Source organism: Triturus cristatus, chromosome 7 (assembly GCF_964204655.1).
Source record: "Triturus cristatus chromosome 7, aTriCri1.1, whole genome shotgun sequence".
NCBI classification, from domain to species: domain Eukaryota; kingdom Metazoa; phylum Chordata; class Amphibia; order Caudata; family Salamandridae; genus Triturus; species Triturus cristatus.
This window is the reverse complement of record NC_140590.1, coordinates 1,283,894,521-1,285,047,953: the sequence shown is the minus strand read 5'-3', so window position 1 is coordinate 1,285,047,953 and position 1,153,433 is coordinate 1,283,894,521. Positions and strand designations below refer to the sequence as shown.

Genomic DNA, 1,153,433 nt, shown 5'->3' with positions numbered 1-1,153,433 from the left:
ATTTTTCATCAGTACAAATGTGCCAAATTGTGCGTTTCAACGTACTGTTTGGTTACATTGCTTTCATGCCATATGCCTGACAACGGGCTTTTGGAATCAAATTCGCCTGGGTAGATTAAATTTCGATTGCAAGCATGACGCTGGTGCAGCATTTGGAAGGCCAAAATAGTGAGTGGTAGTATTTATTTTGAGCATGATCTAGCCATGCCTCAAAGCGGTCTCCATATATAATTGCTCCATACATCAGAGTTGGCATTAGCTTACTAATATTGACCTTACAGAACGCGGACAAGTTGGAGCACTTCTTTTTTTGAAGCAGCTTGCAGAAAGTCAGTATCAATGCTGAACTGGCTTTTTCTGAGAGGATAGATAAACAGAATAGCTGTGTCGTTCTTTGAAGCAAACACCTAGGTATATGATGGTTTGTACTCTCCCAAGCTTCCTATTAGACAAATGCAATGCCCCTTTGCTATTGACTTTCCTGCTTGATACTAAAATCTTACTTTTGGAGCTGTTGATTGGAATGTAATTTAACTTGCTGTTATTCTCCAGGACAGTTAGAGACCATTGGAGGCCTCTCTGGGTATGGTTAAAGATGATGGCGTATTGAAGAAGTTAGAGTTTTAGGCTTGTCATTCTTGGTGGAAACACTATTGCTTTTGCTAATTGGTCATTAATGTCAGCCAAGTACAGGTTAAAGAGTAAGGGAGCGAGGATACAACCTTGCTTCACCACCCTTGATGTTACAATCTTGTCCGTCACATCCCAGTGGATGCTATTCATATCCACACCCACATTTGTGAGTAGATACTGATGATAGAATTTAGCAATGGAGCCGGCAGTACCCAATTTTGCAGCTTAGTCCACAGTAGACCTCTTCTCATGCAATCAATACAGTGGAAAAGTCTACGAATGCTGTGTGTACAGAGGCAAAGCGCCTTTTCACATTGCTGCTTCTGACAAGGCAGCCACTGTTATCAGATTGTCCTCGGTGCCACATACTTTTCAGAAACTCATCTCAGAACATGAAATTAGATCTTTGGCCATAGTCCGTTGCTCCACCTCTTTAAAAATTACTTTTGAGCATGCTTCGACATTCATGTCCAGCAAGGCTATAAGCCAGTGATTTACCGGTTGATCGCTAGTGCCCTTCTTTTGTATGGGTATCGGAATGGAGCCAAAATGGGCCAAGTCTTACATTGTGTAGTGTGTGTGAGAGCTCCTTGAAACTAACTTTGGTGTTCCTGGTATGTTAATGGCATGTCTACGTAGTCATAAGGTCTATATGCAGCTGGAACTGCTGCCTCAGTGTATGTATGAAATCTTTGTTTTTTAGCATCAATTTGGTTTTAGCATTATAAGCTATGTGTGCTTCAGTCACGCAGGTAACATCTCCCCTGCCGTTGATGAGCTCATTTGCAGTTAAGTGAGCAGTTACCTCCTGTCTACAATTAACAGGAACTACTAGTGCTATATTTAATGAATGGAATTTAAAGAAATGTAACACTACAGTGGGGTGATCCTTTATAAAGGTCCAAGCTTGAAAAACTTACAGACATAAATAGGTGCTTCCTATTAAGCTGTGGAAGATAAGTCCTTTTCACCATGGCTCTATAAACTTTGTGCTTTCGTCCTTGATATCTGCTTGACACAGAGCTCACAACTTGTAAGTGAATATTAAAATCCCCACACATAATCAAGGAGGTGGGCCAAGACGCAAGCTCCAGTTCCAAATCCTCTAATAACTCTGGCTCATCCTGATTTGAGCCGTAAACCGTGCCTATCGGTATACCCAATTCTACTTCTACCAATTCCCATCTTCCCCTGGCATCAACCAGTCTTCGTTTAGCTGACCCTATTTTTTGGGGGGGCTAAGATGGCCACCGCTCTAATGTTGGAGCTTTGAGAAGAGCAGGCCAATAAAGAGTACCCCTTTTCCATGATTAATCCCCTTTTATCCCATGGTATATGCATCTCTTGGAGACAGACAACATCCTTAGCGATAGATTTGATCATCTCCATAACCCTAGACCGCTTGTTCATATCCACTAGGCCCCCAACGTTTGCAGAGCAGATGTTGATCTTACCCATTTGGTCTTAATGAGTCAGCCTTTCTAATTTTAGCTCCCAGCCTTTTACCCAGCCCTGGAGGAGACAATTCATTCAGTTTTCTGTTGTTACCCTTCTTAGTTTACAATCTTGCTTTGATACCTTCCTGGTTTCCTCTCTGAGTTTTTTGTCCCACTTTTTCCCGCTTCTCCCCCACCCAAAGAAATTCCTTGAACTCCCACCCCCTTACCTCCCTTCTTCCCTGCCGACCCTGGCCCCTCCCTTTCACCCTCCATGCCCCCCCGCTCTCCCCCTCTCTTCTGGAAGAATCCAGACCGCACATCAATCTGTTGGAAGATGAGAAGCGAATAGCCGACACCGTGAACTATCATGTATACTATGTTTCTATAGTAAGGTGAGAGAAAAAGAAAAAAGATACAAATAAATAATTAGATGGCAGAGAGCACTCCCCCATGCGACTGAGGATAAAGCTACCCAGATACCGAGATCCCATCCTGAACCTTCCTGATTTCCCTTAGTTAAATTTTAGCCTAAGCCATTAGGATGCTCTTACTTCAGCCCTGTCAAAAACTCATTGGCTTTCAACTCTGATGTAAAAAACCTTGTTACACCATGCCAGACCACTTTTAGGGAAGCCGGATTGTTCAGAAATGCATTGGCACCCTTATCCTGGAAGGGTTTTATCAACTGCCGAAGTCGCCATCTTTTCTCAACAGTGGCATGGCAGAAGGGTGGAAGCAAGATGGTGGTCACCTGAGGCTGTAGTAGCGAACCTGCCACCTAAGCACTGTTAAGATGGACCTGGAATGACGGGGAGAAAAAAGGATTAAAGGCCTATACATACTGGTGGTAGCTCAATGTGCCTGGATGCCGTGATCTTCAGTGCCATCGACGACTCCCGATCAGGATCTGGAAGTTGCCAGCGGGCCGCGCTGTTACGGGAGTGCTGTGCAGTGCTGTATCAGCTGACAAAGCTGGTTCTTTCCTCTACAGTCTGTCGGTGCTGCCGACTGAGAGCGACCCCACTGATGGGGCCCAAGACTGTCAGCGCCACAAAGGGGAATCCTGCTGTGCCCCCGACCACGGACCCAGCAGGCGGCAAAGGCAGACAAGGTTTGAAACTAATGCCTCTCTCAGTGAGGCAAGCACTGGAGAATGAGCCAACAGCAGAGAAAGGAAGAGGCGGGGTTTCCTCAGGACGACGCCTCCCTGGGACTACAATGTTGGAGCGGATGTGTGGAAAACAAGCTGTGGCTGCTGCAGCAGAGGCAGAGGTAACAGGTCTCTCCCAAGGATTGGCACGAGGGAGTGGACCAGTGGCTGCTGAAGATACCGGTCTGCACACAAGTATGGTGGAAGAGCTACACTCGGGGACCCAGAGTGTAAGTACTTTAAAAGAGGGAGATGTATTGAACCCAACTATTGCTAAAACATCGCACATATGTCAATAGGTCGCATCTCTAAATCAGGATAAGATGAAGGAGGGAGCATAGCAGGCAGGGGGATGAGAGCTAAGGTGACATACAATGGGCAAAAAAAAAACAGTATCTAAAGCGGCTCAGCAAGTGGATGTCTTGTCCCAATTTCAAGATCAAGGCACCCTACATGCACATGCTAATCTTGAGGCTGAGATAGACCCTAGAAACTGTTTTTACTCTCTCTCTGATGGCCCAGAGTGGTCGGCTGATGGCTCAGGATCATCTATTGCCTCAAGCGAAATTGACAGTGACACAGATGCGGCTGGGGGCTCCCTCTTTATGACTGTACAGCGGACTGGGGGGAAAGCAAATGAGGGCCGCTAGTTTGAAATGGGATTATGATCCAAAATTATTTTTGGCAATATTTCTATGCCTGCCCCACCCAGAATCTGATTTGAAATAAAAAAATATTCCAACCGGACATATTTCTGATGAGGGCATGAAAAATAGGTGTACCCAGGGTCTAAAGAACACTTACAGTCCCATACGTCTATTAATCCATGACTTTTCATAAGTGATGATATGGCTCTATAAACTTTGGGCTTCCGTCCTTGATATCTGCTTGACACAGAGCTCACAACCCCTAAGTGAATATTAAAATCCCCACACATAATCAAGGAGGTGGGCCAAGACGCAAGCTCCAGTTCCAAATCCTCTAATAACTCTGGCTCATCCTGATTTGAGCCGTAAACCGTGCCTATCGGTATACCCAATTCTACTTCTACCAATTCCCATCTTCCCCTGGGATCAACCAATCTTCGTTTAGCTGACCCTATTTTTTGGGGGGGCTAAGATGGCCACCACTCTAATGTTGGAGCTTTGAGAAGAGCAGGCCAATAAAGAGTACCCCTTTTCCATGATTAATCCCCTTTTATCCCATGGTATATGCATCTCTTAGAGACAGACAACATCCGTAGCGATAGATTTGATCATCTCCATAACCCTAGACCGCTTGTTCATATCCAATGGCCCCCAACGTTTGCAGAGCAGATGTTGATCTTACCCATTTGGTCTTAATGAGTCAGAATTCCTAATTTTAGCTCCCAGCCTTTTGCCCAGCCCTGGAGGAGACAATTCATTCAATTTTCTGTCGTTACCCTTCTTAGTTTACAATCTTGCTTTGATACCTTCCTGGTTTCCTCTCTGAGTTTTTTGTCCCACTTTTTCCTGCTTCTCCCCCACCCAAAGAAATTCCTTGAGCTCCAACCCCCTTACCTCCCTTCTTCCCTGCCCACCCTGGCCCCTCCCTTTCACCCTCCATGCCCCCGCCCTCCCCCTCTCTTCGAGAAGAATCCAGACCGCACATCAATCTGTTGGAAGATGAGAAGCGAATAGCCGACACCGTGAACTATCATGTATACTATGTTTCTATAGTAAGGTGAGAGAAAAAGAAAAAAAGAAAAAAGATACAAATAAATAATTAGATGGCAGAGAGCACTCCCCCATGCGACTGAGGATAAAGCTACCCAGATACCGAGATCCCATCCTGAACCTTCCTGATTTCCCTTAGTTTAATTTTAGCCTAAACCATTAGGATGCTCTTACTTCAGCCCTGTCAAAAACTCATTGGCTTTCAACTCTGACGTAAAAAACCTTGTTACACCATGCCAGACCACTTTTAGGGAAGCCGGATTGTTCAGAAATGCATTGGCACCCTTATCCCGGAAGGGTTTTATCAACTGCCGAAGTCGCCATCTTCTCTCAACAGTGGCGTGGCAGAAGGGTGGAAGCAAGATGGTGGTCGCTTGAGGCTGTAGTAGCGAACCTGCCACCTAAGCACTGTTAAAATGGACCTGGAATGACGGGGAGAAAAAAGGATTAAAGGCCTATACATACTGGTGGTAGCTCAATGTGCCTGGATGCCGTGATCTTCAGTGCCATCGTGTCATACCTGTGCTCAAGAGAGTATCGAGGCGGTGTCTGAACTTCCGCATTTCCCCGTATAAAGCACGTCGCGTGAGAACGACGGATGCTTCGCGTTCTAGTGTTTGGGTTTGCACGTCACTTCCGGGGCTTCCCTTTCCGCTTCCAGGACTTGCGAGCCGGTGAAGAAGCATCGCGGCTATTCCGGACCTCCTATCTCGTGTTGTAGAGGAAGAGCCATTCTACCTGAAGCCTCTGGAAAACTCCGTGGGTTCGGTCCTACGAGGGACCTTCTCTTCATTAAGGCGGTAACGCGCTTGCGTGTAGTAGAAAGGGTTGGTCCCTCTATCCGGAGCTTCCCTCTGACGACCGCTCTGGAAACTCTTCAGCATCCCTTCGAGTTCCTATTATCTCAGGCTCCTGTGGGGAAGGGAGAACAGGGGCTTTTTGCCAGGGCGTTGTGACATCTGCCTCTTCTTATCTCCGCTACACACAAAACTGCATCTCCAGTTCTGCTAGTTTATGTTTTCTCTCTGTTGTATTATGTTAGACGTTTCTATATGATAAGGAACGCATATGCCTTAGTGAATAGCCACTAATAGGCATTTCTTAGGGCTGTGATGACAACAACCTACGCGTGGGAGCACGAGTGAATATAACTGGGTTGTGCTCTTAACAACTAAAGGGGACGGGCTGTCACATAGCAGTCCAGAGTGCCTCTTGTTTCAAGAGGGTAAGAAGAGTAGCTACAGACCCTATACATTGCTTACACCACATGGTATGTTTATATGTAACGTTCTTGTTTTCTTTATGCTTAGGATCATCACCCTGATCATTTTTGTTGGGATCTTTTTTATTTGGACAACAGAGGAAGAGGGGAGAAGTACAGGTAGAAAATAGGATATTTGTCTACTCATTGTTATTGTGCCTATTAGGCTGGCTGTCTGCTAACGTAGCCTTTTGATTGCAGGACTTCATTGGATCTCGGTGAGGCTCTGGAGGTACTGGAGGTGCGCTGGACCTGCCTTGTTTTCTCACTCCCTTGTCTCCCCTCTTCCCCTTATTCACTTGTTCTGCTTTGACCTTGTTGGGTGGACTTGTGGCGAGGGGAAGTTGGGATTAGTCGTCTGTTTCCTGCTTCCTGCCCCCGCAGAGACCTCAGGTGAGCCTGACACATCGACGACTCCCGATCAGGATCTGGAAGTTGCCAGCGGGCCGCGCTGTTACGGGAGTGCTGTGCAGTGCTGTATCAGCTGACAAAGCTGGTTCTTTCCTCTACAGTCTGTCGGTGCTGCCGACTGAGAGCGACCCCACTGATGGGGCCCAAGACTGTCAGCGCCACAAAGGGGAATCCTGCTGTGCCCCCGACCACGGACCCAGCAGGCGGCAAAGGCAGACAAGGTTTGAAACTAATGCCTCTCTCAGTGAGGCAAGCGCTGGAGAATGAGCCAACAGCAGAGAAAGGAAGAGGCGGGCTTTCCTCAGGACGACGCCTCCCTGGGACTACAATGTTGGAGCTGATGTGTGGAAAACAAGCTGTGGCTGCTGCAGCAGAGGCAGAGGTAACAGGTCTCTCCCAAGGATTGGCACGAGGGAGTGGACTAGTGGCTGCTGAAGATACCGGTCTGCATACAAGTATGGTGGAAGAGCTACAATCGGGGACCCAGAGTGTAAGTACTTTAAAAGAGGGAGACGTATCGAACCCAACTATTGCTAAAACATCGCACATATGTCAATAGGTCGCATCTCTAAATCAGGATAAGATGAAGGAGGGAGCATAGCAGGCAGGGGGATGAGAGCTAAGGCGACATACAATGGGCAAAAAAAAACCAGTATCTAAAGCGGCTCAGCAAGTGGATGTCTTGTCCCAATTTCAAGATCAAGGCACCCTACTTGCACATGCTAATCTTGAGGCTGAGATAGACCCTAGAAACTGTTTTTACTCTCTCTCTGATGGCCCAGAGTGGTCGGCTGATGGCTCAGGATCATCTATTGCCTCAAGCGAAATTGACAGTGACACAGATGCGGCTGGGGGCTCCGTCTTTATGAGTTTACAGCGGACTGGGGGGAAAGCAAATGAGGGCCGCTAGTTTGAAATGGGACTATTCCTTAACCAACTCTATAAATACCGTCCAAACTACAACACCTAAGGACGCCCTTGGCTCTCATCCCCCGACACTAGTAAACATACTCCAAACGATCATGCAACACCGGGAAGAGATCCGGGCAGATGCTCGCAAAGCCCATAACGCAGCAAGGAACGTACAGGGTGCAGTAAGAAAACTGATCAAACCTGCAATACTATAGGGGAGCACCTGACAGAACTCGAAACCAGAATCAGCAATGTTGAGACGGAGGTGGCCGACAAACTTACACACACTAGGGAACAAGAGAAGCAGATCACGGATATCCAATGGTAGCTAGAGGACAGTGAGAATCCCCAGCGGCATAATAACCGGACGGTCCTGGGAATCACATGAGGGAAGGAGAGGACAAACATCAGAAGCTATATGCTAGATTTCTTCCGGCAAGCATGCCCGGAACTCCCAGACTGGAGCTGGCAGCAAGAGGTCCAGCACATCCACAGGACACCTTTTACTCTGAGACATCCTGTCAGGGAAGAGGCCGTCCCAGTACTTTTTGGTAATTTTCTTTTAAGGCAGGGGTTATTTGAAAAAGCTAGACCTGAGGCTAGGAGAAATGTAGGGGATGTCTCATTTTTTGTCAGAAAGAGCTAGAAGGAATATGTGAGGAGAAACAACATGGAGAATGAGGGACTGGGGATTTGATTGTAACCCCCCAAGAACAGCAAGTTAAAAGAAATGTGAAACACCAACCATTGAAACACCACCCATTGACAGGAGATGCCAGGGGTAAAGATAAAGGGGATGTATGCACTCTTGACAAATTAAGGGCATGTACGCATCAGGAAGGAAATTCTAAAAAGGCGTTCTGTGAATTGCTTTCAAACAAACTGCAAAAAACTTTCAGCTTGAAAATTTCCTTTAAACAGCTTAGGAAGAGTGGATTCTGATAACAGGTATTCTGGGAATTTGTTTTTGTCTGAAATCCCTGCCAACCATACCCTTGCATGAGTCAGCTGGGTGGAAACATAAAACGGACTGAAACAGCAAATATATTATTGACCGGAGAACATTTTTCCACTTGGATCACAACTCTGGCCACTGCGACTGCATAAGCTATTTCTCTGGACAGCCTGAAAAGCAATCTCTGCCTACACAAACACTGGCAAAGCCAATCAGTCTGGCATTGGCCGCCATCCTTCTGGCAATACTTTATTTGTGTTGCCAAGGTTCTTATATTGTTTGGAAAGCTTGGTATTCGTAAATCTAAAAAAGAAAAAAAAACGGATTAAAGGCAAACATTTTTTGTCAAAAAAGCACACATTGCCATATTGCTTCCTTGCTCTGAAGGGAATTATTTTGTGTGTGGATGTGCTCTTTGTTAAAGGGAAGCATACCGTAACTCACAGTGAAATGAAGGAATAAATGAAAGAAAGCAGGATAGAAAGTTGGGAAAAAAGATAGAATGAAAGAACAACGGAAGGAAGGAAAAAAGAAAGAAAGATGTTAGGATAAAAAAGAAAAAAGTAGAATGAAAGAAAGGAAGGAAAGAATGAAAGGAAGAAATAAAGGAAAAGAAAAGGTAATGAAAGAAATAAAGAAAGGAGGAAAGAAGGATAGCAATAAGGAAAGAATGAAATAAAAATTGAAAAAGGAGAGAAAAGAAAAGAAGAAAAGAAAGATGCAAAGAAAGCTGGGACTGAAGGAAATAAATCAGAAAAGAAGGAAAGGAGGAAAGCATAGAGAGATAGAAAAAAGAAAGAAAAGAAAGAAGGAAAAAGAAAGGAACGGAAAGAAGGAAAAAGAAAGAAAAAGAAGGAAAGAAAGAAAGAAAAAAGGAAAGAAAGAAAGTAAGAAGGAAGAAAAGTAACAAACTAAAACAAAGAAGAAAAAAAAGAAAGGAAAGGAAGGAAAAAAGAAAAGAATAAAAGAAGGCAATATGAAAAAAAGAAGGATTGAAAGTAAGAAAAGAATAATAGAAAAGAAAGAAATATAGAAAGAAGGAAAAAAAGAAGAAAGACAGCAAGAAAAAGAAGGAAAGCTAGAAAGCAAGGAAAAGGAAAGAAAAGAAAGAGAGAAAGCAAAAGGAAAGAAAGCAATAATAAAAGAAAGAAAAAAGCAGGAAAGGAAGCAAAGCAAAAGGGAAATTAAGAAAAGAAAGAGAGAAAGCAAGAAGGAAGGAAATTAGAAGGACAGAAAAAAGAGAAAAGCTGAAAGAAAGAAAAAAGAAAGGAGGAAAGAAAGCAAAGAAAGAAGGAAGGGAGGAAAAAATAACAAAAAAAGAAGAATTTAAAGGAAGAAGGATAGAAGAAAAGAAAGGAATGGGAGCAAGCGAAAGAAGGAAAGAAAGGAAAGGAAAGAAAAAAAAATGGAAATAAGATAAAAATAAGAAAGCGAAAAAGCAAGTAAGGCAGCAGGGGAAGGAAAGAAAGCAAGAAAGATGGAAAGAAAGAAAAAGGAAGAAAGAAAGAAAGAAAAAGAATGAAGAAATGAAAAGAAAGAAGGGTAAAAGGAAAAAAGAAAGAAGGAAAAAAGAAACATCATCATCATAATAATCTTTATTCAGCAGTGATCACAACCATAAAAGATAAAAACAAAGTATAAAACACAACAACATTACAATTAAAATTCATTTGCAATTTGTGAAAAATCCTAGCAGCCCTCAGTCGCATCTGGAATTTCTGGATCTGAGAGCTGCTCTCAAGAAATTCATTACTACAAGATGTGTGTAGTCATTAGGCAGAAGCTGCAAATACATTAGAGCGACAGGGGCTTGCCTAAATCTTGTATCTTTTACAAGGGGCTTAAGAAACAGTCTCCTTGAGTGGGTAAAATATTTGCATAAGGAGTCGGACAAAACATAGGGTATCCTGTGGAGACCTATTGTCGCAGCCACAGGGCCCTCTCTCCTCTGCATGTTAGACAAAGCAAGCCGGAGATGCCAAAAGGTGATGAAGCTGATTACATCTACATCGAGTAATTAAAAATCTGTCAGAGACACTTGTTAAAATAGAGAGGGATTTCGAAAAATCCTGAACTGCTTTTAAAAGAGTGTGCCCTCTCAACTCTGGTATACTGAGCTCATTAACTTCGCAGAGTGCCCTGGCATATTTTTTTTTAAAAACTCTTTTACTAATATCAGATACCGGGACTTCACTGTGTCATATTTAAGAAAAATATCTGCTCTTCCTAAGGCTGGAAGGTACTGTTTAATGTACCGTAACCAGGGAATTTTGGGTGCATGGTCAAGTGAAAGACCATCTAAGATGACCAAACGATTAAAGTCGGCCTTTTCACTCGACCAAATATTCACCCAACACAACAAAAGCTTTACTGTCACCAGTTCAGTTATATACTTAACTCTATTCTACATGTACGGAAAAGGATGGGGTACCCTGCTGGAACTTTCAGGATTCATCACAGATACTTGTTTTGTTCGGTCTGTAGTTTGTTAGCCGCCGTGTACTCCCAGACCTCGCTTCCCAACAAGACCTTGGAAATACAGAAGGGCTGGTAAAGCTTTAAAATCAACCCCCAAGAGACCAGGTGCCTAATCTATAAACATAGTTAGCAATAGCTCCCATTGATTTATTAATTTCTCCTAACTTCCCCTCCAACAAATATTTCCAATTTAATTTTGCTTCAAATACAATTCCCAAATAAGAAAAGGCAAGGACCTTAGCTAAAGTGTGGGCTCCTGCCTTGAAAGCCTTAGATCGGGTCACCGGAGTGCCTACTTCTATAACATTTTATGAAGTTGGCCGACAGGTCCAACTCATTCATTAAGGAAACAAATCCATCAATCAAGGCCTGTAGGCCCATCAGTGTGCATGTCATCAGTACTGCGTCATCCGCATATAATAAAGCTTGTACTGCTTTCCTTCCCACTCTAGGGCTGTCAGTCTCTAGTGCTATCAGGGCAGATTCTAGGTCATTGAGATATGCCATAAAGACCAAAAAAAGAAGCTAAAATACACCCTTGGCGAACCCCCTGGTACAATTTAAATGATCTGTAGGACCCGCTCCTTGAGAGTATCTGACTGCAGCTGTGTTATGGGCATGGAGGGTCATTAATAAATTTACAATAGCCTGCTCAACCCCCAGGGAGCCAAGTAAGGTCCACAATGTCTTACCGTTCACCCGGTCAAATGCTTAGGTGAGGTCCATAAAGCCCAAAAAAAGGCTCCAGTTTGGACAACCGTATATTTGGAAATTAAAAGATAAAGGTTTAAGTGCTGTTCTGTAGTTGATTTTCCTGAGCGGAATCCGTATTGCACCCCGAGATAATTTGATTTTTGTCAGCCCAAGCAGATAGCCTATTTAATAAAACCCGACCCAAGACCTTGACTGTAGAATCAATGACGGTATGGGGCATTAACAGTTGGGATTATCCCTGTCCCCCTTCTTGAAAATCAGGATGCTAGTCACGGTAGACCATGAAGGTGGCATCCCATTCCTTACTGCTGCATTTAACACCTTAGTCAAGACCGGATCCATACATCTATGTTGTCCCAAGGAATACCATGGGGACCTGGGACCTTATTCCTGAACAACCGCTCAATGCCCAGCCTTACTTCATCCAAATAAAGGTAACAGGAGTATCCATTGGGCAGAGTTCTATCTCAATGGATCCCTCACTTTTTCTGAAGGTATAAACTCCTTCATAGTGGGTGATCTATTGTTTCGTTGTAATGTGATGACATAACGCAGGTCTTAATGGCTCTGAAAAACAGGGTCTATTTATGACTTGCCAAAAGAGAGTACAGTCCCACTGCTCACTCACTTGGGTTGACTCCTCCCATGCTTGTATTTGTAGCAAATGCCTCAGTTCCTTAAGGGCCCCCTTATATAATTACTGCAGCAGTTTGCCACCCAAATTCTATCTCATGGGATCGGTTTCAGGTTCTCCTACAAGAGACAGAGGGCCCTAGAACACTCGGCGTAGAACCATTTCGGATGTTCTGAAAGAGGGTCAACTGCCAGAGCTGTTAACAAGCTAGCAATTGACTGGTTGATCGAGTTAAATGAACAAATAGTCTCTTCACCAGAGGCTAAGGGATCAAAGCAAGTTAAAATCCCTTGTTGTCGTATTTAAAAAAGAGAGTGGTTAAAAGCCTTAGTATCTAGCTGCCATCAGCATAGGCGCCTCACCTGGTCAATTAAAGATAGTGTGCCCACAGTTGTACTAGGGTACACCGTCTGACTACCCACCCCTTCAAGCACTAGGGTCAAGGCGTTGTTGTCACTAAATGGGATTTGTAAAATGTTAAAAGAAAATGGGGACCAACTCAAGGAAGCCGGGACAAAAATGTAGTGAATAATCGTTGTGCATCCCCTGCCTTTAAACCATAAGTGTGTAAAAGACCATTCAATTCAAGACCTTCAGAGGAGTGCTCCATATGCAATCCCTCTGCAATTGTGCATGTTTGTAGACTATGTGAGTGTTGTAATGAATCTAAACATGAGTGACAGTTAAAATCTCCTGTCACAATAAGATTCTCCTGAGAGAGACCTCCCCGTAATGAATCAAAGGCACCGCTTAGAGCGGATAGGCTTGAGGACCCTTGCTTCCTCCTTTTTGCATAGTAAAAATTAATTAGTGTCAATCGCAATGAACTTCCCACTACTAGTTTGAGGCCCTGGAGTACTTTAGAGTCCCACTTCAATGATTTCACTGACCCGCAATGCTCAAGGGCTACAAAAATGATTAGGCCCCCGCTCACTCTGCCTGCTCTGGAGCCCACTGCCAGGAGAAAAAAGGTCTTAAAGCCCTTGAAAAAAAAATATTCTTAACTTCCAAGGTTTCCTAAAGGCAAATAATGTTAAAAGATCTAATGAACAAAATCCACCTATCATCTGCCAGTTTTGCCACTAGGCCAGCCACATTCCGAGAAACGGAGCTTAAACTTTTCCCAGTGCACCGATTATGGCTTAAGTAAGGGATTGTAGAAGCTGCCAGATTGTCTGTGGCCGCATTAATGGATAACCTACTAAAGTAATGTTCTGCATTTGCATGGGGCAAAGCCTCTTCCAGTGAGGGAGGGTCTAGGGGGGGCCTATCACTGTACCTCTAATGACTTTCCCTGACAGTCAATCTAAATCATTAAGATCCGCCAAAGGGGCATAGGGATTAGAGATTGCCTGCACATTCTTCCCACCAAGGGCTAGAAGGTGAACACTATTTACAGTGTCATGAGAAGGTTTATAAAAGAAGCCCAATGGTAATGGTTTAATACCAGATTGGTGGAAAAAGGACAAAGATGAATGTCTCAAGTTGTTTCGTGACATCTCTGGATACCTAGGCGTAATGATCATGTAGTCTCCCTCAAAAGCTTGCCTAAACGGCCCTTTCCAGGAAACCCTCATGGCCATCAGAATGTGCCTGTGACCTGCCATGTTATAACTGGTGTGTCTGCCTAGCCAGTTATCCAGTGAGAAGCTTTATTCATTAATTGGTCCATGGTTTCCTGGTTTGGAGAGCCAAGCCCTGGTACCCCTACCAAAACCAGGGTATTAGGGCAACAAGCTGGGTGGAGATTAATTACTGGTAGACTGGGACTATTGATAGAGGCCAAAGATTCCTTTGCTACTTCAGGGATTTGTGATGAGGGACGCTTGCTGGCAATCCCTAGGTGCTTGCGGCATGCTTGAGAATTGGTAGGCCAGGAGGGGGAATTCAGGCAATCAGACTATCATAGGTTTATAAGTATGTAGCTGTCCTCTGTTTGGGTAATCTGGGAGGGGCATCTCAATGCTTGTAGCATGAAACAGTGGTGTTGGAGAAGGGGAAAATGTATTAATAGTGGACAGAACTCTTTCAGCTCAATCGAGTATGTCTTTGGAGTCTGACATCAGTTTTGTACATTTGTCCCAAAATGGGGTCATTAATCCAGTTAATGTAGCAATGATTTGTCATGTTAAGAGGTCCCAGAACTCCTCAGTGTCCACCATTTTACTTCTTGTGTGTTCCCCCCACCCCTTTCTGAGTGTTTTTCATTTTGTCCAGCTTTTTGGCCTTGGGTTGGGAGAACGTCCAGATCCACACCTACCAAACAGGCTGGGGTTACCCTACTGTTGTTGGGGCCAGACAGGGAGATTTTGGGACTAGGGCCATCTAGGTCTATCAGTGCAGCCCATGTGTCAAGCTCCTGTGGGTTTGGAACAGCCAGGTGTAGGACATCCCGAGGAGATAATAGAGGTGAACTTCCGGGTCCTACAGAGAGTCTCCTCTCTGCCCGGTTAATTTCTTTTGAAATAGCCCTGACTGATTTCTCTAGAAAAGAGTCAATAGTTATAGGCTTTAAGCCAGTAGCAGTTGTAACGGGTGCAGTTTTCCTCTTCCCCATTTTGCCCAGAATACATAAAACCCTAAAAAGACAGGAGCACGAAACCAAAACGAAGGCACTTTGCAGCGCTATATAATCAGTTACTCACTGCGTAAGCTTCTTTTGAGTCCTTGGAGCTGGGAGAGCGTCCGGTACCAATACACCCCCTGCAGATTTGAAGGACTGATGAGTTGCCGAGGCAGCAAACTATAGAAACCAAGAGAGTGAGCCCAGCCAAGCCTCTTCTAGCCACTGAAGGGCACAGACTGGTGCACTCTTAGCCGGGTCTTCGCCCGGTCATGCGCCCAGTCGCGTTCCACACAGTGTGAGCCACAAACCATCTAAATACACGTCTCAAGGCGCGGAAGTGCTGGCATTTGGCATAGGCAGCCGCAGGTTACGCTGGGACTTGTGGCTGATTTAGTTCTGGCCCCTCCTCACAGTAAGCTGGCGTCCCACGCAGCAGTAGCCCCATGCAATCTAAATACATGCATCCAGGCATGGAAGTGCTGATGTTTGGCAGCCGCAGGTTTCGCTAGGACTTGAGGCAGATTTAGTCCTGCCCCCTCCTCACAGTAAGCAGGCGTCCCGAGCAGCGGGAGCCCCAGGTGAGCTAAATATGCACCTCTAGGTGCAAAAGTGCTGGCGTTTGGCATCAGCAGCCTAAGGTTTCGCTGGGGCTTTTAGTGGATGTAGTCCTATCCCCTCCTCACAGTGAGCGGGCGTCCCATGCAGCGGTAGCCCCAGGCAATCTAAATACGCTCCTCCCGGTGTGGAAGGGCTGGCGTTTGGTTTAGCAGACGCAGGTTTCACTGGGGCTTGTGGCGGATGTAGTCCTGCCCCCTCCTCACAGTAAGTAGGCGTCCCGCGCAGCAGGAGCCCCAGCCGATCTAAATATCCCCCTACGAAAGACGTCGAGAAAAAAGGTAGGAAACAAAGATCAAGGTAGGCAGAGGTGTCAGGCAGGGGTGAGTCCTGGCTCCCTTGCTTTTCGTTATATACATCAACAACCTACATAAAACATTAACTGAGTTAACCAGCGATGTTCCTAGAGTTAATGGCAACATACTTCCTACACTATTATACACCGACAATGCGGTTTTAAGGGGCCGCACTGCTAACCTCGTACGCATCTTAATACGCGGTTTTGTTGATTTTATGGCCACCCTAGATTTATGCACCAATTTAAAAAAATCTTTTATAATGACCCATGGACCAAGGAAGTGCCTTCCAAACTCCATCTCTGTAGGCAACCAGAGCTTACAATGCACTAGCACTTTCCCCTATTTGGGGCTCGTTTTTGCTGCTAACAGTTCCTGGACTGACCACATTGCCTTCTGTTCATTAAAGCCACTAACTCGGTCCTCATCCTCCCACAACCAAGGATGACAGGAGCCGTTTCAGCCATTTAAATTGTTTTTAAACTTCAGTGCATTCCGACAGCCACTTATGGCGTGGAAGTTTGGGGAATCGCTGGAGGCGGGAGTATCCAGCGCTAAGAAAACAGGTTTTGTTGGAAACTTCTGGGAGCCCCTGTCACTACATCAAAATATGTCTGCCATAGCGAATTGAATTTTCATTATATTGAAGAATATATACGGGCACACCTTGCCTTATTCTGAAAAAATCAAGCGGCAACCCTCACACAGGAGATCATAGGAGAATGCCTCAAATGTGAAAAGGGAATTGACATTCCCTGGCTAGCAGAGGTGCGCCTAAGCAGGGTTAATTATGAGCATATTTTTATTAATTCAAAAGAGGCACACAACGTCAGCAAAAGAGATGTACGCACTGCACTTTACATGCATTATAGTAAGGCAAGACTAGATAAGGAGGCAAAGAACCCAACCGTAGCTGCTTTTCTGCCGATTAAGAACACCTCTCACCAGCAGGCTAGTTACCTTACAAATCCCATTGGCCGGTGGGAGATTTTTCACCTAAGAGCTGGCACTGTGAAATTTTTACTCTGTTTCCCCCTTGGGTTCCACAGCAATCTTGATCTCCTGCCATGCCCGTGAGATGGCCAGAGTGAGCAATCTACATTACACTTTTTATTTTTTTGCAAGTTTAATTACAAATATGCTGAATGGCTTTTAATACCCTATTTTTAAAATAACTTACCTACCCACCTCAAATCGGCATATAGAGCCATTCTCATTTTGGAAGATGACAACCTGGCCTTTCGAGTAGGTGCTTTTTAGGTCGAGGACCGTCCGGTCTGCCGAAGGCAGAACCGGAAGTCGGAGATTTAGGTGCCGATTAGGATCCTGGAAAAAATGTCCCCAACCGAATTGAATCTGGACTTTTTTCCGTACAAATGGTAAAAGCGCCGTACAAACTGCCAAGTACGATTCGTATGGGAAAAAGTCCATACAAATCGCATTGGGAAAATTCCCCCACACGTCCTCGGGTCGGGAAAAGTCTCCAACACGTCCCCGGACATTTTTACGTACAAATGGGAAAACTGAAGTCCAAATGCGCAAGTACGATCCGTCCCATCCGTCCGATTGTACAACTGTATGGAAAAAAGACCGTCCGGAGCGAACTCCCATAGCAACCATGGAGATGTCCAAACAAGTGCCCGGTACGCGCCGTACCCCCCCCGCCCCCGTATGTTTGCGCCGTACCCCCAGCCCCCCCGCAGATGGGCACGCCGTACCCCCCAGCCCCCCGTATGTACGGAGCGTACCCCCACGTACCCCCCAGCCCCTGTATGTACGGAGCATACCCCTGTACCCCCCAGCCCCCCGTATGTATGGAGCGTACCCCCACCCCCGTATGTACGGTGCGGACCCCCAGCGGGTGGGGGTACGCTCCGTACATACGGGGGGCTGGGGGGTACGGGGGTACGCTCTGTACATACGGGGGGCTGGGGGGTACGGGGGTACGCTCCATACATACGGGGGGCTGGGGGGTACGCTCCGTACATACAGGGGGCTGGGGGTACGGGGGTACGCTCCGTACATACGGGGGTGGGGGGTACGCTCCGTACATACGGGGGGCTGGGGGGTACGGGGGTACGCTCCGTACATACGGGGGTGGGGGTACGCTCCGTACATACGGGGGGCTGGGGGGTACGGGGGTACGCCCCGTACATACGGGGGGCTCGGGGGTACGCTCCGTACATACGGGGGGCTGGGGGGTACGGGGGTACGCTCCGTACATACGGGGGGCTGGGGGGTACGCTCCGTACATACGGGGGGCTGGGGGGTACGGCGCGCCCATCCGCGGGGGGGCTGGGGGTACGGCGCGAACATACGGGGGGCGGGGGGGTACGGCGCGTACCGGGCCCCCTAATCAGCTCACATCGCTGCGTACTTAGCTTTTCCGGCACTTTTTAGGTGCCGTAAAAATTTTCACATCCGGACTGCAGTCGGTGCGAATCGTAATTGCTGGTACGTAAAAACATGCCTAACTCCGTCCGGACGTCACGTCCGCGGTGTCCCGGATCACATTTGTATGTATTTTTCTGTCGGTTGGTCTTTTTTCCGATTCGTACGGAAATGGTGTTTCCATACGAATCGTAATTGCATGTTTGTAAAGTTTTACAACCCGGTACGAGTCGGACGGAGAAAAAGCTCCGACCCACGGTTTGTACCGGGTTTTTCCAGGATCGTAATCGGCCCCTTAATGTTTCCTAGAGTGGCTATTTAGCCCGCCTCTCTTTTTGCTTCTCCTCCATTGGCTGGCTTCCTAAACGGAGGCCAGCCATTGGAGGAGAGAGCCGTCCCTCCAAATAGGCTCCGTCTTTTTCAGATTCGGGGGCGTGTTCCGTGCTCTTCTTTCCACTTTTTAGCCACGCCCCCAAATCTGAAACCACCGCTGCGTTTCTCCGAGGCATTTCTGCTTCGCCTCGGAGAAAGGCAGTGGTGTGCTTGTTTGTACCTGTCTTGTAGTAAGTACATCTTTTGTCGCAGTGTTGTTTTCTTGTTTTTTTTTTTAGTCCGGCAACTGGTTACAACTGGCATAAACAAAACGAGCACAACAAACGTGTGTAGTTTAAAGTAGGCACCTCGGTGAAACAGCAGAAAAAGATGTCGTGTTTATGGATAAATACAGAAGAGTCCCCGTGTGACCAGGAACCGGGTAAAGTGGTAAATACGGTCGTCAGTTATCTTTACATTGAGTAACAGTAACGCCGATTATTTACAGCGCTTAGAAGTGACGAGCGCTGTTATCACGTTGTTGCTGTTAGTAGCTCTCTCCGTTACAGGCAGGAGGCACACTCCCAGTAACCACGGCCCCTCCAGGTGGAACCGGATGTGCATTCAGTGGCTGGACTCTGGTTCGGGAAACTCACAGCTGTGTGCAAAGGACAGGACGAGGGAACTACACTGCGGGTTGCCCTCTCCAGGGCCATGCATGTCTTTGCCGGGCCTAGTATTATTAATTAAACACCCCCAGAGCTAGGGGGCGAAGCTTTGTCTGTGGCTTCAAATATCGATCTGCAAAGGGGTCAAGACAGAGAGAGAATGCTGATCTGCACAGGATCACACGATGCAGGTAGGGAATTTAACACGTGTGACTGGAGAGTGGGCCGCCTGTTTCTACTGGTGACACTTGGGCGACTCGGCCACAATTTCTTCTCACGGATTTTAACACAAGAATCTCTAACACGTCCCAGATACACCTTCTTGCTGTTACAGCCTGTTAGAACCGTGCACACTTTTCGTATTATGTGTATATTTACACATGCCTACGTTCCATATATATTTCTCAGAGTACACAAGTGGCTACAGAGAGGTCAAAAAGAAAAGCCCTTAGCCACACGGCCCTTGACATAAAACAAATTAACACCTAATTCTGACAATTCCCAACGCGTTTATTGGCATAAACATACTGACCCTCTGCCACTTCCAGAATGCAATGTATTCCCTGTGCAGTTATTCCCCTTTTAAGTGTGATAAACGATTTCACCTTGCCATGCCTTTATTTTTTTCTGGTTTGGTTTCCACAATGTGTAGGACGGCCCCTTCTGGTATTCCTCCAGCCTCGGGGCGCTGTATATCACCGTGCCTGTGTAAGGGTGTGTGTTTATGTCTTGGGAGCACCGTTGGTTCCACGACAGTTACCGCTGTAAAGAGGGCCCCGTGGGGTGTTTCTGCTCCGAATTCAGTGCGGATTTGTGACATCGATGTCCCACAATCTCCAGCAGCAGCGGGTCTCGTTCTCGCCCCACAATCCCGCACTCTGGGTTTCTTAAAGTGCCCCCGGAAACACCCCCTCTCCCCGGCCGGTAGGGCTGAGAGTTTACAGAAAACAACAAAAGCCAGCCATTCTGTTTGGAAAACCGAGCTACGTGCGGAAAACTGTTAAATAAACCTCATTAAAGATTCTAGCCTCATTATTCCAGAGTCTCTCCCATATGCTGTTTAATGGGATGGGACGTAGCTTCTAGTAGTGCAGCAGGTTAAGTGGCACCCGGGCTCTGGACTGTCGAGGGATGCAAAGCATCAACATTATTCTTACACTTTGCGACCACAATGGGGGGGGGGGGGGGGCAGTTCCCGTGCTTTGGCCCTCCCCATTTGAAGACTTCCGCCTTTAGTGGTGAATAATGTTCCTTCGGAGGGCCCTCCGTGGCCCACCATACACTGACCGTGTCTTCAGACGCTCTGAGACCCTTTGCGTCCGCACCCCAAATTTTAAGTGCCGCCCGACATTTCCGCTGATAAACTTGTAGAGGATCACAGTGGCACACTGTCAGCACTCTCTGAAAAATATCACGAATGCGCAGACGTTATAGTAAATTTTGACTCCTATTTGGTGCGAATTTAGGAGATTTTAGTGTTCCGATGGTGCAAAGTACACATTGGGTGCCCAGCCCATCCCTCCTGCCCCTCCCCCCCCAACCCCCCTGAGCGCTCACAGTTCTCTGTTTTCATTCAATTAGAGCATATTGTTACTGGGCTGGCACCGTCCGAGGCAATAAAAACCGAGGCGGAGAGCGCTGCTGGGAGTGATTTTAAAGTACAGACAGGAACCACATCCTGCCCGAAATTTGTCAACTCGAAATCATCCATTTTAAGGGAATACGTTATTCTTTATGGTAAAAGCAGGGCCAGTCCTAAAATATGTGGGGCCCCGGGCAGAATAGGAACATGTGAGGCTCCTAAGCAGATACGACGCGGGATCGGATCGGGCCGGCTGAGAAAGTTATTTTTTTTTTCCTTTAAATTAAAATTACCCCTCGCCCCCACAGTTAACAGCTAACAACCATGGACAAAACGCACCCGCGGCCGACTCATGTCGGCCGCGACTGGGTTTTGTCAATGGTTGTTAGCAGTTTAAGCAAAATTAATAACTACAATAAATGATTTTTCTTTCACCTTGTTGTTTTGACCAATAAGTAGTTCCTTCACACACACTTGCATAGAATCACAACTGCAATGCAAGACCATTGCTCTTTCTGCTCTGCAGAGAGGCCATATTCTGAATGGTCATGTAATCTGAACACCTTTTTGACCCACAGACAGGCACACATCTCACTACATCACAACGCCACTCTGCTTACATCTCACTACCTCACAACATCCCTCTCCCTCACTACATCACTGTTTCACTACCTCACTCTCTCTCACTACATACCTCTCTCTACCTCACTACTCCACTCTATCTCACTACCTCACTATCTCACAACTTCTCTCTCTCAAAACATCACTACCTCACTCTCTAGCTCACAACCTCACAACTTCACTCTCTCACACACTACCTCAATCACTCTCTATCTCACTACCTCACTCTTTCTATCTCACTAACTCACTTTCACTCTCTCTTTCACTCCCTCTCTCTCTCTCTCTCGCTACATCACAACATCACTCTATGCTTATATATCACTACCTCACAACATCCCTCTCCCTCACTACCTCACTCTTTCACTACCTCACTCTCTCTATCTCACTACCTCACTCTCTATCTACCTCACTCTCTATCTCACTACCTCACTCTCTATCTACCTCACTCTCTCTCACTACCTCACTCTCTATTTCAATACCTCACTCTCTCTATCTCACTACCTCACTCTCTCTCTGCTAATGCAATAGGTATCACATATGCAAAAAAAAAAGCTAATGCCAATAGAAATGACAATGCTATTTATTTAGGGATACAATAATGATAAAAAAATAATGAGCAATACCAATAGCTCTACCTATAGTATTGCCGAGACCATTGCATTGTAAATGCTTGTTCTCTCTGCCCTCACGTACTTTTCCCTCTGTATTTTTCTCTCTGCCCTCACATACTCTTCCCTGTATGTTTTCCTCTTTGCCCTCAAGTGCACTCTTCCCTCTGATCACATGCATACACAACTATGCACACATACAAACACACACGCATTTACACACACATATGAACATATACAAACACACACAGACATGCATAAACATATGCATATACATGCACACCAACACACCAACCCCACATACACATATAAACAAGCACGCACACCAACATACTCAAACACATATACATACACACAAACATGCATACACAGACATAGGTATACACACAAACATATGTGTACACATCCATGAAGACAAATGAACACAATGACACACCCATACTTGCACACCAACACACACATACATACACAAACATATACACATACAAACACGCACACATGCATACACACACAGATATATACATATAGACACACACACTATGCACACACACGCATCTCCCGTACTGTCGCAGGGGAAGAGTCGGTGTCAGCTGTCTCCTAGAGGGAGATCTCGCATGAGACAGTAAGACTCAGAGACATGTGGCGGTGGGGAGAGACAGACATGCCTCCCTTTAATTGTGTTGTTGCAAGATGGTGACTATCTTCTGCCACTGGTGCATTCAGATAAGCGGCAGCAAGTTCGTCGGACACATGCACTGGTTTCAATTTCGAGAAAGTGGGGTGAACGTTTCACAGATCGGGAGTGTGTGTCAACACGTGTTTCTCCTTCACGGCAAGGCCAATCAGTACGTTTTGTTTAAACGTGTGGTCATGAATCCTTTAATTGCATAAGTGAGCGGGTATGGATGTAAACAAAAATGTAACACTAATACCACATTTTCTGTCACTCTTGTGAACAGGTTTGCTGTGAATGTATGAATGAGAATGGCGTTTTAGAATACGTTGCATGGAAAATGGTCAACATGGTGTATACGTGTTTTTTGGTGTTTTTTAATTTTTTTTAAATTTTTTTTTTTATTGCATGGTTAACATCATGATATACCGGATTCGGATGCTTCATTGCAGATCAGTTGTTTGGCCCGTGGTTATTTACGAGTTTGGAAAATACTTTTGGATTGTTTCGATTCTTTTTGTCTCTGTCCTATCTCTTGGCTGCGTCCTTACTCTCTCCCATCTTCTCTCTCCACCTCTTTTCTACATGTTCTCTCGTAATGTTTTCATTTTCCCCAACTCTCCTCTTTACTCTCTCTAATTCTTTTCTTGCTCCTTTTCTGTCTCTGTCCCTTCTCTCCTCTTTCTCTCCCCACCTGTCCCTTCTCTAACCCCACTCCTCTTCCTCTGCCCGCCCCCCCATCCCTCTCTCTCGCAGTACTGCAGCATAGGCAACACCAGGTCTCTGATGCCTTCTCAGTGTTGGCTCTGGGGGTGGAGGAGGTAAGTCAGCCCCCCAAGTGAATCCCATTATCAACAGATAGTGAACCTCTATTTACCAACAAGTACGGAGCGGTCCCGGGTGACGGCTGATGCGAACAGTGATCTGCTCTAGACCCCGGCAGGGCCTGTGGGGTGGGGGCGTTACCTTACACTAGGAGAGGAAGTAAAAGTGATATCCCCCCCCCACTCCACCACTGTCTCTCCTCACCCTCCACCTCTCTCTCTCCTCCACTTCTGATTCCCTTCCAACTCGGTCTCTCCTTACCCTCCACCTCGGTCTCTCCTTACCCTCCACCTCGGTCTCTCCTTACCCTCCACCTCAGTCTCTCCTCACCCTCCACCTCGGTCTCTCCTCACCCTCCACCTCGGTCTCTCCTCACTCTCCACCTCGGTCTCTCCTCACCCTCCACCTCAGTCTCTCCTCACCCTCCACCTCCGTCTCTCCTCACCCTCCACCTTGGTCTCTCCTCACACTCCACCTCCGTCTCTCCTCACCCTCCACCTCCGTCTCTCCTCACCCTCCAACTCTGTTTCTCCTCACCCTCCACCTCACCCTCCACGTGTCTCTCCTCACCCTCCACCTCACCCTCCTCACCCTCCACGTGTCTCTCCTCACCCTCCACGTCTCTCCTCACCCTCCACGTGTCTCTCCTCACCCTCCACACGTGTCTCTCCTCACCCTCCACACGTCTCCCCTCACCCTCCACACGTCTCACCCTCCACACGTCTCTCCTCACCCTCCACGTGTCTCTCCTCACCCTCCACGTGTCTCTCCTCACCCTCCACATGTCTCTCCTCACCCTCCACGTCTCTCCTCACCCTCCACGTGTCTCTCCTCACCCTCCACGTGTCTCTCCTCACCCTCCACGTGTCTCTCCTCACCCTCCACACGTCTCTCCTCACCCTCCACACGTGTCTCTCCTCACCCTCCACACGTCTCTCCTCACCCTCCACGTCTCTCCTCACTCTCCACACGTGTCTCTCCTCACCCTTCACACGTGTCTCTCCTCACCCTCCACACGTGTCTCCTCACCCTCCGCCTCACCCTCCACATGTGTCTCCTCCTCACCCTCCACATGTGTCTCCTCCTCACCCCCCACAGGTGTCTCCTCCTCACACTCCACATGTGTCTCTCCTCACCCTCCACACGTGTCTCTCCTCACCCTCCACACGTGTCTCTCCTCACCCTCCACACGTGTCTCTCCTCACCCTACACGTGTCTCTCCTCACCCTCCACGTGTCTCTCCTCACCCTCCACGTGTCTCTCCTCACCCTCCACGTGGCTCTCCTCACCCTCCACGTGTCTCTCCTCACACTCCACGTGTCTCTGCTGCACGCCTCACACTGCTGCACGCCACACACTGCTGCACGCCTCACACTGCTGCATGCCTCACACTGCTGCACGCCTCACACTGCTGCACGCCTCACACTGCTGCACGCCACACACTGCTGCACGCCTCACACTGCTGCACGCCTCACACTGCTGCACGCCTCACACTGCTGCACGCCACACACTGCTGCACGCCACACACTGCTGCACGCCGCACACTGCTGCATGCCACACACTGCTGCACGCCACACACTGCTACACGAAACATTGCTGCACGCCACACACTGCTGCACGGCACACACTGATGCAACCGGCACACTGCTGCACGCCACACACTGCTGCACACTGCTGCATTACTCACTGCTGCATGCTGCACAACACTGCTGCACGCAGCACACTGCTGCACGCTGCACACTGCTGCACGCCGATGCACGCCACAGTGCTGCATGCCTCACACTGCTACACGAAACACTGCTGCACGCCGCACACTGCTGCACGCCGCACACTGCTGCACGCCGCTGCATGTCACAGTGCTGCATGCCTCACACTGCTACACGAAACACTGCTGCACGCCGCACACTGCTGCACGCCGCACACTGCTGCACGCCGCACACTGCTGCATGCCGCACACTGCTACATGCCTCACACTGCTGCACGCCGCACACTGCTGCACGCCGCACACTGCTGCATGCCGCACACTGCTGCACTCCACACACTGCTTTTATGAGAGTTTATGCTACTGACATTGTAAATGACAATGCCTTTTATTTGTTTTAAAACCAAAACATAAATAAAAGGCATTGTAATTTTACAATGCCAATAGCTCAAACTCTTATAAATGCGAGACCTATTGCATTGCAAATGCTTGTTTTTTAAACTGCTGTGCGGGCTTGTAATACTATGTGCACTTTATGATTACTGTTTTAACTCACCTGATTTTATATATTTTATTATGATGCAATTGTTTTTATATGCTCAAATACAATTTGTGCTTTTATGGATATGTATCTATCCGATTAAAGAACTGAATAAAATAAATGGAAAGAAAGCTGGAAAGAAGGCAGGAACGAAAGCAGGAGAGAATGAAAGAAAGCTGGAAAAAGGTAGAAAATAAAGAGGGAAAGAAAATAAGAAGGAAAGGAAGAAAGAAAGGAATAAAAGAAAGATGGAAAGGAAGAAAGGAAAGAGAAAGCAAGAAGGAAGAAAAGAAGGAAAGAAAGCAAGTTAGCGGGATAAAAAGAAAGAAAGGAGAACAGGAGAGAATAAAGAAGCAAAGAAAGGTTAGAAAAAAATGCAAGAAATAAATACAGAAAAAAAGAAAGCAAAAAATGAAGGAAAAAAGTGAGAAGGAAGGAAAAAGCAGAAAAGAAGTAATAAAGGCAGGTAAGGTGCAAGAAACAAAGAGGAAAAGAGGCAAAGAAAGCGAGAAAGAAAGACAAAGAAAAAAGAAAGGATAGAATAGTAGACAGCAGGAAAGCAAGAAAGGAAGGAAGGAAGGAAGGATGGATGCAAGGAAAAGTGTTTTGAGCATTACAAATTAAACATGATAAATGGCATTTTTCTTCCTGGATAAAGTTTATTGAAGGACCAATGGTGAGTTTAGTCCAGAAACGTTTCCTGAAGAATTGTCTGCTTATATATTCCCATGTACTGCTTGTATAGTAAAAAGAGAATAACTTAATAACAAACCGTTTCAAATGAGCTAAATCTGTTATGCTGTGACATACCTGCAGTTAGATAAACAAAGGACAACAACATGAGGCAGGTTTTGATAAACAGTGGAATGTGGCTTGTGCTTACATCTAGTATAAAGTGTCTTGCTTCCACCTCAAGCTCTAAAGACAAAGGCAACACTAAAGTAAATATAAAGTAAAAACAGAAACGCTGGCGCTGAAGAGAACCCCCTTGTATACAGATGTGCTCTTTGTGAGAGAACAAAATGCAGTCACTCAAAGTGAAATTAACCAGTGGCTGAAGTAGATTGACCTATTGCCCCAGCTTTTATACTGAAGTGGGATTCAGCAAAATGTGAATGACAACAACCAGTGGATATGGGGTAGCCTGCGCATGGGAAGCATCAGTATAACTGCAAGCTCTAGAGCGTGTGCTACAGACCTCTAGACAGATTCCATGATGCTTTTTATTTCACAACGTTCATTTAAGGTCTTGGGATGGTCTCTGCCAGGAGGACATTGTAATACAGCTTTGTACTAATTCTTCTCCTCACCACTCAAACTTTGTTATATTTTTACTTCTATTTAGTAAAAGATTCCAAAATCTTCCTTCTTCCCCCTCAACTATATTCTTAACCTGGGTACCAAGGGCCAGATGTAGGGAAATGTGAAATACCGATTTCTTAATAGCGAATTTTACCGATTCGGTATTAAGAAATCGGTATTTCCTATGTAGGTAAAGATTCGGTAAAAAATACCGAATCCTTAATATTCCTTATTCCTTATTACCGAATCGGTAATTGAGATTCGGTAATAAGGAATACCTACCCATTCATTTCTATGGGCTTGGAGTGGCCCATAGGAATGAATGTGAAGACATTCACTATTAGCGATTTGGTATTACCGAATCGTTAATAGCAGGAGGTATTTCAAGGGTGCCAGGGTGTCCAAAGGACACCCTGTTGCACCCCTGAAATGTGCATGTGTGCACATGTGGCGCACATACATGCCCGAAGGGCATGGATGTGTGCCACATGGCACTTTAAAAAAAGCAAAAAAGTGCTTTTTGTAAGGAAATCGCTACTTACCACCAACTTGAAGTTGGTGGTAAATAGCGATTCCTTAAGGCTGAGGTTCACTGTTTTCAGTGCTTCCTACATTGCATTTAAGGAATCGGTATTACCGATTCCTTGAATGCAAGAGCAATAAGAAATCTATTTACCGATTCATTACCTACATCGCACATGGCTAAATACCGGTCGGTAATGCTGAAATTTACCGAATTCCGCTGTTACCGACTGGTATTTAGCCACCTACATCTGGCCCGAAGTAAGTAAGTAAGTACATTAATTGACTGTTAGGTTTTTTTAAATCTTTACAGTAAAACCAACTAAAATCTGCGCTCAGTCTCCTTGCCTCCCCCCACCCTCGAGCTCTGCGTCTGCTTGGTTGCTTGGTCACATACTTCAAGCTGTTGACCTTTTTGTTAATTTCATGTTACACAAGCATTTCAATCAAACCTCGTTAAAAAAAAGACTGTACGTCTCTTCATTGCCATTTGAGGAGGTGATTGCCAATTCCTTGCAGTCCATTAAACAGTCTGTGAAATTCTTAGAGCGTGTGATTGGGCACTGTAAGGTGGTGCATTTATGAACTCCTAGTGAATTTCTGGGTGCTCTGCTCTGGTTCGCGTTTTTCGTCTGGCACTGAGATATTAGGCTTTTGATGTGCTAGTGCCTCGTGCCGAGCAGTTGTAATGCTAGCAAAGCTGACTCTTATGATGACTCTGCGGGTGCAGAAAAGGAGGTGTACACTTTACGCCACTCGATGCCAGGTTGCCGCTCGTGGTGGAGGCTTTTCCTTGCCGGAATCCATGTATTTTCCCACAGGAAGGCTACGTGAGGGCTTGGCTCTTCTTTTGTTTCAGTTTATTACCTGTCCTTGACTCGAGAAGCTGTGACAGGGCCTCTAGTGCCTGTCTGATTGAGTTTGTGAACTTCACCACTCTTGCAAAGATGTAGGTTTTTGTTTCCAAGAAACTCCAGTCGAAGCCTCCTTGCAGGACCTTGTGCCATGGGCCCTAAAAATGGGGCAAAGCAACCTTTGTTGTTTGATGGCCAATTTAGGGCAGCAGCATAATAGATGAATCCAGATTTCCCTTTGATAGTTGCATAGCCGACAAGAGACTGCTCCGTCTTCTCACGCCCATGTTGAGTTAAAGTTTAAGATTTTCAGGGCAATGAGCCTCATGAAATATCATTATCTTTGTTTTGCTCTGATTAACTATCAGGCAGATTTCCTTGTTGTACTTTCCCAGTTCCTTTAAAGCTCTTTGGAGGCCCACCCTGGTGTGGTCCCTTACTACTGTAGTATCAGCGTACTGTAGGATTGCAAGTCTCGCCTTTCCCAGTCTCGAGACGTGTGGGAGAAGGCCTCTATCTAGAGGGAAAGATATGCGCTAATAAGAACAGCGTATTCATTAGTGAGGTGAATTCCAGCCTCGGGGAAATGAAACCTAACTGAGGCCTCTTCTCAGAAATGACGAAGGATAAGATTCGATTATAACCCAAAATGACGTCGGAATAGAAAATGGCGCCGCGAATGTTAACATGCATAGAATACTCCATAAGCATGAATTTTCTATTCTAACATACCCTCCTTTTAGCATGAGCTAAATATTGTTTATTAATAGCAAAAATATATAATTCAACAAATCATGGGTGAACCTCTTAGGAGCACTCTGTTTTCAACATCGGGAAGGGAGACTCTAAGGAGGGAAGAAGTCTCAAAGATTCCCTCATCTACTAGCATGAGGTCATCTAATTCTTTCCGGATCATAATTGTTGCATTAGTATCATGAATCGATAATTGCCTCTTAGGGGTGAGAAGGGTGGTACAATAAGAGCAACAGAAGGGAAGGCATTGAACAAGGACACAGCAAGATACCAAAATTACAATGAAATAAATCACCTTTTCGAGGATCCAACCCTAGCTGCCAAAAGGTAACCAACTCCAATTCCCGCTTTCAAATTCCTTTAACATTTTGTAAGATATCTCAAATATGCTGGGTGATATTCCTTTCCATTTTAGTGATCTCAACTATGCACTGGTCTCCCACTACCGTGCACACACCACCACTTTTCGCTAGGATGAAATCAACAGCATATCTAGTCTGCTTGGAATATATCTGCATACTTTCCAATTGGGTGGTGATGTAACGCAAAGCTGATACTGTAGAGTTACACATTATCTGCAGCTTACATCCAAAGTATTCTCTAGCTCTCTCACTCCTGGCCATAGCAGTGCCACCAAATGCAATTATGTAAGAAAGAATGTATCCAAAAGTAATACCATTGCTGTAATTTTTGACTTCCAGATCTGTCACCCCCTCACAGAATTCCCTGGTCAATGACCTTTTAACCTATCTTACTTTAGGCTTCGCATGCTTACAAGACACACCCAAGGGCAACACCATCCCGAGGGCCACATCATGTGTACCACTATGAACATTCAAGTAAGTTCCATTAGACAGAAAGAAAAACCCAGGGTACGCATAAATTGGCCTGTCATAATCTACAGTAGAATACTTGGAATTCCACCCAAAGGTACTGGTGTCTTTTGGATTTACCAATGAATATGTACCCTTCCTCATAACTATCCCTGAACAATTGACATACAAGATGAGGTCAGTAAAATTGACTATTGGACAACATGCAGGGTAATAACCAGCTTCTCGGGTGAATGTCAACTCCTTATACTGGTAACCCACCAAAGTGACATTCTGTTTTTCCATATAGAAGTTGTTGCAATAAGTATGGTAGCCACACCCTGGATAACTCATGCCTCGGGGCTTTCTATGATACAAGCAAGGACCGGGATAGCCAAAGCCAATTACTCCTTGTACTTCTATGAAATTATGGATTCCGGGTATAGGTATAGTTGACAATTGACAATGGATATGCTGTCCATAAACTATGACAGATTCAGTAGGATACCAAGCAGTACCCTCTCCAAAAAATGTAACTAAAAATATATTACTCAGGCTGTCCTTTTCTTTCGAAATTGAGGAATAACCTTCTCCTTAGTAGACCAAAAATACACGTGTATAAACAAGGGGAATCACTGGCTGCTCTTCCTCAGCAACCATTCTGCCAAAGGGATGCATAAAAAATGATGAAATGGGGGTGAAATTTAAGCAAGAGAAATATACAAGCTCCCAGTGCCCGTCAGAGTCTCACTGGTACAGGCTCCTATTGTCAATCAAAACGTTGGCGCTCTTGAGCACCGGCCATGGAGCTTGCTCTGTCTTAAGCTCATGTTCCCACGTCGACCAGGATAATACATCCCTAAGGGGATACGTTTGATCTATCCTGTCCAATTATTCAAATAGTGCACACATCTCTCATCACCCTGACCTAACTCCCTTGGAACTATAGCAAAGTACACCCTAACTTTCACAGTCCATCCCTAACTAATCTTACTTCTCCTTTGGTGCACTTTCTCCCAGCAGAGGGCACAAAAAGAGGCTCCTGGATGTATTCCTGGAGGAACTGCTGCATTCAGCACTTCAGCATTTTCCTCATCCATTCGCTTCCAGGTCAGCCTGGCTTGACTGAAGGGGACAAACCAAGGCACTGTCTCACACTCGGAGTCCCCTATTCCATCCTTCACCCACTGGTCATAGGGCAAAGGTAGGGGTATTCTGCGACAATGCGTCACATGAATACAAATCTTACGGCCAGTGACCTTGACTGCTGTGCGCGTAGCTAGGAGGACTTGCTCAGGTTCCCTCCAAAGCGGCTCCAAACCCTTCTTCCGCTGAAAGTTTCTCACCAAGACAAAGTTCCCAGGCTTGATGTCGTGTCCGGGCCCCTCTGGTGTAGCTGGCAGGGCTTCCCGGACCTGTTGATGAATAGAACGTAAACCTTCAGAGAACTGGGCAAGAAAGTCAATTAACAATGGATACTCGATATCAGAGAACTGCTGAGGCTGGGGAAACCCCAGACATTTGCCGGGCGTCCAAACACGACCTCATACGGTGACAACCCTGTCCTAGAATGTGCTGGCATTCTCTTTGAAAAAAGAGCTAACGGTAAGGCATCTGGCCACTGTAACCTTTTGGTCTCCTGAATTTTTGCCAATTTGAGAGGTACCATTGTACTTCGCAACCAAACCTGCTGACTGTGGATGATTGGCGGCATGAAACCTGTGCTTAATGCATAGAACATCACATATCAATTGAATCACTTTTGCATTAAAATGACTTCCGTTATCACTCCAGACCAAACGGGGCAAGCTGGAAAGAGGAAAGAACTCCTTCAGGAGTACCTTTGCAGTCATAATGGCTGTATTGTCTTTGGTGGGACAAGCCTCAACCCATTTACTAAATGCACAAACAACCACCAAAACATACTTCAAATTATTGCATCTTTTTAACTCTTTATAATCCATTTGAAGGACCTCAAAAGGGAAAGTGAGTGGTGTAAACAAAATTACCAGGTGTGGGGGTACCCTTTCCAGTATTTTGCATCATTCACACCATACAGTACTTCACTAAATGTGCAGCTGTTTTCAAAATATTATCATTCTGCCATACAGGGTCTAACAGCTTGCAAATACCTTTAGCGCTAATATGGGCTGGGTCATGGGCCATCGTAACCACATGAAGAACATTTGCATCTGGCAACATCCATCTCTGCTTTCCTGACTTATCAAACCAACATCCCACATCGTTCAATTGTGCTGTACTTTCCTGCCACACTGCTAACTCTTCTATTGTGGCTTCACTATGTATCTCTTTCACATTCTCAAGTGTATCCTCAAACATGGTAACTTCAGGCACCCACCTAGCCAGGCCTGCTACAAACATTCATTTTAGTCCAAGCCGTTTCCTTATCTGTCTGATCTGCAAAAGCATTTCCCCTACCTACATCTTCAGTGATTTTTTGGTGGGTGCTACGTTTCACTATGGCCAATTTCTTAGGCAGTGTCAAAGCAGACAAAAGCCTCAATATAAGGTGCCCATGCTGGATTTTGGTGCCATGCCAAGTAAGAAACCCTCTCTCAGCCCGAGTCGCCCAAAATTATGCGCAACCCCGAAGGCATACTAGTTGTTAGTATAAATATCGCAAGCTCGTATAAGGGCAACAAGCTCAGCAGCTTGAGCCGACTGATAAGGAACTTGTGATGTCTTCACTAATATACGCAGTGTGGTAATAGCATAAGCAGCAGTTGTAGTCCCATCTGGTAATTTGAAACAAGAGCCATCAACATATATTTCCCCTTGTGGGTCAGTTAAGGGAACATCAGTCAAGTCTACCTGTCTTTTCATCTCTTCTTCCGTCCAGAAGATGCAGTCATGTTTTTTGACTTCATCACTCTCAGAAGGGAGGGGCAGTAACATGGCCAGATTCAGAGTGGCACATCTTTTGATCGTGATTTGTTTAACAAACAATGTTAATGCATAGCCAGTCAGACGTGCACTGGTGAGGTGCTGTGTCATTGTCTTATTCAGAAGTGTATCCACAGCATGGGGTACCATGACTGTGAGATCTGTATCCAGTACAAGTCCAGCCGATCGTCTGATCGAAGTGGCCACACCCGCAACTGCTCTCAGACAACTCGGAAGGGCTCTTGTGACTGGATCAAGAACAGCAGAGAAATAAGCACATGGCCGTTGCTTATCTCTACATTTTTGTGTTAGAACAGAAAGCACGCAACCAGCCATCTCATGGGCATACAACACAGACAGGTTGTTATAGTTTGGGGTGCCGGGTACTGGAGCTAAACAAAGTACAGTTTTAAATTGCTCAAAAGACTGCTAGCATTCAGACGTCCAAGGCAATGGCTCATGCACTTCTTTCATTGTTAGTGCAAGCAAAGGTTTGATTAGTAAAGAATAATTAGGTATCCACTGCTGACAGTAGGAAGAGATACCTATAAAGGCGTGCACATCTTTCTGAGTCTGTGGAACAGGCATGTTAAGAATGGTGCTAATGCGCTCAAGGGTCAACCTCCTACCCGCCTTCAACAGTAGGTGACCTAAATAGGTGACCTCCTGTTGACAATACTTAAATTTAGAAAGAGAAACCTTATGTCAATGATGAGCCAAATGCAGCAATAATTTAACTGTACTATCTCTACAACCTTGCTCTGTATCAGAACCGATAAGTAAATCATCAACATACTACACCAATACATTACCTGTCGGTAGCAAAAGGGAATCCAATTGACTCTTTAAAGCCTGACTGTAAATACTTGGACTCTCAGTATAGCCCTAAGGAGCTCGACAAAACCTAAAGCTTCTGCCAGCCAGAATAAACCCAAACATGTACCTGCTATCCGGATGTATGGGAATACTAAAAAATGCATTCTTCAAATCAATGACAGAAAAGAATTTATCAGTGGAAGGAATCATTGTCAAAAGTGCAGTAGTGTCTGAGACCACTGGACACTGAGGAACCACTATTTTGTTAACTTCGCCCAAATCAATTACAAAACGATAAACATCTTCATGATCATCAGGGGAACCTGAGGGTGTTTGTTTAAGAATGGGATGAATGGGGCTATTACAAATATTGGCAGGTCTCCTCAACCACACCCTTCTTGATCAATTCCTGAATAATTTGTAATAAGACTCGCTCTCTTGCCTGTGGTATTTTATACTGAGGAAAGCGAGGCAAAATAGCATTATCCTTAACCTTTATTGAAACTGGCGGTATATGGAGCAGTCCCACATCAGTATCACCTGTCACCCACAAAGTAGGTGGCACAGCAGCAAATTCAGCATGGAGGGGTACATCTTTGGACAAACACTGTTTAACACCTACTACATCTGGGCCCATTGTCATATGGACACCAGCCAGGGAACAATAAATCGTAGCATGCAATTTCTTCTCACCACAATTAGATGTCAGCAAAAATGGCAAATCCACAGTGAAGGGATCAATAGTTAATGTAAGGAGTCTTGAAATGGGGCTTACAACCGGTACAGAAAAACCTACCAAAACATTACTATGGCCAGACAGAGCTGCCCCCAGGGACCATATTTTGAAAAACAGAACTTTTTGTCGCACCTGTGTCTACCAAACATTCCTTAGTTGAACTGTGCAGTTTCGCTGTTACATAAGGACCACGCTGGTCTACAGGTGTCTGAAATGGTCCCCCACTCTGTCCCTGGCTGTCCTAGCTGTAAGAGATTCCTGTCACTTCCCCCAAATCATAATCATCATGATAGTACTGTCCCTACCAAAGGTTGTCAAAGTAATTATTATCAGAACAACCCTATGAGGCTGCGGCGTTCTGAATCCTATCAGCTCCACGACCCGGTCCACGAGAACCTCGTCCTCCTGGGACCGCTACCTTCTGAAATAGCACAGGACATTCGCTACGCCAGTGACCCTCCTCCTTACAATATACACACTGATTCGGCCCCAGAGGTGTCGTATTCAGCTGCCTACTAGTACATGAAAGCTGTTGGGCAGGACCACCACGTCCTCTGCCATTCCCTCTAAAAGCCTTTTGCAACAACACCTTTGTTTTTAAATCATTATGCTTTTTCTCTGTCCATTCTTTCTCCTCATTGGTAGGCCTGGGCTAAAAATCCGTTCCGCTCGCTGAAATTGCGATAATTTGGACATTTTCGCAATCCGTGGAGAGCGCGAAAATGTCAAAATTTCTGCAATCCGCATTTTACCGGAAATTTTTTGCTTGCTCGCGCTGTAAAATAATACATTCTTGCATGCGCGCGATCTCCTTACCTGAATCCCCGCGTTCGCCGACAAGTTTTCCCGATCCGGTCGCGTTCTCCACGAGATGTTGGATTGTTGGTAGCCATTTGCGCTGTCTCGCAGTAACATCATTCGTCGAGCGATCATGTCTTTCTTTTCGCGATCATGCACCGCGAGACAAGTGAAAACAAGATGGCCGCGCCCATGAGCAACCGCATGGGTAAGTTGGCGAGCCGCGACCACGCAGAACATACCGCAAACGGGCGGGAAAAAAACTTCCGCATCTTCGCGATATTTCCGTGTGTTTGCGGAGATTTTTAAAATTTTCGCGATAATTTGTGAAAGTGAATTTCGCAAATTCCGCCCACCCCTATTCATTGTCCCGATGTTCATAATATTAAGCCATATTCAAAATAACAGAAGGAGAAGAGGTGGACCGGGTACTTTCAGAAGCCTGCAAGCGAGTCACAATTTCAGGAAGTAAATTAGAGTTGAACCTGTTGACAAACAACCAAACACCTCCCTCAGTAGACAAATCCAGCCCAGTGTAATCCAAAAATGTATCCTCTAAACGAGTGAAAAAACACTCTTATCTTTCTTTTGTCAACAAGCCGACAATTTATCCCAATCCACTTTTCTCGGTGGAATAAGAGAATGCATATATGTAATAATGCGACCTGGCAGCGCTAAAAATTTCCGCTTGGGGCTTATCACCTGGCTTTCTCACCTGGTCCCATACTTTAAAATTGATCCCAAGTACCACCCAACTCCGCAACATGATCTTGAGTATGAACCTGCCTCCAGATATCAACTGGAACAAGAAGACCAAAAAACAATTCAATATCAGCAAGAGTCATTACCGTCAAGGAAGCAGCTTCAGTCAATTCTTTATAATAAGCAGCAGGATGTTTTCTAGGATCAGGCAAATGAGTCTTAAGAGACAAAACCTCACTTCCTTGCCATGGAGTATAAACCCATTGTTCTTGAAAACTGGCCGCTACAGCCGCTCGAGTAACATTACCACGCTGGTCCGTTAACTCCTGTATCGCTGGGTGATATATGGGATGACCCTTTTGGACACTGTAGTAGGACTCTTATCATGCAACCTGCCCCTAAAAGCAACCAATGTAGTTATGTTACTAAAAACTTGACCTGGGTCCATACCATTAGTATACACATGATCTTTAATTTCAAATAACATTTTCGGCGCAGCATTCCTAAAGTGTTGCTTCTAAAGACCAATTAACGTGGAGGACATATGTTCAAGAGCATGCTGCTGTAAAAAAGGCTCATAATCTTTCATCACATCCCAAACATCCTCCACACTATAAATAGGATTAGGACCCCACTGCCCAGCCTGATTAGCTACTACCTTTGCCTCCTCATCCCCCACCACAGACTGTATAAGAGGGCCTAAACTCTCCTTAAATTTTATGAAATTTCTATTCTCAAATCCATGAACTGGCGTCTTAGTGACTATAGATATCGGGGGATGAAGAACCATAGAGGGAGAAGTAACAGAAGTGACAGGCACAATCGTCGTTGGCAGTTGCGTCGCAGGAGAAAGAGCTGGAGACTGAGATGCTGAGACAATAGGTGTGGCAGGAGTACTAACAGTCACAGTTGCCACAGACGGCAAAGAAACAGAAGAAGGAGGAGGAGAAGGAGCCTTAGCCATAGCCATTAAAACAACAGCAGTAGATACAGAGACCGTGAGAACATCTGTAACAGGGGGCTGTAATATAATAATAATAATAATAATAATCATCAGCATTTGTAAAGCGTGAACAATCACCCGTAAGGGTCTCTAGGTGCTGGGGGCCGTCGGGAAGATTAAGCAAGCTATTGCCCAGAGTCACATGGTGCTGGGCTAATCTGCCGCCGGCGATCGAACCGTGATCCCCAGATTCCAGAGTCAGTCACCCTGGCCGCGGCGCCACACCTCTTCCTGTGATGGCACAGGAACAGTAGGCTATATTCTTTACAGAGCATATGGAGCGGGTATCTAACAATCTAACAATTCTTCCACAAAAGTATCAGTTTCCTCCTGAGCCAAATACGATTTATCAATATGCAATCAAAACCTCCTATCTTCGCATTCGACTCCCTTTTCCTGTTTTTCTCTGTCACCTGCTACAGCTTTCTGAGTCAATGTCTGCATTTTCCCTTTCTGGGCCTCTTTCTCGGGCTTCAATTGTCACTGCCTAGCTGTTTTCTGCCACGTTCTAGGAGAATCAAAGATAGGCTGTCTGCTTCACCTTTAAAATAACTCACCCTTTAAATACCCAATCTTTTGTTCATCAAAAGTGCCCATCAATGGCCACTGCAATTCGGTGTTGTCCCTCATATATTTGTGCCATAGTGTACTAACCATAATAGGGCCAAACCCATGCTTCACATACATATCAAAATTTGGAGTGCCTGCCTTCAGGAGGCGCAGGCTGAGCTTCTTCCAATCGAGCAGCTGCAGAACAACAACAACAGTACAAAGAAAACGGGGGCGGAGCTTGGCTCGCATCAAGTATGGCTGCCTGAGCCCGGCGCTCCGACTCGCAGCGCAATAATCCGTCTATTATCCTGCCCTTTGCTGCCTGAAACCGGAGCTACTGCAGAGATTTGGGCGTCGGAACGGGGGCGCTACCTTGAGCTGGGGTCCCAGGCACGGGAGGTGCCGCAGCGGCGGAGAAACTGCAGACGAAAAGTCATGTTACGCTGGGCCTCGGATCCCCGACTGTCGCGTTGGCTGCAGCCGACCCTGCATCAGCCTACGTGCGGCCTGTTGCGATGGGCGGAGCCGACCTGCCGTGCCGACCTCGTGACTCCGGCATGGGACGCTGACTCCAGACGAGCGAGGAGAGTTGCGAGAGGGGGTAGTCCTTCTCCTACGGCGATGGCAGCATGAAAGAAATGTTGAAGATAGCTCCCTCGGTGATTATCCTGATCGGCGTCCGGTGGGGCTGAAGACAGCGGCGCTGACGCGGGGGCCGCAGCGGTGAGCGAGGCGGGCGCTGCTAAGAGGAGTGCGCGCCTGAAACGGCGCGGGGCGACCCTGGGGCACATACACTGCGTCCAGTTTGGACAGATGCAGCGAGAGTCTGGGCAGCTGGCGGAACGCCGCCAGTGAGAGCACGGCAGTGGGGACTGGCAGGACAGGCGGCAGGAGTGTGTTGAAAACTGCTGAATGGCTGCGCCGCGGCATTTGGCTGGGATACAGCGGCACTGACGGACCGGAGCGGTCGAGGCTGGCTGGATGCGGAGGTAGAGCCACTGCAGGGGTCTACACGGCGGGCGATTGGATGTCTCAGGGGCCGCAGTGATCGGCATTGGCCCCTGCAGTTGGAGAGAGCCTGAGTCGACGTGCACGCGCCAGCAGGCGCAGACCTGCAGTGCTGCCGCTGAGCTAGCCCTGCAGTTAGATACTTGGTGCGGCGGTAGAGGAGCTACGGAGGGCGCGATGCCTAAGCTCGAGGCTGCTCGTGGTGGCCTGAGACCGCTGAGCAGTGTGCTGCGAGGTGCGCATACCATCCCTGGTGCACTAGGGGGCGCCACTAGACCTAGGCTGCACTGCAAGACGCGACACAGCTCAAAGGCGTCAATCATCATGGGCAAGACAGATAGGTCCCAGCCGAAAGTGACATTTGAGCAAAAACGCGCCAAGGCTCAGACGCCGGCGGCGGAAGATGCGGGCGGAGCCGCGGCCCCGCTGGCGAAGGAACAGGATTTGCGTGGACTGCTGCTTTCCATGGAGAGGGGTTTGCAGCCTGGCATTACTTCCCTGGGCGCCAAGATTGACGCGCTTTCCTACAGAATGGATCGCATGGGGGAACAGCTCGACAAGCACGCGGAGAGACTTGACCAGTCGGAACAGCGCCTGGTTGAGGTCGAAGAGGCACAGTCCTCGCTTGCCTCGGATCACAAGCAACTAGGGCGGCTCATGCAGGTGCTGCAGGATAAGACCGAAGACTTGGAGGCGCGTACGCGTCGCTGTAATCTGCGCATCACAGGCCTTCCGGAGTCGACCGCAACGGAGCGGATGGAGTGCTTTGTTGTGACGCTGCTGATTGCACTGCTTGGCCGGGAGGTGTTCTCTGAAGTATTTGTGGTGGAGAGAGCGCATAGGTCGCTTGGGCCGAGGCCCCCTCCGGGCGCACCGCCGAGGCCAATTATAGCGAAACTATTGAATTACCGCGACAGAGATGCGGCCCTGCGACTGGCGAGAGCGAAAAAGACACTTGTGTACGAAGGGTCGACCATCTCACTCTATCCTGACTTCACTGCCAAAGTGCAGGAGGCGAGACGACAGTTTGTCCCTGCTTTGCGAACTGGGAATGGATTACGCGATGTTGTATCCGGCCAAGCTCCGAGTTAACCAGCAGGGCAAGTCGCACATTTTCACGCACCCAAAGGCACTGCACAGAGCGTTGAAGGACTGGCATAGGGAAAGCCGGGGCAGTCCGGAGAAGCGACAGCGGAGTGAGGAGGCGGAGAGCACGCTGGAGCTGCAGGATTGACGTGGAAGGGCTGGCAAGCATAGTATTTAACTGTTCAGCTCTGCGGCAGAACTGTATAGTGAGCCCAATGGGAAGTTATTAGGGGTGCTGGGACTGTTTAGCGGAGACGGGAGGATAGATTGATGTAATGCTGTGGCATGATATGCGCAATAGTCTCTTGGTTCCAGTTTGTTATGTAGCTAAGTGTCTTAGGCGCGCTGGCGGCTCCTGCCGTGGGCGATCTGCGTACCTTGCTGGCTGTTCGAAAGGGGGGAGTGACAGCAGTATGCGCAGAAGGGAGCTGCAGACAACGCCGAAAGGAGAGTAGCGATTGGAGTCGGTTGGGGTGGCAGGGCCGAGATAGGTATGCTGCGGGAGGAAGCCGGGCGGGCGGTTATAGCAATAGCTGATTCAGATTACGGACTGAGCGATCTCCGCCTGCGAGTGCAGTCCACCCTTTGCCTGGGGTTCAGTTGTTTCGAGTCGGGAGAGGGGTGGGATGGGTGAGCTCTTGATGGGGCGCGGCAAGGCCAAGTTGGGGGGGGTCTGCTGTGGGAGGTGGGGGGGATGGGGTTGTGTTTTGTTGTTTTTTTGATTAGGGGGTCGAACTGTCCATACGCTTTGCATGGGTCTCATCCACGTAATCGTCACATGCGACTCACATTTGTAGACTGTTATTGCCATGGCTGGGACAGACATGGCTAGTAGCACTATAAGGAACAGGGCGCACGCCTCCCTGAGAGCGATGACCTGGAATGTTAGGGGTCTCAATGACCACCGGAAGCTGCGCAAGGTGTTGCACTACCTCACTCGGCATAATGTAGACATTGCTTTCCTTCAGGAGACGCATCTCCTCGGCTGTAGTCCAATGCTGCGTGTGAGAGGGCTGATGGGTAATTCGCATGTGGCCGGCTTCACTACCCACGCCAGAGGGGTGATAACCTGGTTTAGCCCTAAGCTGGGTGGCAAGGCGCAACTGCTTTATGCGGATGGTGGGGGCCGGTTTGTACTGTCGCGTTATCAGGGGAAGGGACTGGATTTATTACTGGTTAATGTGTATGGACCTAACTATGATTTCCCTGAGTTTTATTCGGAACTTGCAAAAAGAGTCAAGGACCTCGGTTCAGCCTCCATGCTGTGGGGGGGGGGGATCTGAACATGGTGATGAATCCCGGTCTTAATAGATCAGGTGGCCCGACCCGACTGCAGACTGCTGCTGCTAAGACAATCAGGAGGGAGATGCTCTGTATGGCCCTTTCAGACGTGTGGAGGGTACTCAACCCTGCAGAGGGGGGATTCACGCACTATTCTTCTTATCATAACCTACATACCCGTATTGATTACTGGCTGGCGTCTTCGCGACTCATGGCGCAAGTCCGCGCGTGCCAGGTGCTGCCACGCACCTTATCGGATCACTCTCCCCTACTGCTTACGCTGGCTACACCTAGTACGATTATGCCTCCTTTTGGGTGGCGGTTCCCCCAATATTCCCTCCTCGATCCCTTGTTTAAAGAAGAGCTGGCAGAGGAGATCACTACGTTCTTTGAAACCAATTTAGGCTTCGTGGACAGTTTCCAAACGGTGTGGGAAACATTTAAAGTTTATATCAGGGGGGTGGCAATCGCTAAGCATTCCGGGGTGCTGTGTTCTATTCGGCAGAGGTAGCATTGCTGGAGGGCAGGTTACAGGATGTAGAGACTGCACAGCAGGCGGAGGCATCGGATGACAATGCAGAACAGCTGAAAGCGCTGCTTGCAGAATACCATGAAGCGGCCGACACGGAAGTACTGTATCTAGGGAAGTATGCCACTGCCAGAGTATATGGGGAAGGTGAGAGGCCTAGCACAGTGCTTGCCAATATATTAAAACCACGCAGGTGCAGGGTGACGGTCACTAAAGTCCGATCGGACAATGGGGTGCTACTGACTGAAGAGGCGGATATCGCCGCACGCTTTCAGGCGTACTACGCTAACTTGTATGCATCCAAACAGGCCAATATGAACGAAAACATACAGGACTATTTGGATCATATCCAGCTACCCTTCCTCTCAAATGAGCACAGGGAGTTTTTGGCCCTACCTATTGAGAGGGACGAAATCCTTGAGGCACTGGCCGGCATGAAGGCAACTAGTGCCCCTGGTGCGGACGGCCTCACTGTAGCTTTCTACCGCTCCTTTATTGATCTATTGCTCTCGCATCTTTCTACGCTGTTTGGCGATCTATGCGTCACCGGCCACATGCCCCCCTCCATGAGGGAGGCGATTCTGGTAGCCATCCCTAAGCCAGGCAAAGATCTGGAGGAGTACAGCTCGTATCGGCCGCTATCTTTGCTGAACGTTGACACTAAGCTGTTTGCGAAAGTGTTAGCCACGCGACTCGCGCTACTCACTGCGGAGTTGGTTGCTCCGGAGCAGGCAGGGTTTGTGCCGGGCAGAAACCTCACGTATAACCTTAGGACGGTGTTTGGGGTACTGCAGCATGTTCGACAAGACTCGAAGGCTCTTGCAGTCTTCCTTGATATGGAGAAAGCCTTCGACTCGGTGGAGTGACCCTTTATGCGACAGGTCCTGACCAAAATGGGATTGGGCCCGGTCTTTTTGCAAATGATTGGGGTGCTGTATAAGGGCCCTACCGCTAGGATCAAACTGGGAGATCAGGTTACGGAAGCTATACTGATTTCCAGGGGGACGCGTCAGGGCTGCGCCCTTTCCCCCATACTATATGCCCTGGTGGCTGAACCGCTGGCGCGGGCCCTGCGTGAGTATCACAGCCTGAGAGGCGTTAGCTTTCCATCGTATCGTATAGTAGTATCCACCTATGCAGATGACACTTTGCTCTATGTCAGGGAGCCGGAGAGTAACTTAGCGCCGGTGTTGCGGGAGGTTGTGCAGTTCGGGGCGCTGTCCGGGTTAAAGGTCAACTGGGACAAGTCCATTGCGTTCCCGCTGACGTCGTGCACCGCCCCGTTTGAAATGGAGTACCCTCTGCAGTGGTCGGACGATTCGGTCAGATACTTTGGGATACAGCTGCACAGGGATTCTGATGTAGTTTTCACTGAGAACTATGGGAGGGCCATTAATAAACTGGAGGAAGACGTGGAGACATGGATTGACCTCCCCATGTCACTTATGGGTCGGATATTCAGCGCTAAAATGGTAGTGTTGCCTAGATTTTTATTTTTGTTCTCCAATATCCCAATAGTTCTGCCACGTACCTTCTTTGCCAGGTTGAATAGGTCACTGTTACGGCTGGCTTGGGTGGGGAAGCAAGCCCGAGTGCGCTGGAGCGTCCTGACGCTGCCATACCACATGGGGGGGCCTAGGGGCGCCTGATATGGAACTATAATACAGGATCGCACAGGGAGCACAGGCGCATGCCTGGGTACACGGCAATGATACGATCCCACACCTAAAACTTGAGAGGTTGTTTGCAGCGCCACTTCCTTTGCCTGCGGTCATGTTCGAGCCGGCCAATCGCAGAACTGGTTTCTTAGATTCATTAAATGCTATTCGGCATGCTTGGCACTGGCTGCTTGGGCAGACCGCGGGAGCGTTGTTATACTCTCCGGCCATGCCCCTGGAATGGGCGGTTTGGCTGTCCCCTTGCAGGGATGATTGCGTTGTGCGGTCCCTGCGGAGATTAGGCATACACCTGATGGGTGATTTGTTTAAGGATGGTGTCGCCAAAACGTGGTACGACGTGGCGTCAACATCGGAGACTAATACTCCGTTACAACGATTTCAATTTCATAGGATCAGAGGCGCATGGCGACAACACCTAGGCGAGGATATGGTCGAACCCCCTGAGGTTCTGGAATTAACGTATTTACTTAAGCACAATAGCCCTCGCAGGATGATATCCAAGTTATATTGCATAGCTATGTCGCAGAGATCCCAGAAATATACTAAAGCGCGTTTGGCCTGGCAAAGGGACCTGGACGCAATGATAGACGATGCCACGTGGTCACATTGCTGTGCCGGTATACGTCGCATATCGCTGCATGCCAAGCATAGACTTATACATTTCTAATTCATAAATAGAGCATACTACACGCCAGAACGGCTGCATAGATATGGCTTGCGCGAGGGGTCGACATGTGAGAGGTGTGCACACCCAGTGGCAGACTTCATGCACTTGGCGTGGTTCTGCCCCGGCGTGCTCAAATTTTGGGAAGCAACATTTCATCAGATCGGAGAGATAGCTGATCTGGAATTAACTCCGGATCCTGCGGTGGCACTGCTGGGGCACTCGAGGGGGCTCCCAAAGGCGGTGTGTAGACTAGTAGACATGGGCATGCTGATCGCCAAGCGCAGGGTAGCTATTTGCTGGATGCGGGGCCCCTTGCCTACGCTAGCGCAGTGGAAACGAGACGTGCTCTACTACTGTACGCAGACGGAGACGTATAGCGAATTGCTGCCCCCGAGAAGCAGACCAAAGAACTTTTGGGGATTGTATGCTGACTACCTCAAGAGGGGTGGCGCGGGGGAGAAGTCGGAGGCTGGGGATGCAGAAGCATTGACCTTGGGTGCGGTGGGTGCCGGTGCGAACTGAGTCGAGTCCTATTGAAGCCGATGGAGCTCCGACCATTGAGGTGGGAGAGGGGGGCGTGAGTTCCAATGTACGCTTCAAGAACTAGTGGACACAAACGGCCATCTGGCACAATTCAACTGTGAGCGTATAGGTTAGACATGGTAGTCTTGTTAGGGAGCGTGACAGGTACAGGCATTGCATTTGTGGGGGAGGCCTTGGGAGCAGCTGATGGTACTTTTCGACATGAGTGGGTGGGGGGGGGGTTTGAGGTTACGTTTTTTGTGCTGATTTACGTAGGAAACTTTGATGACCCTATATGGGACCAGACTATGAGGAATGGCGAGATGGGCTACACCTCTTGATAGAGTTGCCAACTTACTGCATAAGAAGACAGTGATGCCCAGCCCCCGGAATGTGGGATAAGCTGCGTTGTGTAGTGTGTATCAGAAATTAAACAGCCGGCCTCCGGGTTGTAGGCGAGTGACGGTGTATGCCTGCGTTACTGATCATCAAAAAATAAATAAATATAAAAAAAACAGTACAAAGAAAACAGTTTGCTAGTTCCAGGCATTTTCAAAAGAAAACAAGTTCGCTATTTTATGCCTGGCGAAGCAATTGCAAAAGCTTTTATCCCAAAGACGCTTTTCAGACCGTATCAAATGCAAACCAAAATGGTACAATGTCCACAAAGAACCAAAACAAACTTACCTGATATATGCAGGTCAAGCAAACTAATTCTCCACTGCAGACTCTTCAGACCAAACGGTCAGATCCAAGGGGTTCGCTGATTAGGACTCCAGTCGGGATGACCACTGGGCGAGGCACCTTCCGGCAGGACGGAAGAGGCAACTGCAAGCAATCAATGCTCCTCATACAGGGATCCCTGGACCATCAGTCCGACTCGACGATGGCCTTGACCTCTCCCCCGTACGCAGAAGGGGATCGGTCACTCACCCAAAGGAGTCCCTGTTTGGGCGCCAACTGAAGGAAGTGGCCTGTTTAGGGTCACCCGGGTCCCTCACGACCACCTCTCAGCCTTCCATACCAAATGAAGAGTCAGTCCAACAATAGAGAATACAAATCAATATCTATTTATTCAGGTGCACTCACAGTGGAGCCCAGTCTGCCCAGTCGCTTAGGAGTGCTGCAGAGGTACTGACATCAGCAAGCATAGATATACATTATGTAGATATCATAATCAATAAAGGCACGCCCACAATGGAATTTTCCAAGCAGATACAGCAAAACAGTGAAATACAAAAAATTAAGTTTCAATTCTAAGGCCGGGCACACACTTTCTACTATCCAAGGTCGTTCTGCCTGTGCCCGCTACTAGATGAGTGGGAGAAGACCTCTCTAGAGGGAAAGGTATGCGCTAATAAGAACAGTGTATTCATTAGTGAGGTGAATTCAGGCCTCATGGTAATGAAACCTAACTGAGGCCTCGTCTAAGAAATGACGAAGGATCAGTTTCGATTATAACCCAAAATGACTCCGGAATACAAAATGGCGCTGCGAATGCTAACATACATAGAATAATGCGTAAGTATGAATTTTCTATTCTAACATCTGCAGTGTAAACATTGAATAATGCTTAGCCCCGGGCTTCTTGGTTTCCTCTCCTTGTGGAGATGTAGACAGAGTTGGAGTGGTTGTTGCCCGTGACTCCCTCTCCCTTGGTGTTCCCTATGTTGCAGCAGGATGTTCTGTCGAGGATGCGCTTGGCTGCCTGGAGGTTGAACGCTTAGGTCTGCTGCATAAGGGGGTTCTGGCTGGTTTAACCTAGACTCTGCAGGCGCCTAGTTGATCCTCTATCAGCAAGTCATACTTACGGCACTGACGTTCTTTCAGTAGGTGGTGTCGGGATAAGGGTTTGGACCCTACGTCTTCTACCTTGTTTGATGTAATGCTGTTTCTGCAGGACGGAGTTCCTGTGGGATTGAAGGTTGCCTGCCTTAGTCTTCAGTGGGCTGTGATTAAGGCTTTTCGAGCTCTTGTAACAATCTGTCAGATCCAGATGGTTTGGTGGGGTGTCTTTTCAAGGGGTTGCGTAATGTTCTTCCTTCTTCTTGGAAGCACTTCCCTTTGTGGGATCTATCTTTGGTTTTGGAGGCCTTGATGTCTCCACTTAAGCCCATGGTTTCTGTGCATTTGCGTTTGTTGTCCTTTAAATCTTTCTTTTTGGTGGCTATTTCCACTGCTCTGCGTTTGAGCGAGCTGGACGCTTTGTCTTTTAAGCATCCTTTTTGTAGGGTTTTTGATGACAGGATCATTTTGAGGCCTGTCCTTTCTTTTTGTCCTAAGGTTGATTCCCAGTTCCATTGGGACCAGGAGTTGATTCTGCCCTTATGTTTTGAGTCTCCTTCTTCCGAGTTTGAGGTGGGGCTGCATTCTCTGGTTATCAAGAGGGCTCTCCTGATTCATTTGGAGTGGGTTACTTCAATTCGGATTTCCGATTCCCTGTTTGTGAATTTTTGATCAGTTAATAGGGGGTTGCGTCCTTCCACTTCATCCTTGAGTCGGTGGGTTCGGACTCGGATTTCTCTGGCCTACAAGACTGAGGTCAGGTTTCCCCCTTGGGGCTTCAGGGTCGTTCCACTAGGTCGATGGCGACCTCTTGTGCTGAGGTCAAGGGGGCTTCCATTTCTGAGACCTGTCAGGCAGCCACCTGAGCTTCCCCTTTGACTTTTGCCTCTCATTCCCAGATTGTGCAGGACGTTGACCAGTCTGAGGTTTTTAGTTCCAGGGTTTTGTCCGCTATAGTGGCTGAATAGCGGCTCTTCATTTTTGTCTGTGTTTTTCTAATAAACATGTTTTTGTGCATTTCCAATTTGGTTGTCCTGTTTGGCTTTGTACATCTCATGTGTGTAATGAAGGGAAGCGAGGAGGGGATGAGGAGGTAATGCTTCAATTACTTACCGGTAATTGTATTTCTCTGAGTTCTCTTCCCTTGATTCTATTCATTACATCCCTCCCTCCCTGGTAGTCCAGGCCAACCTTTATTGGTGTGGTTTCGGATTATGTGGTATTACAGGAGGATGGATGGGAGGGGGATTTTTATCAAGTGATTAAGAAATCATGTGGTATGGGTGTCTGCTGAGGCATTCCTGCCTCATGAGTGTAATGAATAGAAGCGAGGGAAGAGGCCTCAGAGTAATGCAATTACCAGTAAGTCATTGAAGCATTCTCCAATATGTCAGAAAAGTAGCTCAGTGGGAGGATGCAACTGCCACTGAAATCTGCGCTAATAGTGTCATATGCTAATCTAGAGCTTTGCAGTTATTCCTATAAATGAATCATACAGTACACTGCAGAGTCAGAACTTCCTTGACAAGTGTAGAAGAGCACAAACATACATGAAGGACATTCTTATGATATATGCTTGTGCAAACCAGTCGATCAGCACACGCGTAACTGTCAAAGCTCCAGCAAAGCAGCCAGTGGCTGTCGTAGCCAAGGTTGCCGTAAAAAAGGGCACATGTTGCAGATACTCCTGAAGAAGGTGAATCTCTCACAAACCTCGATGAACAGCAGGTAGATTCCCTTCTGGGGCCGTTTTTCCTGAATGGCTTGCAGGACGTTCATGATACCTGGATTTTCTCAAATATTTCCCAAACTTTCTCTCTGTGTTAAAGTTTAAAAGCTGTTTCTCTCGGGAGTCTATAATAAGCATGATCTGCGTCCCTGGATTAAGCCCAGCTGTTTTTATGGTTCTTCGCAGTGCCATCTTTTGGGCAGTGCAAGCAGTGCCACTGCACCGGGTGCCAAGGTCAGGTGGGCACCATTTGTGCTCCGAAATCAGCGCCAGTCGCATTTCCGAAAAGCCTGCACTGTTGAACACTGTTGGGAGATTAGGGGGGAGTAGGGGGGCAAGCCGACACCAGACCATTTTATTGTGTGTGAAAAAGGCCGCTTTATTGAAACAGGTGCATATCAAAATAAACTCCTTGGCCACTGCCTTACAAAACTAATACCTCGCTATACAATAACCTCCTGACCCCTTGAGTCTTCCCCCCACCCCTACGATCCCACATCATTTCCCTCCTCCCCCAAAATACAACATAACATTCCATAACCAACATATAACCCAATCCTACACCATGTAGCCTTTCCTAACTCCCAAACTCCCCTGACCGTAACCCCTACCTGCCTTCTGTGCAACTGTAACTATCCAACCTTTAATCTAAACTTATCCAACCTGGATACCCTTTACCTGTCCCTGTACCCAAATTACCAAACCTATAACAACAAACTCTAGCCAATCCCGGCCAACTGTCAAACCACCCCGCTTGCACCTGTTCCAAGCGACAATACAACAACCTCCCTTATGTACCTGTTCCAACAAATGCTGCCGCCAACTCCTGGAGAACCTCCAGACCCCAGAACCCACCTTACCCCGAAACCGCTAACCATGGGGAGGGAGGGCGGGAACAATTTTAAACTGCGCACACCCAGCCACCAGGTCACCAAGTCTAAAATGGTGACTGGGCGGGCGCGCAAAATCCCTATATACCCCTTGGGCTTATTTGGCTGTATTTGGGCTACATTTGGGCTATCCCCAAATGTAGCCCAATTTCTACAAAATGGCCGTTCGGCCACTCCCCCCCCCTCCCCCCTCCCAATCTGCCCGGGAGGCAGACCTCGCGGTGCTCGGCTGCCCCCCAGGCTCCCATTGGGAGCTTAGGGGGGAGTAGGGGGGCAAGCCGACACCAGACCATTTTATTGTGTGTGAAAAAGGCCGCTTTATTGAAACAGGTGCATATCACAATAAACTCCTTGGCCACTGCCTTACAAAACTAATACCTCGCTATACAATAACCTCCTGACCCCTTGAGTCTTCCCCCCACCCCTACGATCCCACATCCTTTCCCTCCTCCCCCAAAATACAACATAACATTCCATAACCAACATATAACCCAATCCTACACCATGTAGCCTTTCCTAACTCCCAAACTCCCCTGACCGTAACCCCTACCTGCCTTCTGTGCAACTGTAACTATCCAACCTTTAATCTAAACTTATCCAACCTGGATACCCTTTACCTGTCCCTGTACCCAAATTACCAAACCTATAACAACAAACTCTAGCCAATCCCGGCCAACTGTCGAACCACCCCGCCACCCAGGAAAAGGGGGGAAGTGTCGGCGATTACGCCTCTTCGTCCCCTTTTTCCTGCCCCCCAACCCCCCGCCCGCCGCGAACCCGCGTAACTTAACGCCTGGCCACTCCCAACAATCGTGCCAACACCTCCCTCAATTCCAAAAGGTAAAGGTCCATCCCCATCCGGGACAACTGAATCCCATCGTCTCTGAACATTTCCCGTGCGTCATAGCGAATGTCCCGATGTCCCACGCGTCCAATCCCCACATGCCTGCAGAACCTCACCATCTCCGTATTAAGCTTTCGCCTTGCCTTGTCCACCGCCCCTGGGTTAATCGCCCCCCTCCAACTCCTCCGGGGGACAAACTCCGTCCACACAATGGAACAACCCGCCCAACGCTCCTTAATCAGCACCAAATCCTTCTTCATCGCCCACATCAGCGCCAGACCCGTCTCCCTGACCATGTCGTTCTCCCCCAAGTGGAGCACCAACACATCTGGGCATCGACCTGCTCTCATAATACCGTTCAACACCGATACCAATTCTCTCCATTGCATACCACCTCTGCCCCGCCATCCAACTGAAAACAATGCATTATTAAAACCCAACTGCTCCCCAAAATAGCTCTCTTGCGCCTGAATTTGCGCCCTCCTCACGAACGAGTGCCCCACGATCCAAATTGACATTTCTCTGGCGAGGGGTCCCATCACTGAACCTGAAAAGAAAACAAGAATGAGAAACCAGCCAAATCCGCCCTAAAAGCCCACTCTTTTTTTTTTATTTATTTTTTTATAACAAACCGCCCCCTGTTGCGCTGCGCACATACCGCCGGTAGCAATTCGACGACCACCTCCCCAACTTCATGATGTCCCCACTGTCCCAACCCCTCGCATGCGCCTCCGACGCTGCCCCAATGCGGAAGGAATGCGTACCAAATCCCCTCTCCTCAATCCCCAATCTCCGGAGCGCTTTCCTCAGCACCGCCAGCAGTTGTGAAGCTTTAACGCCCCGCCCCTGCTGATGGGAAAAAACCAGTTCCCCCAACCCTTCCGAACACGCTTTCCACCGGTGCCCCCAACGAAACGGACAAACCGTCGGAGAGCACCCTTCCTTCAGAGCCACCCACTTCCCCCTACCTTTTTGATCAGTTTTTGCCTTTCGAAGCCAAACACTCACTACCTGCTCGCCAAAGAAGACCTCATCCCAGGTTAAACCCTGCTCCCCCTTTGATCCCAACAATTCTGACACCCGAAAGGCCCCAAAAAACATCCAAGACATGAGTGTGGAGAATAGCGCTGCCTACCCAACATTCCAGCACACCTCAGGCAGGACCCCCAGCACCCTATCTAACAACTCCCAAGATAGTGGCCTCCTCACTCGGGCCCATCTCCCGCATTCCCTTGCCCAGCCTTTCAAAATCCGGGTCCCCAACTCCCCCGCGGAAGGCGCATATCCCCACAACAACTTCCCGACGAACGCGACCCCCGCCAACTTGCCCCCTATCGTCACCTTCGTCAGCCCTGTCTCCACCAGATCCAATATGAACTGCACGACATCCTCCCGCCTCTCCGCCTCGGCAGCTCGCCACCTTGCCCCAGACCGGATAAATTCATCCCACGCCGCCCGGTATGCCAGCCTCGTAGATTGCGCCAAAGAACCTAGAACCAATTGTAACATCCTGTATTGCCTACTTCCCATAGTTGGTGCGGCATCCTGGTCGGGTTCACGTCCGCGTCCTTGGCGAGCCCACGGAATCTCCCCCACTGTGAACGAGACAAGGCATCCGCAATGTCATTGTCCACCCCAGGTACATGCACCACGCGAAACGCAACATCATGTCGCAAGCACCCCAGCACAAAGACTCTCAACAGCTTGAGCACCTGCGCGTCCCGCGCCGACTGCCTGTTCACCACCTGCACCACTGCCATGTTGTCGATCCTGAAAGTAACCTTCTTGTGGGCCAATAATACCCCCCACAGTGTGACCGCCACCTCTAAGGGGAAGAATTCCAAAAACGCAATGCTCCTGCCTCCCTCCAACCATTCCACCGGCCAGGGCTCTGCACACCACCTCCCCTGCCAGTACAGTCCAAACCCCTTGCTTCCCGCCGCGTCCGAGAAAATCTGCACGTCCCACACCATGTCCACCTCTCTCATCAGAGGCACTCCGTTAAACTGGTGCAAGAAAAATTGCCACATCCTTAAATCCTCCCTTACTCCGGCCGACAGTCGCACATGGTGATGTGGTGGTCTCTGTCCCTTCAACGCTCTCCCCAGTCGCCTACAGAACGTCCGTCCTACTCTGACCACTCTACAAGCAAAATTGAGGTGCCCCAGCAACACCTGGATGTCTCTAACCGTCACCTTATGGCGTGCCAACACCCCGGTCAGCATTTCCAACATGTTTAGCTTTTTATCCGCCGGGAGGCGCGCCTCCAACAGGACGGAGTCCAGTTCAATACCTGGGAAAGCCAGTACCGTACTGGGCCCCTGCGTTTTCTCCGGGGCCAGCGGCACGCCTATGTCCCCCATGATCTCATGGAAACTGTCCAGAGCATTCTGGCAGTCCGCGGAGTCTGAGGCGCCGACAAAAAGAAAGTCATCCAAGTAATGTGTCACTCCTTGGTGGCCCGTCCGTTCCGTAAACAGCCATTGTAGGAACGTGCTGAAGCGTTCAAAAAGTGCGCAAGACATGGAGCAGCCCATCGGCAATGCTTTGTCCACATACCAGTGACCGCCGAATTGTATGCCCAGCAGATCCCAGTCATCTGGATGAACTGGCAGCAACCGGAAAGCTGACTTTATGTCGCACTTTGCCATCCGCGCTGCTGCGCCCGCGGTCACCACCAGTGACATAGCCATGTCAACAGATGAGTAAGACACGGTGGCCGCACCCTCCGCGATGAAGTCATTGACCGACCCACCTTCTGGCCATGACAAGTGTTGGATAAGGCGAAACTGACCCGCTTCCTTTTTGGGCACCACTCCAATGGGTGACACAATCAACTCTGGCAACGGCCACCCCGTAAAGGGGCCCGCCATACGGCCCTCCTGTACCTCCTTGTCCAATTTCGCCTGCACTACCTGCGGGTGCTCCCGTGCCGATCTCAAATTGTCCGCCCATCTCCGGACCCTCGGACCCTCGTACCCCAATCTGAACCCCTCCCGAAACCCCACTCGCAGCTGCTCCGCCGCCTCCCTGTCCGGATAACCCCCGAGAGCCCCTTCCAATCTCTCCACCTTAACCGGCGTATGAGCCCTTTGGCCCAGGCCCCTTAGCCCCCCGCCCCCTCCCCCTTGCTGCGCCTGCTGCTGTGTCCCAGCCTTAGGGGCTCCGTACTGCCACTGCTGACTGCCTTGCGCTGGCCCTTGAGCCCCTCCGTACTGCCACTGCTGACCGCTGTGCGTTTGTTCCTGGGCGCCCCAACACTTGACCAGCGCATGCCGCTTGCCGCACCCTGAGCATTCGTGCCGGAACTTACAGTACTCCCTGGTGCAGAGCCCCTTGTAATAATCCCAGCAGGCCCCCTTCTCCCCTGTTGTCCCCTTGCGGGCTCCCCCCACCCCCCCTCGGATGGGACCCCCTCGAAAGGGCTGTTATACGAGCGGTAGCCCGCTGGCCATAAAAATAGTCTTCCCTGACCCAGCTAGCCCCATGGTATGCTGCCACAAGTCCGTATCCAACTCACCCCACTTTGCCTCCTCATCCCATGCCATGCGCGCCCGGAATTCCTCATCATACTGAGCCCAGGCATATCCACCCCCGGTAATCTGCGCCTTTCGGATTACATCCATGTATTTAAACATGGCCACTGACCTCTCCGGGAACTTTTCACAGTACACGCTGGCATATATGAGAAACGCCGCTGTCCAGTTCTCTATCGTTAAGGGCACTTTAGGCCTTTTGGCCAGCTCGAACTCTTCCTCCTTAGAGCCCTCCTTTGCCCTGACCTCCCTATGCAATAACTTAAGCATCTCCACGTATTCCCCCTTCCAAATTCTTTCCTTCGTTGCCAACATCAGGTGCGCCCCCAATGGCTTGGTCACCCCCATATATGGCAACCTTTTAATCTTCAACTCCTTACTCTCCAACTTATTGTCCACCACCTTTGTCCCTCTTGACCCTTTGTCGTCTGTCACCCCTGTCCGGGTCGCCCCCGTGTCCTGGCCTGTGCCCTCCGTGCCCACCGCCACATCTACTACGTAAGTGCCTTTGCGCAGTCTACCCCCGTCCCCCCCTCCTCCCCCCCCCACTCCTCTTGACACCATCCTTGCGCGCCCGAGCAAATGTTCATTACCTGGCGCCAAGTCCTCCGTCCGCCGCTCTTCCCGGCGTCCAGTCCTGGGGGCCGAGATGCTTTCCCACCGTGATGTCCGACCCGTGGGCCGCGCCTGGTGTCGTGACACCTGTAAGAAACTATCCACAACATTACTCGGCCCCCCGTCCCTACCGTCCCCCACCTCACGCAACTCCCCTTCCTCCATACTCTCCTCATCGTAATCTAATTCCTCCTGTCCTGCACCCCCAGCGCTCCCCGCTGGACATGCCACCTGCTGCTAAGGAAAACAAACAACATTCTTGGCGGTGCTCCTCCGTCGCTGCCCCCCGGGGCGCTGTGACCCCGTGGGTGTTGGGGCTGGCGAGCCCGTCTCGGGCCTACTTGTGCCAGCCGCGCCGGGATCCCTCGCCGGTACTGGGTACGCCGCCCCAGGCTCCACCCTCCCTTCTCCTTGGCGTCGCCAGGCCGCTCCCAGCCTTGCCAAGTCCGGCACCCCGCGATGTTCTCGCTGGCGCTCCACTACCTGTAAAGAAAAGGCATGGTCTGGTGTGCTGGGCCTACCTGCTATCTTCCTGCCATCCCATCCCCGCTTACCTACCCCCAACCTCCCCGCGACCCATGCCTGCCCCACCGCGCTCAAATCCACCACATCCCCTTCCCCCCCCTCTCCGTCGTCCCCGTCACTCCAGTCCCAATCCCCGCTCCCCCCCACTCCTCGTCCGCTCGCCCCCAGTCCCGCCGCGCCCCCCTCCGCCCCCCCCTTCTCCGTACTCTCCGTCCCCCCCGCCCGGACGCCCCCGTCGCCAACCCCCGGCTCCCCCCCTAACCCCTCCGCCCAGGACTCAAATATGTCCAGGCCGTCCCAGTCCCTCTCACTTCCCTCCGATTCAAACAGCACGGGGGATTCCCCCCCTGCTGCTCCCCCCCCCGTAGCCGCCGTCCAGCCCTTCCCGCCACCGCCCGGTCTCGCCCCGCTCCCGTCCCGTGCGTCCTGCCCCCGACCGCCTGCGCTACGCCCCCCCGCACCCCTCACCCACTCGTCCCCGGGCGCTTCCCGCCCCTGTGCCATCCCCCGCCCGCTGCGCACCTCGCCCCTCCCCTTCGCGCATCCCCCAACTGCCGCCTGCCCCGTCCTCGCCTCTCCTGTCAGGCTGCGCTCCAAACCGCCTACCCCCGCTCCTCTCAGTCCTGGCCCCCCGATCCCGCCTCACTCAGCAATCGGATGGCCTCCAGTACACGAAAATCACCAGCCGCCATGCTCACCGTAAGGAATCTACTCGAGGCCTACCGCTACTACTACGAAACAATTTTAAACTGCGCACACCCAGCCACCAGGTCACCAAGTCTAAAATGGTGACTGGGCGGGCGCGCAAAATCCCTATATACCCCTTGGGCTTATTTGGCTGTATTTGGGCTACATTTGGGCTATCCCCAAATGTATCCCAATTTCTACAAAATGGCCGTTCGGCCACTCCCCCCCCCCCCCTCCCCCCTCCCAATCTGCCCGGGAGGCAGACCTCGCGGTGCTCGGCTGCCCCCCAGGCTCCCATTGTCCCTCTTTCTTTTCCACAATGTTAATCTTCGTAGAAATAGAAGAGAGATAACAGTGTTAAACAAATCACGAGGCGTGCTTATGTCTGCCCATACGCAGTGTTGCCACCACCTGTGGATGCGAACTAGCTTGTTTGGGTCCCAGGGCTGTCAGTCTGGTAGTGTGCGAAAGTGCAGTGCTACCAATGACGGCCCTGCAAACATTATTGTCCCGAGCCCGCCCGTGGCAGTGAAAGTCGCGCTGAGTTGGGTGCTGTGGAGTTCGAGAGCGGAGGAGTCAGGAGTGTCAAGGTAAGGGCTGGTTCGCCTATCCTGCTGCTCACTTCTGTTGCGCATGAGATCCCTAGGTGCCCAGCAGGTTTTGTAAGGTAAGATTTGTGGTCAAAGTGTCCACTTCTCCTGCTTTGCCGCTGTCAGGTGTCCCCCCTTCCTCCTCTTACTTCTTTCCCTTTCTTTCTGTCTCTCTCTTGCTACTCCTCACTTGCTGAAAACCATTACTTCAATAAACATCTTTTACACTCCGTTTCCACTACTTTCCTTCATTTGTTTCCCTGTGAAATGGATCCAAGAAAGAAAGAAATACTTTTGCTGAGTGTTTTGCAGACTGATTACTCTTGCGATGCCGGGTGAAACACCCTCATGTGTGCCTAACCACTGTCACGTCACAGGCTCTGCGTTTTAGACACCTTGCACATGAACATTAAAAGTTTGCAAGGACTCTGCCCGACCCACTCGCAGCAATATCACTGCATTGGTGGAGTCCTGGCCCGGGCATTGGAGAATGAACGTTTTTTTAACTTTGTGCTAATCGTGAGGCTCCCCGGTTGTATCCTGATACATTTGTTCTGCGTTTCCTATTACTCGACAGGCACAGCTTTGATTTGTGTTCTTGCCACCCACTGCCATTCGTCACCTACTTCATATCCAAGAGGCGCGATCTATGCTGTTAAAAGCGTGGGTTAAAACATTAACTCAAATCCTTTGTTTCTCATGGTATGCTTTTTGACCAGTCAGTATTTGAGTACCTTACTCTGCTACGGCATCCAAACATATCATAAGACACTGAACATATGGCTAAAACAAGGCAAACCTAATGGGTTTGCTAATGCTTGTTAGTAGTATCAGTTAAATAAAAATTTCATTGTGAAGAATCATAATTGAAAATGTTTCGATTCTGAAAATATGAGATTTAATAAAATATTACTAAGTCTGTGGAATGGTTAGTGGACACTTCAACCACTAATCTTACCTTAATAAACGTGCTGGCATGACCATTCCTCTTCTCCTCGTTGGCCAATGTCAGCTGCACCCCTTCTTCCTCTTACTTTTTTCTCTCTCTTTCTGTCTCTCTCTCGCTGCTCCTCACTTGCTGAAAACCGTGACTTCAATAAACGTGTCTTACCCTCTGTTTTCTCTACTTTCCTTCATTTGTACCCCTGTGAAATCGATCCAGAAAAGAAAGAAACACTTTTGCTGGAAATGTCTCTTTATGACATTTTCCTGTTCAAAAGTGCAGCCTTGGGACGAAGACAAAAAATGGTTCAAAACACGAAAAATAAATAAATAACTAAAAAAAGCTTGACAGAGAAGCTGCAAAGTGGGCAGATTGGTTTTACTCACTCCCCCAAACACATTAGCACCAATTTACAAAGTTTGCCAGTGAAGCGCTACTTTCATTTGCTCGTCTTTCTTTGAACAGTATTGTTTTCCAAGGGTGGGGAAGTGCACCATTCCTGGAGGTACCTCAAATCCTGCTCGATGACTAGAGTGGCAAAAGTTTAATGTGATCCTTATCAGCTGTTTTCCTTATTTTAGTTTATGAAATGTGTACCGCGGCTCTGTGCTCAGCCAGCGATGTGATCTTTCTAAACCATACTGGTCATGTTTTGTAAGGATATAGGCAATGGACATTGATCATTGATTTCTGAATAATGAGTGTAAAAGTGTTAAGGTAATCATGCTGTTCTGCTTATGTTTCACATGCTTAATCTTGCATTCCCTATGAGGGTTTGCTTTTTCCAAGATGCCCCCCCCCCCTTTTTTTAGGCAGCTTATTACACTTGTCTAGTGATTTGAATTGAGTCGCATCCACGTGTTTATAGCGGAGCACAATTGGGTTGTAGCTGAAGCCAATGCGAGTTTCTCTTAGTGGGACAGTATAGTGATCAGTGGGGGACAGGATGTGGTACTATGGCCAGAGCTGCCGAATTTGGAACTGGGGAACTAGGTTCAGCCTTCATGAGCACTCCACCAGACCACTCTCCTGAGGGAGCACATTCCCATGCTAGACCTTAGAAGGCCCCGCTAGACCTTAGAAGTTGTGATGTCTTAGCACCTTGAAGGCCTGTCCACCACAACCCATACTGAAGTTCACCTCCAGTCTAGCGGGCAGGCATACGAAACAGCACACCCTAGAGCAGAGTTCTTCAAACTGTGGGGCGGGCCCCTCTGGGGGGCGCGACACCATCCTAGGGGGGGTGCACACTCCACTCTAATTTACCTTTGTTCCCTGTCAGGTCTTCTTAGATAACTCCGGTATGGTTGGAGGGAGGAGAGAAGTGCCCATGCGTTTATTATGTTCACCGTCCCAGGAGGGGGTTAATTCATTCAGCTGCAGTGAGGAGGCAGGAAGTCTCCTCTGCTAAAACCGAAGGTAAACGAACAGATAGCCTTCACATTCGATGTTATAATAGAGGAGACTCCTAGACTCTCACTGCAGCTGAAATGCCTGTCTGTTTGTTTGCTTTCAGTTTAAGCAGTGGAGACATCCTGCCTCTCACTGCAGCTGAAGCATTTCAGCTCTATGAATTAACCCCCTCCTGGGAGGGTTAGCGCTTCCCAGAAAGGAGACAAAGTTACTTTTAAAACTACACAGGCAGGCGCACAAAATGCCAGCCAGCAATGTGTTCTTTTAAACAGACTGCAAATTGCTTGTCTATAAATAAAGAAGCATGTTCCCTTTTATCAGCCATAGATTATTCAGGCAGCCCTAGAACACAAGTAAAAGTTATTTTTATTTATATTTGCTGTTCAAAGTATGCATGGACAAGTACTGACAAAACAGCTTTGGGTGACTGCTTAATTTTGTACCACCTGGGATATCAAAATAATGAGCTGGCAACCCTAATCATAAGACTGGGAGTTTGTTGCACGATCACCACATTATTTATTTCCTTCACCCTGATCCCTGGTTACTGCCATATTAGCAATAGTTTAACACATTTGAAACCCTACGCTGCCGTTAATAACATTCTGAGTTACTTCAAGTGTCTGGGAATGCACCTTGCATTCAGACAACTCGCTTCTCATTATCGCCCTTCACTTTCACGCTCACCCTGCACTCACACTGATCCCCATGCACTCACACCATTTACCCACTTACCCTGCACTCACAGTGATCACTCTGCACTCACAATGCACTTGCACTGTTCACCCTATACCGCACCCTGCAGTCACAGGAGCACACTACTCAACCTGCGCTCAAGTGACACTTCACTCACCGGTCCCCCTCACTGCTCAATCTGCAATCTCACTCAAATAAGCCCACCACTAGTCATACATTTATTTGTCCCACTCTGCACTTATATCTGCAACCAAATTCATATGGTCACCTCGCTCACCCTGCAGTCACTCCTCTTACCCTACTCGCAAACTGTTGCATGGCTCACCGTGCACTCACATGAGCACTCCTGCCACCCACACAGCACAGAGGGTTAATGTGCCTGCTCCATAGAATGTGTACCATGCAGATCACAGAACTGAGTGTGAGTAAACAATGAGTAGCGCTATAACAAAATAAAGAGAGATGAGGTGCATCGTTGTTGAGTGGTGAGGGAATTCATGGAGAAGGAGAAAATGTGGGAGGGTGCACCAAAAAAGACTGTTGCACTGTGTGCAACAAGTGCTTGGGCCAGCCCTGGCTGGGAGTGTTAGCCCCAACCCGAAGTTCGGGTCTAGTTGCGCCCCTGTACACGAGTATGGGCATGTCGTCCTAAATTACAAAAGGACTCATTTACATGCACTGCAATCCAGCCTTCCAGGGGTCCCCTTGAGAGAGACAGCTCTGTTTTTGTCCTGATGGCCTGGAATAATTCCTAAACAGATTCTTGTAAATACTGTTTTGTTTCATTTCTTTTTCATCATCATCATATTATCTTTATTTCGACATACATATGTCATAAAAGAATTAAATACAATCTAACAGTAATCATTAACAAATTCACAATGTGATAGACATTAAATAACATAATTGACCACAATAGTAAAATCATCATCATTACCTGTAAGAGATACTACTCCATCATTGTTATCATATACAATGAAAATAATATCATTAGGATATTAAACTTCTTCTAATGTTCCACATTGCAGCTAAGAATTTACTGACAACAAAAACAGTCAATGGAGATAAATCTGATTTTAGAATACGATATGCATCCAGATGTTTCCTGAACCCCCATTTTCTGCATATGGGAACAATCCACTTTTTCCTGGGCCTCATATAAGAGGGACAGAAAAACATTACATGGATATCGTTCTCCAATTTTTCTGAACAAGCAGGACAATTTAAGGTAGTTGGTGGGTGCCATCTACTCGTAAGAGCTCTGATTGGTAGGGAATTGTATCTCCATTGAAGGAACAGTTTCCTGAGACCGATAGGGTTAATGTCATCTAACACTGTCTCCAACTTGTAGTAATCTTTCATCAATAAAAATGAGCTTGTCATTGAGCCCGCTTTACCACTTGATAGGTGAACAGACAGATTACATTCATAATAGATGCTGGCCAAGTTCTTACGAGAAATATTCATACAAGCCTCTTCTGGTTTGGACCATAATGAAGGACAACCCAATCTCTGAAACTCATTCTTTATGTAATTTATCCAAGGGCGTTTCTGAATAATTGGATATTTTAATAATTCCGCAAATTCTTGCCGATAGACGGTGAGTTCTGGGGTTACCCATAAGCGCCTCCAAAAAGATAGGGGTTTTAAGCATAGTTCCTCCTTAATCGATCTAATTCCCAAGTCAAGCCTGAGAGGCAAAAGGGGGGAACTGGTAGGAAGCGACAGTAAATTCCTAAGGAACTTGTTTTCCGGTGCAACAATTGCAGGAGCACAGTCGTGTCCCCACAACTCGCCGCCATAGGTTACTGCCCCACGAGCCTGGATTTTATAAATCTCAAGTGGGGGACCAATAGGTTTTATCTGGAATTGATTCCAGAGTTTAATAATTCCCCCAGCCTTTTGAGATAACTTTAAATGAGATTTAATCTGATGTTGAGTCCAGGCCAAATTTTCATTTAGGGTCAATCCCAGATACTCAAACATCTGGACTCTTTCCAGGGTTACACCATCTATAGTCGGATTTGGGCGAGAGGTCTTGGGAGGATTAAAAACCATAAACTTTGTTTTGGCTGTATTTATTTCCAGCCCCCGTTCATGACAGAATGAGACAAAACCATCCAAGACTCGCTGTATGCCCATAGGTGACGTAGCAAGTAGGAGGGTATCATCAGCAAACATGATTGCTGAGATCCCTGTGCCAGCGAGTCTTGGTGCTTCTCTGTTGGTAACCTTATTCAAATGGGAGATGACCCCATTTACATAGAGACAAAACAGGGTTGGCGCCAGGACACAACCCTGTCTGACACCCCTTTGAACAGGGAAACTAGATGATAAATTTCCATCTCTTCCACATCTGACCCTTGCAAAGTTATTAGTATGAAGTCGTATTATAATATCCAAGAGTTGTGGTGGGATGCCTAGGTCCCGTAGTACAATCCAGAGCTTCATACGTGGGACCAAGTCAAAGGCCGCACGAAGATCTACAAAGACGGTAAATAGGGAACCACCCTCAACCTTAACCGCCTTCCAAAAAAGCATCATTAATCTGAAGATTTGGTCAGTAGTTGAGACACATTTTCTAAAACCCGCCTGATAGTGGCTGAGAATCTCAAATTCCTCGACCCAATCCAGGAGACGATCTAAAATCAACCTCGCAAACAGCTTCTGGCCGACATCTATTAAGCTGATGGGCCTATAATTTACCGGGAGCAGAGGCGACCCCTTCTTAAAGATAGGGACTACCTCTGCTCCAAGCCAAGTAAAGGGGATCGACATACCCTCAGCAATTGCGTTGAACATTGCTAAAAGATACGGCGCCCATACCCTGGGCTGGTGTTTATAGAGGTCTCCAGGGACCCTATCCAGCCCTGGAGCTTTGCCAGCAGGAAGCCTAGATATAACGGTCAGAACCTCATCCAAGGTAAAGGTAATCACTGGAGTATCGGCAACATCAGTCGTCAACAATCGTGCCGATAAAACCTCCCCACAGGAACGGTCCCCCCTATAAAGCATGCTAAAGTGATCTTCCCATACTTCTGGAGCAATATTCGGGTTAATTGCTGGATCGGGTTCAACTGAACCAGTAGTCACGATTTGCCAAAACCTCCTTGAGTCCCTATTAGCTAAGGCAGTTGTAAGAGCAGCCCAGTTCTCATTACCCCATTCAAGCTTGGCGTGGTGGATTCGATATCGATAAGCACGTCTCTTAAGTTGGATGACTTCCTTTTTTGAGTTTTCTTTTAGAGCCTCCAACAATTCACTCTTCGCTAATCTGCATGCCTGGTTGTACCAGGAGTGCTTTCTTCGAACAATTATTCTACTGGGAACTACGGGATTTAAAATATCTATTAGGGTAAGAAATAGTGCCTTGTTACCCAGTTTTCGGAAGAAATCAGACTGGGGTTGTTCCTCCATGAGAGCCACCATATCTTCCAGAGCTAAACTAACCCTAGCATATATTTTTGCCAAGTCATCTCGGTTACTCTCCAATTTTTCCCATCTTACCCTACGTCTATTGTTAGAGAGAGTAAGACTGCTAGTTTTGTTAGGTTGAAATAGGGCTTCACCCTTGCGCAAGGCTAGTAGTAGAAAGTCCAAGATTAGGGGGTTGTGATCGCTCTCTCCTCTGGGGAGCACCCTAAAGTCCTGGACTCGACTCCACTCCTTGCATTGAACAAAAATGTAATCAAGACGAGCCTCCCTACCAAATTTATTAAAGGTGGGCTTGGAGGGATTATCAGATTTTGTTCGTCCATTACATGCTCTGATCGAATGAGCCAGTGCTAGAGAAGTAACTTGGACAGCCAAAGGTGCCCAAACTCGTACTGTGGGGCCTGAGACAGATGGAATTTTCCATAGATCATCCTCGTCCTGGTTTATGGCGTCCAACAAGCCTTCGAGTGGTTCAAAGTGAGAGTTAAAATCTCCACCCACCACTATCAGAGTATCATCCGGAATATTAGTCAGTACCGTAGATAACTCTTCAATGGTCCTTGATTCTGCAGAAAAACTGACCGGTCTTGAATAAACATTAATCCGGGCCATTCGAAGGCCGGAACGCCAGTCCAAGAATACACACTGGACGTCCTCAGACCCTGTATTTAGAACCGTAGGACTACAACCCAGATGGGTAGCGACCCAAATTGTTAAACCCCCAGATGGTCGGCCCCTTCCTCCCCACCTAGCTGGAACTGAGAATGAAGCAAACCCCAAACGATGGTGCTCTTCCCTGGCCCATGTTTCCTGGAAACAGCATATGTCTTGGAGGTCTATAAATGAGCCCCAATCTGGGCAATTAAGCTTGTTAGAGAGACCAGCTATATTCCAGGAAAGGATTTTTAATAGAGGTGGGCAACTATGAATAGCAGGGGACTTTTCAGGGGGAACTTCAATAGTTGGGTTCGGGGTTAGTCTATAATCCCTCGTATCAAGAGGTGAGGCCACCGGGTGCAATTTTATACCATCAAGGTCAACTCTCCCACTCCCGTTCTCCAACTGAAGTCAATAGACCTCCTCAAGGCAACTAAACCTGTTATAACCAGAAAGGTCATCCCAAGTAGGGACATTTTACCTAGTATGCCTATGCCTTCTAATTTGGGAAGTGGATCCCACCCTTGTCCATTCTTCGATATTCCCTGAGTGGGCACCTGTATTTTGTGGTGGATAAAAGAACGATAGCGGGAGAGGTTGGATAGCTGAGGCTCCTATATTCCCCACCCAATTAAAAATATATGACACAATCTGTGGATTTCTGAAATTCACCAGGACACAGTCACCCTTGATTTTCTTCGGGGTATTTCCCAGCCAGGTAATCCTCCTAACCATCAGGACATCAGCTCTCATGGTCGGAGGGAGTGGTCTATGAATGTTCAGCCAACTGGTCACTTTGTTTTTAAGTGAATCATGGGTTTCTAGATCCGGTTTAGCAATCTCAGGAACACCACTCAGGGCTATTACATAGGGGGCTGCCTCCGGGGGGAGGTTCACAACATTTTTCAAAGTTAGTCTACCTAAATCTTGGTTGGTGATGCCATAATTCTCATTAGAGACTTTCCCTGGTTCATTTAAATTTAATTTGGGTAAAGAAATAGAGGACCTTGCAGTAGATATTAATTGTTTATGTGGGAGTGGCGGCATGACAACAGTTGTGGATGGTTCATTTGAGGAGGATAGGGGTACATCTATTGGGATGGTTTGGGTAGCTATTGTAGGTTTTGACAGCCCTAAAGAATTGGTAGCAATAGGGAAGAAAGTTTCAGCCATGTTCGCTCGTGGGACGCTATGTATACCATTGTCCCTTGGGCAGTTATCAGTAACCCCTAAAGCCTTTGCAACTTCTTTCAATCTGACCTCAATAGTAGCTAGTCTAGAGATTAGAGGGTCTAAAAGGGGTTTCAGGGCATTTGTGAGAGCATTAATTATACAGTCCTCAACTACACCACTTCCCGTTCCCAATAAAGGAGAGGGAGGCTGCAATTGGTAAAGGGTTTGCACAGGAGTTGGGGTAGGTATTACAATTGAATTTTCAATCACTCTTGTATCCACTGAGGATGGAATTAACAATGAGGCGTCAGAAGTACAATCTATTCTAAGCTTTTTCCCCCCCTTAAGCTTCCTTGCACATTTCCTTTTAGATACAGCTCCCTCCCGAGTCCCTCGTGCAGATACTAAATTGAATTCACTCTCCACGATTGGAACAACTTCAGGCAAAGGGACAATTGCACTCTCGAGAATCGGTTGAAGTGAGTCTCGTCGTGATGTTGTACTAGTTCTAAGTTCCTGCAAAACTGATTCGATCGTCTGGTCAATGCTGTCCATTAGGGCAGTATGTGAATCATCCATACCAACCGGGGATCTAACAGTTGCAAGCAAACCGAGGGAAGATCTTCTAGTACTTTCAATACCCTCAGAAAGACGTCTTTCTAGAATATTTAGCTCATTATTCATTACTGAGTTAGCCCTCATAAGAAAACTATCCAGAGTACCTGACACCAGTGGGGTTTGGGGCACAGTTTTCTTCCGCATACTTTTGGTTGACATTGGCACGTACTAATAACGGAGTGTCGACGGCAGCCAAGAGGGGGGGCCCAGTCCGGTCTTAACCGTGCTTGAACGGGCTTAAACGGGCCCGCCCTTTGCCCGGGCTTCGCCCCGGTCTGCGCCCCGCACACATCCCGCTCATGCAAGACTAAGTGTAGGTAAAATAGGCAGAGGGAGGAGTCGGGAAGAGGAACCAGGTGCAGCAGGTGAGTGGTACGCAAGGCGCCCAGGTCCTCACAGTCCCGAATGTGAAATGTTCAAATTAAAATCACCGTTTCCTCTGAGAGCAGCGTGTCGTCGTCCGCAGCCGCCGATCCAGTCCTCAATTAAAAGCCCAGCTGGTGAAGAACAATGCCAAAGCCTGCGAGCGGCGCCCGCGAAGCGGGGGCCGCGAGGCGTGAAGTAGATGACAGGGGAGGAGTCGGGAAGAGGAACCAGGTGCAGCAGGTGAGTGGTACGCAAGGCGCCCTGGTCCTCGCAGTCCCGGATGTGAAATGTTCAAATTAAAATCACCGTTTCCTCTGAGAGCAGCGTGTCGTCGTCCGCAGCCGCCGATCCGGTCCTCAATTAAAAGCCCAGCCGGTGAAGAACAATGCCAAAGCCTGCGAGCGGCGGCCGCGAAGCGGGGGCCGCGAGGCGTGAAGTAGATGACAGGGGAGGAGTCGGGAAGAGGAACCAGGTGCAGCAGGTGAGTGGTACGCAAGGCGCCCTGGTCCTCGCATTCCCGAATGTGAAATGTTCAAATTAAAATCACTGTTTCCTCTGAGAGCAGCGTGCCGTCGTCCGCAGCCGACGATCCGGTCCTCAATTAAAAGCCCAGCCGGTGAATGCCGCGAGGCGTGAAGTAGATGACAGGGGAGGAGTCGGGAAGAGGAACCAGGTGCAGCAGGTGAGTGGTACGCAAGGCGCCCTGGTCCTCGCAGTCTCGAATGTGAAATGTTCAAATTAAAATCACCGTTTCCTCTGAGAGCAGCGTGTCGTCGTCCGCAGCCGCCGATCCGGTCCTCAATTAAAAGCCCAGCCGGTGAAGAACAATGCCAAAGCCTGCGAGCGGCACCCGTGAAGCGTGAAGTAGATGAAGTAGATGAAAGCCAAAGCCTGCGAGCGGCACCTTCTTTTTAATGTGATTGATGTAAGGAGTCTATTACTATGTGCAGAGAAATGTGTTTGTTTCAAGCAACAACTATAAAAAACTTTATTTTAGATCCAAGAGGGGTCCTCACATATGAGAAATTGGAGGATATCACAGATATTATCCGCTGTAAAATTAGTGGGCTTCTGCTTTGTTACAACAGTGAAAACACATCACTATCTATGAATATTAGATGTAAACGCTTTTAGAATTTCAACCAAAGTGCCTGTGCACCGGTAGTAGCCTGGCTAAAGAGGGTATGGCAGAGCTGAAAGTAAATCATTTAGACTCAAAGCTGTACTGAACAGGGGCCCCCAAAATAGTTTTGGCCCAGGGCACCTAAACTCCTTAACATGTCCCTGCCACCACATAGTCTGTCAGACAACATTTGCTCTGAAGTAAAATAGACACCATCATTCATTTATTATTAGTTCTATTTTTTTTTAAACATAAGCCAGATGTGTCCTTAACCCCAACTGCTTCAGGCAAGCAACTTATCGTACTACTAAGGAATTCTCAATTAGGTGCTCGTTCAACGCCCTCTCTGTGGACTTTCAACTTTGTCTTCGGGTCCATAACAGGTTGGTGGGCAATTATCCCATTATAATGCTACCTAAAACGGCTGTTAATGATTTCTAGAGAAGATTTGTTTCTCGTGTACCAGCTCTGAGCTAGGGAGTGCTTGAAAAATCTGACAACACTGTCTCCCTTACAGTCCCTGTTTTGGCTGAAAATGTCTGCAGAATATTCAGCTTTGAGAGAAACTGCTATCAAAACTCTCTTGCCTTTCAGCTCGTCCTATTTATATGAGTTTGGGTTCTCAGCACTTGCTGTATTAAAGACTAGGGGGCAGATTTACAAGTGCCCTGCACCACCAGTACGTCACTTTTCGTGACGTACTGGTGGCGCAGGGGGTGCATCCATATTTACAAGGACGGGAAAAGCCACCCTGCGTGGCTTTTCCTGTTCTTGTAAATACGGCCCCTTCAAACGCAGCACTTTGTGTTGAAGAGTTGTTCCATGAGTATTGCTGTGGGTGTTCCCACGCAACACCCATGGAACAAGACACATCTCCAGATTTATGAGGAATCGTAAATCTGGAAATGCGTCTGAATGCTACGCCACCCTAGAGGTGGCTTAGCGAGGTGCAATGAGGAGAAATGTTTTCATTTCTCCTCGTTTTTCCCTCTTTCAATGCGTGCTGCATTCTACAGCTTGCATTGAAAGAGGGAAATGCCTGTAGTGATTGTTTATGTGCAGGAAGGTTCCCCTTCCTGCACAAAAACAATCTCCCCACGACGCAGGCATTCTTGCACCATGGTGCAAGGATGCCTACGCCAGCGCATGGCTGCAGTTTGTGCGCCAGCACACGGGGAAGCACAGAGATGAGTCATATTCTTGTAAATATGTCGTATCCCTGTGCTTCGGAAGTGCCGCAGCGTGGCGCAGCCAAAGGGCTTGCGGTGCCATGCTGCGGCACTTCCTTGTAAATCTGCCCCTGGATGTAGAGTACTACCTGAGGATGGCAGTAGCAAAAATCCATCCACAGATTGACCGTCTGTGGCAAAAAACAGGCACACCCGTCACATTTATGTTGGTGGTGTTATCAATCAATGTCATGTGTAAAACAAAGCATCCTAGTAAAAACCATTTGCGCACATTTTATCTAGGAAAATGGTTGTTTGAGCTATGTAATAATCTGTCATGTCAGCACACCCACTCACAAACCTGCACTTTACTAAACACTCTTATTATGTTTATTATGTTGAACATTATTTGCTGGATATGGCCCAGGATATGCGTGCGGCGGTCAATTATGTAGTGTACCAGATTCCAGAAATTTCTGTCAGGTGTTGGGGGGGCCCAACAGCTAACAAAATTGAGCGGAGGGGGCTCAACCTACAAAAGTTTGAAGACCTCTGCCCTAGAGCAACAGTGACTCTCTCACTGAGGTCACAGGACCCTTGAGGCCAGTCTGGCTCACCCATTGGTACCTCCATTGGCCTTGTTTCAGCAGGAGTAGTGAAACTCACCAAGGATCGGCAATGCAGTATTTGCACACACACCATACTTAGGGGTATATTTACAAGTGAATGGCAAAGTTAGAAAATGTTAATAATTACATAAACATGATATGTATATTTTTTAAGCTATAAAAAAAAAGTTATATTTGACTGATGGTGTTGTAATATCTGTTCCCCATCTAGTCCGTATTTCATTTATGAATTTTGAGAATACATTTTATATACTCTAAAATGAATCCTGTATATATTCAATATTTTCATTTCATTTCATTTGTACTTTATTGTTTGATTAATTAAAATCTTACAATATATAAACAATAATTCCTATTATAAAATCCGGTTATAAAAAAGTAAGACAAAGATAATAAAAATATGATCATCGTAATACTCTTTCATATTAAAAAAATATGTAGGACTTAAAGTTCCTTATATTATTTGCATATTATATTAATCCTACATTACATTCTATTTGTTTTTGGTAGTCTAACTTAGTTCTCAATCGCATTAAAAACTTTACAAAAGCTGAGGTTAATATTATATTACCAGTATGAAGACATCTTGTCTGCAACTCCTTATTCCTCGAACATTAAAATGTCTCCTAAGGATAGATATTCTTTCAAATTTCAGTTTCGGACATACACAAAGGAGGTGCATAATGTTCTCATCTCCGAGTTTACATAAGCTGCAGGCTGTTGGTTCCTCTGTTCTCAGCCATGGCATTAGGTGACATGAACCTGGAAATACTCCAAAACGGGCTTTTAAAAATATTTGTTTATGCTTCACGGACCAAGGTATTTCAATATACGGTTGAATTTTCACATTGGTATAACCATTCATTAAAGGCCATGCATGTTTTCGTTTTGAAAAGGTCTCTTTGTCCAGAAGAAGTGATAAATGTTTTGTTGTATTATTGATGGCTTTTTAAAATGAATTTATGGTTATTGTCATTTTCCAGATCGAGTTCGCTGAGTATTCATCTAGTGAAGCGTGTAAATAATTCCACGACTGGGCTTTCCAGTTTGTATTTATTTCCTGCCACAGTAGTTTAGACATTTGATTTACAGTATCCGTTTTTATCCTTTTCCACACTTTTAAAAATTGGCCTTTTCGCACTAGTAGCTGATTAGTTAACCCAAACTCCATTCGTATCTGTGCAGGCAATGCATTATGTGGCAATAAAAAGAGGGATTTAAAGATTTTTGTTACAACATTAATAATTGTAACTGAATCTTTTCCACACAATGCTTCGCTTCCATATGTTAAGGTTGGAAAAAGTTTTGCTGATATTACTTTTAGAACTGGTCGATAGCTCGGCCCGCCATTGGATTTCTGTAAGGTTCTAAAAGCCGATAACAATATATTTGCTTTCCATTGCATATCGATCTTATGTGGCTGAAATGTTCCTTGGTCATCAAATAATACTCCCAAGTATCTATATGTTCTCACTTGTTCTAGTTGTGAATTATCCAGAATCCATTTATACTTATGTTTTGCCTTTGAATTTTTGTTAACCGCCATGATTTTTGTCTTTGTTTCGTTGATAACCATTCCGTTTTCTTTAGAGTATCTTGATATCTTGTTTATCAGGCGTTGCAGGCCGACCTTTGTTTGGCTAAGTAAGATAACATCATCCACATATAGCAGGTTTGATATCAGAGTATTAGTTAATTTGCGTGGACAGGCGTTCACCTTGCCCAATGCTTGCGTTAGATCTGCTAAAAACAAATAAAAAAGTAGTGGGCCCAGTACACACCCTTGCTTCAAGCCTGACGTGGCTGGAATTTCTTTAGTTACAGATGATCCGTCTCCCATCCAGACTTTGATCCAAGAGTCGGAGTAGAGAAGTTGAATTGATGTTAAAAGGGAGATAGGTATACTTTGTTCTATCAGTTTTTACCACAAGAGATTTCTGTGAACACAGTCGAAAGCAGACTCAAAATCCACAAAACACAAATAGAGTGGCTGTATCTTTGTAATATATTTATCCATTAACACAGATAGCACAAGAATGTTTGTTCTAGTGCCAAAGCCTTGTATAAATCCTGTTTGATTAGGGGGGGATTATCTGTTTTTCCTTTACCCATTCTTTTCCATTCTGTTAAATTTGATAGTAATACGCCTACAAATAGTTTGGCATCAGTTTCCTGAAGCATAATAAGTCGATAGTTTTCCGACTGGGACCAATCTCCTTTTTTATAAATTGGAGCTATCAATGAGCCCTTCCAGGTTTCTGGTATCGTCGATGACCTAATAATTTCCTTAAATACTTTCGGCAAGTATTCTGACCATAAACTGAGATCTTCCTTAAAAAGTGCAAACGGTACACCGTTTGGGCCGGGTGCGCCATTTTTTTGTTTTCAAATTAATTTACATAATTGCTTGCTTGTTATGTTAATTTCTTGATTCAAGTCATTCCTTGATGTATCAACCATGTTGACACTAACATTCAGCTGGTTTGTTTCCCCACCAGAATGTAGGTATGTTGACAGGAATCTGATCTAATCTTTCTCACTTAAAGAAGATGTTGCAGCTGTTTTATTTGGTCGCGCTAAACCGTTGATCAATTTCCAGCATTCCGTAGAGTTCGAATGATTGCCTCAAAAGAGCACTTTGGTCCAGACGTCATGTTAATCTTAATTCCTTTCATCCCACAATAATTTCTGTAGGTTGCGGTTAACACTTTTTAAGTTAGAACACAAATCCAAATCTTTAGGGTGCTTTTTTATCTGTCTCCTAAGATGGTTCTTTTCATAATGTTCGTTGTTAATGATAATCAAATGTTACTCCTTCTTCCTAGTTGTATCTTTTGTTTTTTCTTACAGTAAGGTTTTAACTTATAGGTTTTGACAAGTTTTTGTATGGAATCCACCCATTGTTCAATCGCAGATAAAGTTTTATCTTCAAAACACGCTCTTACCAAGTTATGGGTCAATTTGTTAGTATCTTCTTTAGTGTGTTCTTTCAAGATTAGTTTCCTGTAATTTACTATGCCCGTCTGACCAGGTAAGGTTTCATATGCAGTATGCTTATTGAAATATACATTTGTAAAAAGTATTTGCTGACTATGGTCACTCTCAGACACTTTTCCAATGGAGAAAGAAGTCACATTGCTAAAGATATTCAAAGATACTATTGTGTAATCAATTCTTAATTTGTGATTTTGTGATTGAAATGTCCATGCTGGTGGTGAGTCTTGGGGTAGCCTCCCATTTAAAATTCTTAATCCCATCGCTTCTATAGCTTTAACGAAGGTTACACCTAGTTGGCTTTGGATGGAATTGACTAAAATGGGTTTTGTTTGATGTGGGATTACCCAAAGATAGTCCTGTTGTTGGATTATATCATCTCTCAAATAGGGCACAAGCAAGTTTAAGTTAAAATCCCCTGAGATAATATATTCTGTGAATGGATTTTCCATAATTTGCTTTGTTAGTAAGGTAATGAGGGTAGTGTACATATTAGTTCCTGCTCCTGCTGTAGGATGTATGTATACATTTATTATCAACAAGATTTTTAATTGACTATTTTCCTTATACCGTAACTTTACTATTAGTAAGTTTTGATTATTCATAAAAACTTGTTCATGGTCCACTCTCAATTCTATGGCGATAAATGTGGCTAAGACCCCACTGGGGCGTCCGCATTTGTTCTGTTTAATTGCTAGCTCAAAATATCCTTTATATCCCTCGAGCATTATGGGGTTAATGGACCAAGTTTCCTGTAAGAGAATAGCCTGATAGTAGTTAGTCATTGAGTTTAGGTGAGCATTGTTTATTTTTTACGTAGTCCATTAATATTCCAAGAACATAATTTTAATGTTTCTCTATCTTTGTTTATTTTGGCTGTTGACTTTCTTGTTTTATTCTCTCATTGCGTATTTGTGCCATGAAGAGCCAAACTAACCCATTTTTCATTTAATCTAGTTGTTTTTTCTATTTCAATTGGATTAATTGTCAAATCAAGTGATATATCTGTTTTTCCTATAGGATTCTTTAATACTGAAAAAACCCGATGACTTGTTTTATTTTGTTGGTGGTGATTCGGGGATACAGATATAGCAAATGGTTTTGGGTACGCTGTTGACTTCGGCCAACTGATTTTTATTCCCCAACTGAGAAAGATTTCTTTTGTATTAATTATTAGTTCAGTTACAAGAATAGAATCCAAAGTTATCAGTGTCATTTCTTGGCTGCTGGCTGGATTTGAAAGAAATTCAATAGATTCAATATTTTCACTTGAAACTTTTTCTAATAATTGAACAGATTTAAAGTGGTGGAGGATATTTACGCTATTTAATATATCATGGCTGCCTCTAGAGCAATAGTCAGGTGTAAAGATCAGTTGTGGTCTACCAAACATTGCTGTTTTTTTGCTTCCCAAGCATATAGCAGGTACAAGATCATAATTTACAGGCTGCTGAAACTCCTTAATATGTACCATTATGTCTTCTTGGGTCTTATTTGTTTGCCTTTGGAGATATTGGGGACTTTGTTATAAACTTTGATTTGCGTTTTGGTATGGCTGGATTGGTCTTTGAATTGAGGAGGTTAATTGACCTTCCATACCCTCATTCTTTGGTATCTTAGGGCCCGATTATGATGGCGGGTGGATCGCCACTGTCGGCTCGGCGGTGAGGACCGCCGGCGGCGATCCGCCTGCCATCAACCTAAATATTCCCACAGACAAATTAGGATGGCAGTGGGAATGGGAATGGTACTGCGGCGGACAGAATGACCGTCCGCCATGGTCCCGCAAGGCGGTCCTTTTCCGCCCGGGGCAATGACAGCACCTATTGCGTGTGGTCCCTTTTGCCAATGTGATGGCGGGCGGACTTTGTAATCGTAATCGACCCCTTAGCTTTTCCAAATATAGGCAGGGACTTTACTATTTCCATCTTTTCCCATACATTTTGCTTTACATTTAGTTGAGGCTGTATTGTTCTTTGGATTGTTGGTGAAATATGTCTTTCTTCCTCATAATTCCATCCCTCTTGACCTTTACATTTGTCATTAGTGCAGCTTTTTTTATCTGTTGAAGTCTTCTCAGTTACTCCATGAATTCCAGACAACCCCCTATCTATCCCATCTGTCTCTAACTCATTAGAATTTCCTCCACTAGTGGATGTTGAACTGTGTACACCATTTTGCCTTTGTGTATCATTTCTTTGTTCTTTAGGCAAAATACTTCATACTATTTCCATTGGTAATAGAGGTCTGATCCCCATGTACTTCTTTATCTTGTTTTCCATAATATCTTCATTTTGTTTTATGTCATCATCCCTCAATACATTAGGCTGTCTTACTTGCCCTTGTACTGAAATTGCTAAACTATGTTTGGCCTTATTCCGTGCTTTACGCAGTTTTTTCTTATGTTTCTTTGACAAACAGAACATTGAGGATACCTCTTCCTTGACCTCGCCATCACTTGTGGTTTCTTCTATAATAAGATTTACTGAATTTTTTACATCGTTTGTTATTCTTCCATCTTGTTGTTGGTTCTGGTCTACTGTCGTTATTCTGTTATCCGAGGTAGCCGTTACCGAACTACATTTGGCCCTATTTATTGCTTTAGACGATTTGTTTCTTAATTTTCTTTGTCAAAGTAAATATTGGAGATTCAATTTCATTAGCCTCCTGCTCTTTGGTGGTTTCTTCTATACAAAAGTCAACCAATTTGTTTGCATCATTAGTCATCCTTCTTTCTTGTCTTTAGTGATGGCCTACTAACGTTGTTAAACTATCCATTTTAGCCGTTTCCCTTATAGCAGTTCGTTGGTCAGCATCGCATTGTTGCTTTGCCTCATTATTTGGGCCAGTGTTGTTAATTTTTCTATTCTCCCCTTGTTTCTTGTGTCTTCCATTTCGCAAACTTAATTTTACATCTTCCAGTATTGTGGTCATTGCATCTGGTATTGTGATTAATTTACTTATTATTGGGGCACATGTACAATCAATGTATGTCGCAGAAGCTTGTGTTTGTGCTCTTTTAATTAGGCTATTCAGCTTGGCCAATTTCTGATCTATGCCAGCTACCACATTTGCCATTACATTGAGTAAATCAATTTGAATCTCCATTTTATTTGATTGAAATGTCAGAGCTTCTAATGTCAGTGTGGATGTACGATAGAAAATGTCCCAAATTGACTCTAGATCCTGATTGCATGTAGTTTGTTGGCAATTATAATAAAATTGGGTTAAATTATCTGTATCACCTTGGGGGTTTGCTTGGTTTCCCTCAACTTTTTTTGTATTACAATAGGATTTTTTGTTGTTAAAAGTAGTCCTGTCGCTTGGAGAACTACAGAGCTTTATATCATCATTTTTTTCCTAATTCTCCTTTATTTCCTCTATAGCCATCCGGTTTGTCCGTATTATGATAATAGAGTATACTATTTTCCATATCTGGTCTTTTTTATGGAACAATACCCCCAACTATACCCCCAATGGCATTACTATTAGTTGTGCTGGGTAGTGTTACAGCAATTATTGATTTGTGAGTCACCTGTTTAGCCAAAGGCAGAAGTCAGTTGGACTCAGTCCCAATTTCACTGCTGATCTTCTTAATTACTAATTTTACCTCCAAGGGTGGCGGGACCCTGGCAGTCAACATTTCCTGAAATTTTTCCGGTGCATCCGTATTGCTCTGTTCCCTTTGCATTGTATGTACTATGCTAAGCATTTCGAGATCTGTGACATGTCCCTCTGTTATCTTTGAATTTTCTGTTTCTAAAGGATGCATACACTTGTTCAACCTTTGTGTATCTAGAACTTGACCGGCAACGTGTATATTGTTATTTGGTTTGATCGGCGGTTTGAAGGTTGGCTGCTTCTGTAACTATTTGCATTGTCATGATAGACTCAAGTGGATCCTTCATAAAATCAAATTTGCGTGGAATTTTTATGGACTTTTCGAACAATCGTGTAACAGGTGAAATTAAAGATTGATTCCCTCCCGCAGCATTTGTTTTTATTTTTTTCGGTGCTTTTGACGCCTGGACTTTCCTTGTTCTTCTTGTGGGAGGACCAGAGGCTCTTTCTTTACCTGAGCGCATATTGCCTCTACAGCCACTACTGCCTCGACTGGGCTCCACTGTTTTTCAACGATTAAACGATAGGATATAGGACCGCAGCAACAGTAATCCTGCACCTGGCCGAAGAAAGCAAGTAATTAGTTATGGGCCTATATTAAAACTACTCGATCCACTGGGGCAAAGAGACTCAATAGTTTTCAGTAGCTGTTGTTTTTGAGAACGGGGCATGGGGGAGCAAGGGCAGCACTGGTACCAGCTGCAAGAGCAGGGGTGCTGCAAACAGCACCCGATAAAGCTGGGCTGTCTCCGCGACACCTGAGGCCAGTACTCGGATCAACTGAATCAAATTCTACGCCTGCTCAACCTGCAAGCCCGCTTCCTTGCTTCCTTCCTCTTTTCTTTTTTCTTCCAGTTCCCAGCCCCCCCTTCACAACCACTGTAACCTTTCCTTACTTCAAAAACACAGAGTACGGGGGAATACTTCTAATGCCACTCACCGTTGGCCTCAAGACCCAAGCCACAAACACAAGCCACAAAGACAAGCCAGCCACTAACCACCGACCACGAGCTCCCTACAAATGCGGCCGGCACAGCCCGACTCAGCGCCGCTCTTCACTGCCTATTCACCGCCTCTCTCTGCCACTCTCTGCCTCACTCAATCCCCACGGCCACTTTTGAATGGCAAACTTACGGGGGAGCAAGAGACGTGTGCGGAACCAGACCAGTCCTCAACTCGGCAGCTCGAGCGGCAGCGTTCAGCGACGTTTCGCAGCTCCTCACTCCTCTCACACAGGAGGCTGATTGCAAGAGCTGGGCTATATGATTTTTGAGAATACATTTTATATACTCTAAAATGTATCCTGTATATATTTAATATGTGATTGAGAAAACATTCAACTCAACACAAAAAATCCTTGGTGGGGGGGCGCCAACAAAGATTGTCGCACAGGGCATCACAACCTCTAAATCTGACCATGGTACTTCGTCTCTGTAATTAAGAATGGCTAAGAGTCTGACCGGAAATTCCATGCCACGCTACAATTTAACAGTGTTCGTCCCACAGAGGGGTTGATACGTTAAATCTACATTCCTGCAGTACAGGTTCTGTTTGGACTGCATGTTAACCTTTCAGAATAAGTGTTATTTGTGAACATTATGTTCTTTATTTTCAGTCAGCAAAGAAAACATTTTTGTGTCTGCCGTTAGCTAAGACGTGATTTTTTTAAAATTGCATGCATAACATGCTTACATGCTGAAGCTTTTTTCCAGCCCTCTTCATCCATTGGTCTGTTGTTGTGTCTTCACATATTTTTCTGCCCACCACAGCAAACATAATGGGGCCGTGGGTCAGCTTACTTCAGCCACTGGCTCTTTTCACAGTGAGTGACAACCACTGGGAGCACATCTGCACACAAATTAGTTTCCTTAACTGCCAGGATCTACTATGATACAAGAAATATTTTTGCTCTTAGCCACTGTTTTTTTTTTAATGTTGTCGGAGGACCCTCAGATCTCCCAGCAATAAAGCTTTACAAAAAACATGGCCAAACAAAATAAATATTGGTAAAGCTAAACTTCTTGCAGCCAATGGCAGACCTATTGGTTTTGCCAGTGCTTGTTTTCCCAGTGACATTGGTTCTCAATGTGTTCATATAATTTATTTAAAAAGCCAAGAACTGAAGCATTTCCTGCTGCCTTGGGACTGAGAGTTCAGGGCAGGAGAGAGAAGGGGGAGAGATGCTGTCACCGATCGTGCTTGCCAGATTGGGTGGAGGAGTGCTGACATTGCAAAGAATTAGAGAAAGTTGGACTACATTAAAAAAACAAGCATTGGCATAGCCAATAGGTCTCGCCTTTGGGACCTTATAAGTGTTTAGCCATGCAACAATACTTATAAGGTCCCAAAAGCGATACCTATTGGCTATGCCAAGCTGCCATGCGGCCGCAAAAGTGAAAGTGATCGCGTTCACGATCACGATCAAACATCAAAGCAGCCGTGCTGCCGCGAAAGTTAAAGTAATCGCGGTAAAGCGCGGGGCGCGTGCCCGCGCACATGCACTGTAGCTCTAGGCTGGCCTGGTAGCACTTTTTGGAGCCCTCTCAATAAGTCTCGCCAGACCAGCGCATGTGCTGGGTCAGGCGAGACCTAACAACAGTGACAGTATTCTAATCTACACCTCAGCCAAGTGGTGTAGCAAGGGCATCATTGGCTCTAATGAAGGCTAGGGGACTAGGCACCGCGTCCCTCGGTTTGGTAGTGACTAGCAGCTATGAACTGGGTTCAGCAGGCCATCACATCCTGGGTCTGCTGTAACTGTTTTGTCGGTCATTCACTTGCAGGTAACTGTTTGTACAATATAATGTACACACCTTATATGAAAATAAAAGCAAGTTAAACTAATCTGTGGAAAATGCTTTACACTAGTAGGAAAACTCAGTTAGTTAATGCAATCCCTTTAGATGGCTGTGTGTGTATCTGAAGGGTCACTGATTTCAATCCCGATTGGTGCATTGAGCAATAGTGACGTGCGTTTATAGTGCTATGAGGTCCCAGCCTGTGACAGAAAGTCCTACGTTTATGTAAGTAATTAGTGTAAAATATGTATTACACACAGTATAAGATAGGTGGCTGCAATTTTAAAATAGCATTACACACAGTATGATGGGCTCCACCCATATAACATAGGCTGCCACAAAATGTGTAAAAAGATTCAGGCGCATATTAACTAAACTTTCATGCAACGCAGGTAGCAAGCAAAGTTGCTGCACTGAGTTGTGCGAAAGGGAAAGGGCAGAGCTCCATATATATAAAGATATGGAGCATTTCTGCTCTCTCCTTGCGCTGGCGCACTCAGGCAGCCTAGACCCTTGCACCATGGTGAAAGGGTGCCTGTGTTGCAAACAGAATTGTTTTTGTGCAGGAAGGAATACCGTCCTGCACATATGAAGGAATATGGAGGCGATGGGGGCAGAGAGGCAAACGGCCAAAAGAGAGCAATTGGAGGCGCGGTGTGAGGACAAAAGCACACGTACAAAACAGTAATGCGGAAATCATGGGTACACAGAAGCACACAGAGCTTATCAGCAACACAAGCACAGGTAGAAAAGCATCCAAGGGAGACTACTGTACAATAAATGCTCTCTCAGAGAGCGTTTCACTGGAAATTAAACAAGAACCAGAAGTATGGCAGCATTAAGTGCCAGCCTCAGGAGTATCACAGCCCTAGTCTATGGCGTGGGCCAGTCTCAGAAGCAGGCCGGTTTCAGTTGCCTACCTCGGGAGCAGAGAAGCTTTGCGAGCAGAAAAAAGTACAATAGCTCCAGTGTAATTGAAATTCAAATGTTATTGTATAAGAAATAATGGCATATCAGTAAAACTAAATATTTTCTGGGGTTTTACAAACGTACAAAAGCTAACAGAGTAAGCTCCAGATTCTGTGACTTAGGCTTAATCACTGCGAAACGATTGATAACCAAGAGATGGAAGCACAAAGACCCTCCGGAAATACCCCACTGGCTAAAATCCCTAGAAAACTGGGCACAGGCAGAGAGCACTATTCTTCACAGGGAAGAAATGGCTGGGCTACGTAAGTTTCCCATCGCACAGGCTTGGGATGAAATTCTGCAGGCCATTACTAACACTACTGCGGCATCACGTGTGCCCCCCATGCAGCAAGTGGCAGATAATACTTGATGTGCTGGCTGGGTGGAGCAAACGGACTGTATATGCCAGATACCTTGGCCATGGCTGTTAGTTTGGGTAATGCCCCACATCCCATTACGACTCCACATAGACATAACCTCAGACACGGGACACCCTGATATCCACGCAACCGCACACTAACCGGGAAAAGTAACTCGAGTCCGCTAGGCACACACGACCCTAGACATGGCTTCACTCGAAGGGCCCATTATATACCAGATATATGTTCCTTTATGTACTTGATATCTCCTATCTTCTTTTTTTCTTTTTTTGCATTTAAGTTATATTTATTAGTTGTGGTTGAAATGTTAAAAAAAACAAAGATGTCTTGCGATAAGTGATGTTGCTTATTTCCTATCACCTATGCTTTATCATCTATTGTTTTCCGAAATTGCATTGCAAATAGGCCATACGCCGCAATAACAATAGGCATGTGTGCAGCTGATTAATTACTATTGGGATAAGTTACATGTGATGGACATGTCCTGCCCCCCAATCAGAGGTGACAGTAAAAGTGGGTTCCACGTACCCACACAAAACTGCCAATACACGTCAACTTCTGTGACACAGATGTAAAGTACGATATGGTTACTAAGTGGAAACAACTAGACCTATGTACGTAATGACACAGCGATATTGATTTTGTAAGAACATGCAATATGTAACCCTGTTTGATGAGCTTGTCTCCAGAATACGATAAAAAATGCAATAAAGATATTTAAAAAATAAAAAAAATCAGTAAAACTAAATATTAAAATTAATAAAACACAGCTCACAGTCCTAACCTATCACTTGTAGGAGCAGCCTGTTTGAACAAGAATGGAGTTCATGTCAGACAAATGCACAGTTTGACTAATGGGGCATCTTTCAGAACCCCTGTGCATGGGAAGCATGGAAGTGCTGATGGCACCTGTAAAGTGAGCAGGCATCACCCTTGTGCAGTGAAGGCAGTGCCTGGCTGAACAATTGTGCCCGAATGAGAGATCTGGGCAGAGCTGGAAGGAGCAGGCCTGACTCCTAGGACCCGGAAATGGGAGCGGCAGCCCAGTGCAGAGGAGAGTAAGCCGGGCCAGACCACAGACATACAGGGCGGTTCTTGCAGGGCTAGAAGCAAGCGTGCAGTCTTTCCAAACAGTGTAAGCAACAGCCCTGTGCAGTAAGGGAAGAACTCGACTGAAGCACAATGATAAGCAGAGATGGAAGGGGGAGCAGTCCTGGCTGCCACGACCCAGACTGTGTGGGCAGCAGCCTTGTGCATAGGCAGTGGAGTAACACACAACGATGGACCCTCATGCCAAAATGCAAAGAGTACCCCTAGCCTCTTATATCTCCTGATAATAATTGGAATTGGGCTAAATGGGGCCCCTAAAAGGCCAGGGGACCTCTTACTGCAGCAGCTGCATGGACCTGTGTTATCTCCCAGTGCAGAGCAGCTAAAGCTGGGCTTGAGCACTGGTCTGCAGAGGGGTTCTCTGCTGGGCTACAAGCAACAGTATCTGTCAGCCAGTGTCCATGCAGTGTAGGCAACAGCCCTGTGCATTAAGGGAGGAGCTTGGCCGAAGCACTGTGACCTGCAAGGCGGTGCATACAGAACTAGAAGGGGAAATTCTATCTGACAAAAGGGGCTGTAGGGTCAGTAGAGGTGCTGTGCAGTGGTGGTAGAGCCAGACTGAAGCACTGTCCTACAAGAAGGTTCTCTATTGGGCTAGAAGCAGCAGTGCCTGTCTGCCAGGGCCAGTGCTGTGTAAGTGGCAGCTTTGTGCATTAAAGGTAGAGCTCGAGTGAACCAATGTGGCCTGCAGGAAAGCACATGAAGAGATAGAAGAAGGGGCAGGGCTACCTATCAAGGGCTCTCTAGTGTCAGCGTGGATGTAGAGCCAGGCTGAGGCACTGCTATACAGGATGGTTCTGTGTTGTTCTAAAAGGGGCAGTGCTTAATAACGTGTCCCATAATGAGCGAGACGTGGTCGAACGAACTGATGTGATTGAAACACAGATCAATAGAGTTTGTTTCCCTGCCCTGAGTGGTCTTCTGTCCCACAATCCTCTACTGCAGGACATGCTGGGTTACTATCCCAGAGAAAAAATACAGGAGCCAGAATTAAATCACCTTTTGTACTTTTTCCCCCTCCCCAACACCCCTCATTACCCCCAACGCCAACTACCCTTAAGGCAGGAGCGCGGCTGTACTCAATGCCTGAAATAAGTGAACACAGCGTCAGGGTGCACACCTGTGCCTCGTCTCTTGCACAGCACCTGCGTGTGTTAAGGGCGGAGGGAGATTCATTTCATCAGTCGATATGAAGCGGGGTTTTCCAGGTTCGAAACTGGTGGTTCGGTGCAGAAAGAAGGACACCAGCCAGCTGGCACATGTCAGAAAGTGCGTCCTCACAGTGAATAGAAACATAATTAACAGATACCACATGAATAGGGAGACGCGACCATTGAACACAGAAGTGTGAGAAGCAAGGCTCTGACATGGAGAGGGGCTGCCAGGGAATAGTCATCTGAAGAGGGGTGTGCAATAAATTCCCATCCGATTTTCTGGGAAGGCCTTATCTGAGAGCTCGCTCCTTGTACATTATGTTTGGGGGCTTTACAGAAAGCGTAAAGAGTAGGAAGCAGAATGGAAATAATCAGGATAACGGACGCCGACTCCATGCTGTTACTTAAAGCAGGGCATTGAGTTGCAGAGAGCTGTCATTTAAATAATGTTTGTGTTGTGATACACAATATATGTGCTGCTTGGCCTGGTTCAACTAACATCCGCCCTGACCGTTTTTGTGGAACAGTATAGCCTTCATCATCCGGCCCAATTCGGTTTGAGAGCCTCCTTCAGTACGGAATCGGCATTGGTTGAAATCTCAGAGGCCATACGTGAAACGTTAGATGCTTGGTGCAGGGCGGTTCCGGTCCTTTTGGGCTTGTCAGCCGCTTTTGACACTGTGCCTCACGCCGTGCTCCTGGCTCGCCTTCAGGAGCTCTGCTAGGAAGTGGCTGAATTCCTTCCTGGAGGGTAGAACTCAGCAAGTCTGGATCCCCCACCCCTTTGCATCAAATACCCAGAAGCTACTGACCAGGGTTCCCCAGGGGTTAATCCTGAGCCCCCTGTTGTTCAACGTCTACATGTCACCCCTCATCTGGATGGCAGAAGATTAGGGTGCTAAAGTCATCACGTATGCTGATGACACTCAGTTTCTTTTCACCTGGAAAAAACATGAGTCGTCCCCTTTCAATGTTAAAACTTGTCTTAAAGCAGTGTTTGATTGGCTCACCGCTGCCCAGCTTAAATGCAATGAGGATAAAATCAAGATTTTATTCTTCAGTAATTTTCCCCTCCGTACTGGCACGTTTTCTGGCATGATGAGTCTCCCAGGCCTTCGCCACGGGGTCTTCTGGTCAAGAACCTGGAGATTTGGTTAGACGAAAAGTTAAGTTTCAGTACTCAGATTAAGAAACTAACAGAAATGTGCTTTGGTATACTGAAATCACTAAAAAAAACTCTGCTTCTACTCCCCTTATCGGCAAAAGAAACAGTCACTAGAGCGCTCATCACCTCTTGTATTGATTATGCGAATGTGCTGTATGCCGGTTTGCCCAGCTACTTACTAGATAACTTGCAGGCTGTCCAAAACGCCGCAGCTAGAATTCTCCTCAACCTCCCCAAGCGAATCAGAGTTAGGCAACACCTTCGTATCCTACACTGGCTACCCGTGAAAGCACTGGTTAAATTCAAGTCCCTGGTAATGACACATACTGCTCTCTATGGGTTTGGTCAGGTGTACCTTAGGATGCGCTTTCAGTTCTATGCCCCCACCAAGCAACCTACTAGATAAATTGCAGGTTGTCCAAAACGCCGCCCCTAGAATTCTCCTCAACCTCCCCAAGCGAATCAGCATTAGGCAGCACCTTCCTAACCTACACTGGCTACCTGTGAAAGCACTGGTTATATTCAAGTCCCTGGTAATGGCACATACTGCTCTCTATGGGCTTGGTCTTGTGTACCTTAGGAAGCGCTTTCAGTTCTATGCCCCCACCAGGCAACTGCGCTCGTCCAATACGCTGTGGGTGTGCACTCCCAGATTCTGCCTTAAAAGGACAGGTGTCAGCTCACTGGCCTACACGGCAGCGGCGGCCTGGAACAGACTTCGGTTTGACTTACGCAGCCTGCAGGACCCCAACATTTTTTGAAAGAGACCTAAAACTTTTCTCTTCAATTAGCGTTCTCTCCTTTCTTGCTGGCTCCTTTCTCCTCTGCTTTTTCCTCTTTTGGGCTCGGGACGGGACACTCTTTTGAGTAGCTGTGTGCGTTACAAGCCTCTATAACACATTCTGGGGGTCCTATTTGCTTGTGCTTTACCTGGATTTCCTAAGAACCCCTAAAATATTAAGCATGGTGCCCGTGTTGTTGGTAAAGATGAAAGTTTACCACTCACCCGGGGTAAGGACGGCAATGAGGAGCAAGCTGACATGCTGATAAACAAAACAAGCATTTACAATGCAACGGTCTCGGCATTGTTAAAGTTAGAGCTATTGGCATTGCTCATGACATTATTCTATAGCTATCATTTCAGGGCCCGTAGGATGCCAGCATCTCCGCACCCCGCTGGCTCGAAGAGCTTGAAAAAACATAAAAGCGACATAATACAGATTGGAGACACAAACAAACACACACAAACACCGCCCCCCCACCAAACACTCCCTCCTCCCTGGGTGCGAGCACAGTCACACAACACCTTCCGGTTAATCAGATGTGTCTGTACCTGGCATCATCCTGGATGTTAAGTATTCGATGCACTAAGTTGTATGTTTTATGCAAGTATGAGTCAAAAATGCACTGTGAAGACGTGCCAGGTTCTGGATAATCGTGCCTCTGCAAGGTGGTAGCTTTGGGAGGAAGTCAGTCACGTGCAACGTTCGAGGGAGTGTGTAGGTTTCGATACAGCTTGCTGCCCCCTGAAAGAAGGAACGATTGAGGCGCAGCCAGTCCTATGTCCGGCTGGAAATCCGGACATTGTCCACCATTGGAGCGCTGGAGATTCTGTGACAGGCTGCTGGCTGGTAGGGCTGGGGTAGAGTCCGTCACATGGCATGCTCACCAGGCTGTGGTGGTAACTCCTGCGCTCTCTACAGGTAAGCCATGTATAGTGCGCTGTCTGTCACCACGGTAAATGCAAGGGCCTACGTCTGTGCATGGAGACCTACGTATATAGGTCTGTATATGCAAGCGGAGGAAGGGTGGGGGAGGGCAGATTCCGGAGTACGCGGCTAATAGAGCAGCAGATGGCCCTCACTGTCAGCCTCCCATCCCCCGGCCACACAGAAGGCAGAGAGGCGGCCATCCTGCTTTTAAAATGGGGGTTAGTGGCGACCTCAAGGGAGTGTCGGTGGTCATCTGCAATGCGATTGACCCCTCTGCTTCGAAGGGCAACCCCGTGGAGGAGGGGTACACGCGCCCATACCACAATGACTTATTCGAGAGACTTAATTGGTTCCTATAGCATCACATGCTGCCTTCCTGCATCTTCATAGTGCTTTGATGCAGCACAGTACATACACAGAGGAGGCATCCTGCGTGTACGCGAGGGAAGATGAATACACAAGGGGTCATTCGGGACAAAGCAGAATTGAATATACCAATAGCCCATGCCAATATATACAACAGGAAGAGCATTCAAGTGTCTCATGAGGGATGTTCCAGGGACATGTATAAGAACATGGAAATCATTGTATTTAACAAAACTCTTTTACATTTCTTCTTCTAAGATAAAAGCGGAAAGAAGGAATTGTGCATGAAATGTGTAATCATGTGCTGCTAGAAAGCAGTGCAAACGTCCCATTCTTTTTATGGCGCCTAGGAGCGACACCGAGCCAGGTTCTAGGCGCTGTCAATCTTGGCAGATACGGGAAGTGACTATAGAACCACGGGAGATCACGTGTTGACCATCGTGCAGGGCAGATAGAAGTAGAGAGGGAAATTCCAACATGGCCTTATCGTGGGTATAGGAGGCACGCACACTACATAATGCATACATATAGCATGACAAAGCAGCAGAATTCAATAACCCTTTCTGCGCCGCAGCTGCACCTGTAACGATCAGTACAAGTGATACCCTGTTCCCAAACACCCATCCCCCGCCTTCGATATACGAGACATGTCTAAAGGGGCGGGATGCTGGTACATGCCACTTGTATACATGCACGCGCACACACACACGACATCTTACGGGATATAAAACATGACATCTTCTCTCAGGGTCTCAACCTTGCACACACGAAGGTGGACGGGGAGTCGGGGAGTCTATGGGCAGTAAATGTGTCTCAGTTAAGATAAGACACCTAATATTCTGGTACAACCAGATGATAAGTATTCCCCCCCCCCCAATAGAATGATCTGTATATGACTTTGCTTAAACACACACCATTTGCTAGCGATGCAGCAGTTCTGCGCACGGGGGACGGCGTAGGGAAAGGGGCGGGGCCGGGCGTCCCCGTTCAGCCCCCCTTTAACGCCACCACAGTCAGATGTTACACACACAAGGTTGGTTTCTGGGTTGGTAGTAGGGTCTCTCCGGTACCACGAGCCACTCAACCTGCGACCCCAATGCCTCCATTTGGCAAACAATAGGGTGGCAGACGACAGGGGCGATCAACGTGTCCCAATTGTGTCAGACAAAGGCAGCTGCGTTTATCTCTCCGAAAGGGGTGCACCTCTCAGTTGTAACCCACGCTCTGGCCTCATGACTCCATTTTCAGACGCTATGATGGTGGAAGGGAGGGAGGGCGGGCGGGCGGGGGTCTCTTTGATAGCAAGGAGAGCCGATGCGTGGATTTTTTTTCTCTTTCTGACATTGCAGATCCATAAATAACTGTCACCCCACCCCCAGCAGATCAGGGCCTTTTAACCGAGGTCGAGGGGAGGGGAGAGGAGGTGCTCATGAACACATTGATGCGGACCCTCGAGTCTTCCCTCGAGTCTCCCTCAGGGCACCTATTCGATTGCTCCATTGGAACTATCCGAAATTAAACGTACCAATCACAGGCTACCGAATTGCATGTTCCTTTAGCAATTGACAAGCATCCATGTGTGACCAGATGTTTTACTCCCTCACATGGCCTACCTTTTGTGGAGGGGCTTGCAGAAGTGGATACAGAGCAGGAAGGAGTCTATTAGCAGAGCCCGCAGCGGGGGAGTCCCTGTGATGTCCGAGCAAGAGAAAGTGACACGGAGTCTGTTTACAAGCTGAGGGCACCGGAAGACACCACTGCCTTTCTCCGAGGCAGAGCAGAAATGCCTCGGAGAAACGCAGCGTCCTTTTCGGATTCGGGGGCGTGTTTTGCTGTTATCTCCTCTTGCCATTGGCTGGAGGAGATAATTAGACTTTCTGCAAAAAACACGCCCCCCGATCCGAAAAGGACGGGGCCTGATCGGAGTGACGGGACCTCTTCTCCAATGGCTGGCCAGCATTCAAGAGGCCAGCCAATGGAGAACAGGGGAGAAGAGGGGCGGGTTCAAGCCCCTCTTCTCCAAGTCATTAAATCTCCGACTTCCGGTTCTGCCTTCGGCAGACCGGCGATCCTCGACCTAAAAAACGGAAGGGGCGCAGCTGCCTGAAAGCACTCAAGTGAGCCCCTGCATGTGCCCCGGGGGCACTAGGTCTTGTTCGCTTCCTCCGAAGTGGGCAAAATGACATAAAAGCATTGGCAAAGTCAGCAACTCAAGCAGGGGCCTGCTAAAATATTAAGGATGGCGCCCTTGTTGTTGGTAATGCTAAATGTTTAGTGCGTGCCCAGGAGCAGGACGGCAATAAGGAGCCCGCTGACAAACACAAAACTGAAGAAGCAGGCGCTTCCCTGCTCGCTCCCGCGGCAATACTCAATGGGTGTCAACTTGCCAGAAAAGATGGGACATGCACCCACCAGTAGCCATTTGCAGGCTATGATTTTTAAATGACAGACGCAAAATCCAGTCCAAAGCATGGGAGGAGTCTGACACCACAAAGTACAGACAACAGATCACATAACAGTGCGAGCGCTGTAGGCTTGACCTAATAAAAACAGTGCAGGCTTGCCTTTAAAATCTATTTACAGGTGCAGCAGGTGTGTGACGTGCGTAATGACCTTTCAGCCTCCCTTGTGAAAGATTTATATTCACTTCCCTGTAACTCTCCCATGAACTTTGTATATTCTTAATGATGTAACATCAATATCCTTAACGGAAGCACCATTCCTTTGCCAGCCATTGAGTAAAGAAAACAGATTTCATTTTGCTTACCAGTCTTCCAACGACAAACCTTCTTTATTGACTACTTGTCCATATTATGGATGTGGCCTAGGAATACAACAGGCTTCTGCAGTCCTCAGACATATCCATACTATAGAAGGGCCATAAATGCTTGTGTGGCTCCTTCTGTAAGGAGTAACACTTTGCCCCTGCTTGATCTTAGAGGGGCATTTCCTCATTTGTATGTGATATTGCCTGATGGAAATGAGCGCTAACCTTTCCCCTGCACCATGTTGCTAATGCCGCTGCAGGGGCAAACTGACTCTCAGGAGGTGCATTGAGTATGTGCTACAATCACTGCCCCAGAAGAGACTTATGTGAAGAAGCAAGAGGTCACCAAGGGCCGCAGAGAGATCCTCCAACAAGCAGGACCCACCTGTGAAAAATGTCCTGCGCCTCGACAAAATCAGCCAGTCGACTCGCTGGATCGATATGGGAGCCACAATTTGAAATGTCAACTGCATATGCAGTATTGCCCCTCGTGCAGGGAGTTAGCATGGGACCTGGGCATAGCACTTTTTTTTTCACGTAAGTTATATTGGTCTGTGCAATGTGCACACTGGGGCAGTGTGGCAGGTTGGTAATGCTCATCTTATTTAATGAAGCAACCTTTGATTGCTACAGAGCAAGTGAAGTATACTGAAAAACATCACCTTTGACCCACACCCAAACAGCCATCACTTCTTTGGTACCATTTTCCAAAAGCCAAAGCCTTGCTCGCAGTTTTCCCTACAGTCATGGGTCAGCGGTTTGCTTTTTCTTTTCACCATAAGCAACTGGAGAGAGATATCTGAAAAAAAGACCAAAAATACTCACAAAACTGACTTTTTTCAACCTATCCAGACATTTGCATGGACTTTTTTTTCACAATCCACGCCTTCAGAGGATAACCTTTGGATTGTGAATCTTGCTTTATGGCTTGATATGTTTTTTGAAAGAAGTCGTATTAACACACGCTTCTAGAGCACAGCCGATTGAAGTGCTCTAGGTAAACAAGGGACATGATATCTCCAGGAGATATCACACAGTCATGATGCAGCAAGCAGGCACAATGCAACAAAGTGCAATGTACCGTGGGACGCGTTTTAGCGCAAGGATTACAGACGCATACCTACATAGTAAAAAAATAAATAAAAAAAAAGACATCCTCGGGGATGGACTTTGACAGCTCTCTCCTCATCCAGGGTCAAGTTTGAACCATATGATGAACCGTTTTTTGCTCCAACTCAAGCCTATCGCCTTCCAGCTGCTTCCTGTCAGAGCTGCCAAGTGCCATGCACGGCAGGTCATCCTGACATATTTCCGTGCTTCGCCCCGCATCACAGCACTGAACAATAAATGCCACGCCACATAGAGGTCCTCGGGTTGCTGGGGGCGATTTCAGTGTGGTGGTTCAAAAATAAATAAAACTGTTGCACTGGCCCCGAGTGCTCAATTTAAAGGCCAGGGATGAGGTGAGGTGTTTTTGGAAACATCTTCAAGTTTTCAACACCGAAGATCAAATACTCGTGCTTGGAACAGTTTAGTAGCCCTGTCATTCGGGAGATGTGCTACAGGGTTCCATAAAGCAAAGCATGGAGAAAGCGGCCCTTTTCCAATCGGGTCAGGCATGAGGCGAGACAGGTGGATTTGTCCCAGTGATGGAGTGCGACTGAGAAAGTGGGGAAGGAACCTCTGCAGCTTTTCATTCCCACTCGTGCTCGGAGCCAAGGTGGCAAGCGGTGGCGTCCTAGTGTGAACACTAGGGTGACCAGAATTGTAAAGCCAAAAACCGGGACATTTCTTGAAAATAGAAGAAGGACTACAGTTTTACTTCAAGCCAGCGTACAGAATGACAGCGCTCCTCAGCACGGAATTACAGAACAGGTAGTTAGACCATAAATAAAATGCAATGTTTAAACCCAGAACCTTCCCTGTTAATTAACTTTCTTTCTAGAAACAACTGCTCACTATCCCTGCTTTGTACAACATAAAAAAACACCTCCCGCCGTTTTCAGCTGACCCTCTCCTAAAACCGGGACATGAGCTAAATTTCCTGAAATCTGTCCGGACAGCTGGTGAAAAACCCGGACCGTCCGGGCAAATCCGGGACGCCTGGTCTCCCTAGTGAACACGGACAACGGGAGGCGGGTGGGAACAAAGGAAATGCGGACAACGGGAGGGGGCGGGAGCATAGCAAGCGAATTATAAAGTTTAAACGCAAAGACGCACACACTAAAAACAAATGTTAAACGAAATAAAGGGTGCTTTAAGTCACAGGATGATTAATGTTAGTGCCTTAAAAGAGACAACACGTGATCCATGTAAAAAGCATACCATAGCCATACAAGTGATTCAAATGCACTCACACATCGCTTTGGTGAAACGGAGTAAATTCCCAAATTGTGCGGAAAGGTCGTGCAACGGGAGGGGGCGGGAACACAGGGAATGCAGACAACAGGAGGGGGACAGGAGCAAAGTAAGGCTCAACAGGAAAAAAAATAAGCATTTGCAATGCAATAGGTCTCGCAGTTACACGAGTTAAAGCTATTGGCATTGTAAATTGTTATTTGCAATGTCAATAGCTCAAACTCGCGTAAATGCGAGACCTAATGCATTGCAAATGCTTGTTTTATGGCTGAGAGTGAAAAGGCTAGAAGTACAGTGAGCACAAATAGATTTATTTATTGAAGAAAAAGACACGCACACTTTAAAGCTTTTCAACAAGCAGGAAGGGGGTGGCAAATGGTGTGCACTTTCACGGCGGCTTTGATGTTCTCAGTGGCCGCGGCTCACTGAGGACATCAAAGCGGCCGTGAGTGAAAGTGATCACGCAGTGCTTTTCAGGCTGCCAAATGGTGCGCGCGCCCAGCGCACATGCACTGTATTTGGAGGGCTGAAAAGCACTCGTTTGCACTTCCAGATCCCCCTTTAACAAAAGCTCTCGCGAGAGCAGCGCTAAAGCGCTGTCTCAGGCGAGACCTAAAAAGCACTCATCGGCTGCACTGCACGCAGGGATTGCGTGTGCGCCACTGCTCGTTCCTGAGGCAATACTCCAGGGGAAGTCAACTTTAAAAAAAAAAGGCGGGACATGCACCACCATTAGCCAATTGGAGGCTAGGATTTTTAAATGATGCATTAAAAGGCCAATCCAAGGCACGGGAGGAGTCAGACTCCACAAAACAGATACAACAGATCACTTAACAGGGCAAGCGCTGTAGGCTCGACCTAAAAAGGGATCATCTGATTTTACTCGAATCAGGGTTGAGATGAAATCCAAGTTGCCGCCCCTTCATGAGGTAATGATTGTCATAGGATCACTGAAAATACCCTAATGTGGAATAGAACATGCCTGTGGATTGGGATTGCCACATAGTCATCGTTATTCAACTTCATTCTGTCAGTGAAGATGTGGGTTGATGTCTTGGTTCATTCATGGTATGCTTATCCTCAGCAAGTTATTCCCTGGTGCGTTGAGTAATATAGCGCATTGAGAGCCACTAGACTTCCTTTGGTTGCATAACATGACTTTTGAAAGGAAAGAAAACAGGCAGACATGTGTTCAAAATTTTGTGAGCATTTATTTCAATTGTTGCCTCGTACAAAAATTCTAAAAAGAAATGAATGTCTCTATATTTACCGAAATAAATAGCACTAAATTGTACTGAGCATTTTCTCATGTAATGTAAAACTTACACACAACATTTGTGCTGCACACATGTGCAACCCATTCTATCCCATGTTGTGTTTTTAATCAAACAAAAAAATCAGACTTATGTTACTCACTTGTGACCAAAGAATCCTTTCAACATCTCTAGTTAACTCTTATTTCAGGAAGTGGCATATAAATAAAGCCTTGGCTATTGCAGTAGACTTGCTGGCAAGCTCGGTCCATATGAACAGTGTACTTGATTTTAAACTATCTGATTGTTGAGGGATAAATATTGGACTGTGTATCGGTGGTCTCGGTTATAAATAAATTGTGTGGCACTCTGCTACAAACTTTGGCCAACCAATGTTGCGGCAATAGATAACAAGCACTGGGCCTTCTTTTCAGTTTGGCGGATGGGATACCCCACTTGCCGGCTGTAATACACTTGTAATACAGTGGTCTGGATATCTGCCACATTTGTGATGGAGTATTTGATCCGTCAAAATCTAAACAAGGCTCAAAGACTTTTATGAAGAAGGGTGACGCTTTTACCAATCAGGGGAAAGAGTCTGCATGCTCGCCAGGCCTTGATAAGTTAGCTTCCTTATGGATATTCTGGCTGCAGTATTTAGGGATTTGAAATCTTGGATAGGTATTGCTAATATGACCTAAATAACTAAGGGTTGGATCAATAAAATCTCTATTAAAGCTGAGGTATACAGTGAGGAAACTGAGGAACACGCGCTGGTTATTGATAATAAAAGCTGGGAAGATGTGATTGTAACTTGACAGCACGCTCTCCATCGGTTTTCACAGAAATAGGAAACATCTCTCAAAACTCAGTTTCCCAACAGAGGAAGAGAATCTTAGAGGCATAATTGGCCAAGTAAAGCAACACCAATCCCCCTTTTCAACTTGTTTTGTGTTTATTAATTGTACTCCAACTCCTCACCTACGAAGGCATGTGAGGAACCGAAGGCTGGAGCAGATTTACGAAGGGTAAACCAAGCTCTGTATATGCCCCAAAACAAGCATTAAGGAAGAGTGCTCTTTAAATAGATCTTAGGAGGTATTAAAACTGAACAAAAGTTCAGGTGGGTAAACTAAAAGGTCGTACTTCAAGGGTTTGAGCAGTGGTTTGAAGAAGAAACTGAAGGGCTGCCTGCTCAGAATGTTGGAATTGAAGTTAAGAATAATTAGCCTCAGGGAAAAAGGCAAAAATTGGGCCTAATTAACCATGATAATATTTGCGACAAGAGCCCTTGTGATTAGCAATAGACATCCCAATTTCCAGGAGACTCCTATTAGAAAACAAGCATTGGTAATTCATTGGTTTCACCTATGTAATGAATAAAGAGCTGTTATCATCTATCATCGTCCGGAAGAAGGAAAGAGCTCCCTGACAGATAGCACGGGAGTGGAGAGGATGTGGTGCAGCGGTAACTGCTGCTGACTTGAGAGCTGGGGATCCCAGTTCAAATTTCTTCAGCCCCGTGCAACATCCTGTGATTCTATGCCAACACTCTTCGGGTGATGATTTTTTATATAAATGTGCTGCAATAGTAAAAGACACAACTTTAGGAAAATATAGATAAAGCAGATGTTAGCAGTATTTCAGTGGTGGGAAACTGGTAAGAGAAGCAGACGAGTAACAAGCATTGATAAATGCAGGAAGATATGCTGCAGCCAACAGAAATGGAGGAAAGGTAAGTGGCAGGCACATGAACCAATGAGAAGCAAGGAAAGAGAGAAGGCGGGATGTAAGTTCCTTTTAAGTTTATGTTAAAAACAATAGATTTCTCAAGCACAGCGCAAACGCTGTGCAGACAATCTAAACAGAAGTGTGAGGAAATCAAATATGTAGTTCCCAGCTGAGTCTTAAAGCTCAGACACAGCACAAGTTCAAGATTTAGCTCACAAAGTGCCATGTAGGTTCCTTAGGCAAGCAGAGATGTCCTGAGTGAAGGCTTCCATTAATCCTCTTTTGGGGAGATTCTGTAATGAACCTATACACACTGCTGTTACACATTTATTGAGAAAGCAAAAGACACACAATTGATGGACGGGATGCAGAACAAATCAAATCATTCACTCGCAGTCAAGAGATCTGGGTTGAATCCATCATTCTTTTGCTCACCATGTCACCCCAGTTTAGACCTGGCTATATGCAAATCAGTCTTGACCCAGTGCGTCATGGCAACAGTCCAGCCCGAACAGGTCCCTTGCTCACTTTGCCACTGGATTCAAGATAGCCTGGCTGATTAGGGTTATGAACCCGAAACCGGTCCCAGGATGCCTGTTTCCGGTCCAGGGAAGACATGGCTTGGCAGTTCGGGCTGGACTGTTCCCATGAGGCACAGGGTCAGACTGATTTGCATATGGCCATGTCTGAACTGGGGTGGTTGAGTGAGCTAAAGAATGATGATGGATTACACCCAGATCAGTTGACTGGGGGTTAGTGTTTGATTTGCTCAAACGCTCCGTCCATCATCCCCTTTGGTATCGCTTTGTTCGCCCTAAATTAGCAGGGTATGCCCAGACGTGGGTCCCTTGCTCTCTTTGCCACTGGATTCAAGATAGCCTGGCTGATGAGGGTTATGAACCCGAAACCAGTCCCAGGATGCTTGTTTCCGGTCCAGGGAAGACATGGCTTGGCAGTTCGGGCTGGAACGTTCCCATGAGGCACAGGGTCAGACTGATTTGCATATGGCCATGTCTGAACTGGGGTGGTGGAGTGAGCTAAAGAATGATGATGGATTAAACCCAGATCAATTGACTGGGGGTGAGTGTTTGATTTGCTCAAACGCTCCGTCCATCATCCCCTTTGGTTTCGCTTTGTTCGCCCTAAGTTGGCAGGGTATGCCCAGACGTGGGTCCCTTGCTCACTTTGCCACTGGATTCAAGATTGCCTGGCTGATGAGGGTTATGAACCCGAAACCGGTCCCAGGATGCTTGTTTCCGGTCCAGGGAAAACATGGCTTGGCAGTTCGGGCTGGACTGTTCCCATGAGGCACAGGGTCAGACTGATTTGCATATGGCCATGTCTGAACTGGGGTGGTGGAGCGAGCTGAAGAATGATGATGGATTAAACCCAGATCAGTTGACTGGGGGTGAGTGTTTGATTTGCTCATACGCTCCGTCCATCATCCCCTTTGGTATCGCTTTGTTCGCCCTAAGTTGGCAGGGTATGCCCAGACGTGGGTCCCTTGCTCACTTTGACACTGGATTCAAGATAGCCTGGCTGATGAGGGTTATGAACCCAAAACCGGTCCCAGGATGCTTGTTTCCGGTCCAGGGAAGACATGGCATGGCAGTTCGGGCTGGACTGTTCCCATGAGGCACAGGGTCAGATTGGTTTGCATATGGCCATGTCTGAACTGGGGTGGTGGAGTGAGCTAAAGAATGATGATGGATTAAACTCAGATCAGTTGACTGGGGGTGAGTGTTTGATTTTCTCAAACGCTCTGTCCATCATCCCCTTTGGTATCGCGTTGTTCGCCCTAAGTTGGCAGGGTATGCCCAGACGTGGGTCCCTTGCTCAATTTGCCAGTGGAGTCAAGATAGCCTGGTTGATGAGGGTTATGAACCCCAAACCGGTCCCAGGATGCTTGTTTCCGGTCCAGGGAGGACATGGCTTGGCAGTTCGGGCTGGACTGTTCCCATGAGGCACAGGGTCAGACTGATTTGCATATGGCCATGTCTGAACTGGGGTGGTGGAGTGAGCTAAAGAATGATGATGGATTAAACCCAGGTCAGTTGACTGGGGGTGAGTGTTTGATTTGCTCAAACGCTCCGTCCATCATCCCCTTTGGTATCGCATTACACATTTGTTGGGCACATATTTCTCTGCTGTTTAACTTGTGCACCGCAGTTATGGGCAAGTAACTATTAAATGAACAATTGTTTCCTAAAATGGCCTAGCACAAAGTAAGAATTTTTCAGTATGCAAACAACAATCATGTTGGACTGAACCAGACACCATCAGCAGTATTAGAAAACTCTAATACCTAAGGTTTTTGCTTGGTGGGAAAGTGACCTTAGGCAACATATCTCTATGATGAAGAATGATGCAACCAAACTAGCATCTTCCCTACTTGAATTTACCATGTCCAGTTATCGCGGCCATACTGCAGTTAAAAGTCAATGCTTGCAATTGTAAACTTATAGCTTGGAATCGCTAGCTGACTTGGTGAACAAAGAACTTGACTTAGTATAGTGTAATTTGTTCCGCTCTGTGTTCCAATTACCTCAGACCACGGCGCAAAGCCAACGTTTTCTCGAATTCGGCAGACTTCGCCAAACCCCGGGCACAAATGCACAGTTTGTGTATTTTTGGTATTGCCTGCGTGCTGCAGAACCTGATGTGTTGAAAAAGTAAAACGGAAGGAAAAAAGGCTTCAGGTAAAGTGAGGCCATGTGCCATTTACTTGGAGACCACCCAAGACCAGCTTGAAGTAAGATCCTTTTGGTATGAGAGATCTTCAGGTTCACTGATAGAATATCGATGCCCAAAATATCCCCATACACCAATATTGAGTCCTAAATATCGATGTAAAAAATATCGAAATCCTATATTTATAATGGTGTGTATAAAAATATCGATGTAAAAAATATGGATGTACAAAATATTGATTTTTTTATAGATATCAAAATAGTGTTAAATAAATGAAATAACATTAATAAAAAAAATGGATTTAATATACATTTTACAAGAAATAAATGTAATTAAAAAAATGTAAACATACATATATAAAATGTAATATACATTATGGTGCCGATTCCGATCCGTGAAAAATATTCCCCGTACGAATCGTATCCGGATTTATTTACGTACGAATCGTACAAGTCCCGTACAAACTGGCAAGTACGATTCGTATGTTAAAAAATCCATATGAATCGCATTGGGAAAATTCCCCGACACGTCCTCGGGTCGGAAAAAGTGTCCGACACGTCCCAGGACAGTTTTACGTACGAATCGGGAAACTGAAGTCCGAGCGCGCAAGTACGATCCGTCCCGTCCGTCCGAATGCACAACCGTATGGAAAAAACACCGTACGGAGCGAACTCCCATAGCAACCATGGAGACGTCCAAACATGTGCCCGCATACATGCCGAACACCCCCCCAGCCCACCCCCCCAAGTACGCGCCGTACCCCCAGCCCCCCATGTACGTGCTGTACCCCCACCTCACCCCCGTAGGGATGGAGCGTACCCCCACCCTGTAGGTACAGAGCGTACCCCCACCCCGTGTAGGTACGGTGTGTACCCCCACCCCCTGTATGTAAGGTGTGTACCCCCACCCCCCGTATGTACGGTGCGTACCCCTCATATGTACGAAGCGTACCCCCACCCCCATATGTATGGTGCGTACCCCTCATATGTATGGAGCGTACCCCCACCCCCCGTAGGTATGGTGCGTACCCCCACCCCATAGGTACAGAGCATACCCCCACCCCCACCCCCTGTATGTACGGTGCGTACCCCCAGCGCACCGTACATACGGGGGGTGGAGGTACGCTCCGTACATACAAGGGGTACGCACCGTACATATGGGGGGTGGGGGTACGCTCTGTACATACGAGGGGTACGCACCATACATACGGGGTTGGGGGTACGCTCCGTACATACAAGGGGTATGCACCGTATATACGTGGGGCGGGGGTACGGTGCGGACGTGTAGGGATGGGGGTACGGTCCGTACCGGGCCCCCTTTTCGCCGTGCATCGTGGCGTACTTAGCTTTTCCGGCACTTTTTGGGTCCCGTAAAAATATTGCAGTACGAAGTGCTGTGGGTACGAATCGTACTTGCTGGTCCGTAAAACGCAGCGAATGTCGCGTACGCGGTGTCCCGGATCGTAATTGTGGGTATATTTTAGCCGGTCGGTGTTTTTTACGAATCGTACGGAAATGGTGTTTCTGTACGAATCGTACTTGTGGGTTTGTAAGGTGGTTTTCCCGGGTACGAGTCGGACGGAGAAAACGCTCCGTCCGACGATTCGTACCCGGTTTTACCAGGATCGGAATCGGCCCCTATATATATATTCTTTTTTAAAACAAACTATTAATTTTAATTTATTGTTACATTTTATAAATATATACAAATAAACATATATATATATATATATATATATATATATATATATATAATATATATATATGTACATACACCTATAACAGAAAATACAATAAAATAATAACACTACATTATAAATTAAAACATTAAAATATTTAATAGCTTTAAACTTAAATTTTGCACTCCATTGAGTGCAACAGCAGAGAAAGTGTTGGATAGTGGAGGTGTAAAAATTACTATTCCCACTCCACTGAGTGCAACATTAGAGAAAGTGTTGGATAGCAGAGGGGAAAAATTACTATTCCCACTCTAGTGAGTGCAACAGTAGGTAAAATGTTGGATAGCGAAGGGGTAAAAAATGCAATTCCCACTCCAGTGAGTGCAACAGTAGGGAAAGTATTGGATAGCGGAGGAGTAAAAATTACTATTTCCACTCCAGTGAGTGCAACAGTAGGGTAAGTGTTGGATAGCGGAGGGGTAAAATGTACTATTCCCACTCCAGTGAGTGCAACAGTAGGGAAAATGTTGGATAGCAAAGGGGTAAAAAAAAAATACTATTCCTCTACAGTGAGTGCAAAAGTAGAGAAAATGTTGGATAGCGGAGGGGTAAAATTGCTATTCCCACTCCAGTGAGTGCAACAGTAGGAAAAGTATTGGATAGCGAAGGGGTAAAAAACTATATTCCCACTCCCGTGAATGCAACAGTAGGGAAAGTGTTGGATAGCGGAGGGATAATAATTACTATTCCCACTCCTGTGAGTGCAACAGTAGAGAAAGTGTTGGATAGCGGAGGGCTAAACTTAATATTCCCACTCCAGTGAGTGCAACAGTATGAAAAATGTTGGATAGCGGAGGGGTAAAAATTACTATTTCCACCCCAGTGAGTGCAACAGTAGTGAAAGTGTTGGATAGCGGAGAGGTAAAACTTACTATTCCCACTCCAGTGAGTGCAACAGTAGGTAAAGTGTTGAATAGAGGAGGGGTAATAATGACTATTCTTACTCGTGAGTGCATTAGTAGGGAAAGTGTTGGATAGCGGAGAGGTAAAAATTACTATTCCCACTCCCGTGAGTGCAACAGTAGGGAAAGTGTTGGATAGCGGTGCGGTAAAAATGACTATTTCCACTCCAGTGAGTGCAACAGTAGATAAAATGTTGAATAGCGGAGGGGTAAAAATAACTAATTCCACTCCAGTGAGTGCAACAGTAGTGAAAGTGTTGGTGCCCAGAGGGGTAAATATTACTATTCCCACTCCAGTGACTGCAACAGTAGGGAAAGTGTTGGATAGCAGAGGGGTTAAAAATAAAATTCCAATTGGAGTCAGTTAAAAAATTAGAAACAAAATATTAACTACAACAAAAAAGATTTAAAAACAAAAAAAGAAAACATACGAAAATATTAATATTCCCACTCCAGTGAGTGCAACAGTATGGAAAATGTCGGATAGCGGAGGGGTAAAAATTACTATTTCCACCCCAGTGAGTGCAACAGTAGGGAAAGTGTTGGATAGCGGAGAGTTAAAACTAACTATTCCCACTCCAGTGAGTGCAACAGTAGGTAAAGTGTTGGATAGAAGAGGGGTAATAATGACTATTCTTACTCGTGAGTGCATTAGTAGGGAAAGTGTTGGATAGCGGAGAGGTAAAAATTACTATTCCCACTCCAGTGAGTGCAACAGTAGGGAAAGTGTTGGATAGCAGTGCGGTAAAAATTACTATTTCCACTCCAGTGAGTACAACAGTAGGTAAAATGTTGAATAGCGGAGGAGTAAAAATAACTAATCCCACTCCAGTGAGTGCAACAGTAGTGAAAGTGTTGGTGCGCAGAGGGGTAAATATTACTATTCCCACTCCAGTGAGTGCAACAGTAGGGAAAGTGTTGGATAGCAGAAGGGGTTAAAAATAAAATTCCCTGGGGGGCGCTAGAGGGCGCGCAAGCAGAATGGCCGCACCTGTGTGAGGCTCCTGCAGCCTGGATCAATAATCCTTCAATTATCCTGTTTCTGGACCGCCTGCCCGTCAGCGACCGTGGAGCGATATTCCTGCTGGTCTTCTGCAGCCTCGGTCCAAATCTGATGCCCATAGAGCCTACCGCTGCGAAGATAGACGCGGCTTGATTGGGACCGCGACCCGAGCGGAGGCTGACTGCAGTGAGTGGCTGGACGTCTGGCCTACGCAAGACCGCGGCGCGCCACGAGGAAGGTGGGCCCTGAAGCGCGCATCGTTGAGGCGAGCATCCCTGCTTCCGAGGAGCTGATCGTCGGCGGTGTGTGGGGAGCGCCGCGACGCTAGAGAACTGTGATTGCCCCCCCCCCTCCCGGGGGCTGTGAGCGCTTGCCTGAGGCCGGTCCGGAGGGGTCCTGAGCTCCCGGTGAGTGCTGCGGTCGAAGGGGGGGGGGTTCCGTCTGCGGTCCGGGGCAGCGCCTGACTCAGCCGGGGGTGTGCTGCCTGGCTTCCCCCCCCCCCCCCCCTGCCAGCCGGATCGTGAGGGAGGGGAGGCAACAGAGGATCCTTCACTTCCCCCCCCCCGTTCTGCCGTATGTTGGGCACGCGTGGAGCTCAGTGGGGGCTAAGCATGGACCTGATCCTGCGGCGCAGATGAGTATGTCCTGTGGCGCGCTGGGAGCACTGTTTGACCTGTGTGTGCCCGATCGGCAGCTGCTTGTGGGGCCCTGAGCTCTTCTTGGACTTCCATTGTCCCTTCGGAGAAACTGCGGAAGCCGCCTTGCCCTACCTCTGTTCCCTGCTGCTGCTGCTAGGTGTGAATGGCCATTGATCTGCAGGCCTAAGGCGGAGTGACCTGGCGACGTCCCGCGCGTGGGGTGCCCTCCTACCCGCCCGTTTGCCTGCTGGGCACTCACCCCCTCGAGTGGCCCCTACATACCCTGAGATGTAGCGCCGAGTAAGGCGTTCTGCGGCCGTGACCGCTTTCCTGCTCTTACTGGCCGTTGGTGGCAGCCAATCCCCAAGACGGCTGACTGGTGTGTTTTGCTCCCTACCTGCCCTCGTCATAGTGGACTCTCTGGGCCTTCCGATGTGCGACGGACGTCTGAGATTGGGATGTGATTGAGTGTGGGCCTGGTCCGACCTGTGAGATCCGTGATTTCACCCTCTCCTTACGTGGTTGTGCCCCTCTCCGGAGGACCCATAATGGGGAAGCAGGACAGCAAGCAGCCGAAGCTCTCGTTCGAGGCCTCAGGGGCCATGAAGGGATCGTGAGGTGCACTGGATTCGGGGAGCTCTACCGGCCCCCCGGCGGCTGGTGCGGACCTGAGCTCGCCGCCGCCGGACATACAGCAGATGATGCAGGAGATGAGACAAGGCTTCGCTACTATAGTCGATAAGGTGGATCGCATCTCCTCGCGCATGGATGCTTTTGCGCAGAAGTTGGACGTTCATGAAGAACGCATTACCGAGGCTGAAAGGCGGATATCAGATAATGATGGCACCACTGCTTCACATACCTCCCAACTGTCGAGAATGGATAATGTGCTGAGAGTTATCGCAGCTAAGAATGAGGAGTTGGAAGCTCGCAGCCGACGTAATAATATCCGCGTGGTGGGGGTGCCGGAGTCCACCAACACTGGACGCATGGAAGAATATGTGGAGAGGATCCTCCTTGCCTCTGTCGGTCCGGAAGCGCTCTCCAAGCAATTCATTGTTGAGAGGGCGCACCGATCGCTTGGGCCCCGACCCAAACCAGGGGCTCCGCCTAGGCCCATCATTGCGAGGCTTTTAAATTATAGAGACCGGGACGCTGCACTGAGGGCCGCACGACAGAATCAGCAACTCTCCTATGATGGCGTCAACTTCATCATTTACCCGGATTTTACACCAGTCGTCCAGGAGCAGCGGCGTAAATTCATCGATGTGAAGAAGAAGCTTCGGGCCCTCCAAATTGACTATGCGCTGCTGTATCCTGCAAAGCTTAGAGTCACTTATCAGGCGAAGCAACATTTCTTTACGAGCCCGCAACAAGTAGACGATTTTTTGAAAACCCTGAGGAGTGCTCGTGCTGGGCGGCGAGACGCGGGGGATGCGGAGCAGGAGGACGAACAGTGACCGCTCCCCGGCTGTCTCCCGGAGATCGATGTGGTGCCCGGAGGAGGGCTGTCGGGCTCTCGTCTGGAGTTCCTTTCATACATGCCTGCCTGGGAGTTGGTATTGAGGCTGCACAACATAGCCCTGGTTGAATGATGGCTGGCGGTTGGAACTGCAATCCAGGCACCACCCTCCCCTGTTCCTCTGACTGTACTGGGGAGCTCAGCGCAGAGGGTGGCTATGCGTGTCCCCTGGATGTCCCCCGAAGGGTGTACCCCTAGGGACGACCTGACTTTGGTGCTCCTGTTGAGCTGGTTAGTGGTAATTTGGGGAGGAGGGCGGGATGTACTTTCTGGCAAGTTGGGGGTGCTTCAGTGGGTGGGGGAGGGGGTAAAAGGGTATGCACCTGCTCTGATATTTCACGGTTCCATTCAATGTTATGAGGTCTCTTTATTTTTATGCTATTTGCTAGGTAATTTCACCTCACTAGTTAGGACTGCAATGGCAAATGTTATAAGATTCCCGATGGGGCTGTGGGATGGGAGGGGTGGGAGCATTGTTTTTTACGTTTATGTTGTTATGTTGCTGTGTGCAGCTGATGTCCTAGGGTTGCTATTAACAGAACGGACACAGTATTATTATAATGGACTGTATAATGGTCTGTTTGTGCGGCATGAGGTACACCAGATTGCTGGCAGCGGGGTGGGGAGGGTGCAGTTGATATGCGTCCCTTTGGTGGGTCCCATGGCTGGGGGCCCTGTGCGCCATGCTCCTTCTTCTCAACATCCGCGGTATGGAAGACACTGACCTGAACATATTGACTTGGAACGTTAGAGGCCTGGGGGATCCAAGGAAACGCAGACAGATCCTCTCTTACTTAGACCGCCATGCTGTACACATAGGTGCCGATCACGATCCGGTAAAAAATATCCCTGTGCGACTCGTATCCGGTCTTTTTACCGTACGAATCGTACAAGTGCCGTACGAACTGGCAATCACGATTCGCATGGTAAAAAGTCCATACGAACCGCATTGGGAATCATTCCCCACACGTCCTCGGGTCGGAAAATGTGTCCGACACGTCCCCGTACGAATTACCGTACAAACGTGAAAGGTGAAGTCCGACCGAGGAATCACGATCCATCCCGTGCGTCCGAGGTTACAACCGGATGGAAAAATCACCGTCCGCACCGAACTCCCATAGCAACCATGGAGACGTGCCCGCATACGCGCCAACCCCCCCCCAGCCCCCGTAGGTACGCGCTGACCCCCCCCCAGCCCCCGTAGGTATGCGCCGACCCCCCCCAGCCCCCGTAGGTACGCGCCGACCCCCCCCAGCCCCCGTAGGTACGCGCCGACCCCCCCCCAGCCCCCGTAGGTACGCGCCGACCCCCCCAGCCCCCGTAGGTACGCGCCGACCCCCCCCCAGCCCCCGTAGGTACGCGCCGAACCCCCCTGTATGTACACCCGTGTACGTGTCGAACCCCCCCATGTACGTTCGAGTCGTACCCCCACCCGTGTATGTACGGTGCGTACCCCCGTGTACGTTCGAGTCGAACCCCCCTGTGTACGTTCGAGTCGTACCCCCACCCGTGTATGTATGGTGCGTACCCCCGTGTACGTTCGAGTCGAACCCCCCCGTGTACGTTCGAGTCGTACCCCCACCCGTGTATGTACGGTGCGTACCCCCCGTGTACGTTCGAGTCGAACCCCCCCGTGTACGTTCGAGTCGTACCCCCACCCGTGTATGTACGGTGCGTACCCCCAGCGCTACGCGCTGGGGGTACGCACCGTACATACACGGGTGGGGGTACGACTCGAACGTACACAGGGGGGTTCGACTCGAACGTACACGGGGGGTTCGACTCGAACGTACACGGGGGGGGTTCGACACGTACACGGGTGTACATACAGGGGGGTTCGGCGCGTACCTACGGGGGCTGGGGGGGGGGTCGGCGCGTACCTACGGGGGCTGGGGGGGGTCGGCGCGTACCTACGGGGGCTGGGGGGGTACGGTGCGTACCTACGGGGGCTGGGGGGGGTACGGTGCGTACCGGGCCACCTACTCTGGTCGATTCGCGCCGTACTTCGCTTTTGCGGCACTTTTTGGGTGCCGTGAAAATATTGCTGTCCGGACTGCTGTCGGTTCGAATCGTAATTCCTGGGTCGTGAAACGCTGCCTGAAAGCGTCCCGACGTCACGTCGCAGCATTCCCGGATCACATTCGTATGTATTTTTTCGTCGGTCGGTGTTTTTTTACGATTCGTACGGAAATGGTGTTTCCGTGCAAATCGTAATTCCATGTTTGTAATGTTTTACGACCGGGTACGAGTCGGACGGGGAAAACGCTCCGACCGACGGTTCGTACCCGGTTTTTACCGGATCGTAATCGGCACCATAGCGTTTTTACAGGAGACGCACTTCAGCGCTCAGACTACTCCGACCTTTGCCTGTAGATGGGCTAAGTACACTGCGTTCTCCTCCTACTCTTCATACTCTAGAGGGGTCGCAATATTGGTGAAAAAGGGGACCCCCTTCGTCATGGCTGGCTGTAAGTGTGACACCCAGGGCAGGTACTGTCTGATGTGGGGCAGGCTTGGACACTTGGCTGTTACCTTGGCTTGCTGTTATGGCCCCAACATAGATGACCCGCACTTCTTCACAGATCTTGGAGCATCCATAATAGGTGCAGGCCCACAACACCTCATGTGGGGGGGAGACTTTAATACCACTCTCGTCCCGCAGATGGACAGGTCTCACCCGGCTCCCCATCACTTCACCAAATCCCGCAGTGTGCTTCTGGAGATAATCGAGGAGCACCATTTGATTGACACGTGGAGGCACCTCCACGCCACTGTACGAGAGGGGACGCACGTTACGGCGCAGGCGAAATCATGGGCACGGCTTGACTATGTATTCTTGGCCCCTCGTTTTCTCGCAGCGCTCACTCGGGCGAGCCACCTTCCCCGTACCTTCTCGGACCACTCGCCGGTTAGGGTTTCCCTGCGGGCACCAGACCTTGGCCCTCCGCGGTCGGCCTGGCGTCTGCAGCCAATGATGCTGTTGGACGAAGTGTTTCAGGAAGAGTTGCGTGACGAGTGTCTGGACTTTTTCCGGTGCAACAAAGACTCGGTGAAGGATGTCGCGACTATTTGGGATGCGTTCAAAGTGACGCTGCGGGGCATGTGCATTGCTAAGGGGTCGGGCGTACTGAAAAATATATTGGCGCGACTGCGCCTCTTGGAAGCTGACTTGAGGACCCTCGAGACGTCGCTGTCTGACAAGCCCGACGATGCCACGCTCGCGAGCATTCGCGAAAAAATTACGGAGTACACTGACGAAGCCGCTAGGGAGACGAAATTTAGAGGCAAACACTGGATCGCTCGCCGCTATGGTGAGGGCAAGAGGCCGGGGAAGGCCCTGGCTGCGACAGTGCGACTGATGCGGCCTTCTAACACCACAGTGGAGCTTTTGGGTGAGGATGGCGCACTGTACAGGGACACCGCGCAGATCCTTAATACGTTCGTTGCGCATTATCACAAGCTTTATACGTCAGCTAGGGCCGGCGCACTACACTTGCAGGACTATCTTGAGGATGTCTCGCTGGGCTGGCTTAGCGCTGCGCAAAGAGAGTTTCTGAGCACCCCTTTCGAGCTGGACGAGGTGCGGGAATCTATTATGCACATGCGGTCTGGAAAGGCCGCTGGGTTGGATGGTATACCCATCGAATTTTATAAGACCTACATCGACTTCATGGCGCCTGTCTTGAGGGAGGTGTATGAGGATGCTCTGGAGGTGGGTCGGCTGCCCCCTTCGATGCGCATGGCCCTCATCACGTCCCTACTTAAACCCGGTAAGGCGGCTGACAACTGTGATTCTTACCGTCCTCTCTCTTTGCTTAATTGCGACGCGAAAATTCTTGCTAAGCTCATAGCAACTCGCATTAATCTTCTACTCCCTAACTTGGTCTTACCCGATCAGGCTGGGTTTGTACCTGGGCGGGCGACGTCTCACAATCTGCGCACGTTTTTCTCTATCCTTAATTCGGTGCACGACGACCTACCCATGGCTGCGGTCTTCCTTGATGCTACAAAGGCCTTTGATTCCCTGGAATGGGATTATGTGTTCCAGGTGCTTGAGCGTATGGGGTTCCCCGGCATATTTATCTCATGGATCAAGCTACTTTATATAGACCCTAAAGCCACAGTATGGGTGAATGGCCGGCTGTCTGCTCCGTTTCCTATATCCAGGGGCACCAGACAAGGTTGCCCCTTATCGCCACTGCTGTTTGCTCTCGCCATGGAGCCCCTGGCTGCAAAGCTGCGACAACACCATGGGGATAAAGCATTACGATGTTTTCAGAGGCAGATTTTAGTATCTATGTACGCGGATGATATCACTCTCTATATACGGGATCCGGCTGCAAATCTCAATCCTATCCTTAGAGAATTCATTCGTTTTGGTAGGATTTCTGGGGTCCAGATCAACTGGAGCAAGTCACGGTTGCTCCCCTTAACGTCCTCCACTGTGCGGTTCGGGCTGGATTACCCCCTCGCCTGGTGTGAAGGTGACTTTAAATACCTGGGCATACACGTTGAAAAAAATGGAGAGGAGCTCATGCGGGCTAATTATGGCACGGCAATTACTCGTATTGCGGATCACGTGGCGCGTTGGATTACCCTTCCTCTCTCCATGGCGGGCAGGTCATCATTGATTAAAATGGTGATTCTACCACAGTTGCTATACCTTTTCCTGAATATTCCCTTTCACCCTGGCGCCTTCTTTTTTCGTCAATTGCGTACAGAGCTTATTAGACTTGTTTGGGGCGGTAAAGCGCCCCGGTTGCGATGGGAGATTCTAATCAGGCCGTATAGTCAGGGCGGATTTGGCATTCCGGACTTTGAACTGTACTATTATGCAGCTCAAGCTCACTATGCTTTTTTTTGGATACGGCAGCCTAGATACATGCCCCAACTTGCCGCCGAACACTGGCTGGCACACCCGGTCCCTATAGAGGGAGCCCTGTACATCCCGGAGACAGTTAAAGACAGGACGCCCTCGGCGGTGCTCGTCACGGTGTCCGCATGGATTGACCGATATGTTGGGACTGGACATGCTGTATGCGCCGCTCTTGCCCTTGGCTTATCACCCTAGCATGCCTTTGCTGCAAGAAATAGGTTTTCAGAAGCTATTACGATCCATCCACGTCTCGACGTGGGGTGATTTGTACCATAATGGCACATTCCGCTCCATGGACCACTTGTATGCAGGTACACGGCCCTCTCCCCTTGACGTCTTTCTGTACCTCCGGCTTCGACAGGGGATGCGGGCACTTACGCCTGCCTTCCCACAAGAGCCCCCACCCATGGAACCGTTGCAACGCATCCTTCGAGACGAAGTCCCGGCCAAGCTCGTTTCTAAAATATACCGATCAGTGCACTCCTCAGTGGCTTCACCGTCGTTGGCTGCTCGTGCCCAATGGGATCAGGAGCTGCCAGCCCCGCTAACGGATAAACAATGGGAATTCTGCTTGCTGCAGACGGAACGCATTTCCGCCAGCAGTAGATTTCGGATAATACATTATAAGTATGTCCACAGATTGTATTATACCCCTGCGCGATTGTACCGCTTTCAGCTTAGGGATAACGACCGATGCGATAGATGCCGCGCTCTGGGGGCTGGTTTTCTGCACTTAGCGTGGGAATGTGAGATGGTACGCCGCTTCTGGAGTCAAGTATGCGAGGCACTCTCTAAAATGATCAATTCTGCGGTTGAGCCTTCCCCTCTCCTTGCTCTGCTGGGATATGTGGAGCCCATACGTGCAGTGCACCGCAAATTTATCGCGCTGGCCTTTCTGCTTGCTAAAAGGCAGGTTGCTTGTCGATGGGGCAGGGGGAGGGCCCCGAAGTTCAAGGACTGGATGCGTGACCTCGCCTATTGTCAGGAACAGATTAACACATATTCTGAGCTTTTGCCGCCAACCTCCCGTCCCACGGATGTCTGGGCTCCATTATGGTGCTACCTTACAGCTACAGTCTCTGCGGAGGGTGCTGGGGCGCCAGGGTGACATATGTTGTGGATCCCCCCCCCCCCCGCATGTCCCATAGGAGAGACTGGCCTCTGACTTGTGGTTGGTTGGTGGGCCCCCCCCCCCAAATGTATAGGAAAAACACCGGTGCGGGCAGGCAGACGGGTGGCGGGCGTAGGTTGCCCTCTAACTGTAATGTCAACACAGATGTCTTGATGGCTGTACACCTGCGTGTTGCTCTGCATTGATTTGTTTTTTGATGTCTACACTGACAATATCTGCCTGCCCCTGTTTTTGTTTGCTCCTCCACCCCTTGCAGCACTATGTACGATATTGTTGTGTCCTCATTGTCGCACCTCTTGATTTGTGATGGCTGTATGCACAAACTTCGAAAATAAAGTTTAAAAAAAAAAAAAAAAAAAATCCCATTGGAATATTAACTACAACAAAAAAGATTTAAAAACAAAAAAGAAAACATATATGAAAATATTAAAAATTTACAAAAAATATAAGCATATTATAATATTAAAAAGATCTAACAAATTACCTGGGAAGATTTTTTCTTCAATTTAAAAATAATTTACAAACAATTATTTAAAAAAAAAAATATTTATAATCAAAAACGTTAATTATTACGTAAATGTAATCTTTTTTATTTCCTACCCTATAACACCACACAATTTACTACACACATCTAAATTAAAAAAAATGTACCTCCATAATTAACATAATCTATTATCAATTATAGAAATAATATTAATTAAAAAACAAATAAAAATTAATTAACTTACCAAACCTTACCCCTATAAAACCAAAACCCACACAGAAAATAAAAATAAAAATAAACAATTATCATAAATATTTATGAATTGATGAATTAATATTAATGATCAACTAATTATTGAATAATAAAAAACAAATTACTTTCCACCCTCTACCCCAATAAACACCACAACCCACACCTAAAAATCATTACACAATTCCCATAACAAATTTTACATTAATCGGTTAATATCAATTAAAAACAACTTCTTAATTCATTTAAAAGAATTTACTTCCCACCCTTTACCACTATAAACCCCAAAACTCACATCTTAAATTAATTACACAAATGCCATATTTAAATTTAAATTAGTTAATTAGCCTTAATTAACAAATAATTATTAAATAATTATAAATAAATTACTTCCCACCCTATTCCCCTATAAACACCATCACCCGCTCCTAAAAACAAATAACATAATTACCAAATAATTAATACTAATTAACAAGCAATTAATAAATAATTATTAATAAATTAATTCCCACAATTAACACTATAAAATATAAATTAAAAGTTAAGAAATAAAAAATATTAATAAATGTATTATAATTAAATCACTTCCCACCCTTTTCCCCTATACACCCACAACCCACTCCTAAAAAAATAACATAATTACTAATTAATTAATTAAAAATAATTAACAACCAATTAATAATTAATTAATAATACATGTATTTTCTCAAATAACCCTATACAATATAAATTAAATAAATATTAATAAATACAAATATTAATAAATGTATTATAATTAAAATAAAATGTATAACGACTACAAATGTAACACAGCAAAAAACGAAAGCAATACTTATACAAAAAAATTGTTCACATACTTTTAAAATACATACTAAAATACATAACACTGATTAAAACATCGATATTTTAAACAACTATGGTGCCGATTCCGTTCCGTTAAAAATATTCCCCGTACGAATCGTATCCGGATTTTTTTACGTATGAATGTACAAGTCCCGTACAAACTGGCAAGTACGATTCGTATGTTAAAAAATCCTTACGAATCGCATTGGGAAAATTCCCCGACACGTCCTTGGATCGGAAAAAGTGTCCGACATGTCCCCGGACAGTTTTACGTACGAATCGGGAAACTGAAGTCCGAGCGCGCAAGTACGATCCGTCCCGTCCGTCCGAATGCACAACCGTATGGAAAAAACACCATACGGAGCGAATTCCCATAGCAACCATGGAGACGTCCAAACATGTGCCCGCATACGCGCCGAACACCGCCCCAGCCCACCCCCCTAGTACGCGCCGTACCCCCAGCCCCCCCATGTACGTGCCATACCCCCATCCCACCCCACCCCATAGGTACGGAGCGTACCCCCACCCCGTGTAGGTATGGAGCGTACCCCCACCCCCCGTATGTACGGTGCGTACCCCCAGCACATAGCACTGGGGGTATGCACCGTACCTACGGGGGGTGGGGGTACGCACCGTACCTTTGGGGGGTGGGGGTACGCACCTTACCTATGGGGGTGGGGGTATGCACCGTACCTACGGGGGGTGGGGGTACGCACCGTACCTACAGGGGGTGGGGGTACGCACCGTACATACGGGGGTGGGGGTACGCACCATACCTACGGGGGGTGGGGGTATGCACCGTACCTACGGGGGGTGGGGGTACGCACCATACATACGGGGGTGGGGGTACAGTGCGGCTGTGTAGGGATGGGGGTACGGTGCGTACCAGGCCCCCTTTTCGCCGTGCATCGTGGGGTACTTAGCTTTTCCTGCACTTTTTGGGTCCTGTAAAAATATTGCTGTGCGAAGTGCTGTGGGTACGAATCGTACTTGCTGGTCAGTAAAACGCTGCCTGACTCCGTGCGAATGTCGCGTACGCGGTGTCCCGGATCGGAATTGTGGGTATATTTTAGCCGGTCGGTGTTTTTTACGATTCGTACGGAAATGGTGTTTCTGTACGAATCGTACTTGCGGGTTTGTAAGGTGGTTTTCCCGGGTACGAGTCGGACGGAGAAAACGCTCCGTCCGACAATTCGTACCCGGTTTTTCCAGGATCGGAATCGGCCCCTATATTGTTGCAAATTATATTAATGACCGATATTTTAAAAAACTATATTTCTTACCTCCAAGTCGATATTCTTGACCAAAATATTCTTGCTGTCGATATTTCTGCATCACGATCTTTCCAACTCGATATTTATTTATGTCGACATTTCAAACTTGATATTCTGTCTGTGCACCAGATCTTAATTGAGTACGGTGAAGGGGATTCTGAAAGACAACCTAACTTACTTGAATGTCTGTTCGGTTCAAGAAGACATAGATCATATGGAATAATACAATGAATAGAGTTCCATTTTACGAGATAGGTGATAAAATAAATTATTTATACTCACCCTTGATTTCCAAAATATATCAGAAACTTTCCAAGATTTAATTTCTTCAGACCACCTTGGCCGACATCAAGTCTTGGGACACGGTAGTTAATGGGAAATAATACCCCCACGCTTTGTGGCTGTATAAATTAACCACTAGCCCAAATTTATTGTACTTGCCTTTCCGGTTGTAGGAAAAATAAGTAAGGACATTTTGGCTAGGTAAAAAACTTGAATTTGCAAAGAAATGATTGTGTTTTTTTGGTGGGGTAGAAGACTTACAGTTAACAAACGCATTTTTTAAGGTTTTGGTGATGGTAGCCAATGAATTGATCACAAATACTTAACTATTTTTAGGTGCATGTGAATTTTGGGCTCCAAATGACTGTTTCTGTTTTCTCTTCTTTTGAACAGGAAGGACATTTACCATTCCCTCACTTTTTTGGTATATCATATATATGTTTTACTGTTTTTAGCGATCTTGTAATATATTTATAATAATTATTCAATATTGTTGACATATAGTTTATGTATGCGACTCTTGTTCTTTGGTGTATCCTTACCGCACCAGCATTTCCAGGGCTTTGGGTCCGCGTTCGCTGCTTGTCTCCCTCCTGCCGCGGCCATTCCAACGCAGCCGCTGTTTGGAGGGGGACTACATCCCCTAGCGGCGGAAGAGGAAGCCGCTTCCTGCAGTCTCGCGCCTGGAGGCGCATAAATACCAGCTGGGCAACCGGCAGAGCGGGCGACTCTTCTTCTTTGGTGTCTCCTTATATCACCAGCATTTCCAGGGCTTTGGGTCCGCGTTCGCTGCTTGTCTCCCTCCTGCCGCCGCCATTCCAACGCGGCCGCTGTTTGGAGGGGGACTACATCCCCCAGCATCCCTAGCGGCGGAAGAGGAAGCCGCTTCCTGCAGTCTCGCGCCTGGAGGCGCATAAATACCAGCTGGGCAACCGGCAGAGCGGGCGACTCTTGTTCTTTGGTGTCTCCTTACCTCACCAGCATTTCCAGGGCTTTGGGTCCGCGTTCGCTGCTTGTCTCCCTCCTGCCGCCGCCATTCCAACGCGGCCGCTGTTTGGAGGGGGACTACATCCCCCAGCATCCCTAGCGGCGGAAGAGGAAGCCGCTTCCTGCAGTCTCACGCCTGGAGGCGCATAAATAACAGCTGGGCTACCGCCTCGCGGGACCACGCGCGGGCAGCGCGCGGGCGAAGCCCGGGCCAAGGGCAGGCCCGTTTAAGCCCGTTAAAGACCGGGTAAGACTGGACTGGGCCACCCCTCTTATATTTTCTTAAAGATCTACTGCCCTCCCACTTGCTATATTCCTTTCAACTGCTGAACTGTAATCTGCTAACTGTTTGGATTTGCTTTCTGGCTGTCCACATTGTTGTATCCTTGACATGATGACTAGGGGTAGTAGGAGCAAAACTGCACATGGGGCAGTGCACGCATCTGGCCCAATCGACCAATATATTACTAGGGCAAACGAAGCGATTAATCAAGGTATTTCACTCTTGGAGCGTAGGGTTTCCCAGGATTTGGCTTTAGCAAGGCGATCTTCTATAGGCCCTTTGGCACTAGCCAAGACACCCACAATCCCAAGGGATATTAGGCCCCTAATTGAAGTTCAAGCTGAAACTCATGGTGTGCCAAATATGGTTGATCTTTCGGCATCTCTGGCTTTCTCGGACATGCAATCAAGTGAGGCACTTGAGAGGACGCCTGAACTTTCTACGAGCCCAAGGCAGGAGGTCCCCATTATCGATAACTCAAGGGGGAAGAGGGAGTGTGCCATCCCGAAACGGAAGAAGCCTAGGGAAGGGTAAAAATGTAAACGCAAACCCAATAAAAAACCCACCACTAGTCGGACGCAAAGCAAAAGTGCATTTATACAGAGTGGCTCAGCCAACACAGCTACGGATATATCGACCCCCTCCTCGAATCCAATCGATCCCAGTGAGCTTGTTAGTTTGGGTGAGGGATGCAAAGTCTGTGAGGCTAATAACCTACTTCTATGTAGATTAGGAGAACTTTAAAGTTTATATGCAACCCATAGAACTATCTCTTTCTAATATTGAAAAACAGATAGCCTCTATGAATGCATCTCCTAAGGCACAGATGGGTGCTGGGTTGGCTAAACCTGGGAAGCCGAAAGCAACTATTACAACTTTAAGGACGGAGCGGATAGTGTCGAAAGCACCCTCCAATGAACCGAATACAAAATCTAAGCCACTGCCAGCTGCATTGAAGAAGGTTGTAGAGCCATCTAAATCCCCAGTCCCTGCTGAAATCACGAAAAATATACCACCTAAACCATCAGGGCCAGCGTATAATAACGACAAAAATAGGGGTGAGAGTGGGCACCACATACATTTACCAGTAGAAGCAGACCCATATGTTGTGATTATGACCGGTGTTCCCGAGTTAAGGCCAAACACAGAGGAACCAACGTGGTCCTTAAAAAATAAGGTACAGCATTGTCTGACTACCAATAGACCGCTCCCACCTTTTTGCGGTAGTAGGATCCTTATGGTGCGTAGGGTGCCCTGGTTAGGAAGCGAGAAGAAAACGACTCGGGGGGGACTGTGTCATAGTTAATTTTGACGACCCGCGTACGTCTGATTATATTTGCCGTCATGGTTTGTGGGCCAAGTATGATGGAATAGAGATGAGAAGGCTCTCCTTCTTCTATCCCCCTACAAATTGTTGCGCTGTTACCCCTGATGGGAGCAGGCTGCACATAAGTAACTGGAATAAAAGAAGGGAGTGGGATGATTGGCTAGGCTACGAGGGTAGAGATACAGCTTCTTCTGTAGGTTGGAGAGGCATACCACTTGCCAATAGATTCAGCTGCCTAGAAGCAGTGGATTGACCATTATCGTGCACAGGATATGGCCCTGAGGGTACTGAACACACCAGTTCCAAACCACCTCAATCTTCAGATAGCTCTATGTCTGAAAAAAGCATAGGCACTAACCATATTACTCCAACCCTGAAGACAATCGATCAAGAAATCTTGCAGGCCCCAGCCCCATGCACATGCCCCACTCCTGTATCAGGGCTTAGTATTGTATGCCTATGTCCTCCACTGATTTTACGTCCCCCGTTGCATCCATGCTCTCTATTGAGTGCCCAAGTTCCCAAAGAAATGATGCTCATGATTTTTTGGGCACTTTAAAGATCTTAAGCTGGAACCTAGCAGGCATCCATAGGAAATTATGTTTACCAGAGTGGAATGCCTTAGTGGAGGCACATATGATCTGTTTATTCCAGGAGACCTGGAGTACAGAACCACTTTATCGGGTGGGATATGTCACCCACTTTGTCCCTGCAGTACTTCCCAGAAATGGGAAGGGTCGACCCTCAGGAGGCCTACTCATTTGGGTAAGCATTGCCTTGAATTGCCGCATAGAAGCAAAACAAATTAACTGCCCTGATAGATTAGGAATCTCCTTGAGAGGTCCCCAAAGGGGACCTACCCTCGACTTGTTGAATGTATATGCCAGAGGTACTAAACATGGCTCTATGTCCCCGACAGTGTCTATTCTTGAAGCGGAATTTAGAGAAAACTCAGCTGGAGCTCAAGTCTTGGTTGCGGGAGACTTTAATTGTACCTATGAGCCTCTCACATCAGATGATATTCTTGAACCGGGTGAGGATGATGCTAGATGGGGTATCCCAATCCTAACCATTCCCCCGATTAAAAAATGGTCTCAAACTGCGATCCAGCTGAATGCCCTAACGTTGGAGTTCGGTCTAAGAGCTACTAACGGCCGTACAAGTTCAGACCCCACGGGCGCGGCCACATTCAATAGAGCTCACCATACCTCGAGGATTGATTATATCATGCGAGATTTTTTCCTTCGGGGCTTGGTTCAGGATATGGTAGTCCTGCCTACCGTTGAAAGCGACCACAATTCGCTCTCCTTGTCCCTCAAGAATCCTTGGCCCAAGTAAATGATTAAAACATCCCCTAAGCTAGCTCATAAAATCTCTGTCTCCTCCTGCGGAAGACGATTGAAGTGGAATTTGGTTTCAGGGGACGAAACCAAACTTAACACTATCAATGCATTGCTTATTGCCTCACAAATGGAGTTGGATAACATTGACCCGGCCCCTCCAATTCCTGGAAGGGTCACATCCATTTTTGAGGGAACCCTTAGGACTATTGGGAATGTATTTTTGAAAAAGGAGCGTGTGGGCAAGAATATGGCAATCCGTAACCATAGGGGTAAGCATAATTGGTATACATCTGCTTGTAGGCACGCAAAAACGCTTTTGATTAGGGCCATCAAAAGTAAATCCCAAGTAGTGATACAGGGAGCTAGGAAAAATTATAAGGTAACAAGAGTATTGGTGTACCTTAAAAGAGGCAAGCTCTGGGAAAGATTCAAGGCGCTTCTGGGACACAATTAGAGCCAAAAGTAGACCTGATAGCGACCTTATAACATGTAATATTACCAGTCAAGCGTGGGTCAAACACTTCTCTCAATTGTATACTCGCCAAACTGGTGATATTGCTATAGCTACTTCTAATGATGAACAGGCCTGGGAGGTGGCCCTAGTAAATCCCGACCTTCCAATAAAGAGAGTAGACCATGCAACTGGCACCTTATGTACTATCACGTCCCTTAAAGATTGGGAGGCAGATTTGGCAGATCCCCAAAAGGCAGCCGGCCCAGATGGCATCCCTGGGGATCTGCTACACTCAGATATTCCGAAATGGGGTACATTTATCCATTGCCTGCTTAATGCCATCAATAGGGGTGCACCTATTCCCGCATCTTGGAAAGGGGCGGAGGTTGTCCCTATTTTTAAAAAGGGGGCTAGGGATGACCCGTCCAACTATAGACCTATAAGCCTGCTGGACATAACCCAAAAGGTGGTCGGGAAGGTGTTGTTGGTCAGATTACTACAATGGATCGGTGAAAACCACATCCTTTCCGAATACCAGGCAGGCTTCAGAGTAGGGACTGGCACAATTGAACAAGCATTTAGATTGTTGCTAGTGTACTGGAAGGTGGTGGTCCTGGGCAAGGGCAGTCTCTATCTCGCATTTATCGATTTAAAGACTGCCTTTGACCTAGTACCAAGGGAGACTCTTTGGAGAGTTCTCGCTGATATGGGGGTACCCCACTACATACTATTGCTAATTGTAAGGATGCATGAAAACACCTTTGCCCAGATTAGATGGGGCAGGGACGGAGAGAAAACTAGCAGAATCCCGGTAGAGAGAGGGGTTCGCCAGGAATGTGTTCTAGCTCCCACCCTCTTTTCTTTATACGTCAACGGTGTGGTTGAGCATCTGCTGAAAGATCCTTCAGACGAACCATCCCTGGCGGGGGAACATATCCCTACCCTCCTCTTCGCGGATGATACACTCTTACTCTCCAAATCCCCAATGGGTCTCCAAAAATTACTAAACAACTTCCAGCTTTTTTGCGTAGAACGGGGCCTGGTAATCAACACTGACAAAAAGAAATATCTTGTGATGAACCCCCCTAAAAAACCTGTGCGCCCTCCGAGGTTGAATGCCGTACCTTTGGGGAGGGTGGATGTGTTCGATTACCTAGGGATCCGCTTATCGCATAATATGCAGTGGGCTCCTCATCTATGCAAGATGCTGCTAACCCACAAGAGGGGCTCTTTTGAAGGAGCAGCGCTCCTGTGCAATCAGACCTATAGACCCTGTTATCGAAATCTATGCAGCAAGGGGAGTAAGCTCCGCTCTTTATGGGGCTGAGCTGTAGGGCTCATGCAATACTAGTTAGCTGTCAAGTTCTGTAGGGCCATAATGTCACTTCCCCAAGGTACCCCTACGACTCCATTAATGCTTGATTTAGGTTGTCGTCCACTTGGTGATCTGGCGAAATTTCGCCCCCTACTGTTATGGGCACGGTTGTGGCGAGTCCCGGAGCTAGCTAAATATGCTAAAGGCCTCTCCGAAGTTATGTCACTTCCCGGGTGGCATAGGATAAAATGGTTGAGAGATATGAAAGCCCTCCTGTGCAATCTGGGGCTAAGTACAGCATGGGAAAATAGGTCTTCCCCTCCGAAAGCAACACTTAAGTCTTTATACTGGAACTGGATTGCGACCCAACGGAACACTAACTGCACATTGGGCAGACTCACGGAGGACTTTCTGAAATTCAAGGACTTGCCGATCCGGGAATTATATCTTGATATCATAGAGAGACATTTTGATAGGACCCTCTATTTTAAATTTAGGTCCGGGACTCTTCCACTTCATGCTTTTACATCTCGGTGAAAACCCCCAGCCCAGACTATAGAATTTTGCCCTTTTTGCATAGCTAGACAAGAGTCTGTGGCGCATTTTTTATTTGAATGCCAGGAGTATGTATACCCAAGAAGAAGATGGCTTAAGCAATTGTGTCGCTCGTTAGGAACCAGGCATCACACTGAGGCACTACGCATTTTAATGTCAGACTCTCGCCCTTTGTATGCTTGTGCCCTTTCAAAATTTTTATCATGGGCATGGTCCATTAGAAGCAAAAGGCTTAAAGAAATTGTTTAATCTGTTCTTAATACCTATTTATGATGTGCTTCTTTCTTTTATTTTAAAAATTGGTTTTTAAGGTTAAATGAAATCAAATTCTTTTTAACTGTGAAGCTTTTATGATATGTTTTTATCGAAATAAAGCCTTTTACTTGACTTGACTTGATTAATGACCGATATTTTCAAAAACTATATTTCTTACCTCCAAGTCGATATTCTTGACCAAAATATTCTTGCTGTCGATATTTCTGCATCACGATCTTTCCAACTCGATATTTATTTATGTCGACATTTCAAACTTGATATTCTGTCTGTGCACCAGATCTTAATTGACTACGGTGAAGGGGATTCTGAAAGACAACCTAACTTACTTGAATGTCTGTTCGGTTCATGAAGACATAGATCATATGGAATAATACAATGAATAGAGTTCCATTTTACGAGATAGGTGATAAAATAAATTATTTATACTCACCCTTGATTTCCAAAATATATCAGAAACTTTCCAAGATTTAATTTCTTCAGACCACCTTGGCCGACATCAAGTCTTGGGACACGGTAGTTAATGGGAAATAATACCCCCACGCTTTGTGGCTGTATAAATTAACCACTAGTCCAAATTTATTGTACTTGCCTTTCCGGTTGTAGGAAAAATAAGTAAGGACATTTTGGCTAGGTAAAAAACTTGAATTTGCACAGAAATGATTGTGTTTTTTTGGTGGGGTAGTAGACTTACAGTTAACAAACGCATTTTTTAAGGTTTTGGTGATGGTAGCCAATGAATTGATCACAAATACTTAACTATTTTTAGGTGCATGTGAATTTTGGGCTCCAAATGACTGTTTCTGTTTTCTCTTCTTTTGAACAGAAAGGACATTTACCATTCCCTCACTTTTTTGGTATATCATATATATGTTTTACTGTTTTTAGCGATCTTGTAATATATTTATAATAATTATTCAATATTGTTGACATATAGTTTATGGATATAGGACTACCTTACTGTATTATATACCTTAATGTATAAATCTATTTACACACACCCAAGATTCATATATTGCACATCCATTTAATTGTCTGCAGCAGTTCTATTGTGCGAGTACGTCCTTAATATAAGGCTTAATGCTTCCATCAAACGTTACAGCTTCGAGTCCAAACTCTGGTCGTGCATCCGAGTATCCTTGTCATGGTTTGTTAGTCAAAACCTATATAAAAAAAAAAGAAAATGGATGTATTGCTCTAGGTATACACTTTCGCAACTCAAAAGTGGCTGAAATAAATGTCTGTGTTTGTACCGCTTGTAAATACATTACGATTGCTGATACATGAGCAAAGTGGTCAGGCCCCAAGCATCTTATACAACTTTATGGGCCTCATCACGACTGGCCTAGGGTTCCCAACCGGGTTTTCACTAGACACCATTTTACCAGCCCTTATTCTTTACGCTAATATTGAATGATACTTTGAGTGCCTCAACAGCCAAGCCTCGACCCCGACTGTATCTGCAGCAAGAGAGACACATTAAGGGACAGATTTACTATTTTTTCACGTAGTGCTCTGGAGCAGCCGCAAATGCTGCGCTGCGCTACATGAAAAGGAGAGAGGAGGAGAGCGCCCTATTTACTCAAATAAGGCACTCTCCTCCCCACTGACTAGCGCCGGCGTGAAATCTTCTGCTGTCAAGGCCGAGACACCTTTGAGCAGGCCCGGACTGGCCATAGCGGGCACCGGGCAATCCCCCGGTGCGCCGCACGGGTGGGGGCCGGTTTTGGGCCCCTGGGGGCCGTTTTTGTTACAGGGCCGTTTTTGCAGCATAGCTGTAAAATCGGCCCTGTAACAAAATCGGCCGAAAACCGGCCCTGGCAAAGAGCTCGGCGGCACCCCCAAGCCCCGGGGGGCTGGCCGAGCACTTTGCCAGGGCCGGTTTTGGTTCCCAGTCCGGCCCTGCCTTTGAGCCATGGTGCAAGGGTGTCTCCGTGAGTCTAGCATAGGTTTTGTACAGGAGGGGTACCCTTCCTGTACAAAATACCATGCCTGGACACGATGCAAAGCTTTTCCCACTTGTATGCGTGCTGCACAGTGCAGCACGGATGCAAAGTCAGAAAAGTAAGGAGAAATTAAAGCATTTCTACTTCCTTGCGCCTACTTTAAAAAGGCACAGTTTTCTCATGCTAAGCCCAATCTACTTTATTTAGTAAATTGGGTTTAGCACGAGAAACTATGGATGGTTGCATGGGAACGCCCATGCTCCACCCCCATGGCACTAGGTAATTTAAAGCAGTACCTTGTGCTGCTTTGCATTACTCTTCCATCATTTTGGATTTTTCGCCAATTTGCTTGACTTTTGTGATGCAAACAGCGCAATATCTTCGTAAATCTCCCCATGAATGTTCCTTTCAGTCGGTACTAATCTTCACCCCCACCCCCTCACCTCCACTGCTTTACCAAACCCTCTTTCCTCTCCCCCACCACACGCAGTAGGCCCCACTCCCCTTAAATAGGATCGTTAAACCCCACACCATTGGAATTCCCTGAAGTTTTGCGCCTGGCAAACGTAGGTCTGCACAGTTATTGAACATTCTGCGGGGGAGATTTACAAACATGCTGTATTGGGTTAGCACCACAAACGTGACGCTAACCAGCCCAAAATGTTTTTTTTTGCTATTTACTTTTCAGCTCAAAACTTGTTTTGCGCTGGAGAGCACCCTCAAACTAATGAAAACTAATGAAAAGCATTTGCCGAGGGGGCATTGACCATGAGTGGACATGGGCGTTCCCATGCAACCACACATGACCTTTGACGCAAAACCATATTTTCCATGAATTGTAGACATGGTTTTGCGCCAAAAATGCCTTCATTTCCCCGTGCTTTTTCGACTTGCAGCATGCATACAAAGTGGGAAAAGCTTGCCATTGTGTCTAGGCATAAATTTTTGTACAAGAAGGGTACCTTTCCTGTACAAAACCTATGCTAGACTCATGCACACACCCTAGAGCTATGGCGCTAAAGTGTGTGCATGGTACACGGCTGCTGAAATCAGCACTGTTGCAAGGGAAATGGGAGGAGAGACTCATATCTCTGAAGATATGGCTCCCTCCCTGTCTCGCAATGCAGCGCAGTCTCTAGGGGGGGTTGCGTTGCGTGACTTTTTTGTAAATCTCCCCCTGTGTGTCTAGCTCATAATAATCTAAGAGGTGTCGCAATCAACAGGTCGTGCTACAGGGATTCCTCTTACCTGAAATTCTTATTCACTTGGAGTTTATTGATACTAATCGGCCATTTTGCATGCCCAATTTTACCTACTGTTAAACCGCAAAATTATTTTAGTTGCAGCTATTTCTTTTTTTCCACACTATAGTGACATCACCATGCCTGCCCGGATGTTTTCATCGCACGGATTTCCGGTTTCTTCGAGTAATTTGAGATGTTTACTTATCACAGTGTGTTCCGTTTTGATATTTCTTGTGTGGTAAATTTTGTTCCGTCTTTCCTTTTTTTTGTTTCTTGGTTTCTTTGCAGGAACCACCTGGGTCAGTGAAATAGTGGATTTGATTCTTAATGAAGGGGACATAGAGAAAACCAAACGAGAACCCATCTATATCCGGGTGCCATTTCTGGAGTTTGCAGCCCCAGGACTTCCTACAGGTACTTCCAAGAACCCCTTTCCATAACTACCTGAAAGTTCCTGGTTCTGCCAGTTGATCTTTAGAAATGTTTCTGACCGTAGTTTCAGTCCTCTTTATGTGCTTCTGAGGGAATTACAAAGCGTCCACACAAATCAAATCAAATATATCTTTATTCGGTTATAATGAACAATAACCATAAAAGCACAATAAATCCAAGTTAAAACAATAATTTCCTGAGCAGCACAATACATATTTACATATCACATTATCATAGATTTCGGCATCTAAAAACATTTTTAAGAAACACAGTAACAGATGCGATAACAAATTCATTTTCTAGAAATTGCAATGCTAAAAAAGCTGGTCGGCAGCATTTCAGACCAAAGTTCTTTAAAACAGGTACAATCAATCTCTTTCTTAATCCATCATAATATTTACAGAAAAACATGATATGGATAGTTGATTGCGGTGAGACATCATCGCACGGGCACTTACACAAATCTCTAGACCAGTCGTTCACCACTGGAAAACTTAGGGATCTTAATAAAATATTCAGTCTAAAACGAGTCAACAAAAAACGGTCAAAGTGTTGATCTATTAGAAATAAATATGGCTGAATAGTTGGAGTCAGCAGAGTTAAATAGTGGGCTTGTGCCGTGGGTTTTCTCATCTCAGTAATTGCTCTAATTTTGCCCAGCAGGCCCATACAACTGGCTTTAAGATCTTTCCTAGATATACTACTCATCAAAGAAGGCTCTGTGTAATATTCTGGGTGTCCTATTTTTGTAAGGAACATTTTCACATACTCCAACCATCTAATAAGTTTGACACCATCAGACTTCAGAGCATCTGCCAATATATAGCGATTAAAACCAGTTTCGTCTGACGACCAAATTTTGTGCCAAAGAAGGACAGGTTGAATCGTAATAATGTCTTCTAAATATGGAACGCCTAGTTCCAGGTGGCAAATATAATTTGAGCTACTTTGTGGTAGGGCCAAGAGAAACTTAAGAAACATATTTTCCGCGATCTGCAGAGCGTTTATGTCTGTGTAGCCCCATATGCCCACTCCATAAGTAGCTATAGACACACATTTGGCCTTATAAATATGTAAGAGTTCTACCGAGAGGCGCTTTCCTAATTTACGGCTGAAGTTTGATAGGGCCATTAATGCCTTAACAAACAACAGGCGTCTGATTTTGACATCCTCTGACCATGATCCTGTCCTATCGAATAAAATCCCTAAGTATGAAAATATTTTAGTACTCTCTATTGGTCTACCATCAATGTATAGGGTTTTAACCCTCTTATTTGTCCCAACCTCACAGTTCATAGTATATGTTTTAGAGCAGTTTATTGTAAGTCCCAAATTGGACATAAAACTGGAAAATAAATTAACAACCCTTTGAAGTCCAAGTGGTGCACGGGCCATTAAAACTGCATCATCTGCATACAGGAGAGCAGGGATGTGTCGCTTATCCGCCTTCTGTAGATCCCTGCACTCTTTAACTAAAATAGATTCTAAGTTATTTATGTATAATGTGAAGAGAAATGGGGCAAGGACACAGCCTTGCCGCACTCCTCTCCCAATTCTAAAGTGACTCGTGCATTCTCCGCCTCTCCCATATCTGACCTTAGCCCCGGAATAAAGCTCCCTTAAAAATTTGATTATTAAAAAATCCACGCCTAGTCCTTCTAAAATCGACCACAGCTTATCATGGATGACGCAGTCGAAGGCTGACGTTAAGTCCACAAAAGTCATAAATAGTCTGCCCTTTTTTGCCCTTGTATACTTGTCCATTAAAATATGCACGTTTAAGCCCTGTTCAACTGTACCCAGACCCTTGTGAAACCCATATTGTAGGTCACTAATAACATCTTGTTCTTCAGCCCAGGCCTGCATTCTATCCAGTAAAACCCGCCCAATGATCTTGGCTGTAGAGTCCAACAACAAAATCGGACAATAGCAAGCCGGATTCATCCTGTCTCCCTCTTTAAAAATTGGTACGATCGTGGATTCGTACCATGTTGGTAAAAAGCCGCTTTTATTACATGCATTAAAAACCTGGGTTAAAAGCGGACCCCATAATGCTACATTTGATTTGAAAAGGTCCACAGGAATACCATCTGGCCCTGGGGCCTTGCCACCCAGGCTAGAGTTAATTGCTGCTGTAATCTCGTTCAGTGTAAAATCCATTCTTATTTCTTGTACTATACCTTCTGTATTCAATACGCTACCTTGGACCTCTAAAGTCGGATTTTTATACAAATTTGAATAATGTTTTATCCATTCTGGTTCTGAGATGGCAACCTCCATAACAGCCATCTCTTTATTAACTAAAAAAGGGGCATTCACCGCTTTCCAGAAGGCAGAAAAATCATGACTTTCAGCAGCATCATGTAAGGCCCGCCATGTGTTCTGTTTTAAGATTGACTTTCTAGCTTTAAGTACAGTTTTATAATTTCGTCTTGCCTCCCTGATATGGTCAATATTTTTTACTGTGGCATGTATACAATTTTTAAGATTGGAATATGCCTTTGTACATTCAGCATCGAACCATCCTTGATTATTAGTAGCTCTCCTGTTAACTTCAACAAAAAGTGATTTCTTAATATAGTTTGAGATAGCCACAAAGTTTTCCCTAATCTCTTGGCTGGGTGTGTTTTCGTCCAAGCATGACAAGAGCATGTTTCTACAATTAAAAACAATTTTTGAAATAAGTTCATTAGTGTCTGCGGTAGCCCATTTAAGTGCAAAACCGTTTTGCCTAACCATGGCAATATTATCAACATTATCAATGGATGTTATTCTAGCATTAGTGCTCTGTTTAAGCACTGTCACATCTACGCTTAAAGGGAAATGATCACTTAGGGCTATCTCGTGTGTCTTAAAAATTTTAATACAAGAAAAATATCTACATGAAGACAAAATAAAATCTATAGTGGAAAATGTACCACGAGCATTAAAGGTAGGGCTAAAAGGAACCATGGGTAAGCACAGACTATTAGCAAATCCTAAATCAAACGTAAACATTATATCGTTCAAAGAATCACTATATAATGTATGCTGGAAGTGAACAAAACTCTCCGAATTTTCATACGTTAGGCCACAAACATCTTTATCAATATGTTTACAAATGGGGGAATTAAAATCCCCACCCCAAATCACAAATACCTCCTTATTTAAACGAGTAATTAAGGTATGTAAAGAACAGCTCAATGATTTCAATGTTTCTTTAATCAGAGCGGGTGTCAAATTGTTATAAAAGTTCAATATTGCCAAACAGAGAGTTCTATCCACATGTAAAATGACTATGTGATAGTAAGGTTCGGTGGCTATAAATTCGATTTTCCCTTCAATGAGGTAATTTGAGACGTACGTGCACAACCCCCCCCCCCCCCTTAGCTCTGCCAGATGTTGTTGCAATAGCTGGGGTATGGAATGTTTTGTAGCCACTTATATGTAAAGGGTCTATCGCCCAGGTTTCTTGTACTTTAACAATATTAAAATTATTAACAAAATCGATCCACAAAGTGTTAAAATCCTTAGATTTTAACCCGGCGACATTCCAGAACAGGAGTTGGCACTTGTCCTCTGGTTCTTTTCCATTTTCATTAACCCCCACATTACCAACATAAGATTGAGTGAAGCAGGTATGTTATGGTGGAGGGGAAATTAATACTGACGTTCTAATACCCAGCGTTTCACGCTCTAACCCAGTACTTTCCTTTTCATTGAGGGCGGGCTGAGCAACTAATATATTAGTAGATGCCGAAACTAGATGTCCCGTGCTGAGCTCAAAGCCCAAAGCGTCCACACATTTTCTGAGTAATTCTACACACATTTTTACAGAGTTTTTCACATGCTTCTAACTATTGCAAAGGTGTTGTAATATATTTTACACCATGTTCCTTAAAGAAAGCATTTATTTAGTATTCTTCACACTATTTCTATTGAAAGCGTCACATATTTTGTGAAGAATTTTGCACTCAGCAGTTCGCACTTTAAAAAAATTATTATGAACAAGTTATTCAGTTTAAAAAAAATGTCATTATACTTATAAAGTGCTTTCGCTACTGCATTGTAGAATTAGACATGGAAATGGTGCTGGCTTGAGCTAGGCCCGCCCATGTCAGACTTCCGGCTTCTGACATCCACTGAAGATACGTGATGCCAGCAACTTTGTCACCTTGCTCCTTTTGCAATCTAGATGTCCTGCTATGTCTCCGCTGGGCCGGTGGACATGGTAGGCTTGGCCTCATGCACAAGTTACTGGTAATGGCTAGGTCCCTTGGACCTGGTGGCTCCTCTGTGCTCGGTGGGATCAGCAGCATCAGACATCATTAGCATCAGTGTGATTCAAAAAAGGAAGAGTCGCTCTCTGGATGGAAAGGAACAAACAACGGTGGCAGCAAAGGTGCCCTCAATCAGGCTTCCCAATATATAAAAAGACATTCTTCCCACTGCAGCACTATGATGTGCAGCCTCAGGTGAAACAAAGCCCTGCAAGTTTGCTTTGACATTAACTTTGTCTCCCTTCCCCATTACTCTTGCTGACCTGTCGACACAATGATTATACTGTTAACCATGACCGTCCTCCTGATAGTCATGTTTTACCACACTACTCTCCATAACTTCAAATGTCCATCTAAATAGTATTTATCGTGATCAAAAATGTATTTCAACATTGGAGTATAATGTTATAGGGTTACTTTGTGGACCACCACAAGTGCGAGGAGGGGGTAGGGACATGTTTTCAGTAAGCCATGTGGAAAAAGGAGTGAGGAAGTTTGGCTCTGATGGGCTCGAAGGTAACAGGGCTCCAATTTGGTGGGGTTATCACAGGCTTTCCCATTTAGTCCTTCCAATCCTGGACCATGTGGGCTCACTGGGTCTACTTGGCTTCATTTGCTCCACACCAAGGTCTTTCCTTAATGGGCCACATAAAATCAACTTCCCTGGGTGATGGATGTTAGACAAGATAGCATATTCCTCACCGATGGCAGGACTCCTCATCTGGTCAACCAAAAGTGACCAGGATAATACATAGAAAAAAGAAGACAGAAAAAGTAGACCTCTCAGGCCCTCCTGTATCATCATCAGCACATTATCAGAGCTTCGAAAAAGTAACTTTAGAGAAAAATAATGTTTACGTTTTTTTTGTGAGAAATGGAAGAAACATTCTCTAATGGTAAAAAGTTTAAGTTGAAGGCCCACTTGCCAATATGTTGAGTCCATCGTTAGGATGCCATCCTAGACTCTGACTTGTGCCGCATTTTTTGTGGGCTCTTCTATCTCTGCATGGGATCACTGACAAAAAATCGAAGGTCTAAAAATTGACCTACAATAATATCGGAGCAGAAATATCGATGTCAAGAATATCGACATCCTATCTACAACATGGTAAGTACAAAAATATCGAAATTAAAATATCGATGTCAAAAATATCGTAATTAACTAATATCGTTTTTTCTTTAGTTTTAAAAATTATGTAAAATAAACCAAATAACACTTATAATTAAAATAAACATAATTAAATATAGTTTATAATGTTTAAAATTAATAATTAATATATATAATTTAATAAAACATTAATTAAACATATACATATAATATATATACTTACTTAATAATTATTTTAGTAACTTAGAAATTATTTTTTTTTTTATAAATTACCAATACATCTATACACATAAAACAATAACATGAATACAAATTAAATAATTACATATAACAAATTAATTAATTAATTACTAATAATATATTACATTAGCTAAAATAATACAAAACATATTAAATATCAGACAGAATAAAACTACTACTCCAACTCCAAGAAAAACAACAGTAAGGAAAATGTTGGATAGCTTAGGGCTAAAAATTACTATTTCCACTCCAGGGAGTGTAACAGTAGGGAAAGTGTTGGATAGCGTAGGGGTAAAAATGACTATTCCAATTTCAGAGAGTGCAACAGTAGGGATAGTGTTGGATAGCGTAGGGGTAAAAATTACTATTCCAACTCCAAAGAGTGCAACAGTAGGGAAAGTGTTGGATAGCATAGGGGTAAAAATTACTATTCCAACTCCAGAGAGTGCAACAGTAGGGAAAGTGTTGGATAGCGTAAGGGTAAAAATTACTATTCCCACTCCAGAGAGTGCAACAGTAGGGAAAGTGTTGGATAGCGTAGGGGAAAAAAATTACTATTCCAACTCCAGAGAATGCAACAGTAGGGAAAGCGCTGGATAGCGTAGGGATAAAAATTACTATTCCCACTCCAGAGAGTGCAACAGTAGGGAAAGTGCTAGATAGCGTAGGGGTAAAAATTACTATTCCCACTCCAGTGAGTGCAACAGTAGGGAAAGCGTTGGATAGCGTAGGGGTAAAAATTGCTATTCAAACTCCAGAGAGTGCAACAGTAGGGAAAGCGCTGGATAGCGTAGGGGTACAAATTACTATTACCACTCCAGAGAGTGCAACAGTAGGGAAAGCGCTGGATAGCGTAGGGGTAAAAATTACTATTCCCAGTCCAGTAAGTGAAACAGTAGGGAAAGCGCTGGATAGCGTAGGGATAAAATTTACTATTCCCACTCCAGAGAGTGCAACAGTAGGGAAAGCGCTGGATAGCGTAGGGGTAAAAATTACTATTCCCACTCCAGTGAGTGCAACAGTTGGGAAAGCGCTGGATAGCGAAGGGGTTAAATGAACAATATAATGAATTAAATAATGTGTTATTAAATAATAGCATATTAATAATTAATTTACTAAATAATTTTTAATCAATACCAATAAATTAAAATAAATATTTAACTAAATAACATTAAATTACATCCCACACTATTCCCCCTTTAACACACATCACACTACACATACAAAAAACACAATTAATTTAACTATCAATTAATCAATTAATAACAATTATTAATACTTTCTTTATAATTAATATAGTTATAAATTAACTAGTTAATACATATTAACTACCAAATAACAGTTATTCACCAATTAATTATTAATTAACAATACATTAATTAGCAATAACAACAAATAATAATTATTAATACATTAATTATATATAATATATTTAACTAAGTAATAACAATTAATTACCAATTAATAATCAATTAACAATTACTTAATAATAAATACCAATAAAAAAACAAGATCATTAATTAATTTAATTTAATTACATCCCACCCTATTCCCCTATAAACCCACAACCCACCTCACATAAAAAAATCACATAATTAATTTAATAATCAATTAATAAAAATAAATCACCAATTAATTAGTAATTAGCAATAAATTAATTTACAATGACAATAAATAAAAATCAATAATAAATTAATTATAACAAATATAATTAACTAATTAATAAACATAATTTACAATTAACAATTAATTAACAATTAATTAATGATAAATACCAATTAAAGAAAACATATTAATTATAATTAAATTACTTCCCACCCTATTCCCCTGTAAACCCACAACCCGCTCTGATACTAAAACGCTAAATTTACTTTAACAAAATTACTAATTTCTAAACATTTATTTTTAAATTTATTAAAATACATTACAAAAATGTTTAACATACATATAACATACATATTAAAATACATAACACTAAAAAAAATCGATATTATTGACAACGATATTTTTGCTTGCGATATTACTTACTTCGATATTACTTACTTCGATATTAAAAAAAACGATATTACTTACCTTGGGGTCGATATTCTGGTCAACGATATTCTTGACTTCGATATTCTGTCCCTACGATATTAAAAACTCGATATTAATGTAGGTCGATATTTAAAACTCGATATTTTGTCTAACCACCCTCTGCATGCTGTACTGACATATGGATGCCTGTCCCTCAGGGCAATTCTTCCATGGCCTCGCCCTCCTCCTACTTCAGCTGCATGATCAGCTTCAAATGACTGCGAGCCTTGCCCTTCCCCAAATATAATCTATCACCTTACTATGAATTCCAAGCACATGCCTATGTTGCATCCACTCCAATCTATTTTTAATCCTATAACTCATTGAGCCCATGTTCCTATTGGAAATGACATGGCAGTCACATGACTGTTTCTTTAGTCTGTCTGCAGTTGATTCCCAGCTATATATTGAGTCCATGCCTCCTTGGGAATTCATAACATTCCTACTGAGCTTGTGCGCTGTCCACATCCCATCTATTGAGTCCTCGCTAGAAGATATATGTCTTCTAATTGAGCCTCAATGTTATTCATGACCTATCACCAATCGATCCCATGCTTCCACTGGGGGACCGTATGCCCTTTTTCTTGAACCCTGGTGCTATTTATTTTATGAAAATAATTGAGCCCATGTACCATTTGTCATCGCCACACCCTGCTTGCCACGGAATCACCCTTGTCTAGCCCAGGTGAAGATTCCTTCTTGTCCTCAAGAACTTGACAAAGTCAGGATAAAAAAAAAACGATATTACTTACCTTGGGGTCGATATTCTGGTCAACGATATTCTTGACTTCGATATTCTGTCCCTACGATATTAAAAACTCGATATTAATGTAGGTCGATATTTAAAACTCGATATTTTGTCTAACCACCCTCTGCATGCTGTACTGACATATGGATGCCTGTCCCTCAGGGCAATTCTTCCATGGCCTCGCCCTCCTCCTACTTCAGCTGCATGATCAGCTTCAAATGACTGCGAGCCTTGCCCTTCCCCAAATATAATCTATCACCTTACTATGAATTCCAAGCACATGCCTATGTTGCATCCACTCCAATCTATTTTTAATCCTATAACTCATTGAGCCCATGTTCCTATTGGAAATGACATGGCAGTCACATGACTGTTTCTTTAGTCTGTCTGCAGTTGATTCCCAGCTATATATTGAGTCCATGCCTCCTTGGGAATTCATAACATTCCTACTGAGCTTGTGCGCTGTCCACATCCCATCTATTGAGTCCTCGCTAGAAGATATATGTCTTCTAATTGAGCCTCAATGTTATTCATGACCTATCACCAATCGATCCCATGCTTCCACTGGGGGACCGTATGCCCTTTTTCTTGAACCCTGGTGCTATTTATTTTATGAAAATAATTGAGCCCATGTACCATTTGTCATCGCCACACCCTGCTTGCCACGGAATCACCCTTGTCTAGCCCAGGTGAAGATTCCTTCTTGTCCTCAAGAACTTGACAAAGTCAGGATAAAAGACAAATGAGTAGAGGTTTTTGCCTGGCGGTCTAGTTGATGGCAGACTTGCCAAAGATGGCATATTGGAAAACCATACCTATAGTCCACCATGCCTACGCATCATAAGCTGGCTTGATGTGGGGAAAAAGAATCTTAATTCATTACATAGATAGTATTTCTTTTTTGATTCATATGTGATGTACTCACAGTTGCCCTACTTTGATTGTCTTGCATCATTGTATTGCAATATTAACTTTACTCCCCAATGTTGTACATGTATCAGAAAGATTTATGAAAACCTCAAAGTCTGTATTCAGCACTGTGAATAAATAAAAACGTATGTGCTTAGGAAGTTGATGATAAGGATTCATGTAGATAGGATTTGGCACCATTCTGCTTAATGTAGCAGGTCCCACTGGGGATACATTCACTTTATGCCTGCATTTTTATAGGATATCTCTATCAAAAAAAGCGTCACTAAAAAGAGAAGAACAATAATATTTCTAATTCCTGATGAAGTCCCTGTTAGGGACGAAATGCGTTGGCTGGGCTGCTATTCAATTTTGGAAAGAATAAGTTTGTTTTGAAATATCATGCCTTGGCTCCTGCATTATTTTGAAATCCATGAGAAGAATCTCGGTGTGTGAATGATCACTACATCAAGCCAAATTTGCATTATTACTCACTTGGCTTCCCAAGAAATTTTTGTGCATTGACTGGAACTGAATGAAGAAGTTGCATGGCTATAATAATAATTTGGACTGACATTGTATTGAGTTGATTAAAATGTAGATTAAATTATTTTTTGGACTTCCTGAGCACTCCCTTCTTACGTATATTTGTTCATTACATAGATAGCATTTCTTTTTTGATTCATATGGGATATGCTCACAGTTGCCCTACTTTGATCGTCTTGCATCATTGTATTGCGGTATTAACTTTACTCCCCAATGTTCAGAAAGATATATGAAAACCACAAAGACTGTATTCAGCACTGTGAATAAATAAAAACGCATGTGCTTAGGAAGTTGTGAAGGATCATACTTAATAATAATATATTTGCAGTGCTGGAGACACCCAATCACTTTACAGAGACCGGAAATCAAAAAACCTGTGGGGCATATGTACAAGCACTGGTGATAACTATTGCTAACGCCAATTAGTGGCAGTATTTTTATGGCTGATATCTATTGCCACGTTAGTGGTGAATTAACAAGCCATCACTACATGGTGATAGTATCAGGGATCGCGGTGAAAACTGCCGCTAACATTAGCACGATGGTGATATGAATTCCGGCGTTAGCGAGCGAAAACTAACGATAGGCCCATTAGCGGCAAAAAAACTCATGTTAGTCAGCCCATCGTGAGTTTTTTTGGCGTCTAATGCAAAAAATAGCCTATCAGTCAACATTCAATAGAAAATAGGCATAAAAACCAATAAAATGCAGAATGGAGCAGCCAGGGACAAATGCAGCACACATCAACAAACTCTGCAAGCTACCCAACATCCAGGATGACCAGGATGAGAGCCAGGATGCCTCGCTGGACCTGCGTCTGGAGCCTGGATGCCTCGCTCGACCTGGGTCTGGAGCCTGCATGCCTCGCTGGACCTGCGTCTGGAGCCTGGATGCCTCGCTGGACCAGCGTCTGGAGCCTGGAGTGGGATGTGGAGGAGCTGTGGAGTCGATGAGCCATGGCGGTAGACATTGAGGCGCGACGATCTCCCGTACCTGGTGGTGAAATCTGGCAGGTCACATGGAGACACGTTGCTGACCTGTGTGAGAAGACCGCCTTGTGCACCTTGGAGCTGTTAATATTAGAGGCGCTCCTGCGCCCCAACGTAGGAGGTCTGCATCGCATACTATGATCCACTGCTACACTGGGGTACACGGAGGAGATTACCAATGGTGGATGCCGCCTCTCTGCATCACAGGCCAGATGATGTTGGGCTGGCCAGAAGCTGTGGAGGGTGAGGCCCCTTGAGCTGCACCGAACCTGTGTGGCGGGAGCGCTGCAACTTCACGCCTAAGGGGGCCCTGCTGCATCAACTGCAACTGCAGGTTCACCAGCGGACTTGGCGGCGACTGCTGTACCCACGCTTGTGAAATCCCACCTGGCTGAGTCTCCTGCTGGGTGAGCCACAGATTTGGAGAGAGTTTACCGGATTATGCCTCTTTGTCAATGTCCAGGGAAGGAGAAGGTGAGACATGTAGCGGAGGAGGCACGGGGGTCGAGTCGCCCAGGCCTAGCACCAGTAGATGACACATCCCCAGTGCCGTCTATGGCGGAAGAGCGTCTCCCCAATGCTTCCAAGCAGTACAAGAAGAGGAACAATCATCACATGATGATAACTTCCTCATGTTATCGTGCCATTCTTCCTTCACAGGCGGGAGGGTGGGTAGGGCTGCGTCACTCATGGAGCAGGGCAGGGGCGGAGTGGCATGCCCACTCAAGTGCGTAGTGACTGTTTGATCGGCCCACTCAGGCTGCACAAAGTTGTCATGCGCACTGTCCTGATCGCAATGCAGGCTGCATTACAGCCTGCATGGAGAACATGCCCACACCTCCAGCCTCTGGCTGAATGCCTCGCCCCGGCGCCAATTACCAATCCGAACGCTGCATTGCAGCGTTGTGATTGGCTTAGGGGAGGGAGCCTGGATGCCTACTTCCTGTTCCTGGAAGCAGACTCAGGGGAGCAGGAGCAACGAAGACATGGCACCCAGCCTCAATGTAAGATTTCTCTCATTTAAATATTTACAACACCCGCTCACACACAGACCCCGGTCCACGCCCCATCCTTTGTTCTTTCTGGTGTTTCCCACCTCTCAGATGTCCAGTCCCCCCTGCAGCACTTCTCAATGGCGGCCGCTGTGTGGCCATGCGCAGCATGCGTACCACTGGTGTGCCAAAGTTATATATGGAGTTACGACTCATACCATTATATCGCATTCCATTACAATGCATACTAATACTAGGCATATTGCAACAGTAGGGAAGGTGTTGGATTGCGGAGATGTATTCCCACTTCAGTGGGAGCAACCCTAAAACTGACCCTTGCACCCCAAAGCAAGCCCTGAACCCTAAAATGTATCTTTGAGCCCACCAAAAAACACCCCAAATTTCATATTTGACACAAATGCACACCCCAAAATTCAAAGTTTACATCATAATACACCCCACATTTCATCTCCGACACCAGAAACCTATACTAAAAATAAAAAATACCCTACTACTGACCTCAAAATGCGTTGTAATGGAATGCGATGTAAAGTCACCTGCATTGTTGGATTTGCGTTCTAAAGGCAGTACGATGCAATGCCTGTGTCGTAATGGACGTCTCCCATGCCAGAGGCAAGTCATAGGCAAGCCCGTCTGCATCCGTCTGCCCCTTGGGTGGGTCAGGAATATCGAAGCCAGGATATAGATAGGTCACAATTCCGTAACCAGAATATCTAGGGACTAAACATCAAAAGGGAGAATGTATATATTTTTTATACCAATACTCCACATCTACATACCTTTTTGATTTTATTGAGCAGAAACAGTAGAGTAATTCATTACATCATAAGCAATAACAATCGAATATTAATATTATTTTGATACTACAAAAATAAGCTTCACAATAAAATGATAAAAGAATTCCATAGACATCAGGGATCAGTTATAGCTCTGGAGTTATCTCGGGTCTTCCTTAAAAAAAGAATAAAGTGCAGTGTGGCTACAGTACATTTGGTGGTGTTTTAAAACCTTACAAAAAAACAAGATGGCATTTATCAGCTGTACCCCTCCCTACCCTTGATAATAGTACAGTATAGAAAAATCCTTAAAAAGTGCAAATTTCATATCTTTTATAGATACAGCCATCTGAGATCATTAAAGTGATTCTCTTTATTACCTAAATCATCCATGATCAACAATTTTTCAATAGTCAAACACAAACTCCATTATAGCAGCTCTAAATAAATCCTTGTCGAGTTGTTCCCTATGTCTCCAAACCTCACAAATCTTTTAATTGTGCCTACCTATTTTGCATATGCATCTTCAAATTTCCTTGTACGAAGCATTTTCCTATGTCATTCTAAATATGCGGGCACTCGACTTGTCCTAGAATTCTGCAGAATCAAGGAGCGCGCCACTAAAGAGGTACTTGAAATAAAAGCTTCCTTGCCTTTTAAATTTTGAGGGATTTGCCTCTGTGTTGACAGGCCAAAAAGTGCCACTGCAACCTCTGGGTCGACTTTGCTCTGTAAGCCTTCACTAAGAGCGCCAAATATTTTTTCTCAAAATTGCGCCAGTGATGGACAGGTGAAGAAAGTATGGATCCAATCTCCTCCACCTAATTGCTGGCATTGAAAACATCTATCTTCCAATTCTGTGTAGATCCTGTGGAGGGCTTTAGGAGTGCAATATGTCATGCATTGTGACAAAAAGACATATGCTTAAAATGTGCTGCCCTTAAGGCTTTACTGTCAAGTTGCGCGATCATCTGCCACTCGACCTCTGATAAAAAGCATGGCGTTGTCGCAGTAATATTTGCCTAAAAATTCTTTATTAGGTGGTTTTCCCCTTGACTCTGCAGAAATCGATACCAATTACCCACCCCACTCGGCCTTACTTTAAAGAGAGCAGTCACTATTGATTAGGGGCTGGCGTGGGATAGAAGACAATATCTTTTCACTAGGTAGATAATTTGTATGAATGCCCCAAAAAATAGCTTACTACGATCCCCGGACCTAGCTAGAATTTCCTGCCTGGTGATGCATCTCCCTCTCAGTAAATAATGGCCCAGCCAGTTGAAGCCATTTGAATTGCAAAACCTCAAATGACTAGACTGGATAAGTAAAACTTTGCAGTCTTTTAACTGTTCAGTTCAGTTATTCTTTATTTCGATGGTTAAAAATCATCATAAAAATTCATATTATAAAAAGCAAAACAACACACATGATTTTACATTAAATTAGCATAAAAACAACCATCAACCAAACTGATACAATTCATGTAAGGTGCAATGTTACATACATAATTACTTAATCTCTCGTGTTCCTTAATCTTACTGCTACTTTTAAACAACTTATTACTGAGCATAAGGTGTGCATGTCACTTGCTCTTTGAAGGAACAACAGAGCTGATTTAGCATGACGGAATTTTCCATCTTTTAAAATGTCAACCAAAAACATGCGCCTAGGGAAACGGTAAAATGGACACAATAGTACAAAATGAAGGGTGTCCTGCGGAGACTTATTGTCGCAGCCGCAGGCACCCTTCTGCTCAATAGTTACAGTAAAACCGGATGGATAAGATAAAATATTAGGTAACAAATTAAGCCTAAAACGACACATTAAAAACCTATCCTGCTGATTATACATCAAAAATAAGTAGGGTTCCATACCCTCTACATCTTTAACTAAACAATGTGCTACTACTGACCGTTTTAGTGTTAATGCTTTGGTTGCTCTAACCGTTTCCAATTTTTCCAGCAGCAATTTTTTAATTTGTAGTTTGCTGTTCCTGGAGATTAGAGCCGGAGTGCTAAAGAGGATATGCTGATCTATAGCCTCTAAAGTTGTTTTGACATATTTCAGCCAAGGGATTTGCATCCCTTTATCCCTTTGTATGCAGTCAGTGTAAATTTCTCTACTTAGTTCCGCCTCAGGATTGGCCCAGATACTGAGCCAAGCCAAAACCGGCCTAATCTTCACCTGATCTGTAATATATGGGATCCCGAGTTCTGAATGTGCAATTTCTGCTGGAATTGACTGTGGGATCTTTAGGATTCTACGGAGAAATTTATCTTCCTCTTGCTGTAAATGTTTAGGATCCTTAAAGTCCCATACCTCGGCTCCATATAATGCCTTGGCGGTACTTATTGAGCTGTATAAGCTCATTATTTGTTCTGGGGACCAGCGTCCCAACCTTTGGGCAAAATTTATAATTGCACCACATGAGGAAACCAGTTTGGTACAGTGTTCCTCAATCAATGCATCAAACTGAATTTTACCATCAAACAGAACGCCTAAATAGGGAAAGGTGCTTACAGTGCCCATTGTGTGAGTCCCGATTTTAAACACAGATTTCTTAGTGGGTTTTTTGCCTGCAATCAACGTAAAGGATTTGCTCAGATACACTGACAAATCTAAATTTTCCATAAATTCTACAAATCCATTGATTAGTGATTGGAGGCTTCTCGGGGTCCGTGCAAGCAGGACCGCGTCATCCGCGTACAAGAGTACCGGTATTTGACGCTTCCCTACTTTGGGACAATCTACAGCCTGAGCAATGAGGTTTGTCTCCAAATCGTTAATGTATAGTGAGAACAAAAAGGGAGCAAGGATGCACCCCTGCCTTACTCCACTAGTACATGGGAAAGAGTCAGTTTGCCCCCCCTCCATGCTAAAGCGGACCCTAGCTGTGGTGTTCCAATGCAACTCTCTCAAGATGTTTATAAGGCCCGGGTCTATACCCAGGGTATTCATCCTTTCCCACAGTTTATTTCTGTTCACATTGTCAAAGGCCGCCGCCAGGTCCATAAAACCCATATCGATGGTGCCATTGCTTGCTTTCGTATACTTGGCAACCAATAGATATAGATTTAGACATTGGTCACTGGTCGATTTTCCCGCTCTAAAACCATACTGTGTGTCGGCTAATGTATGGTGCTCTTCAGTCCAAGTCATAAGTCGATTCAGAACCACCAGCTCAAGTATTTTGGCTGAAACATCGATCAGCGATATTGGTCTGTAACATTGGGGGTTGTCCCTATTTCCTTTCTTAAAAATGGGCACAATCAGAGCGGTAGACCACGATCTCGGAAGTCCTGTTTTAATAGCCGCATTTAGCACCCACGTTAAAATTGGCGCCCATAGGTCAATATTACTTCGGTACAAATCTGGGGGAGTGCCATCGGGCCCTGGAGCTTTATTTGGTGTCAACCCTTTTATTGCCTGTGAGATCTCAGTAAGTGTGAAATCTAATACCAGACTCCTTGTGCCATCCCAGCCCCCTTCTTGCTTTGTGTCTTTAGAATGATTATAGAGACTCTCAAAATGGGTCACCCATTGCTGCGGGAGGATGTTTGTGCTAAGGACCGGAGCACTACTATCATGAAAACAGGGCCTATTAATAATCCTCCAAAATTCTGTAAAATCTCTGTTTTCTCCTGCCTCTCTTAAATCGGCCCAGACTTCTGCTTGTAAAGTGGCCTTCCTTTCTTTAATCTTAATTTTGTAGATTTGTCTATGCTTTGCCACTTCCAACTTATCCCTTGGCTTAGCCTTGAGGCTTGATTTTAAATTTCTTAATGCTCGAGAGCAATTGGTATCAAACCATCTCGGCTGTGTCCCTAATTTTCTAGGACCTTTTGCTTCTAATTATTTTTCGGCTAATTTGGTTAGTTCCCTGAAAGCAGCAACTAGGTCAACTCCCTCTATCTTAAAATCTAAACAGTCCTCAACACACTTCTTCCCCTTTACAAGCAGTGTAGTATAAAATTCGGGGGCATTGATTTTCGCCCACCTTAAGCGCCTTCCCTGGTCTGTTGGCCGTAAGATGCTATCCACTTGCTTATTCATTTCGGAATGGCCGTTATAGGGTAATTCTATAATCAGGGGATTGTGATCACTAAAGGTACTCCATTTGGTGCAAACCTCTATGATCCATTGTTTTGCAAAGGGGGATATCAATATATAGTCTATAATAGACGAACATCCTCTTTCTTTAAAAGTTGGTACAAGAGTACCCTCTGGCCCTGGAATTACCAGATCAATGGTGTGTACTAATGTATGAGTACCTATTAATTTAGTTAGTGATGTGCCCTCAGTGCTATGCTCAAAATGTGGCCCCTTCGTAACTGGGCAAAGATCCCAGTCTGCAGTTACCGGTATCAGATTTGAACAAAGGTGACAGTTTAAATCACCCATTAATAGCACAAATGGGTCTCCCCCCCCCTTTCCTTAGATCAGTTTCCTGGTTCAGTCTGGCATCTAGTTCCTCTAAAACGGCATTTCTGCCGTTTATGGTACCTGAGTTATAAATGTTAAATAACTGTACCCTCAGCCCTTGTCCTTGGAATGTTACTGCTTGCAGATTGTATGAGGTCCAAGATGGCAATGTCCATCTCCCCTTAAGGTTAATATCAACATACAGTATTAGGCTTCATTTGCCCTTCCTGCCCTACTCTCCTGGGCTGGGACAAAGAAGCATTTATAGCCCTCCAGATGGTAGAGATTGGGCTCGACCGCCCAGGTATCCTGTAAGGCTAGTATATGAGAGCCCCTCAGTTGGTTCCTCCAGTCTGCATTTTCAAATTTTCCAGCTAGGCCTGCTATATTCCAAGATGTTATTTTCACCCTTCCCCCCAGCACCCCTGTTACACTTAAACCCTGGGCATTAAGCTTATCTACGTCCCTCCTCTCTGGCTGGAGACCTTGTGTCTCCCCGTCCTGCTTTAGCGGGGTGTCTTTCGGGCCATTCAGTATATGCCTTCCCTCAGATGGTAATTCAGTGCTATCTATAGGCATCCTTCTGTCCTTCACCTCAAGTTGTATCTCTAATTTAGGTAGTCAGTTATTTTCATCCAGAAATTGAAGGGGACTGAATCTGTTTGTCCACTGCAGGCCACCCTGATTTATTGACGGTGGACCACTATATTCAAGATTTCTTACCCTGTGTCCATCTACTCCTCCTTCCTTTCTTCCCTGAATGTAAGTTAAGGGATGGGTAACACCATTTCTAGGATAGAAATAGCCTAGTGGCATAGATCGTATAGTACTGGTTATATTTTTATTGTAATTACCCAGTATATATTCCACTAGGTTCGGATTCCTGAAGTTTGCAATAATACAATCCCCTTCAATATCTTTCCCTTTACTTCCCAACCAAGGCACTCTCCTCACATGTATAATTTCTCCAGTTTCCTGCCCTTGTAATGGCCTATGTATATTTAGCCAGTTGATAATCTTATTTTTTAATTCCGTATATGGCTCCTTCTGCCCTGTCCTAAGTTCAGGTACCCCGGCAAACACCACAACATAGGGGCTTGCTTGAGGGGGTAAATTTACTCTTGGAGGGGAAAGGTGAGTTTTATCCTTGCGCTCATATCCTTTCTGCTGATTATCGTTCTGGCTATGAGTGGCACCATGCCCTATCTGAGTCTGAATCGAGTTAGGCTGCACCTGGTTTTTTTGGTAGTCATAATTCCCACTTTTTTTGGTACTTCTATCCTCCAAATGCGCTAAAACTTTAGGTGGTGCATGGACTTGTGCAATGGTACATGGTCCATTACTTATACAGTTGTTGTTCGCAGGAATTGGCCTTAACGAGGGAGTCACTGATGGTGTTGAGTTTCCAGCCAGTAGGGTTGGGATTTATAGGTTCCTTCATCCTAGCCTGTTTTTGTAATTCATTAGCAATTTTATCTAGTTTGCTAATTAATGGTTTTATTTGTGAAGTAATGAAGGTCTCAAAATGTTTTTGGAGGTCAACAATTACAGGGTGAAGCCACCCTGGAGGAATTAACAGACTGTGTGCTTCTTTTTCCAAAAGCTCATCCTCTATTAAGTGTATCTTCCCACCCCCAATAGTTGGTTTCAGTTTCCTGGCATATGTGTTCTTTCCACCCCGTTTGTACAGTCTATTTTTTGTTCTGTTTGGTCTTCTTTCTGCCCTACCAAGGGGAGACCCAGTATCTATTGCCTGTTGACCACAAGGCACAGCTTCAAGTGAGCCATCAGGACTGCCATCTTGTAAACTTTCACAGAGATTTATGTCTGGGATTTGTGGAGGTCTAGTTTGTGTTTGTATGTGGGAAGTGTTTGTAGGTGTCATTGATAAGCGTCTCTGGGTACGCTCAATCTCACCATTACCCGCCCCAATAACCTTCCTTAACATTAAATCTATTGCCGTTGGTGGTGCTGTGTGTCCTACTGGAGTATTAGTGTCAGGCCCTGTTTGTGTGGGAATAAGCGGGGTACATACTTTCCTCTTAGTAGAGCGTGTTTTAGGTTTAGTGGCCATAGTACAGTTTGTATCAGTATTCCCTTATCTCCTAGTTTACTCACAACAATATGGCTAGATAATATTTAGCAGCCCAACATTGTAGGACACATAAATTATATCATTTACACTCCCCTACATGAGCAGCCAGTTGTCCGACTTATATGGTTAGTGTGCTATGTCCACCAATCCCAATTGGCAAGTAGAATGTTTGTAGTTTACACACACATATACCACAGTACCTAGTTTTCCAGCCAAGGGGGATGGCCCAGCCCAGCCTACTCCGGCCACCGAGGGCCACAGAGGACCCGCCCTTTGCCCGGGCTTAGCCCGGCGCTGCCCGCGCGCTATCCCGCGACGCGGGAGGAACGCTGTAATTTAAGGCGCCTCCAGGCGCGTAGGCTGCGTCTCTTAGTTCCGCCCACAAGCGCTGGGGAGCCTGGGAGGTGAAGTCCCTCCGCACTGCGGCCGCGGTGTTCTGGTGGTGCGGCGGCGGGAGGGAAGGAAAGTTACAAGACCCAAGGCGATCACGGGACAAATCTGGTGGGTTGGTGCAAAGTTCCAGCGATTAAGCAGGCGCTGGCTATGTCCCCCGCTCCACCGGAGGAACGCTGTAATTTAAGGCGCCTCCAGGCGTGTAAGCTGCGTCTCTTAGTTCCGCCCACAAGCGCTGGGGAGCCTGGGAGGTGAAGTCCCTCCGCACTGCGGCGGCAGTGTTCTGGCGGTGCGGCGGCGGGAGGGAAGGAAAGTTACAAGACCCAAGGCGATCATGGGACAAATCTGGTGGGTTGGTGCAAAGTTCCAGCGATTAAGCAGGCGCTGGCTATGTCTTTTAACTGAAAATATTCATAACCAGCCGCCAAGGCGTTAATGAAATAAAATGACTGTAGTCTTGTACGAAGATCTTGCAATGTCTTATACCTAGTTTATGGGGAGTTTGGCTATCTTTGTGAAGACCGGGAGCTGTGATCTCACCTCCATTACCATTCTGTCAGTAAAAAAATGATCTAAAGATCCCTTAGAATCAGATATGCAGACCAAAAAGTCTTAAATAGAGGCTTTGAAATATATACAGTGGTGGCTTGCCAAGGGAGTGCTGTGGGGCGGGGCAGGGGAAGGGCAGGGTAGGGGGGTAGTGGAATCCGACATATGATGGACAGGAGTAAGGTAAGCAATTAAATAAATAAAGTTATTTATCTTGTGCGCGCTGAATTGCTGAGTTGACGATGCAGCGCACGCAAGGCACATAGATTTATTTATTTAATTACTTACCTTACTCCTGTCCGTCTTATGTCGGACTCCACTACCCCCCCACCCTGCTACTCTCCTGACCCCCGCACAGCAACACTCCCTTGGCGAGCCCCCACTGAATATATACGTAATTGGGGAAATGCCAATCCCCCCTGATTTATTCCCAATTGTAGTACTGGATATTTTAGTCTGGGTACCTTTTTATTCCAGACAATCTGTGGAAAGAGTACATAAAGCTCTTTAAAATATGGCATATTGATTTTTATCTGGACATTAATAAATAGACAAATTAATAAAGGCAAGATTGAAATTGTAATAAGAGTGACCCGATCGATAAGAGTAAGAGGGAGAATTGACCATCTCTCCAGTAAATCTCTACATTTTCTAAACAAATATAGGCCTAGGTAGTTACATGACTTTTTACCTACATTTGTCCTACCTTACTCTACATAACAGCTCTGGTGCTGACCTTTTACCTAGTTAGGTGCAAAATAAATGTTGTGTGGTTTTCATAAAAAACTAGCCTCATTTATTATGCATGTGGATTCTCAGTATCACAGCAGGATGACCATCTTCTGCATAATAACTCTGTTCAAGAGTCACCACTATCGTCATCCTTGGCCGACATACCCACAGTACCGTGACACATCTAGGTAGAACCCCTGAGGGTACCTTTCGGGTGTATAAGTCCCACATCTGTGCTGGGCAAACCAGAGGAGAAGCTTCCATGCTGACACAAGATGCTGAAGTCCATGTCTGCAGACACTCCAGCACGCAGTAGTCTGACATCTCTTACGGGGTGTCCAACTCAAGACCAAGATGGGGTCCTTCGTTCTCTCCCATCAGGTAATAGGATTGGCTCTTTCCTAGGGGGATTCTTGCCTATACACCTACATATATGCTAGGTACACTTAGGTACATACAGTTAAGGTTTGCCTCATAGGACTACTCATGATTAATGCCATGTATCTCTATATGCCTGCATATAATAATTGTTTTAGCACCATGGTAGAATTCTACCTTTTATTTACTCCTGTTGGTGCTTATAATTGTATATATCTGTTTCTGTTTAATGGTTGTTGCAGCACACGTATTCTATACTAGAATGACGCTGGTTCAATAAATGCTTATTGAAAACGCCCCCACAGTTTATTCTGTATATCTCTCTGTACTGTTTCCGCGATCAACAGGGTTGTCATGTTCGATAGTTGCCAGAAACTATTCACTCCTTGGTAAGGTTCTGGGACTTATAGTGGCACTGTGAATTAGCTGGTCTAACAGATTAACATAACCTTTGGGGGGGTCTGGAATCAGTCTGGACATCAATCCCTTAGTTTATGTTGCCTAAACATGCTGATCCTATATAGATGTGAAGGAACTACACAACAAGACAGTGACAACCAGGTACGAAGAATCGCTAAAGTCAGCGACAGCTAGTCATAATGCATATAGTCGAGAGCAGTGAAGACCACGTGCAAGAAGCAAAACCATTACTCACCGTGAAGATGGAAGATGGCGTCCACTGACATCAGCTCGGGCGCAACAACCCGAGCACCAGTGAGCAGGCTAATGCTTGCAGAGGTGACACTGGGCTAAGAGACGCTGAAGATAAAACACTGACTGAACAGCATATACTATCGCAGTCAGTAGAAAACAGCACAAAATGCAATTCCGCTGTGTTCAAGCTACCACCTCATTCGATACCGCCAAAAGCCAGAATATTGGCTCCAGATGAACTGCCTGGATTGAACCGTTCGATGACTTCGATGACTTCATAGATGCTCTTGAAGAAGTAGATGACAAAATGATCATCAAATACTTAAAGAACCTTGCAGGTGATGGTGTGAAAGAAGGTATAAAGAAAATATCACAAGCTGGTGAACTATCGTACTGTCAAATCACGGAAACTATGGAAGCCAATTTCAGTCCAAAACCGAATGTCAACTATGAAAGGTACACTTTCAACCAAGCAAGAGAACAACCTAGTGAAATGATGAATGAGTTTGTTGAAAGGTTTGATACACTTATAAGTCAGTCAATATATCTTTATTTCGGCATAAGCCATAAAAGAGACATCAATATACAAAATCCATTTTACAATTCATTAAATATAAGGCGAGAGTTTGGAGAGTTAAAAAAAAACAAGTTTAAAATATTTACAAGTTTTAAGAATAAGATAAGAAATTATTTCTCTTTCAAAAGATTTGCCCTGATGCACCACATGCGATATAAAAATCTGGATACTGCATAGACAATAGGAAGATCAGTGTTTGTTTTTAGCAGTCTATAAACTTCCATACAACATAAAGAGCCCAAGTTCCTACATACATTTATGAGCTTACTCCGTCGGATTTTACAATAGCCTTCACAAAAAAACAGAACATGTAAATCAGTTTCTTCATTAGCTAAACATGCGGGGCAACCCTTATCTGTACCGTTGGACCATTTATTCGTCACAGCATGGAGCGGGAGACATCCATGGCGGAACTGCAGAAAAAGTTTCCTGGCGAGAGTGGGTTGAATCACATCAAGGACTGGTTCCAGGGCATATATACATTTAAACTCTAGAAATGTGAAAGACATGGGCCCAGATCTGGTACCTGTATTCAGATCATTCATGTGTACCTCCCAGTACCTTTCAATCAGTCTTTTACGTGTGACATTAAAACAAGTGACACTTGGATTATCCCATAAATCGCCAAGCCCCATGAGAATTAGATATATTTTAATATATGCAAGTCACGGGTATCTCCCACTCCCGGGGGTGCTAAGGATCTCAATCAGCTCATTTTTAAATGACACTAGTTCCGGGGTTGTCCAAATCCTTCTCCAATAAAGGAGAGGCCTACAACCAGCCTCTTTAGTGATAGGTCTTACGCCAAGATCTAGGCGCAAGGGAGTCAAAGGAGTGCTTTGTGGTAGCCCAACTAACTGCCTGAGAAACTTGTTCGCGGTGATTGTACTAGAGTTAGTTGTAGAATGTTCCCAAATCTCGGCACCATATAGGGTAGCACTTCTTATCTGGGTTTTATAAATTGCTATCACGGGACTTAATGGTTTGTAATGTGTGTTCTTAAAAAAATTTGCTAGACCCCCTGAAGTTTTGATTAATTTAAGATTAGCCTTGGTTAATTGGGTGGCCCAGAGCATTTTTTTCATTTAAGTTCACCCCCAGATACTCAAATTCCTGAACTCTCTCTAAGGGAACTCCTTTCAGGTGAGGACCGGGATGGGTGGATTTTCGTGGATTAAAGACCATATATTTAGTCTTTTGTACATTGATCTCCAAACCCCGATACTTGCAAAAGCTTAAAAACCAGTCCAAAATCCTCTGGAGCCCCATAGGGGATTTAGAGAGAAGGAGTGTGTCGTCTGCAAACATCAGCGCCGGTACAAGACCCTGCGCCAACCTAGGTGCATCAATGTCCTCACATTGGCACAGGGCGTGCACCAGACCGTTGATGTATATGCAGAAAAGTGTGGGAGCTAAGACACACCCCTGTCTCACTCCCCTATTTACTGGGATAGAGTTAGTAAGATCCCCATTTTTCCCATATCTCACTCTTGCATAGTTCCCTTCATGGAGGCGTTTTATTGTCTCAAGGAGGTAGGGGGGGAGCCCCAGCTCCCGCAGCACCCTCCAGAGTGCTTTTCTAGGTACCATGTCAAAGGCACTTCTCAAATCAACAAAGACCAGATAGAGACTCCCCCTTTCTAACTCCACCGTTTTCCAGTAGAGGAGCTGGAGCCTAAATACCTGATCTAGTGTTGACATTTTCGATCTAAACCCAGCCTGGAGATGGGACAGAATTTCATTTTCCTCTAGCCAGGTCTGGACTCGATCTAGGATAATTCTGGAGAAGACCTTTTGCGAGACGTCAAGCAAACTAATTGGCCAATAATTACATGGGAGAAGTGGGGAGCCTTTTTTGAAGATAGGGATAACCTCTTCCCCTAGCCAAGATTCAGGTATATCCATCCCAAGTAAAATATTGTTAAAAATCACACATAAAAATGGACCCCAAATTTTAGGCTCTCTCTTAAAGAGTTCGCCCGGGACATAATCTAGACCTGGCGCTTTTCCTGGAATAATTCTATCAATAGAGGTTTCTACCTCTTTGATAGAAAACAGGGGAGGATCTAGTTCTAGACTGTGGGGACTATTAGGTATTGGACTTATATAAACTTCACTATCAGGCTCCAAAGAATAAAGGGCCCGGTAGTGAAGGACCCAGCTTTCAGCCGCAATGTTGGGTTCCAGGGGAGTCCGCCCTTCACTAGATCCAGTAGCAACCAAGTTCCAAAAGCCCTTAACATCCTTACATTCAAGGTCACTTTACATTTTGTCCCACTGTGCTATACCCCATGTTGTCTTGGCAGCAATAATGCTCTTTTTGTATTGGGCCCTAGTTAATTTAATATTAGTTTGGGACCTATCTTTAATCGCTGCGATGAGGGCTGTTTGGCTTCGGCACAGCTTTTATCAAACCAAGTCACCACTTTTTTATAACCCCTATTAGAGATAGGATTTGCTTTACTAAATACCTGCCTCAGTTTACGAAAAATATTATCATTCACAGCTCCAACTTTGGAAAATTGGTCAGGGCTGATACTAGCATCCAGGTGGTCATACAATTGCTCAAAATCAGGAATTATACTCTCATAAAGTGTGACCATATTTTTATCGCACCTATCCATCTGTGACCACTTAACCTTCCTCTTATTGTTGGAGAGAAATAAATCCTTCCTGATTGAATATTCTGGCTCAGTGTGGTCACTATGTATAGGACATGTTAAAGATACTGTAAGGGCATTGTGGTCACTATTATGCCTAGGAAGTATAGTAAAATCAGCAATCATAGACCAGCCCTTGCATTCAATCAGGACATAGTCCAAGATTGACTCATGACCATTTCTGTTGTAGGTGCATTTATCAGGGGTATCAGAATTAAAACGCCCATTACAGGCCCGAAGTGAGTATTTAAGGGTCAAAGCTTTTATTTGTAGGGCCAAAGCTGACCATGCCCGAGCCGGGGGGCTATTAGTCTCAGGAATTGCCCAGATATCATCTTCTTCCCGTGCATAGGAGTCATCAAGGTCTTTGATTGGTTCAAAGTGGCAATTTAAATCGCCACCAATTAAGATCAACCCCTCTTTAAATAAACCTTATATTACTGTATCAAGCTGATCTAGGGTAGGGGACTCCCTTCCATTCTTTACTGGCCTCGAATATACATTAATTAAATTAATTTTGAAATCTTTATTGAATGTCAAGTTTAGGCTAAGAATATCTGGTCCTGTCTGTGCCTCAGTTGTGATTTCGCACCCCAGGTGGCTCCCGATCCATGCTGTAAGACCTCCAGAGGGCCTGCCCTTTCCATTAGAGGTAGCTGGGATAAAAAAGGAAGCGAAACCTGGGCGCACATAGTCCTCGACTGTCCAGGTTTCCTGAAACATACATATATCATATAAGTCTATACATTTTCCCCATTCGGGGCAGTTCCATTTACTTTTTAGGCCAGCAATATTACACAACACTATTTTAAGATTAGGTTTGAATCTGGCCAACGGTGTAGGAGTAGCCATATTCCCTGAATGTATGATCTCCGTATTAGCCATGTCAAGAATAGGTGCCATCATATTTGTGGATAATGACTCTATTTTATCAGGAGATTGAGGTGGGGATGGTATTGCCCTCCAACCTAAGGGAGGTACAGTACAAAAGCTAATTGGACATAATCCTTCCGATGACTGTGGACCAGCCTTCAGCAGTATATCATCTTCAAGATTTTCTACTATACCTTCATCTAGTTTTCCCCCTAGTCAATCAACCTCATCAAGTAACCGGAATCTATTTTGTAATGGAATGTTAAACTGATGTTGTTGTGGGCGCATGAGGTTCTGCCTTCGAGGGGGGTACACTGTTTGCCAGTCCTGAAACCCAATGCCTCGATCTACCCTCTTCGGTCTAGTAGCCCCATCAACTTAAAAGTAAGTAAGTGGAAGGCACTTAATACAGGTGCCTCTAGGATGAAAATTACAGTGAATGTAATGTATTATATGTGGTTTCCTAAAATTTACTATGATACACTCTCCTTCAATATCTTTGGACCTATTTCCTAACCAGTCAACTCTGCGTGTCAACAAAATATCATTGGGATTTATTTTTAACCCTCTGCTAGAGAAGAGATGGAGACATTTAATTCGATATGAGTCTCTATCAATCCCGAGGTCGGAGAAGGAGCCCCGGAGAGGATAGCTACATACGGAACTGAGGCCGGTGGTAGATCCAGGATCGGCAAATTACGGGACTTAAGCACTTCTTCTGTCGGCGGCTTGGACGACAGGCTTTCAGCTATACCTGTACCCTCACTAACAGAACAGCCCCTGATACCTACTTTATCTACTGGTGGGCCTCTTAGATTATTCTTACCTACAGAGGTGCTAGTACAATTTCCCCTTGCCTCATCTGTACTTCCGTCCCTTCTCGAGGATGGCCTGGGCCCAGCAGAGACCTCTTTAACTGTTACTGTATCTCTGGGCATTGGAACAACTTCCTTCTCTTTTCTGTGTCCTTGTGAGATTGTTAACTTATCTAGACGTGCATGGATGTGGGCAAACTCCTCTTTTAACAAGTTTTTTAATTGTAACTGAAGGGACTTCAATAAGATAGGGAACCAAGGGGGTTCTATATAATCAATTTTTTCGTGGACCTCACTAACATTTTGGGGTACTAAATCACCCTCAGTGTCCAATAAAGAATCTCCCTCGATTTTTTTTCTCTTTGCCCCTAGTTTAGAGATCCTTGTATTGGGCCTAGATGAGGTGCACTTTTTGGCGCCTCTAGCCGGGCCCTTCTTCCCCAAGAATATTTTCGGAACAGTGCCAACCTCCTTGGTTGTTGAAGTACATAATAGTGACACCGTTGGAGTGGCCGGGGTGTCACTAAACAAGGTTACAGAACTGGGATCAGCACAAAACTCTTGTAAGTCTGGGGTTAGGGATAATCTACGCTCTGTCCGCTCAATTTCTGTTGCTACCACCCCTATTGCTCTTTGTAGCATTTTATCGATAGATGTTTGGGGTAGAAGTGGAGGTAGATCTGCTGGTGGAGGATAACACTGGGCTTTAGTAGTAAGCTTCTTCATAATTAATATTAAAACTGAGGTTACTTTTCAACAAGAACTAGAATTGACTGACTTTTAGAATAGTAAAACCTTAACTAGGTTATGAAATACAAAAAAGATTAGTAGTTAAAAAAGGGACAAAACGTCTTGCAAATGTCAGCAGCAAAGCACTTCCATTGGGGACCTCCTTCAGTGCGAGAGAACAAAATCAAAGAGGGGGGCCCAGCCCAGCCTCCTCCGGGCAATAACGTCCCGCACTGCGGGAAGTGCCTGGTGCCTTTGAGGGTGATGGCCGCACTCAGATGACACAGTGTGCAGGCGCCGGTTCCTAGGACTTCTGGGATATGTAGTCCCCGGTCTGTGAACTCCGGCCGTTCCCCTCACGGCACTCGTAGGTAGCAGCGAGACCCACTGACCCCCAAGTAAGGCACGGCAGGTAGGTGGAGTAACTGCACGTCCCGCGCTGCGGGAGGTGCCTGATTCCTTTGAGGGTGATGGGCGCACTCAGATGACACAGTGTGAAAGCGCCGGTTCGTAGGGCTTTTGGAATGTGTAGTCCCTGGTCTGTGAGCTCCGGCCGTTCCCCTCACGGTGCTCGTAGGTAGCAGCAGGACCCACTGACCCCCAAGTAAGGCAAGCTCAGCCGTTCCCCTCACGGCAAGTAAGTGGAGTAACTGCGCATCCCTCTGTACCATAGGGGGGGCTAGAGAGAGGGGGCTTGAATGCGTAGAAATGCTTTGCCTTTTGCCGCCTAACCACCAGCGGAAGCCTTAGAGCTCGCCCCTTCCGCGCCTTTACTCTCCAGAATGCCGAATACTGCTTGCTGACAGTCCCACCTAGGCCAGTGTGTCTGTCTGGAAGCTGTTCACTGCATCTCCAAGCTTGTGCAGTATCTTTTCGGAGTGACAGGGACTGCCTATCCAGACTCCTGCACACTATTTCTACGGGTCCAACTCACTGCGTTTGAAGGAAGGATACACTTATAAAGCACTGCATGTTCAGTGAATTCAGTGATGCAGAAGCCATGCATCGATGGCTGCCTCTCCGACTCATTGCAACGAAGCATGCTGTGAAAAACACTCAGTTTAGAGAAAGTGATCATGGCTGAAAGAGCGGAAGAATGTACTGATCGCTGGCTGCTGATATGGAAGCTTTAACAATCCAAAACGAATTAACATTGGTTATGAAAAGTAAGCAGAAACACAAGACAGAGGCCAACTGACTGTTGTCTCTGAAGAAAAAGAAATTGTATTTCTGTTGTGGATTCTTCTTTTCACATGAAGGTAAATGTACCGCCATTGGACAGACATCCAAATGCTACGGAAAAAAAAACAGTCTGTCACAGAGAGGTGAGAAGATGGAAGCCAGAAAATTCCAGAAGTACTGTAGCTACTCTCACAAGGCCAAAATGCTAAATCAACTAAGGCAAGTGGAAACAAATCGAAGTCGATCATTATCAAATTCCTCTTCCAAAGGTTTGTTAATGTCGTCTTCAATCACCACATGAAGCAACAAAGTTCATTTTGACATCGTTCTACAATCATGGTCAAGGTGAATGGCTGCCCTACAACCTTTATTATAGACAGTGGAGCGTCGATAAACATCATACCATTAACAAACAAAAAAATGCTAATATTGATATTTTTTGTTTGTTAATGGTATGTTGGTCTGGCTTTACTGATTAGGGGCCAAACCCTTTCTTGTTTTAACAGATAAACATCATACCGGCAGAAAAGTACAAATAACTATGCCAGATACCATGTCTCACACCGTCGAGAACAAAGGTGTACACCTGAGCAGCTTGGACACCTTTGCAGAGTGAAGGATCCTTTGTAGAGACCATGCGGTTCAAAAAAATTAAAGTGCAAGCATCAATTCATACGCTCCAAGGTACGTCATCGAATGTATACTTATTACGTTTTAATACTGCTGCATACATGGGACTGATCTCTATTAACTAAATCTTGAATGCCCAATCTGAACAAGTGAGTCGATTAGTGACATTGTATCTTGGACTTGGAAACATAAGACAATAAAGGTGCAGCATCACATTGATGAAGCCATTCGACCTGTTGCATAGCGACACTGTCAAATCGCTTTTCACTTACAGGAAGCCTTTGAGAAAGAACTACAAACACTGTTAAGGCATGACATCATCAAGCACTCTACTGTCTGACGCCTTGGATTTCTCCCATTGTGATGGTGCCAAAGAAGGACAGTGGGGATTCAGTGCGCATTTGAGTTGATTTGCGACAGGCCAACAAGCAATCAAAGGAGAAAGACATCCAGGTCCACATATTGCGTACATGATCACACAGCTGCAAGCCAAAGTTTTTGCCTACCTTCATTTTCACGAATGCTAACATCAACTTGAATTGGAAGAAAACTGAAGGTACATTGCTACTTTTCCAACTCATGCTGGTTTGTTCACAAATAAAAGACTCTGTTTTGGTGTGTCCTCAGCTGCAGCAATCTTTCAAGGTGTCATTAGTCAAATATTTCAGCCTGTTACACATGCTTTTAACTACATTGATGATATGCAAGTGTTTGGGACCACCCGAAAGGAACATAATAAAGCTCTCACACAACACAAGAATGCAATCAGCTTTCTGATGCAGTTCTCACTCTAAATTCAGAGATGTGAGAGTTTCACAAAAACAGACGTGAATTCTTGGGGCATCTTTTCTCTGAAAAGGGAATAATTTCTATCCCCGCAAAGAAACAAGCATTGTTGTCTACTTGCCCTCCAGAAGATGTAACCATGTTGCGATCCATCTTAGGCATGGCCAGCTACTGTTCAAGATACATTCATGATTTTGCCACTTTGAGGGCCCTTCTAAGAGAGCTAACAAAGTGAGAGGTTCTGTGTGAATGGATATCTGAATATGACTGAAGTTTCAAGAACATAAAGCACAGAATTGAAAATGCAACTGAAATGGCTTACTTTTATCCAAAATTGCATACAGACATTGTGGTAGATGCAAGCCCAGTGGGGTTGAGCGCGATCCTTGCTCAACACAATGTATAGCTCAATGCTCAGAGACAGATTGTGGCCTATGCTAGCCGGAGTCTATCTCAGACCGAACATGCTTGATCTCAACCTGAAAAGAAAGCTTAGCTGTAGTATGGGCATGTGAACATTTCCATGTGTTTCTGTATGGAAAGCATTTCACCCTTGTCTCGGATCATCAGGTGTTTCCCACAATTTTTCTGAAATCCAAAAGCCAAGATGCTTCCTCACATCGGGAGGTGGGGGTTGCGTCTGCAGGAGTGTGATTACACTATCTTTCACAAACCGTGGAAGGATCGAAACCTCACAGACTACTTTTCAGGAGTGCTGCTACAGCATCATAGTACAATGTTCAAAGCGGCTGATGCCTGCATCAATTTCATAGTCAAGTAAAATGTGTCTGCATCTCTTTCTATTGAACAGATTCTGACAGCTACTACTACTGACAAAGGCCTGTTTAAGCTTAAAGAAATCATTGAAACACAGTTGTGAAGGAAACATACTCGACCTCTTACAGATGATGTTGAATACCAGAAATTCAAGAATGTTTGGGAAGAACTTTCAGTTACACATTATGGTGTCATGCTAAGAGGGGCAAGAATAGTTATCCATGAAAGCCTGTGGAAACAAGTTATTGAACCGGCACATGAAGAACATTGCGGCAACTAAAAGAGCCCTCAGTGATCTAATGTGGTTCCTGCGCCTTGATGAACGAGTTGAAAGGGAGCTGAAAGCTTGTGTTCTGTGCAAATGTCTGTCTCTCACATCGACTCAGCACCTGCTGAACAGGTTTATCCTTCTTAAGCAAGTGAGGGAGTGGATTGCTGTTGACTTCTTTTGACTCCTCCATAATAGACATCTTCTCATGGTTTGTCTCGATTAGTACTTACATTTTCCTCGAGTGGAATACTTATCAACAACCACACATGACAGAGTCATTCAGAGGCTTGATTTTCATAACATGGGTTGTTCCTTGCATTTTCATATCTGACAACGGTCCACCCTTCAATAGCAGAGCGTTCAAAGTCTTTCGTAATCGTGTGAACATCAAACATCAGAAAAGTACACCCCTCTGGCCACAGTCAAATGGCATTGTTAGAATAATTTATGAGCACTTTGAAAAGGGTGGTTCAGCGTGCAGCACTGGAACGAATCAACCTCAAATCAGCTTTACGCCCAGCCTTTCGTACCTACCGTTCCACTTCTCATTCCACAACAGGAGAAAGCCCTGCCACCTTGCTGGTTGGGAGAGCTCATGGAACGAAGATACCACAATGGTCTACCAGTCGGTCAATAGACCCAGATGAAATTCATCTCACTGACACCTCTCGCAAATGCAGGCTTACGCCAATAAGCGCAGATGCACTTGAGACACGGTGTTCAAGAAATTAGAGGAAGATAATGTCGCGCAAAAGAAATGCAAGACTGATGCTCCATTTGATACTGAGCCGCTAAGAGTTGTGGCGAGCAAAGGACATATGGTAACTGCCCAATGAACTGGAAAGTCTGTAACGAGAAACTCCTCATACTTTAACCATTTACCTTGATGTTCGTCAGGTTGAGACCTCATGAGTAAGGCATGTCCACCTGAGTGCCCAAGTCAAGCATCCGACTCTTCTCCAGATGCCAGATGAAGCGTCCCTCCTCTATCTCATACAACTAGAGCTTGATTACTGGTGCGAGCACCTTAAAAACTCATGGAAGAGTTATAATGTATAAATGTGTAAGTGTTTTTTCATAAATGTTTTGTACTGATGAGATCAATCGTATGGTTTTTAATTATGTGAAATTGAGATGTTATGTCTGAATATATGCAATTTATTACACAAAGTGTGTTTTTACAAGTATTGTACATACTAAATGAAAATATTTTAATAAAAGTTCTGCACTGCATGATTTAGTGGTAGTTTATGTTTATCAGAGTGAGGATCTTGTGTGCGATTCAATCTCTCTCCTTTGGATTGGGGAAAAGGAAAAGGGGTTCATTCATGTGTACTGTGCTAGATATGAATTCTATCATTTGAAGGATGTTTCTTTGATTGAGTGTATCAAGGGATAATTTGTTTTCAGTAATAAAGTTTGTGAGTCAGTGTGTTCAGTTAACAGTTGCATGCTGAAGAATAAAGGTGTGCAAACCAAAGCTCAGTGTGTGGTGCGGTCTGTTACATGCTCCCGGGCTGGGGAGAACAATACACTTAAGACTTTGGAACTGGTTAACAAGGTTCGAGACATGACATCAGCTCAATATCCTGTGATTTTTGGCCTAAGCAATTCATTTTCCCATGCCTATAAACCAGTGAATGTGAACTAATGTAATTGGTGCGCATGTAAAGTGCTCCAAGTATCCTCAAAATAAAAAAAATTGTTGAAAAATGCTCTGAGGTAAAAACAGAGCCTTAACCCTTTCGCCGCGGTGGGAATTCCGCCGCGGCGCTGGGGGGTGCGGGGGGGCAGCGCGGTGGCGCTGTGCTCATGACGGAGCCGCTCCGTCATGAGCCACGGTTGAGCTGTGCTCATGACGGAACGGTTCCGTCATGACTCCGCCCATTTGCATTGTCCCCCCGCACAGGCGGGGAAACAGCGCCGCGTAGGCGGAGCGGCCGCCAACGGCCGTGACATGACGGAACCGTTCCGTCATGAGCACACGGCAACCGTGGCTCATGACGGAGCGGCTCCGTCATGAGCGGGGAAGGGGTTAATGTAAGAAATAACAAATAGATACCCATTTACTGACTAATTTGCACAAAATAAAGGCAGAAAACATGGATATCTCACCGCTTCCAAGCTTAATTTGTGTGACCTTAGGCAAATACTTTATTTTACCAAAACACTTTTTTTCGCCATTATCGCATAGCAAAGCACTTTCAAATATGTAACTTGAGAATACCAGTTGAACAAAAACCTATTGTGTTTGATTTTTTAAAACTATGTTGCTCTGCAATAATCTGGGCCAGGTATAGACTTTACATGAAGATTGCCTTGTCTCTTAGTTCACTAATGGTTCATGTTTAAATACTATCACTTGTAATAAGTACTTCTCAGCTCAGTGTTATAATGTGACCTATTAATGTCAAAGCTTCCACATGTTAAAGAAATATATGTTTTTGAATTTTGAAGAGACTCTATAATATTTTATGTTATGGTTGTATAATTTACATAGCAAGCATGTTCAGGGCTCGGCTCATACAAGCGTTCTAAGATCCGAGCCAGACCCTTGGCTCGGCTGTGGCTCAGTTCTTCCTGTTAATTTGTTTGCGCGCCCATCTCCAGAGGCAGGGTAAGTGACTTGTACTCTTTCAAAAATGCTGTTCAGTACCGCCCTTATGGACAATAACAAGGGTCAGGGCCAGCTTTTGGCATGAGCGAGCTAGCCTAAGCAGAGGGAGCCAATCTTCAGAAGGAATTAAGGAGTTTTTTGCATTAGGGCCACACTGAAGGCAGAGCCCCTGGCATGGGCTCCAGCGATTCATATTAAAGTGCTTTCACTATTTGTTTTAACATGCTGCAGGCACTGTTTTTAACACCCCATCAGCCTACTTTTTTGGCCTCCCATGTTCGTCTCACCCCCTGCTGCCATACACTATTAACACCCCCAAACAAATTGGCACCAGCGTGAGGAGCTAATATGTGACTGATTCACTTGAGTTGAGGGAGGTCCAAAGATGTATGTGTTCAGAGGCCAGTCACAACTCTGGTGTAATAAGCCAGGGACTGACTTCTGCCTCATTTTATTCACTAACAGCAGCAGGGGCGCCATATTTCTTTCCGACCATGGTGCTGCTGCTGTTCTGAAGAATGACAACTCTACCAAGGTTAATGATTGTGTAATGGGATTACTTCTTCTATATTGATTTTTGGGGATGCCAAACTGGTTGCTTGGCTTGCTGTTGGGGTTCTTGTGAGGTTTTTTTTTTTTTTAGAGCAGACACACAAGAAACTAGGTTGAGAAGAAATTGCCACGCTGCTTTTACTTGCAAATGATGAAATGTTTGGAACGGAGAACTCCTAGAAATCGACATGACCTCAAATGACTGAAGGGCGGAGGCTTAGGAGCTTTACTAGAAAGTCTCTGTGTATGGGTATATAGACGGATTTTCTACCAAAGTTTTCATATTGTTCTATATATACGTGACACGTGATGATTTCTGAGGCAGTAAACCACCCTTGTGCGTTTTGCTCTGAGTTGAATCAGATCTGCACAGTACACACTATGATCTCACTTTACAGTCTATAATTCTTAACCCAGTGATACATGTTTCTAATATGTATATCCTGCAGAACCGGTTTAGGTTGATTCTTTTTTTTTTTTTTTTTTTTTTAAATTTTTTATTGAACAATAAATCAGTTACAAGCATGGGCCTACAACCACCAGGGCCGGCCGCTAGATTCAGAAAGGATCGTACATTAGTTAAGGCAGTAGGCGACTCCTGGGGCCCAGCCCCGTAAATTGCTCCGGATAGTTCGAAGGAGGCAGGAGACATAAATTTAACATAAATAACAACTAAAAAACAAAAGGCGAGGCATAAGGGCAAAAAACGTGGGTCAGGCTACATCCGGGGGACTCTACTTCGGACCTTCAATTAGCTATCAAGAGGAAGGAGTACTGAAAGATCGGGGGGGGGGGTAACGTGAGAGGAACATCTATATTCGATTATTACAACAAGTTGCAAGGAACTATCAAGGGTCAGGGGGACAGGGCAATATCGGTGTCCACAAGGGGGGGAGCACAGATACCCCCACGATATGCGTTCCATTGCCCCCAAATTCTACCCCATGCCCCGGGTTTACCACGGGCCACATACACAGTCTTCTCCCTGAACATACACCAGTCCATGTTCTCCTTCCATACTGACACGGTGGGAGGCCGCTGGGAGCCCCAAAGCTGCGCTATATCCCTCTTGGCAATCATGTTCCCCAGGGCCGCCCACCGAGTCTGAGCCGCGTTATAATCATTGGGCTCCCACACATTCAGGACACAGCGGCGCACCTCCGGCAGCAGCGCAACTCCGGTGACTTGTCCCATGACCCCATGAACCCGACGCCAGTATTCCGCCACCTCGCGGCACTCCCAAAGGATATGGAGAATAGGTTGATTCTTATTCCAAATGTCGCTGCCATCCTGCTCTCCAGACATAGCTTTGTATAATGATGCCCCTCACATCAGGATAGTCTCCGGCCTGGAGCACACACACCAGAAGCATAAAGTAGTGTGAGTATTCTGCAATTTCCTGACATCAACCAATCTGATAACGTGATCAGGAAAGACAACGTCTAGGCCTCATCCAAAGGGTCCCCTTCACCTTGCGGATCTGAATCTGCGGTTGTACCCTTCACCCCTCCCATCTGACAAAGGGCAGTGCTTCACGAAGTCTAATCAGCAGATCCTCACTAACAAAGTCTTCATTTAATATTTAAAGGGAGCCCTCTCACTTCATTGTCTGGATTTCCACCCACAGGAATGCATGCAATACACTTCCACGGTCTGGGGAAGCTGTCCTAGCCATCCATTTTGTGCCATGTAATTGTAAACCAGGGAATTCCTAATTCATCCCACTATGCTTTATAATGAATACTGTGAGCCAAACGTGAGACTTAATATCAAAAAGGCTTCCACTCCAGCATTTGCAGTATCTCCTTTCAATGTTTACGTCCTGCCATTACTTTAGGCTTTCAACCCTGACCCGATTAGCTGTCTATGCTGAAGCGGTGGCAGGTGGTAACCGAGCACTTGATAGTCGATTGCCTTACTCTAGTGCCTATCAAAGTACCTAACGTAGCACTATCTTTACATGCAAATAATGTTGTTTCTTTCTACATTTTGGCATTATCATATTGCATGCTATCTCAACAACATCCTCTATGTACCTAAAATCTGACATTAAAAACTGATCTTTACTAAACACTTCTGATGGTCACCTCTCCATTTCCCTTTTAAATGGCTAGCCCCTTCCTCTCCATTCTCTGCATGCCTCTTCCTTTAAGAATAACCTACACTCTCTGCAGGGTCAGCCCCAAACTTTTTGCCTTAACCCTTCCTGTTTTCTGAACCCGTTTAGTACCCTGTGCACTTTACCACTACTAACCAGTGAATTTGGCCTACACCCAATTCACACATTTAATTTACTTGTAAGTCTCTAATAAAGTGGTGGTTCTACAGGTACCCAGGGCCTGTACATTAAGTAATACTAGTTGGCCTGCAGCACTGAGTGTGACACCCACTTAAGTAGGCTTTTTAAACATGTCTCAGGCATACCATTGCAGCCTGTGTGTGCAGCCCTAAACTGACAGTTCAACCTGACAAAATACATCTTTTGGCAGGCCTAAACCTTTCTTTTTAATAAATATATCACCCCTATGATAGAGCCTAAACATCACACAGGGCAGGGTGGGTTGTATTTAATAAAGCTGAACATATACTTTAAAGTTTTACATATCCTGGTAGTGAAAAACTCCTACATTTGTTTTTCACTACCACAAGGCCTACCTCTCAGATAGTATACAATTGCATTTAATAAGTGACATGTTTTGTGTGGCAGCAGGTAAGAATGTCATGTTTGGTCTCTGGGGAACTGTAATTTATAACCCTATTTGATTGTAAAATCTGATTTTAAGTCATAATTCTGAAAATGCCACTTTATAAAAGTTTACATTTTCTTGCCCTAACCATTTGGTGCCTGCAGCCGGTTCCTAGGTCACATGACTAGGTGTAGTTGGCAGTTGGCATATGTGTAATTACAGAAACCTCTTTAGAGGGAAATCCCAAGAGCATCTCCCACTTCAAAGTGGGCACCAAGTATTAAAAGAGTACCCTCAGTCCTACTCTTCAATGCATCTTTGGGCCTCTGAAACACTCAGAAGGACTGCTGTGCTGCTCTGTACGAAGGATTGCTACTCTGCTGCCTGAGCGAGAAGGACTGGACTTGCATCTTGAATGCAGTGCTACCAGTCACTCAAGAGGCTAGTTGGGTGGCTCCCTGATCAGAGCCTCAGTGACAGAAAAGGCACCAACCATTGTGAACCCAGCACCTGGACTCTTGTGAATCTTGCCCACCAAGTCATGCAACCCCAAACCTGAACCCATGGAAGTGGGCCTGAAGGTGCTACTCCAGCCCAGTTGTGGTCCCAGCAGCACCGATATAGCGACATACATCGTCCCACAGCTCATCGGAACTTCAGCTGCACAACGCATCCCGATGCAGGACATCGCATCGCAGCCCCGCAGCTCCTTGGAACCACCACTGCTTGCTGCATTACAACTCAGGACCTCACATTTCAGCCCTGTAGCCCATCAGAAACACCGATTTGTGATGCATCCTCTATGCAGGATCTCTCAATGCTCTGCACCCTGGAGTTAAAGTACTTTGTTCAGCGGGCCTAACTTAGTCCCTGTGCCCAGCCCACACTCCATTGTGTTTGCCTGAACTTGTGACTTTGTCGCGGTCTGGCACAACCAGATAACCCCAGTTGGCAGTTTGTGCTTCTATGCACTTTTTCATTAGAACCTTTAAAATTGCATATCTCCAGTTCTATTGATTGGGTTATTTTCATCCCAAATAATTTATAAAAATGTTACCGTATTTTTCTAAATTGGTGTGGTTTTGTCTTGGGTGGTGTTTCAACTTTATTACTCTTTGAAGCGCAGCATAAATGCTGTACACATTGCCTCTAAATTAATCCTGACTGCTTAGTGCCAAGCTAGCAGAGGGTTAAGCACAGGTTAATATAGGATTTGCTTGCGTCTCATCCTGAAAAGAATTGTGGTTGCTGCTTGAGAAGGGATTTACTCCTCACAACCAGTAACCCAATTTCCTACATCTTTTCTAAATCACAGACAAGTTTATCTTAATCTCACCTAAAGCTTTTATGAAAATGCCCACAACTCGCTACAACGATCACAACCTCTCCTTTTTTTGCAATGTAATACCCCTACAACTTAACACTACCTAATATCCTCTAGCTCAGTGATCCTCAAAGTACGGCCATGGGAGGTGGGTGGACAAACAGATACCAGCATTATTGGGATGCTGTTGTGGGAGAGGGTGGGATTGGGATTGTTTTTTCATGCTTTCGTAAGTTATGAATTGAAATTAATACATTTGTTGATACACGCACAGAGCATCTTTGACAGGACCGAGGTTTATATAGTTTTGTAGCACTCGTCTGACACTTCCCCTATTCCTCAAGACACTGACACTTTGAAAATACGATTATTGACGTGGAATGTCAGGGGGCTGGGAGATCCTCGTAAACACCGGCAGATACTGGCATACTCAGATAGGCACCATATACACATTGCTATGCTTCAGGATATACACTTTGACCTGACACGCCCCCCCATGTTTGCTAGAAAATGGGCCATGCACAGGGTGTTCTCTTATTCCTTATACTCTAGAGGCACAGCAATCTTGATAAAAAAAATTCTCCATTCATCATAGAGGGCATGACCTATGATACAAAAGGGAGATGCTGCATGTTGTGGGGTAGGCTGGACTCGCATTCTGTTACATTGGTGTGCTACTATGGACCAAATGTAGGTGATCCAGAATTCTATACTACATATTGGGGTAAAATTCTTGAAGTAGGCTCCACACATGTAATTGGGGGAGGAGATTTTAACACTGTAATAAACCCCATTACAGATCCTTTTAAGCTTCTCCTACACCACTACACTAAAACGCATGGTATATTGTCCGATCTGCTTGCTGATAATGGTCTCTTAGACGCCTGGAGATATGATCACCCAGAGGGCAGAGATTGAACACATTGCACTATTATGCACTCCACTTGGGCCAGGCTTGACTTCTGGGTGGTCACTCGGGGTATTGGGCCATGGATAGTTAAAGCTGAACACTTGGCCAGGACATATTCCGATCGCGCCCCGGTGTGCTTGACATTGTGCCCTCCGACACAATGTCTGGCTCCCAGGAGCTGGAGACTCATTCCGGAGACATTGCTAGACACGGTCTTTAAGTCCGAACAGGGACAAGAAATTACTGACTTCTTCCAAAGAAATATTGGCTGGGTCACACATGTGGGTATAATATGGGAGGCCTTCAAGGTCACGATACATGGTTTTTCTATGGCCAAGAGTTTTGGAGTGTTGCGAGACATTCGACAATACTTGCGCCACTTGGAGGGAGAGCTTCAAACATTGGAAAGAGACATGGAGAATGACATAAATGACACGCTCCAGAATGGGAGCGACCGGGTAAAGCCCTGGCGGAAGGGATCCGTAGACCCCATTTCTCCAAATATATTGCGGAATTGAAAGATGATGCTGGCGCGAGACATAAAGATAGCAGGGACATACTAGATGCTTTCACTGCATATTATACACATTTATATGGACCTTTCTGGCTATCTACAAGATGAAGCTATTGGTTGGCTCGGAGATTCGCAAAGAGAATTCCTTGCAGTGCTGTTTGAAGCGGAGGAGATACACACTGCTATCATGCAAATTAAATCTGGTAAGGCCCCAGGCTTGGATGGCCTCCCAATAGACTTTTACTAAACCTATATAGATCAATTGATTCCTATACTGAAAGAAGTCTATAAAGAAGCCCATGAAACAGGCACCCTCCTGAACTTCATAAGGGAAGCCCTCATTACCTCTCTCTTAAAACCAAACAAGCTTGCAGACTTATATAATTAATGCCACTGTCCTTAATTAATAATGACACAAAAATACTCGCCAAAATGCTTGCTAATAGGTTGAACCTCCTGATGGAGAAACTAGTCTTGCCTGATCAGACAGGCTTCATTCCAGGGAGTGCGACATCTCATAATCTCCGCACATTATTCTCTATACTACATAATGTGGATTCCAACTTGGCTCTTGCGACTGTCTTTTTAGACTCCGCAAAAGCCTTTGATTCAGTCGAATGGGACTATTTATTCAACATATTGCAGTGTATGGGTATTCCCAAGGGATTCTTGGCATGGATAAGCTTACTATACAACTCACCAGTAGCCAAAGTCCTGATTAATGGCTTGGTCTCTCCATCATTTCCCGTTACCTGAGAAACGAGGCAGGGATGCCCACTTTCCCTGCTACTCTTTGCTCTTGCAATTGAGCCCCTTGCGGCCAAAGTCAGACAGCATCATCATGATAAAGTCCTGCGGCGCCAAATGTGCCCAATACTCATCTCCCTTTACGCAGATGATATCACCCTGTATATTAGAGACCCTCAGCAGAATTTAAACCCCATGGTGCGCAAGTTTGTCCGGTTTGGGGAACTGTCAGGGATACATATAAACTGGACGAAGTCCCAGATATTTCCTCTCAAGTCATCTACGACACAATTTGACCCCGACTTCACAATAGGATGGTTTGCTACGGAGGTGAAATATCTGGGGATATATGTCGCCTCGGATAGGGAAGAATTAATGCTCTTAAATTACGGCAGAACCCTCGAACACATTACCAGTTGTGTCACGAGATGGATTGCTCTTCCTCTATCTATGGCGGGGCGCGCCTCTCTAATAAAGTTGGTTATTCTCCCCAAGCTAGTGTATCTATCCATTAGCATCCCATTTGACCCCAGTAGACATTTCTTTAAGGCTCTACGCATTAAGATGATTAGGCTATTATGGGGAGGCAAACAAGCCAGATTGAAGTGGGAGGTGCTCACTAGGCCCTATTCTCACAAAGGGTTTGATATTCTAGATCTGGAATTGTACTATATCTGTGCGCAAGCACATTACGCCTAATACTGGTTTCACCCACCTAAGTACATGCCGCAAGTGGCGGTGGAACAATGGCTGGCAGATCCCATACCTTTGGAGGGAGTCATGTTGAGCACGCCCCAACCCTGAGAGGCTGACCCTACAGCAGTCGCATGCACTGTGAAAACGTGGCAGCATATAGCCGCGTGCCTGCAGGTGCCTATGATATACTCACCTAAACTTCCCCTGGCGTATCACCCTAAGATACCGGTATTACAAGATGGGTTTTTTAAACCTACCAAAGCCAAATTCGGCATACACAACTGGGGAGATTTATATCTGAACGAGAAATTCCGCACATTGCAGCAGATATTCGTTTTATCCACACCTTCTGCCATGGATATTTTTTTATATGTCAGACTGTGGCAAGGTATTAAAAAAAACACACGGTCATATCCACATGAACCACAAACATTGGCTCCCCTTCATACGCTGCTACTAATGGAGACAGCTTCACATGTGGTGTCCACATTATACCATAACATATACTCCAACCAAATCCCGGTACAATATGATGCACAAGAGAAATGGGAAATAGAATTGGGGTAGACAGTTGCGGAGAAACAATGGCTCACTGCTGCAAACAGACAGAGCTGGTGTTGTTGCTTACGCATTATACATTATAAATTCTTTCACCGCATATATTATACACCCGTTGAGATGTATAGGCACAGACTGCGAGATAACGGCCGCTCTGACAGGTGTGGGATGGAACAGGCAGGATTTCTACACCTCGCTTGGACTTGCCCCAGCATCACAGAATATCGGAAACAAGGGTTTGAAGCATTACAACAGATGACATCACCCCTAGTTCAGATTTCAACATTAACCGCTCTTCTGAGCTACACAGAGACTATAGAGGTGGCATACCGGAGATTCATTTCCTTGGGGCTGCTACTGGCCAAGCGAAGAATAGCATGTAGATGGAGATGGGGTAGAGCTCCTAAATTCAAGGATTGGGTTAAAGATATGCTATTCTGGCAGGATCAAACGACTACCTATGCAGAGCTACTACCGTTGGCCTCTAGACCCAGGGACATATGGGACCCCCTCAAAACATATCTCCTTGCACATCCAATTGATGCCACTAATGATACGTAGATATGCTATTGTATGTTATTTAACCATAATCTGCGCACCAGTGCAACTCTGGGAACATGATGGGAGTTTATGTGGTCATGACTGTCATGCTCCTCTTCCATGTTTTTTCTATTCCAGTACTCCAGGCTTCCATTGTATATCCCTTGTGCATTACTGATCTCCTGCAAGATGCTACTACGGACATTGTCAAATATATCTTTGCATGTCTGTCATTGTTAACATCTACAATGTATAGATACGCAAATGTCTGTGCAATTCATATATCGTGAATGTTTTATGTTATAAAACTAATAAATAAAATTAAAATAAATTAAAAAACTTCACTAACAATATTCAACACCCACTGCTGCGGTTTACCAGGCACTACTTTATATCATCACAAGAATATATTTAATATTGCTGATGAGACACGCGGCCAAGCATTACTGATTCTTCAGCACGCCGACAGAACCTTGGAGTCCTTGGTGCTCCTGGATCTTGGATGCCCATTAACAGGCCCGCCTTTAGCACTGGTGGCGCCCTGTGCGACAATGTTTGTTGGCGCCCCCCAATGACCACATCTACCACGGATTCCCTCTCTATCACCATTTAACAGTGCCCCTGAAGTCCTTGTAACCACTCTCTCTCAGACTGATTTAGTTTAATAGAACCACTCATACCCGTTTAGGGTGTCAGGGCACTTTAAATCACACACACATTGGCACAGAGAAATTCATAGGTGTGTAAATCAGTGTATGGGAAATGTTACATAAGACAGAGGACTACAAGGTGTAGGAGGAGTCATATGTCATCCATACTGGTAGGCAGTATACTTTAAGATTCCTTGGTCTGGAAAAGCACACATTCTGAATTTAAAACGTAACAGCATTGTTAGGGATTCTCTTTAATAAAAATTGATTTCTTTTACCCAAATGAACCCTTTTTTCCACTTTAGGATAATGAAAGACTTGGGAAAAAGACATATAGCTCTAATTCATATCTTATAGTTTGCATGGAGCTCTTTGATGACAGTTAATAGCTCACTATGCTATAGTAAGATTTTAACTTATAAACTGCAAGTAACAAAGGATACCTGGGAAACAAGCAGTAACCCGCTGACCTGTTTACATTATATGTACTTTGTGATCTGCATGGTACATATTCTTCGTAATAGGCATACTACACCACTGGATGAGATAAAACTTCCACTAGACAAACCTACGACCTCTCTCTCCAGCAGGAACATTAATCACTGGAGTGATCTCGACGTTTTTATTGATGCCCGAAAATTGCTGGAAGCATGGAACGCGGCAGCAGGTGCGTTTAAAAGGAAAATATACTTGCAAACAGGCGCCCACCCCAAGTCAGCGCCCGGTGCGGTGGCACCGATCGCACCGCCCTAGAGCCGGCCCTGCCCATTAAGTGGTGATCTACTTACAAACTAAGCAATTTTCCCTACAGTGGAAACACAGATTTGGCTTCATAATAATACCCAAAGCGGTTTTAATGTTTTAATCCACTCAGTAAGGTCGTGATCGATATGAGAGGAGAGTGCGCAATCTCTTTTTCCTTGAAAGGCTGTCACTATCGTGTTTATAGTCCTGATGAAGACCCCATGGTAATGTTGTCTAACCACACTGGATTTCTGGGGATCGATATGTCGACGTGATATGAACAGGCGTTCTACGCCCAAATAGACATGTACATGATAGAATGAAAATCATATGTGCATTTGCACGCCCAAGCAAAATTCTGTATATGTGTCAATTGTTTCTAATGTTTTCATTATCTACTGTATTCGTACCTTTGTTATTTATGAGGCACACATGTATGTCACAAACATTGATCACAGTCTGTATTTAGTCTTGTCCTTCAATACTGGTGACTGTTTCATCACATACAATATATGATTTTTCATATATCTTTCACTCTTTTTTTCATGTAAACATTGTGGTTGTCATTTGTCATGTTTAGTGCTCTTTATGGTTAGTAGTGTGCTTCTGTGTATCATTGATTGACAGTCCCAAATCTTTGTGGACAGATTTATTTGTGGAAAGCAATCTTTACGTTCATGGCAGAACCTCTGTCCCTATACTGCTGTAAGTCCCCAGGTTCTGCATGATACTGGAACACACTATTGTTTTGATGATATATTTGAGATACAGCACCTCACACGATCGCAACAAAGGCGACACACTCCCAACCACACACCTTACACAGTGGAGCATGCTACCCATGTAGGCAGGTGCTACAGCGCTCTACATAGGGGCAGAAAGTGCTATATAAATGTTGCGAGAATTGAATTGCCCATTTGTAAAGCACAAAAGCTTCTTCAACAAGGAAGCATCTCAGCACTAGCCAGCAGGGAAAAATTTAGGAATGCTACATGTCTGCAAAAAGAAAGGCTTTTAGTCTTTTTAAGAATAACTGTTAGCTACTTCCATAACTTGGCCACAAGTCCTGAAAAGGAACAGTCACCCATCCTAGCTTTGTTGAATCTAGGAACATGAAGAAGGCACAGATTAAGAACTGTCAGGCAGCCGCTTTTTGAACCAATTGCAACTGTTTAATCACCAGGCGTTTTTTGGTGTTGTGGCAGGGTGAGGTCCAGGTTCATGACGCGGAGGCTGATTTTGTTGTTGGGGAGCTGCCGATGCTTCTAAATGAAAAAATACAAAACAAATAGCTTTGAAGCGTACTTTTTAAAACATTTGTTTTGCATTGTTTATTAAGGAAAGACCGGTGGCCAGCCCGGCCCTGTGTTTAATGAAGTAAGCGTGAGCACCTAGATAAAGAGAGTTTGCATAGTCTAGTCTGTAAGTACCTACAGCTAGAACAATCGGCTTCCATTGGATTGGTAATATATTCAGGAACTTTTTGAAAGATATTTTTAAATATTTCAGAATGCCAAAACAGGTCCAATTCTCAACACTCACTTGCGCTTTAAAAGAGAGTTCTTGATCAAACATTACACCCAAATTTCTTACGGCTTTAGCTGGCACAGGTGATACCTCGAAATCTGTCAGCCACCATTGTCAAGGTGGTCAGATTTACTAAAATTAAACTTTAGACAGTTCTTTTGTATCCAATTAGCCACCTCGGAAAGGTAGGCTTGGAAACTGCATCAATTTGTTCAAAAGTGAGCATAAGTTGTGTGCCAATCGTGTAAGACGGTAAATTAAAACCCTTGTGCTCTACTATTTTGGGCAGTGGTGCTAAATATATATCAAATAACATAGCGCTGAGGGTGAATCTTCAGGAATCCCGTAGATTGAAGAAAAAGGAGGAAGATAGACGACCCAAACTCTATTAATTAGGTAAGAGTTTAGCCATTTCTTGGCTTTCCCTACTATTCTGACTGACTCCGGACAGGCATGGAAAATGTCATGGGAAACGGTGTCGAAAGCTGCAGAGAGATCTAAATGAATCACAATGACTTTCTTTCCTTGATCCAAGTTTGTTTTAATGAACTGTGAGACCTCAAGAAGGGCTGTCTCTGTACTGTATCCAGGACAGAAGCCCAACTGAGTATGGTGCAAACATCATTTTTTCTGATTAATTCAGAAAGCTGTTTATCAATTTTTCCAGCACTTTACAGCATTTTACATAATGCTGATAGCAAGGAAATCATTCTAAAATTGCTCAGAGTAGCAGGATCAGCATTAGGTTTCTCCGAAAGAGGTATGTTCCGAGCTCTTTCCCAGCCAGGGTGAAAAATGCCTGTAATCAAGTAATTGATTATTGGGTTAACAGTAGAGGTCATGAGTTTTAACACGTGGGAAGGACTGGGGTCAAAAGGAGACTTAGAAATTGAATCGCTGTGTCAGAAGAGAAATAGATTTAAACTTGGACAAAACAATGCTATTTCCAGTTACTATAATTGGGATCTAAAATGACATCCTTCATCTGTTTATCGAAAGAAATTTAGATGTCAGCCACCGTTTTGTAAAAATAGTCGACGATACTGTCACCTAAGGACTGGGAGCAGGAACATTTCTGTTGACTGGCTTCAAGAGATAGAAATGATTAAACACACACAAAGGTGTTTTTGGCCTTATTATTTATTTTTCTTGATTTTATTATGAGAATTCTATAAATGTATTTATGTTATATAAATGTATCAAGACAATACAGTAAAAGTGAAAAACACTTTAGACCCTGTGGAATATCCTGGCTTTAGCAGTGGAGGTTTGTGGATTATAAAAGTAGAGGTGCCCAAAAGCAATGGGTCGATGCCCTGACGCTCCCTAGGGGCAACCACTACTGAGATTTGGCAGACAGACTCTCGCTCCTGTGTTTAGTTTTAAGATTGCAAGCATATGCCTACTGTGTTTAAAGGGTAGCATGTATTCTTTTTTTCAACCTGTATTTTTAATTTATCTTACATATGTTGTCGAGTTTGCATGCATTTTATTGCAATTGTGTCACAGGGTGATTGAAAGAATCAGTCAGTGGATTAATGAATGGGTGCATAAGTGCAAAGATGAGTGACAGAGTGTGTGTATGATGATTAATGGCTGCCTACACCCATCAGTGACACAAATGGCACTTTCATCATAAGCCAGACATATTGGCATTGCCAATGCTTTTTTTATATATATATATAGCTGCAGTTGATGCCTTACATTCATGTTGAGGATCTAAAATTTCAGTAGTTGTCTTCCCTAGAATTGCTGGGGGTTGGGTGAGGGACCAAATATGCCTGTCTGGTACCAGATTGTTCTTGGAAGTGCTAATGTCTGACTAATAGTGCTGCCTCTGGTAAAACCCAATCTTTTAAAGGAAAACTTAGTGGCACATGACATAATTTCCAGTGACTGGGTAAAATAGGCACTTGTTTCGATCACTGCCTGGTCATTTCTTTTGTAGCATAGGTAAAAATGATGTCTCTGTTCCGTCACCTCGCGACCCCTTCTTCTGGTCAGACTGTCATCCCTTCAATATTTTGCTACTAACGCACCATTATAAGCGGGTGACCTGTACCGCTTTTAATGGGAACCAAGAGGGCCTATGATTGTCAGATTCCTTTGAGCTGACTAGTCCTGCAGTCTGCGCACCTAGCCGGGTCTGTTGTTTCCACACTTTGGGGATTCTATTTTATCTTGTTGTGTTGTGTTTTAAGGTGGCTGCAGAGCTTCCCATTCTTCACTTAAAGACAGGAGAGAATTAAAGTTTTGCGCATGTTCAGGAGGGAGCTCATGTAAGCATTGCAAAATAGGGGCTTGACAGATGTGCCTTCAGGAGCTCTTGTTTCCAATTTGAATGGTAAAGTTTACAAATGACGGAGGGTAGATTTTTTGGAACTCCCTATTTGCATCTAGGCATGCAACATTACCATTCAAAGTAACATAGGATTGCTACAACAAGACTCAGGGCTGTTCTTCATACAGTGATAATACTCAATCAGCCTTTATGCACATCCAAAGATGTATGTAGACATTCAGGATTTTTGACAAGAACCTTAATGAATGCACAAAAGGAACCAATTCCACAGACTATTCTGATTACTCAAACAGCACTCAACAACCAGTCTACATCTATAGCCCGCAATGGTCTTGGGAGGTACGGATTGAGCCAAGTGTTGAGACATTGATATTCTATCACATTGTAACACCCCATCTGAAGTTATTCATTTTCCATTTGAGACCACAACACATCATATTGTCAGTGTGGTTGAAAGCGATAACCATTTACATATATATTTGTGTCTGTGTAGACTAATTTCTTGTAAGTGCTCAACCTAATTGCTCGTAGCCGCTCAATTATGAAGAAGATCATCCTGTATGAACAAGCTAAAATGTATGTAACCCCTCATCCCAGCACAGAAGATAAAGAAAGTATATGATCATGGAGAGGACTACATGAATGGTGAGGAATATCTGGGAAGAGTTTGACTTTGAAGGGAGAATGCACAAAAAGCCTGATTTACTGATTAGTGAATAGGTTATTCTGTCACAAAAGTGGTGGATGTATGGTCTACTTTATTACAAGTACAACAAGTTACAATGTACTTGTAATAAGACAATATAAAGTAACCCGTCTGCCAAATTAGAAAAAAGGCCCCAAGTCATGCTTTAAGCCCGTAAGCATGGAGGCATTCAAATTTGGGCGGGGGGGGGGGGGGTGTGATTAAGGTCAGCTTTGGGGGCTTTCAATTGACTCCGCACAAATTGCCTGTGTTCTGTGATCCGCAGATTGCAATGAAGGTTTGTAGTTGCATAGGTTTTTTTTCCTAATATTTTATTGGCATTTGTAAAGTAGTAATGAAAAGTACAAAGAGTCATGGATAAGCAACTGTGGTTAATGTTAGTTGCAAACATCTTTGGTGTTCCACCTCATGACAGACAACTGTGACTGACTAATTCAACTATCCCAGTCCAACATAAGGCCATCAACACGCTCTCCTCAATCCTCCAACCCTGCCCATTTACCCCAAACCCCTAGGCAAGACCACTGGGTTCCAACTGAATTCCTCTTTAATGACCGCACTCCCACCATATTTCCTTTGTTTGTGCAGGCAACTTCTTGCTTGATACATGGGATGTTCTAAACTCATGCAGCTGACCATCCCCATCCTCCAGCTCTCCAAGAAAGGCCCCTCTACACATGTACAATTGCATAGTTTTGAAGTGAATTAAAACTGCAGGCATGTAGCACCAGTGTGAAAGTATGCTTTATTGTTATTTACATTTTGCAAGGTAATCAGATCAAATGTGAAAAAACTTGTTTATGTTTATAAAAGCTCTGGATGTTAAGGGTTTTAAAGGGGTTGTCGGGTGTAGGTGTGGGTTAAGGAAGAGGGTCGTAACTTGGGCAGAAAAGTTGTTTTATCGTTCAGTGGTAGGTAAGCGTACAGGGTAGTGGTTGTAAGGATTTTAAAGGGGTTTTAGGGTTCACCGGTAGGCAGTGGTAAATGGTGGCAAGGTTTTTTATGCTTTAGTGGGCAGGTAAAGGTAAAAAAAGGTAGAGATGTTTGAAAGTTGCCCTTTCTGCAGGGCCAACCCTATTTCTTCTGCTTTTTTGCTGAACCTTATCATCGCTGGCTATCGAACTATGTGTACTTTACACCTGGTAACCAGGGGTAAGGTTCTTGTACTCTTCCTTTCAACATGGTAAATTGGTATACACTTGATTGTTTTATTTAACTTACCTATAAGTCTCTATATATAAAAAATGTGGAACCAGCTGCTGTAAAGTAAAGGTCAACAGTGGGCTGTAGTACTCCTTGTGCCAATCACTACAGTGACAGAGTAAAGCATGTCTCCAGGCCTGCCACTCTAGCATGGCTATACAGATTTAAACTGCCAAGTCCACCGGTCAAAATAAAACCTTTGTCAGGTCTAAATCTTCCTTTTGAATATTAATAGGTCATCCTTAAGGTAGGCCATAATGCCCATAGGGTAGGGTGCATGGTATTTAAAAGTAGAACATGTGTAAGTTTAAAATTGTACATGTCTTTACAGTGAAAAAGCATAAAAGCTATTTTAACTGTAACAAGGCTGGCCGCTTCAACAGGGCAATGCTGGATTATATTATAACACATTCTAATACTAATTTCGGATATGAAACCGCTAGAGAAATATTTCAAGGATGCTTTCCAATAATTAAACAAAATCCAATACAGTGGTAAAGTTGAATTTTGTCTAACAATCACAGAAAAGGTACTTAGAAAAATTACCCATTGCCTGCCTAAATCCTCTGGAGGCCTTTCTGTAAATATTCAACTGTAACCTGGCAGCTTGATGGCTCCCCTGAGGTGAGGTGTGAATTACATCCAGGACAGGGACAGTGAGCCTTAGATGTTGGGTGGTGTTGTCCTCCCCTTGACAGTACCTGCAACTTGTCCTGCTGCAAAAACTTTCTGAAATCCGGCACTATGAAACGCCTGACGTCTATTGTGGCCGTCACAAAATGCCAGGAATCCTAGTTATGAATGGAATTGTTTCTTGAGGCAGCTGGAAAAAGGCAGCGTTGCCCTGTTCAATTCGGCTATGGTCATTTTCTATTTAATTGATTCCATGGTATGGAGTCATTTAGTCCAGTCACGTGGGTCTTCAATTGGTAAACCCACCATTGTTCTCATTCTAGGAGTCTTTTGGTAAGGTTCCCACTACCCTTTACCTTCTCAATGACTTTCCATCTTATGTCATTGTCAGTGTGTTTCTTCTCCAGGTGGTGATCTGTAAGTTTGGTGGCCATAATTGCTCTTCTAACAATGCTCCTGTGCTCACTTCTGCGCACCTTGATCTTCCTTCCAGTCATGCCAATATAGATCAGCTGGCATGGACATTTGATCAGGTATATCACATTGTCGCTATTACAATTAGTATGCAACCGTTGTTCCCATATGTGATGCATACCTAGATCGATCTCTTTGGTGTGCTCGGTAAGGGGGCATGCCAAGCAGGACCCACACGGATAGTGACCCGTGAGAGGTGGGTTATTCCAGAGTGTGAGCTGATTATTGGTTTTGGATCTCAGTAAGTTGGTATGTATTAGTGTATTCCTTAGGCTTTTATTTCTCCTGAATGAGAACATAGGCTTTTCGAAAGCTAATTTGTTGGATGTCAGCACGAACCACTTTTTATAGATTTTTTTTTTTATCATTTGACGAGGAATTATATGTTGTAACACATATAAGTGTATCCTTTTCTTCTTTATGTTGGGATTCCAGCAATGCCTCTCGTAGTGTGTTTCGTGATCTTTTCTTGGCTTTTTCAATAATTTGTTTTGGCTAGGCCCTTGGTTGTAATTTTTTTGGACAGTATTTCTGCTTCATCTTTATAGTCTTTTAAATCAGCGCAATTCCTGCGTATCTGGAGAAACTGACCGATTGGAAAGTTCTCTCTAAGGGCGCGAGGATGCGTGCTGTCAAAGTGTAATAGACTGTTCCTGTCCGTTGGTTTAGTATAAAGCGAGCTAACCAGTCTGCCACCTTCAGCAATGAGTTTCACATCCAGGAACGAGACCTACTCACTGTTGGAACTCATAGTGAACCGTAGGTGCGGATTCAGCTGATTCATCCACCCAAGAAAGTTATTCAGATTGGTTTGATCACCAACTTTGCTCCAATCTCCAGTCGCATTTGAAGGTCCGAAGTTCAGGGGTGAACCAGCGGGCATTTTGCTGGTTCTTCTGGCCAGTCTCATGGGGGAGATGTTGTTGGCACTGTTGGATATCAATTCGGAGAAGTTTTGGATGGCTAGCTCCAGGTTACTGGTGTCATAGGGTCTGGTGGTGTTGAGTGCGGTAGTCCATTGGGTCTCGGTGATTTTGTTCTATCTGTGGCTGGCAGTAGTTGGTGGGTCATGGTAGGCCTGCGATGGTAAATTGGATGATGCTGTGGTCTGTACAGGTGGGTTCAGTGGCGTCTCTGAATTTGATTCTGTCACTGGCTGTAAAGATTGGGTTGAGGGTGTGCCTTGCACAATTTGTGGGGCTGGTTACCAGTTACGTGAGTCCAATGTTGTTCATGCTTTCAAGAAGGTTAGCGGAGTTGGTGTTGTTGGGGTCGTCAAGGTGGAAGTTGAGGTTGCCGAGGAAGATGTACTGCTCGGAATTGATTGACGGGGGGCTACAGAGCTATAGGGACACAAAACAACTTCAAAGTGCACTTTGATCCTGCCTTAAGCCAGTCCAGACCCGCAAAGTGGTGTCCACGAGTCCTTAATCCTTGGAAGAGGTGCTAAAGTTGCTCAACTAGCCAAAATCCTAAACTTGGGACACTGAGATGGTAGAGGAGACTGGGACCTACCTGCTCACTGATCCACCCAAGGTGCATCACCAGTTGCCCAGACTTCGCACTCCTGCTACGTTTTTTTCTGCAGCATGTTCATCGGCCTCCCAATCCCTTTGAGACTCCCTGGCGGACCGCTTACACAACAAAATAGCAGACCTCTACAGCAACTTCGACCTGCATCCAACTGACCTCAGCCTTCTCCTGACATGCACAGACAAGCTGATCGTGTACAGAGAGCAAGTAGTATCAGAAACACATACAATTTATGTGTTGTACATAGAGGAAGGTGGTGTGGAGAGTCAAATTGAAGCTAGTTCACCGAAAACCAAAATGTGACAAGGAGGGATGGTAACTTGTAATTAGAAAGTATTAGCAGAGTCTTTCCACTATTATACATAATCACATATTTGTAAACATTACACAATATTTAGGCTATATATACATGTGCACTCATACATACAAGTAAGCTTGCATGCAAATACACTGTACTTTGTCCTCTCTCAACGATGATGTTTGACAAGGTCAACCAGACTTCCAATATTCCAGTATTGCCAGCTGTACACATACACACACGTACACATGCATATTTGCACACACAAAACACACATCTTCTACAAGTATAGATAGGTAGAGACAGGACTCATTTTCATGATAAACAGGTAGGGACAAGCAGAATGTAAGAGAAGGGACGGACATAGATTTCCGAAGGTAGGATACCATTAATATCAATATTATACCCTTGTTATAATTGTGATAAACTGTATTTCACTTATAGTTATATCGTCACATTTTTTAGCTGTCATAATTTAATTAAATGATCCTTATTGTATTAAATTTAGAAGGAAGGAAAGCTCAGTTATCGATACCATTGTTAAAACATTTGACTTACACATAGAAAGCTAAAACAAATGCATGAACTTGTTACTGAGATTGCAAAGTGTGACATGCAGGGCGCAGAGACTCAACAGAAACCACACTATGATCACACACTTTGCTAGTTTACACTGTATCTCTTTTTCTCCAGGAACAGAGCTCTTGGCTAAAGCCCCATCCCCTAGGTTCATGAAGACCCATTTGCCTGTCCAGCTGCTGCCCAAAACCTTCTGGGAGAACAACTGCAAGGTACTTGGACTTCATGTGAGAAAGAGGAAAGAAGAAGAGGATAATGTCAGGATGTAAATTCCAGGGCTGAGCTGAATTTAGGGCCTGGTAAATGTGGGAGGTGAAACAAGGATATGGAGCCTGATCCTCTAAGACTGGGTGGAATCAGGACAGAATAATTCAGTTTGGGTCAAGGGAGTGGGTCAGGAATACAGAGCCAGTTACCAGTAGGACTGATCAGTGCTTAATTTATTAAAGAATGAGTTCTGCAATCAGAGTTTAGCTCAGTAGCCCAAGGTTGGCGCAATCATATAGTGTGAGTGCCTAATAGTAAGACTGTGTAGACTTGATTTAACTTCACGCCTCTTACGTGCACCACCAGTTATGTGTTAACCTTTATCACACTCTTTCAGGTTAGTCCGTGTTTTTCCAACTTTCTCTGCCTCCTTCTTTCTCCCTTTTGGTTTTTCTTTCTCTTGCTCTGGGGGAAAGTTTGATGAAGACATATAAGAGCCGGTCCCAAAAATGTGGGCACCTCCTGCAACTAATGGATCAAATTAATCACTGGACTGGATAGGGTCAAGTAACTGGCCCTAGCCTGGTGTCTCCATGACTTGATTGGCTCAGGATTGGCACACAAGTACAGATCTCAGCTTTGAAATAGGTTTACTGAGCCATTTACTTGTAGGAATTTATAGAAACAGGAGCATAGATCCTCTTATTCTAAGTCTGAATAGGCTTAAGTGATTGGCACAGAGGAAAAAAACATGTCAACTCTAGGACTACAGTGTATTATGAAATAGTAGAGTAATTCTTTGCTGTGTGGCTATTTCACTTTGAGTCTTTCACTTATGTGTTGGCATCTTCTAGATTAAGTCTAAACTTTGTGATTTGTGAGTGTTCAACCCTTCCCTAGGAAGTATTTAACAAATAACGGGCATTAAACACGGCGTTATCAGGTATTTAATGAATGATCTCAGATACACATTTTGTTTCCACTTCCTCCAGATCATCTATGTTGCCCGAAATGCCAAGGACGTGGCGGTCTCCTATTACTTCTTCTATCAGATGGCAAAGGTGCATCCAGATCCAGGCACATGGGTCGAGTTCTTAGAGAAATACATGACTGGAGAAGGTAAATCTGGAGCTTCTAGAGCTGAGTGGCAGCGCATTCCATCCCCAGTCATAAGTGCCACCTCATGACTATAACATTATGCAAATCATGATCAGTGTATCAGGACAAAAATGCCTTCAAGTGGCTCCTAAATCTCAATACTCTGGGACCTATCATAGACATGTCTCCTTAGGACTGAGTTGACAAGTGAAGTTTGACTAAGATTTTATGCAGTGTGATCCCAAGCATTTCTGAGAGAATGTATTTATTCTTCCATGTGACGCTGTGACCAGCTTTCCCCTTCTTTAGACATTACTGAAAGAACTGTGGGGCATATTTACTAGTAAAGTGGCAAAGCATGTTGTTAAGCCTAGAAGGCTAACAACACGCTCCGTCACTTTAGAAACACAGTGCTGCACCACATTTGCAAGCAATTTCCCACTGCACTGGTGCAAAATTTAGCTGCTAAGCGCCAACGCAGACACCCTTGCATGATTGTGCAAGGGTGTCCTGTTGCAGGGGAAGATTGTTTATGTGCAGGAAGGTGTCCCTTCCTGCGCCTAAACAATCTTTAAATGGTGTTTTGTAACTTCTATGTGTGCAGCTCAATGTAGCACACATAGAAATCACAAAACATAATTTCTTTTAAAGGATTTTTTATGTGCAGGAAGGGACACCTTCCTGCACATAAACAATCATTGGCATTTTGCTGTTTCCATGTGTGCTGCACAGCACAGCATACATGGAAATATCAAAAACCTGGAGAAATTAAATAGGTCTCCTCATTTAGCCAAGGTAAGACGAGGTTTTCCCTTGTTCACACGATGGAAGTAAGTTTCATAGTCACCCATATATACAACACGCAAACTCGCCACATAGTACATTGTAATAGACAGAGGACTTGCTCCACAGAGCTCCATACGGGACCATGAAAGGTAGTGGCCATATTGGAATTGCTTGTAATACATTCAATGACAGCATATACCTTTGTATCTCTCAAATAAAGAGTGTTATTAATCATCCGTGTAAAGAAAAAATCATAAATGAATATACACGCAATTGTGGCATTGATAATCTAAAAAGATTATAAACAACTTATAAAGAACATAATCCGCGTTAATACAGTGCGAACAGAAGATATCGTATCACATTAGGATGTAACCAGAAATTTGTGTGTATCACAAAATGTGATGCTATTTGCTGGCATCTCAATTGCTTGTCTTCACTCGGCCCCTCTACCTGGTTACCCTGTTATTCTATCGATGCGGTGGTCACATGATATGTGAAAAGAAACAAGTTTAAATAAAGTTACTTGAAAATATGCCCGCCTGTACCTTCGCTGAGACATGTATAATGTCTGTACTGCTAAAATATACACAGTGAGATGTGCATTCAGGTATCAACCCATGTGGTGTAATCAGTACAAAGAGACAGTATGTAATATAAACCCCTATGTGATACATGAGGGAGGAAAATAACATCAGCAGCAACATGGCCCCTGTATAGGAAGGGCATACACTAGCATCACATTTGATAAGATACAATACCAACTCGCCTGGTGCGTAGTGTAATTGTCCTGTGACTTGTACATCGGTTTCGCATCAGAGCCGCCCTTCATGTTAGTCTTGGACCATGTAAAAGTATATAGATATATATTACCTCCGTACCGGGCATGTGCCCAATATATTCAACATTTCTAAAGTAAGTGCACTTTATGTTTTCTTGCATGTTGCCACAGTACAATAGTTCTTCTATCCCGAGCAAGTGCCCATAATGTAAGAGGTTAAAAAAGCAAGTACAGTGATATATACAAAAGAGGGTCCCTTCCTTTCCTCCTGTAGTGAGAAAGGGAGAGAGAGAGAAGAAAGAAAAAATTAAATCAATGAGAATTAAAAACAACTTACATTTGTACAGTTTGTAACGCACTAAATTTGCATATTACATTACCATGCTCCCTAAAGAAGCTCTGGAGGAAGACAATTGAACTGAAAATAATGGTTAAGTTTCATACAAGTGTATTCTCAGTTCTTCGTCAAGGTTCAAACCCCCGCAGGGATTTAGTCTGGAGATCAATAATGTATCTAGATTCACGTTGCCTCTGTTACCTCCCCTCGGGGATCTCAGAATATGTTCCATGACATAGTAGCTGAGTAAGGCATTGTTGGAAAAATGGTATTGTTGGAAATGGCGAGCCACAGGATATTGTTAAACGTTTAAAAAGACTTGAGAAGCTCAAACGGACAGAACTTTCTAAATGGTGGGAGGAAAAATCTTTGAATAGATATTTGGAGGTTAAAAGGATCCCTCGTGGTCTCAGAATACTAGTAGCCCCCACATATGAGGACCCTAATCCAAATATGCTTAGGGAATGGGCTGACAACAATCAGGAGTCATCAAGCAGGATGTTAGTAATCCTAATTAAATATACAGAAGTAGACCGGATCAAGATAATGGAAAAGATTGAAAAAATTATGGACATGCTCAGTAAGGAAGTTGATCAAGGACCAATCACGCAATACTTGAATGAAATGAAGGAACGCCTAAGTAAATTAGGAACTACAATTAAAGATAGGAAAGCCCAGAAGTTCCTACGAGATAAAATCGATTATGACAGAGGGCAAATTTACACCTTTGCCAAGAAATTTGACAACATGAGAAGACAAAGGATGAATGCAGGTGGTCCAAGTATACAAACTCAACAATCGGATTTGAGCAGTGCACAAAGTTCTGAGCTTGATACTGATTTAGAAAAAGGATCATCTAATGTCAGAATGGCATCAGTTCCATCAGTAATTGATGAGTTCGATTTTTTAAGGGAGGAGAGACGCTTCAATCTCAGGCCAAGACCCCCAGTAGATTTCAAACCACCAAGAGGAAGAGGCAGAGGAGGAAGAGGCGCAAAGGTGTCAAGTTATGTATCAGCAAGTGAGAAATCGAAATCCAAAAACAACAAATGAATGTCGAAAATGATACAACAATTATTAACCTCACTACCACTAATCTCACGGATGATGAAAACAGAATCCTGAAACTGGGTCTCTCGTTCTGTCCAAGAATGGACATGGACTATACAGCCACAAGAGTAGATCTGTTTAAATTTGCTAGGTCACTAAAATTGAAGAATTTCTTTGCAATAGCCCCCATCAAATCAGCCAATTCTGTCAGCAACCAAGAAGATCGTAATGATGGGGACTTGGTGGTGAGTGACATCAGCCTAATGGTTGAGATGCGAGAACTGCAAATTGAAGAAATCTTAACCAGTAATGAGATGGCCGTGCAAGATCTGCCCAATACATCAAGCAAGGCAATTCAGTTGGCCCAGGAAGAGCATCTTGAAATTGGGGGCAGTGAGATAACACATTTCAAACTGCCTTCGAAATTTATGCCAGTGACATCAAAAGAGTATTAAGCATTAGTTGAGAAACTTGCTAATAATAGGGATTGCATTGTCCGCAACGCAGACAAAGGTGGGAATGTGGTGCTATGGGGAAAAGATAAATATCTTATTGAGGCCAATAAGCAATTGGGCAATAGAGGCAACTAAGCTAAAACCCAGAATGCTATTATGTATAAAAGTTTTGATGTTTATACCACCCAGCTACTGGAATGGCAAAGACAGGGTTTGATCAGTAAGGATGAGTTGGCTTATCTGAAAATATCCAATACCACCACACCGGTGTTCTATCAAATCCCAAAAGTACATAAATACATAACGAATCCCCCAGGCCGGCCTATCTTTTCGGCCATTAACAGTGCCTTTGAACATACATCCAAATTTATTGATTCTTTTTCAAACCCACTAGTTACCAAGCTTCCTTCTTTCATCCAAGACACCTGAGATTTTTTACGTAAGATATATGATATACCATGGGAACCTGACTTTCTTCTAATGACAATAGAAACGATGGGCACCTGCTTCGCCCCCAGTTATGCTAATTTGCATATGGGTGGTGGGAGGAGCAGGTGGTCCAGTCGCTGTTCCAACAAGAATGGCAAGGCAATGTGATTCAGTGGAGTTGTTATATTGATGAATTATTTGTTATATGGAAGGGAGATGTTATCAGTGCCCAAGAGTTTGTAAGTAATTTACAAATCAATCAATTGAACTTGAAATGTACTAGTGTCATCAGTAGTGTAGAAGTAAACTTTTTAGATCTGACAGTTTACATCCACCAAGGGAGATTACACACTAAATTATTCCGTAACCCACTGATGGGAATACGTTGCTACATGCAACGAGCTTCCACCCGGCTAATTTGGTGAGAAGCATCCCCTATGGAGAGTGCCTTCGAGCCATGAGAAACTGCAGTACCAAGGAAGATCTAGAGGTAGAAATCAAGTGTCTAAGAAGTAGATTTGCTGCAAGAGAGTATTCAGAAGATAGCATCGCTGCAGCTATATTTAGAGCAACTAAGCAGTCAAGAGAGGAAATACTCTTTAATCCTAGTACAAAGCAGGTCACAAATAGAGTAGGGAACTCCCAGTGCAGAATGATTACCATGTTCAATAACCAACACAATGATTTACGTCTCATTCTGCAGAAACATTGGCACATTATTCGCAATGACCCAATCTTAAAACAATGTGTTCAAAGGAGGCCTCTCATTACTTTTAGAAGGGCACATTCGTTAAAACAAGCATTGGTAAGCAATATGTTACCAGTTGACAAAGTACCCAAGACCAATAAAACATGGTTAGAAAAGGGAGCACACATCCTTTTTAGGTGCACATTGTGCCGAGTAGGAACCAGGATGATGATGTTGATAATGAAGTTGAGTATTTTCCTTTAATGCTGTGCTTCACATTGTTCAAGGTGCCATAAGAGGTGGTACATTTCTGCTCCTATGAGCTCATATGTTTTAGCTCCCACCCAGGGTCTCTATCCTACTAGTGTAGAGCTAAAATCAAACACTCAGATCACCCAAGGGTGATGTGGTTACCTTTTTCTGTGATTTCACATCAGAAGGGAGCCATGGAGAGGAGTGTTACAAAGATAATAACTACAGCAGTCTAACTCATCTGAATGACTGCCAATGCATGGCAGCTATGAAAACACGTTCATTTAAGTTACTCATAGCTTTAATGTTCATTAACTTCTTGACTCCTTGTGAAGGTCTCCCTTTGTCCCAGATTTGACCCATTCCTGTTGCAGGAAGTAGCCTATCCATACATGTGGGGTAGTGTTTTTATTGGAGGAATACTTTGTAGTAGGAACTATATGGATCCATACAGATTCCAGAATATTCTGTCACAGAAATACAACGAAAATGTGTAATTTTAGGCAAAATTTGAGGTTTGCAGGACATTTTGGGTAACGTTGTGGGATCCACATAAGGCATACCACCATGGACAACCTGGGTATCTAGGGCCTCATTTATGCGTTTTTGCCGTAGGGCAGCACCAAAGGGCTTTCTGCTGCACTGCCCTATGGCAAAAGAAAAGGGTAGGAATATGACATATCTATCAGATACGCCGCATTCCTGTCCTTTTCGCCGGCCCACAATTGGTTTCAGTGCGCCAACGTAGGCACCTTTGCACCATGGTGCAGCGGTGCCTGCGTCACAGGAATGATTATTGTTTTGCAGGAAGGGAAACCTTCCTGAAGGGAAACCTTCCTGCACAAAAACAATCTCAAGAGGATTTTTTCTCTTTCTATGTGTGCTGCATTCTAAAGCACACGTAGAAAGAGGAAAGACGAGGAGAAATAAAGATATTTTTCCCGATTGTGTCTCCCTTATGCCTCCATTGGGGGGTGTAAGTTTTTGGCTCTGCCTCAGAGTTACAATTTATCGTAAATCTGGGGCAGTATCAAAAAGCCATGAATGTTGCTGGGAATGGCCCAGCAACACCCATTGCACGCTCCTTTAATGCAGAAAACTGCTTTAAAGGGAACAATATGTATGAGGCAGCATTAATTAAAAAAAAGTGTCTTAATACTGCGTCGTAAATATGGCGCAGTCTCCTGCACCATGGAACGTCACAAAACGTGACGTTCCGGCAGTGCAAGGCGCCTAGTTTTCAAAATGTCTGGGTTGGGTAGGTTTCCCTGGGTAGAAGATGAACCCAGGCCCAAATACCACAGCTACCCCTATTGCTGATTTCTCCAAGTAGCCAGGAAGGACGGGTTTATTAAATGTACAAAATGCAAAGCCTGTACCTTCGGCAAGAATACCAGTAGTTACCTGCCAGGGTTCACAAAGAAAGAACAAAATAAAAGGACAATTTCTTGCAAAACAGAGTTTGCTGTCTATGTGCTCCAGTGCCCGTGTGGCCTGAGGTACGTAGGCAGCACAATTCTTCAAGTGCATAAGCGGGTGTTGCAACATTTGCGGGCTATAAAAAATGTGGACCAATCATATTCAGTTGCCCGCCATTTAAATCAATGTCATAACAAGGATGTGTGTGGATTAACTTACTTTGCTATAGACACTGTACCAGTCAATATCAGAGGGGGTGATCGGCAGAAATCCCTATGAAGACTGGAATCGAGTTACATTATCAGACTCAATACTAAAACCCCAATGGGGCTGAATATGGAAGAGAACCTTTATACATACTTATGAATTATCCTTGTGATTCTGTATTTTTAACTATTTTGTATGTGTGGTTTTTATTCACTTGCACATTAGAATTTGAGGTGGAGAAGGCAACTCGGAATGTTGCAATATCTTGTATAATATTGCATATCTATATGAGTGAGTATGCCCACTAGGGCTGAACAGGTAGATAAATCAATGAGGTTTGCGCACAGGTGCTGTCAATGTAATGTACAGTTTGCAATGACATCTATAGAAGAAATGATTAATCGGGACAAACTATAAAAAGGCCCACTAGGGCATTATAGGTCGTCAATGTAGACATGATTTGAAAGCATTTAAAAATGAATGACCGGCTTAAATTCAGTAAACGATATGAATACAGTGGTTAACCTCACTAGACACACTGGCTGTGATAATAAGGCGGTGCTAATTAGGCAATTCTAAATTTAGTTAAATGTGTTCATAATGTCGCCGATGGTCATTTATAGCACATGCACAATTATTCAATAATGGTTTTATGACTTTCAACCTCTTTGGATTTAGCGATATTAGATTGGTGCAATGTAACGATCAGAGAACTATGAGTATGTCTTTACTTTCTATGGTTGTAGTTTAACACGTGACACGGAATACATGCACAGCTTAAAATGGTGGAAAAAACGTTATTGAAGTTGTTAGTGAGCAAGCCTGCTGGGCAGGCGAAACGCATCTGACTCTTTTCAGCTGACATATATACATATACATATATCTATACATATATATATATTCTGTTTGTAATTAGTTTTTTAAAGGTTTTTTTATGTAGTAGTTCTTTTTTTAAATTAATATATGTTTTAAAGTTTTAAAGTTAATATATGTTATGTTATTTGTTATGTTATTTATATTTTTATAGCGCACAGCTGCCCCAGCAAAGGGGCGTCCTGGCGCTATGACAGACACTACAACATAACACACAATAAAAGAAAAAGAAATTAAACAGACATGGGAAACAGGAAAGTTTTGATCGCCTGCCTGAAGGCGAGTAGGTCTTCAAGAGCTCGGATGTGTACCGGGAGCGAGTTCCATAAACCTGCCGCGAGCACCCTAAAGGAGCGGCCACCCATTCTGCTCAATTTAAAGCGTGGACAGACAGCCAGGTGAAGCCCCTCCGATCTCAAGGATCTCAAAGGAGTGTAGGGCGTGAGTAGGTTGGCAAGTGCCGGCGGCGAAGAAGATTTCAAAATTTTAAAGGTCAGGCACAGCGCTTTGAACTGGATTCGCTGTCTGACCGGGAGCCAATGTAAGGCCGAGATGGTACCAGACACTGAGCAATGTCTAGGGAGGCCCACAATGGCCCGTGCCGCGGCATTTTGTACCATTTGGAGCCTAGAGGCCTCTGCTTGATTCACCCCTAACAGCAGTGAACTGCCGTAGTCCAGCCGAGATAGTATAGAGGCCTGGACCACAAGCTGTCTGGTAGGGGGATCAAAATACTTTAAAACCGGCCTTATTCCCCGCAGAATGCCATAGCACGTAGCAGCCACCTTCTTAGTGTGGTCCCTGAAGGTGAGCGCAGAGTCCAACCAGATGCCTAAATTTCTCACTCCAGAAGCTGGAATGGGAGTGACACCCAACTCTGATGGCCACCACTGGTTACCCCATAGCTCAGCGTGCTTCCCTAATACCAACACCTCTGTTTTGGTGGCATTTAACTGAAGGCAGTTGGTGCGAAGCCAGCTTGCTACTGCCATCAGACCCGCTCGGAATCTGGGGGCCTCCACCTCAGGGTCTCCACTGAGTGTCACCGCTAGCTGTGTGTCGTCCGCATATGAGGCCATCGTAAGACCCCACTGTTTGACGACACCAGCCAACGGTTTCACATAGAGGTTGAACATTGTAGGGCTCAACGAGGATCCCTGTGGTACCCCCAGCTCCAGGGGATAAGTGGCGGATTGGCCAGGTGGTATAGCCACTGTAAAGGATCTATCCGATAAAAAAGACCGAAACCACTGGAGGGCGAGATCAGTCACTCCCGCCTCCTGTAAGCGTTGGATCAGTATATGGTGGGACACAGTATCGAAGGCAGCGCTTAGATCTAATAGTAAAAGCGCTGCCGTACGGCCTGAGTCCAGTACCTGGCGAAGATGTTCCGTGATGTAGAGTAATGCCGTCTCGGTACTGTGTCCCGACCGGAAGCCGTTCTGACTGGGATCCAATATCTGGTTGCGAGCCAGATGCTCAGACAGAACAGAGTTGACGTGGGCTTCTGTTACTTTGGCAATCCAAGGCAACAGGGATATGGGTCGATAATTTTCTGGCAACCGGGGGTCAGAGTTGGCTTTTTTTAATATAGGAGTGACCACTGCCTGTTTCCATGCCGTGGGTACCGTTCCGTTGGACAATGACATATTGATAAGATTCAATAAGGGGTCACGGCACAGTGGGGAAAGTGTGTTGATAAAGGCTGGCTTTAACGGGTCCGAGGGAGAACCTGACTTGACCCTGAGGCTAAGCCTGTCAAAGGTCTCAGTAGTCAGTTCAGGTATCATAGCAAGGGTCTCATATCCCATCGTATCGGGGGCAGTAACCTCTCGGTTCTGGTGGAGTGTGTCAAAACCTTGGTAGATTTTTTCCACTTTCTCCACAAAAAAGGAGGCCAGCTTGTCACAGTGGGAATCTGTGCAAATCACCTCTGAGGTGGATCTGTTTTTCATAAGATCCTTTAGTACCTTGAAGATCAGTTTTGATGGGTTAGGGCTGGTAGCAAATTCTTGAGCGTAAAATGCGGCTCGTGTTCTGCAAATAGCTCTATGGTAGAGCTTCAGCTCAGTAAAGTACCGAGTTTTCAGAGCAGGGTCATAGGATCTTCTCCATTCCCTCTCTGTTTTTCGGCAAGCTTTTTTCAGTTCTGCGAGTGACTCATTATACCAAGGACTAGGTGTTTTTGTCCGGCCCTTCGACCACCGTAGAGGTATAAGAGAGTCCAAGGCATCGGTAATCCAATCGCAGAACTGTTGGTAACCTTGTTCCACATTAATAAAGGTGCTCAGAGGTTTCTGTTCCAGTATGCTATAAAACTCTTCAAGCCTAAGCTTGTGCCAAAGCCTTTTTCGGATAGGTCTGTCCACAGCTATAAAAGGCTTATCGTGGACCGGACAAAAGGCTTCTACCAGCAGATGATCAGTCCACCCCATCAGCCTCGGATCTGACAGCCTCACCCCATCAAGTGTGGAAAAGAAGGGGTCCAAAATATGGCCCCCTGAGTGGGTTGGAAGGGTGACGAGCTGGGTGAGTTGAAGAGCTTCAAGGTTCGCCAGCAGAGTGCTCACAGTAGTGGATGACCCATTATCAAAATGGATGTTAAGGATCCCCACGATGTTGAAATTGGCACAACCAAGTGCTATAGGACTGACCATATCGGCCAGTGCGGACCTGAAGACAGAATCATTGCCGGGAGGACGGTAAATGAGCATACCACTGAAAGTGAATTGATGGGAAAAAGCGACTTTAAAAATAGCACTTTCACATGCAGGTAGTCCCGACGGTTTCCATTCAGCTGGAAAACAGGATTTGACTGCCATAGCAATACCACCTCCTCTTGTGGTCCTATTGGTAGTGAAGACGGTATAATTCTGAGGGAATGCAAGATTCAATATGGCAGAATCCGAATCCAGAAGCCAGGTTTCTGTCATTAGAAAGACATCGGGGTCCTCTTTCTCAAGCAGGTCATAAATGGACAGGTGATGTTTTACCAGCGATCTAATATTTAAACACCAAATACGAAGATCTCGAGATGCAATACACGTTCGCGTGACAGGAATAGCATCTTCCAAGGAACGGATTTTAGTAGGGCTCTTAAGTGACCAGCCTTTGCAGGCACAGCTGTAAGGGCCAACTAAAGGGTCCACAGGCTTACAGACACATCCTCCGGACCTTTGCCCTATGTACAGCAGCTCGGACCGTGTGTAAGACAACATACCTGCCAGAAGCGGCGAAGCGACACCGCGACGAAAACCAGAGCCTGCCCCGCCTCGCGCTACCTCGACGCGGACGAGCGCAGACGGGCAGGACTCTGGCTAAGCGACGGCGTCCTCACCTGCGCGTCCCGCTGCGCGGGGGAGGGGAGCTTTAAGTAGGCTCACCAATCCCAGCGCGAGCGCGAGGACGCTCCAAGATGGCGCCCGAAGCTACATTAACATCCCTACCCAAAATGGCGCCCACAGTGAACCACCCCCGAGATCCAGGCCCGCCAAAACGGCAGTGAGGGAGCCAATTATATGCGGAATGAGGGAGGGGGCAAGACCCTGCTAAAAACAGGGGAGAAGTGCAGCAAAGTAAAATAAAACAAAATCACTAAATCAGGAGTATTAAAAACGAAACGCCAGCAGCAGCGCCAGCAACAGCGAGTGTGCAATAGCATAAGCGTCTGTCAAGGCCGCCTCGAAACTGAGTCCGCCTTAAGTAGGCTCACCAATCCCAGCGCGAGCGCGAGGACGCTCCAAGATGGCGCCCGAAGCTACATTAACATCCCTACCCAAAATGGCGCCCACAGTGAACCACCCCCGAGATCCAGGCCCGCCAAAACGGCAGTGAGGGAGCCAATTATATGCGGAATGAGGGAGGGGGCAAGACCCTGCTAAAAACAGGGGAGAAGTGCAGCAAAGTAAAATAAAACAAAATCACAAAATCAGGAGTATTAAAAACGAAACGCCAGCAGCAGCGCCAGCAACAGCGAGTGTGCAATAGCATAAGCGTCTGTCAAGGCCGCCTCGAAACTGAGTCCGCCTTAAGTAGGCTCACCAATCCCAGCGCGAGCGCGAGGACGCTCCAAGATGGCGCCCGAAGCTACATTAACATCCCTACCCAAAATGGCGCCCACAGTGAACCACCCCCGAGATCCAGGCCCGCCAAAACGGCAGTGAGGGAGCCAATTATATGCGGAATGAGGGAGGGGGCAAGACCCTGCTAAAAACAGGGGAGAAGTGCAGCAAAGTAAAATAAAACAAAATCACAAAATCAGGAGTATTAAAAACGAAACGCCAGCAGCAGCGCCAGCAACAGCGAGTGTGCAATAGCATAAGCGTCTGTCAAGGCCGCCTCAAAACTGAGTCCGCCTTAAGTAGGCTCACCAATCCCAGCGCGAGCGCGAGGACGCTCCAAGATGGCGCCCGAAGCTACATTAACATCCCTACCCAAAATGGCGCCCACAGTGAACCACCCCCGAGATCCAGGCCCGCCAAAACGGCAGTGAGGGAGCCAATTATATGCGGAATGAGGGAGGGGGCAAGACCCTGCTAAAAACAGGGGAGAAGTGCAGCAAAGTAAAATAAAACAAAATCACAAAATCAGGAGTATTAAAAACGAAACGCCAGCAGCAGCGCCAGCAACAGCGAGTGTGCAATAGCATATAATAGCAAATATTCAATATATGTATTGAGTTATTTGACAACTAGCTAACATTCAATATATGTATCCAGTTTTTTGACAATATCGTGGTCCTCTATATTTTTGTTATCAATAGTTTTAACTCAGACAACCCAGAAATATAGTTAGTATATCTCTAAATTAGGTGAGCTGTGACCCTCACCAGATGTCCTTTAAGATTCTAGAAGTGGCCAAGACTGATGGCAGTACACTCATGCTGTGGAAGACCCAGAGATCTGGCCCGGGCACTCTTCTGCTATCTGGCTTACCCTACAATTTATGAGTGAGAAACATGGGAAATTCTGTTTCTTCTGTGCATTGTATTATAGAGCTCTATAAGAAGTGCCTGTCTTGTGGCTCATACTAAATCCTCCTACTCTTTTTTCAACCATAACCTCATTTGCCAGCATACCCAATCGACAATATTTTAGAAATCCCCTCCCCCCCTTTGTTTTCAGAACATAATGTCATGGAGCCCACATTACACCCATCCTGGACTTTTGAAATTCTCAAGCGAGACAGCGTGCACTACTGCCTAAACTTCAAAATCCCCTTATATGTTGAGCTTCCAAATTAAATATAAAGAGGATGACCACCTTTGATTTCATAAATCTCCAAAAGGAGCAAAAGATACTATATTGGGAAGGTAAGCATCAACCCCCACCGCAGGATGGGCAAAAAGCACCATGCTGAGAAAAGGGAGCACAAATCCTTTTTCGGTGCACATTGTGCCGAGTAGGAACCAGGATGATGATGTTGATAATGAAGTTGAGTATTTTCCTTTAATGCTGTGCTTCACATTGTTCAAGGTGCCATAAGAGGTGGTACATTTCTGCTCCTATGAGCTCATATGTTTTAGCTCCCACCCAGGGTCTCTATCCTACTAGTGTAGAGCTAAAATCAAACACTCAGATCACCCAAGGGTGATGTGGTTACCTTTTTCTGTGATTTCACATCAGAAGGGAGCCATGGAGAGGAGTGTTACAAAGATAATAACTACAGCAGTCTAACTCATCTGAATGACTGCCAATGCATGGCAGCTATGAAAACACGTTCATTTAAGTTACTCATAGCTTTAATGTTCATTAACTTCTTCACTCCTTGTGAAGGTCTCCCTTTGTCCCAGATTTGACCCATTCCTGTTGCAGGAAGTAGCCTATCCATGCATGTGGGGTAGTGTTTTTATTGGAGGAATACTTTGTAGTAGGAACTATATGGATCCATACAGATTCCAGAATATTCTGTCACAGAAATACAACGAAAATGTGTAATTTTAGGCAAAATTTGAGGTTTGCAGGACATTTTGGGTAACGTTGTGGGATCCACATAAGGCATACCAACATGGACAACCTGGGTATCTAGGTCCTCATTTATGCGTTTTTGCCGTAGGGCAGCACCAAAGGGCTTTCTGCAGCACTGCCCTATGGCAAAAGAAAAGGGTAGTAATATGACATATCTATCAGATACGCCGCATTCCTGTCCTTTTCGCCGGCCCACAATTGGCTTCAGTGCGCCAACGTAGGCACCTTTGCACCATGGTGCAGCGGTGCCTGCGTCACAGGAATGATTATTGTTTTGCAGGAAGGGAAACCTTCCTGAAGGGAAACCTTCCTGCACAAAAACAATCTCAAGAGGCTTTTTTCTCTTTCTATGTGTGCTGCATTCTAAAGCACACGTAGAAAGAGGAAAGACGAGGAGAAATAAAGATGTTTTTCCCGATTGTGTCTCCCTTATGCCTCCATTGGGGGGTGTAAGTTTTTGGCTCTGCCTCAGAGTTACAATTTATCGTACATCTGGGGCAGTATCAAAAAGCCATGAATGTTGCTGGGAATAGCCCAGCAACACCCATTGCACGCTCCTTTAATGCAGAAAACTGCTTTAAAGGGAACAATATTTATGAGGCAGCATTAATTCCAAAAAAGTGTCTTAATGCTGCGTCATAAATATGGCGCAGTCTCCTGCACCATGGAACGTCACAAAACGTGACGTTCCGGCAGCGCAAGGGGCCTAGTTTTCAAAATTTCTGGGTTGGGTAGGTTTCCCTGGGTAGAAGATGAACCCAGGCCCAAATACCACAGCTACCCCTATTGCTGATTTCTCCAAGTTGTGTTTTGGGGCCTTATGTGTCTGAGGTGCTAGACTGACCCACACAAGTGGGGAAGCATTTTTATCAGGTGACCTGTGTGAACGCTTGGTGGTAGGATTTTTGTGGATGCTTGCAGATTCCTCAAATTTAGGCCACATAAATATGAGCACAATAAGTGATTTTAAGAAAGTCTCCAGTCTGTCTTGTAGGGGATACAAATACTGGAATGCCTCCTATTAGGTTTGGCCCTATGCATGGTAGAATTTTCCTGGTGTCTACTGGGCTGTCTTGTGGGTAACTCTCCCCCATCCATTCCGTGGGTGAACAGAAATATTGAAAATACTATGGCACAAGGGGGAGCTCAGGCTCTTGTCTGAGAAATTGCTCTCTCTGTGTCTAGTGGAAGCTCCAAACAATCACATCCCACTGTGACTGACTGGAGTTTTGCAGGGTAAGGGATGTAAAGTTGGAAAGCTGAGTTTCTCAGATTTCTAGCGATACCTCCCTTTTTGCACAAATCCCTGAGAGGGCAGAAGACAAGGCTGTTTCCAGCCTTTTCTGTGTTCCCAGGAAAATCAGGAAGCTGTTTCCTGGGTGATGGTCCTGCAACTGATATCATCGATACACTGATGCAGCCATGTCAGTTGCAGGACCGTCACACACCATGAAAAACATTTCCTAGACATTGTGCGGGTAATGTTTTGAAGTTTTGCATACGGTTTACATTTTCAGAATAAATTTATCCTGCTTTAATTATATCAGTTGCTAGGAGGTGATGAGTGTGTAAAAGACCATGTTATATTGGTGTGTAAAAGACCATGTTATATTGGTGTGTAAAAGGCTTGCTCGTGCTGTTCATGATCCAGCTTAATTGGTCCTCGACTCCTGTGTTAGTTATTATATGGAGTACCCTTAAGACAATAAGGTGTAAGCTCCCTTCTGACACTTACAGAATCCATTTCAGGCTTTTGAGCCTAAACTGCATACTTTCCTCTCGCCCTCCTCTTTACTTCTGAGGACAGGGACTTGATTCCAAGTCAGACAGATACATATGCACATTCACCAGGGCCCGTATTACTGAAAGGGCACTTTTTCTGTTTGCGCCACGGTGCACCTATAAGCAGGTGCGTCAGATCCAAACAGGGAAAGTGCACCATATTATGTAGGTAGCACGAATTTGTGCTGCCCCCAGGACGGCACATTAAAGAGAAATGCGGAGCACCTGTTTAAAATGTGATCCGTGTTTCTCTGTGTAGGTGGCAACCACTTGGACGTTCAAAAGGATTAGAGATTCCCTTGCAGGTGGATGCAGTGAGGGACTGCACCCGCCTGCATGGGGGAAATCTGGGGGGTCCATGGGACACCCTTCCATCTCTTGAGGTGGATGCCCTCAGGGGTTTCACTGGCAGTGTGCCACCCTTTTGTGAAGCACTTTCAGTAGGCCTCCTAAAGGAATTTTTGCCTCTGCACCCAAGTCTATAATACAGTGTGGGTGCAGAGGCAAAGTGATTTCCTCATTTGCATCGGGCATCCCCCGCTTGCAAATGAGGGAACCCTTCCCTCGAAATTGCTCGTGCTACATGTGCACCAGCGCTATCAGTCTTACAGAAGGGGCTGCAAAAGCATCTGCGACCTCTTCTGTAATACCAAAGTACCCTGGGGGCATGCGGAGCATGCGCAAACACCCGTTGTGCCCCTGGGGCACTTTCTGTAATACAGCCCATGGTGGCTTGCATTTTCATTCCTAGATGATACAGCTTTTAGATTGTGGAAAAACTAGCGGTTATAGTCAAAATATTATGTTGCATGTTATTTATCAAAAATATTGTTTGTTTGCCAAAGTAATAGTTTAGCCTTTCTTGTTCGTTTTGAGGAGAGGCAAAAAATAAAAGTCCTAGCCCCCTCTGTGTTGATTAACCACATACATGGACTTACATGGAAGTCCCAATTAAATAAGTCAATCACAATCCTAATGCAGAACTCTATTCCTGTACTGAAGAAACAGCAGTCTACCTCATCAAAGGCCATCACTCCCGCATTAGAAGTTTATAAAGCCAGAGCTCAGTCAGCTACACTCTATGGATCTGAGCTATGGGGGGGAGAAAATCTTCAGCCTCTCATCATTGGGGAAAATAAAATCATGTGAATGCTTACACGTATGCACAAAAATACCCCGATGATCCCTCTTACATAAGATATTGGGATAAAAAAAATAGGATTTCTTGCTGTACGGAGGCTTTTGGCCTATTGGATCAGAATTTGGACAACAGAGGAATTAGAGATTTACAGGCAGACCTTGAGGGAGCTACTGCATTTGGATACATTTGTCACTCTTCACTGGTTGGCCCACATCCGCAAATGGCTCTCCGATCTAGGTGTGAGCCGATACTGGGCAACCCCGAGCTTGCTGATCCCTGATTCAAAGAGAGAGATCAAATCTATATACTGGGAATTCATAACCCTCAAAGTCACTTTAAATCCTGAGTTGGGGAGACTGACTACTCAATTCTCGTCTTTTAAACTGACTCCGAGCTTTGAGCCCTTTCTAGATGAGATTGAACCACAACTGGCAAAGTCCCTCTATATGAAATTCAGGTATGAGACACTACAAGTTAATTCTTTTAGAGCTAAATAAGCAAAAGTTCAACTGAGGGCTAGTGATCCTAAATGCTCACTGTGTACATTAGGTGCTAATGAGGATACTGCGCATGTTTTATTCTTTTGCGTAGCATATGCTAGATCCAGACATAAGTGGATCAAGCCCCTGTGCAGATGTTTGAACATCAGGGGCTACTTAGAGTCCCTTAGAATTAAAAAAACTGACAGTGCCCAACTTATTGTATTTGGCATTAGTAAATTTCTGTTAGCTGACAGTCATTTAAGATATATAGGCATGGGCTTAAATTTTAAAAAGTTCAAAAAATGGATTTTTAGAATTTTGTATGCATTTTTAATTTATTAAAGGTTTTACTCGGAATCGTCTGAGAATCTCAGCAGCAGTGGAGCCCAAATTGGTCCGCTCGTGCAAATTAAATTGTTATCCTTACTGTATCGAGAAGAATTTTAATCAAATTAAGCGCAATAGGAGTCAAGACTAAAAGGATACATTTTAAACAGTATATAAGTCTTGCTACTTAGACCCTTGTGAATATAATACGTTTTTATGTTTATATTCAGATGAATGTAAATTATAATATGTACAAAGATCTGTTTGATAAGCTTTGATGATTCTTTGAATCAAATAAAGATTTTGATGATGATGATTAACCACATAGTTACAATTGTAATTTATTTTGAGCACCTCGTTTCAGAAATCTTTCGCTGCTTTGCAGCACTAAGGTCATAAAAAACTCTAAGTCGTTCCTAGAGTCCTTTTCTATTTTACAGTTTTACATGCATGAAATAATGGTGCCACAGCGTGTCTACTTCTTTGTATTACATGCATGCATTACATTGCAAGACAGGCAAGCAGGCATTGTCAATACTTGTTAATCTAACACCTAGTTCCACAGTCTCTCTCAGTTATAAGTGCTGTGAATAGCAGGTGGTACTAAAGGATTTCATGAAGGTACATGCAAAGGACGGGGTATGATGGCCCCCTCACCACCACCTTACAAGTTCTGAATTAAACGCTATTGGTGCCCTTTTTTTCAGGTTTCCCCTAAGTATACATAGTTTAGCACATATTTATTCATTTGCCTCTCTTTCTCCCAATCACTCCCTATATCTTTTTCCATAGAGCCTCCTCACCTGCTGATCTAGTCTCTAATTCTTTATTCAAACACCAGCAGGTGATTATCCCTCCTCCATTAGTATACTAATGTCTCCCTATGTTATGCTAATCTCTTTAATTCTATGATCATTGTTATGACTGCTACATCTAAAATGTGTTTCTCTCACATCCACTCACTTACTACATGTTTCTGAGCGGACTCCAGATTACATAAGTTGGTGGTATGTACAAATGGTGCAACTTTGCTATTCCCTTGATATGTAAAACACTCTGATGTCCTCTGAGACTGAATTCAATGCGGTATAGAAACTATAAAGTAATCAAACATTGATAAAGTCAATTAGTCTGACCTCGGCAAGCTGGTGTGATTTTTCATTTAAAAAAAGTTTTATTGCAAGCATACAGCACGAAGAAATAAATTAAAATTTCCACCTAAATTCGATGGAAAAACACTTGCAAAAATTTAATTTAAGTGTTAAAAAAGAAGCAGTTGTAATTAAAAATGAGTTTATCCCTACTTAGTATGAATGCACATTTCTGGAAAATATGATTCTTATTGGCAAGAACAAAATTTACTGTTATGTTTGAATTACTGTAACCTAAAGACATAGTTTAAACATGCAAGAATAACCAAAACAATTTAAAGAAAAAGTAAGGCATGGAAAGAAAAAAAGCATTAGGAAAGTAAAGTCCTGGTCTAACAGGGCTGTCACTGAAGTGCATTTGTTTGGACGGATGTTCACATGGGTTCAAGCAACATGCAGTCATTCACAGTGCAAATAAACTAAGGCTGGAAGAGGGCTGGCCCACTGCCCATGCTGTATGCTTTGGTGGGTGGAAGCAAAATGTGACTGATAGTATAACATATCAATGAAAGGAGAGGGCTTACTCATAGCCCTTCTATCTCTGCAGGCCAGACCTAAAGTGTAAATGAAAACATATATCACCCATTTACAAGAAAACACTAAAGAGAAATAGATAGGAGGGGGAGGGATTGAATTGTTTTTAAATGCCAGCGTGGGAGACATTTTAGATTATGGGGGCACATTTACAAAGATATGATGCAGCGCGGAGCAATGCAGCAAGACAACTTCCTGGACTGCGTCAAATGGAGAGGGCAGGACTGCTCCATATCTACTAAGATATGGCGCATTCCTCCTCTCCCTCTGCGCATGCGCACGGAGTGCAGCCTATGGCCAAGGCAAGCATCCTTGCACTACGGTGCAAGGGTGCCTGTGTTATAAGCAGCAGTAGCAGCTAGTGGTGTGAGTGCTGCGTGGCGGTGAAGCGGGGCTGGGGAGGAGCTGGGTGGGGGGTAGTAAACTACGGAATACGGCACAACAGAGGTAAGTAAACAAATAAATAAATAAAACATATTTAATTGCGCGCGCTGCATTTCCAAATGCGATGCAGCGCGCACAACGAAATTCGTTTTATTTCTTCACAGCTTCTCAGCGAAGGTTGCAACATGTAAAATATTCTGCAAGTGTTGGTTTTTTAACAAGGAATCGCTTTTAGTGTGAGAATTGTTTCACAAGAAATAGTATTTGTGGTAAGATTCTCATGCAGGCTATGTTTCACAAACTTTACGAATATTTTCAACTTTTACACTCCACACTTTTAACCTTGGGCTAAACTTTGTTGATGAAATGTAAATTTTGCCTACCCCTACTCCATATTCCTCTGGCCAACATGGGGAAGGAAGATTGTTGAAATATAAGAGAATTAACTAGCACACTAGAGAAAAGAGCTTGTTTCTTATTCAGTTCGTTGCCCTCGGCCAGGCTCTTTTAACTGATAAGAAAACAGGTTCAGCCTATTTCTCTGGGTTTAGAATATCAGTGTTGGTTGGGGAAACAGACCCTCACAAATTTCTTTCATAAAATTGTAATGGTTGTTAATGGCAGAGTATCTTTAGCGGGCATGGAAAATGTTGTATGTATGTGTGTATTGTCATGACTATTCTTGTCTCAGTCAGCTATGGCTCTTGGTATGACCACGTGAGGGGCTGGTGGGAGAAGAGAAAGGACAAACACATTCTTTACCTGTTCTTCGAAGATATAAAAGAGGTGAGAGCCGAAAAGCCCCCAACACCATATGAGAATATCCTCCTTCAAAAACAGCCCCATTGTGTCTAACAGTGTACTACCCTCCCCCCCCCTTTCCTAACCCCAGTATTCACCAAGCTGACATCTTTACCCATCTACCACGATTCTTTGCAGGACCCAAAGCGTGAAATCCGGAAGATCCTGCAATTCCTTGAGAAGAACTTGGAAGATGAGGTTTTAGACAAGATTGTCCACCACACCTCATTCAAGGAGATGAAGCAGAACTTTGCTGCCAACTATAGCACCATCCCAAGCAATATCATGGACCATAAAGTGTCCCCATTCATGAGGAAGGGTGAGTTCCTAGAGTCAAGGTGGCCTCACAAAAGAAAGAGCAGGCCTCCCTGGTTCCCCTCTTTGCATTTATTAATTCATGCCCCCACTCTTGGCAGCTATTCATGCTTCATCAAAATGTAATAAGTTGGTTGTAGGTAGGAGAGGGTCAGAGAGGCAGGGGTAACTTTGATAAATCTGAGGAAACATGACCTCAGATCACCTCCAAACCTATATCCTATTGTTGTGCACTACTTACTCTGTTAACTGAGACTTCCCAAATCTGTCCTTTGCATTGGAATTTCTCAGTGCTTACACTGTCTATCAGTGTTCTCTAATGGCTATTAAGGCCCCCTTCATGAGCCGGTCAGGGACCATGTTCCGGGGGAGCTCACTGCAGGCCATTCGGAGAAGAGGTGAGATTCCTTGGCCCAAAACTACCTGACCCGGTAATCCCAGGGTTAGAGACACTGGTACAGAGTCTTGTGCAGTGCTGCAGGGGCTGCATGACCTGCTGTGCCCTGCTCCCTCCAGACCATTTGCTGCACTACAGGGGGACTCTGCTCTCCTACCCTACACTAAAATAGTAAATATAGCCACCATTACACCTCCTCCGTAAAAGGTGGTAAATAGGCCAAGACAAAATGTAAAGTATGCTGGCGTAATTCTTTGTAATTACGCTTTACGCTTGTCACAGGAAATTCCCGAAATTATGCCACGTTGCAAAATTATGACCTGTTCACACTAGCATTTTAATGTGAGCGTACAGTAATAACGCGAATGGCTTTGCTCGCGCCACTTGTGTTTTTCATGCTATTTTTGTATTGTGAAAGGAATCCTCCTGTCACAAATTGACAAGCGGTCTCATTTGGCTGTAAAACATGCTAAAAATTTACTCTAAAATATAGCACCAAATGTTGGCTTTGCATTATAGTAATTATATATAATTTTACCTAATTTTCCTAAGTATTGCTTAATTATGCGAAAGCAAAGTATTGACATTTTTCACACTCCTGGTGGTAAATAGATGCAAAAATGACCAGTTATTTCACCCAGAAGGGGTGAAAACATGTGGAACTGGTTTGGGTATTCAATGTCAGCATGCTATTCACTACTCCAGGGAAAATAACTTGTAGTCCCTGGATTTAGGTGTGGGTTTGCCATCTATAATCATATGTTCTACCACCTCCGCATCCCTGATCTAAATCCGGAGAACTCGTAATGAGGGCATAGGTGGTAAGTGAGTGCTATTTGTAGCACATAAACCAACAAACAGCATGTTTGTGAAATAAAGTCATAAAAATGAACTCATCCAATATTTATTTGGTCTCCACAAACATACCCCCTCCATAGCTTCACTCATCAGACTGCTGTAGAGGAGGATATTTAGTCAACCTCCACCTATACTTCACCATGCCACCTCCTTTATCTGTCAAAAATGAACATCATCTTATCCTCTTGAAACTTCCAATGTGTAATTCTAAATATTCTCTCCATTTGCGCAGGTATTGCTGGTGACTGGAAGAACCACTTCACTGTAGCCCAGAATGAAAGGTTTGATGAAGACTATGAAAGAAACATGGCAGGCAGCTCATTGCAATTCAGGACAGAGCTGTGAAATTACAAAACATTTACTCTCTAGTTTTTTTTTCATAAATAAATGTGCTTCCCCCTTATAGAACTTATTCAATTCTAGAAAACCATTGGTCTTCACAAAGCCTCTTCCACAGAAAGGAACTCCACTAACACCCTTTTCCCGAGATGCAACAACCACTTCTGGACCACTGGCTAGGCTGGAATGAGTCCAGGCCAGCACTAGTAACCTGTGATCCATGTGCAGTTGGGGGTCGGCGTCATTTATTGAGGGGGTCAAACTTGAAAATGTTGAAACATTCTATAAATGTATTTTGAATTTGAAACTGGGAGTTAAATATGAAGTTGGTATCCTTAGCTTGATTCATGGGAGCAGCACACAATGATAGGAAACAGATTAAGTATTAATGATTGGTGGCCTCAGTTGAAGCACTGATATGCATGACAAAAAGAAAGCATGCATTAGGAGGAAAATAAAACAAAGTGATATGCTAGAGTCTAGTGGTTTGCTTCATCTTTTACAAATAAAACCAAATGTTGAAAAACTTTAACTTTCCCATTAAAATAAAAACAAATTATTTTGGATGTTTGTGAACTAAATAAAATAATTCATCCTTTATATAATTTGATGACCACTTGTTTCTATATTTTTGTGTATGATTAGAAGGGTCAAATAATAAACGTGACTTAGGCTGGAGTCCCCAGCTTCCAGTGGTGATTAAGTGGGGGGTCCTCAGAAGTAAAAAGGTAAAGAACCACTTAGTTTAGACCACCTTCTAGCTCACACTTCAGTCCCAGCGTACCCTAGTCTCTTCCTTTTTGTGAAAAGCCCCATCCACCCCACCCTCTTCTCCATGCCCTATCACTAGTGGGGAGAAAATTGCATTTTGTTCTTGGGAAATTCGTAAAAAAAACTGCCAAATCCACAGGAGGCCAATGACTACCAGGGCAATAATGTTTTTCTCTTGCTCTTTTCGAATGTGTGTCTGTCCTGTATGTCCCCACTCCTTCAGTGTGACCACTCTGATTTTCTACCCCATCTTGAGGATCTCACCTTCATTAAAGGCTCAGTGTGGACTTTGTTGGCATCTGCTCATCATGAGTGGGTTAGCATGGCTGTCTCTGACCATGCTTCACAAAAGGTAATTGGAATGTTCTTACTACTGAATGCCCCTAATTCTCCAATGAGTGAATCAGTAAGGAATCCTTGCAAATCTAGCTAATTAGTTCTCAAAATTGCATTTGGGAAGCTTGCCACATGCATGGAGAGCAAATCTCACCCAGTCCCTTCAGTGAAGACACCTTACTGAAGTTTTTAGCTGTGATCCTAGAAGGAAAGGCTCCTCTGGAATAGAACTACAATAACCAGAGAGCAGAGGATAGACCTCTCATTTAGAAATGTCAATGTAGCCAGAAACAATAAGCAACAAATGGATGGGGACTTAAATTGAATCCAGAATCTCAAGACATTTATAGTGAGTTACTCTAACCTGTTTTGATCATCGTTATTGCTCCTCTTTTCCCTGCTTCTCATTTTTTTCCCTGAGGCTGCTGGCAGAGATCTGGCTGTTGAGATCTTGTAGGGTTCTAAACCAGGTGTAGGGACCCTCGTCTCTTGTTCTTATTTTCTGGAGAAGAATACAGGGGCCCTCGAGAGCGCATTTATTTCCAAGTTTAACTTAAGAGTTTAATTTGTCAATTGATTTATTGGTAGTTTTTACAATGAACTCTCATCACCTCTGGCTTTCACACCATTTTTTAGGTCTCGCTTAGGCAGCGCATGCATTGCCACTTCGAGACATTCTGTATCTACTCCTTAGGCTTAGAGCATGCCCATCACTTTTTATTCATTCCGTTGTGTGCCCTATGAAAATCCTTGCTTTTCTCTGGTGAATCAGTTATTTTTGTCCCTCCTTTTTGTGTGTTGCTCCCTCCCATGGAGCCTGGCCGTTTTACATGTAGCGTTTCCCGATTGTCCCTTTATGTTCGTTTCTGCGCACTATTTTCTTCTTTTGCCTCGGCTCATGTTTTAAGATTGTTGTGTTTTTTGACTTTCTGAACAAAACATGCTCAGCCGACGGCATTTATAGAGTTGCAAATATGCAGCTAATGTACACGGGGATCTGGGGGCCATTAGTAGATTGTTCTCATGGCCTGCAGATCGCTTTGTACATTAGCTGCATGGTTGATGCAATCCTGTCTAGGCTGAGAGGAGCTCTGGCATTTACCGTGGCGCCATGTTGGAAGAAGAGATCACCATGTATGTTAGTAGTCCTAGTAGTCCCTTGGCTCTCCATCTCCACACCGGACCAAGGTAACATTTGAAATACTTCCAAGACTATTGGCTAGTTTGACCAAACATTACTTGTGTTAATCTGGTGCTACTGAAGAAGAGATGTATAATCATTTCATTCCTGTTTTAATACTGACTTGATCTCCACGAAAAAGACTGAATCAACGTCTGCTGTTGTGATATTAAAAATTGTAGAGAGGTTTAACATTTCAGGGTCAGATGTACGACCCGTTTTTGCATGCGCAAACTGGTTTGTGAACGCGTTTGCCCATGCAAAAACCTATTGTGCCATGTATATAGCCTATTTAGCAAGTCACAATTTTTTTGTGACTTGCTAAATAGGTTTTGCGACTCGCCATTTTGAAGGGGTGTTCCCTTCCAATTAGCGAGTTTCAAAACCATGTACAAATGTTTTGCGACCGCAGTTACCACCTACTTCAAGTAGGTGGGAATGCATAACCCCTTCCCCTTTGCAAATGCATGCAAAATTATTTTTTAAGGGTAGGCAGTGTTCCCAGGGACCACTGCCTGCCCTTAAAAAAGGAAACAAAAACATTAAAAAAAATTTTTAAAATGCATCCCGTTTTCTTTTAAGGAAAACAGGCTGCATAAAAAAAACTGCATTATTTAAAAGCAGTCCCAGACATGGTGGTCTGCTGAGCCCAGCAGGCCACCATCCCTGGGAGGGCTGGCATTTCCAATGGGCTCGCAAATTGCAAGAGGCTCATTAATATTAATGAGCCTCGCAATGTGCGGCCCCATTGGGAATCACAAACCGTGTTAAACACACTGTTGTACATTTCAGTTAGCGCCTCGCAATTTGCGACTCACAATGTGTGTCGCAAATTGCAAGGCGCTAAATGAAATGGTCGTACATCTGGTCCTTTATTGCTAAAAATTCGAAGGATTCTCTGTCTAAGTTTTTTTGACAACCAAAAGTCGTGCTGTTTCTATCGTGATTACAGGGCATTTAAGTGAGTGCCAGATCCTGTTTATGGTTCTGCTGGTTAGTGAATGCCCTACTGGCCACTCTCCGCCAGATAGGGCACCCCACTCAATAATTACCTACGGGCATAAAAACTAGAAACTAAAGTACTAGAGCTGCATGTAAAGTTTTGAAATTTACATTTGGTTTTCATGTATTGTTGACGCTAAATACGGAATTGCTCTCTCTCGCCGGTATGGCTTCCCCCCCACACCCTCCGTGATGCACTCATCCTTGTGTAAATCTCCCCAGTGTGTTTTTTTTGCCCACGTGCTTCTCTACCCAAATCCACATTGCTCTCTCTCGCCCATGTGCCACTCTTTTTTTCATGTAGCTCTGTGTCGTCCCTTTCTCCCCATACTTCCACGTTGTTTCCACTCAGTTGCGCAATTCCCTTTGCTGCCCCAAACCTCGTCCTTCGTCAAGGTTCTGCCACCCCCGCCTTCCATGTTACTTCTGCCCCCATGGCCTTCCCTGTTGCTTTTTTAGGTCTCGCCTGCGAATGCAGCGCAAAGCGCTGCTTTCGGCGAGATCTATTGTTGCTGACTTGCCTCGGAAGTGGGACAGGAGATGTGCACGCGCAGGCTTTTGGCGGATTTGAGTTGGTGTACGCGCTTGCAGCCACGCGGCGTGCACATCTCCTGTCCCCCTTCCCTCGCAAGCCAGCTAGCAGTTTCACTTTCGTCCTCACCAGCCTCGTAATTTTTTAGGTCTCGCTCTCGCTGTGAACGCGCTTGCGCGTTGAGTGCCTGCTGAGTTAATTATAGGTCCGCAGCGTGGGGCGCCTGTCGGCATGCTGTGATAATGACCTTTGGTTTTTTAAAGCACGAAGGCTGTGTTTGCACTTTTTTTTTTTTTTTAAATAGGCGGACACGTGCAGAGAGACCACGACTGATAGAAGAACTTCCGGCAGCAAGGGGGACCAATAGTTAATTTCCCGTGATTTCGAAGATACCAAGTTTTGCCAAAGCGCAATAACAATGCTTCAAAATAAACTATTTTATGCACATCGCGTTACAGTTTTCAACCCGATAACTAAACAGTTGACAGGCTTATCTACCACCGCTTATCGCTGCTTAAAATCATCCCCCAGGGGCACAAAGAAAACAATATCCTGCGGAATACTGGGGGGGAGGCAGGGCTGACCCTGCTCCCTGAGGGCACAGTCCACAATGCCGCAGATCACAGGCAGTTATGGGGGAGGGACAAATGGTTGTAAGAAGGCTGAGGGACAATATGGCACGAAAAACGTTTGAGTTCCTACCCATACCAGGCGCACCCAACCCTCCCTCCCCAAGATGCCGCGGTACTCACAGGGATCTCTGCCATGGCCAGCATCAACTCTTCTTCCTCCATAGCTGCTCCCACGGGTGCAGGCGCTCACACGCCCCGGCAGCAGGGATTCCGTGGGCGGGGCTGGAGGCGGGGAGGAGCGGCCACGCGCCGGGACTCACGCGATTCTTGTGATGTGGCGGTTGGGGTCCAAGCGGCTAGAACGGTAGACAACGCGCACCCTCCCTACAATCCGCCACTTGCTGGGATGGGGGCGGAACCGCTGTACACTCACCCCCGGCCCGAGCGGTTGAAATCCCTGCCCGCAGTGCCGGATCCGCGGGAAAGCAGAGGGGGTCTACTGCATCACAGCCAAACCAACTGCACAGTTTGCTGACACAGGGAGGAGGTAGCCCAACTAATGCCCGCGTAGAGCAACAGCATCGACGGGCTGGTAGACGGTTGGTGACCGGGGCTAGTTTCAAAGTAGCTCCTGATGTGCACCTTTTAAGATTATTTTAATGGCAGGTCTATTGTCGAAGTGTGCCCAGGGTTTTACGTGGGGTGCGTCCTTCCGCTTCTCAGACCTAGCAGTAATTAACAAGCATTTGCCATGCAATAGGTCTCGCATTGACGCGAGTTTGGGCTATTGACATTGTAAATAACAATGCCTTTTCTTTTCGTTTTCTTTTTCAAAACAAAAATAAAAGGCACTGTTATTTAAAATGCCAATAGCTCAAACTCGTTTTTAGATGTCATTGAAGAGCTTTCTGCCAGGTAAGCCTGCATTGTGTTTTTGGGGAGATAGTAATATGCAGACGTGTTTTAGCGATTGGACGAATTTTAAGTCTGGTTAAAATGAAATAGCACACGTTTCATAACTTAGTATTACTTTGCACAGTTGCTGTAAAGAGTTGGTTTCCCAGGCTTTTTGCACGTTTAAATTGTTTAGCACTCGGTGAAGCTTGACAGAGTGGGCGGAAACTCGTTTTCGATCTGCTTTTCTCAAGCTGGGGACATAACAATAATTTAGTGAGCCACGTTTTGCAATCTTGCATTCATGCCAAAAGCCGATAACACATGATTCTTGCAAAAATTGCTGTTTGGTCAAGCAGAATTCCAGACGTAGCTTTGCCTGAGATGTGGAGGTTGGACAAGAAACAATCATTTGCAATGCAATACGTCTCGCATTTACGCACGTTTATGCTATTGGCATTGTAAATGACACCGCCTTTTATTTATGTTTTAAAAACCAAAACATAAATAAAATGCATTGTCATTTACAATGTCAATAGCTCAAACTTGCGTAAATGCGAGACCTATTGCATTGCAAATGCTTGTCCTACTTGTACCCACCGTGTATGGTTTCTGCCTGTAACACAAGCGCTTGGGTTCCAATTGCTATGTTCCTGTTTATTTTTGTTTGGTTTCTGCCCATAACACTAGTGCTCTTTTCAGACACTCCGTTCCAGTTTATCGTCACCTTTGCTGTGACAGATGGCGCTCCGAGCTCCGTTCCTGTCTTTGAGCACTTCAACCATGCGCTAGTGTTTACTCTGTTTACTTTCTGTTGAGGAGGGCTTTACACACTTGGCAAAATGAAATGTTTTTTATGCGCTCCCACATGCACAAAAGTTTTTTTGTCTTTTTTAGGTCTCGCCTAGAGTTGCGAGGCATGCTGTATTAGGGCATTTTTTAGAAGTGGTGTGGAAGCCCCGCCCATATGTTTCATTGGCTGGCGTCATCGTCCATGATAAACGCTGGCTTCTGATTGATAGTGAGGCTTCTTAGTCCCTCCTTGTTACCGCCCTGTCTCCCTTTGTGACCCCCCATCAGAACTGGATCTTTTACTTGCGGCGTTATACTGTCACCTTAATTTACTCAGTAAGCACTATGTTGGTGCTTTGGCAATGGGGACAGCTTGTTTTATAAAGCGCAAACGGCTGCCGCGCAACTTTATTATCGCGCGCACCGCCAAAATGCTTTTCTTTTAAAATGTATATGTTTTTATAAAGTGCAGTACTCCAAGCTTTGTATTCAGGGGCGGTCGCACACTTATCTCCCACTTCGGCGTAGATGTTCACAGACTGAAACGCAGTAGCACCTCACATGCGTGCAAGGCAGGGAATTCAAATGCTACATATTGTAGCTTACATCTGTAAGCATGTACTGGAACTGCTCACGGAGTGATTTTCCTTGCGTGTCACAATAAACCAGCATCCAGACTTAAAGCAAACAGACGAACGTGAATGAAATCGGTGCTTTTTTCTACACTTGCGGACTTGGAGCCTGATTGACTGGAGTCAGCCCTCGGCTTTTTTAACTTGCACTCTGACATCTGCTTAAGGGGTGTGTGTGTGTGTGTGTGTGTGTGTGTGAGTGTGTTCGTTCACCGGGGGGTGGTTCAATTAGACGTGTTTTTGTGTCCTGAACTCAACCGCCTCCCATGGCTTCAGGATTACACTTTATACATCCAGACAATCCTCCACTCAAAGTTGATCCTGCTCCAAAGCTCAGGCTCCCCTCCGCTCAAAGTTGATCCTGCTCCAAAGCTCAGGCAGCCCTCCTCCCTTTATTTATTTATTTATTTATTTAATGCGTTTTTATATAGCGCGGACTTTACCCGAAGGTGTCAGAGCGCTTCACAATAGCAGCAGTAATGATACATACGGAGCAAAAATACAAGTGAGCATGTTACAAAATCAAATGGTACGTTACATGAGGCAATAGTGACAATTGTGCAAGTATCAAGGGCAAATAAAATACAAGAGGTAGTAAACGATACGTTACAAACGGAAAAAGTGCAGTGTGCAGGTTACAAGAGCATACAAAGTACACGTAGAGGTAAAAAGAAAAAAAATTGCAATAAATGGCCGACACTCAGAACACTAAAACAAAAGTTACGTTACATGAGGCAGTGGTGGCCGTAGTGCATGTATCAAAAGCAAACAAAATACAAGAGGTAGCATACGATACGTTACAAAAGGAGAAAGTGACATGTGTGCAAGTTACAAAAGCGATCAAAATACAAGTAAAAGTATAATACTGCAATATATGGCAGACACTCAAAACACAAAACACACTGAGAAGGCACTTCTATAGGCATGGAGAACAGAATTTCCTATAATGGAAGGACTTCCTTCAGAAAATATAGGGCGTGAATTAAATTTGGAAGTGTCTTTGAAGGAGGAGAGATTTGAGGTCAGTTTTGAAGGCCTGGGAAGAGGTGGTGGTCCGGAGCTGAGGCGGAAGTGAGTTCCAAATTCTCACCGCGTTGCCTGAAAAGGATTGGGCCATCGATCTTTCCTTCTTGAAAGTGGGAGGTTCAAGCAATACATTTTCTGCATTCCGTGATGGTCTGGAGCCACCAGAGAGTTTCAATTTATCCGCCAGGTAGCGAGGGGAGGATGAGTGCAAGGCTTTGTGGGTGATACAGGCAGTCTTGTAGATAGATCTTGCCTCTATGGGAAGCCAACGGAGGGTGGATAAAATGGGTGTGATGTGGTCGCTTCTTTTGGCCCCATATATGAAACGAGCTGCTGAATGGAGAACAGACTTCAGGGGGGACAGGTGGGATTCGGGCAGGCCAGTAAGAAGAGAATTGCAGTAGTCCAATCTGGAGACAACCAGCGATTGGACCAGGGTTTTAAGGTCGTGCTCCGGGAAGAAGCGACGAATCCCCCAAAGAAGGCGCAGTTGGTATCGAGCAGACTTTGCAATGGAATCGATGTGGGAGAGTAGATTGAGTTTTTTGTCGAGTATGACGCCAAGGGATTTTGCGCTCTCGACAATGATGGGTTTATTGTTCAGTAGATTAATCTGATCCATCCATGATTGCACTGGGGGAGGAGAGAGTGAGGAGGAGAGGAGGAGGAATTCAGTTTTGGAGGGATTCAGGACCAGTTGATGAGTTAACATCCAGTTTTGAATGGAGTCGAGAGTAGAGCTTAGGAGGGAGAGATCGTGAGTGGAGGCCACCTTGAGGTAGATTTGAGTGTCGTCCGCATATAGATGAAAGTGGATCCCGGATTTACTCAGGAGATTTCCCAACGGTTCTAAATAGAGATTGAACAGTGTGGGTGCAAGTATAGAGCCTTGAGGGACACCTTAACCGACCGCTAAAGGAGATGAAAGACTGTTCGCTATTTTGATCATTTGGGATCTATCAGAGAGGAAGGAGGCAAACCATTTGAGCACAGTGCCCTCCATGCCCATTCTCTGTTGCAGAGTGTTAAGGAGAGTATTGTGATTGACAGTGTCAAAGGCTGCAGAAAGGTCAAGAAGAATTAGAAGACAAGACTCCCCTGAATCGAGTATCCGCAGTGCGTCATCAATCACTAGCAGCAGGGCTGTTTCAGTGCTGCAGTTTTGAATGAAGCCGGACTGGAAGTTGTCCAGAAGATCATTGTCCTTGATATGGCGAGAGAGTTGTTTCGCTACACATTTTTCTGTGATTTTCGCAAGAAAGGGTAGGTTAGTGATGGGACGGTAGTTGTTAGGGTCGTTCGCATCAGCGGTGGGTTTTTTAAGCAGAGGGGTGACCTGCCCAGTTTTGAAGGAAACAGGAAGGGAGCCTTGACTGAGGGAGAGGTTGACCGGAGTGGTCCAATAGGAGAGAGAATGGGTATAGAAGTCAATGGCAATGGCACTAGGGATGGGGTCAAGAGAATGGTTAGAGGGCTTTGTATCGAGGATGCATTTAAGGAGGGCATCATCAGAGAGGGGGTCAAAGTTTTGCCAAATGGTTAAGGATTTGCGCTCCTCTGTAGGGGTAGGATGAATGACCTGATCTACAAGTGATTTCATCTTTTCATCAAAGAATATAGCGAATTCCGCAGCTTTCTTTGTGGAATCCTTCAATTTGGAGGTTGGGGGAGAGCTGTTTGGGTTCTTGATGAGGTCGAATAGTTTTTTGGGTCTATTTTTGGCTGAGTCAAGGAGGGATTTGAAGTGCGACGCTTTTCCAAGGAAGATGTGCTTGTGGTACTTGGATCTTGCTGAACGAAGCGTGGCCAGATTTTCGGTGGAGGGCGCTTGTCTCCATTGTTTCTCAAGGACTCTTAGGTACTTCCTTTCTTCATAGAGGGATTTGTTGAACCAAGGTGCTGAGGGAGCGGGCCTTTTCTTTTTGCTTTGGAGAGGAGCAACATTATTGATTTCGACTGCAAGGACTGTGAGGCATTGGGAGGTGAGTTTGTTAACATCTAGGTCCGGGTCTAGCCTTGGAAGTGATAGCAAAGCAGAATCACAGAGGGTACTGAGGTCAATGTTTTTAGTGTCACGGAACCAGGAAGTAGCCCTCTTAGGCTGGCCGAGAGTTATAGAGTGTGATAGCTGAAGAGAGAATGGGATGATGAGGTGGTCAGACCAGTCTACATGAATAGTGGTAGCGATGGTCAGCAAGCCTGCTTTAGAAATGACAAGGTCCAGGGTTGAGCCCTTAGAGTGTGTTGTTTCAGTGCAGTGTTGGATAAGATCATTTGTGGAGAGGAAGGTGGCCAGTAAGCTCGCATAGGTGTCTTGAGGCGAGCCCCAGTGGACATTGAAGTCACCCACGAAGATCTGATTGTCACTTTGCGAGTATTGGTCACTGATGCAGTCCGTGAGTTCCTCCATAAACGAAGGGCTGCTTCCAGGCGGGTGGTAGATAACATGGAATCTGAGAGGAGAGCGGTGGTGCAATTGAAGCTCAAGAGATAGGCATTCAAAAGTGTGGAAGGAGCTGTTAGGAAGAGCCTTAAGTTGAAGGGAGTTTCTAAAGATGACTGCAACACCTCCCCCAACTTTGTCAATTCTGTCATTTCTAAGTATAGAATAGCCTGTGGGTACAAGGAGATCAAACATAGAGTGAGAGGTATCGTTGAACCAGGTCTCTGTGAGGAAGAGCATGTCAATATTGTGCAAGTTGATGGTATCGGATATTTCAAGTCTGTGTTTTATTGCAGATCTGCAGTTGTGGAGCATACAGCGCAGCTCTGTCGCGACTGTTTTGGTGACGGGGGCACTTGGGCTATGAGGGGTGATGGGGATATTGCACCTGTATGAGGGTGCTCTGGAGGGTTTAGGTGGACGAGTGGTTCTGACAGAGGAGATGGTCGGAATGGTGTAGATAGCAGGGTTACTGGTAAGTGAAAGTGGAAGAAGGGTGGCATTCGAGTGCTTCTGAGAATTTGCAGATGACAGGCTATGCTTAGCTATTATGGGGTGTGGGGGCGAGGTGCATCTCGTGGGAGGGCGAGTGTTTTCCAAAGGAATTGAGGTGTATGGAAAAGTTGAGATCTTGGAGATTAAAGCTAAAATGGTAGCTTCAAGTTGGGAGATGGAGGTGATTAGAGAGCCTAGCTTATTTTCCAGTGAGAGTAAGGCAGAGCACGGCATGTTGGGTGACTCGATGGAGACTGGAGGAGGTGCACTTGGCGGTTGAAGGCAGGGAGAGGTGGGGGAGCGGGAGGGGAGTAGGGGTATAGGGTTCAGAGGTGGGGAAGGGTGTTGGATGAGAGCAGGAGTTGGTGCACCAGGGGTGGAAGGGGAGTTGTCTTTGTTGGCGTTGCGAGACGGATAGGAATTAAGGACAAAATTAGGGGGCGATAGAAGAGGAGCGGGGCGGTGGGGCGGAGAGAGAGGGGAGGGGTGTGGGGAGTCATAGGGATGAAGGAGGTTTGGGAGGAAGAGAGGGAAGGGAGTTGGAGAGGTCCTGGCAGCTAGGTGAGGTGGTGGCTGTGAGGATGCGGCTATCTGGCAGAGTGGGGAGGGTTGGGAGATAGGGAAGTTGAAGAAAGGAAGTGGATCAGCTCGGCCCGAGAGAGGGAAAGGATTACCGGGGGGGGAATGGGGGTAGCACAGCGTTGCTGGAGGAGTGTGGGGAAGGGGAGAAAATGAATGTATTTGTGGGGACATTGGGGTACATAGTGAGGGGAGGGGGAGGAAAAGAGAGGAGGAGGGAATAAGGGGAACGTAAGGAAAGTTAACTAGGGGAGAAGGCTGGAGGAGAGGTGGAATAAGGAAGGGGGTGGCAGAAAGGGATAGGGGGGAGGAGATGAGAATGGAGTGCCGGGATGGTGCAGAATGGACGAGGAGCGTGTTAGCTAGAGGTAAGGCTGAAGTGAAGGGGGGGTGGGGGCATACTGTGAGGGGGGAAGAGTGGGAGGGGAGGGCAGAGGGGCGACCTGTGTCTCCCAAGGGTGCAGCCTATTAGAGAGTGGGGGAGTCAGGGGAGGAGATAGGGAGTAATTGGTGGAGCTAGATGAAGAGTCAAGGGATAACCCGGTCGCAGGGGGGGATAAGGGAAGGGAAGAGGTGGTCAAAGAGAGAGAGACAGGTGTCTTTGGCTTGGATCATGACCGTACCGTTGTTATAGAGTGAAATAGTGAGGGAGCCATTGAAACACGCAGAGGGGGAAATTTTTAGCTGTTTCCCATGAGGGATAGAGGAGGAGGATGTGACGTTAAGGGAATTGTAAAAACTGGTGGACCAAGAGGGGATATCGTACGTGAAAAAAATGAGGTCGTTTTTGAGCCTCCCATAACGACCATTGTAAAACTGATCAACAAAAAGGGAATCAGGGAAACATTCAATGGTGTTATGCTTAAAACGTTTTGCTGCAGCTTTAGTCAGGTTAGAAGGGTAAATGATTTTGTAGCAGTTAATTCCAGACTTAATTCGAGTGGTGGACATGTTGGGAAATTGTGGAGGAGGAGGGTGGTGGGGATATGAGAAGGGTGTTAAGGGATCTGAGCTATTGTGGAGTCAGGAAGGTGAGGCGATTAGGAACAGGTTGTTACATCAGAACAGGACTGATTACTTCAACTTCAGAACCCTACTGCCGCCTTAACATCCAAATGGGCGTAGCTTGGTCAGTAAAATTGGGAAACATGTGAGCCTGAGATTTCCTAACACTTACCATGACATACCCAAATAAGGTCTACTTTCCTATCTTTAACTTGGGAGCTTGCATGACAACACCATTCAGCAAATTCGTTTTGCGCCAGAAACCTGACATATCCAAAGCACAAAATGAATTTTTAACATGACAGATCAATGCTGCCTATTATCTGCTGCGATCGCTACAAAAGTAAATAAATAAATGATAAATATGGCAGGCGCACAACTTTTATTTTCTATTTAGTGACTTTTGTGGCACTGGTGGCACGCCGCCCTTTAGCTTTAAACATCTAAAGCCAAAGTGTGGCATGCCGTTATTGCTCCAAAAGTCAATAAATAGAAAAACAATGGCGGGCGGAAGGTGCATTGTTTTCCGTTTTATAGCAATGACGGTACGCATCACTTTACTTTACACATATTAAGCTAAAGCGCGGCGTGCTATAATTGCTACAATAGTAAATAAATAGAAACAAAAAAGTCGGCCGCAAATGTCTTTCTATCAGGCGCGGTGCGTCCATTGGGGCGTAGCCCCCCCGCCCACAGCTCCCTCGGCGTCTCTGAACTTAAGTAAACTGAATCAGTTTACTTAAGTTCAAAGACGCCGAGGGAGAACTGACAATCATGTCAGTCAGCATGACGTCAGACCGCCCACCCCCTTCAGAGTCTGAAGGGGGTGGGCGGTCCGGCGTCATGTTGACTGACATGATTGTCAGACCAGGGGGCAGGCAGCAGCACAAGTGCACATGAGTGGTGAAGGTCGGCGAATTTTTCAGCCGTGCCCAGTCATGCGCACGAGTGTAAGCTCTGGCTGGCGCATGCCCATTAGGAGAGCGAGGGTTGAGCAAAGGCTCAAACCTTGGTCTCCTAATGGGCAGGCGGGCGAGTAGTAACCATGCCCAAGCCAAACCTGGCGGTGCTGGCAGCGCCAGGATTGGCTGAGAGGGGTTGCCAGTCCACTCCAGTGCCGTTCGTTAAGGCGCCAAGGGGAGCAGAGGTGGCGCGGAGCGGCTGTGAGGTAAGTTTTGTTTTTTAATTATTTCCCCCCCCCCCCGCGAGCCACGGCTGCCGGGCATCATTGCGACAAGACTAGCACAAGTAACCAAGAGGGTGCGTGTAATTGAGAGGTACGGCGCACTGTGCCAAGGAGAGGAGTGAGTAGATGAAAAACGATGTTCTTCTTTCGCCATCCTTGGCACTGTGACAGCGGGTATCTCTGTAGGTGTACTTAAATTAAGAGTGTTGAACAGGTTACGTTGCCGAGCTGCCGGGGCGGCGGCTAGTGCGATGGTGTGATGGGGTGCCATTGGGCTTTGAAGAGCTGGAGAGCAGTGGGCTGCCAGCAGCTGTCTTTCGGCTCAGTGAGAGTGAAATGGCGGGGGCTAGCGTGCCAGTGATAAAATTTGCCAGTCAGTAAGGTTGCCAGGGATTTCATTAGCATGAATCTGCGTGGGACTCTCTTCGTTTCTCCTGCCTCTCTCTTGCCTTCCCTGTCCCTCCCTCTCATCTATTCTGTCCTACCTCTCCTGCCCGTCTTGTGCTCTCGCTCCAATCCTTCCCCACCCGGCTGTCCTCCCCTGCGCCCTCTCTTTGGCCCCTCTAACTTCCCCGTAGTGTTTTATCAGCTTCTTCGAGCCACGTTCTATTGCTACGTTCTCGTGCCAAGCTTCTCTGACACTACCTCTCACCCAGGTGATACTGCTCTTTTTCTCCATAGCAACCCCACCACACACCAGACCCTGTGTTTTGTTGTGTGAAGATTGCCCCTGCAGCAGGGGCATCTGTGACAATTAATGCCCCCTCGCAGAATTTACAGAAGCCAAACGCAGGGCAATGTCTGGAGTTGAGGCTAAAAGAACTTCAGTATATGCCACACAGTTTTGGGGGGGTCTTGTTCTGCTTACAAGAGGTTAAACCAGATCTAGTGCTACTAACTGGGGTTATCACCTGGCTCCATATTGTCAGAGCCCCGTGTTTTAAGGCTTGAGTGTTAATCTGACAGCCTAGTGCATTCTGGGAGACGGTGTTTCGGCACTGTAGTATAGCTGCATTGAATGAACACACCTGATGGCAATCATCTGGAACTGAACAGGGACACTCAGGCACAGGGGGCATCCTGGCCACAGGGAGAGAACAGGCGACCCTGGTGCTCGCTGCTAATCATGCCTCTGCAGGGCTCGCATCTGTAGGGATGATGATCGTGCCTTTCTGTAGGGTTTGTGTCTCTGTAGGGCTCTTGCTTCTTTCTCCATTGTGGGTGCCTTTGAAATGTTGAAAAGTCTACATTTGGCCTTGGCTGGCTCATCTATTGGAGAATTGGAGGAGAAGGAGGGGGAGGCTGGGGGAGACGGGAGGCTTGGAAGAGGAGGAGGGAGACAGACTGAGGGAGAGCAGAGGCTTGAGGGTGGAGAGGGGAGAGACTGAGAGAGAGAGCGGAGCTATGGAGGTGGAAGAGAGAGAGAGAGGTTGAGACTTGAAGATGGAGGAGAGAGAGACTGGAGGGAGAGTGGAGGCTTGGAGGTGAGGAGAGAGCGGCTGGGGGAGAGCAGAGTCTGAGGAGGATGAGAGACGAGCTGTGGAGGAGTGGAAACTCACAAGTGGATTGTTGACCTTCTTGCTTTCTCACGTTTGCTTGAAAGTACACCATTTGCCCACTCTAAAAAAAAGAGTTTTCTCAGGGTCGCTCCATCGCTTCAGGGCACTCTTCCCGAGCTTTTACGCCTCACCACTTTCAAATGTAACCAGCCACCACTGCTTTCTATTTAGTAACTTTTATAGCAATGGCAAAACACCACGCTTTAGCGTTTAACATCTAAAGCTAAGGCGCGGTGTGCCGCGATTGCTACAAGAGTCAATAAATTTAAAAACAAAGCCAGGCAGTCACCACATTTCAGTCCCATTTACAAAGCCAATAGCTCTCCATTTAACGAATGCGAGACCAATTGCATTGCAAATGCTTGTTTAAATCGAACGTTCAAATATACCGTCAGATGGTCTGACACTGAGTGCGTTTTATATGTGGGTTTCTATTTCTGTTTATTTATACGAGCACCAATTCTAGCATCCCCGGTCTGCACTTCTGACTTGTGTTTCATTTTGAGGGTGCTACTTACAGGAATGTTTTACCCAGCAAGTTTATAAGGTGCATTGTAAATTCTGAGAAGCACTGTTGGAATTCAGTGGTGTGTGTGCGACATCGGGGATGTGGTGAGCAGCCCCTCGCTGGGACAAAAGGCAGCATGGGCTCACTCCCATTGGTTAATCGGCAAATGGGACTACCTTCACACCACCTTTTAGGTCTCGCCTGACCCACCGCATGCGCTGGTCTGGCGAGGCTTATTCAGAGGGCTCCAAAAAGTGCTACCAGGCCAGCCTGGAGCTACAGTGCATGTGCGAGGGCGAGCGCGCCGCGCTTTACCGCGATTACTTTCACTTTAGCGGCTGCACGGCCGCTTTGATGTTTGATTGCGATCACTTTTACTTTCGCGGCCGCAGGGCCGCTTTCCATAGCCAATAGGTCTCGCTTTTGCGACCTTATAAGTATTTAGTTATGCAACTGTTGCATGGCTAAACAATTATAAGGTCCCAAAGGCGAGACCTATTGGCTATGCCAATGCTTGTTTCGTTTGGTGAAAGGGCATCCCTACTTTCTTCTAACAAGCCAGCATCCACTTGAAAGCATACTAATATCATTCAGGTGCATTGCTCCTATGTTTTCCCTTGCATCATTAGTGTGCTTACTGCTGTTACTCTGATTCTCTTTCACATCTTAGTACTGATGTCCCCCCCTCTGGGTCAACCTTCATCCTTGATCCAATAAACACTTTGATACAATGTGGAAGACAAGAAGGTGAGTCTGACATTTATGGTCATGCATATATAGGATAATGAGTGGGTATATGAGATGGCATCATTTTGTTGCGCCATTTCTGGAAAAGTATGTGAAATTATGTTAGGGAAGTCCTGCCCATTACGATCCTGTAAAAACCGGGTACGAACCGTCGGACGGAGCATATTCTCCGTCCGACGCGTACCCGGTCGTAACAATATACAAACATGGAATTACGATTCGCACGGAAACTCAATTTCCGTACGAATCGTACAAAACCCCGACCGACGAAAATAAACATACAAATGCGATCCGGGAAAGCGCCGACGTGACGTCGGGACGCACGCAGCCTGCCATTCACGAACCAGGAATTACGATTCGCACCGACGTCATCCCGCACGGACAATAACTGCCGGGAAATCAGTACGACGCGAACAAGGAGTACCTGTACGTGACGGACAGACATGGACCCGAACCTACGTGTCATCCCGGCCCTCATAGCAGTCGACCTCCTCTACAGGTTACGACGCAGACGCCGCAGAAGGTCAGAACAACAAAGGGAGGGGGGAAAGGGGGGGGGCAGGACCAGGGGCAGGCCACAAAACCCCCACCCAAGTCACACAGCACACATGCCCTGGACATACCTGACCCCCAGGCCCTGGTCACTACGAGGGGGTGGGGGCGTGTCCAGCAAAGCCAGCGTCCGCCACAACGGAAGTGCCTGACGACGCGAACCGGCAACACAACAATACAGGTAAGTCCCGTACCCACGCCTTAAGAGCGTGGGTACGAGTCGTACCACGCCCACACCTACGTCACCCCAACAATGGCGGGACGGCTGTACCCACGTGGCAAAGGCCTGGGTACAGCCCGCACAAGCATTCCACAGAGTGGGTACGGATATGTACGGACCGTACCCCCACCCGCGTATGCATGGAGCGTACCCACCACCCCAACCGTGTATGTACGACCCGTACCCTCACCCGCGTACGTATGGAGCGTACCCCCATCCCAACAGTGTAAGTACGACCCGTACCCTCACCAGGGTATGCATGGAGCGTACCCCAACCCCAACCGTATATGTACGTACCGTACCCCCACCCCAACCCGTGTATGTACGACCTGTACCCCCACCTCGTATGCATGGAGCGTACCCCAACCCCAACAGTGTAAGTACGACCCGTACCCCACCCGCGTACGTATGGAGCGTACTCCCACCCCAACAGTGTAAGTACGACCCGTACCCCACCCGCGGACGTATGGAGTGTACTCCCACCCCAACAGTGTAAGTACGACCCGTACCCCCACCCGCGTATGCATGGAGCGTACCCCCACCCCAACCGTGTATGTACGACACGTACCCCCACCTCGTATGCATGGAGCGTACCCCAACCCCAACAGTGTAAGTACGACCCGTACCCCACCCGCGTACGTATGGAGCGTACTCCCACCCCAACAGTGTAAGTACGACCCGTACCCTCACCCACGGACATATGGAGCGTACACCCACCCCAACAGTGTAAGTACGACCTGTACCCTCACCCGCGGACGTATGGAGCAAACCCCCACCCCAACCGTGTATGTACGACACGTACCCTCACCCGCGTACGTATACGTCCCACCCCAACAGTGTAAGTACGACCCGTACCCTCACCCGTGGACGTATGGAGCGTACCCCCACCCCAACCGTGTATGTACGACACGTACCCTCACCCGCGTACGTATACGTCCCACCCCAACAGTGTAAGTACGACCCGTACCCCCATGGAGCGAACCCACACACGTGTATGTTCTAAGCGTACATATTGTTAAATAGGAGGGGTGTGTGTAGAGTCGTCCCAGCAGTGCCCAGACACAGGAGGGGTGTGTGCAGAGTCCTCCCAGCAGTGCCCAGACACAGGAGGGGTGGGTGCCTAACACTCACAGCAGTGCCCAGACATAAGAGGGGTGTGTGCAGAGTCCTCCCAGCAGTGCCCAGACACAGGAGGGGTGGGTGCCTAACACTCACAGCAGTGCCCAGACACAGGAGGGGTGGGTGCAGAGTCCTCCCAGCAGTGCCCAGACACAGGAGGGGTGGGTGCCTAACACTCACAGCAGTGCCCAGACACAGAAGGGGTGGGTGCCTAACACTCACAGCAGTGCCCAGACATAAGAGGGGTGTGTGCAGAGTCCTCCCAGCAGTGCCCAGATGCAGGAGTGGTAGGTGCAGAGTCCTCCCAGCAGTGCCCAGAGACAGGAGGGGTGGGTGCAGAGTCCTCCCAGCAGTGCCCAGACACAGGAGGGGTGGGTGCCTAACACTCCCAACAGTGCCCAGAGACAGGAGGGGTGTGTGCAGAGTCCTCCCAGCAGTGCCCAGACACAGGAGGGGTGTGTGCCTATCACTCCCAGCAGTGCCCAGACAGAGGAGGGGTGGGTGCAGAGTCCTCCCAGCAGTGCCCAGACACAGGAGGGGTGGGTGCAGAGTCCTCCCAGCAGTGCCCAGACACAGGAGGGGTGGGTGCAGAGTCCTCCCAGCAGTGCCCAGACACAGGAGGGGTGTGTGCCTATCACTCCCAGCAGTGCCCAGACAGAGGAGGGGTGGGTGCAGATTCCTCCCAGCAGTGCCCAGACACAGGAGGGGTGGGTGCAGAGTCCTCCCAGCAGTGCCCAGACACAGGAGGGGTGTGTGCAGAGTCCTCCCAGCAGTGCCCAGACACAGGAGGGGTGGGTGTAGAGTCCTCCCAGCAGTGCCCAGACACAGGAGGGGTGTGTGCAGAGTCCTCCCAGCAGTGCCCAGACACAGGAGGGGTGGGTGCCTAACACTCACAGCAGTGCCCAGACATAAGAGGGGTGTGTGCAGAGTCCTCCCAGCAGTGCCCAGACACAGGAGGGGTGGGTGCCTAACACTCACAGCAGTGCCCAGACACAGGAGGGGTGGGTGCAGAGTCCTCCCAGCAGTGCCCAGACACAGGAGGGGTGGGTGCCTAACACTCACAGCAGTGCCCAGACACAGGAGGGGTGGGTGCCTAACACTCACAGCAGTGCCCAGACATAAGAGGGGTGTGTGCAGAGTCCTCCCAGCAGTGCCCAGATGCAGGAGTGGTAGGTGCAGAGTCCTCCCAGCAGTGCCCAGAGACAGGAGGGGTGGGTGCAGAGTCCTCCCAGCAGTGCCCAGACACAGGAGGGGTGGGTGCCTAACACTCCCAACAGTGCCCAGAGACAGGAGGGGTGTGTGCAGAGTCCTCCCAGCAGTGCCCAGACACAGGAGGGGTGTGTGCCTATCACTCCCAGCAGTGCCCAGACAGAGGAGGGGTGGGTGCAGAGTCCTCCCAGCAGTGCCCAGACACAGGAGGGGTGGGTGCAGAGTCCTCCCAGCAGTGCCCAGACACAGGAGGGGTGGGTGCAGAGTCCTCCCAGCAGTGCCCAGACACAGGAGGGGTGTGTGCCTATCACTCCCAGCAGTGCCCAGACAGAGGAGGGGTGGGTGCAGATTCCTCCCAGCAGTGCCCAGACACAGGAGGGGTGGGTGCAGAGTCCTCCCAGCAGTGCCCAGACACAGGAGGGGTGTGTGCAGAGTCCTCCCAGCAGTGCCCAGACACAGGAGGGGTGGGTGCAGAGTCCTCCCAGCAGTGCCCAGACACAGGAGGGGTGTGTGCAGAGTCCTCCCAGCAGTGCCCAGACACAGGAGGGGTGTGTGCCTAACACTCCCAGCAGTGCCCAGACACAGGAGGGGTGGGTGCAGAGTCCTCCCAGCAGTGCCCAGTCACAAGAGGGGTGTGTGCATAGTCCTCCCAGCAGTGCCCAGACACAGGAGGGGTGGGTGCAGAGTCCTCCCAGCAGTGCCCAGACACAGGAGGGGTGTGTGCAGAGTCCTCCCAGAAGTGCCCAGACACAGGAGGGGTGTGTGCAGAGTCCTCCCAGCAGTGCCCAGACACAGGAGGGGTGGGTGCAGAGTCCTCCCAGCAGTGCCCAGACACAGGAGGGGTGTGTGCAGAGTCCTCCCAGCAGTGCCCAGACACAGGAGGGGTGTGTGCCTAACACTCCCAGCAGTGCCCAGACACAGGAGGGGTGGGTGCAGATTCCTCCCAGCAGTGCCCAGACACAGGAGGGGTGGGTGCAGAGTCCTCCCAGCAGTGCCCAGACACAGGAGGGGTGTGTGCCTAACACTCCCAGCAGTGCCCAGACACAGGAGGGGTGGGTGCAGATTCCTCCCAGCAGTGCCCAGACACAGGAGGGGTGGGTGCAGAGTCCTCCCAGCAGTGCCCAGACACAGGAGGGGTGGGTGCAGAGTCCTCCCAGCAGTGCCCAGACACAGGAGGGATGTGTGCAGAGTCCTCCCAGCAGTGCCCAGACACAGGAGGGGTGTGTGCCTAACACTCCCAGCAGTGCCCAGACACAGGAGGGGTGGGTGCAGAGTCCTCCCAGCAGTGCCCAGTCACAAGAGGGGTGTGTGCAGAGTCCTCCCAGCAGTGCCCAGACACAGGAGGGGTGGGTGCCTAACACTCCCAGCAGTGTCCAGAGACAGGAGGGGTGTGTGCAGAGTCCTCCCAGCAGTGCCCAGAGACAGGAGGGGTGGGTGCAGAGGCCCCCAGCAGTGCCCATGGAAAGAAAAAGGGTGGAGTACCCACAGATCCAATGGCCACAATTGTCAGTCAGGTGCACAAAGACCCTGCAGTACATGTACCACATGTGTGCGAGGCTGGGAGTTTACGCATGCATAGCGCAGAAATGAAAACATGTCCACATGAAGTCATGTCAATAGTCCACATACACAAGTACAATGACTACCAAGGGTGCCACGAATGATGCAGGTGGAGACATTGCTCAGCATGCATGTGCAAAGTAGAAGGAGTCCGTCACACACCCAGCCAATGTACACACAGCTCAGCGCTAAATATTGGGAACACCCTGCAGGGAAGATGTCAGGGTACACAGAGGAAGGAATACACCTTTGGACAATTTCACCATGCAGCAACTGCTTACATGAACAGAGAAACCTAGCTAACACCGTGTGAGAAGTTGGCCTGGTATATGATGTTCACTAGTTAAAGTGACCACCTTGTACCATGCCAAGCAACCCTTATGGTGTGGTTGTAAGTCAACCTTTTCGGACTAGCTGCCCTAGTGGTAGCGTAGGCTAAGCAGTCTTTGAGGCTAAACTCGTGAAACGTGTTAAGCAGGCTGTTTTACCAAATGTAACCCCCTTTTATACCAATGAAAGGACACCACACAGATATATATTGAAAATATATATGTATTTATTTCTCAAAGTATCCCCTAGACTCTTTATGAGCACAGGAGCACAAATCGTTAAACAAGAATACGTTAGAATACACAGAAGTTGCACTTTATATGGATAGGCCCTGGTGGCCACTCAAACCATATACTAAAATAGTGGTATAAGTACCACAAACAGAAAAGGGAAAAGGCCTAGGGCCTCTAGAATCGCTGGGCCTACAAGGAGCTAACTTCAGTTAGTGACCAGGAGGTCCACGGGTTGCGTGTGCAGAGCAAATAGTCACACTTGAGCTCCCATAGGTTTTCAATGGGTGCGTAAAAGTTACAAAGTTACTGCAAAAAGGATCTTCCGGATGGACTATGAACTCAAGATTGGAAACACAGACACTAGAGATGATACTCTACACTTGGGCACCGGAGTGCCAGCTTTACCTCACCCACAGGAAGCGGGTGCATAGGTCTCGAAGTGCGTCGGGTTTCTTCTATCTGTTCAATGGAGCCTGAAGTTAAAGATGCTGCAGGCGGTCGGTCCGGAAGGGATGCGGTGGATCCAAGAGTGGATCGGAGTTGTAGAAGACCTGTAAGCAGAGGGGACAGTGTTCACAGTCACTAGCCAGTGACCAGCGTGGCACCAGGTGGGTACCAGGCGATGTTGGGTGCAAACAGGAGAAAGGTGTAGCTTGTCTCTGCAGCCACGTGGTCCGTGAAGGTCAACGACGTCCAGGAGTCGGTTCACGAGCTGTCCCACGCAGGCTCTCGCTGTCGGCGGTGTCGGCGACTTGATCGAAGCAAACAAGCCTTGGCAAAAGCAATTGTTGTGGAAAACGAAATAAGCTGATGGTTCTGTCCAGCAAGGTCAGAGGGACTGCTCCTTTGGAGGGGAGCAAGGGCCAGTCTGGAGCAACCAGACCAGCGGTGTAGTTCTTGAAGTTCGTCGCCAAGATGGCCACTAGCCAGCGGGCCAGCAACCGGTTAGGCGCGTCGGGTGGCAAAATGCAGAAGGGCCCCACGCAGATCGTGGAGATGCTGGAGGGCTCACCTTTGGTGCAGATGCTGCTCGGGGGTTGGGCTTCTCAGATCCCAAAGCACAACTTGGAGGGAGCCTCGGTTGTTGCGCTTGCAGCTTGTCGTGGTCTTTTCAAGATGGCTGGCTCCACGTGTCTCGGTGCCTCCACGGGTTCCTTCTTTTTAGGGACTGTGGATCGGGCGGTGAGAGGTCTGGAGGTCCAGGTCTTGTCAGTCTCTGGGCTCGGGCTCCGGCGGGAGGCGGCGGCAAAGCAGACGTTGATTCGCTGGATGGTGCTTGCGTTAGCAAGGTGGTCACTCCCTGACCACAGGGGAGATTTCCTTCAGTCCTCTGTGCGGCAGAGCGCCGAAGTTCCCGTCTTCTTCTTGTAGTTAAGTTGATTCCAGGATGTCTGAAGTCTTAGGACACAGCTCCTACCTTTAAGCGGATTCTAGGGGCCGGACTACCTGCTAGGTCCCTCCCTAAGGGTGGGACCAGGAAGGGGGGTGGTTACACCCCCAATCCTTTGTCCAGCTCGCCCCAGGCCCGGGGCTGGTGTGCCCCAGGACCGGATTGAACTGGCATATGCACCGAGGCTCCTTGTGAGCCTCAGGCATGTCTGGTTTCTTTCAAGCCCTACCTGACCAATACACAAAATCCTGTCTGGGGTGGTGCACGCACCTCCCCTGGCAGGAAACCCTTTGTCCACACCTCCCAAGCTGGAAGGACTCCCAGCAGCAGGAGGGCAGACTTGTGTCTGTGGTGGCAGCATCCATTTTGTGGAGCTGAGGCTATGTCTGATTTTACCCGGGTTTCAGGTACTGTACATGTCGTGTCCCTCTAGAAGGGTGGAATGCTAACCCCGTCACCAGAATTGGCGAGGGGTTAGTATTCCAATTCGTATGACACCTTACTCGACATGTTTTGATAAAGCCAAACCAAAGATAGCATTTAACCGCGAGGTTCATAATGCACTTAAGAGTATATGGTATGACGATATCTGGAAACAGTAGAAGGAAGTGGTTCCGACCACTGCAGACAGGCTCAGCTCATGCCAGAGCACCATCTCACATGGAACCAAGCACTCTGCCTTCAGGATTGTTAAGGCCTGCCATAGGAGTGACTTATAGGTTAACATGTGTCCCATTTAAGGTTAGGTATAGGTATACTACACCTAAGTAAGAGGTGGTTACACCAACTTACCCCAGCTGAGTGATCAGCCAGTTGTGTCAAATTTGTTAGACCAGGCCAGGGGTGGCACAATACATGCTTCAGCCCCTGGTAGGCCTTAGATACACCAATGCCCTGGGTACCTAGTGTACACTGGTACAGGGGCTCAGAGGGTGATCTAATTCCAATGGGTTGTGCACCTAGGGTGCATGGAGTCCATTTTAGAGTGAGAGCAGACAGGCTGAGACCCTGAATGGCAGGATCTCAGGCCTACTAAGTCGAAAAACCAGCTAGACACTAGGCAAAAAATTGGGGGTAACCATAGTCAGATATCCACCTTCCTACACAACCCCCCCCCAAACGAAGGGAGATAAGGCTGACCTTGACCAGGTAAGCCTATATTGCCCAAGTGGCCATATAAGGAAGAACCAGCACTGGCATGGTTACCCCCTGTCTCATGGTCCACTAAGCAATCCCTCACCCTAAGGGTATCAGAGGGTCTCCACCATAGGGAATCTCTACCTTTGGTGTGTCTTGGCAAAGTAAAAGGCTGGTGTTGAGATGGAGTACTGAAGTGAGTGTCCTCAAAGTGAGGCCTCAGCTTCCTCCAATCATCCTCCACCATGGATGCCTTTCTTTCCTTAACTGAGTTGCACTGTGCTCTCAGGGTCAGCCTCTGGCTACCTAAAGCTGGAGGCTGGGTCCCTTTTGTGGGCTTACTGGAGGGACAGGTCAGGTTTGGGGCCCTAAGGTCCCATGTTTGCCTGTGCCCAACAGAATCCCTCTGGGGGAGGTCCCTAACTACCTGAAAAGGAGATCCCTCAGGAATGTTTTTACCCATCACCTGGCTAGGGCTACTAGCCAGGCAATCCTCATTCTTTTGATGGGGGGGTTCTTGGGGACAGGGGCCCTCTTGGGGTCCACTGGCCTCCCTGACCTCTGCAGCCCTGGGCTGACTGAGGCAGGGTAGAGAGAGGCAGGCTACCTGCACCAGACTGGGTCCCACCTTGGAAGGGGCCACTGACATCAGAGGCTCTGCCAGGCCAGGCCTGGCTACCTCTGGGGCAGTTCCTTCACAAGGGGTGAGGTCAGATCCCTGAGGAGGCTGACCTTTTCCTAATGTCTGGGGAGAGGGAGACTTTTCTTCCTCCCCACTACTCTCTGTTTGTGTGGAGTGATCCATCGTTTCAGGCTTCACTACACCTATGTCAGTCTGAGTATAGGCTGAGACAATTTCAGCCTTGCCAACCTTTTCAGGGGGGCACTCAGTTTGTGTTTGAGCTGTGACTGTCACAGCTCTGCCAGTCTCTACAGGGAAGTCTGTCTGTGCCTGGGCTGTGGCTACCACTGCCCTTCCAACCTTTCCAGGGAGGAAATCTATTTGGACAGGGGTTGTGAATGGCACATCCCCACTACCCTTTTGTGAAAGGCCTACCATTTTAGAATGGGTGTCTTGTTCAACTCCAGCCCAGGCTGAGAGTTCTAAGTCATTCCCCAGTAAGCAGTCTACAGGCAAGGTTGGGGACACTGCCACCCTTTTAGGGCCAGTGACACCTCCCCAGCTGAGACATACCTCTGCCATGGGATGACTGTTCTGTTTGCCATCAATGTTAGTTACCTGGTAGGAGAAACCAGGCAAAAGCTGCTCAGAGGGAACTAGCCAATGGGCCACCGTAGTGATGCTAGCTCCAGTGTCTCTGTAGGCCTCAGCTTTTGTACCATTGATGTAGGGCTCCTGTCTGTACCTACCCAAAGTGTTGGGACAGGCAGTGAAGTTGGCAAACCCCATGCCACCATCACAGACAAGAGTAGTTGCTGTAGGGGAATTGGCTAAGCCAGGGTCCCCCTGTGTTCCCCAAGTAAACCCACCCAGATTTCTGGGGGCACTCCCACCACCTGGGGGATTACTGCTGACAGTAATAGGTGGTGTGACAGGAGTAATTGTAGGAACAGTTTTGGTTTTAGCCTTTGGGCAACTGCTGTCAGTTTTCCAATGCCCAGGAATTTTACATTCATGGCAGTAAGGCTTTTTAGCTGTGGTAGAGGAGGGAGCTTGGGACCCACCACCCTGTGTGGAGTTTTGGGGCCCTGAGGAAGATTTCTCTTTTGCTTTATCCCCACCCTTCTCTTGAGGCTTGGTGGCATCTTTCTTTTGGTCACCACCCTTGTTTTTAGGCCTGATCCTGGTCCTGACCCATTTATCTTCCCTCTTTCCCAATTCTTGGGGAGAGGTCAAATCTGAGTCTACCAGGTGTTGATGGAGAAGCTGGTTTTGACAATTACTTAAAATCTGCTCTCTCATCATCAAATTGTACAATCCTGTATAATCAGACACCTTACTTCCCAGCAACCAACCCTCCAAAGCCTTAGTGGCACATTCCACATATTCAGACCAGTCCTGAGTCTGTGTCTTCTGGGTATCTCTGAACATTAACCTGTACTGTTCAGTGGTTAAGCCTAACCCATCAACTAGGACACTCTTCAGGGCTCTGTAATTTCTGACATCCTCCTCCCTAACAGTGAGGAGTCTATCTCTGCCTCTTCCTTCAAAGGAGAGCCATAAGATTGCTGCCCACTGGTCTTCAGGAACCTGCTGTACTTTGCAGGCTCTCTCAAGAGCAGTCATCCACTTGTGGATATCATCCCCACTTTTGTAGGGGGGCACGACCTTGGACAGGTTCCTATTATCAAAGACCCTATCTTTGTCCCTAGGGACATTGCTGCCACCAGTGGGTATAGACCCACTCTCTCTAGGTTGCCTAGCCTTACTCAGTTTCTCTTCCATCAGAGCTACTTCTAGCTCCTGTTTCCTGATCCTCAGCTGGGCTTCTTGCATTCTGGCCTCATGCTCCCTCCTCTGAGGGGTGGTCATCCTTCTCCTGGAGTGACCTTGAGAGCCTCTAGAGGTATGAGAAGCATTAGATTCACCTGAGTGATTCCTTTGCCTCCCAAACCCCTGGTTAAGTCCACTGGGGAGATCCAATGGGGTGATCCCATTGTCAGTCCCCAATAGCCTTAGGTTAGCTGGGCCACGTATAACACTTGGCACTGGGCTAGTTCTCCCTTCATCCTCACTACCTCCTGTATCCCCCTCACTTTCCTCCTCTGTAGTATGATTCTCATCTAAGGGATGACTATTGGAAAGGGGTATTTCAGTAGCATCTTCAGAAGGGGGGCCTCCTGTTCCTGTCCATAAGGGGCCTAACTGGGAGGCTTTCCTGAGAGCTCTCTGATCTTCATCAGCCTGTAAAAGCTCTCTGAGTTCAGCAGAAGTAGGATTCTTGGGCTGTTTAAGGCCCCTGCTATTTGCCAACTGCCTGAGCTCATTTTGATTAAGGGTAGCAAAGATGGATGGTGCCCTCTGGGGGTGACTCTCAACAGAGATGGGTACAGTGGACCCCTCTGCCCCAGCCATTGCTCTTAAGTGTGGGTGGATGTGTTGCAATCTACCTACACTTGGGTTTACCTACTAAACCTATCTAGTAGTTGTAGTCAGGGTGTGCTACTCCCTTTGCTCTACAACAACTAAGTTCAGTAGAACTTAAGTATATCTAATCTTGTTTTATATGTACCTACAGGTACCTATGTGATCTTTCAATTGGTAACCAAGAGATTACAATGGTAAAACACAGCAAGCTCAAATCCAACCGCTGCTCACCAATGTGAGAAGTTGGCCTGGTATATGATGTTCACTAGTTAAAGTGACCACCTTGTACCATGCCAAGCAACCCTTATGGTGTGGTTGTAAGTCAACCTTTTCGGACTAGCTGCCCTAGTGGTAGCGTAGGCTAAGCAGTCTTTGAGGCTAAACTCGTGAAACGTGTTAAGCAGGCTGTTTTACCAAATGTAACCCCCTTTTATATCAATGAAAGGACACCACACAGATATATATTGAAAATATATATGTATTTATTTCTCAAAGCATCCCCTAGACTCTTTATGAGCACAGGAGCACAAATCGTTAAACAAGAATACGTTAGAATACACAGAAGTTGCACTTTATATGGATAGGCCCTGGTGGCCACTCAAACCATATACTAAAATAGTGGTATAAGTACCACGAACAGAAAAGGGAAAAGGCCTAGGGCCTCTAGAATCGCTGGGCCTACAAGGAGCTAACTTCAGTTAGTGACCAGGAGGTCCACGGGTTGCGTGTGCAGAGCAAATAGTCACACGCGAGCTCCCATAGGTTTTCAATGGGTGCGTAAAAGTTACAAAGTTACTGCAAAAAGGATCTTCCGGATGGACTATGAACTCAATATTGGAAACACAGACACTAGAGATGATACTCTACACTTGGGCACCCGAGTGCCAGCTTTACCTCACCCACAGGAAGCGGGTGCATAGGTCTCGAAGTGCGTCGGGTTTATTCTATCTGTTCAATGGTGCCTGAAGTTAAAGATGCTGCAGGCGGTCGGTCCGGAAGGGATGCGGTGGATCCAAGAGTGGATCGGAGTTGTAGAAGACCTGTAAGCAGAGGGGACAGTGTTCACAGTCACTAGCCAGTGACCAGCCTGGCACCAGGTGGGTACCAGGCAATGTCGGGTGCAAACAGGAGAAAGGTGTAGCTTGTCTCTGCAGCCACGTGGTCCCTGAAGGTCGACGACGTCCAGGAGTCAGTTCACGAGCTGTCCCATGCAGGCTGTTGCTGTCGGCGGTGTCGGCGACTTGATCAAAGCAAACAAGCCTTGGCAAAAGCAATTGTTGTGGAAAACGAAATAAGCGGATGGTTCTGACCAGCAAGGTCAGAGGGACTGCTTCTTTGGAGGGGAGCAAGGGCCAGTCTGGAGCAACCAGACCAGTGGTGTAGTTCTTGAAGTTCGTCGCCAAGATGGCCACTAGCCAGCGGGCCAGCAACCGGTTAGGCGCGTCGAGTGGCAAAATGCAGAAGGGCCCCACGCAGATCGTAGAGATGCTGGAGGGCTCACCTTTGGTGCAGATGCTGCTCGGGGGTTGGGCTTCTTAGATCCCAAAGCACAACTTGGAGGGAGCCTCGGTTGTTGCGCTTGCAGCTTGTCGTGGTCTTTTCAAGATGGCTGGCTCCACGTGTCTCGGTGCCTCCACGGGTTCCTTCTTTTCAGGGACTGTGGATCGGGCGGTGAGAGGTCTGGAGGTCCAGGTCTTGTCAGTCTCTGGGCTCGGGCTCCGGCGGGAGTAGGCGGCAAAGCAGACGTTGATTCGCTGGATGGTGCTTGCGTTAGCAAGGTGGTCACTCCCTGACCACAGGGGAGATTTCCTTCAGTCCTCTGTGCGGCAGAGCGTCGAAGTTCCCGTCTTCTTCTTGTAGTTAAGTTGATTCCAGGATGTCTGAAGTCTTAGGACACAGCTCCTACCTTTAAGCGGATTCTAGGGGCCGGACTACCTGCTAGGTCCCTCCCTAAGGGTGGGACCAGGAAGGGGGGTGGTTACACCCCCAATCCTTTGTCCAGCTCGCCCCAGGCCCGGGGCTGGTGTGCCCCAGGACCGGATTGAACTGGCATATGCACCGAGGCTCCTTGTGAGCCTCAGGCATGTCTGGTTTCTTTCAAGCCCTCAAAACAAGGGAGCCTAGGGGGTTAAAGGGTAGGTGGCCCCCCTCTCAAAGTCATGAAATACAACAAGACCTACCCCGTACACAAATTTATTTAAAAATTCTTAAGTAGTGCGCAGGTACTCAATGTCTGTAGTGCCTGCCTCGCTCTCACTCAATGGTGTTCTTACCACATATATATAAAAAGAGTTGTTGACCGCTATAACCGGGTGCAGTCACTTGGCGGTGGCAACAACAACGTGATACTTAGTGTTAAAAAGTTTCCCCATCCTGTAGTGCTGTAAAAACCTGCTAGTGATCAGATCAAAACCAAGGAAGGTTAAAGAGGTAAAGAAGGTGTGATAGGACGTCAGCGCCTCACGGAAGCAGCCCCAACGAGGTATATGTAGACAGGTACTCGCCTACTACCTCCTGTTGTCATCATCGGTCGCTGCCGCCCAAACAGAAGCAGTAAAGGTGGAAAGGAAATTTATAATGTGCGTCACTCAAACCCTCGTGATAGTCCTAATGACTAGTGTCTACAGGGCAACCTATGTATTGAAATGGTGTATACTAATCTACAAAGAGCAGGAAGTGTCGACCCAAATTTGGTGAGTTGAGCCTGATCAGGACTCAAATCACTCGAAAATAAAACCGAGCAGCACTACACTGGCTATACGGTACTTTATTCTCAGCTGTGTCGCTGCTCATTTAAAAACCGACATGTTTCGTTGCCTTATTTACTTTACCGGCAACTTCATCAGGGCTGGGGTCGACTGGTCTCTCTGCAACGCTGGTGTAAACCAGCAATAACTTTTGGTCAGCACCTGGGGGAAACATAATTAAAAACACATATACTCAGTATCTCACCCACCCGGTCACAACTGGTCTTACCGAGCAAATGCTCATCATCCATATCAATGGGTTCACGCTTAACAGGGATATTTACCCTCAAGATGCTGTTTGGCAGCATACCTGCACCTTCATTGTGTAAGTGTCTGAGGTATTTTGCACCAACCCTTTGGCTGTTTCATTCAGAGCTGCGGAACTTCGTTTCTGAAAAGTGCACACGTAAAACATACATATATCACACACAGTAGGCTTTAAAAGTTGGTATAAGAACTGTTGAGACACCTCAATTTAAGTGTCATGTCTCAGCTCTTTAGCTGTATCCAAGTGTTGGCCGAGCCCTACCGTAATGTCTCAATTAAGAGTTCTGAATTCACCATTGAATGCTTTGGTGCTATAATTGGTTTCCTAAGCGGTTACACATAGATACCAACTAGCGCTGTCTAGCATATTCAACATGGTTGCCTGCTATTTGAAAGTCCATGTTAACTTGCTACTACGCGGATGAGTCAGCGTGTGCTTGTTAAGCCTTACCGAACACCCTGCCGTCCCCCCTCCTCGTGGAGAATGCGTCCTGCCCTCGTTATCTAACGTGAAGAAGAGAGCACCCCCTGCTTGGCCCGGAGTCCCGGGTCTTACCTCATCAGTCTGAGCGTCGGTACTGGACTCACCCTCGATCACTGGGAGGTGGCCCGCTTCCTATTTAAATGTGTAATTCGCACGGTGGCCGCGCATGCGCATTCAGTTGTTAAGGGTGCCGCGCATGCGCAAAGAGTTCTTGAAGGGGTGGGCTGCCATCTTAGATAAACCGCTACTATCAACTGCACTGTGGTAGTTATCTACCTGATTATTTGGAATGTTAGTGTCAGCTCCTGACTCAAAGGAAGGGAGGTGGCCCGCTTCCTATTTAAATGTGTAATTCGCGCGGTGGCCGCGCATGCGCATTCAGTTGTTAAGGGTGCCGCGCATGCGCAAAGAGTTCTTGAAGGGGTGGGCTGCCATCTTAGATAAACCGCTACTATCAAATGCACTGTGGTAGTTATCTACCTGATTATTTGGAATGTTAGTGTCAGCTCCTGACTCAAAGGAAGGGAAAGAAAAGGCAAAGTATGATGTGACAACCTCCTCCCTGCTTAAATAATGTGCAATGCGAGCAGTAGGTGTATTTATGCGTCTAGCCCGGTGTGTTCATATCTACTCTTCAAAGGGCTATTTATAAGGGCGGTAATGGTTGTGGTGGAATCCTACATCTCAACCACGCCCCCGTCAGAGGGTGTGGGAGTGTATGCCTGACTCCGCTTGGTTCTGTGGTGGTAGTACTAGGTCGATGACCGCACATAGGAATGTGTAACCATGACGTAATGTTGTTTTTATATTTATGGTGGTAGACAGATGTTATAATACCACCTTACTCCATTCAATGAGGTCATTGAGTCCCTGTTGGTCTACCTTCTCCTGGTAAATCCAGCGGGCCTCTTTTGTCAAAAGCCTTGCTTCCATATTGTAGGAATCGCCCATAACACGTTCAAGGACTACCCATTTGACATCTCTGGGGTTATGTCCAATTGTCAAGAAGTGTTGTACCAACTTGGTGGTCAATTTGCCTGCCCTGATGGTGCTGAGGTGTTCCTGTATTCTAATTTTCACCTTGCGGGTGGTAAGACCAATATAGTGCATGCCACAAGGGCACGTTAGCCTGTAGATGACGTTCTGAGTGTTGCAGTTGCTGAATGAATTCAGATGCCAGATCTTCCCATTACTCAAAGAGACATTCTTAGTAACGGTGGTGAGCTCACACACTGAGCATCCCCCACATTGGTAATGCCCTGGTGGAATGCTAGTGTCCGTGGACTTGGTCTGGGGTCGTGAGTGCACTAAACGGTCACGCAGATTAGTGGACCGCTTAAACGCAAATCGCGGGTGTGGCATCGTCATAGTTGGAGTATTAAGTAAAGGCCAATGTTTTCTGATGACTTGTCTGATTTTGGTAGACAAGGGGCCAAAGGTAGTGACAACCGGGATACAATCGCTCTTCGTTTTAGGTGTTCTTTCTAATAGAGCAGCTCTCGGGGTGTTCATGGCTCGTTTACGTGCTTGTTTGATGATCTTGGTGGGATATGATCTCTCCTCCAGCTTGTTGGATAGGACTTGGGCTTGTGTGATGAATTCCTCTGTAGACGAACAGTTCCTGCGGTATCGCAAGAACTGTCCCACAGGTAAGTTGTCTCTCAGTGCTCTGGGGTGATACGACCTGTAATGCAACAGGGAATTCTTGTCGGTTGGTTTTTGATGAACATTGGTGACAAGCTTGCAATTTTCTGCCCTGATGTCTAAGTCCAAGTATGTGGCTGTGACGTCACTGATGGACCAGGTGAATTTCAGACAATCATCCAAGTTGTTCAACCACACGAGGAACTCTTCCAAGTCAGTCCTCGATCCCGTCCATATGCATAGAACGTCATCTATGTATCGCTTCCAGAGGACAATATTCCTCTGGAAGGGGTTGTCATGGTGTAGGACGTATCCAGCTTCAAATTGCCCCACATAGATGCACGCTAAACTGGGAGCAAATGTAGCTCCCATGGAAGTCCCGGACACTTGCAGATATAGCTGGTTTTTATAGGCAAAGAAGTTCCTTGTGAGGGCCAGTTCGACACACTGGAGCACGAATGATTGTGGGACATCATAGAACCATTCACACTATTCCAGGGCCCGTGCTGCTGCCACCAGCGTGGCTGCCTGGGGAATACTCGTGTATAATGATTCGATGTCAATTGTCACCAGAAATTGATGCTGTGGGTCATACTCGATGTCTTGGAGGATCCTCAATACGTCGGTAGTGTCCTGGACGTAGGAGGGCTGCGTAATCACACACTCCCTGAGGAAAAAGTCGGCAAATTGGGACAATGGTTCCAGTGTAGATTGAATGCCCGAGACTATCGGCCGCCCGGGAGGGGGCCTTTGTGCTTTATGAATCTTCGGGACAATGTAGAAAGCCGGGACCCGTGGTTTATCGTTGATAAGGAAATCAGCCTCCTTGGCCGTCAGCCATTTCTTTTCTTTGGCCTCTGCGACCATAGTGTGGATAGTCGCCTGGAGGATCTTGGTGGGGTCCCTCATCAACGGTTGATAATTTTGGCGAGCACCCAAAAGCCTGGACACCTCGGCTTCGTAATCAACTGTGTTGAGCACAACCACTGCCCCGCCCTTATCTGCAGGTTTGATGGTAATAGTGTCGTTCTGCTGCAGAGATTGTATAGCTAGCCAGTCAGCATGAGTCATATTGCTGCGGTTGTAGCTGTGTTGCTGTTCCTCGAGGACAGTGATGTCCTGTATCACTTTTTGTTCGAAAACCAAAACCTCAGGGCCAATAGAATGCATGGGGGGACAGAATCGGGAGGGGCGTCTGAGATTAGTAGAGAAGACCGATGGGGCTTCTGCTTCCTTTCCCTCAAAAATTTTTTTTGTGAGTTTTATTTTCCTCATTAAGCCATGCAATTCACTCCTCAATTTGAAGCTGTCATGCTTTGGTGTCGGAACATATCCCAAGCCCTTGTTTAGAACCCTCTGTTCATCAATTGTTAATACATGTGATGATAGATTGACCACAATGTTGTTTTCCTTCTTTGTTATTAGAGCGGTGTTCTGCCCCTGCTGCGTGTGATCCTGGGTGAGGAATTCTGCCACTGTACGTTGTTGTTGTGGCGTCCTCTGCCTCTGCCTCTGCCCCTGTGGCTGGTCCCTCTCTGGTCCGGGGGGCGCTGTTCTAAAAAATTCCTCAGTAGGACCCCTAGATCTTCATTGGACCTATCCGTGGTGTTGAACCTTACTCTTTGATTGGTGCCTGGGATGGAGCCTGAGGTGGAGGGTTGCTCAGTGAGGTCGTCATCCTCACTGCTCGTGTTATCAAACGTCCAGTTATTGAACGTGCGTCTACCTTGGCGTCTGCCACCCCTAGTCCCTCATGTGTAAGATGGTAATTCTTGAGGTTGCTGGTAATGGCTGTCCTCGACATACGGGAATGCCCATTCGTGGCTGAACCTTTCAAGGTTCCTTTTGAGTCCCTTGATCTTTTGGTTCACCATATAGATCTGATATTCCGCCACATCATTCTGGATGATTGTAAATTGCTCCTTCAGATCTTTTATGGTGGTATCAGCTTTAAGAGCTGTTTCCAGATCTAGAATTTCCTTGAGGAGATCCTCACTCAGCCTTTTGGCAGTATTTATAATTAATACCAACCAGTCGCGGGTACACTTGTTAGCTATATAGCTCCAATCTACTCGAAACCGCTTGTCCTCCAGGAAAATCCTGGGCTCTATGCGGACTAGTAGACTGGCTGGTGCTGCCCCTGCTCTGAGGTATTCAGTCATGAGGGCGCCATGTAGGGCTATCCTGATTTGTCGTTTTTTAATGTTGGACAGTTTTTCCCATTCTTCCCTAGCTGAACCTACGCCACTCAAGGGTGCATTAGGGAGGAGTGATGGACCTGACAAGATAGAGGCAATGTGGTCGTCTGTGAAGGCCAAACAAAAGCGGTCCATGGTGTAAACCGGAACTATCTACGGGGGGGTAGTGCGGAAAAAGGCGGACCGTACCTCAGCTATACTGTGCTGGACAAAGGACCTGACCGGAGACGTGAGATACCAAGTGAGTGTTCCCACAAGCTGTGGGAAGTGATCTGGTATGTGTGCCTAGAATGTGAACTTAAAAATTGCTCTCACGGCTAAGCTGCCGTTCTCATATCTCTCAAAACAAGGGAGCCTAGGGGGTTAAAGGGTAGGTGGCCCCCCTCTCAAAGTCATGAAATACAACAAGACCTACCCCGTACACAAATTTATTTAAAAATTCTTAAGTAGTGCGCAGGTACTCAATGTCTGTAGTGCCTGCCTCGCTCTCACTCAATGGTGTTCTTACCACATATATATATAAAAAGAGTTGTTGACCGCTATAACCGGGTGCAGTCACTTGGCGGTGGCAACAACAACGTGATACTTAGTGTTAAAAAGTTTCCCCATCCTGTAGTGCTGTAAAAACCTGCTAGTGATCAGATCAAAACCAAGGAAGGTTAAAGAGGTAAAGAAGGTGTGATAGGACGTCAGCGCCTCACGGAAGCAGCCCCAACGAGGTATATGTAGACAGGTACTCGCCCAGGAGGTAGTAGGCGAGTACCTGTCTACATATACCTCGTTGGGGCTGCTTCCGTGAGGCGCTGACGTCCTATCACACCTTCTTTACCTCTTTAACCTTCCTTGGTTTTGATCTGATCACTAGCAGGTTTTTACAGCACTACAGGATGGGGAAACTTTTTAACACTAAGTATCACGTTGTTTTTGCCACCGCCAAGTGACTGCACCCGGTTATAGCGGTCAACAACTCTTTTTATATATATGTGGTAAGAACACCATTGAGTGAGAGCGAGGCAGGCACTACAGACATTGAGTACCTGCGCACTACTTAAGAATTTTTAAATAAATTTGTGTACGGGGTAGGTCTTGTTGTATTTCATGACTTTGAGAGGGGGGCCACCTACCCTTTAACCCCCTAGGCTCCCTTGTTTTGAGAGATATGAGAACGGCAGCTTAGCCGTGAGAGCAATTTTTAAGTTCACATTCTAGGCACACATACCAGATCACTTCCCACAGCTTGTGGGAACACTCACTTGGTATCTCACGTCTCCGGTCAGGTCCTTTGTCCAGCACAGTATAGCTGAGGTACTGTCCGCCTTTTTCCGCACTACCCCCCGTAGATAGTTCCGGTTTACACCATGGACCGCTTTTGTTTGGCCTTCACAGACGACCACATTGCCTCTATCTTGTCAGGTCCATCACTCCTCCCTAATGCACCCTTGAGTGGCGTAGGTTCAGCTAGGGAAGAATGGGAAAAACTGTCCAACATTAAAAAACGACAAATCAGGATAGCCCTACATGGCGCCCTCATGACTGAATACCTCAGAGCAGGGGCAGCACCAGCCAGTCTACTAGTCCGCATAGAGCCCAGGATTTTCCTGGAGGACAAGCGGTTTCGAGTAGATTGGAGCTATATAGCTAACAAGTGTACCCGCGACTGGTTGGTATTAATTATAAATACTGCCAAAAGGCTGAGTGAGGATCTCCTCAAGGAAATTCTAGATCTGGAAACAGCTCTTAAAGCTGATACCACCATAAAAGATCTGAAGGAGCAATTTACAATCATCCAGAATGATGTGGCGGAATATCAGATCTATATGGTGAACCAAAAGATCAAGGGACTCAAAAGGAACCTTGAAAGGTTCAGCCACGAATGGGCATTCCCGTATGTCGAGGACAGCCATTACCAGCAACCTCAAGAATTACCATCTTACACACGAGGGACTAGGGGTGGCAGACGCCAAGGTAGACGCACGTTCAATAACTGGACGTTTGATAACACGAGCAGTGAGGATGACGACCTCACTGAGCAACCCTCCACCTCAGGCTCCATCCCAGGCACCAATCAAAGAGTAAGGTTCAACACCACGGATAGGTCCAATGAAGATCTAGGGGTCCTACTGAGGAATTTTTTAGAACAGCGCCCCCCGGACCAGAGAGGGACCAGCCACAGGGGCAGAGGCAGAGGCAGAGGACGCCACAACAACAACGTACAGTGGCAGAATTCCTCACCCAGGATCACACGCAGCAGGGGCAGAACACCGCTCTAATAACAAAGAAGGAAAACAACATTGTGGTCAATCTATCATCACATGTATTAACAATTGATGAACAGAGGGTTCTAAACAAGGGCTTGGGATATGTTCCGACACCAAAGCATGACAGCTTCAAATTGAGGAGTGAATTGCATGGCTTAATGAGGAAAATAAAACTCACAAAATTTTTTGAGGGAAAGGAAGCAGAAGCCCCATCGGTCTTCTCTACTAATCTCAGACGCCCCTCCCGATTCTGTCCCCCCATGCATTCTATTGGCCCTGAGGTTTTGGTTTTCGAACAAAAAGTGATACAGGACATCACTGTCCTCGAGGAACAGCAACACAGCTACAACCGCAGCAATATGACTCATGCTGACTGGCTAGCTGTACAATCTCTGCAGCAGAACGACACTATTACCATCAAACCTGCAGATAAGGGCGGGGCAGTGGTTGTGCTCAACACAGTTGATTACGAAGCCGAGGTGTCCAGGCTTTTGGGTGCTCGCCAAAATTATCAACCGTTGATGAGGGACCCCACCAAGATCCTCCAGGCGACTATCCACACTATGGTCGCAGAGGCCAAAGAAAAGAAATGGCTGACGGCCAAGGAGGCTGATTTCCTTATCAACGATAAACCACGGGTCCCGGCTTTCTACATTGTCCCGAAGATTCATAAAGCACAAAGGCCCCCTCCCGGGCGGCCGATAGTCTCGGGCATTCAATCTACACTGGAACCATTGTCCCAATTTGCCGACTTTTTCCTCAGGGAGTGTGTGATTACGCAGCCCTCCTACGTCCAGGACACTACCGACGTATTGAGGATCCTCCAAGACATCGAGTATGACCCACAGCATCAATTTCTGGTGACAATTGACATCGAATCATTATACACGAGTATTCCCCAGGCAGCCACGCTGGTGGCAGCAGCACGGGCCCTGGAATCGTGTGAATGGTTCTATGATGTCCCACAATCATTCGTGCTCCAGTGTGTCGAACTGGCCCTCACAAGGAACTTCTTTGCCTATAAAAACCAGCTATATCTGCAAGTGTCCGGGACTTCCATGGGAGCTACATTTGCTCCCAGTTTAGCGTGCATCTATGTGGGGCAATTTGAAGCTGGATACGTCCTACACCATGACAACCCCTTCCAGAGGAATATTGTCCTCTGGAAGCGATACATAGATGACGTTCTATGCATATGGACGGGATCGAGGACTGACTTGGAAGAGTTCCTCGTGTGGTTGAACAACTTGGATGATTGTCTGAAATTCACCTGGTCCATCAGTGACGTCACAGCCACATACTTGGACTTAGACATCAGGGCAGAAAATTGCAAGATTGTCACCAATGTTCATCAAAAACCAACCGACAAGAATTCCCTGTTGCATTACAGGTCGTATCACCCCAGAGCACTGAGAGACAACTTACCTGTGGGACAGTTCTTGCGATACCGCAGGAACTGTTCGTCTACAGAGGAATTCATCACACAAGCCCAAGTCCTATCCAACAAGCTGGAGGAGAGATCATATCCCACCAAGATCATCAAACAAGCACGTAAACGAGCCATGAACACCCCGAGAGCTGCTCTATTAGAAAGAACACCTAAAACGAAGAGCGATTGTATCCCGGTTGTCACTACCTTTGGCCCCTTGTCTACCAAAATCAGACAAGTCATCAGAAAACATTGGCCTTTACTTAATACTCCAACTATGACGATGCCACACCCGCGATTTGCGTTTAAGCGGTCCACTAATCTGCGTGACCGTTTAGTGCACTCACGACCCCAGACCAAGTCCACGGACACTAGCATTCCACCAGGGCATTACCAATGTGGGGGATGCTCAGTGTGTGAGCTCACCACCGTTACTAAGAATGTCTCTTTGAGTAATGGGAAGATCTGGCATCTGAATTCATTCAGCAACTGCAACACTCAGAACGTCATCTACAGGCTAACGTGCCCTTGTGGCATGCACTATATTGGTCTTACCACCCGCAAGGTGAAAATTAGAATACAGGAACACCTCAGCACCATCAGGGCAGGCAAATTGACCACCAAGTTGGTACAACACTTCTTGACAATTGGACATAACCCCAGAGATGTCAAATGGGTAGTCCTTGAACGTGTTATGGGCGATTCCTACAATATGGAAGCAAGGCTTTTGACAAAAGAGGCCCGCTGGATTTACCAGGAGAAGGTAGACCAACAGGGACTCAATGACCTCATTGAATGGAGTAAGGTGGTATTATAACATCTGTCTACCACCATAAATATAAAAACAACATTACGTCATGGTTACACATTCCTATGTGCGGTCATCGACCTAGTACTACCACCACAGAACCAAGCGGAGTCAGGCATACACTCCCAAACCCTCTGACGGGGGCGTGGTTGAGATGTAGGATTCCACCACAACCATTACCGCCCTTATAAATAGCCCTTTGAAGAGTAGATATGAACACACCGGGCTAGACGCATAAATACACCTACTGCTCGCATTGCACATTATTTAAGCAGGGAGGAGGTTGTCACATCATACTTTGCCTTTTCTTTCCCTTCCTTTGAGTCAGGAGCTGACACTAACATTCCAAATAATCAGGTAGATAACTACCACAGTGCATTTGATAGTAGCGGTTTATCTAAGATGGCAGCCCACCCCTTCAAGAACTCTTTGCGCATGCGCGGCACCCTTAACAACTGAATGCGCATGCGCGGCCACCGCACGAATTACACATTTAAATAGGAAGCGGGCCACCTCCCTTCCTTTGAGTCAGGAGCTGACACTAACATTCCAAATAATCAGGTAGATAACTACCACAGTGCAGTTGATAGTAGCGGTTTATCTAAGATGGCAGCCCACCCCTTCAAGAACTCTTTGCGCATGCGCGGCACCCTTAACAACTGAATGCGCATGCGCGGCCACCGCGCGAATTACACATTTAAATAGGAAGCGGGCCACCTCCCAGTGATCGAGGGTGAGTCCAGTACCGACGCTCAGACTGATGAGGTAAGACCCGGGACTCCGGGCCAAGCAGGGGGTGCTCTCTTCTTCACGTTAGATAACGAGGGCAGGACGCATTCTCCACGAGGAGGGGGGACGGCAGGGTGTTCGGTAAGGCTTAACAAGCACACGCTGACTCAGCCGCGTAGTAGCAAGTTAACATGGACTTTCAAATAGCAGGCAACCATGTTGAATATGCTAGACAGCGCTAGTTGGTATCTATGTGTAACCGCTTAGGAAACCAATTATAGCACCAAAGCATTCAATGGTGAATTCAGAACTCTTAATTGAGACATTACGGTAGGGCTCGGCCAACACTTGGATACAGCTAAAGAGCTGAGACATGACACTTAAATTGAGGTGTCTCAACAGTTCTTATACCAACTTTTAAAGCCTACTGTGTGTGATATATGTATGTTTTACGTGTGCACTTTTCAGAAACGAAGTTCCGCAGCTCTGAATGAAACAGCCAAAGGGTTGGTGCAAAATACCTCAGACACTTACACAATGAAGGTGCAGGTATGCTGCCAAACAGCATCTTGAGGGTAAATATCCCTGTTAAGCGTGAACCCATTGATATGGATGATGAGCATTTGCTCGGTAAGACCAGTTGTGACCGGGTGGGTGAGATACTGAGTATATGTGTTTTTAATTATGTTTCCCCCAGGTGCTGACCAAAAGTTATTGCTGGTTTACACCAGCGTTGCAGAGAGACCAGTCGACCCCAGCCCTGATGAAGTTGCCGGTAAAGTATATAAGGCAACGAAACATGTCGGTTTTTAAATGAGAAGCGACACAGCTGAGAATAAAGTACCGTATAGCCAGTGTAGTGCTGCTCGGTTTTATTTTCGAGTGATTTGAGTCCTGATCAGGCTCAACTCACCAAATTTGGGTCGACACTTCCTGCTCTTTGTAGATTAGTATACACCATTTCAATACATAGGTTGCCCTGTAGACACTAGTCATTAGGACTATCACGAGGGTTTGAGTGACGCACATTATAAATTTCCTTTCCACCTTTACTGCTTCTGTTTGGGCGGCAGCGACCGATGATGACAACAGGAGGTAGTAGGCGAGTACCTGTCTACATATACCTCGTTGGGGCTGCTTCCGTGAGGCGCTGACGTCCTATCACACCTTCTTTACCTCTTTAACCTTCCTTGGTTTTGATCTGATCACTAGCAGGTTTTTACAGCACTACAGGATGGGGAAACTTTTTAACACTAAGTATCACGTTGTTGTTGCCACCGCCAAGTGACTGCACCCGGTTATAGCGGTCAACAACTCTTTTTATATATATGTGGTAATAACACCATTGAGTGAGAGCGAGGCAGGCACTACAGACATTGAGTACCTGCGCACTACTTAAGAATTTTTAAATAAATTTGTGTACGGGGTAGGTCTTGTTCTTTCAAGCCCTACCTGACCAATACACAAAATCCTGTCTGGGGTGGTGCACGCACCTCCCCTGGCAGGAAACCCTTTGTCCACACCTCCCAAGCTGGAAGGACTCCCAGCAGCAGGAGGGCAGACTTGTGTTTGTGGTGGCAGCATCCATTTTGTGGAGCTGAGGCTATGTCTGATTTTACCCGGGTTTCAGGTACTGTACATGTCGTGTCCCTCTAGAAGGGTGGAATGCTAACCCGGTCGCCAGAATTGGCGAGGGGTTAGTATTCCAATTCGTATGACACCTTACTCGACATGTTTTGATAAAGCCAAACCAAAGATAGCATTTAACCGCGAGGTTCATAATGCACTTAAGAGTATATGGTATGACGATATCTGGAAACAGTAGAAGGAAGTGGTTCCGACCACTGCAGACAGGCTCAGCTCATGCCAGAGCACCATCTCACATGGAACCAAGCACTCTGCCTTCAGGATTGTTAAGGCCTGCCATAGGAGTGACTTATAGGTTAACATGTGTCCCATTTAAGGTTAGGTATAGGTATACTACACCTAAGTAAGAGGTGGTTACACCAACTTACCCCAGCTGAGTGATCAGCCAGTTGTGTCAAATTTGTTAGACCAGGCCATGGGTGGCACAATACATGCTTCAGCCCCTGGTAGGCCTTAGATACACCAATGCCCTGGGTACCTAGTGTACACTGGTACAGGGGCTCACAGGGTGATCTAATTCCAATGGGTTGTGCACCTAGGGTGCATGGAGTCCATTTTAGAGTGAGAGCAGACAGGCTGAGACCCTGAATGGCAGGATCTCAGGCCTACTAAGTCGAAAAACCAGCTTGACACTAGGCAAAAAATTGGGGGTAACCATAGTCAGATATCCACCTTCCTACACACCGTGTGATGGCACACAGATCCCAGGGTCCCCCCTATGACCAGCACACTACTACATTTCCCACACACCCAACACATGAACACCACCCAAAACCATGTAACAGCCCCACCAACAGCAATACCAGCAAAGCAATAGTGTTCCAAGTGGAAAAAAATGAATTGCTTTATTCAGCATGAACCAAAAAATCTAGTTTGTAGGAAGTTCAATATTTACAAAGCCCATAGGGCAGTCCAGAAGTCACAGCTGGATGGGGGACACAGTGGGATGCGTGTCCCCTAGCTTGCCTGCACAGTTAGATTCCGTCGTCTTCCACAGGGGTGAGGGCATCATGTGGGGGGGAAGAACCAGGCACCGCAGGGACAGGAGGGCGAAGGGTAGGCATCGTGGGTGCAGGGATGGAGGACTCCACCACAGGGGGTGGGGCAGGGCCAAAGGCGGAGGCCAGGATCTCGCTGCACACCTTAGCATGGTCCTCCAGGGAATCCCCTGCACCCGAAGGAACCACAGGCCCCAAGGAGGGGGGGGGGGGTCAGAGGGATGGGTCGCAGCGCCACTGGGGGAGGGTGTAGACAGGGGGGGGACTCAACCACCCTGACCGGGGACTCCCGTGACCGCTTGCGGGGTGGTGTCACTGTGGGGCTCAGGGACAGAGCGGCCATGAAGGAGTCTTTGTGTGATATGTGGCCAGGAGAGCTGAGGGGAGGGGATTTGGAGGGAGTGGATTTGGTGGAGTGCGGACTCCCACTCTGGCTGCGTGTCTTACGTTTGCCCCCCGACCCAGTGGGTGTGCCTACTTCACCCTGTGTGTGCGTGCCAGGAGGTGTGCGGGTGACCTTCCCTGCTGGTGTGGTGCCTGTGTCCGTCGTGGTGGGTGCATGCTGACGTCTGGGTGTATGTGGGACAGGCATGGGAGTGGGAGGTGTGGATGGGGCAGGGGTAGGGGGTTGGACGTAGCGCTGCAGGAGACCCACTGCTGCAGTCAGTGTCGAGTCTATCGACCTCAGCAAGCTGCGTTGGTCAGTCTGCGATGAGTGAATGCCCTCCAAGTATACCTCCATGTTGTTGAGGACCTGGCTGTGGCCATGGAGGACATTAAGGATCGCAGCCTGACCAATCTGCAACTGCCGCTGGATGTCCACAGATTCGGCATTGGCGGCAGCAGTGGAGACAGGGGCAGGGGGTGCGGTGCCTGGCAGGAAGGAGACATGTGGTGACCGGGCACGCTGGGAAGGGACACGAGCAAGTGGGAGGCGGCTGATGGCAATGGAGGGGGCGGGGTGCGATGTTGTGCCGCTGTGAGCTGGTGGTGCAGCCTCCGCCCACTCGGAGAGATCATCCTCGGACCCGTCGGCTTCATATTCGGTGGTGCCAGTGGACAGGTCCTCGGCCTCACTCTCCTCCGCCTCTGTACCACTCAATGTGCCAGCCACGATGTCAACGCTGGTGCTCATGTCTCCCTCCGTGTCCCCCGACGATGCTGTGGGCAAGGTGAAGAGACAGCAATTAATCACACACCTGTATACGTATGTCACATGAGTCCAATCTACATAGGTTACAGTGCACAGCCTGAAAAGAAAGATCAGTAACATCTACAAAACAAGGTACAAATGTAGGGCATGCAACACACAGTTGGTTGACCCACCATGCCAATGAAAATCCATGGAGAGCATGACACAATAGCAAATGACATGAAATGGAGTTTGACATAGGAGCCAGGCCCTGGGGACAATCCAGCACTGCATCTGCACCACACAGCGTTGCCGACAATAGGGATGAGGAGGGACCAAATCCATGAGCTTGAGGCACATGCTGCATAGGTAATACTGAAAACATACCCACCATGACTGGCTCACTGCACCTTGAGTGTATGTCCAGCCAAACATCACACACTGGCCAGAACTAGCAAGGAGATTTCAGGTTTTGACATGTAGGCTTGCCCCGCACCAACCACCCCATACATGAGACAATTTGTTGAGACACAGGTGGCACTTACATCTCTTAGTCTGGGTGAAATACACAGGGGCTGCATAAATGCAAGATTGGACGCCAAATAGCCGAGGTGCGCCTGTCCAAATAATCATATACAAATGGCCAGCATCAGATGATTGTAACAAGACACACAGGCACTGGCCACTGTGACTATGAACAAGGAAAATCAGGTCAGGCTGTACAGTGGACACTTGTACTACATTTCACGTCAAGATACATGGTGCCAGGGGACAATGGCACAGAGCACAACCTATGCTGTAGACACTGAGAGTGTCCACGTTTTGTGATGACACACATGACATCTAGGAAAATATGCCCCAGGGGACAGTAGTGGCCACACAGCTCCATGGTCCTGAATGGGAATGACTGCAACACACGCCACCATCCCTGCACCATGCGTATCGCACACTCATGCACATCATGTCACAGGCCACAACATAGGACATGCGCACTGTAAGGCATGACACTTGTGAGACTAACTCCCATGTCTGTACTCTGCATCAGTGCCAACTGACATGGAACCCACATGTACTTAACTGGACAGGGCACAGGCAAGGTCCCAAAACCTGTTACACACCACCCCCACACATGATGCTACAGGCATAGTTCACGTGGAGAAAGCGCAAGCCTAGATAACCTTGTGAAGGAGTGACTACACACAGACCAGGGAACACATTGCAAGGAGGGGAAGGGAGGCAGGAGAGCACAGCTATACAGTGGGTAACTGGATCTGCACAGCACCTTTAAACCCTGGCAGTGTATCCATGCAACTGTGCACTTACAAATGCTGGTGAAACACAACAAGCACACATGTACCTACCCCCTTCCTGCTGCTGCATCTCCTGTAAGCGCATCTCCAAGTCTGGAAAGACCACTGGCAGCACACGCTTGTGGATGTGGCTCAGTCGGCGGCGCCCGCGGTTCTTATGGCTCTCAGGTGAGTCCCCCAGCAGGACCCGTGCGATCCTCCGCGTCCAGCACCGGATATCCTGCCAGCGTTTCCTCACCTGGGACAGGCGCCGCTTCCGACCATCCGCATTTCTCACGGCGCTGACGGCGGTCAGCCATATCTGCTCCATGGCAGAGGCGCCTACCTGTGAGGATGAACAAGTGACACTACATCAATACACCTGGCACATGTCACAGAGACACATATTAGAACACATTTGCTGTTTACAACAAGCCATAGTATGCATCCAACGCATTGCACCTTTGTCATAGGGACATGATCCTCTGGGGAAGGGCAAAAGCAGTACGTGCCATTGAAAGGACACAGGTGGAATGAGGGCAACTACACAATCAATGATCCAGGCTCACACTGTGCATCACAAGCTACACCAGGATAATGTGCAGCACCTCTAAGCAGTCACATGCCACAGGCCACTGACGCTACCGCAGCAGAGTACACAGACACACACAGGCATGGGACATTCACCTGCCATTGCCAAATGCAGCGACCAACCTCACTCTGCACATGTGCCACTAGACGGGGGGGCTCACAGGTGTGGGGCTGGCTCTGCACGTCAGACACACAGCACTGCTCCCTGCTCACATCACATGGGCAGGGTATATCCATCCCTCATGCAGCCCGGGTGCCACAATCCACATATGCACCCACCCACATGACAGGGGACTTACACACACTCCGATGTCCAGGGTACGAACACATCATGTGGACACTCTCAGCACAGGTACACAGAACTAACACACATCTGTGGGTACAGTCACCTGTCACACTGGGCTGACCACATAATCACATGAGGACTGTAGAGGCTACATTCCCAGGAGGACAAGACAGGCAGAATGTGGCATGCACCATGCAGTGATTGTCGCAGTAAACACAATGCAAGTGAGGACGGCAGACATGCACCACAGCATGCTCTGGCTGGGAGACATCAGGCATTCCCCCGCCTGGGACCCCCCCTACAGTACATAGCATGTGTGAGACACCTGGACACAATGCCAGAAGTCACAGTCACAAAAAAGGGACACAGTCTGTGCTAGTAGACTCTGCACTCACCTGATACCCTGATCGCCCATACAGCATGGGGTACTGTGGGAGGATCACATCCAGCAAAGCCATGTTCTCCTCCAGGGTGAAGGGCTGTGACCTCTCCACAGACCTTGACATGGTTCCAGGGAATCAGTAGCAGCAGCTGGGTCGTGGAATCCAGAGATGTGCAGGCAAGTGCTCCCTCATGGGACCTGGCTGCCTTATATCTGCCTTGCTGGCCTGTTTCATGCACAGGAGTACAGAGTGATTGGTCACTCACATTTGCATCCTATGTTTCCTCCAATCCCTTCAAACCTAGCACAGTCAGTGGGTTCTTATTGTGTTTTTTTCTTCAGCATGATGTCAACCTCACAAACACATTGCAACAAAGTAGATTCATTCCAACTGACTTCTGCTGTGCACCTTCCAGAACAAATTCAAACTTTAAACTTGGTCTCCATGACAACCAGCATGCATGTAGGCCTTAATACTTGTCCCTCATGTGTCCCCTATGTAATTTTGAGCTTCACACACAGGTACGGTGCGTTCCGGGGCCCTAGGGCACACCAAATGCATAGCAACGGCCCGTACAGGCGTGTGTACAGGCCGTACCACTACGAGTACGCATACGCAAGGACACCCATAGTGATAGTGAGCGTACAGGCGTGTGTACGGGCCGTACCACCATGAGTACGCATACGCGAGAACACCCATAGTGGTACGGACCGTACATGCGTGCGTACGTTCACTATCACTATGGGTGTCCTCGCGTATGCGTACTCGTAGTGGTACGGCCCGTACACACGCCTGTACGCTCACTATCACTATGGGTGTCCTCGCGTATGCGTACTCGTAGTGGTACGGCCCGTACACACGCCTGTACACTCACTATCACTACGAGTACGCATACGCGAGAACACCCATAGTGATAGTGAACGTACAGGCGTGTGTACGGGCCGTACCACTACGAGTACGCATACGCGAGGACATCCATAGTGATAGTGAACGTACAGGCATGTGTACGGGCCGTACCACTACGAGTACGCATACGCGAGGACACCCATAGTGATAGTGAACGTACAGTCGTGTGTACGGGCCGTACCACTACGAGTACGCATACGCGAGGACACCCATAGTGCTAGTGAACGTACGCACGCTTGTACGGTCCGTACCACTATGGGTGTTCTCGCGTATGCGTACTCATGGTGGTACGGCCCGTACACACGCCTGTACGCTCACTATCACTATGGGTACACATAAGGCAGCACTCCCATAGTGATAGTGAACGTACGCACGCGTGTACGGTCCTTATCACTATGGGTGTGCTCGCGTATGCATACCCATAGTGATACGGACCGTACATGCGCGCATGCGCTCACTATCACTATGGGTACGCATACGGCAGCACTCCCATAGTGATAGGGAACCTACACAGGCCCTCAGAGCGAATGTACGGTGCCTTTCACACATCACAGTGGTGACAGGCAGCACACAGGAAGGAATAGAGCTGACATACTTGTCCATGGATGGACATCAAGGCATTGTCTGGGCAGTACTACATGTGTGGGGCACAGGTGTGAAAGGCTGTGATGTGGCAACTCACTCCTGAGTCGAGAAGGCACCAGATGTATGATGAGATGTGTACAGATGTTATGTGTGATGGTGCAATGTGTGCTAGGCATGCCCTTGACTCCTTTGACATGTGTGTATGTCGTACTGCACACTTGGGATGAGCGTCACTGGCATGGCACGGACACCAACACACAGAAGTGTCCCCTGAGGCCAGGTACAGGGGTTACCACACCAGACATGTGACTACCCATGGTGCACGATGTGACTATGTCATGTATGTGTGGGGTGTTCCCATTAGCTTGATGTTGGTGCTCCCTCAAAAGCTGCAGCTGTTGCAGCAACCAACATGTGTCTGTGTGTAGATGGACATGGCGCACTGTTACGCACACCAGGCCACATGTGGTATCGGATGTGAGGTGCGTATGTATGCATGGGACATGGAGTAGCGTAACAAGGACATGTCTGCATCCTCTCTATGAATGTGTGGTGAGTCATTACATGTACACCTTATTGGCAAGGTGTGTGGGCTGTCCTAGTGTAATGTCATGTGACCTGTGGCTCTAGTGTTCCGCTACCAGTCTCTGAAATCGACATCCTACTTCTGCTGATGTGTGGATGTATGTCACTCCTGTCTTGCGTCTGGCTGTTCACTTACACTGGGACACAGCTAATCCCATGCCATGGCATGTGGAGGTTCACAATCTCCGTGTGTAGCTGGGTCTTGGTAGGAGTGTCACCTGGCAGCCATACGTATCCAGGGCATGTGGCACATACCTGACTCCGTATGTAGCATATGTGTATAGACAGATTAACATGTGCTCAGTACAAATAAATTGTTGTTGTGGTGCACTCACTCTTCCTTGTCACTTCCAAATTACTGCAGAGCGCCGCCTCTTCCCCGACCAGTTCCGGACTTGGCTGCCATGCGGGAGAATGACTGTATCCAGTGCTACCGCTTCCCCCAATGGTTGATTCTGGAGTTGACGGCGAGACTGGCACCACACCTGCAACCGCTGCACAGGTATCCTACGGCACTGACACCCAAGCTGAAGGTAATGGCAGCCCTACATTTTCTAGCCACGGGTACCTTTCAAAATACCATAGCTCATGTTGGTGGCATGTCCCAGAGCATGTTCTGCCGTGTGCTGCATGATTTCTTAGAGGCCATGTTGATTCACCTGGATGACTTCATCCATTTCCTAACCCCTGAAATGTTGACTGGGGTCAAGCGTGGATTCTATGCCCTGGGAGGGATGCCCCATGTCATTGGGTCCATAGATGGGACACAAGTGGCTTTGGTACCACCACAGGCACAGGAGGTAGCGTACAGGAATCGCAAGCACTACCACTCTATCAATGCCTTCGTGGTGTGTCTGTCCAACATGGTGATTTCACATGTCTGTGCTCGTTTTCCAGGATCAGCACACGATGCCCACATGATGACACAGCTGCACAACGAACGAGCATGTGTTGTTGGTGGGTACACTCTGTCTGTCCTGTATTTTGCGTAGACTTCCAGCACGACCGCTTCTCCTATCCTACTTATGTCCATGTGCTTTCCATGTAGGGGACGCTGGCTATCCCAACATGCCATGGCTGATCACACCTCTCCGCAACCCCATCACGCCGGCCCAGCTCCGCTACAACACCGCCCATGGCCGGACAAGGCGAGTGATAGAGAGGACGTTTGGCCTCCTGAAGAGCCGATTCCGATGCCTCCACAAGACCGGCGGCGCCCTCCCATATGCCCCGGCGAAGGTCTGCAAAATCTTCATGGTCTGCTGCATGCTGCACAACATGGCAGTTGAGAAAGCTGTGCCACTCATCCTGGATCAAGATGACCAGGACCATCCACCCATGGAGGACGAAGGGCTTGGCAATGGGGCTAGTGATGTGGAGGATGTGGAGCCGCAAGAGGACATCCGGACTCGGCTCATACGCGACTTCTTTGCTTAGTGGTGAGTACCAGTGTCTGAGTGTGCACGCATTGGTCCCCGTGTGGCATGTGTTGCGATGTGTGTCTCCATCCGCATGTATGGCACGTGAGTCAGAGGTGTGTGTGGATGTGTCACTGGAGTGATGGTGCCAGTGATGAGTGTATTTCCCCAGTCATAATTGTGACCTAGCATGTTGTCATCCATACATGTGTCGAGTACATGCACATGCAAGTGGCTGTGCTTTTTGTGGCTGACTTCTTGTGTGTCTCTCTTCCCCAGGTACTTGCGCATGTCGTCTGCTGCTTGCATTGTTGTGGCACTGCTATTCCTCATGGACACGTCATCGTGTGCTGACTCAGTGTTACACGCACGGACAAGTTTGGAAGTCTCCTTAGGGTAAGGGATGCATCAGGGGTGTATTGGGTGTGGCAGTAGTTCACGATGTATGCACACTGCCCCTGTTGATGTTTGTTTCCTCTGCAGACATGTTGCATCACCATGGGACACATGACATGCAGATGGGTACACCTGAATAGATGGTCAGACTTGTTGACAGTCATCAGTGATGGGATTGTGGAATGTGATGATGGCATCAATGTGTGTAACACTGCCCTCGGACACATACGGTTTGCATTGGCTTGACATGGTGAGGGACTTCCACATCAGCGGATCAATGGTGTATGGCAGGCTCTCCGTGAGTAGCAGGGGGTGTTTAGCTGTTAGCCGACACTTGTGTGCCAGTTCCATGGATATCACGCATTTGTGGTGCAGAAGGGGGGTGCCAGTGTTGGACCCACATGTTACTTCACATGACCCGTTCATGTGTACTCCGACTTGCCTCTGCAATCCCAAATACATGACTAATAAAGGTGTCCCTATGCCTCCAAGGTGCCTCTTCTCCGTCAATGCTGGTGTGTTGCCACAGTGCATCCGGCATGTCTGGCATGGTTTTCCGTGATAGTGGCTATGTGTCTATGTGTAGAGTAGCAAGATGCAAGCTGTTTGTGTGGGATTAGACCGTGTATTGTGCATGATGTCCATGACTGTGTGGGTATTGTGACATGTGCCATCCCAATGCATCCAACGTTGGCCAGGCCACCATTCTCTGCATCCACCTGACTCAAGCTTGCAGGACATGGTTCTGCCACCTGTCTACACATACCTGGGTGCCCCCCAGGACACTCGACATGATCCCTGACCTCTGCGCATGACTGTTGCTGTACTCAATATGTCTGTCGGCACGGTTGTGCGGCCACCCCCTCAGCTGGTTGGGCCCATCACGGGTGTGTATGGTGGTCCATGTCTGTCTTGCCTAATACACTGTGACCCATGTGTCCTGTGCCAGACTCAGGCCCCAGGGTGTGGATGGTTGAAGTCAAATGAGAACTCAGGCATGTTTAGACTTTACAAGACACATGTAAGGTAATAATGCAACCAGCAGGCATCTTCTCTTCATGGTGTGACTTTTTATTTTAGTGGGGGGGGGGCGGTTTGACATGAGGGGCTTTCCGGGTGTGTGGAATCCAAAGTTCACTAGGGGAGTTGGTGTCCTTGCCATTAGAAATCCTCAGAGTCCATGCCACAGTCTTTGTCAACATTGGTCAGACAGTGACCAGCAAGGCCATGTGGCAGAGAATGTCTTTTGATGCTGTGCTGCTGTTGCTCCAGTGGGCCAGGTGCCAGGCCAGGTGTCCTGGGAGATGGTGCTGTAGCGCCGACCCTCACGGTCTTTTCCGTGGATGACCCGCCCTCCTGCGGGGACCCTCAGAAGCAGGCCGTGACGATGTTTGGGATGCTCCATCGGATGTTTCCTCCTCCTCCTCCTGATCCCTCCCTGTGGGTGGTGATGTTCTACGCCTTCTGGCACAGGGAGGGTTGCCCATGTTGTCGGCCATCCGACGGAGTGTACTGTGAATTCCCGTGAACACCGTCACGAGCTCAGCCTGTCTGTCCTCCATCCTCCGTTGGTGTTGCAGTAGACAGGCATGTTGCTCCGCATGTTGCTGGGCCTGCTGGGTCTTGATCCCCTCGAGGATGGACACAACCTGGGCCATGCCCGTGGTGTCCTGCCGGTATGTGTCCAGGATGTTTCGGACATGGGAGTATACCGGATCCCCAGCCAACTGGTCAGGCTGGCGCCTCCGCCGTCCTCCACTCCCACCACCCCTGCCCACTTGCACCTGGCCTGCCCTTGTGGGCACATCGGGTCTCCGGGACCCCTGAGGGGTGGCATTGGCGTTGTCGCCTGCCTCCTCCTGGGTGCCCGGGACACCGTGTCCCTCCTGGCCAGCCTGGCTGCTTTGTGGTGGCGGGGCAGGGATCCTGGGTGTCTCCTGGGATGTGGCAGGAGTGGGGGTGGTGGTTGGCCCCGTTGTACCTGACGCAGGTGCTGCAGGTCGTTGGACACCAGAGGGGCCAGGTTGGTCGGGTTCGTCCACAGAGTGGTGAGAGTCGTCGCTGCCGGTGGCTCCTTCATCCCGCCGAGCCGGGTCCTGTGAGTCTTCCCCCCCAGTGTTGGGGGGTGATCCACGACGTTGACCTGTGTGTGAGAGAGACAATGTTAATTTTGTTCCATGCAACATCCATGTTTCATTTGTTTCAAAGTTGGAACATTTCCTCTGGGAATTTGGTTATGTCTTGCAGTCCACTCACAGTGCACTTGTGCATGGGTATGTCCCTTGGGCAGAGCTTTGGCGACTTTACCTATGTGTGGCACAGTCTTACTTGCTGCGTCAAGTGTGACTGCAGTCAGCAGTGGAGTGGGCAGGTGTGGCGAGCCGTGCATTGGCGCCTTCCGTGTAGCACTGTACGTGGGCACATGAAGTTGTTCCACACACTTAGATAATGCAGGTAGCTGTCGTTGTGCTCGTGCACAGGTTGTGACATGGCCCTGTGTTTTGCCATGGAGGAGAGGGGGGGGGGCTGGCACTGGCCACCCTTGTCTACATGCACGCAGTCCACCTGCTGACGAGCAGACATTCCCACACACCACAAGGCTGATTTGCTCTCCCTGTGTCTCGCTCCCTCTCTGTCCCCCTCTCCCTCCCTCTGTGTGTCAGCCTCCTCCCTCTGTGCGTCTCCCTGTGTCTCCCTCCCTCTCTGTCCCCCTCTCCCTCCCTCTGTGTGTCAGCCTCCTCCCTCTGTCCGTCTCCCTGTGTCTCCCTCCCTCTCTGTCCCCCTCTCCCTCCCTCTGTGTGTCAGCCTCCTCCCTCTGTCCGTCTCCCTGTGTCTCCCTCCCTCTCTGTCCCCCTCTCCCTCCCTCTGTGTGTCAGCCTCCTCCCTCTGTCCGTCTCCCTGTGTCTCGCTCCCTCTCTGTCCCCCTCTCCCTCCCTCTGTGTGTCAGCCTCCTCCCTCTGTCCGTCTCCCTGTGTCTCCCTCCCTCTCTGTCCCCCTCTCCCTCCCTCTGTGTGTCGGCCTCCTCCCTCTGTCCGTCTTCCTGTGTCTCCCTCCCTCTCTGTCCCCCTCTCCCTCCCTCTGTGTGTCACCCTCTGTCACCTCAGCCCAGCTTACTGTGCACACACTGTTAGCAGATCTTTGAATGGCCCTTGGATTGTTGATGTGAGTTTGTTTCTGATCTCCAGGCACCCATTGGGTGTAGTGTCTGTGTCTGCACTGCTGCTGTGGTGGTGTGTGCTGCCACTCTTTCACAGTGTTGGCTGTTCATTAGCTGCTGTCATGTGCAAGAACGTGCCGTCACCCCCATGTGTTGATGGAAGGCGTCCGCCATTTGCTGGCAAGTCATTCCTGTGTTGGGACACACTGTTTGTCTGGCTGTGACCTAGGCCATATGGGCAGGGGGCATTGTTGTCTGCTTCTGAGTTGCACTATGTGATTTTTTGGGCCCACCCTCCCGCCATCCGGCTTACCGTGTCATGTGTTGGTGTCTTCTGTGGCCTGTGACTTGACATTGTCCAGCTGGGTGCATGGGGCATGGTGGCGCCAGTGGCATGTGCGTGTTCATGGAGTGTGGTTGAGTCATGCGATAGCTTGGGGTGGTTGCGTGCCTGTTTGTGAGTTTGGTTGTGGATGACGTTCCCCCCATGTGAGGTGAGTTGTTTGTGTACTCACCCGGGTCTCGGAGTCCTCCTAATCCGACCACTGCCTCCACCGGCAGTATGGCCATCACCCTCTCCTCCCAGGGATGGTAGTGTACGGGTCTGCGGGACGGCCCTCCTCCAGTGACGTTGGCCTGGTTGTGTTCATCCGTCATCTTGGCTCGGACCCTCCTCCGCAGATCGTACCACCTGGCTTGGCATTCCTGCTTGTTCCTTCTGGTGTTCGCAACAGCATTCACAGCATCGACGATGGTCTGCCACATGGCTGTTTTTGCTGAAATGCTGGTCTGTCTGACCAATGTTCCAAAGAGGTGTGGCTCAACTCTGAGGATTTCATCGACAAGGACCTCCAACTCTCGGCTAGTGAACTTTGGATTCTTGTTAGTGGGCATGGTGAGGGGTGTGGGTGTGGATGGTGGGGGGGGGTGGATGGTTGTGGGTGTGTGGGTGTGTGGGTGTGGTTGTGCAGGTGTGTGTGTGAATGTGATGTGGGGGTGTTTGTGAAGGTGTGTGTGTGAAGGTGTGCAAGTGTAAGGTGTGGTAAAGCTTCTAGTATGGTGCTGTAGGTTGTGCCATTCGAATGGTGTATTCTTGTGTCGTTTTGGTTTGTCCTGGTTGTGTACGTGCGTTTTTTGCGTGTGTACGGTGTGTACATGGGCCATTTTGTTGTACAGTGCTGTCCTTGTGTGTGGCTTGGTACGACTCGTACATGCGGTTGTGATGTTGGGGCCTGGGGTGCGCTCCGTACTTAGAATGTTGTGGTGGGGGTACGCTCCATGCATACGTGGGTGGGGGTACGACTCTAACGTGCACGGGTGTAGATACACGGGGGTACGACACGAACGTAGAGGGGGGTAGGACACGTACACGGGTGTACATACACGGGGGTACGACACGTACACGGGTGTACATACACGGGGGGTACCACACGTACAGGGGTGTACATACACGGGGTACGACACGTACACGGGTGTACATACACGGGGGGTACGACACGTACACGGGTGTACATACACGGGGGTAGGACACGTACACGGGTGTACATACAGGGGGGGGTACGACACGTACACGGGTGTACATACACAGGGGGGTACGACACGTACAGGGGTGTACATACACGGGGGGTACGACACTTACATGGGTGTACATACACGGGGGTACGACACGTACACGGGTGTACATACACGGGGGTAGGACACGTACACATACAGGGGGGGTAGGACACTTACACAGGTGTACATACACGGGAGTAGGACACGTACACGGGTGTACATACAGGGGGGTGGTACGACACGTACACGGGTGTACATACACAGGGTACGACACGCACACGGGTGTACATACACGGGGGTACGACACATACACGGGTGTACATACACGGGGGTAGGACACGTACACATACAGGGGGGGTACGACACGTACACGGGTGTACATACACGGGGGTAGGACACGTACACGGGTGTACATACAGGGGGGGTACGACACGTACACGGGTGTACATACACGGGGGGGTACGACACGTACACGGGTGTACATACACAGGGGGTACGACACGTACACGGGTGTACATACACGGGGGTGGTACGACACGTACACGGGTGTACATACACGGGGGTACGACACATACAGGGGTGTACATACACGGGGGTACGACACAAACACGGGTGTACATACACGGGGGTAGGACACGTACACGGGTGTACATACACGGGGCTAGGACACGTACACGGGTGTACATACACGGGGGGGTACGACACGTACACGGGTGTACATACACGGGGGTACGACACGTACACGGGTGTACATACACGGGGGGTAGGACACGTACACATACAGGGGGGTACGACACGTACATGGGTGTACATACATGGGGGTAGGACACGTACACGGGTGTACATACAGGGGGGGGTACGACACGTACACGGGTGTACATACACGGGGGGGTACAACACATACACGGGTGTACATACACGGGGGGTACGACACGTACACGGGTGTACATACACGGGGGGTACGACGCGTACACGGGTGTACATACACGGGGGGTACGACACGTACACGGGTGTACATACAGGGGGGGTACGACACGTACACGGGTGTACATACAGGGGGGGTACGACACGTACACGGGTGTACATACACGGGGGGTACGACATGTACACGGGTGTACATACACGGGGGGTACGACACATACACGGGTGTACATACACGGGGGTACGACACGTACAGGGGTGTACATACACAGGGGGTACGACACGTACACGGGTGTACATACACGGGGGTACGACACGTACATGGGTGTACATACACGGGGGTACGACACGTACACGGCTGTCCATACCCAGGGGGACGACAGGAACGTACACGGGTGTAAATACGGGGGGGGTATGACACGAACGTACACGGGGGGTACGACACGTACACGGGTGTACATACATGGGTGGGGGTGTACATACACGGGGGGTATGACTCGAACGTACGGGGGCTGGGGGGAGTGTTGGGCGCGTATGCGGGCACATGTCTCCATGGTTGCTATGGGAGTTCGGTGCGGACGGTGTTTTTTCCATACGGTTGTAACATCGGACGCACGGGATGGATCGTGATTCCGCGGTCGGACTTCACTTTTCACATTTGTACGGTAAATCGTCCGAGGACGTGTTGGACACATTTTCCGACCCGAGGACGTGTGGGGAATTATTCCGAATGCGAATCCTATGGTCTTTTTCCCATGCGAATCGTAATTGGCAGTTTGTACGGCACTTGTACGATTTGTACGGTAAAAAGACCGGATACGAGTCGTACGGGGAAATTTTTTACAGGATCGTGATCGGCACCTAGTGTAAAAAGTTACGGGCAGGACTTTGGTTCGAGAAGAAAAGCTCTATCCACCGTGGCCAAAAATGTAGCCTCCTAGAACCATCTGTTTCCTAAAGCAGAAGGATGACCCAGTCTGTGGGGACCAAGGTGTTTACTGTATGAACAACACTTCCAAACAAGCATTTGCAATGCAAATTGATCTCACATTTGTGAGAGTTAGAGGTATTGGTGATGTACATGACAATATCAAAATGGAAACATGCAGAGTTAACCCCCAGTGACATTTCTGTTCATGAATTGTAAAGGGGCCTTGAACAATGTGGGATGCTTCTTTGGTTGCAAATGGCCTTAGGACTCTGCACATCTCTGCTTCTAAATGCACTTTGCAATGGGAATCCCACAAACCACAGCGGATGTGCAGTACCTGCTAAGCTCCCTCCAGGCATTGGCAAAGCCAATAGGTCTCTGTAATGTGAACTCTATTAGCTTTGTCTATGTTAATGTGTTTCAGCATTGCGTGGCCAGATGTTAAGTGTTCCCCAGGCAGATGCAGCACACAAGCGCCTGCAGCTGATGCACTGTTACTCCTTAATTAAGTTGTTACCACCCAATGAGGCACTTCCCCTGTGAGTGGAGGTGGGGGAGACATGGAGGTGGACAATGGGTGGCGCTGCAAGGACGAAAAAGTGCAGTACTGCTATAGAAAAGAGAGTCCTGGTGCAAACTGACATAAAGAAGAAATTATGCAGGAAGAGAACTGCCATAGCGAAGAGTTGAAGGAATAGCAGTTAGGTACTTGTTAGACAGATGTTCTTTTTCTTGTCTAGGCAATCAAAGTATTATAGATATTCGTGTTTCCTTCCATCTGAGATTACCATCAAGTGATCACAAAATCTAAGCATGGCTTGGAAAAGCAGTGTAAGGATTTTATGTATGGTGTTAGTCAAGACCTCTACAGCATGGGGCAATGTATTTGCCCACTTCAGTTGCAGCCAAGGCCTTTTTGATGTTACTAAACTTTTATGTATAATTTCCTTAGTAATATAGGGCTTTCAGACAGACTTCTTCACCCATTGGTCTGTCATTCACACGTTTATCCATTCTCTACAGCATACAGCAATGGGTCACACTTGAGCCATTGGCTAACTTCATAATGAGTAGGAACATTCTGTCCTTTCATATGGAGCATGCTGACAAAAGCTAGTTCCCTTCAGTACCATGGACTAGACAATGTGTGCTTTTTGAGACCCAAAAATATTTTAGCTTTCAGCTATTTTTTTGCATTAGAGTTTTGAAAAAATATGAAGAAAAGCAGCACTGACAAATCAAAAGGCTAGTGGCTATTGCCAGAAATTCTACTTTTGCCAATGGTTGTTTGATTAGCCTTGAGCTATTTCTTCAGTAAACTTGACAAACATGAGTGCCCTGTTGAGGATTCATCTTTTTACCCTGCTATACATCATCAGAGCTATGAAATGGGCAATGCACACGATGTTGAAAGTCAAAAGCAGTCGTTTATGGTACATTACGGAAAGTGTGGCATTTGACACATGAAGGTAATTTTGAATTCAGGGTGCTTGAGGTTGAGGATCATGTTGTGCTTTTATAATAACAAAAAGAAATGAGAAACCAATATATGGGGGTAAGCTTGATATGTCTTCTGAGAAGATCAAAGGGAATGTTTGCAAACACCAAGGTAAGAGGTGGCTGCATTTCAACAGCAGGCTTTAGCCACAGCAATTAGCCTTTAACACTCTCATGAAGCTGGGTCTCAGGTGAAGGACCGTAATGAGACCGGTGTGCTGTAAAGGAGACAGACATTGCCACCACCAACATACAGCCATTTCCTTCCAATGAAAACCAGACAACTGTACTTGCTTTAGAGAAATGTCAGCATTCTCTGGCCGTATTTATTACACTTCATAAACACAACGTTAAACAGAAATTCACCAGTTGTCTTAATATTGCATAACATTTTGATATACATATACAGCAACAAGGAATACAGTATTTTCACACTCCATTAGGAGTCATGCTTGACCACCTCACGGCTCCGCGGGGCATCGTTTACAAGGCGCACCTTCCATTCTCCAAAGGTGAGGGAGCCAGGGTCAACTCCACATTTGACCCCTAAAAGAACCATCCATGCCAGAGCAACCCAATGAAGGGACACCCCCTGGCAACCAATCGGGGCGATGGGGCTCGGCAACCAGGCCATTCCTTGGTCCCCTGGCGCAGCTATCATCCCGCCCCCACTCCCCCGGGGCATATCACAGGTACCCTCCAGGGCCAGGGACAATTGCGGTAGCAGATGCCTCCTGCCCTTCATCAATGACCGTGTCACCCCAGCCCCGGGAAATTAAGAATCAGCCATATCTTGAATCCGCCTGCGCTCGTATTTGTGATGCCCACCGTTGACAACCCGTTTTGTGGTCAAAACATGACTCCTTAACTGCCACAGGAATAGTTGGTTTCCCGACCAACTTTGACTCCCCCTATTGGTGTGTGAAATGCTGTATAGCGAAGGCAACCAGGTTTTCAATAAAAAGTTTACCATGGACCGATAAATGGACCCCGCCCTTATGAAAACACGCCTCCCCCTAAGGCAACCATGTGAAGTTGTCTTTAGCTGTGCAGTATTCAACAATCGTTTCAGTCTACTGTTCAAACGTCTGACTGATTCGTTCAGACCCTTCACGGACCAACCGAATTTCCAAACTCTCCTTGGAATCATATGGGACCATGCTATGATAGCATCTGGGAACCTCCTAGCCAACCATGCAATCTCGACCAGCAGGGTCTCAGACAGGGTCCTTCTCCCCCCAGTAGCCAACTCGTTGCCGCCGATGTGAAGGATGATGAGTGCCGGAGGCGGAAGCCCCCGGGTTGAAAGCTCTTCAATAAGTCCGCGGAGACCCTCTAGATGAAGACCGCCCTTACCAACCCAATGAAATTGAAGCCAAGCATCAGCTGCCTGTTTGCACAACCGACTCCGGCCGAACGCTAAACTTGTACAACGCACGAAGGAATGACCAACGATCTACACACTGGCGGAAGCCATGTGCCCTACTGGAATATTAGACAGGAAAAAGATTGACGTCACTGAAATGGACCAATGATAACCCCCGTGTCTTATAACATATTTAGCCGCACATAGCGCTTATAGCAATCGGATTTCCACCTGCCAATCTTCTTCACCACTTCTGTGCTAAGTCCTGCTCCCACAGCAGATGTTGCTGCCCCTATTCTGAAGGAACGCGTGTTGAATGTACCCTGAATGCCCGCTGCCCGGACGGCTTTGTGCATAATATGGGCAAACTGGTATTTTGTCAAACGAACACCCGAAGCGTGTACCAATAAGGAAGCGGACGCCACTTTAGTACGCTTCTGCAAATATGCATATGTTGCCATAACTCGACACCCCAAAAAACTGACGGATCCCCTAAAAATCACCTGATCCCCTCTTCCACTTTGGTCCATGTCTGAGTGTGGAATGGTGACCACCAGGGCGTCCCCCAACCAAGAAATACTACTGCCTAAGTGGATGCTCTGTTTGGACCTCGCCACAATTTCTGAAACCCTGAAGGCCCCATATAAAGCTAGAGCAAAGGCTGCTGTAAACAAGGTTACCTCGTACCCAGTCTCACATAAACTGTCCAAGACCCCCAAAATCCTCTCCAGTTTGTCAACATCTATAGGGCACCTCTTGTCTGGGATGCACCCCTCCAACCTTTCCCATCCCCTCAATGCTTGCCTAACCAAGAAGGATTGCGAATGATCCATGTCTCCCCCTAATTTGGCAAAGAAAGCGACCACTGCTAAATGGCGCCTAGCAGAGGACACGGAGCCCGCCTGAACTCTCAGGTGTTCTACAAAACCCAACCAATTACCCAAACAAAAAAGGGGAGTCTGTGGACTGGGCACGCTGTAAGCCATATAACGACACATAGCCCTCCTGTAAGCTCCCAGAGTTTTAGACGCTAGACTGGCTGCAATAAGCTCAGGTATAGTCGAGTTCCAAGGCTCCAGAGATGTGCTGGGAAGTGTGTGGGTTCCGCCTCTGCCTGTGGATAGTAGCACCGGAATTCCTGCAGCTTAAGACAAGACAATGCATCAGCAGCATTATTTAAAACTCCGGGTACATGCCTTGCTTTAAACAAAATGTTATTCCTTAAACAGTTGAAGACTTGTTCCTTTAACAACGTGAGCACTTTCTTGCACTTTGCATGCTGACAATTAATACTTTCCACCACAGCCATGTTATCGGACCAAAATGTAACTGATTGATTACGAAATTGGTCAGTCCAGATATGCAACGCTACTAAAATTGGGAAAAGCTCTAAAAAGGTGATGCATTTTACCAAGCCAGACTCAAACCAAGCCTGTGTCCAGGCCTGTGCACACCATCTCCTGCCCAAAAGAGACCCAAAACCAATGCTGCCTGCTGAATCTGTGAACAAACCAAAATCATGACTGGATCGCAGAGGAGCAGGCCAAACCCTGGAACCATTGAAATCTGAGAGGAATGACAACCAGAACCTCAAGTCCTGCTTTTGGTCTGCTGACAGGCGAGTCCTATGGTGTTTTTCTCCCAGGCCTGACATAGCCTGGGCTATAGAACGTGAGAAAGGACGGCCCATCTGTATTATACGTAAGTAGTAGTAGTAATTTTATTGTATAAGTTAATTAAAACCTTTACAAAATCGTTCAATGGTGAAAGATCATCAAAATAAAAAATGCAGTTACATCATTTATAGAGTGCAACAATAAAAAGAGCTGTGGTCCATTTATTTTGACTACACAGCATCTTCCGTTCAGTGGGCGTATGCCGTGCTCCGATGGAGTAACAGTTTGTCCGATATGCTTTGAGCAGTCCTTAATTTCCTCTTATGACAGTCTCGTAAGGACCCTGTAGCAAATGTTTGCGAGTAAAAGGTGTCTTTGGGTTACGTATGTTTTAAAATAAACTATTTTATAAAAGGATATTGACCTCATATAGCAGCCTTGTTGTTAGATTTTATAATAAGGATGCTGCAGATCCACAAAGTGTCAAATGCCCAATATTTAACAAGAGGTAATTATGATATATATTAAAGGGAAGGCTTTTGCATCGTGTGTATCCTGACAAAGAGTGCCAGTTCTGGGAAGTGGTGAGCCTGCGTTCAAAAGCTGGTTATTGTGCACCGGATCTCGGCATTTTTTCCTCTACCATCCCCATGAATTGTATGAAATGGCACGCCAGCTGTACATCTCCTCCTCCAAGGCAAGCCTTCACTGCTTGTCTGCAGGATCTTATCCACCTGGTGTTGAAGATTGTTTTCAGAAGAAGTCAACGTGCAGGTTCCAGTTCTCGACAGGCGCAAAATAGATGCATGATGCTCTCTTCTGCTTTCCCGCAAAGACAGCACTTAGTTATTTCTGAAGATCGCTTCCATGGTGGAAGGTGTGCCAGGACAGGAAGGATACCCATTCAGGACCGAAGATATTTTTCTTTTGTTTTCCTGTTGAAGCCAGCGCCTAAATAATTTTGCGGGAAGGGTCTTGTGTAGCTCTGTAGCACGCACCATCCGTGGGCCCTTCCCCTGAGCGATTCTTTGTCCTTTACTACTGACAGCCTTTTCACTGTCTTATTTACCAATGAATTAAAGTTGTTCTCCTCTCCCAAAGTTGCCCAGAGCTCCTTCAGGCCTAGGCGGTTTAAGATGCTGTCAGGTAGTCCCTTGCTATGCAGGCCTTGCTTGTGTTTATCGCTTTCCATAGGTGGAAATTCAAAGAGCTTTGTTCGGACCTACTGATCCTATGCCAACATTTAAAGTAGGCGCCATTTCGAGATAGTTTTTGAGATTGTAGACCAAACTCCAGCCTGATTTGGGTGGGAGAGACGTAATTTGGGAGGCTGAAGATTATTCTTAATGATCTCGACAGGGTACAGTCCAGAGTGTCCCATCTCTTCCCCTGAGGCACTCACTCCGGTAGGTGATAGCTGGGATAAGCTTTGCTTGTAAAACCTGTAGTAGTGGGTTGAAGCTTGGTCCGGCGGTTTTAAGTTTAAGAGATTTTAAAGTTACCGCTATTCAGTTGCCTCTCCGTTTTATGGCTTCTTTTTGTAGTTTAATGGTCCCTTGTCATCAATTATCACCCCTAGATACTTGTATTAGGCCACAAATTCCATGGGTGCACCTGCCAGGTACCAGTGAAACCCGGATGTGTTCTTTTTCGGGTTGAAACGCATGACCTTCGACTTCTGTAAATTGATAGTTATACCATTAGATGCTACGTGACTGATAGTTGTGTTAAGCAGGTGCTGAAGCTCAATTGGAGTTTGGCTGATAAACACAACATCATCAGCATACAGTAGGTTAGAAAGTGACAGCCCCCCTAACCTGGGCGCGTGTGAGGTGCTGATGTTTAATTCCGAAGACAGCTCTGCAATAAATAGGTTAAAAAGCATAGGGGCCAGCACGCACCCCTGTTTCAATCCCCTCATTGTTGGTATTTTCCTTGACCAGAATTCGCTGGTTCCTATCTTTACTTGAACCCATGTGTTGGTGTGTGGTAGAATTATCTGCTTTAATAGCGGTATTATACGTAAGGCAACAATTGAGCTGACCCACAAGTACTTGTAGTTGATGTAAGGTGACCTACCATGCCCTCAGACAAGATTCAAGTGATGCTCTGAAAGCCTGAACCTTCTCTGCTGGCATCTATATCCCCCCTTGAGAGAATCGATCTCAATACCCAAGAAAGTCAATGTCGATGCTGGCCCAGCAGTTTTCTCCTGAGCCAGGGGCACTCCGAACTCAGACATCAAACCCTCAAATGTCGCCAGGGACTTGGCACAGTGGTCGGAATAAGCCGGTCCCAAGAACAGGAAGTCATCCAAATAGTGAATGACATGTGTGGACCCAGATACTTGGGTGAAGGTCCATTCAAGGAATGTGCTGAATTGTTCGAAATAGGCACACGACACCGAGCAACCCATGGGCATGCACCTGTCATAGTAGAACTTTCCTTGGAACTGAAAACCCAACAAATGTTAATCATCTGGGTGGACTGGCAGCAGACGAAATGCAGACTCTATATCTGCCTTAGCTAACAGTGCCCCTGGAACTAGCTGCCTTAAGAGCTCAAGGGCACCGTCAAGAGAAGCACACTTGACCGAAGTCAAGGCAGGGTTTATGGCATCATTAACAGAAGCCCCTTTAGGAGCTGAAAGATTTTGAATTAATATAAATTCCCCTGGGTCTTTTTGGGAACCAAGCCGAGAGGGGAGCAAATAAAATCCGCATATGGGGGCTGATCAAATGACCCAGCCACCCTTCCCAACTTTAACTCCTTGTCAATTTTCCTTTTTGCCACCTCCAGTCCTTGTATTAATGACTGCTGATTCTTGCAAACCCTAGGACCCTGAAGACCTATCGCAGGAATCCTAAAACCAAATCGAAAACCAGAATACAATTGATAATGTTGATACTTATTTAACCAAGAATTCATAACCAATAGGGAAACCGGGGAGGGATTGTTAAAAACCGGGGAGATACCTCGTTCATTTCTGTCCACCTTTTACTTTGAACTTCTTAAAACATTTAAACTCTGGGTGCCCTCTTGTCTCACAAAAGGGGCAATTGTGTTTAAATTTGCTAGAACCTTGCGGTCTAGAGCATGCTTTCTTATTATATGCCCTACATGCCCCTTTTCGCTCTCCCCCTTCTGACGCCTGACGAAAAAGCAACAGGCCCCCGCCCTCTGGTTTCTTCAACATCATACACTGCAACCATACATTCACATCTGTTTGAGCCCAAAACATCCCCGGTTTAGATGCCTTCTTCAACCTGAATGCCTTATCATATTCTTTCCAGGAGGACCCCCCCAAATTCCTCGTAAGCACCCACTATTTTGTTCATGTAGTAAGCCATCAGAGGGCCCCACACCAGGTATTTCTCTAAGAGGACTGATTGATAAATAGTAAAACCCCTAATCCAATTCATAAGTGTTTCCTCAACTTTTGGTTTCTTCAATTTATGGGAACAGTCTTTGGAGTCTTTGTTATCCTCCTCAGGGGGCTTTACCACAGTAAGTTAAAAAACATCCACGTATGCACCTTTCTTAATTCTAGCCCTCACGTCCTCCGATAAGTGAAAACCCAATTTATCCCTAGGTGAAAGAACCTGATCATGGGCACCACTGGCAGTATTTAACCCCTCACCTTTTGTCCCAGACGCAGATCCTCCAGTTGTGGCTGGCGCAGCGTGCGGTGGTACCATAGGGGGGACCAATCCAGTGTCAGAGGGTGTGCCTCCCCTGGACCCACTAGCCGGGTAGAAGTGCAGGAGATGCTCTCAGTGCCCAATCCCCTCCCAGGTGGAATGTGTGGGCCCCTCGTCCAGTAAAGTGACACTGGCACAATAACATGGCCACACCAATGAAAGGGATGACATTTTTCTTCAGCTGAACTACCACCCACACCCAGGGTCTCATCATTATACTTGCTTTGCAGTCCTGCAAAGTACAGTGTAGGACAGGCTACTACAATTAGGGCAGAGCAGAATATGGGTGCTTTGTACAAGTATTAAATGAGGTGCACCAGAGTCTTTTTCAAGCCAGTACAAAGTTCAAGTCTACTGATCCTAAACAAATTTCACATGTGGCAATACATTGTGTTTTATAGTGCCAAAAGTACCTTGCATGCTGGAATTTTGATCCCATATATATGAACCTTAAAACAAAATTACCGGTCCAAATGCAGGGGTGTGGGTACAAAGGGGAGTGTATTGTAAGGAGTTAAATGCTTACAGAGTACATTAAAAGAGTACAGAAAGGAGGAGGAAACTGTAGAAAAAGAAAACTCGGCCTAGGAAGAATAGAACCTGGAAGTTTTTAGCTGGAGAAAGGTATGTAGTTTATTTATTTATTTTTCCAGTTGTGTATAGCTCAAACATGACCAGAAAGTATTGGAGCACTTTACGTTAGCACCATTACATAAATTCACATTCATGTTTTTTAAAGCAAGGGGAAGGTATTTGCCTCAGAGAGCAGGAGCAGAGACGAGGGACCAGTGGGGTAAGGTAAGTGTTTCTTTTTTAACGTTTCCCCCCACCCTCCCTCGCAATCCCCCCCGCGCCCGCATCTGCCCCGCCACCCGAAAATTATGCTGGCCACCACTGCTGGAAAATGGCGCCATGCATTACGTGCGGGAACACAAATCGCAATAATCAAAACGTTTTTTGTTGCAGTTTTATATAGCGCGAAATCGACCCGAAGGTATTGGAGCGCTTTTCATGAGCACCAGTTACATTACACAGGGACACATTAATTTTTTTGTCAGGCACAGGGAGGAGAAGGGATTTTCTCAGAATCACAGGATGCTGAGCCGACGCCGAGACATGGACCTGGTTCCCCAGCTCCATAGTTGCCATCTCGGGCCGTTAGGCCACATCCTTTTCTCTAAGGTAACGGTTGCCAACAGCAGGCACAGTGAGTATCAGCAACAAATGAAAACAAGACATTTTGTAGGGAAGAGTTTTTAACAAATGCTAAAAACTAGTGTGCTAGGTATTGGGATTAAGTCTGATAAAAGGAAAAAAATACTATTTTCAATCTCACCACTCTAACACACATCTTCTGTCTCAGGAGTAGACACACCAATAAACAATAAAAAGATGAAACCTTCAACACCCAGCTGCTCCACACAATGAGCGATGATAGCAGAGAACCACAGGAGCACCCAGAACTGATGCACAACGTGGTACATACACAAACTATACCGCCATTATAGAAACATAGTACCCATTGGTGGAAATAAATAGGAAGTTCCTGACTTCAACATGGCCGGTCATTAATTGCACACGGAGTACAGCAAACAATGAAATCAAACAGCGAAGCGGAAAGTTGCATTGCGTCTGGTTTCAATTTAAATAAAATAACCATCCACAAGCAAAGTAACACCATAAATTGATATAAGTTAAGGAAAACCCATTAAATAAAATAGTTTTATGTGCTAGAAACAGCCTCTCCAACATCAATATTAGGGAATTAAAAGATCCAACATCATTTCTTTCCAAAACGTACATATGAATAAATGTGTATAACAATTCAAAAGATGTTCTTGTGCTGCATTTATTCAATATAGTGCATTAAAATGCACATTTGGGGACACTCTTACAGTAAAAGGAAACATTTTGGCCTCAGTCCTAAACCAACAGGAGGGGAGACTTCGAACTCCTCAGCAAGCAGCCAAGCACAGTATCAGATACTGTTAATGCACAGGTCCTGGAGTTGAGGGCGAGGAGGGGAAAGAACACAAGCAGCATGCATATTGAAGTATTATATGAAGCGTTAGCGGGTTGTTTCAGTTCCATTAAACCACTGTAATGTTTTTAAGTGGCGGATTAACATTTTAAATGATTTAAAGCTGCCGTAGCTAAAAGGTAGGTGGCGGTCAGAAATCATCCTCTTCTCTGTTGACAATTTCCAATGGGGACACAGCTTAACCTCTCCACGCCCTCCATACCAAGACTGCTATTTTTATCCCAAGCTAAGAATTTCTCTTGCCCAGGAGCTTTACTGGGAGGGCACATTTGCAAATTGTGTCTTACTAAAAATTGCAACACATAAGTAAACACATCTGCTGGGGCCGTGTGTTCTCTTTGTTATCTCTAAGGAGCCAGGCAAGGGCCGCAGCAATTCTCCCAAGCTGCCCCCTCTACGTCTCTGACTTGGGTGGCGAAGCCTGGGGAGGATGGTGGTGGCTCTTCATGGCTCAGTGCTGGGGGGCCAGGGGCAGGTATGGAACGGGAAAGGGGTTGGGCTTCCTTCGGCTGCAATCCTTCTCTTCTCTCTAGGCTGATCTGGGGGGAGGGGACGGTAGGGATGGATGGCTGCTGCTGGCTGCGGAGCTCGTATTAATGTGGGGAAAGGGCGACAGGAAGGATAAGACAAAGAGAGGGGGGGGGGAGGTTTCAAGGGGCCAGTTAAAAAGAAGCAATGCCAGTTATATCCTTGTGGGGCCCAGAGCTGCAGTCATTGTGTTTCAGTGCATGCCTTCGTGCCTGTTTCTCGTTTTTCACAGGAAATATTTGTCTAAATTGTGAGATGAATTTTTGATGTTGTTTTTAAATGCAGGCTCGTGGGGTACTGCTATTACAAAATCACCCCATGAGGTCACCCAGCAGCAGAGCAACCTCGTCACAACGGATCCAAGTGGATCGGATAACAGCAGCTGGTCTTTTCTGGCTATGGCTGACGCAATAAGGAAATTGAAGGAGGCGGGGTTAAATCCACAATAATTAATTGCTCTACATTCCAGGCCGAGCCTGGGAGCTGCCTTCAGGATGAGTACAAAAGAATGTCAGTTACATGGGAGGAACTAAGAGCGAAGAATGCTGCAATGAAATGTAAGCTGTTATGGGCCTGAGCACCCACAGTGTAACACAAGCTGGAAAAAATAATAAAATAGTCCCTCTCACGAACAGATAAACACAGCAAAGCGTAATGATATTGTACTTAGTCCCTACTCTTTAAGGAAAAAGGAGGGACAAAGAGGCAGGGCTGACGACTAGCAAGCAAGGACTTTTAAAGAAGATTGAAACAAACAAATGAGAAGCAGGGGGTGGCTTTAAGCCTTAAGAGGTGTATACTAAAATACACACGAGGTTGTACACGTACACTCAACCTAAAATAGCACTGAACTGAAAGGGAAGCAGGTCACAAAGATACTAAACCCTCATTGGGCTCTGTTTCCCTTAAATTGCATTCCGGTACATGTAGTTAGCTATTTAAATAATTAGAAACTCAAAACTACAAATAGCCGAACATGAGCTACTACCAACACTGGACACTGAGCGCCTATCTGGAAAATTAGAAGTCAAAAGAAAGGTGAGCAAGAGAAATCCAAGGGAAGGAAAATAAGTTAGTGAAGTAAACAGCATTTAACATTTAGGATTTGCCAAAACAACTTGGAGTTCAGTAGATGGGGCGGTCAGAGGAAACTAAGGTTTCAGTTAAAGTTCCAAATCTCCCACACTTAGGCATCAGTCTTCCCTGCTGCTAGTGTTCAGGGGAACGGTAGACTCTGGAAGAAGGCAGTGTTGCAGGACTCCCTTAATCAAATCCCAGAAAGGTGTAGGTGGTGACACCAATAAGTGGGGTACTTTTAGCCAGGACAAGCCTCTCCAGAAGCAGGACGTGGGCTGGGTGGGACACAAGCTCAGCAGACCAGGATACGGGGTTATGTTATGTTATGTTGCTGGGTATTTGTAGAACGCACGGCTACTCTTGAGAGTGTCCCCGCGCTAGCAGAACAACTTGACAGAACAGTGCCGGAATTTATCTCAGACAGCGTAAAATGCCTCACGGAGATGCCAGTTTTAAGGGGAAACAAAATGGCCAGCTGTGCCCACAGAAATGAAAAGTAGAAACATTGCAGGCAGTCTGAGATCATTCACCACTGACCCCTGGTAACAACTAACAGCGCCTGGAATACAACTCTACTGCAGGGGGGGAACAACCTTTACAACGCAACTTTTACAACGCACTACACTTACAACGCATTTTTTACAACGCAAAATCCACTACAACGCATTCCATTACAACGCATGACACTACAACGCATTTTTAAAAACTACCTTTACAACGCATTCCATTACATCGCATACTACCTTTACAACGCATACCATTACAACGCATAATATTACACAACACTATCCAACACTTACCCTACTGTTGCACCCCCTGGAGTTAGAATAGTAATGTTTACCCCTATACTATCCAACACTTACCCTACTGTTGCACCCCCTGGAGTTAGAATAGTAATTTTTACCCCTATACTATCCAACACTTACCCTACTGTTGCACCCTCTGGAGTTAGAATAGTAATTTTTACCCCTATACTATCCAACACTTACCCTACTGTTGCACCCCCTGGAGTTAGAATAGTAATTTTTACCCCTATACTATCCAACACTTACCCTACTGTTGCACCCCCTGGAGTTAGAATAGTAATTTTTACCCCTATACTATCCAACACTTACCCTACTGTTGCACCCCCTGGAGTTAGAATAGTAATTTTTACCCCTATACTATCCAACACTTACCCTACTGTTGCACCCCCTGGAGTTAGAATAGTAATTTTTACCCCAATACTATCCAACACTTACCCTACTGTTGCACCCCCTGGAGTTAGAATAGTAATTTTTACCCCTATACTATCCAACACTTACCCTACTGTTGCACCCCCTGGAGTTAGAATAGTAATTTTTAACCCTATACTATCCAACACTTTCCCTACTGTTGCACCCCCTGGAGTTAGAATAGTAATTTTTACCCCTATACTATCCAACACTTACCCTACTGTTGCACCCCCTGGAGTTAGAATAGTAATTTTTACCCCTATGCTATCCAACAATTACCCTACTGTTGCACCCCCTGGAGTTAGAATAGTAATTTTTAACCCTATACTATCCAACACTTTCCCTACTGTTTCACCCCCTGGAGTTAGAATAGTAATTTTTACCCCTATACTATCCAACACTTTCCCTACTGTTGCACCCCCTGGAGTTAGAATAGTAATTTTTACCCCTATGCTATCCAACAATTACCCTACTGTTGCACCCCCTGGAGTTAGAATAGTAATTTTTAACCCTATACTATCTAATACTTACCTTAAATGCAATTTAATATTATGCGTTGTAATGGTATGCGTTGTAAAGGTAGTATGCGATGTAATGGAATGCGTTGTAAAGGTAGTTTTTAAAAATGCGTTGTAGTGTCATGCGGTGTAATGGAATGCGTTGTAGTGGATTTTGCGTTGTAAAAAATGCGTTGTAAGTGTATGAGTTGTAAAAGTGTGCGTTGTAACGACGTACATCCCCTCCCACCACTCTACATGCAGATAGGTCTATTCAGCCCTGTGCTGAGTCACCCTGTCTCCTGGAGCCCCCCAGCCCCTGTCACTCACAAAACCAGACATACAATACACAACCTAGCAGAGGCAGGCTGGGATGGTTAGGCAAAAAAATACCTACTTTCTAAAAGTGGTATTTTCAAACCCAGAATGTCAAAACCAACTCCACTAAAAGATGTATTTTATCATTCTGAGTTCAGGCATACCAAACTCGAATTTCTACCATGTTCCCAGGGTTAGTTAGGATTATAAGATGTTATAATCAAACTTCCGCAAGATGATAAAGTACTCACAAAGTTCCTTTTCTCCTTTCCTTGGCAATAAGTAACCACTACAGGCCAACCCCAAACAGTAACCAGCGCAGGGGCAGTCTCCTCCTTCAGCTTCCTTGGTTTCTCTCCTTGGCAAAGGTTTGTCTTGATTCCCAGAAGTGATCTAAAGTTCTGGGGTCTGGGCCCCTCTTTTTATACACACAATTTCTTTGTTGTCTGAAGGCAGAGAGTGTCTGTACCCAACCCAAAACAGTTCCGTCCTCCCTGGTGCAGCTTCCTAGCAGGAGATGGAGACAGCATTGTTGAAAGCAGAACTGGCCCAGGTAGCTGAAAAGAAATCTCCTCCACTACTCTCTATTCAATGTAGGCTCAGGCAAGTGAAAGGAAATCTCCTCTCCCTACTCTCTATTCAACCCAGGTCCTATTCAGCCAAGCCCTGACTCATCAGACTGCAGGAGCTAAAGCCCTCTCCAGCCCCTTGTCACTCACAAACCAGACATGTAATACACAAACGTAGCAGAGGCATACTGGATGGTTAGGCAAGAAAATACCTACTTTCTAAAAGTGGTATTTTCAAACACAGAATGTAACAATCACCCACAGTAAAATATGTATTTTAACATTCTGCGCTCATGCATACTAAACTTGTTTTCTACCTTGTTACCTGGGTCAGTTAGGATTATAAGATGTTATAATCAAACTTCCCATTCTGGCCTATGGAGACAGGTAGCCTTGCAATAGTGAAAAACGAAAAAGGCTGTAATTCACTATCAGGTCATGCCACACACATCAGGGCATGACCTACCTTTTACATACAATGCACCCTGCCCTAGGAGTGTCTGATATGTAGAAAAGGGAAGGTTTAGGGACTGGCAAGTGGGTGCACTTGCCAAGTCGACATGGCAGTACTAGACTGCACACAGGCTCTGCAATGGCAGGCCTGAGACACACTGAGACAAGCTACTTCTGTGGGTGGCACAACCAGTGCTGCAGGCCCACCAGCAGCATTTAATTTACAGGCCCTGGGAACCCATGGTGCACTGTACTAGGGTCTGACAAGTAAATCAAATAAGCCAATCATGGAGTCACTAATTCATTACATCAATTTAACATAGGGAGCACTTGCACTGTGGCACTGAATAGCAGTGGCACAGTGCCCAAAGAATTTAACCAGCAAACACATATCAAAAACAGAGGTGGCAATCAGTGAAAAAATGGAAGGGAGACTCACGCCAATGGTACCAGGTCTAACAGGTGGCAACACGCTTCTCCGGCGATGCTACACACTTCCTTGGTGATGCGACGGCAAACAGCTGCGGGTGCGGCACGATTCTTCGGCGATGCGACGGCAACAGCTGCGGCGGCGACATGCTTCTTCCTCGTTGCATCGTGCTTCCAGCTCCGAGCAACACACAGTCTCTAGAGGTCCTAAAACAACAGCATGCACCTCTCTGCAGGTAGAATTCCCTGCAAGGAAATTCAGGGGAGCTGCTGGCAAAGATTTTCTGTCCCTGAGACTTCAGAACAGGAGGCAAGCTCAGCTTCAAGCCCTTGAAAATCTTCCGCAAGATGATAAAGTACTCACAAAGTTCCTTTTCTCCTTTCCTTGGCAATAAGTAACCACTACAGGCCAACCCCAAACAGTAACCAGCGCAGGGGCAGTCTCCTCCTTCAGCTTCCTTGGTTTCTCTCCTTGGCAAAGGTTTGTCTTGATTCCCAGAAGTGATCTAAAGTTCTGGGGTCTGGGCCCCTCTTTTTATACACACAATTTCTTTGTTGTCTGAAGGCAGAGAGTGTCTGTACCCAACCCAAAACAGTTCCGTCCTCCCTGGTGCAGCCTCCTAGCAGGAGATGGAGACAGCATTGTTGAAAGCAGAACTGGCCCAGGTAGCTGAAAAGAAATCTCCTCCACTACTCTCTATTCAATGTATGCTCAGGCAAGTGAAAGGAAATCTCCTCTCCCTACTCTCTATTCAACCCAGGTCCTATTCAGCCAAGCCCTGACTCATCAGACTGCAGGAGCTAAAGCCCTCTCCAGCCCCTTGTCACTCACAAACCAGACATGTAATACACAAAAGTAGCAGAGGCATACTGGATGGTTAGGCAAGAAAATACCTACTTTCTAAAAGTGGTATTTTCAAACACAGAATGTAACAATCACCCACAGTAAAATATGTATTTTAACATTCTGCGCTCATGCATACTAAACTTGTTTTCTACCTTGTTACCTGGGTCAGTTAGGATTATAAGTTGTTATAATCAAACTTCCCATTCTGGCCTATGGGAACAGGTAGCCTTGTAATTGTGAAAAACGAAATTGGCTGTAATTCACTATCAGGACATGCCACACACACCAGGGCATGTCCTACCTTTCACCTACAATGCACCCCGCCCATAGGTGTACCTTGGTCCTACCTTAGGGGTGACTAACATGTAGAAAAGGGAAGATTTAGGGACTGGCAAGTGGGTGCACTTGCCAAGTCAACATGGCAGTCCCAGACTGCACACAGGCTCTGCAATGGCAGGCCTGAGACACACTGAGACAAGCTACTTCTGTGGGTGGCACAACCAGTGCTGCAGGCCCACCAGCAGCATTTAATTTACAGGCCCTGGGAACCCATGGTGCACTGTACTAGGGTCTGACAAGTAAATCAAATAAGCCAATCATGGAGTCACTAATTCATTACATCAATTTAACATAGGGAGCACTTGCACTGTGGCACTGAATAGCAGTGGCACAGTGCCCAAAGAATTTAACCAGCAAACACATATCAAAAACAGAGGTGGCAATCAGTGAAAAAATGGAAGGGAGACTCACGCCAATGGTACCAGGTCTAACAGGTGGCAACACGCTTCTCCGGCGATGCTACACACTTCCTTGGTGATGCGACGGCAAACAGCTGCGGGTGCGGCACGATTCTTCGGCGATGCGACGGCAACAGCTGCGGCGGCGACATGCTTCTTCCTCGTTGCATCGTGCTTCCAGCTCCGAGCAACACACAGTCTCTAGAGGTCCTAAAACAACAGCATGCACCTCTCTGCAGGTAGAATTCCCTGCAAGGAAATTCAGGGGAGCTGCTGGCAAAGATTTTCTGTCCCTGAGACTTCAGAACAGGAGGCAAGCTCAGCTTCAAGCCCTTGAAAATCTTCCGCAAGATGATAAAGTACTCACAAAGTTCCTTTTCTCCTTTCCTTGGCAATAAGTAACCACTACAGGCCAACCCCAAACAGTAACCAGCGCAGGGGCAGTCTCCTCCTTCAGCTTCCTTGGTTTCTCTCCTTGGCAAAGGTTTGTCTTGATTCCCAGAAGTGATCTAAAGTTCTGGGGTCTGGGCCCCTCTTTTTATACACACAATTTCTTTGTTGTCTGAAGGCAGAGAGTGTCTGTACCCAACCCAAAACAGTTCCGTCCTCCCTGGTGCAGCCTCCTAGCAGGAGATGGAGACAGCATTGTTGAAAGCAGAACTGGCCCAGGTAGCTGAAAAGAAATCTCCTCCACTACTCTCTATTCAATGTATGCTCAGGCAAGTGAAAGGAAATCTCCTCTCCCTACTCTCTATTCAACCCAGGTCCTATTCAGCCAAGCCCTGACTCATCAGACTGCAGGAGCTAAAGCCCTCTCCAGCCCCTTGTCACTCACAAACCAGACATGTAATACACAAAAGTAGCAGAGGCATACTGGATGGTTAGGCAAGAAAATACCTACTTTCTAAAAGTGGTATTTTCAAACACAGAATGTAACAATCACCCACAGTAAAATATGTATTTTAACATTCTGCGCTCATGCATACTAAACTTGTTTTCTACCTTGTTACCTGGGTCAGTTAGGATTATAAGTTGTTATAATCAAACTTCCCATTCTGGCCTATGGGAACAGGTAGCCTTGTAATTGTGAAAAACGAAATTGGCTGTAATTCACTATCAGGACATGCCACACACACCAGGGCATGTCCTACCTTTCACCTACAATGCACCCCGCCCATAGGTGTACCTTGGTCCTACCTTAGGGGTGACTAACATGTAGAAAAGGGAAGATTTAGGGACTGGCAAGTGGGTGCACTTGCCAAGTCAACATGGCAGTCCCAGACTGCACACAGGCTCTGCAATGGCAGGCCTGAGACACACTGAGACAAGCTACTTCTGTGGGTGGCACAACCAGTGCTGCAGGCCCACCAGCAGCATTTAATTTACAGGCCCTGGGAACCCATGGTGCACTGTACTAGGGTCTGACAAGTAAATCAAATAAGCCAATCATGGAGTCACTAATTCATTACATCAATTTAACATAGGGAGCACTTGCACTGTGGCACTGAATAGCAGTGGCACAGTGCCCAAAGAATTTAACCAGCAAACACATATCAAAAACAGAGGTGGCAATCAGTGAAAAAATGGAAGGGAGACTCACGCCAATGGTACCAGGTCTAACAGGTGGCAACACGCTTCTCCGGCGATGCTACACACTTCCTTGGTGATGCGACGGCAAACAGCTGCGGGTGCGGCACGATTCTTCGGCGATGCGACGGCAACAGCTGCGGCGGCGACATGCTTCTTCCTCGTTGCATCGTGCTTCCAGCTCCGAGCAACACACAGTCTCTAGAGGTCCTAAAACAACAGCATGCACCTCTCTGCAGGTAGAATTCCCTGCAAGGAAATTCAGGGGAGCTGCTGGCAAAGATTTTCTGTCCCTGAGACTTCAGAACAGGAGGCAAGCTCAGCTTCAAGCCCTTGAAAATCTTCCGCAAGATGATAAAGTACTCACAAAGTTCCTTTTCTCCTTTCCTTGGCAATAAGTAACCACTACAGGCCAACCCCAAACAGTAACCAGCGCAGGGGCAGTCTCCTCCTTCAGCTTCCTTGGTTTCTCTCCTTGGCAAAGGTTTGTCTTGATTCCCAGAAGTGATCTAAAGTTCTGGGGTCTGGGCCCCTCTTTTTATACACACAATTTCTTTGTTGTCTGAAGGCAGAGAGTGTCTGTACCCAACCCAAAACAGTTCCGTCCTCCCTGGTGCAGCCTCCTAGCAGGAGATGGAGACAGCATTGTTGAAAGCAGAACTGGCCCAGGTAGCTGAAAAGAAATCTCCTCCACTACTCTCTATTCAATGTATGCTCAGGCAAGTGAAAGGAAATCTCCTCTCCCTACTCTCTATTCAACCCAGGTCCTATTCAGCCAAGCCCTGACTCATCAGACTGCAGGAGCTAAAGCCCTCTCCAGCCCCTTGTCACTCACAAACCAGACATGTAATACACAAAAGTAGCAGAGGCATACTGGATGGTTAGGCAAGAAAATACCTACTTTCTAAAAGTGGTATTTTCAAACACAGAATGTAACAATCACCCACAGTAAAATATGTATTTTAACATTCTGCGCTCATGCATACTAAACTTGTTTTCTACCTTGTTACCTGGGTCAGTTAGGATTATAAGTTGTTATAATCAAACTTCCCATTCTGGCCTATGGGAACAGGTAGCCTTGTAATTGTGAAAAACGAAATTGGCTGTAATTCACTATCAGGACATGCCACACACACCAGGGCATGTCCTACCTTTCACCTACAATGCACCCCGCCCATAGGTGTACCTTGGTCCTACCTTAGGGGTGACTAACATGTAGAAAAGGGAAGATTTAGGGACTGGCAAGTGGGTGCACTTGCCAAGTCAACATGGCAGTCCCAGACTGCACACAGGCTCTGCAATGGCAGGCCTGAGCCATATTTTACAAGCTGCTTCTGTGGGTGGCACAATCAGTGCTGCAAGCCCACCAGCAGCATTTGATTTACAGGCCCTGGGCCCTCATGGTGCACTGTACTAGGGTCTGACAAGTAAATCAAATAAGCCAATCATGGAGTCACTAATATATTTCAGTAATTTACAACCGGAAGCACTTGCACTTTGACACTGAACATCAGTGGCAAAGTGCCCAAAGCATCTAGACCAGCAAAACTTAGCAAAAACATAGGAGGCAACAGCGAAATATGGAAGGGAGACGCACACCAATGGTACCCGGTCTAACAGGCGGCAACACGCTTCTCTGGCAGTGCGACACGCTTCCTCGGCGATGCGACGGCAAACAGTTGCGGCGGCGGCGCGCTTCTTCGGCAATGCGACGGCAACAGCTGTGGTGGCGACACGCTTCTTCCTCGCTGCATCGCGCTTCCAGCTCCGAGCAACACACAGTCTCTAGAGGTCCTAAAACAACAGCAGGCACCTCTATGCAGGTAGAATTCCATGCAAGGAAATTCAGGGGAGCTGCTGGCGAAGTCTTTCTGTCCCTGAGACTTCAGAACAGGAGGCAAGCTCAGCTTCAAGCCCTTGAAGATCTTCCTCAAGATGATAAAGTACTCACAAAGTTCCTTTTCTCCTTTCTTTGGCAATAAGTAACCACTACAGGCCAACCCCAAACAGTAACCAGCGCAGGGGCAGTCTTCTCCTTCAGCTTCCTTGGTTTCTCTCCTTCATAAAGGTTCGTCTTGATTCCCAGAAGTGCTCTAAAGTTCTGGGGTCTGGGCCCCTCTTTTTATACACACAATTTCTTTGTTGTCTGAAGGCGGAGAGTGTCTGTACCCATCTCAAACCAGTTCTGTCCTCCCTGGTGCAGCTTCCTAGCAGGAGATGGAGACAGCATTGTTGAAAGCAGACCTGGCCCAGATAGCTGAAAAGACATCTCCTCCACTACTCTCTATTCAATGTAGGCTCGGGCAAGTGAAAGGAAATCTCCTCCCCCTACTCTCTATTCAACCCAGGTCCTATTCAGCCAAGCCCTGACTCATCAAACTGCTGAAGCTAAAGCCCTCTCAAGCCCCTTGTCACTCACAAACCAGACATGTAATACACAAACCTAGCAGAGACATACTGGATGGTTAGGCAAGAAAATACCTACCTTCTAAAAGTGGTATTTTCAAACACAGAATGTACCAATCACCTACAGTACAATATGTATTTTAACATTCTGCGCTCATGCATACTAAACTTGTTTTCTACCTTGTTACCTGGGTCAGTTAGGATTATAAGATGTTATAATCAAACTTCCCATTCTGGCCTATGGGAACAGGTAGCCTTGTAATTGTGAAAAATGAAATTGGCTGTAATTCACTATCAGGAAATGCCACACACACCAGGGCATGTCCTACCTTTCACGTACAATGCACCCCGCCCATAGGTGTACCTTGGTCCTACCTTAGGGGTGACTAACATGTAGAAAAGGGAAGGTTTAGGGACTGGCAAGTGGGTGCACTTGCCAAGTCAACATGGCAGTCCCAGACTGCACACAGGCTCTGCAATGGCAGGCCTGAGCCATATTTTACAAGCTGCTTCTGTGGGTGGCACAATCAGTGCTGCAAGCCCACCAGCGGCATTTGATTTACAGGCCCTGGGCCCTCATGGTGCACTGTACTAGGGTCTGAAAAGTAAATCAAATAAGCCGATCATGGAGTCACTAATTCATTACAGCAATTTACAACCGGAGGCACTTGCAATTTGACACTGAACAGCAGTGGCAAAGTGCCCAAAGCATCTAGACCAGCAAAACATATCAAAAACATAGGAGGCAACAGCGAAAAAATGAAAGGGAGACCCACGCCAATGGTGCCAGGTCTAAGAGGTGGAATAAGAGTGTGCATGTACGTAATAATATGACCAGGCAAAGCCAGTATCTCAGCGTTTATCACCTGGCTTCCTTTCCTGATCCCATCCTTTAATTACATCCCATGTACCGCCCAATTCTGCAACATGATCTTGAGTATGGACCCGTCTCCAAATATTGACTGGAACAAGAAGACCAAAAAATATTTCAATATCGGCAAGATTCATTACAGTAGAAGAGGCAGCCTCTGTAAGCGCATTATAATAAGCTGTAGGATTTTTCCTAGGGTGTGACAAAGTAGCCTTAAGGGCTAAGACCCCACTTCTTTTCCACGGAGTATAAACCCGCTGCTCCTTTAAGCGAGCAGGTACAGCCGGTCTAATGACCGCACCGTGTTGATCCGTCAACTCAGGTATTTCTGGATGATATATTGGATGAACTTCACACATGGGGAACTGGGTAATTTTTGTGGGACTAATCATACAATTGAACTCTGTAAGAAACTATAGCAGCGATATTCATAAGCACCTGACCGGAGGCTAAATCAGCTACATAGACACGGTCCTTAACATCAAATGACTCTTGTGGGGCCTCCGTTTCAATGTGGGTGCGCCAAAGACCAATCAACGTAGTGGACATATATTGGAGAACGTGCTGCTGTAGAAAAGGCTCAAACTTGTGCATAGCTTGCCAAATGTCCTCAGTGCCATAAACCAGATTATTAGACCACTTCATAGCCTGTCTTGCTAATACATCCTTCTCATCCTCACCTACTCCAGCGTGCACCAACGGACCCACTCGCTCCCTAAATTTCACCCAATCCCTGTTCTCAAACCCTCATACTGGCGTTGCAGCATCCAAAACTGTCAGAGGATGAATAACTATAGGAGGAGAAGAGACAGGAGTAGTAGGTACAGCTGTGGTGAGTGTTTGCCTTCGAGGGAAATGAACAGAGGACATAGGAGTTGAAACAGTAGATGTACTATTGGTCACAGTCATCAAAGATGGCAAGGACAAAAAAGGAGGGGGCGGCGTAGCCCAAGCTGTTGAAGTAACAGCTGTAGATATGGGAACAACTGAAGCAGATGAAACAGGCTGCTGTGACTGTAAAGGAACAGTGGGATATATCCTCTGCGGGGCATAAGGAGGCGGAGGTCGAGTATCTAACAGCTCCTCTGCAAAAGTATCGTTTTCCTCTTTGGCAAAATAAGACTTGTCAATATGTAGCCGAAATCTCCTATCTTCACATTCAATTCCTCACTCCCGTTTTTTTCTATCATATGCTACAGCTTTTTGTGTCAATGTTTGCCTTTTCCCTTTCCGTGCGTCATCCTCCATCTTTAACCTCCTCTGTCTGGCCTCCTTCTGCCATGTCCTGAGGGAGTCTACTTCGTTTCTTAACTAACTGTTCCTGTAAAAACCTAATCCTTTGTTCATCAAAGGTGCCCGTCAAAGGCCACTGCAACTCAGCAGTGTCCCTTGTATATTTGTGACATAATGTACTAAACATAATAGGGCCAAGACCATGTTTCACGTACATATCAAAATTAGAGCTGCCTTCAAGGGGCGCAGGCTGAGCTTCTTCCAACCGGGCATCTGCAGAACAACGACAACAACACAAATACCAAAATCTTGCCTAAGCCAGGCATTTCGAAAGAAAAACAAAATCATTAGTTTACCTGGCAAAGAATTTGCAAATATATTTTATCGAGACATTCCTTACACCGTCCCAAACTCAAACCCAAAGGGTACCATATCAATAAAGAACCAAAAACAAACTCACCTGTTATAAGTAGTACAAACAAACCGGTTCTCCACTGCTGACTCATCAGACCAAATGGTCAGATCCAAGGGTTCCGCCATTCAGGACTCCAGTCGGGATGACCACTGGGTGAGGCACCGTCCGGCAGGACAGAACGAGCAGATGCGAGTAACAGACACTCTTCTTGCAGCGATCCCTGAGCCGTCAGTCCGACCCAACGATGTCCTCGGCCTCCCCTCTGTCTGCGGAAAGGGGATGGATCATTCACCCGAAGCAGTCCCTGTTCGTGCACCAACTGAAGGAAGTAACCCGTTTAGGGCCACCCAAGTCACTAATGACCACCTCTCAGCCTTCCGTACTAAATGAAGAGTCGATCAGACAGTAGCGAATACAAACCAATAACTGTTTTATTTATATACACTAAGAGTGGTGCCCCATCAGCCCAGTCGCTAGGAGTGCTTCGGAGGGAACTGAAATCGACAAGCATAAAGATACATTATGTATGTTTTGTAACCTGGCGAAATTACGCCCACAATGGAATTTTCCAAGCAGGTGCAGTTAAACAGCGAAATACAGAAAAAACAGTTTCAGAGCTCATATCTTACACAAAGTAACATAGTCCAAGGTTGTTCCATCCAGACAAGGGGGAGAGGGCCTCTATCTAGTGAGAAAGCTATAAGCTGACATGAACAGTGTGCTCATTACTGGAACAAAATGAAGTGAAGAAACACAACTTAAAAGGAGCATTTCTCGGAATTGAACTAGATCAGTTTCGAACAGCCTGAATGGCACCCAAATAGAAAATGGTGCAGCGAATGCTAACATACATAGAGCACTGCGTAAGCATAAACAATTTCTATTCTAGCACTGCCCCAGCAAATACATGGTGTTTATATACCCAAAAGGTACCCTCATGGATTCTACCTTGCTGTGTCATATCGGTCGAGGATGCCGAAAGGGATGACCCATTGACATACTTATTATGCAGAAGATGGTTGTGATTCTGTGAATCATCATGCATAATAAATTAGGCTAGTTTTCAGAGGAAACAAAACGATATTTATGAAGTACCTAACTAGGTAAAAGGTCAGCACAAACCTATTATGTAGTTCAATGGTACGGTAAATGTAGGCAAAAGGCTAGGTGACTACCCAAGCCTATATTGGGGTACATTACAGAGCATAACAATGTGTTCCTAGCTGCTCATGCCTTCCTTCCCATTTGCTGGTGCTGAGGAAACAGTCTGAGAAGTATATTACCGGCACTCCCATAACTAGGCTAGTCAACCATGCCCATCATGCTGAGCTGTGAAGCTGGGGCAGTAGCTGTTTTATCAGAGAAGAGGATCTTTTCTGAAATAGATGGCAGAAGAGAGTACTCCTCCTTTTTACTGATAAACTGTGCTTTCTCAGCTTTGGGAGCAGGAAGGGTTTAATAAATGCCTGGGCATAATTTAAATTAGCGGTCCTTTACCACGCCTACAAGTATGGTATAAAATTTGCCATGCCAACGTCAATGATGATGTTTTCTACTTAAAAGATGTCAACAAAAAACATAATTTACTTCATATGACTCAGTGTTCAGAATTCCAGTCTACCCTGTAGGCCCAGTGAGGGCACATTTGAAGTTTGCATCCCACTCAGGGCTTCAGCAAGCCAGATAAATTATTTCGAATGGCCCCCTCTGTCACTCAGCCTTCACATATGACAAGAATGGGTAGTGCTCTGGCAGGCCCAAGGTGAGGACCCCAGGCACCTGCTTTCTGTGCGCCATGTCACAGAATGCCTGGGATTGGGACCCACTGGCCGGGGGAGACCTCCATGCTTGCATGGTGTAGGAAGTTCTGTCTGGACCCCTAGTCAGAGCCCCAATGGGTCTGGTAGCGGAAGTAATCAGCCCTTGGCTCTGTTCCAAGGCCTGCCGCTTCACTTGGAGCACAGGCAGAGAACAACAGGCCAGGGAGGCATCCTCTGCTTGCTTAGGATAAGAACCAGAGAAGCTTCAAGCCCTGGGCTGCTTTCTCTAGCTTGCTGTACCACAAAGTGCGCGGGACAGGACCCCGCAGGGCCGATGAGGTCTCCTCTGCTTGTTGAGGTTCAAATGCTCCTACCTGGCCTTGGGTAAGAGCCCCAGCAGGCAGTGGGATTAAAGACCCTGGCCCTGGGCTCCGTTTCCTGACCCACCTTGTTTCAAAGTGCTGCTGATGGGGACCATCAGGGCTGGGGTGGCCTCCTCTAGTTGTCCATGTCCAGAAGCTCTGACTGGGACCCGAGACGGAGCTCCAGTGGGTCCAGGGGTGGAAGCCACAAGGCCTTGGCTATCTTCTTCAGCCTACTGTGTCAAAAAGTGCCCAGAATGGCATCCCACAGGCCAGGATAGGTCTTTCCTGCTTGTTTGGTTTCTGGACCTCTAACGGGGCCCTGGGGCAGAGCCCTAGTGCTTCTGGAGTTGAAGGCCCTGGCTCTGGGCTCCGTTCCCTGGCATGCTGTGTCTGAAAGTGCTATGGATAGGGACTTGCGGGCCCTCGGGTGGTCTCTCACTACTTGTCCAATTTCAGAAGCTCTGACCAGGCTGTGGGAAGAGCCCTAGGTGGGCCCGGGGTGGAAGCCCCAGGTCGTGGGCCCGGGGTGGAAGCCCCAGGTCGTGGGCTCCCTTCTCCAGAGTGCTGTGTCACAAAGTGCCAGAGACAGGGTTCCCACAGGCCTGAGGAGGTCACCCCTTCTTTTCTGGGTTCAGAATTAGAAGCTCTGGCTGGTCCTCAGTACAAAGCACCAGCGGGTAGCAGGGCAAAAGCATCAGCTCCCTTTCCGGGCCCACTACGTCGCAAAGTGTCTGGGACAATAGTTCCACAGGCCTGGGGAGGTCTCCCTTGCTTGTCTGGGTTCGCAAGCTATGACTGGGCCTCAGGTCAAAGCCCTGACAGGCCTTTGGATAGAAGCCCCAGGCCCTGGGCTACCTTCTCTGGCCTACCATGTGACCCAGTGCCTTAAGCAGGGGCCCGCAGGCCTGGGAAAGTCTCCACTGCTTCTCTGGCTTCAGAAACAATGCCCAGACCTTGGGTCACGACCCCAGTGGTCCCTGGGGGGGAATATCCCAACCCTGGGCTCCTTTCCCTGGCCTGCTGTCTCTCAAAGTTCATCGGATGAAGAACCTGCAAGCCCAGGGAGGCATCTCTTGCTTGCCTGAGATAAGAAGCTCGACCTGGCCATGTGTCAGAGCTACAGTGGGCCATGGGTTGAAGTCCCCTCTCTGTGCTCCATTCCCTAGACTGCTGTGTCTCAATGTGCCCTGGATGGGGACTCGCAGGACTGGGAAGGCCTCCCCTGTTTGCCTGTGTTAGAAGCTCTGACTGGGCTCCAGGCCCGAGCTCCACTGGGGCCTGGGGCAGCAGAAGCCCCCAGCACTAGGCCCCATTCCCTGGCCCAACATAAATATATGCATTCTATTGTAAGTAAGCATATATTTGCTTTTTCCACTAGTTTTGTTTTATTTTTACAATGAAAGCATACTAGTATCTGCATGCCTTGTAACTGTAAAACATTTGTTGATCCTGGTAGTTTGGCACACTGCTCTCTTTCAGGGTAATAGCATCACTCAGTCGCAGTCGTGCTGGAAGGCAGTAAAAGTAGGATTGAGTCTCATAATGGTTGTGGCTTTTTGAACCTTATGTGTGTTTGATGCAGCAGAGAGATTACCTGTTTATTACTCACGTATATTTGATGCAGGAGAGAGATTATTAGTTTACTGCATAAGTGCACTGATGACATGCTTCAACCTCAATAACAATCACAAGGAGACATCGATTCTTAAATTTGGGCTGGAGGTCATGACATTTTAGTAAAAAACTCATTGCTTTTGATAGCAGAGGGTAACAAATGGAACCTAATATTCTGGCATCTAACAATTGTACATGAGGGATATGTTGGGTGGGCATAGAACATTTATAAACAAGCACTGACAAACCCAATAGGTCCCTCGCCAGGTTTTTGGCTTTGTCAGTGCTTGTTTTGTCTTGTCCAGATTTTAGCAAAATGTTATTGTTGGGGAAGCTGCTGGGTCCTTATAATTCTAAAAGACACAGAACATGTGGTAAAAGAGAAAGTATTTTTTGGCTTAAAAAAACAAACATTTCAGTAGTAGTTCCTGGCACTAAAGAAAACTACTTTGTGTGTAGATGTGCTGATTGGAAAAAGGCAGATTACTGTCACTCACAGTAAAGTTAGTCAATGGCAGAATGCTCTAGTGGACACAATAAAAGAGCAATGGATGAAAGGTGCTTGCTAAAAACACCTGTACACAAGTATATTTTACATATAATTTTTGTAAGATCAAAATGTCAGGCTAATACCAGACCTAACATGCATTGCAAAGCCAATAGGTCTCACCTTTTTCACCTATTGTCTTTGCCAACAATTCCAGCCATGCTGTACAGCAACCCTGATGCTGTGGTGCAGCATGGCCTTTAAAGGGATGCTGTGCAGCATGGCTTAAAAAAATAAATACATGGCTGGCCATGTCATTTTAGAGGCATGCACACCAAGTATATAGCATGCATGCACCTACAAATGATGCAAACAATTTTTTTTTCTGTTTGGAAATCCAAGTTCGACTGGTAACCAAAAAACACAAGTTAGCACTGGAGGGGGAAGCAACGGGGGGGGGGGGGCAATACTGAAGGGTAGTAAGCATTGAATGGGGTAGCAACAGGTGAGGTGCATGACACAACACAAGTGAGGTGCATGAAACAACACCGCGGGCACAAGGAAGGCACAGGGAGGTTGAGGCAACTGGATAGAGAAACATAGGTGGATCAAAGAAATGAGACACAATGCTGAGGTGGAGGAGTATATTAATTTTACTTACTTTATACTCAGTTGTTAAATACTATTTGTTTTTTAATTGAAAATAAGTTTTCATTGTGCAATACATTTTTTTACAGTTTAATTTTAGCTGTGGTTTGTGGGGGTTATAGGGGTAAAGTGTGGGAAGTTTATTAATTTTTATGAGTTTTAACTTGTTTTTTAATTAATAATGTTTCTTAAATTGGTAATTAATTATGTTATTTATGTAAGTACATTTTATATTTAGATGTGGGTTGTGAATTGTGTAGTGTTATAGCGCAGGAAATAAAAAAACTAATTTATGTAATAATTAATGTTTTTGTTTCTAATTCATTTATAATTAAACATCTTTATTTGTATGACAATTATTTTTTATTGTATTTAATATAATATTTATAGGTATTTGTCATATGCATTTAACACTATAACATCTTTTTTAAATTTGTAATATTGAAAATATTTGTATCTTAATTTTTAACATATTTATATATTTTTTATGTATTTACTTTTTAAAATATTTTTGTTGTTAATATTTGATTTGTTTTTCATTTTGAACTGACTAGAGTGAGAACATTAATTATTACCTCTCTGCAATCCAACAATGACTGGAGTGGGAATAGTACATTTTATCTCGCCACTATCCAACACTTTCCCTACTGTTACACTCACTGGAGTGGGAATAGTAATTTTTACCCCTCCACTATCCAACACTTTCCCTATTGTTGCACTCACTGAAGTGGGAATAGTAATGTTTACCCCTCCACTATCCAACACATTCCCTACTGTTTCAATGACTGCAGTGGTAAATTTAAATTTAAAGATTTTTAAATAGTTTAATGTTTTAATTCATAATATCATTTCTTTAATAGATTTTATGTAGTTGGTGTATATAGAGCTGCTTTCCACCTCAACTTGAGAACTACCCAGAGTTCTCTGCTTCTTCTTTTGCATAATTTATGCATCACTCTATGCGTGAAAGGGTATTCTTTTGACTTATACTGGGTGCTCCCTTGTGTCTGGACAAAGGTATACCTCTCTGAAGAGCTCTAATGAGAGCGAAACACATGTCAGGGGTTGCTTTTATTGATTTCAGGTTGGCTTGGATGGTATTTTACCAATCCAAAGCTGTAATACTGTACCTAGAGTGGTAATAGGCTTTGGCCATTTTAACAGCTCGGCATGGATAGCACTGTGCTAATCCTATGCTTAAAGACTTTGCTGTGGAAAGGGTAAAAGACGTTGTCCCTTTCTATCTCATCGTGAATGGCACTGTGCTAATCCTACGCTTAAAGACTTTGATAGAAAAGCAGACATTTGAGGTGAGAAGATCTAGAGTGTCGCTGGTGTTGAGAGTGCTCTATACTGGAGCTGCTTTCCACCTGAACTTGAGACCTACACAGAGTTCTCTGCTTCTTTTTTGTGTGTGTATATAAAACTGGGGGGCTTAAAAAGGAACACGTGCTGTTTGCAGCGTTTCTGCCCAGACTGCAAAATACCTGTGATCAAGAGGCTTGTGGCCTTGAAACGCGTAAGGGAAAATAAATGATGTCTGAATACCATCTGCCGGTTTTGGTGTAATTATTCCACAGTCGAGTGCACCTTCAAGCAAAAGGTAAACTTCATGGATACATGTTAAATCCGGCTGCCTTGTCGAGAAGGTTGCACCTTTTAAATGAAAACCGGAGGCTTGGAATTGTTCTTTTAGCCTAATTACGGGACTTTGGAAGCTTGTAATTTAACCGAACGTTGGTTTTATTTGGAGGCCCACTGGAGGGCAGTGTCAAATACTATCAAGCATGGCTGTGCAGACCCCACTGAAGGGGAAGAATTGTGCTGTTTTAACTACGTGTCCCAGAAAGCATGAAGACCGGACTTTTTGGAAAACGCCCACTGGGGGTTTAAAAAGAAATACGTGTTGTTTGAAGCATTTCTGCCCAGACTGCAAAATACCTGTGATCAAGAGGCTTGTGGTCTTGAAACGCGTAAGGGAAAATAAATGATGTCTGAATACCATCTGCCGGTTTTGGTGTACTTATTCCACAGTCGAGTGCACCTTCAAGCAAAAGGCAAATTTCATGGAGACATATATATATATATATATATATTCACTGAAAAAACCATAGGTTTCAGGGGTGTTATAGTTAGCTGGACATTTCCCTTGTACAAAACTCTAGAAATTCCCCTGTTATAGTTAGTTCAGCTAACTATAACTCGCGCCCCCGCAATGCACTGCTGATGACGTCACATATTACATCACTCATGACATGGTCAGTGACATCACTAATGACATCACTCATGACATCTCAAATGACATCACTGATGACATCACTGATGACATCATCCATTGAGTATGTGTTTCTGAACAGTTTTAATATGTTTAATATATATAGGGAAAGGCCTGTTGAAGAATAAGTGGGTGTACAAGTGTGTGAATGGATGATTTTCTGGGTGCGTAACTGACTCTATAAGTGAGTCATTAAATGTATCTTACTGCAGACTAGTGACTAAACTGTGTGAATGTCTGTATGTGTCTGTGTGTTGGTGTATAAGAGGCTGCATGGTTTTGTGAATAGCTATATGAGTGTCTATATGGGTTATTCATTGGTTGTCTGAGTATCTGTATGGGTGCCTGAGTGTTTGTGTGGGTAGGGTGTGTGTGACTCTGTGACTAGATGTGGGAGTGGGTGATTCACTGGGTGCATGGTTTTAAAAGTGCATCTGTGATGGACTGTATGGTTGGGTGAGTGTATGTATGGGTGTGTTAGTGATTGAATGTATATATCAGTTATACATGTGTCACTAACTACATATGTGAAACGCAGTGTATATATGTATAAGAGTATATAACTATCTATATGTGAGAGTGTGTGATTTTGGGAGTGGCTGTATGCGCCATAGTGCAAGGATATCTGTGTCATGTGCTGTTTGTTTTTTCTGCAGGAAGACACAGAATTTGTTAGTATTTTTATGAGTAAGTGAACTTGAGTGTGTTTAACTGTATAGGTGAGTAAATTGGACTGTGATTAATTATTTGCATGACTGACTAGATGTGTCAGTACCTCAATGGATGATTGGCGGTGTGTGAGTGTCTATATAGGTGTATAAATGCACAGAGTGACTGTAAGTATGAGTGACTGTAGAGGTGAGTGAGTGGACATGTATGTAGACCTAAAAGTCAATGAGTGGGTGAGTAGTTATTGGTATTGGAGTTTCTATGGTTGTCAAAATGGCCGTCTGAAATTTTGAGTCGGTGTATCAAAGGTTATATTAGGGTGTGAGAAGATGCACTAATTTATCACATGAATGACATCATCAGTGATGTCATCAGTGATGTCATTTGAGATGTCATCAGTGATGTCACTAACCATGTCATGAGTGATGTAATATGTGACGTCATCAGCAGTGCATTGCGGGGGCGCGAAATATAGTTAGCTGAACTAACTAGAATTTCTAGGGTTTTGTACGAGGGAAATGTCCAGCTAACTATAACACCCCTGAAACCTATGTTTTTTTCAGTGAATTTCTAAGGTTTTTTAAATGCCAATTCCTAACTATAACGTGCATGAAACCTATGGTTTTTTCAGTGAATTTCAAAGGTTTTTTAAATGCTAATTCCTATCTATAACTTATCTCTGAAGATATCATGTTTAATGATTTTGATTGGATTTCTATATTTTTCAAATTCAGTGTGTCATTTCATTAATTACATTTTTTTTAAAATACTTTTTTATCACCATTTTTAAATGTATTTTTTCAATTAATTCTTTTAAAAATTAAAAAATATTATTTGAATTTAATGGGTTTTTCAAACATATTTTTTCATATTTTTCAAAATATTTTTTTAACTATATGTGCGAAACTTTATTTTATATATTTTTTTTCCATGGTTTTGGATCCGCGCACCCTAAGCGCACCGTTCTCGATCCCTACGCGATAGCATCCGCGCATGGGATGCGTCGGGTACGTGGTTAGTGAGCGATTTCAATGCGACCGGTACGCGACTCCCAGCCTATACGCGACACGTTCGATGTATGTAACACAACGTTTACACGCTTCCGCGATGCGTCATCTGCGTCTATGACGCGGTGGGTGCGCGGATCCCGCAAAGTATTTAACATTTAAAAAAACATATTTATGTATTTCATGTGAATATTAATTGAAGGCAAACTCTAAACTAGTCTTAAAAGTAATATATTTTGACATCTAATCCTATATGTCTTTTTAATTCAATTTCGCGAATGCGCGCTGGGTGCGTGCTGCGTACGCGCAGGGTGCGCGGATCCCATGTGACCTGCAAAAAAAGAGATTTGATTGGTTCATTACACTTCCTGTTCTAACTACTGAAAGACCCCACCCATTTCAATCATTCTTCTTTGAGCTTCTTTGGAGAACCACCTATTTGGAGAGAAGAAGATTTTTTAGACTAAGTTTACACTTAGCTCTAACTTTTTTCAACCAAAAATGGCTTCAGGGCAGCAGGCATCACCTGCATCACCTCATACTTCTGAGGATGAATTTTTGCCGGAGTTACCACGTAAAGAACGTTTCTCTTGAGTGGTGTGGACATTTTTTACTTTTCCCGAGGGGCAGAATAAAACCAATGCCACCTTGGTCACATGCAAGATTTGCAAAGGAGTCCTATCGAGAGGGGATCCTAACTAGAAATACTCTTGCGGCACGGCAAGTATGATGAAGGACATGAGGACCCTTCATCCAAACAATCTTGCAAAAGAAGAGTGCCGACGGATGAGAAACACTCCTGCTCCTGCGCCATCCACCTCATCGCAGCCGAGCACATCAAGAGTGCATCCATCAGACCAAACCTTGGACATCCGTCCTCAATTTCAATTTTTAAAAGTGCAGTGCACTAAGTGCAATAAGACTTTGTGCTATGGCGAGCAGTCGATCGATCTGATCTGCCGCCGCCAAGAAAGTCATATTTGCTAGGTTTTTTTTGTTATTTTTTATTGTTCCCTGAAGTTCATTCTTTGGTTTCTCCTGTGTTTTTTTGTTGTTTTTTTCCAGAAAACCCAAAAAAAAATATAAAAGAAGAAAGAAGAAAAAAAAAAGTTCTTGTAAGAACTAACTTTCCTGGTTTAAAAAAGAGCTAAATTTCTTTGTTAGTGTGTGAAAGTTTAGATGAATATATGTGTAGTACGTAATTGACTGAATGAATGCATTAGTAGCGTATGGTGAATGTATAAGTGCAGAACTATAAGGAAGTGCTGCAGCATCACACAGTAACCTCTTTACCTGCAGTGTGCTGTAGTACTTCCGAAGCACAGGGATGCAACATATGTACATAAATATGTTGCAAATCTATGCTTCTGTCTGCACGGCTGCTTAAACTGCAGCCATGTGGTGACACAGGCACCATTGCACCATAGTGCAAGGATATCTGTGTCATGTGCTGTTTGTTTTTCTACAGGAAGACACACCTTCCTGCACAAAAACAATGAGAAAATGCATTTTTCTCCTTCAATGTATGCTGAACATTTCAGCATGCATTGAAGATATAAAAAGGTGAAATATTATGAACCCCCTCAAATCTGTTTTTGTGCAGGTCACATGATATCTGATTATGATCAGATATCAAAACTACTTAAACAGAGTGTTGTTAGAAACGTGTTTCAACTTTGTAGCTTCTTGCAGGCCTCTTCATTCTGCATATTGAGACTTAGTTAAACTTACCTTCACAGTAATAGGAATAAAAAATGGTATTCATTTTTTGCTGTTTTTCATTGCAGAAATGGAACTGGTCCGATAATTTTTGTCCACAGATTGAGAATAAATCTGTTTCTGCTTTTCTCCGAGACTACAGAATGGGGTCCATTTACAATAACAATCTGCGCTTTCATATGCAAGAGATGTATAGGAGAGATAGAGTACACTTTAGTGATGAAGGAAACAGAGTCTTCCTCAACAACTTTAGAATCTCTGTATAGGTACTTACTTATAAGTACCAAAAACTCTCAATGAACACAACGGCTCTTTTTAGAGCCACTCAAGAACAAAACACTTAAGCTTAATCTTTATCTCCCAACAATTTCATTTTTTTCCCCTTGGATCCGCGAACCACCGTGAGAGGATCCGTGCATCCAACGCGATAGGATGCGCGCACCGTGCGCGCATTTCGACTTTTTTTTTTTTTAAAAAGGGGGGCCCAAGGGGGTCCTTCTGGGACCCCCTAAGCACCTCTAGAATGTCAGAGTATTTCCACTCTGCCCCCTTTATATGTTTTACACACTTATTCCCCTTGCTTCTTCAGCCTCGCTTCTACCGAGGCAAAAAATGGCCGCCAACAGTTCCTGGTTTCGAATGTAGAGAGACACTCGACAGCCAATTAGCATTCAGCGCGACATCGGGAGGGTGCGCGCTCGGTTCGAGGAGGGTGCGTGTACGGTGCGTGTACGGTCTGCGGATCCTCCGCGGCCATAGATATCACTAACTTTTTTACCCTAATTTTCTCAGGAACTTCTGAACAGATTCACACCATATATGCAAAAGGCACGAGTCCGAACTGAGGTCTACCGCTTTGCCAAATTTGTTGTCATCCCGTTCAGCGGTTCGGGCTGTAGCTGCGACAACAGATCCAATGGGAAATTGCATGGGGAAAACGTGTTTTGGGACCCCCCTTTGTCTCGGCCCCCGCTTGACGGATCACCGCAAAACTATCAGGGTAGGAGCGGAGCGGAGCTGGCCAAAAGTTTGGAAATTTCGCGAGGATTCATCAACCGGCGACAACGTTATTCCAAATAGAATACTGCGGATTTCCTATGGAAAATAGGTCCTAACTATAACTATCTACTGGCGACCGCCAGTACATAATATATATATATATATGTATATATATATATATATATATGTATATATATATATATATATATATATTACCTACTGGCGGTCGCCAGTAGGTAGTTATAGTTAGGACCCTGTTTCCATAGGAAAACCGCAACATTCTATTTGGAATAACTTTGGCGCCGGTCGACGAATCCTCGTGAAATTTTCAAAATATGTGGGGCGCTACGCTCCGCTCCTACCCTGAAAGTCTCGGGGGGATTCGTCAAGCGGGGGCTGAGATAAAAGGGGGGTCCCAAAACGCGTTTTTCCCATGCATTTTTCCATAGGACCTTTAGACACAGCTACAGCCCGAACGGCTGAACAGAGTTACTTGAAATTTGGCAGAGAGGTAGTCCTCAGGTCAAGGAAGTGCCTTTTGTAGGTCTGGTGTAAATCTGTTCAGTAGTTTCTGAGAAAATAGCCTTTAAATCAATATATATATCTGAGCCAGCTTACGGTGCGCTTACGGTGCGCCTACCGTACGCGTACGGTGACGTGCGCGAGCGCGATTCTGATTGGCTGTTAGATCTTAGTAAACATTCGAATCGGTCGAAACCAGGAAGCGGCGGCCGCCATTTTGTGTGTTTCACTCAGAAAAAAAAGGGTGATAAGTTGAAAAGGGGGCAAGGAAGAGAGTTACAGACCCCCTAACATTTGAAAGGGGGTCAAAGAAGGACAGAAAAGTACAAAAAAAACATTTATTAATTTTAAAAAAAATCGCGGGGTACGCCTACGGTAAGCTTACCGTACGCGTACGGTAGAAAAAAAAAATAAAAAATGAAATGAAATGCAGATTTAAGTGTTTAGATATTAGGGGGCTCTAAAAAGAGCCGTTGTGTTTATTAAGTGATTTTTTAGTGGTACCTACAAGTAAGTACCGATGCAGAGTCTAAGGTTCAAGAGGAAGACTCTGTTCCCTTCATCAGTGAAGTGTGCACCATCTCCTCTATAAATGTCTTGCATGTCGTAACGCAAGTTGTTGTGGTAAATGGAACCCATACCATAGTCACGGAGGAAAGCAGAAACAGATTTGTTGACGTGCTTTCTTGCTTTGTCAATCTGTGGACAAAAATGATTGGACCAGTTCCATTTTTGCCTTTGGCATATGTTAGAAAACACAAAGGCAGTTTTAGGGAAAAGTGAAAACAGTTGTGCAAAGGTCTCCTTCATAAGCATTTCCAGACCTACCCCAGTCAAAGTGCCTAGGTCATTGCCACCACAGTGCACTATTATGAGGTCAGGGTGTTGGATTTGCATGAAGGATTTCACCAATGGCATTAATTGGTGCCACTTTAACCCTCTCTGACCAATCCATTTAATGTCTACATTTGGCAAAGCAAGGTCTCTCACCATACCTGTTTTCTCTGCAAACTTTTCACTCCAGAAAACATAGCTGTGCCCTACAATCCACACTGTGAACATCTTCAAAGGAGATCTGGATGCACTCAGGAGGTGTATTTCAGTAGAATGGGAAAATGAAATGAAAGACAGTTTGGAAATGGAGGCATACATATTTTTTTAAAATAAAATGAACTCATTGGCTGTTTCATACCATTCTACACTAAAAACTAGGCTGTGTGTGTCAATTTATAGAAGCATGTTTTGTATTGGTACAGAAAAATGTGTTACCAAAGAACATTAGTATGGATTTGCTGTTAGGTTAGAAAAGTCAAGCACTCTTGCTCATTGAAAATGAAACATTGTGTGGTGAACTTCTGACCTGACTGTAGACAGCAGTGTTCCATGAGCTGTTGCTATGGTAGCAGGCAGAAGTCAAGTTGGGGGAAGGGTACTAGGCTGAAGTCAAGTTGGGGGAAGGGTACAGTTGGAAAAGTGTTGGTTTTAATCCAATAGAAATGTGTGATTACATTTGAAAAAAAGGGGGAAGCACTGAGATTTGAACCTAACATGTATATGTGTGGAAAAAGAGAGGGACACTTTGCCATTATCTGGTTCTGCTGAGAGGAGAGAGGTGTACAGGACAGAGATCCTGGCTCTGATAATCTGCTGTTTGAGTGCCACATTTCTTTCACAACTAACTAATTTTAAAGGTGAGTTAAGAGTTTGAGAGGGGATGTATATGGTAAATTAAGAAATGAATAATAGCATTGGAATTCCTTTTGTTGAAGTTGTGTTTATCATTTTGTGTTTTGGGAGAAATTTAAATGTGAGGAACATGTAAAATAATATGGACTATGTTTTCACCATAAATTAAGGTGTACTGGTATAAATAAGGAATACTTTTAGGGTTTGAGGTTCCAGTCAGTAATGCAAATACATGCAGCATTACTAAGGCTGGTTGCCCTTGCTGGAGTGTAGTCAGTCACCCAGGTTACACATGTTGCTGGTCTCAGAAAGCTGTTTGGTATTGCTCTGGTGATTTTACATTTGCATTAGATGGAAAGGGGGAGCTATTTTTTTATGCAGAAGCAGACTCTTAGCACACAGCCAGCTGCTTATCCTGTGGAATCATGCACAGTATTCACAACCGAGTGGGGTTTGAGGTTGCAGTCAGTAATGCAAATACATTCAGCATCACTAAGGCTGGTTGCCCTTGCTGGAGTGTAGTCAGTCACCCAGGTTACAGATGTTGCTGGTCTCAAAAAGCTGTTTGGACATGTGCTTTTTTAAGAATCAGAAAAGTGGATTCAAAATGTGTCAGACTGTAAAAGTACTTATCACTTGCGAAAAAAAAGAGTAGTAAGTGTGCTTTCAAATTGGCAAAGAAATTTCGTATTCTGACTAATATGAAAACATGACTCTGTGTGCAAAGAGGAATTACAGGCAGAGATTTATTGTGTATTGCTTTGGTAATTTTACAGTTGCATTAGTAGGAAAGGGGGAGCTATTTTTTTGTGCAGAAGCAGAGTCTTAGCACACAGCCAGCTGCTTATCCTGTGGAATCATGCACAGTATTCACAACCGAGTGGGGTTTGAGGTTGCAGTCAGTAATGCAAATACATTCAGCATCACTAAGGCTGGTTGCCCTTGCTGGAGTGTAGTCAATCACCCAGGTTACACATGTTGGTGGTCTCAAAAAGCTGTTTGGACATGTGCTTTTTTGAGAATCTGAAAAGTGGATTCAAAATGTGTCAGACTTTAAAAGTACTTATCACTTGCCAAAAAAAAGAGTAGTAAGTGTGCTTTCAAATTGGCAAAGAAATTTCTTTTTCTGACATATGAAAACATGACTCTGTGTGCAAAGAGGAATTACAGGCAGAGATTTATTGTGTATTGCTCTGGTAATTTTACAGTTGCATAAGTAGGAAATGGGGAACTATATTTTTCTGCAGAAGCAGACTCTTAGCACACAGCCAGCTGCTTATCCTGTGGAATCATGCACAGTATTCACAACCGAGTGGGGTTTGAGGTTGCAGTCAGTAATGCAAATACATTCAGTATCACTAAGGCTGGTTGCCCTTGCTGGAGTGTAGTCAGTCACCCAGGTTACACATGTTGGTGGTCTCAAAAAGCTGTTTGGACAGGTGCTTTTTTAAGAATCTGAAAAGTGGATTCAAAATGTGTCAGACTTTAAAAGTACTTATCAATTGGCCAAAAAAAAGAGTAGTAAGTGTGCTTTCAAATTGGCAAAGAAATTTCGTTTTCTGACTAATATGAAAACATGACTCTGTGTGCAAAGAGGAATTACAGGCAGAGATTTATTGCGTATTGCTCTGGTAATTTTACAGTTGCATTAGTAGGAAAGGGGGAACTATTTTTTTTATGCAGAGGCAGACTCTTAGCACACAGCCAGCTGCTTATCCTGTGGAATCATGGACAGTATTCACAACCGAGTGGGGTTTGAGGTTGCAGTCAGTAATGCAAATACATTCAGCATCACTAAGGCTGGTTGCCCTTGCTGGAGTGTAGTCAGTCACCCAGGTTACACATGTTGGTGGTCTCAAAAAGCTGTTTGGACATGTGCTTTTTTAAGAATCTGAAAAGTGGATTCAAAATGTGTCAGACTTTAAAAGTACTTATCACTTGCCAAAAAAAAGAGTAGTAAGTGTGCTTTCAAACTGGCAAAGAAATTTCGTTTTCTGACTAATATGAAAACATGACTGTGTGCAAAGAGGAATTACAAACAGAGATTTATTGCGTAGTGCTCTGGTAATTTTACAGTTGCATTAGTAGGAAAGGGGGAACTATTTTTTTGTGCAGAAGCAGACTCTTAGCACACAGCCAGCTGCTTACCCTGTGGAATCATGCACAGTATTCACAACCGAGTGGGGTTTGAGGTTGCAGTCAGTAATGCAAATACATTCAGCATCACTAAGGCTGGTTGCCCTTGCTGGAGTGTAGTCAGTCACCCAGGTTACACATGTTGGTGGTCTCAAAAAGCTGTTTGGACATGTGCTTTTTTAAGAATCTGAAACGTGGATTCAAAATGTGTCAGACTTTAAAAGTACTTATCACTTGCCAAAAAAAAGAGTAGTAAGTGTGCTTTCAAATTGGCAAAGAAATTTCGTTTTCTGACTAATATGAAAACATGACTCTGTGTGCAAAGAGGAATTAAAGACAGAGATTTATTGCGTATTGCTCTGGTAATTTTACAGTTGCATTAGTAGGAAAGGGGGAACTATTTTTTTATGCAGAAGCAGACTCTTAGCACACAGCCAGCTGCTTATCCTGTGGAATCATGCACAGTATTCACAACTGAGTGGGGTTTGAGGTTGCAGTCAGTAATGCAAATACATTCAGCATCACTAAGGCTGGTTGCCCTTGCTGGAGTGTAGTCAGTCACCCAGGTTATAGATGTTTCTGGTCTGAAAAAGCAGTTTGGACATGTGCTTTTTTGAGAATCTGAAAAGTGGATTAGAAATGTGTCAGATTGTAAAAGTACTTATCACTTGCCAAAAAAGCAGTAGAAAGTGTGCTTTCCAATTGGCAAAGAAATTTCGTTTTCTGCCTAATTTCAAAGCATGACTCTGTGTGCACACAGGAATTGTTTTTAGATATTTAATTTGTGGAGGTGTTATTTTGATTTTCACTTGTAGGAAAGGGGTACTTAGTATTTTAAGATTTGAAAAGATCATAAAAAATGTTGTAATATATTTAAATAAAATAAAGAATTTTTTTTTAAGTTTTTTTCAGGTATTGCTGAAGAGCAGTGAACAAAATTTAAGATGCCTACAAAATCCAGACTAAGGAAAAACCACAAAAAAAAACTATATTTGAAGACAACTGGAGGACCTAAATTAGTTGGAGATGCTCATGTTGGGAAAAAGAGAAAGTCTTCTGGTAAGCAGACAAAAGATTTTTTAAAGAACATCTTCAAAAAAAGGAAAAATTTACAAAATGTCTGTACTGGAAAGAATGTTTTAAATAGAAAATAACAGGAAAAAATTGAGCATTTAGTTAATGCAAATATACCTTCAGAAACAATAAAGATTAACTTGAACAGAAAAACAGCGTTTAAAGAGATACGTAGAAAAATGTTTCAGAGAAGAGTTATGTCCAATTTGATAAAGGATGTGAAGAAATATAAGCAAAAGGCTAAATTTTATAAGAGAAAAAAAGAAATTGAAGCCATTGCAGCTAAGGCATTAGAATTAAAAAGGAAACTATTCATTTTAATTTTGAATAGGATGCGTACATTAGATAAAATGGTCAATGTACTGAAATCACAAAGCAAAAGGAAAAGAGTAGTGAAAAGAACAAACTTTTGTAAAGTGTTTTTAGGAGAATGGATGCATAGTTCAAGTAGTGAACCTTTTTTTAATGAAGAGAGTTATTTTCAAAGTAATAGTTTGCTGCATGCAGTTGACACCAGAGGTCGTGCTTACGAAGTGAAAAATGGTTGCATAATGGAGAAGGAGAAAATGGTTCCAAGAGATGAGGTACAAGTGATGGCGGATGAGGCTATGGGGAGACGTCCTAAAGCCCCAGTGTACACTTGGAATTGTAGTAGTATTTGCACTGTGCGTCAGGAATCTATTGATAAATTTCGTGAGTTTCTAAGAGAATATAGTAAAAAAAGTGTAAAACAGAAGATTAAGGTGCTTCAAAGTCTAGATCCATGCAGAGTGAGAGAGAATACTGGTTTGCAGGGTCATTCTCTGGCTTGTCTATCTAGAAAAGTGTGTATTAGTGTTTTCCATCATTTTAGAATGCTGGCTGTTCATCATACTGAAATGAGAAAGTTTGTGAGACGGTTGTATTTTGCTAAAAGTCCAGCAATAAAGTTAAATGAATTGAATAGGGCTCTGTTCCGAGGAACGGTATCAGATGTAGAGAAGGTTATTGATGAAATTCAGTTTTGTTACGTTGGTCCTGAACAAGACAGTGCAGAAAAGGACACAGTAAATGAGGAAGAAGTGGAAGAGAATGTAGAACCCTCTGTAAGTAAGACATTTAATGATCACATAACAAAATTTGCAATAATCTCTAATGAAAGACCAAATATTACTTGTATTTGTTGCCGCAGAACTCATTATAGAAAACAAACTAGGAATGTTGATCTCTACAGAAAAAGTGAAAATGAAGATAATTATAAGTGGAAGGATTTTGCCACATATATATTTCTTGAAAATTGTTTTGAATTGGGTGAAGATCAGCGTATTTGTAAATACTGTTACAACAAGTTAGAGGAAAATAGAATGCCGACCAGAGCTGTACATAATAATTTAGAATTGGATGTTATTCCTGCCGAACTTTCTGAATTAAATACATATGAGTCTATACTTATTCAATGTGTTCATCCGTTCCAGACCATAGTACGTATGGAGCCCAAAACTGGTAAATTACCTCCTTCAGATTTACTGAGAGGTTTAAAAGGTAGAGTGGTGTATTTGCCCTTGGATTTGAAAAAAAATATGGAAACTATTGATGCAGATACTTTGGAAACTGAACCATTAGTTATTCTGGTTAATGGTGTACCTACAAAGAATAAGAAGATTTGGCAGGAGCTGGTAGATGTACGGAAAGTACAAAGAGCAAATTTGTATTTGAAAAGGAATAACAAATGGTATGAATCAATTTATATAGAAGAAGAAGAAGAAGATTTACAAGAAGACACAGAAACACCAACTGGACAAATTGAAAAAGTGGACAAGTCAAAGGAAGAAGAAATTTATGAACATTTTAGCATACATCCTCTTCATTCAAAAGAAGTTATGGGAGACAATATTGATCTGTTTCAGATGAGGAAAGCAAAAGGAACTCCTGTGAGTGTATGGGAGGAGAGCTTGGAAGCTCGATGTTTTCCCCAGCTGGTTCCTACAGGAAAAGGAGGACGATACGATGAACGTCCAGAACAGATTCCAGCTTCTGAGTATCGGACTACAAGACTATATGCAGAAGATCCAAGATTTCGACAAAGTATTCCTTATTTATTCCATCTTTTATTTGAAAGTGACTTGTCTGCATTATCATATGCAGTAAATCACATTTTAAAAAGTGGAGTACATTTACAAAATGTGTCTGCTAAGGATTTTATGGAGAAAGTGCAGCACCGAGATGATCATTTGGAAACACAACTCATCAATCTGATGGCTTGTCAGCGTGGGACAAATGAATATTGGTACCGACGCCATGGTGAATTAAAATGCATGTTAAGAAATTTAGGAACACGAACATGGTTCCTTACCCTAAGCTGTGCTGAGTACGCTTGGGATGATTTACTGGATTTTCTACGAGAGGCAAATTCAAACATTAAAAACATCGAATACAAGACAGCTGGAGAACTGTGCTCATTGGATCCGGTTAATGTTTGCAGATATTTCAATCATAGATTTGAGGCTATGATGTCCTTCATCTGCAATAAAAAAAATCCACCTCTTGGAGAAGTAGAGGATTTCTTTTGGAGAAAAGAGTACCAGGCAAGAGGTGCTCCTCATATTCATATGCTGTTGTGGATCAAGGATGCCCCAAAGTTTGGAACAGATACTGATGAAGCAGTGTTATCTTTCATTGAAGAATATGCAACATGTGCTATACCAAAAATCACAGAAGAGAAAAAGCTAAAGGAGCAAGTTTTACGTTTCCAAAGTCATCGGTGTGGAAAATACTGTCGACGGAAATACAAGAGCAAAGATAAATACTACACTAAATGTCGATTTGGATTTCCTAGACCTGTTCTTTCAAATGGAAGAGTAAACAGTTTTATGTCATCTGTGAGACATACTATCACAAGAAAATCACCTAAGAATACCTACAACCTTAAAAGAAAAGAAGAATCAAAAAATATAAATGACTACAACCCAGTCATTTTATCCATGTGGAATGCTAACATGGATATACAGTATGTAGCTGACAATGCCATTGCTGTTGCTCGATATGTAACGTCTTACATTACTAAATCTGAAAAAACTGAATTGAAAGAAATGTGGGAAGAGATTTCTCACGAGAAGACTGTCAGTAGGAAGCTGTACAGTTTCAGTTTAAAGATGTTATCGCATCGAGAAATTGGATCCTACGAATGTTCAGATAGGTTATCTTCTGCAAGTCTCTACTCGAAATCAAGAAGAATAATTTGGGCAAGTTTAGGCCTTGCAGCAATGAGAAATCGGGTACTGAAATCTGTTGGAGAAATTGAATATTTGGCCGAGAATGACCCAGAAAGTACAGATATTTTGAAAACAAACATGTTGGACACATATTATCCCAAGAGAAGTCATCATCTGGAGAACATGTGTCTCTATGAAGTGCTGCAGAACTACATTTATTCACGGAAAGCTGCAGAAGACATCAACAATGGAAAATATAAAGTCATTGGTGAGGAAGGATGTTTGGTGAAGCAAACAAAAGGAAGTTTGATAAATCACATGAAGCTGAGTTGCGACACTACTGACAAAAAAGAATTTTACTACTTGGCTCTTTTACAGCTATTTAAACCATGGCGTACAGAGGATGAACTACTGGGAGAATTTCAAAGCTATGAAGATTCATTTAATGCTTGCAAAGACAGCATACAATGCAGTACATTCACAACTTATGTGCAAATGTTAAATGAAGAAATTGAATAGGAAACTACAATTGCAGCTGAAGTAGCTAGAGACAGTTCTCAAGACAGCCAAAGTTCAGGAACACTCAGTCCCCTAGGACAACCAATCGTTGAAAATGAAGCTGCAATAGCCATGAATGAAGTGGAAACGGCTATGAATCAAGCTCAAGAAGAATTTAAAAACTTACCAAATTTGGAAAGACAACTGAATGAAGAGCAGCAACAAATTTATGAAGAAATCAGAAACAAAATTGATCACGGATTACTACATGAAAAAAAAGAGTGCTCATGCACATCATTTCATCCAATCAGGATGTATGTAAGCGGACAAGCTGGAACTGGAAAAAGTTTCCTAATAAAAGTCATCAGAAGCTACCTACAGCAAAAAACGGATTCTACTTTGTCTTGTGTGGTTACTGCTCCAACTGGGTTAGCAGCATATAACATAAAAGGAATCATCTTACATCGTTTGCTAATGTTACCAGTGGCGCATGAGAACAAAATACAATACCACAAGCTAACTGGAGAAGCATGCTTGGAAGTTTCAAGAGTATTGAAGAAGATGCAAGTTCTCATTATTGATGAGGTGAGCATGGTATCAAACTTAATGCTTGCCTTTGTGCATTGAAGAATGCAGCAAACTCTAAGGACAGACTATGACGTGTTATTTGGTGGCAAACATGTCATAGTTTTTGGGGATCTTCTACAGCTTACTCCAGTTAAAGGACAACCAGTGTTTAATACTGTGACACATGAAGATACAAAGAAGTCATTGGGAAGCATCGGTAATGCAAATATTTGGTCCTTCTTTGAGTACAAGGAACTTACTACTAATATGAGACAAGCAAACGATGAAGAATATGGAAGTATTCTGAAAGATATCAGAATTGGACTACTCACTGAAGCTGGCACAAACGCATTACAGAGTCGGTTGCTACATAATTTATTTCCAAAGGAAGAAATAGTTGCAGAGAAGATATACAAGAACATTGCAGAAAAGAAAAGTGTCATCTGCTTAATGCCAACTCTACGTGAATGCTCAATATTCAATGAGGAGCTTTTGAAATTGGAAAAGGAAGATATCAGGAAATTGGAAGCAGTGGACAAAATTCAGGATGGAAGAATTACTATCACATTAACAGGCAAACTGAAAAATAAATTGGATTCACTAGAGAAGAACATTTCCAAAACTGCTGGATTAGAAAAAAATCTATATGTTTGCATGAACTGTAGAGTATTTTTAAGGAGAAATTTGGATGTTGAAAAAGGTTTAGTTAATGGAGCTATGGGAAGAGTTGTGGGTTTTATTAATTATCAGAAAAAAGATGGAATTGAATGTTTAAAAATAAAATTTGATCGGATAGAAGAAGTTATAGACATTTGTCATTGTACAGTTCGTTTTATGCTTGTGGAAGACTTATATGTACAAAGGAAACAGTTTCCGTTTTCTCTAGCATATGCTGTAACTATTCACAAGTCTCAAGGATTGACTGTAGATTGTACATTTGTAAACATTGGTTCAACTGTGTTCAAAGAAGGTATGGCTTATGTAGCTTTGTCACGAGTGAAAACATTATCTGGTTTATTCATGATAGACTTTGATGATTCAAAAGTTAGTGCTGATGCAAATTGTGTAAAGGAGTACAATAGATTAAGAAGAACCTATGCTCCTCATTTAGGTCAGTATCCTGTGTTAGAGAAACGTGTAGTTTCTCGTAAAAGGAGAAAGGAGAATATCTGTAATGAGGATGTAGAGATGTAGAGAGGAGGAAAAAAAAGAGGAGTGATGTAATTGCAAGCAAAAAGAAAAAGGAAAATGAAGAAGAGGTTGTAGGATGTCATTTTGAAAATAGCTCTGGTGTCAACTGCTACGCTAATGTAGTGCTGAATGTTGCATTTTATCTGGAAAGTTTGCAAGAGCAGATAATAGTAAATCAGAGAAAAACATTCTGTTGAGTTGAGTCTCCTTTTTCAAAAGCTGAGTAATGATAAAACTCAAATAGAAAGTGCTACTGAAATTAGAAAACTTTTAGATGTATGTTCAGGATGTACACAGTTTTCTCAAAATGTACAGCAAGACGCACAGGAATTCTTGTTGTATTTTCTTCAGGTACTGGAAGAAGAAGATGTACACATTGAAAATTTGTTTGGTCTGTCTTATAAATGGGAACATAGTTGTGAAAACTGTTTCAATACATGTGGCTCTAATGTTGATTCTGAAAGGTTTATTTATTTAACATTGCCAGAGAGTAAAACAGTCACTTTTGCTAAATTAGTTAAAGATGCTAATCATAGCATGCAATGCGGTGAGTGTAAATCTGACATGTTTTCAACGTTAATTTTAAAGGAATACGGACAGTATGTAATTTTAATGATGCAACGATGTAGAGCTGATGGTTCAAAATTGGATACTTTAATAAAGAAGTTTACAGGACAGCAATTATCAATTTCAGGAAAAACTTTTGTAACAGTTGCAATAATGTTCCATGAAGGACCTACTGTTACTTCTGGACATTACACAGTTTATCTTAAATGTGAAAAAGGCTGGACACTGTGTAATGATTCAAAATTGATTTTCAAGCAACGTTTGCCTTTTGATTTAGCAAATTCCTATCTAATCTTTCTGAAACCTAAATTTTAGAGAGACTTGGCAAGATCTGTACAAAACAATTTTACCATTTTTTTGGATTACCATTGGAATTTTCAAATTTAAAGATTTTTAAAATTATCATTTGGCCTAAAGGAAAGGTAACCAATTGTATTGTGGACTTATATAATTCTTAATTAATGTTTCAGAAAACAACATTTTACAGAGAATCGGTAACATCTGTACAATTTAAATTTTTGTATTTTATTGGATTACCGTTGGAAATTTAATCAAAAAAGATTTTTAAAATTACCATTTGGCCTAAAGGAAAGGTATCCAATTGTATTGTGGACTTAATTAAATCCTAATTAATCTTTCGGAAACCAAAATTTTAGAGAGAATCGGTAACATCTGTACAATTTAAATTTTGAAATTTTATTGGATTATCGTTGGAAATTTAATCAAAAAATAATTTCAAAAATTAACATTTGGCCTAAAAGAAAGGAAACTAGATGTATTGTGGATTTATTTGAGATATATTATTTTTGAGATTATGCTTCTGTAAGAAAATTGTCAGACGGTATTTTTTAGAAATAGTTTTTGTTATTAGATGATATTTTTAATGAATAATATTTTGCATTTCGATAATGTTATGTTTAACTGAGAAGAGATTCTGGGCTTTTTTTAAACAATCTTTGAGATTGTCATTTTTTTTTGCCCGCTGTTAAGTGATGAATGCAATTGCTTTCACGATTTATAGTGAAATGCAATATATTCTGAAAACAGCAAAAAAAAGGCAAAAAATTGTTTTGGGAAAATATGTAAATATGTGTACTGTATTATAAAATGTTTTATTAAATATTAATACTTTTTTAGTTTTTTTCAGATTGAGAAAGAAAATTTTCGAAAACTTGAACCATTTTTATAGCAATTAAAATTAAATTTTAATTAATAAATAATTTTTTGAGTGGGTATGGTAAGTCAGAAATTTCATGGTCCCTTTTTTCCACTTCTCCACAATCACATTTTCAGTTTTTCATTGTAATCTCTCAAGGACCTTGTAATGTGATAGTTGATTTATAGTGTTTTTAAAAAAAATAAAAAAAATTACGCGTACCGTACGCGTACGGTAAAAAAAAAAAATCAAAAAAAAGTTTAAAAAAATATATATAAAAAAAGTTGAAAGGTAAGGTTGGCTCTTAAAAGAGCCGTTGTGTTCGTACAGGGACAGAGGAAAGAAAGAATGGGAATATTAGTCGGTAGGACAAATGTGCTGGTCTATTTTATTGTTAACTAGGGCAACACTGGTCTCCCTATGAACAATTAGACCATAACAAGTGGCGCACCGCATTGTAACCCTCGCAAACCGATGGTTAGTTTCCTGAGGACCAGAAAAAGGAGATGCTCCCCCCACAGATGAAGGGCTCAGCTGACCTGCCGAAGATGGACTCGGCCCTGCAGATGATGGACCAGGCTGAGCTGCTGTGGATGTGCTTGGTTGACTTACTGAAGGGTTTCCTCCAGTATGTCGAGCATATGTCCTACCGTATACATCATGAAGGTGTCTCAACATAGTGTGATTCCCGAAGGAATACTTCTTGTTAGGATTCCCTCTTGAAAGTACACGGTCACAAAGCTTACAAGTCACTAAAGGTGCATTTACCTTTTTCTTGCCCTCTGGAAAAGAAAAATACTCCCATATGAAAGAGCTCTTTTGTTTCCTCCTTCTCTGCCTCAAGGTAGTGCTGCTAGCCTCACTCTCTGAAGAGGTCTGCTGTTCTGCCATCGTATCACAAAGACAACTCAGCTCCTTCTCCTAAGGGATCACAAGCAGAAATGAGGGGAATGGGTGTGGTGTAGGAGAGTTCTAGAACTGAAAGTAGTAAAAACCAATCAAAAGTGTTGTTTCTTGATCACATGACTCAACGTGCGCGTACGTTACGCTTACGGTGCGCTTACGGAGCGCTTACGGTAAAAGTACGCATGCGCGTAAAAAAGACATGCGCACGCGCGCATTCGCAAAACAGGCACGCCCCTTCACTTCCGCGTAACATGCGCGTGCAGCGTACGCGTTACCCGCCGCGTGCACGTGACGCACGTCTACGCAAATTGCGTAACTGTACGCAAACAGCGTAGAAATCTAACGTACTAAAAGCAAGACGTGCGCGTACGGTAAGCGCACGTTAAAAAAATACTAAAAAAAAAAAAGAAAAGGGAAAAAAAGATTCACTATGTTATACTACTAAATCTTACCTGTTTAGTTTAAAAAAAAGGTAAAATTAAAAATATATTGTAGAATTTTTAAAATTTAACCATAGTCTTTAAAGAGGATATAAATTTAAAATAAAAATATGTAAAAAACATTGCAAAAAAAAAAAAAAGGAAAATATAAGAATTAGCATTTAAAAAACCTTGCAAATTCACTTAAAAAACCATGGGTTTCACACACGTTATAGTTAGGAATTAGCATTTAAAAAACCTTAGAAATTCAATGAAAAAACCAAAGGTTTCACACATGTTATAGTTAGCTGGACATTTCACTCGTAAAAAACCAATGAAATTCCCCCGTTATAGTTAGTTCAGCTAACTATAACTCGCGCGCCCGCAATGCACTGCTGATGACGTCACATATTACATCACTCATGACATGGTCAGTGACATCACTCATGACATCACTGATGACATCTCAAATGACATCACTGATGACATCACTGATGACATCATCCTTGTGATAGAGTGGCAGACCTCCTCTCTCCCTAATATAACCTTTGATACACACATTCAAAAATAGAGACTAAAATTTTCAAAACAATGGACATACCAATACCAGTTACAACAACCTCTTCAGTAATTCTAATATCCACATACACATCCACTCATTCACCAACAGTCCTATACAGTCACTCATACATGTACTCACTCATCATATGTACTCCTATTCATCCTGTTACACAATGCCACTCATCCATTGAGTTACTCACACACCTAGTCACTCATGCTAATAAAGAATCAAACATACATTTACTTGCATATACAGTTATACACACACCACCACACTTACTTCTACGGAAACTTACACATACTTAGTCTTTTAAACAATCACTTATAGAAACACATACTTATTCATACAGGAACTCTTTCAATCTCTCACTCTCACATATACTCGCTTATATACACCAATAGTCACATATACTAGTTTAAAACATATGTAGTTACTCAAAAAGACACTATTGAGACAGTCATTCACTCACTAACACACCCATACACTCACTCATCCACCCATAGAGTCCTGCACACATGCTGTCTTCAACACATACAAAGAGTGAGTCACTCATTCATGCACCTATGCACTACGTAATACCCCCACCGAACCATGCAGACACTCAGACTGATACTCATAAAACCAACTAATAACCTATATAGACACCCATGTAGCTACTCACCAACCCATGCAGCCACTTATACACAAAGTGAGAGACTGATACAGATATTTACATATTAAAACATTACTCACTAAGCTATGTATTCACTATGATACACTTAATCAGTCAGTTACACAATCAATTTTTCAAAAACAAATCATCCATTTAGACACTTATATACCCATTTATTCTTCCATCGACCTTGAGATATACATATATAAAACATACTTAATTGTCAGAAAAACACACATTCACTGGATGATGTCATCAGTGATGTCATCAGTGATGTCATTTGAGATGTCATCAGTGATGTCATGAGTGATGTCACTGACCATGTCATGAGTGATGTAATATGTGACGTCATCAGCAGTGCATTGCGGGCGCGCGAGTTATAGTTAGCTGAACTAACTATAACGGGGGAATTTCATTGGTTTTTTACGAGTGAAATGTCCAGCTAACTATAACATGTGTGAAACCTTTGTTTTTTTCATTGAATTTCTAAGGTTTTTTAAATGCTAATTCCTAACTATAACGTGTGTGAAACCCATGGTTTTTTCAGTGAATATATATATATATATATATATATATATATATATATATTCACTGAAAAAACCATAGGTTTCACACATGTTATAGTTAGCGGAAATTTTACTGATAAAAAACCAATGAAATTGCCCCGTTATAGTTAGTGCTGGCAACTATAACTCACGCGACCGCAATCCTCTGCTGATGCTAATACTGTATTTAGACACTTATTTGCCCATGTCTTCTTCCATACATTTTTAGCTATACATATATTACAAATATTTTTTTTTATAAAGACACATATGTCATCAGCAGAAGATTGCGGTCGCGTGAGTTATAGTTGCCAGCACTAACTATAACGGGGCAATTTCATTGGTTTTTTATCAGTAAAATTTCCGCTAACTATAACATGTGTGAAACCTATGGTTTTTTCAGTGAATTTGCAAGGTTTTTTAAATGCTAATTCCTAACTATAACGTGTGTGAAACCTATGGTTTTTTCAGTGAATTTGTACGGTTTTTTAAATGCTAAGTTACTTTACGCCATTCGAGGCGTGCGCGCCCACTTAACGCAGTGCGTTCCGTGCACGGTTTTTATCAACTTTAATAAGCCCTGTACATTTGGTGGCCTTCGGCCACCAAAAGCACAGGGGGTGGGGTCAATGTGGATAGTGGTTTTTTTATTTCGATTTTATAATTTCATGTTGCCAAAATATAGTTTTTTTACTGATGTAATAAGCCATGTACATTTGGTGGCCTGCGGCCACCAAAAGCACAGGGGGTGGGGTAAGTGTGGATAGTGTTTTTTTTATTTCTATTTTTTACCGTACGCTTACGGTAAGCGTACGGTAAGCGTACTCGGCGAAATTGCCGAAAAAAAAATAAAACCGTTTTTGCTCTTGGGGGATGTTTGGGGACTCCCTCAACATGACTATGTGGGAGGGAGTTGTCAAAACAGCCCCGTAACATGTTTTTGGGCATCATGTTTGATAAATAACACTCAGTGCGAGAGACAAAATGGCGGACGCCGCTTCCTGGTTTCGGCCGATTCGAATGTTTACTAAGATCTAAGAGCCAATCAGAATCGCGCTCGCGCACGCCACCGTACGCGTACGGTAAGCGTACCGTAAGCGTACCGTAAGCGGGCTCAGATATATATATTGATTTAAAGGCTATTTTCTCAGAATCTACTGAACAGATTTACACCAAACCTACAAAAGGCACTTCCTTGACATAGGGACTACCTCTCTGCCAAATTTCTAGTAATTCTGTTCAGCCGTTCGGGCTGTAGCTCTGTCTAAAGGTCCTATGGAAAAATGCATGGGAAAAACGCGTTTTGGGACCCCCCTTTTATCTCAGCCCCCGCTTGACGAATCCCCCCGAGACTTTCAGGGTAGGAGCGGAGCGTAGCGCCCCACCTATTTTGAGAAATTCGCGAGGATTCATCGACCGGCGCCAAAGTTATTCAAAATAGAATGTTGCGGATTTCCTATGGAAAAGGGGTCCTAACTATAACTACCTACTGGCGACCGCCAGTAGGTAATATATATATATATATATATATATATATATATATATATATATATATATATATATATATATATATATATATATATATATATTACCTACTGGCGGTCGCCAGTAGGTAGTTTTAGTTAGGACCCTGTTTCCATAGGAAATCCGCAACATTCTATTTGGAATAACTTTGGCGCCGGTCGACGAATCCTCGCGAAATTTTCAAAATAGGTGGGGCGCTACGCTCCGCTCCTACCCTGAAAGTCTCGGGGGGATTCGTCAAGCAGGGGCCGAGAAAAAAGGGGGGTCCCAAAACGCGTTTTTCCCATGCATTTTTCCATAGGACCTTTAGACACAGCTACAGCCCGAACGGCTGAACAGAATTACTTGAAATTTGGCAGAGAGGTAGCCATAAGGTCAAGGAAGTGCCTTTTGCAGGTCTGGTGTAAATCTGTTCAGTATTTCCTGAGAAAATAGCATTTAAAAGCATATATATATGTGGGCGGAGCCTAACCACACATCTCATCCTGAGATCTGATTGGCTGTCAGCACTTCATCCAAGAAGTGTTGGCAGCCATCTTGGGACCAATATACATGATAGCACCTCATTAAAAAGCATTGCAGTTAATAGAAGGTTTTAAGACTTTAGTTACATTATAAATCCTTTGTTGATGGTACCATACTCATTTTAGGAATTGTGGTATGTTCTAAGGTGATTTCACCATGTGAAAAAGCCTTCTGCTGGGATATCATGATTGAGAGAAAAATATTTTCTCATGCTTTTACCACAGAGGTTTGGAAGGTGATCTATAGGCTAAACTGAGAGCTTATTTTCTGTAAATTCACATTATCTTTCTCAGTCATGTGAGAATGAAGTCTGACATTCTCAGTAAAACATGTACATCCAACAAGGGCAGAGACTGTCAGTTGATTCCTTTGTGTTCTACTGCAGCTTCCCAGAGTGTTCCAAAGAACTACTAGAGCGCTAACAGTCCTACTTATGATAAACGTATGGCACACCTGAAGCCATCTTGCTTGGATTAAAGTGGTAACTCTTAAAACATTTAATTTAAAAAGGAACAAAATGAGGGGGTTCATTTTTCCATAAAAAGTATGATTAGTGCTGCAGAAAGAAAAATTAGGGCACATTTTGAGTGACTTCTCAAATCCTCTTCTATTTCATTAAAAAATTCTGACATGCAGACTGAAACATGCACTTTCAATACCAGCAGCAGTTTTCCCTGGTGAGCAGTAGCTTTACTACAGTGATCTAATGAGCAAAAAGAGTGCTAACATTCTGAATTTATGGCAAATGTGTGACACATCTGAATGCCTTCTTGATGGAATCAAAGTAAAAAACTGAAAGTATTTCCTACTGAGGAGACTGCAGTAAATGAGGAAATTAGGAAACTTCATAACAAATAAGTCTCCCAAGATGGCCACCAGAGACAAAAGAGCCCAAATGTAGCCCAAATATCACCCAGATGTAGCCCAAGTATAGCCCAATGACAGAATGTCCCAGAAGGTTCTTAAAAACAACTAGAGCGCTTACTGTCTTCATTATGACAAAAGTATGGCACACCTGAAGCCATCTTGATTGGAATAAACTGGTAACACTTAAAACATTTAATTTAAAAAGGAACACAATGAGGAGGTTCATTTTGCCATGGAAATTATGATTAATGCTGAAGAAAGAAAATGAGGGCACATTTTGAGTGACTTCTCAAATCCTCTTCTATTTCATTAAAAAATTCTGACATGCAGACTGAAACATGCACTTTTAATACCAGGAGCAGACTTCCATGGTGCAGTAGTTTTACTACAGTGATCTAATGAGCAACTAGAGTGCTAACATTCAGAATTTATGGCAAATGTGTGACATATCTGAATACCTTCATGATGGAATCAAAGTAAAAAACTGAAAGCATTTCCTACTGAGGAGACTGCAGTACATGAGGAAATTAGGAAACTTCATAACAAATAAATCTCCCAAGATGGCCACCGGAGACAAAAGAGCCCAAATGTAGCCCAAAATCACCCAGATGTAGCCCAAATATAGCCCAATGACAGAAGTGTGCAAAACACTTATTATTTTGTGTTTTTGCAGTGTTATATAGTGCAGACTTGTCAGGTATTGGAGTGCTTTACATGAGCATTGGTTACATCACACAAGAACAAATTCATTTTGGTTGTAGACATGGGGAGACTAAGTGATTTGACCAGAATCACAGAATGTCGAGCTGAAGCAGAAACTTCAACCTGGTTCCCCAGTTGCAAAGTCTGCAGTTCTGGAAGTAACACCACATCCTCTCCCCTAAGTGCAACATTTAATCAAGTGGTCAACTGGATAAAAAAACATAAAGATAACAAATAATTTAAAAGTGCTTTGTCGCTATTTGAAAACTCAGAAAATAGGTCCTTATTTTAGTCTTTTAGAGCACTAACCATAATTTTGATGCCAATAAGACCCTCTCATATATGTAATTTCTAAAGGAAATGCTCTAGGTATTACAGTTTTGATTACATCAAGATGATGTCAGGCGTTCCACACTTTTGTAATAAATATAGAATGTTAGCAATCTAGTTGTTCATTAGGATACTGTTGAGAGGCAGAGGCCAGGGGCACGGACTCTGAAAATTGAAGGCAGGTAGGAGGGTGCAAAGGCAACAATTTAACCACACTGAGCAGGCAGGAAGGGCCGTGGAAGCACAACAGACTATGGAGGGCAGTGGAAAGGGGGGCAGGGGCAACAAACCAACAATACAGGACTTGCAAGAGAGGCTGTTGGAGGGAAGATCTATTACGGGTCAAGGAAGCTAGGGGCGGTCCCCAGATCCCCGGGAGCCACCACAGAACTGAGCAGGAGAGTGAGTCAGGGACAAAAGGGGCACCTTAATTTGAGCCGGGGTGCCTAGGAACGCTTGCTCCAAAAATGAAGAAAACAGACATATGAGACATGGAATTGGAGGCAGAATACAATGGCAGTTTAATGAGAAGATGCAACTTCAAAGAAACCGCAGAATAGAGACATAAAGTACAAAATACAGAATCCAGATAATCATACAGCTGTCATAATATTCTCTGTATCTCAATTAATGTACTGACAGAGAGAGAGAGAAAACACATCTATAAATGCATCATGAGAAACAAGTTACACCAAGGAAAATGTTACCTAGGAACACTCACGTTTACTCTTAGAGCAAGCATTCCTGCAATTACAATACAAAATCTTTTAAATGCAAAAGTAAAGAGAACAATGGTTAAACATAACATGACATTTCATATAGGTAAAATAGAATAAGATACTTCAAGCAAAGCAGAGCAAGACATTTTAAGCAAAGGAAGACAAGAGCTCCCAGCTCTTGGGGAAAACCTGCACTGCCTGTTAACCTACATACAGACGGCGAGGTAGTCCGTCGATATCTGTGGGTGCTCCCTTTTTATATCATTTTGTGGGCTCCTTTGCACGCTACATCTACCTACGTATGCTACCCAAAAGCTTCGTCTGCAGATTTTACCAGACATTTCGTCATTTACCCACTTAATGCTGACAATGGACTGGGTGAAAAGGTCAGTCTCTCAGGCCAATCGCTTATCGTAAATTCCATAGAGCAAGCAGAAAATAATGGGTATTGTACGGGAATTCAATATATTCATGTATAAAATCTCCTCAGTTCTCCTAACTTGACGCTCTGCGGTTGCCACTTCCTTAAAAGCGGGAAACCTGCCCAGGAAGCAAGTACCAGTCCAGGATGCAGCCTACTGTATGTCGACAGCTTCAGGGGGATGTTGAACTTTGATACCGAGCACGGAGCACTCGGGTAGGGTGGGGCTACTAGTTTGGATCAGAAGGCCTCGCAGACCTGCCTTCAGACTGCTATACACTAAAATTGCAGAGCTATGGTCAATTTAACAAAGAGGCCTACATATTGAACAGAAGGGCCTACACAGGGGTTTTATGCTGGCTGAGTGGTAAGGATGTCTCAGGATAATTATATAGCAACACAGGACCCGCTGGTCAATTTAATACGGCCTACAAATGCAGCTGGCAGGGCAAGGACAAGGGTCTCATACTTCAGGTGTGGACAGAACGGGCCAGGGGCCCCCTGTGATACAAAATCTACCCTCCTTCAAGGCTGTGGCAATGTAATAGACCATTGTGGGCAGAAGGAAGAGGCAATGGTAGTACAACCATACATGCCAACAGACCCGATTCAGCCAGGAAACGTCCAATGTTTTTAAGCTCAAATGGGCTTTATTTGATCTGTCTCCTGTCTACAATATCCTCTTTTTCAATGTAACTCAAAGGGGAAAATCAATACCCCAGTTTTTTTTCAAAATCTCCCTCTTACCAAGTTCAAAATGTTCGCAAGTATGGTACATTGGATCATGGAAGGAAATGGGATAGGGACATGGACTTGGATAACAGAGGACAGGAGGGACATGGAGAGGTGCACCAAACTGACCCTGCAGGGCAGGCATCAGGGTTTGCAGCAGCACAATACACCACACAGGGCATGCAGGACGGGAGTGCAGCACAACAATCCATAGAAAGCAAGAGGGAGGGGACAGGACCATGCACATGGACAACAGAGAACAGAGGGGCAAGAGGCAATGGTAGCTAGCTGACCATAATGGACAGACAGGAGAGAAAGCTGCAGCATAACAGACCATAAAGGGCAGGAGGGATGGATCAGGGGCATTACAATGGAACAGACAAGCCAGGAGGGAGGGAGTAGGGCTGGGGGCAAGGGGGCAGGGCAGGAGCAGCAAGATAGCCATGGAGGTCAGGCAGGATGGGCACTAGAAGCAAGACACACCATGAAGAGCAACAGTGAGACTGTGATGGCATACACACAGACCATGGAGGGAAGGTGGGAGGGGGTCAGGGGCAGCTAACTGACCACACAGGGAAGGTGGGAGGGGCCATGGCAGCACAGAAGACCATGCATGGCAAGTGGGAGGGTTAGTGGCAGCACAATGGCTATGATGGGCAAGAAGGAGGGTGGAGGGGCATGCACAAAGGACGATGGAGGATAGAAGGGAGGGTCAGGACCTGTGCACAGACAAGAAAGTTCAGGGGAAGGGACCTCACAACAGACCACACGGGGCAGGCAGGAGGAGCAGTTGCAGCACAACAGACCAGGGAGGGCAGAAGGGTGTGGCAGTACAATGGACCATGTAGGACAGGAGGAAGAGGATAGGGGCATGGCATGTGGACAGGCAGGGTGGAGGTGACAGGGACAGGTTACAGTCATCTGACAATGCTAGGCAGGTGGGAGGGGAGTGGCAGCTCAACAGAACACTCAGAGTAGATAGGAGTGGCAGGTCCATGGGACATGGTGGGCAAAAAGGATGGAGCAGGGGCATGCACAAAGACATCGGAGGGCAGGGGGAAGGAGAATAGGGGCAGCAAGCTAAGCACAGAGTTTAAGCAGGAGGTCAATGATGGGGCATAGAATTGGGCAATGGAGGGCAGGAGGAGTGGACTGGTACATCATACTAAATTGAGGGCAGTGGCAGCACATCAGACCATGCATGGCAGGAGGGAGGAGGCTAGTCCATGGATTCACACAACAGAGGATAGGGAGGAAGGGGATGGGGCAGCAAGCTAACTGTTCAGAGAAGGCGGGTATTAGGAACTTTATTGTTTTTAAAACATTGTGTCTGTGCGAACTACTTAAAATATGAACAAGTATGCAGCATAATCTCACTTTTATTCAGGAAGAAGAGGACGTTTGTGACTGTGACTCCGGGCTCACTTGGCAGAAACACCCCGTGACCCTCCACCCCCTATCGCAAAATGTAATGCCCGTGAAAAGGGTAGGTGAACACAGTGTTATATAGAACATAGTCCTGAGAGCACGATTGAAAATGAAAACTAGATATAGTGTATGGTATAAACTATGCACCAAAAAGTGTGATATAAGATGAACCGGGCGTGAAATATAATATGCAATACATTGTGCGCAATGACAGATTCATTGGAGAGTGCGAGATAGCACAGGCACTAGCGCGTGCTATGCGATATGCGCCTTGGAGTGTAATATGCACAGGGCAGTGTTGTGTAACCTAACTAGTCTCTAAAGTTGTAATATAAAATATGTGCTGGGGAGTGTAACGTTGCATATGCACTGTGACAAAGATATGGATCCCAGATTGTAATATGTATGGCATAGCACTGTGCGTTATAACATAGGCATCGAGAAAGGCACGTTAGATGGGGCAATATAACCCGTGCGAAGACAAGTGTGGCATGACATATTCACGGGGTGGTGTTACAGTGCACATGGGCTAGAGAGTGTCATAGCATATGCACTAGCTAGTGGAATACAACACAGAGGTGTGTGGCACTCGGCAGGCAATGGTGGGTGTAACACAGCATTGGGCTCTGTCAGGAGCACGCTGTGACTCTCAAGTGATGTTCGTCCCCTTTCCAGAGAGTAAAATAAAAAGTATTACACATCCGGCAGTGGATGTGTGTTTTATTAACCGTGAGGGGGGTTTCTTGCATAGTTTTGGTCGAATTTTTGTCGAATCCCCTTTGAATGGCTTGGTGTGCATGTGTATTAAATGTGCCCGTCAATAGCTACCCATGTTTGTATAAATAAACGACAAGGGTGTCTACCAGGATTAGGCACGGTAGGGCATCAGACATGTCAGAGCTTCACTAGTGGTGTAAATACATTCCACGTGGATTCATTGCATGCATAGTTGCCTTTTAATGAATATCACGCAAATCGTCATGGTGATAGGTACGTACGGTTTGTCCAGCATGTCCTAGGTGTGTCTATAAATATATATTTTTTAAAAATAATAAAAAACAGTGGCCGGCCCTGGGGATTGGGGTCAAAAAAATATAATTAGGAGACTGGCCCTGGGGGATGGGGTCATCAGGGCCAATAAATTAGAATAAGAAGGGGAACCAAACAGCCCCCCTTCTTAAAAAACTAAAATAAATAAAAGACTGGCATCGTGCCGGAGGCCATGCCCCCTCCGTGCAGCACTCTGCAAACGCGCCCCCAACAGGCTGCTCCAGTATGCGCCAGGGAGCTGCGCTGCAGCCAGGTGTTCTGAGGCCAAGCCCCTTTTTACACCTCTCTGCAACGCAGCTCTGTGGCGCTTACTGGAGGTACCTAGTGGTCTAGTTTGACCCTAGGGACCCTTAGGATTCAGGGGGACTTAATCTCTCAACTTAGAACAGCCACAGGGCGCGTTTACACAGTGGTGAAGGGAGGGGACGGGGCCTGAGGTGACGTGTGCAAACACGCACTATGGCACGTTTTAAATTGGGGATATAATTTCCCTTCAATACTGAGGGCCCCTGGGGGCTAACTAGCCCACCAAGTGCTTCCAGTAAGCGCCACTGAGCTGCATTGCAGAGAGGTGGTCCAGGCCGTGCCACTTTTTACACCTCTCTGCAACGCAGCTCTGTGGCACTTACTGGAGGTACCTAGTGGGCTAGTTGGACCCTAGGGACCCTCAGGATTCAAATGAACTTAATCTCCCAACTAAAAATGGACACAGGGCGTGTTTACACAGTGGTGAAGGGAGGGGACGGGGCCTGAGTTAACGTGTGCAAAAACGCCCTGTGGCCTGTTTTAAGAGGTAGTTTTAATCCCCATGCCCTATTATACACTAGGGGCTTACAGAGGAGGTCATGCTAATCACAGGGGGACCCCAACGCATAATGTTCCCTAGTGTATGTAGGTGTTTTCACTGTATTCTAAGTGTCTTTTAACATAGCACTGGCTCTAGGACTGGTTAGTCAGACTCAGTTACCACCAGTATCCGTCTGAAAAAGTTGAGGGTACAGGATGATTTTGCAACAAGGCTTCTTTCTGCTCTTCTTTTTGTTCTTTCTGCACGTTATCCTTCTTCCTGCACTTATCTTCTTTTTTGAGGACTTCTGTTGCTTCTTTCTGCACTTCTTTTTTTTCTTTCTGTGCATTTTTTCTTCTTTCTTCACATGTCCTATCTCTGTAGGCATAGTTAGAAATTAGCATTTAAAAAACCTTTGAAATTCACAGAAAAAACCATAGGTTTCAGGCACGTTATAGTTAGGAATTAGCATTTAAAAAACCTCAGAAATTCACTGAAAAAACCATAGGTTTCAGGGGTGTTATAGTTAGCTGGACTTTTCACTTGTACAAAACCATTGAAATTCCCCCGTTATAGTTAGTTCAGCTAACTATAACTCGCGCGCCCGCAATGCACTGCTGATGACGTCACATATTACATCACTCATGACATGGTCAGTGACATCACTCATGACATCACTGATGACATCTCAAATGACATCACTGATGACATCACTGATGACATCATCCTTGTGATAGACTGGCAGACCTCCTCTCACCCTAATATAACCTTTGATACACACATTCAAAAATAGAGACTAAAATTTTCAAAACAATGGACATACCAATACCAGTTACAACAACCTCTTCAGTAATTCTAAGATCCACATACACATCCACTCATTCACCAACAGTCCTATACAGTCACTCATACATGTACTCACGCATCATATGTACTCATACACCTATACATCCTGTTACACAATGCCACTCATCCATAGAGTTACTCACACACATAGTCACTCATGCTAATAAAGAATCAAACATACATTTACTTGCATATACAGTTATACACACACCACCATACTTACTTCTACGGAAACTTACACATACTTAGTCTTTTAAACAATCACTTATAGAAACACATACTTATTCATACAGGAACTCTTTCAATCTCTCACTCTCACATATACTCACATATATACACCAATAGTCACATATACTAGTTTAAAACATATGTAGTTACTCATAAAGACACTATTGAGACAGTCATTCACTCACTAACACACCCATACACACACTCATCCACCCATACAGTCCTGCACACATGCTGTGTTCAACACATACAAACAGTGAGTCACTCATTCATGCACCTATGCACTACGTAATACCCCCCACCGAACCATGCAGACACTCAGACTGATACTCAAAAAACCAACTAATAACCTATATAGACACCCATGTAGCTACTCACCAACCCATGCAGCCACTTATACACAAAGTGAGAGACTGATACAGATATTTACATATTTAAACATTACTCACTAAGCCATGTATTCACTATGATACACTTAATCAGTCAGTTACACAATCAATTTTTCAAAAACAAATCATCCATTTAGACACTTATATACCCATTTATTCTTCCATCGACCTTGAGATATACATATATAAAACATATTTAATTTTCAGAAAAACACACATTCACTGGATGATGTCATCAGTGATGTCATCAGTGATGTCATTTGAGATGTCATCAGTGATGTCATGAGTGATGTCACTGACCATGTCATGAGTGATGTAATATGTGACGTCATCAGCAGTGCATTGCGGGCGCGCGAGTTATAGTTAGCTGAACTAACTATAACGGGGGAATTTCAATGGTTTTGTACAAGTGAAAAGTCCAGCTAACTATAACACCCCTGAAACCTATGGTTTTTTCAGTGAATTTCTGAGGTTTTTTAAATGCTAATTCCTAACTATAACGTGCCTGAAACCTATGGGTTTTTCTGTGAATATATATATATATATATCAGGATACGGTTGCTCTGCAAGCAAGGGCGCACTCGGGACTCAAAATTCTGCAAGGACATCAGCGCGCACCTCCACATATCAGCCTGACGCGTTTCGGAGATGATTCCTTTCTCAAAGGCTTCCATCAATAACTCGCTATGCTGCTGACGCCATCATTTCAATATTCATCCTCCAATGAGCTTTCACCATGTATTCCAGTGCATACTGGGAAATGAAGTTTTCAGCAGCCAACATTAAACCAAATGGTAATTGATGTAATTTATTAAAAAGTTCAAATGAACCCCCAGTTGGGAAGAGGTGTCCGTTAGTGTCCCAAATCCATGCTTGAATCCCCACTTTGCGGTAAATACCGTGTCGTGGCCCCTTATTCGCATCCCAAGGGTCGTGCGCCCTTCACGCCCGAAGCCGGCATGTAAACATCAGGATACGGTTGCTCTGCAAGCAAGGGCGCACTCGGGACTCAAAATTCTGCAAGGACATCAGCGCGCACCTCCACATATCAGCCTGACGCGTTTCGGAGATGATTCCTTTCTCAAAGGCTTCCATCAATAACTCGCTATGCTGCTGACGCCATCATTTCAATATTCATCCTCCAATGAGCTTTCACCATGTATTCCAGTGCATACTGGGAAATGAAGTTTTCAGCAGCCAACATTAAACCAAATGGTAATTGATGTAATTTATTAAAAAGTTCAAATGAACCCCCAGTTGGGGAGAAGTGTCCGTTAGTGTCCCAAATCCAAGCTTGAATCCCCACTTTGCGGTAAATACCGTGTCGTGGCCCCTTATTCGCATCCCAAGGGTGGTGCGCCCTTCACGCCCGAAGCCGGCGTGTAAACATCAGGATACGGTTGCTCTGCAAGCAAGGGCTCACTCGGGACTCAAAATTCTGCAAGGACATCAGCGCGCACCTCCGAAACGCGTCAGGCTGATATGTGGAGGTGCGCGCTGATGTCCTCGCAGAATTTTGCATTACTTGAAGGGCACTTTCCAACACAAAACAAATTTTGCTCTGGAAAGTAAATTGGCCAAAAACATTTTGTGCTGGTTAGCGTCACTTTTGTAACGCTAACCCAGCGCAAAATGTTTTAAAATCTACTCCTAAGAGACCAAATAAGTGTGAATGAAGCAGCCCGGTAGCAAACAGCAAAAGTTAGGCCCTCCAAGAAAAATACAAAAACATAAAATAAAATAATGTGAAGAATGCAATTAGGAGGGGCGAGGAGCAATGAGAGACTTTGAGGGGGAATGGAAGTAAAGAAAGTGAAAAAGCTAAATAAAATTGAACTTGGAAGGGTAATGGGGAGCAACAGACGAGGGAGGACCAGAGGGAACAATAAGGAGGATGCTGGGGAGTGAGTAGCAGTTTGAAGGGGATACAGCACGCAATGTGGGGAGCAACCAATCATCTGCACGCCTATGGATTTCTGAAAGTAAAGAAAAAAAAAATCTGAATGTAAGGAGTTGAGGGATCGAAGTTAGCTACTTAAAAAGTTGGTAAAGAATGTATGATCCGGGGGCGTAACACAGACCCCTGAATCCACAGTGCCACATGCCTTCATTTAGTGTTTCCTCTTCACTTTCTGCAGGGAGGCCCCATCATTTTACATTACGGTACTGGTATGTTATAGGTTAAAGTAAACACAAGAAGTGGAATAAAAAATAACCAATCAGAAGCAAGCAAAAGAGATTGACAAGAAATGGGCTGACTCAAAACCCACTGTCAGTTTTAGTACTGTCCACAACAGGTCTTCAACATAAAGGCTGTTGGTATGTTAAACATACACATACCAACACAGGGGAAAAAATATCTCTTTTCAACCTCCAAAACATGCTACACCATTAACAGATAATCAATAGCGTGTAGTATTTTCTCTTTATTAGGGAGAAGGCACATTAAAAAAAACTCCTCTGGCATTCCTGATCATTGGGAGGGATTTAAAAAAAATCTGCACTGCTGTTCGCCATTGAGCGACTGGCGGAAGAGTTCCGGATTGACGCTCAGACAAGTGGATTTTGAATGGTCACAAAGGGCTTCAGACAGGCTGGCCCTGTGAGCTGAGAATGTTCTATTTTTTTATGACAGACCGTGCATCCTCTGGCCCACGTATTATCCAGATCAAGAAGCTTTTCAGAAGGATGTCAGGCTTAAAACTCAACTACGCCTAATCAACTTTCTACCAGATCAACATAATGCTTGGGGAACTGCACCTGGCCACAGATAAGCAAATAGTTCAGGAGGCGCTTCCGGGTACTTAGGGGTCTACATCACCCCAAAAACTAATATGGCTTGGGAGCGAAATATCAGGCCTCTGATGGATAGAACATCCGCGGATATCTGATACTGTGCACGTCTACCCCTGTCCATCTTAGGGAGGTCTGCCATCTTCAAAATGGTAAACCTACAGCGCTTCTTAAATCAGCTACAAAATTTCCTCTTCGAGGCACTGCACTCCTTTTTCGTTAAGGTCATCTCCGAACTGGGCAGGTTTCTGGTCCCTAGAACCAGGGACCAGAATCCGATTGGGAAGGCGGGCAGTCGGGCATTGGCCGATGGGCCGGCGCCTTAGGGTCACCTGTGGGCTGTTTTTTTGTTAGCTCCATCAACCGGCCCACAGAGCCTTACTGTCTCTTCCCGGCCTCTTGCAGCAACATTGCTCGGTCAGTATTCTGGCTACTGCAGACTTTAGCTTGGCCCCCGTGGGGTCGGGGCAGATGCTCAGGAGCAGTGTCTCACTTCCCTGCTGTTAAACTGAGGAGCCTTGCATGGAGCAGGTTATGCCACAGTTGGGCGATTATCACCTCAGCTCCCCTGGAGCAGCAGCAGCTCTGTGCTTTACTATACCCCTCCCCTGCCAGGCCATCACTCTGGCTGGGGAGGTGGAAGAGTAAGTGAAGGGGCCACGCCTGGGGCCTGTTGTTGGCACCTAGCACCTGAGTCTTTCAGGCCTTGGTAGAGAGGGGGGTATGTTTGCATAGGCCTCGCTGTGAGGCATCTTTCACAGAGAGAACATTTGAGAAGATGTAACGTTAGGGTCAGAGCTGCTGGATTTGGAAGTAGGTTTGAGTCCCAGCCTCAGCTCAACATCCTGTGATTCTGGCCAAATGACAATATTCTTCTGTTTGTTCATGTTTTAAGAGTCTGCAAAGGCTGGAACAATAATAAAAGAGTATTTGTTATACAATAATAAAGATTTCCCTATTCCTACTTGCCATGGCTTTTCTGCCTTTTTTTTTAGTTTTTAACTATCTGTCATGGATCATTAAAGCAGCTTTAGACCACATTTTAAACTCCATTCACCTTATGTGTATTGTTTAAAGTACATATTGATCAGAGGAGATAATTCCAGCATTAGTCGATTTGCTTAATTTTCCTATGACTGACTAGACATTAAAATACCAGAAATGCTGGTTAAAAAATGGGCAGGTGGCAAACATAGCCACCTTGGGAGCTGTGGCCTTTGGGTCATGTTATTTCACCTCACTCGCCCAGCCTAAAGGTAGTGCATCTAGCTTTCACCAGTGTTTCTGGCTCTATGTGCTTTAAAATATGTAATTTATAAAACATTTCTCTAAAAATGAGCCCAATGAGATTAGCCAAATGCTTTTTTATAAATGAGTGAAATCCGGGAATGTGGTCCACTTTTTTAAGGGGTGCCCGGGCCGAATTGTGATCCCAATCTGACCCTACTAGGGACCCCGAAGGATAGATCTTTCAAAGTTCTGTCAGTCCACCTTCGATGGCGGCATAGTCACTGTGGATACAGAATCATATTAAAGAGCATCCCACCTGCTCATCATAAATGCATTTTAACGCCAGCATGCGTATCACCGCATTAAAATTCAATGGTCACGCATATGTAGCTCTCTGATACCCTTAATGGAGCATGAGGTGCTCAAAAACAGCCTTGTGTGCTTCACTGCCGCTCTGTTTGCGAAGGGATTTAGGGCCTGAAGAGCTGTTGGCTTGGTATCATGGCACATAGTCATACATTGTTTGTTTGCTGTGCACAAAAACAGATTGTGCTCCTTCTTTCAGCCCTCTCCGAGACCCAGGTGTGTCTGCTGGATCTTCCGGCATGGCTGCTAATTGTGTGTGTTGAGCTACGACCTGCTGCACCCTTGACAGCAGGGAGCCTGGGAACAGCAGGATGGGACAGGTTACTGCCAGCCTGCCCTGTATATATTGTCCTTGGCAGCCACCAGATGACTCACCAGGAGCAGACGGAGGTGAGAGTGCATCTGCGAGAATGCTGTCCTAATTTAGAAAGTTGGTTCTAATTGCGTGCTAGATGGTAATCGTTATGTTTTCACTGGCTATTGATTTCACTACTAGCTGCACACTTTCAAACTTTGTGACTGGTTAGTGCTGTATTGATATAAAGTTGCTGTATTCAGTGTGGCTCTGTAAAGTGACTTTCCTTTTTTTGCAAAGCAATCTCAATTTTTAAGAAGGCCATAATTGCCCCAGCGTAATTGCTATTACGTGTAAGTGATGGAGCGGGTAGTACAAAATGTTGTATACCCCCCCCCCATTCTGCATGTTTATATTAATCTGAATAATCAAATAATAGTAATTTTATTAATTTGTTTGCAGTGAAAGACTTATCAACTATATTAACAAAAGAATTACACGTGGGAACTGCACTTTGCATGGATAAACCAATTGTAAACTAACATATGTACGCATACTAATAGTAGAAAAATTAGAATATTGCATGATATATGTTGCTTTTGTGATGTAATTGTGAGTTGTGCTTCATTGAGTGAGTATAAACACTTTGAATGTTGCTATTCTGCTAGATAATTACTTACACATAAGGGAATTAGTGAGGGTTTAACATTTTATTAGCCATTTCATGTTTTAATTACTTTTTTGTGTTTGTTTTGCTTAACCCCTTCAGTGCCACGTCCTTTCCCCGCCCTGTGCCGGGCGTTACATTAGCGGGCGGGGTTCATGACGAGATAGTCGCGTCATTGGCACAGCGCAACCGTGCTCCATGACGAGACTATCTCGCCATGGGCACTGAAGAGGTTAAGTTGACCATTTCGGCCTAATCCAAAATGGCTGAACGAAACGCTTAACGTGACTGCTCCTGACAACACGAGGTTCTGGGTGAAGTGCGCATGCGTCACCGCCAGCAACAATGGCCTAGTCCTGACCCCAGGAGATGATGTTCTAGTCAAGGACACTTTGGGAGCTTCGCCAACGACAATACAAAGAACTGTCTTAAAGCCGGAACCAGCAAGTGCGATGACTTCATTTTGCGGACTATGTGAGAACTTTACCGGACGACCCCAAGTCCTCCAATCAGAACTTTCCAAAACCCCAATCTTGATACATTCTGACATTAATTTCATTATAAAAGTAGGTAGGAAAGTGAACTTAAAAAAATCTTCTTCTTTGACGAACTCGATTTCCTGACATTATGCTGACGGAGAGGACGGTGACACTGCTGGACAGCTGTTATGCTGAATCTTTGAGAGACTGAATTGCGGCCTGACTTTGATGAATTTAAAGGTTTTTCCCCGACTTGACTGACTTAGAGGATGACTCTTAGCCAGATTAGGTAAATATAATGTTCTATGGATTGGATGATGATTTCTAACAATTTGCAATTTTCTTAGATAAATGATATTTGATTAATTGATAAATGTGTTTTGTCAATTATTTGAAAAGAAACTAGGATAAAGAGTAGAGTACTGATAGCTGAATGGTTCCACTAAACTACAAAACAACTAAATGATTCATCTCCTAATGAGGGGAATATCACAAGGTTGGAGTTAATAGTATTAAATGTATTTAGGGATTTAGGTAAAGATATTCCTTTCATGTCTGCGTTTGGAAACCTATTCCTCTAGGGAAGCAGATCAATGAAGTATGAGTGTTGGTGTTATGGGCCCCACCAATTAATGTAATTGAGTGAATTTGCTATTGTGGTATTTGGTCTGTGACGAAGGGGGAATTTGATGTTCCACGCTGCAACAGTTTTTCTGGTAGTAGAGTTATGGTTTTTATTGTTTTGGTTTGGTGAATATAGCTTGTAAATTGCTTATTGATTATTGGTTATTGATATTGGTTTATGTACTAACAATCTATGCGAGTCGCGTTGAGTTCTATGTCGTTTGCACGGCTTCTGGGATGTAGGAAGTCAGAAGTTTGTAACGGTTCCGTAGTAGAGCAGAGGTAAGCGCTGTTCTCGGGAAAGACGGAATTGTGGCTGCCCTGTAAGTACACAGGGAGAAACGTGTAACGATTGAAGTTGCACGACGCATTGTCTGGGTTCGATTCGGTGAAATCGCCGTGTGTTGCCATTAGAGACATTTTCTGTGTGAGAAAAGTGTGTATGATAGCGACGGTCACCTGTGAAATTTTGGTCTTAGGTACCAGGAGTCCAAATGGCATTCCGATAACGCTTATCACTGGAAAGGTAACAGGTGTTCTCTGAGCTTGCTAGAAGGACAAAGTAGAGGGAAGCGCTGCTTTGTTAACGTATGTTATAATTCTGTAGTAGGACAGACTGTTCGCTGTTCTCGGGAAAGACAGAATTCTGTGTGAATGCACTTCATTTTTCTCATGTGATAGTGCGTGAATGTAAAGGCATTCTGGTTAATTGTGAAACTCTAGTTTTATTTCTCAGGAGCATTGGGTCTCCAACTATGTGTCTTAATTCTGGAGAAACGGTTAGCTAATGCTTGTTAGAAGGGTAAGGTAGAGGGATGTGCTACTTTATCAACAGAAGTAACGATTCCGTAGTAGGGCAGAGGTAAGTGCTGTTCTCGGGAAAGACGGAATTCTCGTGAGAAAGGTCTATTGCTATTCCTTGGTTAGCAAAGCGGACAATGGTGGTGTTTTTATGTTGTTACTAACAAAATTGTAAATTTTGAAACAAAATTTACCGAGTGGATTTTGTGAAGGAGGGGTAGACAGGAGCAGAAGCTGCGGCAGCGGCTGCTGACATCAGAACGACCGCGCTGGGATTGGAAAGTCGGTCAGAAATGTAAAACGCTCCGGATTGGTGTGTTGGTGTGCGCCGCGCTATGAGTCGAGAAGTACAGAGTGATGTAGACGCTCTGTATTGGTGCGTAAGTGTGAGTTGCGCTGGGATTGGAGAATTGCAAAAGTGACATAGACGCTCCGTATTGGTGCGTTAGTGTGAGTCGCGCTGCGATTGGACAGAATAGCGGTACAGTTGTAAGAAGAAACTAGTGATACATGGAAGACAAGGAAAATGTATTACGATCCACCAGAAAAGGAGAAAAAGTCTTGGTTTGGTAGAATTAAAAAGTGGTTTAAGAAGGACAAACCGATTGTAACTAGGGAAGGACAGTTACTTCCTCCACCAAAAACCCCTGCATCCTTTATGGTTGCGAAATATGGGTATCACACCTGTATTTGGTTAGATAATTGGGTCAAGTATACCGAAAAGGACGGAGTGTTGGTTTTTCCAGAACATGGCTCATTTAATTTGGCAGTTTTGAGAAATTAGAGAGAAAAAATGATGAATTTAGAACCAAGACCCAGACAACACAATTTGAAGCATTGACGGAGTGGGAAGACGAGATGCATGACCGAGAAAGACAGAGAAATGGTAGAGGATATAGATATCTGTTTGGCAGATCATACGGACATGAGACGCATGATGATCGAATGAGAAGGTGGCGGAATGCAAGTATGACTGAGGGTTTGTTTCCCGTAAGAACTGCAGGAGAGAATGAAGGCAGAAAGTGTGTAGAAAAAAGGCATTATGTGGAATCGAGAGGATATGGAGTGAGTGAATTAGAGGATGATGTTCTTGATGACATGTTCTATAAGAATCCACCCCCATATCGACCAGAACCAGAAATATTAACCCCAAGTGCCCCAATGAAAGAAACTGTACGAATCATAAAATCGGAACCAGAGTTACAAGATTTGGGAAAAAACAATTCCATTAGAGAGGTAGAGAAAAAGTCCGGAGGTAAAACAAATGATGAAAATTCAGCCGAACTAGCAAAAACGACCCTAGAATTGACAGAGAAAATGAGAGAATTGACTAAAAATCTGGAAGCAGTAACAGTTCCGGTAACGATAGGTCAAGTAATGCCTATTTTTGATAAACAAAAAGTTAGCGAACATTGTTTGACGGTCCCTTATAAAAGTAATAAACCGGTTGAACAACCAAGAATAAGTCAGAATGAGAATCCATGGAGACAGACTATGAGCATGATTGAACCGAATTTTTCAAATAACCCTTTTGTAGGCCAAAACTGTGCAGATAGGCGTATGACTATAGTGGAGTCAATATCAGAAACACAAAAAGATTTTGGACAAGGAAATGTAGAGAAGCCAGTAGGACCATCTACAGAGGAATTGAGTGAATGGTTGAGAAGCTTGCAGAAGAAAGACAAAGAATCTCACTCAATAGATGTGGCTAAGCTACGAATGGTACTGGAAGAATTAATGGTAGGAACTATCCCTACTAAAAAATTAAAAACTTACCAAGACGAGGAGCTGTTATTTCTGTGTAAAAGCGTACCATGGAGAGCAAAAAGTCTCCATGAAAGGTTAGAAGTAGCAAATGAAATCGGTACTGATATAGAAAAGGTAAAAGCACTACAGAAACCCTATTGAGTAGATTTTACTGAAAAAGACATTGAAAACATGAATACCACAGGAGAAATAGGTCAGATTAAAGAGATAATTATTTTATGGAGGAAATGGGGAGATGTGGACAAATGGAAATGTAGATGGTATCTAAAACGAGATGAAGTTTCAGACAAAACCTTTTCGGCTTTCCCTGTTAGAGAAAAAGAGAAGGTTGTGACAGAATGCCCTATGAGAGGGATTCCAGGAGGAGGATATGTACATGTCCCATGGACTAGACAGGATAATATGTCATTTACGAATGACTTCCCTCGACTACGTGAAAACCCGTCGAGTGGTACAGACAGGTGGACAGATTTGTTAAATTATCCAAAGTATTGTGGATTAATATAAATAGCCTGTTTGACATAATAGTACCAGCAGATTTATGGACAGAGTGCAAAATCATGATAGATTGGCCGACACAGGAATATCCAAGAGATCCAAATACAGGGGCTCCAGACGCTGAGTTCATGAAGAAATATGAATAGGTTATTGCATTTTTGAAAAACAAAGTACCTCCTAAAGAAACAGACTGGGTAAAAATTGACAGAATAGATCAGGAAAGCAAAGAGTCAGTACATGCCTATTATGAGAGGTTAATTTTAGCCTTTAAACAATTCAGTGGAGATGAAAATCTAAGTGAAAAGGATTTGAGTCATTTTGTATACAGATTTGTATTTGGTCTTCGTCCAGAAATTAGTGAAATGATAAAACAGCATACCGTAGAGTGGCAAAATAAGAAAATAGATGAAGTATTGAGACATGCTAAATATTTCAGTGATGAAATTGAAGCAAAACAGCAAAAATTGAAAGAAAAGGCTATGTTGGCACAAGTAAAGGTAGCAGAGAGACAGGAAGCTCAATTAGCAGAACAAGCAGGGTCAAGACAAAAATGTAATCCTGGGAAAGGCAAAGGGAATATTGAGGAAGCTAAAAATAATTAATAAATTTCCGTGTCATAATTGCGGTAGGATAGGGCATTGGAAATCCGAGTGTAAATCTCCTCCAGGTACTAACGATGAAAATGCATCATTGAATCCACAGGTGCAGAATGAGGTGAGTGGTCAACAGCAACGACAACAGCAGGTTGTAACACAACAGAATCAGGTGCCAAAACCACCTTTTCCACAGAACAAAAATTGCCAGAAGTATAGTAAAGAGAACGGATTCTACAATGAAGAACAGGTAAATAAGCCGCCACACGCTAGCGCTGCTTCGCAGTATTGGCTGCAACGCGATGAAAGCGATTCAGAAGGGGGTTATTGACGGTGCTGAAGGGAGGAAGAAGAGTGCGTGCTTGGCGCAACTCTAGAAGTAGACCAGACAGGCCCATTTGTAGATCGAAAAGTTAATAATGAAAATATTACTTTCCTAGTTGATACTGGTGCTACTCGATCAACTGTTAGATCAGCTGATGTCAAGAATCTTCCTCTTTCGGATGAAACGATCCAAGTAGTTGGTGTATCCAACAGACAGATTAAAACTTACCTTACAGAACCAGTGAAAGTTAGTATAGGGAAATTCTCTGAAATGCACCGGTTTGTCGTGTGCGACACCAGTCCTGTGAACTTGTTAGGTAGAGATTTATTGTGCAAGATGAACTGCACTATATTTTGTACTCCCGATGGAATAGCCTTTGAAACACCAGATGATGATGTGCTGTATAAATGACAATGGCAAACAGGGAGAAAGAGGTTACTGGAACCTATGCTGTATTTAACCCTGACGAATTGCCAAAAGAATTAAAACAACCTGTAAAGGCAGAAGTTTGGGATTTCACTGGAGAAGATGTAGGATTGATGAGAAATGTAGACCCAGTAAAAATAACTGTAAAAGAAGGAGTAAGTTACCCAAATGTCCCACAATATAAATTGACACCTGAAGTAATCGAAGGAGTTACTCCTGTGATTGAGAAAATGATAAAACAAGGAATTTTGAGAGAAATAATGAGTAGCCCATGTAATTCACCAATAATGGGACTGAAAAAGCCTAGTGGGAAGTTCAGGATAGTGCAAGATCTGAGAAACATAAACAAAATTGTTGTACCATGTTGTCCCATTGTACCAAATCCATCTGTGATTTTATATCAGATCCCTCATGACGCAGAATGGTATACAGTGATTGATCTATGCCATGCTTTCTTTTTCATCCCTTTGCATCATGACAGTCAGCAAATCTTTGCATTTCGGTGAGCGTATTTTGGCATGGTGCCGAATTCCACAAGGGTATTCAGAAAGCCCCTCAATATTTAATCAGCTATTGAAGAAGTCTTTGGAAAGTCTAGAAATGCCTGAAAATTCTGTATTGATTCAATACATCGATGACTTGCTTGTGGCATCGAAAACCCGTGCAGCTTGTGAGGTAGACACGGTAGCATTGCTGAATCATTTAGCAGATGGAGGACTAAAAGTGTCACCATCAAAATTACAATTTTGTAAGAAAGAAGTACAATATTTAGGACATAGCATTGAAAAAGGACAGAGAAGAATAATCATAGACAGAATCAGGATCATAAAGAGAATGAGTCCACCAATGACCCAAAGAGAAGTGAGAATGTTTCTGGGAATGGTTGGATATTGTCGTCAGTGGATTAGCAATTTCTCATTGATTGCAAAACCTTTGGTACGATTAACAAGAAGTGATGTGAGAGATTCAAAAGATTGAGAGAAGGATTGTGTGAAGCACCTGCATTAGGAACGCCTGATTATGAGGAGTTTGAGTTGTATTGCAGTGAGAGAAATGGATGTGCACTCTCTGTTCTAGTACAGAAGCATGGAAAACTGAGGAAACCAATTGCATATTTTTCATCCATGTTGGACCCAGTAGCTGTAGCCCTTCCTGGGTGTTTGAAAGCAGTAGCTATTACATGTCAAAGTTTGAGGGAATTGTGATGGGATATCCTGTGAAAGTGTTTGTACCTCATGATGTGGCGATCCTTTTAACAAGGAGTCGTACTCAGTATATGACGCACAGTCGGCTGACTAAGTATGAAAAGATCATATTGGGTGCAACGAATGTGAGTCTTGTGAGATGTGTGAATGTGAATCCTTCAACACTGTTGCCAGATGTAGAGAATGTGGAAGTAAGAGATGAAGCAGATCATTACTGTTTGGATGTACTTGATTTCTGTACAAAACCACGACCTGACATAAAAGATGAACCCTTACCGGAAAGTGATTTTTTCATGTTCGTTGACGGATCTTGTTTGAGGACCGATGATGGAGTGCTGAGTGCAGCATATGCGGTATGTACAGTTGCAGCAGTGATGGAAGCATCCTATTTGAAAGGGGTAAGGTCAGCCCAAGTAGCTGAACTTGTGGCCTTGACAAGAGCATGCAAGATTGGGAAAAGTGTGAGAGTGACTGTGATAACTGATAGCCAGTATGGCTATGGGGTAGTCCATGACTTCGGTCAAATATGGCTGCATAGAGGTTTCCTAACCTCGAGTGGAACTCCCATTAAGAATGCTGAAGTGGTTGGAAAGTTGCTTGAGGCGATACAGCTGCCTAGGCAATTGGCTATTGTAAAATGTGCTGCCCATAGCCGCAGTGGTGATTACTTTGCCACTGGTAACAAATTTGCAAATGACATGGCGCAATACTGTGCACGAAATCAGAATTCGATCAATCGGGCAAAGGGAAAAGGAGTTGATTTCTTGTTTCCCAATGTTTACTAACACTGTGGGAACATGGGAAGAAGTAAGGCAGTTGCAGGAAGAAGCAGGAGAGGAAGAAATAAAACAGTGGGTAAAAGCAGGATGTGCACTAAGAGTGAAGGATCATGTGTGGGTCTATCGAGATGGAAGACAAGTTATGCCTGATAGCATGATGTCTGCCATGGAACAGATGTATCATGGACAGGGACATATAGGGAGAGACGCTATGATTAGGTCCTTTAAACAGACTTGGTATAATGCAAAATTCAGACTTGTAGCAGAAAGTCTTTGTCAGAGATGTCTAATTTGTCAGCAATACAATCCAGGAAGAAAAACAGTAGTGAGTCTAGGAACAATAGGTCGAGAAGGAGGGCCTTTTACCAGAATGCAAGTGGATTTAATTGAAATGCCTCCCTGTAACAGGTTGAGGTATGTTTTGGTTATGGTAGGTTTATTTTCCAGGTGGGTAGAGGCATTCCCAACAAGAAGAAATGATGGGATGACAGTGGCAAAATTACTTTTGAGTGAATTTATCCCTAGATTTGGGTTCCCAGTGACAATTGAATCAGACCGAGGAGGACATTTTCATAATGAGATCATAAAACTGATTTGTGAAGCATTGAATGTACGACAAAAACTACATTGTGTCTATCGACCAGAGGCTTCTGGTGTAGTAGAACAAATGAATGGTACTATCAAAAACAGAATAGGGAAAATGTGTTTAGCCACAGGTATGAAATGGCCTGATGTCTTGCCTCTAGTACTCATGACTATTAGATCAATTCCAGACAGAACTACATTTTTGAGTCCTCATGAAATCATCATGGGATGAGCCATGCGTCATGTTTTTATACCAGTCAACAAGCTGATGACTATTACTTATGACATGGTGTTGGAATACTGTAAAAGCCTGGCTGATGCAGTTCATTCTGTGTTTCATCAGAATGGAGCGGATGCCACCAGCCTTGAAAAGAAGCCAGCCGATGATCTAAGCCCAGGGGACTGGGTAAGGATAAAAGTCCACAGAAGAAGAAACTGTTTGGTTCCCAGGTGGGGAAAACCAAGACAAGTCATCTTGACCACAACGACAGCTGTGAAGTGTGCTGGATTGAAGAACTGGATCCATGCAAGCCATACGTTGAGAATTCCAAATCTAGTCGACAGCAAAGAAAAGGAGTATTTTGACGAATCAGAATCCAGTACTGAGTCGGATGACGGAGAGCCAAAAGACAAAGAAAACCCTGAAAGGGGGGAAACAGAGCTGAGTTTAACTTTGGTCCCCAGAAATAATTCCCTGAGGAGAAGGTTACAGATTTCTGATACCAGTTCAGACTCAGAGACAGAACAAAGAGCACACTCTTCCTGGAAAGAACAAGGGAAGAACAAAGAAAAGGACAGTGGAGAGACAATAAAAGAGATTCATGAAAAAGAAGTGCCAGATGAAAGATTGAAAGAAATTCCTCCTGAAATAACACACTTAGATGAACAGGTGCCAGACACAGAGAGAAAGGGAAAGATTATTGCAGAAGACCCCCGAGGAGGTGTAGGGAACTCCAACATCCAGTTAGAAGCAGGGACAAGTAGTCATCAGGAAGATTGCGTGCCGGAGATTCGAGGAGGGACAGAAGTAGGGAAAACAAAAGAAGTGGTGGAAAAAGAATCTGTTGAGAGTAAAAAGCAAGTTGAAACAGAGTCAGAGGAAAGCGAAGATGAAGTACCAGAAGGCCGAGTTCTGAGAAAGAGCTTGGAGGACTGAAAAGAACGATAAAGGGAGAAAACTGAAAAGAGCGGCAAAAGATGACGTTTGGACGAATAAAATAAAAAGATTGAGATATCGACTGACACGAGTAAATTCGCCAAGGGCTGAACATGTGAATGAAGTGACGAGTCAGGAGAAATTGAAAGAAGAAGAAACAATTGTGGTTAAAGCAAGCAAAAGAACAAGGAAACCTAACCAGAAGTATAAATCACCGAAATGGACATATGTGGCCCTGCCTGAAGTAAAAGAAGAAGCGGATAGCCAAGGAAATCCAGAGGTGGTTGTACCGGAAGTGGTTGAGGAAGATGAAGAATCGGAAATCCTGAGAGTTATCTTGTCCGATATTGGAGAAGAAGCGGATGTTCAGGACATTCTGTATACTGAAAACTAAGGAAACGTGAAAGGTGATGAAATGCCAAACTGAATGAGACAAGAAAACTACTGATGGAAAGACAATAAAATACTGAAAAAGACAAAAACTGTTAGAACCACGTAGGTGCTTAGAGCCTTGGGTTAGAAAACTAGTTGTGAAGAAGAAGAGGCTAAGTCAAAAGACACAGTCCATTTTAGCAAAGATGGCAAACATAGATAGTAGCAAAGGTAGATGTACATTCTTTAAAAGATGGTGTAAAATGTGTTGTTGTACAGGATTATTAATGCTTCTTTGGAGTATACTTGCTCTACTAATATCATTTAAAGTTACTATAGATACCTTAGTAGGACATAGTGATAACATAACTAATATAGGGAAGATTCAAAGGGTTGTTCTGACTAGAATAGATAAAAATTATTTGCATAAAGACAGGTCTATAACAGATTTTTCTAATAATGTGTTTTCAAAACTGTTGTATGAATATGTAAAAACAATGGACGTAAGGGATTGCTATGTATGTATGCAGTTACCTGCATCTGCATCTGAAGGAGTGACTTATCATCACCTTCCAGTAACATATGGAATAACATGTAGTGTAATAGCTAGTTTATTTTATCAAACAGGTAAATTAGAATATTATTTTTCAGATGTAGATACTATATTTTCCCAAGTACCGGCAATTAACAAACTAAACAAGGTAAAACCTGCAAAGGTATTAGGTGAATTTTTCTTAGAGACTAAAGAACTAACATTAGAATACATATTTAGAAATAACTTGACTTGTAGTTTAAAGAAAGAGGAGAAGACATGTTTAGATATGGTTGAATAAAGGAGATTAAAAATGCAAAGAAAGGCTTCAGAAGGGAAAGTGGAGAAAACAGTTTGGGATGTAGAAATGGAGAAACCCTTGAAAGGGGAAACGAGTCCAACTATGGCTTTAGATTGGCCTCAGAAAGGGAAATTGTGTATAAGAAGGAATCAAACAGTGTATGATAATAATTTTGTAGGGAATAGTGAGTGCCATGATACATACCGAATCATGGGAGGATGGGGATTTAAAGGTGGAAGAGATCCAGTCTATCCAGGACTGTATTTTATTTGTGGGAACAGGGCATATTATCGTTTGCCAGACCATTGGTATGGTACATGTTATGTTGGCCTGGTTTTTCCAAAGATTTTTCATATGGATAGAGGAGAAGATGGTGTACATAGTTTAGGTAGTTATTTAGCATGTAGTAAGAGAGAATCTTGGACAGAAATTGTGGGTGACATTTTGGAGCATTGATACCAGCAGTGGGAATATCTCTGAATGCAAACAAAATTAGAAGACTTTCAACAGTAGTGGATCGCTTGTCAACAAGCACCGCTGGATGATTTTTATTAGTAAATACTGAAATGGTTGCCATGCGTGCTATGGTAATGCAAAATCGACTTGCCCTTGATATATTATTGGCTAAAGAGGGTGGAGTCTGTGGAATGCTGAAAGTTCAACATTGTTGTACTTACATTCCTGACGAAAGTAGAGATTTGAAAATTTATATTAAGAATATTACAGAATTGCATGACGAAATTGCACCACTGGAGGTTGAAGGTGTTTGGGAAAAGATTGGAAAGAAAATATCAGCTATTAAAGATTTTGTAGTCAAACTAGGTAGTACATTTTTAGGTAAGATACTATTTCCATTAACGTGTGATTTTCTTAGTATTAATAATTAGACTAGGATGTATTTGTCGTAGAAAAGATAAAAATCAGAAAAGGTTAAAAAGAGAAACTGTAAGGAGAAGAGATAAGAAACAAGAAAGAGAATTTGAAGAAATAGAATTAGAAGAAAGCAAGGAGAGTATGTATAAAAATGCAAAAAGAGAAGAGACAGGGGAAACTGAAGTATGAATGAAACAAGAAATCACTTTGAAATTCCGTATAAGGGGATACCAAAATTTCGTTGGTGTGGTGATATAATCACACAAGGGGGGATTGATGGAGCGGGTAGTACAATATTTTGGAACCCCCCCCCCCCATTCTGCATGTTTATATTAATCTGAATAATCAACTAATAGTAATTTTATTAATTTGTTTGCAGTGAAAGACTTATCAACTATATTAACAAAAGAATTACACGTGGTAATTGCACTTTGCAGGGCTAAACTAATTGTAAACTAACATATGTACGCATATAGTAGAAAAATTAGAATATTGCATGATATATGTTGCTTTTGTGATGTAATTGTGAGTTGTGCTTCATTGAGTGAGTATAAACGCTTTGAATGTTGCTATTCTGCTAGATAATTACTTACACATAAGGGAATTAGTGAGGGTTTAACATTTTATTAGCCATTTCATGTTTTAATAAAGTTTTTGTGTTTGTTTTGCTTACGTTGACCATTTCGGCCTAATCCAAAATGGCTGAACGAAACACTTAACGTGACTGCTCCTGACAACACGAGGTTCTGGGTGAAGTGTGCATGCGTCGCCGCCAGCAACAATGGCCTAGTCCTGACCCCAGGAGATGATGTTCTAGTCAAGGACACTCTGGGAGCTTCGCCAACGACAATACAAAGAACTGTCTTAAGACCGGAACCAGCAAGTGCGATGACTTCATTTTGCGGACTATGTGAGAACTTTACCGGACGACCCCAAGTCCTCCAATCAGAACTTTCCAAAACCCCAATCTTGATACATTCTGATATTAATTTCATTCTAAAAGTAGGCAGGAAAGTGAACTAAGAAAACTCTTCTTCTTTGACGAACTCGATTTCCTGACGTTATGCTGACGGAGAGGACGGTGACACTGCTGGACAGCTGTTATCCTGAATCTTTGAGAGACTGAATTGTGGCCTGACTTTGATGAATTTAAAGGTTTTTCCCCGACTTGACTGACTTAGAGGACGACTCTTAGCCAGATTAGGTAAATATAATGTTCTATGGATTGGATGATGATTTCTAACAATTTGCAATTTTCTTAGATAAATGATATTTGATTAATTGATAAATGTGTTGTGTCAATTATTTGAAAAGAAACTAGGATAAAGAGTAGAGTACAGATAGCTGAATGATGGGATGACAGTGGCAAAATTACTTTTGAGTGAATTTATCCCTAGATTTGGGTTCCCAGTGAGAATTGAATCAGACCGAGGAGGACATTTTCATAATGAGATCATAAAACTGATTTGTGAAGCATTGAATGTACGACAAAAACTACATTGTGTCTATCGACCAGGGGCTTCTGGTGTAGTAGAACAAATGAATGGTACTATCAAAAACAGAATAGGGAAAATGTGTTTAGCCACAGGTATGAAATGGCCTGATGTCTTGCCTCTAGTACTCATGACTATTAGATCAATTCCAGACAGAACTACATGGTTGAGTCCTCATGAAATCATCATGGGATGAGCCATGCGTCATGTTTTTATACCAGTCAACAAGCTGATGACTATTACTTATGACATGGTGTTGGAATACTGTAAAAGCCTGGCTGATGCAGTTCATTCTGTGTTTCATCAGAATGGAGCGGATGCCACCAGCCTTGAAAAGAAGCCAGCCGATGATCTAAGCCCAGGGGACTGGGTAAGGATAAAAGTCCACAGAAGAAGAAACTGTTTGGTTCCCAGGTGGGGAAAACCAAGACAAGTCATCTTGACCACAACGACAGCTGTGAAGTGTGCTGGATTGAAGAACTGGATCCATGCAAGCCATACGTTGAGAATTCCAAATCTAGTCGACAGCAAAGAAAAGGAGTATTTTGACGAATCAGAATCCAGTACTGAGTCGGATGACGGAGAGCCAAAAGACAAAGATAACCCTGAAAGGGGGGAAACAGAGCTGAGTTTAACTTTGGTCCCCAGAAATAATTCCCTGAGGAGAAGGTTACAGATTTCTGATACCAGTTCAGACTCAGAGACAGAACAAAGAGCACACTCTTCCTGGAAAGAACAAGGGAAGAACAAAGAAAAGGACAGTGGAGAGACAATAAAAGAGATTCATGAAAAAGAAGTGCCAGATGAAAGATTGAAAGAAATTCCTCCTGAAATAACACACTTAGATGAACAGGTGCCAGACACAGAGAGAAAGGGAAAGATTATTGCGGAAGACCCCCGAGGAGGTGTAGGGAACTCCAACATCCAGTTAGAAGCAGGGACAAGTAGTCATCAGGAAGATTGCGTGCCGGAGATTCGAGGAGGGACAGAAGTAGGGAAAACAAAAGAAGTGGTGGAAAAAGAATCTGTTGAAAGTAAAAAGCAAGTTGAAACAGGGTCAGAGGAAAGCGAAGATGAAGTACCAGAAGGCCGAGTTCTGAGAAAGAGCTTGGAGGACTGAAAAGAACGATAAAGGGAGAAAACTGAAAAGAGCGGCAAAAGATGACGTTTGGACGAATAAAATAAAAAGATTGAGATATCGACTGACACGAGTAAATTCGCCAAGGGCTGAACATGTGAATGAAGTGACGAGTCAGGAGAAATTGAAAGAAGAAGAAACAATTGTGGTTAAAGCAAGCAAAAGAACAAGGAAACCTAACCAGAAGTATAAATCACCGAAATGGACATATGTGGCCCTGCCTGAAGTAAAAGAAGAAGCGGATAGCCAAGGAAATCCAGAGGTGGTTGTACCGGAAGTGGTTGAGGAAGATGAAGAATCGGAAATCCTGAGAGTTATCTTGTCCGGTATTGGAGAAGAAGCGGATGTTCAGGACATTCTGTATACTGAAAACTAAGGAAACGTGAAAGATGATGAAATGCCAAACTGAATGAGACAAGAAAACTACTGATGGAAAGACAATAAAATACTGAAAAAGACAAAAACTGTTAGAACCACGTAGGTGCTTAGAGCCTTGGGTTAGAAAACTAGTTGTGAAGAAAAAGAGGCTAAGTCAAAAGACACAGTCCATTTTAGCAAAGATGGCAAACATAGATAGTAGCAAAGGTAGATGTACATTCTTTAAAAGATGGTGTAAAATGTGTTGTTGTACAGGATTATTAATGCTTCTTTGGAGTATACTTGCTCTACTAATATCATTTAAAGTTACTATAGATACCTTAGTAGGACATAGTGATAACATAACTAATATAGGGAAGATTCAAAGGGTTGTTCTGACTAGAATAGATAACAATTATTTGCATAAAGACAGGTCTATAACAGATTTTTCTAATAATGTGTTTTCAAAACTGTTGTATGAATATGTAAAAACAATGGACGTAAGGGATTCCTATGTATGTATGCAGTTACCTGCATCTGTATCTGAAGGAGTGACTTATCATCACCTTCCAGTAACATATGGAATAACATGTAGTGTAATAGCTAGTTTATTTTATCAAACAGGTAAATTAGAATATTATTTTTCAGATGTAGATACTATATTTTCCCAAGTACCGGCAATTAACAAACTAAACAAGGTAAAACCTGCAAAGGTATTAGGTGAATTTTTCTTAGAGACTAAAGAACTAACATTAGAATACATATTTAGAAATAACTTGACTTGTAGTTTAAAGAAAGAGGAGAAGACATGTTTAGATATGGTTGAATAAAGGAGATTAAAAATGCAAAGAAAGGCTTCAGAAGGGAAAGTGGAGAAAACAGTTTGGGATGTAGAAATGGAGAAACCCTTGAAAGGGGAAACGAGTCCAACTATGGCTTTAGATTGGCCTCAGAAAGGGAAATTGTGTATAAGAAGGAATCAAACAGTGTATGATAATAATTTTGTAGGGAATAGTGAGTGCCATGATACATACCGAATCATGGGAGGATGGGGATTTAAAGGTGGAAGAGATCCAGTCTATCCAGGACTGTATTTTATTTGTGGGAACAGGGCATATTATCGTTTGCCAGACCATTGGTATGGTACATGTTATGTTGGCCTGGTTTTTCCAAAGATTTTTCATATGGATAGAGGAGAAGATGGTGTACATAGTTTAGGTAGTTATTTAGCATGTAGTAAGAGAGAATCTTGGACAGAAATTGTGGGTGACATTTTGGAGCATTGATACCAGCAGTGGGAATATCTCTGAATGCAAACAAAATTAGAAGACTTTCAACAGTAGCGGATCGCTTGTCAACAAGCATCGCTGGATGATTTTTATTAGTAAATACTGAAATGGTTGCCATGCGTGCTATGGTAATGCAAAATCGACTTGCCCTTGATATATTATTGGCAAAAGAGGGTGGAGTCTGTGGAATGCTGAAAGTTCAACATTGTTGTACTTACATTCCTGACGAAAGTAGAGATTTGAAAATTTATATTAAGAATATTACAGAATTGCATGACGAAATTGCACCACTGGAGGTTGAAGGTGTTTGGGAAAAGATTGGAAAGAAAATATCAGCTATTAAAGATTTTGTAGTCAAACTAGGTAGTACATTTTTAGGTAAGATACTATTTCCATTAACGTGTGATTTTCTTAGTATTAATAATTAGACTAGGATGTATTTGTCGTAGAAAAGATAAAAATCAGAAAAGGTTAAAAAGACAAACTGTAAGGAGAAGAGATAAGAAACAAGAAAGAGAATTTGAAGAAATAGAATTAGAAGAAAGCAAGGAGAGTATGTATAAAAATGCAAAAAGAGAAGAGACAGGGGAAACTGAAGTATGAATGAAACAAGAAATCACTTTGAAATTCCGTATAAGGGGATACCAAAATTTCGTTGGTGTGGTGATATAATCACACAAGGGGGGATTGATGGAGCGGGTAGTACAATATTTTGGAAACCCCCCCCCCCCCATTCTGCATGTTTATATTAATCTGAATATTCAACTAATAGTAATTTTATTAATTTGTTTGCAGTGAAAGACTTATCAACTATATTAACAAAAGAATTACACGTGGTAATTGCACTTTGCAGGGCTAAACTAATTGTAAACTAACATATGTACGCATATAGTAGAAAAATTAGAATATTGCATGATATATGTTGCTTTTGTGATGTAATTGTGAGTTGTGCTTCATTGAGTGAGTATAAACGCTTTGAATGTTGCTATTCTGCTAGATAATTACTTACACATAAGGGAATTAGTGAGGGTTTAACATTTTATTAGCCATTTCATGTTTTAATTAAGTTTTTGTGTTTGTTTTGCTTACGTTGACCATTTCGGCCTAATCCAAAATGGCTGAACGAAACGCTTAACGTGACTGCTCCTGACAACACGAGGTTCTGGGTGAAGTGTGCATGCGTCGCCGCCAGCAACAATGGCCTAGTCCTGACCCCAGGAGATGATGTTCTAGTCAAGGACACTCTGGGAGCTTCGCCAACGATAATACAAAGAACTGTCTTAAGACCGGAACCAGCAAGTTCGATGACTTCATTTTGCGGACTATGTGAGAACTTTACCGGACGACCCCAAGTCCTCCAATCAGAACTTTCCAAAACCCCAATCTTGATACATTCTGATATTAATTTCATTCTAAAAGTAGGCAGGAAAGTGAACTAAGAAAACTCTTCTTCTTTGACGAACTCGATTTCCTGACGTTATGCTGACGGAGAGGACGGTGACACTGCTGGACAGCTGTTATCCTGAATCTTTGAGAGACTGAATTGTGGCCTGACTTTGATGAATTTAAAGGTTTTTCCCCGACTTGACTGACTTAGAGGACGACTCTTAGCCAGATTAGGTAAATATAATGTTCTATGGATTGGATGATGATTTCTAATAATTTGCAATTTTCTTAGATAAATGATATTTGATTAATTGATAAATGTGTTGTGTCAATTATTTGAAAAGAAACTAGGATAAAGAGTAGAGTACAGATAGCTGAATGGTTCCACTAAACTACAAAACAAGTAAATGATTCATCTCCTAATGAGGGGAATATCACAAGGTTGGAGTTAATAGTATTAAATGCATTTAGGGATTTAGGTAAAGATATTCCTTTCATGTCAGCGTTTGGAAGCCTATTCCTCTAGGGAAGCAGATCAATGAAATATGAGTGTTGGTGTTATGGGCCCCACCAATGAATGCAATTGAGTGAATTATCTATTGTGGTATTTGGTCTGTGACGAAGGGGGAATTTGATGTTCCACGCTGCAACATAAGAACATTGGCAAATACAGGAAACCAAAAATGCTGTGTTATTTTTAAAATAGGAAAAGCTTGATTTCCTTTCAAAAACAGCTTTGGGTAAGTGTTAGTGAAAGTGCAACTGCAGCCAGTTAACTTTACTGGTCAGAGCAGTTCCAACTATAGAGCGCGGGGCAAGGCAGCACTATTAATGCATGCAGGGGTCGACTTTCAAGGGGGGTCAAACACGATCGGCGGTATACAGCTGCACCTGGTGCTGAGCTGGCGGGCGCTACTGTGGAAAGCACTCTCTGCAGGGTTCCGTTGCTGCCCACCAGTTTTCAGGCAACAATAAAAATGTCCAGGGAAGCATGAGATAACTGTTGTGATTATTGTTCCTACTGGAGAGAGATCCCGCGTTTTAGTGGCAGTTTTGACTCACGATAAACTAGCACAGAGAGGTTCATTAAGTGCTTGCTGCAGAATGTTTACCATGCAGATATAACTGTATTTTATGTGGATAGTGCAGAGGGTTACTGCTTTTGTCACAGAGATCCTTTTTAGGTCGAGCTTAGCGCAGCGCGCATAGGAGAAGGCCTCTTGGAATCACTTCAGACTTTCTGCAAACTCGTGTGTGTGGTGTTCGATTTTCTACACATGCTATTGGCCTTTGCCTATGGCTTTCAAAAATGAAAGCTTGCAATTGGCCAAAGGCGGGTGCATGTCCCACCTTTTCTGAAAATGTTTACTCCCACAGCGTTTAGCTGTTGGGAGCGAGCAGCGGCGCGCAGCGTGCCATCTGTTGTGGATCATGTTTAATTTCAAGACCTTGCAGATTTCCTTACAAGGCGCGCCCCTCCACCCCGGCCAAGGGACAGACCCCACCGCCACAAGAGTGCGCGCTTCTTTTCCAGCACTCACATTCATGATAATAAGATACTAACAAGGCGCGTCCCCTCCACCCCAGCCAAGGGACAGACCCCACCGCCACAAGAGTGCGAGCTTCTTTTTCCAGCACTCGCATTTCATCTATGTCAGCACTCTCTTCCTGCACTGTTATCTTTGTATTAGTATGTTATGTTCAAGATATTTGCTGTACTCTGTAGTTGACCTCTATAGTCGACTCTCTTTCGGTACCATCTTAGAAATTGACCGCACCTTTTAACATTAGCGTTTTTTCATCACCGTGATGTGTGCCAGCTGTGGTGCGTGCTACCTTTGACATTTCTGCATAGTGCACAGCTGTGGTGGAAGTTTCCTTTCCCCACATTGCTTTTGGTGCTCGCTTGATCCAGGGGCGGTATGGAGGCCCTTGCTGGGTGCTTAATTTGAGCCGGTGTCTGCCAGTGCGCACACGGGCACTTAATTATTAGCACTTGCTTTTTGTGCGTGCTTGCTGACACCGGCTGCTAAATAATGCCTCTGCGCAGCTGTGGTGCGTGCTACCTTTCACATCTCTGCACAGTGCATAGCTGTGGTGCGTGCTTCCTTCCACCATTGCACAGTAAACAGCTCATATATTGACCGCACCTTTTAACATTCTCGTTTTTTCAGCGCCGTGGTGCGCACTTCCTTTCACACCTCTACGCAGCTGTGGTGCATGCTACCTTTGACATCTTTGCACAGTACACAGCAGTGGTGCGTACTTCCTTTCTTACCCCATTGCACAGTACACAGCTTCAAAATTGACCACACCTTTTAACATTCGTGTTTTTTCAACACCGTGGTGCGTGCTTCCTTTCACATCTTTGCGCAGCTGTGGTGCGTGCTACCTTTGACATCTCTGCACAATGCACAGCTGTAGGTGCATGTTTCCGTTCCCCTATTGAACAGTACATAGCTGTAGCGAGTGTTTCTTTTCACCCCACTTGCACAGTAGCGGCGCATGCTTCCTTTCACAACACTGCACAGTGCAAATATGTGGTGTGTGCTTCCTTTCACCCCACTGCACGTGCCCCCTCCATCACACCCACGTGGATCTCTCGTTTTCCGTTTAATAAACAAATTTCACACACAGATTCCCAGGTTTCCGATGTTAGCATTTGTGAACTCAATGGACCTTGCAGCTTTTCTTACAACGCGCGTCCCCTCCACCCCGGCCGAGGGACAGACCCCACTGGCATAAGCTGGATTATAAAGCGCCCTGACAGACACATCAAGGCGCTGGACCTTGCAGCTTTCCTTACAAGGCGTGTCCTCTCCGCCCCGGCCGAGGGACAAACTCCTCCGCCACAAGCTGCTGCGATAGTATGATAATATTATTAATTTGTATTATTCCTTGCAACTTTGGCATTGACATTATTGCCCTTTATTACAGCATTTGTTCGTTTTTAAATCATCAGCAGCAACATTTGTGCCCCTGTGCTGCCCAGACAGGAAGCACACCAGTACCACCACTGTAACAGGAGGCAGACCCACCATCCCTCCCAGACTTCCAACAGACGGCTCTACAGTAAACGGACTGTGTATTGTTTCTTATCGCTGCAATTTATCTCCCTTCACTGGCTCCTCACTCGCCCCTTCACTCTTCCCCTCTCTCCCTCCCACTGACAGAAATAGTTATAACACTTTGTTTATTATAACTTATACATTTTGAACATGCTGCACAACATTCACAATGCTCTATCTAAACACTTGTAACGCCCCAAAGGCCAGACCTATTGGCTATGCCAATGCTTGTTTATACTTACATTTAATTCGTTGCAATAACCTGATAAAACAGTAGCTTATAAACTGTCAAAGAGCTCAGCTGCATGTAAACTGCATGGCATAGATTTGAATGTTACGTGTTTCCCCAGTTTTTCGTTATCCTAATATTTCTAAAAGAGGTATGTTTGGAAGAAATGCATTGCTATTGGCGATGCAATCCCAACCACTGTGGTTGGTATTAAATCCTGCATTTGTGCTTCTCCAAACACTCTTTATATATGACCTACTAGTGTAAATTACGTGATTCCTACACCTTGTAATCCTCTTTGCGTTACCATTTCCTAAACTGATTTACACATGTATTATTTATAGTCTCTGCATAATGTATGTGTGAAGGAAAGTGCTCTGACACCCTACACTGGTATGAGCAGCGCTATAAAACAAATTAAATGGATGTGTGGGAGGGGCTGTAGAGAAAGGAATTGCATTGGTGAAACGTGATAGTGAGGGAATCTCTGGACAAGGTCTTCATTGTAGCACTAGGCCGCACCAGTGCTAATGCCGGCGCTGAGAGAGTTAATCAGAGATGTGTGTCATTGTGCTGTTTAAGATTGATAGCATGCTAATGTGGTAGTAGAGATGTGTGTCATTGTGCTGTTTAAGATTGATAGCATGCTAATGTGGTAGTAGAGATGTGTGTCATTGTGCTGTTTGAGATTGATAGCATACTAATGTGGTAGTAGAGATGTGTGTCATTGTGCTGTTTGAGATTGGTAGCATACTAATGTGGTAGTAGAGATGTGTGTCATTGTGCTGTTTGAGATTGGTAGCATACTAATGTGGTAGTAGAGATGTGTGTCATTGTGCGGTTTGAGATTGGTAGCATACTAATGTGGTAGTAGAGATGTGTGTCATTGTGCTGTTTGAGATTGGTAGCATACTAATGTGGTAGTAGAGATGTGTGTCATTGTGCTGTTTGAGATTGATAGCATACTAATGTGGTAGTAGAGATGTGTGTCATTGTGCTGTTTGAGATTGGTAGCATACTAATGTGGTAGTAGAGATGTGTGTAATTGTGCTGTTTGAGATTGATAGCATACTAATGTGGTAGTACTGTATAGATAGAGGACAGGAGTTGGATTTCTAACTTCTAAGTTGAGATAAAAGGTGTTCATGTAGCCAAGCTACAATGGCCTGGCAATTTTACACTGTCTGCTCATAGAAACCAATGACTGGTATACATTGGCCATGGTACTGCAAGTATCTCAGCTGTAGTAGTCAAAGGAGGTGTAAAACCAGGTGTGATGATGTGAGGAGGATGTGCAATGGACTTCACTGCTTAGCTTTGATCACGAGAAAGTGTCCCTTTAAGGGTCACACATTTGGTCATTGAATGCCACTCATAAGTACACTGAAATCATGGAAAAGTTACACATACATAATCTCAAACCTCGGCAACTAAGGGGCCCCTGCCTTGAGAGCTCTTGACTCGGTCCGGAGCATGGGGGGCCCCTCCATCTAGTTTGCAAGGGGGCCCCTCAAGTTTTGTTATGTCACTGGGACGCTGAGGGGGTTTCAATAACACACCAAGGGCCTCATGTAGGTAGCTAAATACCGGTCGGTAACGGCCGAAATTCGGTAAATATGTCGTTACCGACCGGTATTTAGACAAGTGAGATGTAGGAGGCCAAAAACCAGTTTTCGGTAAATATGAAGCGGTAAATACCGATTCATAATTACCGAATTCTAAAATACCGATTCATATTTACCGAATACATATTTACCGATTCGGTAAATATGAAGTGGTAAATATGAATCGGTAAATATGAAGTGGTAAATATGAAGTGGTAAAACTGAAAATGACATGTAGGAAAAATCGGTAATTAAGAAATCCATGAAATTCGGTAATTAAGAGTCGGTAATTAACACTGATTGAAAGCAGGTGGTAATCATCAACAGACCATATAAGCAATCCCAAAATGCAACAGCGTGGACAACATGGCCGCTCTGTATGTCATTGCAAGGCGCCTACGTCTACAGGCAGCAGGTCTGAGGATATGGAGACGGGAGGAACGCATCTACAGACAGCGCATCACACTCTTCCAACTGACTGATGCAGAGATACATGAAAGGTACAGGCTACACCCCAAACCATCATGGACCTGATAAGGGACCTGCACCCACTCCTGGACCAGCCAACAAGAAGGGCGCATGCCATACCACCACATGTGCAGGTGCTCTGCAGCCTACATCTACTGGCATCTGGCAGTTACCAGGGGGTGATAGCTGCGGTGGGCGGTGTATCCCAGAGTTGCCTGTCCCGTTTCTTCAGGAAGTTCCTGGATGCCATGATGCAGAGAATGCACCACTACATCAGCTTCCCAAACACACAGGCTGAACTGCAGAAAACTAAAACTGACTTTTATCACATGGCACAGTTCCCCCATGTCATTGGCTGTATTGATGGCACACACATCCCAATCTGCCCACCAGCTGACACTGAGCACATCTACAGGAACAGAAAGTCCACCCACTCCATCAATGTGCAGGTGATCTGTGATGCAGGGAACATCATCACTGATATTGTAGCGAAGTTTCCTGGGAGCACCCACGACTCTTACATCTTCCAGAACAGTGGGATCTACACACGACTGATTGCCGGAGAATTTGGAGAGGGATACCTGCTAGGTAAGTAACAGTGACGCCCCATGAAACCTGCAAATCATAGTGTATAGAGGCATGTGACTGATGGTTCCCTTTTACTCACCTAGGCGACAGTGCATATGCCTGCCGGTCATTCATCCTCACTCCCTACCTACACCCATCAACCCAGAGTGAGAGACGATATAACGTGGCACATAAATCTACACGCAATGTGGTGGAGCGCACGTTTGGACTACTGAAAAGCAGGTTCCGCTGCCTCCACAAGAGCGGAGGCGCACGCCAGTACACACCGATCAACTGCTGCAAGATCATTGCCACTTGTAAAATGCTGCACAACCTTGCCACGAAGAGAGGTACAGAGGTGGAAGTAACAGATTTTGAGGACAACGAGGAAGAGTCAGGCCAGCCAGAGGGCAACGCAGCTGGAGTGCCAACTGCAATAGATGGGAGAGAGAGACGGGCAGAGATCACATGCAACTATTTCTGAGTAAGTAAGGGGACACAGCCAGTTGTGGTATGTCATGACGTAGTTTTAATGCGGCACTACGCCATGAAAACAAGATCAAGCCAATCTGGCAACATAGCATATTTACAAGGAGTAAGTCCAGGGTTACGTCACCCATTGGGAATTGGCTACGCAGGGCTGCATCAATGTTTGCGCATACGCGCTGCAGTGTGGGATGGCACGGATTGAGCATCCTCACTACAGCCAACCCCAAGCCGCCTGCTGCTCCTGCGTGCTTCTGGGACGGGGGGTGTGATGCTGCTCCTGCTGCTGGAGTCGATGCTCTCCGCAGCATCCCCTGCAGCAGTTGTCGCCGCCTGACTTGTTAATAGCACCTCTAGTGCACTTGTGACCTGCACCATCCCCCGAGACACGTCGCTGCAGCAGTGTGTCAGGCCCTCCTGCATCGACACAGAGCGCCGGCAGAGTAGAGAAGTGGCAGTTGCCAGACGGTTGAATGCCCTGGTGTTAGTGTCCCTCCTCTGCCGTTCCCGGCGCCGTGCATCTATGTCAGCATCTAATTTGCTGCACAACTGCTGGATTGACTGGGACATGTCCCGAATGCCCGCTGCCATTGCGCTGATGTTATTGTCCATGTTGACAAATGTAGATTTCATGCACCGCATATGCCTCTGGACTGACATGACTGCCTTTGTTTGCAGGCGCTGTTGTTTTAACATTTGGCCCTCGAGCCCCGAGAAGACACCATGGCTGTCAATGTTTGCTGGTGGACTCTGGACACGCGACCTGCGGCGCCCTCTTGCACCCGTCTGTTCTGCCTGTGAGGTGTAGGGCACAGTGGCATGGCTCCCATCCTGGGGCATAGTTATTTGCTCAGGGCCCCTGCTGTCGTCAGACGAGGTGTCTAAGGCTCGCAGCCTGGCGGCAGCATGCCTCCTCATTCTCACACATGCAGGCGGTGATGTGGCCGGTGACTCAAACATGAGTGGCGATGCTGGCTCTGGGTGAGGTGATGCTGGCTCCGGTTGAGGTGAGGCTGGCTCTGGTTGAGGTGAGGCTGGCTCTGGTTGAGGCGAGGCTGCCTGTGTTAGTGGTGCGGCTGCCTGTGGCACTGCTCCCTGGGCTGAACTTGTGCTGGCCAGAGCTGATCTGTGTGGCCGGTGTGCCCTCTCTCCTGCAGCATGTCCTGTCCTGCGCGATGTCACATCTGTGGACAGAAATGCAACATTGGCTCAGTGTACCTGAAGGGCTGCATTGCAAGCATCACAATAAAATTATGTTACACTCTAAATTTGTCCTCTGCCTCCTTGTGGCTAATGTGTGTAACATGCCTTGTTGTCCTGTGCTATTTACTTCATGGTTGGGGTTTCCCTGACTACATCTCCCAGAATGCATTGCCTGTCTGCACTAACACATGGACTGGAGTGGGATACTCATTTCACAATGGGGGATGTGGGATAGGGGTAGGGGGGGCTACATTGCTGTGCATTCGTCTTACCTTGTTGGGTGGCGGCTCTGGCAGAGCTGTCAGCATCCCCAAGGCCCACGACGCTCTCATTCTCGATTGTGGCCCCCACCAGCTCCTCCAGTTCGGTGAGGGCAGGTGCCCTGTTGGTTTCACCTCCAGTCTGGCTGGCCTCATTCTGGATTTCCCCCATCTTCCTCTTGGTTACAATCCTCAGGTCATACCAGCGCTTTTTGAGGACCTCTATGTCCCTGTGGGTCACTCCCACAGCATTGACCTGCGCCTGGATGGCCAGCCAAATATTGCGCTTTTCAGCCTCAGGCACTTGCAGGGACTGCCTCCCAAACAGCTTCTGGTGCTGCTTCACCACCTCCTCCACCAGCACCTGGAGTTCCTTGGGGCTGAATTTCATCTTCCTCCTCCTTTCCCCTCCATCTCTCACTGTCCTCTGCGTCGACATGATGTTATTTTTGCTGCACAAACAGGCACTGGCTCCCTGCCTCTCCTCTGCACTCCAAGCCTCTCCAGAGTCTGTTAATTGTGTGCACCTGCCTGGGTGTGGCCACTTCCTGGTTGGGTGGGGTGTGGTTGCACAGAATTGGCTGTTTCATCAAGTCATGTGATTTTTTTACCCGATTCGGTAAATACCGATTCGGTATTTACCGATTCGGTAAATACCACCTTGGTATTTACCGATTCGGTAAATTCCGATTCTTGATTACCGAATGTTACCGATTCGGTAATTATTACCGAATTTTTACCTACATATAACTTACCGATTCTTAAATACCGATTCGGTACGGTTCGGTATTTAAGAATCGGTAATTTTTATTTACCTACATGAGGCCCCAAGTATACAGAGGATGTGTAGGCCCTATACTCCCCCAGCCGCTCGGCTCATATTGAGGATCTGGTAAGAAACACTGAAGAAACTGTGGTGGGAAGGGCGGCTGATGGGGAAAACGCCTCTTTGGGAGGGGCACACATTCGGATGGGTGGCAGCACTGGAGTGATTTCGACAATGAAACCACTTTGGGATTGCCACTCTGGGCGACATAATGCAGGGGATGACACTGAAAACATATTAGGAACTACAGGGAGAATATCATTTACATCATTACCAGTTCTTTCATTATCCTTTGTTGAGCCACGCCCTCTTGCCCTACATAGCAAAGCTGGAAACTCTCCCTGAGTTTAAACCCCTAAAAGCCAAACTCTTCTCAGGTAAGCAGGTTGACCACAAAATGATAAGATTTATCGCACACTGATAAATATTTCTAAAGTCCCTCTAGAGAAGTTACGTGAACCATTGGAACATGATTTGGGTTCCCTGGAGGAGAATGAATGGAGGAAAGCTATGGGGCACCGAGGGAGACAGCTATTATAGCCAAGCTCCGTTTAATCCAGTGGAAATATGTCCACATAGTATATTGGTTACGGAGGATGGGAAAAATGTCCAACCTATCCTGCCTCTGTTGCACCATGACAGAGTGAAACCTGCTACTTACGGTATGGGAATGGCCCAAGATCCAGTCGTACCTGGAGGTGGTATTGGGGGGCCTTGGTTCAGTCCCTGAGACCGGAACCTAAACTGGTTCATCTACACCTAACAGAACAGCTAGACTCCAATAGGCACCAAAGGGCACTACTGTGGTTAGGATTGGTGGTAGCAAAACGAGGCATTGCCCAACACTGGACAGACAAGGGACCCCATTGTTGGAGTAGTGGTTTAGGGAGATAGACCACTGCATGGCCCTGGAAAGGCCGATCTATGAGGTATGGGGCTGCCCGACAAAGTTAGTCAAGATGGTGGTAGGATAGGGGCAGTACCGCGGTGTGGAGATTGAGCCAAATCAGACTGCAGAGACTCAGCATAGAGAGGGAAATCCACTCCTACAGGTCAAGACCGTGTGAGAGATCAGGGGGAGGAGAGCCATGTCTGATTTATGACATATTTGTGATATGTGTATGGGTTGCATTGCAGGGTGTGGGGAGGGAAGGCATGAGTACGGGGAAGGAGCATTTGTGGAACAGTTGTTTGTATCTATTGGTGGATATGACATGCATTTAAAACTTCAATAAAATATAATATTAAAAAAAAGTCTGCAGTGCATGGGGAGTTCCCTGCTGCGTTCCCTGCTGCATGATGCAAAGGGAATATATATCTCGATTCACTCACGTTTGCTCCTCTTCTACTTTCCTGATGGCCAGGGAAACATTCATAGAAACTCAATCCTTCTCCCCAGCTCCCCCGCCCAGTAACGCAATAGAGAGTATTTCAACCTTCACCCTGGCCCAAGAGCATGGGGGGAGCCAACAAATCCTCCTTGGCCTGACCAACGGATCAGGGTGAAAATACACTCCCTGTTTTTGCAGCTAGGCTACGAACGATTCAGTGCCCCCGAAATATGAAACATGCTAATGGTCACGGCCTCGTCCATGGGCTGCGATGGCTTTTTGCCACCGCTTCCCAAACTTTCCCACTATGCCTACAGCAGTGGCTTGGGAGAACTGTACTACTGAAAATCAAGGCTGAGAATATCAAGATACAAGAATATTATTGACAAAATATCGAAAGGTAAGTGCATGTAGAGGGAGTATAAAATTACCACTCCTAACTCCACATCTACTTACCTGGTAGATATACATGGTGAAGGTACACATATGTGGCGTTAGGCATAGAAACATTATACTTATCTTTCAGGAATGTGGATTGGCTACTTTGCCCTCGATATTGGTTTACTTCGATAGTCTACCTTGGATATTCAGGGGGCACACTGCCAGATAGGACATGCCACCCTCATCTTCTTGTGTCTTATCATAGGACCAGGCAGCCCCCCCCCCCCCCACCCCATTCCCCTGTCCTTCGCCAAGGGCCAGGCAGGCACAGCCTTGTCAGGGCGCACACCGCCAGATAGGACCTGCCACCCTTATCTTCCTGTGTCTTATCATAGGATGAGGCAGCACCCCCCCCCCCCGCCCCATTCCCCTGTCCGTGCCCAAGGGCCAGGCAGGCACAGACTTGTCAGGGCGCACACCGCCAGATAGGACATGCCACCCTTATCTTCTTGTGTCTTATCATAGGATGAGGCAGCACCCCCCCCCCCGCCCCATTCCCCTGTGTGCCCAAGGGCCAGGTCACAGCCTTGTCAGGGCGCACACCGCCAGATAGGACATGCCACCCTTATCTTCTTGTGTCTTACCATAGGACGAGGCAGCACCCCCCATACCCCCCCGCCCCATTCCCCTGTCCGTGCCCAAGGGCCAGGCAGGCACAGCCTTGTCAGGGCGCACACCGCAAGATAGGACATGCCACCCTTATCCTCTTGTGTCTTATCATGGGACGATACAGAACCCCCCCCCCCGCCCCATTCCCCTGTCCGTGCCCAAGGGCCAGGCAGGCACAGCCTTGTCAGGGCGCACACCGCCAGATAGGACATGCCACCCTTATCTTCTTGTGTCGTACTATAGGACGAGGCAGCACCCCCCCGCCCCCATTCCCCTGTCCGTGCCCAAGGGCCAGGCAGGCAGGCACAGCCTTGTCAGGGCGCACACCGCCAGATAGGACATGCCACCCTTATCTTCTTGTGTCTTATCATAGGACGAGGCAGCACCCCCCCCCCCCCGCCCCATTCCCCTGTCCGTGCCCAAGGGCCAGGCAGGCACAGACATGTCAGGGCGCACACCGCCAGATAGGACATGCCACCCTTATCTTCTTGTGTCTTATCATAGGACGAGGCAGCACCCCCCCCCCCGCCCTATTCCCCTGTCCGTGCCCAAGGGCCAGGCAGGCACAGCCTTGTCAGGGCGCACACCGCCAGATAGGACATGCCACCCTTATCTTCTTGTGTCTTATCATAGGACGAGGCAGCACCCCCCCGCCCCATTCCCCTGTCCGTGCCCAAGGGCCAGGCAGGCACAGACTTGTCAGGGCGCACATCGCCAGATAGGACATGCCACCCTTATCTTCTTGTGTCTTATCATAGGACGAGGCAGCACCCCCCCCCCGCCCCATTCCCCTGTCCGTGCCCAAGGGCCAGGCAGGCACAGACATGTCAGGGCGCACACCGCCAGATAGGACATGCCACCCTTATCTTCTTGTGTCTTATCATAGGACGAGGCAGCACCCCCCCCCCCGCCCCATTCCCCTGTCCGTGCCCAAGGGCCAGGCAGGCACAGCCTTGTCAGGGCGCACACCGCCAGATAGGACATGCCACCCTTATCTTCTTGTGTCTTATCATAGGACGAGGCAGCACACCCCCCCACCATTCCCCTGTCCGTGCCCAAGGGCCAGGCAGGCACAGACTTGTCAGGGCGCACACCGCAAGATAGGACATGCCACCCCTATCTTCTTGTGTCTTATCATAGGACGAGGCAGCACCCCCGCCCTCTGCCCCCCCCCCCATTCCCCTGTCCGTGCCCAAGGGCCAGGCAGGCACAGACTTGTCAGGGCGCACACCGCCAGATAGGACATGCCACCCTTATCTTCTTGTGTCTTATCATAGGACGAGGCAGCCCCCCCTCCCCGCCCCATTCCCCTGTCCGTGCCCAAGGGCCAGGCAGGCACAGCCTCGTCCCTCTTTATCCTCCTCCCCGTGGGCAGGCACAAGAGCCAGGAAGCACCTCTCACACATATACCTGGCCTTTGATAGAGGCCGGGAGCAAACATCATAAACCTTGCTTGACCTCCCCTCCCTTGCTGGCTCATAACAAGCGTAAGGACAGCGAATTCCTGCTAAAGATGTACTATTCCAAAGTGTAAACAGGACACTGGGTCAGCAGTTCCAGTCCTCCATATGCGCGGGGAGGAGAAGGGGCAGCACAGCTGCCTGCAGCCCTGGCGACTCATTAACTGTAGTAAAAGGGACAGAGGTGGGCGGCTGCTACCGGTCCCAGTGATCCATCCATCCCCGCACGTGCAGGCATGAGAGAACAAGCATTTACAATGCAACGGTCTCGGCATTGTTAAAGTTAGAGCTATTGGCATTGCTCATGACAATGCCGTTTCTTTAAATGTTTTAAAAACAAAAACATAAACAAAAATAATGTCATGAGCAATGCCAATAGCTCTAACTTTACCAGTTAGAAAGTATAAGTGCTTGATCCGATACAGTACATCAATGCAGTGTAATGCAATGTAGCCAACGGAGCGAAAGATCTGGTCGAGTTTCCTTTGCAGTTAATGTGTATTCAGTGGGTACAGATCGACTAGCCCGCGCCCTAAGCACACACGCAAGGATGTGGCAGCCTTCCATTTCTTGCTGATTCAAGGCGAGTATGTACACTACACCGCTTTCAAATGTCACTGTTCGACTTCACCCAGTGTGGACTTCGAAAATCCCAAATGAGCAGGGGGCATTGGTCCCGCACCCCCGCTCGCGGAATCCATCACTGTAAAACTGCAGGCATGTGGACATCGACTCCCTCCCCCCCCTCCCCCCCCGCTAGCATCGTGGCTTATCGAGTGAAAGCATAAATGCGTTAAAAAGTAACCAAATGACATAAAACCACTCACCCCTGAAAGAACACACTATTAAAACTGTCCTGCAATGAGCGTAAACACGTTCACTCTCAAATGTTTAGGGATCGCTTAAAAACAAATACAACTAACAACTTTGCAAATGAAACTTCATAAATGAAAAAGAAACAGAAAGCCGCAGTTACCAGCACATTTCAAATCGTCACGACTACCTGGTTTACAGAGATTCTCCGTTGGCCCAAAATTTAGTTAAAAAATGAAACTGCCATGAAGATCGGAGTCCTGGTATGGAAGTGGTGTTGCAGATCGCCAGAATTGCCACCAAGCTTCTGAATGACATTCTGGTACAAATTATAGGAACAGGAAAGGGGAACATGGCGGCCGCTAACTAGTAACGGTCGCGAGCTCTCCCGCCTGGATGGTGGACGTGCACAGTTAGGAGCAACAGTTTTGTGCTTACCGCAGAGGATTTCCTGGAGCGAAAGAGCAAGGAGTTTGAGGGACCGTGAATTTCTTTGTTTACGGCAGTTCTTCGGTGGTTTCGGCGGCTTTGTGCTTCCCTTCCCGTGTTGGTCCCAATGTTTCGTGGTGGTGGTGGAGAGCCGCTGCAAGGACGCTGGGAGGTGTGTGGGCCAACAGCAGTGGCGCGGCTCAGGAGGAGTCGCCGCGCTGCAGCATGGTCTGGATTCCCGTCCAGGAGCTTTGACGTGTCGGGGATATTCAACGGCATTCCAGATATAAAAGCAAAATTTCTCGAGAATACCCCCAAGAAATACACCAATGAAAACCCAGAGCGGGATTTCACCTCAAAGGAGCAGGAGCTGGGAGATGTAAGCAGGGAAACAACGCCGATGACCCCGGTAAGGAGATAGGGGCAGGCTTCACCGGACGTGGGTGTTTTTGGAAAGGGGTGGAATTCTCTGAAAAATAATCACCTTCTGAAAGGATCACTGCTCGGCGGTTTTACAACTATGCACGCCCACGTACACGGTTCACTGGAGTTTGGGACAACCACACCGAGGGCTCCTGCACCGTGTGACGTTCCCGCCAGGATCTATATGAGGTACATTTCTCAAGCACTACTAAGCCGAGGGCACCGGAAGACACCACCGCCTTTCTCCGAGGCAGAGCAGAAATGCCTCGGAGAAAGGCAGCGTCCTTTTCGGATTCGGGGGCGTGTTTTGCTGTTGTCTCCTCCTTGAGACTTCTTGCAAAAAACACGCCCCCCGATCCGAAAAGGACGGGGCCTAATCTGAATGACTTACCTCTTCTCCAATGGCTGGCCAGCATTCAAGAGGCCAGCCAATGGAGAACAGGGGAGAAGAGGGGCGGGTTCAAGCCCCTCTTCTCCAAGTAATTAAATCTCGGAGCGAGACTGCACAAGCGCAGCCTTCGCAGCCGAGACCTAAAAAGAGAAACCAAGCAGACGAATTGTGCCCAGGACAACTCTGCGAGAAGTTAAATGAACAAAAAAAATGTCTGTAGGGGAGGGTATGGGCATTCCCCTGTGGACTCCTCTTGGTAGCATTCCAAGGGAAAGCCCCTCGCAGAGTCTAACGTAAAAAAAAATAGAGAGAATGTTTTTTTCTCCAAATCCTCGCAGTAGTCACGGTGACCGTGACGGCTCAAGGCGGTATGTGGTGGGTTTGGAGCACAGTGACTGGCAGTATGGCATGATCAAAGCCAAACCCCTCACTTTGTGGCAATTCCAAGGACCGAGAGCCATGTGCTATGGGATCACCGTCATCAGCACGAGCAAGGCCACGCTTGACGTTCATTGGCTACGGCAGAGGAACCCAAAGGCTGTTTTCTGTGGCTTGGAGGAGAGGACGACAGTGCATGACAGGACCCCACACCCTGCACAGCCCTTTTTGCTCCAGGCTGGGTTATGTGAAATTATCAATGTGGTCTATGTTCAAGTCATGTCACGTGTGACTCCAACGCCTTTCTGCTGCATCACAAGTACCCACATTTTGTGGGTTCCCTAACAGAAAATGTAGCCATTTTTAACAATAACGAATTCATATATCACTTAAATATTGCTTGAACTTCACTGAATACAACTTTATGATTTAATTAAGTTTGCCAAGTGAAGCACTGGTATTGTGCCTAGAGCACAAACATTAACAAGCATTAGCAAAACAAATACATTTGACTTTAATGTGCTACTGCATGCAAACTGAATTTGTTCGTATTTGTGTTTCAATGTGTTACCACATTACAGCCCGAGCTTCTCGAATGCTTGTGTTGTTTTAAGTAGCTGATTATGTGCTTTTAATGCATGAATATTTGAAAGTAAGCATAAATATGTACACATATGTGACTCGAAAAAGGTTCCTGACTGCCGTACAGAAAAAAGCCTACTGCAGTTGAAAAACGGTGCCATGAAAACAAGCATTGGCATAGCCAATAGTTCTCACCTTTGGGACCTTATAAGTATTAAGTTATGCAGTACAATATCCTTGGTGCAACAACATCAACTGTTGCATGGCTAAACCCTTATTAGGTCACAAAGGCAAGACCTATTGGCTATGCGAATGCCTGTTTTACAAGTGATTGACGCAGAGGGCGCCAGGGCGGGACTGACCAAGATCACACGGACCGTCAACTGCGCACAAATAAGTTTGAAATGAGATATGGAGGCAGCCATCGAGAGTGACCAAAACCCTGGGACTGCCGCACATGTAGATCGCCTCTCTTCGAGAGATACAGTCATCACATTAGAAATGTGTTAATATCGCAGGCTATCAAAAAACTGCACTTTAGCACCAGCGAGAATCTGCTAACTTCATACCAATAACGGCGGGAAAAGCATTGAAAGCGCATTTTCCGCAATTAATCCATATTTTAAAGTAAACCTATCGTCGTAATACATTGTGTTCCAAATGTGGTTACTGGTTCGCAAATCTGTCACAGATTCTGTCAATGTTTTCTAATGACAGGGCTGGGAGAGTAGGTGATGTGCCCAAGATCACAAACCGGGTCTGATTAGGTGTTTGATGCGGAGAACAGCAAATGCCATTGGTGACAACTTTCGCTTTGCCAGGCCGGAGACACAAACCCACCAACAGTGGTGCCAATTCAGAGAATACAATGTTGCAATGTGAGAAACAAGGCCAGGGTCCTTCTAGGAGTGAGGTGCGCTGTGGCGGCTCTCGTTAACCAGCTACGGATGGCCCTTGCTGCTAGTCTTACATGAGAATGAACCACTCAAGGGTGGAATGATAGTGGGGTGAAGTGGGGTGAAATGAGGGGCAGTGACTACCTCAGGAACCCACTCAGTGTTAATGTATAAAAGACGAGCGCAACCCGGGCTCACAGATTCCTGATCAAGAACCAAGACCATGCATAGTGCCAATATCAGCAACACTCACCATCCCCCATACAGCAATCTCCTAGAGAAATAACCAGACAAGACACCTTCTTTGTGGAAAAAACTGCTGCAGTTGTTTTAGCATTACAAGTATGCCAAGATTGGTGGGTTATCTTACGGGTGATCCCAAGGCAGGCAGCCTCTCGCCTTCTGCCACCTGATGAGCCAAATTACACCGTGGCTGTGCCCAACGGTGTTTGCCATATTTTTGGGGAGGGAAGACCCCTCCCACCGGTGGACCAACAGCCCACCCCTTTGCTCACGCCCCATAAGGAGACGGAGCCTGCCAGGCAACCCCCGGCTGCTCAGGTCCAGAACCGCCCGTAGGACTAACGGGGTGCTGTCGCTCCTCCAGGGTCCAACGCAAGGATCTCCCTGTGGATATTTGACTTTTGCACCCTTGTTGTGCTCCTGCAGAGGGTACCCAAATGTACCTTACAGGCTCTGGGTTGCCCTGTAACTCCACCTGCAACACAAAAGAATACATTAGACAAACCCCCCCCGCCCCCACACCCTGCCTGAACGCCGGGTATGTGGTGGGGAGTGAAACGGCGTCGGGGTAGTGGGCAAAGAGGGCACCCAGTGGACGGGGAGAGGTATATGTACCTCAACCACTGCCCCCTCTACCCGGAAGTGACGCGGCACACCGGACCCCTGAGGGTCCCAAACACTGAGTTGTTCTGAACTGAAATGAAGGATAGTGCCAGCTTCGGGAACCCATTGATCGTTGGCATTTAAATCAAGACTGGAGTGCATCACGAGCGCACAGGTACCTAGTGAAGAACCAGGATCACACATCTGTAACATCAAGGTAGCATAAGGTCAGCATCTGTAACAGAGTCACACGGAGGTGAAATGATGGCCAGCGAGGGACAGTGACCGACACTAACCACCCCTCAACGCACTGAGTTTGGCACAAGGAGTGCGACACAGATTCACAGATACCTGGTCAAGAACCAAGATCACACAGAGTGTCCACATCTGAAACAGAATCACACCGAGATGAAATGAGGGATAATAACACCCTTAAGAGCGCACTGAGTGTTTGTGTATAAAATACAAGTGACCTAAGACAGAGGGGCTGAGAGATGCCTAGTCAAGATCCAAGATCTCACAGCGTCTCCAAATACGAAACAGAATCATATTGAGATTGAAACACGGGCTCACGGATACTTAGTCAAGAGCCAAGATCACACCGAGTGACAACATCTGAAACAGAGTCACACTGATGTGAAATGAGGGACAGTGACCAACACTGACCACCCGGGGACGCACTGGGTGTTGGCTCACAGAGTGCAACACGGGCTCACAGATACATGGTCAAGAACCAAGATCACGCAGAGTGTCAGGATCAGAAACAGAGTCACACTGATGTGACATGAGAGACAGTGAGTGGCTTATGAAATCAGAGTTTCTCATGAGAAACAAAGATAAAGAAAAGCACCGGGGCAGACAGGTGCCTAGACAAGAACGAAGATCACACGGACTCTTAGCATCTAAAATAGAATTACATGAGATGAAATGAGGGACGCACTGAGTGTTTCGAGTAAGAAAGTAAAGTGAAGGAAAACACCGGGGCTGAAATATATCTATTGATGAACAAGATCACACAGAGTGTCGTCGTCTATAAGTGCTGCATGGAAGATCTTTGAAGGAAGGAGACCACCTGCCAAGTCAACAAAGGAAAAGCAATTAAGAAAGTTACTGTAGGCACCCGCCAAAGACCACGTGCAGGCGCAGCCGAGTCGGAAGTGCAACCGGCGGAGAGGTGACTGAATTTAAAACTTAAAGAGCCAGACAGCCCTGAAGAAGTCGAGGGGTAACCCCCTTATGACGAAACACGTGTTGGCTGGGCGTTTTTGGATTAAAGACAAAGAAAGTACAAAAAAAGACTTTACTCCTATTCCTTTTGTGTGCACCTAATGTGCGCGTAACCTGCATTGAATATTAGAGCGTGTGCAAGGGATAAGAATCCATGAGAGTCAGAGTTGTTTCTCTGCATAAAGTCGATGTAGCCTGCAAGGTGTGAGACCACAAGCAGTGTTTTTCTCATGTTAAACTGGATTTCGTTAAACTGTCATTTGCACTATAGTAATAAATATGCGAATGTGTGTTTATTAGTAAATTTGCTCTAAAAAAAACGCTTATTGGGCCGCATTTTGTTCCATTGCCATGGCGCTATGTGTGTAATATTTCTTCTTCATGTCGCATAGTCATAGGAAAGTAATCTGTGATCTTTACAGGAGTAACAATGCAAAAATGCTTCTATACGAGTTGAGTTTAATGTTTCCTTGTGTTCGCTATCAGTCTGGCTTGTGTATGTAGTACGCTTTTCTTGGGACAGGATGTCTCACTGGAAGAGAGTTCCCACATGTTAGAACTGGGGGTCTCTAGTTGGCAGAGGTAGGTACCTTTGACCAAATAGGGACCCTTGCTTCTAAGTCAGGAAAAGGGGATTACAGAACTGGATAAACCCTGCTCACCCACTTGGTAGCTTGGCAGGAGCAGACAGGCTTATCTCAGAGGCAGAGTGTTAAGCATTTGTGAACACATGCAGTAATACAGTGAAAACACTACAGATGGACACTACACAGGTTTTATAAAAATAAGCATTCTTTATATAGACTTAACACGATTGATATTTTTAAAGGACAATATCGACCTCTGGTGTCCTCTTGTGACCCTGGTTTTTAAGTCCTTTCGGGAAGTTGGCTTCCCAGTGTCATGGTCGGAATCACACATCGTACCAATATTTAAAAAGGGAGATCGAAACTGCCCTGCACATTACAGACCCATCTCCTTGCTGGATTCTTTGGTTAAGGTGATGGGCCGTATTGTGTTGGACAGACTACAGGAGTGGGCAGACTGTAATCATATTTTGACCGTCTTCCAATACAGCTTCCGCAAAGGTGTTGGGACCACAGAGCAGGCCATTAACCTGAACCTGATAGTGAGCAAGTATACACAAATAAAAGGGGGCAATTTGTTTTTTGCGTTTGTGGACTTGTCCTCCGCATTCGATTGTGTGGTCCATGATAAACTTTGGTCTATCATGACCTCCATGGGTGTTGACTTTGCCATTGTCAATTTTCTTAGATATCTGTATTCAACTTGTTCTGTCCAAATTCGATATGGTATGAACGGCGAATGCACTAGCCCAGTTGACATCACAAAGGGTATCCGCCAGGGGTGTGTGCCCGTGCCTTTTTTATTTAATTTGTATATTAATGGCCTGGGTGTTACCCTTGTGGACTCCTATAAGGACCTGCCCCAAATTGGCAATAGGCCAGTACCAGTATTATTGTACGCAGATGATGCGGTGCTTATGGCCCGCACCCCTAATGCTCTTCAATATCTCTTAGATAAATTTGTTAATTTTATGGAGAATCTGGGTCTTTTAATTAATATAGGCAAAACGCATGTAATGAAAGCCGGCCGTAAGTCAGCTAAGGGACGCAACATTTCAATAAGAATTGAGACTTTACCTCAAACACTAACTTTTTCATATTTAGGAATAATGTTTGATAGCAATGTTAACTGGAAAAGCGCAGTTAAATCAAGAAGAATGCAGTTTCTCAGATCAATTGCGGGCCTGAGTAATTTTTCCAGGAAACTGGGAAATAAACTCCCTAGGGACATGCTGAGCATTTATAACGCGAAATGTCGGTCAATAGCTATGTATGGTTCTGAATTGTGGGGACATGTAGACGTTGATTCATTACTGATACCAAAAACAGTGGTCCTTGACCAATAATCGATATATCTGAGCCATATGCTTCGCTTAGTTAAATAATTTTCTAATCCTGAGCTTGAAAACAGAAAAACTCTTTGAGAACAAAGCTCGCAATACTCAATATATAATTCAATCTAACAAAGGACAACATCCAAAACACTGTGAAATAATATACATACGTTTATTTTTTTGCCAATTCGCAATATTGATAGGACAGTACGAGGTTGCTCCAAGGAGAACGTGCATCAAAAGAAGGTGATTAAAGAGTGAGTGAGTGAGACAAGAAATGGGAGGTACATAGTAGTAAGAACATTCAATCAAATTTAGGCAATGAGGATCGGTTGTAATTCACCGTCCATGATGCGATCGAAATTGATTAATCTGTGACACCAAGCCCTCCATCCATTGGAAGTCGGGATTCCTTCCTGTGATATAAGTCCTTTGAATCTGATTAGATGTTTGAGTAAGACCACCTTCCAGTCAGGTTGCCCCCTCTTTGGTCCTGATGAAGACCCGCAAGGCCAAGGCTTAAAAATCCCTAAGGCCATCAAGACGGGTCGAAACGTCGACGCCCAATTTTTACTACCTGGGACACATATTCAGTTTTTCGTGCAAGACCATTAATGGGGTCATTTTATGAAATATACTAACATAATTCTGTATTTGATGAAAGTGACCAGGTTTCTTGGATTTTGGACGGTGAATTACAACCGATCCTCATTGCCTAAATTTGATTGAATGTTGAACAAACAAAAGGTTCGCAGGGATGGAGATGCGACAGTTCCTTGCTTCGGGGGAGGGGATGCGTCGCGCCTCAATGCTTGCGCAGAGTAGGGAATGCGTCTTGGTCCTTACCCGAGAGGAGGTGATGCGTTGATTCTCGTACTGCGTTCCAGTTACGATGCGACCAGATGGCGCCTCGATGTGATGCGACAATCCGATGCAATGCGATGCGATAAGATGGCACCCTTGATGCGACGCTGTGAAGACGATGCGTGCACGCCGGCGGCCGTGCGGTGAACTCTGTAAGTTTGGAGCCGCGACAGGCCCTGTGACATGCTTCTCCGGTGATGCGATGGCAACCTCTGCGGCGGTGGCACGCTTCTCCGGTGATGCGTCGGGTAACAGCTTTGACGAAGGCACGCTTCTCTGGTGATGCGGTGGAGACCTCTGCGGCGGCGACACGTTTCTCTAGCAATGCGACGGCAACAGCTGCGACTGGGACACGCTTCTTCTTCGTTGAGTCGCACTTCCAACTCCCAGCGACACGCAGGCTTCTGCAGACAGATTTCCCAGCAAGGAAATTCAGAGGGTCGCTGGTGGTGAAGTCTTTTGTCCCTGAGACTTCAGCAGGAGTCAAGCACAAGTTCAAGCCCTTGGAGTAATATTCTGCAGGATGATGAAAGTTCTTTGAAAGTTCCTTTCCCTCTCCTTGACACTGAAGGCCAACCCAGCAACACAGCACAACGGCAGGGGGGCAGTCCAACTCCTACAGCTTCCTTGGTGGTTCTCCTTGGCAGAGGTTTGTCTTGTTGTTCTAGAAGTGATCTCAAGTCTTGGTGTCTGGGTACCCATATTTATACTACTAAATCCTTTGTCCTCTGAAGGCAGAGGAGCCTGTACCTAGTCCAAACCAGTTCTGTGCAGTCCTGGAGCACTTTGTTTACAGGACTCCTTCTTTCCTTTGGCAGGGTGGGGCAGGGACATCAGACGCACCACAGGAGGTGGAGCTAGCATTGTGGAAGGCAGGCACAGCCCTATTCAGACCCAGGTGCAACTCCTCCCACCACTCTACATACAGATAGGTCTATTCAGCCCTGTGCTGACTCACCCTGTCTCCTGGAATCCCCCAGCCCCTGTCACTCACAAAACAAGACACACAATACACATGCTAGCAGAGGCAGGCTGGATGGATAGGTAAGAAAAAACCTACTTTCTAAAAGTGGTATTTTCAAACACAGAATGTTAAACCCAACTTCACTAAAAGATGCATTTTATCATTCTGAGTTCAGGCATACTAAACTCGAATTTCTACCATGTTCCCTGGGTCAGTCAGAATTATAAGGTGTTATAATCAAACTGCCTATTCTGGCTTATGGGGACTGGTAGCCTTGCACTAGTGAAAAACAAAAATGGCTGTAATTCACTATTAAGACATGCCACACACACCAGGGCATGTCCTACCTTATACTTACAATGCACCCTGCCCATGGGCTTACCTTAGGGGTGTCTGATATGAAGTAAAGGGAAGGTTTAGGGACTGGTAAGTGGGTGCACTTACAAGCTGCTTCTGCGGGTGGCACAACCAGTGCTGCAAGCCAACCAGCAGCATTTGATTTACAAGCCCTGGGCACACTTGGTGCACTATACTAGGGTCTGACAAGTAAATCAAATAACTCAATCATGGAGTCACTAATCAATACATCAATTTAACATAGGGAGCTCTTGCACTGTGGCACTGAATAGCAGTGGCACAGTGCCCAAAGCATCTAAACCAGCAAAACATATAAAAAACAGAGGAGGCAATCAGAAAAAATGGAAGGGAGACTCAAGCCAATGGTTCCAGGTCTAACCCCGCAATCGTAACATGATATGACCACCATCTTTCATGACAAAATGTTTGACTCATCTAAGGCTGTGGTCCTCATGGTTAGCTGCTTTTTTTATTGCCTTGATGTTTGCGTCCATGGCTGATTTATTTTCAAGAAAGACGCCGGAGGACTTGGCATTTGTGCCAGTTTTTGGACTGAAGTCCTTGTTTTGCAAGTTTTCAAGACATTTAGCTGTTTTGCTTTTTTTGGAGTTTGAGGAGATGGCCAGATTTAGAGGGGCTTGGTTTCGTGTTTTCTGTGTCACCATGTGTTGTTTTGTGTCTGGCTATGTTTTGAAGTGCACAGCTAATTTAGCATCTTTGAATCTTATGTAGAGCTGTTATCATCTGCATGTTGGTGACACTTCATGTTGGGAGTGCTTTAGATAGCCCAGTTTCTCTTGGAAAAGGTTAAATAGTGCAGGCATCAGTAGAGATCTTCTTGGTACATCTAAGGGCCTAGGTAGAGGAGGGGAGAAGTTGTTGATCTTCACTATTTTTGAAGAGGCGCAGGTGTGTGTTTTTGAATCACTGGAGCACTGATGCTGATCGTTTAATGTGTCATGGTCAACAATGTCTACTGCCACAGAAGGCACAAGAAGGGGAGCACCTCCATCAGCAGTGACATTTAGGTCATCATCTACTGCCTTGACCATGGCCCTAAAGCCTGAGAGGTTGTTGGCTATTAGGAAGTGTTAGTTTATGTGAGCAGTGAGTTGCTTAGCCGCATCGCTCTTCAAGAGTTTATCAATAAATGGAATGATAAAGATGGAGCAGTAGTTTCCATTTTGTTGGGATCAGCTTTAATATTTTTCATGATGGGGGTGATTACACCTTTCTTTAGTGGGCTTTATGCAATGAATTGTGATATATGATTTTAGGGTATGGGGCCAGTGGTTGACTAGAAGTTTTGGCTCCTTCAGTTAGGTGGGAAGGCAGAAGTTCTGCCGCATAGCTCGATGGCTTAGTGTGGATGGCACGGCATCCTACAATGGCGACATCACTAGCGATGAGAAAGGATCAGCTATTTTTCTGAATGTTGTGGATACCGCCCCTGGTAAGAGCACAATTTTGATTCTCACGTACTACATCTTACTAGAATTGAGCCTTATACACACTCTTCCAACCAAGGCATCCCCTCTGAGTACAGTGCAACATGTCTTAAAGCGCTTCAGAGTCTGGTCAAGGGTAAGAAGCACTAGATAAACACAATTACAGTATGTGAGGACCTGTGGGGAACGCTGTAGATGAGACATTAGTTTCTACATGCTGTTTGATCTCAAGGATCTTTTGATACTATGTCCAAGCAGCAATGAGAAGTGAGGGCACTATTGCTGAGTTTGGATGTTGTCACAATCTTAAGTAGCTTGAAACTTTTTGCCTATTACTGTGTGTTTTTAATCTTTATTTCTATATAGAATTTAGCTTTTGTTTTAAAGATGTCTGCTGTGTATATTTTTTTCTGATGGATTTGAGGAGGCATTTCATGGTTGGAGAGAGATTTTCTCTAATGCATTCCACAGAGATAGGATTTTCTTTCCGGTCTAGGGTTGGCAGAGTACCATGTAGACATGCCAAAGCTTTGCTTTTTATTTTTTTTACGTTTCTAATGAACCTTCAACATACATTAATAAATCTGCATTATGTGAATTAAAACCAACACTGGATTAATTGATACATATACATCAAATAAATGCGCTGCTCTGCTAGCTACGGTATCAATTTACACACCCAGCTTTTATATTGCAGAATTTCTGGAAGGTAGTTGGAGAAATTAACAATTTGCCAATTTGTCACCAGGCACCCGTAATCATTCTAAACTCCAGATCAACAACTCAAGAAGCACAGTTAAAAGATTTACTATTTGTTGGAAACAAACCTACAACAACAAAAAAGCCATAGTGTGCCGGAAAACGAAAGGCCTTCTCTAAAATATGGTGAGACACCCTTGTGTTACACGCCGCCCAAGAATTAGCATGTCCCCTCAGTTCTTGTCACGTTCTGGGGTACTCAGTTTTAATCTCAGTTCAGGAGGCTGGGAGTGTTTGGGGCCCTCAGTTTAGCTACGGTTCTGGCTGGCTGTTGGTGTATGGAGGCCTCAGTTGTGAGCATACGGTACTGACCCTGTCAGCGCCATGGGTTGCCAAACAGAATCTGTATCACTGTTGGGATTACCCACCCGCCCTTTCACCCACTCATCTCTTCACTTCCACTTCAGCGGGGTCTCAGAGATCCAGCAACATAGAAAAGGAACTTGAAATGGAGAGAATCTTCGGCTCCTCTGCCCCGGAAGAACGTGGCTCATTGCCCTGGATGGACGAGGCACTGACTTGCATGAGGGGTCGGGGACACTCTACCAGTCTTGCACTGGCAGGTACTGAGCCGTACATGGACAAGTGTAAAAGTCACAAACAGGTTATTCTAACGTTTTGCATTATGGCCTCGGTCACTAAGCCTCAGTCAAGGATCACGTTTTCTCTGTGATTCTGCATTAGATTACGCAACAAGGACACCTACATTTAGAAAAAAAAGAAAACTGTGAAATATGGCGTACAAACTGTCCATCTCATTTTGTGTTCTTCTTACTCTGACTCTGAATATTATAGAAAATGCGCAGGTTTCTTAAGTGTGAAAGCTTTATTGAGATAGTTGTTCCCCAACAATTATTTACTTTGCATGGAAGATCTTTGAAGGAAGGAGACCACCTGCCAAGTCAACAAAGGAAAAGTATTTAAGAAAGTTACTGTAGGCACCCGGCAAAGACAACGTGCAGGCGCAGAGCCGCCTATTGGAAACAAGACCGCGTGTGGTGCGCGCGCACTGCAAGGAATGTAAGGTATGCAGCTGGTACCAGGCCGCGCTGCTGCTCGCTCCCGATGCCCCTGGGAGTCAATGTTTAGAGAGAAGGTGTGACATGCACCCGCCTTTGGCCAATTGCGGGCTTTCAATTTTTGAAAGCCACACGCAAAGGCCAATGAAATGTGTGGTAGGAGGCTGACCCGGAGAAGTCTCTTGGAAGCTGGAGTGATTCCAAGAGGCCATCTCCTAGGGTAGCGCATGCACGCTGAGCTAGGCGAGACCTAAAAGATTGCTCTCTGTACACAGTGCATGACTTCAGCTACGGAATATGTGTGATGATTCAGTGGAATTTTAAGATGTACAGAAAATGCACCAAACAGCCAATAGCAATACTGTATCTTGGCGGAGCTAAATCCTACTCTATGCATATATTTTATGAAAAAACTGTTTATGAGGGGTTTCAGTAAGTAATACATCTGACTCAGGAGAAGAAAAAAAAAGAACCAGATTAACAATGTTCCATAGTCTCATGCACAAATGTAAGCTCCACTAGAAATCAAAGGCAGAGCTTAAGTCGCAACATGGCTGCTTGAACGTACCATAGGATTGTCAGTGTGATCCGGTACAATTAAATTATTGTAAACAAATAAACAAGGGTAAAGAAATCAGGAACACTGAAGTAAATAAGACAGATTTATATTGTCGTGTACCTCACGACTCGGGTAACTAGAGTGTGTCAAAGCAGGAAGGACCGATTCATTCAAACCACCATCTATGGGCATATGATGTAAACAGGAGTCACTATAATAGATGAGGTTGTTCTTGTCATTTTGAGTCCCTCGGTGCTCAGTGGGGGTCAGGGCCGGACTGGCCGTAGCGGGCACCGGGCAATCCCCCGGTACGCCGCACGGGTGGGGGCCGGTTTTGGGCCCCTGGGGGCCGTTTTTGTTACAGGGCCGCTTTTTTGCAAAATCGTCCCTGTAACAAAATTGGCCGAAAACCGGCCCTGGCAAAAAGCTCGGCGGTACCCCCCTCCCCCCCCCCTCCCCCGGGGGACCGGCCGAGCACTTTGTCAGGGCAGGTTGTGGTTCCCAGTCCGGCCCTGGTGGAGGTTCTCACAAAACGCACAATACGAAATGGGCTGGAAAGGGCCTAGAAATAAATGTTCAGACTGGGTACCCATGATTTTGGGTTCAGGGCTTACTACGTGACTGACTGCTCATCCCCACCCTCATTTATTTATATCTTTCCATTACATCATACAGGACTATACGAAAACACCAGTGGCGGAGTAAACACAAGAAACTTCGCAGAGCAGCACTAGGCTCGACATAAAAATGAATTTGATCTTGTGCAATTTTACCGGATGCTCATGGTAATTGCTCCGATGCCTTTATGCCGAGTTTACCCTATATCAAACTACAAAAAATAATACTAACAATTTGGGAATGTGGGACTCCTTTTTTGGGAGTACTCTTGGCCTTGTGCCACCCCTCCCCGCTGCCACTGTCTAGCTCTGTGGGTCTGCTGCCTCCTTCGCAGCCCCTAAGTTGCCAGTTTAAGCCGCTCTCCTGAGGTCAGGTGACCGCTTGTTGGTTCTCTTGCCCCATACTAGTTAAGTGCATCTGTGCACTGCTCAGAAGATAACTGCAATTCTAATTGGTTCTTTATTTTGGTATTCATTCTGGTCTTTTGTATTTCAGCATTTCTCATGGACACTTCTCTCCCCATAATTGCACCATTTTCCTGCAGTTTCTTCCTGCTCCCACCATTTCTCTGCTTGCTGCCCTCCCACCTCTATGCAAGCCCATCCCACCTTCCACAACAACTTATGGAGGCCACTGTGCAGCTGCAGAGAGGAGCCCTTGACCCCTGGACTTGTGTCTATCTCCTCTGCCGCTGTCCAGCTGGTTGGGTCTGCTGCCTCACTCGTAGTCCCAAAGCTGCTCTCTTGGTGTCAGTAGACCACTTGTTCTCTTTCCCCATACTGTCTAAGTGCATCTGTGCACTGCTCATAAAATAACTGAAATTCTAAATGTAGTTGTTTTTGGCATTCACTTTGATCTTTTGTATTTCAGAATTTCTCTTGTGCACTTCTCTCACAGTAATTGTGCCATTTTCCCACTGTTTTTCCTGCTCCCGCCATTTCCCTGCTTGCCACCCTCCCAACTCCCTGTCAGCCCCTCCCTCCTCCCAGAACTACTTATGGAGTGATGAACCCTTGACATCTAGTCTTGCGCTGCCCACCCCCCACCCGCTGCCCTGTCCACCTTGTTGGGTGTACTGCCTCACTCGCAGTCCAAAAGCTTCCAGTTCTAGCTGCTCTCATGAGGTCAGGTGATCACTTGTTGGTTCTCTTTCCACATATTGTTTAAGTGCATCTGTGCACTGCTCAGACAATAACTGTAATACTAATTGTAGTTGTTGTGGGAATTTATTTTGGTGTTCACTTTGGCATTTTGTATTTTTAAAATGTTCTTGGGTACTTGCTCTTCCAGTAAATGTGCCATTTTCCTGACATTTTTCTTGCTCCTGCCGTTTCCATGCTCACCGCCCTCCCTGCCAGCCCCTCCACCTCCCAGTCCTACATTTATAGGCCACTGTGTGGCCGCGCTGCTGATGCCGCAAAGGGAAGCCTGTCTGCACCTGTCCATGCTAGACCGTGCCCAACGCCATGAGCCCTGGCCCTCTGCATTCCCACAGGTATTCCGCCGCTGACCTTCGTGCCCTGGACCCCGGACGCAACAACAATTGTACCTCGCATCACCTCATTCCACAGCGGGCCACTTTATCTACTTCCACTGCCAATTTACCTCCACCCAAGCACCAACCACTTTCACAGCAACTAACAACACGCCAGCCGGTGAGGCGCAGACCCCCCCAGAACAACTCAGCTACCTCCTGATTAAACCCAGATCACTCTGAAACACACCACCAAACTCAGGGATACCATCTCCACCCTCGACCCCGATGTGACATTCATTACAGAGACCTGGCTCACCCCTGCTTTGACCCCAGACATCGCCATGGCAACAACCACCACCTACAAGATGAAACACCCCGACTGCACCAACAGACATGGAGGCGGCATCGCCATCATACATAAGGAATCAATTACCTGCACCATTTCTGATGAAGACACCATGCCAATAATGGAACACATGAATTTCCAGCTTCGCACCGATAAAACCACTATTAGAGGAACCCTTGCGTTAGGACCATGAACCAGCCTCAGCGACGTCATCACGGAATTCCTCACCCTAATAGCCATCAAATCCAAACACTGTGTGTTATTGGGAGACCTCAACTTCCACCTGGACGACCCCACTGACACCAACTCCATTGACCTCCTAAAAACATTGGACAACATCGGACTCAAGCAGCTAGTCACCGACCCCACGCACAAAGCAAGACACAGGCTGGACCCCATCTTCACATCCAGCAACAGAATCAGATACAGCCACACCTCGGAACTCACGTGGTTGGACCACTCCATCATACACTTCACCATCGTCGGACCAGCCCGAACCACTCCAAACGCCATAGTGCCCCCTTCCCCAGCTGATCCAAGGTCACTCAGTAACAATGGACTGACACCCTCAGCACCTCATATCCCAAAGACACCACCAACTAGGATCAAACAGTACAGAACTTCAATGACTAGATCACCAGCGCCGCCTACCACTTCGCTCCAACCAAACCAGCCAAAATGCACAGACCCTCCAAACAACCCAGATTGTACACTCCAGAGCTCAGCATGTCAAAACACAGGTGCAATCAATTAGAAAGTAGATGGTGCACCAGTAGGAACCACACCAACCGAGCCAATTTCAAATCAGCCATCAACGACTTCCACCGCCAGATCAAAGCCAACAAAAAGGAAGCTCTGACCCAATGGATCAAGACCAGTGCCAACCAAGCCAATGAACTCTTCACCATTGTCAGACTTCACCTGCCAGTCAGCCAGCGGAAACTCTATACCCTCCTCACAGGAACTCTGTGACGCACTCGTTGACCACTTCCACAAGATAACTGTCATCTACAAAAACTTCGATCCCCAACCCTCCAGCCGCCTTAGTATTCCATCGACCACCACCACCGACCACCCCCTCATTGCATGGAAACAACTCAGCATACCAAACACAATCACTCTTATGAACTCCATCCACTTGGGAGCACACACCGACCCCTGCCCCCACTGACTTTTCAACTTCGGAAGAGACAAGATCAGCTGCCAACTCACCTCTATCCTCAACGCCTAGATAATCACCACCACTTTTTCTGATGTCTGAAAACAAGCCGAGGTCATACTCCTCATCATGGAACCCTCAGCAGGCTTCAGCGAACTCCAAAGCTACAGTCCCATCTCACTGCTCCCTTTCCACATCAAAGTCCTGGAGAAGGCCATCAACCTCAAACCCACCGAACACCTGGAGAGAAACAAAACAGGACCCTTCCCAATCAGGTTTCAGAACCAACCACAGCACAGAGATAGCTCTGATTACCTCAACAGACGACATCCACACCCTCCTTGACAGAGGAGAATCAGCCGCCCTGATCCTCCTTGACCTCTCCACAGCCTTCAACACGTCTCCCACCACACACTCATTGACCAGTTAGGCAAGATTGGTAGACAGACCATGCACTCACATGGGTGGCATCCTTTCTCACAGAATGCACCCAGAGAGTCCGCCACCCTCCCGTCACATTGCAAACCAAGAACATGGCGCCCACCTTGAACAGGACAGTTCTATGGCAGTTATTGTACTCTGCCTCTACCACAGTTTTGCAGGCACTAATTTAAATCAGAGGTGCTCCCGCACTAAAGAATCAGGTGCAGAGATGGGTTCCACTCAGAGTGTTATTGGGAAGCAGTCATCTTGTCCTCAGTTCATGCTCCGCACTCCTCTATGTATATTTTAAAGATTCTGAAGCAATAGGTCTTGCAGACAGCTGTGCTGTCAAACCAGACCTGAAAAGTTAAGGAAATTTACCAACACTCAGCAGGAAATTCAATTTTTTACTAGTTAGTAATATATAATAAATAGCTAATTTGCATTCTATTGACTAGAATGCCCCCAAATGTGCAAAGCATTATAGTACAATCACTTTAAAAATGCCTAACCATGCACAGAAGGATTATGTAGGGGGGTCAAAGTTACAAAGAGGGTCCCAATATTAAGGTTCTGAGAGTACAGAATGGAAAACCCAATAGGGAATTGTCTGTGCAAAAATGTCAAACATGCATTTGCAATGCAATAGGTCTTGCATTTAAGAGAGTTTGAGCTATTGACATTGTAAATGACAATGCCTTTTATTTATGTGTAATTGTATAATCATACATAATTTACAGCCTTGAAGAAGTCGCTGTTTGATGTAATATGTGTCGGCTGTTATTCAATAATGAATGTATAGAAAATTACAGAACCTGGTGTTTTTCTGCAATAAACCACAAAATTGAAAGCTTCTAGGCAGCCTTACTATATGAACTGGTCATACTTTTTGGTCTTCCACTTTTGTGCGTGGATATCTCTCTTTGATGTAATTGTACACAAAGGATCTGTGGATGCTATCTGAGATGGTACCCTGGGTAGAAGGGTTTTGGGTGTCGTTATAGCACCAACCTAGAATTATTTGAAGAATTCATAAGATACTACATGCACAAATATTTGTACAAAGAGGTGCAATTGCGTACCACTACTACTTTACTTTCCACATGAAGATACATTTCATGCCATTGGGAAGATATGTAAAGGCTGTCGTAAAGAGAATCATTTTGTAACACTTTGCAAAGCGAGGGAAAAAGTGAGTGTGTCACGTCATGAAGGCAAAATAGCTGCCAGTGCATCAAGTCATGAGGACAAAATGCCTGCCAGAAAGTTGCAGAAGCATTCCAGTCACGCCTACCGAAGTAAACGGCAACATCAGTTGAGGCAAGTAGAAACTGAAACAGGCTGATTGTCATCTAATTATTTGCTGAAAGGATTTTCAACGTCACTGTTGAGCGACAGTGAAGAAGATGGGTGAGTGATATTGATGCTGACTAATGAAAGATGTGAGCATGTAGGTATTATTTCTTGCAAAAAAGAAAACAAGTCAGAATAGAATTGACAAGTGAAATCACGTCTCAGCCACCGCACCTCCTCACCAGCTTCGGGGACTCCAACCCCCCAAGGGCACAAACGCCAGGAGGCGCCAACGTTTGAGACCGCGCCCGGAGGTGCATAAAGAGAGCTCAGGGCTCCTGCAGCACGGGACGTACGCGGGCATGCCTGGGCCAAGGGTGGGCCTGTCTGCACCCATCAGACCCCGGAAGAGGCTGGGCTGGGCCACCCCTCTGAGGCTTGCTCCTGGAGAACTCTGGACTTGATTAACCATACCATCGCGGGACCCAAGGTTAGTGACACAACACTTTGATTTTACTTATTGCCGTTGAGACCACGCAGCTGTTCTAATTTCCACATGGTCTGTCCAAACTATGTTTTACTCTTGACGGGACTATTTCCTCTCCGCTTGTACTGGGTAGCCACATATATCAGGAGCTAACCACAGGGTAGAACGTGGCCAAAAGTTACGAAAGAGATTTGAATTGCACTAATGCGTTATCCTTAAAGATGGGGAAGCGAACCTGCGCTGGTAAAAAGCAAATGCCACCCCTGCAACCTCTAACAACTTTCCAACAAACCTCGATTGATAGGATGCTCCAGAGGGCTATAGGTGTAGTGGCCACTGAAATTGAATTGACTGTAAGGCGTTTATCGCTATCCCCGGATCTAGCCTTACCCTTCACCAGACATGACGCATCAAGTCCACCTTGTATTAAACACAAAGAGAGTAAGGGATATTTGTCGGGATACAACTCCCAGTCCCCTAGGGTTATATAACAAAAAACAGAAGAGGGAGTATCCCCAGGACCCAGCGTCCTAGTGAAAAATAGAAATGGAGTGTGATACAGAAAAGAAAGAATTCTTTCTTTTGTAAAGAAACCCCTCACTCACCAACCTGGTTTGTGACATGGTTCATCATCGGGGTCCACCCAAGTGACCGAGTGCCACTTAGGTGTGCTTCGACGCCTGTAACTACAGCGGAGCTGGTTTTATTTGTGTGGGGTGAAAAAGTGAGTGTATTAAAAAAGTCTTTGTTTTATTCCTTAGAATTTTATTAGGAGTTACAAGACATAGTTAAAACCAAGTGAAATACTTAGGTTGGCTCAATGTACCACGAAGTATCAGTGTTTTCTTGAAGATATGGTCAACATGTTTCACCTTAAAAATGGCAATGCAAGGTTTTCTTCAGGACCAGGTGTGTGAACCGGGAGGTATGCGCACGCTAAGGTGCACCCTTCCCTGATTCAGCAAATCGCCAGACCGTCTACTTACGGTTCAGCACCCTTACAGCCTTCTGTGTAAGTCATAACCAACTATCTGAAAAAGATAGAACAGAATATATATAGCACAATTATATACATTACTTATTTGTGAGTGTGATGTTCCAATTCATCATGTATATACTCTCCATAGTTGAGTAGTGAAAGATCTTGACTTCTGGCACATTATGCATGTCATATTTTAGTCACATATTATTCATGCACACATGCAGTGATGCGTTTCGTAAACAAGAGTCTTATAAATACTCTTTGCCACTTGTACAGACCCATTAGCATTCACAATTGTAAGTGGGTGTCATGCGCCTCCGTGTATCTTAGGAGCGTTTTGTGAAAATGACTTAAAGCAGTCTCTTGGTCATGCATCAAAAATACCACGTAATTTAGCTTTTTAGTGGTTGTGCACTTAGAGCGACAAACGGGGGTGGGGAGAACCAAGGTTTTGTCTGAAATAATTAACCTAAAAACTCACAGGAAACTAAATGAAGTTTCGCCCAATGGAAACCGTGGGGGGGGGGGCAGTTATAGATGTAATCTGTTGAGTAGAACGTAAAAAGAATAACTAAAAGCATCCACTCACAAATGGCGTTTCTTACGGATCGACAAGGGAAGGCACTGCCTTCCTGGTGAAGGGGATATGGAGGTGCCCACCCGCAATGGTTGTGTACTCACGTCATATAACTCAGAAGCCCACCGGAATACCTGCAGTGGGGCCTCACGGAGTCCCGAGGATACCAGCGTCATGTTCTCAAGAGCTTATATGCCGGTTACTCGCAATCGGTCTTCCGCCCACCTGATTGCGATCATCTCACATGACCACGTATGCATGTGACTGGGGGGCGTAGTGTATTGTGGACCACCTGGACTAAGGGATAGAGTGAAAAGTATTGTGATTGCTGTACTCTATAAGGGATCGAGGGTAAACCTGTGATCTCTCGATTATTCAAAGCGAGTAACTTTATTATTACAAATATGAGCAAAAGTGTATCTTGATCCGATATTTTTGCATAAAAACTATATGGGTAGCAGTTTTTCAGTATAGTTCATAGGGATCGAGAGTTACTGTGTATTCTTCTCGAGTGTTGGAGATAGTCCAATGTTTTAGTAAAATGCATGTAACCGAGAGTGAATATATATTCTCTTGAATATTGGAAAATGCGATGGCTTATATGGACCGAATGTCTGCTAGTCCAATGTTTCAGTATATAGACTACTTCGGTTATGATGTAGCTATTGTAGTCTATTATAATGTTGTAAGTATTACAAGTAGGCATGCATGGTGTACTCAGAGGGACATGTTGTTATGACCCTAGCGGGTTCCCTCCCATTACTAATGTCACTGTGCCAGATTGGAAACGAGATATCTAGCCTATAGGGTGACGGTTTTGTGGTGGAAATCAGGATAAAGACGTCTATGGGATGCAGGATAGATATGCTACGTGTCAGTGTTGATCACCTTTGTTTGACAGTGTTCCAGGGTATATTATCATTCAGGCCAATAATATTGGTTGCTAGTCTGTAGACCCAACGTAGTTCTTTTTCAAATAACCGTTGTGTAGTTTTTTGTCCTGGTTTCACTACTTCTATCACTGTCCATTTCATGTCATTGGTAGTGTGGTTGTTTGTGATGAAGTGTTCAGTCAGTTTGGTAGTGACTTTCCTACACCTAATAGTGCTACGGTGTTCGCAGATCCTTTGTTTCACCTTCCTTCCTGTCATGCCCACATACCATAGACCGCATGGGCAGGTTATTAGGTATACCACATTACTGCTGTTGCAGCTAGTGTGAGACCCTACACAACGGTTATTTGAAAAAGAACAACGTTGGGTCTACAGACTAGCAACCAATATTATTGGCCTGAACGATAATATACCCTGGAACACTTTCAAACAAAGGTGATCAACACTGACACACAGCATATCTATCCTGAGTCCCATAGACGTCTTTATCCTGATTTCCACCACAAAACCGTCTCCCTATAGGCTAGATATCACGTTTCAAATCTGGCACAGTGACATTAGTTATGAGAGGCAACCCGCTATGGTCATAACAACATGTCCTTCTGAGAACACCATGCATGCCTACTTGTAATACTTACGACATTATAATAAACTACAATAGCTAAATCATAAACGAAGAAGTCTATATACTGAAACATTGGACTAGCATACATTCGGTCCATATAAGCCGTCGCATTTTCCAATACTCGAGAGAATATATATTCACTCTCGGTTACATGCATTTTACTAAAACATTGGACTATCTCCAACACTCGAGAAGAATACACAGTTACTCTCGATCCCTATGAATTATACTGAAAAAAACTGCTACCCATATAGTTTTTATGCAAAAATATCAGATCAAGATACACTTTTTCTCGTATTTGTAATAATAAAGTTACTCGTTTTGAATAATCGAGAGATCACAGGTTTACCCTCGATCCCTTATAGAGTACAGCAATCACAATACTTTTCACTTTATCCCTTAGTCCGGGTGGTCCACAATACACCATGGCCCCCAGTCACACGTATACGTGGTCAAGTGAGATGAGCGCGATCAGGTGGGCGGAAGACCGATTGCGAGTAACCGGCATATAAGCTCTTGAGAACATGACGCTGGTATCCTCGGGACTCCGTGAGGCCCCACTGCAGGTATCCCGGCGGGCTTCTGAGTTATATGACATGAGTACACAACCATTGCAGATGGGCACCGCCATATCCCCTTCACCAAAAAGGCAGTGCCTTCCCTTGTCGATCCGTAAGAAACGCCATTTGTGAGTGGATGCTTTTAACGTTATTCTTTTTACGTTTTACTCAACAGATTGCATCTATAACTGGCCCCCCCACGGTTTCCATGGGGCAAAACTTTATTTAGTTTCCCGTGAATTTTTAGGTTATTTATTTCGGACAAACCTTGGTTCTCCCCACCCCCTACCCCCGTTTGTCGCTCTAAGTGCACAACCACTAAAAAGCTAAATGACGTGGTATTTGTGATGCATGACCAAGAGACTGCTTTAAGTCATTTTCACAAAACGCTCCTAAGATGCACGGAGGCGCATCACATCCACTTACAATTGTGAACGCTAGTGGGTCTGTACAAGTGGCAAAGAGTATTTATAAGACTCTTGTTTACGAAACGCATCACTGCATGTTTGCATGAATAATATGTGACTAAAATATGACATGCATAATGTGCCAGAAGTCGAGATCTTCCACTGCTCAACTATGGAGAGTATATACATGATGAATTGGAACATTACACTCACAAATAAGTAATGCATATAATTGTGCAATATATATTCTGATCTATCATTTTCAGATAGTTGGTTATGACTTACACAGAAGGCTGTAAGGGTGCTGAACAGTAAGTAGACAGTCTGGCGATTTGCTGAATCAGGGAAGGATGCGCCTTAGCGTGCGCATACCTCCCGGTTCATACACCTGGTCCTGAAGAAAACCTTGCATTGCCATTTATAAGGTTGAAACATGTCGACCATATCTTCACGAAAACACTGATACTTCTTGGTACATTGAGCCAACCTAAGTATCTCACTTGGTTTTAACTATGTCTTGTAACTCCTAATAACATTTTAGGAAGTAAAACAAAGTCATCTTTAATACACTCAATTTTTCACCCCACACAAATAAAACCAGCTCCGCTGTAGTTACAGGCGTCAAAGCACACCTAAGTGGCACTCGGTCATTTGGGTGGACCCCGATGATGAAGCATGTCACCAACCAGGTTGGTGAGTGAAGGTTTTCTTTACAAAAGAAAGAATTCTTTCTTTTCTGTATCATTCTCAATTTCTATTTTTCACTAGGACGCTGGGTCCTGGGGATACTCCCTCTTCTGTTTTTTGTTGCATCAAGTCCACCACCAGCTTTGGCCTCAGATTCTTCAATGCTGCAGCCAAGGACTCGTGCAATGATATGCGAAACATCCAGCGCTGATCAGCATCTGGAGGGTGCTCAACATGGCCCCGCTAGAAAAGGGAAACCAAAATCAGCTGCAAGCCTGGGGACTAAATGCAAGAAGCGTGTTGCAAAGCCTTCAGTGAATGGTGAATCTGGTGACTTCATAAACAGCCACCTTGGGTGTCCAACTTGGTGGTGGATTTAGAGGGCCAAGTAAGGGTCATTGTTAAGGATGAACTTAACACCCTGATGGAGCAAGTGGATAAGCTTGCCACCTTGGTTGAGTCCTGGGTGAGCAAGACAGAGGCAATACAAAGGGGGGTTGAGTCCGTAAATCAACTGGTATTGCAGGCTGCTCCTCCCAATAGTAGGCTGGAAGCTGGAAATAAACGCAAGACCCTTACAGCAAGGCCACCAGCATGTGATTACTTGCCTCATCAGGGTACTAATCATAGGTCTGGCGAGGGGTCTGTTTCATGAACAGAAGTTAATGAAGAAAGGCTACCTTTGCCATGCATTCATTTTTCTCCGGCCTCAACACCATATCTTATTATTTTAACTGGAGTACCAGAGTTTAATAAAGGTCTTAGGGAATCACATTCTAAACTGAAAAATAAGGGTATATTCTGGCTGGGCAAGCAGTGGCAATTTTCTTACAATGATGCAGGCGAAATCCGTATGACACGCAGAATGGGATGGGTGGGCTGGAGACCAAAATATGTCTCTGGGGACTGTGCTGTGAATAATTTCAGAAACCCAGTTTTTGTACAAGCTCTTCTTGATCTGAATTACCAAAGGCAGGATGGGGGCAGAAGGGCTTTTCCACTGGGTTATTTTTTCCCCCAGGGCTTAATCCACACAACAGAAGTCGGGGTGGCCATGAGGTATGGGTGTCGAACTAGAATAAGCAAAACACCATTTTAGGCCAGGACAAACCCAGTCCATTATCTTTTAACCTATCACTATCAAACAAATTTGAGTCTCTAGATTTCGTAGATTGACTTGACCCTGTAGGGCCCCCAAACGAGAGATCCGACCACCAGATGGAACTTCTGGGGAGCACAATCCAACAGGGGGAGTTTTTTACAGTGGTGTTGGCATCCAAGGCAGGAAGGGGAACCGGAGAAGGTGTGTGCTGTTGGAGAGGGAGGAGTTAAAAGTGGCAGATGGCATGGGGCTCCTATTAACCAATTTTCGCCTGATTCATCCCCAGAGTGTATACAGGCATTCCATTCACAACCGTGGGTGACTTCAAAATACCCATCCCCCATATCTGACCACTCTGATGCTAGCAATGGCTTAAGGCCAATGAGGGTGGAGATGACCATCCCACTCCTACAAGATAATGGCACATCAATGTCTGGTGACCAGTCACATATCCCAGACAACTGTGCAGGCCCTTCTAGGCTGCAGGTACTTTCATGGAACATTGCAGGTCTCACCACCAAATTGGACAACCCAGAGTGGGGGGGGGGGGGGGGGGCATTCATAGAACAACATGAGATCTGTATGTTTCAGGAAACCTGGGCTCGGGTGGACATGCATAGATTAGGCTATGAGGCATTTAGCATAGCGGCCATCCCTGGGGGTAGGGGAAGGCCCTCAGGGGGACTTCGTACCTGGGTCGACGTGCATTAGGGCTTTGTAGTGAAACAGATAGAGACATCCTCATGTGACATTCTTTGTATCTTTCTGATCTTTCCCACAAAGATCAGTATTGCCCTGATAAATGTCTATTCCTGGCCGGGTGGCCACAGCCAAGAGGCAACAACTCTTGATCAACTAACCGCCTTTCTGCTCACCATTCCTGACAACTTTTGGGTGATTCTAGGTGGTGATTTCAACTGCCAGTTTGAGCCACTGAATGGCCTGATTGCAGGTAACCTCAGCGATGAGGATCTACATTGGGCTATTCCAGAGACAAATATTTCACCAACTCGGGCATGGACTCCACTTGTGAAGCAGAGGAATACCCTCACATTGAATCACTCATTTGGAGCGTGTAATGGCCGCACAACATCTGACACACCGGAGAATTACACTTTTAATAGACCGGTACATGCCTCTATTATCGACTACATTTTGGTAGAACAAATTCTTGGCATAGGGTGTTAGATTTCAAGATCGTGTCCGGTTATGATAGTGACCATTATGCTCCTTATCATAGAGGTGATTTCGCCCTGTGCTAAGAGTGTATCTGAAACACAAGCACCACTCGACCCCAGACTAACACTGACCAATGGCAGGAGGAGAGTTCGATGGGGGGAATTCTGCCAATCTCAAGATAATCTGGCCTCTCTATACCAAACGTTCATCTCATTTCTTATAGCCGCAAACCAATTCACTTTAACCGGTGGCATTCCTACTTCTCTTTCTAAAATCTTTGATAATCACCAAAATCTAGTATTTACTATGGCTAATATTTTTATCCCAACAAAAGAATAAGGGTGAATAGAAGGTCACAACATCATTGGTATAGTGATAGCCACCGTATGGCCAAGTCAGATCTCATCGCTGCTATAAAACATAAGAATAGGGTGTTAATAAGAGAAAAAAGGGCAGCACACAAAAGCACCATCGAAAAGGCGAAAAGAAGATCGGAATGTCATAAATGGGACACCCTGAGAAGCGCCTTAAGTACTCATGATATCAGGTCCTTTTGGAATGTGGTAAAGTCAGGTTCCTCAGAAGGAAAACCGGCCATAGAACCCAATATAGGGGCATATGTTTGGAAGACTCACTTTGAATCCTTATATCCAAGGACAGAGGACGAGAATGAGCCAGCTGTTAATGAGCTTTCCCCCCGAGCCAATTTGTCTTTATGTCCCTATGATCTCCCTTAAGGACAAAACTAATGCACTGAGCAGGGTAGCACCATCCAAGGCTCCAGGGTTAGATAAGATCCCCGGGGACCTCTTCTGTAGTGAACCTACCATTTGGGCCCCTACCTGTGGTCTTTGTTTAATGCTATCCTGCAGGGAATGTCAATCCCTACCTCCTGGGCGGGGACAGAAATTATACCAATCTAAAAAAGAGATCTCCACTCCTCCCTGTTAACTATCGACCTATCAGCCTCATTGACGTAAGCCAAAAAATATTTACCCTCGTACTGTTAGGGTAGCTGCAGAGCTGGATGGAGGAGCACAATGTTCCTCGTCCCCTCCAAGCCGGGTTTAGACCGAAGATGTCTACAATAGACCACATTTTTAGGTTACAATTACTACATTGGAAATCAGTGTGCATAGAGGGTGGCAGTCTCTATTTAATATTTGTGGACCTAAAATCTGCATTCGAACTGGTACAGAGGGACAAGTTGTGGGCAATTTTACTGGATATGGGGGTTCTAGCATACCTTTGCCACCAGCTGAAATGATTACATGAGGGCAATTTAGCCCAAATTAGGTATGGCAAAAACGGCAAACTCACTGCCCCCATACCAGTAGAAAGAGGCGTACGCCAAGGCTGCGTCCTGGCCCGACCCTTTTTTGACTCTTTATTAATGGTTTAGTTGAGTTGTTGATTGCAGGGAAGGATATTGATGCCCCTAAGCTGGCGAACCATAAAATACCAGCCATTATGTTTGCCGACGACACCCTTCTACTCTCAAAGTCACCCATGGGAATTCAGAGGGCCCTAGACATTTTTTATGCTTTTTGTAAAAATACGGGGCTGGAGATCAACCTACAGAAAACCAAATACATGGTATTTAATGCAAGTAAAAGCACCCGGCCAAATCCCAGCTTAGATGGGAAACCCCTGGAGAGGGTGTCCGTTTTTTAATATCTTGGTATTGCGCTCACCTTAAAAATGGACTGGGGTGCACAAACTAAGAAAGCAAGTCTAAAGCTGCACCAGATAACGGGGGGACTGATAAAGGTATATAGGAGCTGTACCCGCAAATTTGTTGGGTGGGCAGTGGAAATTTATAAAGCCCAAGCCAGGGGTGCCGCCCTGTATGGAGCTGAAATCTGGGGGTCACTGTATGGCTCTAAATGGAGAATTGAGAACTTTTTTGCCAGGTAATTAGTGGGTCTTACCCCAAGCTCCCCACTTACACCGCTTCGCATGGACCTTGGGATTAGACCAATTGCAGATGAAGCTGCTCTTAGACCTCTTCTATTTGGCTGCAAACAGGGAAAAGCTGAGTGATGTATTGAGCTTACAGGGTGCAGGTAAACTACCATGGCTGGCTTTTATTAAGAACATTTTTGTGACCATGGGTAGGGGCAACTTGTGGAACAATGCAGAAGAAGGACCTGATAGAGAGCGATAGGGAGTACAAACTTGTCCAGATACAGGGGAGATCTATGCCTGATTCACTGACTATGGGGTTTTTAGAAGTAAAAGATTGGTACAGACTAGAGCCTGCCCTGTATGATATCCAGCCGGTCCTTGCCAAGAAGTTATATTTGCAGTTCAGGCATGGGGTGCTCCCGTTGCATGCTTTTACAAATAAGTGGACAGGTACATCCAAATAGGGTAGTCCGGCCTGTAGCAATGCGGCGGGGATGAAATATCATGTAATATTCTTCTGTCAAGGATGTAAGAAGGCGAGAAATCAATGGCTTTTAGAGGTATGTAGAAATATGGGAACCAGCCACTGCGCTGAGGTTTTTAGGATATTAAAATATGACACTCACATGCCCATTGTGTATTCAATATCACGTTTTTTATTCTCTATGTGGTGTACACGTAGAGCAATCCTAAAGATGAGCCTATAGGTTTTGCCAGTCTATTACTACATATTTTACAAACCGGATCTCAGTCTTCTATTAACGTGAATGAAAGTATTTTATGATTTTTAAATGACTATTTTTGATCATAATGTGCTGCATACATAGTTTTTATATTTTTCTATGTGTTTACCCTTTTGAACGCTACTGGGTGAGGGCTGCTATGTTAGCATCATGAACCCCGGTTTTTGAAAACTGTAAAGGCTTTTATGCTATGTATTTCACACGCACTTTATTGAATCATATATCTATAGGTTATTTATAGGTTAATTTCTGGACCCCTGAGGCTGGCTTGCGGGGCCTCCGAGTGTTTCATGTATTACTACAGTAATGCACATTCACATTTTGTGTAATTCTGTGCTCCACATAGAGCAATTATTCTATTTAACTGAATGAAATGTATTATATTTGTATCCGTGCTTTTATGCCATATAGGCCGAAATAAAGATTTTTTATGATGATGATTAAATCACGACATTCATTTGGACTTTGTCCCAAAATATAATTGAATATTAATGGCTGCTATATACAATTTATCAGAGACAGTGGTGCGTCGATAAATATCATGCCAGACGAAAAGTACCATGAACTGTCTCCATTGCTCTTTCTCACCCCATCAAAAAACAAAGTATACGCAGAGGGCAGCCTCAACATCATTGTAAAGTCAAGGTTCATTTACAGTGACTATGAAACATAAAAAGACGGATGTACAAACCCCAATCCGTGTTCTTCAGAGCACTTTGTCGAGTGCATGTTCGCTCAGCTTCAGCATTGCTGCTGACATGGGACTAATTTCTGTGGTTTACAATATCAATGCTCATCAAGCCATAGTAAATCAGTTTCCTTCATTGTTTCATGGATTAGGAACATTTAAGACAATGAAAATGCAGCTCAACATTCATGCCGAAATGCATTTCATTTACTATAGGATTGTTGAGAAAAAAAACATGATATCATTGAGCGCACTACCGGTGCAGTGCTATAGGGGCCACCGATAGTGGTGGTACCCGAAAAGAACAGTGGAGGATCTGTGCGAATCTGTGTTGACATGCATCAAGCAAACAAGGCATTCAAAAGAAAACGACACCCGGGTCCGCACATTGCTAATATGATTAACCAGTTGAATGCGCCAAAGTCTTTCGAGCCTTGATCTGAATAAAGAATATCATCAGTTCGAACTGGAAAAAAATTCAGGTACACTACGACCTTTTCAGCTCATGTTGGTTTGTTCAGATACAAAAGATTGAGTTTCGGAGTCTCTTCAGCTGCCAAACGATCTCAAGATATAATCAGTCGCATTATACAGCCTGTCAGGCATTGTTTCAATTAACAATTAAGAAAGTCCACCCTTCCACCGAGTTACAGTTCTAATTTGGGTTTTGCCCTATCACCTCTAGCCCATAAATGTATACACAGTGGTAACTCTATCATTATTCAATAAACCATGGAGAAATTACAAACAAAATCAGAATAATATCCAAGGGGCAAATAAATAATGAAGACATACAGAAATTATTGGCCCTAAAGAAAAAAATTCAAAGAATGTAATTGCATTGTCACTTCATGTGAGAGTACTTTAGAGCAGGAGTGATCCAACAAAGTCTGAGAGTGAGAAATATTACAGGACTATTTGTCCCAGTTAGAAAACTCCTGGAGCGCTGGTCTATGATTGCTAACCGTTGCTTCAGGGATTTAGGATGCTAATTGTTAAAACAGCAAAAGAATTAGTCCAATCACTGCTCAGTGAAATGCAAGAATTAGAAGATAAGATCAAAAGCACACATGCCTTAGTGGAAGCAAAGAAGAACATAGAAGAAGTAGAAAAAGAGATGGCGTCCTATACAGACTAGTAAAAAAATGGAAAAACAATAAACTTAAAACAGATAAACGCTATGCGACAAAAGAAAAACATATCCTTACCTGGCAGAAAATTACTATAACCAGGGTGAGTATCAAGAAGGTGATCAATAAAAATCTATGCAACCTAATTGGAAAATAATCACATTTTCGAATACTTCAGATTCAGAAAATGAGGGAAACTCTAATCAATATGGTCAGAGAGGTAATAGAATGGCATTCAGAGGACAAACCACTGGCCAACCTGTTTTAGCCAGACGCACCAACCGGAGAGGTCAATGGCGACCACAATATCAACCTCGATATCGGTGCAATTACCAACAGGATCCCAACCAAATTTTTGGTCATAAGGAATGCCCAATACTGGAGAGATTAACAGAGATACCTCTTTTCAATCTCTCCTCAGCCTCTATTAAATCCTCTACTCATTGCCTCCTTGCCAAAGTTCGGTCTTATGTTCCACACATAAAAGTTAACACTTTTGAATCGTTGACTGATCTTATGGCCTTCTTCAGAAAGACCAGATTACGGGCCTTCTTCAGCTGCACTGAAGTTCCTACTCAGTTATTGTCAACAAATCTGGTCTAGCCCCACCATCTACTTTTACCCCAATTCTACGCAAAAATTGCTTTTCCGAATGTAGCAAACCCAATTTTGCGATTTGGTAACCTGTTACCGAATCACAAAATGGGTTTATGATTCAGTATTAGGAAGGGGCATGTTTAGGGCGTCCCTTCCTAATACCGAATCGCATCAGTATGTATGAATGCTTTGTGACCGCAATTGCAGTCACAAAACATTCGCATTTTACCACCTACTTCAGTAGGTGGTAACCCATTTGCAAATGGGAAGGGGTCCCCAAGGGACTCCATCCCCCTTGTGAATGCTTGTAAAACCATTTCTAAGAGCATGCAGTGGTCCCATAGACCACTGCCTGCTTTTAAAACATGAAAAGAAAACTTTGAATTTTTCTTTTTGTAAAGCATCTTGTTTTCCTTTAAAGAAAACGGGCTGCTTTACAAAAAAAAAAGATTCCTGTATTTAAAAGCAGTCACGGACATGTTGGTCTGCTGATCTCAGCAGGTCACCATCCCTGTGATTTTTGCAATTCCTAGGGGCCGCAAATTGTGACCTACCTCATTAATATTCATGAGGTATGACATTTCTGTCCCCTAGGAATCACAAAAGGTGTACTATGCACCTTCATTAATTAATTTATTTATTTAAGTATTTAGATAGCGCACTTCTACCCGAGGGCATCTAGGCGCTTGAAGAATCAGCACACAGTGTACACTAAATGTCATATTTCCAGTCTTACGCGGGGTTACAGAGTAAAGAGCCATGTCTTTAGACCCTTCCTAAAGTATAGCAAATCAGAGGCATCCCTCAAATAGAATGGTAGCTTATTCCACCATCTTGTAGTAATGCTGAAGAAACTTTTACCCCCCCATCTCTGAAGACGGAACGTGGGCTCGGCAATTAACTTCAGTGAAGTCGACCGAAGTGTTCGTCCTGGGAAATGCCATTTAAAGCGCTTTATCAGGTAGCTGGGACCTGAATTTTGTAATGCTTTAAAGGCAATGCATAAGGCTTTAAACCTTATGCGCTTCTCCATAGGTAGCCAGTGCAGAGTGTTGAGGGCATGTTTAGCTGATGTATATTTGGCTAATCCAAAGAGCAGTCTTGCGGCAGAGTTCTGAAGTACCTGTAGCTTAGCTACAACCGACCAGAAGCCCATTGCAGTAATCGAGTTTTGATAACACCAGGGCTGACACCAAAGTTTTCTGTAGGTTTGTTGGATTAAAAGGGAGCACTTTCCTTAGGATTTTGAAGGTGTAATAAATAGAAGTAGTGAGCATTTTACATTGCATTTTGCGATTTTCTTAATTGTGAATCCTTGTGATTCTCAATTAGGTCATCGCAAAATGCTATCTACATACATCTGGCTCTTTATTCCTAAAGCTCCATACAATCTAGACCAACATGAATTGGCAGCTCTGATGGAACTAAAACAGAACAAGTCCATCACTATAAAAAACTGTGACAAAGGAGGTGGATCATTGTTATGGACACTACCACCTAAGTGTCCAAGATGAAAGAACTATTACAAGACGAGCTTATTATATCCCAGTCACCTAGGATCCTACCGTTGAGTCAAGACCAACATTGAATGCCTCCCTTCTGCTACGGCCGCATGTCTCCAGGATTTCTTCCTATGTGGATGGCACCAGAGAGATTATAAACATTGGAGAAGGTCTGAAATACAATGCAGAGAGTGATACTTTAGTCACGTTAGATATTGAGGCATTGTACAGTAACATCCCGCAGCAGGGAGCGATGAAGGCAGTACATTGGTTCATAGAGGAATTTCAAGTTCATTGTTTGACCCCTTTCATCATTGACTGTCTCAAACTTGTACTCAAAGAGAATACCTTTGAGTTCAATGGCCAGTCATTCAAACAAATAAAAGGTGTCACCATGGGGGCATCTTCTGCCCCAACCATAGGCAACATCTTTATAGAAATATTTGAAGACACCTTTATCTATAATGAAATTGCTCAGTCTTTTTAATCAGTGACCATATGGAGTAGATATATTGTCGAAATTTTCTTTATATGGACAGGCCATCCTGATAGCCTCCTTGAGTTTATATCGTGGATAAATCTATGCAATGAAAATTTGCTTTTCACATCGAGCACTTGCTCAGAACAGGTTGAATTTTAGGACATCACCATAAAACATCAAGATGGAAAGTTAATGGTAGACCTATCTTCAAAATCTACAGCAAGAAACACCCTCTTCCATTTTAACAGCTTTCATCCTCAGTCACAGATATGTAGTGTACCCTCTGGTCAATTTCTCAGGCTATGTCGTAACTGCAACAACATTCAAGGCTGTGATCGTCAAGCTCTAGATCTGAGGGAGAAATTTATTTCTAGAGTCTACACCAGACAACTCGGGCGTGACTCATACAAAAGAGCATGTTACTATGACTGTGAACACTTGATACACACGCAACAACCTAAAGGTGTTCCCAAGCTGGTTTTTGTATCAAAACATTCAGTACTCAAAGATCAAATATGTCAAATTATTTCTGCTAACTGGCTAATTCTTAACCCAGAGAGAGAAAAAGATCAACTGATACCAAGACCCATGTTTGTCCATCAGAGGAATAAGAACTTAAAAGATCACATAGTTCTGTCAAGAATGACATCACCAAATGGCTTTATCCAAAAAACTATCGATGGTAGCAAGCCCATAACTGGTAATTTCAAATGCACGACATGCAAAGCATGCAATACCGCCTTGGAAACTGCAACACTCAATTTTAATGGGTATGAGTGTGATTTAAAAACCTTCACCAATTGCAAAACTAAAAACGTGATATGTTCACTCATCTGCCCATGCCAAATGGGCTATGTTGGTGAAACTTCATGGTCATTCTGCACTAGAATTACTGAACACAGGTCAGCTACACATACTAGAAAATTAGCAGCACTTTTGGTTAAACACTATCTAGATCTTGACCACACATTGGAAGACGTAAGATGGATCATTTTAGAGAAGGTGGAAACTAGACCAAGTATCAATAGCGATGAGATTCGCAAACGTAGAGAGGTTTTTTGGATTTTCTCCCTGAATACTTTCAGGCAAGGCTTGAAGAATGATATCCCCTGGGACCAGGCAATATGTTATAATACTTGATGCAAGCCCAATCCCTGCTACTTAAGGTTATAATTCAATACATATCATGATACCTTACACGTACAGGGCTCAGGGATAGATTAACATTCACTGCTCCATTCTCTCCCCACATTGTCTTCTGCATAGTGAGCCTTCTTATAACCTTGCTCTAGGTCTGGCTTTAAGAATGAGCCACAAGACCCCATCTCCTTGAGGATATTGAAGGAAGAATATCTTATTTACGATCCTTTCCATCAGAAGAGATAACACATACAGATATATGTTTGATACACCTGCTAATGTCATTTTGCTAGCAAGTGACATTATAGTATCTTTTCATAGCCACTCAATTGTAAGTGACTATATTTTGACTCGATAACCTGTTGAACCATACACTTTTTCAAAATATTGGTTCCTCTTACCACTGACAGTGTATTTCATAATACATTAATTAGCCCTAGATTATGTTGTACTATACCATTCGCGATGATCCATGTACATCACACTTTCTAATTAAAGATCAATTTTTGATTTTTAGGTATCAGTAGAATTGTGACAATTGTTTGATTTGTTCATTTTATATGTATTTTTCATCATGTATAATGTATTCATATTGCTCAGATACCACTTCAAGGTGTCGCCTGTTACGCCATTATCGTACGCTCACACTTTAGCTTGTGACATCATCAGGCTATTCAAATATACGCGGAGTATTTCCGGGACTTATTCTCAGACCACTTCCACGCCTATTAGCGGGGTTCCTGTTCATCAACAGGCTTGTGCCTGTAATTCGTGCCAGTATACGACTTTCACGGTCTGGCGTTTATCTGCGTCAAGCCAAGCCAAATATCCTAAAAAGTATAGACCGCTGGAAGGTAAGGTTTATTCATCGTTTGAATGCGTGTAAAGCCTTGTCAATCAATACTGGTTACTTACAGTATGTTTCACATTTTTCTGTATACATATAGTGTGTTCTTACCTTGGATCCCTTGGGACTTTTACAGATCTAACCATGATGAAAATCTCTATATATTTTTGCGGCGTACCATAAGCAGGTGAGCACAACTTCTAAGATACTAATAATTATTGTTCAGTTACCTATATCCTAGCTTTCTAAACTTATCAAGGTTCTTCCATTCATCTTGTAGAACCTATGTGCAGTAAAGAATACATATGACCTCAGAGGCAGTGTGATCCTAATTACCAAATGAATAATAAGCATATTTTCATAGGGTAAGCATTCTGCCATATGTAATGACTTGCCCATTCTTGTTCAATTACGTTCTGCATCGTTTTTATATTCACAATGCCCTTTTTAAATTTAGGGTGCATTGACTACTATAATACGGATTATCTTCATTCTGAGACTTGCAAGTTTTAAAATCTGGAAGGTAAGTATTAGGATATTATAAGTCTGTCCTCATGATCACCTTTTACAAGTCTAGGTGAGGGACCAAGCACTGGGATCTGCATGATGATTCCTCTCACATAAATATGAATAATATCGAGAAATAATGAGAATGTGTCTGCACCGTTGCCATAGTATTAACATTCTGGCATGGTTCGATCATTAGGTTCATTGCACATCACCACCTGCATGTAACATTTTACATCATGGTACATAGGAGTCTTGGGCTTTGGTTGGCGGTTTCTTTCCTACACACAAACCGATTTCTAATCATTTACCTGTCTTTTGTAGAAATGTCAACAGTTGCTGAGGCACATACTAGTATATAATATTGTTTCTATAGTACACAGATACTAGATTGGACTGTTTATTTTGTGGCTACCTGATGAAGGCGGTTTGCTGAAACGCGCGTAGAATAATGAGCAATATATTAGTCAGGCCACTACTATGTAATCATTATTTCAATCATCAGCCTGCTGTATAATATATTTATAATGATTGTTCTAACTAGTGTGAAATACAGATGTGTAATTTTATGATTGTGTAAGGTTGGGAGAGTATGATTGGTAAATAAACTGTTTTAAAAAAAATCAAATACAATGATTATATATCTGTATAAAAAGATTGTATTATACATATATCTCTAGCTTCATTTTTATTATAATTATAAATAAGAATATATTTTTCTATTTGATGTACTTTTTGTATTTTTTTTCTGTCTGCCCTAGTATGTGCCTCAAGTTTTGTGACATTAATCATTAGTTGCCGGAGTCTTTCTTATTTGTTAATTATTTCCTCCCTGCCTTAGGCAAATATTTTTGTAGCAGAGGACCCTTTTTCTTTACATTAACGCATCCTTTCAAATTATATGCTAGTATTTGGGGCCACACAAAAGGATCATGATAGAACCCTCACACAATTGTGCTATCAACGTGCTGATGCAGGTCCTATGTTGAATATTGAAAAATTTGAATTTCACAAAACAAAACTAAATTTTTTTGGGCACATTTTCTTTGAAGGGGGAATGACTCCAGATCTAGTCAAAGTTCAGGCTTTGTCATCTACCTCCCCATCACAAGATGCAACCATGCTGCATTCTTTTCTTGGTATGGCGAGTTACTGTTCCAGGTACATTCGTGATTTTGTCACTGTGAGTGCCCCATTGAGAGAGTTAATGAAACTGAATGTTTCATTTCAATGGTCACAGGAGTGTGATCAAAGTTTCAAGATGATTAAGCATGCTATTGAAAAGGATGTATGTCGTTACAACGCACACTTTTACAACGCATGCACTTACAACGCATTTTTTACAACGCAACATCCACTACAACGCATTCCATTACATCGCATGACACTACAACGCATTTTTAAAAACTACCTTTACAACGCATTCCATTACATCGCATACTACCTTTACAACGCATACCATTACAACGCATAATATTAAATTGCATTTAAGGTAAGTATTAGATAGTATAGGGTTAAAAATTAGTATTCTAACTCCAGGGGGTGCAACAGTAGGGTAATTGTTGGATAGTATAGGGGTAAAAATTACTATTCTAACTCCAGGGGGTGCAACAGTAGGGAAAGTGTTGGATAGTATAGGGGTAAAAATTACTATTCTAACTCCAGGGGGTGCAACAGTAGGGAAAGTGTTGGATAGTATAGGGGTAAAAATTACTATTCTAACTCCAGGGGGTGCAACAGTAGGGTAAGTGTTGGATAGTATAGGGGTAAAAATTACTATTCTAACTCCAGGCGGTGCAACAGTAGGGTAAGTGTTGGATAGTATAGGGGTAAAAATTACTATTCTAACTCCAGAGGGTGCAACAGTAGAGTAAGTGTTGGATAGTATAGGGGTAAAAATTACTATTCTAACTCCAGGGGGTGCAACAGTAGGGTAAGTGTTGGATAGTATAGGGGTAAAAATTACTAGTCTAACTCCAGGGGGTGCAACAGTAGGGAAAGTGTTGGATAGTATAGGGGTAAAAATTACTATTCTAACTCCGAGGGTGCAACAGTAGGGTAAGTGTTGGATAGTATAGGGGTAAAAATTACTATTCTAACTCCAGGGGGTGCAACAGTAGGGTAAGTGTTGGATAGTATAGGGGTAAAAATTACTATTCTAACTCCAGGGGGTGCAACAGTAGGGTAAGTGTTGGATAGTATAGGGGTAAAAATTACTATTCTAACTCCAGGGGGTGCAACAGTAGGGTAAGTGTTGGATAGTATAGGGGTAAAAATTACTATTCTAACTCCAGGGGGTGCAACAGTAGGGTAAGTGTTGGATAGTATAGGGGTAAAAATTACTATTCTAACTCCAGGGGGTGCAACAGTAGGGTAAGTGTTGGATAGTGTAGTGTAATATTATGCGTTGTAATGGTATGCGTTGTAAAGATAGTATGCGATGTAATGGAATGCGTTGTAAAGGTAGTTTTTAAAAATGCGTTGTAGTGTCATGCGATGTAATGGAATGCGTTGTAGTGGATTTTGCGTTGTAAAAAATGCGTTGTAAGTGTAGTGCGTTGTAAAAGTTGCGTTGTAAAGGTTGTTCCCCTATTGAAAATACTACTGAGATGGCTTACTTTGATTATGAAATTGTATACAGAGATTGTTGTGGATGTCAGTCCAGTGGGCTTAAGCGTGATTCATGCCCAGCATAGTGGACATGAAAATGAACAAAGGTGTATAATAGATTAACCTAGCCTAAGTTTGTCATATACTGCATGAGCTTCCTCGCAACCTGAAAAAGAAAGCCTAGCAGTTGTCTGGGCTTGCAAACACTTTCATGTGTTTCTTTTTGGGAAAAATGTTATGCCCCGTACTGATCACCAAGCATTGCTTACTCTATCTTTGGCAATCCACAAGCCAAGATGCCCCCTCGCATTGAGATGTGGGGGCTGAGATTGCAAGAGTATGACTACACCATTGTCACCGTCCGGGAAAAGATCAAAACCATGCCAACTACTTATCTCAAGTGCCCATGCAGTGCCAGGGAACCCTTTCCAAATTGGCAGAGGCCTATATTAACTTTATTGTGAGATCTAGCCCTCCTGCAGGTGTGTCCCTGGGGCAAATAAGTGATGCTGCCAATGCAGATAGGAATATACTCATCCTCAAAGACATTATTATGCATCAATCCTGGAGAACACATGCTCTACCTCTTGATAACAATGAATATCAGAAATTCAAGAATATGCATGATGAACTCTCCGTCATACAAGAAGGGATTATCTTGCGAGGGTGGAGAATGGTCATTTCTGAAAGTCAGCGACAGCAAGTCATTTAAGTGGCACATGAGGGACATTGTGGAATTGTCGCCACAAAACAAGCTTGTCATTTGTGTAACTGTTTATCTCCCAAAATAACCCTGCATCCTTTGAACATGTCGGAACTTCCAAAACACATCTGGGAGAAAATTGTAATTTACTTCTTTGGCCCCCTTAAAAATGGCCATTACCTTATGGTAATTGTCGATAAGTACTCCTGTTTCATCTGGTGGAAGATCACTTGTCAATCACTCAGGATCGAGAAATTGAAAAACTAGAAGGCATATTTGAAATCTGGGGTGTTCCGTCCAATCTAGAATCTGACAATGGCCCACCAGTCAATGGTCGAGATTTCAAATACTTTCTTAATCCTTTGAATATCAAGCATCAGAAAAGCACACCCTCATGGCCACAGGCTAATGGCACTGATAAACATTTTATGAGCCCTCTTAGAAGGTTGTCCTGTGCCTTGTGCTAGAGGGACTCAAGCTCAAATCTGTTCTTCATTCTACTCTTAATGCCTACAGATATATCCCCTATTCTGCAACCACCGAAAGCTTGGCCACCCTGATGTTCAGGAGAGCCATGTGTACCAAGCTGTCCCAGTAGATCACTGAAACAACAATTGAGCCTCAGAAAATTCTACTCACTGATTCATCTCACAAGTCCAGAATGAGGACTTATGCAGACAAGCATTGATGTGCTTGGGACCTTGCATTTCAGAACGGAGGCTGTATCCTTGTCAAGCAGAGGTAGAAACGCAAATCTGATGCTCCATTCGAGCCCGATCCATTGCAAGTTGTGACTAGTCTGGGACAAATGGTGACTGCTCACTATACTGGAAAGTCCATTGCGAGGGATTCCTCACATTTCAAGCACGTGCCTCAGAGACTGTCTGCCCCAGTCACCCGGAGTGAGACTTTGTCATCAGAGGACCAGGAGAGCCCCTGAACTGCATCAGTGTCTTGATAACCAGTGCCTGCTGTGGTTGTTTCTCCTGTGTTTCCTCAGCCTCACACTACATGATATGGAAGAGTGGTTTGATCACTTCAATGACTCATTGAGGAACTATGATGTATATATATGGTTTTTTTTGGTGAACTTTTTATTTAACAAAGGGGGAGATGTAGATTTTTGTTTATTGTAAAGTGCAGGACCCCTAAGGTCCCTATTGGACTCCCTAGTCTAGTGACATAAGAGATTGGGTGTGGTTAGTAAAATTCATGGTGCAGTACGTGTCAGTTAACGGTTACACTCTAAAGAATAAAGACAAGTGATACCGAGCTCTATTTGTGGTGAAATTCATTTACAAATCCCCTGGCTGGGGAGGACGCTATGGTGACGTAACCCTGACACAAAATTTGAGAAAATCAGGGCCTAAGTTGGCAAGCATTAGCACCAGTAAAAAAGTATACTAGCAGCACATCAGAAGACCTGCTGTTACATAATGCATTTGTGTGCAGGACTTGGTAACACTATAGTGGTTTAATGTCCCCAAAGTGCAGTTACGCCCCTGAAGAAAAAAGTCAATAGGTCTGACTGTGATGAAATGCCACACCATATGCCCAGTGCCATCTGGTCATGGCCAAAGGTCATGAACAGGGCATTCAAGATCACAGGTAGGTGGCATAGGATGTGCCCAATGGCTCCACAGTGAGCCCAGTCTCTATGCAGTGTTCCTCCAAATTCGCCACACGAGAATGACTCTAATTGTTTTTTTTTTTTTTAAATTGTTTTCATTTAATATAAATATGCACAGCAGACATTGTTGAGCATACAAAGCATCATAGGGAAATCATACATGGCTCATCATCACAGCAATCAATGTGAACATGCTATAATACAGTTTGAGGGAGGGAGAGGGGAAAGGATGCATATCAGAATAGAGTGGGGTGAGGTTGGGGGTGACGAATATCTATGAATTGTAGGGATATGCGGAACTGTCCATTGATTGACACTTATGGGGATAATCAGTCCGTGTGAGTCGATTCCAGAGAGGGGAGATAGTCACGGAGAGGTTGGCGGACATCTTTAGGCCTAGATGAAGGGGCCTATAAGAGTGCGTAATCCTCACTGACTATCACAATGGGACATGGATTTGAGCCAGGCGGATTCTGTAGGATGGTGCCTGCTACCCCAATGAACGGCAGGTTCCGGTTCAGGAAGTAATAAGGCTACAGATACGAATCTGCGTATGGCTTTAGGAATGTCATATGTATAGCTGAGAAGCACCATAGTGTGGGTCAGGCAGTATTGAGTAGTCGGCCATTGTGGAAAGAAGTGAGAACATGGAGGCCCATTAGTGAATAGGCGTTTAGGGGCTTGACACTTGGGGCACTGAGTCAAGAAGGGGGGGTCAAATTTGCGATGTCTGTAGGGGAGACATATGCTCCGTGCAGAAACTTGAAATGGATGAGCTTATGTATGTGGTTGTTGGATACAAGCTCAGTTTGAGAGCAGCAATACTCCCAGACATTATCAGAGATCTAATATTCCAAGTTTGCACTCCAGGCCATCCTAAACCGTGTAGTGGAGTCTGGTTTTAGGGCCAGGCAAGCACAATACAGTCTGGAACTAAATGGTCACCATCACCATCAGTAATTATGAGTGAAAGCGGTGTGAACTCACCTGGGACCAGAGGGTACGTGGTTATAGAAGAGCGCATGGTATTATGAAGTTTACATAGTATGAAGTGATCCGTGTGTGTAGAGCCCTAGAAGTGAGTATCAGTAGCATGGGAAAGGGCATGGCCATCTGGGAACACATCCCCTAAAGTGGGGAGGCCATGACGGGCCAGGGTTTGATGGACTAGTTTTTCATTTGTGGGGTCGAGCCATGGATTGTCCACCAAAGGGATATCGGTGAAATAAAGAACACTCTCTCCCATAGCACATAGGAGCCATCGCCAGGACCAGCAAGTGGTGGAAAGGATCTGAATGTCTGTGAGGTCCATGGGAATGCCCTTTGGCAAGAATGATGAGAGTGGTACATGTCCAGCCAGGTTCTTCTCAGGCCTGAGGTATGAAATGCAGACATCAGGGTGATACCAGCGGTAAGCGTACTGGCACTATGTGGCAAGATAATAAAGAAAGAAGTGTGGAACTCCAAAACAGTTACGCTTGCAGGGAAGGGTCATGGTGTCCCATTTAATGCAGGGCCTTTTCCCAGCCCATATTAGCCGAACCCAAGTATTTAGTGGAATCTGTGACACACGACAGGAGATACTCAATGTCTATGGGATGTGTATTCGCTGTCAATGGGAATAGCTCAGATTTGGCCCAGTTTATTTGAAGGCCTGACAGGATTCCAAAGACAATAATTTCCAGAATTAATGGTGGGAGGTTGTGCTGCAAAAGTGGGTAGAATCTCCCCCGGGATTCTTTACCATATTGGTTAGGAAGTGACCAAGAGATTCCCCCACCCCACTCACAGGCTCGCACTGGCCATAAATGTGGCATCCAAGTACCCTCCTCAGAACACTGCTGGACTGTAGGAAGATTCAGAAGAGGACTGCCCTGCTGTTTGAAGAGGTGGGAAACTGGACCAGCTTCCCTTGTACCAAGGACCCCAGAAATGACTCCAATGGTCATAAGCCTTACCTCCTATTTGAGCTACAGGAACACAGCATGCTTCAAGAGACCTTTCCCTGCATTCCCAGCTGACCAATTTCAATCTGCACTGGACCCTACTCTGCTGGAGGGAGTCCTAACCCTTAAGTGCTGTCCTAAAGGTCCTGAACCCTTGGCTGGTTTCAGAGTGTACTCCTCCCGCCTAATACTAACACCTAGGAATTAGAAGTTTTTGGCCACCTTTTTACCTGCAGGACTGTTGAGAGACCTGGTCCAACATGCCACGTTTATCCAACAAAGATGCATTGCCTCTGAGCGAGTTTTCAATAGTCCTCAATATGTCAATAAGTTCCTCTTAGCTGCAGCAAATCTAGTTCAGCAGGATCGCTGTTGACGTTGAACCCTTTTCGTCTACTGCCTGCAGCCTTGCTTGCTGAAGGAATTTGATTTCCAGAAAAGTTTCTAAGCCCGAATGAAGAAAGATTCACCAGTGCCAATGACGAAGGAGATCCATTCAAAGGACAGGCCTTCCTGGGTACGAAATATCTAATATTTGCTGCTCTGAGCATTTCCCGCCAAAACCAACAGCTTCAAAGAGACTCCATCTTCCAGCAATCCATCGTCGACACCCCCTCCACGGCTACAGCCTGGTTCCTGTAAAGTCTTTTGACTTCCATAAAAGTTTCTAAGTGTTTAAGTAACTTTGTGGACTGTGGCCAATCTGCTCCTAGTGATTCGATTGAAAATCTTTATTCGGCATATAAAAATACCATAAAAGATACAATTCATATATAATAAAAACATAACATTTACAGTATACAGCTTTTAGGAAAATTCTTACAAAGTACCATTTCATCGTAGCCATCATATTTTCTTACTTTAAAAAATTTCAGAAAACAGGAGCCCTACCTAAATTTTAAACCAATAAACATGTATCACCCAGTAAATTCAGGTTTAGGAGCAACGGAATAATTCATAAACGACACAATAAAATTTAAAATACTATAAAATACTTGTTACAAAATAACAAGGTGTGAGAGGCAAGATAGTAATTTATTAAGGTCAGCCATCCCTTGAAACCCTTAATCGAAGAGCAGATCTTAAAAAGTTTTTAATACTAAATAGAGTGAATGGATCTGGTGCCAATTTTAAAAATGCCAGAGCAACACGTGCCTGCCTAAATCTGGCTTTCTTTAAAAGGCCCTTCAGGAAATATTTTCTAGAGAATGCATAATATGGGCAAAACAGAACAAAATGTAGGGTGTCCTGCGGAGACCCATTGTCACAGCCGCAGGATCCTTTCTGTTCTGTGGTCGCTGTGAAGCCTGCCGGCACCGCCAGTAGGTGCTGAAAAACATTTAGCCTAAAACGTGTGATTAGAAATCTGTCGTGAGCCCTGCATATGAGAGACAAGTAAGGTTCAATGCCCTCGGTAGACTTAATTACTAAATATTCTCTCACCGAAGACTTAATGAGCTCTCTGTCCTCCCTCTCCCTCATAGAGTGCTTAATAAATCGTTCCATGACAATTATCTTTTCCCGAGTGCTCATATTAGCTGGATTTGTGAGTACGTCTGCATGCCCCATTTTATCAAAGGACTTAATCACATACCCTAGCCAGGGAATTTTAAGCACGTGTTTGAGAGAAAGACAGTCTTGAATCACCAGCCTGCTAAAGGCCGCCTCCTCATTTGCCCAGATCTTTACCCAACATAGTAGTGTTCTAACAGCCATCCGATATATAGCTGGTTCCCAACTCTTCGTGGATAATATATGCAGGAATGCTCTGGGGGGCTTTTAGTAATCGTCTCAGATACCTATTTTCTTCAATTTGCAATTTGTTGCCTTCCACAAATCCCCAGACCTCACTTCCGTATAACACTTTGGAACAACACATTGAGCTATATCATTTTAAAATCACTTCTGGGGTCCATCGTCCTAGTCTATGTGTAAAATTCGAAATTGACCCCGTTGACCTTACCAAAGCTAGTCACTTTTCCCCTAGCAGGTGTCTAAAATTTAGGTGTTCATTAAATAAGATGCCCAGGTAAGAAAAGGACTGTACTTTGCCTATGGTGTAGGAACCTATTGTGTAGTTATAAGATTTACATGGCTTCTTTCCAATTTCCATAATGTATGATTTTGTGAGATTTGGAGCCATATCCAGTTTCTCCATAAAGGTCACAAAACCATCAGTTAGGAGCTGCAAACCTCTGGGAGTGCAAGCAAGCAGCACCGCATCATTTGCATACAGCAGAACTGAAACCACCTGATTACCTATCCTGGGGCTATCTGCCTGTATCAAGCTCAGTGCGGAGTCAAGAGCATTAATATATAAAGTAAAAAGGAAGGGTGCTAGTATACAACCCTGTCCACCCCGCTGGAGCACTTGAAAGGGTCTGTTACCTTCCCCTCCTGAGTATATCTAACTACCGCAGAGGTATTAAAATGTAAGACCTTTAGAATATTAATGAAAGCCGGGTCCACCCCGAGCTCACTCATCGTCAACCACAGTTTCCCACGGTTTACTTTGTCAAAGGCCGCAGTAAGGTCCATAAATGCTAAATACATCGTCCCTGAATTTGCAACCGTGTATTTAGCAGTAATAAGATAAAGGTTGAGGCATTGGTCTGTGGTGGATTTCCCAGGTCGGAATCCATATTGCACATCCGTAATAACGTGGTTTGCCTCCGCCCATTCCATCAACTGATTAAAGACCACCCGCCCCAAAACCTTTGCCAGCACATCAATAAAAGATATCGGGCAGTAGCATTCTGGGCTATCCCTATTGCCTTTTGTGAGAAGTTGGCCTGGTATATGATGTTCACTAGTTAAAGTGACCACCTTGTACCATGCCAAGCAACCCTTATGGTGTGGTTGTAAGTCAACCTTTTCGGACTAGCTGCCCTAGTGGTAGTGTAGGCTAAGCAGTCTTTGAGGCTAAACTCGTGAAGCGTGTTAAGCCAGCTGTTTTACCAAATGCAACCCACTTTTATACCAATGAAAGGACACCACACAGATATATATTCAAAATATATATGTATTTATTTCTCAAAGTAACCCCTAGTCTCTTTATGAGCACAGGAGCACAAATCGTCAAACAAGATTACAGTAGAATACACAGAAGTTGCACTTTATATGGATAGGCCCTGGTGGCCGCTCAAACCATATACTAAAATAGTGGTATAAGTACCACGAACAGAAAGGGGAAAAGGCCTAGGGCCTCTAGAATCGCTGGGCCTACAAGGAGCTAACTTCAGTTAGTGACCAGGAGCTCCACGGGTTGCGTGTGCAGAGCAAATAGTCACACGCGTGCTCCCATAGGTTTTCAATGGGTGCGTAAAAGTTACAAAGTTACTGCAAAAAGGATCTTCCGGATGGACTATGAACTCAAGATTGGAAACACAGACACTAGAGATGATTCTCTACACTTGGGCACCGGAGTGCCAGCTTTACCTCACCCACAGGAAGCGGGTGCATAGGCCTCGAAGTGCGTTGGGTTTCTTCTATCTGTTCAATGGAGCCTGCGGATAAAGATGCTGCAGGCGGTCGGTCCGGAAGGGATGCGGTGGATCCAAGGGTGGATCGGAGTTGTAGAAGACCTGTAAGCAGAGGGGACAGTGTTCACAGTCACTAGCCAGTGACAAGCGTGGCACCAGGTGGGTACCAGGCGATGTCGGGTGCAAACAGGAAGAAAGGTGTAGCTTGTCTCTGCAGCCACGTGGTCCCTGAAGGTCGACGATGTCCAGGAGTCGGTTCTCGAGCTGTCCCACACAGGTTCTCGCTGTCGGCGGTGTCGACGACTTGATTGAAGCAAACAAGCCTTGGCAAAAGCAATTGTTGTGGAAAACGAAATAAGCTGATGGTTCTGACCAGCAAGGTCAGAGGGACTGCTCCTTTGGAGGGGAGCAAGGGCCAGTCTGGAGCAACCAGACCAGCGGTGTAGTTCTTGAAGTTCGTCGCCAAGATGGCCACTAGCCAGCGGGCCAGCAACCGGTTAGGCGCGTCGAGTGGCAAAATGCAGAAGGGCCCCACGCAGATCGTGGAGATACTGGAGGGCTCACCTTTGGTGCAGATGCTGCTCGGATGTTGGGCTTCTCAGATCCCAAAGCACAACTTGGAGGGAGCCTCGGTTGTTGCGCTTGCAGCTTGTCGTGGTCTTTTCAAGATGGCTGGCTCCACGTGTCTCGGTGCCTCCACGGGTCTCTTCTTTTCAGGGACTGTGGATCGGGCGGTGAGAGGTCTGGAGGTCCAGGTCTTGTCAGTCTCTGGGCTCGGGCTCCGGCGGGAGGTGGCGGCAAAGCAGACGTTGATTCGCTGGATGGTGCTTGCGTTAGCAAGGTGGTCACTCCCTGACCACAGGGGAGATTTCCTTCAGTCTTCTGTGCAGCAGAATGTCGAAGTTCCCGTCTTCTTCTTAGTTTCAAGTTGATTCCAGGATGTCTGAAGTCTTAGGACACAGCTCCTACCTTTAAGCGGATTCTAGGGGCCGGACTACCTGCTAGGTCCCTCCCTAAGGGTGGGACCAGGAAGGGGGGTGGTTACACCCCCAATCCTTTGTCCAGCTCGCCCCAGGCCCGGGACTGGTGTGCCCCAGGACCGGATTGAACTGGCATATGCACCGAGGCTCCTTGTGAGCCACAGGCATGTCTGGTTTCTTTCAAGCCCTACCTGACCAATACACAAAATCCTGTCTGGGGTGGTACACGCACCTCCCCTGGCAGGAAACCCTTTGTCCACACCTCCCAAGCTGGAAGGACTCCCAGCAGCAGGAGGGCAGACTTGTGTCTGTGGTGGCAGCATCCATTTTGTGGAGCTGAGGCTATGTCTGATTTTACCCGGGTTTTAGGTACTGTACATGTCGTGTCCCTCTAGAAGGGTGGAATGCTAACCCCGTCACCAGAATTGGCGAGGGGTTAGTATTCCAATTCGTATGACACCTTACTCGACATGTTTTGATAAAGCCAAAGATAGCATTTAACCGCGAGGTTCATAATGCACTTAAGAGTATATGGTATGACGATATCTGGAAACAGTAGAAGGAAGTGGTTCCGACCACTGCAGACAGGCTCAGCTCATGCCAGAGCACCATCTCCCATGGAACCAAGCACTCTGCCTTCAGGATTGTTAAGGCCTGACATAGGAGTGACTTATAGGTTACCAGGTGTCCCATTTAAGGTTAGGTATACTACACCTAAGTAAGAGGTGGTTACACCAACTTACCCCAGCTGAGTGATCAGCCAGTTGTGTCAAATGTGTTAGGCCAGGCCAGGGGTGGCACAATACATGCTTCAGCCCCTGGTAGGCCTTAGATACACCAATGCCCTGGGTACCTAGTGTACACTGGTACAGGGGCTCACAGGGTGATCCACTTCCAATTGGTTATGCACCTAGGGTGCATAGTGTAAATTTAGTAGAGAGAACAGCAGGCTGGGGGTCTGATTGGCAGGCCCACAGCCTCAATATGTCAAAAACCAGTGAAGCAAAAAGCAAAAATTTGGGGTGACCATAGGATAGCAGACCCTACTCTCCTACACCTTTCTTGAAAATGGGGACAATGATGGCGGTGGACCAGGATGCCGGCATTAATGTGTCCACTGCTGCATTTAGGACCCTTGTTAAAAGCGGCGCTCAGATCTCTATATTACTTAGGAAGAGATCTGGGGGGATCCCATGTGGGCCCGGCGCTTTGTTCCTAGTGAGACCCTCAATTCCCACTCTAACCTCATCCAGGGAGAAGGGGATCAGGGACAGAGACTGCTCCAGATATGGCTCCTGTAACTGCTCCGAGCTAGAGTGATGATTGTACAGCCCCACGAAGTGCTACTGCCATTGCGCTGGGAGAATGTTGTTGCTGAGCCCGGGTCTATTTGAGTCTTTAAAGCAGGGATTATTTATAGCTCTCCAAAAGCGAGTAGAATCCTTCATCTCCACTGCCTCTGTGAGTTCTTCCCAGGCTTCCTGCTGCAATTGTCCCTTGCACCCCTTGACAGCTGGCTTATATTTTTTCCGACAAGCCGACACCCATTCTTTATACCTCGGAGATTGCTTAAGGGCTGCTTTCAGCTCTGTTTGGGCTCGTGAGGAATGTTCATCGAACCACCTTGGGGTGTCCGATCGGGCTGCGAAAGCAGGAGCTTTCAGCAAGCTATCGACTAGCTGCGCAACGTTACCAAAGGCCTCCACTAGTTCCGCCCCTTGCACTTCCAGGTCTAGGCAGTTCATAATGTCCTTCTTGCCTTTACTATAAAGAGAACCATTAAAAACCTTGCTATTAACCTGTGTCCAACGCAACCTCCTGCCTTGATCTGTTGCCACAATTACTCCTCCCACCAGACTGAGAGGTACTGAAGGGTGACACGCATCAACAAAGGATAAGAGCACACGATTATGATCACTAAACACACTGTACTGGATGTTAAAATAAGATACACAACATTTTAGTTTGGAGGATACAAAGATGAAATCAATAATCGAAAAACATCCTCTCCCCTTAAAGGTTGGGTGGACAGTTGATCCTGACCTAGTGGCAATTAGATCCAATGTATGAGTTAGTCCATACGTACTTAACAAGCCACTCAGTTCCTTTCCTTCCTGCGTGTGCTCCAAATGTGGTCCATCCCTACGTGTACAAGATGACCAGTCCCCATGGAACACCCTCACATTTGGGCACAAATGGCAATTAAAATCTCCAGCTAAAATCAGATGTGACATGACCTGCCCTCGCTCATATATCCGATTTAGTCTGGTGTTCAATTCTTGTAAACTAGAGGAGCCCTGGGGGTGCGATGATGCGTTGTAGAAATTTATAAAGACTAGCTTATGGAGTCCCAGACCAAATCTATCCATCTGCCCTGTAATGTGAGATCTATACATATTACCAGGCCTCCCCTCGCTCTCCCTGGGCCTACTTTTGTTGCTGGACAAAAAAATGTTTTGTATCCCTCTATGAAGAAATTATCATTTACTACTTCCCAGGTTTCTTGTAAACATATTATATGAAATTTCTTTGTGTAGAGTAACCATTGCTCATTTTTTAATTTACTTGATAGGCCTGCTATATTCAATGAAATTATCTTGATTTCTGCCCTACTGTGTCCTTCCATAAGATCAGCTAGGTGGGGGCTACTAACCATGGTGACTACCTCGTCTGGATTTTCCTCCCTTACAGTACTTGAATCCCTAATCTCCCTGGAGATTTGTATAGGGCGACCCAAGTTATACTCCTCTTTCCTCAACGGGCTGTCTCTTTCGGCCATGGGAATGACACGGTTTCTGCCCGCACCTACCCCAGGGCGTAGTCAGTCAATGTCATTTAAATCCCTTAATGGGGCAAATGTGTATTGTTTGTGACCGTTGGATTAGCCCACCTAACTGATTCCTCCTGCTGAAAAACCTCGAACCGTTGTTGATTAGAACCAACAGAGGGTCTGTAAAAGAAACCCAAAGGCAGCAGTTTGATCCCTGACTCTACTAAAAATGAGTTATTGCTGTCAAAAAGAATCTTACGCGCACGTTCCGGGTGTCTGAGCGTGACAATCACACAGTCGCCTGAAAAAACTTTCATGCTTCTACCGATCCAGGACACCCTCCTTGCCATCAAAATATGCAGATGATCTTTACTATTAAACCCAATGTGCCTACCCATCCAGTGTGCCACCTTGTTAATCAGTTTTACCGGGGATTCCTCACTTAAGGCAGTATGCATTGGAACACCAGTCAGGACCACTGTATAAGGGCAGCATGCTGTTGGAAGATCTATAACAGTTAAATCTGGGGTACTCCTGACAGCTAACAGGGTTCTCTCCTTCATTTGCTGTTGCCCCATGTTTTCCCTAAAAGTCCTTTCCTGCCCTCTCCGCTGTGACATGTGGTAACCCGCGGTCACTTTTTCAGCCTCCCTTGGCCCTAGGTTCCTATTGCGCCCCTCAGATTGAAATATCTTGCGATTTGGTCGGGGTTCATAAGCCGTGCCAGAGCCCCGATTCCCAACTCGTGAGTCACAAGGCCCTCCCACGGATTCCACCTCCACCAAGCCGCTTGGCACCGGTATTTCAGGGGCCAGGAGAGCCCCAGCTGTGACTTGATTTACACAATTACAATGACAAACCCCATGAGTAGATGGTATCATACTTGACTTCTCTAATTCCAGCAATTTACCCTCAATTAACATCAACTTATTTAGGAGCGGGTTTAGGAGGACAGTCACCACTGTCTCCAATCTTTTCCACTGGTCCTATTGTCTTTCCCGCGCTCAATTGCGGTCTGCCTTAAAACTTACCTTTGTCCAAGTTCTGTGCAACTAGATGATCACAGTTAGAGCTCAACACTTATTGGTGCTATTTTTTTACTCTAAACTTTAAAAATGCATAACTCCAGTTCTACTGATTGGATATTTGTCAATTTGTTGTAATTTTAATTGATGAACTTTACTCTATTTTTCAAATTACTTTGGGATTTTTCCTGTGTTGTGTTTTGACTGTATTACTGTTTGAGTGTTGCATAAATACTTCACACATTGCCTCTAAGTTAAGACTCGAGTTAATATAGTGACTATAGTGGTTCACCCAGACAAGTATTGCATTTATTATTTGAGCTGGTTTCTCATCCCTCTCTACCAATAACTCAATTTCTTACACCTATGTTGTCATTCAGATTATTGTGTGAACATATTTCAGGCGTATGATAAAATAGGTAAAGCACTGTTTAAACAGAAACCTTGGCTAGACGTGTCCTTTTCTTAGACGTTGGTTACCAGATGACCCTTATTCTACTTCATTCGATGCACAACACCCTTCTTGCTTGGCTGGACATCATCCTAACCAAAATTTACCTTGACCACATCCTTTTTAACCAGTTAATCAGCACTCCCCTACAACCGATGGACAGCATGTCTCTGGTACAGCTGGACAGTGCCTGCCTCTACTTTCTGGGCATTCGAAAATAGAAAATGTTGCTCAAAATCTTTTCAAGTTATGTACAGCCTGTGGAGGTGCACACATAGGGACTAGTCAGCTAATAAGTGCATAGCTGAGCCAATAAAAGGGGGGCACCACACAGTTTCTCCAATGTGCATCATAGTGAATGCAGTGCATGGTAACAGTCTTTAGTTTACTCACAAGTAGTCGCCATTATTGTATAGACTGTGCTGTGCAAGACAGAGGCCTCGGTCCGTATAGATGAGGCCACGTGACTACCAAGTGCTCGGTTAAACCAACGTCTCTATAAGCAAAATCATAGGTCTCCAGAAAGTTTGAGTGCAGTGGGGGTGAGAGGAAGAAGCAGGAGTAGAGCTTTACACTTGGGTTGGCTCAGGAGCGAACCATGGTATGTGGAAAGTGGGGGGTGCAAATTAGCTGACGGAAACCAGGGTTTTTCAAACCACTCATCTCATGAACTCAGCATGTCCTCTCTGTGTGAACACATCTGGTGAGCAATTCTCAGAGCTGCCTCGTGCTGATTGGCTGCACACAACACGCTGGTCGTGATAAGCCCCGGGGCCCGCAGTGTGAGTACTCTGGCACCTGGGAGTGCCTTCTCTATCTAGAGCGAGCGCTTCGCCTCCTGCCACAGCAACTGCAGGGCGGCTCCGGACCCACGAAGGGGGCCCTCCTAAAAGGGCGGCCAACAAAGTGGGCCCTCCTAAAAGGGCGGTCCCCCCCTTAGTGCCACAGGATGGCACACAAGTCAGCCGCCCAGTGTTTTGGGACCCTCTAGGGTCCCCATGCCCGCAACACTTCCGGGCAGGAGGGGGGCAGAGGGCGAGGTACTCATACCTCTCCTGCCCACTGGTCGCCCTCTTTGTCTGCTGCCCTGATGCCGTTTCGGTCATGCCGGGGACTGCTGCCTGAGGTCCAGCAAGAGGGGCCACAAGGTTAGTCTATGACCCCCCCGCCCCCCGTTGGGGTCCCACCACGCAGGCCATGCCCGGGAGGGACCCTGTCCCAAGTACTTGCTCCCAGCCCCCGCGAGGTCCGCTTTGCCGGTACTGGTGGGGCTTGGGAGTGGGACGAGGGTAAGGGCGGGAGGGGTGGTTATCCTGAGGCAGCAGCCACGCAGGCCGGCCTGGCAGTCGCCGAGGTCACAGCTTTGTATGCGGGGTTCTTTCCTTCCCCAGCATGGCCTTTCGGGTCATTTGGGAGGGGCAGCGATGGAGTGGTCCTTCCGATAGGGGCCCCACGTGGCATTCGTCGAAGTGGCCTTTCCACAACCCTGATGCCGTTTAGGATCCATGGTGATCCTCCTGGAGTGGGATTGGGTGCCCCAGGAGCTGCGACGCTGTGAGTGCGAATACCTCCCCTCTCTCCAAGAGGCACTTAGAGAAGCCGGGTGCCCAGCAGCCGCCGATGCGATGGTCTGATGTTGAGGGGGTAGGGAGGGGAGTAGCACAGCTTCGCGGGGGCTGGGGTTTTCAAGTCAGGACCGGTTGGGAGACGGTCTGTAGTTAATGGGGCCTGGGCCGGAGTGGGTTGTCAGCCCAGGCTGCGGGGGGGCTGCAAGCATTGTCCGGCTCCCTCCCTCACCCGCAGCCCCATGGAGTAATAGGGGTACTAGGGGTCGGGCCACCGCCGCCGACACTGTGCCATCCGGTCCCTCCCCACGATCGACCACAGCCTGGTGGAGCTGGTCACAACCCTTGTGGTTCCCGCATGGGGGGGAGGGATGCCTTCTCGGGACCCGGGTAGAGTTGGCATAGGCCGTTGCGGCAGGAGGCATTCGGGGTTGGACGCACTAAGGCCTTTAAGAGGCACGGATGCCCACGGGTGCTTTGGGCCCATGAGGCAGTCGGGGGACCCGTGATTCTGTGCCTTATCGGGTGTATAGCGGCCCTCGTTGCTACTCTACCCGGCGCAGAGTGCAGGGGTTCTGTCCTCGCCCTAGTGCCAAAGGCAATGTGTAGGGAATAAGGTAGAAGGTATGACGGCGACAGAGTTGTCAGCCTTGGGGGGGCTGCGGGGCGAGTCTTACCTCGGCTTCTCGGGCGGGCTGGTCTCCTGATGCTGGGCCCGACAGTGGGGGTTTTAGCGCCGGTGGTGCGTAGTTACGACTAGAGCCGGCCCCTGCAGCTCCACATCGCACGAGTTCTACGGCCACAGAGACTCCACCCACCCCGGCAACTTTCTCTTCACGTGGTCGGGAGTGGAGCCTGAGTGCAGGAGCCTCCGGTGGGGGATAGAGATTGCGGGGATGGGGGCCTGACTGATGCAGGGAACCGGGGTTACCGAGCTGGGTGGTCACATGGGTCCCTCGCCCCCCTCCCGGCCAGCCGGTGGATCCAGGTTTGTACCCCAGCCCTGGTCCGCTCTAGCTGGTGTAAGGATTGCGGACCTTCTCGAGTGCTACTTATCCAGCTCATACTACCACATCCAGTACAATGCCAGCAGGCCTGACTGGCTTTAGGTATGAGGTTACTTGATATATCATCACCTGGATGCAATGAATGGCCATAGACAGGTAGGGCGGCACAATAGTCCTAACACAGTTTTGGAACGGACGTGTTTCAAGCACGCCCTTAGTTACTTTGGCCACGCCCCACTTAAGAGACCCCCGAGTTCCGCTGCTGCCAGTTCTTTGCAACTTGGAAGAGAAATGCAGCGGCTGTGGGTATACATGGCAGCACACATATGGGCTAACCCATTCTGGTAGAGGTAAGCTTGGTTCATATCAACCCCCCGACCATGGGTAGGCTGCAGTGGGACCTTTGGGTTTAGAACAGCAAGTGAGCACACACCCCAAGCAATACCGCAATCATTTCTGAGCCGCAGCCACTTTTTCTCCCCCCCGCAGCGGCGGTTGCGACATTGCTGGATTAGCGGCAAGCGGATATTATTTCCAGCTTTTGTTCGGCTCTTTGCCCGCACCGCAATGCCCCCGTTTAGACTGGAGGGGACATTCTTAGTTAGGTTGATTTGCGGGAGGTAACAGCCGACAGGGAGGGGGAGTCTAATTTGGCCGGACAGGTGCAGGGGTAATCCGCCCCACCCGCCCGGTCTGCTCACTGTGGGGCCCTGCTCGTGTCCTGGACCTGGTCTGCCCTAGCTCTGGTTCGAGTCTCGGCGGTGGTTTGCAAACCTGTGATTCTGGGCATTTTCTTCAATCTCCCCGTGTCCAACATGTAATACCAGGGATACTCCGTGTATTGTATGTCCTTTTGTGGGGGAGGAACACAGAAGAGACTGAAACCATATTGGTGCAAACTGTGCTTGCAGGTGGGGGATCATGGGTATAACGGAAGCAGGTGATCCACTTCGGTCATGGACATCATTGCACATGTGGCATTTCAATTTTGTCGCACTGACCACCCATGTTAAGGAGTACGGCGGGCATCGCCTAGACATATTTACGGTGTAACTGGGTGATCTCCTATGATTCAAGTCTTACGGTGCGATAGGATTGCTGAGAGTAGCGTTGTAAGCAGTCCGAGCTTTAGGATGTGCTGCGATACTGGCACAATTTAGGGAGGGTGTTTAAGTGTCTGTTGTGAAGATAATTTTCCAGTCACAGTTGCAGCTTCATTATTTTGTGTGTAAAGTGGAATTCAAAAGGAAAATCATTCCATGCAGCTGGTCACATTCCACAGTCAGTTAAAGTCTGTTGCTTATAACATTGAGTTTGGAAAAACTACCTATTACTCTACACTCACCACAGGCTACATCTGTGTGTGAGGGGAGCCACTCGGTGCATCTGTCCTTCCAAAACTGCAAACTTACAGCACTAAGGGCCCTTCCATTTCTGGTGCTTTGCAGCAGTGGTACGATCATCTTGGGGTTGTGTTGCTCGAACTGGTACAATTTCTGATATTTATGTTTTCATTGTCTTCTTGGCTTGATTATGCTCGCGAAAAAGTGTCTCGTAGTTGGTTAATTTTCACTAATTACACTGAATTATGAAAAGGTCACACATAGCAATCTAAAACTATGGCAGCTTTGTTCGATGAGTTTTGATCCCAGATCCTCTGCCCTACATATTCGAACCAGATCCTCTAATGGTACGTGGAAACACGTCAGTTACATCATGCAGCGAGTCTGGTGATTAGTGTCTCGGCCGCGTGTATGCGCAGTTCGTGTTCTGGTGAGCCACAGTTCTGAATGTTTTGCGTCAAACGTTGTCTATGTAGGTTTAGCTGATGCAGTTATTCCATCGTGCCTAATCTTCGCCTACTGGTCATACAGCTGTGTAATTGTTCTATCAGCAGCAGTCTGTTGGGAGAATCTTTCAGATATGGTGAGGGAGGCCAGGTTCGGGAACTGGTCCCCTGGACATGGTTAAGAGCCATTGATCGCATCGACTATTTATTATTTACTGGTATATTTCATCCTTGGGTACTGTCACCACATGTGTCTCTGCTTTACAGCTAAATTTAATAAAGCACATATGGTATGTGCATTATGTGGTGTGCAGTTGATAGCCTGGCTACATTACTGTTATAAGGAAAGGTTTTGTCTGATGTCTCATTTCCTTCCACAGACGTCTCAACTCTGTCCAAATGCCTTACTTCATGCACTGAGTTCACTAATTTCAGAATTCAATTACGTCATACTTCCACAGTTGACATAGAGTGGTAAACTGAGCAGAACCTCAACCACTCTGGCGTGGATGTCCGCACAAAGGTGGGTAGTGAAGTAACACACTTAGGAAAGACCAAACAATTTTCAGAGGGAGGTAAAGGTATACAATGCAACCTCGGTCGCCTGTCCGGGAAAGGGATTACATTGTGAGGTACAATATGACTATTTCTGCATTCATCTACAGATTAGTATAAGGGATTATATTGTATATGGAATACTGCAGGAGGAAAGACTCTAACATTTTCACCCCTGCCATCAAAAGTCAGTGTTTCTCACTTTACTTAATTGTACCAGGCATTGAATGGTCACCCTTGTTTTGTCTAAACCCACGATGTGAGAAAGTCAACACGGGACTTTCAATTGTGCTGCCATGGCCTGCTACTGCTGAAGTTCAGCATCAAGTTTCCTATTTTGTCTGTGTGGTTCCGGGTGCACGGCACTGTCAATGAATTGTCAACACCAGTGCTTGTGACAGACTGCCACTAGTTTGCGCTGCCTGTCCAGTGTGGAGATGTCCACAACAGGCATTGTTTATCCAACATAACCTGCTGCCCATGCCATTCTCATAGCCTTGGGGGCCTGGAACAGCCTGAAGTGCACTCTAGCACGTGCCTTGGTAAGTAGTTGTGATGTTACGATGGCTAGCAGTACGGCAGGAGCACTGTGGGGTACACACTGAGGTGGGCGCCTGACTTTAGTCCTGGCACTTAGTTGCGCAAGTGTCAAGGTCAGCAGCGGTGTGGTTATTTGATGCAGCACGGCAGGATCAAGGTCAAGATATTTCGGCGTGTCATGTGTCCTTTTCTGCTCGGGACTCTAAACAGGTGAGTAGTGACATGGGCAGAGCTTCTTGCTGTATTCAGCGCTGGGTGTTAATGCGTGTTTAATTAAGGCACAGCACATGACCTGCATATTTTCTTGCACCCTCCAATGACCTCCTATACACCGGCACGCCCATCTCTTTCACTTCCATTACCTCCCCTGGTGCTGCATCACAAGATGAGGCTAAGGCGAGGGGTGGATTATATCCATGGAGGTAATGACAGAAGGGGATGAACTATGCTGCACACACTTCACGGGGTGGGCTCATCTTTGCAGGCTACCCTGCATGGTTTACTGACTTTAGGTTGGCAGGAAACTATCTGGCAGTATAGTACACACAGGCCTCTAATTAGAAGGAACACGTAATCTTCCACTGCTGGGGCAGGATACGATTAGCAGTTTGAACCCCCAAAGCTTGGGAATCTCTTGCTACTGCACATGGTCATCACTGAACATCCAAAGTTGTAATTACCAAAGCAAGGGGGTAGCTATCATGTTATGGCCAAGCTAGCAGGACATTTTCACCGTCTCCCACTATCGGGAGCCCCCAGGGAGGAAACAGTGGGGGGACTTGCTATTCGAGCAGAGGACAGGAGCACTGGCACAGGGAGGGCTGCAGCACAAAGAGCAAAGGCTACAAGATTGGACATTAGGCATTCCCATAGTTTGTAAGGGCAGGCTACTGCTTGTATGGTTCGCTCCACTCCAGTAGCTTTTCTACACACAGGCCTGCTTCCTGGATACGTCAGCTGGAGTCTGGCCCTGGGCTACTCCACGTTAGGGTGGGGACCTGGGCCAGCAAATGGGGACGACTTGCTTGGCATGCTCCCTGCACATGTTTTCACTGACTATGGTGAGGCGGGGAAAGGTTGCAAGCATGCATCGAGGGATGGGTCATTCGACACCATCCATTATGTTAACCTGGTTAGTATTCAGGCCAAGGAGCGAAGGCACGACCCCCGGGTGCTGGAGAGGGTTTTGGTGTGGCAGGCTTTCCCTAAGCTTGCACAGGGTTGCTTCCACAGGGTTTGGGGGCAGGTTAGCAGGCCTCAGCTTTGCTGCGGGTTTGAGGTTGTTGTCGGGTCACTTTACCGAGTACAAATAGGCTCTATTCAGTCAGCTGGGGCGGGTGTTTGCCATTCCCAAAAGGGTGCTCTTAACCCACTAGTGCTGAAATAGAGGGTTAGGATCACATAGACCGACAACTATCAGCACATTTTGTATTCATAGTTAAGAGGGTACAGGTACATCGCTCACAGGTTTACTCCATGTCCTCAGATCCAAAAGATTTGCATGATACAGGTTGCTTGAGGAAGGTTAATATCCTTGGGAGGGGTCAGCTAACAAGGGCACTACTGTCCCAAGTTATGGCCAGGAATGCGGGCCGGGGTGGTACTCCTTTACTGGGGTGTTTGGAGAAGGGCAAACTCCGACCAGGCTCGGCTGAAGGGTATTCTGGTTGCACCAAGCTGGGGGATAGATGTATGGCCCAGTGGGTCTGGATGCCCTCTACTTGGCCCCTCGCCCTTCGGGAGAGGGTTACTCTCTGGATCATGCTGACACAAGCCCCTCAGCAAGTTGGGGATGAACGGGTATGGAAAGCATGATTAAGATGTCAGGCAATCCGGGCTCTGGCAGGCAAATTTTGCAGTCACCCTTTTTTGCAGGGGCAGCACACCCTGTGTTCGGGGCAGGCTTGTCAGTGGTGCGCATCATGCCGAAGGACGATGGGAATCCCAATGTGTTAAAAGACATCCGATATATCAAGAGGGAGGGACAAAAGGGCTTTGAAAGGTCCAACATACATGCCCAACAGTCATACAAAGAGAGGGTACGTAGTTCCTTATTGTGGGTCTAAAAAAGAGGTGAGAGAGCTTAGTGAAACATCCACTGTAGTGAATGGTCGTACTATGAAAAAGGGAGGAAAAATCCTCCCTTTGGAACTAGGGCCCTCACAGGGAGCCTACCAGAATAAAGGTTTCTTATTGGACTTCCGCACCTGTTTTAGTTTTAGCACTCACCAGCACATCACATCCACACCTATTAGGCCCCTCACCCCCACGGCACCATACGGCGAGGAACAAAAGATCTCCGCTAAAGAGACCCTCATTGGGTGCCCGTCGGGTATTGCAGCGCCGACCCGACGAGGAGCAGGCCCAATGATGAAGCATGACACCTGGCGGGCTGGGTGTGTGAGGGCCCTAGTTCCAAAGGGAGGATTTTTCCTCCCTTTTTCATAGTACGACCATTCACTACAGTGGATGTTTCACTAAGCTCTCTCACCTCTTTTTTAGACCCACAATAAGGAACTACGTACCCTCTCTTTGTATTAAAAGACATCCGCCCACATCCACCCAGTGGAGTGGCCGGAAGACAGATCAGGTGTTTTATGTACAAGCAAATGTTGAGTAGACCAGATGCACCCCTGTGAGAAACCTGAGGTTTGTTGAGGTGCAGTGGTAATAGGTAACTTATGTGCAAGCGGGACTAGTTGTATAGAATGGGGAGCTGTGCTCAACAAAGGGTGTTTAGCAACCTAGCATTTCTCGGCCTCATGCAGGAGTGTTAACAGCACCATTCCTAAATCTACAGGGTGTTTTGAGGAAGATGGGATACACCTGTCCAGAGTGGGAATGGACCTGTTCTTGCTTGATCTGGGGGAGGCCTTGGAATCAGCAGGGTGTAGGTAACTAGGCCTATCGTGGTGGGGGGCCCTGGGGTGACGGTGGCCACACCCAGTGTTGTGGCGGAGTTACAGGGCGGTCCAGAGGCTGTAAGGTACAGAGTGGTGCCCTCTGCACAAGGACCACAAGAGTGCAAAGGCCAAATATCCCCAGGGAGGTCCTCGCGTTGGACCCTGGAGGAGCGACGGCATCCCGTTACTCTTACGGGCGGTTGTGGAGCCTGTGATAAGGGTAGGTGGACGCAGTGTTATATAGAACATAGTCCTGAGAGCACGATTGAAAATGAAAACTAGATAGTATATGGTATAAACTATGCACCAAAAAGTGTGATATAAGATGAACCGGGGCGTGAAATATAATATGCAATACATTGTGCGCAATGACAGATTCATTGGAGAACGCGAGATAGCACAGGCACTAGCGCGTGCTATGTGATATGCGCCTTGGAGTGTAATATGGCACAGGACAGTGTTGTGTAACCTAACTAGTCTCTAAAGTTATAATATAAAATATGTGCTGGGGAGTGTAACGTTGCATATGCACGGTGACATAGATATGGATCCCAGATTGTAATATATATGGCATAGCACTGTGCGTTATAACATAGGCATCGAGGAAGGCACGTTAGATGGGGCAATATAACCCGTGCGAAGGCAAGTGTGGCATGACATATTCACGGGGTGGTGTTACAGTGCACATGGGCTAGAGAGTGTCATAGCATACGCACTAGCTGGTGGAATACAACACAGAGGTGAGAGGCACTCGGCGGGCACTGGTGGGTGTAACACAGCATTGGGCTCAGCCAGGAGCACGCTGTGACTCTCAAGTGAGGTTCGCCTCCTTTCCAGAGAGTAAAATGAAAAGTATTACACATCCGGCGGTGGATGTGTATTTTATTAACCGTGAGGGGGGTTTCTTGCATAGTTTGGTCAAATTTTTGTCGAATCCCCTTTGAATGGCTTGGTGTGCGTGTATATTAAATGTGCCAGTCAATAGCTACCCGTGTTTGTATAAATAAACGACAAGGGTGTCTACTTGGAGAGTACCCACCGGCGGGGGCGCCGGGATTAGGCACGGTAGGGCGTCAGACACGTCAGAGCTTCACTAGCGGTGTAAATACATTCCATGTGGATTCATTCTATGTATAGTCGCCTTTTAATGAATATCACGCAAATCGTCATGGTGATAGGTACGTACGGTTTGTCCAGCATGTCCTAGGTGTTTCTATAAATATGTATTTTTTTAAAATAATAAAAAACAAAGGCCGGCCCTGGGGGATGGGGTCCCCGGGGCCATAAGTGGCCTGAGGAGGGGGGCAACGCAGCCCCCTCCTAAAGAATAAAAAAAAAAAAGGCCATGACCCGGGTGTTGGGGTCCCCGGGGCCGATTAAGGCCTTGGGAGGGCCAAATTTATTTTTTTCAACAAAAAAAATTAGGGTGCAGGCCCTGGGGGATGGGGTCCCCAGGGCCAGTAAATTAGAAAAAGAAGGGGGGCCACACAGCCCTCCTTCTTAAAAAAATAAAATAAATAAAAGACCAGCATCACGCCGGAGGCCATGCCCCCTCCTTGCAGCACTCTGCAAACGCGCCCCCTGGCCAGTTGTAAGTTGGGGAATTAATTCCCCTTCAATACTGAGGGTCCCTGAGGGCCAACTAGCCCAACAGGTATCTCCAGTATGCGCCAGGGAGCTGCGTTGCAGACAGGTGTTCTGAGGCCACGCCCCTTTTCACACCTCTATGCAACGCAGGTCTGTGGTGCTTACTGGAGGTACCTAGTGGGCTAGTTTGACCCTAGGGACCCTTAGGATTCAAGGGGACTTAATCTCTCAACTTAGAACGGCCACAAGGCGCGTTTACACAGTGGTGAAGGGAGGGGACGGGGCCTGAGGTGACGTGTGCAAACACACCCTGTGGCACGTTTTAAGTTGGGGAAATAATTCCCTTTCAATCCTGAGGAACCCAGGTGCTTCCAGTAAGCGCCACTGCTCTGCGTTGCAGAGAGGTGGTGCAGGCCGTGCCCCTTTTTACACCTCTCAGCAATGGCGCTTACTGGACGTACCTAGTGGGCTATTTTGCCCCTAGGGATCCTCAGGATTCAAGGGGACTTAATCTCCCAACTTAAAAAACGGCCACAGGCCGTGTTTACACAGTGGGGAAGGGAGGGGACGGGGCCTGAGGTGACGTGTGCAAACACGCCCTATGGAGCGTTTTAAGTTGGGTAAATAATTCCCCTTCAATCCTGAGGGCCCCTGGGGGCTCACTAGCCCACCAGGTGCTTCCAGTAAGCGCCACTGAGCTGCGTTGCAGAGAGGTGGTCCAGGCCGTGACACTTTTTACACCTCTCTGCAACGCAGCTCTGTGGCGCTTACTGGAGGTACCTAGTGGGCTAGTTGGACCCTAGGGACCCTCAGGATTCAAATGAACTTAATCTCCCAACTAAAAACGGCCACAGGGCGTGTTTACACAGTGGTGAAGGGAGGGGACGGGGCCTGAGTTAACGTGTGCAAACAAGCCCTGTGGCGTGTTTTAAGTTGGGGAAATATTTCCCCTTCAATCCTGAGGGACCCTGGGGCCCAACTAGCCCACCAGGTGCTTCCAGTAAGCGCCACTGCGCTGCGTTGCAGAGAGGTGGTCTAGGCCATGCACCTTTTTACATCTCTCTGCAACGCAGCTCTGTGGCGCTTACTGGAGGTACCTAGTGGTCTAGTTGGACCCTAGGGACCCTCAGGGTTCAAGGGGACTTAATCTCCCAAATTAAAACGGCCACAGGGCGCGTTTATACAGTGGGGAAGTGAGGGGACGGGGCCTGAGGTGACATGTGCAAACACGCCCTGTGGCGCGTTTTAAGAGGTAGTTTTAGTCCCCTGCCCTATTATATACTAGGGGCTTACAGAGGAGGTCATGCTGATCACAGGTGGACCCAAACGCATAGTGTTCCCTAGTGTATGTAGGTGTTTTCACTGTATTCTGAGTGTCTTTTAACATAGCACTGGCTCTAGCACTGGTTAGTCAGACTCAGTTACCACCAGTATCCGTCTGAAAAAGTTGAGGGTACAGGATGATTTTGCAACAAGGTTTCTTTCTGCTCTTCTGTTTGTTCTTTTTGCACGTTATCCTTCTTCCTGCACTTTTCTTCGTCTTTGAGGACTTCTGTTGCTTCTTCCTGCATTTCTTTTTTTTCTTTCTGTGCGTTTTTTCTTCTTTCTTCACATGTCCTATCTCTGTAGGCATAGTTAGAAATGAGCATTTAAAAAACCTTTGAAATTCATTGAAAAAACCATAGGTTTCAGGCACGTTATAGTTAGGAATTAGCATTTAAAAAACCTTAGAAATTCACTCATCAATAGCTAGTTGTAATATTTTGTCTGTGTATCCTCTTTTCTTTAATCTCATGATCAAATCATTTAGGCAAAGTTCAAAATCCTTAGTTAAACTACATATTCTTTTTAACCTCAATATCTCACCGTAGGGAATGCTAGCTATTAAGTGCTTGGGATGCAAACCAGTAGCATGAAGCGTTGCATTCCCAGCTGTGGGTTTTCTATATAAGGTCATTTCAATTCTTTCATTTTGGATGTACATTTTTACATCTAGAAACTCTGCGCTTATGTTATTAATGTGTGATGTGAAACGGAGGTTGAGGGAGTTGCAATTAATAGTTTCCAAAAAACTTATGGCTTCTGTTCATCTCCTTGCCACAGGATAAAAATATCATCAATATACCTTAAATAGCATATTATCTTTTCATTTACCCATTCTTTGTGTTCTACATTTAGGACCTGTTCCTCCCACCAGCCTACGTGTTTACACGCATAGCTGGGGGAGAAACAGGAACCCATCGCAACTCCTCTGAGTTGTCTATACAGCTCCTTCCCAAACAGAAAGAAATTGTTATTTAAACACCACTCAATGAGATTGACAATAACCTTATTATGTTCGTGATATTCAAATGTCCTGTTGGCCAAAAAACGTCTCACTGCGGCTATTCCTTGTACATGATTTATACTTGTGGACATAGACTCCACGTCTAAAGTTATAAGCAGCATATCTTCATTCCAGTATTGATCTTTGATCTTGTCCAAGAAATCACTGGTGTCCCTTACATAACTTGGTAGATTTTTGACTAGATCTTGCAAGAAAAAGTCAATGTATTGGCCCACTTGTTCTCCAGCACTTTTGATGGCCAATATAATTGGTCTTCCAGGTGTCGGTATTACTCCTTTATGGATTTTTGGGATTAAGTATAGGACAGGGAGAACTGGAAACTCATTGTTCATGAATTTAAATTCTTCAGATGAAATAAGTCCCTCCCTGCGCCATTGTGAAAGCTGTTTATACAGAGTCTCTTTGGCTTTGGTATATTCCCTATGTGTTGTTTTTTCATAGCAGTTGTCGTCATTTAATTGTCTATTGGCCTCTTTGATGTACTCATTCTAGGGCCAGATAACCAAGTTACCGCCTTTATCTGAATTTTTAATCACGATTTCATTGTTTTCACCTAATTTCTTCATAAGGTTGACATATTGTAGTTTTGTATATTGGATTTTGTTTATTTGCCCTTGATATGGTGATATAATTTTTTCCAATCGTCTGTTGTCTTCCATAGTGGGATCTCTAATACAAGTTTCCGATTCGACAATTTCTTTCACTGATTTCATAGCGAAGTTTTTCTTTAGCTTGAGTTTCCTGATGAAACAGTAGATATCTATGCGTGTGATAGCATAGTTGAAACTTTGTTTAGGGCAATAATTAAGACCAAGTGCTAATAGTTGTTCTTCTGCTTTAGTTAAGGTGACAGTCGATAGGTTGATGATAGAATTGTTTTCTGCTATTGGTTTTTTTCTTCTTTTTTTGCTGATTTTTGTTTGTGCTTGCGTCTTCTATCTCGTCTCTGTTTATTTCTCTTCTTTCTATTTGTTTCCTTTGTTGTCTCGGTCTCAATGTTTGCAGTATATATATATATATATATATATATATATATATATATATATATATATATATATATATACACACTCCACAAGCGAATGGGAATACCCGCTGTCTCCAGACCAAAGGGCGCGTCGAAGTAATGACCTCCCAGTCACGGTCATCAATATTCCACCAAACTTTTCAACAAAATCAATGTTTTAATGCCAGCTGAAAATGCATTTTCAGCTGGCATTAAAACATTGATTTTGCGCACAGACACGGCTTCGATTACTTTTGTTGAAAAGTTTGGTGGAATATATATATATATATATATATATATATATATATATTCACTGAAAAAACCATAGGTTTCACACACGTTATAGTTAGGAATTATCATTTACAAAACCTTGCAAATTCACTTAAAAAACCATAGGTTTCACACATGTTATAGTTAGCTGTACATTTCACTCGTAAAAAAACTATGAAATTCCACGTTATAGTTAGATCAGGTAACTATAACTTGCGCGCCCACAATAAACTGCTGATGACGTCACATATTACATCACTCATGACATGGTCAGTGACATCACTCATGACATCAATGATGACATCTGAAATTACACATTGTGGATTGCGGTCGCGCAAGTTATAGTTACCTGATCTAACTATAACGTGGAATTTCATTGGTTTTTTACGAGTGAAATGTACAGCTAACTATAACATGTGTGAAACCTATGGTTTTTTAAGTGAATTTGCAAGGTTTTGTAAATGATAATTCCTAACTATAACGTGTGTGAAACCTATGGTTTTTTCAGTGAATTTGTACGGTTTTTTAAATGCTAAGTTATGTATTTATTTATTTATTTTTTTTCTGGTTTTTCACTGTGCGCACACCCTGCGCGCATGGTGCGCTTCGCGCACCGTGCGCGCGCTGTGGGCGCTCGGTGCTCTTCGCGCACCGAGCGCCCACGTTGCGCAGTAAATGCCGTGCGCGCCTCGCCTTTTTTTACACTGTAACATTTGTTTTTTTCTCCCTTGTGGGTCCTTTAATTTATTTAATAAATGTGATTGTTACTTCTTTATTTTTATTTTTTTATTTTTTTTTCCCGTGCGCGTACGGTAAGCTTACCGTACGCGCACTCCGCGTTTTTAAAAAAAAATTATTAAATGTATTTTTCGTACTTTTGGGTCCTTATTGGACCACCTGACAAACACTAGGGGTCTGCAATTCTCTTCGTTGCCCCCTTTCACGTTCCCCACCTTTGTTTCTCAGTGCGAGAGACAGAAAATGGCGACCGACACTTCCTGATTTCGACCGATTCGAATGTTTACAGTCATGTAACCACCAATCAGAATTGAGCTCGCGCGCGGCACCGTACGCGTACGGTAAGCTTACGGTAAGCGCACGGAGCGCGCTTACAGATATATATATTGATTTAAAGGCTATTTTCTCAGAATCTACTGAACAGATTTACACCAAACCTACAAAAGGCACTTCCTTGACCTGAGGACTACCTCTCTGCCAAATTTCAAGTAATTCTGTTCAGCCGTTCGGGCTGTAGCTGTGTCTAAAGGTCCTATGGAAAAATGCATGGGAAAAACGCGTTTTGGGACCCCCCTTTTATCTCAGCCCCCGCTTGACGAATCCCCCCGAGACTTTCAGGGTAGGAGCGGAGCGTAGCGCCCCACCTATTTTGAAAAATTCGCGAGGATTCGTCGACCGGCGCCAAAGTTATTCAAAATAGAATGTTGCGGATTTCCTATGGAAACGTGGTCCTAACTATAACTACCTACTGGCGACCGCCAGTAGGTAATATATATATATATATATATATATATATATATATATATATATTTTTTTTTTCACCACCAAATATTTAACAAAGAACAGGAGAGCACTCTTCGGATTTCAGATACCATTTATTGCATCCAACAGATGCGTTGGGGCAATTAGTGCCTTTCTCAATGTTGATTCAATAAAGAGTTAGTCAATTTCACATCCATTTCCTTTAAGCTCAGTGAATGGCTCTTACTGGATGATTCATCTGAGACGTTGACGAAGGACTGCAGTATTGCTATGAATCGGATGCTCTAACAGGCACCATCTCAGTGTCTATTAACCACTAAATTACAACATAGCAATGTTTGATGAACCCATGCACATTCGTATTTATCCCTCAGTGGGAGCAAATTGCATGTTAATCTGGCTCTTTATTTGCTTTTGATGTCATCAACAATTGTCTCCAATGGATTTGATGCTCTCATTTCCAAGTCTGTATCTCTCGTCCGTCCATACATCCCACGTAGTTATAGCACATACCTGCAACAAAGATTTAAGGAATCAATAGTTGTCTTTTTTGCAATGTTCCAATTTTGCATCAGCAAGGATTTTGCTACACGAGGATTATAGCAGTTCTGACGGTCTCTCCTATATATGCCACATATCCCGTCGTATACTTTTCAGAGCGGTTGCTCTTTTCGTGAGAGGGGCATCTCATGCACAATATTCACTACCAAATATCCAACAAAGGACAGAAGAACACTCTTTGGGTTTCAGACATCATTTATTGCATCCAACTGACGCATTTCATTGATTAGTGCCACAAGACATTGTGTATGATTTATTCAAGTTAACTTTCAAATTTAGTCTAACCATAAAGTGGGCAAAGAAGTCTAGGAGCTTTTGTAAGCTGTTAGGTCTTTTTGTCATAATAATGGCATCCTCAATATATAGCAAAACAGGGACTGTATAATGTGAAAAGCAAAGGCGCGAGAACACACCTTTGCCTGACTCCTCCGTTTACACTGAACAATTTTGAGCATTCCCTGTTGTGGCCAAAACGTACCCAAACAGAAGCATGCTGGTACATATAACTTAGGAGGTGTACAATAGACTCATCTGGCACTAGAGATCTCATAATGCACCAGAGTGTGATGTGACTGACAGTAAAACACACTGCTCACGTCCTTAAAACCTAGATATGGAAATCCCCTCATGGCCTTAGAGTATTTGTCTATCGAAGGTTCTAGATTATGTTACATTATGCAATGAGGTAGAGATGACTATCACCTGGGAGGGTCTTTTGGCACTGAGCACGTGTGATTCTAGCCACACCTAGGGCCTAGTGAAACTACTAAAAATGTCATATTTTCAGTTTTTTTCAGAATTCAAGAAGTGGGGAAGGGGCTCTTATTTGTAGCTGCAGGTTATTTTACACTTCAGGGGTGTTGAAGGACAAGTCTTGATCACCGGATGTGGTTTTCCATATGCGTGGTATAAGTCACAGTAGAAGGCTAGACAAGCGGATGTGTCTGGAAGGTTTCTGAAAGCGATTGTTGAGGTATGCTGGGCCAGTGTTATGTAGTGCTTTGAAAGTATGGGTAAAGCGTTTGAATTGCAGGTGTTTTGTGAGTGAGGAGCCAGTGGAGCTCCTTCAGGTTTGGCGTGATGTGAGAGTATCGTGTGAAGTTGAGTGTCATTTTGGCTGCTGAGTTCTGAATGGTCTGCAGCCTTCTGGTGACATTTTGTTGATCCTGTTATAAAAGATCTTCATATACTCCAGCTTGTTCGTAACCAGGGCGTGCGTGACAGTATCCTGGGTGCTGATTCAGAGCCAGTTGAAAATATTCCTCATCATCTTCAGGGTATGGAAGCATGAAGTGGTGACGGCATTGACTTGGGCAGTCATAATGAGTTTGCTGTTGATGGTGATCCAGAAGTTCTTGGAGTGGGTGGTGGGGGTGGGTGTTGGGCCTAACTCTGATTGGATGATAACATTTTGGATCCCACCTATTGCCCTTCTTGAATATGGGACTATTATTGTTTCAAAATATGTGGATGGTACTGTTCTCTAACCTGCTGATTTTAAACCACTTGTTAACAGTAGGGCCCAAAGATTACTATTTGCATTATAAATGTCAATAGGTACTGCATTTGAGCCTGCTGCCTTACCATGCAACTTTTCTTCAGGGAAGAGCAGACATCAGCAGTATCAAACAAAATTTGTCCCCTTCCCCTTTTTACATTGCTTAGGCAAGTGGGATGCTATAATTCTCATAAAACATGGTTCTAAAATTTGCAATACAGTCTGCTCCTGCCATTCCCACATTAACAGTAGGGCCAGAAGATTCAGAGTGGAATGTGGAATTAATTGTACGCCAAAACAGTGTACTACCTTTAATAGCATTGACCTTAACCAAATTGCCCCATGCTTCTTGTCTAGTGGCGTTTTTCCTCTACCAGAAAAGCCTTTTTATACCCTGTTCTAGCTACACAGATCAAGCTGCGTTGTTTGGGAACTGTTTTTGGACACTTCTCAGATTGTTATGAGCAAGATTGTTATGAGCATCCCTACAGGCAGAATCAAACTTTTTTTCAGACTTTATGTTCTTGATGAGTAGGGAGTCAGTTATCATACAAATTACTTCCAAGGATGTCATTTTATCTGATGGCCCCTTGTCTTCCTGCATACATTCTAAAAAAAATCATCTATATGCGATGAGGCTAGAACAGTGAGCAACTGTGTTATATCTCCCCCAGACCATTTAACACGAAACCTATTCAATCTAGTTGCCTCAATATTATCTGTTGTAACTTGCGGTTTGACTAGGGAGATTAATATAGTTACCTCAAATGTTACCAGCCTCTGGTTATTCACGCAAGTGGTAATGACCTCATGCCCATTGTGTATACAGAATTATCTGAGATCAATCTATGGTCAATTATTGTCAAAGCCTCTTTCCCAAGGAAGAGGAACCACCCAAATCCACAGCAAGAGTCAACTTGAGGCTCCTTGAAAAGATTTTGCAGTACGTCTCCTTAGTGCATGTATATAATAAAGTTCAATTAACACTCCTCCCGAGTATTCACATGCCCACACACCCCTTTGGGGAGTCTAGTGCACATAAGAAGGCATTAAAATCCCCAGCCTAGATAAGGCAGTAATCTTTATTATGTAGATTTGCATAGTTTTTTAATTCGGCTTCCAGTGCTTGACACGACCGTTACAACGACCGCGTTGTTACATCACAAGCCATTACAACGCAAGTCATTACGATGACTTGTTGTAGGGGGCAGAATTTAAATCCAACACCTTCCATTCTGTTGCAGAGACTGTAGTGGAGTAGGAATAGTAAATTATACTATTCCAACATCCAGCGACCCTACAGCAAGTCGTTGTAATGACTTGCATTGTTGTGGTATGCAATGTAACAATGCCATCATTGTAACGACTGCATTGTGATGGCACACGTTGCATTGCATGTGATGTAACATTGCATATTCATGCACACACAGCCATAACTAGGAACGCAGATGAGTGATCTACAGAGAGCATCGCGGGCATTGAAGATCCAGGTTTTTTTGGGCTTTCCTGAAGATAGTCTCTGTTAGAATGAAACATAAATTAATAGGAAGCAGGTTCCATGCCTTGGTCCCAAGGACCGCAATTGATTTCCCACTCTTTGTGATACACCTAAAACCGGGGGACTTAAGAAGGTTCTCAGATGAGGATCTGACGAGGCGGTGCGTCACATAGTGTGTAAACCTGGACCGAAGATAATAGGGATCTGAGGATCTGAAAGCTCTGTGGGTAATTGTCAAGATCTTGAAAAGGACTCTTTTGTGGATAGGCGGCCAGTGTAATCATTTTAGGTCTAGCTGAGGCTGAGGAGCCTCTGGGACATTTTAATACTAACCATGCAGCTGCATGTTGGGCCATCTGTAGTTTGTTTAGAACTGACTTATTGGTCCCTGCAAATAGGCTGTTGCAGTAATTGAGTCTCGAGGTGATTAGGGCCACAGCCACTGCCTTTCTGGCCGTGCAGAGGAGTAGATCAAAAAACTTTTTGAGGGACTTTATCAAGTTGAAACACGTCCCTGCCACTGCTAATGATTGCTGATGAAAAGAAAGTGATGAGTCAGTCAATTACTTTTATTCGATCCATTAAAGATCATAAAAAAAGACAAAACAAACAGATAGCCACATTGCATAAAATACAGGGCAAAAATACATCAATTACAAATCTGGTTATAAATAGCATTGTCAGAATTTAAAAATTTGAAGAGAACATATTTCATAGGTTCAATTCTAAGTTAAAAAGAATAAATAGGATATAAAGATAAGATTTCCATCTAAAAGACTAACAGGGATAGGATACTCCATAACTAAAGACCACCGTCCGTCACAGCCACGTCAATTATGTTAAAAGTAGGCCGCACTCTAACACGCTTCTTACTGATGCGAACAGCTGCGACTAAAAAAATTTCTACATAAAAAGCAATAGTAATATTGGGCAGGAGTTGCAAGAACAGAAGCGCTGGCCGAACCTGAACATAGCCAGCCCCTTTAAGTAAAGGTAACAAGTATTTTGTCCTAATCTGTGCAAAATGTTCACAAAACATAATAAAATGTAGTGTGTCTTGGCAAGAAAAATTATCACAATCACATGGGGTAGCATTATCAGGGGTAGCCCATGTGGGATAAAAACCTAGCACAAAATGTATCAAGTTTAAACGGAATTTGATTAGGAGAGACCTGTGAAGTGGGCTGGTTACAAATGCCAGGTAGGGTTCGAGACCAGGAACGGTAATTAACCCGTAGTTCCTTCTCACTATCGGCTTTTTTAATTCTATGTCCTCCCTCTCGGCCATAAATCGTGTCAATAGTGCGGTCTTGATCCCCATGATGTCCTTCTTATTAATACAGTCAGGGGAATTAAATAACTCTGGTCTACCTACTGTGACCAACATCTTTTTAACATATACTAGCCATGGAATTGTATGGGCTCTATCCAGGGCAAGGCAATCCTTAAGTATTAGATGGGTTAAAAGAATTTCTTGGTTAAGCCAAGTTTTTAACCAACATATAACAGGTGCCACTTTGATTAAGTCGACAACAAACCCCAAGCCCAATTCTGAGTGTGTTGTAAAAGTGGATGTGGACTGGGGAACAGACAGCAAGGATCTTAAAAACTTGTTTTCCACCCTCTGGATGGTGTCATTATTAGTATAGCCCCATATGGCAGAGCCATAAGTGGCTATTGCCAAAGATTTAGCTTTATAAACTTTCAAAATGGCCTCCAGGGGGCGAGCTCCCAACCGTTTGGCAAAGCCAAGTATAGCTGCGGCGGATCTTGCCATCGAATTACCTTTTAGTTTATGTTGCGGGCCCCACGTGCCTTTCTCGTCAAAAATGACCCCTAGATAAGTAAAAATTGGGACCCTTTTGACCTCATGGCCTAAACAAAAAAAGGATTTAGATTTCTTTTTCCTACAGGCCTGGCCAGTGACCATGACTTGTGATTTTTGAGTATTAATTTTCAGGTCTAATGATGTCATAAAGTCACCGAAAGAGGCCAATAGTCTGTCAAGAGCCACCCCTGAACGCGCCAAAAGCACGGCGTCATCCGCGTATAGGAGAACTGGGATCTTGGTGTCTCCTACACGTGGTACATCCACCACTGCATTGGCCAGGGCTGAGTCCAGGGCATTTATATAAAGTGTGAAAAGGAGAGGTGCCAATATGCACCCCTGCCTAACGCCCCTCTCTGACTTAAAGCAGCTGGTGCACCTTCCCCCCTGGGTAACTCTCACCGAGGCTGATAAGCCACGATGGAGATCTGCCAAAAATCCAACCAGAGGAGGATCAACCCCGATATCCAGGAGAATACTCCACAATTTTGACCTGTTAACCAGGTCAAAAGCTGAGGAGAGGTCCATGAAGGCCATATACAGAGACCCCTCCTTTGCAATAGTATATTTGCAAATAAGTAAGTGGAGATTTAAACATTGATCCTGCGTGCTCCTATTAGCCCTAAAACCATATTGGGCGTCTGATAGTATGCCGCTACCCTCGAGCCAAGTATTCAATCTACCCAGAATGACTCTGCCTAAGATTTTAATGGCAGAGTCAATTAGGGAGATAGGCCTATAACAGGCCGGGTCATCCCTCTGGCCTTTTTTAAAAATTGGGATGATTGTAGATATTGCCCAAGACTCGGGGATATTCTTATATCTAGCGGCATTAAAGACATTTGTTAGTATTTTGGCCCACAATTTAGGAGCAGACCTATATAGGTCTGCAGGAACGCCGTCAGGGCCTGGCGCCTTACTCTTAGATGTCTCTAGGATGGCTTTTTCTACGTCCTCCTCCTTGAAGGCCGAAACTGGACCGACCTGGTTCAAGGGTAACAGCCCCTCTAAATTCCCAGGCGAGACAGAACTATAAATTTTTTCAAAATGGGCTAACCACTGCTCGTCAGGAATACTACATTCCATGGCCTGATTCTCGCTACCGGAAAAAAAAGGGTGGTTTATCACTCCCCAAAATTTGGAGCTATCCCGCAAGGTATCCGGTGACAGTAAATTATTCCAGGCTTCTTCCTGAATCTCGTTTTTACGAGCTTTAATGGCCAATTTATACTATTTCCTCAGAGATGTAATCAGAGGTCTGTTTCTCGGTTTACCCTTTGTTGCCTTCAGAAGGGCAGAATGAGCCTTGGTACAATTGGTATCAAACCATTTTTTGCCTGTATAGCAGCCTAACTTGGATTTAACCAAGAGGGCCGCATTTATATGTAGGCAAATGGTAGTAAAAGCCTCAACTATACTAGAGTTGGTGTTAACATGGTCTAAGCATATACCCATCTCTGGTTCAACCTTAGACAGAACTTCTTGAAGAAAAGAAATCGGGGACACCTGAGCCCATTTTAACCTCCTGCCCTGGTCTTTTACTACCAGGGCTCTGGTTCCCAGGTTGCTAGAGTCTTTAAAGACCAAGAACCCTTCCGTAGCGACCTCGGCTATCACGGGGTTATGGTCACTAAATGCGGAGTCCTCCACCCTGTAATTTAAAATCAAGGGAAAAATCAAAGAAGAAACAAAAATGTAATCGATGACTGAACCTGAGTCAGGACCTTTAAAAGTACACGGTCTCTGACCTTCCGCGCAGCAACCAGGTTCAGAGAGGTCTGAGGAAGCCAATAGGCTCTCCAAGGCCTCGCCTTGTTTGGTATGTTCAAAATGTGTGGATGATGAATAGGAAGATCCCTCCTCATCATCCAAAATACAACCTAGGCTGCAAGGATGGATATTTAGATCACCCATTAGGATGACCTCAAAACTATTATGTGACGCCCTGTATTTATCCAGAAGCTCCCCCAGAGATTCTAGATGGTGATTTAAGCTGACACTATCTTTGGAGTTATAAAAATTAATCAAAAGCAAAGAAGGGGAATTTGCCACCACTAGTTCAACAGCTAAGCAATGTTGGGAGCCAGAATCTACCTGTTTAGCAGATCCTTTCAGGTTCAAAGAAACCAACAAAGCAAGGCCCCCCTTTGCCCTCCCCGCCAAGCTAGGTGTGGCTGGAATATAAAAATGAACATAACCGTCCAAAAAAAGGTTATTTGCTGTGTCCCAGGTTTCCTGCAATGCAATAATATCATGGGACACAACATAACCCACCCATAGCTCGTCCTGGCTTTTGAGTCTAATGCCAGCAATATTCCAGCTTAGAATTTTGCAGGTATTTTTTTGGATTAACTCATGCAACTCACTAACTACTACTCCCTTTCCCTCAGATCTAGCTCTCAAATTGTTTAGTTAGGGAGACATGCTAGAAGAAGACCCCTCCAAGCCCGGTCAGGCTAAGGCTTCCAGATGGTATATGTTATCAGTACGCTCAGTGGGGAATGTAACAAGATTTGGGTTGATTCCACTTCTTTCCTGGATTTGACCAAGGCTTCCAGGGGTGTTAGGATAAGGATTATAAAAGTACCTTAAATCATGAACCCTTATTTCCGACCTATCCCAACTAGGTGGATGATCACAAATAAAACGCACCACTCGACTGTCCTTAAAATTAATGATAATGCAATCCCCTTGGACATTTTTTGGTCTGGGGCCCAGCCAGCTAACTCTTCTGGCAAAGAGAATCTTCCCGTCCAAAAAGTTCGGGATGGGTCTCTTTTGATTAAGCCAAAAAATAACTTTATTTTTGAGTTGTTGATAAGATTCCTCTGTGTCAATTTTCAATTCCGGGACACCGGACAAAACAACAACATAAGGAATAGAATCAGGGGGTAGGTGTATACAAATATTAGAGGATTTAGTTGTTCTGTCCCCAGGGTCTGTATTTAAACCTTTATGTGAACTCCTACTAGCAGATTTAATTCCAGATAAATCCCTTAAGCCAACCCTGTCATGACTACCACCTTGAATGCTGGTGATGTCTGTTGTCGGAATTCTAGGGGGGATTACCCTAGAATTAGCTATAGGAGGAATATCAGTGATGGGAGGAGAAAGTGACGGAGCAGAAAGGATAGGGTTCACCTTAATAGGATTAACACTATCCTTGGTGGCTAATTTAATAAAAAATTTTAATGAGCAAAAATTATCTAAAATAGTTTGCTCAAGTCGATCAACTTTGTCAGAGACCACCTTTACCCTTTCCAGAAGTGGCAATAATAGGGAACGGACTGCTTGTTCGATCTGGGGCATCAAATCACTATGTTGGGGCTGGTCCAAGTGCCTATTAGAAGTCTCATCCAATGGAGAGTTATCGACAAGCCGAACCACGCCAGTCTCCAATGGTGGGCAAATCGTAATGTTAGAGAGCTTAGCCTGTCTCCCACCCTGAGTCAGCCCATCTCTCTTCCTCTTAAAAGCTGCACTATTAACACCCTTTTTGTGGGCTCTTGTCTGTGGGTGAGTAGAGACGTGTTGAGAGTGAATCGAAGCACTAGTAACTACGGGGGGAACCTTTCTCGGGGCATCATTGGTATCATTTCGGTCGGATGATGTAATGGTACTGTCCACTATATCCCGCTGCTGCACAACATCTCCCACGACCTGCAATACTGAGTCCTTGGGGGATTTTGCTAAGGCAAGTATTCCTAATGACGAGCGCCTAGCTTGAATTAGCTCGGCGGATAACCGGCGCTCAGTAATTGCTAGTTCATGTTCTAAAACTGAAACTGCTCTAGTAATAAAATGGTCCAAGGTGCCAGACACAGACCCACCTCCTCCCAAACGCTTCCCCTTGCCTGCCATCATGCACTGTATACACCCCTTTCAAAAAATGCAATCCCAAGACAGTATTGGCAATATAGTATAACGGTGATCCGAATGTTGAGTCACAGTACTGCTTTTCAAATAACCAGGCATAAGGATCACTAGCCTCAATAAACATATGCAGTACACACTACTCGTGTCACCAGAGCCAACTCAATGTACAAATCTACCTTTCCTGATGATGCACACGTAGAAATATTAGGGGGGTGGCCCAGTCCAGTCAGGTCCAGGCAGTGACGGGCAAGGACGGGCCCGCCCTTGGCCCGGGCTTCGCCCGGGCGCCGCCCGCGCGCGTCCCGCGCTGCGGTGACACCTGGCGGCCTAAGTAGTGGTCCGGCGCTGCCAGGTGTCGTCACCGCAAGCGCCGCTCACCAGGAATGCTGGGAAATGGAGTTCCGGTGTGCCGTTCCCCTCACGGCGGTGCGGAGGCGTCCGCAAGCAGGGCGAAGACAAGAACAAAGAAGTACCCCCGCTGAACTAGCCGTTCCCCTCACGGCAGGTAGGTGATCAGGGCAGCAGGCAGGTCTCGAACAGAGCGTCCCGCGCTGCGGTGACACCTGGCGGCCTAAGTAGGGGTCCGGCGCTGCCAGGTGTCGTCACCGCAAGCGCCGCTCACCAGGAATGCCGGGAAATGGAGTTCCGGTGTGCCGTTCCCCTCATGGCGGTGGCGGAGGCGTCCGCAAGCAGGGCGAAGACAAGAACAAAGAAGTACCCCCGCTGAACTAGCCGTTCCCCTCACGGCAGGTAGGTGATCAGGGCAGCAGGCAGGTCTCGAACAGAGCGTCCCGCCCTGCGGTGACACCTGGCGGCCTAAGTAGTGGTCCGGCGCTGCCAGGTGTCGTCACCGCAAGCGCCGCTCACCAGGAATGCCGGGAAATGGAGTTCCGGTGTGCCGTTCCCCTCACGGCGGTGGCGGAGGCGTCCGCAAGCAGGGCGAAGACAAGAACAAAGAAGTACCCCCGCTGAACTAGCCGTTCCCCTCACGGCAGGTAGGTGATCAGGGCAGCAGGCAGGACTCGAACAGAGCGTCCCGCGCTGCGGTGACACCTGGCGGCCTAAGTAGTGGTCCGGCGCTGCCAGGTGTCGTCACCGCAAGCGCCGCTCACCATGAATGCCGGGAAATGGAGTTCCGGTGTGCCGTTCCCCTCACGGCGGTGGCGGAGGCGTCCGCAAGCAGGGCGAAGACAAGAACAAAGAAGTACCCCCGCTGAACTAGCCGTTCCCCTCACGGCAGGTATGTGATCAGGGCAGCAGGCAGGTCTCGAACAGAGCGTCCCCAAGTGATGAGTCAAATTTAATCCCCAAGTTCCTGACTACCTTCACTATGTTAGGAGGGGGAGGGATGTCTGTGGGCCACCATAGGTTGGGGGAGAAAGTATTGGGTTTCCCTAATGGCATAATCTCTTTTCTTTCCGAGTTACACTTTAGGTGATTCACTTCCATCCTTTGAAATACCTCTGTAAGACAATGTTGCAAATTTACTTCAGCCTGAGTGGAGTGTTCATCTAATACCAAAATTAGCTGTGTATCGTCAGCATAAAAACTTGTCTCACTGTTGAAAGACGATATCAGGCTAACGAGGGGTGCTGTATGGGTGTTGAAAAGCACTGGACTTAGAATGGAGCCCTGTGGAACCCCAGAAAGAAGGTGTTTTTCTGCTGACTTATAGTGGTCGAGAGTGACAACTAGTCTTCGGTTGTGCAGAAAAGATTTTAACCAGGCCAAGGCTAGAGGAGAAATGCCATATGTTTTGAGACGGTCCAGCAGAATGTCATGTGAGACCATATCAAATGCGGCTGATAAATCTAATAAAATCAGCTCAGCATTTTTTCCCTGGTCTAAAGCAAATTTAAGGGTTTCTGCAGTATATAGTAACACTGATTCTATTGAGAACTGGGGCCTGAAGCCTGATTGACCAGGATGTAGAACATTCGCCTCTTCTAAATAGGACATAAGTTGAGTATTGACTAGTTTCTCCGTGATTTTACTGAGGTACAGAAGCAGGGAGATAGGACGGAGATTAGAGAGAGTGGTAGGGTCTGAAAGTTGTTTTTTCTAAAGGTGTTTAACTGCTGAAATTTTCTATTCCCTAGGTTCTTCTGCTTGTAAAAAGGAAGAGTTAATTATCTTATTTATGACTGGGTTAATAGTGTCAATATTAGCATGCGGAATCTGTGGGGAGCATGGGTCAAACGGAGACCCTGATTTACATGCGAGGATGGCTTGGCGTGATTGTTCTAGGCTGTTAGTTTGAAAATCTTGGAGGGTCGATCTACCACCTGCATGATCAGGAGATACCTCTGTGGAAAATGAGAGGGGTGTTTTGAATTCTTTTTGTAGAATTTGGACTTTTTGTTAAAAAAAATCGGCTATGTGATCACAGAGAATCCATGATGGGGGATCCCTTGTTGAAGTATTTTAGGGTGAGTGAAGGAGTTCACTATCTTAAAAATAGTTTTTGGGTCTGAATCGGCAAGTTCAAGTAAATTGGTGAAAAAGGATTTCTTTTAGACTTGAATCTGTTGGTGGCAGTTTTTAGGAGCCCCTTTGAACACAGTTAATGCTTCCTGTTTGTAGCTTCTCCACCATCTGTATTCTAATTTTCTGCAGTGGTTGTGTAATTCTCTCAGCTTTTGGGTGTACCAGGGGGCAAAAGGTGTCTTAGAAGAATAGTTTTTCAGGGGGTCTGGAGGGGCAAAGATATCGCTGAGTGTGGACATCCATAGATTAAAGCGTTGGTTGTCAAACAATGGGTCCCCTGTCAGACTAGGCCTACAGGCCGATGCTTCTATACTGAGATCAGGAGAGGCTGCCATTTCCTTCCATCTGCGCATAGTTTTTTGATTGCCAAAAATGGACCCTATGGGAGTATTAGTGTGGTGGCGCCTAATTTCGAAAGGTATGTACTTATGGTCGGACCAGGTTAGAATAAGCTTTTTAAGGTTGTGAGATTCGAACAAATCCTATTAAGACTATGTCCTGATTGTGCGTGGGGGAGGATATCCGCTGAACCAGGCCTAATGTTTCTATAGTTTCTAAAAAATGTAGGTAGAAATTGTGAAGGATACAGTAGCTGAAGTCTGTTGACACAACAATTGAATAAGATTTTTCATGCAATGACTGAAAGGGGGTAACCTAAAGGCCACTTCATGTACTATATATAAATAAGGTTTCCATGTTTCTCAGAAAAGAAATACTGGCCATTTATTTACATTTTACGATTCTGGAAGTTGCTAAAGCTTGTAGGTGAAAAAAATAATGTGTAAAATCCCCATTATTCCTACATAAAATGGCAGTAATCTCTAGGTTTGCTTTATTAATAATACATTAGACATATTACAGCTCTCAAATAGTTTTTAAATTGCTTCTTCATGTGTTTTTATTTTAGGTTTCAATGCCAAAAAGGGAAAAAATACCGAATTTTACTGTTTCTCCCAATTTTGTTTCTATGGCTTAGCCACAAAAGTTTATGCCAGACTGGTAAAATACCGGCCAGATGGCAACCCTGTACACAAGATGTATTTGGCTGTGGCAGATCTAAGGAAAATCTAGCTGTAATGTGGGCCTATGATGATTACCACATTCTGTACATGATGCAATTCATTATCCATCCACCACAGAGGTCTTCCAACAGTCGGTGTAGAAAGGTCAGGATGCCGCCCAGGATGTATGTCATACCAAAGCGACACTGACTTGTGCTTTACAATTGTCATTGAATTTCCTTTAGTTTTCCAAGCAACTGGCCGTCCACTGAAACACATACAGCTTAGAAGGTGTCAATGTTAGTTTCCGTAGCATCCTCTTGGGTCTGATGTGCATGTTGTGTTGCACATTGGACCAGCATTGAGCGTGAAGTGCGATAAAGGCATCTCTAATAAAAGTCCAAAGGCTGTGTGTTTTTCTTATGGCTTGCAGTAAGGAGGCTGCTGAATTCCAATCTAGAAGCAGTCAAATGGCCCCTCAAGACTAAAGGTGGGAGGTGTTTATCCTCACGTCTTAGTGATCTGAACCTCACCGTAACTAACTACATTATCTAAACTTCTGAGCTTGGTTGGATATAATGGTCTCAGCCAGGTGCCCTTTCCATCTCAGTAACACTGAGTACCATTAAACTCTATCTTTAGAGAAAAACGGGATGCATTTAAAAAAAAAAAAATGAAATGTTTTCTTTTCATTTTTTAAGGGCAGGCAGTGGTCCCTGGGACCACTGCCTGCCCTTAAAAAATATTTTCTCTTGCATTTGGGAAGGGGTCCCCTGTGGACCCCTTCCCTTTTGCGACTCCATTACCACCCTCTTGAAGAGGGTGGTAATTTGCGAGCGTGCGGTCGCAAAACGTTTGTTCATGGGGTTGCGCTCGCTATTAGGAAGGGAACGCCCCTTCCTAATAGCGACTTGCAATTCCAAAATAGCGAGTCGTAAATTAATTGAGACTCACTATTTTGGTATGGTACATACCCCTATTGGTTTTTGCATGGGCAAACGGGTTCGCAAAACCGTTTGCGCATGCAAAAACCGTTGTACATCTGTCCCTAAGTTTGTGTTTTAACGCGCTAAACATGCACCTAGACTGGAACATAAATCTGTGATTAATTATGGTTAAGTGAGACCCATGAAACGAATAGAAAAGAGCAGTTATAAGATGCCTTCGCTGGCTCGAATATTCATAAATACCTTCAGAAGACTTTACCTTCCGAGTGGAGAGATTCTTTGATTAATAGTATATAACGTATTGGAGACTGCAATTTTGTTAGAAAAGTCTGTCTCCAGCACCTTTTTTACAATTAATTTGTGATGTCTCTAGTCACCTGTAACCATGAAATGACTAACCTGCTCAACTGTAACAACTTATTACAGTCGAGTTGTGACATCATAATCCATGCTGCCAGAGCTAGTAACCAAACAGTCAACGTGAAAGTCAACTCATGGAGCATCATGATAGCTGTAGTGTAAAAAAAAACATGATACTGAGTTTTCATTCTTTTGATCTGTTTTTTCAAATGAACAGTTATAATGAGAAAGGAATTAAAGGAACATGCGTTTTTTTGTTGCATTCTACAGGTCAATACAAAAAGTATATAGGGACATAATTACAAGTCCCTTGCACCGCCAGTGCTTCACTTTTTATGACGCACCGGCGGCACAATTAAATACTCCATATATACAAGGACACGTAAAGCGACCCTACATGGCTTTTCCTGTCCTTGTAAATACGTCCCCTTTTCACTCAGCACGTCGCGTGAAAGGGTGGTTCGATGGGTGGTGCTGTGAGTGTTCCCACGCAACACCCATGGATTTTGCCGCATTCCCAGATATACAGAGTTTCGTAAACCTGGGAATGCATCAGAATCCTACTCCTCCCCAGGGGAGGCATAAAGAGATGTAACAAGGAGAAATTATTTTATTTCTCCTTGTTATTTCCTCAGCACGCATAGAAAGAGGAAAATGCCTCTTGCGATTGTTTTTGTGCAGGAAGGTGTTCCTGTGTGCACAAAAACAATCAGCCCTGCAAAGCAGGCACCCTTGCACCATGGTGCAAGGTTGCCTGCACTGGCGCAAGGTAGCAAATTGTGCACCAGCATAGGGGAGAGTTCAGGGATCCGTCATATTGTTGTAAATATGATGCATCCCTGTGCTCTGAAAGTAATGCAACACGGCACAATCAAATGGCTTGCGGCACCGCGCTGCATTACTTTCTCGTAAATGAGGCCCATAATCTCCATGCATTTTTCCACACATTCTGAGCCACAGCATATAAAAATCTGAATTACATTAAACGATCTTATATTTTTGCAACAAATTACTAAAGGCTTTCTAGAATGTTTACTTTTACATTACAGATTCAGCTTTTATTGTTTATGTCTGCAGGCACAGTATCTCTTTCATGGTTTGTGGGAAGGATGATGCTGTGATCATGTATTATGAGGAATAAAAGAGCCTGTGCCGTACATTTAATGGAAATTGTAAGTCACCTGAGATTTTGATAACCTTAGAAAGGAACTCGACCTCTGGCCTCATACCTCTATGTATTGGCACAGAGCACCTTGGTAGCTTACGATATCCTTAGGGTTTACAGCAGGGGAGCTCTTTATTCTGTATTTAGCACCCTTTCGAAAAGGTCTTGGCCCACAATGAGATTGATTAGTAGCTTCAGATACTTATAACCAAAGCTTTCACGGTCTACGTGGGTCTTCAGAAATCCGGATCCTGGAAGGAGCCATTTATGAGTTTGTGGATGAAGATAAATTTAGAACATAAAATAGGGTGTACGTCATAGCAGTCTACTGTGCCATGAAAGGAAGACAACACAGGCGTAGCCTCACTACGAGAATAGCTGCCGCCACTTAAATAGCCAATGTATCTATCATCATCTTAGGTGCGAACCCTAATGCACCATATTAGCTATAAGCTGGATGAGGGGCAGTCACTTGTCCGGTGCAAAATGCTGCAGCACCAGAAGGAGAGACAAGTTGCCATTGTGCTGTCTAACCACAGATCTGGACACACATTATAACAGAGGTTATAGATTCTCTGGGCAAACCAAGATATTGGCTCAGCGACTTTTTGGTAACACGATATGGGATGCATTTATGGGACATGTTACTAGCCACAGATTTCAATACGAGCCAGAGGAACTAAAATGCAGCCAGGAGGGGTCGTCTGCCTGAGTAAGCTAGCAGCCTTTACCAAAATGTTTGCTGGGAGATACTTGCTCTGGAAATGGGAGACATATTTAAAGAATGATGTGGTTAGGAAGGGTGGGGTTAGACCCCATGAGCCCCAGAAGTAGGTATCAGGGATAAACATTGCTATTACACAGGGGCGATTAATTGATGTGGCCGTTGGGGCCACATCCGTTATATGTCCCTGCTTTATGCACCATTCACTTTGGTACTTAAATAATCCCAATACATACCATGTAATGTATTGTGATGACCTCATTATCAATATGGATGGCACATAACGTAGGAACATTGGAAGGGCGCAGCTGATCTGATGCCGTATTGCCAGGGCCTGCCCTTGCTGTCGGCTTCACACTCTGACCCTTGAGTTGGGCCAGGGTCAGGCAGTATTCACGTGGAGGTCTAAGGCCGTACCTCAATCCAGCCCTGGCCTGCCCTCGGGTCTTTGGGGTACACCCCAGTGATGCACTGCACGGCAGTCAGGGGCGTAACAAACACCCCCGCAGCCCCCGCAGTGCGGGGGGGCCCCCTGTCTTCAGTAGGTGAAGGGGGCCCCCTCAGCTCTTCGGTCGGGAGCTGTGTCTCTCACTCACTAAAGCAGCTGCAGCCTGCCCTGAGCTCCTAGCGGGACCCAGGACTGAAGAGAAACAAAGTAACAAGTTACATTGTTTCTCTTCAGTCAGAGCCCGGCCGGAAAAGGGAGGGGTGGGGGCCCTGGTGCCAACGTGCAGCCCCAATTTTGTCAGTTGGTTTGAGAGGAAATATTCATGAGACGGAGATGGGTCTTTCTGACTACATACATCACAGGAGGACTTCGCTGCAGAAAGCATGTCTGCGGGGTTCCTCTATGTAGAGAAGTGACACGTGTGACACGCTGCTTGCACACATCTCTAATCTCTGTGTCTGCTCCACCTCATGTGTATGCCATGGATCTAGGGGTGCCCGTGCTGGCGAGGAACATCCCCGGAAACGCTGCGGCCCACGAGGACACAGGGCTGCTGTTTTCAGACCCCCAGGTAAGCGAAAAGCCACCTTGATCTTCTGACATGATATAGAAGCGTTATTGTAGTAATGCAGTAGCATTATATATTTTTGTTATCATTTACAACGTCACTGGTGTGTTCAAACACGATACTCAGTGCAATAGCACTTACCTTTCACCCGTAGGCTGATGTTTGATTAAACAAAAAACAGCCAAAAGCTAAACACAAAACTATTTTCCCATACCATCTGCCTGACAGCAAGCTGCCAAGAAACCTGTGAGTTCGAAGTCCGATTCTTCAACAAGATATGACAACTATTGCAGTTCTCCAGGAGTGGGTCAGGTCTGCATAAAGTGTTATAAAACCGGACACGTTAGCAAGGTTTAGCGGTTTAGTTCAGCAGGTGCCTGAGCCCAGCGAGGTATCTGCAAAGTGCGGCTGCGGAGTGTTCTGAGTGTCTGTCCTAGTGGGGTGCTGCTTTAGAGGGGGGGGTGTGGGCAGGATGACACAGACGAGGTCTGGGGGCGCACAGAAATGCAGACTCTCTCAGTAGGGCTGTAATTTTGTTCTTCACGAAGAAGGTGTTTGGCGAGAAGCAGATACGAGAACCCGGCCCTACTGACGAACTATCATGAGTCCTATATACTGCTGGGTGACGCACTCATACCCGCCATTGTTCGGATGTTCCCGGGGTGTGATGAAGATGGGCTAACAAGAGGGGGGGTCTTTACATGGTGTTTAATGTCAGGAACTGTACAGGGGCATCTTGGGCGCGAGGCGGGGGCCGGCTGAGCCCGAAGGCCTAGGGATGTTTAAACCAGCAGGATGTCACTCATTGGTGACGCTCATATCCGGTGCTGCCCGGGTGAGCCTCATTGGTGACGAATAGTCCCAGCCCTACAGCACAGCGACATCAGGACCCACACTTGCTGCACTCAGGGCTACTCACTTAGGTTACTAGGACTTCGCGCCAGCAGCGGTGAGCCCAAATACAGTGGCTACTGAGTGGCATGCGCTGGCACCAGGGCCAACTTTAAGGCAGAGCGACTGGTGCAGCTGCGCCTGGCACTGAGCTGTGGATGGGGGCCTGTGTTAAGAAATAACATGGGTTTAAAAACACCTGCTGCAGAGTTCATGGTGTGTGGAGCAGTTTTCAGGCAAATGTCAAAATAACTCTGGTGATTAGAGAGATACGGATTTTTACTCTAGTGGCAGTTTTGACTCATCATAAAGTAGTGAAGAGGGTTAATGTGCCTGCTGGAAAGAACACGTACGATGCAGATCACAGAGCTGTATTTGATGTGGATAGCTCAGTGGGTTACTGCTTTTATCACAGAGATCCTTATGTTATTTGCAGTTCAGAAGTTGCAGTCCTAATATAGCATAGTGACCTATTAACTGTCATAACAGAGCTGCTGCAAACTGGATGGCATGGGTTAAAATGTTATGTTTTCCCCCAGGCTTTAATTATCCTAATGTAGCTAAAAATTATAAATCCTGAGTTTGTGCTTCTCCAGACCAAACAATCTTAAAATATACTGCTTTCTAGTATCGATGACGTGAGTCCTACACTTTTTAATCCTCAGTGTTTTATTTAACATTTCCTATAGACTGATTTACACACGTTTGGTTCATTGTCTCTGTACATATATGTGATGTAAAGTGCTCCGATATCCTACACTGGTATGAGTATTGATATTAAACCATTGAAATGCATGTGTGAGAGGCAGGGGCGTAACAAACACCCCCGCAGTCCTGGCGGTGATGCGGGTCCCCAGTCTTCAGTACATGAAGGGGGCCTCCTCAGCTCATCTGCAGAGCGCTGTGAGAGGTTTGCTCTAAGGGATCTCTGTAAGTAGGCATGTTAACCCAGTGATTTTCATGCGTGGGGTGGGGAGGGTTTGGGGGGACCAGAATTATGTTGCAGTGGAAGACTGATTATGCGGATGGTTTCACTCCGTTCTGCGTCAAGACTGCACTATGCCAGGCATTAGTCTCTGCCCTCTCTTCCCCTGTTGGAGAGCACCTGTGCGCTCAGTCCTGTACTCTGCTCCATAGCAGGACATAGGGGCATGGGCCCAGGAGGACGCACACTGCCTGCCTGTGAGTACCCACAACAACCCTACTTTGGGTCCGACGCGGTTACAGACAGAAGCTTTGCCCAGGCTGGGGGGCTGGGAGCTGGGGCCATGTGAGGTCGGCCCAGACAGGGGATAAAGGAAGGTGTCCTGTGGGTCTACTGTGGGTGCAGCTTCCGCTAGGGGACAGGGAGGGGAGGGGAGGGAAGGGGTGCTGTCTGCAGCCTGTGAGTACCACAATGGCCATGGGACAGTGCTAGCGGCAACCTGTGAGTACAGCCGCTGGGTCCTGAAGATTGATTTTAGCAGCTGTGACAAACAGCACCGATTACAAGTCTCCCCCAATAAAAGGAAATAACTGGATTTTAAAGCTTTCTGCACCAAAATCTGCACATGTGGTTATTCACTGTGTTGTTTCCACCCGCTGCATTTCCACAAGTCTTATTTGCTGAAACATAACGGAGGTAAATTTCTTGTATCTTCAATGTTTGCAAACAGGTGTTTGCGCAGGGATCGCAAAATAATGACGCATTCGTATTCAAGGCCTAAATGTTGAAAGTTCGGAAACGACACATACAAACCCAGAGTGAAAACGCTTGTTTGTCATATTTCCGAGGCATTGTCCATGTTTTTTTAGCTTTATTTTTTAATTAAAAGATCATACTGCCGACTACAAGTTCAAAAATAATTAAAAAGTATCAATTTTTATAACAAAGTTTTATTATATCTACTTTTAAAAGAACTTTCTCAATGGTACTTCAGTGACCTGCAGTTCATAGCCTGAATCCTTGCGAGACCCACTTGTCTCTACATCCTTCCGAGGCCCGCAAATTGAGAATCATGACATTGGATAATGCCATCACTCATTATTTACAGCGTTTAGAAACACCCGAACTGAGGCAGGAAGAGCTGTATTGTCATGCTGCCTGATAATGCAATTCTGGTCAAATTGGAACTTTTCATTAAACGGCTTTTGTCGGGCTGGATGTAAACACAGGAGTAAGCAGTTGATCCTGAAACGAGGGTCACTAGAGAGGGGTGAGCGGGGGGTGTCTCAGTAAGGCCTCTCCTGCAGGGCTCATGGACCAAAGGGCACATCTCTGTGCCAGGGCCGGTGACCCCCTCTCACTAGTGGACCAAGAGGCCAGGAGGGTTAGGAACAGAAGATGCAAGAGACCTGATGGAAGGGAAGGGGTCAGGCAGAGGGGGAAACTGAAGAGTGGGGACGGAAGGACTGTGTAGAGAAATAGAAGAAGGACAATAGGGGGACATACCATCGAGCAGGCAGGGTTCTGGCTCCTACCAGCCAAATTAGATGTTCGACCAGTTAGTTTTTTTAAAATTCCGTTTTCTATATATGATTGTAAATAGAACTAAAAGCTTACTTCACACCACGTTAAAAACCCACACCTATAAATGATTTACAAAACAAATAATAACAGCAGGAACTCTTTTAGAAGTCATTGCCCTGTGGTCGGTAATGAAAGCATGTAAGCAAGTGTTGAAGAGCAGTTTCACTAGCAAGACCTCGTGCCACTCGTGAGTCAATCCCCTGTGACGTCTGTCTCAGCACACGCCCGAGGGACTCGTCCAACATGATTGGATGAGCTCACTGTCACCAGATGCTCCTAAGATCGTTGTGCACTTCTGCTTTGGCTGACCACCTGCTGGTGCCGTCATGGATGCGTGAGTCTGTTTCAGACTTGAGGAGTCCACGGAGTCCAAGTTTGGACAATATTATCAATAAGGTTTTATTGACCGCTTCTGCAGATACATGGCAGATTTCAGCGATAGAATAGCTCCCACATACAATGTGCTCTATTGGCTTTTCTTTTACTAATGTCTTGGTACTCAAAGCTCTGATTCAGACTTGTCAGAGTGTCCAGTTCTTTTGATTCAACTTGTTCAGCGTGAAAGCAGCATGTGGGCACTTAATTTAAGTGTTATCAGGTGCACAGCCGGAGAGAGCTGAGGGTTTCAATGAACATAAAATAAGGAAGGGATTGCAGTCATGTACAAAACACGTAGGTCCTCATTGCCCAGAATGAAAACACACCCTCTTATGTGTATCAGTGTGCTTGTTCTTGTTGCTCATCTAAAGGTAATGCACTTATTTCACCTAGAAATGCCAGCACTGTAACAAAAGAGTTAAAAAAACTGAATCAAAAATACTGGCATTGAGTTGGAACCTTAATAACAGCGCTTAGAAACTGTATGCGTGTACCCCTCTCTCTCATGCTTGTGTTCTTTTTCTATCTTTTCCACTTTCTTGTTCTTTAGCCCAGGCTCACTTTCGTGCTCTGCTTTGCCCTCTCTGTCTTTCCATATATATTCCTCTATCTCTCTCATACTCTCTCTGGCTCTCTGTTTAGTTGTCTGACTCACTTTCTCTTTCTCCTCAATATCCCTCTATAAGTCTATTTTTTTCTCTTTGCCTGTCTATTCCATTATTTGTCCTTCTGTCTCTGTCTCACTCAGCTTCTCCCTTATGCTCTTTATTTGCCGCACGTGTTTGCCCCCTCCCTTGCCTCACTGTCTCCTCATTGTCTTTTCCTACCTGTGAAGCATAGTACCCTAGTCTCAAGCTCGGGTGGGCATCCCTTGACTCCGCACAATCAGAATCATGAAGTTCCAAATGGCCAGGCTGTGCTTGTGCGTACTCTAGAGAGAGGCAGGGAGTGAATATGTGCATCTATGTGAGATTGATATATCGCAAGTGTGATACCCTCTGCCATTTCCAGCTCTTCAGCTAAGCACGCTGAATGGTGGGATTTCCAACCTCATACATGAGGGAGATGAATAACATCTCCAAAAATGCAACATGCTATTGGCTCGAAGGTCAGGACTGTCTGGAGTTTGTCAAACCTGGCATAGCTGACTTGGTGGGGTGTCACATAATTTATTTTTTAAAGGTTTTTATAATTGCAAAGCTTGGCTGTGTTCTCAATATCGATCAGCTATACAATCTCCTCTTCATCAGGCCCTTAGGCTGGTATTAATGTATAGTATGTTTACCAGATAGGCCATGTCACCAGGGGCACCCTATTCAGGGCCATCTATTCCTTTTACAAAGCATTGTAATTTGGAATCTATCTATCTGGCCAGAATAGAGAAAAAAGGCTTTACATTTTAAGGATCGTATGTTGTATTAATCTTTGCAATCAAGACAACCGAGGAAAGTTTTTCAGAGCGTACAATGCCAGGGTGAATATATTTATTTCGCAAAACAGAAAGCGGCTGACACAAGAAGTTTCTGAAAGTAAACAGTTCTTATTGGCATCCTGTTTGCCTTCTGCTCTTTATTTTGATCTACCTGCCATGAGTAGCAAGGGGAGTGCCATGGGTTGCAAGGGGAGTGCCATTGGTAGCAAGGTGTCGCAGGTGCAATTCCTGGCGACTTCTAAATGATAGTCCATGGCTGCATCCTCTTGGTACTTTTCATTGGCTCCTGCCTCTGCTGCAGTGCCTCACTAGGAGCCCCTGCCTCACAGCTAGCACTGACTACTAGAGAAGAGCACAAGCCACCAACCTCTGGAGGGCCTAGGATGGCTAGGTGTCCTGGATTCGTCAGGACAGTCCAGGTTTTTCACCAGCTGTCCCATTAGATTTCAACAATTTTAACACATGTCCTGGTTTTCATAGAGGGTCGACTAAAGACATAGGAAGGCACGTTTTTTATGGGTTTTATGGGCCGTATGGCGGGTCGCTGGCCTGAGAGCACTTGACTGGCACGGAGAATGGGGGGCCCCCTCCATGTACTTTGCAGGGGGGCCCCCTCAAGTTTCGTTACGCCACTGACGGCAGTGTCAGTTTTTGAAGCAACCCCCGGAGGTTTGAGCATCAGCCCGGTACTGCCGGGGGCTGCATGTCAGTTATCCTTCCCTCACACCACCCCCACCTTTTCCCAAGTCGTCACATGGTGGGATGGGGTGAGCAAGCCTTACAGACACCACCCCACTCTGGCTTGAGTTGCGGAAGGGTTGGGTTACACAGAAGCAGGAGGCTGCCTGCGAACGAGACGCAGGTGGGCAGAGCGGTAAGTGAGAATCGAACCTGACGTCACGGAGTCATAAGATCTCTGTGACGTTGGGTCACATGCTGGGAGGAAACAGATATGTAGTGCAGACCTCAGTGCAGAAGCGTGCACATGCTTACAGGAGTGAGGACCTGCGGCAACACCCAGCAGGCGCGCAACACCCATTGGGCTCACCGGGCTTCAGCCCCCCCCCGTCATGTGTGTCAGCCCGGCTGAGACAGCCTCGCGGGCTGGCGTCTGTGTAATTGCAGCCGCACCTGAGTACTTCACGGGTCTTTAAAAGACCATTGACACGTTAATGAGGCTTTTGTTGCGTTTTCGCCCCTTCTTACAGCCACTCTGCCTATGGCTGGAAGACTTAGCCCCCCCCCGAAATCTTTTTCAGCCCCCCCCGAAATTTGGCTCTAGTTGCCCGCCTGACACCCAGCCAGGTGGAACAGAGAGCCTCTGCTTTGGAGTTTGCACCCTGTGACGCTAGGAAAGTGTAGGACTCGGAACAGAAGCCTGCCCTCAATGCCCTTGCTTGCCTGGCCCTGTCCCTTCTCAAAGGTAAGCGCCTGCTACCTGAATTAAATCTTAATGTGTGCAATTGGTTAATCGTCAAATGTAAAGGCTGTTTGGGAGGCAGGGTAGGCCTTAATTGATAGTCACTTGAACCTTCACTGCGTGGTGACAAACATTTGTTCCTATTTAGTGGTCAAGTATGGGCGCTAACAAGTTCCCGAGTGCATTCTTGTAATGGACACACAAAAAAGTGCACTACAGACAGTCTTATTGCGTATTGCTAAAATATGTATTTTAAAAGCCCTTGTATTGTCCTAAACACTAAGGGGCAGATTTACAAGCCATTTGCGCAACTGTTGCGTCACTTTTCCCATGTTAAAAGTGACGCAAAAGTGACGCAAGTGGCTTGTAAATCTGCCCTTAAGGGTCTAATTTAATTCTTGGTGGTAGGGATACTCTGTCGCTACAGTGACAGAATATCCTGACAAGAATGTGGTCCGACGCTGAATTTAGATGCAGTCTGACCTTTGGTTTTATCACGGAGGACTGCTCCGTCTCCGCCATGATTAAACCACACTGCGGCCCTGCGACCTAAGGACCGTCAGAGACAGACCTGATCGTGATGGCAGTTCCTCCCAATGCCCTAACAAATTTCCCCCTGTTTGCCAGTAACTTCACAATTTGGCGGACGACTGAGTAATTTACTCCATCTCCCTATAGAGAAACGGGCCACCCTCCCCTCCCCCACCCCCCATTAAAATCACCCCTAAATGTTTTTGCACATTTTGCAGAAATTTGAAAATAATGACTAGATGTTCACAATGCTTTCTGTTACAGGCTGGCACATAGTAGCACTAGAACTACACAAGTCACTAGTCCGACTGCGCCATCAAGGATTCAATCCTGGCACTCTCTGGCCCATGTGGATCTTGTTCAGTATGTCCCTGTACGCGACATTTGACAGAAGTCGATATTTTACCAGGTACACCTTGGAAATTGAACAAGCATGCTAACTGCAACACAAGTGGAGTGATCTATATGATCACTTGTCCTTGTTCACTAATCTATGTTGGTATGACTTCTCGCAAGGTGCGTCACAGGATTACTGAACACCAAAGCACTTTCCGGTGCAAAAAATCCAACACACGTACGACTAAACATTATCTAGGGAAAGGACACACAGAGAATGACCTACAGTGGGTCATCAGTGATAAACCCCATTATGACATCAGCAAGGGACCCCTAGATAGTGTCCTGTTTCGTCGCGAACAGCGGTGGGTGTTTCGCACGAAGAGTCACATGACGGGTCTAAATGAAGACATCCCTTGGGGTTCGGTGTAGTTAATCTTTTTTCCCCCCTTTCCTGTTTGGTGTAATGTACTCATACATATGGTACAATCTATTACACTTGTTTCATCATGTTCTTGGCAGGGGTGTACATGTTTTGATTACACATACATTGCTGTGCTGTGTCATTGATCCAACTATACAATATGAATTAAATGACCCTGTCAGAGTAAGCGGAGGTGGTTTGTCGATACCTGATAGCTGAGGTGTGGTGTGGAGCATCTCCCCCTGGTGCGTGGCGTGGTCCCCGGCAGCGCGTTCGAGCTCTGCCCGGACTACAGTCCCCAGCAGCACTCGCGGCGGAACCGGAAGCCGCAGGACACTTTGGCGCGCCCGGAGGCGCTTAAATTGCAGCAACGCCACCGCCTCGCGGGTCCGCGCGCGGGGCCGCGCCGGGCTAAGCCCGGGCAAAGGGCGGGCCCTCTTAGGCCCTCAGAGGCCGAGCGAGGCTGGGCTGGGCCCCTTCTCCTTGGCGTGTGATCGTGGGACACCATCTATTGTCTGCAAACGGACCATACGCATTAGGTAACACTGTGACCACTTTCCTGTTGTGATTGAAGTGGTGATTCCAGGGGGCTGGCTGCGTCTCCCACGGCTCGCATTTGTATTCTATCATAGCAGAGAATGAACTCTAAAATTTGTAAAAGGACTGGGGGTTTGGGGACTCTTGATAGTTACCTAAAACATGCTGAATCTGCTATTGTAAAAGAAATTGCGTCAGTGGAGCGTAGACTATCACTTGAACCTCCCAGGTTAGTTGCATCTTGTACCCCTCCTACGATCATTGCAGCTGGTGTACTCCCTGATGATGATGCCAACCCTTGTATGTCTCAAAATGGGTCTGAAATGGCGGAGACCTCTTTAGTTATACCTGCCCTGTTATCCAATCCTAGTCCTGCCCCCTCTCCGGTAGCTGTTAGAACTAGACAATCAAGAGGTATTTCTAATCAGCCATCTAAGGGGGGCAAAACCATGGCAGGTAAAAGAAAGGCAAATAACTGCCTGGGAGCACGGAAACAGGCAAAAATCCCCAGAAAGAGCAATCCTGATCAGGGGTTGCCCCAGGTTAACCTTAGTGTTCCTCGTTTAGTTGGTGAGTCAACGTGCGGGGGAGTCAACCACTCTATTATTCAGGGCCCCGATATTGGTAACAAGTGTATAGGGTCAGATATAGGGTCAGATATAGCGACCATCATTGATGCTCGCCTTAAGCTATTAACTGTACCGTTAATGGCTATTTTGAAACGAATAGAGGATCGCATCACTAAAATCGAGTCACACCTTCAAACTAAGGTTTTAAATGCTGATCCGAGACCTGCGGTAGTTGATTCCCTAAATGCGTGTACAGCCATAGTTGACAATATGCTGGATTCTATGATCACTACACACCAGCAACCTTTACTTCCTTGCACTACACCAGTTATAGGCTGTTCTACCATTTCCCAACCTCCTATTGTTGAAGACATTTCTAAGGGTAGGGAAACACACAAGCTGAACCCAAGGGGGAGGATCTGTTCGCCGGATCGGCCACCAGGGAGGGACTTGACACTACACTTACCTCCTGAGGCCTGCCCCTACTCTATTATTTTAGCCAATGTTCCTAAGCTTGTGGACGGGAACAGTGAACACTGGTCCTCATTAAAAAACAAAGCCCTTCATTATTTGTCAAATAAAACTGTATTGGGGCAACATTTACATAGTAATTTTTTGATGATTAGACGAGTACCTTGGGTGGGTAAGACTAACAAGTGCTTAGAAGGTGACTGTATTGTCATAAGTTTCAGATCTCCCAGGTTGGTTGAGGACATTCTGAGGCAGGCAGGTTCCGCCAGAGTTCATTATGATTATGTTAATGTCTTCCCCTTGGGTTTTTTCTATCCCCCCGCTCCTGACCTAAGGACGAACAACAACTCCCAAAAGAGCTGCGCCCCCCTTGATTATGTCGTCCCTATCTCTAATAGATACTCTGCCCTATCCACCCTGGATGACAATGAGTGACTAGGGCAGCAAGAACTAAGTATAGTGCCTGAAACTCAGCCAGCAGTCCCAGACATGGTACCTTTGACAGTTAACAGTGCTTGTAATGGTCCCACGGGCCCTCTAACTAAATTGGTCTCCTGGAACATAGCAGGGCTGAGAAACAAGACAGATGACCCGGCCTGGAGAGACTTTATCTGCTCAGGCGAAGTAATCTGCCTACAAGAGACTTGGGATACGGACAACACTTTGAGTTTAGATGGATATAAAAGCTTTTTTGCATCTGCTGTACCGTCTCATATGGGGAGGGCCAAGGGAGGTTTGGTTACCCTGATCTCAGCTAGCATTTCTGGCTCGCTGACTCAACTAGATACGGGCTCATGTAACTGTTTGGCAGTTCAGATCTCCCTCAATGGGGGTAGTAATTTTTTAATTGTTAATTTTTACAATTCTTTTCATAGAGACACCACGGTTGATCATCTTACCGCATTACATTGTTTTTTGGTTAATCTTAGAGAGAAAACTGAGACAACTTGTCCTATTATTATTATGGGCGACTTTAACATTCACAGATGCCCAGAGAAATGTTATTTGGCGGATCCCTTAGGCCCAACTGAATCACGGGAGGCCCATTTTGAGCACTCCTCTCAGGGTGCTCTTTTGGAAACAATTCTTGCTGACCATGGCTTGTTACTCCCTGCCATGGTGGATGAGAACATCCCAACATTTAAAGGGAATGGGAAATACTCTGTGATCGACTATATCTTTATCAGTTCAGGATTGAGGAACAGGACTAAGGAATATTCGGCAGTCTGGACACATTTTAGTGACCATAATCCTGTGGTCCTTATCTTGTCTGATCTTTTTTTACAACCTGTTATAGTCGCCGACAGAACGGACAAATCTCATATTCGCCCAACTGATCAGGATCGCAGAATTAGATGGGACAAAGTTATCCCCGATGATTTCTTTGCAAATTTGAAAAAGAAGGTTGGCCCTGAGTTGACCACGTGCCTTGACTTGGAAGCAGGGAACATGGAAGTACTAGGGGCGTATTCCGCAATCTGCTCCCAGATCTCAGCTGATCTTCGGTGTCCAGCGAAAACAATGGACAAGGCAGAGTTAGGTTGGTTTGACAAAAACTGTTCCCTGGCCAACAGAAAATTGAGGGCGGCCTTGAGCAGTAAACCTTTGAATCGGTCTAACATAGCTCAACTCAGGAAAGATTATACTAAAACCTTGGCTACCAGGAAAAAGGAGATCCGGGAGGACGCTTGGGAGGAACTTTCTTCCGTTGACGTCCTTCGCAACAGTGCAAAGTTCTGGTCTGTCGTTAACAAACCTTTCTTTCGCGATCCCTGTAACACTCAATTAGATTGCGGTATTGGGGTTCACCAGTGGCACTCTCACTTCAAGTCAGTCTACGAAGTGGGTATGAATGGTGGATCAAATCCCCCTCTTCCCACTACAAAACAATATACTTTATTCGTAACCAAGGGCGAGGTGGTCGAGGCCATCGGCAAGATGACGAGCAATAAGGCTCCGGGTCCCGATGGCGTCCCCTCGGACCTTTTTAAATCAGACATCGAGACTTGGTCCACAGTTTTAATGAACATTTTTAACAGGGTCTGTGTCGCAGGCATTCCGGACACTTGGTCCGAGTCCGTGATCATACCCATTTTTAAAAAGGGCAATAGAGGGGACCCTAGTTGCTATCGCCCCATCTCACTCATTGATTCCGCAGTTAAAGTCCTGGGGCGAGTAGTGTTGGGTAAATTAACAGATTGGTTGGAGGATACCAACACCCTTTCGTGCCTACAATATGGGTTCCGTAAGGGCCGTGGCACCATAGACCAAAGCTTGAATCTTTACCTTTTAATAGGCAAATATACTATAGCTAAGAAAGGGACGTTACACCTGGCCTTTATGGACTTATCCTCGGCCTTTGACCGAGTGAATCGGTCGAAACTGTGGGAACTCCTCCTCAAGCAGGGAGTAGACGAAAATCTTGTCTATTTTTTAGCAGATCTTCACAGAGATCTCTCTGCCACTGTCAGATACGACCGATTGGGTAACTGCACTGGCAAGATTGGAATCTCCAATGGCGTCAGGCAGGGCTGTATTTTAGCTCCCCTCCTTTTTACACTCTATATTAATGACCTTGCCACTGCCTTAACAGAGTCTTGTAAGGATATCCCTAAGGCTGGGAAGTATCAAATCCCTGCATTATTATATGCAGACGATGCTGCATTGTTAGCGTGCACAGCAGTAGGGCTTCAAAGTCTTTTAGATACATTTGCTGACTTCATGAAAAGACTTGATTTAAGTGTGAACTTCTTTAAATCGCACGTCATGACTGTAGGTTGTAAACCCAAGAAAATTAAGACCATGCTATGTGAGGGCCACGTTTTATCTAGAATCACAAGCTTCCCATATTTGGGGGTTATTTTTGATGACAAGTTAACCTGGGCCCCTCAATTAGTTGCAAAACGTAATGCCTTTGCTAGATCTATTATAGGCGTTCTGGACTTTGCACGCAAACTGGGGGTGAAACCCATGCAAGCCATACTGAACATTTATGCAGCCAAATGTATCTCCATAGCTATGTATGGTGCGGACCTGTGGGGTTTCAAAAATGTGAAGGAACTTCAGGTGGTAGAGGACAAGTTCTTAAAAACCATTCTATCACTTCCCCAGGCAACCTCTGGTTATATTGTACATCAAGAATGTGGGGTTGGTTACTTAACTGATCGGATAGCTTTAGCCCCCCTATTAAAATGGTTATCAATCTGGCTAAATCCGGAACTTGAACTAAATCGCGAAATTATAACAGACTGTTTATCACTTGAGTTTGGAAAGGCTATTCCATGGCTGCGTTATATTAAGAACCTAAGTGATGAAATAGGTCGCCCAGACATATTCGATAATCCCAATAATCTATCAAAGGGAGACCTTAAATGGGTAAAAGATATATATAAGCTCAGAACCACTTTAGCCAGAGAAGAAAAGGAGTTAATAAAACCTACAGTAAAGGCCCATCAGCTATTAATAACTACATGCAGCATAGAACCTTACTTGACCATAGTGAATAACATGAATCATCGCTTTTTATTGACAAGGTTTAGACTGAACAAATACCATCTTTTGTTCACTGATTCCGCAGGATGGATGAAGGACAGGGACTTAGAGATCTGCTCATGTGACAGATTCTCTCTCAAGGATACTGTTCACCTTATCTTTTTTTGTAAACATTTGTCCCCTCTCCGCAGAAAATTCATCATCCCTCTTATCAAGAATAAGGGATTCAGACAAGTCAAACCTGCTCTTTTGTATCTCCAGCTGCTAAGTACTACCTGGGAGATTTTTAACATTGCAAATTTTTTGACCATTGCGATGAGATTAAGGAAAAAAATCAAGTGGTCTTAGTCTTGTTTAAAATTAATTGTGAATCATGAGCAAACTTGACCTTGTCTTATTTTAATGTAGTGTTTTAAAATCATGTGCACATGCTTATTTTAATTGTAATATATATTGTATTTATTGTGATGTCTTGCACTTTTATGGTTCTTGATATGAGCCGAATAAAGTAATTTTGACTGACTGACTGACTGACTGACTGACTGACTGGTGAATACCTCATTCATTAGGTAGACAGATTTGGTATAAAGGATACTCCACAGTTGGATTTATGAAGTTTAAAGTAAAAAATAAATTACCACCTGAGGTAAAAAATAAATAGTTTTTCTTTTGCATCAATAACTGTTAACAATAGAATATGGAATAAAAGAGTAGTAGTAGTAAAATACTTTATTTTAGCTATAGACCAATAAAGTAGCACAAAAAAAGAAGTGAAAAATACAGTACATTGATTTTTAAACAGTGTAGCTAACTTGCATAAAAAGTTACATATACGGCTCCACTAGGTTGGATAAAACATGAAAAATTCAAAAGCGCAACTAGAGACAAAAACCTAAATGGTCCCCCATGTCTGAAGATGAAATTCAAACATACCATAGTATGATTAAAATTTAAATTAATTTCAATTGCAGATTATATGATAAACAAGTGAAGGAGATACATAAATTAATACAATTAAAAACTCTTCACCTACAGAATAAAAACTCCTACATCAATTGACTAAAAATAACTGCATAGGTTTAGCATAACTAGCAGAAAGTGGAGATGGCTCTTGTCTCACAACACAAGTAAGAATGCATACCCTACAAGGTCCCACAAAGAAACCAGATTAAATAAAGTGCGAGTGCAAAAAGTGGGGTCAGTTGGGGTCCTAAAAATCACACGCACAGAATAACTAGATGCAGGACTCTAGTATTAAAATGGGAGGCCAAATCTAACGCAGAAAACAGTTAATCTGCTAGCGCTAGAGCTCAGGTTTTGAAACACAAGTGTGTAGTGTGCCCCAGACTCTGGCAATAGGGTTTCAGTCACGTAACCTCTGCTGATAAATACAGTGGACAACAAAACACATTATGCTCTATACCATGGGTACTCACAAATGTTTCTGTCGGGGGCCAAAATTCTAGTGTGGTTTGTGGCCGAGGGCCACACCGGTAGCGGTGGGGTCAGTGGGGGGGCGTGGTAAGAGTAAAAACAAATCAACCCCGTTTCAAAACATTAGACAATGCAATGCAATGCTGTATTTCAAAAGCAGATATAACTACAAAGAGCACATTTTGTTAATACATTTTTATTAGCAGACAAAAGCAATCATAAGAGGCATTGCATAGCTTCATACACACTTTGACCCAAATTCCATCATGGGGTTACTTTCAGCCCACCCTTAACCCTGCAATAGCCTGCAATGTCTTGCAAATGGAATGGCGGAAAGGCAAGGACCAAAAACTGAAGAAAGTCAAGAGGACTCCAAGAGTTTACTTTTTATTCCTGGAGCAAACTCCATGACTGCTGAGGCCAATCTGAGAGGGCCCCCTGGTTTTCTTCCCCGTCCGCCTGGCCTTCCTCACTTTATGCTCTTATAGTGCAGACTCTAAGAAACGCTCTTGCCATTGCTGGATGGACGGGGGATTGTGACCCAGCCATGCTGAAGCAATACAAATACGACAAACTGCCACAGTGATGAAGACCATCCCTTATTTCACTGTTTACTTCATCCTTTCTCCTACAAGGCAGACACCTGCATATCCATGCTACCACACTGCCATCACACACCCTGGATCAATCAATCAATCAATCAATCATAGTATTTATAAAGCGCACTACAAACCCGTGAGGGTCTCATGGCGCTGGAAGGGGGGGGGGATGCTGCTTCTGTTCGAAGAGCCAGGTCTTGAGAAGTCTCCTGAAGGTTAGGAGGTTTTCGGTCTGCCGCAGGCGGATGGGGAGGGTATTCCATGTCTTGGTGGCGAGGTGAGAGAATGATCTGCCGGCGGCGGTCACTCTTCGGATACGGGGGACGGTAGCCAGGGCACGGTCTGCGGAGCGGAGCTGGCGGGTGGGGGTGTAGAGGCTGAGTCGGCTATTGAGGTACGCTGGTACGGTTTTGTAGAGTGCCTTGTGTGCGTGGGTGAGGAGCTTGAAGGTTATCCTCTTGTTGATGGGGAGCCAGTGCAGGTCTCTCAGGTGGGATGTGATGTGGCTGCGGCGAGGGATGTCGAGGATCAGGCGGGCGGAGGCTTTCTGGATGCGTTGGAGCCGTTTCAGGAGTTTGGCCGGGGCTCCTGCGTAGAGTGGATCTACTACCCATAGGCACTATCAGTGTAGCTGACTGTTCTGATTGGTTTTGTGGGCTCGCTATAGACTGCTTCAAAAGTATTTCACAGCTTTGCATACAATATTACATAGAATGGGCTTTGGTTCAGCCCCCTATTAATGATCGCAAGGCTTTTTGTTCATTCCATTGGCAGATCCTGATTTTGTCTTTTCTCTCTATTCATGTGCTGGTCCCACTCCTTGAGGAATTTGGCCTTACTCTGATTGAATGAGTTGTTTCCTTGATATGCTGATATCAGCGAACAACTTTTCTTTTATTTCTTCACCATTTGTGTTTACCGCTCCACAGAAGTGCATGTCCTGCTCTTTCACCCATATTTTCTCTTTATTTAGCTTTGCCCTTTTCTAGCTCATGCTCTTTCCCTCGCTTCTCCCCTACAGTAATCTTTTGTTGTTTCCTCCCTCTGGCACAAAGTACTGACTTCACAAAGTACTGGCATCTCTCTCTCTGTCAGTCAGTCTAACTCTCTCAATCAGTCTCTCTCTCTGTCAGTCAGTCTCTCTCTCTCTTTGTCAGTCAGTCTCTCTCGTGCTCAATCAGTCTCTCTCTCTCTCTCTGTCAGTCAGTCTCTCTCAGTCAATCTCTCTGTCAGTCTCTTTTTGTCAGTCCATCTCTCTCTCTCTCTCTCTCTCTCTCTCTCTCTCTCTCTCTCTCTCTCTCTCTCTGTCAGTCTGTCTCTCCCTCTCTCAGTCAGTCTCTCTCTCTGTCAGTCAGTCAGTCCCTCTCTGTCTGTCAGTCAGTCTCTCTTTCTCTCTCTGTCAGTCAGCCTCTCTCTCTCACCCAGTCAGTCTCTCTCAGCCAGTCAGTCTCTCTGTCAGTCTCTCTCTCTCTCAGTCAGTCAGTCTCTCTTTCTCTCTTTCTCTCTCTCTCACTGATTCAGTCTCCCTCTCTGAGTCAGTCTCAGTCAGTCTCTCTCAGTCTCTCTCTCTCTGAGTCAGTCAGTCTCAGTCAATCAGTCTCTCTCCTAGTCAAGGCAGTCCATTTTTCTTTCTCTCTCTCTGTCAGTCAGTCTCTCTCTCTCTGTCAGTCAGTCACTCTCTGTTAGTCTCTCTCTCAGTCAGTCTCTCTCTGTCAGACAGGCAGTCTCTGTCAGTCTCTCAGTAAGTCTCTCTCTCCACTCTCTCTAACTCTCTCTATCCACTCTCTCACTCTCCTCTCTCTCTCTCTCCCCACTCTCTCCCCACTCTCTCTCCCCTCTCTCTCTCCACTCTCTCTCGCCACTCTCTCTCTCCACTCTCTCTCTCTCTCCACTCTCTCTCTCCACTCTCTCTCTCTCTCTCTCTCTCCATTCTCTCTCTCTCCACTCTCTCCCCACTCTCTCTATCTAAACAAAAGCTAGGGGGCCATGGGTACATTACCTGCAAGGTCCGCGGGCTGCCAAGGAAGGCATACCGGGCCGCTGGCGGCCCACGGGCAATACTATGAGTACCACGGCTCTATACACTCTACCCTATCCAAACGAAAGAGGTAAGTAGGATTATCGCTCGCCTCAGCGTTTGTCCTGTGAGTTTTACTGTTTACTGCTAAAGTGCTGACTCTGTGATTTAATAAGAGCAGCGAGGATAGCTGTGTTGCCTAATCTGCACTCTGCTTCACCGGAAGCAAACTGTTTTTAATACTAACATTTCCGCACTGGGAGAAGCATTTTACATTCCCCAACAAGGAGTTCCAAAATAGAAGTGATTCTTGCACCTTGATGAAATTACCCCTATGACATACTATCAGAGAGTAATATGTTTGTTCTTGACAAAGTATGGTTTAAATCAAGCTAACACCAACGAAACACATCGATGCACTAGCATCATAATCCGTTTAGTGGACTGTTACACTAGTTACTGATTGTTCTTTGTATATTAGTGTCCAGCCCCAACGTTACTCTGCACGGATATGGTTTCCTTGTGACAAAGTGTAGTGTCTTCTTATACTCTCGTATGTGTTTTTGCAATTAAGTTTGTCTTAATGTGATGTTTCTTTTAATTTAAATAAAATTAATTATGTATGATTAACTGTTTTTAACTTGTTTTATATGTTTTTAATAAACTGATACATAACATTTTCAATACTTTTTCGTGCTGGCACACTGTTTTTTCAATTGTAACTGAGTCCTCCATAATTGCATTTGTGTGATATATATGGTTGAATGTATAAGAGTCATCTCAATATTGGTTGACGTAAGGGCATATTATGGCTCTTTCTGTGTGATTTACAACACTTACACATCTTTTTCACTGCACTATTTATCACTACTTTGAAGACGTCGCAGGCCGGTCTCTTCCTCTGTTATTTACAATCTAACAAGCGATCGAGAATGCCCTTTATTGCAATGCTATAGCCTATAGGTCTCATATTTGCAAGAGTTTAAGCTATTGTTACTGTAAATGACAATGCCTTTTAATTTATGTTTTAAAAGCCAAAACATAAATAAGAGGCATTGTCATTTACATTGCCAATCGCTCAGACCTATTGCATTGCAAATGCTTGTTAAAAATTGGAATCATCACTGCTCCTCTCCCTGAATCAGGGAGAGGAGCACCTGACATGATGGAGTTAGACAAGATATTGATATAAGGGGCCCAGAGCTCGATCTAACCCTGGTACATTCCCCGGTTTCAGAGACAGGACTGCATCCTTAGTATACTTAAGTGAAAAAGTTTTGGACTCAGGCATCGCAGAGTTTGCGATGACCTGCGAATGCGCCACAGCTCTTAAAGGCAGCTGTACTGCAGAGGGTGCAGAGTAAAGGTCACTGAAGTGTTTAACCCACATCTGTGGTTGTATATAGTGGGCAGAAGGAGTTTGGGCTTCCAGGATACTGTGAGGAATTATATGCTAAAATGAGCCACTAGAGACCCCCCCTTTACACTTTACATCAGAGGCGTGAACCTGTTTGAACATACCGCTACCGGTTTGAATTGGGGTGCTGATGGCACACCTGGGGAATGTCACCTTCTGTGGCAGTATTAGTTGCAAGAACTGTGGGTGTCGGAGATTGAGATCTGCCTGTCTGTACCCTATCAGGCTTCTTCCCAAACATATCGGGAAGGGTCGTTTTTGCACTCTTCCCTGATCCCCGAATCGTACTCGGGACAGAAGGTTTCAGTATTGTCTCAACTTCTTCAATCAAATCATTTATTTGACTGAGGGTACTAACATTTCTAACCTTCCTGGAAAACTTATTAGGTTTACTAGGGGGGGGGGGGGGGGGGAGCACAGGGCCGAACTGGCCGTAGCAGGCACAGTGCAATCCCCCGGTGTGCCGCACGGGTGGGGGCCGGTTTTGGGCGCCTGGTGGCCGTTTTTGTTACAGGTCCGTTTTTGCAGCATAGCTGCAAAAACGGCCCTGTAACAAAATCGGCCGAAAACCGGCCCTGGCAAAGAGGTCGGCGGCTCCCCCAAGCCCCGGGGGGCCGGCCGAGCACTTTGCCAGGGCCGGTTTTGGTTCCCAGTCCGGCCCTGGGGGGACAGCATCAGTGGCTTTCCGCTTAGCCATATTCGATAATTAATGAAAGGGACTCGAGCAAACACACGCCTACAGTCTAAAGGGAGCTATGACAGCCGTCACCCAAAGAAGCTGCTTCAACCTCCTAGCTTATGAGACAAGGAATGCTCCTTACATTCAAGATGTACTACCAACTCAAGAAAAACCGGCACTTTATGGAAATGGGACTGAAAAATAAAATAGAATGGAAGGGGCACCCTCGTGGTGTGGAATAATACAGTTAAAGCACATTAAGCAGTTCAATTAGAAAAATAGGAGGGAGCAGGCCGTTGGCCAACCCAAAAAGCAGCGATAGTGTTCACCACGTTTTATTCCCAGTGGCGTAACGAAACTTGAGGGGGCCCCCCTGCAAAGTACATGGAGGGGGCCCCCCATTCTCCGTGCCAGTCAAGTGCTCTCAGGCCAGCGACCCGCCATACGGCCCATAAAACCCATAAAAAACGTGCCTTCCTATGTCTTTAGTCGACCCTCTATGAAAACCAGGACATGTGTTAAAATTGTTGAAATCTAATGGGACAGCTGGTGAAAAACCTGGACTGTCCTGACGAATCCAGGACACCTAGCCATCCTAGGCCCTCCAGAGGTTGGTGGCTTGTGCTCTTCTCTAGTAGTCAGTGCTAGCTGTGAGGCAGGGGCTCCTAGTGAGGCACTGCAGCAGAGGCAGGAGCCAATGAAAAGTACCAAGAGGATGCAGCCATGGACTATCATTTAGAAGTCGCCAGGAATTGCACCTGCGACACCTTGCTACCAATGGCACTCCCCTTGCAACCCATGGCACTCCCCTTGCTACTCATGGCAGGTAGATCAAAATAAAGAGCAGAAGGCAAACAGGATGCCAATAAGAACTGTTTACTTTCAGAAACTTCTTGTGTCAGCCGCTTTCTGTTTTGCGAAATAAATATATTCACCCTGGCATTGTACGCTCTGAAAAACTTTCCTCGGTTGTCTTGATTGCAAAGATTAATACAACATACGATCCTTAAAATGTAAAGCCTTTTTTCTCTATTCTGGCCAGATAGATAGATTCCAAATTACAATGCTTTGTAAAAGGAATAGATGGCCCTGAATAGGGTGCCCCTGGTGACATGGCCTATCTGGTAAACATACTATACATTAATACCAGCCTAAGGGCCTGATGAAGAGGAGATTGTATAGCTGATCGATATTGAGAACACAGCCAAGCTTTGCAATTATAAAAACCTTTAAAAAATAAATTATGTGACACCCCACCAAGTCAGCTATGCCAGGTTTGACAAACTCCAGACAGTCCTGACCTTCGAGCCAATAGCATGTTGCATTTTTGGAGATGTTATTCATCTCCCTCATGTATGAGGTTGGAAATCCCACCATTCAGCGTGCTTAGCTGAAGAGCTGGAAATGGCAGAGGGTATCACACTTGCGATATATCAATCTCACATAGATGCACATATTCACTCCCTGCCTCTCTCTAGAGTACGCACAAGCACAGCCTGGCCATTTGGAACTTCATGATTCTGATTGTGCGGAGTCAAGGGATGCCCACCCGAGCTTGAGACTAGGGTACTATGCTTCACAGGTAGGAAAAGACAATGAGGAGACAGTGAGGCAAGGGAGGGGGCAAACACGTGCGGCAAATAAAGAGCATAAGGGAGAAGCTGAGTGAGACAGAGACAGAAGGACAAATAATGGAATAGACAGGCAAAGAGAAAAAAATAGACTTATAGAGGGATATTGAGGAGAAAGAGAAAGTGAGTCAGACAACTAAACAGAGAGCCAGAGAGAGTATGAGAGAGATAGAGGAATATATATGGAAAGACAGAGAGGGCAAAGCAGAGCACGAAAGTGAGCCTGGGCTAAAGAACAAGAAAGTGGAAAAGATAGAAAAAGAACACAAGCATGAGAGAGAGGGGTACACGCATACAGTTTCTAAGCGCTGTTATTAAGGTTCCAACTCAATGCCAGTATTTTTGATTCAGTTTTTTTAACTCTTTTGTTACAGTGCTGGCATTTCTAGGTGAAATAAGTGCATTACCTTTAGATGAGCAACAAGAACAAGCACACTGATACACATAAGAGGGTGTGTTTTCATTCTGGGCAATGAGGACCTACGTGTTTTGTACATGACTGCAATCCCTTCCTTATTTTATGTTCATTGAAACCCTCAGCTCTCTCCGGCTGTGCACCTGATAACACTTAAATTAAGTGCCCACATGCTGCTTTCACGCTGAACAAGTTGAATCAAAAGAACTGGACACTCTGACAAGTCTGAATCAGAGCTTTGAGTACCAAGACATTAGTAAAAGAAAAGCCAATAGAGCACATTGTATGTGGGAGCTATTCTATCGCTGAAATCTGCCATGTATCTGCAGAAGCGGTCAATAAAACCTTATTGATAATATTGTCCAAACTTGGACTCCGTGGACTCCTCAAGTCTGAAACAGACTCACGCATCCATGACGGCACCAGCAGGTGGTCAGCCAAAGCAGAAGTGCACAACGATCTTAGGAGCATCTGGTGACAGTGAGCTCATCCAATCATGTTGGACGAGTCCCTCGGGCGTGTGCTGAGACAGACGTCACAGGGGATTGACTCACGAGTGGCACGAGGTCTTGCTAGTGAAACTGCTCTTCAACACTTGCTTACATGCTTTCATTACCGACCACAGGGCAATGACTTCTAAAAGAGTTCCTGCTGTTATTATTTGTTTTGTAAATCATTTATAGGTGTGGGTTTTTAACGTGGTGTGAAGTAAGCTTTTAGTTCTATTTACAATCATATATAGAAAACGGAATTTTAAAAAAACTAACTGGTCGAACATCTAATTTGGCTGGTAGGAGCCAGAACCCTGCCTGCTCGATGGTATGTCCCCCTATTGTCCTTCTTCTATTTCTCTACACAGTCCTTCCGTCCCCACTCTTCAGTTTCCCCCTCTGCCTGACCCCTTCCCTTCCATCAGGTCTCTTGCATCTTCTGTTCCTAACCCTCCTGGCCTCTTGGTCCACTAGTGAGAGGGGGTCACCGGCCCTGGCACAGAGATGTGCCCTTTGGTCCATGAGCCCTGCAGGAGAGGCCTTACTGAGACACCCCCCGCTCACCCCTCTCTAGTGACCCTCGTTTCAGGATCAACTGCTTACTCCTGTGTTTACATCCAGCCCGACAAAAGCCGTTTAATGAAAAGTTCCAATTTGACCAGAATTGCATTATCAGGCAGCATGACAATACAGCTCTTCCTGCCTCAGTTCGGGTGTTTCTAAACGCTGTAAATAATGAGTGATGGCATTATCCAATGTCATGATTCTCAATTTGCGGGCCTCGGAAGGATGTAGAGACAAGTGGGTCTCGCAAGGATTCAGGCTATGAACTGCAGGTCACTGAAGTACCATTGAGAAAGTTCTTTTAAAAGTAGATATAATAAAACTTTGTTATAAAAATTGATACTTTTTAATTATTTTTGAACTTGTAGTCGGCAGTATGATCTTTTAATTAAAAAATAAAGCTAAAAAAACATGGACAATGCCTCGGAAATATGACAAACAAGCGTTTTCACTCTGGGTTTGTATGTGTCGTTTCCGAACTTTCAACATTTAGGCCTTGAATACGAATGCGTCATTATTTTGCGATCCCTGCGCAAACACCTGTTTGCAAACATTGAAGATACAAGAAATTTACCTCCGTTATGTTTCAGCAAATAAGACTTGTGGAAATGCAGCGGGTGGAAACAACACAGTGAATAACCACATGTGCAGATTTTGGTGCAGAAAGCTTTAAAATCCAGTTATTTCCTTTTATTGGGGGAGACTTGTAATCGGTGCTGTTTGTCACAGCTGCTAAAATCAATCTTCAGGACCCAGCGGCTGTACTCACAGGTTGCCGCTAGCACTGTCCCATGGCCATTGTGGTACTCACAGGCTGCAGACAGCACCCCTTCCCTCCCCTCCCCTCCCTGTCCCCTAGCGGAAGCTGCACCCACAGTAGACCCACAGGACACCTTCCTTTATCCCCTGTCTGGGCCGACCTCACATGGCCCCAGCTCCCAGCCCCCCAGCCTGGGCAAAGCTTCTGTCTGTAACCGCGTCGGACCCAAAGTAGGGTTGTTGTGGGTACTCACAGGCAGGCAGTGTGCGTCCTCCTGGGCCCATGCCCCTATGTCCTGCTATGGAGCAGAGTACAGGACTGAGCGCACAGGTGCTCTCCAACAGGGGAAGAGAGGGCAGAGACTAATGCCTGGCATAGTGCAGTCTTGACGCAGAACGGAGTGAAACCATCCGCATAATCAGTCTTCCACTGCAACATAATTCTGGTCCCCCCAAACCCTCCCCACCCCACGCATGAAAATCACTGGGTTAACATGCCTACTTACAGAGATCCCTTAGAGCAAACCTCTCACAGCGCTCTGCAGATGAGCTGAGGAGGCCCCCTTCATGTACTGAAGACTGGGGACCCGCATCACCGCCAGGACTGCGGGGGTGTTTGTTACGCCCCTGCCTCTCACACATGCATTTCAATGGTTTAATATCAATACTCATACCAGTGTAGGATATCGGAGCACTTTACATCACATATATGTACAGAGACAATGAACCAAACGTGTGTAAATCAGTCTATAGGAAATGTTAAATAAAACACTGAGGATTAAAAAGTGTAGGACTCACGTCATCGATACTAGAAAGCAGTATATTTTAAGATTGTTTGGTCTGGAGAAGCACAAACTCAGGATTTATAATTTTTAGCTACATTAGGATAATTAAAGCCTGGGGGAAAACATAACATTTTAACCCATGCCATCCAGTTTGCAGCAGCTCTGTTATGACAGTTAATAGGTCACTATGCTATATTAGGACTGCAACTTCTGAACTGCAAATAACATAAGGATCTCTGTGATAAAAGCAGTAACCCACTGAGCTATCCACATCAAATACAGCTCTGTGATCTGCATCGTACGTGTTCTTTCCAGCAGGCACATTAACCCTCTTCACTACTTTATGATGAGTCAAAACTGCCACTAGAGTAAAAATCCGTATCTCTCTAATCACCAGAGTTATTTTGACATTTGCCTGAAAACTGCTCCACACACCATGAACTCTGCAGCAGGTGTTTTTAAACCCATGTTATTTCTTAACACAGGCCCCCATCCACAGCTCAGTGCCAGGCGCAGCTGCACCAGTCGCTCTGCCTTAAAGTTGGCCCTGGTGCCAGCGCATGCCACTCAGTAGCCACTGTATTTGGGCTCACCGCTGCTGGCGCGAAGTCCTAGTAACCTAAGTGAGTAGCCCTGAGTGCAGCAAGTGTGGGTCCTGATGTCGCTGTGCTGTAGGGCTGGGACTATTCGTCACCAATGAGGCTCACCCGGGCAGCACCGGATATGAGCGTCACCAATGAGTGACATCCTGCTGGTTTAAACATCCCTAGGCCTTCGGGCTCAGCCGGCCCCCGCCTCGCGCCCAAGATGCCCCTGTACAGTTCCTGACATTAAACACCATGTAAAGACCCCCCCTCTTGTTAGCCCATCTTCATCACACCCCGGGAACATCCGAACAATGGCGGGTATGAGTGCGTCACCCAGCAGTATATAGGACTCATGATAGTTCGTCAGTAGGGCCGGGTTCTCGTATCTGCTTCTCGCCAAACACCTTCTTCGTGAAGAACAAAATTACAGCCCTACTGAGAGAGTCTGCATTTCTGTGCGCCCCCAGACCTCGTCTGTGTCATCCTGCCCACACCCCCCCCTCTAAAGCAGCACCCCACTAGGACAGACACTCAGAACACTCCGCAGCCGCACTTTGCAGATACCTCGCTGGGCTCAGGCACCTGCTGAACTAAACCGCTAAACCTTGCTAACGTGTCCGGTTTTATAACACTTTATGCAGACCTGACCCACTCCTGGAGAACTGCAATAGTTGTCATATCTTGTTGAAGAATCGGACTTCGAACTCACAGGTTTCTTGGCAGCTTGCTGTCAGGCAGATGGTATGGGAAAATAGTTTTGTGTTTAGCTTTTGGCTGTTTTTTGTTTAATCAAACATCAGCCTACGGGTGAAAGGTAAGTGCTATTGCACTGAGTATCGTGTTTGAACACACCAGTGACGTTGTAAATGATAACAAAAATATATAATGCTACTGCATTACTACAATAACGCTTCTATATCATGTCAGAAGATCAAGGTGGCTTTTCGCTTACCTGGGGGTCTGAAAACAGCAGCCCTGTGTCCTCGTGGGCCGCAGCGTTTCCGGGGATGTTCCTCGCCAGCACGGGCACCCCTAGATCCATGGCATACACATGAGGTGGAGCAGACACAGAGATTAGAGATGTGTGCAAGCAGCGTGTCACACGTGTCACTTCTCTACATAGAGGAACCCCGCAGACATGCTTTCTGCAGCGAAGTCCTCCTGTGATGTATGTAGTCAGAAAGACCCATCTCCGTCTCATGAATATTTCCTCTCAAACCAACTGACAAAATTGGGGCTGCACGTTGGCACCAGGGCCCCCACCCCTCCCTTTTCCGGCCGGGCTCTGACTGAAGAGAAACAATGTAACTTGTTACTTTGTTTCTCTTCAGTCCTGGGTCCCGCTAGGAGCTCAGGGCAGGCTGCAGCTGCTTTAGTGAGTGAGAGACACAGCTCCCGACCGAAGAGCTGAGGGGGCCCCCTTCACCTACTGAAGACAGGGGGCCCCCCCGCACTGCGGGGGCTGCGGGGGTGTTTGTTACGCCCCTGTTTATTCCCAAAGCACAAGCAGACTGGCACTACAGCCTGACTATGTGACAGAAACAAAAATGTCACAAATCGTTACAATTGTAGAGACATGCTGATCACTGTTCTAGTTGTTGGATGAACCAGCCACTCCCCGTGGCCTGGCTTACATCGCACCCCACACCCATCCAGCACAGGCTGCACAGGACATGTGACCCGTTAATAAAAGGGGCTGGGCGCGCATGCCCTGGGCCAGTGCTCCCCACCAAGACACGGTGTCTGTGTCATCATTAAATTTGCATGGGGGCCTAGGGCCCCACAACAGTAGAACAATGTACCACAAGAAAGATGGTGTAGCCTAACACAGCCCCTAGGGAGGTACATGAGATATGGACCTGGGAGCTGAGAATAAAACTCTTGGTAAGTCTCATGATGAGAACCATACAAATAGCACTACAGAGAACAGATAGTCCCAGTACGACTGGATAGCGTCCCAAAAATAGGTGCACAACGTGAGCAGGATTTGGCCCCAAAAACAGTACCTTTAGGTATGGTGAGTAGTGAATAGCTAGAAGACTGTCAAAGCCTGATCAATAAGCCAAAGGAGGTGGCACAGTCAGGGCCCACGCTGCAGGAATGCAGAAGCACTTTTGAGCTAGAGCCACCCAGCTTTTCCCTTATTTTGTAACCATTTTCACCCCTCGTGGCCGGGCTCGGCCGGAGGTTGTAAATAAAGGGGCTAGGGTTGCACGTGACTACTAGCTGAACAGTGACTAAATATGTCTGCTTCCATCATTCACCGCAGCATCTCCAAGCCTGTGCCGTGACCAGGCCTTACTCTCTACAGGAAGGAGGCCCCACCCCCTGCAGGCAGTAGGCAGCACCCATGACTCCTGGCACGATGCAGCATGGTAGACCGAGTTCCTTGGTCTGTTGGTGGTCCAAGGGAATAGAATACTCCCAAAAATTCAGTCAAGATAAACCATGCTTTAGGAATGCACAAGTACTTTTGAGAGCTAAGGAAAGAAGCCCCACCAGTCAGCAACTGCGCCTCCTGGCGCAATGTGGGATGGCAGACCGAGTTCCCTGGTCTGTTGTTGGTCCAAGGGGGTAGGAAACCCCAAGAATTGCAGCTAAGATGACCCACTCTGCAGGAATGCAGAAGTGCTTTTGAGCGAGAGGGACAAAGGACCCACCCCCTACAGGCAGCAGTCAGCACTCTCGCCTCTGTAGCGCACTGGTGAAGGTACGTGGCTAGGACTCGCTAGCGTGCTGCAGAGAAACACACCAGGCACATTACTCTCATTCGGCCGAAGGTCACGTGCGACCTGGGGCCCATTTATTTATACCCTCGAACCGAGCCCGGTCATGAGGGGTGATGCGCTGCTACAGTGTAGGGTACTGGCGGGGTGGCCCTCTACAACCCTCCTTTCTTTTAGATGTAAATCATAGGAGGGGAAAGCGGAAGAGAAGGGGAGAGGACAGAAACACAAGAAAAAAGTAAATCACACATTAAAGTAGAGTGCTTAGATGCTGCAGTCCTTGGCACAGAGTCAAACAGGTGTTAAGTTCGTTCAGCACGCAAAGTCTTTCAGCCTTTGGCTGGGCACCAGGTTGGGTTGGAGCAGGTACTGTTGGCTTTGGGAAAACTCTCCAGTTGAGTCCACTGCGGCATTATCTGTGCACTCCACTGATGCCCCTTGCTGTGTGTGACCCTCAGGACTCATCCTTGGCGTACTGGCTCCTCCTGTCTGAGAAATGAGTGTTTGACTCATGTTGGCACTTATGGGGGTTTCCTCAGGCATGCTTGCCGGTTTGTCGCTCTCTGCCTAAGACAGGCAGTCGTCACTAGGGGTGCAGTGGGCCTCTTTGAACAGGATATGTTTCTCACCACCGTGTGCCTGCTTCGCCACGCTGTGACCATTGTACCATCCATGCGGTGACCGTCCACACCTCCGGTTCATAAGGTGTACGAAACTTCCAGCCTGGAGGACGATCCTTGAGGATGACTCGGGATCCTACATGTATACTTGGAGCTTTGGCCCCTCTGTTTGCAGTCGCCTTCTCATTGGTCGTTTTCCATTCCTGCTGCGTTTTTTGGATGTCTAGGCAAGGTGGCTCCCACTCGGGGTATTCGGGAATCAGATCTGGTGGCGAATACTTCAGCAGAAGCGAGGCTGGGGCGCATCCTGTTGTTGAGTGAGGTGTCTGCTGGTATGGAAGCAGACATTCGGGATCTTGGTGCTGGTCCATGCCAATTCTAAGGGCTTGGTTGAGGGTCCTCATGAACCGCTCCACTTCGCCATTGGCTTGAGGTCACTGCGGGGTGATAGGGGTATGGTGGATAGCTCTCTGCTCCAGGAAGTCGTGGAACTCCTGCCCTTGAAATGGGGGCCCGTTGTCCAATTTTAATTCGTCCGGCAGCCTGAACATGGCTAATATCCTTTTCCAGTGCTGGCTGAACATGGTTGAACGCTGTGGACGGCACCAACTCCACCACTGGTAACTTTGAGAATGAGTCCAAAACGACCACGGTGTGCCTCCCATCTGGGAAGCTCCCAAAGTCAACGCTAAACTTCATCCAGGGCGTGTGGCATGGGTCTTCAGTGATGACCGGCACTGGAGCAGGGTCGCCACTGGTGAATGCGCATGGGTGGCAGCATCGAACCTCCTTGTCGACCATGTCATCCATGCTGGGGAACCACACTTTCATCCGGAGCCTGGCCTTGCTCTTGCCAGTGCCTTGATGGCCTTGATGGGTGAGCGCAACCATTCTTTGGTAGAGACTCTTCGGCACAACAATCCGCTATCCCCTCAGGATTAGCCCGGACCCACTGATGCTGAGCTCATGTCGCAAACTTCAGAGTTGGTGTCGGGAGTTTTGTTCCTCGCTGGTTAGCATTGAGAGCCCGTCCAGGAAGCGATGCCACTACCATTTTTCCAGGGCCTCCTTCACTCTTTTCAAGATGTTGTCTTCGTCCGTGGCGTTGCGAAGATATTCTTTGGTCACAGCCATGGGACAGGCACTATCTTCCACCATGCTTATGAAGGCTTCAGTGCCAGCAGCATCATCCTGTGGCGGCTCTCCATCCTTCGCTCGGAGTGTGGAGACAGAAAATTGGCAGGATTGTCCGCCACGGGTTTGTACAGCAGTTAAAATTAGTATGCTTGCAGCTGTACTGCTTCTCTCAATTCGTGGGGGGGCACGGCGTGTGGTTCCGCTGAACAGCAGCAGATGGGGTTTGTGGTCGGTTATCACCCTGAAAGGATGGCACACAGGTATAGGTGAAACTGCTGGACTGCCCACCGTATGGCCAACGCCTCTTGGTCTGGTTGAGTGTACCTGGTTTCTGTTGGGGATAGTGCTCAACTGCCATATGCCATGGGGGCATAGACTCCCTTGGTGTCTTCTTGCAGGAGGACTGCCCGAGCCCGACCGGGCTGGTGTCAACCACTAGCTCAGTCTTCCTCTTGGGGTGAAAGTATGCCATGGTTGTCTGGTCCAGCAGGGCCTTCTTGATGTCTTGCAATGCCGCTTCTTCTCTGGGTGTCCATCCCTACGGCGTGCCAGTCTTCGTCAGTTGTCTAAGCGGCTCCGAGATGGTAGCAAGAGTCAGGATGAACCTCCCGCAATATGTCACCATCCTGAGCAAATTCCTTATTTCCATTGGATTCTATAGGACGGGAGCACTCCTGATGGCTTCATCTTTGCGTGGGTCAATGCAGAGTCTGTCTCGCAAGAAGACAGACCCAAAGAAGTCTATCGACCCGTAGTAGAATGCACAGTTCTTTTTATGGAGCGTGAGTCCACAGTCTGCCATCCTCTGTAGGGTTGTCCTCAACCGAACATGGTGTTCTGTGAGGTTTTGCAAGTATATCAGGATGTCATCACTTAGGTTGATTACTCCAACCAGGCTGGACAGGGCTTCCTTGATGGCTTTTTGGAACACCTCTGCGGCGGATGACATGCCGAAGCTGAGCCGGGTAAACTGTGTGTGGAGAATGTGCTGATATTCTGGCTTTCGGGCACCAGCTCCAACTGGTGGTATCCAGAGTTCAGATCGAGCTTGGAGAACCACTGTGCCCCGTTCAAGTCTACCATAATATCATCCATCGTCGGGGTCACCTGTCTCTCTCCAGATAGTTTGATTGGGAAGCCTCATATCGACACACAACTGAATGGCGCCAGGCTGTTTCGGCTTCTGTGCCACTACCAACGGGGACTCCCATGGAGTGGGTCCAAATACCTTCTCTATGGCTCCCAGGTCCTCAAGGTCTTGCACCTCCTTTTCCACCGCTGGGTGAAGATGAAAAGGAATGCGCCGGTGTCGGAGCGCTCTCGGTTACACCGCCTGGTCGATATGTAACTTTACTTGTCATCCTTGGAGTTTTCCTAGCCCTTGGAAGAGCTGGGGAAATTCACTCAGCATGTCCTCCATGGGGGCTCCGTGGACTTGCTTGGCAAAGAACACCGGTTCTAAGTCTTCTGCGGTATGGCATCCTAGTAGTGTTCCTTTCTTACCTTCTTTGACGTGGAACTCAGTCGTCACGGAGCACTCGGAGCTTGAGACTTCGACCTCCATCATCCCCTCGAGTGGTAGGGGTTCCGTGCCCCCATATGTTTAGATCTTGGCTGCGCTGGGTGTGAGCTGTGGTTTGGGCAACAATCGTTCGTACTGGTCGGAGTCCATCATGCTGACTGATGCGCCGGTGTCTATGAGGGCTTGTACTGACGTTCCGTGGACCTTGATGTTGCACATTGAGGGCGAACGCCTCTTCCATTCCGGCCATTCTTCAAAGGATATGACAAACGTGTCATTGTCGTCTTCATAATAAGAAGTTTCCCCTTGTTCTGGAGGTGCTCCAGGCTTGTTGTGTTCTTCAAGCGGGAGATTTTTCAGAGTCATCGAATGCCCTCTGGAAGCACCTCCACGTGGCCGACCTCTGCTACTATGGCAGACGCTGGCGTAGTGGTTGGCTTTGCCGCATTTCAAGCAGGTTTGTCCTCTCGCCGGGCACCTGTCTTGTTCTCAGTAGTCGAAACCGCAGTGCACACACTTGCCAGTTGGCTGGTGCCCACCGTCTCCTCTTTAATCCTGACCACCATCTGCATCGGTGCATCCTGCGTGTTCTGAACTCGGACTGCCTCCATTTTCTCTGCTCGCTGGTCTGAGAGTTTGTGCGACCATGCTAAGACCAGGATTTCATTGAGGGATATCCCTGGCTGTCAGAGCATCTGGCATCGAGGGATATCCCTGGCTGTCAGAGCATCTGGCATCGCAGTGGGATTTGGTTGATGCCTGTGCTCGTGCGTGCCAGCTTTTGGAGAAGTAAGTGGGACATATCCACTGTTTCTGCCTCAGTTTGCCTGGCTTGGTGCAGTTTGAAGTGTCTGTTGAGGGTTTTGATGGCAGCGTCATACTTGTGGGTGGCTCCGGTATAGGGTAGTATCTCAAACAGCTTGTAGAGCTCATCTCACCAGAAGTGCATCAGCAGCAAGCGTTTTACCGTCCCATCTGTTTCCCGGGTTCCTGTGAAGTAGTGATTGAAGCGACCTAACCAGAGCTTCCATCTGGGCGCAGCTGTGGGGGGGGGGGGGCGGCGAGCTGGCTAAATGGGGGTATGGGCATCACCGACGCATGTGAGTGTGACGCCATTGGTGCTTGGGACGGGACCTGTGGTGGCGGAGGCTATCCCATGGTGTGTTGAGGGTGGTCTTCTGGTGCAAAACCTTGCCACTCTATTGTTGTGGGATGGTACGCAGTTGTCCTTCTTGAGTCTGTATTGTTTCCCTGTGAGCTTTATGACTGACCTTCTTTTTTTTGTTCTTCTGTGCAGGTGTTTCCTTGTGGAGTTCTCCTTTCCTTCCACGTCTTCCTTCTTGTTTTTTTCTTTTTTTTTGTCTTTTCTGCTCAGTCTCAGGCCCTCATGATCCACCACAGTCGGAGTCAGGCGCACTTGCTAAGAGTTGCGGGCCACCGAACAATCATTTCAGGGAAATCCTCACGTAGCAGGCCTCGGAGCACCGCCCTTGCGCAGTGAGTCATACACAGGCGGAATCTTGCGCTGAGCCTGTTGCCGGCGTCGAGCTCTTCTGCCCAGACGCGGACTGCTGCTGCACCACAGCAGGTGCTCCAGCCAGTGGTGAAGAGCACACATGTCCTGATTCCCTGTCGCAAGGGTGACAGGCCATGCAGGAGAGGTCATGGGCAGGAAGGAGCCTCTGGGGCAGACATGGGGGCGTGTTGTTCCCTGGTGCAGCGCTCTTCTGTCGCAGTGAGACGCTAGGGTCCGTTCACACCTCGTCGCCAGTGTAGCGCACTGGTGAAGGTAAGTGGCTAGGCCTCACTAGCGCACTGCTAAGAAACACGCCAGGCACATTACTCATGTGCAACCTGGGGCCCATTTACTTATACCCTCGGACGAAGCCCAGTCACGAGGGGTGATGCGCTGCTACAGTGTGGGGTACTGGCCAGGTGGCCCTCTACAGCCTCCTGGTGCAATGTGGGATGGTAGACCGAGTTCCCTGGTCTGTTGATGTTCGAAGGAGGCAGGATACCCCAAGAAATGCAGCCAAGAAACCCATGCTGCAGGAATGCAGAAGTGCTTTACAGCGAGAGAAGGAGGCCTCTGCAGGCAGCAATCAGCATCCGCGACTCCTGCCGCGATGCAGGAAGGAAGACTGAGTTCCCTTGTCTGTTGATGGTCCAAGGGGCTAGGAAGCCCCAAGAAATGCAGCCGAGGTGACCCACGCTGCAGAAATGCAGATGCGCTTTTGAGAGCGAGGAAAGGAGGACCTGCCCCCTGCAGGCAGCAGTCAGCACCCGCACCTCCTGTCGGGATTCGGGATGGTAGACGAGTTCCCTGGTTTATAAAATTGTCCAAGGGTGTAGGATACCCCAAAAAATGCAGCCAAGGTGGAATCAAAAGTAATTTAATCTGTTTTATTAACATTCGTTTTATATTCATGTTTAAATTAAAAATGTTGTGAAAATGTTTTGTAATTAGATAATAAATATGTTTTATTTGTATATATTTTTAACATTAAATTATTTATTTTTATTTGTAACTATTTTAAATAATTTAATGTATCATTATTTCCAATTGGGTTTAATTTTATAGATCAATTCTTTATATTAGTGCTGCAGCAAAGTGTTAACACAGATAAATGCCTACAACCCCAATGGGCTGGCAGCATACAGTACTCTTGCCTACAACATGGGGCCAGCAGCGATACTGAGGCAATTAACCATAAGAAACACAAGGCACCCCAAAAGCAAACCCCGTTTTCTCCAATCCTTCATAAGATGTAGTTAAGTGGTCTGAGATAGGAGTGAGTGTTATCGAGGGTCAGTATTCTGTAGGGCTGGTGTTTAGGGACATTTTAAGCAGAGGTAGAAGACAGAAGAAGATCAGGAGGGAGAAGCAGCTGAAGTAGTTTCAGGTAGGTTGGACCTGTCAGTTCGTTGAATTCAGTAGATAGAGGTTGTATAAAGGGGGCCCACTCTATGGTAAAGTCGTCTGGTCTCTGGTCCATTGTTAGCGACAATGTTTCCATGCCTAGAATGAACCAGAGTTTTTGTAGCCATTTTGTGTGTTGAGGGCTCTTATCTGTTCCCCATAGAGCAAGGATCACCAGATGTCCTGTCTAAAAGGTAATACCATATGCTTCCCTCTACTTGAGTGGAGTGGAAATGTCAGCCCAAGGATTGTGTTTGCAGGAAATTGAGGAATCAAAGTCTTGAATGCCCTCTCAATGTCATCCAGGACCTGGTCCAAGAAGCGAGTGAGTTTGGGGTTGTGCCATAGGAGTTGTAGTAGCAAACCCGTCTTCCCACAGCCCCTCCAGCTTTCCTTAGAGCACCCAGAGTTCCAAGAGCTAATTCGTGCAGGGGTCAGATACCAATAAGATACGATTTTGTATGCTGTTTCTGTGCTGGATATGTTGTGTACAGTATGCTGGGCCCTGTGATAAATGTCAGCCCATTCTTCATCGGTGAGTGTTCTGCTGATTTATCCTTCCCACCTCCTCTGTTCCACAGAGCGAGTGGTAGCCTTCCCTCTACTAAGGATATTCTGTAATTTTTCTTAAGTATTACCCATTTTTCGAGGTCTCACTGCATGGGGCCGGACAGAAGGCTGCATCAGCCAGTGGTAGACCTGAAGGTGTGGGACGTGGTCCGCTTCCTCCAAGTCATAATCAATTTTTAGATGGTCAAAGGGAATTATCCCTTGATGGTCAAACATGCAGCCAATCCGCTTGCAGCCGCTGCTGTGCCAGTGTCACGCTCCGGATGTGGGAACCCGTCACTGCCCGGTCCACGAAGCACCAATGTTTCTCACTGAGCGACCTGCTCTATTCTACTAAGAATTGTACCTGTGAGGCCTAATAATGCCAAAACAAGGAAGGCATTACGAGGCCACCCTCACAGGTCAGACAGTATATAAGATGTTTCCCTCCCAGACGAACCTATTAATGTCAACTTGCATCGATCGAAGTACATGTTTAGGCGGGGTCAGCGGTAGGGCTTGAAATAGGTAAAGAATACATGGTAAAGTGGTCTTTTTAATGGCCGCAACTTTGCCCAGCCAGGAGAGTACCAAGCTTTTCCAGTTGTGTATATCTGACCGAATTTGCTTGGCCAACATGTTGTAATTAATAAAACAAATTTGGGGATGGAATTCGCTAGCATAATCCTGAGGTAGGGGATAGAATCAAAAGCCCACTCGAATGGAAATTGGATGCGCAGGAGGTGTTCAGTCGGAGGCAAGACAGAGAGATTCAAGATGTGGGATTTTTGCATGTTGACCTTGAAACTGGTGACGGCACCAAAGGTCTGAAGTTCCGTGACAAGGGCAGGGAGAGATACCTATGGATTTGAGATGGCTAGGATCACGTCATCAGCGTAAAGGACGACGAGGAACTGCACACCCCCGAACTAGGTACCATTGATATCAGGATATGCTTGTATGTGTTGGGCAAGGGGACTCCATATACAGAACAAAAAGGAGGGTAAAGAGGGGACAACCCTGTTGTGTGCCATGGCAGACAGGATAGCATGGGGATGAGAGTCCATTAACCTGCACTGCTGCCTGAGGGGAGCTGTAGATGCTTTTAATCTATTGTATGAACCTATTGCCAACGCTGAAAAGATCCAGAGTCCTGAGGAGGTAGGGCCAGTAGACCCTATTGAACGCCTTCCCTACGTCAATTGAGAGGAGAAGGGCTTCCTTTTGTGGTCTTGATCCTTTATCTAGTAGATGTGTCTAGTGTTGTCGCTGCATTGGAATGCAAGTATGAAGCCAGTCTGGTCTGCAGAGATCAATCCTGGCATAAGGGGGTTAAGGCGGGGGGCTAGTATGCTTGTGAATAATTTGGCATCAAAGTTTATAAAGGGATATAGGTTTGTAAGACTCACATAATGTCAGATCTGTGCCGTTTTAGGGATGAACAAAATCGAGGCTTCCAGCATAGAGTCCATGAGGGAGCTTGTAGTGGCCGAGATTACCTTCCCAATGCGTATAGCTTATCTAGGGAGTCAGCAGCCTGAGATGGAAGGGGGGTCAGTTGGTAGACTGTTAGGTAGTCTGAGGATTTAGCGGGAGCACACACATCTTCTGTGTAAAGGGCTCTATAGAAATACGTCTGAAGTCAGAACGTATCTCCGTGTTCGGGGTAGGACGGATCACTTGGATGAATCCAGAATGGATTTTAGCCCTCAAGTGATGTTCTAGTAGTCATGCACAGTGATTGCTACTAAGATAGAACTTGTGCTTTAGACAGACTAGAACATACTCCGCTCTGTCTAGATCTAATAGTTTGAGGAACAAGTGTCTTTGTTCCAACTCTGTTCAGACCCACAGGGCCCCAGTGCACAGGTGTAGTCCCTCAAGCTCTAGAAATCTCAGCTCATAAGTCTGTTGTTTTTCTTTCTGGGATCGATTCTCGGGAGCGGATATGGCAATATATTCCCTCCAGACTACTAGTTTCAAAGCTTTCCAGAGGGAGGCAAGTGTGACCTGATCAGTATCATTGGTCTGTAGGTAGTCTAGGATTGTCTGGAACTGTCGCGGGAGACTGAAGTATAGATTCTCTAAGATGCCAGCGGGAGGGATTCATCTGTGTCGTGTCAATACTTACAGTGAGAGTTAGAGGTTTATGATTGGGGAGCTATGAAAGAAGCGTTCACTAGTGTTTGAAAGGCTGACGGCCCGAGAAAATAATCAATGTGGGCGTATGTTTTATGTGCTGCTGAGTAATAAGGGTAGTCCCTTGTGTTAGGATGTCTCATGCGACAGAAGTCACCTAAGCCACTTTCCGCTAGCCAACTGATACCCCACGGTGTAAATGCCCCTGTCTGGTCTGAGCGCAGTGCAGAACGGTCTAGATCATTATCCATGTCCAGGTTTGAGTCGCCTCTGTCTAGTATAGCAGCCTCTTGGGTCTGAAATACAGGAGAGGTATTAATGATGAAGGATTCTTGCTGTTAATTGGGTGCATATATGTTTGCCAGTGTAAAAGGGAAGGAGGCATTCGAAGTCGGTATGCCAGAAGGCGGCACTTATTTTCGGTTACTTTAGACACTATGTCCCCCCTAAACCTTGTGGAGAACAAGATGGCTGCCTCCCGATTTGAAGAGTTGGAGCACCACAGCTGGCGAGGGAACCAGCGAGATTGCATGCTGTGGATGTCCTTGGTCATTAAGTGCGTTTCTTGAAGAAGGCAAATGTCTCTGCCTGAGCACTCTTAGAGAGGATCGCTTTCCATTTGGTGGGGTTATTAAGGCCTCTGATGCTGAGGCTTGTCATTTTAATTTCTAGGACAATCAACTAGGGGAGTGCTTGAGCCAGACAGGCTACAGAGGAGTAGGAAAGAGCCAGCTGACTGTGAGCATGAGGACATATGCTGACACCGGCCCAAAGCAAATAAGACACAGTCTGACCACAAACTATTAAGGAATAATAACCCCAAGAACATTTATGTAAACAATAACATAATAGTAAATACAACAATATGTAGAAGTCCATGTTTGATGGTGTTCTGCATAGACAACTAGGCCAGGAGCGGAGAGACCAGAGCAGATCTTCAAGGTGGTGTATGTCACCCTGCCACCGAGGCCACCACCAGTGTTAAAAGGTGCTAGCAGATTATCACAGCAGACAGAAAGTAAGTGAGAGGTGTTGTCAGATGGGCTTGCCCCTGGTGCCGGAGGCAAGTGTATCTAGGACATCTTGGCCATCCTGCGCCCACTCCTCAGGGCCAATGCGCAGGAGCTGTTAGCACCTTCCCACAGTCTGCCGTGCTGATGCAAATGTCGAAAAGTTATGGAGGAGCCCTCAGTTGTGGGGGAAATGCTCTCAGCGAGAGACCCAGGACACAGCGAGCCTCTTTCAGTGATCGCAGCTGGTGGAGCTGGCCCTCCCAATGGAATATCAGTCTAAAGGGGTGTCCACATCCATAGGACACCTCCTTGAAGCGAAAGAAATCAGTCACTGGCATGAATTATTCGCGTCATCGGAGGGTAAGGAGAGAGAAATCCTGGAAGAGGCCTATGTTGTGCCCTATGAAGCTGATGGGTTGTTCTGTTCTGGTGGCTCTCAGGTTATCTTCTATTATCTGAAAGACATGAACACAGGCCCGTATGTCCCATGACTTGGACACTGCACCCCCGGGCCGGTCCACCCAATGGACCCTAATGATGTGTGCAATTCAGCGTTGTCGTCCCACTCTAAGATGGAGCGAAAAAGTGCCTGGGTGTAGTCTCTTATTCCGGTGTCCTCTGCCCCAATGGAACCCCTCTGCGACAAATGTTATTAGGCTTGGACCTGTTTTAAAGGTCCTCTGTTTGAGCCCTTAGCTTGTCTTGTTGTTCATGCAGGCATATCATTTCTTGTTGTAGTATTTCCACCTCTTCTTCCTTTGAGGTTTTGTTGTCCTCCGGTGTAGAAACGCGTTCCCCAAGTGAGGACAGGTCTTGGCGTATTTTCTGCATGTCTTGTGAAAGGTCGTTAGTAAGGGCTTGAAGGTCTGTCTTCAGGGAGTCAAAGAGAGAGGCTAAGAAACCCTGAGTCACCAGGACTTGATCAGCATGTGGTGATCCTGTCTGCTCAGTGTGAAGGGGGCTGAGAGCTCGGCACTGTTTCTTTACCCTCGGCAGGTGAGCAGCGGGTGAACATTTCCCTGACCAATTGATCCTGCTTGTCTTTGGAAGACGCCAATTTGAAGCGGGAGTAGATGAGGCGAAAGTAGAGCAGGGTAGTTGTGCCTATGTGGCTTCAGCTGAGTGGTTTTTTGACATGCATGTATTAATTGGGGCAAGCTATGTAGAGGGTCTTCCGAAGCAGCAGGTTGAACCATTGAGCATATATGGGTGCAGTAGGAGCCCGGAGTAGGATGTGATCTGAGTTAATGTAAGTTGATCAGGGGGCCAGCAACCTGCCCCGGTGGGGGTACTCAGCAGTATCTGTTGAAGGTGCTGGGGAGGAGGTGCACTGTGAACAGGAAAGTAGGTCACCACCTCTGTACCTAAGATTGCAGGCTGTTGCTGGATGGCTCCGATAAGGAGATTAAAACAGGAATGCGCTGAAGAAGACCCTTCAGGGCCTATTGATGATTGCTTTGGCTGCAGGGGCAGGTAGCATGCCAAAAATGCCAGGAGCCTAGGGAGGCCCAGCAGCTCTCAGTAGGTGCGGGCACCATGGGGACAGGCCCTGCGCCGAAGTAGGCCCCAATGAGCGGGCGTTTTGTCTAGATAGGGAGCTGTAAAGGGGTTGAGCAGCTCACCCAGCTCTCTGTGAGTGTAGTCCGATGCAGAATTGGCATCCCTGTGGCAGGCAGGCCGGCCCAGGCAGTGTAGCCCCCGTCGAACCTGTACTGGGCCACGTCGGGGTCTGGCCCATGTTGGGTTGGTGCCCACAGCAGTGTCCGCTTATGGAAAAGCTGTGGGGCAGCAGACAATGGGGGAGGGGGGATTCAAGTACCCGGGGCCCCAGTTGTGCTCTCTGGTTGCCACCCCTGTGTGTTTCTGTGCAGATGAATGGCCCCTGGCCAGACAGATCACTCTCAGCGGCTCAGGTGGAGGAGCTGGAACAGCGAGGCCAGAGGTCAGGATGGTCTCTCTTCTGAGACCACTTGAGGAGACTTCTAGTAGGCCGCTGCTCCTCATCTCCCGTTTACAGCCAGAGCGCACATCCATCTCTCTCGCTACAATATAGCCGAATTCCTTTTCGTAATCAGGCATTCCAAGAGCTGGTGCTTCACACAAGCTGTCTCTCAGTTGTCTAAAAGCCTTCATCTCCTCTTTATTCAGTTCAAGGGGGTCTTTCACATCACTTTTTGTCAAGTGTACCAAAGGTTTTGCGATCAGCGAAAAGTTGCTGATCCACTGGCGACTATATCCCACCATTCCAAGAAACATTCCCTCTGAGTCATTGGTGCTCTCATTCCTTTTATTATCCTGATCCTGTCTGCAGTCACTTTCCTCAGGCCTTTCTCAATCTTATGACCTAAATATTGTACTTCCTTTTTACAAAATTGTAATTTCGATGGGGATACCTTAAGTCCTCCATCCGCCAAATGATTCAACAACGCAACTATGTCCACCACACATGCCTCTCGCGACTTCGATGCCACCAATAGGTCATCGATGTATTGCACTAGTACTGAACTTTCGGGCATTTTCAAATCTTCTAAAGACTTCTTTAGAATCTGATTAAATATCGATGGACTTTCTGTATACCCCTGTGGGATACGGCACCATGCCAAAGTACATTCGCCGAACCGGAACGCAAGAATTTGTTGGCTATCAGGGTGCAATGGGATAGAAAAGAAAGCATGACACAGGTCGATGACTGTGTACCATTCCGCATCATGGGGAATCTGATATAGGATTGCCGAAGGGTTCGGTACAATGGGACAGCAGGGTACAACAATTTTATTCCCAGTTCTCAAATCTTGGACTATCCTGAAAGTTCTGTTAGGCTTCTTTAAACCCATGATTGGTGAATTGCATTGACTACTCATTATTTCTCTCAAAATTCCCTATCCAATCATCTTGTCTATTACAGGGGTCACTCCTGCAATTATTTCTGGAGTCAATTTATACTGGGGATTATTTGGGTAGCTTACTCCTTCTTTTACATTTATTTTCACAGGATCTACTTTTTTCATCAATCCCATATCTTCTCCCGTGAAATCCCATACCTCGGGTTTCACTGTTTCTTCAATTCCTGAGGCAGTTCCTCTGGATCAAATACAACAAATGCCTCAGTAATTTCAGGTTCCAAATTTGCCATTGTCATTCTATACAGTACATCCTCATCAGGAGTTTCAAACACTATACCATCAGGGGTAGAGAAGATAGTGCAATTCATTTTGCACAACAAATCTCTCCCTAACAGATTCACGGGGCTAGTATCACAGACGACATATCGATGCATGTCAGTGAATTTGCCTATTTTAACTTTAACAGGATCAGTAAGATAAGTTTTTATTTGTCTGTTTGAGACTCCTACTACTTGGATTGTGTCACCAGAGAGAGGAAGATTTTTAATGTCAGATGATCTAACAGTTGAATGAGTAGCACCAGTATCTACTAGGAAAGTAATTTTTTCATCATTTACCTTTCCATCCACAAAAGGTCCTGTCTGGTCTACCTCTAGAATTGCACCAAGTGTGCACTCCTCTTCCTCTCCTAGGCACTGCCAATAACTCTCTTCTGACTCACTCTCATTGCACTGCAGCCAATACTGCGAAACAGCACTAGCGCGCGGTAGCTTCATTACCTGTTCCTCGATGTAGAATCCTGTCTCATTACTGTATCTCTGAGGATTTACGCTCTGTGGAAAAGGTGGCTTTGGCACCTAACACTGTTGGGTAACAACCTGCTGCTGTCGTGGCGGTTGACAACTCACCTCATTCTGCACCTGCGGATTCAATGATGCATTATCACCATTAGCACTCGGGGGCAATTTACACTCGGATTTCCAATACCCTAATTTTCCGCAATTATGACATGGCCATTTCTTTTTTGCTTCCTCTAAGCTGATTTGTCCCTTTCCTTTTCCAATATTAGGCTTTTGTATGACTTGGCCTATGCCATTAGCCTGCTCAATCAACTGGGCTTCTTGTCTCTCTGGTACCTTAACTTGTGCCCACATTGCCTTCTCTTTCAGCTTGCTTTGTTTTGCTTCGATTTCATCACTAAAATAAATTGCATGTCGTAACACTTCATCTATCTTTTTATTTTTCCAATCCACTGTATGCTGTTTGATCATTTCGCTTACCTCAGGTTTTAAACCATAAACAAATCGATATACAAAATGACTTAAATCCTTCTCACTCAATTTCTCATCACCACTGTATTGCTTAAAAGCTAACAGCAATCTTTCATAATAGGCATGAACAGATTCTTTAACCTCCTGGTGAGTTCTATCAATTTTTACCCAATCGGTTTCTTTACCTGTTCATATTTTCTCATTACCTCCGGATCAGGGGCTCCTGTCTTAGGATCCCTAGGGTACTCTTGAGTTGGCCAACCTACTGTAATTTTACATTATGCCCGTAAGTCTGCAGGTACAATTATATCAAAAAGACCATTCAAATCTATCCACAACACTTTTGATAATTTAACAAACCTTTCCACCTGTCGATACCACTGAACTGGTTTTTTCTCTTAACCTCAGGAAATCATTGGTAAATGACAAAATGTCCTGTCTATTCCAGGGAACATATACATAACCCCCTCCTGGGATCTCCGTCATGGGACATTCAGTTACCACTGGCTCATTTTCTCTTACCGGAAATGCCGAAAAAGTCTTATCTGTCGTATCCTCTCTCTTTCGAAACCGCCTACTTTTCTATCTATCTACATCACCCCATTTCCTTAACAAGGCAATCAGTTCTTTAATTTGAGTCACTCTCCCTGCAGTATTCAGATTTTCAATATCTTTCTCAGAAAAATCCACTCTATATGGTTTCTGTAATGATCTTATTTTCTCAAAGTCAATCCCCATTTCACTCGCTGTCTCTTCCAGTTTCTCATGCAAACTTCTCGCTCTCCAAGCTATACTTTTGCAGAGAAACATCAGCTCCTCGTCCTGATATGCTTTTAATTTTTCAGTTGGAATAGTCCCTACTATTAATTCTTCCAAGGTTATTTTTAATTTTGCCACATCTAAAGGTTGAGGTTCTGTATCTTTTCGCTGTAAACGCCTTAACCAATCGCTTAATTCTTCAGAAGTGGGACCTACAGGGATTGTTTCACTTCTGATTCTCTCCACATTTCTCTCTGGGGTTTCTGGTGCCGATTCTGTTGTCATCAGCGTCTTACTTGCTGGAATTTGATTTATAGTCAGATTTTTAGGAGTACTTAAACCTGATGTTCCTGACATTTTTCCCCATGCATTTCCTCCAGATCCACTTCTTTCTGTCTTGATTCGTTTATTAGTATAGTAGGGAACTGTTAAACAATGCTCACTATCTTTCTGTTTATCAAAGACAGGCACCACTGGCCCTATAGTTACAGGTACAGTTACTGCTTCCATATTTTTGATTAATTCTCTAATTTTCTCATTTAATTCCAGAGTAGTTCTAGCTGGTTCAGCTGAATTTTCATTTCCAGTCTTAACTGGTTGTGCCATTTCAGAGTCTCTAAATGGATTATTTTTACCTAAATCAGGTGACGTTTCTCAAAATTTTTATTTAGCAAGATTTCTTTTACCGGCGCACTCGGCGTCAGCAACGTAGAATTTGGTTGATACGGGGAGGACTTTTATAAAACATGTCCTCTAGCACTTCATCCTCCGATTTATTCACACCATACTTATAACCTTCTGACCCTGAATTGTTTCTCTTTTCTGTACACTTTCTACCACTTGTCTCTTCAGTATTTCTCAACGGAAACATACCATCAGTCATGTTTGCATTCCGCCATCTTCTCATTCGATCCTCATGACTTTCCTGACCACAATGTCTACCAAACATGTAATTATACCTTCTTCCACTCCGATGCCGTTCCCTTTCATACATCTCTTCTTCCCACTCCATCAAAGCCTTGAACTGAGTAGGTCTAGGTCTTGGCTCTAACCTCATCATTCTTTCTCTTAAATTCCTTAATACAGCTAAACTAAACGAACCACTTTCTGGAAACGCTAGGACTCCGTCTTCTTTTGTATACTTTGCCCAATTCTCTAGCCAAATACATGTATGGTACCCATATTTCGCTACCATAAAAGATGCAGCCGATTTCGGTGGAGGAAGTATTTGTCCTCCCCTAGTCACAATCGTCTTATCCTTTTTAAATAGACTTTTAATTTTCCCAAACCATGATTTTTTTTCTTTCTCAGGTGGATCGTAGTACATCATTTTTATTTTCCCTAGTTCTAAATCACTACACTTTTCAAATCCCTTCCCTTACGACTATTCCGTATGCTGTCCAATCCCAGCACGACTCACACTAACGCACCAATCCGGGGCGTCTACGTCACTCCTGAAGTTGTCCAATCCCAGCGCGACTGACAATAACGCACCTATCCTGTGTGTCTACGTCACACTGGCAAATCTCCACTCCAAGCGCGTCTCACACCAATGCACCAATCCGTAAAAGCTTTGTCTCTCTATGGCTGGCCAATCCCAGCGTGGTCTTTCTGACGTCAGCGTTTCTCGCTACTCCTGCTTCTGCTGACCCCTCCTTTACAAAATCTATCGGCAAACATTTCTTACGTTTTCTTTTTAATCAAAAATCGGCTAGTAACGACATAAAAACACCACCATTGCCTGTTTCGCTAAACCAAAGAGATAGTTTCATTCATTTACACAAGAATTCTGTATTTCCAGTAGGCAGCGCTTACCTCTACCCTACCACAGAATTATTCTGTTTCGCCGATAAAGTAGCACTTCCCTCTACCTTACCCTTCTAACAAGCAAAAAGGCTAACCGTTTCTCTGGGGATAAAACACATGTGGAGACTTCACTGCTCCTGAGAATTAAGGCCAGAGTTTCACGCGAGAACCTGTTGCTATTTCACTCACGCACTTTCACACAGAAAATGTCCCTACCGATAACACACGAAGATGTTATCAACTCGAACCCAGACAATGCGTTGTGCAACTTCACTTGCCACACATTTCCCCGTGTACACACAGGGCAACCAGACAATACACTGTGCGACTTCACTTGTCACACGTTTCCCCGTCTACATACAGGGCAACCAACTTCCTACGTCCCGGAAGTCTTCAAACCAATCGACAATATAAAACACAACACGACTCAACATAGAATGTTAGACCATAAATCAATAATCAATAATCACCAAACCAATGCAATAAAACCATCAATCTGCTACCAGAAACCTGCTCCAGCCGAAAAGGGCAAATTTACATATCCTCTCTATGTCACAGATTCGTCACCACATTACTCATTCATACATTCATTCATTGGTGGGGCCCATAGCACCAACACTCATACGTCTCACTTAAATCTGCGCACAGGAGGAAATGAAGCGCTGGACATGTGGGGGGGTACCTTGTTACCTATTGAGGGTAATTCCTTTACATTATATACATCTGCACCTATAGAATCCCAACGTTAACATCAAGGCACTCCATCACTTGGTCGATGGACCAATTAGTTGGACTGGTTGATGGTGATTTAGAACCAGCTAAAACACTTTTAAAGTTTCAGAACCTTTCGGTTAACTTTCAATAACTTATTAAAGAATCACAAACTCATTTATTATTAATCAATGTTTAGTTTATCTAATTAACTTACTCTGTGTTAGCATGTTCCAGATTACAGTTCAAATCCGATTTCTATTGAGCGATTTCCAACATTAAATCTTGAACATAAATTGACATAACATTTATATTTATCTAAATTTGAATATTGGCGACCATTTCCAGAAGTAATCCGTCAATACACAGCAAAATCACAATCCCTTCAGATGGAATCGTCCTTTTATAAACAAAGAGAAACCCATGAAAGTCCAGGAAATATCCCTCAGCACGACGCCATCCCCACGATTTAGCCAAGGGACCAAGCTATTGCATCAATAAACCAACAATCCAGCAAATCGACCCTCCACACCAACAGCCATGAACAGGATAATGATACGAGCTTTTTTTTTCCTCTTCTAAATTCCCCCCTTATATACCTTTTTTACTCCTTACTTTTAGGACAATGTGCAACAATTTAGGAATAGAAAGTGTTCTGATTGGCTAAACCCTCCGAAAATTGTAAGTCTATTCAATATTCCCAAGTTTGCATGTTCCAGTGAGACCGGGCATGCCATCTTCCAAATCGTATTCTTTTTCATAGTTTCACAGGCGAAAGTTCCGAAGTAACAACATGTAAACCTTCTCGTACAGGTCGCTCATTGTCCTTACAGTCATTCACACTAGTTTGGGTCTTGGCAGTCCTCCACGTTTCTATCCTTGACAAGGAACATTTTGTTTCTCTTCGGAGGTCGCCTGGAGATCTTCAGAGCCGTCCGAATCTGCGCAGTAGGCATCGCGCTCACATGACCGTGGCCACTTCCGAACTCCATTTTGCGTACTGCGGCCTAGTAGACCCGAATGCCAACTTAAGCAAAAACAAACATAACAGTAATTAATATATGGAAATGAAGATTCTAATGTTAAAACCCACACTAATCCCAATATTTTTTGTATTTTCCTAGAGTGAAGCAACATTTAAAGCAATAATACTCACCATTCTGCAACACTGGAAGCACAGACCATCACAAAAGCAACATAAATCATGCAATTCTCTATTTCACCACATCCTACAGTTAGTTTGCGTACCATAGTTAATCATTTAATTACTAGCAATGCAATTAGCATTTTATTCCCACGTATATCTTGTGTTTATTAAGGTGCAAGAGTTGGTTAATTATACCACTTAACACAATTAGTACGAGTCAATATTTAGAATTATTACATAATTAATATTTCATGCAAAAATAGAGGAGGTATACAAACTTTTGCTTTACCTGCTCCATCAGTCTCTAGCTCTATTGTTTTCTATGGGAGGGTGTTTCAGCATCAGTGGTTGGCATATGTGGTTGTGGACTCACTACTGTTTCTTTTTGGCAGTGGTAACTTACTCTTGTAAATTTGGCTCTACCCTCTGTTTCTGGAAATAGAGTAGTCCTGGCCTGAGCTCTACTCAGTGGAATTCCGAGGAGTGACAGAAAAACTCAGCCAAATTCAGTGGATTTCCACAAGCGGGCGGAGTATTGCTCAACCACCTGTAGTGAATACTGGAACCATTGTGGCAGGGGATATGACTGGACAGTATCACAGAAAAATTTGCAGCAAGCAGCATAGCAATAGACAGCACCCGCGGGAGGAGGGTTGTGACTGAACTGTGAAAGAAGTAGTAAACTGTAGCAAGTGGTTGTAGTGAGAGTACAGGGGCAGTGAAAGTGGCAGGAATCGAAAAATAGAAAACACGACAAGGAGCTAGGGAGCACCGGTATGATGAGATGCTGATAATTAACTAGAAATTCTCCTATTTCTGTATAGTTCAGTCAGCCTCAGCTTCCAGGCGCCTTTGGCTTGGAGGTGCGAAAGCAGCTATGTTAGAGCGAGCTAGTGTAGCATCTCCTTACCTTCTACAGCTGCTACTCATTGTAGCAGGGCTGGACTGCGTCCCTTGGCTGGAGGTCTTCCTCGTCCATGATTTAAGCCTGTCTCAGGAGTGATTTCAAACCTAATTCATCACCTTTGAGCCAACAGTGCCTAAAAGGCAGCTCCAGAAATACAAAATCCCTCCCTCCGTCACAGACCAAATGATTTCACACACACTCTCAATCACTACATTCACTGGTGGGGCCCATTACACCAACATTCATTCTCTATCGGTCTGCTTTCCTAAGGAGGTGATTGTTCCATCCGCTGGAATGAAAGAAAATACCCCTTTTTCCCCAATGAGCAATAAATTCACCTAACCTTCTTTAACTCATTAGGCCCTAAACTTCACCTTTTGGTACTCCTCTCATGGATTGGCCATGGATCAGCTAGTTGCTGGTTTGGTCAATTTTCTAATTCTCTAATCACTTTGTATTAATACATATCCCGTAAATAAACAACTCAACACATTTCTGTAATGAATCAAATACATTTTTATCTAATTAATGCAAATAAAATCGTTAGTTAATCAAGCAGCTGACTATCATATTTACCTATTCTGGCTAATTTTCGTCCTCTAAGTCAAATTCAGTCGTTCTGTCACTTTATGCCCATAGAATGCCAAAGTTCCGTCAGCATAACGTCAGGAAATCAAAGAAGGCGATCAGAGCGACGACTCTCAACTCACTATTCTATGGCATTATATAGGAAAATCAACACATCATTGTAACAAATATCAATTTTAAGCGATTCTCATTGGTGGATTTGGGGTCGGACGGTGAAGTTCCCACATCCTTGCTTAGGTTAGATCATTCCAATTGTTAGTTCCGGTTTAAAGACACTTCTTTGTTCGTCTCAGCTTGGCACTGCTCCCAGTGTGGCCTTGATGGGTACACTCTGTCTGAGGTCAGTAGGAGGCCAATATTGCTGGTGTTGGCGCAGGCGCATTCCACCCAGACCCTCATGTTTGTCAAGATAGCCATGTTCTGCATCTAGGACGGCCATTTTAACTAGGCCCGAATGGTCAACTTAAGCAAAGAAACACAAAAACGTAATTAATACATAGAAATGACTAATAAAAGGTTATTCCCTCACTAATACCCATATGTGTGTGTATTTATCTAGCAAAAGCAACACTCATTGCGGGTTATACTCACTTTATAAAGCACAAATCACAAGTACGCCACAAAAGCAACATATAATATGCAAAATTCTACTTGTCTATCATTAGTATGCGTACATGTTTTAATTAACGTATTAATTAGGCCATGCAAATGCAAATCCCACGTGTATTTCTTATGTTAGTAAGGTTGGTAAGTATCCATAGCAAATCAATTAATAAGATTACTATTAGTTAATTAATCAATTAATATAAACATGCAAATTGAAGAGGGTATACAAAAAGTTTTGAAATTACCCGCTCCAGCACAGCGGGGTCTCTGTCCTGTCACAGGGAAGACGCAAAGAGCGCTGAAAACTACCACAACATCCAAAGAGTGCTTGGCAGAGATCCCAAGTGCGGTGCGAAGTCTTGAAGTCTAAAGGGGTGGGTGGATTTAAAGAGGTACTTTGTCAGAGTCACTGACAGCCAGAGGGGTGGGTGCACAAGGAAGAGGTGGACAGACTCAGAGAGGAGGGAAGCTTCACATGCACAGACAACCTCATGAGTGTATGCATCATCGGTTAGGTGGGCAACCTGAAGAAAGTGAGCAGCCTCAGGGGGGTGCACGGTCTAAGGAGTGTGGGAAGCGTCAGATGGGTAGCCTATCTCAGAGAGATGAAGTCAGTGCCTAGACACATCAGCAACACTCCACGGTCCTTCCTACTCTAAGACGTGAGCCAGCCTCAGGCAGATGAGTAGTTCAGGGTGTGGGTCATTCTCAGAGGAATGGACAGTCTCACATTGAGACCTTCTGTAGCACCCTAAAAGGTTCGTGAGCCAGGGCGGGAACCCTTCCTCACCAGCTCTGGGGCATTGCACCATTCAACCCTGGGCAAGAGAGAGCGGTTCTTCAGCACTCCGGACTGTTCCTTGGTGTATGCTCATGCTGGCACCAGAAGCCTGTGCTTCCAATACAAGTGTTTTGCCTACATCTCCCAGCATGCCTCGAGTTGCCCATGTGACTTGGGATCGGTTTCACATGACAGCTGCTGCACTAAAAACATTTAAAGTTTCCTGGCTGCTTTCAGAGATGGAGGTAGTGATTGGGACCGTGAAGGCAGCTTCAGTCACTAGTGCAAGCAGGAACCATGGATATGCCTGTGAATACTCCCCTCTGCCCTATCCTCATCTTAGGTCCCTGGAGCAATCACCATCCACATTTATTCTGCCCTCAGCACTGACAAGAAGTGGTAAGTGGGACTAGGAAGAGCTGGACGAAACTCACAGGCTCAGGTATTGTTTTGTGAAGTGTAGAGTGTAAACTTGGAAGCAGAGCTACTATCCCCCATCCTTAAACCCGAGCCAGGGGAAGTGGCCGAGCCTCAGACTGCAGCAGGCAGCTTTCTGGGGAACTGCACTCTGTGCTAAACTGCACCTTGAGCTGCTGCCTTCCTTTCACAATGGACAGCACTGTTTATTTACTGTAGGGGTGAGCGTGCACCAGTAAAATCTGCTCCGCCGGTGGTTGGCTGAGTTTTTGCCAAACTCTGTGCTCAAATTGGAGAGCTGAGGGGCAAACCTCATTACATTCTGCTGACGGAGCAGAGTTTACCACACACCCCTAAAACTGAGACACGCAAGTCTACACTTTGAGGAACTTTACACTCGGATTTTATGAATAATCAAATGTAGTAAAGTTTCTTAAAAGTGTAAGACTAAATTTAAATGGGTAAATCACTCACGAGTGTAAGTTGCCTTTGTGAATAACCCCGTCTGTGTGTAGCTTGAGGTCATGTTATGTGCCTAATTGATTATCTTTTGTGCAAATATTTCTTGGCGGTTGAGCCTGCCCAGTGATGGGAAATGTAAATATTGAATGCTTGAACTGTTACTCCAACTTTAAATGTATTATTAACACGTAGAAAATTTGACACCTTATTTGACCTCTCTTTTTCCAAACACTCTGGGGCCGATTCCGATACCGGGTCGGACAGCTCTGCGAGAGCTGTCCGTAGCCTTACCATGCGACCGACACGTACCCGGTCCGTCCTGTAGAGGAAGTACGATGCGCATAACTGCCAAAAACACAACCGACACGTAGGCTGTGATTCAAGCTCCATTCTCCGTCCGAGCCGTAACTCCTAACGCTGAACCGAGTCGTCTGGAAGCAGTGTCCATAGCAGTTTCCGGCATGACAAGTACGATGCGTACTTCCTACGCGCTGGATGGATGACCACGTACGAGCCGTCACAGCATCCGGAAAACAAGCATATCAGCTACGATTCGCACCACAACTCAATCCACACCTACGAGACGGACCAGCTTGCAGCGGGTACGAGACGGAGCAACCAGGGGCGTAACAAACACCCCCGCAGCCCCCGCAGTGCGGGGGGGCCCCCTGTCTTCAGTAGGTGAAGGGGGCCCCCTCAGCTCTTCGGTCGGGAGCTGTGTCTCTCACTCACTAAAGCAGCTGCAGCCTGCCCTGAGCTCCTAGCGGGACCCAGGACTGAAGAGAAACAAAGTAACAAGTTACATTGTTTCTCTTCAGTCAGAGCCCGGCCGGAAAAGGGAGGGGTGGGGGCCCTGGTGCCAACGTGCAGCCCCAATTTTGTCAGTTGGTTTGAGAGGAAATATTCATGAGACGGAGATGGGTCTTTCTGACTACATACATCACAGGAGGACTTCGCTGCAGAAAGCATGTCTGCGGGGTTCCTCTATGTAGAGAAGTGACACGTGTGACACGCTGCTTGCACACATCTCTAATCTCTGTGTCTGCTCCACCTCATGTGTATGCCATGGATCTAGGGGTGCCCGTGCTGGCGAGGAACATCCCCGGAAACGCTGCGGCCCACGAGGACACAGGGCTGCTGTTTTCAGACCCCCAGGTAAGCGAAAAGCCACCTTGATCTTCTGACATGATATAGAAGCGTTATTGTAGTAATGCAGTAGCATTATATATTTTTGTTATCATTTACAACGTCACTGGTGTGTTCAAACACGATACTCAGTGCAATAGCACTTACCTTTCACCCGTAGGCTGATGTTTGATTAAACAAAAAACAGCCAAAAGCTAAACACAAAACTATTTTCCCATACCATCTGCCTGACAGCAAGCTGCCAAGAAACCTGTGAGTTCGAAGTCCGATTCTTCAACAAGATATGACAACTATTGCAGTTCTCCAGGAGTGGGTCAGGTCTGCATAAAGTGTTATAAAACCGGACACGTTAGCAAGGTTTAGCGGTTTAGTTCAGCAGGTGCCTGAGCCCAGCGAGGTATCTGCAAAGTGCGGCTGCGGAGTGTTCTGAGTGTCTGTCCTAGTGGGGTGCTGCTTTAGAGGGGGGGTGTGGGCAGGATGACACAGACGAGGTCTGGGGGCGCACAGAAATGCAGACTCTCTCAGTAGGGCTGTAATTTTGTTCTTCACGAAGAAGGTGTTTGGCGAGAAGCAGATACGAGAACCCGGCCCTACTGACGAACTATCATGAGTCCTATATACTGCTGGGTGACGCACTCATACCCGCCATTGTTCGGATGTTCCCGGGGTGTGATGAAGATGGGCTAACAAGAGGGGGGGTCTTTACATGGTGTTTAATGTCAGGAACTGTACAGGGGCATCTTGGGCGCGAGGCGGGGGCCGGCTGAGCCCGAAGGCCTAGGGATGTTTAAACCAGCAGGATGTCACTCATTGGTGACGCTCATATCCGGTGCTGCCCGGGTGAGCCTCATTGGTGACGAATAGTCCCAGCCCTACAGCACAGCGACATCAGGACCCACACTTGCTGCACTCAGGGCTACTCACTTAGGTTACTAGGACTTCGCGCCAGCAGCGGTGAGCCCAAATACAGTGGCTACTGAGTGGCATGCGCTGGCACCAGGGCCAACTTTAAGGCAGAGCGACTGGTGCAGCTGCGCCTGGCACTGAGCTGTGGATGGGGGCCTGTGTTAAGAAATAACATGGGTTTAAAAACACCTGCTGCAGAGTTCATGGTGTGTGGAGCAGTTTTCAGGCAAATGTCAAAATAACTCTGGTGATTAGAGAGATACGGATTTTTACTCTAGTGGCAGTTTTGACTCATCATAAAGTAGTGAAGAGGGTTAATGTGCCTGCTGGAAAGAACACGTACGATGCAGATCACAGAGCTGTATTTGATGTGGATAGCTCAGTGGGTTACTGCTTTTATCACAGAGATCCTTATGTTATTTGCAGTTCAGAAGTTGCAGTCCTAATATAGCATAGTGACCTATTAACTGTCATAACAGAGCTGCTGCAAACTGGATGGCATGGGTTAAAATGTTATGTTTTCCCCCAGGCTTTAATTATCCTAATGTAGCTAAAAATTATAAATCCTGAGTTTGTGCTTCTCCAGACCAAACAATCTTAAAATATACTGCTTTCTAGTATCGATGACGTGAGTCCTACACTTTTTAATCCTCAGTGTTTTATTTAACATTTCCTATAGACTGATTTACACACGTTTGGTTCATTGTCTCTGTACATATATGTGATGTAAAGTGCTCCGATATCCTACACTGGTATGAGTATTGATATTAAACCATTGAAATGCATGTGTGAGAGGCAGGGGCGTAACAAACACCCCCGCAGTCCTGGCGGTGATGCGGGTCCCCAGTCTTCAGTACATGAAGGGGGCCTCCTCAGCTCATCTGCAGAGCGCTGTGAGAGGTTTGCTCTAAGGGATCTCTGTAAGTAGGCATGTTAACCCAGTGATTTTCATGCGTGGGGTGGGGAGGGTTTGGGGGGACCAGAATTATGTTGCAGTGGAAGACTGATTATGCGGATGGTTTCACTCCGTTCTGCGTCAAGACTGCACTATGCCAGGCATTAGTCTCTGCCCTCTCTTCCCCTGTTGGAGAGCACCTGTGCGCTCAGTCCTGTACTCTGCTCCATAGCAGGACATAGGGGCATGGGCCCAGGAGGACGCACACTGCCTGCCTGTGAGTACCCACAACAACCCTACTTTGGGTCCGACGCGGTTACAGACAGAAGCTTTGCCCAGGCTGGGGGGCTGGGAGCTGGGGCCATGTGAGGTCGGCCCAGACAGGGGATAAAGGAAGGTGTCCTGTGGGTCTACTGTGGGTGCAGCTTCCGCTAGGGGACAGGGAGGGGAGGGGAGGGAAGGGGTGCTGTCTGCAGCCTGTGAGTACCACAATGGCCATGGGACAGTGCTAGCGGCAACCTGTGAGTACAGCCGCTGGGTCCTGAAGATTGATTTTAGCAGCTGTGACAAACAGCACCGATTACAAGTTCTCCCCCAATAAAAGGAAATAACTGGATTTTAAAGCTTTCTGCACCAAAATCTGCACATGTGGTTATTCACTGTGTTGTTTCCACCCGCTGCATTTCCACAAGTCTTATTTGCTGAAACATAACGGAGGTAAATTTCTTGTATCTTCAATGTTTGCAAACAGGTGTTTGCGCAGGGATCGCAAAATAATGACGCATTCGTATTCAAGGCCTAAATGTTGAAAGTTCGGAAACGACACATACAAACCCAGAGTGAAAACGCTTGTTTGTCATATTTCCGAGGCATTGTCCATGTTTTTTTAGCTTTATTTTTTAATTAAAAGATCATACTGCCGACTACAAGTTCAAAAATAATTAAAAAGTATCAATTTTTATAACAAAGTTTTATTATATCTACTTTTAAAAGAACTTTCTCAATGGTACTTCAGTGACCTGCAGTTCATAGCCTGAATCCTTGCGAGACCCACTTGTCTCTACATCCTTCCGAGGCCCGCAAATTGAGAATCATGACATTGGATAATGCCATCACTCATTATTTACAGCGTTTAGAAACACCCGAACTGAGGCAGGAAGAGCTGTATTGTCATGCTGCCTGATAATGCAATTCTGGTCAAATTGGAACTTTTCATTAAACGGCTTTTGTCGGGCTGGATGTAAACACAGGAGTAAGCAGTTGATCCTGAAACGAGGGTCACTAGAGAGGGGTGAGCGGGGGGTGTCTCAGTAAGGCCTCTCCTGCAGGGCTCATGGACCAAAGGGCACATCTCTGTGCCAGGGCCGGTGACCCCCTCTCACTAGTGGACCAAGAGGCCAGGAGGGTTAGGAACAGAAGATGCAAGAGACCTGATGGAAGGGAAGGGGTCAGGCAGAGGGGGAAACTGAAGAGTGGGGACGGAAGGACTGTGTAGAGAAATAGAAGAAGGACAATAGGGGGACATACCATCGAGCAGGCAGGGTTCTGGCTCCTACCAGCCAAATTAGATGTTCGACCAGTTAGTTTTTTTAAAATTCCGTTTTCTATATATGATTGTAAATAGAACTAAAAGCTTACTTCACACCACGTTAAAAACCCACACCTATAAATGATTTACAAAACAAATAATAACAGCAGGAACTCTTTTAGAAGTCATTGCCCTGTGGTCGGTAATGAAAGCATGTAAGCAAGTGTTGAAGAGCAGTTTCACTAGCAAGACCTCGTGCCACTCGTGAGTCAATCCCCTGTGACGTCTGTCTCAGCACACGCCCGAGGGACTCGTCCAACATGATTGGATGAGCTCACTGTCACCAGATGCTCCTAAGATCGTTGTGCACTTCTGCTTTGGCTGACCACCTGCTGGTGCCGTCATGGATGCGTGAGTCTGTTTCAGACTTGAGGAGTCCACGGAGTCCAAGTTTGGACAATATTATCAATAAGGTTTTATTGACCGCTTCTGCAGATACATGGCAGATTTCAGCGATAGAATAGCTCCCACATACAATGTGCTCTATTGGCTTTTCTTTTACTAATGTCTTGGTACTCAAAGCTCTGATTCAGACTTGTCAGAGTGTCCAGTTCTTTTGATTCAACTTGTTCAGCGTGAAAGCAGCATGTGGGCACTTAATTTAAGTGTTATCAGGTGCACAGCCGGAGAGAGCTGAGGGTTTCAATGAACATAAAATAAGGAAGGGATTGCAGTCATGTACAAAACACGTAGGTCCTCATTGCCCAGAATGAAAACACACCCTCTTATGTGTATCAGTGTGCTTGTTCTTGTTGCTCATCTAAAGGTAATGCACTTATTTCACCTAGAAATGCCAGCACTGTAACAAAAGAGTTAAAAAAACTGAATCAAAAATACTGGCATTGAGTTGGAACCTTAATAACAGCGCTTAGAAACTGTATGCGTGTACCCCTCTCTCTCATGCTTGTGTTCTTTTTCTATCTTTTCCACTTTCTTGTTCTTTAGCCCAGGCTCACTTTCGTGCTCTGCTTTGCCCTCTCTGTCTTTCCATATATATTCCTCTATCTCTCTCATACTCTCTCTGGCTCTCTGTTTAGTTGTCTGACTCACTTTCTCTTTCTCCTCAATATCCCTCTATAAGTCTATTTTTTTCTCTTTGCCTGTCTATTCCATTATTTGTCCTTCTGTCTCTGTCTCACTCAGCTTCTCCCTTATGCTCTTTATTTGCCGCACGTGTTTGCCCCCTCCCTTGCCTCACTGTCTCCTCATTGTCTTTTCCTACCTGTGAAGCATAGTACCCTAGTCTCAAGCTCGGGTGGGCATCCCTTGACTCCGCACAATCAGAATCATGAAGTTCCAAATGGCCAGGCTGTGCTTGTGCGTACTCTAGAGAGAGGCAGGGAGTGAATATGTGCATCTATGTGAGATTGATATATCGCAAGTGTGATACCCTCTGCCATTTCCAGCTCTTCAGCTAAGCACGCTGAATGGTGGGATTTCCAACCTCATACATGAGGGAGATGAATAACATCTCCAAAAATGCAACATGCTATTGGCTCGAAGGTCAGGACTGTCTGGAGTTTGTCAAACCTGGCATAGCTGACTTGGTGGGGTGTCACATAATTTATTTTTTAAAGGTTTTTATAATTGCAAAGCTTGGCTGTGTTCTCAATATCGATCAGCTATACAATCTCCTCTTCATCAGGCCCTTAGGCTGGTATTAATGTATAGTATGTTTACCAGATAGGCCATGTCACCAGGGGCACCCTATTCAGGGCCATCTATTCCTTTTACAAAGCATTGTAATTTGGAATCTATCTATCTGGCCAGAATAGAGAAAAAAGGCTTTACATTTTAAGGATCGTATGTTGTATTAATCTTTGCAATCAAGACAACCGAGGAAAGTTTTTCAGAGCGTACAATGCCAGGGTGAATATATTTATTTCGCAAAACAGAAAGCGGCTGACACAAGAAGTTTCTGAAAGTAAACAGTTCTTATTGGCATCCTGTTTGCCTTCTGCTCTTTATTTTGATCTACCTGCCATGAGTAGCAAGGGGAGTGCCATGGGTTGCAAGGGGAGTGCCATTGGTAGCAAGGTGTCGCAGGTGCAATTCCTGGCGACTTCTAAATGATAGTCCATGGCTGCATCCTCTTGGTACTTTTCATTGGCTCCTGCCTCTGCTGCAGTGCCTCACTAGGAGCCCCTGCCTCACAGCTAGCACTGACTACTAGAGAAGAGCACAAGCCACCAACCTCTGGAGGGCCTAGGATGGCTAGGTGTCCTGGATTCGTCAGGACAGTCCAGGTTTTTCACCAGCTGTCCCATTAGATTTCAACAATTTTAACACATGTCCTGGTTTTCATAGAGGGTCGACTAAAGACATAGGAAGGCACGTTTTTTATGGGTTTTATGGGCCGTATGGCGGGTCGCTGGCCTGAGAGCACTTGACTGGCACGGAGAATGGGGGGCCCCCTCCATGTACTTTGCAGGGGGGCCCCCTCAAGTTTCGTTACGCCACTGGGAGCAACAAGCAGCGTGTACGACACAAACACACCATGAATCCCATCGCGCTGGTCATACCAGTACTCTACATCTATGACCGGCTCATGAACCGACGCCGACGGTGCAGGCGGTAAGTCAGACACCTACCACATAAACAAACGACACGTCCCCGCAAAATGGCACACACACCCAGGGGATCCACACCCTGGCCACTAACAACAGCCCACCATAGGGGTTGCATGGCCAGCACCACTAACACCCCCACCCATAGGGGACCTGTTGCCCATCACTACTGCCAACCCCAGCCATAGGGCTTATGTTGCCCATTACTACTGCCACCCCCAGCCATAGGGCTAATGTTGCCCCTCACCCCTGCCACAGGGGACCTGTTGCCCATCACTACTGGCAACCCCAGCCATAGGGCTTATGTTGCCCATTACTACTGCCACCCCCAGCCATAGGGCTAATGTTGCCCCTCACCCCTGCCACAGGGGACCTGTTGCCCATCACTACTGCCACCCCCAGCCATAGGGCTTATGTTGAACCATCACTACTGCCACCCCCACCCATAGGGCTTATGTTGCCCATCACTCCTGCCACCCCCAGCCATAGGGCTTATGTGGCCCATCACTACTTCCACCCCCAGCCATAGGGCTAATGTTGCCCATCACCCCTGCCACCCCCACCCATAGGGGACCTGTTGCCCATCACTACTGCCACCCCCACTCATAGGGGACCTGTTGCCCATCACTACTGCCACCCCCACCCATAGGGACTATGTTGCCCATCACTACTGCCACCCCCAGCCATAGGGCTTATGTTGCCCATCACTACTGCCACCCCCAGCCATAGGGCTAATGTTGCCATCACCCCTGTCACCCCCACCCATAGGGGACCTGTTGCCCATCACTACTGCCACCCCCACTCATAGGGACTATGTTGCCCATCACTACTGCCACCCCCAGCCATAGGGCTTATGTTGCCCATCACTACTGCCACCCCCAGCCATAGGGCTAATGTTGCCCATCACCCCTGCCACCTCCACCCATAGGGGACCTTTTGCCCATCACTACTGCCACCCCCACTCATAGGGGACCTGTTGTCCATCACTACTGCCACCCCCACCCATAGGTACTATGTTGCCCATCACTACTGCCATCCCCAGCCATAGGGCTTATGTTGCCCATCACTACTGACACCCCCAGCCCTAGGGCTAATGTTGACCATCTCCCCTTCGCCACCCCCACCCATAGGGGAACTGTTGCCCATCACCCCTGCCACCCCCACCCATAGGGGACCTGTTGCCCATCACTACTGCTACCCCCACCCATAGGGACTATGTTGCCCATCACTACTGCCACCCCCACCCATAGGGGACCTGTTGCCCATCACTACTGCCACCTCCACTCATAGGGACTATGTTGCCCATCACTACTGCCACCCCCACCCATAGGGCATACGTTGCCCATCACCCCTGCCACCCCAGCCATAGGATGGGTGATGCGCCACACATCCAGCATACTCCTACATCAGGTATGTCAGCAAAATACATCCCCCTAACATCATGACAACAGTGTGTAGTCTGTGACAAATGCCCACAACAGTGATTATGACTTCGAACATACAATGTAACTAACAGCACATGTGTGACCAACACATGAGTGTGCCATACACAAGGCAAACATCACTATAGCACTGTGGCAATGTAAAAAGAACACCCCCTCACTGTGTAGAACAGAAGTTAAGTGGGGGCTTCCAAACTGCACCAGATGTTGAGCATTGTGGTGATGGGGACTAAACCCCCCTCATCACAGTGACCAAAAGGTAAGTGTCATCATAGTCAAAGCTGCAAATAACAAACAGCATGTATGATCCCTGCTCCCAACACATTAAACACTTCTGTGGCAAACTAGTGGTTGTGTCCCATTCCCACAGAGATGTGGTGAGGCTAACAGTGCTGTGAAAACATAACACACTCTCGGCCATGTGTAGACAAGCACCACACATGGGGGCTGACAATGCATACAGTGTACAATGACACAAGAGCAGAAGTGACCATCACCAAGCATGCACACATCTCGAAAATAGACACACTAATCAAAACAACCTGTGGATACTGTAGGTGTCAGCTCACAAACTCACATTCCATGCCAGCAATGGCACCTAACAACCAGGATGAATGTGCACAATGATGTGATATGACTCACAGGGAGAGCAGGCAAAATCACAGAAACAGCATCCAGACAAAGGCCCACAACAGCAATACCAATACACTGGTGCAGATGCACAAACACAAACAGGCAACCTCACACTGCACATCTGACACAGCATGTGTGTGTGTGTGTCACAGTATCCACAGGCAAATACACAACACATGAGGGGGGCTGAACCACAGTGACACAGATGTGGACACAGTGCCATACAAAAGTAAACCATCATTGGGACACTCTTAGTGGGCAATCAGGCATTGGGAGATGAGAGGGAGCACAACAGACACATGTGACACAAGCTGGAATGAACACCAACTAACACAGCAAGAGACTGACACACAACAGCACTACCCCCAGGGACCAGACATTGGGGTGACACAAGCATGAATGACACCTCCACTGTGATGACAAAGGCAGATTTCGTACAAACTGGGAAACCCAGACATGTGTCCTGTTCCACAAACGTACATCACACATACACAAACACAAATCACTCAGCAGGGCCCCTCATCCATGGACAAACGGGAGCTAGGGGACCATCTATGCAAACATTTACATCAGTCCACCCTCGACACCACACACCCTGAACTGCAACAATGTGTATCTGTGAAGCCCACATGGACAGGTGACATTGCACATGCACCCATGACAAACACAGGAATGTTGGGAGGAACTAAGGTGTACAGACACATCACACAAGGACAGTTTACAACCCTGGGGAATGACAGACATACTGCACAGTATGCGGTACATGGCCATGACCTCAAAGCTCACGTAAGCTTCAGAATCCCTGCCACTGTCCCAGGACAATACAGAAGCCAAGGAGAACCACAAGGCACACATGCTGACACCTGCCAGCATTGCAGCCATGAACCCGACAAGTGGGAGCAGCCACACACACATACAAATGTCTCAATCACTGAAAGGTACCACCTAGGGACAACTACGTGATTTAGCAAATAAACAGGTGCCTTGGGGAATCCCTGACTGTGTCCCATCTGTGTCTGACAACATCATCACCACTCAGAACTGACAAATCCCAATGATGATACACCAATTAACAGTAGTGTGTCATGCACCCACACATCTGGTAGCCCATTGGAAAAGTAGTGGGATGAACCCAGTACCACTCAGCAAGCATCAACAACAGGAACCTATTCAGGGAAACATTGTGTATGAACAGGGATGTGGACACACACACATGCTCATACAACACACACCAGGCCCAGGCCCAGGCTATGTCACGGGACAACACACTTACTTGAGGGGACCCAACTCCTGTGGAAGCCCAGCTGTGCCAAACATATTCACCGCACGTCTCACTCATGTCTGCAGAACACTTGGTCAGTCAGCCATCAGTTACCACACAATGAAGGCTCTGGTCACAACAGCCTGGGTATGTGAGTCTCCCCTAAGTCATCTGCACATACCCAAAACATATGTCTAGCAAGTTGCACAGATGACCCAGTTGTTCCTATACCACTGATACCCACACCTGTAGGTCCGGTGTTGATGCGCACAAAGTCTGTGGAAGTAACAAATTGGACAATGGGAAGCACATCATATGTGCATGGGTGCAAGCCAGAGATGTGACCATGCAAATGAAATGTTCACAGAGATGTCCACAAATAGTTGATCCTGACACACCCAGGTAGCTGCAAAGGATGACATGGATACCCACCAGAATAGGATACATATCTCATGGACCACAGGGAGTGCCTCACAGCAACACATCAGTATTCAACATTGGAAACCAAGCATCACAGGTGCAAGGGCATGTTAAACATCATCAACATAATGTACAGCTAAATCTAGTTCACAGGGATAAAGAAAAAAGCTTTATTCAGCATATTAAAAGTTAAACGTCTGTTCAAACAAAAGGCCAATGGCCAGTCCATGTCCAAATGCCAAGGAGTGAAGTAGAGTGACAACTGTCACACCTTGCTTGCCTGCACTGCTAAGGACCGGGGTCAGCCCCTCGGATGGGCATACATGGGGGCAGCCCATGCACCGCAGGGACAGGATCAGGGCGCAGCAGAAGGAGGCAGTGAAGAGGTGGTGGATGCAGGCGAGACACTTGCAACTGCAGTGGAGCTGACTGAAGTGGTGGGTGCTGTCACAACTGGGCACAAGTCAGATGGGGTGGGTGCTGGCACAACTCCAGTGGGCAGGTCATATGGAGTAGATTGGGTCACCACTGCAGTGCCCAAGTCAGAAGGGGGTTGTCATGGACTACACTGCAGTGCTTACAGCCATGGGAGTGGAATGGGGGGCAGGTGAGGTCGGCAGGGCGGGGGAGGGGACACGATCCCCACATCAGTGACACTAACCGTCTGACCAGGTGTGGAGGAGCAAGTGCTAGGGGGATGGCCTTAGTATTTTGGGGATGGTGTATCTGTGGGTGGGGGAACCCGGGGCAGGGAGTGGTGGGGGAACCTCTGGAGTGGTGGCCTGGGGGATGGAGGATTGAGACTTTGCCTTGAAGCTGCGTGGTGGCGGGGGGTCTTGCTCTTCCGGCGCCGGGGGGACTTGCGGGTGGGAGTCTCAGTCTGACTGCGCCTGGGGGACGGTGTCCGGGTGTGAGGGGCACTCCCCTCTGTGTGTGGGGACTTCCTCTTCCCCTTGTAATCAGGATCTGCTGGGTCGGTGGGGAAGAGGCCAAGGTCACAGAGGAAGAGCTTCTGGGGAGATGGGGTTGCAGGTGATGCAAGGGAAGGGGGCTGGGAGGGAGAGGTCTCGGAGGACTGCAGAGTGGTTGTGGATGACTATGTGTGTGTCTGCAAACCAGCCCCTGTGAGTGTGGTATCAGTCCCCTGCACTTGCTTGTGTGCACGTCTAGACCTTGGTTTGGGTGTTTGTGTGCTTGGGACAGGTAGGCTGCTAGAAATCGTGGGTGGTGCAGGGGTAGGAGGGGTGCGGGACTGTTGGAGGAGGGACACTGCTGCCGTCAGGGAGGAGGCCACGGACTGATTGGTCCTCTGTAGGGCAGACATGCCCTAGGAAATGCCCTCCATGAATGACACCAGTTGTGTCAACAGACTTGTGTGTGCATGGAGGATTTTCAGCATCGACGTCTGCCCTACATTGATCTGTCTAACTAAGTCCACAGACTCCTCATTCAGGGCAACAGGGGACACAGGGGCAGGGGGTGCGGTGCCTGGCACAAAGGAGACATGCTCACGAACATGGGAGCCCACAGGGACCTCTGGGATGGGAGCCGATGGGAGGGTGGTGGTGGTGGTGCCGGTGGCGGGGACAGCCTCACTAGCTGGGGTTTGGTGGCTGCTGACACCCGCCTCCACAAGGGAGTCATCCTCAGAGCTGCTGTGGCCCTCAGCTGGGGGGATGGTGCTGACAACTCCTCTGTGTGGCTCCAAACACCCTCTGTGCCACTGGGTCCCCCCGACTCCTCTCCTTCTGTCCCTGTAAGGCTCTGTGGCTCCTCCTGGTCCATGGAGCTGTCCCCTCCTGTGGCTGTGGATGTATCTGGATAGGAATAGGAAGTAAGAGAACAACATCAGTCACCTGCACCGACTGCACACACCACAGTGAGTACATCACATCACAGGGCAAGCCCTGGCATCATCAGCTGAACACAGCTCAAAGTGCCAACATTGTTTAGAAGAAGCCAATTGTCATTCTCAACATCAACCATGGCACACATATCCCTCCTTGACTTTCACACATATGTCTGTTGCATGTTGGATGCTAACACCCCAATGTGCCAACATGCACCACCCACACATTAGTTGTACATGCAAGTGAACATGTAGGAGTATGTCACTATACACACAGCACATCTCTTGCTACTGACTCAGTACAGGTGTCCGGATGAAGGGATGGACAGAGACTCATTTCACATGCTTGTGATGCATGCCAGCAACACACACTATGATGTTCTCATGTCCTGTTGATGGGCAATGCCACAATGGGGTGCATGGTGCACACTTGAACACAATGCAGGATCACTCATAGCAAGTTAAATGCCATGGCACTGGGATTCCCTGAAAGTCAGGCAACACTGTCTCCTGTCACAGGGGCAGGGCATCCAGACAACAACAATATGCACTGACTCACAATCCTAGCTCAGGGGTAAAGCTAACTCTGCAGATGACCGGCGCACTTGCCCATCCCATGCAAACAACATATCCAGGACCCAGAAGACCCCAGATCATGCAAATCAGACATATGAGTCTCTGCAAACACAAATCCCTGTACATTAACACATCACAGTCTTCCATGCATGTAACCCAACTGCATGAAGGACACAGTTGCATACACCATTGTGCGCTGTCAGATGATCACACACCTATATGTCACACAGGTCTTGTCTCCCACAGTCACATCTCAGATGTCATGCTGACCCTCTGAATCATGGACACCCCAGTTGTACGTAACAACAAGCCACACCCTAATGACACAGAGGCAGACACCTGAGGGCACATGTCACTAAGCACAACCTGCAATTTCATACACAGGAGTGGGATTACAGAGTGTTTCTAAATGCCCTTGAAGAGGCATGACTGGCCAGGTCTACGTGAAACAGTGTTTGGCCCTGGACAGTAGTCAGGTGGCTAAGCGAGTGTGACATACTTGATATACATACTCCTGAGGCCCCTACATTGGAGTCCCCTGCTGCATGGGTTTGTTTGGAATGTTTGTTTGGAATACCCCAGCCATATGTGGCGAGTCAGACCAGCAATTGGAACACATCTCAAGGGCACACACAGATCACATGTCAGATCTCAGGCATTGTGTAAACAATTGACCCACACATGAGACCCACAGCAAAGTCACGGGAACAGATGCTGTCTGGTAGCTGAAGCATAGCTGACTGCAGGGACACAGTGCCCTAGTGACACAAGAAACAGACTGTAGGGGCCACACCTGTGGAACAGATGAGGAGGGTGAATCACACAATTGAGGGACCTGAGTATTGGACTACAAGACCTACGTAATGTGGAAGTGTGACTAGGCTAAAAGACTGCTATTAGCATGTCAGACATAGTACACAGATCAGGCATAGACTTACCCCCTTCCTGCTGCTATCTGGCCTTCAGCTGCCTATCCAGGTCCGGGAAGACCACTGCCAGTATCCAGAGCATGTCGGGAGTCAGGGTCCGGTGTCCGCCCCTCCTGCGTGGAGGTGACAGCTTCAGCTGGACTCTAGCTATCCTCCGGGACCAGCCCCGAAGGTCCTGCCAACTCTTCTGGAAGTTGCAGATCCGGCGCTTGTAGACCCCCACCGAAAGAACAGCCCTGGCGATGGTCAGCCATATTTCCTGCTTCTGGTGGGCATCAAACTGTGAGGATGACAAAGTAAAAAGTACATTGACACACATGCCCCATTTTTGTGCTGCACACATTTGGATAGACATGTCATAATCACAAAGGGAAATGATTTACACAGGTAGTACAACCATGGTGAAGGACAAATGCCATGCATGTCTGACATGTTAACAATGCCTGGATAGTTTAAGCTTGCACTAATGCACTTTAGCAGCAGGACACCTATTAATTACATGTACCTACACACTTTGGGGGATGAAAGTAGTCAGTGAGAATGCTTGCCACTGGTGTACACACTGCTAGTACTGCTAGTCAGACAACATGCATAATTAGGAAGGCAGTGGACTGCACACTCACCTGCTCCCCTGGTTTCCCATAGAGCTTGCTGTACTGTGGAAGGAGCCCGTCCAGCAGGGCCTGGTTCTCCTCAGTGAAGGCTGGGGCCCTCTCCAGAGTACGTGCCATAGCAGGAGCCAGAGGATGCAGAGACAGCAGCAGTGGTAGCAGGGATGTGGTCCAGTAGCATGTAGTGCAGGCAAGTGAGCTCCCTGGGGGCCAGCCAGCCTTATATCTGTGCTGCAGAGGCAGAATCTGTGCCATGTGTCCCAAGTGATAGGTCCAACACGGTTGCATTCTATGAATCTGGCCAATCCATTTAAATGTACAACTCGTACACGCCTTCCGCATCGTTCAAATCTTCACCTTCATGAAACACTTGAAATTGCAACATTGTTGTAGGCATCCAACTGAATTTCCAGTGCATGACTCGTGCAAGTTTTGAATCCGCATCCGTCTCCATGACAGTCCGGAGCCAATGGGTGCGCCCGGCTCGTTCAACTGACTGTACAACGCGTATTTTGAAAGTACACATGCACCAGTCTCCATATGATTCAATGGCCAAGGCGTACGCCTGTCTTGGACCATGCCTGCCCGTCGCGTATGCATGATAGTCACCCGCGTCGGACCTCATTGCATTCAATGACAAAGCGTACGCACGGCTCGGTCATGAACCGTGCAATGCGTACGCATTGTCACCCGCGTCTCACCTCATTGCAGGCAATGGCAAAGTGTACGCACGCCTGGGTCATGAACCGTGCAATGCGTACGCATTGTCACCCGCGTCGGACATCATTGCAGGCAATGGCAAAGCGTACGCACGGCTCGGTCATGAACCGTGCAATGCGTACGCATTGTAACCCGCGTCGGACCTCTTTGGTGTGACTATTATATGGATGCAACCCACATTTACTGGCCAGGGACACCTGTGCACACCTACCACACTACAGCATTGGCCACACAGTGTCCCATGGCATGTGAGGCTGCATTACCTTGGTGTTTGTGGGGGGGAAAATATGGTTTGTTAGGGGGCACTTTGTGTAGTCACTCCCAGGCTGTGCATGTGTACATGGGGGCAGAATCCTTTGTGTGTTGTGCACATTACCACGGTGGTCATGTAGGTGACATATGTGTCCATGCCCAACAGCACACACCTCAGTACATTGTGTAATGTCATGATCTAGCATGTGATATTGAGCCTGGTCATGGCCACATGGGTGGATGAACTGACAATCTTCCTTTGTGCATCTCTGTACTGCAGGGCACCAGCTGTCCATCGACCGTTCCCAGACCTTGCAACCATGCAGGAACGCGACTGCATCAGATGGTACCGCTTCACCAGGCCACTGTTTGAGGACTTGGAAGAGCAGTTGGCGCCACATCTGCTACCTGGCCGGACATACCCTACAGCACTGACCCCAGAGGTGAAGGTGATGGCAGCCCTGCACTTCTTTGCTACCGGTACGATGTCTTGGAGGGGATGTTGCATTTCCTAGACCTGTAGATCAAGTTCCCGAGCCCAGCTGAACTCAATGAAATAAAGGATGCCTTTTATACACTGGGGAGGATGCTGAACATCATCGGATCTATTGATGGGACACATGTGGCCCTGATACCACCACAGGCACATGAGCAGGCATACCGGAACAGGCAGCACTACCACTCCATCAATGCTCTGGTGGTATGTCTTGCTGACATGTCGATCACACATGTGTGTGCACGGTTCCCTGGTTCTGCGCACAATGCCTACATTATGAGGAGTAGTCGCATTGCATGCTGATATCACAGATGCCAGCTCAGCATGCCTGGCTTGTCGCTGTGTACTGACTGTTTATCATTGTGTGTGTTTGTCAATGTTGTATTCCGCACTCCTACAAAACTCAGCTACTTGTTCATTTTTGTATGTGTAGGTGACTCCGGATACTCCAACATGCCGTGGTTGCTGACACCCCTCAGGAACCCTGTGACGCCAGCTGAGATGCGCTACAATGAGGCACATGGTCGGAGCAGGAGGGTGATTGAACGGACATTCGGCCTCCTGAAAAGCCGCTTTCGCTGCCTGGATAAGACCGGAGGGGCCCTCCCATATGAGCCTGTAAAGGTGTGCAAAATAATCCTTGTATGCTGCATGCTACACAACATGGCTGTGCGGAAGAAGGTGCCTCTCATCCAGGATGACGATGACGATGACCAACCTCCGGCACCTGTGGAGGATCCCGGCCTGGGCCAAGATGCCAGTGATGATGAGGATGAGGGTGACATCCGCTCACAGCTCATCAACAACTTCTTCACCTGAATGTGAGTTTCAAGGGTTGTTATGTGAATGTATGGAGGTAGCCTAGAATGTGTTGTGGCAACTCTGTTGCTGTATGAGTGTGTCTGTGTGCCACTTGACTGGATGCGTGCAGTGATGTGTCCATTCAGGTGGTGTGTACTCCACAATAGGGTAGTACTGCTAACTAGTTTTTGTGTAGGTGTCTTGCAACATGTTTTGTGCATGTGTATTGCAGTTCTCTCCTGTTCTTCTGTGCTTTTGACTGTGTCTTGTGTCTGTCCTTCCCAGCGTGCTTTGCCTGTTGTTTGGTCAACACGGAGCCCCAATACCCAGAAGCCAACACCAGTGTGGAAGTTGACAATTCCCATCAACTGATGTACCACACATCCCTGGACTTCCATTCTCCAACACATTGTGAGCGTGTGTCCACTGTTATGTAGAATTACCGTGCAACTATTGTGGAATAAACGTGTTGCTGATGTGTAATGAACCTGGGCTATGCTTTCTTATGTGCGTTGTCTGTCTTCCTACATCTGAGTGACATCTTCTTACCTCACCTGTGGACTTGTTACCACTGACTGGGGTTGGTGTTGTGTCTGTGCATGCCAATGTGTTTCAGGTCAACATCATTGTGTGTGATGAGTAACATGGCCATGGTGAGTATGTGTTGTGTTGCCATTTTGGTGTGTCTCCCTCACATGTGTCACATCACCATGACTCACCTTACGTTGGTCACATTGTTGCAGTATTTGGCATGCACTGTGTTGTGTAGCAGATCGACATCTCCCTGGACATGACAAGTTGGAATCACAACAGAGGCAAGTATGGTGTACTGGTGAGTTTATTTTCAAACATGTGTGAGGGAAGTGCACAGGATGGTGGGTGCTGTACATTGGTTTGGGAATCCAAAGTTCACATTAGAGTTGGAAGTGCTGGTAGATGAAATGTCCTGAGTAAAGTCCACAGTCATCTGCTACATTGGCCCAACATGAACCCTCCATGTCATGTGGGCGAGTTGTGTGCGATTGGACAAGGTGAATGGGTTGCGCACAAAGGACATTGTCCAGAACAGGTTTAGAGGCCCTGAGGGATGTGCTGGGATATCTGCCTCTCACATGTCCTTCTTCGGACGACCCCTCTTTTTCCGTGGGAGATCCTCATGTGCAGGCCTCTTCCCTCCCTGTGGCGCTGGCAGATGGTGTTGCGACAGATGTTGTGGCCACACAGGGAGCTGTGGACAGGTTGGTGTTGATCTGGCGGAGGCATTGGAGTATGTCCCGATGCACCGCAGTAATGTCATCCCACTTGGCCTCCATGCGGGCATGGTGGGCGACCTGCTCGTGTTGCATGTCCTTGAGGATCCCCACTACCTGGCCAAATCCTCCGGTGCTATCCTGGTACGCATCTAAGATGCGTGCCAGGTGGGGGTCACAATGCAGTCCAGACCCCTCTGAGAGGCGCGCCCTCTGCCTCCCACCTCTCCCAGCACCCCTATCCACACGGGCAGGACCAGCGGCGGGATGCACAGGTGTCACTGGGACCCCTTGGGTGGTGTTGCTGGTGGTGTTTGCTGTAGCTTCCGGGGGGTCCTGTGTCCCTGTGCTGTGGGTGTTGATTGGCCTTGGTCTGTTCGTGTTGGCGGGGGTGCCCTGTCGGTGTCCAGATGCTAGAGGCGTGGTTACAGGGGGTGCAGATGTTGATGCTGATGGTGCTGCATGATGGCTCACACCGGAGGGGCCAGGTTGGTCGACGTCATCCGAAGCGGGCAGAGAGAGAGTCAGACCAGAGAGCTCAGTGTCCGCCAGAGTCTGGGACTGGGTATCCTCATCATTTGGTGCTGGGTGCCCAGCACCACCTGTGTTTGGAAGAGACACACAATGTGAGGTATGTTTCTACATGCATCGATGGTTCACAACCATGACATTTTCTACTTTTTGAACAGATGCCTGCCTGTACACTGCTTTTCCCAGCTTGTCACAGACAGTTTGATATTGTTGTTGGCCATTTCCCAGCATGGCCTTGTGCTCTCCACAACAGAGCCCAGTGTCAGACATCTTGGCAGTCCCTTCCCACTCCCTGTGAGGCAAGTATGGTTCAGTTTGAGCTTGCTGGGCCATGTGGGTGGGTGTAGATTATCTGTGACTGCGACTCCCATCATACTCTTGGCTACACCCCCTTCCCAGCATGCCCATACTTCCTCCCTCTTGACTCTGCTTCCCTGTGAGTGGGTGTGACAGCAATGGCAGGATGACTGACTGTGAAATTGTGGTGTTTGTTGTTGGCCATTTCCCAGCATGGCCTTGTGCTCCCCACAACAGAGCCCAGTGTCAGACATCTTGGCAGTCACTTCCCACTCCCTGTGAGGCGAGTATGGTTCAGTTTGATCTTGCTGGGCCATGTGGGCGGGTGTAGATTGTCTGTGACTGCGACTCTCATCATACTCTTGGCTACACCCCCTTCCCAGCATGCCCATACTTCCTCCCTCTTGACTCTGCTTCCCTGCGAAGGGGTGTGATGGCTGACTGTGAAATCCTGGTGTTTGTTTGGCTACAAGTCCAAAGTGAGCCCCTGTGCTTCACGTAGCAGCTCCCTGTACGGGGTATCTTTTGCTGATATTTCAATGAGGTGTGTGTCAATGCATTCTACCCGGTGAGTTGTGTGGAGTTTGTGTTGAGGGGGGGGGTTGGTCCCACGTGCTGGTAAGTATGGTCGGGGCTGTCAGTCCTCCTTCCCATCATGAAACGTGCTTCTATTGTAGGGTGTGCAAGTTGTCTTTCAGGATGTCAGTCAGTGGTGTCCTGCTTCTGATTTGCACACAACCCCGAGCAGGGCCTTGTGCTCCCCACAGCAGGACCCAGTGTCAGCCATCTTGTCAGTCATTTTCCACTGCCTGTGATGTGGGCATGTTTCTGAGAGGTCTTGATGGGCCAATCAGGAGGGGGAGCATTATCTGTGACTACGGGCCCCATCATGCTTTTGGATACACTCACTTCACCTGCATCCCCACTATTCCTTCCTGTCAGTCAGCTGCACTGTGAGGTGGTGTGTTTGTGGTGGCAAACTGTCTGGCAGGGTCTATTTGGCTTTGTGCCTCTGGCTTGTTCTATTTGTTTGTAGGTTGGTGCATGTCATGATTCAGTTCCCAGTCACTATGAGATGGCAGGTATTGTGTTTGTCTGACTGGCATACACATCTTGGGATGATTATCTATTGGTTACTGTAGCTTTGCTTGCGGTGCATGGTTTCACTGTCCCCTTGCCACACAATCTTTGGTATGTTGTTTGTGTACTCACCAGGCTCTGGAATGTCTGCTAGGCCATGGACGCTCTCTGGTGGTAGGATGTCCCGCACCTTCTCCTCCCAGGTCCTGAAGTAGGCTGGTTTGGCAGGAGGGCCACCGCCACTGCACTGGCTCAGGGTGTGATCTTTTTCGATGAGTTTCTTGACCCTCCTGCGCACGTCATACCACCTGTTCTGGATATCGTCCTTTGTGCGCCTTGCTGGTGTTTGAGCGTTAACCTTGTCCACAATCCTCGCCCACATCTTGGTTTTCTGTGAGATGGGGGTCCTTTGCACCAATGTACCAAACAAATGTGGCTCTACTCTGATGATCTTGTCTATCAGCACTTCTAACTCACTATCTGTGAACTTTGTATTCTTCTTTGGGGGCATGGTGATGGGTGGTGGTGGTGAGGGATGTGTGTGTGAGGGTGCAAGTGAAGGTGGTTTGGTGTTGGTTTTGCTGGGTATATGTGTGTGTGCTTTTGTATGAGGTACTGATGGTGTGTGAGTTGTGTGATGGGTGAGTTGTGAGTGTGTCTGTGGTTACTGGGTAATGGTGTTTGCTGCTGGCTGTGTCTCCTGATTGCAAGGGATGATGGTAGTGATTGTAGTCCTTTAAATAGTTGGAGTTGTAGGTGTGTCTTTGTCCCATGATTTTTTATTTGGTATTTATTGGCTTTGTCATTGCTTGTTTGGTCCTTTTTTTGTCTTTTTTCCTTTGGGTTTTGTAGGCATGAAGGAGACGTTCATGTGACGGAAACGGACGCTGCTGTTGTCTCGTGCGTGCTTCTCCGCATCGTTCACGCTGCCTATCTTCTGTGTTTGATACGCGTCGGTCGCGGCTGTCTCTATTGCTTGTGTGCCCGGTTGTCTGTGCGTGTCGGTCGTGCGGCTTGGTCTCTGTGCAAGTTGGTCTGGTTTTGCACGCATTGCATCGTACTGCGTGGATCGGACATTGCGGGTACGGGTCGGTCGGCTTCATTCCAGGTTTGTGTCGGTCAGTGAAAATCGCGTCATTTTTCCGGCCAGATCACTATTTTCCCTACGGCTCGGTCGTACGGCTTGTATTCCGTACGTGTCGGTTGTAATTCACTCGCGTTGCATCATACTGTACGGCACTGGTCCGTGTCTGTCGGTATTCGGTCCGGGTCCATGTCGGTCGGTTCGTTTTGCGGCCGGAATCGGAATCGGCCCCTAAGTGTAACTGGTAGTGTACACTTTTCTCATCTGTTTGGAAGTAAATCTAAACTACACCTAGTGTTAAATATTCCAAAATTGTTGACGGTACTTTCATAATAGGTTGTCTACAGGGGTGGGGCCCACAAACTGGTAGGTGTGCACCATGTGTATATGCTTAACCTGTACCTCACTGTCTCTTACCTCAACTGAATTAAAACCTTTGCCAGAACTATTTTCTAATGATAACTCTGATGAAATTGTGGCTTCCGTTAGTTCTGACACTTTTAGCAAGCTCTAAGCCTGCTGATGGTTACAACACATTTGCCCTGTTGAATCTGATGACTAATTATGGGTACAAGAGAGTGGTCATTTCGTTTAGCAGGCACTTGCGGAATCATTTGCAGCTGCATTCTTTAACCCCTTCTATGCGTCCGACTGCCGGGAGCCGTCAGACGCAAACGTGCTCATGTGTGTAGGTCGGCTCCCGGCCGTCTACCACATGGCATAGGACAGCCCTCTGGTGCAAACACCAAAGAGATTTCCTTCTCCCCAAGCAGCCTCGCTCCCGAAGCTTCTCAGTTATTTTAACTGAAATGAAGATCAGTGCGCATGTCGCACTGACGTCATTTCAGTGAAAGTAAAACTAAAATGAGCCCATTGGCTCATTTCAGTTTCACTGCCTCAGTGCTCAGGGAGCTATCTCTGCCCCCTGAGCACCGAGGCAGAAGGTGGATCCCTGCTTGGGGATCGCATCAGGAGGGCAATCCCCAAACACGGATCAACCACTAGACACCAGGCAGGGGGGAGTGGCCCCTTGGGCAAGGTCCTCTGCTCCCCCCAAAAGAATTTGGGCAAATTCAGTCTTTCAGCCCCCCAGTAGCTTCCACTCTGCCTCACCGGTAGGGCAGAAAGCACACTAGATACCAGGAATAGTTTTTAATTGTAATTAAGGGCAGGGGCTGCCCTAAATGCACCTGCAAACAACCTCCACAGACTTTCAGCCCCCCAGGAGGCAAATGAGGGGTAGACACCAAGGATTTTCAATTTTTATTATAAAAGAGGGGTTGGGGCTGCCAACAAAGGGCAATACCATGCCCCCTCCCAAATACATCTGGGGACAGTCTTTCTTCCCCCCCCCCCCGGAGCCAGATGGGGGGCAGTATTCCCCATGTGCCCCACGGGTGGGGGGCAGAAAGCACACTAGATACCAGGGATTATTTTTTTATAATATTTAGTGGTGGGGCTGCCCAAAATGGGCATGCCAATGCCCCTACCCCACAAACAACCCCCCCCCCAGGGAGCAAATGAGGAGTACTATCCCCAAGCTGCCATATTGGGGGGGCAGAAAGTCCACTAGACACTGAACGCACACTAGGCACATGGGATTTGTTTATACGTAGGGGTGGGGGCTGCCCAAAATGGGTATGCCAATGTCCCCACCCCCAAACAACATCTACAGACTTCCACCTCTAGGGAGCAAATGAGGGGTATTATCCCCAAGCTGCTCCCGGGGAGGGGCAGAAAACCGACTAGACACCAGGGATTTTTGTGTAAATAAAGGTCGTGTGGGGGCTGCCCATAAAGGGCAAGACCATGGCCCCACTCAAATATATTTGGGAACAGTCTTTCTGCCCCCCCCTGAAAAGACAGAAAGTACACTTGATACTAGGGATTTCTTTAATGGTATTTAGGGGTGGGGGCTTCCCTAAATGGGCGTGCTACTGCCTCCACACCCCCCAAACAACCTCTACAGACTTTCTGCCTCCCTAGGGGGCATATGAGGGTTATTACCTCCCGGGGAGGGGAAAGGGCAAGACCATGCCCCCACCCAAATATATTAGGAAACAATCTTTCTGCCACCTAGGCACCAGGGATGTATGTATATAGGGTTGGGGGTGGCCAAAAATTGGCATGTCAATGCCTCCTCCAAATTCCACAGTCAATCTGCCCCCCAGGAGGCTGATGGGGGCAAAAGCCCCCGATCATCCCCCCGGGGGGCAGAAAGCACACTAGGCACCAGTTTTTTTTTTATGTATGTAGGGGTGGCGGCTGCCCAAAATAGGCATGCCAATGCCCCCACCCACCCAAAAATTCTACGGTCTTAAACCCCCCCAGAGGCAGATGGGGGCAATATCCCCTGATCGGCCCCCTAAGAGGGGGGGTGCAGAAAGCACACTTGGCACCAGGGATTGTTTTTCTTGTATGTAGGTTTTTCAAAGGGGTGACCTGCATGTTTGGTCCCGGGCTCAGCGGCCATCTAGGGAAACCTACCAAACCCAGACATTTTTGAGAACTAGACACCTAGCGGAGTCCAGGGAAGTGTGGCTTGCATGAAACTCCCATCATTTTCCTACCCAGAATCCCCTGCAAACCTCAAATTTAGCTAAGAAAATCACATTTACCTCAATTTTCAGTGTAAGAAAGTTTTGGGGTCCCCGGGCAGCCACAAATTTCCTACCACCCAGTGTTCCCCCAGGTCTCCCGATAAAAATGGTTCCTCATTTGTGTGGGTAGGCCTCATGCCTGCGACAGGAAATGGCCCAAAACATACTGTGGAGACTTCCAAGTTATCAATTGCAAAACGACCTGGTTTTGAGACGGAGTCACCTGCGTTTTTGGTCCCGGGCTCAGGGCCATCTACGGAAACCTACCAAACCGAAACATTTCTGAAAACTAGACACCTAGGGGAGTCCAGGGAGGTGTGGCTTGTGTGGATCTTCTGTCATTTTCCTACCTAGAATACCCTGCAACCTCAAATTTGGCTAAAACAATCATGTTTCCCTCACTTTTCTGTGTGGGAAAGTTGTAGGACCACTGGGCCGCCACAAATTTGCTACCACCCAGCATTCCCCGAGGTCTCCCAATACAAATGGCACCTAACTTGTGTGGGTAGGCCTAGGGCCCGCAACAGGAAACCCCCCAAAACGTACTGTGGAGACTTCAAAATGATCGATCGCAAAAGTACCTGGTTTTGCAAGGGAGTCACCTGCGCTTTTTCTCCCGGGCTCAGCAGCCATCTAGGGAAACCTACCAAACCCAAACATTTCTGAAAACTAGACACCTAGGGGAGTCCAGGGAGGTGCAGCTTATGTGGATCTACCAACATTTTCCTATCCAGCATCCCCTGCAAACCTCAAATGTAACTAAAAAAATCAAGTTTTCCTCACTTTTCCGTGTGGGAAAGTTGAAGGATCACTAGGCCGCCACAAATTTACTACCACCCAGCATTCCCTCAAGTCTCCTGATAGAAATTGTACCTCACTTGTGTGTGTAGGCCTAGTGCCCACGACTGAGGAATAAACCACAGCCCTTTTTAACTTTGAACATACCTCATGGGATTAGAAGGTTGATACTCTTATTGAGACTGCATTTGTTGCCGGCATTTGGGATAAAATACCGAAAGAGGAAAGAATTTGTGAAATGTGCCATTTACAAGTTCAAGATTTTAACCATGTGCTATTTGTGTGTTCGGAGTTACAAAAGGCCAGGCACATGCTTTTAAGACCATTATTTATCAAATATATTATTCATTCCGCCCATGAGGTCCATTTATTTGTCTTGTCCCTGTGAGAAGGTGGCTTTGTATATGCTGCCCACTAATTAAAGTGGGCACCTGGTACCAGTCCACACAACCCTTATGATATATGAGGTCAAAGATAACCTTTAGAAAGCTATCCTAGTGGTAGCTTTGGAGAGCAGCCTTCAGGCTTAATCTTGAAGGAATATAAAGCATCTTGTTTTACCAAAATATCACCTCCTGAATGACTAAATGAAGGAGAACCACACAGTAGTGATATAAAAATATGTATTTATTCATATAACACTCTCTATTATCCTCTACAGGAGGAAAGAAAGCAAAGCACACAATACGAATTCAATAGAACAGTTGTAAGTGGCACAATACACAGAGGGCTTCAGGGGGAGACCAAACCATATACTAAAACAGTGGTATAACAGTCACAACTGAAATCAAGACAAGGTCTTAAGCACGTAGAATCGCTAGGACCCCAAGGAACCACCTAAGGGGAGTAGACAGGGCCCCCACGGAGGCCGGGTGCAGTGTGGGAACACGACTGCGGGCTCTGTACAATTCTAAGGAGAAGTTGAGGTTACACTTTTAAAGTTTAATGACCCTTCTAGGAGGACTTCGAGCAAACCCTTTGGAACTTAAGAGTTTGAGGAGCCACCCCACCCATGGATACCGTAGTACCCGAGTTACCTATCTCAGAGGAGCTGGGTGCATAGGTCTGAAGTGGCGTCGGAAACTCGTCATTCTCAATGGAAGGCTGTGAAGAAGTACTGCTGCCGTAAAAGTGAAAAGGGTCCGGTGGAATCCAAGCCTGGATTCTGGAAGGAAGGAACCTGAAAGCAGAGGGGACATAGTCTGGGTCACTTCAGAGAGACCAGGGGCTCGAGAGACGAATGCCCACCGATGTCGGGTGCTTCAGGTGAGAAGAAGGGATGCTTGACTCTGCAGCCACGAGGACCATGAGATGTCGAGGACAACCGGGAGCCACAGGTGAGCTGAGTCATGAAGGATGTCGAGCGCTGAGGGGTTGGTGTACGGCGGTAGCACCAACGAGCCTTGGCAAAAGCAACCCACGCAGGAAGGTCAAGCAGGTTACGGTGTAGACCGCAAGGTCCAGGAGACTCAACAAGCAATGGGGAGACAGGGCACATCTGGAGCAACCAGGAAAGCCCATGAGAAATCAAAATGACCCTCAGGAGGACCCAAAGGCCGAATGACCAGGAGTCAACAGGGGGCCTCATGCAAGATTGCAAGGTACCAGCCCAAGAAGCACATGGTGCGAGGGGTCCAGAGTTCTTTGGTGCAAATACTGCTCAGGGTCAGGACTTCACGGAGTCCATTGCAAAAGCTCGGGAATTGCCAAAAGGCATATGCAACTGCAAATGGCGCAGTGCACAAGGGTTCAGGTTATGCAGTCCCCACGGGGGTTACTGTCCTCAAACTTGGTGGGAGGGCAGATCAACCTCAGGGACCTTCAGAAACCCACGTCCTGTGTTGCTGAAATCTTCAGAGTCCGCAGGAGCTCAGGAGCAGCAGACCGGTCCGTTGCGGTTAGTTGCCTGCAAAGCAGGGGAGTGACTCCTTCCCTCCAAGGGAGATTCTTCTATTGTCTTAAGTGCACCACAGGTCCTGCATGGAGCCTGTATGGAGCAAAGGCACAAACTACGCTTTGGACGAAAAGGGGGACGGAGTCAAGCCCAGTCGAGGTCCAGCAAAGTCCAAGGTGTCCAGACAGTCGAAGGTCAGTGGTTTCTTCTTGTAGAATCTTGTACACGTAAAATCTAAAGTCTTACAGCCAGGTAAGCCCTTTTGTACCCACGGGAGAAGGTTGGACAGATTCGGTGGACCCTTCTAGGGGAGGGGCAGGACAGAGGGGTGGCTACACCCATGTCCTTTGTCCAGTTTCACGCCAGAGCAGGAGCCAATGGCTCCCAGAACTGGTATGAGCTGGACTATGCACAGGGACACCAAATGTGGCCCAAGTGAAGACTTTCCGGCACTCTCAGAGTGCACCCACCCAGCCCAAATACACTAAATTCTGTCTGGGAGGGGGTCACACCTCCCTGTGACAGGATGCCTATTGTGCGGCCTTCCTCTGCTCGAGCTTGGCTCAGCATCTGGAGGGCAGAAATGTGTCTCTGGTCAGCAGCATCCATTTTGTGCTGTCTGGGTCAAGAAGGCTGGCACCGGTAAGACCAATGACCCCATGAGAATCATACCTCCCACACCAGTTACTGGTGTGGAGGTATGATTCCAAGGTGTTTGATACCAAACTCGATATGTTTCTATGCAGCCGTTTAAGAGATAGCATTTACCGCGAGGTCATAATGCACCTCTACCTATATATCTGGCTGAGTCACAGCTAACCGGGGAGAATGGTCTCCGAAGACTTCAGAGATGCTCTGCTCATACAGGGGCCCCCTCTTACATAAAACCCAGCACCCTGCCTTCAGGATTGTTAAGGCCTGCTATAGGAGTGACATAAGTTTTAAGTGTAGTGACAATTAGATATAGTGAACCTATATCTAATGTAAGTGGTGCAAGCACCATCTTACACAGGGTGTAGTAGCAGACCTCGAGTTCCATTTTGCATGGCATCTCATGGGTGGCATAATACATGCATCAGCCCATCGGAGGCCTCTGGGGTACCTATGCCCTGGGTACATGGTGTATCATATACTAGGGACTTATAAGGGTACTATTTCAACATAAGAGGGGGGACGAGGAGCTTTTTGAAAAGGTCCTGTACCAGGGCTCCCAAATTAATTGTGATAGCAGTAAGATGGTAACAGTTCCTTATGAATAAAAGAGGAGAGAATCAGACAGCCAATTGGGCTGTGGAAAAATGTGAAGTGTCTCCAAGTGGGTTTGAGTGTGCCGAGAAAGAGTGAAGATACTCCTGTGTGGATCTAGAAGTGCCCTCACACACCCTAACAGGTGTATAGCATCATCATTGGGCTGGTGCTCCTCATGGGGGTGGCGCTGCAGTCCCTCACGGGCCCGTTTGACGGGGCTCTTTGTCGGAGATCTTTAAGGAGTTTGCCGCACTTGTGCATGGGGGTGTGTGGGACTAAGTGGTAGTGGTGATGGTGAGCGAAGTCTAAAAAGAGCCCAAGGACACTAGCAATTTATTAAGGATGTCCTAGGGGTCTGGTTTAAAATATATCACGGGGATGGAGAAGCAACATCAGTTGCCTGTGTGAGAGGGGAAAATGAAACAAATATAATCCCTCTTCTCTCACCCGTGTGGTGAATCGTGTAGGTGTGTCAAGGGGCCGACATGTTTCGCGCCATAAGTAGTCCCTAATGGATCTGGGAGCGCTTCATCAGGACCAAGAGAGTAAGGTATGTCAAATGGGAATCGGGAAAGAAACACCCTATAAACCCATGAGTCCTAAATATAGGAGATACTGTAGAGTAGATAAATAAGGGACACGTCGTCTTTGCGTGTCCCTGGTTGCGGCCCTCCCTCTTTCCAGGATAGACCTCGTCAGCTTCGCCGAAAACCAGAGAAGGCAGTTCGTACCCTTCTTCTGTGCTCCGGATCACCTACCCGGTAGCTTCGGCTGCTGCCTGGAAAGAGGGAGGACCGCAACCAGGGACACGCAAAGATGACGTGTCCCTTATTTATCTACTCTATAGTATCTCCTATATTTAGGACTCATGGGTTTATAGGGTGTTTCTTTCCCGATTCCCATTTGACATACCTTACTCTCTTGGTCCTGATGAAGCGCTCCCAGATCCATTAGGGACTACTTATGGCGCGAAACATGTCGACCCCTTGACACACCTACACGATTCACCACACGGGTGAGAGAAGAGGGATTATATTTGTTTCATTTTCCCCTCTCACACAGGCAACTGATGTTGCTTCTCCATTCCCGTGATATATTTTAAACCAGACCCCTAGGACATCCTTAATAAATTGCTAGTGTCCTTGGGCTCTTTTTAGTCTTCGCTCACCATCACCACTACCACTTAGTCCCACACAACCCCATGCACAAGTGCGGCAAACTCCTTAAAGATCTCCGACAAAGAGCCCCGTTAAACGGGCCCGTGAGGGACTGCAGCGCCACCCCCACGAGGAGCACCAGCCCAATGATGATGCTATACACCTGTTAGGGTGTGTGAGGGCACTTCTAGATCCACACAGGAGTACCTCCACTCTTTCTCGGCACACTCAAACCCACTTGGAGACACTTCACATTTTTCCACAGCCCAATTAGCTGTCTGATTCTCTCCTCTTTTATTCATAAGGAACTGTAACCATCTTACTGCTATCACTTATAAGGGTACCCCAGTATCTAATCTGGAGTGTACCAAAGTACATGTATGTCAATTTAAGGGAGAAATCAGATAGACTGGGGTCCTGATTAGCAGGATCCCAGTCAGACTAGTCAAAAACCAGCAAAAGACCAGGCAAAAAGTGGAGGTAACTATGAAGTCAGATCCTGCCTTCCTACAGTCCCCCCCAAATGAAATGGTCTGTTGTGGGATTTATCAATTTTTAAAAACTTTCTTGGCTGCTTATTAGGTCATTTTTAACTCTATTTCATATGTTGTAATATTTTGATGGTTGGTTATTTGATTGTATACGTGTTCTAATATTTTTCCTCTTGCTCCAGAGGAATGTTTTGACTTACTTATTTATTTACTTTTCTTTTGTTTCTTTTTTTGTATTCGTATTTTGCACTTTGCTGTTTCATACGACTGTATCATTATCCCTTGCACTCCGCACAGTATGTATGATAATAGTTTTTTTAGGAGGCAGATATGTACAAAGGAAAAATTATTTATTGAATGTAAAGTATTTCTCGTTTAACCTGTAGTGTGTATTTTTGTGGACCTCCATAGGAGTTTCATATCATAATAAACTTGACTTGACTAATAGCCTGTCTAATTTCCTGTTTGGTTATGGGAGCCCCCATTTCGCTCCGCTGGGTGTTGTTTATTCGAGAAATTAGGCCATCCAATAGGAGATGTGTAGTAGCCTCTTTATCTAGCACAGGAGTGTTCAAGTAAAGTCTGGAGTAATAGTCCCTAAGGGCTGTGTATAGTCCCTTCTGTGTTTGAACCAGAGCCCCTTCGTTAGCTCACAGGGAGATGATTAGGGTAGGGGGTTGTGGTGGTTTAATTATCCACACAAATAGTCAACTAGTTTTGTCTCCTTTTACATGTTTCAGCTCAGTGTAACACAAGCATGTTAATTGCTAAAGGTGGCTGAAAGTTTGGAATAGTTTTTATTTATTTTAAGTTTTATATAGCGCAAACTCGACCCAAAGGTATTAGAGCGCTCTACATGAACACCAGTTGCGCTACAGACGGATGCATCCATTTTGTTAGACACTGTGGAAATATGGATTTTTCTGGTCAGTTATGTCCCCTATCTTGGACCCCAACGGTTCCATGTGCATGTCACAAGTACATGTATGTTCCCTCCAGTTCCAGTTATGAAGACGCAAATACATGTGCGTCCACCGTCAACATGTCCTTTGACAGATCCGCCATGTATAGGCCGGATATCCCATTCCTAAATATGAAAGGCCATCGGCTTTATATGGTTCACTTATGCCACTTTTCAGTCCAGGCAAGTAGGCCCTGATTCTGTCATCAAAACTCCTCTTGCCTTCTGCCTCTGAAAGCTCCAGCCCGAGCCTGCATCTGTGACCATGAACTTTGTCTCATTCTCTGCGCGGCTCACGAAGCCTGACATCAGCTTACTCTCTGCCAAGAACTGTATTTCACCTTCGAATTATCTGCCTCCCCCTCAGCCGATGCATTCCTGCCTAGTAGTTTAAGTAAACATTCTTCCAGTTACCAAGCAAAAAGGCCCATCTTCTCTGTCCTCATGCAAGTAATTCATAGCCCTGTTACCATGGAATATTCCTACCCCCTCGCATTCAGTGTAGACACTTAGACGCTTGTACACGCACGCACAGTCAGTATAGAATAGATTCTGTCCGAGAGTCCCTCTTTTATGGATAACATAGTTCTTTAAACATAGGATGTTAGATATGATTTGGGATTAGGTTGACTTGACTCCCCAGACTTCTCGTCTCCACATATAGAGCTAAATGTCAAGTCCCCGTCACCCCCTAGTTACACGTCAATTACACGTCATACTGCTGCGCGCGCATCAATGCCAAGTATTATCTTATAGATCCACCTATGTATTACATCATAACCAATCATGTTCCTTTTTACTCATTATTACACCCATTTTCGGTTACGCAGACCAAACGTCAATGTCCTTATCAATTGTTACGCCTACTGTATTCACTTCATTATAATGTATGTACTATAAAAGTTACTTCTTGTCAATAAAATATGTACTTCACTTCCTGAACCCCCGTGGTGATGGAACTTGAAGCATCCGATTATAATCGATTATTGGAATAAAGCCCATTCCGAAACTCTAATATCACGGATTCTGCCTCTCATTTTACTGAGCTATTTTATAATGTTTCTGTATCAAATTCAGTCCCGGTAGAGGAATTTTTATTTACCACATGATGGCGCCCGAATAGGGACACTTTCTCATCTCACGCGCCGGCGGTGCGTTGCAGGCCCGGTCTCCTGCCACAGCTGGACGGACAATAACGCGTACCAGCAGGATTTCCTGTATCTCCCTCCGGTCAAGCGGGGGCGACTGAGACTGCGATCAACACCCAGACGAGGCGGTGAGAAGTGCGAAGTATCCCGACCAGAGCCTAGCTGAGAGAGCAAGATCCGAGGTATACAGAGACCCACCAGTCCGAAGTCAAGCCCAGTGTCCGACGAGTCGAGTCGAGTCGAGTCCAGTCCGGTTCAAGTTCAAGTTACTGAGGCCTTCCGTTTCCGAAGCTACCCGGTGAGTACCATTGCTGGGGAGGCATTTCTGACGTGCACATAGGTTGTGCCGGTCAAGACGGGTTTGGGTACACAAATCCGGTCTGCACTGTTTTAGCAGTGTATCTGTACTGTTTAGCAGTATATCAAGTATTCCGAAGTATTCCGAAGTATCTAGTTATTGTCTAGTTATTGTCGAGAATTAAGCTTGGTGATTAGTTATGCAGACGATCATCATTGTTGTTTCAGTTAAAGGTTTAATGTTAAATGTTTAAAGTGTTTAAGTATGTTCTGTATATCGTGGTATGAATGACTGTTCATTATCGTGTTTATTGTATTAAGTCTGTTCAAATTCAAGTATCAGGTCAAAATCAAGTATAAGGTCAGTTCTCAATATGCCGCTCTTTTCGAAATTAAGACAGATCACCACCAGAAAAGGGGTTCTCGAAGAAGCCGTCCCTATTCCTCCTAGGGACACTCCAGGGCACTTTATGTATCACAAACATGGCTTAGACGCTATATTATTTCTTGATTTATGGGTAGACTATACCAAGGGATTACCAGAAAGTCAGAGGTGGCCCACAGCGGGGACCTGGGATGCAGAGTGCATCATGAAAGTCGAGGAAGAGTTATGGAAAAGAAAAGTCAGACAGTCACAGAAAGACGCCGTTGAATTATGGCGTAAAGAATCACATAGACAAACAGAAAAAGCACGTAGACAGGAAGAGAAGAGTAAAGAGAATTCCAATAAAGTTCGAGAGAATCTATTAATTGAGGAAGGTATCCGAGTGAAATCAGAACAAGTAGACAGACAAAGAAATGCCCTTATGAATGGTATGTATCCCCTTCTGGCCGAAGGATTACCTAAGGCTACTCCAGAGATACCGAAAGACTTGCCACCCCCATTATTCCCAATCAAGGTACATCCTAAGGGGCATCCTAGAACCGCAGAAGATGTTTTTCTTTCCTCATATTTAGATGACGCAGCTCCCGAGTATGCTAATTCCGCCCCACGTAGACCGCATACCAGGGAGGTCCAACGCCAAGATCCAGCACCCGGATCCCTGCAGCAACAAATCGAGTCACAAGTTCCGGCAAGCACATCTGTTTCTGCATCTGTTCCTACAAGTACTTCTATAGCTGAGTCCACACCTATAGTTGCTGTGTCACGTTCGACGAATCCTTTCACACCCGACGCCCCAGACGGGGCCACGGGAGGTGCTACCAATATTTTTTCTACGCCACCTAGAATAAATAAACTTATTTTCCAAGAGTCAGCGCATTCACGTACACCCAAATTCGTAAGTGATCGTACGCTTAAGGAACTTCTTATAGATTGTAGATATGACCCGGTGCTCGGTAAAAAGGACGAAATGATCCTGGCATCATTACGTATCAGACGAGCCGCAGGGTATTTAGCGAAGCTACCAGGAATGACTGCGCATCTAGATAAAATATATCATTTTGTTCAAACAGGGCGAGATCCAGAATGTATTAACAGAGCTATGGAATACCAGAAAGTAGAGATACAGGGGGAACTGTTGCGTTTCCTCATAAACTGTGTGATCAGAAATCAAGACCGACCGGGGGTAGATCCGGAAGCAATGAAAATTCTTACAAAATGGAGCCAGAATATATCAGAAGGGAGACACGATAAGCAAAATTGTATAATAGCCATGTGCCGAAAGATCCGTAAAGAAATAGAACGCCTACACGAAGAGAGATTAGAGACAGACGAGTTCGAGCAAAGCAAGGAAGAAGGGTCAGGACTGCCCGCCGGACAGTCAGACACCATAGCCTATGTAGGTAGAGGAAGATCTTGTAATAGGAATCAGACTAGATGTCATACTGACCCAATACGTCCAATATGTCCAGATAATGACAGGAATTTCCAAATACCTATAATTAACATAAGGCCTAACGAGCATTCGTTCCAAACCGCCGACAAACTACTACGAGAACGAAGGGGTTATCATTTTCTCGATTCTATGGATGAACAAGACTTAGCGAGGGCAGCTGTTCATTGGGTGGACAGTCCCGGAAAATATAGTGATGAGACAGTAGTACGCACATTTTTGAATCTCACCCCAGATGAGCAGAGGTTAGCTGGGATTTATATGATTCAACAACTCATTATACTATATCAGAGTCAGCATTCGGACCCTGGTCCCTTACCTGACATATTGACTGAATTGCTTATGAATAAATGGAGAGGTCCAGGTACAAAATTAATTAAAGAAATTCTAGTATCTAGAAAGCAGTATATTCTTTTTGTATGCTCAGAGCATGTCTCATTGCCTGTCAAGGAAAGAACGACGTATCACCTGGATAGACAGAATCCCTTACGAGAAGTACACCCAATAAAAGGCGAGGACAATCAGTTTAAACGTGTATTTGTATATACGCCTATATCGAAAATAGAATTGTTAGAAATGAAGAAAGTAGTACCCAGTCATGACAAGGACCCAGCGGGTTTTCACCGAGAAATTAAAGACATGTTACTCATGGGAGAGTATACCTACCCCGACATTATGACAATATTAAAGGTGTTGATGCCTGCTGGCATTTATGAGAAACTCAAGGAAAAAGAGTGGGAGGTAGGTGATCAAAAGATAGAATGGTCAGCATTAGAAGCAGAAGAAAGGGCCCGAGGTCCAGGTTCGGGGCTTGGGGACAAAACTAAAGCACTACCAGGTCTACTAGTACAGGTACTGCCACGTTTATTAACTACGAAAAAGGAAGATTGGGGTACAATTTCAGCCTGTAAACAGAAGCAAGATGAAGACACTAGCGATTACTATGCCCGATTCGAGAAATGTTTTGGTATAAATAGTGGCATAAAAGCAAGTAGCGAATCATACCCGCATCTGTTTGTAACAAAATTAGTGGAAAATGCCCTGCCCCCAGTAAAGAATAGAGTATTAAAATTCGAGAGTACCTGGCAAGGTAACACTCCAACACAAATGTTACAAATGTTACAGTACCACCACAATAGAATTAAAGAGGAACAAGAACATGAACACAGACGCATGAAAGACACGAAAATGAAAATGCTAGTTTCCCAGACAGTTCCAGCTGAAGGACATAAAAAGGGTATGACACATTCCGATTCAGCAGGACCTGTAAAAGGGACATGCAATTATTGTAAAAAGCCAGGTCATTACGTACACGATTGTCCAGTGCTAAAACATAATATCGCCATAGGTAAAACACAAGAAAGATCACGGCCACTAAGACAAGATCAGAATGAACAAGGAGCTACGCAGCATGCCCAGGCCATGCCAGCCGCACAACAGCCAATACAGTTTGTGCCAGCTGCACCACCGTTGCCTGTTGCTGCCACACAGACAACAACACGACAAATGTATCAGACTGCACAGTATGAATATCCGGAGTATCAACGTTACGCATGAACTAGCCTAGAGAGGGAAGTTGACTTACCCCTTATCGAGATTCCTGTAGATCAAGAAGGACCTTATGTACATAGTGAATTATTAGGTCAAGATAGAAAATTTTTACTCGATACAGGGGCAAGTCGAACAACTATAAAACGAAGTGAAGTCCCAGGGGCACCCCTCTCAGGCTCACAGAATATTTCCCTTGGTTTTTCAGGAAAACCTATTTTTAATGAAGTGTCACAGCCTCTTCCACTTACGATAGGACCTCTGACCCGAACTACAGATTTATTGCTTACTAAATCATGTCCAGAAAACTTGTTAGGAATAAAAACGTTGAAAGCCCTAGGAGCCATAATATGTTGTTCTCCGGAAGGAGTAAGGTTGTTTTTACGTGATTTTAAAGGTCACTATGTATCTAGAGACATGGATCCCCGACTGCAGACTTTACCTACACATCTATGGGCACAAGGCCCTACTGATGTTGGTTGCATGAATATTACACCATATCGAGTCACACTAAAGGCAGGAGTGGTGCTACCACGAATGCGACAATACAAGTTACCACCAGATGCTGTAACGGCTTTACTACAAATCATTGACGAGCTTATTGCCCAAGGAGTAGTTGTAGAAACAGACTCCAATGTATGTAATTCACCGATAATTCCGATTCTTAAACGAACAGATCCTACAGCTCCGCCAGTATATCGATTGGTTATTGATCTGCGCGAGTTAAACAAATGTATTGTGCCACAATTTCCTGTGGTCCCAGATATCTCGTCATTATTGACAGCTATTGATTCCGAAGCAACATTGTTTACTGTAATTGATCTCAAAAATGCCTTTTTCAGCGTCCCAATAGATCCGGAAAGCCAATATTTGTTCGGATTTAGTTTAAATGGGCGTAGCTTTAAATTCACCCGCGCACCTCAAGGATTTACAGAAAGCCCCAGCATCTATAGCCAAGCCCTGAAACGAGAACTTGACAGTATCCACATGCCGGTTAACACTGCCCTGCTTCAATATGTCGATGATCTGTTGATCACCGCTAGAAGCGAACCCGAATGTGAGAAAGCATCACTGACAGTTTTACAATTTCTAGCCGAAAAGGGGCACAAGGTGTCCCCTTCTAAGCTGCAATTCTGTGTCCAGCGAGTTATTTATCTTGGTCACTCGCTGTCCAAGGAGGGAAGGCAGCTTACACCCGACCGCATTCAGTTAATTGCTAACATGTCAATACCCAAGACACAGAAGGAGGTGCGGGCTTTCATAGGCCTCACTTCATATTGTAGACAGTGGATCCCTCAGTATGCATTTCTAGCAAAACCACTCATTCAATTGACAACACAGGAGGCAGCCACACCGACTGTTCTCCCTTGGACTCAGGAACACACACAAGCTTTTGAAAGCTTAAAGAAAGCTTTATGTCAAGCACCCGTTTTAGCAACGCCATGTTACAGAAAACAGTTTACACTCTTTGTTACAGAACGCGAAGGTACGGCCTTGTCAGTACTCACACAGGAACAAGCAGGAGCACACAAACCATGTGCTTATTTTTCTAGTACATTAGATCCCGTAGCTCAGGCTTTGCCTGCATGCCTAAAATCAGTAGCAGCAACAGCTTTAGCAATCAGACAAAGCGATGCCATAGTGTTAGGACATCCATTGACAGTTCAAGTACCACATGCAGTAGAGGTTCTTGTAAATAGAACGCAAACACAACACTTGACTGTAGCGCGACTTACAGGATACGAGCTTACATTGTTTCAGCCACATATAGAAATCAGACGCTGTAACACATTGAATCCTGCCACACTTTTACCAGTAGTCGGAACAGACCCACTAGCCCATGACTGTATTGAAGTTATTACAATAACAACAAAACCCAGACAAGACTTAACCGATGTCCCATTGTCAGATCCAGACCTGACCTTGTATGTAGATGGTTCATGCATGAGAACAAGTACAGGAGAGTTAGTAGCCGCCTACGCAGTCACAACAGATACTGAGGTCATTGAAACTAATCGTATAACTACTTTGTCAGCTCAAGCCGCAGAACTTATCGCTCTGACACAAGCCTGTATTCAAGCCATGAATAAAAAAGTCAACATATACACTGACTCACGTTATGCATTCGGAGTTGTACATGACTTCGGCGTGCTGTGGCGAGAGAGAGGTTATTTAACTTCCCACGGTGCCCACATTCAGCACGGACCCCTCATTCATGCATTATTAGATGCAATACATCTACCCACTGAAATATCAATTATGAAATGTAAGGCTCATACGAAGGTTACTGATATCATTTCCCAAGGCAATGATCTAGCCGACAGAACAGCTAAACTGATTGCTCAAACTCAAACCCCCGATATGACAAAGACAATAGTCCCGACACCGACACATTGTATGACAGTTAAAGATCCTACTCTTGACGTAATTGACATACAGACACATGCTACACCAGACGAAATAAAGAAATGGACTGAATTAGGAGGGATCCAAACGGACCAAGGATGGATGATGAAGGAAAGGTCTGTATGGTTCCTTCCTGATTCAATGGTCCAAGTCATAATTAACACTATACATAGTCCAGCACATTTAGGAGAAAAAGCTATGCTAGACAGCATTCAACACATTTGGTTCAATAAACATTTACGAGCAGCAGCAAAACAAAAGGTCCGTACCTGTATGATCTGTTGTCAGTTCAACCCAGGAAAAAGCGTTCCCGTAGAACAGGGTGGATTTCATACCCCTAATCATCCTTTTGAAGTACTCCAGATGGATTATATCCAGATGGAACGATGCAGAGGATTCAAATATGTTCTCGTAGTTGTCTGCGCTCTGTCCCGTTGGACGGAGGCATACCCGGTTTCAGATTACACTGCCCCGACTACTGCCAAACAGTTGGTTCGAGAATTCTTCCCACGATACGGTTTACCACGTGCTGTTTACTCAGATAACGGCCAGCCGTTCTCATCCGAATTAATGAAACACGTTTCACTTCTGTTAGGATATCAGTGGAAATTCCACTGTGTCCGACATCCCGAGGCAGCAGGTCTCGAAGAAAGACATAACCAGATACTGAAAATTAGAATGTCCAAAATATGCAGAGAGAAAGGTGTCGACTGGGTAGTAGCGTTACCAGTTGCACTCTTTTACATGAGAATGGTAGCACACTCTCGAACAGGGCTATCCCCGTATGAGGTGATCTTCGGTAGACCACCGAATATGTGGGGGACGCCTATACCACGCAAAATAACTGATATTGACTGTAATATGCTGACAGATTACTTGGCTTCCTTGATGTCTGCACTACAATCTTGTCGTTCACAGGTAGCTGCAGCCTTTCCCGACAACACTGAGGTGAAACCCCATGACGTTGTTCCGGGTAATCTTGTCTTTGTGAGGAATTTCGACCAAAAGACTCAGCTGGAGCCCAGGTGGAAAGCACCCAAGTTGGTCCTGTTGACCACAAGAACAGCCGTGAAAATCGAGGGCCGCAAGGGCTGGATTCATTCAAGCCACATCAAGAAATTTCATGGACTATCTTCGGATATAGACATTGTGCCCTGCACTCCCTCACAGACTGATACAAAACTCCCTTTTGTTGAACCTAACAAATCTGAAAATTACAAACTAAAGCTTAGGCCCAACCAGTCGAGCAATTTGATTGTTTAAGTCCTCTCCAAGGTGAAGCGGTTGAATTGTCTCTGACATGTATCCCTTGGACCTGAGTAGAGAAAATACCCGAAAAATGTTGAAACGACAGGCGTATTGTAAATCACTGCGTAGCCACTGCATAGTGACATTATTAATTTTGTTTTTATTGAGTCTTTTAATAATTATTACAAGTATGTTGTTGCACATATATTACCCTATTTCTAGACATGTTTATAATGTTGCTGCTGAACATTCTTTTAGTGACTTACCTCCGCATGAATTGTCTTATAGACTTGCGCTGCGCAATAACACTTTCATTAGTATGTTACATCATTCCCATCAGACTAGTAATGCCACCAATTGTTGGGTGTGTGGCCGACTCCCTCCCTATCAGAATTATGAAGGAGTCCTGCCTTTCTTTCCACATCCATTTACACATAATGGCTCCTGTGGAGCATGGTTTAGCTTAATTAATTCCATAGACTCAGACACAGCAGTTTACCAAGATCATTGGGTATGGGGAAATCTGAACCTAGCTTTACTCAAGGTCTGTTACCCTGACAAGGAGGGTCGCCCCAAAAGAACAGGAACTGATCTAGAAAATGAAGTATATGGATTAGGTAATTTTACACCTAATCTCATGATTCTAAATGTCGTATCTGAAATTGAACTAGTCTTACCCACCATGTCAGTATTCCCAGCGAGGGGTGAATTATGTGTAAGAAAGGTTGGTTCCATACATATGGGCCATAGTAAATGCACTACTATGGTAGAATTCAGTGATCAAGGAAAATCTTCATTTAGAGCTTCTCGCCACTCCTACTTTATATGTGGTCAGACTGCATATATGCGTCTACCTCTAGATTGGGATGGTACCTGCTACATTGCATTCCTTTTGCCACCTGTTTTCCTAGCTCCTCCTGATTATTACAGAAATATTCATTTAGTACACAACAGAGAACGGAGAGATCTCCCCATTGTCGATTACACTGAGACGGCATGGGACAAGTATGTAGATTTTAATAAAGGCATCTTTCCCTATATAGGTACTGTTACTAATAGTAAGCTGATACGTAGATTAACTAGAACCCTTGAAGCAGTAGTGAATGAGACTATTTCCGCCTTAGGCAATTTAACGGAAGAGCAGTCTGCTATGCGGATTGTTGTGCTTCAAAATCGTCTTGTCCTTGACGTCATCCTGGCTGATAGGGGCGGAGCTTGTAGGGTCATCGGATCAAGCTGCTGCGTATTTATACCAGAAAATTCGCCATCTGTATATAAAGCCATCACTCGCCTTCATAAGATTGTAAGCCAGATACACCAGAACCCAGGCACTTGGACTTGGTCCAGTTGGTTTTGGAATGCGGTATCAGCCTGGGGATGGAGAGTTTTATCCTTCCTAGGTATTGGCCTTCTCATACTATTCAGTTGCTGTCTATGTCTACAATGTGGACCAGCAATTTGTGGTCTGTGTGCCACATCGTGCATTCCACATCAAGATTTTCATTCAAGATCCCGGAAGAAGAAAGAAGAACAAATGATGCTATATGAACAGATCAATGGATTGATGAAGATTGATATCTCTTGAAGGGCAAGTAGGGGACAAGGAGGGAATGTGGAAATATGGATTTTTCTGGTCAGTTATGTCCCCTATCTTGGACCCCAACGGTTCCATGTGCATGTCACAAGTACATGTATGTTCCCTCCAGTTCCAGTTATGAAGACGCAAATACATGTGCGTCCACCGTCAACATGTCCTTTGACAGATCCGCCATGTATAGGCCGGATATCCCATTCCTAAATATGAAAGGCCATCGGCTTTATATGGTTCACTTATGCCACTTTTCAGTCCAGGCAAGTAGGCCCTGATTCTGTCATCAAAACTCCTCTTGCCTTCTGCCTCTGAAAGCTCCAGCCTGAGCCTGCATCTGTGACCATGAACTTTGTCTCATTCTCTGCGCGGCTCACGAAGCCTGACATCAGCTTACTCTCTGCCAAGAACTGTATTTCACCTTCGAATTATCTGCCTCCCCCTCAGCCGATGCATTCCTGCCTAGTAGTTTAAGTAAACATTCTTCCAGTTACCAAGCAAAAAGGCCCATCTTCTCTGTCCTCATGCAAGTAATTCATAGCCCTGTTACCATGGAATATTCCTACCCCCTCGCATTCAGTGTAGACACTTAGACGCTTGTACACGCACGCACAGTCAGTATAGAATAGATTCTGTCCGAGAGTCCCTCTTTTATGGATAACATAGTTCTTTAAACATAGGATGTTAGATATGATTTGGGATTAGGTTGACTTGACTCCCCAGACTTCTCGTCTCCACATATAGAGCTAAATGTCAAGTCCCCGTCACCCCCTAGTTACACGTCAATTACACGTCATACTGCTGCGCGCGCATCAATGCCAAGTATTATCTTATAGATCCACCTATGTATTACATCATAACCAATCATGTTCCTTTTTACTCATTATTACACCCATTTTCGGTTACGCAGACCAAACGTCAATGTCCTTATCAATTGTTACGCCTACTGTATTCACTTCATTATAATGTATGTACTATAAAAGTTACTTCTTGTCAATAAAATATGTACTTCACTTCCTGAACCCCCGTGGTGATGGAACTTGAAGCATCCGATTATAATCGATTATTGGAATAAAGCCCATTCCGAAACTCTAATATCACGGATTCTGCCTCTCATTTTACTGAGCTATTTTATAATGTTTCTGTATCAAATTCAGTCCCGGTAGAGGAATTTTTATTTACCACAACACAAGGAGATTAAGTGATTTGCCCAGAATCACAGGATGTTGAGCGGCACTGCCGAGACTTAAACCCCGTTTCCCAGCTTCAATGTCGACTGCTCTAGCCATTAGGCCACATCCTAGTTTCACTCCCTTGGTAGTTCCCCTTTCTTTGAGGGGAACCCAACTTCTGCTTTATCTAAGCGTCTCAGATCTCATTCTGGTGGTTTCAAACTTTGTTTTAGAGATCTGTGGGTCCCCTCTGTCACCCTGCGGGACGCACTCCTTGTAGTAGCGTTGAATGCTTTCTATTCTATAAGCACTGAGGAGGCAGTGACTTTATCTCAAAAGAAATTTGGAGAGCTTTTTCTAAATCTTCTCTTGTTACTGAATCCTCCTGCCACGTCGTCTGTAGTTTCCACGTGGTGACTGGTGTAGGCATGGCACCCCATTGCAATTTTATTTCAAGTGGGTTATAATCCAATAGTGTTTTACATAAGTATGACACACCAAGAAGGGCTGTACTAAGGGTCTATGTGCAAACTACCCGATCAAGGTGAGCATGCAACTTATGTGATACCGAATAATAGGAGCATTTACAGAGTTCAGTGTTCAGCCTTCTCCTAGTATCGAACCGGTCTCAATCAGTTTACCATTTCTGGAGGGCCTTAGCATTATGTATAGCTGGGGTGCTCAGCAGGGGGGTATGGGAGTGATCTACTTATATATCCAAATCATTATTGAAATCCCCACCTATTACCCAGGGTAGGCCTGCCCACTGCGATAATACATTTGAAAGTGTGAGCAAAAATCGAGGTTGGTCAATATCAGGAGAAACACACCTTAGATCATTAATTCGCCACCTAGTCTGCCCTTCACTAGTGTGTAGCAACCATCTTGCTCTAATTTGTTGTCTAGTAGGTCAAAGGGCAAGCCGGTCTCACCCAGACTGCTGCTCCTTTTGGATATGCACAGTAAGTTGTATAAAACAACTGTCCTCACCATTTCTTCTGGAGCTTGCTGCCCTTTGTAGCAATTAGTTGCATTTCTTAGAGAAATGCCATATGTGAGGAGTAAGCGGTAGAATACAGACCCATACAAGTAGCAGTATTCTGTTCCATGCCAGGTGCAGGAGGTCCGCGCCACTTGATTGATTTGGGCATCATTGCTTGTTTTGTATACAACAGTAGTTGGTCTCCATTGCTTCTTACCGGTTAATATAGACTTGTTCTGAGGCATTTGTGCACTGCATGTGGACTGATGAGTAGCCTCAAAGTATGGTTATGGCAGTCAGATGATATCATATGTCATTTGTGGTGCGATCTGTGGAACAATCACTGAGTCGTCACCCATATCAGTGCATCCTGCGTCTTCACTCTCTCCTTCTCTCAACATAGCCTCGTCTTTTACTCCAAAGGTAGACACTATACCTATGGTTGTTAGGTGGTCTCTCTCATTTGTATCAGCAATGGTGCCATTGTGTTCCGTCCCCGGCTCTTCAGTTCAGTTAATCCTCTGCCACACCAGCCAGCCACAGTCCGGCCATCATTTGCTACACCCTAGGCCCCTGAGTTCCACAGCAAAAGATAATCAATCCAAAGTCAGATGTCCTCCGGTGTCATAATGACGTGAGATTTTTGATCTGCTATGATCTTCAGAGGAGCAAGGTATATCATCGCATACTTCAAGGCCAGTTCACAGAGCTGTTTTGTCAGTGGTAGAAATTACACTCTGCATTGTTGTTCACAGATCGCATAGTATTGGAAGATATCACCTTGGAGTTCTCTACTGCCAGTGGGCCAGTGTCCTATGCAAGATAAAAGGATTACACAGTAAGCAGATCAGAGAGTGTAGAGAAGCATAAGGTTTATTCAATATCCCTCAGCCACAACATATCAACTGCCAGTTCAGGAGCACGTAGGCTCCTCACTCTACATTCTAGAACTTCATGGATGCAAGGTTCCACTGTTCAAGTCTCTTCTACAGTGTTCTGGTATGTTCTACAGTGCAAGTGACATAGGTGACGGACAGATACCCCACATCTCCCTTTTTCACAAAATGATATTTTCTCAGATTCCCACCCCAGAAATCATGGAAACACATAACAGTGAATAACATATTTGAAGTAAGACAAGCGAATTAAACAAATATGTTAAATAAGGATTTTCATTCATGGATTCACAGAGTTAAAATTAGACATGAGTACCTCATTACACTTCCAAAGATAAGGGGAAGTTAACAATGTAATAACTCTTGCTTATTACTTGACTAAGTAATCTTTTACGAAACTGAGGGGGGCGAGTCACCCGTCCACTTGATCAAACCTGAGCCGCTGTGTTTTCACCCTTATATAGTACAGGACTGTCATTCGTATGTCCACTTTCTGACTTTGCTTCACTGTTCTTTTCTTGTGTTTCGCAATTATGTTAAGGCCAGTAATGTTCCACACCTCTCCTCAGATTCCATATTCCACCATCCTGTGTCTTGACCAAATTGCGAAAGACCTTTATGATTATCATGGGTGTCTGTAAGTTTAGACCATTGTTTGTTGCCAGTTGGAGATTTCACTCTTACCCAATCAACCACTTTAACCTTGATAACTTTGGTCTTATGCAATTTGAACGTGCAATCTCTTTTTGAGCTGCCTGCACCTCCAACTCCTTTTTCCTCCACTGTTTGCCTACATCCCTCCTCACCCAACCTTTGTGCCACTTCATCCACCCAGGTTCCAGTCAGACTTGGGCTTCCTACTATTTAACAACTCAAAGGGAGTCAAACCTTTTGACTGATGAGGAATTAAGCGATAAGCCTCTATTCGCCTTCAACCCTCATCTTTCCAGCTCAGCCCATTTGATATTGCCAGCTGAATGCCCTCTTTGAGTGGTTTGATAAATCTTTCTACTGCCCCATTGGTTTCTGGGTGATACATGGCACTAAGTTTGTGTGTTAATCCATTACATTGTATAAATTCCTTAATTGTCTCTAAAGCAAAACTAAACACCATTGTCAGCTAGAAGGGTGGAGGGTAGTCCCTCTTATATAAAAAAAAAAACCCTACCACGAAGTTTATAACTGAGGTCCAGCTGATGTCAGACAAAAATTTGATTTCCAGCCATCTTGAATATAAGTTGACTACAACTAGAATGTATGGGAATTCTTCTCTCCCATCAGTGGCACAATGATATCCATTGCTAAATCCATTCAGGGACCTTTAGGTAGAGTGCTACATTGCATGGGTAGAGTGTGCAATTTTGCTACCTTATCACTGTTGGACCAGGCTATGCAATTCCTTATGTCTATCTAAACCAGTACATCCATCCCTGACCACCAGAAGTCTAACATCAACCTTTGGTTTTGTTTTGGTGATCCACAGATGGCCTTTGTGTGCTATGTCAAACAGTTTTTTTCCTGTGGGTTTCAGGAGGTATGAATGTTGTGCCTCTGAAAAGGCATCCATCTAATTCTGATAATTCTTCTCTGACCATACAAAATATCCTCCTCCGCTCTTCATTTTTTTCTACACTATCCCACACCTGGATTAACAATCTTCTACTGTACTTAGACTGAGATCTGATTTTAACTTTGTTTTTCAATTATTCTCCTCAACCACCCCTTTGGTGATCACACACACTTATTTTTATGTGCTATTCTATACCCTCACTTTGGTTAACACAGACTTTCCCTTCCTTTCCTGTGTAATCAGCCAATCGGGACAAGCAATCTGCTGCAAATGTATGTGTACCAGGGATATATTCTACGTCAAATGTGTACTCTTGTAGATTAATGACCCATCTTTTAATTCTACTTGAAATTGCTGCCAGCACTTGTTTTGTAAATACCTTCTTAAGTGGCTTGTGGTTTGTTCTTAACTTGAGCACAATTCTCAAAATACGGGGCCTGATTACGATGGCGGTCGTAGGCACCTCCGCGTTGCTGGCAGAAAACGTCCATTTAGTTACACCTGTGGCGGTCCTCGCGACCGCCATTTTACAATGAGCAAAGGTAGCCCATTTTCCATCTGTCGCGGAGTTTGCGGATCCACCAGATTTTTCGTTCGGCAACGGTGTTAGAGGGAGCCAATAGAGAAAGACCGCCGTGCAGAATAACGTTCCTGCCGCCAGACAAATAACGATGCGTCAACCAGCCAATCAGAATGCAGCGGAGAAACCAGCTATTCGGAGATGGCAGAAGCACAACTGTGGAGATAGAAACTCGAGTCGGAGACACCTCCACACGTTCCTGGCCTTCATGGATCCTGCTCTACAAGCCCTTCCGCTGCTGTACCTGATCCACTACCAGCAGATAAGACGCCATCGCGGTCAACACCGCAGGTATGTTAAGAACATATCTCTGCATACAACCCCTTCACAACAACAACACACAGCTGTCGCAGTGAAATACATGTCTTGTCCACAACATACACTCTGGTGGAGATAGGAACATATCCCATAGTCCAATGACACATGTTTTGCACGTAACAAATTGTCACCTCTGCATCGGGATCACCATCCCCATAGAAATGATTGCAACTAGCCCAGTTGTGCTGGTCATGTCACCACAGCGGTGAATCCGCGGTAAAACCTGCCCACAATGTAGCAGGAGTCCAGGACATTGTCCCAGACAAACAAGACCAACATCATAACATCCACAACACATGTATCATAAACGAAGTACCACGCAGCACAACATATCTGCAGCAAGAAGTCATGTGCAGGGACACTATCTATAGTGACATCTCATTAGGATCATCAGCAATTGTATAGTAACATGAGTGTGGGTTGAGGCAAAAGTCCCTGCAAAATGACAATAGTCATCATTGCACCCAAACAAAGGTCATTCCAAATACAATATGGAACAGAGGAGTGCAGAGCAAGCAGAGTGTGTATGTGTATTTCACTGTAGTCCAACAAGGTGTTGGAATGAGTCAGTGAGCTAAGGTAGATGGCACATCATATTAGACACCATTGCCACATAATCACAGATCACCACAGCCCCCAAGCAGACATTGATAGGCTCATCACATACAATGGCAAACCATATCACACAATGTCAGCCCATACCATGCAACACAGTAAGAAATTCCTGACTCAAACAACAAACTCAAAGTAAGCACCACTGGGCATTTGACTCACAAGTGTACTGCTGCAATAAATGACACCATGTGAGTATGTCTATTACATCAACAACACTGACTACACTGCCAACTCACAGAACACCTACACACCATTACTCCACCTCAACAAAAGTAGCACCAACTACAAAGTAGTGAATTAATGCCAAAGTGTCAGGAAGACTCCATCTTAACAGCAGGAAACTCTGACCTGAGACTCATACCCAACCCTCCTCCTCTTAATACCTGCCTTCCACTCATGTGAATTAAAGTGAGTAATTGAGGAAATGAAGAGTCCCTGTGCAGATTAACAAACTTGGAACTGTTCACACTGCATGTCAAGTCCTTCAGACAGCTCACACATTTAAACTTAGCCTCATACACATACCATAAGTCAGCAGCATTGTATCATAATACGTAAACGAGTCTAAAGTAGAGTGCACAGTGCAGGAAAAACATGTAGAAAGTACTGTTACAATTTGTACATGACACCCAAGAGGTACCACATATCACACTACACTTAGGACATCAAACCATACATGGGTGGCACAGTGATTGAAATTGAATGAAAGTAACATCTGTGCAATATCCCTGTGATACAGCAATGCAAGCAATACATTGGCCCAGAATGACATGAACTGTCATAAGCCATACAGTGACCAGCCCCTCATCTGTGTCAACTAACTTGACATGTGTATGCCTCCAGCACAACACTCATGGCTCATGGTGACACTGCCTGACTGTCAAACCCAAGTATGACCTTCACACATACCCCTTATCTACCCATCTCCACCTTCACTACTCAATACCTGTGAGAAGCACAGATAATGGTGAAAATAAGGTCCTGTGAGTTCCCTGATAACCAATGCCACACCCTGGTGTGTATTTACAAATGTCAGAATCCCACTCAAGGATGTCTGAACCAATTCTGATCACAAACCAATTGCCAAACACATGTATCACACACCACATCAAAAGAAGTCCAACAAGCTTAGCCAAGTGCAGCCAAACAGTGGATAGGCAATGTGATCCTAGACAGCACTGGAATAAATAAAATTTTTAATCTGGCCAACTGCACAGACACCATCATCCAAACCAATCAAAAATACATGAACAAATGTCAATCATAAACACAAACTATGTGCAGGCAGACAATTCTGCAAACACAGACATAGACACTCCACCAGTTACAAAGTGAGCATGGTGTCAATGTGTAGCACAAGCATTCACATGCACAATCCTGACAAGTGACTGTTCAAATATAGGCGGCGATAGCACAATTGTGTACTTAAAACAAGCTAATGAACAAGACTCAACATTGCTGCATGTGACATTCACACAAGAAATGCATACTACAAATTCAACACACATCTTAATGCATTCAAATACACAAACTCCTCACACACAATGTCATGCTAAAAAAAATTACACACACATGGACCTATCAGTAGAACGAGCCAACAGAGGATAAAGATTGCATCCCTCAACAAAAAATACATAACATATGCATATACAAAAGCACTACATAACACACTCAGCTGGGCATCAGGGGGACTCACACCTGGCAAGGACAATGCAACATCCACTGACAGCAGTGCATGCACAGTAAGCAGTGTGTGAACACCACCAAAACCAGTATCACACATCTCTGAGTGCTCCACCATGAACTTAAACATCACAAATCATCACAGCACACAAATCACATCACACTCAGGATGGGTAGCAGTACCTCAGCAAACATATACACATTTTAGCTATCACCTACTGCTGCACAACTCAGGAAAACACAGATGTATGGAACATGACAAGAGGACTGTGCTGGAAAATCATCTGCACTGTACATGAGCAACCATGACTGCAATAAAGTAGAAGAAAATAGCACATAACAAATTGTGAGACAGTCCTGAGGGGCACATTGGTTCTGGGCACCGATAATCCTCCCACAGTACAGTGTCACACTATGAAGTGGTAGAGAGGGTCAAACACTGGCAAGGCATGGGGTGGAAGATATTAGACTGAAGTGGTGTGTACATTAGTATTGGACAGGTGAGGAGTGTACAGAGCAAAAACACATAGAGGAGTAACTCACAATGTGTCGGCATCAAAAGCTTCTCTTGGGGCTGGTATGACTCTGAATACCACATAGTGGTCAAAATAAAGTGTAAAATGACATCAATGAATGTGAAAAGTCACTTACAATGTTTGTTTGCCTGAGCCAGTCAGCACAGTGAGCACAAACATAAGCAAGAGGCATGGCTGATCATAAAACCACAACACAGACATTGCTTTGACACACTCTGCATACTCACAAATTATGTTGACAACAAGTAAGTGTACCCCAGGACTGCAAGGTCATACTGACACACTGCACATTGCTAAACAAACAACTCCTACATGTGACCAAACTCTACAGCAGGTGTCTGATCATGTAAAAAACAGGCACTCATCAACTGGATGATAAATGTGAGTAAGTGTCGTGTTCAAGGGCACATATACATCAACACTTCAGCTAATGACAGGACAACCACATGGTATGACTACTCAAGTGCCCACATTCTAAATGCAAATCAGCCATTGCATCACTGCAGTCATCACTCCTACCCCTTTAGCACCTGTGTGCACTTACTGTCACTGTAGCAGGAAATCACATTTTGTGATGTCATGCTGCTGATATTTGGCTTATCTGTTTTGCAATGATGCTGCCATCTCAATCATTGTGAAAAACACAACCCATGGGACAGCTGTGACCTCTACCAACTCACTGCTCCTTGAGTCCACAGTTGTGCATTAATGTACTTACACATCATCACATGAGCACGCTATTGTGGTAGCCACACAGCACACACAATCCTGACAAGTGTACTGGGCTACACACTTCACACCAAGATTTTTCATGTGTTAGAAGGTATCATTTCAGACAACATTCACAAAATGTGAGAAGAAAACATGTCAAGCTGACTTGCTATGACAACGTTCATGGATTTACCAAATGAGAAACTAAATGTTGGACACATTCAGACCCTCTGCACTCAACACTGAGGATACTTAGGAGCCATTGCATCACACCAGAGACATCACAGAGCTCCGCACTTGCTCTGGTATGGGATTCAGGCAACGACTTGTGCGCAAAGTCACTCTTAGCACAATGCTCACCCCCAACTTGCTGCTGGTGGGCCCTTAAACGTCCATCCAGCGCGGGCTGTGTTACTGCCATTATGCAGGCCATTAGTGGTGTCATGCTCCTGCGTGCCAATCTGCCACTTCGAGGGACCAGCCCCAGCGTCATTTCAGCTACATTTTTGCTGAGCCAGCAGATGTCACTCCACCTCTTGTTGCAGTGTGTATGGCGTTGGTTTGAGACACCAAGAGACCGCACCTTGCGTGCAATGGCCTCCATATGGCCTTACGTTGATGGACCTTGAGCTGTATGCATGGAAGACAAGAAGAGGAATATTTGTAACACTGTGTTGTGTACCACTGTGTGACAGTACAGGAGCATGTAACCACGTAACACACAGATACATCATTGGAGAGCATAGCCCATACACCATGTCCCATAGTACACTTTGAGCAAGCCATATCATTGCAATGTATACATATATGATGATGGACACACTACATGCCCATCTCATTCACATGCAGAGCGCCAGCACAAAAAGCAATTGGAAAATGTGCCTCATCTGTGATGCACTATGCGTGTGAGCATGACATACGATACACTGTAAATGATGGGTAGTGGTCAGACTCACTGTGTCTTACACTACACACCCCTCAATGTCCTTGACCATTGCATATCTACATGTGTCATGGAGGTCACAATTAGGTAGCTGATCTTACATTAACACACTCTTTTCACAAGGAGTGGGCCTGTCTTGAGTACTCCTCAGGCCTATGATATCTCCTTCAAAAATAGGATGGTGGCCAACACATATTTTTATCAAAGTCATTTTAGTGATGGGTCCTTGAAACATTGTGCATTCACTGGGCAGGCCTGAGGGTTTATCACTGCGGAAACACGTGGACCATTACAGAAATCACATTCATGAACAATAATAATGGTGGAACAGTCCATAGACATGCAAGACTCTACACATTATGGAATCAAAAGAAGGATGACATGTCCATTGTACATTTGGAAGATGTGTCCGAGGTGATATAGCACAAATAGTGATAGATCCAGACCTTGTATTCAATCTCAGGGTCCTCATGTGATTGTCCCCCAGTTGCCCTCCCACCTACCCTGCTGACACGGACCTGTGGCATTGGCTGTCGACGCACCCGCACACTATCTCTGGCATCCTCAGCTTGTGTGGTGGTGTTGGTAACCACTGAGCCAGGGACAGTGTTGTAGGCAGCAGTGGTGATGGTGGAGGTGGTTGCAGCACAGGTCATTTTAGTAGGGGTCAGCGTAGTGGTTGTCGCTGGTGTGTTGATAGTTGTGGTGGTGGGGACAATGAGGCCCTGAGACGGAGTGTGCCCTGGTAGTCCGGGGTGCCAGATTGTTGCTCCTCATTCAAGAAACGTAGAGAATTAGCATCAGAGAGTTCACGTTCCGGGGGTGGGGGTGGGGGGTGGAGACTGGCTCTGCTGGTTGGTGGTGTTTTCACCAGCTGTTGCGTGGGGATCTCCTGTTGAACAGAGGTTAGATTGTCAGTTAAGTGCACTCCACAACCTTGGTGTCACACTTTTAGATGTTACATTTGATACACAAACATTTTACATTGCAATCACTTGGTATTGGTAAAAGATTATTAGCATCATGACATGATGTTGAGGTACATACATTACTTTTCATTTTATGGCATGCAGAGATAGTGTGTTTACAAGGACATGTCATCATCTACGAATTTGGTGCACATCAACTTTGGTTTATGAGTCGATTTAGTTGACTTTTCAGAGAATCTGTTTCAGCTATGCCAAAACTTAACAATTTAATTATTTATATGTTCTTTCAAATCAGGAGGTTTTGTTTGTTTGACAGATTGACCGTGCATGTGTTGTGTTCATATGAGCCTTCATGTTTTGAAACCATGGCACCCACACATTGCATTCTGTGCTTTGAATGATTGGGGCCTGAATTTATTTTGCATGTGACTTGGTGAGTCAAAGTATAATTTATGTGACAGTTACATGCACTTAGCTGTGTGAACACTGGATGTGACATTTGGATCTATACAGAGTTGGCATGTGAGGGATGTGGTGGTCATATGACTCCATGCATTCTGAGAAGGATGACAGGGTGCATGCACTGTCTACCTACCTGTTAGGTAGCACAGTAGAGGGAATGGCTGCCACATGGTTCTGGATGGGGGGAGTGTTACATCCTGCTCAGGGGTGAGACAAGAGTGCCTGATGGGAGTTTTAGTGCTGGCTACCTATCTACAAACCCTTCTCCCTGTTGCAATGGCTACCTACCTGTAAGGTGATGGAGAGCAATGGAATGGCTGCCACAAGGTTCTTGGTAGGGGAGTGTTCCATCCTGCTGATGGTGATGCAAGAGAGCATGAGTAGGCTACCTACCTGTATGGTGGAGTGGAGCAATGAAATGGCTGCCACATGATTCTGGGTGGGGGGAGTGTTCCATCCTGCTCAGGTGTGATGCAAGTGAGCATGAGAAGGCTACCTACCTATAAGGTGGAGTGGAGCAATGAAATAGCTGCCACACTGTTCTGGGTGGGGGAGTGTTCCATCCTGCTCGGGGGTGATGCAAGTGAGCATGAGAAGGCTACCTACCTGTAAGGCGAAGGAGGGCAATGAAATGGCTGCCCCATGGTTCTGAGTGAGGGGAATGTTCCATCCTGCTCAGGGGTGCTGCAAGTGAGCATGAGAAGGCTACCTACCTGTAAGATGAAGGAGAGCAATGAAATGGCTGCCACATGGTTCTGGGTGGGGGGGGGTGTTCCATCCTGCTCAGGGGTGATGCAAGTGAGCACGAGAAGGCTACCTACCTACAAGGTGGAGTGGAGCAATGAAATAGCTGCCACACTGTTCTGGGTGGGGGAGTGTTCCATCCTGCTCAGGGGTGATGCAAGTGAGCATGAGAAGGCTACCTACCTGTGAGGTGAAGGAGAGCAATTAAATGGCTGGCACATGGTTCTGGGTGGGGGGAGTGTTCTATCCTGCTCAGGGGTGATGCACGAGAGCATGAGTAGTCTACCTACCTGTAAGGTGGAGTGGAGCAATGAAATGGCTGCCACGGGGTTTTAGGTGGGGGGAGTGTTCCATCCTGCTCAGGGGTGATGCAAGTGTAATGAGAAGGTGAAGGAGGGCAATGAAATGGCTGCCACATGGTTCTGGGTGAGGGGAATGTTCCATCCTGCTCAGGGGTGCTGCAAGTGAGCATGAGAAGGCTACCTACCTGTAAGGTGAAGGAGAGCAATTAAATGGCTGCCACATGGTTCTGGGTGGGGGGAGTGTTCCATCCTGCTCAGGGGTGATGCAAGTGAGCATGAGAAGGCTGCCTACCTGTAAGGTGGAGAGGAGCAATAAAATAGCTACCACACGGTTCCGGGTGGGGGAGTGTTCCATCCTGCTCATGGGTGATGCAAGTGAGCATGAGAAGGCTACCTACCTGTAAGGTGAAAGAGAGCAATGAAATGGCTGCCACATGGTTCTAGCTGGGGGGGGGGTGTTACATCCTGCTCAGAGGTGAGACAGGAGAGTGTGAGAAGGCTACCTCCCTGTGAAGTTGAGCAGAGGAAGGGAATAGGTTACACATGGCTCTTGGGTGGGGGAGTGTTTCATCTGCTCAGCTGTGGGACAAGGGTGCCTGGTGGGAGTTGTAGTGCTGGCTGCCTGTACACTCCCCCTCCCTGTTAAGAAGGCTTCCTTCCTGTGAAGTGGAGCAGAGGAAGGGAATAGGTTACACATGGCTCTTGGGTGGGGGGAGTGTTCCATCTTACTCAGCTGTGGGATAAGGGTGAGGTGGGAGTTGTAGTTCTGGTTGCCTGTACACACACACCCTCCCTGTTAAGAAGACTACCTCCCTGTGAAGTGGAGCAGAGGAAGGGAATAGGTTACACATGGCTCTTGGGTGGGGTGAGTGTTCCATCCTGCTCAGCTGTGGGACAAGGGTGACTGGTGGGAGTTATAGTGCTGGCTACATGTACACATACCTCCATGGAAATATTGCTAGCTACCTTTGAGGTGAATCAGAGGAAGTAAATGGTAGCTATGTGAGACATGTGTTGGGAAGAGTGTGTTGTAAGTAAGTGCATTTAGGTCTAGGAAGTGTAGCTTTCTAGTTTTGCAAGACAGTACACGGCAGTGTGATGGGACACATTTGTTGGTACTTACCAGCCTCCACTCCGCCAGCTATTCCTGTGAGACTCTCTGGATGCAGTACGGCAAGTACCTTCTCCTCCCATTTAGTGAATGTTAGTGGTTGAATGAGAGGGCCACTGCCAGTCCTCTGAGCCGCCTCATGGTTCCTGTTGGCACGGTATTTCACCATGGTCTTTAGGTCATGCCACCTCTTCTTGATGTCACGCAGTGTGCGCAGGGTGGTCCCTACTGCATTGACTTTGTTGACTATCCTTTCCCACATTTGATTTTTTCTGACTAGTGGTGTCTGTTGGACCATGCTTCCAAACAAATGTGGTTCTACTCTAATTATATCATCTACCATCACTGACAACTCATTGTCTGTGAATTTGGGCATTTCTTTTCTGTCACATGGTGTGTGATGTGCAAATAGGTGACAAGTGCAGGTGGGAAGGTGGTGGTGGAGATGTGTGAGGTGTGTGTTGGTGTTGTTGGTGTGGGTGGTTGTGATGGTGTGATGTGTGATGATTCGCCTCTCCTTTCTGCTGTGGTGTTTGGCCCTTCACTGCTGGAGTTGTGCAAAGGATGCTGGTCAGGGAAGGGGTTGGTTTTATACTCAGCTATGTGGGTGTGTCCAAATGGGGTATTCATGTCAGGTGTGTTCTCTATGTTGACCTGGGATTTGTTTGTTTTTCAATGCCTTGGGGTGTGTCATTGGGGTGTGTCAAATGTTTTTGAAGGCAGCGGAAAAAATCAGCCACACTTGGAGGCCTTGGGGTGTGGTTGCATTCGACCGCCATTCTTCTTCCCGCGCAACCACAGCAGTCTGAATGCAATGATCGTTGCGCCAGCTCTGCCATTCATCTTTTCACGCGACCGCAGGGGTCGGAAAAGAATGATCGTTCTGCCTGCTCCGCCATCTTATCATAATTTCACTTGCGGTCATTCCGCTTCTGGATCATTGGTGCTTTCCACAGCATTTCCGTCCGCTGCGGTCGGATTTTCGGGATTTTCGGACATGGTGGACGTATTTTTGTGGAATCCGACCGCTGGGGTTGGATTTTGCAATCATTGCATCGCCGGTTTTGCCCCGGAACATGCATGCGTTTTTTTCTGCAACCACGGTGGTCGGAGGGCTTTTCTTTCCGCCATCTTAATGACCCCCAAAGTTCTCGAATTTGTTTAGCGCCCAGTACACTGCAAATGCTTTTTTTTTTTTATTACCGAATAGTTGACCTCAGATTGCCTAAGTGTTCTTGAGGCAAATGCAATGGTTTCCTCACCTTTTCCAATTTTTTGTAGAAGCACAGCCCTTAGCCCTTTTGAACTGGCATCTGTTGTAAGGATAATTATTTTTACTGGAACCAACGCTTTCAAGTCTGGTGCACTGGTCACAGCATTCTTAGCATCTTTAAATTCTCTCTAGCAATGCCCATCCCACTCAAAGGTTACCTTATTTTTCAACAATTTGCGCATATGGCCTGTTGGACTGGCAACGTTTCGAATGATTTTACTAAATAAAATTCTATCATTTCCAAGAAGGATCGTAGCTCGTCTTTGGTTTTGGATGCTACTTTCATTATGGTGTCAATCAGATCTGCTTTGGGTTGTACCCCTTCAGAAGTTAAATTATCCCCTAGATAGTTTTTTTCAGTACATTATATATCTAAAACTTGTCTAAGTCTTTCAATATGTTGGGCCTGAAAGTTCCTAAATATCAGCATATCGTCCTTATAGCAGAACACCCCCGGGATTCCAGACATTATATTAGACATGGCACTCTGAAAGACTGATGCCGCCGTTACCAGGCGAACATCATGCGTTTAAATTTGTTGTCCCTAAGGGAATGATGAAAGTAGTGATTTCTTGAGAGTTGGGATGTAGACGGATCTGGTAATAGGCAGATGTTGCATCTAGTGTTGAGAAGAGGTTTGCTCAGCTACAGTTGTGGTCTCTCTGTTATGTTTGGTGTAGGGAACATGTCAACAACTACCTCTTTGTTGAGGGCCTTAAGGTCAACACACAGGCAAATCTTGCCATCTGCTTTTCTTGCCACTACAATGGGTGCTAACCATTCAGTTGCTTCCACAGGTTCTATTACACCCAGCTTACACAATTTTTCTAAAACCTCTCCCACTGGGGTCTGTACCCTCAAGGGAAGACTACGTACTTTAGCTTACAATGGAATTGCTTTTTCTTTCAATTTTACCTTGTGCACATATTGTTTTAATTACCCTAACTTTTCTGTTAATACTTCAAAATGTTATTTCTCAAAGTCAGATCCTACCTCTGCATCCTTGTTAACATTGTGGATCAGTATTTGAGGTTCAGCATTGGTATTCAGATAAACTCCTATGGACGCGCATTGACTTACCTGGTGCCATATTTTCGAGGTTGCTTGACACTTGTCCTGCCGTGAGGGGAACGGCACTCGGCAGCAGAATCCTGGTGGTAGAACTCCTACGCGCCTCGCATTGCCGTGAGGGGAACGGCTAATAAAACTCAATTTTCCAGCATTCCCTGCCCCGGGCGCCTGCCAATTACGTCATCAGGCAGCGCCGGGGAGGGATATAAGGCAGAAAGGAGAACCGCAGCGCGGGACGTGCATTGACTTACCTGAGCCATATTTTCGAGGCTGCTTGACACTTGTCCTGCCGTGAGGGGAACGGCACTCGGCAGCAGAATCCTGGTGGTAGAACTCCTACGCGCCTCGCATTGCCGTGAGGGGAACGGCTAATAAAACTCCATTTCCCAGCATTCCCTGCCCCGGGCGCCTGCCAATTACGTCATCAGGCAGCGCCGGGGAGGAATATAAGGCAGAAAGGAGAACCGCAGCGCGGGTCGCGCATTGACTTACCTGGTGCCATATTTTCGAGGTTGCTTGACACTTGTCCTGCCATGAGGGGAACGGCACTCGGCAGCAGAATCCTGGTGGTAGAACTCCTACGCGCCTCACATTGCCGTGAGGGGAACGGCTAATAAAACTCCATTTCCCAGCATTCCCTGCCCCGGGCGCCTGCCAATGACGTCATCAGGCAGCGCCGGGGAGGGATATAAGGCAGAAAGGAGAACCGCAGCGCGGGACGCGGGCGGGCCCGTCCTTGCCCGTCATATCCAGGAAGAGGCAGGGCAGGGCCTCCCCCCTAACGCTGACTGTCAGCTGGTACTCATAAGGTATTGTTGACCTGCTGTGGTTGCCGGATTGTGGGGGAACTGTTTTATTTTGGTGCACCTGTGTAATCCTGGTTATTTGGGACTTCCCCCCTCTCTGCGGTTACCATTGGACATAATCTTGCTTATATTGCATCTTGGTCTCTTTGTTATAACATCCGGAGATATCCAACGCATATGTACATGGTTATTGGTGCATCTACCTGATTTGAAAGGGAAAAGGGAGGAAATGGCAAATAAGTTGGGCAAAGTAGGAAAGGGAGGGAAGGTGGTTCCCACAGGCTCTGTTATGGGTACATTGGATCAATTCATTGTACGTGCTACTTCTATCCTAGCTCATGAAATTGACCGCACTGAAAAAAGATTGTCAATGGATATTGCAGCCAATAGGAGGTCCTCATTGGGTCTTTTAGCTGGGGTAGTGTCCCCCATTGCGTCAACTATTTCTACTATTATTCCTGGCCCAGTTGTTCAGCCGGTTGAGTGCATAGTCATTGATCAGGGTGCTCACACTGCATTAGTACATTCAGCACCCAGTGACTCCCATAGGGGGTTGGATTCTACATCCATACCTGTATCACCTTCTGAGGGTCATTTAGACACTTTAGATGGCAGTACTGTGTCCGCTCCTTTAGGGAACAATGCTAGGACTAGTTATAGACGTGAGTTAAAAGCAGCGCACCCATTGCCAACAACTAAGAGGAAGAGGGGGAGTAAGGTGCAGAAGGGCAGGAAGGCAAAAATCCAGAAGCCAAATGTTGTAGTTGAATCTCCTCGAGGAACAATGGTGCCTATAGGAAATAGTGTTGAGACCCCATCCCCAATGTTAGACCATGTAACGCACCCAGGAACAGATATCCCGTCTGATCTACCACAGACAGTATGGGATAAAATCGAACTGTTAATTAATAATATCTGTAATCCTATTCATAAAAGATTGTCCATGATTGAAAAAAGACTAGGAATACTAGAAGCTGTAGAAGGTAAATCTACAAATATTACTAGCAGTGTGAGGCCTACGTACAGTGCTAGTAGTGGACAGTGTATGGAGGGGACTACTAAAAATATGGCAAGGTTAAATCCAGTAGTACAGGTCCCACAGAGAACGGTATCTTTAAGTATTCCTCCCATGCCAGTGTGTGCTCCTACCCCCCAGACCTCCCTGCATGCTAAAACTGGAGCACAGGATCCATGCACGGAGGGTGTAGTGCTGGATGGTCCAAACTTAATCCCCCCTGTATGTGACAGGGGAGTAGGGTGCCCTATGATACATCTTTGGATAGCCTTCCATGTTTGGACCTCCCTCCTGCATCCTCCCCCTATGTGTGCATTCTGACGGGGGTACCCCCATTGAAATCGGGACAACGGGAGAATTATATCAATTTAAAAAACAAGTGTATCCATTGGTTAAACACGAATCGTTCACTACCATATGGAGCCTCGGCTAAAATCCTTTTTGCAAGAAGGGTGGGCTGGGTTGGGTCAAGACAGAAAACGATAGAGGGCGATTGCATAGTTATTAATTTTGGGGATGCCAGTACAGGGGAATGTATCTGTGGCTTGCATCACCAAGGTATGGCCTCTAGGAAAAAGCCTCTTCCACTAACATATTTTTACCCTGCCCCCCCACTAGGCCCCTGGAAAACTAGGGCATATAGGAGTGGATTGGTAGGGCGACCTGGGGGGGAGTTTGGAGATTCAACAGAAAACAGATTCGAGGTTTTGTCTGGCCTAGAGGAGTGTGATTGACAACAAATTATGATTAAGCACCATAATCAGGAATGTACACCCAAAGATGCTATCCCTCCTGTTCTAGGCCTGAAGATACCAGTTACGGCCCCTAAAAACCCAATTGCACCTAATTATCCTTTAGATAGGATTCCTGTATCCATCCTTTTATCTGTCAATAGATGGATGCACAAAGGGGAAAACGGGGCTATTGTCCCAGCATTGAAGATGGAGACTACTACGCTCTCGACTTTTCCACCTGCTCACCCTGGGTGCCCTATGTCGAATGATTTATGTATCCCTAGTCCAACAGCCCTAAAGTTGTTATCTTGGAACATAGCAGGACTGGGTTCTAAACTGGCACTTGCTGATTGGTCAGATTTTATCGAGACCCATGACCTGTGCTTTTTTCAGGAATCTTGGGCAATAGAACCCCTGTTTCGTATGGGGTATCTTTCTTTCCAGGTCCCTGCGATTAGACAACTGAAGGGCCGACCAATGGGGGGTTTAGTTATATGGGTACGTCAGGCACTTAGGTGTAAAATTTCCCAAATACCCATATATAGAAATGATATCCTAGGGATAAAAATTATCCCAGAGCAAAGTCCCAGTCTATGCATTTGTAATGTCTATGCAAGAGGATTGGTCGGCGGCCGACGCTCTCAGGTTGTAACTGACCTGGACAGGCTGTTGGATGATATACCTAGGGAATCTAGTCCGATGGTCGTGGGGGATTTTAATACAACCTTTGAACCACTGGGACTAAAAGACCAAGATCTATCGGCGGAAGAGGATATATTATGGGGTATACCCACACTTGAGGTGGAACCAATTAAAAAATGGACAGAGGCGGCAATACAGTTGAAAGGGTTGTGCATTGGGCAACGGCTGAGGGCCGTAAATGGGCGTACACCTTCTGATAAGAATGGGGCTAACACCTTCAACAATGGTCGTAGGGCGAGCCGCATTGATTACGTCTTGGTAGGCCTATCTCTGTGGCATTGTGTGAGGGACATGGTCGTTGTCACCAGAGTGGAGAGTGACCATAACCCACTCACTGTCACAGTGGATGGCTTGCTAGGGGAAACTAAGCAGGTTACCCCAGTGGTAAATGCCAGTGACCTGGTGTTGTCTAACGATACACGATATCTGAAATGGACCAACGTTTTAAGTTCCCAGGCAACACTAACCGCGATGAACAATGAGGTGGATAGGGTACTAGAAGTTTGGGGTTTAGGTGAAAGAAACCAGGTTCCTATGACCCATGTAATTGAGATGCATACAGCACTATTTGAACAAATAAGACTGTTCTTCCAGAAACCTGTAAAAAAATCCCAGGGAAAGAAAACGAAAACTAAGGGATGGTTTACTGACAACTGTCGTAAGTTGCGGAGAAACCTGGGGCTAGCCATAGGGGAAGGAGATATAGCAAAAGTAAGACTGGCACGGGACTCCTTCAAAAAAGCTGTTAAAGCTGCAAAAAAACTCTGGGATCAGGCAAGATGGATAGAGCTTAAAGATGCTTGTACGTTACGAAACCCCAAAGTATTTTGGGATACGTATAAGTGGGACAGGGGAGGGATTCCGGATCCCCCACAGAACAATGTTGCCCATCATCTTTGGGTGGAATACTTTAAACCCCAGTGCGCCTCTGTGGAGGACGAACAAGCTATGGGTCCTATCGATATAACCTTCTTTTCTGGGGAGGTGTTTTCATTAAGGGAAGTGGATAGGGCTCTGGACAAAATTACCCCCAATCGTGCTCCTGGAATGGATAACATCCCTGGAGATGTGTTTTTAAACTATAAATCCTCGTGGCGCCTGTATATAAGACATCTAGCTAATGCTATTGCTTGTGGGGCACCAATTCCGGCCTCTTGGAAAGGGGCCGTGATTATACCGGTTTTTAAAAAGGGGGATAAATCCGCTGCAGCCAATTATAGACCAATAAGTCTTATAGATTCCATGCAAAAGGTCATGGGTAGATTGATCCTTCAAAAGCTTCAGGCATGGATGGATGATGAGCACATTCTTACCCCATTGCAAGCAGGCTTTCGTCCCCTTACGAGTACTATCGATCAGGTTTTCCGCTTTATCAACATTTATTGGAAAACAGTCGTATTGGAGAAGGGTGCTCTGTATGTGGTATTCGTTGATCTGAAAGCAGCCTTCGATCTGGTACCTCGACGTAAGCTATGGGCTGTTTTGGATGAAATGGCGATGCCAGCTGATTTGCTGTCCTTGGTCGTCCGCTTACACGAGGACAACCATGCACGGGTCAGGTGGGGGACAAGGGGTGAGGTCACGATTCATTTCCCGTTTAAAGAGGAGTGCGCCAGGGTTGCGTGCTTGCGCCTACTCTGTTTTCACTCTTCATGAATGGGGTGGTTGATTTCCTCCAGGAGACCCCCACCGATGCCCCTGTATTGGCAAAACAACATATACCTGTCCTCATGTTCGCGGACGATACATTGATAGTTTCTAAGACCCCAAGTGGCCTACAAAAGGCACTTAGAAGGTTTGAGGATTTCTGCACAAATCGGGGTCATATAATTAATACTGAAAAAACTAAATTTATGACATTCAACGAGCACAAATCCTTTCGGGGTAAGGTATTTATGAATAATGTACCCCTCAAAAAAAGTTGACGCCTTTACCTATCTGGGGGTTACGCTGCAGTCAGATATGAGCTGGTCCAAGCAAATTAATGAAGCTACCCTAAAGCATAAACAACAGGCCGGGATCCTTGCAGCTAATTTTAAAACCTCGTTCTCCAAACCACTTGTCCCGTTTATGGAGATTTATGGTCTGAAAGTCCTAAGCTCTACTCTGTATGGTGCGGAACTATGGGGGTTCCAGAACCTACGTACTATAACGGCTGCTGAAAATTGTTTGAACTAGGGAGGAAGCCAATAAGGGATTTGGCTAAACTTCACCCTCTTTTATATTGGCGAAGATTGTGGTGCACGGGGGACCTCTCACACTATGCTAGAGGGCTAAAAGATGTAATGGACTCAGATTGTTTCCATAAGATTAAATGGCTAGGGGAGATAAGGTTGCTACTGGTGAACCTAGGCCTGATAGATCTCTGGGATGACCCCTTAAATGCTTCTTTTCCGTCAAAGAAGTTATTGAAGGAGAAGTACTGGGATATGACAATGGCAACAATGCGAGCAAAGGGTGTTACTAAACATTTGACAGGCCGATTCCTTGAACTGAAGACAAATCCTGTGTTAGAAGATTATTGGGATTTTATTGAAAAACCTTCAGACAGGAAGTTATACTTCCAAATGAGGATCGGTACCCTACCGGTTAGATCTTTTACTGGTAATTGGGCCAGGATTACTACGAAAGATTGCCCAAAATGTTTAGATAAAGAAGAAACGGTTAGCCATTTGTTGTTTTTTTGTCCATTATATAAAAAACTTTGGGCCATGTGGGTCATTCCTATCTGTAAGCTTTTGGGTTTTAGGAAGCATGATGATGCCCTAAGAATTCTTACAACGGATCCATTACAGCCAATAGCAATTGCCATGGCTAAGTTTCTAGGCTGGGCCTGGTCCATTAGAGCCAGGGTGGTGATTGAGGGTACCTGACTATTTGGCCTCAGTCATGAAGTCCAGACCAAATTATGAAATTAACTCCATGGGACAATTTGTCTGTATTTGTATTTGAATGGTTTTATAATTAACTTATTCGGCAGTACTTTGTTTAATTCATTTTTAAATGATTTTAGATTCAGATTATTTATTATTTTAATATGTATATCGTAATGTATTGTGTTTTGCTTTTATGACATGACTGTCGAATAAAGCTATCTTGATCTTGGTCTTTTTGTGATGGCCATCCTAAAATGTTATCTGCTTCACATGAACCAGAAACATTGCATACTGTATATTGGTTTTCATACTCAACCATCCCTACGAAGTATCCTATCATCTTTATTGGCTGTCCACCATAGCCTCCTGACTATACATACATTTTTAATATAAAAATACTAAAATCTTTAGTAATTCAAGTCTAGTCTTTGTCTGATGTGCACACATGTGTGTTTTTTTTCCTTTGAATGAATTACACTTTTAATGTTTGAGATTTAAATCATACAAATTGCTTGTGGGTCCCCGGATGCCAGTAGTGTCTCAATGGGGTCCTCAGGAGTGAAAAGTTTGGGAACCATCTCATTATGTGCTATACTTTTTTTACCACAATCAATACGTATCCCAAGGAAAGATCATCTTTTTGCCAAGGTTTCTCCTGTAGCCTTTCAACTTTACAATCCAACAAAAACTGGTCGCTGATGCGTTTGTCATTTGTTGCTTCAAACTTACATGAGGCAGCCAATTTACACAACTCAGACACAAAGTCCTCTACTTTTTCTCCTTCCTTTTGTGAGCTGTTCCCAAAATGATAACGGCCACTGATTGTACTGATCCTAGGAAGAAATGATTATCTAATTTCTTGATGCTTATTTCGAAATAATTTAACCCCATGGATTTATCAGCACTCAGATCAAGAAGATGCTCTAGGATTTTTTGTCCCTCTGCTCCTAAACAATGTTGTAGTACTGCCATCTTCCTCTCTAGACTAGGGGTGGGTGGCGAACTCTGCTCCGCCAGCAAAGTTTGTGGAGTTTTGCCAACTCTGCGCTCTGCTGGGAACGTGGAGTTTGGGAAAAAACTCAGATTCCACGGCATGGCAGAGTTTGCCCCCGCAGCCCTCCCCAAGTAGAGAGTTTAGGATTGAGAAGGACCAGGTCTTACCTGGGTCAAGCGTAGGGGATTTGCTTTTGCTACGAGGACCATGAGGAGACAAGGACAGGACAAGGGCAGCCCGGGTATGGTGGAGAATGCCAGACCCAGGTAAGTGCTGTAAAGCAGGTGGCAGTGTGATGGTCAGGAACCTTTCAGATCGGCTGCCTGCATGTAGGGCAGAGTTGAATTCCACAGAGTTTTTAAGCAACTCTGTGGGATTCCATGAAGCGGCATTCCGCCAACTTTGCCCACCCCTGCTCTAGACCCAAATTGGGCCCACAAACTATGGAATAATTGCGAAAGACTTTTTTACATTTGTTCCACTTCAATTGTGGTTCATCAGGGCACATTAAAAAAATGGGGGAGGAGTAACATTCTGCATACTCATTCCTTGTTTCTGATGTCATATAAAATATCCCCCACCCCACTTTCTCCAACCCCTGTACCTTCACAACCTAATTGGGACTTAGGTCTCACATTATATGGCAAAGCAAAATGTATTCACACACTGAGTTTCTGTTCTCTTTATATCACTGCCAACATTAGTGTGGTTTTCCTCAACTGCCTTCAGATGATGCAGGCTCTGCTTGGACAGGAAAAGACTCTGAAACCCTAAATCAATGAGATGACTACACCTTGCAGGCCTGCAAAGAAACTTACAAATGCCAGGCAGTAGGTGGAGTACCACATAAACTCTTCCTATGACTCCTTGCAGATGCTCCTGCCTCTGGGCTCACTTTCTCTTTGCCAGATTTGGTGCCATTCATCATGGGGTATTTGACTTATTACTAAAAACAGGAGGCCTCATTTGCAACAAAATGATGCAGCGCGATGTGGCGCCTGAAGCCATTTTGCTGCACCGAGCTGCGTCATTTCAAAAGCACAGGGATGCATCATATATACAACAATATGACTCATCCTTGTGCTTTCCTTTGCGCTGGTGCTCAATTGGCCCCCATGCACCACTGCAGGCAGGGGTGCCTGCGTTGCAGGGATGATTGTTTTATTTCAGGAAGGGACACTTTCCTGCACAAAAACAATAATTAATGGGGTTTTACTTTTTCTGTGTGTGCTGCAGAATTCAGCACGCATAGAAAGAGGAAAAAACAAGTAGAAATAAAGTATTTCTCCTCGTTGCGACTCCTTACACCTCCCCTGGGGAGGCGTAGCATTGTGACACATTCCCAGGTTTCCGAAATGTTGTAAATCTGGGAATGCGGCAGAATCCAAGGGTGTTGTGTGGGAACACCCACAGCAACACCCATGGCACGCCCCTTTCAGGCAAAGTGATGCGTGAAAAGGGGCTGAATTTACAAGGCCATGAAAAGCCATGCCGGGTGGCTTTATGAGGCTTTTTAAATATAGGCTGGCACACTGCGCCGTGGGTGTGTCAAAAAAAGTGACGCACCGGCGATGCAAGGGGCTTGTAAACAATCCCCAGTAAGGTTATTTGTGCTTTTTCCATGTTTTAATTACACTAGACTGCTCCTAGCTCAAACAAATCTGCAAATTTGCTATACAGTACCAGAATAGTAGAGAAGAAGAGCCTGTCTCTCCAAATATCACTTTCTTTTTGTCTCCCTATTGTTGTCCTGGATTAGTTAGGATATGGTCAGAGCTGAATGTCCTGCTCTTTCGTCCACATCATATCTATGGAGTATTTTGATTTATCCAGACTTTCCTTTTCTCATGTTGCCCATTTTGAGTCGTTTTGAAATTACACTTTTATGCAACCAACTGCATTGTAAATATTATATTTTAAGAATTTCCTAGGCTATCACCTTTTCTCACATTTCTTATGCTTTAGGCATGTTATGGGTAATGAGCCCGACTACACCTCATCTCACATCTCCAAAACAAAGGCAAATTTGGTCAGCACAGGGAAAGAAAAGAAAAGAAGAATCTTAGCATGTCTCTCACTCTTATTAAGCCTCCAGCATATCCCTCCCAGGCGTCTTTGCAATCCCTCTTATCTACCACGCACACAGTACATTATTGAAGTCTCTACTTTTATCTTATCTGTCTCAGGATGCAGCACACTGAGGTTATCCTTCACCCAGAGGCAAAGTGGTTTCGTGGAATTGCCTTCATCAAGTGCTTCCTCGAAAATTGGGAGCGGGTGGAATTGTTTCAGGCAAGAAAAGAGGATATCATTATTGCTACCTACCCCAAGTCCGGTAAGTATGAAGTAAGCACATCACAGCAGCTACCCAAAGCTGGTGCACTGGAAGAATCAAGCAAACATCCAAGGATGGAAAGGCATCAGGCCGCTTATCTTGTGCCCCCCTAGGGAATTACATTTGCCTTTGAAGATTCATGGTACCATTAATTGAATGAAGGAAGACATGAGCTCAGATACACCCAGCTAGGTTTCTAGTATCTGCATTCACTACCTTAGCTAGAATGAAGAACAAGAAGTGTCTACTCCTCACAAGACAGGCTCGTCTCATGAGATCTCCACATTCTGTCTGGTGATCCACAACTGTCCAATGGAATGTCTGCCATCTGCCCCTAGCAAAGCACACAACATCCTCTTTACGTGCTCCTCAATGCCCATCACCTTCCCAGCATGCAGTGTTTCACATCTTCATTATGAAGTACCTCTTCTTACTCCACCAGGTCCTAGTCTCTCATCTCTCTCAGTGTTGGCTCCTCCCTTCCTTAAACCCTTTCAATGTTTTTCTATGAGATATTTCCCTATTCACCTGAGACCAGTCCCATCTTAACTATTCAAATTATCACTGTTTCTCTCCAGAACCCACCAGCTCCCCAAAGTGAGGATCTTTCACTCTTCAATTTGTAGCCCCACCTCTCCACTAAATATACCCTGCATCCAATACAGACGGTGACATGTCTTCACCTTTGTTTCATCTGCATGTATCCTGACATTCGAGTCCCAGGCCAAAGGAGACCCAGGTCCAGGTCAGACAAAGCCCAGCACTGCCGGGTCACAAGAGGTCCAGCTCCAGAACAAAGGAAGTCACCATGCCTAGTCCCAGGTCACAAGAGGTTTGGCCTACAGATCACTGGTGGACCTTTGGTTCAGGTCCAATCCCAGGAGGCCGTTCTGTCTAGCCCTAGGTCACAAGAAGTCAAGTCCCAGTCTGCGGAATCCACCTCCTAGAGGTGAGCCTCCAAAGTCCCTGTTGCAAGGTCCTCTTTCCTTGGGACATTACCCCCTTTTGAATGTGAACCTTTGTAGGATACATAGAATAGTCTCAGGATTCTGATGTCCCACCTGAGTAATGCTGGTGTCTCTCTTGTTTTCAACAGGAACAACCTGGGTCAGTGAAATTGTGGACATGATTATGAATAATGGTGACGAGGAAAAATGCAAGCGGAATACCATATATAACAGGGTACCTTTCCTGGAATGTGCTCTGCCTGGAATTCCATCAGGTACAATGAGTAGCAGATACAATGCCCAGTAACCTCCAGCGGGAGGTGTTGTCACAAATAGTGCTGACCCTGGGCTTTGGCACAGGGCTGAGCAGAATCGACCAGTACCCCTGGCTGCCACATGGCAGAGGGGGATTAATGGCATCTATATAATTCACAGTAGGTGGCTATATCAGTGGACACTAATGGATCGCCTTCTAGTGAGCACAGGTCTGAAAATGACTGCTCTAAGTAGAACCTGCCATTTTTGATTTATGGTTTCAAAAAGGAGAGGCATGGGTAACACAGTTTACAGTTTCAGGCGCAGGTGCCATCAATAACATCCTTGTACACAGTTCTGAAAGCTAGCCCGTTGAAGGAGACTTATATTTCAAAATCTGTGAGTACTCTAGGCTTAAGGATTCGGAATGTGCATAGTGAATAGCAGAGACTCAGATTATATTGATATTTGTAGACTAGGTATAAGTACTTTGAATGTGATACAGTCATATACAATGAGCAAGTGCACTTTATGCCTGGTGTCAGAGAATGCGCCTGTTTTCTTAAGCCTGCAATTGATGTTGTAGTCAGCTGTGCTTCTTGGGTCAGGGTTTTGGTAAGGCAAATATATATTATATTGGAGTGATTCAATTTTACCTTGATGGTGTTTGGGATTCAGAGAGGGGATTTGATTAATAGTTTTAACTCTTTCAACAGGGCAGCTGTTTAAAACTGGGCAGGGTCTCTGTCTTTGTGGTAGCTATAATGGGCGGTGAAGAAACTGAAATCTTCATTCTCAGGGTAATATAACAAAGAACTTGGCAAAGAAGCTGAAATATGAAAAGACATCTTTATTAAACTCAAATGAGTGAGATTACGTCACACAGAAGCCTTAGCAACTGAATGAGGCAGTCTCCAGAGTACAGTACACTGGGGTCTTATATATGTGAGGGTTACAAACTCAGCATAAAAGAAAGGGGCAGTCCTGGCTCATGCAAGCATGCAAAATGACAATATGGATATACAAAATCTGCCAAATATTAGCCAATAGGAAAACATTCAAAACAAGGCATCATGTAACCAGAACATCCCCCTTGAGTCGTGTTTTTGCCCAATCCCATAAGTCAATCAATGACAGCACCCATAGGTCAATCAGCAATGGCAGAACATGTTTGTGCGCTTCAAAGGAAAGGTTGTGGAATAGGAAAACACAGGGAGAGAATAGCGAAGGCCAAAAGATAAGATACGGCACGAGAAGAATACTAAAGGCTAACAGATAGTTGATATAGAGATTAGGTAGTCCAGACAAGGATTAGTTTAGACCGGCTGGTGTCTGAGATGGGTTTCAAGACAAGGACGGAGGGGGTTTTTGACACGTTGCAGTCCAAGGGGCAGAGACACTTCGTGAATCAAGCAGCCTGTGTAAAGGCAACACAAAAATGGCGGTGCATGTAAGATGGAGTCAAAATTAAAGAACCTCAGCGGTGCAAGACATTGTACTGTGGAGGCAGTGGTGTAGAGGTGCAAGTTTTAAGGGGATATTTAGAGAAAAATTTAAATAAGCTGACAGTGAGAAATTGTAAGGCATGAAGTAGACACGCTAGTCATCCTTATGAACATTTTTAGAATTTATGAAGGTGAAAACAATGGAAACATCTGAAATGTGATCTTTCTTTTCTAGGAACGGAGATATTACTTGCAATCCCTTCCCCACGAGTGATAAAGACACATCTTGCTGTCCGGCTTCTTCCAAAAACCTTTTGGGACAAAGACTGTAAGGTACCTGACCCTAGTAATTTCCCAAAGAGGGCAAGGCAACAAAGGTTCATGTGTGAGATGCGAGGCCTTAGAGGTGGCCAGTAGCGTAACACAGCCCCCTGCATTCTCCGACGCGCCTGAGAGCTCCGGATTTAATCCGAAGCGGGGGCCCTTCTATGTACCTTGCAGGGGGGGCTCCTCAACTTTCGTTACACCAGTGGAGGTGAATGATCAGAGGTGTTTGAGGACCTTTTTTTGCCCCTGTACTTGACTTTGATTTCTGAATGCCCTCAGGTGATTGCTGATTTCTTCCATATACCTCACTCTACAGGTCATTTATCTTGCCCGCAATGCTAAAGATGTTGCTGTGTCCTACTTCTATTTCTGCCAAATGGCTATGGTGAACCCAGACCCTGGGCTCTGGGAAGAGTTCCTGGAGACGTTCATTGCTGGAGAAGGTAAGATTTTTAACTCTTATTGATGACAATGTTATCCATTAACATTAAAAATGATTTTATCTATCTTATTCTGTAAGTTGGAATGTACTTATATGTAAGGAAAAAAGTTACTTTTTAAAGACATTTTAATTATTGGTAAGCATACAAGCAATTCACATATATGAATTGGACAAGTCTCCTATGGACCATTGTCTTCTTCGCAATACAATTTCTCATTCGGCATCAGGTTTCTCTGTCGTTCCTCTCTATTTCCCAGTTGTATTGCTAAATGGTGCATTGGACTTAAGACTTTCTTGATCATCTACCAAGAATGTTTTCATACAGTCGCCAAATGACCTAATTTTACCACCACGGAACAGATCTCCCAGCATTCCACAGTCAACCCACCTCCATGCTTGAAGAAAACCCCTGTGGGCTGAAGTCATTGTTGGGGTGTATTGGCGTGTAGTTTGCACTCCCCAACTACCTCACCATTGTGTCCCATCTTTCCAGTGGTGGAAGAGTTATAATGCCCATTTGCAACCCTGTTGTAGGGTGCCACAATATGTGCCAAAGCGTCCTATTCATAACAGCAAAGTCCATGTGTGACCAGCGTTTTTGTGCATGTCATATGTACCAACCTGGAGTTGTCCTTGATTGGACTGTCATTCAGTATTTCTGGATTTCAGGAAAACTCAGTTCCCTGCATCTCTAGGAGCATGTAAAAATTTCGTAGAAAATCTGGCCTTTTTGTTTATCTATATAAAGGCACTTTAGGCCTACTGGATATTTGCTGACTCCTGTTTAGGAGGTACAACCAGGAAAACCAAAAATAGGTATAACAATCTATGATAATATTAGTCTTTATTGCCACTATACTTTCTATGATACAAAACAAAAATTGCCACCGCTGGAGATCTCTTTTTGTATCCCTAAAAAGATCTAGATAATTAGCTCTGTACAAGGTTTGTAGGGAAGGAGTAATTGCTTCTCAAAATAGTTCATCTTATGTTTTGCTCACTTGAACGGGAAGAGCAATGCAGTTTGTTCCCTAGTAGTTACACCTAATCCCACTCTAAAATCTCCTACTCCCAAAACTGTATTTAAAGCTGGAGATAAGGTCATATCGCTCCAAAGCATCTATCACTCCAACAATGGAATGCACTGGGTCTATGAATGTCAGCAGGACAACATTTGCCAGTAAGTAGTTTTTTCTGCCTGCCCTCCCTTTTTAGGTCGAGCTTTCGAGACCTCTTGTATATACTTTAGTATATACTTCTTTGTGGGCTTAAACCAGCCCACTGCTTTTGATCTGTTTGTTTCAGTGTCCTTAAAAATTCCTTGCTTGCTAGTGGTCAATCCTTCTTCCTTGTCCCTCCTTTTCCTCCGTTGTTTACTCCCAGAGAGCAGTGCCCCAGGACTTGTACCCTTCCACTTGCCCCATTGTAACATCTGTTTAGGGACTCATTTTCTCTTTCTCTTACTGCATTTGACCTAAGAGCTGGATGTTTTCAGTAGTTCAAGGTCTGTTTCTGTAGACAGGGTTCTAAATCATGTTCTCCTCATGTCACATTTGCTTTGCATTCAAAGACCGAGGTCTAAATTGAGCGCGCTGTTTCCCCCACCTCCTCCCTGCAAAGGGAATCTGACCTCAAGTATTTACATGTATTTCCAGTTACGCACTGCGACGGGCAGAGAAAATCACTACCATTACAGTTTTTAATTTGTATTGCCCCACTTTAAGATGGCGACCGCACTCATGTGCAATTACATCATTCAAGTCATGGCGAGGCCGTCTTGCTAATGGCTTTGTCACCGGTGCTTCAGATCGGACTGATGCTCCCCCCGCACCCTCTCCTGCAATAGGGACACGCCCGCTGCTCTCCGTCCCTTTAATTTTGCCGCTGACCGCGGCCCCCGCAGGGGGCCACTCGGCGGTCGGCGCCTTAGTGGCCCCGGGGCCCCGGTCACCCCTCCCCACTCCCTCCTTCGGGGGGGGCGGGGGCAGGGATCCTGATTGTTGCCCCCCCTCCGTGTCGGGGGCCGGAAGTGACGCGCAAAAGGCGCGTCACTTCCGGGCCCAGGTGTGAGGGGAAGGCTATTTAGCCTTCCCCCACCCTCACTGGCGACCTCTTTGTCGCCCACCTCGCCTTTTTACCCTCCCTACCGCTTACCCGGCGTGGTGTGGTGGGGTGGGGTTTTTGGCTGAACGTTTTAATGTTTTTCTTTTCGTTGCAGGCGGAGTTACAGGGCGATCTGGAAGCAGGCCGGTACAAAGGGTACCTCTGCGCGGCACCACGTGGTGCCTGAGCCAAAACGAGGAGCCTCCAGAGAGGTCCCGGAAGCCGGTCGGCGCCCCGCTAGGCCTGCGGGCGGTTGTGGGCCTGAACAACCGGGGGCTTGCTATGCGACGCTCCGCCCCGAGAGGGGGGGTGTGAGTAGAATGTCAACGGCACGTGATCGAAAAAAGAATCACTTGGGGGGCAGCACTTGCGGGTCGTTCCCGTGCTGCCCGGCTCATCAGGCGGGGCAGGTGAAGTAGATGGCCACCTGCCCTTGGATCGCCCGTAAGATAACCCACCTATTACATATCCTGGAATTATGTAATAAATCCTGCAGCATTTGTTACCCATTTACAACTGTTTCTTGTGTCTTCTTTGGGTAACCTAATTTGGGGGAGGGGGGAAAGCGGGGTGCCCCTGGGGGTACTATGAGTGGTGCAGTCATTGTCTTCATGTAGCCAGCTGAGGGCTGGTCTCTGCGCCTCATTTCATTCTCAGCAGTAGCAAGGGTGAAACCTTTGTGTCCGCCCAGGGCGCTAGTAGAGCAAGAGAGGGGGCACCTACTTTTGAAACATTGTCTGTACTTCTGCAGCCACGTGCACCAGCCCCCTCACTTCGGCTAGTGCACGGCTCATGTTCGCACTGTTTGTGGTGTTAGTGGGGTCGACAGCTGCATGTGTGGATGTATACAGCTCTGGCTCAAGGGCGACTCCAGGATTTATCCCGCGCCTACTTTTGGACTCACCTGCGTTGGTTCTACAGCGCTTCACACACTCCTGTATAGCGCCAAAGTACTTTGTCTTCAACAGAGGCCCTTTCTATGACCTCTCGTGTCTTAACACATCTCACTACTGGTAGAGAGAAACATCAGGCGCCCCTAAGGTCTTTCTAGTTTTTTTTCCCGCATTTATTTATGAGAGAGCAAAAAACAAAAGAAGTGGAGGGTTTTGAAAATTCACCAGAAGAAGCGGTGAACCCGAAGAGTGGATTTCCCCACCAGTTGTGCACTGGGCCAGTCTGTGCTGGATCATTTACACTCCCAACTGCCATCGGGGTTTAAAACCTCATTAATCTGATTGACAAGTACCACAATGGAAAGCTGTTAAAGGGCTGTGCGCAAAGATCCTCGTGAGAGAAGGGCGTCAGGAGGCACACAAGAGTGCACTGACGTGCCGGCTGCAGACACCTGGCACAAACTCTACATAGTATTCTAATGTAATGTTGTTTTCAGGGTTGGCATGCATCGACAAAGCTCAAACACAGCTTTGAATTGTGAATGCATGCTGCAGTGCATGAGTGAGGCGCATCAACAGAACTGTCTGGGGGCACCATTTATCGAACAGCTGAGCGTGCTTCTGGCCACAAGTGAGTTGCATTGGCTTGATCTCTAGTTCTAGAATAGAATAGGTTCTGCAGGCCTGGGCTGTCTGGGGGTCCCACTGATGCACAGTAGGTGACTTCTGGTCAGCACTAAGGTGCTTCAAGGGAGCAGTCTGTGAACCTCAATAGTGGCATGAAGGAGGTCCACTGCCAGAGCTGTGTGGGTGTGTCTCACAGCAATCGAGCAGCAATTGATGCTAAACTGTCTACTTGCATTGAGTACTACTATTGCAAAAACAACTGTTATCAACATTATAAGGAATAAGGGCTCAGGCAGCCCTACCTTTTTCAAGGTTTCCAGCGCACTCCTAGATCTCTGCAACAATTGCTCAACCCACTGAACTATGCTGTATAAAATTACATGGGTGTAGATGACAGCAGGTACAGAAGGAGGGATTCCTGGGTAAAGGACCATAGGGCTCATTATGATGGCGGAAGGACCGGCACCGCCAGCCATGTGGTACCAGTCCTTCTGCCATCGGAGCCCGATTTTCCCACTGCCAAATTAGGATGGCGGTGGGAAACCCAATTAGTCCGCGGCGGACGAAAAGACGTTCCGCCACAGTTCCGCAAGGCGGTCTTTTTCTGCCCACCTTGCGGGACTAAACTAAGGGGCAACATTGCGGCAGTGCCTGGCACCGCCATAGGGATTACGATATCCCGTTCCGCCTGTCCTTTCGGGTCAGACATCCCACCGTGAAAAGACAGTCGGAAACGGATTAGGGAGCCCGTACAAAGCATTTTTAAAAAAAGGTTTATTACTGATAATTTACAGTGTGTCCGTTTAAAGTACCATTGTGTAATTATTAAGAGCTTAGATGATATTTGTTTTGCTCCAAATGCTGTGAGCTTGTACGATTTAAGCTAATAAATAAAATTAAACAGGACAAACACAATAAAACTGCAGGTGTGGCTAGAAACCTCTGTATCTGACTTTCAATCTTTTCAACCATTTATCGATCAAATCAGACTCTTTCATTAAAAAATAAATAGAAGAATCGTTTGTGGCTTTGGCAGTGTATGTGTCACTAGGTCCCCTAGCGTAACAAAACTTGTGAGGCACGTGCCCCCCCCCCCCCCCCCCCCCTCTGGGCTTAATCGGGAGCTCTGCAGCCAGAGCGCCGCGCTGAAGGGGCCCCCTGGAGTTTAGGGGCTCCCCCGCACCACGGGGGCTGTGTTACGCCCCTGACTCGGTCCTGTTGTCACTTACCAGCTATACAAGCTAGTGCTTGTAAGGAGAAAAGATGCTAGCGCTAACCTAAAGGCATCAATTCACTTCAAAGTTCTCGTTGACTGCTTGTTGCCAATGTTTCTGCATATTGGAATGCCACAACAAATGTGCTTGAAATCAGGCTCCTGTCGCTGTGGGCGCTTTAACAGTTTGTTTCAGTGCTATTGGTGGGCTTACTCTTCCGAGATGTAGGGATGGAGACGTTGTCTCTATGCAAATAACAACGCACTTGCATTTGTAAAACAAGCCTTAAAGCAATCTGGATCCTCCTTTTACATTGTGCTTTATTTTGGGAAGAGGTGTACCAGCAGAGGCCGTGTGCCCTCACATTTCACTTCTATGTTATCCCACTGTTAATTTGTAAATCTTTGATGTCAGCACTAATAATTCGGACTCTCATCCTTCGGAGCTTAAGTAGAAATGAACCATTGGATTGATCAGGTGTATCGTTTCTTTGGCTACTTCTATATTGGTGGAACTTGCTAAGTTATCTTACTGTTGCCTATGCCTGGTAATCGCCCTGCACCTCCTATGTTGCAAACAAAACTTTTTAAACGAACACCCACTGTATATTATTACTTGAAATCAACAAGTTGAAATAACACTTTTGAAAAAGTTTTTTCTTTTTATACAATTTTTATTTCAAAGCGCATACATGCTTTATGAAATGTGTCAAACCCGAAAAACCATATTAGTGATAAATATTAGAGTGTGTGCAGCATGTAAAATGTATTAGAAAAATAAAAAGGACAGCGAAAGCTACAAAATGCTAATACAAATGTAGAAGAAACTGGTAATATGCAATAAAACTATACAAAATAATAACATTACCGGTAAAAAAATATCATCAGCGCATGCAACAATTCGATTAACAGACTTCAATTCATATGCCCCATTGTGTGGCCATGAAATGTCTCAATAAAGGCCCCCTCCCAGGTAGCAGGTAGGTTTTGCCATAACCTGCTCTTTAATGCCACCTATTTTTACTAACATTCTGCTTTACATTTTCTTTCTCTCCTGCCTTTCAGTTTTTCATTTCATCCTCCCTTGCATTTTTGTTTAATTTCCTTACATCTCACATTTCCTTATTGGCTTTCATTTTTAAATACTCTTTAATGATCAACCCCCCGCCCACCTTCCGAAAGTGAAACAGGATGTCAGTCTGTTTCTCATTGGTGGAGTTGAGAGAGTGCTGAAGGAAAGCTGAACTAAAGGCCAGAAACAACGGTACCGCTAAATCCAAGGGACCAGTATGGGAAGCCCGTTTGCCCCAAGTCAAGCCTGTATGTACATGGCGAATTTTGAAGACAAATTCATTCTGGAGGAGACCAACCCCTACAAGGAGAACATAATGACGTGGCGGCGCTATATTGATGATATTTTACTCTTCTGGAAAGGAGATGAAGACCAATGCACAACATTCTGCGAATGGCTGAACACCCTAGACCCCTTTCTGAAATCCACTAGGACAATATCCAAAGAGAATGTCGCCTTTCTGGATCTCTGGATTACCCTACATGAAGGGACCTTGCTAACTACTAATTTCAAGAACCCCACAGACCGCAATAGTCTTTTGAAGTATGAGAGCCATCATCCCAAGGCACTTAGAGATAACCTCCCTTTAGGACAATTTTTAAGTTTACGATGCAACTGCAATACCATCTGCTAATTTGAAAAACAATCTACCATTTTGGCGAACAACTTGTCGGCATGTAATTATCCCAAGACAACAATACGCCAAGCATAAAAACGAGCAAGGAATAACCACATGGAGGCACTTTTGGAGGTGAAGGGGAAACCCCAAACAGAAGCACTAACGTGCGTAACCACATTTACTCTCAACTCCAACAGAATTCAAAAAGTGACCAAAAAACACCGGAGCATTTTAGAGACTGGAGTATTTAAACCTGGGACACACCCACTCTTTTCATTTAAACAAACGCAGAATTTTAAGGACCTCTTGGTCCATACACACCCTAAAGCATCCGTCCCCACACAACCTACCTTGTGGACACTGCCACCTGTAGAGGGCCACTACCCATGCGGGTCATGCTCTGTGTGCCCCCTATCAGGAGTAACCAAACAAATTGACCTGGGCCTGGCTAGACCATGGGTACAAAAAAGCCAAACAAACTGTAATACGAAAAACTGTATATATCTAATTACATGTCCGTGCAACATGCAATATGTAGGAATGACAACAAGACCCGTAAAAATCCGCATAGGAGAATGCAAAAGCATGATACGGTGTAAGAAAACGAGCACAAAGCTACTGAGCCACTTCTTGGAGATGAACCATGCTCCGACCAGCCTTAGATGGACCATCATCGAATCCAATCCCAATTGGACCCCCAGCATCCCATTCAGGCAGGAACAACGCTGGGTGTTCAGACTAAAATGTAATACGAGGGGATGAAATGATGAGATACCATGGGTTGAATTTACCACTTAGAGCACCAAAGAAAGCAAGCCATAGACACCAGTAACAAGTGAATTTCACAACACAGTCCCTTGAGGGGTATAGACCATCTAGGAAAACCCCCAAACACATCTTTTACCATATCCATATAGCAGATGACACCTACATTAATATATTCTGAAGCCACTGCTGGTTGTAGTTTTTGTGACTGAGGTTAATGAGGCAGTCTCTAGAGCCCCTGCATATCAACACCACATGAGCTTTCCAGAATAGGCACACTCCAAACTGTCTTAGATGGTTAATAACGTCCTCTGACACTGAAAAACATGGTCCTCAAACAATGTTATTCTAGGACAATCTCCTACCACGTCACATGATTCACCATACCAATATGGCATGGTACACCTATATTGATATATTCTGAAGCAGCTGCTCTGGACGAGTCTTGTGGCTGAGGTTGCTCGGGGGGGGGGGGGTCCCCATACCACTCCACATCACCACCATATGTGCTCTCCAGAACAGGCATATTCATAGCTGTCAAGAACGACCATAGATAATGTCAAACATGGTCTCTAAATAAGGTTAGTCAATTTTTCTCCCACAAAAACCACCCCGTGAGCTTTGTTCAGCATAAAGCATTTACTGGCTCGAGAGAGAGATGATTACTCCCCTTGCTATCTATCTAGCCAGCATGCTACCACTGACATTTTCAAATGATTTCCTGAGTAGGATCTGTAAACTTTTTAACACGTTCCTTTGGCAAGGTAAGAGACCCAGAATATCTATGAAAAAACTCCAATTACCCAAAGAAAAAGGCGGTCTGGGCCTTCCGAACTTTAGGAACTATCAAACCGCGTATCTTTGTAAACGAGATTCTAACTGGCTATTCCCTCAGACTGAATATACACCAGTTTGGATGGACATCGAAAGATCACTCATTAACGATGTGCCTCTGCCTGCTCTCCTCACCATGGATATATCCTCTTTACCCCACTCTATATAAATTTTGCTTAACCCTAAAAGAGCCCTATTACGATTGGAACACTTCTCCACACTAAATATCAACAAATCCAATGTGTCCTCTCTCTGGTGCAACCCGAATCTGAAGGTAGATGGAAAAATGGTCCACTGGGAACACTGGTCTAAAAGCGGCATAAATCTAGTCAAAGATCTTTTTACAGGGTCCCTCCCCTTGCCTTTTTCTGTGCTTCAGTCCCAAAACAGGCTAAAACCAATAGATTTTTATAATTTCCTAAAACTAAAATCTCTCCTCCCAATGCGCTGTATTAAACCTTCTGATCCGTTGATACTCCAAAAGATGCTACAGCCACTAAAGTCAGGACACACCAACTCTAAAATATATAAACTTTTATCCCCTAAACCTCGCAAATCTCACATGAAATGTGAAGTAAAATGGGAATCCGAACCCAACTCTAGCAATATTTCATTCGTTTGGGAGAGAATACATATCGCCCCCTTCTTGAATAAAATCTCTCCAATATAATCACAAACCAAAGTTATGCTAATAAATAGGACATACTGGACCCCTGAGAGAATTTTTAAACTTAACCTCAGTGAGAGCCCTACATGCTGGAACTGCAAATCTCACGTCGGTAACCTTGCCCACATGCTCTTCCATTGCCCTATGTTACAAACATATTGGGATAAGATTTACGAAGGTATAGGCTACATTTTCAATATAACCCCTCCAAGGGAATTTACTTATATCCTATTAGGTGCTTTGGACCCTAAGATCACATATATTAATGATCGATACTTGTTAGATCTTATGCTAACTTTAGCCTGCAAAATTGTGCTGAATAAGTGGAAAAATGCCAAAGAGGCCTCATTTAGGATGTGGCAAAAATGGCTATCCTTCCTCAGAGGGGAAGATAACGTCGCACTTCACACCTCTCCTTGGCGTAAATCACACAGGAAACTGTGGAAGTCCCTTGACACCTCATCCTTTTCATATGATCCTCCATGAGAATCGATTCAACCCCCTTAATGTAATGCCTACAGAATGTTTATTCGCAGTGATATCCATGTACTGTATTGTATTTCCTGCTATCACATCTGTGTGAACTGTAGCTGCTTGTCACACCTATACTGCACTGTAGGGTATTTTTATTATCATTTGGAGAGGAACTGTGTTTGTCTGCCCACCTGTATATCACTGCGGTATCGCTCTGTCTACCATGGTAAGGCACTTGAGTAACTTATTGTTTTAATTTTAATTCTCTTTCATTTTTACTCTTGTGTTCACATTAATATTATTATTATTATTGTGTTCACCATTATTTGTTCTTTTCTTGAAATTCAATATAAATGATTTAAAATAAAAAAATAAAACATCTACTGGCTCTACCACCCAACCTTTTAACTGACCTAGTATTTTGCCCACATAACTATGATCACACAATACCACCTAGTGAGCTGTGTGTGTCACAAACGTTCAATGACCTTATTATCCAACCTTTAATTATACAGTGTAACGAGTATAAGGATGTAGACAATCAACTCGTATACCAGTGTCAATATACAGAATCTCCCCAATATGGCCGCCTTTCCAAGCACGCTTAAAGTGCTAGTTCTATTCCACAACGTCCGCTAACGCCGACGTAACCATGCTCTCAGGCAGAGCTACGTAATTTCCGCCCGAGACAGAGTCTTAACCTGCCGGCCGTTTGCTAGCAATCCTCCGGCAGTCACCCAGCGGCTGGGCAGGTTCAAGGCCAGTGCGAAGGGGCGATCTTGTGAGTATTGCTCTGCTGACTCTCATCACAAACAGGTATGTCGGAGCACGCTAAGAGACTCATGGAGGTTTTTTACCCTACAGACACCCCTCATCTAGACCGCGGGGACTCGCCGTTGAGGCACTCCATTCTTGTGAAGGAATACTGAGTCACGTAACACTATGTTTACAGAGAATGTTTTATTAAACGTATTGAGTGGTAATGGCCTGCCTTTATGCACAAGGGCCACTATGTCCCTTTTTATCGCTACATCTACGAACCACGCTTTTGCTCACCTTTTAACTATTGGAGGCTACCATGACCCAAACAAATGAGTTCGCGTCATTCACATGGGCTAAAGCACAACATGCACAGTCAATAATTATTCAGCTGGCTGTATGATAAAATGAAATGGTACTTTCTACCACAATTGCCGCAACAAGATGCATGGTGTGATCTATACACAGCTGCTGAAATTAAGTTAAATGTGGATATTTTTATTCACTGTAACTTATGTCTGTCTCTATGTGTTTGTCTCCGATTCTTGTTGTTGTTTTTTTTCTTTTTCCCCTCCAGGTAATAATAGGAACACCATTGAGATGTTCCCATGAGTACTTTAACTCATTCAGAGCCTTAATAGAGGTACCATAGGAATATAGGGTGTTTATTTCCTTGCTCCTATTTTTAGGTCTCGCTGAGCCCCAGCGCTTGAGCTGGCTCGAAGAGACATTTTGTATGTGGGATTTTCAAAGTGCTGCTGGCTGATCTAACGCTTGCGTTCACGCGATCGTGCACATGCGCAGCCGGCCGCCAGCAGCACTTTGAAAACTCATGTGCATCATCACGATCACTTTCGCTTTCAGAGCAATCGCGATGATGCACGCGCGCACACAACTCCCGCTTCTCCCCCTCCCCCACCACATTTTGCGTCTCCGGCCGCTCGTTTATTATTTTGTCCTATTGAGGAAACTGACGGTATCTGCTGCAATGAGGACGTATATTGCTCAGAAAAATAGGCTTACTGTTTCAAGATGAGAATAGATTTTTCTTGTGCTTGTTTTTGCACCTTCACGTTGTGTTTGGCTTTCGCTTGGTTTCGCTGTCCCAAAAAAGGTAAACAAAACAATTTTCAGCAGGATTTATTTTCTTATTCATGGTGGGCGTTATTTTCACAGTTTGTATTTGTTTAGTCATACCAGGGCATGTGCACTGCTGTCCCTGAAGCGTGTCTTTTCTTCAGTCTTGACAGCAGCCTTTACAGAGTCACGCTGGCAAAGACAATCTTCTGATAAGAAGCTGTGACTAGTTATGATATACTAGTAATAATAGACGCATTATAATGAACTTGACGAGCTTCTTTCTTGCGAGCGTTAGCCCATCAGCTGGAAACATGCTGTAATGACGTTGGAGGGGGAATTTTCGAGAGACCCAGTTACCAGAATTTTTTTTTTATATACTCTGCTGCATTACATCTATGCCCGAAATTGCGGAGTTATACGACAGTTCTACTGGGCAGATGCTGAAATGACCACTGACAGCAGCAATGTTACCACCAGTTATTTCTCACCTGAATCGTTGGCAGCTATGGGAACGTCCCCGCAGTCATTTACAAAATATTTATGGGTACCTTTTAAACAGGAGATTTAAGTTGAAAGTGGCAGCAAAAAAAAGTGCACACGCACTAACACTTCGTGTGGCAAGGCTTGGTGCAACCAAAACCATCTGTCTGTTGTCCCCATACAGCTTGTATTTACACGCTGAAAACGAGGGAAGGCGAGTGGGAATTTTAATCTCTGCTTTAAATACTGCGGGAAATTCATTATTGCGCATAGCGTTTCTAAACAGACACACGTGTGTGCTATCTTTGAGGACTTCCTTCGATGTGAAATGTTGCTGGTGGGGACTTGCTGTAGTGTGTTTAGCACCCATGCATGGCAGTCCTCATACATTGCCATTAACACTGAGGCAGGCCTAAAATAATTCAGCGGCGCGGGAAACGATGTTTGAACCGGACTAGGAAAGGTAGAAGCAGCTTGAAGTGCACAGGAGGTGCATTAGTTCTTTGGTCTTTTTTGGCCAATTACATGGATAGACAGTTTCAAGTCCTGCTGTTTTTAGTGTCCATTTCCAACTCCGTGGCTTGTTTTGCATTTTAAAATCTTCCAAACTACTTCAATGAAAGTTTTAAAGCCCTTCCATTTCTTTTCTTTTTTTTAATCTTTGGTGCAATGTAAACAAGTCTGTTATCGTTTCCACCTCTCAGGTGTTATATACATCTTCTTTTTTGTTGTAATTTAAAAAAAAAAAAATCTGAAGCTTTGGATATTGAAAGTTGTTGTCTCCACCATTTTCTCAGCCAGGAGTGATGGGAAATGGTAAGAATAGCTGAAGTTGAGAAGCTGTCGGATTTAAAAAATATGTTTTGTACTTGCGTCATCCAGTAAGAAACGTCCATGGTGATTTTATTTCGAGCTCACGAGGCTTACACTTTACTTATTGATTAGTTTGCTTTGAAATGGTCGAAATCTCATTTACTACCGGATTTCTGCGAAGTATAAATGATGCCCCAGTTTTAGTCATTTTTATCAAAAACAATATTTGATTTATAATTTTTAAAAGCAAAACATTTGTTGTTCTTGGGTGTATGGGTCATTTTAAAAACGCCTTCGCTCACGGACAACCGCTTCTCTACTCAATTGCATAGGCAACTCAACCCCTGCGAACTGGGGTTGTCTTAATCTCATGTCTTCTGAGCAGGGATGTTTTCCTCTTTAACATAGTAGGGTCAGCCTCCCAGGGCCTACCTTAAGGATGATACGGTGCCCTCCCATTGGAATGAAGAGTAGAGTCCTTTGTTCTCTCCCCCTGGAAATATGCCAAATCTGCAGTTCCAGCTCCAGTTCCACCCTCTTTTAAACACTCGGTTAGCCTGCAATCTGACAACGCCCAGCACTGCTTCATAGCTCTGACGTTGTCAGATTGGAATGTATTACAATGGTATACAGCAACCATGCGGCGGCTGCATGGAAAGAACTATAGCAGTGGTGGGCATTGGCCCTGTGCTTGTATTGTAAGAGAGGATCTGTTTAAGTCTTCCGTCAGTTATTCGTATCCAAGAGAGGAAGGTTAGCTTGTACACATGTTGGACCTCGTGATGGATTCACATGCCTTCGAGTAAGGCGGAGCAATAGTAAATTGGCATTGTTTCAGAAAGTTAGTTTTGCTATTTTCTGAAAGTAACGAAGATTACTGTTTGTCTGCCTCTAGTTATAAAACGCTCATTCTGCTATTGGTTTGGCTGTGTAGTGCCATATATAAAACTGTTATGGATTGATTCTTGAATCCACAGATTGTGAAGCAATCACTGCCCTGGAGTCCAAGTACATTCATGGTCTCATGATCGTCATGTGAGCAGAATATTTTGACCTCCGGTGATCCTTTCTTCTATGCTGTATCATCCTCAATGTTAGCTTTTTTTTTAGGTCTCGCCTACGCAGCGCGCATGCGCTTCATAGGAGGGGACCTTTTGGAATCGATCAGCATTTTGGCCAAAAAACGTGCACATTTTGCATTGCTTTCTATTGCAACGCGTGCAAGTTTGGCGTTTCCTTCCACCACCACCACCGCGTCCACCACCACATCCACCGCCTCCACCACCCCCACCGTGTCCATCCACCGTGTCCATCCACCGTGTCCATCCACCGTGTCCATCCACCGCCATCACCGCATCCACCGCCATCACCGCGTCCACCGCCATCACCACGTCCACTGCCATCACCATGTCCACCGCCACATCCACCACCACGCCCTCCACCACCACCACGTCCTCCACCACCTCCACCACGTCCTCCACCACCACCACGTCCTCCACCACGTCCTCCAAAACCACCACGTCCTCCACCACCACCACATCCTCCACCACCACCACGTCCACCACCACCACCACGCCCACCACCACGTCCTCCACCACCACGTCCTCGTCCACCACGTCCATCCCCACCACGTCCCCCACACCACGTCCACCCCCACCTCGTCCTCTACCACCACCCCGTCCTCCACCACCACCCCCTGTCCTCCACCACCACCCCCCCTCCACATCCTCCACTGCCACCCCCCTCCACGTCCTCCACTCCCACCACCATGTCCTCCACCACCACCACGTCCTCCACCACCACCACGTCCACTATGTCCACCACTGCCACGTCCCCCACCATGTCCACCACCGCCCCGTCCTCCACCCCGTCCACCACCCCGTCCTCCACCACGTCCTCCACCACGTCCTCCACCTCCACCACGTCCACCACCACCCCGTCCTCCACCGCCGCCCCGTCCTCCACCGCCGCCCCGTCCTCCACCGCCGCCTCGTCCTCCACCGCTGCCCCGTCCTCCACCCCGTCCTCCACCCCATCCTCCACCTCGTCCACCACCATGTCCTCCACCACGTCCTCCACCACGTCCTCCACCACCACCACTTCCACCTCCACCGCCGCGTCCACCTCCACCGCCACGTCCACCTCCACCGCCGCGTCCACCGCCACTGCCGCGTCCACCGCCACCGCCGCGTCCTCCGCCGCGTCCACCGCCGCGTCCACCGCCGCATCCACCGCCGCGTCCACCGCCACGTCCTCCACCGCCGCCGCCACGTCCTCCACCGTTGCCGCCACATCCTCCACCGTTGCCGCCACGTCCTCCACCGCCGCCGCCATGTCCTCCACCACCGCCGGCACGTCCTCTACCGCCGCCACGTCCTCCACCACCGCCGCCACGTCCTCCACCACCGCCGCCACATCCTCCACCACTGCCGCCACGTGCTCCACCACGTCCTCCTCCACCACGTCCTCCACCACGTCCTCCCCCACCCCGTCCTCCACCACCGAGCTCCACTCCACTCACTTATCCATATATTCACTGCTTGTCATAGATGCATGGATTCAGAGTACAATTAAATGCTTGGAAAGCACCTATTTCATGCCACATCATAGTTGTGCACATCAATGCACCTACTTTAAATTAAGGCAGTCCTTAACCACAGTTGCAAAGCTCCACTTCGCTAAATTACCCACTACTTGCTGCTAGTTATACAAATGACTCTCCAGGTATGGTTGAGTGAGGGTATGATTCTGCTGATGGAAGTCACTGTCTGAAACCATTGAACTGACGTCTCTGGAACACGAGACTGCAAAAGTGTTTAGTCAGAACCCAACAAAGAAAATGTAAGAGAAACAGTCTGTGAGAAACAAAGTATTCTTTTGGCTTTCATGCCATATTAATGAGAGGTATATAGCCTCTTTCATAGTTCCTCTGTCCATGCCTCAGTCAAGAAATGAGTTCTACTGTGGCTATTTGCAAAGCACACTATCACCCAGGAGGGTGATCCTGGTGCTATTGCAAGTGATAATCTAGCCAAGGCTAGGGATCTGAAGGGGTCTATTTGAATAGCCTTGTCTTAAGCTCCTTGTGCAATGTAGGAATTAAAGAGGCTGCTCTGATGTGTAACGGTAAGTCATTCTAGGCTTTGGGAGTGATGTAGGAGAAGGCCCGACAGCCATTTCTGGTGCTGTGTATGCGTGGGATGTGTGCAAGTAGGAATCCAGAAAAACTGGAGGTGTCTGGTTGGTTTGTGAAATGAGATTTGGCTATTGAGGCAGGTTCGGCCCAAGGTTTGTAGTGCTTTGAAGTTGAGTGTGAGTAAAAGTAATTGTGCTTGTTTGTATATAGGAAACTTCTGTAAGTTCTTAAGGTGTGGTGTGATGTGCGTGTGGCGGGTATGTTGAGAGTGAATCAGGCTGCCAAATTATGGATGGTTTGATGTTGTTTTATAAGTTGTTTGCTAATTGCAGCATAGAGGGTGTTCCCGTAGTCCAGCATGCTTGTGACGAGGGTGTGAGTGATGGTTTTGTGGGTGCTTTTTGGGATTCATTTGAATATTTTTCTCAGCATATTAAGTGTTGAAGCAGGAGGCTGTGATAGCATTGACTCGGGCAGTCAGGCTGAGTTGGCTGGCTATGATAATCCTGAAGTTCCTGGATGCAGATCTGAGTTCTGTACGCCACGAGGTGGAGTCTCACAGTGATGAGTTCTTCCTGAAGATCATGACTTCCATCTTCTCAGAGTTAAGTTAGAGACATTTGGTCTTCATCCTGTCTTTTACCTTGGTCATGCAGTTGGCAAATTTGGGCCAGGTGTTGGGAGTCTAGTCCGAGATAGAGTATAAGCTGGATATCATCGGTATATAATAGGACGTTGATTTCATAGGTGTGGATGGTGCTTGCTAGCAGGATCTTGTAAGTATTGAAGAGGGTCGGGCAGAGTGAGGATCCCTCTGGAAATCCACAGATGAGGCTGCAGGTGTCTGAAGAGTAGGGGGCCAGGCAGACTGATGGCAACCTTCCAGTCAGGAAGGAGCAGATCCAGTGGAAAGCGAGTCCTTGGAGTTTAATCGTGTGTAGGCATCAGATGAGGATAGGGTGGAATACTGTGTCAAATGCCACAGAGAGAGGTGGAGGAGAATGAGGGCAGCCATGTCTACAATAAAATTGATGTCATTGGTAGCAGTGACGAGGGCTTTTTCCGTGCTGTGTTTGGGTCTGAAGCTGAATTATTTGGCATCAAGGAGTTGGTGTTCATTGAGGTGGTTGGTGAGGCATATGTTAATAAGATTCTCCAGGACTTTGGCCAGGTATAGTAGCAGGGAGATCTGTTTGTAATTGGTGAGCCTCACTGGGTCTGCAGAGAACCCTTTGAGTTTTTCAGGTGTCCTAGAAGGTAACTCAGGATCAAGGTGACCGCCGCACTGATAGGTTGAACTTATTTGGAAAAGACGTGGAAAAGAGTCTGAAAGGGCTCCATGGTGGATGGACTGCATAGTGGCTGCAGTTTAATCTATGGCGATGGAGGGTGCTTTCATTTGACTAGATGGGGAGTCATGCTGCAATATCTGTCAGGTCCGGTTAGGGGTCAAAGTTGTTGTATATGGTGATTACCTTGTTGTAGAAGAATTGTGTGCGCTTGAGGCAGAGGTCCTGTGAGGGAGTGATGCTGTTGGAGGTAGCCGCTAGAAAGTTCTGTTAGGGATGGGGCTAACAGTTTGCTAAATTTCTTCTAAAAGACACCAGTGAGTGTGTTGGGACATTGTGCTTAATTGAATGACATGTACCTTTTTCTCTTTATTCTTATTATTCATTTATTAAGTTTACAAGTAGTAAGTACACATACATACAACAAATACATCTCCATATCTGGCAATATAACATTAGTAAAGGATGTAAAGCAGTGCAGCGTTCAGGTTTAGAAGTTAAACTTGGCTGAGGGATAAAGTTTGATACTTAGCAGTTATGGTCAATGAGGTCATAAGTGATTGACAAGTTTGATTGGTCCATTGCAAGGTCGCCAGAGGGGTGGAGCGGGTATCCCAAGATGGCCTTTGAGACCGACTTTCTTCATCTCCCCGGTGGTTAGGTCACAATGCAAGGTAGGTCTCAAACGTAGCCCAAATATCTTTTGGCCAGGAGACCTCAGGCTTTAGCAGTCAGTATTCTGGCGGTGGAACCTAGCAGTAGACGATGTCCTTTAACCAACAGTCAATTTTAGCCACGGTGGGTCGCCCCCGGTACATAGCTATGCAGCGCTTTTCCAGTATCTACATCATGGCAATAAGCTTGAATACATTTAGGGGGGGGGAGTTCTTCCATATATCCCAGCAGGGCCACCACTGGCTGTCAGAACATTGTAATCACATCTTTTCCCATAACATAGAGGATTTTATTCGTATCCTTAGCACAGGGCAATCTGGTTGCCAGTTACTTGTCCACCTTGTTTGCTTGACCATAAAAGTGTTGCCTCAATCTGAGCAGTACTGTTTCTGAATGTCCAAATAGTAGAATATTTATCTGTCCTCTTGGATTTGTAACTGCCCGCAGGGCTTTCACTGTACCAGACTCGCTTTACCACTTTTCTACCTCCTTCAGTTTGCTTTCCAACTGTTGTTGAATTAAGCCCCACTTGCTCCTCTGTCCTAACCTTTCTGTTATACATATAGTTACTGCTTCGAAGATATCCCATATTGTATTTCATCATTATCATTGAACCTAAAATATTCAGATTTGGTCTTATATCTCCCTTCATGAATCCTACATTCAAGAGCTGGAGACCCAATCTCTAAATATCCCTAACCCTTGAATTCTCCCCCACTCAACACTTCCATATAATTTGTGGAAGATCTGATATCATAATTAAGCTGATCTCTGTTTTATCCATGAGCTCCACTAAATTCTCCTTACTGTAGAGGATGTCAATTCTGGAGTAGGTTCTGTGAGAAAAGAACCCTTTCCTTTGTGGATCAATAGTCCTCTACACATGCAAAATAGCAAAACAGCAAGCTCTGAGAAGGATATCAATAGAGAATAAAGGCATGTCACACTAGAATCTCTATTAAGGTGCCGATTCCGATCCTGTAAAACCCGGGTACGAATGGTCGTACGGAGCGTTTTCTCCGTACGACTCGTACCCTGGAATTCCACCGTACAAACCAGCAAGTACGATTCATACAGAAATACCATTTCCGTACAAATCGTAAAACACACCGTACGGCTAAAAAATACATACAATTCTGATCCTGGACAGCGCGTACGCGACGTCCGCACGGAGTCAGGCAGTGTTTTACGGACCAGCAAGTACGATTCGTACCCACAGCACTCCGCACGGCTATATTTTTACGGGAGCCAAAAAGTGCCGGAGAAGCTAAGTACACTGCGATGCACGAGGAAAAGGGGGCCTGCTACGCGACGTACACGCCATCACCCACATCGTACGTGTCATCATGTACGGGGCATACCCCAACCCTCGCGTATGTACGGACCGTACCCCCTACCCACGTATGTCCGCACCATACCCCAGGCGTACCCCCAACCCGCGTATGTCTGCACCGTACCCCCCCAACCACATATGTCCGCACTGTACCCCAGGCGTACCCCAACCCTCGCGTATGTCCGCACCATACCCCCCCACCCACGTATGTCCGCACCGTACCCCAGGCGTCCCCAACCCTCGCGTATGTACAGACCGTACATACGCGAGGATTGGGGTACGCCTGGGGTACGGTGCGGACATACGCGGGTGGGGGGTACGGTGCGGACATACGTGGGTTGGGGTACACCTGGGGTACGGTGCGGACATACGCGGGTGGGTGGTACGGTCCGTACATACGGGGGGTGGGGGGTACGGTCCGTACATACGGGGGTTGGGGGTACGGTGCAGACGTTCGCGGGAGGGGTGGAAGGCTGGGGGGGCCGCATGACTCGTACCCCGGGCACAAGTGTACTCGGGGTAGGGGTCGTACAAAGTTCGCTCCGTACGGGGCCTTTTCCATGCGCTTGTGTTTTCGGACGGGCGGTACGGATCGTACTTGCGCGCTCGGACTTCAGTTTTACGATTTGTAAGTAAAACTGTCCGGGGACGTCGCGTAGACTTTTCCCGAGGCGACACGTATGTATTTTTCACGTACGAATCGTACTTCGCCATTTGTACGGGACTTGTACGATTCGTACGTAAAAAAATACGGATACGAGTCGTACTGTAAATGTTTTTTTACGGATCGGAAACGGCACCTAAATGGTACAAATGAGGGAGCCTGAATCACATTTAAGTCTCCCAGTCATATGAGGTGCCCTCTCACTTTGTCCTTCAGGGTATTGAGTAATTGTTAGAAATCCAATGCTTGATCTGTATTTGGTACACAAGAGGCTATCATTGTCACTAATTTACCCACCAACCTGTCTATGACCAACATATACCTTCTCTCTATAGTATCTCTCATCACCTCCACTTAGAAGTCCATATCTTGGTGGGAAGTGGTCATCACTCTCATCCACTGAAGTAAAGTATTGGTTTGGATAATATTTGGAATCCATTAGTCTAGTATCTTTCTTAATAAGGTGGGTTTCCTGTAAAAATAAATATTTATACCAGCTGGCTCCTACAATAGTGCCTTCCAAATATTGTGACGCTTAACAGGGGAGTTTAAACTGCATGCATTTCAGGTCAGTAATAAAACTATCTCTAGCAAAGGTGACATCATCAACACTTGGAGCCATCTTAACCCCAACTATATTCTACAAAGGCAAGTACACAGATAGCCAATTCACTAACTTAACATGTTCATTTTTCATCACATTTGCCCACACAAAGATAATAATAACTGTGCTATTCAGTAAAAACATAATCCGTAATAACACTTAGGCAGGGAACTTAAAAAACCTGTGTAACCACTCCTGTCAACAGCCTCTTACAGCATCCCTCAGCCTTGGATAAGTACTTCATCTGATATTAATTCTTTCACCACCACATATGTTGAAGGCAATCTTATAGATAGTACATATTTTAATGTTTTAGCAATCCTCTCTTTCAGTCCACACTCACTGATATTGTTTTGCTTTCTGGCAGGGCAAGGTCTCTCCCGCCATCCTCCTTGTATGGTCTGTCTGTGTGAGTCCTCTTGTTGTGTGTTTGATTTTTTTTCAGATTACTCCAAAGCAATTTACCCCTTTCCAGGACATCTCATGGTGCAATTCTTTCTATCTAAGTGAATACCAAGGCAAATAAAAAGCCCACCTATACCCAATTTATCTATTTCCTCCTTTGAAAAATTGGGAAAAATATTAAAGGGTAGTATTGTCTAAAAAATATTTAAAATATGTATTGTAAAATATAATTGTTCATTTATTTAAAATATGGAATATTAGCCTGGACCTACTAAAAAAATGTTAGAGCACATCAGTGCATTAAACTAAATGCATATTAGATAATTAATTCTTCAAAATATATTTATTTAATTTATAACAAAAATATTTCTTAAAGAGTAATATCAAAAAATCCCAGCCACAGTGGCATTTTCATTTTTATGTAATATATTATATTTTGTTAAATATATGTGTAAAATTCAAATAAATTTCATATTTACCAATAGTTTAAACGTTTAATTCAATTTTCTTTTTAAATTAGATATATCAAAATTTCAATTAATATATTTACTATTTAATACTTTTAGATGATTTTATATATATATATGAATAGATAGATAAAGAGAGAGAGAGAGAGAGAGATGTAAAGAGATCTAGAGAAAGACAGAGTCAGAAAGAAAATACAGTAATGGGAAACTGTGTAATATGAGCCTATATTGTCATTGATGGGTTTTGTTGACATTTATACTTTTATAAACAAAGAAGCAGATGGCCAAGTGTTTTAGAAATGTGACCGAAGTCCTGAGATACATATATATTTTTTTAAGTTAAAATATTATTTTTATTTTCCATTATTTCTTATGGATGCTATTTTAATTCCCTGACTCTCTTATTTTCTATGGGAGTGTGTTGCAGTACATGTGAGTGGCCATGTGTAGTGTTTGACATACTCCAAGGCTGGGCTGGAGGACGTTTGCTACTATTTTGTCATCTTTCTGTCTGTAGTAACTATAGAAATGTGGTTTGTGAATAACAATGGGCTTACTCTTTTGTGGGTGGGTGTTTGTAGTAGCCTGTCCCTCCATAAACACCTCCTTACATTTCCCTGAACCCATTCCATTTTGTAGTAAGTATTTCCCCTTTTACTGCCACTCCCACTGGTCCCTCCAATATTTACACCTTAATCGCAGGCTTACGAGTGTGAAGATCTCTGCTACATTGCTGAAGATTTTTGCAAAGAAATAGGAGGAAAGGCAGAGGCAGATGTCTCCACATGGGTGTACAGACAAAAAATCGAGATGGAAATTTCGAACTACAGAAATATCGAGTCCTAAATATCGCCAGTGAAAAATATCGGCAGCAAGAATAATGTGGTCCAGAATATCGATTTGAAGGTAAGAAATATTGTTTTTAAAATTATAGAAGTCAATAATATCGTTTGCAAAAATATAGTTGTTTAAAATATCAATTATTTAATTATTGTTATGCATTTTAGTATATATTTTAAATGTATGTGATTAATTTTTTTTTGTATAAGCATTGTTTATGTTTTTTAAGATGTGTTACATTTTTAATAGCTATCAATTTCATTTTAATTTTGTCGTTCCATAGCGGGTTGTGGGTTTATAGGGGAATAGGATGGGAAGTAATTTAATTAAAGTATATTAATGAAACTAATGATTATTTTATGTATTAATATTTATTTAATTGACATTTCATAGTGTTAATTGTAGGAAGTCATTTATTTTTAAACTATTATTAATTTGTTGTTAATATTAATTTATTATTTGAAAATTAAATATTGAAATTGTGTTGTTAATTTTAGGTGCGAGTTATGGGATTAATAGGGGTAAAGGGTGGGAAGTAATTTATTTTTTAATTAATTAATGATTAGTTGCTAAGTAATATTAATTAATGAAATTGACTAGCGCGCTCAAGCGGGGCAGAGCATTGCGCTTTTAACTGCGTTTTGAAAGCATTTTTTCTTTAAAAAAAATACTGTGTATGTTTTAGTCACTGCATTGTTAGGTGCGGGAAATTGGGGGAAATTGGGAAAGTGGGGGAACGTATTGTTTTATTTCTGTTCAGACTTCACTGAAGTTAGGCGGCCTTTTGCTCCAACGCAGCCAGTTACAAGCTGCTGAGTGGAGAGAGCCCGCCTATCGGCAGAGCACTGACCGCCATTGTAGCGGTTAGCGTTATAGTCTCAACCGAGCTTCCGGGGGTATAAATTCCACCAAGTCAGCGGCCGCGCACTGGTGAAATTGACTAGCGCGCTCAAGCGGGGCAGAGCATTGCGCTTTTAACAGCGTTTTGAAAGCATTTGTTTTTTTTTTAAAGAATACTGTGTGTGTTTTAGTCACTGGCACTGTTAGGTGCGGGAAATTGGGGGAAATTGGGAAAGTGGGGGAACGTACTGTTTTATTTCTGTTCAGACTTCACTTAAGTTAGGCGGCCTTTTGCTCCAACGCAGCCAGTTACAAGCTGCTGAGTGGAGAGAGCCCGCCTATCGGCAGAGCTCTGGCCGCCATTGTAGGGGTTAGCGTTATAGTCTCAACCGAGCTTCCGGGGGTATAAATTCCACCGCGTCAGCGGGCGTGCCAAAGGCGCGCCCAAGGCAAGCTCGTCTACGCTCGTCCGCGCCTCGTACGCTGCCGGCTGCCTAGACATGCTGCCTACGACCGACCAGGTACGCTCTGTCCGTAGGCTAGCCTACTCATGAGAAAGTCTGCTGCAATTGGGTCACAAGGTCCCTAAATGGGCAGGGGGGAGGCTGGCGCCTTATACAGGAGAGGCCACTTCAGAGAGTAATTTATCTCACCATAGCTGTCCAGCCACTGATATTATCCATTATGTTGGCACTCAGAAGTTCGATCAGTTAGGCCACGAGGCGGGACCCGTTCCTGGGGTGGAGGGGGGGAAGCAGCGGGGGGGAAATCATCAGCTACCTTGCAAGGACTCTACCTTAATGTGCGCTCACTACCTAAATATGTTGCTGAAATCTGGGATCTTTTGGATGTCACCAAGTCAGATATATGCTTATTCACGGAAACTTGACTTAATGATGAGAATATTCCTACGCTAGCAATGGTCTTTCCGGCAAAATATTCTGTCACACGACTGGATAGAGTTGGGAAGAGGGGTGGAGGTTTTGCTATCGCAAGACGCCCCCCTTACCATATTATAATTCTGGATAAATTCTCTTCCCCCCTTCTTGAACTATTGATTTTTAGAGTGCAGCAAGCTCATACCATCGAACTGACAGGAGCCTTAGTGTACCATCCTCCTGGCAGTGAAAAAAAAGAATTTTGTATTTCTCTCTCTGAAAGATTGGCCCCTTTCATATTGCAAGCAGCACCATTCTTATTGGTTGGGGATTTTAACCACCATCTGGAGATTCTCTCCAATAGTGAGTCAGCAAGTCTGCTTGCAAGTATGGAATCCTTTGAGCTCTTTTCCAGAGTTGCCAGCCCTACACATCGGGCTGGACATGTTTTGGATACTATTTTTTCCAATATGTCAGATCTAAGAGTAGACTCCCCGTTGGAGATGGACTGGACAGACCATTTTGCACTACGTTTCTACTGGATTGCGTTGAGGTCATCAGAACACCCTAAGCAGCGCACGGAATCACGTAGAGCATGGAAGGAAGTAACTGCCTCAGCGTTTAGCAGACGTTACTCTCCTCCATTACTTGGCGAGATTGATTGTGATTTAGCCTTAGAGCGAGTTGAAGCCTCTAATATAGAGGCTCTTGATGTGATTGCACCAGTGAAATGGGTAAGAACTCCAGTTAGAGCAGCCTCCACCCCATGGTACACTGCGATATTAAAAAAGGAGAAGGCCAGTTGTAGATCATTAGAAAGAAGATGGAGAAAAGCTAAAGCAGCAGCAGATAAAGATAGTTATCGTGAAGCCCACAGAACCTATTTAAACAGCTGTAACAAGGCTAGAAGAGCTCACCTAGGTACTCGGATTATGGAGACTAAGGACTCTTCACGGGAGCTTTTTACCATCTTGAGAGAATTCAACTGCCCGCGGGCAAATGACTCGCTCCCGCCAGCTACGCAGGAGTTTTGCAATCAGTTAGCGTCTCACTTCACTGATAAGATTGATATCATATATCGTGCCTTTGGGACAACAGAAAATACGAATGACAGTCTGGCCCCTAGGGCAGTCCCTTGTACATCCAGCCTAGATGACTTCCCCATCATTACGGGATTCCATGTGGGGGACCTGCTGGCCAAAACCAAGTCAGGATCATTCTTGGACCCACTGCCACCTAGGGTCATGAAGGAGTTGTCTCCTATTCTTGCAGATACTTTGGCAGGCATATGTAACATCTCTTTAGCTACAGCTACCTTCCCGGGTAAATGGAAGGTATCTCGCGTTAAGCCGTTGCTTAAAAAGGTATCAGCAGACCCAACAGAGGTGCAAAACTACAGACATATCTCTCTTCTTCCATGTTGGTCTAAAATCATGGAATCTATAATAAACCATCATCTTACTAACTATTTAGAAGAGAACAAGATGCTGGATCCTACTCAGTCAGGTTTTCGCACATCAAACAGTACTGATGCTGCCCTGCTTGAAGTTACGGACACCATCAGGATGATGCTCGATGGGGACTCTCCTGTTATGCTGGTGCTGCTGGACTTGTCGGCAGCCTTCAACACCATCTCCCACAACATACTACTAAACAGGTTGCGGGAGGCTGGTGTCGGTGGCTTAGCCTTTAAATGGTTTCAAAGCTACCTATCTGATAGACCCCAATCCGTTCAATTGGGGCCTTATGTGTCATCTCCGGTTGTGGTGGACAAGGGGGTACCATAGGGCTCTATATTGAACCCCACATTATTCAATCTATATGTGGCCCCCTTAGCCTCAATTATCAGGAATTGTGGCTTTGAAACCGTATCGTATGCTGACGATACGCAGCTGATTATACATATTGGTAATGACCCCACCAAAACGAAAGCCAGGTTTGCAGCTTGTATGATTAACATTGCAGACTGGATGAGGAGACATTTTTTACAATTAAACTCCTCTAAGACCGAGATACTTTTGTTTGGCAAAGCTGTTGATCTGTGGACTCCAGATTGGGGGCCACCCGAATTGGGTGTGGCCCCCGTCCCGAGAAGCTGGGCGAAGAACTTGGGGATAAGGTTAGATAACCAGCTCTCAATGGAGATACAGGTGAAAACGCTGGCTACATCCTGTTTTGGGACCATGCGGATGTTGAGTAAGATCTTCCCATGGATCCCACTTAGTGCTAGAAAGACCCTCATCCAGGCACTTCTAATGAGCCGCTGGGATTATGGCAACTCCCTATTGGTAGGAATCAGGGAGAACCTCTTATCCAAATTACAGGTGGTGCAAAATACAGCTGCCCGCCTTGCTCTTGACAAACCAGCTCGAACCCCCTCCTTTCCGCTTTTACGCCAATTACATTGGCTTCCAGTAAGGAAACGGGCCACATTTAAAATGCTGTGTCTGGTCTTTAGGTCCTTGCATGGACTGGGGCCGGCTTATCTGACTGATAAACTTAAATGGTATCAACCTACACGGCAGCTTAGATTCAGCAATCATAAGACACTGTGTGGTCATAGAATTAGGAAGGTTAAGATGGGGGGTCGCTCCTTTTCTTATCAGGCCCCCAAGATGTGGAACAGCCTCCCTGAACAAATCCGACAATGCCCGAATCTGGCCCAATTTAAAAAGCTGCTCAAAACGTGGCTCTTCTAATGCTCTCCCCTTGCTGACCGCTAGCCTCTTTTTCCAGCGCCGAGAGATCTCCTTGTGGATGATTCATGCGCGATACAAGTGACCTAAATAAATAAATAATTGAAAATTAAATATTGGAATTATGTAATTAATTTTAGGTAAGAGTTGTGGGGTTTATAGGGGTAAAGGGTGGGAAGTCATTTATTTTTTATTAATTAATAATTAGTTGTTAATATTAATTATTTAATTTAAAATCAAATATGGAAATTGTGTGATTATTTTCAGGTGTTGGTTGTGGGGTTTATAGGGGTAATGGGTGGGAAGTAGTTTATTTTTAATTAATTTTTTGTTGCTAATTAATATTATTTTATTAATTGAAAATTAAATATGGGAATTGTGTAATTTATTTTAGGTGTGGTTTGTGGAGTTTATGGGGTAAAGGGTGGGAAGTTAATTAATTTGTTTTTTAACTAATAATATTTATATTATTGATAATTAATTATGTTAACTATGGAAGTACATTTTATTTTTAATTTAGATGTGGTTTGTGAATTGTGTGGTGTTATAGGGTAGGATGCGAATAACATAAATGTATACAATAATGTTTTTGTTTATAAGTTTTTATATATAAAACATTTGTTTGTTTGAAAGATATTTTTATTTATTTATTATTTAATATAATATTTGTAGTTATGTATTTAACATTATGATATTTTTATTTATTTATAATATTAATCAATCAATCGGAAATTGTAAGTGCACTACTCACCGGTGAGGGTCTCGAGGCGTGTGGGGGAGCAGCTGCGGATTAGTCGAAGAGTCAGGTGTTGAGGGTCTTCCTGAAGATGTGCAGGGTGGGGGCGTGCCTGATGTTGATCGGCAGCTAGTTCCACGTCCCGGCCACGATGTGGGAAAAGGTTCTTCCACCTGTTCTTGCTCTGCGGATGCGCGGTGTATCGGCGAGGGCGAGGTTGGCAGATCAGAGGTTCCTCTTGGGTATGTGGAACGTAATTCTGTTGTTGAGAGATTGGGGTCCGGTGTTGTTGAGGCATTTGTAGGCATGGGCGAGTATCTTGAAGGTTACTCATTTTCCGACGGGGAGTCAGTGGAGGTAATGCAGGTGCTGGGTGATGTGCTGTCGAGGGATGCTGAGGACGAGTCTGGCTGCGGTGTCCTGTATGGTCTGGAGTTTGCAGGGCAGAGACTTGTTGATCCCGGCGTAGAGGGCGTTTCCGTAGTCCAGTTTGCTGGTTATGAGTGCGTGGGTGACGGTCTTTCTTTACTCGGTGGGGATCAATTTGAAGGTCTTTCAGAGGATGCGGAGGATGTTGAAACAGGTGGAGGTGACAGCGTTGACCTGTCGGGTCAAGGAGAGGGAAGAGTCGAGTACAATGCCGAGGTTTTGGGCGAGGTCCGTGGAGTTGGGGGGTTTGCCAAGGGCAGTGGGCCACTAGGAGTTGTCCCATGCAGAGGGGGAAGGTCCGAGAACAAGGACCTCTCTCTTCTCCGAGTTGAGCTTCAGGCAGCTGCTACTCATCTAGCATTCCCTTCCTGGAAGTTGAGTATGGTGGTGATAGGGTCCTTGGTGAGGGAGAGGATGAGCTTGGTGAAGGAGAGGGTGAGCTGGGTGTCATTGGCTTCGGATACTATACTGAGTCCGTGCTGTCTGACGATGGTGGCAAGGGGGGCCATGTAGACGTTGAAGAGCGTGGGGCTGAGCGATGATCCTTGGGGTACTCCGCAGTGGATTTCCGTGGGATCGGAGAGGAAGGATGGGAGTCTGATTCTTTGGGTTCTGCCGGCAAGGAACGAGCGGAGGCAGTTGAGGGCGGTTCCCTGAATGCCGTCTTTATGGAGTCTGGCGGTGGGTGTGCAGTGGGAGATGGTGTAGAAGGCTGTGGAGAGATGTCGAGTAGGATCAGGACTGCGGTGTGTCCTTGGTTGAGGAGGGTGCGCATGTAATCTGTGGCAGCGAGTAGAGCAGTCTCCATGCTGTGGTTGCTGTGGAATCCGGATTGGGAGGGGTCGAGGATCGAGTTTTCTTCTATGAATCCCGTTAGCTGGACGTTGACGGTCTTCTCTGTGACTCTGGCTGCGAAAGGGAGGAGGGAGATGGGATCGGTTGAAGTTGTTGTAGAGTCCCTTGATCTTCAGATGGAAGTAGGAGCCCAGCATGTTGCAGTGGTCCTGGGAGGGGGTAATGTGTGTGGTTTCGCTGGGGGGTTTGGTGAATTCCTGGATGATGCTGAAGAGTTCCTTGGAGTTGCTGGAGTTGGCAAGGATTTTGTTCTGGATGAAGGTCCTTTTGGTGGATCTGATGCCATTGGTGGTATTCTGTCATGGTGTTTTTGTAGGTGGTCCGGATTTCTAGGAATTTGCTGTTTCTCCAGTTCTTCTCGAGACGTCTGCAGGTGCGCCTGGATTCTTGGAGGTCGGCAGTGAACCAGGTGGCCTTCCTGGGGTGCTGTCTGTCATGGTTACGTAGGGGTGCAAACTTGTCTGCGTAGTTGGAGATCCATCTGTGGAGTTCTCTGTCTGCGAGGTTGGCGTCGGTCGAGGTAGCGGAGGCATTTCAGCTGAGTGTGGAGTTGAGTTGCTCCTCGGTGATCTTGCTCCAGTTTCTTTGTGGAGGGTGGGGTGCAGGTTTGGGTGCCGTGGGTTTGTCAACGTGGAAGTGTACGCAGTGGTGGTCGGTCCATGGGAGTTGCGTGGTGTGGCTGGAGTTGATGTTGTTACCTCCTGCGAAGATGGGGTTGAGGGTGTGTCCTTCTTTTTGGGTGGGGGTAGTGACAAATTAATTCAGTCCGAGGTTGGCGAGGTTGTCCAGGAGGGTGGCAGAGTTGAGGTCGCTGAGGTTGTCGAGGTAGAAGTTGAGGTCTCCGATGAGCATGTAGTCCATGGAGGTGATGGCATGGGGTGTGATGAGGTCAGTCATGGAGGTGGTGAACGTAGTTCAAGGTCCAGGAGGCCTTTAGGCGAGGGTGCCTCTACGGGTCGTTCTGTGGATGGTCTAGATCTGGAAGTGGAGGTGTTCGATGGTGGGCGGGCTGTTGCTCGAGCTGGAGGTTTTGAGTCAGAGGCAGCTCTTATGTGCGATGGCAAGTCCTCCTCCTGGTCAGTTGGGGTGGTCCTTCCTCTGGATCTTGTATCCATCTGGGATGGTGGTGGCGATGTGGGGGGCGGAGGTGGAGTTGGTCAAAGTTTCTGTGAGAAAGGCAATGTTTGGTGAGAGGGTGTCGTGGAGATCTCTACCGCTTTGTCTGTGCAGGGGGTGCACGTTGAGAAGGATGCACCTCAGAGCTTCGGAGGTGTTGCCGTTCAGCATGGGGGTGTGGCCAGTGGTGAAGGTCTGGTAGCAGTGACAGCAGGAGAACTGTCTGTGGGTGGTACTAGCTGTGGACAGCTGGCAGTTGTTGTCCCTTCTGGGGTTGAGTGCAAGGAGGGCCGCTGAGTCCTAGTGGTGAAAGCTCAGAGATTCAGGGTCCCTGTCGCTGGTTGCTGTCAGGTCACGGACGGGTGCAGGGAGGCGCAGGCAGGCATGCCGTTATAATATACAAATATTAAATATATTTTAATTTACATTTTTTTCTTATTTATATATTTTTTTAATTTATTTTGTTTTTCAAATATTTTTTGTTGTTGTTGATATTTTGTTTGCTTTTAATTTTGTATTGACTGTAGTGGGAATAGTAATTTTTATGCCTCTGCAATCCAACACTTTCCCTACTTTTACAGTCCCTGGAGTCGGAATAGTAATTTTTACCCCTGTGCTATCCAACACTTTCCCTACTGTTACACTCACTGGAGTGGGAATAGTAATTTTTACTCCTGCACTACCCAACACTTTACCTACTGTTTGACTGACTGGAGTGGGACTAGTAATTTTTACCCCCTCCCCCCATCCAACTCTTTCCCTACTGTTGCACTCACTGGAGTGGGAATAGTAATTTTTACCCTCCGCTATCCAACGCTTTTCCTACTGGTGCTTTGATTGGAGTGGGAATAGTAATTTTTACCCTCCGCTATCCAACGCTTTTCCTACTGTTGCTTTGATTGGTGTGGGAAATTTACGTTTAAATATTTTTAAATAGTTTATAGTTTTAATTAATAATAGAATGTTTTTTAACATAAATGTCATGTTATTGGTATATTTATATATATATTTATTTGTAACATTTTAATATATTTCCAAAATTATAAATTAAATATAAATTATTACTTTATTCATTGTTTTACAGTAAATATATATACTAATTATTAAAACCTTTTTGAGTTAAGTTTATTTCTTTTTGGTAAATGTATATTAAATCCATTCATTAAAAAAAATTTCGTTTATAATTTAATATATTTAATATTTAATATTTATGTTATATGTGTATAAAAACAATATTTTTTACATCTATATTTATGTCATCAACATTTTTTGTTTGATATTTTTGTACTTACCTTTATAAATATAGGATGTTGATATTTTTGACATCTACATTTATGACTCAATATTGTGGTATGGGGATGTTTTGGGTGTCTATGTTTTGTCAGTAAACCTCCACATATGGGTTGGTGAATAGCATTTTTAGGTCTCGCTGAGCTAGCACATGCGCTGCTCTGCGAGAAATTTAGTGTGTTGGATTTCAAAGTGCTGCCACAGGCTTTTGGTGGCCTAGCGCTTGCATTCACGTGAGCGTGCACACGCACAGCCGCCATCTGTCTTTGATCGCGATCACTTTCACTTTCGCGGGCCACGCGGCCGTGTCACTTTCAAGGCCGCACGGCCAATGCTTATGTGTATATAACAAATGGTTTGTTAACCTGATCCTAGAAAATGCTATAATGCATTAAAAATAATTCTGCACTTGGTGCGTGCTTATAACCATGCACGTCTTTTGAAAACATCCAGTGCTTCATGACAAGCGCAAGGGTGAGTGGGCACGCACCCACACGCACACAACACCCATGGCATTGTATCGTATAAACGCCCCTCTGACATTTCCTCCAAGAAGCCCTTTCCGTGGTTACATCTGTCTGTAGACAGCCCATGACGTCATTCCTATTACTCCCCCCATCCATTCCTAGAAGCGGTGGAAACCTCTCAAACCCCTCGAGACTGTGCGCGTGACTGCCGCACCCGCCATCTTGTTCTTTATTTTGACAATGCTTTACAGGACCCCAATGCTATACAGCACTGCCAAAAGTAATTGGCAAAGCCCATAGGTCTCAACTGCAAGACTTATTGGCTTTCCCAATGCTTGCTTTTTTTGTTTGGCTTGCAGACTCATAATCCCCGCCTCTTCACTGCACTCCTGACCCAACACAGCCTCGGAGCGTAGGTTTGCGGCAGGTATTTCCAATGCTTTTTTTTTTTGGTTGATTCAGGTTTTTATTTTTTCTCGCATTTCTTTGGCATTTGTGGGTCTCCCCATCGCCCCTCTGTGATGTGCTCGCCCCTCTGTGGTCCCCCACTGCGTTGCTGCTTCCCTCACGCCAATCTGCTCTTCTACCTCCGTGCTCTAATGTGGTCCACCTCTTATCAATTTGTTTTCCCCCCTGCCCTCTGTGTTACTTCCATGTCCCTGAGTTGCTTCAGGCCCCAAAAACACCCTGTGTCCCCCAGCCTTTGCTGCTTCTCCTTGCATTGCTGCTTCCCTCACGCCAATCTTCTCTTCCACCTCCGTGCTCTAATGTGCTCCGCCTCTCACCTATTTGCTTCCCCCTGCCCTCCGTGTTACTTCCACGTCCCTGAGTTGCTTCAGGCCCCACTAACACCCTGTGTCCCCCAGCCTTTGCTGCTTCTCCCTGCTTTGCTGCTTCCCTCACGCCAATCTGCTCTTCTACCTCCATGCTCTAATGTGATCCGCCCCTCACCAATTTGCTTCCTCCCTGCCCTCTGTGTTACTTCCATGTCCCTGAGTTGCTTCAGGCCCCACTAACACCCTGTGTGCCCCAGCCTATGCTGCTTCTCCCTTCCACTTTGTCCCCGTAATACTTCAGTGCCCGCACTCACTTTTCAAGAAAAAAAAAAACTACTTTTGTGCAGTTTTTTGTGCTATTTGTCAATCTTAGTTGAATCAACAAATAAAAAGAAAAAAACCGCTGTGTCATTAGATGAAATATCCTGGATTTACCATAACAGTCCTGGTTTTTCAAGGACCGTCCCAGCGTCCCAACACATTTGACTAAAAGAAAAACATGTCTTATTTTGCCAGAGAGCTGTGTGCTTCACACTCCTGTTAAATACTGCTGCGCTGCAGATCAGTGCATCAGCAGATTAGCTTATGTCTATGGTGATTCCGCATGAAAGGGTCAGAGGAAATGTGATCATGCACAACATTTTAACTAATGTGTATCCTCAGATTTCCACCGACCCGATCTTCCACAATGACAGTGAAGACAGAAGTTAACCCTATTGATGCAAGGACCCTTCTCATTATGCAGCACATTAGTATTTAAGGGAAGTGAAGGAGAGATCCTTTTTATGTGACTCATCACTATATGAGTGAAAGGGATCAAGAGGGAGAGATGTTATGTAGTCATAAAACAATGTATTTTTGAGTTTTAGCCTTAAACATGCTTTGTACATTCCTAATAGCTACAATGATACTGTTCTTTCTGGCACAATCTACCAATGGACCCCTTTGATGAAATGTCTGTTGGATTTCCACCCTGGTTTCACAACACTTTGACCGAACCTTACAGATATTAGGAATACGTTTCTGCAACATATCAGATTCAGGGCCCCAGAAATATGTCTTTGTGATCCTCCCCCTCATGATACCTTCTGTTGATGCGAAAGACTCCTCAAACCACAGGCCAGTCTCTAATCTTCTCTTCCCAAACAAGATACAAGAGGGCAATGTCAACCAGTAACTTCCAGAGTTCACAGGTAGACAACGTTCAATCTGGATTCAAGGCAGCCAGAAACATGATTCAGTCTCATCAGATAGCACAACAGACCTACGCACCCAGTCGGGTGAGAATCAATTGATGATATTTACCCTGCTGGCTTTATCAGCAGAATATGATACAATGGACAACCAAAAACAAATATTCCATCTTTATGAATGAGTGGGAATTAGCAAAACAATCAAGGACTTGCTAAAAGACTTCTATACAGACTGAGCAATCATTTTGAATTGGCAGAAGCAGTGTCTATCATAAAAAAGCATTGGCATAGCCAATAGGTCTCGCCTTTGGGACCTTATAAGTGTTTAGCCATGCAACAGTTGATGTTGTTACACCAAGGATATTGTGCTGGATAACTAAACACTTATAATGTGCCAAAGGCGAGAACTATTGGCTATGCCAATGCTTGTTTAGTATGTGACTTTTATTACTGTAGTACTACTCTATCTATTACAACATTCAGCTTGGGCCTTATATCTCTTTGTACATGTGACTCTCTAGCAGCAGCTTGGGTAAAGAGTCGTCATCATCATCATCAAAGCACATTCATTTCAGGGAAGAACCGCATGAAACCCACATAAATATTACAATTTATTACAGTTTGAAGTCAGTGATCAAGTATTACATATTAAAAAGAGGTAAAATCATGTATAATAATAAAAACAAAATATTACAAGATATAGCCTAGTAATGTCAAGAACATTTTTGTTCTCAATGTCCGCCTATACAACTCCATGAGTGGTCAATTTCTGTTAGTATTCAAGAAAACACACAAGTTTTACAAAAATAACGGTGGGCCCAAGTCTGACCAGTTCATTAGGACATTATACTGAGGGGAATGAGCATATAAAACTTAGATGTTTCCTTAGTGTCAAAGCTTAAAATAAAAACTTGCTAATTCGAAAGGTGACCAGTCTGCTTGTGTCAGATGTAAGGATTCTTAGGGCCACTTAGTAACGTCTAGTGTCAAAATTTAGGCATAATGGCCTAATCCACTTTGATCCAAGAGTACGGTAAACAGAACAAAAGAGCACCACATAAAAACAGGCAGAAACAGCATTTGTAACAGATTGACATTTTGTTGAAAAGGCCCTCACAGCTAAAGTGCCAAGCCTGAACTTGACATAGAGACTCTGCTCACTCGCTGCTCTTTCCCTTGTGCCAACTTAGGATAGCCAGTTATGCACAATCCTATCATATTCTTGAAATTTAAGGTGACAAGCTTCAATGTTCAAGGCCTTAATAATCCCATAAAACAGGCAGCCATCCTTTCCCTCCTCAAACAGTCAGACAGCAACATCTGCCTCCTCGATGAGACCCACCTGCTCCCCAAAGATACCCACAGAATGCAAACATAATGGTTCCCACAGCAGCTTTTGGTCTTTGGGCTCTATTTAGCTGGGCAAAGTGGTGATCATGTTATCCCAGAGCTTTAATGGTGAGATCCTCTCTAATGTTGCCAGGACTAAAGGACAGTGTCTGGCCTACAGGTTCCGGGTGGGTACTTGCAATCACCTTAGCCAATGTTTACTCTCCTAACGAACACCAAGAGATCTTTCTTAATGGGCACCCTCCCGCCAGTGATCTGTCCCAGTTTTGCCATTCTGGTTAAAGAGGACACTAATCTAGTAATGCACTGGTGTAATGAAAGTCAAGGGGGCCTCCCTGCAAGGGACATGGAGGGGCCCCCTCCGGGCTCAATCAAGAGCTCTGCAGCCCGAGTGCTGTGCTGAGGGAGCCCCCTGGAGTTTGAGGGCCCTCCCGCACCGCGGGGGCTGCAGGGGCCTGTGTTACGCCCCTGTAGTAATGGACACTGTCCTGAATTGCTCAGGCCAACTCTCTAACCAGATGGGGACCTTCGAGGGCTAAGGGCCTCTTGTGGTTGTCAGATTGTGGGCTACATGATGTCTGGTGCCAGCACACTCTGCAGCACACAGGACTTTCGCCCGCATCAACCACTTTCTCGCGACTCCCTCCATGCAAGCCCTAGTGACTGACACTTTCATCACCCTTCATTCCCAATCTGGTCACGCTCCCTTGACCCTAGTGTTGCACCTCCATTCCCAGCAGACAATCATGTTGGTGGCTTTGCAAATCCTTCCTCCCATTCCCGTCCACAGTGTCTCACTCCGCAAGGTGATCTCCGACTATCTACAAACTAATGACACTGGGGAGACAGTTCTAGCCTTTCTTTGGGAGGCACTGAAACCCGCATGGGTAGAATTCATAGCCACATCAGTGGTGGACAATCAGCACCGGAAAGACAACCAACAGATTCTAGAACAAACAGTCTCAGAGTTTGAGGCCATACACAAATGCACATGTGCACCGAGAATTTGGAGAAAGTTGGAAAAAGCGTGACTTTCACTCTAGCGCCTAGATTTCAACAGGGCAGAACACGCTATGGTGCATTTGAAACGTAAGTTCTACTTAGGGAACAATCGCTGTGGCCGGATGCTAGCATATTACCTTAGGGTCAAAATTTACACTGGTTCAGTCCAAGTGATCGGACCCAGCACATGATGACGGAAATATAGCCCTAGTGTTCCAGACCTTTAACAGCACACTGTATGCAAACTCGGATAGCCCTAGGGAAGACCCTTCCACATATCGCGACATGGCTCTCCTTACTCCCCTCTCAGCCCAAGAATCCGAAGACCTGGTGAACCTATCCAGATCGAGGAGGTGGTCTCGGCCATCGCTGGCTTAAAAGCTATAAAATCCCCAGGGCTTCTTGTCCCTCTTCTTCAAAGTGTTTTGCCAGGAATTGGCCCCACTGCTCACACAACTTTACAATAGCTTTGCGTATACTGGCATCCTCACTGACTCTATCCTTGAGACCTCCATTTCTGTTATACCGAAGCCTGCAAAGACCCTGCTCTCTGTGGGTCTTATGGGCCTACCTCTCTCCTGAATATAGATGCAAAATGTTTTACTAGTATTCTGGTCCACCGCCTCAAATTCTCATGCCTGACCACCAATGCGGTGATAACACCAAACGCATTCTGCATCTATGAGATAAAGCTGACAGGTCCCTTATCAAATAGGGGCATCGAAGGGCTGTTCCCTCTCTCCACTTCTTTTCGCCCTCTGTATGGAACCCCTAGCTTACATGATCAGAGCCAACCTCTCTTTCTCTAGGATACCCTTCGGCTGTGAACCACATCTCATTAGCCTCTATGCCGATGACATGATCCACTCTGTTACAAATCCAATGTCTTCTGTTCCTTTTAAAGTGTGGGATGCTGTAGCGACCAAAGCAGGTCCGACCACCTTTCCTTCCCCTAGGACCCCAATGTTATCTAATCCAAATTTTTGCCTGGGGTTGCAGCAGGAGAGTTTCAGATGATGGCAAGAGGGTGAGTGCAAGCACATTGGTAGCCTGTTTTATTCCTAGGGGATTATTCCTTTTGAGCACTTAAAATTTGACTACGGGTTAGAGGAAGGAGACCGTTTCCAATACCACCAGGTACGCCATTCGGTGCTGCAACCAGCCATCAAACTGCATTCAGGTAGGCCCCTTACCCCCTTCAAAAAGTGGGTCATGCTTAATAAGGACGACAGTCATCTAATCTCAGAACTTTATACCCTCTTAGGGAATGGAACGCCATCAACCACAACCAATGGTCAGAATTGGTGGGAGGCGGAACTTGGTAGGACACACACTACCAAAGAATCAGAAGACATTTCCTAATGAGCTAAACACACCACATCCAACATGGCTAGCACCCAAATGGCATACAAAATAGTTTCTTATCGGTACTTGACTCTGGCGCAGCTTCAAGCATGGAAACCGGATCACTCAAAAGAGTGCTGGTGGGGATGCGAAGTTATAGGCACCTTAATTCATCTTCTCTGGCACTGCCTGAAGCTAGGTCTTTGGGATCATATACTCAACAACATAGACAAAGCTTTCCAAACGACTACTCTGAGGTTCTGGGACTTCCTAACCCTTTGGCATATCCACTTCGCTCCTTGAGAGGGAGGCAGATGGCCCTCGCCCTGGGAGCCACCCACCAGGTGATTCTCTCTTTGTGGGGTACTGACTGGATCCCTGACCACACTGCCTGGCTTCACAAGCTTTGGTTACTATTGGGTATGAAGAACCTATTGCTAGCTGTTGAACAGAAGCCAGAAATGTACTCTGACCTGTGGGCACCATTCATCCATAGTCTCTCTTCTTACCTTAATGAGCTAACCAGCCCAGTATATCATAAGTTGCTCCGCAGAACCCATGTCTGCTGATAACACTGCCCAGGTCTGATCTTGTTGCCCACTATGCACATTTGCAAACCCAATGCTTGCCTTGACACTTCACAACCATGGACCACCTTGTTACACCTTAGAAAGGACCTGGGGTAGGGAGGTGTTTTTGGTGAGGTTCTTGTATTCTTACCTTATTAATGCCTACAAATGCTACTGATGGGAGTGGGCAGCCACAACCTCAATAGGATGCAAGGGCTTTATCATCGCTGCCGGTCCTCTGGGTTGTAGGCGATCAGCTGTGTGTGTCTATGACTTTTGATGGCTTGCATGACTGATTTGATCCATAATGCCGCTAGCAACGCTGCCAACCCCAGAGGTTGTAAGCTAACTCCTGTGTTAACTATTAATGCATTCCCGCTGTTGGCCCCCTGGGATGTAGGAGACCAGCTGTGCATGTTTGCATTTTGCTGAGGCTCCTAATGAACTGAATTGATCCATAAAAAAGCCATGATTTCACATGCTGGAACCATCTTAATTTCAAAGAAATGTCAAGTTGGAATATTACGACCATTTCCTTTTTTATGATTCTACCTTGGGATAGGACCACAACCATAACCAATAAAGAACTGCCCTGAGAGCAGCTAAGTTGTCAAAAGTCTTTAGAGTGGTATCAAAAATCAAAGGTAAGGTAGGGGAGCTCTAGGGGAGAATAAGTAGTGATTTAACAAAGGTGTTCTCCTTATCACTCAGAAGTCTAACATCAGCCTCATCCCATTCAATGCTGAAAATTGGGTTTTCATTCATCTTGTACACTCGTAGGGCTGATGAAAGTGATCTAAATTCTCTGCCCTTATGTATTTTCACAATTGTGGCTGCTCTGTGCTTGACTAAACAAGCGCTCTTTTGTATTTGGGTTCGCAAGGATAATGGACTAACAAGTCTTAATCCGAGGTAATCAAAAGTTTGAACTATTTCAAAAGCATCATTTCCCATTCGGAGGGCACCCTTGTGGCGTTTGTGCGAATAAAAAAACATAGTTTCAGGTTTTTGTGTGTTTGGTTCCAGACCTCTTAGGTAACAGAATTCCCCAAATTTAATAAAGAGATTCTGTAGGCCGTGAGATGTTGCAAGGTGTCATCGGCAAATTGGAGTGCAGGGACTTTCTTCCCATTCAATTTAGGACAGTTATCCAAAAAGCCTACTACTCCAATTAATATCCTTTTACAAGTGTCTGCCCAGCAAACGCCGTTCGCCTGCCCTTAAGCGTTGGTGCCAGCCGTGGCTGCAGTCTGCCACAATACATCCAAAATTCAATCCACAGGTGAGGAAAGTTGCGGCACACCAATCCACAATCAAATACTTTATTCGTCACCAACAACGCGTTTCAGCCAGAAACGGCCTTTGTCAAGTTGGTTAACACTTCCTTGGTTACCATTTTATGCTAGTGTCGTCATGATAGACATAAAAGTGAAAGTAACATTGTGGCAGTAAAGATCCCAAAATCAGTAATGCATCTTTTGGAAAATTCCCATTGTACATAATGGATGCATAAAATACAAGTTCATGTTTTTTGCTTTTGTAAAGAAAAAGCACATAAAGAAACAAAACATTATTACGGACAAAGTTCAAAGTGCTACTACCTCTGTCACGGATTTCATTGAAATGGAAAAAATACTTCCCATTTATCAAAAGCGGCTGACCGTTACTCCATTAATATACAGGGAGCAAGGTGTAGGTGCAAATACATAGCCAAGGCAGACCCTCTTATGAATGGAAATAGAATTTGTCAGCTCCCCAGCTCTGTCCCACCTGACCTGGGCAACCTTCGGTTCATGTAGCTGATTAATGTGTTGTTTGATCGATATAAAGAAACCCCCATTGAGCCAAGGACCTCACAAAGTTTTTCCCTAGGAACCAGGTCAAAGGCAGCCATATGGTCTAAAAATGCTACATACAAGTATCTTTAAAAGTATCTTTTTACAAGTATCTTTTTGATGGTGGACATATTTCCAAATTATTCATGAAAAACAGAAAGCTTGATCATTAGTGCTTATTGCAGCACGGAACCCTGCCTGGAAAGGAGATAGAATATGAGCACCGGGGGCGATGCTTGGACGGCAGAGCTAATGGCTGCCTGTTTCCGTCACTCCGTCGGATCGGAGAAAGAACACTGATATCCCGATGAGTAAATAAATGAGAGGAACCCAGCGACTGAAGATTTGGCCATCAGAAGGTTCACTGCCTGTGAGGATACCATCGTGATGGCCTCCGGTGCTCTAAGGAGGAAGAAATTCGAGCTTATGTCTCGGAGATAAGAGCGAGACGCGAGAAATAAAATGGCAGCGACTCGACATTCACAAACTGAAACCAAGTGAACCCAACCGAAAGCGCATCACATCGCCATCAAACTCACCCGTCTGGAAGAGCGTGAGCCTCTACCAAAGAGTGTTAAGGTAAGCTAACTCCATTTAGCTCATTTCGGCGGGCCTCTTGTGATTGATGCAAGACAGGCTTGGTTTCAGCAACGGCGGCTAGTATGGATGACGGAGGACCGATATAGACTGCCTCTCACCAAACCGACCAGTGCTTGGGGAACGACTTCGCCACTTTAGCGAGCGCTACAGCTAGGAGCTATTGTGCACCCAAGGGAACTGTCCGATTACACGCAGCCTAATTTCACCCGAAGTCATGAAAGCGGAAGGTAAAATGGCGTTTACGAGCTGTGAGCTCTGCACCGAAACAAAATGCTGATGATTGATATAGGCTAACCAGGATTGTAAGCGGAGCGATAGCTGCACAAAATGAGACCAATGAATGTTTACTGAGTGTCCAATTTTCTTTTTTTTTAAATCTTTTTATTTAACAGTCATCGACATATGGCAAGTCATACAATACAATCAAAATCGTTACAGGCTAGGCGGACCAATACAATTATCATATACAGTATACATCTTTGGGCTAGATCATGGGGTGAGTGGGTCATCCAATTCACTGTTCAGAGGGGGAGGCATATGTCTCCATGATATTTGTTCCAAGCACTCCATATCTGTGACCATTTTTTGGGGCAGCTCTGGGCCACATACACTGTCTTTTCCCGGAACATACACCAGTCTAGGTTTGTTTCCCATGTTCCTATTGTGGGTGGTGCCGCCGCTCCCCAAGCCTGAGCAATATTCCTTTTTGCTATCATCGACCCCAAAGTGGCCCACTGTATCTGATGTGCGTTTAAATCCGTAGGCTCCCATATATTCAGGAGACATCGGCGTGCCTCCGGGTGAATAACTATGCCCAACACTGTGCTCATAACTCTGTGTACTTCCCTCCAATATGTTTGGATATGCTCACAGTCCCATATGATGTGCATAAAGGTTCCCAGCTGCCCACATCTTCTCCTACAATCCCCCCCACCCGCTCCACCCATCAGTATCAAACGGGGTCCCGTACTATATGTTTTATGTAGGATTTTGAGCTGCACTAGCCTGAGCCGTGCCGGGATAGCCACTACTCTGGGGGAAGACACTGCGTCTCACCACTCCTTATCATCCATTTCAATACCCTCTGTCACCCATTTATTTCGGAGACCGAGGAGAGGGTCCTCCATATTGTATATTAGTTTTTTATATATAAGGGAGATGGTTTTCTCAGGGAGGTGGCCATCTAGTATTCTATCCTCCAGTGGGGATGACTCCGGAGGGGAGGAACCTTTTGGAAGGAGTGAGTGTAGTGCATGATAAACCTTGGAATAGCGAAAATATTCAGTGGCAGCTCATTCGTGTTGGCTTTGGAGAGCCGCGAATGTTTTAACATCCCCTTTTTCCCACAGGTCTGCAATCATGGAAATACCGATCAAGTCCCAATTACTAAATCCCTTTGACTTCCACAAATTACCCAGTCTTTCCGAGTCCCACAGGGAGGTAGCTAGCGCTAGTTTATTCCCCCATCCAAGGGATTTATTATCTGTGTGCCACAACTGTACGGAACGTCCAGTAGGGCCTGTTAGGCAAAATCTGGTTGGTTTTGAATAAAATTCCCTATTCAAATTCAAAATTCACTTTATTAGGTTTTCGTTTTGAAATAAAAAATATTATAATTTCCTCCCGGGAGGAGCTATCTATCCATTCGAAATCCAGGGTCATCACTCAGGGTTACCGTAAGTGCCATGATTAATAGCCGCCAAGTGTGCAGCCCAGTAATATTTCTTTATATCAGGGAGGTTGATGCCCCCGTCATACCAATTTAAGGTGAGTTTACCAAGTGCAATACGTGGCACACCATTCCACAATAAGTCTCTCTGGAGACGTTCGATTTCTTTAAAGTATTTCAGTGGGACTGGGTCAAGTGTGTTCTGTAGGATATAGAGGAAACGGGGTAGTGACATCATTTTAAAAAGGACAGCTTTGCCCAGGAGGGAGAGAGGAAGTGTCTTCCAGCTCGCTATATCTCGCTTTAGCCTTAAAAGTGGCGGAAGCAGGTTTCTGTTGTACCGGAGCGTAGGATCTAAGGAGCGGAATATACCCAAGTATTTGAATCCCGTAGTGCTAATCTGGATCTGGCAGTCCCGGGGTAGGACCAGTGGTTCGTCCTGGAGGACATGCAGATGAGACTTCGTCCAGTTGATCGTGAATGCTGAGTGCCTAATGAATATCGCTAATAAATCTAGGACTGCGATTAGGGATTTCTTAGGGGAGGCCAGGTAGAGCAACACATCGTCCGCGCAGAGTGAGATACGGTCCTCCCAGTCGAGAGACCAACGCAGACCTCGAATAACCGAATCTCTCCGAATCTATGCCGCAAGCGGTTCTAGGGCTAGGGCAAAGAGGAGGGGAGAGAGTGGGTAGCCCTGACGTGTACCCCGACTAAGGTTAAAGGTGTCTGATTTTTTGTTGTTGACCACCACTTGAGCCAATGGCCTTGTATGCAGGAGACGTATCCATCTAACAAAATTTGGACCAAACCCCCTTTTCTGGAGTACAGCTATCAGATACGGCCATTCAATAGTGTTGAACGCCATTGTAGCATCTAGGGACACCAGAACAGCAGGTTCCAGTATCGTTGCTGCTCTGCCTAACACACCATGGACTCTGTGCAGGTTTAATGCCGTGTTCCGATGTGGTATAAAGCCTGATTGGTCCGGGTGTATAAGGCTTGATATGATTTTAATTAATCGATTGGCTAAAACTTTAGCGAGAATCTTGGGCTCAGCGTTAAGAAGTGAAATCGGCCTATAGGAGGAACATTCTGTTTTGGGTTTGCTTTCTTTATGGATGGTTACGATGGTGGCCGTCCGTTGATCAAGTGGTAGTGCCCCCTTCTCTATGCTTTCTTCGCACATGGCTTGTCAAGTAGTTGGCCAGCGTGTCCGGTTTAAGATTATATAGTTCGATAGGGATGCCATTAGGGCCTAAGGCCTTCCCTGAGTTTAGTGATCGGATCGCCTGCGCTATTTCGTCCACTGTCAAGGCGCTTTCTAGGAGTTGCTGGTCCACTAGGGAAAGGGTGGGAAGTGCTATGTCTTTCATCATTTCAGAAGATTTTTCTTCAGTGTAGGGTGCCACCGCCGTGTACACCTCAGCAAAATGTCAAGCAAAACAATTTACAACCTCCTGAGGGTCAGTGATACACTCGCCTGTGCCCCGTAGAATCGGGACCAGTCTGTTTACCCATTCCTTTGTATCAAGCCAGGCTATTAACTTCCCTGCCTTGTCCCCCAGGTCGTACAATTTACCAAGTTTCTCCCTTCCCGGGGTCTTAGCTCTTTCGGTTACTAGTGCCCTATATTCGTCCTGCTTAAGCCGCAGCAGATGGAGCGATTCCAGAGTATGCATCATCTTCAATTCCCTCTCTAAGTGATATATCTCTTTTTCTATGTCAGACACTACTTTTTGTTGAGCTTTCTTTTGTCCAGAAATTATTGACAAGGCCTCACCACTGATTACTGACTTAAAGGCTTCCCAAAGTGTTTGGGGGGAGTCTACCATGCCCACATTTTCGGTGAAGTAGTTATCTATCGCTTTGATGAGGTTCTTCAGAATTTTGGGGTCACAAAGATGCCAGGGATTAATTGGGATGGTCCTACCCACCCTCATCTGGCCTAGGCAAATGTGGACCCATACCGGCGAATTATCGGAAATACCCCTAGCTAGATGTTTGATTTAGCGGATTTGTGTTATTTGTGTGCCTGGAACCAGGACATAGTCCAACCTGGATAGGCGGTGGTGGCCTCCAGAATGAAAAGTATGTTGTATTTCTTGGGGGTTATACGTACGCCAGGCATCCACCATTCTCAGGGCCTTAAGGAAGTCTGGCAGCCATATCATGGAGGGTCCCATATCTCTAGGGGGGTGGCGGTCAAGCATACCCGAGACCACTGAATTGAAATCCCCTCCCAGTAGCAAAAAGCCCTCCGGCACTGAGAGAAGAACAGTGTCCAGGTCTTGGAATGTAGTAGATTGGAGGCCAGGGGGCACATAGCTAGAAAACAAAGTGATGGTACGCCCCTCCCAAGTCCCGGTGACACCTACATAGCTGCCTTTATCGTCAGCCCAGGTGGAACTTACACTAATGGGAAATGTATTTTTCACCATAATACCAACTCCTCTTGAGCAAGTGGTAAACCCTGCATGTGCTATTAATTTATATCCCCACCTACACATAGCCTTACATGAGTGCCCTATCAGGTGTGTCTCCTGGAGAAGGATGATATCAGGGGCCTGTTTCTTAATATATTGAAGTACAATACAGCATTTGATTTTATCGCCAAGCCCATTGACATTCCAACTCAGAATTTTGGCACTCTTATCCCACTGTCTATGCATTAAGTCTAAGTAAAATCTCTATGTTCTTAGTCACGCCGCCTTCATGGATTGTCGATGTAAAGATTGCAACAAAAAACAACACTATCAAACCCCTGATCCAACAACCCCCTCCCTGCTTCCCTGCCCTCTGGGCCTCCAACTGCCCATGAATAACTAGCAGAGTGCCTGTCGCCCTAACAGTTACTAAAAGAAGAACCTTGGGGGGTGGTGCGCCCCGCTTCTCCAACCCCTATCAGTAGCAGCAATCTGGTCCCCAAGATAGAGACCCGCCCCATCGTGAATATGACTGATATGAAAGTGTCCCTCCTTCTGACAGTTTCTACAGTAGCGTCCCAAATAATAGTCTCAACATTACCAAAGGGCTACCAAGCCCGCCGGTGTACTTTCACACTGCTGTGGCAGTCACTTCCTGTTCCGAGGGGAGGAATCCCCGCCACTGTCCCGGTCGCCGACATACTGACTCATTCAACTCTTCAGCCAGTCTGACGCCAACTCTGGTTGCTCGAAAAACCAGGCCCTTCCATCAGCCTCCACACGAAGTTTCGCCGGGAAAAGCATTGCGTATTTGTATCCACCCTCCCGCAGTTTCCTCTAGACCCCAAGCAATGTCTGTCTCCGTCTCTGCACTCCTTGCGTGAAATCCGGCAAAAAGGAGATTACGGCGTTGTCATAGTGAAGTGGGGGACCTCTACGCACGTTTTGGAGGATCACGTCCCTATCCCGGTAGTTAAGTGCTCTCGCCAGCATTGGTCGCGGGGCTCCGGGCGGCCGCCCGGCACCCGATGTGCCCGCTCTACAACAAAGAATTTACTAAGACCTTTGGGCTGGAGATGCTTCAAGATGAGGTCCTCCACAAAGAGATCTGGGGTTGGTCCTTCCACTTTTTCTGCCACGCCCAGGATTCGCACGTTATTCCATCGAAGACGCCCTTTATAGTCATCCAGTTTTAGTTCCATAGACTTACGGAAGGATTGTAAGCAACCCTGGGAGAAGTTTGCGTAGTTTGTGCTACTTCGCGCTACGCGAATTGCACGTAGCACAGTGCAAAATCACGTAGCATAGCGTAGTTGGCATTTTTTGCTCGCTCGCGGTCCTCAACGTCAAGTTGGCGACCGCGAGCGAGCAAAATGACATCCTGGCGAGACTTTTTCCTCGTTCACGATCAGCATCATGAAGTTGCCGATCGCGAGCGTGGAAAATAAGCCTTCCGGCGAGATTCTCAACGCGGGGAGGTCAGGTTTCTCATTGCTCGCGATGAGAAACTACCAGTCCGCGTTGAGAAAGCTGCCGCTCTAGTAAAAATCTACTCGAGCGGCAGAAAACGACAGCTCGCACTGTGCAAGATGCCGTTTTCAATGATTGCACAGTGCGGACAAGCATCCGGCACTGTGTAATCATCGCGAACAGCGCACTACGCAGTAGTACGAAGTGCACTTTGCGCAGCGACGCGTAGTGCTACTACGCGAACTATGCCCAGGGTTAATTGTAAGTCACTCACGTCTCGTTGTAATTGAGTGACATCCCCGAAGAGGCTTGAGGTCGTGATTTCCACTTGTTTGACTTTTTCGTTGATTTTTGACAGATCCGCTCGAATGAGATTAATTTTGATCGAGAGAGCGTCCATTGTGGTCTTGATGCCAGATATGGCGTCCATGACATCTTTCAAGGTTAGTTCTGGGCTGTCCCCCTCAGGATCGGTCATGGTCTTATTTTTAGTTTGAAGGTCTTGCAGGGCTTCTTTGGAGAGGGTGTAGCTGTCAAGTCTATTTGATTGGATTGATCTAGGTCCCTTCACCCCTGCAGATTTAGGCTTATCCATATTGAATCTTGGAAAGAGCAGTCTGCCGCAGCTCAGCTCCATTATTGGGCTTCGCAGTACCCAGGTGGCCACAGTATTACACAATTATGGGGTCCAGCCCCGGCAGTTCAGTGAGACACTGAGGTGACACGAGGAGGGGATGTCTACAGTGCAGCCTCAGGAGGTAAGTGCCTTATCCGAAAGACCAGTAGTGCTCACAGCATATCACAACTCCCCAGTCCGCCAGGCCTCGCCATGTAGATAACTGCGATGCAGGGACAGTGCGCAACGTCCAGTATGGGGTAAGGCCCCTTTCTCCGCTGTTATTGTCAGCCCGCTAGCTGTCTCGATCTGGTCGTTGGGAATCCCGGCTGTAGGGGAGTGAGGCACCCAATTCAACACAATGGCACCAGTTCTCAGTCTTTCACCAGGCCCGGCAGTCAGTACATGGATGGGAGAGGGGGAGGGAAGCAGCTTAATAGGCTTCCGTTGCGAGCACATTTAATGGTGATGGTCGCCTCCACCACCCCTACTCCCCAGGACTAACCCTCTCTGGGCACCAGAATTGCCGCGTTGGCATCGTGCATCAGCCCCACTTCAATACCGCTATCTGCTCCATCGGCACAGCGCGGCCGCCTGTCCCCACTCGGCCATTTTCAGAGCGCTTCTACAGGTTCCACACAATGCCCACAACGCCCCTCACGGGCAAGGCCCCGAGTCAGCTTTGGTTGCAGCCGCTCCCCAGGGGCACACCAGCTGGCTCGGCCGGCACTCCAGTCCCTGGCTATCATGCTGCTATAGGCCATAGGCGAACGGGGCTTACAACTCCTGTTTCGTGCAGTACGGAGCTCTAGGGGCTCCGAAATCGGCGCCGCTTTCACTCAGGAGCAAGATCCTGCACTTGGGGTCAGATCAGTATGACGGATATACGATTTTAGGGAAGGAGTCGGCGGAACTGTAAGCTCAAGCGGCCATTACGCTTCTCAGCTTGGCCACGCCCCCCTGAGTGTCCAATTTAAGCACAAAGCGAAATTGGCACAGCCGCTCGCCGAGAACTGAGTCTCTACAAAATGGCGCCTGCCAAACAAAGACCTTGATAAGGTTCGGGCCTCCCGACACACCCGCTTAACTAATAACGTAAGTGACCGCCTGCATTATCAACATACCGGCGACCTATCGGCAGATCTGTCAATGCCATAAAGTATTGCTAGCTGTGCACCCAAACCTGCCTGATTCCAACATGGCGGCCATAATGACATCTTGAGCGTCTACCCCATCGGAGTATTGGCATTACACAAGAGCGACTGCATCAAGGGTAGAAGTCTAGACGCTATCTTACCGGTGCACAGCAGGCTGGCTCGTTGTTATCCCGGAAGCCTAAGAAGCAGTAGGGAATTGGTGCTGACTTCTAGTTAGTACTTGGTACATGCTTGAATGCCAGCCCACAGTAAATCAAGCCACACATACAGAGAACATCTCCAGCAGTGAGGGGGGGCTCCCAATAATTAGATTGATGTAGATACATAGAGCCAGCCGACAAACCGTTAGTTTTAAACACGCAAAGGGTACAACTGTGCAACTGTGAAGGGCAAAATTCAACAAACAGACGCTCTCCTGCCCAGCGCAAAGGAACCCACACAATAACAAATGCAAAAACAACAATTGATGGACAGAATGCAGAACAATGTCATACAGTCACCCCAGTACAGAGATCTGGGCCAAAATCCATCGTTTTTTTGCTCACCATGACGTTCCAGTTTGAACCCAGCCAAATGCAAATCAGTCTTGACTCTGAGCCTTATGGGAACAGTCCAGCCCGAACTGCCAATCCAGGTCCTCCCTGGACTGGAAACAAGCATCCTAGGACCGGTTTCGGGGTTTCACCCCTCTTCAGCCAGGATAGCTTGATTCCAGTAGCATGGAGAGCAAGGGACCCACGTCTAGGCATACCCTTCCCACTCGGGGTGACAAATGCAAAACCAACAATTGATGGACAGAATGCAGAACAATGTCATACATTCACCCCAGTACAGAGATCTGGGCCTAAATCCATCGTTTTTTTGCTCACTTTGCCGTTCCAGTTTGAACCCAGCCAAATGCAAATCAGTCTTGACCCACACAATAACAGCCAGGGATTTGTAGCAGATTGGCATCTCCACGCTAATCTCTCAAACGACCCGCATTTTATCGCTCATAAAGGATACCCAATCATGTTAAACTCCAAATAACTCTACAGTGCTTCGGGGCAGTGATGCGCAGGAAAAGCACCAAGGGCCTTGGTAGATAAGGGTTAGTCCGTGACAGAACGCAAGCCAGAATACGGGAACCATATTATCACGGTGTCCCGGCTCGGGGGATACTAGCAGAAGGATCTCTGGAAGCACAACATTCACTCAGGAATCCCACAAAAAAATCCCACAAAATAATGGCAGACAAAGAATCTAAACTACATCGGTAAAAGGAGTAAGGGAGACCCAGTACTCTCGGACGGACTCTCCACTCAAAATGAAACCGGACATTAACAGCACCCTAGACATGATTCTGAAAAAAACTGGTGGATGTCCATGACTTAGCTAAATCCACAAAGCAAACCACTGACGCTATTCAACTTGAAATAGCGGCCGTCAGGGCTGACCTAGACACAGTTAATAATAGGCTTTTAGTGGCCGAGCAAAGAATTAGTGACGTAGAAGATACCTCCTTCAATTCAAGTCAGGAGGTGAAGGCCTTAACAAAACTTACCTCAACATTACAAAAACAAAGAGCTGAGCTTGAAGACCGCAATCGGCGGTGGAACATTCGAATACTTGGGGTCCTGGAGGGTTCGGAAGACTCAGCAGGCTCATGTTTAGCCCTTCTTGAGGACTGGATCCCTAAGCTTACCAACTTAAAGTTCAACCGTCAGTTTGAACTAGATCATGTGCACAGAATACCCACTTTTAAATCCATGTCAAGGCAAGCAGCCCTGCCCATTATTTGCAAACTACTGAGATCCCAGCACACAAAAACTATCCTCAATAATGCACGTAAAAATCACCAAATTATTTGGAACGCCAAAAGATCATTTTCACAGAAGACTACTCTAAGCCTACTGTCGACACCAGGAAGGGATTTCTTGCCTTACGCGACAAACTTGGGAGTAAAAACATTCAGTTCTTCTTCGTTGGCCCCACCAAATTCAGGATAATCGATGGCGGTAGACATCACTACTTCAACGACCTTAAGGATCTTGAGTCATTCTTGGAAAGCCCAACCACTCAGGACATGGAGGCTTCTCAATCCGCCACTAACAAAAGGAGATCTTCTCATGACTTGAGCACGGGATGAACTAGGAATCCGTACCATCATCGGTCAGGCTAAGTGTTTTAAACCATTACCTACCTCGTGTTAACACACACTCTGTGATGCTGGCATCACTACAAGTAAAGTTGTCATAGATTATTTTGGCCTATACTCATATCTTTTTATAGATTTTACATATCAACTATGTCTATGTACACTGTAATTTGGAATGTTAAATGTCTGTAGACTCATTGCTATGGGGTCTACATCTCTTTTAGTGCCTTCCTGTAATCAAAGTCACGTATAGAATGTAGGTAGATTTACGATTTAGCCTATTACAATCAGTCAATCTCCGAGAGATGGAATGACGATCCTGCCGTCGCATCTCCTACATATGAGGTTTTCAGGGATGGGAGGGGTAGGAGGGGGGATGGGGAGGGAGGAACTATCTTCTAGCTTCTTTTCCCTTTTTCACCTCTTTTCCTTCTCTAATCTGTGCTTGGCACTCCTTGATGCATAGACAAGGAGTGAGATCTGGCACACAAGAGTATCCGAAAAAGTTGTTTAGACTGTATACAAAGTACCTGGATAATGCATTCGAATTGTTCCCTATTGGGTGGGCTTGTTGTCAGCTATGATCTATGATGATCGTTTAAACTTGGCTAATACTATGCCAGATAGTAATCCTCCTAATATAAACGTATGGGCTGCAAGTGGTAGACTTGCATGTTTCAGGACACTTAATGTGGAGGAGGTCCATGACCTCCTGATATCCACCAAATCTGGTTTTCCAAATGATCCATGCCCCCCAGAAGTTCTTCATCTGGCCCACAAGGTCATCAGTACACATATTACCCCTCTCTTAAACCAAGTCCTTGAAACAGGTAAATATCCTGATGCATGGAAAAAGGCCTGTATAAGGCCAATTCTTAAAAAGCCAGCCTTGGACCCATTAGAACCAAAAAACTATCGGCCAATATCCCGACTATCGCTACCAGCAAAAATTCTGGAAAGAGCAATAAACAGGGAGTTAATTCACTACCTAGAAGATAATCTTCTGTTAGACCGCAAACAACATGGCTTTAGGCCTTGTCACTCGACAGAAACAGCGTTGGTGCTGGCCACAGAGGAGATTCGGAGGATAGTGGATGGAGGTGGCAGAGCAATTCTGGTCCTATTAGACCTTTCGGCGGCGTTTGACACCGTAAATCATAAGGTGTTGGTGCAGCGGCTGAAAGAGATAGGGGTGGAGGATATCGCACTGAATCTCCTCTCCTCCTTCTTAGAAACCAGACAACAAAATATACATTGGGAGAATACACAGTCCGGAACTTTCCAACTCCCATGTGGTGTTCCGCAAGGTTCTGCTTTGTCTCCAACCCTCTTCAACATATATGTGTCCTCATTGGCCAACTTGGTCAGGAAACATTGATTTTCACTGATCATATACACCGATGACTCACAGCTTACCATCTCAGTTGCCAAATCTTCAGACACAGTAGCCATTGGCTTTCATGCATGTTTTGAAAGATATCATGTGTTGGATGAGCTCAAATTATCTGAAAATAAACACGGATAAAATCGAGGTCCTAGAATTTGGAAAAGGACCATCGTTATGGAACACCAACTGGTGGCCTATGGAGGCGTGAGTCTGTCCTACCTCCGTCACTAAGGTTAAAAATTTTGGGGTGACCTTAGATGAACAGCTTAATCTATCCGCCCATGTTAACCAACTAACTTCCTCCTGCTTCTTCCTCTTAAAAACTTTGAGGAAAATATTCCCGTTTATAGCGCCTGAGCTTCAAAAGACTGTTGTAGTTGCATTGTTCTTATCTAAACTGGATTATTGCAACGCTCTTTTTGTGGGACTTGACAAAGCACAGGAGAGGAAGCTACAATCACTGCAAAACGCAGTGGCTAGACTACTCATGAATATTCCCAAGGGTCTTTCCACCTCAGAGGCCATTAGAGCACTACATTGGCTCCTTGTCCATCAAAGAGCCAGTTTTAAAGCTCTTTGCTTAGTACATAAGGCCCTCCATGGAGGCATCTCTGGGGAGGTGCGGAAACTTTTTACTAGGTATCTTCCTGTAAGAACTCTTAGATCCTCTACGGAGGTCCTTGTTTGTGTTCCAAAAACACGCAAGGTAAGATGGGGGGGCCGCACACTGTCTGTGCGGCAAAACTTTGGAACCAGATGCCATCCATTTTGCGTTGCCAACCGAATCGGATGAGGTTCAGGAAGGAATTAAAAACTTGGCTATTTGCTAAAAATTAAAACACCTAGGCTCAGGTTCCAATTATCCATGTATCACTGTTAGCACCAAGATGCCACGGCATTCGTTGCGCTTTATAAATAACAATTCAAATCAAATCAAATCAGCTATTGTCACCTTTTCCCTCATGGGTCCAGGTAGCGCTTCTAGGTTTCTTACAATTATACTTGATGTACCTACTACATAACATCTTATCTGATGGCCCGCAAGAACACACTTACCCTGGCAACTGACCAAAATATAGTGTCCCTAAATGTCAAAGGTCTTAACCACCCAATTAAACGCCGGAAAATTCTGGATTATCTGGCCAAAACTAAAGGTGATGTCTTTCTATTACAAGAGACAAAGCTGTCTTTGGACGATGCCAAACTCATTAGAGGTAACTGGATCTTACAAATGGCCTGCTCTCCTGCTGATAAAAAGAAATGGGAGGTAATTACACTGATATAAAAAAAATCCAATATCTCGCTAGATTCCCAGTCTCACAGTAACAAGGGCAGACTTTTGGTAACACATCTGAGAAAGGGGAAGGATCTTATTCACGTAGCAAACATATACGGCCCCAACGCTGATGATCCAATTTTTTGGTCTGAGGTATCCAACACGCTGCAAGGTTTCCCCCAAGATGACCTCATTGTGGTAGCAGGAGATTTCAACATCCCATTAGACCCTATAACGGATAGGCAATCCACCTGTCATTACCACCCTACGATCTCACATGCTGTACTCCAAAATATCTGCTCCAAATTTAACCTTAAGGACGCGTGGCGCCTCCAACATCCAGACACTAGAGACTACACCTTCTACTCTAATCCTCACAACTCAAACACCAGGATAGATTATATTCTCATCTCCGGCTCTCACACACGATTAATTGAGCACTCAAACATAGCCCCAAGGGTAGTGTGTGACCACTCGTGTATTAGCCTAAAATTGGGTGGGTGCCACAATGATTCTGTACCTAAGAGATGGCGCTTTAACAACAAAATACTTTCGGATCCTGTAGATAAAAAGAAGATCGAGGATGCTATAATAGACTACCTTAAACACAATGACAATCCTGAGACCAGCACTGATACACTCTGGGATGCGCTGAAAGCTACCATTAGGGGCACCATATTTGAAATCAAGATAAAAATCAACAAGAGTACAAATCTGAGATTAATACAGCTTGAACAGGAGATCAGAAACTTAGAACTGTCTCACGCTACGGCCTTATACGATAGTAAGATGCTCGCAATACTAACACAAAAGGAATACGAATACAACAAAATCTTAAATGAGAGGGCAGGGTTGTGGGTTAATAAATATAAAGCCCTTAAACTATGTGAAGCTAATAAAGCAGGGAAACTTCTTGCCTCCTATCTCAAGCACAAACTGAACCAGTTTGTCATTTCATCCATTAAAGACTCTAACAAACAAACCCATACCAAACACAAAGACATCCTTAGGACCTTTAAAGACTTCTATCAGGAACTCTACAAAAATGATCAGACCCTCAACTTAGAGGAATGTACCAAATATCTCAACAGACTCAATTTACCACAACTAACTAGAGAAGATACAATTAGGTTAGGACAGGAAATTAATTTCACAGAAATTGAAAAGGCAGTTAAATCATTAAAAGACAACAAAGCCCCTGGGCTGGATGGTTTTACAGCCTCTTTTTACAAGACCTTCCTAAACCAGCTAAAACCAACCATGAAACAAGTTTTTAACCACACAGAATCTAAAGGAACCACGTAAAACACTATGTCGGAAGCTAACATAATAGTCATTCCGAAGGAGGGGAAGGATCACCTATCACCGAAAAACTATAGACCTATTTCCTTATTAACGTAGACTGCAAAATATATGCTAAGATCTTAGCTGTCAGACTCAACTCTGCTCTTCCAAAGCTAATAAGTAACTCCCAGGTTGGTTTCCTACGTACACGTATGTCTAACGATAACACCCGTCTGTTGTGCCACATTTTAGAGTATGCTGCCATTAAGCCGAAGCCAGCAATAGCTATCACATTAGACGCCAAGAAGGCCTGTGATAGGGTCTCCTGGGCTTTTTTGGAACGATGTATGCATTCTTTCAATTTAGGTGAGGATTATATCCCTATGGTGATGGCCCTTTACGGGAAACCATCAGCCCGTATTCTCGTTAATGGTTCACTCTCCGAACCCTTCCCATTGCAACAGGGTACTAGACAGGGTTGCCCACTATCTCCATCCTTATTCTTACTGGCATTGGACCCCTGATCCAGGACATCAAATTAAATTCGAACATTAAGGCGGTGGATATCAATGGCGCCCAAATAAAATTAGCCGCCTATGCAGACAACATACTAATAGTAACAGAACAACCAAAGACATCAATTGCAGCCTTGATGGATACAATCATTGAATATTCCGGCTACTCAGGTTATAAACTTAACTGAGAGAAATCGAAACTCAAACCGCTAAATGTCCACTGTATGAGGGATATCTTGGGAGAGTCGGGGCTAACATGGCAAACAGGCTATCTCAAATACATAGGTATCGAATTTGGTAGTAACTTAATAGATACTCTACACCAGAAGGAGAAAACAATATTAGAAAAAGTAAAGAAGCTTTTGGACTCTTGGTCACCAAAATTCATCACGTGGTGGGGCAGAATCAAAACTATTAAAATGATGATCAACCCGATGGTTAATTATCTCATCAGTATGCTCACGCTCCTCCTTACAGATGACTTCCACCACAAACTAGATATCCTTATCACTAAATTCCTCTGGCGCGATAAGAAAGCACGGATCAGTATCAAAAAACTAAGACTGGATAAAACTCTATGCAAAAACAACAGTTGATGGACAGAATGAAGAACAATGTCTACATTCACCCCAGTACAGAGATCTGGGCCTAAATCCATCGTTCTTTTGCTCACCATGCCATTCCAGTTTGAACCCAGCCATATGCAAATCAGTCTTGACCCTGTGCCTCATGAGAACAGTCCAGCCCGAACTGCCAAGCCAGGTCCTCCCTGGACTGCAAGCAAGCATCCTAGGACCCATTTCAGGGTTTCACCCCTCTTCAGCCAGGATAGCTTGATTCCAGTGGCATGGAGAGCACGGGACCCACGTCTGGGCATACCCGTCCCACTCGGGGTGACAAATGCAAAAACAACAGTTGATGGACAGAATGAAGAACAATGTCTACATTCACCCCAGTACAGAGATCTGGGCATAAATCCATCATTTATTTGCTTACCATGCCATTCCAGTTTGAACCCAGTCATATGCAAATCAGTCTTGACCCTGTGCCTCATGGGAACAGCCTAGCCTGAGCTGCCAAGCCAGGTCCTCCCTGGACTGGAAGCAAGCATCCTAGGACCGGTTTCGGGGTTTCACCCCTCTTCAGCCAGGATAGCTTGATTCCAGTGGCATGGAGAGCACGGGTCCCACGTCTGGGCATACCCCTTTCCACTCGGGGTGACAAATGCAAAAACAACAGTTGATGGACAGAATGTAGAACAATGTCTTACATTCACCCCAGTACAGAGATCTGGGCCTAAATCCATCGTTTTTTTGCTCACCATGCCATTCCAGTTTGAACCCAGCCATATGCAAATCAGTCTTGACAATGTGCCTCATGGGAATAGTCCAGCCCGAACTGCCAAGCCAGGTCCTCCCTGAACTGGAAGCAAGCATCCTAGGACCGGTTTCGGGGTTTCACCCCTCTTCAGCCAGGATAGTTTGATTCCAGTGGCATGGAGAGCACGGGACCCACGTCTGGGCATACCTGGCACTCTTAGGGTGAGAAAGCAAAAGACACACAATTGATGGATGGAATGCAGAACAAATCAAATCTTTTCTCTTGTCTTTCTTTCCCTTTTCCTTCCTTTCTGCCTGTCTTTTCTTCTTCTATTATTGATCACTTGGGTTAGACTCTTGATACACATATAGGCGTAATAACCTCACTTTATGATTGTATATGTGATAATTTTGCCTTAGATATCTTATGTTAACCCTGTTACAGTTTTTCTGTCTGCCCTCTTGAAAATCAATATAGTATTTTGAAATCAGAATATGAGCACCTTCAACCCGATCTTAAAGTTTGTTCAAAAGTTGAGTACACAAGTTTTTTTATTAATAAAGGAGGTTTATAGTTCCCTGGGGTGCTTGCACTCAGCTCTAGTTACCCTAATGGCATCACAGGATTGTTACTTAATGGTTGAAATGGGTTTTGTTTTTGCCCTTTGAAACTTGCAGCAATGGCACAGGGCTGCCTTTGGCTTGGCCTTAGGGACTAAAGTTTTATGGCCAGATTACGACTTTTGGCAGAGTGGCGCCACTGCTGAGCTAAGGGTCACTGCTGCCCGCCTGCTAGATTGCAACCACTTTTGTGGTCTGGTGGGCGGGCGGTTTGGTGGTCCCACTACAGTGCGGCTTTCAAAGGCTGCACTGCCTTTGAAAGAGGCACTTCAGTGGGAACGCCAAACAGGGTTCCTGCACGGCATGGACTCGGAAGTCCATGCTGTGCAGGAATCTGGGTGCATGCAGACAGGGAGGCACATCTTGTGCCCCCCTGCATTTATCCCCAGGCTGAGAGGGCACACGGGGCCCAGTAGGGCCCCCTGTGTTTCAGCACTGCCAGCCTTTTCATGGAGGAAGGACCTCCATTAAACCGCTGGCTGTCCTGAAACTTGTAATATGCATGGCGGTGTGGCAGCAGCACCACCTGCATTTTACATAGCCCCTGACCGCCATGCCACCGCCAGCGAACGGTGGTTCCCTGGTTGTGCTGGCGGTCCAATTACAGTCTGACTGCCCAAGTCATAATTGGGCAGTTGGACCGCCGGTGTGGCAGTGGCTGGACCGTCACCACTGGGCCACGATGGGTCTGACAGTCCTCGGGCCGCAAGACTCGTAATTTGGCCCATAGTGTTTATAAAAAATCCTTTAAGGAAAGTAAATAATTTATCATGACGTTTTATTTTTGGTATTGTCGTCCCAGACATAAACTCCACAGGGTTTAAAATCGCAGAAAAGATGTCAAGAGTCAAATCTTACTCTTGAGGTGGCAAACTCAGTAACATTGTTACAGTAATCTCATATACTGAAATATGACCATTTCAAGTTATTAGTAATAGAAAACATTAATTGGTATTTAGACGTAGGAAAGTTGTCTCAGTTAAAATAAGGTACAACAAAAAGGTCCAGATGTTCTCCCGCCATCTGAGGTTGAAACAGAACCAGAATTAATAATCTATGTAATAAAAGTGGCAATGAGAGCTAGTTTTAACAACAAAACTATATTATACTGTCTCTGTCAGCTCAGAGTGAAGCTTTTCATTTCTTTGTCCTGACATAGCACTAAAGTTTACTATCAGATGATCCAATATTAACTCAGTCACTTTATGGTAGCAATGCGTCTAAGCTTCTGTGATCTTGGGTAATATATCCCTATAGCGGCATTCAATAACAATAGATCAGTAGAACTTAAAAATGAATTGGCTCCCAAACCACAAAAAGAAAGTGCTACAAATGGCAAAGGAAATCTAGACACATTCAGGTCTTCTTTGTCCCAGCTCTCTCAGGTTTTTTTGTCTCTGCTTACATACCGCACGTTTGTGAATGGAGGATCTCTGGTGAGAGAGCACAGCCAGGCTCCGAGGACTGGTGAAACACATGAAATACTTGCATTGATAGAATAACAAACACGTGTACTCACTAGCTTTGAGATAGCTATCCAGAGTGAACCTAGGACAAGCAGGAAGGAGGTCTGGAACTCCGTGATCAAGTGTCGCATAAGAACTCTTCAAAGAAAGGAAGGGAATAAGGAAAAGTACAGCCAAACGACAAAGGCACAACATAATCCAAAGAGCAAGGTCAATAAAAGAGGCAACAGGTCTCATAATGAAGAAACTGCAGAGGGGAAAGATAACAAAGGTGGGAGATGGGAAACAGTGAACACAGTATACAGCAAGAGGAACACCAGTCCAACATGGAATGTTTACAGGAAGCTTTCTAAAGCCTTCATGCTGCTTACATAGTGACACTGTCTGTCGTGACCAGGAAGTCCCACCCTTGATTCAGTTCTCAGGCCCTGAATGCTTTGTTGATTCCTGACAGTAGGTCTCTAAATTTTAGTGTATTCGTTCACGCAGATCTCAGTCATCAGGATGTTAATTTATTCGCCAGGGGGAGATCCTCTTCATTGACTTCTAAGTCAAGATAAATGAAAAGAATTGACTTTGAAAAGCTATTGCTGATCTTGAATTGGGTAACAGTGAGAATCCAGTCCCCATTCTTCACCCCAGTCACACAGTACCAGGAGTTGTTTCACAGTCATTTCCCCCAGTTTCTTATAATGAAAGAAAGGTGAAGCAACACATGGTTAAAGGGACATGGTTTAGGAAGTCATAGGCCCCTTCTTGTCAACTAGGATTGACCTGACGTTGTCAGATCACAGTACTGATCTCCTAATTGGCCATTTGACCAATAGGTCAAATAGAGTCAACTCCATTTGACCCAGTATGTCATGTCACATGGGGTTGACCTGCTGCTCGGCAGATCACAATACCGGTCTAGCCAGTCAATTAAACCTGTTTTAGCCAGTGCATTGCTGCCAGAGAGGTCTCTGGGTGGATTGTAGGCTGCAGCTTTGAAGCCAGTCAAGAGTTACATTGGGTATCTCTGAGGTGTAAGCCCCATGGACTACTCCAAAATCAAGGAAGCAAAAATGGAATTACCATCGATGCGGGAAACCTCCACCTTGTGTAAACTGTGTTCTTACAGAGGACACTGTTCACACAGCTCACGTTCTCCATAGACACCACACATAATTAAAAATACTAACAATTTTATCCCAGTTTTTATCTCAGTTAGAATTGTGAGATCACATTGGTACAAGAGCTATAGTAATGGTTGCTGGTACCTTCAAGTTACCCTTAAGGCCCCAGGTCTTGCTGAAGAGAAAGGTATGTCCTGTAGTGCAAAGGCATGCTCTACCAATAAAAATTTCCCATAGTACCCAGGTCATTTCCAGTTACAAACAAAGTTGCCATCTGACCGTTTATTTACCAGATTGAGCAGTTTCGTAATGTCCCAGTTGGTACAAAAATTTAGAAAATCAACTAAAGCTGGTATTTTCCCCCCCAACTATCTTAAAAGAGAATAGAAGAATAGCACTTTAAAATGTGTTCTAGAGCTGCCTTAATGATCCACAACTGATAGCAAAAGAAAACAAAAGCAGTAAAGTCATGTTAAAATGCTAATATGCGTGTTTTATATAAAATCCTATTTAAGTATTATGTCCGGGTCTTTAAAGAATATTAAAACATGAGCAAATTACCTAAATTTTTTTCAGGAAAAGGTGTTAACCCATGTCACTGAAGGAGAAACCATTGGTGCAACATTGATTCTAGATAAAAGAAAATCACTATTTTTACAGAAACTCAAAACTTCAGATAGAGAAAAAACTAAGGGCTAGATATACGAAGATAAGTAATAGCGATTACCAAATAGAGATGTTTTTTAATTAAGCCTGGGCAAAGCACTACGCTACGCTCACGTAGTTTGCGAAGTTTGCGCTACTTCGCACTACGTGAATTGCCCGTAGCACAGTGCAAACACGCGTAGTGTAGCATAGCGTAGTGCAGCGGTCATTTTTTGCTTGCTCGCGGTCCTCAACGTCAAGTTGGCGACCGCGAGCAAGCAAAATGACTTCCCGGCGAGACTTTTTCCTCGTTCGTGATCAGCAACATCAAGTTGCCGATCATGAGCGTGGAATATAAACCTTCTCAACGTGGGGAAGTCAGATTTCTCATTGCGAGTGGTCGCATATGCTCGTGACCGCTCACGATGAGAAACTACCAGTCCGCTTTGAGAAAGCTGCTGCTCGAGTAGAAATCTACTGGAGCGGCAGAAAACGACCACTTGCACTGTTCAAGATGCAGTTTGCACTGATTGCACATTACGGAAAAGCATCCGGCACTGTGCAATCAGTGCGAACAGCATCTTGCACAGTGCACTACGCAGTTTGCGAAGCTACGCGTAGCTTGCGTAGTGCGAAGTGCACTTCGCATAGCTACGCGTAGCGCTACTTCGCAAACTACGCCCAGGGTTCTTTTTAATAGCTAGCACCAATGTACAAAAGTAATACATGGCCCCTCAGTGATTCGTAGTGGGCCGCAAATAGGCCTACTGGAAGAATATTAATGTGGTAGGTTTCAATTTGTGACCCACCAGGATTCACTGCCATCACAGGGATGGTGGCCTGCTGGGGTCAGCGGACCACCATATCTGTGATTGTCTTTAAATAAAGCAATCCATTTTTTTTAATGCAGCTTGTTGTCCTTAAAGGAAAATAGAATGTGTTTAAATATAATAATTGATAAGTGTCATTTTTATTTTTTAAGAGTAGAAAGTGGCCGGTGGGACCACTGCCTGCTCTTATAATTATTTTTTGAAACATCCTCAAAGGGAAAGTGGTCCCAAGTGGACTCTTTACCATTTGGGAATGGGTTACCACCAACTTTGAATTGGTGGTAAAGTGTGATTGTTTTGCAATTGCATTTCGTTCACAAAACATTCAAACATGCCATTCAGATTCAGCATTCGGAAGGGACACCCTAAACATGCCCCTTCTAAATACCGAATCAGTTTGTATTCGTAATTCCAAACTACGATTCGTTAACATGTTACCAAATCGTATTTTGAGTTTAATACATACTAAATTACATACCAAAATGCAGTTCTGCAGTTGGAAATGGGCCGATTCTGCAAATCAGGCCATTTGCGACTGCAAAAGTGCCTCATACATCTAGCCCTAAGAGCCTGATTCGGAGTCTGGCAGATGGGTATTACATCACAAACCTAAGGGGGATCCCATCCACCTTAGTACAAGTGCCTTATCTCCTATGCATTTGTGACAGACTACCCGTCCACCAAAATCTAAGTCAGGCCATGAAACTGCAAGTAGTTACATCAGGCACTCAAAGAGAGGGACTCACGAGGATTTTGGAATTTGATTGCTTGAGGAAATAGGGCTCTTGGCCTGCATGAATATTCATTAATATCTGGGGAACTCTGGGGGAATCTATGAGGCTTATTTACAAGCTCATTGCGTCACCGGTGCGTCACTATTTTTGACTTACCGGCGGCCCAGAGTGCAGACCTATATCTACGATGCCATGCAAAGCCACATTGCGTGACTTTTCATGGCCTCATAGATATGGAGTAAGGCAAAACAGCACATGTCGCTGCGTTGCCTTACTCAGCGTAAAAGGGGAGTTCCACGGGCATTGCAGTGGGTGTTCCCTCTTAACACCCATGGATTTTGCCGCATTCTCGGATTTACATGGACTTGTAAAACTTGAAATGAGTCAAAAGCCTATGCTTGCCCAGGGGAGGCGTGACAAGGAGAAATACATTTATTTCTCATTGTTTATTCCTCTTTCTATGTGTGCTGCATTCTAGAAGGAGGAAAACGCCTCCATGTATTGCTTTTTTCCCTTCCTGCACAAAAACAATCATTCCTGCAGCGCAAGCACCCTTGCACCAAGGTGCAAGGGTGCCTGTGTTGGGGCAAGGCAGCCAATTGTGCACCTGATATGTGGAAGAAGACAGGAATACACCGTATCTCATGGATACGGCGCATTCCTACCCTTTTCTTTTGACGCAGGGCAGCGCAGCAAAGTGACTTGCTGTGCTGCCCTGTGTCAAAAATATGTAAATGAGGCCCTACGTATTTACATTTTCAAATTCTTCTTGGGTCAAGTCTTGATTTAAGTCTGATAGCTCTGCCTGACTTACACGCCTTGAGCAAGGTTGATTCATTTTTCTTGGTGGGAAGTGAAACAGGGCCTTGGTGATATCAACAAGAGGAATGATTATGACACTAATCGGATTTACTAAGAAGATTGAGGTCTGGTCAGCATTTATAATTCATGCTGCAGATGTACTGTTTAGAAAAGGATCTTAACCATGTTCCTGGAAGAAGACAGTATTTATGCCCAAAAACGAAATAACCAATTTCGCTTTTCTTGATATTAAAAGGCTAAACATGTTTTACCGCGTAACCGGAACACACATGCCATTACAACTTGGTCGGTACAACGACCGGGTTGTTACAATGCATACCATTACTCCACAAGTCAGAACAACAACTTGCTCTAGGGGTCACAAGGTGTTGGATTTTGCACAGACTGGAGTTGGAATAGTAAATTATACTATTCCAACATCCAGCGCCCCCCCTAGAGCAAGTTGTTGTTCAGACTTGCAGAGTAATGGCATGCGTTATTACAATGCGGCCATTGTATTGAGGATGTATGACGTTACAACGCATGCTTTTACAACGCATGCCGTTACAACGCATTTTTTACAACGCAAAATCTGTTACAACGCAAGTCTTTACAACGCAAGTCTTTACATCGACTTGCAGTAGATGGCGTGCTAACATTAAAAAAGGGTAATTTACTATTCTAACTCCAGTCCACGTTGCAGTAGGGAAGGTGTTTGGATAGTAAACTACACTATTTTTAATGTTAGCACGCCATCTAGTGCAAGTCGATGTAAAGACTTGCGTTGTAACAGATTTTGCGTTGTAATAGTTTCGTTGTAATGGTAGTGCGTTGTAAAAGTTGCGTTGTAAAGGTTGTTCCCCTTGTATTGACTGTGTTGTAATGGCATGCGTGATAAAACTATGCAAGGTACCTTGGCATATTCTATTAAAAGTGCTTAATACCAGTCGCGGCCCATCTGACTCGCAGGTGGGGGCGGAGGGTCGCACGGGGAGGGGGGGGGCACAAGTGGAGGAGGGGTTGATTAGAAAAAAGAAAAAACTTACCTTGGCCTCCGGTCCTGCGTCGCGTCGCAACTCCTCTCTCTGCTTCTACAGGAAGCAGGCAGCCTCCCTCTCCTCCTGATAGCCAATCACAACGCTGCAATGGCAATGTTGTAAATGGGTAGGACGCCGACCCCACAGGCGTCTATGGGTAGGCCATTTTCTCTATGTAGGCTACATGCAGCCTACATAGAGAAAATGCAGAGTGTGCATTCAGTCAGCACCCACAACAGTGGGCAAACCACTCCTCCCCTGCCTGGAGCAGGAACGCCCACCCGCCCGCCTCCAACCAAACCCTGCTTTCTGCTTTCTCAAAGTGCGAGAAGCAGAAACATTCACCCCCTTCCAAGCGCTGTTTTTCCCACCTCTCAGCCGATCAGCCCTCCCGCCTCTCTAACACTTCTTAATGGTGACCACTCCACGGCCGTGCCAAAGGCAAGCTAGTCTGCACCTGGACTACACCATGGACCCCGGTTCCCACAGCCCCCATTGCTACTACATCAGCACTCTCAATGCACTCAACCCTGGACGTTCCTCCGCCTGCCACCTCTCATCACCGACCAAATACCATTTTATGTTTCTGCTTCTCGCACTGCGAGAAAGCAGTGGGGTGATGCTCCTCCGCCCACGTGGAGGAGCCGCCCCTACTTAATACACTCTGCTCTTTTTCTTTTTTGTTCATGCTTTAGACTGTGAATTGCAGGGAGTGGTTGAAATATACTGTCCCTAGGTTAGGTGTGTAATCCCTCCCTATTTGATTCCATTTATTATTATGAAAAGGGCTCCAGGTCTCAAAAGAAGACTGCTCATAATTATACCGCACTTCCATCCTTGACCACTCAAACCGAAAAATAAATGATAGTGCTTCAAATTGAGTGTATTGGACATTGAATTTCACTCATTTGCATTTTCTTGGCTATATCTTTGACTCATTTTCCAATAATTTTCCTTTGTCAGCTACATTTTTACTGAAGGAATTTCCTGTGTTTTTTATTTGATAAAATAAATGATATTGGGATAAAGATAGTTGGAAAGATCTGACAAATATGCAGCGATCAATTGATCACTGCAAGTCGCGGAGGAATAGCAGGCCAAGATTACCTGAAAGCCTTGCACAGATGTGTAGTGTTGGTTTAAAAACAGGAAGTCACCCCATGAAAGACTATAGCCTGAACTTAAAGAAAGCACTTGAGATTTCATACAAATGTTAATAAATTAATATTGCTATTGTACATTGATATCTAATATTCCAACTTGTCTGTAAGTGGTGTAATGTAGTCTTCCTTACTTATCCACCTCCAAGTACTGGCTACTAGGCTCTTTCTCACATGCTTTCTGCTGGTCTCCTGGCTTCATTTCTTCCTCATTGCTCATTTTACTCTCTTGTAAATTCCCCTCATATCACTCTTCTCTCTACCCACTCACCTTTTTATTTATTTTATGGCTCACCCTTCCACTTCATCTCCTCCCATGGCTCTGTTTATCTCTCATAATGATCTACTGTTGTGTATGCCGTGTGATAAAAAGTTGACATTGTCTTAAGTTTGTCTGAGGCTTTCTGTTGTGTTAGCATGTTGAGATGATGCTGCAACTTGTGAAGAAAGTATAACTTATTTAACACAGGAAACAGAGATGTTGCTTTGGAAAAGGAGATCTGTACAAACAGTCCCCAGATTAAGCCACAATACCTACATATTCTGGAATAGAACATTGTATTCTCCAATAGAAACACAGATCATAAATACAAAAAGCATTGCTTTGTAAGGTTCCTTTTGCTGCTTCAGCATCACTCTCTCCATCTTATGCTCTGCCTGTGGTCCCACGCAGTTCTCTTTGGCTCCTGGTACGACCACGTGAAGGAATGGTCAGAGAAACAACACGATTGTCGCATTCTCTATCTCTTCTATGAAGACATGAAAGAGGTGAGGCTGCTGGTGTGCTCTCACCTAAACACATTGGACCTTATGTGAAATTCACTAAGCCCCAGCCTCACTCCGTTTCCCTGAAAGTCACCCTTTGATCTTTCATTCCCATCCCGTAGGACCCAAGGCATGAGATCCAGAGGATTCTGAGATTCTTGGAGAAGGAAGTCAGCGAAGAGGTCCTGGAGAAGATTGTCCACCTAACATCCTTCCAAGTGATGAAGTCAAACCCCATGGTCAATTACACATTGATGCCAAGCCACATCATGGACCACACTATCTCACCATTCATGAGGAAAGGTGAGGATGTCTTTAAGTGTCACTTGTGCTCTTTTTTCTTCCTCCCCATTTCTAGGGGCTATTGTTCTGTCAGGTTGGTGGGTCCCCTCCAACTGATTGTCATCACGCAGGTTGTGGATGTAACCTCATAAGATCCAACCAGCTTAGATACCCTCTTTCCTAAATAAATCCCACAATCTAACGGATAGAGGCTGCATTTCAAAGACTGAAAGTCATAGGGAATGTGGGAGAATGCACCAGAGCGTACCAAAATCAAGATATATGGTAAATTCTGACAGGAGCACTTTCACCCTTGCTGAACCCACGTTCAGCTGAACCCACGTTTAGCAGGCATTGATTGCAGGTTGCAAGACCCAACACCCCTGCACAAGAAATTCACAACCAGCTAACATTTTTTGGAAAAGACATACGATCCAAACACCACCTCTCCAACAGATACCCTTCCATTAAAAAAAAAAAAACTCTGCCTTCAGACAGTGTCTGCACACTAAAACTCCCAACTGTGTGAAGGGGCCAAAATGTGTAACGTAACAATAATATCTTTTCGAATATTGAGCCAGTTTGCTGTTTTACTTGATGTGGATTTTAGGAGAATATCACTTTTTTATTTTTGTGCGTCCTGAATTAGACTCTAAGGGGGGAGATTTACATAAACGTCACGCAACGCAGCGCATCCCCCCACGAGGCTACGCTGCGTTGCGTGACAGTAAGGGAGCAGGGGAGCGCCATATCTTCAAAGATATGGCTCTCTTCTCCCCTTTCCTTTGCACTGGCGCTGATTTCAGCTGTTGTGCGCCATGCACACACCTTAGCGCTGTAGCGCTGGGGTGAATGCATGAGTGTAGCATAGGTTTTGTACAGGATGGGTATCCTTCCTGTACAAAATACTATGCTAGACACGAGGGACAGCACGCATGCAAAGTCGGAAAAGGAAGGAGAAATGAAAGCATTTCTCTTTCGTTGCAACTAGTTGAAATGGGGTGTAGTTTTCTCACGCTAAACCCTATCTACTGTTTTTGGTAAATTTGGATTTTCCTCCATGGCGCAAAGTAATGCGAAGCAGCGCAATGCTCTGCTTCGATTACTTTTACGTTACATCCAGAACTAAACAAGTTTAGCGCTGGAAAGTTAATAAGAAAAAAGATTTCACACCATTTTGCATCACATTTGTTTTTTTGTTTTTTATTAAAAAAAAAAAAAAATTGTAAAACATCAAACATCTCAGCAGGTGCATCTCAATAAGAGTCCACCGATTACAAATAATAAGAAAATAGTAGTGATACAAAGTAGATGGTGTTATGGTTTTCCTTCTTATCCTCCTTGGGGTCGTCCACACCCCGCACTAGATACCTCTCGAGTCTCTCAGCTAGGTATGTTCCTAAAGTAGCAAATGCCGTGCCCATGTGCCGGTTCATGTGTTTTGCAGTACTTCTGTATCATCCTCTTCCATCTCTAGATTGTAGTAATTCAGCCATGGCTGCCGGATTCTCCTAAACCTTCGCGAGCATCCCCTTGCTTTATACACCGTCTCTTCGGCACCCATGTACATGTCCGTGCCACTGCGGCACTCTTTCAGGGTGGGAATTTCTGGTCTCCCCCAATATTTAGCTATGTCGTGCTTTGCGTCACATTTGTGATGCAAACACGGCGCAAAATCTTAGTAAATCTCCCCCTAAGTGTGGCCTTCTGAAACAGCTGACAAACAATATATCTGTGTTCCCTGATACCGGGTATGGGAGGAGCCCCACTTATCGCAAGATTCTTTTAAATCTGCAGATTTTGCAATTGTTTTGGAAATCGCTAAGTCATGATATACTGGGGGTTCTGGCAAAGGGTAACTGTATCAGTCCAGTTCAGCCATTGCCCTCTCATATGTAACCCCCCTTTCCACTTTGTCAATTTCACGGACCCCCACTCATTTGTTTTACTTGCTTTCTCTCTCTCTCCTGATAATGTGCTTACTGCAAGCGTGTGCTATTCAAATCGTGGGACGTGCACACTATGTGGTATGTTTAATCGGCAGTATTCAAATAAAAAAAAGAAACAACCGTAATTTATGAAATATTTAGATAAGAGTTCACATACCAAAAGGGCACCCAAAAGCTTCAACTTACAGTACAGAGTGCTTTAAGCAGGCAGGTACTCTCCGGTTCTGAGTGCCTGCACTTCTTAGATTGAATTGAAAGGGAGAGTGCCTGCACTTCTTACCACTTCTGCAATACGTGAACTGGGAGAGTACCATCAGTTTTCAGGAGCAAACAAGGTACTATGAATAGTCAGAAACTTCACTTCCATGTTTTTATTTAAAGCACTAAGAACTGCCCATAATATAATGCACTTTACAAACATTCTCACAACCAAGAAGTTGGCCTTACATCGAATGTGCCTCTAATGCTGGCCCTCTCAGGGTCATGAAAGCAGTGATGAGCAGCTAGGTAATTTACTCATTGTTTGCCTTGTGTTTTGAAGGTTAGTCTGGGGCCACAAGTGAGGCGGGCAGGATCTCCACTCAGCCTCTCCTACTCCATTGTCCACACCATGCATGCAGTCGGGTCAGTTGACTGTGGTCGTATAGGGGAAACAGCCTTTACCACGAAGCATTTTCTACGCATTACGTTTACAACGGTACACTTACCTCGTAAACGTCTTCACAACGCGTAATGCTTCAACGACCATCTTTACCACGCAAGCAACGTCATCACGGAACAACGTCTTCCTAATCCGAAAAAATGCGCCAGTCCGTTTTCAGTGTCGGCGGAGACCTGCGAAAAAGGCAAAAAAAAGAAGAAAGGGGGCTTGGGGGGGGTCTCCCCCCCAAAAAAGAAAAAGCGGGGTAAAGGAAAAATCGAGGTAAAGGCAAAGCGTAGAAAAAACATTCCGTTCTAACGCATGCGTGGTAAAGGCATGCGTTGCAACGGAATGCGTAGTAACGACATATATTCGTCGTATAGTCTAAGGACTTGCTGGTGTCGGAGCCGAAGATACTCTCAATAGCACAGGTCATTGCCCCAAGCCTTCGGGCTTTGGGCATTTCAAGTCACATGTAGGGCAAATTCTGTCACACTACCCCACGCCTAAGCACTGTGTTGGAAACAGCCCACTCCGCAGGGTGGTGGTGGACCTTCCCGACACAACGGGGTAGCTTGGCTCGAGTGGTCAGGAAACAGGCGCAGTGCTAAGCATACAATATACCCATACAATAACCATGCGTGCATCCGTTCCAAAAACGACTCTACACCGTAAAAATTATGAAAATATTCTTCTTTATCTTTTTCTCTTAGTTGCTGATTGGGAAAATAAATAACAATCACAGTATATACATTTTAAATAGAGCAGGTCAAATAAATATTTGCTGTTTGCTGAAATAAATAGGGGTGATCATAAATAACAGGGCATAAATACAAGTGCAATATATACAGACAATTAAATACTTTGAGGTAATAAATACTGTACCAATAAATACTGTACCAATAAATACTGTACACCAACAAGTCCTGTGGACCTATAAATACAGTGCAGCATTAAATAGATAAGAACTTAATAAATACAGTATCCCCAATAAACAATTAGAAGTATACAGTACACTTTGTGAATCAGATGGCACTTCAATTCTTAAGGGCTGATTTGGCCCAGGTACAGCTTGTAGGGTGTGGAAGGCTTGAGGGGGGCTACTCCCTGGCTGAGGCAAAGGCTGAGGCCTAAACTGAGGTAGATCAAAAGGGGGGAAATTCCAATGCCCTGGCTTCCCTCTCCACACAACCTCTCTAGGTTAGTCCCAGTTCACCCCAGGCACAGTCAGGTGGGTTTCAGCACCTCCCTAGCCCCTCAGAGTAGTCTCTCAGGTCTCCACAGGGCCTTAGGCGCCCTCTACTCCACTTACTGCCCTTTTCTGATGTTCCGACGCCGCTGGAGTCGTGTCGACGCCGTGAGGCGGTTCCGGTTCGGTCTCGGCGGCCTCGGCACAGTGTCAGTTCTTTGTCGACGCCGGTAGGCGGTTCCGGTCCGATGTCGGTGGCCTCGGTTCGAACTCGACCTCCGATTCGACGGCGTCGGGCAGTCTCTTCACGATGTCGACTTCGGGCGGCTCCGGTCCGATGGCGCACTCGGCTCCGATGACGTCGGCCGGCCTGGCCTCGCTGTCGACTTCCGGCGACTCCGGGGTGCGATCCTCACCCCCGACCTCCGGTGTTCCTCCTTACAGGTTCCGGGCGACTCCGGAGTGCGATCCTCACTCCCGACCTCCGGTGCTCCTCGACCTCGGTCTCCGACGACTCCGGAGGGCGGACTTCACTCCTCCGATGACGCCGCTCGCTCGACCTCGGTTCACCTCCTTCTCGACCCTTGGTATTCCTCTCGACCTCCGCCGGCGCCCTCTTACGACCTCAGGCGGCTCCGGGTACGACGTCTGCTACCTCAGTCAGCGCCGCTTCTCCACCTCGGGCTCCAGGTCTTCGGCTACTCGACGCCAGGCTCCAGGGAAACCAGTTCTCAGGTCAGAATCTTGCTGTCTTCTTATTTCTAAGGCCTGTTCCTGCTGTCCAGGTCCTTAGGATGGTTTTCTTCTGACTTCTTCCCACACAGGGCTATAGGCTGGGATCCATCAGTAGGGACAAGTATCAAGGGTGGGTTTATGGACTTCACTCCAGGCACAAGTTTCCACCCCTGCTGCTTCACTCCTTCCTCCTTCACTGCTGTGCTCCTCTCTCTTCACCAGTCAGGTGCCAACTGCCAGCTCCAACTGCCAACTGCCTCTCTTATCCTCCCAACATTCTAAACGGTTTCCAACTGTCACACAGTTCTGGAATCTCCTGGAAGGTTCTGGAAGGTGCTGGTAGGTTCCAGTGGATGCTGGTGATGTCATGGGAGGCCACCATTTTGTGCTCCAGGCCCTCAGACAGAAGTTTCAGGGGTAGCTAAAATGGCTCCCTGAATCTGCAGCAACACGAAAAAGTCTGGTGGTTCCCAAAAAGGAAAAATTCAAACTGGGTTTGAGGCAAAAGTGGGACAAAATAAATAATGATGAGGAGGGACCACCCAAAGGGCTGACAGGTCTAACACGCGTCCCCCCCAGCTGAAAGTGGGGAGAGCTACCCAACCCCTTGGGAGTTCTCATCACTAAGGCGGAAATACCTTGAGAGACCGTCTGCATTGGCGTGGTCCACTCCAGGCCGATGTTCCACCTGAAAGTCCATCCCCTGTAGGGAAATAGACCACCTCAACAACTTGGGATTCTCCCCCTTCATTTGCATCAGCCAACAAAGGGGTCTGTGGTCGGTCTGAACTAGGAAGTGCGAGCCAAACAGGTATGGCCGCAGCTTCTTCAGAGCCCATACCACTGCAAAGGCTTCACGCTCTATTGCACTCCACTTCTGTTCCCTGGGAAGTAGTCTCCTGGATAGGAAGACCACGGGTTGATCCAGACCCTCTTCGTTGAGTTGCGATAACACTGCCCCAATGCCATGTTCGGATGCATCTGTCTGGACAATGAACTTCTTGGAGAAGTCTGGGGCCCGTAAGACCGGGGCCTCGCACATGGCTTTCTTCAATTTCTCAAAGGCTTGCTGACAAGCCTCCGTCCAGACTACCCGTCGAGGTTGTTTCTTGGACGTGAGCTCCGTGAGAGGGGCTACGATGGTACCGTACCCCTTCACGAAGCGGCGATAGTATCCCGTGAGGCCCAAAAATGCTCGGACCTCAGTCTGTGTCTTGGGGGGTTCCCAGGCCATGATGGCCTCGATCTTCGCCTGGAGGGGTTGCACCGTTCCCCTACCCACCAAGTGTCCAAGGTACACTACCGACCCCTGCCCGATCTGGCACTTGCTGGCCTTGATCGTCAATCCAGCTTGTCTCAGGGCCTGGAGAACAGCTTGCAGGTGACGCAAGTGATCCTCCCAGCTGCTACTGAAGACGGCTATGTCATCCAGATAAGCAGCAGAGAAACTCTCCATCCCGGTGAGGATCTGGTTTACCAGGCGCTGAAACGTGGCAGGTGCGTTCTTGAGCCCAAAGGGCATCACACAGAACTGGTAGTGGCCATTGGGCGTGGAGAAGGCTGACCTTTCCCTTGCTCCATCAGTCAAAGAGATCTGCCAGTACCCAGAGGTAAGGTCAAAGGTACTTAGATATTGGGCAGCTCCCAGCCGGTCAATCAATTCATCCGCCCTAGGGATCGGATGAGCATCAGTCTTTGTCACTGAATTCAGTCCCCGGTAGTCCACACAGAACCTCAGTTCTGGTTGGGCACCCGGTGGTGCAGCTTTCGGTACTAACACCACCGGACTGGACCAGGGGCTGCTAGAAGGTTCAATCACTCCTAGCTCCAGCATCTTAGTGACTTCACTATGAATGCTGGCCTTCACCTTGTCTGACATCCGGTAGATCTTGGACTTCACAGGTGGGCTGTCTCCTGTGTCCACGTCATGGACGCACAGGTGAGTCCTACCCGGGACAAGGGAGAACAACGCAGAGTACTGCCCCAGGGCCTGGCGACAGTCCTCCTGCTGTTCAGGAGTTAGAGATGGGGAGAGAATCACTCCCTCCACCGACCCATCCTTTTCCTGAGACGCAAACAGATCAGGGAGAGGCTCGCTTTCCACGTCCTCTCCTCCGTCAGTCACCATCATCAAGATGACTTCGGGCCTCTCGTGGTGGGGTTTGAGGCGGTTGGCATGCAGCACCCGCAGGGGCTGACGAGGGGTCTTCAGGTCCACCAAGTAGGTAGCCTTACCCTTCTTCTCCAACACCTCAAAGGGTCCTGACCAGCGATCCTGAAGGGCACTAAGCTCTCCTGGTTCGATCACCCACACCTTCTGGCCAGGCTCCAACTCCACCGGGTGAGCGTTGTGGTCATACCACGCCTTCATCACTGCTTGGCTGGCTTCCAAGTTGTCAGAAGCTTGCTTCCACAACTTAGCCATTTGGCTCCGGAAGGCCAGCATGTAGCTCACCACATCCTGGGGGAGCTTTCTGGGAGTTCTTTCCCAGCCGTCTCTCACCAGGTTAAGAGGTCCGCGTACAGGGTGCCCATACAGAAGCTCGAAGGGGCTGAAGCCCACTCCCTTCTGTGGCACTTCCCTGTAGGAAAAAAGTAAACAGGGTAGGAGGACGTCCCATTTCCTCCGCAGGCTTTCAGGCAGACTTCTGATCATGCCTTTTAAGGTTTTGTTAAACCTTTCCACTAGACCATTGGTCTGGGGGTGGTAAGGAGTTGTGAACCGGTAGGTCACTCCACACTCCTTCCACATTGCCCGCATATATGCTGACATGAAGTTGGTCCCCCTGTCGGACACAACTTCCTTGGGAAAACCCACTCGGGTAAAGATTCCCATCAGGGCCCTAGCCACAACAGGTGCTGTTATGGTCCTCAGAGGTATTGCCTCTGGGTACCGTGTGGCATGATCCACCAGAACCAGGATAAACCTGTGACCAGCTGTAGTTGGTGGATCTAATGGACCCACAATGTCGATGCCCACCCTTTCAAAGGGGGTGCTAACGACAGGAAGTGGTTCCAGGGGAGCTTTCAGCTTCACCCCTGTTTTCCCACTGGCTTGGCAAGACACACATGTCCGGCAGTAGGTATCGGACGACACTTTCATCTGAGGCCAATAAAAGTGTGGGACAAGACGGGCGAAGGTCTTGTCTTGCCCCAGGTGTCCTGCCAATGGTATCTCGTGAGCCAACTCTAAAAGGAAGGCTCGATAACGTTGAGGAACTACCAAGGCTCGTGACGATCCATGTAGGGGTGCCTTGGGTTCACTGTAGAGGAGGCCATCCTCCCAGTAAACACTGTAGTTCCCTTCAACGTTCCCTGCTGCCTGGGCTTCGGCCTGTCGCCTCAGCCCCTCAAGGGTAGGGCACTCCCTCTGGCCCTGACAGAATTCCTCCCTGGACGGGCCTCCCTCCACGTGCCACTCGGCCGGGATGGGTAAGTCCTCCAGGTTGGTAACGTCCCCCTCCGCAGACTCCTGGCCCACCACCTCCGGTGGCCTATCCGTCCTACGGGGTGGAGACGCCGAGGCAGGCTCCTCCTGTCCTCGGTTCTTCCCTTGACTGGCAGCTGGCTGGGCCTTTGTTCCAGGCTCCAGCCGGAATGAACTCCCTCTTCGGGTAGTCTCGGACCTTGTGCTAACACAGGCCCAGTCAGGTGTACCCAGCATCTCGGTGTGAGTCCGGTATTCCACCTCCTTCCAAGCGTTGTGCTCCATGTCATTGCCCAGCAGACAATCGACTGGCACGGCAGGGCTTACGGCAACTCGAAGTGAACCTGCAACCCCCCCCCATTCAAAGGGAACCTCGGCCACGGGATAGTGGCCGGTTCTGCCGTCAGCCATCGCGGCTGGGTGGAGTACATCGGGAATGACTTGCTCTGGAGACACCAGTTGGCTACGTACCATAGTCATACTGGCTCCTGTGTCTCTCAGAGCCTCCCCTCTTTGGCCATTGCTGGTGATCCACTGCCCATACTTTGCAGTATTTGCGGGCACCTGGATCTTAGGAACCATCTCCCGTTCTCCCAGGGACACTAAAGTGACACCCGCCCACTCCCTTCCCTTAGTTAAGGGCATCTCCTCCCCGAGCACTACACTAGCTACTCCGGGGGGCTTTCCTCCAGTGGGAGGGGGTGAGCGTTTCTGACACTTCGGATCTCCTTTATAGTGTCCAACGCCACCGCACTCGTAGCAATGGACAACCCTTGGCTGCTGACTCTGGCCAGGATTAGGGTTTCTGGGTGGGTTAGCCTTAGAGGTGAATCCTGTTCCCTTCCCTTGGAAGTTATTTTGGGGGCCTTTGGAGAACTCCTTTTTCTTTTCCCCTCCTTCTTTCTTCTGGGGGGCGCCCTGTCCGGCCTTTTGAGTATCCCCTCCAGTCCCCCTTGTGGACACCCGGGTACTAGCCCAAATGTCCGCCTCCTCAGCAAGCTTCCGGGGGCTGGTCAGCTTGCTATCCACCAGGTGTTGCCGCAGTTCAGGGAAACATTTCTCGAGTAGGTGTTCCTTCAGTACTAGGTCAAACAGCTCCTCGTAGTTCCTTACTTCACTGCCCTGAATCCAACCTTCCAGTGCCTTCTTTGCATAGTCCAGGAAGTCCACCCAATTCTGTGTGCCCAGTTTGTGACTACCCCTGAACTTCTGTCTGTACTTTTCAGGTGTTAGTCCAAACTTTCTGATGAGCGCCAGTTTCATGGTGGGGTAGTGGGTCTGCTCATCCTCTTCGAGGGCCAATAAAGCATCCCTACCAGCTGGAGGCATGTATTTATACAGTCCTCCTCCCCAATACTTCACTGGAACCCCATGGGCCCTCAACGAGACCTCATAGGCTGCTAGCCACTTGGCGATGTCGTCACCCGCCCCATAGCTAGCTACTATGTCCTTTGGCAGGTAAGGTTTGGATTCCCTGGTGATTTCTTGGTCTTTGCTGCCACCATTAGGAACAGTTGGTGCCCCAATTCTTAAGATCTGAAGCTCTATCTCTTTCAGTCTTATCTCATGAGCCATCCTCTCTTTCTCCGTCTCATGAGCCAACCTCTGTTCCTCCTTCTCCTTCTCCAGCTTTGCTAAATCCCATGTGAGCTGTCTTTTCTCTCTCCGATCTGCTAACTCCACGCTGGATAAGCCCCCGCTAGAGACAGTGCTGCCCTTCCTAGAAAGTGTCCTGGGCCCTGCTGACAGGTTCCCCACCTCAGGTTGGTACATCTCAGCCCCCTCGGGGTCAGGCTCTCCATCCCTGTCTTCCTCCTCAGCCTTGCTTTCTCGGCGTGCCTCCCCCCAAGCCCTTAAGCTGGTTTGGAGTGCACCCTTCTTTGCTCCTGGGGGACAGTACACCCCCTCCCGCTGGCAAAACTCCCTGAGTTGGGCCACAGTGTACGTTTCTAGATTTTCTAGTACAAACTCCATCTTGCCCACTCAGGTTAGAGGACAGGTTTTGTGCAGTAACAATGTAGGGTGGTACCTTTAGTAATACCTCCTCCCACCACCAGAGTAAATTTGGAAAAAACAAAAACCCACAATTAGGAAGGCCGCTTTGAGAAAACTCCCGGTGTAGGCCTATGGACTACCCACAGTTATTGTTGAGTATATGTAGGCACAGCTCTATCCCACCACTGAACACCAATTTATGTTGGAAACAGCCCACTCCCACTCCGCAGGGTGGTGGTGGACCTTCCCGACACAACGGGGTAGCTTGGCTCGAGTGGTCAGGAAACAGGCGCAGTGCTAAGCATACAATATACCCATACAATAACCATGCGTGCATCCGTTCCAAAAACGACTCTACACCGTAAAAATTATGAAAATATTCTTCTTTATCTTTTTCTCTTAGTTGCTGATTGGGAAAATAAATAACAATCACAGTATATACATTTTAAATAGAGCAGGTCAAATAAATATTTGCTGTTTGCTGAAATAAATAGGGGTGATCATAAATAACAGGGCATAAATACAAGTGCAATATATACAGACAATTAAATACTTTGAGGTAATAAATACTGTACCAATAAATACTGTACCAATAAATACTGTACACCAACAAGTCCTGTGGACCTATAAATACAGTGCAGCATTAAATAGATAAGAACTTAATAAATACAGTATCCCCAATAAACAATTAGAAGTATACAGTACACTTTGTGAATCAGATGGCACTTCAATTCTTAAGGGCTGATTTGGCCCAGGTACAGCTTGTAGGGTGTGGAAGGCTTGAGGGGGGCTACTCCCTGGCTGAGGCAAAGGCTGAGGCCTAAACTGAGGTAGATCAAAAGGGGGGAAATTCCAATGCCCTGGCTTCCCTCTCCACACAACCTCTCTAGGTTAGTCCCAGTTCACCCCAGGCACAGTCAGGTGGGTTTCAGCACCTCCCTAGCCCCTCAGAGTAGTCTCTCAGGTCTCCACAGGGCCTTAGGCGCCCTCTACTCCACTTACTGCCCTTTTCTGATGTTCCGACGCCGCTGGAGTCGTGTCGACGCCGTGAGGCGGTTCCGGTTCGGTCTCGGCGGCCTCGGCACAGTGTCAGTTCTTTGTCGACGCCGGTAGGCGGTTCCGGTCCGATGTCGGTGGCCTCGGTTCGAACTCGACCTCCGATTCGACGGCGTCGGGCAGTCTCTTCACGATGTCGACTTCGGGCGGCTCCGGTCCGATGGCGCACTCGGCTCCGATGACGTCGGCCGGCCTGGCCTCGCTGTCGACTTCCGGCGACTCCGGGGTGCGATCCTCACCCCCGACCTCCGGTGTTCCTCCTTACAGGTTCCGGGCGACTCCGGAGTGCGATCCTCACTCCCGACCTCCGGTGCTCCTCGACCTCGGTCTCCGACGACTCCGGAGGGCGGACTTCACTCCTCCGATGACGCCGCTCGCTCGACCTCGGTTCACCTCCTTCTCGACCCTTGGTATTCCTCTCGACCTCCGCCGGCGCCCTCTTACGACCTCAGGCGGCTCCGGGTACGACGTCTGCTACCTCAGTCAGCGCCGCTTCTCCACCTCGGGCTCCAGGTCTTCGGCTACTCGACGCCAGGCTCCAGGGAAACCAGTTCTCAGGTCAGAATCTTGCTGTCTTCTTATTTCTAAGGCCTGTTCCTGCTGTCCAGGTCCTTAGGATGGTTTTCTTCTGACTTCTTCCCACACAGGGCTATAGGCTGGGATCCATCAGTAGGGACAAGTATCAAGGGTGGGTTTATGGACCCCACTCCAGGCACAAGTTTCCACCCCTGCTGCTTCACTCCTTCCTCCTTCACTGCTGTGCTCCTCTCTCTTCACCAGTCAGGTGCCAACTGCCAGCTCCAACTGCCAACTGCCTCTCTTATCCTCCCAACATTCTAAACGGTTTCCAACTGTCACACAGTTCTGGAATCTCCTGGAAGGTTCTGGAAGGTGCTGGTAGGTTCCAGTGGATGCTGGTGATGTCATGGGAGGCCACCATTTTGTGCTCCAGGCCCTCAGACAGAAGTTTCAGGGGTAGCTAAAATGGCTCCCTGAATCTGCAGCAACACGAAAAAGTCTGGTGGTTCCCAAAAAGGAAAAATTCAAACTGGGTTTGAGGCAAAAGTGGGACAAAATAAATAAGGATGAGGAGGGACCACCCAAAGGGCTGACAGGTCTAACACACTGTTCTAGGGGACTTGCGTCATACTGCACTAACCCTACAAACATTTCTTAACAGCCTTCACGGAAAGCTCCCCACTCTGTAATGGGAGAGTGTTTTCAGTGGAAGCTTCTCTGTGTTGGCACGACTGGTCATTGGAGTGCTTCATGGTCCTTACAGACCTCCTCCTGCCCTAATGCAGAGAAGAATGAAGATTCTTTGAGTTAAGGCAGAGACTGTTCCTCGCTTGCTGCTCCCTACTGGCTATGTAATGGTTCTGTGATGTGGACTGCTTGACACCTGCCTTGTAGGCCAAGTGCAAGATCTTTCATTCTGTCTCCTTCTTCTTTTAAGAAAAGATACTTTACGTACTCCCATTCACTCGTTCTCTTTCTAGCTTCCGGTATTTATCTCTCAACCACAAACATGCACAATCTTTTACTCTATCTCTCTTGTTTTTGTTTCTCTGTCGCCATTTCTCCTTCCTCTGTGCATCATTCTTTCTATTATATTGCTCTCCTCAAATATGAACTCTTTGTCATATATTTATTTCTTTGCCCCTACACAGATCCTCTTACCTCATTGTTTCATTCTGTATCTCTGACCACAATACTTCTATATATGTTACATTATACTGATTTCACACTCTGTCCACACAGTTTATAATATGCCCCATTACCATAAATGCAGTCTGACCTCAGAATATAGCATGTCTGTATTATCCCCTATACCAGTCTCCAACTACTACAATAATTCAAATACTATTTCCAAACGGCCACTCTCCCGTTATTTATATCCCCCCAAAACAAAAAATATATTAAAAAGAAGCAATACAACAGCCAAAAAAAAATTATCAGCATTACAAACACAAAAAAACCAAACACCCTTTTTATGTTTTCTCTTTTTAGGTCTCGCCTTGCTATCGCGTAAGCGATCGCAAGGCGAGACTATTGTCAGGGGGATTGCATGGCTAGCACGCGCACAATCACGCGCATCGTGCCGCCATGCAATCCGCTTTGGCATCGCACTTCAAGGGGTCTGCGCCCCCGCCTGGAATGCGCTCCCCCGCCAAGCGCGCGTGCCACGCTCCGCCGGGCTTGTTGAAATGTGCCGTGGCTGGTTTCACTTTCTTTGTTTAATCACTGTGACCTTTTATTTACCCCTCCCACCTCCCAAACAGCATCGAGTATCATTCACCATGGCTTTTTATTTATTTAATAGAGCGCCTGTAATGCTAGCCTGAAAAGAACACCCCGCCAACCTCCCTAACAGCATCGAGCAGCGATCGCCGCGGCTCCCCTCCTACCTCCTAAACAGCAATGAGCAGCAATCGCCATGGCCCTTTATTTGTTTATTTATTTAATAGAGCGACGGTAATGTTTGCCTGCAAAGAGCACCCCTCCCACACATCATCCAGCATCGATGCCGTGGCTGGTTTCACTTTCTTTGTTTAATCACTGTGGCCTTTCATTTACCCCTCCCACCTCCCAAACAGCATCGAGCAGCATTCGCCTTGGCTTTTTATTTATTCAATAGAGTGCCCGTAATGCTTGTATGCAAAGAACTATAGACTTCACTCCTACTGTCCTACATGCCAAGAATCAACAACTTAGCTGCGATTTATGATGAAGCAGTCAGAGATCCATTCATAAGGATGAAAAGCTGAGTCTGCCCTGCACCTGCCTGCAGCAGGCGCTCAACTTATTGGGGTGTCACCCCTCACTAGGTGTATCACCTCTGCCCTTGTGGCACCTCTCCACTCCTTTCTAACCAGTTACAATTGTACATTTACTTATAGGTAAAGTGCTCTTTGCGATCTCACGTGAGTGGTTTAGTGTAAATTAGTGTTACGGTGAATCACAGTTTCATAGCACTTTTTCTTAGTGTTAACAATGGTTCGAAGCACTCGCAATCTGTTCACATAAAGGAACTGAGGGGAAACGTAACTCGCCGATTTGCCCAAGATCTAACGAAGCTCAACCTCGATGTCACATCTACAGGCTTCAGAACCGCTATCTTCAACTTTACAGCGCTGTTGGGTTCCTTCCCTGCCCTCACTCCACTCCACTGACCCTCCACCATTCTCCTATCTCTGCCTTCCCACCCATGTCTTAGCTGAAAAGTGCAGCATTTTCACAATGTTAAATATCTGAGCTCTGACGCTGTCGAAACATCCAAAATGCTAGCCTGAAAAGAACACCCCGCCAACCTCCCTAACAGCATCGAGCAGCAATCGCCGCGGCTCCCCTCCCACCTCCTAAACAGTAATGAGCAGCAATCGCCATGGCCCTTTATTTGTTTATTTATTTAATAGAGCGACGGTAATGTTTGCCTGCAAAGAGCACCCCTCCCACACATCATCCAGCATCGATGCCGTGGCTGGTTTCACTTTCTTTGTTTAATCACTGTGGCCTATCATTTACCCCTCCCACCTCCCAAACAGCATCGAGCAGCATTCGCCGTGGCTTTTTATTTATTTAATAGAGTGCCCGTAATGCTTGCATGCAAAGAACTATAAACTTCACTCCTACTGTCCTACATGCCAAGAATCAACAACTTAGCTGCGATTTATGATGAAGCAGTCAGAGATCCATTCATAAGGATGAAAAGCCGAGTCTGCCCTGCACCTGCCTGCAGCAGGCGCTCAACTTATTGGGGTGTCACCCCTCACTATTACATGTAAACTTGTTAATGACAGATAACAGGAGCATTATTTTCTGGCTACATGTACCATGTAACCCCACCCCCCCATGCGAGGCGCTTTCAATCAAACAGCAAGCATAGCAGCTGTTTTCCATGTAGCGCAGCTTTTCACTCAGTGACAAGAGCGTTAAAAGAGCTGAACAGCCTTGTCTCTGCAGCTGGTTTTTAAAGCGACAGCATGGTCTTAAACAAGCATTTGCAATGCAATAGGTCCCGCATTTATGCGAGTTTAAGTTATTGCCATGGTAAATGACAATATCTTTTATTTATGTTTTATAAACCAAAACCAAAATAAAAGGCATAGCCATTTACAATGGCAATAGCTCAAACTCGCATAACTGCGACACCTATTGCATTGCAAATGCTTGTTTTTTTTGCTCTCCAGCGTTGTGTTAGGAGTCCTCTGCCCGCCCTCATAAGCAAACGCACAGGGGACCTAAACAAATGTTACTGCGTCTACCAGACACCTTGCTTAATGACACACTTGGCATATTCAAAATTATCGGCACCACCGCCCTAGAAGTGCACCATTACCATTCCCCATTTACTGTGTAACATTATTGGTTGTGTCGTGCTAATTTGCCTTGATGCTGATTCACATACCTCTCATCAATTTCAAATGTTCACGGCTAATGTGCTGTAATTGACATGCCATGCTGCCCATCCTCCTCTCATTCAGTTTTAAGCTGCTATCCCTCAATAAACATAAGCCCACACACTATTACTACCCACATTTAATCGGCTTCTTCACATTTCATTTTGCCCTTATTGATTCATTTCCACACTTACAAGCAATTGTACTCTAGTACGGCTTTATAAACTGTTTTATGAACTGTGCACAATACAAACCTGGAGCCGCATATTCAGCCCACACCTCCCCTCCCTTTCCAAAGGCCTCTACAATAGCAGTTTCACATGAATATGCTCAATAGGCATTTGCAATGCAATAGGTCTCGCATTTGCTGTACTTTGAGCTAATGGCATTGTAAATGACAATGCCTTTTATTTGTGTTTTTAAAAACCTGAAAGCAATGCGTAAACACATACTTTCCACTTAGTCATTGCTTACGAGAAGCAAAGCTGGCAGTAACTGCGGCTCTTTTACTGACAGCCTTGCTTCTCCTTAGCAAGGACAATAAGTACAAAATGCATGTTTACACGCCCCTTGAATGTTTCAAAACACATAAATAAAAGGAATTGTCATTTACAATGCCAATAGCTCAAACTCCTGCGAATGCGAGACCTATTGCATTGCAAATGCTTGTTTTATTATGATCCTTCAGTGGTACAGAATATCTTCTTGGTTACATATAAAGAAGAATGAAGGCTTATAACAATTTCTTATTATAACTTTTCAACATGCTACACAGCAGCCACAGTGCTCTAAAACATAACTTTAACACATCGGCAGATCCAATAGCTCTAGCTAAGCACTTACAAGGTCTCAAAGGCAAGACATATTGGCTATATCAATGCTTGGCTTTCTTGAAGTCTTTGGTGGTTTAGGGTTGGGGTGAAGAAAGACCCCTCTCCCCGTTACCCCCACAGCCACCATCCCGACCTTCCCGACGTGTTAGTGACCCAGACATACTCTCATATTGTTGCTATGAATAGTTCTGTGCTGCTCAAACTTTTGTGCTGGTTTTCCAAATCATTACCTTCATTTGTAATAAATCTCAGAGCATGACATAGTAAAATAATGTTTATGAGCAGATCGGTAACCCTATATATTTCAATGCAGTTTTAACACACAAAATGTAATTAGGAATTTTAGTTGCAAAATTGTAACGTTAAAAACGTCCTTTTGGTATTCCAGTACTTTCCAAAATATTCTAGGCATTGAATAAAAAATAATATTTAAAGATTGATAATGAAGACACATGACACATATATTCAGTGGCATTTAGACTGCCGGAGCCTGCAGTTTGTCAGCTTGGTTTGCTCCACCAGCCTCGCAGCTCCACCTAGTAGTGGTCTGCCCACCTGTGCCCTAGATCCTGAGTTTGAGGCCCTCCTCCACCCACAGGCTCTCCCACCTGCACCTCATCCCTGATGGCCCAGGGGTGAGCTCTTTTCTGTCTGCTGTTGTTTTTTTAAATTCTATTGCTGCTGTTTCCTTTCTTTTCTTTTCTTTGCCTTCTCTGTATTTCTTTGCGCTGTCTCTTGCTTTCAATTCTGTCCTTTACTTTAACTCCGGTTTCCCCCTTCCCACCCTCACTGCTGCTCGCTCCCCGCGGCCTCGCCCCCTTCCAAGCACTGTTTTTCCCACCTCTCAGCCGATCAGCCCTCCCGCCTCTCTAACACTTTTTAATGGTGGCCACTCCACGGCCGTGCCAAAGGCAAGCTAGTCTGCACCTGGACTACACCATGGACCCCGGTTCCCACAGCCCCCATCGCTACTACATCAGCAATCTCAATGCACTCAACCCTGGACGTTCCACCGCCTGCCACCTCTCATCACCGAAGAACGCCCAAAGCATGTTCACCTAAAGCAACTGCACCTTCTCCTGCCTCCGCATACCAGACCCGCCGACCGCACGACCCTCAAGAACCAGACCCAACCACCTCAGCTACATCCTACTCAACACCTGCTCCCTCAAAAGACACACCGTAGAGATCTCGCAACCTGCTCGACTCCATCTCCCCCGACGTCACCTTCTTCGTGGAAACTTGGATGAACCCCACCTCAGCCCCAGACATCTCAACCGCCATCCCCGATTGCTACAAAATCATCCACAAGGACTGCCTAAACCGGCCTGGAGGCGGCATTGCCATCGTACACAAGAACAACCTCCGCCTCACAACCAGCTCCGACGACCACTCACCTGACATGGAACACCTCCACTTTCAGATCCAGACCAACCCGAATGCTACACTCTGAGGCACCTTGGTCTACAGACCTCCCAGATCCCGCCCCCCCTTCAGCGAAGCTATAGCCAATTTCATCGCTCACCACGCTCTAGCCTCAACAGACTACATCCTCCACGCCGACCTCAATTACCACCTGAACAACGTTTACGACTACAACACCTCATCCCTACTGAAAAATCTCACCACAATTGAACTCAAACAACAGGTCACTTCTCCAACTTACTCAGCAGGACACATGCTCGACCCATTCTTCTCCACAAGCAACAACATCCCCGTCAGCCACACCTCCGAGCCAAATTGGTCTGACCACCACTGGGTCCACTTCCCCTTCACCAAACCCATTTTAGGCCACTACGCACACCGCTATCCTTGCAGAAGCTGGAACAAGGTCACCGAAGACAATCTCACCACCTCTCTCAGCATAACCACACCACTGACAACCACAGATGCCAACACCTTAGCAGGCAACCCCAACTGTTGGATCCCTGAATCCCCCAACACATTGGCTACCCTAAAAAAAACACTAGGCAAGCAGTCATTCAAAAAAACCAGCTGGTTTTCCCTAGCCTTCCAAAAGTACAGGCACACCTGCAGACACCTCGAGAAAAGATGAAGGAGCAACAAGATCATGGCAGCCTTCATAATCGCCAATACCACACACCACCACCTCATCAGAACAACAAAGAAAGCAGCCATACAGGAACGCATCAACACCAACGCACACAACAGCAAAGAATTCTTCATCGTGATCAAAGAATTTGCCAAACCCAGCTCAAAAACAGCAGACATTCCCCCCTCTCAAGACCACTGCGACAACCTCGCCACCTCTTCCACCGCAAGATCAAGGAGATCTATGATAGCTTCACAACCAAAGACCCACCCACCCCACTGGCAACCACTGCACCCAATGGTTCCAGATCCCAGCAGACCCTGTCCAACTGGACCACCCTCACCTCTGGTGACACCCTCAGGATCATGAAAAGCATCTACTCCTGAGCCCCCTCAGAACCCTGCCCTCACCACATCTTCAACAGAGCCGGCACCTCCATCGCATCGAACTCTGCCTCACCAGCAACTGCTCCATCGAGTCTGCCACCTTCCCTGAAGACTGAAAACACGCAGAGATCAACCCCCTGCTGAAGAACTCCTCCACCGACCTGATGAACCTCAAAATCTATAGACTCATCTCTCTGCTCCGCTTTCCTGCCAAAGTCATCGAGAAAGCCATTAACGCTCAACTCTCTGACATATCAAAGCAAACCACATCCTGGACCTCTCCCAATCTGGCTTCAGAAGCAACCACAGCACTGAGACCGTTCTCCTCCACCGCTACAGACGACATCCACATCCTCCTCAACCGAGGTGAGACTATTGTCCTCATCCTCCTGAACGTCTCGGCTGCCTTCGACACCATCTCCCACTAGACCCTCTGTGCAAGACTCCACAACGCCAGCAACCATGACAAAGTCCTTGAATGGATTCGCTCCTTCCTCATCGGCCAAACACAAAGAGTCAGACGTCCACCGTTCACTTAAGAATCCACAGAGAACAGCAGTCATCAACAGAAGCCACAGACTTAACATCGTCTCCCACACCGAGACATCCAGCTGATTCTCTCCCTCACAGACGAACCCACAGCTGCCAGGAGTAATTTCCACAACAGCATGAAGGCAGTCATCACCTGGATGAAGGACAGCTTCCTCAAGCTCAAGTCAGACATGACCAAAGTCCTCATCCTGGACTTTACCCCCTCTGCCTGGGATGACCCCTTGTAGCTCACAGCGCTCAGAACCCCCCCACACCCACAGACCATGCACAAAAGCTCTGCATCATCCTGGATTCCTCGCTCTCTATGAACCGTCAAATCAACGCCGTCTCATCTTTCTGCTTCCACACGCCCGCCTGCTTCATAAAATCTTGAAGTGGATCACCACTGAGTCCAGGAAAAGGGTCACCCATGTACTCACCAGCTGGAGACTCGGCTACGGCAAAGCACTCTACGCCAGCAACACGCAAAAACTCCTAAAGGAACTGAAGAACATCCATAACATCTTCAGCAGTCTCATCCTGAAAATGCCCCGTCACAGCCACATTACCAGTCACCTGAGAGATCTTCACTGGATACCTATCAATAAAAGAATTACCTTCAAGTTCCTCCTACGCGCCTACAAAGCCCTCCACAATGCTGGACTTTGCATACCTCAACCTTCACCTCTCCTTCTACACTCCCAACAGCTTTCTCTGCTCTTTCCAATTGGCTCTGGCCACCATCCCACGGCTCCACAAGACCACAGCTGGAGGAAAATCCTTCTCCTACCTTGCTGCGAAGACCTGGAACTCCCTGCTGCTACATCTCAAGCAATCACTATTACTGGCTCAATTCAGGAAGGACCTCAGGACCTGGCTCTTCAACTGAACCACATATCCAACCCCCCCACACTCATCTTGAGACTAATTGGTGAGTAGTCACTCTATACAAGAAACATGATTGTTTGATTGAGTTTCATCTTTTACTGTTGGGTAAACATCAGGGGTAAAGCATCAAAACAGGCTGAATGTGTCACACAATACCACAACACTGAAATCCATGCAGCATAAATCCACTACCCACAACACATTTTAACATCTCATAATAACATGCAATACGATTTAAATGACACAACTCCGCACCACTCCATGCCACACAATTACAAACAAATTAAATAAACTGCACATAACTCATCTCCTCTTCAGGCCGCAAAATTCCAATTCGCATAATACCACTCTGCTACATAATTCCACCCCACTTTAAACCATATAATTACCCTCCACACAACACAATTCAACTCCAGGTAATTCCACTACACATAATTCCACTCCAACCTACATTTTTCACAACACATTTACACTGCACATATATCCACTCAATTCCATAATACATATTTACACTCTACAAAAAAAATCAACTTTGCAACAAGCTACATAATTCCACACCATATAATACTACTCCACACCATGCCACATAATATCACTACAAACCATGTCACATAATTCTACACATCACCACACAGTTCAATGCCACTCAGTGCTGCACCACACCACCTACCTACAAAACGCACCACAGATTTACACATCATACCATAACTAACAAGTCCAATACAACCCACATAATTCCACTTCACACCACATACATCCACCACACTCCAAAACAAAACACATAAGTAAATATATATTGTCATTTACACTGCCAGTAGCTCTAACACATTTTAACATCTCATAATAACATGGAATACGATTCAAATGCACACAACTCTGCACCACTCCATGCCACACAATTACTAACAAATTAAATAAACTACACATAACCCAATTCAATGCCCCTCAGTGCTGCACCACACCACCTACCTACAAAACGCATCACAGATTTACACATCATACCATAACTAACAAGTACAATACAACCCACATAATTCCACTTCACACCACATACATCCACTACACTCCAAACCAAAACACATAAGTAAAATATATTGTCATTTACAATGCCAGTAGCTCTAACTCTTGCAAATGTGAGACCTATTGCATTGCAAATGTGTAGGAAAGTAGGATCTGCTTTCATGGTAACTCCCAATTGTTGCTGGTGTCATTATAATGTTTTGACTAGTCTGACTGGGATCCTGCTAATCAGTACCTTAGTCTCTGTGCTTCCTTCCTAAATTGCACCATGGTGAGTACTTAGGTAGCCCCCAGATTGGCTACTGGTATACCCTTGTAAGTCCCTAGTATATGGTACTACTAAGGTACCCAGGGCATAGGTACACCAGGGGTTCCCCATGGGCTGAATCATGCATTATGCCACTCATGGGAGACAACTCAAATTGTGACTACAGGCCTGCAATAGCAGCCTGTGTTAGCCGGTGCTAACACCACTTACACCAGATATATGTTTTCTTACATCTGAGGTCACTGCACTTAAAACCACTTTTCTTACATCTGAGGTCATTGCACTTAAAACCCCTAAGGCAGGCCTTTCAATCCTGAAGGCAGGGCACTTGGTTATGAGTGTGAGGGCGCCACTGCATAAGCAGGACATCCCTACAATTTGCAGAGTCCATTTGCCCGGGTTGTAAGTGCATCAGCCATTACGATACATAGAGTGGCCATGAGTCATGACACAATGGCTAACTTGCAACTGGCTGTAACTAGACCCGGCGTGTTTGGTATCAAACATGTTCAATCATACCCCAATACTGTAAACGGTGTTGGAGGTATGATTCCATGCACTGAAAAGCTCCTCCGGAAGGCTGTCAGTGCTCCTGGTACCAGTCTTCTAGACCCAGTGTATTAGGCCAGGGTGGGGACGCTTGATGCTTGCCAGCGCCACTAGACGTCTTTGAAGGGTACATTTGGTGCCCCACTTGCATACTCCAGTTGGAACCAGTTCAGGAAGAGGTTGGCTCCCCCTCTGGCATGAAATTTGACAAAGGACATGGAGGCATCCTCCCCACTGTCCAGCCCATCCTGTGGGAGAGACCCCATAATCGTTCCAACCTTTTCTTTAGGGTACTTAAGGGCTTACCTATGGGTGATTCCTTAGATTTGTCGGGGAATAAGATTCAGATCCAAAACCACTTAATCTTCAACCGTCTGAGCACTTTGGACTTCGATGGACTTTGCTTTGGGAATCAAGACTGCAACTGCGAAGACTCCTGCTGCTGCTGGTCTCGTCGTCCTGCCAGTTTTCTGCGTCAGCTGTGCCTGTGCTCCATACAGGTTCTTCTACAGGCCTGTGTACATCCAAGACACCAAAGGAAATTTCCCTTGGAGGGAAGGAGTCACTCCCCTCCATCTGCAGGCACCGCAGCGAAGATGACAAGTCTGCTGTTCCTGAGCCCCCACGGACTCCGAAAGGTTCAGCAACACAGGTGGTGGTTCTGCAACTGCCTCGAGACCTGCACTGTCTTCACAGCAAGTTTGAGTCCAGTATACCTTGGCAGAACTGCTGGAGCAGTACCCCTGTGCATTGAGCTGACTTGCTGTTGCCAAGGCTTATTGACTCTCTCCTTCAGAGATCTTCAGGCTCCAAGAAGCTCCAGCCTCAAGCATCTTCTGCTACCAAGACCTTTATCTTCACCGTATCCTCTGCAGCGTGGGCCTTCATCAATGAGAGTCTTCTTTGGCTCCGGTGGGCTCCCCTGTTTGTTTGGGCCTTTGTTCTGCCAATTGTTCCAGTGCCCCTCCCAGATGGCTAATCCCTGCTAAATGGCCTATTGTTGACAACACCTAAGCTAACTTGGTCTCAGAGGTCAAGCCATTGTCTTCTAGAAAAAGAGTCATTAACTCTGAGACAGGAATTTGCATTGAACGTCAGAAACGGGACTGATTGACAAACTGATTTTGAATCAGTTTTGGCTCAAGAAGCACAAAGTCCATTTTTATAAATTTACTTTTCCCTAACATTATCTAAAATCTAATTTCAGCATTACATCGAATGTTTTAAACTTAGTGGAAATTCATGTTACTTGTATACAATAAGGGTCCTAATTGTGAGTTTGAGGGACCGTACTCCATCCTTCAGGGGGGCTGAGGACATTAGGTCTGCAATTCTGATGGACTACTGTCCATCAAATTAACAGGTGAGTGCCGGACCAGCGCTCATCCCTGTTCATTGAAAGGAACAGTCATCACAACACTTCCTTTCAATGCACAAAATCTTTGGTAGATGCCACTGACATAAATTGCATTATTGGTTGTGAATCCTGTTCAAGCAACAGCCACAATCATTGGTAGAGTGAACCAAATAAAGTCACTACATTAACCCGTGCTTAACCCTGTGTAGCTTGAAACAAAAATCAGTCATTTTTAACTTAGAGGCAATGTGTGAGGTATTTATGCAGCATGCAAACAGTAATAAAGTGAAAATGCAACACAAAAAAAATCCCACTCAAATTTAAAAAAATAGAGCAAATGTTTATAAATTAATTGACACCAAACAACAAAAATCCAATAAGGATAATTGGAGTTATACATTTTAAACGTTTTTTGTTAAAACTAGTGCCTAAAAGACAAACCGCCAATCCCAGATATCTAATCACGTAAGACCTGGTCAAAGTCGAAAAATATGGCAGAGGAAAGGCTTCAGGCGGTGTTCAAGGAGAGAGCATCATCGCGAGGGAGCTGCTGGATAAAGTCACAGTGAAGATTTTTACATTCAGTCACTTTTATAGAAGTCAACGTCCAGTGCCCAACGCCGTTCCCCTGTTCCCCCTTTTGGTCTCTGTGCGGGAGCTTTGTGGCTTTGGCGCTGACCTGGCTGTCGCTTGCGCCCCCAAACCAAAGACCAAAAAAAAGAAGTCTTAGCAATTTTGCAATTTGAACATCTGAGCATCTTTCGCAGTGCAAGAGCAGGAAAAAGCCACGTAGGCTCACAAGGCTCGGAAGGGATCTGGAGCAGTAGCTTGGGAAGTCCAAGCTCAGTGCCACTTTAGCCAACAAAGCAAAGGGGTCCCAAAAAAAAGGGTAGACAACAGTTGATCCCGGAGGAAACCTCAACTACCCACCCCCCCAATAAAAGGGCAACAAGGTCAATGAGGAGTAAATCATTAACGGATTGCCCTGATGGAATGCCGCAAGATGCAGAGCAAAAGGGGTCGATACGATACTTCTTCCGAAAAAATGACTCACTATGTACCAACCACAGCATCATTCAGGATGCGTCACCTTATGCCCCTCGACGGGCCCAGGACAGCAGCCTCAATAGGCCAAGCAGGCATTCAGCCATAAACAAGGGGCAGAACTCCCCAGTCAGCAAGCCCTGTGACATAGACTTAATTAAAAATGCCTCCACCACAGTAACAATGGCGCAAATCCATCAATCCGACGCCCATGGCCTAGTCTCTTTGAATGAGGGGACCATCGTGCCTCCACAAGAGATTACAGACCTAAAGCCCACGAGTCCACGGTCCTACCCAGCCACCTTGGGCCTAGCGTCCCCCTTGACGGAGGAACTCACAGACTCATTTCTTTACAATTTAGGCCAAAAGATCGAAAATACTCTCGATTAACACCGAACCCCCAGTGGACACCAACTCCAGCATCAGCACCCCCATGGGTCCCTAATCCAAAAGCAGACCATTATGACAGCGTCATCAGTGCTGACGTGGAACTGGAGAAAATGCCCCCAACTGAGGTAAACAGTGATACCAATAAAGCCCTTCTCTGGCAATCCACTTAGATGGAAGTTCAAATTGACCTCCTACAGGCAATTTCAGGCCGCCTGGCTAATCTAGGACCCTGGGTTGAAGCCCTAGACAACAGGCTCTCCTAGTACTTGGCCTCCAACCCAGGGGACTGCTCGTGTTGTTGTTCAACCCTGATGGAGAAATGGGCCTCCCTCCCCGAAGTGCTAGCAGATATTGTGGAGATTGCCAAAGGTCGCAGGGAGGCATCGGCTCCCAGAAATACAGCTGGCAGGGTGGTGCCCAACAGCCATCTCCAGGAGACAAGACGGACAGCAGGGGCCCCACCGGGACAGATGGGAAAAACTAAACAGGGCAACGAAGCGGCATACATGACTAAGAACCCCGCCAGCACATCTAAACCAGCCAAAGACACACAAAGCCCCAACAGAGAGGGTAGAGGGGGCAGTGACACCCCCACAACAGACCTGCCGGAACACTCTTCAAGTATAACGGCCAAATATGGAGCTAAGCTATCAAGGAGAGCAAAAAAGAAGCTGAAGAAGCAACTGAAAAAGACAAAGATAAAAGGGAAACATCTCTAGTTACTGAACATCGACCACCCACCCCAACAAGGTGACTCCAAAGCTACCCCACCTTACCCAATTTTTATATCCAAACATTGGGGTCGAAAGGACCCCCAGGGGCCTCGGCTTTTAGGAAATCAGCCAAAGCACATTCCACCAGCCACCATCTCCAGTACGACGGGCCAAAAGCCACCTGAATGGCCAAATCAGCATTTAGGCAATGTTGCAACTGCAGGATGAAGCTCGGTACCTCCTGAAACACTCCCTCAGTTAGAGTCAGAAACAGTATCATTATTGCCGGAAGCTCCAAACATACCACAGCCATACCTCAGGCATAAGTCTGGCTCGAGGGACAAGCAAGGATACAGCAATCGGCCCCAAGCAGGACCAGTCACATTCAGCCAAGCAAGCATGAGCACAGGAATAACCCTGGCAGAGCCTGCCTTGGGAACTGGGAAATGCGGCCCAACCATCGGGTGCAACAACAACAGCCCAACGGGTAGTCCTTACTCCCAGATTTCTTAGTGCGGTACTGCACGATATCCTGAATAGGAATAACATTCTACGCCTCTTCAAACATCTGGCTAACCTAGAAAAGACCCAAACGGGGGAGATAGAATGGGTGGAATTTCGGAGCATGAAGGGGGACACACACAGCGATTCAACAGTGGAAGGCTTGAAGTACAAAGAAACACAACAAGCCATCTTAAATAACACCACACAACTCACCGAGTGGGGCATAGACGTCCAGCTGGTGCCGCATCCAAAATATCCACATATCTTAGCATCAATCAACGGTGGCAAGTCACCCTGGTCGGTCCTGCATGGGACAAACAGCGTAGGCTCCTGGGGTGGCAGTCAGTTGGGCCCCAGGGACTCAATGGGCATCAGGATCCTTTGTAGAAATAACCATTGTGACATTCTTGTAGCCTCCCCTACCCCCGGCCATGCCAGATTGCCAGGAAGGATGCTGCAATACTCATAACAAATGGTCCGATAGGACAGAGCACACACTCCAAACATGGCTGGAACAAAAACATGAAGGACGTCTGTTTCCCACATGCTCACCCATAAAAGGCTGGGAGAATATAGTTGAGGAATTACAAGCAAAGTTCAGGAACCCCCAGTCCCATAGCACTATGGCCAATGGGCAAAAAAGATCTGGAAGCATCTGGTTAAACAAAGGCACACGAGACAGCATACGGCTTCTGTGTAAGGCGCTCGTAACAAAGAAAAGAGGGGGCGATCAATCAGAGGGCCCTTCCGTGGCTTCATTGAGGGCATCACTAAGGAAGAAAACATGGGAGCATAAAAAAGCCAATATGGAAAGGGAATGGCTCAGAGTTTTCTCCTTGCTCAAGCAAAAGAACCTTGCAGGATTATGGAGACACATAAACCAGCTGAGTAGTCGAGGGGCCCGAGAGAAAATAGCGTAGCCGAAAAAAACTGGATGATACATGTGATGCAGTTATATGTAATCGCACCTACTAATATGGCCAGCACAGAGGGGAACAGCCGCGGAGTAAGACGAGCAGGGCTAGCCAGTGCAAAGCCAGGCGACATGACCCTCAGTGCAGACAACTCGCCAATGGAAACTAGATCCCAGGCTGCAGCATACTGTACCCCAGCAGTATGGATAAACCCTCAAATAGTCATTAAGACCATCAAGAACATGAAGAACGATGGAGCGACAGGCCCCAACGGGATTCCAGCATCGGTCTTTAAAATGGCACCAGATTACTGGGCAGCAACTGTAACTCTGCTCTACAACTACACCTTCTTGACAGCTATAACCCCTGATTCTTGGAGGGGCTCAATCGTGGTACCCATTTTTAGGTCTCGCGCGCTGCATAGGAGAGACCTTTAGTCATCGGCACAGCTTTGCGGCCAAAAATGTGCACGCGTTCACGTGTGGAAATTCACTTGCGGGAGCGAGCGGCTGGCGCCATATGTTATCAATTATCGCGGCGCCAGCCGCAGGCTCCCGCAAGTGAATCGCACAGGCCCCCTCCTCTCTCCCCTCCCCCTGCTGCCGCACAAGGCGTGCGTGCGCTTGTGCTTGTCTTAGACTTCTTGAACTTGCAGTCCTGGTTTTATACTAGGTTATATAAGACAATACGTCTCAGAATAATACTAAGAGAAAATCGGGGTGGCCTAACCAGTCACGTTTGAATCTGGGAAACCTTACGAACATGGACCATCAAATTCGAAATTCATGACAGGACATGTTCGGACTCCAGGCCTAGCATGAACTATTTATCAGAGTGCACAGGGTCAAAAAACGGTGCATTCCCCAAGAGCAGCGGCTCTATGCTGCAATAAATATGTTTGTTTTACGTGAAGTAAGTTGCACCAACAGTGACCTGCAAAAGAGTTGGCTTCAATATATGCCAAAAAAACAAATTCGTAAGTAAACACGTACAAAATTGCACATGTGATGTGTATGAACAATGGGATTTTTGCATCAATAAATGTGCCCTCGCTGATTGCACGAGGAGCCATTTTGCTGCAGCACAGCAAATCACTGGCCTGTGGCATTCCAAGGTTACCGTTGCCATCTCTAAACACGCCAGAACAGATGTCCATCTCAGGTGCTTAACATAATTCCTGAATAGCAGGCTTGCACTAATCAGATGCCAGCTGGCCCAAAGGAGACACATTATAGTTCAGCATCCAAACCGGATTGCCCAGTGTCCCCAAAGTAATCAGGGTTATGAAGCGCAGACGTGCTCTAGCAATGGCACAGAATCTGACCCAAAGCCAGAGGCACTGGCATTCCGCAAACAGGTGTGTAATGTGTGATTCCAAGAACATCATACTACGTGGCACAACAAACCACCCATGAGCATCAAACAGCAGCTCCATTTTCAGACGCTGCATTAAACAGCAATTGTATGACTGGTATATTAAAAAGCAAACTGAATCATGGATGAGTTACAAGGAAAATGTGATCCGTACTGAGACGCTCATCAGGCACAGGCCGCGCAGCTGTCCGTAAAGACCACGTGACAGCCGCCTCACTCACTGCACCCATGCCACCTAGTAGCATCTTATTTGAAAACGCATGATCCCGACAAACAGGTTCTCCTATCTACTTATAGTCCGGAAAACATATTTGCTTTTGTATGCTGCATACAACACCACACACAACGGCAAATAGGTAGGAATCAGGGCCACCCTTTCAGGCCCAGAGAGCACAATTCACGAAGATGCTGCTACAAGTAGGTGCCTATGCCAGCAGAAACGATTCAGGTGGGAGACTCCCGTTTTTTAAAGCCAACAATAGCTTGATTTTAGCTGTCTTACTTATGCCTAACATTGACTCTATTTAAATGTTAATCAATGGGGAAAATATATTTCGATGACTTTTTCCCCACTTTCTCCCTCCTTTCTTTGAAATACTGGCATGTTGGTAAATGTAAGCTTCTCATGTAGTACTCCTGGCTTACTTCCACTCCTGAATTCCAGGAGTAAGCCAGAAGGAATAATCAAGGCTTACTTCTGGAACTCAGCAGTAAGTAATTATTAATAGGACAGGAGCAGATCACAGCAAAATCTCTGTGTATCGGGCTCACAGACTCCAACTTTTGAGGGGTTTGAGGGATCGTGAAGTAAAAACAATCCAAACGAAAGCTGAAACCAGCATTGGCATAGTCAATAGGTCTTGCCTTTGGGACCTTATAAGTGTTTAGCCCTGCAACAGTTGATGTTGTTGCACCAAGGATATGGTGCTGCATAACGAAATACTTATAAGGTCCCAAAAGCGAAACCTATTGGCTATGCCAATGCTTGTTAAAAAAGGGGATCGACTTAAGCCAACAAACCACAGGCTTATTGCCCTGCTTGACCTGGATGCAAAGGCATATGCTCGCCTACTATTGAAGGATCTGGAGAAGTGGGCCGAAGAGAAAAGCATAATACCCTTCTACCAGACCGGTTTAAGGTCACAGTCATCAACCTTGGACAAGGTATGCACTGACTTATTTATCATCCCAGGCAACCTTAAAGAATCACCCCCACTCTTCTGCTGTTTCGTGGACTATAGCACAGCCTTCGATAAAGTGGTCCGCAAAAGATTATGGTGGAAGCTAGAAAACTGGGGCATTCCACCAAACCTCTTGAAGGCAATCAGATCACTCTATGAAGACACTTGGGTGCGGGTTAAAACCAGTGACCGCACAGTGTCCCCTAAAATGAACACGGAGAATGGGTTGAAGCAAGGAGGCATGTTGGCCCCCATCCTTTTCTATTTATACACAGCAGACCTGGGGGAGGCCCTAAAAGGAGCTAGTCTAGTAGTTCCCAGACTAGGAAGCGTGAGGTTGCCGGTGCTACAATATGCTGACAATAAAGCCATATTGGATCACACAAGGGTGGGCCTACAAAGAGCCCTAAACGCATTAAATTGTTTCAATAATATCAAAAACTTGATGGTCAATCAAGGAAAGACCTAGGTGGCCATTTTTGGGACATATCATCAGAAGAAGAACACACAACGGCTATTGGGAAATCTGCAAATTAACACAGTGGATTCATATAATTATTTAGGAGTTTGGCTGACGGAGCGGGCCAAGGAGAAGGCCCATCTGAAACAACTAAGCTCCAAGGTCAGCAAGGTCATATACCTACTAAAACAACTAAGCCACCACTTGATTAGCCCTGCTGCTGGTCCAATACTAACTGTCCTGAAAGCAAAACTATTACCAGCTATAAGTTACGGCCACCTGGTCTTATCTGGGCTACTGGATGCATCCCTCAACTCAGCCCAAGTAAAGGCCTATAAATCTGTGCTACATATTCCAAGTTCAGCTAGGAATGCAAGGCTAAGACTGGAGCTAGGCTTAGCAAGGCCGGACCGGACATGTCAGGGGGAGGTTATAAAGTTATACTTAAGGATACTTAGGGCCCCGGTCCACTCTCTGAAACACCACCTGAGAACAAGCTTTGAGGGGTCAGGTACAGCCTGGCATATAAGCCTAGGAAAAGCGCTTAAAAAACTGAAGATCAAGGAAGTAAGCATACCACGGCTGGACATCCCCCTGAATGCTTGGAAAAGTTCCATAAACTAGGAAGTATGCGAAACATCCTTTGATCTAGACATTAAATCTCTTCATTCAAGCGCCCACTTAGATCCTCTGAAGCACTCCCACAAAGCAGGCAAAGCACAACCTTACCTAAGCGAGGCTCTCACTCCACCGACCCAAAGCACAATCCTTTACATGAGACTAACAAAATTAGGAATTGCCGATTTTAATCCAGCATGGGCCCGTAAGGGGGATTCTACAAACTGCAGACTATGCCCCTATATGAGGGAATCCTGGCTGCATCTCTTATGCTGCTGCCCGACCATTAATAACGACCGCTGGAGACTCCTGCGTCCAATCTGCATTACTAATGGAATAGAGTCCTGCAGTGAAGCGTCAGCTCTGTGTCTATCCACCACCGACACAACGACACTAGCAAGACTGGGAGAAATCATCCATCAAATCAGGAGGAATGAATGAATGAATGAAATTAGATTTCTATAGCGCGTAGCTACCCTGAGGCCTCCTAGCGCTTATGGACCGGACAAACAAGAAAGACACGTCCTGTTAATGTGTAGTACTGAAAAGATGGGTTTTGAGAAGTTTACGGAAGGTCAGTATGTTTGGTTCACCTCGAAGAGTAGGGTGAAGAGAATTCCAGAGATTTGAAGCATTCAAGGAGAACGAGCGTCCACCCCATCTTGATCTGCGTACTTTCCTTGGGGTGGCATGAAAAGCGGAACTAGAACGAAGACTCCTGGGAGGTTGGTATGGGGTGACCAGGGACTGGATGATAGCTGGGCCTGATTTCCGGATGGCTCTATGAGCCAGGCACATGGCCTTGAATTGGATCCTAGCCCGAATTGGGAGCCAGTGAAGATTCCTCAATGCCAGTTTTTCTGATTGTCTCCGAGGAATCTGGAGAAGTTGGCGGGCCGCATAGTTCTGGATCACTTGTAATTTCTGGAGTGTGGACTGAGGGGCGCCCGGATACAGCGCATTCCCATAATCCAGGCGGGACAGTATGAGGGCTTGCACCATAATCCTTCTCGCCTGGAAAGAGAGCAGGGGAAGGAGCTTTCTTAGCATTCTCATTAGGCCAAAACATATAGCAGATAGCTTAGTTGCTTGATGATGGAAACAGAGGGAGCTGTCAAGCCACATGCCCAGGCTCTTAATCTGCTGCTTTGGAGCTGGGGTAGGGTGGAGACAGGGCGGCCATATGAGTGCCGGAGAGGGTGATGGGAGTTTGCCCAGAATCATGAGTTCGGTCTTGTCCCCATTTAGCTTGAGGTGAGAGAGTTCCATCCATTTGGCTAGTACCTAGAGAGCAGGATGATCCCTTAGGGTGGTTTAATGCCACAACCAATGGGGTATCATCTGCGTAGGGGGTGATCTTCATGCCAAATGGAAGGACTATCTCTGCCAGTGGAGCCATATAGGTGTTAAAATGCATGGGGCTCAGGGAAGAACCCTGGGGAACCCCACAGCTAAGAGGCCACCGGATTGATGTGGCAGTTCCCTCAAAGACTTGAAAGAACCGGTCCTTTAGAAAGGACTGGAACCAGGTGAGTGCCAAGTTTGTCAGTCCAAGATTATTTAGTCGCTTAAGCAGGATGTTATGATCAACAGTGTCAAAGGCGGCACTGAGATCTAAAAGAATGATTGAGATCTAAAAGAATGATTGCTGCTGAGCCGCCCTGGTCGAGAAGTCTCCTTGCCTCCTCTGTTACTGCCAGAAGGGCCGTCTCAGTCCCAAGCTGAGGACGGAATCCTGTTTGAGAGACATGGAGCAATTTGTTGGATTCCAAGTACTGTACCAGCGAGGAGTTTATGTGTCTCTCCATCAGCTTGCTCAGCCAGGGAAGGAGAGAGATGGGTCGATAGTTGGTCATGTTGGAGTGATCTAAGTTGGGGTTTTTGAGAAGGGCTCTAACCTGAGCACATTTCCAGGCCAGGGGTACAGTACCAGATGTAATAGAAGAGTTAAGAGTATCCAAGATTACTGGATGAATGGCATTAGTGACTTGTTATAGGTACTGCTGAGGAGCGGGGTCCGAAGGAGAGCCCGAAGTTACCCTAGAAATAAGAGTATAAGAGAGGATAGCCCTAAAAGCTGCTAATGAAAGCAACAAAACTCTGGTGGAGGGTACCACAAATCTGGCAGAACTAAGCTGATTGGTTTTTTTTTTTAAAAAAAAGGCTCAGCGGCCTTAAACATCTTTAGCCCACTAGTCTAAGTCAGCGCTAAAACCAGCAAGGGACAATTGGAATGTCAGAGGCGTTGTCCACTACTCTGTATAGTTGTTTACCTATCGAGGCTCAAAGGGGACTTCATGTAAGCGTGCACGGCCACACGGCACTGACTATAAACTCAGGGGAGGGATGATTGTGTTGGCACTGGGGTGGGACACTTAATTTGTTTGTAAGATAAACAGAAGTTTTTAGTATCATTGTTTTAGTTTTGCTGATTGTTTTTACTGTAATGATTTTAATTAATTGAACAGTTAATAAATACAAATATGACACTAAATATATCCAAAGATGTTCTAAGTCTGAAATTTTGATTTTTTTAGCTATCTGGGTACCTTTAGCACCGCCACCAAGGGTCCAGGACTGCAAAGGGACCACTTAGGGAGTTCAGACTTAGTCAGGCTGGTACCAGGAGTTGGTTTAGGATGGTGGGAGCCTGTTACGCCCCAGCGACTCTGAACAGGAGGCCAGCAAACTAACACCTGGAGTCACTCTGGTAGTTCTAGGTTCAAGTAGAGACGTAGGGCTCAGAAGCAGGATAGGCCCCTGAGGGCTCAAGGCCGGCTTTAGGCAGCAAAGCAGTCCTTCCAGGTGCATCAAAGCAGTCTTGTGGAGTACACAGCAGGCCACAGCAGCAGGCAGTCCTCTGACAGTCCTTCCGCAGATTCAGAAACTGAACTAAGGAGTGGATCTGGGGCCCTAGTTTTATATCTATTGCCTTCTTTGATTTGGTGGAAGCTGCTAGAGGTTTCTTTTTGAATTGCTTGAAATTTCCTGATTCCCCTGCCCTGGCTTCAAGTTGGCTGAAGGGACAATGCAGTTATGGCAAGTAATTAGTGTAAAGGCAGAGCACAGCCTATTCAGTTGCAAGTGGGGCTGTGCCCAGCTCCACCTCCCTCCATCCTGCCAGCAGATGGCCCATTCAGGCACATCTAATCCCCCTATTCTGTGATTGTCTGGGAGGAATTCACAAAGTCCTAACTGCCAATTCCAACCAGTCATGTGACCCAGGGGAGGCTGCTGGCACCAAAGGCCAAAGAGAAGGGAAATGCCAACTTTCTAAAGGTAGCATTTTCAAAATTGTAATTCAAAATCCGACTTTACTATTAAATAGGATTTTTAATTACAATTTGATAGGTACCAAACATGAAATTCTCATCTGTCCCAAATCAAATGTTAGCACTTATTAAATGTAATAAGGCAAACCAATGATATCCAGTGGGACAGCTAGTCTTCACAGAAGTGAAAAACTCATTTAGGAGTTTTTTTGCACTACCAGGACATGGAAAACTTAAATGCACATGTCTAACCTTTTAATTACAATGCACCCTGCCATAGAGGCTACCCAGGGCCCACCTTAAGGGTGACACATATCTAGTAAAAGGGGAGTTTCAGGCTTGGCAAGGGGGTTAGTTGGCCATGCCTAAATGGCAGTTCAAAACTGCATTCAGGTTGCAGTGGAAGGTTGCAGTGGCAGACCTGGGAGATGGGGCTACTGAAGTCACTGGCACAATAAATGCTGCATTCCTACTAGTAGTGTTTAATTTAAAGGCCCTGGGTGTATGGTATATCACTCTACAAGGGACTTATAAGTATATGAAATAGACCAAACAGGTGTAAGATAATCTTACCATGTTTAAAGAGGAGAGCACAAGCACTTTAGCACTGGTTAGCAGCGGTAAAGTGTTCAGAGTCCTAAGGCCAACAAAAAAGAATTCAGCAAAAAGTGGAGGGCAAGGTTTGGGGGTGAGCCTGCAGTTGTTGCCACTGACAGTGTTTTGGGCTTGCTATTTTTAATATTTTAGTTAATTTCTTAGAACGTTCACCTGCGTCATCCCGATTACCTCATTGCTTGCACTTACTGCATACCGATTGGGTAAGAGGGAACCAATTGGAAGCCGTGCAGTGAGGAGCCTGTTAGAGCTTTCTGATTACTTAATGAAGGCTTCAGTGCGGTTGAGCCGGTCTCACTAATTCCGCAGTTGCTGCCTGCGCCTTACTTTATTACCACTGATAGTGTTTTGGCTTGCTATTTTTAATATTTTCTATGCCATTTTACATTTCTGAGATATTTAATAATAGTTAGGCACAATGAGAATACGCATGGGTAAAGTAATGCCGAAGAGAGACTCAGAAGAACACATATTAAGGAAATCAAGTACGCTGCTGTTTATGCAAATATTGCAACTGTGTTATGAAGTTAATAAAGAAAAGTGTTTGGTGTCCAAAGTGAGCCTAGAGCCTACATATCAAAGATGACAATTTGTGACATACAGTAAGATTTTGTAATGTAGAAAAATGACCCTAAAATGAGTATACAGTAATTATTAGTACCCTTCTAACACATTAGTAGGGGCTGAAAGACGGTTAGTTTTGAGTGCGTGTTGACAGCGTTTTGACCCCACAGTCAGTCGGAGGTCTCATCAGGACCTAACAATGAGAGGCACCTGAAATAAAAAAATAAAGAATGACTCAATTGTCCAGAAGGATACGGTAGTATACTGGATGAGAGGTTTATCTCAAGGAATAACAATAGGCTGTCAGAGTGGTGATGTGCACACCAATAATGGGAGTGACGTAGGACAGAGTAATGGGAAAGGGGGAGTTACTTACATGGGGCCCAGCCGGGCACTTCGGCCTAGACCACGGGTACTCATAGTACGGCCCGCGGGCCGCCAGCGGCCCGGAAAGCCTTTCTTGGCGGCCCACGGACCTTGCAGTCATCGTACACACAGTGTTAGAAGTGGGGGGGAATGTTAGTCCGTTCCCCTACTTCTTGATTTAAAAAAAGTGGCCTGGGACGGCCCTAATTTAATATGACACCTTTATTATCCAGCCTGTGTGGTCCACCGTGCACATCGACGAAGGCCTCTGCAGCGCGCCCGACCTCCTCCCTTTCCCCTCTGTGTCTAGGGGCCTGCAAAGTGATACTGAAAGGGGCCATCAGTCTAGCATAGCTGGAAAACGGCTGCTCTGAGACCGTGATTCACACCTCAGGCTGCTCTGAGCCTGTGATTCACACCTCATTCAGTGAGAACGCTGGCCTGCCTGCCCCCACTATGACCAATACAATGGTCACATCAGGATACTTTGGTGTCTCCCTCCCTTCCCCGCTCACGCAGACTGACAGACGCCACCTGGGAAAGAAGAAAAGGGCTTCACTGAGGACTTTCTGACTGTGAATCTGCTCTCCAGCCAGCCAGAACTGAAACGCTGTCCCAGCCCCACTAGCCTCTCCTGGAAGTTGTTCTCCGTGCCTGCCCAGAGGTCACCAGCCCCTCCTTTACAGCTCTGCTCTTTTCTCTGTGCCGGAGCCTGCAAGAGGAGCCTGGACTGCCTCTGAAGTTGAACTCCACAAAGATCAAGTAAGTTGGGAAAATAAAATACCTGGTGCATTTTTTAAACGGGAAATGTCGAATGTCTTATCTGCTGTTTTTTATGTTTTCTGTTATAGCGCCCAACACAAACTTTCTGCTCTGTAATGAGGGCGGGCTGCACTTAAAGCACAGAAGAGATCAGCACACACCCTTTCTATTCATCACGTCTAAAATGGGAAGGCAACATGTGATTATTTAAGGTTTAAAATGAATTATTCACATTAAAATACATTTTCAAAGTCCGATATGTTTCCAATCACAGAATGTCCCCAATATGCTTAAAAGAGGAAGCACAGGCTATTTGTCTCCGAGCCATGGAGTTTCTGTCATCAGCACTTCTCCTATTTTCCACAGGACCAGTTCAAACATGAATAGCAAAATATCCTAGTTTGCAAATGTTTTCTGAATAATTATGATCCTGGCATATTTGACACATAACACATCTGCTACATAACCTGACAATTTTAACTTACAAATTGTTTGTAGCTCAAACGGATCAAAAGTTACAAAAAATGTGACTTGTGTTGCTGCGAAGTGGACAGGCCTTCGCAAATGTTGCACCCTAAGTGCGCCGGGTATGCGCAGACATGGGTCCTGGGCTCACTGTCCCAAAAGCAGCTAAAGTCAGAAAGCCGGTAGCGAGAGATCAAAAGATATATAATCAGTAGTCCGGTAAGGAGAGATTATTAGTTTCTCAGATCTACTTTAAAGTGAAGGATCAATAAAGAACTGCAACAGGTTTTCTTTTCCTGAGTCTTATGCCAATGGAACAGTAAAATGTATAAACTATTTAACTGTGTCGGTTGTGCACAATACCCTTTCTCACCATGGCTGGTGATGCTTGAGAGTAGTTTAGCGTAATGCTAGAGCTGAACTAGAGCGTACAAAGCGAGTAAGGGTGCCTTTTTTTTAGGAGGATTTGCAGTCTGGGTGTTGCTACTCCCAAGATAATTTTGAAAAAAAAACTATAGGGTCAAATACTGCATTTTATTTTCAACACCCCATTTTTACACAAATTCTCTCAAAAGCCATTACTGTGCCAAGACAACATACCCAGGAGTTGACCACATTTTTTTTCAAGATGCACAATATGTTCCTTCCATAAGTAAATATTTACCTCCACTTTGCCAAGGTCTGTGTTTTGTCCTGCTTGCTCACATGTTATCTCACTCAGGCTCACTACCCCCATTATTCATTCTCATTCACTTTCCCTTTTACTCAAAATTGCTTACTTGCACTCACTCTTCAACATTCGGTATCACATTCTCACTCTCACTCAGTCTCACCACTTTTTCCTACTCTGATTACCTCATTCTAACTTACAGTTTCACTTACTCTATGTGACTCCTTCTCACTCACTTTCTCTCACTTTCATCGACATACACTCTTTCACTCATGCTCAGTTACATTCAGGCACTCAATCATTCACACCCACATTTACTTAGTCGCACTCATTCTTCTTTGCAGGACACTTGAATACATATGTGCTATACTATGTTTGAGCATTCAGCTGGCTGACATGAATAAGAATTATTTATTTATTTATCTCACTTGTAAAGCGCACTCTCACCTAACAGGTATCCTGGCGCAGACAGTCAAGTGTGCACAATTTGTGGATAAGGAGCCCTCGTGGGTTTCCGTGAGTCAGATCAGATTCTCTTGAAGAGTTCCTTTGTCTCTGAGCCCTGCTTAACACATGTGTACAGGAGGAGCCCTATATTCATGTCCTCAATGTTTGAGACAAAAAATACTCATTGATTTCTGAACGAGAGTAAAAGCGTTAAGGTAACATGTCGTTCCTGCTTATATTTTGCATGCTTTACATAATCCTGCATTCCCTATGAGTATTTGCTTTTCCCAGAATGTTGTTACTTTTTTTCAGGCACTGCCTAATTTGAAATGAGTCACATCCAGGTGCTTATAATGGGGCAGAATTGGGTTGTAGCTGAAGACAGTGCGAGTTTCACTCAGTGGGGCAGAAGGGTGTTCGGTGGGGATAGGATGTGGCATTATGGCCAGAGCTACCAAATTTGGAACTGGGGAACCTGGTTCAGCCTTCATGCCTTGTCCATCAGACCACTCCTGAGGGAGCACCCATGATAGACTTTAAAAGGCCCCACTAGACCTTAGAAGCCCTGGTCACTTAGCACCAGCAGGTGAACCCTACCGGTGGCCAGTTGAGTAAACTTGAAGCCCTGTCCACCACAATCCATACCGAAGTTCACCACCAGTCTTGCGGGCAGGTCTACAAAGCAGCACTCCCTAGAGCAGCAGTGGCTTTGTCCCGGAGGTCACTGGACCATTGAGGCCAGTCCACCTCACGCATTGGTGCCTTCATAGGCCTTGTTCCAGTAGTACTAATGCAACTCACCAGGGATTTGCAATGCAGGATTTGCATGCACACCAGACTAAGGAGCATGTTTTCAAGGGCCTTGCGTCATGCTTGCACCTTCCAATGTGGTACATGCACAATGCAAAGTTCGAAGTCATATTTTAAAAGCCACGTAAAACCACTTTGCATGTCTTTGAACGGCTTCATAGATAAGGAGTACTGCAACCCAGCACAAACTGCTGCATTGCCTTACTGTGTGCACGGGAGGAGTTGCGGTAGGTGTTGCATGGGAGACTGGTTTTGTAACTGGGGACTGGTTTTGCAGCAATGCTGCGAAATCGGCCCCCAGTAACAAAACCAGCAGAACTGTGTAGCATAATGACTCACTCTTAAAAACTCATAAATCACTGCAGAGTTCCTTGTAAACCGCAGTAGTTTTCCTGCAATAATAAAAGTCTCCCACACAACTCCCACGGTTTTTGACGCATTCATAGATTTCCAAGGACTTGTAATCCTGGGAATGGTGCAAAATCTTGCGCTGCCCCAGAGGAGGCATAATTAGGAGAAATATCTTTATTTCTCCTTGTTTTTTCCTCTTTCAAACTGTGCTTTATTCTGCAGCCCACATAGAAAGATGAAAAAGCCTCTCAAGATTGTTTTTGTACAGGAAGGTGCCCCTTCCTGCACAAAAACAATCCTGCATGCAAAGGAGGCACCCTTGCACCATGGGGCAAGTGTGCCTGCGTTGAAGCTAGGCTGTCGAAATGGCGCCAATGCAGGGGGAAAAGACCGGAATGCACCATATTGGATAAATACGGCACATTCCCGCCCTTTCCCTGTGACGCAGGGCAGCGCAGCAAAGTAACTTGCTGTGCTGCCCTGCGCCACCATTCCCATAAATATGTCCCTAAGCTCACAAACTTCATTGTCTCTCTGCTTCATACACAAGCACTTTTAGCATGTGCTGCCTGCTTTGGGGCCACTGCAATTATGCAGCAATGGAAGACAACATTATGTTGCAGTGTTGACTAAATTATGCAGCAAAAAAGACTGCAGTGTTATGTAGTACATTTTCTGATACATTATTATTTTGACATTTTTACACATACTAACAGTCTCTGGAAAGCTTTCGCCTCATTAATTCCAGTGTAACATGCAAATGCAGCGGTGAGAAAGGTGACCAGTCAACCTTTGCACGCGGCCTTCCACTTCACAGCAACACAATTCACGTTGTTTAGTAACTTTTGATCCGTTTGAGCTACAATTCTTTTTTTGTTAAAACCATCAGATTATGCGGGAGATGTATCATGTGGAAAAATACGGCAGAGCTATAATTATGTGGAAAACATCTGCAAACTAGGATATTTTACCATTCATGTTTGAACATCTAATGCTGACCTCGTGCATGCTGCGTGAAGCACATAAAAAAAACATAGGACTACAACTTTGCTTTGCTCGAGTATCACTGAATGACGTAGTCAACAGTGCCCCCAGCACCCAAAAAAACACTGACAGTGAGGTACAAGTGGTAATAAAATGTAACTATTATGCACACACTGCCTCAGATAACTAAAATGCATTATGCCAGAACGTATCAACTTATTATGTTCCATGTCTTGTTTACCAGCTGCTATAAGATGTGTACTGCAGTAAGACATCTAGGGGGTTGACTTGGCCATTCAAGAAGGCCCAACTTTATGAGAAGGTGCAGGAATGGGCAGCAGAGCTCAATAGTTAGAACAGTGGTCTTTAAACCAGGGTTTACTGGTGTCTAACAGTTTTTTTTGTCCCTGAACTTAGTTATGGAACAATGTAAAATTGCGCAGTTCCCATTCTGTAGATACCAGTGCAAAATGATCATTATTTTCTAGCAAATTCATGCTAACTTTTATTTAACATTCCCTTCTTTATTTGAAAGATTTCTCAGATCGTGCAGTTGCAGACACTCACCAGAAACCGGATGAGGGTGTTTCTGTTCTCAAACCAGAAAGACAGGTCATCATCAAACCACGGCACTGCAAGGCCATAGAGGGATCAGGTTTACTGCTAGATCGGAGGCAAATCAGTGTCACTGCATAGGCCGCAAAGCACAGTTGTTACAGAATCTCGGAAGTAGTGGTGCTTCCTAAATCTCTTCCGCCTGCCACATAAATTGCTGCTTACCCAGAAGCTTCGCAGTATTCGACTTTCTTCAATCCAACGTCAAGTTTTAAAGAGGTAAAGAGCCTCAGCCAGGTTCTGAGACTATTCAATCTATTCCCTCACATTTATTGGGACCTGCTCATTGATACAAACAATGTAGCATTTAATTCCCGCATTATTCCATTGCATAAATGCATGTAAAAATATTTTTCAAGTAAATGCCTTAAGTGTGGGCTGACACATTTTAATTTACACCATAGTTTTCATTGTCAAACGGGTAATATTCAATATAGGGTTTACCGTGGGATTAAAAAATGACATGGACTCTTTCTTAAATTGTCTTGTGGAAAATCCCAATTTGTACCGACAGCCAGCATTTAAAATAAATCATGAGTTATGGTACAGTGCTTATTTTAAAATGTATATATTTACACAATTATTTATGCAGATGCTTCAGTGGCTGCAGAAGAAAAATGCTCCAGCCACATCTCGCGAAACACGCAAGTCCCCAGGCTCCAGTTCGGAAGGACCAATGGCAAATGCAAATCAGGGTTTTGAAAGGCAAACAAGTGAAAGTGGCAGGATGCCCGAAAAGAGGAGAAGAGTCGATTCTGAAGACGAAGTATTGTTAGATGGCTGTGGCACTAACAACAGTCACATACTCCTCCAAGGAAATGTGGTGGAGAGTGTGGATCAAATTGATCACCCAGCCTGCTGGTCTTCGGAACAACTTGAAATCAAACGTACAGAGTATCCATGGCTCTTATTTTCCAAAGGCAAGCTTGGATGTAAAGTGTGCAGGAAGGTAAATCTTAAAACAGAAACAAGTCAAGGTGTGCATCTCTCCATGGAATGGGTAGATTGCTTGGTCATCCCATATGGCCCTTCTAAAGACAAGCAGTTAATTTCTCTGCGAACTCTGCGAAAAAAAATATTTCGTCATAAGAATAGCTCCTGTCATCTTAAGGCACTAGCTATTTTAGAACAGAGGGCCCGTGAAAGTATTCCACAGTACAATTTGAAAATGCAAATGAAAGTACAGGAAGAGACATGCCGTGTATTCAGAACTGCATACAAAATAGGCAAACATGAGCGCCCTAATAGACCATATTGCTGCTACAATGAGGTCAAGGCTGATTGATTGTATCTTGCAGAATGAATCAAAAATAAGCCTCATGATAGATGAATCTACCACAGTTAGTAAATTGACCACACTAATTATCTGTGTAAGAGCATGTATTGATAAACACAATGAGCCACTGACCTTTTTCTTAGACCTTGTTGAGTTGCCAAGCACAGCAGCAGATATAATCTTAGATACCTTACTTGCATGCTTAGAGAGACACGGTTTTACTGATGAGTATTTATAAAGTCATTTGGTTCAGCTTGTAACAGATGGTGCTTCCAATATGATAGGTAGGAAATCCGGTGTGGCAACTCTTCTGAAACTGAAATATCCACAGTTGAGTGTATGGCACTGTGCTAACCACAAGCTGGAGATTGCTGTGGGTGATGTTTGTAAAGAAGTCGCAGGCATTAATCAGCTCAAAGTTTTTTTTGATAAACTATATACCACCTACCATGCCTCTCCGAGAAATCAGAGAGAGCTTGGGGAATGTGCTCTGGAGGTAGAAGTAAGACTTCTGGCAATTGGAAAGGTGCTAGATGTACGTTGGGTGTCCTCAAGTGAAAGATCTGTGAGAGCTGTTTGGAATAACTACAAAGCACTTAGTAAACATTTCATGGAATCTTCCGAAGACTCAACGAGGAGTGACATTGAACAGAGGAAATATGCTGGTTTAAACCGTTTATTAACCTCCCTGGTGTTTGTTGAAAATATGGGCATTTTATATGATGCTCTCACAGAATTGAGTGACCTATCCAGAAGGCTGCAGCGGCGTGATATGACCATATATGAGGCCGATCGTTCAATACAGATGCAGATTTTAGTGTTTGAATCAATGGCTGATTCACCTGGGCCCTTTGCTACAACTGCATTAGATGCTGCTGAACGGATGCAGTTTGCTGGTGTAGGACTGCAACAGAGCAAAGGCTGTGTTAGCATCAATAGGGCACAGTTCTTTAGGAGCTTAGCAAATAACCTGCGAAAAAGGATGACAATGTCTAATGCATCAAATGTTTCTAGATGCACAACCACAAACAATGATGAAATAGAATACAAAGAGTTAGTACATAGAAACTCCTACAACCAGTTTATTGGCCAGATCCAGTAGACATCTTATACGGTGAGGGAGAATTACAAAACCTTTGTAGCAGGTTGCATGTATTTGATACCAGGCAGTACATCCTTGGTTTCAGAGAGTACAAACAAAATAAAAATTGCATCCCTGAAAGCCTGAAACCATTAATGCACATTATAAACACCTTTTGTACCTCAACTGCTGAATGTGAACGGGGCTTTAGTGTAATGAATGATGTGCTCACACCACTGCGGAACAGAATATCAATCAATCGTCTGTCTTCTATAATGTTCATAAATATCGTGGGGCCACCTGTCATAGAATTTAAACCTGAATTTTATGTTCAGAAATGGTTAGAAAAAGGGAGGAGAAGTGCAGATGAAAGAAACTGCATGGCTCGGAGACAAATGGCTTATGATTCCACTTATTTGGAATATTCTGTGATTGGAAACATGTCCCACATTGTAAATGAATTAAATATAAACAATTTATATATTAAACCTCAAATAAACATGTTTATTGAGTCTTTGAATTAAATAACGTTATAAGCTGTAACTGGTCAGTGAAATGCCAAACGTTCAAAAATTGGAATGTTTTGCTATTTCTAGCCACACCCCCGACTCCGCCCACTAATCCAATCCTTGGGTTATTCCCGCCCCTTGAGTCTCCGCCCACAGTTCCCCTACTTTTTTTTCCCCACTTCGACCACTGCGTACACAGGACCAGCAAACACCGCCGGTTTCAGCAGCGCGGAGCTATGGGGGCCGGGCGATTCTTTTAAAGACCATTCACTTGTTAATGAGGCTTTGTTGTATTTCACCTCTTCTTGGCGCCCCTGCATCTCCCCTCTGATTGAGGGGAGATGCAGGGGCGTTAAGAAGAGGTGAAATACAACAAAGCCTCATTAACAAGTGAATGGTTTTTGAAAGACCTGTGAAGTACTCGGGTGCGGCTGTGTGTGCCCGGGAAGCAGTCTCAGCCCAGGGTGACACACGCAGGATGAGGTGACCGAGGGTGACAGGCAGGATAGCAGGGTGTGAGAGCAGCTGGTGAGGGGGAGTGAGGTGACGGAGGGCAGCAGGGAGTGAGAGCAGCGGGTGAGGTGACAGAGGGAGACAGACAGAGGGAGACAGATGGGGACAGAGAGAGGGAGATGTAGGGAGGGAGGGAGACAGAGACAGACAGAGGTAGGGAGACAGAGAGAGAGGGAGACAGAGAGAGAGAGGGAGACAGAGAGAGGGAAACAGAGAGAGGGAAACAGAGAGAGAGGGAGAAAGACAGAGGGAGACAGAGAGAGGGAAACAGAGAGAGGGAAACAGAGAGAGGGAAACAGAGAGAGGGAAACAGAGGGAGACAGAGAGAGGGAAACAGAGAGAGGGAAACAGAGAGAGGGAAACAGAGGGAGACAGAGAGAGGGAGACAGAGGGGGACGGACAGAGGGAGACTGACAGAGGGAGGGAGACAGACAGAGGGAGATAGAGGGAGGTGGGCGACAGACAGAGGGAGGGAGACAGATACAGGGAGACGGAGGGAGACGGAGGGAGACAGAGGGAGACAGAGACAGACAGAGGGAGATAGACGGAGGGAGACAGAGGGAGAGAGAGGGAGGGAGACAGAGAGAGGGAGACAGACCGACAGCAGGAGGGAGACAGACAGCGGGAGACAGAGGGAGGAGGGTGGCAGACAGAGGGAGGGAGACAGATAGAAGGAGACAGATGGAGGGAGAGGGAGAAGGAGGGAGAGAGTGATAGAGAGAGGGAGGGAGACGGAGAAAGAGAGGGAGGGAGTGAGTGACAGAGAGAGGGAGAGATAGAGAGAGGGAGGAGGGTGACAGACAGAGGGAGGGACACAGGCAGAGGGAGACAGAGGGAGAGAGGGAAACAGAGAGAGAGGAAAACAGAGGGAGACAGAGAGAGGGAGACAGAGGGGGACGGACAGAGGGAGACTGACAGAGGGAGGGAGACAGACAGAGGGAGACAGAAGGAGGAGGGCAACAGACAGAGGGAGGGAGACAGATAGAGGGAGACGGAGGGAGATAGACAGAGGGAGACAGAGACACGACAGGGAGACAGACGGAGGGAGACAGACGGAAGGAGAAAGACGGAGGGAGACAGGGGGTGGGAGACAGAGGGAGAGAGAGGGAGGAGACAGAGGAAGAGAGACGGGGAGACAGAGAGAGGGAGACAGATAGAGAGGGGGAGACAGAGGGAGGGAGGGAGACAGAGAGAGAGAGAGAGGGAGACAAGCAGAGTGAGTGAGACAGAGGAAGACAGAGTGAGAGAGGGAGAGAGAGAGTTATAGAGAGAGGGAGGGAGACGGAGAGAGAGAGGGAGGGAGAGATAGAGAGAGGGGGGAGAGATAGAGAGAGGGAGGAGGGCGACAGACAGAGGGAGGGAGACAGGCAGAGGGTGACAGAGGGAGAGAGAGGGAGGGCGACAGAGAGAGGGAGACAGACAGCGGGAGGGAGACAGACAGCGGGAGACAGAGGGAGGAGGGTGACAGACCGAGGGAGGGAGACAGATAGAGGGAGACAGAGGGAGGGAGACAGAGAGAGAGAGACAGAGGGAAGGAGACAGGGAGAAAGAGGAAGGGAGAGAGAGAGTGATAGAGAGAGGTAGGGAGAAGGAGAGAGAGAGGGAGGGAGAGATAGAGACAGGGAGGGAGAGAGAGAGAGAGAGGGAGGAGGGCGACAGGCAGAGGGAGGGAGACAGGCAGAAGGAGACAGAGGGAGGGAGACAGGGAGAGAAAGGGAGACAGAGAGAGGGAGACAGAGAGAGAGAGGGAGACAGAGAGAGAGAGAGAGAGAGGGAGGGAGACAGAGAGAGAGAGAGAGGGAGAGAGGGAGGGAGAGAGGGGGAGAGGGAGGGAGAGAGGGGGAGAGAGAGAGTGATAGAGAGAGAGAGGGAGACGGAGAGAGAGAGGGCGGGAGATATAGAGAGAGGGAGGGAGAGAGTCCCGCCCCCTCCCCCACTGCCCCCGCCCCCACCGGTGTGGCCCTCTGCCATAAACCACACTGTAAATTTGGCCCCCGAGAGAAAGTTTGTGAGTACCCATGGCCCAGAGACGTTTTAATGCATGGGCCAAGTGGGCTCTGGCCCCAGGCCCCAGCCTTTCAGGGGGCCCCCTGGCAGTCATCTCCATTCTCCAGACTTTTGCCCTCATGACCTTGCAAATTTCTTAAACAGATTGTTTTAAATACTGTTTTCCTTTACTTTATTTTTTATGTAGCTGGTGTGTGAGAGTCTAGTACAGCCATTTTGCAGAGAAATGTTGTGTTTATGTTTCATGCAATATACATAAAAAAAAGTTTATTTTATATCAAACAAGGCCTAACATATAAGAAATGGGAGGGCATCACAGGGATTATTTGCAGTAATATTGGTGAGCTGCTGGTGTGGTACAATATTTAAAACACACATAACTATCCCTGAATATTGGCTGTAAACACATTTAGGGCCTTATTTATGAGAAGTGATGTATCGCTGTGTGAAAACAGGGATGCGTCAATTCTTAGTGCGCCCTCCTTGCGACATGATGGATGCATCATAGTTACTGTATGACGCATCATGTCGCAAGGAGTTACAGATACGTCAGTATTTCTGACGTATCTGTAAGCGCAACAGTGATGCATTGCTGGGGTGTGTTTGAAAATAGATACAAATCCAGCGATGTGTCTTTTCACATGGGACAGCCCCACGTGAAAGAGAATGCATCAGTCTTACACCTGCCGTGAGGCAGGGGTAAGATATTGACGCAATGGGGTCCAAGAAGCGGCGCACTGAGTTCTCATAGATTTCAATGCGCCACTTCTGCAAGGCTTCTTGCGGGGTAGCACCCACCCTGCATACATTATACCTGGCGCAGGTATAATGCGGTGCAGGGGTTTACAAAGTGACGCATCTGCCTAGATGCGTTACTTTGTAAATAGTGTGCAACATGCACATTTTTTACGCTGCCGGTGCGTCACAAAAAGTGACAGTAGGAGTAAAACATTCATGAAAGACCCATCAGTTATTAAAAAGCCAGGTTTTTAAGTTCTTCCTGAAAGAGAGTAGGTCTGTGGTTAGTCTCAGAAACTCAGGGAGTCTTTTCCACAATTTTGCACCTAGAAAGGCGAGGAATCTGCCTCCAGTGCAGGCATGGCATATTTTAGGCACGATGGCCAGGTTGGCATTGGAAGATCTTAGGGGTCTAGATGTTGTGTAGCGATTAGCGCGCTTATTTAGTTAGCTGGCTCTTAAGCCATGGAAAGCTTTAAAGAAGATGGTCATCGCTATGAAGTCGATCTGTTCTTTATGCGGAGCCAGTGTAGAGACTTAAGAATAGGGGTCATACTAGATCTGGGTTTAGGTCTCAGGATGGCTCTGGCTGCCGCATTTTGTACCACTTGTAGGCGCTGGATTATGGATTTGGGAAGACCGATGTACAAGCTGATGACATAGTCAAGCTTTGATGTAATCAGAGCCTGCTCCACAATCTTTCTACTCTCATGCGGTAACAGTGGCAGGAATTTTGTTGGCATCCGGAGCATGCCAAAGCAAGCGCAAGTTTTTGACTTTCTCCTTTCTGCGGGCGGGGGTGGCTGATCTTTTTGTCACCAAGAGCGTTTCTGGATTACCAAAGAAAACAACTTCAGTTTTGTCAGGATTGCACTTCAGCTGATTGATCTTAAGCCAGTTAAAAACCTTTGTGAGGAAAGTCCTAATCATTGCCCGTCAAAGTTGGTTCCTTTTTCACATGTAAAACTCAGCTGAGTGTCATCAGCACAGGAAACTATTTTGACGCCCTCTTCCTCTACCAGAAACTCAAGGGGGGATAGATATATATTAAAAAGGGTAGGACTGAGAATGGAGCCCTGAGAGACACCTACATTCATGGCCGGAACCGGGGATAAGAAAGGGGGGAGCCAGATGTCCTGAGATCTATTTGCCAAGAAGGATGACATCCATGTTAAGGCGGTCCCCCAGGCCGATGCTAGCAAGTCTCTCCAGGAGCCTCTCATGTGGGACTGTATTGAAGGCCGCCGACAGATCGAGCAGTATCAGAACAGCCTTGCCTCCCTGGTCCAGCTTACCCTTGAGAAATTCAGTCACTTCCAGCAAAGCGGACTCCGTACTGTAAATAGCCCTAAAACCGGATTGGGACTCAGGAAGGAGCTTCCCATCTTCAATGTGTTTTTGGAGGGCCTTGTTTACATGCTGCTCTAATACTTTGGAGAGAGCAGGAAGAAGGGAGATTGGCCTGTAGTTGTCAGGGTCCGTCAGTTTGGCGTTAGCCTTTTTTATCAGTATAAGAATCTTAGCATTCTTCCATAATTTCAGCATGTTCCCTGAGGAGAGGGAAGCATTAAAGAGCTGGTTTACCATGGGGTTCATGGTGGGAGCTAATAGGTTCAGGATATTCGCTGGACATGGGTCGATAGGAGAGCCAGACTTAATGCTTTGGAGAAGGGTCAGTGATTCTTCAAGCTGAAACTCAGGGAAAGCTAGTAAAGATGGAGGATCCAAGAGGTGAAATTTGTTATTAGAACTAAGGTAGAAGGTCAGTTCTTCCTCTGAGATGTTAGTGAATGCTTGTTTGATCACGAGAGAGCTTTTTGTGGAAGAATTGAGCTATTTGCTTAGACCATTCTTCTGTGCATGGCCCTTCCTTTGTCCCGGCTTTCGGGGCGGTAAAGGATTTAACTATGCTAAAGATTTCCTTACTCTTATTTTGGGCATTTTCTATCTTGGTTTGAAAGAAGTTTTTCTTGGCTGCCTTCACGAGAATGTAATGAGCTTTTAAGGTGTCTTTATACACCTTCCTGTCCTAAGGTGCATAGGATTTACGCCATTTCCGTTCCATTCTTCTACAATTGTTTTTGCTACATCTAAGGGAACCGTAAAACTATGGAGCTGGTGGGGCCCACCTCTTTGAGGAGTGGGAAACCACCGATACCGCTGCACCGATGTTGGTTCGGAGCCATGAATCTATTGAGAGGGCGTCCGAGTCGGGGCAGCCAGACAGCTCTGGTGAGGAATAACTGAGGGCGTCTGCTAACATTGGGATGGATATTTTATGGAATGTCCTGTAATTAGGGACCCTCTGCCCTGCGTTAGCCCGAGGGGCAGTGGCAGAGTTGGGAATGATGAATTTTAATAGGTGGTGGTCAGACCAGGTAATGAGAAGAAGTAAGCTTACTGATCTGTCAAAGTTGTGAAAAATGTGGTCGAGGGTATGGACCTTCTCATGGGTGGCTGAAGAAATACATGGAAACATGTTGCAGGCCTGCAGCGTCTCCAATAAGGGAAATTGTTTGAGGGTCTTTTCTATTATCTATATGTATATTGAGATCTCCCACAACAAGGCAGTTGTTGTATTTTAAGGCCAGGGAGGTGGTGGATGTATTAAGCGTAGTAATAAAATTTCCAATTGCACTGGGAGGTCTGTAAATCAGAAAACCAGCTATGCTATGATGGGGGGATAAGGTTGAGCGGAAGCCTAAGGACTCTGCGCCCTCAATGTTTTCCATCGGGATGGGAGAGCAGTCTAGTTTTTTATTGTAAATTATGGGGACACCGCCCCCCTTCCCACTCGGTCGTTCCCTCCTAAGGATTTTATAACCCGTAGGGATGGCGGAGGTGATAGTAGGGTTGGTGGCTTCAGACAGCCAGGTCTCAGTGAGAAATAAGAGATAAGGCTGTTCATCTAAAAGTAGGTCATAAATGTGTGGTTCATGCATTTGCATGGAGCGACAATTTAAAAGTGTGGCCTTTAAGTCCTCTGTTTTCTTATTGTTTTTACACTTATTGTTGCGTGGGAGGATCTTGGGTACACGTTTCCTTGGCTGGAGGAGACCAGTTGCACTTATTGCGTTGAAAGTCTACCTCCAAGCTCGGATCAGCCGCTGTACACTGACATAATGGTAGCCGCCTAAGGCTAAGCGGTTTTTCCCTAATGTAATATAGTGGAAGAAACTCACTGGGGGGGAACTGGGCAGCATGGCTGGCGCCGGACGCCTCCAGGATGCTGACGGGCGTCTGTGTGCATCGGGAAAATTTAGGCTAATGCCTATGATGCAAACTGGATCGCTAATGCAGCTGAGGAAGCGGAAACTGTGACGGCGGAAGTGAGGTGCCCAATAGTAGCCCCAGCCCTCCGCTCAATCGGTGTATCAGCCGCAGCGGACAAGGACTGGAGGAAAAGCGAGATGCGAATCGGAGCAGCTAAGGAGGTGTAGGCAAGCAGAATCAAGTAAAGTGCAAGTGCGCATAGGTAGGAGAAATTGTTAAAAAGCACAGAGTAATTCAGCCACATATATACAAGTTAAAAAGTATTAAAAACCTAGTAGCAGGGCAGGGAACACTAAATCCTACCGCTGTCAGCTGCGCGCATCTGTTTACATCGGGGAAAATATAGCCTAATGCCCATGATGCAAACTAGATCGCTAACGCAGCTGAGGAAGCGGAAACTGCGTGGGAAACAGGGGCTCAATTTGTATCATAAATTCAAAGCTGTTCTGCACAGGGGCCCCCAAAATATGTTTGGCCCAGGGCCCCCAAAATCCTTAAGATGTCTCTGCCATGGCCTAGACTGTTCCCATGGAGAGAAGGGTCAAGACTGATTTGCATATGGCTGGATCTAAACTGGAACGCCATGGTGTGAAAAAAACTATGGATTTAGGTCCAGATCTCTGTACTGGGGCTCAATGTTTGACATTGTTTCAGCATTCCGGCCATCAATTGTTCCTTTTCCATTTTTAGGTCTCGCCTGACCCAGCGCATGCGCTGGTCTGGCGAGACTTATTGAGAGGGCTCCAAAAAGTGCTACCAGGCCAGCCTAGATCTACAGTGCATGTGCGCGGGCGCGCGCGCCGTGCTGTACCGTGATTACTTTCACTTTCGTGGCCGCACGGCCGCTTTGATGTTTGATTGTGATTGCGATCACCTTCACTTTCGCGGCCGCACGGCCGCTTTGCATAGCCAATAGGTCTCGCTTTTGGGACCTTATGTATTTAGTTATGCAACTGTTGCATGGCTAAACACTTGTAAGGTCCCAAAGGCGAGACCTATTGGCTATGCCAATGCTTGTTACATTTCTGAGTACTTTCACTGGCGTCGTCCCAATACCCATTGCTAACACTTGCTGCATTCTGATTGGCTCAGGGGGAACCAATTGGAAGCTGTATCAGAAGGAGCCTGTTAAGAGCTCCCCGGTTGCTCAATAAAGGCTTCAGGGTGGTCGCGCCAGCCACATTAGTTAAGCTGTTGCTGCCTTCGCCTTACTTTGTTGCCACTGACAGTGCTTTGGGCTTGCTATTTGTAATGTTTTATACGCCTTTGTAAATTACTGAGCACTTTCACGTGTGTTGTCCCGATTTCCCCGTTGCTTGCCCTTGTTGCATTCCGATTTGCTCAGGGGGAACCAATCGGAAGCCATGCAGGGAGGAGCATGTTAGAGCTCCCCAGTTACTTAATGAAGGCTTTCAGCACGGTCGTGCAGCATGTGTGCCGCTGGCATGCCAAAGGCAAGCCTGTCCACGCCTGTAGGATGCCAGGGGCCAGTCACTCTGCCCCATCTAGCTCCCGTAGGTAATTTGGCCCCTGATCTTTTTGCACTCAAGGATTCCTCACAGCTTTGTAGCTCGCATGTGTGGGCCCCTGAGGAATCAAGGTTCACTTGCAGGACCTGTGGCTTCCAGGCCTGTCCTTCTGGGTTGAATAGTAGGTTTTTCCTAACCTCACAGACTATTAATTCACAATCCAGGCCTACGGACTATAAGCTCAACAGCATTAATTGCCAGACTTTGGTCAAACACCATTTATTCCTGATAATGCTCCAGATGTCATATTTCTCACTGAGACTTGGGTGAGACAGTCCTCAGTTGCAGAATCTGCTCTGGCACTCCCCTCTGTTACTACTTAAAGAAACTCAACAGAACTAGTGGCAGAGGCGGTGGCATTGCTGTTATTTACAGAGACATACTCACCAGTGGCGGATGGTGACATTTGAAAGTGGTGTGGCGTAAACTTTTCTGTCGGAGTGCTCCGTGGCGAGCGAGCGCAGCGACTGAGCTCGACCACCTTAAAGTGGGTAAAGGGTGCATTTTCAAGCAAATTTGAGAAGCACAGAGACTAGAGCTGCAAACACACATAGAGCCCACTGCAGAGGGTATGTTCTTAGGTGAAGTCCTGCTGAAACTAAAATGCATTAACATTATAATCTCAGTTTCCCCACTTAACAAAGAGAGTCATCCCCAGAAAATGAGTTCCCATCCTGTTTCTTCATTACATTTTCAGACAAAATTAGGAACATTCATACCCTTCGGAGTGTACTAATGCCCTAGGCACACACCCATGCACTAATGCACCCGTGCACCAATGCTCCTAGAACACACCTGTGCAATAATGCTCCACGCACACACCTGTGCACTAGGGCTCCAGGCATACACCTGTGCACTAATGGTCCAGCCACACCCTATGCATTAATGCTCTTGGAACACACCTGTGCACTAATGTCCCAAGCACACACCCAAGCACTAATCCTCCAAGTAACACACCCATTCTTTGCTCAAACAAGACAGGCATCAAAGTATGAATGCATGTTAAATAAATGTTAAAAACACAATTTTATGACTTCGTGTGTTTTCCAAACACAAAATAAATATGAATAAATACAGATAAGATGGCAAACATTGAATACGGATAAATACAGACGAAAACATAAATCAATAGCATACAACCGGGAGCCCTAATTATAATCCACCCCTAAACACTACACTGGTCTCCTCCATGCAGCCTGAGCAGCCACTCTCCAAAAGGACTCACCTACAAACAGCACAAAGTACAACTTAATACTGGAGTAACCTGGCTCTGTAAAAGATGCCCAAACCAATCCGCAACTTGTGCCCGGGTTATAGGGCAAGGGGTGAACCCTGACCCCCAAGCCACCACATATTTATTATTATATGATATTTCGTTAAATTATAATCTTATTTATTATAAGTCACATTAAAACAGAATCATAACAAAATATTTTAGAATGAAAATACTAAGCTTCCATTGTAATGCAATGGAGTGAGAGAACAAGGAGCCGAATTTAAGAGTGTAAATACTGCTTACGGGGGGGGGGGGGGGGAGAGGGGAGAGGGAGTACAGCGCCTCGATGGCCTTGTCTGAATGCAGTGCCTGCCATACCAACAGCCAGAACTCTGTGTCCTGACCCTGCCTTGCACACGCCTGCACCCAAACGCAGTTAAACTACCGGCGCGCCGGCTCTCAACAAATTGGCAAGAAACTAAATAAATATACCGAAGGTGATCACAGGACACCACTGTAAGACACGGAGACAGGAACAGGAGGCTAGTTCTAAGACGACCAATTTTTTAGATCTGACAATCATGAATACAGGAAATAATAATCGCAGTGTAATTATTTTCGCAGCCAAAACGTCACCTATAAAAGTACAGGCTGATAGAATACATATTCTAGATATGGGTTCACAGCAGTGGTTTTTGAATAGTCTTTGATGAGGGCACTGTTTATCCCATGCATTCAGTACGTAGCATGAGTGTGGAGTCGCAGCCGGCATGACGGGTGGTGGGGGAGGGAGAGTAGCATGGGTTCATGGGGGGGAGCGGCCCGGTAATAAAATAAAATAAAATAAAACTTATCTCTAACTTTCCATGTTTTTGTAGAACGTTCTCTATGTGTAGACCGGGTCCATGCTTTTGGTCCATCGTACCGGGTCTGTGATCCAGTAATCTGCCAGCTTCAACGTACATGGTATTTTTGGCTTCTACAAATATTCTACTTACTCCACGACTTCTACAAATATTCAGCATAAAACACACAAAAAATCAACTCTTTATGCTGCGACTGCGAGGAAATATGCTGACACCCTGATCCAACCTTGCATCATGTGATTATTGAAAGCAAAATCGCTGGCGTGACTACTAACGTGCTCTTGATCAACGAGCGTCTGTGTCCCTAAATCTGAATCATGATTCCATCAGAGCAGCCACTCTCATGTCCGAGTGCTTCCCTGTTCTGTTATCGACCTGTAAACATTCAATTCAATACACGTAAGGGCCACTGCAGAAACCTACGGAAGAGGCAATTAACACATATCTAAGGCACTGTAGCATATTAGTGTGTTAAAAATGTTAATCATTTGCTTAATTCAGGATTGCATTTCTAGGTGAACTTTTCTCAACTTATTTTCTCAGTTTTGTAAAACACACAAAGGGAGGAAATACCAAATATACAGAATTGTATGCGTTTAGTAGATTTCAGAAGAAAGCATACATTTGTTGTTTTCAATCTTACTCTGCATCTATGGTTGCCTCCTCCCCACCCACCTTCCCACATCAATGAAACCCTCGGTCTAACCCTAAAACGGTACCTGTAATGGACTCTCCGCAGCAGACTATCTGCTGTACACTTACACCACTAATAGCAAAAGTTTAAAACGTTGTATTAAACAATAAATATTTTGGCTCACTCTCAGAGAAAACAAAAAATAGGACAAGATGATGAAGTGCTTCTGTTTTTATGAACTTAGTGGAAGTGGCATAGAGTGGAAGCCAACTTAAATGGAAATAAGTAACTTTGCCTTGGGGAAAGTTTCTGTCAGCAAAAGACTCATTCTGTAAACCAGAGTAGCTTGGAATTTTCAGAAGAGCAATCATTTTGCAATCAAGTTTGAACTGCTCATTTGTGATTAATACACTATTCCTAATGTCTCCAATGAAAAGGGTTGTCATTTCCTGAAACACGAGTTTCCAGAGTCCTGGAAGTGCCACCGTAGATATTTTTCTACATGATGCGGTGAAAAAATACTGAAGATATTGATCATTTAAAAAAAGTTGTTTAGACCACACTTTTGAGTTACATTTTATTTAGAAAGACAATGGGCCACACCTATTCTAGAATCCACGATATACGCAGAAATACTTCCTAATGACAAGTTTTGCATCTACATACGCACATTGAAACATAAACCTACCTCGTAAGCTTGACATAACTGAAATGTGTCACTCCCGATTCCACAAGCAGGGCTCTGCAGCAGGGACCTACCCCCTTGAACTATCTGCATACACAGGCGCACGTGCGCACTGCTTTTTCAGAAACAGACTATCACATGCACTCTAGATATATATAATAGTAATATGTAATATCACAAACAAGTTAGACACGGAAGCAATTGTATTGTGAGAGGTATCTTTATAACCCCCACCTGCCCTCTCGCAATCAGCAGTTTGTGAGGCATTGCTGGGAAATAGAGGTCGACAGGGGAGGCACGGTGACTTATTGTTATTGGCGTCGCAAATTACAGGCAGCGACACCCAGAGAAAACAGGCCGGGCAAGTTCAAGGCCCTGCAGGTTCAGGCAGAGCAGGAGTGAAGACTGTGATCCTCAGAGAGGTCTCCCGCCCCCTAGTGGCGATTCCTACACAGAGAGGCCACGAAGTGAATGGGAGAGAGAGGGGCTCCAATTAATCAAGCCTCCTCTATAGCAGTAAAACCAAGTGTGCATATAGTAAAAAAAACAACAAAAAAAGAGCATTTCCTCCAGACAGAGGTAGACAAAGGATTGAAGGGACAGAGATGAGGTTTTTGAGTGAAGGGGTTGTTCTATTAGGTAATTGTAGATTTCTGACCCTTCCTCTGCATAATTCTCATAATTGTGCCACAGACAGTGCTTCCCGCTCCTTGCGATGTACGTGCCCAGTCGCGGCTCGTGTCGTGTGGGGGGGGGGGGACGGGGGTGTCGCGCGGGAGTGTTTTTAAAAAAAATAAAATCCTACCTGTCCTGAGCAGGTCCGGGTCCGTGCTGCCTCGCCTCAGGTCCGTTACTTCTGGCGCCGCCGCCTACACACTCACTCACTGGAACAGGCGCAGCCCATCTGACCCCTCTCAGCCAATCCTGGTGCTGGAGCAGCACCAGGATTGGCTTAGAGCAGGCTTACGCTCCGCCCGCCTACCCATTACGAGACCGAGGTTTGAGCCTTGCCTCAACCTCGCTATCCTAATGGGCATGCGCCAGATTCGGGAAACACTAGTGCGCATGACTGGGCACGGTGCAAAAATCGCCCTCCGTCCCCACTCATGCGCACTTGTGTGCTGCTGGCTGCCTGTCAGTCAACATGACGCCAGACCGCCCACCCCCTTCAGACTCTGAAGGGGGTGGGCGATCCAACGTCATACTGACTGACAGTTCTCCCTCACCGAGGAAGCTGAGGGCGCGGAGGCGCGGGCGGGGGCAACGCCCCAACGCCCCCAATGGACGGACCGCCACTGATACTCACCTGTAGTCTGTCTCTGTGTACCATCATAGACCGCAAAACTGCCTTGTTTAAAATCTCTTTGACTAAAAACCTTACCTTTTCGGGACTTTTAATGAACCGTCCCACCTTTCCATTGAAAGCCTTCAGGAAGGCACTGACTCATTTTATTGCTCCTTTGATTATCAAATTATCAAATTTCAATATCCTTGAGGACCTCAATCTCCATCTGGAGGACATGCAGGACATCGATGTCATAAATGTTATTGAGGACCTCGCTGCTATGCAGTTATTTCAACATGTTATACCTACTATACACTCTGCGGACCATCTTTACGACCTAATTTTTTGCAACCTTAGTTCCCTTCAGGTTACTTCATATTCACCTGTGCTCTGGACCAACCATTTTATAATCCCTCTGTCCAACCACCTATCCTGCAAGGTGTCTACATCAGCCACTGAACATATTCGTAAACGTACTTGACAAAAGCTCGATCTATCGAGATTCGGCCACTACATTCAGGCCAGTCGTCCTCAGCTGTCTCCCAATGCTGAGACTGCAAATAGCACCTTGAAACTATGGCTTACCACTGCCTTAGATGCTTTTATTCCAATAAGATGAGTCTCTGTGAAGAAGAGACCCGCTGCCCCCTGGTTTATTTAGGCCCTCACTTTGGCTAAGAAGCTCTGTAAGGTCCTAGAATGCTCCAGGAGTAGAGCCCATGACCCTATGCAAAAAGTTTTATATAGATACGTTACTAAATCCTGTCATGCACTGATCATGCAATCTAGGGCAGGTTACTACGCTAGCCAAATTAGCTGTAGGAATAATCTTGCTAAAGATATTTTTAGCCTGCTGAATGGCCTCTTGAAGCCAGTGTTTTCAGTTGACCCTATCAACATGTCTAATGCTCATTGTAACAAATTAGCCGCCATTTTTTTTTAAAGAAGATTGAAGACATTTACTTGCACTTCTCCCCTGTTAATTCTGGTCTGAAACTATGTTGCTGGTGGTTACCGATTCTCCTGTGGCTCTGCTCAGTTTGCTGCCCCCTATATGTCTGCCCTTTTTTAGGACTCTCTGCAGCCCGGTGAAATCTAGCTCTCCGGATGATCCTTTAAAACAGATCTCTCCATTAAACTTCAGTACCAGCTTCTTCCTCCTTTCCTAGAATTGGTCAATCACTCGCTGTCCACAGCTTCTGTGCCTGTCCTATGGAAGCCAACTAAAGTTATTCCCCTCCTCAAGAAACCATCTTTGGATGCCTCTAAACCCAAAAACTTTGATCCCAGCTCCTTCCTTCCCTTTCTTGCAAAGGTTACGGAGTGATACGTCAAGAGCATTTTAACTAAATTCTTAGAAGACAACCATATCCTTGATGCATCTCAGAACGGCTTTCGGTCTGCTCACAGCACAAACAAAATCTGCACTCCTTGCTATTTCCGAATTTCTTCATAGCACCTTGGATGAAGACAGATCCTTAGCCCTAATTTGGCTCGACTTGAGCGCCGAATTTGATACAGTGTCTCACCAAATTTTAGTTGAGCACCTATGAGATATTGGCATAGGAGGTCTTGACCTTTTCTGGTTTGCTTCCTTTCTCTCTGAGCATTCTTTTCATGTTCTCTCTCCCGCTTATAGTTCACACCGTCCTGTATGGCGTTGCTCAAGCTCTAACTTGTATAACATATGTACCAAGCCTCTAGCTCAGGTTGTAGAATCTTTAGAGCTTATGCTGGAATCATATGCTCACAACACTCATTTTGTACTTTCCCTCTCGACCATTCTATCACTAGACATGGCCAATTTGCAAAAAGACATGCTTGCGGTGGCAGAGTGGATGACTAACTGCCTACGCCTGAATTCTAACAAGACCGAGATTCTTCTTGTTGACAAATGGAGTAATTTTTGGGATGACCATTGATGGCCTTCCTCCCTTAGGCCCTCCCCCAAACCCAAGTCTTCTATTAAAACCCTAGGAGTGTGGATGGATCACACTCTGAACTTTGAGGTCCAAGCTAAATCTGGTATTGGCACCTGTTGTGGACTCCTGAGAAGTCTTAAACGTATTCAGGGCTTTTTTGACCCACATATCCATCAAATTATCATTCAGGCGGTTCTTCTGTCTTGGCTGGACAATTGTAACATTCTCTACTTAGGATCCAATAAATATGTCATGAAAAGACTCCAGCTAGTCCAGAATGCAGCTGTTAGGCTGCTCTTCTCCATTCCTAAGTTCTGCCCTGCTTCAGGCCTTTTGAGCAGGTTACACTGTCTCCCTGTGGAGAAGCGTATTCATTTTAAGACTCTTTGCATCGCCCATAAGATTCTTTACTCACAGGGGCCTCCTATTCTGAGCTAACCTATTTCATCTTACCATCCCACATGCTCTTTGCAGAACATTGCTAAAGTCCCTCGAGTCAGGAGAGTCAGAGTGGATGGCAATTCTTTTTGTGCCCTGGCCCTCCCCCTCTGGAACCTTATGTATAGGTTTACTACTTTTTAATTTGTGAAAGTGAAAGAATCTTAACATCCACCCACCTGCCATTTCTGGCCAAGAAGGGAGGTTCAATTCATGTCTTGTTGTCTGTTTCATTGTGTAAGGAGGCAGATTTAAAATGTGTTTTAAACTGCAACTCCCCAAGAGAGAGACACGCCTTAGTTCAGATTGCTGTCTCTATGGCATGCATATGTTTGGTTTTTTTAAACGTTGATTAAGCTGTTCTTTACTTGCTGGAAATCGCTATCCTGCTGCTATAAATCTCGGGGGCGGATCAGGAACTGGGGAATTGTTTTTAGCATTGTACAGCACCTTTTAAAATTGATTGAGAAACAGTTTTTACTGCTTTTAAAATCGATTTGCACTTTATAAAAACAAAACTCGCGTTAACTACTCCCCGCCGATACCACCTCCTAGGGCTCCGCACATCCGCTCTGCTAAAGCGGTCTGGTGCCCAGAGGGGGAACAGCTGCTGCCACGCAGAGCTGATTGGTTGGTAGGTTGAAGGGGAGTAGTTCAAAGCCACGCCTAAGGGAAGCCCGTCTGCGCCCATCCGTGTCTGACCGGGGCCAGGGACCAGAACCCCTGGTCAAATTCAGGCTCACACAGGGGCAGAATTGCAGACTATAGCCTCAGGGAGTCATGCCCTTAACATAGAGGCAGTAGAGAAGCTGAGAGCTAAAAATCTTTTGAGAAGCAATGAGGTGGGAGGATCTATCACCTTGCGCACAGTCCCCCATACTATCACCTCACCTAGCAACTCACTAGGTTTGAAAGTGGCAGTCCTTAATACGCATTACCTGCAGAAACACTACCTAGAAGTCTTTTCACTCCTCCAGGATGGAGACATAGACATCCTAGCACTCACTGAAACATGGTTGGGTGACACTTCAGTTCCAGACATCATCGCTGCCCTCTCTGGGAATTTCGATGCTTTCTGGCAAAACAGACAAGGAAAGAAGCGGGGAGGGGGCGTAGCCATTCTGTTTAATAAACGGATAATGGCCACCAAAGTAGTGGCAGAGAGCATTGACAATGCAGATATACTAGCGGTCAAAATCTCACTTAAATCGTCCTGCCTACTACTGCTGGTGGTATATCACCCCCCCCCCCCTCCACGGTCAACCCCCAGCTTTAACGATCTGTTTACAGAGTTTATCACTGACCTCTGCTTACGATACAAATGACTTTTTGTGGCGGGTGACGTTAATTATTAATGGGATAAAGCTCCAAAGGAGCCACTCGCTAGCCAGTTTGAGACAGGAATGTGCACAATGGGGCTCCACCAACTGGTGGACGCACCGACTCACTCAAAAGGGCACATCCTGGATCTCATCTGGACCTTGCAACCGTGGACCAGGCTAATAGCCATCAGCCCCTGTGCATGGTCGCACCACGCACTACTCAGCTGTTGGGTTCCAACAGATGGCCAATTATCTCAACCACCCCCAGATTGGAGAAAGGTGCGAAATTGGAAAAAAATAGAAGCTGAGAACTTAATAGAAACCCTACTCATGATCCCATCCCCTAAACTCAAACCAGGGAATCTTGACCAGGAGAGTGAAGCCCTGACAAACACTCTACGCTGTGCCATAGATAAAGTGGCACCAGAGCGAAGAGATAGAGTGAGAGATAAAGGGAAAGGGGCCCCTTGGTTTAATGAGAGACTGAGGGCATTGAAACAAAGCCTCCGCCACACCGAGAGGTGGTGGCGGAAAGTGTACGACCCAGCGATAATGACAACCTATAAATCCATGCTTACTACGTATAAAAAATCCATCATTGTCAGGAAAGCCGAATACTACGAGGCGAGAATCACAGACGCACCCAATAAGCAGAAAGAGACCTTTAGAATACTGAAAGAACTCAGTCAAAAATTGGAGGTGAAATCTGCAGCCGTACCCCTAGATTGCAACACATTCCAGACCTACTTCCTCCAAAAGGTCAGGGACATCCTCTCTGAGATTGACAATACTCCCATCAATCAAGTTCCACTAGTCCAGAATCAGCCCCCCCCCTTCTGGGAAGCAACTCTCCACCTTCTCCATGCTGGATTCTATGTCACTGACACAGCTGATGAACCACACCAAATCGGGTTCCCCCGCAGACCCGTGCCCCCCAAGGATTTTCCAAATGGCCCTCCCCGGCCTCGAAAAGCAGCTCCTCGCCCTACTGAACAACTCCTTGGAGACTGGCCACCTACCTTCCAACCTGAAGGAAACCAGGGTCACCCCCCTCCTAAAGAAACCTGGAGCAGATGCCACTAGCCACAAGAACTATAGGCCCATCTCCCAGCTCCCTTTCTTGTCAAAGTGATAGAACAACATGTTCTCAAAAACACTTTCATCATTCCTGGAGGATAACCAACTGCTCCAGAAGCGACAAGCTGGGTTTAGAGCCCACCACAGCACGGAACTGGTGATGTTGTCGGTCCATAATGATCTCAGAATCATGACGGACAACAAAAAAAAGAGCGCCCGGATTCTATTAGATCTATCACATGCTTTCGAAACGGTCAACAACACCCTGCTGTTGGATCGATTTGCAGACCTGGGTATTCATGGGCCGGAACACCAGTGGCTAGCTTCCTTTCTGGCAGAGCAGTCCCAGAGGATCCAGTTAGGGGAGCGGGTATCAGACAGAGGCACCCTCACCTGCGGCATCCCTCAAGGCTCCCCACTGTCCCCGCTCCTCTTTAACATCTACCTCCAGCCTCTGGTGACAGCCCTAGACCACATGGACTGCCGAGTTTTTACCTATGTGGACGACACCCAGCTCATTCTCCAGATTGACAATTCCAGCTATGCCCAGGTCGTGGATGACTGCCAACTCACTGAAAATCAATCCCGATAAAACTGAAGTACTTGTCATCCCCACGAAAGACAACCCTTGGCGCGATCATTTCTGGCCCCAAGAGCTGGGTGCCACCCCCACACCAGTACATGCCGTAAAAAGCCTTGGCATAAAAATTGATGGAGTAGCAACAATATTCATAATTAAATTTAACTAACGCTCCTGTTGTTGTCGTCAATATTCTAAAATCAAATTGTTTAGATGCTCTCCCCAACTTAAATTTCTTGTTTACAGTAAACCAAGACATTTATGTACATTCACTTATTTTTCTTTTTTATCTGCAAGATGGCATGTAAAATGTGCTTGCTTTGTCCCAAAAATCAAGATTTTTGTGTATCCACCTTTAACGTTACACTACGAGCGGAGAACACTCAATTTTGTTTTTGCAATCCAAATGCATTATAGTCCATTAATATCAAGCCATGCACATATATGGGGAAAGAGAGAGGGGCTTCCTCCATCTTTGGAGAAAAAGAGTTGACTGTCTTAAATTCATTGAAAGATCTGCTACTTAGGGACTAAAGAAAGCTACAGCTAAAATGCACCGTTGATGCAGACTGTGATTTATAACAATACATTTTGAGTGACAACCAAAAGAGTCTGTCTCTAGTTGGACACAGTTTGCATCATGAAGGACTTGAATAGCTGATTATAAACAAATGGGATTATTCTAAGTAGCGAATTTGATCCATAGACACCTACAACACAGCAAATCAAATTAATCTGTAACCTACTAGCAAATTGTTACAGGGCAAAAGTTAAAAGCTAGGCTTCCCTACTGTGCCCTTCTGTAGAACTGGAAAATTACCAGTTTATGCAACGCAATGAGAGACACGTGATAGTTGATAGGCCCACCAGTCAATTTTGCTATTAGTGCAAGAAGGGTAAAGATTATAATCACACCTAGGCCTGTAAATGGAACATCTAGCTTAACCTATGCAGTAGAAACTGCATTTGGTACTATTTCACTTATGGACACATTATTCGCAATATGTTATGTGACACTTTTTTATTTTATATATTAAGCATTCAGTCCAGTGGGCTTACAAGGCACACTTTATGTGAGACATACTAGTCAATAATATTGGGTTTGACAAGAAGTCAAAGGCATTTTTCCTTTCCATATGTCACTGCTGAGCTTTCAAACTGCAACCCAGTCAAGGTACAGTGACGCTCCTGGCAGCCATATAGTTTTATCACATGACTAGGCTGTAAATAAACAGTTTAGCCCACATATAGCATTTAACTCCCACTGCAGTGGTGTCTTTTCTGTGCCATCTACCATGACTATGGAGGAAATTAGAATACAACAATAGGTGAGTTCAGTGCACAGTACATAATTTAGAGTGAAACCAAGACTCTAAACCACTTTTAGCAGGTTCCTAAAGCCAGAAAACCCAGACAGAAAAATGGGTGATTGTGGGGATCCCGAAAGGCAAGACATGCTGTAACAGAGTTTGTTCACAGATTGACCTCGGCCCCTCGACCCCACTCCTTGTCACTAGAGACCGCGGATGCGGCTCACAGGTTACTGGCTTGCCATCCCTACAGCAGCCCACTACAATAGGCCACTCTGATTTCGAGACCGCTCCGCGACGCGAACATTTCAAACGCCTCCCTTAAGCTGTTACAGCCTTTATTAGGTCGACTCTGACCCAGCATCCAACTGCACAGACTGCGGCCATGGCTGTCTGCATCCTTTACTCTCCTTGTACTTGACCTGGACTTCTACTCGGTCTTCGCCTGGAACAAACATCCCCCAAGTCACTCTGACCTGGATCTAGGCAAAATGTATACAGGTATACCATTGTTAATGTCCTGATGATGATCCTATATCTTTTTAAAGGATCAAAACGCCGTTGACTTGTTGTACCCCATATACACCTCTTTATTTAATACTTATTATGTGTAATGGTGTCTCCACTATAATTTGTTTATCCTACCAAAATGTGTCTCATGCAAACAATTTACTCTGCCTAAGCCTTTTTGTTTCATGTTGTACGTCCTTCCCACTAAGTTGGATACAGGCTTGTGTCCCACTTTATTTGTTTCTTGCTGAATTTTGTGTATATTTAAGCAACTCTATATTAAAAACACATGTCCGCTGGACAGCTGTAAAATATAGTACTGATTGGGTCTATATTTATTATTTGCTCTCATCAATCCTTGTCTACGGACCACTGTCTTTAGAAATATTGATTATCCAAGGTCCCTGACCAACTTTATTTGGGTTCCCTTGTTCTTCATAACACATCCTTTCCTACAACTTCAAAAACAGTGTACCTCATTCACCTTGATTCAAAACCAGCCATACAATGTAATTGTTTCCAGAAGAGAAAGGTTTTTGTTTAGTAGAATTATTTTCAATATATTCATAACAAAGGTAAGAGCAGCTCTTGAAGGTCCTTAAAATTAGAGATCATAGTGTCATTTCATAATTTGGTATTTTGCAGATAGCAGAAGGTGACTAAACTAAAGACGGCCCCTGAAAGACAAGCTATAGAGTAGCAGAACCAGGGGAAAACAACTTCAAAAGTACACAGAACTGCCAACTCAATTTCTTAATATTGGTCTAACTAATCAAATATTAGTACACATAATATTGTCAAGAGACAGAACATACAAAACAGCATTGATTCAACAGATTTTTTTACAGCGTTTGTGCCTTTCACATGCATTGACAAAATCTTCTATAACATCATGTGAATAATAAAAAATCATATAAATGTGGCAAAACATATACTTAAATCATTTATGAAACAGGTAAATTATAATTTAGCGATGCCACTCGACAGCATGCGCATACAAAAACAATACATGTACACTCACTCATGTGTCAATCATACTTCACTCATTCTAACTCACTCAAGCCAACCTTAAAAATAGTTCAATATAGCACACCAGGCAAGACCCTACTACACAGTATGTGCTAACAATATGTGCTTACACACATGTCTTAGTATAACCAAATGTATTCTCTTATTAAGCAAATAGATTAGTGCCTGAGGACATAATTGATGATGTCCTTGGGTTAAATGTTTTACATGCAAATCTAGTTAAATATATTTTAATGGTTTGTGGCTTGAGTGAGTTAGAATGATTGAAGTTTGACTGACACATTTTTGAGTTTGTACGAATTGTTTTAGTATGAGAGGGTTGCTGGGTGGCATTTATAAATCATAATTTACGTGTTTCATACATGATTTAAGTATTTGTTTTTGGCCAAGTTAAGTGATTTTTGATTATCTACATGATGTTATAGAAGATTTTGTCAATTCATGTGAAAGGCACAAACGCTGTAGAAAAAATCTATTCACTAAATAATGCTCTTTTTATATGCTCTGTCTCGAGACTAAATTATGTATACTAATATTTTATGAGTTACACCAATATCAAGCAATTGAGTTGGCAGCTCTGTGTACTTTTGATAGTAGAAGATGATGCAAAAGCAAAGATAATCAATAATATCCAAGCTATCAATTGTTTTCTATTATTTCTAACTTTTTGGGCATCATCTGAATTTATTTCCAAATCTGCTGAATCATGCTTACTTTTAGAACTACGTTTGTACTGCATCTTGATACATGGTGTGCAGCTTAGCTGGACAAAAGTAATCTCTACAGGTTACTTAATAAGAACTTGTTCACCCTATCCGCTAAATATTTTTCACACAAAGACTAAATAGCTTGTCAATTCCATTCAAGTAGAGAATAGCGCAAATCTGTAGCCTATTTATTTGTGATGTTTTAATTTTTTTTAGGCATCTGAGATTGTCAAAAGGATAAAGTGGGCTCCTAGCATAATCAGTATATCAATCAAATTCTTTATTCGATGAAATTTCATCATAAAAGAGACAAATAAGCAATACAGTACAGTATGTAAGCTACCAAGCATAAAGTTTAAAATATATACAATGGTTTTCATTGCCCCATTATAAAATAGACACTAAAAACGTATCAGACATAGTGGAAATCCTAGCCATGGACTTTTCGCTAGTAGATGGACATAGGGGAGGTTTTGCAACGCCTCATGCGGGACCGCCACGCACTACCCAGGAATTTTGCGACTCCACAGACCATAGCAATTGAGGAAGTATCAGTGCTAAGTATCCGCAAGGCCATTCTATGGCATCTAAGGCCCAACCCCTTACATAGCGGCTTTAACCAGATCCTCCTGGCTACCCTGTAAGCTGGGCAAGCAAAAAAGAAATGCGCCACAGACTCTGTAGGGGCTGTGCAGCCAGGGCATGAATTCGATCGGCCATCTTGCTTTTTCCACCCCGAAGTGAAATCGTTTACTGGGAGGATCCCAAACCTAACCTTCAGATAAAGAGCTCTGTCCCAGGGCAGCTCGATGTAATCCAAGAGTGGTTCGAAACTCCTAACCCATTTAAATGACAAAAATCGCTCTGTTAGAAGGCCCCCTAAACTACTAGAGAGGGTCTCCTTCTGAACTAGATCCCAGTACAGTTGTTTAATCACTAACTTGGGTGGAGGTGATTGGCTTTCCCAGGAGTCACTCAAACCCAGAAGGACTACCATCCGCTTCAGGTTGCTCAGCCACTTAATCCTATTGTTGGAATTAAGCAGGATTAGTTCGTCTAGGGCGGCGGCATATTCCTGAAGCTCCCTTGTCCTTCGTAAGCGAACCCAAAAAAGTAACGGGCGCAAGCGCACTAGAGCCTTAAGAGGTCGCCTGCCCATATCTGCCCGTAGAGGGATTAACGGGGTGGATACTGGGAGGGCAACCGCATCTCTCATGAACTTGTTTTCAGATCTATCTAACTCAGTAGTATTTTCAAACCCCCATAGTTCAGAGCCGTATAAGGCGGTTGGGAGAACTTGGCCCTCATAGATAGTAAGGAGCGGAGATAGGGGCTTACTCTTAGATTTTCGGTGTTCTCTCATAACCGCCCCAGAAACTCTTTTATAGTTTAACAGCATTTTGGCCAAGTGGTCCTTCCAGCTCATGCGATTGTTGACCCTAATACCCAAGTAATCAAAGGAGTCTACCAGCTCCAAGGGCTCCCCATTAAGTAGAAAATTATTCCTAAATCTGGTGGAAGGAGCCAAGGCCATGAGCTTGGTTTTTAGAGTGTTGATGATAAGGCCTCTATCGCTACAGAATGTGCTAAAACGATTCAAAAGCTTTTGGAGGCCTGACGGGGACTTTGAGATCAAGATGGTGTCATCCGCGAAGAGGAGTGTGGTTTTTTTTTCACCTGCCAAGGATGGAGCATCAGCTGGTTCCCCTCTCAGATAGTCCACCACTCCATTCACAAAAAGAGAGAACAGCGTTGGAGCCATAACACATCCCTGGCGTACACCCCTCTTCACGGGTATCTTCTCAGTCAATTGGCCTTGGGTACCCCACCTAATCCTAGCATAGTTCCCCTTGTGGAGTTGCACAATAAAGCCCAAAAGGGGTCCTGGGAACCCCATATTCTCCAGAACTTCCCACAACCTCTCACGAGGGACCAGGTCGAAGGCCATCCTGATATCTATGAAAGCCAGGTATAAACTACCTTTATTGATGATAACCGTCTTCCAATAGATCGCAAAGAGGCGAAAGACCTGGTCCATCGTACCCACCTTTTGGCGGGACCCAGCTTGGAGATGGGACAAAACATGCCTCTCTTCCAACCAGATGCCTACCCTCATAATACTTACCCTGCCAACCACCTTCTGTAACACATCAATCAAACTGATTGGTCTGTAGTTGGCAGGGTCGTCTCAGGCACCCTTCTTAAAGACCGTGATTACCTCCGCTCCCTTCCACGAGTCTGGAACGGGGTATCCGTTGGAAATCAGGTTCATTATTTTTGCAATAAGTTTGGCCTATAGCTCCGGTTCCTCCAAAAGGAGGTCTCCGGGAATCCCATCTGGGCCAGCAGCTTTCTTCGGGGTAAGATGTCTGATAGCCAGCACCACCTCAGAAGACAAAAAGGGGTCCTTGACCGGTTGCAAGGGAGGGGTCCTGAAAACATAGTCAGGGGGAGAAAGGGACACTTCTGACCCACCATACAGCGTAGAAAAGTGAGATTGCCATTGCTGGCTGGTTATGTGACTGTCTAGAGAGCAAGAGCTATTCAGCCTTGCTTTGTTGATCAGATCCCAAAACAGCGATGAGTTCTTTCTTTTGGAAGCTGCCTTGAGGTCTTGCCAGCGTTGTTCCTCCCACTCTCGTTTAGCTTGCTCCAAAGCCCTTGCATATTCTTTCCTGGCTACACTAACCAGAGGTTGACTCTTTTTACGCAGGGCAGTTCTAATCTCATTTCTTTTAACCTTACAATGGGCCGAGTACCAGGGGTTACTTGCTAAAGTTGTATTATTTTCCCTGCTGCCTCCCCTGCCCTTTTTATTTTCAATTGAAAAGAATTTCCCAACTTCCTCTACAGTGTTTTTGTACGCCTGTACAAAGGACATACCCTGGGCGGTCGCTGGTTCCTGGACAAGCACCGCCAATTCTGTAGTCAAATCTTCAACATGCGCCCTGATCTTTACCAAGTTGTAAACCTGCAATTGAACTTTCTCCCATTTCAACCTACGGTTGCCCTGGAATGGTATCACCTCATTGGTGGACCTCGGGTAGGCTAGCCTCCTGTTGATGTTCCGCTTCCCCCATCTTAACGTCATACATAAAGAATTGTGATCACTGTCCTGTGAAGGAGTCGCCTCCATATCTACTAAGTCACACCACAGTGTCACATCTAGTAAGATGTAATCAATTCTTGATGGGCTACTTAGCCTATTAAAGGTCATCACACCATCGGGGTCGGAGGGAGTCCTACCGTTAAGAGCTCTAAGGTTGTATTCCACAATAAGGGAATTAATCTGTATAACCTTTGTTGACCATTTTTTAATTGGGGCCAAGGACAAGGTCGGAATAGACCATCTAGAGTCCGCCTCCTCAATACCCAAGGGATCGTCACCTTCAAGTGGTTCAAAGGTACAGTTAAAATCCCCTCCCACAATAATTTTAGAGGAAGGGGGGCAATTGGCTAATGCTTGATCTAAGATAGATACGGTGCTTGAGTTTGTATCCCCTGTATTCCCTCTTGCATAGATGTTGAATAGCTCTATCCTACTGCCCTTATTTAATCCCTCGAATGAAATGTGTTGAATGTCCCAACACCCAGAATCATGAGTAGTTACTGCCCAGTTCAGGGCGGTCTTGATCCATACATGTAGACCCCCAGCTGGTATACCCCTTCCACTACTCTGAGCTGGAATAAAAAAAGTGGTATATCCTGATTTATGTAATGGAAGTGTGCTCCAAGTTTCTTGGAACATACATACATCAAATTTTTCGATGAAGATGTTCCATTCCGGTAGAGCCAGCTTTCTTTGCAGACCAGCCACATTCCATGAGACCAGATGTATGACCTTATTATCAGCTAAATGCAGTTTGGAAGGGACCCCCACATTCATATACGGGTCAAGCGAGGTTTGGGCACTTATAGAATCTGCTTGGATTAAGGGGTCTAGCAACCTGGGGTCTGCAGCACTAAAGCCCGAGGGTGCGAGTGAGTAGGGGGATACAGTCCTGCCAGTAGCAATTCCAATTGGCGGGGTTAAGCCTGTGATCACAGGGAAAGATCCAGAGTCTTCCAGACACATCTCGCGAGTGCCAACCTCAAGACTGGGTGAACCTACTCGTCCCTCTCGGCCCTGAGGAGACATTAACCTTCAATCACAGTCTGCCAAGCTAGAGAGGGCTTCGAACCGGTTCGCTGTCTCTAAGGGAGTGGAGGGCCTCAAATGGCCCCATCCTCTCTTGTAGTTCCTGGTGGATCTAGGGGGAATAAAGTTCCACCTTGTAGGATCAGCAACACGGGTAGTATGTGGGGCGTATGTCAACTAGCTAGGTGTAAATGTACCTATTGGAGTGGGGTACGATAAGACCTACTTATTTATATGGGAAGGGGGGAACACCAACGATCTGGGGTAAAAGTAAGTTAACGCGCGTGGGATGATGCCATTGTTACCGTTTTCGGGGGGCCAATCCAAGATGTGCTTAACTGCTCGTGGGTCTCTAAAATTTACTACCACGATGTCTCCCTCGATGTTTTTACTTTTACCACCCAGCCATGGGAGACGTCTGACGTGTAATATCTCCCCGTTGATGTTCTCCTCAATTGGTCTATGACTACTAAGCCAATACATGGTTTTATTTTTTAGCTTGGTATACCCTTCTCTTTTATTATCCATCAAAGGTGGAACCCCAGTCAAAACAACCACCAAGGGCATAGCTTCGGGAGGCAGGTCAACTTGTGGCATGTTATTTGTTATGGGCTTGTCAGTACTGGAACTTTCCCTCTTGTCCCGCAAAGTGATTATGTGGGCATTCATTCCTCCCCCCTCTAGATCATCCAATGTGGTCGCTCCCTGGGAGCTCCCAGTCGTGGAGGGCAGTGACCCATAGTGAATCGCAGCTAACTGGTTAGGTGGCTGAACTATAGCCTTGGAAAAGTGGGGATTGGGGTTAGGTACCTCAGCTATAGGATCTAAGCCACTAGAAGCAGCCACCTTCCCCTGTCCTATCGTCAGTTCTGTTTTCTTACTTATAACGGATTCTAAGTCCGCAAGTCTTTTCTCGACTCTTAATAAGCTTTCAATAAGCGGTGCGATAAGGGACTTGATCACCTGGCCCCAAACGTCCTGGTAGACAGCAGAAGAGGTAGCTAATGGTAATGAATCAACAGAGATGAAACCTGACTCATAAGGGGGCGCTTCGGGTTCTAGGGTGGCTATTGAAGCTGGAAGGGGCGATTTAGATGTAATAATCGCTTCGTCTGCTGTCCCTTTTGCTAAATTTATGGTCTTCAATGCATGTTTCCCAAAATCAGAGTGGTTGATCTTAAGTTTAGCTGAGACTCCCCCTTTCTTGCATCTTCTCTTACTCGGTGGTGGATCAAGAGACTTAACTGCTTTGAGCGGCTTAATATACTTCTTGGCCTGTTTAACAAGAGGTAGCGTGGATTTATTTACAACTTGGGGAGAACTAGAAGAACCAGGGACATGATTTTCATGAATGTCCTGCTCATTAGGAGCAGTAGGTGTGAGGGCACATTCCCTTAGCGGGAGAGGATCACTCGACTGTATAAGAGGGTCAGCTATGGCATTACAACTGTCACCAACACAAAAGGGGGCCTGGAAGTTAGAGTTTTCGGGAGTCCTAAGCTTTAGATTTTCAGTGGAGCGACGACGCTCAGTTCTGCGTTTGGCCAAGGTATTGACCTTTTCCTCCTCATGTAGCACCCTTTTGAAGTAGGTATCTAACGGGCCGGCTGACATAACCCCCGTCAGTTCGTGTACAGCTTTAGTAGAGCTGTTGGTCATGGTAGGAGAGTATCGCAGGGTGTGCGCATATGCAGGCACTACAAGGTACTAACGGGTTAATAACCAAGCCCAGCCCGGCCTCACTCGGCCTCTGAGGGCCTAAGAGGGCCCACCCTTTGCCCGGGCTTCGCCCCGGGCTACGTCCCGCGCGCGTCCCGCTTACGCGTGGAAACAAGGCTGAGCTATAGGGACTGGGGGAAATAGGGGAGGGGCCGGGAAGAGGAGACAAGAGCCCAGGTATGTAGCGAGCAGTGGCGAGCCTACGAGCGGCTCCCGCGAAGCGGGGGCCGCGAGGCGTTAAGAGCCGGCTGGAGGAGGGGCCGGGAAGAGGAGACAGCTGCGAACACCGCCAAGCAGCCTGGTCCTCGCAGTCCCGGATTGGAATGCACAAAGTTAAAAACACCCCCCAATCAGCACAGCGTCCACGGCAGGGTCCTCAATGCTCCACGAAATCCAGCAACAAGAGCCCAGGTATGTAGCGAGCAGTGGCGAGCCTACGAGCGGCTCCCGCAAAGCGGGGGCCGCGAGGCGTTAAGAGCTGGCTGGAGGAGGGGCCGGGAAGAGGAGACAGCTGCGAACACCGCCAAGCAGCCTGGTCCTCGCAGTCCCGGATTGGAATGCACAAAGTTAAAACACCCCCCAATCAGCACAGCGTCCACGGCAGGGTCCTCAATGCTAATCAGTATATCTCTGTGGTGGAACATTTCATAATCAGAAGAGTTATGGTCCACCATTGTAACACAGCGTATAACTGACTGAAATTGATAAAGCTAGTACCTGGTCAATTTAGGAATATTCAGAAGCAAGAATTCCAATTTACATAATTTTGAAACTCTCAATCCTTTATCAAGTAAAGGATATTGGCAAGAAAACTTTTGTACTTTTGTTTCTAAGGCTAATAACATTGTTTCTTGTTTTTTGCCACCTGACTTATGTCAAACTTGGCCAGCATAGATTTGGAAAGGCTTGAACCATGACAGTTTTTAATGGTATCTAGAAGAGATGTATTGAACTATAATTAATTAGAACAATTTACAGAGTGGTTACCCTGAAAATGTGGCACAGATCCTGCCCTCGTGGATCCATAATCATCCTATGATGGACACCCGTGCCCTATGCTATTTTTTTATTAAAGTATTTAGAGCCAGGAGAAATATGAGTAGTTCCTATAACTGCTAGATACATTGCTTCTACCCAAGACAAACCATCAGGTTAACAACAGAACCTAATTAATTTACACCATCATGTTTTAATGATTTAATTCCGGTAAGGCTATTCCTTCTTTTGGTTGCGGTAAACTAAATACTCGCATAGCTACTGTATGGGGCTTTCGTGTTAAATAGGAGTGAAAATGTTGTCTTGTTTATGCATATCACAAGCTTCTTTGGAACTTTAGATCAGACATTCACAAACTTAATATAGTTGGAGGGCAGAATATCCTAGTAAATTTGAGCCATCATGCACCATTTCAATCTGTTCCAATGTACTATTCTGTTGCAAACATCATGAGATTGCAATAATTTAAAATGCTTTCTTCCTCCTTATGTTAGTGATAAAAGTAGTGGAATTGAGTTCAATAATATTGTATATTTGCATGTGTCAAAAGATGATCCATTTAATTTTGTACGTAATATCTCTAATATCACTCTATCATTCCGTTTCTCCACTTCTCCAGGGATCACAGGAGATTGGAAGAACAACTTCACTGTGGCACAAAGGGAACGATTTGAAGAAGACTACCAAAAGAAGATGGCCACGTGTGGTCTGAACTTCAGAGATGAGCTCTGAGGTTCAACCCTGTGCTTTGGGCTCATGTTTTGAGGTTCAACCCTGTGTCCCGGCCTCGTTTTTTATCACCATGTGAAACCTCGCCTTGAGTTGCAACCAGCTGTCTCATCAACACTCAGCAGTGTCATTCTAAGGAACACTGAGTTTTCATTAAGGGCCTAAACACAATCTTAAAGCAATGCAATCTATTTTCATGGTATACGCTCCACAAAGGTTTAATTCTGTTACCTAGATAGTTTGCAAGATCTGTTCACCTAACCATTGCGGTGTAACCTACTTTCATGATGGCCATCTGATGTTCCACCCTTCTAGTAATAGGATCTGCATTATTAAATCAATTACCAATATGAAACAAATATAGTATTTTCACATTTAACTTGCAGTTGTGTCACCAGAAATGTAGTAATATTTCTCAAACCATTATATATGATAAAATTACAGAACCGCTTCACAATAACATAAGACTCAATTTATGCATACAGCTGCTGCGCTCCTTTATGATACTATTTCCAAAACTAAATGATTTACATACACATCAGTCAAAAACAAATTGGGGTAAGATTTGGACCTTATGTCTAGTATGCATAATTTAGCACATATGCTAATGAGAATAATTTTTTTTATATCTGAATAGTCAATGCACAATCTACTTTATTCACCATGGCCGTCAATTAGCCAGAGAAAAATAGGTGTCAGCTGAACATTGTTATTGAGTGAAGGAATTTAATAAAGATTTTTCTGTTACTTAAAGAAATTAAAAAAGATTCAATGTAAATAATTAAACAGATACAGTCACACCGGTAGTGACTTATTTCTTCATGAAATTTCTTTGTGGTATGCGGGATCACCCCAATTCATTTACTAGAGGCAATCCATTTTGTGTTGGGTGCTGCATAACTGCTGGAGATTATTATGTTTCCTCTGGGAAGTTGGCTGTGCCCTTGGGTAGTTCCTTCAAATTATGCTGTTTCTTCTGGACCCCAGATTTGAGCACGTTTAAAATTACTTTCTTGCATCTACTCAGAAATATCTTTAGTTGAGCACACACTATTAAAAACAGAATTTCTGAAAACTCAACAGTTCTGGTAGTATTCAGTAATTTCCCTTATCTATTAACTTCATTATGCTGAGTCCAAGTCTTCCTGGTCACTGTCATTAATAAGTGTGGTTTACCAATGTCCAGGAAAGAGGATTGCCAAACCTATTAAAAGTTTAAAAGAGATTAAATGTTCCCCCAAATTCACCTCTGTGGTTGGCTTGACATAAATAAAAACAAAAGAAGGCCGTCCTGGCAATGATGACCCTTGGCAGCTCAAGCAGTGATGCAATTAGAGGTCAACATGTTTCTTGCCTTACATGGTCCAACAGGATCTTAGGAAATTCTTAAGGACCGAATGTTAAACCTAACCTACACCTGATTGGGAATAGAGATGTAGTATTACTATAGGTACCCAATCATCAATTCATCCGTATGGTGTCAACTATACCTTATGTGGTAAAGGACAAATATAATCCGACCTTAATAGAAAAGACAGCTTATAAAAGGTATCATCAAAATGGAAAGTAGGGTGATACCTACCATCATTACATGGAATATGCATTAGACCGTAATAGTTACAAACATGCCATAGGCGAAATCACGCATATCTGTGATGAGTGCATGCATAAATAGGCATTTGCAAAGCAATAAGGTGCCGATCACGATCCGGTAAAAAAATAGCCCGTACGACTCGTATCCGGTCTTTTTACCGTACGAATCGTACAAGTGCCGCACAAACTGCCAATTACGATTCGCATGCGAAAAAGACCATACGAATCGCATTGGGAATTATTCCCCACACGTCCTCGGGTCGGAAAATGTGTTCGACACGTCCTCGGACGATTTACCGTACAAATGTGAAAAGTGAAGTCCGACCGCGGAATCACGATCCATCCCGTGCGTCCGATGTTACAACCGTATGGAAAAAACACCGTCCGCACCGAACTCCCATAGCAACCATGGAGACATGTGCCCGTATACGTGCCCAACACTCCCCCCAGACCCCGTACGGTCGAGTCGTACCCCCCCCGTGTATGTACACCCCCACCCGTGTATGTACACCTGTGTACGTGTCGTACCCCCCCCTGTACGTTCGTGTCGTACCCCCCCGTATTTACACCCGTGTATGTTAGAGTCGTACCCCCCCCGTGTATGTATACCCCCACCCGTGTATGTATACCTGTGTACGTGTCGTACCCCCCCGTGTACGTTCGTGTCGTACCTCCCCCGTATTTACACCCGTGTACATTCGTGTCGTCCCCCCAGGTATGGACAGCCGTGTACGTGTCGTACCCCCCGTGTATGTACACCCGTGTACGTGTCGTACCCCCCCTGTATGTACACCCGTGTACCTGTCGTACCCCCGTGTATGTACACCCGTGTACGTGTCGTACCCCCCCTGTATGTACACCCCTGTATGTGTCATACCCCCCGTGTATGTACACCCGTGTACGTGTCCTACCCCCCGTGTATGTACACCCCTGTACGTGTCGTACCCCCCCTGTATGTACACCCCTGTATGTGTCGTACCCCCCGTGTATGTACACCCGTGTATGTGTCGTACCCCCGTGTATGTACACCCCTGTACGTGTCGTACCCCCCGTGTATGTACACCCGTGTACGTGTCGTACCCCCCGTGTATGTACACCCGTGTACGTGTCGTACCCCCATGTATGTACACCCCTGTACGTGTCGCTCGTACCCCCGTGTATGTACACCCGTGTACGTGTCGTACCCCCCGTGTATGTACACCCCTGTACGTGTCGTACCCCCCCTGTATGTACACCCCTGTACGTGTCGTACCCCCCGTGTATGTACACCCGTGTACGTGTCTTACCCCCGTGTATGTACACCCGTGTACGTGTCGTACCCCCGTGTATGTACACCCGTGTACGTGTCGTACCCCCCCTGTATGTACACCCGTGTACATGTCGTACCCCCGTGTATGTATACCCCTGTACGCGTCCTACCCCCCCTCTACGTTCGTGTCATACCCCCGTGTATCTACACCTGTGTACGTTAGAGTCGTACCCCCACCCGCGTATGCATGGAGCTTACCCCCACCACAACATTCTAAGTACGGAGCGCACCCCAGGCCCCAACATCACAACCGCATGTACGAGTCGTACCAAGCCACACACAAGGACAGCACTGTACAACAAAATGGCCCATGTACACACAGTACACACGCTAAAAACGCACGTACACAACCAGGACAAACCAAAACGACACAAGAATACACCATTCGAATGGCACAAAGCCACTAAACATGTCCAACAACCACTAAAACAACACATTCACTGACCTGCAACTGCCAAAAACAAACAGAGGCCCAAAACACCACCACTCCTTATAACACACCCACCCAAAGTTCAAACACAGCCACACCCACCAATGGACCAATAAAAAGGGCCAACACACACAAACCATGAGCCTTTGCAACAAACTCACTGCTGCCAGACCCCACAGACAACCTACAGCACCATACTAGAAGCTTTCCCACACCTTACACTTGCACACCTTCACACACACACCTTCACAAACACCCCCTCATCACATTCACACACACACCTGCACAACCACACCCACACACCCACAACCATCCACACACACCCCCCCCACCATCCACACCCACACCCCTCACCATGCCCACTAACAAGAATCCAAAGTTCACTAGCCGAGAGTTGGAGGTCCTTGTCGATGAAATCCTCAGAGTCGAGCCACACCTCTTTGGAACATTGGTCAGACAGACCACCATTTCAGAAAAAACAGCCATGTGGCAGACCATCGTCGATGCTGTGAATGCTGTTGCGGACACCAGAAGGAACAAGCAGGAATGCCAAGCCAGGTGGTACGATCTGCGGAGGAGGGTCCGAGCCAAGATGACGGATGAACACAACCAGGCCAACGTCACTGGAGGAGGGCCGTCCCGCAGACCCGTACACTACCATCCCTGGGAGGAGAGGGTGATGGCCATACTGCCGGTGGAGGCAGTCGAAGGATTAGGAGGACTCCGAGACCCGGGTGAGTACACAAACAACGCACCTCACATGGGGGGAACGTCATCCACAACCAAACTCACAAACAGGCACGCAACCACCCCAAGCTATCGCATGACTCAACCACACTCCATGAACACGCACATGCCACTGCCGCCACCATGCCCCATGCACCCAGCTGGACAATGTCAAGTCACAGGCCACAGAAGACACCAACACATGACACGGTAACTCGGATGGCAGGAGGGTGGGCCCCAAAAATCACATAGTGCAACTCAGAAGCAGACAACAATGCCCTCTGCCCATATGGCCTAGGTCACAGCCAGACAAACAGTGTGTCCCCACACAGGAAAGACTCGCCAGCAAATGGCGGACGCCTTGCATTAACACATGGGGGTGAAGGCACTGTTTTGCACATGACAGCAGCTAATGAACAGCCAATACTGTGAAAGAGTGGTAGCACACACCACCACAGCAGCAGCGCAGACACACACACTACACCCAATGGGTGCCTGGAGATCAGAAACAAACTCACAGCAACAATCCAAGGGCCATTCAAAGAACTGCTAACAGTGTGTGCCCAGGAAGCTGGGCTGAGGTGACAGAGGGTGACACACAGAGGGAGGGAGAGGGGGACAGAGAGGGAGGGAGACACAGGAAGACGGACAAGGGAGGAGGCCGACACACAGAGGGAGGGAGAGGGGGACACAGAGGGAGGGAGACACAGGGAGACGGACAGAGGGAGGAGGCCGAGACACAGAGGGAGGAGAGGGGGACAGAGAGGGAGGGAGACACAGGGAGACGGACAGAGGGAGGAGGCCGACACACAGAGGGAGGGAGAGGGGGACAGAGAGGGAGGGAGACACAGGGAGACGGACAGAGGGAGGAGGCCGACACACAGAGGGAGGGAGAGGGGGACAGAGAGGGAGGGAGACACAGGGAGACGGACAGAGGGAGAAGGCCGAGACACAGAGGGAGGGAGAGGGGGACAGAGAGGGAGGGAGACACAGGGAGACGGACAGAGGGAGGAGGCCGACACACAGAGGGAGGGAGAGGGGGACAGAGAGGGAGGGAGACACAGGGAGACGGACAGAGGGAGGAGGCCGAGACACAGAGGGAGGGAGAGGGGGACAGAGAGGGAGGGAGACACAGGGAGACGGACAGAGGGAGGAGGCCGACACACAGAGGGAGGGAGAGGGGGACAGAGAGGGAGGGAGACACAGGGAGACGGACAGAGGGAGGAGGCCGACACACAGAGGGAGGGAGAGGGGGACAGAGAGGGAGGGAGACACAGGGAGACGGACAGAGGGAGGAGGCCGAGACACAGAGGGAGGGAGAGGGGGACAGAGAGGGAGGGAGACACAGGGAGACGGACAGAGGGAGGAGGCCGACACACAGAGGGAGGGAGAGGGGGACAGAGAGGGAGGGAGACACAGGGAGACGGACAGAGGGAGGAGGCCGACACACAGAGGGAGGGAGAGGGGGACAGAGAGGGAGGGAGACACAGGGAGACGGACAGAGGGAGGAGGCCGACACACAGAGGGAGGGAGAGGGGGACAGAGAGGGAGGGAGACACAGTTAGACGGACAGAGGGAGGAGGCCGACACACAGAGGGAGGGAGAGGGGGACAGAGAGGGAGGGAGACACAGGGAGACGGACAGAGGGAGGAGGCCGACACACAGAGGGAGGGAGAGGGGGACAGAGAGGGAGTGAGACACAGGGAGACGGACAGAGGGAGGAGGCCGACACACAGAGGGAGGGAGAGGGGGACAGAGAGGGAGGGAGACACAGGGAGAGCAAATCAGCCTTGTGGTGTGTGGGAATGTCTGCTCGTCAGCAGGTGGACTGCGTGCATGTAGACAAGGGTGGCCAGTGCCAGCACCCCCCCTCTCCTCCATGGCAAAACACAGGGCCATGTCACAACCTGTGCACGAGCACAACGACAGCTACCTGCATCATTGAAGTGTGTGGAACAACTTCATGTGCCCACGTACAGTGCAACACGGAAGGCGCCAATGCACGGCTCGCCACACCTGCCCACTCCACTGCTGACTGCAGTCACACTTGACGCAGCAAGTAAGACTGTGCCACACATAGTTAAAGTCGCCAAAGCTGTGCCCAAGGGACATACCCATGCACAAGTGCACTGTCAGTGGAATGCTAGACAGATCCAAATTCCCAGAGGAAATGTTCCAACTTTGAAACTAATGAAACATGGATGTTGCATGGAACAAAATTAACATTGTCTCTCTCACACACAGGTCAACGTCGTGGTTCACCCCCCAACACTGGGGGGGAAGACTCACAGGACCCGGCTCTGTGGGAGGCCGATCCCAACGGCAGTGATGACTCTCACCACTCTGTGGACGACCCCGACCAACCTGGCCCCTCTGGTGTCCAACGACCTGCAGCACCTGCGTCAGGTACAACGGGGCCAACCACCACCCCCACTCCTGCCACATCCCAGGAGACACCCAGGATCCCTGCCCCACCACCACAAAGCAGCCAGTCTGTCCAGGAGGGACAAGGTTCTCCGGGCACCCAGGAGGAGGCAAGCAACACCGCAAATGCCATCCCTCAGGGGTCCCGGAGACCCGATGTGCCCACAAGGGCAGGCCAGGTGCAAGTGGGCAGGGGTGGTGGGAGTGGAGGACGGCGGAGGCGCCAGCCTGACCAGTTGGCTGGGGAACCGGTATATGCCCATGTCCGAAACATCCTGGACACATACCGGCAGGACACCACGGGCATGGCCAAGTTGTGTCCGTCCTCGAGGGGATCAAGACCAAGCAGGCCCAGCAACATGCGGAGCTACATGCCTGTCTACTGCAACACCAACGGAGGATGGAGGACAGACAGGCTGAGCTCGTGACGGTGTTCACGGGAATTCACACTACACTCCGTCGTATGGCCGACAACATGGGCAACCCTCCCTGTGCCAGAAGGCGTAGAACATCACCACCCACAGGGAGGGATCAGGAGGAGGAGGAGGAAACATCCGATGGAGCATCCCAAACATCGTCACGGCCTGCTTCTGAGGGTCCCCGCAGGAGGGTGGGTCGTCCACGGAAAAGACCGTGAGGGTTGGCGCTACAGCACCATCTCCCAGGACACCTGGCCTGGCACCTGGCCCACTGGAGCAACAGCATCACAGCATCAAAAGACATTCTCTGCCACATGGCCTTGCTGGTCACTGTCTGACCAATGTTGACAAAGACTGTGACATGGACTCTGAGGATTTCAAATGGCAAGGACACCAACTCCCCTAGTGAACTTTGGATTCCACACACCCGGAAAGCCCCTCATGTCAAACCCCCCCCCCACTAAAATAAAAAGTCACACCATGAAGAGAAGATGCCTGCTGGTTGTATTATTACCTTACATGTGTCTTGTAAAGTCTAACCATGCCTGAGTTCTCTTTTGACTTCAACCATCCACACCCTGGGGCCTGAGTCTGGCACAGGACACACATGGGTCACAGTGTATTAGGCAAGACAGACATGGAGCACCATACACACCCGTGATGGGCCCAACCAGCTGAGGGGGTGGCCGCACAACCGTGCCGACAGACATATTGAGTACAGCAACAGTCATGCGCAGAGGTCAGGGATCATGTTGAGTGTCCTGGGGGGCACCCAGGTATGTGTAGACAGGTGGCAGAACCATGTCCTGCAAGCTTGAGTCCGGTGGATGCAGAGAATGGTGGCCTGGCCAACGTTGGATGCATGGGGATGGCACATGTCACAATACCCACACAGTCATGGACATCATGCACAATACACAGTCTAATCACACACAAACAGCTTGCATCTTGCTACTCGACACATAGACACATAGCCACTATCATGGAAAACCATGCCAGACATGCCGGATGCACCGTGGTAACACACCAGCATTGACTGAGAAGAGGCACCTTGGAGGCATAGGGACACCTTTATTAGTCATGTATTCGGGATTGCAGAGGCAACTCGAAGTACACATGAACAGTTCATGTGGAGTAACATGTGGGTCCAACACTGGCACCCCCCTTCTGCAGCACAAATGCGTGATAGCCATGGAACTGGCACACAAGTGTCGGCTAACAGCTAAACACCCCCAGCTGCTCACGGAGAGCCTGCCATACACCATTGATCCGCTGATGTGGAAGTCCCACACCATGTCAAGCCAATGCAAACCGTATGTGTCCGAGGGCAGTGTTACACACATTGATGCCATCATCACATTCCACAATCCCATCACTGATGACTGTCAACAATTCTGACCATCTATTCAGGTGTACCCATCTGCATGTAATGTGTACCATGGTGATGCTACATGTCTGCAGAGGAACCAAACATCGACAGGGGCAGTGTGCATATATCGTGAACAACTGCCACACCCAATACACCCCTGATGCATCCCTTACCCTAAGGTGACTTCCAAACGTGTCCGTGCCTGTAACGCTGAGTCAGCACACGATGACGTGTCCATGAGGAATAGCAGTGCCACAACAATGCAACCAGCAGACGGCATGCGCAAGTACCTGGGGAAGAGAGACACACAAGAGGTCAGCCACAAAAAGCACAGCCACTTGCATGTGCATGTACACGACACATGTATGGATGACAACATGCTAGGTCACAATTATGACTGGGGAAATACAACCATCACTGGCACCATCACTCCAGTGACACACCCACACACACCTCTGACTCACGTGCCATACATGCAGGTGGAGACACACATCGCAACACATGCCACACGGGGACCAATGCGTGCACACTCAGACACTGGTACTCACCACTAAGCAAAGAAGTCGCGTATGAGCCGAGTCCGGATGTCCTCTTGCAGCTCCACATCCTCCACATCACTAGCCCCATTGCCAAGCCCTTCGTCCTCCACGGGTGGATGGTCCTGGTCATCTTGATCCAGGATGAGTGGCACAGCTTTCTCAACTGCCATGTTGTGCAGCATGCAGCAGACCATGAAGATTTTGCAGACCTTCGCCGGGGCATATGGGAGGGCGCCGCCGGTCTTGTGGAGGCATCGGAATCGGCTCTTCAGGAGGCCAAACGTCCTCTCTATCACTCGCCTTGTCCGGCCATGGGTGGTGTTGTAGCGGAGCTGGGCCGGCGTGATGGGGTTGCGGAGAGGTGTGATAAGCCGTGGCATGTTGGGATAGCCAGCGTCCCCAACATGGAAAGCACATGGACATAAGCAGGACAGGAGAAGCGGTCGTGCTGGAAGTCTACGCAAAATACAGGACAGACAGAGTGTACCCACCAACAACACATGCTCGTTCGTTGCGCAGCTGCGTCATCATTTCAGGCACCCTGCTACGCCTCATGATGTAGGCATCGTGTGCTGATCCTGGAAAACGAGCACAGACATGTGAAATCACCATGTTGGACAGACACACCACAAGGGCATTGATGGAGTGGTAGTGCTTGCGATTCCGGTACGCTACCTCCTGTGCCTGTGGTGGTACCAAAGCCACATGTGTCCCATCTATGGACCCAATGACATGGGGCATCCCTCCCAGGGCATAGAATCCACGCTTGACCCCAGTCAACATTTCAGGGGTAGGAAAATGGATGAAGTCATCCAGGTGAATCAACATGGCCTCTAAGAAATCATGCAGCACACGGCAGAACATGCTCTGGGACATGCCACCAACATGAGCTATGGTATTTTGAAAGGTACCCGTGGCTAGAAAATGTAGGGCTGCCATTACCTTCAGCTTGGGTGTCAGTGCCGTAGGATACCTGTGCAGTGGTTGCAGGTGTGGTGCCAGTCTCGCCATCAAATCCAGAATCAACCGTTGGGGGAAGCGGTAGCACCGGATACAGTCATTCTCCCGCATGGCAGCCAAGTCCGGAATTGGTCGGGGAAGAGGCGGCGCTCTGCAGTAATTTGGAAGTGACAAGGAAGAGTGAGTGCACCACAACAACAATTAATTAGTACTGAGCACATGTTAATCTGTCTATACACATATGCTACATACGGAGTCAGGTATGTGCCACATGCCCTGGACACGTATGGCTGCCAGGTGACACTCCTACCAAGACCCAGCTACACACGGAGATTGTGAACCTCCACATGCCATGGCATGGGATTAGCTGTGTCCCAGTGCAAGTGAACAGCCAGACGCAAGACAGGAGTGACATACATCCACACATCAGCAGAAGTAGGATGTAGATTGCAGAGACTGGTAGCGGAACACTAGAGCCACAGGTCACATGACATTACACTAGGACAGCCCACACACCTTGCCATGAAGGTGTACATGTGATGACTCACCACACATTCATAGAGAGGATGCAGACATGTCCTTGTTACGCTACTCTGTGTCCCATGCATACATACGCACCTCACATCCGATACCACATGTGGCATGGTGTGCGGAACAGTGTGCAATGTCAATCTACACACAGACACATGTTGGTTGCTGCAACAGCTGCAGCTTTTGAGGGAGCTCCAACATCAACCTAATGTGAACCCCCCACACATACATGACATAGTCACATCGTGCACCGTGGGTAATGACATGTCAGGTGTGGTAACCCCTATACCGGGCCTCAGGGGACACTTCCATGTGTTGGTGTCCGTGCCATGCCAGTGATGCTCATCACAAGTGTGCAGTACGACATGCACACATGTCAAAGGAGTCAAGGGCATGCCTGGCACACATCGCACCGTCACACATTACATGTGTACACATCTCATCATACATCTGGTGCCCTCTCGACTCAGGAGTCATGTGCCACATCACAGCCTTTCACACCTGTGCCCCACACATGTAGTACTGCCCAGACAGTGCCTTGATGTCCATCCATGGACAAGTATGTCAGCCCTATTCCTTCCTGTGTGCTGCCTGTCACCACTGTGATGTGTGAAAACCACCGTACTGCTGCTAAGAGGGCCTGTGTACGTTCCCACATCACTATGGGAGTGCTGCCGTATGTCTACCCATAGTGATGGTGAGCGTACAGGCATGTGTACGGTCAGTAAGTACGCATACGCAAGACCACCCATAGTGGTACGGGCCGTACATGCGTGCGTACGTTCACTATCACTATGGGTGTCCTCGCGTATGCGTACTCGCAGTGGTACGGCCCGTACACACGCCTGTACGCTCACTATCACCATGGGTGTCCTCGCGTATGCGTACTCGTAGTGGTACGGACCGTACACACGCCTGTACGCTCACTATCAGCATGGGTGTCCTCGCGTATGCGTACTCATAGTGGTACGGACCGTACACACGCCTGTACGCTCACTATCACTACGAGTACGCATACGCGAGTACACCCATGGTGATACTGAACGTACAGGCGTGTGTACGGGCCGTACAACTGCGAGTACGCATACGCGAGGACACCCATGGTGATAGTGAACGTACAGCCTTGTGTACGGGCCGTACCACTATGGGTGTTCTTGCGTATGCGTACTCATAGTGGTACGGCCCGTACACACGCCTGTACGCTCACTATCACCATGGGTGTACTCGCGTATGCGTACTCGTAGTGGTACGGACCGTACACACGCCTGTACGCTCACTATCACCATGGGTGTCCTCGCGTATGCGTACTCGTAGTGGTACGGACCGTACACACGCCTGTACACTCACTATCACCATGGGTGTCCTCGCGTATGCGTACTCGTAGTGGTACGGACCGTACACGCGCCTGTACGCTCACTATTACCATGGGTGTCCTCGCGTATGCATACTCGTAGTGGTACGTACCGTACACACGCCTGTACGCTCACTATCCCCATGGGTGTCCTCGTGTATGCGTACTCGTAGTGGTACGGACCGTACACACGCCTGTACGCTCACTATCACTACGAGTACGCATACGCGAGTACACCCATGGTGATAGTGAACGTACAGGCGTGTGTACGGGCCGTACAACTGCGAGTACGCATACGCGAGGACACCCATGGTGATAGTGAACGTACAGGCGTGTGTACGGGCCGTACCACTATGGGTGTTCTTGCGTATGCGTACTCATAGTGGTACGGCCCGTACACACGCCTGTACGGGCCGTTGCTATGCATTTGGGGTGCCCTAGGGCCCCGGAACGCACCGTACGTGTGTGTGAAGCTCAAATTTACATAGGGGACACATGAGGGACAAGTATTAAGGTCTACATGCATGCTGGTTGTCATGGAGACCAAGTTTTAAGTTTGAATTTGTTCTGGAAGGTGCACAGCAGAAGTCAGTTGGAATGAATCTACTTTGTTGCAATGTGTTTGTGGGGTTGACATCATGCTGAAGAAAAAAACACAATAAGAACCCACTGACTGTGCTAGGTTTGAAGGGATTGGAGGAAACATAGGATGCAAATGTGAGTGACCAATCACTATGTACTCCTGTGCATGAAACAGGACAGCAAGGCAGATATAAGGCAGCCAGGTCCCATTCCCATGAGGGATCACTTGCCTGCACATATTTCGATTCTACCACACTGCTGCTGCTCCTGATTCCCTGGAACCATGTCAAGGTCTGTGGAGAGGTCACAGCCATTCACCCTGGAGGAGAACCTGGCATTGCTGGATGTGATCCTCCCACAGTACCCCCTGCTGTATGGGCGACCAGGGTATCAGATGAGTGCAGAGGCTACTAGCACAGACTGTGTCCCTTTTTTGTGACTGTGACTTCTGCCATTGTGTCCAGGTGTGACACACATGCTATGTACTGTAGGGGGGGTCCCAGGGGGGGGAATGCCTGATGTCTCCCAGCCAGTGCCCAGAGTCAGGAGGGGTGGGTGCAGAGTCCTCCCAGCAGTGCCCAGACGCAGGAGGGGTGGGTGCAGAGTCCTCCTAGCAGTGCCCAGAGACAGGAGGGGTGGGTGCAAAGTCCTCCCAGCAGTGCCCAGAGACAGGAGGGGTGGGTGCAGAGTCCTCCCAGCAGTGCCCAGACACAGGAGGGGTGGGTGCCTAACACTCCCAGCAGTGCCCAGACGCAGGAGGGGTGGGTGCAGAGTCCTCCCAGCAGTGCCCAGAGACAGGTGGGGTGGGTGCAGAGTCCTCCCAGCAGTGCCCAGACACAGGAGGGGTGGGTGCCTAACACTCCCAGCAGTGCCCAGACGCAGGAGGGGTGGGTGCAGAGTCCTCCCAGCAGTGCCCAGAGACAGGAGGGGTGGGTGCAGAGTCCTCCCAGCAGTGCCCAGAAACAGGAGGGGTGGGTGCAGAGTCCTCCCAGCAGTGCCCAGAGTCAGGAGGGGTGGGTGCAGAGTCCTCCCAGCAGTGCCCAGAGACAGGAGGGGTGGGTGCAGAGTCCTCCCAGCAGTGCCCAGACGCAGGAGGGGTGGGTGCCTATCACTCCCAGCAGTGCCCAGACGCAGGAGGGGTGGGTGTGATGCACAGTGTGAGCCTTGATAATTGATTGTGTCTTTGCCCTCATTCCACCTGTGTACTTTCACTGGCACGTACTGCTTTTGCCCTTCCCCAGAGGAGTATGTCCCTATGGCAAAGGTGCAATGCGTTGGCTGCATGACATGCCTTGTTGTAACCAGCTAATTTGTTCTCATATGGGTCTCTGTGACATGTTGCAGGTGTATTGATGTAGTGTCACTTGTTCATCCTCACAGGTAGGCGCCTCTGCCAAGGAGCAGATCTGGCTGACCGCCGTCAGTGCCGTGAGGAGTGCGGATGGTCGCAAGCGGCGCCTGTCCCAGGTGAGGAAACGCTGGCAGGATATCCGGTGCTGGACGCGGAGGATCGCACGGGTCCTGCTGGGGGACTCACCTGAGAGCCATAAGAACCGCGGGCGCCGCCGTCTCTCCCACATCCACAAGCGTGTGCTGGCGGTGGTATTTCCAGACTTGGACAGGCGCTTACAGGAGATGCAGCAGCAGGAACGGGGTAGGTACATGTGTGTTTGTTGTGTTTCACCAGCATTTGTAAGTGCACTGTTCCATGGATACACTGCCAGGGTTTAATGGTGCTGTGCAGATCCTGTTACCCACAGTATTGCAGTGCTCTCCTGCCTCCCTTCCCCTCCTTGCAATGTGTTCCCTGGTCTGTGTGACGTCACTCCGTCACAAGGTTATGTAGCCTGGCACCTTCTCCACGTGTACAATGCCTGCAGCATCATGTGTGGGGGTGGTGTGTAACAGGTTTTGGGACCTTGCCTGTGCCCTGTACAGTTCTGGTCTTGTGGGTTCCATGTCAGTTGGCACTAATGCTGAGTCCAGACATGGGAGTTAGTCTCTCAAGTGTGAGGCCTTACAGCACGCATGTCCTATGTGGTGGCCTGTGACATGATGTGCATGAGTGTGTGGTACGCATAGTGCGGGGATGGTAGCGTGTGTTGCAGTCATTCCCATTCAGGAGCATGGAGTTGTGTGGCCACTACTGTCCCCAGGGGCATATTTTCCTTCCTAGGTATCATGTGTGTAATCCGAATATGTCGACAATCTCTGTGTCTACAGCATAGGTTGTGCTCTGTGCCATTGTCCCCTGGCCAAATGTATATTGACGTGAAATGTAGTACAAGTGTCCACTGTACAGCCTGACCTGATTTTCCTTGTTCATACTCACGGTGGACATTGCCTGTGTGTCTTGTTACAATCATCTGATGACGCCCATTTGTACATGATTATTTGGACAGGCGCACCTTGGGTATTTTGTGTGCAATCTTGAATAGTTGCATCCCATGTGTATTTCACCCAGACTAAGGGTTGTAAGTGCTTCCTGTGTCTCCAAAGAATTGTCTCATGTAGGGGGTGGGTGGTGCGGGCATGGCCTTCATGTCACAACCTGATATCTCCTTGCTAGGACTGGCCAGTGTGTGATGTTTGTCTGGACATGCACTCAAGGTGCAGTGAGCCAGTCATGGTGGGCATGTTTTCAGTATAACCTATGCTGCATGTGCCTCTTGTTCCTGGATATGGTCCCTGCTCATCCCAATTTCCTGCCACGCTGTGTGGTGCAGCTGCAGTGCTGGATTGTCCCCAGGGCCTTGCTCCTCAGTCAAAATTCCATTACATCTCATTTGCTATTGTGTCATGCTCTCCATAGTTTTTCAGTGGCATGGTGGGTCAAACAACTGTGTCTTGCATGCCATACATATGTACCTTGTTTTGTAGATGTAACTCTTCTTTTGTTTCAGGCTATGCACTGTAACCTATGTAGATTGGACTCATGTGACATATGTATACAGGTGTATGATTAATTTCTGTCTCTTCACCCTGCCCACAGCATTGTCGGGGGACACGGAGGGAGACATGGGCACAGACGGAGCAGAGGGACCGAGCACCAGTGCCAGCGGTGACATCGGGGCTGGCACATCAAGTGGGACTGAGGCGGAGGAGAGTGAAGCCGGGGACCTGTCGACTGGCACAACAGAGTATGAAGCTGACGGGTCCGAGGATGATCTCTCCGAGTGGGCGGAGGCTGCACCACCAGCTGACAGCGGCACAACATCGCACCCCGCCCCCTCCATTGCCATCAGCCGCCTCCCACTTGCTCGTGTCCCTTCCCAACGTGCCCGGTCACCACATGTCTCCTTCCTGCCAGGCACCGCACCCCCTGCCCCTGTCTCCACTGCTGCCGCCAATGCCGAGTCTGTGGACATCCAGCGGCAGTTGCAGATTGGTCAGGCTGCGATCCTTAATGTCCTCCATGGCCACAGCCAGGTCCTCAACAACATGGAGGCATACTTGGAGGGCATTCATTCATCGCAGGCTGACCAACGCAGCTTGCTGAGGTCGATAGACTCGACACTGACTGCAGCAGTGGGTCTCCTGCAGCGCTATGTCCCACCCCCTACCCCTGCCCCATCCACACTTCCCACTCCCATGCCTGTCCCACGTACACCCAGACATCAGCATGCACCCACCACAACACACACAGGCACCACACCAGCAGGGAAGGTCCACCGCACACCTCCTGACACGCACACACAGGGTGAAGTAGGCACACCCACTGGGTCGGGGGGCAAACGTGTGACACGCAGCCAGAGTGGGAGTACGCATTCCACCAAATCCACTCCCTCCAAATCCCCTCCCCTCAGCTCTCCTGGCCACATCTCCCCCAAAGACTCCTTCATGGCCGCTCTGTCCCTGAGCCCCACAGTGACACCACCACGCAAGCGGTCAAGGAAGTCCCCGGTCAGGGTGGTTGATTCCCCCCCTCCACACCCTCCCCCAGTGGCGCTGCGACCCATCCCTCTGACCCCTCCCCCTCCTTGGGGCCTGTGGTTCCTTCGGGTGCAGGGGATTCCCTGGAGGACCTTGCTAAGGTGTGCAGCGAGATCCTGGCCTCCGCCTTTGGCCCTGCCCCACCCCCTGTGGTGGAGTCCTCCATCCCTGCACCCACGACGCCTACCCTTCACCCTCCTGTCCCTGCGGTGCCTGGTTCTTCCACCCCACATGATGCCCTCACCCCTGTGGAAGACGACGGAATGTAACTGTGCAGGCAAGCTAGGAGACACGCATCCCACTGTGTCCCCCATCCAGCTGTGACTTCTGGACTGCCCATGCTGAATAAAGCAATTTTTTTATTTTCCCTTGGAACACTACTGCTTTGCTGGTATTGCTGTTGGTGGGGCTGCTACATGGTTTTGGGTGGTGTTCATGTGTTGGGTGTGTGGGAAATGTAGTAGTGTGCTGGTCATAAGGGGGACCCTGGGATCTGTGTGCCATCACACGGTGTTAGCTAGGATTCTGTGTTCATGTAAGCAGTTGCTGCATGGTGGAATTGTCCCAAGGTGTATTCCTTCCTCTGTGTACCCTGACATCTTCCCTGCAGGGTGTTCCCAATATTTAGCGCTGAGCTGTGTGTACATTAGCTGGGTGTGTGACGGACTCCTTCAACTTTGCACATGCATGCTGAGCGATGTCTCCACCTGCATCATTCGTGGCATCCTTGGTAGTCATTGTACTTGTGTATGTGGACTATTGACATGACTTCATGTGGACATGTTTTCTTTTCTGCGCTATGCATGCGTATACTCCCTGCCTCGCACACATGTGTTACATGTACTGCAGGGTCTTTGTGCACCTGACTGAAATTTGTGGGCATGGTATCTGTGGCTACTCCACCCTTTGCGTTCCATGGGCACTGCTGTGAGTGTTAGGCACACACCCCTCTTATGTCTGGGCACTGCTGTGAGTGTTAGGCACCCACCCCTCCTGTCTCTGGGCACTGCTGGGAGGACTCTGCACCCACCCCTCTTATGTCTGGGCACTGCTGGGAGTGATAGGCACCCACCCCTTCTGTCTCTGGGCACTGCTGGGAGGACTCTGCACACACCCCTCCTGTGTCTGGGCACTGCTGAGAGGACTCTGCACCCACCCCTCCTGTGTCTGGGCACTGCTGGGAGTGATAGGCACCCACCCCTCCTGCGTCTGGGCACTGCTGGGAGTGATAGCCACACACCCCTCCTATTTAACAATATGTACGCTTAGAACATACACATGTGTGGGTTCGCTCCATGGGGGTACGGTTCGTACTTACACTGTTGGGGTGGGAGTAGGCTCCATACGTACGTGGGTGGGGTACGGGTCGTACTTACACTGTTGGGGTGGGTGTAGGCTCTATACGTATGCGGGTGGGGTACGGTACGTACATACACTGTTGGGGTTGGGGTACGCTCCATGCATACGAGGTGGGGGTACGGGTCGTACTTACACTGTTGGGGTACGCTCCATGCATACACGGGTGAGGGTCCGGGTCGTACTTACACTGTTGGGGTGGGATGTATACGTACGCGGGTGAGGGTACGGGTCATACTTACACTGTTGGGGTGGGGGGTACGCTCCATACGTACGCGGGTGAGGGTACGGGTCGTACTTACACTGTTGGGGTGGGACATATACGTACGCAGGTGAGGGTACGGGTCGTACTTACACTGTTAGGGTGGGACGAATACGTACGCGGGGGGGTACGGGTCGTACTTACACTGTTGGGGTGGGGGTACGCTCCATACGTACGCGGGGGGGTACGGGTCGTACTTACACTGTTGGGGTGGGACGTATACGTACGTGGGTGAGGGTACGGGTCATAATTACACTGTTGGGGTGGGGGGTACGCTCCATATGTACGCGGGTGAGGGTACGGGTCGTACTTACACTGTTGGGGTGGGGGTACGCTCCAGGCATACGCGGGTGGGGTTACGGTCCGTACGTACACTGTTGGCATGGGGGGTACGCTCCATGCATACGCGGGTGGGGGTACGGTCCATACATATCCGTACCCATGCTGTGGAATGCTGGGTACGAGCCGTCCCGCCATTGTTGGGGTGACGTAGGTGTGGGAGTGGTACGACTCGTACCCACGCTCTTAAGGCGTGGGTACGGGACGTACCTGTATAGTTGTGTTGCCGGTTCGCGTCGTCAGGCACTTTCGTTGTGGCGGACGCTGGCTTTGCTGGACACGCCCCCACCCCCTCGTGGTGACCAGGGCGTGGGGGTCAGGTATGTCCAGGGCATGTGTGCTGTGTGACTTTGGTGGTGGTTTTGTGGCCTGCCCCTGGTCTTGCCCCCCCCTTTCCCCCCCTGCCTGGGGGTCGTCAAAACATACAAACATGGAATTACGATTCGCACGGAAACTCAATTTCCGTACGAATCGTACAAAACCCCGACCGACGAAAATAAACATACAAATGTGATCCGGGAAAGCGCCGACGTGACGTCGGGATGCACGCAGCCTGCCATTCACGAACCAGGAATTACGATTCGCACCAACGTCATCCCGCACGGACAATATTTTCCGGCAGCCAAAAACTGCCGGGAAATCAAGACGACGCGAACAAGGAGTACCTGCACGCGACGGACAGACATGGACCCGAACCTACGTGTCATCCCGGCCCTCATAGCAGTCGACCTCCTCTACAGGTTACAACGCAGACGCCGCAGAAGGTCAGAACAACAAAGGGAGGGGGGAAAGGGGGGGGCAGGACCAGGGGCAGGCCACAAAACCCCCACCAAAGTCACACAGCACACATGTCCTGGACATACCTGACCCCCAGGCCCTGGTCTCTACGAGGGGGTGGGGCGTGTCCAGTAAAGCCAGCGTCCGCCACAACGGAAGTGCTTGACGACGCGAACCGGCAACACAACAATACAGGTACGTCTGCACTTTGCTGTGAAGGGGGAGAAAGAGAGACTGCTGCTTGATAATTGCTGTTTTCGCTATATTTTAACTATTTTAAACAAACCTTCTTGCTATTTTGCACACATCCAATTGCACTGTGATTTTAAAAATTGCTTGTATTCTGACTCGATCCTCATACCGCGTACGTATGGAGCGTACCCCCAACCCCAACAGTGTAAGTACGACCCGTACCCTCACCCGCGTACGTATGGAGCGTACCCCCACCCCAACAGTGTAAGTACGACCCGTACCTTCACCCGCGTATGTATGGAGCGTACACCCCACCCCAACAGTGTAAGTACGACCCCTACCTTCACCCGCGTACGTATGGAGCGTACCCCCCACCCCAACAGTGTAAGTACGACCCGTACTCTCACCCACATACGTATGGAGCGTACCCCCCACCCCAACAGTGTAAGTACGACCCGTACCCTCACCCGCGTACGTATGGAGCGTACCCCCCACCCCAACAGTGTAAGTACGACCCGTACCCTCACCCGCGTACGTATGGAGCGTACCCCCACCCCAACAGTGTAAGTACGACCCGTACCTTCACCCGCGTATGTATGGAGCGTACACCCCACCCCAACAGTGTAAGTACGACCCCTACCTTCACCCGCGTACGTATGGAGCGTACCCCCCACCCCAACAGTGTAAGTACGACCCGTACTCTCACCCACATACGTATGGAGCGTACCCCCCACCCCAACAGTGTAAGTACGACCCGTACCCTCACCCGCGTACGTATGGAGCGTACCCCCCACCCCAACAGTGTAAGTACGACCCGTACCCTCACCCGCGTACGTATGGAGCGTACCCCCCACCCCAACAGTGTAAGTACGACCCGTACCCTCACCCGCGTATGCATGGTGCTTACCCCCACTCCAACCGAGTATGTACGACCCGTACCCTCACCCGCATATGCATGGAGCGTACCCCCATGCCAACAGTGTACGTACAGACCGTACCCCCACCTCGTATGCATGGAGCGAACCCACACCTGTGTATGTTCTAAGCGTACATATCCTGAAATAGGAGGGTTGGGTGCAGAGTCCTCCCAGCAGTGCCCAGACACAGGAGGGGTGGGTGCAGAGTCCTCCCAGCAGTGCCCAGACACAGGAGGGGTGTGTGCAGAGTCCTCCCAGCAGTGCCCAGACACAGGAGGGGTGGGTGCAGAGTCCTCCCAGCAGTGCCCAGACACAGGAGGGGTGTGTGCAGAGTCCTCCCAGAAGTGCCCAGACACAGGAGGGGTGTGTGCAGAGTCCTCCCAGCAGGGCCCAGTCACGAGAGGGGTGTGTGCACAGTCCTCCCAGCAGTGCCCAGACACAGGAGGGGTGGGTGCCTAACACTCCCAGCAGTGCCCAGTCACAAGAGGGGTGTGTCAGAGTCCTCCCAGCAGTGCCCAGTCACAAGAGGGGTGTGTGCAGAGTCCTCCCAGCAGTGCCCAGACACAGGAGGGGTGGGTGCCTAACACTCCCAGCAGTGCCCAGACACAGGAGGGGTGGGTGCAGAGTCCTCCCAGCAGTGCCCAGTCACAAGAGTGGTGTGTGCAGAGTCCTCCCAGCAGTGCCCAGACACAGGAGGGGTGTGTGCAGAGTCCTCCCAGCAGTGCCCAGACACAGGAGGGGTGGGTGCAGAGTCCTCCCAGCAGTGCCCAGACACAGGAGGGGTGTGTGCAGAGTCCTCCCAGCAGTGCCCAGACACAGGAGGGGTGGGTGCAGAGGCCTCCCAGCAGTGCCCAGACACAGGAGGGGTGTGTGCAGAGTCCTCCCAGCAGTGCCCAGACACAGGAGGGGTGTGTGCAGAGTCCTCCCAGTAGTGCCCAGACACAGGAGGGGTGGGTGCAGAGTCCTCCCAGCAGTGCCCAGTCACAAGAGGGGTGTGTGCAGAGTCCTCCCAGTAGTGCCCAGACACAGGAGGGGTGGGTGCCTAACACTCCCAGCAGTGCCCAGACACAGGAGGGGTGGGTGCAGAGTCCTCCCAGCAGTGCCCAGTCACAAGAGGGGTGTGTGCAGAGTCCTCCCAGCAGTGCCCAGACACAGGAGGGGTGGGTGCCTAACACTCCCAGCAGTGCCCAGACACAGGAGGGGTGGGTGCAGAGTCCTCCCAGCAGTGCCAAGTCACAAGAGGGGTGGGTGCAGAGTCCTCCCAGCAGTGCCCAGTCACAAGAGGGGTGTGTGCAGAGTCCTCCCAGTAGTGCCCAGACACAGGAGGGGTGGGTGCCTAACACTCCCAGCAGTGCCCAGACACAGGAGGGGTGGGTGCAGAGTCCTCCCAGCAGTGCCAAGTCACAAGAGGGGTGGGTGCAGAGTCCTCCCAGCAGTGCCCAGACACAGGAGGGGTGGGTGCAGAGTCCTCCCAGCAGTGCCCAGTCACAAGAGGGGTGTGTGCAAAGTCCTCCCAGCAGTGCCCAGACACAGGAGGGGTGTGTGCAGAGTCCTCCCAGCAGTGCCCAGACACAGGAGGGGTGGGTGCCTAACACTCCCAGCAGTGCCCAGACACAGGAGGGGTGGGTGCAGAGCCCTCCCAGCAGTGCCCAGTCACAGGAGGGGTGGGTGCAGAGTCCTCCCAGCAGTGCCCAGACACAGGAGGGGTGGGTGCAGAGTCCTCCCAGCAGTGCCCAGACACAGGAGGGGTGTGTGCAGAGTCCTCCCAGCAGTGCCCAGACACAGGAGGGGTGTGTGCAGAGTCCTCCCAGCAGTGCCCAGTCACAAGAGGGGTGTGTGCAGAGTCCTCCCAGCAGTGCCCAGACACAGGAGGGGTGGGTGCCTAACACTCCCAGCAGTGCCCAGACACAGGAGGGGTGGGTGCAGAGTCCTCCCAGCAGTGCCCAGTCACAAGAGGGGTGGGTGCAGAGTCCTCCCAGCAGTGCCCAGACACAGGAGGGGTGGGTGCAGAGTCCTCCCAGCAGTGCCCAGACACAGGAGGGGTGTGTGCAGAGTCCTCCCAGCAGTGGCCAGACACAGGAGGGGTGTGTGCAGAGCCCTCCCAGCAGTGCCCAGTCACAAGAGGGGTGTGTGCAGAGTCCTCCCAGCAGTGCCCAGACACAGGAGGGGTGGGTGCCTAACACTCCCAGCAGTGCCCAGACACAGGAGGGGTGGGTGCAGAGCCCTCCCAGCAGTGCCCAGTCACAGGAGGGGTGGGTGCAGAGTCCTCCCAGCAGTGCCCAGACACAGGAGGGGTGGGTGCAGAGTCCTCCCAGCAGTGCCCAGACACAGGAGGGGTGTGTGCAGAGTCCTCCCAGCAGTGCCCAGACACAGGAGGGGTGTGTGCAGAGTCCTCCCAGCAGTGCCCAGTCACAAGAGGGGTGTGTGCAGAGTCCTCCCAGCAGTGCCCAGACACAGGAGGGGTGGGTGCCTAACACTCCCAGCAGTGCCCAGACACAGGAGGGGTGGGTGCAGAGTCCTCCCAGCAGTGCCCAGTCACAAGAGGGGTGGGTGCAGAGTCCTCCCAGCAGTGCCCAGACACAGGAGGGGTGGGTGCAGAGTCCTCCCAGCAGTGCCCAGACACAGGAGGGGTGTGTGCAGAGTCCTCCCAGCAGTGGCCAGACACAGGAGGGGTGTGTGCAGAGCCCTCCCAGCAGTGCCCAGTCACAAGAGGGGTGTGTGCAGAGTCCTCCCAGCAGTGCCCAGACACAGGAGGGGTGGGTGCAGAGTCCTTCCAGCAGTGCCCAGACACCGGAGGGGTGTGTGCAGAGTCCTCCCAGCAGTGCCCAGACACAGGAGGGGTGGGTGCAGAGTCCTCCCAGCAGTGCCCAGTCACAAGAGTGGTGTGTGCAGAGTCCTCCCAGCAGTGCCCAGTCACAAGAGGGGTGGGTGCAGAGTCCTCCCAGCAGTGCCCAGACATAGGAGGGGTGGGTGCCTAACACTCACAGCAGTGCCCCTGCAAAGAAAAGGGTGGAGTACCCACAGATCCAATGCCCACAAATGTCAGTCAGGTGCACAAAGATCCTGCAGTACATGTACCACATGTGTGCGAGGCTGGGAGTATACACATGCATAGCGCCAAAAAGAAAACATGTACACATGAAGTCATGGCAACAGTCTACATACACAAGTACAGTGACCACCAAGGACGCCACGAATGATGCAGGTGGAGACATGGCTCAGCATGCATGGCCCAAGTCTAACGAGTCCGTCACACACCCAGCCAATGTAGACACAGCTCAGCACCACATATTGGAAAGACCCTGCAGGGAAGAAGTCAGGTTACACAGAGGAAGGAATACACCTTGGGACGATGTCACCATGCAGTAACTGCTTACATGAACAAAGTTATGTAGCCAACAGCTTGTGATGGCACACAGATACCAGGATCCACCCTATGACCAGCACAAGACTACAATTCCCACACACCCAACACATAATCACCACCCAAAATAATGGGGCAGGACGACCAACAGCAATACCAGACAGACAGTAGTGTACTAAGGAAAAATAAATTGCTTTAATCAGCATCCAAAAATCTGTCTGTCCCTTGAAAGTTCAAAATGTACAATGCCCATAGGGCAATCCAAAGTTCAAATCCAGGTGGGGACACAGTGGGACGCGTGTCCCCTAGCTTGCCTGCACAGTCAGACTCCTTCGTCTTCCAGAGCGGGGAGGGCATCATGTGGGGGGGAAGGACCAGGCACCGCAGGGACATGAGGGCGAAGGGTAGGCGTCGTGGGTGCAGGGATGGAGGACTCCACCACAGGGGGTGGGGCAGGGCCAAAGGCGGAGGCCAGGATGGCGCTGCACACCTTAGCAAGGTCCTCTAGCGACTCCCCTGCACCCGAAGGAACCACAGGCCCCAAGGAGGGGGGGCGGAGGGATGGGTCGCAGCGCCACTGGGGGAGGGTGTGGACAGGGGGGGACTCAACCACCCTGACCGGGGACTCCCTTGACCGCTTGCGGGGTGGTTTCACTGTGGGGCTCAGGGACAGAGCGGCCATGAAGGAGTCTTTGCCGGATATGTGGCCAGGAGAGCTGAGGGGAGGGGATTTGGAGGGAGTGGATTTGGTGGAATGCGGACTCCCACTCTGGCTGCGTGTCTGACATTTGCCCCCCGACCCAGTGGGTGTGCCTACTTCACCCTGTGTGTGCGTGCCAGGAGGTGTGCGTTTGACCTTCCCTGCTGGTGTGGTGCCTGTGTCTGTTGTGGTGGGTGCATGCTGACGTCTGGGTGTACGTGGGACAGGCATGGGAGTGGGAAGTGTGGATGGGTCAGGGGTAGGGGGTTGGACGTAGCGCTGCAGGAGACCCACTGCTGCAGTCAGTGTCGAGTCAATGGACCTCAGCAAGTTGCGTTGGTCAGCCTGCGATGAGAAAATGCCCTCCAAGTATGCCTCCATGTTGTTCAGCACTTGGCTGTGGCCATGGAGGACATTAAGCATCGCAGCCTGACCAACCTGCAACTGCCGCTGGATGTCCACAGACTCGGCATTGGCGGCAGCAGTGGAGACAGGGGCAGGGGGTGCGGTGCCTGGCAGGAAGGAGACATGTGGTGACTGGGCGTGCTGGGAAGGGACACGAGCAAGTGGGAGGCGGCTGATGGCAATGGAGGGGGCGGGGAGAGATGTTGTGCCGCTGTCAGCTGCTGGTGCAGCCTCCGCCCACTTGGAGAGATCATGCTCGGACCCGTCAGCTTCATATTCTGTCGTGCCAGTGGACAGGTCCTCGGCCTCACTCTCCTCCGCCTCAGTTCCACTCGATGTGCCAGGCACGATGTCACCGCTGGCACTGGTGCTCAGTCCCTCCGCTCCGTCTGTGCTCATGTCTCCCTCCGTGTCCCCCAACGATGCTGTGGGCAAGGTGAAGAGACAGCAATTAATCATACACCTGTATACATATGTCACATGAGTCCAATCTACATTGGTTACAGTGCATAGCCTGAAAAGAAAGATCAGTAACATAAAACAAGGTACAGATGTAGGGCATGCAACACACAGTTGGTTGACCCACCATGCCACAGAAAAACTATGGAGAGCATGACACAATAGCAAATGACATGAAATGGAGTTTGACAGAGGAGCCAGGCCCTGGGGACAATCCAGCACTGCATCTGCACCACACAACGTTGCCGAAAATACGGATGAGCAGGGACCATATCCATGAACTTGAGGCAGATGCTGCATAGGTAATACTGAGAACATGTCCACCATGACTGGCTCACTGCACCTTGAGTGTATGTGCAGACAAACATCACACACTGGCCAGACCTAGCAAGGAGATATCAGGTTTTGACATGTAGGCTTTGCCCGCACCAACCACCCCCTACATGAGACAATTTGTTGAGACACAGGAAGCACTTACATCTCTTAGTCTGTGTGAAATACACATGGGCTGGATAAATGCAAGATTGGACACAAAATACCCAAGGTGCGCCTGTCCAAATAATCATGTACAAATGGCCATCATCAGATGATTGTAACAAGACGCACAGGCACTGGCCACCGTGAGTATGAACAAGGAAAATCAGGTCAGGCTGTACAGTGGACACTTGTACTACATTTTACGTCAATATACATGGTGCCAGGGGACAATGCCACAGAGCACAACCTATGCTGTAGACACTGAGAGTGTCCACGTTTTGTGATGACACACATGACACCTAGGAAAATATGCCCCAGGGGACAGTAGTGGCCACACAACTCCATGGTCCTGAATGGGAATGACTGCAACACACGCCACCATCCCTGCACTATGCGTATCGCACACTCATGCACATCATGTCACAGGCCACAACATAGGACATGCGTGCTGTAAGGCATGCCACTTGAGAGACTAACTCCCATGTCTGGACTCAGCATCAGTGCCAACTGACATGGAACCCACAAGTACTGAACTGGACAGGGCACAGGCAAGGTCCCAAAACATGTTACACACCACCCCCACACATGATGCTACAGGCATAGTTCACGTGGAGAAAGTGCCAGCCTACATAACCTTGTGAAGGAGTGACTACACACAGACCAGGGAACACATTGCAAGGAGGGGAAGGGAGGCAGGAGAGCACCGCTATACTGTGGGTAACTGGATCTGCACAGCACCTTTAAACCCTGGCAGTGTATCCATGCAACTGTGCACTTACAAATGCTGGTGACACACAACAAACACACATGTACCTACCCCCTTCCTGCTGCTGCTTCTCCTGTAAGCGCCTGTCCAAGTCTGGAAATACCACCCCCAGCACACGCTTGTGGATGTGGGTCAGACGGCGGCGCCCGCGGTTCTTATGGGTCTCAGGTGAGTCCCCCAGCAGGACCCGTGCGATCCTCCGCATCCAGCACCGGATATCCTGCCAGCGTTTCCTCACCTGGGCCAGGCGCCCATCCGTCCTCCTCACGGCACTGACGGCATTCATCCATATCTGCTTCTTGGCAGAGGCGCCTACCTGTGAGGATGAACAAGTGACACTACATCAATACACCTGGCACATGTCACAGAGACACATATTAGAACAAATTTGCTGTTTACAACAAGGCATAGTATGCATCCAACGCATTGCATCTTTGTCATAGGGACATGATCCTCTGGGGAAGGGCAAAAGCAGTACGTGCCATTAAAAGTACACAGGTGGAATGAGGGCAACGACACAATCAATGATCCAGGCTCACACTGTGCATCACAAGCTACACCAGGATAATGTGCAGCACCTCTAAGCAGTCACATGCCACAGGCCACTGACGCTACCGCAGCAGAGTACACAGACACACACAGGCACAGGACATTCACCTGCCATTGCCAAATGCAGCGACAAACCTCACTCGTGCCACTAGACGGGGGGACTCACAGGTGTGGGGCTGGCTCTGTACGTCAGACACACAGCACTGCTCCCTAATCACATCACATGGGCAGGGTATATCCATCCCTCATGCAGCCCGGGTGGCACACTCCACATATGCACCCACCCACATGACAGGGGACTTACACACACACCGATGTCCAGGGTACGAACACATCATGTGGACACTCTCAGCACAGGTACACAGAACTAACACACATCTGTGGGTACAGTCACCTGTCACACTGGGCTGACCACATAATCAAATGAGGACTGTAGAGGCTACATTCCCAGGAGGACAAGACAGGCAGAATGTGGCATGCACCATGCAGTGATTGTCACAGTAAACACAATGCAAGTGAGGACGGCAGACATGCACCACAGCATGCACTGGCTGGGAGACATCAGGCATTTCCCCCCCTGGGACCCCCCCTACAGTACATAGCATGTGTGTCACACCTGGACACAATGCCAGAAGTAACAGTCACAAACAAGGGACACAGTCTGTGCTAGTAGACTCTGCACTCACCTGATACCCTGGTCGCCCATACAGCAGGGGGTACTGTGGGAGGATCACATCCAGCAAAGCCAGGTTCTCCTCCAGGGTGAAAGGCTGCGCCCTCTCCACAGACCTTGACATGGTTCCAGGGAATCAGTAGCAGCAGCTGGGTCGTAGAATCCAAAGATGTGCAGGCAAGTGCTCCCTCATGGGACCTGGCTGCCTTATAGCTGCCTTGCTGGCCTGTTTCGTGCACAGGAGTACAGAGTGATTGGTCACTCACATTTGCATCCTATGTTTCCTCCAATCCCTTCAAACCTAGCACAGTCAGTGGGTTCTTATTGTGTTTTTTTCTTGAGCATGATGTCAACTCCAGAACCACATTGCAACAAAGTAGATTCATTCAAACTGACTACTGCTGTGCACCTGCTGAAAAAAATTCAAACTTTAAACTTGGTCTCCATGACAACCAGCATGCATGTAGGCCTTTATACTTGTCCCTCATGTGTCCCCTATGTAATTTGGAGTTTCACACACAGGTACGGTGCGTACCGGGGCCCTAGGGCACCCCAAATGCATAGCAACGGCCCGTACAGGCGTGTGTACGGTCCGTATCACTATGGGTGTGCTCGTGTATGCGTACCCATAGTGATAGTGAGCGTACGCACGCGTGTACGGTCTGTACCACTATGGGTACGCATACGCGAGAACACCCATAGTGATAGTGAGCGTACAGGTGTGTGTACGGTCCGTACCACTATGGGTATGCATACGCGAGAACACCCATAGTGATAGTGAGCATACAGGCGTGTGTACGGTCCGTACTACTGTGGACTATGGGTACGCATACGCGAGAACACCCATAGTGATAGTGAGCGTACAGGCTTGTGTACGGTCCGTACCACTATGGGTACGCATACGCAAGAATACCCATAGTGATAGTGAGCGTACAGGCGTGTGTACGGTCCGTACCACTATGGGTATGAACACCCATAGTGGTACGAACCGTACACACGCCTGTACGCTCACTATCACTATGGGTGTTCTCGCGTATGCGTACCCATAGTGATACGGACCGTACACACGCCTGTACGCTCACTATCACTATGGGTGTTCTTGCGTATGCGTACCCATAGTGATACGGACCGTACACACGCCTGTACGCTCACTATCACTATGGGTGTTCTCGCGTATGCGTACCCATAGTGATACGGACCGTACACGCGTGCGTACGCTCACTATCACTATGGGTGTTCTCGCGTATGCGTACCCATAGTGATACGGACCGTACACATGCCTGTACGCTCACTATCACTATGGGTGTTCCCGCGTATGCGTACCCATAGTGATACGGACCGTACACGCGTGCGTACGCTCACTATCACTATGGGTGTTCTCGCGTATGCGTACCCATAGTGATACGGACCGTACACGCGTGCGTACGCTCACTATCACTATGGGTACACATATGGCAGCACTCCCATAGTGATAGGGAATGTACACAGGCCCTCTGAGCGAATGTACGGTGCCTTTCACACATCACAGTGGTGACAGGCAGCACACAGGAAGGAATAGGGCTGACATACTTGTCCATGGATGGACATCAAGGCATTGTCTGGGCAGTACTACATGTGTGGGGCACAGGTGTGAAAGGCTGTGATGTGGCACATTACTCCTGAGTCGAGAAGGCACCAGATGTATGATGAGATGTGTACAGATGTTATGTGTGACGGTGCAATGTGTGCCAGGCATGCCCTTAACTCCTTTGACATGTGTGAATGTCGTACTGCACACTTGGGATGAGCGTCACTGGCATGGCACAGTCAACAACACACGCAAGTGTCCCCTGATGCCCGCTACAGGGGTTACCACACCAGACATGTGACTACCCACGGTGCACGATGTGTCTATGTCATGTATGTGTGGGGTGTTCCCATTAGCTTGATGTTGGTGCTCCCTCAAAAGCATCAGCTGTTGCAGCAACCAACATGTGTCTGTGTGTAGATGGACATGGCACACTGTTACGCACACCAGGCCACATATGGTATCGGATGTGAGGTGCGTATGTATGCATGGGACACGGAGTAGCGTAACAAGGACATGTCTGCATCCTCTCGATGAATGTGTGGTGAGTCATTACATGTACACCTTATTGGCAAGGTGTGTGGGCTGTCCTAGTGTAATGTCATGTGACCTGTGGCTCTAGTGTTCCGCTACCAGTCTCTGAAATCGACATCCTACTTCTGCTGATGTGTTGATGTATGTCACTCCTGTGTTGCGTCTGGCTGTTCACTTAGAATGGGACACAGCTAATCCCATGCCATGGCATGTGGAGGTTCACAATCTCCGTGTGTAGCTGGGTCTTGGTAGGAGTGTCACCTGGCAGCCATACGTGTCCAGGGCATGTGGCACATACCTGACTCCGTATGTCGCATATGTGTATTGACAGATTAACATGTGCTCAGTACAAATAAATTGTTGTTGTAGTGCACTCACTCTTCCTTGTCCAAATTACTGCAGAGCGCCGCCTCTTCCCCGACCAATTCCGGACTTGGCTGACATGCGGGAGAATGACTGTATCCGGTGCTACCGCTTCCCCCAACCGTTGATTGTGGAGTTGACGGCGAGGCTGGATCAACACCTGCAACCGCTGCACAGGTATCCTACGGCACTGACACCCAAGCTGAAGGTAATGGCAGCCCTACATTTTCTTGCCACGGGTACCTTTCAATATACCATAGCTCATGTTGGTGGCATGTCCCAGAGCATGTTCAGCCGTGTGCTGCATGATTTCTTAGAGGCCATGTTGCTTCACCTGGATGAGTTCATCCATTTCCCAACTCCTGAACTGTTGACTGGGGTCAAGCGTGGATTCTATGCCCTGGGAGGGATGCCCCATGTCATTGGGTCCATAGATGGGACACATGTGGCTTTGGTACCACCACAGGCATAGGAGGTAGCGTACAGGAATCGCAAGCACTACCACTCCATCAATGCCCTTGTGGTGTGTCTGTCCAACATGGTGATTTCACATGTCTGTGCTCGTTTTCCAGGATCAGCACACGATGCCTACATCATGAGGCGTAGCAGGGTGCCTGAAATGATGACGCAGCTGCGCAACGAACGAGCATGTGTTGTTGATGGGTACACTCTGTCTGTCCTGTATTTTGCATAGACTTCCAGCACGACCGCTTCTCCTGTCCTACTTATGTCCATGTGGTTTCCATGTAGGGGACGCTGGCTATCCCAACATGCCATGGCTGATCACACCTCTCCGCAACCCCATAACGCCGGCCCAGCTCCGCTACAACACCGCCCATGGCCGGACAATGCGAGTGATAGAGAGGACATTTGGCCTCCTGAAGAGCCGATTCAGATGCCTCCACAAGACCGGCGGCGCCCTCCCATATGCCCCGGCGAAGGTCTGCAAAATCTTCATGGTCTGCTGCATGCTGCACAACATGGCAGTTGAGAAAGCTGTGCCACTCATCCTGGATCAAGATGATCAGGCCCATCCACCCGTGGAGGACGAAGGGCTTGGCAATGGGGCTAGTGATGTGGAGGATGTGGTTCCGCAAGAGGACATCCGGAGTCGGCTCATACGCGACTTCTTTGCTTAGTGGTGAGTACCAGTGTCTGTGTGTGCACGCATTGGTCCCCGTGTGGCATGTGTTGCGATGTGTGTGTCCATCTGCATGTATGGCACGTGAGTCAGAGGTGTGTGTGGATGTGTCACTGGAGTGATGGTGCCAGTGATGAGTGTATTTCCCCAGTCATAATTGTGACCTAGCATGTTGTCATCCTTACATGTGTCGAGTACATGCACATGCAAGTGGCTGTGCTTTTTGTGGCTGACTTCTTGTGTGTCTCTCATCCCCAGGTACTTGCGCATGCCGTCTGCTGGTTGCATTGTTGTGGCACTGCTATTCCTCATGGACACGTCATCGTGTGCTGACTCAGCGTTACACGCACGGACAAGTTTGGAAGTCTCCTTAGGGTAAGGGATGCATCAGGGGTGTATTGGGTGTGGCAGTTGTTTACGATGTGTGCACACTGCCCCTGTCGATGTTTGGTTCCTCTGCAGACATGTCGCATCACCATGGGACACATGACATGCAGCTGGGTACACCTGAATAGATGGTCAGACTTGTTGACAGTCATCTGTGATGGTATTGTAGATGGTGATGATGGCATCAATGTGTGTTACACTGCCCTCGGACACATACGGTTTGCATTGGCTTGACATGGTGTGGGACTTCCACATCAGAGGATCAATGGTGTATGGCAGCCTCTCCGTGAGCAGCAGGGGGTGTTTAGCTGTTAGCCGACACTTGTGTGCCAGTTCCATGGCTATCACGCATTTGTGCTGCAGAAGGGGGGTTCCAGTGTTGGACCCACATGTTACTCCACATGACCTGTTCATGTGTACTCCGAGTTGCCTCTGCATTCCCGAATACATGAATAATAAAGGTGTCCCTATGCCGCCAAGGTGCCTCTTCTCAGTCAATGCTGGTGTGTTGCCACGGTGCATCCGGCATGTCTGGCATGGTTTTCCGTGATAGTGGCTATGTGTCTATGTGTAGAGTAGCAAGATGCAAGCTGTTTGTGTGGGATTAGACTGTGTATTGTGCATGATGTCCATGACTGTGTGGGTATTGTGACATGTGCCATCCCCATGCCTCCAACGTTGGCCAGGCCACCATTCTCTGCATCCACCTGACTCAAGCTTGCAGGACATGGTTCTGCAACCTGTCCACACATACCTGGGTGCCCCACAGGACACTCCACATGATCCCTGACCTCTGCACATGGCTGTCGCTGTACTCAATATGTCTGTCGGCACGGTTGTGCGGCCACCCCCTCAGCTGGTTGGGCCCATCACGGGTGTGTATGGTGCTCCATGTCTGTCTTGCCTAATACAATGTGACCCATGTGTGTCCTGTGCCAGACTCAGGCCCCAGGGTGTGGATGGTTGAAGTCAAATGAGAACTCAGGCATGGTTAGACTTTACAAGACACATGTAAGGTAATAATGCAAAATGTAGGCATCTTCTCTTTATGGTGTAACTTTTTATTTTGGTTGGGGTACGTGGGGGGGGGGGGTATGACATGAGGGGCTTTCCGGGTGTGTGGAATCCAAAGTTCACTAGGGGAGTTGGTGTCCTTGCCATTGGAAATCCTCAGAGTCCATGCCACAGTCTTTGTCAACATTGGTCAGACAGTGACCAGCAAGTCCATGTGGCAGAGAATGTCTTTTCCTGCTGTGCTGCTGTTGGTCCAGTGGGCCGGGTGCCAGGCCAGGTGTCCTGGGAGAGGGTGCTGTTGCGCTGACCCTCACGGTCTTTTCCGTGGACGACCCGCCCTCCTGCGGGGACCCTCAGAAGCAGGCCGTGACGATGTTTGGGATGCTCCGTCGGATGTCTCCTCCTCCTCCTCATCCCTCCCCGTGGGTGGTGATGTTCTACGCCTGGTGGCACAGGGAGGGTTGCCCATGTTGTCGGCTATCCGACGGAGTGTACTGTGAATTCCAGTGAACACCGTCACGAGCTCAGCCTGTCTGTCCTCCATCCGCCCTTGGTGTCGCAGTAGACAGGCATGTTGCTCCGCATGTTGCTGGGCCTGCTGGGTCTTGATCTCCTCGAGGATGGACACAACCTGGGCCATGCCCGTGGTGTCCTGCCGGTATGTGTCCAGGATGTTTCTGATATGGGAATATACCGGTTCCGCAGCCAACCGGTCAGGCTCGCGCCTCTGCCGTCCTCCACTCCCACCACCCCTGCCCACTTGCACCTGGCCTGCCCTTGTGGGCACATCCGGTCTCCGGGACCCCTGAGGGGTGGAAATTGGTGTTGTCGCCTGCCTCCTCCTGGGTGCCCGGTACACCGTGTCCCTCCTGGCCAGCCTGGCTGCATTGTGGTGGTGGGGCAGGGATCCTGGGTGTCTCCTGGGATGTGGCAGGAGTGGGGGTGGTGGTTGGCCCAGTTGTACCTGACGCAGGTGCTGCAGGTGGTTGGACACCAGAGGGGCCAGGTTGGTCGGGGTCGGGTTCGTCCACAGAGTGGTGAGAGTCGTCGCTGCCGGTGGGTCCGTCATCCCGCCGAGCCGGGTACTGTGAGTCTTCCCCCCCAGTGTTGGGGGGTGATCCACGACGTTGACCTGTGTGTGAGAGAGACAATGTTAATTTTGTTCCATGCAACATCCATGTTTCATTCGTTTCTAAGTTGGCACATTTCCTCTGGGAATTTGGATATGTCTTGCATTCCACTCACAGTGCACTTGTGCATGGGTATGTCCCTTGGCCACAGCTTTTGCGACTTTACCTATGTGTGGCACAGTCTTACTTGCTGCGTCAATTGTGACTGCAGTCAGCAGTGGAGTGAGCAGGTGTGGCGAGCCATGCATTGGCGCCTTCCGTGTTGCACTGTACGTGGGCACATGGAGTTGTTCCACACACTTAGATAATGCAGGTAGATGGCGTTGTGCTCGTGCACAGGTTGAGACATGGCCCTGTGTTTTGCCATGGAGAAGAGGGGGGTTCAGGCACTGGCCACCCTTGTCTACATGCACGCAGTCCACCTGCTGACGAGCAGACATTCCCACACCCCCCAAGGCTGAATTGGGCTCCCTGTGTGTCCCTTTCTCACTCCCTCTCTGTCCCCCTCTCCCTCCCTCTGTGTGTCAGCCTCCTCCCTCTGTCCGTCTCCCTGTGTCTCCCTCCCTCTCTCTCCCCCTCTCCCTCCCTCTGTGTGTCACCCTCTGTCACCTCAGCCCAGCTTCCTAGGCACACACTTTTTGCAGATCTTTGAATGGCCCTTGGCTTGTTGATGTGAGTTTGTTTCTGATCTCCAGGCACCCATTGGGTGTAGTGTCTGTGTCTGCGCTGCTGCTGGGGTGGTGTGTGCTGTCACTCTTTCACAGTGTTGGCTGTTCATTAGCTGCTGTCATGTGCAAAAACGTGCCGTCACCCCCATGTGTTAATGCAAGGCGTCTGCCATTTGCTGGCAAGTCTTTCCTGTGTGGGGACACACTGTTTGTCTGGCTGTGACCTAGGCCATATGGGCAGGGGGCATTGTTGTCTGCTTCTGAGTTGCACTATGTGATTTTTGGGGCCCACACTCCCGCCATCCGGCTTACCGTTACCGTGTCTTGTGTTGGTGTTTTCTGTGGCCTGTGACTTTGCATTGTCCAGCTGGGTGCATGGGGCATGGTGGCGCCAGTGGCATGTGCGTGTTCATGGAGTGTGGTTGAGTCATGCGATAGCTTGGGGTGGTTGCGTGCCTGTTTGTGAGTTTGGTTGTGGATGACGTTCCCCCCATGTGAGGTGAGTTGTTTGTGTACTCACCCGGGTCTCGGAGTCCTTCTAATCCGTCCACTGACACCACCGGCAGTATGGCCATCACCCTCTCCTCCCAGGGATGGTAGTGTACGGGTCTGCGGGGCGGCCCTCCTCCAGTGACGTTGGCCTGGTTGTGGTCGTCGGTCATTTTGGCTCGGACCCTCCTCCGCAGATCGTACCACCTGGCTTGGCATTCATGCTTGGTCCTTCTGGTGGCCGCAACAGCATTCACAGCATCGACAATCCTCTGCCACATGGCTGTTTTTTCGGACATGCAGGTCTGTCTGACCAATATTCCAAAGAGGTGTGGCTCGACTCTGAGGATTTCGTCGACAAGGACCTCCAACTCTCGGCTAGTGAACTTGGGATTCTTGTTAGTGGGCATGGTGAGGGGTGTGGGTGTGGATGGTTGGGGGTGTGTGTGGATGGTTGTGGGTGTGTGGGTGTGGTTGTGCAGGTGTGTGTGTGAATGTGATGAGGGGGTGTTTGTGAAGGTGTGTGTGTGAAGGTGTGCAAGTGTAAGGTGTAGTAAAGGTTCAAGTATGGTGCTATAGGTTGTCTGTGGGGTCTGGCAGCAGTGAGTCTGTTGCAAAGGCTCATGGTTTGTGTCTGTGGGCCCTTTTTATTGGTCCATTGGTGGGTGTGGCTGTGTTTGAAGTTTGGGTGGGTGTGTTATAAGGAGTGGTTGTGTTTTGGGCCTCTGTTTGGGATTTTGGCAGTTGCAGGTCAGTGAATGTGTTGTTTTTGTGCTTGTTGGACATGTTTTGTGGCTTTGTGCCATTCGAATGGTGTATTCTTGTGTTGTTTTGCTTTGTCCTGGTTGTGTACGTGCGTTTTTAGCGTGTGTACGGTGTGTACTTCGGGAATTTTGTTGTACAGTGCTGTCCTTGTGTCTGGCTTGGTACGACTCGTACATGCGCGATGTTGTGTGAAGGTGCTGGTGTTGGGGCCTGGGGTGCGCTCCGTACTTAGGATGTAGGGGTGGGGGTACGCTCCATATGTACGCGGGTGAGGGTATGTGTCGTATATACACTGTTGGGGTGGGGGTACGCTCCATACGTACGCGGGTGAGGGTACGGGTCGTACATACATGGTTGGGGTGGGGGTACGGTCCGTACATACACGGTTAGGGTGGGGGTACGGTCCGTACATACACGGTTGGGGTGGGGGTGCGCTCCATACGTACGCGGGTGAGGGTACGGGTCGTACATACACGGTTGGGGTGGGGGTACGCTCCATACGTACGCGGGTGAGGGTACGGGTCGTACATACACGGTTGGGGTGGGGGTACGGTCCGTACATACACGGTTGGGGTGGGGGTGCGCTCCATACGTACGCGGGTGAGGGTACGGGTCGTACATACACGGTTGGGGTGGGGGTACGCTCCATACGTACGCGGGTGAGGGTACGGGTCGTACATACACGGTTGGGGTGGGGGTGCGCTCCATACGTACGCGGGTGAGGGTACGGGTCGTACATACATGGTTGGGGTGGGGGTACGCTCCATACGTACGCGGGTGAGGGTACAGGTCGTACATACACGGTTGGGGTGGGGGTACGGTCCGTACATACACGGTTGGGGTGGGGGTGCGCTCCATACGTACGCGGGTGAGGGTACGGGTCGTACATACACGGTTGGGGTGGGGGTACGGTCCGTACATACACGGTTGGGGTGGGGGTGTGCTCCATACGTACGCGGGTGAGGGTACGGGTCGTACATACACGGTTGGGGTGGGGGTACGCTCCATACGTACGCGAGTGAGGGTACGGGTCGTACATACACGGTTGGGGTGGGGGTACGGTCCGTACATACACGGTTGGGGTGGGGGTGCGCTCCATACGTACGCGGGTGAGGGTACGGGTCGTACATACACGGTTGGGGTGGGGGTACACTCCATACGTACGCGGGTGAGGGTACGGGTCGTACATACATGGTTGGGGTGGGGGTACGGTCCGTACATACACGGTTGGGGTGGGGGTGCGCTCCATACATACGCGGGTGAGGGTACGGGTCGTACATACACGGTTGGGGTGGGGGTACGGTCCGTACATACACGGTTGGGGTGGGGGTGCACTCCATACGTACGCGGGTGAGGGTACAGGTCGTACATACACGGTTGGGGTGGGGGTACGGTCCGAACATACACGGTTGGGGTGGGGGTACGCTCCATGCATGCGCGGGTGAGGGTACGTGTCGTACATACAGGGTTGGGGTGGGGGTACGGTCCGTACATACACGGTTGGGGTGGGGGTGCGCTCCATACGTACGCGGGTGAGGGTACGGGTCGTACATACACGGTTGGGGTGGGGGTACGGTACATACATACACGGTTGGGGTGGGGGTACGCTCCATGCATACGCGGGTGAGGGTACGGGTCGTACATACACTGTTGGGGTGGGGGTACGCTCCATATGTACGTGGGTGAGGGTATGGGTCATACATACACGGTTGGGGTGGGGGTACGCTCCATACATTCACGGGTGGGGGTACGTCTCGTACATACACGGGTGTACATACACGGGTGGGGATTCGACTCGTACATAGGAGGGCTGGGGGGAGTGTTGGGCGCGTATGCGGGCACATGTCTCCATGGTTGCTATGGGAGTTCGGTGCGGACGGTGTTTTTTCCATACGGTTGTAACATCGGACGCACGGGATGGATCGTACTTCCGCGGTCGGACTTCACTTTTCACATTTGTACGGTAAATCGTCCGAGGACGTGTCGGACACATTTTCCGACCCGAGGACGTGTGGGGAATAATTCCCAATGCGATTCGTATGGACTTTTTCCCATGCGAATCGTAGTTGGCAGTTTTTTACGGCACTTGTACGATTCGTACGGTAAAAAGACCGGATACGAGTCGTACGGGGAATTTTTTTACAGGATCGTGATCGGCACCAAAGTCTCCATCCCTACATCTCGGAAGAGTAAGCCCACCAATAGCACTAAAACAAACTGTTAAAGCGCCCACAGCGACAGGAGCCTGTTTTCAAGCACATTTGTTGTGGCATTACAATAAGCAGAAACATTGGCAACAAACAGTCAACGAGAACTTTGAAGTGAATTGATGCCTTTAGGTAGCGCTAGCATCTTTTCACCTTACAAGCACTAGCTTTTATAGCTGTTAAGTGACAACAGGACCGAGTGACACGTACACTGCAAAAGCCACAACAGATTCTTTGACGTTTTTTTTAAGGAAGGAGTCTGATTTGATCGATAAATGGTTTAATTAGCGTATCAATAAAAACAGCTATCGCAGACTGGCAAGCCAAGCTCTCACAGAGCCAGGACCCTGTTACCCAAGATTGAAAATCAGAAACAGAGGTTTCTAGCCACACCTGCGGTTTTATTGTGTTTGTCCTGTTTAATTTTATTTATTAGCTTAAATCGTACAAGCTCACAGCATTTGGGGCAAAACAAATATCTAAGTTCTTAATAATTACACAATGGTACTTTAAACGGAGACACTGTACATTATCAGTAATGAACCTTTTTTTAAACGCTTTGTGAAGCGTGGGCATGCATATCCAAAATAAATAAAAATGTTTGCAAAGCAAGCAGACACGTTTTGGGATGCATAATTAAACGGGGTTGTTTTCGATGAATAATAAGTAGTAACGAGCTGTGTGCAGCGCTGGTAAGAGAGGGGGAATTCCACAGCAGCGACGTCTCCCAGCACGAGGTCAGGACTGGTAACCCTTTGGTCACCATCTAGGGACAGGCAGAGATCGCACAGGCTGGGAGGGTGTGGGGCAGGGAGAAGAGAGGGCTCGCAATCGCACCATCAACACTCGGTCCTTTACCCAGGTATCCCTCCTCTGTATCTACTGTCATCTACACCCATGTAATTTTATACAGTATAGTTCAGTGGGTTGAGCAGTTGTTGCAGAGAGCTAGGAGTGCGCTGGAAACCTTGAAAAAGGTAGGGCTGCCTGAGCCCGTATTCCTTATAATGTTGATAACAGTTGTTTTTGCAATAGTAGCAATCAATGCAAGTAGACAGTTTAGCATCAATTGCTACTCGATTGCTGTGAGACACACCCACTCAGCTCTGGCAGTGGACCTCCTTCATGCCACTATTGAGGTTCACAGACTTCTCCCTTGAAGCACCTTAGTGCTGACTAGAAGTCACCTACTGTGCATCAGTGGGACCCCCAGACAGCCCCTGGCCTGCAGAACCTATTCTATTCTAGACCTAGAGATCAAGCCAATGCAACTCACTTGTGGCCAGAAGCACGCTCAGCTGTTCGATAAATGGTGCCCCCAGACAGCTCTGTTGATGCGCCTCACTCATGCACTGCAGCATGCATTCACAATTCAACGCTGTGTTTGAACTTTGTCGATGCATGCCAACCCTGAAAGCAACATTGACATTAGAATACTATGTAGAGTTTGTGCCAGGTGTCTGCAGCCGGCACGTCAGTGCACTCTCGTGTGCCTCCTGACGCCCTTCTCTCACGAGGATCTTTGCGCACAGCCCTTTAACAGCTTTCCATTGTGGTACTTGTCAATCGGATTAATGAGGTTTAAAACCCTGGTGGCAGTTGGAAGTGTAAATGATCCAGCACAGACTGGCCCAGTGCACAACTGGTGGGGAAATCCACTCTTCGGGTTCACCGCTTCTTCCGGTGAATTTTCAAAACCCTCAGCTTCTTTTGTTTTTTACTCTCTCATAAATAAATGCTGGAAAAAAACTAGAAAGACCTCAGGGGCTCCCGAAGTTTCCCTCTACCAGTAGTGAGATGTGTCAAGACAGGAGAGGTCATAGAAAGGGCCTCTGTTCAAGACAAAGTACTTTGGCGCTATACAGGAGTGTGTGAAGCGCTGTAGAACCAACGCAGGTGAGTCCAAAAGTAGGCGCGGGATAAATCCTGGAGTCGCCCTTGAGCCAGAGCTGTATACATCCACACATGCAGCCGTCGACCCCACTAACACCACAAACAGTGCGAACACGAGCCGTGCACTAGCCGAAGTGAGGGGGCTGGTGCATGTGGCTGCAGAAGTACAGACAATGTTTCAAAAGTAGGTGTCCCCACTCTTGCTCTAATAGTGCCCTGGGCAGACACAAAGGTTTCACCCTTGCTACTGCTGAGAATGAAATGAGGCGCAGAGACCAGTCCTCAGATGGCTTCATGAAGCCAGTGACTGCACCACTCAAAATTAAAGGGACGGAGAGCAGCAGGCGTGTCCCTGTTGCAGGGAGGGGCGGGTGGGGCAGCAGTCCGAACCAGCGGTTTCACTAGGGTTGGTGTCACCCAGTGCGGTAACTCATGGTGTCACCCGTGCGGTCCGCACCCCCCGCACCCCCCTAGTGACGCCACTGAACAGAAGTACTAGTCTTTAAATTGTTCTATTTTCCAGATTATCAGCTGATTTGATGACTGAAGTAAGATGTAAAGGGTCTAAAGGCAAAGTTTAACAGTTTGTCCAAAAGAAAGAATGAGTTCAAGTCAGACCTGTAAGATGTATGTTTTCGTTTACAGCACACTTTATGCAATTATATCAGGCAATAGATTGTTTTACTCCTTACCTGTGCCAGGTTTTACTTGAGGTTGGATTTGGTGCAAAGTCATATCATGCTATTTTAGTAGATCTGGCTTTGCAACTAAACCAACGTTTTTCCCGCACTTCTGCCCAATGCACATCCTTTTGCAAAGTTAACAGGGAGTTGACACAAAGCAGATTTGGCACTGCATGATGGTCACTATTTGGTGTAAAATAGCCTTTGAGAGCAAACGTTGATACTTGATGCCGTAACCGTACCTCAACACTCCCCCTACCTCCGCACTCCTCCGTGCCCCGTAGCTCCGTACTCCCCTCTGCCCCGTACCTCCGCACTTCGCTCTGCCCCTACCATCACAGTTCCCTGTACCCCTACCTTCGTCTCCCCTGTGCCCCTACTTCCGCACTCCCTTGTGCCCTGACCTCCGCACCTCCCTGTACCCTGTCTCCGCACTCCCTACCTGCGTCCCTGCCTGGGCTCCGGGCACGGGGCTCTCCCGTGCAGGCTGTTCAGCAGGCGGGGCTGGGGTCCCATTATGTTGCATTTTGGTGTCACCCCATGTAATGGTGTCACCCGGTGCGGTCCGCACCCCACGCACCCCCTAGTGACGCCACTGGTCCAAACTGAAGCACCTGTGACAAAGGCATTAGCAAGACAGCCTCACCATGACTTGAATGATGTAATTTTGCATGAGAGTGGCCACCATCTTTAAGTGGGGCAATACAAATTAAAAACTGTAATGGTAGTGATTTTCTCCGCCTGTCAGAGCGCATAACTGGAAATATATGGAAATAGTTGTGGTCAGATTCTCTTTGCAGGGAGGAGGCGGGGGAAACAGCGCCCTCACTTTGACCTCGGTCTTTGAATGCAAAGCAAATGTAACACGAGAAGAACATGATATACAACCCTGTCTACAGAAACAGACCTTGAGCTACTGAAAACATTCAGCTCTCTGGTAAAATGCTGTAAGAAAAAGGAAAAAATAGTTCCTAAACAGATGTTACAATGGGGCAAGTGGAAGGGTACAAGTACTGGGGCACTGTTCTGTGGGAGTAAACAAATGAGGAAAAGGAGGTACAAGGAGGAAGGGTTGACCACTAGCAAGCAAGGAATTTTTAAGGACACTGAAACAAACAAGTCAAAAGCAGTGGGCTGGTTTAAGCCCACAAAGATGTATATACTAAAGTATATACAAAAGGTCTCGAAAGTTCGCCCTAAAAACAGTCTCACGCTTCTGTGGACATCAAACCCCAGGCAGGGCAGAGCTGTTACTAACCAGTGACTGACTTTCCGAGCCCGACCGGGAAGACAGCAGCCAGGAGTGGCATGAGGGATGTCCTCATGTCTTCATTGGGGAGAGTGTCTCAGATGGAGGATGTGTGGACAGGCCGTGTGTCAGTGCGATCTCTGTCTGATGTTTGTGTCTGAGTGACTGTGCTATGTGTATAATTTCTGTGTAAAAGTCTAATATTTGGTTCTGATGTTTGTGTGCTTTCTGGATCTGACACCTGATTCTAATGTCTGTCTGACTTTGATGTGTGTGCCTGTTTTGTATGTCTGATGTTGATGCCTGTATCTGTTTGTGTGTTCTATCTACGTCTCAGGCTATAGTCTGGATCTTGCTGTCTGATGTGTGTGCGACTCCAATGTGTGTGTTAGATGTCTGTGTTTGGAGCAAATGTCTGTGTTGGATTCTCAAGGTCCTATCTGATGTCTTTGTCTGAAGTCTGTGAGGGGTGTCTGTAAGGTGTCTCTCTGTGCTACAATTGTTTGCTGTCTGTGCGTGGTGCCTTTCTCTAATTTCTCTTTGTGCACAAGGTTACACGACCTTGATGTTGTTATGAGCCTGTGAGAGATGTTGGCGGAGTGGGGTGCTAGCCTGCTGGCATGCACAGGCTGGGTGGTGTGTCTGTGCTTGATGGTGCAGTGTGGTTCCTTTGTGTGTTGCCTGCATAAGCTCAGTGGCTGTGCTTGTGCTTGATGGTGCACCACGCCTTTGTGTGCTAGGCTCCATGAGATGACTGTCTGTGCTTGATGGTGCAGTGTGGTGCCTTTGTGTGTTGCCTGCACAAGCTGTGAGACGTTGTGGTTTGTCTGTGCTTTGTGGTGCTGAGTGCGATTTTGTTGTGCTAGACTGCTTGAAGCCAAGTTTTGGCGTGATATGTCTGTGCTTGGTGGTGCTGTGTGGCCCCTTTGTGTGTTGCCTGCATGGACTGGGTGGCGGTATGGTGTTCTGTGCTTGATGGTGCAGTATGGTGCCTTTGTGTGCTACCCTACACCAGCTGGTTGTCAGTGTGATATGTTTGTGCGCGACGGTGCAGTGAGGTAGGGAGAATGTGCTGGGAGTCAGTGTTTGTTGCATTTATACTTCTACTTCTACGAGGTGGTAACAATCAAGCTGGTGGAAAGGTACAGTACTTGCACTACAAGATAAACTGGTGTCCAAGTTACAACAAAGTAATGTGGAAGAGCTAAACATTTTGCGAAAGGGCTTAAATAATCGACGTAGAAATATGTTATGCTCCAGATTCCCTGCCGCTCGAGTAGATTTTTACTCGAGCGGCAGCATTCTCAACGCGGACTGGTAGTTTCTTATCGTGAGCGGTTGCGAGCATATGCGACCACTCGCAATGAGAAACCTGACCTCCCCGCGTTGAGAATCTCGCCGGGAGGTTTATTTTCCACACTCGCAATTGGCAACTTGATGTTGCTGATCGCGAACGAGGAAAAAGTCTCGCTGGGATGTCATTCTGCTTGCTCGCGGTCGCCAACTTGACGTTGAGGACCGCGAGCAAGCAAAAAATGACCGCTACTCTACGCTACGCGTTTTTGCACTGTGCTACGTGCAATTCGCGCAGTGCGAAGTAGCGCAAACTTCGCAAACTACGCGAGCGTAGCGTAGTGCTTTGCCCAGGGTTACACATAACACATGCTGCCAACGAGATGTATGGGATTGGCACTGGGTGCATCTTATGTGTTCCAAATGTCATTGTGTTACATTACGTGGCACAATATTATACACAGCAATGCTGCTACCTAGGAATCAGGGATAACACGGGATCCGGAGGCGAAGTACACAGCAATGGTTGGAGAAGGAGCCCGGCCCAATATCAAATTAAAATATAGGAGGGGTGGTTAGCTCCCGTAGATGTGGAGAGCATGCCGATAATGAACACAGTAAAAAACAAGGGAGCAGACGTACTGTGGGGGAATTTAAATGTGGCAGGGACATGAAGGTGGTGAATGGAGCTCCCCTCAGGGAAGACAGACATAAACAAAAGAGAAAGTAAGAAAATGCACGCACTCTAATTGAAAAGTGCTAGAAGAACAGCAGGACATCGTGGTGAAAGAGGATGTCATGTCCCAATCCTGGAGCACGGAAGTCAGGATTTAAGGGTGCAGCCACCGGCCAAAGTTGGGTGTGCTGCGCAGAACAAAAGGAAGGTGTGCAGCCACCATGTCAAAGACAAAGCGCTGTGTGGTAAGTTCTAAAAAAAAAAACCTCAACACATAATGTTTTAATGCAGGCACTCTTACTGAGCAGCGCACGCTAAGCAATTAAAATAACATTTTAAAAACAAAAAATAACAGAAACAACATGTCGAGTAAATGCGGTCGGAAAGTGCATAGCTGTTGTACCTGCAATTCCAGCATTTTTTTCTATTTCTTTACTTTTTAAACAATCAGGGCACCCCGCTTTAGCTCACGATGTTCACAGCTAAAGTACGAGTGCCACGATGATAACAGTAAGCAAATAGAAAATAATTAATTGCCTGCATTCCAAGCCAGCCTGGGAGCTGCCTTCCAGAAGACTACAAAAGGATGCCAGGGACATGGAAGGAACTGGGAGTGTGATTGCTGCAATAAAATGTAAACAGCTATGTCTGAGAACCCACAGTGTAACACAAGGTTGAAAACATAATAAAATAGTACCCCCCCATAAGCAGATCAACAGGAAAAAGCGTAATTATATTGTACTAAGTCCCTGCTCCTAGGAAGAAAAAGGAGGGACAAAGAGGCAGGACTGGCCACTAGTAAGCAAGGATTTTTAATGGGCATTGAAACAAACAAATGAGAAGCAAGGACTGGCATTTGGCCCCAAAAGATATATGTATACTAAAGTATACAAGAGGGTCATACTCTTACGCTTGATCTAAAAAAACAAGCAACTGAGGGAGGGTGCAAGCAATAAACTGTAAGAAGGCCGGGATGGGGACGACAAGTCAAGTGGCCACAATCGGTGTTGGATTGCAACAGAAGGACTTTTTACTAAAACGGAACGGTAGAGCCGAACGTCAAAAAAACATTTTGGTGCCGATCACGATCCGGTAAAAAATTCCCCCGTGCGACTCGTATCGGGTCTTTTTACCGTACGAATCGTACAAGTGCCGTACGAACTGGCAATCACGATTCGCATGGTAAAAAGTCCATACGAACCGCACTGGGAATCATTCCCCACACGTCCTCGGGTCGGAAAATGTGTCCGACACGTCCTCGGACGATTCACCTTACAAACGTGAAAATCCAAGTCCGACCGAGGAATCACGATCCATCCCGTGCGTCCGAGGTTACAACCGTATGGAAAAAACACCGTCCGCACCGAACTCCTACAGCAACCATGGAGACATGTGCCCGCATACGCGCCCAACACTCCCCCCAGCCCCCGTACGTCCGACACGTACCCCCCGTATATGTATACCCCCACCCGTCTAGGTACACCCCAGTACGTTCCAGTCGAACCCCCACCCCAGTACGTGTCATAGCCCCGTCTACCTACACCCCAGTACGTTCCAGTCGTACCCCCACCCCAGTACGTGTCGTACCCCCGTGTACCTACACCCCAGTACGTTCGAGCCCCACCCCCACCCCAGTACGTGTCATACCCCCCGTGTACCTACACCCCAGTACGTTCCAGTCGTACCACCACCCCAGTACGTGTCGTACCACCGTGAACCTACACCCCAGTACGTTCGAGTCGTACCCCCACCCCAGTACGTGTCGTACCACCGTCAATGTACACCCCCCCACCCCAGTACGTGTCGTACCACCGTCAATGTACACCCCCCACCCCTGTACGTGTCGTACCACCGTCCATGTACACCCCAGTACGTTCCAGTCGTACCCCCACCCCAGTACGTGTCGTACCCCCGTGTACCTACACCCCAGTACGTTCGAGCCACACCCCCACCCCAGTACGTGTCATACCCCCCGTGTACCTACACCCCAGTACGTTCCAGTCGTACCACCACCCCAGTACGTGTCGTACCCCCGTGTACCTACACCCAGTACGTTCGAGCCCCATCCCCACCCCAGTACGTGTCATACCCCCCGTGTACCTACACCCCAGTACGTTCCAGTCGTACCACCACCCCAGTACGTGTCGTACCACCGTCAATGTACACCCCCCACCCCTGTACGTGTCGTACCACCGTCCATGTACACCCCAGTACGTTCCAGTCGTACCCCCACCCCAGTACGTGTCGTACCACCGTCAATGTACACCCCCCCACCCCAGTACGTGTCGTACCACCGTCCATGTACACCCCAGTACGTTCCAGTCGTACCCCCACCCCAGTACGTGTCGTACCCCCCGTGTACCTACACCCCAGTACGTTCGAGCCACACCCCCACCCCAGTACGTGTCATACCCCCTGTGTACCTACACCCCAGTACGTTCCAGTCGTACCACCACCCCAGTACGTGTCGTACCACCGTGAACCTACACCCCAGTACGTTCGAGTCGTACCCCCACCCCAGTACGTGTCGTACCACCGTCAATGTACACCCCCCCACCCCAGTACGTGTCGTACCACCGTCAATGTACACCCCCCACCCCTGTACATGTCGTACCACCGTCCATGTACACCCCAGTACGTTCGAGTCGTACCCCCACCCCAGTACGTGTCGTACCACCGTCAATGTACACCCCCCACCCCAGTACGTGTCGTACCACCGTCAATGTACACCCCCACCCCTGTACGTGTCGTACCACCGTCCATGTACACCCCAGTACGTTCGAGTCGTACCCCCACCCCAGTACGTGTCGTACCACCGTCAATGTACACCCCCCCACCCCAGTACGTGTCGTACCACCGTCAATGTACACCCCCCACCCCTGTACGTGTCGTACCACCGTCCATGTACACCCCAGTACGTTCCAGTCGTACCCCCACCCCAGTACGTGTCATACCCCCCGTGTACCTACACCCCAGTACGTTCCAGTCGTACCCCCACCCCAGTACGTGTCGTACCCCCCGTGTACCTACACCCCAGTACGTTCGAGCCACCCCCCCACCCCAGTACGTGTCATACCCCCCGTGTACCTACACCCCAGTACGTTCCTGGCGCACCCCCAACACAACCTCCTAAGTACGGAGCGCACCCCATGCCCCAACATCACAACCGCATGTACGAGTCGTACAAAGCCACACACAAGGACATAATCGTACAACCAAATGGCCCATGTACACACCGTACACACGCTCAAAACGCACGTACACAACAAGGACAAAACAAAACAACACAAGAATACACCATTCGAAAGGCACACAGCCACTAAACATGGCCAACAACCACTAAAATAACACAATCACTGACCTGCAACTGTCAAAAACAAACAGAGGACCAATACACCACCACTCCTTATAACACACCCACCCAAAATTCAAACACTGCCACACCCACCCATGGACCAATGAAAAGGGCCCACACACACAAACCATGAGCCTTTGCAACAGACTCACTGCTGCCAGACACCACAGAACCAGACTACAAGCTACACCACATCTTACACTTGCACACCTTCACACGACCACCCTCACAAACACCCTCTCATCACATTCACACACACACACAACCATCCACACCCCCCCCCAACATCCACACACCCCCCACACCCACACCATCCCCACCCACACCCCTCACCATGCCCACTACCAAGAATCCAAAGTTCAGTCACTGAGAGTTGGAGGTCCTTGTTGATCAAATCCTCAGAGTCGAGCCACAGATCTTTGGAACATTGGTCAGAAGCACCAGCCAGGCAGCCAAAACAGCCATGTGGCAGACCATCGTCGATGCTGTGAATGCTGTTGCGGACACCAGGAGGACCAAGCAGGATTGCCAGAACAGGTGGTACGATCTGCGGAGGAGGGTCAGAGCCAAGAGGCAGGAGGAACACGACCAGGCCAACGCCACCGGAGGAGGGCCCTCCCGCAGACCCGTACAGTACCATCCCTGGGAGGAGAGGGTGATGGCCATACTGCCGGTGGAGGCAGTTGAAGGAGTAGAAGGACTCCGAGACCCGGGTGAGTACACAAACAACGCACCTCACATGGGGGGAACTGCAACCACAACCAAAATTAATAACAGGCACGCAACCACCACAAGCCATCGCATGACTCAACCACACTCCATGAGCAGGCACATGCCACTACTGCCACCATGCCCCATGCACCCAGCTGGACAATGTCAAGTCACAGGCCACAGAAGACAACAACACATGACACGGTAACCCGGATGGCGGGAGGCTGGGCACCAAGAATCACATAGTGCGACTCCAAAGCAGACAACAATGCCCTCTGCCCATATGGCCTAGGTCACAGCCAGACAAACACTGTGTGCCAACACAGGAATGACTTGCCAGCAAATGGCGGACGCCTTGCATCAACACATGGGGGTGAAGGCACTGTTTTGCACATGACAGCAGCTAATGAACAGCCAACATTGTGAAAGAGTGGCAGCACACACCACCACAGCAGCAGCGCACAGACACACAGCAGACAAAATGGGTGCCTGGAGATCAGAAACAAACTCACATCAACAGGCCAAGGGCCACTCAAAGATCTGCTAACAGTGTGTGCCCAGGAAGCTGGGCCAAGGTGACAGAGGGTGATACACGGAGGGAGGGAGAGGGGGACACAGAGGGAGGGAGAGGGGGACTGAGAGGGAGGGAGACGGACAGAGGGAGGAGGCTGACACACAGAGGGAGGGAGAGGGGGACAGAGAGGGAGGGAGAGGGGGACAGAGAAGGAGGGAGACACAGGGAGAGCAAATCAGTCCTTTGGTGTGTGGGAATGTCTGCTCGTCAGCAGGTGGACTGCGTGCATGTAGACAAGGGTGGGCAGTGCCAGAACCCCCCCTCTTCATCATGGCAAAACGCAGGGCCATGTAACAACCTGTACACGAGCACAAGGACAGCCACCTGCATCATATAAGTGTGTGTATCCACTCCATGTGCACATGTACAGTGCTACAAGGAAGGCGCAAATGCATGGCTCGCCACACATGCACACTCCACTGCTGACTGCAGTCACACTTGACGCAGCAAGTAAGACTGTGCCACACATAGTTAAAGGGGCCAAATTGGTGCCCAAGGGACACACCCATGCACAAGTGCACTGTGAGTGGAATGCAAGACAGATCCTAATTCCAAGAGGAAATGTGCCAACTTTGTAACGGATGAAACATGGATGTTGCATGGATCAAAATTAACATTTTCTCTCTCACACACAGGTCAACGTCGTGCTGCACCCCCCAACACTAGGGGGGAACACTCACAGGACCCGGATCTGCAGGAGACCGATCCCACCGGCAGCGACCACTCTCACCACTCTGCGGACGACCCCGACCGACCTGGCCCCTCTGGTGTCCAACCACCTGCAGCACCTGCGTCAGGTACAACCGTGCCAACCACCACCCCCACTCCTGCCACATCCCAGGAGACACCCAGGATCCCTGCCCCAACACCACAATGCAGCCAGGCTCGCCAGGAGGGACACGGTGTCCCGGGCACCCAGGAGGAGGCAGGCGACAACGCCAATGCCACCCCTCAGGGGTCCCGGAGACCCGATGTTCCCACAAGTGCAGGCCAGACGCAAGTGGGCAGGGGTGGTGGGAGTGGAGGACGGCGGAGGCGCGAGCCTGACCAGTTGGCTGGGGATCCGGTATTTTCCCATGTCCGTAACATCCTGGACTCATACCGGCAGGACACCACGGGCATGGCCCAGGTTGTGTCCGTCCTCGAGGGGATCAAGGTCCAGCAGGCCCAGCAACATGCGGAGCTAATAGCCTGTCTACAGGTACACCAACGGAGGATGGAGGACAGACAGGCTGAGCAAGTGACGGCGTCCCAGGGGATTCACGCTGAACTCCGTCGGATGGCCGACACCATGGCCGACCCTCCCTGTGCCAGAAGGCGGAGAACATCACCACCCACAGGGAGGGATCATGAGGAGGAGGAGGAAACATCCGACGGAGCATCCCAGACGTCGTCACGGCCTGCTGCTGAGGTTCCCCGCAGGAAGCCGGGTCGTCCACGGAAAGGACCGTGAGGGTGGCTGCTACATCACCATCTCCCAGGACACCTGGCCTGGCACCTGGCCCACTGGAGCAACAGCATCACAGCATCAAGAGACATTCTCTGCCACATGGCCCTGCTGGTCACTGGCTGACCAATGTTGACAAAGACTGTGGCATGGACTCTGAGGATTTCCAATGGCAAGGACACCAACTCCCCTACTGAACTTTGGATTCCCTAATCCCGGAAAGCCCCTCACTTTGTCCCCCCCCCCCAATAATAAATCACACTATTAAGAGTAGATGCCTGCTGGTAGCATTATTACCTAACATGTGTCTTGTACAGTCTAAACATGCCTGAGTCATCTGTTCACTTCAACCATCCACACCCTGGGGCCTGAGTCTGGCACAGGACACATGGGTCACAGTTTATTAGGCAAGACAGACATGGAGCACCATACACACCCGTGATGGTCAGAACCAGCTGAGGGGGTGGCCGAACAACCGTGCTGACAGACACATTGAGTACAGCAACAGTCATGCGCAGAGGTCAGGGATCCTGGCCCGTGTCCTGGGGGGCACCCAGGTATGTGTAGACAGGTGGCAGAACCATGTCCTGCAAGCTTGAGTCCGGTGGATGCAGAGAATGGGGTCATGGACAACGTTGGATGCATGGGGATGGCACATGTCACAATACCCACACAGTCATGGACATCATGCCCAATACACAGTCTCAGCACACACACACAGCTTGCATCTTGCCACTCGACACATTGACACATAGCCACAATCAGGGAATACCATGCCAGACATGCAGGATGCACCGTGCCAACACACCAGCATTGACTGAGAAGAGGCACCTTGGAGGCATAGGGACACCTTTATTAGTCATGTTTTTGGGATTGCAGAGGCAACTTGAAGTACACATGAACACATCATGTGGAGTAACATGTGGCTCCAACACTGGCACCCCCCTTCTGCAGCACAAATGCGTGATAGCCATGGAACTGGCACACAAGCGTCGGCTAACAGCTAAACACCCACAGCTGCTCACGGAGAGCCTGCCATACACCATACATCCGCTGATGTGGAAGTCCCACGCCATGTCAAGACAATGTTAACCGTATGTGTCCGAGGGCAGTGTCACACACATTGATGCCATCATCACAATCCACTATCCCATCACTGATGACTGACAACCAGGCAGCCCATCTATTCAGGTGTACCCAGCTGCATGTCGTGTCCCATGGGGATGCCACATGTCTGCAGAGGAACCAAACCCCGACCGGGGCAGTGTGCACACATCGTGAACAACTGCCACACCCAATACACCCCAGATGCATCCCTTACCCCATGGAGACTTCCAAACGTGTCCGTGCCTGTAACGCTGAGTCAGCCCACGATGTCATGTCCATGAGGAATAGCAGTGCCACAACAATGCAACCAGCAAACGGCATGCGCAGGTACCTGGGGAAGAGAGACACACAAGAAGTCAGCCACAAAAAGCACAGCCACTTGCATGTGCAGTTACTCGACACATGTATGGATGACAACATGCTAGGTCACAACTATGACTGGGGAAATACTACCATCACTGCCACCATCACTCCAGTGACACACCCACACACACCTCTGACCCACGTGCCATACATGCAGGTGGAGACACACATCACAACGCATGCCACACGGGGACCAATGCGTGCACACTCAGACCCTGGTACTCACCACTAAGCAAAGAAGTCGCGTATGAGCCGAGTCCGGATGTCCTCTTGCGGCTCCACATCCTCCACATCACTAGCCCCATTGCCAAGCCCTTCGTCCTCCACGGGTGGATGGTCCTCGTCATGTTGATTCAGGATGAGTGGCACAGCTCTTTCAACTGCCATGTTGTGCAGCATGCAGCAGACCATGAAGATCTTGCAGACCTTCGCCGGGGCATAAGGGAGTGCACCGCCGGTCTTGTGGAGGCACCGGAATCGGCTCTTCAGCATGCCAAACGTCCTCTCTATCACTCGCCTTGTCCGGCCATGGGCGGTGTTATAGCGGAGCTGGGCCGGCATGATGGGGTTGCGGAGAGGTGTCAGCAGCCAAGGCATGTTGGGATAGCCAGCGTCCCCTACATGGGAAGCACATGGACATCGTTAGAACTGGTGTAGCGGTCGTGCTGGTCGGCTATACAGAATACAGGACAGACAGACTGTACCCACCAACAACACATGCCCGTTCGTTGCGCAGCTGCATCATCATATCAGGCATCCCGCTACGCCTCATGATGTAGGCATCGTGTGCTGACCCTGGGAAACGAGCACAGACATGTGAAATCACCATATTGGACAGACACACCACAAGGGCATTGATGGAGTGGTAGTGCTTCCGATTGCGGTACGCCACCTCCCGTGCGTGTGGTGGTACCAAACCTACATGTGTCCCATCTATGGACCCAATGACATGGGGCATCCCTCCCAGGGCATAGAATCCACGCTTGACCTCAGTCATCTGTTCAGGGGTTGGGAACTTGATGAAGTCATCCAGGTGAATCAACATGGCCTCCAAGAAATCATGCAGCACACCGCTGAACATGCTCTGGGACATGCCACCAACATGAGCTACGGTATTTTGGAAGGTACCCGTGGCCAGAAAATGTAGGGCAGCCATTACCTTCAGCTGGGGTGTCAGTGCCGTAGGATACCTGTGCTGAGGTTGCAGGTGTGGTGCCAGTCTCGCCGTCAGCTCCAGAATCAACGGTTGGGTGAAGCGGTAGAGCCGGATCCTGTCATTCTCCTGCATGGTAGCCAAGTCTGGAATTCTTCGGGCAACAGGAGGCGCTCTGCAGTAATTTGGAAGTGACAAGGAAGAGTGAGTGCACTACGAGAACAACTCATGTCTACTGAGCACATGTAAATCTGGCAATACACACATGCCACATAGGGAGTCAGGCATGTGCTACATGCCCAGGACACGTATGGATGCAAGGTGACACTCCTTCCAAGACCCAGCTACACACGGTGATTGAGAACCTCCCCATGCCACGCCATGGAAATAGCTGTGTCCCAGTGCAAGTGCACTGCCCGACGCAAGACAGGAGTGACATACACCCACACATCAGCAGAAGTGTGATGCCGATTGCAGAGACTGGTAGCGGAACACTGGAGCCACAGGTCACATGACATTACACTAGTCCAGCCCACACACCTTGCCATGAAGGTGCACATGTCATGACTCACCACACATTCCTTGTGAGTTTGCTGACATGGCCTTGTCACGCTACTCCGTGTCCCATGCATACATGTGCACCTCACATCCGATAACACATGTGGCATGGTGTTGGGAACAGTGTGCAATGACAATCTACACACAGCCACATGTTGGTAGCTGCAACGGCTGCAGCTTTTGAGGGTGCTACAACATCAACCTGATGTAAATCCCGGACACATATATGACATAGTCACATTGTGCACTGTGGGTAGTGACAAGTCATGTGTCATGACCCCTGTACCGGGCATCATGGGACACTTCCGTGTGTTGGTGTCCGTGCCATGCCAGTGACGCTCACCCCAAGTGTGCAGTCCCACATGCACACATGTCAAAGGAGTCAAGGGCATGCCTGGCACACATTGCACCCTCACACAGTACACATGTACACATCTCATCATACATCTGGTGCCTTCTCCACTCAGGAGGCATGTTCCACATCACAGCCTGTGACACCTGTGCCCCACACATGTAGTAATGCACAGACGATGCCTTGATGTCCATTCCTGGACAAGTATGTCCATCCATGGACAAGTATGTCCGCCCTATTCCTACATGTGTGTCGCCTATCACCACAGTGATGTGTAAAAACCGCCGTACTGCTGCTGAGAGGGCCTGTGCATGTCCCCAAATCACTGTGGGAGTGCTGCCGTATGTGTACCCATCGTGATGGCGAGCGTACAGGCATTTGTACGGTCCGTAGCACTACGGGTACGCATACGCGTGCAGACCCATAGTGATAGGGCCGTACACACGCATCTACGCTCTATATCACTATGGGTCTGCACGCGTATGCGTACTCCTAGTGATAGTGAGCGTACATGCGAGTGTACGGTCCGTACCACTACGGGTACGCATACGCGTGCAGACCCATAGTGATAGTGAGCGTAGATGCGAGTGTACGGTCCGTACCACTACAGGTACGCATACGCGTGCAGACCCATAGTGATAGGGCCGTACACACGCATGTACGCTCACTATCACTATGGGTCTGCACGCGTATGCGTACCCGTAGTGGTACGGACCGTACACACGCATGTACGCTCACTATCACTATGGGTCTGCACGCGTATGCGTACCCGTAGTGGTACGGACCGTACACACGCATGTACGCTCACTATCACTATGGGTCTGCACGCGTATGCGTACCCGTAGTGGTACGGACCGTACACACGCATCTACGCTCTATATCACTATGGGTCTGCACGCGTATGCGTACTCCTAGTGATAGTGAGCGTACATGCGAGTGTACGGTCCGTAGCACTACGGGTACGCATACGCGTGCAGACCCATAGTGATAGTGAGCGTAGATGCGTGTGTACGGTCCGTACCACTACGGGTACGCATACGCGTGCAGACCCATAGTGATAGTGAGCGTACATGCGTGTGTACGGTCCGTACCACTACGGGTACGCATACGCGTGCAGACCCATAGTGATAGTGAGCGTACATGCGTGTGTACGGCCCTATCACTATGGGTCTGCACGCGTATGCGTACCCGTAGTGGTACGGACCGTACACTCGCATCTACGCTCACTATCACTATGGGTCTGCACGCGTATGCGTACCCGTAGTGGTACGGACCGTACACTCGCATGTACGCTCACTATCACTAGGAGTACGCATACGCGTGCAGACCCATAGTGATATAGAGCGTACATGCGTGTGTACGGTCCGTAACACTACGGGTACGCATACGCGTGCAGACCCATAGTGATAGAGAGCGTACATGCGTGTGTACGGTCCGTAACACTACGGGTACGCATACGCGTGCAGACCCATAGTGATGGAGAGCGTAGGCATGCATGTACGGGCCGTTGCCATGCATTTGGGGTGCCCTAGGGCCCCGAAACGCACCGTACCTGTGTGTGATGCTCCAAATTACATAGGGGACAAGTATTAAGGCCTACATGCATGCTGGTTGTCATGGAGACCAAGTTCAAAATTCGAAATTGTTCTGGAAGGTGCACAGCAGAAGTCAGTTGGAATTCTTCTACTTTGTTGCAATGTGTTTGTGGGGCTGACATCATGCAGGAGAATGAAACCGATAGAGAACCCACAGACTGCTAGGTTTGAAGGGATTGGTGGAAACATAGGATGCAAATGTGAGTGACCAATCACTCTGTACTCCTGTGCATGAGACTGGGCAGAAGGGCACATATAAGGCAGCCAGGTCCCATGAGGGAGCACTTGCCTGCACATCTTTGCATTCGTCGACCCAGCTGCTGCTACTGATTCCCTGGAACCATGTCAAGGGCTGTGGAGAGGACACAGCCATTCACCCTGGAGGAGAACATGGCTCTGCTGGATGTGATCCTCCCACAGTACTCCATGCTGTATGGGCGACCAGGGTATCAGGTGAGTGCATAGGCCACTGCCACAGACTGTCCCTATGTTGTGACTGTGACTTCTGCCATTGCGTCCAGGTGTAACACACATGCCATGTACTGTCGGGGGGGTCCCAGGGGGAGGTGCCTGATGTCTCCCAGCAGTGCCCTGAGACAGGAGGGGTGGGGGCCTATCACTCCCAGCAGTACCCTGAGACAGGAGGGGTGGGGGCCTATCACTCACAGCAGTGCCCTGAGACAGGAGGGGTGGGGGCCTATCACTCCCAGCAGTGCCCTGAGACAGGAGGGGTGGGGGCCTATCACTCACAGCTGTGCCCTGAGACAGGAGGGGTGTGGGCCTATCACTCACAGCAGTGCCCTGAGACAGGAGGGGTGGGGGCCTATCACTCCCAGCAGTGCCCTGAGACAGGAGGGGTGGGGGCCTATCACTCACAGCAGTGCCCTGAGACAGGAGGGGTGGGGGCCTATCACTCCCAGCAGTGCCCTGAGACAGGAGGGGTGGGGGCCTATCACTCCCAGCAGTGCCCTGAGACAGGAGGGGTGGGGGCCTATCACTCACAGCTGTGCCCTGAGACAGGAGGGGTGTGGGCCTATCACTCACAGCAGTGCCCTGAGACAGGAGGGGTGGGGGCCTATCACTCCCAGCAGTGCCCTGAGACAGGAGGGGTGGGGGCCTATCACTCACAGCAGTGCCCTGAGACAGGAGGGGTGGGGGCCTATCACTCCCAGCAGTGCCCTGAGACAGGAGGGGTGGGGGCCTATCACTCCCAGCAGTGCCCTGAGACAGGAGGGGTGGGGGCCTATCACTTTCAGCTGTGCCCTGAGACAGGAGGGGTGTGGGCCTATCACTCACAGCAGTGCCCTGAGACAGGAGGGGTGGGGGCCTATCACTCACAGCAGTGCCCTGAGACAGGAGGGTTGGGGGCCTATCACTCACAGCAGTGCCCTGAGACAGGAGGGGTGGGTGTGATGCACAGTGTGAGCCTTGATCATTGATTGTGACATTGCCATCATTCCACCTGTGTACCCACTGTGGCACGTACTGCTTTTTCCCTCACCAGGGGATGATGTCCCTATGACAAAGGTGCAATGCGTTGGCTGCATGACATGCCTTGTTGTAACCAGCTAATTTGTACCCATATGTCTCTCTGTGACATGTGGCTGGTGTATTGATGTGGTGTCACTTGTTCCTCCTCACAGGTAGGCGCCACTGCCAAGGAGCAGATCTGGCTGACCGCCGTCAGTGCCGTGAGGGGTGTGGATGGTCGGAGGCAGAGCCTGCCCCAGGTGAGAAAACGCTGGCAGGATATCCGGTGCTGGACGCGGAGGATTGCACGGCTCCTGCTGGGGGACTCACCTGAGAGCCACAAGAACCGCGGCCGCCGCCGTCTGAGCCACCTCCACAGGCGTGTGCTGCCGGTGGTCTTTCCAGACCTGGAGAGGCGCTTACAGGCGATGCAGCAGCCGGAAGGGGGTAGGTACATGTGTGTTCGTTGTGTGTCACCGGCATTTGTAAGGGCACAGTAGCATGAATTAACTGGCAGGGATTAAAGGTGCTGTGCAGATCCTGTTTGCCCCAGTATAGCGCTGTGCCCCTGCCACCCTTCCCCTCCTTGCAATGTGTTCCCTGGTCTGTGTGTAGTCACTCCTTCACAAGGTGATGTAGGCTGGCGCTTTGTCCACGAGAACAATGACTGTAGCATCATGTGTGGGGGTGGTGTGTAACAGGTTGTGGGACCTTGCCTGTGCACTGTCAAGTTCACTGCATGTGGGTTCCATGTCAGTTGGCACTGATGCTGACTCCAGACATGGGAGTTGGTCTCTCATGTGTCATGCCTTACAGCGCGCATGTCCTATGTAGTGGCCTGTGACATGATGTGCATGAGTGTGCGATACACATAGTGCAGGGATGGTGACGTGTGTTGCAGTCATTACTATTCAGTAGCATGTATTTGCGTGCCCACTACTGTCCCCTGGGGCACCTTTTCCTCAGTGGTGTATGTGTCATCATAAACGTGGACAATCTCAGTGTCTACAGCGTAGGTTGTGCTCTGTGCCATTGTCCCCTGTCACCATGTATATAGACGTGCTATTTTGTACAGGTGTCCACTGTGCAGCCTGACCTGATTGTCCTTCTACATACTCACAGTTGCCAGTGCCTGTGTGTCTTGTTATACTCATCTGAGGATGGGCACTGGTCCCTCATTATTTGTACAGGCGCACCTTGGCTGTTTGGCGTACACTCTTGCTTTTTGCCTGCCCCTGTGTGTATCAGCCAGACTATGAGATGTTGGTGCCACCTGTGTCTCAACAATTTGCCTCGTGTAGGGTCTTGTTGGTGCGGGTAATGCCTATGTGTCAAATCCTGATTTCTACTTGCTGGGTCTGGGCAGTGTGTGATGTGTCTGGACACACACGCAATGTGCAGTGACCGAGTCATGTTGGGCATGTTTTCAGCATTACCTATGCAGCATGTGTCTCAAGTTCATGGATATGGTCCCTGGTCATCGGTATTTTCGCCAACGCTGTGTGGTGCAGATGCAGTGCAGGATTGTCCCCAGGGCCTGGGTGCTATGTCAGACTCCGTTTCCTGTGTTTAGCTATTGTCTCATGCTCTCCATGGTATTTCAGTGGCATGGTGGCTCAACCAACTGTGTGTTTCATGCCCTACATCGGTACCTTGTTTAGTAGATGTTAGGGATCTTCCTTTTCAGGCTATGCAGTGTTACCTATGTCGATTGTACTCATGTGACTGATGTGTACAGCTGTCTGATTAATTTCTGTCTCTCCACCCTGCCCACAGCATCGTCGGGGGACACAGAGGGAGACATGGACACAGGCAAGGCGGAGGGACCGAGCACCAGTGCCAGCCGTGACATCGGGGCTGGCACATCGAGTGGGACAGAGGTGGAGGATAGTGCGGCCGAGGACCTGTCGACTGGCACGTCAGAATACGAAGCTGACAGGTCCGAGGAGGATGTCTCCGAGTGGGCGGTGGCTGCACCAGCAGCTGACAGCGGAACAACACCTCGCACCGCCCCCTCAGTTCCCACCAGCCGCCTCCCACTTGCTCGTGTCCCTTCCCAGCGTGCCCGGTCACAGCATGTCTCCTTCCTGCCAGGCACCGCACCCCCTGCCCCTGTCTCCACTGCTGCCGCCAATGCAGAGTCTGTGGACATCCAGCGGCAACTGCAGGTTGGTCAGGCTGCGATCCTTAATGTCCTCCATGCCCACGGCAAAACCCTCACCAACATCGAGGCTTTCTTGGAGGGCATTCATTCATCGCAGGCTGACCAACGCAACTTGCTGAGGTCCATCGACTCCACACTGACTGCAGCAGTGGGTCTCCTGCAGCGCGACCTCCCCCCACCTACCCCTGCCCCATCCACACTTCCCACTCCCATGCCTGTCCCACGTACACCCAGACGTCGTCATGCACCCACATCAACGGACACGGGCACCACACCAGCAGGGAAGGTCCACCGCACTCCTCCTGACACGCACACACAGGGTGAGGTAGGCACACCCACTGGGTCGGGGGGCAAACGTGTGACACGCAGCCATAGTGGGAGTCCGCATTCCACCCAGTCCACTCCCTCCAAATCCCCTCCCCTCAGCTCTCCTGGCCACATCTCCCCCAAGGACTCCTTCATGGCCGCTCTGTCCCTGAGCCCCACAGTTACACCACCACGCAAGCGGTCAAGGAGGTCCCCGGTCAGGGTGGTTGAGTCTCCCCCCCTGTCTCCACCCTCCCCCGGTGGCGCTGCGACCCATCCCTCTGACCCCCCCCCCTCCTTGGGGCCTGAGGTCCCTTCGGGTGCAGGGGACTCCCTGGAGGACCTTGCAAAGGTGTGTAGTGCCATCCTGGCCTCCGCCTTTGGCACTGACCCACCCCCTGTGGTGGAGTCCTCCATCCCTGCACCCACAACGCCGCCCCTTTGCCCTGATGTCCCTGCGGTGCCTGTTGCTTCCCCCCCCCCTGATGCCCTCACCAGTGTGGAAGACGATGCCATTTGACTGTGCAGGCAAGGTAGGGGACACGCATCCCACTGTGTCCCCCATCCAGCTGAGAATCATTGACTGCCCTATGGGCTTTGTGAAGATTGAACTGCCTGCGATCCACGGACATTGTGCTCATGCTGAATAAAGCTTAATTTTGTTTTCATTATCACACTACTGCTATGCTGGTATTGGTGTTGGTGGGGCTGCTACATGGTTTTTGGTGGTGTGTAAGGGTTTGGGTGTGTGGGATATGTAGTAGTGTACTGCTCATTGGTGGGACCCTGGGATCTGTGTGCCATCACAAGGTGTTGGCTAACTTTCTTTGTTCATGTAAGCAGTTACTGCATGGTGCACTTGTCCCAGGGTGTATTCCTTTCTCTGTGTACCCAGCTTTCTTCACTGCAGGGTGTTCCCAATGTTTAGCGCAGAGCTGTGTCTACATGAGCTGTGTGTGTGACGGAGCCCTTCTACTTTGGCCATGCATGCAGGGCCATGTCTCCACCTGCAACAATCGTGGCATCCTTGATGATCACTGTACTTGTGTGTGGAGTCTGTTGACATGAGTTCATGGGGACATGTTCCCTTGTAGCCAGTATGCATGTGGATAATTCTGGCCTCACACACATGTGTTACACCCCTCCTGTCTCAGGGCACTGGTGGGAGGACTCTGCACACACCCCTCCTGTCTCAGGGCACTGCTGGGAGTGATAGGCACCCACCCCTCCTGTCTCAGGGCACTGCTGGGAGGACTCTGCACACACCCCTCCTGTCTCAGGGCACTGCTGGGAGTGATAGGCACCCACCCCTCCTGTCTCAGGGCACTGCTGGGAGGACTCTGCACACACCCCTCCTGTCTCAGGGCACTGCTGGGAGGACTCCACACCCACCCCTCCTGTCTCAGGGCACTGCTGGGAGTGATAGGCACCCACCCCTCCTGTCTCAGGGCACTGCTGGGAGTGATAGGCAACCACCCCTCCTGTCTCAGGGCACTGCTGGGTGGACTCTGCACACACACCTCCGATTTCAGGATATGTACGCTTGGCACATACATGGTGGGGGTACGCTCAATGCATTCGTACGTCCGCAGGTGGGGGTACGGGTCGTACTTACACTGTTGGGCTGGGGGGTACGCTCCGTACGTCCGCAGGTGGGGGTACGGGTCGTACTTACACTGTTGGGCTGGGGGGTACGCTCCTTGCATTCGCGGGTGGGGGTACGGGTCGTACTTACACTGTTGGGCTGGGGGGTACGCTCCTTGCATTCGCGGGTGGGGGTACGGGTCGTACTTACGCTGTTGGGCTGGGGGGTACGCTCCTTGCATTCGCGGGTGGGGGTACGGGTCGGACTTACGCTGTTGGGCTGGGGGGTACGCTCCTTGCATACGCGGGTGGGGGTACGGGTCGTACTTACACTGTTGGGCTGGGGGGTACGCTCCTTGCATTCGCGGGTGGGGGTACGGGTCGTACTTACACTGTTGGGCTGGGGGGTACGCTCCATGCATACGCGGGTGAGGGTACGGGTCGAACTTACATTGTTGGGGTGGGGGTACGGTCCGTGAGTCCGCGGGTGGGGGTTCGAGTCATACTTACACTGTTGGCATGGGGGGTACGCTCCATGCATACGCGGGTGAGGGTACGGGTCGAACTTACACTGTTGGGGTGGGGGTACGCTCCGTACGTCCGCGGGTGGGGGTACGGGTCGTACTAACACTGTTGGCATGGGGGGTACGCTCCTTGCATACGCGGGTGGGGGTACGGGTCGTACTTACACTGTTGGCATGGGGGGTACGCTCCTTGCATACGCGGGTGAGGGTTCGCGTCGTACTTGCACTGTTGGCATGGGGGGTACGCTCCATGCATACGCGGGTGGGGGTACGGGTCGTACTTGCACTGTTGGGCTGGGGGGTACGCTCCTTGCATACGGGGTGGGGGTAGGGTCCGTACATATCCGTCCCCACGCTATGTGATGTTTGTGCGGCCCGTACCCAGGCCTTTGCCACGTGGGTGCGATCCGTCCCGCCATTGTTGGGGTGACGTGTGTGGGCGTGGTCCGACTCGTACCCACGCTCTTCAGGCGTGGGTACGGGACGTACCTGTCTGGTTGTGTTGCCGGTTCGCGTGGTGACGGACTTCCGTTGTGGCGGTCGCTGGCTTATCAGGACACGCCCCCACCCCCTCGTGGTGACCAGGGCATGGGAGTCAGGTATGTCCAGGCCATGTGTGGTGTGTGACTTATGTGGTTGTTTTGTGGCCTGCCCTGGTCCTGCCACCCCCACCCCACCCCACTTTCCCCCCTCCCTTAGTTATTCTGACCTTCTGCGGCGTCTGCGTCGTAACCTGTAGAGGAGGTGTACTGCTATGAGGGCAAGGATGACTCGTAGGTTCGGGTCCATGTCTGTCCGTCGCGTACTGGTACTCCTTGCTCGCGTCGTCCTGATTTCCCGGCAGTTTTTGGCTGCCGCAAAATATTCACCGTGCGGGGTGACGTCGGTGCAAATCGTGATTCCTGGGTCGTGAATGGCTGGCTGCGAGCGTCCCGACGTCAGGTCGGCGCTTTCCCGGATCGCATTGGTAGGTGTTTTTTTGTTCGGTCGGGCTTTTTTACGATTCGTACGGTAATGGTGTACCCGTGCGAATCGTGATTCCTTGTTTGTAAAAATTGACGACCGGGTACGCGTCGGACGGAGATTATGCTCCGTCCGACGGTTCGTACCCGGTTTTTACCGGATCGTGATCGGCACCTCAGTCTTGGGAGACAAAAATATTTGTGCTGGAGCCAGTGCCTGAACTATGAGCAGATGTGAGAAAGTGACAGACAACGAGACTGAGAACATAAAAGGGAAGAACAGAGAGGACGAACCAAAACATTTGGAAGAGAAACTGTGTGGATCTACAGGTGCTAGAGTGCATGGAGCGTTGAGCCCTGCTGCTGTGGCCCAGTGACAAGTACGTTAAATTGTTCCCAAACATCCAATTTCGAGATACATTTTTATCTTGATAATACTCCCTATCACAGAACAAGCTGCATCAGGCAAGGGCTGTGGTCTGTGGATGATACATGACAGTAAATGACAATTCTCTTATCAGCTTCTACAGCTTCTACTGTGCATTGGATACATCGACTGACAGCTACATGTGAGCAAAAAGTTACAATTAGCAAATGTGGGCCAGTGCTTTTTGCTTTTTTCCAGTCCTGTTTCTGGTCCCATTTTGACCCTGTGTTCTCATCCTTAAGGTACTTTCTCAATAACAAATATCTGAATAGCGTATGATCTGTTACCAGTTAACATTGCAAAAAGTTTTTGGTAAAACATTGCAGGATTGGACAGAGGTGGGGCACTGAAGTAATTCACCTATGGATTAAGGAAACTGGAGAGGGCATGAATTAAGGGATATGAGCTTCAGAAGGTGGCCACAAGGGTAAGAAGAAGAAGGTTTACAACTCCTTTGCAGAATATCTCTTACGGGAAAAGTGCAGGCAATTTCAACACTTCCGAAAAATTATTTTGCCGCTGGAGCACTCACTATTTTTTAACCCCTGCTTTTTGGCGTGTTGCTTGTAATTTGGTACTCTCTACAGATGCGCCAGCCCTACACTCGCACAAATACTCAAGTCAAGTATTTTTTATTATGATTTGAAACTCAAAGAGATCCCCATAAATACGAAAATAATTCACAAAAGGAAATACATACAATATAAAAAATACAAAATTATAAAATATGGAAAGTAGATGTTAGGCATACAACCATGCCCACTTTTAGACAAAAAAGCCCCGGGGACATAAAAAGTGCAAATGCGCAATTTAATCAGTTAAACAATATAGTACAATTCTTGGACAATACAGGAACCTATACGATCTCAATGCAGTACAGCAGGAAAGTGGTGAAAAATGACAAAAGGGAGACTGAACAAATAAAAAGGAAAAATCATTCAGCTTTACAGAGCAATACTATTACAAAACTTCTATTATACAATACATTTGGCCAATTCTGATGTCGGTGGCCCCGATGCCGATAGGCCATCAGTGGCAGGCCCACCGACATCAACAGAAGTGGGCCGACCACCAGGTTATGATCCGGCGGTCTGAGGCATCGGGGGGAGGGACGACCCCTGCCTTTGATGGAGCAGTGGACAGTAATCCCTACAATAGGAGCGGTGCCTGCTCAGGCACCGTCGTAGGGATTACAATGTCCATTTTCCTCGGCCTGTACATGGGGGTCCAACCGCCATGTACAGGCAGACGAGAAATTACTTTGGGGGCCCCTATCATGGCCCCCGCTGGGCCTCTGTTATGGTGCCTGGGGGGCACATGTGGTGCCCCCCCTAAAATCCATGCACCGCGTGTCAGGCACATGGTGGTGCCTGGCACATGGTGCATGGATGTTTAAAAATATGCCTTTTTCAATTGCAACTTGTGATGCGGCCCTTTTCCGGGCCATAGCACACGCTACAATTGAAAAAGGCCTTTTTCCGACCACCATGCTGGCGGTCGCATTGTAATACAGGGGGTGGAACCTACGACTAGTGTTGTGTAGTTCCTACTAATCCGTAGGATCTGCGCATTGTTTGGACAACATAAACTAAGGGCTTGGTGTCTAGACTGGTTCCGTACACCCCTGCAGGATGTGCTGGCCTACAGATCAGCTAGCTCACAGTGCCACCATAAGCCCCCCTAAACTTACCAGGGAGTGAATGGACTCTGGCAACCACTGAATATGAGACCCTGATCACTGAGAGATCGTGGAAACAGTGCAGAATCTTTTGCTCAGTCACTTATGCTTACTTTCTCTCAGAGAAGTATACAGAATACATAGTGGGACGTTTTCAATATTTTTATTGAACCAACGTTATTCTTGTATAAAATACATGTGCTGCAATGATTAGCAGACAGAAGCAAATGAAGAAGATTATGAGCACCAAAATAGTGAACAGCAGATTTCTACCATGGTGCTAAAGCAATGAATATATACAGAAATATATGCAAAATGGTAATCTAACGTACTCCTATGATGTGGTTCCTACTATGAGTGTACCTAGAGTGCATATGGGTGTAGAGCCAAGAATCACCCCAAGGGACGATCCAACCCCATTACCTGATTGGAGAGAGTGAAGGACACCGTCTTGGTCCCGTGTTAGACACCCCTCATGGATTGTCAGACTGGTGCATGATGATTTCTCAGCATGCAGGGACCTTCAGTGTCAGCAGAAGTACCTCCTCGACCAATCTATTATGATGCCTATTATTTATAGTGAGAAGCATCTTTTGTGATGCGGCTATATCGTCCCCCACATCCCATGCCGCTTTTCCCTACCACTATAAGTGAACAACTGTCTTCCCTTCTTACACTGCACTCCCATCTCGCTATTTTTGGGGACCTAAATTACTGGTTCGGCGATATCAACGCCGGCCCTCATGCCACTGAGTTCTTCGAGACCCTTAAAAATCTGAATCTCGTCCAACATGTCTCTCAACCCACTCATATTGGGGGACATGTTTTGGACCAGATCTGGTCTTGCAACCTGAAGTTATCCCCACCAGACATATTTCCGTGCGCTTGGTCTGACCATCACCTGGTGGACACCACCATCACGGTTGCCGGTCAGACCCCTATCCCCCTGATGGCTGGCGGCCTCTCACGTAAATGGAGCTCTCACGATCCCCAGGGCTTCCTCACGGCCCTGGCCGATTCGTGCCCTGCCATCCTCGACCCCACCGACATCGACGGGCTAGAACGAGATATGACCTCTTGGCTTGAGTCGGCTAGCGATCGGTTTGCCCCTCTAGCCAAATTTCCCCGCACCAAACACCGGAACTCTCATAGGTGGTTCTCCGATGACCTCAAAGCCCGGAAACTAAAAACACGCCAGTTAGAACGCACCTGGAGACATGACTACTCTGATTCAGCCAAACAATCCTATTTGGCCGCTCGCAAAGACTTCAAAATAGCCATCCGTTCAGCTAAAATTGATCACTTTTCCAATAGGATTTCCTCGGCAGTTGATAAATCTAAGGAGGTGTTCAGAGTCCTGAACGAATTAACTATCGACGAGAGAACCCTCCCAGCCCAGACCCCCACCCAGGAAGCTTGTGATACCCTGAACACTTTCTTCTTAGAAAAAATTTTCACAATCAAAAAATCTATCCCTTCACTCCCCCAATTGCCAACTCCGGATAATTCCTTTAACAATCCCTCGACTTTCACATCTTTTCCTATTTTAGATCCCATCTCCTTGGCGGAATTAGCCACTCGCGTAAAATCTGGGTCCCCGAATGACTGCTGCCCGCCGTTCATCTTGCGGAGCATATGTCTTAAATTACCCGATAGCATCTTACATCTACTCAACAGCTCTCTCAGCACCGGCATCTGCCCCACCTCCTTCAAGGACGCCATCCTGGTACCCCTCTTAAAAAAACCTGGTGCTGATGTGGCGGAGCCATCGAACTACCGCCCCATTTCCCTCCTCCCCTATTTTTCTAAACTCATGGAGGCCCATGTCACCCGCTGCCTATCAAGTTTTATTGAATCTTCTTGTTATCTTGAACCGACTCAGGCTGGCTTCAGACCTACCCATTCTACTGAAGCTGTCATCTTGGCAGTTCTTGACACACTCAGGAGTAACGCAGACGCGGGTATTCCCCAAGCCCTCGTCCTACTGGATTTATCTGCCGCGTTCGACACGGTGGATCATAACATTCTTCTCCACCGTGTCGGGCAGGCGGGCATCCAGGGCGTTGCTCTTGAGTGGGTCAAATCCTTCCTCACGGGAAGAACACAGGCGGTCCGCCTAGGTCCTTATACTGCAAATAAGACCTACACTTCTTGTGGTGTCCCCCAAGGTTCCTCTCTCTCCCCGCTCCTCTTTAACCTCTATCTTCGGCCCCTTATCACCTCACTTCTGAAATGGGATATCGTCACCTATAACTATGCTGACGACTTACAAATTATTTTCTCTCTCAATTCACCACACGCTATCAAAACCTTTCACGGAGCTATGACACACATCCAACTCTGGATGAACCAGAACCAATTAAAGCTGAACCCCGGCAAAACTGAGCTCCTTCTTCCCGGACTCAGCCACATCTACTGGGGCCCTCAGTTCTGGCCTCCAGAGTTCGGCTCCCCCCCTACCCCAGCAAAAACAGTAAAGAGTCTAGGTGTCGTTATTGACACCGAGCTCTCTCTCAGGGCTCAAGTTGGAGCGGTGGTCTCCTCCTGCATGTATCAACTCCGAAGGATCCGCAAAGTCCGTCACTTTCTGCCCCCAGCAGCACTCACTCAAACCATCATCTCGTTGGTACTTTCCCGCCTGGATTTTTCCAACGCCATTTACCACGGTTTGCCACAATTCTTGATTCAACGCCTACAGGTTGTCCAGAATCAGGCTGCCCGCCTGATCCATGGAACTCCCAGATGGCAATCAGCCAAGCCTCTGCTCACGAGCCTTCATTGGCTCCCAATCGATCGAAGGGCCGCCTTTAAGGTGGCATGTCTCACTTTCAAAGCACTTCACTGTCCTAGCCCTGCCTTTTTAAAATCCCTCATCTGCCCTCACTGTCCCACACGTAATCTCCGATCTGCTCATCGCGATCTACTGACTACCCCAAGGAGTAAAACCAAGAGATTCGGCGCTCGTCGGTTCTCCTACCTAGCTCCGGTGCTTTGGAACCTCCTCCCTCTCCCAATCAAATCCTGTTCTTCCCTTCTGAACTTCAGGAAAATGCTAAAAACCCATCTCTTTCCCACTCCTATTTAGAATTAATCATTTACGTTCTCCCCTCATTTGCTCTGTTTATCAGCGCCAGGAAGCTTCGGTGTCAGTGCGCTTTACAAATTACACTTAACATAACATAACATAACATAACATGGATATGTAGATAGTGCTGTCGCCCCTTGGATAAAGATAGGATGACTTTTGTACCTAGTGAGTAGACAGGCCTGGTACATGATGTTCAAGGCATCGTGATACTGTTGTGCGAAGCTTGATGTGTAAACAAAGTCGTTTTCAGAGAATCAAATCCAACATTGTCGTGCATGCAAATGTGTGCAAAAGTTCACAGCTGAAATGTTATTTTCTAGGGCAATGTAAGAAATAAGCTGCTTTGCTACATGGGCCTAACTCGGCAATATAACACTACTAGTTGGGCGGTTCCACTCCCACTGCGATGTCGGACGGATGCTCGTTCAACCGACATCGTAATGAGCCCCATAGTCTTTAAAAAAGCAAAAAATTTCTATTTCACTGGTGCAAAGCCATGTCCGACCGAAATCATGATGAGCCCAATAGTCTTTAAATAGGCATAAAATGCTCTATTCCAGAGGTGCAAAGCCGAATACCATTAACATAAAATTACAACATACAAACATATCTAAAAGATATTAAGGAAATATTTAAAATCAAAAAAATGTTTGTGCAAACTATTTCTGATGGAGGTGCAAAGAGACATTTCTAAGCCTCCCCAACCAAAGTTATATTGTACTTAATGAACAATGGTGTTGACAATTGACGTTGCAATGCATGTAGGAGAGGACAAACAAATATGACATCATTTGAATCTTGGATATGATTCCAACAAAGGTCACAAAGCCTCTCCTCCTAGGTAATCCGTCCCAGGATCCAGTGATAATCTGTAACGGTAGCAGGTTCAGCCTTAGTTACAAAATAGTTCTGTGCACAGCATGGGGAATGTTCCATGGAACATACAGTTGAGGCTTTTTACAAATACTACTCTCAACTACAATTTCATTCCGAACATGCTGAGCACAAAGTACAATGTCACTTTTTCAACTCACTTCATTAATTGACTTTTTTATCAGATTTTTCAAAGTAAGCTTGGAGAGCGGGGCCACCTCATTCTGACCAATTTCAAACATATCCAGAGCTTTCATATAGTTTGAAAAGAGGGCACTTCTTCCCTTCAGGCTATAAAAGAAATAACCTTTTAGTGCAGCACTGATAGAGCCCAAGTCACTATTCAGTATATTATTCCACACCTTAAACCAGCTGCCATAGCAAACACATTCGTGGGGAGGAGCCCAAATTCAAGCCAGAAGGTACAACTGGGGAAATCAGATTACAAATTATGTGCCAAAAGCGCCCTTCAGCCTTCCCGTAAAAAGGACCAATACCACTCCTTCATTACATCACAGCCGTAGCTCAGTGAGACGGATTTTATTCTTATAGATCATTAAAACATGGGCAAAATGCCTTTTCCCACAACACTTATATAGTCTCTGAATGGCTGAGGCTTGAGATAGTGCCTTACTTCCACACTGACTAACATGATCCTTGTTTAAGCAATTACTGGAGAAAAATATACCAAGATATGGATACATCTTCACCACTTCTAACTTTTCATTCCCCAGGAACCAATACAAATCCTTTATAACTCTGCACCCCAGGGTCCTAAAAGGCATAACTTTGCTCTTAGAGATATATTTAAAAAAAATGTTCATCAGCAAAGTTTCAGAGCAAAGAAAGATGCCTCTGTTGTCCTATTGGGGTTAAATCCAATAAAACAAAATCGTCAGCATAGAGAAGACAGCCAACATTCATCGATGATAGTTTAGGTGGGTCCCCTTTATTCTGTCTAACTCTGCAAGGAAAGTCAAGGATGTTAAGAGAGAAAAGAAGGGGCACAAGTAGGCACCCCTGCTTCAAACCATTATGGGTCTCCACTTTGCTGGACAGGCTGTTGTTACCTCCCATCAAGACCTGAGTCCACGTAGAAGAGTGCAGGGAAATGATTAACCTAATCAAGTGAGCAGGGATGCCCAGTGCAACCGGTTTCCTCTACAGTATCCCACGATCAACCCTATCAAACACTGTGCAGAAATCGATTAAGGCAGAATATAAAGCCATGTCCTTACCTACAGGAGACTTTTCAATTATTGTTTGAAGGGCCGTGATATTATCTAAGGTACCACAGCTCTTACAAAAACCAGCCTGCTCAACAGTAACAAAGTTATTACCAAATGCCCAATCCTGAAGTTGTAAAAGAATATTCTTAGCAAACAATTTCACAATCGCATCTAATAATGTACTCTGCGTGAAACTGGCCAGAAAGGTTTTAGGACCCTTTTATATAAAGGTACAACAACACTTCCTTTCCAGGAAGGCAGTATAACCCCATGCAAATAACAATATAGAAACACTGGGACAGAAAAAGAGCCCATACGGAAGCTTCTTGTTTAATAAGAGAGATCAGAAGTTTATCTGGTCTGAAAACCTGCCAAGCAATAAGGTCATTGGATCTTATGAAATCCAGGAAACGTAGACCCTCCTATCAGATCTAACATTTCCAGGCAAAATAACCTCTGGAATACTCCCTACCGCATCCAATTCTGAGTTTCGAAAGGTCAAACACGTACAGTTTGAGATTTTGGCATTCAAATCTCCCTCAATGATAATCAGTGCACATTCTTCCCTAACACCTTATGATTCCGATTTATGCTACTACTGAGTCAAATAGCTATACCACCACTGGCATGACCTTTTACAGAGGGTTTTGCTGCACAAAAAAATGCTAAATAATTCTCAGATTTAAAATCAGAACATATCCAAGTTTCCTGTAAGCAAATTATCAATGGACAAAAACGCATTAAAAAGTTTAACTTGGAATTAGACTATCCCAGGCCAGCCATATTCCAAGAAAGAATTTTACCCAAGGGGCTACCGTTGCAGCACAGAAAGGTATATGCTTCTTTCTGAAGCATTTAATGCAATTGTAGCCCAACTCCAGGGGGGTAACTATTCTTCCATTCCAGTGTCCCTGGCTCACTGGTCCTTATATCCCACAATGTTTATCAGTGTCCTCCCTGTATCTCTACCAATAGAGATTGTGATACCCTTCGGATTTGCAACCCCCTTTCTACTGTATGAATCCTGAGTGGACTGCTGAGTGCCCAATCTATGCAGAAACACTCAGACCCATCCCTTCCCATTGATAGCCATGTGCAAAACATACACAGGCAAATACATACATTGTTGGGGGTCTTTTATTGAACACAGCAAGCTGATCATAATAGAAACAGACCAGTATACTTTAGTAGGATACCAGCACATCAGCATGGCGATAAGATAATGAGTGACAAGAAAATATCAGGGCGCCTGCTTCTCTTTTCAAGAGGAGAGGTACAGAGATTTCAGGCGCTCTAGATTATTACACAGTGATGGGAGTGATAGTTCTTGATAGATGAGTGTTTGAAGGTGATGTTAAGTGGGCATGTTGGCTAATCATGGCTAACGTTGTTTCAGAGAACAGGCTTTCACTGTGGTCCGACAATTGCAGGTGGGTGCGAGCATTGCTGAGACCGTTTTCTGTGGTCATAATTAGGGGTCAGGGTAGGGGTGGTGGGGTAAGACCAGTTTGAGAGTGGAGGCTGAAATGTGTAGGGTGAAGATTGAGATGTAGATAGTTTGTTTGGGGGTTCATACTTCTTGTCTTTTGAAAGTTAAAATATCCTTTAAAAAAAGACATAAGGGGCTGAATATAGTCGAGTGCATCAGGGCAGGGTGCACTTAAAGAGAGGCACTTTATCTCCTGGGAGGGCTGGATTTCGAATTCCAAAGAGGTAGAGCCTTCCTGTCCATGATTTAATAGGCCTCCTTCAGGAATTAAAAAAAATATAGATGTTAGCTGGACATTAGTCCCACTCAAGCTTGTTTCTATCACTTTCTGGCATTGCCTGATTCCTATGTAGCAGAGTACTGGTTCAAGCCAATATTCCCTTAAAGCCTTCAATTTGTTGCAATGACAGACTACATGCCGCAGCAATTTAAGTTTATAATTGCACAGCTTACATTCAAGGCCTCCGACCCTTTCAGTCACCCATATTTGTATGCATTCAAAGGTATTATTCCATATCTTAACCTGATTAGTTTTTTTCTGCTCTACACTCATATGTCTAGATATATGTAGAACCATCCTGCAAGACTAGTACAGGGTGATGCACAAGTCCATGTGGACCTTCGCTGATAGTTCCTGCCAATCTTCCTCAGCAGACTTTGATCTTGCGTTTTTTTGTAAGACTTTTGGCGCACAGTTTTGAGGAAGGTTTAGGTCAAGGATGTCCCAGACACCAGTGCCATTAATTGAATCCTTTGCATTAGATCCCCATGCAAGCTTCCTGTCCTTCTTGTTTGACTATATTAGCACCCTCAGTGAACCAGTCAGGGCAGCTTTGAGTTTAACATAAAAACTTAGGAACCCTGCTGTCTTAAATTGAATTCAAGACAAACGTGAGATGATGGGGTGGCATCAGGCTGCTGGAAAAATCATCTATAGCAGTGGCACTGGGCCTTTTCCAGCCAAATTCCAAGATGATCCTTGAATATTAGCGAGCCAAATGACAGTGTTGGAATACTTTTGGCATCGATATTGTGACAAATTGCAGATAAGTCGGAGCCTCTACTTTGTTTGAGCAATTTTTAAAAGATTATGGTCATGGCTATAGACATTCCTTTCATTGCCTGGAGCTGAAGGTGAAAGAAATGTGCAAAGTATTTGTGCAACACTTCAAACAGTAACACAGTGAAAGCACACCACAAAAAGTGATCTTTAATAAATAAAAAAGACCAAAAATCCAAATGGTTGTACCGGCGATATTGAATTTGAAAGTTTTTAAGACAAAAAAGTGCCAAAAGGCGTAAAGCACCAACCATGTATTCTGGTTGCACCGGGCCGCGAGAAAGTCACAAGTTCAGGCCGACTGCAATGAAGTGCAGGCCAGCTACAGTGACCCAGTCAAGCCCATTGAACAGAGTACATTAAATCCTGGTTTGCGGAGCGCTAGTGGATCCGAGTAGGAGATGCGTAGCAGAGCTGAAGCGATACATCGGTTCGAGATGCGGTGAGGCTGTAGTGAGATGTCCTATTGTGTCAATGTTGAGGATCCCGCCAACGGGGCTTGCAATGTGAAGTCCATTGTCAAGGATGCTGCATGCAGTCAAGGTGGTGTGTCAGTTCCGATGAAGCTGGGATGCCACGATGTACAGTCCAGCACCGTCGAGACTTCTGTCATTGCGAAATGCAAGAGCCTGCCCCAAGGATGCATCACTCGTGAAGATTCCGAAGGTGATGCGGGCTGCTGTGGCAAGGCAAGTTTTTGTGACGGGTGCAATTCACACAGCAACGGTGATGTGCTGGTTCTGCTCTGGGTTACGCTGTGGAGTAGAGGAGATGAGTCAGTTCCACTGGATCCAAAGAGGCTGGCAAAGCACCCTAGGCCCCCACTTACAACGGTTCATGTGGCAAGGTAGGCTCACAGATGGCCGAGTCCAGGTGCAGATTCAAGCTTGATAGAAGCCTGTTGTCCCTGAGGCTACAGATCAGATGGGCATTCGACTAGTACTTGAAGTCCCTCTGGGTTCTGGATTCAAGAGATGCAGGTCTATTCCTTCTCACCCAGTCAGGAGGGAAGCAGGTCAGCACAACAAAACAAGAATCCAGCATAGCGCAGTCAAGCAGAGTGGCAAACCTTCAGCAGCACAGCAGTTCTTCCTGGCAGAGAATCCACAAGTCCAGAAGTGTACTGAAGAGTTTGTGTCTGAGGTCCTTGTCTTATACATGGTTGTGCCACTGAAGTGGGAGAAGCTTCTAGAGGAAACCTTTAAAGTGCACAGATGCCCCACCTTCTCAGCCCTGGTTCAAAACTCACCGCAGGGGGTATGCAGCCCTTTGTGTAGAGACAGGACACAGTCTATCCAGTGTAAGTGGGGCTGTTCCCAGCTCCTCGCTCCCCTCCTGCCAGTGATGGCCCATCCAGTCATGCCTAAGCCCCCATTGTGAGTGGCTGTCTAGGAGAGATACACAAAGCCCAACTGCCAACTACACCCAACTTTCTAAAAGTAGCATTTTCAAAATTGTAATTTAAAATCCGACTTCACCATAAGTTAGGATTTAAAATTTAAATTCCAGAGACACCAAGCATGAACTGCTTATTACTTTCCATTTGGAAACTACTCTTAAAATTTTTTATAGGGCAACTCCAATTTTATCCTATCGAAAAGACATGCCTTGCAGTAGTGGAAAATGTATTTGAGATTTTTTCACTACCAGGACATGTAAAACTTGAAAGTATATGTCCTACCTTTTAAGTACATTGCACCCTGCCCTATGGACTGTCCAGGGCCTTCCCTAGGGGTGACTTATTTGTATTAAAACTGAAGGTTTGGGCTGGCAAAGGGTTTATTTTGCCAGGTCAAAATTGCAGTTTAAAACTGCGCTCACAGGACCTACAATGGCAGGCCTGAGACATGTTTAAAGGGCTACTTAAGTGGGAGGCACAACCAGTACTTCACGCCCACCAAGTAGCATTTAATTTATAGGCCCTGGGTACATGTAGTACCAATTTACTAGGGGCATACATGTCAATTAGTTATGCCAATACTTCCATGTTGCAAGGAGTGAGCACATGCACTTTAACAATGATTAGCAGTAGTAATGTGTGCAGAGTCCTGATCACTGTTCCTTGTAAGGTGTGTGCCTGTGCTTCCTCTAATTCTGTCATTACCCTTGTCACAGGGGGCCTGCAAGAGCGCACACTACAAAGGACCTTTCTGATGAGCAACAGAAGCACCCTGTAAACAGCAAATGAAGATGTGAAAAGAAAACAAAAGTTAAGTGAAAGCTCTTGCTTCAAGTGAGAGAAGCTGATTTCTGTCACACATGGCAGGACTGGGGTTTGTACAGGCAATTTAAGTTAATTATTGGAATATGTGCATAACTGTGACTGTCTATCTGGGGTGAAGAAACCCTGAGTCAATGCACCACAATTTAATATTTAGTCTAACCATTTTGAAAATGGTGCATACACGTTTTCTCTTTCTTCTCTTGAAAGTTGATTTTCCATGTTTACTTTGTTTTAAATATTGCTGTTCCACTTCATGTTTTCTCACTCTTGTATTTATTTTATGTTCAGACTAACATTTTTCTTGTCTGTGCAAAGCGCTTTGAAAACCATTAGGCTTTGCTTGCAGTATACAAAACTACTAAATAAAATAAATAAAACCATAACTTTTTTGACAAAAAGTGCTTCTAAACATGTCCAGCTTATGTTAGTTCTTTCTTGCTCATTTGAAAGATTTGTTTAAAAGTTATGGTACAGTTTTCGGGTCTGCAACAAAGAATGTGTACATATTTTAACAGTGCTCTACCCTCTACTTTTCTGTTTATTTCTTACATATTTGAGAAGAAGACAGTTTATGTTATTTTGTTATTGTTAAATAGCACTCTTATAGCACACAGTCAGCCAGTAGAATTGCAATCCTGCACCTTTTCTTTGTCCAGGAGATGATTATCCAAATGTTTCCAGCTCACACCAGAATCTGATATTTTTATGTGAATGAGTGAGTGTGCGTTTTTTAATGCGTTTTGAACTTTGGGCAGTGGCCTAGACTACAGAGTTGTACCAAAATGTTCATGTATCTCTTTGGTTGTTAGGAAGGCTAATTACTCTGCAAATACATGTGTGACTGATAGCTGACATTGCAAAGTGTTTTTGGTAGAAAGTATAACACAGCTAAAAATATATATATCTAAGCTAAAAATTGAATGAAATAGCAAGTTAGGAGGTGAAGGAAAGTGAGTGTCTGATTACAATGAGGTACTAAGTGCACACCCACTTACAACATTTTGCACAGTGTGGGAAATAGCAGATGCATAATCTGCACCCACTTCTGAGTTGCAGCCCTCTAAGTAAAAATACATACATTACATGCAATGTTCACATTTTTATGCAGTCCATGATGCACAAATAGGTATTTTACTCTATTTACCCCCAAATTTCTGCTAGGATTTACCTGGTGAAATCCATAGGGGAAACCTCCTGAATGTAATACAAATTCAGGTACAAGTGGAATGTTAAACTTGAAATAGAATTTGCGGCCCAATTGTATTCAGGACATGAGTGAACCAGTTGGTAAAACAGCAAACGCAGGTATGAAACAGTAAGAGTGTTTGGTGTGCGTTAGAAAGGGAGCAAGAGAGACTTAGAATGAGTGAAAGAATTAGTTTGAATGGGGGAGAGAGAGAGTACATAGTTGAGAGAGTGTAAGAGCACCGATGGCTCTTAGTATTAACAATATAAACAGACGGTCTACTGCTTCGACCAGTGGCAATAGCATTGGCACATATCCAGCTAAGGCTAAGTTTACATCCTGGAGATGGCTGCCCACAGAGACTTGTTTGGAAGAGAAGTAACTGAAGTGTTTGAATCATGTGGCAAAAGCTTGCTGACATGTTATCTCTGATTTGCATAGTTAGCTTTCTTTAGAGATTCGTAATCTAACTACATAAATATCACACACACACACACACACGCACGCAAACTCTGCTGACAGCTTGTTGTTTCTCTGCACTATTCTTGGGACAATAACTTTAAAGTGCAAAGAAATTCTGATTAACTTATTCAGTGGCATTGTAATACTGATGGATGTATTCTCCAACCACATGAATGATTCTGATGGACTTCTTCAGTCATAGTACATTAGATAGCCATTACATTTCCTGTACCAGCATACATGATGGAATGCAGTTTCTCTTGCTATAAGACATGGCTTCATTTCCAGATTAGCGTGATAAATCCAGTACTACTAAAAGTTCTACCATGCACCTGAACATCGTCTGCCACTCTGCAAATAAATCAAACACACAAAGGCCAATCGGAAGATGCTTGCAATAAGTCTAACTACTGGCAACTGCTCGGTTATCATTCCAACCCATCATTCTTTTTGCCCACCATGCCATTTCAGACTTGATCCAACCATATGCAAATCAGTCTTGATTCTGCTCCAATAGGAACAGTCCATCACAACCACCAAGCTAGGTCCTCTCTGACACGGAACACAAGCAAACCAAGACGGATTTCTCCTGATTGGTGCTCTTCAATCTTGTACAGCTTGATTCCAGTGGAACAGTGAGCAAAGGATCCGTGTCTGGGCATACCCTTGACTACTTATGGCATCACATCAAACCCAGAAATGGTCATGGGAGGATGCTTGCAATACGGCAAACCACTGGTATTTGCTTGGGGTAGAATTTCAACCCCTCTCTATTTTGCCCACCATTCCTAGACCCAGCCACATGCAAATGAGTCTTGACCATGCTCCAATACTAACAGTCCAGCCTGAACTGCCATGTCTAGTACTCTCTGAACCACACAACACGCAACCTAAGACCCGTTTTGTGTGCTTGAATCTACAAATAAATAAGAATGTACATGAAGGAGTTTTCTGTATCAGAACAATGATTCTTCTTCTAAAGAGTGTACTGGCAGATCATGAAATACTGAAATGTTTTCTGAAACTCTACCACCTGATCTAGACTTTTCTGTAAAACCTGTGACATTTAGCAAGACAAAAAATTGGTAAATAGTTACCTTTGAGACCATTTCTTAAAAAAATTAAAAAGAGGTTACAACCAATCAACCTTTAGTGTAGCACGCTTTTTGCATTGTGGTTCCTGAGAGTTTCATTTTTGCACACAGTTCTGAAAAGAATGCACACAGGCTCTATGCTACCACACACCAAGAGAAATAATTAGAGGAACATGGCTTATGAGTGACATTCAATGGCCAAATGCGTGACCCTTAAAGTGACACTTTCTAGTGATCAAAACTAAGTAGTGAGGTCCATTGCACATCCTCCGCACATCATCACACATGATTTTACACCTCATTCGACCACCACAGCTGAGCTGCTTCCAGTACCATGGACAATTTATAACATTCATTTGTTTCTCTGAACAGACAGTGTAAAATTGCCAGGCCATTGTAACTTGGCTACATAAACCACTTTTATCACAATGTATAAGTTAGAAATCCAACTCCTGTCCTCTATCTATACGGTACTACCACATTAGAATGTTATCAATCTCAAACAGCACAATGACAAACATCTCTGACTCACTCTCTCAGGGCCGGTGAAAGGAATCAAAACCCTAATTTAGATTTAGGCCCTAATCATTCTGTTCATTATTCGGTTTTACCTGTCACTTGCCCACAAACTGTGAAATATGATCATGTAAAGAAAGAGATTTTGTATAATGCAATTTAAATTTGGGGTTAAAAGTGTATGTTTAAGTTGCACATATTTTCTGGTAATAACCTACAGCTCACTTTAAAAAAAAAGGTCTAAATGTGGTCTGACTTAAGTGTTTTTTCTTCCTGTTGTATGTTTGCTGGGAAACTTCCTGACTTGAATATGTAACAAGAAATTTGGAGCAGCAGCGAATGTTCCAATTGTAGTCTAAGTGTAGCGTGACTTCTAGAAGTCACGAACACAAGAAAAAGCTGTGCTTTAAGGAAATGTGGGCAATCTGGGTGGGACATAGCAGAAAAGAAGGAAGCTGTCTCTATTGTTAACATTGTATTGAAGTTATGGATGTTTGCCAAAATTAGTATTATAAGACTAGACTCGCAGCGTGTGTAATTTGAGACTGACTTATACTTTTCTCATAGTACGGTCGCTCCCCCAGCTGTTTTAGTCTGAGCATATGCAATTAACCTGTTTGCATTCCCTCTGTTGCAGATGTGGTGATTAAATGATTTTAGCTGCTTAAAGGATTTTTTGCCAACTTTGTGGCAGAGCCAACCAAGAGATTCCCTTTGCTCCGGCCTGCCACTGGAGAGGTTCCCCTTCAGACAACTAATTTAGTCGTGCACAATTTGAGGAGGATGGCAGGTGCTCATTGAGATGAAAGATCTGTTTTTGGACGACAGGGGAACCAGTCTCGGGGACGTCTGCAGTGTCCAGATAAGATAGGAAAAGAGGGCGATCGTCGAATCCATGATGAGACACTAACTATCATTGAGGAGGTACTCTTCACCACTGGGGATACCACATACCACGTAACGTGGTTATGGAATGTGTGTCCCTGGCACTTACAAAAAACTTCTTTTGTACCAAGGATACCATCTACCTACAGAAGCACGGGACCAGCATGGGGAGCACATTTGTCGACCACCTAGAAGTGAAGAAGATCCTCCATCCCAGGAACCTGTTTGTCAAAAACATGGAAACGTTACATAGACGATGTGTTGGTTATATGGGAAGGAGACATTACATCAACTGAAAACTTTATGACCTGGCTGAACCAACAAAACATCTATCTGAAATTCACCAGCACAACCTCACGGACCAACTTGGTCTTCCTGGATTTGAATATCTACCCAGATGAAGGCACTTTAAAGACTATCACTCACTTTAAAGTTACAGCAAAGAACTGTCTGATGTTATATAACAGCTTCCATCCCCGCCACCTTCGGGACAATCTCCCAAACGGACAGTTCCTCCGCTTGTGGAGGAACTGTACGGAGATTAAAGACTTCAAGAGGTAGGCTACTGATCTACAAGACAAACTAAAGAAACGCAACTAACCTACACGAATCATTGACAGAGCCATGAAGAGGGCACGTAACAACAATAGGGAAGCACTGCTGGAACCGAGAGTACCTAAGGACCCAGAAGAGAGACCAATAAGTGTCACCACTTACAATACCAACTCCAATCAAGTGACAAAAATTGTAAGCAAACATTTGAGACTCCTGGCATGCGGAAAACTCAACCTTCCCAAACCGATGTTTGCACACAAAAGGAAAATGGAGCCTGAGGGACATGCTGGTCCACACAACAGCGCGACACACCTTAGCAATTGAGGCAGAAAATACCCTCCTACCCCAAGTGAAGGGCCATTATCCTTTTGGTAATTGCAGCACTTGCCACCTGTGGAAGAAAAGCAAAAGTATAAAATCCAGTAATGGTACAGAATGGGAGCAGAGGAGATTTACGAACTGCAACAGCAAGAATGTGGTTTATATCATCACTTGCCCATGCGGAATGGAATATGTCGGAATGACAACTAGACCTGTCAAGACGCGCATAAGAGAGCACAGGAGCAACGTATGTTGCAAAAGAAGCACTACGAAAATGGCTACCCACTACTTGACAACCCAACACACAATGGAAGACCTACAGTAGACCATTATCGAACAACTGAACAGTGAACATGGTCTTCTTGAGAAGGAACAGAGGTGGGTGTTCCGCTTGGGGACACACATTACAAGTCTGAATGACGACATCCCCTGGGGACAATTTAGCTGATTTGTATCTCCCCATGACTTTTGTCACTATCTCTGGGAAGAGAAAACTACTGCAAATATACTGCATAGAAACTCTTGAAACGACTGGGCAGAACCCTTATGTTAGCCAAACTTCTATTAAACACTTGGGGCAGCAGGAAAACACCCCTGAAATAATATGGCCTGCATATTACCCTGTAGAATTTAATGTCCTGCCACACGTTTTTCCACTCCTATTCACTTATGCGATCTTGAGCTCACCCTTCTGTAGAGAGATGTCATTACCATTATATGTCCTCTACATAAAAATCTTCTGAAGTAACTGGGCAGAAACCCGGTTTTGTTAACACACCGTTTTTTAGAAACACTAGGGGTCGACATAGAAACCTCAACAATGTCACTATGAGGGGCCGAATAGAAACATGGGAAGTCATTGCCTAGCCACAAGACTTGCCACTTTTGTATTTTATTTGTTTATGCCGTCATGAGTTCACCCCTCTACTGTGAGGTGCCATTAACCCCATTTTGTCGTGCATATTATGAAACATGAGAAAAAAAACACTTCGGATTAACCCGCATGTCTGGCTGCACAATCCCTTGGTACAATGTTTACTAAAAACGCGATTACATGTACCATTAGTAAATACTTGCCCAGACCTGGTTTACTTTATTTTTAATATTATGATAATATTGTTTCATTATACGCTCGCACAATGGGAAGCTTTTTCGGAGAGCGCTCCAGTCTATTATGCTCTGTATATGCTATCCGGCTGGTACACATTTTACGATCTGATAGTTGAAAGAGTTAGGAAGAGGTAGTGTCCTTTTAGTTAGTGCACTAGTCTTTTTTGCTCCTAGGGCTATACAACAGGCACCCTTGAGCAACAGGAAGTGAGGAACAAACACCCTCGAGCAAGAGGAAGTGAGGAACAAACACAATTCAGCCGGAGGTGCCATTCTAGTTCACCATCTTGCATTTTCTGACAGTCTAGTGTTTGTACCAATTAGTGCAGTTTTTTGGCAGCAAAACTACCAATTATGCTCACTAATTAAGGGCACTGCCCACACTGGCTCAATGTTCCACGGAGCCGCAGCGAGGCAGTGTCCTGGTGAGGAGGTAACCTTGATATTGTAAGTACGGCACAGCCGATTTGCAACAGTGAAATGCTGCTCAATTAGGAAGGATCTCAAAACCAACAGTTTTTCATTTTCTTTTTCAATTTCTTTTAGCAGTGTGTGTATATAGGTACCCCTTCCCTCCAGTTTTGGAGGCTCATGGGGCATTATCTGGGCGATAAAAGAGTACGTGAACAGCCTAAACTTTGGAGGCTTCTTTATCTGTCACTAAACTGTTTCTTGAAGGAGAGATATATTTAATAGATACTCTCAGTTATACTTATCATATGGATACGCACACCACACACTCCTTAGATATAGAGTGTGTGTTTTATGTTTTGTGTGTGTATGTTTTTGTATTGTCTCATCTCGCCGGCATAACACAGCACTGATTACCAATTATAACGGATAAAGATAAGAAAAATATATCACAGAAATATATCACTTTTCTTTACAGGTTAACACCACATATGGTGCAGTTTGAATGTGTTATATTATTCTAACCCTGTTTTTATTCTTCCATAATCCATTCAGCAATATACCTACTGGGGTATAGTATACTGTGCATGTTAAATTTATGTGCACCACTTAGTTAGGATTATATGTAAATACACAGTTGTTTTGATTTGAGTGTAGAAGGGATCTCTTCTAGGTCCTGATGAGAAGCAAGGGGAGGGCTTCGAAACATGTCGACACAGGAGACACTGCTCATTAAAGCATAGTATATCCATCTCATTCCCCACTTTTACCTATACCAGCTCAAAGGAACATTAACATTTATTTTTTCCACTGAGCCAGGTATTTTTTTAATTTTTCACCATTCACCGTTCACTCACTTCTGATCCTTCCACTCACACTCCTACACCACACATAGTGTTGTTTTTCATAACCAGTGCTCCCACGTAGTCGTAGGTCGCGGCACGCCCGTTCCGCAGCGGGGCGGGAAGACCCCGATGATGAAGCATGCCACCAAGGGTCATTTTGGTGGGTGAAGGGTATTTAAACAAAGCTGTGTGCTTTCCACCATTGTAGGAGACACACGTAGTCTGGAGGAACACTTCTATACTTTCCCATAAGGGTGGATCTCTTTGTTTTTTTAGAATCAATATCTGCAATACTTCAATTCACGACTCATGTTGTTGAATAGATTATTTTTGGGGTGTTTTGTGATGTTTGGGATGGTGAGGAATTGTACTATTCACCTATTTTTATCAATCATTGCCTACACGCAGTTGCTGATTTTGGAGGGGAGTAAAATTGGAGTTTGAAACCTGCTACTGTTTCAAGTGCCATCTTCATATCCTTAGTGAAAGATTCCTTTAGGATTTTATTTTTATTTTATTAAAAGGACAGTAATGATCCAGACCAGTGCTTTGCACCTTCTTGCATGACTTTTCCTTTCTTGCTGGGATTATCAGTACGATAATTGGCCATTGTGTTCCGAATCCCATGGATTCAATTATTTCTTACACATATGGGGCGGTGTGGATTACAGATGACCCATGGACCATCTATCTTGTTTTGCTTAATGTTTTTCTGTTGAATCTGATCCATCGATGCTTGGAGAATGATTTGGGACCATCATAAGACTTATAGTGCTGTTTGACATGATTAGCAAAGTCAAACTAGGTTATGCATGAATCGTCAAAAAAGCTGATGTGACCCGCACATGTCAAGAAAATGTTCATTCTCAGTCTTCCATTTGTAAAATATGTTTGATTTTGCATTCACTTTGCCTACATATGTATGCTAAAGTTTGATCATCTGCTCCCATATGACAATTCTAGAGCAGGTGATGGATTTCTCCCTTTCTAAGTACTTTGAATGCTGCATTGGGGGCCGTGTATTTGGATGACAAATACTTTCGCCTCCATTCTAGCCATTTTTAAGATTGTACGGTTCAGAAGTCCTTGCTGAGTTTGGATTTCCCCCCAAAATAATTATATAAATCGCTATCACTACAAAAAGTACAATAACACTTAAAAAAACGAGTTTATCGAATGCATCTTTTTACTTCCTTTATGCATCTATATACCTTCCATGTACTTGGATCTATATATTTATTACTTTTCTCCTAAAAACAATATCCAATGCACTACCCTATTTCTCATCCTTTACCTCTATCAATATCTTTAATCTACATATACCTACCTCCTTTATGGATATATATACTTTCCATCTACTTATGGATCTATATATCTATCACTTTCTTCAAATTCAGCATATCCAATGCACTATCTTATTTCTCACCCTATACTTCTCTCAATATATCTTCTACCCCAACTTTCTGATGCATCTCAAACTTCTTTCTACTACTCTTTCCAATGCAAAACCCTATTTCTCACCCTATACCTCTACATCCACTCTCTCATTTATCCAGAACCCCATACCACTACTATGATTCCCAAAATAACAATTTCTAGACTCTCCCATACTCTACCCCTCCTTGCATCATCTGACACCTCATTTACTATACCGATCCCCCAAAACAAGCCTTTCTAAACTCTTCCCTCTGACTCTTCCCCTCCAGATCCCCTTTTTACTCATCCCAAAGCATCTTCCTACTGCTATGACCTAAAACAAAAAGTCTAAATCCTTCACTCTTCTATCTCTCAACTATCCTTTTCAATCAAAATAACAGACTAACATGTTCACTTCTCAAATTTCATATTTCACTAAACATACTAATTCACCACAAATCCTTTATGGGTTTCAGAGTAGTGTGCTACTTGCCAAAAAAGTGCTTCAACACCTCATCAGAGGTAGCAAGCACTATATAAATGCAAACCTTTTTTCTTCTGCTATCCCTCCGCTACCCTTATCTATCCAAATAACTGAAAAACATATTCACCACTCAAATTACTTTCATATTGCACTATACTAATTTTCAACACTAATCCTTTATGGGTCCGGAGTAGCGTGCTACTTGCCAATAAAGCGCTTCAACACCCCATCAGCGGTAGCAAGAGATATACAAAGGCAAACCTTTTTTCCCTCTTCTATCCCTCCGCTATCCTTCTCACTCCAAATAACTGACTAATATCCACCACTCAAATTACTTTCATATTTCCCTATACTAATTCACCACTAATCCTTTATGGGTTTCCGGAGTAGCGTGCTATTCGGCAACAAAAACAAAGGCACCCCGTCATGGGTAACGAGTGCTATATAAATACAAACCTTTTTTCCCTCTTCTTTCCTTCCGCTATCCTTCTGAATCCAAATAATTGACTAACCTATCCACCACTTGAATCCCTTTCATATTTCAATATACTAATTCAACACTAATCCTTTATGAGTTCCGGAGTAGTGTGCTACTCACTGAAAAAGCGCTTTGCCGCCTCGTCAGGGGTAGTAAGAGCTATATAAATGCAATCACAATACAATATAACACAATACATGCCATCTATACTAGTAGGCCATATATGAGTGTTTGACTGGAAAAGCACAAACTCAGGATTTAATACCAACCACAGTGTTTGGGATTGGGTTAGTGTAGGAAACTGGCTCTATATATACTACACCAAGAATGAGGTATAGTGTGTAAAGAGTCCAGATGACCCCAGAGGTAGGCAGAGGTTAAAGTTAGATAGAACCTTACTCTCTATTTATGGTAGAGTGGTCGAGCAGTAAGGCAGTATCACAGGACAGTGTTAAGTATTTGATGTACACACTCAGTCAGCAAATGAATTCTCACACTCAAGAACTGAACTCTAGGCCAATTGTTTTTGTATAAAAATATACTGTTGTGTTATTTTTAGAACCAATCAAGCCTGGCACAGGTAAGCATTAAATACAACACAGTAATTGTAGTGTAGTTCCTAACTCCCTGATAGGCTCTGCGCATTGGAATAACATACACTATAGATTTGACATAGGACTGAGGTCAGTATGTCTCTATCGAGTATATTAAACTTAATTACTTGTGTGTGCCAGCTAACTTAGAGGTCACTAGAAACTTCTCGAATATACAAGAAGGCATTAGTCTCTGGCAACCGCATAAACATGACAACTTTGTTTCCCTTTAGAATCGGAACAGTCTCAGAATCGTGGAAACAATAGATAACAGTTTCACCCAGTCAATCGTGCATGCTTCGTTTCTACAGAGTTGCACAGAAATAGAGAGACGGGCGTTTCAATAAAAGAGTTTATTGAACAGTCTTATTTCTCATGCAAGAGATATGAATTGCTACAATTGTAAGACAGACTGCGAAGTACAATATGTACGAGGTTAGCAGTAAGATAAAATAATATTGCAATAGCATGGTTTGTAGCTATGACATATATTAATCAAAATACATACATAAATAACATAATGCTAAAATGTGATACTCTTCTGATGTTTCTAAATTGTTCTACCCCAGTGTACCTAACCTAAGTGCAGTACGAGGTTTGAAGCAGGTGCTGTTTCTAAAGTATAGCTAGCTATATTTTAGTTTAGTCAAGAGTTGCCAAAAGTTTCTCTAAGTTCTAGTCAGCTCCATACCTGAGAATGAGAGAGGTTGGAATCTCTTTTCTGGACTCGATAGTCTAACCCCCCGCAAGGGAAGTCAGAGAGTACTGGAGCTGGATTCTCTGCGAGGAGGATGGCAGCGTCAGGTCAGTGCATCAGGCTGGAACTCGATCTCCTTCCGAACTTGCCGTGGCAAACCGCGTAGTCTGGGTCGGATCGAATCCTCCGGGAACCGTAATTTGCCAAGGCAAGTGCTGGTATATTTATACCTTGAAGGTGTCTAGGAATGCCAGTATTGACATAAAAGTCAGGCAGAGGAACGTCATGAATGAAACCCTAAGGAATAGATGTTCATGCATACTTAATGAGTTCTTGGAGAAATCAATATTCAAGCTGAGGGAAATTCCTAAAGGCTTAAGGGTCTGGTTTTCCAAGAATTCGTTGTGACGTGGATGGACGGATGTAGGTGGCCATGTCTGTATTTGGTTTGTACGGACAATGTCTAAATAAGGGCCAGATTTCTATGTCCAAATAAGGGCAATGTGAATTGTATCTATAAAAGGGCATAAATAGGGAAACCTATATACGGAATCTAAATCTGCACACAACATAATAAGTTGCTGATTGTAGAACAGTTTGAAAATGCAATAGGAAGTGTTCTTTGTTTGATTTACATGGGATGCAGTAGGTTGCAATACTTAGCAAATACAGTACATTGCAATGAATAGGCTTTTTCAGTACATTACAGGTAAGTAACTTTTTACGTTACTTTTCTAACTCAGTGCTGAATACCTAGATTCAGCACTGGGACATTTCCTGCAAACAGTTAAGTAAATACGTTTTGGTTATTTGTTCGATTTTTAAAGAATATTTTTAGATTTCAAAACTCCACACAAAAACTTTTTGGATGAAAATTGTCAATGTTATACTATGGAGAAAAAACAGGTTATCAGTTCACAGGTAAGTTATCGACTGTGGGAGTTAAGGTTCTGGGGTTAGACTCAGGCGTCCCCCAGGGTCAGTGATGCACTCTTGTTGCACCCTCAGCGGCACTAGGGCGGCCAGGCGCAGAGTGTTGAGGCCCAACGTTATCCAATGGGGGATAGGGGGCCTCCGGTTGGTGGCTGCTGGCAAGCAGGCCACTGGGTTGTGGAAGCAAAGCTCCTAGGGTTTAGGTCAGGGCAAATGGGGAAACAAAGTAGCACAAAAGTTGCACCCTCAGCCGCACTGGGGTGGCCGGGTGCAGGGTGCTTTTTCAAGGTCGGGTGCCCTGTTGTTTTCAAATGAGAACCTCCGTTTTGCAAAAGTACTGCAAGCAGGGAGACGAAGGACTTCTGGGTGCGACCACCACTTTGAGAGGTAAGTTGGGAAGTTAGGGGTTTGTTAGGCACCGTCGGTTTGGGCACACAAGGCTGTGGGGCGTCTTGTGCAGGGGTGCCTTTTGGGGTCGATCTCCTTACCAGCTCCGGGTCACGGTCGGGGGGGCCTTCTGGATTTAGGCTGCAGGCGTCAGCTGGAGGCTTGAGGCAGGTCAGGGGTCGCTGGATCTCGGGTCAGGATCACCGGGGTGACCTCCTCGTGGTGTTTTTTGACTCAAGCACGTGCAGAGTGGGGCTGGATTTGCAGTCTTCGGCTGCTGCCAGAGGTTGCAGTTGAACAAATCCGGTGTTCACGGTAGAAGCAGTCTTTGGAAGTGAAGGCAGGCAGGTACGGGGTTTTTGAGGTTGCTGGCTGCAGGACACACCGGGATTTCAGTGGAGCAGGTTTGAGGGGAGACAGGCTTGTAAGGCTGGGGCCAAGTCAGTGGGAGTCTTCCTCTTGTTAGCTGGCTGCACAGCTGTTCGGTCCTTCTTCTTTTCTTCTTGTTGTTTTAGGATCTGAGAAAGCAAGGTTCAGGATGCCCCCTAAATACTAGATTTAGGGGTGTTACAGGTAGGTAGAGTGAAGGAACCAATGGGTCCCTTCCCTGGGGTGGGAACACCCCCTATTGTGCCACCCTCAAGTGGGAGGGGGGCACAAGCCTGTCCCTGGTTGGTTGGGTCCCCCCATCCTCAAGATGGTGGGGACTCTGAGAGTTGTGCTTCACCTCGCCACCCCCACCTGAGGGGTGGAGTTGGCAGAGGTGGGCACACCTCTCTCCCTCACTTGTTTTCCTCACCGGTTCTCCCACCCAAAGTGGGGGGCAGAACCAGTGGGGACCAGTTGCTGAAAGCCACAAGTGGTCTGGGGAAGCTCATAAAGGCGGCATGCCTTTGAAGCTACCCCTTTGTGAACCCTGTCCATCCTGGTGGAGGAGACTTGGCAACTTGACCCAGGATGTGCATTGGTTCAGGCCCCCGAGAGCAGCAGGCTCTCAACCAAGGGGTCCAGAAACATATCTATTGATGGCAGCCTAAGCAGCCACTCAGTCGGTACACTAGAGGTGGGTTAGTTTTCAAGGGGCATCTCAAAGATGCCCTCTGTGTGCATTTTTCATTAAATCCCACACAAGCATCAGTGTGGGTTTAACCCTTTTGATGCGCATGACGGAGCGGTTCTGTCATGCGCATCGGTCGCGCTGTGTGGATGACGGAACCGCTCCGTCACGGCCCCGCCCGCGCAACGAACCTTCAGCACGGCGCGGTAATCCGCGCCGCGCTGAAGGGGTTAATGTGCTGAGAAGTTTGATAATAAACTTCTCAGTTTTCAGTGTAGCCATTATGGTGCTGTGGAGTTCGTAATGTCTAGCTCCCAGCACCATATACTCTTAATAGCAGCACTGCACTTACAATGTCTAAAAATGGACTTAGACACTGTAGGGGTACAGGGCTCATGCACCTGTACCCTCACCACTGGTATAGTGCACCCAACTAGAAGGGCGACTGATCTATTCCAGGGCAGTGGGTTGTAGGCATGGCACACAGGGGTGTGTGCCATGTCGACTCTTCACTTTGTTCTGCACCAAGACACTCAGCCTGCAAAGGCAGTGTGTGTGTGTCAGGGTACAGGACCTCTAAGGGTAGCACAATAAGTGCTGCAGCCCTTAGGGGCCTTCTCTGGCCACAGTGTCCTGGGTACCTGTGGTACCATTTACCAAGGGCTGACCTGTGGCTAGAGATGCCAATTGGGTACAGTTTTGGGTAAAGAACACAGGCCCTGGGAAGCAGATTGGCATGGACCCAAGGCACACCAAGTAAAAGTGCATCAGTAGTCTGGCAAAAACAGAGTGGGGGGGGGGGTACTGCAACAGAAACCCACTTTCCTACAGTTAGCTAATAGGAATGCTTTTCTACCCAAACATAACCCTTTTTTGCAATATTAGGATAATGAAAACTAGGGAAAAACATAACTTTCTAATCTATACCATGCAGTTTACATGCAGCTGAGCTCTTTGATGACAGTTTAAAGGTCACTGTGTTATTAGGTCATTGTAACTAATAAACTTCAAAATTCAAAAGGATCTCTGTGACAAAAGCAGTGACCCACTGCACTATCCACATCAAATATAGTTCTATCTGCATGGTACACATTCTGTAGCGGATATTTAATGAACCCGTTTGTGCTAGTTTATTGTGAGTCAAATCTGCAACTAAAACTCGGATCTCTCTCCAGTAGGAAAGTTAATCACAACAGTTATCTCATTCTTCCCTGCACATTTTTATTGTTGCCTGAAAACTGCTGGGCAGGAATAGAAGTCTGCAGAGAGTGGTTTCCACAGCAGCACCCCCCAGCTCACTGCCAGGTGCAGCTGTATACCGGTGATCGTATTTGATCACCCTTAAAAGTCAACACCTTGATGCATTAATAGTGCTGCTTTGCCCCGTTCCAGTACTCTGTAGTTGGAACTACTACTCTGTCCAGTAAAGTTAACTGGCTGCAGTTACACTTTCATTAACACTTACCAAAAGCTGTTCCTGAAAGGAAATCGTGCTTTTCCTGTTTTCAAAGTGACGCTGCACTTTTGATTTCCTTTATTTGCCAATGTTCTTACACGTTATAGCAAGTGCCCTGGGGCAATTATGGCCTTCTTATACAATAAGATTGCTTTGCAAAAACAGAAAGTCAATTTACAGAGCCACGCTGAACACAGCAACTTTATATCAGTACAGCACTAACCACAATGTTTAAAAGTGTGCAGCTTGTAGTGAAATTGCTAACCATAGAAAACATAATGATTACCATCTAGCACGCAATTAGAATCAACTTTCTAATTTAGGAAATCAATCTCGAAGATGCACTGGGCTCACAAGGCTGGCAGTAACCTGTCCCATCCTGCTATTCCAAGGGTCCAAGCAGGTAGGTCGTCGCCCAACACACACAATTAGCAGCCCCACCCACGCCAGAAGATCCAGCAGCCACACATGGGTCTCAGAGAGACCAGGCATACAGGGCTGACAGAAGGAGCACAATCTCGCATGGTCAGTGACTGGCTACCGCCCTCCCCCTATGACCTCACCACCCCCGGACACAGCACATAGACATGGTATCTTTGGAAGGCGGGAGGTCGCGAGACCCCCCGGCCGTATTTATTAAGTTCAAAAACAATAAATTTTTAATTTGCATGATAAACAAAAATCAGCAGGACATTAGATACATTATTGTCAACAGGTGTGAGTGACTATCCTTAACAAAGACTCTAATACAGATTGTTTCCTAACCGAGTCTAACATCCTCCTCTGCATTTTTGTATACTAACATTTCTGGGTCATATGGCAAGGTCGCTAACCGGTGTCAGGTCCTACTAGCTGCGCCTCCCCTACAGGTGTGCGCATGCGCAGCCGGGCCCGGTAATTACCCGGTCCACGCCGTGAACTTCATTTACCCACTAAAGGAGGGCCCTTACTCTGCGCCATCCGGTGACGTCATGAGTATGCGCGCGCGGGGTGGCTACCAGCCTAAGGAAAGCGTGACTCCCCAACCCGCGCCCCTTTGAAGCACCAGTTACCTTGCCCCTGAAGTTCTAGGAGGGGCCAATGGCCCCTCCCCCTGGGCGGGCACCTCCGTAGGGTGATGCCCGCCCCCTCAGACCTTCAAATAGTTGCTCACCGGTCATGACCTTACCGCATGCCCCATACCTAATAAATACGACGACCTATGGGAGAAAAAATTCTAAAGGACAACTACACTGACTAAAATCACACGTCATGTATAACACCATAAAACTACAAGGGAAAGAAAAGGCCTAACGCGACTGCACCAGTTACTCATAATACAGTATCATTCACTACCTTGGGAGAAAAAGGCCTACGAGAAAGCATAGTCAAGAACATAACTTCACAATACAATAGTGATCACTACAATGGGAGAAAAAGTCCTAAAAGAAAACCTCATCAGAAACTAATATTTCAAAACAGTTTACCGCGACCAATGTCCGCTAGTCGGACTAGTAACGCATCAACCAAGTACTCCAGGGATGGTGGGTGGGGAAAATGAACTCCCCGAACGCCGGGGCACGTCCGTTGTGGGGGAGCGTCCAGGCAACAAGGGGGTCACCTGGGCGCTCCCCGCCTCTCTATCCCCCCAGTGGCCCGCCCCCCTCCCCTCCGACCCGGACGTCGATTAACGACATCCGGGTCACGTTGTCAGCCAATCGGTGGCAGGGCGCGCCCCAGTGGACACGCCCCACCACCGAGAAGTCCGGGAGAGGTCGCCGCACTGCCATGCAGGCGGGGGGGCCAAGAGCCCCCCTTTCCACATGGTCAGTGACTGGCTACCGCCCTCCCCCTATGACCTCACCACCCCCGGACACAGCACATAGACATGGTATCTTTGGAAGGCGGGAGGTCGCGAGACCCCCCGGCCGTATTTATTAAGTTCAAAAACAATAAATTTTTAATTTGCATGATAAACAGTTATACAAAAATCAGCAGGACATTAGATACATTATTGTCAACAGGTGTGAGTGACTATCCTTAACAAAGACTCTAATACAGATTGTTTCCTAACCGAGTCTAACATCCTCCTCTGCATTTTTGTATACTAACATTTCTGGGCCATATGGCAAGGTCGCTAACCGGTGTCAGGTCCTACTAGCTGCGCCTCCCCTACAGGTGTGCGCATGCGCAGCCGGGCCCGGTAATTACCCGGTCCACGCCGTGAACTTCATTTACCCACTAAAGGAGGGCCCTTACTCTGCGCCATCCGGTGACGTCATGAGTATGCGCGCGCGGGGTGGCTACCAGCCTAAGGAAAGCGTGACTCCCCAACCCGCGCCCCTTTGAAGCACCAGTTACCTTGCCCCTGAAGTTCTAGGAGGGGCCAATGGCCCCTCCCCCTGGGCGGGCACCTCCGTAGGATGATGCCCGCCCCCTCAGACCTTCAAATAGTTGCTCACCGGTCATGACCTTACCGCCACAGGCCAGCATTGTTAACCGACGATCTGGCCTCCCCCTTTACCTAGACCTAAACCAGGAGCGCGCTTACTTTGCAAATCCCTCCAACCAGGCCCAGACATTATTAGACCACAAGACGTTCGCTGCCTCAGTCAAGTGCACCCCGTCCCTCAAGTAAAAATGCTCGCCCCAGATACACCCATGTGGAATCGTCTGCAACTGGGGGGTCCGAAATAATTTGTCCAACTGTGTGTTGACCCTCCGTACCGAGTGATTCAACGCCCTGACCGAGACCCCCCCTCGCCACTGCCACCGAGGGATAAGTTGAGACCAAACTACTGTGGAACCCGGACAAGCCCTGGCCACCCACCCCGCAGTGGAAATGATCTCCTCAATAAGCACGCGCCTCCCCAATTTTGCCAAATCATTCTCCCCCAGGTGAAGTATCACCACTGACGGGGGGGGCCGCTGCTGAGCTAAGAGTCCCTGGAAAAAATTCCGAAACTGGCTGAGGCATAAACCCCCCCTCCCGAAAAATGATATATCAAACCCCTTTTGCGCTGCACTCGTCCTACGGTCTCCTGAAAGAAAAACATGTTCCGCACGCTTAACATAAGAGTGGCCCACAATCCAAATCACCAATTTCTTGTGTCCTCCGTGCTGTGCCGATGTCGATCGTTGGTGCCCGGTGACGAGTTCCTCCCCTGCGTGACAGGTTTGAGAAACTGCAAAAAACCAGAAACATACCGGGCGTGAGCACCATCCTGTCACAACATGTCAACTCGTACATAACTCTTGTAACGTTCAGACGACCATCTCCCCAGTTTCTTCACATTCTCTACTGAGAGACCCCTCGCCACTGCCTCAGTTGCTGCCCCAATCCTAAATGAGTGGGTGCCGAATTCCCATGGATCGAAACCTGCCAGACTGACCGTTAGCTCCAAGACTCGCCTAAACTGGTACCTGGTCAGTGGTGTACCATCGGCGTGACACAGCAGTGTGTCCCCCACCGTGCCCTCCCGCTGCCTGCAGAAAGCCTCCACGTGAGAAACCGGGCAGCAAGGGTTGGCCCGCGCCCGGTGGAGCACTATGGTGTGACCCCGAGAGTCCTGATCAGTTTTCGATCTCTGAATTGTTATTCTCATAACGTCCTCCCTGATCTCCACACCGGCCCACCGTATTCCGCCCACTCTATCAGCTTTTGACCCAGCAACTAACTCCCCAACCCTCAAAGCCCCATAGAAGGCCAGGGAAAAATGCCGCCTTGAACAAAATACCCTCCCACTGGGAGCTACAAACACTGTGCAGCGCCCCCAATAAGGCCGTCAGCCGTGCCAGTCCAATGGGCCTTCTCCTATCGCCCCGGTAACCCTGTAAACGGCGCCAACCCCTCAAGGCCTTGCGCACCAGAAAGGTGTTAGTGGGATCTCGCATACCCTTACCCTGCGCAAAGAAAGAGACCGCCGCCCTATGTCTGTTCGCAGTCGCCACTGAGCGCCCTTCCCTGTGCATTGATTCTGGGTAAGCTGCAAAGCTGTCCTCCTGGGCCCACCTAGCCTCCCATTCCTGCCCCAAAAAAGCCCGGTAAGACAAAAACGCCCCTTCGTAAGCTGTCTTGGTCCTGGGGGCTAAGCTAGCAACCACGAGGTCCTGCAATCTGGGGCACCAATCTGCCAAAGTACTGCCGGGAATTGCGCCGGCTGGGGATCTGCTGCAGGAAGATGTTCCCTGAAAACCTGCATTTTAAAGCGAGAAAGGGAGTCAGCTGCATTATTGAGGACGCCAGGGACATGCTTGGCTCTGAAAACCACATTCCATTTTAAGCATTGCAACACAATCTCCTTCAGTAAGCGGAGTATGAATGGACAGCGTGCCCCCTGCTGGTTTATGCATTCCACAACCGTCATGTTATCCGACCAGAACACCACGGATTGATTGCATAAGTATTCTGGCCAGACCATCAACGCTACCCATTTCGGGAAGAGCTCCAGAAAGCCAATATTGGTGGTCAGTCCCCGTGTCCTCCATTCTGCTGGCCACCGCTGGGCGACCCACCTGGTACCCAGAATGGCGCCAAAGCCGGTACTCCCAGCAGCGTCCGTCCATAAGCCCAATTCCGCTGATGTGGAGGGTGGCCCTGGCCACACTACTCTGCCATTAAAATCCTCCAGGAATGCCATCCAAATAAGCATATCCTGGCGAACCTCAGATGACAACCTCGTGTGGTGATGTTTCTCCCGTAGCCCTTTCATAGCTTGGGCAATAGAGCGTGAAAAAGGGCGTGCCATTGGGATGACCCGAAGCGCAAAATTCAATTGCCCCACCACCTCCTGTAGCTGTTGCAACGTAACCTTGTCTTTGCGTAGGCATTGACGTAGGGCTGCTCTAAAGCTAGATACCTTCGCTATGGGTAACCTGAAGCATCCTTCCACAGAATCAATTTCGATACCAAGGAATTCCAAACAGGTGGACGGGCCCACCGTCTTCCCCGGCGCTAGCGGGACCCCAAAAGTCCGCATGAGCACACAAAATTCCTGCAACGCCCAAGCACACTCCTGAGATCCCGCCGCACCTAAGAAAAGGAAGTCGTCCAGATAATGCATAACCTGCCGGTGGCCCGTCACCTCTCTCATGACCCATTCCAAAAATGAGCTAAACGCCTCAAAGTAAGCACATGAGATAGAACAGCCCATGGGCATACATTTATCCATATAGAACTTGCCATCGAAAGTAAAACCTAAGAGATGGTGGTCCTGAGGATGGACTGGGAGGAGGCGGAAGGCAGATTCTATGTCTGATTTTGCCATCAATGCCCCTGGCCCCAGCGCCCGCAATAAGTCAACTGCCTGGTCAAATGAGGCATACTTTACACTACAAATCCCCTCATCAATCGCATCATTCAGTGACGCACCTGTCGGTGCCGACAGGTTGTGGATCAATCTGAACTCCCTTCTCTTTTTTGGGTACTACCCCTAGTGGAGAACAAACAAAACCGGGGACAGGCACCTTCTGGAAAGGGCCAGCTATCCTACCCAGGGACAGTTCCTTGCTAATCTTAGCCGCCACCACTGCGGGGTTATGTTGCACCGACAGTTGATTCCTGCAATGTGCGCTACCTGTGTAGCCCCCTGCCGGGATCCTAAAACCTTGCGAAAAACCTTCCTGCAGTAGAGTGGCCGCTGTGTGATTCGGGTACCTATTCAACCAAGGGATCATTGCCAAAACATCTATAGGGGTTGGGATATCCAGAATATCTGAACTACACTGGCTTCCCCCTCCCCCTCTGACTGTGGTTGCCCTGCTTGGACCTGCAAGATGACTCGGGGTGGGAGGGATGACCGCAGACTGAACATGCATGTCTGAATTTACAGGTGCCAGGGGCCCTCGTGCAGGTGCGCTTATTAAAATCCCAACACACCCCTTTTCTCTCAGATCCCCCCCCCCCTACCCCTACCCGGGATCTCGCTCCACTGGGCCGCCCGAAAGGGGTGTTGAGGTCTGGTGGAGTACCCCCTGACCGCACTGGTGGACTGCAGTGGGGCAGAGCTCCCTGAGAACTGCCTATGCCATGACACAGAGTCAACCTTGTCCCATGTCAATGATGTGTCAAATTCCTTAGCTTTCCTGAAATTGACATCATACTCCTTCCAGGCATCCCCCGGGTACTGCTCGCTCCACCCCACAATCCTACTCTGGTAGCAAGCCAATGGCGCCGGCACATTAGGAGGCCGTTCGGCCATGATGGTCGTGAATACTGCGAAAGCCCTAACCCAATTGAGCAAAGTTTCCTCTACCCTAAATCTAGCACACTGTGCCCTCCATTCACTTGGATACATCCACTCCTTTAGTGTCTTTGCCTGTTCCATCTCCCTGTGATCCAGTAGCAATGAAAATTAACTCTGTTTCCTTTGTTTTCTAGGTCAGCATCCAGGCGCAGCGATTCCGGACTTCTCGCCTCCTGCTTCCAGGATCGACGGCGCGGGGATCTTCGTCTCGGGATCGAGACTGCGTACGAGCCAGGAGATTGCGGGACTGGGACTCCGAGCTTGCCGCCTTCTTGTGGACTGTGTCGGGCGGCTGGGTTTTTTTTTTTTTTCGCTCCGGTGATTGTAGCATCGAGGTGAGGTGTCGGGGGGCTGGTGCAGGGTGTGTACGGCCTTTCTCTTTGTGGCGGTCGTGCGCTTAGGCTGGTGGCAATCTTCAGTCCTCGATTGGGGGTGAGAGAGCGAGCGGCTTTGTACCTGCGCACCGGGAGCAGGAGCCGTAGCTCAAAGGCACCGTGTAAGCCTTTGGTGTTGCAGGTCATTACGAGGCACGGGTTCAAGCCCCAGCAGTGGAGGCAAGGGCATCTCAGAAGGGCAAGATATATAGCAATTGTTCCTGAATGCTCGTAGTTGTAGTTGGAGTTAACTGGGCAAGGACAACCAAACATCTTGGGATTCTGAGCATGTCATTTAATCTCCCAGTGCCGGACAAAGCTTAACAACATTGGAATTTCCTTGGTGGGATCCTGCATTGATCGCACGCATATGGAGGGTGGTGTGAGGCGCCCCGATACCCTGGGAGTGAGTGTGGGCTATTATTAAAGGTTTTTTAAGAGATTGCCAAGGACAAGTGGAGGGCGAGTTGTAAGAAGGTTCACGTTACATCCATTGTCTAACCTGGAACAGTCCGCGTTCGCCACTTGCTTGTATGCAATTTTCCCATGTATTAATGCATTTTCTATTTTAGGCACGGTAGCACTGCATTCCTGTAATTCACGTAGTGAAATTAACTCCCCGAACGCCGGGGCACGTCCGTTGTGGGGGAGCGTCCAGGCAACAAGGGGGTCACCTGGGCGCTCCCCGCCTCTTTATCCCCCCAGTGGCCCGCCCCCCTCCCCTCCGACCCGGACATCGATTAACGACATCCGGGTCACGTTGTCAGCCAATCGGTGGCAGGGCGCGCCCCAGTGGACACGCCCCACCACCGAGAAGTCCGGGAGAGGTCGCCGCACTGCCATGCAGGCGGGGGGGCCAAGAGCCCCCCCCTTTCCATTTTACACAAAGCAAAGAAACAATGTATGCCTATGTGCCATGTTACCATGACAACGGCCCTCCAAGCCCGGCGCTGGAAACCGAAATTCCTTCGAAAGCAGAGCGGCAGTGCTACACTAGGTTGTTTTTGAGTGCCTCGTGATCCCAAAAGGATGTCAGAGAGCTACATATGCGTGATCAGTGAATTTTAATGTGGTGATGCGGACACTGTCAGTAAAATGCATTAGTCTAACTCCTGAGAAGTGGTACGTGGCAGCGCGCCTGCCATCCATGAGCAGTGCTCGAGGAGGCTCCCGCACCACAGGGGCTGTGGGTGCTATTGTTACTTTACTGGGATGGGTCCTGCCAGATTTCAGATATGGCATTAATTAAGCACTGTCTTTGAAATGGGTCCCTATTGGATCCTAATTTCATGTCATTTACAGGCACAGAAAATACTCAAATTCTGATCAACGATTGCAGAAAGCCTTGAGTTAATTGATAACAGAGATGCAGTCTCCATTTATGTTTCATTTCAACTGCATCAGGCAGTCCTTAAGAGTATTTGTTTTTTTACCATATGTTGCGTTTCTATAGTTATCAATCTTATGTGAACCGAGCCACCTCTGGGCATCTGGCTGAGTTTCTGTTGTGGTTGAATGTTCAAGAAGGGCAGGATGGGGGGGCGTGGCTAGCAGCCAAGCGCAATGGCCGCTGCTTAGGGAGGCTCCGGGATCAACACGGAATCCCCAGCGATCCGAGCATTAATCCGTTCCAGCAACCGTGACGAGTGACCTTGATCCGAACATCGGATGCCCTGGGGCTCCTTCGGATCCCTCGCTGAAGTCTGGGAGGTGCACCTCGAGGACCCTACGTCGTGTCTCTGGGACGCGGCCTGAGTCGGTGAGTGAGACCGGGACCTCAAGTGGACTTAAGAGCTGGCACAGGAGGAAGCGGAGCACCGTCGCCGGAGAAACAATTGGAGAGTGCCCGCTCGCTAAACACACTGGCTATAGCGGCGCTAAGCCCACGCTGTACCTGATCTCGCCCGGCGCTACGAGCAACCTCAGCGCTGCGGGGCTCCTGATCCAAGGCGGCGGCGGAGACGTGAGCGCTCTCCACGCCAAGTGAGGTGAGGCGCCATCCCAGCCACTGCTGCTTGCAGGCATCTTCTGCCTTCTGCAAAAACACATTGTAAGTGTGCCCAGCGACTCATTGGCATAGTCGGCGAGACCACGCTGGGCCCGCCGCGATTGGGAAAGCGCCTCCAGCTCCAGAGGAACTCAGAAACAGCGAAAGAGCTGTGCATAGACTGATATGGTGACTGAATTTCAAGGAAACAGCGATCGTAAAGGTGTGAGAGGGTGCGCAGTGTGAACATCTGACACGCACGGCTGATGCACAACATAGCTAGCCTGTGAAAGTCCTTGAAAGCCTTGCTGCATAGTGCCCTCACCTGAACATAGTCGAACCACCCGCAGCATCTGCGCCCCACTTGGACCCGGTCTCCGCGGGGGTATTGCCCTTTGTCGCAGCTGGGGTTCAACAGCGGGAAACACGAAAGGCCACGCGTGGCGAACAGTCACAAGGCAGGCAGCGGTGATTACTGCCACGTAGTTACCGCACCATCTGGGACGCCCGTGCCGACTGACCACAATGGGGGTCCAAGGCCAGGGCCAACCCGCTGCACAGCAATTGAAACTGGACAAATATGCCTATGCCAAGGATCCTCCGGATCTGACAGAAAGGAACACCGTGCAAGAGAAGAATCCAGCACCCGAGGGCCAGGCAGAGGTCACGCTACAGGATATAATGTCCGCCCTCAGTAAAGTCCAGACTACTGTGGGGTCGATATCTACCGACGTCCCATTCCTGAGGGCCGACTTCCAGAAAATGGCCACAAGAGTGACTGAAGTCGAAACCATTACAACAACTCTCTCTGCTGACGCTGCTGTCTTACAGCGACGAGTGTGCCAACTTGAAACCGAAAACAAGATAATAGCGGCTAAGCTGGATGATCAGTAAGGTCGTGCCCGACGCAACAATGTCCGCATTATAGGCGTGTCGGAAGGTAAGGGGGGCCCTGCTCTAGATCTATTTGTTGAAGATCTTATCAAACCCCAACTCCAGCCTAGAGGACTCTCCAGTTCCTTCTCGGTGGAACGTGCCCACCGAGTACCGGGAGGCACACCCAGGCCCGGGGCCCCCCTAGACCCATCTTGGCCCGCATCTTTAACTTCCGTGACCGCGATGCAATGCGACAATGGCGCGGGGGGCTCCCACATTGCGCCTAGTGAACTCGGTCATCCCATTCTTCCCGGACTTCACGGCAGCTGTTACCAAACAACGATGGAGTTTTCTGGAGGTGAACAAAGAACTCCAACACCGAGAACTCAGCTACTCAATGCTCTTCCCAGCAAAGTTGCGGGTGGTCGTGGAGGGTAAAAAGTGGTTCTTCAGAACCCCTGAGGAGGCCCACAATTGGCTAGAGGGTTGGCGACGGGCTTCAGGGCCTTGACGAATGGGCAAGGTTCAACAACAACGTCTGCAGGAAGTGGCATCGCAGGGCTCAAGGGACGCAGACTCCACAGATGACTAGCCGCGGACAGCGGCCGAGCACAGAGGACACTTTGGGCACTCAAGCTCCTGCATCGTAACACAGAGAAGGGCCGCTGAACAGAACATATGCAGACTCAGCATCAGAAGGGCCATACTTTTGGCACAAATACCCTGACTTGATGCGCTCCTGATTGCTGCCCCATTGGGCATCCTAGTATTGTCACATCTCTCTTCCGACTTGGACGGAACTGAACGCTCAGATACGGTTATGGATGGGGGGATGGTTCGGGGTGATCGTCGGACTACTCTCCCCCTCACGCAGGTACAAGTTAATGGAACTTAAGCACTCTGCGAAGTTGGGGTGGCAGGTAGTTTTGTGTTTGTCTTGCAGGGAGGCAGGGAGGGAGGTGGGGGGGTGGGGAACAGTTAAAATGTTTATTTTGTTCACACAGGTACAACAAATGCTGATTCAGTCTAAACACAGTCTGTGCTCATATTGCATTGCTTTCCACGCTCTGATGTCCAGAAGGTGCTCACTGATGGGAGGGGATGTCCTAACCAAATTTATGCCAGCACAGCCCAAGACCCTTCATAGATTAGTCCCCCCTTTTGCAATCATATCATGGAATGTAGACGGCCTCAGCGACAAGATAAAGAGGGGGCTGGTACTGCAATATCTTAAGCGGCAAGCCCCAGCAGTAGCCCTTATCCAAGAGTCTCACTTGGTGGGTTCGGTCTGTGGGGCTTTGGACAGGTGGGGATTTAAAATGGCGGCGCACTCTGAGTTCACGTCGGGCTCGAGGGGAGTGGGGATCCTAGTTCATAAACTTTTTCCACTGGTTATAAACGGGTACCGGACGGACGATCAGGGACGGTTTACAGCAATCTCATGTTAATGGGAGGGGCAGGTGTACAACCTAGTCTCCATATACATCCCACCTGCTCTGCATAATCTCGTCTTCCCGGCCCTTGGTAAATTCCTGCTTGCACTTCCACAGGTCGAACTGATTATAGGGGGCGACTTTAATGCTACGCTAGAGTCCACACTTGACAGGCACCCCCCTAGGGAGCAGTGCGGGGCTTATCTCCACCTGGCTGAATTCCTGGACACCTTCGGTCTAACAGATGTTTGATGCTTGCGTTTCCCTCAGGAACGACAACACACCTTCCACTCGGGCGCACATAATAGCCCTCCAGGATAGACTACATCCTTACACTCTCGTCTAGCTTGGAGAGAGTGTCAGAGGTTCTTCACCTCCCTAGAGGTATTTCCGATCATTCCCCGGTCATGATACAATACACATCTCACCTCTGGGGGAGGCAACACATCTATCCCATATATCCTGGTTTTCTGAATGACCCCGATATTTGGAAAGGCCTACACAATACCACGAGGCACTACTTCATAGAATAAGAACACTCAGTAACTTCTCCAACGATATTATAGGAAGCCTATAAGGCAGTCCTGCCCGGCCAGGTAATATCCTTAATCACCTCAGATAAATGAGACACAATGCATCAGGTGCAGACTCTAGAATAGGCAGTGAGCAAAGCTGAAGCCGAACACTCTTCTGATCCCAGCAAAACCACAGCCCATAAACTTGGCCTCGCAAAACAAGAGTACAGGGAATACATGTGGGAGGAAGCTAAGGCCAAGGTCACCGAAACACAACATACTATTTACGAAGTAGGCGATAAGGCTGGCAAGCTTTTATCTTGGCTGGACAAGAGAGAACGCGCCGATCGCTGGGTGGCAGAAATTAACTTGGATAACGGGGCCACACTTACTGATCCGCAGGATATAGTAAATGCGTTTGCAACTCACTATGAAACAATATACACTCCTAAAGCCACGGCCACACTAACAGAGAACCTTGCGTTTCTTCACGACATACAAATGCCCAAACTTGCACCCCACGAAGCTCAGGCCTTGGAGGAGGACCTAATTCTGGATGAAATAACTCGGGCTATTAGTGGGCTCAAATCAGGGAAAGCTCTAGGTCCCAACGGCATCCCTATCAAACTCCACAAATGTTAGCTGACGCCACACCTGCTCAAAATGTATGAGGCTAGTCTTGCGGTGGGTACACTCCCTAAAGATCAGCGCACAGCGACAATAGTAGTGATTCCGAAACCCGGTAAGCCCCCTCAGAACTGCTCCTCCTATCGACCAATCTCGCTAATGAATGCAGAAGCCAAAATATTAGCAAAGGCGCTGGCTGCTCGGCTCCAACCCTACCTTACAACTCTAGTGCACCCGGACCAGTCAGGTCTTATGCCGGGCCGCAATACAGCACTCAATCTGAGACGCCTGCATAGTGTAATGGCCCGCAGGGCCACTATCCGAGAAGAGGCTGTTATACTCTCCTTGGACGCACATATTGCCTTCGATCTAGTTGAATGGCCCTTTCTTTTTGCGGTACTACAACACCTTGGCTTTGGACCCAGGTTTTGTGCTTGGATCCAACTTCTGTACGCACAACCTTTGGCGCATGTGGTGGTAAATGGGCGAGTTTCAGCCGACTTTCCCCTCGGTCGCGGAACACGGCAGGGCTTTCCACTGTCTTCCCTTCTGTTTGCTTTAGTAATGGAACCGTTGGTGGCCTGGATAAGGGGGGACCCAAGATACGCGGCCTTAAGTGGATGGAGGGATGTGAGGATCGTATATGCTGATGACATCTTACTGTATATGGCATCCCCGACGATCAATAATTGTACTATTGGACATTTGTGCGTCGGCTACACTATTAACTGGGCTAAATCTGTTCTCTACGTGCTTAGCGGCTCGCCTCCACGGCTGCCTCCAGAATGCACGATACCTGTCGCAGACAGGGGGTTTAAATACCTTGGTATATGTATCACTTCTCAATCCGCACATTTCATCGAGCGCAACCTCTCGGAGCCCATGAAAAGACTTTGCTGTGATGTTAAACACTGGCACTCCCTACCACTAACGCTCCTGGGTCGAGCCGCCCTGTTCAAAATTATGGCGCTCCCCAGGTTATTATACGCCCTGCAGAACACTCCATTCCCAATTCCGCACTCCTACTTCAAACCGATTGATGGAGCAGTAAGTCATCTTCTCTAGGGGAGAAACCTGCCCGATTAGCTCAGAATAAATTGGTAAGGGGCTGGTTCGACGGCGGAATCGCCCTTCCCAATGTTAAAACATACTATTGGGCCTTGCAGCTTATTGTGGTAAACCAATGGATGCATGCACCACAGGACGATCCTGCGTTTTGCATGGACAGACATACTCTTGGCACTGCGGGTGTTTTAGGTGCACTATATGACAAATCCCGCAAACATACACTATTGGGACCCACTGCACACACGGTACATATTTGGTTCACGGTGCTTGGGTGGGAGGGGGTCTTAACGCAACACACACCACTTTGGGACACCCGACGCTTAGGTAGACTCCGCAACAGCAAGGGCTTTGACAGATGGGACCTTATAGGTATATCAAGGGAGGGCGACCTGTGGAGAATAGGCGAGATACTGCCATTCTCCCAGCTGCAGGAAACCTACGAGATGGCTCTGACGAAACACTATCGCTACCTACAAATCAAGCATGCGCTCACAAAAGCCATTCCACCAGGCGACGATCTCCCTGAATCCTCACCACTTGAGGATAGGCTTCTGACAGACCACCTGACTAAAAAGGCCATCTCCTTGACTTATCGTAAAATTATAAAAAACTGGCGAGATCCTACAATTGCCCTCCAGGACAAATGCAGGCCAAACTGGGGGACCTGGATGAAACGGATTGGCAGGAGGCCCTTGCTCCGAACTGCAACTCGTACAGCTTAAAATATTGCACCGCACATACTTCACCAGACAGACATTACACAGAATGGGAAGAACTGACAGCCCGATATGTCTGAGGGGTTGCGGGTCGCTTTGTACTTTTTATCATACCTTGTGGGAATGTCCTAAGATTGTGCAATACTGGGAGGATATCATGGAAACTATCACACAGGTTTGCAGGCCCACGGTCCCCCCAGAACCCAAGAGGTGTCTTCCTAATATTTGGGAGCCGACCGATCTCAATCATGCTGCTCAGGACTAGTCGACCTTGGGTATGATGCTGGCTAAATGAAATATAGCTCAACTCCCCACACACAGTGGCGTGGAGACATGGATAGAGCAATGGTGGTGGAAAAGGCGGTTTTTATTCACAGAAAGTGCCCCAAGATGTGGACACGGGTGTGGGGGAGGTGAAATGCCTTCAGAGGGATGTATGACGTTACAACGCACACTATTACAACGCATGCACTTACAACGCATTTTTTACAACGCATAATCCATTACAACGCATGACATTACAACGCATGACACTACAACGCATTTTAAAAAAATACCTTTACAACGCACTACCATTACAACGCATACTACCTTTACAACGCATACCATTACAACGCATAATATTAAATTACATTTAAGGTAAGTATTAGATAGTATAGGGGTAAAAATTACTATTCTAACTCCAGGGGGTGCAACAGTAGGGTAAGTGTTGGATAGTGTAGGGGTAAAAATTACTATTCTAACTCCAGGGGGTGCAACAGTAGGGTAAGTGTTGGATAGTGTAGGGGTAAAAATTACTATTCTAACTCCAGGGGGTGCAACAGTAGGGTAAGTGTTGGATAGTGTAGGGGTAAAAATTACTATTCTAACTCCAGGGGGTGCAACAGTAGGGAAAGTGTTGGATAGTATAGGGGTAAAAATTACTATTCTAACTCCAGGGGGTGCATCAGTAGGGTAAGTGTTGGATAGTATAGGGGTAAAAATTACTATTCTAACTCCAGGGGGTGCATCAGTAGGGAAAGTGTTGGATAGTATAGGGGTAAAAATTACTATTCTAACTCCAGGGGGTGCATCAGTAGGGTAAGTGTTGGATAGTATAGGGGTAAAAATTACTATTCTAACTCCAGGGGGTGCATCAGTAGGGTAAGTGTTGGATAGTATAGGGGTAAAAATTACTATTCTAACTCCAGGGGGTGCATCAGTAGGGTAAGTGTTGGATAGTATAGGGGTAAAAATTACTATTCTAACTCCAGGGGGTGCATCAGTAGGGAAAGTGTTGGATAGTATAGGGGTAAAAATTACTATTCTAACTCCAGGGGGTGCATCAGTAGGGTAAGTGTTGGATAGTATAGGGGTAAAAATTACTATTCTAACTCCAGGGGGTGCATCAGTAGGGTAAGTGTTGGATAGGATAGTGTAATATTATGCGTTGTAATGGTATGCGTTGTAATGGTAGTATGCGTTGTAATGGAATGCGTTGTAATGGTAGTTTTTAAAAATGCGTTGTAGTGTCATGCGTTGTAATATCATGCGTTGTAATGGATTATGCGTTGTAAAAAATGCGTTGTAATGGTAGTGCGTTGTAAAAGTTGCGTTGTAAAGGTTGTTCCCCCCTTCAGAGGAAATACCTGGACCCCGCCGCTAGACGAATGGGATCCGAACCTGAGTAACTGATGGACACAATCACAGTCAATGTAACTTTCAAGACAATTGTAACTGTTGTATACATACGAAGGGGGGCACGTGAGAGATGTGAGCAATGCAGATTCAAGACAATGCTATTGTAATGTTGGCACGGCTGTACACGATGTGGTTAATTACATCTTCACATTGTGTAATCAGTACCAATTTACATGGAAGAATAATAAAAAAAAAATGTTTTAAAAAGAAGGGCAGGATGATAAGTCTGGAGATGAGTCTGAAGGATGTGTGACTTTCTCACAGTGTCTGTCAGTGTGTCATGAAGCTTTTTTTTGTCATGAAGCTGATCAGACTTTATTCACAAGCAATACTTGGCTTCTCTGCAGAACATAAGGAGCGGTCAGCACATATGTGCCCATTGTAATTGAGATTAGATGGCAAATTGTGTGAAGGAGGTTCACAGTTGTCCAATCTTTGACAGTGCCAATAAACAATAAAATGCAGTTCTTAAAGCTCAGTTGGTGTGTGTGTGTGTAAGTATCCAGAGATAGCAAAAGTGAGAAGATCAACACCAGTACATGTTGAACGGGGAGTGAAAAGACTGTGTGAAGAGTAAAATGATGATATCTGATGTATGCAGATGGAGTAGGATTGCAGAAAATTGTGGGTAGAAAAAGGGACCACGGGCTTGATTACAAGTTTTGTAATATGCAAAGTTATTGGTAGTACATGGAGAAGGGGTGAGTGAGGTGAGAAGACTGTGTACGGAAGTGCACAAGTTATCTAAATTTGTATGTGGTGCGTAAGTATAAATGTTTGTTATAAGTATAACTTCTCTAACTTTGTAAGTGTTGCTTAATTGAGAAATTAAAGATATAACCATAACAGTAACAGTATAATTTCTAATGTTTGTGTTGTTTAAGTTGGCTTTGTATACCAAACATAAAGAGAGTTTTCTTAAGTATGACTTATCTTTAACCTTTGTTTTTTTCATGTGAAATCCAATGATTTTTCTAATGTTAGTAACAAATGTGTAATATTGGTGCAGTTTTGTGATGTGGAGTGGAGCGTTATTAAGAGAAGTGTGGTAGAATATAGTGGAGGATACTGCTGTAAAGGGTACTGTGGTACAATATACTTTGGTAGACTTGAGTGGAATAAAGAAGAATGAGGTATACTGGAGTGGCATGGGGTATGGTCTGCACGCGGGAGATGATGGAGCTCTTTCTTGTTTATGCAGCTTTTCCGCTTCGCTTTGGGGCGGCTGCATCTCACCACAATGTCCTCGTCGGTCAGAGTGGCATTTTGAGCTGCTCTGTCCCTTTGTGTGCATTAATTCGACCCAGAGCTATGGTTGTGAGTTTGTTTCCTCAGATGCAAGCAGCAGGCGTTTCATAATCCTGCCGCTCGTGCCTTATGGCTTCCTGCTGAGGAAAACCGGCGTTCAACAATTCAACTCCTGGCAACTTTTTTTTGTGCTTATTATGCATTTTCTTTGTTTAACTGTCTTTTTCTCTTATAAATGCCATTTAAAATGTTTTTTGCTGTAGTCTGACAGCATTTTCTACATAGACATTGCTACTTCTCTCTCATGCTGAGTATTTGAATATTTTTGAGTGCTTTCTTCGCTCTGTATATCTCATATTGAGCTCAAAGTTGATACATATTTTTCTTTCACGTCTGCATACTTCTACATGTTGTTCATACAGCATATGGGCAGGCTCCGAGTGTCACAAAAGCTGGCACATCATCCTCTTCATTACACTACAACAGCCAGTGAAATGTCAGCTTCTACTAAGCCTTCTTTGTCTTGTACAAAATCAAAGCGGATGAAAAATTACCCCACTAACCCATTCTGTCATTGCACAATCCTGTTCTTGACACTATCCTTTATGAGGTGAGGGGATAAAAATCTTTCATGTCTGCTACTAATGAAAAACTTCAACAAATTGAGGATAGATGGATCACTATGGAAGCGAAATTCTTTGACATGGAGCAACGGATAAGTGATTTGCATGACGCCACTGCCAAGATTCCTATCTTGGAGCAAGAAATACAACGGCTTAAATTGCATACTGAGGAACTTGAAAATCGAAATAGATGTAATGACCTTCATTTATATGGCCTACCAGAAAATTTGGAAGGCCCGGACATTCTTATCTTTTTGAAGACGTTCCTACCTGAGCTTTTGGACCTTCAGCATGATCCTCCATTGAACATTCAATGTGCATATCGTCTTGGCCGTTTCCAACCTCATTCTACCAGTCCCAGAGGAATTATAATGTCATTCTTAGAATTTACAGATCGCATCCCTGTGTTGAAGGCAGCAAAAGTAAAACGTCGTGTTATATGGTCTGGTCATGCCATTTATTTCTCTCGGGATCTCTCTAATACCACTAATGCCAGAAGGAAGAAATATCTTACTCTTTGTCCACACATGAGACAATTACATATTCGTTATGGCATTTTTCATCATTGTTTATGTAAAATCACTCATGAGGGCATTACACACTAGATCCTGTCAAATTAAAATCTTTTCTCCAAAGTATCTCAGAGCACTCTGTGGATACTTCTACCCAGCACTCCTAAGTTAATCTAAATAATTGTTGTTACTCTCACATTCTTCTAATATCTTTCTCTATTATGTTTCTATATGGCTGTTTTCTCTTTCATATCTTAGTTTCTATCCCTCTGCCGCTCTTCTTGCTCTCGGTGCTGTTGCCTCCCATGCTCATCTCTTTTACTCTTCATCTTAGATCTGGATCTCTTTCCATGATCTATTTCTTTTCCCTACTATTACTCTTTCACCCGTTCCTACTGGTTGTTTTTTATTCTCTTTTTTTGTACTGTTTGATGACTGTTCTTTTGATTTGTGTTTCCTAGTTTATACTGTGTACATGTTACATATCTATTAAATAAATGGTGTCTTTCTGTTTTCAGCAGTGTCCATGCAGTGTGTCATCTGTATTTCTGTATCTTTCATCTCACTCCCCAATATGTTTAACGTTGTCTCGTTGAATGTTCATGGTCTGGGACATCCTGTCAAAAGACAAAAGGTACTCTCTCACTTATCCAGAATGAATTCACGTTTCTTTTTTGCAGAACACTCATTGTCACAATGTAGAATCTCTTAAATTGAAACGACAATGGGTAGGCCAAGTAGTATAGTCTTTTGCATTTAATCATTTAATCATAAAGGTGGTGTTGCTTTCCTTTTTTATTAATCATTGAATGTACAAATCTGATCAACTCAATGAGATAATGATGGGTAATGGCTAAGGTTTTCATTCATAACAGAGAAATCTCTTTATTTAATATTTATGGTGCCATTAAACTGGACCCCGATTTCTGGAACAACATCAAGATTTTATCCGCTTCTATTGACAATCCAAACATTATTGTTGCAGAAGACTTTAATCAGTGGGTAGACCCATTTACCGATAGACAGTCTTAATGTAAATTTAATTCTGACAAATCTCACAAAGCATTTCAATCTGCCATTGCCACCTGTCCATTGTTTGAAGTTTGGAAGATTTGTATTCCTGATTCTATTGAATTCTGGGGGTTTTCCAATGTTCACCATACTCATTCTAGAATTGAATATATTTTGGTTAGTAACCCTTTACTTCCCTCTATCCAATTTTCAGAGATTGGCTCTATTTTTATTTCTGGCCATGCCCCTGTTTTTTCTGCATTTGACTTATCTCTGAATAATTCTAAAACTGGTCGATGGAAATTTTATAACTTTCTCCTCTCCGATAATAACTTCCTAACTGAAGCTACTACCTTTATTTACAAGTTTTTTAAACTTAATCAACCTTCGGACACATCTATTCCTAACATTTGGGATGCCCTGAGGCCTCCTTTCTTTCCTTCACTATAGCCTACTCAGCAAGGACAACCATGCCAAATACACTACTTTATTACAACAAGTTAAACATTAGAACATACTTTTCTTTAGATCCTCTTCTGTCCTACACATGTTAATTAGATTCAAATCTGCTTTAAATAAACTTGCCACCGTTGATGCCTGTAATATCCTCCTTAAAGTTAAATCTAAAGGCCTGATTATGATGGTGGTGAGAGTGCCACTGTCAGCCCGTTTGTGGTTACACCGCCATTGGACCGTGGAGGTACGCCCACCGCATAATGCAGCAGGGGTATGGTTGGCCGTTGGATAGAGCGACCGCCACGAATACGACGGGCTCGTGGAGCCCATTGGTGCATCGGAAGGACTTGAATCCCTACAACAATGGCGGTGCCTGCTCAGGCACCGTCGTAGGGATTAAAATGACCCTTTCTGTCAGCCGTTACACGGTGTTTAACCCCCCATGAAAAGGCAGACTGAATAGGACTGGCTGCTGACAATGCTAGAATGTTCTCTAATGTCACTGCTTTTGGTAATAAATATCACTCTCCTCTAGCTGCATTGTCTCTTGATGCCGAAAAGTCATTTGATCGTATTAACTGGCAATTTATGTATACTGCTCTCCGATAGTATGGTTTTGGCCCTAATTTCATTTCATTTGTAAAATTATTATACTCTGCTCCACATGCTTGTATTTTTTTAAATAATCTTTTTTCCAATTATTTTCAGGTACATAGCGGTACACGAAAAGGTTGTCCTCTTTCCCCTTCGCTATTAGTTCAATGTTTAGAACCTTTCCTTGAACGCATCTGTGTTAACCCACTCAGGTTTTGCACATAATTCTACTAAAACTAAACTATCAGCTTATTTAGTCCAATCCCTTTTCTACCTTATCTAATTTTCCCCACAAAATTAATTCATACTCTAGTATTTCTGGATATAAATTCAACTTTTCCAAAACTGAAATATTACCCTTAAATTCTTCATGTTACCGATATATGTTTGCTAACACTAATTTTACTTGGTGCCCTACCACAATAAAATATCTTGGAATTTGGTTCTCCTTTATCATTTTGAACACAATTAGTTGTACGTTTAATGCCTTAACAATCACACTCCAGAAATTACTTTTGTCATGGTCTCCTCTCCACTTATCATGGTGGGGCAGGTTAGATACTTAAAAAGTTGATGATTGTTCCTCATGTCCTTTATACACTGTCTATGTTACCTTTTAAAATTCCTATTTTTTATTTCTCTCAAATTAATGCATCCTGCACCAAATTTCTATGGAATAATAAACTTTCCCGTATTGCGTTGGCTAAACTCAAACGTCCCAAGAATGAAGGTGTATGCTGTTTTCCTGATTTTAAATTATATCATCTGCATTTTTAATTAGACAATTCTTTTGAATTTGGTGATACTTCCATACCACAAGGGATTCTGTTTGAATGCTCTTTGTTGAAAGATTTCTCATTTGAAAATGTAATTTATATGTCTAATTGCACCTTTATATTGAATAATCCTATACTAAAATATTCCCAACAATTGTTACAGACTGTATTTTCTGCAGGCTTCAACTCTCGTCAATGTTTCTTGGCCTCCTCTATTTGGTATAATAACTTTCTCTCAGCCACTCCACCACTTACTCCCCCTTAAACCATCATACAACATCTCTCATGACTCTATACCCAAGGCTGCATAGCTCTATAAGATGTTTTTGTCACCTATCCCTGAAAGATCCAAAACACCTATTGAGATACTGTGTAAAGTGGTTTATCCATTTCACTTTCTACCCCTGCTTAGGATAAATTATGACTTAATTTATTTAAAACATCCAATGAAGTTTGTATTACACAATCTTTATTTTTAATTTATAACAAAACTCTAGTTACTGCTGAATGTATATCCAAGTTTTCTTGCACCTCCTCTCCCTTATGCTGGTCTTGTTCTTCCTTCACAGTGACTTTAATTAACCTATTATATTATAGTTCCAATGTACTGACATTTTGGGAATCTATCTGGGTAAAGTGTCTAAAAAATTTTTAATGTAATATTCCATTAAAAACTCAAAATGTTTTTCTTGGAAATGCTTCACCAGACTTTGACAGTTTTTCTCCTAAACCTATGTTACTTGATTTTTGTTATTGCTCTTGCATTTAATGGGATCCTTTCTTTTTGGAAAGACACCTCCAAATTGTCTATATTAACATGGTGGAATTTAATTTGTGATGAACATAGAATTGCTACTGTTTCTTCACTCTCGCTGTATCAGAAAATTAAATCTGATCTACTTTGGTTACCTTTTACTTTGTATCTTTCTGCTCACACGCCCATATCTTAGTTGCTATATATTATTTTTCTTTCTCTCTTCTCTCTCTTTCCCCTCTTCTTCTCTCCTCCCTTTCACGTGTCTAATACAAAACATAATTGGTATATATTTTTCGAATTGCATTGTTCTTTTTCACTCTCTAAATTATTTCCCTATTTTGTTTTCTACTGGTTATTATTTAATATTGATGTTGTATTGCTGTTATTGCAAATGTTCTTCTCTTCAATAAAAATTATTTAAAATAATAATAAATACTGGAGTGGCGTACGCTGGAATGACTTACAGTGGAGTGGCGTAGAGTTGAATCGCATATTGTGGCGTGGCATACACTGAAGTCAGATATAGTAGAGTGTCGTATATGGCAGTGACATAGAATATAGTGGCGTACAGTGCAGGTGAATGCACTGGGATAGCATTGAGAGGAATGTGGTAAAGTGGAGTTCCGTCCTGTAAATATTGCAGAGTATCTTCGCATAGACTGTTGTGGCGTACAGTGGAGTGCTATAGAGTGGAGTGTTGTATAATGTAGAGGCATATATTGGAACATGGTATACTAAAATAGCATGCAGTCGGGTGGCATACAGTGGAGTGGCATAATCTGGATTAGCGTACAGTGGAGTTGGGTATAGTACGGTGCCATACCGTGGGGTGGCTTACAATTGAGTGATGTACAATGGGCTTACGTAAAGTCGAGTGTCGTACAGTGTAGTGTTGTAAAGTACAATTGCGTAAAGTGGAGTGCCGTATATTGGAATGCCGTACAGTGCAGTAGTGCAATTCAGAATAGCGTACACTACAGTGGCGTATAGAGATATAGAGTACAGTGCAATGGCGTATACTGGAGCAGCCTAAAGAGTGGAGTAGCATACAGTAATAATAATAATTCCAGATTTGTAAAGCGCAATTTATCATCCCTAAGGGCATCCAGGCACTGGGGGCCATCGAGGAATTAAGTGAGCTATTACCCAGAGTCACACGATGCTGAGCTGCCACTGGGGATCGAACCGTAAGCCCTGTGTGTTGGAGTAAACTGCTCTGGTTGCTGTGCCACACTTCTTCCTACAGTGAATTAGCGTAGAATGTAACCCCTTCCATGCGTGCGTCGGCCAACTGCCGTCATGAGCACTACCTGGCTAGTGCTGCGCACGTCTGTTGGTCGACACGGCCCAGCTCACTCTTTAGAACTCCCGCTCCGTGCCGGAATTTGCGCCGCGGTTAAGGAGTTAATGGCATATACTGGAGTGTCATAAAGTGAAGTGGCATATTCTAAATAGTATAGAGTGCAGTAGCATAAAGTCAACTCTTACACACTGGAGTAGAGTAAAGTGGCGTGTGCAATTGGGTAGCGTAAAATTATGTGAAAACATGTGAATGTTATACCTGAAAAATATGCTTTTTATTATTTAAATGTTAATTTAATTTTCTAGCTGTATATATAAATAGTGTAAGTAATTGTAAACGTATATGTTGCGTGAAACGTAGTTATATATTGTGCTATGGTATACCATGCAAAGTTTTCAGTATATCACAGTACACGGGGCTTAGAACAGGTGATGGATGTGTAACAAAATAAGAAATCAGCCATGTAGTTTTTTGTGACAAATTTGCATTATTGTACGGACAGCGTTTGGCTTACTTTTGATTTAGGGAGGTACATATAGTTAATTATTAAATTATAATTGTTAAGAACCTATTACAACTTTAATGAAGTAGTAATAGGTTAACGTTAAGGTTTTTTTTTTTAAATGTTATATATTATCAGCCAATGGATTTTTGTAAACTTTATACCATAATAACTGCACTCATTTGAGGAATGTCCCCACACTTTAGCAGACTTATTCCATTGGTGTAACTCAGGATAGATTAAAACTTTTATGGAGTTGGCTGAAGGGATTTAAAAATTGTAAAATGGGAGTCCTAAAAAGTGCTTAACTCCTTCGCTGCTAGGCCATTTCCCCCGTGCTAAGCCTTTTTTAGGCTATTTGGGGTAGTTCGCACTGAGGTCCCCATAGCTTTTTGTCCACATAAGGTATCCACGCCGAATTTGTGTCCTTTTTTTGGAACACGCTGATGATTCTAAAGGTACCCAGGGTTTCTTGATTCCCCTACAGTGATTGAGAAATTAGCCAAAATACAGATAAATCTGTTTTTTGGGGGGGAAATTGGAAAAAAAGTGCTGCAGAAGAATGCGTCTGTTTTTTCCCTGCAAATGGTATCAATTAACAGTTTATGGTGCTAAAATCACCATCTTCCCAGCTTTCGGGAACAGGTAGCCTTTTGTCTGAAAACCAAATTTTTCAACACAGTTTTTGCATTTTTCTGGGACATAGGCTATTTTCCCTATTTTTTTGCCTTTAACTTCCTTCCAGTTAGTGGTTGAAATGGGTATGAAACCAATAATGGTTCCCAGAAAGATATACAATTCTGAAAAGTAGATAACATTCCTAATTTAGCAAGGAGTCATTTGTGTAGATTCTTCAAAGTTTTCATTTAGAAAGAAACAGTTGAAATAAAAAAAAATCAAATTTAGTTGAAAATAACAGACATTTGTGACTATGTTTTCACCAGTAAATTCTTTTAACTATGGCAGATTTTTTAAAGCAATATACTGTTATGGTTGTGGGACCAGTCTGGTTGCAGGGCTATATAGGGCTTGTAGGTTCATCAAGAACCCAATATACCCATATCCAAAAACAGAGCTGCACATTGCAATGGTATTTCATTGTGTGCCTGGTATACAGCAATTCATTAGGTAAAAATAAAGAGTGAAAAATAGGTATGAAGGAAGCCTATGTATTTCAGAAATGGGATCATGATATGGAGTTTAGAAGCAGTGGTTGTTTACACATCTCTGAATCTGTGGGTACCCATACTAACGTGAATTAGAGGGACTTTTTCAAAATGACTATTTATTTACGCACATTGTCTTACTTTTGAAAGGCAGAAATGCATAGAAAGACAATTGGTAATAACATGTATTCTACTACTCTGGGGCCGATTCCGATCCGGGTCGGAAAGCACTCCGACCGAGTCGGATCCAGAGTGTTTTCCGACCGAGCCGGACCCCTACAGTCCAACCGAGCGAGTACGATGCGCACGTATGCTGTCGGACTCGGTTCGGTCGGACTCCCATAGAAGTCAATGGGAGCCGGTCGTACGACGCGTACATGGGCTCCCATTGACTGAATGGGTACGTCTCGAACAAGTGTGCCCCCTACAGTGGGTATGTGTCGGTGCCACCCGTACCGTACATGCCTGTGTTGGGGAGACCCAGAGGTCTCCCCCTGTGTCCGAGTCATAGGGCTGCGGGTGTCAGTGGGTCCAACACGGACCCCCAAAGTCCGACTCCGGGAGCTTTTGCGAGCCGGACACTCCGGCTCGCACAGGCTGTCCGACGCGTGCATCGTACTGGCTCGGTTGTAAATCGCATCCATTGCACGCCGCGGTTAGCTTCCGACTGGGACGTACGGAGCAGTTCGGACCCGGAAACGGTCGGTGAATTTCATGAAGCTCGCATCGTACTTGCTCGCTCGTATAGCTGTTCGAGTCGGCCGGAAAACACGCGTACGGCTCGTAGTTTTTCTGGCCGAACCAGATTCGGTGCCCTTCCGACCGAGATCTGAATCGGCCCCTCTATGTTTCCCTGAGTCTCTGGATATAAAATGGTACCTCACTTATGTGGGTATGTCTAACGCCCGTGACAAGGAAACGGCTCAAAACGTAACGTGAACACATTACATTTTTCCACTGAAACTGACCCTTTTTTGCAGTGTGCCTAGCTGTGGATTTTGGGCCGTAGCTCAGCAGGCACCTCTGGAAACCTAGCAAACCTGTACATTTTTTTAAACTAGACACCCAGGAGAATCCAGGATGGTGTGACTTATGTGGCTTTCACCACGTTCTCTTACCCAGAATCCCTTGCAAACCTCAACATTTGTCTAAAAAACAAATTTTCCTAATATTTCTGTGATGGTAAGCCCTGGAATCTTAGGGGAACCACAAACTTCCTTCCACTCAGCATTCTCCCAAGTCTCCTGATAAAAATAGTACCTCACTTGTGTGGGTAGGTTTAGTGCCAGTGACAGGAAACCCCCCAAAGCGCTAAGTGGAAACATCAATTTTTTTCACTAATAATGGACCCTTTTTTGCAATGTGCCTAGCTGTGGATTTTGGGCCCTAGCTCAGGCGGTACCCAGAGAACCTAGCAAACGTACATCTTTGAAAACTAGACACCCAGGGATATCCAGGATGGGGTGACTTGTGTGGCTCTCACCAGGTTCTGTTACCCAAAGTCCCTTGCAAAGCTCAACATTTGTCTAAAAAAACCCATTTTCCTCACAATTCTGTGATGAAAAGTTCTGGAATCTGTGCGGAGCCACAAACTTCCATCCACCCAGCATTCCCCCAAGTCTCTTGATAAAAATTGTTCCTCACTTGTGTGGGTAGGCCTAGCACCCGCGAAAGGAAATGGCCTAAAACGTACTGTGGAGACTTTAAATTTATCGATCACAAAAAGACTTGGTTTTGCAAGAGGGGCACTTGTGTTTTTGGTCCTGGGCTTGGGGGCCATCTAGGGAAACCTACCTAATCCAGACATTTCTGAAAACTAGACAACCAGGGGAGTCACAGGTTCCTGACCATGCACTGAAGGTGAAGGCCCCTTGGGGTTGGGTACAGCAGCTTCCAGGCTTCCCTTGCTATCATTTTGTGTCATCCGAGGCCCTTTCAGGCAGCGCCTGGGCTGAAAGTGCTGCGTTTGGTTTGCGACTATCCCCACCTGCCCCCTCTGGGTTCTTTCCCATGTCAACGTACGGCTACTTGCAGAAGCCAAAGGGTGGAGGGGCGGTGTGCCTATGCTCTCTACTTCCATGCCTCACACTCCCCTTACTCCTCCTCGATGCCCGTACATCCTGGAGCCCTCAGTGTGCATTAGCCACGGTCCACTAATGGTCCGGTTTCACCACCCTGGCCAATTGTTCAACCCACCCCAGGCAGCATACTTGGTCCGCCTGGCCTTTGACTACCCCTCCCTTCCACCAGTTCTTCTTTCAATAAGAGTTGGAGACCATGGGTGGAGGTAAAGGATTGCAGTTTATTACGGCGAGTCATAATTCATGAAATGGTCATAAATCACCATGCCTGTAATCGATCATTTATATACGCCATAAATCATGCAAGGGTGTCATAAATCAATCATGCAGTCATAAATAATTGAACCCCAGCCTTAAGCCAGTTTGGCACCGCCGTAAATCATCTTTGACAGGACCATCCAACACAGGTCCCTGTCCATGCACTGGATATGAAGGCCCCTTTGGGTTGCACGCAGCAGCTTCTAGGCTTCCCTTGCTACCGATATGTGACATCTGAGGCCCCTTCAGGCCATGACCGGGCTGCAAGTGCCATGACTTCTTTGCGACTATCCCCTCTGGCTCTCTTTGTTGCCCTCCTGTGTCCCAGCTGTCAGGCATCCCAAGGACCACTGGTACCGCAACTCCTTACTGGGCGTGGCTAAACCAGACAAGATGGCTGACAATACTCCTTGAGGCCCCAATCACCAGCCTGCAAATCAACAATCATCCGGGCTGGGGCCCCCTATGGCGGGTGGCCTGGGGGTGCCTATGAGTAGGAGCAAATCCTTGAGTCTCTCTAAGGTGAACTTTGTGGTGCCCAGTGGACTCCCACATGCCGCTTCCAGACCCTTGGCTTAGCACCACCCGGCACTGATTGGCGCAGTACAACTGTGGCCCAGGCCCTTTAGGCAATCTACCCTCCCTTGCTCCCCATGTTTGTTAATGCTAGGTAGGTTGTGAAAGACTGTCACTCTGAAAATTGGGTCATAGTTCTAAAATTGTTGGGAAGCACTGCTGTAGTGGGTGACACAAGGGGTGCTGCACACTACTAGTGACCATTCACTTACAGGTTCTGGGTATCCTCTGTACGATATATTAGTGACGTATAGGTAAGGTGTAAGGTGCCAATCAGATGACTACCAATTTCATAATGCTGAAAGAAGGAATGCAGGCCCTTTACCACCAGTTTGCAAGGGTAAAGTGCACTGAGTTCTAAGAAAACAAAAACAGTTGAGGCAAAAATCTAGGAGGACACCACACAAAAGATGGTGATTTGCAATAACTATGATTTGAAGCAAAACGCCAGGTTCCGATGGACTCCCGGTGGAGTTCTATTTTACATACGCCACTAAGCGAGTCCCACACCTGGAGAAACTATAAAACACTTCCCTTGACATGGGCATTCTGCCCTCATCCAATAGAGAGATGCTGGGGGCATCCTTGCTGAGACCTGGGAAGCCCCCGAGGGGGCTAGCCTCATATCGACCACTGTCAATACTCAACGCAGAAAACCGAATACTCAGCATGATCCTGGCCAGTCAATTGCTTCCGTTGCTCTCACAACTGATACATATGGACCAGTGTGGTGTTGTTCCTCGTCGGAACACCTCTCTGAATATTCAGTGGTTGTTTAAGGTAAGGGATGCAAGCCGAGACCATTACCCACATGCCAAATACCTCTCCTTGGATGTTTGGAATGCTTTCGACTCCCTGGGCTGGGATTTCATACTACCAGTCCAGGCACGATTTACAATACCTCCGGCATACACTAAATGGGTAAAATTACTTTATACTGCTCCCACAGCCAGAATGCGAACAGGCCCATATATATCAAATACATACCTGGTATGGCAAGGCATGAGTCATGTTGCCCCCAACCCCCTTCCTTTTATATTGGCAATGGAACCCATAGCTCAAAGGATTCGACAAGAGGCAGGACACCGGGGGATCACTTTATGCAATGAAGTACATACTGTATCGCTCTATGCTAACAATAGGATTTTTTACTTTAGGGATATTTGGGAGTGGCAGGTGGAGATGGCCCAATTGCTGTCCACATGTGGAGATCTCTCTGGACTCAGCATAAATGCGGATAAATCATGTGGTTACTGGCACCTATGTGGAGCCCATGCTCCAATTTGGAGACTTACAGATACCAGTGGCCCCTTGGACCTTTTGGAATCTTGGAGTTCACATTTGCAGGGAAAGCCCTGACTTATTGGAAAGCAACTTAACTCATATGTTCACAGCAGTCAAATCTCCAGGTGCCTTTTGGGTTCCATTGCCTCTTTTTGTGGCCCGACATCTGGCTCTGGCAAAGATAGTGATGTTACCACAATTGTTGTATCATTTTGTGAACATACCCATTGCAATACCGGCCTGGGTGTTTAAATTATTGAAAACTATAATGATTGACCTGATGAGGGGCAGGGGTGCTGGAGAGTCACCCTGGAAAAATTACAATTGCCACCGGATAGGGGTGGAATGGGGGCCACAGACATCAAAGCCTATTGTATAGCCAGGCAACTACAGTGGTTGTCATACTGGCTGGCTGGTCATAATCTGTCCGAAATAGACAACATGGAGGATCAACTTGAGCATGGCCATACATAGATTGCAGTGTCCCAATGACCCGTCACTGCTCACACATACATTACTATTATGCATTGCTCTAACGTACTGGAAAAGGGCAATGAAATATACAGCTATCCAGGCGCCCTATGCACCCAATATACCCCTGTGCAGCCTCCCTACTGCTTCGGGCATTTTGACAAGACGTAGACTGGACCCCTGGGAGCTGGTGGGTGTCACTACGATGGGGGAGCTATTTACGGGTGACACCCTGATGTCCCAACCAGATTTCATACACACTCATGGTCTCCCTGAATCTATGCTCCTCACTCATGCCAATATTCTTTGATATGTGCATAAATATTGGGCTGTGGATAGACAAGAACCACCTGTCCACGGCCTCCTCAGGGCACTTAACACGGTTGGGCATTCTGGTTCTACAGGGTACCCCGGAAACACTGTATGGTCCTACTCACTTCCTTGAAACACAGGTGGGAGACAGATCTGACTCAGAAACTCACAGATAAGGAATGGGCCTGTATTTTAGAATACCCCAGAAATGTATCTTGCTACTCAAGGTTCAAATTCATCCAATTTTCCATACTGCAGAGAGCATTTTTTATACCACACAAAATGAACCACATGTACCCGGCAGCATCCTTAGTGTGACCCCACCATTGCCATGCGCATGGAGCAGACCTGATGCACATTCTATGAGCATGCTCACAAATATCCAGTTACTAGACAGGAAAACCGCAAGCATTGGGGGAGTTCACAGAGCCAACCCATTGGGATAGCCTAGAACAGTGTATACTTGAGCTACCCATGAGACCAAGGGGTTCAAAGGGTGGAGTTCAGTTCATGAATTTGGCACCACTATTATCGAAACGTTTGCTAACTAAATGCTGGAAATCCCAGTTGGTCCCCAGGGTGGATGACTGATGGGAGGAGGTACATCATTAGGCTCTTGCTGAAAGCAAGGGCATTAGGCAGGAGGAGTACAGGAGCTGCATAAAACACCCTTCTCCATGGAATGGGATATGCTATTGGAGGGCTTTAAAGCACAAGAAAATGAACCCTGAAGAGATACTGCATCGAGGCAGGGATGGGCGACAGAGATCCAGCACCAATTGCACCCTTGTGCTACTTCATACTTCTGAGGTTCACATACTATCAGATCCACGTGGTCCGTATCCGGACTTTAGCACTTACACACTTGTACCTCCCTCTTATAATGGATAGAATAAGTATTTGGTGACACGTCAGGATTATTGGGGAACCTGGTCGGGTGTGAGTACATTACTCAATCGTTTGTACTTTTTTAGGTCGAGCTTACAGTGCTTGCGCTGTTGTATTCTGTTGTAATCTGTTGTATGTACTTGTGGGGTCTGACTCCTCCCATGCTTTTGGATTGGCTTTTGTGTGTGTTATTGAAAAATGGTAGCCTGCCAAGGCTGCCAGGGGGGCCACGTTGGGGACCCTCCAACAGGGCGGACGCCTTAGTACCAGTTGGTGCATGGGGGAGTGCAGCAAATACTGCTGTATTCTCTCCCCAACTGCTCCCGGGAGGTAGAGGGTGTGACTTTCTGGTCCCACGAGTGGCCCAATCGCTTCGTGCGGAACCCCCACGGGGTCAGCCTCGGCAGTCATGTAAGGCCTTGCAGTTCTTCGCCGGCCCGTCTCTACGCGCCGGCATTTCCTCCTGGCCACACTGCCTGTGTGGTCCGCATCGTAGAAGGAGCAGAGCGGGTGCACCACACGGGTCCCACGCTGCTCATACAGGGAAGACGTGGCCTGAGGATCAAAGCTCCTGTCTCTACTTTGAGGAGCTATACCCCACCCTACCCGCTTGTTGACCTCATGACCTACTGCGGGGTGGTGACGAGCGGGACAGCTTCCATTGGGCAGCACGTGCAGCCAGCTATGACTCCTCCAGTCACTAGGTTTCACCCAGGGCGCTTTTCTGGGATGCAGGGTCGGGCCTGTGGGGCTCCAGCTTTTTTCCCGCACCTTACCGGTCTCGCCCGGGTTAGGGCCAGATCTTCACCCCGGCCCCGTGTGCAGGATGCTCTCCTCGGAGGCTCACCTGGGGGAGAGGTGTAGCAGCGATGTTCTACTGCACGTTCGCGCCCCCTCAAGGGTTAGTTCTTCCGGCATGGCCAGAGAGGATGTGGTCCTTTGGCTAGATGGCTCACTTTGGTGCTGGAACCAGGGTTCCAGCCTCGGGTCGCGTTCACATATGGTGATTCTGTGAAAATCACTTAATTCTCACATGCCTGAATGTGTAATGTCTAAACGGTGCTCATGTAAGCGCTCCATACTTTTGGGTCGAGTTCGCGCTGCCGACTTTGGTGCTAGAACCAGGGTTCGAACCCCGGGATCGCGCTCTCATACCGTGATTCTGGGCAAATCACTTAACTCACACGTGCCTTGAATGTGTAATGATAAAACTGCTCATGAGAGCGCTCCATATTTTTGGGCCGAGTTGCGCTGCCGACTTTGATGCTGGAACCAGGGTTCTAGCCTCGGGGTTGCGTTCACATACGGTGATTCTGGGCAAATCACTTCATCTCCCCGTGCCTGAATGTCTAATGTATAAATTGTGCTCATGTAAGCACCACATTCTTTTGGGTCGAGTTCATGCTGCCGACTTTGGTGCTGGAACCAGGGTTCGAGCCTCGGGGTTGCGTTCACATACGGTGATTCTGGGCAAATCACTTAACTCGCATGTGCCTTGAATGTGTAATGGAAAAACTGCTCATGAGAGCGCTCCATATTTTTGGGCCGAGTTTGCGCTGCCGACTTTGGTGCTGGAACCAGGGTTCGAGCCTCGGGGTCGTGTTCACATACGGTGATTCTGGGCAAATCACTTAACTCGCATGTGCCTTGAATGTGTAATGAAAAAACTGCTCCTGAAAGCGCTCCATACTTTTGGGCCGAGTTCGCGCTGACGACTTTGGTGCTGGAACCAGGGTTCGAGCCTCGAGGTCGTGTTCACATACGGTGATTCTGGCAAAATCACCTAATCTCCCCGTGCCTGAATGTGAAATGTATACGGTGCTCATGAAAGCGCTCCATACTTTTGGGTCGAGTTCGCCCTGCCGACTCTGGTGCTGGAACCAGGGTGCGAGCCTCAGAGTTGCGTTCACATCCAATGATTCTGGGCAAATCACTTACGCTCCCATGCCTGAATGTGTTAAAAAAAAAAAACGGTGCTCAAAAATGCGCCCCATACTTTCGGGTCTAGTTCATGCTGCCGACTTTGGTACGGGCAGGCCCGGACTGGCCGTTCCGGGCACCGGGCAATCCCCCGGTAGGCTGGATGGGGTGGGGGCCGGTTTTATGACAGGAGGCCGGTTCTGTTGCTGGGGGCCGATTTGGCCGTGTCGGACCGACCGTGCAATGTAAAGTCAAAAATAACATTGCATTAAGCACAATCGGGCCGCCTGAGCACAACGATTCTCTCCAGGCTGCATAAAATGCTGGTGCTCGGTCCGTGGGTCACGTGACGTGAGCAGTGACCCGCCGACCGATTTCAATGTCATTTAGGCAGCAGCAGGCAGCCTACTAGGTTATACCTGACTCATTATAATAATTTTATTTAAAAAGCACCTGACAATGTGATCATTGATGTAGACGCGCACAGCGCGTAGTGATGATGTCACCGCCTGCGAGTCTGCGCGCCGTGGTTTGGGGGCCGGGGGTCGTCTGCTGCCTGGTGAAGCTCATGCGCATTTGGCTCGCGCATTAAAAAGTGTGCGTGATGACTCTGAGGCGAGGTCGAGGAGGCGAGGTAGGCATCTCAGAGGCCAGGCCAGGGACTGGGAAAGTCGGCACTCCATAATTTTATTCTCCCCTGTCTGCGCCCGCAGGTGAGTCTATTTGCGACTGGACCAGACGCCGTCCAGTCGTTTAAATTGAATTCAATAATCCTCCTGCTTCTGGCCTGATCATCGATGGTTGCCGGGGCCTAGGCCCTTGCCCCTTAGGCCCCTTTTGATTTTTTAAATTCTTTCTGGGCCTGGCCCGGTCGCAAGTTCCGTGGCACTGTCTGTTGCGAGTCTCAACAGACAGTGGGTGCCACGGTGGTACTAGCTGTTGCGACCGGGGCGGCGGGCCAGAAGTTGAATTATAATGGCTGCTCTCATGTTGAAACACCGCGCGCTGGCTCTGTTTTCCTGTCGAAGTAATGATGCATTGTGTAGGGGTGGGCGGAATTTGCGGAATTAACCTTCGCAAATTATCGCGAGAATGTTTAAAATTATCGCAAACAAGCAGAAATATCGCGAAGATGCGGAAGTTTTTTTCCGGCATGTTCGCGAGATTTTCTGCATGGTTGCGGGTCGCCAACTTACCCATGTGGTTGCTTGCGGGCGCGGCCATCTTGTTTTGAGTTGTTCTCGCGGTGCATGATCGCGAGAAGAAAGACGTGATCGCGCGACGCATGACGTCACTGCGGGCGCGAACTGTCGCGAGACAGCGCAAATGGCTAAAAACAATACAACATCTCATGGAGAACGCGACCGGATCAAGAAAACTTGTCGGCGAACGCAGGGATTCAGGTAAGGCGATCGCGCGCGCGCGAGAATGTATCATTTTACAGCGCGAGCAAGAAACAAATTATCGCCAAGCTGCGGAAACCGGAATTTTTGACATTTTCGCGCTCTCCGCGGAACGCAAAAATGTCAAATTATCGCAATTTCCGCGAACGGAACGAAATTTTTGCCCAGGCCTAGCATTGTGCAGGGGCATTGTTGAGACATGAGTGATGGGAGCTTTTGCAGAAGGAGGGTTATCAGGCCTGATGGTTATGTTGGCAGGACCGCCTGAAGTGCCCCTAATTCTGGTGTAATATCCTTAGGTCGGGTTGTCCGTGTATGGAGCTGGTAACGCTGTACGTGTCCTACACGGTGTCAGCCTCGCCCTTACATAGAATTATCCCCGTCATCCAGTTCCAGCAACACTTGCACTTGACATCGCTAACATTGAAAATTGCTGTTCCTCTTGACCTCTCGCTAATGACGCTCATTTGCACATGATTTACTGTTAGCAGAGTAGATTGGGATGAAAGTTAATTTGTGGAGATAGACATGAACGCTGCTTTTTGAAAGGCTCGCAGGTCAGAGAAGAGCTCAGTTAAGATTGAACAAAATGAGAACTATCCGGTTTGGGTCATGCTGCTGACTTTGCTGAAACAATGTAAGCAGAGTACCATATCGTCTTTATTTTTACTCTAAATTTTACATACTAATCGGCGAACAGGTGATCTGTATTTAATGTGCGATGCGTTCCTTCTTGATTTCGCCTGCATCAGCAGAAAAATTGCATTGGTGGCGGGGAGGGGAGACAAGCCTGTGAAAATACAGGGCACTGTGGTTAAATGTCTGTGGACTTTGTTTTAGACAGTTCTGGGAAACCTAAATTACATTTAAAAAAATCTCCAAAATAGATGAAAATCTACAAAATAGATGAATTAAAGCTGCCTGATTAAATGCAAAAACATGATTCATTTGCTTCAGCATTCTGACTTCAGTTCTTCCACTGTGAGAGAGTGGACACGTTTGTCAGGCACAGCAAAGCAAAGTTTTTAATCAACGCCTCCATTTTGCCTCCATCTAATTAAACAACACTATTGGAATTAGCATGTAGATACTCCCTTTACTAGAAACAAGTTTCATACGGATGTGGCACTCCTCGTTTTATGACCTAGCCTCCTGAATTACTGAACCTGGGAAAGCAAAAGGGGCCTAAGGTGCAAGGGCCTAGGCCTCGGAGGGGTGATGGCTAAGTTTACGCTGACGCCTGTGAACATTTGCACGTTTTGCCTGAATTCAGTTGTGCCGCAGTCTACCCTACAACAGTGGGTCATTGAGGATGGGAATTGGGAAAGAGAGTAGAAGGAAGAGGAGACAAGAGGAATAAGTGAGAGAAGGAATGAAATCAAGTAATAGGGTGAAAGGAAGGAGGAACAAGGGTAAAGGAGGGAGGAATGAGAGAGCATTAACCATGATAGGAATTAAGTAAAGTATCTTAGGTGATCATGGAGAAATGGTAGGGAAAAGAACGGAACACAATGGAATGAGAGGGTAGATTATATTTAGAACATGGGTTAGAAAAAAGGAGAGACAAGGAGGATAAGAACTGAAAGGATAAGAGAGCAGAGGAAAAAGAGGAAAATGAAATGGCAAAAAAGGTTTAAGAATGGAGAATTTGACATCTGAGTAAAAAGCGTAGAAGGCAGGATTAGGAAAAAGAGTAGCAAGGGAAAGAAAGGTAACTGGGAGAATGCCCTTCTTTCTGGGAAAGAACACGTTTAAAAAAAACATGATAAACAGCTAGATGAAAGATTATTGAATCTGGCTGAAAGTACTTGAACAGGAGTGAATGTGAAGAAGCCAGGGACATCTCATAGATAGGAAATGTGTTTAATAGCCAAAGTAGTGCAGTCAGAACATCCTATAATATCGGAGCTAAACTTGCAGTTGAGGGAGATGGTGGTCTTGTTGTAACTGGTGCTCCTCAGTGAGACACTAGATGCCACCCCCAGTGTATTTATTAAAATGCAAACAGAAAATAAGATGTATACTTTCTAATGCATGGTAATCAGAATAATGGTAATGAAATTGTTCAAAAATGTCAAATTCATACTATGAAATTCTCATTGTACAAGTTCATGACATTTAAGACAACAGCCAACACATGTTCCGCAAAAGTGTAAAACCGCTTCCTCAGGGCTCTTTCTCTCAATTTGGAAAAGTTACTCTTTCCATCTATTTATCACATATTGTGTTCCAAATTAAAAATATCAATGTATCTTGTTAGGACGGTTTATTCTGTTTTATTTATTTGTGAAGTGTTTTTCTTGCCCAGCATTTAGTACAATACCTCTTTCTTCCCAATGCATGCACCAGATTTACCTCACATGGTACTACCTGTGCATATTCTCTTCCAAATAGAAGCAGTCTCTACTGTATCATACCTGCAATATAGCATGAGTTCCTTCTGACCTGCAGCATGCCAGCTGTTTGGTGGTTTACCCCACCTACTTGCATCATAGCTTGCTGACTGTACAGTTGTATATGACCTGTGTGGCTACCCAAGGCCATCTCAGCCTACTCACGGTTAAGCTAAATGGTTGGTAGGGTCTGTAACTATTTGCTGCTGATACAATGGAAGTGGAATATGCCAATTATTAACTCCTCAAAGTAAATGGACATACGGATCTGCTAATCTGCTTCACATAACATTCAGAATACTTGAAAAGAACTTTAAAGAATATGCATCCATAAACTCTCTCCTGTGTTAAACATTCAAATTGATACTGGGACTTCATGGGGAGATGCTCTTCAAGGATGGTGAGCTGTAGAACTAGTCTTCCACAGGCCTTCCTTGTGAAGTATTTTTTAGATACATTATTGTTCATACTGACTGCTGAGACATGGTTGGATAAGTCCTTGTTGGCCTAAGATTTCTCCAAATTAAATGCAGGTTTTATTCTGCTTTATTACATCAAAAGCCATTTTTGTTGGCTCTTAGGGCTCAGTGCACTTTACCACCGCTAACCAGTGATAAAGTGCTTGAGCGCTTTCCTTTAAACATGGTAAAATTGGCAAATTTTATTTATTTGCAAGTCCCTAAAAATGTGGTACTACATGTGCCCAGGGACTGTAAATTAAATGCTGCTAGTGGGTCTGCAACACTTATTGTGCCACCTACGTAAGTAGCCTATTCAAACATGTGTCAAGGCCAGGGTCTTTCATTGCAGTCTGCCTGTGCAGTTGTAAAACTGCCATTTTGACCTGGCAAAAGGAACCTTTTGCCAGGCCTAAAAATATGCCCTTTTACTACATATGTCAGCAGGATGTCACCACTAGCGCAAGCCCTTTTCATAAGGCAGGGTGCAGTATGCAGAGTATTTAAATGGTTTGGCATATGCTTTTAAGTTTTATGTGTCCCGGTATAGGCGAGGATGAATTAGGTAATCATTTACTATGCTTTAAAAGTTAATACAATCTAGTATGTAATGTAAACTGTGTTGGAAAATGCTTTGTTTTGGCCTTTCTGTCTCCCTAATTTTCTTGGGGAGGGGAGACAAGTTCAACCCCCCCAAACTCCCCCTAGTAGTGGTTGCTCACTGCGCTTGCTCGCTACAAACCATGTGGGGGCTGGTCTCACTTTTACTTTGTTCTCTCTGATTCACTACTTGTGTCTATTTTTGGTGCTCTCTGAAAGAATGTCTATGGGTACATATGACTGAGTGGGTAACCTGGTGCTCTTTAAGGTCATCATCTACTATTTACTGTGCTTTGAAAGTTGATACAATTGAATATGTAATGAAAAATGTGCTGTAAAATTCACCATTTTGGTCGGTTGTTTTCCAAAATTTTCTTGGGGGGAGAACCCCCCCAAACACCCCTAGTAGCGGTCGGGCTCGCTCGCTGCGCTCGCTACGCCCTGGACGGGGGCTGGTCTGCCAAATTTGACGGGGGCTGGTCTGCCAAATTTTGCCAGGGCTGATTTCAGTTCCCAGTCCGGCCCTGGGTACGGGAACCAGGGTTCGTGCCTTGAGGTCGCGTTCACATCTAGTGATTCTGGGCAAATCACTTACTCTCCCGTGCCTGAAGGTGTAATGTAAAAACGGTGCTCATAAAGTGCTCCATACTTTCAGACGAGTTCGCGCTATTTAAACATGCGGGGAAAAAGAAACGGACAGAAGACATCTGTGCCACGTTCACTGGGCAATTCGGGGCATGGGCAGACTTACTCTGGAGCGAAGGGTAGTACCTGGTCATGCGCTCTCGGGACGACTCACTCGGCGTGCCCTGACGTCACCTGTAATGTAAGCATGGCGTTCATTGTTCTATCCCCCCTCCCCCGGGGGCTCTTCAGTGAAGGTGGTGGTAGTTTCACTAACTTTTGAACAGGGTAATACATTGCCAGGTGGCGTCTGCCCGATGGCGTTGGGAGAAATAATTTGAGGCGATGGCGCATTGCATGCTCCAGTTATGCACGGAGTTCAGTACTTTTAAACCCTATAGGGGGCAGTTCTTAATTTTAGCAGGTGCTTTCCGGGGCTCGGCACCAACGCTTACAAGCGGGCAACGGCACTTAGGACAGCTGCACATTTAAAATGAGTAGAATCAGTTGTTTGATATTTCAACACATGTGCAAAACAATTAATACCTGCCACCCAGACAGTTCTTAAGAGCTTGGGGGGGATCGACCAGTCTGAATTGTTACACTGGTAGCAGTGTGTTGGTTAGTATAGGGGTACCCTCTGACATGGGCAGTGCTGACGGTGGCAATGTGGGGTGCAAATTGCGGTGGCCTCATCACAAGGACTCAGGCACTTACTCCTTTGCAAATTATGCATTGACAGGGGGCCATCGGGTGTCTGTGCCACCAGATGGCACCACCGCGCTGTTGTTGTGGCCCCCCCTTTTCACCCGAGTTGTCATTTCTTTATTCTCGATTTGGTGGGCGCTCACTCTTGCGGTAAGGGCCTGAGTTTGGGGCAGTGGTACTGCTATGGGGGGGGGGGGAGACCTTCATTGGGATGTTTGGTCACATGTTTCACTCAGGTCCACGTGGCCAAGGTGACTCGAGCAACGAAGGATCTAGGGGAGAAGAGTGATGTCTCATGGCATTTTCCTGGATGGGGGGCACTGTGGGACGACACAGGCTGGGGGGGCTTTGGCATCATGTGTGTTTTGGAGCCGATGCACATGTTGTCCACAAGCAAACAAAGATCCAGAATTTTACGTTCCAAGTTACTCGGTTTCCCAGGGTGATTCCTTTAAGTTGTGTGCTTTGTCACATTTTGGCTGTCAGCTAGGTGTGTCGACGGAGGCTCGCGTTTGGGTGCGCATTGGAGCAATGCGGTGATAAAGTGTAGTTTTGTAGACAGTTGTAATGGGGATGTAACTTCAAAGTGACAGATTATGATTTACACAGCCTCATCATTCCAGAAACATTACATGTACAACGGAGCCACAGTTGTTGCTTATTTACTGAGGCAACTATCTCCCAATAAGTTTGGCTTGTGGGTGTAGTGTCCTTTTGTAGTACGTAGCTTGAGGCAGTGACAGAGGCCGCAATTTACCACACATAGGCATTATGTTGTTAAGAGTAGGATGTTATGGTACAAGCCCAACAGGTTACGATGATTATGGCATTATATCGTTAATTGGCGTTGAGAGTGAGGATTCGGTGGTGCTGGTGGTTTGCCTATAACGGAAAGGGAAGAGCTGGGGGGGCCTTCCTTCTGAGGAGGCCGCTGTATATCTTGTGCATTTCCACCATCCTCGCCTTTTATTAAGGGCTCCCCCGGGTGTTGTGTAGAATTGTCTATTTGCTGGTGTGGGGATGCCAGCCCAGCTTTCGTATTCGCAGGCAGTCTGACATGAGGTAGAATAGCACAAATAAGGATATTAGGAACAATACAGATATTGAAAAGAAATCATGCGGGGAAAAAAAAACGGACAGAAGACATCGGTGCCACGCTCACTGGGCAATTCGGGGCATGGGCAGACTTACTCTGGAGCGAAGGGTAGTACCTGGTCATGCGCTCTCGGGACGACTCACTCGGCGTGCCCTGACTTCACCTGTAATGTAAGCATGGCGTTCATTGTTCTATCCCCCCTCCCCCGGGGGCTCTTCAGTGAAGGTGGTGGTAGTTTCACTAACTTTTGAACAGGGTAATACATTGCCAGGTGGCGTCTGCCCGATGGCGTTGGGAGAAATAATTTGAGGCGATGGCGCATTGCACGCTCCAGTTATGCACGGAGTTCAGTACTTTTAAACCCTATAGGGGGCAGTTCTTAATTTTAGCAGGTGCTTTCCGGGGCTCAGCACCAACACTTACAAGCGGGCAACGGCACTTAGGACAGCTGCACATTTAAAATGAGTAGAATCAGTTGTTTGATATTTCAACACATGTGCAAAACAATTAATACCTGCCACTCAGACAGTTCTTAAGAGCTTGGGGGGGATCGACCAGTCTGAATTGTTACACTGGTAGCAGTGAGTTGGTTAGTAGAGGGGTACCCTCTGACATGGGCAGTGCTGACGGTGGCAATGTGGGGTGCAAATTGCGGTGGCCTCATCACAAGGACTCAGGCACTTACTCCTTTGCAAATTATGCATTGACAGGGGGCCATCGGGTGTCTGTGCCACCAGATGGCACCACCGCGCTGTTGTTTTGGCCCCCCCTTTTCACCCGAGTTGTCATTTCTTTATTCTCGATTTGGTGGGCGCTCACTCTTGCGGTAAGGGCCTGAGTTTGGGGCAGTGGTACTGCTATGGGGGGGGGGGGAAGACCTTCATTGGGATGTTTGGTTACATGTTTCACTCAGGTCCACGTGGCCAAGGTGACTTGAGCAACGAAGGATCTAGGGGAAAAGAGTGATGTGTCATGGCATTTGCCTGGATGGGGGGCACTGTGGGACGACACAGGCTGGGGGGACTTTGGCATCATGTGTGTTTTGGAGCCGATGCACATGTTGTCCACAAGCAAACAAAGATCCAGAATTTTACGTTCCAAGTTACTCGGTTTCCCAGGGTGATTCCTTTAAGTTGTGTGCTTTGTCACATTTTGGCTGTCAGCTAGGTGTGTCGACGGAGGCTCGCGTTTGGGTGCGCATTGGAGCAATGCGGTGATAAAGTGTAGTTTTGTAGACAGTTGTAATGGGGATGTAACTTCAAAGTGACAGATTATGATTTACACAGCCTCATCATTCCAGAAACATTAAATGTACAACGGAGCCACAGTTGTTGCTTATTTACTGAGACAACTATCTCCCAATAAGTTTGGCTTGTGGGTGTAGTGTCCTTTTGTAGTACGCAGCTTGAGGCAGTGACAGAGGCCGCAATTTACCACACATAGGCATTATGTTGTTAAGAGTAGGATGTTAAGGTAAAAGCCCAACAGGTTACGATGATTATGGCATTATATCGTTAATTGGCGTTGAGAGTGAGGATTCGGTGGTGCTGGTGGTTTGCCTATAACGGAAAGGGAAGAGCTGGGGGGGCCTTCCTTCTGAGGAGGCCGCTGTATATCTTGTGCATTTCCACCATCTTCGCCTTTTATTAAGGGCTCCCCCGGGTGTTGTGTAGAATTGTCTATTTGCTGGTGTGGGGATGCCAGCCCAGCTTTCGTATTCGCAGGCAGTCTGACATGAGGTAGAATAGCACAAATAAGGATATTAGGAACAATACAGATATTGAAAAGAAATCATGCGATGCCTACATATCCCCAGCGTAGGATGCTCCTTTGGGCGGCCAACGATAAAGAATTCTTTATAACATGTTCACCATTGGGTCAATCGGGGATAGATTGTTGGTCAACTTGTGGGGTTGTCCATAACCCATAGCTTAGCTTGCGTTGGATGTCCGTATATAGGTGTGTAGCGAAGAAAATCCCGAATGAGAGACCCAAAAATGTATTAGTAATCTCAGTAACCAGGGCCCCAAGTAATCAGGGGGCCTGCGTTGCCAGAGCTGGTTCAGAGGCCAGGAGGGAGATGTCTCAGCTGGCGCTGCGTGTGAGCCTAAAGAGGTGGCAGGCAGGTCCACAGATGTTTTGGGAATTTCCTTTGAGGGCCAGTGACAGTCTTGCATTGTTGGGGCCTAAATCTCAGCAAACACTCTTACATCTATCACACTGCAGTTTCGGGTGGTTTGGGACAAAAATCTCTGCAAACTAAATTTAAATGCAATCTCAACTGCTGCCCCGCAGGTTGTGCTCGATTAGAGTGGTTCCTGCCACATTGACCCACTTGCAGATGTTTACTCGAAGGTTACTAAAGGCACACTCCAGTCACAATGTGAGCTGCTGGGTTGGGGAGGCTCTACAAACTCAGACCCCGCTCTATAGTAGCTGGCAACGTGCAACTGGTTGCCCCATTTTTTTTTTTTATCATCTGTTTTTATTAAGTTTTCAAACACAAGTACAGGAATTCGGTTCACTGACATATTAGTTCCCTTATTGAAACAGCAGTATGTAGCGCACATGATAGGAACATAGATGGGTCGCAGCGTGGAAACTCCACCCAGCTGTACTGAACCCCTAATGAGGTACAGATCTTAAACATTGATATGTGCTGCCCTTCATTCCCCCACATGAGCACGTCAGGATACCCCGTTGAGTCCCTCTCCCGAATCCATTACTACTTTTAAAAAAAATCAATAATAAAACGACCTCAAAATTAGACCAGCTCCGTTGTTCATACCACCGTCCCTGCCCCCCGTATCGTCTCCCTCTCCCTTGGTAATGTATAGTGAGTAAACTGCGGCACATAATCGTGTGTTCAGATGCATCTTCCCACATCGTCCAATCTAGGTGTAAGTTGTGTGTGGAACCCTACGAGGTCACTCCGACAGATCTCCTGCTGCCTGTCTTGGCGTCAACCCCCCCCCCTTCATGCTCACCCCTCCCATCTCCCTCCTCAGCATGCCTGAGCGCCTGAAGTAGCTCCTCCCACTGCGCGGCTATGGGCATCTTCCTCAACCCTAGTGTCTCCTCCCGTCTGATGGCAGTTTCCTCCGCTCCGGCCCATGCAGTAAGTGAGTGCCTCCATGACTGTGGATGAGGCGGGTCCTGCGCCTTCCACCTCCTGGTTATGAGACGCTTTGCGACCGCGAGCCCTAAATCCAGAAACCTAGATGTCACCTTAGTTCTCTGCGTCCTGTGAAAGTGATGCAGTAGGTAGACCACCCAGTCAAATGATATATCCCGTCCCGTTATAGTGTGCAAGGAGTCATGAATGGTACGCCAGTAGGAATGTAATTTGCAGCAGCCCCACAGCATGTGTATGAGATCGGCCCCCGGTTCAGCGCATCTAGGACACCTTGCGTCCGTGTGACGGAAGTAGCTGTTAAGAACCGCAGGGGTGAGGTATGCCCTATGTATGACGAATAGTTGTATCTGTCGGAGGCGCATATTTCTAGGTATACGCACCGGGCCTTTCAATATGCGTTCCCAATCTCTATCTGTCAGCTGCCTCCCCAGGTCCACTTCCCATTTGTGTCTGAGCGGCTCTAGGGTAATCGCTGTGTGCATCCTCAACGACGCTGCAAACCACCGAATCAGACAGCGGCCTCGTCCCATGACGTGCAAGTACTGTATAGTAAGGTGCTGGCTGGGCTCCGCGGCCATGTCTCCCCACCGAGCAACCAAAGTCCTAACTAAGGAGTGATAAGTCAGGAATTGTCCTGGTGGTAGTCCCCCCTCCTCCACAAGTAAGTCACACGAAAGGAGCGCTCCGTCCCGGTACAGATCTCCTAGGGTCTGAATATCTGCCTCACGCCACTGTGTGAGTGCAAGGGAGGTAAGCGGTCCCGTCCCACTGGGGGTGCCCTCTAATGGCAGCGCTGGCGCATATGGGAGCACATGCCGAGTAAGGAATAGGCTCCTGCGGAAACAGCGATACGCCACCGCAAGGAGGAGCGAGCTGGGAGTGCACTCCTGGAGGCTGGGTGGAAGTGCACCAACAACTGCTCAAGTGAGTACGGCGGGCCCACGGACGCAGTGTCCTCGTGATCCCTATCCGCGAACCAGCGCGCTATCCATTGCAGCTGGGCCGCTTGGTAATAATGTTCAAAACAGGGTACGGCCAATCTTCCCTGATCCGTAGGGAGGTAAAGTTTCTTAAGGGACATCCTGTGCCGGTTATTCTCCCAGATGAAGTCCCTTAGAAGTAGTGACAACTTAGTGAAGAAGGCTGCAGGGACATAAAGAGGTAGGTTAGCGAAATAGTATAGAAGCCGCGGGAGGATCACCATTTTGGACAGCGCCACCCTACCCGTTACAGTGAGCGGCAGCGCGTTCCAGAAGCGTACCTGGGAACTGGTTGCCCCATGTATGGTTTGTGAGCATCGCACTTTCCGGGAACTATCATGGATCATGGCCACCTATCATACTTTACGGCACTGAACCTTCTGCCGTCTTTTGGCACAATTAGGTTTATTCATTGATGCACAGCACGAAACCCAGGAGCACATTGTTGTAAGGTCTGTCTCCTAAGAATTCTTTAGTAACGGGTAGGACAGTCAACTGTGGATCCGTAATGACATTAATTGAATGTTGGCATTTTGCCCACTGCCAACCTAGCAGCTTTGCACATGTACACATGAGGGTCTTTACTTTGTGCCTATTAATTATATTGGGGAGGCAGCCGAACCTCGCACTACAGGTGCCAACAACAGCGGTAAGGCAGCTCCTCACAGCCAAGACACTGGTACTATGTAATGACACGCCTCGTCCCATGGACCTGCTGCTAATCCGTCATCTCCAGACAAGTTGCAGTGAAATGTAATAGTCATAGAGGTTGCAGCTCAAACAGGCAACAGCCTATATATAACGACAGGATGGAAGGCCTATGGTGAGGTGCACTGGTAATATTTTGTTCCCTTATACAGTATTTATTTAATGGTTAAACAGGTACTAAGGTGAGGCTACCTTTGGCAGTATTTCCAGGCCTGAACGTACGTAGGGATGAGGTATTAGTGTCCCAAGTTGCGCAACATGATATACTTTTGTATAGGAAGTTTGTTAAAAGCTTCATTTGGTATAATAGTGCCTGGCTACCAGGGACGACTTGTACAAAAACAAACATGAGTGGTTACTCAATTCTGTTGGTTAGTGGGGATGTTGACAAGAGCAGAACTCAAACTAATTAGCCTTGAAGACATTGTGGCAACGATTTAAGTGATGTGTATAAAAGCTGTAAATATGGTGCTAAAAGGATGGCATGCCAAGGGAGATATCTTCCATATTTCACTGTGTCCCCTCAATCCAACAGGCCTAAAGTAAACAGAGGATGCCTGATTGACTTGTTAGATCTGTTATTAGTTTCATTAAACACACCAGGTATTATGAAGTAATGACATTTGTACTCATATCATAGGTACTTCCAGGACACATGTTTTTCCATACACACACCTCTAGACAGGACTACCCCCACCCCCCCCCCCGAGCAAAAGAAAGTAAAACACTATATGGGTGGCATGCTTTGCAGACGGTGGCTAGCTCGCACATGTGGGTGTTCTGCTGAGTTTGGGGGCAGGTCTGCATGCTTCATCTTGTCATCATGTAAGGGGACCATGTACCTAGGTCACACACATCAGGCAGAGGTGCCCAGTGGAAGCATGAGGGGGACTGCACAGAACATGACACTGCACAGGTTAGATGCCGGCGAACTTTGACTGCCCTACCGCACATGGCAAAGTAAACCTGGACTGATTCACAGGCGGGGTGTGGTGGTGGTGGTCCCTACCTCTTTTCACAGGTTCACTCCCTGTTGGGTCTATCTAACGATCATCTCAATGGGCTTTAAATTGATAGCCTCTCTTGCCTCTGCCATACTGTGAGTAGGTTAGCCATGGACTTTAAGAAGGTGCTGCAATGGCCCTCTAAGGCTATAGTACAGCGTCTAGTTTACCGGTGATATTGGTACCATCATTAGCACCAGCAGCGGCTCACATGGGTAGCAGTATAGCTTCCTGCTATTTCGCCCGGGATTGGGGCTGGCAATGTCATCAACTTTGCAGCCAGAAACGGGATAGGCAAAGACATACCTGTGAGGGTATAACACGCACTCAGCGTAGAGCTAGCTGAGCTTCACATACCCTGGTATACCGTCAGTGATAAACGTGAGGTTATGGGCTACACACGAATAGGCACTTTCTGTCAGCGGGAGCGTGAGTGTGCCAGTCCCAAGAGGGTGCATGGTGCCTGGTTAGGGCTGATAGGGATGGGAGGGAGCACTAATACAGACAAGCACCAGAGTACATTTTGCAGTTAGAGTTAAGGTTAAATTGATTAATTGATGGCATGTTACCAGTTGCTTCAGTTAAGCGAATTTTCCTTGGGAGTTGTCAGCGAACATTCGGACTGCAATGTTGGTGGTTAGCCGGTTGTCAGGCCTTTTAGATGGGTTTTTAGCTCAGGCATGTCCAAGTATGGGTTAAGGTGCCTGAAGTCTGCCCTGGGATACATGTTCTCAGGCATGTGGAGCGGCAGAACTGAAAGAGGCTTGGGTTCGACCTCTGGTTACAGGTTCAGATCCTGGTAGGTCCTCTTAGTATCTCGTCCTTCTGAGGTCGATGAAATGAGTACCATTGAGTTGAGTAACAATGACATGGGCAAATTCTCCCGCCCGTTAGCCTTGGCTTGCAGCAATGCAGGCTGTGGAAGTGGTCATCCAACGAGTGTGCTATGGGCTAAATTTTGGGGAATTCCCCTGGGTTAAGCACAAATAGGCTACTAAGTAGTGAAGGACACTTGGCATTCCCAGTACTCAAGAAAGGGCAGGTATCTATACATTTGGTTCCCCTCCGGTCCACACTGCCTGTCTGCGCCCTGGTATACTAACAGAAGTTTGGGAGGGCAAGGCGTCACCTGGGGTGGTGACTGGCAGAATGTGATGGACATACTCCGACAAGTGCTATACACAAATAACTGGGTGAGAGGAGTGAAGGCAGGCTTGTTAACTTTTACTTCCACCCGCATTGGCACATCTTGCCAGGAGTGGCTTGGTAAATCAATTGCTCTTCAGCCAGGCAAGGTTAACAGTGAACCAACACCATACCAGTTGTTTTAGGTCATCCTGGGCGCATATACATGAAGGTCTAGGCGAGGCAGGTACCACGGATTCTGGGTCCCCCCTTCGAGTTGCAAACTCAGCAGGACATGCTTACAACTGGGGCGATGAGAAACCCAAGGCGTTTAAGGGGACAGCCAGCTGGAAGCCACCCTGGGAGGGGTGGTGAAGTGTGCAGGCACTGGAACAGCTTCTGTAGAAGCAGCGGCCCGGGCAGGGGGGGTGTGTCTCCCCTCTCATCACCGGGGTCTGACAGCTGGGAGGCAATGAGTTGACTTTCCAGGATAGGAGGGTCCTGCTGCCAGAATTGAATTCCCCCTGGTGTAAGTTTGCAGGGGGAGTTTGGTTTTATCAGTCTTAAGTCCACAGGGAGTTGAGAAAGGATGGGGGCACCTGTCTAGAAGTGGCATGCTGGCCTCCTGTCCAGTATAGGCTTGGACTGGTTTTGGCTGGTCCTGGGAGAGGCCCGGGAATCAGCAGGATGTAGGTAAGATGCCTACCTTGGTGGGGGGCCCTGGCTGTGACGGTGGCCACCCCCAAAGCTGTGGAGGAGTCACAGGGCGATCCAGAGTCTGCAAGGTACAGAAGGGTACTACATGCAGCAGCACATTAAGGGTGCTAAGCCAAGGATACCCAGGGATGTCTTAGCTTGTCCCTTTGAAGTACGACGGCACCCCATTAGTCCTACGGACGGTTGTGGGCCTGAGCAACTGGGGGTGGCCTGGAAAGCTCCGCCCCCCCTTCTGTGGGGCGTGAGTAAGTGCGTGGACTGGTGGTCCACTGATGGGAGGGGTGGCCCCTCCCAAAACTGGTAACCACTGATTGGCGACAGCCACGGTGTAATTTGGCTCATCAGGCGGGCAGGCGGCACAGGGGCTGGCCTGCCCTCAGATCGCCCGTAAGATAACCCACCATGTTGGCATATTTGTTATGCAAATAAACCTGCAGCAATTTTCTCCACCAACAAGTTGTTGTGTGGTTTATTTATGTATGTTGCTGTAAGAGAACTGAGTGTTGCCGATATTGGCACTATGCAAATAGCTAATGAAGGGTGATGTCCCACCTTTTTCTCAGAAGGCAACTCCCATGAAGTATTGTTTTGGGAAGGAGCAGCGACATGTACGCTGCTTGCGTGCCTTTAACTTGTTTGTTTTTTTAAGCATTTGGGCGCTGGTCCCTGGTTGCATATTGCACTTCAGGCCACAGCTATCAACGTCGAAAGTAGGTCCACTAACATCAAAAATGCTGGTCAATCCGAATTTACATCAAAATGTACTAATTGGTCTGTACAGGTGTGTTTTGGATAAAAACAATTGTAAATGAAATATAAAGTGCACATTTAAAATAGCACTGGTATATGAGACGGAATAGATAATTTTGTTAAAACGGGTAACTCCCCATCAAATTTCAATAGTGATTATCGTTCTTGCTCGGGACTCTGAGAAGAATAAAAGAAATATGGAACACCCTTCAGATATCGGCTACACTAACTGAACCAATCACAATCCAGGGCCATCAATTTGCGCTGTCTATTTGCAGGAGAGTGTGTGAGAGGCGGGGCCATAGGCGGATAGATGGACGCACACGCGCGTTTCCATAAACACAGCATAGGCACCCTGCAGGTAGCAGGGCAAGCTTTCCTCCACACAGGAAAGGTACCATTGAGGACGCAGCAGCGAAAGCTTCCCTCACATGGACCAGACACAGTGAAAGCACAATTAGTGCACGTTTTACGCGCACAGCGCCCAGCTTCTCCCTGCCCCGTGACCCCTGGTGTGGGACAGAGTTTCATCCTCCCATTAATTATCTTGAATATTTCCACAGAACCATTAATAATAATAACACTTTGTTTTTCTTGGAGCACTTCTGTTGTCAAGAAGGGTTCTTTTACGTAACGTGTCTCGTCACTTTTGCACCCCATTAATGTTGTATACTCTGTCTTGCTTACTTGAAGTCGCTGGAACTGGAAGGATCCGTTCTAAGATTGTGGGCGGCAGCTGCCTGAACCATTTCACTCGTAAGTTTCGTGGAACGGATGTGCCTCATAAACAGTGAAGAGGGCTGTCTCCGGGCTTCTTCCTGGTCGGAATCCATTGTGTCTATCGGACGGTACTTTCTTTTGTTGAATGAAGGTTTGCATCTGGACAAATGCAGCCTTTTAAATTAGTTTACTCAAGAAGAGTCCATTGCGATGTTACTGTAATTAGAGGCAGGCGCGCAACACCCATTGGGGTCACCAGGCTTCAGCACCCCCCCCCCCCCCCCCCCCCTCATGTGTGTCAGCCCGGCTGAGACAGCCTCGCGGGCTGGCGTCCGTCTAATTGCAGCCGGGCCGAGTGCTTCACAGGTCTTTAAAATACCATTTACTCGTTAATGAGGCTTTTGTTGCGTTTTCGCCCCTTCTTACAGCCACTCTGCCTATGGCTGGAAGACTTAGCCCCCCCCCCCGAAATTTGGCACTAGTTGCCCGCCTGATTAGACGGACTACCCTCGAGTCTGTGTTACTATAGGACAGGCTGTAAGTGGGATGAAAATATTGGTGGGTCTCTCATAGTGGCGTGGCCGATGTAAATAAGGGCGTGGCTTAAAACGCTTAAGCTAAAAATCTGCGTAGTGTGCCGCCCGACTGGTATTGTGCTTCTTCTGTCATTGCCTCCAGATATATAATACAGGTGACATTACACCTAGAACACGCCAGGACTATTGGCTTTGGTAATGGTTGTAAGTAGCATAAGATAAATAATAACTAACTAGGTTTTCGTTGCATTTAATAAAAAAGTTGCCGTTTTTGTGAGCGAGGATGTGGCGTAAGGTTAGAGCTGCCGACTTTCGAGCTGAGAAAGGTTCTAGCCAGATGTGGACTCAACATCCGGTAATTAAAAAAATCAACAAGTGCTTGCGTGATGTAACTGGTGCTTATGTAAAGCGCTCCATGTTTGCGCTATAAACAAGCATTGGCATAGCCAATAGGTTTCGCCCTTGGGACCTTATAAGTGTTTAGCCATGCAACAGTTGCATAACAAAATACTTATAAGGTCCCAAAAGCGAGACCCGCGAAAGTGAAAGTAATCTGGGTCAAGCGCGGCGCGCACTCCCGCGCACATGCACTGAAGCTCTAGGCTGGCCTGGTAGCACTTTTTGGAGCCCTCTCAATAAGTCTCGCCAGACCAGCGCATGCGCTGGGTCAGGCCAGACCTAAAAAGGGGAAAACAAGTTTCTTACAAGTTACATCAAAAACAGTGATCAGTGCTACTGTTGCACAGTTACGTTTTTTCTCCATCCTGAGGGTAAAAATAGAGAGCCCGATATGGACACGTTTAGGCACCTGCTTTAAAGAACTGACAGTGCTGAGCACTGGCAAGACCCGGCCCACTTAAAACCCTGTTCTAAGATAAGTTTATTATATGTTGCTTTTAGGTCACATGGGAATTGATCAGTTGAAGGTCTGGGGAGGAACTGATGACCTCTCTCTCACCTGTATGGCAGCATAGAACTCAAGCAGGATTGATGTGAAAGAGTTTGTCAGGCAAGGATCCGCTGGTGAACCAACCAATATTTGTGGCATCATCAGGTTGATGATTTTGTGTTATATTAGAAGGTTGAATGAGTGCAGTGTGCACTTAGATGTAAAGGGAACCTGGTGTAGCGGGGAAGGATCAGAGAGGACAATGATTGCGTTTGATAGGAAGTAAGCTTCAAGGTTTGAAGCTTTCTTGATGATCTGGCCTGCCAGGTGACCATGGAGTACTGGGAGTGTTTACATGTATTGAGGTGCTGGTAGGGTAACAGAATTCATTGTCAAATCTGAAAATCTTTTTGTTTGGGCATAAAGCCCCAGAGAAGTGTTGTGCCTGTGTGACCTCTTGCCCTTTTTCATGTAAGTTCTGTAGATTCTCTATGGGGTGGTGGGTAGATGAGGGTGTGCGGGTGACTGTGTGTGCACGTGTCTATGTGTGCACATGAGTGTGTCTGTGTGCACGTCTGTGTGTGTGCATGCGTGTGCTGGTTTCCTTGCAGTACTATTTCTTTGTGAGAGGAAACTTTCAACTGCTTCTGACATATTGTTCCTGTCCTGTGTGTGCTTGTGACACTTGAGAAACCCTTTAATATGTACAAAAATGCAAACTATTGGTTTCGTTATTGTTTTCTTTTGTTGGTGTGAATCAGATTGCAAGCTGCCCCTTTCATGTATATCTCTAAACATATTCATTATAGGACAGCAGAGAAGACGTTTGGTGAGCTGGGAAATGCCCTTCAACCTCCATAACATGATGGATAACTCCCCTCTGCCATCTGTTCAGTGTTCAAGTTCAGACTTGCAGGGATTTTCCTATTTTTAGGTTCCCCGTTTCAGTGGTGAGAGCCTAAAATAGCTGACATACTACTGTATCCGTGTGCCAGTCCCACCCATTAAGAGCTGCCAGGAGGAGTACTGCCCCTTTGCTGCGTTGTTGCTTTGTTGGGTTGGCCTGCAGTTCCTGCTTCTGCCTTGGGCAGTGAAAGGACTGGACTGGACTGAACTTTCTTTACTTGTGCTGAGTATCTCCAAGGGCTTGAAGTCGAGCTTGCCTCTTGTTCTAAAGTCTCCAAAAACATCACCAACCTCTGGGTACCACTTCTGGAACTGCTGTTTCAGTTGCCACAGAGAAGGGAAACGCAACCGACTCCGTCGCTGGCTCTGTGTCCTGCTGGCACCACAGAAGGCACCGTCCGCATCTCGCATCACAACCCTAGTCTCACCGACGATGACGACTACTGCACCCGGGCCGCTGCTTCCACCGTGACCGGTGGGCACCGCACTACGCACTGCCTTGCTTCACCTCGGCATCCTTGTCTCACCTACGCCATCACTGCTGCTGACTTCAACACCTGTGACCGCATTGTGGCTGGGGGCACTGCTTGTAAGTCTCACTACGCACCGCGTCGTCCCACACAGTAGTCTGGGCCGACCGACGCCAGCTCCCGCTAACCAGCTCTGTCACTTGCACCGCAACCTGCCAGCACCGCACTTAGCACCACCTCGCCCTGCACCATAAGCCTTGGTCTCACCGATGCCGTCTGGACGATCATCACCGAGCCGCTGCCTGCACCGCATCGAGAGGGCACTGCACCCTGCACCGCTTCCATTTTGCAATTAAACCGCGATGGTTGCTACGACCGGCTTGCACCAATGTGCCAGCCACAACGAGAAAGGTACTGTTCACGAGTCTGTCCACGCTTTCACTGGCCTGTACCGACGCAGTCAGCTGGAACTGTTAGACTCTGTTGTTTTCAGCCTCGCAGTAGCCCCGGACGGACCTACAGACTCATTCGAACTGTGTTCTTAAGATAATTCTGAAAATTTCAAGTATATCTTGCAAAGTATACATTTTTAAGTACTGTATGTTGGATTCTTATCGTTTTGGTCTTTTTTTGGATATAAAAAATATTGGATAGTTTTCTAACCTGGTGTGGCTTCCTCTTGTAGTGTATTCACTGTATTACTGTTGGCTATGTGCAAATGCTTTACACACTGCCTCTGAGATAAGCCTGACTGCTCGTGCCAAGCTCCCAAGGGGGTGAGCGGGGATTATTTTAGGATTATAACTCCCTCACCCTGACTAGGAAGAAGGGTCCCTACTTGGACAAAGGTGCACACCCTTGCCAACTAGAGACCCCCATTTCTAACAGCGACCCTTTGTGAGTTGTTCATTATTGCATCCAGACACATAACGCAACAACAGACATACACCTAAAAAGCATGGCAAATCTAATTGCTTTGCCAATGCTTGTTAGTAACATCAAATAAATGAGTAACATCGATTTTGTTGTGGATAATTAGAATTGAAAATATTTCAATTCTGAAAATTTGAGACTGAATTAAACACTACTAACATCTGTAGAAGGGGAGGTGGTCTTCAAGTGCCTCCATTACTTCTACCCATCACACCACTTTCTTCTGCCGTCTCCTAGTCTATTAGACATTTAGTCCCTTTTTCTCCTCACATCTTTCTGAAATCCTCCATTTGTGTAACTCACACATCATTTTCATGCTCACAATGTTTTGCCACTCTCTTGTTCTGCACAAACTACTGTTAATCACCTAATTTCACTAAACCTTGATACTCTCACCCATCAACTCATCTTTAAGCATTGCATTTTCATTTCTTTTGGTGTTGTCAATATTTTGACAGCTGGGAACCTCCTTCACACAATTTGCCATAAAATCCCAATCACTCAGGGTGCTCTGCAGGGAGGCCACCGATCGTTTGTGTATAAAGTCTGAACCGCTTTATGAGACACTGACCGGCACTGTGAGAAGTTCAAACACCTGTCAGACTTATCTTGTACGTCATCATGAACTTTCAACCTCAACTGGAATCCACCCAGACGCATAGAAGCAACTTGGTTCACATAAGTCATACATTGCATGAAAAAACCTACCGACCCACAACAAATGGAAACAATAAATACTCTTAGAGATTCTAAAATGAAATGTAAACAGAGACTGCGTGGGTCTTATTGATTACAAGTCTTCAGTTGTTGCTGGAAATTCGAGCATTGTTATTTCCAGTAAAGCGCATGCACATAGGACACAATATGAACCCATTCCAAAGACAGTTTTTAATTACTGCCACATCGGAGACCTGGCAAGACCCAACCCACTTAAAACTCTGTAGGTGTAAACTAATGTGGAGTGAGTGACAGGCAGGTGCACAACAAGATCCACAAAGACCTTTGTCGGTCACCCTGCCATCGCAGGCACAGGCACTTGAAGCTTGAACCAGATGTCTGGCTCATCTCAAAGTGCTCTTAGACCCTCAAGCCCAAAAACAAGCTGAGGTTTCATGTGGCATCTGCCTGCCCCAGTGTGCTAACCTCATGCACCAAGAATTAATGGTAAAAGCCATTTTTCAGCTTTGATGTAAAAGAGGTGATGTAAAATAGGTGAGAGAAAGAGATAACCATCTAGTAGATGAACTGCATAATATAAAACCAGTAAATATTGTTCAATCCTGGCTTCCAGGCTTGAACAAACTGTGTGATACTAGGCAAATATTTTATTCCACTGAGCCTCTGTTTTCTTCATTATCACATATGAGAGTACCTTCAAATGCTTGAGTTCCGCAATTGCACAGTGCATAAATGTGTGCTATTTAACAGACTATATATTGCTCCATCTATAATAGGAATCGAGGCAACATATAGGTACAGGTGACAGCTGCCAGTGCTTAATTTGAGCCTATGGTTTCTGGTGCTCAGCACCAGCACTTAATTGTCAACACCGGCTCTGTGACAGCCTGCTACAAGGTGGCACTGACTGCCTAATTTAGAGATGACCACAACAACAGTTAATTATTAATTCAATATATATTTAAAATTACTATTACCTGCCGCCCAAGCCATTCTTATAGCTTTGGGGCCTGGTATAGTCCAAATTGTCACATTGTAGGAGTGTGATGGTTAGCAGTTGTGTTGTTACTGTCATTGGCAGCATAGCAGGGGCAATGTGTGGTGCAAGCGGTGGTCTCCTAACAAGAGCCCTGGCACTTATATTTTTTTTACAAATCAAGCACTGAAGCTGACTTACCTCTGATTTCATCAGAGACATTGTTATCAGGGAGCGGAGGCATGGATATTTCTAAGTTGATGTTTTACAATGACCACGTTTAAAAAACGCCTCTTAATGCCGTGATAAACCTAGATCTAAGATGAAACGTTTGTGCCTGCTAAAGAGAAGCACTTAAAAAATTGAAACAAAATTGCATTGGTGTCTACAGATAATGCCTAAAAAAGATGAAATGTAATATTTTGTAATATGTAATCTTCTGCTCACGAGAAGCTCTGCTAGTTTCTTGGAAAGAGTTCGCGTTGTGTGACACAGCAAGATAACACAAACTCATGATCCGCAGAACTTCCAGACGCAGATGCCTGAGAGAGGGGGACAACAGCCCTCTGTTGTCACATGGCCGCCCTTGCTTGCGCCTCTCACTATTGTCCAAGAGTGGACCTGGGGGCGGAGCAACGCCTCTCGGGGGAGGTTCAAGGTAAAAGCTAGAAAGAGTCTCGCACTCTCGAAGATTGTTTGCAGGCAGCTGCAGCAGGATTTCTGAAGAGAAGAACAGGAAACGGGTAGGGACGCGTATTTTCTTTTTTTATCTTGCTCTTGTTTAAAAAAGGTTTAAACCTCACATTAATCCTGTGTATCAATCTTAACTATCCAGATGTTGGTGCCTCTTATTTAACTAACTGATAAAATACGTCGTAACCGTGGCATACGTCACACGTTAGTCTCAAAGACCTACAGAGATCATCTTCAGAGACAGAGATCCTTCTTCTTCACACACGCGCGCGCGCGAAGCCTACGCCAGAATTCCCCTTGGCCCCTTCTCCCTCTCACTTCCCATTCTTAGAACACACATCGGTCCTTCGACACCCATCGCTTTCTCTCTCAAACACATCAAAACACATGTCTTCGTCCTCTCTTGCTCAAACACGAATCGACACACAAGCTCACACGCCACTGCTGCCGCCCGATATGTTTTTTTTCATGCTCACCAAGCAGCCATCCTAAACACACCTCACCCCTACCCTTTCTTTTGCATAAAGAACACATGCGCCTGTTTCTCACCCAGCCTCTTGATCCTGAGGTTAAGGGCTCTTCCTTTAGGACCACCAGGGGCACCCCTCCCCTCTGTCCCCCCTCCCCCAAAATGAATACCCAAATAACACACACACAGACTGTTGAGTTGGGTAAAATTGCTGCAGTTTATTACATAATCCAGATATGTAATGGGTGGGTTATCTTACGGGCGATCCAAGGGCAGGCAACCAACTGGGCCGCCTGATGAGCCGGGCAGCGCGGGAGCGAACCCCGTCTTTGCTGCCATCCAGGTGATTCTTTCTACGATCACGTGCCGTTGGTAACTTCTACTCATGCCCCCCTCTCGGGGCGGAGCGTCGCATAGCAAACCCCCCGGTTGTTCAGGCCCACAACCGCCCGCAGGACTAGTGGGGCGCCGGCACGGCTTCCGGGACCCTCCCATGAGGCTCCTCAGTTTTGGCTCAGGCACCCCCTATGGTGCCGCGCAGAGGTACCCTTTGTACCGGCCTGCTTCCAGATCGCCCTGTAACTCCGCCTACAATGAAAAAAGAAACATTACAACGCTCTGAAAACCCCCCCACCCAATGCCTACGCCGGGTAAGCGGTAGGGAGGGATGCGGCGTGGAGGGCGACAAAGAGGTCGCCAGGAGGGTGGGGGAAGGCTAAATAGCCTCCCCTTCCCCACAGGGGCCAGGAAGTGACGGGCTTCTGCGTCCCATCCGGCCAACACGAGGAGAGGGGGGACACCGGTCGGCGTCCCCGCCCCCTCCCCTTGGGAGGGGGTGGGGAGGGGTGACCGGTGCCCCGGTGGCACTAGGGCGCCGACCGCTGTAGTGGCCCCCTGCGGGAGCCGCGGTCGGCGGCAAAGTGCACTCAACCAGGCTTTAATGGAGTCATGTTGCCTGTTAGTCAACGTCTATCAAGCTGCAACGGTGAACCTCACACCTTCTATGAATAATAGTAAAACACACCGGGTGAGCATGTGGCCTTACGGCTAGAGCTGCCGGCTTTGGAGCTGGGAAACCGGTTCGAGCCTTGATGCGTGCTCAGCATCCTGTGATTCTGGGCAAATCACTTAATCTCCCCGTGCCTACCCAAAACAAGCATTTACAAAGCAATAGGTCTCGCAATGATGTTGTTTTGAGCTATTGGCATTGAAAATGTTATTTTCCCCCCTTCGTGAAGCATTATTCAAGTAATGGCGTTGTAAATGACAATGTCTTTTACCCCCTGTTGACCCCCACAAAGCTCATCAGCATGTGCCCGCCAGTTTGAGCTTGAAATGACACACTGTGTGAGTATTTTTCCAAAGTATGGGAGATTGCAGGCATTTATATTTGCTGCAGGCAATGTTTGTGCTAATTTCAAGAAAATCAACAGTATAAACCGGCCCACAGTGCATAAACAAAGTACACAAACTGCTAAAAAATAGGCCACGCACTGATCTGTCAGACCAGCCCATTGGGCACTGCCAGGTTGCCCTGGGCCAATCCGAGCCTCTAAATACTTTCAGTAGGAAAGTACCCGCACTTCTCCATCACAAGTGCGTACTCCCAGGTAGTGAGCACCAGTGAGTCAACATTTCCATATCAAGCAGTACCTACTACCACACTGTTGTTGCACGCACCCATTTTCCCACTTATGCACTATTTTACTAAGATGGTTCTCTTGCCACGAGCGCTCTGGTGCAGGGTGCCCAGCTAGCATGCGGGCTATGAATGCTTTCTATTAAATTAATATTGAGGAATGTATTTAATGAATAAGTAAACAACAGTTTCCTGCCAATTCTAGCACAGAAAATAATCCGATTTGTGATCTCCAACGGCACCGTGGGAGGGGATTTGGTGCAAAGTGCTCACTGACTTGAAAACATGCGAGTTCAAACATGTGCACCCACCAACACGCCTGAGTGCCGCTCTTCTCCATATTACATGTCTGGAACAGTAAACAATTGTGATGTCAAAGTACCTTTCCCTAGTTCAGATTTCCATTAAAGACCCCTATAATATCAGAGCTCTGAACCCAATGTTTTGGCTAAAGTTACATAATCTGTTTTGTGGTTGGGTGACAGCTGTTAGGTGTACAGGTTTGCATGTTAAAATTCAGCACAAACTTCCAATGTGGGACTTATATGATGTTTTGTGCCATTTAGCATGTGACAGACTCTGCCCTGGGTCTACTGTCCTTTTGGAGGGGCTTGCCTTTCACCCAGCATGTGACAGACGCTGCCCAGGTATACTGTCCTTTTAGAGGGACTAGCCTTTCACCCAGCATGTGACAGACTTGGGCCAGGTCTACTGTCCCTTTAGAGGGACTAGCCTTTCACCCAGCATGTGACAGAGTCTGCCCCAGGTCTACTGTCCTTTTCCAGGCCTTTCACCCAGCATGTGACAGACTCTGCCCCAGGTCTACTGTCCTTTTAGCGGGGCTGGCCTTTGTCAAACAGGCTTCTTGTGGGAAAAGATGTGGACTTTAATGCCATTAGAAAGGATGAGAAATAAAGTCAAAGGAAGGGAAACATGTTTTCCTTTACATTTTAACAAAGAACATGCCTTTTCTACACGTTTGTCACCAGTGCATTTATCACCTTACATCACTGGCTGCGAAGTCACACCCGCAGCATGCCCCTGTGAGGACATGCGTATGAAATGTGTCCAGGGTTTATGGAAAGCTGACAGCAGAATGACCAGCCTGCCCCACCCCGCCCCGCGAGTCGCGTTTCTCGTGAACCTCTGGGGTCAGTGACGGAGAGAGGGATTAGACACACAATTGATGGACGGAATGCAGAACAAATCAAAACATTCACCCCCAGTCAAGAGAACTGGGTTAAATCCATCATTCTTTTGCTCACCATGCCACCCCAGTTTAGACCTGACCATATGCAAATCAGTCTTGACCCTGTGCCTCATGGGAACAGTCCAGTCCGAACTGCCAAGCCAGGTCCTCCCTAGACCGGAAACAAGCATCCTAGGACCGGTTTTAGGGTTTCACTACTCTTCAGCCAGGATAGCTTATTTACAATGGCACAGTGAGCCCAAGACCCACGTCTGGGCATACCTGGCGCACTTAGGTCGAGAAAGCAAAAGACACACAATTGATGGACGGAATGCAGCACAAATCAAAAAATTCACCCCCAGTCAAGAGATCTGGGTTAAATCCATCATTCTTTTGCTCACCATGCCACACCAGTTTAGACCTGGCCATATGCAAATCAATCTTGACCCTGTGCCTCATGGGAACAGTCCAGCCCGAACTGCCAAGCCAGGTCCTCCCTGGACCGGAAACAAGCATCCTAAGACCAGTTTCGGGGTTTCATCCATCTTCAGCCAGGATAGCTTGATTACAGTGGCACAGTGAGCCCAGGACCCACGTCTGGGCATACCTGGCGCACTTAGAGCGAGAAAGCAAAAGACACACAATTGATGGACGGAATGCAGACCAAATCAAAACATTCACCTCCAGTCAAGAGATCTGGGTTGAATCCATCATTCTTTTGCTCACCATGCCACCCCAGTTTAGACGTGGCCATATGCAAATCAGTCTTTACCCTGTGCCTCATGGGATCAGTCCAGCCCGAACTGCCAAGCCTGGTCCTCTCTGGACCAGGAACAAGCATCCTAGGACCAGTTTCGGGATTTCACTCCTCTTCAGCCAGGATAGCTTGATTCCAGTGGCACAGTGAGCCCAAGACCCACGTCTGGGCATACCTGGTGCACTTAGGGTGAGAAAGCAAAAGACACACAATTGATGGACGGAATGCAGAACAAATCAAAACATTCACCCCCAGTCAAGAGATCTGGGTTAAATCCATCATTCTTCTGCTCACCATGCCACCCCAGTTTAGACCTGGCCATATGCAAATCAGTCTTGACCCTGTGCCTCATGGGAACAGTCCAGCCAGAACTGCCAAGCCAGGTCCTCCCTGGACCGGAAACAAGCATCGTAGGACCTCACCTCACAGTGGCGCTCTCCAACTGCCCCAGCACTAGAGGCCTCGTATGCAGTAGTGCATAAATGGGCAACAGCAGAGGAAGATGCTCTTCCTTTTGAAGAAGTGTGACATTTGTGAAAACAGCCTATTTCCCCACACTGCGTCACCCTTTTAACACAATTCTTACAGCTCACTAAGAATGGCAACCACCCCCAACCGCATGGCTAGCCTACTTCCGCTACTACCGGTATCTCCCACCGCTACATCACATACACAACACCACATTGTGGTTTCCCTCTTTGTTTACTTGAGTTTTATATAGCGCTGGGAAGACCTGGAGGTATCAGAGCGCTTTACATAAGTTACATAAGTTACAAGTTACACATTTTTACAGAAGGCACATCAATTAAAAGTTGCATCCGTTGGTTCATGGCGTGTGGAAGGGTGGGTAATGTAACAGGGCGACGGGGAGGGAGATTAAGCGGAGAAAAGGCACAAGGATAAACAAAGCAGGCAGGGGGAGAGCGATTCAAGGGAGAGAGGAATGGAATAGGGGAGACAAGCAAAGAATGAAGGAGGGAAGAGGTGGGGGTAGGAGACACAGCGAGGCGAGGAGGAAGTAACTGTGTCTGATGTCCGACTGGGTGGGAGACAGCTCCCTGTGGTAAAGGGAACATTCCCAGTCTTCCATTTTTTGTGATTCTCTTGTCGCGGTGGACTCTCTCAGCGGGGACGCTGAGACTCCAGAGTATAGATGCTGGATCCCTCCCCAACAAGGGTAGAGGAGTGCTTAGGTCACGGGCACACTTAGAAGAATGAGGGAGGGAAGAGGAGGGGGAGGGGGTAGAAAAACCCAGCGTGAACACAGTGACCGACTTCCGGCAGGTTAGAAGATGGTTCCCAGTGGTAAGGGGATCAATCCCAATCCTCCACTATGTGTGACTCCCTTGTCACTGTGGACTCTCTCAGAAGGGTCTCTGAGACTCCAGGGCAAAAATGCTGGATCCATCCCCAACAAGGGGAGTAGGAGTGCTTTGGACAAGGGCATACAATTGGGGGCCATTTTTGGCAGTCAGGTTGGTGGGGTTACATCGGTTACAAGTTACACACTGTTACAGAAGGTACGGAAATTACGAGTTACATTTGTTGGTTCATGGCGTGTAGAAGGGTAAGGGGGTAGTGTAAAAAGGGCGACGGGAAGTGAGATTGGGCGGAAGCATGGGCAAAAGAATAAACAAAGCAGGTAGGGGAGAGAGATTTAGGGGAGAGAGGAAAGGAATAGGGGAGGCAAGCAAAGAATGAAGGAGGGAAGAGTATGGGGAGGGGGTAGGAGACACAGCGAGGAGACGAGGAAGTCCGGGCTAGACCCGTAGGTATCAGAGCGCTTTACATGAGGATTAGGACATGTTACAGCGTTACATCAGTTGCAGTTACATTACAGTTAAGTCTGTTGCTAGTGCATTCAATAAACATAAAAAAACTAGATCGATGGAGGGAGGGAAGTGAGCATAACTGGGAGATGAGGAAGAAGACATTGTCTGATGTCCAGCTGGGTAGGTGCCATCCCAGGGGGTGAACTAGAGTCAAGTTCCTCTATGGCTATATATAAAAGCTCCACCCGGCATCAACCAAACATAACTCTAGTTCCGTGATAAGTTCAAACAGTTATGGATTCCGCCCAGGGGGCAATGTCATAATTCTATCGAAGGAGCGTTGGTGAATGCAAATATTAATAAGAATGAGTTGACTTGCTTGCTACTTGGGTCGAGTAAAGAGGTCACACCCTATGAACTTATTAGATCTTAGTTGCAAAGGCAAGCGGATGAAGAGATATTTCGGAGCCTGACAAAATGCGCTACTCTTCCAATGTTTCAAATCATTTGAAGAATCATGCAGAAAGACATCCAAATTTTACTGACAAATGCCCTAAATAAATGATGAGATGAATGCAAAAATAGATTCCAAGAGACAACATGTACATCATGCAGTAAAACCAGAATTTTGGGCATTTAATTAACTGTGTATTACTTACCTAACTCACAGTAGTTATGTTAACACCCTCCTAACAGTCCAAAACAGACAAGCAGATTGGGTGAGCTGTGGAGTTTCAGTTTAGCATGGCTACAATTCAGAAGTACTGTATTTAATTGCCTCTGTTGGTCAGCGATGGTGCAGCTGGTCTGTTGAGCAGGGAGCTTTGACTGGAGACAACCGTGCAAGGGTTCTCTACCACCTGGGTCAGACAGCCTACACACTTTAAAGACCGCAATGTCTCACCGCCATCTCCCTCTCTCTCAGTTCACAATTAAGATCATGTAGGCATATTGCACCCTGGCTTGTTGTCATGGGAAGGGCTGAGATGAGCTCAGCATCGCAGCGACAATGGCAGGCTATATTGCTGAGGAAATTGCTGATATCTACATCATGGTCGCCATCTGAGGGCTAGTCTCTGCTCTGGGGAGGCTCGTCGTGTTGGTGGAATCGGATTTGATTATTGGTCGCAAGCGTAGCTCCGCAAAGGAAAGATAGAGCTCGATCCGTTCAATTAAGCTGCCATCTTAAGGTCAGGCGGGTATTGGTGCATGAACGCCGCAAGGTTAAAAAGCAACACTGGGCATGGTATCTCCGGTTAACTTGAATAGTCGGGAAATAGGGTGGGTGAAAACCTTATAAGACTGGCGCTCCGGCGGGCAAACTGGTTGTTGAATTCTGTACCTTCTGAGCTGGTTATTGAAGTCTCTAGTCATCCGCCAAGTTGAAACTTAGCAGCAGCTTCTTAAGACCCCAGCTCTCTTCTATAGACCATCGCTCGCCTCTCTAGTTCAGCGCGATCGGCGGCTCGGTTGGCACTCCCGCTGTCACCACACCGCACTTCCGCTTGAATGAACTGCGGCGCCGAGCATAGCCAGGCCTCCCAGCACTCATCCGCTCGCGCCGACCTCTCGGCGCGTCAGTGATCAGGTGCTCCTCACAAATCCGGCCACCATCTTATCCCTCGTCGGAGCGCCTGCATGAGACTCACTCAGTTTTTTTCTGGATACAGCGCGTCTCCTCACCTCCCTACTCTTCCCTGTAGTTGCTGGGTCTCCCCTAGGGCACTCACCTCATCTCAAGTCTCTCCCCTCCAACCTCATCTACTGCCAAGACCTGCCACCCATACCTGCTGTACCCCCTTACTTCTTTTTCTATTTTTTAATCAGTTAAAAGAGGTTTGGAAGCATAAGTCCCTCTCAAAGTCAATTACGATAACTGTCATGAATACCATGTGAAAGTATTGAGAGTGACAATATTGCTGTATTGTTTTATTGTTAAACCTAATTAAAAAATGTTTTTTAAAAGGAAACTTTTTCCTTTCCGATGGCATTTTAGCCACCCTTATGTGTTATTGATGCAGTATAACTGTGCTGTCTCGGCCACGCTGCCAATGGTTTCACAACCATTGGCAGCCATCCCCTTTGACGCTGGGCTCTCTTTGCTTCAGGCTATCCCGCTAGTTTGGGAACACCCATATGTTTGCGACTACCCCTTTGCTTTCTCTGTTGCCCCCTCCTGTTGTTCACTGTTGATAGGAATCCCAAGGCCCACTAGTTTGTCAAACTTTCCTTACTTAAGCCTTCCTGCTGGCAGCAAGTGTTACCACTTAATGCTACTGCCTACAGCAACACTGCCAAGGGCTTCACAGACTTTGCAGCTCCCTCTTTTTGACCTGTCCAACCTACCTATTAACAGTGCAATAGCTCTGAGGACCCCAGCTGCTTAGCAAGAGCCTGTTCATGCCAGGTGGGCCCCTCCTCGACACCCCTTTTTAGCGAACTAACGTTGTTAATTTGTTGCCTCTGAGAAGAAAATCCTGCCTTTTGCCTGTTGGGAGTAAGGGTCACTTTTGGATTTACCTGACCTCCTCTCCCTGGCAAGTGTTCCGAACCATCTATTACAAGCATTCTTGAGGTTTGTCCTGCCAATTACTGTCAGTACTGTATGTGAGGTAGCCCAAGTTGGAGCTTCTGACTGTCACATTGTGGGCGTGGCCTCATTTACAGAGTGTTTAAGATTTCAATTTGCTGAGAGTTTTAACCAGTGACCTTGCCTCAGGAAAAATGGGACATATGTGCAGATATTTGCTATTGAGCCTATGGCTTCTGAGGGGGTCATGCCCTCCTCCTGGTATTAGCTCCTTTAGAAGGACCTTGGCCGATCTTGAGTGTGGGTTCTGTCCCGCATCAAGGTACAGCTTCCTGGAAAAGCCAAAGGGGGTTGGGGGTGGTGTGCCTATGCTCTCTACTTCCATGCCCCACACTCCCCTTACTCTTCCTTGATGCCCGTTTGTCCTGGAGCCCTAGGGGTACGATAGCCACGGTCCACTCATAGCCCGGCTTCGCCTCCCCGGCCCCCTCTTCTTCTCAGCCAGACAACATGGCATGTGACTGACTGTCCGGTCGCAAAAAACGTGTAGTAAGCACAGTGCTTAAATTTAGCCAGTCCTTTCTGGTACTGTAACCAGCACTTCATTGGCAACACCAGCACTGATGACAGTCTGCCACATGGTTTGTATAGTTTGGAGACTATCACAACAACAGTTGTTTATTAATTCATCATACATTACAAATTACTAATACCTGCTGCCGAAAGCCATTCTTATAGATTTGGGGGCCCGGAATAGTCAGAATCAGAATTGTCACACTTGTAGGAGTGTGATGGTTAGTAGCTGCATTAATGCTGTAATTGGCAGCACTGACAGCAGCAATGGGCGTTGTAAGTGGCAGTGGTATCCTCTCAACTGCCCTGGCACGTCCGCTTTTTAAAATTAAGCACAGAGTAAGCATTATATAAACAGTCACTAGCAAAGTCACAGGCTCGGTTGTTTTATAAGACACCATGCTTTTCCAGGCATTGACAGGTTTGTGTGTGGTTGTATTGATGTATTTGTGGGTGAGTTTGAGAATGATTCAGCATTTGGTTGGATGAGGGAGTGCATGGAATGGTGAATGAGGGATTGACAGTGCATGGGTAAATAATGGGCTAGTGGTAGTGATTAACTTTATTCGATATAAAATATCATAAAAGTATGCACATAACAAAACATCATTCATGATACAGCATAAAAAGTTAAAAAAACAATAAAACCATTGTATATACAAGATAAAAAACCCTAAAAGCACATCTACAAGACATGCAGCGAATGCATCTAAATCTCAAAGGCCAGACTCTAAACATTTGATCAATTTGCTGCGAATCAGCCAAGCACACCCTGTAAATTTGGCTACCCCACAAACCATTACCAGGGAAGATGTATCAGACAACAAGGAACGCTGTGCCACCCTAAAATTTGCGAATCCCATATTCCTACAGATGGGCCTGAGCCACTTCCTCCTAGCCGCCCTATAAGCCGGGCAGGCAAAGAGAAAGTGAGGAACAGATTCTGTTGGAGCAGAGCAGCCCAGGCATTTGGATGAAATGGAAAGCTGGCAATTCCAGCTGGCCCTCAATGCATTTATTGGGAGGGACCCAAACCTGGGCTAGTGAGTGTATGGCTCGATGGATGAATGAGTGAGTGCTTGGTTGAATAAGTGAGGTATGAGTATGACTTTGAGTGAACACATGGCTGGGTCAATCGGTGGGCAGCTGCATGGATGGATGCGCACAGGTTACATTCAATTTTACAGGCTTAGGCCACCGACAACTTCAGTGATAATGTTATCAAAATTCCAAAAATTAACATAGTACACAAGGGATGGACACTATCGGCCTGAAACTGCCTATAATATATAAAGTATATCCTCCAGTATATCGGTGTCAGAATTATATGAAGGACGGGCACCATTGTGCCAAGAATGTGTACAATGGCCCTGATTACAAGGCATGGGTAATAGCATAGTGTATGCACAGCACCCATTAAATACCATTCCAATCCCTTTGCAAACTTCTGTTTGCACAGGGATCAACATTTAAGCCCTAACTTAATATAAGAGCCATAATGAGAAGAAATAGAATTATTATACAGGTTCAGATTTTAATCATCAGTTATTAGACTTAACTATGGGCCTGATTTGTATGCCGGTCGGAAAGCCTCAGGCCGCTAGATGGAGGCTTTCTGATCGACATCTGAGGTTTAAACTCCGACTGCCATGTTACAAAGATGGCAGTCAGAGTTTAAACTGGCCGGTTAATCTTACTCGTTTACGATGGGCCTCATAATCCCTAATGGATGGCATTCCTGCTTTCGGGAATATGATGCCACTTTCCGACAGCAGTTCCTTGTCGGCCTTTCCGAAAGGGAACTGCGGTCGGAAAGTGTCTTCCCCCTGACCTTCTGGTTGTGGCCCTACATCCCTGCACAATGTAACAGGCACGGTGAGGTGCCTGCCACACAGTGTAGGGATGTGCAAAAACTTTAATTTTTCAATGGTTGTATCAATATTGTGGTTTCGGAACCGCCGACCTGAGGTTGGTCTGTTCCACATCCACGGCGATGTCAGTCATAGGCAACTCCAACGACATCCAAATCAGGCCCTATGTGTTCAGACTTGCCTGCCAAGAATTGCACTATTAAATAGCGGGCTGAGCTGCAGGGACACATTTTCACTATTTGATATTATTTCATAGTGCATGTTCACAATGGTACCAGCGCTTAGTAATCAAGGTATATGTTTAGTTATGCCGACCACTCAATAATCACTAGTGCATATTCAGTACACTAATTCTTTGTAATACTCATGATTGCACCATAACTAACTAACCTCGGGCGTGGTTTGGAAGCCACTGATGTCAGACATATGAGTCTGTCACTCTGCACTGACCCAAATTGATTTTTGACAACATGCATTCCTAGCTGCCTGATCCACTGCAGGACGGGTGGCACGGCCCCAGAGAAGGTCCGGGTGATGGGATTTCACTGCTCGGAGCCCCGTACAGCACGGATATGAATCCAGCAGCGTAGACTCACTCGGATGCAGGCTTGGCTCCCAGATGGCAGCCCTGGCTTCCTGAACTGGAACTGACGAGAGGGGGCCCGGAGCCTCCTTGGTGGCAGAGGGGGTTTGCGCATCAAGACACCCCTGAAGCAGGGGCGTAATACAGGCCTCCGTAGTGCGGGGGGCCCCAAGCTCCAGGCACCCCCTTCAGCACAGCACTTGGGCTGCAGAGCTCCTGTTTGAGCCTGGACGGGGCCCCTCCACGTGTCTTTCAGGAAGGCCCCCTCGAGTTTCGTTACACCAGTGCCCGGAAGATACAGCCAAAGGAATGGCACATCCCTGAACGCGAGGCATGAAACTGCTGCCTGCGAACACAGCAGAGACTGTGGGAAATTATTTAGTATGGCTGCAACGCTTCGGTACAGATCGAAGAGATGGGTAGGTAGCTTGCGGCTCCCCCGAGTGCCTGTTGCTGGCCTGGTCCAGTTGCGTCTGAGCCACTCGGGGGCACCGGAGGTCTCTCCTCCTTGACTGCAGCGCTTGAAGTGGGTCCTGAGTAAGGGCCTGCTCCTGCAGCCTGACGCAGACTATCGGTGCGGCCCTGATGAAAATCAGGTGACGGGTGGCCTAGTACAGGCCTGGGCACACTATAAAGTGATACAACCAGGGGTGAGTTCCATGTATGGATACTGTTGGGCAGGATATGCAGAGGGACTGAACATTACACCCCTACACTTGCTAGAGACTGCCAGCTGCCCTCCTGCTCCTCCACTGTGCATGCAGTTTAAGACCTGTGTCTGAATAGGTGATTTGGCCCACAGAAGATAGACTTCACCTACAGCCCCCTGCTCTGGTCCTAAGCTGTACCTGTTGATGACTGGTTTGGTCAGAATATAAGAGGTGAGACTTGAAGCACCTGAACATCTGGGTGGGGTGATTGCTGGACCCCTCTACTGGCTGGAGTGCTGGGTTGAGATTGTGGATCTTTCCTAGCCATAGATGGTGGCCCTGCAGATACCTTCCTGGTCAAGATGGGGAAAACCAGGGTAAAGACAGTGGGAGTGCCCACGGACTGCAGAGAAGACGCCGCTGAGCAGCAACTGGAGCCGCCAGGATTGATGACTCCGACGGACCCGGTGCAGCAACTGAACTGCTGACTAAAATTCTGGAAGCTATTGCAGACACCAAGGCCACCCTCCATCAAGACATGAGCACAGTGTCGGTGGGTCTGAGATTGCGCAGAGATGAAAAACCACAAATTGGCAGAAAGGGTTACAGTGGCTGAAGCCTCAATTGAAGAACTTACCCCTGCGCAAAAAACACTGATGCACCAAGTTACAGAACTTACTGACAGTGTCCGCACACTAGAATGCTAAGCTGAAGATGTAGGAGGGCGTAACAGGAGGAACAACATCAGGGTGGTCAGAATACCAAAGGGGACAGAAGGTGGAGATATGATCGCCTTTTTAGAACATTGGCTACGCACCACCGTAGCGCTCACTGGCCTATCGACATTCTACATGCTCGAAAGGGTGCACAGAGTCCCAGCTCGTACTCCTGCACCAGCCTGTGCGCCACTGCTCGTGGTGACAAGATCTCTTCAATATAAAGATCGTAATCCCCTCTACAAAGAGCAGGCTCGGATGGCCCGTTCGTTATAGACTATCGCAAGGTTTCTATCTTCCCAGATTATACGGCAGAAGTACAAAGATGAAGGGCCTCTTTCTTTGAAGTCACCTCGCGATTGTTAGTGTCTAGTTGGCAATGGTTTTCACCTTTGTCCAATTAGGGACCCTTCCTTCTAGTCAGGATAAAGGAGTTACACTCCTAAAATAACCCCTGCTCACCCCCTTGGTAGCTTGGCACAAGCAGTCAGGCTTATCTTAGAGGCAGTGTGAAAGCACTACACACCACACCAGAAAAATATCCAATAATTTTATATACTGAAAACAAGACCAAAAACGATAAAGAATCCAAAATAAAAATAGATACTTTGCTAGATATCTTTTAAACAACAGAAATAACTCAAAAACACAGTTCGTACGAGTCAGTAGCTCTGTCCGGGGCTGCCGCGATGCTGAAACCGACAGAGTCTAACAGTTCCAGCCGACCGTGTCCATACGGGCCAGCAAAAGCGTGAACAGACTCGGCAACAGTACCTTTCTCGCTGTGGCTTACACGGAGGTGCGAGCTGGTCGTGGCATCTGCCGTGGTTGCGTTCCAAAATGGAAGCGGTGCAGGGCGCGGTGTCCTATCAATGCAGTGCAGGCAGCGGCTCAGTGATGATCATCCAGACGGCGTTGGTCAGACCAAGGCTTACAGTGCAGGGCGAGACTGTGCTCGATGCAGTGCTGGCAGGCTGTGGTGCAGGCGATCGAGCCGGTTGGTGGGAGCCGGCGTGGGTCGGCCCAGACGGCTATGTGGGACGAGGCGGTGCGTCGTGAAACTTTACGAGTGGTGCCCCCAACCGCGATGCGGTCACAGGTGTTGAGTAGGCAGCAGCAACGGCGTCGGTGACACCAGGATGGCGAAGTGAATCGAGGCGTTGCCCACAGGTCACGATGCAAGCAGTGGCTCGGTGGCGGCGGTTGTTGTCATTGGTGAGACCAGGGTTGTTGTGCGAGATGTGGACGGTGCAGTCTGCGGTACCTTGGGCCTACCTTAGGGGTGACTGATATGTAAGAAAAGGGAAGCTTAGGGACTGGCAAGTGTGTGCACTTGCCAAGTCGACATGGCAGTACCATACTGCACACATGCTCTACGATGGCAGGCCAGAGTTACATTTACTGGCTGCTTGTGTGGGTGGCACAATCCAGTGCTGCAGTCCACTAGCAGAAATTGATTTACAGGCCCTGGCACACTCCGTACACTTTACTAGGGACTGACAAGTAAATCAAATATGCCAATCATGGAAAACACCAATCCATAACGCAATTTACAGCTGGAGCACTTGCACTTTAACACTGATCAGCAGTGAGAAAGTGCGCAGAGACACTAAGCCAGCAAAAACAGAGTCAAAACCTGGAGGTCGGAAAGCAAAAACCCAGGGGAAACACGCCAAAAGATGCCAAGTCTAACACATGTCCACTCCAGCTGAAATTAGGGAGAACTACCCAACCTCCTGGGAGATCTCTTCACTAAGGCAGAAGAACCTGGACAGACCATCTGCGTTTGTGTGTTCTGTGCCAGGGTGGTGTTCCACCCTAAAGTCCATTCCCTGTTGGGAGATAGACCACCTCAACAGTTTTGGATTCTCACCCCTCATTTGCATCAACCATCTGAGGGGCCTGTGGTCTGTCTGAACCCAGAAGTGAGTCCCAAACAGTTAGGGTCTTAGCTTCTTCGGTGCCCAGACCACAGCAAAAGGTTTCCTTTCTATGGCACTCCACCTCTGTTCCCTGGGGAGTCGTCTCCAGCTAAGGAAGGCTACATGCTGGTCTAGGCCCCCTTCGTTCAGTTGTGAGAACACCACTCCCACACCATTCTCTGAAGCTTCGGTCTGCACGACGAACTCCTTGGAGAAGTCGGGTGCCTTGAACATGGCCACCGTTCACATGGCGGCCTTCAGGGCATCAAAAACCTTCTGGTAGGACTCAGTCCAGATCACCTTCTTGGGCTGCCTCCTGGAAGTAAGCTCTGTTAAGGGGGCAACAATGGTGCCAGAGAGTGCTGTAGTGTGGTCACTGCTTCCGGGACCTCCTCCAGGGCTTTCTCGTTAAGTTTCACCCGTTTCTTGAGTTTGCGATGGTCGTCCTTCAGAAGGTTGAGGTCCGCCCCTAGGGAATCTATTTTTGGCTCCAGAGCTTCTCTCAAGGAAGTGAAGGCCTGCATGATATCCACCAAAGTGGGGCCCTCCAGGGTTCCATCTTTCCGTCTCGCCAACACCTGTCTTCATCATCCGTGTGCTGTCCTGTCTCCTCCGCATGTAATACAGCGAACCCCTTCTTTCTGGACTCCCTCCCCATGGTTAATGGGCAACTAGGTTCGCAGGGGCCTCCGGTATGAAAGCAACAAGGCACTCCAAGCGCCGGTATCAAGAGCCACGGCGGGCCGGGCCAGTCCGCACCTCCAGATCACAGGTCCTGGACTCGGAGCACTCTTCTGCCTCTACAGGTTCTTGGCGCGGATCACCAGCGCAGGGAAAAGTCTCCTCCCAGTTACCTCCACCTATACAAGGCAGTCTCAGGGGAACGTCCAACGGGGGAGCACCTCCCCGTAGTGATAATGCCCCCCTAAAAATGCTCAATCAACGCATAAGTGGCTCCAGCGAGCTCTCGCCTCAACGTCTTCAGCCGCTCTCCATCCCGCACCACTCTCAGTCAGGGTCCCTTGTGGCATAGACCCAGTACACCGCCGCCCAGCTCTTCTGTGGCACTCGAGCACAGCACTCGGGCGGTCGCCTCAGCATGCCTCAAATCTTCAGGCAAAGGCGATTCAGAGCTACCACCCACGCTCCATGTACAAGTTGCCTCTCAGAACACCATCAATCAGGGCCCGGCAGCGCCGTCCACGACCGCCAGTTTGATGAGGCCCCACGTCTCCAAGACCTCAGGAGCGCGCTCTGTTTACTGCAAATGTCGGGGCTCCTCTTCCCCCAGTGCCGGCCCCTAGCCTGTAAGTCAAAGCCGCCAAGCGGTACTCATGGGTGGGCGCAGTTCGTTTCAGCGGTGCGCGGCGAAGGCTGCCTTGTTAGCGCTCCGCCACCATATTGGATTCTCCACGCCCAGAGCCTTGAGAGCTGCCCGGGGAGTTATCGGTGTTTTCGCTGCCATCAGGGCGCAGCCGCCCCTCTAGTGCTGCTCAGCGCCGGCACCAGCGTTTCCACCACCAGTATTGGGGTAAGGGACCCCACTAGTCCATCAGGATCATTGTGGGTGGGGGGAATCCACGAACGGAGCTCCGGAGTCCCCTTCCCCTCACATCGGCGCCTAGCCACGCCCCCACACAGGATGCCTGTCCATGCTGCATGGGGACTAGACACAGACTTAATGCACATGATATGGTCCTGCTCAGCCATTCAACACTAGTGGCAAAATGTTCATGACACACTACGAGAAGTCATGGAACTGACTGATATCAACACCTGGGAAGCATGCTAACTAGGCATCTCGGATGCCGTAAGCAACATAAAGTACGTTGTCGATTTGCCTCCATAGCCCTCCTCTTTCCAAATGCGTACTCACCTCACAGTGGCGCTCTCCAACTGCCCCAGCACTAGAGGCCTCGTATGCAGTAGTGCATAAATGGGCAACAGCAGAGGAAGATGCTCTTCCTTTTGAAGAAGTGTGACATTTGTGAAAACAGCCTATTTCCCCACACTGCGTCACCCTTTTAACACAATTCTTGCAGCTCACTAAGAATGGCAACCACCCCCAACCGCATGGCTAGCCTACTTCCGCTTCAAGCTTGACGTCATGATCCGATTTGGTCTTTCCCATGATTAGGATGTCATCCTGGAAGTATTGCACTCCCTTAGTGTCTTTGAATAGCTTGACCATTAGTTTATGAAATACCGCTGCGGCGGATGCCAATCCGAAGGGCATCCGTCGGAACCTGAAGCAACCAAAAGGCGTGATGAAGGATGTTAGTTTCTTGCAGGCGGGGTGGAGCGCAATTTGATGTGAGGTCTATTGTGGAGAACCATTTAACATCTTTGGTCAGGGCCAACATTTCATTTATTTTTGGCAACGGGAATTTGTCCACAATTATGTTTTTGTTGAGTTCTCTCAAGTCTATGCAGAGGCGCACATTTCGGTTGGCTTTTCAGGCTACTACTAATAGAGCTAGCCATTCTGCGCTCTCAATTGGTTCTATTACTCCGTTGTCCTCTAGGCATTGTAATTCTTGTTGCACCGCGTCCCTTCAGTTGAATGGGATGTTTCTCACCTTGTGACTTACCGGCTTGGCACCCTCCTTGAGGCATATTTTGTGTGTAAATTTGGTGAGTTTGCCTATAGTGCCGCTAAAGACGATAGGAAAGGCTGCTTTCCATGTGTTGTTCTCGTATGTTTGTGAGTGGTCTGTCATGAGTACTTGTGTCATACCTCCAGGGTTTAGTTGAATCCCTAAGGCTCCCTGGTCAAACCACCCCAACACTGAAGGTCCTTTCTCAGCTACATACAGCTTTCCTTCCGCAGTACGACCCTTGAATTCAAACTTCAGTGGGCGGAACCCAACCATGGGGATCAGTTGCCCGTGAAGGTGACTGGGTGGATATCTGTGGGGAGCAGGTGAGTGCCTATGGTGTGTGCGAAATCTCGGTCCCATATGTTGCGTTGGATGATGGTGTATGGGGAACCTGAGTCGGCTACCATGGATACTTGCACACCCCCTATTGATAATAAACAAGAAGTTTTTTTTGTTCTGGAGCAGTGTATGCCCAATATTTGGTCATCAATGCACAGGACGCAGTCCTCATCAGCCTCACCCTCTCCCTCTTCTGTGTCTGAGTCCTGCATAACACATTTCACTGAGGTTTTCCGAGGCTTGCGTCGGCATACCTTCTCAAAATGTCCCATTATTCTACAATACAACCACTTGGCTCTAAAGGCCGGGCATCGTTTGTCATTAGCTGCATGCATGCGGCTGCCACACCTGTAGCAGCCCGTCTTGTGATCCCCCGGGGTCTTCTGGGGTGCGGACGTTTTGGTGGAGACCTTCTTGTGCTGCCTTGTTCCACATGTGGGCGATATCTTGTTCTTCTGGGATTTCGTGTCCGTTACCTTGCACACCGTAGCCTTACTGGCGCTGTCTTTTTTTGCGGCTTCCGCGCAACGTTTAGAGAGTTCCACCTTCTTGACCATGGCTACTATCTCTTTGAGGGGGGCGTCGCTACTGACCCACAGCTTTTCCTGAATGGACGTACTCACAGTGTGCATGATGATTTGGTGACGTATCAAGTCATCATGAAGTTCGCCAAATTTGCATGTGACCGCCAACCTCTTTAGTGCCACTACGTATTCTTCTACTGACTCACTTGTGGACTGTTTTCGTTGAAAGAAGTTATAACGGTTTATGGCGGTGCACACTACAGGCAGGTAATGACTGTCCAAGTTTTCTAACGCGTGCTGAAACACATCGTCATCATCGGGGGGCCTAGTCTTTTTTACCAAGTTTTGATACACCCTTAGGCGTTCCGGGCCCAAATTGTGTAGCAGGATTTTTTTCTTGCGTTTCCTCGGGAATACCTCGTCTCCCTCGTCTTCTAGAGCCGATAAACAGTTCAAGAAATAACTTTTCCAGCCCTCCCATTTCATGGCTGGTTCCCCTGGTTTTGGCAGGAAGGGGACTGGGTTTGTGAGGGAGAACGTTTGCGCACACATGCTGGCCGGCCTTCGCGGTGAGGAGTCTCCTGACGTGGGCGTGGGGCTTCCCTGCGCTTCTTGATCGTGCTGAACAGCAGACTCTGCCCGGGCTGTGAGGTCTTCACCCACATGGTCCCGGTCTTGGCGTGCCAGGATCACGTGCCGGAGGTGGGTCTGGGCGTGCACTGAAGGACTGGGGTGTGCTTGTCCCATGGGTATCTGTGGCTGGGCTTGAGGGCGGCGAGCAGGTGTCCCTGAGGGTCTGCAGTGGGGGACAGAGGACAGTGGAAGGCTCTATGCAGTGCAATTGGGGCACATTACCACTTACGGTTGCTGGGGGTGTCCCTGCTGCTTCTGGTCTATGCTGCCTGGTACGGTCCCTCTGCAGGCCCTGCCCCCACATGGTTGCTCCTAGCTGCCTCGGCCGTACTGGAGGAGTGACTGGCGTGATACTCACCTCCCTGCTCGAACCCTGGGCAGGATCCGTGTACACATGTGGATGTGTTTATGAGGAGGGCAGGTCTCCGACCGGTGTCCCTCTGCCGTGCTCTCCGGGTGGTGTGGGCCACCTCCTCGGCCGTGTTCGGGTGGCGCATGCACGAGCGCGGTACGTTGTGACAGCTGGGAGAAGCTTCCCCCCAGCCTCGTCACCAAATTTTAGCATCCCGGTGGACGGGGAAATGATGAGGCGTACACCCAGTGCGGGAAACAAACTTCTTTATTCCCTGAGAGCGCCGGGGAAAACTCCTTACACTGCGGTGATCGGCTATATCTCGCCGATCGCCACAGCTCTCCCAGCATTCCCTGTCACGCCACGTGACGGGAACACTAGAGCACTACACCACAGAAAGGTCCTTTCCCGCACTCCTTTGCAGCAGTGACACGCCTCACTGGCACTTTAACGCTTCTAAGAGGCACAGACGCAGCACTTGGGAAGGGAGCCTGGAGTGAGTACTCGCACCCAGTGCTCCATGGCAGACAGAGGCTACCGACTCGGGTGGCCTGTCTGTGCCCTCGGCCTCAGCTCCGCCCACTAACTCCTGATAGACAAAGTGGCCGAATGACCCATCAGCACCTTATATCCTTGCTAATTTGCTAACTATTTTGAGCACAGCCTGCAGCACTTCCGGAATAGTGTCACATGCTGTCAGAAACAAATTGTTGATGCCGAGAGCGTCCCAGTGGGTGGCGCTAGCATTCCACAGTGAACATGAAAAGGCCGATGGATTGCACTAGGAATGCGTGAATAAATCAATAACCTTCAAACATGCATTATTAGAGGAAGGGGCGGAGAGCGGGGGCATCTGGCTATAAGCGGCCTTTAGCATCATCTCTTCCCAGGAAGGCATTTAACAGGGTTAGAGCCCTGGCTTTGCTCACGGGCAGAGCCCACTAATTAATCGGTCATTGTTACTTAGCAAAGTATTCAATGGCCACTAATGCTAACAAGCATTAAAAATGCAATAGGTCGCGCCTTTCATTAAGTTAAAGCCATTTGCTTTGCTATAGAATACCATTAGCAAAGCAAATGGCTTTAACTTAATCAAAGGCGAGACCTATTGCATTTTCAATGCTTGTTGCTCTATGAAGCCTTGGTGCAGACTTTTAGGGAGAAATAAGGCTGGGGCCGGGAAGAACCCAAAACACATTTTGCTCTCTACCCTTAGCCTTGGGACTGCGAGGCACCAAGTAAAATGGTTTTATGCCTCGTTGGGGATGTCTCGCAACCCCCTATCAAAACTCCATGAACTTTGGGAGTCCATCCTAACTAGGAAACTATCAAACTCAGAGTGGGGTAGGGTTCTTTCTCATCCCCAAAAAGTCTCCCCCAAAACGAGACTAAAATACACGTAGTTCAACTATATCCACATGACTTATATGATACTTCACAGGCTTAGAATCGCCTAGAGCAGCTAAATGCGTGATGTCAGAGATGTGAACTTGTGGCTGTCTCTTGCTGCAATGGTTTTGGGTGGAAGTGCTGGACTTGGTAAAGGTTGCAGTGGGATGCACGTTGGAACCCATGATCAAGGTCTGTTTAGGTGCTCTTCCCCCGGCCGCCTAAACGCAAGGTGGGAAATATTTTTAGACCTCACCCTAGTGCTAGCTAAAAGGAAGATCGCATTGGCATCGAAGACCATAACTGGACCCATGGTTGAGGCATAGAAACAGGATGTGACACACTGGGCTGGAGCAGAGAGTAGGGTGCTGGCCAGGGAAGAACTGAAGGGGCTGAGGCAACAACTTATAGTTGGGCTCTTGAGGAAGGTCCTGGAGGCGTGAGAAAACCCAGCAAGCAATAGCGATGAAAGTGTAGGAAGTGGCGAGAGTGCCCAATCTGATGGAGAACGTAACCAGTCAGCTTAGAACCCTGATAGGAATAATGCCATTACCTCCCATCCCTCCCTCACCTTCCATCATCACAAGTGATGCCGCCTCCCACCCAGACCTACCTCAAGCCCATAAAAACTCTGCCCGCCCTCACCTCCACCTGTTTTTTTTCTGTCTCCCTAGTGAGGCTTACCTTTTGCAGTTCCTCCCTGTGGCGGTGCCTTGGAGTCTTCGGTCTGGTTCTCAGTGGCAGCGGAGCCCTCGGCAGCGTTCTCTCGACGATGCTTCCCCTCCTTGTTCCCTTCGTGGTGTGGGGCGGAGTGGTTGCTCAGGAGGTCCACATCTGGAACAGAGGTAAACAAGTGCCGGTACTCCACCTCAGCGTACCCACTTTGGATTACAGGCACGCATATCTTGAGATCTACGGTATTCTGAGCTCCGTTTCCTTTTACACTCACAAGGACGTTTTCCGTTCTTCTTTTTACTTACCAGACCAGCTGGGTCAGAATTACTACCGGCGGAGCGATTTCTCCAAGATATCGACGCATTTCCAAACAGCCCTGAAGAAGTCATGGGATACTTCCCATTGTGACAAAACACGTGTTGGCTGGTTATGTCCATTCTTGATTAAAATTAAAGAAATTCCAAGCAACTTTTGTGGACCTTGTTTGACAACATTCATGATACAAACATTGCTTAATCATTTGTATTTATCCATTAACGTGTGCCCGGGACATTGTCTGCTCAGGAAGCCGCAATGGTGTTCGGCGGTCCTCCTGTGGCTGGGGCTGAGTTTCCGGGTCAGGCTTGCGAAGCAGCCTCTGTTCCTGGTGCTGCACACATCGTGGAGACCTGGTAGGTCGGGTTTGTGCCCGGTCTTTTATTTTTTCTGGCATTTTAGTGTTTTTATTCCAGTTGGATGCTGTTTATAGCCTTTCCTTTTTATTGGTTTTTGGATGGCTGGATTTGCCTCCTTATAGGGAGGTGGGGGAGGGTTGCTTCTTCATTCTGCTGCAACCATGGGTCGCAAGAGGTTGTCTAAACGGAACAACCTGGTGTCTTCTTCCTCCTCTTCATCTCCTGATGGTTCTCCCTTTCCCCCTGAATGCCCTAAGAGCCAGGGCCTTTGCGGGAGGGATGTGCCTCTCATGTCCAGAGACGAGATGCAGGGCACGACAGAGGCTGCTGTGTCTAGGGCTCTGCAGGCTCGTCCTGTGCCTTCTGGTCCATCTGGTCCTTGTTCTTTGGATCCTGTGGGGGAGTCATCCCCGTCGGATGGTGAAGGTCCCTCTACCTCTTCTGGCGGCAAGTATGTCTCCAGGGAAGAGATGTGGGACGTTCTGGCTCATGTACGAGACAATTTGGGGTTCCCTCCATTCCAGCTGGGTGATGCTGGTGGGTCTCTTTTTCCTCAGTATACTATGCCCTCCGGTTGGGCATGCCCTTTCAGGTTCCTGTGAAGGAAATGGTGCTGAGGGAATGGCGTGAGGTGGACAAGTTGCAGGACTCTCGCTTCCTTCAGAAACTTTGCCTCATAATGTGAAGTTGGACTCTATCCTGGCTATGCTGATTGGAAAGACAGGTATTCAGCCTGAGCATTGAACCCCAGCTGATGCTACTGATAAAAAGGTGGACTCTGGCCTTGAGAAGTCTTTTGCAGCTGGGAACTTGGCGCTGAGGGCTAGGCTTTTCTCTGCGTATTCTGCGTAGTCTTTGGTTCAGGACTTTGAGAAGTTGGCAGCAGCTGTTCAGGAGGGCTCTGAGTGCTCTGACCTTCTGGCTGCACTGGAGCAGCAGGCTAAGCTGTTGGCTGACATTTCCTCTGACGTTATTAAATCATCTGCTATGTCCACTGGGGCCTTGGTGGCTGTGCGTCGTTCCCTTTGGCATGGAAGCATGCTTTGACCTATAAAGGAGGTTCGGCTCCCTCTAATAGACCTTGGAATAAGGCCCCTCGGTCATCCCTGAAGCAAGAGTCTCATCAGTCTTTCTGGCGGCGGCGGTTTCAGCCCCGTCTTTTTCCCAAACACACTGCCTCCACTCCTAGGGGCTCGGCCGAGAAGGGTCCCTGACATCTTCTGTGTGGACGATTCGCTGCCGGTTGGAGGTCATCTCCGGCATTTTTTTCAACGGTGGCAGCTGAACCTTTCGGATGGTTGGGTCCTGAGCACTGTGGCTCATGGTTACGTGATCGACTTTTGGCAGGTTCCTCCGGATACCTGGGTGCGGCTGACTCCCGTGCCTGTCTCTGGTCCGCGCTGAAGGGCTCTGCTGGACGGGGTGGCCAGTTTGCTTGCCAAGAGGGCCATCTGCCGGGTTCCGGTCCAGATAGGTACCAGTACCTACTCCATTCTGTTCCTGGTGCAGAAGGTGTTCGGCGGTTTTTGGCCCGTTCTAGATCTCAAGTGGGTCAACTCCTGGGTTCGGACTGTTCACTTCCATATGTTGACCCTTCAAGCGATCATTCCGCTGGTTTGGCCTGGCGAGTTGTTGGCCTCTGTGGATCTTGAGGACGCCTATCTCCACGTCCCAGTCACCGCTTCTTCTCAGCGTTTCCTGCGGTTCGCTGTGGGAGACGCCCATTTTCAGTTTTTCGTTCTTCCATTCGGCCTCAAGTCCACACCCAGGCTCAGGCTCTTCACGAAGGTCTTGGCACCACTCATGGCTCTCCTTCATGCAGAAGGGGTTTTCATTCATCCGTATCTGGACGACCTCTTACTTCATGCTGCCAGGGAGTTGATCTTGGTTGCTCAGGTAGGGAGGGCCTTGGAGGTTCTTCAGGAACACGTTTTTTTGGTAAACTGGGGAAAATCGTCTTTGGCCTCCTCTCGGGACATGGTGTTCATCGGAGATCATTTTCAGACTTTGCTCGGCTGTGTTACTCTGTCCGACAGGTGCCTGGGCTCTCTTCAGTCGCAGGTTTAGGCCTTGATATAACGGGAGGCTCCTCCGGCGGTGCAGTGGCTAAGGGTGCAGGGGCATTTGGCTGCTGTGGTGTTTCTGGTTCCCTGGGTTAGTTTTCACCTCCTTCTCCTGGCCAACTGGATCCTGTTGAGTTGGTCTCTGGGGTCTCAGAGTCTGGGGTCTCCGCTGCCAATGACGGTCCGGATCCGGGAGGAGCTCTCCTGGTGGCTCTGCCGGCATCACCTTCTGGCCGGGATTTCCTTGGCTCCTCCGGCTCCGCTTGTGGTGATTTCGTATGTCAGCCAGTCCGGGTGGGAGGCATGGCTGGGGTCGGAGCAGGTTCAGGGGTTCTGGTGCCTGCAGGACTCCTGGAGGTCTTCGAACTGGCGGGAGTTGCAGGCGATTTCACTGGCCCTGGTTCACTTTCAGGACTCTGCGGGGTCATTGGGTGTCAGTTCAGACAGACAATCTGGTGGCGAAGTCCTATGTCAACAGACAGGGAGGGACCAGGTCCAGGTCCTTGAATTTGATTGCCAGCGACATCTTTCTGTGGGCTCAGGTCTGAGTGCTGGGTCTGTCTGGTCTCTACATTCGGGGGGTGGACAATGTGCGGGAGGATCGATTGAGCAGGGAGATTCCCTCGTCAAAGGATTTCTCCCTCTTTCCCAGTTTGTTCGACCAGTTGGCGGGTCGGTGGGGCCTACCTGTGGTGGACCTGTTTGCAGACCTGGGGAATGCCAAGGTGGCTCTGTCCTGTTCTTTTCTCTGAGTCAGTGTCCCAGGGCTCTAGGAGTCGATGGCTTGACCTCTCCTTGGCCTCGGGGTCTTCTGTGTACCTGCCCCCACCTTTCGCTGCTCCGGGCCTTTCTGGTTCGGGTCCAGAGGGACTGTGCTCAGGTGTTGTTGGTTGCATCCCTTTGGCCTCGGGCAAACTGGTTTCCTTTCCTGATCGGGTTGTGTTGCGACCAGGAGGGGGTCCTTCCGGTGGTTCTGTCCCCTTTGGTGTTTCCGTCCCTTGCCCTGTGCTCCGTGCAGAGGTTACACCTGACGACCCGGCGGTTGAGCAGCAGGGCTTAGCTGTGTTGGGTGTTCCTGACCATTTGGCTGTTACTTTACAGGCTTCCCGTTGGTCCTCCACTCTGCTGTCCTATGCTAGGCATTGGAGGGCCTTTTCAGCCTGGTGTGCTGCTTAAGAAGTTGATCCCACTGTAGCTGACCTCTTTTTGGTGCTGCAGTTCCTTCAGGATGGGGCTCATCTGGGGTTGTCGGTGGCTTCTCTGCGGGTGCAGTGGGAAGCTATTCCGGCTTTTCGGGGCTCCTGGCGTAATTGAGGGACGAGGAGGATCTGATGCCTCGTTTTTTTCAGGGTCTGTTGAATTTGTTTCCTCGCCCTGTCAGGTCCTTTCCTTCATGGAATTTGCAGCTGGTGTTGGATGCCCTGCCCGGTCCTCCCTCTGAGCCCCTTGAGGGTCTCGAGTTGAGACTCTTGACTTTTAAAACTTATTTTTTGGTGGCCATCACCTCGGCACGATGCTTGGGTGACTTGGGGGCTTTGTCTTGTAAATATCCTTTCTGCAAGATCTTTTCGGGTAGTTTTGGTGCCGATACCGTCCTCTGTCCCTAAGGTCAATTCGGCATTTTATCTCAGTCAGGAGGTTATTTTGCCTGAATTCCGTCCTGTTCCTTCCTCGGCTGAGGAATCTCGTCTTGCGCTGTCTGGATGTGCGGCGTGCTTTACTGTGGTACCTGCAGGTTGTGGAGTACTTTCGGAAGGGGGATGCTTTGTTTGTTAACTTTTGTACTGCTAAAAAGGGTGTTAAGCCTTCCACGGCTACGCTGAGTCGTTGGATCCGGTCCAGGGTCTTGATGACTTACCAACTTAAAGGGGTGGATCCTCCTATGTGGTTCAGGGGCGTTCTACTCGCAGTATGGCGGCTCCGGTTGCTGAGTTGCAGGGTGCCTCTGTGGTGGAAATCTGTAGGGCTGCGACCTGGTCTTCTCCCTCTACGTTTGTCCGTCACTATGGGATTGCTAGTCTGGAACGTTTGGATAATGTTCTGGGCCACAGGGTCTTGTCCTCTATGAGGGACTAGGGATGATGATCTACTGTGTTTGGGGCACGTTATTACATTTCGGAATTCTTTATCACTCAGTTGTCCGTCTCTGTTTTCTTCTACTTGCTATGTCCTCACTTGTGATGAAAGAAAGCGAGGGAGGGACAGGAGGTAATGCGTCCATTACTATTGATAATGGCATTAATCCTAGTCCTACTCCCTCGCCTTCCTTCCAGGACCCTCCCTCCCGGTGCGGTACATCTGAGTGCTAGCTCAGCTTGTTTACGTACAGGTGGAAGTGGGGACGTGCAGAGTTTTTATTGGCTGGGGGTAGGTCTGGGTGGGAAGCGGGGCCTCACTTGTGATGAAGGAAGGCGAAGGAGTAGGACTAGAATTAATGCCATTATCCATAGTAATGGACGCAAAGTTACAGACTGCGGTCCAAATAGGTGATTACTGTGGCAAAATGTGAGCGGCTAGCCCACCAACAAAAAGACCCCCTAAGTGAAACCTACATTTCAGCCTACCCATGGAACAGGATAGCTGTTGTGCTAGCTAGGCAGCCAGTGGTGAAGGGCCGTGAATCACCCTCCCGCCCCCTTTTTCTGCCACCACATCTCCCGGCCCACCTACACATGCCCATATTGAACTATCGATTAGATTGAGCCTTCCCTGCAGAGTTGGCTCGTTAACGAAAGCATTTGATTTTATTGTTTTACAAAATCTGAATAGTTTTCCCTTACAGACTCCCCTCTCTTCTTTTCTATACATGGTAGTTCTACGTTCCAGTTTCACACAGAGAATGATGTTTAACTACTATATTGTAGTGAAATGACACGTGCGCCCCTGGGTTTATGCTGTTGTTCTGATCAGCCGAAACGATGCTTATACCTGTACGTGATGCTGTTATGCTGGATGTAACAATGCGATCTGTGTAATGTATACGTCACATTTCTAATTGCAGATACATTCAAAGCCAATAAAAAATGTACTAATCCTAATGTATGCTGACATTTGCACCAAATCTGAGAAAGCTTGAATCCTTCCAGGAATATGCATCATTATCATTACTCAGAAATCTTGGCTACACACCCACATTTGCAGCATCAATCATTAAATCTTGGACATGTTTGGATTTGCACTGTTACCTTGTAACCTTTACTGCATATTCAGGTTTGCCTAATAACTCATTTTACCTCATCAGATTTTGACAGCGAGCAAGAGAGACAAAAAATACAATAGGTGGAAATAAAGAGGAAAAGAGAGAGGGAATAACAGTGACTAAAAAAGAAAGCAGGGATGGAAAGCAGCCTCAAAGAGGGAAATAGAGGGATAGAGGGTAACCGGTGGTGGGTGACAGAGGCATTGGAGTCAAGGCTTTGTGGACTTGGTATTTGGCACTTCCAGCTTTCGATACTGCTGGACGCAGACTGCTAAAGCAAAACTTAGGGCCCAGCATTTATTCTTTTACAAGTTAAGCACTTAACCTATCCTCTATGCCTTCCATTTTGTCCTGCATGGAGCGGTTTGGGAAACTTAGTTGAAATTCGGCTTTTTCTTGCTACTTTGTGCACCTCCAGCAGGAAGCAACAGCAGAGTAGAGGTGGGTGTATGGTTGGGGGCGGAGTAAGCATATTAGGAGATTTGGGGGTCTGAGGCATTCCTGGTGTGTCTAGGCCTCACATCCTGCTGGGTCCTCTCACTTTAATCTGAGGTTTGTCGTTGGTTGGAGTCGGTAGTCTTCTGAGTCTAGCACGGTGATCCCAGAAGTGAGCGTGATAAGAATGCCTTGTAATGCATAGTGCGATAATGTGGGTTCTTAGTAGCAAGTACTTAACTCATCTCCTAAGCATTCATTTTCCCCATCTCCTTTAAGTTGATCTCTGTGCTTTAAAGCTTTATTAAAACCTCTCTTGAAAGGATACATTTATTTTACAGTCTTACACTCTTTCATGTCATTATATCGAAGATGATGACATACACACAGAGCAATGCTCTCCCATGATGGACATTACATTCAGGACCTGTCGCAATGTAAAGCTTTGACAGTTGTTATAAAAATCACCAAAGTCTCAGCAGGTGCGGCGCAGCGAGTTCTGTGACTGTCTGCCATGTCCTGTCCATGGCAGCAGTAGCTGCCAGCAGATCCTCTCTTGATGGAGTGTCACCTAGGGGCAGCAGGCTACGCTTTTGAGAACGGGGAGAAGGCGGAAGTCGAGTCTGGTTCCACCCATTCACCATTCACCCCATTGGCTGCAATCTTGGAGCCAGACTTTTCCCTGGCAAACTCTTATAGTAAAGAGGAAAGACTCCATTCATCTTGACAGTGGCAACACTATGGCTAATCCAGGAGCATGGCCAAGTTGGCGAAGGAGCGAGAGCCTCTCTCTCTCTCGCTCCGTGCCTGGCTCCACTAAAACTTCCACAGCTGAACCCATGGAAGCAATGGTGGCTGCCAGGCCTCTGAGGAGAAGATTGTTATGGTTCAGCACAAAGGGAATTGTAAGCAGGATCTTCTGCTAGCAGATGAATGAGCAAAGAGTGCGACCCTAGCAGGGAAACAAGCAAGATTATTCCAATCAGAAGAACAATCGAAGCCGCCATACTTACCCGGGCAGGCCCAATGGGTGAGAGTGGTGATGTGTGGCTGGTGGTTATTGAGGGGAGAAATGCGTGCCCCCAGCAAGTATAAGGCTCTGTATGCTGTGTCCCCTGGTACCTGAAATAACACACGTGGGGCACAGTGCTTTGGTAAATTAACTACAAGGTCCGGGCCTCACCTTGTTTTATTTAGACCCCTTGCACATAACCATGGTACCTACCATCTGGTCAGTGCTCAGGGGAGAACCTACAAAACACCTCTCCCTCCTAAACATGGTGGGACTACCCAATCCTAACATCCCATTCCTTGTTAACCCCAACAGAACAAAATTGTGAAATCAAGAATACCAAACAAAAAAAACACAACACAAACAAATAGAGACTGCAAAACTCCTCCCTGTGCTTGCAGGATGACATTGGACCCACCTGGACTGTGATATGTTTCATAGGCTGACAAACTGTCCTTCTGCTAGAATAAATCCATCACAAAATCCTGAAACCTCTTGCAAAGCACTGGGTGCAGTCTGATGTGGTATCTGGCCACGCCATTGCGACAACACCCTGCTCCCCCCTCAGCCCCTACTCCATTTTTCAGAGGGATATTTTCTGATACACCATCTCTTAGGTTGCCCTCAGTTTCATCCTCATTGGAATCTTGTGAACTGCAATCTGAAATCTAAATATTGATCTTGGACGATAGCCCTTTGGGGATGGGGTCGTCTTCTTCACTGCCTCTCTCCTCAGCACTGGAAAACTGGTCGTTAGTGCCCCAGATATTGTTCCTTTTTTTGTTAGTTATCATCATCCCTCGAGTGACACTGACTCTCCATGAATCAACCGCAAATGGAAAGCAAAATTTGCTTCCTGGATGTCGATCCTTGACAAGTACAAGATCACCTGCCTGCAGATGCTTCAGCCGGGTCCTCCTTTTCATGGATCTTTGTTGTTTCATACGATTCAATTCAATAAACTTTATTTCGATTCATAAATAGAATCATAACAGTATACACAGATTTAAAAGATTACATAAAATTATTCAAAAAACATATTATATATCCATATTAAATTTGCAATACATTTAGACTAAAATGGTCACATATATGAGCATATTGTAAAGTGCTTGTGCGTTCCATTTAAATACAAATCCACATAGTAGTCTATTACAGAAGGTTTCCAATAATAATACTGTTCAATATCGATTTCTAATATTGAGTGCCAATCTAATAAAACTAAGCACAGCACTACATATAGCTGGAGTTGACAAGGACAGTAAATACTCATAACCCTCTTTATAATAACGGGATCCAAGGGTTAACTAAACAGGCTTGATGAACCGGTTTCTTGGATCTTTATACAAAGCACAAAAGAGGATGAGGTGCACAGTGCTTTGTGAAACCTTATCATTACAAGGGCAAGGGGGTAGTCTCTCACACCACCCCCCTTGTTTTGGGAAAGCAAAAAGAAAGTGCAGAGAGCTAAGACGGAACCTTGTCAAGTAAAAACGCCATTGAGTATGCATGATATTCGATAGGTAAAACTGCTGCTGCAGCTTGCCCCTATTATATACTGCATGCTCACTATTTCTTAACATACCTAACCTGGTACAATAAGCGTTTTTAATCATTAACTTAGATTCCTTGCCAACCATTTCGGGATTTTGAAATATATGTCCCAACCCAATCTTGTAAAGGGTTTCCCTTACATATAACAGCCATGGGATCTCCATAGAATAATCAAGCTTAAGGCAGTCTTGTAAGATTTCCTTTGTGAGTTTCAATTCTTCAGACCACCAAACCTTGCTCCATAGCAACAGAGGAGAGACATGGATAATATCACTCACAAAATCAATACCCACCTCGGTATGGCAGAAACTATTTGAGGTTCCAGATGGGACAGATAAAAGGCGCTTTATAAATTTATTTTCCATAACTTGGATCTTGTCACAATTTTGTATCCCCCACACTCCTGCACCGTATGTGGCAACAGGGAGGCATTTTGCTTTATATAGAGTTTTTAGTTCTGCAATCGGCTTTTGACCCAATTTACTGGAAAAACAAAAAAGGGCCTCTATAGATTGTGTAGCCTTTTGAGCGCGAGCTGATATTAAAAGGTCCCAACTCAACGTTTTGTTAAATAAATTCCCCAGATAATTAAAATTGTCAACTTTCGCAGTAATTGAGTCTTTCACCATAAACCTGCGAGATTTTACCCCTTTGGGACCACAGGCCATGGCAAAAGACTTTGTAAAGTTGACCCTAAGATCTAATCCTTCCATGAAAATATCAAAGGCATTCAGACAAGTTTTCATGCTGTTGGCAGTAAGGGTCATTAGCACCGTGTCATCTGCATAAGATAACATCGGTATCCGTTTACCATTTACCTGGGGGAAGTCTGCACCGCTATCCAACAGAAAACTTTCTAGACCATTGGTGTACACCAAGAATAAAAAAGGAGCCAGGATACATCCCTGGCGAACACCTTCAGTAGATGGGATGGATTTTGTCTTCTCACCACCTGGTCCAAATCGAATCCTCACTGTTGTGGCAGCATGCAGCCTGCGAAGCAGGATGACCAACGGTTCTTCAAAACCCATGGTCTCCATCATTTGCCACAACTTACCTCTACATACAGTGTCAAAGGCACTGGATAAGTCCATGAAGGCCAGGTGAATACAACTATGCTTGGCCCTCATGTACTTACCCATAATTAAAGCCAAATGAAGACACTGCTCTGTGGTTCCTTTGCCTCTCCTAAACCCATACTGGGAATCCACGATAATACCTGATGACTCAGCCCATGTTTCCAGGCGTGCCAGTATCACTCTTCCCATCAACTTACAAGACGCATCTATTAATGATATCGGTCTGTAGCAGCGCGGATCACCCTTGTCACTCTTTTTAAAGATCGGTACCACTACCGCCTCTTGCCAAGAAGTTGGAATACGCCCTACCACAATTGCTCTAAATACATTTAATAAAAGTGGTGCCCACACCTCAACCTTGTGTTTAAAAAGATCTAAAGGGCCCTGGGGCCTTTAGTATGGTGCCCTTCCTTAAAGCAGCCTCTACCTCTGAAAGAGTGAGTGAAAGGCTAAGCGTTTGGGCTGACTCCAAATGGAAATTGCCAACCCCCTCATTAGGAGTTGACAACGTCACCTCATTTGGATTAAAAATTCTTCCATAATGTGCTTCCCAGGTATCCCCCGGTATATGCACTAGCATATTGCCCTTTTCTTCACTCTGTAGAAATGGGCGGTTTATTACCTCCCAAAATAGCCTGCTATCCCTCAATTCTGACGCTTTTCTTAAGTCTTCCCATGCCTTTGTCCTTAAATCTGATTTTCGCCTATTGATGACATCTCTGTACATTTTCCTAGAATTTCTAACAAGCTCCCTATCCCGTGGTACTTGATGTAATGCCTTTGTTAATCTTGATTGTGCTGCGGAACATTCAGCATCAAACCATTTGTATCCAATTTCTTTTTCCCCCCCCCACGGTTTTTATGAGGTGGGATGCCACATTGCCTAGAAGAGCCTCAAAGTTCTTAATTATTAAATCTGGCTCAGTGGTGGGGGTTAAGCAAGCATTTATCCCTACCTTATTTGTCTTAAAAATCTCCACCTCCAATTGCCTTGCATCTACCTTATCCCACTTTAAGGAGACCCCTTGATTCTGGCTGTATTTTATTGGCTGTTCCGGGGTCTGAACTCTCTCAAGGACAGGGTTCAGACTTAATATTAAGGGGTTATGGTCGCTAGCAGGATTCACTTCAATCTGAAAATCATTAACAAGATGAGTATACCTGCTAGAGACCATGGCGAAATCAATTACGCTCATTTGGCCCCCTGTACCTTGAAAGGTGGGTATACCCGATGGTCTAGAAAAACTAGGCTGTCCAGGACACAAAGTTCATTAATAGTAATGCTATTATTCAAAGCATCCCCTTGTTTTGAGTGCTTAAAATGTGCCAAAGGCTGATCACTAAGTCTACCAAGCCACAGCCTCTAGTCCCGCTAAACTTGCACAAAGCACAATTAAAATCACCTATCCACATAATAAAAAGGGGAAATACGATGTTAGTCACTTTAACAATCTCATCCTGTAATTTTTCAATAACCGATGTAGCATGGGCATCAAATATATTGTAGTACCAATTTATTAGAAGCAAGGGTACTGGAAATAAATCCTTGATCATAAGCATTTGGTACCAGGGAGATTCCACCAATGAAACCGTTATTATCATATTATACTTCACAGAAATAGCTGTCATGAGACCACCCTTAGCTCTTCCAGCATGTGAGGGCTCAGCGTGAACATTAAACATTTGATATCCGTCCAAGCTATGGTCCACTCTACTCCAGGTTTCTTGAAGGCAAATTATATCAAAGGATTCGATGAATTTTAACCACACCGGGTCCTCCAGCCTCCGAGAAAAACCAGCTATGTTCCATGAGATCGAGCAGAAAGGGCAACCCTCAGCCAGACTATCTTCTTTCCCCAAGAACATTGTTACTTTCGGCTGGTTCACATCACTCTCACCCTGAATTATTCCTACAGGATTAATTACTGCATCAGGAGGTGCCAATTTTAATTGTCTGGTGTTATCTCTCCCACTCTGATTTACTGCCATATAAGTATTTTCTATGCCCAAAGGTGCCGTTGCTATTTGTTCTACCTCTCCTCTCCCTCCCTTGTACGCCACTATGGGGACAATCAACGGATTAGAAGATGGACTTATATTGCTAACCGTCTCTACCCAAAAACCAACTGCTTCATCTGAGTTTTTCCTCCTGGGGCTAACAGCCATATACCTAGCGGTATCTTTAACCCCGCTATTGGAGATACAATCGTTCCGGAGTCAATCCCCCCCCCTCCAATCCCATAAGTGGGTCGAACCTATTTCTTAGCGGTAGATACTGAGCTACCCAATCCAATCTGTTGTTACCAAAAGGTCTGCCCCTACCAGAATTCTGTGACAAACGTGGCAAACCAGGATTCACATAGGGGTAGAAATAATGTAGGCCTCTTGACTGGATATCACCTGATCGGCCAAACCTTGGTTCCCTACATATATAGTCTACAGCCCAAGGATCTCTAAGGTTAACAATTATACAATCTCCCTCGAGATCCTTAGTACTAAGGCCTAACCAAGCCACTCTCCTCACACCTAAGATCTCTGTATTAGAGCCCAGGGGTAATCTCCTATTCTTACTTAGCCAGAAAATGACTTTATTCTTAAGTTCCCTATCTGATTCGTGGGATTCTGGGCTAAGTTCTGGTACCCCTGTTAAGATAATAGTGAAAGGCATAGATTCCGGGGGGAGATTTACACATGGGAGCCTCTTTCTTGGCACTTTTCTGCCCTGGGGTGCATCACTCAAAGACTGTCTGACCACTTGCTTTGGATTAGGAGCCTGTTTAGAGGCGACCACCATGGCTACCTCAGTGCGTTGAGCTTTTCTAATTGCTACACCTTTTTCCCCTGTGGCTGGTTGAGTATTCTGAACTACGGCAGTTATATTTGTCACAGAATGAGCGGCTTTAGCAGTCCTAGCATTTCCTGAGGGTACAGTGGGAGGGACTCTAACATCCTTGCTTTCTATGCTTTTAATCAGCGCGTCGAGTTTTGACGTGTTCCCTTTAGCCATTAACTCTAACTGATCTAATTTTTCTTTGATTAGTTTTGTTCGATTGATCAGGGGCAATATTAATGACCTTACTAGTGTTTCCATTTTGACAAGAAGATCGTCATTGGGATTCTGTTTGTTCAAAGGTAGAACAGTGTTAGCTAGAACACCATTTGGGATAGGAGACTGGACCAGAACCCGTGGGGAGTCGCTGGGGTTTTGGGTTTTTGTCAGTCTCATGCCACTACCCTTCCTATGACCTCCCCCTCTCTTCTTTTTTCCAAGTTTAGAAGTTACAATACAATTCTTATTTACTCCCCCCGTCACATGATCTTGTTCTTGTTCTAACCGGGGGGCAGGAGTAGAAGACGTTGGTGTGGAGATTCTGCAGCTCAAGCCACTGGAAAGAGAACTAAGTGAGTTTGAACTCAACATAGAGCCGGTAGCTAAACCACCTGGCCCCTCCTCTGATGAGCAAGGGATTGGGCTAGTGGCTACCAGAGGGGCCGGGTCATTACAATGGGCCGGTGTTACAGCAGACCCGATCGCACCCAGAGAGGACCGCTTGCCCGTCAAAATATCAATCGACAGGCGCTTTTCTGTAAGAGCTATTTCCTTCTCTAAAATTCTGGTAGTCCTTGTGAAGAACTGATCCAATGTGCCCGTAACTAGACCAGCGTTTGTATTCAAGGTAACCAATCTATTTTTCCCTGAACGTAAAGCCATAATGACAGGTCAACAGTAGTCAATAAACAATTGTTAGGGGAATGTTAGGGGAATAAACTGTAACTGTATATAATATAGTAACACCGTGTAGTATTAAAACTTAGAATCAAATAAGGTGGCCCAGCCCGGCCTTGGTCATCCTTGGACGGCCGTAGACGGCCCGCCCTTTGCCCGGGCTTCGCCCGCGCGCGATCCGCGTGCGCGGATCAGATAGAGGTTAAGTAAGAGGAGATAGGGGCGGGAAGAGGACCAGCTGCGGCAGATCGAGCGCCGAACTGCACGCTGGTCCTCGCAGTCCCGCGGCGATCTGGGGGTCAGTCTCTTCCCCTTGCACCAATGTCACTCTGCAGTAATCCCCACTCGAGCAGCACTCTGGCCTTCGTGCCATCAAACGGTCTTCAAATGGGCATAGGCTGGTGCCAGTGGCTGGTGCCAGTAGCTGTGGCTGTGCCAGTTGCAGTACGTTTGCAGGGTTTAACAGTCTAGTGGTGGGGGGAAACCAGCCGTGGAGGGGGTTCAAAGGGGTTCAAAGGCAATGGAGGGCAGCCGCTTCCCCTGCTGCCTGGCACCCAACTGGGCTTCACTTGTGTACTGAGGGCAGGTGGTGGAGTGGCAGCGCTCTCTCCCCCAGCTCCACACAACTCTGCTCTGCTCCGCTCACTGCCTAGTTACTTAATTTACTCATCTTCGCATTCAGCCGAAGCGAAATGCCAGACGCGAACCGGAATGTCAGTCTGAGGGTCATGGTCAGGGCTCGTTAATCATTGCTCGTTGCGGCCATGCGGCCATAAGGGGATGTATCTAATAAATGTGATACAATCCTATGGTTTGGCTGGCTGGTTTTCCCCCCTCTGAATGTGTCCAGTCCGAGTCTGCTTCGGGTCGTCCATGGGTGCAGCGGGAGCAGGAGAGCGGCTCTGGTCCCCTGCTCTGCAACGCTCACCCGTCACAATGCGTGGGGAAAGAAGAGTGAGCGAACCGAGCAAACTGAGAGCGGGGGAGTGGGGGAGCGAAAGAGAACTGCCACCACACCAACCTGCGCAGTTTGAACCTGCTCGACCCCCTCAGCTTGACCCCTCAGCTCGGCCCCAGCACCTCCAAACGCCGGCCCCGATCGCGGCTCTGCTCCGCTCCGCTTGGACTGCACAGGCGGCTGACTGCGCGGGACTCCTCCTCCTGTTGTTTCATACCTTATGTTGGTGCAGCATTTTCGCCAAATTATCGCCAGACACAAAGGGCTCAGAATGGTGAGGAAATGTCACAGCCTATTGATGCAGAGAGCACTCTGACTCACCTTTGTTGTGGCATGGGGTGTGAGTCGGTATTCTCGCTGAAACGAGGACAGGGCACATCCAATGTTCTGATTGTCAGCTAGCGCTATCCAGATAACTTTATTGAGAGTCCGCATGGAGTGATCAGCCTCTCCATTAGCTTGGGGACATTAAGGAGTGATACGCTGGTGGCTGATAACTCTGGACTGCAGGTACTCAACAACTTTCATTAACCCTTTGGTTGCCATGATCTTCTCAAGATGGAGCACTGTCTGACTTGTGGTCATTGAGTCAATGATTTCAACCACGGGATATTTAGAAAAGTCATCAACCACTACCAGCATGTGTCTGTCATCAGGCACACTCCTAAAATCAGCACTGACTCTGTGCCAAGGTAGGCAAGGAATGTCTTCTGTGATTTTCGGTGCTAGTGAATCTCGGGCGCCACCGGCCTGACACTGCGGGCAGTGTTGCACTGTTTGTTCAACTTGTTCATTTAGTCCAAGGAACCAGACCTTGCACCTTAATCTGGACTTCATTTGAACAAATCCTTGTGGAGCTGCATGGGCAAGATCCACCATGTGTTGTGTCAACCGCCCTGGTATTATGAACCAGGGCCCTCTCATTAGACAGCCTTCAGGATTGGCAGCTAGCTCATGCAGGACATGATGGAGTGTCAGTTCTTGCCTCAGCAGTCTGATAGGACAAAGACTGTGTCAGTATTTTTTAATTTCCCATTGTTACTGCTGAGAGAGTAAACTGAAGACACTCATCAGATCTGGTGGCATCCACAATGTCCTCTAGCGAGATTGGTAAGGGTTGTGACCTTTCAACCATTATTCTTACCTACTCCTCTACTTCTTCAGCTTCTGACTCTTTGTCAATGGTGGCTGGCCTTGCATGTCATGATAGATAATCCACAGGATCCTGTCCCTGGCCAGTACTCCACGGAAAATCAGCATTCCTGCCATTGGAGAATCATCTTTTCAATTCTGAGAGGTGGCTTGGAGGATGAGCTGTGAAAAGAGGAAGAAGTGGTTTGTGATCCGTGTGTACCACAAACGGGTGCCTATAGAGATATATGTGAAAATGTCTGAAACCCCAATGGATTGCAATGGCCTCTTCTGAATATGTGAGTATCGCTACTCCATGTGTGAAAATGCACAACTAGCATACGCTGTGGAAGCCCACTTAGCATTCTCCTGTTCCTGCGACAAGGCAGCCCCCAGACCAGTGGGGCTGTATCAACAGATAGCTCTGACTCTTTCCGCGGATCAAAATAGGCCAACGTAGGGGCGTGGTCTGGCCACTCAGGAAGTTGGCTGCTTAACGAGTGAGCTCTGTCGCGGGATGGACCCCTGACTGGATTGATTTACTCACCCGCGGCCACAGAGACTCATTTTCCCGGCCAGCTGTGGTGGGAAGGCGTCAAGATGGATTTGGCCGAGTTTCCTGGCGTCGGGTGAAGGCGGTTTTCGACATTTGAGTGTCGGTGAGGTGCTCGCCCGGCTCCATTCTGCCCTGTGCTTCCCCATCTGAGGCATCGTTCTAGGCCGCGCCTTTTCTTCCTCACAAGGCCTCGCCCTCATGCCACCAAGAACACCAAGCATCACCCCCTTCTGAGCCGCACCTCGTTCCATCAATGAAGCCGCGCCACCTACCAACTTCCAGCCTGGCTGCAGCGGAAACAGCGCATTTTACCGCTGACTGACTGGCATTCCCGAGGCCGCGCCCTCTTGTCTGACAGAGCCGTCCCTCTTCATCTATTACGGCGAGTGCGCCTCCTTCTACAGCTTGATAGGCTTCTCTTTGCTTGTTGAGACTGCGCCTCCTATTGCTGATATTACCGTTATTGCTGCAATTGTTGATGTAATGGCATATTTGTGAGTACCTGAGGTTGTGTCCTCTATTTCACATATGCCTGAGCCTTGCTTGTTGCATATTGATGTCCTCCGTGAGACTTGACAGTACAGCCCATGGTTTTTCTCTCACTCTTTTTATTAAGACAAGTCTTTTGATATCTTTCAGCATATGACAGCTTCGAACTTGCCTCCTTCCTTTTGTCTTTTTGCATTTTTCTAAAACATACTTATATATGTCATTATATATAGGTTTGTGATTTTAGGAAAAGGCAAGCAACCAGTGGAACTGTCTTTAACACACATTAATGCCTGGCTACTAATGCAATGTTAATGATGTATTATTAATCTTTTCATTTATTGTCTAAGTAGTTGCCAGTTGTCATATTATTACAAGCATTTTTATACGGCTCTTCAATTGTCTTTTACAATAAGTTTTCAAATCGATTTCAAAGTTTCTATCAAAAATAGCATCCGAATGTCTACTAATAAACAAGGAACCAAAAATCCTAAACAACTTCTCTTTGCAGAAGTTCTCAAACAACCTAACACCTTGCCAATGAAAGGAAATACATCTTCTTCTTCCAATTTGCCTCAGACTTCGCCTCCTGCTACTGCACATGCATCAGCGGAAACCATGCAACTTATACTACATGAGATTTCTGGGGTCAGTCGCCGGTTGGAAGGTACAGATGTCACAATCACATCTTTGGCTGGAGAGACCAAGTCAATCAGAGCAGACATTGCAAGCTTTCATACCAGAGTTGAAGGTCTTGACTATAGGATCCTGGTAATGGAAAATCGTCTTGACTCAATTCAAAACAAAGACCAAGATCTTCTCTTCCTTCATAGCAAAATGATTGACTTGGAAGACCGCAGTAGGAGAGACAACATCCGCTTCTTTGGGTTTCCGGAACATATCGAAGGCCAAAACACTAGAGCATTTCTTTGCGATATCCTCCCAAACCTGACTGGCATTTCTTTCACTCCACCTCTAGAAATCCAACGAGCTCACAGAATTGGTCCCTCACGTAAAGACCCTGCGGCGTGTCCGAGACCGATTATTGCCTGTTTTCTTCATCATGAGCAGACAAGACAATTATTGGCTGCAGCTCGCTCACAAGGCTACTTCTCGTTTGAGGGTCATCTAATCCATATGGCAGCTGATTTCTCTAAGGAAACAAATGAACGACGGAAAGCATTTCTCTCCATGCGACCTCAATTGAGACAGCTAGACATCCAATATGGTTTGTTTGAGCCTGCACACTTTCGTATCACCAGAAACGGAGATTCTAAAGACTTCTATGATCCGGCACATCTGCAGAAATTTCTAGATGGTATCAAACCGCAAGACATGGAAACGCAACCCTCACAGCATGACCAATTTCAATCATCCTCTTCTTTCAGCCGCCGTAGTACAGACAACGCAATCTTAGTAACTCTAGGCATCGTAGTAGAGATTTGGTAAGGCCCAACCGCTCCCAAGAAGATACAAATTCCACTCTACAATCTGTCTGTACTTTCATACAAGAGCCGCATAGAGATAAATCCAGGTCTCCTCTTAAAACTCCCTCAGACCCGGATTGAACAACTTTCTGTTATTTAATTAGCTACCCATATGCCTAGATATAGTTAATAGTAGACCTCTTATTTATTATTGGCCTTCATTTATTGATATGAATACTGGAATTAATTTGTTTGCCTTTGCATGTTATGATATTCAAACATTGTTAGATGAATTATAGTCAGTTTTATTACTTTACTCTCTATTTATTCAACTCTCTATTTATGATGCTTTCTTCTCTTATAATAGTTGCCTACTTTAACAACATATTATAGTACATTGCATTACTTTCTCTTTAATATTCTTATTGTGTTTTTTAAATAAGATTTTCATCTATTACTCTAAATATTGCAAGTTATAGCATGTTACCATAGGCCGTATTTTAATATAGTTATCCTGATATTTAAATATCTGACTATATATTTCTCATTTTTAATGCTATACATATAATGACTTCATACCTTTTCATGCCTATTTATATGCACAATGTATACTCTTTTAGGCTAGTATATGTAATTGTATTGTTAGTCTCTCTCCTCTCACTATGGAATATTCTATAGCTTCTAAATTCTCATTTTGTTCTTAATCACTCTTTCTTATATCTTTTATCATATTCATGAGTCTTTACCAATATGCTATCACAGGCTTTCTACCTTATACTATCATCCGTCCTCCTAATCTTTTCTCTTCTCCAACGGGGTCCTCCCCCGCGGCCACGCTCTAGTGCGCCCAGGCTCGCGGTTGACAGTTTAGGATCCCCAACTTTCTTTTCTCTGTACCCTCTTCTCTCATTTTATTCTGACTATATCCTCATTCCTTCCCTCTTCTCCTTATTATGCTCCCAACAAACAAACAACATCTTACTGCACTGTCTTATACTGTATTATTTGTCTAATTTTATTTCTTTACTCCTGATTTTCTATTTAATCACATATTGATGTGTTTGTGCTGAGCCAGGGTACCTCTTTCCTATCTCCTCTTCCTCCTTATAATTTTAATTGTTTGCTCTTTTCATTTAGCTAAAGACATTGCTTATTGTTTCATCAATTTTCTCCCATTGATATTGGAATTGCTTTACCATGACAAATACACTCCCTTTATGTACAATCACATGGAATGTACATGGTCTCACCCATTACATTAAACTGAAGAAAGTACTCTCTTACCTCCAGTCCAAATATGTAGATGTGCCCCTGCTGTAAGGTAACCCATTTAGCCACATTAGAATCTGATAAGCTATGCAGAGATTGGGAGAGAAAAGGTCATTCACAGTAGTATTCAAAAGGGTGAAGTCACTGATGCTGGTCCTTCCCGCAAATGTGGAGTTGCAATCCTTATTCGCAAATCACTCCCAGTTACTGTCTTAAAAACATGGTCAGATCCGGATGGACGTTATGTATTTGCTAAACTGCTAATCGGAAATTCACACATATGTGTAGGATCTGTCTATGCTCCTGTGGGGGCCAAAAAGTCATTCTTTCTTCAGTTGTCCCATCTATTAACAGAAATTAATGCATCACAATATCTAATTGGCAGAGATTGGAATCTGATGTAAGATCCTATTCTAGATAAAACAGGTCCATTAGACGGGGAAACGCTTCAGATAGGGCTTTATTAGGTGACATAATTTTGGATAATGGATTAGTTGACCATTGGCACCTTAGTCACCCAACAGATTCGGAATACACCTTCTTTTCTTACGCCCATGGCACATTCTCTTGTTTAGATTATTTTTTGACGTCACAGAAAGTTGTGCAGTTGGTCACGGAATCTCGCATCCTGGAAACTGCTCTGTCTGACCATTCCCCTGTCCTCCTATCCCTTGAATTGGGACTTTCTAGACCAGGACGTAAACCCTAGCGCATGAGCATACAACCTCATAGAACTCCAAACGGCAAGTCTCAATTACAATCACACCTCCAAGATTATCTTTCCACTAATCAGGGATCTGTAGTCTCTAAAAGGACTACTTGGGCTGCAGCTAAAGCCACTCTTAGGGGTCAATTAATGCGCGATGCAGCACTTGTTAATAAACAAAACGCTAAGCGACAAACTGAACTTGAACGAGATTTTCAATCTTGCTCTTGCTTGTACACATTATCCCCAACGTTGCAAAATCATAAATCACTTGAACAAGCTTGCATAGCCCTAAATAGCCTTTTCTCATCGAAAGCAGAATATGCGTTGCAGAAAATGAACGGACGGCATTACGAGCAGGGTGAAAAGGCAGGAAGACTATTAGCTGCACAATTATGCCAGAGAGACGCAGCTATGGCTATCCCGGCCATTAGGACAGCAAAAGGAGATTTGTGTACAAAACCTCAAGATATTGTCAATGAGTTTGCCTCCTTTTATCAATCTCTTTACACTCCAGATAATCATATAGACGTGGATAAGATGCCTACATTTCTTACTGAGGTGGATCTCCCCTGTCTCTCTGACGACTGTAGATCCTTACTTGAAGGTGAAATCACTAAAGACGAGATTTCTTGTGCTATAGCTGCCCTGCCCTATCACAAAGCTCCTGGTGAAGATGGATTTCCTGCCGAATTTTATCGATGTGCAGGTCACAATGTTATCGATACTTTACATGCTGCATTCCAGGAGGCGGATAATATATCTTCATTGGGTCCTCTCTCCAACAAAGCTATATTGCTGTCTTACCCAAGCCCGGTAAAGATCCCCTGTTGTGCAGCAATTATCATCCCATTTCATTATTAAATTCTGATATTAAAATCTTAGCTAGCATCCTAGCGTCCCGTCTCCGTAAAGGTTTACCTTCCTTGATACATCATACTCAAGTTGGTTTTGTCCCGGGGTGTTCCTCTCAGAATCATCTTCGCACATCAGACCAGGTACTGTGGTCGGCTAAACACCTCTCAGATGATGTGCTAGCTCTTTCGTTGGACAAAGAAAAAGCGCTTGACTGTATTGAATGTGACTACCTTTTCACGGTTATGGAACGATTTGGACTGGGTAAACAAGTTATAGATAAAGTACGTTTAGTGTACGATAATCCTTCTGCCCAGGTGAATTATGGTGGGTCTTTGTCTGACACATTCCTGATTCGGAGAGGGACACGCTAAGGTTGCCCTCTATCCCCCTTCTTTTCCACTTGGCTATGGCGCCATTAGCTGCCACCACTCGTCAATCTGATGAAATTGCAGGTATTCCTACCTATTTGCTGATGATTTCCTACTTACTCTTACTCACCTCCCCCAATCTTTTTTGTCTCTTCTTCAAATCATCAATGACTTTTCTTCTTTCTCGGGTTACAAGATCGATTGGGACAAGAGAGAGGCGCTACCCATTTCTAATGGAGCTACAAAAGCAGCAATACACAGATTTCCTTTTCATTGGCAACCCTCACGTCTTAAGTATTTAGGCAATTTAGTTAATAAAGGCTTAGAGGAAATGGTAACCGATAACCTAACCCCTCTCATTTCTCAAATGCAGCGTGACTTAGACAAATGGAAGGCCTTGGGGCTTTCCCTCTGGGGCAGAGTCCAAGCTATTAAAATGGTCACTCTTCCGAGCTTTATCTACATTTTGGGCATGCTTCCACTCCAGATTCCCTTATCCCTGCTCGGATCAATAGATTACAAGATTAAAACTTTTATTTGGGGTTCGACTAAACCTCGTCTTGCTATAACAAAGTTGAAGGCTCATCAATTATATGGGGGAGCTGGCCTCCCATCCATTGAACATTATTCCCTAGCATTGCACATCTCCCAACTTTCTTATTTGTTGCCTGGAATCAAAGATGTTCCACAATGGGTTCATATAGAACGTCATCTTCTGTTCACAGATTCAGGTCTTTCTCTATTATAAGGTAGTGGTACTAGTCGTTTTGACTCTAAAAACCCAATTTTATCTGCTATGCATAAATCTTGGCAGAGAGGACATTGTTTATTAGGTTCCAACTCACGTATTCATAGCAAGGCCCCTCTTTGGAATAATTCAGGTATCCTTATTAATGGTCGCATTCTATCTTGGCCTGTGTGGTAAACAGCAGGCATTCATTGCCCGGATCAACTCCTCCATAATGGCGACTTCAAATCGTTTCCACAACTAAGTGAGGAATTTAACCTTCCTACACAACACTCTTCCAAGTATCTTCAGCTCCAACAATGTTTGAAGAACCATTTAGGACCAACCCCTTGGTCATTGCATGCTTCTCCACTATTGTCCTATTTAAATACATGGGGGAAACTTAAAGGAGTGATTTCCGGTCTCTACAAAACCTTTACATCTCATCTTTTTTCTAAAAACCCTCTCTCATGATCTTCAATGTAAATGGCAATCTCGTTTATCAGCCTCTTATACAGACACTGAATGGGAACAGCTTCTAGAGACTATGCATAAAGGAGCTCGTGCGGTAAGGCTCAAATTCTGTTTATTCAAAATATTACAAAATTGGCACTGGTCACCAGTCAAATTACATAAAGCTGGTCTACTTCCCCATACCACCTGCTGGAGATGCTCCAATTCTGGCTGCGACATTACTCACATTGTTTGTGAATGTCCACGTATACAAGCTTTTGGGAATTATATTGGTACTACCTTGCACTCCATAATGCCCCTACACTTACCACTCACGCCAGCCAATATCCTCTTACATGACTTACGACATTCCCCAAACCTCTCCAAGCCACAGCATCGTCTTTTCCACACTGCGTTGGCCACAGCTAAAATATGTATTTTACGTCATTGGAAATCATCTTCGCCACCCTCACAGGAAGAATGGTTGGTAGCCATGATACAAACGGCTTCACACGAAAGGACAATCTATAATCTTCAAGATCAAGCTGATATATTTCTTCAGACGTGGTCACCCTTCCTAAAAAACAAAGTTGTTGATCCTTCTGTCTTTCTCACTTCTCCTAACACACCTAATCAAGTAGATTAATTTATTTTATACATCCTTGTTCATCTGTTTTATAATTTATTCTACCTCTTTCATTCTTTTCCTCTCTACTTCTTTTTCTTCTTCGTATCCTGGCTCATTCCCCTACATTTCCATTCTCCTACATTTACATGCATTACTCCTCCTGTTTTATACTCTTTTTCTCTTCTTATATTTTACATTATGATATTGCTTTTTATCCCCATAATACTTCGTTTTAATTTTTGCAAGGTAAGTACTACCCTGTGATAACATCTATCTGTGTTATCTACATATTTGTTATTTCTTACTCTTTATACAAATTTCTTCCCTCCCCTATGTCTTTATCTTCTTCTATTTACTTGCTTACTTTCCATCTATTTGTCTATTCAATTATTTAAATATTTATTCGTAATATACTTATTCATATATGTTATTTATGCATGATTTATTTAAATAACAAATGTCATGTATCCATTGCCGCTTTTTTTAACTTTTCAGATTTTGTCATTTATTTATTATCAATCTTCCTGCTATCTTGTCTTTATTCTTATGATGCATTCTCATTGTAAAATTCAATAAAAAATGTCAACACAAAAAAAATAGGCCAACGTAGTGTGCTCTAAGAGGGCCCTTTAAGTTGCCTGAAACACGTCCTCTGGGTGGGCCCAACACCCATACTGCATTAGCCCTTGTCAGCTCTCTGAGTGGGCCAGAGAGGGTGCTTAGATGTTAAATGAAACGCCCGCAGTATGTCACCATTCCCAGGGGAACTGCGCACCCCGTTGGCATTGGTGAGAGCAGGGGCTGACTGAATGTCCCTGACTTTTGCAGGATCTGTCATGTCCCCATTTTCAGAAAAACGGTAACCGCAGAAACTGATTTCTCTTTGGAGGAACGCACATTTCTCACGATGGAGGGTGAGACCATTTTCCCTCAACTGGCAGAAGGTCACTGTATACATGTTCTTCAAGGGTGGGGGCATGCACCAAGATATTGCTGCTGATGACACCCGGATGTCCTGTCAGCATTCCCCAAATTGTGTCTTGGAATACTTCTGCAGTGATGGATATCCCAAAGCTGAGACGCTTACACCTCATAAGACCCAAGTGGGTGGAAGATGTGGTGACCGCTCTGGACTCAGATGCTAGCATGAGTTGATGATATGCCCCCGGTAGGTCCATTTTTGAGAACCATTTTGATTCCGTTACCTCTGTCACTATATCATCCACCAAAGGTGTCAAATGTCTCTCATGCTTGATTGCCATGTTGGGTAGGTGCATAGCTACAGAAATCCTCACCTCTCCGGGTTGCTTGTTATTCCTGGCCACCACTATAGGGGACATCTATTGGGTGGGTCCCTCTACTTTCCCAATTATGTCTGCTTGCTCTAGTCAATGTAGTTCTTCCTCCACCTTAGGACGTAGGTGAAATGCCATCCCTTGGTGACGCAAGGTGGCTGGCTGAATTGACTCATCAATATGGAAGCTTATCACTTCATCCTTTCGGCCTCGGATTTAATCAAAGGTCCAAATTCATCCAGTAAGGCTTCCACATTGTTCAAGTGCACACTGAACACAAATGATACCAGCTTAAGGCGGTCCACTGTCTGGCAACTGTGTAGCTTCCCGGTACCTCACTTTGTGACATGCACTTTGGCTTGTGTTGTTCGTGCCCCATGAGTTAAGTCAGTTGTTAATACCCCTGTTACTGGGAGAAGTGAAGCCAAGCCAAATGGACAGACCTGTGTCGACATGTGATGGAGGGTAATTTGCTGAGGGAGTGTACGAACACTGCCTGCACCAGGCTGTTAATGGAAACTCCATTGTTGATTAAAGCTGGGACTTGGTGGCCAGCAATGGTGACAGTGCATCTCGGGGTGCATCTGCTATGACGTTCCTAAGGTTTCATGCTGTGTATTGCATGCACCACACCTTCCAGTTCATCATCGTCCATGTCCCCATTTCCTTCCTGTATGGCCGGGCTGTCCATACATTTACTGATTTGGATTTCTGCCCCCTCTGGGATGGTGTGAATCGACATAACCTGGCATAACGATTAAGTTTGTTGCAAGCACAACATATTTTCCCTTGTGCAGGACAGTCACCTTGATTAGGGTTCTGGCCTCCAGACCAGTGATAGGTCTGGGACTTGTTGCAAGCTTGTGGCGAACTGCCTTCTCCTCCAGGACAACTTTCGCTAAGAGGTTAACTGGTTCCATTTTGATGGTCCGCTGGAGAGCCGCCTCCATGTGCGCAGCACAAGTTTTTGAGAGTTCTTTAGATCAGCCCATTGTGAGGATGAATGCAATTGTCACTTGGGGTACTTGGAGAATTTGCTCCCTCAGTTTGGCCGAAGAGCAGCCCTGAATGAACCGGCAGTGTGCAGGTGCTGGCCAGGTCCTTTCCCCAGGCGTAGAAAGTATCTACATATTCCTTCAGTTGTTGCTGGGCTTGGTGTAGGAGAAACCACTCGTGGTCAGAATTTGCAAGTGGTTCAAAATGTTCTGTTTGGGCTGTCTTTAATCTGTTGTATGGGAATGGTGGGCCAGCCTGAATGATCATCTTTGAAACCTTATGGATGGCAGTGCCTACCAAATGCAGGAGCATGGGGTGCTTTCTGACATTGTCCAGTCCCACTACTGCGTAGTAATTTTCCAAATCCTCCACCCACAACTTCCATTTACCTTCCTGTGAGGATGGGGGGACCGTTGATGACAAATGGTTCGAGGGCTGGCACTAAAGTCATGGGGCTCCTTGTAAGACGCACCAACCATGCATGGGGTGTGAAAACTGTCTGATGAGGCAGGTGAACGTGTGGAAAAACAGATGCCACCCACCAGCAGGGGGCACAACACAGTGGCAGTGCGGGGAAGCATCAAAACCCAAGCACATGCAGGGCAGGACAGGCAGGGCCACTGACGCAGGAAGCAGCAGACTCCACAAGGCCACCACAAAGCAGGGTAACCAAGCAAGTGCAGTGAAAAGCAGTCCAAACTGAGAATCGTACCTGTGATCGATGGTGCATGCAGCAGCTGTCCATCAGGTGAGCTGAGACCTCTACTGGCCCAAAGCGAATGTGGTTAAACAAGAAGGGCACCAACCAAGGGTGGGCCTAAGCTGAGGTGCAGGGCGGCATGGCCCACGTGGCGTGTGGCAGGCCTCTTCGCCTGTGTAGTTGCCCAGGATCCAGGTGCAGGCTTCAGCAACTTTAAGGTGAGTCGGGCAGAGGGCAAGTCCTCCAGCAGAGTCAAGCGGGGCCCAGGAGCACTCAGGCAGCAGCCGGTCGAGGCGCAGTGTCAGAGGCTGTGCAGGTGCTACAGGGCCAGCAGCTCCTCAGTGCTCCAGCAAGCAGGTGGAACGTAGCAGGAGCAAGGTACCCATTGCAAACGGCAGGTAGGCACAGCTGGGCTGATCAAGAGGCAGGTGGCCACAGCAAAGCCGTGAAAACAGCGTCGACTCCCCTTCATTGTCAATTGTTGAGTAAGGATATGCATGGCCCTGGCAAGTGTAAGGCCCTGAATGCTGTATCCCGAGGTCCCTGAAATATCACACATGGGACAAAGTGCTTTGTTAAATGAACCACGGGGTACAGGCCTCACATTCTTTTATTGAGTCCCCTTGCCGGGGACCGTGGTCCCGACCACCTGGTCAGTGCTCAGGGGATAACCTATGAAGCACCCCTCCCTCCTGAATATGTTGGGACCAATGTTCCCTCTATTTTTTTCTCTGTGTGCGGCAGTGTAAGGCTCTGTGTGCCAAGAACCCGACTGCACGTGTGTGTGCAGCGAGAGGGGTTCCTGCTTGATTGTGCAGATAACTGACTTGGGTACTGGAATGCAGGAGGCCTGCTTGATGGGGCACGCGGGGCCGGACTGGGAACCCACCCAAAGCAACCCTGGCAATTTTTACGTAACGGGGGGGGGGGGGGCAAATGTCAAGCACTACTGCTGAACAAAACCGGTCCCCAGCACTGCTGCCTTTGTTACTGGGGCCGATATTGGAGCATCACTGCTAAACCGCCCCCAGTAACAAAACCAGCCCCCACTGCTCCTAAACTGGCCCCCACCCTTCAGTCTCCCGGGCAAACGCCAAATGCCTGCTACAGCTAGTCCGGCCCTGGGGAAGGCCTTCGTGTTGGTGCCCTGGTTGTGCCATGTTGGAAATGAACAGGTGCAGTGAAGAGCATCTGCAACCATGACAAAGTTATACTAATGTATATTAGGAAACCGGGGCAACCTGCCTCATTCCATAGCACCAGTGAACCTCTGCTTTCCTAACTAAGTACACAGGCGTGGTTGAGGGACATCTTAAGGATTTTAAGGGCCCTAGGCCAAACTTATTTAGGGGGCCCCTGTGCGGATTACCTTTGAATTTATGATTCAGTTTCAGCTCTCTCGTGTCCTCTTTAGCCAGATCCTAAACGGTGCACAGACACACAGGTTCACATTCTAAATGTGTTAATAGTTAATATTCAGGGATAGCGATGTATTTTTCCAATATTGTAATATAGTAGAAGCTCACTAATACTACTGCAAATAATCACTGTGACATCCTCCCATTTCTCATATCTGAGACCCTGTTTGGATCTAAAAGTAAGCTTTTATAGACAATTCACCAACCATCAGCTTAGTCACCACCTCCCATTGACTCCTATCCTTATAATGGAATGCAGAAAGAACAGGTACGCTCTAAGGGATACAAACATGCAAAGGGGACCTGAGGCAAGAAGTGCGATGGTGCAGATATCTTATCATAGGGAGGCAGTCCCTCCTGGTAGACTTGTGTGTATGTGTTGTTGGGGGAGAGACAGACATCACAACACCCAAAATGGAGAGCAATGTCCTAATGCTTGACTGGAGTACCATTTGTTTATTCGCCATTTTTTTTATTTTTTACTTTAAATCTCAACCCATCCCTTCTCAAATGCGTTACTGATTTCTGTACCAATAACTCCTTTAATGCACCATTCCTTAGTCTATGTAAAGCATGACTTGGGGATGGTGGTGGCCTACCAAACAAACAGAAAAATACCTTTACTTCAGCTGAAAAAAAATGTACTCCTAATATTTCCTGTCCCTTTTTTGTGGAATTGTCGTCGGTTTTAACTGCTGATTATTTCAGGAAATAGCCCCATAACTGTCCAAGAAACACTTTGTGCAACAGCTGTAAACTTAGCATGCTACTCCGGGTGAGACCTCCAGTGCTTTTGGCAACAGTTGGCATGAGGTCCCCAGAGGCACCCCCTTACCCCGCAGGCGTACAGAACAGGAATCTCAGGTGAACATGTAAAGATTAAAGTCCAATACAGAGACAGTCATCAGAAGAATCTGTGAGTGTAACAAAAACTGCAGACTTACCTTGCTCTAGCGAAACTGTCCTCCTGAAGGTTCAATACAAGGCTATTGTAGCTCTGATACACTTTGCTTTGTGATTCTGCAATCGCTTTTGCAATATATAATACAACAAGTAACATTATACCTACAACAAGCCAGGACTATTAGCTTTGTCAATGGTTGTTAGTTGCATAAGATAAATAAGCAACAACTATGGCTTTGTTGAATCTAATATTGAAGATGCTTCAGTTCTGAAATGATGAGACTGTGAGATACTATAGCAAGTCTCTTTGAAGTTCTACCAAAGGCTTTGAGCAGTTGCGCTGCTGCAGATTTAAGATTTACACTGAGGGTGAGGGCAAAAATGAAGAGCCCAATAGGGACCCGTCTCAGCACCCGCTTTTAAGAACTGCAGGTGCTGAGCACTGGCAGGACCTGGATCACTTGAAGCCCAGGGCTTGCTGCATTCCTTTTGCAAATAGAGCGTGGCTGCTGTCAGATTGTGTGCATTTTTTAAAACACACTTGAATTGCAGCGCTGTGTATAAGCATGACAGGCGCTGCAATTAACATGAATACGTTTAAAAAAATGCACACAATCTGCCTGCAGCCACGCTCTATTAAGAAAGGGCATTCAGCAAGTCCAGAAGCACTATGTGCGCTTTCATTATCACTAACATATATTGGTGATTGTGAAAGCACACGTTGTGCTTTAAGGCTTGATGCATTCCTTTTGTTAATAGAGCGCGGCAGGTTGCCTGTCTTTTTTAATGTTTTCATGTTAATTGCAGCGCCCGACATACTGATACACAGGCTGCATTTAAGATGAAAACTTTCAAAAAGGCACACAATCTGCCTGCAGCCGCGCTCTATATGCAAAAGGCATGCAGCAAGCCTAAAAGCACGATGTGTGGCTTTCACAATCACTAATATATGTTAGTGATTGTGAAAGCACAGGGCACGTCATGACTATAGTCTTACTGCGTGCCCTTTCTTCATAGAGATCGGTTGGCGCAGATTGTCTGCTTATTTTTCAGTATTCATGTTGATCGCAGCGCCCGTCGTGCTTTTACAGGGCACTGTGGTTAACATAAACACCTGCCTTTCAAGGGATGTGCTGTGTGGGTGCACGCTCCATAGAAGACACTGCGCACCCCGAGGGTCATAGGTGCGCGTGCGCCCAAGCGCACATCTTACGGGGAACAGTGGTTGGGACTACCCTATCCCAAAAAGTTGTGGGGATGGTTTGCCTGGCAAGTGCAGGCCTTTGCTGAGAGAAGGTATGCATTGCAGTGGGGTTGGCGCCTCATAACCTTGTGTCCTTGCAGCGCGCCCAGTGCCATATCTGAGAGGAGCAAGCAGCATTCATCCCACAACAGACAGAAGAGCAAGCATTAGCCACCTGGAACACAGTGGTACTGTGAAGCAGTTATTGAGGCCAAGAACTGAAATAGTGGGCCACCACACAGTAGTGGCTTGCCCTCTATGATAGTCCCTCCTAGTGGGCCCATCAGGATCTAAGCTGCAGCTGGAGACTCGCACCAAAAGAGAGTCCTGAGGTGTTGCTTTTGGCAATGCACAAGATGGGATTACCCTCAAGACAACAGCGAGCAATGTATGAAAATATAAGTGAGAACAATCATCCTCTGCAAGCTAAACATAACTCAGATAATGGCCTGTGGACATCTGGGGCCTGGTGTAAGGGGTTCTACTTAGAGAGGTTCAGATCACAGGTGGGAGGAAAATATCTATCTTGGGGGACGCTTACTAGTGGCATGATCCCCAGCCCAAATTAGGCGAACAAATGCGTCCATGGTCTTCTGTCCACTGCATCGTCTGAATCGCACAATACCATCATCCATGAGCTTGATCCATCTGGGGCGCCCTAACGGCCAGAACCGGTAGTGTCTTCCTCGAATATCATGGCTTCCCACAAGCATAATGAAAACTCTAATTTGAAGGACAGGACATGCTCACCAAAGCAGCAACCAAAAAACAAACAGGCGGTCCACAAGGATCAGGGTAACGATGGAGGGGAAAGCTGTGAATCTTCCCACAGAGGTTCACACAAGGCTCTGCCATGGCTCCTCTTACATGTACCTTCTTGGAGGAACTGTTTGGTAGGTTCTGAAACAACAAAACCACTTTCTGGAAGGATGTTTCCAAGGATCTAAAGTAGATGTGACACAATCTTGGCGAATTGGGACAAAGAGTCTCTAGCCCACATGATATTGATGATGGGGGAGAAGAAGAGCTAGACTCCTTCCTAAGATAATTGTTAGAACGTAAAGAGCAAAACATCGACATTCGTTGTCACCTTAAGGAACTCGAAAACAGATTACGACAATCCAACATATGGATACTAAGTGGTGCCCCAGGATGCAGAAAAAGATGTTGAAAGTTATATCAAACGCATATTCTACCATATACTGTAAGGACCTTCTGAGGCAGACATTCAGCCAGCTAGAACATACTGAGGAATCTGCTTGCAGGCCCAAGAGACAATCTCCAGATATTCCAACTAGTGTGCATTATTTTCTCCAGAAGTACGCCATCATGGAGGCAGACCGCAAGACAGACCCAATCACATTTGAGTGTGTGAAGATCTGGCAGCATCAGGACTTGCCCCCTATCACACTGCATAGGATAAGGCTAGTCTGTCAGTCAACCACATTCCTGAGAGAGAAAGGTATAAACTATTGCTTGGGGTCACTCCTTACCAGATTTAAGCAGGGGGGCATTAATGTTCACTCCTTTCCACATTCAAGCAGAGAATATCTGACTTTCTGCAGGAGAATGAAGGCTTGATGCCCTACATTACAGTTTGTGGAACACATAAGGCAGTGATATGGGGGAACTGCAATCACTAGCTGCCAAATATATTGCGCAGAGAAAGGATAAAACCCTGGAACAGGAGACCAGTGTGAAGGACTTGGGGGATGAAGACAAACTCTCTGGCTTCTGGAAAGTATGGTGGCAGCTCTCACAAGCCCAGCAGCAACTCACTGCTCTAGACATGGATAGGGCAGAGTACACACTGTTGCATCTTTGGCAACGCTATTATATAAGGGGGGACAGGCAAGTAAACTGCTAGTCTGTACATTAAGAGCCAAGGTACAGAAAGGGATCATAGAGCTATTTACCAATTACCAGGGGACAGAGGCTTATGAAAACGACAGGATTGGAAAAACCTTTCATCAGTTCTATGCGGGATTATATTCTACCAAATCCATTCCAATACCTGATAAAGAATCCTACTGCTCTACAGTGCAGACCCGGTCCTTTACGATCCAAAAGGCCACCATGTTCTAAAAGTATATAGCACTATGTGAGGTCATCTCGGGGGCAGCTGAACTACGCACTGCCAGGCTCCCGGCCCAGATGACTATACTGCAGTGTCTTACAAGTTTATTTGGTCCCCTACTGGTTCCACTCCCAACCGAATTTATAATTATTTTGTCTCAACAGACTTACTCACACCCACCCTGCAGGAAGCGGTCATTACGGTGATCCTAAACCGGGTAAAGACTCGGCACAGTGTGCATCATATTGATCAATTTCCCTCCTCAACATAGATGCCAAGATGTTCATGGGCTTACTAGCATGCAGACGCGGACCCTACATTCGAGGACTAGTGGACACAGATCAAACAGTCATTATTGCTGAAATAGGATGTAGTGATAACATGAAACAAATAATATACATTCTTATTAAGACAACTCGCTGTGGGGTAACAGCCTTCTTGCTCTCCATAGATGTCAACAAGGCTTTTGACTGGGTTCACTTGACTTTTCCCTGAATAAATTAGGCCTTGGCCCCAAATTTAAGACCTGGATAATAAGCAGCTATTCCCACACCACTGCAAGGGTTATCGTCAACGAGGGGTGTCATGTTGTGCTTAGCCAGTCTCACCTAGGCTGAGACTGCCGTGACGTATGAGCATTCCATAAATGCTATGTGAAGATTCTAGAGTTTGAAAAGTGACAGTTGATCGAAGCTGTGTCTAGCTGCGACGCAGCTGGGTGTTTCTTATCTCTGGTTAAATAAGCCTCCAGAGGCATTTAAAGTGGTACAAGTGATCTTCATTTCAATACAACAATTCAGGCGATGATTCGATGGGCCAGGCACTGGAATATGCTCATAGATTGGAGAATCACCAGTAATCAAATTAATGCCTCACCATTTTTTAGAGTCACCAGCTGCCGCCTCACCATTTTTTAGAGTCAACAGCTGCCACTTGAGGGGTGGTGACCAATTAGCTTTTCTCTCTGTGTATTTTTATGTACTGATTTCATAAGTTATGACAGACTGCTGAAGATGTCTCTGTCACACTTAAAAACTATTAATAATAAAATGACTAGTATTTATGTTGGATTCAAACCACTTTTTCCAACCAGTCTAAAAGGAAATCATTTTAACACTCGCGTCTTTCTCCATGGCACCTACTCAGGAACTCAGCGCTGTTTTCCCTTTTGTTTCGCATATATATTCAGTCTCTTATCACCTTAACTTAGCCATTCAGCTTAGAATTAATAAATTATTCAAGCACTACACAACTTATTCTGGCATGTAAGGCCCCCAGAAGGAATGAACCTACCAATGCCTTTGCACATTCCGCATTAGCTTTGGAAAGTTGGATGAGCTAGAAGTTTCTAGAGCTGAGCTCTCAGAAAATACAGTTCTTATTAGTTGGCAAGTAGTAATTGTGCATTGAGCATATCTGATGATCCAAACTGGCAGACACTCATTGTGTCACAGTGGTAGTTAATGATATTGAAGTTCTGATGGACTGTTGTCTGACTCTGGCCTCACCCTTGGCCCTGCTAGTAAAAACTGCCTCTTTCACCCTTGCTTCTCAAAGAAACTGTTCATCCCACTTGACTATCTCCAACAAGGTCAGGTCAGGCTGTAGATATCTAAATAAATCATGCGCACTCAACAGACATTACTTAGAACTTCCAACCTTCTGATCAACAGAGCTCAGCACATGCTAAGTGTTGCTGTTACCTAGTGACCCGCTCTCTTATAACGGACCACATCTCCCCAGTATTTAGACAAGCGCACTGTTTGTGAATTGGAAAACAAATCCATTCAAGGCTCGAAGGTTACCAAACTGAGCCATAAATTTAGAAGGAACTTATCCCCTGCAACATCATTTTGTCCCACGGAGGCCAGTCCACACTTTTCGACCTACAATCGTAAGACTCGTCATTGTTCCTTGAAATTGTAATACCGAGTTGTGAGAAAGTGGGTTTCTGTTGCAGTAACCCCCCCCCTTTTTTTTTTGCCTAATAGCTGATGCACTTTTCCTTGTTGTGCCCTGGGCTCCTGCCAATCAGGTGCCCAGGGCCTGTGTTCCTTCCCTAAAATACAAACTCCAAATTGACAAACCCTGGCCACATGTCAGCCCCTAGTAAATGGTACCCTAGGTACCCAGGGCCTTGTGACCAGGGAAGGCCTCTAAGGGCTGCAGCACTCATTGTGCCACCCTTAGAGGCCCTGTACCCTTACACACACACACTGCCTTTGCAGGCTGAGTGTCTGGGCACAGGACAAAACAAAGAGTCGACATGGCACACATCTCTGTGTGCCATGCCCATCACCTACACTGCCAAGGCATATGTCAGCCACCCCTCTGGCTGGGTGCCTTATGCCTATGGTGTGGGCACAGGAGCAGGAGCCCTGTGCCCCTACAGTACCCAGGTCCATTCCTGGGCACTGTAAGTACAGTGCTGCCAGATTACAAGTACATGGTGCTGAGAGCTCGTCAAACACGAGCTCCACAGCATCATAATGGCAACCCTGAAGACTGGGGAGTTTGGTCTCAAACTTCTCAGCACATTAAACCCGCACTGATGCCAGTGTGGGATTTAATGTACTAAGCACCCCAGAGGGCATCTTAGAGATGCCCCCTTACAGCTAACCTGCAATCCACGTCTGCTCTGAGGCTGCCCAGGCTGCCACACAGCAGACACGTTGCTGGACCCCTGGGTGGGAGAGCCCCTGCTCTCCCGGGCCTGCAACAATGCACGTCCTGGGTGAGGTGATAAATCTCCTCCCCCAGGATGAGCCAAGGGAAGCTTCAAAGGCATGCCGCCTCTTGGAGATTCCCCAGGCCTCTGCAACCCCCCACTCTGGAGGGAAGCTTGGCCGGAAACCCCATACAAGGACAGGGAATGTGCCAGCCTGCCCACCCCACCCCTCAGGTGGGGGAGGCGAGGTGAAGCACATCTCCGGGCTATCGCCATCTTGAGGATGGGGGCCCTACCCTATCAGGATTAGGCTACTGCCCCCCTCCCACAGGAGAGAGGCAGGATAGGGGGTGTACCCACCCCAGGACAAGGACCCATTGGTCCCTGGCCTTCACCTACCTGTAACGCCCCTAAATCTAGTATTTAGGGGCACCCTGAACCTTCCTTCGACAGATTCCAGATAGAAACCTACAAGAAGAGCAAGAAGAAAAAAAGAGACCTGCCCTGCAGCTGCTAAAAAGAGGAAGACACCAACTGCTTTGGCCCCAGCCCTACCGGCCTGTCGACCCTCGAACCTGCTCCTGCTCCAGCGCGGCATCTCTTGTGGCCAGCAACCTCAAAAACCCCGGAGGACCTGGCTACCTTTGACCTCTGATTCCCTGGGACTCCCATGAGTAGAGGCTCTACTCGAGAAACCTATTCCTAACTCCTGGCAGCAGCCCGGAACCGCGGACCCAACACACTCTGCACCAGCCAAGCCTGGCCAGTGCCGGAGTGGACAAAGACCCTGAGGACGACCCCACGGCGACTGTGACCCCGAGTCCGGCACCCAAGGACCCCCCTCGACATCCTGGACGAAGCCTGCAGCCTCAGAACCGAGTGCCACCCCAGCCGCGATCAACCAGAGGGTAAGATTCCCGACGTCAAAAGGCACCCCTGCACCCGGCGCCCTGCGGCCCCCTGTGCCCAATCCCGGGGTACCCACCTAACCTACAACTACCCAACTTACCCCTCGAAGTGGTGGTGGCACCGGAAACATCCTCGTCCCCGAGCCTGCAGCCTTTTTCCAAACCGGAACATTCCCATTGATTTCCATTGAGCGCCCGAAGGCTCAAAAGCACCCTGCACCCAGCCGCCCGAGTGGCCCTGGCAGTGCACTCTCTACACTAACTTACTTCCCCACTTGCCCTGAGTAAGTGACCAGGAGCCCAGCTCCCACAGACGCGTGGCTTGCCAGACAGCAGCCACCAACCAAGGCCCCCCTGTCCCTCATAGGATAACATTGGGCCTAACTCTCTCTGCACCCGGCCGTCCTGAAACCGCTGAGGGTGAACCAACTGTACCTACCTGACACTGGGGGACCCCTGAGTCCATGCCCGGAATTTCAACTCTACCAGTCGAGTACTTACCCTTAAACCGCTAACTTCGTTTTCCTCATAGGGTAACATTGACTGACTTTTTCTTCAAAACTCTTCTAAGTGTGAACTTTTCAAAACTGCAAAAATTCACCAAAAATCAGCCAAGTGACAAAAACGAATTTACTCACCTGTTCCTAGGTGAGCTCCCAGTGCTGGATCTTGGTGCCCAGCCCTGACTCTGAAAAGTGTTCACAACTAGACTTACCTCTAACTCATTTTTCTCCCATAGGAAACCATTGTCTGCTTTTCTGTGAAATTTCTTCTAAGTGTCTACTTTTGCAAATTTGAAATATTCCTTTAAAATCGTACCATTTCTGCAAACGAAATTACTTACCTGCTTTTGATAAGGACCCCAGTCCTGGGTCTAGGCACCCAGTCCTGGATTACTAAAGTAACGATAAAGTACTCTACCTGCAATTTGAATTTCTTGCCATAGAGATCCATTGAATGTTTTCTGTGAAATATTTTCTAAGTGCTAACTTTTGAAATAGCTAAATATTATTTAAAAATCATTACAGTTATTAAGTCGACTTTCATCACTTGATTCTGAATACTGACCCCAGGCTGGTTCTAGGAGCCAGACCTGGAATTCCAAAAGTAATCTGAAAAGTAATTTATTACAAATAACCTGAATTTACCATTGAGCTCAATGCATTGTTATGTTTAGGAAATAGGATTGTTTATTGCAACCAACTGTGACTGTTAAACAAATTTATTGCCTAAGACAAAAGTATTTATATTCAACCTCTCATTCTGAGAAAGTATATTTTACTCCCTTTGTGGTTCTAAAAATAAAACAAGCATATATTTTATATATATAAACCATTGGCCTAGAGTTCAGTTATTGAGTGTGTGAAACCATTTGCTGACTGAGTGTGTACAATAAATGCTTTACACTGTCCTCTGGTACTGCCTTACTGCTCGACCAAGCTACCACTTTTGAGAGTAAGGTCATACCTAACTTTGACCTCTATCAGCCTCTGGGGGACTGTGGACTCTGTACACCCTGTACCTATTAGGGAACAGTATATACAGAGCCACTTTCTCACATTGGTGGCAGCAGTGGGATACAAACTTGCATTTGTTGGACTACTTGGTTACCATCTGATCACACGACAGAACTCTTAAAAATTGCCTTTAGAATTCTGATTGGTTTTTCCAAAATTACTAAAATTCTTGCTAGGGCCTTGCTTAAGTCCCATTAGAATTTTAGAAAAATAAAAGTCACTATAGTCAGGGTAGAGGGTTAGAACTGTCAGGTTAGAATGTCTCAAACAAACCCAGCTATTAGTGATAATAATAACATGGACCTGGTGGAGGAGCTCGACCTCACACCTTACTTACACTTGTCTTTCAAGGAATTGAGGTCCTTATGTAAACTCAAAAATTTACAAATGGGTCAGCATCCAACCAAACAAGGGCTCCAGGAGCTCCTGGCTGAGTATGCTAAAGACCACCCATCTGAACATGGTGATGGCCAGTCAGATGAGGAAAGGGAAACAGGGGAGGAGGACAGCAACCTCCCCATACTATTCCCTAGGGAGGAGATGGCACCCATACCCTCCAACTCAAGACATAGCATCTGGGCACCTAGAGACCACACAGGTGGCTCTGGTCCCAGAGACAACACTGGGGGACCCCCCAGTGAAGAGGACAGCCTTATGAGGCTGGCCAAAAGAATAGATCTAGAGTCCAGGCTCCTGGCTCTAGAAAAGGAAAGGAGAGAGATGGGTTTAGCACCCATCAATGGTGGCAGCAATAATAAAAACAAGGATAGGGAGGAAACTTCTGACCTTAAAATCCCCAAAGGGATTGTCCCTAAATTTGAGGAAGGTGATGATATCACCAAATGGTTCACAGCCTTTGAGAGGGCTTGTGATATCAGGAAAGTAAAGAAACCTCTCTGGGGGGCACTCCTGTGGGAACTGTTCTCTGGTAACTGCAGGGACAGGCTTCTGACTCTCTCTGGGCCAGAAGCAGGATCCTATGACCTCATGAAGAAAGCTCTGATTGAGGGATTTGGATTCACCACTGAAGAGTATAGAATTAGATTCAGGGGGGCTCACAAAACCCAGACCCAGTCCTGGATTGATTTTGTAGATTTCTCAGTGAAGACACTGGATGGTTGGTTAGCTGGACATGGTGTGCAGGATTTTACTGGATTGTACAATTTATTCATGAAGGAACATATTTTGAGTAACTGCACAAATGAAAAGTTGCATCAGCATTTGGTAGACCTAGGTCTAAAATCCCCCCAAGAATTGGGAAAAAGAGCAGACCACTGGGTCAAGACTAGGGTGACTAGGACGTTCACTGGGAGGGACCAGAACCAAGGGGTCCCAAAACCTCCCCAGAAGAAAGAGAGTGAACCCCTTGTGGATAAAAGAAAGGAGTCCCAGGTAGCCCCCCAAAAACCTGACCAGGAGGGTGGGCCCAAAGACACCTCACAAACTAAACCAGGGTACCAAGGTAAGAATTGGGATCCCAACAGAATATGGTGTTTCAACTGTCAGAAGGCTGGACACCACACCCAGGACTCTAGCTGTCCTAACAATAAGGTTCCTAGTACAGCTCCAGGGGTGACTAGTGTAGCCCCAGGGGTTGCCAGTGTAGCTTGGGAGGGAGGGTCCTCAGATGAGGAAGTCCTCCTAGCTTTCAACTGGGGAATGGGCCCAAGAAGCAAGCTGGAGATCCCAGAAGGAAGTAGACACTTCCACCACCTACTGGTGAATGGAATCCCAGCCACTGCCCTGAGAGATACCTGTGCCAGTCACACTGTGGTACATGACAGGTTGGTATTCCCACACCAATATGTCCCAGGGGAAACAAGAAGGGTAAGAACTGTCCCAGGGGGAGTCACTGTTAGGCCTGTGGCTATAGTGCCCCTAGCCACAGCTGGGTCCCTTAGATGGAGAAAAGTGATAGTCAGTAAAAACCTCCCCCTTGATTGTCTCTTGGGGAATGATCACTTAGATGTGGAACTGAGACAAAGAGAGGTGCTGGCCCAATGCCAGGCCTCGCCCAAAGAACCTGTGGAGGCTCAACCTGCAGTCAGTGCAGCTGAGTCCCAAAAGAGTGAGAAGAAACAGGGTAGGAAAGGTGGGCAACTGTTAGCCACAGTTCCAGAGAGCCAGGGAGATTCTATCCCAGTAAGGGAAAACTCCCACAATGGCACTGGTAAAGCGCCCCCTAGCCAACCACTAGACCTGACTAGTCAGGCAACTGTCCAGCCTGAATTAGTGGCTCCTCAGGTGGCAGAACAAAGGGTGGAGAAGGGGTGTTCCCTACCAGGAGTAGGGACCCCCTATCCTAAAACAGACCAACAGCCAGGACCCAAAGAAAACTATAAAATAGCTCCCTCACTTGCCAGTCAGGAGCTAAAGGTGTGGTTCTGGGCACTGACAGCTGTCAGCAGCCTCTGCTGGGTGTTAGCCTTCATGGCAGCCCTAACCTTGGCATGGTGGCCTAACCCCCTGCCAAATAGCAAGTCAGGCCCCCTGACCTTATTGGTCATGGTGGGGTTGCTCAAGCTGTGGGTAGCCTCTGTGGGTAAGCTGGGCCTAGCCCTGGCTAAGTTAGAAACTACCGAGGTATACACCTCTAAGCCCAAAATAGCAAGATGGGACAAGGACAGTAAAAGACGAGGAGAGGAGCCTTGGGAGTTAGGTCCTGAGACTAAAAAGACAGGCCAGCTCCCCAAAGGGACTGACCTAGGCAGCAGGATGTAAGGCAGAGTAGGCCCTGCAACTTTCAAACCACTTCCCCAACTCTTCCTCGCCTGAAAGACTAGGTAGACTCTCCCAGCTTTGGCAGAAGTCTCCTGGCCTTTGGGCTGGGGGGGGCTTGTGTGAGAAAGTGGGTTTCTGTTGCAGTAACCCCCCCCCTTTTTTTTTTGCCTAATAGCTGATGCACTTTTCCTTGTTGTGCCCTGGGCTCCTGCCAATCAGGTGCCCAGGGCCTGTGTTCCTTCCCTAAAATACAAACTCCAAATTGACAAACCCTGGCCACATGTCAGCCCCTAGTAAATGGTACCCTAGGTACCCAGGGCCTTGTGACCAGGGAAGGCCTCTAAGGGCTGCAGCACTCATTGTGCCACCCTTAGAGGCCCTGTACCCTTACACACACACACTGCCTTTGCAGGCTGAGTGTCTGGGCACAGGACAAAACAAAGAGTCGACATGGCACACATCTCTGTGTGCCATGCCCATCACCTACACTGCCAAGGCATATGTCAGCCACCCCTCTGGCTGGGTGCCTTATGCCTATGGTGTGGGCACAGGAGCAGGAGCCCTGTGCCCCTACAGTACCCAGGTCCATTCCTGGGCACTGTAAGTACAGTGCTGCCAGATTACAAGTACATGGTGCTGAGAGCTCGTCAAACACGAGCTCCACAGCATCATAATGGCAACCCTGAAGACTGGGGAGTTTGGTCTCAAACTTCTCAGCACATTAAACCCGCACTGATGCCAGTGTGGGATTTAATGTACTAAGCACCCCAGAGGGCATCTTAGAGATGCCCCCTTACAGCTAACCTGCAATCCACGTCTGCTCTGAGGCTGCCCAGGCTGCCACACAGCAGACACGTTGCTGGACCCCTGGGTGGGAGAGCCCCTGCTCTCCCGGGCCTGCAACAATGCACGTCCTGGGTGAGGTGATAAATCTCCTCCCCCAGGATGAGCCAAGGGAAGCTTCAAAGGCATGCCGCCTCTTGGAGATTCCCCAGGCCTCTGCAACCCCCCACTCTGGAGGGAAGCTTGGCCGGAAACCCCATACAAGGACAGGGAATGTGCCAGCCTGCCCACCCCACCCCTCAGGTGGGGGAGGCGAGGTGAAGCACATCTCCGGGCTATCGCCATCTTGAGGATGGGGGGCCCTACCCTATCAGGATTAGGCTACTGCCCCCCTCCCACAGGAGAGAGGCAGGATAGGGGGTGTACCCACCCCAGGACAAGGACCCATTGGTCCCTGGCCTTCACCTACCTGTAACGCCCCTAAATCTAGTATTTAGGGGCACCCTGAACCTTCCTTCGACAGATTCCAGATAGAAACCTACAAGAAGAGCAAGAAGAAAAAAAGAGACCTGCCCTGCAGCTGCTAAAAAGAGGAAGACACCAACTGCTTTGGCCCCAGCCCTACCGGCCTGTCGACCCTCGAACCTGCTCCTGCTCCAGCGCGGCATCTCTTGTGGCCAGCAACCTCAAAAACCCCGGAGGACCTGGCTACCTTTGACCTCTGATTCCCTGGGACTCCCATGAGTAGAGGCTCTACTCGAGAAACCTATTCCTAACTCCTGGCAGCAGCCCGGAACCGCGGACCCAACACACTCTGCACCAGCCAAGCCTGGCCAGTGCCGGAGTGGACAAAGGCCCTGAGGACGACCCCACGGCGACTGTGACCCCGAGTCCGGCACCCAAGGACCCCCCTCGACATCCTGGACGAAGCCTGCAGCCTCAGAACCGAGTGCCACCCCAGCCGCGATCAACCAGAGGGTAAGATTCCCGACGTCAAAAGGCACCCCTGCACCCGGCGCCCTGCGGCCCCCTGTGCCCAATCCCGGGGTACCCACCTAACCTACAACTACCCAACTTACCCCTCGAAGTGGTGGTGGCACCGGAAACATCCTCGTCCCCGAGCCTGCAGCCTTTTTCCAAACCGGAACATTCCCATTGATTTCCATTGAGCGCCCGAAGGCTCAAAAGCACCCTGCACCCAGCCGCCCGAGTGGCCCTGGCAGTGCACTCTCTACACTAACTTACTTCCCCACTTGCCCTGAGTAAGTGACCAGGAGCCCAGCTCCCACAGACGCGTGGCTTGCCAGACAGCAGCCACCAACCAAGGCCCCCCTGTCCCTCATAGGATAACATTTGGCCTAACTCTCTCTGCACCCGGCCGTCCTGAAACCGCTGAGGGTGAACCAACTGTACCTACCTGACACTGGGGGACCCCTGAGTCCATGCCCGGAATTTCAACTCTACCAGTCGAGTACTTACCCTTAAACCGCTAACTTCGTTTTCCTCATAGGGTAACATTGACTGACTTTTTCTTCAAAAATCTTCTAAGTGTGAACTTTTCAAAACTGCAAAAATTCACCAAAAATCAGCCAAGTGACAAAAACGAATTTACTCACCTGTTCCTAGGTGAGCTCCCAGTGCTGGATCTTGGTGCCCAGCCCTGACTCTGAAAAGTGTTCACAACTAGACTTACCTCTAACTCATTTTTCTCCCATAGGAAACCATTGTCTGCTTTTCTGTGAAATTTCTTCTAAGTGTCTACTTTTGCAAATTTGAAATATTCCTTTAAAATCGTACCATTTCTGCAAACGAAATTACTTACCTGCTTTTGATAAGGACCCCAGTCCTGGGTCTAGGCACCCAGTCCTGGATTACTAAAGTAACGATAAAGTACTCTACCTGCAATTTGAATTTCTTGCCATAGAGATCCATTGAATGTTTTCTGTGAAATATTTTCTAAGTGCTAACTTTTGAAATAGCTAAATATTATTTAAAAATCATTACAGTTATTAAGTCGACTTTCATCACTTGATTCTGAATACTGACCCCAGGCTGGTTCTAGGAGCCAGACCTGGAATTCCAAAAGTAATCTGAAAAGTAATTTATTACAAATAACCTGAATTTACCATTGAGCTCAATGCATTGTTATGTTTAGGAAATAGGATTGTTTATTGCAACCAACTGTGACTGTTAAACAAATTTATTGCCTAAGACAAAAGTATTTATATTCAACCTCTCATTCTGAGAAAGTATATTTTACTCCCTTTGTGGTTCTAAAAATAAAACAAGCATATATTTTATATATATAAACCATTGGCCTAGAGTTCAGTTATTGAGTGTGTGAAACCATTTGCTGACTGAGTGTGTACAATAAATGCTTTACACTGTCCTCTGGTACTGCCTTACTGCTCGACCAAGCTACCACTTTTGAGAGTAAGGTCATACCTAACTTTGACCTCTATCAGCCTCTGGGGGACTGTGGACTCTGTACACCCTGTACCTATTAGGGAACAGTATATACAGAGCCTTGTCCTTCCTCGGTTTAGGAAACGGTTTATATCTAAACTTCTTCAGACTAGCCACATTCCCATACAATTTGGAACCCTAGCTCTTTAAATCATCATTGGACTGAGCTTTGTGCTCCCTGGGAGAAACCTGTCGCAGCATTGCCATGAGACCTGTTGGGTGACAGCGCGTTCTACAAAACACAACTACCACAACATTATGCAAATCATCTCTGAACGAGAGACTGATCATCAGGGAGCCTGGAGCCAGTACCTTGATCCTGCCAAGTACTGCTTCTGCGACTCTAACCTTATCTTTGAGGAACCAGTGGCAACATAACTGGCTAGTTTAGAGACTGGGAGCGGGTCCCATAAGTCTTGTAGGGAAAAGACCAGATTTTCCTATGGATAAGATCAAAATATGATTTGACTATAAAATAAGACCTGCTAGGTTCATAACGCTGGCCTATTCCCTTAACAGTTCTATCATATGTAGATTCTTCTGTGGTACCATCCTTGCTGGAGAATCAGACGTGTTACTAAACACAGATGATGGGGGTGGTCATCAAAAGAACTTATATAGTGCTTACAAATTCCAAAGAGGCACCTGGGCACTGAAACAAAAAACTTATAGCATAGATAACAAAGAGGGAATGGCTAAAACAAAAGTCTTTATCACTTTCCTAAATTGATATTAACATTTTAGACCCATGGTAGGTGGTGCGAGAGAGTTTTCTAAAGTAGAAGCAAGCACATGGGACTGGGAATAAACACTTATCTGCACCATCGGATTCATGAGCTCAATGGGGATGTCACAGATCGTTGAGTTTTACAAGGATATTTCTGCTGCTGTTAACAGCTGATATCTTCGGATGTGGAACTATAAGGGAAAATGAGGAATGACTTAGCCCCACTAAGATGGGATGTAGGATTACCAATGTCACCAGCTATTTCTCCATTCTCTGTGAATCCCAGGACCCCTCTTTCAATCCTCGGTACCAGTAACTCCAGGGGGCATGCAGGCTACTGAGGCTGTCACATTTGGGAAGTTAGTCTCTGGGTTTGCCTGATGATCTGCAGCAGATTTCTCAAGGTCTTCTAGTGAATGGGAGTGTGTAATTCTTTAGTTTCTCTCAATGCGACCCAAGGTTTTCTGCAAATCTGGGGAATCTTGGTAAATCAGGTGTATTCCTGGTTATTGCACAATCTCCAGTTCCAGAAGTGAATGTGTGTTAAGGTTCTTGGTGACCACCAGGGCTATTACGCATCTTGTTCTTTCTCCTTTGTTGCTGGTTTGGTGCATATTGTTTCATGTTTTTCTTTACTCTTTATTCCTCCTTTCTTCAATGTTATTTACCTTCTTCCTGGCTCAGCCACAATCTGTCGGACCTCAAATGTAGAACTTCAACTTGGCTACCATTTATTTTCCAGTCGAGCAGCGAGCAGTAGGGTGAGTTATGATAGCCCGCCGTACCAGACATACAGTTTTATTTGCTTGTACCTGGCTTAATTCTTCACTCTGTGCCAACTCCTGCAGCTGTTCTTCCATTCCAGGTGCTTAATGCCGAGTGATGTTACCTACTTTTGCAAACACCATTCTGAAGAATCACCTGAACTGAGAGAATCAAAATTAGAGTTTGTTTACTATCTATGGTCTCGTAAATATTTCTGTGCCGCCAACATGTGGTCCAATGTGCAAATGGATTGCATTATTTTCCCTGGACGTAAGGGAAAACATTGAGAGACTTATTTATGAGAGCCCTGCGAAACTTTTGCACCATGTAAAGTGGTACATATGTGACTCATTGCTCTCATTAGGATTTATGGAGCCTTGCAGAGCCACCCTGCATGGCTTTGAGTCGCCTTACTCTGGGCGTTGTAGTGGGTTTTACCACGCAACACCCATGGAATTTGATGCTGCCCCAGATTCATAGAGTGATGTAAACCTGGGGAAGTGCCAAATCCGCACCCCTCCCGAGGCAAGGCGTAACGAGGAGAAATATGTTCATTTCTCCTAGTTTTTACCTCTTTCCATATGGCTGCATTCTGTAGCGCACTTAGAAAGAGGAAAACACCTTGTAGGGTTGTTTTTGTGCAGGAAGATGCCCCTTCCTCCACAAAAACAATCCTGCCTGCAATGGAGGCACCCTTGCACCATGGTGCAAGGGTGCCAATGTTGGCGCTGGGCAGCCGAAATGGCGCCAGGGCAGGGAAAAAGGTAGGAATGCACCATATTCCATAAATGCATTGCATTTCTTCCCTTTCACTTTGGTGTAGGTCAACTCAGCAAGGTGCCCTACTCCAAAATATCATAAATGAGGCCCCGAGTAATGATCTATAACCTAGTAGCCTCTCCCGTGTGATGTAAGGGTGGGACATCTGGCTACTGGGACTCAGGAGTATCAAGGGAGCCTGAAGTCCAACCTTTACATTTCTCTGGAATATGGATAAAGCTAAATCTGTCATCAGGCGAAGTTGTGAAACCCCACCCACTTCTCAGAGGATGAGGATGCCTGGCTTTGTGGGCTAAGTTATAACTTCTCCTATCCATAGTCTACGCCAAAAGTAAATCAACCAAATGAAATATGTGTGGCTTTAACATGCTAATGCATACAACACCAGCTTGTATGCAAATATGTACACTTGTGCCTATGCTTGTCCATTCGCACATCAGAGTCAGTAGTATTGGATTGCAATATAGATTGGAGATTTGGTATGGTGGCCCTTGAATTGCCAGTCACATAAACTCAGCTTCACATTTAGCTATACATCTGGTTTTATGAATCTACAGAATACACCACTACAGAAAGAAAAAAAAAAGTGAAAACTGCAAACATGTGGTCTCCATCTTGTGACATTCTTCCTTCCTGTGCATCCTAATGCAGACATTAACTTGTGTCCTCATGATGCTTGTAGAACTCATAACCTTTAAGCTCTGGGGCATGCTGCTTGTATTCGTTTGACCTCCAGAGAGAGTCCTGCTTCTATATGTAGGTCGAGCCTGTCAGCACTCATGCACTGTAGCGCGCATGCGCTGATTGCAAGACCTTCTGTAATCAATAAAATGACTATCCCACTTCCTGCTTACCATTGGTTCATTGCAGCGTCACTCTTCTTTGCAACCTCCTGTCTCGTTCCTGCAGCCGATAGCTCACTTCCTTTCCAGGCTGAGGAGCACTGGTAAATGCCGCTGACCGCGGCACCCACTGGGGACCACTAGAGCGGTCAGCGCTTTAGTACCGCCTGGGCACCGGATACCCCTCCCCGCTGCCCCTTGGGGGCAGGGACTCCGGTTGGAGTCCCCCCTCTTCCTGCCCGGTGGTGACGCAAGGGGCGTCACTTCCGGGGCTTCTTGTTCTGGGGGGAGGCTATATAGCCCCCCCCCACCATGTTGGCGACCTCTTGATCGCCTCGCACGCCGCATTTGTGAGGTCGTGCTGTTGGTCTGCTGTTGGACATGCGGTCGAGTCGGGAAGCGAGGTGAGTTGCTTGTCCCCCTCCCCCCTCCCGGGTCCCATCACATATGACTATGGCCCAAATGGGACCCTGTCCATGCGGTGGATTCTCTGGCCCGGCCGCCCGTGGGAGGTCCGCTCGTGCCGGCACCTACGGGTGGGATTGTGTTGAGGGTTTAGGACGGGGGCAGTGAGTGGGGGACAGGCTTCTCGGACTCATGTGGTAGGTCAGTTCGAGCTCCTCTTACGAGTACCATGGCGCGTCCCCTTCCGGGAGTAGCCCCCTGAGGGTTGCGGGAGCGATGCGGCCAGGGGCTGTAGGCAGCCCAGTGGGTCCGAACGCGAGGGGAAGGACCGCAACGGTGGGTCGGCCACAGCTGCCATTTGGGAGTTCAGTGCTGTTTTTTGTGAGTGTGAGTGGTGTGGCTCCTGCACTCGGCGAGGTCACCCGAAGTTTTAGTGGATTTCTAGCGCTAAGTGTATATAGCGCATTAATAGCAAGGCTGCAGTTGAAAGGTGGTGGCTGATTGCTTGGTTTGGAGCTAGAGCACTCCTAAATTGCGTTGGTTTGAGACTGCTCTGGAGAGATGAAAGCCCGCCTTTTCTCAAAGACTCCATTGCGGTGGGGTGAGAGCAAATCAATGGGTTTTTGGAGAGGTGGGAACGAGTCTGCAGAAAACCTTCGAGTTTCCTTCTAGTGTGGCTTTTACTCAGATTGTATATAGCGCTTTCCTAGCGCTGATTGTATACAGCGCCGCCGAAGCTCTTGCGCGGCCGTGGAGCAGGGAAGGGGTCGTATGCTTGTGGTGTGAGGTCCCCCGTGCTCACGAGTTACTGGGGGTGGGTCAGAGCGCCCTTGCCGGCGAGAGCTGTTCACCGCAGACCCGCATCTCGCCCGGTTAGGGCCGAGCTGGTGGCTGCATCTGCCCAGTTCGTGTGCAATTTTTTCAGGCTAGGAGCCCCCCGGTGCTAAGGAGCAGGGGGACAATTGGATGTATTAATTTGCCACTCCTGCACTCAATTGGAAGGCAGGAATTAGAAATGTGATGGTGGTTTTGAAGTTTATACATGTATATGGATGTGAAGCCACGTCCTGCCCGGGCAAGGATGGTTGCAATAGGCAAGGGCCTTTTCGATCTTTCTTCTGACCCCCGGTTTGGTATACATACAACTTCTCCATATTAGTTTTGGCTGGGCTTTCTGTCTGTCGCATGGGGCCTTCTGGCTGTTGGAGGGTCCCTAAGTTGCACGCTGCGCTTTGATGGGCTTGAGGCCCCTGCTCATAGGCATGTTTAATAGAGGTCGCCGCTGCCCCCCCACCTCCGCCTCCATCTCAATAGGGTTACTGGTGGCGAGGGGGCAACGTGCCGGCGTAGACAAGCGCGGCGAGTGCAGCTACCGGTAGTGTGCAGCGGCGCACTGCCGACGGGTGCAGGGGTAACTGGCCCCGTCATCAGTAAACCCTCTCATGAGTAGGGCCTGCCCGGAACAGTTAACTGGCTTGGCCCTCAGACTGGTTTTGGCTGTTCCCGGGTCAAGGTCCTGGGTCTGGAGTTCCACAGGCGTCGGGTTGCCTTGGTGAAGTGCGGGCCTCTGTTCGCGTGAATCGGAGGGGGGGGATACGAGCAGCACGGGAGCGGGACACGCTGTTCAGGCATGCAGCGAGTCGAGCAGAGGCAGACAGTTTTGTTTTGTGGCTTGAGGTGAGCAGTCTTGGCGTTTTCGATTCTCGGGTCAAGCTCCTGCTTGTAGCGCTTTAAAGCGCAAGCAGGGACAGGTCTGTTGGTCATATACCCTGTATCAGTTGGTTGGAGCGTCACATCAGCATTGAGCCCTCTAAGGTGGCCTGTCCACCCGGCCGCGAGGCATGTGTTACAGCTGCAGGCGGCTACTTCAGGGCTGAGGATGTAGCATAACAGCCTGAACCACCAACGTTGGGCTGTGAAGCTTTCTCATCTTGTATTGTTGGGGAGGAAGATCGTACCTGCCGGATAAATACCTTGGGGCGTGGAACGGTGCGAGGATGCACTGGTTAACATCGTTACTGCAGCGTTAACAGGGGCCACAGCTGCGAGCGGAGCATTGGGGACATTTTGTGAAGAGGGTGCCACGCTCACTAACACCAGTCTTTTCGGCATCCCAAAATCAGGATACAAGGTCAATTTGGGAAGCTTTTGCAGGGTTTCTTGCCATTGATTGTGCCGTGGTAATTGTAAACTTTGTAGTAGATGTGTTTTACATAACCGGCGGCTGTGCATAGGAAAGGGCAGAAAAATGTGAACAAAACCGCGGCTACAAACTGAATGTCATAGCCTTTGAACCAGAGGAGTATTAGGACAACACCGGGGGCTCACGTACTAACACCCTATTGTTTGTGTATGTTTATTCCAGCTATGAGGTGTTTACGCCACTGGGTGGCACTGTCCCACTGTTTTGTTGTTACTCCCTTCTCGCCAGGCTTATACTGGTATAAGGCCTCCCTGGTCTTGGCATGAGTGGGTCTGTGTGCTTGCCGGCATGCTTGGGTGAGTCTGGTGATAAAGAAACTTTGTCATTTAACAGAAACTATGCTTGAAGAATTTGAAGGTTGCACACCCTTCCTTTCAAGATAGGTGTGCTGTGCTTGTGTTTTGTTGGATATATGGACCGGCTGGTTGCATGACTTTGTATTCTTTGTAGACTGGCAGAGAACATTATAGGGGGGAGGCTGACGTAATTTATGCCACGTCTTCAACTTATCACTGGCGGAGAAGAAAGCCTGCATTCAGTTAAGAATGCTTTTATGTAGAATGCTTATGAAAAACATTGTTATTTAATCTCTGTGAGACCGGCCTCACGGCGTAGGCCCTCCCGATCATCCAGCCAACCTACAACCACCCCCAAGACACGGCATCTACGACTCCGGCCGCCCCAACCACACAGACCCGAGGGCTGGCCAGAGCCCCCGACAGACTCAACACCCTACCACGCATGTCCGACCGAGGGAGCGGGAACCCCCGAGCCAGACCCAGAGGCGCCAGCCCAGTCACACCTCGGGTCGCCTTCCCCCGGGAGGACTCGATCGGCCACCAGGCCCCTGGGGGGCAGGCACCTCGCCTGCCGAGCGTCTGGGGTCCCTCCCAGACCCACCTGAAAGGACCAAAGAAACGAGCGGCAGGAAATCCCGCCGAACCCCCTCAGTCACCCAAGCCCCTCTCTGCGAGGACTCCGGACTTCACAGGGCAGGGGGAGTATAATAAGGGGTGCCGGAGGAACGAATGGCAGAGAAGACCTGGAACCATCGAAGCCTGCTGATGCTGTCGCGGCTCCCGAATACCGAACCACCTGGGCCTGCTGAGTGACTCGCGGCCCCCAGCCATTGAACCATCTGAGCCCTGCCGACGAGATCGCGGCTCCCGAACTCCGAACCACCTGGGCCTGCTGAGTGACTCGCGGCCCCGACCCTCGAACCACCTGAGCCCTGCTGACGAGGTCGCGGCTCCCGAACTCCGACTACCTGTGCCTGCTGAGTGACTCGCGGCCTTCCCCTCGAGGACGAATTGGCAAGAGATCACCCAGAGAAACAACACCCTCCAGCTCGAGGATTGTGAGCTATCCGCAGGGTACTTTGCAGAGACACTACCTTCACAGACTGTCCCGCTACCCCCATTCCCCTACCACCGATTTGTAGTCTCTTGTGCCGCTGATGTACTACTTACACCTTGGATCATAAAGATCCCTTGAAACCTTCGATAAAAGAACTTATCGTCCTACAAAGAATATGTGTGGTGTTCCTCTGTTCGTAGTGTAAGCTCAGGGTGTGCGCGCCTGGTTCGGCCTACTTGGGAGAGGTGGGTCAAAGGGGTGGGCAAGACGTGTATCGAACCCCCCTCCGGCGAACGCCTTTCCAACATTTGGTGGCAGACGACGGGATCCGAGCCGACACCGAAAGAGAGCGTGCAGTGAACGACTGACGCACTACCAAACAGAGATGGAAGGAGAAACCTCCCTGGGTGCCGCAGGTACCGAAATGAGCCCGACGTTCCGAGAGGATCAATTGGACTATTATACGCATAGAGAATTAAAACAATTTTGCAAAGACCTTGGAATCGCTACCACCGGATTAAGCACAAAGGAAGACTTCCAGAAAGTATTGAAGACCTGGGTCGAGACGGGGGCGCCCCGGACCCAAACGGAAGGAGACTCCGCCCATGAACCACCAAGCATCCCGATGAGAAACAGCGGGCCAGAGGGGAACCTGTCCCCCGAGGAACTAGCAGACCGAGAGAGAGGCCGCAACCACGAACTTGAACTGGCCAAGCTGAAGATCGAGGGAGAAATAAAACTGGCCGAGAAAAAGTTAGCCGTCGAGCAGCTACGGCTACAAGGGGAACTCGAGGAAAAGAGACGCCAAAGAGAGCACGACGAAAAGAAACTCCAGCTGGAACACGAACGCAGCCTGAAAGAGATCGAGTTGAGGGCTAAAAGCGAAGAGTCACGACCTTCCGGGAATCTACCATCCGCTCCCTCCGTGGAGGCCAAGGTCCACATCCCCAAGGATGTGGTAAAGGAGTATTACAGAAATGACGATATCCAGCAGTGGTTTAAGGCCTACGAAGTCGCCATGACCTCTCACCGAGTCCCACAGAAGGATTGGGGGGCTGGGCTATGGGGCCGGTTCTTAAGCGAAGGAAGAGATACCCTGCTGGACCTGCCCTCCACGGTCATGAACTCCTACAGCCACATGAAAGAAGCCCTCGTGGGCCGGTACGGACTCACCCCCGAGATGTACCGGCAACAGTTCCGAGATTGCAAAAAGATACCGGGCACCACATGGGTAGAATACGTGAACTTTTACAGCCGGGCCTTGGACGGGTGGATCAAGGGCAGCAAGGTCTCCACCTTCGAGGAGCTGTTTGACCTGATCGCCTGGGAACATTTAGCGGCCAATTGCTTTGTAGAACTGCGCCAACATCTCCTGGACAGTAAACTCACCGACCCTCGAAAGCTGGCTGCCGAGGCTGACCGTTGGGTGAACACCCGGGCCACCCGAGGCCCCGTGGGAGACTACGGTCGCCACAGTCAAGGACCCCCCCGCCAGATGGGCGGAGGAAACCACGGCCGACCGAGAGACTTCCCAGGGGGGCCCCCCGCACAGCCCTTCCAGCAGCCCACCAGCGGCAGCTCCAGCCCCGTCCCCAGCCAGCACCGGAGCCCCGGGGCGGCTAGGGCCACGAACCAGGATCACCTGCTTCCGCTGCCAACAGCCCGGACACTACGCCAATGACCCCCAGTGTCCCCAGTATCAACGAACCGCAACGACCAACCCCCCGGCCCGGCAGATGGCCTCCGTGGCCCTAGGGGAAGAGATGGAGGACTCCGAAGAGTGGGAACCAGCTGCCATGGCCCTGGTCTCCCTTGGTGATCGGGAAATGGTTCCCGGAACACCCTTGCCCGCCAACACGAAGAAGTACCGACAGCAGGTGACCATCAACGGCCACCGAGTCGAGGGCCTCCGCGATACCGGGGCAAGTGTCACCGCGGTCCACCGCAACCTAATCTCTGACGACCAGATCCTACCCGGTGCCCTCTGTCCGGTCATATCCTCCGACAATTCCGAGAGCCTCTGCCAGATGGCTCTGGTACCTTTCGAGTGGGGAGGAGTCTCCGGAGAATAGAAGGTAGCCGTCCGAACATCACAGCCCGTAGACTGCCTCCTGGGCAACGACCTTGAGAGTTCTCCGTGGGGGCAAGTGGAACGAAGAGCCCATCTCGAGATGATGGGCCTACCCGAATGGGTCTGCGCCACCACGCGCTCCATGACCGCGCGATTGCCCCTCTCCAAGGGCGCGGAGGCCCTCCCACCGAACACGGTCCCCGAGAATCGGGACACCCTACCAGAAACAGACAACCCTCCTTCGGAAGGAGAAGAAGACGTTAACCCGGGAGAAGGGCCGGAATCTTCCGCCCCTGAGGCACTGACTGAGCTCGGAGAACTGCCCGAGATGGCCCAGTGGCGCTGTGAGGGAGGTCCCTCCCGGGAAGAGTTCTGCCAGGAACAGGCCACCTGCCCTTCCCTCGTGGGACTCCGACAACAAGCCGAAGCACAGACCGCCGGTGACCGGACCGGAAACCACTGGGTCTATTGGGACAATGGCCTCCTATACAGCGAATAAAAGTCAGCCGAGCTAGGCGCAGCCCGAGTACTGGTAGTACCCCTGCGCTTCCGAAGCCTCCTCCTGGGCCTGGCCCACGATGTACCCTTGGCAGGACACTTAGGCCAAGACAAAACATATCAGCGATTAGTTACCCACTTCTATTGGCCCAAGATGCGAGCAAATGTAGAAGTCCACTGTAAATCCTGCCTCACGTGCCAGGGCAGTGGGAAAAGTGGCGGAAAGCGCAAGGCTCCATTACAACCCTTTCCCGTTGTGAGTACCCCGTTTGAGCGGGTTGGTATCGACATCGTGGGACCTTTGGATCCGAAGACCGCCCAGGGCCACAGATTCATCCTCGTTCTGGTGGACCATGCCACCCGCTACCCCGAGGCCATTCCCCTCCGCACCGTGACGGCTCCCGTGGTGGGCCGGGCTCTCATGGGGATCTTCTCCCGTGTCGGATTTCCTCGCGAGGTTGTGAGTGATCGCGGCACGAACTTCATATCCCGCTACATGAAGTCCCTGTGGCAGCAGTGCGGAGTAACATATAAGTTCACGACCCCCTACCACCCCCAGGGCAACGGCCTGGTGGAGCGCTTCAACCGAACCCTGAAGGGGATGATCCTGGGCCTCGAGGAGCCCCTGCGCCGAAGATGGGACGTCCTCCTCCCTTGCCTCCTGTTCGCGTACCGGGAAGTTCCCCAAAAGTCCCTGGGGTTCAGCCCATTCGAACTACTATACGGACACCCCGTCCGGGGGCCCCTGAGCCTGGTCAAAGAGGGCTGGGAGACAAGCCCCCGGGGGACCCCCCCTGATGTGTTCCGCTACATCCTGGCGCTCCGCAACCAGACCCGGAAGTTCAGAGAACTCACAGAGGCTAACCTCGAGGCCAGCCAAGAAGAAATGAAGCGCTGGTATGACCAGAACGCAACTCTGGTCGAGTTCCAGCCGGGCCAGCAGGTTTGGGTCATGGCCCCGGTGAAACCCTGCGCCCTACAGGACAAATGGACTGGCCCCTTCAAGGTGATCGAGCGAAAGAGTCAGGTCACGTACCTGATCGATGTACAGTCCCCACGGAACCCCCTCCGTGTTCTCCACGTGAACCGTCTCAAGCCCCACTTTGTGAGAACGGAGTTGAGTTTGCTACTGGCCACCGATGATGGGGCGGAAGAAGACACTGAACCCCTGCCCGACCCCCTGTGCGCTAAAGAACTGGATGGTTCCGTGGAGGGAGTGAAGCTGTCGACCACCCTCACTCCCCAACAGTCCGACGACTGTCACCAGCTGCTCAGACAATTCGCAGACCTCTTCTCCCTCATCCCAAGAGTCACCGACTGGTGTGTCCACGACGTGGACACCGGCGACAGCCCACCTGTGAGACACCGAGCCTACCGGGTGCCTGACCGGGTCCGCACCTGCATCAAGACCGAAGTACAGAAGATGTTAACCCTTGGAGTGATCAAACCCTCCGATAGCCCCTGGGCCAGCCCGGTAGTCCTGGTCCCGAAAGCGGCCGCCCCTGGGGTCGCCCCCGAACTAAGATTCTGTGTGGACTACCGGGGGCTCAATGCGGTCACCCGAGCGGACTCTCATCCTATCCCCCGCGCCGACGAGCTCATCGACCGCCTTGGGGCCGCTCGTTTCCTCAGCACCTTCGACCTGACCTGTGGCTACTGGCAGATTGCGCTCACGGAGGGAGCAAAAGAACGCTCCGCCTTCTCCACACCCGATGGACACTACCGCTTCAGGGTCATGCCATTCGGGATGAAAAACGTCCCGGCCACCTTCCAGCGGTTGGTAAACAAGGTCCTGGCCGGACTCGAGGAGTTCAGCGCAGCGTACCTTGACGACATAGCCGTATTCAGCTCTCAATGGCACGAGCATCTCCAGCACCTCCGGCAAGTACTGCTGGCCCTGCGCCAAGCCGGCCTAACAGTAAAGGCCAGCAAATGCCAGCTCGGGCAAGGCTCCGTGGTCTACCTGGGGCATCAGGTGGGCAGCGGGCAGGTCGCCCCCCTCCAACCAAAGATCGACGCCATCAAGTCCTGGGAGCCCCCCACCACTCAGACGGAAGTCCGGGCCTTCCTGGGCCTCACAGGATACTACCGGAGGTTCATTAAAAACTATGGTAGCCTCGCAGGGCCTCTCACGGAATTGACCTCCAAAAAGCTCCCGAAGAAGGTGCAGTGGACCCCCCCGTGCCAGCAGGCGTTCGACGCCTTGAAAACCGCCATGTGCACCGCCCCAGTACTCAAGGCCCCCGACTACTCCCAAGAGTTTGTGGTCCAGACCGACGCATCCGAACACGGCATCGGAGCCGTCCTCTCGCAGTTCAACGACAAGGGCATAGATCAACCCATAGCCTTCATCAGCCGATGGCTGCTGCCTCGAGAACAGCGTTGGAGTACCATAGAACGAGAGACCTTCGCCGTAGTCTGGGCCCTCAAGAAACTACGGCCCTACTTGTTCGGAACCCACTTCCGAGTGCAGACGGACCACCGGCCCTTGCGGTGGCTGATGCAGATGAGGGGAGAGAACCCCAAGCTATTACGATGGTCAATCTCCCTCCAAGGGATGGACTTCACGGTCGAGCATCGCCCCGGGGCGGATCATGCCAACGCCGACGGCCTGTCCCGGTTCTTCCGCTTCAGCGAGGAGAACCCCCCAGGGGATGGGTAGTTCTCCTCGCCTTTCAGCTGGGGGGGACGCGTGTGAGACCGGCCTCACGGCGTAGGCCCTCCCGATCATCCAGCCAACCTACAACCACCCCCAAGACACGGCATCTACGACTCCGGCCTCCCCAACCACACAGATCCGAGGGCCGGCCAGAGCCCCCGACAGACTCGACACCCTACCACGCATGTCCGACCGAGGGAGCGGGAACCCCCGAGCCAGACCCAGAGGCGCCAGCCCAGTCACACCTCGGGTCGCCTTCCCCCGGGAGGACTCGATCGGCCACCAGGCCCCGGGGGGCAGGCGCGTCGCCTGCCGAGCGTCTGGGGTCCCTCCCAGACCCACCTGAAAGGACCAAAGAAACGAGCGGCAGGAAATCCCGCCGAACCCCCTCAGTCACCCAAGGCCCCTCTCTGCGAGGACTCCGGACTTCAAGGGGCAGGGGGAGTATAATAAGGGGTGCCGGAGGAATGAATGGCAGAGAAGACCTGGAACCATCGAAGCCTGCTGACGCTGTCGCGGCTCCCGAATACCGAACCACCTGGGCCTGCTGAGTGACTCGCGGCCCCCAGCCATTGAACCATCTGAGCCCTGCCGACGAGATCGCGGCTCCCGAACTCCGAACCACCTGGGCCTGCTGAGTGACTCGCGGCCCCGACCCTTGAACCACCTGAGCCCTGCTGACGAGGTCGCGGCTCCCGAACTCCGACTACCTGTGCCTGCTGAGTGACTCGCGGCCTTCCCCTCGAGGACGAATTGGCAAGAGATCGCCCAGAGAAACAACACCCTCCAGCTCGAGGATTGTGAGCTAACCGCAGGGTACTTTGCAGAGACACTACCTTCACAGACTGTCCCGCTACCCCCATTCCCCTACCACCGATTTGTAGTCTCTTGTGCCGCTGATGTACTACTTACACCTTGGATCATAAAGATCCCTTGAAACCTTCGATAAAAGAACTTATCGTCCTACAAAGAATATGTGTGGTGTTCCTCTGTTCGTAGTGTAAGCTCAGGGTGTGCGCGCCTGGTTCGGCCTACTTGGGAGAGGTGGGTCAAAGGGGTGGGCAAGACGTGTATCGAACCCCCCTCCGGCGAACGCCTTTCCAACAATCTCCATTTAATTGTAGCAGCGCCTGGTGTCCAGTGAACCCTAGTGGCCTAAGCCTGCTGCTTATATGGTCAGTTATTGGCTTGCGTTCTCATATAGCATGTGCCAGGTCAGGAATAGGTGGCCAAGTCCCTTACCTAGACGTTAAGTACAGTGACATCAAGTGTAATGCCCACTTTGGGAAAAGTTACTGACAGTGCACATACACACTCTTCTTCCAATTTCTAAATGTGTTTGCATACAATATTCGTGGATGGTGACGTGTTTTCAATACGGTAACACAGCGGCAGCTCGCTAACATTACTGAAAAATAAATAAATAAAAAAATAGGTGACTCTACCACTTGGCATATAGGAGGTTCTGTTTTGATCTAAAAGAAACCTTTTAGTGATGTTGTAAGTGGGGAACAAATGGCCCAAGCGGCGCATGGTGAAGCTTTGCAGGGAGGCATACCGGGGTCGGTAATCGGAGCGCTGTGGGTCGGTAGTGTGACCATTGATGTTAGTTTTGCTCTCACAGGTTGAGAAGAATAAAAAGAAACTTGTACTTGGTTGACGCAGGGGCGTAACAAAGGCCCCGGCAGTGCGGGGGGCCCGAGCTCCAGGGGGCCCCCTCAGCAAAGTATGCAGGCCTGAGAGCTCCTGAGTGAGCCGGAAGGGGGCCCCTCCATATAGTTTGCTGGGGGGCCCCACAGAGTTTCGTTACGCCACTGGGTTAGCGCCAATTTGATAAGGGAATTTGTTCTTCGCAAGCACATGGAGCTTACCCCGAAGGGTGTGGATTGTCTCATGACTTTAGCTTTGCGAGGATAAACTCCTGAGGAGTTGCCTCAGTTCAGTGGTCTTCATTTAATTAGCCTTCATGGCTGCAGTTCCAGAGTTTTCATTTTCCGTTATGTTCAGGTATAGCTCGCCACCAGCCAAGGTCACATGACTGCAGATGATGCGAAGGCAGGTAAAGAAAGCACCTTATTGGAGGTTCCCTCTTACAGCAAGAGCCTTTGTACCGCGTGGAGCTGTCACAGTTGACATGCCTCTTGTTAAGTCACTTGGCATTCTGTTAATGATTATAGAGTTTCAGATAGAAGGGACAGGTTGTCTAGTATCTGATACGTCTTTACAATGCCCCAGATAAACTGCTTTTAATGGTTTCGTCTGGCCATGGCTGGGTTTTACACACATTTACCTGTTTTACAAGGGGGTATGGTTTATTTCAGTTGATTGGTGGTGGTGTTTAGTGTAATGGTTCCATTTGTGGTTGAGCTTGCTATTCATTGAAGGGAGACATTTAATGCAATGTTCAACACATAAAGGTGACAGTCTCACCATTTCAGAATGAAAGCATTTTCAATATGCTACGCAGCCAAGCCAGAATGGTGGCTTCAGTTATCTTATACTACCAACAGGCATGGTTAAAGCCAATGGTACTGGTGTGTTGTAGGTGTAGTGTGGTTTTGTAGTATATATACGGAGGCAATGACAGATGCCGCAAAACACCAGCTGGCAGCACACTAAGCTTAACACGAAATACCAGCATACGGGTCAGCCATGTCAGTTTGCATTGACCGCGCACACAGGAGGGAGCCTGTGGGGCACTGTGCTGCCAGAGCACCGAGGCTGAGGTAACACAGGCCTTGTGGGAGACAACCGTTGCCCATGTAGAGTGGTCTCATAGGCGGGACGTGCCTACTATCGACAGTGAGGGCTTAAGAAGCAATGAATGCTTGGTCCTCTCGCATTGGCTGGCGAATTCTGAGTGGGCTTACCTCGGCATGTCACCTTGCAGTGGTTGCACTGACTCTGGTGATATTGGCTGGCGCAGCGCTTGGTCATCAGTCTGTATCCTCATACAGGGTATCATCCTGGGACATTAGGGCTTAGTCACCCTAGAATGATGCGCACAACTGGCACACAGCGTGACAGGGTTTGTGTCACACAGAACTGGGGGATGTCTCAGGAGGCACACTCACTGCCTGTGGTCATGGTGCGGGATAGTTATTGTTTTACTCTAGGAAACTGATCTTATGCCCAGAGTCTGTCTGTGTTTGCCACCGGTTACCAGCCCAATGGTGGGAAGTATCATTTTGTACTTATTCTGGAAATTACAACGCAACGAGAGGCGCTGTGAAATGCTGAGCTGCATTGGGCAATTGGGCACGAGGGCCTTCATGAGGAGCATCTGCTGGCACCATATAGAGACAGGTACCATGTTTTCTGGCTAGGCATCCCTCTGCAACCATGGGCAGGTTTCAGGTCGCTTCAGTAAGACATATTCACCCTCGCTTTAGCCAGGGCAGCAGGCTGGTGGTGGTAGTTGTCATCTAGCAAGTGTGCTGCGGTGCATAAAAAGTTTGGTAAACACTGCGTTAGAGCCAAATGGCGATGGGGTATTATTGACCTTGGCATTACCTTTATTCAGGAAAAGGGCAGGTAGTTGCACAGAATGTTCCCCTCTGGTTCCCACAGACTTGCCTGCCCCCTGAGTTATCCTTCTATGGGCTAGAACCTGAGATTGGAAGGGGCATCTTCTGCTACCAGTGTCCCAAATACGTTGATGGTCAACGCTGGGGTAGATGTACCATGAAGGGCATGATTACTACTTGGGTTTTCCCTAAGTTTTGGGGATCAAACTAGGTTGGAGCATTAATTCTACAGTCCTTAGGAAGCATCCAGCTTTCTTTCAATCCAAGTAAGGGCAGTTGATGATAGATAAGTAACAGCGAGTGGGTAACAGACTCCGGCTGTTCTGTGACATCGTGCCCCGGGGGCACGCGCGCTTTACAAACAGGGCTGCAACCAAAAGGGTGCCAATTGGCAAAAACCGGTAATCAGGTTTAAGATGTGTGTCTCTTGCCTTACAGCTGTGCAAAGCCAGTATCATTTCGAGGTACGCCCAGGTGAACATTGGGTGCTGCTTAATGTTCTCATGACCAATGCAGTTTGTGGTATCTCCCAGCGGATCCACTGAAACTGTACTGCAGCTAACATGAAACTGGGAATCTGTGATTCCGACACTGTTACGAGATTAAGCATCCAGGGTCAGAGAAGTTTAGCAGGCATTGGCATCTGTGACCCAATGGCAGTTAAGCAAGCTAGGTGCACTGCAGAAGTTGTCATGACATGAAAGCGTGAGGTGTCGCCAATAGCGGGCATAATGCATACAGGGTCAAACCAGATTTCAAAACAATAAGACGTTCACCAGGGTTAGCTCCCAAAGGGGTCTATGCAATTGTTTTGTCAACAGGGGGAGGTAAGTGCACCCCAGTGCACTTACTTTCCTAAGTCACTTTACTAAGTATCCTGTTCCTGCGGTCAAGCTCAAAAGCCCTGCACGGTCAGCTAGATTAGTCATGCTTGGTGTGGACGCGGTCAGCCAACACAGTGTGCTGCCATCCCAACAAATGGGGTAATAAGGTGTCAAGCACAATGGGCTAGTATTGCAGACAGTGCGCATTGTGCAAATCAGACAGATTCTCAAAGAGGGTATTCCTAAAGGGTTTCACCACAGAAGGAGCTGAGCTGGCAAAATTCCCATAAGGAATAAGGAATGCAGGGTAAGTGCTGGGGGGCAGCCTTGCTCATTGTCACATACTTCATATTCCTGTGCGTCATGATATCGAAAGCTAAGGGAAACCAGTAGGGATGGTTCTCTTTCATCTAGATTTGCAGGAGGCTCTAGACAGGAGAGGTTGCGGGTAAGACTATAGCTGTTTTGGTGGGGGGCTCTGGTGGCGACGGTGGCCGCCTCCAGAGCTGTGGCGGAGTTACAGGGCGATCTGGAAGCAGGCCGGTACCAAGGGTACCTCTGCGCGGCGCCATAGGGGGTGCCAGAGCCAAACCCGAGGATCCTCATGGGAGGGTCCTGGAAGCCGTGTCGGCGCCCCGCTAGTCCTTCGGGCGGTTGTGGGCCTGAACAACCGGGGGTTTGCTATGCGACGCTCTGCCCCGGGAAGGGGCGTGAGTAGAAGTTACCAACGGTCACGTGATCCTGTAAGAGAATCACTTGGAGGGCAGCAAAGGCGGGGTTCGCCCCAGTGCTGCCCGGCTCATCAGGCGGGCAGGCGGCCCAGTTGGTTGCCTGCCCTTGGATCACCCGTAAGATAACCCACCTATTACATAACGGTGTATGTAATAAACCTGCAGCAATTGTACCCAATCAAACAGTCTGTGTTGTTTGTTTATTATTGGGAAATGTATATTGGTTGGAGGGGTGTACAGAGGGATGCCAATGACGATACTAATACAGTGTACTTATGCTTGCCTTCTTTAGCTCCTGTTTGGGTGAACTTTTTTTTTATAATTGTTGTCTTCCTCCCGTTGCAGTTTGTTTTTATTTGCCGTCCTGCTGCCTTTCCTTTGCTTTCATTAGCCCGTCCTGCTTTACATTTGCTTGTCTATCATTGGCTCCGCATGGGGAAGGGTGGGTGCAATGGATCACGGCAGTGGGTGGTTTCATTGTGCGAGCGTGAACTTTTCTATCACAGTACAGGTTAAACGAGCATGTATTTTATTCCCCGGCAGGGTACTTCAAGCACAACGCTGGCAATCGATCATACCAAAAAGCCACACTCCAAAGTTGATTCACCTCCAACTTGGGCAAGCAAAGTCCTGCTCACTACTCCATGCGCACTATAGGGCACGGTTAGTAATTCGGAGAGGGATTCTGACACCTAACATGGCTGTCTCGTATTCGTAGACATACGTTCTAAAGAGAGAACACATTTTGTGAAGGGCACATGCGCCGCCCCTCCTTGCAGTCCCTTTAAGCAGTTTGGAATGGCAGGAGGGCAGGCATTGTAAGAGAGACTCTGCTGCCTTGAGCTCACTGTTAGCTGGTGCAGGGCTCAGGGATGCACAGTCCAGAAGGAGCAGCTGACTTGCACTGCTGTTGGTGATAGATGTCCACGGGCCTCATGCTATCATGGTGTGGTATTGGGGCAGGAAAGCGCCTCTGACAGCTGTCAAATGGAAATAAAGGTATTTTAAAATATGCATTGCAGAAGGGTTTGGCACTTTTGTTTCTCATTTTACTGATGTCTCTGGGAAGCGGGTGTTCTCAGTGTGTTTTCGGCTACTAGCAGTGATCTGCTATTACTTAATTTCTAGTGTTTTACAGCACTTTAGTGAACTTTTATATTAATGATTGTTTAAATGAGCTGTCTCTCCTTAGTCATAGCTCTGCTCTGCTCTGTGCTGTCACTGACAGCTCAGACCTCCCTATCCTGACTGCCTGGTTGCCGGCATCCCTGTGCCTGCCTCACTGGCCACCTAGCAGCCACGCCAACAAGCCCCCCGTGCACCTCACAATCTCTTTAGTGTTTTATTTTACTGCTGTTTACTCATCCTGATGGAGGCGAAAGGTGATCAAGCGTCTTACACGTATTTGTTCTACTGCTGTTACATCCACACTGCAATAAGAGAAAATCTTGCAGTAAACAACCACCGAAAGATCTCTTGTGCATAAATGCATTCCTTACCCATGCATCTTCATCACGCTGGCAGCTTTCAAAGCTTGCAAACTATATTTTAATTACAGATGACGTTTGACAGAACATCTGCCATGAGCCTGTTGTCTTTCCTGCTGAAAACAAGTAGTTGCCTTTTGTAGCGACAGAATGTTCCTCTCACACACCCTACCGGCGTTCACTTAAAAGTAACAGGTCATTTACCACAATGGGGCAGATTTATGATGTCTGGCGCATCTCTGCTAATCAGCAGAGATGCGCCAGAAGAGTTGCGAAGCATCTGCCCACCCGTGTGCCACCATTGATGCGCCGCATTTACAATGCGGCGCACCGGGGCACTCGGATGGGCAGATGCGTGACGCATCTCCTGTCGGAAAGGCGGCGCATTGCTGGAGTTGCGTCGCAAGCGCGACGCAGCTCCAGCAAGGCTCGGGTGTGCCCTATCCCTTACATGCTACGTCAATCCTTACGCCTGCTTCAAGCAGGCGCAGGGTTTTGACGCAGCATGGCCTTAAAAGTGACTGAGTGAAATCTTGTAGATTTCACTCAGCCACTTTTAGGAGGCGTTCCTGTGCCGGAACGCCTACATGTGGGGCAGGGCTTTACAACGTGACACATCTGCCAGATGTGTCACGTAGTAAATACCCCGCAGCATGGCGCAGGATTTGCGCCGCCGCTGCGTCACAAAAGTGACGCGATGGCAGCGTAAATGAGGCGCAAGGGGCTTATAAATCTGCCTCAATGTGTTTTGGAATCACAAGCAGCAGATTAAAAAATCCGACTCAGTTTCAAAGACTCCACAGAACCTCTGGTACAAGCCCACTCCAGTGTTCTGCGTGGCTCTGCTTCAGCTCTCGCTGTAGACTAATTTACAAATGAGGGGTTTTATATAAAGAACATAATCAAGTTATAAAATGTCCAGCAAAGAGATCAGAGAACTGAGGTTTCACTAAAATCTCTCAACACCTTCAAACTGTGTGATTCTGGGTAAATCAATTTACAAACCTGTACCTCAGTTTCACTATCCGGAAAAAAACAGATATGTAAACTGCTTGTTTGAAAGCTGGTTAGGTGAACAGAGAATGTATAAGCCTCAAGTCAGTCCCTGTAAAAACTTCTGCCCCCCCATTACCCTCCATTCGCTGTTCAGTGTTGCTTCTCCTCAACTCGCTCTCCTCATGCAGCCTCTCATCTCCCCACACCTCATTCATTCTCAGCCACTTCCATTTCTGTTCTCTCCTGGCCTCGCCTGAGTGCCCCTAAGGGAGCTCCAATCTGGCGTTTCCTACCACCGCAAAACCTGATACATTGGGGTTGGAGCAGGCTGGTGCAGTCGTTGTATTACCAAAGGGTTGTGTTCAGGAGCGCCCAGTGAAGCAGTGACCCTCATTCCCCAGCACCCCATGCTACCAGTGAGTAAGGGACACACATAGTTTTTAGGTCTCGCCTGACCCAGCGCATGCGCTGGTCTGGCGAGACTTTTTGAGAGGGCTCCAAAAAGTGCTACCAGGCCAGCCTAGACCTTCAGTGCATGTGTGTGGCCGCGCGCGACATGCTTGACGTGAGTACTTTCACTTTCGCGGCCGCACGGCCGCTTTGATGTTTTATCGCGATCACTTTCGCGGCCGCACAGCCGCTTGGCATAGCCAATAGGTCTCGTTTTTGGGACCTTATAAGTATTTAGTTATGCAACTGTTGCATGGCCAAACACTTATAAGGTCCCAAAGGCGAGACCTATTGGCTATGCCAATGCTTGTTTGCTTTGGAATTACAGTGCAGGCGCTACAGACAAATGCAATCCAGAGCCTGAGAAATTACAGTCAGCTCAAGTGCACTGTATCTTATCAGCATGTACCTGTTATTGTGTTGAGTTTGCCCTGTCTTCAGTGCTAGCGGTGCCTTTGGTTGTCAGCAGGAAGGTTGCCGTGCTAATAGTAGTGACCATGGCTGCTGTTGGGGAGGGGTCGGTTGTGGTTGCAGTTCCAGTGTGTGTTTACTCTGGCTACTATACAAACAGTGTGTCTGCATAATCTGGGTGCAATACTGTGTTGTGGTGTCCTGTACTGTTATGTGTGCACACTAACTGCAGTGCTACTTATGTTTGAGCTGTAGTGTTTCGTGGCACGCGCACATGAACAAAACACAGACCCTACCTTTTATAATAAACAGAACATTTATTTAACATCTCTTCATAATACGTCTGAAAATAAGATTCAATTTCCCCCTGTTCTCCACATGCTGGTTCTCCTCCTTCCTCTGCATCTTTCTCACCACCATCCCTACCTCAGTCTATCTCATTTCATTACCTTGCTTGTAATGTTGATCCTTCTCCTTTTTTTGTCAAAGCACACCTCCTCTGTTGGTTCCTCTTGCTGACTTACTCGTACAAGCTTTCCAAAATGTGCTCATTTCAAACCGTAAAGCAACTACATTTCACATTTCTGGTAAGTTTCCACCAGTGTGTTGAAGTTTGGTCTTGGAATATTTTTTTTTCCCTGCTCATGTTAAACATGTATGTTTTGTTTGCAGCTCCTCCTTGTTCAGGTCTAAAATTAAAGAGACGTTTGTGCATTTCTGACATTTTTTTGGTCGAAGCAACGTGTTTTAATTTTGTGTGATTGCCGCATTTCTTTGTAATTACATTTCATCATTCTTAAACTTGGTAACACAATCCACACAAATACACTCCACACCATGCCACATAATTCCAATAAGCATAATTTCACTCGACGCCAAACACTTCCATGCCACACAATTCAACTCTACACATTTCCATTCCACACCACATAATTTGATAATAAACCATATAATGTAACTGAACAACAAAGTCTCACAGCACAACACATACATCCAATCCACACCACAGAATTCCACAGCATGCCACAAAATTCAAAACCCATCCACATAATTAAACTTCACTACATACCACTCCACAACATAAAATACCATTCCATATAATTCCACACCATAACACACAATCACACTGCACATAATTCCAGTACACTCAATACCTCATAATTACTATCCACATAATTCCACCACATATAATTCAGCAACTAACAATTCCAATCCAGCCCACATAATTCCAAACTACACCACATACGTCCACTCCACTCCAAACTAATTTGTCACTTTCACAAATGCGAGACCTATTGCATTGCAAATGCTTGTTATTACATTCTTCATGTAGAGTGGTTGTTCTTACAGGGAATGTGAAAACAGCAGGGGAACAGAGCCTTTGGAATCACTTCTTCTCTGTGAATGTTTTCTTTGAAAGAATGCTTCCTTTTGAGAACTGCAAAAACAAAGCGATGGAAAGAATGCTTTAATTAAATCAATGTAAGCCGCGGTCATTCATTCGAGGCCGCATTCCAGTGCATATTTTCCCACCCACTCTGCCCCTCTTGACAGAGACCAGATATATGCAATTGTGGTTGTTCTACTGCTTTTAGGTATAGTCCAGACTGAAAAGTCAGGCCCCATCCCCTCTAAAAGGGAAAACAAGCAATCTCGGCCTGCTTTTGGCCCCGTAGATCTTCATCAGTGAGATGCAGTTTGAGTCTTGTGGTACACTGATCAAGGAAGCCACACCTAGACTTATCTATCAATCAATCAGTCAGTCAGTCAATCAGCATTTGTAGAGCGCTACACTGTCACCCCTGGGGGTATCTGGGTACTGGGGTATGAGGTCTCCGCCGTACCAGCTCCACCTGCGACAGGTCTTTAGGAAACGCGGGAAGAGGGAAGAAATAAGCAGAAAAAGGCAAAGCAGAGGGCAGAAAAACGAGCAATGCAGAAAAGGCAAAACAGAGGGCAGAAAAACAAGCAAAAAAAGACAAAGCAGAGGGCAGAAAAACGAGCATCAAAAAGGCAAAACAGGGCAGAAATATAAGCAGAAAAGGCTAAAACAGAGCAAGAAATAAGCTGCCAGTCACACCAGAGGGCAGCAGGTAGACAGACAGAAGAGGGTAGCAAACTATGGGCAAGCTGGACAAGAGAACTGTTGCAAGGGGAGCTGGCACAAGGACCTGCTCAATGGGGTCATGTTTCAGCCTCCTTTAAGAAGGTCCTGGGGTAGGGATGGGTGCTGGATGGTGGGAGGAGGTAAATGGCAGGAAGAAACAAGTAGAAAAAGTCAAAACAATGGGCAGAAAAACTAGCAGCAGAGGCAAAACAGAGGACAGAAAGACAAGCAAAAAGGCAAAACAGAGGGCAGAAAAACGAGCAGAAAAGGCAAAACAGTGGGCAGAAAAATGAGCAAATAGGCCAAAACAGAGCAAGAAACGAGCAGAGGAGGCCCAACAGAGAACAACGGGTAGGCAGGCAGCAGAGGGTAGTGTACAGCAAGCTGGACAGGAGAAGTGTTGCAGGAGGAGCTGGCACGAGGTCTGGTCACACTTATGGCGTTTACTGCAAGAAGACAAAACGTGACGAAGCCAATCCTTAAATTCATCTCAGTCACTAAAGATAGCTTAGACCAATGAGAGCTGGCATTGCCTGTGAACAGGCCTGGTTCTAAAGGATGGGCCAGGCCCTCCAAAAAGAGCCCCATGGTCCACCCAAGGTCCTTCACAACTGGACTGCCACAGTATGCTCTTGTTTGTAATGCTCCATGCGAGGCCTGCAATCAGCTTTCTCTGCCTAATTACTGAGCTTCAATTTAGAATACAATCACTGGGCCTTGTTGAAGGCGGGAAATCGGCAGGGATGGAAGCTGTTCATTTTAAGCACAAATGAACAGCAGTGGTAGTACAGGCCCATTGTAACTGAATAGACAACACGCTCTTCTTTCAGGGTACTTAAGCGAAAATGGACATATATTTAGAACATATGTAGCTTAGTGGTGGTTTGGTTTGTTTTCTTCCTGCTTTGAGGTAATTCCTAACTTGCTGTACAGGACTAAAAAAAGTGAAATATATATCTTTTTTTTTTTACATGCAGCCTTAAACTATTGTTATTATCTTTTTAGTTTTCCGACTGCAGTCAGTGGCTCTGGGGCGGGGCTGGCCAGAGCAGGGGAGGAGTGGTTTACACTCCCTAAGTGTGCAGTCCTGTACACTGAGCATTTTCTGCACCAGGCTGCATTATACAGCCTGGTGAGGAACATGTCCAGCCATTCATTCCCCGTCTAAGTGCCGAACCACGGGGCTCAGATCAATCGCATTGCAGTGATGTGATTAGCTCAGCGGAGCCAGAGAGCCTGGGTGCTTCTTGCTTGCGGCCATAACTGCAGGAAGAAGGAAGATGACGGAGGAGAGGCGTTGGCCGGCTGTTCCAGGTAAGTGTTCATTTTTTCCTTTTTTCATCGTCCCCCTCACCCCCACCCAGGTGCGGTAGCAGCCGCTACTGGGTGTAGGTTACAACATATTAGAACATTGCAATGTTGGAAGCTCCATTGAAAACAATGGAGTGCTCCGGGCTTATAATGGCTGGTATAAGCCCGGAGCTCCAACATTCCAATGCTTCTTTGTTCACAGCTCTGGCTGTGAACAAAGGCTTCAGGGAGCCTGAGGGGATTTGAATCCCCTTGCGCTCCCTGAAGACTTTGTTTTATTTGTTAGAACATTCTGCCCTCTAGTGGCAGAATGTTCTAATAGCCTTATAGCCCTTCGTAGCAGGGCTATACCGGCTATTAAAGTCCTGCTGCTTTGTTAAAGTCCCTCGCCTTCGGCTCGGGCCTTTAACGCTGCAGCGGGCCTTTAATAGCTGGTGTAGCCCGCTACAGCGGGCTATAAGGCTATATTAAAGCAAGTCTGAAACTCCTGATGCATTGGGTGGGTGAACAGTGATTTAGTGGAGCTGGATGGCACATAGTAAGGAATTATCTTTCCATGTCTAGGTAGTCGAGGGATTGAGCATGCAATATTTATGGCAATTTCACTCAGTACATGTTAAGTTGAATCATGTTTATGTGATGTTGTGCAGATATTGTTTGATCTAAACATACATTCTTTGTTGGGATTGTACAATCATAGGTTCAGATCAAAGTTGTTGGTTGAAATGCACATTGGTTAGAATGAATGTCCACTTGTTGATCCAAATGTATGTTCGTTAGAGTGATTGTACATTTGTTAAGGTTCAGTTTTTCACATGTTCCAGACCTTTAATGTCCAGATAATCAAGATAAGGTTGAGCATTTTTCCACTGAAGTATTTTCCCAGTGGACTACAGGCTAGTGAATCTGCTTTTAGAGAAGGGAGGGCTGCCTTGACACAACTATCAAAGCCACATTACCTTGTACTAGCAGTCATCTTCTGCAGTTTTAGACTGGTTTGATCATTTCTGCCAGAGGTGATTTTAGTTTCTAGTCCTGAACTTGCAGAACCTCAATTTGTAATAGGGCTGTAGAGTATTGGCCAAATAATGTTTTTAATATATTCATTGAATATAAATTAATGGTTACTCATTAAATAGAAATATATTTTTTCTGTGAACACCCACAATACACATAAGTCCTGAAAACATGTAGGGCCTGATTACGAATTTTGGTGGTGCAGGGGTGGGCGGTACACCATTGCCATGCTCCCACACCGCCAAGACTCCATCCACCCACCCGCCAGATTACGACTTTAATGTGGTCTGGCAGGCGGCATGGCAGTCCCAGGGCAGTGCCACGTTCAAAGGCAGCGGTGCCTTTGAAAAAAGCACTGCAATGGGAACAGGTCACAAGGTTCTTGCACGGCATGGACTCGAAAGTCCATGCCATGCAGGAACTGTTGTGGATGCACACAGGGGGCACATGTTATGCTCCCCTGTGTGCATCCACAAGCATAGGAGGCACAGGGGGCCCTGTAGTGCTCCCTTTGTTTCCTCTCTTCCATGGTGTACATGGAGGAGGAACCTCCATGACAACACTGGCGGAGAGGAAACTCGTAATATGCTTGGCAGGAACATGGTGGTACTGCCAAGCACATTGCAGCCTCCTGACCGACACACCACCTCCAGGGAACAGCGGTTCCCTGGTGGCGGTCCTAGGGAGGCCCATCTGCACAATTTTAAGGGGGCGGTCGGACTGCCAGTGCATCGGTGGCTGAACTGCCACCGCCACGCACTCGTAATTAAGGCCTTAGAGTGTTTTAGTCAAATTGAAGCAGAAGTTTTTGCCCCTTTTTAATTTGCACATGAATCAAGTATATGTGCACAGCTCAGGTTTTATGAAATTTGATAGAAACACATTTAAGAAAGGTGTGCTTTAAGGTGACCTATGCATTAATTTCATTTCAATTTGAATGGGTATGGGATAACTTGGTACATGAACTTCCCATCTAAAAGTGAAGGAATGGGGCAGGTTCCACAAACCACCCTTTTACATCAGAAGAAGTAGACACCCAAACAAGGTAATCTGAAATGCAAAACATTCAGGTACATGTAAGTAGCAGACATAAGAGTTTATGTTAGTATAAGAAAAAAATCCTTCTGAAGATACCTTTATGCAGATATATAGTTGGCTTTGCAAATCATTCAAAAGACTGCAAAAGAGATACTGTTGGCCAGGAGCCTATGCATTTCGCAAACGATGACGATGTTGATTCAGACCCACCAGTAATCAAATAGTGTTGTTTTGGACTAGCTAAATCTTATTGATCAAAGATTTGGGCAAGCCCAGTTAAAATGGTATTTCCATATTATAATCTACTTTAGATAGCCACTTGAATAACAAGACACTTGCCATCAATATGAAGAAATTGGGCATTTTCCTTAACATTGTCAGGATGAGAAAAAGGGTAGAGGCAGTTCACTTATGTGGGAAGTAAAGATTAAACCTGAATCAAACATACTGCCTAGGCATATGGCTTCACTAGCGGTTGTAGCAGCTAGAGGATGGGAGCCACCAAGAAGTGGTCCTGATTGAAAGGGGAGGAGGTCACCCCTGTGACGGGCATCTGCATCACCTTACAGTTGCATTTAAATATACTAACTGACAGCAAGTCCAATCTGCCAGAGGTGGTGGACATGCTTGGAAGAAGAGGGGGCCTTAGGCCAAAAAAATCATCTGGTAGCACCAAGATGTGTGTACTGTCTGCAAATGCCTAGCATACAAGATTGGACAGACCACCTGATCAGTGTCTCCCAGTGAGGCTCTATACGAATACAGTTGGGCTCAAAGATGACCCTTGGGGTGCTTCATGCTTCAGGGAAGTACAGTCCAAGCGATAGGTCTCTATGAAGAAACCAGTGTAGGAATAGTGCTTAAAATGGACTTCAAAAGATCATCTTTCAGACTATGAAACCCTTGCTCAGTGTACACCAAATATAGCATGTTTTGCTACACATGTATCCAAGAAGGCTACACATTTTTTTTTTATGTATAACTTTATTCAAAGATTATAAGGGTTTATTAACAGTGGTCTACTCCAATATTGTGCACTACAAACTCAATATGTCTGAATGTATTGAAGAATTAAAAAATGGGCCACTCTGTATATTGTTCCTCTAGATCAGTGTGCGAAGTTGTGAAGTTTTGTAATTTGCATTTTGTAAATTTTCTGTAATCTCCTGGTTGCAAAGATTGAAACAATAATCAGGAGCAAAAAAGGGGGCCTGTGCAGCAGAGGAAACTTTTCTACCACTGCACAGAGTCAGAAGCATGCAGAGTGCAAGCCATTACTTACCAATTTTGACTAACACATGCTGATAGCCACAGGACTATTGACATTTGGGAAAGGGAACTCTGCATCTTGTCGGTTAGTGACTATTGTGTTTCCCTAGTGTCACTCAGGCATGAGTGAGAGTAGAGTATGCAGTTTCCCGCAGCCGGATGTGCGGTTGGATACTACATGAGTAAAGTTTATAGTCTGCGCACCACTAGTTCTATATTGCCAATGTGGGTTTCTTGTGACATGACAATAAACCGTGAGGCAAGCAGAATAGTCTGTAATGTCAACAGAACTCGAGACCCTCGTATCTGGTATGTATTCTGTTATATTAAATTTTTTAAAATTGGGAAATAGCCATTTAAAACACTAGTATACATTGCTACAAGCAACGTTTGTATGCTTTTGTGTACTAATACCTTCTAGACGTATCATGGGCTGAAATCTGTATTTGACATGGCAAGGATAATTTCCACAATTTATTGGAAATAAAAAATTGATAGACTGCGTTATTCCTGTGAAATACGTGTTCTGAAATCGCTGCAGTGGAAACATAAAGGGGCCGATTCCGATCCTGGAAAAACCGGGTACGAACCGTCGGTCGGAGCGTTTTCTCCGTCCCACTCGTACCCGGTAAAAACACCATACAAACTTGCAAGTAAGATTCGTACGGAAACACCATTTCCGTACGAGTCGGAAAAAACACCGACCGACTGCAAAATACATACGAATGTGATCCGGGACACCGCGGACGTGACGTCCGAATGGAGTTAGTCATGTTTTTACGTCCCAGCAAGTACGATTCGTACCAACAGCAGTCCGGACGGCAATATTTTTACGGCACCCAAAAAGTGCCGGAAAAGCGAAGTACGCCGCGATGCGAGCGGAATAGGGGGCCCGGTACGTGCCGTCCCCCCCCCAGCCCCCCGTATGTACGCGCCGTCCCCCCCCAGCCCCGCGGATGGACGCACCGTACCCCCAGCCCCCCGCGGATGGACGTGCCGTACCCCCAGCCCCCCGCGGAAGGACGCGCCGTACCCCCAGCCCCCCTGCGTATGGATGCGCCGTACCCCCAGCCCCCTGTGGAAGAACGCGCCGTACCCCCAGCCCCCCCACGGAAGGACGCGCCGTACCCCCCCAGCCCCCCGTAGGTACGGTGCGGACCCCCACCCGTGTATGTACGGCACGGACCCCCACCCGTGTATGTACGGCGCGGACCCCCACCCATGTATGTACGGCGCGTACCCCCACCCCCGTAGGTACGGTGTGGACCCCCACCCGTGTATGTACGGCGCGTACCCCCACCCGTGTATGTATGGCGTGGAACCCCACCCGTGTATGTACGGTGCGGACCCCCACCCGTGTATGTACGGCGCGGACCCCGCGGGGGGGCTGGGGGTACGGCGCGTCCTTCCACGGGGGGGCTAGGGGTACGGCACGTCCATCCGCGGGGGGCTGGGGGTACGGCGCGTACATACGGGGGGCTGGGGGGGGGACGGCACGTACCGGGCCCCCTATTCCGCTCGCATCGCGGTGTACTTCGCTTTTCCGGCACTTTGTCAATGTCTACAGCAGCAGATGTTATAGAACCCGCTCTTTTCTTTTTTGCTCGTTCCCCCTTGCACCCTGATGCCCGCCCATGCTTCTTCATGGCCCTCCCAGATCCAGAATTCTGGAGCGGGCCTGCCTGCGAACCACTGATGGGGAACTCACTATGGCTTACCTATAAACAGCAGGAGTGGGAAGTGAGAGCGCCCTTGGCAGGTCAGGGCAGGACCTGCTACCTCTGAGCAGATGTCAGCTGCTTTTGTAACAGCTGTTCTTGGGGAGAACAGAATTCGAAGTGCAGCGGTAGGAAGAGGCTGTATCTCTTGACAGAGGCCTTCTTTTACTTTCATTATGGTTCATGTGAATAGAAGAACGGGTGCCGGTAGACCGGAAGGTAAATAAAGAATGTATGGGCAGTCCTTTTATCGGACTCTTGCAGACCATCACTTGTGAAAACAAAGGTAGGACTAAGCCTGTTTCTTCCCAGTGCTGCCCAAGTATTACAGCTTTACCGTTTAGTTCCTGCAATCGGCCCACATTGCATCTACTTAAATAAGATATCTTCGGCCCTCTCTAGTTTGTGATACAAGGCTTTCATCTTCCTGCAATGTGACCCCTATTGAGGGCAATTTAGAGAAAAAGGGTCACATGAACAGAGCTCCATTATGGCAAATATTTTTACAGTGTCCCGTCATTTATTGCTGCTTATACAAAAATTGTGAAAAGCTTGACTGATTGTGTAAGAGTGTTAGACTTGCCTTCCTCGCCCACAGCTGCTAATGTGGTATTTAATGAAGGGCACCATTCTAAGCTGTTTTAGTGACACAAGTAAACATCCAATCACAGGGAGACAATTCAAATCTGCATACAGGACTTTCAGTGCTCCTTCTTTTTACCTATACGCTAGGCAACAAGATACATTAAAGTGTGAAACCTACAGTAGCTGATGTTTACTGATCCTAAATGTGAAAGGCATATGTTGCAAGCTATGCCTGAAGAGGCTGACCCAAAGCCCACTCAGTGCATTGTACATAAAAGAGCTTCAGCTGAGCTATCCCTAGAGAATGTCTAGTGGAACTGAGGACCTATGACTATTAACACTTGCACATGATGGCTTTCACTATGCATCAGCCTCAGAGGTCTTCTGGTAATCCATGGAGGCAGGGGCTAAGATACCCCGCAGGATGGATCTCGTACCAAAGTGGCACTGACTTGTAGTTAATTTTGTCATTCAACTTACCTTGGTTTTTCTTGGGCAACCTGCCACCTATTGAAACGCATACAGCTCACAAGGTGACGATGCAGATGCAACATGTGCTGAGCAGAAACTGAAATGAATGAGATGCTTATGAGAATTAATGCTGGCATCTTCAGAACATCCATTCTGGACAACATTTGTATATTTGTATATGCTTCACCTGTGCTTCACTCTCTCCCTTCTCCATATGGTGCATGCTCTTGTCAGGACCATGTTCTGATCATGACTGTTCGGGAAGTAACAGGGCAGACAGAGGCTTCTGGGTTCTGGCTGTGTTGTGAGATTCTTTGCCACTGTTGTCATGTGGCTTCGTCCTACTGTGGCTCTGCAAACCTAGCCAAGTGCAGCCCTTTCTGTTTGTGAGTCTCAGTGTAGCAAGGGCGAGCAGGCATAGGCTTCTCAGGGAGGTATGTGGGGGCAAGTAGCTCAGAACTCAACAGTCAAACACAAACCCAAAAATGAGAGGTCCACGCCAGTACTTTTGATTGCACAGCAGAAATAAACACTGCACAATCTCACTAGCATAGGTTTGGTATAAGCTGTGCATTAACAGTGAGTCACTACCCTTCCTACCTTTTCTTGGTAGCCGTACTCTGTCCTGCTTTACTCGGCATCCCGCTATTCCCATATCTCCTGTTCTGTGGGTGTAGCAAGGATTAGGCTCAAGTGCAGACTGCTCAAAAAGTCTCACGAGTTAATGTAGCATCAGAGTTCAATGTCTTTAGAGGGTTTCAGGCAGTCTTTCCCGTTCCCAGGCAGAATAAAATTGCCATGGTTACCTGTAGGGGATGGATGGGCATAAGCATGGGGTGAGATAACATCGCCACAATTTGAGGGTGAAATAGTCAAAACAAACAATGATCTGATAATGGAGTGCCTCCAACAGGATTTTCCCTCTGTCATGATTGTTCAAAACTTCGAAAGAATCTGCACTAATGTAGCTAATCGACTAACACACCTAGGTCCATTCAGCACCTAGAGACATGATGGTTTAATGCCAAATGCTCCAGAGCCCACATGAACCTAAAAATTGCCCTCCAATCTACCCCTAGTAATAGAGCGCAAATCAAAGATGCTAGACGACTATATAAAAGCACCATCAATAAAAGAAAAGAGGAGTTGAGGCGTTTAGCATGGAAGGATTTGGAGAGAGCAAGTGGTCTTAAACATAGCAAAAGTTTCTGGGCCATTATTAATCGACCACAATTTACGGAGGAAGTGAAAAAGATGGACTCAATGATTCTGGGAGACACCTGGGAATCCCATTTTGCGACCATATTTAACCCAAGTGGTCTGGAGCTTACAGCGAGCAATGAGGACTTTACCATAGATCTTGCGCAAGCTGCTGAGCTCAGTGCCTCATTTACAGTGGAAGAGGTTGAAGAAGCGTTAGCGAAAGGAATTAGTAGGAAGGCCCCAGGTCCAGATGGAGTCCCATTAGACCTATTCAAAATAAACATTTATCTTTTGGCTCCTCTGCTGACAAATGTTTTTAAATCAGTTGTGATTGGTCCAATGCCAGCATCCTGGAAAGAGGCCATTGTCATACCTGTGTTAAAAAAAAGGAATAGAAATGATCCCGCCTGTTACAGGCCGATTTCCCTTATCGATGCTACTGTCAAGGTGCTGGGTAAGGTAATTCTGGCTCGACTAGAGCCCTGGGCAACTAACAAGGGGATCATCTCAAAAACCCAATGTGGTTTCCGTAGGGGGATTGGCACTACAGAGCAATGCCTAAATTTGTCCCTGATTATGGGCAAGTACATGAAGGCAAGGGGGGGTTCTATCCACCTTGCCTTCATGGACTTGTTCAGTGCATTTGATACCGTTAACAGGGAGAAATTGTGGGCATTAATGCGAGAAATGGGCTTTGAAAAGGCACTGATCCTGCTTTTATGAAGACTCCATTCTAACACCTCCGTCACCATAAGATGTGGCCCAGAGGTAGAAAGGACTTAGCCCATTGTCTCTACAGAAGGAATTCAACAGGGGTGCATTTTAGCTCCTTTCTTTTTCTGATTTATACTAATGGTTTGGAAGCCTTTTTACTTGGAAAGAAAATAGATTTTTCCCTTATTAGAGGTAAACCAGTTCCGTTACTTTCGTACGCGGATGATACCGTGCTCATGGCCTTAACAGCCAATAGCTTACAAACATCACTGGACGCCTTTACGGATTTTATGTCGGCCCTTGACCTGAAAGTCAACTTTTCAAAATCTTATGTAATGGTATGTGATCCAAAAAAGACTAAAACCCGAAGCTTTACTGTAAGGAGCAAGGTTATCGAAAAGGTGGAAACCTTCACATATTTCGGGAATATGTTCAATAAGGAGATGAAGTGGGAACCCTTGGTCATGGCAAGAGCTCACTAGACAAGTAGAGTTGTGGAGGGGCTGTATAGGTTTGCCTGTAAGTTAGGCCATAAGCCTAACTTACAGGCCTGAGCTTGTTATTTTATATAAAGCAAAATGTTTATCGGTTGCGTCTTACGGGGCGGGACTGTGGGGCTACCATAAAAATCACCTGTTACAAGTGGTGGAATATAAGTTTATAAAAAGATTATTGATTATTCCAAATAGCTCTGCCACTTCTTTCCCCCATCAAGAACTGGGGATGGAATATGTAGAAGATCGCATTGGCATTGCCCCCCTGCTCTTATGGACGAAAATATGGGTGTCTGAAGAGTTACTGTTCTCGAGGGAGGTTATTGAAGACTGTATTAACTTAGATAAGCTGTCTTTGAAGATTCCCTGGCTCCGTTTTGTGAGGGAGAGGTTATTTGAGATTGGTTTGGGCGAGTACTTTGACACTCAAATTATTCCCACAAATGCTAACGGTATTATAAAAGAGTCGCATTACACCTCGGCAACTTTGCGTTATACTCAATTGGAGGCGACAGGTCTCAGTTGTGTGTTTTTTACTCCTAAACAGCAATTTTACTTATTCTTCAGTACGAATATTCAGACATGTTTCTTTTTAACAAGATTCCGCTTAGGCACTCTGCACTTTCTAGTGATATTTCCTAGACAATCTGGGTGGACGGACAATCTCATTCCAAGTCCCTGTGACAACATGGCAACCCAGAGCACGCAGAACTTTATTAGTTTTTGCTCACTTTACACGGAAACAAGGAGAAGATTTTTGGCACCACTACTAAAGAACATTCGTCCATGTACATATGTTGAGGGGTTCAGATACCTGCAATCGCTGACCAGTCCTGCTATTTGTAGTGCTGTGTCAAACTTTATTAAAACTGCAATGGTTATTAGAAAACGTTATGAAATACAGTAATGGGGGGGGGGGGGGGGGGAGGAGAAATACTTCTTATGGTTTAATTTTAATCCAATATGAAATTTTATTGCCGATGATGTATCTATTTAACATGTGATTTTTTTATTAATAAGGATTTTTTATATTTTTAAATTTATTGTCTGCTTGTCAAACTTTTGTGGTCTTAGTGCCAAATAAAGTTATTTTTTACTTGACTTGACAAGCAGAATTCCAAGTTCTTGAGACAGATCATCTCCTTTTCAACAGAAAGTTTTCACTTCAGGTCATTTTCCTTTGCCTATGGGAGACTGATCAACATCAGCCCTGATTACACAGCAGCTCTTTGAGTACTCTGTGGAGCCCTCCCTTCCTTAATCAAGTAGAAAGTGGGACTGGATCAAAGTAGGGTGGTTGTGTTTCCCACTTATATATACAATTTAAAGACAAGGGAAGTGGATCAACTGTGTCACGATTTAGAACCTGATTGGGGTGGTTCTCCTTCAAGAGGTCTTCTCAGGCCACTCTCCAGACACAACCTCTGTACCCCCCTGCCCCGTGCAGCCTGCTGTCCCTGCGCTGCCTGCTTCCCCTGTGTTGCCTGCTTCCCCTGCATTGCCTGCTGCCCCTGTGTTGCCTGCTGTCCCTGAGCTGCCTCTGCGCTGCCTGCTGTCCCTGTGCTGCCTGCTGTCCTTGCACTGCCTGCTGTCCCTGCACTGCCTGCTGTCCCTGTGCTGCCTGTTATCCCTGCACTGCCTGCTAATCCTGCGTTGCCTGCTGTCCCTGTGCTGCCTGCTGCCCCTGCGCTGCCTGCTATCCCTGTGTTGCCTGCTGTCCCCGCACTACCTGCTCTTAGACCACCTACCAGGACCACTAATGGAGGCAGCCACACGACCATGCAGTGAACGCACACAATGGGTGCTTCCAACCCAACACCAGTTGGATAACACCCAGCACCAGGACCCCTGGCCCTCTCCCCACCCGATGATACACCTTCAAGAAACTACTGGACCTGGACCCCAGATGCCGAAACAACAGCTGCGACTCCTGCTGCCCACGATCCACAAAGGGACCCTTCACCGGCAGACAATGCCACTTCTCACTCTGCCTGTACTGCCCGCTTTCCCTGCCCCTGCGTTTCCACCTATCCCCTCCACTGCCTGCTGCCCCTGTACTGCCTGCTGTCCCTGCTCCTGCATGGCTTACTGCCCCTGCATTGCCTGCTACCCCTGCCCTGGCCCTGCTGTCCCTACCCTGCTGCTGTGCCTGTCCCTGTGCTGCCTGCTGCCCCTGCATTGTCTGCTGCCCCTGCGCTGCCTGCTGCCCCTGCGCTGCCTGCTACCCCTGTGCTGCCTGCTGCCCCTGTGCTGCCTGCTATCCCTTCATCGCCTGCTGACCCTGTGTTGCCTGCTGTCCGTGCCATGCACTGCCTGCTGCCCCTGTGCTACCTGCACTTGGCCCACCTACCAGGACCACTAATGGAGGCCACCACACGACCATGCAGAGGAGGTGCGCAACAGGGGTGCTGCCAACCCAACACCAGTTGAATAACGCCAAGCACCAGGACCCCTGGCCCTCTCACCACCAGACAATACACCACCAAGGAACTCCTAGCCATGGACCACGGACACTAAAACAACAGCTGTGTCTCATCCTCCCCAGGACCCATAACTGGACCGTTAACCTGCCAACACTGCCACTTCTCCTTTGACACAACCTACGAAAGAACCCGCACCTGTCCCTAAGACCAAGAACACCACGCAACCACTCAGTTGTATCCTGCTCAATGCCCCCTCACTCTTCAGACACACCACCGAAATCTGGGAGATCATTACCACCCTCTCCACGGACGTTGCCTTCATCACCGAAATGTAGCTCAACTCCTCCCCAAACCCTGATATCACCACTACCGAAGGATACAAGCTGATACACTGTGAACGTGACAACAAACAAGGCGGAGGCATCACCATCATCTTCAAGGAAACCATCAGATGCACCATCGCCAACGCCGACCCCTCTCCTCTCATGGAACACCTCAACTTCCTCCTACAAACAGATGCAAAGACCACGATAAGTGGCATCTCCAACCTCATCGCACCCCTAGCAATAGACTCTCACCACTATGTTCTACTCGGAGACCTCAACTTCCACATCGATGACCCTAATGATTCCAACTCCATCGCCCTCCTGGAGAACCTGAGCAACATCGCTCTCCCCCAACTATTCACTGAACCCACTCACAAAGACGGACACACACTCGACCCCATCTTCACCTCCAGCGACAGAATCAAATTCAGCCACACCACAGAACTCACCTGGACTAACCACACCATCGTACACTTCTCCATCACCGACGCCCAGCACAGCATCACCTGGTGTGGATATCCTCCCACCCCAGCTGGAGCAAGGTCACTGAAACTCAGTGGTCACAGGCCCTTATCACCTCCCAACCTGAATCTCAACAGACCTCAACCTGGCAATTCGAAACTTTGCCGTCTGGATCACCGACAGCACCGACAGATTTGCCCGACTGAAACCTACAAAATCTAACAACATCTCCAAGCATGCCAATTGGTAAACCCCAGAACTTAGTGCTACCAAGCGCAACTGCCACCAACTGGAGAAACAAAGGTGCACCACCGAGAACCCTGCCGACAGAGTAGCTAACAAAATGACCCTCAGCATCTATCACCGGCACATCAAAGAGGCCAAAAAAGCAGCTATCACCACCCGCATCGACTTTGCAGCCAACCACACTAGGAACTCTTCAAAATAGTCCAGGAATTCTCCAACCCAACAACCATAGAGAACACCATCCACCCCTCCCAAGAACTCTGCGACACCCTCTCAGACTACTTCCACAGCAAGATCACCAGCATCTACAGCAATTCTAACATCCAACCCACCACCCATGACCCTGACAACCTCAACTAACCAGCGAACTCCAGCCAAACCATCACCACCTGGTCACCTCTCACCGCTCTGACCACCTCAGACATCATGTCTTCTATCCACTCCGGGGTGCCCAGCAACCCCTGCCCCCACTCACCTTAACATCCTTGCAATGAACCCAATCAGCACACTTCCCACTAGCATCCTCAACACCTGCACAGCAACCTTCCTGAACAGTTGGACACACAGAAATGTCAGATCCCTCCTAAAGAAAGCCCCTGCTGACCCCAATGACCTAAAAAATTACTGTCCGATCTCCCAGCTCTGCTACCCAGCCAAAGTTCTTGAGAAAGCCTTCAACCAGCTGCTCACCGAATTCCTGGCCAAAACCACCTACTGGTTGCCTCTGAATTAGGATTCTGCACCAACCACAGCACTGAGACAGTGGAGATTGCCACCACAGACGACATCAGAATACTCATCGACAGCAGAGTAACCATGACCCTGATCCTCCTCGACCTCTCCGCGACATTCAACACAGTCTCCCACAACACCCTCATCAACAGACTCCACAACATAGGCATACAGCAAGACACCCTCAAGTGGATCGCCACCTTCCTCACATGATGCCCACAGAGCATCCGATGGCCTCCCTTCACCTCCGCACCTAAAGACATCATATGTGGCGTACCACAAGGATCATCCCTCAGGCCCACCCTTTTCAACATCTACATAACCCCCCTCGCAAACTTCTTCAGATCCCATGGACTCAACATAATCGTCTACACAGGTGACACTCATCTGATCCATCCTTCACGATGACCCCTCCAATGCCAAAACCAACTTCTGCAATGCCATGACCAACATAGCAGAATGGATGAGAGACAACTGCCTCCAGCTCAGCTCTGACAAAACTGAAGTACTGATCTTCGAGAAGAACACCCATGCACGGGAACTCAGTTGGTGGACTGCAGAACTCAGACGCATAACCACACCGATCGACAAAGGCTATGCAACCTCTGCATCATCCTCGGCAGCAAACTGACCATGAAATGTCAAGGTAACGCAGTCGCCTCCTCCTGCTTACACACACTCCGCATGCTCTGCAGAATCTTCAGATGGATTCCAACCAACACCAGAAAGATTGTCTCTCAGGCACTCGTCAACAGCTGCCTAGACTACGGCAACGCCCTCTATGCCGGCATCTCCACCCACCTCCTCAAAAGACTCCAGACCATCCAGAATGCTGCAGCCATACTTATCCTGGACCTCCCCAAACAAACCCACATCACCCACCACCCGAGAGACCTCCACTGGCTCCCCATCCAGTAAAGATACCAGTTCAAGTTCCTCATGCACGCCTACAGAGCCCTCATTGACCTAGGACCTGTCTACCTCAACCATTGACTGAACTTCCTCCACATCCTCGACACACTGGTGCTCCTCTTCACTCACCCTTGCCCCCCCATCCATCTCAGCCACAGCGGTGTCCGCTCCTTCTCCTACATCGCTGCCAAGACCTGAAACAACCTTTCCCTCCAGCTCCATACAACCTCCTCGCTGTCAGACATCAGAAAGAGACTCAAAACAGGGGCGTAACACAGGCCCCCGCATCCCCCGCAGTGCGGGGGGGCCGAACTGCTGGGGGCCCCCTCAGCACTGTACTCACACTAGAGAGCTCCGGATTAAATCCGGAGCTGGGGCCCCTCTGTGTACCTTGCAGGGGGGCCCCTTAAACATTTGTTACGCCACTGACTCAAAACCTGGCTCTTTGATGGAGACACAGCGCCCAGATGCCCCTATGGGTGACAGTGCGGCACTTTACAAATGCTGTTTGATGAAGATGAACCTTTGTGTAAAGTGATGCTTCTCATAGCAGTTAGCTGTGTGCAAAATCAAGTGTGAGGTTAATGCACCTGCCTGTCATCAGCCTCACTGAATTGGTAATCATGGCTAGACAAAAGTGCAAGTCTTACCTAGGAACCTAAGCCTCCTCACCCTGAACAACAGAAACTGAAGTCTCATCCTTCACCCTTATCATCTAACAAATGGCAGGGCTCAAAAAGAATTACTCTGCAGCCCACTGCTAACAAAGTCTACATAAAATGTGTCAAAGGTATTCCTCTCTGAATCCTACTCACCTTAGTATCTCGATCTCCATCCTCTAGCCACAGGAATAGGGGCAGTAAACTTCCTCAATCTGGAGAAGCTATCATCATCCTCCATCTTGTGCCGTGCGAAACCAGGTTGTCCAAAATAGATCCCACTGGCTTCATTATTCAGGATAACATATACAGAGTCCTGCTACTATACATGTGTCATATTCTCACAGTATTCACACATGCACTCAACATGAATACATGATGTAAGCACAAAGTTTTACACAACAGCAGAACTTTCAACAGTGGAACTATGCCAGAGAGGGGTCAGTAGTTCATGCCTTCACTGACACAGGAAAAAAGGTCTGGTCACACTACAAATCATAAAACATGGCATGTTGCCACCACCACTTTGTGTTGCACCCAGAATAGGGTCTACAAGAATGGTGCTACTTAGTGCACCTCTTCAGGTCACAGAACAGGTCCTGGACCTCGATTTGTGGGTGCCAGGCCCAGACCTCCACACACACGCCTGATTACTATGATGCCAGGACCAAAATAAAATTCACATGCAGTGGAACATACCTGTAAACCATGCAGGGCACATTCCTTTCCCAACAAAGACACTATGATGGCTTGGCTCCCTTGGTACTCATGATTTGTGCTTGACATATGGATCTCTTAGCATCTTGTTAGAGCTTTCATTTTGGGTCTTTTTCATTTTCTAGTCTCTTGCCTATCTGATGGTTGCAAAGTGGCTATTCTTGTCGCAAATGTAACACTCATGTCCCGTTGCAGGTCATGACTCATTATAAGGACGGGTCTGTGAATATTCTTCTATATGGCACTCTTATCTTACGCCTTTCTCTTAACGCCAACTTGCTATCTGCAATACCTGCTTACATTTTTTGCTATTATCAATTTCCATGTGTAATGCTTGATTGTCGTCAGTGACTTCCATTGGCTCCATGTTTTGGATGTTAGAAAGTGTCATTAATACTTCTAGTTGGTGCCTGTGAACGTGGAATGATTTGTGGCTGCGCTCTTCAGTGATCCTCAAACTAGTGGCATTGTCCTTAATAACACTCACAAACATCAGCAAGTTGCTTGTTGTGTGTGCTCATTGATTCAACAAAAAGCTTGCATGTGTGTCACTGAAAGCTAATGTTGCATTTCCCCTGAACGGGTGAAGACTTATCTTCCTTGTCATCACCTACCAGGTTGATTAACAGCTTTGTCACATTTGTCCGTGTTGGTAAGGTATCTATAAACTTTGGCATCCACTTCCCACACTCATGTCTCAATGTTAGTACATCAGACATATCAAATTTTAGTGTCCTAAGCAATGCAGCAGACCCTTTATCATCTAGGTTTGCCCTGCATTCTGTGTAAGAGTTCAACACATGTTTTCACGCTTACATACTATTTCAAGACAAATCAGAGCTCTCAAGTTCACTGTTCGTTCGAGTTGAATATGTAACAGAGCTCCCATGTGTTGGGGAGAGGATGTGGCCTTACAGCTAGAGCTGCCGACTTTGAAGCTGGGGAACCAGGTTCGAGCCACGGCAGCAGCTCAGCGACCTGTGATTGTGGACAAATCACTTAATCTCTTCATGCTTACCAAAAATGTATGTGTCCTTTTGTAATGTAACTGGTGCTCATGTATAAGCGCTCCAATACCTTTGGGCCGACTTTGCTCTATATAAATCTGCAACAACAAAAACATTAGTGGTCCACTTGTCATTCTTCATTACCAATTGACTACTAATTTTCTTATTCTTACATATTTCCCTACCTTGAACAATGGCACACTACCAATTTAAAATGGCTACTATGTCCCTGTACCTATGATGACAAGTGTCCTTAAGTTTGTCAAGGGACTCGTGTACCAGACATGCACAATTGGTACCCAGAGGATAATGTCCCAAAGCTGTTTTCCATCTTCTAGGCAAAGTCTGAAACCACAAAGTCAAGTCTTCTGATCCACACCTCCTGAGTGAACACAATGGCCCTGTAGATGTTGTGGGCATCGTAAGCAGGCTGTTGCCCAACAACAGTTCAAAATATTCAAACAAGTAGGAGATCCAACTCAATACTGTAAAGCATCTCATAAAACACAGTTCTAAAACACAGGGAAACTATGGCCTCATTGGGTGCATTTCACAGCTGTTGTGGTTTCCCACACATGTGATGATGCCAGCCACCCAGAACCTGAATGAAAGACTGGACTGACTGTTCTCTGACTCCCATGGTGCTCCAACCATCATTGTCCAACATGTATTTACGCTCCCTCCTACCTACATGCACCCATAACATTGTTGAGGTTTTCACTTTATTTTATTTGTCACAGAATGGAGCACACTGAGGTCACCCTTCACCCGGAGGCAAAGCTGATTCATGAGATTCCTTTCATCAAATACTTTGCTGAAAATTGGGAGCAGGTGGAGGTGTTTCAAGCGAGAGAAGATGATATACTTATTGCCACGTACCCCAAGGCCGGTAGGTATGATGCACCTACATTACACCACCTACCCCAAAACTGGTGCACTGGACAAGTACATCAACCTGCCCAATAAAGGGGAGTTGTGAGACCTGTGATCTCATTCATCCTTGGTGTTTGATATTTATCTGTGAAAACTGAGACCATCACTCACTGAATGCGGGAAGATATGGGCTCATACCGACAGACCCTGCAAGGTTGCACTATCTGAATTTCCTTTTTTGCTGAAATGAAGTACAGGAAGCGAGACCCACCTACTCCTTCCAAGACAGAGTTTGTCTCATAAGATCCTGAGTGCTTGTCACCTTCCTAGCAGGATATCTCTCACGTCTCCATTAGGTTCAGAGTCCGAAGGCTGCAAACTTTTGAGAGGTGAGAGAACTCAGTGGTGAGTTGAAGAGCTTTTGCTCTCATCACTGAGTTTTCTCTCCTCTCTGAGGATTGCTGCCTCCAATCTATGAATCTTCTCATTTTCATACTATAATGTCCTTCCCCATCCACATGAGATCAGTCACCTGTTGTTTATTCACTCTGCTCTAGTGCTTACTAGTTCTTCAAGATAAGGTTCTACTCCTTTCCAGCCTCGTTTTCGGTTGTATGTCGCAACCACGTATTCCCTAACCATGCACACCTTAACAACGCGGTCTTAATAACAACAGTATCTTAACCATGCATGCCTTTACCATGTATCCCTTTTCGAATTTAGTTGTAATGGTGGTCAAGATTACACCCTAGCCCCTGACCGAGTCCTAAAACCCAGTCACCTGCCCCGAGTTCTACCCTGACCCCAGCCCTAAAAATAGCCCAACCCCCTGCTCTAACTCCTAAAAGTGGTCCTAAAAACAAATCCCACCCAAGCCCTAAAAACACCGCAACCCCCCTGTTCCCTGAGCCCTAAAACCCGGCCCAAGCCTTGAAATTCTACTCAGATCCCCCCTGCCCTGAGCCCTAAATCATTGACCCCAGACCCAAATAAAAACCCCAGCCCACCCACCCTGAGCCCTAAAACTGTGCCCCAGTAGTGTAAAATGACTCAGACCCCCCCTGCCCTAGACCCTAAAACCTTGACCCCATATTTAAAAAACACCCCAGTCCCCCGCCCTGATCTACATCCGTCACCCAGCCTTTAAATTGACCACAACCCCCCTGCCCTGCACCCTAAAACCTTAACCCAGACTTAAAAAACACCCCAGCCCCCCACCCTGAGCTCTAAAACCGTCTTCCTAGCGTAAAAAAGTACCCAGACCAGCTGCCCTGAGCCCTAAAACCCCTGATAAGATAAAACTAATCAAAAAATCGTACTCACCAAGCCGTCCCTCATCCGGGCAAGAAGTCACCTCCGACACTCTGCCCAGTCTGCAATACCCTCCGCTCAGAGTCTAGACCGCTAACATCTAAACCATGCATATGCGTGGTAAAGGCATATTTGTGGTTAAGACGTGCGTAGTACCGCCTGCTGGTTTAGCCACACATTGGTTAGGAGTTGTGGTTAAGGCTGTTTCCCCTAGGTTTCATCTCTACACTGTAAATGTCCACTTCATACACAGACAACAGTGTATCTAAGCTTCTAGTTCTAGACCAAAAGAGATCTAGACTTAGGGCAAACAATGTCTAGTCCCAGGTCTCATGAGGTTCAGCTCTAGATGAGAAGATCAAACACTAGGTCACAGAAAGTTCATTTTTAGGTAATAGGCAGTTTACTGTAAAGCCAAAGGAGGTCCAGCCTCATGTCAGTGGAGGTCACAATGTCTAGTCTCAGGTGACTGGAAGTCTAGCACAAAGGTACAACTTTAGAGATGGCCCCTTTGTCGAATCCAAGTTCACAGAGGTCAAGTCCTCTCTGTCCAGCCCAACATCTTTAGCAATCCAGCCCAAGGTTACATGAAGTCAATTTCCAATCCAATGAAACTACCTCCTACAGATCACATGTCCCTGGAGAGGCAAGAATGTACAGGTTTGTTGCAGGACCTTGGCCCACTTGATGCTTAGCCCCCCATTAAAACCTCATGGCATTGTGAGTAGTAAAGTGATGGATTCTCCAAAAGGTTGACAATATAGAGCTCACAATAAACAGTTTATTAAATCTTTGTGGTATGCAAACATAGTACCATGATCCCTCTGTCACTACTAACATTGGGGTTTCCTTCTTTTTCTGCAGGAACTACATGGGTCAGTGAAATTGTAGATCTGATCATGAATAACGGTGACTCCGAAAAATGCAAACGGGATCCCATATATTGCCGGGTCCCATTCCTGGAATATGCTGTCCCTGGCTGTCCATCAGGTACAAACAGCAGCAGATATAGCAGTGATGCACGCCAGCCGCAGGCGCGGTGACAGATAATGCAGAGGCTATACTTTAGTGGGAGACTCAACAGAATCTTGTAGTACCACTGGCTGTAATGGGGAAGTAGGGGGCTAATGAAATGTATACTGTTTACTGCTCATGTATGCACCTGTAGGCACTCATGGCTTGTCTTAGACAGATCAGAACTATGGAAATTATTAAATACAAGCCTGAAATGTTTGATGAAAGTTTTCAAGAGGGTTAGGCAATGGGAGGAACTTTTATAGTTATGAACTGACACAATATAAATGATGACCTCACAGGATAGAGCGCTAACCGTTAGCTTGTAGAAGTGGACTTGTATTTGAGAATGTAGGGATTCTGTAGGCTTGAGGAAGTAGAATTTGCTTTATTGTTATCTGAGAGCCTTTGTAGAGTTGGCATGAGCATTTGAATGTTACACATTCATCTATGGTGAGCTGGCACATTTTCTATGTGTTGTCAGAAAATAGTCCTCTTTCCTGAGGCCTGGAATCAGTTTTGCACCCAGCCGGGGGCAGCTGAACTTTAACTTTCTAGGCCAGTGCCTTGATAAAGGCTTGAAGTAGACTATTTGTATAGTCTATTCGCAAGCTGCGAAGAAGAACTAAAATTTGGAGGGGGAGTGGTACTAAACTCTGTAGAACCACTACACTCGGGGAGCTATAAAGAAAGGTGCAGGACAGCTCCCCTATAAGCCAATGCCAGGTGCTCTGGCTTTGTGGGGAGCTTTAGCGAATGGTGTAGGTCTGCTGGGTTCCAGAAGCTTTAGGGAATGAAGCGGTTTCTTTGGATTTGATGGAATCCTGGATTTGTTTGTTAATGAAAACATTAGAGCCATCTCAAATGTTATCCTTTTCTTCTTCTCTAGGCACAGATGTGTTGCCTGCCGTCCCTTCTCCACGAGTGATAAAAACCCATCTTCCTGTCCAGCTTCTTCCAAAGACCTTTTGGGACAATGACTGTAAGGTATCAGACCCCCAGAATTGCTCCAGGAGGGCAGGGCATGAAGGGGTCATCCGTGAAAATGGAAGGGTCTGAGATGTGATGTTATTAGCCAGAGTTGTTTGTGCCCCTTCTCTTTGATCCCTGTCTTGACTTTGACTATTGATAACAGTTGGATGATCAATATTGTCTACCTTCACCCTCATTCTACAGGTTATTTATGTTGCTCGCAATGCCAAGGATATTGCAGTGTCCTACTTCTATTTCCACCAGATGGCAGTGGTGCACCCGCACCCAGGGACCTGGGAGGAGTTCCTGGAAAAGTTCATGGCTGGAGAAGGTGCGGTTTTGATCATGTTAATGTGGGTATGTTAATAGGACATTCAACTAAATTATAAGTTGGCATGTTCATGTATTTATTTTAAAAAGAGGTTGTTTGCAACTTTGAAGTTACAGTCTCTGTGAGGCCTTCTCTGAGTCATGGGGCAATCGGTCAGTATTTGTGATGAGAACTGGCATTTATCACTGTCCAAACATTATTCTAGGACCTATAATAATGCCAGCATGAGTTTCTGGTGGCATTGGTACTCAAGGTTCTGTGAACACCAACTGGACTAGTTGAAATCCACTGATGCTAATGGGTCACCCTAGTTAGGGTTAGAGTGCCTGTTAAAGCCCAAGGCCCTCCTTTGTGGGCAAGTCACCTTGCTGCACTGGCCCACGCCAAAGTGAAAGGGCAAGAATGCACCGTATTTATCCAATATGGTGCATTCTTGTCCATTTCCCGGGCTGGCGCCGTTTTGGCAACCTAACGCCAACGCAGTCACCCTTGCACCATGGTGAAAGGGTGCCTGTGTTGTCGGCAGGATTGTTTTTGTGCAGGAAGAGCCACCTACTTGCACAAAAACAATCCTGAGAGGTGTTGTCCTCTTTCTATGTGTGCTGCAGAATTAATGTAGCACAAATAAAAAGAAGAAAACGAGGAGAAATTGAGATATTTATCCGTGTTACGCCTCACCTCTGGAGGCGGAAGATTTTGACACATTCGCAGGTTTACAATTCCTTGTAAATCTGGGAATGTGTCAAAAACCAAAGGTTAGTTGCGTTGGAACACCCGCTGCAACGCCCATGGAATGCCTCCCTTGTGCAGAGTAAGGCGACACTGCAATTTCTGCTACATTGCCTTACTCATTGATTTATGGGGCCAATCAAAGCCACACAACATGGCTTTGCATGGCTACATAAATTTGTTTCAGAGCCTTGCGTCACGCATGTACCACTTTGTGTGATGCAAAAGTGACGCAAGGCTCTCATAAATATGCCTCCAAACTCTCATGGTCATAGAATACTGGTTCCATTTTGATTTGAGTAATCTCAGCCACTAAAGCACACCTGATGGGTATACAGTAAAACAGGGCAAAAACGTTAAACTTCTCTCTTGCTCATTAAGGGCAAAACAGAATACAACACATTAGAAAGAGGTTTAATATAATTTTTACAGGCCACACGCATGTCCACCACCAGGCCATTGACACAGGTGACCCTACTAGGTTGTGGAATAGCCACCCAGGAGACATGTCAAGGAGGAACGGCTGACGCACTCAAAGACATAGTTCATTGCCACCTTTGCCATATCCTTGTGCCTCCTAGAGTAGAAGAAATGCTCTGTTTGGTCCAGGTTGACCAATGTATGTATGTATGTATGTATAGATATACTTATATAGCGCAATGACTGTCACCCAAAGGGCATCCTGGCGCTTAGACTGATGGAGAAAGAAGCCTGCATGAAAAGAAACGATCCACTGTATAAGAAAAATTACGCCGCTCTTGGGAAAAGGTGAGTTTTCAGGGCTTTTTTGAAGGAGGGGAAATCGCCCGTACTCCTCAGTGCAAACGGCTGAGAGTTCCACAGCCTTGCTGCTGTGAATCGAAAGGACCTGCCTCCCAAACGAGTCCTTAAGATTTTTGGAACTACAACCAGACATGCCGTGGCGGAGCGGAGAGACCTACGCGGGACATACCACGAGAACATTTTCTGTAAGGGAAAAGGGCCTTGTTCATGAAGAGCTTTAAACACCAAGCAGAGGGCTTTAAATTCAATCCGCTGAGGGACAGGTAACCAATGGAGGTCCCTGAGCGCAGTAGTGGAGGAGTCCGCGCGCTGGCGTGACAGAGCCAGTTTAGCCGCCAGATTCTGCACGCGTTGAAGTTTACCCACCAGGGTCACCGGGGCTCCCAGAAGTAGTGCGTTACAGTAGTCAAGTCTACTTAGGATGGTACTCCGCACTACCTCTGGTCTTGCCTGCGCTGGGAGAAAAGGCAAGATTTTCCTTAACGTGCGAAGCAAGGCCATGCATGTGGCCACTGTTTTATTAACAGAAACATCCAGTTGAAGGTTGGAGCCAAAATAGACTCCCAAGTTCCGCACACAATTCGTTGGTAAACTGGTGCCCTGGAAGGATGAAGGCCAGAAGTTCGATGGAAAAGGCCTCGGGGTGCTGCCAGATGGGCAGTATAGGACCTCAGTTTTAGAGCTATTAAATTGCAGAGAGTTGTGGCACAGCCAGTCTGCCGTAGAGGTCATGCAGCGATGGAAGGTCTCTTGTGACACCGCCTCCTTACCCTCAAACGAGAAGATAAGTTGGGTGTCGTCCGCATAGTTAGTAACTGCAATGCCGAAAGATTTTATCAGCTTAATCAGGGGGCGGAGGTAAAGATTAAAAAGGATAGGGCTAATGGCTGACCCTTGAGGCACACCCTGACCAACGCTTCTGATGGCTGATTTGAACGGAGGAAGGGCCACTACCTGGTGTCTATTATCCAGATAAGACGTCAGCCAGTCCAGGGCCAAGCCAGTCACCCCCACTTCCTCCAGCCTCCTGAGTAAGATCACATGGCTGACCGTATCGAACGCGGCCGACATATCTAGCAGCACTAAAAAGGCTGCCCGACCTTGGTCGGCACGCGTCCTGAGGTCATCGAGCACGGTCACTAATGCTGACTCTGTCCCATGGGCTGGTCTAAATCCAAATTGAGCCACATCCAGACAGGCATTACTCTCCAGAAAGCAGGAAAGATGTTTCGTGGCCCATTTCTCCAAGATTTTGATTGGAAAGGGGAGAAGGGAAATGGGCCTGTAATTGGCAGGCAGAAAGGCCTGTGCCTTTCATTCACCTTGCGATTCAACAGTAGTGCCCTCCACTATAGGTCGAAATACACTTGGGACATATTTAGGAAATTTGTGGCGCAGGGCAGCGCAGCAAGTCACCTTGCTGTCCTGCATCACAGGGAAAGGGCAAGAATGCGCCGTATTTATCCAATACGGCACATTCCTGTCCTTTCTCCCTGCGCTGGCGCCGTTTTGGCAGCCTAGCACCAACACAGGCATCTGTGCACCATGGTGCACCGGTGCCTGTGTTGTAATCAGGATTGTTTTTGTGGCTGAAGGGGTACCTTCCTGCACAAAATAAATCCTGAGAGGCTTTTTCCTCTTTGTATGTGTGCTGCAAAATACAGCACACATAGAAATAGGAAGAAGTGTGGAGAAATAAAGATATTTCTCCTTGTTACGCCTCTCCTGGGTAGGTGTATTTTTATGGTGCATTCCCAGGTTTACAAGTCCTTGTAAATCTGGGAATGTGTCAAAGACCATAGGTGTTACTTGGGAACACCCACTGCAACGTCCTTGGAATGCCTACCTTGGGCAGAGTAAGACAAAGCAGTGATTTGCGTTGCCTTACTCTAGATTTTTTAAGCCATGAAAAGTGGCTTTGTGTGGCTTCTAACTTAGGGGTGTGCGTTACGCATGTACCAACCACGTTGAGTGGTGAAAGCATAACACAAAGCTCTCAAAAATATGCCCCGTTGTGTGCACTACCTGCCGATCAAAATGCTATGTTCTTCTAAGGCGCCATCAAAACACCTCAGCACGTTTAAGAAGGTGTGGTTGAAGGTTTCCACTTTACCCACAGGCGATGATTTCCAGCAGTTGGGCTGCACGTTACCATAGTGGACAACATTGCTTCAAGCAAGGGCAATTTTCTACCAACTACCATTCAGTGCTGCCATTTGCCATGAATAGCAACAAGTAAATAGCCACCGCTATGCACATCTTTGACTCACTGAGTCCCACATCTTAGAAGTAGGAGTTTTGGTGACAGGCTTGTCACAATATATTATTACGGTGATCATCGACCTTGGGAATCTCTGATGGCGCTCTTACTTGGCTCAATTATATCCTTAAAAATCATTCCTTTCAATTTGAGATGAAACCATTCTTTTCTAAGACACTACCACTAACGTAGGGGATTACCCAGGGCTTCTCCTTTTGTCCTTCACTTCTCAATAATTATATATGCCCCTTGAAGATATAAAATCATTTGGTTTCACCTTATTTACATATGCTGATGATACGCAGCTGGTTATACCACTCTCAGGGCCGAACTGGCCGTTGTGGGCACCGGGGGTTTCTCTGGGGGCCGATTTTGTTACAGTTGGCCTGTTTTGCAGCAGTGTTGCAATATCGGCCACCTGTAACAAAAGTGGGAGTGGTGCTTACTCGCCCCCCCCCCCCTCCACCTTGATCACTCTCCCAAGACACCGGTTGGTCATTGTGCATCTCAGCTGAAACTCTGCCTCTCTGCAGTCGCTGAGTGGATGGACCATAATTGCTTCAAGATCAGTGGAGAAAAGTCAGAGGTGATGATAGTTGGAAATCATTCAAAAGTCTGGTCTAGTGCCTGGGGGCCTTATTCCCTGGGATCTTTTTCCACCCAGAAGCCCAGAGTGAAAAAAGTAGGTGTTACATTAGACCAAAAACGTACTTATGACAACCAAATTAAGACCCTGTCATCTAGCTGCATCGGGATTTCTGGTTCATTCCTCCATTTGCTCAAAAAACTGTGGTCACCTCCCACCTGGACTTGATCAGGGTTCTCTACGTAGGTCTCTCCCAGACTGTTAGAGATAGTTCGAAATTCTGCAGCCCCTCTACTCTTGTCAAGCGGATCCAGTTTAAGGCCTTTGTGCTTTGCCTTCAGAGCTTTTTTTTCAACACAGGACAGAGTTATCTTCGAACTTTGATAATGCCAACCCTTTAAAACCTGACTTTACTAAATCTACTTTCTCATTTGCTAAGTGCTCCTTTAAACAGGATCCTAGCGCTGGGATGCTCTGATTCAAGCAACCATGCGCTTTACAAGTCTATCAAATTACAAATTTAAATTACAGGTAAATGCAGCAGCGGTCTACCTGCTGTCGATCATGGCCCTGAGCAACAGTGGGATTAATTTGTTACTCCTTTGAAAGACTGCTAATGCTGCCACATGGTTTTTAAAAACTCTACAATCATTGCAGTTTGCGAAAATTGCTAAGTTAAAGCTATACTTAAAATGTGGCACAGAAGACTTCACACATCCCTAGCCGAGATGTTTAGTCTACTATGAAAAACACATAACCAGTCAGAAAACAATGGCTATGGTCGAGATGGCAAAGCTAGTTGTGTGAGGGACTTCCCCCACACAACTACCTTAAATAGCATGTTCGAGGCATGTGAGCTGTAGATCACATGCTGTGCATAGCCAGCCATCTAGTGTTGGGTTTGGATGTTTGCACTTTGTTTTTGTTCGGAGAAGTCACAAGGTAGGTGACTCCTCCTTTCGGTGATAGTGCCCATGAACATCGACTCCATCGTTAGATTGTTTTTTTCCACCATGGGGCTCGGATGTGAATTGCTGTGCTCCAGTTCAGCACGGTTTCTCGGGTTCCCTTCAACGCGCAGTCCACTACCCTCGACGGTATTGTTTCTCGATCATGTTTCCTATTCTCCGCGTATCGTTTTAAACCAAGAATCTTGATTGGAAACTCCGTCAAGAGCCGTAGCGCCAGGCTCGCTAGCAGTCGATGGAACGGACTCCATTCAAGCTCTGTCCCAGCTGTTGCGCCAAGTTTCCTCACACAGACCTGCTCGAGGAAGACACTCTGTGACCATTGAGCTCGATGTCACAAAATGCAACACCTAGGCGGCTCCGTATCGGACATCTTCGGAGAAGATTATGACCAAGAACACGCTCAAGGAGCGGAGGAAGAAGAACATGTCTCCGTGTCCGAAGTCGACTCCAACATGGAAGAAGAGGAGCAAGTTACACCGGGTCAACGTTCCCTCAATACAGAAACCCCCTTGCTCCAACAGCCAAAACCAAAAAAGGCTCCGGTCCTTCCTCTGCCGGCGGGCTAAGGTCGGCACCGAGAAAAGCTTTGAGTCCTCCGCCCGCGGGCCCGGAGCCGAAACACAAAGAAAAGCCTTTCGGCTCGGGAACAAGTCAGCCTCCTACCGGCACCGGGCACAAATCATTGACGCTGAAAACCAAGCATGTCCATCCTCCATCTTTCTCCAAGCCTAAATCTCCGGTACTGAAGAGTTTGGACACGAAACATTCGACGCCGAAAACTGCAACTACAGAGAAATAGACTCCAACAAAAGATTTTCGATCCGATGTTCTATCTTCGGATCCGAAACAAAAGGAACTGGTTATCAACTCAGATACTGGACATATTCATGCCAAATTACCAGAAAAAAGGACATTGACACATCAGTAGGAGCATCATATACCTCTAAAGAAAAGGAATATGGGTACAAACCCATCACCACCTGATATTCCACCTCCTTCACCTACTAATCCTCACCTACTTATTACCCCCACTAATTCACCACTATCACCTGACCCACAGGATGAGGGGGATGGGGATGACAACAGGCCACAAGATGCTGATCCATGGCAGGATTATAATACTGATCCACATACAGACACTGACCCTAATTTGTATCCATCGAAGCCATCACCTCCTGATGACAATATAGGGTATATTGAGCTTCTTAATAGGGCTGCTCCCTATCATGGGGTGAAAGTACATAAATAAACTTTAGAGGAGGACTTCTTATTAGAGACATTAAGCTCCACTCAAAAAACTACACACACTCTACCAATGCTTAAGGGAATGCTTAAGCATACAGACGAGGTTTTCAAAGACCCTGTCAGGGCAAGAATAATCACGCCCAGGGTTGAGAGAAAGTATAAACCAGCACCTACTGACCCTGCTTACATCAAAGGTCAACTGCCTTTTGACTCTTACGTGGTCTCTAATGCTCGTAAAAGAGCAAATTCACAAACAATAGGTGAGGCCCCTCCTCCTGATAAAGAGTGCAAGTTAATTGATGCCTCTGGTAAAAGTGTAGCTTCTCAGGCAGCTAATCACTGGTGCATTGCCAATGCTCCTGCTTTGCTAGCCAGATATGATAGAGCTCATTAAGATGAGTTGGAAAAACTAATCCAATATCTGCCTGATGAGCATAAAGCCAGGGCAAATGATCTCATACAAGAAGGAAAACTCATTACCAATACCTCCGTCAAATGTGCATTAGATGCAGCAGACACAGTAGCACCTGCGGTAAACACAAGCGTGTTGCTACTCAGACACGCATGGTTAAGAATATCAGGTTTCAAACCTGAGGTACAAGCCTCCATTCTTAATCAACCTTTTGAAAAGGAACACCTATTTGGCCCAGCAGTTGACACCTCGCTGGAGAAAATGAAAAAAGACACTGAGGTCGCAAAGTCCATGGGGGCTTTACAATTACCTGCTAGTAGAGTTTCCTTTTGCTGCTCCGTTTACAGGGGTGGTTCCAAGACTGTTACCACTGAAAATCCCTCCTCCTCTTACAAGGGCAACAATTAATCGCCCTCATCAAAAGGATATTTTAGAGGAGGTTTTAGAGGAAACAATTGTAAGGGAAGAGGCAGAAGCAACTCCACACGCACTTCCCCCACTAATAACAAACAGTGACTCGCTTCCACTACCCTCCGTTCATTCCACTCCTGTCGGGGGACGTCTCTCTCAATTTCTCCCTGTCTGGAACACCATCACCTCAGACAAATGGGTTCTACAAATTATCCAATATGTTACTCACTGGAACTTACAGACACTCCCCAATCATTCTTCCAACATCACATGCAATTTCACAGGAACATCTCACCCTTCTAAAAAAAGAGGTTCAATCTCTGTTAGAAAAAGGAGCAATAGAGCCAGTCTCATTAAAACATCAAGGAACCGGAGTATACTCCCTATACTTCTTAACTCACAAGAAGGACGGATCTCTCAGGCCTATACTGGACCTCAGAGAATTGAGTCTATACATTCAATCAGACCACTTTCACATGGTCACTCTACAACAGTACTTCCACTCCTTCAACAAGGCGACTTCCAGTCCACTCTAGACTTTAAGGACGCCTATTTCCATATCCCAATACATCCTGCTCATTGCAAATACCTAAGGTTCGTAGTAGCAGGACAGCATTATCAGTCAGTCAGTCAGTCAAAGCACTTTATTTCGATTAATTAAAATCATAAAAGCAATGGGCATCACATAGAATTACAAGCAGACAAATACAATTCATTAAGAAAAATGTGTATAAAAATTTTGTTAAAACAAATGTAATAAGAACAATGATAAGAAGAAGTATTAAAAAGTAGGAAGACATTCCATGTGCAAAAAGCAAGTTCATACGGAGCCACAAAATGCAGGTTGGGAGAAACTCTAAAACCCCAATTGTGCAAATTAGCAATCAAGCTCCCCAGAGAGAGGCAGTTTTTTGTTCTTGAGCCTCATAGCTGCCACCAAAAAGCTGGCCACATGGAAAATGTCACGGGTACTACTCAGCATCTGTAAGTGTATTAGGGCTGGTCTGACTTGAATGAAACCTTTCTCTTTTAAAAGGGGGAGCAAAAAAATGTTCCTCATTTCAGAGTAAAAACTACAAAACATAATAAAATGCAGGGTATCTTGGGTTGAGAAATTGTCGCACCTGCAGGGCGTACTACTTTCGGGTTTGGCCCACACAGGGTAACTCCCCAGAGAATAGTAGATTAAGTTAAATCTGAACCTGGTCAGTAAAAATCTATGAAAAGGTTTGGTTACAAGCTGTAAATATGGCTCCAGGGAGGGCGAGGTGACTAGAACATAGTTCTGTCTCACAACTGGTTTTTTAAGCTCCAACTCCTCCCGGGTCAGCCTTGCCTCTTCTAAAAAAGTAGCCCTTATCCAATGGACGTCCTTCTTAACAATGTTCTCCGGGGAGGTAAAAAGCTCTGGGCGACCTAAATCAGCAAAAGCCTTTCTCACGTACTCAACCCAGGGGATCCTTTTAGCATTTTCCATGGCAATAATATCTGTGAAAATGGCATGGTTCAACGTAATTTCCTTGTTTAACCATGTTTTTGCCCAACAAACCAGGGGGGCCACCCTTAACTTGTCCGTAACGTATCCAATCCCCACCTCTGTGTGAGTGCTAAATGTGGGGGTGGATTGAGGGACAGACAGGAGAGATCTCAGGAACCTGTTTTCAACTCTTTGAATTTGGACTTGGGCTATGTGGCCCCACAACAGGGCGCCATACAAGACAATGGACATACATTTAGCGTTGTATACTTTTATCAGTGCCTCCATAAGTCTCGCCCCCAACCTTTTTGAAAAGCCAAAAAGAGCACTGGTGGACCTTGCCATCGAAATACTTTTTAGCTTAATTTGTGGGCCCCAAGAAACCTGATCAAAAAGGACGCCTAGGTATGGGAAGGTACGTTCCCTTGACACCTCCGCCCCCTTGCAATAAAATGTTTTTAGTTTACAGCTGCGGCTACTTCTACCCACGACCATGGTATGAGATTTGTTAATATTCACCTTCAAGTCAAGCTGGTCCATAAAAGAGGCAAAAGAATCCAGCATCCTTTGCAAGCCCACCCCCGTACGAGCCAGTAGGACAGCGTCATCCGCGTATAGGAGAACAGGGATTGATAAGGCTCCTACACGCGGAAGGTCTGCCCTAGTGGTGCCCAGAGAGCTATCCAAGGCGTTTATATAAATAGTAAAAAGGAGGGGGGCCAAAATACAACCTTGTCTAACCCCCCTCTCTGAACTAAAGTGTCGAGTGCATCTTCCCTCTTGATTTACCCTAATGGTGGCAAAAAGCTTTTCATGTAGGGCCGCTAAAAAGTTAATCAGTGGAGGATCAATGCCGATATCATGTAGGATCCTCCAAAGCTTGGCCCTGTTCACCATGTCAAAGACCGAAGATAGGTCCATGAATGCCATAAATAAGGACCCATCCTTTGCCACCGTGTACTTGCTTATTAGAAGATGTAAATTTAAGCATTGGTCCATGGTACCCCTTTTTTCTCGGAAGCCATATTGTAAATTAGAGAGCACCCCTAGCCTCTCCACATTTTCCCTGAGTCTAAATAGAAGGACTCTGCCCAAGATTTTAACGGCGGAATCAAGCAGGGAAATGGGCCTATAGCAAGAGGGGTCCATGCGCTGTCCTTTTTTAAAAATCGGAACTATGACCGAGGTGGACCAAGAGGCTGGAAAAGGGTTGCAAACAGATGCGTTAAAAACATTAGTTAAGATATTTGCCCAAAAGGTCGGTGAATTCATATATAAGTCAGCGGGGACGCCGTCTGGACCTGGGGCTTTATTTTTTAATGTCTCTTTAATTGCTCTTTCGACCTCCCCCCGATTAAAATTCATTGGGGACAATGGATACGATATTTCGGGGTGGCCCCGGTTACTCATTTCGCAAACACCGTAAACGTCTTCAAAATGGTGAAGCCAAACATCGTCTCGAATGACACAGTCAGTATTAGTATTCTCTTGGCCGGAGAGGAAAGGGTCATTAATGACAGCCCAAAACTTGCCACTATCCCGCAATACATCTATTGACAGTAATTTGTCCCAAGCCTCCTTTTTAATTAACTTCTTGCGCCCTTCAATTGCTAATTTATATGCCTTTCATAAGTTGGCTACCTTCCCCCTGTCTCTAGGGCTTGTTTTTAGTGCTAGAAGTAGCGCCCGATGTGCCTTAGAGCAACTACTGTCGAACCACCTAGGGTCAGAGTTGCCACTATTGCTTTTTGTATTAGTGAGGTCCACCGCGATCCGGGAACAAATTTCCTCGAACGCGTTTATGATCTCTTTACCTTCGCGCACACTATCCAAACAGATGGACATCTGACTTCCTACCTCAGTAGTTAAAATCTCTAAAAAGGTGTCGGGCACAACCCTCGTCCACTTTATTCTCTGACCTTGGTCCTTTGCAACTAGGGGGGCCCCCACCCTGTATGTACGGCTCTCGGGGGTAGAAATGTCCCCCAGAATCAACTCAAGAAACACAGGGTTATGGTCACTAAAGGACGACGGGACTGCCCCGTATTTCCCCACCAGATGCAGAAGGCCCGTGGAGATGAAAAAGTAGTCTAAAACGGTGCCCGAGGATGAACCCTTAAAAGTAGGAACCCTATCCACCCCTTCTATGAGGTCAGGTTCAAAAACGTTACAGTTAGCTAGGAGTTCCTCAAGGGCCTCCCCCTGCCTGGAGTGCTCAAAATGTGGTATTGCAGTTCCAGGCGGACCCTCGAGAGCCCCCTCATAGCAACCAGCAACCATCCCCGCAAGGGTGGATATTAAAATCGCCCATTAAAACAAGCTCAAAAGCAGTGCTTTGATTAAGACTATATTCGGAGATAGAAGATCCCGGGGCGGCTATATGTGTATTTATATTTTCCCTCTCCCTGTGGTTATAAAAATTTATCAAAAGAATATTTCTAAAATTGGGAAGAACCCATTCTACTATTAGGGAGTTACGAGAACCGGAATCCAGCTGCCTAAAAGAACCTACCAGGTTTACAGAAAACAAAAGGATGAGCCCACCCTTAGGTCTGCCCATAGTTCCCATCATGCTTTTCAACCGGGTACTATCCCGGCACTCCAAGTAACAAAATCATGTATCGCACAGTAAAGTGAAAGGTGAGCCGTCTGACGTAGCCTAATTAACAGTTACAACTTCCCCCACAATCGTTCCGAAATAAACAGTACCGTACCAATGAAATTCAATCATAGTATCTACATAGTTTAATTAACATGTAATAGCACATACATGGTTTAATTAACATGTAATTGCAAATTCCAATTGTTATAATAGAAATGGTTCATATGCATGCGTGGTACAAAAACTGTCAAATATCAGAGTACACAGACAAGTGAAAAATATATAAATCAATTCAATATTGTGCCATAATTCTTCAAGTAACAAATATACATACAAACGTATGCAAAATACATCAATGTAGTGATTTCAGAACAGCCGACACGTGTTTCGTTACCGATGTAACTTCTTCAAGGCTGTTAAGGTAAAATTAAAAGACCATTTAAACACAATCCCTCCTTAAAATATTTCCAGTTAAGAGTATCAGAATTAGTCTCATCATTAAAGCCCATTTCACCAAAAGTGGTGAGATGTCCAAACATGCATTGGTACAGTGATATTCACAAAGACCCCAATACTTAGGTCTAGCCAGAAAGCAGGAGAAATAGATCCAAAACACCATGTCACCCGTCGCAGTAAGTGAAATGAACCAGAAGTCCAATCGCCAATAAAGAGAGTATAAAAAAGACCTTAGAACCCAAAGTGAGATTTAGCAAGATATTTGATAAACCGTTTAGTCAGAAAATGAGGAGTCTCATAGTTTTACCTTCTGTCTGATTTTGTCGAGTAGTTATTGGTTGGTATTCCCATCATAGCTGGAACCGTGAAACTAGTATACCCATCTAAGTAAAAACTTGGTGCAGTGTCCCAAGTTTCTTGTGCCGCAATGATATCGTATTTTTTTATGAAATCCACCCAAATGGCATCAAGCCGCTTTTGCCTGATGCCAGCGACATTCCAGCTAATAATTTTACAACCTGCCGGGCCAACTCCTGGGATAGGATTATCTGTTGGGGGGCCAGCTATGGCAGACCGTCAATCGTTGGAGTCTAGGTCTGAAAGAGCGTTGAAACGGTTACCTAGCAGCAAAGGTGCCTGTGCCTGGTGTATGGGTTGTTGGGGAGGTAAACCATCAGTGCCTTCTGGAATTCGGGCCCCCCGTGTCACATACCGGAGGACACTATGTTGTACCGAGTTTGAACTACGAGGAAAAAGAACCTTATGACAGGCAGAGATATTATTAGAAGGTCTGGTGGTGTCCACATTTAACGGTACGGAGGGGTAGAAAAACTGTAGGGGGACTGGTCTTATCCCATCCTGTGCAACTTTTGAACCATCCCAGAACAATTTAAAATTGACTACAATACAGTCCCCCCTAACTGCCTTTGGGCGGTGCCCTATCCATCCCACCCTTCTGGCCGTAATTATACTGGCGGCGATATCTTTCCCTCCGCTACAGTAATTCGCGGACCAAGAACTGACCTTCCTCATTAAGGCACCTGTTGTTTCAGACTCACCGGCCTGTAGATGAGGAACACCTACAAGCACTGCTACCAGAGGAGCTGCCTCTGGAAGCAAGTCAAGTCTAGAGGGGTTATCACGAGCCGAGTCGGCTAAACTGGGGGGTGGTTGGTCGGGGGTGCTACTCCAAGCATCTTGCCCTTTACCATAAGGACCCCTCAATGTCTTAAGTCCAGATGTGGCTTGGGGGACGCTGGCCTTGCTCCTAACAGGATTATGCAAGCTAGGACTGTGACTTAGTTGGGGTTTAGTCATGTGTACTTCAGCATTGTTCCCTGGGGTACTAACGACAGTCGCAGCCAATGTGGTCTGCCCCCTAAACTCCTTCATGAAATCATCAATTTTGGCACATTTTGCCAAAAGTCCAGCAACACAAGTGTTCAAAGTGTCCACAATGTCCTTAGCCAAGTCTGTAAGGATAGGCTCCAGCCGTGATGTGACCAGTGACTCTATCAAATCCCCCAAATCGTCCGCAGATGTAACATTGCCAGGCTTGGATAAGTCTTGACCTATGGGCTTCCTAAGTTTTTTCTTCTTAGGGGCTGTTACTAAGCCCTGTATAATTGTTACTGGGGGCTCCTGGCTATCGTTATTAGCTATCGAAGAGGCAGCCAGGTCAGTAGTGGCAGGAAGATTAGCTATGGTGACAACAGGCTCCAAGGGGACACTGGGGGTGTTTGCAGACGGGGAATCAGACTGGGTGCAGGGGGGAGTGTTCGGTTGTAGGCCAAGTTCCAACTCCGCATTTGCTATTTCTTTCGTTAACGCCCCCACAGCTGAAGATAAATACGAAATTATAGACTCGGACTTCCTTGGGACTTTGGCGTTTTTCCCCCCTTCCCCACAATGGAGCTGCTTGCGCTTACCCATTAAGACGTTGTTAGGTGGGTGGCCCAGCCCGGCCTCCTTCGGCCCCTGACGGCCACAGACGGCCCGCCCTTTGCCCGGGCTTCGTCCGGCGCCGCCCGCGCGCGTCCCGCGTGGCGTGGAGGAGGTCCTCCTAATCAAGTCCTTGCCAGGTTGAGGGCGGGACCGGAAATGCTGCGAGGCCCCTTTGGCTCCTGGGGCTTGTGGTCCTCTGTGCTTCTGCTGCTCACCACTCCCGCTGACCGGCGCTGCGTCTCCCGCGAAGCGGGAGGCGCGAGGTGTTCAAATAGCCCCCAGCAGGTAGAGGGCGGGACCAGAAATGCTGCGAGGCCCCTTTGGCTCCTGGGGCTTGTGGTCCTCTGTGCTTCTGCTGCTCACCACTCCCGCTGACCGGCGCTGCGTCTCCCCAGCATTATCAGTTCAAGATGCTCCCATTTGGAGTAGCTACCGCACCAAATGTTTAGCAGTAGTTGCAGCTCACCTTCGAAGACAACACATTCACATCTTCCCATATCTGGACGACTGGCTCATAAAAGCCAGCTCGCAAAAAAGATGTCTCCGTCTCACTCACAAAACAGTGCAGTTGCTCCACAAGCTTGGATTCACAGTAAACCTGTCCAAGTCTCATCTACAGCCATCCAACACAGAGGCATATCTGTGAGCCACAATAGACACACAAAAGGCTTTGGCCTAGCCCAATCCAGCCAGAATCCGCAACATACAGACCCTACTCTGCCAGTTCTATCCTCAACACTCATTACCAGCCAGAGTGTTCATGCAATTTCTGTGAATGATTGCATCTTGCATACTAATAGTCCCTTACGCAAGACTTCACATGCGTCCCCTTCAGGAGTGCTTAGCACGTCAGTGGAACCAAGCTCAGGGTCTGTTATCAAATCTAGAGATGGTGGATGGCTGCACCCATCACTCTCTGCAGTGGTGGAATACACAAAACCTTTCAAAAGGGTGGCCCTTCATTGACCCGGTTCCACAGATAGTTCTAACAGCAGACTCATCGCTCATAGGTTGGGGAGCTCATCTCCAGACGCATACAATTCAGGGCATGTGGAGCTTGCAGCAAAAGCAGCTTCACATAAATCATCTAGAGGTGCTAGCGAATTTTCTAGCGCTCAAAGCCTTTCAAGTTCATCTAGTAGGCAAAACTGTCCTGATCCGTACAGACAACATGACAGCAATGTGCTACATACAAAAACAGGGGGGGCACACTCTCTCCAGCTCTCTCCAGCTGTCACAGCTAGCACAGACCATCTGGAGATGGGCCATACATCACAAAATGTTTCTCCTTGCAGAACATCTTTCAGGCCGTAGTAAACAATCAGATTGCAGATCTGCTCAGTCGTCAAAGACAACAGATCCACGAATGGGAACTCCACCCTAAAGTTCTCCTCCCATTATTCCAAATGTGGGAATTTACAGACATAGATCTGTTCCCCACAAACCTAAACGCAAAATACCCAAACTTCACATCCAGACATCCACACCCATTGTCCAAGGGCAATGCACTATGGCCGAATTGGTAAGAGATATTTGCATACCCTTTTCCGCCTCTCCCACTCATTCCATTAGTGGTTTGGAAGCTCAAACAAGCGTCTCTGACAATAATCCTAGTTGCTCCCACATGGGCCCGACAACCCTAGTTCACAACCCTGTTGGAGCTGTCCGTAGTTCCTCACTAAAAATTACACCACATTCCCAATCTGCCCAATCAGAGCCATGGAGAGGTAAAACACCCAGATCCCAGCCATCTCAACCTTGCGATCTGGCACCTGAAATCCTAAAGTTTGGTTACCTCAATCTTCCGCCAGACTGCAAGAACATTATCAAAGAGGCTAGACGTCCTACCACAAGAGCATGCTATGCAGCAAAGGGGAAACGATTTGTGATATACTGCAATAACAATCACATAGATCGACTGGACATGTCAGTTCAAAATATCACCTGCTATTTATTACATCTACAGCGTTCTAATTTGGCATATTCTTCCATACGCTTACATCTTGCTGCAATAGTTGCATACCTACAAAACAGACAACATCTGTCTCTTTTTAGAGTGCCTGTCATCAAAACATTCATGGAAGGACTTAAAAGAACCATTCTCCTCCAAGACTTCCACCCGCTCCAGTGTGGAATCTCAACCTCGTCCTCACACGGCTAATGGGTCAACCCATAGAGCCATTGCATTAATGTGAAATACAATTTCTTACTTGGAAGGTAGCTTTCCTCATAGCTATTACATCTCTGAGGAGAGCAGGTGAGATCCAGACTCCTACCATAGAAGAACCATTCTTACAAATACATCAAAACAAAGTGGTTCTTCGGACCAATCCAAACATTTTTACCAAAGGTCATTTCTGCCTTTAACATCAACCAATCTGTTGAGTTGCCTGTGTTCTTCCCTCAACCAGATTCTGTGGCAGAACATGCTTTACACACTTTAGATGTGAAAAGAGTAATTCTTTACTATATAGAAAGGACTAAACCTCTTCGCAAAACAAAACAACTATTTGTCGCTTTGGCTCCACCACATAAAGGCAACCCAATATCAAAGTCAGGCATTGCAAGGTGGATAGTAAAATGCAGTCAGATATGCTATGCAAAAGCAAAATGAACTTTAATCATTCCCCCTAGAGCACACTCCACTCACAAACTCGGGGCTTCTGGGGCATTTCTAAGAAACATACCCCTAGATGATATCTGCAAAGCTGCAACATGGTCTACTCCTCACACATTCACAAAACACTATTGTGTAGATGTGTTAGCAAGACAGCAAGCTAGTGTGCGCCAAGCAGTTTGACGTACGCTATTTCAGACCACTGCAACAGCTACAGGTTAGCCACCGCTTTGGGAGATAACTGCTTTTTAGTCAATGCACAGCATGTGATCTACAGCTCACGAGCCTAGAACGTAAAATGCTACTTACCCAGGAGGCATCTGTTCTTGGCATGTAGAGTTGTAGAGTCACATGCGCCCACCTGCCTCCCCGGGTACCTATACCTGTTGCAGTTACATCTTACTTAGATACATACATACATGGACATCTATTACTACTCTGACTATCTCCATTATCACCCTCTACGGCAAACAATCTAACAATGGAGTCGATGCCCATGCGCATTATCACCATATCACCAAAAGGAGGAGTCACCTACTTCTTGACTGGAAAAGAGTTCTTCGAACAAAAACAAAGTGCAAACATCCGGACCCAACACTAGATGGCGGGCTATGCACAGCATGTGACTCTACATACAGCTCTACATGCCAAGAATAGATGCATACAGGGTAAGTAGCATTTTCCTTATGAAAGATGATTTTAAAAGAAAAACAAGTCATTGAAAAAAGTGAGCCGAAGCTCTTCAGCCAAAGAGACAATTCATAAAATGTAAAGGTTAAAGAGCATTACAAGTTAACTGCTTTATTTAATGCTTTGCTGATCATCATTCAGACAATTGCAAATTATCTCATCGATGACTCCTTCCCCAACAATAACATCGTCATGGGATGTTCTATTGCTGTCTCGCAGTTGAAATATCGACTTACAAACATATCGCATCTGCAATATCAACCTTACCACTGCATGGTGAGCAAAGTAAATGAAATGTGGAGTAAGAGTAATAAATATGTACTTATGTGAACAGTGTAGTCACAGGTAATGTAGTGGATGAGATAATTTTGTATGTCGTTGTTTCGACCACAATAGAGTGACATACACCCTCAACAGTGATGTTGGAAGGCGGACCACGGGGGGGTCGGAGAGACCACCCAGGGGGGCCCACACACTGTACGAAGTAGCCGAGCGCTGCTGAGAAGCCTCCTAGGAGAGGTCCTTCTCCTATACCGTACTAGCACAGTAACACCACCGCACAGGACTCGAGGATGTTTATCAAGACGAGCAATTCTTTATCAGCATTTAGGAAGTTACGGTTATCGATATATACAAGGGGGGATCGAGGGATCCGCAAGAGTCTCAAAGTCTTTGGTAGGGACGGGGTAGCGGGACAGTCTTTAGTAGCAGCTGGGTACGAGGGTACCTTAGGCCCAGTTCTTGATCCTCAAGCTGGAGGGACTCCGGGTCCCGGAGGGGTCGAGCCGCGACGGCGTCAGCAGGGCTCTGGTGATCAGTTCGTGGAGCTTGAGCCGCGACTAGGTCAGCAGGGCTCTTAAGGTGTTTCAGTTCAGCTCGAGCCGCGACGACGACAGCAGGGCTCTGGGGGAGGTTTCAGCGAGGTTGGGCCGCGACAGCGTCAGCAGGGCTCCGATGTTCTGTGAGGTTCCTTGTCTCAATAAGGTGGAGCCGCGACGCAGTCAGCAGGGCTCGTGGTATAGTGTCAAGCAAGAGTTCTTCTCCGTAGGGTCAGCCGCAATTCCATCAGCAGGGCTCTTGACTCCGGGATACAACTACTGTCCCATTGCGGGGTTGCCCCAGATATAGGTCTGGAGCCCTTTGATGTCCGGACCCTTGCGCCTGGGGGGGCGGAGAGGCCGGGCTGGGAGAGGCCAGACGCCCAGCGGGAGAGGCGCCAGGCCCGGGGAGGCCGGAGGACGATCGCACCTAGGTGTTGAGGGACGGTGGGGGTCCCATCGAAACTCTCCTCCTCCGGGAGTGGTGAAGTGGCCATGCGGTGCCCCCTGGCCAGATCTTTCTGCCTCGATGTCGGGGCTTCGCTGGGGCCGAGGCCGGAGGGAGCCGGGCTGCGTGGGCTGGTGCGTGGAGCAAGTATGGGGGGGGAGTCGACGGGCTCAGGTTACGCACCTGCGTTGCTACGAGAGGTACATACCTGATAATGATTTTAGCAGCCTACACAGCAACCCTGCACTCTTTCCTACTCCCTGCTGACGAGAGGCAACAACCTCGAAACACGTGTCCAGGGATGGCTAACGCTATTCACACTTGCACTCACGACACGAGCATAGGTGTATCCGCCGACGCTGACTACAGGGACCACAGTTCTTTGGGGTAACACGCAGGTAGGTCAGCAGTGTGCGACCATTTGGATTTAGTTATTTAGTGGCTCTTTGAGCCGGGGAGTCGACGGGCTCAGGTTACGCACCTGCGTTGCTACGAGAGGTACATACCTGATAATGATTTTAGCAGCCTACACAGCAACCCTGCACTCTTTCCTACTCCCTGCTGACGAGAGGCAACAACCTCGAAACACGTGTCCAGGGATGGCTAACGCTATTCACACTTGCACTCACGACACGAGCATAGGTGTATCCGCCGACGCTGACTACAGGGACCACAGTTCTTTGGGGTAACACGCAGGTAGGTCAGCAGTGTGCGACCATTTGGATTTAGTTATTTAGTGGCTCTTTGAGCCGGGGAGTCGACGGGCTCAGGTTACGCACCTGCGTTGCTACGAGAGGTACATACCTGATAATGATTTTAGCAGCCTACACAGCAACCCTGCACTCTTTCCTACTCCCTGCTGACGAGAGGCAACAACCTCGAAACACGTGTCCAGGGATGGCTAACGCTATTCACACTTGCACTCACGACACGAGCATAGGTGTATCCGCCGACGCTGACTACAGGGACCACAGTTCTTTGGGGTAACACGCAGGTAGGTCAGCAGTGTGCGACCATTTGGATTTGGACGATCGCACCTAGGTGTTGAGGGACGGTGGGGGTCCCATCGAAACTCTCCTCCTCCGGGAGTGGTGAAGTGGCCATGCGGTGCCCCCTGGCCAGATCTTGGTGCCTCGATGTCGGGGCTTTGCTGGGGCCGAGGCCGGAGGGAGCCGGGCTGCGTGGGCTGGTGCGTGGAGCAAGTATGGGGGGGGACCCCGAAGGAATGAGGGGCCCCTGTGCGGCCTGGAAAAGGGGGCCGCTGAGGCGGGTGTAGGAAAACGGGTACAATCCAAAGGGGGCCTCGAAGGGAGGAGGGGTCCCTGGCGGCCTGAAAGGGCGGCCCGTGTAGGCCGGTGCAGGGGGACGAGCACAATCCAAGAGGGTTAAGACCACGCCACGAGGCCGGGTCCAACAGGCGTCCCCCCCAGCCGAAGGCAGGGAGAGTCACCCATTTCCTTGGGGGTTCTCCTCGTCGAGGCGGAAGAAGCGGGACAGGCCGTCGGCGTTGGCGTGGTCATTGCCGGGCCGGTGTTCAACAGAGAAGTCCATCTCTTGCAGTGAGATGGACCATCGCAGCAGCTTGGGGTTCTCGCCCCTCATTTGCATTAACCACCGCAAGGGCCGGTGGTCGGTCTGGACCCGGAAGTGGGTGCCGAAGAGATAGGGCCGGAGCTTTTTGAGGGCCCACACTACAGCGAAGGCCTCCCGCTCGATGGTGCTCCACCGCTGCTCCCGGAGCAGCAGCCGTCGGCTGATGAAGGCCACGGGTCTGTCGAGTCCTTCCGAATCTACATGGGACAGAACGACCCCAATTCCATATTCGGAGGCGTCCGTCTGCACCACGAACTCCTTGCTGTAGTCAGGGGCCTGTATCACGGGGGCACTGCACATCGCCGTTTTGAGAGTCTCGAAGGCCATCTGGCAGCGGGGGGTCCAGTGTACCTTTTTGGGCTGCTTTTTTGACGTGAGCTCTGTGAGGGGGCCGACAATGCTCCCATAGTCTCTGATGAATCGCCGGTAGTACCCGGTGAGGCCCAGGAAGGCCCGGACAGCTGTCTGGGTGGTGGGGGGTTCCCACGCCTGGATGGCATTAACTTTCGGTTGGAGGGGAGCCACCTGACCGCTCCCTACTTGATGGCCCAGATAGGTCACCGATCCTTGGCCTATCTGGCATTTTCTGGCCTTGATCGTGAGCCCGGCCCTTTGGAGGGCGGCCAGGACTGCTTTGAGGTGCCCCAGGTGCTCAGCCCAGTGGCTGCTGTATACGGCAATGTCATCTAAATAAGCCACGCTGAAGGCCTCTAGCCCGGCCAGGACCTTGTTCACTAGTCTCTGGAAGGTGGCCGGGGCGTTCTTCATGCCGAAGGGCATCACCCGAAAGTGGTAGTGTCCATCAGGGGTGGAGAAAGCAGATCTCTCTTGGGCACCGGGGGTGAGCTGGATCTGCCAGTACCCGGCGGTGAGGTCAAAAGTGCTCAGGTAGCGGGCTGCCCCTAAGCGGTCGATGAGCTCGTCGGCCCGGGGAAGAGGATGGGCATCGGTCTTGGTAACAGCGTTCAGGGCCCGGTAGTCCACACAAAATCGTAGCTCCGGGGGGGTGCCTGGTGCGGCGGCCTTTGGCACCAGGACGACGGGACTGGCCCACGGGCTGTCGGAGGGCTCGGTGACCCCGAGGGCCAGCATCTTCGCCACCTCAGCCTGGATGCAGGCCCGCACCCGGTCGGGTACTCTGTAGGCTCTATGTCGCACGGGGGGACTGTTCCCAGTGTCGACGTCATGGACACACCATGGAGTCACCCCCGGATTGAGGGAGAAGAGGGCCGCAAAGGGCTGCAACAGTTGCTGACAGTCGTGGTGCTGTTCCGGGGTCAGGGAGGAGGCGAGTTGGACGCCTTCGATGGTCCCGTCGTGGTCGCTGGTCCGCAGGAGGTCGGGTAGGGGCTCGGAGTCGCCTTCGCCCCCGTTGTCGGTCGCTAGCAGTAGGCTTAGTTCGGTCCTGGCAAAGTAGGGTTTGAGCCGGTTAGCGTGTAGAACCCGGAGGGGGTTCCGGGGAGACTCCATGTCGATTAGGTAGGTGACAGGGCTCTTCTTTTCCACCACCTTGAAGGGCCCGGTCCATTTGTCCTGGAGGGCGCAGGGGTCAACCGGTGACATGACCCAGACTTGCTGGCCCGGCTCAAACTCGATGGTAGAGGCGTTTTGATCGTACCATCTTTTCATGTCCTCTTGGCTGGCCTCGAGGTTGGCTTCGGCCAGGGCTCGGAACCTTCGTGTCTGGTTTCGTAGGGTCAGGAGGTATCTAGACGTCGGGAGGGGCATCTCGGGGCTTCGTCTCCCAGCCCTCTTTGACCAGGCTGAGGGGCCCTCGGACTGGATGCCCGTACAATAATTCGAAAGGGCTGAATCCCAGGGACTTCTGCGGGACCTCCCGATAGGCAAACAGGAGGCACGGCAGCAGGACATCCCATCTCCGCCGTAGGGGTTCTTCCAGGCCCTTGATCATGCCTTTTAAGGTTCTGTTGAACCGCTCGACCAGTCCGTTCCCCTGAGGGTGGTATGGGGTGGTGAACTTGTACGTGACCCCGCACTGCTGCCACAGGGACCGCATGTATTTAGAGATGAAGTTCGTACCTCGGTCGCTCACCACTTCCCGGGGGAATCCCACTCTCGAGAAGATCCCCATTGAGGCCCGGCCCACTACGGGGGCTGTCACAGTTCGAAGCGGGATGGCCTCAGGGTACCTGGTTGCGTGGTCTATGAGGACCAGGATGAAGCGGTGACCCAGGGCGGTCCGGGGGTCCAGGGGCCCTACGATGTCTATTACGACCCGTTCGAACGGGGTGTTGACTGCTGGGAAGGGCTGGAGAGGGGCTTTGACCCGTCCTCCCGTCTTGCCGCTGGCTTGGCAGGTCTGGCAGGACCGGCAGTGGTTGTCCACGTCCTTCCGTATCCGGGGCCAGTAGAAGTGGGTCACCAGGCGGCTGTAGGTTTTGTCCTGCCCCAGGTGCCCGGCGAGGGGCACATCATGTGCCAGGTTAAGGAGGAACTCCCGGAATCGGAGGGGGACCACCAGCACTCGACTGGCCCCCAGTTCTGCAATCTTCTGCTCGCTGTACAGTAGTCCTTCAGCCCAATAGACCCAGTGGGTTCCGGTCTGGTCACCGTTGGCCTGCGAGGCCGCCTGCTGCCAGACTCCTTCAAGGGAGGGGCAGGTCTTCTGTGCCTGCAAGAACTGTTCTCTGGTGGGGCCCCCGTCGTGGCGCCATTGGGCAAGCTCCGGGAGTGTGCCGAGAGAGGCGATCTCGTCCGGGGGGGGCACCGTGGATCTGGCATCGGTGTCCGCTTCTTCCTCGCTGGAGGCAGGTGGTGGCACGGGCCCCTCGGGCTCGACGGTGTCGGCGGCCATGGACGAACGGGGGGCCTGGGCGGCCATGGACCGGGAGGTGGCGAAGGCCCATTCGGGTAGTCCTAGCATTCGGAGATGCTCTCGCCGCTCCACTTGAGCCCAGGGCGAACTCTCGAGGTCGTTCCCCAGGAGGCAGTCCACCGGAGCGTCTTCGCGGACAGTCACCTTCAGCAGGCCCGTCACCCCTCCCCATTCGAAGGGAATCTGGGCCATCTGGCACAGGCTCTCGCTATTGTCGGCCGTCCGGACGGGGCATAGCACATTCGGCAGGATCTGTTCGGGGGCCACCAGGTGGCAGCGGACAGCGGTGACACTGGCCCCGGTCTCACGGAGGGCTTCGGCCCGTCGTCCATTGATAGTGACCCCCTGTTGGTACTTCTGGGTGTTGCTCAGGATGGGTGTTCGGGGCACCATTTCTCGGCTGCCCAGGCAGACCAGGGACATGGCCGCCGGCTCCCACTCAGTGGACCCCCCGTCAAGGGGTTCTTCCTCTTCCTCCCCTTCTCCCAGGGCGGCAGCCGCTAGTTGTCGGGGTGGGGGCCCGCTGGTCCCACTTCGTCAGTTCCGGGGGCAGGCAGGGTCGCTGGCATAGTGTCCTGTTTGTTGGCAGCCGTAGCAGGTTATTGTGGGCCGGGGTCCGGTTCTGGCTGGCGTCGTCCCTCTTCGGGCTAGGTTCGGGGAGGTGTGTTGCTGAGGCGGCCCCCGAGGCGGACTCCGGGGCGGCCCGGCTGGGATGTCCCGATTCCTGTTCGACCCTCCTCCCCCGCCGCGCTGGCGGGGGGGTCCGGTGGGGTTTCGCTGGTACTCCCCCATCGAGCTCCGGGGGACTCGGGTGTTGACCCATCGATCAGCCTCGGCGGCGAGCTTCCGCGGCTCGGTCAGCTTGCTGTCGAGGAGGTGTTGTCTTAGCTCCACGAAGCAGTTGTTGGAGAGGTGTTCCCAAATAATGAGGTCGAACAGCTGCCCGTAGGTGGTGACCTTGCTCCCCTTGATCCAACCTTCCAGGGCCCTGCTGAAAAAGTCAACATACTCTACCCACGTGGTACCGGGGATTTTCTTGCAGTCTCTGAAACGCTGGCGGTACATTTCCGCGGTTAGTCCATAGCGGGTGAGCAGGGCCTCCTTCATATGGTCGTACGAGGTCATCACCTCTTCCGGGAGCTGGAGTAGGGTGTCTCAGCCCTCGCTAAGGAACCGACCCCATAGGCCGGCACCCCAATCCTTTCGGTGTACCCGATGGGAGGTCATGGCCACCTCGTACGCCTTAAACCACTGCTGGATGTCGTCGTTTTTATAGTACTCCTTGACGACATCTTTGGGAATATGGACCTTGGCTTCGGTGGGCGGCAGAGCGTCTCTATTGCTGGGGGTGCCGGTCTCCCCCTTCTGGGCCTTGAGCTCGAGTTCTTTGAGGCCCCGCTCGTGTTCGAGGGTCAGCCTTTTCTCCTCCAGCTCTCGATGCCGCTTCTTCTCCTCTATCCCCTCTTGTAGCCGTAGCTGTTCCATGGCCAATTTCTTTTTGGCCAGCAGGAGTTCGCCGTCCAGCCGAAGTCGTGCGAGCTCTAGCTCATGGGTCCGGACCTTCTCCCGCTCTCGTATTTCTTCCGCGGAGAGGCCGGTTTCCAGGCTGTTTCTCCCACCGTTCGCTGGGGTCGGTGCTGGTGGCGTGGCTGTATTCAGGGGCTGGGGACCTTCACTCTGGGAGGGACCCGCCTCGGACTCTATCCAGGTTCTCAGGGCTTTCTGCATCTCTTCCTTGGTACCTAGGCCGGTGGTCGCAATGCCCTTGCAGAACTGTTTTAACTCTTTGTGCGTGTACTCTTCCAATCGTTCTGGTTGGAACTCCATGGTCGCGGTGGTTTCCTGGTTGCTCATGGTCTCTGTTCGTCTGGATGGATAGCGAGTGGGTTACGTGCTTGTACGATCTGCGTTCGGCTCGGATCCCGTCGCTGGCCACCAAATGTTGGAAGGCGGACCTCGGGGAGGGTCAGAGAGACCACCCAGGGGAGCCCCCACACTGTACGAAGTAGCCGAGCGCTGCTGAGAAGCCTCCTAGGACAGGTCCTTCTCCTATATCGTACTAGCACAGTAACACCACCACACAGGACTCGAGAATGTTTATCAAGACGAGCAATTCTTTATCAGCATTTAGGAAGTTACGGTTATCGATATATACAAGGGGGGATCGAGGGATCCGCAAGAGTCTCAAAGTCTTTGGTAGGGACGGGGTAGCGGGACAGTCTTTAGTAGCAGCTGGGTACGAGGGTACCTTAGGCCCAGTTCTTGATCCTCAAGCTGGAGGGACTCCGGGTCCCGGAGGGGTCGAGCCGCGACGGCGTCAGCAGGGCTCTGGTGATCAGTTCGTGGAGCTTGAGCCGCGACTAGGTCAGCAGGGCTCTTAAGGTGTTTCAGTTCAGCTCGAGCCGCGACGACGTCAGCAGGGCTCTGGGGGAGGTTTCAGCGAGGTTGGGCCGCGACAGCGTCAGCAGGGCTCCGATGTTCCGTGAGGTTCCTTGTCTCAATAAGGTGGAGCCGCGACGCAGTCAGCAGGGCTCGTGGTATAGTGTCAAGCAAGAGTTCTTCTCCGTAGGGTCAGCCGCGATTCCATCAGCAGGGCTCTTGACTCCGGGATACAACTACTGTCCCATTGCGGGGTTGCCCCAGATATAGGTCTGGAGCCCTCTGATGTCCGGACCCTTGCGCCTGGGGGGGGCGGAGAGGCCGGGCTGGGAGAGGCCAGACGCCCAGCGGGAGAGGCGCCAGGCCCAGGGAGGCCAGAGGACGATCGCACCTAGGTGTTGAGGGACGGTGGGGGTCCCATCGAAACTCTCCTCCTCCGGGAGTGGTGAAGTGGCCATGCGGTGACCCCTGGCCAGATCTTGGTGCCTCGATGTCGGGGCTTCGCTGGGGCCGAGGCCGGAGGGAGCCGGGCTGCGTGGGCTGGTGCGTGGAGCAAGTATGGGGGGGGACCCCGAAGGAATGAGGGGCCCCTGTGCGGCCTGGAAAAGGGGGCCGCTGAGGCGGGTGTAGGAAAACGGGTACAATCCAAAGAGGGCCTCGAAGGGAGGAGGGGTCCCTGGCGGCCTGAAAGGGCGGCCCGTGTAGGCCGGTGCAGGGGGACGAGCACAATCCAAGAGGGTTAAGACCACGCCACGAGGCCGGGTCCAACAAGTGACATCCATCTTCACATGACATAGGGAGTCCATTGAGTCACTTCACTTCTCTGCACCTCGATGCACCAATTTTGATTGTTCCCATTAACTATGAAGATTGGTTGAGCTGTTTAAAAACTCAATTAAAAGCGTTGCATCTTTTTGTAACATTTTATTTCAGCAGTCAAAACTTATTCCAAGTAAGTGCCTTTTTAAGATATAGTATAATAACGTTATTGTATCTTTTGGTTTTAGGTCTCCCCTAGACAGCACATGTGCTGTCTCTTGGAAACTTTGTGTATATTTACAGTGGGCTTAGAGGCCGCATATTACTTACCATTGGTTGGGTTCATTTTCAATCACATTTTCTTGCCTCTTATTGGTCACATTACCTGTAGCCTTCCACTGGTCATTTTTTTTAGTGCTACTTTATTCTTTGAGTTTAGGCATTCTACCTGAGTGCATCTTTTTCAGATGGCTTCCTCATGTAATCCATCCCTCCATCTTCCTTCCTCCTTGAACTGCATTTCTTGCCCCCTACTGCCCCCGCCTCCTCCCTTGTTTGTGTTGCATGCCTCTAGCCTACCTCCCTTTCGCCTGTCGTTCGTGTTGTTGTTTGTCAACCTTCCCACCCTTACTTCTTCTGCTGTTGTCTGTGTTGTAACTTACCCTCCCACCTTTTATTGTAATCCATGTGTTCGAGGCATATGAGCTGCAGATTACACACTTTTGCATAGATCGCCATCTGGTGTTGGGCCCGGATGTTTGCAGTTTGTTTTTCCTCTTGGAAAGTCTGTGGAAGTCACAAGGTCGGTGACTCCTCCCTTGGATCGTATTGCGCATGGGCTTCGGCTCCATCCTCAGATTGTTTTTTTCCGCCATCGGGCTCGGATGTAATACTTCGCGCTCCGGTTCCGAACATTTCCAGTTCGACGATCGAAGCGGAATCCTCGCTCATCGCGGTATTGTTCAGATCCAAATCTCCTCAATCACCTTCTCTTCGACACATCTTCGATTCCAGTCGTCGACGGCGGCCTTCGGGCCTATCCAAGCTCTGGTCCCGGCTGATGGAAAGAACTCCATTCAAGAATTGCCCTCGATGGGGGTCCAAATTCCCCCACACCGATCTTCATGAGGTGTGCAACCTCTGCCTCTCCCCTGAACACGAGGCTCGAGACTGTCCCGCCTGCAAGTCTTTCAGATCGAAAAAGACTATTCGAAGGGCCAGACGAAACATGGCGCACTCCTCGACCTCCGTTCCAGTCGACATCTTCGGGGACGACGTCGAAGCTCCGGGACAGCAGCACACCGAAGAGGACCTCGTCAGTGCTTCCGAAGCCTACGACTCGGATGTGGAGGACATCACACCGGCGCAGAGAGCCGTGAGTACTATACCCCCTCCCACACCCGCGCCGACACCCAAAAAGGCTTCGGTCACGCCTTCGCCTCCGGGCCTAGGCAAGACCAGAGACACTGCTTCAAACACCCCACCTTCGGGCCCGGTGAAGAAGCCAAATAAGCCTTCCGGCGGCTCGGGCTCAAGACAGCCTTCCAGCAGTGCCGAGAAACACACTTCGACACCAAAAAAGAGACCGGCCTCTACCTCGACACCGAGCTCCGCACCAAAGTCCTCGGTGTCGAAACCCAGCCTTTCGGTACCGACCAAACCCCATAAGGCCCTCGACACCGACACTTCCGCGCCGAAGCCCACCTCGGTGCCGACCAAGAAATCGGAGGTTCCCAAAAAGCACGGCACGGACAAGCCTAAAAAGTCATCGGCCCCGAAACCTTCGGCGCCGACGGAACAAACATTGTCACAGGAACTGTTTACACCGGATCCCTTGCAAAAGACACTTACCAAGGATCCAAAAACTGGACATTTGGCACTCTCTTCTAAAAAGAGACATTTGGACAAACTGGCTCCGCCTCCACCTCCAAAGAGGAAAGACTCTGCTACCTCCCCTTTCAGAATGCCTTCCCCACCTCCTCCACCTCCTCCTCCCTCTCCACCGCCGCCCTCTCCGCCTTCTCCACCCCCACCTCATCGCTCCCCGACCCCGTCTCCAGACGATGATGATCAGGGGGACCCATATTACGATCCAGGGGATGTGCCACAAGACCCCACCCCTACAGGATCCCCAGACCCATGGGACAACTATAATAATCCAGACATTCCAGACGTCCCACAAGATGACCTTTACCCGTCCAGGCCATCTCCACTGGAAGACTCATTAGGTTTTCACCACCTACTTCAGAGGGCGGCACATTGTCACAGGGTAGAGCTACACACTGACCCGGTAGAGGAGGATTTCCTCCTCGACACCTTTGATACCGCACATAGGTCTACCTCCATACTACCTATGCTCAAGGGGGTAATAAAACATGCGCCAGAGGTTTTTAAAGACCCAGTCAGGGCTAGGGTCATTAACCCACGCATAGAGAAAAAGTACAAAGCTGCCCCCACAGATCCTGCCTATATCAAAGGGCCAGCGCCACTAGATTCCCTAGTGGTTTCCACTGCACGGAAGAGGTCAAACTCCCAGGCGTCAGGCGAAGCACCACCACCTGACAAAGAGTCAAAGCTACTGGACGCGTCAGGAAAGCGCACTGCGTCACAGGCAGCCAATATATGGCGTATCGCCAACACTCAAGCGCTATTGGCCAGATACGATAGAGCGCATTATGATGACTTGGAAACCATCATGCACCATCTCCCAGAAAAATACAAAAATAGGGCCAATGAATTAATTCAAGAGGGTAAGACTATAACTACCACCTCTATACGCTGTGCCTTAGACGCAGCAGACACAGCCTCCAGGGCCATTAACACTAGCGTCCTCCTCCGTCGCCATGCTTGGCTGAGAGTTTCAGGCTTTAAACCTGAGGTACAGGCCTCCATCCTAAATCATCCCTTTGACCAAGAACATCTATTCGGCCCAAAGGTAGATGAGGCCCTCGAGAAAATGAAGAAGAACACGGATACGGCGAAATCTATGGGAGCCCTGCAGTCACACCCTCCTAGGCGCTCCTTTCGCTGCTCTTCCTTTCGGGGTACGGCTAGAGGCCACTTCCTACAAATCACCTGCTCAATCCACCTTCACAATGGGTTATCAAAGAGGCGGCTATAGGGGCAATAACAATAAAGGCAGAGGCAAAACAAATACCGCCCGCTCTGCCACACCGCCTACCCAATGACTTCCCACCGCTCCCTCCAGACCATCCCACTCCGGTCGGGGGCAGGCTACAAAATTTCCTTCAGGTCTGGGAGACCATCACCTCAGACAGATGGGTGACCCAAATTATTCGTTCAGGGTACTGCCTAGAATTGACATCTACCCCCCAAACATTCCACCCAGGCAACGCCCAATGTCACAAGAACATTCCACATTACTAAAACAGGAGGTAATCTCCCTCCTACAAAAACATGCAATAGAACAAGTCCCCGCCAATCAGCAAAAGTTAGGGGTCTACTCCCTATATTTTCTGATACCAAAAAGAGACGAGACTCTACGACCTATTCTAGATCTCCGGCCTCTAAACACATACATACATTCGGACCATTTTCACATGGTAACACTTCAGCAGGTACTTCCGCTCCGCTCCCAGAACGACTTTCTCACCACACTGGACTTGAAAGACGCATACTTTCACATTCCGGTACACCATGCTCACAGAATGTACCTCAGATTTGTAGTGGATGGGCAACACTACCAGTTCAAGGTGCTCCCATTCGGGGTCACAACAGCACCAAGGGTATTCACCAAGTGCCTAGCGGTAGTGGCGGCACACCTCAGAAGACAGCACATTCACGTCTTCCCATATTTGGACGACTGGCTAATAAAAGCCACGTCCTACAACCAATGTGTACATCACACTGCCACTACAATCCAACTACTTCACCAGCTAGGCTTCACGGTGAACCACCAAAAGTCCCAGCTAATACCATCCCACACAAAGCAATACCTCGGTGCCACCATAGACACCTCAAAAGCCATAGCCTACCCCAATCCTGCCAGATGGCGATCTATGCAAAAGTGTGTAGATCTGCAGTTCTACATGCCAAGAACAGATGCATACTGATAAGTAGCATATTCCTTTTGCTTGCTTCCCCTCCCTTCGTGTCACCTCCCACCCTGAAATAAACTAAACAAGCATTGGCATAGCCAATAGGTCTCGCTTTTGGGACCTTAAGTATTTAGTTATGCAACTGTTGTGTGTGTGTGGTTGTGGTTGTGTGTGGTTGTGGTTGTGTGTGGTTGTGTGTGTGGTTGTGTGTGTTATTGTGTGTGTGGTTGTGTGTGGTTGTGGTTGTGTGTGATTGTAGTTGTGTGTGTTTGGTTGATTGTGGTTGTGTGTGGTTGTGGGTGTGTGTGTGGTTGTGGGTGTGTGGGTGGTTGTGGGTGTGTGGGTATGGTTGTGGTTGTGTGTGTGGTTGTGTGTGTGTGATTGTGTGCATGTGTGGTTGTGTGTGTGTTGTGTGGTGTGTGTTGCTGTTTGTGTGTGGTTGTGTTTGTGGTTGTTTGTGTGTGGTTGTGTGTGTGATTGTGGTTGTGTGTGTGGTTGTATGTGTGTTATTGTGTGTGGTTGTGTGTGTGGCTGTGTGTGTGTGGTTGTGGTTGTGTGTGTGTGGTTGTGTGTGTGTTTGTGGTTGGGTGTGTGTGGTTGTGTGTGTAGTTGTGGTTGTGTGTGTAGTTGTGGTTGTGTGTGTGTGGCTGTGTGTGCTTGTGGTAGTGTGTGTGGTTCTATGTGGTTGTGTGTGTGTGTTTGTGTGTGGTTGTTTGTTTGTGGTTGTGGTTGTGTGTGTGTGATTGTGTGTGTGATTCCGGTTGTATGTGTGTGGTTGCGTGTGTGTGTGGGTGTGGTCGTGTGTGTGTTATTGTGTGGTGTGTGTGTGTGTGTGGTTGTGTGTGTGGTTGTGTGTGTGTATGCTTGTGGTTGTGTGTGTGGTTGTGGTTGTGAGTGTGTGTGTGTGTGTGGTTGTATGTGTGTGTGTGTGTGGGGTTGTGTGTGTGCTTGTGGTTCTGTTTGTGAATGTGTGTGTAGTTGTGGTTGTGTGTGTGTGTGTGTGGTTGTGTGTGTGTGGTTGTGAGTGCTTGTGGTTGTGCGTGTGGTTGGGTGTGGGTGTGGTTGTGTGTGGGTGTGGATGTGGTTATGTGTGTATGTGGTTGTGGTTGTGTGTGTGTGGTTGTGTGTGTGTTGTTCTGTGTGTGTGTGTGGTTGTGGTTGTGTGTGAGCTTGTGTGTTGTTGTGGTTATGTGTTGTTGTCGTTGTGTGTGTAGTTGTGGTTGTGTGTAGTGGTTGTGTGTGTGTGTATTGTGTGTGTGTGTATTGTGTGTGTGTGTGTGGTTGTGTGTGGTTGTGTGTGTGCAGTGTGTGTGGTTGTGTGTGTGTGGTTGTGGTTGTGTGTGGGTGTGGTTGCGGCTGCAGGTGTGGTTGTGGGTGTGGATGGGTGGTTGTGTGTGGTTGAGGTTGTGTGTGTGTGGTTGAGGTTGTGTGTGTGTGGTGTGTGTGGTTGTGGTTGTGTGTGTGGTTGTGGTTGTGTGTGTGGTTGTGGTTGTGATTGGGTGCAGATGTGGGTGCAGGTGTGGTTGTGGGTGTGGGTGTGGATATGTGGTTGTGGTTGTGTGTGTGTATGGTTGTGTGTGTGTGGTTGTGGTTGTGTATGTGTGGTTGTACGTGTGGTTGTGGTTGTGTGTGTGGTTGTGTGTGGGTGTGGTTGTGGGTGTGTGGTTGTGTATGTGGTTGTGTGTGTTGTGTGTGTGGTTGCGGTTGTGTGTGTGGTTGTGTGTGGGGTTGTGGTTGTGTGTGGATGTGTGTCTGTGTGGTTGGGGTGTGGTTGTGTGTGTGTGTGGTAGTGGGTGTGGTTGTGGTTGTGTGTGGTTGTGTGTGTGTGGTTGATGGTGGTTGTGTGTGTGGTTGTGGTTGTGTGTGTGTGTGGTTGTGTGTGTGTGGTTGTGTATGTGGTTGTGTGTGTTGTGTGTGTGGTTGCGGTTGTGTGTGTGATTGTGTGTGTGGTTGTGGTTGTGTGTGTGTGTGATTGTGTGTGTGGTTGTGTGTGTGTGGTTGTGTGTGTGTGTGGTTGTGTGTGTGGTTGTGTGTGTGGTTGTGTAGTTGGGTGTGGTTATGTGTGGTTGTGTGTGTGTGGTTGTGGGTGTGGTTGTGTGTGGTTTTGTGTGTGATTGTGGTTGTGATTGTGGTGGTGTGTGTGTGGGGGGTTGTGTGTTGGGTTGTGTGTGGGGTTTTGTGTGTGGTTGGGTGTGTGTGTGTGTGTGGTGTGTGGTTGTGTGTGTGGTTCTGGGTGTGTGATTGTGGGTGTGTGCGTGTGGTTGTGTATATGTGTGTGGTTGTGTGTGTGTGGTTGTGTGCAGTTGTTTGTGTGCATGTGTATGTGTGGTTGTGTGTTGTGTGTGTGGTTGTGTGTGGTTGTGTGTGGTTGTGTGTGTGTGGTTGTGGTTGTGTGTGGTTGTGGTTGTGTATGTGTGTGGTTGTGGTTGTGTGTGTGTGGTTGTGGTTGTGTGTGTTGTGTATGTGGTTGTGTGTGTGGTTGTGTGTGGTTGTGTGTATGCTGATGGGTCTGGTTGTGTGGGTGTGTGTGATTGTGTGTATGGTTGTGGTTGTGTGTGTGGGTGTGTGTGTGGGTGTGTGGTTGTGTGTGTGGTTGTGTGTGGTTGTTGTTGTGTGGGTGTGGTTGTGGGTGTGGTTGTGTGTGTGTGGTTGTGGTTGTGGGTGTGGTTGTGTGGGTGTGGTTGTGTGTGTGGTTGTGTGTGTGGTTGGGTGTGGTTGTGTGTGTGTGGTTGTGTGTGTGGTTGTGGTTGTGTGTGTGGTTGTGTGTGGTTGTGGTTGTGTGTGTTGTGGTTGTGTTTGTATGTGGTTGTATGTGTGGTGTGTGTGGTTGTGGGTGTGGTTGTGTGTGTGCAGTTGGGTGTGGTTGTTTGTGTGTGTGTGTAGTTGTGTGTATGGTTGTGGTGTGTGGTTGTGTGTGGTTGTGTGTATGGTTGTGTGTGCTTGTGTGTGCGGTTGTGTGTGTGGTTGTGTGTGTGGTTTTGTGTGGTTGTGGTTGTATATGTGTGGCTGTGGGTGTGGTTGTGGTTGTATGGGTGTGTGGTTGTGGGTATGGTTGTGTGGGTGTGGTTGTGTGTGGTTGTGTGTGTAGTTATGTGTGGTTGTGGTTGTGTGTGTGGTTGTGTATGTGTATGTAGTTGTGTGTGTGTGGTTGTGTGTGGTTGTGTGTGTGGTTGTGTGTGGTGGTTGTGGTTGTGGGTGTGGGTGTGGTTGTGGTTGTGTGTGGTTGTGTGTGGTTGATGGTGGTTGTGTGTGTGGTTGTGTGTGTGTGGTTGTGTGTGTGTGTGGTTGTGTGTGTGTGGTTGTGTATGTGGTTGTGTGTGTTGTGTGTGTGGTTGCAGTTGTGTGTGTGGTTGTGTGTGTGGCTGTGGTTGTGTGTGTGTGTGTGGTTGGGGTGTGGTTGTGTGTGTGGGTGTGGTTGTGTGTGTGTGTGGTAGTGGGTGTGGTTGTGTGTGGTTGTGTGTGTGTGGTTGATGGTGGTTGTGTGTGTGGTTGTGTGTGTGGTTGTGGGATTGTGTGTGGTTGTGTGTGTGTGGTTGTGTTTGTGGTTGTGTGTTTGTTGTTATGGGTGTGGGTGTGTGCGTGTGTGTGTGTATGTGGTTGTGGGTGTGGTGTGTGGTTGTATGTGTGATTGTGGTTGTGTGTGTGTGGGGTTGTGTGTCGGGTTGTGTGTGGGGTTTTGTGTGTGGTTAGGTGTGTTTGTGTGTGTGGTGGTGTGTGGTTGTGTGTGTGGTTGTGGGTGTGTGATTGTGGGTGTGTGTGTGTGGTTGTGTGTATGTGTGTGGTTGTGTGTATGGTTGTTTGTGTGCTTGTGTGTGTGTGGTTGTGTGTGGTTGTGTGTGTGGTTGTGTGTGGTTGTGTGTGGTTGTGTGTGTGTGGTTGTGGGTGTGGTTGTGGTTGTGTGTGGTTGTTGGTGTGGTTGTGTATGTGTGGTTGTGTGTGTGGTTGTGTGTGTGTGTTGTGTGTGTGTATGTGGTTGTGTGTGTGGTTGTGTGTGTGGCTGTGGTTGTGTGTGTGTGTGTGGTTGGGGTGTGGTTGTGTGTGTGTGGGTGTGGTTGTGTGTGTGTGTGGTAGTGGGTGTGGTTGTGTGTGGTTGTGTGTGTGTGGTTGATGGTGGTTGTGTGTGTGGTTGTGTGTGTGGTTGTGGGATTGTGTGTGGTTGTGTGTGTGTGGTTGTGTTTGTGGTTGTGTGTTTGTTGTTATGGGTGTGGGTGTGTGCGTGTGTGTGTGTATGTGGTTGTGGGTGTGGTGTGTGGTTGTATGTGTGATTGTGGTTGTGTGTGTGTGGGGTTGTGTGTCGGGTTGTGTGTGGGGTTTTGTGTGTGGTTAGGTGTGTTTGTGTGTGTGGTGGTGTGTGGTTGTGTGTGTGGTTGTGGGTGTGTGATTGTGGGTGTGTGTGTGTGGTTGTGTGTATGTGTGTGGTTGTGTGTATGGTTGTTTGTGTGCTTGTGTGTGTGTGGTTGTGTGTGGTTGTGTGTGTGGTTGTGTGTGGTTGTGTGTGGTTGTGTGTGTGTGGTTGTGGGTGTGGTTGTGGTTGTGTGTGGTTGTTGGTGTGGTTGTGTATGTGTGGTTGTGTGTGTGGTTGTGTGTGTGTGTTGTGTGTGTGTATGTGGTTGTGTGTGTGGTTGTGTGTGGTTGTGTGTGGTTGTGTGGCTGTGTGTTTGGTTGTGTGTGGTTGTGGTTGTGTGGGGTTATGTGTGTGGTTGTGTGTGCTTGTGTATGGTTGTGTGTGTGGTTGTGTGTGTGTGGTTGTGTGTGTGTGTGGTGGTGTGTGTGGTTGTGTATGTGGTTGTGTGTGTTGTGTGTGTGGTTGTGGTTGTCTGTGTGGTTGTGGTTGTGTGTGTGGTTGTGTGTGTGTGGTTGTGTGTGTGTGGGGGGTGTGGTTGTGAGTTTGGTTGTGTGTGGTTGTGGTTGTGTGTGTGTGGTTGTGGGTGTTTGGGGGGTTGTGTGTGTGTGGTTGTTTGTGTGGTTTTGTTTGTGTGGTTGTGTGTGGTTGTGTGTGTGGTTGTATGTGTGGTTGTGGGATTGTGTGTGGTTGTGTGTGTGTGGTTGTGTTTGTGGTTGTGGGTTTGTTGTTGTGGGTGTGGTTGTGTGCGTGTGTGTGTGTGTGTATGTGGTTGTGTGTGTGAAGTGTGTGTGTGTGTGTGGTTGTGTGGTTGTGCGTCTGGTTGTGGTTGTGTGTGTGGTTGTGGTTGTGTGTGTGACAGTAATACTAAAAGCATGTCCAAATAAAGGAACACAAACATTGAGTTTGTGGAAAGAGAAAGCATGTTGTAAGTCAAACGGGCACAGCAAAGCATTAACACAACAACAAAACAAACAAGATCACTTAGCGAAGACTGAGTGCTGATAATGGATACACACAGCCCATCATCTTAAGAGTTTGATTGCAGCCAATGTGCACTCAAACCTGCCCCCTCCTTGTGAGTTGCACCCCATATTTCATGAGTTTTAACTGCTGCACCCGCCATAGCGCTTTGAAATCTAAAGCGCTACATAGGTCTAATCGATTAACCAGTCGCCAACATGCTGTGCTTTTAAAGAGAATGTGCCAAAAGTTTCCAGCTTCCTCATCATGTCCTCATGAAAGCGCCAACGAAAGGACTCCCTGAATGGTGCAATGGACATGAAGCAACCGCTGCGATCAAAAATAAACACTGTGAACGTTGTCCAGTTTCACAGTAACATTTCCTTAATGTTCTTTAAGTCACAAAACAGTAATACTAAAAGCATCTCAAAATAAAGGAACACAAACATCGAGTTTGTAGAAAGAGAATGCACATTGTAAGTCAAACGGGGGCAGCAAAGCATTAACACAACAACATGTTCTTTGATGTTCTTTGAACGAGAATATCAAAGGGGCGCCGCGAAAGTGATCGCGGGCGAAAGTGAAAGTGATCGCGGGCGCTTAATGAGCATGACGAGGTTTGCCAGCCTCTGCCCCTAAGTGCGCACCTGCGCACATGCACTGTAGCTCTAGGCTGGCCATGGTAGCATTTTTTGAGCCCTCACAAAAAGTCTCGCCAGTTCAGCGCATGCGCTGGGTCAGGCGAGACCTAAAAAGAAGCCAAGGACAGTGGCCCAACCCAGCCTTCCCGGGCAATGATGTGGGAAGAAGCGCCTGACCTTGGCCCGAGCTTTGCCCAGGCACAGTCTGTGCACGTCCACAAAGTGGGGAATGCCAAAGTGCTTTCTAGCACATCGAGGTCAGGGGTCATGTTCTCCTTCTCTACTCCCTCCTTAGGGGTGACTTATGGGGCTTGCAGTCCCCATTGCCAAATCCTCACTTTCCTGCGCAAAGGGAATAGCCACGGCGTTTTAAAGCACACTGAGGTCAGAGGTCACCCTCTCCCTCTCTGCACTCTTCTTGCAGTGACTTGGCGGCTTGCTGTCCCCCTGGTCAACTAGTCCTCAATGTCCCCAAACTTTTTCTCCCAAAATCTGTCTCCTTTGTAAATTTCCTCTTGAATCCAAAACCATGGCTTTCTTAGGACGTAGTCTGCACGAATAGTAGGTTCTATGGTATTTGCCTGAATTGAATCCACCGAACAGAGTTTCACCTAATTCAAAGCACAGAACAGAAAATTGCTCCAATTGTAATAGCATGTATTTAAGTAGTTTCTTATTCAACAGGGTAAAATCCCCTAATTCAAACTTCCCTACCTCCCTGTACCCGTAGCTTTACCTAGCTCATCTCCGCTAATGAAAACCTTCCAAGTAAATCCCATCTTTTTAAATACATTTTATGAAGGGGCACCCCTCCCTTCACCAACATTGTCATACCTAAAGCACAGTTAACAGCAGTTACAAACATTGTAAAATGCACCTAACCTGACTTCCCTCTTCACAAACATCATGGCTCCGAATCCAATTGTACAGCCCTAAAATAAATTCCAGTGCTGCAAAATGGGTATATTTCAACTTACATTTTGGTTTCCCTTGCTTTAAATTTTCAATGCTTTGCTTCTTCTATTCTTTTGTCAAGTACATTTAGAACGAATGTATTTTCCGTGTTTTAAAGTAAAGGCTACTGACAATAACCAGCACAGAAAGATGAATTCGAAACAACTGACATACATTTGTAGCCATCAATTGATCACTACAACCCGTGCAGGCGTAGAAGGTTAGTGATTATATGGCCGCCTTGCCAAGATGTGATAATATTTCAAAAGAGGAAGTTACATGACCAATTAAAAAAATTAAAATTAAAAAAATTCACCTGAATTTACTATGTAACTATAGTGCCCTTGTTGATTGGTGTCTGCTATTACGACGTACCCTCAATGGGTGCTATGTAGTTTTCCTTACTTCATTGCCTCCTCTTACTTGTGAAAGTCACTGTCCTTCTCACATCCTCACTACTGACCTCCCCTTGACTTATTTGCTAACTCTTTCCTCATTATACTCCCTTATAATTTACCCATCAATTTTCTTATGCCTTCCCATCCCTCACTTATTTCGTTCTCTGTGCACATTTCTCTTCCTCCACTTATCTCTAATAATGTGCTTTTGTTATGCCATGTGCTGTAATTTGACATTGGCATGCGGCTCTTGCTTTCTGTTTTGCTAGCATTTTTGGAAGGTGCCTTTTTCTGTTTAACTGTCTCTCAGTGTCTCCACCTCATGCCCTGCCTTTGGTCCCATGCAGTTGTCTTTGGCTCCTGGTATGACCACGTGAAAGGATGGTGGGAGAAACAAAACAACTGCCGAATCCTCTATCTCTTCTATGAAGACATGAAAGAGGTGAGACTGGAGATGTGCTCTCATGATTGATCTTTCCCAAACCCTGGTTTCTGTCTGCTACCCTGCTACCCTGAAAGCAACATGTCCATCTGTCTTCCCCAACCCCACAGGACCCAAAGCGTGAGATCCGGAGGATTCTGCAGTTCTTGGAGAAGAACATCAGCGAGGAAGCTCTGGAGAAGATCGTTCACCTCACAAGCTTCCAAGAGATGAAGTCAAACCCAATGGCCAATTACTCATTGACACCCAAGCACATCATGAACCACACTATCTCGCCATTCATGAGGAAAGGTGAGGATGTCTTGAAGTGTTGCTCTTTCTCTTATTTTTACTTCATCTATAGTGACCCTTGTGATACCAGATCGGCATGTCCCCTCACACAGATCACCGTCAAACAGGTTGCTGGTGGATCTTCACCAGATCCAGCATTCTTTCAGATTCTCTTTCTCTAGGAAAACACACTATCCCGCCTATAAAGGTTGAAGTTCAAAGACTGGGGGATACTGGGAAAATGATATAGTGAATCACACCACACCTAAATTAAGTTATTTAGTAAATTCTGGTAGAGGCGCTTGCATCCCTGCTGAACTAAAGGCCTACTAATCTCCTTTGCACAGGGTTTTGGTGGAATTTTACAAGCCTAACTCCTCATTATAAGAAATTCGCAACCAGCTGACATAGAATACACATAAGAACCAAAATCACTTTTCCGCACACCACAACCGAATCACAAGACGTATTGTTCACACTCATTAGTTCAAGCCTGTCTCGATGACAGACACTTACTTTTAGTTAAGCACAGCCTTTAGGTGACGCCGGCACAGTAGGACTTAGACAGAAGGGGCCTGTGAGAAGTTGGCCTGGCATATGCTGGTCACTAGTTATAGTGGCCACCTTGCACCAGTCCAATTCGACTCTTATGGTAGATAGGTTTAAGACAATCTTTTAAAGAAAGCTATCCTAGTGGTAGCTGTGGAGAGCAGCCTTCAGGCTAAGCCTCAGAGGAATGTAAAGCAGCTTTTTTTACCTTATAATCTCTTGAATTACCAAATGAAAGGACACCACACAGGTATATATATCAAATATATATGTATTTACTTCTAGATACACTCTACTAATCTCTTTATGAGATTAGAAGCCAGGAACACATTCAAATATCAACGTTTCACAATAAGTTAAGCACAAATATGGCTGGGGCCCTAGGGGCGTACCAGACCATATACTAAAAAAGAGGTTTAGGAAAGTTGACTTGCAGAATGACAAGGCCTAGGGCCAGTAGAATCGCTGGGGCTTCACTACTGCAGTGAAAGCAGGTAAGTAACAGACCCACGGGAGACGCATGCAGTGTGTGAACACAGCCGCGGGTTCCCTATTGATTACAATGGAGCAAGTCGCGGTTTGAGTTTGAAAGTTTTAGGGTACTTCGAGGAAGTCTACAAGCAAGCCACTTACAAGGTAAGTAATTCGAGGGCCAACACACACTAGGGCACCGGAGTGCACGAGTTACCTCACCCAGGGAAGCCGGGTGCATAGGTGTCTTTTGGTGTCGGGTCGCGTCGCTGTTTTCTATGGAGACCAAAGAAGATTTGCTGCTTGCGAAGACTGAAGAAGTATCCGGTGGAATCCAAGGCTGGATTCTAGATGCAGATGACCTGAAAATTGAAGGGACAGTGTTCACAGTCACTTGCCAGTGACCCGGGGCCAGGAAGATGGATGCCCACGGATGTCGGGTGATTTCAGGTGATCAAGGGTGTTTTAACTCTTCGCTCACGAGGTCAAGGAGAGATCGACGATGACCAGCAGCTGGATTCAGAGTGTCCCACAACGTCTGCAGCTGACTGCGGTGTCGGCAACCGAATTGGAGCCAACAAGCCTTGGCAACAGCAAGTCTCATGGAAAGTAAATTTAGTCAATGGTGCAGACCACCAAGGTCTGAGAGACTCACCCAGCGACAGTGAGTGAGGGCAGGCCTGGAGCAACCAGGGGAGCCCTTTTAGTTGATAAGAAAGTCTTCGGGGGACCCACAAGCCAACGGGCAAGTGATCGCAAAGACGCCTCTTGAGGAAATGCTTCACAGAAGCCCACAGTCACTCGGGATGGGGTAGGCCTCTGATTTTCGCTGCAAAACCTGCTGGAGGCTTGGGCTACAAGTGGTCCAAAGCACAAGTTCGTAGAACGTCATGAAGGGGTTGCACTCGACAATAGTGCACAGTTCCCAGGTATTGCGGTTCCTCGTCACTCGTGGGGTCCACTCGCCTCAGCTCTGCTGGGGACACACAATGGCCATCGAGAAGTCAGGAAATCCACTTCCGGGGCTGCAGGGACTTCGTACTCCACCAGGAGCGGGAAAGTTTGCGACCATTGATTCAAGTTTTAGTGCCTGCTAAGCAGGGGAGTCACTCCTTGACTTCAAGGGAGATTCTTCCATCTTCCAAAGGTAGTGGAACGTCGAAGGACCAGGATACTTCTTGTAAAGCATCATCCAGGCTTATCTACTTTGCAATGGCAAGGTTTCCTATCTTATACTGAAGATAGGGGAGGGACTAGCTCTATGACCACTCCTCTGGGAGGGTCAGTGTAGGGGGTGGTTACACCCACTTCCCTTTGTCCAGTTTCTTGCCAGAGCAGGGACAGGTAGCCCCTGAACCGGTTTGAGCTGGCCTATGCACGAGGAGCCTACTGCTCCCCCAGTGAAGGACTTCAAAGCACTCTAGGAGTGCACCCACCCAGCCCCAATCCACTAAATCCTGTCTGGAAGGTGGTGACACCTCCCTGTGACAGGATGCCTATTGTTGGGCCTCCTCCACTGCGAGTTTCAGTCAGCAGCAGGAGGGCAGCCCAGTGTCTGTGCTGGTGCCATCCATTTTGTGATGCCAGTGCTCTTTCAGATTTCTACCGTGTTACCACAGTAGGCACATGTTGTCCCCTCTAGAAGGGTGGGATCATGCTCCCACATCATGGACTGATGTGGGGGTATGATTCCAAGTTGTTTGACACCAATCACGACATGTTTTGATGCAGTCATTCCAAAGTTAGCATTTATAATGCACTTAAGAGTATATGGTTTAACCGCATCAACAAACAGCCACAAGGAATAGACCCTGCCAGCTGCAGAGGGACCCTGCTCAGGCAGAGGCACCCCCTCACATTGTAAACCAAGCACCCTGCCCTCGGGATTGATAGGGCCTGCCTTAGGGGTGACTGATAGGTTTATATGTGTGTGTATGGTGAGATATAGGAACCTATACCTCAGTGAGGAGTGCTAACACTACCTCACCCAGGCTGCAGTAGCAGGCCTGTGGTGTCAGATTTAGTCTGCTTCCCAGGGGTGGCATAATACATGCTTCAGCCCCTGGTAGGCCTGTGAAGTACCTATGCCCTTGGTACCTAGGGTACCATATACTAGGGGCTCATAAGGTACCACAGTATCCAATCACTAGTGCATCTAATATGCACTCCAAGTTGTTTAGAGAGAACAGAGAGACTGGGGCCCTGATTACCAGGGACCCAGCCAGACTATAGCCAGAAACCAGTGTATACATCAGAAAAAAGTGGGGGCAACATAAGTGCAGATCCTACTCTCCTACAGGGCCAAAAAATATGTAGTACAGCAATATCTTTTCTAGCTGTTGAGGAAGATTCTTGTTCTACTCGTGGGAGACAATTGTTTTTATATTTTCATTCTCTGCCTGTAACCCTCTGGAAGAGAAAACAACCAAGATCGGTGTGCTCCCTGATATGGAGTCAGGGAAAAGTCTGTCTGGAGAGTTAAAAAAGAATCAGAAATTAATTTATTTTCTACTTTGAATGAACTTAAACTTTGGACCCTGTAAAAGATAAACCAGTATTTGATTTCTGAGCCACCTGGAATGTATTCTTGCTGCTGTCCCTACAGGAGTAGGAACAGTTCTGGGCCTGGATGTCTTTGTCCTCAAGCGGTGTGTAATTTTTTATTCCAGGAAATGTTTTCAAAGTTTCTGCTTTTCACCATTTGCGCTGTCTCCCTGTTTTACGTTTCGTTTTACCCATGAAAAGCTTTCCTGCACATTACGAGATTATGCACACACTGAGAACATTTTCGGGCTAATTAAACCCAGCTGTAAAGGATAATGTATGCAGAATATTGTTTACAAGTGTACCTTTTGTAGACTTTTACTTTGTAATGGCAGATGTGTACAGAATTCCCATCTTTCACACCTATAATTGTTGCAAAAGTTAATATTTTTACAGAAATAGGCAGAAAGCATAAACATGTAACTACATGAAGTTCCAAAGTTTTTTGTAGACCTTCACAAAGGTAAGGAGAAGAAAAACCTTTGCGGCTTCACACTTTAGTGCAGTACCATGGACAAGCTGAAAACCATAGCAGCATTTCTGGCCTCTCTGGAGTGGGCTCCTGAAGCTGCCTCCAGGAGTAGTAGAACCTGAACTGGATTCCTATTCCTCAAGGAATGGGTCAGTATTCATTCCCTTGTGGAGGAGACGTTGGTTTTCTGGTGCTTGCTGGAATGGATTCTCATGAGGTAAAATATTTTGCACTAGGGCTTGGAATGAACTCTGAACGCAGTTTCTGCAGGTGAAGAGTTCTAACGGTATTCTGGGACTTCAGAGATATGACTGAGTGACCTGGTCTGGGAAAGAAGAGAGTAAACCAGATTGCCATGCCCACTGGAGTGAACTTAGGAGGACAAGTGGGAGTCCCTGACTAATGCTCTGAAGATGTAGCTTCTTATAAACCCTATGCTTCTCTCCTGTTACTAAGGAGGCTCAGTGGGTTACTGCGCTAGCTTAAGAGATCCAATTAACCTTCGAGTGAGAGAGTCTATTTCCGCTAGGCCAACTCAGTCTGCCTTCCTTCTTAATAAAACTGAAACACCAATTTATAAAATGTAAATTATTTAGATGTGGATATTAATTAAGTAGCACTTCTTAATTTCCTTTAGCATTCAAACGTATATTATCAATATAAAGAACAATCATGCATGAGAATGTCTTCATAGATTACTTGTGGAATCTACACCTATCTTATTCTAGCATGTTATACTGAGTAAAAAATACATAAAAAGTGTATAATTAACTTCAGTCATCTATGCCTGTCAGAAGGGGCCTCCCACTCATCTTCATTCAGACTCAGCCATACCATTCATTGACTTTGAACTTGAAGCCATTTCAGGTTTTTTTTCCTGACAGTGGCAAGATTTCTTGTCTATAGATAGCAAATGTAGGAACGGCTATTGAATAGCCTTAAAAGACGAAGAAGAATGTCACTTTGTTGTTTTTGAAGATAGAAGAAACTGATACAAAGACAAATCTTTGCTACAGGTCACTGTAGTAGAGAATGCAGGTTTGAAATGTGAAAGGTATTTTACCATATACAATAGCTATATGTTCAATCAGTTTCTTAAATCTCTGAAGTTTCAGCTAGCGATTGAGAAGTTGCTCGAAATCACCGGAGTCCTGTTTACATGTAGAGCAGAGTTTGAACTGTATATGGATATATGTATGCGTAGGTTAGCTGGAAAAAAGCTATATCTCCACATTACTCTCTGAAAAATAAAATTTCCTGGCACACAAATAATAACTTTCACCCAAACGTCAAATAAGTTTCCAGTACTCAGCAAGTAGAGAAAAAGCCTGATCTTTAGCCTACTTATACCATGGCAAAGAGTTCTGATAACAAAAGCACATTGTAATAAAGTGTACATCCAATTGCACACGATACAATTGCAGAGGTATCCTACATAGGTCCAATGCATTTCCTCCATTGAAAAGAAACCATTGTCATTTATTTTATAGTTTGGTGCGAACCGCAAAATCAAATGTATTTGCATCATCATCCCTTATTGATTCAGTTTTAGACTCTGGTAAATGAAATGTTGCTTAGCTACTGTACAATCATCCCATAGTATCTGCACATTTTTCATATATAAAAGCTTTTCAATAGCTTATTCACTTCACATGAGCATAAATTAAATATTGAGGAAGGGCAGAGTATTTCAGACAATTTTAGCCACTAAGAACAATTTTAATATGTGCCAAATTGTTATTCTGTGTTAAAAAGTATTAATTTGATTCCAATAATGTAAAATTTCTTACACTTTTCAAACAGTGAAAAAGAGTACTTTTGAGTTATATAATAATGAATTATATTTATGCGTCAAGCGATGAACCATGTGGTCTCTTATCTGATGTCCCTGATATTACCATATTATTCTATTTCTCGCCACCTCCACAGGGATCGCTGGAGATTGGAAGAACCACTTTACTGTAGCCCAAAACGAACGATTCGAGGAAGACTACCAAAAGAAAATGGCAGGGTCCGGCCCGAAGTTCAGGAATGAGCTTTAAGACCCAACCCTCTGCCCAACCCATATTTCAGTGCCATGTGAAGCCTCTCATTCAGTTGCAACCAGGAACTTTGGCCAACAGTGTTTGCAGGAATGGACTTTCTTGAAAGTTTCTTAGTTTAGATTTGCAGCAGGTTGATTGCTACTCCTAATATCTAAGCGAAATCTGCAGGTTCAGAAGCTTCGAGCCTGGATGTCCCCATCAGTAGTTATGTGCTCCGTGTATGAACAAAATTATGCTGAGCAACACTGAGTTTAGTCATAGTGCTTACATTTTAAGCATTTAATGGCTCAGAGGTGCTCCAAATTGTGTTGTGCACTGCAAAATTGTTTTAAATAAATATGGTTCCACTGGCAATTTGTGTGACACTGGGGTGGAATGGTTCTCATAGCTCCTATTGGCCCCAGACTGGCTCGCTATTGATGTGCTGCAATCTTGAGTTATTCCAATTTAACAATGCTTTCTTACATCAAGTTAGAAATATCTTTAGTTGCGCACACAATCATCAGGAGACACATTCTAAAGTTTCCGAAACTCTGGAAGTAGTCTCTAATAATCTTTTTACTTAGCTTCAATAAAAAATCTCCAATAATCTCAGTCCAGGTCTTCCTCATCACAGTGCTTAGCACGGGGTGTGATCACATTCAGGACACACATTTTGGGTGTAAATTGTGCAAGGTTTGCAATGTGCACCGTTGCTCTTAATTACTTGGAATGGGACATAAAACAAAAAGAAAATGTTATTCACCCATTTTGATATGTCTAAAGAGCTCATTTGCAGATACCTGTGATTTGTGCACTTACCATTCGGTACCTTAATGATATTTAGCCATGTCAAGGAGGCAGGATTTCAAAACCTAATTTAGATCAAATATTTCCCCCTTTAACCCACCTCCATGGTTGTTTCTTCCCCTTCTTGAACCCAGTAAAAGATTGAGATTCCGCAACCAACTATGAAACCAAACCAAATGTAAACACCCAGGGAAAATACCCCAAGAGACACAAATGACATCGCTCTCTCCTTCTAGCACCAGGTGTGTGCCAGACACCCAAAGGCAAGACAAGATGGGAGACGGACTTGGGCACAGTTTTCTCAGACAAACACTGGACAATGGCTTCAGGCAAAAACAAGTGGGTATCCCGTAGCACCCGCCTTAAATTCACACAATTCAACTACCTCCATCAAACACACCTCTCTCCCCATCGCCTCCATGCGATGTTTCCAGTAACTCTTTCCATTTGCCCTAGGGGCAGATATACAGATGCCACATTTCTACAACCTCTGTTCGGAGCCTGGACCCAGGTAATGGAGCTTATTTCTGCAGTGTTTGATTTACAGCTTTCTCTGGATCCAGAATTGTGTTTCTTGGAGATCACTAAACATGTGAAACGCTCTAAGCATTGCTTTTAAATGGCAGAATTAGCGTCAGCATTATTTAAATGGCTAAAAGCTATGTCTTGGAAAGTGGCTCAGCCGCCAGAAGTCTCTGTATGGTTTGGGATGACATAAATGGGCAGTCGCAAAGGCAAGTGTTATATCGTCTGCCTCATGGGGCGCGGGGCATCACGCTCTGGGACACATGTGCAGAAGTTCTTTGACAAATTGCACTTCTTCTTCTTCTTCACCACCCTCCCTGTTGATCTCAAGTATCTCTCCCCTAGCCGTCCTCTCCCCCCCCCTGAGGCATAACTGCTGGACTGCTGTGCACAGCAAGGTGTTGCTCCCCATATACAATACACAATAAACTTTCTCACCCACCTCAGCACACCTGAACGCTGTTAATGTGTACTATGTTTCCTGTAACCTCCTCATTACTCTCTCTATGCCAATGGGGAGGTTCCTCCTACATACTAGCCAATATTGTTTATTTTTGTTGATGATATTGGTGATCTCTAATGGTATTAGCTTCTTACATAATGCTTGGATGTATCAGCTTAAGCATGAATCCCCAATCATTGTAGTTCTCTGAGACCCTTGCTTTCTTGTAATGTTGCTTGATTGCATTCCTCCTTCATTTCCAAGACCTATTGTGGCCTATCATGTCTTTGTTTGTACCTTGAAGATTTCTTAAAAAAGAGAGGGACCCTTTGAGACCCAAAGGACTAGGATTCAAACAGAAATTCTAAATTAGGCGTCCTCTGGAAATACTAAATTGTAGTTACAACTTACACAGTATTCCTTCACAGACAACACAACCATTTGTCCAATCACTATTACGCATTCACTCAAGGGTATCACTGTAAATACCAATGGTCTACGTGTTGGCACAGAAACTTACAATTGATGCACTGATAAGCTGACTTTATTAAAATTGAAATACAAAATTAAAAACATTTCATCTGAGAAACAAGTATCAAGCACTAAAAATAACAATTTCACAAAATTTTCTTTAGAAACACAACACGAGAGATGATAAAGACATTACATTTCTGTTATTAGGTACCACAACCACTACCAAAGACTGTACACCCCAATGTTTCAAAATTCATCAGCAGGTCCAACTATTACTAAACCTTCGAAACGCGTCTACGCCTGTCCACCATAAACTCACTGCTCTCAATTCACCCCAAATGCTGATGAATTTTGAAACATTGGGGTGTTTGTGTACAGTCTAGTGATTGGACGAATGGTTGTGCTGTCTGTGAAGGAATACTGTGTAAGTTGTAACTACTATTTAGTACTGCCAGAGGACGCCTAATTTTAATTTCTGTACCTTGAAGATGCCAAAAAGAGATTTAATAAAAAAAATGATATGGCTCACTCTTACTGAAGAAAAGAGTAATTTAAAAGGTTCCAGCTGCAGAAAGGCGACCATGGGCTTGCAGTGTGATCTACTAGAAGGATATGTTGCAGTGATTCTGCTCATGCACAGAACTATGCGCAGGAAACCAGGACCTCAGTGAATTGCGGTATACCAAAAACTCACCTCAGTACCCAGAACCCCAATCCGACTAGCATCAGTGTCCCATTCGTCCTCTGTATCCTCTCGGAGCTCCCAATGTATAGACAACCCAGAACAAGCAACTTAGAGTACTCTCAGGAATGGTGGGAATCAGAAATACCTGTTTGTTATTATTCTCATATCAGTCCACAACAAGAGTAATCAGAGACACAGTAAAGTTTAAAATGTTTATTTTATAAACTACGTGTCCTAAGATGCAGTACTTTGGCTAACATAAGCAGACAAATGATTAAAATTAAAACCATCAGCATTGTTACAATACCATAGAAGATGAAGGGAGAAATCATAATACAAATTACAGTGGAATACAACCACCCTCCCTTCACTAGTGAGCTAGTATTATTATACTAATAGAAGGTCTCTAGGTTTGAATGTGGAACCCCATACCGTAACGATCAGCTTAGGTGAATCACATCACAGGATCAGCTTTGCTCTGCGCCTGGAAAAGTTCTTCTCCAGAATGAATGTCTAATGCATGCAAACTGCAATATTAAAGGCTCTCGACTTTCAGATATTTGCAGCTGTGTGCGTGTTATGGCTAGAGCGTGAGCCGATCAACCTGAGCTCAAAAACATACATTGTTTGGTGGCTCAGACTGTTTCTGCACACAATGTTCAGACCAAGGTCGCAGTGCACGTCTAGGGATGTGAACAACAGACAGTTCTCATGTGAAGAAAAGGCATTCAAGCAGTTTTCAAAAAATAACATGTACCTGCAGTGTTGTGTGCAAAAGCAGCAAAAGTGGCAAGATGGCGTTTCTAACATCTAAGGCGCTTATGCTAACATAGCAATGTACCTATCTAAAACGCGGCCTCCACTACACCCTCCCTTGATCGGACCATGACCTATTAGGGATACAATTAAAAGAACGCAGAGTTCAAGTGCGACAGAGCGGAACCAAGTGCATGTATTGGAAATCCAAATAAAGGGAAGTGATAGTTCGAAGAAGAAAAAAAAACAAAACCAAAAAGAATGAAGGGAAAAAAAGGAAACGGAAAATCGTAACATCTTGCAAAGGCTCAGCGAGCCCAAATGTCGAATCCAAAAAATAAAAATGTGTGTGTGGGTCGCACACAGAAAGTTGGACAACATCCAAGTTAATCCATCAGCGTGTAAGCACAGTAAGTAGCGACAGCTTCCAAGAGGAAGTCATTGTTACGGTCTGTAAAAGTTTCTGCCATCCAGTCTAACAAGGTAAACGAACATGCATGTTCCTCGACAACTGGGGCCTCTAGCACAATCAGAGGACAACTGGCGTGTTCTTCAAGTTAACTTCCTGCCAAGAAGTTGTACGCTGCCGTACCGATGTCCCAATTCCCTAGGACTCCATGTGCCGCTCCACAGGCCATAATCCTGACACCAGAACAGTCCAACTCATGAGCCACTAAGGGACTCATCAGTCGGTCATAATTCGGGGCAGGAGACACCGAGTTCGACAAGCACAAATCCAGAGCCCATTCGAAAGGACAATCTAGGCAATGAAAAACAGGTTGTACGCAAGTAAAGTAGGAAAACCGGAAGGACAATCCATAGGCTATGTTCAGGGTTTCCAGTGGTAATGTTCCATAATATTCAAGCATCCGGTTACGAAGATGGAGCAGCCGCGACAGGCTGTTGTGTGACACAAATTGTGCAGCCATTGCGCAGTAAGCAAACCAACAACAGCACACCAGCAGTGAGGGCGAGAATCAACGGGAGCCCGCCAAAGACGCTGGAAAAAATCGAATGAAAAAATGCCGGAATCACAGCAAAAATAGTTTGGAAGGAGGTCACGAGGCCGGAGCCCACAATTTTGAAAAAATGCGCCAAGCCAGTTGTTGACGAGGCATTAAATATAGTTTAGTTTATAGTATTTAAGAGCGCATGCACCTCTGTGCGGGTGTTTGCTACGTGAAGGAAAAATGTTTCACGGGAAGAAGTCAGAGCGACTTCTTTTTGAGACAATAGAGCCCTTATTCTGCTCATCTTGTTGAACTCTGCTTTCAAGGTTGGAATGGAAGGCCAGATGGATACATCCAGCCGCCCATGCGGGGGTGGGAAAAGGACATTTTTACAGCAGACTACTCTCTGTGATACAGTCACAATGTAGGGAATTCCCACTAGCATCCCGCAGCAAGCCAAGTTATTTAAAAGCAAGTAACTACCGTTAGCTAGCAACGTGAAAGAGGGTGTAATAGCTGGCACCGGAATACCTTTCAGGACGCATGCCAAATTAGGTGCTAGCACATTGCACGCGCCATGCAATTGGATGTGCCTACAGACTACAGAGTGATCAGGTGTGGAAGTGCATTCCTCACCCTTCAAATAAACTTCTTTACCTTCTCTCATGCACCTGTATGTAAATGGGAGTGACCAAACCTCATGCAGGAAAGCAGTACCCAACGGTTCATATCTGCCTAGGGCATAATGTTTCATGCACAAACTGAATTTAAACAAAGGAAATGGTAATGTGATTTACCCGTGTATAAGCCACACAGCAGAGCTCAATTCGGCCACAGAGTAAGGCAAAGGTTCTAACTTTTCAATATGCAGTAATGAGTATGTTCCATCTTTCATGGACATGAATTGTTGTTTCGCAATTAGATTAAAGGGAAGGAATAAAGATGAAGTATTCATGTAGTCCCAGGGGATTTTCCCAGCCTTTAACGTTGGCAAAGTCCATACAAACTGCATTATAGAACGTAATTGATTTTGACCATGATACAAAACAGACATATCATCCTGCACAATATCAACAACAGATGAAACAATATTATCTAATGTGTAAATTCTGGAAGAAAGGGTGTTAATGCTATTATCGATAACAGCCAGAACTTTTTCCAAATTGGCCTGATCAATGGCTCTTAATCTGGAAGCCGCTTCAATTTGAGACAATTTCCAAACTTCGTTATAAACAGCATACAACCACCTTTTGGACCTGCCACCTACAGGACCCTTAACAAAATCATTCAAATCTATTTTGTCATTTAATTTAGATCAATGAAGTTTAACAGATGCTAAGGTGGAATGTTGCAGCCAAGATTGGCATAACTTCCCTACAGAGTAGGTAGTAACAGAATGAGAAGATTCAAAGCGGGGGTCTACGCGAACCTGCGTATACCCAGGTTGTAGACCCAGAAAATGATGTTGACAGGAATCTGAGCTTGTCTGCCAAGTTAACCATCCTTCCGAATGTAATTTGGAAATATTGAAGGATGTATTAGCAATGTATGACTGCAACGCAGCAAGGGACAGATCTGTATGATTATCCCAATTTGGATAAGCACCCAGATCTGGAATAGAGGGGGAATTCAGCTTTTTAGAAGTAGCCAATCCAAAGCAGGTGGTCTGAAAAATAGTAGAATTCAAAAATAATAGGTGGTTTGGGATAAGGCAAGCACGATGCAGAGCCTCAGTCCCTTGCACCTGCCATTTCTTGGAACCCCAAACAGATTTAACATCAATAGTAGCTTTCCACAGGTCATACCCCTCGATAGCCAATTCATCCATAAAGGATTTGGAATACAATAATTTAGTGTGTGTCAGCCAAACCTTCGAGGAAGCTTCTACTGCCACTTTAAAATAAAAAGCGGCAGGTTTTGAAACACTGAAATCAGTAAAATAAGCAAATTTGTTCACCAATGTATTGGAGCTGCCTTGCATTGGCGTCCGACAATGTTCCCATTGCGTATAATTTACAAAATTTCGAAACGTATTGGCTTTATGTAGGAAATGATTGCCATAATGTTGATAGCAAAACAGTTCCCCATAATTAGCAGTGTCCCAATACAAATCTTCAGCATCAAATGCGGTATAATATTTCAAATCAGAAAACAGTGCCTCTATGGCCTGAACATCCCAATCATCAGAGCGGATGTTTTGTTTCACTACATCACCCATTGAAACTCGAAGAACATTTGGAACATTAATACCCTCAGTGGGTCCATGAATTTGGAATTTAACAGCATCCCACACAATCCTATCTAACACAGGCCAGGCAGTAATATTTACAAAAGTCTGGTCCCTCTTCATGATGTGTGATGAGGAGTGGGGGGCCAAAGTTTACATTTAGAACGAATGTATTTTCTGTGTTTTTAAGTAAAGGATACTGACAATAAACAGCACAGAAAGATGAATTAGAAACAACTGACATACATTTGTAGCCATCAATTGATCACTACAACCCGTGCAGGCGTAGAAGGTTAGTGATTATTTGGCCGCCTTGCCAAGATGTGATAATATTTCAAAAGAGGAAGTTACCTGACCAATTAAAATTTTTAAAAAAAATTAAAATTAAAAAAATTCACCTGAATTTACTATGTAACTATAGTGCCCTTGTTGATTGGTGTCTGCTATTACAACGTACCCTCAATGGGTGCTATGTAGTTTTCCTTACTTCATTGCCTCCTCTTACTTGTGAAAGTCACTGTCCTTCTGACATCCTCACTACTGACCTCCCCTTGACTTATTTGCTAACTCTTTCCTCATTATACTCCCTTATAATTTACCCATCAATTTTCTTATGCCTTCCCATCCCTCACTTATTTCGTTCTCTGTGCACATTTCTCTTCCTCCACTTATCTCTACTAATGTGCTTTTGTTATGCCATGTGCTGTAATTTGACATTGGCATGCGGCTCTTGCTTTCTGTTTTGCTAGCATTTTTGGAAGGTGCCTTTTTCTGTTTAACTGTCTCTCAATGTCTCCAATTCATGCCCTGCCTTTGGTCCCATGCAGTTGTCTTTGGCTCCTGGTATGACCACGTGAAAGGATGGTGGGAGAAACAAAACAACTGCCGAATCCTCTATCTCTTCTATGAAGACATGAAAGAGGTGAGACTGGAGATGTGCTCTCATGATTGATCTTTCCCAAACCCTGGTTTCTGTCTGCTACCCTGAAAGCAACATGTCCATCTGTCTTCCCCAACCCCACAGGACCCAAAGCGTGAGATCCGGAGGATTCTGCAATTCTTGGAGAAGAACATCAGCGAGGAAGCTCTGGAGAAGATCGTTCACCTCACAAGCTTCCAAGAGATGAAGTCAAACCCAATGGCCAATTACTCATTGACACCCAAGCACATCATGAACCACACTATCTCGCCATTCATGAGGAAAGGTGAGGATGTCTTGAAGTGTTGCTCTTTCTCTTATTTTTACTTCATCTATAGTGACCCTTGTGATACCAGATCGGCATGTCCCCTCACACAGATCACCGTCAAACAGGTTGCTGGTGGATCTTCACCAGATCCAGCATTCTTTCAGATTCTCTTTCTCTAGGAAAACACACTATCCCGCCTATAAAGGTTGAAGTTCAAAGACTGGGGGATACTGGGAAAATGATATAGTGAATCACACCACACCTAAATTAAGTTATTTAGTAAATTCTGGTAGAGGCGCTTGCATCCCTGCTGAACTAAAGGCCTACTAATCTCCTTTGCACAGGGTTTTGGTGGAATTTTACAAGCCTAACTCCTCATTATAAGAAATTCGCAACCAGCTGACATAGAATACACATAAGAACCAAAATCACTTTTCCGCACACCACAACCGAATCACAAGACGTATTGTTCACACTCATTAGTTCAAGCCTGTCTCGATGACAGACACTTACTTTTAGTTAAGCACAGCCTTTAGGTGACGCCGGCACAGTAGGACTTAGACAGAAGGGGCCTGTGAGAAGTTGGCCTGGCATATGCTGGTCACTAGTTATAGTGGCCACCTTGCACCAGTCCAATTCGACTCTTATGGTAGATAGGTTTAAGACAATCTTTTAAAGAAAGCTATCCTAGTGGTAGCTGTGGAGAGCAGCCTTCAGGCTAAGCCTCAGAGGAATGTAAAGCAGCTTTTTTTACCTTATAATCTCTTGAATTACCAAATGAAAGGACACCACACAGGTATATATATCAAATATATATGTATTTACTTCTAGATACACTCTACTAATCTCTTTATGAGATTAGAAGCCAGGAACACATTCAAATATCAACGTTTCACAATAAGTTAAGCACAAATATGGCTGGGGCCCTAGGGGCGTACCAGACCATATACTAAAAAAGAGGTTTAGGAAAGTTGACTTGCAGAATGACAAGGCCTAGGGCCAGTAGAATCGCTGGGGCTTCACTACTGCAGTGAAAGCAGGTAAGTAACAGACCCACGGGAGACGCATGCAGTGTGTGAACACAGCCGCGGGTTCCCTATTGATTACAATGGAGCAAGTCGCGGTTTGAGTTTGAAAGTTTTAGGGTACTTCGAGGAAGTCTACAAGCAAGCCACTTACAAGGTAAGTAATTCGAGGGCCAACACACACTAGGGCACCGGAGTGCACGAGTTACCTCACCCAGGGAAGCCGGGTGCATAGGTGTCTTTTGGTGTCGGGTCGCGTCGCTGTTTTCTATGGAGACCAAAGAAGATTTGCTGCTTGCGAAGACTGAAGAAGTATCCGGTGGAATCCAAGGCTGGATTCTAGATGCAGATGACCTGAAAATTGAAGGGACAGTGTTCACAGTCACTTGCCAGTGACCCGGGGCCAGGAAGATGGATGCCCACGGATGTCGGGTGATTTCAGGTGATCAAGGGTGTTTTAACTCTTCGCTCACGAGGTCAAGGAGAGATCGACGATGACCAGCAGCTGGATTCAGAGTGTCCCACAACGTCTGCAGCTGACTGCGGTGTCGGCAACCGAATTGGAGCCAACAAGCCTTGGCAACAGCAAGTCTCATGGAAAGTAAATTTAGTCAATGGTGCAGACCACCAAGGTCTGAGAGACTCACCCAGCGACAGTGAGTGAGGGCAGGCCTGGAGCAACCAGGGGAGCCCTTTTAGTTGATAAGAAAGTCTTCGGGGGACCCACAAGCCAACGGGCAAGTGATCGCAAAGACGCCTCTTGAGGAAATGCTTCACAGAAGCCCACAGTCACTCGGGATGGGGTAGGCCTCTGATTTTCGCTGCAAAACCTGCTGGAGGCTTGGGCTACAAGTGGTCCAAAGCACAAGTTCGTAGAACGTCATGAAGGGGTTGCACTCGACAATAGTGCACAGTTCCCAGGTATTGCGGTTCCTCGTCACTCGTGGGGTCCACTCGCCTCAGCTCTGCTGGGGACACACAATGGCCATCGAGAAGTCAGGAAATCCACTTCCGGGGCTGCAGGGACTTCGTACTCCACCAGGAGCGGGAAAGTTTGCGACCATTGATTCAAGTTTTAGTGCCTGCTAAGCAGGGGAGTCACTCCTTGACTTCAAGGGAGATTCTTCCATCTTCCAAAGGTAGTGGAACGTCGAAGGACCAGGATACTTCTTGTAAAGCATCATCCAGGCTTATCTACTTTGCAATGGCAAGGTTTCCTATCTTATACTGAAGATAGGGGAGGGACTAGCTCTATGACCACTCCTCTGGGAGGGTCAGTGTAGGGGGTGGTTACACCCACTTCCCTTTGTCCAGTTTCTTGCCAGAGCAGGGACAGGTAGCCCCTGAACCGGTTTGAGCTGGCCTATGCACGAGGAGCCTACTGCTCCCCCAGTGAAGGACTTCAAAGCACTCTAGGAGTGCACCCACCCAGCCCCAATCCACTAAATCCTGTCTGGAAGGTGGTGACACCTCCCTGTGACAGGATGCCTATTGTTGGGCCTCCTCCACTGCGAGTTTCAGTCAGCAGCAGGAGGGCAGCCCAGTGTCTGTGCTGGTGCCATCCATTTTGTGATGCCAGTGCTCTTTCAGATTTCTACCGTGTTACCACAGTAGGCACATGTTGTCCCCTCTAGAAGGGTGGGATCATGCTCCCACATCATGGACTGATGTGGGGGTATGATTCCAAGTTGTTTGACACCAATCACGACATGTTTTGATGCAGTCATTCCAAAGTTAGCATTTATAATGCACTTAAGAGTATATGGTTTAACCGCATCAACAAACAGCCACAAGGAATAGACCCTGCCAGCTGCAGAGGGACCCTGCTCAGGCAGAGGCACCCCCTCACATTGTAAACCAAGCACCCTGCCCTCGGGATTGATAGGGCCTGCCTTAGGGGTGACTGATAGGTTTATATGTGTGTGTATGGTGAGATATAGGAACCTATACCTCAGTGAGGAGTGCTAACACTACCTCACCCAGGCTGCAGTAGCAGGCCTGTGGTGTCAGATTTAGTCTGCTTCCCAGGGGTGGCATAATACATGCTTCAGCCCCTGGTAGGCCTGTGAAGTACCTATGCCCTTGGTACCTAGGGTACCATATACTAGGGGCTCATAAGGTACCACAGTATCCAATCACTAGTGCATCTAATATGCACTCCAAGTTGTTTAGAGAGAACAGAGAGACTGGGGCCCTGATTACCAGGGACCCAGCCAGACTATAGCCAGAAACCAGTGTATACATCAGAAAAAAGTGGGGGCAACATAAGTGCAGATCCTACTCTCCTACAGGGCCAAAAAATATGTAGTACAGCAATATCTTTTCTAGCTGTTGAGGAAGATTCTTGTTCTACTCGTGGGAGACAATTGTTTTTATATTTTCATTCTCTGCCTGTAACCCTCTGGAAGAGAAAACAACCAAGATCGGTGTGCTCCCTGATATGGAGTCAGGGAAAAGTCTGTCTGGAGAGTTAAAAAAGAATCAGAAATTAATTTATTTTCTACTTTGAATGAACTTAAACTTTGGACCCTGTAAAAGATAAACCAGTATTTGATTTCTGAGCCACCTGGAATGTATTCTTGCTGCTGTCCCTACAGGAGTAGGAACAGTTCTGGGCCTGGATGTCTTTGTCCTCAAGCGGTGTGTAATTTTTTATTCCAGGAAATGTTTTCAAAGTTTCTGCTTTTCACCATTTGCGCTGTCTCCCTGTTTTACGTTTCGTTTTACCCATGAAAAGCTTTCCTGCACATTACGAGATTATGCACACACTGAGAACATTTTCGGGCTAATTAAACCCAGCTGTAAAGGATAATGTATGCAGAATATTGTTTACAAGTGTACCTTTTGTAGACTTTTACTTTGTAATGGCAGATGTGTACAGAATTCCCATCTTTCACACCTATAATTGTTGCAAAAGTTAATATTTTTACAGAAATAGGCAGAAAGCATAAACATGTAACTACATGAAGTTCCAAAGTTTTTTGTAGACCTTCACAAAGGTAAGGAGAAGAAAAACCTTTGCGGCTTCACACTTTAGTGCAGTACCATGGACAAGCTGAAAACCATAGCAGCATTTCTGGCCTCTCTGGAGTGGGCTCCTGAAGCTGCCTCCAGGAGTAGTAGAACCTGAACTGGATTCCTATTCCTCAAGGAATGGGTCAGTATTCATTCCCTTGTGGAGGAGACGTTGGTTTTCTGGTGCTTGCTGGAATGGATTCTCATGAGGTAAAATATTTTGCACTAGGGCTTGGAATGAACTCTGAACGCAGTTTCTGCAGGTGAAGAGTTCTAACGGTATTCTGGGACTTCAGAGATATGACTGAGTGACCTGGTCTGGGAAAGAAGAGAGTAAACCAGATTGCCATGCCCACTGGAGTGAACTTAGGAGGACAAGTGGGAGTCCCTGACTAATGCTCTGAAGATGTAGCTTCTTATAAACCCTATGCTTCTCTCCTGTTACTAAGGAGGCTCAGTGGGTTACTGCGCTAGCTTAAGAGATCCAATTAACCTTCGAGTGAGAGAGTCTATTTCCGCTAGGCCAACTCAGTCTGCCTTCCTTCTTAATAAAACTGAAACACCAATTTATAAAATGTAAATTATTTAGATGTGGATATTAATTAAGTAGCACTTCTTAATTTCCTTTAGCATTCAAACGTATATTATCAATATAAAGAACAATCATGCATGAGAATGTCTTCATAGATTACTTGTGGAATCTACACCTATCTTATTCTAGCATGTTATACTGAGTAAAAAATACATAAAAAGTGTATAATTAACTTCAGTCATCTATGCCTGTCAGAAGGGGCCTCCCACTCATCTTCATTCAGACTCAGCCATACCATTCATTGACTTTGAACTTGAAGCCATTTCAGGTTTTTTTTCCTGACAGTGGCAAGATTTCTTGTCTATAGATAGCAAATGTAGGAACGGCTATTGAATAGCCTTAAAAGACGAAGAAGAATGTCACTTTGTTGTTTTTGAAGATAGAAGAAACTGATACAAAGACAAATCTTTGCTACAGGTCACTGTAGTAGAGAATGCAGGTTTGAAATGTGAAAGGTATTTTACCATATACAATAGCTATATGTTCAATCAGTTTCTTAAATCTCTGAAGTTTCAGCTAGCGATTGAGAAGTTGCTCGAAATCACCGGAGTCCTGTTTACATGTAGAGCAGAGTTTGAACTGTATATGGATATATGTATGCGTAGGTTAGCTGGAAAAAAGCTATATCTCCACATTACTCTCTGAAAAATAAAATTTCCTGGCACACAAATAATAACTTTCACCCAAACGTCAAATAAGTTTCCAGTACTCAGCAAGTAGAGAAAAAGCCTGATCTTTAGCCTACTTATACCATGGCAAAGAGTTCTGATAACAAAAGCACATTGTAATAAAGTGTACATCCAATTGCACACGATACAATTGCAGAGGTATCCTACATAGGTCCAATGCATTTCCTCCATTGAAAAGAAACCATTGTCATTTATTTTATAGTTTGGTGCGAACCGCAAAATCAAATGTATTTGCATCATCATCCCTTATTGATTCAGTTTTAGACTCTGGTAAATGAAATGTTGCTTAGCTACTGTACAATCATCCCATAGTATCTGCACATTTTTCATATATAAAAGCTTTTCAATAGCTTATTCACTTCACATGAGCATAAATTAAATATTGAGGAAGGGCAGAGTATTTCAGACAATTTTAGCCACTAAGAACAATTTTAATATGTGCCAAATTGTTATTCTGTGTTAAAAAGTATTAATTTGATTCCAATAATGTAAAATTTCTTACACTTTTCAAACAGTGAAAAAGAGTACTTTTGAGTTATATAATAATGAATTATATTTATGCGTCAAGCGATGAACCATGTGGTCTCTTATCTGATGTCCCTGATATTACCATATTATTCTATTTCTCGCCACCTCCACAGGGATCGCTGGAGATTGGAAGAACCACTTTACTGTAGCCCAAAACGAACGATTCGAGGAAGACTACCAAAAGAAAATGGCAGGGTCCGGCCCGAAGTTCAGGAATGAGCTTTAAGACCCAACCCTCTGCCCAACCCATATTTCAGTGCCATGTGAAGCCTCTCATTCAGTTGCAACCAGGAACTTTGGCCAACAGTGTTTGCAGGAATGGACTTTCTTGAAAGTTTCTTAGTTTAGATTTGCAGCAGGTTGATTGCTACTCCTAATATCTAAGCGAAATCTGCAGGTTCAGAAGCTTCGAGCCTGGATGTCCCCATCAGTAGTTATGTGCTCCGTGTATGAACAAAATTATGCTGAGCAACACTGAGTTTAGTCATAGTGCTTACATTTTAAGCATTTAATGGCTCAGAGGTGCTCCAAATTGTGTTGTGCACTGCAAAATTGTTTTAAATAAATATGGTTCCACTGGCAATTTGTGTGACACTGGGGTGGAATGGTTCTCATAGCTCCTATTGGCCCCAGACTGGCTCGCTATTGATGTGCTGCAATCTTGAGTTATTCCAATTTAACAATGCTTTCTTACATCAAGTTAGAAATATCTTTAGTTGCGCACACAATCATCAGGAGACACATTCTAAAGTTTCCGAAACTCTGGAAGTAGTCTCTAATAATCTTTTTACTTAGCTTCAATAAAAAATCTCCAATAATCTCAGTCCAGGTCTTCCTCATCACAGTGCTTAGCACGGGGTGTGATCACATTCAGGACACACATTTTGGGTGTAAATTGTGCAAGGTTTGCAATGTGCACCGTTGCTCTTAATTACTTGGAATGGGACATAAAACAAAAAGAAAATGTTATTCACCCATTTTGATATGTCTAAAGAGCTCATTTGCAGATACCTGTGATTTGTGCACTTACCATTCGGTACCTTAATGATATTTAGCCATGTCAAGGAGGCAGGATTTCAAAACCTAATTTAGATCAAATATTTCCCCCTTTAACCCACCTCCATGGTTGTTTCTTCCCCTTCTTGAACCCAGTAAAAGATTGAGATTCCGCAACCAACTATGAAACCAAACCAAATGTAAACACCCAGGGAAAATACCCCAAGAGACACAAATGACATCGCTCTCTCCTTCTAGCACCAGGTGTGTGCCAGACACCCAAAGGCAAGACAAGATGGGAGACGGACTTGGGCACAGTTTTCTCAGACAAACACTGGACAATGGCTTCAGGCAAAAACAAGTGGGTATCCCGTAGCACCCGCCTTAAATTCACACAATTCAACTACCTCCATCAAACACACCTCTCTCCCCATCGCCTCCATGCGATGTTTCCAGTAACTCTTTCCATTTGCCCTAGGGGCAGATATACAGATGCCACATTTCTACAACCTCTGTTCGGAGCCTGGACCCAGGTAATGGAGCTTATTTCTGCAGTGTTTGATTTACAGCTTTCTCTGGATCCAGAATTGTGTTTCTTGGAGATCACTAAACATGTGAAACGCTCTAAGCATTGCTTTTAAATGGCAGAATTAGCGTCAGCATTATTTAAATGGCTAAAAGCTATGTCTTGGAAAGTGGCTCAGCCGCCAGAAGTCTCTGTATGGTTTGGGATGACATAAATGGGCAGTCGCAAAGGCAAGTGTTATATCGTCTGCCTCATGGGGCGCGGGGCATCACGCTCTGGGACACATGTGCAGAAGTTCTTTGACAAATTGCACTTCTTCTTCTTCTTCACCACCCTCCCTGTTGATCTCAAGTATCTCTCCCCTAGCCGTCCTCTCCCCCCCCCTGAGGCATAACTGCTGGACTGCTGTGCACAGCAAGGTGTTGCTCCCCATATACAATACACAATAAACTTTCTCACCCACCTCAGCACACCTGAACGCTGTTAATGTGTACTATGTTTCCTGTAACCTCCTCATTACTCTCTCTATGCCAATGGGGAGGTTCCTCCTACATACTAGCCAATATTGTTTATTTTTGTTGATGATATTGGTGATCTCTAATGGTATTAGCTTCTTACATAATGCTTGGATGTATCAGCTTAAGCATGAATCCCCAATCATTGTAGTTCTCTGAGACCCTTGCTTTCTTGTAATGTTGCTTGATTGCATTCCTCCTTCATTTCCAAGACCTATTGTGGCCTATCATGTCTTTGTTTGTACCTTGAAGATTTCTTAAAAAAGAGAGGGACCCTTTGAGACCCAAAGGACTAGGATTCAAACAGAAATTCTAAATTAGGCGTCCTCTGGAAATACTAAATTGTAGTTACAACTTACACAGTATTCCTTCACAGACAACACAACCATTTGTCCAATCACTATTACGCATTCACTCAAGGGTATCACTGTAAATACCAATGGTCTACGTGTTGGCACAGAAACTTACAATTGATGCACTGATAAGCTGACTTTATTAAAATTGAAATACAAAATTAAAAACATTTCATCTGAGAAACAAGTATCAAGCACTAAAAATAACAATTTCACAAAATTTTCTTTAGAAACACAACACGAGAGATGATAAAGACATTACATTTCTGTTATTAGGTACCACAACCACTACCAAAGACTGTACACCCCAATGTTTCAAAATTCATCAGCAGGTCCAACTATTACTAAACCTTCGAAACGCGTCTACGCCTGTCCACCATAAACTCACTGCTCTCAATTCACCCCAAATGCTGATGAATTTTGAAACATTGGGGTGTTTGTGTACAGTCTAGTGATTGGACGAATGGTTGTGCTGTCTGTGAAGGAATACTGTGTAAGTTGTAACTACTATTTAGTACTGCCAGAGGACGCCTAATTTTAATTTCTGTACCTTGAAGATGCCAAAAAGAGATTTAATAAAAAAAATGATATGGCTCACTCTTACTGAAGAAAAGAGTAATTTAAAAGGTTCCAGCTGCAGAAAGGCGACCATGGGCTTGCAGTGTGATCTACTAGAAGGATATGTTGCAGTGATTCTGCTCATGCACAGAACTATGCGCAGGAAACCAGGACCTCAGTGAATTGCGGTATACCAAAAACTCACCTCAGTACCCAGAACCCCAATCCGACTAGCATCAGTGTCCCATTCGTCCTCTGTATCCTCTCGGAGCTCCCAATGTATAGACAACCCAGAACAAGCAACTTAGAGTACTCTCAGGAATGGTGGGAATCAGAAATACCTGTTTGTTATTATTCTCATATCAGTCCACAACAAGAGTAATCAGAGACACAGTAAAGTTTAAAATGTTTATTTTATAAACTACGTGTCCTAAGATGCAGTACTTTGGCTAACATAAGCAGACAAATGATTAAAATTAAAACCATCAGCATTGTTACAATACCATAGAAGATGAAGGGAGAAATCATAATACAAATTACAGTGGAATACAACCACCCTCCCTTCACTAGTGAGCTAGTATTATTATACTAATAGAAGGTCTCTAGGTTTGAATGTGGAACCCCATACCGTAACGATCAGCTTAGGTGAATCACATCACAGGATCAGCTTTGCTCTGCGCCTGGAAAAGTTCTTCTCCAGAATGAATGTCTAATGCATGCAAACTGCAATATTAAAGGCTCTCGACTTTCAGATATTTGCAGCTGTGTGCGTGTTATGGCTAGAGCGTGAGCCGATCAACCTGAGCTCAAAAACATACATTGTTTGGTGGCTCAGACTGTTTCTGCACACAATGTTCAGACCAAGGTCGCAGTGCACGTCTAGGGATGTGAACAACAGACAGTTCTCATGTGAAGAAAAGGCATTCAAGCAGTTTTCAAAAAATAACATGTACCTGCAGTGTTGTGTGCAAAAGCAGCAAAAGTGGCAAGATGGCGTTTCTAACATCTAAGGCGCTTATGCTAACATAGCAATGTACCTATCTAAAACGCGGCCTCCACTACACCCTCCCTTGATCGGACCATGACCTATTAGGGATACAATTAAAAGAACGCAGAGTTCAAGTGCGACAGAGCGGAACCAAGTGCATGTATTGGAAATCCAAATAAAGGGAAGTGATAGTTCGAAGAAGAAAAAAAAACAAAACCAAAAAGAATGAAGGGAAAAAAAGGAAACGGAAAATCGTAACATCTTGCAAAGGCTCAGCGAGCCCAAATGTCGAATCCAAAAAATAAAAATGTGTGTGTGGGTCGCACACAGAAAGTTGGACAACATCCAAGTTAATCCATCAGCGTGTAAGCACAGTAAGTAGCGACAGCTTCCAAGAGGAAGTCATTGTTACGGTCTGTAAAAGTTTCTGCCATCCAGTCTAACAAGGTAAACGAACATGCATGTTCCTCGACAACTGGGGCCTCTAGCACAATCAGAGGACAACTGGCGTGTTCTTCAAGTTAACTTCCTGCCAAGAAGTTGTACGCTGCCGTACCGATGTCCCAATTCCCTAGGACTCCATGTGCCGCTCCACAGGCCATAATCCTGACACCAGAACAGTCCAACTCATGAGCCACTAAGGGACTCATCAGTCGGTCATAATTCGGGGCAGGAGACACCGAGTTCGACAAGCACAAATCCAGAGCCCATTCGAAAGGACAATCTAGGCAATGAAAAACAGGTTGTACGCAAGTAAAGTAGGAAAACCGGAAGGACAATCCATAGGCTATGTTCAGGGTTTCCAGTGGTAATGTTCCATAATATTCAAGCATCCGGTTACGAAGATGGAGCAGCCGCGACAGGCTGTTGTGTGACACAAATTGTGCAGCCATTGCGCAGTAAGCAAACCAACAACAGCACACCAGCAGTGAGGGCGAGAATCAACGGGAGCCCGCCAAAGACGCTGGAAAAAATCGAATGAAAAAATGCCGGAATCACAGCAAAAATAGTTTGGAAGGAGGTCACGAGGCCGGAGCCCACAATTTTGAAAAAATGCGCCAAGCCAGTTGTTGACGAGGCATTAAATATAGTTTAGTTTATAGTATTTAAGAGCGCATGCACCTCTGTGCGGGTGTTTGCTACGTGAAGGAAAAATGTTTCACGGGAAGAAGTCAGAGCGACTTCTTTTTGAGACAATAGAGCCCTTATTCTGCTCATCTTGTTGAACTCTGCTTTCAAGGTTGGAATGGAAGGCCAGATGGATACATCCAGCCGCCCATGCGGGGGTGGGAAAAGGACATTTTTACAGCAGACTACTCTCTGTGATACAGTCACAATGTAGGGAATTCCCACTAGCATCCCGCAGCAAGCCAAGTTATTTAAAAGCAAGTAACTACCGTTAGCTAGCAACGTGAAAGAGGGTGTAATAGCTGGCACCGGAATACCTTTCAGGACGCATGCCAAATTAGGTGCTAGCACATTGCACGCGCCATGCAATTGGATGTGCCTACAGACTACAGAGTGATCAGGTGTGGAAGTGCATTCCTCACCCTTCAAATAAACTTCTTTACCTTCTCTCATGCACCTGTATGTAAATGGGAGTGACCAAACCTCATGCAGGAAAGCAGTACCCAACGGTTCATATCTGCCTAGGGCATAATGTTTCATGCACAAACTGAATTTAAACAAAGGAAATGGTAATGTGATTTACCCGTGTATAAGCCACACAGCAGAGCTCAATTCGGCCACAGAGTAAGGCAAAGGTTCTAACTTTTCAATATGCAGTAATGAGTATGTTCCATCTTTCATGGACATGAATTGTTGTTTCGCAATTAGATTAAAGGGAAGGAATAAAGATGAAGTATTCATGTAGTCCCAGGGGATTTTCCCAGCCTTTAACGTTGGCAAAGTCCATACAAACTGCATTATAGAACGTAATTGATTTTGACCATGATACAAAACAGACATATCATCCTGCACAATATCAACAACAGATGAAACAATATTATCTAATGTGTAAATTCTGGAAGAAAGGGTGTTAATGCTATTATCGATAACAGCCAGAACTTTTTCCAAATTGGCCTGATCAATGGCTCTTAATCTGGAAGCCGCTTCAATTTGAGACAATTTCCAAACTTCGTTATAAACAGCATACAACCACCTTTTGGACCTGCCACCTACAGGACCCTTAACAAAATCATTCAAATCTATTTTGTCATTTAATTTAGATCAATGAAGTTTAACAGATGCTAAGGTGGAATGTTGCAGCCAAGATTGGCATAACTTCCCTACAGAGTAGGTAGTAACAGAATGAGAAGATTCAAAGCGGGGGTCTACGCGAACCTGCGTATACCCAGGTTGTAGACCCAGAAAATGATGTTGACAGGAATCTGAGCTTGTCTGCCAAGTTAACCATCCTTCCGAATGTAATTTGGAAATATTGAAGGATGTATTAGCAATGTATGACTGCAACGCAGCAAGGGACAGATCTGTATGATTATCCCAATTTGGATAAGCACCCAGATCTGGAATAGAGGGGGAATTCAGCTTTTTAGAAGTAGCCAATCCAAAGCAGGTGGTCTGAAAAATAGTAGAATTCAAAAATAATAGGTGGTTTGGGATAAGGCAAGCACGATGCAGAGCCTCAGTCCCTTGCACCTGCCATTTCTTGGAACCCCAAACAGATTTAACATCAATAGTAGCTTTCCACAGGTCATACCCCTCGATAGCCAATTCATCCATAAAGGATTTGGAATACAATAATTTAGTGTGTGTCAGCCAAACCTTCGAGGAAGCTTCTACTGCCACTTTAAAATAAAAAGCGGCAGGTTTTGAAACACTGAAATCAGTAAAATAAGCAAATTTGTTCACCAATGTATTGGAGCTGCCTTGCATTGGCGTCCGACAATGTTCCCATTGCGTATAATTTACAAAATTTCGAAACGTATTGGCTTTATGTAGGAAATGATTGCCATAATGTTGATAGCAAAACAGTTCCCCATAATTAGCAGTGTCCCAATACAAATCTTCAGCATCAAATGCGGTATAATATTTCAAATCAGAAAACAGTGCCTCTATGGCCTGAACATCCCAATCATCAGAGCGGATGTTTTGTTTCACTACATCACCCATTGAAACTCGAAGAACATTTGGAACATTAATACCCTCAGTGGGTCCATGAATTTGGAATTTAACAGCATCCCACACAATCCTATCTAACACAGGCCAGGCAGTAATATTTACAAAAGTCTGGTCCCTCTTCATGATGTGTGATGAGGAGTGGGGGGCCAAAGTTTACATTTAGAACGAATGTATTTTCTGTGTTTTTAAGTAAAGGATACTGACAATAAACAGCACAGAAAGATGAATTAGAAACAACTGACATACATTTGTAGCCATCAATTGATCACTACAACCCGTGCAGGCGTAGAAGGTTAGTGATTATTTGGCCGCCTTGCCAAGATGTGATAATATTTCAAAAGAGGAAGTTACCTGACCAATTAAAATTTTTAAAAAAAATTAAAATTAAAAAAATTCACCTGAATTTACTATGTAACTATAGTGCCCTTGTTGATTGGTGTCTGCTATTACAACGTACCCTCAATGGGTGCTATGTAGTTTTCCTTACTTCATTGCCTCCTCTTACTTGTGAAAGTCACTGTCCTTCTGACATCCTCACTACTGACCTCCCCTTGACTTATTTGCTAACTCTTTCCTCATTATACTCCCTTATAATTTACCCATCAATTTTCTTATGCCTTCCCATCCCTCACTTATTTCGTTCTCTGTGCACATTTCTCTTCCTCCACTTATCTCTACTAATGTGCTTTTGTTATGCCATGTGCTGTAATTTGACATTGGCATGCGGCTCTTGCTTTCTGTTTTGCTAGCATTTTTGGAAGGTGCCTTTTTCTGTTTAACTGTCTCTCAATGTCTCCAATTCATGCCCTGCCTTTGGTCCCATGCAGTTGTCTTTGGCTCCTGGTATGACCACGTGAAAGGATGGTGGGAGAAACAAAACAACTGCCGAATCCTCTATCTCTTCTATGAAGACATGAAAGAGGTGAGACTGGAGATGTGCTCTCATGATTGATCTTTCCCAAACCCTGGTTTCTGTCTGCTACCCTGAAAGCAACATGTCCATCTGTCTTCCCCAACCCCACAGGACCCAAAGCGTGAGATCCGGAGGATTCTGCAATTCTTGGAGAAGAACATCAGCGAGGAAGCTCTGGAGAAGATCGTTCACCTCACAAGCTTCCAAGAGATGAAGTCAAACCCAATGGCCAATTACTCATTGACACCCAAGCACATCATGAACCACACTATCTCGCCATTCATGAGGAAAGGTGAGGATGTCTTGAAGTGTTGCTCTTTCTCTTATTTTTACTTCATCTATAGTGACCCTTGTGATACCAGATCGGCATGTCCCCTCACACAGATCACCGTCAAACAGGTTGCTGGTGGATCTTCACCAGATCCAGCATTCTTTCAGATTCTCTTTCTCTAGGAAAACACACTATCCCGCCTATAAAGGTTGAAGTTCAAAGACTGGGGGATACTGGGAAAATGAGATAGTGAATCACACCACACCTAAATTAAGTTATTTAGTAAATTCTGGCAGAGGCGCTTGCATCCCTGCTGAACTAAAGGCCTACTAATCTCCTTTGCACAGGGTTTTGGTGGAATTTTACAAGCCTAACTCCTCATTATAAGAAATTCGCAACCAGCTGACATAGAATACACATAAGAACCAAAATCACTTTTCCGCACACCACAACCGAATCACAAGACGTATTGTTCACACTCATTAGTTCAAGCCTGTCTCGATGACATACACTTACTTTTAGTTAAGCACAGCCTTTAGGTGACGCCGGCACAGTAGGACTTAGACAGAAGGGGCCTGGTAGAAGTTGGCCTGGCATATGCTGGTCACTAGTTATAGTGGCCACCTTGCACCAGTCCAATTGGACTCTTATGGTAGATAGGTTTAAGACAATCTTTTAAAGAAAGCTATCCTAGTGGTAGCTGTGGAGAGCAGCCTTCAGGCTAAGCCTCAGAGGAATGTAAAGCAGCTTGTTTTACCTTATAATCTCTTGAATTACCAAATGAAAGGACACCACACAGGTATATATATCAAATATATATGTATTTATTTCTAGATACACTCTACTAATCTCTTTATGAGATTAGAAGCCAGGAACACATTCAAATATCAACGTTTCACAATAAGTTAAGCACAAATATGGCTGGGGCCCTAGGGGCGTACGAGACCCTATACTAAAAAAGAGGTTTAGGAAAGTTGACTTGCAGAATGACAAGGCCTAGGGCCAGTAGAATCGCTGGGGCTTCACTACTGCAGTGAAAGCAGGTAAGTAACAGACCCACGGGAGACGCATGCAGTGTGTGAACACAGCCGCGGGTTCCCTATTGATTACAATGGAGCAAGTCGCGGTTTGAGTTTGAAAGTTTTAGGGTACTTCGAGGAAGTCTACAAGCAAGCCACTTACAAGGTAAGTAATTCGAGGGCCAACACACACTAGGGCACCGGAGTGCACGAGTTACCTCACCCAGGGAAGCCGGGTGCATAGGTGTCTTTTGGTGTCGGGTCGCGTCGCTGTTTTCTATGGAGACCAAAGAAGATTTGCTGCTTGCGAAGACTGAAGAAGTATCCGGTGGAATCCAAGGCTGGATTCTAGATGCAGATGACCTGAAAATTGAAGGGACAGTGTTCACAGTCACTTGCCAGTGACCCGGGGCCAGGAAGATGGATGCCCACGGATGTCGGGTGATTTCAGGTGATCAAGGGTGTTTTAACTCTTTGCTCACAAGGTCAAGGAGAAATCGATGATGACCAGCAGCTGGATTCAGAGTGTCCCACAACGTCTGCAGCTGACTGCGGTGTCGGCAACCGGATTGGAGCCAACAAGCCTTGGCAACAGCAAGTCTGGTGGAAAGTAAATTTAGTCAATGGTGCAGACCAGCAAGGTCTGAGAGACTCACCCAGCGAGAGTGAGTGAGGGCAGGCCTGGAGCAACCAGGGGAGTCCTTTTAGTCGATAAGAAAGTCTTTGGGGGAACCACAAGCTAATGGGCAAGGGATCGCAAAGACCCCTCTTGAGGAAATGCTTCACAGAAGCCCACAGTCACTCGGGATGGGGTAGGCCTCTGATTTTCACTGCAAAATCTGCTGGAGGCTTGGGCTACAAGTGGTCCAAAGCACAAGTTCGTAGAACGTCATGAAGGGGTTGCACTCGACAATAGTGCACAGTTCCCAGGTATTGCGGTTCCTCGTCACTCGTGGGGTCCACTCACCTCAGCTCTGCTGGGGACTCACAATGGCCATCGAGAAGTCAGGAAATCCACTTCTGGGGCTGCAGGGACTTCGTACTCTGCCAGGAGCGGGAAAGTTTGCAACCATTGATTCAAGTTTTGGTGCCTGCTAAGCAGGGGAGTCACTCCTTGACTCCAAGGGAGATTCTTCCATCTTCCAAAGGTAGTGGAACATCGAAGGACCAGGATTCTTCTTGTAAAGCATCATCCGGGCTTATCTACTTTGCAATGGCAAGGTTTCCTATCTTATACTGAAGATAGGGGAGGGACTAGCTCTATGACCACTCCTCTGGGAGGGTCAGTGTAGGGGGTGGTTACACCCACTTCCCTTTGTCCAGTTTCGTGCCAGAGCAGGGACAGGTAGCCCCTGAACCGGTTTGAGCTGGCATATGCACGAGGAGCCTACTGCTCCCCCAGTGCAGGACTTCAAAGCACTCTAGGAGTGCACCCACCCAATCCACTAAATCCTGTCTGGAATGTGGTGACACCTCCCTGTGACAGGATGCCTATTGTTGGGCCTCCTCCACTGCGAGTTTCAGTCAGCAGCAGGAGGGCAGCCCAGTGTCTGTGCTGGTGGCATCCATTTTGTGATGCCAGTGCTCTTTCAGATTTCTACCGTGTTTCCACAGTAGGCACATGTTGTCCCCTCTAGAAGGGTGGGATCATGCTCCCACATCATGGACTGATGTGGGGGTATGATTCCAAGTTGTTTGACACCAATCACGACATGTTTTGATGCAGTCATTCCAAAGTTAGCATTTATAATGCACTTAAGAGTATATGGTTTAACCGCATCAACAAACAGCCACAAGGAATAGACCCTGCCAGCTGCAGAGGGGCCCTGCTCAGGCAGAGGCACCCCCTCACATTGTAAACCAAGCACCCTGCCCTCGGGATTGATAGGGCCTGCCTTAGGGGTGACTGATAGGTTTATATGTGTGTGTATGGTGAGATATAGGAACCTATACCTCAGTGAGGAGTGCTAACACTACCTCACCCAGGCTGCAGTAGCAGGCCTGTGGTGTCAGATTTAGTCTGCTCACCAGGGGTGGCATAATACATGCTTCAGCCCCTGGTAGGCCTGTGAAGTACCTATGCCCTTGGTACCTAGAGTACCATATGGTGAACAACCTTTACAACGCAACTATTACAACGCACTACACTTACAACAAAATTTTTACAACGCAACATCCACTACAACGCATTCCATTACATCGCATGACACTACAACGCATGTTTAAAAACTACCTTTACAACGCATTCTATTACATCGCATACTACCTTTACAACGCATACCATTACAACGCAATCCAACACTTACCCTACTGTTGCACCCCCTGGAGTTAGAATAGTAATTTTACCCCTATACTATCCAATACTTACCTTAAATGCAATTTAATATTATGCGTTGTAATGGTATGCGTTGTAAAGGTAGTATGCGATGTAATGGAATGCGTTGTAAAGGTAGTTTTTAAAAATGCATTGTAGTGTCATGTTATGTAATGGAATGCGTTGTAGTGGATGTTGCGTTGTAAAAAATGCGTTGTAAGTGCATGCGTTGTAAAAGTGTGCGTTGTAACGACATACATCCGTACCATATACTAGGGGCTCATAAGGTACCACAGTATCCAATCACTAGTGCATCTAATATGCACTCCAAGTTGTTTAGAGAGAACAGAGAGTCTGGGGCCCTGATTACCAGGGACCCAGCCAGACTATAGCCAGAAACCAGTGTATACATCAGAAAAAAGTGGGGGCAACATAAGTGCAGATCCTACTCTCCAAAAGGGCCAAAAATATGTAGTACAGCAATATCTTTTCTAGCTGGTGAGGAAGATTCTTGTTCTACTCGTGGGAGACAATTGTTTTTATATTTTCATTCTCTGCCTATAACCCTCTGGAAGAGAAAACAACCAAGATCGGTGTGCTCCCTGATATGGAGTCAGGGAAAAGTCTGTCTGGAGAGTTAAAAAAGAATCAGAAATTAATTTATTTTCTACTTTGAATTAACTTAAACTTTGGACCCTGTAAAAGATAAACCAGTATTTGATTTCTGAGCCACCTGGAATGTATTCTTGCTGCTGTCCTTACAGGAGTAGGAACAGTTCTGGACCTGGATGTCTTTGTCCTCACAATGGACTCGGATCTAGCGGTGTGTAATTTTTTATTCCAGGAAATGTTTTCAAAGTTTCTGCTTTTCACCATTTGCGCTGTCTCCCTGTTTTACGTTTCGTTTTACCCATGAAAAGCTTTCCTGCACATTACGAGATTATGCACACACTGAGAACATTTTCGGGCTAATTAAACCCAAGTGTGAAGGATAATGTATGCAGAATATTGTTTACAAGTGTACCTTTTGTAGACTTTTACTTTGTAATCGCAGATGTGTACAGAATTCCCATCTTTCACACCTATAATTGTTGCAAAAGTTAATATTTTTAAAGAAATAGGCAGAAAGCATAAACATGTAACTTCATGAAGTTCCAAAGTTTTTTGTAGACCTTTGCAAAGGTAAGGAGAAGAAAAACCTTTGCGGCTTCACATTTTAGTGCAGTACCATGGACAAGCTGAAAACCATAGCAGCATTTCTGGCCTCTCTGCAGTGGGCTCCTGAAGCTGCCTCCAGGAGTAGTAGAACCTGAACTGGATTCCTATTCCTCAAGGAATGGGTCAGTATTCATTCCCTTGTGGAGGAGACGTTGGTTTTCTGGTGCTCCCTGGAATGGACTCCCAGTGTGGTTCCCATGAGGTAAAATAATTCGCACTAGGGCTTGGAATGAACTCTGAACGCAGTTTCTGCAGGTGAAGAGTTTTAAGGGTTTTCTGTGACTTCAGAGATATGACTGAGTGACCTGGGGGCATATGTATCAACCGAATTTTTAATCGCAAACGCTGCGATTGGCAAAAAACAGCGTTCGCGATTAAAAATTCGCAAAACGGGATGTATGAGGCAAATTCTCATCGCAAATTTAAGGAATCGCTAGTTTAGCGATTCCTTAAGTTCGCGTAAGCATTTAAGAAATCGCAAATTACGATTTCTTAAATGATATGTAACACGCACCAAAGTATTGCGAATTATCCTTAAGAAATCGCAAATTACCACCAACTTCTAGTTGGTGGTAATTTGCGATTTCTGTTAAAAATGCACTTTTTTGAATTTTAAGTGCCACGTGGCGCACATACATGCCCTTAGGGCATGTATGTGCGCCATATGCGCACACATGCTCATTTCAGGGGTGCATCTGGGTGTCATCATGACACCCTTGCACCTTTGAAATTATTCTCAAATTGCGATTTGCAAATTGCGAATCGCAATTTGAGAATTACTCCCCATTCATTCCTATGGGTCTCCTGGCCCATATAAATGAATGGGAAGGTATTCCTTAATTGCGATTTCGCAATTTGCTAATCGCAATTAAGGAATTTTAAGAAATCGCAAAAGTTTTGCGATTTTTTTAATACATCCCGTTTTGCAATTCTCAAATAGCGATTCTTTAAAAATCGCTATTTGAGAATCGCAAATGGAGATGTTGATACATATGCCCCCTGGTCTGGGAAAGAAGAGAGTAAACCAGATTACCATGCCCACTGGAGTGAATTTAGGAGGACAAGTAGGAGTCCCTGACTAATGCTCTGAAGATGCTTCTCTCCTGTTACTAAGGAGGCTCAGTGGGTTACTGCGCTAGCTTAAGAGATCCAATTAACCTTCGAGTGAGAGAGTCTATTTCCGCTAGGCCAACTCAGTCTGCCTTCCTTCTTAATAAAACTGAAACACCAACTTATCAAATGTAAATTTTTTAGATGTGGATATTAATTAAGTAGCACTTCTTAATTTCCTTTAGCATTCAAACGTATATTATCAATATAAAGAACAATCATGCATGAGAATGTCTTCATAGATTACTTGTGAAATCTAAACCTATCTTATTCTAGCATGTTATACTGAGTAAAAAATACATACAATGTGTATAATTAACTTCAGCCATCTCTACCTGTCAGAAGGGGCCTCCCACTCATCTTCATTCAGACTCAGCCATACCATTCATTGACTTTGAACTTGAAGCCATTTCAGGGTTTTTTTCCTGACAGTGGCAAGATGTCTTGTCTATAGATAGCAAATATAGGAACGGCTATTGAATAGCCTTAAAAGACGAAGAAGAATGTCACTTTGTTGTTTTTGAAGATAGAAGAAACTGATACAAAGACAAATCTTTGCTACAGGTCACTGTAGTAGAGAATGCAGGTTTGAAATGTGAAAGGTATTTTACCATATACAATAGCTATATGTTCAATCAGTTTCTGAAATCTCTGAAGTTTCAGCTACAGATTGAGAAGTTGCTCGAAATCACCGGAGTCCTGTTTACATGTAGAGCAGAGTTTAAACTGTATATGGATATATGTATGCGTAGGTTAGCTGGAAAAAAGCTATATCTCCACATTACTCTATGAAAAATAAAATTTCCTGGCACACAAATAATAACTTTCACCCAAACGTCAAATAAGTTTCCAGTACTCAGCAAGTAGAGAAAAAGCCTGATCTTTAGCCTACTTATACCATGGCAAAGAGTTCTGATAACAAAAGCACATTGTAATAAAGTGTACATCCAATTGCACACGATACAATTGCAGAGGTATCCTACATAGGTCCAATGCATTTCCTCCATTGAAAAGAAACCATTGTCATTTATTTTATAGTTTGGTGCGAACCGCAAAATCAAATGTATTTGCATCATCATCCCTTATTGATTCAGTTTTAGACTCTGGTAAATGAAATGTTGCTTAGCTACTGTACAATCATCCCATAGTATCTGCACATTTTTCATATATAAAAGCTTTTCAATAGCTTATTCACTTCACATGAGCATAAATTAAATATTGAGGAAGGGCAGAGTATTTCAGACAATTTTAGCCACTAAGAACAATTTTAATATGTGCCAAATTGTTATTCTGTGTTAAAAAGTATTAATTTGATTCCAATAATGTAAAATTTCTTACACTTTTCAAACAGTGAAAAAGAGTACTTTTGAGTTATATAATAATGAATTATATTTATGCGTCAAGCGATGAACCATGTGGTCTCTTATCTGATGTTCCTGATATTACCATATTATTCTATTTCTCGCCACCTCCACAGGGATCGCTGGAGATTTGAAGAACCACTTTACTGTAGCCCAAAACGAACGATTCGAGGAAGACTACCAAGAGAAAATGGCAGGGTCCGGCCCGAAGTTCAGGAATGAGCTTTAAGACCCAACCCTCTGCCCAACCCATGTTTCAGTGCCATGTAAAGCCTCTCATCCAGTTGCAACCAGGAACTTTGGCCAACAGTGTTTGCAGGAATGGACTTTCTTGAAAGTTTCTTAGTTTAGATTTGCAGCAGGTTGATTGCTACTCCTAATATCTAAGCGAAATCTGCAGGTTCAGAAGCTTCGAGCCTGGATGTCCCCATCAGTAGTTATGTGCTCCGTGTATGAACAAAATTATGCTGAGCAACACTGAGTTTAGTCATAGTGCTTACATTTTAGGCATTTAATGGCTCAGAGGTGCTCCAAATTGTGTTGTGCACTGCAAAATTGTTTTAAATAAATATGGTTCCACTGGCAATTTGTGTGACACTGGGGTGGAATGGTTCTCATAGCTCCTATTGGCCCCAGACTGGCTCGCTATTGATGTGCTGCAATCTTGAGTTATTCCAATTTAACAATCCTTTCTTACATCAAGTTAGAAATATCTTTAGTTGCGCACACAATCATCAAGAGACACATTCTAAAGTTTCCGAAACTCTGGAAGTAGTCTCTAATAATCTTATTACTTAGCTTCAATAAAAAATCTCCAATAATCTCAGTCCAGGTCTTCCTCATCACAGTGCTTAGCACGGGGCGTGATCACATTCAGGACACACATTTTGGGTGTAAATTGTGCAAGGTTTGCAATGTGCACCGTTGCTCTCAATTACTTGGAATGGGACATAAAACAAAAAGAAAATGTTATTCACCCATTTTGATATGTCTAAAGTGCTTATTTGCAGATACCTGTGATTTGTGCACTTACCAACTTAATTTAGATCAAATATTTCCCCCTTTAACCCAACTCCATGGTTGTTTCTTCCCCTTCTTGAACCCATTGAAAGATTGAGGATTTCCGCAAGCAACTATGAAACCAAACCAAATGTAAAAACCCAGGCAAAATTCCTAAAAAAGTGAACTCTATGTGTTTCTGATCAAACAACTTTGTCAAGAGACACAAGTGACATGGCTCTCTCCTTCTAGCACCAGGTGTGTGACAGACACCCAAAGGAAAGACAAGATGGGAGATGGACTTGGGCACAGTTTTCTCAGACAAACACTGGACAATGGCTTCAGGCCACAAAAAGTGGGTATCCCGTAGCACCTGCTTTAAATTCACACAATTCAACTATCTCCATCAAACATACCTCGCTCCCCATCGCCTCCATGCGATGTTTCCAGTGACTCTTTCCCTTTGCCCTAGGGGCAGATATACAGATGCCACATTTCTACAAATGGTGTGGAAGTGCCAACCTCTGGACGGAGCCTGGACCCAGGTAATGGAGCTTATTTCTGCAGTGTTTGATTTACAGCTTTCTCTGGATCCAGAATATTGTTTCTTGGAGATCACTAAACATTCTAAACGCTCTAAGCATTGCTTTTAAATGGCGGACTAAGCGACAGCATTATTTAAACGGCTAAAAGCTATGTCTTGGAAAGTGGCTCAGCCGCCTGAAGTCTCTGTATGGCTTGGGATGACATAAATGGGCAGTCGCAAAGGCAAATGTTATATCGTCTGCCTCCATGGGGCGTGGGGCATCACGCTCTGGGACACATGTGCAGAAGCTCTTTGACAAATTGCACCACCCTCCCTGTTGATCTCAAGTATCTCTCCCCGTGCCGTCCTCTCCCCCCTTGAGACATAACTGCTGGACTGCTGTGCACAGCAAGGTGTTGCTCTCCATATACGATACACCATAAACTTTCTCACCCACCTCAGCACACCTGAACGCTGTTAATGTGTACTATGTTTCCTGTAACCTCCTCATTACTCTCTCTATGCCAGTGGGGAGGTTCCTCCTACCTACTAGTCAATATTGTTTATTTTTGTTGATGATATTGGTGATCTCTAATGGTATTAGCTTCTTACATAATGTTTGGATGTATTAGCTTATGCACGGATCCCCAATCATTGTTGTTCTCTGAGACCCTTGCATTCTTGTAATGTTGCTTGATTGCATTCCTCTTTCGATTCTAAGACCTATTGTGGCCTATCATGTCCCTGTTTGTACCTTGAAGATTTCTTAAAAAAGAGAGGGACCCTTTGAGACCCAAAGGACTAGGATTCAAACAGAAATTCTAAATTAGGCATCCTCTGGGATGTTAAAATTGTTAAAATGATTTGATATCCAGGAAAAGCAAAAGTGATATTGCCTTTATTTGGCAGCACGTTCAGTACATTACAAGCTGTCACATGTTTTCAGTTAGTAATCCTTCAACAAGATTTCTCCCACAAAGATCCAATGCTAGAATTTGGAACACCATTGAAAACATTACATGTTGCATGCGACTAATGATCAAGAACTTAAAGGGACATACTAACAATAATGGATACTGCATGCAACACATCTCCCTTATTTAACAAAAGAATAATGTCCTAAAATGAGTAAAGAAGATAAGTAACACCAAAGAGAAGGAAAGAATAATCAAACAAAAAAAAAAATACAAAACTGAAAAGGCAGTGTTACGTGAAATTTGCATATCTTTTGGGTGCATAAATAACACGCCTACAATCTTTGACTCTATGAGCAACAGAATCACCATTGTTAAGATTAACATCCACATCAGATGAAGTTTTTCTTTTAGTGTTAGGTATAGGACATTTAGCCAACCTTCTCACATTCCAAATTTTTCCATCTAGTGTCATAACACTATTGTCAAAAACTCTTTTAATTAAAATGGGATCACTAAACTTATTAGTACCCTTACAATTGTCATACCAAATTTTGGTTTTGAATTGTTTACTTTCTACACGTTTGGAAACTTCACTTATATTCTCTCTACCAGAGACAAAATGGTGTGATTTCTCTCTCAACCACCACGGTAACACTTGTGATGCAGGATCTCTTCCTTTGAAAAGTTTAAAGGGACTCACCTCAGTTGTGGTGTGAGGCGTAATCCTATAGGTCCACAAACGCTCCCTTAACGCACTTACCCAATTACCCCCAAATTTTACAGCTTCAGTAATAAAACCTTTCAGGACACGATTAAAGCGTTCCACCTGACCATTCTCATGTGGTTCATATAATGAGGTGAGCCTGTGGGTAATATTACATCCTTTTAGAAAATCAGCCATTTCCACGGATGTTAGTTGCACTCCACTATCAGTGACTAAACAGGATGGGCAACCTTCCCTGGCAAAGATGTCTTTGAAAAAATTTACAACTGCACTTGTAGTGGCTTTTGGAACAAACTTTACCTCAGGCCACTTAGAGTGATAGTCGATTATCACCAAAGCGTACCGTGATGATTCTGGGAGAGTGTGAAAGGGACCTGAAATGTCGAATGCAATTTTCTTCCATGGTTCAGATGGCCATCTAACTGTCTTAAGTGGTGGGGTGTGAACTCTAAGCGTCCTTTCATTTGATATACAGTCAAGGCATTCTCTAACCACCCTATCAACAAATTTATCAACACCTGGCCACCAAAAATGTGTTCTTATTAAACGCTTCATAGAAGATATTCCTGGATGAGTTTTATGCGCAATGTGTAAGATAACCTCATGCATGCCCTCTGGAGGGATACATTTGCCTGACTTGAAAATGAAATCACTTTCTAACTCTAATTCTTCCAACACTTTATAGAATGGCAATAACTCTGAACTTATTCTGTCTTTCCTAGGCCACCCATTTTTAATGTACTCTTTCAATTCTGACCATTTACTGTCCTTCTGCTCACACTCATGCCAATGAACCTCAGTTATATCCTGAAATTTTCCCTGAAGAACATCTTCAATGGTAACAACAAAATCAGGTTCACTTACCGAGTTAATTATGCTTTGGTTACACGGTAAATGTGATAGACAATCAGCAGTAACATTTTTCTTACCAGGTACGTAAACAGTAATGAAATCGTATTCTTGCAATTTTGACGTTAGTCTGGCGATTCTGGCCGTAGAGTTCCAACCTCCACCCACCGATAATCTATTGACCAAAGGCTTATGGTCTGTTCTCAGTGTGAATTTAGAACCCCACACGTATAGTCTAAAATGTTCTTTTGCCCAAACACAAGCTAGTAATTCCCTTTCTATGACTGCATATTTGCGTTCACATTCATTAAGTGTTCTTGAGGCAAAAGCTACATTCCACTCCTCATTTCTCTCTGTTTGCGAAAGAACCGCACCCAAACCATAACAACTTGCATCAACTGTGACAATGCACTCCTTGTTGATGCGAAAAGGTTTAAGCATGGGAGCATTAATGATGTCATTTTTAATTTCTTCAAAAGAACGTTGTTCTAAATCACCCCATTCGGACTTAACTCCATACCGAAGGTTCCATCTTTGTGGCAAAGTTTACAACAAATTTGCTGTAATATTCACACATACCCGCAAATGAAAGAAGTTGATCTCTATTCTCTGGGGAAGGAGCCTTAGCGATAGCGTCTACATTGGATCTTTTCGGAAAAACACCATTACCCGAAAGGGTATGTCCTAAATATTAAACTGATTCTCTGAATAAATTGTATTTGTGTGCTTTAAGGGTTAATCCGTTTTGTTCTAGCCTTCTACAAACTTCTTGTAAATGTTTCTCATGTTCAGCTGTATTTTTAGAGAAAACTAAAATATCATCTTGAAAACATTTCACATAAAAGTCAATGTCTCTAAAAATATGAAACATAACTCTCTGAAAAACTGAAGCTGCGGACGCAAGTCCGAATGGCATGCGAGTGTACTGAAATAAACCCTGTGGAGTGATGAACGCTGTGTATTTTCTAGAGTCTTTAGTGAGTTCTATTTGGTGATATGCTGATCTGAGATCGAGAGTGGAAAAGATTTTTTCACCATCTAAGAGTGATACCAACTCATTTATGTTTGGCAAAGGATGGCAGTCAATGATGATGTTAGAATTTAATGCTCTTAAATCGACACACACTCTCAACTTTTTATCAGGCTTCCGTACTAAAACTATGGGAGATACCCATTCTGATGATTCTATTGGTTCAATGATGTCTTCCCTCAGTAATTCATCTAACATCTCTTTGAGCTCATGTCTGATATTAATAGGAACGCTTCTGAGTTTTTGTACTACAGGAATGTGATTGGTTTTCAACATTATTCTGCGTGAAAAGTTTTTAAGTTTGCCCAATTTGTCAATAAAGACATTCGAAAAACCTTTAATAACTTTTTCTGATTTTGCAATATCCCCTGGTTCCTTACTGCATGAGTCTTCCACTACGGACACCGTGTTCATAAGATGATCATCACGTAATGATACTGGTTCTTTGGATCAGGAATTTAATATGATTCCCAATTTCCATTGATCTAACCAGCCTAGAACATTAACTCCCTTCTGAGAGATATACAGTTTGACCTCAGCTTCTCTTTGTTTAAAATGCAAGGTAACATGGAAAAAACCAATCATATCAATTCTTGTTCCACAAAAACTTTCAGCAACAATGTGAAACACATGACTACGCTGGATCTCATGGAGGTTTGCTTCAGTGTGCTGGTGCATTAAGTTCACTGTAAATACCTAACTAAGTAATTAAGTAATATTTATTGTTTGGTAATTAAAACCTTTACAATTTCCATATAAAAAGCGGCATAGCAGCAGAGTTCATATTCTAAAACCATTTTTTTAAAAAAAACATATAAAAACTTACATGAGATGTATTAACATGCGCAAGCAGTTGTCAGGAATTGTTTGCACGGACCATGAGTTAAAAAAACAAGGCTGAGCTCCTAATGGGAGAAAGACTGTTCCATAATCGCCAGGTTTGTAACAGCAACGATGATAAAACGCTGTTCGCTTTCCTGCTTAAGCATGTATTGTCCGGGTGTTGAGTGACCAGAAAATGTCATTTTCGCTTTAATGTAACACTTTAAGGGGTAATGGGATGCAGAGATAAAGCGATCCGGTCGCTTGACGAAAGAACTTTTGCCCCTGCCGCTTCCATAAATTGAACAAAGCGATACGCTAGCTGTGCATCTCCACCTCTGAAGCATGCTTTCACAGCTTGTCTGCAGGTTCTTATCCCCTTACTTACAAATAGTGGCTTCAGTAACTGTCACTGTTCAGCCTGTAGATCTCTGCAGATACATAATAGGTGTAATACACTTTCATTGGCATCCTCACATAGGCGGCATATTGGCCGACCTGGGGGTCGTTTCCTCGGGGGAAGATGTGGTAACGATGGTAAAATACCCAATCGAGAGTGAAGGTATTTTTCTTTCTTCTTCCTATTAAAACCTGTGCCTAAGTATGGTTGGGGAGAGGACTTGTCATAGCTGTGGACAACAAATCATCCGTGGGCTCTTTCTGTGAGTATACGCCTTATCTTCTACTAGTGATAGCCTTTTCACTGTCTTGTTTACAATTTGTTTAAAACAATGGTAGGACCCTGAGGCTGCCCAAAGTTCCTCGAGTCCCAGACGATCTATTGATGCAGTCAAATAGGTCCTTGCTGCACACTCCCTCTTTAGGTGTCTTTCATTCCATAAATGGGAGTTCAGTGTGCCCGCTTCAGTTTTTTTTATCCTATACCAACTCTTAGCATAGGCTCCTTTGCGGGCTATTTCTTGACTTTGCATGCCGAATTCTAGCCTTATTTGAGCTGGCGAGACGTACTTTGGTAAGTTAAATATCATCCTGGCCGCTCTTGAGACAGTTCTATCTAAAGTAATCGCATCTCTTCCCCTCAGACACTCACTCCCATAAGTGATTGTCGGGATGAGTTTCGCTTGCCAGACTTGTAGCACTGGGATAAGGCTAGGGCCAGCATTTTTCTGTTTGATCGATTTTATGGCTACCGCAATGGAGTTGCCTCTTCTTTTGATTGCCTCTTTTTGTAAATTGAAAAGTCCCCTTATTATCCATCATCACTCCTAAGTACTTATATTGGTCAACTACTTCGATTGGTGAATCTGCCGTATGCCAGTAGTATTTAGAGGTTTCCTTCTTTGGATGTATCCTCATAACCTTCGTTTTGTCGTGGTTAATGGCTAAACCATTAGATGTTGAATATCGATTAGGGGGTCCGGCTAACCAGTACGAGATCATCTGCGTACAGGTGGTTGGAAAGTAAAAGCCCTCCCAGCTTTGGCACATGAGAATTGCAGAAGTCCAGTTCTGACGAAAGGTCAGACATAAATAAGTTAAAGAGCATCGGCGCCAGGACGCACCCCTGTTTAAGCCCCATCGTTGTTGGGATTTTCCTGGACAAGGTACTTTCCATCCCCTAACTTTACTTGGGCCCATGTGTTTGTATGAAGCAATATTAACTGGTTTAGGAGAGCAGATGGTATTTTCATTTCCTTGAGTTTATGCCAGAGTTAATTTAAATACCTACCTGGCAAACATTACCAGTTCAAAATGCTTCCATTCACCATCACATCAGTGCTCAGAGTCTTCACAAAATGCCTCACAGTGTGGGAAGCGCATCAGCACAGTCACCAGATTCATATTTAACCAAAAGTTAAAGCTCTTCGAAACTGTCAATACAATCAGCAGACCGAAGATACTCCACAGGGTTCACTATCACTGTGAAGAAATCCCACTTGTAACCACAACAAACCTAGAATTTTATGGAATCTACGCTAAAATAACTCATGACATTATTTCAAATGCATGTCATCACATCCGTCCCCTACAAGAACGTCTATCACATTGGTAATCACAAGCTACAGGAGCCTGGGAAGTGTTAATGTTGCTTGAGCAGAGGGTACAGTTCCGACGTCACTGGTGGAACAAAACAGATTCATTGTTTGGTAGATCTTTTCTCATAACCAAAGCCACAAGTGACCATTAACCAGAATGCGTCTTTGACAGCTTGAGAGAATAAGCCAGGTATGGCAATTCAGTGCAACTGGTCACACAGGGAAGCGCAGTTGCAATACAGTCAGTTGCCACTACAAACATTCAAGAAAAATATCTGCAATAAAAGTTCTTCATTTGGATGGACAATATCACCATGATGTGCTAGGTTCCGGAGCTAGTCAGAGCCTAGGGAATCATTTAGAGTTTGGCAAAGCTCCTACCCTACCAAACTTGTAGTCCCCTCGCTCAACTTAGAGTCGGGGAGGTGCTAGTTTTAAACCTTTGACCAGGTGGCACATCTGCTAAACCGAGCCAGATTGCAATGAGTCTTTCTGCCCTTTTGAGGGTGGAGTGATCGCTCATTTTCACTGTTTGTGTCGGTCATGTGAGGGAGAGGGAAAATAATAAATGGGCCCCATGTAAGAGGAGAAAGCTTCCTGTTGTGCCATTTACAGCTCATTCAGAGAAATCCCAGACACACTTAATGAGTTTGTTTTGTCCAATCAAAAACTATACCAAGCAGGTGCTTTAAATTTATGGGCGCTTCAAATGTCACCTGCTTGGAAAATCTTCAGCGGTGCAAAGGGTGCCCCCTAGGTGCGAACTTAATTTGTACAAGGCGGAGATCTCTAAATAGAGCAGACTGTCCCATCCACTCACACCTTACTCTCCTCAGTTGTCCTTGATGGTGCAAGCGATTTTGCATTCACACATTGTTATCACATTGATGAGCTGGCAGGACAACTGCCAAGAGTGTACATCAACTTTGTAGATTACCTAAATGAAGATCATCAAGTGACTCGTAAATAGGAAATTAACCCTTACACCATTACCAAGGGGGCGCACCCAATAAATCAGTTTTCTAGTTGCAATTACAATAACATACCCAAGTTACACGTTCAATTGTATACAAGCCTGTCGCTGTGGAATGCCCTTTGGATGATTGCTTATGGATATTTCCATTGATCCTTCCTGGACACATTTCTTGGTGCTTCCTTCTCCTCGAGATGTCCATCTATTCGATGTACAACGTTCCCCTCCAGCTGGCTTACTTTGTCAGCAATGGAACCAGCTTCTCAATAACTCTGTTTGGCAATTCGGCATCTGAAACCTTAGAAATTGGTTACGTACAGCTTCCAGAAGAAAACATGCCTTTCCTTGTTGTCGTGCAAGCATGTTGCCCTACTACCAGTACTACTGCTTGTTTAGCAGCTAAATGTAGGCATTTTCTATGCTACTGCAATTCTCAACATCAGGACCTGCTTAAGTCATTGTTCCAAGATATTGTTCCCTATCTTCTAACTTACAAAAGTCCAGCTTGATTCATCCATACCTAATGGGAGATTTGGCGGCAGTGGCCACTTACCTACTAAGCAGGCTCTACCATTCCATTTTTAGAATTCCTATCATAAAGCTTTTTATGGAGGGATTAATTAGGAATATTATGGCGGCCAAGCTTGACGACCAGGAGGCCGCTCGAGACGCAACAACGTCCGAATTATTGATGTACCGGAAAAGGCAGGGGCCCTGCACTGGACTTCAAGTCAAGAAAGCTTTATTCGATTTTCAAATCAAAATCATAAAAGCACACATTAAAAAGTACAGTGAAGGTTTTGTGCAGTTAAAAACAGTTAAAAACAATTAAAAACAGTCAAAGACAATCAAAACAGTCACCCCAATTGAAGGTATTAACAATATAATTGTCATATATGAATCATAAAGTGCATTTTAGGGTGATTACATTGAATTCCGAAACTTGATGGGCTGTTTTAGGAAGCTAGTTACGGCAAAGATGATAAGTTCGTTTTCTAGCTGTAATAACCTAATCATAGCTGGTCTACAAGTGCGGATACCCCAAGCCTTTAAAATTGGTTTCAGAAAAGCCCCCCTAGGCAGCTGATAAAATTTGCAGAATAAAACACAGTGGATATTTGATTGAGCAGAGATATCATCACAGGGACATGGTGAAATTTCATTTGACCAAATATTACAGACAGGGAAAGTAATCATACGAAAAAAATTACCAAATCTGAGACGGGTCAGTAACATTCGAGCATAACAATTTGGCTGGATCGACAGGTACCCTTGAAGCCCTTCATATACAGTTATTTGTTGGAAATCAGTGACTGTATTTTTAATTTTTTCCAGATTCCATCTGTTATTTGTTAGGTGGTTGAGAGCCAGCTCTCTTAACGACTTTCTGGACACCATTTCCATACTTGATGGCCTCACAAAGAACTCGGGGTGTCCAAGGTCCGTTAACATATTCTTTACGTAAGTGAGCCATTTAATATTACTTGTTCCATCAAGTTTGAGACAATCTGTAATTAAATCTCTGTTTAGTGAAGTCTCAGGGGTAACACAAATTTTATGCCACAATAATATAGGCGCAATTTTAATAACATCTGAAATGTACAATAGACCCAGCTCAATATGTATGAAATAAGTTGCTGTTGATTTGGGAACCCCTAATAAATAGCGTAGAAACTGATTTTCGGTTTTTTGTATCAGTTGTGGGTTATCAATGCCCCAAAGGCCAGCTCCGTAAATGGCAGTGGAGATACATTTTGCTTTGTAAATTGTAATCAACTCCTTCACAGGTCTTCCGCCTAATTTGGCAGCAAAATTTTTCAGGGCGCCTATTGCTCGAGTTAAGGCTAGATGTCTGGCATTAATAGCTGCGTGCCAATTTCCCTTCCTATCGAAATGTATTCCAAGGTAGGAAAATTGATCTGTGGTCTCGATCCTCTTATCATCCAAAAAGATTGGACAAGGCACTTTCTTTGTTCCGGGACCACAGGCCATGGTGTATGTTTTTGTGGTATTCATTTTTAGCCCTCTTTCTCTCATATAATCTGCAAATTTCTGGACAGCCCTCTGGAGGCCAATCCTGGTTCGGGACATAATAGCAGCATCGTCAGCATAAAGGAATAGTGGTGCCGAAATTCCCAGGATCGTTGGGTAGTCGTACTGTGACTCCTTTAGATGTTGACCGATGGAATTTATATATAGGGTGAAAAGAAGGGGCGCTAGAATGCACCCCTGTCGCACCCCTCTCTTGATAGGGAATTTGTCAGAGCACTCACCCTTGTTTCCAAAACGTACCCTGGCACCTGCATCCCTATACAATGCTTTTATAAATTGGAGAATGTTAAAATCTATGCCCATTTCAGATAATGTGGACCATAATATCTCATGGTCCACACAATCGAAAGCGGAGCTCAGGTCCACAAAAGTTGTCAGGATCCGACCGAGCCGCGCCACCCAAGAAATACAATACCCATGAGCCTCGGGGGCTCACAGGATATAGGAAGCGCGGGCGCACAGGAAGCTGCGTGTAATTCTTGGGACTCAGGACTTCACTCTTCCTCGGCGGCGAGCGAAGGAGAGAGGACGCGGATCGCCGTTCGAGTCACGGCGCTGAGCAGGACGAAGAGTAGAGGAGGGTGTGAGCGGAGGACGCGAACCGCCCTAAAGAAGAGCAAGCCGTTGGTGCGAGCAGCCCCTGAGACGCGCCCGTAGAGGTCAAGGGAGTCTCATAGCGAGGCACGCACTAAAGAAAGACAGAGCGTCTCGGCAGAGGCGTCGGCCGACAGGTGAGGAAACCGCGGTTGGGCGCCCTCTACACCGGAAAGCCGGAGCGAGAGCCGCATGAGGATTGGATTCTTGGTGAGTTAACCAAGTGTGCCATTCACGAGACTATAGCTCGCGGGGAACAGTGTGCCTGGAGTGGAGACACAGGTACTGGCTGGACAGGCCCGACCCGGAGAGTAAAGAAATAGGGAAAGACTATAGGGGATACAGCGAGGGAGAGCTTCATCTCCAGTGGATCTTCTGTTTGTGACTTTTTGAGCGAGACAATGGGATATGAGGAGTAGGCTTGCTAGCGTTATGTCCAGCACTGTTGTTTGAAGTGCGTGTCTACGGTTTGTCTTCTTTTGGTTAATAGGTCCCCAGAGGGCATTGATAGCCGGCTGGCTTCAGGTGTTGTGACCTTTGGTCAAGTCAGGTATACATTCTTCCTAGTGAGACCTTATTGAGAGTAGTGCTTTGTATGTACGTTATCCCTGTCTGTTTTGTTGTTTCAGATCCTTTATCCACTGCTGTCCCTTCCCTTCCTTTCCCCCGCCTGATCTTTCGCACACCCAGTTCCCTATAGTGGTTGGGTGTGGGTCATATCTGGAGGTGGACCATTTTTCTGCTGCAACCGGATCCTGCGAAGCTGGGCCTGACAGAATTACGCGCCCACGAAATATAGCTTCGCCCGGCTCGGTTGCAGTAGGCCATGGCCACCATGGATGAGGTTCTTCAGGCGCTGCTGGCAGTTCAGCAGGAATTGGTCGCTTCTAAAGCGGAAACTGCAGCTTTGAGAGACCGAGTAGAGAGAATGTCAAGAAATCCTTTTGACGCCGCGCCGGCGGCATCGCAGATTCAGGTCACTGTGCCTCCGCCCATCCCCCTGGCAAGTCCTGAGAGATATGCGGGGGACCCCCTGAAGGTGCAAGTCTTTTTGACACAAATTCTGCTTCATTTTTCCTGCAAACCGGCGTCGTTCCTCACTAACCATTCCCGAGTGGCATTCGCCATTTCATACTTAGTGGGGGATGCCGCTAATTGGGCGGTCCCTCTTGTCAGAAACAATGACGAGGTATTATCGGATTGGGAGGCGTTTCAAGTAGAGTTCGAAAAGGTGTTCGACAGGAGAGCTACCACGCTTAGTGCCGATAGGGACTTACTAGAACTAAAACAAGGGAGAGGCGACTTAATCACCTATCTAACCACCTTCCAGCGGTTGGTGGCAGAAACCACCTGGCCAGAGGAGAAACGTATGTCCCTATATTATCAAGGCCTACGTGATGAAATGAAGGACGTGCTGGCGCAGATAGACCCACAACCCAGCACTTGCACGGACATGATTAATTTGACCTTGCGGTTGGATGGGAGGATGATGGAACGAGGAGAAAAGAAAAGGTGGGACAAGGGAGTATACAGAGGAGAGAGGCCGGTACGTAAGACGGTGGTAAGCCCTGAAACCTCCTCTGAACCAATGGAGATAGGGGTAGTAAAGAGCCCACTAACCCGAGAAGAGAGAGAGTGTCGTAGGGTACAGGGCTTATGTATGTACTGCGGCAAAAAAGGACATTACGTCAGGGAATGTCCTAATAAGCCGAAGCCCAACGAAATGTGGACCAGACCAAAGAAGGTAGCGGTGTCCACCTTGGCCCCTGTAGGTAATGCCGAAACCAAAATAGGGAGAGAACAGGATAAGGAATCCGGGTGGCTTCTGCCTTCTCTGGCAAAGACAGAAGCACCAGATACAGAAGCCCATATCGTGCTCCTCAGTTCACTCACGCAGGGGGATTCCTGTCATCCGGTCAAGGCCATGGTGGATTCGGGAGCCACCGGGAATTTTATTGACAGTGGGTTGGTCACGAAACTAGGGTTGTTAAGAGTACCGCGGAGAACCGCGGAGGAAGTATACGCGGTGGATGGAAAACCGCTTAAATCAGGGCTGATTGTGGAACAAACCGAGGAGCTACTCATGAGTGTGGGAGTAGGGGAAACTCCAGGAAAGGATCTCTTTCAATATAATCGATGCCCCTCAATATGAGGTGATTCTAGGCATGCCCTGGCTAAGATACCACAATCCCACGATAGATTGGAAAAACAAGACGGTGCGATTTGTTTCCGACGTTTGTCGGGACCATCTCGTTCCCCTCACATGCCACTCACAGAGCGAGTCTTTTGCCCATCCTCACTATTTAGCCACTGCAGCCGAAAGGGACGTTGCGTTGCCTGCAGAATACTCACAATATCAGGATGTATTCAGTGAAAAAGAAGCCGAGCAACTGCCTCCACACAGGGAATACGATTGTCGTATAGACCTGGTAGAGGGGGCCACCATCCCGGCTTGTAGGGTATATGCCCTTTCAGGGCCAGAAACGAAACACCTGAGAGAATATTTAGACCATTACCTAGCCATAGGGTTTATAAGACCATCCCGTTCCCCGGCAGCTTCGCCCCTGTTTTTTATTCCGAAGGCGAACGGTGAATTGAGAGCGTGTGTGGACTATCGCGTTCTCAATAAAAACACCGTTCGCAATCGATACCCGTTACCACTCATCCCGGTCCTGTTGGACCAAGTGAAAGAAGCCAAAATATATACACGTTTGGACTTACGTGGAGCGTACCATCTGGTACGCGTACGGGCTGGGGATGAGTGGAAAACGGCGTTTAAAACCCGATACGGGTTGTTTGAATATACTGTAATGCCGTTCGGGTTGTGCAACGCCCCGGCGGCATTCCAGTATTTTCTGAACGATGTGTTGAAGGAATATGTGGATGTCTGTGTCGTGGTGTATATTGACGACATCCTTATATATTCGGACACCACAGAAGAACACGTCCATCAAGTACGTCGAGTATTGAATACCTTACGATTGCATGCACTTTATTGCAAATTAAGTAAGTGCGAATTTGGAGTGACGCAGGTTGAGTTCCTAGGGGTCATGCTTAGTCCGACAGGGTTGCGCATGGCTGAGAGAAAGGTGGTGGCAGTCCAAGAATGGCCCACTCCCAAGAACGTACGTGAGGTCCAAAGTTTCTTGGGCTTTGCGAATTACTATCGCCGATTCATCCAACACTTCTCGCAGGTAGCAGTACCTATCACGAGATTGCTGAAAAAGGGGGTGCCATTTCAATGGACTGACGAAGCGGAAGCGGCTTTCGCATATCTAAAAAACGCTTTCACGACTGCGCCTGTACTAGCGCACCCGCGACCAGAACACCCCTTCGTGGTGGAGGCTGATGCCTCGGACGAGGCAATTGGGGCCATCCTATCGCAAAGAAATCAAGACACCGGTCACCTACACCCCGTGGCGTATATGTCCAAAAAACTAAATCCCGCTGAGAGGAATTATACTGTGGCCGAAAAAGAACTCTTAGCAATTAAGAAAGCCTTTCAAGAATGGAGGCATTATCTTTGGGGAGCCCAACATCCCGTCACAGTATATTCAGACCACCGAAACCTCCAATACATGAAATCTGCGAGACACCTTTCCCAAAGACAAATGAGGTGGATGCTGTTCTTCGCTGGGTACGATTTCGTGGTGACCTACCGTCCAGGAGCGGATAACAAGAAAGCGGACTCCTTGTCCAGACAGCAGACCTCCGATCATGTCCCTCCAGAAAACAAGCTGGAACACATAATCCATCCCTCGAAGGTGATATGTGTGGTACGAGCGGAAAATTTTCTGTCGGAGATAAGAAAACAGAGCCCATGGGTGGATTGGGATAACTGGGCGCAAGGTAAGGTAGATCGGTCAGTGAAAGACGGGTTACCGTTTTATAAAAACAAGGTATTCCTGCCGTCCAAAGAACTACAGAAAAAGGCATTCGAATGGTGTCACGTCTCCCCGTTAACAGGACATCCAGGAAGAAAAAAGACCATGCAAATAGTACAACGCCACTTCTGGTGGACCTCTCTCCCCAAAGACATCACCTCCTGGGTGGCGCAATGTGAAGTGTGTGCGAGAGCAAAGACTGACACAAGGGGAAGACAAGGAAGGCTCATGCCTTTACCCACTCCACGTCGCCCCTGGCAAAACATCAGTATGGACTTTGTCACAGGTTTACCTCAGGAGAAAGGAAACACCGCCATCATGGTGGTAGTGGATGGGCTCACGAAGATGGGGCATTTCATCCCTTGTGTTAATTTCCCCACCGCCAGTGCCACGGCACAACTCCTCTTACACCATGTGGTCCGGTTGCACGGCCTACCCGAAGTCATCATTTCGGACAGAGGCCCGCAATTCATAGCGAGGTTTTGGAAAGGATGGTGTAAGGCCCTACACATCGAATCTTCTCTATCAACCAGTTTCCACCCACAAACAGATGGACAAACGGAGAGGTTGATCCAAACCCTAAAAAAGTACCTTCGATGTTACGCCCGAGAGGCTCAGGATTCATGGATCGACATGCTTTGGATGGCGGAACTAGCATACAATAATGCGTGGCACAGCTCCATTGGCCTCTCTCCGTTCCATGCCACGTTTGGATTCGAAGCGAAGGTTCTGCCCATCTCCATTCCCGAAGAAGTACGAAACCAACCCTTGGTACTGTCACGAGCCAAGAAACTTCTTTCGGTACATCGCCAGGTGAGAAAACACCTAATGCAAGCTAAAGCAACCTATAAAAGATGGGAAGACAGACACAGAAGAGAGGGACCGCAGTACCAGATCGGGGATCGAGTCTGGTTGTCAACAAAGAACATCCGATTTAAGATGCGAAGCATCTTTCATCCACGCTACATAGGGCCCTACCAGGTACTCCGTCAAATCAATCCAGTGACGTATAAATTGAAGTTACCGGGTACGCTACGCATTCACCCGGTATTCCATTGCAGCCTTCTAAAGCCGGCACGAGGGGCCCGCCAACAAGCACCACCTCCGGTACTACAGGATGAAGGCCTGGAATACGAGGTTCGAAGCATAAAAGATTCCAAGCTAAAAAGAGGAGAGTTGTGGTACCTCATCTCCTGGAAAGGATATCCAGCAGAAGATGACTCATGGGAACCGTGGAACAATGTACACGCGCCCCGAGCCATACGCTCCTTTCACCGCCGATTCCCTCTTAAACCCGGGCCTGGTAGGCGCTAGGGGAGGGGGACCAACTGTCAGGATCCGACCGAGCCGCGCCACCCAAGAACTACAATACCCATGAGCCTCGGGGGCTCACAGGATTTAGGAAGCGCGGGCGCACAGGAAGCTGCGCGTAATTCTTGGGACTCAGGACTTCACTCTTCCTCGGCGGCGAGCGGAGGAGAGAGGACGCGGATCGCCGTTCGAGTCACGGCGCTGAGCAGGACGAAGAGTAGAGGAGGGTGTGAGCAGAGGACGCGAACCGCCCTAAAGAAGAGCAAGCCGTTGGTGCGAGCAGCCCCTGAGACGCGCCCGTACAGGTCAACGGAGTCTCATAGCGAGGCACGCACTAAAGAAAGACAGAGCGTCTCGGCAGAGGCGTCGGCCGACAGGTGAGGAAACCGCGGTTGGGCGCCCTCTACACCAGAAAGCCGGAGCGAGAGCCGCATGAGGATTGGATTCTTGGTGAGTTAACCAAGTGTGCCATTCACGAGACTATAGCTCGCGGGGAACAGTGTGCCTGGAGTGGAGACACAGGTACTGGCTGGACAGGCCCGACCCGGGGAGTAAAGAAATAGGGAAAGACTATAGGGGATACAGCGAGGGAGAGCTTCATCTCCAGTGGATCTTCTGTTTGTGACTTTTTGAGCGAGACAATGGGATATGAGGAGTAGGCTTGCTAGCGTTATGTCCAGCACTGTTGTGTCTACGGTTTGTCTTCTTTTGGTTAATAGGTCCCCAGAGGGCATTGATAGCCGGCTGGCTTCAGGTGTTGTGACCTTTGGTCAAGTCAGGTATACATTCTTCCTAGTGAGACCTTATTGAGAGTAGTGCTTTGTATGTACGTTATCCCTGTCTGTTTTGTTGTTTCAGATCCTTTATCCACTGCTGTCCCTTCCCTTCCTTTCCCCCGCCTGATCTTTCGCACACCCAGTTCCCTATAGTGGTTGGGTGTGGGTCATATCTGGAGGTGGACCATTTTTCTGCTGCAACCGGATCCTGCGAAGCTGGGCCTGACAAAAGTAACAAAAAGATTTCCCTTTTTTGCCTGAGTGTATTTAGATAAAACTAAGGCCAAATTTAGGCTCTGTTCTATGGTGCCTTTGCCTGAACTGAATCCATACTGTAAGTTTGATACTACGTTATTCTCTTCTGCCCAAAGTTGTATCCTGTTTAAAATTGCCCGGGCAGTGCACTGGACTTATTTGTTGAAGACCTCATAAAGAACCAGCTACAACCACGTGGTTTGTCTAACTTCTTTTCAGTTGAAAGGGCCTACCGAGTCCCGGGCGGCAGACCATGACCCGGCACCCCCGGCCTATACTCGCCCGCATCTTCAACTTCTGTGACCGCGACTCGATCCTCCAAACGGCACGAATTGCCCCTCCGATTCGTCTTGAGAACTACACTGTTACATTCTTTCCAGACTACACAACAGCAGTGACTAAACAACGTCGTAGCTTTCTGGAAGTTAAGAAAGAAATGAGAACCAGAGAGCTAAATTACTCCATGCTATTCCCGGCAAAGTTGCGGGTTTAAGCCGAGGGGAAACTTTGGTTCTTCGAGACACTGGAAGAAGCCCACGACTGGCTTGAGGGATGGCGCCCGGCATCCGGGTCTAAAAGACCAGGCAAGAAGCAACAGCATCCCCTGCTGGAGGGTGCATCTCCAGACTATAGGGAATCAAGCTCAACTGAGGATACAACGCAGGCGAAAGGTGGACAATGAGGATACAGTCCGGCTCTGTGATTCTATAACTGCTATGGGGAGAGACTCGGGGAGGCTGACGGAGAGCCCGAATGCTGGCCGACTTGACTGCAACGGATCAATGCGCGTGATCAGAATTGTTGTGAATTTAACACTATCCGTCGCCCTCGCTGGTGTGATACAAAGACTTTTTGTTCGAACAATTAGCCGATATATTAAGCTTTGACCATGGGGATGGTGCGAGATGATCGTGGGACTATTCTCCCCCTCACGCAAGTATAAGTTATGAGTAAAAAGCACTCTGCGATGTTTGGGTGGCGGGTAGTTTTAGGTCCGCCGAGCAGGGAGGCAGAGAAGGGGGAGGGGGAATGGGACCAGTTTAATGTTATGACTTTTCAAATGTTACAGGTACATGACAAGAGTGCGAGGTATGTGCAAGATGCATACATGATGTTTGTATTACAATTCTCTGTGAATTCTCCCATTGATGATGTAATAGATGGCATAACCGACTACCCTAGATGACTCACTGGCCGCACGATCACTGATCTCTAGTACGAAGTGCCCCCCTCTCTCTGTTATCTCATGGAACGTAAACGGCCTTGGGGATAAGATAAAGAGAGGGCTGGTCTTACAATATCTAAAACGCAAGGCGCCGGCAGTGGGCCTGATCAAAAAATCTCACCTGGTGGGCTCAGCCTGCAAGGCCCTAGATAGGTGGGGTTTTAAAATGGTGGTACACTCTGAATTCACTTCCGGTTCCTGAGGTGTAGGCGTTCTGATTAATAAACGCTTCCCGATTATTATTACTGGGTCATGGACGGATGATCAGGGACGCTTTGCAGCTGTAGCATGTCAATGAGAGGGACGACCATATAATCTAGTGTCAGTGTATATCCCACCGGCTCTGCATCGGGTGGCCTTCCCTGCTTTGTGTAAATTCCTACTTACACTCCCACAAGGCGAACTGATACTGGGGGACGACTTTAACACCATGGTAGATGCAACCATAGACCGACAGTCCCCTAGAGATCAGAGCGGCACAAATCTCCGGCTATCTGAATTCCTAGAAGAAAAAAAAAGAAAAAAATTGGGAATATTACACATTAAATAGGGGTATCCCACCCAGGACTATCTTTTCTCCCTCTCTTTTGAATTACTATATTCCTGCTCTCAACAACACCTCACAAGGAATGTTCGGGTACTAGTGGCGATAACTTCTGTTTGTGCAGTTAGTGAGCTTTACTCATTGTTTATGGAAGAGTCATCCCTGCAGGTAAACAAGGTAGTTTTGTGTACTCTTCCACATGTTCTACACAAAGTTGTATCTCCCTTCCATATGACTCAATCCACCGAGCTACCTACATTTTTTTTAGCAAACCATAAACTGTCACAAAGATCTTTGCACGCACTATATTTTAGAAAAGCCCATAAGCATTGATCTTACTAGTCCGCATTGCAAAATAGCGTTTACAGCTGTTTCCCTGCCAAATTTAGTAAATCCAATTTCGGAGGCAGGGATTACTGGGTGAATTGTAAAATGCAATCACATTTGTAATGCTACAACAAAATAAACTCTCACAGGTACTCCACAAGGACAAAAGAAAGCCATGGTGGCTTTTCTTGGAAGCTTTTCAGTGGCTGACATGTGTAAAGCTGCTATATGGACATCTTAAAACATTCACAACCATTACGATGTTGATACAGAGACCAGGCTAGAGACCCAAGTTGGGCACACTGTTCTCACTACTGTTTTCACTACAGTTTTCAAGCCAACACTTTGAACACAGAAAGATAATATTTTGAAATCTGTTCACAGCCAGGGATCTACAATGACAGATGCTGCAAACAGAAATTTTACTTATCTGTACCAATCCGTTTGTGGTTTGTATTGTTGGAGAGTCACATGCAGCCTACCTTCCTCCTGGAACAGTAGTTGAAATGTTCTTTAAAAAATACTTCCAAACAAATACACTCCACTATGCCTATGCGGGGAAAAAACAATATAGAGTAGATTCCGTGTTCTGAAATATTGTTGATTTTGGGGACATGGTCGTGAGCCGTCTGATGCACGCTTGAAACCAAAAGAAAGACACCGCAGAAAAATAAAGTGTTGAATTTTAAACTCAACGGTAGATGGCAGGAGAGAGCTCACACAACATGTGGTCTGCAACACCACAGGTTGCACACCAATTGGGATATGTCAAGTAATGTTTTCCATTTATAGCTCTCATGGTACCCAATACGGAAGGGGATGCATGTGAGGTCTTAAAGGAGGACTGTGTGGTTCACCAGGCCAAGATTAATGCCCTTGGAGACACGAATAAGTGGTCAAGGCTCCGATGATGATTGAAGCAGAGCAACAGGCAATATCTGTACAGAACGCACTACAAGTTCAAGGACACCACAAGGGCTTACCATGACTACCAATTTACCAAAGTTGATCATCTAGCTACAAGACAGATGGAGGTGTAAGATGCAAGCACCTTTTAAGGTAGAAGGAAAGAGGGACGCACCTTACAGTGCAAATATCAGGGAAGATAAATATTATAAGATAGGCAATAGTGCCCTGTAGCCAACATTAAAAATCACTTAGTGAGAACTGTGAGAACCAAAAGGCATGAACTGTGTCCATTCAGCCACAGATCATCTATAAATTAGTTAGTTCATAGGAAAAGCTAATATTGTTAAGCTAATAGCCCTGGCATAGTTTGATAAATGTACACTTAGTAGAAATGTAATTCACTTTTAATTTAACCCTGAACATGTCAATCAGACTGTTCACAATTGATTTGGGCAAACTTACAGAGGGAACCCAAATCTTCTGTGCGCTTCTAATATTTGGTTGAATTCCATTCAAAAGTGCATTAAGAATGTTTTTTCAGGAATCATGTTTAAATATATCTGGTTAGGAAAACATCTGTAGCCTACAAACTTCAATGATTTTGAATGAACACGAAGTCTGATTGGATTTTCAAGCTGAACATTTCCTATAGATACCATATTTGTTATTTTTAAGGGCGGCCATGAAGTTCACAGGCTTCATTCTGGTAAGAAATGTTATGACAGACACCCCCACTCCTAGGCTGGGCAGGGCTGATAGAGTGGAAAATGCTTCTATTATCTACTGGAAATGGCATTTCTCTGACTCCTACTCCCTCACATTAATTCATTTAAGATGAGGCCTCCCCAGTGCTTAATTTGGGCTGGTGGATTGTGGTGCTCGACACCAGCACTTAATTGCCAAGACCGGACTTATGACAATCTGCTACATGGCAGTGCTGTTTGTCTAATTTAGAGATGAACACTACAGTTGTTAACTCATATAATATACATTAAAAAGGACTAATACCTGCTGTCCAAGCCATTCTTCTAACTTTAAGGGCCTGACATGGTCTGAATTGTCACACTTGTGGGAGTGTGGTGGTTAGTGGTTGTGTTGGTACTGTCATTGGCAGCACTGGCAGGGGCAGTGGGTGGTGCAAGCTGCAGTGGCTTCCTGACGATGGTCCTGGTGCTAATTTTGTTACAAACTAAGCACTGGCTTCCCTGCCTCCCCCACACACCAATCCAAGAAGCATCACACAATAAAAGCCCCTCCACCCACCATACCTTCTGTAGGTAAACCAAGCTCACAACCAAACCTCTAGTTAGTTGTTTTGCTCTGGGACATCGGGAGGTAGTATGAATTTAAGTGAGGGAGTGGGACACATTACCCTTACATCCTTCCATCGCTTGAAACCATTACAGATGAGAATAAACAATCCCACCACAAGGACAACTGCTAGTGGTAAAGAAACATCATGCTTTACTGATCAGAACGTAAACAATCCCCTATTCCCTCATAAAGGATATATCTCTGTAAACAAAACATATTTTATGCAAGAGACTTCCAAATGCCTATAATGCTCAGTAAATGTAGAAGAGTCATACCCTGTGACTACACAACACAGTAATACAAATATGACTTTCAAATGGTAGGAATAGATCAGTTCAAAGCAAGTTGCAGATGCAACAGTTTTCACACAAAGTGTCTTGGAGGCGTTGCACACACAAACAAAACGGGATGCAGGGAAGGTGATGCGTTGGTTCCTTACATGCAGGCAGGGTGAAGCATTGGTTCCTTGCTGCTGGGGAGGTGATGCTTTGGTTCCTTACTGTGGGCAGGGAAGGTGATGTGTTGGTTCCTTACCGGAGAGGAGGTGATGTGTCGGTTTCTTACTGCGTGGGGAGGTGGTGCGTCAGTTTCTTACTGCATCCCACAACGATGCAACAGACCTGGCGCCTCAATACAATGCGACGATCCGGGATAATGCGCTGGTTCTTGCAGCGCACAACAGGGCTTGCGTTGGAATCAGTGCGGTGATCTCGGACCTCAGAGACCGATGCACTCGACGTAGTGTGCAGCGATTTCTCAAGCCGTGGGCAGGCGCTGCTTCGATTTCTTCAGCGATGCATCAGAAACAGGTAGGGATGTGTTGGACTTCTCGCCATTGTGTTGCTTTTCCAGCTCCCAACAGCCAGAAAAACCTCCAGAGGCCCAGAACAGCTACAGGCACCTCTTGGCAGGTCAGAACTCCCAGCAAGAAAGTACAGCGGAGTTGGGGGTGAAGTCTTTGTGTTCCTGAGACTTCAGAACAGGAGGCAAGCTCTTCTTCAAGCCCTTGGAGATTTCCTCAAGCAGGGAACACAGCAAACAGCAAAGTTGTTTTCCATTTCCTTGGCAGAAAGTAGCCACTGCAGGCCAACCCCAGCCAGCAAACAGCAAAGGGGCAGTATTCCTCCTCTGTTTCTCCAGCTCTTCTCCTTAGCAAAGGTTCATCTTAATTCCCAGAAGTGATCTAGAAATCTGGGGTCTGGGTCCCTCTTTTTATACAGCAACATCCTTTGTTCTCTGGTGGCAGAAAAGTCCTGCGCTCAGTCAAAACCAGTTCTTTCCTCTCTAGTGCAGCTTCCTGGCAGGAGGTAGAGATACCATTGTGGAAGGCAGACCAGGCTCATTCAGGTAAAAAGAAATCTCCTCCCCCTACCCTAAATGCAGCCCAGGTCTATTCAGCCTAGCCCTGACTCATGCAGAATCTCTGGAGCCACTGCACCGTCCCAGCCCTTGTCACTCCAAAGCCAGACAGGCAATACACAACATAACAGAGACACACTGGATGGCTAAGCAAGAAAAGACCTACTTTCTAAAAGTGGTATTATCAAACACAGAATGCCAAAATCACCCTCACTAAAAGGTGCATTTTAACATTCTAGGTTCAGGCAAACTAAACGTTATTTTCCTACATTGTTCCCAGGAGTAAGTTATGATTATAAGATGTTATATTCAAACTCCCCATGCTATCCAATGGGACAGGTTGCCTTGCAATAGTGAAAAACAAAATTGGCAGTATTTCCCTAACAGGACATGCCACACACACCAGGGCATGTCCTACCTTTCACATACACTGCACACTGCCCACAGGGATACCTTGGGTCTACCTTAGGGGTGACTAACATGTAGGAAAAGGGAAGGTTAGGGCCTGGCAAGTGGGTGCACTTGCCAGGTCGACATGGCAGTACCATACTGCACACAGGCGGGAGCAATGGCAGGCCTGAGTTACATTTCCAGGCTGCTTATGTGGGTGGCACAATCAGTGCTGCAGCCCGCTAGCAGTATTTGATTTACAGGCCCTAGGCACACAAAGTGCACTGTACTAGGGACTGACTAGTAAATCAAATATACCGATCAAGGAATCACCAATCCATAACAATAATTTACAAACGGAGCACTTGCACTTTGGCACTGAACAGAAGTGGCAAAGTGCCCAAAGCATCTAGGCCAGCAAAACGAAGTCCAACACACAGCAAAAACATAGGAGGCAAAGACAAAACTACAGAGGAAACCCACGCCAATTATGCCAGGTCTAACACATACCCTGTGTAAACCTGCCTTGTACCCCTTCTGGCGGAACCTGACCTTCAATTTTATAGGCCCTAGTGATGGAGCGGAGGGTTACCAGCTAAAGATACACACAATTCACATACTCACCTGGGCCCTTAAACATTCATAAATAAGCTAGTGAGCACCGCTCAGATCAATTTAGTGTGATGATACCTACAAGATGAATTTACCTCACCAATTCTTACCAACTCTTTTGTCCATATATAATTTCCTCTGATCAATGGACCTAGTTGTTAGCAGTATAGGTGTAATTTCATCAAAGTAAAATACATTAAATGACCACTGACTCAAGAGAGTTTTAAATGTTTATATAGCAAATCTCATGTAAACCGAAGAATGCAAAGTACAGCTCGAACACCGTTTCTTCAAGGAAGGAAAATCAAATTAAGTCAGAAATTTCAGACTAAGTTATAATGACAGTACCTGAAAAGGGAGAACACAGAGAGAGCAGTACATTGACATACTACACAGTATTATAGTTACCTAGAATGGTGTGCAAATCAACCCCTTGGCCTAGGAGCTGGAAATGGGTCCCCTGGGACAGGTCAGGAGACAAAGGTTCAGGACAGGATTCAGGACAGGATAGGTGACCTCTTCTAGATCCGACGCCTGCGTCACACCTCTCTCTGATACTCTCTTCCTCCTCAATCCTTCTGCGATCTTCTCCTATTTCTTTACCTAATTCCCTCCTCGATTCTTCCGCGATGTTCTTCTAATATTGCTTTGGCTCTAAGTTATGAAGTTCGGTTCTGCTTTAGGATCTGCTCAATTCTCGGACAGCATCTCGGTCTCTCAGCATCTCTGCAGCACGAGCGATATCTAACTAACTGACCTACCTCAATTATACTCTTCTAATGGTAGACACCAACCCTACATTTTTCAAGATCATTAAACTCTTAATTCTGATTGGACAAGCAATGGGGGATAATCCTCACACCATGCTAAGTTTTAATATTTTTCTAAAGCTTTTTGTTCAATGTTCCCACCCCTTAATTTACTTTCCCAAGCTTTATTTCCCACCCATATTCACATCTTAATAAATGCAATGTATGCTATTTGGTGAAAAATCCTTTCAGTTCACAGGACATCATGCATGTTCCCAGGACATGTTGCTGTTTTCTTTTGGATGGCATACAAGGCTTTGCATCGCAGTTCCTGGCTTGTTACTTCTGCGCATGTGAAATGATCATTTGGTACATGAGTTTCAGTCCCACTCGGAGGCCCAAATATGAACTAATAGAGAGGTCAAAGAAAAGAGTATTAAAATCAAAAATATATGATGTCACTGTATACCATCTGGCTCTACTCTAATCCCATTTGCTTATAATAATCTTTCGCATTAGCATTTTAGTAAACTTGCATGGTTTAGTTTCAGAATAGCATGCACATTATCATGTGGGTTTCAAACTACCATTTTGTAAGCAACTGTGCAGCTACAAAGATTTCCCTCCAAGCTATAGTACATCATACTACGTAGATGCAGTAGACGCATGCAAATGCAGAGTCCCGCGTTTAGCAGCCATCTTTAGTGACACACAGATTACCTGTTAGGAAAACACATAGGCAAGCTTCCCCTATATTCAAATGTACGAACTTATGGTGTGAATTAGTATTTACAAACACAATTATTACGGAGTTCCGAGTTATTTGAGAGAATTGCTTCTGAGCAAGTCTCCTTTTATATGAGTCCTTGCTCCATCACTAGCACTTAAGGACCCGATCCATGTGCTTAAAGTAGAAACCAAAGGTTTCTCTGCTTTTCCCGCTGGACCAAAGTTAATAAACAAATATTCTGCCTTTCTAAAAGGCTGCACCTGTTGTAAGTAGATGAGGAGATTCTCATTGTACTGCATCCCTTGTATTCAATTTATATACAGATGATATTGATAAATCAGAAGTATGCATGTTTCTACCAACATATTGACCCATCTTAGGGTATAATTGCTGATAACCGCTAGTCTTCTCCTGTCCAAGGAGACTGCATAGTAAAGATATTTGGTCTCCTATATATAGTTACAGTTTTTATTTTTTCATCCAATTTTTTCTGCACTCTGCCCCTCACTAACTATATCTTCGGTCCCCTCCCTAAAACACTTTAGCTCCTCTTTTAGCCCTGAAGAGTTGTGGCCCACACCAGGGACCTTGCAGCCCTGTTGTGAGGAGGGAACCTTATGATGAAGCATGTCACCCTTGGGTGAGTGAGGGTTCTCGTCCTAACAAAAGTTTTTCTCCCCCCAGGAATAGGGCACACAACTCCTTAGCCCTCACACTGTTACTACACCATTATTGGGGATCTTTCCTTTCTGGTTTCCCCCTCCTTGATTCGATCAAAATTGGTAACCCATGCCTGGAGTTTGGCCAAAACCTGACGGCTAAATACCTTCTGCAGGATGTTGATAAGGCTGATAGGGCTATAAGTGCTTGGATTGGATTTGGAACCCTTTTTAAAGACTGGAATGATCACGCTCCTCTCCATGAATGAGGGAGGGGGCATCTGACATGATGGAGTTAGACAGGATATTAATATAAGAGGCTCAGGTCTCAATCTCAGAGCGATACAGATGGCCGGTGATAGACTCTAACCTTGCTGTTTTCCCCAGTTTGAGAGACAGAATTGTCTTCTTAGTGTCCTTAAGTGAAAAAATAATGGGATCAGACATTGCAAAATCTCTGATGGCCTGCGAATGCGCCCCACTCTTAAAGACAGCTGAACTGCAGGGGTGTTGAATAGAGGTTACTGAGGTGTTTTACCCAAATATTTGGTTGTATATAGTGGTCAATCAGTGTTTGGCTTCCACGTTGCAGTGAGAAATTATGTGCCAAAAGGAGAAAGCATCCTTCCTTTTGGGAGCTTCTAACAAGTCATGTCATTTTTGCTCATCCCATCTTTTTTTGATGGCCCCTTTCATCCTTTAATACAAGAACCTTGCCTCAGGGTGCTGCTGGGGACAAGAAGATCTAATGCAACCAGCAGATTGCATTTAGCCTGCCTCCAGCTTTTAGAGAACAAAAAAGGGAGATTCAGAGTTGGCTTGTTTAAAATTACCAGCTCCCAACACCACCTCAAAAAGACTGCTCAAAGTGGAGAAAAAGTGGTCATGTATGTTATAAATAGGACTATCATCACTTCTAACGTACTCATAAGGAGTGAGAACTTGTTCGTAAAGTTTGTAAATAGAAGCAAACTGTATTGCACAAGAATTAATCTTTGGCCACTTAAGAGCAGTCCTTGAATTTGCAACAATTACATACCCAGGTAGCCTGCTCTGGTCCATAATCCCATACAATTGAGTGTTAAATGAAGAGGGTTGTGATCACTCTGTGGCCTAGGGATGACACAAAGGTCCACCAACCAACTCCATAGGTCAGTGGATACCAATATGTAATCGATCCTACTTTTGTCAGGGCCCCTGCTAAATGTGAAGGCTCTGGCCTGGTTACAAACTGTCCTGCCATTACATGCCCGTACCCCATGGGCAATAGTAAGGAGGGCCATTTGCATGGCTACTGCAGAACATGTTTGTAAGGGGGAGGCATTCAGTGTGGGAATACCCAAGGGCGAATCCTCGGCCTTGGTTATCCACATAGTAAAGTCCAAAAGCTCAAAGGTGGTATTAAAATAGCCCATGAGTATGAGCTTGGGTTTAAAAGGAAGGGACTGTAGGCGGTTATCTCCAAGGGTCAATGTGAGAGAACAACTGTTGGACTTGGAGCCCACACTGTGATTGTAGATGTTATAGATATTGCTAAGGGGCCCATTACAGGACAGCTCCAGCACATCCCGGGACTCTATTTTTAAATGTTCAATATTCCAATCAAGGGAAATTTTTACCCAAATCAAAAGACCCCCAGAGTGGTGACCCGACCTGGAGGGAAAACAAAGCAAACACAAGGAGATGATGGACGGACTGCTGAAACCTTTCAAACACTCACCCCCAGTCACAGATCTGGGTTGAATCCATCATCATTCTTTAGCTCACTTTGCCACCCCAGTTCAGACACAGCTATATGCAAATCAGACTTGACCCTGTGCCTTATGAGAACAGTCCAGCCCGAACTGCCAAGCCATGTCTTTCCTGGACCGCAAACAAGCATCCTGGGACCGGTTTCGGGCTAACAGCCCTCTTCAGCCAGGCTAGCTTGAATCCAGTGGCAGAGTGAGCAAGGGAGCCACGTCTGGGCATATCCTGCCAACTTAGGGCAAACCAAGCAAACACAAGGAGATGATGGACGGAGTGCTGAAACTTTTCAAACACTCACCCCCATTCATAGATCTGGGTTGAATCCATCATCATTCTTTAGCTCACTTTGCCACCCCAGTTCAGAAACAGCTATATGCAAATAAGTCTTGACCCTGTGCCTCATGGGAACAGTCCAGCCCGAACTGCCAAGCCATGTCTTCCCTGAACCAGATACAGGCATCCTGGGACCGGTTTTGGGTTAAGAGCCCTCTTCAGCCAGAGTAGCTTGAATCCGGCGGCAAAGTGAGCTGGAGGGAAGCACATCTGTTGAAAAAAAATTCAAATCCTGATCTAAGGCCCAGGTCTCCTTAAAGAGACAAGATAGAAAGAGTCAATAAAAGTGCCCCATAGTGGGATGCCAAGCGTACTTCATAGAACCACCAGATTCCAGAAACAAATCTATAACTGTCCCATGGATCTAGATAGTTCCAGTCGAGTGCCTAGAGAACATCTGCCTCAGCTTCCACCCAAAGTGACTCAACTGTGGCGTGAACCACTGTGGCAGCTGGAACATGATTAGCACCTGCCTCTAAGGGCCGCAGTCAATCCACTCCACTCAGCAGTCGTTCCCTTCCAGAAATAGCCGCCCTTTGTCGACGGTCGCCCACTCACCTACTAGTGCTACAGAAAGCAAGCCGGATCCCAGTGTCTGTAGCATGAATGTCACATGCTTCAATAGCCAACAACCCATCTAGAATCTCCCTACTGCACACTACACAACAATTTTATCGCATTGGTCAAGCTCCGAGGAGTGTCTATGGGTCCTCAGTATATCTTGCATGATAATCGACCTGTAGTGGTAGTTACCCCTTAGCCAGTGTAAAACTTTATTTTGTAGAGACTCCCCATCCTCAAAGCATCCCCTCCCCAGTTTTGGTACATTAATCAGCTTAAAATAAAATCTGATATTTGGTAGCAAACCCTAGGAAAATGGGTGTGTCCCCTGGGCACTGGTATATCAAGTACTATACTTTTTTTTCTTTAGGTTGATTTCAATAAAGTTACTTGAAGATTTTCAATGGTTTAAAGTTCATTTATTTTCATCATGAAATTTTATTTCATTTCGATGATGCGTCGTATTCACACGTTTACATAGCCCAATGCATTTCGGCGTAATGCCTTCTTCCGGGGAATGTCTAAAAGTAAAAATATATGAGGCTACATTTTGTGCATCGTTACGTTTTATCGCTAAGAAGATGTTAAAAACATACATGTGTATCAATGGTAATTAGTCTTCCTGTGCGCCATGGTGGTCGTTTGATGAGTGATTGTAAGTGACTGTTAGTGGGGTTGATTGTTTGTTATAGTCTTGCTATTAGTTAGAGGTGATAAGTGCGGAAATTATGATCGGCATGTAATAAAGGAAAGATTAAAAGTGTACACCCAAAAAAAACAAAAAAATCAGAAAAAGCTCGAAAGCCTCTATGGGCGTGGACTACTCCTGTGGTACATTCTTCATGAAGTGCCTCCCGTTACATATACGTGTGACAAGGAAAAAGAAAAACGCGATCTTAATATGCCCCATTCCTTTTGTGTGAGGTTCTTAAATTTGTGCCGTTTTTGAAAATTTTATTTCTGGAGGTCCTGTTTCACTAAAGTTTCGAATGTGTCTAAACTTTTGTGGCTAATGGGTGCCATATAGGTGCATTTGGTTTTTAAGCCTTTTAAAGGGTCTTCAGTTGTAGAGATGGTGGATTCTACTACGTTTTCGAAATAGTGTCTTAGACGGAGTTTTCTCATTAATTCCATAGCCAACAGAACGAACATTACATGCCAGAAAGCCGACAAGGGCGGAGCACTGGTCATCTTAAACACCAACTTTTACGAAGAACAAGTGGAAATCCATTTATCGGATGGATACACCTACATGAAACTTGATTTCAACCCTACGGAACAAATCCTTGAAGTTCTAAAAAACATCGTTCAAAAAGCCAATGAAATGGGCACCATCAATGAAAAAGTCAAGAGATACCTAATCCAAACTAATCCAAAAAGCCCTACCATATATATGGTACCAAAAATACATAAAAATCTGACAAAGCCACCTTTTCGACCCATAGTGTCTACAAGAAACAGTCTCCACGAACCAGTGGGAAAATACTTGGATAAGTATCTACAACCGAGTGTCACTAAACTATCCACGTATATCAAAGATACTACGGATTTTCTCAACAAATTCCAAAAAATCATGAAACAGAAGAACGAATCTGTTTTAATGTGTACAGTAGACGTCAAATCTCTATACACATCCATTCCACATCAAATGGGTTTGGAAGCAGTAGAACAAGCACTTCTACAAAGTGAATACAGTACAGATTTACAAATCTTTTTGATGGAACTGATGTTTTTCACACTACAACATAGCTATTTCAAATGGAAGACAGACTGGTTTTTGCAGAAGACTGGTACATCAATGGGAAATTGTGCTGCCCCAACGTACGCGAATATCTTCATGGGAATGTTCGAAGAAAAACACATCCTAACTAATCCAGCATGGCAAATTCATCAAAAAATGTTCGTAAGGTTCATAGATGATATCTTCATTTTATGGAACGGACCCACATCGACACTCACCAAATTGTTGGATGAACTGAATCACATAGACCAAAGAATACAAATCACCTCTGATATTCAATCAGACACCATCAATTTTTTGGACGTAAAAATTATACAAACCAACGAAGGATTTCAAACAGATCTTTTCAAAAAAACAACGAATAAAAACAACATGCTGTCCTACGACAGCTTCCATCTCAGTTCCCTAAAAAACAACATGCCTTTCACGCAAATTCTTAGAGTCACAAGAATAGTATCTGATCCCAACACCAGGATGACACGCCTCAACGAAATGTTAAAACGTTTCCACACAAGAGGATACCCAGAACACATCCTGCTACAAGCAGAAAAGGGAAGTAACGCCATCAGCAGGATCACAGCATTGTCACCTACCAAAAAAGACATTGACAAACGCACGACAATAGTCTCTAAATATTCCACGATAAGCAAATGCTTTAAAAACATCATCAAAAGACATTGGCCCATATTGAAAGTGGAACCAGATTTCAATAAAATCTTTGAACAGGAACCCATTTTTGCATACACGAGAGCCAAAAACCTGGGAGAGATCATCAAAAATCCGACAGACCAGAACACACAAATTCAATATAAAGGAACTATAGCATGTTGGAACTGCAACAACTGTAACAATATCATCCCTGGTTCATACATTACACACCCAATGAAAGGTCATACCATCAAACTTAAAGTAACAGCCACATGTGATACACCCAACACGATATACCAATTAAAATGTCCATGTGGAAAAATATATGTGGGACAAACAGAAAGAAAAATCAAAATACGTATAAACGAACACAAAAGCAACATCAGAACCCAGAATCTCAAGTCTACAGTAGCTAGTCATTTTCTAGAAGCTGGACATCACATAAGCCAACTCAAATTCAACATTTTGGAAATCATTGTTAAAACGGAAGGCAGAGACAATCATAAAACTTTATTACAACGCGAAAATTACTGGATTCGCACACTTAATTCAATGAAACCACATGGGATGAATGACCGGATGGAATTCACATGTTATCTCTGATTGATCAAATTAATTTACATTACAATGTGCACATAGCTGACTTTATCTTAACAGAATGATGTTTACTTTATTGTTGACTGTTGAACATTTTTCGAGTGGCATGCATAGTCCTTCTTCACTATCTTCACTATCACGCAGCAGTAACGAGTCCTATCTCTATCTTCACAATGTAACTCTCATTTATACCGACATTCGACACAGCGATCACACACTCGCGGAAGCACCCGATACGGCTGTTCACCATACGCGCTTAGAATCTTTGACACAACAGTAAGTAAATTAAAGCGCACGCGTTTCTCTTTGCCGCACGCACGTGTAATGGGAGGCACTTTATAAAGAATGCACCACTGGAGAAGTAAACCAGAACGTACGCGTTTTTCTTTTTCCTTGTCACACGTATATGTAACGGGAGGCACTTCATGAAGAATGTACCACGGGAGTAGTCCACGCCCATAGAGACATTCGAGCTTTTTCTGATTTTTTTGTTTTTTTTTGGGTGTACACTTTTAATCTTTCCTTTATTACATGCCGATCATAATTTCCGCACTTATCACCTCTAACTAATAGCAAGACTATAACAAACAATCAACCCCACTAACAGTCACTTACAATCACTCATCAAACGACCACCATGGCGCACAGGAAGACTAATTACCATTGATACACATGTATGTTTTTAACATTTTCTTAGCGATAAAACGTAACGATGCACAAAATGTAGCCTCATATATTTTTACTTTTAGACATTCCCCTGAAGAAGGCATTACGCCGAAATGCATTGGGATATGTAAACGTGTGAATACGACGCATCATCGAAATGAAATAAAATTTCATGATGAAAATAAATGAACTTTAAACCATTGAAAATCTTCAAGTAACTTTATTGAAATCAACCTAAAGAAAAAAAAGTATAGTACTTGATATACCAGTGCCCAGGGGACACACCCATTTTCCTAGGGTTTGCTACCAAATATTGAATTCACGCACTCCTTGTTCAGAGAAGTGACACCCAGGAGCACGGATTAATTTCATATCAACCTGTTAAATGACATGAATATAAATATTTAAGCAGTGCACGTACGATTTTGACAGATCATATCTTCTCCATCATTCTAAAATAAAATCTGCCCATGCTCTGTCTGGGCTGAATTTGTTTCTTTCGACACAGAAAACTGCAAGTGTTCTTAGAAAGAAAGCCTACCCGGGCCCCCCTACTATTTAATGGTTCATACGGTCTGGGGCAGAAGTTAGGCTAGGGCCTGCTGGACTATAGTATTCAGTGGGGTTGGAACTGTGCCTACACACCTGTTCCATGACCTATCCTTGCTGCTGGGAACGGGTAATTTGGGATGGGGCATCAGGACACGCTAGTGCTGATCTCACAGAAGCCAGAAATTCAACTGTCCTATTCTCCAGGAGAATAATGGGGGGAATAGGGATACAACAAAGGCGAAGTAGAGCTGATCGTAGTGCCCTGCAATCTGGTAACATGGGCTAGCATTTGTGTTGTGGAATTCAATTTGCATACCAATGAATTAGCCACCTCGTTTAGGCCAGCTATTTCCTCACGTAGTACAAATACAGTTTCATACAAGTTGGATTTAGCATTCATTATGTAATTCATCACAGATGCACAAGACACTAAGAGGGTTATTTATGAGAGGCTTGCGCCACCGGAGCATCACTTTTTATGACCCTCCAGATGTGCAAAACTCTCACCCATATCTATGAGGCCACGAAAAGCCGCTCTGCATGGCTTTGCATGGCCTCATAGATATGGAGTAATAATAAGGAGCACAAGTCACTGCATTGCCTTACTCTGCGACAGTGAGGCACTCCATGGGCATTGCAGTGTTTTTCCCATGCAACTCCCATGAATTTTGACACCGCCCTAGATTTACTTAATCAGGTAAGTCTGGGGCAGCGTCAAAACCTTACTCCTCCCCAGAGTGGGCGTAACTAGGAGAAATATATTTCTTTCTCCTCCTTTTTTCCTCTTTCAATGTGTGCTGCATGCTGCAGCATACATGAGTAGAGGAAAATGTCTCTCTGGATTGTTTTTGTGTTAGAAGGTGCAAGGGGCAAGGGTGCCTCTGTTGGGGCTAGGTAGCAAATTGTGCACCAGCGCAAGGGGAACAGACAGGAATGCACCGTATTTTATAAATATGGTGAATTCCAGCCCTTTCACTTTGGCGTATGCCAGAGCAGCAAGAAAACGTGCGGCGCTGCCTTACGCCAATTTTCCATAAATGAAACCCTAAATATTCTTCACCTCTGCTCCACAGAGCAGCAAACACAGGCATTCTTAATCAAAATATTTCAAAGCAGCATTTAGTGCTAGGATGGGACACGGCAACGGCTGAAAATGTAAATATTTCTGATTATTATAGTGTCCTGAAAGTTGCCCGAGATAACTTTGTGGAGTCTTTTATTAAAAACAGCAATTGTAAACGTTGCCTTTTTGTGGGATAAAAAATGGTCCATATCATTTATGTATGAGGCCACAACTAATTTGCCTTCAATGCTTACTTTAAATACAGAGTAGGGAAAATCTTCTAATTATCAGCATTATTAACTAGGTAAAGCAGATGACAGAGAAACACAGGAAATAACTAAATCATTGGAAAGTTTGGGTTTGAAACAAGCGGTCTTCCTGCCCGTGCCTCTCCGGACCTCTGCTCGGACAGCCTACCTTTACCGATCGTTTAGTCTGACCACTAGTTGATGCTGGTTAATGTTTAAGGACACCCTGTCGCACCCCTGAAATGTGCATGTGTTCACATGTGGCGCACATACATGCCCTAAGGGCATGAATGTGTGCCACATGGCACTTAAAAAAAAGCAAAAAAGTGCTTTTTTAAAGGAAATCGCTAATTACCACCAACTTCAAGTTGGTGGTAATTAGCGATTCCTTAAGGCTAAAGTGCACTTTCTTTTGTGCTACTTACATTGCATTTAAGGAATCGCAATTTGCGATCCCTTAAATGCAAGAGCAAAATAAGGAATCGCAATTTTGTGATTCCTTATTTTGCTATTAGGTTTCAACCTACCTACATTGCTCGCTGCCAAATAGCGAGCGCTAACACTGAAATTCTGCGAATTTCAGCATTAGCTCTTGCTATTTGGCCACCTACATCTGGCCCTTAGTGCTATTAAATTACATAACAAAGCCCTAGAACGCCAGTGGAGAAAGGATTTTCATTTAGCCTCAAAGTAACTATATTGCAAAGCGGTTATGGGATATCATTACTGCATTTACGTAGCCCGGGATGAATTATTTGAGGGCAAGATTGAGAGCGCTAAAAATCCATCCTTGGAAATCTTTACTCTTTTTAAAATCTCTCTGTCCCTGGCACCTTATGCTAATGCAATTGTCCACTTTCAGCAATTGCGTAACAACCTTGCTGTTTTCTTTAAAGATAAAATCGTCAGCATATAGTTCTACTATGGGTCGGTGGCTACTAGAATTCATTTGTCAACTGAAACCACAGCCACCCTCCCCAGAGTGCATGTCTGAATGAGTTCCATTCCATGACCATATATATACTGAGCTCCTTAATGACAGTTGTCAAATCAGAAGCTCCATGTCATCCTTGCCTTCCTCTCATCTTAGCTTTGGCTAAAGATCTAGTTGCTCATAAACCGGTTTGTATGTGCAGTAAATCTCTAGCCACTGAGGAAATCCCAGCTAGTTGGATGCATGCCTTCATAGTACCACTTCCTAAAAAAAGACTTTTGGGTCTATCTATTCTTATCAATTACATACTGTAAGAAATTGGGTCATTGGTTGGGGTGCAACTCAGTCAACAACCACAATCCTTGTCAGGATGAACCACGAAAGTCACTAAATCAATCTGTGCTTAACCCTCTGGTAACTTGGCACAAAGTATTCACGCTTAACTTAGAGGTAAAGTTTAAAGTCTTTATGCAGCACATAAACAGTAATAAAGTGAAAACAAGAAAAGTCCCTAATCAAGTTAGAAAAATAGAGTACGTTTTAGTAAACAAAATTATATCAGAACGAAAAAAAACAATCAGTAGAACCGGAGAAATTCAGGTTTGAAGATTTAAGTAGCTATAGTGCCTAAAGCATAAAGCACCACTCAAGATCATCTAGTTGTGCTAGACTGGAGGAATGTCACAACTTCGGGCTGACTTGATAGATTCTGAGACGGATACAGAGACCAGGTTGGACCCACTGAAAAAAGTTACCTTCTCAAAGTCCAACGCAAAGAGGAGGGAGGAGGCTGCAAAGAGGAGGGTGAGCATCATGGATGGCCACTGTTGTAACGACAAGAGCAACCCTGGCGTTGTGGACACTTGCTGTGGTAGCACAAAGATCCTGTCGAGCATCACAGATGTTTATTGCTGGAGCTTTGTGTTGGCGGTCACTGCAGGCTGTTATTACTGTAGCACAAAGTGCAGATCTCACACTGCTGGTTGTCACTGGTGGTCACTGTAGCTCGAAGAGTTGGTGTTATTGGAGCTTGAGTTGGCAGTTGTCACGGGCAGCACTGTCTCTGCACGAAAAAGCTTGTTTGCTGTCGCAAAGAGTCCATAACTTCAGGATGTCAACTTTTCTTGTAGAGGAGTGCGCTCTGATGCCAGCCAAGGTTCCAGGACCTGGGAAAGTACCTCTTGGGGATGAAGGTCTCCTTCTAGCAGAGGCCAGCAGGACTCAGGCAGGTCCAGTTGCAGGAGATCAGCTGGGCAGTTTTAAGGAGGCCTCTTGTAGCGTCCCTACAGTTCAGTCAGAAGGCAAACCAACTGATCCTTGGAGTCACTTAGGTACCTGGGATAAATGGAGCATATCTAGTCTTCCTTCTCAGAGAGCCGGGCAGGCCTCAAGCAGCATGGCAGGGAACAAGGCAGGCCTCAAACAGCAGGGCAGTCTACTGGAGAACATTGCACGCTTAAAACAGAAAAGCAGCCCTTTGGGCAACAAGGCAGGCCTCAAGGAGCAGTGCAGTCCTATGGAGAACAGGGCAGTCCTTCTTCTGTAATGACCACAGGTCAAGGAGTGAGCTGAAGAGTGGTTCTGGAGGTCCAATATTTATACCTGCCAGCCTTTGAAGTGGGAGGATTCCCTATATGACACCGCATCTGGTTCTGGAAAGTTCTTCCCTTCCCCTGTCAAGGCTCCAAAAAGCCTAGGGTCAGGTTTTTTTGTGTGTGCAGTAGGCAAAACCTTTTGAAATGTAAGTGGGACTGGGTACAGTTCCATCCCTGACCATCCTGGCAGGATGGCCCACCCGGTCCACACCTAATCTCTTTTTGTGTCACTGTCTGGAAGCAATGCAGAAAACCTAACAGCAGAGCCATTCACATCATGAGACCCAGAATACTGGCAGGCAATAAAATGCCAACTTTCTAAAAGCAACAGAAAACAAGCATTTGCAATGCAATAGGTCTCGCATTTGTTAAAGTTAGAGCTATTGGCGTTGCAAATGATTTCTTTTTTTTTTGCAGCCAAGTACTTGCCTACTACTATTGTAGTCTAAGGTTCCCAATAACAAAATATCTGCCTACCAGCTTTAAGAAAACATCATCACAATTCATCAAAACACCACTTGGCTTTAGAATGTGATTTTCACAATAAATAAGTCAGGGCTACTGACTAATCATGACTTTTTAAAATAAGCATATCAGTCCTATAGCCTTGATCAATGGCGTCACCATAACTAAATCATTCCTTCTGTGTTGGGCATAAGCTGCCTCCTAAAGTCATAAGTGCAATTCGAACAATATTCTTCAATGAAAGCACATAACATAAGACAAATACAAATCTGTAATCAAGGGAATAAGTTCTGAGCCACTCTCTAAGTGTTGGTTCTTAAAGTTATTTTTTGGTGGCTCGGCTCAAATTAGGTTGGAGGGGAGACAGAAACTGTAAGGGGGAAGGATTAAGGGTAAAACTGAAAAAACGAAAACAGAGTGAAAGGAAAAGAGCCTACCCTAGCTGAAGAAGGGATTTTTGACAATGATGGTTATCCCCAATTGGTGAATCTGAGTAACTGTTGTTTAGATGTAGAGCATGCGTCGCCGTGCTCTTTTTCCCTTTACCAGCCATTTGAATTCTTGGCAGCTGAGATGTGTCACCACCACAGCAAGCAGCAACAAAAATAATGGGGTGACCCGGTGTCCCTCAGAACCTGGGTATTCGTATTAAATAGAACAAATGGTTCTGTCGGGTTTTTGCAATTGCTTTGAAAAACTATATTTACTGTAGCGAACAGTTAATAACGTACAGAGATGATTCTGAAAAAGAAAAAACAACAACACAGCGAGATGACAAATGGATTCAATCATATATTCAAAGTAAGTATTGAATACTGTTGTCTATTGCAAGTACAAATTGAATTTGAACAGAGCCACAGGTGACAATAGTGAAAAAAGTGACATAAAGAGAATAGTGATGTGGACAGTACACTATATACATGACAAACAAAAGAAACTTTTTCAAATCATGTCTGTTTATTACCCATGTACTTCAAGACCTATTAGTTCATTGAATCGTGATCAAGAGAACTGTGTGGACATACAAAGCATATCGACGTTTCGACCCTGTAAGCAGCACAATTTGGGGTGCATCAGAACGGGTCGTCCTCAGGACTACAGAAGTGGGGTGGACAGCCTATGAGATTATTTACAAAGAATAATCAGGTGTGTGTTGGAATTGTGACTAAATTAATGTATGTAGTAGCCAGATGGACGCTTACCACAAGGCAGACTCTTCATGGAATGAGATTTGCGAATAACAAAGGCATTTACTAAGTTCATAGAGGACCAATGGGTCAAGTAATTCATATGTGTCAACAGGCACTAGTCCTTACCAGCAGCGCGTAATTTAAATCCAGTGATGAACAAGAGAATTCTAAAAATACATGAGTTTCCTATGCGAAAAAATAAGTGATTTAAATAAACTGAAAGGAAGGGGTCATATCTCCCTATTTTTCCAAAAGGTCAGCATAGGTCTCCACCAGCCGGTTAGAGTCTAAAAATAAATTATAACCGGAAATGTATTGGTACTGAATAACAACACAACAGAGATTAAAATGAGCTAGGATAAAGTAAACGGGCAAACCTTGTGTAAGAATTCACTCGACCTCCACCAGCCGGTTGGAGTCTCGTGAAGTGCGCTTGAAATGCACTGCAGGCAATTTGCTTCATATGACTGTGAAAATAAATGGCTATTTTTAGAATCACAGCGTTGGCGTTTAACACGCTGAACTTGATCGTGTGCTGATTAAAAAGTCAGCTCTCACCTTAGAGCGAAGGCACAAATCCGTTATGTAGACACTTGACGAGTTACTGTGGCCGCGAGTAAAAGGCAGTTAAAGATTGTGTGCAGACGTGACTCTCAGCTCGAGGCCGCGACGTGCACATTGTGGTGCAGCAGCTCAAAGGAGCTGTCAAAAGGGAAATCACTATCTATTAATAATGTCTGATTGGCTAAGAAGATGTAACCCTAACGTTTATGTCAGTAAGATACATATGTATTGAGGCTGATTTGTGAAAGAAACACAATGACAGTATAATTAAAATACATATATGAATGTACCACATGTTGTTACTGGAAATTCAATAACAAAGCAGGTGTAGTGTATAAATAAATAAAAACCCACAAATATTGTAAACACTATTAAATCTTGTTACAGCCACAGGGAATATATGCATAAAATAATTCACACAAACCACACTGGCCATGTACATAGAAATAGTACATAAGTAAAGGGATGTGAAGATGCAACATGATTATCATCACCATATACGTCTAGATTGACTCGAGGCCACAACAGAAGATACACAAAAATATTTAAAGACCCGTATGCAACAGTTAACTGTTGTGCCAGCATGATTCTAGTTGCACCACAGCAAGGCATTCCATAAACAACCCTTGTAAAAAGTTTATGATGAAGGGTAAAACTGTGAATTGATAAAGCTTTGCATCGATCTTAAAGCTAAGGCACTTGCGGGGGGCATGGCGTGGACCATGATAATGGCGGCAGCATAGCTTTGAGGCTCCGTCATGATCCCGTATTAATCCTGTTATAATTGGGAGTGAGGCATCCCTGCTGACCTGTATTTGGTTGCTGGACAGGTGGGCTAGCCTCCGACGCCGGCATGAGCTGAAGCCGGAGCTTGGCTGACCTGCAAAAGCAAATGAACGGAGTTGCAACGGGGCCGGGGGAGCCTGGAGATATCGAAACCGAAGAGGCTGTAAAATTACGGTTTGATTGGGAGCCCTCGGAGCGCGGTAGAACGGCAACTGTCCCCTGTACTGGTGAAAGGGAGCGAGGGCGGTGCAGACAGTGGCTAAAACACGAAGAACACTGTGGCGAGGAGTGCTGGTATGCCAGCAGCTCTGCGGAGCAGAGAGCACTGACTCGGGCCGGCTGAATGACAGCGGCCTGAAATGGAGCCCCGTGGCAGCCAGCCGTTCAAGTAGGCTTGGACAAAGCGGGGATCAAAATACACCATTAAACGCCCAGAGCCAGAACAAACATCACCCAGCAGGCAGACCCCTAGCACCGGCTCATGAGAGGCCGAGGCGGCGCGAGGAGCATTTGATGTTTCAAAATGTAATGTTCTTTAATGATTAAAGAATGCGGGCATTAAATAAATGTTCGAACAGACAGTCAGCCCTCCCGGGGGCAGAGGCTTCACCCGTCAAGCAAGGAGGCGCTCGAGTGATTATTGTTAAAAAATAACAAGAAGATCTTACCTCCCACACAGTAAAGAAAGTAGGACACAAAGTGCTGCACGGCATGTCCGCCGTGAGCAAGAGACGCCGTGCGCATGCACATCTCCTGTCCTGTGAGCAGGAGACAGGGAGGGAACAAAACATGCCTCCCTGTCAATGAAAAGCATGCATTTTTGACCCGCGCTAATCAGAAGCATGGGTGGAGCTTCCACCCTGCTTCCAAAGCAAAATCGACGACAATAGATCTTGCAAGCTAGCAGCGCATGAGGTGCGTCGCTAGGCTAGACCTAAAAAGTGATAGCATACACTCCGTTTCTCAATGTAGGCAACTTGTTTAAGGACGCTCAAAGGCCAAGTTTTGCGTGCAAGCTTGAAATGTGCTCTCTCCCAGTGGCACAAGAATGCGATTGCAATGATGTCAGGAGCATAGTTAAGCCTCAAAAGCAAGATGCACTTCAGTGCAAAAATGTTGCAAAAATCAACAGACAGGAATCCAGTTTTTCAAACATAATCTTAATGTTTATCCATTTTCTCCATGTTTTATCATTCAAAGTAGGAACAGCATAACTTCTCGCTTTACTTTTGCCAGGCCTAAACCTTCCTTTTTATTCCATATAAGTCCCCCTGAGGCAGGCCCTACAGGCCCATAGGACAGTGTTCATTGTATTTATTTATTATTGTATTTAAGGAGGACTTGTGGATTCAAGTTTTAAATGTCCTAGCAGTGAAAAGCTCCTAAAGTCGTTTTACACTGTTGCAAGGCCTGTTTCTTCCATTGCCCAACTGGGGGTTACCTTATCACTTTTTATATGTGATAACATGTGATTGGGAGCAGATAGAAATATGCTGTTTAGACTCAGATGAATTGTAATGTAAAATCCTCTTTAATGGTAAAGTAAGATTTTTATAACAATTCTGAAAATGACACTTTTAGAAAGTTGCAATGATGTCAGGAGTGTAGTCACACTTTTGTATTTTCTACTGAATTGTAGAATAACAATAAGAGTTATGTTTTTGTTGCATGCCATCCTTTTAAATTTCTGACAGGCTTTCCTTACATTTTAGTTACCCCTGTCGAAGGGCCATTGATGCCTGAAATGCATTGGGTTACCCAGGATATGCAGCGTATTCCAATATGCCAGGAATAACGCCTGTATGGGCACTTCCTGTGCTGTAAAGCGAGGAGTTATGCTGTTCCTCCTTTGAATGATAAAACATGGAGTAAATGGAGAAACATTAAGATTATGTTTGAAAAACTGGATTCCTGTCTGTTGATTTTTGCAACATTTTTGCACAGCAGTTCATCTTGCTTATGGGGTGTGACTACGCTACTGACATCATTGCAATCACATTCTTGTGCTACTGGGACAGAGCACATTTCAAGCTTGCACGCAAACATTTGCCTTTGAGCGTCCTTAAACAAGTTGTCTACATTGAGAAACAGAATGCATGCTATCACTTTTTTCTGTCATTGATTGTTATCACTACTGTCCCAAATGATACTTTGCACCCAAATGGAAATGGAATACAAAGAAAAAGACCACCTGGTAGGATTCCTGGGGTCTCTGAGAGAATCATTTTGGCAACACTGACACAGTGCAATAGCATCTGAGGATGTTCGTTTTCATAAGGAGACGATGCATTTGGACATGACTTTGCATTTCAGTGGATCTTGGCAGGTTTGGGTTTCATAACTCCGTCAATGCTAGAACATTGTGTATACTCAGATATGAAATTTAACATGGCATATTTTGTTCATTATGGCACGGTGTATATTTATCTACCGATTTATTTTGTGATGCCCATTCATCGTCATTGTTATTTTTAGTCTTATCTTCGTATTAGTATTAATGACATACTTGTGTTTAGTGGTTGGGGTATTTCTTTCATGTTTTCCGTTGGGTGGGGTTCAATGGTCACGTGCTATATTAGAAGGTACAGGATTGCACACAGCGTTTTTCTGGGTTTATTCACAATGAGTTTACTTAGAGCACCACCTCGTTGACTTCTTGGAAGCCGACGACAGCAGCCATGTTGCTGCCTATGAAACACGCTGAATTATGGTGAGCGAAGGGTTACACTTAAGAGGGTTTAGGTAAATTGGTTTCTCTTTCTGTTTTCTTCCTGCATGATTCACCAGAATGGAGTTGGGACACTTTGTCTCACACAAAGTAGTAATACTTTAGGTATATATGCACAGCTCATATGTGGGTTAGTTTTCGTTCACATTTTTTTTTCATGTCCTTTCTTTTTTCTTCATTTCTTGGTTTCTTTTTGGTTGTTTGGATGATGTACAGAGCACATTTAGTATGGAGGATGTGTGCACAATTTGTATGAACATAGTTCTACGTGGACACCGAGCCCAGTTTAGCATGTTTTTGAATTTACTACTGAATTGTAGATTAACAATACGAGTCATGTTTTTGTTGCATGCTGTCCTTTTAAATTTACGACGGGCTCTCCTTACATTTTATTTAGCCCTGAGGAAGGGCCATTGATGCCGAAAAGCATTGGTTTACCCAGGATATGCAGCGTGTTCCAATATGCCCCAAATAACTCCTGGATGGGCACTTCCAGTCATGTAAAGCGAGGAGTTATGCTGTTCCTACTTTGAATGCTAAATCATGGAGAAAATGGATAAACATTAAGATTATGTTTGAAAAATTGGATTCCTGTCGGTTGATTTTTGCAATATTTTTGCACAGCAGTGCATCTTGCTTATGGGACGTGACTACGCTCCTGACATCTTTGCAAGTTTCTAAAAGTGGCATTTTCAGAATTGTGATAAAAAATCTTGCTTTACCATTAAAGAGGATTTTAAATTACAATTCATTTGAGTCTAAACAGCATATTTCAATCTGCTCCCAATCAAATGTTATCATATTTTAAAATGTGATAAGGTAACCCCCCCAGTTGGTCAATGGGAGAAACAGGCCTTGCAACAGTGAAAAATGACTTAAGGAGCTTTTCACTGCTAGGACATTTAAACATAAACCCCCAATTCCTCCTTCTTAAATTCAATAATAAATAAATACAATGGACACTGTCCTATGGGTGGCCTGTAGGGCCTACCCTAGGGGCTCTTATATGGATAAAAAGGAAGGTTTAGACCTGATAAAAGTTTTATTTTGCCGAGTTGGTATGACAGTTTAAAACTCTACTACAGGGTGCAGTGGCAGACCCGAGACGTGTTTTAAAAGACTACTGTATTGTGTGGCATAATGAGTGGTGCAGGTCCACTTGTACATTGTATTTATAGGCCCTGGGCACATATAGACCCATTAAGTAGAGACTTACAAGTAAATTAGGCTTGCCAATTTGGTGTAAACCAATTTTCCCATGTTTGAAGTCAAGAGAACAAGCACTTTAGCACTGGTTAGCAGTGGTAAAGCGTGCAGAGTCCTAAAGCCAACAAAAACGAATTCAGCAAACAGGAGGAGTGAGGCAAAACGTTTGGTGGAATACCACACCAAAGATGTCAGGTATAACTTAGACCCATTTCTAATAAACTAAACTTATTGAAATACATGTTAACTGTTAGTTAATGGCCTATTTGGAAGAGAATCAAATAGCTCATACCTAGTCTGGTTTCACAGCACTGAGACTGCCTTCCTGTCTGTTGTGGAAGATATTAGAGATCTGTTGGATCACTGTGGGTCTGCCACCCTGGTCCATTTGGACCTCTCTGCAGCAATTAATACAGCGGCACATCACAAGCTTCTCCATCGGTTGGTGAGCATTGGTGTGTTGGTTTCTGCACTTATATGGATTAAATCATTTCTTTCAGATATATCCAATAGTAGCTTTTTATCCCCTTGTCAAACTGATCATTTCAGCTTTGCTGTAAGTGTGCCTCAGGGATCGTCCTTTGTGCCCCACATTATTTAATGTTTACATGGCCAGAATAGCTGTCCTTTTTAGATCATTTGGCTTCTCTTGTATGATATACGCCGATGACACTCAGATTGTCGTCTCCATCTTTGACGTCCTGTATGTTGACTCTAGAGTAGTGCATTAACTCTTGTTTCCTGAAACTTAACTCAGAGAAAAATGAGATTTTGCTACTTGGTTCTAAATCCCCTATCTGATGATTTGAATGGTGGCCTGAGGATTTGGGTGCTATTCCTTCTCCCACACTATGGGGCCAATTCCGATCCGGCCGGAAAAAACTACGAGCCGTACGCGTGTTTTCCGGCCGACTTGTACAGCTGTACGAGCCAGCAAGTACGATGCGAGCTACATGAAATTCACCAACCGAGTCGTTTCCGGGTCCGAACCGCTCCGTACGTCTCGGTCGAAAGCTAACCGTGGCGTGCAATGGATGTGATTTACAACCGAGCCAGTACGATGCACGCGTCGGACAGCCTGTGCGAGCCGGAGTGTCCGGCTCGCAAAAGCTCCCAGAGTCGGACTTCAGGGGTGCGCATCGGACCCCCTAACAACCACAGCCCTACGACTCGGACACAGGGGGAGACCTATAGGTCTCCCCAACATAGGCATGTACGGCGCAGATGGCACCGACGCGTACCCACTGTAGGGGGCACACTTGTTCGAGACGTACCCATTCAGTCAATGGGAGCCCATGTACGCGTCGTACGACCGGCTCCCATTGACTTCTATGGGAGTCCGACCGAACCGAGTCCGACAGCATACGTGCGCAGCGTACTCACTCGGTCGGACTGTAGGGGTCCGGCTCGGTCGGAAAACACTCCGGATCCGACTCAGTCGGAGTGCTTTCTGACCCGGATCGGAATCGGCCCCTATGTGGCGGAAATGTAGGTGTGCTATTCGACTTGATTCTTTTCTTTTCAAGACATATTACACTAAAAGCATTTAAATGTTTGACACAACTTCATGCTGTGAAGACAAGTCTTACTTATTTGCTAGTCTCTGCACTCAAGACCATGCTCCAGGCTCTTGTGTCATCTCACTCTACCCATGCCATAGCCCTCCTCTTAGCTCAGCCTACCTGTCTATTAGAGAGATAACATATTGTACAGAATGCAACTGCCGGTGTTATTCTCAATCTTTCCCGCAGGACTTCTGTCACATCTCTTCTTCCGACTCTCCATTGGCTCCCATTTAGCAAAGATGTAACTTTTAAGGCCCTCTACTTGGTCGATAAAGCTATTAATGGCATCGGTCCAGCATTCATATCCAGAAAAACGTGTCTTTGCTCTCCTCCTTGCACTCTTCGCTCCTCTAGAGCCTTGTTCCTGCATGTGCCTAAATGTTGGCATAGTTGGATCGGAACTATCATACTGCCAGGTTATGGAATTCTTTACCGGATACTCCCATGCATTCTTCTGACAAGTTCTCTTTTAGAAAGGCTTTAAAAACCTGGCTTTTCCGACAACTGTAACTGTGCATACTTGAGAGGGTAAGAATTTCAGTGGCTGGGGAACTCTTTCTGGGTTAACAGTGTGCTTTATGAATATATTTAATTCCTTCATATAGGATATTCAGGAAGAAGGGGATCCAGGATTGTGACGAGGAGGACCTGGACTCAAAGTAATGAAGATTACCAGTAGGTACCCAAGACATTACCTGTTTTCGGTCTTCCTCTCACTATCTGTACTCAAAAAGTAAGTATCTAAGAAGAAAAGAGTTGATTTTGATTCAAAGCAAGACACGTACAATAAATGATGTAAGGCAACATAAAGATGAATAGGGTGGACTAAGTGGTTGCACAAATTATGTCCTTTAGAGATGCTCCTTTAAATGCAGCTCACGAAGTTTAGACCCCTCTTGTGGATCTAGCATGAACGTATGAAGAGAGATCCTGGCCTACCATCTCATAAGGTTTTATTTTGACCAATTTAACCTACCTAGACACAGTAGAAGAAGAATGGAGATCGATTTCCAGAAAACCATGCCTGATAGAAAGTGAGTCTACTTTTTTGAAAGAAGAGATCATAGATAAATATAGAGAGACCTCTCTGTGTACATCTAGGGCATGAAGAGTTTAATGTTCATCTGAGGAAGAGTCCAGAGAACAAAATGGGCAGGTCAATGTCCTCAGAACAATGGAAAGGAGTCAAGACTTCTGGCAGAAAGGGTGAACCTAGTCTGAAAACCACCTTATCTGGGAAAAATTTAAGGAATGCAGGCAAAGAGAGCAAAGCTCCACTGTCGCCAATCCTTCTGCCAGAACCGATGGCTACCAGAAAGATAACCTTAGTTGCAAGGAAACTAAGGTCTGCTGAAAGGAGAAGTCCAAAAGGTGAACTCTGAATGGGTTTGAGCACCAGAGGGTGGTCCAGGGTGTACTATTTCACCACAAGATGCGTAAGCCCAGGAACTCATTGGTGTCTGTCCGTGGTACCTAATCCTACAGAGATATTAAAAATATTAAGAGAAAACACCTCACCCACTAAATGGTGGCATGTTTCAACATTGGTGTTTTCTCTCACCCTGTTAGGTCAGGCTGAACGAAATCTGGGAGCACTTATATATTCAATGTTCTGGACAATTCACGGGGGTCAGTTATGTGTAAAAATGTAAATGGGTATCCCCGCAATATCTTTATTCAGTGGGGACCCATAGCATGCTTAAAAACGTATAGCCAGGATGCAAAGTGGAAATCCAATGATTCCAACATTTTCATTCTACAAACATTTTTTAGCCAATTTCAAAATGCCTGGTCGGTCCCTCTGCCTTCTTCAGGGCACCTAGACCTCCCTGCCTACGCTTATCCAATTCTAAAGGGAAACGTGAAATGAAAGGAGGCATGAGGCTCTCCTACCTGAATATTTTTGCCAAACCTGTAGGTTACCTGAATGAAGGTCCTCATTATTCATATAATAATATAATTACCTGTGCTTAACATGATCAACCCACTTAGCCGTCCCTGAGGTGCGGACGACTCACCAGTCCATTCTGTGCTCACAGCAAAGCATGCACATTCAGTCTAAGTGTGACCCCACTCCATTGGGACAGCACACTGCACCCCATGAAAGCCACTCATTGTACCCATAAATAGCAGCACATCAACACACTACATTGCTGTGATATATGTGGCATAAAATGTATGTGTGGATTTCAATCTAACTCACCTAATTTACGTTTTAAGTAGGCCCCATCTGCTCAGAGGGAGAAGACGCTTCCCTGTAGTCACACTCTTGAGAGTGATATGAAATATTGATAATCTTATTCATTCACAGTGTTCTCTGTTCTTTTTAATACATTTGGTGTTATTTTTTTAAAAGGTGGCGGAATGCATAAAGCTTTAATGTTGCCATAATGTGCTCGTTACTTGGTGGTTTCCCTAAAATCAATAAATTTAAGTACTGTCTACTAGTTATATTAAAACTCGTCAGTACCCTCAGATCCTCAAATGTAACACAGAACACACAGACTACAAGAAACATATATCACCCGTGACACGCAAATGTCTTGTCATGCATCGTTTTCACTTAGTTAAAAGAGAGCTACTGGTAAGCGAAATTACCGGCGCTTCTCCTAGGACTGAAGGTCAAAGTTCCTGATACCAATGAGGGGTGAGAAAAGTGAAGCTGTGTGTTGCTTACTACTCCAAAGGTACTGCATCCCTGGTCATCACCTACATTGCTTGTCTTGGCCAAGTCGGACGTACAACGCACCTCACAATGATGTTTTATAGTTGTGCACCTTCTCCCGTCTCCTACAGTGGCTCCATTGCTCGGCAATATAGTGCTATGTTAGGAGATAATGGGCAATGTGGCCCCATCGTACACTGGGAAATGTAGTCCCAACTTAGTGATTACATTTACCTTGCTAGCTACCCATATATTTGGTGGCTATATCTGCCTCTCTTGGAAAAGTGCATTAAACTGAGGGTTAAAATCCAAATCTATTCAGGGCCCAGGCTAGAACAGGGGTGTGAACACTGGCTGGTGAAGAAATAAATGCCTGAGAAGGCAGGAATTCAATTTTGATACAGACAAGATATCAGACCTGTGATAGGCCTGAATTGCGTCCTATTGGCTTCTGATGGTTGATACTGCTAATTCCAATAAAAAGTCGACCCTCAAAAAATCCAAAATCTTGCTTGCTTCACAGAAGAAAGGGTAAAGACCTTTGGAACCAAACCAAGATTAAAAGGTTGAGGGGTGTCTTGATTGTTGGATACTTTCCACCACCTAATTAGAGTATCCTTGGGAAATGAGCCACAGTCCTTAAAATGCCAAACAACTAGACGGAGGCATCTCACCTCAAACAGGGAGAGAAGGGGCCGACTCAGGGGGGATGGATTCAGATGGAACTGCCAATGGGATTGCACAGACAAATGAAAGACGATCAGAAACCATGGTCCCTGGGTAAGGTTGTCACGACTAAGGGGACCTCTGTCCATTCCTCGTGTATATTCGTCATTACCCTCGGGATTACCTGGAAGAGAGGGCAGTAATACAGAAGGCCCATTGACAATGGGATTGAGAAAGCATCTGTCCCCCAGGCCTTACGAGATGGAGTCAGAAATTCAGAGGAACAGTATGTCACTCCATGGCGTAAAGATCGATCAACGGGCTCCCGAAACTCCTAGAGATCTGCCAAAGTATCTGCAGACAAAGACAAAGGGGCACTGAAGATGGAAATTGGTGGCTCAAGAGGTAGGCAGGACCATTTTCATTCCTTGGTAGATACACTGCAATAAGAGGACAGATATTATACACCGCCCATAGGCAACTATCCTAGGAAAGAAGTGCTAGACTCAGAGAGCCCATTTCCCTCTGGTTGTTTCTATGCACCCTGGTTGTCTGTCTGCACACAAAGTAGGGTGACCAGATTCCCCAAACAAAAAACCGGGACAGGTCATAAACATAGAAGTAGGACTTCAGTTTACACTGGTGGCTGGCTAGATCTTGGGTCAGGCAGTGACCTCTGACTGCAGAGAGCAGGGTCATGCTGGCGGTCAGACACACTGTTGCCCCGATGGCTGGCATAATGATATTTTTGCTGCGTTGTAGAAAAAGAAGGGAAATCCAGACAGTGGCATAACGATAATTGAGGGGGCCCCCCTGCAAGGTACGTGAAGGGGCCCCCTCTGGACTCTATCAGGAGCTCCCCGGCCGAAGTGCAGTGCTGAGGGGGCCCCCTGGAGCTTGGGGGCCCCCCTGCACTGCGGGGGATGCGGGGGCCTCTGTTACGCCCCTGAATCCAGAGAGAAAATATCTCTCTTTAAATGATTTCCCTTCCTACAACAACCTCATCTGGAGTGATGTCACGCCGCAAAATCTCCAGCAGTGAGAAGTGAGCATACGCACATCTTTTTAAGACCAGTGTGTCCTTAGCCACTACTAAAAAACGGGGATATTTCTGTGCTCATCCCAGCCACTATCCAAAAACCGGGACATTTATTCAGTTTGGAGGAAAGTGTCGGGACACCAAGACACTTCATGAGAAACCGGGACAGTTCGGGGGAAACCGGGACGTCTGGTCACCCTAACACAAAGTGCCTCAGAGTGAATTAGGGAGAGAAATGTAGAAGAGCCTTGTTAGCAGCCTCCAACTCTCTCCAATTGGAAGATAGAGACGCTTGATAGAATGACATCCTCCCTTGAGCCCCGTGCTCCATGAAAACTGCCCCCCAACCATTTTTTCTAGCATCAGTTGATAAGCTTTTAAGACGTCAACATTCCCCATTATACCAAGAGCTAGGCTCATGAGTAAAAAATGTTGGTTTGGTAACAGAAATTGTAAAATTTGCTTAAATGTATTTGAAAAAGGTAACTTTGTAGAGTACTGATATCCCTATTGCCAACTTCAGTGGAAGCACCATTGTAAATTGTATCAAGTAACACTTGCAAATCCTGATTTATGGTGGACAAAATGTCCAGATGGACAACGATTTGGTGCTATTTCAAACGGCGCATATCATATGTAAGTTCGAAGTCCCTAGTTAAAGAAGTGGGACAACAACCAGATTGATGACTAATACAGAGAGCTGACATTAAAGGGGACAACGAGTTATGATGACTATCAGCAGTGTGCGTCATAACCATGTCTTCGGCAAGTAGCCACAGTCTCAAATCGTCTCTGCAAGTTGTGTGGCTGCGTTTATTGAATGTAAATTTTCCCCTGGAATCTGATTTTGAGCGACCATTAGTGGCCCTAACCCCAAGTTCAATTGTAAGGCCCTTTAGATGAATAGCAGCCTCTTTAAACCCTTTAATTGGAGCAATTTCTAGGTGGGAAACACCCAAAATCCCGTCCTCTTCTTGTGTTAAATGGACATTGCATGTAGGCATGCTGTCCACACATGGAAGCGCCACTTTGGTGCACTGCCGGATTCCAAATGGAACTCAAGATTCAATCATTTGGTCAAAGATTCAAAATTAGTACAATGGATTTCTTCAATGAAATGTATTCCCTTCAATATAACCTTTCTTCGAGTCAGCATTCCAATGGGTTCACATCATGTAGTCGATGGACACTCCATATAGGTCAATTGTATGCTCAAATCAAATTTGAATGAATCCCCAATGCATTTCGGACATACCTCTGCCCTTCATCAAGGGTTATATTCCTAAAAGCAATCAAATGGAGCAAAAATGAAATAACTGGACATTGAAATTGTCATTGTCAAGGGGCTTCATAGTGGTAATAAAGTCCCTCGCCAAGATAAGATGATATTGAAGGTGGCATCCTTTTAAGTAGTCCTCAAAGGCAAGCACAGTTTTGATGCTAAACCACCCTTCCCCCTCTAGCATAAATATTAACAATAGCGATGCAAACACTCTTATTGATCATTAATTGGATCCCCATAAATCTAGAGGGTCAATGTCTAGTTGGCTGACTTTACAAGTGAGAGAAGCTCTAACCCAAGTGGTAAGGCCACCCAAAACTCTCCCAACTACACTCGATTTTGCTGGTACATACAAATTAAGGTGGCCAGGTTTATATACAGGGTCAGTGCTCCATGTCTCTTGGAGCAAACATATATTGTGCTCCTCAATAAATGTATTCCAGTCTGGTTGGACCATTTTTGACCTGAGGCAATCCACATTCCAAAATAGTAGTATAGTCAAGGAAGGCCTCAAAGCAGTGGAAGCATTACTTAGGGTGCTCTCCTGAAAAATAGGGGTTTCAACTGGCAAAATTGCATTAGTGACTAATGATATAGTAGCAGTACTTAGTTTATCTGGTAGTCCATGGCTATTAGGGCTATTATTAACAGGCAAAGCCTCTAGACTAGAATGAGTGTAAGGTAAAGCTATTGAAGCATTAACAGACACTACTGTAATATGTGTAGTAAATTGAGTAGAACCCTTAAATCGATCTACATCGCCCAGAGTTGTTAATAGTCTCCCCCTATGCTGTCCAGTAAAAAGCAGATAATTTCCTGGCGGACTACATTTAAACTGTATACATGAACTATTTGGGGGAATGGACCTTATATAAAGAGCCACCAAGTTGTCCTCGCCCTTTAAAGTTAGCTAAGTCATGTTGTAAATTGGATTGGTTGTGGGGTTCATTCAAGCACTAAGAATGTCGTCATGAAAGACAGAACGACAACCCCTCGCATGCCTAATCCAGTGTATTACTTTATTTAGGAGGGAGTCCTCTGCTTCGTCTCTCAAGCGAGGGAAGAGTTTTGGAACCTTGATTATTGTGATATTATTTTTAAATGGATTACACCCATGATCAGAATTAAAATAGGCTTTTGACTCCAATCCTGGAAAGCCTGAGTACTAGTAGAACTAACCGTTCAAGAAGTACTAGGCAGCTGGACATAACAATTACTATCCAGAGGGATAATCCAGTACGAATTTTGTGCAAAACTAGAGCTAGACTGAAGACCATCAGAGTCCCCCTGGCAGCCATTACCTACACCCATTGTGGGCGCCAACGAGTGAGGTCCAAAGGAAACCCTTTAGGTCAAGGGCTGGGCAAATGTCTTTCAATGCCTTCTGCACCAGAAAGAGGATTGAGTAGAATGGTGTAAATGGTGATGTGTGAGGTGGATGTCTTAGACAAGGAATAAGGTGAATCGTAGATCCCACCTCCAGCACGCCCACAGGAGCCTTGACTTCCTCAGCCCAGCAAAGTTCAGGTAAGGGCAGCCAGGAGCCTGCACATTTAGCATATGTCTGGCCCCTGACTGCCTAACATAAAAATGAACAGTGTTTGTCAGGCTGACCTTTGTTCAGCCTAATAAACACTGTTCGTGAGGGAAAAAAGGTGGTGGGGCATGGCCTCTCAGCACAAATGGACCGGACATGGCAGTCCAAACAGGCCTTCGAACTGCTATGACTGCCCCAGATGCTGAGGCACACAGGTTATCAAATGAAAAGAGACCTGCTAATCCATAAGGGCCTGAACGAAGAACAATCTGCTCCCTCATTGATTTGATCAGCAAGAGTTTGAAATTCTTGAAGGATAAACAGCATAGTGTCATTCGTATATGCATTCTCTCTTACTGCAGAATTAGTCACCGAGGAGGCTCTCTTGACAGCAGCTCAGATCCTCCTGTTGATTTCTCTGAAGGAAAAGCATCTTCCGAGATCACCGTACCCTGAGCTGCCAGACCCGCCATCAGACTATTGACCTTAACAGTTGCTGAAAACTTCTCCGCAAAGTTTTTGAGAGGATACTCCTTGGTAAGAATTTGTTTTTCAAGGTCCTTCCCTCATGAGAAAGTATTTTCCGGACAGCGCTATGGTGTGGTAGTGATTCAGTTTCCTGATGATGACATTGTGAAAAACAATCCTCCCCTGGTTAAGGTAGAGTTGGAGATAACCCAAATTATCTCTGAGGTGCCACAAAACCTCAGCTAATTCCGCACCCTGGACAAAACATTCCCAGGGCTATCATCCGTATGTAACCTCGGGACCATGACAGCAACAGTAATTTCTCTGGCTCTAAGTGCAGCCTCCGCCACTATATTTAGCATGCGGTGTAAAATTTCAATTCCAGACACTCAAAGAGAAGGTCCTGCAGTAGCCTGAGGCAGTGCATCAGCACCAGCACCCATGCCTACCTCGCTCTCCATCCTGAAACGCATTCTACACTAAACACAGATTCCTGTTAAATCTCAGTCACTGTTAACAAAATCTTTTGCTCGTAATAAGAAGTGAGGGTGCCATAGGGCATCAGGTAATGGAAAATGTGACTCACACATTCTTTAATATTACATTTGTTAGACCTGACATCCTTGGCATGGTTTCCCATACCTTTTTGCTTTCTGCCCTCCTACTTGTGACTGTTTTGCTGAATTTCGTCTTTGCTGGTTGTAGAACTCTGTGCACTTTTCCACTGCTGAACAGTGCTAAAGTGTACGTGCTCAGTATCTAAAATGTGATAACAATTAGTTTATCCCTGATTGGCAAATTTGATTTATCTTTAAGTCCCTGGTACATGTGCCCAGTGCCTATAGATCGAATGCTACTGGTGAGCCAGAAGCACTGATTGTGCCACCCACTGACGTAGCCCCTTAAACATGTCTCAGGCCTGTATGTGCAGTTTGAAACTGGCATGTCGAACTGGCAAGGTAACCTACTTGTTAGGCCCAAACTTTGCTTTTTATTACACATTAGTCACCGCTAGTGTCGGCCCTGGGCAGCCCATGGGAAGGGTGCAGTATACTTAAAAGGTAGGACATGTACTTTTAAGTTTTACATGTCCTGGTAGCAGTGCTTAATTTGAGCCTGTAGTTTCCAGTGCTTGGCACCAGCACTTATTTGTCAGCACCAGAGCTTGTGACATCTGGCACAAGGTGGTGCTGTCTAGCTAATTTAGAGCTGACCACAACAACTGTTAATTATTATTGCTATAAGAGAGCGATAGAGCGCCTGCTGAGTGCCGCTGAGCCGCTGGTCAGAACCACCGCCGTCACCACAAACCGTGAGCTGATTCTCCGTTTGGATCATCTCTTCCCTGGAAAAAGGACGTAGACCGGCGGCGGGCGCAGCCGCGATCGTGGTCAGCCATAGGTCAATGGATTTGTAGCGGGAGAGTACAGCAAGAACAGCAACAGCAAGAACAGTAAGTGTGGAGTACGAAGCACGGAGAGCAGGGCAGGCGCGGACAGTCGCGGTAGAAGCGGCAGAGCGGCAGAAGCTGTAGACGCTCCCGCCCCCCTCCCTCATAGAATTGTTGATTACTGTGCTCCCGCCCCTGCTACCAGGAAAAACTATCGGAAAAGCGGAAAGAGGTACGAGGCAGGAAGGCAGGAAGTATCAGCGGTGGTGACCGGCCTGGGCCGGGAGAGAGCCGAGAGTCTGCCCCCACCTGCCTCTGTTTACCTCTACGCCAGCTTTTCCTTTGCCCCAACCTCTCCTTGCTCCCCTTCCCTGGATTCGGACGCAGGGTTGAGCACGCAATTGCACCCGACAGGTGACAGGTGAGGAGGTGTTGGAGTGTTTGCACGGGCTCTAGTGGACTTACTGGAAATTGTTTGCCCGAGAAGTTTAAAATCAATTGCAAAAGCAAAAGCTTAAAACTGTATCTGAGGATCTGACGAATCATTGGTCCTTGTATTAGGAATACATCCCAAGGGAGGGATATAAGATAACAAGGAGCAACTAAGTAACCAAGTATTACAAGCCCTCAACAGGTTCCTCAACAGGCTCCTGTGCATAGATTAAAAGATCGCAGTTTATACATTAACATCATTATTAAATTGCAACTATGCGATCAGGGAGGGTAAGGAAAACAACAGTAAAGGCAAAGTCAAAAGCCCAACTCAAAGCTGAGAAAAGAAAAGCGGAGAATGAAAATAATGGCCCTTCCCAGGAGCCGAACCTTAATGAATCCTACGCGGACATTTTAAAGATTAAGCGCGAAAAACTGGACATAACGGAGACAAAAGGGAGCGATAATAACAGAGATAAGGTTACTACCATAACAAACCCAAAATTAGAAAAAAGGAAGTCCCAACTTACCGTTCCATCTATAGCTCCTACATGGGAAATAAATAAACCTGCACCAATTAATCCAATTGTCACAATTGGCACACCAAAAAATACAACTAACGGAAACAAGGGAAATAACCCTTGTATTTACCAGCCCAAGATATACACAAAATTCTCTTTTCTGAAAGATCCAACAACAGCAATTTTTTCAAAAACAAGTCTGTTAGAAGGCTTGCAAACCCCTCTTTTGCCTCTGGAATCAAATTGTTTTAATTGGATACCTCAAAGTAACCCAGAAATGCAACAACAATCTAATCCAGTTCAGCAAGGTTTTAACGTGAAAATGGATTTCAGGGATAATGATCCAGCTAGGTCGACCCCTCAAACAAACAATGATAAACCAGCAGATTTAATGGAGAACGCCTGTGTGAAAGGACCTCAAACAAATAATGCTATCACACTATGCAACAATCATCTCGAAACGGAAAGTATCATAAACCTGGGACATAAAAACCAACTGTCAAAACCGTCTACTCTGGTACCCATTGACGATTTTAGTGGACCTATCCATCAACCACTAAGCAAAGAGTATGATAACATCAATAAAAATACACAAAGCCCAAAAATTTTTCAGGGTTTGGTAGCTGATATTTCATATATGGCAAATAAAAAACCACTTGTTAACACGAATACACAGGATACACAGGATGAAATAATAACTGGGGAGCTCGGGGAGCTTGAGGAAAAACATCTAAACGAGAAAACAGTAAAAGATAAAAATCCAAAGGCAGGAGAGATGAAAGACATGGAAACAAAAGGATCACGACTTTTATTTGAACAAAATAGGGGTATAAGTACAGATTTGAACCAAATGTTACCAAACCAGACGGAACTAAAATCATCAAAAAATGTTCATTCAGATAGCACCCACCAGATTACACTTGTGGACAAATCAGATAAAAGCGATATGTCCTTTCTAGCTACGCAAGAATGGGAAGAAATGGTCGCTTCTTACAATCAAGATACAATACCAGATACAATATTAGATAAAAACTTTCTGGAAGACAAAACATACTTAAACAATAAAATAATTTGGGAGGCAGTGCTAAGCACAATGCAATACTCAACAGCAGCATTGCAGTACCAATCACACAAAATGGATCTTCAGTTGACTATTTTACAGGCACTTGCTGATTCAACTGCGGGGATAGATAAGAAATTAGCCGGTCTGAATGATTTAATAAAGAAGGGCCAGGAAGGTACTTATGCAATACAACAAGTTAACCAAGAATGCACATGCGCACCAATAATTGACAAATTATCTATATTACCAAGTATATTAGGCGACTTATTACTCAACATAAAAAAAGTTCTCGTAGACCAAACACAAACAAAAACCACAGACACGACGGACAAAAAAGTACTACTCCTATCAACAGATAAAATGGAAATAATTGCAGATAATAACTCCCCGCAAAAACAAAATGAATTTCAAGAGGTAAGCGGGAAAGTAGATGCCGAGGGAAATACTACTTTTGGAGAAAAAAATGTTCGTAAAACCAAAAGGAAAGGAAGAAAAAACAAACAGATAAGTAGAGGACGCCATCCTTTTTCTAATTCCAAAAGTGACCAACAGTTAACACCTCAAAAAACCCCTACACATGTTTTGAGGTCAAATGAGAATAAACAACTACAAACGGTAATACGGAAGGATAGTGGTTCAGGTAAACCCAAAGTGGTATTAGAGAAGCAAGGTCCCTCACTAATTATTCAAAATTTAAAAGAAAGGTTCGAAGAAACTAAACATAATCAAGATACTAGCCCCCAAGAAAGCCCGCCCCTCCATAAGGAGGATATAATCCAGAGCTCAAACATTCAATCTATCCCTTATGAAGTTAACACTATGATCCACAGGTGTAAAATCGATATGAACCCTCAGGCAATCAAACAACAAGTAGGGTCTAAAGACCTAGAAAGGATAAGGTCAGCTCTGAACTCACGGGAAAATACTAACCACACGACTAATAGTCGACTCCTCGATAATTACCAACAGGAAAATAAAACAGAATCAAACATCATTATATTTCATCCGCTATATGAATCGAGAGGGCCTATGGACATACTAAATAGACAGAACATCTTACAACTTTTACACTCTAATAAAAAATTAGAAAACATCATGTCCTCTGACTTACGATCAATCGAATTTTTACGAAAAAATAACCAAAAATCTGAATCTACTAGAGCGACATGGCAAAACTCTGAGATTTCTAGAAGAATTTACCAAGAAAAGGATTGCTTTAAAAACTGGGGAATTGAACTGGAGCTTGTCATAATAACCTCATATCCGACTCCTTTCCTAACAAAAAAATTAACTAACCCGGATAAATCAATCAGTTCAGTATTAAGAGGTGCTAAAAGTAGAAGCCCCGGAGCTAACAGAGAAGCGAACTTGTTAACCACAATAGTGACCGATGCTCCTCAATTAACACAATCACAACTCTTAATTAACAAAAATTGGCAAGGAAACCATCGTACGATTACATTAGAGGCCAATATATGACCTGACCGGATAATTACTCACTTACCTCAATCTAAAGAAAGTGGGATAAAAATATGCATATGGAACATCAATGGATTAGCGGCTAAAATGCCAGAGCAAGAATTTATGAACTATATAGAAAAATTCGACATAATACTCTTGGAAGAGACATGGAAAGATAACTCATTCAGTTTGAAAGGATTTACATCAATGTCGATTCTAGCTACTAAGGCCTCAAATCTAGGCCGTAGCTCAGGAGGCTTATCAATATTAACTTCTGCATCAACTATTGGAGAAACTATACCATTAACCTTTAAAATATCTCCTCCAAACAGCGTGCAAGCCATAAAAATAAAGCTGAAAATAGATAAACAAATACAGACAGTAATAATAATAAATACCTATTTACACCCAAAAGGGAAGAAAAAAGCGATTATGGAATTACCAGCCGAATTAGACAGGTTGATGGAAGAGGAAAAATCGGACCATATTATACTGGCAGGAGATTTTAATATGCATCTCCTAGAACCGGGTCAAACCTCAGATTTCATACAAGAGATATCGGACGCCTGGGAAATACCAACCCAGATCCCTGGACCAAAAATTAAAATGTCCAATGGTGCAAAAACATTTCTACAGGAATTAGAACATCGTAATTTGAGGGCTCTGAATGGCCGCTTTAGCGAAGACCAACCACCGGCGGCAACTTTCCACACGATTAAAGCCTCAACTCACTTAGATTATACCTTTGTGAGCCTAGATTTTTTTAGCAAGATAACTGCTTTTGAAATTGGCAACATTGACCTTAGTGACCATTTTCCTCAAGAACTAACCCTGAGAGCAAATCCAGTAGAGATATTTCCAGCAGCCACAGAAATAGTCCAAACTAATACTATCAATCTTAAGCGAATAAGATGCAGCTCGGAAAACATAGAGACAATAGCTGCAACTGCAAAACAACTCTATGCACAAATGGACAAAAAGGGCGGCAACCCCCTAGAATGCTGGACTAATTTCACCAAAACTCTCAGTGAGACATTTCCGAGCAAATCAAATAAGGAGGCAAAATCAGCCTCGTATAATTCCAACAAAATAGTGAAATGCCCGGAGATTAAGAGATTGACCCGAATTACTAATCATACATTGAAATTGGTACGTAAATATCCTTTTAATTGGCAATTGCATAATACTTTGCGACAAACAAGGAAAATATTAAAACAAAAAAGATGGAGAGCCAAACAAGAGAAAAACCATAAAGCCTGGTCATTGTTGTATTATGAGGCAAAGCAAAAAAACAGTGCTAAATTTTGGAAAAAGGTGTCAATATTGTTGAGACCAGGACATCATGGGATAAGCTCTAATGTCACCGAAGCAAAATGGTATACTTATTTACATAACCATTTTAATGACTCGGAACCGATTGTGGACACCCGGATAATAGATGCACCAACAACAGTCTCTGCCCTCAACTCAGTCCCGGAGAGTAGTAAAATAGCGACAAGCGAGGCAAGACAAAAAATATCTTTCTTGCCATCAATGAACCAAGACCAGTTGATTGAATCAAACCTAATGAGTTTATCAGAAGAAAACCCAGATAGAGAAATACAACTCATCAGGAAACTAATTGCAAAAGGCAGGAGAGCAGGTGCACCGGGGCCCAATGGAATTCCCCCAATGCTATTTAAGCAAGATCCCATTTTCTGGAGTAAAATCCTGGAGCCAGTCTACAGATATGCCCTAACACATATGCAACTACCAGACTCATGGAGAGGCTCAATTGTAAGCCCGATATACAAACAAGGTGGACGTGACAATCCAAACAATTATCGGTTAATTGCTCTAATAGATATAGAGGCCAAATATTATGCAGGGATCCTACTGGAAGAACTTACAAGATGGACAGCCGAAACTAACATCATTCCCATAACACAGACCGGTTTCCAAAAAGGCCAAGGAACAACAACGAACATCCTGGCCCTGTCCTTACTTATGGATGCTGCAAGAGAGAAAAAACATGCACTATACCTCTGTTTTATAGATTACGCAGCAGCATTTGATCATGTGGACCGAGATATGCTTTGGTATAAACTGTCAAAATGGGGGATATCTTCTTTACTGCTGAACCAACTCATACACCTATATACAGACACATGGATTAGGATAAAACTGGGAGAAGGTTCGCGATTATCGAGAAAAATTCCAACTAACAAGGGCCTCAAACAAGGCTGCGTCCTCTCACCAATATTATTTAACCTTTTCATGGCTGATCTGCCAGAAGAACTGGATAAATGTTCATCTCATAGTCCATCATTAGGAGGAAAAACCTTGACAAACCTGCTTTATGCCGATGACCTAGTTTTAATTAGCCGCACCCCTATTGGCTTACAACGCCTTTTGGACACAACTAATAGATTTTCAAAAAGAAATATCTTAAATATAAATAATTCAAAAACCAAAATTATGGTAGTGAATTACCATAAAAAATCTTCGCCAAAATGGTACCTGGATGGGCATAGAATACTACAAGCCACCACTTACAAATATCTGGGGATCCTCCTGGATCACAACAACTCGTGTAAACCACAGCTGGAGTCCCTAAAGAAAAAAGGTATGACATCTTGCCTGACACTCAAACCACTGAAGAACCAATTGCCAGATCTCTCCCTTGAACCTTTCTTAAAAATTTTGAGAGCCAAATTTCAGCCTACAATCTCATACGGGAGCGAACAAAGGAGAGGGAGAGACGCTTTACCGTTAAACAATATCATAACAAAAGCATATCGTGTGATATTCCAGCTTCCAAGATATGTCTCTCCAGCCCAACTTCGACTGGAATTTGGTGTACAAAACCAAATAGTGGAGCGAATGGGATCCTACGTAAAAACATGGCACAAAATTAGACTTGCCGAAAAAGGCACTTTGAATGACCTTTTATGGATTGAACTAACTCGGAATAATAAATCCCCATTTAATAAATACCTTATAGATGCAATTAAGAAACTGAGCCTAGAGAACTTATGGAACACTTCAGTATCTCACAATGTTTTTAAAAAACTAGTGACAAAAACAACAAAGAGTATCTCCCTCGCACTGGATAAGGAAACATTGTCAAAACGTACTCATGGATGGACAGTTATAAGCAATTATAAGAATAGCAACCCTCAATCCTATTTAAATTTAGGAATAAGGATACATATAAAACAAAAATTCCTGAAGTTAAGATTGGGGGTTGGACCTATAAAAGCATTATTACCGCCATGGAAACGAATCGGACATAACAATGAATGTAGATTATGTGGACTAGGTGAAGAGAACATTACCCACATCATCTGTATATGTGAAAAACTGAAGGACATAAGGGTATCTTTATTAAAACCGTTTTTTATTCAGCATGGTGTGAGGACCTGCAGACAAGCAATACTTCTATGTTTTAATCCAACTGTAACTCAATTAAACTGGCGCCTTACAAAATTTTTGGACATTACAGAGAAAAGATTAAATGTCCAATTAGATTTGCTATCAGTTTAATGAAACAGCGACTAGTCTTCGGATGATTTGCAAATTTCTCTTACTTGCACGTTTTAAGAATTAACTTTTCCTTTTTTATAATTGTATAACACTCTCTGATCTTAGAAAAGCATTTCTTTTAATTTAAATGTACAGAAGTTTTATTACCAAGAAATTGCGCTTCTTTTTTGTATGATTACCATATGCAATGATTTTAATTAATTATACATAATAAAAAAAAATTACAAACTATTGCTATATTCATTAAAAAGTACTATTACCTGCCACCAAAGCCGTTCTTATAGCTTTGATGGTGTCTGAAATAGTCCAAATTGTCACATTTGTAGGAGTGTGAGGGTTAGTAGTTGTGTTGTTGCTGTCCTTGGCAGCACAGCAGGGACAATGTGTGGTGCAAGTTTCACTGACTGGTAGTAAAATTAACCCCTTCGCTGCTAGGCCTTTTTCACCCCTGTGCTAAGCCTTTTTTTGGCTATTTGGGGTAGTTCTTGCTTAGGCCCCTGTAACTTTTTGACCACATAAGGTACCCACGCCAAATATGCTTCCTTTTCTTACAACATCTCAGGGATTCTAAAGGTACCCAGGGTTTTTGGATTCCCTTGGAGGGGACCCAGAAATTAGCCAAAATACCGCTAAATGTTGGTTTTTTGGGAAAAAATTGGAAAAAAGGGCTATAGATGAAAGTGTCATTTTTTTCCCCTGCGAATGGTATCAACAAAGGGGTTATGGTGCTGAAATCACCATTTACCCAGCTTTCAGGGACAAGCAGACTTTTGTCAGAAAACCAAAATGTTTAACACAGTTTTGCCATTTTTCTGGGACATAGCCTATTTTTGCTATTTTGTGTGCTTTCAACCTCGTTACAGTTAATGGTAAAAATGGGTATGACAGCAATGATGGATCCTAGAAAGCTATACAGTTCTGAAAAGTAGACAACATTTTAAATTCAGCAAGGGGTCATTTGTGCAGATCCTTGAAGGTTTTTGTATAGAAACTAACAGTTGAAAATAAAAGAAATTGAAAATGAGTTAAAAAAAACAGCCATTTGTGCCAATGTTTTCACCTGTAGCTTCTACTAACTATGACAGATGTTTGAAAGCAATATAATGTTACATACGCTGAACCCTTCTGGTTGTGGGGATATATAGGACTTGTAGGTTCACCAAGAACTCGAGGAACTCAGAGCCAATAACTGAGCAGCGTCTTGCAATGGTTTTTTATTGTGTACAGCGTATATAGCAATTAATTAGGAAAAATATAAACAGGGAAAAATCGGTATGAAAGTCACTTATGTATTTCTGAAATGGGAACAAAATATAGAGTTTAGAAACAGTAGCTATTTGTACATCTCCGAAATTGTGGGTACCATACCAGCATGTGAATTACAGGTCATTTTTCAAAGTGACTTCTTTTTTACACATTGTCTTACATTTGGAATGCAGAAATGCATTGAAAGTCAAAGAAGGGTGGGCAGGCAGGATTCAAGAAAAATTCAATCCTGGAGGTTATACAGGGAGGTATTGACTGTACAATTAAAAGACTTTACTCGGAATTGATAGAATCTAAGCAGGATGATTTAGAAAAAGGAGCGGATAACTGGACACATAAGTTGGATGTAGGGAGAGACCTTTTTTTTTCTTTCATTAGAATTAGGGCAGACTATACTATGCTCCGCCGCCCTCCAGGCACAACATTACAAAACACTGTATAGACTTTATTATACCCCTGCTAGAATAGCGCAATGGGGTGGGACATCAGGTATTAACTGCCCAAAATGCGGAAGCCTCGAGGCTGATATAGTTCACATCTTTGCTACATGTCCACATATGAAAACAATACAGAAAGACATCGAGACTTGTTTTACTAGATCATTAGGACTTGACATTAATTTAACACCGGTGATTATATTGTTAGGAGTTGATAACTGCGACAGGCAATCTGAATACAATCACTTTATTTTTCTTGCCATGGCAGTACTGAGATTGTGTATTGCTGCGGAATGGCTTGCACCCCTGCCCCCGCCTTTTCATCGGTGGTTAGCTAGATTAATAGATATTTATAATTTGGAGATGGCAATTTATGCAAGGAAGGGGAAAAGGGGTAGACAACTAGGTAGGCAAATTTGGGAGCCCATAATTAAATGGAAAGAATGCCATGTGAGCTAATATGTTTTGGTAATATGTCTCTAGTTGATATTATGTCTTATATATAATATATGATTTTATATGAAATGTCTATGGTCCAAGAATAATGGTATTATTGGGTACTTTATGTAAACTGCTGTTGATCATTTTATGTAATGTGTCCTGCTTTGTGCTTTACATATGGGAATAAACTCTTAAATAAACATTTAAAAAAAAAAAAAAAAAAAAGAAAGTCAATATGTAATAACAGTTGCTCCACACTTTTGTGTTCCCCCAAGTCTCCCGATAAAAATGATACCTCACTTGTGTGGGTAGGTGTAGTGGCCGCGACAGGAAATGGCCCAAAACGCAACGTGGATACACCACATTTTCACAGTGAAAACGAACCCTTTTTTGCAAAGTGCCTAGCTGTTGATTTTGAGCCCTAGCTCTGCCGGCACCTAGGGAAATCTAGTAAACCTATACTTTTTTAAAAACTAGACACCCAGGGGAATCCAGAATGGGGTGACTTTTCTGGCTCTCAACAGGTTCTGTTACCCAGATTCCCTTGCAAACCTCAAACTCTGCAAAAAAACCACATTTTCCTCGCATTTCTGTGGTGGAAAGTTCTGGAATCTGCGTGGATCCACAAAGTTCCACCCACCCCACATTCCCCAAGGTCTTTCGAGAAAAATGGTACCTCACTTGTGTGGGTAGGCCTACTGCCCGTGACAGGAAACAGCCCAAAATGCAACATGGATACACCACATTTCCACAGTGAAATGGACCCTTTTTTTGCAAAGTGCCTAGCTGTAGATTTTGAACCTTAGCTCTGCCGGCACCTAGGGAAGCCTAGTAAACCTATACATTTTTGAAAACTAGACACCCAGGGGAATACAGGATGGGGTGACTTGTCTAGCTCTCACCAGGTTATGTTTCTCAGAATCCCTTGCAAATCTCAAAATGTGTAAACCAAAACACATTTTCCACACATTTATGTGATGGAAAGTTCTGGAATCTGTGTGAATCCACACCATTCCACCCACCCTGCATTTCCCAAAGTCTTTTGAGAAAAATGGTACCTCAATTGTGTGGGTAGGCCTAGTGCACCCGACAGGAAACCGCCCAAAACGCAATGTGAACACACCACATTTTCACTATGAAAACGGACCCTTTTTTGCAAAGTGCCTAGCTGTAGATGTTGAACCCTAGCTCAGCCGGCACCCAGGGAAACCTAGCAAACCTATACATTTTTGAAAACTAGACACCCAGGAAAATCCACGATGGGGTGACTTGTCTGGGTCTCACCAGGTTCTGTTACCCAGAATCCCTTGCAAACCTCAAACTTTGTAAAAAATAAAAAAACAATTCCTCACATTTCAGTGGTGGAAAGTCCTGGCATCTTTATGGATACACAAATTTACTACCACCCAGCGTTCCCCCAGGTCTCCCAATCAAAATGGTACCTCACTCATGTGGGTGTCCCAAATACCCACGATAGGCAAGGGCCCCAAAACGTATTGGGGAGACATCAAAATGACCTATCACAAAACAACTTGGTTTTTCAAGGGGAGTCACCTGGGTTTTAGTCCCCAGGTCCGGCGGCCATCTTGGGAAATCTACCAAATCCACACATTTCTGAAAACTAGACACCCAGGGAAGTCCAGCAAGGTATGTCTTGCGTGGGTCCCTCAGCGTTTTCCTACCCAGAATCCCCTGCAAACCTCAAATTTAGCTGTGTGGGAAAGTTCTGGAATCTGCAGGGATCCACAAATTTCCTACCATCCAGTGTTCCCCCAGGTCTCCCAATAAAAATTGTACCTCACTCACATGAGTGGGTCAAGTACCCGCGACAGTCAAGGGCCCAAAACGTATTGAGGAGAACTCAAAATGACATCAAAAAATACCTGCTTTTCCAAGGGGTCACCCGGGTTTTTGGCCCCGGGCTCGGCAGCCACCTTGGGAAACTACCATACCCACACATTTCTGAAAACTAGACACTCGGGGGGAGCCCAGTGAGGTATGGTTTGCGTGCTTCCCCCAAAGTTTTCCTACCCAGAATCCCCTGCAAACCTCAAATTTATCTGAAAAAAACAAATTTTCCACATATTTTTTTGTGGAATCAATGTGCCGGCACAAATGTCCTAGCCCGCAGCGTTCTCTTTAGTCTCCCGAGTAAAATGATACCTCACTTATGTGCATGTCCAATACGGAATTGGCTAAAAAACTTATTTTAAAAAAAATGTAGCGCTTAGAATTCTAGGTGCTCTAACCTTAATCCCTAAGTTTTGGGCTCTTCCCAGTCACAGGCCCTTGCCCAACCCACACAAGCGAGGTATCCCTGAATTAAAAAAAAACCCTGAAGCCTAGTGGGCCACCAGTCTTTCTGCCCCCCATGCAGAAAGACTGGTGTACCCGAAAAATATGGGGGGAGCAAAGGCCCTTGCCCAAGAGGCCGCTCCCACCTCCGTGGTGTCTAGTGGGTGGATCCCTGCTTGGGGATCACCCTCCTGGGGCGATCCCCAAGCAGGGGTCCACTAGCGAGAGATTCTCCCCTTTCCAATGATACCTCTCCCGTCTTTCTACGTGCTCGGGGGGGCTGAGATAGCCCCCTGAGCACGAGGAAAGTGAAACTGAAATGAGCCTCTTGGCTCATTTCAGTTTTGGTTTTACTGAAATGACGTCAGTGCGATGTACTCGCGGATCGTCATTTAAGGGAAACCAGGGGAGCATCCTCTGGAGCTGGGGAAGCTCTTTCCCAGGTCCTGAGGCTGTTGGGGGGCCCGCACCAGATGGATTTTCTTTGCCATGTGCGAGGAAGGCCGGGGGCCATCCTACGCACATGAGCACTGCAACGCACCGAAAGGGTTAAATTTGTTTTTCACAACTTCAAGGCCTATCCCTCCCATAGGATATCATTGGACCTTCTTTCAAACATTTTATAAGTGTACCTTCCAATTCGTAAAAGATGGGGAAATTAATTTGGTGTCTCTGGACTCACAATTTGAAAACACACATTTTAGTGAAGTTGGTTTTTAGATTGCAGTTCTGAAAATGCCACTTTTAGAAAGTTGGCATCTCCCTACTTATATCATTTGGTGCTTTCTGCCTGTATCTGGAATACACGCCTGGAGTTGGTGACAGCTGGCTTTGTGCATTCCCTCTAAACAGCCACACACAAAGGAAGGATAGGTGCGCCTGAGTGGTCATCTGCATGTTGATAGGTCTGTGTGAGCAGGATGAGGGAGAGGTGCTGACACTTCAACCTGAAAGGGCTGTGTCCTGTCCCCACACAAAGGGTTGCATACCCACTTGTAGTGAGTCTGGAGCCAGGGCAGGGAAGAGCAGAGTTTTGTACACTACAAAGACCTTTCTTTGAAGTCTCCTTCCTTCAAAGGCTAAAATGGACCTCTGACACCACGTTCTCAGAGACTGTTGGAATTAAGGACATTCAGCCAAGAAGAATAGCTGCTGTGCTGTAGGAGGGACTACCACTTTGCTATCTGCTTTGCTGTGCAGGCGTGCTGCCTGCTGCTTCTTGCCTGAAAGTGAGAACGACTGGACCTGCTCTCTACATCCTAGGGGCCTCATTTGTAAGAACTGACGTATTGCTGCATTAAGGCAGTGATGCGTCAGAAATATTTGCCCTGTGATACGCTTAGGTAATTTTTTAATGCCATGGGTGCATCATATTCACGGGATGGTACTCCATGGCGATGGTCAGATCATGCATTAAAACAAACTGACGCTTCGGTGGAATGGCTGAGTTAGTGAAAAGTGACACAAATGCAGGCTAAGTGATGTAAGGCTAGTTAGCAGCACATAAAGGAATGCAAGCCAATTTTGCCTCACTTTTGAGTGCGTCAAGGGTCAAAAAGTCCCCCAAAAATGACACTTTTGAAGAGAAAAAAAAAACCAACTCACAAAAGGCAGACATGGTCCAGGGAGCAGAGAACAGAAGCCAAGGAAACAACCCCAACAACCCCAGCCTCAGCCAGGATGTCCAAACAGACTCCCAGGGGAAGAGGAAGAGTGTAACTTCAGTGCAGAGGAGAATGACATCTTGATCACAGAGGTGACAAATCACGAGCATCAACTCTTTATCACCTCCAAATCGCCATTAGGAAAGAAAGAAGCCATTTAGAAGTCCATAGTGGCCAAGATCAATAGTATTGAACAAGCTAGGTGGAGACTGACCAATTGCAAGAAGTGCTGGTGGGATTATAAGTGCAAGACGAAGGAGAAACTGACCAGTTACCTGAAGTCAGCCATGCAGACTGGAGGAGGAGGACTTGCGGACCAGGAGCACCCCTTTGAGGAGCGTTGGCAGCTGTCATCCCAGGGGAGCTGGTGGCAGGAGTTCCCAGACAGGACGGTTCTCACCAGAGAAGTGGCAACAAGGGGCACTTGGGGCAAAAATGTAATGTTGTGCAGTAAGCTATGTCCCTGCTTTCCACTGTGCTGTGTGCAAGGGGAAGCGTAGGAATCTTTCTCATGTACAGTTAAAACTCACATAAATGTAAGTCACACTGCCTAGTAATGTTGCTTAGCTCAGTCCACCTCCTTTAGGTGTGTTAATTCCATGTGTGATGTGCTGCATGCACCAAGCCAAGGTCACCTTTGTATACTGGGACTTGTAGTGGCACATTACAATGCAAAAACATGGATTGGAACACCACATCATGCGTGGATATTGAAGCCTGCCCAACCCAACTATCTCTCGATTAATGCTGATTCAGCCCTGTCTAATATTATTCAATGGGAGCCTCTTAAACCTACAATACGAGGTGTCGACATTATCTTTTGGGCGGGCGAAAAACGCAAATGCCTAGCCCATATATTGGAATCAGAAGATCGCCAGAGGTCTCTCGAAACACAACGGCCTGCAGGTACCGGCTCAGAAGTGCAGCGCAATCTCCTCTAATTACAGCAACAAACACATCAACACTTTATTAATGAGGCGTGTGAGGTTTGACTGGCAACGCAACACAGGATATATCAATGGGCGAACAAGTCTAGTAAGATGCTTCATAGGCTAAGCCATGCAGCAATGTCCCCTTCTCCCGTTCCGGCACCCCGGGACGCAGACGGAGTGATGTGCACTTCACCATAGACAATAGCCCAAGCGTTCGCAACCTATTATTCTTCCCTATAGAAACTGAAAGAATTCATACCAAGTGCCCATTTAGAGGAGTTCCTAACAGATATAGCCCCCCAAAAGGACTCAGACCACGTATGAGACCAACTTGGTGCTCCAATAACAGTAGATGAACTTAGTGCCTCACTGATACACACTCATACTGGCAAAGTACCCGGCCCCAATGGCTTCCCCAGTGAGTGTTTACAGCCACACATGACAACACTGGGTATTTATCTGCTGAAGGCCCTTCATGAGGCAATCGAGCAACACATTTTACCATCGGATTGGCGCCACACTGAGACCGTCGTGTTCCTTAAACCCGCCGCTCTCCAGAAGACCCCTCCTCGTACCGCCCCATCTCTCTACTCTCTACTCAATTTTGAGCCCAAACTCCTGGGCAAGGTGCTTGCAGATGGCCTCCCCTCATGCATCCAAGACCTCATCCACCGCAACCAGTACAGCTTCATGCCACAACAATCCACTCTGCACAATATACGGCGGGTTCACAATGCCCTTGCACGGGCCCCAGAATTACCTGTGGCCATCCTCTTGGTCGACATAGAAAAGGTGTTTGATTTTCTCAGCTGGACTTACCTGTTCCATCTCTTTCGAGCCATCCACTTTGGGCCACAGTTCCTGGCATACGTCCGATTATTATATACAGGCCTCTCTGCCTCGGTGTGGGTGGAGGGGCACAGGTTGGTATTTGTTCCCATTTGTCGTGGTACAAGTCAGGGCTCTCCCCTGTCCCCGTTGCTATTCGCCTTAGCCATTGAGCCCCTGGCCGCCTGGGCACGACAGGACCCATTGATCCGGGGTTCGAATGGTTGCAAGAGCGATCCGACAGAATCGCGTTGTACGCTGATGATGTGCTCTTTTTTATGAAGGATCCTTGGTCTTCCGGGCTTTGAATTATTCAAATCCTTAGGGTGTTTGGGGAGACCTTTGGCCTGGAAGTCAATCCCTCAAAATCGGTGCTCTTTACTGTATGTGGGGACAGGAAGCACGGAACTTGGGCAGCACAGTTGTCTCACACGACGGAAGGATTTAAATATCTAGGAGTATTTATATCACCATGCCCCTCGACATTATGGACACATAATATTACCCCGCTGCTCCCAGCTGTGCATGAAGAAACCATGATATGGTCTCATTTCCGTTATCCCTGTATGGTCAATCAGCAATTTTTAAGATGGTTTCCTTGCCTCGTTTACTTTACCGGCTGCAAAACTTCCCTTATAATATTTCTCGCAAATGATTCACGCAAATCAATGCAATCCTTAATAAATTCCTATGGCAGGAAGGAACAACCCGAGTAGCACTGCGTACATGCACACAGTCGCCTTACTGTGGGGGCATTGCTGCAGCGGATTTTTACACATACAACGCAGCCTCCCACCTGTTAGTCATTAACGAGTGGTGGTATCGTCCACACACAGACCCGGATTTTGCGGTAGAACGCCTAGCCATGGAGGGTATTACCCTACAGAAACTCCTCTAACCTGGATTTCCTGCCTCCGGCCAGCTGACCGGTCATTCAACTCTGGCGATATGCTGTTAAAAACATGGGCTGGTCAGAACGCTTCACACAAATGACTCAGCTATGGCAGGACACATTCCTGCGCCCCATCTACAAAGTCTCTGGCTTCCATAAATGGGACCTCCTCAGGATTTCCATACTAGGCGATGTCATGTAAGGCCTCACCCTCAAATCATTCCAACTACTGCAAAATGAATTTTAATTGCACAAGTCGCAGTTTTACAAATACCTGAAGTTGAGACATGCCCTGACCCCCTTGGGTTGTCCATTAGACGAATTACCAGAATTTCAACCCCTGGAGGGCCTTACACTGATGGTCGACCTGAAGGCGCCCAAGATACAACAAATATACCAGACTCTGACTACTAATACTCGAACTACACTACACAAGACCAGAGAAGCATGGGGTACAGACATACCGACCATGACGGATGATGACTAGAATGAGGCCCTTGCCAGTCCCTGGAGCGCTGCTATCTCCAGGCGATACCCCCTTATCCAATTCAAATATCTTCACAGCGCATATTTCACTCGGTCCCGTTTGTGGAAAATGGGCGCCATCCAGTCTCCCATTTGTCTCAGTCATGGATGCACAGAGGGCACCTTCTTTCATGCGGTCTGGAGCTGTTAGGCACTGCATCCATACTGGCAGAAAATCTCGTCCTGCTTGGGCCACGTCCTGGAGCCTCCCACTCAACCCTAAGCTGTTCCTGCTCCGTAGTACAGAAGAGATTGGCGGGAAAAACTACAAACATTATCTACTGTTTCTGGGTCTCACACTTGCCAAGCGGGACATTGCCCAGGCATGGAAGGGGACCTTTCCGCCAAGGAACACTGCCATGGATAGATGTTTGGGGGCCGAGATTGCAGTCTACCAGGCAAAGAGCTGCCCACAAAGCATAGAAAGATATGGTCCGCTGGGCGGCATATCTGGGCATCGACTTTCCCCCCCCCCCCCTGCTACACACTGACCTTCCATAAACTCACCTGGTTCACTTACCATATTACTGAAATAGCTAAGTCAAATAACTCTGTTGTTGAGACACATACACCTAGTCATTTGCATTTGGGGGAATTTTGTGATTATCTGTGTTACATTTTAGTTCTGGGGCCAACCGGTTGGCTGGCCAGTTCAATGTTTAGTTTTCAAAAACATGGTGCTACCTATGTCGAACTACATATACAAAGTATGCTTTGGGCAACAACCACCCTGTACCATGGCAACTTCATAAAATCTGTTATAAAAAATATATATATTATTCAGCAACAAAAAGGATAGGGTTTATCATGGAAGCGTAAAGAGCATAAGAGCATCCTATGACTGACTAGGAGTGTGAAGAACCAGGTGGACAGTTCAAATCCATCTGAGCTTCAGAGAGATTGCCCAAAAACGTTGAGAGATCTGCAGGTTCATAAAAGATCTGTGAGTTCCCCTTGAAAGCTATTCGGAATCTTGAGGGTCCAGCAAAAGAATATGGGATTCTCATGACAGTGAGTGCTGTGAATAATCATGATTGTAGGCAGAACGGACACTCAAAATTATTCAAAGACTGTTGAATTTTATCATTTGTTTCAACATCAATACATTCTCTTTTTAAGACAATGTAATAAGTTGCTCCAGGGTAAATTGGAAAGTGACTGGAAAAGAGTGCTCGTGGTATTGATCAAGTGAAAGACAGATATTGTAGGTAAAATTAATATATACAAATTCGTTATGAAGAACGCCTATCCGGAATTTCCTCATGATACTGATATACAATATCTTCATTGACAATTTGTGTCTTGGAACAGAAAAAAATAAAACGTATTTCTGGTGTAGGTAATAGGTATGTGTCGACGTTTCAACCCCAAGTGGGAAGTAGGCCAATAAACTCCTTCATCAGGCCAGGGTAAGGAGCAACCTGTACAATAAATGAAATGAGGGAGAATAAATCAGTTCCTTATTCTAACGAGTGTCTGTTCAGGGTACTCATAACAAGGGAACAACTCACCAAAAAACCACATCAGTCAAATACTGGTGGTCGGCCACGTATACAGGACGTACCGGCTCCTGGGGGCCGAGAAATCTGTATTTTTAACTGTAGGAGTCCACAAGGATCCAGCCATAGATATGCTGGAAAGATAAGGCATACCCATTAGCCAGAAATGTATATACATACTAAACTAGATTTAAAACGCAAGGTGAGTAAACTCACCTAAATAGGATGCTTGTGAGTATCCAAATCACCCCTAGGGCATTCATAAGGTGGCCTCAAACAGCATTACTGGAGTCCAGATCCGATCAATTGGCAGAAAGGTTACTGAAATTAGACAGAAATTAAACAGAACCTCAGTAAAGATACTGGCTAGTACTTGGAAATCTGCAAAATGCAATATTTAAAAGAAAAGAGAAAAACATGTTACTCACCCCAGCAGCAAGGCGAGGGTCCTAGAGTAGAAAATGAATCCCCTGGCTGCTAACGTGTTAGTCGAAAGGCCAACGTGTCATTGACAAGGGGGCCAATTGAATTGGTTCTGTGAACATAAACAAAATGTAAAATAAAATAAATTAAAATTTTAAATTAAAAGGGCAAAGGGCTCGAGTAAGTTGAATCGCGATTGTGACTCGGTATAGTAGCAAATGCTAAGCATTACAAGGAATAAGCCAGCGAAATCATCTCAAAACGTACCTGCTCCGTTCGTCTGAAATGACGTACGCTGATTTGGATGTGGTCTGGGACTACCGAACTTCCCCCTCCCCCCTGCGCATAACCACATTTCTAATGATGGACATGAGAAGGGAGTTTCTTTTGGAGGCGGGGGTCGTACAACCCCGGCCGTATTTATTAAAATATGAAAACAAAATAAAAAATTGGAAATAAACATTATACGCAGAAACATAACACAACATTTGATTACAATTCATATGCACAGATATCAGATGGCTAACCTTAACATATCTCTAATACATAGTTTTCCTATCCGAATCTAACATCTGGATCATAATAATACATTAATTACTTTCTGCGTATCCTATTTGGGCCTATGGCAAGGTCGCTAACTGGTGTCAGATCCTTATCAATTAGCCACGCCCTCCCGTAGGAGTTGCGCATGCGCAGAGGACCCGCTTACCGAGAGGGTACTTCCCCCCCCGGGTTACCCCCATACGTTCCCTGAACTCCATTAAAATTTGGTGGGTCTTGCACTCTGCGCCATTTAGTGACGTCCATGCCAGTGCGGGGTGGCCAACTAGCCTAAAGAAATCGTGACTCCTCCCTTTCCCCGCACCCATCCAGCCAACCGGATGTACCGCCCCTGGAGTTATAGGAGAGACCCCTTGTCCCTCCCCCTGGGCGACCCCATCCGAGAATGGCGCCGCCCCCTAAGGACCTTTAATTTACTGCTCACCAGTCATGACCTTACCGCCACAGGCCAGCATAGTTGCCCGACTATCTGGCCCCCCCCCATCCTGTCACTCTGAAAGGTCATGCCCCCGCCCTTAAACTCCCTAGCCAAGCCATGAAATTTTCTAACATTATTTCATTACCTAACCTAGTCAAGTGGACCCCGTCTTTTAAGAAGCACGGTTCCCCCCTGACACACCCATGTGCAATGTTCTGTAATTGAGGGGATCTGAACAGTTTCCCTATTTTATTGTTGACCCGCTTTACCGAGTGATTCAACGCTCTCACAGAGTTAGTTCCCCCCATCCATTTAAATCTGGGTATCATCTGCGACCAAACTATGTTGCAGCCCTGGCACGCCTTAGCTAACCAGCCGACCTCAGAGATTATGTCCTCCATCAAGACCCTTCTGCCTAATGTTACCAAGTCGTTCCCCCCCAAATGCAAAATAAATATTGTGGGCGGAGGACTGTGTCTCTTCAGAAGATCAGTCATAAAACCCCTAAACTGACTAAGGCAAAGGCCCCCTTTTCCATGGAAAGATACTGTGAAACCACCCTGCTCAGCTCTTTGTCTGTAATTACCTGAAAGGAAAACAGATTTCATACGTCGTATATAAGAATGGCCCACGACCCACACATTACATGTTCCTTTGCCCTGTAGTTTTGACCGCCGTTGAGAAGAGTCTTGCTGTTGTGGCGACGGCAGTTTCCCTCCTGCGTGACAGGTTTGAGAAACTGTGAAGGAAACCGACAAACAAGACAGGCATCAGTCCACAATTGTATTGTGTATTCACAACATGTGCAGCCGCACATAACGCTTATAACTATTGGAAGCCCATCGTCCAATCCTCTGTACACTACTGCAATGCAACCCCTAGCCATTGCCTCAGTGGCAGCCCCTATCCTGAATGAATACGTACCAAAAACCTTTGGATTCAGACCTGCTTTGCTGATCGCCATTGCCAATACCTTTTTAAACTGGAACATGGTAAGTGGGTACCGTCCACGTGTACTAACAATGTCCCGCCTAACGCACTGCTCCTCTGTCTGAGGTAAGTTTCTAGGTGCATTACCGGGCAACATGGGTTGTTTTGCACCCTATGAAGTACCACCCCTTCTCCCCGAGCTTCCTGATCGGTTTTTGATTTTTTGATGGTTAATAGCAAAGTGTCACCCTGTATCTTCATGTGCTCCAGTAGGAGCCCACCCTGCCCACCCAACTTGTTGCGTGCCACCAATTCACCTACCCTGAATGCCCCATAGAAAGCCAATGCAAAGGCAGCTCTGAATAATAATGTCTCCCCAATTGAACTGCAGATGACACCCAATGCCGTCAGCAACGCACTCAGCCGCTCCAACCCTATCGGCTGCCTAGTATCAGGAGCCGCTCCCTGGATGCGTCGCCACCCCTTCAATGCCTTCCTTACAATTAAACTGTTCGTGGGATCTTTTGTGTCTCTGATCTGCGCAAAGAAAGAAACTGCCACTACATGTCGCCTGACCGCAGCCGCGGAGCGCCCCTCCCTATGCAAGTTGTCTAAAAACAAGAGGAATGCACCCGACGTATGCCATCTATCCTTCTAGTCCTGCCCCAAAAAAGTACAGTAAGACCAAAACGCCCCTTCATAAGCTTTCCTGGTCCTGGGTGCTAGGCTAGCAGCCACGAGGTTCTGTAGTTGGGGACACCAATCTGCCATAGTACTTCGGGGAAGTGTGCTGATGCTGTCTCTGCGGATGGTAGATGTTGCCTGAAAACCTGCATGTTGAAGCGAGAGAGTGCGTCAGCAGCATTATTCCGCACCCCCGGGACATGTTTAGCCTTAAACTGTATGTTCAGCTTCATACATAGCAGCACTATCTCTTTCAACAGGCGGAGAATTATCTTACACCTTGCCGCCTGTTGATTGATGGATTTGACCACTGTCATGTTATCTGACCAGAAAATTACAGACTGATTCTGCAGATAATGGGGCCACACCGTTAATGCCACCCAAATGGGGAATAGTTCCAAAAAACCTATGTTGGCTGTTAAACCACTCTCGACCCACCAAGCCGGCCACCGCTGGGCCACCCACTGGTTCCCGAGTATGGCACCAAATCCCACACTGCCCGCTGCGTCAGTCCATAAACCCAACTCAGCAGAAGTAGTGGGGGGACCGGGCCAAACTACCCTGCCATTGAAACCCTAAAGAAATGCGATCCAAATCCGCATGTTCTGGCGAACCTCGGATGACAGTCGTGTGTGATGATGTTTTTCGTGCAGGCCTGTCATGGCCTGTGAGATGGAACGGGAGAATGGTCGAGCCATAGGTATCACCCTTAGCGCAAAGTTCAACTATCCCACAGCCTGCTGCAGCTGGTGTAAGGTTACTTTGTCTTTTGACAGACACTTTTGCAAAGCTGCACGAAATTTCATTATTTTTTGTTCAGGTAACCTAAAACACCCCTGTACTGAATCCACTTCAATGCCTAAAAAGTTAAATTGTGGTTGTTGGTCCTACTGTCTTCCCCGGTGCCAGGGGGACCCCAAATGTACGCATGAGCACACAGAATTCCTCCAATGCCCCAGAACATTCCTGGGTGCCCGCCGACCCCAGAAAGAGAAAGTAATCAAGATAATGCATGACAAATTGGTGTCCCGTCACCTGCCTGAAAACCCATTCCAAAAATGAACTAAATTTAGTGATAAAGTAAGCACAGGAAACCGAACAACCCATGGGCATGCACCTATCCATGTAGAATTTTCCCTGAAATTAAAAGCCTAGCAGGTGATGATCTGAAGGATGAACCGGCAGCAGCCGGAATGCAGATTCAACATCCGATTTAGCCAGCAAGGCCCCTGGCCCCAAAACCCTTAACATCTCTACCGCCTGATCAAAGGAAGCATATTTCACACTGCAAAGTTCCTCATTGATGGCGTCATTCAATGACTTGCCTCTAGGGGCTGATAGATTATGACTCAAGCTAAACTCCCCTTCTTCCTTTTTTGGGACCACCCCCAGGGGGGAGCAGACAAAGTTTGGCACAGGGGCGAAGTCAAATGGACCCGCTATTCTCCCTAAGCGCAATTCCTTATTAATTTTTTGCGCTGCCACCCCTGGGTTTGATCTTACCGACAACTGATTTTTGCACTCTGATGTCCCTGTGTAATTCCCAACTGGTATCCTGAAACCATACAAAAACCCTCCTGCAACATCCTAGCTGTGGCATGGTCTGGGTACCTATTTAACCAGGGAGTCATAGCAAATACGTCAATGGGTGAATGCGTTACCTTTTCTCCTTTTCCTTTATTCTTGCTTCTTCCTCCCTCTATTTCCTGAAAAGGCATTCCCTTTTTTAAGGCATTTTGACTCTGGGTGAGAGGGGTGGTTACATATGGAGCATGCGTGTCTGAATTTACAGGTGCCTTGGGCTCTAGTACATGACTTTCTATTAAAATCCCAGCATACTCCTTTTCGCCCTCCCTCATTCCCAGTACCCGGTGCCGTGCCCCCGGTTTGCGTTGGCCGAAAGGACTGATGTGGCTGAGAAGTGTGACCCTGCCCCAATTTTGGCCTGGATTGCCCGGCTGTCCTAGGCCAAACTGGTCAAACCATGAGATAGAATCCACCCGGTCCCATGTGAGTGAAGGGTCAAATTCTTTCGTCTTCCTGAAATTCATGTTGTATTCTTTCCAACCCACGCCACCATATTTATCAAGTGTCATCGTTACCCTGCTCTGATAACATGCCATTTCTGCTTGCAGATTAGGTGAACGTTCAGCTACTATGGCCATAAACACTGAAAACGCCCTTATCCAATTGGTCAATGTCTCCTCTACCCTGAATCTTGACATTTCTACCCGCCACTCACTGGGAAGCAGCCAATCTTTCTGCCTCTTAGCATACTCCATTTCCCTGTTGTCAACCAGTAAAGAAAACATGTTTACATACGCACCAGAACAAATCAATTCCTTCACGTTACGTGCTACGTGCCGTGCTAAATATTCCTTCCTGGAGGGTAAAACCCCTGCACCCAACAATGGCAAAGCCAGCTCCTTACCAATTGCCCCAACTCCCGCTGGCTCTGCCGTCTTGCCTTTTCCACTGTCGCTCTCCTGCAGCGCTGGTTGGGGTTGACTGGCCTTATCCGCGCCTGGGCTCGGCTCCCCATAATCCTTGCCACCATTCGTTGTGCCTCCGCCAGTGGGTCCTCCCCTACTTCTTTGGCGCCCACGGACAGTGGTAACATCCCCCCCTTACCTAACCAAGGAAGGACTGCCGCTATCTGAGAAGCTAATTCCAGCGGCACCTGCCCACCCCCCGCTGGCGCTAACACCGGGACCGGGGCAACAGGGTTCAGGACCGGGACACTTGGGTCTGGTGTGGGCAACACTGTTATGACACTTGGTACCACCGGTTCGGCTGCTGGAGGCACCGGAATTGGTGCAGATACTGGCACAGGTGTCCCTGGAACATTGGGCGCTAAATCAGGCATTCCTTGCGGGGTCTCTGGCGCTACAGGAAGCCTGGAGGGACCGCCCCCATCCAGTGTCTCTAAAGGTTGCCCTGTTTTTGGGTCCTGATTCTTCCCCTTCTTATTTCTAACCCGCTTGGGGAGAGCTTCCAATTCCCCCCTAGGATTTGGGGGCACTATTGTCCGCTTGGGCCTGCCTGACGGCCCGCCCTGATCCTCCACTTTCTGCCCGAGCTCCGCTAAGCTGTGCCCCATTTGTTCTACCTTACCCCATCTCCTATCCATTGTCGCCATCCTGCACATCATGGCCTCCAGCATATGCTCCATGCGGGAACGCTTGGCTCCCCGTTTACCCGACATGCCAAAATATCAGATAACCCACAAATTGATCACTAAATATACTGCAAATACAATGCTACTCGCTCCTTTACCGGGACCCAACGGGCCCTTACCTGACGTTGGGAGTACACAAGCTGGCCACAAGCACCACGCAACTGGGACCGCACCACACCAGCTAACCTGGGTGGTAAGGCGAGCGAACTCTTAGCCCCGCGGCCCACAGAAGCAGTGAAGTGCAGGCCTGCCTGTTCACCCTCGCAGCGACACTGTCAATCACACCCCCTTCGTCTAGCGTGATGCGCACTCTCACAGTATTCCTACGGTGAAAAACAAGTTAGCATAGGCTTTGTTGCAATATTAAACCACAGTGTTATTCCCACACCTTACAACCTATCACCCTAGACAGAATCAATGGTGAGAACCTGTAACCCTGTGAATAAAAGATCAAACTGCACAGAATCACTGAAAATTCAAAAATTCTAACCGTAGCCTTTGCTTAAGAAGTGTCTCAGACCTTCACCCCTATCCACAGTACCTCCCTATTATCTTTATAGGTGCCTGCGCCCAAACTGACGGATAAACAGTCTCTCAAAAACACAGCTAACTGTTATAAATAATAGGACCCACACACTCGATTAAGCCTGGCTCCCCCTCTCAAAGCTTCACCGTTATGCCACAATACACATTAGCAATCCTGTATAAGTATACCTGCACAGAGTCAATGAGAATTGAACCTGTATCCTTGAGAATAAGAGTCTCAGTTCTTAACCATTAGGCCACCGTGACTCTGTCGAGCGCTCACCTCGCTGCACCAGCCCCCGACCCCCCCCCATCTTCAATACCTTATCGGCGCGTGCGCGCGCCTTACACGAAACCGCCCGAGGCTCTCTGGCCGACGATCCGCTCACGCCGCTGCCCACCGAAGCCTCGCAGATGCAGGGATTCTTCGCACCGACGATCCGACCTGGATTGCCTCACGCCGCTGACCGCAGATGCTCCCGTAGATCCAGGGAGTCCTCGTCGCACACGATCACTGCAAACCGTCGTGGGGGGGGAATAAAGAACGCCTCCGTATCGTCGTCCCTTCGTCCACGAATCCGCCGCAAACACGAAGACCTGCAATAAGACAAAACAAACAAAAGTTAGCAGACTCCCAGAGGCTGCGTGCCGTATGCCTGAGAGCACGGGACAAAGAGTCCGAGTCCCGCACACCCTGGCCTTTTATTACTCCTACTGGGGGCAGGCCAGTTCTAACTGGCCTGCCCCCTGCCCCCCCTCGACCCGGAAGCGCCTTAATCGCTTCCGGGCCGAGGGTTCGCCCCCACCAGCCAATCCCCGCCGCGGCGCGCCCACCGCGTCATACTGACGCAGTGGAACGCGCCGGGCCGGGTGAGCAGGCGAAGGGGGGAGGGGGTCCGTGCCCCGCCATATCTGCGGCAGGGCCGATACCGGCCCCGCCTTTCTCGTAGGAGGAGGGATCGACTAAATAGAGATCGGCACGCCAAAGTGCATGCACTGTGATAGCTAGCGATGTAGTCGCTGGCTGCTAGCTGTGAACTGCGTCAGTGGACGTCATGAGATGGGGCATGTTACTAACAGCTGATGGAAGCCCGCGAAGGCTCATAAATGAGCGAAACTGAGTTACGTCGGCAAAACAAGTGCAGTGCTGAATCATGTGCAGCGTCAAAGCAGCATGTGGTCTGGTATAACGAGGTATTGTCAGTGTCACGAAGCGCAACAGTGTAAGATGTTATAGGACTGGTGTACATTGTCACTTAACAAAACATTGCTAAAAGATACTCGGTATTAAACACAATATTCTGGGAAGACGAGGTTTTGGTACAATATTCCATTCTTTGTAAATCATTCAAAATTTCTACAAGCGTCAGAACAGACTAGCATAGCGGATTACATAGGATTTATTTCTAAACAGAAATATGTTGGTCATATGACTTGTCTCTGAACCGATATGTATTCGGCATAATGTTACATATACATGTACATATTAACATTTGCCCAAAAAGATTCATCAATGTAATTGCATGGGTCGGGGCAGACAGACACGTCATTGCCGATGTTTGGTCAAAGTAAATGCATGAAGGAAGAAACCGATGGGTGTATATCCACGAGAATGTAAATGGATGCATTTATTTGCAACAGTCAATAGAGGTCTGAACGAACAGGAAGAAACCAACAGACGAATGTGCCTGCTAAACACTGGCTAGATGATGTGGGTATTCACTTTCACTCTGTCCTGGTTCAGCTTTTGTTTTGCAGGCTATATCACTTTTGAATTAATTCCATGGTTGACCACTAGTTCTGTTCAGACCCACGCAGCAACTCTTATGATCTATGTCACCTTATTCTTAATATATCAATATCTAAAATGAAAAGCATGATGCTATGTTACTCCACATTATCTTCTTTTACCATGTGGATTTACACCCAGGGGGCAGGCAGCCGTCCTACCTGGGCTGATTTCAGCCATGGTTACCCTAACTCCTGGGCCTGACCCATTTTGTGGAGGAGGGGGGCATGTGTCTCCCTTCTGGGGCTGATTTTAGCCCCAGGGACCCCATCCTCCTGGGTCCAGCATGTGTTTTTTTTTAGGGGAAGGGGGTACATTGCCCTGCTCCCCGGGCTGTTTTTGGCCCGGGGTCCCCATCCCCTGGGGCCCAAGGCTATATTTATGGGAGAGGGGTGCCCGCAGCCCCTCTTCCCGGGCCACTTTTGGCCCCTGAACCCCATCATATGAATAGTACATCCATAAAAGAGCCCTCTGCTCCTCAGGAGCTAGGAGGGTGTTAGTACCCTCCATTAAAAAAGTCAACTGGGGAGGGAGAAGTTTCGTTACCTGTGCCTCAACGGCCTGGAATGAACTCCCTCTCCATATTAGAACTGCCACTGATCTAATGGCGTTTAAGAAGGGATTGAAAACCTAGCTTTTCAGTACATAGGATTCCCATGCCAACCTCTGTTTGGATGGCAGTAGCTAGCACCAGGACACCTTCGGGTAACTGCTGCACTTTAGAAATACAAATAACATAACATTTCATAACATCGCCCAGGCCCAGCACCTTTTTAGGTCTCGCTGAGCCAGCGCATGCGCTGCTCTGCGAGACATTTAGTGTGTGGGTTTTCAAAGTGCTGCCACAGGCTTTTGGAGGCCTCAAGCTTGCATGCACGCGAGCGTGCACGCGCGCAGCCGCCATCTGTCTTTCCTCTGTCACACAACTCCCGCTTCTCCCCCTCCCCCACCACAGATCGCTTCGCTCGCCGCGCTTGATCGCGATCCCTTTCACTTTCGCGGGCGCACGGCTGTGTCACTTTCACGGCCGCGTGGCCAATGCTTGTTTTACCTGTTAAGCGATCTTAAAATGCATGAATGAAGAAAGCTAGAACGGTTTTACTGGCGCATTTCTCCTTGTCACTTTGTCCGGGGGCAAAAGATGGTAAAAACAACGCGTATATATGGGCATACTCTAGGTTGATTGTCAGTCACTGCGCCCTGCCTCACTCACTCTTTTCTGCCTGTATCTGCATCACCCTCTCCTACTCCCACTCGTCACAGAAGGTAAATGCTGCAAAGCATTCAAGCTAATCTCTCCCTCGCTGCTGCAGGCAGGACATTTCAGGCCAAAGTACAAGGCAATAACATTGGCCAAGAGTTTGTAAAAAAGCTCTCCCCACCCAGCTCCCTATTTGGCACCCCCATGCCACAGACCAATCAGGATGCTTCGTTTAGCTCTTCACCCTTGTTCTTACTTCAGTGCTCTTTAACTGCAGGAGGTGTTGTTATCTTGCGCCGGGACGGGGTACACAGCCGACGTTCTTTGCTGTGCAGCACCAGGAACATACGGGCTCACATCCTGGCAGTTCGCGGGCTCAGGCAGTACTTTCAGCTGCCTTGACCCGGATATCTAGCAAAATTGGAAATAAGGCTGAATGTTAGATTTAAGTTTCCAACCAGACGATTGGCCGAATTGTATTTTTCGAAGTGCTAAAAGTTGGTAAATATTGTTCAGCGTCTACTTCTGCGTATCTTAGTAGGACTCACAATAGTTAACAAAGTCCAGCAATGACTGGCGGCTTCATGCTACAAGAAACCCGATCCTTAATGACTGCTCATTGCTAGGCAGAATCCGCAGGAGCAAGGAGGTTGCAGCTAACCATGCTTTACGGTCCCTCAGCGGCGATAGCAGTTTTTGCAAGTAGCGACCTCTGTTGGCCTCTGTCAAGCACTGCATTAAATTCATCCTGGTCATTTGTTTTCCCACGGATGAACAACCCGGTTTGCTTTATATGTAGGCTTAATGTGTTATTTATTTCTTGTTTCAATTTCAATACTGTATTTCAGCAATATGCCATAAAAGTGCAAGCAAAGAAATAAAATCACTTGATGCACACAAATACTGCACATAAAATATTAAACAACATACATTTAAAATATCAATAAAATGCAGTTAAAGTTCCAGTTACTAAAAAATAGAATTCCAATGGCAGATAGATGTACCTAAACACTCTCCCTCACAAAATAGCGTTAGGTTACACATTGCTAAAACCTAGACTGCTAAAATATAAAAACAGCCATTTATGGGCACGCCCTTTGTCTAATCCTCCACGTAGGTACCAAAAGACGGGATACAGCAAAGGCCAAGCAGTGTCTAGCATCAGTCTTTAAGGCAATAGCAGGCAAACTGGGACTATCCACTTTTTACTGCTCTTTGAGTATGCCAGGCAGAAAAATAAAGCATGCTCTTCTATCTCCCTATCCACTCCACAGACAGGTCAGGTCCACCCAGCAGGACCCAGCTTTCTAACCCATTTGCCCGTGTAGGAGGTGATCGGAAATGTACTGTACCTAAACTGCAAATGCAGTTTTCGAATCAGAGGGGGCTCAATTTCATCTAGGAATTTCTCCTGGTTGTAAACATCATTAATCTGGCGAAAGGAATTAGTTAGAGTGCCATATAAGGTGGAATGCCAGGTTTTGGCCCAATTTATACTGCCAATGCTTCCGTTTTAGCAAACGTAGAGGAGCGGCCTCCGGCTCAGTCTGCATGTTACCACATCCCACCTTTATTAGAGTGTCTTTAACATATCTGATCCAAGGGATTTTTCCTGAACCAAGGATTCCTAACATTTCTTTGAGGCCATCTCAATAGGGGTGTAACTCGGGTGAGGCTCAAATCCGCCTCGAGTAAAGAATAGGCCTAATCCCCACCCCCTCTGCGATTGGCTTGAGACCCAGGTCAAGCCTAAGTGGGAGTATTGGTCTACTATCAGGGAGCCTCAATAACTGAAGCAAAAAACGGCTGTCGGTGACAATTTTGACATATCTTTGTACCCCCAAAGCTCAGCCCCATTGAGTGCAGCTCCCAGATCCAGCATTTGATACATTTGGATGGCAGGAGTATTTGGACAAAAGTGTGAACTTTGTTGCGCTCTTAGTAGCACCCTGGTGTGTTGCATTAATTTTAGCCTGTGTTTTAAAATATGGCATTGCCAGTCTAAATCTCGTGTGAGGGTCAGTCCAAGGTAGTCAAAGACATGCACAAGATCTAAGGGGACACCAATGAGCTAAGGATTTGATCTAGTGAAGTGACCTGGATTTAAAGCCAGAAATTTCGTTTTATCAACGTTTATTTCCAGTCCCCTCCTATTGCAAAAACCTTCAAAACAACATAAACGTTTTTGTAACCCCATAGGCGATTTTGATATGAAGAGTGTGTCATCTGCGAACATTAGTGCAGGAGTCTTGACGTTAGCTAACCAGGGAGCATCCCCGTTACCATAATTCAACAAGCATTGGCATAGCCAATAGGTCTCGCCTTTGGGACCTTATAAGTGTTTAGCCATGCAACAGTTGATGCTGTTGTACCAATGATATTGTGCAGCATAACTAAATACTTATAAGGTCCCAAAGGCGAGACCTATTGACTATGCCAATGCTTGTTAAATGGGGAGGGAGGGCTCATAGCCCCTCCTCCCCGGGCCATTATGAGCTCCATTGACCCCATCCTTCGAGGCCCAGCACCTTTTTTAATGGGGAGGGGGCATGTAGCCCCCCCCCCCGTGGGCTGATATCAGCCCTGGGGACCACATAGCCTGGGGCCTGGGCAATGTCTAAAGGGGGCCTGAAAGGCCCCCCTCCCCAAGCCTATTTTGTCCCCGGGAATCCCATACCCTGGGGCCCAGCCAAGAACGGGTGGGTATCCGTCAGGCAGGGGCTATAAGAATGGAGAGTCCCAAAACATAAAATCTCCATGCATTTTCCAAAGATTTTTAAGAAGAGTCCTCCCACAAAAACTGCTGAACACAATTACACCAAATTTAGCAGGAAGTTAGATTGTGGTAAAGAATTTGTGCTTTTGCGAAAATCCGTGCAATCTGTTTTGAAAAATTAAAGCTCCAAAATGTTTGTATATCTAGATGGTTGGGTTTGAGGGACTCTCGTGAGAACCCAATTTAAAAAAATCGAGCATTCTGATTGGCATAGTGGTTTTTTTTCTTTGAGTCAACTTGCTACCATGGGTCTAAGGCTCCTGTGAGTGCTCTGAGTGGCTGCCTGTAACATAAGCAAAAACTTTGCATGTTGCTATTACAAGACTCGTAACCTAGCCCCCTGTCCTGAGCTTGTCATTAAAAAAACATATAAGGGCCTAGCAAAAAAATTGCAAAACAAATAGAATTGTTTGTTTTTTATTTTTTGGAGGGAGTGTGATTGGAGCCCCCTCCCCAAGCCAGTCTTGGTCCTTGAGGAGCCCATAACCTGTGCTGATTTCAAATTAAAGGGGAGCCACCATCCCTAGGCCTGTTTAGTTCCTAGGGACCACATCTCCTGGGGCTAATACTTTGAAAAAAGGAGAGTGGGGCGTGCAGCAGGGACACTGAGATTGCTCCCGCCCAGCAGGATCTGTGAAAAATGTCCCCTCCCGCCAGTCAGGAGCAATGCCGGCTCCCGATGCACCCAGGAAGGGTGCATTCATGGAACCAGCTTGTCGAGGGCGCCCTGGGTCTTCCACCGCAGCCCCCAACTTAATATTTTTTAGGTGCCCCAAGTTAGCACCTGGGCACCGACCAGAGGCCCCTGGGATGGGGTTCCTGGAGTCACTATTAGCGCAGCCTCTCCCCTTAAAAATCAAAGGCCCAGGAGATGCAGTCCACTAGGGCCCAAATTAACTCAGTGAGGGGAGCCACCTCTCCATACATTTAAAAAATATGAAAAGTCCTAGCAGATGGGGTTCCCGGGGCCAAAAGTCAATTGGAGGGCATAAACCCACTTCTTCTTAAAGAAAGGACATGGGGTTGGGGCCCCTGGGCCTAAAAAGGCTCTGGGAGGGGGGATGCAGGCCCCCTCAACTTAACAAAAAATACTCCCCTTTTATTTTGCAAATCGGCCCTCGAGGATGGTGTCTGCCTGAGTGTCACCAGGACCTGCAAGACCAACTGCATGCTGCTCATGCCTGAAGTCCTGCGTGGTAAGGGGTTGGCTATTGGTATTTGGTTGGATGCAGGGTTTTGCTGTTTGTCAGACCCTGCAGCCAACCCCATGCTGTGCACGGCCAAAGGCCATACATGGCGGGGGGCTTTGCTGCCCATGGGGGTTGGGCGCAGGACACTGCAGCAGGATGTTTATGGCACCACCCACCTTAGAACATTTGTAGAAAAGTTAATCCAAATGTTTGTTTTTCGAGACACATTTCTCAAAAGAAACTGTTTTTTACGAACAGTTCTGAAAGTGTACTCCCAATGTAATCCAGTACTTCAGAGTCCACTTTGGGTACTCAGAAACTGTGGGCCCTATTCACAAAGGGACTTGCGACTCATAAAGTTGCGAGTACAGAGTCTCCGCACTCGGGATAAGTCCCTTTATGAGCCATTATTTCTTTGTAGTCACAATTCATGAATGTGCCAAGCAGAAACACTAGATGCACAAAAAGACAAATGTCTGTGCCACAATGGAAGCAGTAGCTCATACTGTTTGTCCATTTTTAGTTGTTTGCCAGTCATTAGCCCATCAAAATCCTTATGTCAGAAGATGAAATACAAGCTGATTGCTGATGTTAAAGTGTAATAGCAGCAATTCTGGTGGTGTTTTCTGGAAGACAGAATGATTTATGAAGGTGCTGCCATCTAATGCTAGAGAATTTCCAATATACGTGTGAGTTTCTTGAATACTGAGTGCTCCACATAAAACCAGGGATGTTGGTATTAATATAGTGTTCATTGTGTCTTACAGCCTGTCAAGGTGTTCCATACCTCTGACAGTGATGCCCACTATGTGAGCAGTGCTGTTCAAATATGCCTGGGTGCTTATTTTGCCATGGCTGTTATAGATATCATGAGTAGTCACTGTCATACAGTACTCTAGTGGTACAGTTCTTACAGGGTCCAGCAGAAATTTGATCTGTTAGGTTACACACCGAAGCATGAAGCTGAGTTACACTACACCCCACTCCATGAGACGTTGCATGTGGGCTTCCCCATTGCTACAATGCACATCACGCGTTTGACATGGCTTAACACAAAGACAAAGGAACACACTAGAATGGTGTATAGACAAAGGGAGGATAGGTGTAGGGGTACATGGTGTTTCAACTATTTATTTATTTATTTATTTACTTTAGGAGTTTTATATAGCGCTAGCTGGACCCCAGGGTATCAGAGCACTTCACAGCATGTACAATTATGTGCAAATAGACAGTACACTAGTTTATTTACTTCAAACAGTGGTTGAATTTTGCAATTTAAACCACACACAGCATATCCCTTTAGAGAGGTGAGGCAATGACCTCGCTAAAAAGTATTGCTCTTCGTTTTTAGGTCTTGCCTACGCAGCACGCATGCGCTGCGTAAGAAAAAGTCCTTTGATAATCGCTTCAGCTTTACAGGCAAAAACATGCCTGGGTTGCATTGCTTTCAATGGCAACGCATTCACGTTTGGCGATTCCCTTGCGGGAGCGAGCTTTGGCAACATGTTTTATCAATTATCGCTCCTGGCGCTGCTCGCTCCCGCAAGGGAAACGCTTTCACTTTTGTATTTTTTACTTTTAGCGCGGTGCGCGCACTTGTTCTCCTTTGATTCCCTTCTTTCCCTTTCTCAGTCTCTCCCTCTCCCTGCCTGTTTCCTTCACCCCCCCCCCTCTCCCAGTCTTATCTCCCCTCTCCATCTCTTCTGCCTCCCTCCGTGTTTACCTCCCCGTGGGTGAGGCGGTCTGCACCTGGAGGGTGGAATGGGCTCTGGTTTATGGCGTGTCCTCACAGAGGAAAGGCCTCTTTGGCTACACACCATTGGCCTGTATGTATCTACGACTAACACCCACTGGACTTCGAAGCGCTAGACTCCCCTTCTACGGAGGGGTCCTGAGCTCTCCCGTCTCTGCTCTATGAGAGGCTTCAAATCTGAGGATTCAAACCTGGGCTCTGTATGCCAGTCTTCAGGTAGCAGCAGCAGGCGCTCCAACCCTGCGAGCTATCTTAGCATCTCTGCTTGGAGTTCTAAGACACACATGACGCGGAACACAGCTCACCGGCTGACTCGACAGGTTCCTGTGCCAAGGAGGAGTGCTCGTGTCCACAGAAAGACTGCAGAGCTGTGAGAGGTGTCCAGAGTACCCACCTAGCGGCCAGACTCCTGGCTTCCCAGCAGGCGGCGCTATACACGACTCCTATATGGACTTCTGTGCCGAGTTAAGGGACTGGCAGCTAGTGAGCCACCAGTGTCAACCTCGCTCCCCCACCCCCCTGGATGACCTCTCTTTGACCTCTGCTGACCTACAGATCTGCCCCCCCTCAGCTCCCGGCGCCGCCTCACAGCGTGGGCACGCTTGTGCGTCACGCCACCTGCACGGAAGGTAATTTAAGGTGACCTGAAGCAAGCTCTCTCCCCCGAGGGTGTCTGGAAGGAACATGCTGGGCCGTCTCGCCTCACCTGTTACTGGCTCAGGGCCAACAAAAGACACATTCACCCCCACGAGAGAGGGCGAGCGGGCCGGGGCAGGCACCCACAGGTACCGCAGCAGCACCCCAGTGTTAGCTCTGCCTGAGACAGTGAGCAGCACCCTCTAAGCTGGCACCATTAGCACTGAACCTGCTGAGCTGCCACCGCCTGGACTGCGTTTTTTTCCAGCTTTATATCGCACAAATTTGACCAGAAGGTATTAGAGCGCTTTATATGAGCAACGCGTGCATTACACAAGGACTCATTCATCCATTAAGTGATTTGCTAAGAATCACAGGATGTTAAGCCGACGCCGAGATTCGAACCTGGTTCCCCAACTCCAGACTCGGTATCACTGGCTGTTAACCTGGATGACAACCCTTGCTTACACACCTAAGAGCCAGTACGCCATGGACCCCTGCTTTACACCCCCACTGACACTTCAGAGCCAGCATGCTGTGCAACCCTGGTTTACATCCCACTGACACCTCAGAGCCAGCATGCTGTACACCCCTGCTTTACACCCCGCTGACACTTCAGAGCCAGCATGCACTGCAACCCTGGTTTACACCCCCGCTGACACTTCAGAGCCAGCATACTGTGCACCCCTGCTTTACACCCTGCTGACACCGCAGAGCCGGCATGCACTGCACCCCTGCTTTACACCCTCGCTGACACCGCAGAGCCAGCATGCTGTGTAGCCCTGCTTTACACCCCCGCTGACACTTCAGAGCCAGCATGCTGTGTACCCCTGCTTTACACCCCCGCTGACACTTCAGAGCCAGTGTGCTGTGCACCCCTGCTTTACACCCCCGCTGACACTTCAGAGCCAGCATGCTGTACACCCCCGCTGACACTGCAGAGCCAGCGTGCTGTGCACCCCTGCTTTACACCCCACTGACACCACAGAGCCAGCATTATGTGCACCCCTGCTTAACACCCCCGCTGACACCGCAGAGCCAGCATACACCGCACCCCTGCTTTACACCCTCGCTGACACCACGGAGCCACATGCTGTGCAGCCCTGCTTTACACCCCCGCTCACACTGCAGCACCAGCATGCTGTGCACCCTTAATCCTAAACTCAAAAGCCCCAGTCTGGAACGGGTTAACAACTGATATGTCCAACACATTTCCGAGGGCTTCCGCTCCGAGTCCTTAGCTTAGAACATCTGTGCATTTAGGAGCACAGAGGCCTTACGCAACCAATTTTCACATTCTAAATAAAAAAGGCAGGCGATTCAAAGAACCACCATCTTAAAAATGTTGTTAGTAATTAGCAACATTTTATTGAATAAGCGTGGAAGCAATGAATTTAACTCGAAATATGTAATCAATTCATTGTACCCGAAATGTGGAAGCAATCCGTTTTACCCGAAAAGTTCCGGAAGCAATGTTTCATCAGCAGCGCGGACACAGCATTAACCCCTATGTCGCGAGAGGCAGCAGAGAAAAAAGAGGCAGCAGAGAAAAGGGGTTGCGAATATAACTCGTGGTTAGAAACCTGCTTTGGACGGAACTGAAGATGGGCATTGAGCGCGCGCCAGTTTCCACCATCATAAAACCCCGTTGGTAAGCGCGAGAACAGACTGTTCCACATCTGACTGCAAATTGATCACATCCGGGCGGCGAGGCCGCCGCGCTGTCAGTTGGAGTTTCTGCCGCAGATTGAAGACCTGAGTGCCACAAATATTTTTGTACTGAACCAGCAGAGAAGTTTTAAGGCATGGGCAAAGTGGGCTCTGGCCCAGGGCCCCAGCCTTTCAGGGGGCCCCTGATAGAGACGGCTCTGTTTTGCAGAGAGTCTTACCCTGATGACCTTTAATAATTCTTATATAGATTGTTTTAAATACCTTTTTCCTTTAATTTATTTTTAATGTGGGTGATGTGTAAGAGTCTATTGCAGGCATTTTTGCAGATAGATGTGTGTGTTATGTGTTTAAAAACAGTTTCTTTCATATCAAAACAGGACCTCACATATGAGAAATGGAAGGGTGTCACAGAGATTATTTGCAGTAATATTAGTGAGCTGCTGCTGTTTTGCACAATTGAAAACACGTCACTATCCCTAAATATTACGTGTAAACACATCTAGAATCTGGACGAGTGTGCCTGTCACTGTTAGTGACCTGGCCAAAGAGGGCACAAAAGATATGGAATTTGATCATAAATTCAAAGCTGTTCTGAACAGGGCCCCCAAAATACGTTTGGCCCAGGGCCCCCAAAATCCTTAAAATGTCCCTGTGAACCAGTGCATGGACCTGAGGCGCACCCCACTAGGCATGGCGTTGTGCACTTACATGAGGGTCCAACCTGCGCCATGCCACTGGTCAATTGGTTTAAATACACGGCTGTTAGGACATACGACCACAAAGTCACTGCTATCCGTCAGTCTGGAGAGTGTATCTTTAAACTATGGCCAGGGCGTGTCACGTACTACTTCGGAAGTCCTGTTTCTGTAAGGAAAGCAGGAGTCAAAGAATGATAAATATGTAAGATTTTTGTGGGAAACGGCATTCATGCTTCCATTTAAAAAAAGCCATTTTTGGCCAATAAAGTTGGCTCAAATGAGAATCGGTTTGATTTTTTGTGTGGATGTTTTTCATATCTTTAAAAAAAAAATACAAAAATTACCTTTAAAATGAAAAAAGCCTGTATTTAAAAAACGAAATGTAAGTAAACAACTTGAGTCATAACTTAAACGACAAGCAGTGGCATAGCCAATAGGTCTTGCCTTTGGGACCTTATAAGTGTTTAGCCATGCTACAGTTGATATAGTTGCACAAAAGATATTGCGCTGGATAACAACACTTATAAGGTCCCCAAGGCGAGACCTACCTATTGGCTATATCAATGCTTGTTTAGATTCTAGCAGGGCCTCTCATGGTAAGGCTGAGTCTTATTGCTGTCTTTTTTCACCTCCATATCTTTTCCCAGTTTCCCGTCTACCTCCACTTATATTTCATACATACTCCTATCATTGACTTTTCTGAATTCTTTCACTTCTTCCTCAGGCCCCATTTTCCAGTTTCAGTCTTTTTCTATCAGCTGACACTTTCATAGTTCCGCTTTGACTTTTTCCGCCGAATTAACCTTTTTTCTTTCAACTGAGTCATTCATGTTCTTCATTCACTCGTCTCTTTATTTCAATCTGCACAACTGCACCATTAGTGTGCCATGTACATTTCTCGTCCATCTCTTCTGTTATGTCTCTGCTCACTCTCTTATTGCCTTGTCCTTCTTGCACTCAATAGCTGCATTCAAATCCATCCTTCACTGTCTGCCTCCTGCTCGCTCTTTCCTCTCCTTCTCTCAGTGCCTTTTCTCATGGCTCTGTCTACAACTGTCTTACTCAGTCTCTCGAACCTTTTTATGTCCTTCTATTTCTGTCTCATACAATGTCCTCCTCTTCCTTAGTTCTCTCTTTTTCCTAACGTTTATGTCTTTCCCTTCTATTTCCATTTTCCTTCCTTTATTTCCATTTTCCTTTCTTGTTCTTCCCATTTCCTTTTCAATTCTTCCTTTACCCCTTTTCATGTCTTTTTACTTGCTCTTTCACCATCTTCTCTTTTTATTTTATTCCTTTCTTTAACTTCAGTTATATTTGTAGCCTTTTACTCATCTTTTTTACCCATTCTCACGTTTTTTTATTCCAAGGTCTGCTTTGGTTTTTCTCCTCCAAGTTCTACTCCTCTTGTATATTCTACCCATTTTCGTTTTTCTCTTTTTCCTTTCTCTGATACTTCATGTATGCCATTCACATGTTTTCCCCTTTCTTTTTATTTCATCTTATTTTTATTCTTTCTCTCCACTTTATTTCTCATCTATATCCAGTTCACTTATTTTTTCTTCTCTCATTTCCCTTGTATCTTTCTCCATCACCTCACCATGCACAGTCCATTTCACCCCTTCAACTAATAAACAATGAGAGCCTTGACAGATATTTTTTTCCCTAAAGTAGCTTCCAAATACATGTCAGAAGATGCTTTTTTGGGGGGGGAGGGGGTATGATCTGTGAAAGTGCTTCTGCCAAGTCATGTTATTCCAGTAAAGCTACGGGCCTGTCAAAGTCGGGGGGTCTTTCTACAGAAATAACAAACTAATATCGGCCATGTGCAGGGAGGTTTTTTTACACTTATGCAGGGTACATTTCAAGAACTTTGCTTTCTGGCGCCATCATTCTTTACATAGTAATCCTGCACAGAAAGGACGCCTGCAAGAGTGGTGTCATTGGAGCCTCTGTAAATTGTTCAACCACCCCCCACCTTAAAAGGCCCTTTCCACTCGTTCTTAACCTTGGACATGGAGGAGGGTAGTAATATCAGGACCCAATCGCCCACTGCCAAGGTCCTCCATTTCTTTCCCTTATTGTATGTTTGCTTATGGAGTGTCTGTTTTCTCTCTAGGTTGGTGTGAGCCAGGCCCTTAAGCTTGCCAATTTTGGCCTGCAGATGTTGGGTATGCTCCAGTAAGTCACTGGTGTCACTGTTATCCTTTTCCAAGGCTTCCTTTGACATCTCCAACAGGGTTCTCGGCTGGCGACCATAGAGCAGTTCAAAGGAGGAACACCCGAGACTGCTCTGAACCTGTCCGCGGATGACAATGAGGGCGACGGGGAGTAAACGATCCCAGTCCTTACCTTCACCCGTTAACATTTTCTTTAGGGTTAGCTTCAAGGTTCCATTGTATCTCTCTACTAGGCCATCGGTTTGGGGATGATAGACGGAGGTTTTTATATGCCTCATGTCTAGCACCTTACAAACCTACACATCACCCAGATATGGATTTAACCAGAGCACTCTTACAAAGAGAAACATTTTAGATTAGACGCCTAGATACCCTTATATAGAAAGGAATGAATGACAGAATTGATTATTCCTGTTACTTATAATTCTCGTTATGACTGTTACTAGTGTGTCTGCATGATGATTTCTGGTGCATTCAATAAGTCATGTATCCATTTTGATGTATTATACCTTTACTGTGTAATATGTTTTCTATTTTTCGCTTTTCTTTTGTACTTTTCTCTCATCATCATCTAGTTAATTCACCCATTCCTTCCACACCTTCACATGTTATTTTTGGGATGAGTATGTGCGTTCCACCCCGTGTTTGTTTTGAATATTTGTAGCTCCTCTCTGATCGAGTGACCGGTAACACTAGTTTAGTATTCCGTTACCTGTTTCAATATGGCGGCCGTTTTTATCCACTTTATCTACTTTGGAATTAGTCGGTTTTGGTGTTGTAACACCAGTTGAGTATTTCGTTACCTGTTTCAATATGGCGGTAGTTTTAATCAACTATGGAATGAGTCCGTCGTTAGTTTTTGAGCCGACCGCGTACTTCTGTGTTCGGTGAGTTTGTATTTTACATGTGCGGTTTTGCAGTTAAGCGTGTCTGAGTCTGCTTTGCCTTTTGCGTGTTCTGGCACTAAGGACTGTCGGCCACTTGAGAAGGTATTATGATCCAGCTTGATTTATTTTTTTGACGCGTCTTTTATTATGATTCTGTTACTCCCGTTACACCAGATACGGGCTTATTTTTCTGCATGATTCGATGTCTACAGGTGTTTGACCAGCCGTTTGGTTACCAGAATACTGCGGATTGTGATTGAAGAGGTATTAATTTTTTTGTTTTTATCCACGTGTTAATTTTGCACGTTCTTTTGGTTTTTGGCGTTGAGCTTCTCGCTGAGTTATGCACTGTTTGTTATTGCAGATTAGAACAGTTCCTCGAGTTTTTCAGTGAGTTTTTCCCTCACATTGGATGCACTAAGGTGGAGGGTCTTTTTCTGCTCTACCACAAGTTTACCTTTAAATACTGTATTTTGATTTCCATTTTCCTGCTGCTTTGACATCGATGATGCTTCTGTTCTACCTGTTTGCATTATATTTTTGTTCATCTTTGTAGCGTTCCATCCCCCTGAAGAAGGGCCAGCGGTGGCCCGAAATGCATTGGGCATCAAGAAAGCTTATGGACTGAAGAGAATTCATTGTTTGACATTCAACTTGTTACTTTATTAAGGATCATGGACAATTTTTTGAACTGTGTTTCAATCTTCTTTATGCTAATACATTGCATAAACCATTGAGTTTGTCGTGGATAATTGCTTCACATCTTAAGAGTTCATTAATTGCTTGTTATTGTTATGCTTAACATTTAATGTACAGGTATTCTTCACCTGCAGCAACAGTGCGCAGTGGACGAGTCTTATTGACTCTAGATATTGTTGCGTTTTGTAGGCATCTATCAGACTGTAATTGCCCTCCACTGCAGCACGCTTTGTATATATGAGTATTGAATTTAGTGACTTAACTGGAGTATTTTTGTTTAAGAATTTGTGTGTGCCTCTACATCTATTTTGTAAGTCTGTATGTCCCCATGTACACATCGAATGAGGACCTTTCTACCTGGGATCAACTGGTTTGAGTTAATTAACGAGCCCCGTATCACTGATTGCCGGCAGCCAGAATCCAGGAGGGCTTTTACTGACACCCTGTTAACCCATAGACTTACATGGAAGCATGTTCCCATCTCAGCTGTATACATAAGGCTTTGGGGGAGATAGCTTATGTCCATGGGCTCTTCTGTCTTCTTGTGTGGACAGACACGGGCGATGTGCCCCCACTCGCCACAGTCAAAGCACTGGGGTCCTTTGGTACCAGGGAGGTCAGGTCGGGCTTTTTGATGGGTCTGAGCACCTTCCTGGGGACGGGTGTTGTTCTGGAGGACTTTCCTGGCCCCCAGGGAGATGTTCTGGGTTGGGCGCAGGAGAAGGGAGTTGCCAAATCCACTGCCTGTTCTGCGGTTAAATTGACATGTTGTCTTAACCACCTCTGTGTATTATAGGGTAGTGCGTCTAAGAACTGTTCTAAGACGATGGCACTCATCATTTATTCTTTGGACCGGTCACTGGGCTTCAACCATTTCTCGGCGGCGAGCTTCAATTTATAGTGGAGCGGTTTAGGGGTATCACCAGGCGCCCCTTTTTCTTTGCAGAAACAAAGTCTGTACGCCTCTGTATCCATACCCAAGTGATCTAGAATCAGGGCTTTGATTTCCTTATATGGGGTCATACCTCCTGCGTTTGCGACTTGATAAGCCGCCTGTGCCTCGCCTTTCAGAAGGGGGGCCAGAAAGAAAGGCCATTTCCCAATGGGCCAGCCAGTGGCCCTAGCCGCTCTTTCAAAGTTTAAAAGGAAAGCGTCGGGATCTTCGCCGGGGGTGTATTTTTGTAGAGATACAGTAGGGAGGGCAGCGGTACCCCTGTTTAATCTATGACCAGTGGCAGCCGGGGTGGGTTCTTCCACTACCTTTAGGAGAGTCTCCATCTGGGCTTTCATAAGGTCCCTGAAAGTGTCCCTGTCTGCCTGCGTGGAGGTTAACTGCCGTTCAACTGCCCATTCGAGCTTTTTTTGTCCTTCTACAATGTGCTCTATTAGGTTCTCCATGGTAAGCAATCAAATGGAGGTCACGCTGCCCGCATTCTCCACCACGTGTCAAATGGGCAGTAAGCATGACACATGTAATATGCTTCAAGGGTTTTTATTTAATAACTAGGTTCCCAGAGGGCAGTCAGTCCAAAGAAATAAACAAAAGAAAGCCTCCCGCGTCGTCCTTCAGGGGATATACTTCTCCACCTTCAGCGTTGCTCCTTGGGGTCTCTCATGTCTGGGTGGAACCAAGGTAGCCAAACCAGCATGGGAGGGAAAAAGAAAACAGCACTAATTAGTGCCAAGAAAACGGAGTGATGGAAGGGGAAGGGTGTGAGGGTGAATCACCCGGATCTTCCTAATCTGGGCGGTGTAGGGAGGGTAACCTTAACCAGGGTTGCGCAGGATTTGAGGGCTGAAAGCACGCTACCCGCTACTCGGCTTCCCAACCGGCACCCCTACTCCTCCCGGGTCCACCGAAATCTCCCGTCTCCCTGTTCCCCACAAGCGCTGACGCACCTGTTCAAGCCACGTCCCTTCTGGAATGTGGCCGGGCGAACCACGGGTTTATTGGCCTCCAGGCTTCTCCACGTCAGGATCCGCGGGCATCTTCAGGGATTTCGGCTTGTGCGACAGCTCCTGACTTCCGGGATCGGCTCGAACGGCGTCTTCCTCCTTCCGGGTTTCTTCCTCGCCGGTATTGGCTGGCAGGTCTTTATCCGGTGATGACGCTGGTCGGCTCCACCCCCAGAGGCTGGAACCAAGAACATCCTCGTCGCCGTTAAAGGGCCAGGTATACAGGACAGCGGGACGTGATGACCCAGCCAGGGAGAAGTCCGTGTCCGGTGGCTGTAGGGAGGAAAAAGGGGCGACTACATCAGGTAGGCTCAGAGCGGGGCCCTCATAGTCTGAACTCTGACAGCACTGCTCTGTTGTTGCCATTCTCCTCCGGACGCCATACTGCATTTTTGAGATAATCCCCTTACTAGTTGCCCATGTTTCTAGTCGAGCAACGATTACCCTTCCCAGTACTTTAGCAGTAGCGTCAATAAGGGAAATAGGCCTATAACAGGCAGGATCGTTTCTATTCCCTTTTTTAAACACGGGTACAACTATGGCACCTTTCCAGGATACTGGGATTGGACCAATCACCGCCGATTTAAAACCTTGAGTTAGCAGGGGTGCCCTAAGTTTTATATTTAACTTAAAAAGATCTAGTGGAACTCCATCTGGGCTTGGAGCCTTCCTACTAATTCCCTTTATGAGAGCATCCTCCACCTCAGTCACTGTAAGTGAGGCACTAAGCTCTTCGGCCTTTGTCATGTCGGTCGGGAGCTCCTCATTAAAGATCGACAGCTCCCTGCCATTTGGATTAAAGATAGGCGCAAAATGTAGTTCCCAGGTATCACCCAGGATCAATGACTCCATTTTTCCTGCTTCCTCAGTAAATTGGGGTCGATTGATTATGGCCCAGAAGCTTTTACTATCTCTAAGAGCACTAGCTTTCTCCAGATCATCCAACGCTATGTGGTGTAGCTCCTCTCTTCTTTCACCGATGGTGGTTTTATATAAGCATCTTGCACATTTTATTTGTTCTCTGTTACGGGGGTGTGTTTGGAGGGCGGTTTTTAAGATCTTATGGGCTTTAGAGCAGTCTGCATTAAATCATCAGCTCTCACTGTGCTGCTTGGGCCTGGCTGGGCATGTTAATCTATTAGCCACATTAATGCAGAGCCGTTCAAAGTTCTGTACAATCGTGGATGGGGAAGAGTCCTGCTCCAAACAATCCATGATCAGGTCGAAGTTAGATCTAACTATTTTCTCCTCAAAAAGTGTTGGATTTATTTTTCCCCAGTTTACTCTTACACCTTTATGGCAATTATAATCAGTCAAGCGACCATCACCCCCTGTGGTTCTGGCTACTGCTTTAAGTGAGACAATTAGTGGGTTGTGGTCACTCGCTATTTCCGGATCCACATAAAAATCACACACCAGTGAGGAGCTCACCCTAGAAATAAACATAAAATCAATAGAACTTTCCCTACCCCCGCCAACAATAGTAGGGCCCTGGACTGAAAAATAATTAATCAGACTGTCCAAGTCGTTCTCATTAATAATGGTATTCAGTGCCTCTCCCTGTGGAGTGTGAATAAAATGCACCAAAGGCTGATCATCTATATCCAAGAGACCACAAACTCTTTCATTACTGTATTCACAGGATGTGCAATTAAAATCCCCCACCCATAAAACACATAAAGGTAGCCACTTCCCAGAAACATTAACGATTTCCATTTACAAGGCTTCTATAACATGACAATTCTTTGGGTCAAAAATATTATAGTACCAATTTACAAGAAGGACTCTCACCTGGAGCATGTTAACAATCATAATCAATTGAAACCACTGGAGGATCCTACACAAAAAACCTTTATGGAACCAAATCTAACTGAGAATAAGGTTACCAACCCTCCTTATGCCCTCCCCGATGATGATGCTGTGGCAAGCACACCAAAGGCCTGATAACTATCCATCTCTATACTTTCTTTAGCCCACGTCTCCTGTAAACAGATTACATCGAAACCCCTGATGTATTCCAACCAGACCTCATCTGTTAGTTTTGAGCGCATAACTGCTATGTTCCAGATTAGCTTAATTGGAGGTATAGAGTGGGCCAGGTCCGTGTACGGTGATATGACTAGTGGGACCAGTGGACTAGCCACCGGTGTCTGTAAAGACCCCTCCCCCGGGCACCTATTTTCAGGGGTTATATTTACAGCCGCCATGCAAGATGTCAGGTTATTCATGTTCTCTTTTCCCGAGTGACCAGCAGAATTTATAATATGGTCTTTATGGGGCTTTGTGTTGCCATGTGCCTCTTTGGTCCCAGCTCCTCCTACATCAACATACGGGTGGCCTTTTATATAATTATCCATGTACCCACCAGATTGTCTAGTTAGTCAATCAATCTCGGTTAGGTCTGAGAGTGCCTCATACCTATTAGGGTGAAAGGAGGAGGGGCGCATAGAGGCATAAGTGATGTTACTAGGCCGAGTTGGCCGCGTGCTGGGGGGCTAGATCTGACTAGGAGGGTAAAAGAAACCCAAAGGTCGAGCCTTTATCTGTTCGGTAGGTGTTAGAAATGGGATTTCTGGTTGGCTAGGGCTTGCGCCAAAGCCAGGCAGAAACCACCACTCTAGTCAGGGCTGGGGAGTTACACGTCAAAGATAATCCCTGCTCACCCCCTTGGTAGCTTGGCACGAGCAGTCAGGCTTATCCCGGAGGCAATGTGTAAAGCGTTTGCGCGCGCACACAGCAACAACACCCTAGGCCCACCACAAAAGAAACTCCACACAAGGTTATATAAAAATAGTCTTTGTATTATACCAAAACACATTAGATAATATTCACACAATTTACACTGTGCCAACTGGCACTGGGCAGAATTTTACAAGGGACTATTTACACGGGACAGGGCCACATGGGCCACTGTCAGAATTAGCACAAATCACCAATAGTAAATGTAGAACATATACTAACTGTAACACAAGTTATCACTGTAGAGCACAACCAGTAACTACTGGCGCAATAATGACCTCAGCGTCATCACACTAGCATCAGGTATAAAACCTATCCTGCATCCATCACAGGGGCATAAACACATTATGCAATTTCTCACAAGTCTAACGCATTAGACCTTACCTCCTAAGTATAACTACTCTAGGGGCGTACATCGCACAGGGAAGTACAATCTCCCTAACATCACACTAAACAGGTAAAACAACCTCCTAGGCAGAAATCCTATCTAGAGGTATAAAATACAGGGTGCGCAAAACATACTATACACAGTACATTTCCTAACACCATAAGCATTAACACAGGGTGCGCAAAACATACTACACACAGTACATTTCCTAACACCATAAGCATTAATATATGCATCACAATAACACCTAAATCACATTAGGGTCCAGGTTGCGCCAGAACCTAAACGTAGCAGCTGCCCACTACTTGCTGGGCAGCTGGGGACAAGAACAGGGCCTAAACGCTGCAGCTGGCACTAAGTGCTGCGCAGCTGGGGAAGTAACAGTATCCAAAAACGTTGGAGCCACCTAGGCTCTACACACACCATGTCCCCCAGTACTGTGGAGCGTACTGGCGCTTTTAGAAGGAAAAGATGCCCCCAAAGTGTTGGAGCCACTCAGGCTCTAAATATAATTATGCCTGTGGGAGCCACGCAGGCTCGAGAAACAATCGTGCCCACATGGGGGCGGGGGGCTCTTAAACACAACATGCCCACGTTGGAGCGGACCTTCGAGCCCTCTAGGCTCTGGAACAATAATGCCCCCTTCGTTGGAGCCTCAGAGCTCTAAAACAATTATGCCCCCTTCGCTGGAGCCTCAGGCTCTTGAAATCATTATGCTTACGTTGGAGCCACGGGGCTCTTAAAACAACTGCGGGGTGTTTGGAGCCATCTGGCTCTGAGGAGCAATCTGACCATCACTCATCCCCTCGAGGGGGGGGGGCAACACGGAGAAAGGACACGGGCCCCTCTGGGCCTGGGTACATCGGTATCTCCACAACGAGGGAGCGGCCCGCTCTCCGGGCGGGACCGCTCGGTATCTGTGCCTCGACCGGCACCTCCCCGCCCCCTTGAGCCCTCACTCACCGACTCTGGGGGGGGGTTTCCTTTCCTCCGGTCTTCTGCTTCCCTCGCAGCCCTGGGGCTCCCTCTTCACTACGGGAGCCCCGGAAGGGACCAGGAACAGGCGCTGCCTGCACCGGCTGCCTCCATTTACCCGGGCGGCTTCCAAGGTGGCGGCGTGCGTGGGACTTCCTCCGGAAACCCGGAAGTCCCGCCCCTGCCAGGCACCATGCCGCCTGACTTCCTCTTTCGCCCGCGGGCCGCGGCGGTGAATCATCATCGGGCACAATGAGGGGTAGGCTCCCTCCACATTCAGAATATATCGCGGGGTGGGCACCCGCTCGATCAATAAAGTCAAGTCGCGGGGTGGGCACTCGCGCACTATAAAAATAAGCGGCCATGTGGGGTGGGCTCCCGCAAAGGAATATAAAGCGGGGTGGGCACCCGCAAATTAAAATATAATGCGGGGTAGGCACCCGCAAATTAAGGTAAACAGAAGCGGGGTGGCACCCGCAATTTAGAAGAAAGATGAAGCGGGGTGGGCTCCCGCTCGGCAGCCATGACGGGGGAATCCCTCCAGTGGGGATTCCCTCAGGCAATAGGCAGCAGCATGCTGCAGAGCTCCAGTGCTCCTTCAGGAGCCCAATTTCAGCGCTCCCAGGCGCTAGAAGGCTGTATCAAGCCTTGGCAGAGTAAAAGGACCAGCAAAAAGGTCCAAAAGGTCCTGAAGGCGTCCAGGGGGCAAGGTAGGGCCCAGGGGCCAGCACACAGGACCCTCCAACAGGGAGGTAGCGCCCATGGCGGTCCCTCCTGGGCCCCACCAGCAGCAAGCCCCCCTCTGTCAGGATCCAAAAAGAGAACATTTTGTAAGGGGACTCAGCCCCTTTTTATACACATGTTACCTTTGTCTCAAGGTGCAGGGGAGGGGCGAACCAGATGCAACTGGTTCTTGAGCACTTTGTTTTGCTCAGCCCCTCTCCCTATTCACAGGACAGGCCAGGGTCATCAGTCGCACCACAGGGGGCGGAGCCAGCATTGTGTGGGGAAAGCCCAGCCCTATTCAGGTCCCAGGTGTACTCCTCCCATCCATCTGGCTGCTGATCTCCCCATTCACCACTGGGTGACTCCTCCTGACTCTGGGGATTCCCTAGCCCGTCACATGACCTCAGCCAGCCAATCGCCAGACAAGGCACTCATCTCACACTGCACACAGAAATGCCCACTTCTAGAAGTGGCACTTCCACACTAGGTACATTGACGCCGCACACATCATCGCGCAGCATTTCATCACACGAGTCCGCACATACCAAACTCGGCCCTGCACTCCCCACGCATCAGGAACTAACATGGTCACTCAGATCCCCCATGCATTCCTATAGGAGGGCAGGTCAGTCTCACTCAATGTAACCCAAAGCGCACGCACTTTACACTGGGACACAGTGTTAAAGCGCATAGAGGCCTAAATCCACTAATACACCATAGGGAAAAGGCTAGGATAAATGCAAAAAGTTCTAGGGGTGAACTAGCTAGAAGGGCCAACTCCAACAGTAGTTGAGTCTTTCAGCTGGTTTAAAACATCGTAGACAGACTTAGCGTCGCTAAAATTAAGCATGACACAGTCCCCTCCAATGCTTTTCTTAGTGCCACCAATCCAGCACACCCATCTAGCCATAATAATGTACTTGAACCAATTAAAATGAGGTGGTGTGGGAGCGTGGTCTGGCCACGCAGGAAGATGGCCGCCTGACGAGTGAGCTCCGCCGCGGGATGGGCTCTTAACGGAAATATTTTACCCCATATCGGCTTTGGAGTCCTCTTCACGTGCCCTGTGGTTGCCGGAAGGTGGGGGGCACGATTTGAGCGTGTTCCAGGGATGTGACGGCGTAGTCTTCCTGGTGTTAATCGTCTTGACGAGATTGTGTGGCGCTGCTTGCCTGACGCAGCCCGCCTGACGTACTTCCTTCGGCTGCCTCATCCTCCCCCTGAAGCCGCGCCTCTGTTGCTCATGGAGTGCGCCTGCCCCCTCATGAGGCCGCGCCTTTGTTGCTGTTGAGGAGCGCTTGCTTCCTTATGAGGTCGAGCCTTTCTTGTGGATGTCGAGCGCCCGCCTCCTCATGAGGCCGCGCCTTCGCTGCTGCTGTCAAGCGCCTTCCTCATGAAGTCACGCCTTCGCTATTACTGTTGAATACCTGCCTCCTCATGTAGCCGCGCCTCCTTCAATTTTGTCTGCTGCATTATTTTCCTCAGAAATATTACCTGACAGGAGTCATGGTTCTTGTTGTGCTGCTGGTCTGCTACTGGTAGGATAAACTCCTTTTACAATTTCATTGTGGCGCTTTTGTCATTCACCTCAGCCAGTCATTTTGCGCCTCACCCTCTGCAAAGTTAGCGATCTTCTTGCAAGAACAATTCACGATTTGTCACTCAAAACTGAACTTCCAAATTTAACTTTTTCACCCTTCTATGAGTGGCCTCACCTTTGTGATAGCTGCAGTTTTGCGCCCTTCGACTTTGATAACGACTGGTGCTGCACGGAAATGACTCTTTTTAGCGCAATTTGGGTGACTCACATAATAGCGTGCCTTAATTCAATGTCATTATAGTGTTTTAGCCAATCTTTTCAGTCAGGTTGTGTATTCTTTGCTCTGATATGGCTCATGATTTCCCTGCATTTTGCAGTTCTGTTCATTCTGCAAATACAACTGTGGTTATTAATGTCATAAGCGCGCATATGTTGTTTCATCTTATCTCAGTTCTATTTATGCGCCTTTGAGCATGGCGACCGTTACACTATCTTCACCAATGCCTTAATCCTTTGCTTATGGTTTTGGGGACCACTAAGCAATGATTTCCCCTTCATGTGATGTACTTTTGCATTTTAGTGTCTGGAATTGCGATATATTATTACCATACACCAACTGCTATTATTGGGCTTTTGTATGTCCTGGTATTCCACTGTATTTTTGTGATCATATATAAGCATTGTCTACCGGCAAGACGCCCTCACGCATTTTCAAAGTTTCTGTCAAATATTCTCCTCAAATGCCTGCTCCTAAGCAAGGAAATAAGTCTTCTAAGCCACTTCTTTTTGCAGAAGCTCTAAAGCAGACCATCAACATGCCAACAAAAGGTACTGCCTCCTCTCCTCCCGTTTTACCCCCGGCTTCGGCCTCTAACGGGGGGCAGGCGTCGGCGGCAACTCTACAACGTATTCTGCACGAAATATCTGAGGTTAGTCGTCGATTAGATGACATGAACCTTACAATTACATCATTAGCTGAGGAGACTAAATCAATTAAAACAGAATTCACCAGCTTTCATGCGAAGATTGAATCTCTTGACTCTAGAGTTCAGACGGTGGAGAACCGCTTGGACTCCCTTCCCAACAAAGACCGAGACCTCTTATTCTTCCATAGCAAACTTATTGATTTGGAGGACAGAAGTAGGAGGGATAACGTTCGTTTTTTTGGTTTTCCAGAGCGCATTGAAGAACAGAGTTCCAGTGCATTTCTGTGTCGTATACTTCCTAAGATGACTGGTATTTCTTTCACTCCACCTCTGGAGATACAGCGGGCTCATAGAATTGGTCCTCCACGTGGTGATCCTGCTGCGCGCCCACGGCCGATCATTGCCTGTTTTCTCCGACATGACCAAACTAGACAACTACTGTCTGCTGCTCGGCTTCAAGGTTCCTTCTCTTTTGAAGGCCATCGCATCCATATGGCAGCCGATTTCTCCAAGGAAACCAATGAACGGCGGAAGGCCTTTCTCTCCATGCGACCTCAATTACGTCAGCTAGATATCAAGTATGGTCTATTTGAACCTGCACGTTTTCGTGTTACCAAAGATGGAGTCTCTAAGGACTTTTTTGATCCAGAACATCTTCAGCAATTTTTGGACTGCCTTCAACCTCAAGATATGGAGGTTCTCACTGCTTCTTCGCAGCAAATCCCGTCCCAATCACCCTCTAAATCTTCTACTCCAATGTCAGATCGTAGCAGGCGCCCTCCCAGTAGCCCTAGACCTCGGGGTAGGGATCTTGAACGACTTCATCGCTCACAAGAAGATAGGAAATCTGCATTACAATCGGTTTCGGCCGCTACATTCCCACAAGACTTGCAAAGAGACAAGTCCCGCTCTCCTCTTAAAACCCCTTCAGATGCGGACTGAATAATGCTTCCTCCTGTGGAAATAGTTATCTCCAGTCCTATTGGCAGTTAATGGTAGACTCCTTTTCCTTGCGAGTCTTGTTTCTATTGTTAATTCATCATTATATTTTGACATATTTTGCTGTTCTTATAATATTTGATTGCCTTTTTTCATCTCTTTCTCACTAGCTTCCTATCTTATTTCCTTTCCCTTTCACTATACCTTCTGCTATTTCTCTGCTTTATAATGCTATTCCTTTTTCTCCCTGCATTTATTACTCTCCATGTTACAATTTTATTGCATATTTCTAACTGGCTGTGGACTAATGGAGCAGTAATTCAGGTCAACGCCCATCAGAAGAAGGCCATTTGGAAAGCCATCGCCCGGAAGGTGCGGACCCTGGGGGCCACTGCCCAAAGAGGTGGGAGGCCCTACGGCTCTGGACCCAGAAGATCACAGAGTCACGGACGCTCGCTGAGGGAAGCGGTGACAAGCAGAGATTTATTCCTTACCTATTCGCCGTGAGGAGAACGGTTCACAGAGGTGCTGCGGGGTTGAAGACACAAGGCAGCTACATCGCCGTGAGGGAAGCGGCCTGTTCGGACTTCCTTTCCCAGCATTCCACCCGGCAGCGCACGCTGATGACGACGCTTTGCAGCGCCGGGCTGCTTTAAATCCCAGCAGGCGCTCACGCAGCGCGGGACGCGCGCGGGCAGCGCCCGGGCGAAGCCCGGGCCAAGGGCGGGCCCGTCCTTGCCCGTCCCTGCCTGGACCTGACTGGACTGGGCCACCCCTCTGACACTTCTAAGTGCTCACCACCAGGAAGGTAGATTTGCACTGTGTTTCGTCATTTGTGATATGAGTAGTAGTTTGTACTGCATAAGTATGATTTGAGGTTGCTGATCCCTCAGGTTGATAATGTGAAAAGTAGTATTGTGATTCAATACTTGGACTATCGTCACACCATATCCCCAACACTGTCCTGGGACTGTATCTTGTCATAGGGGTGTATACAGTGCCTGATGGCAGGCAAGGGGAAGCGTTTGGGAGGAGGCGGGTCTGTGTCTGGTACTATGGATCAATTTATCACGAGAGCGGTCTCGGTCTTAGAACAGGAACTAGCTATCACCGAGCGACGGTTATCTGCAGAGCTAAGCCAAGCTAGACGCTCCTCTTTAGGCTTACTGGCCCTAGCAAAATCCCCCAAGAACCCTGTTCTGCAGGGTGCGGAAGAAATTGGGCAACAGCGGGACCTAGTAGTTAGCTCCATCACAATAGCCGATCAGAATGACACAAACGATGCCCCGAGAGAGGCTCCCTTTACAGTCACTAGTGCTCTGATTCACTCCCAATCTGTCCCTAGTCATCCACAGACAAGAGCCCAAAAAAAGGGTAGCAATAGGGCAGCCTGTAAGAGGAAGAGAGATGGGCTATCTCAGGGCGAGAGATTGGCAAAGCATACTAACATCACGACTGGCCCACCAGCAAAGTCTGGTCTGGTTCAGTCTGCCGATATCGCTATTGGGGATGAAATTGACAACAGATATCAGGACCAGCCCCAACAAAATGACCTGATTCCCCAGATTGAACAAATAGTCCGCTCCCTGATATCACCACTTTTGGATAGGGTAAAGGTGGTTTCTGACAAAGTAGACCGTCTTGAGCAAACTATTTTAGACAATTTTCGCTCATTAAAAAATGTTATTAAATTAGCCACCAAGGACTGTGTTAATCCCATTAAGGTGACTCATACCCTTCCTGCCCTGCCACTTTCTTCCCCCAATATCGTCATACCCCCAATAGTCGACTCTAGGGTAGTTCCCCCCAGAATCTCGATAGCAGACAATACTAGCATTCAAGGTAGTATTCGGGATAGGGATGGCTTAAAGGACTTACTCGGAACCAAATCGGATAGTAGGTCTTTACACAAAGGTTCAAACATAGTCCATGGAGATAGGATAACTAAACCCTCTAAATCCTCGAATGTCTGCATCCATTTACCTCCTGAATCCATTCCCTATGTTGCCGTTTTATCCGGTGTTCCGGAATTGAAGAGCGACACAGAGGAATCTTACCAACAACTTAAAAATAAAGTCACTTTCTGGCTCAACCAAAAGAGACCTATCCCGAACTTTATGGACGGGAAAATTCTTTTTGCCAGAAGAGTTAGTTGGGTTGGTCCCAGACCAAAAAATGTCCAAGGGGATTGTATCATCATTAATTTCAGGGATACCCGAGTGGTGCGCCTCATCTGTGACCATCCACCTAGTTGGGATAGGTCAGAAATCAGGGTCCATGATTTAAGGCACTTTTATAATCCTTACTTCAACACCCCCGGAAGTCTAGTCCAAACCCAGGACAGGACCGGATCCAACCCAAACTTTGTAATGCCTCCTATCCAGAGTACCGATAACACATATCATCTGGAAGCATCAGCCTGACCGGGCCTGGAGGGGCCTTTTTTTAGTTTGTCCCCTTCTGTTGATAACCTACGAACTAGATCTGAGGGAAAGGGTGTAGATGTCAGTGTGTCGCACGACTTATCCGACAGAAAAAACACCTGAAAAATTTTAAGTTGGAATGTTGCCGGCACCAGACTTAAAAGCCAGGATGATTTATGGATTGGTTATGTTGTGTCCCACGATATTATCGCCCTACAGGAAACTTGGGACACATCAAACAACCTTTTTTTGGACGGATTTGTTCACTTTTATATCCCAGCAACACCTAGCTTGGCGGGGAGGGCTAAGGGGGGCCTTGCCTTGCTCGTTTCTTTGAACCTGAAAGGCTCCGCCAAACAGGTTGATTCTGGCTCCCAACACTGTTTAGTAGTAGAATTAGTGGTGGCAAACTCTCCTTCTCTACTTTTGATAAATTTTTATAATTCTAAAGATAGTGTCAGTCCAAATCACCACCTAGAATCTGTGGGGGAGGTTTTGGATAAATACAGGGCGTTTCACAATAGTTTTGAGGTAATTTTAATGGGTGATTTTAATATCCATCCTTGCAGTCTAGGTTGCATTTTGGATGATGAGGAGGGTTCTCCCTACGCTTCATCCACACATTTCGAACATACCAAATCAGGTGAGGCTTTGGAGAGCCTATTGGCTACCTCAGATCTCTCTGAACCTGGTTACTGCACGGTGGGGCAGAGACCGCCTACCTTCAAAGGCCCGGATTCAGGGTCAGTCATCGATTACATTTTTGTTTCCTCTTTGCTTTTAGTTTTGATTTTAAACTACAGGGTGGAGGACTCCGCATTTAGTGACCACAATCCAGTGATAGTAGAGGTCGCCTCGGATGGGTTTTTGGCCTTTAAAGAGCCTAGTACCTTGGGATCTAGAGCCCTGATAGTAAAAGACCAGGGCAGGAGGGTAAAATGGGCCCAGGTGTCCCCGTTCTCTTTTTGTCAAGATGTCCTGGCTAAAGTTGAACCTCAGATGGATATATGCCTAGACTACGCCAACTCCAACTCTAGCATTGTTGAGGCTTTTGCCATCATTTGTCAATATATAAATGCGGCCCTCCTGACCAAACCCAAGTCAGGTCGTGCCACAGGGAAAAAATGGTTCAACACCAATTGTATTAAGGCCCATTCTGCCCTTCTGAAGGCAATAAAAGGCAAACCAAGAAACAGACCTCTAATTACTTCTTTGCGGAAACAGTATAAATTAGCTATCAAAACACGTAAAAATGAGATCCAGGAAGAAGCCTGGAACAATTTGATGTTACCAGACACCTTGCGGGATAGTTCCAAATTCTGGGGACTGATAAATAACCCTTTTTTTTCCGATAGTGGGAATCAGACCTTGGAATGTAGCATTCCTGACGAACAGTGGTTAGCCCACTTCGGAAAAATTTATAGTTCTGTCTCGCATGGGAATTCAGAGGGGTTGTCAGCCTTAAATCGGGCTGGTCCTGTCTCGGCCTTCAGGGTGGAGGAGGTGGAAAAAGCCATCCAAGAGACATCGAAGAGTAAGGCACCAGGCCCTGACGGCGTCCCGGCTGACCTATACAGGTCCGCACCTAAACTATGGGCCAAAATACTAACTAATGTATTTAATGCTGCAAGACACAAGTATATCCCTGAGTCCTGGGCGACATCTATTATTATCCCAATTTTTAAAAAAGGCCAGAGGGATGATCCGGCATGTTATAGGCCGATCTCCCTAATTGACTCTGCTGTTAAAATCTTAGGCAGAGTCATCTTGGGCAGATTGAACACATGGTTGGCAGGTAACAGTATATTATGTGACGCCCAATATGGTTTTAGGGCTAATAGGAGCACGCAGGATCAATGTCTGAATCTCCACTTACTTATTTGTAAATACACTATCGCAAAGGAGGGGTCTTTGTACATGGCCTTTATGGACCTCTCCTCAGCTTTCGACCTAGTTAATAGGTCGAAATTGTGGAGTATTCTTTTGGACAATGGAGTTGACCCCCCTCTGGTTGGTTTTTTGGCGGATCTTCATCGTGATTTATCAGCCTCGGTAAGAGTCACCCAGGGGGGAAGGTGTACCAGCCGCTTCAATTCAGAGCGAGGTGTAAGGCAGGGATGCATATTGGCACCCCTCCTTTTCACGCTTTACATCAATGCCCTGGACCCCGCCCTGGCAAACGCAGCGGTGGATGTACCACGTGTAGGAGACACCAAGATCCCAGTCCTCCTTTACGCGGACGACGCCGTTCTTTTGGCGCGTACAGGAGTAGCCCTTGACAGACTACTGGCCTCTTTCGGAGATTTTATGACATCGTTAGACCTGAAAGTTAATACCCAAAAATCACAGGTCATGATCACGGGCCAGGCTAGTAGGAAAAAGAAATCTAAATCCTTCTTTTGTCTAAGCCACGAGGTCAAAAGGGTCCCAATTTTCACCTATTTAGGGGTCATTTTTGACGAGAAGGGTACGTGGGGTCCTCAACACAATTTAAAAGGCAACGCAATGGCAAGATCTGTGGCAGCTATACTTGGCTTTGCCAAACGGTTGGGTAGTCGCCCCCTGGAGGCCATCCTGAAAGTCTATAAAGCTAAAACCCTGGCATTGGCCACCTATGGCTCCGCCATATGGGGCTATTCCAGAAATGACACCATCCAGAGGGTGGAAAACAAGTTTTTAAGATCCTTGCTGTCCGTTCCTCAGTCCACACCTACTTTTACAATTCATTCAGAATTGGGCTTGGGGTATGTTGTCGACTTAATTAAAATGGCACCTGTCACATGCTGGCTCAAAACCTGGCTTAATCAAGATATCCCTTTAACACATTTAATACTAAAGGATTGTCTAGCCATGGAAAGAGCCCACACAATTCCATGGCTAGTATACGTTAAAAAGATGTTGAGCTCAGTGGGACGTTCAGTGCTCTTCAATTCCCCTGAATGCATTAACAAGCAGGACATTAAGGGGATTAAGACCGCATTAATGACAAGATTAACGGTCGAGAGGGAGGACACCGAATTAACTAAGCCGGTAGTGAGAAGGAACTATGGGCTAATTACTGTTCCGGGCCTTGAACCCTACCTGGCTTTTGTCACAAGCCCACTTCACAGGTCTCTCTTGATTAAATTTCGTTTAAACTTGATACCGTATGTGCTAGGTTTTTATCCCACGTGGGCAACCCCGGATAATGCGCCCCCTTGTGACTGTGACAATTTTTCTAGCCAAGACACATTACATTTCATCATGTTTTGTGAGCATTTTGTACATATTAGGACAAAATACCTGTTACCCTTACTTAAAGGGGCCGGCCATGTTCAGGTTCGGCCAGCGCTTCTGTCCCTGCAGCTCCTGCCTAATATTACCACTGCCTTTTACGTAGCAAACTTTTTAGTCGCAGCTGTTCGCATTAGTAAGAAGCGTGCCAGAGAGCGGCATACTCTCAACACAACGGTTATGGCTGTGACGGGCGGTGGCCCGTAGTTATGGACTATTTCATCCCTGTTAGTCTTTTTAGACAGAAATTGTATCTCCAAAATCTATTTATTCATTTTAACTTAGAATTGAACCGATGTAATAGGTTCTCTTCGTAATTTTAAATTTTGAACATGTTTCTTAATACCAGATTTGTAATTGATGCACTTTTGCTCTGTATTTCCCATACTGTGATTTTATGTCTGTTTTGTCTCTTTTTATGATCTTTTATTGATCGAATAAAAGTAATTGACTGACTGACTGACAAGTTGCATATGTACTTTACTATGTTCTAACAGTGAAACTTCCAAATTGTCTTTTTTACTGTGGAAAAGCGAGTCGCGCTATTGGTTAGTACAAAGTTACAGGCGAACATCTCAGTCCTGCTAACTTCTGCATGGGATTCCTAAATTTGGTACTTCAAGCTATCAAATTAAGTGTGGCATTAAAGCCAACTAGATGCCCAAGTCGAATTTAATGTCACCTTTAAGGAAAAGTAACTTTTATAAAGGTGCCACCTTGTTACCCAGTTTGTCATGTGGCCGGTCGCAGTTGCTGGTCACCAGTAGTGTGAATGAATCCTAGGCTCAGGAACAATACAGGCCAGCTACAGAAGGGGAGTGCTACTTCCCTCTACAGAAAGCTGCACAGGGTGTTGGCCCAACAGGTGGGCTTCAAAGTAGAAGACGTCTTTGGTTGGCAAATGGTGAGATGGGATGCCCCTTGGTTCAGGTAGACAGGCTGGCGGTGGGAAGAGAGAGGAGAAACCAGATGCCAATCTGTTTCTTCCATGGCCTTATAGCCCCCAAGTAGCCACACCTTTAGGGTTTGCAGCTAGGCTCCTAACGAGCCAGAAAGAGCTCAGACATCGTGAAAGTGGGCAGAATAGTGAACTCTGGTATTGCTAGAAGCCACACAACCCAAAGTCATCATAAGGCAGGAGGGAACCTCATACTAGTCCATTGGCTACTGACCACATGATCCCCAAGGGCACCTTTGGCCCATAAATATAGCACCCCTGGTCCCCTAACCCTGAGATCATATCTGGACTGGAGAAAGGACCAAAGAAGAACTGTCCTGCTGAGCTCTGGACCGGGCAATAGAGGCTGCACCAACCCCTGGAATGTATCTGCTGCTCCTTGGGCTGGTGAACAACGGACTGTGCGGGTGGTGCCTTCCTCTTGGAAAAGTCCCACCTAGCCCCAGACTGAAAAGGTGAACTCTAAGGAGCAGTCAGCTGGGCCCCTGTTCCAACACCAGGACCATAAAAACTGAAGTAGCCCATTCTGGCTAGTCAGTAGCCATACGCAAGATATCACCGCTGACTGCCAACGTGCAGCCAAGAAGACCTGCCTTCCAAGATCAAACATTGCACTTGTGTCTGCCGGACCAGAGAAAGTCACTAGAGTGGGGATTGGTCACCAAAGATGGACACAAGCCCTCACCAAAGGAAGCCACTGAACCTGCTGTGATCAATGAACGGTAGCCCCGCTGCAGCTGGACTTCTACTGGCCCAAAGATGACTTTAAGGGACCCAGAGCCTGTGGCCAAGGCCCCCCCACCTTACCTGTGGACCAAAGAATAACTGCAAGAAGACCCCCATCGACCGCACTACATTAGAACAATGGTCCCAGTATACGAATGTATAGAAGAACCACAAAGTTACCGTCAGTTAAACAAAAATTAAACAAACCATATTATTCTTGATGTGCAGTGTTATTTAATCACACTGAACAACCTGTAGTTCAGTGCATATATTGACACATTAAAAGCAGTGCCCCAGGAAGGAAGGGTGAGGGTATGGTGAATGAAGTGAGGATAAGGACGTGAGTGAAACAGTGTACAATTCACGTAAGCAATAGTTATATACAACAAAAAAAGGGGCTCAAACAAGAGCCAAGGTATTCACATTAGGTACAGATGTTAGATATCCATGATTCCGAACAAAGTCACAGTGATGAATCGCTGTTGATCAAACTGGCTATTGTAGTAGATGTTGACGTTTCGACCCCTGGTAGTGGTAGGTAAGTGTGTCCCTTACTTCGGGGTCTTCCTCAGGACAGGAGTGTAGGGGGGGAATGGGGGCAGGTTAGCATCAGTGGTCCAAACGTTGGGATTGAGGGACAGGAGGGCGCGTGGGCTCCAAACTGTGGTCAGAGAGAGCAATCACTAGGAAAAGGTAATCATCAATGCATGAATCAGTGATGGGCCAATCAGGATAAATCTGCTGGGCCCAGAAGGAATACAATTGTTATGCAGTCCATTCCTGACGTAATTTCAGGAAACATCACAGTCCTGTAATTACGTCAGGAATGGACACGGAGCAATCTTGCCCGACTTAATGACTGCGTAACAATTGTATTCCTTCTGGGCCCAGCAGATTTATCCTGATTGGCCCATCACTGATTCATGCATTGATGATTACCTTTTCCTATAAATACAAAACACACAATCCACGTTACTCTACATAGAGAATCCACTGCCGGACTGGCCGTAGCAGGCACCGGGCAATCCCCCGGGGCGCCGCAAGGGTGGGGGCTGGTTTTGGGCCCCTGGGGGCCGCTTTTGTTACAAGGCCGTTGATCCAGCGCAAAATCAGGTAACGGGGAAACAACCCGTACCGTTATCCTCCCTGCGTCACAGACCCGACGTCACACTAACTCATTCACACATGCAGTCATTGGTGGGGCCCATAACACCAACACTCACACGTTACTTCCACACCGATCTGCACACACAGGAGGGATGAGGGTTTCAAGCACCGGACATGTGAGGTGAACACCTTATAACCTATAGGGAAGGAAAAGTCATTTACAAAATATACATTAATGCCCTTCGCCTACAGATCCTCAATCCTAAAACATCAAGGCACTCCTCCAACTTGGTCAATGGACCAAATTAGTTGGATTGGTTGATGGTGATTTAGAACCAGCTAAAACACATTTTAAGACTTCGGAATCTATCTCTTAAGTGAAAACTCACAACTCATAACTTCTCGTTAATCAATAATTGTTTATATAAAATTTCATAATGATTTGAATTCGTATTTGTCTCGTCAAAGTTTAGAAAGTTTTATATCAAAATTTGAGTAAATCGCAGAACATCATATTTACCTAATCTGGCTATTTGGAGTCCTTTAATTCATTGGCTCTGCATAATTTTGTCGTAAATTGTCCGGATATATTTAAATAACAACAAGAGCACCCATAGAAGGTCAGCCAGGGACCCTGGGAATTACGTAACTATAAACAACAAAAGTCCCTAGGAAAGGATGGATGGAAACAACAATGAATAAGGACCCAATCAGTGCTTATTTTTAAAGACTTGTCCAACCGGACAGTGGTCATGGATTTTACTAATATGGTAATGAAGCAAAAATATCAAAGAGATTCACAAAGTGGGACACAAGCCTGTGTCCCTTACAAATGACAAGAAGAAGAAAATTGTCCGGAAACATGCCAAAGCTCAAAGTTCTTTGCTCAGCACGTTACAATCCCAAAGATCAGCAAAAGACCAGAGACGTGCAAGCATCTATCATTGCCCGTAGATTTAGGAAAAGTTCGCAGTCATCAGATGTTCGGGCAGCATCCAGACCCTCAAAGATTCAGGAGAACGCGCAAAACGTAGTAAGGCAACGCAAAGCGAAGTGACCCAAAAAGCAAGAGCGAAGCGACGAACCCCCTCTCTATTCTATTACCCCTTTTTATAATACAATGAAGTAAAGAAGATACAATTTAATATTTCAGAACAGTTGTGATTGGCTGGTTGAGATCGTCCGATGTAAGTTTAAGGTTCTCAGTACAGTTCGAGGGGTAAGGTCATTAGTTAGTCCAGAAGTCGGCTTGTTCCGGTTTATTGTAAGGTTGATTGTTCTCTTGTCTTGGCAGACTTCCCCTTCTATATCCTTGACCGGGACATTTGGTACAGAGGTCGCTACGAGGTTCAGGAGATTTCTTGCGCATGCGTAGCTCACTCCGCGCCTCATAGAACAGTGGCCACTTTAGCCATGCAAAATGCAAATCCCACGTGTAATTTGAATATTAATAATGTTGGTTAATATACATGCAAACTTGTTTAATAATATTATAGTTAATAGGTTATACAATTAGTAATTTCATGCAGAATAGAGGAGGTATACAACATGTTGCACTACCTGCTCCATCACCGTCTTTGCAGCATAGCTGCAAAATCGGCCCTGTAAAAAAATCGTCGGAAAACCGTCCCTGGCAAAGAGCTCAGCCGCACCCCACTCCCTGGGGGGGGCAAGCACTTTGCCAGGGCCGGTTTGGGTTCCCAGTCCAGCAATCCTGTAAGCTTTTGGGGTGTACGAAGGACAAAGTCATATATTTTGCAGCACAAAGATATTTGCTCGCAGGAGAATGAATGCAACGCACATGTCTGCCACCTACAGACCAGTGTCTATACTTGCACTTACTTTAATGTATGATACATAACCCGTGTTTCAGACACTGGAACCGACTTAAGCATGCGATCTACTTACTCTGCAGGCGAGGTGGCACTAGTCAGCGAAAGCAAGATCGGCTTACAGGGGCTATTAATCTAGGGCCATATTAGCAAGGGCAGTATCGCCGCTTTAGCTGCACTTTTTGCCGATAAAGCGGCGTTATTTTTATCGCCCTATTAGCAAGCTGTCGCTAATAACTGTTAGCGACAGCTTAATGGCGATAGCGGCCGTTTTTTTACCGCTTTGCATGTCAGCGATATTTATCGCTAATGACATGCAAAGTGGGCGTTCCTCACTAAAAGTAATAGGAAGAAGTCGCTAACACAACTTCTCCCTATTAGCAATGTCCGCGAAGCGATAAAAAAACTCACGCTAACCGCGATTATCGCTGGATTTTAACACCTGCTAAAATCCTGACTTAGCCATTGTTTTCTATGGGAGGTGGATTCTACGGCTGAATCCTCACCTGCCTATTAGCGACCTTTTCCTTAGCGATGGGAATTCATCGCTGGTATTCCCGCGTTATTGATAGAGAATCGCCGCTTTCGCTGGTTTATTATCGCCTTGGAGATAAACGTTGATAATAACGTGTTATGTCCGCGATCTAAACTAGCGATAGCTGGCGATAAAAAATACAGCGTTAAGCGTGCTTTGCGATGATTATCGCAAGTCCTTGCTAATATGGTCCCTAGTTCCTTAGCATGTTGAGACAAAAAACATGATCGATAGGGAAAAAATCGGCACAATACAAATGGTACTTAAAGGATCAGCCCTTAGAGAACTTTGCAAAATATAATACCTCAGAGTCATAATAGATACAAAAGGAACATATGCGGAACAAAAATAGCTAGTCACAAGGAAAGGGCGGCACTAATGTCAGCCTTTAGCGCTCTCTTAAGAGGCCCTAGTATGTTACCGATTTTGAGGGTGATATCTGCGAAGCTACTACCAGCTCTGGCGTATGGCTTGGAGACACAATGATGACTGCACGATCCGTTGTAATTACTTATGATACGTATTCTCTCTTCCAAAATACTTATCTCCTGTACAGATACGTCTAGAGTTTGGAATCCCAAAACAAATATTTTCAAGATGTGGGTGGGGCTTACGAGAAGACCAGCCATAGATTGAAATTGGCTCGCAGGGGAACCCTAAGTGAAGTTTTATGGACTGCCATAAATGAGAACCCCTTAAACACAGCAAAGATATGGAGGAAACCATAAATAGACTCCATTTACAGGAGCTCTAGGGCGGTTCCTTCTCTCAGTCCGCTTTTAAAAACAGTAAACTTACTAGTCAAGAAGATCCCTCTCCATGGACACTAAGCCTCGCTAACCAAACGGTGGAAAGCTTGGATGATTTTGGCCACTATACCGTGCTGAAACAGCAACATTATTTTTGTGAAACTTATGCTCTTATGTAAAATGAAGGCGCATTCGATGCAGATTCAGCGTCTCAGCAAAAGATATAATGGGCAGTCCTGGCAGGCATCCTCCTATTCCACCGTCAATGATGTTTGCAAACTCATGCAGTGCATGCTTGTAATTCACTGGCCCCAAAAGCATGATCCCCTCTCAGCAAGAGGCAGCATCCCTCCAGTTCAGGAACATTAAGGCTGAGTCAGGAGGTTTGGAAAGTATGCAGCTGCAGTCTAGGTCTCATGTTTAATAATTTTTGCAAAGAGAAATGGAGTCTGATTTACCCCAGCACAGTGTCCTGAACAACGGAGTCACAGAACACCCAGAGTCGGATTGGGAACTAAAAAAGGCCCGGGCACTGCAAATACAAAAAGAATTTGCAATGCAATAGGTCTCGCATTTACGCGAGTTTCAGCTATTGACATTACAAATAACAATGTCTTATGTTTTTGCTGTCGTTTTTTAAAACAAAAATAAAAGGCATTGTCATTTACAATGCCGATAGCTTAAACTCGTGTAAATGCGAGACCTATTGCATTGCAAATGCTTGTTATAAAATGGTGTCGGATTTCTTTCATGTTGTGTGAATTTCTTATTCTGCTGTTTGGTGCCTTTAAATGCTTTACACTAGTTCCTTTGTTTAAGCCTTGCTGCTCGAAGCCATAGCTACCCAGGGTTGAGCAAGAGGTTTTATAAATCAGTCTGACTGGACCCAAGACAGTTTTGTGAGCATATTACACAAAGGTTGCACAACCACTCCATATAATATACCCCAATTCTCACATCGCCCTACAGCGCAAGTGCGCACTGGCTGAGTGATCTCGGACTAATACAAGGTTTGCCACAGAACCAGACAGGGGTGTCCTATCTCTCTCCATCATTTCACCCTTGAAGTCGAGTCATTTGCAGGATGACTCTGATCAGTCAGTAGCAACTTAGGAATTCCAAGTGGCATTTCCGACAATGCCATCTCTTGCTATTACGATGACTTGTACGACAAACGTGTGAGATATAATGTGGGAATTGGAAAGCTTTAGTGAGGTTTCCAGGTTAAGTGTGAATTGGAAAAAAGCATATACCAGCTGAGACCCACAGCTCCCAGGGGACGGGAGGACCCCCATGTTAGAACTCCCCAGGTAGGAGGCTTCCACTTTTAAATATTGCGGAGTCCAGATCTATCATACTACCAACGAAGAGATAGACGGTAATATAGCAAAGGCAATGCAGTCGCTCAGGTCCCTGGCAACTTTCAGGAGCTCCTTAGCACTAACAAGTACAGGCTGAGTAACATTTACTGAGATTGTAGAATTACCTTGCTTACTTTATTAATATGCTAATTTATCTCTAGCCGTGCCAACTATGGGGCATATCATCAACGGCCAGCGATAATTATCGGTGGCCGCTCTTAGCGTTAAAATGTTTAACGCCGGCTATCGCAGATAATTATCGCCATGCTAGCGCTGTATTAACAACGCTCAGCGCAATGGCGATAATTATCCTAGCAATAGCGATGTTTTCCATGGAACATCGCAGGTTTTCCAGCGATGTTCCATGGAAAACGGCGATACCCTTGATAATAGGGGCCTGTGGTCTTAGCCACACAATCCACCCCCCATGTTAAGCATGCCTTAGTCAGGAATTTAACAGACGTTAAACTCCTGCATTAAGGCATACTTAACGCGATTTAAATAATCGCTTCCCCGCATTGTAAATATCACTAAGCTGCCTTTGTGATATTTACCCATGTTGTTTCCACAGACATGCCTACTTTGCATCTCATTAGCGATGCAAAGTTAGGCGTGCTGGAAACGGGAGCAAAATCAGCAAAACACGCGATAGCGTGTCTTTGCTGATAAGGTGATAAAATTATCGCCACTTTTTGGCCGAAAACGGCCGCAAAAGCGGCGACAATTTGTTATCGCCGCATTGTTAATATGCCCCAAAGCACTTTAAAGAACTTGACAGTTTGCTGTTGGACTTCATGTGAAATGGGACTTGCCCTAGAGTGGCTCAAGCCACCTTGAAGTGGCAGACAGACCAATGGGGGCAGGGGTGCCCTTGCTTCAAATGATATTACTGGGCGGCCCAGACTCAGTGGCTCTCTCGCTCAGAGAGTTGGAGAGTGCTCCACACACGACTAAAGTGACAGGATTGGCGAGCTGGGTATTGTGTCCAAGTTGGCCCCAAGTAGCTCAGCATTGCTATTACAAAATAACGATGAGGGCAAAAAGCATCATTCCCTACGCCTCTAATATCCCTCTTTCCTTGCTGTTTATCCAGTTAAGTATACCTGATGGCGCTGCAACTGCTAGTTGGGCATAGGCAGGGCTCGTTTCAACAGACCTTTTTGAAAATGGATCCTTGATCCTTTTTGGGTCCTTGGTGCAAAGGGCAAGGCTGCCTCCCGGCCCTTTACTCGCCCACAGTGTAGTCCTGATGTTGTTGCATAGCCTCTGGGGCAATGTAGGCATTGAGCCCGAGTCTCACATATTTATTCAAACTCTTTTCACCATGGGGACTAATTACCTGGTGAAACCACTTTTGATTTTCTGTATCTCTTATCCAAGTCCAATTCAATTGCAAGATAGTCTCTAGGTAAACCTATGAATCAAACAGAACACCCCATTGAGATAGATTGTATTTATACTGAACTTTCATTTAAAATATGTATCACAGACGATGTTATCCTAATAACATACCTCTGAGAAGTTGGCAATAAAAATATATTACAAAAGAAAAATGTAAAAGCACTGAAAGCTGATGTACAATCTCCATTGTACAAAGCAGGTACAGGATTAATGACAGCAGTCTATGCCTCCTTCACATAGCAGGTGCAGGCTCTTAAAATGGGTTTGCAAAAAGCTTGAAAAGCAGGGGCAGCAGAAATGGAATCCTCCTTCACCAAAGCAGGTACAGTTCCTGTAACAACAGGCCAAGCCTAAAATACACCTCACCACATATCCTTGAGCAAAGCTGAAAAATGGAAACTCATTAGAATAATGGCTGTGCACAGCAGAGTGGCTGGGGACTGTAATGCCCCTCTTTGTCTGCCTCAAGCAGGTGGCGTGTGTTGAACACTGAGGGGCTTTTTTACAAGCCCCTTGCGTCGCCGGTGCGTCACGTTTTCGCATTTCTTTCATGATTCACAAAGTGAAGCATTTAATAATATTGTAATTACACCCACCTTGATTATTCAGCTTTAATTACACCCTAACAACTTCCTTTCTGGGACCGACTTTAACAAACAAGCATTTGCAATGCAATCGGTCTCGCATTTGTGAAAGTTAGAGCTTTTGGCATTGTAAATGACAAAGTTTTTTACTTTTGTTTTTTTTGTTTGCTGTGGAGTGATCATATTTGCATAGAGCTTTTGTAATTCGTATGGCTTCATGGCACCGGAGAACCAGAAAATGGGAAATAGGTTACGAGGTAGGGGAGGTGAAAAATAGATGACACCATTGAAACAAGCATTTACAATGCAATGGTCTCGGCATTGGTAAAGTTAGAGCTATTGGCATTGCTCATGACCTTATTTTTGTTTATGTTTTTAAAACATTTAAAGAAACGGCATTGTCATGAGCACTGTCAATAGCTCTAACTTTAACAATGCCGAGACCGTTGCATTGTAAATGCTTGTTATCTATGGCCCAGTGTGTGCCCCTAAAAATCACATCTAGGGACAGCACTGGCAACAGTTTACTCTAACTGCCATTGGTTGTGTACGGACATAAATTCAGGGGTGTAGCCCATCTGTTGTAATATCATCCCGAAAAAAGGCCATTCAAGGGAATCAAATGCCTTTTATGGCATTAGGTGATATTATTATCGCTGGATCGCATACCTCTTTGCCTTAAGTAGGCATCCAAAATGACACTGCATAATGTGGCTGGTGGAGTTGTTTGTCATGAAGCCAAATTGCTGCTGCTGGATGAATTTAGTTATACCTTCTTACAGGCAGTTATCTAGGACCAGTGTCAATATTTTAGGTTCAAGTTCAATACTGAGATAGACCTGTATGAGTCACATTTATTTCATAGACCCTTAATTATTGCTATGTGGAGACCGTTTGAACCAGGCGCTTTCCCACTTTGCATTTGTTTACTGCTTCCAGAAGTTTTAAAATATAATTTCGTGATAACTTCTTAGTTGTAAGATTCCTTACAAAGCTCACTTTTTACAGATAGTCTGCAAATGTTTGTACTAGCTCTTCTGTCATTTTACCCAATCACCTTTTTTCACAATGAATGCCCCAAACCCATATTTGGCTTTCCTCAGTTTATTTTCTACATCCTACAGCTTTTATTGTTTGGTGCAACCATGTGCTCTGGTTGTCTGCTCTGTTAGTATTCTATATTTCTGTCTTAGCATCTGCTATGTATTGTCTGATTGATGGTGTTGCCCATGTCTGAATTTTAATTCATCAGTTGTTATTTAATATCTCTTGCCTTCACTTCCCTCTGTGGTTTTAGAGATGCCTTGTCCTCTCACTGCCATTTTATCTGCTTCCCATAACTGTACCTCTGATTGAACTGTGGTATCTTTCAAGTGCTTCATCACTTCTGTATCCTTCAGTTCTCATGTCTTTAGTTTCCATTCCTTGCATTGTCATTGAGTGGGAGCTTCAGGTGTGTCAGATGTGAGTAGCTACAGATTCCTTTTGCAAGGAATAAAGATATCCTCATATCTCCGGCTTTGTGTTGTAGGAACTAGAAGGTAGTCTAACCAGCGAAAACTGACCTTTTTTTTGCAATGTGCCTAGCACATATATAGAAATATAGAAATATATATAGGTTGTATATCTGTCTGGTGTTGTGACCCTTCGTGAAAGGCATTTCCTCTTCCTGGAAGATGGTCGTGTTGTCAGGGAACACCAAATGTATCATGTGCCCCAAATATAAGGGCTTTAATGTCTTGCAAAATGTTGCCTATTATTGACATAATGTTGACACTGGCATAATAATAGTAAATCTTGACACATGCCAGGCATTCTTGGACTAATCATGGTAACTATCCTTGCCATATCTTGGGTATGCTTGGCCCAATGGTTGCAATCTATCAAAAATTGTGGCTATTGTTGGAAAAATGTCCAATGCTGACATGTGGGGTTTGTTAGAATTATGGTAAGCGGCAGTGGCACAACTGTAGTCCTGACATAATGGAGTGCATACTTGATATGATGTAGCCATCTTCGGCACTATGGAAGGCATCCCAGGTGAGTGATGGTAAACTCTGGACAGGTGAGACGTAATCTGTCTGTGTGATGCATTTGTACTAGGGAAATGACAAGTTGACTTTTAATGATCATGCATGAAATCTGATTTTCTACGCAAAAGTTTTTTTTAAAGTGTGTATTTGATAGAAAACCAATATCTCACATTTTGAGATATGCTGGTATTTAAAAACAAAATAATGAAAATCTAAAATATATTTAAGCTGGTCTTTGAATGATAATACCGAATTGTAGAAATGTATAGCTTTTAGTTTCTTCCTCTGTGCTAATGGGCACTGCAGTGGTTATTTCATTAATCATGAGAAGGCATTTGATTAGGAAAAAGCTTTCCTTGAAATTGCTGTTAATAACTCGGTCTTAGGCACTTGGGTGGGAGGTGTTCTACTACAAAATAGAATTTTAAATATCGCCCAGTCAAAATATTGTTCCAGACTGTAGACTACCGCAATTTCATGAAAGTAAGTATAAATAAGTATAATGTTAGTTACATTCTTAACTCCACATCTATTTATCTTGAAGATGTATACAGCTTCAAGGAGTGCAGATGTGGAGTTTAGAATTGCAAATCTATACTTACCTATATGTATGAACCTTCATGTTATTGTATTCGTCAATATTCTGGATGTGGTCTTTTGGCATCACTCAATATAGTGACATACAGCTGGATGGTCACTGTTTATATATCTCAAAGGAAACTTAGAAGGGGTGGTCACTATTGTGATTGTCTCTAAAGTGGTCGCTACTGCAACAACTGTCAGAGTCATTTGTGACTTGGGCTATTTTCAGCAGTCAGAAATGGCTCTTGTCAGAGACCCCTCAATTAAAGCATAGTTTTTATACTGGAAGGATATCCTTCCAGTACAAAGCCTATGCATGAGAGAACGCTGCCACTTTTGCACTATGGTGCAAGGGGTTGTGCATTAGCGCCTAGTAGCCTAAAGAGTGCCAGTGCTGGGGGAAATAAAAACAGCACCATATCTTAATAGAAATGCCACTATTTTCACTCTCCCTTTGATGCAGCATATAAACTTTGGCTTCGGTGTTGTGTTACCTCACATTTTAGTGAATGTTCATTTTTAATCTCTTTGTACATTTTGCAGCAGCCTATCTTATAACGTGTGCAATAAAACAAATTAAAATGACTTGCATATTCGCAGGGCTTTCAGTTGCAGCCTGGGACCTCGTCGCGCTATAAATTAAACATGTCCAGCTCAGTAACCAGAATTCAGTTTTCTCTCTGGATACACAGAGACAATGACATCCGCAATTAACTCATTAACCAACTGACCTTCCATAACATTAAATAATGCAACATCTACCGCAGTGTGTACAGCGGTGAGTTACATGGCCACCACATACATTACACAAGATCGCATTCATTTTTCCAGTACGGAGAAATTACGTGACGTGCCCAGAATTCACAGAGAATACTGAAGCAAAAACGAGAACCGGTAGATGCAGCAGGCGAGCCTTGGTTACACGACGGGGTGGGGGGGATCTGAATCCCTTTTTGCCCAAAGGGCTTTTTCCCACCAGTCTGAAGCCCGACCCGGTCGGTGCCTGGGAATTTCTTCATCAATGGAGGCAGGACTCAGACGAAGATGATGCTCGGGGGTGGACGTAAATAGCAGGAGAAGCCCAGCGTGTAGCTGCATGTCGAGGTTCTCCCCTCTACTGAAAGATACGTATCAAAAAAAGTGGTATCACGTTTCTTAATCCAAATAACCGTTTCCCTTAAAGACTGCTAGAGTAAGAAAATCGCGACGTTCCGCTTTTCCTCAAAATCTGCATGGTTGTTGTTTGAAGAAGCTGAGGGAGTGTGGGAGGGTCGCAGCCCCGCGAAGAAGTGACGCGCAGCGAGGCAAGGGCGGAGTGTAGCTGCTGGGCGGAACTTCGTAGCACTGGCACTCAAATTTCTAACACCGGAAGTTTTGCTTTCTGAATCTTGTTTCAGATAGATCTCCGTTTCCAATCGCTGCTGGAAGTAAAAAAAAACAACGGCCCTGGGCACTAGATCCTGGGACTTGCACAGAAGCAGCCTTCGCCATCTCCCGGCAGTGAGCATCATCCCACACTTGCTTGCATGGGGCATGAACACGGCGCCGGACGGATGGATCCTCACGGCCAGACGATAGGGAAAAAATGGCGGATGGAAGCTCCGAAACTTTTTCGGATTCGGGGGCGTGTTCCTGCTGTTCTAAAAGGGCGTGGCTAAAAAGTGGAAAGAACAGCAAGAAACACGCCCCCGAATCTGAAAAAGACGGAGCCTATTTGGAGGGACGGCTCTCTCCTCCAATGGCTGGCCTCCGTTTAGGAAGCCAGCCAATGGAGGAGAAGCAAAAAGAGAGGCGGGTTAAATAGCCACTCTAGAAAACATTAAATCTTCCGACTTCCGGTTCTGCCTTCGGCAGACCGGTAGTCCTCGACCTAAAAAGGAATTATAAAAAATGGGAAGGATTTGCTGTAAAGGGTCAGGGATAATGTATGACAGGAGAGGGCGTGATATTGGAGCAGAATATGTGCGTGAGAGACAGAGTGAAGGAGGGTTAAGAGAGAGGTGTGCTATTGGGGCATAGCTATGTTCTAGACTCATCATTGGATGCCAGCAGAAGATGAAAGGTGGGTGCTTATGGCCAACCTGTGACACAATATTTAAAAACACGAACCACAAAGTGAGGGTGGTCCCATCCTATGTGAGTGTAAAAAATGAACATGTAAATCTGTTAAAGAAGTGCTTGAAAACCAGCAAGTGCACATGTGGTACTTTTTGGTTTGCATAGAAAGAACTATTGTTTAGAAAGCAAGAAACAGTAATGCTTTAACGCTGAATGCTATGATTAGGAGGAGAACATTTGAGAGTGCACTGCGACAGTGATGCGACCTGCAGAGTAGGTGACTTAGCTGCAGAACGGACATGTAGCAAGGGTATTCAGATAAGACACCTGGAGAGAGGTGGGGGCCAGGGGCCTGGGAGTAACACTGGATAGCTTTACAAAACAAGCATTTGCAATGCAATAGGTCTCGCATTATAAAAGTGTGAGCAGCTGGCATTGCTAATAATAATGCAACACTATCTATTGGCTTTGTAAATGATAAATAAATGCCATTATGTGTTTGTTTTATAAAATAGCTTAAAAAAGGCATTGTCATGAACAATGCCAATAGCTTAAACTTTTACAAATGCGAGACCTATTGCATTGCAATCGCTTGTTGTTACTGATGGCCGGCAATATCTGCCCCCTGTAACAAAATCGACAGAAACCGGCCCCGGCAAACATATTGGCCGCACCCCCCTACCTCCCATCGTGGGCTGGCCGAGCAGCTTACCGGGGGCGGTTTTGGTTCCCAGCCCTGCATGCTGGTGCTGTTAATAAATACAAAATGTTGCTATTATGCACATTACCTTGATTTTAAACCCAAAAATACATCTTTCACACAGTAGTATATAGATGTGCTTTAAAACCAGCTGAAGATACAGAAATTGTTTCTTATGTGCTATATGTCTGTCCCTTTTTATTTCACACTTTTTGTCAAACCGGCATTGTGAAAGCCAACAAATCTATGTATAGTATACTGATATGTATGTTTTCCAGGCCTGTTTTTGCATGCTTTAGTCACAAAAATGCAAAGAGAAAAACACAGGTATGGACCTGCTGCTAACAACTACATGAGATCCCTGCTTCATGTGCTAATTTTAAATTAGTCTGTGCATTATGAAAATGAGAACTATCACAAAGGGGCTTGATAAAAAATGTATTCTCAGATGTCCCACGGTTGGAAAGTTTATGTGAGTAAAACCACGACTTGGATGGAGGTTTATAGACCATGCACTCGATATTGCATAGTTACAGCCCAGGATGCATTTAACACCCTAAAAATATACCTTACACACATAAATAAGTAACGTTCTAAGTTGCTGTACGCCAGGAAGTTGGTGGATCACTTTTAATTTTTTGGGAGTTTTATATAGCGCAAGCTGGACCCGAAGGTATCGGAGCTCTAGTTATATTACAGCAAGACACATCCATGTATTTTGTATTCACTGGCAGAATAAGTGGTTTGCCTAGAAATGTTGAGGCGGCGCGAGACTGGACTTAGTTCCCCATCTTCAATGTTGTCACCTCTGTCCGTTATGACACATCGTCTCACCTCTTATTTTAAACCCTGACAATGCAGTGATTTCGGTAAATATAGGGAGATGGTTTAGTAAGAGTAGTAACTACATGCATATTTAGTATCACTGGTATATTTTTTGGGACACCTTTTATGTGCCTGATTTTATTTCATGTTGACGGATGATTCTTCACGCATACCAGGAAGAATTAACACGTGTTTATGGACCTGGAATGAAATTTAAGATTTTGTTTTTTCCACAGGAAATAATCACCGTTTTACAACGTGGAGACAACCTAGGTCTCAACTAGGTCTGAACTCCTCGTTTCTTACCTGATAGCAAAGCCGTTATTCTAGTTCTGCTAGCTGTTCAGGTTGAGCAGGTTTTTGCTGCCATGAAGAGGCTGGAATGCGCTTCGCGAGCTTAAGCTTTTTTTCCGCCTGAATAGTGGAGTATGGGAGCTGTGAAGGAGATTTAAGGTACAGCCAGTAGAAGTCAGCAGCTGCGCTAAATCAAAGAAGCATTGTTACCACTGTGCTGCTCAAAATATGGAAGGGCGGTGTCCTAGTTTACCGCGTTTGATGTTTTGGACAGCACAGTGCTAACAATGCCTGTTTATTTTAGCCAAACTGTGTTAAAATTTACAAGCATTGTTAGCACCGTGCTGCTCAAACCATTAAGTACGGTATCGGAAAAGAGGGTGCCAAAGGATTGAGGTGGACCACTGCTGCTGAGGCCGTGTGCGCTCCGAGGGAGGCGAGGCACTTCAACAAACTGCGACAAAATAAGCAAGCATTGTTTGCAACGTGCTGTCCAAAACATGAAGCACGGTGTCATAGAAGCGCGTGCTGTGCTGATATATGAAGTGAGTGAAGCAAGACTAGTAAGCATCAAAGATAGGGAGAGTTATTATCCTCTGCCAGACTGCCTCGAACCCAGTTTGCAAATCCTTGGGCGTAAAAGGATTTGCCGAGGCTTTTTCCTGAAAGGGCTCCAAAGTGTGCATTTTTAAACAGACTTGTGATAACAAAACTCTTAAGTATATGCAAGTAGCCCGAGACTCTTTCGTATTGGAACACCGAACTGGAAAATAAAACAGTCTTGGTGTAGGAAGGCTTCTACAGACATGCGAGTATTATGTTATAGCTTGTCCTTAATTAGCAAAGTGCCGCAAATCCCTTTAATGACGTGAGCGATGGCCTGTGTTTTCTGGCATTCCCAATCTCTGAGATCTGTAGTGGCTGTGGGGGGGAAAAGGAGAGGGGAGGAGCGAAGGACAAGAGTGGAGTTTGGGGGAGGGAGAGATTACATGTGAAGTTACAGGCACGTTTAATTACGTAGAGCCCATCTCTCAGGTTAGTGAACAGCCTAATCCCCATGGGGTAAAAGATTGCCTTCTCTTGTGTGCTGAGTAAACACACCGTGTTTACATCTGCTTAATGGTTACATTCCACTGGAACACAGTTGCAGAAAGACACCTTCCTTTCTAAAGCTGGATTCATGTTACTTTTGTTTTTTATGTGAGGTATTTTGTTCCGCGATGAACTGCTATTTGGCTTTATTTTATATTGAACCGATGATTCTAAAATGTATCTATCATATCAACAAATAATTAAAAACATGTACATTTAAAGAACGCGAGACTGGTAGTTGCATCATGTCCCTGTCTTGTTTTACCTGCAAGCTTTACACATTTGTGCAAGCACCTCATTCGATTAGCCTACACTGAAATAGGATCTGCTCCAGTAGTGCCGAGAAACTCGACTATCAATCAAACAGGTTCTAATCATTTACAGGACAAATGCACAAATAACATGAGCATATACTGTATTCGCCACTGAATACAACTAAACATTTCACTGTAAAGTGGCTCTGCGTTAGTCATACCTTTGTTTCCCTGAACTCACTCCCTGGAATTTCTTATTTTATTTCCATCAACCAACTCCAGTCGGCTAATATTTTTAGGAACATTTATAGGTATTTAAAAACATGGGGTCTTTAAAATAATCTAGCAGAAAAACGTTATTTGCTTTTACAAAATATACCTACTGCATTCCTTTATAGGCACATTAAGACCAGCCCACGCTGTGTATATATAATTTGTGGTTTGGAGAACACTACATTTGTAGTTTGCGGAAAACTGGCTAAATTAGCATGCGATTTACTGATATGCTCCTTTCTCTCACCAAACGTCTAATTAGAGAAAGTTCCAGGATTATTTACTCTTGCAATTTTAAACTCTGACTGATTCTTTCTCAATGGCAACTTTTGATCCTTCTCAGATCGGATCGATTCACAAGGCTGTGGGAAGAGAGAGGGGGAGGGGAGCTTAGAGGCGTTGGAGTTAGTTCATCTGCCCTGCCACAAATAAAGAGCACGCAGCACGCTGAGAACAAAACCGCTGCCAAAATGTGCGCCATTTAGAATTATTTTTAACAAAATATATGCGAAAAAGAGTGTTTCTAAATGGACTTATTTCGCCTCTGTTCCTCTGTAATACGCCCAAACAACAGTATGCCATGTGCCAAAGTGTTCCACTAACAAAAAAGTCAAATCTTGTCGCGCATTCACACCGACAGGACGTAACGCAGAGCCCTGCAGCCCCTACGAAGGAGGGGGCCTCCACGCTTTACGGAAGCATAGTCTATGGTTACTGGTGACATGTGAGGCCCCTCATCATCTTCAGCAGGGGTGGGGGTGGCCCATCATTTTGTGTAGCGCTACTGCTGGTATTGTGTTTAACGTCACTCTGTATTGATGTTAAAGTGCGTTCTACCAGTGTGAGGGAGGCTCTATGCAAAAAAAAATAAGAATTACTGAGTCAATAGATGATAAAAGGAAAGTCCTGTGATATTATTGTCCATTAATAGTGTCAGTGAATTAAGCCGTCCTCCTCGCTGAATGAGGTTAACTTAGGCTGAGACAACACTAGGGGGCTGTGCCAGGAACCACGTGCTGGCTCCAACCACGCTACTCACAAGACATTCTGTTCCCAACCTTATGAAAAAAACATTTTTGAGGGAGTGGCGTGTTTTGAGAAATCTTGCCCAGGGGAATCCATCCGTAATAGCTTGTCAAATGGTAGAGTAGCCTCCGTTTTTGAGTGTGAGAACATAAACAGGACTGGCTGTTGTTAGTCGTTAGAGTGGGCTGCAGAGGCCAATGAACGCAAGCTGCAAGTAGAAGATTGTGACCTTGCAGCCAGCCACGTGACCCGCGCCTTTGTAGTGTTACACTGAAGTGTAGTCCCCCCCCCCACTGAACTGCGATTAGAAGTACTTAGCTGTTTAACAACGAAGTGCCGCTTTCGTTCTATTCCTCTTCATTTTTCTTTTCTTCAAAGACGTACCTGCAATATAACCTGTGCTTCTGTAGCCGAGCTGCATTTGGAAGAAATTCAACACTGACGCGCCTCGACTGCCTGTTAAGACGAGAGGAATTGTTTATCCAAGTGGTTAATCAAAATAAAATTACTTGGAAACAAACTGAGGCATTTAAGGGCAGCGTTTAAAACAAGCGACCGCGAAAGTGAAAGTGATCGCGATCGCGATCAAACATCAAAGCGGCCGCAAACGAGTGCTTTCAGGCTGCCAAATGGTGCGCGCGCCCGGGGCACATGCACTGTAGTTGGCGGCCTGAAATGCACTCGTTTGCACTTCCAAAACTCGTTTACTATAAGTCTCGCCAGAGCAGCGCTAAAGCGCTGTCTCAGGCGAGACCTAAAAAGGTGCTGCTGCTAAATACACAGACCAACCTTCTGTCCTAGTTTAATCAGTAAAAGAAAAACAATAGGTTTGAGGCACAAGCGTATGACTTTGTTTGCAAACAAATAGCTAAAGACCACACAGTCTTTGCACCCACCATCCTTGAATTATAAGAAAAAGAAGGCTTATTCGTAAGCTATAACCTCACTTGCACAAGCTCTAAACTCTGAGAAGCATTCTGGTATCTTCCTTTGTAGTCTTTTCTGTATTCTGCGTTTTGATCACGGATAAACACTTGTTATTCGTCTTCTTTTCTTGCTGTGTGCTCCATCCTTATTAGCGTTTGTAATTTCGGTTTTGACAATCCACATTCCTCTGATTACGTTACCATGTAGCGAAGGGATGTGTCTGCGGAAGATGGGGTGAGCCGTGCCTGGGCTTTGACTTGACAGTTATAGCACGCATTTAAACAGCTGATGTGTATGTAAATAAAGAACATATGTGCTCGTGCATGATTTTTGTTTAGGCAAGCAGGTTAAAGTGTTTGGCCAATGTTTTGCAACAATGCTTTTGAAAGGTTTCATAACAGCCAGGACGCATTGTACTGGGTCAATTATTTCGGCACCCAGACATAGTGACCACACCGTCATCCGCTCCACTCAACACGCATGCACAGACGTCACCCAAGGATTACACTGACACTTTCATTGTGGGTGAAGAACTGCTGCAGGTTTATTTCATACAACATAAGTATGACGATAAATGGGTTATCTTACGGGCGATCCAGGGCAAGCAGCCCCTCGCTGCTCCGCCCGCCTGGTGAGCCAGCACGCACGGTGGGTCGATGCCCGGCAGTGCGGCACATATTTTCAGATCATCCACTGGGTCACGTGATCTGTCTCCTACTCCCGCCCCTTTTGACAGGGGCGGAGCGTGTTATGGCACACCCCCGGTTGGTCAGGCCCCCCAACCGCCCGAAGGACTAACGGGGCGCCGTCGCGGTCTTCCCAGAACCTCCTTCGGCTCCCGGACCTTGGCTCGGGCACCCTTACTGTGCCGGACAGGGGTACCCTTACTGTACCGCCTGTCGCAGAGGTACCCTTACTGTACCCTTCTGCCTCCAGATCGCCCTGTAACTCCGCCTGCAACGCAAACAGACATATTAAAACATTCCAATAACGCGCCGCCTCCGCCGCGCAGGGTAAGCGGAATGGTGGGAATACGCGTGGCCAGGTAGGAGCGGCGCGCAGGAAGCAGAGGAGGATCTGGGGGAGAGAGGCGCCTAAGAAGGGGGTCTAGCCTCGCCCCCCGATCGGCACGCCTCCTAAAGGCAAACTTATTGGGAGCTCCCCTCCCTGGGCGCGGCCTCGCTAGCGAGGCGGAGCAGGGGGGGGGGGTATGCTGCGACGGGCGGCCACTAGAAGGCTGCCCTGCTGATGTCCCTCTGCGTGGGACGCGGGCAGCGGCAATCCCACCCTTTCAACTATTATTGTTCTCAGTTGCTGAATACACCAGTGCAAGATGGCCGTGGCATAAACTCACAGAGCTGACAAACATCCTGTTACTTAATTGGTACTCCATTGTCCAATTAATCCCTTCGTCCTCTATGGCTGCACATGGCGGCTCAACATACGTTCAATTTGAACAGACTTCAAATAATAAGTTAAGTTTATAGGGAACCACTGGTTTGAGTAGTAGCACGCGCACCCATTGGTTGCGGCCGCAGTCACTGAGCAAGGAGGCATTGATATAAGAAACGAAGCAGTACGCGGCTATGCATGAAGTTAACCTCTTAAACAGCATTCACGCCATTGTTAGGCACCAAAATTTGAAATTAATATTTTTATAACAATGCCAACTAAGTATATACATGTATTTGGATATGTTTGCGAAAATTGGAGAGAGCACATTGACGGTAAAAATTGTAGCAGCTACTTTGTTTATTGAAATCTTGCCGGTGATTCCACATTAAACTGTTTTTATGGTAGGCAGAGACCGGGACTAGGGAGGCAGGGGGCCTAAATCGGTGCACTTTGCAGGTCAGGAGTAGCTGCCTGCAGCTGAATGTTGTGCTTCGCGAGGAACGTCGGAGATGCGTTACTGCGCAGTTGTGGGGTGCAGCATGTTTCGTCTGATGCTAGAGGGGGATGAAGATTTTAGATCTAACACAGGTACTTGCTCGTAGGGAGGGAGGGAATAGAATATGGTAGACCTGCCACCGTAACTACCAGCAGATGTTTAGTAGCGGTGTCTTGTGCCATGGGGAGCGGGGGGCGCGAGAGGGGTGTGCAGTATGACTTTGGTAAATCAGGGCATGCCATGACGTTTGGACTCCACTACATTTGTGTCAGAGGGTTGGAAGCAGCGACGGGTGTGCCGTATCTTTAAGGGAAACTCCGCGTTTGTGTTGAAGGGTGGTGGGAGGGCGGAAGGGTGTAAAATAGCCTTTTAAAAAGAAGTTTGGTAAAACCACACATAAAGAGAGTAAGCGCAAGAAGATTGTGCTTGGCCGGTGCTGCTTAGTTAGACCGTAAGTGACGTTTCAACTGCGTGGACGACTTGGGAGGCAGCAAAGAGGAGTGGCTCAGGCGCGAAGGAAAGGTAAGTGGTAGGCGGGAATAAAGCCATTTTGTAGACTACAATCGATCTTGCAGACAGCGCATGCGCATTGCCTAGGCTCGACCTAAAAAAGGGCACAGCCAGTATGAGTGATAATATTTTGTTCACTAGAGATATTAATGTTCAGATCTCTAAGTTCACAATTTGGTAAAATTGCTTTAGTGACCCTAATGCTCCTTCTGTTTCTATATTCATGGGAAAGCATTGTCAGACTCCTGTGAGTACTACTCCACAAATTAAAGTTGATGAGCACTAAGCAGCAATGCTAAAGTGGGACGCTGCTAATCCAACGAGTTTATTATGTGATATTTTAAGAATGGTTTGCGTTATTTTCAGTGCTTTTTAGATCAATGGTTCTTAACGTTGTCTGTGGACCCCTGGGGGTCCGTGAAGCCTACTCAGGGGGTCTGTGACTGCTTAGAACATTTTAATAACTAACAGATTAATAAAGTATATATAAATAAAGGAGAAAAATATAAACATTTAAATTGTTCTGTAAATGTGAAGGAATTTGAAGTTGGTGACTAAAATTTTTTGGGGCTGATTACAATACAGTCCGTAAAGGCTCCGACTGGTGGTCGGAGCCTTCTGGGCTGCATCGTAATCGGCTGCTCGGTTTACTTTCTGACCACTGCATTACAATGCTGGCGGTCAGAAAGTTGTTCCTTGAGGTGCCTGCCACGGGATGCAGGGATGAACAACACCTCCCATTTCTCAATGGGAGCTTTTGTTACAGACAGTTGCATTGTAATTAGCTGGTTGAGACCTCCGACCGTAGGTCGGTTGGTCACAGGACTGAGACAGTGTCGGGCAGCCGCAAGTCCACCCAACATTGTAGACAATGGTACAAGAAAAATGGTCACAGTGGCTAGTTGCTTATAGTATTATGTTTATAGAACTGGAATTCAAAACTCTTAAGTCATTTAAAACGTCACAACACAGAGGAATGATTCACTGTGATTTAATATCGCATCACAGACAGAATCAATCAAAACATATGAAAATGAACTTTATCAACACTGGTATGTATTAGTGCTCAGAGAAAAAGGGGAAGGGAGGGAGTCGAGTAGTGTGGCATAGAGTGCATTGGAATAGAGTAGAATTATGTAGAGCTGAGAGGTGTCGATTGAAGTGGCATAGAGTGGAGTAGTGCAGAGTAGAGTGCAGTGACGCAGTGTCAAGTGGAGTGATAGTGTGGAGTGTTGCAGAAATAGTGCTGTGATACAGAGTCAAGTGGCATGGAGTGGCGTAGTGTGGAGTGGTGCAGAGTAGAGTGCAGAGTCATGGAGTGGTACAGAGTAGAGTAGAGTGGTGAAAAGTCGAGTATGCATGATGTGGTAGTGCACTACCATTACAGACAACACATCTTCAATTGAAATGGCCATTACATTTGCACAGACATAGAGTTTTATTGATAAACCTATACAGCGCACAAACAATAATGTGTTGAAGAATCAATTGTTGGTTCTCTGAGCCAACTTCACACTGATGTTGGGGCTAATGTAAGACTTGGGTCAAATAAGAAATGTTCAGAGGCCTTAAAGACTGAGAGAGTGGTCCATCAGGGTTGTGTATTGGCACCCTTCCTTCTTAGGTATCAGCTGAGACAGTGCGCATGTGCTGCCACTTGCGATAATCCATTTAAAAAAAAACTATAAAAAGGGGTTTTATTTCAACCATTATTTACCATTAGTTGGCTTCATTACACTTTATATTCTTCTGTAAGTACTATGTTACTATGTTCCCTGCACCAGGGGATATTTATTGTCCCTCCTACAGAGATTAAGTTCAGCAAATGTAAAGTGGCCCTGGTTTTCTTACAGCAGCTAGAAAAGCATGATACATGTTATGCAGTCGGCTGCTTCTTGAAAAGCATTTTACACCTCAGAGAATCGATAATGCTCTCGGGAGGACTCTTGTAAAACAAATCTGTAATTAATATATGGCCTCATTAGCTGAGTTTTCTGCTTTTATTGCTTCATTTATTTATGAGATCTAACGGATGAAATTATTTCCCTCTTTTTTAGATCATATATTTACTGAGAAAATGTTATTGGGATTGAGCGTTTCTTCTCCCGCTGGCAAGGATTTGTTTGCAATTATCAATCTGGGAATGGTTCTTATTTATATAATAAACTGAATTTGTGAAAAAATATTTTTTTGACTTCTTAATTTTGCAATTTCCTTGAACCTCTGGTTCGTTTTATAGAGTTTTATTGAGTTTTTAATGTTGTGTACATAATTGTGCATCTTTTATGATCTATTGTTTTATGATTGAGTAAACATTGTTGATTGAATGATAGTTTTTTTAAAATTAGTTTTATAAAGTTGTTGATTGATTGGTTTTTTTCATTAGTTTTATAATGTAGGTACATATTGAACAATTCAAATATTGCAAGTGTAGTCTTATACAGTGATCGTGGCAGTACCATGAGCAAGGTTTACAGAGCAGCGGTGTTACAGTCTGCAATCTCTAGTCTGATTGGGTATAACATTGCAATACAATTCAGTACCATAACATCTCTTAAAAGAGAGGTGGGGAGGGAAAGAAAGGCTGGGTAGGAACAGCAGGGGTTGTCATATTATGAAAAAATATCTCGGTCATTCCCACATAAAGTTTGCCCGCGGGGTACAGCAACAGGGTGATAATATAGATTACAGGGCGCACACTCAAGGCCATACTTGCAGAGGCACTCCTCCCAGCAGAGCAAGGGGAGTCTCATGCAGCTAGGTTGCCACCAAGCAAGTCATCTCCATCCTCCCCAGGCTCACACAGCCACAGGTATGAATCAAAAGGAGCCCAGATATCTTTAGGTCGTGATTGAGCCAAATGGAGAAAGTGCGCACGAGGATCCGAGCAACGTATGCAACACACCTCATCTAATAAACTTAGTCTGCATAGCCGCTTCGAGGTTCTATACAATCTGTACAGAAATTTTAAATGCACCAGTCTCAGTCTTTAACTAGGTGACAACACTCTCGCCTGGGCGCAGCAAAGTTCCACTGTTCCACAGATATAGGGATACCCAGCTGGTTTTCCCACCACTATCGCGCAATAGGACCGGTGCCGTGCATTCATTTCAGCAAGTATTCTGGTTATAAGCTTTCACAGGGAAGGACTCGCAAGAAAACTCTTGAGAACTCGCACGTGTGGGGTGCAGCGGGGAGCAAAGCATAGTGTGCTCACAGGGCTGCATGTAATTGGTAGTGTGTAAACCTGTCTAAGAAAGCTGTTTTGCCATCTCCCAGAGCCTGCTGTGGCGTAATATAAGGTCCATCCAGGAAAGCTGCCGTCATGCTGGTACGCTGAAGTCACCGTAATCTGTGTAATTGGCAGTGCTGAGTGCTTTATTAGGGGTATCAAGGAAGCATAGTGTAGGAAGGTGGAATCTGACTAATGGTTGCCCCCAACTTTTTGCCTGGTATTTGAGTGGTTTTTGAATAGTCTGGCTGAGATCCTGCTATCCAGGACCCCAGCCTACCTGCTTTCTCCCTAAAACTAACGTGAGTACCCTAGGTACAAACCAATTGGATGCTGAGGATGCCCTGACAGTCCCTTGTAGATGGTACCTTAGGTACCCAAGGCATGGGTCCCTCAGTAGGCCTGCCAGGACTGCAGCACTTGTTGTGCCACCCTGGGACAGCCATACAAACTGACACCACCAGACCACTACTGTAGTCTGAGTAAGGTGGTGCTAGCACCCCTTACAGGGATATAGGTACCCTATATCCCACCCCATTACAACACATATACTCTCATAGGTCACCCCTATAGCAGGCCTTGCTAATCCTACAGGGCAGGGTGCTGAGGTATGTGTGAGGGGGGACACCTACCTGAGTAGGGCCCCTCTGCAACCTTCATAAAATCATTGCGGGGTTGTTTGTAGTGTAGCCATACCATATACTCTTAACCGCATTATAAGTCTATCGCGATAGCGTGATAACTTGAGATTGGCTACACAGAACCATATCGTGTTTGGTGTCAAACATGTAGGAATCATACCCCCAGTCCAGCCATGGGCATGAGGGCACGATCCCCCCCTGCTAGAGGGGCGATATGGGAAAAGCGGCAGAATTTAGACACCAATTTAAAAGTGCACACATAGTACAAAATGGCTACTACCCCCCACCCACACGACTCTGGCTGGCTGTTGCTGGGGAAAATACCAGCCTCGCCAGCTGGACAATAGGGCTCCTGTGGCAGGGAGGTGCTAGCACCTCCCCAGACAGGATATGTGGATTGGAACTGGGTGGGTGCACCATATGTTGCCTTTCAGAGTTGCACGTAGGCTGCTACAGCGCCTACATTCTGCATACACCGCCTGGAACCGGTTCAGGGGCATCCTACCCATCGCCCAGGCGGGAAACACACAAAGGGGAGTGGGTGTAGCCACCCTTTCCCGCCTCAACTCTCATAGGTAGCTGATCTGGACCCTCCTCTAATCTTGGGGATAAAGGTGAATACTGTGTCCCCAGAGCCTCAGATTAATCTTGGACTTTACAGACTTGACCTTCGACGAGCTGCTGCCCAGCTGACTGAAGAAATCTCCCTTGGGATAAAGGAGTTATCCCCCTGCTTGGCAGGCACCTGAAACACTGCAAGTGACCCGGTCGGAACTTCGCTGCTCCTTCAGACTTTGGCGACTTCCAGCAACCTTGAGGTGGGTTTCCTAAGCATCCCAGAGGCCAGTGAGTGTGCACAGCAAGTCTGATCACCGTGGATCGCGTGGGTGCCGAGATTCCCAATACCCCAGGACACCGGCCACCTCTTGCATAGCACACGACCCTGACCAGTGGGGAAGTTGTGCTTTGGCCCATTTTTGAGCCAACCACCAAGCAGCAACTGTGCCAAAGATCAGCGCCCTAGCCCCCTCTGGTGGCCCGTGGGCTTCCTTTTACGCACTCCATTTTGCTGCCTTCCGCAGTCCCTTGTCTCTCGACTTGTGGGCCCTAGCGAAGGACACTCTCAACATTTAAGAGTTCCCCTGGTTGCTCCAGGCCTGTTCTACAGTCTCTCCAAAGGAGACCTCTCACAGATCTCGTGGATCTGCACCAGTAGCTGATTTGTTCATCTTGCATGGGTTGCGGTTGCCAAGGCTTAGTGGATCCAATCCGGACACTAGCACTGCAGCGACCCTCACCCTACGTGGGACAGTCGCCCTCCAGAAGCTGGTCTTCCTTGAATCCTCCCGGAGCCCGTGGCTGCAGATCCAAGCTACACCTCTTTCAACTTGAAGCACCCGACATTGAAGGGCTCTTTCCTTTGAGCTCCCTGGTCACTGTGCCGTGACCCAGACTCTGTCCCCTCTGCTTTCAGGTTCTTCCCTTCAAGATCTACAACTTCATTCTTCACGGCATCATCGACGCTTTTGGCTAGCAGCAGTTTTGTACATTTTCCCATTGAAAATCAGCCCGCGACCCGACATCGAAAACGACCTATGCACCCGGCTTCCCTGGGGCAGGTAACAGTGGTACCTCGGTACTCTCGTGGTGGTGGGCTCCTCAAAGGCTTAACTCTAAGCCCTTAACTTTGAACTCCTGCTAGAAGTGTCTTTGATCTGTTTAAATCAAACCGCGACATTCTCCATAGGCTATAATACAGATCCCGATAGCAGCTATTTCCACTGCACGCGCCTCCCGTGGGTCCCCTTCCTCATAACCTGGGGTAGATTCTTAATGGGCCAGCGATCCTAAATGCTCTAGGCATTGTCTGTAGAATTGTCGTGGTTCTTATACCACTTTTTTAATATATGGTTTGGTCCCCCCTGGGGCCCTGTGATTCCAGTGCTATTTATAGTATCTATCAATGCTTGTTTGAATTGTAACTTTACCTCAGCCTCATAAAGAGACTTGTGGGATTCTGTCTAGAATAAATACATATATTTTATATATATACCTGTGTGGACTACTCTTTCATTTGGTTATTCAAGAGGTTATCTATGGTAAAACAATAAGCTTAACACTCCTTCAAGACTTAGCCTGAAGGCCGCTATCCACAGCTACCACTAGGATAGCTTTCTTTAAAGGTTGTCTTAAACCTATCATCAATAAGAGTCGAATTGGACTGGTGCAAGGTGTCCCCTATAACTAGGAGACAGCATATGCCAGGCCAACTTCTCACACATAGAAATCGTCCAATCTAGCACATCAGCGCAGTTCATGCCATGCCCAAACTGTGCAGTCGACTGTGTCCAGTGGCGCATGTGGCCGCCGTTTGATTGATTGACAGTTAGCTTCATTGTCACTCTTATTTTCTTCCTTTTTATTGGTGAGCGTGTGTCTGCGCGAGTCAGATTAACTTTTTCCCTGTGTTTTTTTTTCTTCAATAGAGCATGGACCAAATACTGAATGATTTCTTGATCATCCACGCTGCTGTACTTATATAGTGGTACTTTTTCTTGTGAGTGTGTATTGTTTGTTTGTATGTTTCTTTTACACCCTCCTGTGTCACTCTATCTGATTATTTAACTGCTTTGATGCTCTTTTGCTTTTGATTTTTTCTCCTAGGCCAATGCTCCTCTAGCTAATTGTTTGCTTTCCAGATTTTTCAAAACTTCACTTTCCAGTAAGCAGCTTTTCTCCAACCTGTCTTGTTCAAGCCGCTTAACAACACAATTTATCACATTTTAATAAAGTTACACATTGCAGTATTCACTAAGAGTTCATTTCTTTATGACTCATCCTCCTTTTGGTCCTATTCCATGTAATGCTGGCTTACTTTCTAATTTGGAAAAGCCAACATAAGTCACATGTTTTAAAACTGTACCAACTGGTGATATCGATGTTTGCCTAAATGCATGCGCATGAATGCTGGTAGGAGTTCCTAGGTTGTACGCCTCAATAACACGTCATACTATACTCATACCATAATATACTAAACAATAACAGGCCATGACATACCACACATACCATACTATATGTTATACCTGGCATCCTTGGCGTAGTTCCCCCCCAAACATTTTGTCTTCAACCCTACTGTTTTACTGACTTTATCTTTGCTGGCATTATGACTGCACACTTTACTACTGCTAACCAGTGCTAAAATACTTGTGCTCTCTCCTTTAAACATGTTAAAATTAGCTTACACCCTGTTGCCACATTTAATTTACTTGTAAGTCCTTAGTAAAGTGGTACTACATGTAACCAGGGCCTGTAAATTAAATGCTACTAGTGGGCCTGCTGCATTTATCATGCCAGCCACTTAAGTAGCCCTTTACATGTGTCTTCAATTGCAGCCTGTGTGTGCAGTTTTAAACTGCCATGTCGACTTGGCAAAATAAACCTTTTGCCAAGTCAACCCTAGAATAGGCCCTGAACAGTCCAGAGAGCAGGGCGCAGTCTATTTAAAAAGCTAGACTTGAAGTTGTAAGCTATACATGTCCAATTGGTGAAAAACTCCTAAATTCGTTTTTCACTACTGCAAGTCCTACCTCTTCCATTGGTTAACATTGGGATACCTTATTACATTTAGTAAGTGACAACTTTCAATTGGGATCAGGTAGACAGGTCTGGTTTGGTGTCTACAGAATTGGAATTAAAAGCCATATTTAATGTAAGGTCGGATTTGTAGTCCTAGTTCTGAAAATGCCACTTTTAGAATGTTAAATTAGGAGGTAATGCACTTTGGATGTTTAGTTGTAGGATTATTTTGATTATTTAGTTTAATTGTGCGCACCAGGGTATCGCCTTCTGATCCTAGGCGTGGGCAACTGAATAATTCAGTTGCACTTCCAGCATTGGGGGAAGCGTCCCCTCAGT

At 46.4% G+C, this 1,153,433-nt stretch overlaps 6 protein-coding genes, 1 long non-coding RNA gene and 1 pseudogene across 13 annotated transcripts in view; 7 read left to right on the top strand and 1 right to left on the bottom strand.

Annotated features, from left to right (window-relative positions):
• The window catches only part of LOC146811894 (sulfotransferase 1 family member D1-like), a 226,479-nt gene extending 30,038 nt beyond the window's left edge, over positions 1 to 196,441 (top strand). Inside the window, exons 3-8 of the mRNA XM_085618858.1 lie at positions 119,661 to 119,786; positions 172,897 to 172,994; positions 173,982 to 174,108; positions 193,823 to 193,917; positions 194,071 to 194,251; positions 195,735 to 196,441. Of these exons, the coding sequence (XP_085474984.1) occupies positions 119,661 to 119,786; positions 172,897 to 172,994; positions 173,982 to 174,108; positions 193,823 to 193,917; positions 194,071 to 194,251; positions 195,735 to 195,847 (740 nt within the window). The 3' untranslated portion in view covers positions 195,848 to 196,441. The remainder of the gene's footprint in view (positions 1 to 119,660; positions 119,787 to 172,896; positions 172,995 to 173,981; positions 174,109 to 193,822; positions 193,918 to 194,070; positions 194,252 to 195,734) is intronic.
• Positions 117,216 to 369,748, bottom strand: LOC146811892 (uncharacterized). 2 transcript variants are annotated; one of them, XR_014966794.1, is made up of 3 exons: positions 369,632 to 369,748; positions 132,188 to 132,409; positions 117,216 to 117,345 (listed from the first exon to the last, which is right to left on the bottom strand). It is a non-coding gene; the product is annotated as an uncharacterized LOC146811892 (long non-coding RNA). The 2 variants fall into 2 exon arrangements; XR_014966795.1 differs by lacking the exon at positions 369,632 to 369,748 and adding an exon at positions 365,819 to 365,993.
• Positions 233,525 to 236,705, top strand: LOC146811893 (uncharacterized). The gene is made up of 2 exons (XM_085614540.1): positions 233,525 to 235,499; positions 235,932 to 236,705. Exon 1 carries the CDS (start codon positions 233,556 to 233,558, stop codon positions 234,741 to 234,743), a length of 1,188 nt encoding a protein of 395 aa, XP_085470666.1. The 5' UTR covers positions 233,525 to 233,555; the 3' UTR covers positions 234,744 to 235,499; positions 235,932 to 236,705.
• Positions 369,749 to 438,349: 68,601 nt separating the features above from the next.
• LOC146811890 (sulfotransferase 1 family member D1-like) lies at positions 438,350 to 688,283 on the top strand. Its single transcript, XM_085618855.1, has 8 exons — positions 438,350 to 438,780; positions 547,204 to 547,352; positions 548,449 to 548,574; positions 550,235 to 550,332; positions 550,643 to 550,769; positions 614,895 to 614,989; positions 615,109 to 615,289; positions 687,643 to 688,283. Exons 2-8 carry the CDS (start codon positions 547,205 to 547,207, stop codon positions 687,753 to 687,755), a joined length of 888 nt encoding a protein of 295 aa, XP_085474981.1. The 5' UTR covers positions 438,350 to 438,780; position 547,204; the 3' UTR covers positions 687,756 to 688,283.
• LOC146811889 (sulfotransferase 1 family member D1-like) lies at positions 482,337 to 984,487 on the top strand. Of its 6 annotated transcripts, none has more exons than XM_085618854.1 (9): positions 831,078 to 831,183; positions 916,546 to 916,643; positions 936,208 to 936,356; positions 938,516 to 938,641; positions 939,555 to 939,652; positions 939,902 to 939,968; positions 977,688 to 977,782; positions 977,893 to 978,073; positions 984,018 to 984,487. In XM_085618854.1, the coding sequence occupies exons 3-9, from the start codon at positions 936,209 to 936,211 to the stop codon at positions 984,128 to 984,130; spliced, it is 828 nt and encodes a 275-aa protein (XP_085474980.1). In that variant the 5' UTR covers positions 831,078 to 831,183; positions 916,546 to 916,643; position 936,208; the 3' UTR covers positions 984,131 to 984,487. The 6 variants fall into 6 exon arrangements, with proteins under 6 accessions (XP_085474978.1, XP_085474975.1, XP_085474979.1 ...); XM_085618850.1 differs by having other exon boundaries at positions 831,093 to 831,183; positions 939,842 to 939,968; XM_085618851.1 differs by lacking the exon at positions 831,078 to 831,183 and adding an exon at positions 896,736 to 896,812 and having other exon boundaries at positions 939,842 to 939,968.
• LOC146811891 (E3 SUMO-protein ligase KIAA1586-like) lies at positions 655,494 to 672,602 on the top strand (annotated as a pseudogene).
• Positions 984,488 to 984,878: 391 nt separating the features above from the next.
• Positions 984,879 to 998,600, top strand: LOC146811888 (sulfotransferase 1C1-like). Its single transcript, XM_085618856.1, has 5 exons — positions 984,879 to 985,261; positions 985,379 to 985,433; positions 991,809 to 991,903; positions 992,006 to 992,186; positions 998,131 to 998,600. The coding sequence occupies exons 1-5, from the start codon at positions 985,136 to 985,138 to the stop codon at positions 998,241 to 998,243; spliced, it is 570 nt and encodes a 189-aa protein (XP_085474982.1). The 5' UTR covers positions 984,879 to 985,135; the 3' UTR covers positions 998,244 to 998,600.
• Positions 998,601 to 998,991: 391 nt separating this feature from the next.
• LOC146811887 (sulfotransferase 1C1-like) lies at positions 998,992 to 1,018,689 on the top strand. The gene is made up of 5 exons (XM_085618857.1): positions 998,992 to 999,374; positions 999,492 to 999,546; positions 1,005,922 to 1,006,016; positions 1,006,119 to 1,006,299; positions 1,013,417 to 1,018,689. Exons 1-5 carry the CDS (start codon positions 999,249 to 999,251, stop codon positions 1,013,527 to 1,013,529), a joined length of 570 nt encoding a protein of 189 aa, XP_085474983.1. The 5' UTR covers positions 998,992 to 999,248; the 3' UTR covers positions 1,013,530 to 1,018,689.
• Positions 1,018,690 to 1,153,433: the final 134,744 nt, after the last annotated feature.

Excerpts from the sequence above, each read along its gene's own strand:
- LOC146811893 (XM_085614540.1), top strand. The coding sequence starts at position 233,556 with ATGGGAGCTACATTTGCTCCCAGTTTAGCGTGCATCTATGTGGGGCAA.
- LOC146811890 (XM_085618855.1), top strand. The coding sequence starts at position 547,205 with ATGCAGCACACTGAGGTTATCCTTCACCCAGAGGCAAAGTGGTTTCGT. Across the intron at positions 547,353-548,448 it reads TGCTACCTACCCCAAGTCCG|GAACAACCTGGGTCAGTGAA; the intron begins GTAAGTATGAAG and ends TGTTTTCAACAG. Across the intron at positions 550,770-614,894 it reads GACGTTCATTGCTGGAGAAG|TTCTCTTTGGCTCCTGGTAC; the intron begins GTAAGATTTTTA and ends GGTCCCACGCAG.
- LOC146811889 (XM_085618852.1), top strand. The coding sequence starts at position 936,209 with ATGGAGCACACTGAGGTCACCCTTCACCCGGAGGCAAAGCTGATTCAT. Across the intron at positions 939,653-939,841 it reads TTTGGGACAATGACTGTAAG|GTTATTTATGTTGCTCGCAA; the intron begins GTATCAGACCCC and ends CTCATTCTACAG. Across the intron at positions 977,783-977,892 it reads TCTATGAAGACATGAAAGAG|GACCCAAAGCGTGAGATCCG; the intron begins GTGAGACTGGAG and ends CCAACCCCACAG.
- LOC146811888 (XM_085618856.1), top strand. The coding sequence starts at position 985,136 with ATGACATCGCTCTCTCCTTCTAGCACCAGGTGTGTGCCAGACACCCAA. Across the intron at positions 985,434-991,808 it reads TGTTCGGAGCCTGGACCCAG|TTGTCTTTGGCTCCTGGTAT; the intron begins GTAATGGAGCTT and ends GGTCCCATGCAG. Across the intron at positions 991,904-992,005 it reads TCTATGAAGACATGAAAGAG|GACCCAAAGCGTGAGATCCG; the intron begins GTGAGACTGGAG and ends CCAACCCCACAG.
- LOC146811887 (XM_085618857.1), top strand. The coding sequence starts at position 999,249 with ATGACATCGCTCTCTCCTTCTAGCACCAGGTGTGTGCCAGACACCCAA. Across the intron at positions 999,375-999,491 it reads ATGGCTTCAGGCAAAAACAA|GGGCAGATATACAGATGCCA; the intron begins GTGGGTATCCCG and ends CATTTGCCCTAG. Across the intron at positions 1,006,300-1,013,416 it reads CTCGCCATTCATGAGGAAAG|GGATCGCTGGAGATTTGAAG; the intron begins GTGAGGATGTCT and ends CCACCTCCACAG.